This window comes from Stegodyphus dumicola, chromosome 6 (assembly GCF_044657685.1).
Source record: "Stegodyphus dumicola isolate Sdum_Otavi_A_Nest chromosome 6, ASM4465768v1".
NCBI classification, from domain to species: domain Eukaryota; kingdom Metazoa; phylum Arthropoda; class Arachnida; order Araneae; family Eresidae; genus Stegodyphus; species Stegodyphus dumicola.
Genome location: NC_140773.1, coordinates 55,824,699 through 56,978,131, shown reverse-complemented (window position 1 = coordinate 56,978,131; position 1,153,433 = coordinate 55,824,699). Strand labels below are relative to the sequence as shown.

At 32.6% G+C, this 1,153,433-nt stretch overlaps 1 protein-coding gene across 9 annotated transcripts; it reads right to left on the bottom strand.

Moving 5' to 3' along the window:
- Nucleotides 1-179,905: 179,905 nt before the first annotated feature.
- Nucleotides 179,906-1,085,693, bottom strand: LOC118188395 (semaphorin-1A-like). 9 transcript variants are annotated; one of them, XM_035358817.2, is made up of 24 exons: nt 1,085,334-1,085,693; nt 945,830-945,870; nt 897,523-897,563; nt 807,987-808,317; nt 498,551-498,647; nt 467,651-467,696; nt 392,202-392,264; nt 348,475-348,582; nt 347,075-347,162; nt 318,434-318,454; nt 314,362-314,466; nt 300,068-300,156; nt 284,530-284,671; nt 268,229-268,307; nt 259,017-259,164; nt 257,406-257,527; nt 255,883-255,965; nt 254,827-255,052; nt 236,585-236,659; nt 227,345-227,409; nt 213,866-213,895; nt 207,567-207,686; nt 193,100-193,219; nt 179,906-190,745 (listed from the first exon to the last, which is right to left on the bottom strand). In XM_035358817.2, exons 4-24 carry the CDS (start codon nt 808,150-808,152, stop codon nt 190,387-190,389), a joined length of 2,352 nt encoding a protein of 783 aa, XP_035214708.1. In that variant the 5' UTR covers nt 808,153-808,317; nt 897,523-897,563; nt 945,830-945,870; nt 1,085,334-1,085,693; the 3' UTR covers nt 179,906-190,386. The 9 variants fall into 9 exon arrangements, with proteins under 9 accessions (XP_035214708.1, XP_085674454.1, XP_085674453.1 ...); XM_085818328.1 differs by lacking the exon at nt 897,523-897,563; XM_085818327.1 differs by lacking the exon at nt 945,830-945,870.
- Nucleotides 1,085,694-1,153,433: the final 67,740 nt, after the last annotated feature.

Here is a 1,153,433-nt window from a genome sequence, read left to right as displayed (position 1 = left end):
AATGACTATTAAAATCATTAATAATTTAAAAATTAAATAGTTAATTACCATCAAAGTAATCGTTAATTATTTAATGAATATCAATAATAAATATTTATCGGTTATTATTTAATTAATTATTATTAATTAATAATATTTTAAATAAAAATTATTAATTATTATTTATTTAAATAATTAAAGATTTAAGTAATTAAATAATTAAAATTAAATAAAATGTAAAGAGATACTGAAATTGTTGTTCAGTTACATAAAATAAGTGCCGGATCCTTCTTATTTAGGGCTCCGGTACGCTCCGCCTACAATTATGATTTATCCCAAAAATTAAAAAGTACCGGAGTCGGGCTCGATTGGGCTCCGGCGCAATTTAAGCTCTGAGTTGCTTGCAAAGCAGTATTTATACTACGTAGGTGCAAGCTAAGCTGTGATTGGTTAATTTTAGGTTTTAGTTATGTTTTTCAAGCAGCGTTGTATAATTTGGAAAGATCTTGAATTTGTGAGAAAGGATGAACTTTGTGACAAAAACAAATAAACTCAAGCACTTAAAATCTGTTAAATTAATGCATTTCTACTTTAATAATCATGTACTTTAATTTAAATGTAAGCATGAAATTAAAAATGTATTGAAGTGCAATCGTATTAAAGCATCCTTTGAAATTAAAAAACAGTTCCCAAGCAATTATTCTCGACCGAAGTAACGTAACATAAGATGTTAAAAATATCTATTTTATTTACACTAATGCTGCAAACGTGTACTGAAGTTATTAGTTATAGTAATTATAAATTACAAAGCAACCTCTTAACACGACCATCTGTGCTCCAAGCGCTTTCTGTCTTTTGTAGAGGTTATCACGTTAGGGAAGGATTATTTCAGTACCGATGCTTATTTATCTTTCCGGAATATTAATCGCTTTCGAAAGTAGTCGTCTTGGATATTCGCCACAAGAAGGTCCATTCTATATCAGTTAAATAAATCTATTATAAATAGAAACACTGTTAAAAAAAAGTAGACGGTTCAAAATTAAGTGATTAATATATAGTGTTAGAAGAACTAAAATGGTGCTGCTGGCTTTTATGAAAACTAATGTTCAGAAATATTATAAATAAAATGCTTGTAAATTTACATCAGGTTAGATAGGTTGGTAAGCGAGATATTAAATGAAAAAGGATTGAAGTGAGGCGCTTTTACTAACGATCACTCCTGATTAATTGTCACTCGTACGATGCAGTAAAGTCAGATAGATTATGGAAAAGCAGATAACATGAAAATCACTGGTGACCTACATGTCGGCGATCATCGTTTTTAATAAAAAGTTTTGGATAATCTATAAATGCGTTTATTGCTGCCAAATCGCGAAGTTCATTTAAGCAATTAGAAACTAAATTAATCTGATTTTACGAGATTAAATTCACTATTCTTACGTCAAAACTAGTCTAAGCTTCTATTCTGAAAGATGAATTTTTGTCTCGGTTTTCTTTAAATTGGCAAAATATGAATTATGAAATAACAACAACTATAATAAATTTATGGTGCTTTCAACTTGAAGTGCAAAACTAAAACTAACGAACAGTATTAATTAAAAAAATTACTTCTGTTTCTTGCAGGAATAATAGACACGATGCAAACTCAAATAACTAAATAATTCTTGAGTTAAATTCTATCCTACTACCTGGGTTGCTAAGATTTGAGGAACAATTACTGATTATGAACGACACAGGAGAAATTCGCAAACTAGGACAAATATCACTCACGACGAATATAATCAGAGGTTGGTGTTGGCATTTTCCTTCTCTTAGTTTTTGACCCTATTTGAAATTTCTTTCATTTACATATTCTGGTGGAGTAGACGAAAGTGTAAGAGCAGAAAACAGATTTGACTCAAGCAAAAATTAGGTAATTGGAAAACTTACAGAATAAATTACATTTCTTATGTCCATTTTGGGAGTTAAATATTTGAAAAGCGATAAATGCCGTACAATAACATGCCATAATATAATGTAGTGGCCTAAAAATTGTTTCGTACTCTGTTAAGTCTTTTTCAAAGACACAATTATCCCGAGGACACTAATGATCTTCTAAACAGTTAGCCAGCCATGACTAAGGGCATAAATTTACGGCTGTGACATACTATATTATTTATTAGGCGTCATCGCAGAAAATTTATATAAATTATTAAAATAAAAAGTATATTACGTAAAACCTACCGGAAGGGCACTAGTCTTCTTCAAAATAAAAAACTGTAGAAAATTTGATAGATTATCAAAATAAAATTAAAGATCGCCGGTGATTCGCGAGATGACGGTCACTAATATAACACGGTATAGTAAATTATCAAAACTGTGTTTATCGCTTTTAAGTTCCTAAGTTTGTTAAGCAATATTATGGTTTGACTAATTTGAAAAATAAATTATATAGCTTCCACTGTGCCAAACAGCAATACTCTGAGAACTGTTTATTTGAGAAGAAGATTTTATGTTTTGAGAAATAATATAATTTTTCATTGAGTAAACTTTGGTATTCTACCGATTGATGATTGCTAATGGTCAATTTATACGCCATCAATGTGAAAACGACCCACAAAATTTAGGTACATTATTAAAAATAAATTAAACAGAAGTATACCTTCAGTGCCAAGGTTCTCAAGGGCCTATGAAGTACAAATCACTGGTAGGGGTATAAGGTATTTTTTCCGCTTTCTTGGTGCACCTTCGTAGTGTAATGGTCTTCACGCTGGGCGCGTATTCCAGAGGTCCGTGGTTCGATTCCCGGCGAAGGTGTTGCGCATTTTTCAAGTCGCCTGCTTCCAAAAAAATACCTAATGTCTCTACAGGGCAGAGCTCTATCTTGCGAAAGTATATATACCAGACATGGCCAAAAACCTTCTTTTATGGGCTTTTTTACTGGATCAAAACAGTTCGCTCACGAAAATGAATCGATTTTTGTGACTCATTAACAATAACCTTGATAAATAAAATCTAGAAGGAAGGGTGAAACAAGAGCGATTAGAGAAAATGAAGAGGAGAACGAAAAAGAATCGAAGGAGTGGGATCGGAAGAATTGAGCTAATTAAAGGCAACTCCCTGAAATGATTTGTTTCAACTGCAGTTTTGAGATTCCCTAAAGATTCTTTTCTACACAGAACTAACTGCAAAATTCTAGACTATATATTTTTTAAAAAGTTGGGAAATAATAAAAATCAAACTCATTTTTAACATGAGAGGATAAACATCCTTTTCTCCCCTAAAATGAAAATCGAACTTTCCCTGGCGTGATTCCAACAACAGCTCCATGTTTTTCGCCAATTAGGTGTAGGCTCTTTCAATAAAGTGAAACAGTCCGTGAACGAATAGCAGATATCCGTTTCTGGCACTCTTCCAACAAGAGTTCTCTGTGAACTATAAAAGAGCTGCAACTCAGTTTTCTGGAATAGAGTGAATTGAATCGGTTTTTAGAATTAGTTCCTTTAGTATGGACGATGAATTCATCCTAAATTAACTAACTTAACATTTAAAAGTCTTTGGAAAGATTTTAATTAGGACATTTCAAACACCAAAATAAAACAAAGATATAAATTTCTAAGAAATTTACTTATTATATTTAAGTAACTCAATTTTAAAACCACTGTAGTTATAAACTGAAATAAAAATTAAAGATCTTACGTCACACTGAATGGCAACGGTTTTAAAACTGCTTAGTTACCAGACCTTTTAGAGACCCAAGATTAAATTTAAGAAAGTTAATGTGCTGTAAAGGGAAAAATATAGCAGGTGATATATGTTCTGTGCCTATTCTTGTGTGTATTTTTTTTAAACCAATGGTTTCATAGTAATTTTGTAAGGGTTTATTTTATCATCTTATAATTTCTCTTAATTTTTAATAGATATATTATTTTCAGGCATACTTAACATCGGAGCATAATTTAAATCAATCAAAATCAGGTGCACAGGTATTTCAAAATTATTACAGCTTCTTTGAGTTGTAAATTATGTACTAATAATTTACAACTCAAAGAAGCTGTAATAATTATGTAGTCGCTGGAAAACATGCAAGTTCTCATAACACAGTAGAAACTTTTACTGAGAATCATCGATGATACTCATGCCAGGCAATATTCTAAAAGTTAGCTGTTTGCTAGAAAATTCAGACTCAATAATATTCTGAGAGTTCTAAATCTGAAAGAGTCTGCTGCATTTAGAAATACTGTTTAATCTTCCTTTATAAAGACATTACAAACTAAAAGATTTTTCATAATTTTATATAAAGTGAGAAAAGATTTAGCATATCGATAAGATTATTTTGCAGTAGATGCTGGTAACATTTTCGTGCCATTTTCAGAACTGGGAGAAAGAGTATCACTAAATTAGGAATCTATTCGCGAATTAGAATCTCTTTATATTCCCAAACACGTTGGTGGAAATGGAAAAATTGAGATCTCTTAAGTGCTTTTAATGCCTTACAACACATTTTATTTTTCTTATTTACATTATCACTTAGTTTTCTTAGGAAACATCGTGCATAATCTCCTTGAAGCCTTTTTTTCCTGAATTTAAAAACCCTTAGAAAAACTATTTGCGGAATTGGCAGAAAGACGTTTAAAAAATGGTGATGGCTGGTGAGAAGAATTTCATTTTGAGCCAAATTTCTTTCCGCTCTTTTTTTTTTTTTTTTCATTTACCTCAGAAAAAAGAAAAAGGACAACTCAACTTGTTTTTCTCTTCATCAGAACGATCTGAGACACCGGAAAAAAAATTGACTAATTTGCGTAAAATGTCGAGAGCAACTGGCCGTAAGCGACAAGTGCCAAAGAATCTATACATTTTTTTTTATTTCCCCTTCACTTAGTGTGTTTTTTCTTAGCCCTGGCTAATAGTTCTTTTCAACAAACATTAAGGAAAGCTATAAAACGGCGTGAATCATTATTAGCTTAACGACGGAGAGAATAACCTCCTGGAATTACAACAAACTCCGGTAATTTACGCGGGCTTTTCTCCGGAAGAAAGCCGGCTATTAAGCGCATTTAAACGAGTGATAGGAGAAAAACTGACGTATATAACTTTGTTTCGAAGCGTTATTATAAGGCAAAAATTCCATATAAACAAAATTTCCAGATCTCATTCCAAAAATGGATACTGTTACTTCATAGAGTGCATTCTGTTAAATCATAGAGTGCATTTTAATGAAATTTGTTGGATGCAGTCGGGTAAGGGATTGGATTACAATATGCTGGTAGAGTTCTTAATGTACTTATTTTCATGTTGTTTTAAGGAAATTCAACACATATTACGAAAGCAGGTATTTGATGTGCAATATATCTCCGATTATACGAAACACTAATAACCGAGGCTGTGTATTACCCGCGACTAACATGCTCTATTTTTTCCATTTATGAGAGATTTCCTGTATCTATTACATCAAGTTCATAAGATTTTCAAGATTTCTCATATGTACGGTCTAAATCAAGAATTCGCAACTTTTATCTTGAATTGACTTCTTGTAAAGGAATGTTTTTTTTCATCAAGCGCCTTATATTTTTTATAATGTACAATATTCGGCATAATCATAATAAAAATAATAGCACATAAATTGCTTAAAGGTAATAACTAGATTACAAATGAACAGGAAGTTTTTTTAAAAAAATGGTACATTAAATTAATAATTTTCTGTATTATAACTGTTTTTGATTTTCCAAATATAAGCAAGTTTTGAGAAATAAAATCATAGATTCTAATTGCACAAAATTCCGATTTTTAATGAATGTGAAGCCTGCGCTTGATTTCTTTATGTGCAATATTTTAAATATTTTGCGTAAATTGCTAAAATTGAGCCAAATAGTTTTAGTTTTCTAGTTTTGCATTTTTCTAAACAATATATATAGAATAGTCAGCAATGTACATAAGAAAGTTCAGTAAATAAAAATTTAAAATTTTTGGTATTATCCTAATCCGAAATTACATTCGAAACGGATCCTCCACATGGGATCGGCAAGGTGGTTCGGTGGATTGGCCAACAAGATCGCCACACCTCACTTGCGTTGACTACTTCCATGGAGGTAGTAATTAAAATGGAGTAGCCCTAAACAAGTTTCTCCCGTACCCTGCTCTGAAGCACCGGCGATCCCTACATGGTGACCAAAACATTGGGTCATTTACCATTGAGTTCAATGGGATTTGACGCGTTCGGATGTAAATATTTTGTAATTACGTCGTAAATATACATATAAATGTATATATTTTCTTTTTCTACAACACTTCAGAGTTCTAAGTATATGAAAACAACATATTTTTAAACAACATTTTCTTCTGAACGGAATTAAATGCTGTACTTTTTACAGGACAGTTTTCTCAGAATGGTTTACTTTGAATAAAATATTTTTACAAGTTTTCGTTAATTACATTAGGAAAAAAACTTAAGGTAATTCGATTTTATTCGGTTAAGGTACAAAAATTAAGATCAAAGTTTATTGTATTATTAATATTAAAATTATGCATTATTTCTTTTCTATTTATAGAGCTTCTTTTTAAAATACTTTCTTAAATATGACATGATTTTTTGGCTTCTGAGGCATCTTTTAAATCGAAAAATGTAAGTCAATTTATAATTAATGCTCCATTCGGTTCATTTTAAATTAGAGAATTATTAGGAATTAGCGAAATACTTTAAATAGTACTTGACTTTCTCTGAACATTTCTGAAAGGGAATAAAATAATTTTTTTTTAAGTATTATTTAAAACTTGTAACTGAGTTATTATAAAATGTAAGGGGAATAATTCTCTTATTTATACTTATCAGATTTTTTTTTTACCCTTCATTTCAACAATACATATTCCAAAACTCTTTATTACGTTCTTAAGTGCGCGTCTCATAGCATTTGCTTTACAATACCTTTTAACAGATTGCTTTCCAATACCAACAATTCTTGCTTAAATAGTTTTATAACGTATTTGTCAACAGGATTTCAATTCATGTTTACAACCTGCGTACGTTAAGAAGCCAGCATAAAACTCGAATTTCCAAGAAAAAAAGACTTGCGTGGTAAACATTTAACAATCTGGAATCAATAAGAGGACCATTCATGATCGGACCTCCTTTGGCAGGATATACAAATGTTTTCACCTCCGTCGATTACCCCATTTTCAAATTCTTAATAAGCTGTCTTGATGATGTAGCACGTTCACATGGTCACATCATCTTGACCGCACATGGTACTTCCGCCAAATTCGCAAATGTATCCCTCTTCTGTTCCACATATTTGTGTAAAACTGTACATAATTTTACACAAATGTGTGATTCCAAATCAAGGGAAAGCTAACTTGTTGGCATATATGTGTGTATATTTAATAATTTTGACGAGGTTTGCAGCATTTGATGGTAATTTTAATTTTAATTAACGCAAATAAGTAAAACGTGTAAGCCCAAAGTGATTATTTTTCAGATATATAAAATTAAAACGATGGGTTTAAAATGAGCAGCAGTAAAGCCTCTCCTCTAAAAAATTTTAAAAGGTACATGTTACAATAATATATGGATGTGAAAAAAATTTGTTTTATTTAAAACATTTTGGCGTTTGGAAAATAAAATAAAAGTAGCGAATACTCTATCAAGGGTATCGAAAGACGTATACAATTTTAAATGTTCCGTAAGGTAATTTTCATTCTTTAAGCATGACATTTTTCTTAAAACCTATATTTTTGTAGTGCAACAGCTTAGAATTTTATAAAACAAATTCATAATCAAAATCGCTGTTGTTAGTTATCGAAAAATAACCAAGATGTGATTTTTGCGTAAATGTCACTAAACTATACAAATTGCTATTATCCATCACACTATGAATGTTTCTTTCAGGCGAAAGTGTCCCTTTTTCGATTTCTATGGAACTGTCGTGTGTCGAAATACTATCAGAATCCTGTCAAGCGATCTTCTGAATGTAAACAAAGAACACCCAAGCTTCAAAGCAGTGCTTCACTTCTAGCGCCGTTTGGCCCCTCCTCCCTTTCCTACCTCCATGACTACTTCCTTGGGAGGGGGGCGTACGTCAAGACATTGGTGTACAAAATCCCCGAAGTGTTGAAGAACTTGTTGCACTCATCTTGGTAGCTGCTGATGCTCTGCATTTTCAGAACATCAGATCTTCCATGTGCCGGAGGTGACATCTGCATCAGGGTCCGCGTCGTAATTTCGAACACTCCTTTGATGACGATCGTTGCCTGTTTTTGTTCTTATTTCTTGATTTCTGCTGTGCCGAGAAGAGTAAACATGTTCACTTCCCTTCTTCATGTTCTTTCTTTCATGTGTTTTGTGTTGTCACTACCGCGCCAGGAGAGCCTTTTCGACTATGCTTTGCTATGTGATTTTCCAATCTTCTAGGTGTACTGTATCTCTCCTGAAAGATTGTAACCGGTTTGCTGAAACATCTAGATATTTGCTTGCACAGTTTTGATACTACTAACCTAACTGTTGATAATGCACAATTTTATTATGCTACTTTCAGTTTGTTTAAAATATTAATATGTTCAAACAAATTTAAAATTAATATTTTAAATAAATATTTAATTACTATTAATATTTTAAACGAAAAAACAATTCTTTTATAATTAATATTTTGGAAATGATATTAATAGAAATTTAATACTTTTAAAATCATAAGGATATAAATTAGCAGTTACGCAAAATTAATAAAAAAAGGTCATACCTTTAATTTGAATTACCATCATGAATAAGTAACATATTTTTCAGTGAACACTTTAAAGTAAAATTTAACTTTTCAAAGGAAAAATCTTTAATTGTCGTCTGAGGTAGCTTTATTTGATTCCCAATCTTAAGCAAAGCACTACGAATCGAATTCAGTTCTTGAAATGTTTTCTCGCTTGTATTGTTTCGCACACAAAAAATTTCTGAGGGTCTCAATGCAGTAGATACGATTTTGAAAACACATTCCCGCTACTTAAATGTTCATCTGGTAAAATGTTCTGAAAAAGTTCTTCAATTATACATAAGTCCGACGTCATTACACTGGCATCACAGTTTACGTCCCTCCATTTCTAATGTCTAATTCCAGTTGTTTCCAATCTTTTTCATCCAAAATAACAGCTTTATCATCATTTTCATCGTCAAAACTTTCACCTGGGTTCTAAAATCTCCCCATATGGTTTTAATTGAGTCAAGGCAAGTGAAAACATACTCATAGCATCAAGAAAATTATTTTTTCTTTTTATGTCCTATAGTATATTTTGAAGAGCTATTTGAATCTACATTTGCTTGTTATTTTCAAATTCTTAATGACATCCAGATCTGAAGGTACTACACTAGTGCGATTTGTAGGAAGAAAAGACTGGGATTAGGGGATCCATTCGCCAAATCCTGGTGATGAAGAATCATCATCCATCACTTTTTAGTTCGGGTGCCATTTTAGAGTCATTAGGGTTTTTTATGCTAGAGAAGTTAAAAAGAGGCAGTGATCTCGCCGTGACTCGAACATTGGACCTCTCGAATACACGCCGAATGTGCTACTGTTACAGCACTAAGGCATGCAGAGAGGAGGTAGAAAATACCTTATACTCTCCTCCTTTCAAAAGGCGTCTGGTGATTAGGGGACCCAATCGCCAAATCCTGGTGGTGAAGAATCATGATCCACCACCTGTTAGTTCGGTGCCAATGTAGAATGATTAGTATTTTTAAAGCAAGATTACGTGAAAAATATGAAGTGCCCTCACCGGAATTCGAGCCTGGTACTCTCGAATACCCCCGAGTGTGTTACTGTTACACCACGAAAAGAGATGCAGAAAAGAGGGAGAAACTGCCTCATATGTTCAAACCAGTATTCTCATCAAATTCTTTGAATTGAAGATTTGAAATTTATCTTTTGAAGAGGGTGCCTTTCGCTTTCTTGACATTTTATGTTAGTTGTTTCTGATCCACCTAAATTACTAAACACAGCTTCCTGTTCAGAAAACAAAAACCGTATCTATTTTTCCTTTCAAGTATTCCCTCGCCCCTCGCTTCATGAACTAGGTTTCAACTCCTGTACCAGAATGTGAAATCTCATGCCTTTGTTTCCTTTTTCTATCGTCATTTCTGAGAAAAATACTTGATAGGTGGGACTGCAGAATGTAAAACCAATGCAGTGAGTCAAACCAAAGAGACGTATAACCGAAGTTATGAGACACACAAAAGAAATATTTTAGTATTAAAATAAATCTGAATTGGTTCCAAGATGAAACGATGTATAAATGTAGAAGAAGTATAAACGGGCTCCACTGTATCTCATGAATTATTCATCTAAAATTACGGATTTAGTTTAGCTTGTATTTAGGATAATTTTTAGTATCGTCATTTCTGTTGTATGGAAATCTTTCAAAATGTAAAACATATAGAGCCTTTTAACAGTGTTGAATCTAGTTTTTATAAAATCATGTTAAATTTCATATGAACATTCTGAAAATGTTTTATCACTGGCAGTGTATATTAGGATTAACATTTAAGTAGAAAATTATTTAATCATCATATTTTTCGAACACGTTGTACATTATTTCTATAATAAAAATGCATCACAAAAATAAGTGTGAGTATGCAAGCTTTTTTTACTGTTTTGTAAATTTAAATTACCAAAGATGCGCAAAAGAGGCTTTAAGGTTTCAGCATATGAACCTTAATATTGCCAAAAAGAAGTTCAGTTGAGTTAGAACTTCAGACGGGAAAAAACGAAAATTCAATCTCCTTTTCTTTCATTCAAAAATGTAAAATATTTTGATCGGTCGTACTAAAGAAATATTTCATTTAAGTTTTGTAAATATATATATTTAATTATTTATAGTTAAATTTTAACGCTAAATTGGATTAGGACTGATACTAATCCAATTTTACTCATAATTTCGGCTGTATTTAGCTAAAAACTATGTATAAGGAAAATGAAAGTATAAAGAAAGGAGGAAGCAATATATGCAGATTAGAAAATATTCATTTTATGGTTGTGTGCGTGAAACTATTTGATGGAGAAAAGCAGAACCACCTTTACAGCCAGAGAACCATAATAAAAATCGCATAACAGTTTATTGAAGACACTGCATAGTGAGGATTATGTTCAAGAGCTGGCATGAATATTAAATTTATTTTATAAATAACTGTCTTCTAAGTATCCCGTGCAAATACGATTAAAAATTTACAAATTTAAAACCGCCTTAAAAGTGCAAAAATTGGAAATTACGTTTACATTTTATACAATGTGCTAATATAATTTTACTTATTAATTAAAATTAATTTACTTTGTTTAAAACGTAGAAAACTTTGTCAGAGAAACTGGATTCACGTTGCACAAGGGGAAAAATCATAAAAACGCCCACGCATCCATACATTTTGCCTTGACTCGAACCGAGCTCGAACTACGAATACTCAGCGAATTTACTCCTCCGCTGCTGGTGGGTTTCCTGTTTTGCGGGTGAATATCATTGCTTACTGTTTTCAAAATAAAAATTATCGTACAGTAGAACATTACATATTGGGAAAAAATGCAGTCACAGCTTTTCTGGATAAAATTCCGGATAAGTATATTACCTTTTTCTTCAACCAAAATATACAAGTATTTTTGGTTGAAATATATTGTATTTTTTGTTATTTAAACAAAAGTCATACAAAATTGTAATTATTCCAGAAAAACAAATAGCGAAGTATCTCTCTTTTTTGATATAAACTAAACAATGAAATTATTTTTATTTCCTTAAATGCACAAACCATTTCTAAATATTAAAAATTCAATAAAATTTAGTTATACTTTACATAGCATTATTAGAGATATTGATTATTTGTTAGTATTAAGTTGTAAGGATCTTAAGTTTTACTAACGTTTATTTTATTTTAAATCTTTACTATCACTTCTTATTTTCTACTTCCGGCCAGAATTAAAAGCGTGAACTTACTTATGCAAAATTTGTCTGGCGAACGCCAAGTACTTAAGTTGTGGTTTTTGCCAAGCGAGAATGAGGAAGGAGTTAGTCGAAGCAGGCCGCTTGCCTTAGAAGTTTTATTCAGTTGCTGTTTGCCTTCCAGGCCAGAGGTTTAATCCTCGTGATAATTTTTAAACGTATTGTAGTGTTAACAGTTCTCTATACTACATACGGCTTCCTGTTAATATAAGGCCAATCTTCCACGTTTATTATTCCAAATTCAAGTTAGAGTTTAGTTATATTTTTATATTCTTACGTTCAGACCACAAGTAGTTGGTCTCTGTATTCCGAAGTATGGAAATTATTGTAAAGAGTGAAAAATAAAGGGTTTCGTATACCCTTCCTGTGTATCTTGTCTACTTCCCACAGTTATTGAACATAGCTTTAGTAAGCTCCCTGTTCCGAGTCAGGTCTGTGCATGTTCCCAAAGAAAGTAAGGCGGAACATTGAACCTGATAAAGTAATAAAACTAAAAACATGCAACAAAATTAATGAGGCAATACTAATTTCAATATATTTAACTTATTTCAAAACCGATTGGTAGCTTACATGTTTCACTGTTGTATGTAATATATTCATTATCCTCAATATGAAGTAAGGTGTTTGGGAAGAGAATGCGTGATTGTCTAGATGACATTCCAGTCTATTTCCTTAAACTTTTGCCTAATTCTTCTGAAAAGAAACCATTTACTTTTTGACTTCCATTCTGATACATGAAAAATCCAATGAAATTCCAAAACATTTCAAGTTGGGTGGTCGAGATGAATATTTGTTGCGTTTTGCTGTTTGCTACAAAAACGATGTCGCGGTTTTTCAACAGCAGTGTTCTTTTCTGCATAGTCATTTGGACCTAAATCTGACCAAAAGATTTATACGGTTATCCTTTTACCTTTCTTAAGGTGCTTTTTTTATCTTATACTTCCTTTGTTCATATATTTTCTTTTTTCTTTCCAGATCAATTTAGAATATTACCGATAAAAACATTGGCACTCTCTGCTTCTCACCATCGCCTTCCCAATAAAAATCTGTGAAATGCCACCTTATGAGAAGCCACATCACATAAAGCATTTTGATTTAAATTCTTTTTTTGGCGAGTAAGGAGGAATATGCGAATTTTCACACTGCCTTGTACTTTTGAGATTTTTTGACTCCTCAAGTATAAAATTCATCATTTCTGCCTGCGCTTGTTGTCTGCCTATTTATCTAGTTGATTATGGCAAAGTATTCGGTTGATATTTGCTTAAAGGGATGAATACTTTCGTGAAGGAATTTCAGATTTCGCCGGTCACCACACATAGGGAAACATACCTGTGGGGTGAAGAATAGTCCCAACGCAATCCATGCGTATTGTAAGAGGTGAGTAAAATGGATACCCAGTATTCGCGAGTATAGTTGGGCACCTTGGCTTCATGGGGGTTTATAATTAAGGAGACCTGGCCCTCCAATTTGGACCTTGGGTGTAGGGTTAACACCCGCAACTTGTATAAAATCTTCTTGTTACGAAATCCAATGAAAAAAATCTAGGATAGCTTTACGGAAGCGATTTTGTAAACAAAATAAGGATATGAGAATTGGTATAAGGAGGCATTTACAGTTATTTTTTTCCACCCTTAGAAACATATAGAGGAAACAGGTTTATTGGAAGTAAAAAAATACGATATTAAGTTTTGAATTTCGAAGTAGTCTCCTCAAGACAGGGTAAAATTAAAATTCAGAGAAAGTTCTTTAAATTTATCGTTGTATGTGGTTACGACCCTATCAAAGATGGTGATGAGACTAATGAAGAACGCAATAATTTGGACAAAATATTCTACAGATCTGATGTAAAGGTCGTTATGGAGAATCTGAATGCTAAAGTGGGCAGAGAAAAGGAATTTAAATTTATAACAGGAGGATTTAGTCTACATGGTACGACCAATGTCAGTAGATTTTATTTAATAGATTTTGTTACTTTACATAGTATAATTATAGGAAGCACGTCTTCCCCACATGAAAATATTTATAAGGCGACTTGGCATGCCCCATGTGGCACTTAAGCTAATTAAATTTATCATTTTTAATTGATGCAAGGCATTATTCAGACTTAGTACGTATGACAGCTTATCATGGGATTAATGTGGAGTCCGATCATTTCTTGATAATAGTAATTTCTTGATGAGTCTGATCATTTCTTGATAAAGTCAGATTAAGAATATCTAATGCAAAGAAGTTTAGAGGAGTGACCTGCAGAGAGTTTGACAGTGATAAGTTTAAAAATGATAAGATTAGACTTGAATATATAAACAAACTAGAAAAACAGCTGAATCTGATGAGTTATGACTGGCACTGTGGAAAATAAATGTAAACTTGTTAAGGATAGTGTCTGTACTGCTGCCAGTACTGTGATCTGTAAGTTGATGTAGAGAGAAACATGTTAAAGACTGGTTTGATAATGATTGAGCCATACACTCAGATTAAAGGAAACGAAACTATCTAGAAGGAAGGAAAGATTTTTTGAAGAGGATTTATTTAGGGATGCAGAGCATCTGAAACCCACTAATGGTTTCACATCAGTTTATCGTAAAATAGATCGGAGTCAAATAGATTTTAAACAGCATCTGTAAAAACAAATTTGGTGAAATTCTTGATCATAAGCAGGATATTTTTAAAACCATGGCATGAACATTTTAATCAACTTCTTGACAATTATGAAGACGATGTGACAACAACATGACAATTATGAAGATGATGCTCCTGTTGCTTTTGAACATAGCAATAATGTAGACTTCCGGGCGTTAACTATGGAAGAAATTAAGGATTTAAAATTTTAGGAAGCTCCTGGACATGAACTTATTTCAGCGACACTATTGAAGGATTGTGGATATATCTTGTTGAAGAACATATTTGAATAAATTACTGATTTTTGGATCTTCAAGATTGTACAAACTGATTGGAATATTGGTATTTTGTGTCCAATACACAAGACGGAAGATCCAAAGATTTGCATTAATTATCGTGTTATCATTATTTTGTTCTATATCACTTATAAAATTTTATCCAGAATTTTGTTCTTAAAACTACTGCCGTATGTTGATTCACTGATTGGAGATTATCAGTGAGGATTTCGTCCTGAAAGGCCAACTAAGGACCAAAATGTTGTCTGCTCCAGATTATTGAAAAAGCAATAGAATTTAATATTGAGCCTCCTAATCACTTTATTGATTTTAAGGCTGCTTTTGATAATATCAATAAAAATGTTGAGTCTATGAATGACTTTTTTATTCCTTCTAAACATGTTAAATTTACCAGACTTATGCTGAAAAGTACTAAGAACAAGATAAAACTTTTGGGCTCTCTGTCAGAAAAGTCTTGACACATTTAAAAAGAAGAGACAAAGAGATTCTCTGTCTTGTCCACATTTTAATATAGCGCTTGAGAGAGTTATTTGTGATTCAGATATCAATAGGTCTGGACATATTTTTTCTAGATCGGTACTAGCAATATGTGGGCATTCCTCTTTCTGCCTCATGGCACTAAGAGTCCCCTCACCCCGCAGAACCAGGCACAGGGGTTCAACTCCTGCCATCGCACTTTGGAGAGAGGGACGCATCGCTTATGCGACACTGATCGTTGTCCATAATTTGCTACCTGTCAGTCGTTCAGGCTGCCCGTTGCAGACGGACATTACCCAGAAATGCTGGAGCGCTACCCCCGGGCTACTAGAGCCATCTGCTCTAGGACGTGCCAGACTAGCACCCCCTGGATGAGTTATATCTAGGTGGTGTTGGCCAGACTCACGGGACGGCCAATAAGTGACCTTTTCGGGGCCTCCAGAACCACTAGGTTCGTAATTTGTATACCTCCATGGCAAAGACTGCCTCGGTACTGCTCCTAGCCAGTAGCTTCGTAGAATTCTGTACGTCGACCCCCTGGGAGGTCTAGATCAGTACAATTACTTGCATATGCTGATGATTCTAATGTGATTGCCTGACTCTTTCGCTTTGAGAGAGACTTTACTTGTCTTGAAGTTGGCAGCAAGTGGAATGGGCTTAGACATAAATGAGGACAATTTGAGGAGTCTTTTTCAAAAAATAGAGTCTCAGCTCCCTATCTTAAAACAAACTGCTGTAAATTTGAATCTGTAATGTTTTTTGTCTATTTGGGATCTATTATTTATACTGATAACATATTATCTCCTAAAATCCAGAATCAGCTATATCTGCCATAAGACTTTCAGTGTGTTAAAGAGATTTTTCGGATCTAAATTTCTTTTAAGAATTTTGATTTACAAAATGTTTGTCAGACCTAGTTTGACATATGCTTCTGAGACTTTGGTTGTGACAAACCTAGAAAAGAATCGTATAGCAACTTTTAAAAGCAAAACTCTGTGGAGTATTTTTAGTAGTATAAATGAAAGTAATATTCGGAGGAGGCAATACAGTTTTGAGCTTTAGGAGATATTTAGACAAACTTTCCACTGTTGAGAAATAGGGTAGTTAATCAATTATTCAATTGAAAATTTTTGCGAAAAGGTTTTCCTTAAAAAAAATTCAACAGAATTTTGGAGCTTTTCCAACTACCGTTTATCAGTGTGTTTTGGCATTATCTAATGTTTTCAAAATTGCATTGCATTTTTTCTCCGTATTATAGGAATTGCCACGCGTAAAACAACAGATTTCTTGGATAATTTTTGCTTTGTTCGACAATTTTTATCTTTACCATTTCCGGATTTCCTTTAGAATGTTCTCAACAAAGACCTTTTTATGAATGGATAAGACGACCGAGTTTAACTCTGCCTTCAGAAGAGCCCTGAAATATAACGAAATAATATGTTGAGTTTTACTAAGTACAAAAAATATTCAGGAGTCAAATTGCTTTATGTATAAAGAAAACTGCAATTAATTTTTAATAAATGAAACACGTGATAATTTTTATTAACTTACGTATTTCCCTATAGAGTTTGGTAAAACATATCACAGGCTTTCTATTAATTGTTACAGTTTATGAGTTAGCTTATAAGGTAATCAGTGTCTTCGAATTTAATTTAATAATGCATTTAAATAATATATTGCTTCATTTATCTTTTTATGTAATTTAAACCAACAAAGGAATTAAAAGCATAAATTAATTATATGATTAATTTTATTTGCGTTACGAAAAACAACTATTCTGGATAAACAGAGTCCAGATAACTGGAGTCGCGTATAACCCGAATCCGAATAATTGCAGCTTTCGAAAATAATTCGAAATTAAAACATTTAGTTGGAAACGGAGTAAAAAGAAACAAATAATAAATGTAACAAAAGAGCAAACAAAAGAAACATTTAAGAACGCAATAAATTGAATATGCAGGAACATAACATAATTTATCCTAAGCTTGTTTATTATTTATTACTCTTACTGGGTGAAGAAGACACGTAAATGCTTCAGGGCTGAGAATAAAATGCATTACATATATATTCAAAACATAGCATTAACAAAATATACATTTAAAATATCTTTCTCATACTAAACGCATAAAGGGTCAATGACTGTGAGATACATTTCTTAATTATTCGAGGAAAATGGAATAAAAGTTTTATACCGAGAGCAATTTATTATGGAAAAACACTTTGAATTCAAAATAAATTAGCACGCATATCGCATAATTTTTTTAGTCGCCCAAGGACCGTTTCTAGAGAAAGAAAATGAAAAAGTATTTCTTTCGTTAACAAAATGAGTTTTATAATTAAGTTCCAGTTCTGGAGTTCCAAATCAGCATAATCTTCTTTTCCCCCATTTCGAGTTTTTCTTTTTAAATTCAAGACGAATCTCTCCGTCCCCTTCTCATATTATTCCTGCTTTTGAAGGAATAGACACTTCCTAGATACTCTATTCAATATCGAATTTTAAGAAGGAATTCTTTTCTTGCGAATGAATGAATAGTAAAGCGGCTATTTTATCTAGTACTTCGGGTTTAAACTCTTTTTTTAATGTATTAAAATTGCCCTAGAGTGTTTTGTAAGTTATCTGCTGCAATATACTTGAATTGGAGCTATTCTCAGAAGCAATATGATTGTTGGAGTTATGAAATCGGTCGTTTCCTTATTTCTAAGGAAAGATTCTGTAACGGAGATAAAAAAATTATGATAACTGTTTAATTTGAGTTCTCATTTATGTCGTTTTAATATTCTTTTCTTTGTTTCCATATTTATTTATTTCGAAATATTTAAAAAGTTTCCATAAAATGTCATGGGTCTTTTTAATACATTGGTAATATAATTAATTCACGTCTTTTTAGGCTTTTAAATTTCCCTGTAACTGATTGTTTTTTTTTTTTTTTTTTTTTTTTTTTTTTTACAAATTTATTCCTATGAAGAATTTTGAAATATTTTGTTTCGGGCTCTTCAAATGTCGCGTTATATATTATGTGTGTTTAATTTAATTATGGCAATGCACACTAATAGTGCTATCTGCCTAAGGGGAGGGATGCCTTCGTTGAGAACTTTCTAAAGGAAACTAGCTCGTATAGACGTTACACATGGAGAAAACCACGAAAACACCCATGCAGCCACCCCGTTCGCAGGATTCGAACCTCGGACCGAACTACCAGTGTTCAGCGACTTTACCGCCTGGCTGCTGGTGGGCCCGCGTTATATATTGAAACTGGAAAAGGGGTGAGAAAGGAATTACGAGCATTTGAAAACTATCGCGCAGTTTATAATATTTTCAGTTAACATATTTATTAGATTATCACTAAATAATTACTATACTGATTTCTCACATCCAAACTACAAAGTCGTTCAGAGTCGAAAATATACCTGAATAAAACTTCTACAGATTCATAAATGCTAGAACAGGTATTGTACAGCAGATATTTTACACTTGGGTTAAAGATTGCTTAATTAGTAGCAAATTATAAATATGCTATTTCCAATTAAAAACTGAAAAACAGGTGCATTTAAATAAATTTTAAAAGGAAACAAGCCATCGAGTGAGATCACATTGCGACTACTATCTATTTACATTCAGAATATTCATCATGAAGGCAGCCTGTTCTCTGTAATAGGCCAACCAATGGCAGAGCGGTAAAGTCGCTGAAGATTGATATTTAGACCTGAGTTCGATTCCAGGTGAACGGGATGTTTGCATGGACGTTTTCGTGGTTTTCCGTGGATACATGCTAGTTTTCCGTAGAAAATCCTTCCCGAAAGCATCTTTCCGCTTAGGCAGATAGCTCCAATATACTTTGCCAAAATCAAATAAAGGAAACCAAATCTCTGCTAATACATCTCATGAAGGCCTCCTTTGCAGCCAGTTATTCTGTAAGGTATTTCTCTCGCCTTCTTAGCATGCCTGCGGAGTATAGTCGTTAGCACTCTCGACGCCTGTTCGAGAGGTCCGTGGTTCGGGTCCCAGCGAGGGCACTGCTCAATTTTCCTGATTCCTGCTTCGAAATACCTAATGGCTCTACAGTGGCGCCCGAACTAGAAAAGGTGGTGGATGATGATTCTCCACCACCAAGGTCTGGCGATTGGGTCCCCTAATCGTCAGTCGTCCTTTAAAAGGGGGAGTATATAAGGTATTTCGACAGCCTTTTTAGCATGCCTTCGTAGCGTAGCGGTCAGCGCTCGGCGCGTATTCGAAGGGTCCGTTGTTCGATTCCCGGCGAGGGCATTGCTTATTTTTCACGTCACTTGCTTCAAAAAATACCTAATGCCTTTACAATTCTCTTTCAGAAAATCAGCATGAATATGGCAAAGTACTCACGTTCTTTACCTAAAATTAATAACTAGTGAATCCAAAACGCAATAAGAGCAGAAATAGCAAAATAACTTTTTGATGAAAGTATTATTAATTATAAGATCTTTTCCAACGTTTTCTCAAACTAAATTTTGTTTATCCATCGGTAACGTAAATAAGCTCCAATTTGTTTGCCTTTTGAGAAATCTTCCACGAATTCTTGCCTCAGGTAGATAAGTGTTCAGTTTTTTGTAGTAATTAGTTAACCAACCAGCTGCTTAGTTGCTTATTTAGGTTTTAAGCGAACAGGAAAGGAACAATTTATATGATACGATACCCTGTGATTAACAGAATTTACAGAGAAATGTAGATTTCACTTAATTTAAAAATCAAAAGTTCACAAAATAAGTAAGGTAATGATTTATTGCATTCAAATTATTGACATAAAAAATTCGTTTCTTATTTATTATAGGTGAAGCGTTAAAATAAAATTTCACAATAAATAGCATTTTAAAAAAATTTCAATTTAACGATTTACTTTAATGAGCACAAAATACCTATAAGCCGTTTCAGTTTCAAAATGATATATATAGAGATCTTCTAAAACTAACAGCATTAAATATTACAGATTGTTAGAATAAAAATCCTTGTAAGATGAATTTAGAGGAATGTTTTTTGCCTGAGTTCAAATGTATTCTAGGGGTCAAATATTCTGTTTGCAAATACAGTTAATTGCCTACATTTAAATTATTCATAAGCATTTTGAACAATTGAAATAATCTGTCTTTCCAAAGGATCGTCTTCGATATTTTTTTAAACTTGTAAGAGTCCACTAAAAATTCAAATATGAATTAGACATAAGAGATGCCTGCTTTCATGCATAGATAGTAAATTCCTGATTTTGATTGTTTACTGAAACAAGTCTTTACAAACTCAGAGAACTTAACCTTTAATTATAATTTTCAAATTCAGTCTAGAGATTTTCTGAGATTCTGCTGAGAGTGGATGAAGGTGTTCAAATTTCTTTCTTTTTCTCCACATGAGTCTGAGCTGTAACTAACCAACAGTTATGTATTATGTACACTGCAAAAAAAAAAAAAAAAAAAAGGGGGGGCACAGTTTTATAGCTTCCGTTCTACTGGGCCGATTAACAAAATTCAGCTTGTCTCGAAAGCGTGACTTAGAAAATGCATTAGATTTATATATACTAGCATTGTTCTAATATTGGTATTTTAAACCAAAATCGGACTTTTTCTGAAATAACATACCAACTTTTTTCCATATTTCAATTCTACGACTAAATTACGCCAAACTACCGAGTTCTGTGAAACTCGCACGTGTAGTTTTTAAAAAATTAGCTCTTAAAATTTTAGCTTCTCAATGTTAATTGAGATTGGTATATATTTATTAATCTCTCTCTTTTTTATTAAACGTATTTGATTCTTCCTTTCACATTTCAAAATTTAGGTTCATTCCAAATAAAATTCCTACATTTTTTATGATTTATTTTTAAAATCTGTATTTTTATAAATTTTTCAAAAAATCTTTCAATTATAATCTATACAAATTTTATCATCATCTTAAAGTAGACGTACTTCTAAGCATACCAGCAAAAAAAAAAAAAAAAAAAAAAAAAAAAAAAAAAAAATACAAATTCAAAATTTCAGAAGATATACGTGAATTTATACATTGGCGCGTTTTGAAATTTGGCATATTTGTTGAAAGCGATAAAACATCAAATGTGATTTAGACACTTTGCAAAAATTATTTGGAAGTAGAAAAAGTGACTTTTTTTCCGCTCATGCACAATGAAAAAAGGTAGGAACGAGGTACCTTTTTTTTCCGCTCCGCCATAATGGAAGGATGGAAGGAAAGGCAAATGGCTTGCTACATATTAAGAAATTCGTTAAGTGAATTATTCTTGACGCAAACTGAAAAAATTCCGCCAAGATAAATTTTTGAATTTCTCTGTAAATTTAACACCATATTTTACAAAATGTAATAGCTAAGCATAATTTGAATCGTAAAATCGAAATATGGAAAAAAATTGGTATGTTATTTCAAAAAAAGTTTGATTTTGTGTCAAAATACCTATGTTAAAATAATGCTATATATAAAATCTAATATATATAAGTCGCGCTTTCCAGACATGAAAACGTAATTTGAATTTTGTCAATCGGCCCAGTAGAACGGGAGATATAAAAATGTCCCCCTTTTTTTTCGCAGTGTACGTGCAAAGTTTATAACTGTCAGTTTGCAAAGTTATTAAATATTTTCACACAGGATACAGAAATTGCAATATTAAAACTTTAAAGTTTTCTGTAGGTAGGCTTATATCATTGACCACTAACAACACCACCACCACTGTAGGGTGAATAATATTAGCATCGATGACTAGCTGTGACATGCAAGGAGAACAGAATGGATGACCATAATTATCTCAAGCTAATGGTCTGTCTACTCATTTAATTTTAAAATTACACGTATTAGTTTATTTACATTCCTTAAATTACTCCTCTTCCTCCCGCCATCTAATGTGAAAACAGAGAAGACAGTAGGTTTTAACAAAATAACTGTATCAAAAGGCTAAATGCTAGATACCATGTTCTTGTTACATTTAACTAAAAAAAAAATAACAGCAATGCAATGCAGTAAATTAAATATATTTCTATCTAATTACTTTCTTCTTTCACTCCCTGCTCGTGTTTTTATATAAAGTAATTATATGTATCTTGAATCTTCAAAAATAATTAAATCTGGAGTTTGCGTCACGGCATTTAAGTTGAACCATGTCACTATTTCTTGCATTTAAGTAAGTGACTACATTTTCCTAAGCCGCTGTTTGTGCTGGGGAAAGATAAAGCAAACAATGAGGCCGAAGCAAAAAGAAGACTCGGAAAACCCCTAGTCGAACACTCTCCTAAAAGCAATTAAGCTTGATGAAGCGACACGAGCAGCGCCTTCTCCCAATCACATCTCTCTCTTCATCGTGCCTGCAGTGTAATGATAATAAATGATGCGATGACTGCAACAGCTTCATCATAATCTGCCGAAATGCCTTGCAGCAGACTCTGAAAGAGAGCGATCATTAGGAACAAGCAATTTTTATGCAAACAGTGCATAATAAAATGCCATGATTCTTGGAAGATCCTAATACTTATCCTTAATGCTTTCGCCTGAACTTTTATGCGCGCTGCTGCTTCTGCACCCAAACAATAGGTTATGTCACCATCACAACTCGGATCATATTTTTAAAATCCTTAATTACCCCCCTTTGTTTCGTGGTCCACATTCTTAAGTTTCGCTTTCACGCCAAGTTCCGCCTTTTTCGAGTTTTGAATCTTTATTGAATGGCTCAATCACGAGCCGATCTGCACCCCCGTCCGTAGCATTCGGACCGACAGTGATATGAGGACATATTTCGTCGAACCCGTTATTTGCAAATCATAATTTTGCATAAAACTAAGGCTTTTAACACCACTAGTGGAGAAAATTTTATTCTACGTGCTAGTAGAGATTAAAAATGTACATAACTTTACATTTTATTATTCATATTTTTAAGATTAAAGTTGGGTCTAAAAGGTCTTTTGATACTTTTTGATCTAATTCCTATGGCACAATAAATTAAATGATGAAACAAGAAGAAAAATTTATTTAAGTTACGGCTGTTTCAAAATGGTATCAAAATATCAAGCAGAGCGAAAATATTTCACGAGATATCTTTCAATTAGAAAGTATTTATTTTTAACCAAAAATTATTATCGATTTAAATCATCCTACATATTATTGCAATCCCATAAAACTTTATCCTTTGCATATAAAATAAAATCACATAATGTCGTTACCTTTTCAGATTTTAGGAAGATTTTTTTATCTGAAGGTAAAAGGTTTTTGCATTAAAAGCCTGTGTTATAATTTCTTTATATCTTAATTTCAGTTTGAATATTTTCAACACAAAATTTAAAGCGAAGGTTTTTGGAAAACAAGTTTTTTATTTCTTTGCTTTGAAAATAATGAAAAGCCAAATAGCTAATGCTTAATTTTTTATTCTGATTTAATCTATAAATTTAATCTTTTAATTTAATTCTGATTTAATTTCATCACGAAAAATATTATTTTAAATGATTTTAAAGTAATAAATACCATATTTCTTTCGTTCTAGGACGCCAATCATTATAAAACACATTTCCTAATTCCAATATTATCAACAGAAAATGAACAACAGAAGTCTAATAAAATAACATTATAAATGATATCTTAGAACATAGCTAGCAAATTCTTTTAGGAATCGACTTCAATTTTTATCATTTTATTTGAATTATTAATTTGTAAATAACTATTATTTACCAGAATGGTGAGTACTTTGCTAAGGTCTTAACGATGCTTGTATGAGAAAAAAAGTGTGTCTTAGAACTAAAATACGATATTTAAAAATGAACTCTTACAACAACGTAGGCTGAATGTTAATAATTGTTTGAAATCGCACTCTGTTTGGCATTGATTTTAATTGGAAAAGCCCAGTGTTTCAGGATATAATCTAATGGTCTTTTCCTATCTGAGTCAAATGATACCGCAACAATGTTTTATTCCCTGTTTTGCAATTACATAATATACCGGATATACAATTTATCACGGAATTAAAATTTACATCAAAATCATTACTCCCACTATCTGTAAAGCCAAAATTATGAAAGTAACTATTGTAAGTTATTTCTACTACTGATGAAGGCTTTCTGAATGAAGTCAGCTGACAAGATGGAGGCCAAGCGACTAAGATACTTTTCGAGTATCCTAAAGTCATCTAAAATTTCCTCTAATCTTTTCATTGTTCGTGAGAAAGGACGCTGTGGGCCACTGCCATTTACAGAGGAAGAATTTAAATATCATGTACATTTTTTAAGAAACGTAAATCGTCGGCAAGGTTATTTTCATAGTTCGAATCAGAATTAAAATTTTCATAAGTATTAAAGACTCCAAAGAATCTTTTGTATGTATTTACTAAACTCGTGTTCGGGTTCGGTCTCTATACATCCCTATTATTTGCTGGCAGGAAGTTGTCAGAGCTTCTGTGATTTGCGCCCCTGACATGATGGTGGAATTATGGTCGAAGATTGGAAACACTAGTCACATTATTTCCAAGCTCCTTTCTCAGAACTTTTCCCCACAAACCAAAGAACAATATTTCTTCATTAAATAACAGAGGAATCTTAATTAAATTTTAATGTGAGTTTTAAGAAATAGCTGCGGTCTGGTTCTTTGAAATAACACAAGACTTATAGCCCTGATAATTATTTGCGCTTTAATGAACATATAAGCCTTCGATTGAAAATTTTAATGTATTTCATATTGTCTTCGTAGATAGTTATTACATATTATTTCTTTAAAATACCAGAAATTTAATAGTTAAAAATTAGCAAGGCATTCATAAGCGAAAGTTTTAAGGCTCACAAAAATGTGACTCATGACTGCATTTTTGCAACTGTTTTCCAGCTCTCAAGCTTGTATTCTATATTCAGGCATTCAGCTGTCGCATGAAATGATAATACAACAACCAAGTAGTATAGAAAATATATATTTTCAGCGGTTTATTAGGTAAAGATTTAAAAGCATACTTGAAAAGTTTTATTTTCTGATTCAATATAAAATTTGTAAAGTTCCATTTGAGAGTGCACATTATTACATTATGGTTTATTAAATCTGAGAGTTTTCAGCTACTGACAAATTTAACGTATTCACATTCATTGTAATTCACTAAAGTCCATAACTTATAGGCAATTACCGTAAACCTTGCTTTACGTGCTTAATTGTCACAAATATATTCTCACTTCGAATGCAATTTATCTTAGTAAACGTGTTCCGTCGTTACATTACTACGTGAAATGCAATTCATTGTAGTTAATTTTACGCTAGACTGATAGCCATTAAATCCGTTTATGGATATTTGGCAACAAATGATGATTATTAATGCAGTCTAAATAATGTAGAATTTTAAGATTTTGCGTATTATGCGTTAGGATCTAATGGTACCAAATCATTAATCAACTCACTGGAAATCCAAGAGTTCCGTTTAGAAATATTTTTAATATTTAGTTTAAATGTTTGAGTATTCTTGATGCTAATTAATTAATTTATTTATTGGTATGCTAATTTATTTTTGCTTTTAGATTAAATGTAAAATTTAAATTTACAATATCTTTATGTTATAGAATCACTATGAAAGAAAATTGCCAAGCTCAAATGCTGGAAAAAGAACCAAGCAGAAAACGCATGGAAGTAATAAAAAAGTTTCCAAAAAAGTAATGAATTTGTTTCTTATATACGGAACTGCATTTATTGTGGTAGCTGTATATGTACTGTACTGTTGGCTTCAAACGTTTTTCCCTTATGTACAGGCGTCATATATTTCTGCTAAATATAACTCAAGCTGATAATACAGCCATATATCGCTGCTTTTTGCTCTATCTAAATACAGTTGCCGTAGTGTGTAAAACTCAATAGAGAATCCACTGAAATAATTACAGACTCTCCTAATATTGAATGAATCACATTTATTCACTCTTCTTTTAAAAACGCCACCCAGATTGTATAACGGCTACCTCTCCAAGCACACCAACCTTTACAAAAGCGTAAGGGCAGTTAAAAACTTCAGCCGCTTAAAATTGATTAAGTTCCACGTGCTCGTACTTTTGCACTTGTGGCGCTCTTCATCCTGTTGACTATAAAGTAAATCTTTATAGCTAAACACTTTCTAACACTTTACAACACTTTTATTCCATCATTTTGCGGAACACTATCATTTTTCTGCATTTAAAATTTTTTTAAGGTTTTCGAATTAACAATTATGATTCACAATTAAGTGCAGACGATTAGTAATATGTATTTCTAATTTACCTGTTACACATAAAATGATTTCTTTGAATGAACAAGCTGTACAACAAATTCTTTACGTTGTTAGTAGCAAGCGACGATTTTCTTTCACGGAGGGCATTTGAGCATAAAAGCACCAAATTTCTTTAAATTTAGTAATCTGGGAATTAGTTTAATGAAGATGGTAAGATAAGCTATGAATTCTTGTGTAAGCTTTAAGTACTAACTCGAGATTCCATAAGGCTTGTAGATTCGTTGGGAAGTCAAAAATCTTCGACATTTTTGAATTTGCTTACACATTTAAATGAAGTTGATTAGACTCCGTTAATACTGTAAAACAACTTTCAATGAATTTTTTACTAAACTTCAATTTATCTGAACAAAATATTGCTTTTTCGTTTTAACATTACTATATTATATCGAAAGGATAAATTTGTCACCTCAATTTCAAATTATAAAGAATAAAAAATGTTGTTGTTGCTAATGCTCACTTGTCTGCCCAATAGTCGGTCCAAGCCCACGAAACTCCTCATGGAAAGAAGCGCACTTTACGCCTGTCGTTGGCAACAGCCTTGAGCACCTTGCAGGTGACAGTGCGATTTAGCTCAGTTTCGCCCCCGATTTTGATAGAGAGCACCTCGGGGGGGGAGATGATACCGAGGGTCTCCCACCTCCAATCTTCCCCTACCAATAACCTCTCGAAAGGACTTGCGGCTGGCCGCTTACTTAGAGTGCCCCCATGCCGCATAGACACTTACATTTACAAACATCTATGCGTTCTCTGGGATTCGGCATTGCAGTCAGCCACGCTATCCACTATACCGGTTGGGCGACATTATCAAGAATGTTCGGTTGATATAAAAACAGTAAAAGAAATATTTCAGAACAAATACAGAAATATTATATTTTTATTATCACTTCTTTTTAAAAATTGCAAGGATTAAAATACCTTTTACTTTGTTACCGTAGACACGATAAAATTATTACATTTTTATATTTCTTAACTTCACAGTGATTATTAAGAAGTTGCACTCCTATTATATTTAACATCGAGTGAACTGAAAAGATTCCTGTCAACGTTTCTTTCCAAGAAATTGTTCCATGATTTATGACATTTCCATTTCCTTATTAATATACAAATAAGTAATCCTTTATGTGAAGGACACTGTGCTATGTGCTTATATGATGCAGCTGAACAGGCATAAGCTTTTAACAGCAGCTTATAATAAATCGATTAAAATAAGAAAACCTGTATGTGTGACAATAAACGTTGCAAAATTAGCTGAATTCCAGAATTTTACGAATTTACAAACACAGTTTGGTCAAAATGTTTAGCAATCTCCTATAAAGATGCATTTAGAGAATTCCAGAACTTTACGAATTTATAAAGACAGTTTGGTCGAAAGTTCTCCTATAAAGATACATTTAGAGAATTCGAACTTACATTTAAAAGAAACTCTATTAGAATAGTATTAGAATAAACAGTATACTTAATTTTAAAAGTATGTTTTGGAAAACAAATCATTTCGCATATATAAAACATCGACGCTAAGTTTAAATTTATAGAAAAAACGAATAACTGCTGAGAAACAAGCGGATGTAAGTATTTTTGGACTCCTCTGCCTAGCTGAATAATTTTAAAAACAGAAATCTAATCAAACAATCTTCTAGCAATACATTACAGTATATCCTAATTGCGTTGTCTTTGTAAAACTATTTCTTACTTTGAAGTAAGCATGGAAATATGAAACAGAATGGTCTTTATCCAAAGGATATTTGGCTAATGTTTCTCACACCACTGTTTCTCTGAATAATGGTTAGCGCAAAGAGAAATATATTAGAAGAAAGGGAAGAATCCAGCTGTGACACATAAACTGTACCTTTTGATATCTTTTATGCGTCACACAAGGCTTCGCTTTTCCCGCGCGAAGACATGACAGACGTATCTGCAAGACCCTGTATCGCGTGTCTAGATGGAAAATAGCAAGGAAAAAAATTCTAGCTCTTGTCTCCTCCCTCGTCATCCATCTTTTTGAAGTCCAGAAAGAAAAGGCGATTGAGAAAAGGCAGCTACGAATATGCATCCATTTAGATGGTGGCCAGTGAGCTTCATGCACGAACATGCCGTTTTGTCCTGTCTGGGTGGTGGCTGCCCGATAGCCGTTTTCTTCTTTTTTCCTGTCAAGAGATTTCAGAGCGAGGGAATAGTTATGAGAGACATTTCGAGACCTTTAACAAGATTCATGGTCGTTTATTATTCCATATCTCTTTCACTGAGCTGCTTTGTGATTTAGACACTCTACCCAGGATTAAAAAGCAGATAGAAATTTAACGATAAAGAAGAAGAAATGCTTTTCATGTTTTAGCCGTCAAACCTGTCTACATGTACTGCGTGGCTTACTCTACAATTTTTCAAACTTTGTTCTTGCTAGTTTCCTTCATGACAACTTCATTAGGGAGATGATTTCTCTATCCAGATGTCTCAAGAGAATCTCTGTATGCTTGAAATCTAAAACTTTTATGTAAGATGTGAAATGTGATATTTTAAATGAAGAAGAAGGCCAATAGGAATTTAATGTTCCTGCTGTTTCGGCCTGAATAAAAACTGAAAGAAGATATTAAAAATATAGTTATTTTACCTTTCAAAAACTGAATTTGGCTTTATAATAGTAAAATTGGACCTCTAAAATTCAAAGAACTTTAAGCAAGTTTGTTTTCTGAAGATTCAAGCTTTAAAGAACCGATAACTTATTTTTTGTTTTAGGCTTTAAGATTAATTTAAATCTAATAATTTTTGTAATTAAAATTTTTTTAATACTTTAAATGTTTTATAAACCGAATTTTACTTTGCTAAATCGTTTAACATATAACATAAAATTCTAGAATTCTACACTTGACTAAGACAATGAATCTAAATACAGTAATAGGTGATTTATTTAATTTCTAATTCGTCAAACTGAGATATCTAATTACGGCAAGGTACACGACAGCTAAGCCTCATTCCAGTTTTCTAGAGGACTCAACAGTACACCAATGGAAAGTTGACTCTCCTGCAGTTGAAGCTTTTGAACAGTGTTCACTACTTTGAAAGTGGAAAAGCTCTGGTACTTTTCAAGAACAGCCGATCTACTGTGATCTACTGTGACACTTTTATAGCATGATGTGATGATGCATTTATCAATAACTACAATAAAGGGTGGCAACTTACAGAAGTATCCATCATGTAAAACCGTTTAATGAGATATATGAAATTCAGTAACAGTATTAGCAGCACAAATGATGAACTGATGGTTGTAATAGATGATGTCATAATAGTTTTAAGTTACTGATTCATTCCCCAAAACAATGGAGTATTTATGCAGTTAAAATAATATATTGCACGAATCATCTCAGTAAATGTATTTCATGATGAAAAAAAAAATCATTGAGAAAATGTCTAACATCCTTATTCTTCTACCGGAAACTTCTCGAAAGAATTTTCGAACTGACTGATTTTAATTGCCCTAACAGAATTACTATTATCATTTTATAAGTCGCAGTATTGCACAGTAATGTATAATCCCAAAAGAGTATTCGAAACAAAGTCCGTTGTTGTCACTGTAATTCACTTCTACTTACCATAACAGCACCTGGAACTTCTTTATTTCACACAGTTTTTAAGATATTTCCAGTGAATATTCACATTCTAGAAAAGCAATTTATATTGCTAAATGAATGTGTCATGTGCTGAGATGTGCAGATAAGAACACACTAGAGACGATTTGCTTATGAGACATTTTTAAAATGAAATATAAATTATAAATAATGTTCATACACGAGGCTAAAAGAATAATCTTATTTTAAATGTATTCCTTCTTCGTGAATCTAGATTTTTCCTTTGTTTATTTAGAAGACACTGTATAATTAAATTTTACTTTAACGTTGCTCAATTTGTTAACCCTCTGCATATAATCACAATTTAATTAAGCTTCTTTTCTGCTTTAATTTATATTTAATAAGTTTCCCTTCCTTATAGCATTTTAAACGAAGCGTCGTAGCTATAAAATCGTGGGAATCTCAATAAATAAATTTCGTATGCGGTTTTTAAGTAAATTATAAGTTCTGTTGGGAATGAAAATGGGTTAAACCTTTAAGCAAATTAATTCTAACATACCGATGTCTGCTGGAAGTCTGCTGTTACTTGATGTGGATAATATTTATTTTTAAAGTTAAAAAGTTAAATATTTTTTTACCTTGGCTGTAGTTTAGAATTCTAGTAAAAGCTTAAGATTCTTTCTCCTAAATATCATATGTCAAACGTAGATCTAATGAATAAATACACATTTGAATTATTGAAAAAAAATTAAAGCAATTGCTTTTGTTCTCTGATATGTTTTCTTTTCCATCATTTTACATGATTTATAAGCCACAGCGGGATATGGAAAACAAGCTTTTATAAAGTCAAAATATCTGCATATTTTATAAATCTTTGTGTTATTTGATTAATAATTGCTGAAATTTCGTGACAGAGCAGTATAACAAGTTAAGTAAGCTTATCTTGGTAAAATTAAGCTTATCTTGCTTTAAAACTTGGCTTAGTAAACTAAGTTTATCTTTGAGTTCCAATGTATTGAACATGTATTGAATCCGCTATATTAAGTATTACTATACTTGGAAGTTTTTCACGAAACCTGATCAATTTACGGAATCCTTGGATTGCTTCATTGGTGGCTTGTTACCTAACGGAAATATCTTTAAGCAGTTCCATTGCAGTGCTTAAAATATTTTCATTATGTATGGCTAATTTTGGAAATTTCTCGAATTTTTAATTTGAGTATAAGAAAACTCATTATCTGTTTCTTTGGAAATTGGGTGTTGCTCATTTCTTTGTTTTTCCAGAAAAGCCTCTTACAAGATAATAATCTTTCCAATTTTCTTTTTCCGTCAAAATGTTTCTTTAAACATTTTGAGATTCTTAACAAGGATTTTAAATTTTGCCAGTTCATTAAATGTTCCTTTTCTGACTTGAGTGTTAAATCATTGATCAGTTTGTAAGTTTGATTCCGTTCTTTCCTTTCTGTACTTAAGTACGTAGACATTCACTTCGCAAGATTACGAATAATACATTAGAGAGAAAAAAAGCTTTGATTCCAAGAAGCGTTTTAAAATTTCAGGTCTAAAAACTATAATTTCATTTTGTAGCGTGAAATTTGGTAGGGATATAGATGTTATTCCTATCTTCCAATGGTTATTTCCTACAACTATCAGATAGAGCTAAGGCTATTCTTTCCCCAGGATTCGAACTCCGGATCTTCTGATTGCTAGCCGACTATTCTATTAGTCACTCCACGAAAACACACAGGATGAGGTGATAATTTCTCTAGAAATTAAACACTACAAATAAAATATAGTAAAATAAAGCTCTATGTATTTCAGATATATCTCGAAGTTTCGTTATACTTTGATATTGGCCTATTAGGAGAAATGCTACATTTATTTTGGTTTTAAACTGTAGGTCGGAATTTAATCTTTCCACGCGGCTGCTTGGATACCTTTAAGATGCCTAAAATGAAAACCTTTCGCTTATATGTTTACTCTTCAGAAAATCATTCCTTATACGCAATAATAATCTAAATTCATATATAAAAGTGCATTCATATAACTAAATGCAGAGATTAATGATCTGAACTGACACTGTGAACGATTAAACCTACAGAAGCATTAAGATGAGAAGGAAAGACAATGGCCACTATTATGGACATAATCGTCTTTCCAAATTACGAACACTATGGTGATTATATTAGACATCTTTATCCCCAGAAGTTACTAAAATACCTGATTTTATCTATTTCTGTAATGTTTTGTTTTACAATTAATTGGTAAGAAACTTACTTGTGATAATTCATTAATAGCAGTGCTCTAGGTATTTACGAATTAGTTCTTCAGCTATTAGAAATTGTCACACTGAAACAGGTTAGAAGTTACAACATAATATTATTTAAAAATAGGTTTCTATTATGATGTCTAATCTAATCTGTTCTATCCTATTTAAAAACAGGGTATATTTTAACAAACAGGTTTTTCGTAATTTTGAGGTTAAGAATACATTTTGACAGACAAGGTTTTGTTTGGTTTATTTGATTATAGCAAAGCACCACGAGGGCTATGCGCTTAAGGGGAGGGATGCCTTCGCGAAGGACTTTCTAAAAGAAACTGGCTCACACCTACGTATAAATGGGTTTAATTACGGAAACGCCCATACAGCTAACCTATTCACTGAGATCTGAACTTAAATCGAATTACCAGTATTCAGCAACTTTACCGCTTGGTTGCTGATGAACTACTATTTAACAGAGTCTCTGAAATGTTACTGATGAGAGATAGTGGGAGGGAGGGAGGTCTTCGATGCAGCATATCTCAAGATACATGAAACTATGCAGTATGACCTGGAAGAAAACATTAAACTAAATTTGGGAATAAAAGTTTCGAGAAAACAGAAATTTAATTACGTATCTTAGATTTAACGAAAATTTTAAAACTATATTGTTCATTTTAAATTGTTTAAATATCCATTTCTTTTTAAAATTAATTCTCATTAATTTAGGTATCTCTTTTTAAATTAATTTGTACATATCCATTCTTAAGAGATTCCTAACGTTTAGACTGTTAGCGCTTTTGTACTAATGTTTTAGAGTTGGCAGTTAATTTTTTTAAATTTATTTTTTTCCTTAATTGTGAACATTGTAATCTCTCAAATAAGCTACTTTCTAAAATATTTCGAAAATGTGATCTCTCGAGCAAAATAATAATGAAACGTAGGCGTCAGCCTAGGCACCCAGATTTATCAAACACCGTTCCACAAGAAGGAAAGCCCAGATGTAAACAAGATCGCCAGATGCCAACTTCTATTTAAGCCTAAATAAACTGTTTTTTTAATATAAATTATTTTTAATTGATACATTATTTTAACAAAAAAAAAACATTTTACGGTATATTAACAAATCTTTGAAGTCACAAAAAGTAGCATAAGCAAATGAAGGATGTCGCAAAAACTTCGCAAAATCGCAAATACTAAAATTTAAGTAGCACAAATTTGTCAAAAGTCGCAAATTTGCAAAAAATCGCACGATCTGGCAACATTGCTTCGTAATTCGATTAGTACAGTTGCATCAGTTTTCGAAGCAAATCGTTTCATTTGCGTTTATATAACTCTTTGACTAATTATTTTACAGAATGGTTCCAAAGAGAAATTTCACAGTGTTTAGAAATCAGCAAACTATGAAAGAAAGAAAGGCGATTAATTTAGATATGGAAACGAAAATGATTTAACATTACGGTGGTGTTAAATAAGTTAATGTGACTGTACATGATTTGAAATTAATTCATTCTATAAGGTCAACAATTTTGAAAGAAAAGAAAGAATTCGATGTGCTTCTGTGCAGTCGACAGTTATTACAAGCACATGGATCAGTTTATGAAACGGAAAAATGATTAATTACATCTATGAATGATCTGCAAAAATGAGTGTTACTATCACTGATTTATATACAAATAAAAAGCACGATACGTATTCAAAATTTTAAAAGATCTTATTGGTGACGACTTCGGCCAAATTTTATAATTAAATGGCTCTAATGTTTCAAGCAAGATTTTCAGTTGACATAATCGTGTGACAGGTGAGACAGCTAGTTCAGATACCCAAGAAACGTGTTGCTTTGTAGAACTAAATAAAGTAGTTGTTGATTGTGGCTGTGAATCCGAATGAATTTTCAATGGTCGTGAATCTGGTTTGTTTTGGAAACGCATGTCCATTCAAACCTACATTCATAAAGAAGCAAAACGTATGGCTAAGTTTTAAAGCTTATATGAATGGGTTAACTCTTGGTTGTTGATCGGTGTTGGTGGTAATATCACACGTTTTGAGCTAGAGCCATTCACAACTTATCATTTGAGAAAGATAAAAGTATTTAAGAATTTAGATGCTAATAAGATAGTTTATTTTCGCTTTAGAGCCAAACTGTGAATGACGCAACCTCTGTTTGAAGATTGTTTTTTTAATGAATTCATTCCACAAACATGAGAATATTGCTTAGAGGAGCTCCTTTAAAAATTTTATTACTGTTGAATTATGCGCCTGACCATCCTTCGCATTTAGCAGATTAAAGTCCCGATGTGAATATTGTTCCAAATACAACATGTTTATCCAGTTGACGAATCAAGCTTTTAAAAGCAAACCACCCATATATTATGTTTGTTCATTTGCAACAACATATACGGACACTCAGCTTTCGTTGCGTGATTTTTGGAAGCAATATGATGTTTTGAAGTGCACTAAAAACCTTGCCATTTCTTCTTAAAGTGTTACTATTAAGTGCATAAATGGAATTGAAATAAAGTTTGTTATAGTTTTATAGATAAATTCAAATGCTTTGACCAATAAAAAGATCTCGAAGTAATTCATCAAAATATTGTTGCATTCTCTAAACGTCTTTCCTCAGAATGTGAAGGTGAAGACGTTGAATTGTTGTTAGAGCAATATTCCAGTGAACTAACAAATAAGGAATTGATTGAATTAGAACAGAAAAAAGCTAAACAAAAAGAAAAGAAAGAGGAAAAAAGGAGAGAGCTGAACAATGAAAAATATTTACTGCAAATTGGCTATCTGTAAGCTTTACAGTGCTACACCAACTTCTTAGTCGAAAGTAATGGATTCAAACTTTTAGAGATTTAAAAAAATCGAAAAATTCAAAAGGAGTTTATATCTCTATCGTGAACAATTAAAATAAAACATGAAAATAAAAACAATAATTCAGACAAAACTACGGTATTAATGAAAAAGGCAGTGTAACAAACTAAAAATGCAACTGGCAACAAATATAGTACCGTATTTGACGGCATATAAGACGCACTTTTTTTCCTAAATTTGGTCTCAGGAAAGTTACCTGCGTCTCATACGTGAAGGACACAGTCTTATACGTGAAGGTAATTGCGTTCAATAATTGTTTATTTGGCTTTTACGAAACGTGAGAACTAAAAGAAACCACGCTATTGAAACGTTTTTTTCCTTGTGTGCGGCCGTCTAAATAAGGGTGCGTCTTATATGCCAGTGCGTCTTATATGCCGTCAAATACGGTAATTCATGACAGTCAGCTTCTAAGGAGCGATAGTGCAAGCAATTAAGAAGACAATTTTACGCTTTAAATAAACTTTGTATCTATGCAGCAATTCATTTATTTCAGTTCATTCTATTAATTATTTATTGACATTGAGATACGGCCGACTGGACTTCCGACCTGTCTATTGGAGAGGTCTCAAATCGACAAGCGACCGTTTTAGTGTACCAGTTTCATCTACCATTTTAGTTTTGACGTTACTAAATCATGAGGAAAAGATCAATTTGTTTCCAGATAAATAATAACCTTTGCATTTCTTTTATATTGCAAATGATATGAAAATCATAATAATGAGAAGGAATGAGCAGCGAAGGCCTTCAATCCCGTTCCGAATGAATTTGAAGATCGTCGAAAATGTCTTCAAACTGTTTCTCTGTCCAGACTTTCATTCCTAATCCTCCATCCATCGCGTGCCAGACAAGCGGATAACATTTAGATTTCGAATAATTTTCTATTTCGTTTTCCGGACGAACGATTGGCTTAATTGCATTCGCAGCCTTCGAACCGGAAAGAACTCTTATCTCAATCTGTTCCTTCCCAAAGGGATTTGGGATTTTAATTCCATTGCCCCCACCAAGTTAAAGTGGGCGACGAAACTCTCAATGGAAAGAACCTCAAATTCGCTTTTTATGCATTCGTTTAGGGTATTTGAAGAGAGTGAAAAGCCTGAAAACCTTCTAAAATTAAATAAAAACACTAAAGTGTTTCAGCATAGCAGTTTAGCAGTTTTCTGCACACACTTTAGAAATGTACTAATGCGTAATACAGTTTTATTCAATAGCTATCTGTGCGAACTGTACCATCATTATTTGTAATGCATTTGAAATTCGTCATACTTTCAGATACAAATTATATCAATAACTATGTCTTAAATAATATAATTTAAGTACGCGATAAATATTTTAATATAAAACAAGTTTTAAATTTACACTATTACAGAACTATATCTGGGCTGCGTCAATTATTTTCATTTGACCTACCTGTAATGTATAGTGGACTCACTTTTTCACACTCCTTTAATTTCCGAATTGCCCGTTTTTATGAACTTTCACGAAGATTCGAAAATGCATCTCATACACGGCTAATTTCTGCTCAGATCTACTAGTTAAAGTAAATTCCTTACTTTTTAAGAAATCAATTTCCTCATTTATTTTACTATTTCTCTTCGGACGCCAAGCAAGACGAAATTTCTTGGAATTTGTTTGAATGATGAAATTTTTATTTCTTCTGTTGGAAAATGAAAGACTGATAAAGAAATGGAATAGAAATTTGCAATTTATCTGTTGAACAAGTGGTCTTATGAGCATCAAAGCAGATGAAATAAATAAAAATTGTATCTTCGAAAATACTTAAATTAATCGATTGTTCTGTAGACTTAGAACGTTTTTGTAACTCTTCAGGAAAACATTTTCGAAATTTTTTATTGTATGGCAAAAAGTCTTCCAAAGTGTGTTTTGTTCATTTTTTCGCTTGGTAAATTTAATTTCGTAACCATAGAAACTAAAAAGAAGAGAGTGTATTTGGCTGTGAATGATAGGAGGAAAAATTAAAACACGATGAAAGTTGACTAAGCTAAAAGTTACGGGAGTAACTCCGTGGGATTTCTGTCGGATTTTACGGAAGTGTAGTCATGAAACACATAAACATTAGTGACTTTTTAAAATCTCCAGCAAATTAAAATATAAGTGAAAACTGTATTTTTAATTTGGTTATAATTTACGAAGTCCCGACTTTATGAACATTTTAATACTCTGTAGGAGTTCGTGAAAACGTAATGTCTGTTGTATAAAACTTTGAGTGAATACTAAGATTAAGATATGAAGCAATTCAGACAAAATATTGGTACGAATTTTGTAGATTATGCGGATAATTTCAGTTATATGTGAAAATATTTAACGCAACATGAAAATGTAGATGGAGGATGCTCTGCCGGAAAATTAGAATACAAGGACAAGTATATTTAACATTGAGTAAATGCCTATATCGCTAAATTGGTACCATATTGCCAAGCTGGCAAAAATTTGAGTGACTGAATTTTATCGCCAAAAACACCGAGAAATGGACAAAAGCCGCCAAACTTGGCGACCATCTGGCGACATTTTGGTCTGATTCGTGTATTTTCGTAATAGGTATCATAACTGAATAAATGTAATTCGTCACTATATTTACCGTAACCCTCATATACCATCATATACCTCATAACGTATCTGACCCTCATATACCATCAATAGTTTCGAGAAACAGAAAGTACTAGAAATATCTCGGCGGCCGGATGAAAACTATATAAAGCCGGAGAGAGCATCTGCCCTCAGTAGCTGTTGTTAGCTGTTAGCTCATCGTGAGCTCAGGGTACTGTGGTATCTCCAAAATAGTTTTATTCTTGCATTGCGTTGTGTTTAACGTTCTTAGTAGTTTGAAATATAACCACTGATTGTAACCTGTGATACTGTTAACACCTGTACGAGTGTTTCTGTGGAATATTCCAGAATTCTGAAGTGTTTCTTCTGCTAAAATATCTGATACGGACGCAACATGATTTCCTTGTATGGAATATTAAATTATACGCATTTTTGCTCCATTTCATTTAAACTTATTTCCTCGAAACACATTAGAGATAGATTTCTCCTTCAATAGAGATAGATTTCTCCTTAAATCATTCTCACTTTGCGGTAAGCAAAAAATGCATGAAATCTCAAAATATCTTCATTAAAAGTTGAAAGATATAGAAAAACATAAAACACCAAATACAGTTAAAACAATTTAAAAAAAAATTTACAATTAAAATTATAGTTTCTACGCATTTACAAGCAATTCGGCCAGAGGCAGATTTTTCGGTGCATAAAACTAAAAGTTTCCTTTGGGACCCATTCGACAAAAAGACACTGAAGGCACAGAAATTGGCTCCTCAATTTTGCTAAGTTTAAAATGTAAACAAATATGGTTGGTATGGTAAAGAAACTACTCTTAGCCGCACTTTAACAACTTTTAAATTGTTGATAATTCTATAGCTATTGTATACAGAGTACCTAAGGACTAAAATCTTAACCGATCGATAAGAACAACATAATTCAATAATTTTTAAAGCAAAAATGCACATTTTACGAACATATAAGAATAAAGGAAGCTGAGAACTAAGCTCATCGATCCAAATAACAGAGTGGGTATATATATACTTTTGGTGCGGCCAATTGCAACCAAAAAGGGAAGTGCAAAACTACATATTATATCAGTCCCCAAAACTTCAACGTTCTGAGGCTATTCGTTTTCCAGTTAGGTGAGATACTTACGTACATACGTACGTACAGATGCCACGAAAAAATCTCTTTTGAATCCATTTTAAATCATTTTTATAAATCATTTGGAGAAAAAGAGTCTTTTATTCTGTCCTTACTTACAGATGTCATGCAAAAGCATCATTAATTACATTCGATAGCGGTCAAAATAGATATTTTCGTTGGAATATGATAACCGGAATTTTTCGTGATTACAGTACTTCGTTTATTTTGTACAGTGAAGTAATAAATTTTATCAACCTATCATCGGAGCTTTGTGCGTTCAATTTATTACGAACCCGTAGACACGCAACAATATTAATATACGATTGCTGCATTATCAAACATAATATTTCAGTAACGCAAATAATGACATCGGAAACCAGCATTGAATTGCGTATTAGAAGAAACGCAGTGGATCAGTTACGGTCGATAGCTAAGTGCACAGCTCATTGCCTTTAGGTACACATCAACAATTTGAATAGGCTGACGAAGGATAGAAAATCAGGTTTCGCATAGAAAATCTTCGCAGAAGGAACTTTTCTTCTTAAACATGTACCTGTAGCTTACTTCGTAGAGTTCAGTTAAACGTGCAAACAAACAGGTAGACGTATTTCACTTTAGAAACATCGCAGAAAATCAGTTAGGGCCGATCATTGAGAAAATTCTTAAGTGAAAAAAGTCTGCTCATTGGAGATTTTGCACTGTCTTAGGCGGACCTGATTGATATAGGGATTAGCGCTGCTGCATCATTGGGACCTAGTTCAAATTCCGGAAAAGGTTTGTATATTTGTAAATGCATAGTATTTTTGAAACCTGGGGGGGCTATTAAAATACTGGCCAACCGAAAATCTTTTCAAGAGATTCGATGGTAGGGGAAAGAGATGGAAAACCTTCCGATTTGTCTCCATCAAAATTTGGTTTCTGCATCCCCTCCCTGGGGTTGTCATTCGGGCACACTCGACAACGTTCTAGGTGATGGCAATTTTCGAAAAATGCTTTAAATTGCAAATGTCCAGCCTTGGAGCCACAATAACACCACTTTCTAAATAAAAAATCATTCACCAGTTCACATTAAGGCTGGTAAATCTACTCCGTGGAAATCGATTTTTATGCTTTCTTCGGGAAACTTTTCATTGTGCAGAAATTAATTCTTTCTACAGAAATTGTTTGGAACCGTTTATGCGTACTTTATATATTACTTTATACACCATTATTACAAATTTTGACGACATTTCGCTTAGTTCAGAGACAAAAATTTATTCATTGAATAACTTTTATTTAAATTATAATGTCTCGCAGGCTTTTGTAGTGTAAAATAACTGCACGTTAAGAGACTGTGTAGGGAATTATCCCTAAGTGCAACAAAACCTAGTTAAGGTGTAAGAAACCCTTTATCAATCCAATTATGATTCACATATGGTACTGACTCGTGCTTACAAAACCCAACACTTTTGGCTTAAAAGATAAAGAGTAATTTAAAATTAATTAGAGTTAAGTTAGCCCAACGGCTTTTCACAGGTTACTTAACGCGCAGGCAGGCTTTGACTCGTAAAAGTGGGCAGAAACTAGCCTAATGGCAAGAAACTCTCAACGCCATAGAAATCTAATGACTAATAAATCAAGGATAGCAACGTGGCCTTCAGGTCTTTATTAGCTAAAGGCTATGCAGAGAATTTTAAACGCGAAAGTTGGATAAAATCTCTGCGCGTTTAAAACTAGGTGACGCGGATTCTTGCCAATATTGCTGCGAAGATTTTAAAAGCAGATTCTTGCCAATATTGCTGTTATGCTTACAACGTAACAGCAGTATCGACAAGAATGAAGTAAAGCCTTAGATAGGAACGCTTAACTTAGAATAACAGCTAGTAACTTGGACTTCAGCAGACAGAACACGTTCTAACCAAACAATCTTAAACCCTCAGTTAAATACGCTCGAGCTAATTTGAATTCTGGTGGAAAAACGGAAAGAGAGAAGTGATAGTACAGATTCGGTACATAAAATAGCTGATTAATTAACATAAATAAAAAATAAACCGTAAAATAAATAGTATTATAGTTATTATTATAATAGTTACAAATTAAAACTTTAAATAAATGGTAAGTTGTTAGGAAGAAGGTACAGAAACGTTTCTATCCATTAAAAGAAAAATCTATAGAATATTAAAAAAATACCAGTTGCTTAGCATTGATTGAATTTTATCGTTATGCAGAGCAACAAGTTAGAAGGTTGAGTATTTTAATAGAGGAAATCAGATTTACTTTTTTACTAACACATAAAGAGGCAGGCTGAAGGGAAATCCGTTTCCGTTTCCTTAGAAAAAAAATTAGGACAAATATATGTTTCAGTGCATTAAATTCTTTTTATTTGATCATCCATCTTTATTACAAGTGCTATATATCCATTAACTATGACTGCAATAAAATCAAATCATTGATGTTCATGGAAAGGAAAGGAACCGTATAGTAAAGGAAACTATCTTCTTTAACTTCACGGGAATCTCTTGAGGTTTTCTCCGGGAAATGCATAAACCAATCCGAAGAATTCCGATCTTTTCTCGCTAGCTGTCTTCGGTCGAAATTAGAAGCGCATAAGTATCCTCAGGGACAGAAAAGAACGACTCGGATAAAACTGGAAAAAGTACTTCATTTCATTAATTATGCATGAACCAAAACCGAAATTGAAAAATTCGCTGTACCATGTCGTATTAAAATATAAAAGTTGACACTGCTTAGTTTAATCTATGTGATCGTATTCTTTTGTTTAAGCGATCTTTCAATCAATTCTTACGTTTACTCAGTATGTTAATGAAGCTTTAAAAGGAAGAAAAAAGTGTTTATAAAGGACAGTTAGAAATACTAAATAACATGGTTGTTCAAGGAAAAAAAAACTTTTCCTTTGGAATGTTCCAACGTGTGCAAGTCAGAGTCATTTTACGCAAGACAAGCAGGGAATTTCGCTGTGTGATCGAAAATAAAAAAAGGCCGGATCTGTAAACTGACAAGCTACTGACTCTGACCTCAAGTGAAAGCTTTCTTCTTCAATAAACTTTAATGTTTACTAAAGTACTAACAAAGAAATAAGTTTAATTCAAGGCATACACTGTTGCAATCAGAATATTTTCTCTTTTTTAATGCTTAATGTGCGACATTATTCCTGGCTTTGATTTTAATTAATTTGTTTATAATTACTAAGTTATTAAAGGCATTATTAGATCATGATATAACTATATGGTCATGATAACTATGCGATCATGATATTGTCGAATCGTTATACTTACAATATGATTAATTCCAAACCTTTTATGAAGACTTGAATCTGAATAAAAAACGTATAAAAATATTACATATTACAGCTTACGAAAGAATTGTTTTTCTATATCAGTCTCTTACGCAAGCAGATTGTCTTTAACAATTAAACTCCTAATTATTATTCAATCATAAAACAAGAGCCATAATTTTAATGGTTATAATTAGTTAAGACAGTATCTTCAGCGTGGTTTAAAGTTTGGAAAAAAAAAAAAAAAAAAAAACTCTACCAATTTCAAGGGATATCAAACACAGATCTTTCTTCTTAAGGAGGAAAAAAATTGCAAAATGGGAGAAGAGAATAACAGTCTTCATGTAGATTGGTCTATTTGATTACGGCGAAGCACTCGAGGACCATCAGCATAAGGGAAGGGGTGCCTTCGTAGAGGATATTCTGAGGGAAACTGGCTCGTGAACATGTTACACATGGGAAAGCCACGAAAGTGCCCATGCAGCTATTCCGTCGCCGGGATTCGTACTCCGGACCGAAGTACTAGTGTTTAGCTACTTTACCGTTTGGTCGCTGGTAAGCCGTATTCATATCGCAAGCAATGCGGGAAACAAAGAGAACACATCTATCGAGAAATACAGTAATGAAGCGTGAAAAACTAAGGTATTAGAGTTCTAAAAGCGCAAGAGTTAGAAAGTACCGAAATTAATGTTATTAAATAAAGAAGACAGATTTCTGTAAATATGATAAGATTTAAAGAAATCCAGTTGTTCGAAGCTCAATTTTAGAATTCTAATAATTTAATGTTTCCCGTTTCATACTTTTTCCTAGTACGTAGATGACGTCATTCACGTTGCTCCGTCTATTGTTTTCGATGTAAATACGATCTCCGCTCAAACATGGACTGGGCAACAATCAAATGATGTACATGTTCATAAAACAATGTGTTACAATGTGTTTTTATGTGATTACAGGAAAGCCTCGAAGCCTCTCTGCCTAAAGGGAGAGATACCTTCGTGGACGACTTTCTAAAGGCAACTGGCTAGTATACACGTTACATATAGAGAACTGAGGCATGGAAATGCTGCATTAAGATTTCATTCTTTAACGCTAACGGCGTTAAAAAGCAACTTTTTGAAATTGAGAACTATGTTAAAAAACATAGGATTGATGTGCTAATAATAAATTAGACTCATCTTCGACTGCGTAGTAAGATTAAATAACATAGGTTCAACATACTTCGCATGGAGGAGAACCATAACCAAGATGGTAGCACTGCTATTCTGTTATTGTATTCCGCTATTTCCTCCTATTTTATCTTATACGCAGCCGTTACTTATTACCGACAGCCGTTACTTATAGCCGATTACACAGCCGTTACTTATTACCTACTTCCTTACGCTTTGAAGACACTGCAGTTCTTATTTATGGTGTCTCCAAAGAAGCATTTTCATTTATCTCTGCTTATAATCCCCCCCAGCCACGTGAAATCGAATCAGGACCTTCACAATCTCACTAGTACCTAAACGTCGATAGTAACTGCAGGAAACTCTAATTCAAGAGTCCATCCTGGTACTCCAGGTACACCAGTACGAGTGGTTGAATCTTGCGGAGGTTTGCTGACCAAACCGATATAAAGGCAGTAGGGCCTAGTACACCTAACCGCATACACCACAATGCTTCAACCGAAATCCTAGATATTCTTCTCTTAAAAAGAATTCAACATACGCCTGAGTAGGAAGTGTTAGAAGAATTTAGATCTGATCCCTTCCTAATTAACTTTATTTTATATAAACTCTATCCAAGAGCTCCAAAATTTAGAAAAATCACGAATTGGGAAAAATTACTAAGTAAGCTGAACTCGGTACAATGCAGACCGCAATTCAGTACTATCTCAGATATATAGTCAGCCGTTACAGAACTCAATTATAGACTTTAAAAATGCCTTAGAAACCTCAAACCAAGTAATCCTACTAGATAACCATAATAAATTACCAGACAGCATCATAAATGAAATTAAACTAGAAATCCATATAAGGAAACAGTGCAAGCTTTCACGTGATCCAGATTTGAAAAGAAGAATCAATAATTTCGTAAGATAAGTCTCCAAAAAAATTGCAGACTATAGTTTCGAAAAATGGAACTCACTGTTAAATAACATGATTGTTGAACGGGAAATAATATTAATAAATGCACAAAATTCTCAATTACTTGTCATCAGAAGGTAATGTGTCAACTCATCAATCAGTTTATAATTAAAATTATTGAATGAACATATACCGCAACTACAAAGAAAAAATTACTTAGGACAAAAAATCACCACGAACTTTGAATGTATAGATCATATAAGTACCACAAGAAATAAGACAGGAAATGTCATTAAGAACGTTTTTGTGACAAATCAAAAGTACTCACAACTTGATTTCAGGAAAAAAAAACATTTAATCTATACTGCTATAATTTGTTTGATTCTAACATATGCATCACTTGCTTGGTGTACTGCGATAAAAATGACATAAAGACACTACATAAAATTTAAAATAAATACTTACGGAATAATTATGTGGAGCCGTAATCAACGGCTGTAATCTGTAATCTTCGTGCGGGCGTTGATTATGGCTCTACGAAGATATACATTGTGGAAGATTTTCTAATTTCTAAATTTATCAAATTTCTATAGAAAAGTACTTTAAATTCCAGACTTTGTTTTAAATTTTACGATATTTAACCAGGACAAACACTTCCGGCTTTTGACGTCTTTTCAACAAAAATTTCCGACATGAGTTTATTTTTGCGCACATTTTTGTACCTTGTATTGTATATATTTTCATTGTTTTGTATTGTATATATTTCATTTTTAATGCAATAATGTGTGATATTTTGTGCACATAGGTTTCTCATCTCGTATTCTTTTGCTTGCATTTTCTTGTATTCATATATCATCTTTATGCAGTTTTTGCTTTCATTCACAGGCGATGGCATTTGCATTCTATTCAACTGACTTATTTCGCAAACACATTCCAACTCATTTAATGTTATTTTCCTTTCCTAAATTGCCTTAAAATGTTTGAGGCTTGTGGAGTTATGGCATTCCCACTTTCATCTCTCAGTTTTTGATTTCCCATTGGAAACTTATGCATAAATACTTATATAAAGTGCCCCAATGGCATTATATTAATGAACCGAACATCTAGAGCTATATGCTCTATAATCATGACGATACCTGAATAGATAGATAGAGATATCTAAATCTGTTACATCTTGACTGTTCGACGATGAAAGATTCATCTCTTATAGCCAGACCGTGCTCTACAAGCTAACATTTGCTATAAAACTTTTCTGACTACAATAGTTGCTATCGAGATATTCATCCTGCTTTATTTGTCGTTGTAGCCTTGAACATGTTTACGAAAATGCTATCGTTCCACAATTCCAACATGCTATAAATACTCGTAAATGTTTTTCAGAACATAGACAGGGACAGGGAACTTATGGCCCCAGGGACAGAGGAGTACAGTCCAGAATTGAAGGACGGATATAAATAAGGTCTTCACTCATCCGTGTTATATGGACCATGATCATGGCATATACAGAAACTAGGAACTATAATTAGTTTGCAAATTTTTTTCTGCTCCTGAAGAAGAGGGATCTGCACCTGATCGCCCTCGAAATAGATTCAAAATCTGCGACAAACTAAAACTGTTTTTTTGCCTAATTAAAAATTTTGTATTGACGTTTTCTCTTTCAATTTGATAGCTGATGCTAAAAGTAAAACCTTCCAAATACTATGTTTCATAGAATAAAATAGTGCATCTAAACTACTTTATTCAGTTAAAAATCAATCTCAAATAAAATTATTGTAATGAGAAAAGGAATTCTTAGTTTCAAAAATACAAAGAGTATGAAGTAGGATTTTTGTGGTCCTTGGAAAAAAAATTACATTTCAACTACGAATAGTTCTTCGTTCTTCGTACAATTCAACATAATTAAAAACAATTTTGTTAAGAAGGGAGAATTGTTTTAAATATCAACATTGAGTTAAAAGTGATCAGAAAAATGATACGAAAATCGTATTTATCCACCAAGATGTACAGAATTTTGGTAATAAACAGCATAATTAAAACCCCTAGCTTTAGTAACAAATACAATATTTTGACGTTATGTTTTTCATTTATTACTGAATTCCTAGTTCTCCTTTTTCTTAAAACAGAATATAATCTAATAACGGGTTTTGACTTCCTGAATCAAGCTTGTTGTGGTATAAATAGCTTCAGATTCAACAGAAGAAGTGATTTATTCAGTTTGTAAGGAGAAATTTTCTTATTTTCAATAAAGTTGGCCTGGAGTTACTTCCCAAAGGAGCGGATCATAAATGCCTGAAATTTTTCTTCAAAAAGTCTTCGGCAGCTGAAATATTTCAAAATAAATTTTCCTCGTTTGACGTTCGCTGTCAACTAAAAATCTTTCCCAGAATTTTCCATTTCTTCGATGGCCAAAAACTCATCGCGTGATCCAATATAGTACAAGATATGGAAACAAATTCTTTTCGAATCATGCGCATGCATGTTGCTGCTAAAAAGTGCACAACTGGGGGTACAGCCAAGTGCTAGATTCGATACGCGGAACAAAAGAGTCCGAATATTTCCAATATTTTACAAGTGGTTGTTATATTTTGTTCTAGGAAATTGAATTTCTTTCTCTTTCCTGTCCCTGATGACATCGTTCCATGAAAAGTGCGTGTGTCACGTGATTGTATCGTTAGTCTTTAAACTCCATCCTGTGGTGATCGCTTGTTGAAGAACACAGAAACAATGTTCAAATAAATTTATTTATCTGCTTATTCTATGTTCAGCTGAGCATTTGCTAAAGATGAAGATTTGAAAATGGAACGTAAAGATCGAAATTATTTTTACTTATGATTGAATGGATAATCTAATTCACCTATTCTCTGTACAAATGTGGTATCTTATTTGTTGAACGCTTCGTTGAGATTTTGAAATTAGGCAAAAATAAATCTTAGAATGGCATTAATTTCAGAAAAATGCTGTGTGAATTTCTAGAGAATTTGAAAGAGGTCTGTTTTTAAAGCAAAATTATAAAAAGCAAAATTATTCTCTTCACTGAAGAACACCTATATTAGATTCTTTCAAGAGTTATCAAATTACTGTAATATCACCTTGAGCAATTTAAGATTTATATAATATACGGGTGAAATAATCTTATTTGAAAATTTTCATACATTTTTTATATTTACTGACAAATTCTAATTACTTTGTAACCAATGCATTTCATATTATGGTAATCTTATAACTGAAGAGAAAGATTTAAGTATGAATAATAAGAATATTTCAGCAAGATTCTGTACATTGAAACGTTTGTCTTATTTTGACTATTTTTTGCAATAAATATCGGTCTGTTTAATCATCCTCTTCTGCAGCAAGTAGAAAGAAAAAAAAAAGAGTTTTGAAATTTAATATTCAGAGATGCAGCCGCCCTGATCGGTATAAATGATAGCGATTCTGGCTGCTGTATCATTGTCCAAGTTCCAGAGAAGGATTCGACACTTGTAAATGCAAAGCTTACGTCCGGAATAAGGGCTCTTAAAATGCTGAAAAGGCGAAAGACCTCTTGAGAAGGTTGGCCGTAAGGAGTGAGATTTGGCAGACTCTCAGATTCAATCCTCAAGGTACCTTCGCTCTGTACTGGGACCGAACTCGACAGTTAATACCGTCTGAATTATTATCTATAAACCTACTGGTAAACTTATGGTGTCCCGCCCACTACTTCTTGTTCTGTACTACAATACACAGAAAATCTAAGCGATCCTAGCTCCTACAATAAAAAGCATCCAGATTAGTGTCTGTATGTTTAAATTACCCTTAGTATTAGTTAGTTTAAATTACCCTTAGTAACCCTTAGTTACTAATAGATGTAGATTTCAGTCATTAAACTAAAAAAAAAATTCTTTTCTTTCTAAAATATCTATAATAAAAGAAAGCAATATCTAAATATCTATAACAAAAGATGTGCACACATCGCATAGCGCAGAGACGGAAAGGCCAAGAGCTCTAGAATTTGGTACAACGGACCAAAGGGAGTCTGCTTACAACACGAAACGACGTTTTTTTACTATGTTTAGTTTATTTTTAATTTAACGTTGAAAAGAGTTTAACGACTTTTTGCAAATACCTTAGCATAACGATCAAATTAATAATCGCAGTATTTTCATTGTTACGTCATGAGAAATAGGAAACTAGTCTTCCGGAGGATATTTATTTTGAATATCTGATTTATCTTCCGCAGTTCTTTTGTTCAAAATCTACAGCTGTTTCCAAAGAATCAAATCTTTAAAAACTTTAAATTTCCGTTTCGGAAACTCTAGCTGTCATATCATTTCTGAACTTTCACAGTTTATAAAACCGATACTTAAACATTTTTTCCAGTATAATGATGAAACACTTATCTTCACAGATCACATTATGTTCCTTTAGCATTTTAGCTTCTGCCTGAAGCTTATTTCGGAATGTGACTTCCGGTATCTGACATATTCAGATGCAAAGTAAAGCATTCAGTGTTGTACGGATAAACCATAATTACTAAAGTGATCACGAGCTTTAGGTCATATTTTTAGAGCAAAAAAAAAAAAAAATAAATAAATAAATAAATAAAAATAAAAGCTTACGTCGAGCAAAATCGTGTAGTATCAATGAGAATATGGGAAGCACCAGACTTATTTATTAATCGAAAGCCGCATTTCCCAAAAAGTTTCTACTGTAGAATTTTCACACAGAACATTGAAAACATATTTAGTTTGTGCCAAACTGCTCAGTGCAATTCCATTTCTTTTCTAATATTTAGTACTTTGTAATTAATGAAATTACGTTATACTTTATCCCTAGGCGTTATTAATAAAGTATCCGGTATTTTTATTGTTTGTTTAGTCGACCATGACAAAAATAATATAAATGTAGTCAACAGATTACTAACAAGGAAGAAAATGAATTTTCGGTGATTTTCATGCAAAAATGCATTTCATACTGCAGTCTAATAGATTTTGTAACCCTTAATCTCTATTATTAAATAATGAAGAATTTGTATGTGTGTAGTATGAATGTATGTACGTATGTATGCAATGTATGCATGCGTATTCCTATTACTGTAGAAAATACGTTTATACGCCTTATAATACGCCTCTGTTTACGGCGGCAAATTGAGCGACCATATTTTGAACACATGTAGTCTTTCACTCGAACATGTGCACATCGAAACCCGAATTCTGAATTTCGATTTTTTTTTTATTTAAATATTTTTTTATCTTTCACGAGACAATGCGTTGTCGTTCAGTAAAACGTAAGACATTTAATTTATCTTTTAAATTTATTTTACTATTGTTTGACAAACTAAGCGATTTAAAAATCCATATCCACACATTCATTTCAGTTATTTTTAACTACTAATTACATCTGTGGAATCGCATCAGCTGAATTCACTAAAATTATTATATACATTTTTTATGATAACACTTTTAAACGACTAGCGACGCAAGCAGCTAGAGTTTCATACCATGCTAGTATTTTTATTGTTTGTTTAGTCGACCATGACTAAGCACAGCGAGAACTATCCAACGGAAAGAATGCCTCCATACAGAGATTTCCAACGAAATTGGAAAACATTCACTTACACTGAAAACGGATACATTGAAAACGATGAAATACCCCTGCATTTAGCCTATCCACCAGAACTGGATTTGCTGTTAAATTCAAATTTTGTCCACTCATCTACTACACCAAAGCTATGTATTTCTCGATAAATAAGTAAAGCAAATAAATAAATTGATTAATTCATTAAAACTGATATGTATTTAAAATAATTTTTCTTTTCATTACCAAAAAGGATGAATACATCTTAGACATATTTTATCTTATAATTACTAGAGCTGAGTAAACTGCAGCATTTTAGATATTTCTTTATAATCGTAATGAATATATTTACATTAAATTTTATATTTACGTGATGCACTTTATTAAAATGTATTTGATGTACAAAAATATATTCAGCATAGCATGTCCCTGTGCTCATTATTTGAATTAAATGGTAAAGACAAAAAGAAGTTTCAAAAGCATTTTCGTTCTAAAATTAATTTACTTCGAAAAATATTTACTTCACAGAATAATAAATTAGTTTAATCATTTTTACTTTAATTACACGTCAACAGATGCGTTTTTGAATTACTAGAACTAGAACGAAACATGTACAAATAACGAGAAAATCTGAACTTTGCAACCAAATAAAAAGTTAATTACGTATCTTCTGTTTCATTTTCTTGGCGTAATAGAATTCAACTATTACGCAGCTTACGTTTCGTTCAAAATTTATCGTATGTTGTTTCAATACAGTTCGAATTAATAGTAAATTATTTGGAATGCAAATCTTCTAAATTAATGAAACATTACTTCTCTTCCTTTCCTTGATTGAAAAGGGTAATGTAAGAAAATAAAAAGCAAATGAAATTTTAAAAAGATACTAAAAAAGAAAATAAAATCTCTCTTTTGCGTTGATTATATTTCAAAATATAAATAAAGTTTTCAGCCATTTTGCAAAACGACGTATTCCCAACAGTCAAATTAAGCTATGACATTATTCTAAGGTTTTGGAAAATGGGGAACTTTTAAATTCAAGTAAAAATTTGATTTTTTAGATGATCGAAAAACTGACTCAGCCCCCTTTACGTTATTCCATGGGCTTCGAAGCTCTTTTTTCTTCTATCTCATTAGCGGACCAGCCGTTTGTAAATTCAAATGCGATAAGTATTTTTTCCGCCCCCGCCTTCCCCTCACACTCTCCGTTGTTATTATTTAACATATTTTCTTTCCTCAACCCCCCTCCTATTTGAGTTTTAAACAGCTCTTTGTCCGCGTTTACACGTTTTTTGGGCACTTGCCAGGATGTTTACATCGATAGGGGCGCTGCAGTAACCATGTTTCAGTATTAAGACCAGAATTTATATCTTTGGGCTGGCAATGCATCCGAAAAGGCAGGAAAGCCCACGTAATATTTGTTTTCCTTCGCAGTCTAATCCCAGGGTATTTTTATTTTAATTTTATTTTACTTTTTTAATCTTTCGAAGCTTCTTCCTTTCCTTCCGGCTGTGCAGTGAGCGTTATAAATATGAACAGATGAACTGCATTTTGCAATGGTATTTGCATATCGTTTCCTTCCTTCTCTCTATCGTTTTCTTTGCTTTTTGAAAAAGGCTTTGCATACTTATCTTTCGAAGTAATATGGAGATTTGGAAATCATTTTGAGTTTACCGTTCCTTGTGATATGCTTTTTTTATATGTCTTTCAGCAGATAGCCCATATGTATTAAAATATCGAATTGCCTCTGGGAAGATACATTCTAAAGCGATCGTATGAACTATTTCACAGATACTATTGAGCACATAACTTAGAATGATATACCAGACATAATTAATAATCTTGTTGTCATTAAATTGCCCTAAAATGTTATTATTATTCATTGTGTCTTACTGCATTGCATTGTTAAATTATACAAAATTGCAGTTTAAAAGGTATGATGTCGTTGACAATAATTCTTTGATTTATGGTATGGTTTTGTTTTTCTTTCTTTAATGAGGCAAAACATATCTTAATGACTTGACATGTTGACTCTGTTAAGAGTCAACATGAGTTTTATGCAGAAAAGGTGTATATAATACAGTGAAAATAATTTCTCTTATAGCTTAACATTTTATATTTACAAGTAATGTTATAAGATGCGAATGAATATTATTAACTGTTAAGGAGTAGCTGATACTCTTAAATAATTACAACACATTTCGTCAGTCTGGACTCTCCCAATAGCTTAACAGTTACCTGTACAAGCTTTTCACTAATAAAGCTTGTTTTCATGCCCATCTGTGCACAAAAGTGTTGACTAATTCCATACAATGCATTTTGTATAATTTTGGAAAATCGATTATTGTTGCTCACCTGATAGTGTACTGGAAAATTTTAAATGTACTGTACAGGAATACCCGGAAAGCACATATATTTTAGGCGGAAGGAGTTTTCATGTAGATTTCATAATAACTATTGCAAATTAGTTAAAACTAGATACACTGGTTTGCAGAACTTACGCAGTTTTCCTGATTTTGTCCATAATTCCACCAAAAATCAACATGAAATTCATACTACAGAGGCACAAGGAACTACTTAAAGGATGAAGAAAGTATAGTAGCAAAAACATGAACAGGACGTGTATAGTACGGAACAAACAGAAAATGGTTTTATTGACAGAATGGTGTTGTATGTACAAAAACCTGTCTGGTTAACAGACAGTTTTAAAAAAAATTGCCTGTTTTATTTGTCGGACAACAAACAAAGAGCCTTAATAGCGGATACTACCTCCGCTAACTGCAATGGGTGCGTTCTAACAGTTCTCTGGGTAAGACTTCTTATTCTCATTCTACTCGTATTTGAGTTGTCTGGTGTTCCGGAGGGTAAGATCGTGCCCCCAGGCGTCTCCCTAATATATTTCACATTTGTTCAATTAAAAATAAATCAGCCGAGCATGTTGGCCAATTCATTTTGTGGGTATCTTCACGTTCCACAGCGTGAATCCTGTATGGCTGTACAGTGCCATCCATGAATGTAAAATCGGGACCAATAGCACCCCAGAAAAGACGTACGTGGGGGAGGATAACATCATAGCACTAACGATCTCCGGTAAGTGAACCTTTTGCGAAAATGTGGAGCTCCGTCCGTCCTTTCATCACAATGTCTCCCCATACAAGTATGCCAGATCCACTCCAAAGGTCTTTTTCCTGATCTCAGTGGGAGGAAAGAATGTCACTACCTTTCTGTATATCAAATGGCGTATAGAATCGCTTATCAGACTAAAATGACTCTCATCGCTAAAAAGGGCGTGATTCCATTCGTGAGGTGTCCTATCTCTGTGTTCTCTACACCATTGTAAACGGTGCCGCTGGTGGGCTGCTGTCAATGGTATGCAGCATTCAGGATGACTGGTGCAGAAACCACCCTTTTGAAGTTGTATGGCAACAGTAAACAGAGTCAACTTTCCTCCGGTTGCTGTGCGCACCTGCAGAGCAGTGTTGCTCGCTGTCTGCTTTTGATCTCTGTTCTTCTGCAGGGCGATATATTGGTCATCAGTCGCCATTGATTTTATTGGCCAATTGTCACCAATTTAGGTTTGGCACAGTACTTTAATAAATTCCAATTTCTTTGGCCGATAGGTGTTAAACTCTGCCTTTCGTTAAGCTTGACAATCCTTCTACTCCTTGTGAAGGCGTCTTGTGGCTTTCTCGCAGCCATACTGTACTTGCAAACTCACTTGCAGATAAAATGCTCTGAAAATGCGATTTCCTTTCTTCTTTTTAGTTGCTTTGCACTACACCCATTAATTCCTCTCGTTTTTGTGCTCCCTGACTTACCCCATGACGTCGTGGTGCTGATATTTGCATGTGCATTACCTTTCAACTGAGATGGGTTTTCACTCTACAGAACTGTCACAAAAAGCCCTTTTTCATAATTTCATGGTTGTATGTTGAAAAATTAATTTGTTGTTTCAGTTTTGCACACTGTATAAAAAAGGAATTCTTAAATTTGTTGGCAGCGACGCTGACCTTCATGATATTTTTCGGAATTAGTTCAGCTGCGGATTCTGTAGTCTGTTTCTTTAAAATAAGCACTTTAACTGCATGGGCGTTTTCGCCGTTTCCCCTATCTGTAATATGATTACAAGCCTTACTAAAACCTCCACGAAGGCATCCCTCCATTTAGGCAAATATCCCTATCCTACTTAGCCATAATAAAAAAACTAAACTAATGAGCAGGTTGCGTAGCATCCTCAAATTACTGTGAATCGACACATTCTAACGCTAACTGTCTGCTAATTAAGCCTTGCCGTGTCTAAATCAACTGCAGAATATATTACTCTGGCACATAGTTATAAATGAATTTGTTTCACGGTTGATTACATTTTATCGTATATAACGAATAAAAAAATTCCTTACAAGTGTTATTCCATACGTTTTGAGCGCTTAGAATAGTAAAAACGTTTTAAAAATTAGAGTTTCTGAAACCAGTTGAATAACTCAATGCCTAGGCCTAGTAAAGCAGAAAGTGTTATTAGCCAGCCATCAAACGGATTACTTCAAATTGCACTAAACGGTATTTATCGATTAGAATATGGGACATTTATCAATTGCAGTATATGAAGTATAAAATATTTCAAAGTTTCTGATGGCGTGCTACACTTTGAAACATGTCTTTTTCATCTGAAAGCTAAGCATGGAAGGGATTAAGGAGAGGTTCAGATTAGCATCTCAGAATGCGTCGCAAATTTTAAACAAAGAACAATTTCAAAGTAATAGACGTCAAGTTTTAAATGTGTAAAAGATGCTGAAAATTTCATCAAATGTAACATAATTGGTGTATAATAATTTCTTGTACTAATGTAACGCTTACGTAGATACGTTTCTTCTAGTCGTTTCAGGAAGAAGCTACATCTGTAGATGGGCATGAAGTTTTCTTGATTTATTTGCCAAATGGGTACAAGTACCAAATATCGGTTCGAAAGGCCTAAGCACCTGTCGTTAACAAAATGAGAAGATTTACTAGAAACCCCACTTTCAAATTCTTCGGCTGTAAATTATATTTATACCATATCTTAAGAACCCTATATTGACAAGGTTAGATAGCAGACGTTCTTGGATACAACTGAAGGATCTCAAGCATCGCGTCAGTAGTCTAATTAATACCATGCGCAGCACCATCTCACTCATATGCGGTTTCCAATCCATACTATTAAACATCTGGTATAAAATTGTGCTATATGACGCATTTATGTGTATGGAAGCAATGCTCAAGGCATGATTAAAGCGTCACATCTCTCACTACAAAGGCGACAGTTGCTAATGATTTTAGAGTCTGTAGAGCCACCCTCTTTCACGATACCTTTAGAGCTAAGGCTGGCTTTTTTTGTTAGCTATGGTGCTGGAAAGAGAAGCAACTGGTACCAAATTACACGTTTATATAATTCAGTCGAACTATAGAATATCTTGTACCTACTCTGAGATTACAAAATGTATAGACTAATCAGTACTTCCCACCCTACACTATTCACTTTAGAGTATACTAACAGGTATTCTAGACTTTAATACAGATTAACTCCAATGCATTTATAGGTCTTGTGCACAGAAATAAACAGGCAAGGATTTCTGAATGACAGTAGGATCACATAACTTATATATGAAAGGCACTACTGGATTAATACAATTAAATAATTCAAGCGGAATACTTAGCTCCGAAAACAGCAATGTGTTTCGTTAATTCACCCCACTGCTAGATCGACAAAAATGTGTGTCAGTTTCGAAACTTGAACCAATGCGGATGTGCGGAGTTGAAGTCTGTGCTGTTGCAGAATCAGTCTGTGCTGTTGCAGTAATTCACCCCACTGCTAGATCGACAAAAATGTGTGTCAGTTTCGAAACTTGAACTAATGCGGATGTACGGAGTTGAAGTCTGTGCTGTTGCAGAATCAGAATATATACAGACCTACCTTTTGCTGGATTCTGGCCCACACAGGAATATTAGATAATAAGAATGCAGATATCATACCTAAAGAGTCTACTAATATTACCCATCAAACATTCTACTCTTATGCCTATTAAGATTTCATTGCCTGGGATGCGCATTATGCGTTGCTGAAGATATTTGGACTAAGTGAGCGCGAAAAGAGGGCAGTTCTTATCATTATGTATTTGAGAACCCAAATATTAGAAATCATCATCTCAAGATGCTAGCTTTAGTTAACACTGCGCAACATAGCGCATAAATATGCTAAAAATTAAGATAATACGTTCGAATTTGCAGTAAATACGTCTTACAGTATAAGTTTTATTAATAGTATAATAAGAATTGTACATTATATGGAAATTGGTTTGAAAATGAATCACCAGTGGCAGAGTAGCAAGGTCGTTGAATTCTTGTAGTTCGAACCCAGAAAAACAGTGGGCTGCATGTTTCTATTTCATGGTTTTCCCTTTGTGTAATGTGAATGCAAGCCGATCAGAAAGTCATTCACAAAGGCCCTTTAGGCCGATAGCCTTCGCGGAATTTGCCATAATCAAACAACAATCTGGTTTGAAAACATTATCGTATTATATGCAGAGTTTCTGTAAAAATATTTTATTAATATTGCCACATGGTCTGTCTATCCAGTCGTGGTTTCGTTGGATCACAGTTAAGATGGCAAGCCACTTTTGTATGGTTTTGTGCTATGTCAGAAATCATCTTCGTGACCCAAAATATTAGAATGTTACTACTGCAATTTTACCTCTTCTAACACAAAATCATTATTAAGAAGCACGTTTTGTTGATAAAAATCGATACTGAGACGGACACAATTTGCATCATAAGTATGTAGTCATGTTAAATTTAAATAAATTTCTTAAAGATTTATTCCAAAATTTTTAAGTTAACATGTTGCCAATATGCTTATACTTATTTATCTTTGAACCCCAAATTCTACAGCTGACATAACCTTGCAAACTTTGCAAAACGCTAGAATATTCCATTATGTTATTTTATTAAACTGAATTATGACAATATGAGACCTTTATATCCTTCCAGATTAATACATTAAAATCTCTTTAAAATAACCAAGCATGACTCAAGTTCAATTTGCTCTTTTTTTTTTGGATATGCTTCATTAGAAAGCATTACTCTCGCTGATGTTTTTAAACATACTACTCACTGATAGTCATTTTAGGAATATTGGTCGTTTTTAGAGATGATGGCTGGAAGAGATTTCTTTGTATATTATAATAATGTCCAAATGAAGGCTGGATGGGATGAGTCATAGTTGAATGTTTCAGTTAGAAATGCCTGGTATTTGCATTTGGTAAATAGTAAGGTATGTTGTATTTCATCATTCATCAAATATGAATACCAGCCATACGATAATACCTTCGTAGTGTGTAATATGTGTCTAAATATAAAGCATGTAATGCTGTAATACAAAATATCAAACAAATTTGAAAATCTTTAAGATAATATAATTTTTCTTATTCCAGACAGGTAATTAGTGACAGAAGACTGGGATACCTTATATCTAAAAGAGGTAAGCAGGTATTGTTTTAGCATTTTTCACTATCTAAAGACACTAATACTTCTCTTGAGGTCCCTAAGGAATCAGTATCGGAAGTACAACGGATTGAATTTACATAAGCATATACGTGGACAGAGATTCTGCTTAGGCAATAATTATTTTGTATTTGCAGAGTAATTTTCAATAATATATATAGACAGTAAGATGTATATGCAGTTATATATTCAGTGCATAACATATATGTGTTATGCAGTTATATATGTGTATATAAACACAACCCACTCAAAACATAATTAAATAAAACACTTAAAATACTACTAAAGTAAACACTTAAAGTACACATATCATAAATCACACTACACATATCATAAATCACACTACACATATCATAAATTTACAATCACTTAAATTAAAAAAATAACGTTGCTAAAAAAAAGTGCTTAACTAAATAGAAATTCATTAAAGTTTCAATGCGAACGGGTTATATAGGTCACTTATGCATTTGTATGTAAATTATTTCTAAATATTGCATATTATGTTTTATAATTATTAGAAGTCCAAGTTTTATAATTATTAGAACATAAGGCGAATTTTTAATTACTAAAATTTTAATTAATATAAGTATTAATGTTTGTTTTACTCCAGACAGACAGCATGCTTTTAACTTCACTCAAAATTTTAAATTCGGGTACATCGAAAATTAAAATACTCCATCTGCAGTGCAGAAAGTCTTGCCGCGTTACTGCAATGAAATAAACTCCAACGCATTCTATTCTTCCGTCGTTACATACAATAAAGCAATAAAAGCTTCCAGCTGTCACATGGATTGGGAAAGAGGCTATTAATTTCTTGGAAGCAAAGAAGATAAGGATACTGGGCTTTGCAGGGAAGTTGCAATCAGTTCTTCATAATTAACTCTCACGAAGACCGAAGCTTTGTTTTACAGAGTCTTAACTAACTTGACTTTTCGGATCACGCGCGCCTATTTCCTTCCATTACAACATGGCCGAGAACAAAATAAGTCAACTTTAGTCTCTAATACGGTCATAAATTGGAATCACACTTTCTGTTTTAGCGGCGGGAAGAGAAAATCTTCAAGCACAAAAGAATCTGTTTCCTCGCCTTTCAAATGAATCTACCTACAGTCTGTATTGCTTCTTATAACAAATTTATTATCAATTTTCAGGCTACTAATTTGTCTTCCATGCTTTTAAGCGTATTAGGTTTGATTCTATACTGCTTAGGTTTTACCTCACAATAAATTTCTTCAAAAATGTGTAGATCATGTATCTAATTTGAAATTCAAAGGTAAATTACAATTTCAGACAATCGACAGCTTACAGCGCTAGGTTCATTAAAAACAGATTAGTGGGATTTTTAAGTTCTTATTTCTTAGATATCGAATTACTACATATTTTCAAATTTTACTATCTGCTCTTTTGTTATTTAAACCGTTTGTTTTAAAAGCATGTAAATGAGGTATCTGCTTACGTTTGAAAATTTTTTTAAAAAAACCCAATATAGGTATATTATAGACACTATTTTTCATTTATTATTTACAAAGGTCAACCATGCAATATCAAAATTCAATATATAATAATAACCACTGAATTTAATACTGTGCTATAACTACTATTTCGGCCCACCAGCGGCCGAGTGGTAACGTCGCTGAACACTGGTAGTTCGGTTCGAGGTTCGAATCCCGCGAACGGGCTGGCTGCATGGGTGTTTTCGTGGTTTTCCCCATGTGTAACGTGTATACGAGCCAGTTTCCCTTAAAAAGTCCTCCACGAAGGCATCCCTCCCTTAAGGCAGATAGCCCTTGAGTGCTTTGCCGTAATCTAATAAACCAAACCAAACCTAACTACTATTTCTGTAACTTTAGGTAGATTAAAAATCAATAACCAGGATGAGTAAGAAGGAAACGAAAGTACAGTACTAAATTTCGTGCAAAGAAAGGATTTTCCAAGACCAAGTACGTCGTCTGCCCCTTCGAATACAGATGAAGGTGAATATAGTCCACAATCTGCCAAAAAAAGAAAAAGCTTTGTATGGCACTATATTGCAGACTATTTAAAATATGGTTTTGTCCTTTGGCCACAATCAGAAGAAAATTGTTCAAAACCTGAATGTGTTGTTTGCAGAGATGGTCTTTCCAACGAAAGTACGAAACTTTCCAAGCTTTTGCGGCATTTACAAACGAAGCACCCACAATTGGAAAACAAACCACTGGACGTTTTCTGAGAAAATGTTTGGAGATGAAAATTCAAAAGGATGCTTTTATAAAATGTTTTTTGGTTGATAAATCGCTTTTAAAAGCATCGTATTTAGTTGCTCTGCGTATTGTCAAATCTAAGAAACCATACTCACTTGTTGAAGAACTTATCAAACCTTGTTTGATAGAGGTGTGTTGTGAAGATAAAGTGAAAACTCTGCCTCTGTCCAACGATAGTATTGGACAAGAATATGTGAGTTATCATATGACATAGAAAGTCAACTACTGCAAGATATTCGTAAATCGAAATGGTTTGCTGTCCAAACGGATGAGTCAATTGACGTCTCAAATAGTGCCATATTACTATGTTATGTTCGTTATATTGACTATGCAATCAATGACATTAGAGAAGAATTTGATGTGCTACATCGAACTACCATCCTAGACAACCAGTGGTGAAATATTTAAGGCAGTTAATAATTACATTGTAAGTAACTCCATTGACTGGAAAAAATGCATCGGTTTGTGTACTGATGGCGCTGCTGCTGTGACTGGAAGACATACAGGTGTTTCAAAGAGAATAACAGACGTAGCATCAGAAGAATTAGTAGTCACTCACTGCATTATTCATCGCGAACATTTAGCAGCAAACAAATTGTTCCCACAACTGAATGACATTCTTCTGGAATCGGTAAAAATTGTAAATTTTATCACACCTTAATTAACACCTTAATTAATTATTTAACATCTTTAATTCAAGACTGTTTACAACTGTATGTCAAGAAATGGGATCGGATAATGCACAATTATTGTTGTACGTCGAAATACGCTGGCTATATGGAGGAAAAGTCCTTAACCGGTTGTATGAGTTGAGAAATGAGGTACAATTGTTTTTAAATCAGAAGGGATCATTATTGAGCAGACATTTTCAGAACAAAAAATGGGTAGCCTTGCTTTTATACGTATCAGACATATTTTCACAGATAAACGAATTAAATTTAAGTCTTCATGGTAAAAATAATACCGTTTTCAACTCCTACAATAAGACTGATGCTTTCAAGAAAAAATTGAAACTCTAGTACAAACGTGCGGAAGAAAACACTTTTGATATGTTTGCTTCTTTCTTTGATTACATATTACATTAATGCTAATAACGTGGATCAGAAGAGCATTACCAGCGTCATTTTGGAGCATTTAAATGAACTCTCTATGGCTTTTGATAAGTATTATTCCCCAGAAGAAGATGTGCATTCAGGTAATCTGTGGATAATCAATCCATTTATTGATGATTACAATAACAATCTTACTACAGTAGAGGAAACAGAACTTGTTAAACTATCTTCAGATCTAGGACTTAAATCACACTTCAGTTCATTAAATATATTATCAGTTCTCGATAAAGACTGCAACAGAATACCCCAATCTTTATGCAAAAACGTTGAAGATTTTATTGCCTTTTTCCTCAACATATTTGTGTGAAACTACATTTTCGGCTATGAATGCTATTAAGACGAAACATCGAAATCGACTTGCTTTTGCGCCTGCTTTACGTATTGCTGTAACTGGTTTAACGCGTAGGATTGACACTTTAGTCAGCAACAGAGACCAGCAGCAATCTCTTTGATTTTAGGTTTTATTTCCTTTAATTTGATAAATTATTTTTTGCTTATTTTGTATCTACCTACGCTGTTTACATTTCGATTCATTGTTGGTTTTGCTAATATATTAATTAAAAATATATCATTCATATTGAAATTTTAGTCAAGTTTTGATAGTTGTATTCTCTAAGCAATATTTTAAGTAAGTTGAATGTATAAATATGTAAATTATAACAAATAAAATGCTTTAAAAATTACTTTTGTCTTCGTGATTTATTTATGGGAAAAACTTGTGCCAATATTTCGAATTATTAAGCTTACCAGTCCGCGAGAACGTATCGAAATATTTTACGGCGGTCCTTGGAAAAATTCCAGTTGAGAAACATTGGTTTAAACTATCTATGGAGTTGTCAAACTCCAAGCTGCAGTTATTTTGTTTGTTAAGTGTGTGGGCCCCCCAAGTTACATAATACTCATTCACAGTTATTATTTGAAAACGTTTTTGGTTATTTATTAGCCAACTGAATGTGTCATCAGTAATAACAGCCCACACAAATCTCTCTAAATAGTTGCGGACAAGCCATTGTAATATACGATACTACTGCTCAAATTTTCAATTCCATTACTCTGAATCTCCAACTTAAACCTTCGAGAATTTAATACTTGATTATTCTAACTTACAGTTGCAGCATTGGCATTCATGCGATAAGTTTTAAAACAAAGGGGTCAAAAGAAGTTAACGAGATCAGTTTCATGTAAGGAAATTTATGACAAACATTCCAAAAACAAACATTCCTCTTGAAATCACACAAAAAACTGAAACATATAATCTTCTCCTTAGAGCAAAAAACTCAAAATGATTAAAACCTAAATTTTAACTTAATTAACAACACATAATAAACACTTAAAAACGTATCAGAGACAAGGGTTAACATTTTCTATTTTAATTTTCTTTGAGAGAGAGTATTTAATAATGAAATCACTGAGATTCCCCTAATTAAAAGGGATGGGACACAGTTAAATTTCAGTCTTTAAATGTAATATGCTAATCGAAAGGCAGCTATTGATCGTAGGGAAATAAGTAGGTGTTAAGCATAAAGTAGCGTATTCCCTTTTCTCCTCCAATTCTGTGACTACCATTAATTGATTTTCAGGTGGTAATTTGATTAAAATTAAACGTAATAAAATTTAGTTTAATCAAGATCATTGCAATTTAAAGAAAGGACAACTCAAATGAAATAGCTGTTGCTTTGCTTTAAATAAAGGTATCTTACTACTATATAGAATAATTTTCTCTTGTAAATTTTTATTCGAAAGGGAACTGTCAGAATGATTTTCAGACATTGAGATAAAAAAAAGTATCTATGTCGATCACAAGATTCTCGCTTCCGCTTTTTAAGACTTTAACAAACCTCTTTTAAGTATCAGCATTCAAGAAGTCATGGTAAGAGAAAATCTTCAAATATCCGATAGTACAAATTAAGAAAAAGCGTTCATATTACAGTAATGTCAATATATTTTAATAAGCAACGTATTAATTTAAAGATAACATTTCAAAACCCTTTAAGAGCCGTTTTTAAAGAAGAAAAAGTAATTTTAAATTGAAAATATTTTACTACTCTAAAAATAAATTTGTTTGCTCCAATAACTGAATTTTTGTAAAACCATTTTAATTTCTTTTCATGTTTTGAGTTTGCGCAAGATACGAAGTATTACTAAGTTTCTTTAAACTGAAAATGCGAAGCACATTATGCTGAAGAATTGCATTTTGTACTATAAATTTAATAGCGAGATAAAATTATCTGAAGATTCTAATGAATGCGTTATAAAATATTCATATGTAATACGCATGTTTCCGCAACAGCTACTGGTAACAGTTTACCATCTTTAGTTAAATTACGCATTTCTTGGTATCAAGTTAAATACCTTTCCTAGCTCTATCAAATAATGGTTTCTGCGAGCATGTGAATTAATTCTTTGATTGCTTACTATTCAGATCTACAGCACAAACTAAAAAAATTACGAATGTAAACTAATGGATTTAGATATATGGCTGGAATGCAATGAATGAAATATTAAACGATGATTCGGTTTAATGATAATAAGTGATACCTCTAAAATCGAAGATACTGGAATTTTTTTTTATTTCAGCTTATTTATTAAAATGAAAATTTATTTCGATGAAAACAATCAAATTCATCAATTTATTAACCTTAAAATTAATTTTTGATATACTTAGATGTATATGAGTTCAGAAATAAGTTATCTTAATTAGGTTACTGGTGTAGACGTTGGCCTCCACGGTAAGCAGTATGATACTAAGATTTTCAGAATATCGAGTCAACATAATTCTTTATTCCTAAGTTCACTAACTGAGAAATGAGATTTACTATAAAATAGTTGTCTTTGAGAATAAAAAATATAGAAAACAGTTACTTTCCAATTAACTAGGTATGGATTAAACGGGCTACGGCTTAACTGCACCTAGTTTAGAAAAAGTTAACTTTGTTTTTTTGTAGAGCTATAGAAAAATTGTTTCAACAAAGCATCAAAATAAAGCAAAACTCCTACGAAAATAAAATAAGCAGAAAAAATGCGAAGGATATCAACAATAATAGCAGATGATGTCACAATATTTAGGAATGTTTTTATTTGCTAAGGTACGAAATTTAATTCTACATAGAGTACTTAGCAATTGCTAAATTATTCATTAAAAATCGATCCGATTTTCTGATTTATCAAATTTTCTATATCATAAAGGTAAATTAACTGAACAAGCATTAATTTTCTCTTTTCCACTGACTCCTATTGAAATGCAAGAGCATTATAACCCAAAATCCCTGTTCTTTCTGTTTTATGGTTTTATTTTATTTTTCTAACAGTTATTTTGCCCACCAGCGGCCGAGCGGTAAAGTCGCGAACGGGCTGGCTGCATGGGCGTTTTCGTGGTTTTCCCCATGTGTAACGTGTATACGAGCCAGTTTCCCTTAGAAAGTCCTCCACGAAGGCATCCCTCCTTTTAGGCAGATAGCCCTCGAGGCTTTGCCACATACACACACACACATCTAACAGTTATTTTTATTTTGGAGCAAGTCTTTCCTTTCCACCTACGTTTCCCTGCCAGAATAAGTTTCCAGGATTACGATTTATGCAAATAAAATAGAAACGAGTATTTAAGCTGAGATCTGAGTTACATAGTAGGAAAGCGTGTTCTGCCTTTCGTCCATGTTGTTGCTATAAGCTTAAGCTAGCTTTTCTACGGCCGTACCTAATACGTGCCTGCTAGTATACAACTGTTATCCTTAAGGAAGGGCCAAGTAGGCGAGTTGAAGCTGTGCAGCTTCGACTGATTAAATTTATTGTAGCATCAGTTTAGTTTTATATTTTCTATTTTGAGTTAAAGCCCGAGTGGAAGCTTCTTGTAAGTCCAAGAGCCGCGATATGTGCAATCACTTTCAGTTAGAGTAAAATTGTAATTTAACCTTTCTTTGGATTCGTTACTTACGCTACAAGAGCCATGCGAATAGTCGTTACATAGTTCTTCAGCATTCTAACTTACAAGGAACTCTATTTTAGCTAGGATATTACAATCTTTTGAAGTCTTTTGTTAATCCTATTTTGAATGCTGATTTAATTTAACTAAGTTACTCAAGTTAAAAATGCTTCATAATGTTTTTGTTATAATTTGAGATATTTCTCTTTTACTATGTTTTTAAAACTGGTGTCCGATTAACCGTGATTTTGGTTAATAGTAGATCTCCTCTCCAGTATTGATGATCCCAGTAGATGCCCTACCCTGTATATTTGAAATCTGAACACTATATAATGATATTTCATAAAAATATTTAATGCTTTTAATTGGATATACCATGCATCAAATGCATTTTAATTTAAATCAGTTAAATTATAAAGTATAAAAGTAATAATTTTAAAAACTGTGTATATTGGATTTAAACAGTTTATTTGGTTAATAATAGACAGATTAAATTTGAAAGGTAAATATCTTAAATTTTGCCGAATGGCAACAGACTCTAATGAAAAGTGAAACAACGCAAAATCGTGTTTCGATACTAAAGTATTTTATGGGCTATAAAAAAATCTGATGTGGACACCACATGACTTCCTTGTAATGCCTATTAAATTATACACATCTTTTGCTGCATTTCATTTAAACTTATTTCTTCGAATTCCATTAGAGATTTATTTCTCATTCAATCGAGTTCTCACTTAGCGACAAGGCAAAAATGCAAAAAAAACTCAAAACATCTAATTAAAAACAGTTAAAGAAAACAATTTTTACAATTAATAGAGTTTCTAAGCAAAAAACAAGAAACTCTGGCAGACGGCAGGAAGAAAGATTTTTCGGTGCCGAAAAGCTAAATGTTTAATTTTAGTCCCATTCTGTGGAAAGACACTGAAGTTGGTGCAGAAACTGAATTAATTCACTATTCTTCGAAGAGTTTCCAACGTAAACAAATGGCGGTCTCGTTAGGCTTAACACCACTTAAACTTTTAAACTGTTGATAATTTTACAACTATTACATGCAGATTAACAAAAGACATAAATACCTTAACAGGAACATAAGAACAGCGTAATTCAATTTCTTTCAAAGCAAAAAAATGCACAATTTTCCAACATATAACTAAACTCACGGAGCCGGGTAATAGAGTATATAAGTACATTTGGTGCGGCCGATTTCAACCAAAAGAGGTTCACAGCTATAGGTTATATCAGTCCTATGTACTAAACGTTCTGAAGCTACTAATTTTTGATTTATGCTAAATACATATATATGTATTTACGTATATACGTCTGAATCCATTTTACAATCCTTTTTGGGAGTCATTTATTCTGTTCATACGTATATATGTCACGCAAAAACATCGTTCAAATGAATTAAGAGTGGAGAAAATAGATATATTCCTTGAAATATGATACCCGAAATTTTCCGTAATTGAAATACTTTCTTTACTTCGTATAAAAAAGCCTAAAAAGCGTTTCATAGAATTTTTAACTACTTTTTTTATTTATGTATCCAGATATACAAACATTCAAATTACTGTTGTACTTTATAAGGTATTTACATTTTACTGTGGTACTTTATTATTAAACACATCTACGAAACTTATTTATAGATATTAATTTCGTTGCTTTATGCGTAACATTCATCGCAGCAGAGAGACAGAGATCTTTATAATGTCTCCATAACATACTATTAGCAATTATCAGCAAAGGATAATTCTTTTGCAAAATAAATTAAAAATATTCATAATATGTAAAATTTTATTTACAGAGAATGAAAAATATTACTTACTTCTATCAGGAATCAAGAAATAATCTATATCCAAATCAAGAAAAATAATTCTGCCATTTTTGTGTATCTACAAAGTGCAAAACTTTTATGAAAGGTGAATTCATCAGTACACGACATTTCTGTGCGCATTAACATTGGCTAAATCTTTCTGAATTTTTTCAGACTGTGAAGAGGGCTTTCATGAAATATAAGAACTGGTAGAATACTTTTCAGAGTTTCTATTGTTTACCAGTTCCGGATTTAGTTCAAATCTTCAAACTGGCGAATTGCGGCTGAAGCCATCTAATCGATTCGCTTTTTCTTAGAGCAGGCCCTGAAAATAAAAGGAAACTTATTGTTAAAGAGACGTTTAAAAGCATTTATTTCACTGATATAAATTTAGCAATCAGTTTACGGTAGCTATGCATAATTTGTGAATTAATTACATTATTTATACTTCATTAGTAATGTATTAAAAATAAGTGAAATATTTAATGGAAATAAATTTAATTTTTAAGGGAAGAGATTAAAAAAACGCACTCGCTTTTAATTATTTTACAGCAACAAACATACTATATAATCAAAATTAAAATAAACTGGCTTAGATAGGAATTTCGAAGTTTTTCCTTTTAAGCATTGCTATTTGTTTCTCAGGCAACTAGACAGTAGCGACATTGAAAATTGTATTTATCCCGTAACAAAGACGCTGGTGGTGCTAGAACTTAAATAAGCAGTGTTGTCATCTATACGCAGTTTTTTGAGCTACAACCTGCCAGACCGATGGATAGGACTTGCTGGACATAATGGTCAGCATTTTTGAAAGGGACTCTCACTATCTCTGGACTTAACAATGTGTGACTTTTAACTTTGAAAGTTTATTAAGGACAACGTCCGTGTACCTCTATTACCCACAACCCCGATAACAATATGTGTAACTTTTATCTTTGAAGGTTTCTTAAGGACAACATCCGTGTAACTCTACTCCCCACAACCCCGAATGACCTTCTGGACCGCATCCGTGCAGCTGTCAACTGCGTCACACGGATACTCTTCAGAATCTATAGTATGAGGTAGAGTATCGTCTCGATGCTTGCCGCATAATAGATAGCGCGCCCATCGATTATATCTTGATTTTAATAAGGATGACTAGGAAATTTTTTGAGTTTATGTAACTACTGTGTTTATGTAGGATAGTTCTTTCATTATGTTAGTTATGTCCTTTCGAAATCAGTAACTGTTTTTTGTTCATCCTGTATTGATTGGTATATTTACAGTTGAAACTGAAACCAGATCACAAGTCTTTACTTACGTATTTAATACCTGCTTCCATAACAAAAACCTAATTGCATAATCGAACAGTTTTTGTATTGTTTTTTTCAAATTTTTCTTATTGTGGTACTTTATATTATGTAGTTCTATCTTCTATTATTATATAGTTCTGTCTTCGTGTTTTTTCACTTAAAAAAAACTTATTCCTTTGAAAGTTTTATTTTATTTTATTTTACTTAAGTTCCATCCCACCTGTAAGCACATTTTTGACTTTTTATATGGATGGTCTTTTACCCTATTTTCATTCAAAACGTAGTCCTCTTTCAAAGCATAACGTCACAACCTTTCGATATTTACAGTCGATATTCCAATGTGCGTATGAATGTTCTTAATGAAATATAAAAACATTTATCCAAAATACCTTCTTCAAATCATAAAGTACCTTACTGTACAGTTTATCACTTAAAAATATAGTACATAACAAGATAATATAGTTCTTAGTTTAATATTATGAGAGAATATTTTATTTTATCTAAAAGTATAGTATTAAAGCTATTCACACTCTCTTTTTTGCATAACACGATTAAAGTATAAAGCTCATATCTATAAAGATATATTACGGCAATCTCCATTTTTCTTGAAAATCACTTTGAAAGCTATAAGGTGGTCTTAATTTCGGCCGGAGAGCTTATGCATACATGCAGGGAACGTTCAGTAAATTTTAAGCATAACACAGTTGCAAAAAATAAATACCTAAAATTACATTCTGGGTTTTCTAGTATTCTTTCAAATATATATATTTTCAGTGAACTTACTACAAAGATACATTAAACATCGGATTTGAACTGGGAAAAGAGAAAGGGTGAAAGATTTTTCCTCACTCTTCAAATCATTTATTGAACGTCGGTATAGCGTGAACTATGCAAAATGTACTTCAAATACTTTGAAAGAAACAACAATTACTTTTAGCCAGGTCTGGTGAATATCATCGCTACAGAGGAAGCTGAAAGACGCATTATTGAAGAGCATTGGTGGAAAACAGAGCCTTGCGCGTTGAAATATTGTTGCGCAAAAGACACACTTTTCTGCTGCGATATTTGAATATCTTTATAGCTTATCTTATTTGAGTCAAGAAATCATAATTTTATCTTCATTATCAGCCAGGTTAACATAATGTTATATAGCATATAAGTAGTGGTTCCCATTTATCCCACCCTAAAATAACGCTTAACGCCTTCACGGAAATCCTTTTTTTTTTTTTTTTTTTTTTTTTAAACTTACGAAATCAGGTATATCTATACCATATTATTTTGTTTCATTTATAAGCCCATCAGTTCCATGATAAATTCAAAAATTCGTATTGAATTTATCATGGAAAGCTGTTCTCTAGAGCATTCGACCTGATGTTCCATTTCTAGATTCAATATTCTAGGTATCCATCAGACGCAGATCTTCGACATCTCCAAATTTTCACACTTTTTTACGTTGTTTCAAAGATAATGCTCATTTCTGCAGCAAGCTGAAAATCCGTCGCTCGTCCATTTCATATTCCATATTTAAGGACATTGCCATACATTTCTTCAGTGGTATCATCCACATTTTAGCTTTCTAGGATCATCTTCGTTTGACGCTGTCTATGGTATAAACACGGCACCCTTTTGACTTTTAAAGATGGAATAGAATGGGTCTATCTCATTGTAAACTTCAAAATTAATTGCTTTTCTGAGTATTTATATGTGTTATGCTTTCTTTTCTGAACTCAGTCGCCACATGAAGTTTGATATTCCCAGTATTGACAGAATCTCTGACTGGCAACATTTAACAGCTCCCCCAAATAAAAAGCTGTGTGTGCTTTCCTTTTTATAAGTTTTTAGAACAATGCAGTCATTTCCCTATTTTCCGTTATTCCGCGCACATTGGAAATATATTTAGGCTTAAACGCTCCTCTCGTGCACATACAGTCTCTTTCTGTTCCAAACACATGGGCATATACAAGGTACTAGGAAAATATGTGGTAAAATTTTAAAGGGTTGGAAAGAGGTCTGAAAGAGAATTTATGTCCGGAAAGAACATGTTTAAGCGCTACTTACGAAAACACACGTGAAAGACGAAAGAAACATCGTCAAAGGAAGTTTAACAAACTTTTCAATGAGCTCGGTATTACAGCAGTGCTCATATGAGGGACCATCAACACGAACATAAGCTTTCCACCTTCAGAGCTTGGATTCACTTATTTTCAAAATTACCAAAGATTTCTCTAACGTTGCAATGGAGGTGTCGTGAACGGTATTTTCAAGTTCCCTCACAAAGCGAAATCCCGTCATGACAAATCTGGTGACAGTGGCCAACGAACAGATCCAACCAGATCTGTTCAGCGGGTTGCATACATAATTTCCAGGTCTTTCCTAGCATTCTTAACAATTCGGGAATCCCGTCATGCTGGAATCAGATTCTACTTATTGCCATAACCTAAGCCATCTCCTGATACTTGAACACGTAATATCTGGAAACATGTTTTACTACAAAAATGCTCATTTTGGTCCACTCTGCCACCCCTTAAAACTTTCTCAGATTTTTTTAGCATCCTGTTTACACTGCCTGGTATACTTCTCGCTAAAGTTATAAAAAAGTACATAATAAAGAAAACTGCTTTTATCTTTAATCAGCAAAGCAACTAACAGGAAATGACAGATATTTAATATAAATATATGTCATGCAGAAGTATAAAAATAAATACTCTAAACGTTCAATACTTACAAGTTTGCTACAATTTATTTTCTATCGATGCCAGCAAATTCTTTTTACAGTTTAAATTTCTCGTTACTTTCTAGAGAGTTTAATTTTAAAAATTCTAAAACGTGAAACATTTCTTAAACAGATATTGATTACATTTAGAACTCTTTAATTTGCTTAGGTGGATAACCTAATTTACAGTCTAAATTTTGCTAGATATATTGAATTAAGCGCAATAAATTTCTTTCGATTCAAACTCTCGATAACTGAACTAGAAAAATATGCCGTAAAATACTTTTTACTTATACAGCAAACTTTGTTTCAAATTATAACACAGCATGATTATATTTAAACATCAAACAATTAACAAGTAAATAGACGATAAAGGAAGTTTTAATTTTCTCCAATTATAGGAAACTGTCGCCAAATCTTGTTAAGTAAATTTGCTTTAGAAAGAAGTATAAATTGCAGTGCTTAAATATAAGTGCTTTTCTTCAGGTGAATATTTTTCAAAATTAATATTGCATAGAAATTTCATTACATGTTGATTATTTAGTTTCTTATTGATAAAAGACTGACTATACTTTAAAAATGCGCTCCGAAAATGTTGCGCAGAAGAAAAATTGTAAAATTCAACCCTAGTAAGATTTCAATAAAGGTAGGCAAAAGTTTCATACGTCAGGTTTAAATTAAGTAATGGCAGCACTGGTGTAATACGGATGAAATTGGGATGTGAAATTTTGTTTGATGACCAAGCCCAACTTCTTGAGATAATTCTCAGAGAATTTATCGGTGAACAATAGAAAGGCGATCTCGCATTAACTCTACTTGTCACCTAGAGTAGACGTGTTATTGTGCGAACTAAATTTGCAGGCCTTTTCGACCCGAATAAAACATATTGACTCATTTTGCAACCATTCGATACGGTAACGAATCTTTGTCCAAGCTTCAGGTGAACCTTAATAATATTTTCGTACCTTTTTGCGGCGGACCACCTGGAATTTATTCATGATTGCTGTTTAAGCTTTGCAAACGCGCTTTAGAGCAGTACACATCATGCACTTCACTTTATTCACTCACAACAGCAACTCCTCTTCCTATATTAGTTATTTAACGACATTTCAGAAATCGACATTGGCTCCATGCTAACGTACATATAAGTAGGATCTTCTTCCGACAAAGGTGTCATTACTTTACTCCCACTCTATATAAATCTTTAATACTATAAGAAATTTTAATTTTCTTCAAATAAATTGATGTGTTTCGAAGAGAAGTACATGTTGATGAAATAATCAAAAATTTCAAACGCAAGTCTTATGATTTAATTAAAACTATGTGAAACGGCTACATTCTGAAAACCTGACCACTCAACAAGACCGAAGAAGAAAGTGAGTGGCAATTTTTCATTATGATGCTTATGGACCTTAAGAGATAGAAATATGAAAGGGAAACATCTCACGATGACCATCTTACTGAGACGTCCATCACTAGAAGTGACTATTATTACTGAGAATGTAATTAAACAATACTGAATATCAACGACTGCAATGTTGTCAAAGATTACAATCTCTTCAGAGCACTGTCTTGGGAGGTTTGATTGTATTAAAACATGAAGGAACTGTAAATTTCAAGCATTTTATTGTGTTAATTTAAAATCCATGAAGTCTGGTAATAGTTGAATTAATTTAGTCACGTGGTATATCTTGTCTAAACGTAAACCTTTCGAGTGTGTTTTGAAACTTTTGTTGCTGCAAATCACATGCTTCGGCTCATTAGAAAAAGATATCTAATTTCAGTGCATTTATTTTGATATATTAAAAACAAATAATTTCGGTTGGCTCAAATCCAAATTAAAACTATTTTCAACCGTTTATTTGTGATTAACTTTAGATACATACAGGTACAAGAACAATGGTTTTATGATAGTTAAGGGGTCTAATAAATGATAAAAATTGTTTAATAAATTTCTTCCTTGATCACGTTATTATTTCCAACCTTTTTAGTCATTTGTCTAACCTGCTCCCTCACCAGGCATGCTGAATAAAAATAGTTACTAAATACACTGCAGTACGAAAAGGCTGTACGGAGGCTGTTTACACATTTTCGAATGATTTCGGGTCCATTTAATTAATATTTAAAGTATAAAGAGTATTTTTTAAATGTTCGACCTGATAACCTTTCTCCTGAAACTTCTGCATGGCAGAAGGACTGTTCGTAAAATTTTCAGGGGTATTGATTTCTATTCCTCTTCCATTACTTTCCTGAGTCCATCAATAGTAGTGGGTTTGCGGTTAACAGTCACAATGCTCAATACTCCATAGGTGAAACATCAAGATACTTCTCAGAAATGCATTAAAAATGTATATATGCAACACCTGATCAATGTTAATTTTTTTCAAGGAATGCAACGGTACTTTCAATGTATGACTTGTTACTTTGTCTTGATCAAGTTTCACTCTTTGAAAGCCACTGGAATATAGAAATGAAATTTCTTCTGTAAACATTAGACGTAAAATTTTCTCTTTATAGTACGCTGAGTTGATTTTGATATCTTCCTCCGCCCCCATTCTTCTTATTTTTAATTTCCGTTTGTAAGTGAATACTTCGATAGTCATAAAATTCTCACTGAAACTTTCTTTGCATTGACGGAACCAGGTATGTATATTTTTTCTCTTTGTTTTCAATAATAAATAGACCTTTGTATAAACCTATGCTTAACGAAGGTTCATAAGGTATTTTTATTTATCTCTTGCTAAATAACTTTCATACAGAGTACTACAAATTGTTCTGAGTTGAGTCACATGATTCGACCAAAGCTTATGAACATTATTTTTTTCAGCTTTTATAAGTTGTAAACCTTGGTTTATAATTTTGCCTATTGTCGCCAGAGATGCATTTAGAGATTCCTCAATTGATTTCTGCATCGAAGGATTTTTCTCTTGTTACCAGCGTTTTAACTGTAGAAACATTGCAGGGGTATTGGTTTGGTCTTCTTTCCATGTAAAAACAATATTTCATGGTTTTCCTTTCCGATTCATAATGTTGCCTATTAAGTTGTAATAATATTGCAATTATAAATTTTAATATCATGCTTTTCGCAACATTAATATATAGGAATATTTTTCTTCGGAAAGCGCAAATCCACAGCTTGTTTACGTGCTACATTTTGAAAAAAGAATAAATTTCAGTGTAACAAACGATATTTTTCATTTCAAATATTAAGCTGTTGTCAGAACTTTTTATTCTAAAACATTTGCTTTTTTAATACTTTATGCAAATCGCTCTGAAACTGTGTAAACACCCTCTTGTATTTACGTTTGGCGCCTCTATAACACCTATACTTAAACTCTCTGGATATGTACTTGGAACGTCAATAACTTTAGAACAATAGAAACAATCAAGCAGTAATAAGCACTCCAAAGAAGAAATCCAGTGATAAAATGACAAGTATAGTAATATGAAGTTGTTTTCTTTATATCATAAGCATGGATTAAATTAAATGATGGAAAATTAAGGCTAGGGTTACAAAAATTTTAGAAAAAAAGTCATGAAACAAATAAAGAATAAATTCGAATTTATTGCAGAATTGAATGTATCCGATTTACATGGAACTACAAAAGTTCTCTGTAGTTTTACAAAATTACATTTTATGTGCAAGGAACTGGAGGAGATCAAGGATTTCTTTTATTATATCAGATGGTTTGTTAAGAGATATAGTCGTTGTATTAGGGTTCTACCTCTATATTAAAACGCAATTTTGTGCTTTTTATTTTCATTTAGCTCTAGAGCATTCGTTCTGGTGTAATAAATAAATAATATTAATTAAAAAAACCATATTAGGTTAGCGAATATTTACTTTTATTATAACAAGGCACAAAAATACTATTTAAACTCTGTTAAAACTGAAAGGTCGATAAGTTAATACGTACAAAAGAAAATTTCCGAATCTGATGCAATTAATTCTTCAGACCTTATGTAGATTACAAGTCTTGAAAAGATCGTAATAGATTTTTCTTGCACCTTTCTGAATTTTGATTAGTCTCATTATTTACATAATGTAATAAGGTTTCAAAGGAATAATTATAACTCTTTTTCTTGTTATTTCATTAAGAAAATGTTAAGAAATTATATTATGGACTAAATGTATTGCAGACGTGTAATGAAGATCATGATTCTGGACTGCTACTGAATGCTAAAATTATTCTGATTTATTACAGCCTTCAACGAGTAGTGTCTAATTTAATCGAAAACTCGATTTATCCGTAAAAGAAAACATCTGCATGCATGCACACACACATCTAAATCTATAGTAGCGACTCCTAAAACTGACTTTCCACTTGAAAGTATTAATTCAGTTTTTCAACCTTGAAATTACTTAAATTAATGACAGTATTAAAAGTGAGCAGAGTGTTAACTGCGAACTATACTTCCCATTTTTCAAGCTTACGTGACTGCCATTTTTAAATATTCGGAGTAGTAGGGTAGGATAAAATTAAAACTTTAAAAATATTCCTGTTCTCGATCAATTTTGCTAGACTATTTGATATGATATTTCAAAGAGCTTTAGAATAAAATATTCTCTGTTTATTATCAAGGGAAGTCATGAAAGCTTCATAAATACATTCGTGATCTATATCCAAATAAAAAATTATCTATTAAGCACGTATTCTAAAGACAGCGACAAATGTTCGATAAAATTCTCTATCTTAAAAATATAATTATATTCTTATTATAATAATGTTATATAAATGCTATCAGATTATTGTTTATACTGACAAAATATAAGGCAAAATAAAATCTGAAAAGATTCAAATTTTAAAGGTCGTCCAAAAGGCCTGTTTTAAAGTTTAATGTGGTTTATCAGTATAGATTATCAATATTATCAGTAGAGGAAGTTTAGGTGAAATAGTGAACCATTTTATGGGATACTAGATAAATACACATTTAAACTAACATGTGAATGTTATTTATGTTTTGTACATTTAAAAAGAGAAAAAAATATGCATATGTAATACCGTTCTATAAAAATATTTAATGCTTTTAATTAGCTGTATCGTGAATGAATCGTATTTTTATTAAAATCAATCTGATTAAAGTGGAAATAAATATTTTTAAGAACTGAATCTTTTATTTTAGCTTAGGATTTTAATCAATAACAGATAGATTCAAACTGAAAGGTAAACTATCTTACATCTTGCCGAATGGCAACAGACTTGAATGATCACATATTTCTCTCTTGAACGAGAAATGAAGCAACACATTGACAGTGGACGACATTTAAAGTGAATCAACACAAACTCATGTTTCCAGACTAATAGCACTTCTGGGGGAAAAAATCTGGTATAATTATTTTTTAGATTTCACGATTAATACGAATAATGAGAAAATTATTGATTCCAAGACCACGTATCTCAGAGGATATCATCATTTTCAATCAAGAAATGATCTGCAATAATAGTTTTATCTATACGCGCAACTCGTTAATTTTTGATTCATTTGTTATTCGACCTCATTATGCTAAATGAAAATTAATTTTTAGTTTAATTTTTTTTCTGAAAATTAATATTTAGTTTAAATGTCTTTCTTTTCTTTTATATCTGAATAATAAATTACGATTTCATTATCAAATAAATAGATTTCGTTTATTTAATCACTTTTTAAATCTGCATTTTCTTCGTTAAATGCAGCTGGCGAATATCGATTTATACCTCGCAAGAATAACTGTGCCTTAAACAATCGTAACTGAGATATTGTTGGTTTAATACATAGATTCATATAATTAGCTTTGTTCCTTATCCAAGTAAAGTATAATTATAAATCAATATCCATGAACTTATGCTTTTCAAAAGCTTCCCCATTCATTGAAAAATCATCCCACGATATCTTCATAATTCAAATATATGAGCTTTACATTTAGAAACAGGAAGATGATGAGGGAGGAAAGAATTTCTCTATTTTGCAATTAATTTCTTCATTATTAAAGCACTAAATATTTTATTTACAAAAAAGTATTTGAGTACGAAAGAAATGTCTCGTAATAAAAATTGGAATATCTTGTTCTTTTTGTAACAGCTTTACCCTGTATTTAGCTAATTATCTTCTTTTTAACATAAATTAATTTAACAAACGTGCTTAAAATAGTACAAATACAGAGAGAACTAAGTGCTAATTAGGAAATTTTTATCTGTTACTTGTGGACTACTGAGAAGGAATTTTAAGTCAGAATCAGCTGTGCTTGATTGTGATCGACATTCATGTAATCCACTCGGAATAACCAACAAGGCATATCAGCTTGGATGTCTCCTGAAAAGATGTACGAATCCTAACCTTGGTTCTGCACCTTAATGTTAAGCATGACACTGCTGGCTGGTCCAATCGCCATGTACCCCAAAAATTCCATGTGCCATCGACTGGTAGTTATTCTCCCTTCCTCTGACATTTCTTCGACCAAATCACTATGAACATTCCCTCAACGGAGTCATTCCTCGAACTGTGCGTTTTCTGCATCGGATTAAGAATTCAATGGAATGTGTTTTAAACAAAATTTGTTTGGGATAATAAACAAACAAAGCTAATTTATTGAAGAAATTACGTCAGAATGACAAGACCTTTTTTTTAATGATGCATAAAATTCCTAAAACTACAAATAATGAAAACAAAAACATCTATTTTTAAGTCGAACCTGCCGCTTTTAATAAATTGCCTCTCATGCTAAAACAAAATTTCTGAAAATAAGTATCCATTGTTAGTTTTTGAGATAGGATTGAATGTGTTGCCAGATTTCAAAGCTTACTATTTGATTTTGGTATATGGTTTACTCAGAGATCAAGTATCTCTATTGTCTCTACAATATAAAATACAATTGAATCTGCTATAGCGAATTTTAAAGAAATGAAATTTCGGTTTGCTATAATCAATCCGATAAGTAAAATATATTATCTCACAAAAAAGTAGAAACTTGACTGAAGGCACGAAAAAAAACATTATCGCATCTATCAAAAAAGTGAATAATAAATATAATTAAAAAATCAGATTAAAATTTAATTACAATTGCTATTACAAGCAATATTTAAATTTCGTTTTCGTTCTTTTTTAGCTTCCCTGTAATTTTTATAATTTTATACGATAAACTACTTAGGATAAATATCATGATTCTAAATCTTTTTTCGAATTACATATCCCTCTTTGTAATTTGTAGATTTATTACTTATAATAATTATGTCAGTCATAAAAATATAAAAACATAAAGATAAATGGCAAATATTATCGATAGCTCTGCATAAACTGTAATGTTTCTCCTGACGTGATGTGAATTACAGAAAAATGTTATCTATATTTTAGCCCCAAATTGAAGATTCCCTCATTTCAGTCCTACAGTTTGTGTGATAAAAATTTACTGAGATACTCATCGTAGCTTTTGCACCTATTATGTTAAGGAATTCACTTTCTGTGAGTCGCATTTCATCAACATTAGAAGGAAAGTCTTCGGCGTCAGAATTTATATCATAGCATTTTTATCATTCGAATCTTTGCATGTGACACACAACAGAAAAGGTCCATATTACTTTCTTAAAATATTCAAAATCTGTTTATTTTCTAGCCATATAGAGATAAATAAGTTCGTCGTTTTATCATATTCGACTTCAACACTTTTTGTTTCACAGCATAACTATAACAATTTTCTGTGGTTAAAGACTAATGCTGTCTTTGTATCAAGAAGTAAAACGTTACAATGTACTTGATTGCTATGCATCTCCAAAATGCTGAAAATGAGCTGAATGTACAAAATAATTATTAATCAGAAGAAACAGAAAAAAATTCAGGAGCTAGGTATTTGGTATAGGTATTACATTTCTGATAAAATATGAAGAAAAAGGACCACTTTATTATCTTATTGTTATCAACAGTAGTAATTTATAAGCTAATGTTGCCTGGTATATCATTTCTTCTGTCTGAAAGATTTGACCAGGATATGAGCAAATTACTGCTTCTTTAAACGGTGAGCGATTTACAGAATGTTTCTTCAACTTTGCTCAGTCTTTCTCAACTTTTCACTTGTATCCAAGTAGTACTCGTATTTCCATGAACATCGCACTCGTATTTCCATGAGCAGAAATTATCCAGTCTAGTTTTTACATGCTTTACCAATTGTGGATTTGAATAAACGTTATTTCCGGCAGATATCGATATCTGGCTACAGTCTTTCTGTATTTTTCAAATTTTATTCACCTTATTTTCAATGCAGAGGGTTTACGTTTACAGTTTGCTATGCCGATGAATTTTTTATACAAAAAATTCACTAATATAGAGTGCAAAAAAAAGGTAAAATTATAAAGTAAAATTATATGTAATTAGTAAAATTATATGTGAAATTTCGCCCTTCTAGGAAAGAAGAAAACTGAAGATAATTTCGTCACTAATATGTCTTATATAATGCCTAGTGAGAATGGACTCATTTCCGCCAAGGCAGGTATGATCGCAAAGCAAAGAGCAGAGAATAAATATCCCCTTATAAAGAATATCTTCCAAACTCCCCTTCCAAAGAACGCTAACTCTTTCTCCCATTCAGAAGATAGAACTTTGAAGACATTTATATCCAACAACACTAACTAATAAGGATGAAAGCTATCCATTTCTTGCAAGAGGAATCACCTGTATAGCCTTAAGTTCATAATAATCGTTCCAATACCTCATCTTTCCACTTAAATTTCCGTCATAGCATCAGACGTGAACGGAACATTGCCTGAAAACTCAAACAGCTTGAACGGAGCTAGAGAATCGCGTGTCCTCGTGTACCAAGAGCTGGGTGGGAATAATTTCATAATAATAGTCAGATCTCAATGAAATGAAAAAGTTATTTGTTCATTATATGTGTCAGATAAAAAAACCCAGTTTTCTGACAGGAAATCGGTTTTAGGAAAATGTTCTTTTTTATTATCCATTCTTTGTAAAACCGTTGATAAATATGTAGTTAATTAGATTGAACAAAGCTGCCCAATCCATTTACATTAAGAGGAACCTCAAGAGTTTCGACTTCTGTTGCCTTTCAGTGTTTGAAAATACACCTGATAATTTTTTATGTCATCATTTTCGAAAATTTCATCAGTATAAAACGAGCATAGCAGATATAAAAGTTTTTTATGTAACCTATTTAGAAAATGAACTCTTGTGGCATAACTGTGCGATGTGCCTTTTATTAAAACTGTCGAAAGCACTGTGGTATAGACGTTTTGAATCAAAGGGCTTTGTATTATCCATGTTAAATATCGCAACAAGTATATTCACAGAGATAATACGAAGCGCATGCGCTGGACCACGTTTGTTGCAGCAAGCCTAATCATTCAGTTCGCGTAACTCAACAGAAGCTAGAACATCAATAAATAATATAGTGGCTTCTATACGTATAAAATGGTCATATTAAAAGATTAAAAAACCCTCTGAATTTTGAAATTTTAAATTTAGAGACTCTTATCATACGCATGAATTTCAGTAACTATCTGCGTGCAAGTTTTCAGTAACTATTAACATGATTCTGGTCTGATTGCATAAAACACTGTTAAGCTTATGCTTCGATAATGGGCAGTAAATTTTATTTAATCTTTACGATTAATTTAAATAACTTATTCCTCACAAATTTTATATTCTTAAAAATCTATGAGAATTTCAAATTCATTATCTTAAATTTTATACATATTTCTTTCCTGAATATCTTATAAATTTTGAAGCTACAATTTTCATTTATCTTCTCTACATTTTTAATGATTGGTTCGAAAATTTACCTAGACTTTTCGGTCACTGAATTTCATCAATGGTAAGAATTGCGTAAAAATAAATTTTCATAATTAGTTTTATTTTGCCTTCAGTTTGGAAGACAGGGAATGTATTTTTAGCAAAAGATTAAAGAAGTGTTCATTTGACGTTATGGAGTTAAACAAAAGTCTCAAAAGACGAAGTTTGTACAGTATTTATGAAAATCTCTACGCACTATACATATATAAAATTTAATATAATACACATACAAAATTTAATTACCATACGATTAATTTAGGTGTATTAATTTAATTACCAAACGATAGCGCTCAGCTAGAATTCAAAGATTATAAAAATGTCCGTGTGGCAGCACCAGCTGGTTCGTCTGGTTTTGATTTAGAAGAGAACCTTTTCGAAGGAAAAATACCTTCGATTTGAACTATCTGAATTGCTAACTCATATTTCTGTAAACGTGTTTAGCTATTAAATTAGCAGTTACTATCTGTAAATAATAATATAATGTAAATTTTATGTGTGAAGTGTTTCTTTCATCATGGATTAATACTTCTAGCATATACCTGAAACAGAATGATCTCTAGAAATCGCATCATTTGATATTTTTTCTTCTGGTTCTGAATTATTACAATATATTTTGTACTACATCCTTATGTGCACAAATATGTAAAACTTGGCGTCTTCCTTTGTTTATTTTTATGTCCCTCACTTCTTCTTCCATGCTTCTTGTAAACCTAAACTAGAAACAAACCCTAAAAACTATGCTAACAGACTTAACTAAACTAAAGCTAACAGAAATAAAAAATAATAACAAAAATTAAAAAAAAAAAAAAAAAAAAAAAAGCTTATTGCAGTTTACAATGGAACAACATTTGGAATTTAGTCTTATAACTCGGATGAAGATCAGAGAACCACAAGCGAAGTGTTTCTGCATTACTGTGTAGCCACATTTATAGCACACCCAAAAGATAGTGCCAATAATTAACCGCCATTCGCTTCATTTTTTTTAAAGAATTTATAAGGAAAATGTAATAATAAAAATAAGAATACAAACAAACGGACCAAACATTGTTGAATGTCTGTATGAATATAATAGAATATTTATATAATTCCCAAGAGTGTTATAAGGTATTTCTCCCCGACTTCTTAGCATGCCTTCCTGGTGTAATGGTCAGTACACTCGGCGCGTATTCGAGAGGTCCGAGGTCTGAGTCCCGGCGAGGGCACTGGTCATTTTTTGTTTCTCAGCATCAAAAATCCTAATGTCTCCACAGTGTTAAGTGTTACTATATATATATTTTTTTTACATTTGCAGAAGAGATTATTCATGGTATGTTATTTCTTTATAAACAATACATGATGATAACATTTAATAGCAACATCATTTTATTTTGCTACATATATTTTTTATATTCACTATACTATTTTTTAAAAAATAGTGCATAGGGTAACGTATGGTGGCAACATTTGAAATGTTACGTGGAGAAAGAAGTGAAATTCGAGACTAATAGTATCCCTCGTGGAAAAAAAAATAAATATTAATAAGTAGCGTTTTCCTATATCATAGTCTATTGAGATTTCTTTAAGTCAGTTTAGCTTTTATGTTACAGAACATTGAACTAAAACACACGCACAATATGCACTACTTTGCAAATGCGTAGTTTGGCGCCACATTTCCTTATTTTTTTAAAATAAAAGTTAAGAGTTTTGCATTCATTATGAATGACTTCATCGACGCTTCAAAAGTCATAAAAATGGTCCATACTTCTTTCACATTTAATGAATAGCTGGAATAATTTCTTCGGCTTTTCATTAGAGTTACTACGACTGCACCAACTCAACGATACCTCTTTACGCTTTCGTAACGCGCGCACAAATCATCATCACTACCAACATCACCATCGCGAAAACTAATTTTTCCCTTCTCTTCTTAATTTTCCCCTAATTACCATCGACTTTAATTACCTTTCGCAGGGAAACAGATTCAAAAACTATACCTTTCTTTTTTTTTCTTCTTCCTCTTCTCTTTTCTGCCGCTATTTTTCTTAATCTTTTCCTCTGCCTGCCCAAGCCCCCTTTTGGTTTCCAGAAGCTAAGAGATAGCGTTTCGTCCGAATAGGAATTTGATTGCCCCAGTCATAACAATTAATTCCTTCCGAAATAGAAAATTTTCTCTCGAAGAATGGAATTAATGACTGTGAAAATGGAGATGCTAATTACTATCAATTTCTTCTCTTTTTAGGAGTTCTCATTAATTATGAATTAAACAATTTTATTATTTTTGGAAAGGGAGTTGTGGTGCCTTTTTTTCAGCAATGAGATAAAGGGGTAGAAACTCGGAAGGAGAGAACCGAGGCTATTATTTTTGTTCGAATTTCTGGAAGAAATAGCGAATTAAATTCTTAAAACAGAATTTAAGCCTGGAATAATCAAAAATTAAATTGTGGCGATGTAATGGACATTAATACAAGGAGCTTACATAAATTACATAATATGTTTTGTTTGAAAATTTCTTTAGAAGTGATATAAATTTCTCTTTTGAAAGGAAAGCGTAAACAAATAGAACAAGCAGAAAATTTAGTTTTGTATTTTAGAAACATCAGTTTTAACTACTGTAGAGTTGCATAATCTTTTGCAATACAGACGAGAAATCTAAGACCTAAGTAAATTATTACGATACCTTGCACAGTATCACTAAGATAGGGCGTAAAAGACCCTTTAACTCAAACAAAAGTTTAACAGAGAGCATTGCTCGTGCTTATAGCGCAGCCAGCATTTATGGCTTAAATCAAAAATAATGAAATTGACTTAGCTAAGTAAACGTAAGTGAGCCATGAGCTACACAGACAGAAAACTCGCAAGTTGGCTCTGACCAGAAGTCGTAGTGACAAGCCTAATGGCAAGAATAACACAACGCCGCAGAATGCTAATCTTTAGAGAATTAATTAGCAAACTTGGCCTTCACCATGCGCTCTGATTGGAACACGCTCTGATTCCTAGTCTCTAAATCTTTCCTTTAACTAATACCATCTACTTTCTACCTCATTTGAATACATTTCAGCTAGAAATTTGCATTTTGGAAAGAAAATGGGAACGAGAAAGATAGTGAAGCACATTAACATAAAACAACTGGTTCGTAAACCTAAACGAATCCTTATACTACAAACTCGTGTCTTTAGAAATATTAATCAAAAGTATATAGATAATATAAAGCTTCATTGCAGTATAAATGAGATTAGAAGTCCTATTTTCTGGTTCACGGCAAATACAAGATCGACTTCTAAATACGTATGGTGCTATTAGTCGGCTGCTTTGAGTTTATGAAAGCCTGGTCAAATATCAGGCCCATTTCTACTTACTGAATATATTTGCCCGGAACGTTCCAAATTTGCTATGGCAAATTAATTTTACTATACCGAAAGGATTATGAAATTAAATCCAAAAAAATATTTGTTTATACTTTTAGTAGTTTACAATGTACCTTAAAGAATTGCATTAAGGACTGAAATTATATCATTTGCAATATGACCATTTACAAAGAGAAACCCTAGTTACTGCTCAGGATTTATATCATAGTAGATAGCTATCGATTAAAGCTTAAATTATTGGGTAACTACTACTCTTGACGAAGACATGAAGATTATCCAAAAATTAAAATCCATCAATGAATATCATATGGGGATTTTCCATTGTATGTAGGCATCTATGGAAATGAAATAGTTGACTATGGAAAGCAGCTTTAAGGATACGTGAGAACTTAATGCTATTTTTTTTCGCTAATATTATTGCTATTTCTTTTGATCAAATTGCTTCGAAGCTCAAGATCGAGATCAGTTGGCCTTCGAGATCTGACCCTGAGCATGACAGATATGCTTACAAATGGCCTGGTGCCACTCTACTTGAGGTGAAAGAGATGTTCAAACAGTCTTTTGCTAGGTTTCATGGTGGTTAACAGGAGAAATATGTTTCTGGACGCGAGAGGTATCATCAACGCCCCGAGGGCTACTCTTCACAGGTCACACCTTGACATATCCTCTAGTGCACTGGTGGCCTCTTTAGACCTCATTTACACCAATAAAACTTTAATTCTGGAAGGTCTCAAATATCAGGAACTTGTGGACTTGACCTGAGTGTAAGACAAGTGAGATAGGTCACAATAACAATAACAATGTGACCATAAAAGGATGATCCACATGAGGAAAACCAACAAATGCTCAGAAACCAGTCTGTTCAAAGCAATTTACACTTGGATCGGAATACTAAGATTCAACGGCCTTATCCACTTATCCCCATATATGATAAAACGAATTTTTGTATTTGTAATACGCTAATAAAGATAGAAAATAATTAATATTGTTTTAAATTTTGGGGCTTTCTGCGTTATCAGAGGAAAACAAATAGTTAGTAATGCGCAAGTGTCTTCTTTTATGTGCAGTGCCATTCATTAAACAATAAATTCACTCATTGACGCATTAGCGTTGCATTTTCTCAAACATATTATTTCACCAACAATATTAATTAGTGAATGCATATAGTATTAATATGGTACCAAAGCCGTCTAGACAGTATAGCGGTTAGGGTAGCCGACTTCTATCCTGAAGGGCCCGGGCTCGAATCCCGGAGAAGGTATGAATGTAAATTATCTGTCCCCTCATAGGAGGTAACGGTGGATGTCTATTGGGCACCTATATAACAAAGTGACTACCACTGCTGGCGTTAGTAGTTGCAAATGCCTAAAAAATGGCTAGTTCTCGCCATAAAAATTTATTGATAAAACATTTTATGACAAGAATTCAAACTTAATTAACACATAAATAAAAAATTGCTACGTAATTTTTGCTCATACTTACTTCAATAATTGAAAACTTTCTAATTTACGCTATCTTAAATATCAAAGAAGCTAGATTAAAAGTGTTTTATTCTTTCTAATGTAACCAATAAATTCTATCTCTCAGTTAATTTCGACGTGTGCTATTTGTCTGAATCAATGCATTAATCAAATCTGTATCAGAGAATATTTCAGAAAGTTCGTTTACCCGTACATGATTGATGTATCACCTGAAACCTATCAATTCAGATTCCATTGTTCAAGCTCTCCAAGTAACTTTTTTCCCCTTGATTCCGTGAATGATAGTCTGCGAATGGAATTCAATAGAAACGTGTTTATTTACTTTGACAGCAGTGGCGGTTTTGGCTTTTTTATCGATAATTTTGAAGGAGACAAAAGACAAAAATGGCATTTTCAGACGATGTTTTGATATGAGCAATCATTTAACTTCGTGACAGCCCGTTTTGCGCCTTCAAATTTCCTTTCTTTTTTTATAATTCACTTAACTATCGAACTATTATTATTTATATATATATATATATATATATATATATATATATATAAATTTTATTACACTTACCATACATGTATATTTTTCTAAAATAAGAAAGCCTTAGAGGAACTGGAAAGGTAAAAATTACGTAATGTACTCAGTCTTTTTAAGGGAATGTAAATATCTACCTTACATATTTTAAAAATATAAATACATATGCAAAATATCTTAGTACATCTATTTCATCTGTATGTCTGTTTTATTAAAAGATCAGCGCACAGTTCTGTAAACTGTAAAATTAAAATGACTTTCGCAGGCGATAAAAGAAAATAAAGACCGTGAACAGCAAATAAAGGAAGCTGAGTTAGGCCGAAATGTCAATATCAGAAGAATATTCTAAGGATTTTATGCAAAAATTATTCCTGTAGTTTTGTTTATAATGGAATAATTATATACTTCAAATATCTAAATAATATTTTTTTAATGTTGTCAAATCTAGATTTTTATTAAGAAACTATTTTTTTAAATTTTATTTCAACAATGTGCGTGTAAATGCATTCCATTTTAAAATAGAATGGGAAGGTTGCTATAAGTATACGTTGATGAATTAAGAATCTCAATGTATACCTCTTCGAAATGTTTACTCTTTTCATTTCGCAGAAATTTTGCCCTGACAAAACTTGCCTTGGTAAAATAGGAAGTACTATCACTTGAAAAGAATATTTGTTACAAGCTTTGTGTGCAAGTGATCGCGTGATGTAAATGTACAGTCTTTTACTCATGCTAAAATAATATCATAGCAAAATTTTCCCTACCGTTTGGATTTGTTAATTTGAACCGATCGTATAAAGTATGAGTTTTTATATTCTATATCCTTATTTTCTTAGGAAATAATTACTAAACTAAAAAGTCTGCAATAACTGCTTGGCTTAAAATTGTTTCAGTTGTAAATTTAAATCTGTGCCCCAAGAACAAATTACATTTTGTTTTTAATCTTTATCTTATTTATTTTGTTATTGTTGTTGAAATTTTGAACTAGAAAACCACGGTACCAATTTGTTACGTAGAAACTTTTAGTTGCCGTTTTAAATTTTAAAAAGAAATTAATTTTAATTCTTCACATTTAAATTAAATAATGATTATTAACTGTTTCCTCTAGGGGTTATTACGTCCATATCAATATAAAATATAAGTGAATTTAGTCTAAAAATATCCGAACAACCCATCAGGGGAACTTCATTTTTTTTCCAATGGCAGATTGTGAACAATTACAATTGTAACCCAGTCCATTAATCTATACAAGGCCAGATGTGGTGATTTCTTTATTAGGGAGGCACCTAATAGGTGGGCCGCCATCGCCATCTCCTATGAAGGGACGGACAGTTTCAACCATGCCTTCTCCGGGATTCGAACCCAGGCCCTTCGGCATCGCAGTCAGCTTCCCTGACCATCATACCAACTTGGTGGCCGGAACTTCATATTAAATACCATATTCAATTAATTTAACATTCATTTATTTCTTTAAGCAATACAAGAAGGGGAATATGTTTAAGATATCCGAAATGACTTATCAGTGAAATACAATCATTTTAAAGGAAAGAGTAAGCATAAAAATATCACATATAAAGTGATATACCTGTAGGTAATGTTAAGCTCATAACTCCGTGAAGTTCCTTAAGAAAGTGACAGTCCCGAATGTTCCTTATCAAAAGATAAGGGTACGGAAAATGACCCTGATCACAAGGTATGCTAGTCCTATTCTCAGGCTGTGGATGTCCGAGAACGTTTCATCCTGTATTCTTTTTCCTTGGGCATTTTCTGTGCTTCTTCCAAGGAGGAGTGGGTTGAGTTCAACGGTATTGCTAGCCCGAGTCGCATGATGAAGCAAATTGCACTTAATAATCCTATGCCCTCTTTGATGTCCGATGCCGAAACGGGAGTGTATGTGGTCCCCGTCCACTCAGCTTCCCGCATTCCTTGGCTAGAATCGTTCGCATCATTTTCTCCGCCAAGAGCGTAGCTAGAGTTTCCAGCGCCCGAGGACAACTGAAGAATTTGCGCCCCTTTCTGTGCGCCAAGAATGGGAAACATTTCATCAAAAAGTTTCGTAGCAACAATTTAGCGCGCCTTGGATGCAGCGCCCGGGGACAGATGTCCCTCCTTGCCCCACCCTAGCTACGCCACTGTTCTCCGCTCAGCTAATCAGAGGTTTCGAAAGGGTTCTCCCACCCAGCTTGGTCCTCTCATTCCACTGCCTTTTCTCTATTCACTTCAATGACCCCCAGCTTTCTCGCAGAAAAATGTATTTGGGGTTTCATTACCCCACAAACGATTTTGTGTCCTTCACTACGTTCTCCCATGATCGTCCACATCTATTTTCAGTTGCGTCTCGGCAACGAATTAGACCCCCAACGGGTTACAGAAATTTATTCATCGTCGGGTTTTGCCGTTATGTCCAAATGTTTCGTCCATGGCCATTCTCCCATGGCAAAGGACCAGTGTGCGTTTCTTAAGGTAATCAAATCCCTGTTCTAGAAGATTCTGCATTCATTAGATGGGGATAACGAATTCCTCCATTCCTCAAAACGGAAAACCTTTAAAATCATTCTTTCTTACTCTTCCCCCTTCTAGAATGTTCTATTATGTTCTTTTCTTAAATTTCCAAGGAGTATTATGATTATTATTTGCTCTTACAAATACAGTACAACCTCCTGTAAAGGACACCTCTATTTATGAGACAAATCTGTTGGCCCTGGTCCGTTTGAATAGGGACATTAATGTATAATCTCTCATTAAAGAGACACTTTATTTATTGGACACTGAAAAAAAGTTTCAAAAATAAGACAGAGGTAGAGAAATAAATAAAAATAAAAATACTCTTTGTTAGCAGTCTTTCGAGGTTTCAAATACAAGTTTGTGCTTAGTGAAGAATACTTTTGTAGCAAGGGAACAATGTAGTTAATAGCTAATTCCTTTCTTTTGAAAACTGCTTTTCAGTAAGGAAAAGGGGAACAATACGCTGAGAAAAAGCGAGTTGCGGTAAAAGGATATTTCATATTCACAGAACTCAAAGTCCAGTTATTCTTGCTACACTACGGGGAAGAAAATAAAGTTGTATAGCAATCAGAGACAGGAATCAATCGGAACGAAATAATGCTGAAACAACTGGATAACATGGCAAGGACAAGGATTTCACAATGTGGATAGAGTGAAAATTTCTATCATGCTTAGTTCTTGCTAGAAATGGGCAGTAAATGTAGTTTTGTACTTGCGTGTTATTTTTACATACGCTGTCTAGCATGGCTTCAAAGAAGAAAAGATTAAATTTAAAATAAAAAGTTGATGTAATTCATGTAGCAGAAATTGAAAAGCTTAGTTTGAGGTATTTAGGAGAAAAATTTAGAATTATTAAAAACCAAGTAAGTCACGTTCTAAAGAATAAAGAAAAATAAAAATATTATGGATTACTAATTCAAATGAACATTCTAAGACTGTAAAATTTAGAAGAAGTGAAGCATGTAAAATTGATACAGTAGTGTTAGATCAGTTTTTTTTCTGTAAGAGTAAACAATATTTTTGTGAATGGAATATTATTGCATAAAAAAGTGAAACACGTTTCGGAAAGTCTCTGACTACAATATTTCAAAGCATCAAATGGTTAGTTAGACAAATTTAAGCAAAGACGTAACGTTACTTTTAAGACTATTTATGATGAAGAATAATCAGTGGATATGCAACATGTAACAGGCTGGATAAAAAGCTAACTAAAATTTGTGAAGGAGGAGGCTAAAAAGTTTCGTGTACAGTGTAAATGAAACTTGATTATTATACTGACTTTTGCCTAACTGCAATGCTTCAAAGCAGAAAAGTGCTCTGGTGGTAAAAGCTCCAAGGAAAGTCTCACTGTGCTACTTTGTTTTCACGTTTGACCATTGCATTAAAAAAAAAAAAAAAAAAAAAAAAAAATGCTTCTTCAAACACATCAATCCAAAAACTACTATCTGATAGAGCTTTACGAGTACTTTTGTGGAAAGTTCCATAGCTGCAATATGTTTCTTTTGGGAAAATGAAATGAAATTTTATCAAGCTATCATCCGTTCTATGTGCATTTAATCCATTACGAAGTCTTACGCACGCAACACGCCATTAGCACCTGAAATCAAGTAATAATAATCCTGAAGAAACCGTAGAATTTTCAAAAACGTTTTAGTCAATAAGTGCTAAATCTAACTTGAAATTATTGGGTGCGAAACTATATGTATTAACCACTAAAATTTTCTTAAATTTCAAGTAGAAGCAATGGCTTAGTGGATAGATTTGTAGATTTGATTTGTTTAGGTATTTTTGGAAGCAGGCAAGATGAAAAAAATGCAACGCGTTCGCCGGGAATCGAACCGTGGACCTCTCAATTACGCGCTGAGGGTGCAGACCACCACACCACGAAAGCTCGCTACGAAGGTGGGAGAAATACCTTATATACTCCTCCTTTTAAAGGGCGACTGGGGTTTTTAGGAGACCCAGTCGCCAAATCCTGGGTGAGGAGAATCATCTTCCAACATCCCTTTTAGTTCGAGCACCACTGTAGAGACATTACGTATCACAGACCTCTCAATTACGCGCTGAGCGTGCAGACCACCACACCACAAAGGCTCGCTAAGAAGGTGGGAGAAATACCTTATATACTCCCCATTTTAAAGGGCGACTGGGGTTTTTAGGAGACCCAGTCGCCAAATCCTGGGTGAGGAGAATCATCTTCCAACACCCCTTTTAGTTCGGGCACCACTGTAGAGACATTACGTATCGCGGACCTCTCAATTACGCGCTGAGCGTGCAGACCACCACACCACGGAGACTCGCTAAGAAGGCGAGAGAAATACCTTATAAGTTATGAAAAACGCTTAATTCTATCACTCGACTTCAAATGCAGGCTTCAAGTTAGCTAAATATTTCCTTTTTCTTGTGTTACATGAACAAAAACCAATTTTTCTTAGAAAGTCCTTCATAAATACTTTACCTAAAGAAATGGATAACTTTCGAGTTGCTTGTCGTAATAAATGAAGCTACCTAATTTAAATTTAAACCGAATGCGCTTTAAAAATACGCTTTGAAATATAAATATAGCTATACGAGAAATGCGAATGAAGAAACATAGAGCTTTATATACTAAATATTTCTCTTATTTAAAAATCTAATACATTATACGAATCATTTGGTAAAAAACAGAAATGAATCACGTTTCTTGACTCCAGCTGGTTGAAATGTAAAATGACTATAACTTATCCTCACTCTTTCACATTTAAAAAAGGAATAAGCTTTTATTCACTACTTGGATGTATGAAAAATAATTATCATACCGTCTGGCTTGAGATCACCTGTCTTTACGATCAACGTCATGAGATTTAAGATTCATTAAGGATGTTTTACTCATTAATATTTTTTATTAATTTACTCATCTTGTATGCATGACAAAGAAAAGCTTTTTCAGCAGAACAGGACTGAAATTTGTTGTTGCTGTGTAGTCTTCTAAATGATGGAAATCATTAGATTTAAATATAATCTTTACAACGTAACTCTTAGCAACTCGTCTTTTTTAATGGATAGGTTTTCTACTCCCAGCTTTCTAACTGGGTGGCCTAATCTTATGCTATCTGCTTGTTAAGTAAAATGTGTTCGAACTTCTGTAGCTTCGAAATTATCATGAAAATTGTGTTTTACATAAGCCTTTTGCTGTATAGTTATTTAATTTAATTAATTACGGAAACAAATTTGTTTTCATAATAGAATAAATAAGGTGTGTTCGCTATATATTCGTGCATGATGATTTCAGATAATCGTTGCTATTTTTGATGCCATGTTCAGATTTTGAATGACATCTTTTTACGATACTTAAAGAATGGATTTGTAAGAAAGTGTAGCTATACTGAATTTCAAATAATATGTGTAGGTTGTTGGGAAATTTAATTTATAATGAAAGATTTTATTCATATTTGTGAAAGCTTTATTTCTGGTTTCTGTACTGAGCTTCTGTGATTTGTTTACGTTTGTAATTCCGCTTAACTATAATTAAAAACATAAACACATTAGCTCTCTCTATGATTTTAGAGGAATCTGTGAAACTTTCAAAATCCTGCAAGTATGACAATAAATTCATTATTTGTTGTTGATTTAAACATTGTAATTATTCTTAATTTTCACCTGTCTTATATAGAAACTATTGCTTCTTTTGCGAATGAGACAGGAGAAACAGAAAAAAATCATTACATCGGAAATAACATCAATGAACAGAAACATTACTAATTTTAGAGAAGCTAATACCACTAAGAGAGCACTTGTGGATCTTCAAATCCACACTTTCCTACATTACAAAATACACTTTCCTACATTACCATTTAGTTAGTTTATATGCTTAAGGCAATGCATAAAAATAGGCTAAAATTCACATACCTGAGAAATAAACTTTTTAACCTATAGTAATAGGGGGACCGGAAAGTAATGTCATTTCTGCGCATGTCGACAACAACATGCTAAGGGCAGAAGTGGAAGCAATTCCATGTCAAACACTCTTAATCAACCTTGGTCGACCATCCAAAAACATTTAAAGCAGAATGGAAAAATAAGCAAAGCAGGTGTTTGAGTCCCCCATAATCTGTCCGAAGAGAACAAAGCCAACCAATCCATCACATGCAACGTATTGCTTCAACGGCACCATACAGAACCATTTTTTTATCATTTGATTACCGGAGACGAAAAATGGGTGCTATATGATAATCCAAAACGCAAAAAGCAGTTATAATAGGGGTTACAAAGGGTTTACATCCCAAAAAGGCGCTTCTGTGTGTTTGGTGGAGCATTCGCGGAATTGTTCATTTTGAATTGCTGAAACCTGGACAAACTGTTAATGCAGCTCTTTATTGTGAACAACTGGATCGAGTGAACCAATCTTTAATTGATAAATATCTGGCTATTGTCAATAGAAAAGGCATCATTCTGCAACAGGACAGTGCAAGACCGACACGGGAAAAAATGAATGAATTGGGATGGGAGGGGCTGCATCACCCACCATACTCGCTCGATATCGTACACTGGGATTTCCATTTATTCCGATCACTACAACATTTTCTTAGTGCCAAAAAATTTGAAAATTTGAATGATGTCCAAAATGACATCTTGAGATGTTTTATTCAAACACCAATTGATTTATATCGACCCGGGGATTAAAAATCTGCACACTAGATGGCAAAGGTTGTTGATAATGAGGGTGATTACATTATTGATTAAAAATAAAAACGTGTTAAAAATTTATTCCGGTCCTCCTATTAAAATCAGAGAAAATAATTTTATGATGCCATAAGCTGGAAAATGTCTTCTTGGGAAAACGTTCAAACAGCGTTTCGATACAGTTGAAACAGAAGGATGAGAGTCTTCCAAGAATATTTGCAAAAATGGTTTCAGGAAATGCAAGCTCTTCTCTGTTAAAGTTTTGTGTTTTTTTATGTTTTGAAGTCATGAGTACGAACCTATGTGAAGCAGCATAATTTCTTAAATGCCATATCTTAAATATACGCGAAACTTTCTTCCTTGCCAATCTCGAAGTTGTGAGACATGTACATGAAGAGAGATTTTTAACAGCTTAAAGATACATTTACTAACTTGAAATTTTAGCTAGAAAACGTACTTCCATAATCAGTTCCTTTCGACCACGGTAAAATGTTTCTCAGCGTAAGAAATTTCTCTTTTAGGTTAATGATCTTAATAAATAGAGAACTAAATAGAATGTCATACTTTAAAGAAGTATTTTTATTCACAATACTTACTTTGAAAACAAGAATATAGTCGTAAGAGATAAGAATGACATGATTAATTTAACCGAATGTGATAGACAACATCTCATTTCTTTGGCGTCTCATCGCTCAAAAAATTACAGTAGTATTTAAAATTCTTTATATCAGACATTCCTTACAATGGTATTTACAAATAATCTAGTGTTAATCTATTGCTATCATATAGGCATCGCATTTAAGTAAATAAGGGCTTTAGCTACGAATATATTGGAAAATAGACTGCCAGCATTAGTCTCATTCCGAAATCTAATCGAACTAGCAGAAAGCAGAATTGGTGAGATTGATAAATAGGTAAAGTGGATTGATACACCTGCTCTCTAATAATTAAATACGACTTCTTTTCACTAACTTTGTCAGTATTTATTCAGTAGCGTTTAGTATGCCATATTAATGTAATAATCAATCAAATGAAGTTGAGGTGAGATTGCTAAACTATTCAGAGAGAATAGTTTTGGTGATATGAATTGCGAAAATATCCAAAATATTACTGACATCAACAGAAACAGATCAATGATTTCATTGAAATAGTCTGTAAGAGCCAAAGTAAATTAGAGATTGGTATGCCCATAAAAATCTTAAAGTTGAACATTTTCATAAGAAAGCATTATAATTCAAGACAGTAGAATCATCCTAAAATGCAAAGATTCAATCAGGATGTACAAATTTTAGATTAGATTGCTAACAGGAATTTGGAAAATATAAAGTAAGCCTTCAGCCGGAATTCGAATCGCGGGCTTTCGAACTAACCAGCCACATACCAGTTGCCAAATTCTTATTAATAACCTTCATTCTAAGTAAGATATCCAATATAATTCTTCAGTAAATAAATACTTGAAAAGTACTATAAAGTGATATTCCTGCTGCGCCAAAATGAGAAAAAATTAAAAAAATTGAAACGATTATTTTTGAGAAATACAATACTCATTAATGCATATGCATAATACGTTAGTAAGTAGAAATTGACAAAATTCTATTTCTTCCTGCAGAACGTTTTTGTTATCAGGTTTTCCTTTAATTTAAATGTTAGTATAAAATAGGTCACAGTAACAAAGACATTTTGTGGCCAAAATATAGAATAGTTTGTATTCGAAATGTTTTTGATCAGTTAATTTTGCTAGTTGCATAAATGGAATAAAACTTGATGACACTGAAAAATGTGAAAACATAATCAAATATGACATTTATAATTATGCATAAAACAACTTTAGTTTGGCTTATATTCCGAATAAAATTCTGTTGATTTCAAAGACAATCAGACGCATGTGCCTGATGTTCAGAAGAAAAGATGCGTGGAGCGCAATGATTTTGTACCAAAAGGCAGTGGGTGGAGTAAAGCAAAAACGAAAGTAGCGCCATCTGTCAAAGAAAATACGAATAAAATGTGAAAAAAAATTAGAATTCTGAAAGCAATAGGAAGAATTTTGTCTCAAAACATGTTCTTCTTTTAAAAGAATTTTGGAAAGAGATTTAATAAATAATAAATTCAGTAAATCTTTCCACTTCTTAATATGATTCTTGTAGATGGTGCAACGTTCATTTTCACTTTGCTCCACTCATTTTTTTGGTAGGGACCTATGCCTGATCGCCCCACAAAATTAAATTCATTTACGGCATATCATATATAATTTAAGAGCGTTGTATAAATTAGCCAAGTATTTCGTTTCTATATTTTTAGCATTATTTTCTAATAATATTTATGCTATAAACTATTGTTTGAAGTCATCCACAAATTTAAAGATATTTCTTGCAAGTTGAGGTTTCTTTCGAAGTTATATCATTGTTTGCTAACGATCCAATTGAGGAAGCATTAATGCATGTTGAAGCCAGACATGGAGAATTCCATTTCCCATATACTGAAATTGAGTAATTTATTTCTTTAACTAAAGTTTGAGTCAAACTCACTAGGTTTTCCAAAATAATTATGATCCCCAAATTAAAGGACTATTACATGCACTATTTTGAGGTCAAATTATTTCTTTGCCTCTAGATTCGCTTCGTAGATGAAACATCGTGCTTTTTGGTGACAATAAAGAAGATTTATCCTAGATTTTATCTGTTATGAATTCGACTGATACAGCCATTCTATTCGTCTTTAAAATTTAATCTAATCTTCCTTCTATTTTGACGTGTGCTAAAAGGTAAGCAAATTGGAGGTGCATCAAACGGTTGTTTTACCCAGACAGTTTCTCCCGTCAGCATCGAAGGAATGATGTGTTTGTTGCATATCACATCTTTAGATGCTCCCGAATCTTGCAACGCTGGAAGACGAAGCCGTTCACTTTAGCCATCGTTGTGTACGGGGTTAAATACGCTTCTTCATTCTCCTGCACCCGATTTACTATATCTGGTAATTTGAAATCTCTTTGAACTTTTGAGCCGAACACTAATTTGGGCATTGAGGCCGAACACTTAAGTGTTCGGTGGAGCCACAGGTATAACATTTAAGTGGTTTACGTACATCAAAAACGTTCATTCTGATTTCGGAAAGTTTCCTTTTTTTCCGAGGCATATTTCGCTTTCCCTCCAGACTGGTGATACTTTTGAGAATCTCTTGAATTTTGCGTTATTTTTATTGCTCTTTTTTGACTCCGAACTATGAATAGGAGAGATTTTCTTTCGGAGTTCGCGTATGTTTTCATACTCTACTAACCTTTCTGCTAATTTATCTGGAGTCGTTATCTTCGACCATTTGTCAATAAAATGCTGCCGCACTTCGAAATTTACACGACGCTTCATTTGGTCCGTAATCATGAGATTTTTTAAGTTCAAAGTCTGTAACTTCCAAACCTGCAATCCATTCTTCAAAGTAATTCCTTAATTAAAAAGCAAAATCTCTCAAAATGGTTTGAGTGTCTTTCTGGGATTCCACGAATTTGATGCGAAAGTTTCCTGGACTGAGCTTAAACCATTTAAGCAGTATCCCTTTTACGTAAACGTAGTGATAAGCCTGCAGCTCTGGCTCTCACATAATCAGCTGTACTATGTCAGTTGGCCAAATTGTCAATAAAACAGAAACCCATTCTGATTGGTGAAGATTCGCAAGCTTTGCTTGGCGCTCAAACATGACTAGATACAAGATAATATCGTTCTCTTCAGGATCAAATTTTGGAATCTTTTTATGCAGATCATAACGACTTTTCTAAGCACATTTTCTTCATTCTCACCAGTTGAAAAGTCATTTCCGTTAGTATTAATTTCGTTAATTCAAACTCTATTTCTTCTCTTCTAAGTCTATCCTGACTCTCTTCTTTTCGACCAAGTCTATGCTGCTCCTTTTTTTCTCTCTCAAGCTTCGTTAAAGTGATATTTTCTAACAGGTTTTTCACTAGTTCCTCCTCGTAGGATTTATTTCCCATAATCAGCTGTCTTAGATCCAATATCCTAAGCTCAGTGCCGAAGTTTTCTTCTAACTCTTCAGCCAAAGTTTTAAGGTCCTCTTTCATAACTTTAGCTAAGAATGCCATAATATAAGCCCAAAGTATGATAACAAACTAACAATTTTAGCTCCCTCTCTCTCTACATATATACGAGTATAATATTGTTTTAAACAAATATCAATTTTTTTAAAAAAAAGAGAAGTACAATTGAACCCTTAATTTTTCTCACAACATATTCTATAGATCTAAATACAGATGCAAAACAATTTACACTATAATATGCACAATTTGAGTTCAAATATAATTTGTTTACTTGAGAGCTTATGACTACAAATACTATTAACGTTTCCTTGATACCCATTTATTGTTCCATTCGCTGTAAGAAATTAGCAGTAGATTTTGATGGGTCGCTGCCTGCTTTGTCTTGATGCAATTCTAATGATTGATCACACTGTGTGTAGAGAGAAGTTATTTCATATTTGAAAACTGGGTAAAAAATATGTTCCTGATAATATGTGGAGTTGCCTTTAACAGTTTTCTGCACCCTCTTTAATTTTTATTCGTCGATATATCAAAAACGAACAAGAGTCATAAATGCCTTTGAAAAATCTCCTTTTAGATTCTTTGAACCATGTTCTAGTTCAGATGACTTTACGGAATTCGAAAACACTACATATAAATGATGTGAAAAAGTCTCTCGTGCCAAAGACAGAGGAACTTGAATAAAATGTTGAAAACGTGAAACATTTCTTTGCCAAAAGCACATCACTATATTTTGTTGAAACTGTACCTAACTAACATAAGCATTCTGATTCAATAAAACTCCGAGTTCCATACTCAAGGCCCCCATTCCGGATATGAATTCCTGGGGTATTTATAGGATTCTTTGCCAAAGTGGTTTAATTTACATTGGCCAAACTAAGAGAGCTTTAAAATTTCGCGTTAAGGAACATGAGGCATATGTTAGAAAAAAGGAAACACAGAAGTTTTCTGTTGCCCAGCATTGTTGGTCCGAAAATATCACTTTCAATTTTTCTGCAGCCAAAATTATTCAAAAAACATCTTCCATTGGTGAACTGGGTTTTTTAGAGGTATTTCACATTTAAAAAAATCTTTCTGTTCTAGTTAATGACCTTAATTCCAATCTTCTTTAAAGAAATTATGTTTATGGCTTTAAAGAAATTATGTTTTATTTTTGGCTTCTTCAACAGATGGCGCCAGCAGCTGGACTCTTATCCGTTCTTTCTTACTTTTTCTCATCTAATCACTATATCTTATCTAGTGCATTTGTGCTTTTGCAGCTGAGGATGATAGTTCGGTTAAACCCTCGAAACTAGTCCTTTGAACATTTGAAAATATAACGCTGATTTTTGTTGTTTGACTTCTAAATTAGTACTTGCACATCATGTAATTGTATCATTATTGTTCAGTTGACACTGAACATTTTAATGATTATGCAACAGTCATTTGACTTCGAAGCTTTTATTTTAATAATAAAGTTTTTACTTTCGCAACATTCGAAACCCTTGGATATGTACTTTGAACAATTTTTCTCCTTAAAGCCAAAAAGCCAAACTTTGACTTTTTCTCTTTCTTATTAACAATATTTTATCTATCGTTGTTTTAGATATCGAAAAATCATGGCTTTCACAGCAAATTTTACTAACTGAATGCCGATAATTTTCTTCGAAAGAGTACAAACATAGCCTTCCGTTTATTGCTTCTTTAAAAGCGTATGAAATCAAAATTTTGAAATAGCAGACGATAATTTACACTTTCAAAAATATAGCTGCAGTTAAACAATTTTTTCAAGGAGGCTAACAAAGCTAAACAAAGTACTCTAAAAAAATGTGAGAACAAAGTACTCTAAAAAAATGTGAGAACAAGTCTGAATAATTTGAAATAAATGCAACAAACCATTAGAATTTCATTTTTAGATAATAAATGCTACTTCGAGATATATGCGGACGTGCGAAATAATATGCACTTATTGTCAAAGCAGGACTGTGAAATAATGAATGAGAAATCGTCACTCTTTTTAATGATGAGAACGAATACTATAAAAGCAAAATATTGTTGATGTAAACAACCTGCATCATAAACCGAAATATAAAATATGATTTCATTGCTTTACGCTTGATATAAAGAGCATACATTCCAAAAATTCTTTTCAACCATGACTGTTTTAAAATACATAAGTAATAATCAATCTAATATCATCCGTTGCCTATAAATTTCATGTTCGGTATAGCGCGTTAAATTGAAAGGAATAAAATTCATTGAAAACCGATAATTTCTAAAGCTTTATTCCCCTCTCGAAAAATCCTTCGTTTACCACCTCTGTTTATTCTGACAAAAAACCCCAAAATGCCAATGGATAGCGAGAAATTTTTAATCATCCTTATCTTCACATTTGCAACAAACAAGAAACCATCGAACCGCAGATGAGAGAAGATGAAAAAGAAAAAGAAAAAAAAATTAAAATATTCTATCAAGCTCATCACGACTCAACCATAAATTTTGAGATTAAATAAGACATCCCTTCGGAAATCCAGGGGAAAATAAACTCCCTTCCTTCAGCCAGACCAAAACCTTCTTTTCTGGCAGAGTTCCCGGAATGTTGGCAGGGGCTTGGGATTTCAAGACCAATGGTTCGGGTTTTCGAAGCGAACTCGTGGAAAGAAAGGCCAGATCGCCGTCTTTAATGACGCGTGTGCTCGAGAGATCGCCTTATGGTCACAGGACGCGTTATCGGTTTGAAAGTGATAGATGGGGGGATATAGTTTCCGAGCACGGGCTTACGGACTTTCTTCTCAGGCTGCTTCTATTCTTCGTTCTTCCATTTCGAAAGGCATCAACGCGCTTGCTGTTTCCTCCAGAAAGAAAACGCGTCCACCCGCAGCTGAATCTTTTGTAGCAGGGATTCAACGATGGGAAAGAAAGGGGCAAAAGTCTGAGAAAGATGTTTATAAAAAGGGCAAGGCCCATATGAAAGGTCTTATTCTTCCAACTTACGTAATGAAAGAATCTATCTAAATGGATTATTTGGCTGCCAAAGTGATGTAATTCAAAACCGTGAATGACAATGATCGATACTCTTGCTATAAATACTGTAGTTTTTTTCACTATTTACATGCATACTCAAAGTTTTGCGATGTTATAATTTATGCGATAAACAGGAGTATTTGGTTTACATGAAGGGCAAACAAACAAGAAGGAAGTGTTTTCAGAAATTTCAGTTTTTTTTTTAATCCTAAATTAATGACAGTCTATTCATCTTGTATCATTGTTCTTTCTCTTTTTATATACATATATATGATGAAATAATTTTGTCCGTTGCAGTTATTTTGATTTTAGATGAGTGCTTGTCTAGTCTTATTCTGCAGTCGCGAGTGTTTTGAAGTTAGAAGATCACTGAAATTTCGATTACGTAGTAGAAGATGCCGGAAAGATTTGAATAATTACAAAATCATTTAATCCAAACATATCTTTATTCCTTGTTGATTACTGGTCTGGTACATCACAATGGGGACAATTTGCACCCCAAAATTGTGATTATGACTCATTACATTTTTAATAGAAGCAGCCAAGCAAGAGAAGTCTCTTTCTCTGCCTATGCTCGCTTTAGTTAGCGAGTATAGGCAGAGAAAGAAAGTGCGCAGTTGGACAGCCACGTATTTACAGTGCTGTTTCGTTAATTTGATTGGCTTAAAACTATACGCAGTGTTGAAGATTAAGGATAAGGAACGGTGGAAGTGGGCACTATGCCTCAACCATACGGTTAATTAGTATAGCACCACGTCCACCATGATCTAGAGAACCCTTAAGACGACTCTAATTAAAATACGCGAGTACATTATTGAAAATGAATGAATGATTACAAACAATTGTGGTGTTGAAGGTTAAAATAGCCTAACGCGGAATTACTTTTCAGATACGACGAAGTTTCGAAAAACGTTATTACCACTTTTAGAATAGAGAGGAGGAAGGGCCCAAACCAAAATGAGGAATTAAGAGGCTATTGCTAATTTAAAGTATAATTCAGAGTTACATATTTATTTATTTTACATATGAATATGCGAGATAAAGTCCTCATTAAGGGTTATCGCTAACATAAATCAAAAGTTTAATTTATATTAGAAATAACCCCATTATTTCCTGCCTTTATTCTAAAAATAGCAATGTCTTTTTCTGGACTGTGTCATTTCTAGATTAATCCATCTCTTAAAACTTGCGTAACGCTGATAATAAGCCAATACGGACCCTGAACACAAAATTTCAAGAACTGAAACTTTCTTTTAACAAGCAACTTAAACCTTCTCTTAATAGGCTGTCATTTTAGAAAATTGCGAACATTTGAGTCAACTAACTCTGTTGCTTTTAAGATGCTAGTTCGCTCGCTGACGTGCCGCTTAGCCTCTGCTAGCTATTGTGCATCTGTAGAAACATTAGGTTATTTGGAAGCAAGAGACGTGAAAAATGAGCAATGCCCTGGCCGGAACTCGAACCACGGACCTCTCGAATATGCTCCCAGTGTGCTTGCTGACCACTACAGAACAAAGGTATGCTAAGAAGGCGCGAGAAATACCTTATATATTGTTCCAAAAATATAAACTGCATAAAATTGTGGGGTGCATAGCGCATCCACAATGAAGAGGTCCAATGCAAAAGCATTTGTGTCTTAAGAACTAAGTATCAAGGAATAAAATTATGTGCAGAATTTAGGGCTACCTCTGTCCTCAAATATCATCATTCCAGCTAAGCGATAAAGCCTCTCCAAGTTATTACAACACAAAGAACGCATATATATATGTCATATTTTGGCAGTCGGGCACTCACATGAAACTTGTCATGAAATGAGGACACTGAAGAAGTTAATTGTTTTGATTCCCCATCTTGATTCAGTTTAAATGGCAAATCATTATTCTTTTAGATTCTCCAAGATTACATACGCGATAGTAATTTAGACTAAATAGGATTGACTTTAAATTTACTGCGTCATACTATTCAAACAAAGAAAGACAGAAAGGAAGAGCGGCAGCAAAGTTCTTAAAGGGCAGGAGGAGAAAAGCAATCTCATGAAAAATGGCGCTAACTCTTATTTATAGTAGAGGTTAAATAACATGCCAGAATGTTCTGGAAAGTACCTGGGGGAAGATCCTGACATTGCGGAAAGTTAATTAGAGGTGCCTGTTAGCGTAGAGCAAAGCCATCGTATTTTTTATATTTTACATATACCTATACATGTATATAAAAGAAAGGGGAAATTTGAAACCTAGTAAAAGTCATTAAAACATTTGTAGTTTCCTAGATATATCTTATATATATGCGGCTTAAGTGCTTGTCGCCGATAGTTTAATGGTTGCTTGCTTAACTGTAAATTGTTTTATTCCCTGTGCAGTGCAGCGCGTGACGAATAATATGAGAAAGCTAAGCCGGAAATATTAAAAATACAAGAGCACGTGCATTTAATAAATAAATTTAACATCTATATATAATAGAATTCGGAAATATGCAACTGGTAAAACCCGGCAACGATGAAAAAACAAATAAAATAAAATAAATAAATATCTTTATTATATGTGGCTTAAGTGTCTGTTTGTCGCCGATAGTTTATTGGTTGCTTGCGTAACTGTACTAGCCAATGGGGTGAAGTTTCACTGAGACCAATAAGTCTCAGGGCCAAACGCTTAAGCGTGTTGGCATTTTTTTACCTGAGCCTGCATTTGAACGCGGTCAATTTTATGTTGCGTGTTCAAGAGTTCGTGAAAGAACGGACGTAAAATTAAAAATAATGGATGGTCCTGTGCAAGCTTAAAAATGATGGAAAGATCTACACAATAAATGTTGTGTACAAAGAGATCTTTGACATGTGAATTAACATTTTATTATTTAAGTCACCTTTATTTATTGAGCTAGCGTTGGCTCTCAAGAAATGTACCGCCAATGGTTTCCTTCATTGCTCTCTACTCGAAGCAATTAAGCAAGCAGAAGGGAGAAAACCCGTGGGGCAGTAAGCAAAAGGGGCGTCCTCGCCGCCTGCCCTGGGTAATTCAGTTTGAATTAGCAGACACCTTTGCACAAATTATTTTAATTGCAATTTATAATATCTAGAACAGCGGTCATTTCGTATGACCACCGGGCTTTTTAGTATATATATATAAATACATATATGCATGATAGTGTGTATGTGTGTGTGTAATATTTTTGATATTATTGAAGATAGATGTTGAAGCATAAATACGTAATTGCAGACGTTGTCAAATAACTAATATTTTTTATTTTCGCTGGACATACATTAGCTAACGTAAAACAACGACAACGTTAGCTAACACAAAATAAAGCTGCAATAAGCACATCTGATGTAAGATTTATTACATTTGTAAGAAGCTTTGTTCTATCCAGAAATATGATGAATGTGAACTTACTTCCTAGGTGGCTGTCTAGGGGCTTAAAATGATGAATTGGACTTATGAATAATTCGAATGTTTAATGGAAACACGAATAGCTGCTACAAACTACAAGGTGATTACATATGAATAGTGAAATAGATGAGAATATTTACAGGTTGAAGAGAATTAACCGTCTTTTACATACACACGTCTTTGGATATCGTCATCGTCGTCCCGCTCTTACCAACGTCCTTCTCCGAATGATTGCGCAGTTCACTCTCTCTTAGCACTCGGGAGTCCAAAGGTCCTTTCTTTACGGCTTGGCTCTACATCTACTCGATGACGTATTCCCATACATTTTTGGACATAGCGGAATCAGCAAATTGGCAGGAGCGAAGTGAAATGTGACATACTCCAAAATGAAGGATTTAGTTGAAAATGAGAAAGGTTTTTGTAGTCTCGAATGTTTAAACTTCATCGTAAGCCATGCACAATTACATAGACACATAGGTAGGCAGATAATTAGCTGCACATTTACATAAAAAGACTGAAGAATAAAACAAATTATATAAAGAGGTACATAGACTAAGAGATAAATAGGTAGATAATGTTTCTGATGCTGCTTTATAAAAAGACAATATATGATACTAATTAATTTATTATTTACACCATCTTTCTCATACTAATAGAAGTTTCTCATGCATTTGTTTTTAGCCATTTCCTCTCATACATTTGCTTTACAAACCCGATTTTAGAGGTTCTTTTTTCCAGTTGCTAAATTAAATATGAAATACCATGTTGCCAACGAAACCATTCTCCTTAAAAATTTATTAAATTGGTAAATAACTTGCATTTATCCCGTGAAGATAAATAACATTTAAATGAGAAGAATGATTTGACAACAAATTTTATAAAATATATAAGGTATTTCTCCCGCTTTCCTAGCGTGCCTTCGTGGTGTAGTGGTTCTGCACGCTGGCCCGGTATTCCAGACGTCCGTGGTTCGATTCCCGGCGAAGGCGTTTGCTTACTTTTTCATCTCTTCGGATTTTCCAATTAACCTAATGACTCTACAAATGTAAGTAGACTTATCCTCCAGTTTTTTTTTTTAGTCGCTGCATGACTTCTTTCCACAAGTCTTTTGTCTCTCATGTAGTGAAAGTTTTAGAAAGGTTTTGAGTTAGAAAGAACTTTACAGTTTCATAATGCAGTTTTCTCTTTGACTATTAAATACTTTATATTCGTTATTTGAACTTCAGTTAAATTATAAAATAAATGCAAGTACCTAAATGAGAAAGTAGAAAAAACAAGGTAAAAAACAGCTAGCTAGTAAGGTTAAATGTTAAAACGGAACGTTTTACCTTGTGTCCTTTCCTTTTCAATACGACTGAAAAAAATTTCCGTTCCAATAAAATGAATCCAATACAATGTTTCTGAAACTAATAGATGCCTAGAAAATCAGACAAACCATTATTCCCCTCCGACGTTGTATGGGCATTAAAAGAGCCTTAACCAAGCAAATGACAATAAGAATAATTTTATAAGGGAAATTAAAAAATAATATAATTTGTTTTAAATTTCTTTTCAAAAGTATGAATAAGAATTATATCATATCCATTTTAGTAGCTTAGTAAGAGGAATTGAAAAATTTTCAAGGCTATTTGAATATGATATAATAATCTAGATTCACGTTTTGAGAACATTCTGCACATTATTTTAACTTTAACATTATTTTAAGATTTATAACTTTTCGAAAGTCAGGATTTATTATGTATTAACTGAAGCAATATACGATTCTTATATGCAAAGGCAAAGAATTTAAAACAATTATCGTTTGTATTATAACAGTAATTTCAAGCAGATAATAGTGTACCTTCGTTCATTAAAAGCAAAACATGAAATCATAAAAGTTATTCTATGATGTAAAATCTGGTGGATAATAAGATCAAGGCATTTTTCAACTTGTATATCACCTATTTGTGCAAAAAATTAAAAACAACTTGTACTGCTGCTCGGGAGTTACACAAGAAAGTCATTAATTTCTATAAAAAATATACATGTTTGTGGTAATGTCCCCATGACTTCTCTTTTTTTTTAGAACCAGAAGTGCTATTTGTCTCTAACCTCACTTTTTAAATCTGCTTCACTTTTAAATATTGACAATGTTATCGTCTGTCATGTATTATTTTTACAGATATAATGCGGAGAAAATTTTAAAAATAATAATTTATAGCAATACACAATTATCTTTGCACAAATAAAAGGATTTTGCCTCGATATGTCATCGTCATTTTCAAAGAAAATCATAGCGAATGTAACAAAAAGTATGGCAACAATTAACACTCTAATAAGAATTCTAAACGTAAAAGTTTTTTAATATTGTGTGATTTTGCTGTTGAATTTTATATGAAACATGTAAGAGGAAAGTAATCTACAATAAACCTTTAAATAAAATGCTTTATCAACCATCACGATTTGGATACCAAAATCAAATATTTCTGCAAACAACCAAAGTATGCTCCTTTTATACGATTTGGATACCAAAATCAAATATTTCTGCAAACAACCAAAGTATGCTCCTTTTATACGATTTGGATACCAAAATCAAATATTTCTGCAAACAACCAAAGTATGCTCCTTTTATACGATTTGGATACCAAAATCAAATATTTCTGCAAACAACCAAAGTATGCTCCTTTTATACGATTTGGATACCAAAATCAAATATTTCTGCAAACAACCAAAGTATGCTCCTTTTATACGATTTGGATACCAAAATCAAATATTTCTGCAAACAACCAAAGTATGCTCCTTTTATACGATTTGGATACCAAAATCAAATATTTCTGCAAACAACCAAAGTATGCTCCTTTTATACGATTTGGATACCAAAATCAAATATTTCTGCAAACAACCAAAGTATGCTCCTTTTATACGATTTGGATACCAAAATCAAATATTTCTGCAAACAACCAAAGTATGCTCCTTTTATAGATAATACTATGGACATATTGTTATATGAGATATCATTGAAGACCTTAATTTAAGGTAACTTGTGAATTTAAGTACCATTTAGGCCAGTATATAAAGTTAATCTGAGTAAATGTCTTAATAGGATTGAAAATTACTTGAATGAACTTATTGTTTCTGCTAGCTATAAAATTAATCTACCTACTACCACCTTTTTAGAATGGAAAACTTTTGTTTTCAATAGTATCAAAAATATTTTTTTCGTTATAAGTTACAATTTCTCTTTAACAGGAATATAATTAAAAATAAAATTTTAGAGCTTAAGCAGAACTTCACAATCACTTAAGTAAGTAACAATTTTAGCATTATTTGAAAGAAATTTTATAGTTCCCTTATAGAAACAGAATCTCTGCAGACAATTACTTACCAAAAATTAAATTCCAATATTACCTCTATTATCAACAAAATAACAAAATTAAAGCTTTTTAGAAGCAATTCAAAATGTCTTAAGTCTGTCTTAAATGTCAACTTAAGCCTTGTGTAATACTATGTGGTGCCCAAGGAAATTAAATTTTTCAATTAAAAAAAAAAAAAATCTTAAAATGTCAGTGAAATCCGACTACAACAAATTTTGAAACTTTTATGCCTTTCCAAAATTTCATAAAAATCCAATCAAATTACATTTTATAACAAATGTTACACAAAAATGCAAAAAAGCAATGGTCAATACTTTTGTACTAACTTATCTATGCTGCAATTTTTGAATCACTCAGTAAAGAACATCGTTATAATTGGATTATAAGTAACAACATTTCTGTTTTTCCCACCTTAAAAATCTGGAAATAAAAGAAATCTAAACTAAAATCAAAATCAAAATAAAAATAAAAACAAAAATAAATAGCGGTCTGCTATTTATTTTTATAAAATTATAAATCTTTAAGCTTGCAGGCCCAGCCCGTATGTTTTTGTATATTTAGGACTAATAGCAGACCGCTATTTATTTTTGTTTTTATTTTTATTTTTATTTTTATTTTTATTTTAGTCTAGATTTTAGATGTATCGGAATAGTTTTTACATATTTTAACACCTTAATGTGTCATTTTGTGCGGACGCGTCGGGAAATTGGAACAGAGAATTGAGACTATTAAATTTTTCAAGACACTTTGTCTAAATTAAAAAATTTTGTAACAAAAAAGTTTCAATTGTCTGTTTCGGCGAAACGCATAATGGGGTTAGCTGGATTCGACGTTCAAACCAAAAAATTTCCCTTGAAAAGCCAGTTTGGAAGTCGAGTTCGGCTAATTTACCATTTTCCGCTTACTATTTATCTGATTTTTTTTAATGTTTTACATGTTAAATGGTTTGATTTTCATATGTATTAATTTTTTTAAAACGTGTTGAACTTTTTGGAGCAACAGCTCCTGGTAACTTTTAGGCGAGCTTACTACAATTTATAATACATATATATATATTATATATATATATATATATATTTATAAAGAAAAGTGTTTGTTTGTTTATGTGTAAGTCATAAAAATTTGAAGTTTTATTCATACGCGCGTGTGGGTGTGTGTGATTCTGGCAAAGCCTCGAGGGCTATCTGCCTAAGGGGAGGGATGCCTTCGTGGAGGACTTTCTAAGGGAAACTGGCTCGTATACACGTTACACATGGGGAAAACCACGAAAACACCCATGCAGTCAGCCCGTTCGCGGGATTCGAACCTCGGACCGAACTACCAGTGTTCAGCGACTTTACCGCTCGGCCGCTGGTGGGCCCGAAGTTTTATTCAAATCTTAATGAAATTCACCAATAAGTGTGGAAAATTAACGATACTACTACGAATTATACATATAATATATGTTCTCCTTTTTCTTGTCTTCTGACCAATGCACACTCTATTACTTCCTTGTGACTTTACTTGACTTATTTTAAATGCTTCATACAAAGTGCCCAATAAAGTCCGGTACCACCAGTTTAACTGCCGAAAACGAATGTAGCTGTAGTTAAAAAAGTGATATCTAAGTATAGTAAAGTGGCTACGCACTCCTAAATGAGATCGTTTGTAGCGCCACCTTTTGGAAAACGGCGGAGTTAGCGTTCCTATCTAGAAAATGGTATAAGACAGAAAGAAAAAATGAGTTACGGAGTTGTAATAACATTATTGATTTAGTACAAAAAGAAGTCTCGTGGACATGAAGGTTGAGAAGAACAGAATGTTTCAAACGCGCATTTGTTTGTTCGTGATTTCCTACGCTGTGACGTGAAGGAACAATTTTAGAAAGAAAAACGTCAATTAGTTATCCTGAGATACCTTTATTTTCGGTGTTCAGACTTCTCTCCGTCAGCTGAAATGCACATCGGATCCTTGTTAGAACTTCACGTTGCAAATGTTATAGCGTATCGGGTGACACGTTTGCACAAGCATTTGTAATAATTTATGTAGGTCTTGCAATGTTTGCAGAGGGGTCATATACACCTGCTGTTTGAGTTATTCCTACAGAAAAAAGTCCATTGAAGTCAGGTCAGGTGAGCGTGGTGGACACTTTTCGAAACTATCAAACCAGATTATTCCTTCTCCGAATTCATCCATCAGGTCCTGCTTCGCTGGTGATGTCTTGCGCGCAGGAGAACCGTTATGTTGGAACCATTTATTCCGGAGTTGAAGCAACGGCAGGTTCTCAACAAAATCGGGTATTATGTCTTATGAAGTTCTAAATAGTGTGCAGCCTTTAACATATCCTGTAATGTATTGAACCGAATAGCGTATTATTGTAAATTTCCCGCCTAAAATTAATCGAAAACCGTATTTCGTATCAAATGTCAGTATAACAGGATGGATTCCCCCCCCCCCCAGTGTCCAGAAATAAGTGTTTTGCCTATTCCACGGAATGCATTCCTCTTCCGTCTGCACTGTATCTACCAAGAATGTTGGCTGGACATCTACCTAGTTCACGACAAATTTGCACACCAAGCGTCTTTCGTCATCCCCGTCCAGTAACGCCTCATGGGTGTTGCCCGGTATGGATGTGCACCTAATTCATTTAGGATTTTCCAGACGCGACTGTTTTAGTGGCCACAGTTTACACTTATGCTTCTTGTGCTTCTGTTCTGATATGTGAGGGCATAAGATAGCCGTACCTAATCTGCCGGATCGAAGTCACTTAGTCACGCAGCCTGTCTCTCATAAACATTTCAAACCTGTAGGATGGTTATGAGTGAAGGATGCGGACCTTCAGCGAAAGGTTGCCTATACAACGGGCTGGAGATCGTATTTTGCTTCCATATTCTCCGCAAAGTAGAACCACGCACAATAATTATTTTTTGAAAGTTGCTCTATGACCTTAAACATACAATACTGAGGAGATATCTCTTTTATATCTGTCTCGGGTGAACAGATATGTTGTTTCATACTCTATTTGCATACCTTTGTACAAATTTCGCATACCAAGGTCAAGTTGCACTGAACTGTTGCGTTTTGCGTCATGATAGTCTGCATATTGTCTACTCTATCTATTGTAAAGACAATCAGTACAAGGATTCACTCCGAGAGCTTTGAACCACAGTCCTCATGTTTGTGAAATACTGTGCAAATGGCTGAAATGGAATTTTTGGAAATTTCAAGAAATAAGCTATCTATAGAATATAAGGGATACGTGATACCTCATTTGAGTTCTTGATTCAAACTTTCTGAACTCCTTTTTTTTTTAAAAATGTAAGAAAAATAGTGCAATAAAAACAAAAGGGGGTTTATTCAGTAAACATCGGGGATACATCAAACAAAACCGGAGATGTTATGAATGTGTCGTGACGTCATGCTCATCCATAAATGGAGCTTAATCTCGTTGCTAGGTGAGAGTTTCATACTCAACAGGATAATAAGTAAATATCAAGTTTCTTATTAACGAAGGTCATCTAATGCGAGGATCAATGGATAAGTTGATACGATAACAAACAGAAATTAAAAAGCTGTAAAGTAATCGTTCTGTGCATTTATATAAGGGAAAGAGAAACGAAGACTGAATTGGACTTCACGGTAAAGAGATACTTCCGTTTCGGGCTTAGTCAAAAGTAAAATTGTCAGTGCTGTGTTCAGAAAAAGCTTAGTTGAAACGTTATCGAAAACCCTTGCTTTATTCTTTTGATGTTTCTCAATTCATTATTTCACTTAAACCTATATTTGAAAATTATGTCTAACGCAACATAACCTTTAAGATATTATTTACTCTAAACTGAAAGCTCTGATGTTTATACTCACTTATATTTTTATAAATTCTTACATGTTACTTAAAATTCGAACATTTTCTCAATACAATTCTCGAAAAATATATTTGCTGTGAAAGAAAGATGTCATAATATCCATGAAATGTAAGTACAGTGTTGAAATCTTAATTAAAAGAGTTCACGAGCTCTGCTATGGAAGCATAAATTCCTATAATTCTTTTCATAGACGATAAATGGGAAGGAGGAAAGAGGCTGCCACATTTTCACAGGAAACAAACATAACAACATGACAGATGATCATCGCAGCAAAGCGATCTTCGGCGCGTGATTTTCCAATTCCCAGATAGCCGCTGGCTTTTCTGCGCTGACCACCAGCATGAATTCATGTTCGAAGTTGTGGGGTGGGGAAAATCTCCGACCCATGAGAACAAAACACCTGCCCCACAAAGAATGCAGGAATGGTGGAGGGTGCAGCTTGTTTTGGATGGGCCTCGTTTCAATGGGCGAATGAAATGTTCCTATAACTCAAATCCAATCTCCCTTCTGTCCGGCTGTCGGATTTGACGCATGGCGAGAGAAAAGTCTGTTTGGAGGATCTTTTCGAAACTGTGCTCTGTAATGTCTAAATTTGTTCGTTCCCGATTTCTAAAACGAAATCGATATAGAATGCCACATGGGTAATATTTGCTGTTTTATGGCTCTTATTTGATAGAAATAATTTTCCCCAAAATGCCGCTTCTCGTGATGTTTGCTGCTGTTTAGAGAAGCTGGCTTCGGAGAGCAACACTTTACGCTTAAGACTGATTTATGTTTCTTATGATTATGTTATTTTTGTTAAGACTGATTTATGTTTTTTCTGCTTACTTTTATGACATTTTTTCCTCATTAAAATCTTTAAAAATTATTCTGCTTCACAACTAGCCTGGATAGAAATTCAGTTCATAAAAATCCACCCATTTATATTCATTAACTATCTGATATTTTGAAGGAAATTCCAAATGTTTTGCAGTTTAAAAAATGGCAAGCCTTTCTCTTTCTTAATGGCTCAGAGAGCTATTTGTTTGAATTACACTTTTCTGCAGATTTGTGGATAGGTAATATATAGCTTGAGTAATACTAACGAGAATAAGTTTTGAAGTTGTGTGGTTTTTTAATTGTGGTGAACCACTGAGCAATAATTTGCTAAAATCACGTATTATGAAGCTTATCTACACAGGCATGAAATCAGACATTTCAGACTCTGTTACTTGAAAAAGTTTATTTGCAAAAAAGTATATTCCTCGTATATCAGAAATAAGTTAAAATAATTTATTACTTATTTCTTTAAAATGTATAATACAGTACAACTCCATTTACCCGAACTCTGACTATCCGAATCGCTGATTATCCGAATCACTTTGAGAATTTAAGAAAACATTAAGAAAGGAAACGTTTCACTGTTCACCACAGCTTCTAAAAGAAAACAGGCTGTGTTATCTTTAGCGGATAAACTAAAAATTATAAAGCAATCCGATAAAGGAGTTACGGAGAAACAGTTGGCTAAGATGTACGGTGCTGGACAATCACCGATTTCAGACATTAAAAGAAGCAAATGGTGTATGATTGGTTAGATTCTGGGTTTCAAATTCGAAATGCTGATGAACTTATTGAAAGTGTCGAGGAATAAGATGATCTTAATGTCAAGCGGATGAGCAACTTGGCTGCCCGAAAACGGATGAAGACAATCAAACAGCTTGCTTTGACCCAGATGTTCAGCAAGCAATGACTTTGTAAATACTGTTCAGTACGCTATATAACATATATGTAAAAGTGTAGCTTTTCATTTTAATTAAATAAACCTCTTCTTCTTAAAAAATAGTTTTTTCTTCCATTTTCAACATACCATCGATGCATACCTGAAATACTTTTGATGTGCTGTTATACTTCCTTCTACGCAATAGTCTTTGAAACTCTTTAATATGATATCTAATCATCTATCTGAGAAAATTTATGATCTGCCGAATACACTTTGTTGCAGTTTTACTTTGTCTATTGCAAGTTATTTTGACTTAATCGAACAGAATAATATGAATTTAGTACATACATCAATTACCATGAATGTGTATTTGTAATTCTTGTTAGGGAATAGGAATGAATTAATCAATATGATACGTGCTTAATGATATGATACGTGCTTAATCAATATGATCGTGTTTCAATATTAGATTTAACATGCATTAAACTTTCCACAGCTACCTATTACATAAAATGCACTTTAGAAAATTCGGTATAACATTTGCTTTTTGCTTTCTAGGCTTATTAATACAGAAATCTCCTTTCAAGATGTCTACAGTCTTTGTTGCTGTAAAGTACCCAATGATACTTCTTGAAAATTTTACATCATGAGTTTATTTCAGTTTTATCTTTGAATAAAGCACCGTTCCTCACTAAATGAGCATTTTCTTCTCCGTTCTCAATCAAGCTCTGCAGAGTTTCGTTTTTTTTTGGGAGCGTAAAATGTAGACCCTACTGAAGACGAAATAGATAATTCCCGCTGTGTCTTGAAAAAAAAAACACAGTTGACTGCCGAACGAAGGTTATAACAACCTTTTTATTTTAACTAAACTGAACAGAAAATGTACTCACTCGGTGCTCACAATTTAACCACCACTTGTGGCTAAGTAATGTAAACACAAATAGTATGTGTACAATCAGAATGAATTACGTTTTAACCTCATGGCTGGCTCCTACTTCAATCTAAATCCGCTTTATACACAGCAAAGTTGAGTCTAGAATATTAATATCAATTAAAGTAAGTGGCTAGCACAATATATTCAGCTACAGAGCTGAATACAAAACACGTGGCATAAGATTCGAAGCTCAATGTAAGCTTCGCATCTCTGTACTCGAAACCTTCACTAAATTACTTTATAACGGGACATAGACCCTTCCCCACATATTTCTACGCAAGAAATTTGGCAAATTCTGATACCTGTATATGTGGGGAACAGGGTACTTCTGATCATTACACTTTCTCATGCCCCTTAACTGAGGATATTCACATAAAATCCCCAAGAACTGATCTCCTGGCATTCCAAAGGTTTTTAATTAAAGATAAACATCAGTATCCAAAGTTTCAGAAAATTTTGCAACGACTCTCTTCCTACGGCCTAGATTTCTGTCAAGTGTAAGTCCATATACTGCTTAGTGAACTTTTACATGCTGTGATTATGGATAAAATGGCTTCCCTCGTGAACTTTATAAACTGCAGCAAACCAATATATCTGAAATAACTCATGGACACCTATCTCGTTAGCATTATTATTACAATTCATTTTAACATTGTGTTGCCAGTACTAATTTTAATTATCTCATTATGTTTATCTGTTTATTAATTATGTTTATCTCCTATTTTTGTTGCACTAAATCAGATGTTCAATTTATCTTGTGAATCTCACATTGTATTCCGACTATTTTGTAATCTACTTATGTCCTACATCATTATTTTAATTAAATACTGGATGCAGGGCGTACTGTGGGATTGCACGATGTACCATAATAGGCAAACTCTAAAGCTTTTGGAAAGCTTCAGTGTATGTAAATTCCTATAAAACTTGCAATTCCCCCCTTTTTTTTAAGAGTTAGTATGGGAAGGCATTACCAGTTGACCTATGGTACATCGCTGGTGTCCCCCCTACTTTACCTTTACCTTCTTCAAATACTTCTATACGGATCTAAAACTGCTTCTGCATGGGACTATAACTTTGATATATTATATGTAAATTTTTAAATTTTTCTAATTAGGAAAATGATATGCTTAATTCATGCCGACAATTCTGATATATAGATTCTGTATTCTTTAAGAATTCCAAACAGTGTTAAAAGTGTACGCATATTTTTGTACTCTAACTTACTACAATTAGCATGAAAATATGAATATTAATGTTGACTGACATAATAATTGGATAATCAATGATTGATAACAACTACATACGTACCTTACCCATGAAAACGAACATGAATATCTCTACAAAAATCATACTAGGACCTTAGCAAATCTTATAATCTTGCAATATTTGCGTAACGAAGAAAGGCGTAGTATTAATAAAATTTATTAAAAGGAATTGTAAACAGAAACGCACTTACAAGCATTACAAAAATTATATGGTATGATGCTGAAGAGTATGCTGTAAGCATCATTATACCACTATTAATGGCAACAATTTGTCATAAACTGTGAGTCATAAACTTTAACTGCTAGCCGTAACTAAATCTATGTTGCAATTTAACATTGTGATTTATGCTGAGATCTGAAGTTTTAGTGAACTTTTGTGTAAATAATATATCCATTTGTTAAGATCATTGCAAATATTAGATAGTTTATAATTATGCAATCCATGTGCAATTGCGCATTCAGTGTGAAAGTGTTTAACACTGTTGTAAAGAATCTGTGTGAAATATCTTGTTGAGCCCATTTCTAATGCGTTTCGACTATATGTCCATTAAGTACAATAGTGCGGCGGAATACATTTAAAATCCCCACGAAGTTCTGGTACTCCATCCACTTTTCCCTGTTCTTTACTTAAATGCTTGAAACAAGTGCCAACTTTGTGAAAGTGCCACCATTGTGTTATGATAAGTGCCAACACTCACTCTGAAGCAAGTGCAGCCATTTTCAAGTCATTTTTTTTTTTTGCAGTTTATCCATGTTACATTTCCTTAAAGTTTTCGGGATGGCATAAAAATTCATTTTACGCTCAGATTCACAAACTCGGGTGGAGGGTTAAATACTCCTTAGAAGCATTCAAGAATTTAATTTTGATTCATTGGCAAATTAAATATTATCATCATTTTGAATCCTGGGGAGGAAAGCAGGGGAAAAAAAAAGAGAAGAAAAGGAAAATCTGAAAGAATTCAGATGTTAACATCTTACTATAGAGTTTGTTGAGGTTTCTTATTGACTTCTTCCGACTGAGTTCGCAGGTTACCAATCTGTTCTTGGACTCGCTCCTATTAACGCAAGATTTTTTATGCTTTTAAATTTATCTTTAAACATCGCTTTCTTCATACTTACATCACATAAAATTTAACAAAGAAATAACAAAATTTTAAAAGCAGCATATTTTAAGAATTCTCAATACAGTATTAAGGATTGCTATTATTTTTTTTTCATTCTTTTCTCAACTCGTGATGTCAGTGTTCAGTTTTCTTATTAATATGACTTACAAAACTTTCTTTCTCTTTTTATCATTACTTTTTTCTTTTTACTTTATTTATTGATCATTGCTTTTTTTGGGATTACGCCGTATAAAATTCAAGCCATAAAATATTTAAAAACAACATGTCTTCAAAATTCCCGATACAGTGTTAAGTGTTGCCACAATTTTTTTTATATTCGCCAGATTATTTATTTAAAAATAATAAATGGGCAATAACATTTGGTTGCAATATCTTTTAATTTGAAAAATGATTGAACAAGAAAGTGAATATAGACACTAATAGCACCTCTGGTGCTAAAAGAATTTTCTACGAGGGCGGAGATTTCACAGTTTTTATTACTTAGTGTTGGGTTTTCTATATCATATGGCGATAAAAGTCGCTAACTTAGTAGTTAGTTGGAAGCCGATAAAATCGACAAGAACAAAATTATGCATTGCCCTGAAATCAATGGCAATTATTTCTTTATTAAATTTCCGTAATTTTTTTCTTTTTGGGAGGAAGGGGAATTATTAAATCTTTTTATTTAATACATAATGTTGTTAAGGTACACCTAAATATTTTCATTAATTATTTTTCTATCTAATATATTAAATACATTGTATGAAATTGTAATTAATGAATTTACTATTTCTTAATTAAATTAATGACATTAAATATAATGAAATTTAGGATATGTGAAAATTTTTATTCATATATTCTACACATTCATTTTGACAGATTTATGTAATAATAATTGTACACTTATGAAGTATAAAAATAATTACTTTATCTTTTTTTTCCCTTGATTCGTTAAAGGTACTTAATACTAAATTTATTCTTAGAAAAATTTTTCATAAATTTCACTAATTATTTAGAAACTAACAAATTAATCAAACATGATAAATTATTTGCAGGGCAGTGCGCATTAAAATTTTAAAACCAGTTGTGGAAACTTTCTGTTTTATGCTAACATTTAATACAATTTACAATAAGCTTTTATTTATAAGCAAGAAATAAAGACGCATTTAAAATTCAATCTATTCAGTATATAGCTAATACTATGATATGCTTTGTTATTCATTTACGCATATTTAAAAATGCATTTCAAAATTACAGATGAATTTCTTTGTTCGCGCAGTTAGCCGTTAAAAAGAAGCTTTCAAAGTAATTTAATATTAAATTTCATCTAAACAGGTTTCATTCATTTAATTTTTGAAAGTATTTATATCCTTCCGTACCAAAGTACTGCTTTCTCTGAAAACTATTTTATAAATTAATTATTCTAAACTTACTGCGAAAACTGTGCAATAAGAAATAATTTATATTAATAACTTATTATTCAGAGCATTAGCTGAAACCCCCTTTTTAATTAATGTAAATTATACCAGAGAGCTTAAATATTAATTTAAAGCAACTACCGTCTCTCTGTGTGTTTCATTTCACCAAGTGGATTGCAGTATACACAATAGGATTATGGCGATAGAGACTTGTTTTAAAACGCTTTTAAATAAAATTAATTTCTAAAGTAATAGTGGTAAATAAGAGCGAACAATATTTATAAGAAATGACGTCTTTTATAAAAAGTAAATAGCAGTAAAGACTAAAAACATTTTATACAGAGAATTATCATTCCCATATTTTGCTTTTCGGAACAAACATTGAACATGAAACTTACAAATGCTCTAATTATTAATTAAAATAAAATAAAATAAAATTTATAAAATTTAATTAATTTAAAATGTAGAACAGTTAAACATGTACTCTAACTAATTTAGAAACTAAGAAAACAGATGCATTGATGTAATACTAACTGGAAGTTTAAGAACAAAAATACGAGAGCTTTACATTTACTAAAATAAAGTAAAGATTTGCAGCTATCCATATAATTAATTACCTAGTAACTTAACTATCCTCGTACTGATTAAGTTTTCTTTCTAGTAAAAATTAATTACGGAAGAAGAAAGTTTAATGTGGGGAGCTGCGTGTTTGTTTATGTGATATATTCGTTGAGAATTTTCTTCGGAAAATTGGCTCATATTTACGTTACACATGCGGAAAATCACGAAAATGCCCATACACTCAGTCCGTTGGGATTTAAACGTAGATCGAAATTATATCATTGTTTAGCGATCTTATTCACAGGACAGTTGGTGAGTTCATAAATTATAAGAAGATATAAATGCGCGAAAGTTGGGCTTGTACACCATTAAAAGCATCTATGGCATGACATCATTCTCATAATAATGAATTAAAAAAATAATTAAAGAAAGATAAAAAGGCCATCTTTCAGCCATTAATTTGAACGAACTGACGACTCTTCTCCTACGCAGCTCCAGAACGGAAAATGTTCTACTTATATATTTATTCGAATTCTTCTGTGTCAACTTATTATTATTTAACTTTACAGTTTAAGCTTAATTAACAATGGATACAGTTTTTAATATTTGCTACATTTTATCTTTTTGTTCAAATTGTTGTACATTTTAATGAAATATTTGTTACAGTAAATCAGACGAAAAGATACACATGTAATATTTATAATAAGGCCAAAAATCAGTTTTAGTTTGCTTTAGATTTTGAAAAAAAATCTATTGAAGAAATTTGAGTAAAATGTTTTCCGATTATTTTTCCTACTGAAGAAGAGAGACTTGCGTCTGATATCCATGGAAATCAATAGTTTTTTTTTAGATTTATACAAAACTATGTTTTTTTTTCTAATTTTAAACCTGGTACACGTTTATTTCCTCAGAAAGCTATCACGTTTTGGCATCCTGTATTCCATATTCCTGCGATTCTCAACTGATGGTATGCGTATCACTGGTGATAAATATGTGCAAAAGAAAAATATGTGGCACGCAAAAAATGTATTTTTAACTATTAAATTCAAAAATCTTGCGAAGAAAAAGAACAATTGATAGAAATTTCCTATGATCGAAATCTAACTAAAGATTTCAAAAATAACACACTTGTTGACTTTTGCCTGAAAAAAAAAAACAAAAAACAAACAAACAAACAAAAAAGAATTTAAAGTCATTTCAAATAAAGCTATTATATTTTTATTGCCATTTTGCATAGCCTACTTATGTGAGCAAGTATTTTCTTCCATGTTATATTTGAAAAATAAAGACAGAATAAAATTAAAAGTGGATTCTAATTTACGGTTAAAACTAAGTGAAACAAGAACAGACATAAACAAATTGATCTCTCTTAAACAGGCTCAGATTTCACAGCAAATTTTAGAATTAAAATATTATAACTTAGATTTTGATAATTAAAATTGTAACCAATTTTTAATCTAACATTTTGTAAATGTGCATGTAGTGATGGTACTTAAGTTTTTTCAGTTTTTGTTTAGGTGGTACGCGCTAGTCAAAAGGTTGAGAACCTCTGCGTCTATTCCATTAATTAAACTTAAAGGTTTGCTTACTATGCTTAGTTGCTTAATAAGCGTAGCGTTAATGTGAGTTTGTAAAATAATAATTATAAGTTTTAACATATAAAGTAGTAATGTCAGATTTTGTCAAATTGCCTGAGGATACTGAACGTCTTTTTGAAGAAATATATTTGAAATAATAAAAAGGTGCAAATGAACATTAGTCCCTCTGCTGAAATTAATTATTATTAAGTGTAAATCCATTTCTAAATCAGCGCCAAGGAAAGAATAAGTTTTACCTTCTTTGAAGAAATAAATACTCAAAAAGCTCATCTGAAAGAAGCATATAATTATTTCAATACCCCAAAACTTGATGAAATTCACCTGATGAAACCCATATTCAGGTCCAGAGACGGATGAAGAATATGGTTACATGTCAGATAGCTGTATTTCCAAAATTATTAAGAATTTAGCCTCGAAACAAGATTCAAAATGTGCGTTCATCGCCTTTAACTAATATGCACGTTTAGGTTTTGACTGATGAAAACGTATCATTATTGACAAACAATTATAGAATGCTCAAGTTTACTTCACACAAATATACGATCAAAGCAAATTATACAATCTTAGGGTGAAAAATTACCAATATTAACAGATAGATATAGAATTCTGTAGAGATGCTTTCATAGATACACCTCATTCCGTTTCATAGATATACCAAATATGTGTTACGTATGTTACAAAATTACGTTCCTGAAAAAACACGTTTTCGGAACGAATTCGGTTATTAATCTTCGTATTCCTGTTTTGATTAGGTCGTTATATAATTCTCTGTAAATGGCTATGAACAACTTCAGTACACGTTGAAACTTCTCCAAGTGGGTTGCAACTCTCATTAGGGTCTTGCTTGACAAACTGATCACCTAATTTTCTGGAAATTTTCAAATCCTCTTTCGTTAAAGGTGAATTCAGAACTGGATTATTTTTTTTATTGTCAGTACGTTCTAAGAAATTAGGAGTCTCAAGGGCAACCTATAATATTTCGTCTTCGCGCAATGTTTGTTCATTAATAATTCATCAATATATTTCACCAAGAGAAAGATTGACAAATCATCGAATCCTTCTCCACCAGTTGTTTATACTATTGCAAAGATTCAGGAAACCTCGTTCGGATTACAGATAGCGGGATCTTTGCTTTTGACACATTGTACAAAGTGTAATAAATTTATATGGGCGCACACTTCCACTTCAGGTCCCTTTGAAATAGAGCTACATATAAAATGCAGTGCGAAAATACTAAACGTGAGTTTCAATTCCTAATTCTAAATACACAAAGCTTGGAAAACTCTACATGGGGAGTTTCATTCTTTTATGCCACAAATAAAAGTTGTGGTTACTACTATACCCCCCCAAAAAAAATATTTTTTCTTAGAGTTTAGGGGGTAAATATTATCAAATTCGGGCAAAAACGTTTCGTGTAAAAACAGAATAAGTTGTACATACAATAGAAGGAAGATATATGCAACTTAATTGGTCTAGTGGTCTAGTAGCTACCGGTACCATCTGCCATATCGATAGGTAAAGCCTAGAATCTTGGAGAAGGTAGGAATGTTTGTAAATGTGTAGTGCCTCTGCGGCATACGAGTTCTTAAAATACAAACGAGCAGAACGTACCATTCAGAGGTTAGTGGTTATTGAAAAAATACTTTGGATCCTTTCTCTGGAGTTTTCTTCCTCAAAAGGGAACGGAACTGAAAAAAAGTCGCATTGTTACCCATGAAGTGTACGTGCTACCACTTACTTGTTGGACACTTTACTTGATCCTAAATCAGTTCAGTTAATATTCGTTAAACTGAACTGATTTAGGATCAGAATGGTACAATTTGTAACAAAAATTTAATATTAAAAAGTGTAGGAAAAAGTTAGTACCTTTTAATTCGTGAGGTTTTGATGACCTAGTGCTTCTTTCTTTCTGTCAGGGGTTTTTACCTGTCGTAAGAAAATAAAATAAACTGGCAACATTTTCATACGCTCTCTCACAACTAGAGAATCTTAATCCATTTTACCAGGAAAATGCGTAGGATAACCGTGTTACCGATTTTCCTGGCATTCCTGCATGCTTTCATTGGTGTTTCGTTTCCAAGACTTAATATACTGTTGTTACATTTCCAGGAACAATAAATCATTAATGTGGGATAATTCCTAGTGCAAGAAAGGAGGGAAGAGTAAGGTTTAAAGAAAAATAAGTTTTAATTGATGAAGATGCAGACGCCTTGCAAAACATTATCTCAAATTACGTAAGAAAAAATGTCAAATATATTGTACAGGCTTAAGACGAATCCTCTTACAGCTGAAATAATTGGTTTCCTTACTAAATTATACAAGGAATTAAAATACTTAAGGGAAATGAAAGAGTTTTTTACGTAAAGGATTAATGAAAAAAATTTTCCATCGCATTTCATATTTTATACATTGACGAAAAACACTCCGAATTTGATTTAAATTCTAAAATCTAATCATTACAAAAAAGAAAAATAATTATTTGAATTTTTATAACGATTATTTTATGACTACCTTTGCTACTGCTTTTTCAGCGGGGTATGAGTACGTAAAACTTTCCATCTTACCCCATTTTGTGTACATTTCGTACATCAGACAGAAAAGCTAATTTTTATTTCTTTTTCCGTTCCTTTTCTGAATGCACTTTTCCCGCTTTTTCCCACAATCACCTTCTGTTGCTGCTTCTGAAACTGCAATTCTTTCTTGGTGAGCTCACTTTTATGACCTTCTTCTCTACATCTTCGTGTTAACTCTCTAACCCACGGTTTTATATAGAGACAGAATATGACAAATAACAAAAAAATCCTTAAGTGTCAGAACACTGAAAATCTCTGCCTGCGAACCAATCTGGCCATAACCTTCTTGGCCGAAATCAATGGGCACGTAAGTCCCTTGTTCTAGGCTTTGTTAATAAGAGTTAGGCAATGGAAAGTACTAAGTTACATTAAAGGGCGTGTAAGTACCTTAAGTTACTCCTGCAAATCATGTGCTTCCGACTTGTGTGTTCGTAAGTCAAGATACTGTCGGTCATCCAAGGCGTGTTTTGTTCAGGTAATTCTCTCGTGAACCGAATTGTTCATCAGATGTGTCGTTCGTGATTCGAGTCACTGTATTTACAACTTACTTTGAGTTTATTACGTCGTAATCTTATTGTGAATAGAGGAGCATAACTATGCAACACTATGCTGTAGTATTCTGATTGTTTTGACTATTTCTTTCGAGATACTGCGCGTGAATCATCTGACTTTATAATATCTGAAAGTTTTGTCTTTGATACGCATATTATTAATTTCACATTTCAAGAAAGATAATATTCAGTTTTTCAATCATTTTTTAAAATAATTTACTAAAATATTTATTTTACTTTTCACTCAAACGAGAATTATTAAAAATGAGTAACTGGTGATATTAACAGAAATAATAAACTGCAATAAAATTTCATATAATATATGTGTTTAAAATACCATATATTATATTAATTTTTGCTTAACCATAAAAGTTAAATTTTTGTTACACATTAAAGGTAGATGAGAATTCAGGAAACTAAAAACAATGCATAAAAACAGTTTGGATATATGTGCATAGGAAATTAAAATAAATGGTTTTGAAGACTTACATACACACTTTTTCGAGTAATACTTATTAAAATGCAAAACTTCAGTTTTCAGATTCATTCAGACAAAAAGGATACAAGAAAATTTTAAAATGAAATCACTTCCATTTTTCATATTAAGCAAAAGAAAATAAGGGAACAGAACCAAAAGCGAAGTTTAAAAAGATTCTGTTTTTAATTTTTAAGCTTTTGTCTGAAGAACCATTGGTATTAATGTTAAACAATTAAAAATGAAAACTATTTTGTCTAACCAAGCAAAGTTTTCAGTTCCAAATGTAGTTTAGCATATTAAACGATGCGTGAAAGCATTCATTTATGATAAAAGGAAATTAAAATGAAAAAAGTATCCTACGAACATTAAACACTTTATTTTTACGCTTAGTTAAAATGGAATTCTTTCAGAAATACAAGTTAAAGATTGAAAAGAATAAAAACTTCCGGTCGCTGATGCTTTTCGCAGATGCAGAGAAACAAACAACTTAAACAAGAATGTGTCACTTTATTGCGTTTTAGGAATTTAAAAGCCTCAGCAAGTTATGTGAAGCGAAAACTATTATTGAAGAGTCAGCTAATCATTTTGGACATTTTGATAGAATTCTCTCGGTGACGAAATCGTGTTTTCGTAACTTTTTACGCTTTTTAAACTCCCTCAAACTAAAAAAAAAATATAATTTTTTCCCTTTTTAAGTACACACACACATCTATATATATTTCGTTCTACATCCATACATGCATTTATATTATTATATATCTGCACCATCTTTCCTTTTGTCTCTCTCCGTATATATATATATACGCACACACACAGACGCGTATATACATATATATATGTACTATATAGATGATAGTGGAAAATGTTGCCAGAGTAAAATAAAATAACGTCCAACAATGGTAGAGGAAAAGAAAGAAAAAGTAGTTTGACGTGAAAGGAATAAAAGTGCTATCCAACATATCCCCCCCCCATGCATCTGGCTGAAGCTGGTCAAAAGTAAAGTGGAAACAGAAAATAAAACTAAGATGTTTGGAACCTGGTCAGATTGAAAGCGCATGATTGGTGCGAATGTGTGGGTGTAGGTAGACCTCTACAACTACTTTTCTTTTGTTGGCTTACTTCTTCTGCAACAGAGGTTGCTACTTCTTTTCCTCCAAAAAAAGCTATAAAGGTAGGACAGACTTTGAGCCAACTTTTTATCCTGGAATCTCTTTCTCGGATAGGTAATAAAATTAACGTTTTCTTTGAGAAAGTTCTCCAAAATCTGATTTTCTCAATCGCGCGGACGATAGGAAAACGTAAAAGGTTAGACCCTATTTTTTTTACAAGTCGAACTTATAGTTTGTGTTTGACGTGGTCACCAGTACATTCCGCCTAGGGCGGTTTCTATTGTACAAAGCAATTTATTATTTTTGTAGTGTTAGTTCTGACGACGATGATGAACAAGCATCCAAAGTTTAATGCAGCGTTTTCTGGCTATTTTCGTAGGTAATTTAAAGACGATCCTTCTAGCAGCCCTTCTTTCTCAGAAATAGTTCAATCTGATCTTCTAAAGTCCAGCCTTCACACAGATGAGCGATGAGCATGTTATTTCAGTTGAAAATGTAACACTTAAACGTCTCCACAAGTACACTATTCAGCACAGCATAAGTATTTAAAAAATCATTTTCCTAGGCTTTTAAATAATGTCTTGCAACAAGTGTGTATCATGTCACAACGAATTTGTAGGTGAACCATGAACGTCAAAAACAAAGCCGGTTTGCAACGTTCTGCATTTAGTCGATATTTTGAATTGCATTTTTTTAACGTGTTATCGTTTGCATCCAAAGTTTAATTGTTAATTTATATTGACATACATATTTCAATTCCTTATAATCTGCTTTTAATTTTGTCACAATTGAAGTTTTTAGTATTTTAATAATTTTCACATAATGTTTATACCGTTTTTCGTTCAAATAATAAAAGGAACGGAATTTTTAAAATTAAGTTTTAACTTTATTCAGAAGTAAAGATTATGTTTCATGAGCTGGCAATTATTACTTTAATTTAAGAAAAGATTATATATTAAAGTACAGCCGAAAGATGAAAATCTCTTAAAAGAGTTCGAATGCGTTGCTCAAATCACTCACTGTGTCATCATTAATGGACGTCAATTATGTCCATACAAACTTCATCATTAAGATAGAAAGATAATCCAAAAACATTACTGATAACTCAGGCATGAGTGATATATTTTCGATAATATGATGATTTCCAGTCAGTGTCGGTTAATTCAGGACCATCGGCAGGACCACGCAGTTATTTAGTTCAGGACCATCGGCAGGACCACGCAGTTATTTAGTTCAGGACCATCGGCAGGACCACGCAGTTATTTAATTCAGGACCATCGGCAGGACCACGCAGTTATTTAGTTCAGGACTATCGGCATTCGACCAAGCAGCCTCAATATTTGCAGCTTTTTACAGAGTTTAATTACTGGCAAAACAGTGGCTTTATGGCTATTGACACGATTTTCTTCATATGTGCACTAAACAAGAAACATTTTCCCTTTGTTACACATGGAAAAACAACCATCTGGGTTCGAACCCAAACCATGTCGAATTAACAGTATTCAGCAGTCTTTAATTAGTCGGCAAGCAATGACTGCAGACTGCAGAAATGTACTTAGGGACGCAATTTCAGTTTTTTGTTACCACGGGATGCTTCAAGCACTAGTCGGAATCAACAACAACAACAAGTCTATTGCTAATCCATCTAACATAAGAATTTCTAGTATATCTTTAATCCCTTATAGTATGTGTGAGAGTGAACTGTTCATTTTGACGTCCATGTAACGTAATCTCTTATTGTTGTCAAAAATAATTGCTCGGAGATTTTGTGTTCTCGATCATTACCTTTTCAGCATTGTTGATTTACAAATGCACCCCTTTCAGAATATATAAACTGTGTACATTGACTTTTGTTGCAAAAAGTGCAAACAAAAGTTTTTATCGGAAAAGGAGTAGCAGTTGATGCGAAAAAACTCGTCATTTAACTTATCATAAAAATCTAAGAAACCTGAATCAATTAGAGCAGAGAGCATTTGGAATAAAAATAGTAATTTTAAAACGCAAAAATTTCAAGCGTTTCTAATGAAAATTAATGACTTTTTTACAGATTGAAATAAATAAAAAATTCAATTTTGCAAACCCTGTATCCAAGTAGCCATATTTCAGACATTCATTAGCTACATGCTATTATTGCATTTATTGCATTGCACTGGAAAGGAGATTAAGTACTTCGATACTATTCTATCGTAACTACATTACTTATAAAATATTTTTAGCTAGAATTCAGCTTTGATTTTCGCCCAAACGGGAAAGTGATTAGTGAATCTGACAGCTGTACCGAAGGACCGGATTGGAATCTTGGAATCACGGAAAAGGCCACAGATGCAAATTGCCCAATTGTTCCCTCACTGGAGGCACGGTGGCTCACCTATTAGGTGGCCTTATAATAACATGGCCACCGCTTCAGGCATTAGTAATGGCCAGTGCATGTCCAGTACCTGACATTAGAAAACTCAGTTTTAGAGTTATCGTTTCATAGTATTTCAAACGACAAATGTAAATGCTCGTATTAAATGAAGGCATTTCAATACATCAGTTCAAGTTCAATGCAAAAATATTTTTTAATTATTTCTAGAATGCTTAAAGAACATTTGAAAAATGGAAAAGCATTTTATTCTTTCTATATGTGTTTCATCTAGTTTAAATCGAAGTTCACATAGAGAAATTTCATGTAATAATTAGATGATAAAATTATCAAATGAATCACTGGCAAACATTCAATGATTAGAATGTTAATCTCAATCTTAAAATTAATTAAAACAAAAGGAATCGGTTCCGATTTCTTACAAAAAAACATATAAAGTTCAGATTTCATGTTTAAGAAATCTTCATGTCTTACAAAAAAATGGAACAGCATTCCGAAATCTAAAAGTGTGTTCAGATTTCAGCCATAAGGAAAATATATTATCTGTTACTGCTTTCTAACTGCAAAAGATTAAAGGTAAAATATTAAGAAAAAAATATTTTTAAAGTAGTAGACTGCATACGTTTATGTTTTAAGCTACTGAATTAAAGTAAAATGTTTTCATTCTGTTTTATTCGTGTCCATTTTCAAATATGTGCCGTTGAACTTATATGAGATGTTTCTTAAAACTCATGATAGTCTTAAATAGACTGCGATAAAAATCTGACGTAACAATTTCTCATTGGAAATCTTTTATTGCAAAATTCTGTTTAACATAACGTAAAGCTTAAATTCCGTTTAGCGTAATTCGTTGCGTAAAATGGAATATTAATGAAAATTAATGGAAATACACTTTAATTTTGCAAATTAAGAGTTTAGTTTGAACGAAGGCTTTAAACAATATTTATGCATTCTGAATTATATGCAATTAAATTATGCACTAATGTGGATTAAAGCGATCATTTATTGCGACATCTTTTGCTATTATGTGTGTTATACTTATGATATTTCTCCCTTTTTGTATTCTTAGCTTACAGTTTGACAGTAATTATCCAAGTTTTAACCTTCTGTTAGAAAAAAACAAGTTTAATTTGCAACGCGGTCAACCTACCTTATACTTACTCGATTGATCTAAATACGTTTAGTTATGTTTTTTGAGTATGACAAAGAGAGTGCTATCAGACTAAGTGGGATTCCTTCGTGGAGAAATTTCTAAGGAAAAATGGATAGTACTCACGCTAATACTAACATACGGAGACCAATAAAGTCTAACCAAGTAGCCATCTCGTTCACCTGAATTCGAACCCGAGTCGAACTATGGATAAAATTTGATAAGATTTAATATTGTCATTCAAAAAAGATTTGATAATGTCATTCATATACTTAATACCAGTCTAAGGTCCAAAACAAACGAACTTGACTGTTCAAGTTGGCTTTTGCATCTTGTATCTGAACATCAAATGTATCAAGCTTTAAAATCATAAAGTCTCTAAAATTGTGATAAAAACTACTTCATGAAGAATTAATAGAATTTACACATAGCATTCTTCTCACGTAACTTTGAAAATTTTGCAGTGACGGGAAAACTACTTACGATAAACGCACGCTAAAACATAAATCTTCCTGTTTTAGTGAATGCGCACGAATCTGCATTAAATAAACACGTTTTAATTAAATTTATGCCCGGCTCCTTTTTCCTGTAATTGTATGCTCTAAACGTCATCAATTCCATCAAATATATTTCTTTCGTTAAAATAAACCTCCAACTACATACTAATTCTTTGTTTAAATTCGCTTGCATGTTCCTGTTTTGTTTTTAGTTGCTATGTAGTAGGAAAAAGTAGGTTTTAATATTTTTATAAATGTTCTTATGCTTATAAATTTAAAATTCTCATCCCTATAAATTTAAAATTAGGAAAACAAATTACTGTTTTTTGACATATTCACTTATTAAAAGCTTTATTAATTACATTTAATCTGTAGCTATGCACCGAATCATCGATTTTCGAATCAGAACTTCGAAACAAAATTACGTTGTGCGCTGTGATGTCCTGTTTCACTCTCCCCATTCTTTACTATAAGGAGACACTGCATGCTTTGGAATATATTGCCTGGGTTAACTTTCATCAGAGCTGTGGTCTAAATATAACGGAAGTTTTCAAAAAAGAAAACAAGTACCTGATTCATCCACTGGAGTTTCCTGCTTATACAGCCACACCTGTGAATAGGAAAATTTCCACTGAACTGTCCACCGAGAAATAAAATATTAGAAGATAGATGATAAAGCCTTATGAAAATTGCCAAGCCATCAGAAAGAAAAAGTCAATACATAGTTCTGCATCTTGATAACAGTTTTTGATACTGACATAGACACGCCAGTACATAGTCAATGCTATGTTGATCAGCCCGGAAGGCCAGATACAGAGAAACTCCTGCCGATCCTGTGTCCGTGAAATTTCTACTGGATTTACTCCGTCGAATAAAACTGATGATTTATTTTTATTGGATCCAAAGGTGCTCCAATCTGAATAGTGATATATGGCCTCCCTATTGAGAAACTAGAAAGGGTCATTAAAGAAGCATTTCTGAGTTTAAAACTAGCTGTTTTTAAGGTAAAGCAGTCCTCGAGAAAATAGACGGTACAATGAAAAATCCTCCGATCTTCTTCATTAAAGTTGCAACGAATGAGCATCAACAGCAAATCTATGACGTCAGAATGCTTTTTTCTTTGTATCTACGAGTTCAGAAATTCTGGTCGGGTAAGCATCTAAGAATTTTTATTAGTGTCAAAGCCTCGGTTGCAATCAGTTTGTTGTTTCAACGGGCCACGTTGTCTGAAGTGTGGGCAAGCTTACCTTACACTTGTAAGCTTCCAAAAAAAGCAACATATTTAGAATGCCAATGAGATTCCCATGTAACTTCAAACATGCTCTAAATTTTCATAAAATTAAAGAACCAAGAACGAAGAAATTGACCAAGAAAAATGGAAGATTTCTTCCTAGGATCTTCCAGTTAGTATTGAACAAGGGTAGTGCCGACAATGAAGTCGTTCAAGAAAGTAGGAAAACTATTGCCTCCGAAAGGTTTCTGTAAAAATTTACGAACCTTGCTAATACATGTGAAAAGGAAATTACCTGCTGGAAGAAGATAGAGCTAGGCATGTCAAAGTATCGAAATATTAAAAGAGCTGCATTCTGGTAGTTCTACTTGCTAGGTTGAGGGAATTTTAATCTTCACTTTCTCTTGCCTGTCTGATATTCATTTAAGGAAATTTCGGTTCATAGTATAGCACGTGATGCGCTTATGAAGTGAAAATTCCTCAAGGCGAAACATTTTTGGCATGGACTACAACAATATACCGTATTCAATCGACGAAAACACGGGGCAAAGAGGTATTCTTCCTTCCTCTCCTTACCTCCTACGACCCGAGAGAGTCAGCACATTGCGTAATGGCATTGGACATTACAGCTACAAGAGAGAATATGCATTGTTTACCGACGAATTAAACGTAATTTATCATTATTTCTTAGTACGCTAGAGAGGATATTTCTACAGAGTCAAAATTACTTGTTGAGGGTTATTTGTGCTACATATTTAATTTAAGTGTAGCTAATCCTTGTTTCTGGATATCTTTCAGTTTTACATGACAGACTATTTCATCTGTAATACTAAATATTCTTACTTTTTTCTTCTTCTTTTATTACGTTCGTTATGGGTTCGTGCGGATTTGAAGTGAATAATGACGACAGCACTTGATAGAATATCGAAACACAGTTTATTTAGCCAATATTAATCAGAACAGCTCTAATAGCACCTTTACAGTCGAAGATCTACTATAAACACTCTGTTCAATCAGCAGCACAATCAGCAGCACAGTTTTCAGGTTATCTGGCTATACGGTGGAGACAGCTTCACTGCGAAGCACCAGAGTAAAGCTCCCGACTCTGCTCGGTCGTTCTCGGAACTCCACGTACTCTCGAGGCTCTTCACGCTAAAAATCGCTATGCATTCGACGATACACTAGAGTACAGCTCCCGACTCCTCGTTTCAGTCGTTTCCGGTGCTCAACACACTCTTGAGGATGCACTAACCGCAATACACTAAGAGACTCTTTCGGTGCACTCAACGACCAGCTCGGCACTCGGCACTCACTATTAACTCGATGGACCCTGCACGGACTAACTAACTAACTCGATGGACTCTTAATAACTCCGAACTTACTGACTATCCGCGTACCAGCAGGGTTTATATAGGTTTTGCCTTGTGTTCGAGAACACTCTGGGTTAAACCAGTAAGAATTCGTTCCAGAAGGTTCTCCATCCGTCCAGGACATATCGCCAATTTTGTTGCCAAATGTGCGATTTCTCGCCAAATATTGCAATCCTGCCTTCCTTTGCCATTTTATGGCAACCATAAACCTGCTTTACGGGGAAGCTAATCCACCGCGCCTGGACATTTCTTTGCAATATCTTTTCGAGAAATGTGGAGCACATCTGAAAATGAAACTGGGGTTCTTTTAAAGGACATAATTAAACAGATATTTAGCTTCTGAACTTCCTGTGGGGGGAAAATAATATTAAAAATTAATAGATCTTGTCTTTTTTTAATCCGCCCGTATAATAGGTATAAAAATAGAGGCAGAAGATATTCTGAAACTACATAATGAAAATAATAGCTTTTTTAGTAATTTATTATGTTATGGAAAGGTGTTTTTGGAGCAGAGCAAAGGGTGGGGCAGCAGTCTTTTCCGTTATTTGATAGTGAGAGCACAATAATAAATACTTATACTAAAGGTGGAAAAAAAAGAAAAAAGATCGAAGTTTACAGGAAAAAGTTATTTTTAGTTACTGAAATAAAACAAAGGAAACCCACATATCCATCACTTTATGAAGCCGATCTGTTATTACTGCGTAATATTTCGCTTCAACAATTAAACTTATAATTAAGTTAAATCTGAAGCATTAAACTTAATATTTACAACTCCGCTGTAAGCCTACAAATTCCGTACTTGAAAGAGAAGACAAAAGGGTAGAACAGCAAGCTAATTAGCCTTCACGTGCGACTATTGAATAAGCATCCAGAATGGCACAGAATGTTTACAGAGCAGCCGAGTTAAATTTATAATTTTTAATTAAATGTTTGACATGCTTCTGTTCATTATATGCCAGTTATTTTTATATGCTTTATACTGCCCATAATTAGTTATTTTAACATTTATCTTTGTTCATATCTGAACATGCAAACATGGCATTACCAAAAAAATAAGTTAAGAACGTAAATATGAATTCCCAGTTATGTTCTTTACTGAAAGGGCCAACTGAGACATTTTAAAATTATTGGAAATAATGTAAAATATTTCTTAAAATTGTAGATCTGCCTAATACTATATTGTTAATTTATGCAATAGATATGCTGTGCTTTAATTGCCAGTGCAATAAGTATTCCAGATCTGAAGCTATATTTGGTTATTTAATTTAAATTCTTAATATAGTCTCATTGCTGAGAAATTGATCTAAAATGAAGTGTTTATATCTGATATAAGAAAAACCAGATTATAAGAAATTCAAGAAATGTGACAAATATACATTAGGAACAAATTTAACAACCTGTACATGAACTAAAGCAATGCATAAACACCAGAAATATTCAAAACATTACGAGTGAAATGTTTACTTCACTAATTTTGCCGAAATCAGTATCAAAAATGGAACGGCTTATTTTACCACTAATATAAATCAAAATCGAATTATTTTATTGGCTAATTTGATTTAATCTGGAAGTGTAATATAATATGTCTTTTATAAACCAAGCAAAACTGATGTGTCTACGACATGAGCTGTTTAATAATCTGGGCTAATTTTCAAACTGTATGAAGATTTCCATTTCAGGCCTTAAAAATGGTGAATTTTAAAATTAGGTCATGGTTATTTCATAGTTTTATATGCTAAGTAATATTCAACAAAATTAATACATAGTGTCTACAAAATTCCCTATCCGGACTTTCGCAACCGTTAGTCGCAGTTCCAGCTACAAAAATGTTTGACACAAATATTATTGTTACTAATTTTTTATACATACCTCCAGTCTCTATATTTATGTTTAGGAAAATGTTATACTCATTATGAAAAGTTAAACACAAGAATTTGACACACTACGACAAATCAGACCAGTACAAAATGTAACTTCTTATACATTCTACCGGTCCCTATATAAATATATAGGAAAATATTATATTCATTATGAAAACTAAAAAAAAAAAAAAAAAAAAACTTGACACCAATACAACAAAAATTAATGGAAATACTTAATTTCAAAATTTACAGATTCTTACTTATATTCAATTTGTATTGAATTTGTATTGAATGACCGATTAATAAATAAATTAGAATAATTTGAAATTGATTTTCCCCTTTAAATGTCATTCAATGATATCCTTTTGTGATTCACTACTTGTTACATTTGTAATGCCGAAATAATTTTCTCACGAGTAATTTATAAGTTTTCAAAGAATTTTCTCACAAGCAATTTATTAGTTTTTAAAAGTCTAAAAATATGTTCTTAATATATTCGTGAAATCTTTAGAATCATAATCTTGTAATAATATTTATTTTTAATTAGTGCAAATAATATTACGAGCTGGATACATCCCACTTCTAAAGCCTGCTAATTTTTCTTAGAACATGAATTCTATAAGGTTTTATGAATAAAATACGAATTTTGAAAAATATCATTTTCATCAAACTTTTCATAATAATTCACACAGAAATGCTTGTTACTTAAAGTTTTAACATTAAGAAACGTTTTCTAAACCGATATTTTATTTTCAGTTATGTACAAATGCAAAACGTTTCTATTTTAAATTTGTGTGCGGCTTCTGAATATCATATATGATCTTAAAAGAGTATCACCCTCAATATGTCATATGGGAGTCACAAGTTTGTTATACAACGAGTATAAAATTGTCCTGTATATAAGGACCAGAAAAGCATATAAAAACTTAGATTTCGTAAATGTTTACAAATTTACTCATGTATGTAATAGTTCTTCTTTTGAAAGTATAAATCATCATTATTTTTCTTCTGAAAAAAAAAAATCCTTAGAACCTAAGTCACGATATGCCAGTACGTCCGACTGACATAGGAACTTGCGAGGAAGAATCACTGACTTTGATAAATAACGTCATAAGGTAAGTTCACTTTAATCTGGAACTTGGTGAAAGTAAAATATAGTTCTTTTCTTTAGTTTAAAACTAGCTTAAGTTATTAAAATTATTGTTGGCTCAATCAATATTTATTAAACTTTATCTGTAGTTATATGGACAGCTTATTAATTGATTACGACAGGGCCACGAAGTTATTTAAAAGAGAGGATGTCTTCTTAAAGCACTTGCTAACAGAATGTTCAAGTATGATTATGTTACGCGTAATGTTATACGTATTTTACGTTATGTTTACACGTAGACAAACTACGAAAATCCCTATATAACCAGCCTGTTCCCAAGATTCGATCCTGGGCGAACTACCAAGTTCCAATATACAGTTTTCTAGCGTTATCTTCTCAGCAACTGTTGGGCTCTGATGGTAAATGGCCTTTATTTTAAATTGTAATTCTGAATGGCACTATACCATATATGAGTTTTAGTTAATAACTCTTTTTATGTTACATTACTGATAATTCTTTCAACTAAGCATAAGATTATACAGATTAATAAGGTAGCAGTTAGTGCTAAAGTTAGAGTTTTATAAAAAAGATTTGTCATTAATATTTCTGAATAATTAAAATTCTTACTTTATGATTTACTGTTATAGCACATCTATGTAATAAATGGAAACATTTTCCATGATTAAATTATATACTGTGTTACGATTAAATACAGATTAATTAGGCTAGAAGTCTGAGTTAAAGCTAAACATCTCTAAATTAGTTTCTGCCATAAATCTTTATGAATAACTAACACTCTGCACTCGGGACCTTTTTCGTGTGGCGTACCAGCAACTCGAGACGTTTCGCAGTCCTTTTGATGCATTTCTTACCAGTACCCGGCTTGTCGGGGCAAGTATTACAGTAATATGTCTTTCATCCCTTTTTCCAGGTTCATCTCTCTGTTCATTTCTTGATCTCATCTGACTTCGTGATAAATAAGAAAAGATAAGATTTCAGATAAGAAAATCTTATCTCCATTTAAAGGGGCATCATTTTACACTTCATAAGATTATACAGAAAGGGTGTAGAAACCCACTTCAAAGAAAATAACATAAACAATTATTGTCGCGCATTAAACCAAGTGGTGAGTGAGAGTCACCTTTCGAGTGCGGCATCAAATAACATGGTGAGTGAGAGTCACTTCTCGAGTTGCGTCATTAAATCACATGGTGAGTGAGAGTCACCTTTCGAGTGCAAAAGGTTAAATATTTACTTTAAGTTCAATTTTAGCTATTATAACACATCAAAAAATATTGAAACATATTCCATGATTAAATTACTGTATTTAAACTCACTATTTTAAAGAGAAAACAGTGTTTGTTTCAGCCCAAAGGAGCATTAGCTCAGAAAGGCCATTAATTTCGTTTTGGCATTTTGTGTTGGTTCACTATAAAAGTCTGAATAATTTTTCAAATTGTTGCCACTAAACATTAGAACCCTGTATTATATTTAAAGAAATTAAACAATGAAGAATTTGCATGTATGTATGCTTCTCGCATTGTGAAGAAACAACGGTAGCTTGGGACGTCAAATTTTAAATAACATAGTCCTCTACTCGAATATGGGCATCTGGAAGCCCGAATTTGGAATTTGTTTTTATTATTTATTTTATATTTTGTAAACCTTTAACGAACTTTAACGAAACTCAATGATTTCAAAGCGTTCCGTTAACATTAATATTGCATGCATCTTCAATATTGCATAATAATTCAGTTGCATGCATAAATCATGTTTTATGCGCAAGGTTTCTTTTTTACGATACTGATGTTGAATTGAATTTGATGGTTTAAGTGCGAATAACATGGTATTTATTAAATATAGCTAACACACCGAACGTTAACGCCCCTTTGGGGCTTGTATAAAATCTGAAAGCTTTCAGATTTTTTTTTCTTTTTGTAAAACCCGTTAATAAATGAAAACAAATATCAAATTGCTTGCTTCAAAGCAAGTCTTTTCATTACAGTGTAACATACATGTTTGTAACTTTATCTTAATATGAATTTTCATACATTAAAAGCTAGTTAAGCATTGATTTTATTTATTCAAAGGAAAAAAGTGTAAATTAATTTAAAAGTAAACGGAAATTAATTATCTTCTGATAATTATATTTCTTTTTTCACTGAATTAGCTGTCTTTCCTTTCAGAGAGCGGAAGAATATTTGGAACTTTCATTTTATGGTTATTAAGTTACACTGATGTAATTTGACGCTTTGAAAAATGTGACCATTAATATACATTTACATTAAAAGCACTGTAAAAACTAAAAATTATTAGAGAAAGTAATTTGACAGTTACCTTATTAGAACTTATAATGTCAATTAACTTTTTATTTTCCGCGAAAGAATTTTATATGTTTGTTAACATCTTGACTTTTCAAAGCAAGATTTTTTTAAAAACAGCATGAATAGCGTGCCTCTTTAACCAAATTTTCCAAACTTTAAGAAGCATCAAATTTTTCTGTTATTGGTAGTAGTCATATTTAGCTTTATTTATTCCTCTTAAAAAAAATATTCAACCTTCTAAACATCGAAAATGAATCTTTTCAAATTTAATTAATTTTCTGCTTTAAATTCTTTTCATGACTGAACATATACATTTTAGGTACACTTTTGGGACTGGCCGAGCATATCTGTTATTTAGACATCTGATGGTCTAGACAAAATGTGGGCAAAAATACTTTTACTTGTGAGCCAAAAAGGTCATTTTTAGTGTATTATGCCATCGCAAGTATGATATCATGGTGCCTGTGTGACGATCCTTTGCCTTGTCTCTATTTTTTGCCAGGACGCGGTGAAGAAGGAAAATTTTAGAATTTTTTTTAAAGTTACAATTTATTTTCATTTATCATGCATAAATAATTTTTAAGATACTTCCATTCAAAGTAGCATTTTATGAGTTTACTTTCATATTTTTGACGTTAAATAAGCCCCACATGATGAACATGGATTCACGACGGTCCTGAATGCCGGCCAATCAATGAAATTATACTTTCATTACTTGATTTTATGGAGTATGAAGTGGATAAGGATACCTTATTAATCAAACATTTTTATAAATTCATAGTTTTGTATGCATTTTTATTTTTATTCCCTAAGCTCCCTTTTTAGAAGTCTTTTTATCTCAATAATATTAATGGTTAATTGCTTAATTTCTAAATTAAAGCTGCTTTGAACAATAGAACTATATTCTTCAATGGATGCATATGCTAATAGTAGTTATGCAGTATTCTCTGGCTAGGTTAAGTGTTGGTGTAGTAGTGTGTGTTTATGCGCAAATACACTGTAATAATAGATGCGCGCTCGTGTTGCTGAATTCATTAGTTTACATACAAAATCGGGTAGGAAAGATACGAAAATGATGCTGCACAGGATATAATAACAGGCTAATTAAGCAATTAAAATGACCATATTCGCCTCGTTGATTGGCTTTTGTCCACTTATGACCTAAAGTGTTGTCTGACATGCACCACAGAGGGGGCCGATATTAACCCTCGAAGAGGAAGGAAGGACAACACGCATATCCAAGCCTTACGCGAGAATCGAACCCACATCCTTGGTTTCAGGTTAGCTGTTGGCTTTTGCTGAATACTTTACCTTTCAGAGTGATAGTCTCTTTTTTAATATTAGTTAGTTTAAAATTATTTTAACTTTACATAAATGACAATTTATAAAATACTATATCTCAGAAATTCTAAATACTACAGAAAAATCTGTCTCAACTTTTAATAGTCTAGAGCAGGGGTTGCAAATTCATATTGTGTGCGGGATGAATGCACGATCTGAAACCAGCTGATGGGCGAAAAGGTTTGATAAATAAAAAAAATTATAATTAAAACGTATTTTTAACAAAATAAACATGTTTGACAAAATTTTAAATTTTATTTAGTAAATATTTATCAAAATACACATAAACAGTAAAAATAATTAAACAAAAGAAAAATTGCAATTTATATTTATTTTCTCTTTGAAATCTCTGCTCGCTTGGTCTTATCCAAACTACCACCTGGAGGTTCTGAACTCGCAATAGTTGCATCTATATCATAAGCAGTCCATACAGCTATTGCGGCATATAACCCACAGATGATTACATTCGCTCATTGACATCTGCAGATGAATGTGGTGGACTCTCTTTTTCCGGCTTCCGCGTTATTCACCGATGAGGCATATTTCGCCGTGAGTGTATGCTACAATGCGCATAATTTCCATGTATAGGTTGTGGAAGACCCTCATACATAACCATGTACAGTACAATACTAGTCTGCAATAAATGTTTGGTCTGGCATCGTGGGAGACCACCTAATAAGCCCCTATCTCTTGCTTGTTTATTTGGACAGACGGTGTTGTAAGATTAAGACTTGTTCAAACTGTTCAATGAGCAACTAATCCAGCTGTCGCTGCTTCATTATATATATTTCAATCATTATGGAGCCCTAGTCTATTTCAACCTTAATGTTTCGGGGCACTTAAATGTGGTATTTAGACAACAGTGGATTGGGAATGGTAGTCCAGTTCCTTGGCCTGCATGATCGTTGGATCCACTATCTCTAGACTTTTTTTCTGCGGCCAGTGAAAGGTTTGGTATACGATACGTCTGTAGACAGTTAAAATCTTGTCACACGCATTTAAATAGCCAGTGCGACTTTTCAAAAGCCGCCCGGGATATTTTAAAGCTTATTTGATTCCATGAGGCCTAATGTGGTATACTTCCTATGACTTATCTTAATGTCGTAGTTATGATGTTTTGATGAACAAAATGATGTTTTTCACTTATGTGTTGCTCTTTCACTTCTCGTGTTCTCTGTACACTCGGTAATGACGATGGCGTTTCGGAACTGATATTGATATCTGTTCCCCATTCCTCTTTGAGTAATCATGATTGCATAATGCTAAAATTTGCCGATTTGTTAGTGAACGAAAACGGATTTTTATGTGAAAGGCCGATCAAAACAACTGACAAATTGAGTGCTCCTGCCATACTGGATTGCATAATTTGATCATTGGCAAATTATATTAGAATGAGTCTTTGAAGCTTGACTTTGCTCTTTGAAGCGATTCCGTTTGAAACGTTCTGCTGTGCGAGTGTTTCGTACGCATGGTATCAGATTTAGCAAGCTTTCATAAAACCTTTCTTCATAATCTGCGTTGCAGCTATGATGAACCAAACTAGGGTAAATACCTGTCTAAAAGGTCATCAGGAAGCATCAGAATAGACTTGAACTATTAAGTAAAATTTAAGATACTACGGAATATTTGTAAGCCATAGGTAGCTTCAGGGAGACGAATGAAAATAAGTAGCAAGTTGGCTTTTATCTTCCGTGCTTATCTTAGCAGTTAAAGCTTTTAGAAGAACAACTAAACTTTGCTCCGTAATCCAACTATGGCAAAAACTAGGAGACATTTTGTCCTTCCTATGAGACATTAATCTCTGCAATAGTTTGAGGTGGACCAAAACTGGGCGTATACCAGAGGAAAAACGACAAGGTTTTCTGAAAAGGTACTTTTTGTAAGGAGAGAAGCCATTTTGTGCATTGCCATCATAGAGAATTAACGTAATAGGACACAGATAAAAGAAACATTTTCGTTTAGACTAAAGATGCTTTGATTCAAGGGTATCCTATATATTCTTATACAGCGTTAATTGAGAATTAGTTTTCACAATCGGGTATTGCGACAAATTATTGAATTTTTTACTTCAAACATCTTCCTTCATAAAGATCTAATTGAATGAAAATATAAAGTTACTCAAAAACGAAATAAACAATATTTGTTAGAAATAATATTTGAAAAATTACACAGTATAAGAATATAATAAAGGAAAAAAATCTTAGAATATTCATCAAAACTGAACTATTCCTTTTTCTTTTCCTCTTTTAAAATTTTATTTTTAAGGAACAATTCTGTGTAGTGTTTAAAAATAATGACTTTGGGCCATCTAAATGAATGGTATTATATCTGAAGACTATTATAAAACAAAAAACAAAAAACTTAATAAAACGAGTTTTAAAAAAAGCAAGGAGGTTAAAATTTTCTTAACAAAATCTGATTCCATTTGTCCTCCCTACCGAAAATCCTCTGCGCCAGTTTCCGTTTTGATGAATGCGGGTTGAATACGTGAAGGGATTCAACGGCGCGGGCAACACGGACCAGGCTGTCAGGAGAAAAGGATTAAAAACGAAAGCGCGTTTTCCCTTTTCCTCACCTTTTCCTCGATCTGTTTCCAGCTGACCCGGATTCCTCGAGTCTCTCTCTCAACTTATTTGCACAGTTGGGGCGAAAGGATTGCGGCTTAGCGTACAAAGCGAAACTGGAAATCTCAAGAGCGAGTTTTCGAATCCCCGGCACTCCATCATTTACGGATAAAGTGCTTTATGCGCTGCGAAGGGAAGATTAGGTGGTTCCACGCCAAACGGAGACCGAAGGCGATAACCGGGAAAGGTGTTGGGGGAAGGGGGGAGAGCAGAAGAAGGCCTCCGAATGTCCACATCCCTCCCCCTTTTAATCTCTGCTTTTTCCCCCCACTGACAATACAGAACAGCTTAAGACGGGTCATTAACGTGAACTTTCGGAAGTTATTGAGTGTAGAAACTTCATGATTTAGATAGAACTAAGAACGTGCTTGAAATGATTTCACTCGAATAGTCTGGGATGGCTTATAATTATTTTAGTTTAAAGCAAAATGCGGATTAGACTCTGATCGAGTTAAGTTGAAGTAGAAATGCTGCTTCCGTAATTTAAAATTAGTGACGCCTTAAAGCTGTACTCATTCATCTATCGAATCCCCCTTTACGAAATTGCAGAAGACTTCTTTAACCAAAGAGCTACTTAATATTTTTCAAATGTTTTTAATTTCACCTTATTCTAAAAGGCAACGTGACCATTCAAGTACAGTAATTAATTTCTGAAGTTTTTAAAAGGTAGAGAAAAAAATCTTAAGACAATAATGGAGAAGAGATAAAGTTAATGACAAATGCAGAGCTGTGATAAATTATACACGGATACTTGAATAATTTACTTGAAGGCAACATAAATGCGTGAAAATTTATTTAGAGGAATTATTTCGAAAAAAATTTCGAGGACACTTATTTATATTTCAGAGCTATTTTAGGGCAGCATTTCAGAGCTATTTACTTGGAAAATGGATAAAATGGAGTTATATTCTTAATTATGACGGCTACAGTCAGATTTCAAAATCTTTAACGATTTCATCTTATAGATTGACAAACTCTAGAAGGATTTTCTATTTCTCTATGATAATTTCCAGTCGGAAGATTGGAAATTATTTTATTATTAATTATTTCAGTTATTTTATTATTCAATTAATTTAAATTATTTTATTTTATTAATAATTTCAATTATTTCATTGTTTCTCATTTTCTTTCATTTCTCAAGATTTTCTTTTCCGTTACGGGATCATAATAACCACAAATACGATTAAAGAATACTTTTCGAAAACTTAGATAAATATTGTTAAAAATATCTACTCGTACGAAATCTTTGAATCCCAAATTTTTAAAACACAATTTTTTTTCATTCTGACAATATTAATATAAAACCATTGCTTGAAAATGATCCTTTATAGAAAGGATAAAATCCAGAATTATTTGATTAATGAAATTAAGTTTCACATGACCCTTAAATTGGTATTTTTTTTCCGGCGAAAAGTAATTTAAATCAAATAATTTAACAGCTTTCCCCCTCATCTATATAGTATGAAAAGATTTTTTTTAATTGTTTGTAAGATAACGAACAATTTACTAACTGCAACTTCCTAAAGGACGAGTCTAGAATTCAAACTTCTAATATTCATAACTTTCCTAGGTACTCTTCTGTTATCGGGATCGGATTCGAGAATGTAACTATATATATGGTGTTCGCCGATAACATTGCGGCAAAAACATCGCGGACGAAAACGTCGCGGAGAAAACAACGCAAGGCGAAAAGGTCGTGCTACAAAACATCGTGGGAGAATATATCGCAAAGAGAAAACGTCGCATTTCTAAAACATCGTGGTACAAAACATCGTCGTCGAAAATAAAGCGGTTCAAAAACTTCGCAGTTTAAAAACACCGTCGTCGAAAATATCGTGGTAAAAAATAAAGTATCCACAAATCATCGCATGACGATAACATCGCAGACATGCTTTTTCCAGGCTTTATTAACTGTAAATGGATATTCCCATAATGATTTGTGAGCGCAAGATAATTTTTACTTTCATATTTTTTATTAACTAATAAATTTTTGCTGAGAAAATAAGGAAACTTAAGCATAGAAAATTAATGCAACTTAGAGCACTTAACAGAATTTTAAAAAGGTACTTAACTAACAAAGACCATTAATAAATCATTTTTATAAAGTTTTTACTGGTAATTTTTCATAAAAAGTATAATCTATTAAGTTGCATTTAATTTTTTATGCTTAAGTTTCTTTCTTATTTTTTCAGCAAAAATTTATTAGTTAATAAAAAAATGTGAAAGTAAAAATTATCCTTCGTTACATCTTGCGCTCACAAATCATTATGGAAATATTCATTTACAGTTATTAAAGGGTGAAAAAAGTATGTCTGCGAAGTTATCATCGTGCGATGATTTGTAGATACTTTATTTTTTACCACGATATTTTCGACAACGAAGTTTTCAAACTGCGAAGTTTTTGAACCGCTTTATTTTCGACGACGATGTTTTGTACCACGATGTTTTAGAACTGCGATGTTTTCTCTTTGCGATGTTTTGTAGCGCGACGTTTTCGCATTGCGTTGTTACCTCTGCGACGTTTTCGTCCGCGATGTTTTCTGCTGTAACCAGTATATATGCACGTGTGTATGTGTCTATGCGCATATATATGTGTGTGTGTGTACATACATACGTACGTAGATATATTTTACACGTATACATGAACACATACATCCATGTATACATACATAGATACATCTCTGAACCCCGGTCCTGATAACAGAAAAGTACCCTTTTCCTAAAACTAACAGGCGAGTTTTCATCTTCTCTTTAACTTAGAATAAAATAGCTCGAAATGATTGCTACATTGTGCTTTGGTTTGAAGTTTAAAAACTAAACTGGCTCATAGAAATTTAATTTCCGTTCCCTGCCGTCTGTGAATGCGACAGTAGTTCAGTTATTTGAAACCGAACATTAAATTGAAGATTAAGGACTTGGCTTCTGAAATTAGCGATACTTCTAACACAACAAGAAATGAAAACTAAGCACCAATCAGTTCAGCTCGTTTCATCCGGATAGAAGCACCAGTGGCCGAGCGGTAAAGCCGTTGAACTCTGGTAGTTCGGTCCGGTGTTCGAATCCCGTCGAATGGGTTTGCTGCTTGGGCGTTTCCATGTTTTACATGTTACACGTTATCGTGTAACATGTATATGAGTCCCTTCCCCTTACAATGTTCTCCACGGAGGCATCCCTTTCCTTAGGCAGATAACCCTGAGTGCTTTGCTGTAATTAAGTAAACCAAACTTTTCATTTAGATGGTTATGTAAATTTTTAGACGAGCGATAGGAACATAATTAAGTTAATGAAAACCCTAAAAGTTTGAAGTTGTCTGCTTTCTGAAGAACGTCAGTTCGAGCCTAGGTGTGGCGGGGCTGCGAGCAGATAGCTACTGGTGAATATTATTTCTATTTAATCTTGTCCCGTGATTCCAGAGATACCTTATGTTTAGGTATGCGAAGAAACAACCGTATGTTTGGCGTAGATTTTAGTCAGGACTCTATCGATTTCTAAGGCAAACAGCTACACGTCCTTCTTCATCAGGAGCAAAGAAATTTATGCAAGCTTTTAGCAGATACTATTTTTATGTTTTACTTTAGCGATTTTCTCTTCTGCCTTGACATCTAATATTGTAAAATCCACAGAACTAGCGATAAAATTATTGCATTTCTGCTGGAGTTTACAGAAAGTAGAAGTGTAGGAAAGACTTATATTAATTAAAATAAACCTTCTTATGCTAGTACAATGTGATAAAACGTTTACCTTATTTGATTCATCATATAATCGAAATTACGAACCTACCACTAACGACTGGCTAAGATATTTAGTCCTACAATCCTTTCGACGCAGCCTGTATTTTCATCGTATAAACAAGAATAGTATCAATAAAATATTCTTTACATATCAAACAGTTAGAAACTAAACTTTTATATCTTAAAATACAGAATTTGCAGAGATATGCTTAATACACAATATTTTAAATTTTCTAAGCAAATCTTTGATAATACTATTTTATCCGAGAAGAAACCATTATTCTTCTAAACAAGTCTATATGTTGTTCAACAACAGGCATTTAAAGTTAAACTTTAAAAGGTCTCTAGCCTTACTAGACTTCATCCTTATTTAAAATATCATTCTTTTTTTAATCGATACACTTTCTAGCGGCTCAAAACGAGACACTCATCGATAATGACTTTGAATTCGATTTGTATTCAAAGCAAAGAGCTACGTAACTCGCTTCTTTTCCTAAATTTCCTGCAGTCGATTGAAAGTAGCTGCAAAGCCACCTGAGAATAGGCTACATTCAGCCACGTATTTTTAGCTAGTTTGAAATGCTTTAGGTAAGTAATCGCGAACACTGGAGGAAAAACTAGTTGCTGCTTGAATAGGCGCGATAGTTAATTCCCCAGAGTGCTATCTTAGCTTCGAAAAATAGCCATTGTGTAACGCGTGGAATTAAAATGAAGAACACCATTTGTTATAAATTATATATTTACGTGAATTACAAACCATTTTTACTTTAACGTATTTTCTAGTTTGGTTTCGTTTTAGTTTATTCGCCTTCTCTCTTTCGCAGATATGTACTCTACATAAACTCTCATTTCACAAGTACTTTTGTTTTGTTGACACTTTCCATAATAAGTCATATGGGAAGTTAATATTTAATATATTTGAAAATGTATAATTCAGTGCATTAGCATTTGTTCATAATAAATTTCAGTGTTGATTGCAATAGATTACCAACAAAGTAAACTAGTCTCATAGATTTCTTATTAATTTTTCCTACATTTCTCTGAATTGTAGGAAAAATTAATTGAAAAAACAAGAAAAAAGCAATTGGAAATACAAGGTCTCTGAATTAGTATTTCACCACACGGAAATTTTTATGAAAAATCTGCAAATATTCATATCTATTTTGCACAATTTAATTACAATTACTTAAACAACAGCAACGTACCACTCGTTGCCCTCGTTTAAAGTATGGGATTTATTGTTTAGTAACTGAAATAGTATTGTTTATTAATTGCCTGTTTAATAACTGCCGCAAATTAAACTAATTAATCGGCGGGAAGGTGGGTTTTGAGAAGTTGCTCAAGAGGTAGTGTGAGTAACCTAACGCAATTCTTAAAAACTCTGATGTGACCACATGACTTCCTTGTACGGTCTATTAAATTATACATATTTTTTGATGCATTTCATTTAAACTTATTTCTTCAAATTTCTTTAGAGATTCAATTAATTCAATTCTCATTTAGCGGCAAGCCAAAAATACATGAAATCTCAAAACATATTTACTAAAAATTGTAAAATACAGAAAAGACTGGAGACCATCAGTTAAGCCAGCTGTACCGCCGTTACGACTTTTCAGCTTTATTGCTTAACTGATGGAACCATCTACCATCCATCTACATTTATTAATGAATTTTGAAAAATATACATGAATGATAAGTACAGAAAGTTGAAACATAGTAATTGTCACAAACATAAAATTTGTAAATTTGTAAAAGTAAAAATTAAATAAGAAATTAAAAATAACATAAACATCAAATACAGTTATAAAGTTAAAAAGACGAATTTAAAATAGCAATTAAAATTAGAGTTTCTACACACACACAAAACGGCATTTGGCCAGCAGGTAAGAAGGCAGATTTTTCGATGCACAAAATTGAAAGTTTACTTTTGGTTGCAGTCCACAAATGGGGAAAAAAAAGTGAAGGTGCAGAAACTGACTTAATTCACTATTCTTCTAAAGACTTTCAAATGTAAAAAAATGGCGGTTCGTTAGGCTTAATTCGCCACTTTTAAGTTATTGATAATTTTGAAACTATTGTATGCAGATTAACTAAAGGCATAAAAACCTTAACCTGAACATAAAACCCGCATAATTCAATCACTTTTAAAGCAAAAAATTGGTAGTTTACCAACATATAAAAATCAAAATCTAAGTTCACCGAGCCCGGTAAAAAGGTGCAATCAATTGCGACGAAAAACGCGAGATGCACAACTACATGTTATAGCAGTTCAATATACAAAATTTCAAAATTCTTCGGCTACTATGTTTTGAGTAATGTGAGATACATACATACGTATGCGCTGGTTATGAAAAAGATCTCTTCGGATTTAATTTTAAATCTATTTTACAATGCGGTTTGAGGAAAAGGTCGTCCTTTACTTCGTACAAGGAAGTAAAAATACAAATAGTTTTATTTAAAACTTTTTTTACTTAAAAAAAGTGAATAAAACTTCGGTAATAAAATAATAATTTAAAAAATAATTTCACAGTGAATTAAAAATAAATTATTATAAATGAAAATGGTAATAAAATAATTATCCTATTTTGAAATCTTATTTCATCTTTAAAACAGAATGTTTATGTTAGTTAGGTACAGTTTCAACAAAATACAGTGATGTGCTTTTGACACAGAAATGTTTCTCATTTTCAACATTTTATTCAAGTTTTTCTGTCTTTGACTCGAGAGACTTCTTTACATCATTTATATGTAGTGTTTTCGAATTCCTTAGAGTCATCTGGACTATCTGCTCTTCTTTTGCGTGTAAACTGTTCAAATCTTAAGCTCCGATCGCTGTTCAGTACAATGTCATATTATCTGTAATGCTAAGTCCTTCAAAAATAGACATATATTTCTATACTTGGTTGGTGAACTAATAATTGAAAGCAATAAAATTCTATCATTTATTGCTGTAATATTCAGCATTTTTTACATTCCAGTTATTCTGGCAGATTTTATGGCATTTCATTCACAGTATCCCCTGCTTCCTTAAGTATGTTATAAAATGTACAGTTTCAGGCCTTTTTCTTTTCTGCAGTAGTATAATCTATTACGTCATCACTAGGAACATTGAACATGAGAATTTTTTTTACTGTTTCTAGGAACATAAGAAATGAATGCTTCATGTTTTTTGGAAAGCAAACAGTATGGAAAAATATACATCTTCCTTTAAAACAACAAAAGCGGGAGGAGTTTCGTTTTTGCTTTTATGTATTATTCATACTATTTTCAGCTTTACTTTCAGAAGATCCTTACTAGTAGATAACTCGTATACCAGTTATCCATAGCAAGGTTTCTGTCAGAGTTATAAAACGACTGAATTAATCTCACTACGTCAGATGGACCACTGCTTGCTTTGTAAGGATCATTTGGCCATATACTGCAGTATATTTCCATATTAGAAGTATAAAATTTTTAAATTCGTTAGTGAAAAAACCTTGATTCCGTACTTCGCTGGTTTGCTCGGCATACTGACGAAACACACATCGGCCATGAATTTTGAATTTCTCATCGATAATGACATATTCGCCTAAGTTATAGGAATCTTTACAATTTGAAATAAATCTGTAAAAAGAATTCTAAACTGCGGCTGCTTTCTCTGTGGCCTGTCTACCAAATTATCAAAACGCATGCAACGTAAAAAAAATAAATAAAAATAGCATATACGACATGGTCGTGTAAAAATTTTCAAAACCTGCACCAGCAGTGGCCCAAAGATTACTCATGAAGGCAGCATAAATATAAATGTCTTATAACAGCTTTCATCTAGACAACATCCCTTAATTTTTCTATCTCATTCGCGTTTATAACGTTGAAATATATAAATTCGTGTATTGTACAATCATTGATAATATTGTATTATCAAAGAGAATCTTACAGCCACTAAATGGGTTACTAACATTTCTCGCTTCAACTCCTGGAAGATGTGTCGTAATATTATATGATAGGAGTTTTCATTTTGTTTAATCCCCCCAAGCCGCGTTTCCACTTTTTCCTGCAAAATCATTCAGTTCAGAAACGTTATTTTCGAATATTTTATTTTCTTCTGTGTCTATGCTATGTTGGCTAAATAATTTACAATCAATCTTATCTCCACTTTCTGAAATGCAATCTTCATCACTTTCCATTATTTCTAATTATTTTTATTATTATTTAAATCCCGCAGTCTTTACATGTCCATTTCATACGGACTCATTTTCTTTGCCATGATACAACGTTGCCAAAGTTTGATTAGCAACTTTTGGGCTTATCATGTTGCTTTATAGAAAAACGTGTATTTTAACATGTTCTTAAATGTAATTAAATGTAGGCTAGAAAATTCCAGGTCTTTTTAGTTGGCGGCGCTGCAACGGAAAGAGGATATAACCAAATTAAAACGAATAGTTAAGGGAATATCGTAAATTAAAATGAGTACTTTGATATATATATTTTTTACCTGATATACTTAAGGAAGATACTCTATTATAAAATATATAATAGAGTTACGTAATTATCAACCAAGTGTTGCAGATTTGTTTTAACAAAAAGGTACAAATTAGAAGTAACTGAATAAAAATATGGAAATAAAAACTGAAATGAAAATAATGAAATAATAATTGATAATTCTTTGGTCTTTGTCAAAGAGTAGCCGAAAGAATTATCAAGAGAGCCACGTTACTGAATTCTATCGGGATGAACTTGAAAAACAATCGAAGTAATTTTTTTAATTTAACGTAATTAACTGAAGAATATATTACTACAAAACTTAAACTGTTTAAATTTTTTAAGAAATTTAGAATTTTTAAAAAATACTTAATAATAAATTCTGCTACTGTGTAAAATCATTCATCGAGATACAATTCAATTCCCGTCGGATTATTGTGAGATCTTGGTATATGAATTTTTTGATAAATACTTCTGCATTTAAACTACATGATTAAGTTTTATCGCGCAGTTTTTCACCTTCATGGATGGAATTTTGATTTAATTCCTTAAAAGTAATAATTTTGGCAAAAATATAAACGATATGTTTATTTATTTTTATTAACAGATGCATGTTATTGTTTAACATGATTTAGTTGTAACCTTAAAAATGAATGTTTGCAGAATATTTTATGCAAAATGCATTTACAGACAGTGGCATTGTCGAAAATAATGTGTAGCGAAACGATTCACTTCCATGGAAGCAAGTTTAAACATTGGTTATACGAAAGAGCTTCTAATTTACTTAGTTCAGATAAACGCTGTGGTATTATACTTTGTATCTGTTTTCGTTGTATTTTGAACATAAATAAGGTCTAATTTTAATGAATGAACCGCATACAAAAGGGACTCGAGATAATCTTTTTTGGAATAAATGATTTACTCATTCCCTTCCTTTTAAAGAATCGTATTACTAAGTATTTTAATCAGAAGGTTGATTACCATGTACTTATGCACCACTTATACACATGCATTACTTCGCGAGAGGTTTGATTCGTATTTCCTTTAGCTTCTACATGAATACCGCATTAAAACACGTCGTACCTTACCAAAGACATCTCACCAAAGCGAAATGTCGTGTCTCCCTCATTTCGGTACTTAAACAGGCCCTACAATGTACCCTCTATCTCCCCCCTGCAGCATTACTGACGTCCGGACGGCCTGAATAATACTAATTGAGATTGCGGTTGGCTGTTTAATTAGTCGATTTATATCTCGGCGCCTACATTAAACTAATTGCATTATTCGCGTCCGAGAAAAGACTTCAAAATCTCGACTGCGAAGAATTCAGGCTGGTGGAATTACAAGATTAGTGTTACCTGGCCGGATCAGGAAGAATCCGAGAAGAGTGGGTGTTATCTCTCGCTCTTGTTACGTTTCGCAGATCCGTTGCTTCTTCAGTCATTTGTATCTCGAAAGTTCGGGGCAGGTTTCATCATACTCTGGCAGGGTGTTCATCTCCAGAGCCAAATGACTGTAAGCATGGAAATGTCTAATAAATAAAAGCTCGTTTAAATAGGTAAATAAGGCGGGGATGACTAATTTCCGCATTCAGAGTTTTCTTGTGATTATTTCCACCCATTCTTGGGTAATTGAAGGATTGTGATTATTAGCGAGCCTTAAATGTTAAAAAATAGGAGTGCTAAAGGCGTCAATTTCTTCATAATTCAGCTGCCGAATGGTAAAATCGCTGAAAACTGGTAGTCCCGACCTGGGTTTGATTCCAGGCGAATAGGCTGACTGCATGAGCTGTTTTTTCGTGTTTTTCCGTATATATTAAGTAATAGGTTACTGGTCACTACATAATAGAAACAGAACTTTCGAATCGACTGTGAAACCTCAAATCCAAAACTCGATATTTCGATCTTTAATCGTCATCAGAATGTTTCGAATCCTAATCTATAACACTGTGACAGATTTTACTCTTAAGGAAAATTAGTTTTTATGGATGTCTAACTAAAGCATTCACTAAAAAATGCAATAGTCTCAGAAAAATTATTTAGAGCAATAAGCATCATAAGAAATTAAAAAAATAGGCTAAATTCAGAGCGTGTTCGAACGTTTGTTCTGCTAAATATAAATTTCCAATTACTGGCTTCTGCTTTTTGAATTGTCCTAAAAGTGTTCTTGGTTAAACGATTTTGCAAATGCTTAAAATAAAAGAGTTTTTTTTTTCATTTGCGTAGTCTGAAATATTAATGTATTTTTAAAAGCTGTGTTCTTAATTTATTTTTTATTAAATGAAGATTTCGGATTTTTCTTTAATTAAAAACTTTCAAGTAAAATTTTTCGCTTTTCTTATTATTTTTGGCTTTCAGCTGTATTTTACCAGGCGTTACTACCAATGCTCTTTCACATTAACCTTTCTTATTTTCTTATACCTGTGTTTCCCAAGTTTTAATTTATGTTTGCCAACATAAGTGTATTACTGTTATTATGACGGTGAAAAGAATAGAAGGTACTTAACGTATTATCCCATCAACCGGCGAAAATTTCGGCAACGATCGCCAGTCCTTAATCGCTACTGCAGAATTCTAAAGGAAGTGGTCATCCAGTGTTGGCGCTAAATCGCGCTACTTGGCCGGTCGATGGCATAATACGTAAGAAGCGAATTCAATAATATATGAAGAATCCAAATAAGCATAATCTTATGACGAAAAAAAAACGAAATTTAGAACTGCTTAAAAATGCTTATATTATGTGATAAGAACAAGAAAGTTTTATGAAGATCTCCCTTATTCCAAAATTTAAAAACATTGATTTATGCTCTGTTCTTTGAAACGTTTTCTACAAGGGCGTGCCTCAAATTAGACGCTTATATTAGGCTGAAATATTACCTAGTTACGGGGATATTGGCAATCTAGCTTGTAATGTTAAATAAGACTGTAAAATGATAATTTCATTTTCTGACGCGTACTTTTTAATATGAATAGCGTTAGAAAATTTTCCTGCGCTTTATATATAACATTTAAACCTTTTTTAAAGGAAAAGCCATATAATGAACAATAATTTATTTTAAATTATAAAATCGGAAAGTATTCAGTCACCTTTTTAATTTCTGCAACGTACTTTTCAATGTTATACTTGAAATTTTGATGCTCTTGTAAATGATCAGAACAATCTGAGCCCACCAGCGGCCGAGCGGTAAAGCCGCTGAACATTGGTAGTTCGGTCCGAGGTTTGAATCCCGCGAACGGGCTGGCTGCGTGGGCATTTTCGTGGTTTTCCCTATGTGTAACGTGTATACGAGCCAGTTTCCTTTAAAAAGACCTCCACGATGGCATCCCTCCCCTTAGACAGATAGCCCTAGTGTGCTTTGCCATAATTAAATAAACCAAACCAAACCAGAACAATCTGAAAAGTGTCTGAAATTATTTGTTGAAGACTTTCTATTAGCATAATGAATTTGATTTTGCGTACGTCATTGCTGCTGATCATTTCAATTATTGTCTTGATTTTTTCCTTGCAATTCTGAATTTAATTAAATAATTTTATTGTAAAATCTGTACGAAAGGCTGAATCACTGAACCAGCTTTTATTATTTAAATTTGCATATTCTTGATTTTATCCTTTAAGAAAGATTTTTTTTTAGTAATCACAAAACCGTTGCCACCTTACATCCTCTTCATCAAATTTACTTCTACTTAGCTACTTTGCATTGCTATACAATAATAATTCTGCCTGTCCATCGGTTGTGCAATCGGAAAAGATGGCCTTTGAGGGATAGTCTCCGACTGGAATTAACAGTTCTGAAAGCTATGTCCACTATTTCTCTCGTATTTAAGCTTTTACTGGCTAATAGTATTTGTTGTTAGATTACGCAATGGTAGCTAAAAAACCTTGGAAATTCGTCATCAGTTTGGCATTTTTTTTTTTTTTTAGAGTAATAAATCCATTTATTCGGCCTATCGCTGTTCCTGCTGTATATGTTGTTACCGAAACTAGCTTTAAAAATGGTGATTTTAAATTACTGAAGAATATATAAAAAAGAGGATAAATGTATCTACACTTATTCTTTCTTTCAAAGGAATCTTGTCCAGCAATTCTCCTTTAGACGCATAACCTTTAAAAATAATACGAATAAAAATAAGAATTTGTGCTGCGACAGGTACTTTTGCCGATTTATCAATCTAAACGGGAAAAAAAACAAGAATATTTATTAATGTCGTTATATAACTGTCCTCTGATATTTTAGCTCTTTTTCTTAATCTGCCGCATCACGGTCTTCCGAGACAATTTTAGATCTTGAATTGTGATAACAATTTCACTCATCATTGGAAAGTAACTAATTTCCCATTTTTCATGAAAATGCTAAGTTATCGATATTTTTGTTTATTACTTTTTTAATGAGTATTAAAAATGGAAAATAAATATACCTGAAGGTTAATACGTTCTTAAATAGCAGTAGTGTCAAGAAAAAAGTGACACTTTTAATAAAAACGTTAAAACATTGTTACCAAGTATGAAAGAAGCCACCATCGTTTGTTTTTATGACTCACGATTAAGTTGCGTTTGTGCGTTGAAATCGTCTTCTATCGGCTGTGATCGATGAAAAATTAGCTTTGAAGTCGATTGTGATCGTCTTGTTGGCCATTTCTAATTTGTACCATTAGTATAATTGACAGAAAACATGTCTAAGGCTATATATCAGGTATATAATTTATTCATAAAGATAATTTAATTCAGTTTGCAACATCAATTCTCTTCTCTGTTTAATTTACTTAAAAATTGATCTAAAGAACCAAATCAGTCAAAAAAATTTCAAAAGACGGAATTAAAATCAGAGGTAATTGCCACCTTTTAGCAAAATATATTCAAAGTAAATAATAAATTAATTTTAAGCATTCAAATTTATCCTACTAATAACAGCTGCGAATAAATAAATAAAACACCTGTAGAAAAAGTGAGTACTTGAACTCTTAATGTAATATTAATCTAAATGCAAACTTTTTAAAAACAAATTCCTTTAAATAAAAATGCTACAAATGATTATAGTGATATCCACGTGGTAGTGAGTCAACATTATCTTATCAATCAACACCTTTTTCAAACTTTATTGAAAGGAAGTTCAAAATATTCGATCTTTTTAATTCAGTTCCAGCTCGTACGTTTGCTCTTTTATAATCAAACATTTCAAAGAAATCCTTCGTGAAATGGCTGCGGGTAAACAACTTGTTGCCTGCAGCATCAGAAAAGTAAAATGTTTAAAAAAGGTCTTTATTTCAATAAAGCGTCGACGTGTAGAAGAAAAGCTTTAGAAATGGATTCCAAAAGTGTATCAATAAGGAAATGCGATCCATTCCTTCTGAACGTTGTAGGAAATGAAGTTCGCTCAGTGAATGGAATTTTTATACAAAACTCGACTATGGCGGCAGTATCTGCCAAGTTGGCGCCGTTTGGATATTTTACGGAACTCTTGGACGATGAGCTTCCTGTTCAGAACCAGAATGATCGAAGTCAAGAAACGATTTTCTTGGAAAACACAATTTGATATTTTTGATTTGTGTTTCATTTAAAATTTTTTTTGAGAAAATATAGTGATTTAATACATTTGAAGAAGTTATACAAGCTGAAACTTTTATTTCCTCTTTTATGGATAATCCTTAGATAGAAATAAATTCAGGTATCGCAAGCAACATTCACCAATGCCCCATTACATTAAAAAAAATAAATAAGATTTTCTTTCTTCAGATGTGGCGTTACAGTTATAGTCTGTGCTTCAAGGAGTCGGACAAATAATGAAGAGCATTTAATAAGAAGCTTTATAAGACTGTAACTGATATAAATAAATATAAGACTGTAATTCAAATCATAAATAAAACAAATAAAACGCAATAAAGACATTGCTAATGTTTAAAAGGAAATTTATAATCTTTGATTTGACACTTTCCTAATTGGAATCATGCGAAAAATCTAGCTTACAGTTAAAAAAACACTGATTCTTGGCACTGTAAATCTTCTATCAATGAAGAATCGAGTGTATTAAACTTTGTAAACTATTTCTAGTTTTAGAATAATAAAAAGTGTAAATAACCTGGAAGAATAGCTGGGGAAAGGAAAAGGCAAAAAGTGCAGATTATTTGGCGAAACATAGAGCCAGAGATTCGTCTCTCCTTTACTATCACAACTTTGTACGAATTAGTGAAAAGGACCTTTTCGAACAGTTCAAGCAATAAAAATAAATAAAATTAAAAAAAAAAAAAAAAAAAAAAAAAACTCTCTTTGATGTGACGAATCGCGCTTCGCAGATTGTGACGAAGAAAGGTCATTAGTGGTTATACTTTCTTTTTTCTCACACCTATAAATAAATATTGTGGTGTAGTAGCCGAAACCGCTACTCAAACCCTGGGTTGTGACACATGGTTGAAATGAACTTCGAACTCAAGTTTTAACAATAACATGAATTTTAATAAGATGAAAACTTTAACAGTTGCATATCTTGACAGTATGGGACTTGGATATGTTTAGTCCCGTAATTTCAGAATTTTGTTACAGGAAAAATGCCCTAACGCATTATACACGAGGAATGATCGTTCTTAGCAGGCCAATATGTCCATAGCTGTAAACAGGAACATTTTCTCTTCTCAGGGAACCACTTTATATATCTCCCTGTGTTTTCTTGCGCTGAACTCCCGGGGGGGGGGGAGATTCTTTCACTCATGCCTAACAAAGTGTCCATCTCCTGACCCTGATGAAAAGACTTACCTCTTTGTCCACTGGAGCGACCTACGAGACTGCAACCGGAATCGTTAACAAAGGCACAGGATTTCACCACAGATATGAAACTATTGCACTCTAAAATCACTGACCTTCGACAAAAACTCTTTATGCCACCTTATCAAAATATGCTTTTTATTACGGCAAAGGGGATCAGCCAAAGTTAAGAATTCCCCTTTGGAGTACTTATAAAAGTACAGAAAATGGCTCTTAACAGAAAATGGCTCTTATCCGCGTTACACATGGCAAAGAACACCAAAGCGCCCCTTCAGCCAGCCCATTCCCTAGGATTCGGGTCCCGAACCGAACGACCAATGTTGAGCGACTTTACCGTTCAGCCGCTTGTTAGCCATTTCAGAATAGAACTAGTATCAGAGGACGACGTCAGCATGTCTCCAAAATCATGATGCAATTTAAATGATTTACGTGATCCGTTGCCAATTTTGAAAAACTAAATTCACTGAAGCAGCCGAAACCTGCTTCGGCTGCTTCAGTGCCCACTCAACTTAACCGGCACACCCAACGTAACTTAAACTTTTCACAACACACTCAACTTAATCGGCAACCTGAAACAACTCACCCTCACTGAACACACCTGAAACACTCATACACGTCATTGGCGGCTACGCTCTCTGTTGTTATATTATTTATGACGTTGCACATTGCTCCTGGGACACGACTAGCCACGTCTTCTGTGTGACGTTATTGGCCACACCCTGAGCTCCTCAGCTCCTCTGTTGCAAAACTCAGCAAAAAACTTGATGTTATTTTACATTAACTTTTGGCGCTTTCCCGCCTGGTGAATTTTTTAAAATCCATTTGTGGGAAACATTCTCAGGCATCTACAAGATATTTTCGCCCAGTAGCAGTCTTACTATTACGCGTAAAATATAATTCTTGCATTCTTTTATGTAATCAAAAATGACTGGAAAAAAACCCTTCATTTTCTAGTACTATTAAACTAAGTTACCACTTTTACTGAGCAATGTTATGGAGCGAACTGAAGATGATGTTGTCTACGATGACAGTAACGTCAGCCGTGAAGTTAAGAACAATGATATTCACAAGGATACGCCTGTAACAAAGAGACTTCCGCTAACTGCTGAAATATTACAAGTCGGATATCGATATAAAACTATCTGATGGTAAAATAAAATAAGAATAATATTTCGGTTATTTAATGCAATATTCTTTATGATCAATTTATTTGTAAAACCGCATATATAAGCCGTTACCTAAACTTCAATTGTAAAACAATCGCAAACTGTAGTCGGCGGCTGATATAAGGAAATATATGGTAACTAAATTCACATTCCTCTTTCCAGACGCAGCTTCTGTCTTCCCAGATCTCATAATTTCATTAAAACAATTAAATGATAGTCCAGATTTAATAGAATATATCTGAGGCAACCTCATATTGGCATATATATTTGAGACAACATTAGTATATTTGAGGCTGTAAATGATATTAAATAAATTTTACATAAACTACATTTTACCATTAAAATAAAAATTGGCAAAGAAATATAAATAAAAATAATTGAATTGAATAATAAATTGAAATAAAAATTTTTGAAGAATAGAGTACAAAACGCTTATTTATTTATTTACTTATTTTTTGAGGAGGGAACATATTAAAAGATTCTATTTTAAGTTTTGTTACAACGAATTTTTAATGCTCGTATTTATATAAAGAAACAACGTAAGCTAAATTCGGAAATATTTATTTTCACATTACTAAAAGCAGTTTCTGAAAACTTTTAAATTTTCTAGTTGCAAGAAATAAAGTTTATCTTTTCCACCCTCGAAACGAAATTTTATTTAAAAGTTTGCCACATTTTTATAAGTCTATTATCGTGTTTTATTATGCATAGCTTCTTTTCCGTTTTATAACTTTTCTTATAATCATCAATAAGTCCTTGCATGTTTTTTTTTAAATCTGTCAAAATTTTTATGGCCTCTAGAGGATTTTTATGGGTTGTTAATTTTAAATGCATACTATTAGGTTGCGTTTCTGGTTTAACTTCGAACATTGTGCAAAACTTCATTTCTTTGTTGCAACTATAATGTTACAATATTTAATAATTGCCTTTGTAAAATCTTTGTGACAGATAATGTCGTAATTTTTCAAGTTGTGTAATAAAGTTTTATTTGACTCAAGTACATAGAAAACGCAGGTTTTCTTATTCACTGCAAAACCTTCAAAACTTAGAGGCAATTTTGAAGGCTTTACAGAAGAAACTGAGAAGGTTTCGAGGAGAAAAGAAAATTTTTAAATTTCAAACTGTAGACTGCTTCGTAGGCAACAAAAATGATGGTCAAAAAATTATTCTAAAATGATTCAGATTGTAGGGTTTAGAAATATAAAACTAGGAAAGATTTTTTAATACTAGAATATTCTCTACAATAACGCTGTTCGGTTTAATATAGCGCCCTCTTGTGAGAGGAGCCAAATTTAGTTTAGTTAGTTGTTGAAGAATGTACGCAGCCGACCTTTCGTTCGTTCGTCCCACCATCTATGCTAAGAGGCACCTAACTTGTAACTTTGTACATTATGTGAATAATTAAATACTTGTGTGGTCTAACTTTGATTTATTTCGAACCAGTGCCATTACCTTTTGTATTTCATCGCTCGTATTTATAAGAAACAAATGCTTAATACTATAACGTCCACTGGTCTGACAAAAAATCCAGATTTCGCTCTTAACTATTTTGTTGCTCTCATTCTCTGTGCTGAACTAATTTAATCTCACTGTGAAGCGACTCAGCCTTATATTCCCCCGACAAATGCTCGAGATCTCCCATGAATTTTCGAGAAATTTTTATTCTTGAAAATTCCCGAAAACTCAAGAAAACTAGAATGCGTCATAATATTAAATACTTATATTAAGCCTAATTTATACCGGACCTTTCAGAACTAAATTTACAACCATCGACGACATTGTTCTGTGTTCTACAAGATTCGATGATATTCTATAGGGATGTTTTGTGGAGTTAAATAGGTAACTTGGTTATTCTAAGTCCTAGAGGGATGACATTTTGCTTCAGGAAGTTCTCCTTGGCACCCTCAAATGAAGTCAAATTGTGTAACATTTCCTTAAATCTGGGGGGAGGGGATATTAAACTTGTTTAGTTTGTGACAGGATTTTGCCACGTTTACCCATCGACTTTCTGCATATAGAGCTGTCTCTACGGCCCAGGAGGCCGCATGAGGGCGGACACCTTGCTACAGGTGTACAAAATTGCTCATGTCTTATAAAATTGCAGTATTAGCGCTTCTAAAATAAGCACGCCATATTTATATGTAATCATCCTCCCAGAATACAGACTCCCCTTTTTGATATTTCTATATACAGGTATATATACTTAAAAGCTTAAGGTTCTGTGGAGCTTTCTTCTTATATAAGGATTGGGGCGCTCTTTCTATGTCCCTCCTCGGTATGCCACAGATAATATATGAATCAAGAAATCAATATGTTCTTGCCCAGACGATATAGTAGTTAGGAGAGCCTACTCTGGTAACGAAAGGCTCAGATTCGAATCCCGGAGAAGGCAAGGATGTTTGTAAATGTATAATGTCTTTGCGGCATGGTGTCACTCTAAATAGATGGCTAGCCGAAAGTCCTCTCGTGTGGTTTTGTGGTAGGTGAGAAGTGTTGGAAACCCTCGGGCCCCCTCCCCGGGATGCTCTTCCTCAAAACTAGGAAGGACAGTAAAAGTTCAACTTCCTTGAGACTCTGGCAAACATTCTTCCATAAAATACATGGACAACAATAACAACGATTATAGTTCTTTTTACAAATTCTCAAGAGGAACCAAATGACACATTAAGCAGAGCTCAGTTTGCAAAATTTATCTGGCGTTGTTTGGCTACATTTCTACTACAGATATTAGCGAAGTTCATCCTATGACGGTTGTTCATATAATACACAGAGTGAAATGTTTTGAAAGAACTGAAAAATATCAGTTAATTGCCTCTTTGCTAAACATAGCTATATGGAGCTTGCAATCCTAAAATTTTTTTTCGCAGAGTTAAGTCCGTCTGTCTCATATGCTAATGTGATATGATAACTGGATCGGCTGCCCGGCGTTGGTGAAAAGTAAGAAAGTACACAGAGTTTGCAGAAACATTTTACATAACATCAATAGAACAGTGCATCTGCAATAACATATCAACTATACGTACAACAAAAGATGTATACAAAAACTGATAATCTCATACAAAATTGTAAAACGTTATTTCAAACATTGCGCCTAACCGCAGAAAATGGAAACAGAACACGAGCTGTCCTCTGTAAGGATCAAGGATCAAGGAAGTGCAATTTACGGAGTTCATAGGCAATTACGCCTTTACCTCCACATCTTCAAAGGAAATTTAATCATCCGAAAGAGGGTATTGTCAAATAGGGTAAAAATTTTGATAAGCCGAATGACTTGGAGTAAGTGCCTTCACACTGAGTCAAAAAAAGGCAAAAAAAACTCAGAAGGTCTTAATTTTGCGCCGAAAAAGGGCCAGAATAATTTAGATAGGGGCAGCCATAAAAATTTTGACTAGAAATATAAAAGGTGAAGTTTCCTTGAACCTTGATAATCATTTTCTTGGCATACGTCAGATGAAGGGCACGCAGGGGAATTCCGATGCGCGCTCTTCGAGGTGGGGGGGAGGGGGGAACCTGTTTACAGGTCGAAAAAGTGGTTCTGTCAGTGATCAGCTGGGAGGGAGAAGTTTCATTTTATTTTTGACCGCTAGTCATTGCGGTTTTTAAAAGCCAAAAAGGACGCTGTTAAGCGCCTAAGAAAGTTCCTTCTTAAAAGAAGAGAGAAGTTAAAATTTAAAGAATATTTTTCAGTTTTAGAGGGAACTTTTTCAGTTTTATTTTAGTTGAAAGATGATAGTAAGTTAAAGCAGTCCTATTTGACTGTGATGTTTCTTGTTAAAGAAACGTTAAAGAGGTTCCTCGAGTTAATGCCGTGTGCATTAAAGAACTTTAGAGGCGGGGGGGGGGGTTAAGGAACGAGAGGTAATTATTCACGTGGTTATCGGTGTGCTCATATCTAGCCCGTTTAAAAGGCAGAGCCGAATATTCCCTATTGAGTACCGCTCTGGGCCTCTTTCGGGAAGAAGCAACTGCAGGATCGTATACGGGTAGCATATGAAGCACAGGATTAGCGACACGTTGAATATTTTTGAAAAATTTTTCCGAAAGTCGCTGTATATAGCGATTAATGGGCATAATTTTGAGGTCGTTATGAATCTCTTCGTTCCGTACATACCACGGAGCTTTTAGAATTTGCCGAAGCATTTTAGATTGAAAAATTTGGACATGTTTTCTGTTAGTCAGTGCGCATGGGCCCCATACGGGACACGCATACGTAAGAACCGGCCTAATCATTGATTTGGCCTCTGTAGCATGTGCTTGCGAGAAACACCAATTGAAAGCATCGGTGTAAAGGCATGTATTTGTTTCTTTTCAGATCCGACAAACACCTGGCCAAGCAGAAGAAAGACCTAATACTTACCAGAAGAAGCAGAGCTCGGGGTGTGGTACGTACCAAATACAACTCATTGCAGGCAACGCCTGAGGGGCCCCCTTGTGGTCCTGGGGAGTGTAGTCATCTAGATAATTAGTGCGGCTGATCAATACACATACTACCAATTGTTAAACAAAGGGTGTCCGACATATTTCACCATACCCATATCCATAACTATACATACAGAACGGCAATATATCGCGCGCAATTTCAATTTGTGTACATTTTCGGTGCAAATTATATGATTACAGATGCTATCTAAAATATTAATAATACGATCGCAAGCGCAGAAGATAGTAAGACATGCACATATAAACTACAATCGTATATGAAGCCAATAAGGATGGAGAAATTCATTATTCGGAGCATAGTTATATTTCAGTATTAAATAACGAAGAATGTACATGTTTATTTATGTATGTTGCTCACTTTATAGAAAAACGGCGGCACGAAATTTGAACACACATAGTCCTTCATTCAAATATGTGCACTCCGAAGCCCGAATTTCAATTTCAAATTTCTTTAAAAATTTATTTCGTATTTTGTGCGAATTTAATGACATTCCGACTAACAAACCTTACGATTTAAATGCTATGCGTTACCACTATGGAAATATATTTGTTTCAAATTTAATCAGAAAACTCAGTTATATAAAAGAAGTGTGTTGCCACTTGGCAAAATACAATGTATTTGGCTTTCGATTTTAATTGACAATCTCCGCTCTTTAAAAAAAAAAAAAAAAAATTGTTGCTACCGTTTCGAATTCAAATATTTTTATCCACACGTTAGCGTGCATCCATCAGAAGAGCGTAAAACAATTATTAACTTTTTCGAGTTTATTCTATTATTAATTAATAATCTAAGCGATTTTAAAGCAATAAAGCCAGATTCATTTTAATTATTATTAATTACTAGCTAGCTTTATTAAAATCATTATATATTTATTTTTATCTTTTTTATATTTATTTTAAGCGGCTAGTACTTCATATATACAAATTTAACATTATTTATACTAATATTTAATAAAAAATCATTTAAAAAAACTAATTATAGAAATAAAACACAAAACAAAAACTAATCAATACTTGGTAAAAAAATTAAAAGTGAAAATTGCTCGAAACAAAAACTGATATTCAGATAATAGGACTGTTTTCATTATTAGGATGAAGGGAGCTATTGGTCAGGAGCATTTCAATGTTATGTTATTGCCCTTAAGTTCAGAGTAATTTTTTTGCAAATTTTGTAATGCTGTGTTGGGCTGCTTTTTTTTTTTTTTTAATATTTTGCATCCAAATTGGCAAGTTTGCCTTTGGCGATCTTTTCAATTGTTTCAGATGTCAATCTTTAGTGAATAGACATTCGTACTAATAACGGGCTGTGTTACCTACCTTTCTACGCGGGCAATCATTTGTTATATTTCTTTGGATTTTTTTTTTTTTTTTTTGAGGTATTTGGGCATTAAACATTATTCAGTAAATAGTCGGTTTGGATACGTATTGCTGAGTTTCAGAATTCGACACTTTGAGGAATTAAAAGAAAATTGCTATGCATCTCGATTCTTCACCCAATTTTCTTGTTTTTACGTGATATAGTATATTTTCTCGTTTTTAAATTAAGACAACATGTACGCTTAGGAATGTCCTGCGAAGATACATACCGGCTATGTGATAACTTTTCTTGACAAGTGGTTAGCTAATTCATTTGTTAGTATTGCCAGCAGTCCAACTTAGGCTTCCTACTCCTTTTGTGTCTTCGTTTGACAGCTTGTACATATGTGACGTCAGCACTGGAAAAAGCCTAGCCTTGTTTGTATTCCTTTTTTACCATTAATCTTTTACAGTGTTTCCACATGCAGTTTTAATCTTCGGTTTGTTGTCTCTGTGTTATATGGATTATTCTGTTTTATGCTTGGACTTGCAGATTTGATTGCACATAATTTTGCTTGGTAAGTGTTGTTGGCTTGAACAACATTCCATAACTTGCGACTGAATGTAGACAAGAACGCTACATTCTGTTTCCTTGAACTTCTTAGAATGGTCTTTATATATGCTGTAATCAGGATTCAAATGTTATGACTTTGAAATATAATTTTCTTCATCGAATAGAAGTAGGATGGTATATAATAAAGATTTCTTCTTTCTATTAATTCGGGGTTATAAAATTTTTCTCTCTCAGATGTGCATTATATTGAAGCGTTCGAACTGTTAAAGCAGTAGAACATTTTAAAGCTGATAAAGTGATTGGCAGGATACCTTCTAAGTTCCTTTACAGTTACTGCTCAGTGAATTTCATGAATTGTTCTACTATCAAGATTTCATATTAATTCAAAGAACGCTGTTGGTACTAACGTACTATCCCGTCCAGCAAGAAATGTGGCTACCATATTGAATTATAAATGCTGGCAAAGATTTGGCCAAAGTTGTGCCAATTGTTCATGAGGATTTCTGAAATAACTGACGCTTTTTTGTTTAATAAAGAATCAATAGTCGACCTGCTTCATTTTCGCTCTTCATAAAGAGACTTGTCGATTTCTACCATTCTGTTAGGCCTTCCAATTCTACTGGAAGCTCTGTTTTGAATATTATGAGTGCAAACTTTCTGCAGTTAATTGTTCCAATCTATTCAAGTTTCGTTGGCTGTATGTAGCTGATCATATCGTGTTCATTCACAAACTCTTTATAGATTGTAGGATCCCATAATTTAGAAATAATCCACTGCTTGCTGTTCTGTAAAAGGCAGGTTCTAACTTTATTTATTTTTTAAATACAAGCGGGAAATACAGCAATAAGAGTTAATTTATATACTTGCTTATAAAAACAAAACATGGCTTGGTACTTACGTATTATCCCGTCAAACGGCCAAGTAGCGCGATTTAGCGGCAATTTTAGATGACCACTTTCTTTAGAATTCTACTAGTAACGACTGGCGACTGTTGCCGAAATTTTTGCCAACGGTCGACGGGATAATACGTAATTACCCATGGCTTGCCAAGAATCAACCTGGTTTACATCAGGCGAAAGCGCATGTGTTACAAATATGTTGCTACATTACTCTTATACCCAAAACTGGCTTAGAAAGTCCTCCACGAAGGCATCCCTCCCCTTAAACAGATAGCCCTAGTGTGCTTTGCCGTAATTAAATAAACCAAACCAAACCATACCCAAAACTGGCGCTACACCGCGCCGTTTGGAGATAGCTTCACGATCAATTTGTACTATATTTAAGTACACAATTGTTTCGGTGAGTAGCAGCCGTTTGGATATAGATTTTCAAAAATAATCTACCACATATATGAATATAGAGGCAGGTGAACAATTGGTCCCGCTTTATAATTTAACTTGTCTTGAAAGACATTGATCAAAATCTATCGCATTTTTGAAGAATATTAATTCATAAATATTTCAATACGGAGTTTTCATATTTAATCTAACTCAAAAAAACTTTAAATTGGTGGAGGAGATTGTCGCCAACCAGAAGCTTTTTACTTCCTTGTACGAAATAAAGGACGTATTGTAACCGCGAAAATTTTCGGGTGTTATATTTCAACGAAAATATTCATTTTGACCGCTTTCGAATGCAATTAAACGATGTTTTTGCGTTACATCTGCACGTAAGGGCAGAATAAAGGACTCTTTTTCCCAAAACGGGTTGCAAAAAGGATTTAAAATGGATTTAGAAGAGTTTTTTCCATGACGTCTGTACGGTACGTATATACATACGTACGTATGTATACATACGTACAGTTGTGCACCTCCTGTTTTGGTTGCAATCGGCCGAACCAAACATATATATATGTCAATAGCTTTTTAGCTATTTTATTTTAATTATACATTTGCCTAACTAGGCCTTTCTTGTAAAACGTTTTCTTGTTAATTAGTAAGTTTTACATTTACAATTTAAATTAGTGCGCGTCGGGATAAGGAGCGATATAATTGAGACTTACTAAACTTTTTTAGATTATTGAGTTGGAATATTCTATCAGTGACGTTACGTTTATAGTCTCAATTATTATCGTTTGACGAAACGCACTGTAGGTATTAACTTGATTCGAGTTTTGAGCTGCTTTTTCCTTAATAAATCCGGTTGAAAACTCGAGTTGAGCTATTTACCGTTTATTGCAATTTTTTGTACATATTTACTGTGTATTTAAAATGTATTTAATTTTTACAAGAGTTATTTTTTAAATTGTTTCTGCTTTAAAATTTCTTAATTTTTTCTCTCCCTTTCTGATTTTGAAGTCATCTCGATTTGTAATTTTTACATTTAGTTTTTACGAGATAGCTTTTACTATAACATTGTTTCTATCTGTTACATGATTTTACAATTTTGCTAAAGAACTGTAGTGTCAAATGTAATTTTTAGCATTAGCGTTTTAACATTCCTCTTACTTATAAAATTAAAAAAAATTGCAGCTGAATGCGCAAAATTCTTGACCACTAAGGTCTCTTTAATTTATGTTGTCTAGCTACTTTTATATATATATCTACCCACTTTGCTACTAGGCTCCGTGAGCTCAGTTTTTTTTTTTTACTCTTATATGCTGGCATACTCTGCATCTTTTGCTTTAAAAATGATTGAATTATGTTGTTCTTATCTTCCGATTAAGAATTTTATGCCTTTAGTTAATCTGCATGCAATAGTTGTAGAATTATCAACAATTTAAAAATTGTTTAAGTGCGGCTAAGCCTAATTTTTTTACCATGTCAATCATATTTGTTTACATTTGAAACTTAGCAGAATAGTGATGCACTTTCAATGTCTTTTTTGCCGAGTGGAGACCTAACGCAAACTTTTAGTTCTGTGTGGAACTAAAGCAAACTTTTAGTTCTGTGCACCGAAAAATATGCCTTTTTTGCCAACCGGCCGAATTGCTTGTTTTTGCATTAGCCCAAAGGGGCAATTTGGCCAAAAGGGCTATTAATTTCGTTTTGGCATTTTGCGTCGATTCACTTGTGAAATTATTGAAAAAAAATGATCATGTGATCTCTGGCGATCGTGCGTTTGCAGTCGTTTGATTTTTCCCTGCAAGCCTTGCGATAAATGTGTATGTAAACAAATATTTAGAATTATTTTTTGCTTGCTAGGTTAGTTTATTCTTTATTCTTTTTCTCGGATTACCTGATTAATTATACTTGGATTATATTTCAGTCTAATATGTTTATGTATGAGATGTGTTACGAATAAAAATAAGAAAAACTTGGACAACATGGTCTTCATGCGAGAATCACGTTTATTGTTTAATGTAATATATATATTGTGATATTGCTGTTGAATTGAATTTTAGGTTTCAGTGCGAAGAACATGATATTTAATAAATAAAGGTAACACACAAAACGTTAAAAAAAACTTGATATAAAATAAAAAAGTTTTCAGGTTTTTCCTTTTTATATTTTTCAACTTTTGATAAAGATATTTTGAGGTTTTTATGTATTTTTGCCTTGTCGCGATTCGAGGAACAAATTAATTGCATGAGAATTTATCTCTAATGAAATTCGAGAAATAAAGTTTAAATGAAATGCAGCAAAAAATGCGTATAATTTAATATTCCGCACAAGGAAGTCGTGTCGTGTACACATCAGATTTTTTAACTATGAGGTATGCCAATTAGCAAGAAAATAAAACCCACTTACAAATTGTTTACGCCAATGAAATTTCATGCAGTTCAGTCTAATGTTTCTTTAATCCAAAACTACGATTCTGAATTCAAACATTATTTAATTAAGGAATTTTCCTTAATTTACTAGACAACCATCCCAAACTGTAAAATCTCGATTCTGGAAAATAACGCAGACAGTGATTATAAACAATTCTAGAAGTAATTATTTGGTTTAAAGAGCTAACTTCACCATGCCTGCAGCATGGTTTCAAATAGTGGTGCATCATTTCTCATATTCAGTTTAAGAACTCGCAGCACTGCTGAATTGAAGGTGAGCAAAATTCCTTTCGACAGTCTGCCAACAAATATATTTTTTTCTTTTGGCAAATAGCTGGGAAAGTTTTAAGCTAGTTAATAAAATAATTGGAGCGCTAAGGTAATATCCTCATATTATTTTTGGTACTTATCTGTTAAGACCACCGAATAGTGAGAGTTGGACCTGGGTTCGATTCCCATAGAACGGACTGGCTGCAGGGTTGGCTTTCGTGGATTTCGCCATGTATAACAAGATACAAGTCAATCTTATTGATAAAGTCCTCCCCGAAGTCATCCCTTCCCTTAGGCAGATAGCTCTTGTATACTTTAAACTTGTCACAAACAATATATAAAATTTCGTGTTAATTAGCAATAATGTGTATGCTACTAAATGGTCATCTAAAATGTGCAGTCTCAATTTTCTCATGCAAAACAAAAAATTAAATATTTTTGCTGTTTTAGAAGTTTGAGAAAGGAGGAATAAACAAAGACAAAGCCTTTTACATCAAACACTCCAACCAGCAACTGAGCAGTAAAGTGACTGAACATTGAACTTCGACCCGAGTGCAACTCCAGGCGAACTAGCTGACAGCATGGGCTTTTCATGCTTTCGTAATGTGAATGCGTACCAGTTTTCTTTAGAAAGTCCTCCTTCCTCTTAGGCAGACAGCCCTGCTATGCTTTGCAATAATCAAAAGAACCCAACTTTTATATCAAGCAATGAGATTAAATGTGAAAAGAAGTATAACTAGAAGGAGATAAGAACTAGAAGTTTGTCTGAAGAAATCCATTGTGACAAGGAGTGCTTGATTTCGCCAGCTGTTGGTAACAGCCTTGAGCACCATTCAGGCGACAGTGCGATTTAGTTCAGTTCCGCCCCCAAGTTTGATGATGAGCACCCCGGAGGGGGCGGGTTCGGGTCTCCCACTTCTCTCCCCTTCTACCAAGCCACATGAGAGGGCTTTCGGCTCGCCACATATTTAGAGTCTCGCCATGCCACACCGACACTATACATTTACAAACATCCTTACCTCCTCCGGGATTCGAACCCGGGCCCTTCGGTACGGCAGTCAGCGACGCTAACCACTATACTGGTTGGGTGGCTACTAGAAGTATAACTGCAGTGAACTCACGAGTAACGGCTTTTAAATCCGAGAAAATATTCATTATTCGATTGGTCTCTACCAAAGGAATGTTCCTTAGATCTTTTCAAGCAAGAGACAAAGTAAACTTTACATATTTCAATCTGAATTATTTCTGAAAATCATGGACACTTCAAAGATGACACATAGAGGAATACAAATGAATCGGTAGTTTAGATTCTACAGAGGCTGTTCACACATTTTTTAGACGATCTATATTGTATTCACAAAATTAAATTACATAAAATTCTTGTGTTTTAAATGCTCTATTTGACATCCTTTATTCTGAACTATCTTTCGACACCGCAATTTCCAGGATAATAATGCCTTTTGAAGTGGCAGAAGAGATATTCTATCCCATTCCTCCCGAACAGCTTTTCAGAGTCCTGTTAGGGTTTTAGGACAACGTTTGGATAATGCAGTTTTTAAAAGTCCGAAAGCACAAAAATCCATAGGTGACACATCGGGAGATTTAGTAGGGATATCAGTGAAGGGTATGGCCTTGATACCAGTTTTTTGTTCCATTTCTTTTAGGAAATTTACAGTGGATTTTGATGTGTGACTGCTAGTTTTGTCCTGATGGAGTCTCACAGATTAATGGCACTGTGGGTAAAGCGATGGTATTTCATTCAGAAACATTGGCGATAAAATATGTTCCTGATAGTATTTGAAGTTAATCTTGACATTTTTTGCACTCTCTTTTTTAACTTGTCATTATAAGAAAAACCAGCAACAATCATGAATCCCTTAGACAAACTTTCTTTCGATTCTTTGAACCATGTACTTAAATCTCCCCTTTTATGATAATAAATGGCTCTTTTTTTGTTACAATCATTTAAATACACCCATGGTTCATCGATTGTGACTCTGCAGCGTGTCCTGCGTTGAGCGACACGCTTTGGAAGAAGACGATGCACATTGCGTTTTTTCGCTTTCAAGATTTAAATCAAAGTTTATCATTTTGTTTACAATGGCCACCGAGCATTTTAATGATTTTGCAACTGTTCTTTGACTAGGGGGATTTTCTTTTAACATTAAACAACGTACCTTTACAATAGTCGAAGATGTCCGTTTTTTCCTTGGATACTTGTTTGGAATTTTTGTCCCACTTGCGGTTCCAATTTGACGTTTTTTTTCCCTTTCCTGTTGATGATATTACCTATCGACGCTTTAGATATTACAAAACCATGACTCTCGCATCGTTTTTGGATAACGGAGTATGCATATTTCTCTTTGGAAAGAGCGTAAATGTAGCCTTCGAACCACTGCTTTGTTAAATTCGCCATTTTGAATAAAAACAAAACTTTCAAGCCACAGACGATAATTTTGACTTTTGAAAACATAGTGCAATTGCAATTACTTCTTTTGCAGCAAGCGATTTTTTATTATCGCTTACCAAAAAAGTCTAAAAAATGTGCGAACAGCCTCTGTAAATAATTCATTCACCCATTGCCTGGATAAGCTTATTGCATTGTCGGCAGAAATATAACATAAATGTTTCTCAAATTTACTTTTTCCGATTGTTAGACCGTTCTAATATTTTTTTTTTTATCTTACAGACCTAAATTTCGGATTTAAACTTAGGCTTTGAAAAGTTCTGTTTTTTTTATATTACCGGTTAATTGGGTACAGGTTGAAAGAGATTTTATTGTATTGAAAAAGTATATTTGTTTTATTGCGATACTCACTATATTGTATCAGCCTGGAACTGAATTTAATATTTTACGTAATATTTGTATACCAAAATACAACTTTAAATCCATACCGAGCGAGTTTCACAGATGCAAATATCTATGCATTCAATGGTTGGTAAGCAAAACCAGATTGACTTACACCATAAGCGACTGAACCATCTTTGTCCTTTCTCACTCGCGAAGTCCAATGAAGTTCCGCGGAAGAAGGAGTTTTATGTCTCTCTTCCTCAATTACATGTTTCCATTTCCACAGCTATCTCTTTTAAAAGGCCTCGAAACGGAAATTATTTCGAGTAAATAAAGTCCTAACAATGCGCGCTGTCAAGAGAAAAGATCGTCGAGGCTGTAGAGATTCTTTATTTCGCTGACTCAGCATTCTGTTTCGACTTAAGAGTTTTTTTCATCCTCGAAATTGGTAAAAATAAATTCTAGAATAAAACATTTTTCATGTGTTATAGCTTCTTAAATACTACGTATATGTATTTTCTCTGCAAACAACGAGTGTACTTTCAAGTAATAATATAACTCTTCATATACAATATGAGTTTATGCATTTGGTAGTGCGTTTACGAAGTTTAGGATTGAGTACTTTTCAGCCATTTCCGGCGAAACTAGCAAATGAAACTTCAGTGAAAGCCCTCCTCCCAATCCCCAAAACAAAACTGTAAGGGACCAAAAATTTGGTTTGGCTGACTACATCTGATTTGATAAGAAAAAATAAATGAATCACCTCACAAAATACTGTAAAAACTGATAGATGAATTACACAGAAAGTGTAATTGGCTTTGCCACTAATAATAGTTTTAACTTTTGAAAACATATTAAAAATTAATTACAATTAACATTACGGGCAATTACTAAATGAATTTTTGTTGTTTTCAAAGTCTCGAATAGATAGCATATAATTCAGAATGAATTTAACTTGAAGAGCTGAGCATAAACTGCATGTACTAATGAGTCATTTTTCTCGAAAGAGAGGGCTAAGAAAAAATAAATGCGTTAGGGATATATATAATAGATAGCATATAATTCAGAATGAATTTAACTTGAAGAGCTGAGCATGAACTGCATGTACTAATGAGTCATTTTTCTCGAAAGAGAGGGCTAAGAAAAAATAAATGCGTTAGGGCCAGAAGAATCTTGGTGCAATAACTGATTCTTGTGCATAATAATGACCACCTTTGCATATTTCTCGGAAGAGGGGGCTAAGAAAAAATAAATGCGTTAGGGCCAGAAGAATCTTGATGATAAGTAAAAAATATAAATAAAAAGTAAAACCCCCCAAAATAATAAATAAATAAAAGAATAAAATAGTAAAAGTAAAGGAAAAGAAGCATCCAGAAGAAATTATCCACCCGCAGTGTAAACTGTTGCATTTTACCAATTTCTATCATGATTTTAAAAAAACATCATAACGATCTCAAGTCAGTGGTGAGTTGTAACATTTGTTCTGATGAAACAGTGGCAAAAATAAAGGACATCAGTGCATTCCACTTGTCTTTGGATATAAAACAGTTATACAGCGTTATAATAAACTCGAAACATACATATACAGTATCTGAAGACAGAAAGTCACAATTATGTTCTAAATGGTTGTTCAGCTGGTTAATGTTCCGCATAATCACAAGGAACATTATTACTTGATATAAACATGTTTAAACAAAGAACGATTATGCAATAGAAATGGTTTAGGAAAGTGTTTACATTATACAGCTAGCCTTGCGACAGTCATGCTGTAAGTAGCAAGGTATTATCTTGATGAAACATAACCTCGGATGCTAAGATAAGAATGGCAATACACATCGAAAAATGTCATTGACTATCTCTCTGCTACAATAAGTGTAAAATAGATGCCTATCAGAGGTATCTAGCTATCATAGAGCATAATTCTGCAGATATTCACTCATGATGTAAATAAAAGCCACGTGCCGTTCTGAAATTCAAAGAAAATCACCGTTCTGAGTTAAATCACAGAAAAACCCACCATAGCCGCTGATGTAAGATACCACTCAAACGACACTCGTCTCTTTGGTACATGTAATGTACATTTATGTCTATGGTCTCTTTCTAGAGTAGAATAAAGATGTTGTAACTTTGTTACATATATATTGTATACGTTATGTGCGTATCGTAGTGGTTCAAATTAACCATCTATTCATTTTGTGTTGCTAGAAATGAACTTGATCGATCGCCATGTTTATATGATCGCGTCTCGTAATAATGACTTGAGACACATTTGTTTTAAAGAATTTAGATTAACTGATGTTTATAAATGTAGTGATAAAGAATGACAGCCATATATATATATATCATATATATATATATCAAATGAACACTTGCATGTGATATAATATTATCAGGCAGAATTTTCTGGTAGACATTTTGATGGTTAACATTTTGATGTATACTGTGTTGTTAACGGTCTAAATATATCTATTTATATTGATATACATATAAAACGTGTACACTGTTTGATCATCATTTCCATATAATTAGCCATACCATTTTGAAATCTCCACAACTCTTGCATGTATTAAATTTTAACGTCAGCCAGCTTCGTATTTTAGAGTACGTTTGATGCAGTGCGTGTATTTAAATATTCGAAATGTATATACTCAGAATTTATTAAATCAATAATTGTGATACTTATGTAATATCAAAATAGTAAATCTATCATTTTAATGCGATTATTTTTAGCCAAATTGTCCTCTTTCGATATCAAAGACACTAAATCATACTTTTATCAATTACATTGAAATAAAATTAGGTGTTAATAACAAGTTAAAATAGCATTTGGTAACTTTTTGTTTCCGCCTCAAAGCCACATTTAATGACATTTTGTATTTAGAACAAATGGACAAATTATTGTATTAATTACTTCTTCCATTTCTGACCATGACAATGTTTTTAAAAATTTTTATTATAGTCAGATTTCTACAAAATTCTACTGTATCTCTGTTGGTTTTTATGACAATATTTTTTCAGAACAGAATGTTATGCAAATTTAATGGCATGCGGCATAGTTTAAAAATAATATATTAAGATTAACCGTAAACCTTATTGAAGCTTGCGAAATGTAGTCGTTTTATTTGACAAAATATGCTTTCTTTTTGTGTTTAACAGCGGCTAAAGTTAGTCAGTCTTTGTGCCGTGGTAAGTGTTCATGAATTTAGATCTTACATGTAGCGTATCCTACGAGTCATTACGGTTTTGTAGTGAGTTGTTGTTGTAATTTTGTTGAGTCTTGGGATCTAGGTCAAGATTCAACTAACCATGATCTAGTTGAATCTTAGGAACTAGAACTTCTACTTTGTAACCGGTAGTTTTAGTTTATAATATAATTTTATTTTATACAACAACAAGCGTTGAATAACCAATGCGTTTTGCCAGGAAAAGAAATCCACCCACAGTGAAAACGAAATGGAGCCTAACGGCACTTGACATGCAAATACCCCCCAAATCAGCTATGAATGGCTTTAAACATTCATATCCATTAAATGCTTAAAGCACTTTGTAACAGAGCAAACTAGCAGATACAGCACTCGCTCGTTGTAAACGTCTTTGACCATATTACATGGTAGAGAAAGAAGGCCAAAGAGAAGGACTCGAGCAGGACAAATCTATGATGAGCGTTGCCGCCACTATGAGGACAAATCTATCATGAGCGTTGCCGCCACTATACGTTAGTTTAGGTGAAGTATAAGTGCAGGGTCTACCTATTATTTACTCTGAGTAAGTAGGTATAGGACAGCTGAGATTGACTATCCAGAGTAGCAACGCTTTCCTGAGGCCTACAGTACCATTATGGTGCCGCGGTGCTACTATTGTTTGGTGCAACCGATATCGCAAGCTCTGGAACCGCTGGCGGTGTCACTGGTTGTTCATTCATAAGCCCAGATTTACTTTGGCTGGCGAAGTATTTAACTGCATGTTCATCATACCTAGCCATTCATCGCTTATATGTTCAATCCATGTAAAGAGTGTCCCAAAATTAACGCAAGATTTGAATTAAATAACAAGTTATTAAATAGTAAAGCACGTAGGATAAGGTTAGGTATGGAATAACACGTTGGGAAAACAGCTTCTACGGCTTTGCTGTCATGTATACACTCTTTTGTCGACATTTTCCATGACCATTTTGCATAAATGTGGCTAATTTCGTTGATGCAGCTTTGAACTTCCTCCTTTAATGCAAGCGTGCTTGTCAGCTTATTGGCATAGGATTTTGACTTCAGATAATAACATAAAAAGAAATCCGATGGTGTTAAGTCACATGATTTAGAAGGCCGATTCTCATCACCGAAACGAGTGAGTACACGGCCAAGAAATGTCTCATGCAGGAATTGAATTGTTTCACAGGTTGTATGGCATGTGGCATCGTCTTATTGAAACCATAAGTCGTCCATATCAATATCATTCAATTTAGGCAGAAAGAAGTGTCGAGCACCAGTAATATTCACTGCCTGACCAGCTTTATGGTTTAATGATACCTCCAGCCCGAAATCTGCAGCAAACGGTGATATATTGAGGATGCATTTGTTTTTTGACAATCACATGTGGGTCCTCTGAACGGCAAATACAGCTATTTTGACGATTAAAAAAGCTATTAAGGTGAAAATGGGCTTCAACGAAATTTTCTAACTGTGGGCGCCAGACTTTCATTATTTTTGAAATATTTTTCAACAATGATAACACATTGTTCTATCATGTAATGCTTCTTTTCTACTAACCCTAAACTATCAGCTGCAAATGTTTTTTAATAGGGTTGCCAACACTTTACTGCACGAATGGTGGCAAATTCAAATATTGCATTCATTTTGAGACTCCATTTACTTAGTTCCACTTTGTTTATTGTTCAGCAATTTGATTTATAGCACTTGTGATTTACTTATATTGAGTCGTTGACATGATGGTGTGCTTAGGTGCTTCATACCATTTATATGGAGACTAGGCGTGATTTGAAACGCTTTCGTTATTTGCTGTGGCCACTTTCAGCTAGAAATTCAAACAATAATCATTGGGGGCTTTTGTTTGCATTATGATTTGGGTGGGATCACTCTGTGTTGCACAGTTCTAGAACTCTTGATGACAGAATATCCATTATTTGGGTTATGCGCTTCCGCATGTGGCTATTACTGATTGCGCATTTTACGTAAGGATTCACATCTTGGTCTAGTCTTGGTCTTCTTAGGTGCAGCCTTGTTGTTATGATGCATGTGGACAGGTAATGCTCACTAAAATCCATAGAAACCCAACCATTTAAAGCATATAAAATAACCAGGAAACAAATTACAGGTAAAACAGTGCAGAAACCAGCAGGAAAAGCACCATATAAAAAGATATAAAAAACATCGAAACAGAAAATAGAAATCCAAAGAAAAAATTGCAAAATCTTTAGACGGTATAGAGTGAAAATATGGGCTCCTTTGCTAGTTTTAGCTTGGAAAATGAAGATTCTGAATTGGAAGTGGCATCCACTTCCACGTAAATCCCAAAACGAACACCAGAATTATAAACATCATTCATAATGACCACTCTTATATATAGCAGCTGTCGTCACCAAACCCTTGTTAACATCAAAAACGTCATTAACACTCCTCTTGTGTGCTTGGTGGTACAAGAAACTCAGTTGAAACCAGAACAGAACCACAACATCATAAAATTCAAATTTTTTTGTTAACTATAGAGACATTTTTGTTCTTGTAAATCCAAAAGACACTCGAACTAATATAAAACATTGGCCTCAGTATAAGGACGTATTTGCAGAGCAATTAAAAGTAGAAATTAGATACAGTATTTTTTTATTCTCTACAAATTAAAAATCTTTGTATCATAGCTTTAAAAATGGTAAATTTGAAAGAATGGTGTGGCACTAGGTGTGGCTTTTCTTCTGTCAAGAATGATTTCACTCAGTAAGATGCACGCATGCCAAATATTGGAATCCTCAAAGATTAACTTATGAATATTGAAACAAGATGTACTCTACCATTTTCTGCATACTTACAAAGCTGATTTATTTCCCTTGTTCCCTTTAAAATTATATAACATTTGATTTACATAAACACTTAATCTTTAAATTTAGAGAAAAGTAGTTTGTTTGCTGACGAAGATGGAGAAAAGATTGGGGTATTATTAAGAAGTAAATGGTACTGATAAAGGGTAATTAATTCTTCTACTGTTACTAAAACGCCACTCAACAAACGAAAATATTAACATATATCACGAAAATACGGCATAAAATTATCATATTGGTATGTAATTACTCTCACTCGAAGAAATTTTTTAAAATTATTTTCATCTTGGAAATTCGTCATGCATAAAAAATATGGTCATTTCTGTAAATTTTACTATATGTTCTTTTCAGATACTACACTCATGTCCATAAATTAAGGATAATGCAAAATCAGGCAAAGGAAGAGATAGAAGCAAAACAAATTTGACTTCTTTGTAAAGCTTATTTATTAAACAAAAGGTAAAGAGCAAAAAAAGATACTATATGTTTGATATTATTTAAAAAATTAGCGATTTTTTCTCCCTGGAGCAAATTAAAAAAAAAAAAAAAAAAAAAAACTATTTACAAAAAAAACAATATTACATGGTTGGTATGATTGTTAATACATTGTATGTCTCCCAGACGATGCAATACAGTCCGTACAACGCCTAGGCATGTTGAGTATCAAATTATCGATCCGATCTTGGAGGATATTACACCACTCAAAAAGCAATGCTCTCCGAAGTTCCGGTAGACATGTAGGAGGAGGTTGACGGGCTGCAACTCTTCGGCCAAGCATGTCCCACACGTGCTCTACTGGATTCAAGTCCGGTGAGAATGCTGGCTAGTCTATACGGGTGATATCCTCCGATTGAAGGCATTCGCTTACTACGTTTGCACGGTGAGGACGGACGTTGTCATCCATAAACACAAATTGTGCGCCCATGGCGCCCCGAAACAAACGTACATGTTGTTCCAGAATGACGTCCCGATAGATTTGGCTTGTCATGGTTCCAATTTGAACATGCAGGTCAGTTCTGGAACCCAGAATAATTCCACCCCAAACGAGCACTCCTGCACCACCGTAACGGTGTCGTTCAATGATGTTTTCTTGGTGGTAACGGGTACCTGGAGCTTTCCATATGAAAGTCCTGCGAGAATCAGACTGCAAGCTAAACCTAGACTTGTCGGAAAACATCACACAGGCCCACTGTTGCGCTGTCCACAATGCATACTCTCTACTGCAGGCTAACCGCAGGCGACAGTGAGTTGCAGTAAATGGAACGCATCTGACAGATCTACGAGCATATAAACCAATCTGCCCTAAGCGAACGAATGAGGACCGGTCTGCCTTGAAATTGTCGTACCAGTGGCTGAAGAGAGCTGACGAGACAGGTCCGAGGCTGTGCTCCGCCTGTTTCTTTTGGCAGTAACTGCCAAATACCGGTCCTCATTCGTCGTTGTAACTCCGGGGCGATCTGTACTGTAACGTCTACTCAAATTACCATCATCTTTTTGAAATCGTTTCCAAAGCCTGGATATGACACTCTGGGCAATTCCAAGTTCGTCTGATACTTTCAGTTGGGTACGCCCACATTCCAGACGGCCGATAATTCTACCACGTAAAAAATCATCCAAATGCATCCTTTGTGTCATAACTATTCGGTTATTGCACTGAAATGCTTATAAAGCGCCTGCGAACAATTTTACTTCTTTGCCTGTATTCCTTATATATCACTTTCTTACACTCTCGTCATTGTGACGTACCATCGGTGTCATCTGGTTACTTCCTGAAATTTGCATATGATTCTTGTAGATGTGTGTAGTGATTTTACATGTGATATATTTATTTCAGAGTTCGATTTCCGCGTGAGTCCGAATTATCCTTAATTTATGGACATGAGTGTATAAAAGGAAAGTAATCAAATCTTGAAGTTGTAATTGCGATAAATTTGTGCCAACTGGCTACTGATCAGTTGCAGCATTGACAGACAGAACGATTTTCCAGTAAACTATTTCTCGAAAGCTATATGAAGGGCATCTCTATTAAAATGATTAGCTTTTTGTGCAGGATGAATAATAATTGAAAGTCTTACACTGAATGAATCGGCATAATTGGCTAGCGGATAACTTTTGCTTGACGATGTTTGATTCACGACTCGCCAGATTTGGTGACAAAATTTAGTCTCCCAAACCATTGCCAACTTGGCGCTAATTTGCCAGTTTGGCAAGATATCATTTGATCTCAATGTTAAAAATAAATTTTCGAAAATGCAATTTTTAGAAGAAAACTCTTTTGCTTTGTAAATAAATGTAAATAATGAAGAAGATTGCTTCAAAATTGCGATGGTGACACAGCTTTTGATCATCAGCATCTTCAAGAGGAAAAGCTAATATTCTAAGGGGTACCGATACAGTCTGAAAAGGTTTTCACAAGTTACATCCTTTACAACATATTATAAGGTTTTCTTTAACTAACGTTTTTACTTAAATAATTTCTCTGCTCGCAACTGAATATGACAAAGCATACGAAGGTTAATAGGTTGGGAGATAGCTTCGTGGAGAACGTTTTGAGAGAAATCGACCCATATTGACAATATGCAAGGAAAAAAGGCAAGAAAATGTTATGCAACTAGCCCAATTGCCGGAATTCATCCTGTCCAGACTACCAATATTCAGCGTTATTATTGGATAGCGTCAGGTTATTGCCGGAGGGAAGTAATAAATTTGTTGTCAACTTGTAGTGTACAGTCTTCTTTTTAGGAGGCAAGAACTTTAGAATTTTAGTAAATATTGCTTACAACTGGGTTAAAAAAGTGAATAAATATTATTCTTTTTTATGTTTAACAAAAAATATTATTCTTTTTTTATGTTTAACAAATAAATATTATTCTTTTTTATGTTTTGAATGCTTAGGTAAAATCTTTCTATTTCATTCTATCCCCTTAAGTGTACTTTCTGTATTAAGTGTCGTAATAATATAATGCTGAAGTTTGTATCTGGTATTTGTTAGTATGTGAGTAATCATGGCCGAGCGTCGCACTAGATACTCAAAAAGCTCAGTGGTAGTTTAAGAATTCAAGTCGTAATTGATACTCAAGGTTTAATTAAATAAAATCTGTAAAGAAACAGAAAAGTTCGAAAATTTTATATGTTGTTTTCCGAATGTTGAAAGCATTTATTATTTTTTTTTTCAGTATTAATTAGACCTTAGGAAATCATGTAGTATTTATTATTATGAAAATAATAATTTATAGTTAGAATCTGTAATACTGTTAAAACATTTTAAAAATTCTAAAATTACCTTGCACTTTGGTAGAAATAGACCGATGCCCAATTTCTTTCACGAAGAACTGCATTAGTTTCAAAAAGTACATATGAAATTAAAAAAATATAATTTTTCGTTAATTCTCTGTTACATTTGCAACAAAATGTCTTTACTTCTTGTTACATAAATCACTAATAAAATACAATAACTCTTTTTAATTCTTTGTCCGAAGTAATTGTTACTGTAGTATTGTAAAGTGTTTTTCTGATTTTGCTTCCGTAAACTTCTGTTTGAAACGTTTATCTCACAGTTGAAAGTACATGAAAAATAAAATGTTGTTTGAGAACTCCCTTTTTACTTCCTTATACGAAGTACTGGAAGTATTACAATGGCAAAAAATTTCGGGTATAATATTTCAATGAAAATATCCATTTTGAACGCTCCCGAATCCATTTGGCCGATTTTTGTTTTACGTGACGTCTCTACGCATGGACAATATAATGGACTCTTTTTTCCAAAATGAATTGTAAAATAGATTTAAAATGGATTCAAGAGGTATGTTTCCAGGATGTCTGTACATATGTGCGTGTATACACATGTATGTATGTATGCATGTATCTCGCATAACTCAAAACTGATTAGCCGTAGAACGTTGAAATTTTGTGTATCTGACTGCTATAACATGTAGTTGTGAAATTCCTTATTGCAATGGGCTGGAACAAACGTATATACCATCCCTCTTAACCGGTTCGATGAGCTCTGTTTTTTATTCTTTTATGTTGCTAAATTTTGTACTTTTTGTTCTAAAAGTGATTGAATTATGTTGTTCTTGTTTCGGTTAAGTGTTTTATGCTGTTAGTTAATCTGGCGGCAATATTTGTAGAATCATCGATAATTTCAAACTCTCCTAGTGTGTTGGCTATTTGTTTACAACTGAAATTATTAGTAGTATAGTGAATCAAGTCAGTTGGTGCACCCAATTCAGTATCTTTTTGCACATGGGACCAAACGGTCACTTAATATTTTTTTCATCGAAAATTTTGTCTTTCTGCCTATTGAATGAATTGCTTGTTTTTGCGTAGAATTTTAATTGCAAAAACTGTTTTTTAACATTTTTTTGTGTCTTAGATTTTTCTGTATTTTACAATTACAAGTTTATTTTGAGTTTTTATGTATTTTTGCCTTGCCGGGAAGTGAGAACTGAATTGATTGAATGAGAAATATAACGAAATTTGAGAAAATACGTTTAAATGAGGTGCAGCAAAAAATGTGTATAATTCAAGGAAGGCATATGGTGTCATCATCAGATGGTTTTATTTTAATGCGCTTCAGACACTAGTCTCTCGAATATGGGATTAACGTCAAATGTGAATGTGCAAAGATGTACTTGTTTTATTCTGTGCTGATTCTCACGAATTGGATGTGAACAGACGCAAAATCTCAGTCCTCGTTATGGACATCTGCCCATTAATTGACAGAATTATTAACCTTCCTTTCGTTAAATATAAAAACCATTCACCTCTTTCAATTGGATATTAGAGATTGCTCTAATTGAATAATTTTAAAATTGCCACAAGATTCAGTTGAATCTTGTGGCAATTCTAAAATTATTCAAATATCATATAAATTGCATTACAGACATATATATTCCGATCTTGTCGCCAACACTGACATAAGATGAAAAATTCGGAATTCTATGTAAATTTCTGTAGGTCGTTTTTATTAGCAATACTAAACGTAAAACTTCTTTAATGTGTGTAACGGGTTGTTAAATCTTTCCATTATCATTGGTGCAACATAAAATTTTTTCCATCTATGTAATTCTTCATTGAATATTTTTCTCGTCATTAATGTAATAATACAAATCCTGAAAGCTGTGTAATTGTTTACAGAAGTTCAGTGAAAGGTAAGAAACACACAAATCTAGGTCTTTTGACTTTATTGTAAGAAAACATTTACAACAGGCAGGAGAACACATACGATAAAGTAATATTTCTTCAGCAGCTGACATGTTGAAATAATGAAAGAACAAGCTATCATACAATCGTTCCATGTCAAAAATTTCTATTGATATACAACCCAGCGTACGGAGACGATATTAATTTGAAAACGACACTAAATTTTACAGAATTCTACCATTAATGACACCAACTATGCCTGACAAAACTTCAAAATGGATGGATGCACAAAGGCAACTGCGATTGAGATTCACAACTTTTTATTAACTACTCTCTAAACCCACATCTTATTTTATCCAAGATCTACTCACAATCGAGATTAAAGAAAAAATATGTTTTCATTCTTGACGAGGCCGCTGTATTAAAGATGCTTCTCAGCGGGATCTAAACTACAATTGAAAATCAATAAAACTGTTATTTATTTGATTTTAATTAATTATATGGAACTTTCATAGCAAATTTTTGAGGAGATTTTTTTTCGAATTAGCTTTACTAGACATTTTAAAAAATAATTACAGGCTGAGTAGATCTTGTAGTACATGTGTAGGTCTAGTTGTTCTAAACATTAAGATAATACGATTGTCAGTTTTGAAAAGCTTCCTACACTCATTATTTTTTAAAATATTTGTAATGGTTTAACATTCGTAGTTACGTTAAAACTTTAATGCAGAAAAAGTATTAAAGATTAAACTATGCTCAAAAGGAGAGAAATAACATAAAATGAAGAAATACATTTAGGTATGACATTAAATATCTTTAATTGTTTCCACTGCGCATACATGTTCGTTTCCGAACATTGCAATCATGTTCAGATATAGTTCATTAATATCACAAATTCTATTAAAAACGATTTTAAGTTATGACAATGACAAGAAACGTGTTATCACAGTTTAACAAACAAAAAAGTTCTTAAATGCAAAAGATGCATAATTGACAAACTGTTTTGGCATTGAGGCCAACTGGATAGGTTCAGTTGTTTCGAGAAACAAAATACAGTTTACCACCTTCAGGAAGAAACTTATTTTGCGCATGTGCGTTCAGTCGCTACGTAAAAGGTTTACTTCTTTTATCTCTCTCTTTTATGATGCCAAAACCTTTTTAGCAGGGTGCTTTTGAAATGTTTGGACAATTACATTACCTTATGCTACCGTCGCTATAAAATCCACTCATCTTAGAAAGTATCATTCTATGCATAATATTAGGCCACGCAGTTTTGCACTTAACCAGGTCTCAGAATATTGCCATTTGACGAAACGTAAAATGTTTAATTTATTTTTCTAATTTAATAAATATACAGTTGCCCAACAAATTGAGTGATTTCAAAGCAAAAACTTATTACTAAATAATTTTAGTACTTTTTGATTTTTATAACAATGCATCTAATTGCTAATCATTAAAATGTACCCAACGTTATGGAATCGTTTCATTTTCTTTTTGTTTCTTTTATTTCGATCATTAGAGGTAGTTACATTTTTTTATTCTAAAGCGAATGAACGAATGTGCGTAAATAAAATAATTTTGTTGACGATGGTAGATCGCATTTTGTTTCTCGAAATATATTACGCAATTTTTTAATTAATTCTTGACAAAAGCTGTGTCGCATCAGTAACCGAAAAATTTATTTTTTAAACCTGTTATGATTTAAAACGTAGTCTAAAAAACTTTCAAGTTTGTAAAAAAAATTTAGATAATGAAATTCAATTGATTTCAAATGTTTTAAATCAGTTGTTTAAGAAAATTTATTAAGTGTTAAAGTACATTAAGCACTTTAAGTGACTAATACTCACACACAGCACGAACTGTTAGCTTTAAAGAAATGAACCTTAAAGAATGAACCTTAGGATGGCCTGCAGTTTAAATAAACTAGCAACATCAATTTCAAGCAATTATCTTATGTTAATTTTAGTGATGCAAATATTATACGGAAAATGGCTAATAATCTAACAGAAATCATTTAGGAACATCTCAATTGCAGTTGCTATAAGTCTATACTTTGATTTTTGCTTTACAGCGTATAACCAGATTTACTTACATGTTGAAAGATTTTATATTCATGTTTAGACATACAAGTCGCTTGACTGCAACACAGACAAATACATCAATCAATTATTCAAGCTGATTCTCGCTGACATCAAATGTTTCATAAAATCAAGTTAATATGAATTTTTATTTACAATAATTTGTAATACAAAGGAATTTAATGGAAAAACAATCTAAATCTTTCCAGAATGCGTCTCATTTTACAATCTCAGAATTAAGTATTAACGTGTAATACAAAAATACTTTGTATAATTTTTAATTAATTACATTTGTTAAAGTTTATCCCAATGCATTGAGTATTGCTGTATTCTGCATTACATTTTAAATGTCATTTATCTTCATTTTATAATACAAATTTTTATGTCTCATTTTTAAAAAAATATATTTTATCTTAAATTATATTCTTTAACTTAAGATAAAATCAATAATCTTTCATTTTTATGAAGAAAGATTTCTCTTATTAAATTTTTTCTATTTGTATAGCTATACCAAATTACTTTTTTATCATTTAAATAAACGTTTTGAAGTTTCAAAATAATAATGTTTGAGTGAAATCTCCATTTTACTCAATATTTTAAAAACAATTTACAACCTTGTTTTCTTAAATTCACACAGGTAAAAATACTAGTTTAAGACAGTAGAAAATGCGTTTCTGTTTAATGGAAACAATGCTCTATAATCACATCATTACTCAGAATATCAAAATTATTTACCAAAACATGTTTGCGCTATTTACCTCGCAATATCCTTTCTATTAATAATTTTGATTTGTTGCCCATGGTAAGCAATTGTTATGAAGATTAATTACCTTCAGTTTTTTTTCCAAAACAGCTAAGGATTAGCTTTAAAATGTTTTTAACATTCATGTTAAACGTATAAGAAATATTTGTTTGCATTTTTTTTTTTTTTTTTTTGCATACAAAAGTGCAAGCTTGCTGATACAAAAAATGCGCAATTGAAACATTTTTGCATATAAAGGTGCTACTTTTTTATTATTTAAAACTATAATTTATCTACACAAATGATATTTAATATTGCCAAAACCTTAATTCTAAAAATTAAATCGATGTAGCGCAAAATAATACCAAATCACCTCTTCCGTTTTAATGATTAACTCTTCAAAATCTGATTGTTTTTAATATTTGAAAAGAACATAACATTTACTCCTAGCGCTTTAGTATATCCTAGCAGATAGTTAAAATTATAAACCTTATAAATTTGTAAAAATAAATGTGAACGCAGAATACCGCAAAAGTTTATATTTGTATCATCTCGGTACAATGTGATATACGAAAAATGATGTACAACTTGTTGACGAAAAATTTGTATACATATTGCTGGTAGTGTTATATAATATAAATTAAGGAAAGCAAATGTTAAGGATTATTAAAGGAATTCGAAGAACTGTTTTCAACATCATACTGCTTATCTCAGAGTTCATTTTCAGGTAAAAATTACAAATCAAAGAATAGCAGTTCAATTTTTAAAAAAAAAATGTTATCGAATTTAAAATTTAAACTTTGGCTTAATATTTATCATCTCGCAACACTGCAGAAAATTTAAGTAGTTTCTTTTCCGAAATGCAGCTGACATCCCCTTCAGTCACTTCATGGTCAAATCAAGCTTTCGAACTCTTCCAAATCGTTGCGTACGGCAAACGAAATAATTCTTCTCATTTTCTATTCTAATTTCAAAAGCCAATTTTTTGAACTAGTCTGAATTACTACTTTAGAACTTCCTTTGATTCCGAAGCTATGTACAGCAACAAATCATGATCTATTTAGTAATAGAAGACGAAAGGATACAAAGTCATCTTATAGATCAACACGTTTCCAGAAACAAAATATTTCTTCCAAAAACAGAAACATGATTCCAAAATTGAACAATTAACTAATACGATACACACGCATAAGATCTAAATACTTTGATTGAACGAATCGCTTTCAAACAGTGTCATTTTGTCGCCATTTGTATAGCGCAAAGTTTAGAACAACTATTACCACTCTTTTTGCTTTAAATTGGCATAAAATCGCACGCTTAAGTCATAAATTACATTTTCCTCCAATTTTTATCACAGAATTTCAAATTAGAAAGAAATTTTATAAATAACAAATGATTTTCAAAGTGTAGGAGTTGTCATTACCAATAATATCCTATGCAAAGACACTTTTATCTAAAAATGACCCTTTATATTTAAATTTTAAAAAGAAAATTACTTTTAAAAATCATACTTTCTATTTGTATATCAAGTAAAATTCTAAATGCCATACAAATATATTGAACTTCAAAGAAAAAATAGCTGCATGTGTTCTAGCGTCAAAACATGATGTCCAATTTGACTAGATAATCTTGTTTTATTCTAGATAATTCTACAAAATCCCAATCAGTCGATAAGCAGTCATAATTTTAAACATTCTAAAATTACCTAGATTAAAAAATGTAAACATAAAAAATTAAAGAAATGAAGGAAAGAAATACTGACCTTAAACATAAATCTCATAGCAAAGGAGGGGACCACAAAAGCGTATTTACAAACGGTAAACTAAATATTTCGCCCGAAAATGAAAATCCTTAAAACTATATGCATGCATACATTTGCATGTGTTTCTCCCAAACTCACATTAAAATAGACGAAAGTCTCATATAATATTGCCAGATATGTAGAGCGAAATTCGCCCAGTCAGAACAATCATGAACTGAAAAAAATCAATCACAGTTTGAAAGAGTTAGGTTATTCATTTTAACATGATGATATACCTCAGTTAAATACATCAGAGTTACATAAATTTGTTACATTTGTAAGATACATAACCTAAACCTGTCCAACAGACAGACAGAAATATTTATATTTGTACAATAACAAAAGAAACAAGATAAAATGCACAGATAAGTTAAAATTACCAATGTAAAAAAAATTGATGAAGGAATATCTCTGAGACTTCGGAACAGCAGTAATATAGTGTCGCGTTAACTGAATATTTAATGTCTTTTAAGTGACATTACTTCTGCGCTGAGATAATTCTTACACATTAAAATACAAAGTTACAAAACATTTACATGCACACACACGCAAAAATTTCTTCTGAATGGCAGAGGGGAAAAACAGGAAATTATTTTGGGCGCAGAAGCATTTCTTCTTAATTTCCTCACGAAAATGATAAACAAACATAATATAATTGGTCTGGAGTCCTTAATTATTAGATATATTAGATGATCGGAAAACAGGTTTTAATTAGCTTAACTTTTAATTAAAACCTGTTGCACGAAAATATTACTAAATATGCAGAAATAAATAAATGCTATTAAATTTTAATCTTTTAAATTTTCATTATATTATTACTTTCGATAACTACATTAAAAAAATTTTAGAAACCGCTGAAATATTCCAAGAAAACTTAAAAAGCATTCCTTTAGATAAATTACTTTTCCAATCTCGTAATATCGTTCGAATTTACTGTGACAGTTCATCAATCCATTTCATAAAAAATAAGAATAAACTATACAAAATATACAAGAAACTTAAAAACTCGAAAACAGGTTTTTTTTTTTTCGTTTCTATTTTCAAAGCTATTACTGAAAATAAATACTGTATAAAACTTAGAAGGAATTTACATCTATGTATTTCATCTGCTTTTAGAGTCACAAACATTTTTACAATACCAACTAAATTGAAAATTCTTTGGATTAGGATAGTACAAAATAATAATTATGTACAAAAATATAAACTTTTATTCAATTTTCTAAACGGAATAATACTCAAGGCTTACTGAATATTCAAGACATAAAATTAATAAGTAATATCCACTCTTCGTTTCAAAAAACGTGTTTCGTGGAGCACTTTTGATTATATACTAAATCATTACTCTAAACCCCACTTTAAATAATTCGAAAGTTAAATGAAATGTAAATAATTTTATTTAATGTCTCGAACAAGGAACACTATTTCATTTGTTGCTTCATTCATTGCTTTAAATTTATGTTCCTTATTTACAATACAAATCTGTATATGACTTTTGTCAAGAGAATCAGTGATTTAAATTTTATTAAATGAAGTAGACGCATCACTTACGTAAACTTAATTTGGGCATGAATGATAAGATGGAGCCAAGATGGTAGATAATAGAAAATGCGATACGTTTTCACAAATTTTGTAATAAAAAAACTGAAAATATTTTTCTGTTGAAAGAGAATATCTTTTCAAATTAACATAGTTTCAGATGTTAAGAAACCTATTAGTTGCTTTAGAACATTTAGTTAAGTTTATGCACATTTATTTTTCAAAGATGTAAAATATATTATACTTATAGCTGAACAGAAGACATAAAATTATAACAAGGTTAAACTTTGGATATTTTAGATAACTTGCAGTAGCATAGAAATATCTCTTTAATGCTGAATGTATTTATAAACCATTAAAATTCGGATTGAAACTAAACAAATTTATCCCAAAAATTGTTTAATCGGACTATAACATAATATTACTCTTTGAAAACTGAGGAAAGTTTAATAGCGCTAATGCACATTTGAAAGTGTTCTCTATCTTTAAACTCTTAAGTAAATAACGATTCATCGAGAAATACGTCCTGAATTTAATACAGACCGTATTCCGACCTGAATGTAAGCAGCATAATGCCAGATTAAACGAAGACTTGCACTTCATTCGGCTAGGTAAATAACACAGCACGATGTATACATGTGAAATTAATTATTAGATGGAGAATATTTTCGATTTGAAATATTTATCTTGAAGCTATAAGAAAGGAACACTGCGTTATTGATCAACAGCTCTTAAGACTTCCAGGAGTATTACTGTGCACCTTTGCATTTGTAAAATGATATTGAGTCTAAGAAATACAAATATTTTAACGACACGGAGTAAAGAGTCTGCTGCTTCCTCTTCATTCACTTTTTAGCTATATATTTTTTTTTAGTTCAAAGGGGCTTTGTCCCGGAAGGACTATTGTTTTCCTTTTGCTATTTTGCGTTGGTTCACTATAAATGTCCGTTTCACTTTTCAAACTGTTGCCACCAAATGTTAGAGTCCTGCATTATATTTGAAGCAAATTAAATAATGAAAAATCTGCATAAATATATGTATATTTCTCGCATTGTAATCAAACAACGGTACATAGAGCCAGCGAATTTTGAATGACGTAATCCTCCTCCGAATATGGGCATGTGGAAGCCCAAATTTGAAATTTGGAATTTGTTTTATTATCGATTTCATATTTTGTAAAACTTTAACGAATTTTTAACAAACTCAAGGATTTCAAAGCGAGCAATGGCAACGTTGTACAGAAAAAAAAAATTTGATCTCTAGCGCGCGAGCCTCTGTATCGGAAATTCTAAAGATATGGTCATTTTAAAACTATTTGCGATATTGCTGTTGAACTGAATTTTATAGTTTAAGTGCGAAGAACGTGATATTTAATAAATAAATGTAACACACAAAATGTTTAGAAAACGCCCCTTTGGACGTAATTTAAAGTCTGAAACCTTTCAGATTTCTTTTTGTATTTCAACTGCTGCGAAAGAGATGCATATGCTGTATAATGAATATATAAGAATTATTGTACAGCTGTCAAAACTGGGCATTTTTTCCCCGAAACCACGTTTTTTGCTAATATTTTGTTTAAAAAAATGATTTCATAGACTCGCGGTTTTGGAGTACTTCTAGTGGTATAAAAAATTAGTTTCTCATATTCCAATAATTAAGGGACATACAGAAAATCATCTTAATAAAAACATAATACATATGTTTATTTTTTCTTATATTCTATCAATTTAATAGATTTGTGAGTTAATTTAAGAAAAGAATTCTCATTTCATTAACCAAATTCAATTTTAATCATAAATAATTGATTTACTTCATTCCTCATGAAGATATGATAAGGAGTCAAAAAATAAACACTTTTCAGAATATGATCGTAAATGTCTATGAGGAAAAAAGACTTATTACTCATTTTGGCTCCATTTTAAGCAAAGATAATAAATTAATAAACTTGGGTTAAAAGAAACCCATTAGCAATTGCTTTCAATTAACTAGACTTAGAAAGCGAAGATTCACTTTCCATAACTACAGATAGGTATATTTATATAATATATACGTCACATATATAGATAGCATTCAATTTATCTCAGTATAAAAGCAGATATCAATTTATTGCAAGCGCTGAACGAGTGAGAGAAGTTTCTAAAGCAGACGGGAATGACTCAGAACGGTCACATTCGAGTCATTCTCGCAACCTTTCAGAGTTAGGGAAGTAGAGATGCTCCCTTTTGGTACACATCAACAAATGAACAACGTGAAACAATATCACAAGAAAAGAAATTGAATTTCTTGGGCCACTTTTAAAAATGTTCAAAATATGCTGGACATTTTTCAATTTGTAAAATGATATCGATAGACTTTTCCTGTGCGTATTCTGGCACTGAACGAATTCCGACTTTCTGACACGTATAATATCTATTAGAAAGAAAAAATGGCATCAAATCTGAATTTAATTTAATTTTTCTTAACATTTTACGTACGTTTCACTATTATGTGCATCTTTCATTGTAAATTATTATTTCACTTTACAGTTCTATTAAAATGTTTCAGCATACTTATTAAAAAGAAACACTCTGAAATATTTTCTAATTCAACGATCACAAATGAAAATATAAACTTAATGAATTTTCTGTCTTAAAACAGCTTTTGAAATTCTTATACTGGTGATTTCAGAAATATTTAGAGAAGGATATTCTGTAAAAAAATTAAAACTACCTTTTTATAGAATTTGTAAGTTTTATTAAAATATATTCTTAATTAAACGGTTAAAAATCAAACGTATTACTCAATACAGCACGTTTTACTTATTTATATAGTATCAATTACACAACTTTCAATGAACTACTTAACTATGAAAATCTCACAGTTTGCATGAATAATTTCTTTTCTAAAAAAATTGTTAATTTAATAAAATGGTTAATTATATTTTTATCTATAAGCCTCAATTTAGTTAGTAAAACATGTAGTTTTCCTTTCCAGAACACGAATATTACGTTTTTTTTAATGTCACCATAGACAAAAAATACGATCATATTTCACTATTTTAGTATCTGAAGAAATGATGTTATTTGTCAGACCCTATACAATGGCATTTACACAAAAGGTGACGTTTTAGAACATTCTTTGGCTTCCTAAACTTTGACATCTAATTCATAAAATACGAAGTGAGTACCATTATAAATCATTCGTAAAATAAATATTTACGTGGCGAAAAGAAAATTATCGTATATAAAAAAAATAAATTTGTTAAACATTGCATTTAGTTTGTATGACATAAAACATTAGCAGTAAGGGAATATTTCAAGCAATATTATTTCACGTTGTTTCCGATTAAACCTTCAAATCTCGTGTTTAATGAGAACAAGTGACAAAAAAGCACATACACTTTTCACATATTTGTACAAAAGAACGACGTACTGCATAGTTGACGGCAAATTGCTTGCCAGTGATGGATGTAACGTGACATCAGATACGAAGGATCAGAAAAGATATCAGTTACATAGAAAGAATATTAAATGACTCATAGTTTAGCGGCCAGCATACCAAATAGTCTTCCCAGCAGTGGCGATCCAACTTGAGTTGAAGGGTGTGGGAATCACAATGCTTAGACCATTTCCCAAGAACATATCTAATTGCTGACTTTGAAATACGAATGTCTCCTTATGGGCATACAGCCTGGAGCATTACCAGGGACAAAGTTCGGTGATTATATTCAAAAGTTATCACTTCCTTCAGAATTTTTTTAAAGTTTGAAAGTTCACCAAGAAGCTATTCATTACAAACTTCTTTCTTCCTTTTGTCGCGGCTGTTTTTATGCTGAGTATGAAACTTAAATATTTCACACACGAGGACACTACTTTTTGTCCTCCAAAAGATCTTTGGAATATATTGGTACGGAAGAAAGTTCATAAAATATTTAAAAAAAATGCCTGAAATGTTTTTTGAAAAAATGACCGATGTACTGATCGTTTAGTAATATGCTACAATCAATTTCAGTTTCTCGTGCGCTTGAAAACCGCCATCTTGGGCGGTGATAGAAAATCGAACTGTCCTCAAGAAAATAGCAGCAAACACTTAATATTATTTTTTCATTCGCGCATTTTGCGGTTTCACAAAAACATCAATGCTACAACCACAGGAGACAGAAGAAACTGTGCGCGGAAAAAAAAAAGGAAAAGAAAAGCATGTTGTCGCCCTTTCCTGGCATGAGAAAAAGACTTTCTGATCGGAACTGTTGACAACCAAGAAATGATGATACATACGCACATGAAACATTACTACACACGACGTATTTTGCCGCGAGTCCACATTATTATCATTTCTTATCCATCGGGCCAACGGTATTCCTTTTCAACTATAAGTAGATTTTCTTGACTTTATCTACAGGCTTATTGTCTGCTGAGCTGTTGGCTGTCTTGCTATTCTTGCTGTTCGTGTTGGGGACGTTGAGGACCAGATTAATGGGTTTGTTATTTCTCGAAAGGTAGGGATCCAGGTGAGGGTCCATCCGAACATTATGTTGAGGTTCCAGATACGGTCCTTCATCATAAGGAGATTCCATTTCCTCGTTCCTACACCTGCGACTGAAAATATAACCACTGATAAAGCCTACAACTAGGGAAGAGACGATACTGGAGGTGACTGCAATCGCTAAAGTTTCGGCAGTGTAAATGAGATGGTAATCCCTGGATGCGTCTGGGGTATCAGGGCTCACTGAAAGAAAAATAATAAAAAAAATTGTTATAAGTGTAGTTTAAATATAATAGACTGGGAAGAAAAGGATATACTAACTGCTTTCAGAAAATAAAATTTGCTTTCTAAGCATTTACCAGAATTTCACAGAATCTATTCCAAACGACCTTCTAATATATTGTACTCCAATAGCTCATGTTTATTAAGACCCTTGATTCAAGGACAACATAAAGCTAATTACTTTGAAAAAGTACATAAAATTTCTTTAGGTCAGCGACTAATAAACTTTAGTTTATTTGACATCATTGGCAAAGAATTTTTAAACATAATTTTAAAATATGAAAGTATAAGACATAAAATTTACTCAATGATACTTCCTTGAAGTTTACACTTTTAATTGATTAACAAGTTCTTCAAACTAGTTGTTCTAAGTTTAGAGTTTAACCAACTACATATAACCAATATTTGAATCAAACCAATGATTATAATTGCCTAATTCATATGTTTCTTATCAGGATGTTTAAAAATATAAGCAGTATTTTGACATATATGTATGAAAACACAACATCGAAAAAATCCAGAGGATATTTTGTTTTTACAATACAACAAATAGCTTTTTCTTAAACATTTATTTTTTTCTCGGTAATAAAGAATAAATAATTTATTTGATTTTTTGTGAATTTTAATACATTTTTCATAATTACCATCTTTATATTTTAAACAAAAAACCTGGATCAATAGAACAAAAAATACATCTGAAATTAATGGGGATCATAAAAATTATGAAACATATAAATGTAAAAAGGAATATGATTCACTTAATAGCTTTAATTTCTAAAATATTAAAAAGTATCTTTTACATAAATTTAAACAAAGATATTTATTTAAAAAATTAATATTCATATACTTTTTCTAATATAATTCTTTACCACAGAGAGTTTTTATAAAGTCCCTTTCTTTTTTCGCTTTAAAATTATTTATACATAAACGTATATGTTTGCCATTGCTCTAGTAAAAATTCTTATAATCATTATAATTTAAATTTGACTTTCAACGTAAAATACATGAATAATATTTAATGATAACATATAAAATTATTTTCCCCTTTTTAGGATCTCATAAATTAATTCCTTGGCTAAAGTTTCGTTAAAGAAAGAAAAAAAGGTCTCACTTATAAAAAAGAAATATAAAAAATTTTCATTTGCAGAAATAATATGAAAAAAATGTTTTTAATGAAATGGATTTTGTCATGTTCCTAAGATATGCCAAAATACAGGGTGTCTCTGATTAAAGAACCTTATTTCAAAGCTACCCACAAGCCAAACCAGTGATCGGAAAATTGTGAAATTTTGTGGCGGACTTAATGAAGGGATGAGAATGTCTTTCAGAGAAAATAAAAATTAGTCACAAATAGCGGTCACTAGAGGGCGTTTTGCTTTAAAACGTCTGTAACAAAAATGTAAATGTCTTTGTCGACATCATGCAACAACTTTTATAAAACCTAGAAATATTCGCGGGGACTTTGTTTACAATGCGCTTATTGTTCACGACGATAAGTTTACGATGGTTGCCGAGCAGTCGTGAGCAGTTTCAAGCCTAAAATCGGCCACAGCTATTTCTCCTGGTTTGTCTGGTAATTTCCTTACTAAGATACCCCTAGAGCTCTTGGCTGAGACACGCGTCAAATGTTCATCCCTCCATTTTTGTGTAAAACATTAGCTAATGTATGGTATAGTTATTTGTATAGAAACAATGAATCATGTTTGAAACCCGTATGCTTTACATGGCATTTTTAAATGTCTCCTCCTTTTCTCCCTTTACAGAAAAACTTCATTACGATCTTTTGTTAAGCTTCCAAATCGTTAACAGAAAATGCTAATTGGATGAAAGCAAAGGATTAACTTCATAGATAATTCTACAGACAAACAGACGATATTCTAATAAAAGCAAGTTTATACAACCCAGTAATAAATGCTCCCAGTTGTCATTTTGCAGGTTAGCTGAAATTTGTTAAAATTCAGTTTCGAAACTTTGTAGACGTAATGTGTGTACAACAAAGATAAAAGTGAATAGTAAAATAAATTTTTATTTCCACTTCTAATTCTTATACAATGCTCTATTGGCTAATAACAGACGAATTTAGAGAATGAGACTTTTCTGCACCATGTTTCGTGTAACTGATCCCATTTTAATTGCAATTCATTCACTTCGAAGTATTCCATGAATGCCCAAAACATTTGAGCTAGCTCTTCTATTTCGTGAATAGTTTGAGAAATTTCAGCTTTGATTGATTCTGACACTACATACCGTGAGTCTACCTAAGCTGATATTTATTCTGTTGCAAGTAAAATCTTATAAGAAGAAAACAGACTTACTGTTCGGCTTAATGTCTGGATCTTCCTGGGGAACTGGCCTTCCCCCGAGATGGTTGTCATGGCGACTAGCCGACTGATGAGGTGATCTCTGGGGGCTTGTTTCTTTATTCAGCGGACGACCTGTAGAAAACAGATTATTATTTATATAAGCAAAAACAGCAAATACATATTTCATATATATAACAACTTTCGCAACTGAAACACCATCTAGTATTCAAGGATATTTATTTCATGTTTAAGGATTTGTCATCCATTAATATTTCTTAAATCTTTGGCTGCGAAATCTAAACAAACGATCTTTTTTCTAAAAGCAAAATAAATATGCATAATTCTTTGATTGTTTTGTAAAACAGTAACCGGTACAAAAATGTACCTCATTTCTCTTTCTTCACTTTTGTTGTTGCAACTGAATGAACATAAAATAAGGATTGATAATTTTTACAAAAGCTTCAGCTTTAAATCCTAATTCTCATCTGTCGGTTCTTTTAAGATGAAAGCTTTAAAATTTAAGATGAAAAAAAAAAAAAAAAAAACAATAAGAAATGTATTCATGAGTAAGCGTTACCAGCATAACTGTCGCGTGGCTTGTCTATTTACTCATCTTTTCTTAGTCTAAGAAAAATCTACAAATTACTACAAAAAATATTAACTACTGCATATATCATCTTATTAGGAAAACCAAATACAAAGTAGCGAAACACAATATAATAAGCTTTTACTTAAAATCACCGCTTAATATTGCGAAGTTATTCCTCTCACTTAATATGTGAAACTGAGTCAAAATTTGCTGCTGTTTGCAAGAAGGGAAATTCAACAAGAGAATAGACATAAATGTCTGTTTAAGACTGTTGCAATCCATTAAAGGAAAATAGGAATTCTAATATGTTTTTCAAGTAAAACTGTACAATTTTGGAAACGATGTTGAGCTGCACTATTGCAGTCTCTTTTTCTAAAGTATTTTAATCGATTTCTTCTCTGTTAAAATATCTTTAAATTCAGATTTTAAGTATAGAAGAAACCACATCGACAAATAGTCTAGGAATTCTTATTTGCTTTCTAACAGAAGCCTCCCATACCACGGAAAAAGGGCCGATGAGTCATTCAGTTGCTTAAGAAGCATTAAAAAAAAGTTATTGTCCCCTCTTTCAATGGCAATTATTGTTTTAAGTTTATCACCCGAAGACCATTAATAAAAATAATTTTATGGCACATCGAGTAACGCACTTTACAAAAGCCCATTTTACTTCATTTTGCGAAGCGAATCCATTTTTGGTAATTAATGGTACATTTTAAAGAGCGCAGGACGCTCTCGGGACCTGGGCCGGAATAAATTGATTCGAAAGTCCTCCCCCCGAAATCCAGTTATAACCGGCTTTTTTCATCGCCTTTTCTCTTCGAAGATGCTAGGGGCCTTTTAAGAATAATGCGATCACAAATAATTTTGTTAATTTCTCCGTTTTGCTTAATTTTAAAATGGAAACAGTGATGAATGGTCGGACGGCTTGAATTCTTAATCTTCCTTTATGGAATTTCCTTTAACAAGTCCGCAGGATTAAAGAGATTATTTTAAAAGTTTAAGAGCAAGAAAAGTAGTTAAAAACCAATAATATAATCCTTTAAATGAATTACCCTTTAAAAATAAGTAGGAAAAAAAACAGCCTATGAAGGTTTCTGAGGATCGAATTGGAAAAGAAATTAAATTAATGAGATTTCCCAAACTGGTAAATGTAGAAAAATATGTTGGGGGTAATTCAGTAATGGGAAACATTTCCCAGTGTTTGTTGGCATTTTAACGTAGCTTTTCATTAGTTTGATTTAGGTTAAATGAAAATGGAACTGACGCTCAGAGGAAATTAAAATAAACGGTGGTTACTTTCACGAGTTTAAAATTATAACTCAAATTTTAGATGATGAAGTGTCTGCACGAGTAAAATGTTTTAAAAGGAAACATCTGAACGGACACAGTAAAATTAATGTATATGCTTGAGAGCTAAATATTAGACTTGAATATGTTTCTTAAATATAATTTTAGTTCACTTTATGATAATACCCAATCTGTGCATGTAAGAAAAATATGTCAATTTTATTTTCTTTCTTTTGAAATTCACATTATTTGCTGACACGCACTGACATTTGTATTACAGAACATATGTTACCAGAAATGTATGAAAGCCGGCATTCTATAGAATACCTAGACACTTTTTGGAATGCCTGGCGTTTTAAAACGAAGTTTAAAATGACAGAATTATTTTATACTTTCTTTCCCTGGGCATTGTATATAATACCTAGGCATTATGTAGAAGGACAAATGCTAGTTCGGCAAAGTATGAAAAATGTCGTGATAAGGCTGTTATTTAAAAGATGTGCATACCTCAAAAATACAAATATTATATTAAAGAAATAATTAGAGAGTGGCATTAAAAAACTTTTATTCAAAAAATGAATATTGTACAAAACAAAATTTATCTCTTTCTTAATAAACAAATCAATGTATGAAATGTATGGAAATATGGAATAAAATATGCATTAAATGTAGGGAATTATATATGGCTTATCATAAATATATTAAAAATATGGATATTCGAAACGAATTATGCTTTGCCAGTTTGTCATTTGTCATTCTGCAGAATGCCTAGGAAATGTATGAAATCGTTTCAGACACTGCATGCCCATTATCGACATCTTATAAAATGACCAGGTATTCTACTATAGAATGCCGGTAACTGTATCATACATTACCGGCAACACAATATGTATGAGATGGATAGCACCAATTCTGTGATGTAGAATTCCAACATCCTGTCCCAAGAATAATGATGGTTACTTTATCAAGACATGCTGGAGCTTTCTTTCTTCCTTAGATCGAGAATACGGTGTTGGAGTCCCGTCATATTTGACCAGGACGAGGCCTCAATTGCAACCGTTTTGCTCTATATTCCTTTTTCACGAAGTGAATAAGGAGAAATAATTCAAAATTTTAACTTCCATGAAACTGTGCTATTAACGTCCTGTATTTGGTATATTATAAAACTTCTGATGTACAGTAAATAATTTCATTAACTTAGCCATCTAAAGAAAATGAATCACTGCAATAGATCTGAGCATAAACCCCTTTTAATATTCATATTTTGATATCTGTTGTGCTATAAATATCACGCGCATAGGCACGTTTGAATGCCAATGAAACATTATGCTAGTTATAAATTTCAGCAAAAATATTTCCCAGCCTATTTTTTAATAATTGCCTCATAAGTTATTCCATAATCCCACAATTCTCTTCAAACATCCATTATGACCGTATATTAATCACCCATGGAGTAAAAAGCGCGAAAGATAACCATTGCTTTTTTTTTCGATGAAAAGCGAAAGAAATTCACAATACTCTATCATGAAAAACTGCTGCTTCCTGACATTGCCGCCATAATCTCTATAGTGGTTAACGACGTTGACTGCCAGACCGATGGTTCGAATCCGGAAGAAGTAAGAGATGTTTGTAAGATGTATCTGTACTGCATGAGACACTTACAATGTAAGTTCTTTCGAGCAATTTCCTGGTACGACAAGCGGGGGTAGGAGACCTTCGAACCGTCTTCCGGCGTGCTCTCTATCAGAGTTGGGGTGAAATTGCCCAGTTAATGTAGTAGGACAACACCTGTACTACTAGCGGTGAAATTCCGGCGTCTCACCCACTTATACCTGTACCTGCCTCTTGATTTTCAAAAGCAACGAAGAAAGCTCCGATACAATCAAGGTGTATCAGAAGCAACAGTTAAAGCAGTATAAAAATAAAGTGGAAAGGTTTTTGACACTTCTTTCTCAGATTTCATACTTGTGATGCTTTCGCCTTGTGAACGCTTTATTTGATCGAATACTGCTGATAATTAGATAAATACTCCGAATTCCATAGTTTCGAGATCTTACCGCAGATTTCATTCCTGAAGCAATAACTTAACTTATATGGAGTACTTAGTCTCTTCAAAGGAATTCTAATAGCTATGGAACTTTAATTGCATTTAAAACAAAAATTTTAATATTGCTTTTAAATTATACAGCCTGTATAATATTTTAATTGTTGTTCAAATTAACGTAATTGTTATATTTATTAATTTATTTTGATACTGTAAACGTGTTTAGTTTTCAGTTTTGGGGGCGGTTACATTACATTATGTTACGTTATGCTACCAAAACATTTCTCAATCTTTTACGCTAACAAAGGACTCCATTCGATGTACCATGGGATCATTAATTTGTCTTTTATTTATAACTACATGTGCTTAACAAACTGAGAAAGTCAAGAGCAATAACAGAATTTTTTTTTAAAATAGGTTTATTTTCTTTTAAAAAATGTATCCCATTGTTAATTTTATTGTCTTTTATTTATAACTACCCATTGTCTTTTACTTATAACTACATGTGCTTAACAAACTGAGAAAGTCAAGAGCAATAACAGAATTTTTTTTTTTTAAATAGGTTTATTTTCTTTTAAAAAATGTATCCCAATGTTAATTTTTGTGATTATTTTTACCGTTACTGCAACTAAGGCGTCTTAACCTGTTGAAGAAAAGACATGCTTTTTCAATACCGAAGTGCACTTTTGCCTTGATTGTTGATGACCAAAAAGGTACTAAGTTTGAACATCGGCATTAGTGTACCAGCAATAGATATGAGTATTCATGGTGCCATCTATCGACAAACATCGCCATTAGCAAATCTAAAAGCTTTCTTAAAAAAATTTAAGAACTCTCCCAAAATGAACGGTTCTTATTACCAAATACAGATGGCGCCAGGAAACCAAAAGGCTCTAGACACGAGGTCACACGAAATTAACTTTTTTACCGCCATCGTATAATTAATAAAAAATGTTTCTAATATCGCATATTAATTTCAAGGTGGAATAATAATTGGTTTTTCTTTAAACCGTTTCAATTAATAATAATCTTTGAATGATGGTGTGGTGTGTATTTATTTATGGCAAAGCACACTAGGGCTATCTGCCTAAGAGGAGGGATGCCTTTCGTGGAGGACTTTCTAAGGGAAACTGGCTCGTATACACGTTACACATGGGGAAAACCACGAAAAACATCCATGCAGCCAGCCCGTTCGCGGGATTCGAACCTCGGACCGAACTACCAGTGTTCAGCGACTTTACCGCTCGGCCGCTGGTGGGCCTCTTTGAATGATGGAATGACTTGTATGTGTAAAAATGGTTTTTCATGATAATGAGTACCTTGACAATTGCTAATAATATTTAAGGCCTTTTTTTAGACTCTTAAGATATTTCTCTAAATTCTTCAAATAGTTTGTTATAGTTATTATGACACTGAGATGTAGAAAATTGTATGTAAAATCTGCTACGATTACAATAAAACTTCTGAGCTATGAAAACAAATAGCGGTTATGAATTTGAAATATCTAATGGTTTAAATAACCATTTCTGCTAAATTAAAAACAGAATAGGTATTAATATTATTTTTTTAACTCTTTTTTATTATTTATTGAAGAAAATTTTAATTTTCTCAGTAAAGTATGTTAGTTTTAAGTTTGCAAGGAAACTATTTTATCCGAATTCAGAAACTGGATGATTGCACACTGGTTCAAATATATACTCTGCTTAAATAAATTTAACTGAATGTTCGCGTTCAAATAAGTGATGTATCATCTACATCCATTACATGCTGTGTGTCAGTAATCACAAATGATATTCCACAACATGAGAGAACTAATAATTAATTCTCATTTCTACCTGAGGCAAAAGTTTCCTGTTAATAATTTAACTCCAGTTTACTCTTCCTAGAATTATCGCAATGCGAGATGTAAATATGAGAAGGAACTGTACTTAATGGAATAATGTTCCGCTTGGATTCTTCATGAAAATAGTGAAACTTTTCATAAAAATATCGATATTTGCTAAATAAATTATTTATTTAAATAGTTTATATTTATTTATAAAACCGAAGGAAATAGCATTCTTCTAATATTTATTTGCAAAATAAGAAGCATTAAGTGGTGCAACTATGAAGTATCTTCTTTATGAGACTGCACTAAAAGAGTTTTTAAAATCAAAGGATTCCATATGTAAATTTATTGAGATAAAAACTAATTTTATTAACTAGAATAATGTTGCAAATATTTTTAAAATTTATCGTGTATATTATCAAAATTTTATCGGATAATAATTTAAGGGTATTCTAAGTTACAAAAGTTCGATATATTATCAATAATTAGAAAGATAATTAAGGATATTGTACTACATCGAATTTGGAAAAAGATTAGGTCCACCAATGGCCGAGTTGCTTAACGCTTGTACTTCGACATTCATTCGACTCCTGTCAAACGGGCTAATTGTATGATTTTTTTCATGGTTCTCCATATGTGTAACGTGCATATGGGGCCAGTTTCATTTAGAAAGTCCTCCATAAAGACATCCTTTCCCTTAGACAGGCAGCCCTCGAATGCTTTACTGTAATCAAGCAAGCGAAACCAAGCCAGACTAACCGGGATATATGTTATTTGCTGCAGCATGTGGAAGATAAAGATCTTACGTCTCCTTGCAGCGGCAATTCTTCTCAGTTTTCTCAGGTTGGGTAGTGGTAATTATCTTCCATAAACAAGGTAAATGACTTACATAATGGAACGTAACGTGAGGTAATATTATAAAAATTCAGAAAGATTTCAGTACAAACATTTCTAATGCTTTTGACAATGCCAAAAACTACGGAGACCTATATCTCATTACTTATTTGATTCAAAATGAACGAATGAGCGATAAAACGGGTTTTTGATAAAAAGAAAGGCATGCATAAAAATAAATTTAAAAAAAAGAAAAAGAAAAAAAACTTAAGTTAATAACTAAAGTAGATGAGTTTCGTAATTTCTTCCTCTCATCCCCTTATTTTTTTCTGCACACACCAGTGGCTGAATGGTTAAGAACGTTGAATGCTAGGAGTTCGATCCCAGACAATAAACGTTGGATCCGTTGAACTTATGTGTAAAGTAAATATGAGACAGTTTCTCTTAGAAATTCTTCCACAAAGGCATCTCTTCCCTTAGGCAAATAGCCGTCGCGTGTTTTATCAAAGTCAGATAACCTAATTTAATCTGCATTTTTTGTCCGATATGCTTCTGAAATGAAATCACAGAACAAATTGCGCTTTTAAGAGAGGATTATGTTAAAATTAATCAATATTTTATAACTCATAAGTTAGCCTATGTAATGACTATTGAGCATTTACATGTCTAATAAAATTTAATTTGCGTCCTTCAAGATCTCCCAAAGCCGTTTCGATTAACTATCATACGTTATAGGTCACTTATTACATTCAGGAGAATACTGACATGTATTAAGCAAACACCATATTACATATTGTAAAGGTAATTCAGTTCAACGTCGAAACCAGTACGCAGATACCATCTACTGAAGTGTGTATACACTTTTCTGACGTACCCTATATTGACAGAATTCGAAAAGTTTCCCGGGATTTGCATTGAAGATATTCGTTACATTGAAATCCAGCACGTTTGGTATACATATGTTATGTAAACATAGAGTTGAAGACAAATTAATCTAAATATTAATTTATTAAAAATATCCAAGGTACTTATTTGCCTCAAGTACCAAATATTGTCTATTCCATTATTAAAAAAGGTTTACAAAAATATTACACGCTGAAAATAGTTTTCTTTTATTCTTTTAAGGTGACGGCAAGATTTATTAAGAAACGAAAGGGCCAGCTTCAAACTTTTGACAACTGCCAGAGATTTATTAGAGAAATAATGTTCTACTTTTGCCTAATAGTCCCATCTACTACTCATTCGCTAAGGTGACTTTCTAAGCACCAAAAACGACATCGAAAGTTGAAATGTAATTTATGACCTACCAAAACACGAAACTGGACTTTTGGAAATTAATTTTTTTAACTTTTTCCTTCAACTTTTGAGACCAGAAGAGAGAACTTTCATTCTAGCTTTTAACGCTTTTCTTTAATAAGGAAACGACTTTCCTCATCCATACCATTTTGATAGTTTACCTCTACAAATCAATCCTCATTCCACAAATATTTAACTATTTTCAAAAGTGATCAAAATAATTCATATAAGATTAAAGATGAAAAGAAAATATAACGAGGATACTGATATATCTAATACATTCCTTTAGGCATTCTAATCATTATGAAAGTTTCTAAGACCCAAATTATTAATGCATTTCTAAACTCTCTAATTACTGCTACCAACAATTAAGCGGCCAGAGCCAAAAATGTTGCAAATTTGGTTAAAAGTGTTGTTATTTGGATGTGGTTTTCCTCATCTGTAGCGTAAATAAGGGAAGAATTATATTAAAAAGTCCTTCATAAAATTGTATCTATTTATAAGCTTCTGCGTTAGCAAATTTTGCTGTAATTGAATAATGTGATCGTTCGTTCATTTATAGAAACTTACAAATTAAAATTTTATATTTTTATTAATGAAACTTAAAAACACTTGAAAAAGTTTCACTATTTATATTTTAAAGAAAAAATTCCATCTAACCAAAATAAAAATTTATTGCCGAAGCAGACAGCATAAGCACTTTCAAATTACACCAGTATATTATTGTTTTGCAGTGTCATTTAAAATAATATGTGCTTTAAAATATTTAGTAGTTTTCAGTATTAACAAGTTTTATTAACACTCATATAAACAGATAATTAGTAAAACGATATGTTTTGTGCCATATTTTCCAGAACTTCTTTTGACTCTTTTATCAATATACTATCGTCTGAATTCAAAACATCATTTAATTATAGCAATAAACACAGTAGCAACAATGTAGATAGGTACACCTTCATACGTTTCATTTTAAAATTTTATTTAAACTTCAGGCTATAGGCTTTATTAAATGGCAGTAATGAAAGCTATTTCTGTTTAAAATGAGAATACTTTTATAACGTTGTGTGATTTTATTTGCAATACGTTTTTTCATTAAATTTCGATTCATAGAATTCGAAATCTGTACTTTTTCTGTTTAATTATTCATCTAAATGGGATAATAATGTTGCCAGGAACAGACTAAGTATATCAATCTAAACGGAGAATTAACATATATGTGAAAGTACCACGTTATAAAAGATCTGTTTGAAATTTGTAGTGGCCCTAATGTTTCCACTTTATAACAGTATTTTTTGTTTAAACCACTTTTCAAGAATTTCGCTAGAGCTTGATAAATCAGACTAGCATTTGGTTTTCATTTATAATATTTTACTTCATTTGGGCTACTCGTTTACTGAGTGAAAAAAATTCAATAGAATTAATTTTTTAGAAATAATCTTGGAAAATAATGCTGAGTGAACACAACGTAATGAATAATTATATAAGTCTGGCTAAGGTAAAAAAACAGCTGTAGTTAAAATTATACAGCTAGTGATCCTAATGTCCTCATTCAAATACGATTCAACTCATTCAAATGTAAAGACGTCAGAACTAGACATGCTCCTTACTTTTCTTATTGGTGCCATCCTTGCAATAGTCGGTAGCATAAGTAGAAGGAATTCAAAGATTTTTTAAAGTGAATCCATAAGATATTATTATAGATTTGCTCTATAGAATCCATCTTTTCACCAACAGTTTTCGCTTTTCTTTTTGACATAGTTTCGAATACTTCTTCGAACGACAGCGCAACCGTTCGCAAAAGATCTATTGAAACAGACTATCGAAATTTCGCAGTTCGGCCCATTTTTCTCGCTTATACTTCCGGATAAATGTTCACAGATTAGTTTTTGATGTAGAGCTGAAGGGTGAAAGGGAAAAAAATTAATCGATATTCCAGCAGAGCGAATAATCGATGAACGTCAGAAAAACGTTCTACGGCACCTGCAGCCCTAACGCGACTATCTCTTGAACACGTGGATAACTTTTTCCCTTTTTTTCCTTTTTCTTTTCCGTTTCACTCAACTTTTTCCTTCGCATGCCAAATTTTTTAGGGGAAAAAAAACAATGGTAGCTATTGGGTACTTCAGCTATTCTGTCCATCAATGAAGGATGAAACAAAATTAGTTCGTTCCAATTCCGAAAATAAGAAATTATTACAGGAATGGAAAGTTATTTCTCCTGGGTTTAGCAATGTTTGCTTCGAACGAATATTGCTCGAAGTTATTTTTTCGCATTAGTGATATTTGAAAACTAGTTAGATCAAAAGATACACAATGAGCTTTACTTTGCTCTCAGTCAAACATAACTCGTATGAGGCTGAGATACGGAAATCGCATCTACCTTTTTTTTATTTCAATTGCATTTCTCTCATCACTGAGTTTAGTTTCATCCATTTTATGTAAGAATTTCTATATGCTGAATGTTCCTCATAAAAGATTTCGTGTATAAAATTTCTATATAGCTTGTAATAAAATAAATCAAATATACAGTTTCCAGTCTTAAAGGAAATTCCTACATTTAAGTCTGCCTTGCGTGATTTGATAGCTGTCAACTCTCATCAGGTGATAACTAAAATTTTGATTTCTGTGAAAAGTAAAAGAACTAAAGCAAGAAAATATTCGTGTCTCCTCCCAGAAAGTAGAATTTTTTTCGCATCTAATAAAATAAATGCATTTTAGTAGATGCTTTAGCATTTTATTCAGTTATTTGCTTAATTTACAACTGAATGTAAATTTTACGGCTCAGATAATTATAGTAAAAGTTAGAAACTTGACTAGTTTAACGACATAAAATGTTTTATGCGTACTTGAAAGCAGTTTTTATTAATGAAAGAATATGTTGTGAGAAAGTGTTGTGCTCTTAATGAAGCTACGGTTTAGTCTGACATCAGTCACACAACACCTGTTGTCGTCAGCAGATAAATTTTTCATTCCAAACTTTTATTCAAAATTATAACAAAGGTTTTTTTTAAAGTTATTTTCTAAATCAAACTCATTTAATCATTGATCTTTTTGTTCTTTATTCATATAAAGACGGTCACTTCAAAAGACAATTTTTTTAAATATATTTTAGCAGCAATTTACCTTGTAGAAAACCTTTGAGAATATATTACTCACTGAGTTCGAGGCTAACAGTTGCATGAACATAGAGTTCTGGGCAAACGAAGCCGGAAGGCACAAGACACTGACAAAGGATATGGAAACGTCAAATTAGTCATGTACTGATCCAAATTAATGTATTATGTGTAATGAATATTAATTACGTTTTTAATTAGGCATAATAATCATTGTACAGTAAATACATTCTTTTGCATGTCAGTTTAATGAAATACGCAAGATGAATGTTATTCTTAAAGGTTCGGTAACGTACGACTTTTACGGACAGCTGTGATGGGTTCCCGCCTCCTCAAAAAAGTCCCTTTGTAAAACTGAATTGGAATGGCGTTCTCATTCTTTAGTGTTATTGGTAGAGATGAAATAAATAAGTCAAATTTCCTTCTTGAATTTTACTTCAATTTTACATTTTTTCTTTCTTTATCTATTGAGGAAAAAGCCCTGTGAGAAATGACGCCACAGGATTTAGTTATCCGTGCTAATCAGCTCGATTTAAGCGGAAAGAAAGTCAGCTACGACGCTCAGCTCGTTTTATCATATTCTAATACTAATAAAAATTAGTTGATTCATAATGATAGTTAACGGTAGAATATTGCAAAAGAATTTTTTAATTATATCAGAGCTGACCTAAGTTTATCAAAAAGCGCTTTGTTTGGTCAATATTTAAGAATGTCCTATAACAAAAAAAGAGGGTAATTTAAAGACAGCGGTAATATATGTTTCAGATTATCGCTTTCGTACTGTTACAGGTTAAATAACGTTGAGATTAAACGTAAGATTACACATGTAAGAAGTTTGAAATGCCATTTTAAACATATACTTCTTCAGAACATTTGGATACTTGAATTATAAAGGGCAATAAAAGCTGAGGAGAACTCTGAGACTAACCATTTAAAGTAACATGTTCAGAATGTAAATTAACAACTTTCAACCAGTTTTTACTAATATTTTTTGGAATTTTAAATAAATCCTGTATATATCCGTAAGCTGCTCAGAAGTATATATATGAATCTGAAAATCCATTATTAGTAATAAAATTAGTTTATCTTGCAGCTGGTGACAATAAAGGATTTCAAAGGCTGCAGTGTGGCCTCTTTAATCAATTTCTGAATTACGTCATTCAAGAACGAAATGCTTCAAAAATTAAATTTCCTACAGAAAGGTCCGCTGTATTATATTTTGCCTAAAAATGCATTATTTTGTTTCAGACAAAATCTGCAGACAATGGCACATTCATAAAGGACGATAAGAATCTTATTCACAATGTTACGTGTTCCGTACAATGATCAAATATATTACATCATTTCGTTATGCTTCAACCATAATGAGTAACTGTGTCGTATAATCGTCAACAAGTTCTCTGCCATATAACCATATAACAGTTGGAAAAAACAGAATATCTTTTAGCAATATGGGTATAAAAAAAATCTTTTCCTTTCTTATCACGAAACGTTTGTGATACCTATATCATTAAATGATAATTTTATGCATAAATGGCGTGTTTATATGTACCTATGGCGATCCACTACTGCAAAATAACGTGTATACTTGTCATTATTTAGACTACATTTCTCAAAATAGCACAATAAGTGTCAACCCATTACACTTAATGCTCGCTAGTTCTAGCAACTTACCGTAGGATATGTGAAACTCAAATCGCATGTGATCAGTTTTCTATGCCCCTCCGTCCTTTTTGGAGGGAGAAACGCTTTGATTTTAAAGTAACAGTCGAGCGCATTCGTATTTTTTCTTAAATACAGAGGTTGTTGGCACATTCATTTTTGGTGATATTAAGAGTACTTAAAGAAATTTTTTACTTAAAATTTTTATGTTTTAAATGCTCTCTTTGATAACTCTTATTCTTCAAGATCTTTCTACACCGTAATTTCCAAGACAATAAAGTCTCTTATAGTAACGGAAGATATATTTTATCCCATTCCTCTTGAACAGCTTTCCAAAGTCCAAGGAGGGTTGCAGGTCGACGTCTGGACAGTTCAAAGCGCAAAAATTAATGGGTATAGATTTAGTATAGATATAAGTGAATGGTATGGTCTTGATACCAGTTTCTTGTTAATTTCTCTCCAGGGAATTAACAGTTGATTTTTGACGTGTGGTTGCTTCCATTGTCTTGATGCAGTTCTACTGATTGACGTCACTGTGGATGAAGAGAAGGCATTTCCTATTAATAAATTGGGCATAAATTATGTTCGTGATAATATGTGTAGTTATTCTTAAAATTTTTTACCGTTGTCTTTACTTTTAATTTGTCGTAATATGAAAAACCTGCAACAATCAAAAAATCCTTTAAAAGTTTTCTTTATATAGTACTTTGAACCATGTTTTAATATATTTTTCTCCTCTTTGAAGATAATAAATGCATCTCTTTTTATTGAAGTTAAACCCAAGATTCATCTATTATGACAGCACTTTTCCATTTTTCTCCAGATATATATTTCTCATAAAGAATTCTGCAGCGCGTTCTGCGTTTAGAGATATATCATGGAGAAATCCGATGCACATTATGCTTTTCGCCTTTTTAAGATTCAAATCAGCATTAATCACTTTGTTTACAGTTGACACTGAGCACTTTAAAGATTTTGCATCTGTCCTCTGAATAGGCTGAATTCTTTAACAATGAAGATCTTCTTTGCAACGTTCGAAACATTCCGTTTTTTCCTTGGATATGTTTTTGGAACAATTTTCCCACTTGAAGCGACGTTTTTTCTTTTTTTGTTCACAGTTTTACCAATCCTAAATTTAAATATCGAAACCCCATGGCTTTCACAGCGCTTTTTACTTCCTTGTAAGAAGGAAGGAAAAGCGAATTTCAGCTTCTTCTTCCCTTCTTCCCAGTTTTTTGTCTTTTGGCAGTAATCGACGGAACTGAATTTGTTTAATTTTATTCCCATTTCACAGATAATTTCTCATTTTAAAATTAAATACTAACAAATTTTCTTCAAACAAAATTTTCATTGCACTATAAAACTTCATATACAGAATAAAAATCTTTAAATGCATTGCGTTCAAAGAAACAACGTATTTTAAAAAACGATTATTGGAGGTTTTCAGACATTAAAACACACACACACACACAAGCAAAAAAAAAAAAAAAAAAAAAAAAAAAAAAAAAAAATCATAAAACTCAAATGAGAACTTATATTTTAAATTTTCTTCAAGTAAAAAATCGTATCTAAAAATGCAATTAAATGTTTTTATAGAATAAATAACAAACACGCAGATTAGCTTCAGATACATTTGCTTACGATGCACTTACTCAAATGATATATGATATATTTTTAATAAACATCGGCACCTATTTGAATAGCACCACGTACAGTACGTTTAACTTAAAAATTAAATAACCAGTAACACATAATAACAGTTTTTACCTATGGGCAGCAACACGTAAACAAATAATCGCAGTTAAAAATGTAAATGCCAAAACTAACCGATTTCATCCACTTCATTATCCATGTATCCGGGGACACCTGGACATACGCACTTGACTGGACACGGAGGACACGTGATTGGTTCCTGAGTTGTTGTTTCGATAGGCGTTGTGCTAGGAACTGTCAGGCAATAATAATGGTCAAAATAAAACAAATGTAAAAATCATAAGGTAATTAGTGTTAGTGTTTCTAAAATTGATTACAAACAATAATATTGGACAAAATAAAACAAAAGCAAAATTAATAAGATAACTAGTGTTAGGATTTGATGGTGAAAATAGTTAAAGGCACGGACAAGTTTAAAAAAATCAAATGAGCAAATATGCATGAAAAATTATAATCAAAATAATAACGTAATGAAAATTAAATAGAAGATGTACTGTTCTGTGTAGCAATATTATGGTACTTAAAAATGTGTTCAACAATAAATAAATGAAAAAAAATGTGTTCAACAATAAATAAATGAAAAAAAAATGTGTTCAACAATAAATAAAGTTTAATTACCATTTTAAATTCTCATGGACTTCGCATGTAAGTTACAAAACATACCTGAATCACAAATACAAAATTTAAGACTTTAAACCAATAAAAAAAAAAGAAATTAGTTTTGATTTTTTACGTTAGAGCTTACACTAAATTTTGTTTTACAAGGGTTTAGTGTATTTTAGACATTTTTTAATGTCTGAACTGACTCTTGTGAACTTTTTCTTGTAAAAACACGCTTTCATAAGCTTAAAAGTTTTTATGTGTTTATTCTTAAAAAATGCTGTTATTTAAATTTAAGCTTGATACCCTTTCGGGCTCTCTCTCTCTCCTTGTATATTTACTAAATTTGAATGACAATATCTTTTACACGGAATTTAAAACAGCTTACTTAAGTACACACAGAAAAAAGAGAGGAGTTTTATTTATATGCCTTTAACAAAAAAACTTAGACTGAGTTTAAAAGCAAAAATAATATAATCCCAACATCAGTACAGATCCACTTGCTTACGAATAAGATTCATATGTCTTTGCATGTTTTATAATGCCTTGGTATTCATGGCACAAAACAAATTTGAGAAATAGACTTTTGAATGTTTAGATAATGCTTTAAATTATTTTAAAAATTAACGCATTTGCTGATCAGTCATTCATTTTAGACCACATGTCAAATAGACTACATGAGAATTAAAGGTAGTCTATAGCTAATCTTCATGGATATAGATATAAATTTGTAGATCATTATGGACATATCTTGAATATAAAAAGTAATAATCTTTTATATCTTACTTAGTTATATGGATTGATATACACTATCATTACCGATTCTTTTTATTCATAATCTTTAAAATATGAAATCAAACGGTAATATCACTATTCGTACATTATATTTCTTTGTTTTCTCTGAGAACTAAAATACCTCTCCAGTGCAGCATTTCTTCATGGCTGTTGAAATACAGACATTTATATCAATGCCACTGCAGAACAATTTAAAACATTCGGTGATGTGTCAGAAGAAGCGTATCTGAAAATAAAAATTTATGATACTGGTGCAGCACAGGGTTTACGCAGTTTAGCTATGGATGCTTTACTTTTTGTATATCTTGATTTCTTTTAGTTAATAATAAATTAACCGAACCTACAACTCCAGTTTCTTAACCTACGTAAATATTGAAAAAAAAAAAAGTAATCTAAAAGCACCTCTAATATATTTCACGTGTTCCTTTCATTTTATATATTCACACGCTTCTGGATGCAATCTAAATTATTCATTACGCATTATCCCATAATCCATAAAAATTATATTTCTATAACTATCTGTATGAAATATACTGTTGCTCTATATCTGTAATACTTATTAGTTAAAGGCAGATTTAAAGTTTAAAACTTACTCCCCATTAAATTTATATTATTTTGCAATATGGTTATTGAAATTACATGCAATCTGAGCGCCATGAAATACAAAATATAAAGCTCAATGCACATTTTTAAATCATTTGATAATGAAACTACCGATGATTAACTTTTTCGTGCTTAAATGTTTAATGAACTTCTTGGAGAATATTAGTAAACGACATTAGTGGGGAACGCACAACAGAATTTTGGAACTATTTCCGTCCATCTAATGACAACTAAGTTTCTCGCTCATCACAGGAATTCGATTGTTAACATCGCTACCCTTAGAGTACAGCACTTCTAAAAGCACAGGAACAAGGTAATTATTAGCATTAAACCCTGAATAAACTTCATTGAACATTTGTGATTGATCGCACTTAACGAGAGACTTGACTCCAGCTGAGACACTTGTGATTGATGACTTCTTGACATGACTAGACCCTCGCCTTAGATGTTTACTTCTCGTAAATGTACGTCCACCTCTCTATCAACATGTGTAAATTTTTAACTAAAATTCGTCAGTTATACTACATATACAAATTAGTTTACACATGTAAATGAAACAAAATTGATAGCATTTATTTTTATTTTTTAATTCAAATACTTTGATGCCAAGAAATGACACTTCCGGAGAGGGAAAAAAGAAAATGATTGATATAGAGTGAAGTAAATCTGCTTAAAATGTAAGCATTTGATGAAAGGCGTAAGTAAAAACGTGTAATTATGGATGTGTTAGATCAATGTCGCAATGAATCATTTTTATTCTACAGCTTGATTCAGTCCTCCAAGTTCAAAATATCTTTAACATTAGCGGCCAACTGCATTTCTCAATAGTTATTCCATTCATTAAACCTTCTAAAATCAAATGATGTTACTTTAAATTAGGAAAAAAATTATACTCTTTAAAAACCTCAAACTATTTATTATGCTTGCTATTAGTATGATTTTTCATAACATGGTAAATGTTCAAAACATTAATATTTTTGCACAGTTTCGGAACCAGTTATGAGCTAAAGACACATAATTAAAAAATGTTAAAGATAAACTGAACTAAGTCCACAGTGTACATTTGTAATAATCATAGCAAAATGGCAAACGCAATAGCGGAGCTTAAGCTGTTCCATAATTTTTTAGAGCTATGATGCTATTGTTAATTTTAAAAGGAATCTGAAATACACAACTATGGTCAGTAATGCGATACGATGAATCTTACACGATGACGCACAGGCAGAAGTCCACGTACGAGAGCTTACACCGAATCCTAACTGTTAGTCTTCGTGTACGATTCATCGTCATGCGTAAATCTAGATAATTTCTAAACCCATAATAAAATGTATAAGATACGAAACAAGAGAAGCAATAATAAGCATCTAACTAGATGTTAAAAGTCAGCAAATTTCCCCCTTTTGAGAAATTATATAACATTAGCAATTATATATTTGATATTAAATATCATATTTTTGTGTTGTCTTTTGATATTAAATAGCTTGGTTATGCTCATATCAACTATATTTATTCATTTATGCACTTCAAATAGGTAATAGTTAAAAAATATATATATAAGAAATATACTTGTATATAAAAATATGTTTATGAATTAGAATTAATAGCTATTAATAAATTTTAAATAAAAGTTTCCCGTTTCTCAAATAAACTGTACAGTAGAACAAAATCTAAATTTAATTCTTGTCCATTTAATTAAAGTCATCAGCATTTTAATTATGACATACAGCAGTCTTAGCCCAGATTTACTACAATAGGAAATTAAAGTATCGGTATAACTGTAAGTAAAAGCTACTTAACACAAAAGTTCTAATGCTGAAAATTTAAACCCATTTTAAAGGGATAGCTACATGGACTTGTAACAAACAATAAAACTATTTGAAAACAGTAATTTAAATAATTCAAAATGTTTTGGAGATTGGAATTTAAAATATCAGTTACTTTGTGTCAGGTTTATAGAAAACTTATGAAATGAATTACAAATAAGAAAAATATTTTTCTCCTATATATACATGAGATGCATTTTTAATCATTTCTCTCGAACTTGAAAACATAGCTTCTAAATAATTTTCGATATAACATATTTTTTTGGATTTTTTAGTTATCATTAGCCAATGATAGCCTCATTTCAACAAGTTAATCGCAAAATCTAGTACAGTACAAAATTATATCAAAATACCTAAATGCCTGCTTTTCCGAACATATATAAAAAACATAATTAATTAAGAAACATCTATGCTAATCTATGCTAAATGAATTATTAATGATGATGATGAATATGTTCACCACATAATATTATACTGTTTCAATGCAGAATATACTTTAAATGATTAAGATAATATACAGAACGAAAACTGAAGTGATGATTACTGAGCGAAAAACTGAACCGTTCAGAAATTAATAGAATACCCCATAAAAAGCTAAAAAACCAATCACTACATAATTACACTAAACTACTAAATTTACAAAAGATATATGTATAGATATTATTACTAAATTTACAAAAGATTAAAAATCATGCTTTTAAGAAGCATGATGAAATGTTATATGCAGTTATCAGAAAAATTAAACGGAGAGAGTATAAATCACTCTTTTTAGTCTTCATAAAATGTTTTACAAAATTTACATGAAATATTCTTTACATATTAATAAATACATTTCTTGTCGTCCTTTTTAATAAAAAATTAATATTTTTGCCTTTTACAGTTATTTTTATTTGAAAGAATTATTTATCATTTTACTTTTGCTCAAAATTTATATGATGATAGTTTTTATTCAAAGAAGAAAATTTATTTATTCGAATTTAGGAAGAATAAAAAATTATTGTATTTAATTTAATTTTTAGAGGGGTTACAAACCCTTATTAGCTTACTCATGCTAATAAGGGTTTCCATGAGCATATTCTCGCAGTATCGTCTTTTAAAGTGACGACTCCCTTAGCTCCAAAAACAATATGCCATTTATCATCAATACACATTTTCAAGCCATACATTTTTCTGACTCTTTAAGGCCTTTTGCGCGATACATAACAAATTATAAAATTAAGTAAATGTGTAAACTGTCTTGTTCTAATAGTAGTCTCCTTTATGTGAAATAATATCAAGGCTTAAACATTTTGAAACACAATTCCTGCAGATAATATTCATACAAGCTTTCATTCGTTTCGTTACCGAAAATAGTTTGATAGTTTTTATTCCCTTGCAAATAATTATATAAAGCCTAAATAATACACTCTGCAAGACTTATGCTCTTTCTATGGTTATTCACATGCAGGAAATTCTAATATGCAAAATTTTTTGTTTTATTGTACCGTAACACAATTATACACGATTACGTAAAAAATATGTTTTCCCGGGGGGAGAAGTTTACTTTACCATGTTCTCAGAATTTTATGATTTTAAAAAACATATTTTTAAATAATTGAACATAACTGTGTTATGATGCAGCATAAAAAGATTTTGCATATTAGAATTTCCTGCATGTGAATAACCCTAAGAAGAGTAGACGTACTGCAAGCTGTATTCTTTAGGGATTTGGTAAAATATCGCCAAAGGGGAATTCTTCAAAATGCATCTTAATGGATAATATCTTGTAAATATAGACTAGGAACGTAGATCTGTAATTTTCTGAAGTTACTTTCTTACATTGCCTTATATGTTGAATTTTCAAGGTAAGTATTTATTGCGAACTTTTACAGTCTATTAAAAGTTCAACGAGTTACTTTTCAGAGACTGCAGTGATTTATCTTCAGACATTAAAAGTTTGAGTGATTTTACTCTCCGCTTTCTTGATTTTCATACAGTATGATTCATGACGGTATATTAGCAATATCTTCGATGATAGTAGAACTGTCTAAGTTTATAGCATACTGAAGAAGTTTAGAATTTGTACTTGGTGTTCTCTTAAGATATATGCTATTTTTGGACTTAATTGTTCATTTACAAAATCGTGCGCTTACCACGAACATCCTAATTTAAAAATTGTTCACATACATTGAGACACATTAAAGTACAATCTCTTCAATATCATAGTCTTGTATACTAGTTCATGATTTCAGATTCAAATATTTTATCACCAATTTGCTAAAAGTGTATATAAAAACAACATAAAATTATTTCAACAGGATGAACACACACAATTAAACAATCACAACGATTTGCAGTGATTTCACAGTAAAGCAACTTAGTGTTATTAGTGATGTTAGTAATAGCGGACATACACATAACACATAAAAAGATAAAGCAGCGTGAAAATTAGGGGAAAGGAAAGAAAGCTTTTGATGTGTGAAATGAAATTAAAAGGTCGGTGATGTCAAAAGTTCAACTAGTTAGTGAAGTGGTCTTTTTTCAGTCCAGTTAATGGAACAAAAGGACAGGAAATAGCTGGAAATCAGTGCGCAAGTTTAATTTAAAACTCACCGGTAATAGGTGAAGACGAAGGCTTTGCATCTGTAAAAAGAGAGAATAAAAAATAGCGAAAAATTAATAAATTGAGAGGTGAAAAGTATTCTTTGATTTGAAATGTTACTGAGTGCTGAGAGAATATGACATCGAAGTGCCATGCATTTAAGTAAAGTTTAAAAAAATTACTAAAACTCATTGCATACAATAAGCATGCTATATTTATTTAGCATTTTATGCGCATTAAAATTGCTTTAAACTGGTTTTGTCCATAACACTAAAAATTTAATTACAGAAAATAAAACTGCAGGCGAAAGAAACATAAATCTCTGCCTTACAAAAGCAAGCAACAAAATGTACTACAAAGAAAACAACAAAGCAAAACAGACAATAAAATGCAAACATTTAAAAACGAAATATGGCAACATTAAGGCACTGCAATTGTAAGCATAAAATATTGTTAAAACTAACTACAGAAGCATAAATGTTCCAGCAGTTGCAAAATATCGTTAATTATTTGTGACATTTGCATGCACCTTTATTTCAGAAATGAGGCACATAGAGTTAGGGTTGAAACATTCGCATTCTGGAAACCCACGTTTCGAAATTCGAAAGCGCAATCTTTGAGCAATTTGTTCTATCATTCGAATATTTCTAATAATAATGTAAATAACTATTAAATGCTTCAACTCATCGTGGAAAAAACTATTTTATTAACGTTTAGTAAAAGCGTTCACTAGAAAAAGAAAGGTGGATTTTTCAGTTTTGGTGAATGTAGATCATGAAAATCGCTTCCTAAGGTTTCATTTCCATATTTTTGTGATGAAAATTTAGCGTTTTGCGATTGATATCTATTTATGTTAACTCCTGAAATAATCTTCTTCCTTCCATACTTGCTTTGGCTTGAAATGATTAAAAAATACGAATTTCTACTCAAATATTATTTTTCAAATTATACTGAGAACGTGAACGTTAAGTTGTAAAAACTTTATTACGTTATTAGGTACTTCTCCCTCTTACCTAGCGTGCCTTCGTCGTGTAGTGGTTCTGCACGCTGGGCCGGTATTCCAGAGGTCCGTGGTTCGATTCCCGGGGAAGGCGGTTGCTAATTTTTCCTCTTGCCTGCTACCAAAAAATACCCAATGTCTCTACAGTGCCGCCCGAATTAAAAGGGTTGTGGATGATGACTCTCCACACCGATTTGGCGACTGGGTTCCCTAAAAATCTCAGTCGCCTTTTAAAAAAGGGGAGTATATAAGGGATTTTTCCCTCTTTCCTAGCGTGCTTTCGTGGTGTAGTGGTTATGCACGCTGGGCCGCTATTCCAGAGGTACCTGCTTCGACTCCCGGCGAAGACGTTGCTAATTTTTTATCTCACCGGCCTCCAAAAATATTCTAATGTCACTACAACGTACGTCATTTTCCTATGTTTTGTTATGAAGAAATGTTTCGACACCAAGGTTAAATAGTTTTACTTCTAGGTACCATGTTATATCTGAAATTCCTATATTGTTAAATGTTAATTATGAAACTACTTGCCGTTAAAGGTAGTAATCGTATAGTGAAACGTGTACAGCATTTTTGCGTTGTGAAAAAAATGCATTCCGGGACCGCGCCGTGAGAGGATCGAAAACATAAAACATATACAAGATATAAAGGAAAAGTTCATATTAAATATATAAAGAAAACATACTGTAAGAGGTTCCAGATTAAATATCAGTTTATTCAATTACAACACAATAAGAAAAATCTTAACCTCATCTGAGAGTCTGTTCATTTAAATTCATAAAAAAAACTTAAGGTTTGTCTGGTGATTTAAAAGAAAGGAAAGGGAAACAATTTAAGGCCTGAGAGTTAAATTTTAGATTTGACGTTGTTTTTTTTTTCTGCTAAGGACGTTTTTGAAAAGCTTGCCTAAAGTTCAAACACACCAAAAAAAATAAAACTTATCTTGAAGGGACATCTTGAAGCGGAGGACTCTCATCTTATCCCGCGTTGATGTCGGCCGGGCTCATCTTGACACTGGTTCTAAAAATGTAGACTCCACTTCACTACTGTAGAACAGAAACAGGAGCACTGCTGCCCAGGACGGCTATCCGCTTGGTCCTGAAAGTCCTATGTCAACACGCAGGTAACTCGTTCAAATTTCGCCGGTCAGAAACGTTGTTGCTAGGAAATTACTGCTCGCCTGTTCTTACTCATCCCAAGAGCAAGCTTCACGGGTAACGTCCCAAGTAAGTTCCACCCACCAGTCAGTAAGGGAGAGAATCCAACTCCAAGTTTCTTCAAGCCAGTTTTCAAGAGCAACGTCCACAAGTCCAGCAAACCCGAAAGTCAGCGAGTCCAAGCGTAAGTGAGTCCAGAGAAAGTGTGTATCCAACTCGAATTTTCCTTCGTCTCCTTCACAAAACGGGCTCCCACTATGGCTTCACTTATCGCCCCCTTAATTATGGCAAAATCTTCGTTTTCAACTCCAGAATGCGGAAAAAAGGGTGATCGTGCATGCGCGCCCTTCTTCACTTAGGCAACAACCGGACCCTCAATCGCCAAAAACCTGAATGACTTACATTGAAAGACAAGTAGCAACCTTTGACCTTTCCGTCACGTACTTTCCTCTCTTTAAGGTCAACTAACAATGAAAATTCTTTCTCGAACATTCTAAAGCGCGCGAAATCATGACTTAGCGAAAATTGCCTCCCTTTCCCTGCTTCTTTCACAATGAATAAAAGTTTGTACAAGATTTGCAAATAAAAGAAAATAAATAATATTCATTTATACTAAATAATATTTCCCGAAGCATCTGTTTCTCCCCAAAATTAAAGCCTTAAATTAAATAATTCAGAATCAAAATAAAATTTAAATTTCCATAAATCATAAAATCATTCACCTAATTTTTTTATAACGCTATCAGATAATTTCTCTACATAACAGTTTCTTGTGTGTCTTTTTAATAAACAGAAATGCATTTCTAAAAAATGTATTCTCATATATAACTATTGATTTTCTTTAAAGCATATTCCAAATTTTGCGTTAATAAATTTTTTAATATTACGTCTAACCTTTTTTTATTTTCCATAATTATCCTTTTTTTATATGAACGATTTCAGATATTCGTAAGATTCGAGGGACATTTTAAGGACTCCCACTCTAAAACTTTAGGCTCATATCGACTTAAAATAGTTTATTAACCAGTATTATTTATTCTTAACCATAGCTTATAAGAAAAGCATCCTATCTAATAAAGTATTTATTACCACCATCATTTTTATTTGACCGTATAAAAATTTTTTAGACTGTATCAATATTTCAGAGTTAAAAAATAATTCTCCCATCATATATTTTCAAAAATGTTTTTGTCGCATTGATTTTGTTCAACCGAAATATCGAAGTGATTTTACAAACCAATGAATCAAACCTGTTAACTGCTTGATTTCCACTATTGAATGCACAGAGTAAAGGAAACTATTTATTATTCAATCTCTGATTTGAATTAAAATTTACTAAAATTATTTTGAGAATATACTAAAATAAAAGTATTTATATGCAGAAGACAGATATAAGAATTCCATATAAAAAGTAAATGAAACCCTTTAGGGATGAAATTCCATTCTACAAAGACATGTGAACCGTTAGAAAGAAAGAAATGAATATTTTTCTATAGTTTTGCTCAAAATTACTATACTACAAAGCTTGTTCTTTTGTAACGTCACTCAGTTATAATTTGCTCAAAGGACCTACTCCCTTTGTGGCTTCTGGACTCCCACTTCTGCAAGTAAGTGATGTCAGCATAGGAAAGAGCCTAACCTTGTTTGTCTACTGACTTTGGTCCTGCCTTCCTTAACGTATTGTTGAGGATAAAAAGAAAAAGAGGGATGCTTTGAATTGATCCGAAACTTTATCTGCATGGGTTTTTCTAAATAGTTTTCTTTTTTTTTTCTTTCTATTTTTAATCTGAATCTCAATGGTTTGGCAAATGTTTAAGTCAAATCTATGTTGATAATATTTTTATATCTCTGCTTATTTGAAAAAACTCCTAGCTTACTTTCATAAGCATTAATTTCAGAGTGTCCTGTATTTATTTCTTTGAACTTCCTTCCCATTCTGTATATTTCGAAATAGCTCAAAATTGCAATTTAATTACTTTTATTTTTCATATTTTCATATATGACCAATATACCACTCATCGTCCAGGCAGTTTACTTCTCCATTTAATATTACCAGTAGCTTTATTTTAAAATTATACTTCACATTGTTCATATGAGCCGATTAGACGGGATAGTAGTTAGTGAAGCTGACTGCCATAACCGAAGACCCCGGTTTCAAATCCTCGAGAAGGCATGAATGTTTCTAAGCGTATACTGTCTGTGCAGCATAGGGTACTATAAATACAAGCCGAAAATCCTCTCGACTGGTTTGATGGTACGGGAAAAAGAGTGAGTGACCATCGGATCCATCCCCAGGAGTGCTTTCTTTCAAAATTGAAGCGGAGCTAGGCAAAGTCTTACTGTCAGCTATATTGTGCTCAGAGTCCATGCAACCATGAACTCTTTTCCATGATAAAATTCGTGGACTTGTTCTGAATAGGTGTGATAAATCGTAACAGCATGTTATATCAAAATAACAATTTTTTAAAACTTTTTATCTCTTAAACTAATGCATTAAAAAAATTAGAACACAGCTTTTCGTTTTACTAAGCAAGATACTCTGCATTACCAAACCCATACACTTTTAGAGGCTTAGAGTATTAATGAACTTATTTCGTTTCGTGTACTAACATATAACCGAAAGATTAAAGTCTACCAAAAAAATCTGCGATTTATAACTTAGGCCATATAAATATTTACCTTAATTCTGTTATAAAATACGCAGATTTCTCTATATTACTTAGTTAAGGAGTGTAATTCCTTCCCCAGATATAAAATCTTAAGAAGTAAAATTCTACGAAATAGTCGAAAATGATGCGCTCGTGGCTGTAACTAAGCATCCTTTTAGTGAATAGCTCCCTACTGTTCCAAATAATGTTACATATTTCAAGTACCAAAACGTAACTGGCATTTTCTTGACTTTATAAAATCTGAAAACAAAAATTCTCACATCTTACCTTTAAAATGAAATCCCATAAATGTTAGGTCGTAAATTTATTATGCCGCACGCCAATGTTATACGAATTTAAGCAGCTAGAAAATTTTACAGCTGGTTTTTCTTTTGTTTTAAGTTTATAGTTTTTCTTCTCGAGTTGCGTTTACAGAAAACAAAAGGACGAAATGTCTGAACTGAAACTGAAGCTGGTAATAAAAATAATACGTATCGTATAAAATTTATTAGATTTGCGTTTAATGCATCGTGCGATCATTTCAATACTTCTTTTTAATACTAATACGAGCAATCTGAATCTTATCACAGCAGATTCAGGAAAAATACTGAAAAGCAATTGTACGATAAAAGAACAATAATGGTGCATTATCCAAAGATATATTTCAGAAGAATCAACTTATTTCCAGATTTCTTTTCCCACGAAATAAATGTAAGATCTTAAATAATGTGGTATGTATACAAATCCATGCCCTTGTTTTTATCATATGCTGAATGCAACGGCGAGCTAACTAAGCGTAATTCGAGTCTGCACTTAAAAGATCCCATCACGCTTCAGAGCACCAAAATAACGACCACGGTTACCCAAACTCTGTTCCCTTCTCTACCTGTCGTTAAGAAGACATTGCCAGATCTATATTTCCTTCTCCAGAATCCGGCAAAAAAAGAAAAAATATATAGAGATACCTTAATGCAATTCAATTTTTTTATCATTTCTTTTTTTTTTATTTATATATATATATATTTCTCTTTTCAAAAATTCCTAAACTGGCGCATAAACATGCCGGAAAAATCTCATTTTCCCATCCATAGCGGAGAGCGACCGTTACCGTTGGAGGAAAAGGAAGGAAAATAAAAAACCGGATAAGAATCCAGGAGAGATGGTACAATAAAGAAGACCGGAATCTTAAGGAACGCGGGGGTTTACGAGTCCGAGCCACTTGCCCATCTACTGGCTTTAGTGCCTCTTGCTGCATATCAACGAGCTGCAGAAGAAAGGATGGATCTTTCAACCTGTTGGATCTCTTGCACTTTTAAAATACCGCTCACTTTTTTCATTCATTTAGTTTTTTTCTCTTCCGGAATGGAGAAAACGTGATTTTTCTGAGTTGAAATTTTGCGATGTTTATCAGTTCCTGGATCGTAGAATTCGATTTTATCGATTTGTCATTTCCGAAACAGGCATCATATCTTAAGCAAGCTGATCTTGTTAACGAGAAGGAGATATTTCTGGACATGTACACGCATACATACAATGATTCTCATCCTTTGAGCTCATTTAATTATTTTTTTTTCAAACAATGGGGAAAACATAGAAACCTCATCATGTAAAAAAGATTAAAAGCTGAAATTCTAATTATATTGAACATTTATTTTATGAAATCACCAATATAAGAAGTTCAGAGGTTTGAATTTTAAAATCACTAATACACGAAGTTCAGTGATTTAAAATTTGTATAGATAATTTATAACAGAAATAAGACCAATACAGGTGAAAAACAAATTAAAATATTTGTTCATAGGTGACAACTTATTATATATTCCAAATAAAAGCTGTTGGAAACTGCAGGAACTGAACACAGAAATCTACCAATAATAAATATTTCAATAAGTTAAACTACCATAGTCATAACCGACATGCAGATCATTCACCAAGTAGATTCTTATCTAAACTAAAACTCTTTCAGCGAACATAGTTCACGAAGTTTAAAAAAACTAGCCGCTTTATATCACACTGCTTATCTGATTCTGCAGAGGCATTAGGCATTTTTTGAAAGCAGGCAAGATGAAAAATGAGCAATCGTCTTCGCCGGGAATCGAACCACGTAACCTCTGGCATACCGGCCCAGCGTGCAGAACCACTACACCACGAAGGCACGCTAGGAAGGCGGGAGAAATACCTGATAACTCCTAAATTCATCCGTAAACAGTACATAACGGGGACTTATCATAGGATGGTAGAGTTATCTTCACAGTTTCTTTCATCTGTTTGAACACGTTTATACTTCTTTAAATATACATACGTCCGCATTTCTAAATATGAATACTTCTTAAAAGGTTTATAGATTTACATAATTTAAAAAAAAGTCGCAAATAAGAAGAAAACATAATGTCATTATTTAAACAAAATGTTTACAAATGGCAAAAGTGAAGCCATTGTATAATTCAAGATACAAAGATCCCATCAGGTATATCTGAAGACACATAATTTTCCCGATACTTTTGCTTGTTTGTTCGGTTTCCATTTAAAATTGAACTTTTTAATTCACCTTAACACTGACTTAAAACAGCGCATAGTTTATATGCACTCTTACCATGAATACTTATCACAGGGCGTGGAACAGATCTGTGTGAGAACGGCCATGGAAAACCATCTGTGTGAGACAACAGTCCAATATCAAAAGAAGTGCCTAACAATACCTGTTAGTAAAAGTTTCCCGCTCATATGACTTCCTTAACCCCCTAAGTACAGAATGTGAAGTTTCGGTCGATAGCCAAAGCCTGGTTCAGAGCGGACGCCATATTGGCAAAGCCAGTTTGTGTGAAAATGAGTACGCTTCTTGCCATAAATTAACTGGATTATAAGCAGAAACTATAAATAACGATTTGTTTGATTTCCGACATGGTTTAGTCTTTTACTTATAACCAGAACAACACGAATTAAATGCTGTAAAAAGTCAACTTATACACAGAATTTGATAATATAGAAAAGATAAGAATTCAAAGTCTTGATTTGCTAAAATTTTACAATCCAAATTTAAATAAATTATTATTCATTAATATAGCAAATCATAAAAGCGTAGCTGTTAAATCTTTAAAAATAAAGAACTGAATAAATAAAAATGCAAGATAAAAAATCATAAAAGAAATAATGTTTTCGGAGGGGAAAAAATTAAATGAATATGGAATATAGATAAAACATTAAATGTAGCAACAAGAATTTACGGACTAGTGCAGAATTTTACATAGATAAATTACTTAGAAATAAATGTTCAGTAATGGTTACGTCTAGGGGCGAAGAGAATAACTGGAAAAATTATAAATGATATTATAAACATGAAATGTTTAAACTTCTGAATAAGGAGAATGTGTGCGTGGAACATAAGTACGTAGGTGCTTTTAGCAACATTTTACAAATTTTCAAAATTACAAATTACAATTCGAATTTTAGCAAAGATCTCTAACATACTTTAGTTAAAATCGATACGTTTCTGCAGACATTTACAGAATTTTGATAAATATATTCTCCAAAAATAACATCTTCTTGCAAAACCGAAAAAATAAGGAAGGCAAGAAGTATATTTAAAACGAATCTAAGGAAAATCTTGAATAAATGTGCATAACAACGCTTGGCTTCTTCTACTGCAAGTGAAAAAGTTAAAGAGGCAGATAAAAATATCACTCGGAAAATAGAATATTTTCAAAAATGAATGCACAAATAAAAAAACTAATCAGTTTTAATTAATTCCAGTAAATATGCCGAAGGGCATAATTAATTTCAGAAAATATGCGTAAGTGCACTCAGTCCTTTATGAATAGTTAGAAGTCAAAAGGGAACTTGAGATAAAACTTCGTATCTCAGCTAATGAGTGTGCCGAACACCAGAAAGTCGAGAGGATCTATTTCTGAAATTTCTTCAGGAGTTCAGAATCTTCATATATGTTTTGCATATGCAGAAGTTTGGATAAAGTATAATTAATACCATTCATCAAAAGATAAGTATTATTTCGTTACAATGATTCGCTTGATGAAATATTTAGATTCTTTCTTACATTTATTTTGTTCTGTTTTTAGTACCAATAACGTTTCACCGACGTTTGCTTACAACGCCTACTTACTAAATCGAATTTTGATCATTGTAATACTTTAAATCTCATTCAAAATATATGCGAAATTTTTAACGCTGTTAAAAATGATACCATGAGTAACATGAATGGCTATAATATACTTGAATACCAAAATATGAAAGGAGTACTTACAAGCAATCTTTCGGGCTCATTTTATTTATTGTTATGGCAAGAGTACTTTAAGAACAGAAAAAGAAATAAAGATGCAGTACAACGCCTGCTAGTCGAATCAACCCAGATAAATAGCTATCCGCAATATAAAATTTATAATAGAGCAGCGCAGTGAAATCATAATACCTATTCCAAGCATTCGCATTGCCATGTCTATAAAATATATAAAATGCTTTATATAGCCCAGTTCAGTTAGCAATATTTCTTAATTATTAGCGAAAACACTTAACGCTTTTTTCAGATTATAGTCCTTCATGTGACCCCATACAACGAATTCTTAGGCACTGTAATTGTACTGGATTAGTGCTTTTGGCCAGTTTATAAATGTTTCTAAAGATTAAAATTTTCCTGTAAAACTCATATCTATTTTTAAAGCTAGCGCTATTTTTAAAGCTAGTTTTTTTAAAGCTAGCGCTTCAAAAATACATTTTTATTGCAGCAACAATTCTGCATATTCGTGATTCTGGCATGATGGCATAACTTACCCTTTTTAAAATGCATCACTTCTGGAAAGAACAGAAAATTATTTATAATTTAACTCGAGATTAATACTGCAATTACTTAAAAACCCTAGAATTTATTAACTAAACGAAGCCATAAACTAGCATAAACCTTTTTGGGTAACACTTGCCTGAGTGTCTGCATGCAGAAAACGAAAATCAGGAACACTATATTATGAAATGTTATGAAATGTAAATTGCCAGAATCATAACATTGTAGAAGTTTTCATAATCTACAATTACATACATTATCATTTTTGCTTGAAAATCTAAAATAATGGAAGTTAATTTTCAGAATTTCACAATCTACTGTGCTTTACCTAGCAATAAAAACACTTTTTTAAAATCTTAACGGTAACTTTTTCATCTTACTAGGATATATGAATAACAAAACTTACTCAACAATACATCTTTTTATAACTTATTTTCCGAAACTTTTATATGCTTTTATCACAAATTATAATAAAATTTAAGCAAAGATTAAATATATCTACAATTTTTTAAAAAGAGCTTCTGGCGAAAACAACAGACTTTATTTAGCTTTATAAAAAGATAAAAATCTTAACATTATGATAAAGCATTTCTGTATAAATTATAGAATTACAAAAAAGATAAAGGAATGAAATTTAAAGCCTCTTTTATGTTTCATTATTGTAATTTTATTGATTCATTTTTTTTCTGTTATAAGATAAGAAATATTCTTTATGTGAAAGATTAATGATTACAAGCCAGAAACATAACGGAATGTAATTACTGTGTTAAGCGGCAATTTAAAAATAATCTTTAATTGTAACTTGCAATAACATAAGTAACGAACATAAATCTTGCATCTAATTATAACATAAAAAGCCTTTGCGCTTTTGAAATTAAAATTAATTAACTAATTTTTTTACTTTAATTTTAACAACTATTCTTAGCTTATTATAAAACTATAAAAACTATAAAAATTAATAAACAATTTTTGTTAGAAAAATCTCATTCCCATCTAAAAATAAATACTAAACTAAACACAGGGAGACACATTTTATCTTATATAGATTGCTGTGTTGCATCAACTATGTTTCTTAAATGTAATAGGATTATGCTTGGAAGTATTGTACGATAATTTACAACTTCTGTACGTTAAGCAGTACTTTACACTGATTCTTTGCAATAAAAAGAAATAATTACAATTTAATAAAAACTTAATTACATCTTACACAATAAATACAAATGAAATAATTTATTTTTCATGACATTCGATGCGAAAAAATAAAACTAATCGTCTGAACGATATTTCGAAGAATGTGTTCCAAGACTGTTTTTAGCATCTTCAAAAACGTTGGCAAAAGTTCATCAAACGTTCCATCAAAGTGAATGTTTTGATAGAAATATAGGGTTAATAATTAACTGGAAATTTTTGTAAGGTATATTTTAATTTGATAACAGTTATTTTAATTTCAAAACCCTTTTCTATTAATTTTGTTTCCACTTACAACTCCCTACCAGAAGGAGGTTTTAGACTTGCGTTGAATGCAAATCAGTTAGAAGAAGTATTTAAGGAAGGTTCAACTAACTTCAGTACAGAGTGCTAGGAATCCTTAGTAGCGCGTGTTTGTCTTTGGGCTAAGTCGATCTTGACGCTGTTACGCTCGACCGTATTTTACGTGCTTTTTGATATTTGCCGGCTAGTTTAAATTAAGGGCCAACTACGTTAGATAATTGTGTTTAACTTCAGCTAAGTCTCGTTTAATTAATCATAGTTTAGGTTTTTATTTCTTATTCTGAGTTAAAGTCCGAGCAGAGGTATCCTGTAAGCCCGAGAATGGGCCGACTGTTATTCTTATGTGAGTGAATAAAAGGGTATCTAAAGATGTAGACCCTTCTCGAGTCTACATCTTTAGATGTTTGAATTAAGCGATAAGTCGCTTCATATTTCACTAGATTCCTTGACGTTCATCTTGGACAGAAAGGAATGAGGAACCCTACAAAGCTACCTTGTCCAAACAGGATGAAGAGAAAGTTGATTTTTTTTAAAAAACATTAATCGCACATATATGCATCTCACTGCATTGTTTCTCGTTTTCAACATTTGTCAGTATACGATAGACAATTTTATGAAAACGATTTATTTACTCTGGATGGAAAGGATCTGCAAAATAAAATAAATGCATTTTATTATATTCGTTACGCAACAAATAATTCCGATTGATTAGTAAAATGTTAATAAGTTTTAATAGGCTAAAAGCAAATTTTAGCAAAATTCGCAGAGTTACTTAAAAACGAATTCACTGACTTACGTCACTTTCAAGTCATGCTGAAAAGATGAATTTTAACTTACTGTTCGAATTCAGAAAAAAAATTTAAAAATAAACTTTTTTTAAAAAAAATTAATGATACCATATTTACTGGACCTTTCGCACTAGAACAGCGTTCGCCAACCGGTGGTCCACGGACCACTCTGAATTTAGCGACTCTTAGCTACTTTTTCAGGTGTATCTAGCGACATTTGAAAGTGAGAGTTGGCACCCACTCATATGATGCTGTTATCAATAATAGCGCGAAATGAAATTCTCTTTTCTTTTGAATTACAAATATATGCTATTATAGTCGTTAATAACACAGTTTGTCTCCCTGTTAATAGGCAATTTTTATGAATTTTTATGAGGACCATCTGCATTCTTGCTTATAATTGCATCACTGGAAGTTTCCATTTTTGCTTTGTTTAACTGTTGATCGATGGCGCCATTGCTGACTAAACGATGATTATTATGTTTACAATAATTAAAAATTGGCAGCATAACACTTTCAGTTTATTGATGCTGCTTTTCGCTTGCCGGTTTGTTCTTGATTTTCGTGAAGTTCCTTTTCAGTGATATGGAAATATGAAGCTTTCTGTACAAGAAGGTAATATTTTTGTACTTTTCATATAATTTTTAATGTGAACGAAATATGTGTATCAGTGAGATGTTAATAGTGTTTTAATTGTTACTCCTACTCAGGGGCGTATTCTGAATTTTCATAAAGGCATGCTGCTGAACACCAAATGGTTCGAAAATTATATTAACAAATGAAAATTAGAATTACAGGTATTGGAAAGTTGAATATTGTTTTTGGTATTAATATGTTGTTTTTAAGGTTTGATTTAAGGGTGTTTTTGAATTCATATTAGTGGTCCGCCGAATATAAAACTATATATGTAGTGGCCCGTGAAGTTCTAAGGATTGACGACCGCTTCACTAGAGGAACATAGGCTTATAAAGAAACTGACTTTTCTGTAAGTATAGATCTTATTTTATAGAATTACATTGTTCGAAGTATGTGTCTGAGATTCTAACTTATGAAAATAAAGCCTGTAACTGTTTTATCTAAAACATTCTGTACACGTTCCATTTTAATGATCTGCCGAAGAAGACAAACTTTATATTTGCTATATGTATCAATGCAATTTATTCCCTTACCGACGGTATCTCGTAAAATTATCTTATCATCTTTAACCAACCAAATTCACTTACATACTTTTCTCTATACATTTAAACTAATTTAAAAATACATATGACCTTAGATTCAATACATTCAGTTACATAAATATAATTGAATACAAAGAAAAATAATCTGAAGCTTTACATGATATCAATTTGTTGCTATTCAGTACAATTTTCATAAATATTTCATTTCTTAAATACGAAAAATAAATAAGGATACCATATTTATAACAGGTATTAAATACATTATACTATAATTGTAAAAAATAAATCTGTATTCTATTTGAACAAACATTAGAAAATCTCAAGAAGAATTATAAAAAAAGGGTTAAGATTTTTATCATTGAGGAGAAAACTAAGGGGGAGAAAAAAAGAAAAGAAGGAAATAGGCAGAGCTTTGTTACCATGGTAACAATAGACTAACCTTCAGGGCAACGGGTGTCCCATCCATTAGCGACGTTCTGCACGAACTTATCTTTCTTGCCAATCCTGAAAAAGATAAGACACTCCATTATAAGGTAATTTCACCGCGATCGTTTCATTTCGATTCAAAAATACGTTTCACACACACACACACAAAAAAAAAGAGTAACATTTTCTGAATGCAATAAACTGGACACCAGAGAGTATCTCATTCATGTTGCTTTCATTTTTTTTTTTTTTTTTCGATGGGGGTATAAGACCATTTTAGCATTTTAAATTAATAAAAGTATGTTTTTGTTGCTATGTTTACCATGTTTCATTAACTAAACAAAGGAAAGTTGATATGTTACTCGAAAATTTTGTCAATCCTGAAATCGAAAATTTTGTTTTCAAAGAAATGAGATAGCTGATTTCCTTTATTTGGTTATGAAACATCTGGTAGGCTTTAGTAGTGGTCAACGCCTACAAACGGCTAGAGCCTGCCACTGGAAAAAAACATTTTGTAAAAGTCATGATGCAGTTTTATAAGGTTTATTATAATCATCACATTTTTTAATCATAATTTTTCCCGGTAACTTCTATTTCTTTTGTCAGCTTTCACCATTATGCAAACTAGTTGGAGTTTAAATAACAAACGAATATGTAATTTAAGAAGAGCTTTAGCACCGTCAGAAAGCACTATTTTTCCTGAGCCGTTTACGTGACTGCCGATCTAGTTTCGGTGAATGAATTCTTGAATTTACCGGACCGTAGGCCTAGAAATCCAAGCAGCAGAAGCCGAATCGTCACACATTGAAGCTGTTTGCTGTCTTGTACATATTTAAGCATTGGTATTTTTAAAATGCGGGAAGTAAGTATTATTTGCCTGTAAAGATATAGTTACAATAACATTTATATTTAAGACTTAGCTTTTATCTGCGCTTTTATTTAGGTAAGCGGAAAGATGAAAATTCTTCCGAAATACAGAAAGATTAAACAAGCTGTAGTTACAAGTTTAAACTTAACTTTCTTTACAACGTATATTAGCGCCCACAGGCTTTAAACACGTTCTGAATTTTAAAGATATTTATTTTCACGCTGGATATATTTTTTTTATTTAAAAATTATTCCCAGATAATGAAGGCTTTATTATCGAAATAAATTAGCTTGTTTGAAATGGGAAATTTTGTATGGTTTTACATGATGACATGAAAAGCCAGACCGGTATTTAAAAAAAACTAAAAAGAAATTGAGAGTATGCATCTGATTCTGAATTAAAGCTAACTGAGTAAAGCTAAGATTTCTATTTAGAGACTTTCTAAACTCGTGAGACATTTTCCTTGAATATTTCATTTTAGAAACTTTAATACTGTCCTTTATTTTTACTTTTTGCTTTAGATGCAAGAAAAAAAAGAATTAACTTGTAGAGTCGTTAGTTTTTTTTTTTATTTTATTTTTTTATTAGGAGACGTAAAATAATGGTCATTGCCCTCCCTGGGACTCGAACCCTGGACTTCCCGAATGCAAGTCCAGTATGGTTCCAGTTACACCACAAAGGCATACGGAAAGGAGGGAGGAAATACCATACAAAGTACTAATAGAAAAGCACGAGTGGCAACTTCATCAAAAATTGATAAGCAGTTCACAAATACATAAATGCCTCGAAATTCGAGAGAGTTTTGTGAATTTTAAACTTAAGACACTAAATACTATTTAAAATGGACAGAACAGAAACCGTATTTGCCCAAATACCTTAAATAACTTCAAAAATTGAAGAACAATATTTAACAATCAATTTACATTAGCAAAGATTAACAGCAAATATATCAAAATGGGCCCTGAGGATCACATATATTTCAATATGAAAAAAAATGCAGTGTTATGGACCTTACGAAACGAAGATGAAAGAAACAAATGTCAAAATCGTGATTTAAAAGGACTGTAGCACCTCCCCCCGAAACAAACAAACAAAAAAAAACAAAAAAAAAAAAAAACGACTTCAAATAATTCTTATTGAAAAAAGAGAAAATTATGTGTAAGGAATATTTTTTTTTCCAATGACTTGCCTATAACGGCTTTGGCCACTACTAAGGCCAGAAGTGGTGGTCTTTTTACTGTGGAGGAACCTACCTCTTATGATGGAACAGACAATTTTACACCTATGCCTTCTCCGGGATTTAAATCCGTGCCCTTCGGTATCGCAGTAAGGCTACTGTACCGTCTGGGCGGCTGTGTAAGGAATATAAACCTTAAAATGTACAAGACTGAAAAAAATTCTTCTTACTGATAAATCAGCAGTTACACCTGTTTGGCAGTAACAGGAAAATTAAACAGCTTGTCTTACGACTAACTGGTGAACGGTTGGAACATCGGTATACATCAATTGCCAAGCATAGAGATGACTAATGTTTTGCCAATGTAGTTTGTAATAAATTATATTTCCGACAAATACGCCTAACATACGGTTTAAAGAATATGTAGCAGTTGCAAATATAGTTTTCCAACACTACCCACCTGTTGTTCTCACACATCCTATATACAGTTTCTGCTTGATTGATCGTGAATTTATTTTCTTCGTAGTTTTTCTTGACCCCCAAACATTTTTTAAAATCATGTTGGAAGTTTTTTGTGAAGAATAAAAGACGTAGAATATATCTAAATTAGGTTAGCGCAGAAACCATTCGAAGCTGTGAATTCATATATTGCTGAAAAATCCGAAATTTATCTTTCAAATATAAAAAAACTTTGTAAACGCTAATGAAAGTGTATGAAAAAATTTACATATTTGAAATATGTTAATTTCTCGAATTGCAAACTTGTGATAAATGATCTGGGAGATACTTTTAAGACTCAAAGATACAGACATAAAGTAATATTTTAATATCCTTTGGTGCGAAACAAAATTAAATTACCTTTAATTGCCTTAACGACATCATTTCCGTAAAATATAATAATAATTATAGATTGTTTCCGAGCTTTAGAAAAAATGGCGGACTATTTTCAAACTCGCTTTCGGTAACGTATACACGAATTAATTTTTATTAGAAAATCCGTCATTAAAGGCATTACTAAAAATTGATTTCTTTGTTAATCGTTCCAAAACAGGAATGCTTTCAAACTCTGTAGGAAATATTAATATTGGAAAATTTTAATTGGAAAACTACAGAACTGGCATGTCATCACCAAAACTTAAAATTTAGTAAATCTTTCATGAAATTTACTTGAAGCTTCGTGGGTGGGGTAGCTTAAAAGTAATAACCTGACATTGGTTATTGACATTATAACAATCATTATTAATCAGTTCTACTAACAAAACCCTTTCCCAGTCTATCGTAAAACAATAAATAAATCGGCAATTTTTAAATTCGGTAAATTTTAAAAGATAGATAATAGTATCGCATTCGACATATTGTTATTTAATTTTAAAATAAAAATACTTAGGTTAGAGAAACCAATATTTTCCCCACCCATTTTATTAAACTGCCATTGCTAATCCTTCATTTGTTTTTATATTGAATTTTTTCCATAAAAACATTCTGTGTCGTCTTCGAAATTATCCAAATTACCTTATAGTCTTACCGATAAATTCAAAATCCAAATAGAAGTGATATTAAAAACCTCAAAAACTTAACTTTAAGCTCGTTGTTGCCAAACCTACAGTCCTTCTTAATTAAAAAACAAGTAAAACCTCAAAACTAAATGAACCTTTCCTTGGCGAAAATTTATGTTTACGTTTTTCATGATAAAAGACGAAAAGCTTTTCCAATATTGTAAAAAAAATGACATCACTATGAACGACAACGTTATAACAAGGCAAGCAATCTTCCAATGAATCAAAAATCCATAGTTACATTTAAATGAAGTCCAGCTCTTCCTTTTTTACTAAAAAATGGTGCTAAAAACAGTCTTGGGATGCTTTTTATCATACATTATTTCCTCCCATAAAAAGAGTATCTAACATAACATATCAGTTTTCGATTTCGATTTCCCGCTGTATTTTGGAGATAATCTTGCTGTGCCACTTAAGAAACACGATAAGAAGCAATTATTTAACAACTGTGCACGGACATATTTTTTTCTCTTTTTCTTGCACTCTTTTGCGACTGTACAGAGCAGGTAATCTTTACGAGTTGAGTTCTATCGATAATGGTGAAGAAATCGATGCATTAATACTCTTTTTCAGACTAATTTCCAAAAGATCAATATTTTTTTCACGAAATGGGCACTTAACGGAGAAAGGATTATGAAGACAACATATTTCCCAAACTGCACATGTTGAGGAAGAAAATAATAAAAAAATATCGTAATGAGTTAGCTGTTCGTCAGCAGATTTACCGACCCATCCCCTAACTCAGGCAATGATTTACTGTTATGTAAAACCTTAACAATCTATATAAATGCATTTTTGAAAATTGCAATAAGAAAGCTGAAAATCGAAGAACTTCACATATCTAAGGCAATATAAGACAGGTGAAATTAATAAAATTTCAAAAATAAAAAAGAATAATTTAAAGAGAAATTACAATCTCAGCTTTACATGCAGAATTTGGGGTAACATTTGAAATGCTAAACAGTTATGGAATTTAAGATATAGTCCTCCACATATTAAAGGCACAAAACATAAAAATTTATATTTAAAAACAAGTAATTAAAATGACAAAACCAGATAGTAACAAAAGACAAGTATCCATAATTAACTCTATATGGAGACTTGTGCACTCAATTAATATAGGAATAAAAAAAGACTTAATTATTCCAGATACAGATCACTAGATCGCTTGCGTACGGGGCTTGTAACAGTCATTTCCCTAAATTATTTCAGTGGCAGTATTTTATATTTTGCTAGGACACCAAATCAGCGTATTGAAAAGATTAAATGCCTCGATGATGATTCGTTCGAAGAGATTATAATGCATAGAAGACTGGAGTGGACGAATATCTTTAGGTAAACAACAAACAAACATATCTATTTCAAATTATGTAATAAATTAACGATACTGATGTTCTATTTCAGGTTCATTTTTCAATCGAAAGAACCATTTGTTGAGTATGACTGTTTCGATGTTGTTGTATAGTTGTCTTCAACAGATTTGTTGAGGATGATTATGCAAATGATTCTCAACAGATACTATACAGATATCAACAGAGTGATTGATTTTAGCTCACAGAACTATAAATGTGTACTTATATCAATATTTTAAGAAACAGAATGCTGAATATGAACTAATCTCGTCTTCTGAATAACAGCTTTATTGGATCAAATCTTCAATAGGACTGATTTCTTCTAAGTAGAATTAGCACTTACGATATGCACTTTTTAGCTATTATCGATCATCTGTTTTTTAACAAATTTGAGAGATACGCAATAACATGAAATAGATAAAATTATCATTTGTTAGCGTATTTCAGGGATTTATTGAATGCGAATCGATCCATAAAAAGCTAATAATGTTTTATAATAACGAATTTAACATTAGAATTTTTTTATCTTAAATATAGATTAATACTCGCCAGATTTTTTTACTCTATTCAATATAAAATATTAAAAATTACATATTAACTGAAAGTCTAGTACTTAAAATAATGGTGTCACCAAAACTTCATTAATATCTTGATAACTCTGCTACATAACGTTTAAAAGATGGATAAAGTCTACACTATTCGATAAAGCAAATATGCTTTTTATTACATATTAGTCATTAGGTTATTTTTGAAGCGGGAAATGTGAGAAATGTTCAATGCGCTCGTCGGGACTCGAACCTGGACCTCTCGAATACATGCCAAATGTGCTATGATTACACCACGAAGGTATGCTGGAAGAAGGGAGCAAATGCCTTATATACACCCCCTTTTAAAGGGCGATGGGGGATTAGGTAAACCAGTCGCCAAATCCTGGTCGAGATGAATTATTGCCCACCACCGTTTTTAGTTCGAGCGCTGCTACTGTAGAGTCATTAGGTTATTTTTGAAGCAGGAGATATGAAAATCTGCCTAATGGTAGGGATGCCTTCGTGGAGGACGTTCTAAGGGAAACTGGCTCGTATACACGTTACACATGGGGAAAAGCACGAAAACGCCCTAGCAGCCAGCCCGTTCGCAGGATTCGACTGGAAGGAGGGAGAAAATACCTTATACATAGAATTTAGAGGATCTTTTATTGTCAAATTGAAAACAAACTAGTCAAATGTGCTATCTTTAAAAAAATTCATAATCCAAAAATTTAACCTAAAGTAAATTCATAATCAGGATTGTAACCAAAGTGTTTGCCAAATATTTTTTAAAGAAAGAATTCCAGTGCCTAAAAATACGGCATATTTATTAAAAACAATCTCAGAAACTCTTTTTTCAGCATAATTTACAGATGTATTTACCTTGCAATTAGCTTCACACGTTACATCAATATATAACTGCATATTTTATCAAAGTTTAAAAGAAAACATATTTTTATTTCATACATGAAGCAGAAACTAAAAACTATTTATTTGGTTACGACAAGCCACAAAAAGCAGGGAATTTCCCAAGCTAGTTAGGAAAGCGAATTTAAAAACCAAATTTTATTTTACCAATCAATCCAGTCATTATCTTAAAACCAGTATTTCGTCATTGTGTCCTTGTGATAGGGATGATTTAAAAACAGCAAAATAAAACAAATGTTATTCCAGCATTTTGCATAATCTCTTGACGTCTGCCATTAAGGTTTTTTTTTTTTTTTTTTTTTTTTTGCTCGGTTAGCTGAAAAAAAATCCATAGCAAGACCACAGGTCTGAAGATTACAGATTATTTATTTTGAGAGAAAATGTTAGAGTGGTCCAGACGTGTCCTTGACATTTTAGGAAACCCGTCTCTCTTAAGCAGTTTATGCAGAACGACAGTCAGAAATCAAGGATTTTAGGAAGAACATCTTAAAGGAATAAATATAACCTTATAAAGAGAAGTGCAAATTCATCATTAAAAATGAAACGCTTTTAACTTACACATACGTTCATATTACTGTCTGTGCTTTGAAACAGAAGTTTATTATCCCTTTAAGATAATATACAAGTCATCAAAAGTTTTCTTTTTCCTTCTGAAATTTCTTTTCGAACTTTTTGCAGGAAAATATGTGTGAAGTGTTTATTGTTTCAGTAAGAGCTTTAGCATCCTGACAAAATAAAAAATGCAGTCACTCGAGGAAAACGTTTGTTGCAACCGTCTTGGGTAAGCACTCTAGACAAATAAACATACAGTTACGTCTTAGCTAAGTCTTCGCTTCATTAAATAAATACGCGTGACATTAATTTAAAATTAAATAACATGACAATTTTTTTCCGTCATTTTCTTTTGCCATTTCGAACAGCGTATTTCATATATCACATTCTATGATTTATATCTTAAATGTACAGGAGATTCATTCTTAAACTAGTGCGTTAATAGTTAATATTTAGCTCAAAATTGTTCCGGAAATAATGCATGGAGTTTGAAATTTTCAAAAAAATTATAACTTTTAAATTTTTGAAATTAAAAAAAATGCTTTTATTTTGCTGCAAATTTAATGGCGAATATATAGAGGCATTTACAAAATTTTGAGAATTCCCTTTTCCAGGTGTACGTTGTAAATTTCAGATTAATTTGTAATTACGTTGTAATTACGTTGCAATTTAATTTGTTTTCTTCTCTTTCTTTATTTTGCGCTGATTTTTATGCATAATGAGAGAAAACGTTATCCCTAAGAATTCACGGTGCATTATTATTGAACACAACTATGGACGAATTTTAGGAATACAAAGGAAGGCAAAAAATAAGAAAATTATTGCATGAAAATTTAGTAGCAAAAGAATCGTCATTGTAAAAATGAAGCGAAGTTTGATGGATTGGCTACAGAAAAGCTTTGAAAGATTTAGAAATAAATTGAGGATTGTTTTGTCGAGAATTTGACGCTTATGGAGATCATGTTTAAGGCAAAAAATTCTAGCCTGACAAAAATAACGAAGCGAAAGAATTCTGATACTTCATGAATAATTCTAAAATAGCTCAAGTGGAGATATTTTGAAGCACAGTAAGAATAAGTTTGTTAAAATCCAATACTACTCAATTTCGAAATTTTTATAAAGGTTTTGTACCATTGTTTTTAGTTCCTTTGCGAAACAGCATTGTGGAAAGATGTAAAAATAAGTCTTCAGAGAAACATTGAAAGAGGTTTTTCTACAAAAATTTTGCAATTACTCATGAACCAGACATTTTAATAAGTTCCTCATAATTAAATTCTTTAAAAATTTTCTATTCATATTTTTTTATTCGTTGCATGTCGTTCAAAAACACTTCATCTTCTTAAGAGAAACATTATCTTTTTACCTATCTTTCATATCTCAGTTGAATCAGAACGTTAAAAATAAACACTTATTAGTAGTTAAAAGAAATAGCGGCTAAAAATATCCGAGCTTCATTCATAACACAAAAACCCTCTTCCAAAAAACACAAAAACCTCTAAATTAAAACGAAAATATTCATTAAAAATCTTTCGAAAGTGATGCGGATAAAGATAATTTTTCCAGGCAGTTACAACATTATATACTGTATTGTTGACGATGATTGAAATCACATTTCGTGGTTGCTAAAGAAGACCTCTCTTCTATAATAAATCATATATATAAGTGTATGGCTGAAAGTTATAAAACTACGTGCTATGTGTATTCCTCTATGCGCACATTGGATTCCGTCCAGAGAGAATGATTTTGCCCATCGGATTAAAAGCCAGTCAATCTAACACATATGTACGGGATTCAGAACTTCTTAAGAATCTGGAATTATCCATATATTATTGCAGTCAGAGCATGCAACTCTTGAATTTAAATATGATAGAAACTATATAACAACTTCTTTACCACTGATTGCCAATACCGCTTAAATAATTTGAGAAAAACCTGACAATATAAAGTAAAAGGGAAGAAATTAAATGCTTATATTTATAATAATAGAGTTAAATTTTGAACTGCATTTTATTTCCTATTTTTACCGAGTCTAAATAGAGGGTTTCATTCAATGGAGGAAAAAACGAAGTCTAAACAAAATTAAAATTAAGAATCTAGGGAAATTTATACTCAAATGTATAAATTTTAATCAAATTTAAAATTATTATTAAAAGAAAAGCTACTACATCAAACCTTACAAAACTGATTCAACACTGGATTTCAATTAAAGTGTTATTTGATTAATTCTTAATATTTTCCATATAAAAGAATTCAGAAATAACTAAGCAAATTATGACACAAATATGAGCATTTACCTTTTCTTGGAGCTGGTGCAGGTTCTTTCATTGATATCCCAGGCGCAGTACGGATCTCGGAGAGCGACGCATGCACTGAAAAGAAATTAAAGGATAATTGTAAGTCTTTTTGCAGAGAAAAAACTAGAAATGCATCAATTCAAACATAAAATAACTTTTTACATTACTTTGGATTTTCGTGGTATATAATTTCAGATATAATACATCTGTACGAAGAATGATACTTTAATTTATTTTAAAACTAAAGACAGAAGCAAAAATAACTCCTGAAATGTCTGAATGACACGTAAAATAGTCAGTACAATATGTCTATTTATTAGCAATATGCTTATATTATCAATATGTCTATTTATTAGCAGTATGCTTATGTTATCAATATGTCTATTTATTAACAATGTACAATAATAATATGTTAATGTTGTTATTAACAATAACAATATTAACATATGCAATGAGTTTTGAATAACATTTTTGTTTACTCCAAGCAAACTAATAACACAAGTTCAAGATGTCTACACTGGTCACTTTCCAGGACATGATACTTTAATGTTTCAATATCTAACTACATTGAGTGACTGTTTACTAATTTCAAGAAGGGCGAGCAGAAAATCTTCTGATATATCAGAATGGGTTGAATGCTATAAATGCTTAAAAATAAAAATTGCATGAAATTTATTACCTTTAGAAGGTAAAAATGAAAATCAGAAATTTCATAAATTCTCAAATTCTTTCTCTCTCAATACTAGAACATTTATATATTTTAATAAAATTTAGGCTCTTATGTATTTCGTACAAGTAAAAAAAAAATCGAATATAGAGAAAAACTGTGAAGAATGTAACATGAATATTTATTTTATGCTCCATATTAATCAACATTCCAAAAAAACTTTAGTTATTAATGAAATAGCAGTTTTCGTATCAGCAAGGCGCTTAAAAATTTGATGAATTTTCATGTTTAAGCTTCGCCTACCGTAACTCGTCCCCCTCCCCCTTTCATAACCCGACGACAATTTAACTGTTGAACACAGCAGATACAACTCAAATAGCGCTTGAAAGGTTCCTGCTTTAAGTTTTTCGAGCATAATTTCCGCATTGGGATTTCGATATAACTAGCATAAAAACAGATATTGACTAGACGAGGCAGGCTTTAGGAACTATATATCAGTATGAATAGTATGAATATTATTAGATAGACGCTTTTCATTTTCATTTTTGCTATTACATATGCAAAGGCATCAATTACATATATTATATTACATATAACATACATCATAATTCTGATTGTAATATGAATGTAATATGCATTATGTAAGAATCATAATATAAATAAATTCTTTCAATTTAAGGTCTCTTGCTCATAAGAAGTATACATCCCCAAATAAGACTTAGTTTTTAACTTAAAAGGAACGTTAGTCCCAAATGGGATATTAGTTTCGAAACGGCATTTTGCGTTGAAACTCTATACGGAGTATCACTTCTCAAATTGTTGCCACCAAATATTATCGCCTTGCATTATATTTCAAGAAATTAAATAATGAAGACTTTGCATGAATGTAGGCATTTTCCTTGCATAGTGAAAAAACAACGGTATCTAGAGCCATCAATTTTTAAATAACGTAGTCCTCCACTCGAACATGGGCACCTGCAAGCCCGATTTTGAATTTCGAAGTTGTTTTATTATCTAATTTATATTTTGTAAAACTTTAACGAGTCTTTGATTAACAAACTCGGCAATTTCAAAACGAACAGTGGCAACACTCTACGGAAAGAAAACATTTTATCTCCAGCGCGCGAGACTGTCACGAAAATTCTAAAGATATACTGTTTTTAAATATTTTGTGATTTTTTTGCTAATTGAATTTTATGTGGCGTAAGCGCTAAGAACGTGATTTCGATATGATGAACTGAGAAAAGACTGAAAAAAGAGAAAAAGGTATGCCAACATTTAACTCTGCATTGAGAATTCTAAACGTATACTGATATGCTACTTTTAAAATTTTGTTATTTTTCTGTTCAAATGTATAAGGCGTAAGTGCGAAGAAATTTATGCTTAATATAGCTAAGAAACAAACGGCAACAATAAAAAAGGTTAGTAGGAGTGAGTGTAATAGCAGACTGGTAGACTTCAAGCTCAGCGAGAGGGTAAAAATGTTAACAAACCAAGTCGAACGAACGTCAAATTTTAAAACCTTTTGTTTATATTTATATTTTATTTCTTATGATATTATCAATATATGTAAGATTTATGATTTTTATAGTATTTCATCAGTTTTAATAGACTCATATATTATTAAATTCCCTGCTTCTGTGTGACAATAATCGTTGCTCATGGTGAATAATTCCTAGAATAATTCAAAAATATTATCAAAGAAATGAAACCTAAACCAAGCTAATTAGAGCTGAGAACGTGAGCTCAGGAATACATTTAATGCGTTATGTCGTTAAGAGTCATTACGGTAAGATTTTCACCCTAATTAAATAATAAAAAGTACTTAACGCACGTAAACAATAGAAAGCAATTACGAGTTTTTAAGACTCATTTATTCCTTAACCTTTTAAATATGAGCACTTTGAAAGACTTTTAATCTACATTTCCTTTGATAACAGTCTTCGCCATTTTTCAGGAAAAGTTCTTATTTTTTACTTAACATCGAAAAAAGAAATGTCCTAAAAAAGTTTTACAAAATTGCAAAACGTTTAAAATTTTCTTATCTAAAATATGCTTATTAATTTAAAATCCCGAGAACTGCATTACGGTAATTGCTTGAAAACAAAGAAAGTGAATTATTTTTATTACTAAAGCATAATAAACATCGTAATCTATTCGTATAACATACAAATATTAAATGCTGACAAAACGAGTAATTAGTTCTTTGCATTTAAACAAACGAGTTATAATAGTTATTATTTGTATTCTTATTATAAATATAATTTTAAATGGGATGCATTTAAATATCACTGAAGTAACTGATAGAAACCTTTTATTTATAATAAATTTGGAGAGAAACATATTTATTTATAAATATGGAGAGAAACGCACTGAAATTGTAAATTTGGAAAGGGGGTATTCAGAAAAACAAACTGATGTTTAACGAAGACCTATTTCAATGGCCACATATGGAGCATAATGTATATTAACCATACATTTGTTTTTTATTTTACTTTTTGTGTTCCGTACATGCGGTAACAAACGCACCTATTTTCACAAAGAAATATTTATGAATAGAAAATGCTCATGTAGTATTGGAAATTTTCCAAATAAGTATCATTTTATAAAGAACCATTTATATAAATTTTCTTTACACTGCGTCTGAGTGCAACTCTACATATTGTATTTGTAATTTCGCAGATAAGTTTGTTATCAGGTAAAAATGCAGTATCAAAGTGAATGAAACGCAGCTGGTGTTTTCTGATGTCTTTTGTTCTATTCTATTCTTGAAGTCCTTTGATGAAATGGCAGTCTAATAAAACTGAGATATTCGAAGTAAGACTGAGGCAATTTAAGTTTAATTTGAAACGTTTTCACTGTTTAAAGCATAATTTATTAGTTGCTTTTGGCTTTACAAATCCATATTCAAGTAATTTTGCAAATGGCATTAGCTTCTAAAATCTTTCATCCAGCTGTCATTCGCAAATTCAGTTCCGCAGGTGCTTACACTTCATGTTTCAATTATATGACGCAAACCATATCAATGGGCACTAAGGGCAATATTCATACTTAAAAACCTAACTTAGACAGCTGCGAAAACAGCAAAAAATGCAGATTCGTTTCTGTGAAAGTATCAGCTAAATATTTGGTTTCCAGAAAACGTAATTTTCCAGAGATAATACGCGCAGTACCTACATGATGTCTGGCGTTAAAACTCTTTTAACTACTCCTTTCGAGGTTACAGGCAAGCCATTAGCACTTCAAAATGATGTATTTAAAGGTACTAACTTCTAAAACATCCAAAAAGGGTAAAATTGTACATATCTGTGAACAATTTTTTTAATGGTTAGAACGCTTGTTACACTTAAAAGCCTGTTAATTTCACTTTTGAACACAATTCTCAAATAATAACGGTAAGCGAAAGAGCAACAGCGGGTTTTTTCCCCTCGTTTTGAACATTGGATTCTCATGCAGATTTTAACACACATTTTCCCTCAGATCAACTCTTTTGCTCATTAGCGAGTGAAAGCAAATATTTTCCACGTTCAAATTTGATTTTCCCTAACCCAGTAATTAAGTTAATTGGATTAATGGAACAACGATAAGCGAAGATTAGTAAGATTGCTCGCACGCGACTGATGAACGCTCCAAAATAGTAACAGATAGCGAGGGAACATTTGTTCCGAAACGATCATGTTGGTAATTATTGCAACATAAAATGCATAATGAAGGAAAGCGCGAATCAATGGGATAAGTACAAAATTATCTGCAATGTCCAGGTTAATTACTGGGCATTTAAATTTCTGCAGTTACATATATAGTGGCAAATAAGACTATCTATGCATTTTGTAATATATGAACATATTAGTGATTTGATAATTTTTTCCTGTAAGTACTTTTTTATTGTAATTTTGCTGGTAACTTTTACTCATTATACTTAATTGCCTACTTATCTTTCTGTATGCACATATATGTATTACATACACATGTTCTCATTATAAATCAAATTTCCTTATGAGGTTCAGTTAATATCATATTATTATGATGAACTTTTATAAAAAATTAGTTAAATTTATTGTTTTATTAAGACCACGGATATAATTTTAATTTCCTAACCAACTAAAATTACTTTTGCATAATATTTAGTAAAACTTATAATGAATTTTTATCCTGGTTACAAACTTGAAAGCTACTTTTATATCCACATTACATTCTCACTCTATAGAAACACTAAGAAAATATCCGTTAGGAGAAACAAACAAATTGCAAATTTTTGTAATATTGTTTTCTTCATAAAAATGAGAATAAACTGCAACAACATCTTATAGATTTTAAGCTTTGACTTGCATGTAAATAAACATATTTGAACAAACAAATGAGTTTCAGAAAAAATTGTACTATTAATAATTTATTGTTAGGTATCGCGCAAACGATTATTCTGTACCATTTTATTTCTAAGTTTTAACTGTTTTCTTTTGCAAAAATGTCTGGAATCACTTCTTAAATAATGGAGCCAGAACTAATAATAACGCTGATAAGTAGCATCCCAAGTTAAATAAAAACTTAAACCACGGTCATCCCAGCTGAAATATAGAGAATTAAATGAAACGTGAAAACATATTTATTAAGTAAAAATTATTAAGCAACAAAATATTATCGATATTGAGAGCTACTATGTTTATTTAGAAGCCTAGTTATTGAAATGTTAAATAAAGTTAATTTTTTTTTTAGTTTCATGCCATAGCTTAGAAAATGCATTTTCAAACATTGCTTGATTTTTAAAGCTGAAACATGCTTTTTTCAGCATAAATATTTTAATACTTTGAATGTAACAACTTTAATCTTAATTTAAACATTTATTTATTTATATAGTACACAAATTTTTAGATTATGAGTAAAAACACAACTGGTTAGCTCTTATGTTAGTTGTTAAATAAGTGTAATAACATAAGGTTTACACATTAAACTTCCACATGCATAAAACAATGCATAATTCCATGTAATAAGAAGACATTATATTTAGCTCGCATCATTTCTTTTTTTAATGCCGAATCGGATACGTGCAGAGTAACATTTCGGGAATGGATATTTTAAATAATTATTCAAAGGGAAAATGAACTATTTGATTAGTAAAATGTAACTTTTTTTGAATATCGAAAATTAGTCACTTATTGAGAAAAAAATCTTTTTTTTACTAGACGAATACTCTAATATAATTTAAAACTCTTAAAAATAAATTAGGAAGCTAAAAATTTCAGTTCGTCTGCCTGGGCTTACAGCAGTAATATCTTTAAAATCCTTACTTTAGAAGAATTTATATGCACATTCAAAGCAATTTCTTAATGAAAACACTCATTACTCAAAGTCTTCCATATATATGACGTCAATTTTCATTAAACAAATTCCATGAAAATATCTCTTCTACTGTGCTGATAGTTCTCTTGTCTCAGCAATTAATCAAAACTTGCTCTTCTTCAGAGGTTATCAGCCTAATCAGAAATATGATGCTTTAATTAAAATTCCGTTTTAAATTAAATATCGAATCAAATTCGAATCCATCTTCTCAATTATTATCGTATTACTTCTTTATCCCTGAAATATGTTGAGTAAAAGTTTGTCTGTTCAGGCTATACTAAGTAATATCTAGAACAAGAGCCACCAAACTTTCGATAGTAAAGTAACTTTGGTCACTCAAGGATTTCTGGTAGCTCAGAAAAAAAAAATGATTTACTTTTAACCTAATGTTAAAAACCAATATAACAAATGCATGGTTTTACAATGAATTCAAATCATGGTTCGTGAGTTACACGATGGATAGCGTTGCAGCAATAAATTACCTTAACACTGAAACTATTCAGCTGCATCCGGAATTATTTAGAACTGAATGGAAAACTATTCATTTATCTATATCACGAAAAATTCATTAACATCAGAAGTGATTTTCTTGTCTGCAAATACCATTTAAACTGCGGAATAAGTAGATAATTATCGATTAAATTAAAATTTTAGACAGTCGTACATGCTTATTGAATTTAATAGTAGAAAAATGCATAATAACGATATAAAATACTGTTATTTATGCTGTATTGTTATGAAGAATATTTAATGCAAATAAATTTATAGGAAGAATTTAAGCCGAGGGCGTCTCAACCAGCAGAAAATTGCACAACAATCTTGGCGAGGGCGAAATGCGTGTTGATGGAAGGACAATTCCTCCGTTGGTTTGGGAAGGGGGGATAGAAGTGATTTAGGTGAAAGAGTATTGTTACCCGTTGATGGGGAAAGGAACTTTTGAGCGGAATGTCATTACACGCACAGTGTAATATTCATTAAAACTATTAAAAAGGAAAATATGTAACACTTAAAATTAACGACTTTGAACAATTCGAAGATGATATTATTCATGCCATATACTAAAACATGAAAAATAAATTTATGTATGTAATCAATGTGCATCAAAATTTGAAGAAAAACTGTTATTTATTTTATATGAAACAAACTAAAATGCGATTGTGTTTACTGGATTTGTTCTTTTACTTTGACCTGTCAAACTGTCAAGGTTCCCTAGGAAATATATTTCTGTGTACAGTGAATCAGATATAACTTTGTTGATAAAGTGGAAAATATTACTAATTGTCACACGTAAAAATTTAAAATCAGCAGATTTAAACCTTCGCTAATGCTCCATATACTATCTAGGTATATTTATTAACTTTCATTAATTAGATTTGACTAAATCTTTAACTGTAAAACAGGGTTATGATTTGCGGATAATTTAATGACATACACCACATTGCCGCAAAAAGTATCATCAATGTCAGCCAAGCTCATTTATGGATAAAAACAAAAACAGAAACCAGATTTCTATGTTGAGATTATACAGACCTCTGTTCTTTATCTGCAGTTCCAACAGGGGCGATTTTTTTTATTTACTTTGGAAGGTCTGCATGTGAATTCTTTTTTTTTCTTGCTACTTTTCCAACTTTTCGTACATCAAAGGTAATTAGTACAACTTTCCAATGACATTCCTTTGGGCAAGTAATTAGAATAAAATAATGAATGTCAGCGAAATTTAGAAAAAGTTCGGAAAAAAATGCACTGCCAAAGGTTACAGAAACGACAGAATTTGTGCATGGCTTAAAAAAATGTCCACAAAGAAAAAACAAAATTTTTTTCCTCAATTTTCCTCGTGTCTGTAACAGGGTAGAGCATTCGTAGCATTTAATCGATCGAAAAAATCTTTATAATTGGGTTCATTTAAGGGCAATTAACGAAGCTTAACTCATTTAAATTTAAATTTTTTGTCAGGGTTTTATTCACCTTATTTTTAGTTAATCAAGTTATTGGATAAATTTCCTCAATTTTGCAGAAATTCTTGTAGACCTTAAATTGTTCTATATAAGGAATTTCTTAAAATACAGTAAAATTTACATTATACATGCATGCAGATGCAACATCCGAATAATACGAGCAGTTTTTAGACTGTGAACTCTTTCAGTATGTTAAAAATTGCATGCATTTTACAAGCTACAAATGTAGCATGTGTCCTAATGAATTTAGATTTTTTATTCCTTCATCCAGATATATTTTCAGAATTTATAACAGCATGTAACCTAATGAGACCCAAACATTTTTATTTAATTTTTTAGACAGTTCGTTTCAGTTGGCAACACTGGAACTTCCACAATGTCTTTTATTCTCTGTTGCTTTTTGTTAACAACATTTCTATTTAGATTTTTGAATCATTGGTATTTATTCTAGGAGGATTTATTTTCTGATGTGTAAGTATTTTCTCAGAATTGTCCGGCTTTACATTATGAGAGGTAAAAATATTATTATAAGAGATTATATATATATATCATTACTAGAAGCGTGTTATTATGCATATTTATTTCAATTATTAATTTATGATATAAAACGAAGTTTGACACCTTAAAAATTACGAGGAAAAGAATTATAATTACTTTAATGATATGCATGAATTTTAAAAATTCAGTTCTTTCACAGATACTAGGAGCAACAATTAATACGAATAATTTTTTTACCACTTTGCGTTTCGTTTTAAATGAGTTGAACAGTTTTAAGTTGAAAGCCGACCTAAAGAATTTACTATTTCGTATTATTTTGAATTTCATTTAATTTACAAAGCAGTATTTTCTGTTTTTTGTTCCACAGAATTATAACTCAAAGAACACAGCCGAAATTAGTTTTAAAACTTTTACTCTAATTGTTTGTTATACAGCTCAGTATATGTTTAATTTCTTCTTTAACATAGATGACATATGTGATTTAATATATAAAAATAAAGAACATTGATAAATGCATAACATTACCTGTATGAAATACAGGTTATAGAAATAATTTGTATCCTAGAAGCTATAGATTCAATTATTTTATGTGCTTAGGAAGCTTCAGAAGACCATGAAAAGAGCTATTGTATTCAGCGAATCGGTATTTGTAGTAGAATGGGGCGTTCATTTTTGGAATGAGAGAAATCTTTGGTTAAGTTTAATAACATAGTTACTGTTTTGATGATGTTTCTTCACTGGCCTTTCCTTTTTAAGAGGAAGGTTATAAATCTTCGAGTTATTCGAGATGGGACAAATTCAGAGGTCTTTTATCATTGGAATATTTGAGTAGATAATGTGGACCGTCTTTTCATTAGTCTTCAAATTTAATTCTTTCAGTTCTAAACTTTTTATCAGTTCTAAACTTTTTATTTAGCAAGTTGTTCAATTTATGTTACAGATAGGGCTACACACACACACACTACATATATATACGGTAAATATTTATGATAGTGAGTTATTAATTTAATTTTCGAAAGCAAAAAGGCAGCATGATCCATTTTCTTATATCCTACCTATCCTCATTTATTGAATTACCTCTTTGCGAGGACTGCTTTGAAAATTTAGTTAAAATCAGTTCGCCGATAAAAAATTTATTGCGATTTGATAATATTTTATGGAATACTAGGAATTATAATACAGTAGTAGCATATATAAGAATTATTATGTTTAATTGATCTAAACTTCTATTTGATTATTTTAATTTAAAATCTATTGTTGTTTAGCCGACCTGGAATTTTTAATCACACAAGTAAAACACTTTTTGTTTAATTTACCATAGACTCAGTGGCGTAGCTAGCGTGGGCCAAGGGCGGACATCTGTCTCCGCGTGCAGCATCCAAGGGGCGCCAAATTGATGCTACGGAATATTTTCCATTTCTGACACACAGAAAGGGGTGCGAATTCTTCAGTTGTACCCGGGCGCTAGAAACTCTAGCTACGCCCCTGCATAGACTGCTAATAAAATCACGTAACGCAAAGTATTTTTATATATTTTATTAGTTTAAAGTACGGCAAAAAATATAGGATTTGAAGCTGTGTTAGAAATTATCGAATACCTCCGTACGCGTTCTCGCAGTGTAAATAGTTAATACAATCAGCTAGCATTGCACGATCCATGGTACGAATCTCATCGACGGAACTGTGTTTCTGCTCCAGAAAGCCTGTATTCCTTGATGCCTAGACGTGGTGGTTGATGACTCTTCACCAGTTGAAGTTAGTGGGCTTCAAGCCACCATTCAAGAGAAGAACATGGTAAGAAATGTTTCTTTCCTGTGTGTACGATTGTGGTGTAAATAGTGAGTACGTCCAGCTAGAACTAGAAATTTGTGCTTTGAGGCATAGCATGGTGTGCATAGCTGCACTTGACTACTTTCGTTTCTTATTCCAAAACGTCTAATGGCTTCCTGCTTTTCCAAATATGAGAAATACGATTGAACAATAGAAAAAAGACCGAGTTTGATAGAATACAGTCATTCCAGAGCATGTATTGCTAAGAAATGACAGGAGATGAACATTTTAATCCTTTGTCAAACGAGTGTCGAAAACACTTATTGTATAGAGGTTATACAACAAAGGAAAAGAAGATTCAAATATAATTCATCTTTCAACCATCGAAATGAAAATAGAAACTAATCCCATTATTAAATCGATATTGATTTTATACGTGATACCTCTTTACCATATGTGATTACACATTTCTAAACATTTTGAGATTTTCGTAAATGAAATCTTTGTAATAAAAGAGTAAAGAACGATTCATTAAATTTCTTTGGAATACCAGTAAACGCTAAAAGCAATTAAACGATGATGAAATGAATTTTGAAAGTAGGTCTCATTGTATTTTCTCTCAGAGGTTAAAATTAATGTGAGATTAGTGTCATTTCTCGTGACGGAGGGTAAGAGTAATGAGTGAAGTGATATGTTTCTGTTTAAGCCATTTTCGCTGGCAGAATATTAGTCTGTTGCAAGCTGTCAGGACCGGCAGGGATGGCAAAATTTCGTCATATAAATTATGTAACTCGTAACGTTCCTCCCAAAATACGTATTACAAATTCATAGAATTAAGCACGTTGAGGAAGGATTACATGCTTTCAATAAATTAATAATTCAGATTAACGCAATTCTCTCTCCTAGATGTGTGATCCCGATAAAGTATCATTTGTAAAATTTATCATAACTCAGAAATATAATGAAATATTTTGTTTCAATTAGAATCATCTGTTTTGCATTAGGGGGTTGAAATTAAATCTCTGACTTCCAAGATTATCACGACTTAATCTTATCCAGTCATATATATAGCAATTAAATACTACGATTATATTAATCAGCAAGTTATTAAGAAGAACATGGCCACTCCATCCGCAGTTTGGTGCAATTACAACAAAGTCGCCGGTCCTATCTTTCTGAGATCAATAACTTAACGATCGCACGGACTTCTCGCAATTAATCACCGGGAAAACCAAAAAGTTATCGGAAAATTTCCCTCTCGCCAAGCTGAATTCCCTCTCTGTCGGCAGCAATAAACCCTAAACTTCTGCTTCGATTCCCCGTTGGGGAAAACTGGAAATTCCCTCCAATACTCTTTTCGGCGTGCGTTTCATCGATTAATCGGGTCATTAATCGATTCCCGTACCGTTGGAACCGATTCGAACAATCGCTTTTCTGTAGCCGGTGTCGGAAAAGCTGTTGTTATGTCGGTGCGCTGATTCGAAGAGGTTTGGAATTTGACTTTTAATTTGTTTAGGAAATCGAGACGGGTCGATCTCCAGAGCTTCTTTCTTCTTATTGGTTATTGCCGCCTTCAGAGGACAAACATATGTCGGACTCAATCTCGACAGGGATCATTGCTCTTGATCCTAGTCCAATCGTTACCTCATCTTGGCTTATCGGTTTCCTTCTCTATTGAAAAGGAATTAAGAATTGCTGTTCAATTAAGGATCGCGATCTCCGAAGTTTGAATACTCGATAATGAAATTCAATAGAATTTTTTTCCTCCATCGTTTGTACACTAGAATCAAGATTAATAAAATATTTTTGTTTATGAGGGTTTGCAAATTCATTATCTATTTGGCGTCATCCAGCCGGTGGCCGATTTGAAGGGCTAAGCGAGAGTTCTGCTTTCCATCGTCTGGATGCAATCATGGAGAGCGTTCCAAATCAAAAAGTGCCCAAAAATCAGACAATGGAGTCCAGCATACGATAAACTCAGATTTTATTGCAGAGCATCATTACCGTTTCAAACAGATTGCTTAGTTGCGCTAGAAATAAAACTGCAATTACTGCTTTAAAATACTGAGAAAAAGGCACAAAACGAAGATTGAGAGAAAAAGCACGAAAGCAATTGCGATGTTTCGAGCTTGCAAAGCTCAAATGAAAGATCACTTTACCACGTTGAGTACGGCGTCGATACTGCCGACCTATGCGTTCAGCCGATAGTCAGCAAGCATTGTGTAGAATAAATAGAGGACTACTTCTTCTTTTTCTTTAGGACTGGGACAATGGTGCAGCCCATGCACATGTATACGAAAGGTAAGAAGGCAATCTCATTGAGACAATTAGTTAGAAAAAAGACACAGAAGTATAGAGATGATTTCAGAATATAAAACTTTGGTTTGCTTTTCAAAGTATTTACTGCCCATAAGACCGAAAGTGTTCGGAAGAAAAGGAGATAGTGATACGTAGAATGAATTATTTTTTAATCATCGAAACATCGACATCACCGAGTATTTCGCTTGTCATCGTTGGAAGATGATAATTCACTAAACCAGGCAACGGAACTTCACAGTGACACTTGTGGCATAAGTACTGTTGCGTTTCTCATTGAGACAATTAGTTAGAAAAAAGACACAGAAGTATAGAGATGATTTCAGAATATAAAACTTTGGTTTGCTTTTCAAAGTATTTACTGCCCATAAGACCGAAAGTGTTCGGAAGAAAAGGAGATAGTGATACGTAGAATGAATTATTTTTTAATCATCGAAACATCGACATCACCGAGTATTTCGCTTGTCATCGTTGGAAGATGATAATTCACTAAACCAGGCAACGGAACTTCACAGTGACACTTGTGGCATAAGTACTGTTGCGTTTTTTTTTCTGACACCAGTTGTTACGTTATTTTCTTCCTTCACGTTCGTACGGGGTACGTGTGGATTTGGAGTGAATAACAACGACAGCACTTGATGGAATATCGAAACACACTTTATTTACCAATATTAATCAGGACAGCTCTAAAACACTTTTACAGTCGTCGAAGAACTACTATAAACACGCTGACACAAGCAGCAACACAGCCTTCACACTATCAAGCTATAACGGTCGAAACAGCTTCGCTGCAAAGCACCAGAATACAGCTTTCGACTCTGCTTTGTCGTTCTCGGAACTCCAAGTATTCTTGAGACTCTCCACGCTAGAAATCGCGACGCAATCGACGACACACAGAGCACAGCTCCCGACTTTTCGGTTCAGTCGTTTCCAGAGCTAAACACACTCTCTCGACGATGCACTAATAGCGATACACTAAGAGACTCTTCGATACACTCGACTACCCACTCGGCACTCGCTGCCCGGCTGTTAACTCTATCGACTCCGCACGGACTGACTAATTCGAGACTAACTATGTCGCAGTCTTGGCGAGGCACTAACTCGCACTCTCTCTCCGCGTGCCAGCAAGGGTTTATGTAGCTTTTGGCTTGTGTTCGAGAAAATTCTGGGCTAAACTGGTAAGAATTCGTTCCAGAAGGTTCTCCATCCATTCATGACACATCGCCAATTTTGTCGCCAAACGTCGCCCAAAGTGCAATTTCTCGCCAAATGTGGCAATCCTACTTTCCTTTGTCATTTTATTGCAACCCTAAAACTGCTTTGCGGGGAAGCTATCTCACCGCGCCTGGACATTTCGTAAGAGTGCTAATGAAACCAGTGATCAAACTGAATGATACGAGCCAAAGGCAGATCAGCCAAATATTATGCTTTTTACGAGTGCCTACGGTACCAAAAAAATAATAAAAAATAAATAGTTTTTAATAAATTAAACTAAATAATTTTTAAATAAGCTTTAATAAATTTTATTTAATAAATTTCATTGAAATTACTACATTTAATTTTTAACATTGAAGATGTCTCAACAAAGGGTGGATAGAAGCATGTTAAAACAGATTTAATAAGTTTTATAAAGACCGGGTATTTCTGCTTTCCGTTTTCTCTTAGCCCAAAACTTTACGATATTACGATATCAGATTTTCCATTTTATGCTTAAGTATCTATGAGTGCCAAATATTCTAATATTTAGTATTTGCGTAATCTAAGTTTTGTTTAATCTCCGAATGATATATTTTACCTAAAATAAAATTAGAAAAAAAAAATAAGTGAACATTTCACAAATCCGAAAATTCCAGATTAAAAAAAAAATATAAAATCCGTATCTCCGGCTATATTTGGACTACAATTATCATTGTAAATGTATAATAGTTTTGCATTCACAGTGACTATAAAATATCGAAATTTCAAAATGTAACTAATGTTTGCTTTAAAACTTTTACCGGTTTCTCATGATTAGAGCCATTGTCCATCTGACATTTAATGCAATTAATAAATGTGTAATAAATACAAAACTATGGAATTTTAGTGTAGGCCATTAAAGAACGCTAATTTTCTGCCTATCTGTGCTTCAGGAACCTTATTAATTATAATAAAATGAATCTCCTTCGTTGCTTTTTATTTCTCTTTCCATTTTATACCAACTTTCATTACACTGATTAAAAGTAAGAGATAAAAATAATTTTGTTAATTATTTCTATTTTTAGATTTGTTTGTTATATTACACTCATGTCCATAAATTAAGGATAATGCAAAATCAGGCAAAGGAAGAGTTAGAAGCAAAACAAATTTGTCTTATTTGTAAAGTATATTTACTAAACAAAAGGTAAAGAGCAAAAAAAGATGCTATATGTTTGATATTATTAAAAAAATTAGCGATTTTTTCTCCCTGGAGCAAATTACAAAAAAAAAAAAAAAAAAAAAAAAACTGTTTACAAAAAAAAACCAATATTACATGGTTGGTATGATTGTTAATACATTGTATGTCTCCCAGACGATGCAATACAGTCCGTACAACGCCTAGGCATGCTGAGTATCAAATTATAGATCTGATCTTGGGGGATATTACACCACTCAAAAGGCAATGCTCTCCGAACTTCCGGTAGACATGTAGGAGGAGGTTGACGGGCTGCAACTCGTCGGTCAAGCATATCCCACACGTGCTCTACTGGATTCAAGTCCGGTGAGAATGCTGGCCAGTCCATACGGGTGATATCCTCCGATTGCAGGCATTCGCTTACGATGTTTGCACGGTGAGGACGGGCGTTGTTATCCATAAACACAAATTGTACGCCCATGGCGCGCCAAAACAAACGTACATGTTGTTCCAGAATGACGTCCCAATAGATTTGGCTTGTCATGTTTCCAATTTGAACAGGCAGGTCAGTTCTGGAACCCAGAATAATACCACCTGAAACGAGCACTCCTGCACCACCGTAACGGTGTCGTTCAATGATGTTTTCTTGGTGGTAACGGGTACCTGGAGCTCTCTATATGAAAGTCCGGAGAGAATCAGACTGCGAGCTAAACCTGGACTCGTCGGAAAACATCACACAACCCCACTGTTGCGGTGTCCACAATGCATGCTCTCTACTCCAGGCTAACCGCAGGCGACAGTGAGTTGCAGTAACGCATCTGACAGGTCTACCAGCATATAGACCAATCTGCCCTAAGCGTCCGTACACGGTCTGCCTTGAAATTTTCGTACCAGTGGCTGAAGAGAGCTGACGAGACAGGTCTGAGGCTGTGCTCCGCCTGTTTCTTTTGGCAGTAACTGCCAAATACTGGTCCTCATTCGGCGTTGCAACTCTGGAGCGACCTGTGCTGTAACGTCTACTCACATTACCATCATCTTGGAATCGTTGCCAAAGCCTGGAGATGACACTCTGGGCAATTCCAAGTTCATCTGATACTTCCAGTCGGGTACGCTCACATTCCAGACAGCCGATAATTCTACCACGTAAAAAATCATCCAAATGCGCCCTTTGTGTCATAACTATTCGGTTATTGCACTGAAATGCTTATAAAGCGCCTGCGAACAATTTTACTTCTTTGCCTGTGTTCCTTATATATCACTCTCTTACACTCTCGTCATTGTGACGTACCATCGGTGTCATCTGGTTACTTCCTGAAATTTGCATATGATTCTTGAAGATGTGTGTAGTAATTTTACAGGTGATATTTTTATTTTAGAGTTCGATTTCCACGTGACTCCGAATTATCCTTAATTTATGGACATGAGTGTAATTATGAGCAAGATTTTTTTAAATTATAAGCAAAGTGATTACTTCATGAGTAGAGTATTTATGTTTGCTGTCTGTATTTATGCAAGAAATGAAGTAATTATGAAATTATCTAAATTTTATATTTCAATTAAAATTCACATTTAATTTAATTTAAAAACTAGTTTCACAATTCTTCCATGTAAACTTACGGTTGACGTTTTTGCATGATGTACACATATTCAGTAACCTCAAAATAAGGTATTTAAAATCCGTAAAGTGCAACGAAGAGTTATATCTTTTAAGATAAGAATTAATTTTTCATTCAAATTAATTTGCACAACCAAGAAAATGTAGCTTAAAATTTAAAATTTTGTAATGAACAGTCTATTACATATTCCTTAGATGAAAAATTTCATGAATTAAAAAGCAATTGTCAGTTTTCTGAAATTTTGCATAACATGATAAAACAATTATTTCATTCGCATAATGATTATCAGAATTCTATATAATAGTTTGAACATTAAATCTTAAAACCTTTGCATGCAGTCATGACAAATGAATGTTTTTCCTTTGCATTAAAAAATACTATATTTATTTCTAAATCGTACTTATTGTGTCCATGAGGCTTGAATAAATTCAATGCATTTCTCACTGCGTTTTAATTCTTAAATGAAATCTTATGACGAAAAGTATTTTTAGGCATTAAAAGTGTTTTGAAGATAGTCTGTTTCATAGGAATTTTCGTATTATCTTATTTATGGTTCTAATTAAGCTCATCGAGAAAATGAGGGCTCTTTTTAATACAAAACTAAGATTTTTATTTTACTTATGAGTAACATAAACTGCACATTAATTACGTCAATAAGAAAAGAAACTTAATTACTACAGAAAATTACATAAGCTTAGTAATTACAAACATACCTTAATTCTTCTTTTGTTAATTATTTTGGGTTATTTTAGATAATATCATCTTTTCTAAGGCTTTTATCCTCCTATTTGATTTTCTGTATTAAATTATAAAGTTTCTGCGACGGATTTCACCCACCAAAATGTATTGAAGATAGAAAATTGTAAAAGCTGTTAAAAATATTATTTTGCATGCATCTGAAATTTAAGAAAATTTTGGAGAAAACTCTTTTAAGAAGTTTGTTTTATTATTTATTAGCGCAACAATAATGAACATGAAATTATTTTATTACTGAAATAAAATTTTTTAACGGAACTGAAGTCACTGTTTACATTAGAATCAGTTACTTTAGATTACGTTACCATGCTGCCGTCGACTAACGTATGCATACTCATCCATGCCAGTGGCCGGGCAAATTGATAGTACTTGTAAAATGGTACCGCTACACAGGACGTAAAATTTGAATTTATTTTGCTATCAAAATAGTATATTATTGATTATAATGTAAGCGATTTTAAAATAATGTTTCTTAATAACATTATTAATGTTTGTAACAAAAGGCTCACAGTATGCGCTACCCATTCGCACAGACCTGAGCTCGGGTTGAATTGCTAGTATTAACTTGCGCTCTCATCTGCTAGGCTCTCATCGGTAGACTAGGAATTTCAATATTTGATAAAGAAAATTTAGGATAATACTTTTTGAAAATGCCTTTGAAGTCTAAATGTGGTACAGTTTTTAAAAGGTTGCTTAAATGTTAAGGCTCAATTATACTTTGTGCGAAGATATTATAGAAAACCTTAAAAACAAAAAATGGCTAGTTTTATGAATGATATTTTATAATACTGAGTATAGAGTTGAAACATCTCATTGCTAATTGATTATTTCAAAACATTTTAATAAAAGCAATCGGCGGAGTTTTAGTTCTCACTCTCCAAATGAAATTTTATGTAAAAAAGTATAGTTATCCTTTTACAAAAATACTACGGCTAAAAAAGGGTGTTTTATCTCACCTGCAAGTACGAGCATGTTTGTCGCAGTTGTGGAGGGGTATGGTAAGGATTTCGTCTTGAGAGACCACGACTAACTTTGCTTCTGACATGGTATGATATACTAGAAGATTGGTGATTGGGACCCGCTGTGGGAACACTAGCATTTCCTCTACGATAACAGGTGTGATTTTAGATGCTTCCTTCTCATCACTGCCAGCATTCAGGGCTTTTATCACTTTGCCATTATCTGTTGGTTGAAAAACGAAGTATTATTCCATTAAGTCTACATTCCTTATAAACAAGACGTTACAAAAAAGAACCATTAATGATTATTAAATAACGAATTATATGGAATAGGATATATAATTTCCATATAAAATAATTTTAACTTCTTATTGCATCATCAAATAAGATTAGAACATATATATAATAAATTTGTAATCACAGAATACCCGCGACGGTAATTACAGATATTACTCATATATTTTTACTAGCTAGAACATGGCAGGTCTATAATGCCTAGCTGAGTTGGCTTAGTAATTTATTGAAATGTTGAAAAATTTTATTGCGTTGAATAATCGATGCGCATAATTTCAAACGCTCAATTAAAATATTCGCTATGCTTCTATTCATTCCAGCTGTAAAGTTTCGAAGATCATGGAGCCAACTTGCCCTGCCCCGTTGTGGAACAACTGAATATGGAATTTTTTGTTAACATATAACGGCTATTTTATTATCTAAGATCAGTTTTGAAAAATATTCAAAGCGTAAATCTCTACATATAATAAAAGAAAGAGTCTTTTATTATATGTGTTAGACACACATTAAATATACACTCTTAGGAAAAAAAAAAAAAAAAAAAAAAAAAAACGAAGCACCGAGAAGATATAAAGCAAATTGGACACATAGCATAAAAAGCATAAAAAGTAAAGCCATCTAAAAAAATAACATCCGTTTCTTTTTAAAACATTAACAAAAAATATATTTTCGAATTTAGGTCTCTAAATTAAAGTTTCAAAAACAAATGGTCGCAAAATTTAATTTATGAACTGAAACTAAATACAAAATTCTACAAACCTGTTCCTATAAACAGAACATCATACTTTTTCCCATTTGCTGTTTCCACCTGAGGATCAACTGCGATGTATGTGTAACGATATCTAGGATGAAAAATTATAATTTCTATAATACTTTTATAGAAATAAAAATACACATATTTTAAATTGAAAATCATTAAATAATTGCAGATTTAATAAAATAGCTGCTTTTAGATGATTTTTTTTTTCTTTGTCCAATCTAACAGTAGAATTAAAAGCATCCATTAAAGGTCTCCAGTTATACAAATATCATGCTTAAATATTTCGAATAAATCCCTTACTCCCTCTCCTTTTACAAAATTCATTAATTTACCGAATCTTGTCGATATTTGCTTCTGTAACTCGTTTTATAAAGAAATATGTCTAACGATTGCTATTTAGGTTGGATAATGTATATATTAAAAAATGTTTTTGTTCGAAGAGCTTTTAAGTAATTACCCTTATGGAGAAATTATTTAATACCGAATATATCTTTAATCTTCATTTTTGCCTCGTAGAGTTATTGTTATTAATTTTCACTAAGCACTTATTTATGGTTTGGATATTTACTATCACTTTTCGTTTCAGTTCCTTACCAGAACGTAAATTGAGGTAGAAAGAGATAATATTTTTAGGAAGATTTCGAGACTTTAATTCAGAGCGTGTTCTACCACTAGAGCTGACGTTACTAGGTTAGCTAGCTCAGATAAGATTGTATTATTCGGCTTTGCACAACAGTTGCCGATATTTCAACTGCTGCATCGGTAAGAAATTTTGAGCTAACTTCGCATTAATTTGAACTGTGCTGCCTCTGACTACTAGCTTATTTAATTTAAATTTTAATTTGACTAATTAATATTTAATTTAAATTTTAATTTGACCTTGAATTTTGTTATTTTAAGTTATCTCGTCGAAAGTGGCTGGCGAAGTTTGCAAGCACAGGCCGTGCAATTAAGTTCAAAGTTCTGATTTAATAAAAAGATTTGCTTTAAAAACCTTCATTAGACTTCGTAGTTCTGTCCAAACATAGCGATAATTCGCTTAAAATCTGTTAGGATTTTAAAAGTAGTTTATGCTACCAAAGCAAGTCACACTTTGTAACCTTAGGTTTAACAGTCTACATATACATATATTTTAAAAGAGCAAACAGTTTCGACTTTGAGAAATAAGTAAAATGAATAAAATAAAACGAAATTAAAAATAATGGAAGTTTATTATGTTTATGTTTTGAGAACTTATAAGAAATTATAAAATATTCATATAATTAAATGTTTTAATACTGAAACTTTTAAAAATACACCTTTGATATGTTTACATATTTTGCCCACATAATATTTATTTTATTTGGATTTGACAGTATTTACAAGGAAAATATTTATACAAATCGTAGTGTAACCAATTTCCTATTAACTATAGTCTTCTTCTAATCTACAGACACATATATAAAAATTAGAATTAACCATCGATTTTGTAAGAATTTCATCTCTCACAGATGACTGCAAGAAGTTAGAGCAATATGCTTACTTGAAACCTGTGTAGATTACAAGAGGCTTTCCCCAGAAAGCTGGTACAGACTGATCCATTAGATTATGATTTTTGATGAAGTTCACCGTCATCTCCGGCAATGTTCTGGAGTCATTGACACACTGGAAATAGAAAATATATTCAAGGATATGTTACATAATTTCAAACGAAAAACTCAAGTTATTTTTGTTCTCGCTTTTATTACAGGACCCGCACTAATTGATTTGGTAAAAAAAAATACACGATTTCTTCCCACGTTAGTAGAAATACTCAAGAGTCTTTTTAGTCAGTTTGAAATTTAGTTTTATAAGTGTTATCCCAACTCAGTACGAAACAGCAACTATCGACCATACTTCAATATTTAATGCAGATTACTATGGTTAAAATCTTAAGAGTAGCTATTGTTTTCTGCAACGGAACGAAATAAAGCATTTCGGGCTAAAATCATGTTCATACGCAAGAAGCGTGCTGTGAATAAACAGCGTTCTCGTAAACAAGGAACTGCATATACTTATTAATTCATAAAATATGTACTTAAATTATTAATTCAGAACACACTTAACGTATTTATTATATTTTTAAATTCCATAGCGGATTTAAAAGGGATTTAAATTTTCTCATTTTTATAAATTTTTTAACTCATTTAAGATATTTCTCCTTTAAGCTATGTACAGATGCCGGAGCTAGGCTTTTTGTCACTCGATGTAGTCTCTGTAATCCTAAATTCTATCATCTGGTGCGACCGTATCAGTTGCACCGAGTCTCATGCTGATGCTAGCTATACCCTTAATGTTGTAATGGAATATTCTGCAATGTAAGCATAGTTAAAATATATTCAAATATATATCGCATTTAACGATAAATTACGGCATTTCTACGATGTGTGTTTGAGTTGTAACATATCTAGATACTGACTGAAAGACTCGAGTTTGAGGCGAATTTTAGTTTTAAACCATGCATTCATTTTTCATTTAAATCATTCATTCCTGAATTTTAAATCATTAATTCATTTTTCAGAATTTCTTCGTTGAACATATTAATGTCTCTGAAATTTTACTTTAAGAGAAATAATTCATCTTACTTAAAACATCTTAATTCCTTTTTCAAACTACAGTTTGCATTTAGTATTAAGTCTCAGGCTAAAAGGCAAAACACTTAATTTTAGTAACTGGATTGTATTTAGTGTTAGGTCTCAGGCTAAAAGATAAAACATTTAATTTTAGCAACTGGCTTTCGTTTATGTTGTTGTTGCTTTCCTCCGGTTTCTGATGAAGTCAGATAATCTATGCTTAACTACTCTTAAGATTTTAACCGTAGTAATCTGCATTAAATAATGAAATATGGTTGACAACTGACATTTCGTTTATATTTTAATTCATTAAAGTTTAAAAGAGAGAGCCTTTAACTAGTTATACTACTAACATTAACTACCATTTGCAATTTTAAAAATAATTGATTGAGATATTTATAATTTGAGATCTACATACAATTGTCTACAGTCATATTACAGATCAGAATTTTGAAATTAATTATTTATGAGATTAATTCCGACTTTGATATGAAGATCAAGGTGAGCTACACAAGAATCTGCAATTTGAGAAGAATTTATACCTGGCCAGGTCTAGGTTCTGGAACTTTAGAATTCTGGACAGGAAGCCAATTAAAATTAACATCTTCATGTCCCTTAAATGGTCCATCGAAAGTCTTCAGAATATCTTCAAGGCGAAATGCACACACTGCTGAACCACTTATGCTATTTCTGAAAATGAAAGGTAGATTAAGATTATTGGAACATTTCTTTAAATTTTATATATTGTATCGTATGATGGCTTATATCAATCAATATGGATATGATAATATCAATATGGATATGATAAACTAAAATTTTATACATGAACTAATTCGGAATACGAATATTTATAGTTATAGTCGTATTACAATCTGCGAGTTGAACAAGAGGTAAACTCTCTGTGAGAGTAACAGAAATAAAATTCTACATAAGTCTGATACAATATTGTAACTGTAAATTTATATTTATTCTAAGAAAATGTAATGCATTTTTTAAGAAAGCGTTTTCCCCTTCTTTCCTATCCATTTTTTGTCATTTCGTTTGCTATGCTTAGGAATAAATTCGTCAAAGGAAATGCAAATACTGGAAAGATTAATAAAGTATATACCAGTAAATTTATTAGTCGAAGCTAATTAGTTATTTCAAACTTACTATGGTAAATAAATTTAGATTCAGTTAGCTGTGTATTAGATAATTAGGATGAAATCAATCTCATCTATGTTACCATAGTAAAGACAACAAAAATGGGAGAGCTAGATTAGAAAACCATCCAAATCTAGATAAGTTGTGACAGTTACTGTAAATAATAATGGAAAGGTTTCTATTATATTGTCGTGCACATAATAGAAATGCGTGCGCATAATGTCGTGCGCATAATTGCAATCAAGTTATTGTTAAAATTCAAGTTGAGTTGATAATAAAACTAAGTTCTTATTTTTAACATTTGAGTGTTATAATAATATGAATTAGCTGAGTTAACTATTCGTATAAGCAGTCACAGCTTGCTTTTAAAACAATTCAGGATTTAAAAGTAATGAATCTTACGTAATCTTGCGTATGCCTGTCAAATTGAATCTAAATAGTTACAAGTATTCCTAAAAATGAATGATAAATATATGTTAATAATAATAACAGTACTATATGCAACATACCTTCATTTATATATGCAAGGCATCTTATTTTAGTTGAGTTGTTCAAATTAAAAAACGCTGAACGTTTTGTTGCTGCCACGCGAAATAGTTTCATTCTTAAATTTTATCAATGACTTAAAAGTGAAACTGCTTTCCAATAATAAAAATTATTCAGAATTCAAATTAATTAAAGACACTTAATTAGACAGCTCTCCTTACGCATGAAACTATACCAATCTACTATTTTTTATCTTGCCTTTCTTCAAATATGGTTTGAAGCACGGGAAATATAGAGAAATATAGACGGAATAATTATTGAAGATGGCAAATGCGATAAAACAAAATTCTAAAAATACTAAGCTGTACTAAAAATATTAAAAAACGAAAATATATAATGCAAAAGAGGCAGCGAACTACTTTAAGATGAATAGTGCAATAGGGTGCCATCAATAACTTCAACTTCCATTAACAGCGTCCTCTCCGAAGTGCTGACAGCATCAGTTAATTATTGGCTACGGGAAACTATTAATGTGTGACACTCAGCCCCCTTCCACCAACCGGTTTCTGCATAATGGAAAAACAACAGCCAATAGGTACAAAAAATGAGGAAAATTTCATGTTATTAATGAATTACGACCGTGGGGGCAGTTAATGGAAAAAAAAGGAGGGGAAAAAGTAACAGACATTTGTTAAAAAAGGCTCCCGGCTACAGAGATGTATCTGAAGATAAAGAAAGGAAAATGAATTAGAATAACACCAAGAACTGAAAAAATTAATGGAACGAAATGATAATAGAAGATAATAAAGTTTTTATCCGCAAAAATAGAATGATAGTGAAAAAATAATAATTTCCTCTCGCTTAAATAAGAAAAGAAAGAAAAAGCACAGATTTAAAAAGCAAATTCCTGGAAAGAATATCATGTATTCGCAATGCAATAAAAATTGAAGAGATATCAAAGTGAGCAAACGTCCTTTATTCAAATTAAAGTAAAATGTTCAATTAGAAAAGAAATTTATTAATTATTTCAATGTACTCTTTTTCGAGATCACACTTACAATAAAACTTGGAAGCTTATTACATAAAAATACCAGCAAAGTGATATGAGAAACGTATCTTTAAAATACTGTATCTCCAGAAATAAATTTAAAAAAAAATTAATATTGTGTAAAGAAATTAATGAAATAAAATTATTCTTCGATAGCGTCTTGGAGATACTTCGCATGCCTTCTAAATGCCAATGCTAAAATCAATAACAGTAATAATACAATACCGTAATTCAGAATGTGTCCAGTCTCCTTATGTAACTTGAGAAGGAAACAGAATTTTAGACAAACATTTTATTTAGCGAGATTTTAGGCAATCCGATTCTGTAAGAACTATCTGTCTGGCATTTATTTTTTCAAATATATTTCCGAAGCTGTGCAAAAAACATAAGGAAAATAAATCATTATATGGAAATAACGTAATGCAAGATGTTGTGTAAAAGGCAATTCAAGATCTTCCCTATTTATAATTGCTGACACAGTGTGAAAGATTTCAATTTGAAGATTGCGCAAATAGAAACAACATACATTTTGGATTTGAAAACACACATGTTTTAAGGTCATTGAACTAATACAGCAAATTTTTTAAATTTCGTTGAAATAATACTGCAATTTCTTTAAATAATAAAAAATATTCCCACCAATATATATTCCCACTGCAATTATATAAATTATTTCCTTTATGTTTTAAATTAATAAAATTTCTCTACTTTTAGAGGAAAGTAAAGAAATAAATTCAATTATATACAATTTTATTTTCTTAGTTTTACAGTTATGTAAATATTTCTGAGTTTACTGCTACCAGAGTATTTAAAAAAATATTTTAATTTTCCGAGTAATTCCTAAAATAAAATCTGTTTTTTTTTTTTTTTTTTTCCAATTAGCTTTGCACGCTAGATTTAGGCTCAAATTTCATGCCAACTACTAGCTTTATTTTATAATTTATACTGTTAACAATAGCAAGCCTAAGCTTCTTTCCGCTTCACAGCATTTTTATCCAACTCTTTCAAAATAATGATACTAGAAGATAGTTCCTTTTTATTTTGATTAATTTTAGATCAGTTTTGGTTAAAATTATTACCAATTATTGCATTTTTTAATTTTTTCATGTTATATTTGTTTTTATAATCTAATTTTAGCATTTTTTAACTATCTATCTATAATACGTGGATTTATCTTATTAATTTTTATCTTTTTTTTAACCTGTGTTGAAAGCCAAAAACGTGGAGGATGAGTTTGTGAGTGTTTTCAAGGAAACTTTAAGTTTTAAATTCACTTAATTTTTTTTGTAACCACTCACCAGTTAGGGAAACGTTTTTGCTTTGATAATGTAACGAAGATGAATTGTTGCTGATTTCGAACGTTCCTCTGAAGACCTCCGGTCTCAGAGTAATTAATTTACGTTATATCGTTCATTAAATCAAAATCCATGTCTAGATTTATCCACAGGACAGTTTTTTTTTCAACCTCTGCTTTGTGAAATCCCAGTCCTACTGTCTGACATTAATTGTTTATCTGTAACCTGATCTCATCTATATAAATATATATTCAAATTTGTAAGAGTCCGTGTAATTTTGTTAATTCCTGTTCTTGACCTAAAATAATTATATTGATACGAAATGTACAGGCGCGGTAAAATAGCTTCCCCGCAAAACAGTTTTAGGGTTGCCAGAAAAATTGCAAAGGAAGGCAGGGTTGCCATATTTGGCGAGAAATCTCCCATTTGTCGACAAAATTAGCGATATACCATGGACGGATGGAGAACCTTCTGGAACGAATTCTTACCGGTTTAGCCCAGAATGTTCTCGAACACAAGCCTAAAGCTATATAAACCCTGCTGGTCCGCAGTAACGTGAAGGAAGAAAATAACGTAACAACTGGTGTCAGAAGAATAAAAAAACGCAACAATATGTTTACGAACAATCCTTCTAAGGTAGTTCATTCTTTATTTAATTATATAATATTTATATAAACGGTAACGACATACGTAATCGCAAAAAAAAAGGGAAATGCCTGGCCCTTTGCCCGATTATACATCTTTGCTTACTTTTAAAACTAATTGCTATTAACGCTATTAGAGACTCCTTTGCTAACGAAATATTTCTAACCGATCGCAATTTGAATGTTTTCTTTCGTTCTCTTTCTACCTTCTTGAAACTATTTACTTAGTACTACAGTTCTCCTCCTCCCATAAAAAAGATTATAAAGCAATAATTTTTTTTCTTTTGTATTCAGAAATCTGGCCAAACTGTAAAGCTAAAGAATAAGTGAAAACTAATTCCTTTAACTAAGCTCACTTCTAGTGAAAATTTGAGATGAAAGCTTTAAACATTTAAAAGATATCCGCGTCTAAATTTTGTTGCTCCAGTTCAATGTGATTATATTTCTGTATCCTGCTTAGTAGTCTTTGGAAGAAAAAGAATTGAAAAGTCCACAACTATGTCTCAGCATTAGACAAAATCTTCATCTCCATATTATCTCTTAATGCGAAATATTATGTAGAAACTGCGAAAAACATCTACAGACAGTTCATTTAATACTCAGGACAACTTAAGTACCAACTCAAGCTGGATAAGTACCAGCTTTAATCCATCTAATTCCTTCGTTCACACATAGAATTTTTAGAAATAAATGTTTGACTTTATAAATAAGTGATTTCGTGATAAATGCATTTCAGATAAATTTTAAAGTATAGTTAAATATAAGCGTCTCATTGTAAATATTCCGAATTTTCATGCAAAATTAATAACAATTTTAATTACCTACATTTTAGTTATCGACTGAGAGTGTTCTACGTTTGTTTCATTAATTTTTAATTTTTCATTCCTAAACAACCGAAAAGAGAAACAAAAACCGAATGTCTCTAAATTAAAATGTGTTGTTATGGGAAAATTCGGTGAAACTGAAAGAACACCAGCAAGGAAAAAACATAACAAGGACCAAAACATTATTTTTCAATTAATCATACGCTATACATTTGTGTTCGGAGTGAAATTTTTAAGACGTATTTAGCCAGGCGAACAATTACTTTTGTTTAGAACTATTTTTAAATTCGTTTTTTTTTAATTCTAGAAAGACATTTAACCCACCATCAACCACAAAAATAAAATGAAAGAAACAGCAAAAAGCAAGCGAGGGGAAAAAACAGACCAAGCAGTTTACAATGACCCAAGCATGAATAACATAACCAAGCAAAAAAATAAATACATAAAAACATAAAAAAGCTCCCTTGACACTAAATTAATTAGCAAGAAGGTAATGCTCTCATTTGCATGGCTTTAATTAGTGCGATGCAGCATAAATTAACTTCTGTGCTTATCTTGGTTGAACATTATGACGCAGTTCCTGTTATGTGTTGGAGAAAAAATACCTCTTTCGAAACGTTATAAGTATATCACCATTTTCATTTTGTCTCTCGTTTTATGCACCAAGAAAAAAAAATTCATAATTTTAATCACATTAAATTTAACAACTAATAAATTGAGCTGGCAACAATTCATGCTGTTTCACTGAATAAAAAATTACATATTTTGAAAGTAAGATACTTTTGTTTTGCAAACTGTGATTCTGAATGTTGCGTTTGTTGTCTATATGCAGCCAGAAGTTGCTCAAGAAAAATATTTTTGTGATAGATTTCAATAAGTAATTTGAGAAAATTAATATTCTTGCCCTACTGCTGAATCTTCATTTTAATACAGAAGCAGTATATCAAATAATATAGTGTTACAAAAAGAAAGAACCTTGGGTAAAACATTGGATTATAATGACAAAAAAAAAAAAAAAAAAAAAAAATTAAAGCGATTTGAAAACGAACAGCTCTACTGTTTTAAAGAATGAAGTTATTATAAGACTCATTTTGACAAAATGTGATATCTTAGAGCTGCATATATACCATATAATGAAAGTTTAGTTGTAGGTGAAAGTTGGAAGGTTACAAAGAAGATAAAGTTTATGCCGGTTTTTTCACTTTTTTATTTCCGGCGTAACATTTTTGATATGTACGTAGAAAATGCGCACTCATTATTTTATAATTGTAAGACCTACGCTGTTCCAAAGCTACAACAGATGCTGTAACAGAGGCAAGCGGGAAAAGCGAAGAATGTGCTAATACCGAACAAGAGGCTTATAACTTGTTAAAGTTTGACCCACGAGATACGCTACGGTTTTGGCGTTAATATACCTGTAATGGTAAACCACGCTGTAAAATGTCAGCAGAAAGCCAAAAGCAAAGCTGCCTAGTTGGCCTACGGAGTATGTAGGTGTGTTCTCGCATTAATATTACTGCAGCATAAAAATTTGAAATGTCCCTAAAATTCTACGTCTGGTTAAGTATCTCAGTAAAAGCACAGTTTAAGATCCCAAGATCACTTAAAAGATTATACTATTGAAGTTAAAATAAGAATAGTCAAATTACTGTGTTTCTCACTGGAGGGACATAGCATCGCTTTATTGCTATTGTTATAGCTAGAGTTTTTTTAATTGCTATAATTGGATAAAACACTTCTGCCGTCATGTAAGTGTATGAGTAGTGAGTGTTACATAAGAATCATATATTAGAGGTTAATTTTAAAATGATGCATGCCATAAAGACTTTAATAAGCATACTATACAGGGTGTATCAGAACAGCGGTGACAAACTTCCAGGAGAGATAGAGTACACTTAGAGGATGGCAAGTTACTTAGCAATACATGGTCGCAAATGCTTTCCTGGCGTGGTAGTAACGACATAAAAGTCAAGAAAGAAAGGACACGAACGGGATGAGAAAACATGTTTATTATTCGGAGTACAGCAAAAACAAAGGGAAACACATACAGAGACATCGATCGTCATCAAAAGTGCTTGAAATTACGACCCGGACCCTGATGTAGGAACTGCGCGTCATGCATCTTCCATTGTGATGCTGATCTTCCATGCGCCGGAGAAGTCAGGTCTGCATCACGGTCCAGGGTCGTAATTTCGAGCCCCTTCTTTAATGACGATCGGTGTTTGTTTTTGCTCTTATTTGTTCGTTTCTGCTGTATTAAATATAATAAAACATGTTTTGTCTCAGTGTTTGTGTCCTTGTTTGTGTGAAATTTTGTCACCGCTGTACTGATACACTCTGTATATAGCACAGAAAGAGAAAGTAACCAAATTACTTACATTGACTTAAAGGACTGTTTCACACTAAAAGGGAAATTTTCTCTAGCATATAAACACAGAGAGAGATAAAAGTTAATTTTATTTCCCAGAAATAAATTACACATTCTGCTATATTTTCTTCAAAGTCTTAGTTATTCAAAGGTTTTCAGGATTAATTCAATTTCTGGATTTCAGTTCCGTTTTCGGGATAATTACCGCCAGCGTTAATGTCATGCTTCAGATTATCAAATTGTTATTCGTAACATTCCCAATAATGATTATTTTGTCTACTGGAGTCTTACAGTCAATGCGTTTCGAACCCTCCAAGTTTTGTCCTAATGTGCTACCTAATAATTAAAAATTTTTTGCAAGTTCTAGATTCTTTTGAATGAAGAAAACAAAAGTGATTGATATGGCATTATCATGACAGACCAGCAGAAATTAAATAACGAACAAAAGACCACTTTCGTGAATATTACGAACAGCGATTCAAAAAACGTATCGAGACTAACAACAATTATGCTGGAAGTGTTTAACAATTACATTTTAAAAAGGAATAACTTAAAAAAAATTAATTATCAAAATTATTTTTAGGGAATTAAATATAATTTTAGACCTCCTCGTAAAATCACATTAAACATAAGTATATCAATGATTAACAATACAATCATTTAAATTAAATAATAAATGGCAACAGTTTAAAGAAGTGAAAAGAACATATCTTATCCTAGCAGCTGAAAAAAAATATGGCATAGTTAAAAACAATTCTATTTAAATGGAGAAAATAATGTTTTGTAAACTGTTCGCAGCAAAGTTCAATTACAGTTGATTACTAGAAAAACAACAACAAAAAATGTGAGTTCATTTATGACTAATATTTTGCTCCTGTTCATTAAAACGCAGAATGGCTGACAATTTTAATTCTGAAGATTTATAATGCCAACATCACTTTGCTTTAACAACAAATGTACACTAAACAAATGGTTACATTAGTTCGTTCACCAATTCCATTCTGAAAGAAAATGAAAAATAAATGCGCAAATTAAAAGGAAAACTATAATTCGTAAATTACTTGATGGAGCAAAGCCATTATTTAAAGTTCTTAGCAAAATTAAATAAAATTTTAATTCCAAATTGTAATGAGAAGTATTCAGGGAAAACTATAAAGTATTAAAGCGCTCCCAATAAGTTATAATTCATTTCAAATGAGCACATTTGTTACAATAAGCAACAGAAATGAACTAAGACAAAAGGCATCCTAAATGAGAAACATTACTTGCTTTCGGAAGCCACTATTTACTTCTCTAGAATAAAGCCGTCGCTCCACTGTTGGCACTATTATTAGCGACTATTTTTGTGAAAGTGAGAAAAATTGGTCATTTTAAAAGAAAGTTCAATACGGCTATCGTTAGTTACGGAATTTATTAAAAATGAGATACTTCTCTTCTGAGACTTAAATAATAGCATGGATACGTTTTTATGCGGATTAATAAATTGAGCGGGAACGGATAAGAACTGCTGGCAAAAATAACTTGCCCATTACAGAAAGAAAAAAAAATTCCACATCTTAAAATAACATTTAATTTCATCGAAAATTGGTATTTCGCTAAGCCACTAAAGTTCTAAAAAAAGGGGACGGAAATGTGTATAAAAATAATCTTTCGTACCACAGCGAGAACTAAAAAAGATTGATGTTGCAATTTAGACTTAAACCTAAAAATAAAAAAAAGAAAGGAAAATTCTCCTCAACTGAATGGCAAAAAATAATCTCTACTTAAGTATAATGCATCACCTAAAATTTCTCCTCTGTGTAGGAAAACTGAGGAAATAAAAAACATCAAAACTTCTCAGAGAAAAATAATGGCCACTGGAAGTAAAATAATAACCGTCTAGATGCGAAAGAAGAAAGAAATAAAAGAAAATGGCGAAAAAAAATCGAGAACCGAAAATCACTTACGTTGGTGTGGTAAAGACAGCATAGATCAACTGTGCTGGTTTTCCTCCATACAGTCCGTCTACAATGTGGCTAGTAGATTCTACAAACAGAGCAGAAAAAGAGAAATTAATGATGGGTTTGCGAGATATTTCATTATTTTTATTTATTTTACTCTTCCCACCCCCTCCTTAAGCATAAGAATGTAATAATACATTCCCCTCTCCCCACCAAGCCATTAGAATACGTTTTGGATCCACTGCTGAGTTTGAGGTGCTTCCCTGTTGGCAGCTTGTGGTGATTGTTGTGCACTTTTTGCACATCCATCAGAGAATATTCGGGTTCCTGAAAGCATTAATAAGCTGCAAGCACGCTCAAATGCAGTTTTCGGCGGAGAAGTTTGTGCTACCTTTTGGCGACACTAAAACTGCTTTTCTCTGAATCCTCAAGTTACAAAACATTTTAGACCTTGCTCAAAATTCTTAAGACATAAAATAAACGATAGCATAATTAGTTTAATATAATGTAGAATAATTGCTTCAAACAACTAGGTATTAAAGTAATTCTAAATTTTTATCTTAAGAGAAAACAGTTATACACTCATCTTCAACAGAAAAATTACAAATTGAAGATAGTTATTACTTTCGAGTTTTTCAAATTGCATGAGAGTTACTAGAAAATTAAGGGTAAATATTATAACATAATACATCAAATTTGTCTTTAAACATTTTCGTGCTTTAAATAAAAAAGTTATTAAAATAATATACTGGTAAAAACTACGGCACAATTTTTAATGCAATGAGTATTTGGTGATTTTTGCGGTTAGTCATGAATATCCTTGTACAATAAGTTTCAGCTCTTACTGACATTAATAAGGACACACTACCTACAAAAGAAAATTTAGCTACAATATCATACTGAGAATTAAACTTTGAAGCACAGTATATTTTTTGAATTATTCATCCATATTTGTTCAGAAAATAAAAAGATAGTAGTATATTTATTAATTTTACTATACGTCAACTATTTTTAGAATAAAACCAATTTTTAGAATAAAATGCAACTATTTTTAGAATAAAACCAATTTGCCGAAATGAAATAAAAATCTAAAATTTGAATATACATACGGTATATAAGTTTTCATAAGACTTCAATGTCAAATTAACGATCTCATATTAGCCTATACATGCATACATACATAAGACAATATTTTGGTACAATTTAATTTAAACATTAAAATAAATAATTGAAAATTTACACTCAAAAGTCGTTTGGTTTGGTTTGGTTTATTTGATTACGGCAAAGCACACGACGTCTATTTACCAAAGGGTAGGGATGCCTTCGTTGAGCACTTTCTATGGGAAACTGGCTCATATAAACTTTACACATGGGGAAAACCATGAAAACAGACCGTTCGCTGATATTCAAACCGGGTTCGCCAGTAATCAAAACTTGAAAGAACGGGTAAAAAACCAATAATTATTAATGAAGAATGATTTATTAATTTGTAATTAATTATTTATTAATTGGCAAAAAATTACTCCCTAAAGGAAGATTTTACACTCTCTTAGTCTAACAGATAAAAGCCGAAAAATGTTACTTTTTTTTAACTTAATGCATTAAATTTCCTTTAACTCTTAAAAAAAACCGAAGCCTTCGATAACCTGTATGGTTAAAATACCAAAACGCCGAAATTCCTTTCAAGAGTCTAGGCAATTCCTCTCCTCGTCGTCCATTAACGCACAAAGAGGTGTGAAAATTTCAAATGACATCCTTTCTACTTCCTAACAAAGAAGCTTCCATTTGACTTTTAGGACAAGCTCTCTGATACAATGCATTTGGGGAAGCTGCACCTGCTACTGCATACCTTAGGGAGAGGGAAGAAAACAACATCGCTTTCTCGGACTGTTGTGGTCGTTTGAATGAGAGGCTGTCTCCTGCATTTCGGCCTTGAAAGGAATAAATCTTCTTTAGTTAATAATTTAATTCCTTTACTGATTTCATTAACTTATCGTCTAAAACAGTTTAAAATCATTACTTTATATCTCTTGTTTTTTAGATTTTTTCAAAATTATGGCGACAGAAGTATCATGCTTCTTAAGAAATTATTATATATTTCATCTATTCAAGTGCAGAAATTTGACAGAAAGGTTTAAAATATTTTTCTTTCTTAAAGAACAGCGATTTTGTGTTTGATTCTTATGCAATGCAGAAAACTTTTGTGTAAATGAAAGTCCTTTTAAGAGTGGTTTTTATCTAGATTATTTCAAAGGCACTCTGAAAATTAAAAAGACGTCCTAACCATCAAATGATAAATAATTCGTAAAAATCTAATGAAAAATTATTTTGTAGTAATACTTAAAGAGGTACTCCTAACAACTCTAAAAACATAATTAAAGGTTAAAATTTACTTAATTATTAGCTAGACTTTTACAGTCACGTTTAATTGAAAAAGAAATGTATTCTTCTGAAACTGAAAGCCAGATACGAGTAATATGCTAATTTTTATAATATTATAACTATTTTGGCTGTAAAGAATACATGCTTCTCTTACACAGCCAATACAATGAAAGAAAATTTCCAACATTTTTTTGTGAGTATAAGTATCAATACTTTCGATAAGCTCTTGATCAAACACAACTAAAAGATTGCACAGCCCTTACGTATTTTCCTATATCCAAATAACCTAAACCAACCTTCAAGATGTAACTGTTCAGTCATAGACTGGTTGCGATGAATAATAAAAATTAATTAAATGAGAATTATTTTTCAATTAATTGCAACATAATTAAAAGCTGCATGCACCGAAAGTAAATCATTTTTTCATTCCACAGAAGCATAGCTGCTTTTAAGAACCAGTTTCAGCCGGCTGAAAGAAAACGTGATTCACTTTACTTTTTACCATAGAAATGGTAATTGTGCACATACTGCGGCTTTAAAATTACACTATATTGTTAATTACCCACATATAATTTGTTTGTTAGTTTGAATATACAAAGTAAAAAAAGTCTATCCTCTTAGCCCTTATTTGCTTTAAAAAGAAAATGCTTTTGTAGAAGACTTCTAAAGGAAAATGGCTCCCATTTAAGTTACATACGGGAAACCACAAACTCACCCATGCAGCCAGCCCATTCGCTGGCATAGGAACCAGAATCGAACTACCAGTGTTCAGGGTTTTAGTCACACGGCCACTAGTAGACCCTAAAGTTTTAAAGATGCGCCTGTTTTTTGTATTGATCGATGTAGAACTTATCACAATTTAAAGACATTTATCAATTCAAACCTCTGGGATAGAACATAATTAAATAGTCTGATTTTAAATCAAGTCAATTAGGTGACTCAGTTTAGTCGAATTACTTTTAAAAACGGTTAAATCGAAATCTTTCATAAGAGAACATTATGACAGAACATTATATTCACTTTGTTATTTTTGGTCTCACTAAAATACATTCAGAAATTCTTATTTGCATCGATACCATTAAGGTCTCTTTTAGGTTTAAACTAGAACCAAAATAAACATCATATCTGTTCTCCTTTAAAATGAGAAAGAAATACCAAACCGTAAATTCTGAGCACTTTAGTGAAAGAAATTGTCTTTGGAGCAACAGGACAATAAAAACAAGGCTCCATTTACGAAAAGCACTTGAAATGGATTTTCATATCTTCTTTCAATGTACAAAAGAACGCCGAGAAGGCCGATTAGAAAACTCATAGTTCATCGCCCCAGCCTAGCAATCTTTAACGTTTCAGATCTCGGTGCCGCCCCATTCTGCTCATTATTCAGCGGGCAATATCTCACTAACTGCCATATTGATTAACTGCCAGGGCTATTCCAGATATAAATGGGGCATCCCTCCGAAATGTTCATTTATTGTCACCGAAGTAAGAGAGTATGTCCCCCTTCTTTCTTCGCCCCTCCCCGAGATATTGCATTCACGTGTTGATGATACATACAAAGATCTTCAACCAATTTATAACCAAACTGCGAAATGGGTATTAGTGTGCATTATTTAAAGATTGTACGCAGCCGGCTGTAGAACTGACTGCTTCCACGATATTTATTCCTGGCTTTGGATTTAGCCGGGCTGGAGAAGAGTCGCTCGTCGTAGCGTTCGAATAGTCAGCGAAAGGAAAATGGCAGGAAAGAGTGAAAGATAGCTTGCTGTTCGATGAATAATTGCCGACGAGAGATTTATTTATGGGATCCTTGTTGCTTTAAGGCGTTCTTACATGCCCGTTTCAATGGTAGACTAATACTCATGATGCGGCTGATAAATTGAAAACTGGAGAACTCTGTTGTATATATTATTCTAATATGAAGACTATGAATGCTAGCTTTGTTCAATTTTATACGTATTTAGGTAAATAATTTAATATTTAATTTAATAGACACTCTTTCCTTGCAAATTCTCAAAAGATGCATTTGCGGTACCTCTCTTTACATGTTTTGGATGTGATCAACGTATATTTATTAACATTGCAGAACTAAAACGTTTATGCAAATCAATAGTTATGAATTTATTACTAATTCAAATAAATTAGGAGAAAACGTGAATAATTTGCTCCATGCTTTGTAACGAATGGAGTTGAATGGCTCATGAAGATTATTTCTGTGGCCGACTCAAGTAGGTATCAAGACCTACTATTGATGGTTCGTGAAGACTGGTTCTGTTTCTGAATCGAGTCGCTAAGACCGTTGTTAATTCATGAAGAGTGGTCCGAAGTTGAGTCGCTATCAAAGCCCCAATCTTTTGTTGGTTCGTGAAGACTGATTCTGTTTCTGTTCCTGAGTCGCTAAGACCATTATTGTTTCATGAAGATTGGTTCTGTTTCTGAATTGAGTCAATACCTTTGATCTAACCTTTTGTTTGTTAACGAAAACTGGGCTGTGTACCTAAAATCCTACACACAGCGCAGAAAAGCTAAACATGGAAAACCCTTAACACAAAACAGAAATTCAGACGATAGTAGTGTCATTATATCTACAGTTCGCAGATCACATTAATATTCTATTGAAAGATATATTATATTCTTGTAAAGAATTCTTAAATCCTTCTATATATTAAGAGATTAATATTCTATTTTTGTATAGAGTATTTTTACACTTTGTAGAGTCATTAGATCTTCTTTGAAGATCTAATGATAAAGATGTGAGAAAGGAGGAAAAAATACTCTATGTACTCTCCCTATTAAAGGGCGCCTGGGGATTAGGAGACCCAATCGCCAAATCCTGGTGTTGACAAATTATTGTCCACTACCTTTTAGTTCGGGCGCCACTGAAGAGTCATCAGGTAATTTTTATCTGAAGCAGGAAACGTTAAAAATTAGCAGTGCCCTCGCCGGGACTCGAACATGGATCTCTCGAATACGCGATAAATGTGCTACCGTTACACCACACAGGCATACTGGAAGGAGGGAGAAAATACTTTATAACAGTATTTTTACACTATCGTTATGAAATATATTTCAAAGTTCCTCCAGCTAAAATGTTTGAGAAACGTTAGTCTAACTAAAAAGAGTGGCTTAAGAAGTATTAAAATGCATAGAAGCATTTGATACCCCTTACATAAAAATATAGAACAGTTCACAAAACAGAGGTCGATAACCTTTCGCAAGAAAACTTTCCGTCAGTTTTCGAAATTTTTCAGAAAGGATTTTACCAATTATTCTTAAAAGAGGATTCAAAGCATAAAATAAGTTTCTAGCGCCATTTCGTGGTGATTTTTTTAATATAAAACTTAGAAGAAGAAAGTACAGTTTTAACCAATTTAAGGAAAAGCATCCTCGAATATTTCGAAGCCCAAATTATAGATCGAACATAGTTTCTTTTAATGCTTCTTCGTATCGCTCTTGGGGATTGGTAAGGAATTGGTTCTGCCTATCCAGAGGAAAGTGATCTTGTTCCAGAGATTGGCGCTAATCTGGATCATCTTCACACAGCGTGATAAAATCCGCTCCCTCTTCCACAGATCCTCTTTTCCTAAGGGTCGATCGAAAATGCCGAGAAGCTTTTTAAAACCGCTTTTTAAAATTTTTATGAATCCCATTTTTCATATTCTTTTTCCCACTTTTCGCGAGCTCTGACACCCGATCTGGCAAGAAAAATTCCATACGAAGCATTTTTTGAGCTACGCGTCTCGCCACCCGAAGGACGAGAAGAGAGCAGGGAAAAAACATCCTGCTGATGAAGCATTATTTCATCTCGTCTCTTCTAACGATGGTTTTTTGTAGATAAGGAGGGAGAACCTTATTCCCCGTTTTTATTTGTAAGCTCTCGACCGTATGTGCTGATCCCATTTCTTTCAGTAGCATTCAATATTCTACAATACAACATTTTGTCATTTTAAAGATAATCAGAATAGTCATGTACGTCATATTAGTGTACGCGTTTAATTAAAGTTACAGATCTTGAAAGATTTATAGTAACGATTAGTCTTCTTGCACTTTTTTTCAAACTAAGTACAGAAAACGCAAATGGACCATAGCAAACACATTGTAAGGTTTGTTTTAATTATCACATATTTTTCCTATGTTAAAATCTATCCTATATTCTTATTATTTCGTCTTCTTTATGAGAATATGTAAACGACAGAAGATTTGTATACAATAAGAATTAACAAGACGGAGGAATGGTATCGCCAGCAGGCCTTAATGTCACTTCTCTGTGTTGCATCCTGTATGAAAAGTAATTTCTCTAAATTGGCGAGTTTCCCTTTGCAATTTATTAGTTTGTGAAATTTACGAAGCGAAATGCTAGGATAGAAATTAACTTTGAATAGTGCATAATTTTAATATATAGTAGCAACCAAAATGAAGTATATATAAGTTTACATATCAGTGCTTAAGTTTTAACTAATAACTACTTTATAAATGATACGGCTGCATTTACAATTAGCTTTTTTAATTATTATTGAATTTTTATTACGAAAGGGGTAGCAAAAATGTAACTAAAGGTACTAGATGCTACTGTATTTGATTCGTATACTTTGCAGATAACACACCCGCTAAAAAAGTATAATTACCTTTAATTTTTGTAAAATATATGTCTGTATTTACTTTAGACCTTAGTTGCTGTAGTTTTTTGTCGTTGTACTTTGTCAATAGATATTCGAAAAACAAAATTTAACTTAAATCGAATAAAAAAAACATTTATTAGATGAATTACCTTTATCTTTCTTGTCAGTATTTTATACACAAAATGAAATATTTGTATATTGTTCTTGATAAAATTATAAGCAAATTTATGATTAAAATTGCGGCAAAGTTTTTACATCAAAAAATACATTAAAGATTGGTAGGAAGTTTTTCATAATCCTCCCTTTCCAAAGATTATGATTTTTTTTATTCGTGTTTTTAGAAAACGCAGTTCATGATTGTTTAGGTTTTTAAGAATTATTTCTAAGATGCCTATGTTCAATTAAAAATATTCCTACTTATAATTATGTGGTTTAAAATACTTCAAGAATGTTTAATTAATTTAATTAATGAAATTTTGATTTTCATTTCAATTTCTAGAAACTCTTTGATGAATTCTTTTTCCTAGAGTTACACTGAGAGGGTCTAAAGAATAATTGAGCTCTGCATTTCAGCTAAATCTCTCACCATTATAACTAGGATAGTCAATAGAGTCCAGATCTTATAGAAACAAAATTAAAGGCTATAATCGTACTTAATATGGTATTTATATGTGTTAATAATATATTATATATTTTGTAACGTTATCATATTAATGCGAATATTAGAAGTTAGTGATCTTCTATGAAAAATTAAAAAAGTACTCGCATAAAATGAATAGTTATGGCAAAGAATATGAAAGCTAAGGAAAGAAAATGTTCTAAAGGAAACTAGACCGTAGTTACGTTGCAGAAGAGATAAATTAGCAAAAGGGTAACAGAACCCTCAGAGGTTACGCATGTTTCAAGACTACTTCACCACTCAACAACTAGTGGGACAGAAAAAAGGAAGTAAATAAAAACTGAGACCAGCTTGAAAGATCTGCTTCGATGGTCAACGCAGATAAACTAAAATATCTCGCGTTACACACAACTCATCCCCTCTGTCCCTTTGTAATCTCACCCACCCCTTCCCCATTTTGCAGAGGGAGTCGTTCATCTGGAAGCACCCTTGGAAAGAGTATAGTTCATTAAGACGGAGTTGGCAGTTAATAATCAAACGGTCCCAGGTAGTGCACAATTTGAGTTATACGAGTCTAAACAAGCACTGCACAGGAAATATGTCTCCCAGAACAAAAGATGGCGGGAAAAAGTTCAGACAAAAGACGAAAGAGGAAGTCAAAGACAAAGAGCAATAGAAGAGAATTCTTAAGTATGTAAGAGAAGAAGAGGAAAGACAAATTCTTCCACGAGACTGTTTACGCCTGAGCGGGTATTTTCCATGAGGATAGATTAGGGAGTACTAGAGGCAGTCAGGCAAGAACTAGAGATGGCCTTTTTTGTATTTTTATTTACTTACTTTTTTTTTGGCTCGATTCTGCCTGCCGCCCGCCCGGTTAAGATTCGTCTTTTACTCTTTTTTAGCGGTACTTTCACTTATTTCTTTTTATTTCTAATTCGCCTTTGATGTTAAATGTGAGCTGTGAGTCATTTTTAGTGAACGAAAAAAAATCGATATAAATCGAAAGTAAAAAATGAATTTCTTTTTTTTCCCTCTATCTGAAGAAAAACACCATCGAATTGTTTTAATCTTTTCTTATGCTTTTTTTAATCGTTTTTCTTTTATCATGAAAGATTCATTTCAATGTATTCTTATTTCAGAGAAAGAAATCGAGGTCTTTTTAATGGAAATATTTTCATATATATATATATATATATATATACGTAACAGAATGTGGAAACGGGCATGTAAAAAGAACATTTATGAATTACCATAATACTTCTGTATAATGATTAATGCCAAGAATGAGAAGAAAATTGCACCATGTCTTTATTTTTTATGCAATCAGCTACGACCTATGGTTTCACTTCACTTCACTTTGTTTACTGATCTGGTTATTGCACTGAACTTGATTTTGAAAGAATATTTAAAGTTTTATATAAAGATAGATCCATTTTAAATTTCATATTAAAATTCCCAGAAGCGATTTTTCAAAATTCATCAAACGAAAAGGTTTAAAACTATTCACTGGCGACGTATGTACTAACGCTCAAAGACATTCTATCATATTACGAAAACACGTGTGATACCGAACTCTATACCTAACACTGTTTTCGCGTAAAATATACGAAAAAGGTATTAGTTAATGGATTACAATTTAATTAATGTTTTATTTACAGTAAACCATTATCAGTATTAAATATAATGATAATATACGTTGTTCAGTGCATTGTACATTTGCAGCCTACTTTATGGATTCCTCTTCCTCTGCTAGGAATAAAATTAATAGACTCTGGCATTTCACCTAGCCTTAAAGACACATTACAACAATGAAAAAATATAATGTGCCTGCACTGTATATTTATAAGGTATTCTTTCCTTCAATTCCGGATGCCTTCGTGGTGTAACTGGAAGCATACTCGACGCGTATTTGGGAAGACCGGAGTTCGAATATCGGCGAGGGCTTTGCGAATTTTTCACGTTCCTTCATCGATATAATATGATGTCCCTATATAGTATTTATATTATAAAGTTTCTAGGAATGATAAAAAAATTGTTTTTAAATAAATGCAGAAAAGAAAAAAAAACCGCTTCAATCTCTTCATTTGTGTTCGTGCCGCCACTCTGGATATCACTGTAAGATATTACGGTGTGCGTTTGACTTATATACTTCAAGTTACAGACTGTTTGTGCTTAACGCATGTATAGGAATTGTTCATTTCTTCCTATTTTCGATCAAATTCTTCTGGCTAATTTATCTGTTAACTTTATGTTCACAATGTATCTCAGCGTAGCTAAAATTAGGTAAAATTATAGGCGCTGAATCAACGGATGTAAAATCGCGACTAATTTCTTCACAACGTCACGCCTATGGCATCGTTCTTTGGCACTCAAATCAACATGCATATTTATCTACAGCTACCTAATTAGCTTACTTCACATTTGGGAGAATTAAATATCGATTATTTAGTTTAATTATATTTTGGAAGATTATTTTTTTTTAATTTTTAGCGAAATAAAACCGTTTTAAAGTTTATTTCTTCGACACTAAGTTATGCTGTGGACAATCCTTTAAATTTAGATCTTAAACGACAAAAACTGGAATAAAATAATTTACGACATTCAAGATTTTAGCTCGTTCCGAGTTGCACACTTTCTTTCTTAAATCGCAATTTGCTACCTGCTCAATAGCCCAATTTCGTTATTAAATCGTAACTTGCTACTTTTAACAAACTTATGGAAACCCTTTCCTTCACTGATTCGCTATAGCATTGCTTGAAAAAAATAATTTCATTTCTTGTACATTAATTAAAATCCTAACTTTCGGAACTTTTCATCCATAACTTCTTTTGTTAATAATTGTCCATCTAATTTCATTTCTTTGTCTTTTTGGGATTGAACGAAAGTGCATTTATAGCTATGAATTAGGATGATAATGTGGGTTGCATACGTTTGGCTTCCAGAGACATATATATGGAATTATGTTCCAAATATAGGCATGGGAGCAAATTAATATTGGATGCTTATATGAATTCATAGATATAATTAAATAATTGCGAATAAAATGAGAGTTTCATGGACATATTTAGTGATTGTCAGATCTCAGCTGAATATGTGTCGATGATGTAGATGCATGATGACGAAGTCTGAGCACAAAGATGCAGCAGCAGCAGTCAATGACCAGTTGAATATGTCCTTCTTCACATAGAATTTTTGATGCAGAAATACACAGCTAAGTCAGCGAAAGACATAAAGACAAGTAACCGTTACCTAGAAGTTTTTCTTCATCTCATATTCCTAAAGTAATCAAGAAATATGACGGCAGGCTGACACCAGATAAAGAAGCAAAGAGGGATTGCACGGATTCCAATGTAAATGTTAGTGAAGTAATAACACTGCATTATTTTGATAAGTTGGCGTTATGTACATGAATGCGTCGTTAACGTGGTATGTAAATGGATTGTTAAAGAATGCTCACTTATATGATAGAGATTAATTTTAAAATGAAGCAATTCAGAAAGCTTTGTTACATGCTTGTTACTATTTTTGAACAGAAAGAGGAATGAACAAATTAAATAGGAGACTTAAAGAAGTATTACAATCAATGTTGGGATTTCATTTTTATACATACTCTTATCTTGTGTGTGTGTATATATATATATATACACACACAAGATAAAAAGTATGTATATATATATATATAACATATATATATATACAAAGATAAAAAGTATGTATATTCATATATATAACATATATATATATTTGTAGCATTTAAATTAAAAATTAAAAAAATATTAAGTCTTCATATTATTAAATAATTTATATAAAGAAATCTGCAGGATATTTGTATCGCGCTCACCAGTTTAAGACATCGTGGTTTCGGAGAGTGGTTTTTATACTTACACATTTTATAAAATTTAACACTGATATACAAATATGTTTCTGAAGAAAGAAAGCAATGTTGGAATCACATTGTTACAATTTAAGTCATTTTGTCAAAGCAGGAAACATGAAATATAAGCAATGTCCTCCCAGGGATTCGAATTCACTTATCCCGACTGTTGATCGGACGTGCTTGCAATTACACCACGAAAGCACGCGGTAAAGAGGAAGAATATAATTTTCATACGATATTTGTAATAAGGAAATGATTTAGGATTACACTTTTCTGCTTGGAAAAAAAACTTGTTTTCCTCACATATGTGAACTATTTTTACACATAAAATATTTAGACTTGCATTATTTACAATAAATAACAGAGGCATACGAGCGTCCGGAGTACATTCGTAGAGCTTGAACACAAAAGTACTCCAAAAATATTGGCAAATTTCGCAACGCTGATTAAAGCTATAACATGGAATTAGAGAATTACATGGTGTGTGTAAATTCACCTGGCACTGACTATCTGTAATGTCTGATACTGAGAATGGCGGGATAAATATTGTTGTTAAATGAGATAAACATTGTTAACTCAAATCTTCATCGGCAGACATGATGGGGTTCGGTCATCGCATTCTTCAAGAAATAATCTTTGAGCTTCTTTAAGACTCCTGGTCCAGAGTTACTCAGGGGGATTAAGATGGAGAACGAGAGAGAGAGAGATAGCTTCGTATGGCGGTTACCCACGAACACCGAACCTTGGAACAAATAGCTACCAGTCTTAAACGTAATCCCCCTTTAAGGAAAATGGATGAACTGCAAGTCTCTACGATGGAAGAAGTTGGATATTTACTTAGCCCATTAAACCGATAAAATAGTTGGGTGATTAAAAGAATGATTTTGCAGAATCGTGCACATTCGCGGAACTGGAAAAGAGTTACCGAGCGGAAGGATAGATGGAACCGGATATTTGGAACTACCCCGAAGCATAACGTAAAACAAATTTATGTGGCGTAAAACTTTCTAATTATTCAGAAAATGATGTTGTACATTTATCTGCTTCGGTTCAATCGAAATGTATTTTATAGCTATCGAAATGGTTGAGCTTAATGTTGACTAGATACATTTCACAGTGTAAGCAGAAAAGGATGCATCTTGTCAGATCATGGTCAAATCGCGCCAGTCTCCTAATTAAATATAAATTATTCACAGCTGATTATCAACTCCGGATAACTTAAACGAAACTCTCTTCACTTAGAAAATCTTAGGTGACTTCAAATCTTAGGTGAGCTTAGATCATTACAAGGTTTTTTTAAAATCTGCACACTATTAAGGCTCATTTTCCTCGAGTACGCAAGAAATTTCTCAGGATTAAGTCAGAAATACGTCTACAAGTTTCATCACATCGCATGACAAAAGTCTAAAGGCTACTGGAAGTCAGATTGCTAGTTTAGATTAGTTTATTTGAATATGACAACAAGAATTGTCTATCTAAGGAAGGGCATGCTTTCGGGGAGAACTTTCTTAAGGAAACTATCTCGTATTCACGGTACACGCGAATGTGGGTAAAACACGAGAACTAACCATGCATGTCAGCCCGCTCACCTGCGGTCGGGTCGAACTACTTACAGAATCCCACGTGAGGTTTCATAATTCATAAGCTTCAGATTTACATTTTAAATAAGCCCCAGATCACGCAATTGTTCAAGTTGGCGCTGAACCAAACGTTCTTTGGTGCTCAGCCATTTAAAAAAAAAGGACAAATATATTCTTTAGTAGCATATACTAGAAATTAAACTCCTAACATACCTTAAGCGATTTATCGCTATGTCTGGACAGCAGAGTCTTAGGAAGGTTTTAAAACAAACCTTTTTATTAAATCAGAACTGAATCATAAATGCACGCTTAGCGCTTGACAAATCAACCAACTACGTGTAGCGATACTTGTAAGTAACATTTAAATTCAATCATCACATTATCAAATAATCTGTCAAAGCGTGTTTCACCGATCATTCGCATGTTACCGCTTTGAAATACATCACTGAGATACAGATGTATTATTAAATGTTTCCCAGCAAGATATACTTAAAGTGTTTTCCTTTTCTATATATTACCAAAATTAATGTCCAATTCAGTCACATCTTTTGTCATACAGTCATACAGTTCTTCCAAATTTCATTACGTATTGTTACGATTTTTCTTTTCTGACACCAGTTGTTACGTTATTTTCTTCCTTCACGTTCGTACGGGGTTTGTGTGGATTTGGAGTGAATAACGACGACCCTCGATGAAGTATCGAAATACACTTTATTGGCCGGTATTAATTAGGACAACTCCAAAATCTCGTTCACAGTCGTCGAACTGTTATAAACACGCTGACACAATCAGCTACAAAGCTTTCAGGTTATCAAGCTATTACGGTGGAGACAGCTTCACTGCAAAGCACCAGTGTACAGCTCCCGACTCTGCATGGTCGTTCTCGGAATTCCACGTATTTTCGAGATTCTTCACGCTACAACTCGCGATGCACTCGAAGACACGCACAGCACAGCTCCTGACTCTTCGGTCCTGTCGTTCCCGGAGCTTAACACACTCTCTCGATAAGAATTCGTTCCAGAAGGTTCTCCATTCGTCAATGGTAAAACCAATTTTGTGGCTAAATGTCGCCAAATGGACGATTTCTCGCCAAATGTGGCAACCTTGCATTCTTTGCCATTTTATGGCAACCCTAAAACTGCTTTGCGGGGAAGCCATCTTACCGCGCCTGCACAATTCGTAACAGTATCATGAGTATTGTCAAACAGTTTTCGGAACAAGTCTAATATATTTGAAAGTAATAATTTTTGTGAAAGAAGACTGTAAATTAGTGTATGTACCGTTTCTAATCAATAATTGAATGAAAATGTTTTGGATAGATAGAACGGAGCCTCTGTAGAATGCTTCACTGGATGACTAGCATCACGGGACAATACCTGTATCATCATATGGGCAAAGTCCTGATGCCCTGTGTGCTTATTTCTGTCCTGTTTCACGATAAGCCCTCCTATTTATTTAAACGTAGTTGTTTACTGGACCAGCTATTTTCACTAAATAGGAAGACTGGCTATGGAAAATGCTATCAGTAGTTTGTGATAAATCATTTTTAAAAATAGATTTATATGTTCATTTGAAAGTTTCGCATCTAAAGTTTTAACTCGCTACGCGCACACATAAAAGTTACTAAAAATTTAATACCATGATTGGCCGCTTGTAATTTAAGATAAATTAAGATATGTTATCACATCAACAACATAAATCATTTTAAAGATGCGTTTTATACACTAAACTGCAGCGAAAAATCCATAAAAATGTTGCGAGAAAATCATTTTCCTTGAAACTCCAAATACATGATATATTTTCATGGTATGGTAAAAAAACTTCTGGAACTTTTTCTTTGAATATAAAATATACTGAAAAAGATTTTAAATCTTTCTACCAAGCCAAATTCTGCTTTCTTGAAGTTCTTAAGCTCCTTTTTTTCCTTTAATATTCATTTCTGGAAGCTGCTGATGCTTTGCAATGGCAAATCTCTTTTCTTGGAATTTCGAATTTATGATAGATTTCAGAAATATTTTCAAGAAATTTCAGGAATTATTTTGTAACATGAAACACACTACATTTTAAAACTTTAATATTTTTCCCCAAACTAAACCTTAAGTAAGATAATATTATTTAACTTTAGTCTTATATATTTTCATTAAACTTTTATCGATTTCGGGGACAACCAGAAACATGTCTCTTTTTTTTTCAGGAGCCAGAAAATTCGCTTTTATTACATCCAAAGCAAAAGTGTATTTTAACTTACTTCTAAGCGAAGTAATATCAGTTTAAATTAATTTTCTTCATCACACATTCTGATTTTTCAGTTTTGATTTATAAATTGTTTTTGAGGGAAGTTAAATATCTCGGTAAGAGAGGACGTATTGATACAGACATCGGCAAATAATCTCGCCTCTTCCCTGGATTTCACTCTGATAAAATAAAAAACTAGAAAAGTTAAATAACAGCTGAAAATTTTTAAATGTAATATTTCACACTAGGAGCGATTTGTTACAGCAGAACAAAAATTCTTAATACTTTCACTATTAACGCCATCTTTTGGGGCATATGTGCATAATGATTTTTACACCACTACTAAATTAAATTTACCAGGGCACAGATTTCTTGTGAAGTTCTGTCATATACTGGCCAGATATAAATTAAGCTCCGTACAGAAAGAAATACAAAATATTAGAAAGAAGTAGAGTTAAATGTAAAATGAGTTTGAACAACAAAAGCTATGGAGAAGGTCAGGCTGGAATAACATTACAAAATCTAGCCTGAAATTCATAGTTGTATACGCTCTTTACAAGTACCCATGTATACGCTCTTTACAAGAGCAGTAACAAAACAATAATAAATAAATAAATAAAAACCATATTTTCTACGTCACATCTTCTCGTAGATATTTTCAGAGAAACCAAAGTTAAAAGACCATAAAAAACGCAGTGGTTATCTGTGAGAAATGCATTTATGTTTCCTTTTCTGACAAGAGATTTTTAATATGATATCTGAATTTTCTGTTAGTTTGATCACTGCATGGCAGTCGATACTAATAATACATTACAAGTTTCTCAAGAATTAGAATCTGAAGGTTTTTAAAGACATAACCTATGACCACTTATACATAGATGTTTTCAAAAGCTGTACTTTTAGAAATTTCTTACAAAGCATTTTTCTTATTAAAAACGTTTTTTGAATTATATATTTAAACTAAATTGTTTGAATTAGGAAAATGCAGTTACACTTACGTATTTCGTTAAAATAGAAGGGAAATTCTCCCGGTAGAGAGCAGTTGAGACGCGCTTTCAAGAAAGAAGTCCATCGGTTCCGAAATTTGTGAGGTCCACCTTTATCTTTAGTACAAACTCGAGCTACCCTGGAGTATACGGTCTGCAAGAGAAAATAATGACACTGTATTACATAACAACGAGGAATTTGTATTAAAAACGCAAGAAATTACTTAGGGAGAAGAAGAATGTTTTTTATATATTTTCATACTCGGTCTTATGTAAAGCTATTGCTTCTATTAAAGTGTAACCCAAAGTACATTATTCCTAAATCAGTAATTAGTTAGCTACATAGTTAAATTTCTGCAAAGAGTGTACATATTTAAAAAAATACTTATTGAAGTTGTAGAAACATTGTAGGTATTCGTTCTGGAAGCAAGAGAAGATGAAAAATTAACAAAGACTTCGCCGGTAATTGAGTCGCGGACCTCTGGAATACCGACCCAGTGTGCAGACCACCACACCACGAAGGCATGCCAAATAGATGGTAGAAATACCTTATATACTCCCCTTTTAAAGGACGACTGGAGTTTTTAGGAGAACCAATCGCCAAACTGTGGGTGGGAAGAATTTATCATCCACCACCCTTTTAGTTCGGGCGCCACTGTATAGACATTACGTATTTTTTTTGGAAGCAAGAGAAGATGAAAAATTAACAGAGCCTTTGCCAGGAAACGAACCGCGGACCTCTGGAATACCGACCCAGTGCGCAGACCACCACACCACGAAGGCACGCCAAAAAGATGGGAGAAATACCTTATAAAGTAATACTTACCGCAATGAATTTATAAAACAATAGACAAATGTCAAAGTAAATTATTAATTGGGTAATAAAACACTAGATTAACGCATATTTTATATAAAACGGTTAATATAACAAATTATATTAAACTAGCTCAATATAGTTTATATAAACCAGATGAAAATTTTGCACACTTGTATGTTTGAATAACTTAAAATATAGTCACACTTTTTACAGTATGGCTTTATTTATATGCTTTTTCTATTTATTTTATGTATACAACTTTTCATTACTTGTTTTGCAATATCATAATTTATTTCATGTAGGTAAAATCATTTTGATGGAGGGAAAATTTAGCAAAACATTGGGAAAATTCTTCTTGTCTTACCCTGTATAAAGAGGCTCAGAAAGCGCTGGCAACAAGCAAGCATTTTTCATCTTAAATTCAATGAAAGATTAAATTAGAATTTTTAGGTGGCTGATTTTGATTAATTTCGCCACGTGGTTTGAGCGCCTTTATCATCAGTGTTTTTGTAGTGCATATCTGCCACTGAAATTAAGTAAATTGTTTCAATTAAAGGATAAATTTCTAGCACAGTATTTTGTAGCATTGCAGCGATCTTCTATTTCTTCTCTCTTATCATATTGGATATTATTATTAAGATCAGTAGACAAACAAAGTTAAGCGCTTCTCAACGCTAAGGTCGAGGTGGGAGAAAGAAACCAAAATGGAAAACTTTCTTTTGAGAAGAATAGGAGTCAATGATGTCCCACAAGAGCAAACCTTCTAGTATAGTAGCCTTACTTACTACCTTAATAAGTTAATAATAATAATCACCTTAATGTGACCTTAATAACGTTTTTCTTGCCATCAAGTTGCTTCTGTTAACGATTAATGAAGCATACTTAAACGCAGCAATATTAATGCGTACTACGCGTGCTATTAATTGTCTACACATTTCCATTTTTTTTTGTCAATCAAATGATGTAATATTTTCTATCAGTTACACTTTTAATGCACAGCAATTATTCAGTGTATAATGATCGGGCCTAACTCGTAGGGTCTAAGATGGCTTTGTATTTACGTAAAGATATTCATATGTGGTACAAGCGTAGTATGAAATTAACCAAATTTTGATTAAATAAAAACCACCTTCTTATCGACTCTTTTAAATCTTTTAGCCAAGTAATAAATTAACCCCAAAGAGAATAACTTAAAATATAATCACAATGGAATGATATTTTTATATCTCAAGCATAACATTCTCGTCCATGATTTATATGTGACTTTAGAGTTAAAACGTCAGTTTAACAACCAAGATATTAGTCAATTTTCTGAAATCGTGGTAGTCGTCAGAAACTGCTTGCACCTTCTAGTACTTTCGTGTTGAATATTCATGTGGCTGATTGGTGGGCGAGTCCAAAAATCATTTATCACAAGCATTATTGCTATCACTCAGAATACAGCCATCCTATTACTTGGGATAGAAATTATGCTGGTAGAAGGTTGAAATGAATACTAGTGCTAGAGACAGATTACTTTGAGGATATATTATTAAGCAATCTCGATGATGAATTAAGGCTTCGGTGTACTACTGCATTGTTGTTTCTCATCTGTTGCATTACTGCTTGATTATAATTTCTTAGAAATACAGCTAAGTAGGCATAACATATATTGTTCGTACGTATATTCAGAAACTGTACAATTTAGAAATAAAATATATAAACTAGATTATATTAAGAAATTCTTTAAGGTTAGCATTAGTTTTACCAACTGATGCACGCAGAATTACAACGAGAATAAGGTATTACATTTGAATGTAGAACTAGTATCAAGTGTAGATACAATACACGTATTACTTTTTAGACACATAAATTGTCTGAAAATACATTTGATATTGCTGCGTGCGTACGGTTTCGTGATAGATTGAAAGCACACGGGTCCAATGATTAGGTTGATAAAATTTATTTTATCAAAAGAAACACTTCAGAATTCTGGAATTTTATGCAAAAATAGTCGTACAATTCTTCACAGTACAATCAGTAGTTACACTTCAAATTACTAAGAACGTTAAACACAACACAATGCAAAGCGTATCTAGAGAGTAAAGTTAACCCGGATATACCTCAGTACTCCGAACTCATGCTGAACTAACAACTGAGAGCAGATGCTCTCTCCGGCCTTATAGTCTTCACGCGGCCGCCGGCAAATGTCTAGTACTTCTCGAAATTATTGGAAGGTTACAGATGCATATGAAAATAATTACAGTTGTTCAACTACAGTACCTATTACGATGATACAGAGACCGGACTGAAATGCTAGGAGGTTTAAGAATAAGGAAAATAATATAAAATTTCCCCCCCAAAAAATGAATATATAGAGTTTCTAGCTAAAGTGAAATATTTATGAATGCTATCGACATGTTGGTAGTCATAAATATAGATATCTGACATGCGGCTTTTACGATTATTTGCTGCTTATTCTTTCACACAAAAAAATTTTTCCTCTTCTGATATATTTAGCTGTCTACTGTATTTTATGTGACAAATATTTCCCCTCCTTCATTAATATACAAGCAACACTAAGTACGAATACGAAGTTTTCCATAAAACAACGTAACACATCAATTACAAACATAATTAAAATAAAATGTGCATCCTATTATTGACATCAACTGCATACTTTTGAAACAGTTTACTGAACCAAAAACATGGCTAAGCAAAAAATCTTTTATTTCGTTCTAAATATCAGTACAATATTCTAAATATATAACGTAATATTCTAAATAGAGTTTAGTTTAGTTTAGTGACGGAGAACGTGGGCACCATCCCTTGAGTAATATTCTAAACATAATTATAAATAATTTAGGTTAAAATAACATGCCGAGTAATAATTATTGGAGAAGTCAAACAACAAGACTCGGCGCTATATTTGTAAATTTTGCAGGACTAGTTTTTTTTTCACTTTGGCAGCTGAGGAAGATGGCTCTATATTTGAATTTATCGCAACTAGTACTGCAAAATTTACAAATATAACACTGATTCTTGTTGTTCAACTTCTCCAATAATAATTCTAAATGTTAACGTAAATTTTAATTTAACTCTTTTATTTCATTCTAAACTGCAGTATATATATTTTAAAAAGTAAGGAAAACTCTTCTTGAAAATATTTTGATACTTTTTCTAAAATTCAACTTGTTAAATTAGATCATTTCAGATTTTAGATTTTCATTTACAAATCAGATTTGAAAATTTTTGCTGATTTTTCATTAACTGAAAAATCATTCACATCATGGAAAACGTTGTAGAATCATTAAGTTTATCGATGGAGGAGGCGTGAAAAATATGCAGTGTCCTTACTGAGATTCGAAATCTGGACCTCACGATTACGTGCGGACGTGCTTCTAATTATACCAAGAAGGCACGTGGAAAGGAGAGAGAAAATACCTTATACACTTCCCTTTTAAAAAGCGACTGGAATGAAGGGACCCAGTCGCCAAATCCTGGTAATGACGAATTATCATCCACCACCTTTTAGTTCGGCCACCACTTGTACAGCCAATACGTTTATCGATGAAGTAGCCGTGAAAGATGTGCATTATCCTCGCCGGGATTGGAATTCTGGACCTCCCGATCAGCTTCGGACGTGCTTACACTTACACTACGAAGACACGCAGAAAGGAGGGAGAAAATAACTCAGTAGACTCAGCTAGTGAATTCAAAACTATCTTCCCGTTTAATTTATTTATTTCTTTTCATGCACTATAAAAATTTACTTTGCACAGCTAATAGTAATACAAGAATAATTTCAGTTCGTCATACAATTCATTCAGCCACGCAAGAATAATTTACAGGGAACTGATTCTTTCTAACAACATTTCCCTACCTATTTATCATTACAGAGCCTTTGAAATTATATTCATGCCCCAGGGATATACATAAACAATATATATAGTTAACCAAACATATAATTAGCTCATGCATACATCATTTAACATAAAATCTCTACAATTTTCTTGGAGTACAAGGGTTGAGGGAAACCCTAATTGAGAAATACTACTCCAGAAGACATCTTAAGTCATGTTTTAAACTGTCTTTTAATTTTCAATTAGTATCAGTGATAGATAATACCCGATTGATACTCTGCAATCTATGGCGTGCAGATCACTAATTCCTTTGCATATTATTACTAAGTGCTTTTGTATATTATTACTAATAATTTGGTTAAGGAAACTGAATGATTAGTTGTCTTATGCAAGTATTCATTACTTTCCTTATGTAGCATCTATTAATTAGTTTTATTCACCAAGCAGCAGTGTGAGGCTCTATATGGATGACACTTTTATCACAGTGTTTTCCTTCAAAGTGACTGGCAAAAAATTGTTGAAATTTGCTTAACGCGGATCATGGTAGAATAGTTTTTAAAGCAGTCCGGAATTTATTAGAATATATTTTGTTAAGAAAGGTTGGAGCAAAATACATCAATTGCCTTGGGTCGTCTAAATATAGTATCATTTTATATCGCCATGATAATGATTTCAATCTAATGTTACATAAAAAATGCTGCAAAGTAAATACGTAAGTTAAAATACTGGTGCAACAGGAAATTAACTAAAAGGAACGTTTTCCCCATTGCGATATTTTCAGCATATATTCATGAAATGATAATCATTTTAAAGGTAATGCAAATTTACATGCACCGTCATGCTACAGAGTGTATCAGCGTACATGGAGGACTGTGTAAAAAGTGAAAGATGGTATCGTGCTTGAAGAAATTATAAGAGTAAAGCATATACGCTTGATGTGACGATTAACACGTTGAAACAAATAGTAGCTTCATCTTATGCTTACAAAATTAATGAAAGAGCTCTCAGTGTCTGGATTTGGCTACTACGATAGGAAGATAAGTTACGTACTCGTTAATCAAAGATAAATCGAAATTTACGCACGAAGAAAAACAACTTCATTTACTCACATATACGATAAAAGCAGAACATTTCTTTTGGAAAATACGTAATTTTGGTTTTATTTAACGTTTACTGGCTTTTCTTCGTTCAGACAACGATCTCCGTATCAGTCTGTCACAATGTTTCCACTTTTCAGCTTACAGAAAACGTTAATGCTTTTCGAGAACAAACATCAACACAAACAAAATTTAAGACGATTTATACAGCTCCATTTAAACTAACAAAAGAAACAAACTTAAAAAAGAAAAGCAAACTAAAGAGCGGTACAGCAAGCAATGAAGTGGGCAGCAAAACTGCTAAACTTAAAGCTTCCGCAGCTGCAGAGAAGCAGCTGTGATACTTCGTGCAGCATGTTATTCCTCGCGCGGCACCAGACATGACTTCTCTTTTAACTCTAGCAATTGTTTTTCCTTTCCTTCTTTGTTTGTGCCGACATCTCCGATATCGATAGAGGCGAACGATTAATCTTCATCAAGACTTGACACCGGTGGACTGGCTGCTGTTGCTGCCTGGGGCCTCAGTGTCTTAGCATGGAAAGCCAGATGCCAGGTTCGTTCAATCACGATTGAAAGCACTGTGTTACCTTTAGATGGCGCCACCGCTTCCGTGCAGAATATTTGATTAAAAATAACGCATATTATGAATTTTGTTTCCATACTTTTAATTCCTCTGCAGAACTATCATTCATAACCACTATGTAAATAAATAGGCATAATTGCAACACAGCAAACAAATCATAGCTGCGCTTATTTAATTTTAATAGAAAACTCAACAATAAAAATATTCTGATTCATTGATTTTCCATAAAATAAAATGTGCTGTCTTTTTTTATCTTATCTTTAGAAATCTATTCTAATTGTTTAAATCCGTAATTGTAGGAAATGACAATTAAACGTAACAGAAACAGTTTATGTTATTCGAATATGGCAAAGCACATTAGGGCTATCTGCCTAATGGGAGGGATAGGTATGTGAAGAAATTTCTAAGGAAAACTGGCTCTTATTCAACACAGAAGAAACAGAAAATAGTGTACATACACAATGAGCTATACGTAATAAATAACACTTAATTTGATTATTAATGCTCTACAACGCAATACAGTTCTGCATAATAATTCGGCTAGTGTTGTGTATGTTCAGTTTTTTCCCTCTTACTTTGAAAAGTGATAGTTCAAAAAGAATAAGAATTAAATAACTACATACATTTTATTTTACAACAAAATTTAACTTTAACAATACAGTTAACAGAGTAATGAATCAGAGTATGATAACCTTATACTTTTGGATATATACGACTAAAATTAATGGTGCAGAAAATGAATTTGAAAAATGAATTTGAAATTTGACTCCTAGAAATTATATAAGAAGAAGATTTATAAAATAGCCAGAAATTTCAAGAGAAACGTTGCGTAGGAATTGACTATAATTTTCAAACTACTATTGAATGGAAAAACGCAAGTAATGTTAATAAATCATTTAAAACATGGTGATGACAGATAAAATGTCTGGGGAAGTAAAGGTCTCGGTCTTTAATCCTTCTCACCCGTCCATCTATATAAATGATACCAGCAATCTAAAAATTATAGAAATTTCCATTCTAAAGAAACTGAAGATGGAGGAGTAGGGAAAATAATTTAATTTAAACGCCATTAAAGATTAATTATGATCAGAATTTTAAATAATCAGCAACATTGAAACCATATACTTTAATCTCTTCTACCGAGACATTTGCAGAAGTAAAAAAAAAATGCCGACTTCATTCCGTTATGCTAGATTATAAATAGAACCAGTGAAATATTTTGAGATTTTAAAGACTTCTTGTGGATAACTGTGCAATAAGATCAGAGCAATCTCCTGAGGAAAATTCGCAAATTCCTTTTTACGAAGAGAAAGACTTAAAGACTGTTTTGAAGAGAAAATACATCTAGAAGTCTCGAAGAAAGTATGATAAGCAATATTTGTAGTTCCCTTAAAGCCATTCCTATCGTCGGGATTCCAACGCATCCCTACACATCGTTACTCAACGCGTTAATAAAAAAAAATTGTCCTAACCAGCGAAGGATATATTTTCCAAGAATATCTTCGTCTTGACGCTTTACAAAGGTCGCCCGATCTCATTACTCAGATCTCGTTGATGAGATCCGAACCCTCCGGCAAATGTTGCGGAAACATTTTCGCCACATAAACTTCAAACACCAAGCCCGCTTCTCTCGATCCCTCTTTCTACCCTCGTCCCCACGTCCCCAGACCTATGCATTCTTCCCCTCGAGTGATCCAAGACAGAAACAGGAAGAAATTTTCCAAGACAATATTAGAATATAAGATTCCAGGCAACCACAACCAATGTTACAGAAACAAATGAAGGAATGCAATGACTTTAAATAACAAAATGAATTTCATGAAACAAACATTTCACTCAAAGTTAATGCAGAGCAGAACATTATTAGCGGATTACATTTTTTTTAAATTTAAAGTACTGTTTGATATCAAGATATATTTTTCATAATTTTAAAGATGAAGCAGTGATAAGGTGGCTTCTTCTTCGTGTTTCCCATGTTCGATACATACGGAAGATTTGACGACTGAAGCCTTACTGAGTTTCTTACCGGACAGTATCAAAACTGCATCTGAAGAAGGATTGGTTTGGTTTCTTTTCGTTTATTATGGGAATGCACATTACGGCTATCTGCCTAAAGGCATAGATGCCTTTGTGGATTATTAAGAGAAACTAGGTCGTATACGCGTTACACATTGGGAAAGCCATGAAAACGCCCATGTAGCCAGACCGTTTGCTTGAATTTGAACCTATATCAGAACTACCAAATTTCATCATATTTACCGCTCAGCCGCTGGTATTTCTGTACGGAAGAAAGCAGCGAGATACCAGTGCTATTTATACGACTGCTTTCCTTCCCATGGCTGTAGTGTACCTTAAAATGACATCAATATTGCTACTGGACTGCTTTGCTTTGCTTTTGTCAGAAGTGAAATAAGGCCAGAACTCCATTAAATGTGCGGTTTTAACTTCTGGTTTGTAGAAGTACATTAACATTGTGACAGTTATTTCCAAAATTTATGAATACTTAAATAATTTGAGTTAATCTTATTCTTCTTAGCTCTTGTACAAATACTCGTTTAGACTAAAATTTTTACTCAAATTTAACGACAAGTAGCATCGTTGAAACGTAGAGTTTAATCGTTACACGTAGAGTCATCGTTGAAACGTAGAGTAAAAACCTATACAATTTTTCACTGCTTCCCTGCTATAATGAAAGAGTACATTTTCTGCTCTAAATGTGAACTGATACCAGTAGTTAGTTGTTATGCCTTAGTAAATAAGAATTCAGCTATATCATATCCGACTCAGGTGTTTTAATTTTAAAGTTAGTATATTACTTTGTCTTACCAGTTGAATCTTATCAACTGTTACCTCTCAATCTTCTCATCTTATATTTTGTATAAGCCAACGGTTTGATTTGCATTATTTATTAGCTTGTAAAATAACCAGTAGTAACCCCAAAAAACAATTATTTGATTTTAAATTGGAAATGTGCTTGTGCTAAAAATAAAAACAGTTGCCAAACCAGTTACATAGATCTGTGTTTAGCGGTTATGTTGTCAGGTCAGTTTAACTAAATTTCCCACAAAATTTATAACTTTAGAATGTCTCAAATATTTAATCACCTTAATTTTGTATATGGTTAATATAATTCCGCGTTAATATAGTCTACAATATACATCGTTTAGTGAGTTCCTATACCTCGATGTTATTTCTACATATGATGTTTAACCCTTTGACTACTATTAAGACACGTATGCCCAATCGAAATTAAAGATGTTTGCTCATAAGAGATTAAAAGTAAACACCGGACATTCGTGTTAGCAAGAGGCATGTTGTTGAGAATTGCTATACAATCAATGTTTAATTGGTGTGAAGGAGGGTTTGGGCTCAGAGAACATGGAGAAACTCCGAAAACAATATAAAGAGTTAAAAATCACTCTGAAAACAAAACAAAAAAAAAAAAAAAAACGCTTGCTGAACACCTTGTACTTCAAGAAAGTACCCGATCACACTACACACATTAAATGCTAAAAAATCATAGGAATTTCATGTGTCACAAAGCCTTCCGTAAATATCAAATGCAAAATTTTCATTACATAGCATTCGTTATAAGCATTGATAAAATGAAATTAATTTTTGACTGATAAAAGTTCGTTAATAAATGGTGCTTTGTAGAATTAGTTAAATAAATTTTTAACGAATGAATATTATAAACAATTTGTTTCTCAAGTAATTAAATTTCGGTTTTGAGACTTAGAATTACCTACAGCTGTTCGAAAAGTAGTGCGAGTCAAGAAGCAATTTGTTGTTGATAACGTTAAAGATAACAGGCTGGCACAGAGGAAATAAATCTGCTTACTTTCCCAAAAATAAACTTAAATCGAAAATTTTAGAAAACGCACTTGCACCAGGAATGCAATCACGAATTTAAAATGTTTCTATAATATTATAGAAATTTTCAGTCAAAATATACGGAACTAGTAAATTTGTAAAAACAATTAATTAATTTCAAGCCTATAAAGCTGGATGATTTTATTTATGCAAAGAGATGATATTAGGCAACTATCGAAATCTGCGCCTTAGTGAATCTCATGCTATACCAAGCAAATTTTAAATTAAAAATATTGCTCTGCATAGTAGGAAATAGAATTATTTGTCTCAATCGATCATAGTTCCATTTATGCTTGCTTAAAAGCGAAATATAAAAATTATTCCGCTTTTGTAGTTACTCCTTTTCCCGCATCAATGAATCGAGCGAAATGCAGCATACGAAATCTAAATAATTGAAGCTTGGGTAAACTTCAAGATATGAATGCCTGCATCAAGATCGTATAAAGCTTAATTGGAGAAAATGGTAGGGGTAAGTCGCGTTTCATGGGTATGCTGTTCATTAAATCCTATCGTTTTGAGTAAACGACAGAAACTTCATTCAGCTCTTTAAGAAGTAACTTAATGAATACGAAACAATTTTAAATACTTTATAAAGCAGAGCCATCAATTTTATGGAAAATGAAACCTTGATTTTATACCAAGAAATGTAATCTGAAGGAACCTGTTTTGTTCATATGTTCATTTAAGGGTTCTGCAGAGAAAGTTCAAAGTCTTTCGCAAACTAAGAAATATCTGTTAATTATGAGTCATGCAGATCAGCTCTAATAAGTTAGTATCCTGTTAACATTCTGAGCAATATCGGTGCAAAAGTTTCTTTAGCTGATGAATGAAATTTCCTTGAAGCCTTCGATATAAATAACCATTTTACAACTTTAGCCAACTATTTTAATTCCAGTCTTATTTTTCAAAAATATTCCAAATCTTTATTTTGTAACTTTTGCTCTTTTGTTCCCTCCTATACTTTGCTCGATAGATGGTGCCACAATTATTTTTTTAATTTAGATTTAAAGGAAAGGAATTTCGACCTAATGATGTTGAAAATTTTACTTCTTATAGTACAAAATTTTTAATTAGCCACCAAAAATTTATTCACTATAGTTAGTTAAAAACTAAGAAAACTAAACTTATTGGCGTAACAGCCCTAGTGGGCCAAGGCCTGCAGTGCCCGAAATCTGCTTTCTTGACCGTGGGCACCAGGGTGCGTGAGCATATGCTTTGAACAAGTGGTCAGCTTGTCGGAGGACCCCCGTGTTTAGTCCCTAAGCGAACTTGGTATTCATTTTATCGACCCAAGAGATGGAAATCAAGAAATGAAAGGCCGAGTGGACCTTGCCCAGGATGGGGATCGAGCCCCGGACCTATGGTGCTGCTGCGCGATGCGCTAGCCACTGCGCCACCGGGCCTCTATAGTTAGTTAAGAAAAACGAATATTAGCATTCATCTTATTTTATTTTTAGAATATTTACTAGGCGAATACTAAAGGGGAAAATATATTAAAGACAGGGTGCAGTTCTATAAAATCCAGTTTAATCATATTTCGCTTACAAAATCAAAACGTTGATAAAAAAAAAGTAACTTTCTTTTTATCGATTAATTTTTACTATTTGTAAATCTAGTCATCTTTCAACTTTTTATTGATAAATACATATTTTATTAGGAAAATAATTATATTTTTCGCACAAATTTTACTTCGGGAAGCATCAGAACGGCTAATTCGAATTTCTGTGGCATTATGAAGGTATAGAACCAACTCTCTGATATTCGTTTCACGATTTTATCAAGGCCCACCAGCGGCCGAGCGGTAAAGTCGCTGAACACTGGTAGTTCGTTTGGAGGTTCGAATCCCGCGAAGGGGCTGGCTGCATGGGCATTTTTGTGGTTTTCCCCATGTGTAACGTGTATACGAGCCAGTTTCCCTTAGAAAGTCCTCCACGAAGGCATCCCTCCCCTTAGGCAGATAGCCCTCGTGTGCTTTGCCATAATTAAATACACCAATACGATTTTATCAAGTCAACACAGAAAACGATCTTCAAGTGCAACTGTTTTTCTTCTTCGCCCTTCATCAGGCAATCTACTAACTGAATCATTGCTTAAAAGCGATTTTAACCTTTTGATGTGACATTAAGGGAAATTTACATCATGGACAACCTCCGTTTGTGTTTTTGCGTTTCTTCGAGACTAGAAATTAATCGCCACTTCGCTCTTAGCTTAAATTATCTGTTCAGTCATAACTAATGAATACTGATCACTCTCGGAAACAATATTAACTTTAAATAATGATAATAATTTAACAAATAATATTAAAAATGCTTTATAGAAAACCAACATGCATCCATTGCACAGCATGTTGTCATTCCCCAAACATGCATTATTTCATGTGCTAACCAATGCGCAGATATCCTACTTCACATGTAGTTCCAGATAATTAATATAAATAATTACACATGGGTTCCAAAATTTTAATTAGTAAGAATATTTTTGGCATTATCATTTAATTTTGATAAGGCGTATTTATGACGAGTTATCACGGAAAATTGTTATATGAAAAGGTTATACCCTAATTAATCCGGATACGATATTCTACTGCATTTTTAACGACTCATTATATGAATTTAATGTCCCAAATTCTTCTCCAAGATTCTGTAATAAAAAGATACGTTTCAACTTAGTAAGCTTCCTATTCTCTAATGAATCGAATTGTACGAATGCCATTGAAATGAGAATGGGAGAGTTTAAAAGTATCGAATAAATTCAACTTTTGTATACAAATGTTGAGAATTGAAGTTAAGATTAAACAAGCATTAAACAAAATTAAAAAATAATATGAAAAAAAATCCCAAAAGGTTCAAATTTTAACCATTGCCCAAAAGGGCTCTTTTAAAGTTTATTATGATTTCTCAGTAGAGATTATCGACAGCCATGTAATATGGAAACGTTATATATCTTATCTATATTTGAAAAGTGAAAAAATATGTAGTAGTATCTGTAAAATATTTACTGCTTTTAACTAAGTCCAGCATGAATTAAATGCATTTTTATTTAAATCAGTCAGATTAAAAAGTTAAACAAATAATTTTTTTAAGAACGTATCTGTTGCTTGCAAACAATTTAGTTTGGTAATTAATAACAGAAATATTAACTATTACATAATATCTTACGTTTTGCCGAATGGCAAAAGTCTCGAATGAAAGCCGGAACAACGCAAAATCGTGTTTCGAGACTAATAGCCCGTTTGGGCTAATAAATAAAGACTAAATGAAGATGAACCAATTATTTTATTGTTTTATTACGCAAAATAACTCACACTTTATGCAAAGAGTAACAGCAAAATAAGTTACCTCGTGATATTAGTCGAAACATATACTGTGCACAATGTTTCTAGTAAAAGCACTGTTAAACATTTTTAAGTATTGATACACATTGCTTAGATGACAGCGTCGACCCCACAGTTCTTTCTCTTCGTCTTGCGTAATTTTTTCTATTTATATTGTAACTGAAACTTGATTTATATAAAATTACCATTACCTAAACCTCAGCCGATATTAAAAAAAGGATTCAGGAATATGTCCATACTGTCAAATACATACGAATACGGAAATGCGTAAGAAAATAACAGCTTTACTCTTTTCCAAAACACTTACTTACTGCGTTGATTTGTATAATGATCTGGATAAACATAATGTAGCCATTACCCAGTTCTAACAGGACAATAAAATAGGGCAATTTTTCTGCTCACTGTTGTTATTGCTCTGGCAGGCCAATCCATTTTTCTCATTAGTTATTTTATGAAATACAAGAACAAAAGTTTGTTCTCCTGGAAAGTATGATAAATTGCGCTCACAGAGGTTCACAGTTATTGCTCGCTCCATCATCCGGAACCCCCAAAGATAGCTATTTCAAATTATCCGCCCGATTTATCAAAGACAAAGCAATATTCACAATGGCAGTGATTAATGGCGATACCTAACAGAACGTAACTGTGCGTGCACTATCTACCTAAATCCTGATACAGATACGTTACGCAGGCAAACAGGTAGCAAATGCTCTTAGGATATGTTTTGCGACTACTGCTTAAGAGATACAAAATGATTTAATAGTGTAGATAATTTTTGGGATCACGCAGAACTGACCACGCAAAAGAAAAATTACCACTTCATTACATTCCAACAAACTTATGACTTTTCAAACTATATCGAAAGTTTTGTTCTTAATAAAGAATCGAAGGTTCCGATATTTATAAAGAATACTTTCGAGGACGACTTCATGAAGGAAGCCAGTTTATATTCCCTTATATGAATAAAGGAACGATCAGAATCATGCGATCAAAGAACGGTCCATGTAGATTTTGACTTCTCTCCTGGAATCGGACTTTTGCAAAGCGCAGTGCTCAACGATACATGTTAAATGGTAGATTATGCAGACAGCAAAACTGCAATTAAATTTCTCTCGAAGATTATTTATAATCCCATTGTTTCAGTTTAAGAAATAAATCAAAGAGGAATTTCAAAAGATGTCAGTTTTGGCAACTTAAGATCAGTCACTAAAATATATACAAAATTTCAATTTTTACTAAAACGTTTATTATACTAAAATCATCTTTTAAAACCTCCAGTTTTATATACCGTAGAAAAATATAAACAGTCACAATTAACTGACTCAAATCACTGTTAACCTACGTAAAAATGCCGTAAACATTTTAAAAGTTTAACTCTTCTACAAATTGAGAATTTTAAAAGTTTTTATTTACACATTTATGCTTTCCTGAAGTAAAACCTAGGAGCGTTTCATATGTTCTCGGAGTCTGTGTTTTAAAACCTAAATAAGTAGCTGATTTTAGCAGTATTTTTGTATAGCTTTTTAAAAACTCTAATATCTCACGTAATTTTTGTCATACGAGAGTTGATTCTTTATCCCACCTTCAATAATTCGGCTATATGATACCATTTGCTCATTGATACTCTTTTTTACGGGGTTCATATAATGTTTCTTAAATATATGCTATTGTTACAAAACCGTGTCACGTAATTAAAGCAGTCACAGACCTGTTCTGTTAGGTGATGCTTCTTAGTACATACTTCAAGAAATTAATAAACCAACTTCATTCATTTCTCACCTAAAACTAATATTCTAAATCTAATACATCAACTATATGTATACTATTCCTGAGTAGGGATACGTCGAAAGGACGCTTTTGTATAAAACTTAAATTTAGAACATTTGTGAGTGCTTAAATTTATGTATTATACTGAAGAGCAGCTCATAAACGTACGCAAATATCAAAATCATACGACAGTTGCAAAAAAGAAGTATGGAAAACTAAACGTATTTTCAAACATACCTTCCCGCAATTGATGTACTCCACCGCCGTTTCTCGAAAAAAGAAATATACGTAATCTTCATGATGGATAGAACTCACAAAACTCGGAGCTGAGAAGAAGCAAAAAAATACAATGTTATAATTACTAGAAAATAGAACTATAAATATGGATAAATTAAAAAATATTTGAGTTTGAAAACATATCATTAAACAAGATTAAAACAATGTTTAAAATATGGAAACATTAATATTAAAAAAGAAAATTTATTACAGGCATTATTCACATTATTTATTACATTAACTACCCGTTAGGTAGCGAAATGACTACACTAATGGTTTTTCTCCTTGCTGAAGAAGGACTCATATTAGCTGCTTTTCAGTTCATAGAACTGCGCAATAAAATCAGCGTGAATATACTGTTGAATGTTTCCTAAAATTCACAAATCATTTATCTAACAGCTATTTTCTTATGTGATTGCCTCTAAAGTGATCTACTTGGATAAAAGAATTAGAAATAAATAAAAATAAACAGAAAATAATCTTGATTATTTAGATTCGAATGATATTTTTATTTTTATAATTCAGAAATTTCTTCTTTTTTCTGATTCCTACAATATAAAAGATACTTTATAATTTTTCACATCCCCTTAATTACGTAAATAACTTATTATTTTTAAAGTTACGTAATTTTTGATATCTTCAATTTCAAAATTTCATAAATGATGTAAAATGTCATTAAATATTCGTAGGGACATGCAAACAAATGCCCATCTCTGTTTCAATGAAATAAATTTTATTTTCTGTAAATTCTTTAAAAGTTATGTATGCACTTTCTGTAATAAAAACTACTATTACTTAATTCTTGTGCATGTGTGACGGAAATAAAAACTCTAAAACCCTGCATGTTTGTTATATTTCTTTGCCGAAGTACTTTTTATTCGACATTTTCTACTATATTTACTCTTTTATTTTTTGGCATAAATAAATTTCTCTCGGGATCCTTCCCATGAACGTTGTTCTTCCAAGTCCAAAAGTAATTATACGATTATATTTAGATATTTAGATATTTATCGTATATTTAGATAACAATTAAAAAGTTTTTGGAAAATATTATAGCAAAGGCATATTCATAATTAACTAAAATTTAACCACGGACTTACATTATTTTAGTATGGTTGTATTCATTTCGAGAAAGTCTGAAAAAATATCTCAGCGTAATTTAAATATTCATTTTTATCTTCCTCTAAAGTTTAAACTTGCATGCTTTTACTTAACGCTTTAATCACAGGAAAAAATATTCATATTTTAAAACATAGTATCTTTTCAGTTACGAATTCCAACTTTATAAATAGTTTCAAAATTTCTTAGGTTACAAATTGTATATTAGTTACAGAATTTTTAAAGGAATAATCTCGTAATCACTATAATACTCGCTACATCTATTCCAGGTTTCAGTAATTTTTTGCTTTGAATTAAACTGCACATCTGGCACATCCAACATTTAAGATGACAATAAATGTCATCTTAATGTTGGATAAATAAGTGAGAATTTTCTCGTTGACAAAAAAAAGACGAATAAATAATTAACTAAGCCTATAAAGAGATGAACGACTTAACCCGCAACACGTGTAAGTTATTTTCACAGCGCTGAAGCCTCCTAACAACCTTCTTTAAATTCTATCTCTTCGACAGACCACTTAAAGCAATTAAAACACAGCTTCTTGCAAAACATACCCCAGAAGAAGAAAGGTTGGGAAGAAAAAAAAATCTTGGAGAAATTCCAAACTCATCTTTATTAACGACCTGTTTATTATGCAAGAGAAAGATAGAAGAGCCTTGCTTCTGGATTCATTGGACAAGGAAAACCTCGAGTGTGGCCGTAACCTGAACCATTATCCAGACAGCATCGCCGGTTTGCAACAGCTGCGAGCTATTTAAAAGTTTTCCAATAACTTTATGACGCGTGCAGGTAACATTTGGGCTTGTCTTGCGCGTGATGGGCCCCGGGTATAGGTGGTGGTGGTGGAGGTGGAAGCTGTTTTGTTGCACCTCGAAAGGGAAAGAGTATGAAAATTTTATCGGGTGGTAGGCACTATGAATTTAATTTATACGTCGTTATCGCTGGTTTGCTGATGCAACCAGCAGGGGAAGTAGAGAAAGAAGGGGAGATATATCCAGCGTCCTGAACAAATTGAATATTCGAAACCTTCAATTTTAAATTCCTTCATAAACTGAAACTGATAAGCAGTTTTATTATTCTGGACACCCATAACGTATCGATAGCCGTCAGCAGCAGATTTTTTGTCAAGTACCACGAATAATTTAAAATTGTACCATGACCATGAGAGGTTCATATTTTATCCTCGCTTATAATGCAAAAAATCTAATACGCTAAATTAATTAAAAATCAACATTAGGTATTTTTTCAGAGGTTGTATGAAATAAAGAATTTTATAATGTTGAATTAGGATCTTAAATTGTAAAACTACTATTCAAACTTGAAAATACTATCCTCTCAATGAAATAGCTGCACTAGAAGAACCATGCAATTAAATAAAAAAACGTTTCAACAATAGTATTTTGTCAACAATATTAAATTAAAAAAAGTAAATAACAAATAAAGAAGTGGAAAAAAAGTTAAACTAAAAGAAGCAAAAGTAAATATTAAAAACGTGTAGGAGGAAATATGAAAACAAGCCTTTAAACACTGTTGAAATATAAACACTGGTGAACATCAGTATGCTACATTCTCCACTGTATGTACATGTGTACGTTATGTATTAGTATATATGAATAACATTAGTACGTCTTGCTTTAAATTAGAAGCAATCTTTGTATTATTTTCTCGTTGCTTTAGATTTTTGCATAATTCCTATGTATTTTGTCACAAATTTGTGTGCATTATTTAGCATTTCAGTACATAAATATTATATTTAGTTCATGGAATTATATGTACATGACCGCTTACAGCATGATAGCAATAGATTTATTCAATCAGAAACTTTCATGATTGCCTTTAAATAACCTTAGATTTGAGGCTTTATTGAAAGGAAGCGATAGGAAAACCAGAAAGATAGGCAACATATGAAGACTGTTTGTCTACAGAGTATGACTTCGTATAGCAATTTTTAAGGGAAAAAATGATTCATATATATGCTGTTCAATGTGCCCAAAACACGATTCTCACTTAAACAGTTCGAATTAGAAATTTTTGCTTTTTTACCTTGGGTGCGCTTGATCTCAAAACAAGCACTCTGGAAAATCAACTCTTTTGCCTTAAAAAATTTATAGAATACACATTTCCTTTAAAAATACTAAACCGTGTGTTCCATATTAAATATACACGAAATTAATATATTGGACAAGCACTTACACAATAGACAGGATCTAAACTGTACTCATATATAATAATAATTTAATAGGCAGCTGCAGATGATTCAGAAAAATAACTGAATATATAAGAATTAATTTGAAATATCTAGTTTATAATTTATGATTTAGTCCAAAATGTCTTTTAGAATCTTTCACCTCATATATTATGTTACATATCAGGTATGATATTTATGTTAAACCAAGGTAAACCTGTACTAAGTACTTGGGTTCTGTGCTCATTTTCTTCCAAGAATGCATGATCACAGCCATATATTATTTGGATGTTAGAAGACTAGGCACACTTATCTCATCAACAACACAAAGGAAATGTTTCCTCCTCCTGGTTTAAATATGACATAGATGTTTTCAATATACGAGCTTTTACATCAGTTCATAAAGCATTTGTAGAAAAGGTGTTTGGGAGTTTCATGTTCAGAATATAGAGAGTATGGCGTTGTAAATACGATCTTGAACATGATTTAACGCAACTAACCATTCAAAAAAGTAAATAAAATCATTTCTGTCATTCAGTGCAACGTACGGATCCATATAATTTCATCATCAAGCATATCCGAGTTTAATGTATCTAATTCAATATTTGTAGAGACATTAGGTATTTTGGAAGCAGAAGAGATGAAAAATATGCAACGCCCTTGCCGGAAATCGAACCGCGAACCTCTAAATTACGCGCTGAGCGTGCAAACCACTACATCACGAAGATGGGAGAAATACCTTATATATTCCCTTTTTTAGAGGGCGACTGGCGTTTTTAGTGGACCCAATCGCTAAATCCTGGGTGAGGAGAATCATCATCCACCACCCTTTTAGTTCAGGCGCTACGTTTTGAGACATAAGGTATTTTTTGGGAAGCAGGAGAGATGATAAATATGCAGTGCCTTCGCCGAGAATCGAACCGCGGACCTCTCAATTCCGCGCTCAGCGTGCAGGCCACTACACCACGAAGGCACGCTAGGAAGGCGATAGAAATACCTTATACACTGTGTATTGATTGTAAAAAAGAAAACATGCATAATTTTCTTATTATTTTATCATTATTTGTATGATAGTAACGTAAGTGTAAATGAAGGCGCAGTTTGATCTTCTGCAGTGACTAACATTGAGGTACAAAAGAAATAAGATACAGATTAAACATATATTAGTGGCGGTCAACTGCTAACTTACGGGCAAGTGACGCGCTGCATTAAATTCTATGGTCTGTGGTGAGATTTATAAAATTTATTGACCCTGTCAATGCGTCCATACTCACCACCCTCTGAGGAATTTAGAAGTGAGTTGTTGCATCAATGCATTCCATATTACTTGAAGTGAAATACGTGACATGAGATTGGTTATTATTGTGATATGGTATGTATACTTACAGGAGATGCATATATGAAATGGCTGATAAGCAAATTTCCATCTTATCCCATGTTATACATTTTTGTATCAGTAACATTTTTTCAAACAGCTCATTTTAGAAACATTTAGTATTACCGCGCTTCTTTCGCCATTTTTATGCGCAAATAAAAATAACTACGGCACTGATAATTGCAAATAACTATTAAACTACTTTTCAAACAGTAGACATTTTATTAATAATCTCGTTACTATTGAAAAATATTGATAATAAGCACGGTAACTTTGCATTATTAATTACTGCACTGCATTATTAATCTGCATAATTAAATACTGCATTATTAATTTTTGAAGATTTAAAGATGGTAATCAGTTGTAAAATGGTAAGTGGTAATGGTAAGATTTAAAGATGGTAAGTGTTTGGCATTGAAACAAAGATTACTTTTTGTGTTCCCTAAATAAAAATCCATTGTGATTGTTTTAAGTGAAGTATTTTATATATACGGTTAGAAATATGCATGCAGACACGTAATATGTTTAGAATAAATACTGTATCAGCATGATCTTCCTAAATGGCCATCGAAAACATATTGTGTGGTCCACGAAACCAATAGACACGTGGAGTTCTAACCTTTTATCTAACAGCTAAGTATGTAGGAACCTCGTGAACAGGTAAGCAAATATTCGTTTAAATTCAGAAACAAATACGTAGAACTTAAGAAGGGTTAATTACCATTTATTTCTCAAAATACGAAGTCCACAAATGGTCCCTTTCTCAGGACGTACAGCAAAGCCTCCTTGGGCTTGAACTCGAACTAATAAAAAATGAAACTTATTTAAAGTTTAACTAAAAGATACAGCCGAAGCTATCGAGAATTCCTAAGTAGATAGTCTCTAAATGTCAATTAAGCTGGCGAAGCTATCAAGAGCCTGAGATGCGGCCGAGCGTAGTAATAGCTTAAAGATAATGTAGCCAAAAGGCAAACATGCGCTAGTCAGAATATCTAGCTCTCTAACGAATTCAATGGAACTTCGACTTAAATACCGCTATTACCCATTTGTATTAACCGCGATTCTAAAACCACATTCTGGTAGGAAATTGTAAGCTGAAATTAGGAGGGACAGGAAAGTAGCTTTAATTACAGATAACTGTTGAAACCTTACGATAAACTTAGCAGACATCTTAAAATGGCTATGTTCAAAAATTGGCTCTCAGTGACATATAGTACGTGCTTATCATTTTCACTATGGAAAAGTAATTATGAGATGTTAGACAGTTTACAGAAAATTTGCGTAAAGAGCTAGAAGTCATTATTGGTACTTTTTTATTAGCTTATCTAACATATGGAACTCATCAGACATTAAAAAAATATAATTCACATCCAGAGGAGAAATAGACAGAGATAAAAATTTATAACAAAAGCAAGTCGAAAATTATGCAGAGAGACGCAACGCAATACTTCATAAATTAATTTTTGTGACATTGGTAACCCGTTACAAAGTTTATGCAGTTCGATAAAACTTTTTAATAAATACCCCAAAATAAACTTCAATCGACATTTTAACACCAAACAAGAGAGCCAGGATAACGGCAAAGAAAGACATAAAATGAGACGCCCGCTACAACGGATTGTAAAGTTTGATGAATGACAATCCCGAAGGCGAGTTTTTACATCATTTCATTAGTGTTAGACAGCAAAGATATCACTGCTCAATTATCGGACGGTGCGAAAGCCGTTGTCTTTGACGATATATCGAACATTTTTGGAGCAAAATAATACGTTGTACGTCGTCGCCAAGAGCGCCAAGCTAAACATTGATGGATGATCGCCCAGGCGCTGGAAACAACAGCGATCGCCAATAAAATGACGCCGTTAATCATATTCAGGTGGTCATGTGATTAATAACTTCGCTGCGGGTTATTCTTGGTGCCTCGAAAACTCTTTCTCTCCGCCCCCTTTCTCTCTCTAATAATTAACAGCTGTTGATTAGAAGGCATTTTAATTAATGTTCGAGGCAGAAGGGAGGACGTTCAAAAATATTACCCATTTACCTTCTGAGCGACCTATTTTCATCTTCTGTAACTAACTGTAGGAAGCAAAATCTTTAGCCTTAAATTACTTATTGCGATTAATAGAAAGTATGAATAGATGCGTCTCGTTTTAAGTTTTACTAGAAATCGGAACTATTTGAGAATCTTGCAGCTAGTCAGTAAATTCGTCAACCGCATTTCTCGCTTCATCGCTTTGTGCTAGACTCCAATAAGCGCTTCAAATGAGTCTTAAAGTACATAATATGTTTGACAGAACGCAATACCTACATTTTATTGCTTTTCAGTTTAGTTATTTACCACCTGGAGGTTTGTGCAAATCTTGAAACTAATCTTCAACCATATTTCGCGCTTCAGATCTAAGTACCAGATTCGAATACTTCTCAAAATATTGCAAACTTGTACATCCTTACTATTATTACTTTCAAAGTAAGACGAATAATAATCGGTTCAATGTGGACCATAGTCTTAAAATATCTCATTGTATGATATGAACTTCAGCTATTTCATCGATGGAAATACAAACTAAACAGACTTTTATTTATATTAAATTTTGCGCGAATTTAATAAAATTTTACTTTTTAATGAACCTTTTTGGCAATTTAAAAGCAATGTACTGCTACTCGGTTAAGAGTAAGACATTTAAGTTTCGACTTTAATCACAAAACTCAGCGGTTTACAAGAGATGTTTTGTAACTTAGGAAACTTAGCTATTTGTCTTTCAAATTTAGTAATAGTAAAAACTCAGCGATCGAAAAGTCTGCAAGTGCCCGATGTAAAATATTCTTACCTTTCATGCACTAGTTTGTTGCTTTTAGACAAAGGGATGATATTCAATTTTTCTTTCAAATTTAATCTATCAATCATGATTCAGAAGCTAAGCGATTAAAAAGCAATAAACGCAGTTCTTTAACGCTATTATTATAACCTACTAGCTGCACCTGTGAAATGACATTAGTTGCATTCATGTGTATATATAATTTTAAGAGGCTATTCGCCCGAGCTTCTAATCACTGAAGAAAATTAGCAGCTTTGATAAATGCTATATATTATTTATTTATTTTGAATGCATAATCTGTGACCAAAAACATTTGTATAAATCAACCAACTTTCAAAACGTTTCAACTCAACTCTAATGGGTTCCATGCAGACATTTAACTTTTAAGGTACGATGAATAATAATGCTTAAAAATAACCCTCAGCAACAAAGGTTACTTCAACTGAAAAACGAGCAGATACTTTCTCTGAATCAATTTATAAACATTTGCTTGAGAAATAAAATTCTCATAGTTGTTATGTGCAGAATTGATGTGCACATAATGTCTCTGTAATTATATAATAGCTATAATAAGATGTCATTAATGTGCTTGTTGATTATTTCAGTGGTGCCCTATCGATATATTCTGCATTATCAGTCGGGCATATTTTGAGACAATCAATTGTGCACATAATATGTTTTAATTTAAATTCGCACACATGATGCTTATAAAAATGGTAAAACGAGTGCACATGGTTTAATTCATCTAAATCGTAAACAAAGAATTTATAAAAAAATGAAGTTAGATGAAATTTTCCATTCTCTTCCTGTGATATTCAAATCTTAATTTAAGCTATTTTAAATTTACATAAATTTTGTACCTTCATTATCCTCTCAGAAACTAAATATGATATCGTAACATCGAAAAATAAGATTGATGTATTTGACTTTTTAACTAAGAGATAAGTTTAATTGAAGAAACATATATTTTTAACAAGTTCGTGTATTCTGCCTGTAAAATGTATTTTTCTGACATGAAACATATGAGCTTATATACAGAGAATGAACGTAAATAAACAATTTAAGCGCTTAAAGTAAAATGGAACTCCTCTTTTAGTTAAAAAGTCAAAACTAACAATGTAATAGAAAGAAATGTTTGAAGTTCTGTTAAAAAAAAAGAGTTGAGAAACTCTAAGAAAATCACGTTCTTTGTAATTCAAATAAGAAATATGACTTTTTTTACTTCGACTGTGGAAATAATTAGCTTGGTTAACAAAGAGCACGTTCCTTACATTTAGCAGCTCGCAGTCCTATTATTTTCTAAAATTTCACTGTTGCTATTTTTAAAGTTGAAAGTTTTAGAAGAAACGATTCCGTGAAATATATGAATAACTATGAAAACAGTCTAGATATTTACATACAGTTATCTGATTTCATTTCTAGAAAAATGTTAGAGATTAGGGTACATTTTTGCTAATATACGTAGCTTGCTTGATGTTTCATTCTAGTAAAATAGAGGTTCTTTCTTAAAAATATGGTCTACTTATTGCAGAAGGAAAGTAACAGTTCGGTATACATCCAAAACACGGTAACAGGAAAAAATATAATTAAAGAATCCTAAACTTCTTATTAACTAAATGATAAGATTTACGTATTGTGGGGCACTGAATCATGCTTTATGTATTGCCTGACGACGGGCGGGATAGTCTTAGTTAGTATTCAGAGAACAGCTTATATTCGTCAAAGAAAAGGGCGCGTCAGAGGGGTTACATGGTAAAATACATATTTTATTAGCATACTTAAAATACATATTTATTATTTTTATTATTTATACATATTATTACTTCAACTTCCCCAAATCACATGTATTCCATTTATATTATTTCATATTGGTCTGACTTGAGCATGGATATATACATTTATTATTATAGATTGTTCTTATAAATACCCAGGCATATAATACTATATTCATGCATTTCTGTCTTTGAAAAAGCAATCTTGTTGAAATTCCCATAAGAAATCATCTTTGTATTCTTCAAATTAATGACGTAAGTTAGAATACGGTGTTAAAAACATCCGCACAAACTCTATAATCTGTTGAAATCTCGTTTTTAAGTTTGGAAATAAGTTGCTGCGGTTGTCTAAACAGGCAGCATCTTCTTCTAGATGATTTAAGTTAGCAAACTTAAACTAGTGAACAAGGTGGATTGGACCTGATTGCTTGAAAATCTAGAAAAGCATAAGACGGTTATCTGCTGAGAAGAAGGAATGCCATCGTGAAAGTCCTTTAATTGAATTTCGCTCCTATTTGCACTATATTTTGGGAAAATCACGAAAACTCTCATGCAGCCAAACAGTTTCCGGAGATATGAGCATAGATATTTGTTATAAAAGACTATGTTTAGTTTTTCGAGTGAACGGTATCACTGAAAGAGTTAAGTTGATTTTATAAATAAATAAGTAATTTTTTGGGTGGTACATTCCGAAAGAGAACGAAAAATGGCATTCCAAAGTATTTGTATTTCAGTTTTTAAATTAATTTCGAAATGCTATAATAGCTGAGTGTGAGCTCTAAATATTTAAAGAAACTAAATTATGGTACATGATGTTTTCGGGAGAAAAAAAAAGCTTTACTATAAAAAGTGAGCAGTATCAGAAATTTCCATTTAAATTAAACGTGATAACGTGACTCATATTCTCTCTGCAATTAACAGTTTTAATATTAATTTAACAAAACCATATTTTATTTTTCTTCATGCAAAAGGAATATCTCAGCAAGAAGAAGATGGGAAATATCACAAGGGGAAAGAATTTTAAAAAATGATAAATTTCAAATCCCGTTAAACATTCATTTTGTTACGATGTTCAAATTTTGCTTCGGTACAGAAAAAAAAGCATTCTTACGTGAATAACTAATAAAGAACATGAAAATTTAATTATCTTCAGTTGCGCTGAATGTTTCACATACTATTTTGTAAATGTTGATGTAAATGTTTCAGCCATTTTTTTATTTATTCGTAAAAGCTTTCGCAACTTTTTGCGTGTAAACATTTCGAACTGCTTTACCACAACATGAATGATTCATTCCGGTATTATTTTAAACAGAAGTAAATATGTGTTTGTTTATTTGTATATTTGTGGATATATTTTATCACTAATATTTCTTTCAGAGTAAATTTGGATGAATTTCTTTCACCTTTATTAATTTAATTTTTAATTTAATTATTATTTATTTTATTAATTTGTATCTATTTATGCACATACATTCATGCGTTTAATTAATTCCTTAGAAATAATGTGTCTTTAATTTTAATTAATTTATTTAGTTTACTTTAGAAACTTGTTAGTTTAAGGGGCGACCAAAGCACCAAGAAGGAAGAATATTGACAAATGAAAGCGAAATACCCCCCAAAAAACCTTTTTTTTTTTTTTTTCATTTTTTGGGGGGTTAATAATGAAATTCTAACCCAAAATTAAAAAAGAACTTGTTTAATTCCAAAAATACAAATTCTTGCTAAAATAAGTTATTACTTATTGTTCAGGTGGCCGTAAATGGGTAATGTCAGCTTCGATACCTGTCTACCTATCTACACATTATTTTATGAGTAATTCGTGTAAGGCGTCTAAATTAGTAAAAGTGTCTTAGTACGAAATAAAATATTTAGTTTCCTTCTGTTAATATTAATTTATAATTATTTATAAAGTATTAGTTTTCTTCTCTCTTTCTTCTCTTGAGGAGTTACAACAAATTATCAAATTATATAGATCTATCTATTTACCCATCTGGATAGACAGATAGATACTAAAGCTGCTATCACTGATTTACGGCCACCTAAAAAATAAGTAATAACTATTTATTTAAGAAAAATTTGTATTTCTGGAAATGAAAGGAGTCTTTTTTAAATTTTTGTAAAATTATATAAAGATCGTAACTCAAGTAGTCAATGATTATAGAGATACAACAGAGTCGAAGTAATGAAATAAGTTTTATTGAAGTTACGTTGCAAAGTTTGAAATATTGATATTCCGTATTCCGTGCGTATACTGGTTTCCGGCATACTGTCTTGTATTCTTCGGCAGAAAGATCTACTTAAATAGATATTTTTTGGAAGAGAAAGATACATTTGCATGCTAGTTTTATGGCAGAAATCACTGTGTGTAGGTATTTTTGACGTGGAGAAAGAGCATGCATGTTTTTGTTTCTAAAAAGGATTACTTATATGGCTGGTTTTCTATTGTTTTCCAAAGTCAAGCATAAATACGAACACATTTCTTACACGAATTACGTCTTAAACTCATTTTTTCTAGAAAAATAGCCTTCTATTACTTTGCTATTATTAATTAACATATTATGCAACATATGAATAAAGTTAAGAAGTTTATTAATCATCTGAACGAAAAATTTAATTCTAAGTGCTATTGCGATTTGTAGCTTTGTAAAAAAAAAAAAGCTTTTATAATTATAAACCATTATATATATACAGCAGCCATATAAATACATACTATACCGTAAGTTATTTTTTACTAAACTTATGTGATCAATACATTAATTATTAGGCATGCTCATCTCTAATGGCAAAGGTTAAATCACGATTACTTGCTGAATTTCTAGCATAGTATAAAAAATATAGGATAACATAGTTGAAATTTAAATTAAAATTTAATTAACTCCTTAATTATTTTACTCTAAATTCAAAGTTATTTCCATATTCAGGTCATTAAATTGGAAAGAATCTCGAGAAAAGATATATTTCCGTTAAGATTCTAACTTTAATATGAAAAAGAACGGTTTTAAGCAGTTTCTTATTTAAAAATAAATCGACTTAGTTGATTGTTTAATTGCTAAGTTATAACAAGAGTTAAAATACAATTCTTAATTATTTTCAAACAGAATGATATTTTATTGCTCTGCGATTTGTAACAAGCAATTTTGCCTTGCTAATTTCAGTGTTTTGGTCTTATTCTCAGCTTATTCTTTAAAGTAAACCTAAGAATAATAAAACGAATAATAAAAGAAAATAATAAATAAGCTTAGTGATTAATTACTACTCCAGATATTTATGAGAGAACTTATTAAAAGTAATTACGTTTAAAGAAATCAACACTTTTAATGAATATCTGAAAAGAAGTATTCTTTAGGAAGTACATCGCTCATTTCACTGTCAACGCCAGCTAGTTGTTTTTCACCCAAGCAATCTATGTTTGCAAAAACGCACACTTTACAGGCAAACTAATGCCAAATTGATTTCTTACGTCTCATTAATTACGACTTGCTCTTAGACGAATATTATGTTAATATTAATTGTGTGGCTGAACATTTTCTACAAAGATAAACATTGAAAGCGAAATTCAAAAGATTCTTATCATTCCTCATCATTCAAAGTCATTTAAATTCGCATTTGAGCTATTGTTTGATTTGCAATTTGCAAAGCACTTGTGATTAAATGTTAAAACTGATGTAGCCAACTGTTAATAAACTTAAGTGTCTTACAATATTCGTTAAGATATGTCAGTTATTCTGTTTATTAACAAAATGAGCTGTTCTTTAGTAATTATTAATTTGAATAATATGCATAAAATAATTTTAATGAGGTTTTAAAATGCTGCTCATGACAGTTGTTTATCTTTGGAGTTATATTACTTTACAGAAAATTATAATTATTCTGAGCAGAAATGTGTGAACTAGCTTTATATTTCAATTATGTACCATCGACGTCATGCCAAATAAACGAATCTTCAAAATCATTGTTTCAGAAAAAATCTGTACAATTTTTTGAGGTATAAATTTATTTTTTCCTAGTGATATGAATATCGCTGTACTTTTGTGACGCGCATACGGTAAAATTTCGATAAATAACTTAAGATAAAAATAAAGATTAAACAAAGAAGCACAAAATTAAAACTTACGTTATTTTGGCATGATAAGGATGATATTATAGCCGTCAGACGGTATAGTGGTTAGGGGAGCTGACTGCGAAACTGAAGGGCCCGGGTTTGAATCCCGGAGAAGGCATGGATGTAAATTGTTTGTCCCTTCATAAGAGGCAAAGGTGTCCCATCTATTAGGTGCCTCCATAGTAAAGAGATCACCACATCTGGTTTTAGGAAGTGGCCAATGCTGGCGTAGGCCTAAGGGAGTGGCCACTTAGGAGTGGCCAATGCCGGAATAGAAAAGCTCCCGCCATTGAAAAAAAAACTGATATTACAAATTTGTATGAAATTATCCAACGCGATGAAATAAAAGACAACTAGCAAGTTTCTATAAATAAAATTAAATTTATTTTCAAATATAGACGCCTGATTAGGAATAAAGTCTGCAATAATACAATTGTATAATGCCTTTTATTTTCGCAGCAGCTAGTTGTCATAAATTATTGTTTTCATGGGTAATACAGAAAAACCCTTAATTCAAATGCCAAATATTACTTTACTATTTAAAGTTATCCATATATCAGAATATCAGAATAAAATGGCATTAATAAGTTTGAAAAAGTCAGATTTTTCAGTGACACAGATGTAACATAATATTTCCCTTGACAGAAAAAAGCTCAAAATGATAGTTTTTCCAAAGAATTTTAAAATCTTTTTAGGAAAAGTTACAGAAAGTTTTGTTACAGAATATAAAATGTATTTGTACGAGGCATAAATCTGAAATGAAATGTTTCTTAAATTTAAATATTTCTATTTAATCTTAGAAATAGTTTACTTCATCTTGGACTTTTAATAGTCTGTTAATACAAAAAAATTAACGAATAACTAAAAATAATACAATTTACATACCGTTTAGATGCTCAAAATTGAATTGCTCTGTTCTTAACGGTTCTCTGTAGATGAGAGGATCGGCTCCAGAAAACTGCGCCACGGTTGCTACGTACAGATCTCCGTCTATACAAATTAGATAAATTTACAACCTTACATTCATATTCATAACAAAAGCATCGTATAGCATGATTTTTAAAAGTAAGCAGTAAAGCACATTCGAAGATTAAGATTCTGTTAAACAACAATTCAATATAAACAATTCATTTAATTAATAAAACTGAAAATTAGATAAAGTTTAATTTTATTTAATTTCTTCAAAATAAGGAAACCAGTAAGTTCACTTTTACAGAATTTATATCTTTAATGCTTTACAGTTCTGAAACTGACATGGAATATTACCTAATAATTCAGTATGATAATGAAAAAAGTTACAAATCTGAAAAAGCTAACCATTAAATTTTAAAAATGTCTTTTCCAAAAGTATAACATTAAAAATAACAATACTATTATAAACTATAATTTTCGGATATACGTGCATAACAAAAAGAACATAAATAATATATATTTTTTCTTAAGTTACATTAAGTCTGATAATTAGAAGCCATAAAAGCCGATACTTTTATGGCTGTACTTAAGACATTTTATATTTTTAATTTCACATTAAGCCTGATAATTAGAACATTAAGAAACTTCAAAATTATTTCATTAGAAGCTCAGGATATTAATTATACATCGATTTTAAATTTATTATTTCGAAAATTTTTGTTTGTGTTTCATACTCAAATTCTATGTGTGATGTAAGTATGACCCTGTTTCCCTTAGAAAGTCCTCCAAGATCACATCCTTCTCTTAGGCAGATAGCTTTACCATAATTCCATAATTCTCAAATTTAAATCATATTTCAGAGTTTGACAGCTCAAAGTGTGTTTCAAAATTTAACAACAGAAGTGGAATTTTTAAAAGTGAAAAACAAATGAAAAAAAGAAAATAAAAGAAGGGCTATCGAATATTTAAACATGCATGTCTCATCATTACATCTGAAGAAACAAAAGCTACTGCTAGAATTTTTTCTTCAACATTTACACATTATTTTTGCATTTCAGAATGTCTTCCTTTTCCCCAGCGCGCCGTGTGTTCCAATAACAAGAGTCGTTCCGAGTGGCAGAACGCGCCTTTTAAGTAACACTTTCGTAAAATTTATCGCCGAGTTAAGAGCGCTTCGTCCCCTTCCTTTTCTACCTTCGTAGAGCTATTTTAAGCAAAATCGGGAGGGTAAGATAAAAAAAAATTCTGTCGCAGAATACAAGACGTTTCTAAAAAGAAGGGATCAAGACAAAACTGAAGTGGAGAAATCCTTGCTTAGTTTTATTTTGCACCGATCTCCATTGTTAAGAAACTGAAAGGCTCATCCATCAATTGGGTCTTTAGTTCCGAAATTTTAATTAAGGAAATGCGCTCAAGCTACCTTTAGCTTAAGAACGTTTTAATCAATTAAATGTAGCAATCAATTTAAAACATGAAATTCGTATCGATATAATGGCTGCATTACAATAAAATGCAAATTGATAAGTTATTTAGCCATATCAAAATCTAAAATATGCCACACCGGTAAATCTTGAAACATACTAGGTCTATTCCAAAGTGATAAGCATGATTTTTCTTTCTCAATGGAAAGCAAAAGGGACAAAAGAAAGTGGGAATCGAGATAGGTAGAGCAGAAAACCCTTCACATTCCTGGCCCACAGTCCGACCTTCTTAAGCTCTGCATCAATCTGTTTATTAGTAATATTGCGTCTGCGTATTAGTTTTTGTGTCTAGTCTCACACAATGTTAGAAGATAACGTTTTGTATGAAACTTGGAAAGTCAGTATCCGAAACATTGTACTTACTACGGGCAGCTTATTGGAAATGCTGAATTAAAGTTCAACAGTTAGAAGAGAAAGGCTGGCTGTGAACTTCGCAGGAAGTTTCGAGGATTTGTCTTTGTTAGTAATATAAAAAAAAATCACTACGTGGACGAATCCATTTTAAAATTTAGGAAGCTTATTCTTTGAATGAAATGATAAAGAGAAAATCATGCAAATACTTTTAAAATTTTCAGAATCTGGAGCTAAAATACTAGAGATAAAATACAGTACTTATTTGTCAGATATTCACTACATAATTTAAATCATTTATCTTAAAAGAATGCTGAGCGTCACTAGTTGTATCTACTTCAAAAATCCTTTGTTTTAAAGACAACTACTTAATAGAGCTGAGGTCGAATTCATATCATACATTTAAAACGTATAACGCATTTAAAATTTTTATTTAATAAATTTATTTACTGTCAGTATGGATTTTCTTACTCTTGTTTTACAGTCGTATAAATTTGTGTATTTATTTTACATTTATTATGTCCGCTATTATATTTTATATGTTAAATAAATATATTTATTTCTATTATTAATTTAAGTGCATATAATAGGCACCGTAAATCCTTACTCTGCTAGGATTTTAATTTTGCTCAAGAATACGTCCTTTAAAAATTATTCTGACATTTAAAATTAACATTTTGAAATTTTAAAGTCTATAAAGAGCAACACTGAAAAATTCAAGTTGAGGACAGTGTTAAAGCTAATGAACAGTTTAATTATTGGTGTCAGATAAAAGTAAGCTTCTAATGTGTAATAACACAAAAAAAAAAAAAAACCTAATCAGTGATCGGAAACTTGCATTTTTTGGTTCACAAACGGTCCTTCGTTTCCCAGTGCATTCTATGCGCGGCCATGATTTGCTGCCGGCTGTTTCGTTTTGCCACAAAGAAAAGTAAACAAATAAAAGCAATCCCAGCTCTTACGGTGCGTACAGAAAGAGAAGGGTTCTGAATTTTTCTTTTATTTTATCCTTCCTCTGGAGGTGAAGAAAAAAAATCGGAGCTGGGTACGATCTAGGCAATTTCCGTTGCCTTACGGCTCCCCAGCCGACAATGCTGAACCCAGAAAAACCATTCAAGAAATAAAAACACAGCGGGAAAAACAACCTTGAAAGAAAGAATAAGGTCAGTAATAGAGAAAATGATCCGAATATAATGGCCGGTGAAGAAAAAACAAGAAAGGTTTAAAGAAAGGGACTGGCGAGATTGCTCTGTTTCTCAGTTCTGTTTGTTCGGCATCACTGCTGGTGGTTCCTGTTAAGGGCTAGTGCGTGTGATCTCTGGAATCGTCAAAATAGGAAGAAAAGGGATGTTTGGGGAGGTTGTCCTAGAATGGGTTCCGATAGCAGCCGTAGATCACAAGCTGAGTGGTGCGTTCACAACAAATGCGCTGAGAGGCTAGGAGAGAAAAATAAAAACAACAAGAGTGAGCTCGCTTAGTTTTAAATGTGATCTGCTGGGACGTTTAAGTTTGAAATTCCAAAACTAAATGTGTTTTGCGGCGATAAAAAAGATTCTGCCCATGTCTCAGTATCGGTGTTGCTGCAATTCTAACGTCTCTGGGAACATTTAACGCCCCTTCCAGGAGCAAGAAAGTTTAGGACATTTTTTTTTCTCAAAAACACATTTGCGAGCGGCATTCTGAAAAGATTTATGGGAGTTCAATTTTAAAAAGGATCGTAAAGAAATTTTGGAGATACGCTAAAAGTATTTTTAGGAGACTCTGTGATCCTATGCAGTGATAGTCGAATACTTTTGCAATTGTAAGATTTTAACTGCAAAAGAACTATAAACTATTAAAAGAAATCTTCAAATCAAAATATCAGTATCTTTTCAATAACTGCGTAAAGATTATATTCTCGAATATGTATATTGCAAAGCTGTACATTAAGCATTGTTAAGTCATAAGAAATAGAGATTTGCGATATTTTCGTAAAATATTCAAAAATAGTTCAATTTATTGCATTAATCTGAGCAGGTACGATACATATGCACACACGCCATGCACAAAAGACACACAGGCAATAAAGGTTACACAGAAATTTTAAAAATACGATATTTTTTGAGAGATCACTTCTAAAAATGAAAATAAAATTTAGACTTCTTTAAAAATATTTCTTATCTTGATTATAAAATATATCATAATATACATTATATTATACAATTTAACTGTACCTGTTCTCTGTCCAAGAGGTCCTGAGTTGTTAGGAAAGCATAGAAAATTCAATTTGTATTAAAACAAACACAACACTTTCACACTTTATGAAAAGCCAACAATGAATTAAAATGTAGATTGATAAGATATGATTATGAAAAACTGTAAAGCACTTTTTATGGTATCTGTCTAAAGACATGATTATCAAAAACTGTAAAGCACTTTTTATGGTATCTGTCTAGTAGGAATACATTTAAGATTAATCATCTAAGATTAATAATAATCTACACATTGATAATCAGAATTTAATTTTATAAAAATATTATCAGCTTAAAGTGATAAGGTTTTAAGTTCCCTGCAATGCAAGATATTAACGTTTACCCTAAAAACAGAACTAGAGTATAACATGAAAATTGAGTTGTTTCCCAATAGGATGATTTAGTACTTGATAAAATGCATTGCATTGTTTTCTGCTACAGATAAATTATGTAGTTATATCATCTGGTCTTCTTCGGAAACATATAGTTAAGACTAAAAGTCTAAAAGAGAGCTATTGACGTTTTACCAAGTCTTATAAATACCACAGAGATAGGGAAGGGGTCTGAAGAACCATTTATTAATTCAAAAAACGTCCCGACTCATGCTTACATAAGCCAACAATTTTGGCTTAAATCAAAGAAAATGAAGAAGGTTAAGTATAGGCTAACGGCTTCGCAGTTTTTAATAGCGCGCAAGCTGACTCTGATCGAATTCGTCATGAACAAGCCTAATTGGCAAGAATAACTCAACGCCGCAGAATTCTAATCGCTAGAAGATCAAAGTTAGCAACAAGGCCTTCAGACAACCAGAACACGGTCTCACTTTACCCTCCAAACCTTCCTTTAAGTAATTCTTTCTTTCTACCTAATTTGAATATTGCGCGCGCTGGAAATGGACATTTTAGCAGTGGAATGAAACGAGGCTTGATAGAGGAGTAATTTATAAAAAACGAATTAGGAAATTAAAACGAACCCATTCACAGTAATTTTGTATATTTAGCGCCAGGATAACCTTGTTATATTTTTGTATCACATATTAGAAAACTTATAAGAAACAGTACCTCTTGAAAATTATTTGGGTATAATCAAAAATTAAAAATATTACTACTCTGGAAAAATATGACATTCACGGTATATTTTATTCACCCATCTTTCAATACATAAATTAATACAATACTGATTTCAGTCACGTAATATAGTTACGGCGAATGAAAATGCAGCAAAAGGGACCGAAAAATAAAAATGTTTTCACAATGCCAAATTTTTAAAATAAAAACAATTTAGAATTGAATATTTAAATTGCAGCCTTTATCAGTTGACTATAAGCTTAATCAGATGTAACTGATTGCATACTTATAGTTAGCACTCACATGCCGTTTAACATTAAAAATACTATTTTTCAAAATTCCTTGCGAGTGATTTTAAAGTCGTTTTACTTTCTTGTACGAAGTAAAGGAAGTAATGTAATCACGAAAAATTCCGGGTGTCCTATTTTAGAAGAAAATATCCATTTTGACCGCTATCGAAAGCAATTTAACGATGTTTTCGTGCGACATCTCTACGTAAGGACAAAATAAAGGACTCTTTTTCCCCAAACGGTTTATAAAATTGATTTAAAATGAATTCAGAAGAGATTTTTATCGTGGAGTCTGTACATATGTATGTATGTATGAATCAAGCATAACTCAGAGTAGCCTCAGAACGCTCAAATTTTGTGTATGGGACTGCTATAAGATGTAGTTGTGCACCTCCTTTTCTGGTTACCAAAAGTATATAAATATATATATTTATATACCCTGAGTGAGCTCATTTTTTATGCTTTTATACATATTGGTAAATTGTGCACGTTTTGCTTTAAAAATGATTGAATTATGTTATTTTCCGATTAAGGCATTTGTGCCTTTAGTTAATGTGCATGAAATAGTTGTAGAATTAACAACAATTTAAAAGTTGCTTAAGTGCGGCTAAGTATAATTTTTGTTTACCATAGCAGCTATATTTGTTTAGATTTGAAAGTTAGCAGAACACAGAATTAAATTAGTTTTTACACCAACTTCAGTATATTTTTGCCGATTTAGACCAAACGTAGCTTTCAGTTTTGTGCAAATCTGCCTTGTTGTCTGCTGGCCGAATTGCTTGTTTTTTTGTAGAAATTTTAATTTTAATTGTAAAAATTGTTTTTAAAATTATTTTAACTAAATTGGGTGTATTGTTTTTTTCCATATTTTTAAGTTTTTAATGAAGATATTTTGAGGATTTATGCATTTTTGCATTACCGCGAAAAAAATTACTGAATTAAATGAATAAGAAAGCTATCTCTGATAAAAGTCTAGGAAATAAATTTAAATTAAATGCAACAAAAAATACGCATAATTTAATATTCCGTACAAGGAAGTCATGTGGTGTCATTAGATTTTTTTCATAATGTCTGTACGTACGTTTGTATATATGTATTTAGTATAACTCAAAAGTGATTAAGCATAGAGCGTTGAAATTTGGTATATGAGACTGCTGTAACATTTAGTTATGCACCTCCCATTTTTACTTAAAATTAGAAATTGCCATCGTTATTTCAAAAGTAATTTCTACAGATTAATGATTTACTTGTTTTTATGCTCCGTTGAATGACTGATCGTACTTAATTCCACACAAGCTATCTATTTTGACCAGTTGCAAGAATTTTCGCTGTTTCCTCATGTAATGGGTGTTTGAATAGCACCCGAAGTCTGGTGAAGATGATGAAAGATTTAAATTTGGTTAAGATGCTATAGTAAACAATAGTTCTTCTGCATTCGATTAAAACCATATTTGTAATGACTAACGTGTGTAATCTGAAAGGCCAAAAATAGCCTAATATCGTAAATCGTTCTACATGAAAGTTTTCAAAATAAAAACTATAATCTTAAAATCAGATTTACACACCTAAAAATAATTTTCGTGAAGATTTTTCAGATGCTGTCTCTCGATACCTTTCAAGAAGAAAACGTTGCAAAAGTCAATTGAATACACATCTCGAAAATTAATAATGCTTTATATGGAAGAAACAATATTTTGCTTGATTTTTTTTGTTAAATCTTTCGAAATCTGTTCCACTGACAAGAGACCTTAGCACGCTGAAGCAAGTCATGAAAATGCAAAGATATTACACCAATTATTGGCTGCATGATATTAGTTTGATGATAAAAGTAATTAATTTTTGCTTTTGATCCAAATTTAAGTTTGCGACTTTTCTAAACTTATAGTTAATTTTTCCGAGTTTGTAGTTACAGCAAATTTTGCTGCAGCTTTAAACATATTTTCAAAATTTTTCTCCGATTTTCGGAGACAAAACAATTTTTGAAAGCTTTATGTCCACGTGGTTTCCAGAAAAATGTTTAGCTATCGTCAGTTTGATACATAAATCGATAATTCATTTAGTGTAACGATATATTTATATTTTTACTAGAAGTGAGACAGAGGCGAAAATAATAATTTATTCAATATCAAGAGCTTGATGCATTGTTTTGGATATCGTTAAATGATAGGCTTAGAACACATTTTCCGTGTATCTCTGCGTTGCAAAAATTTCTATCAAGAAATCATGTGATGAAAGTTTTCATGCTGTTCAAAATAAGTACTTTCCGCAGATGAGATAATTTCATTATAAGATTCCTTTATAAATAGTTGGTCTTTTTTTTTTGCTGGAAGTGCGATGTACTCCAAATACTTTGATTTGCTCCTTCGTATTGTAATATTTCAAAATGTACGTAAATATCCATATAGAGACGTACATTTAACACACTCCTCAAACATTTATTGATTTCTGCAGGTATGATTGTTCTGACGTTTTGCCAACTAATATTACATGACTGTGGGACATGCACTTCGTCGAGTGGTAATAAAGGTTTAGTGTTTAAATTATAATGTTAAAAATGAAAAATTCTAAATACAATAAAAATACGTTATTTGTATAAACACAACTGAAATTACTAGCACGTTTTACTCAAAACAAAGAAAGAAAAAAGTATATGGTTTAGTTACCTTATTAAAAAGGGTTATCAAACTTATGCATAATATTAAAAATTATTACTCGAAACTTACTTTATAATAACCATAATACCTTTTCGACTGGGTAATCATATCCTACTTTAATAAATAATTCTTGTAATAGCCTAACTGTAACAATACTTTTTGAAGCCATGTAGCATACCTAAGATGTGTTACACTTTAAGGTACATTAAGTTCAGAACAGTACTTTAAGCAACTAGTTTTAGCGAACGTACAAGGAAAGAAAAACACGCTGTATGCATTTTGTAGGAACAAGAACAAGAATGTTTAAGGACTAAACAAAGCTTCTCCTTTGAAATTTACAGCTCTAACTCCGAAACGATATTCTTGGCACATAAATCGCCCGCAATTAAACTCCAACAACCTTTACGCAAGCACTTTTACCAGAGTTGCGGCTATCTGACTAAACAATCGCCGGAGGCGTAACTGGGCGAGGATCCTTTGTATTGGAAGTATCTTTTACGACTGGACAAGAGGATACTTCAATTCATATTTACGACTGGGTATAAACGGCTGTAGCCTGTGTTACGAGAAACTCTCCCAAGCCATTTACATCAATCTTGGAGCGGTGTTTACTGCATGGCTATACTCTTGTTTATCGAAAGAGATTCGGGACTTTTTTCTTCGTTTACATCTACTATCTGCATTGTAAAATCACTCCAGAATTTGCATTTAACACGAACTGAATACGATATTTGGAAAACAGTTTTGTACATATTTGTTCTAGACCATAAATTAACTGGCTACCACTGAATTATTTTAATAAAAGGCGAATAATAATTTCGAAATTGTGAAGTTTCAACAATTCTTCATACGAAACTGAAGTAACAGGATACTTACATAAGTATATAAGGACATTAGAATAAATATAATTTTAGCGTAGGGCATGGGGCAGGATAACAAGTTTGATGCATCTTATAGCATCCTTCAAAAAATATCTAAGACTGCCTAGATGATGATTATGAACATTTATCTAATTAGCGCATAGCACATTGATTGTCATTACATAAATATTGCATAGATGACGATAGATAAATTATGAGTAGATGATGACTTAATATTGATTGGTAAGATATGATCTTCATAAATGATAATTTAACATTGACTTCACTATAAAAACTGCATATTAATGATAATTTAATATTGACTTAATCTATAAAAATTGAACATAGATCAAGCATATAATATTGACTACCACAATATATGTAATGGGTATCATAATACGACTTTAAATTGGATCACTTGGATATTGGGTATTACAATACCACTATCATATCACACTTTGATACTAGATATCACAATGGAATTTCCTCGAAACTTACTATTATAAACCGAAAGATTATAAAATATGCCTGCACGTGAAAAAATTGAAACATTCTGTGCTTTATAATGCAATATCTTTGATGATTCTGTATATCCTGATACCTTATTTCTGTCTTTATTGAAGATGACTAAGGTAAAACCCATCACAGTTAAAGAGATAATAAAGAACACCAATTTAAAAGTTCCTTTTCTGCTTCATAAATGACGCATTATTAAAACATTTAGTTTAAAGTTTCGTTTCAATTTTTAAAAAAATCATCAAATGGAATAAAAGAGTACACTAATTGAAATTAGGCAAAATGAATATATGATACGATAGTCAAATTGTCATATTAAGTAAGAATACGCTTAATAAATCTTAGGGTATAAAAAATAGCTGAAAGCCCGAAAAATGTTACAATCTGAAACTTTCAGGTAATAGCTTAACACCTCAAAGACATCACCTAACACCTCGAAGTTTAAAAAAAGTACAAAATCAAGGAAACAAATAATGATAATAATAATAAAAACAAAATTGCAGTCTTATCTGGGTATGAAGATTCTAGTAATACCTCACACAAGTTTTAAGTTATTCAATCACGCCAGATTTACTATTTTAATAATTAAAATTACTTAAAATCGCATGCAAAATTACTTAAAATTGTATTACTTAAAATCGCATGTTCGAAACAAGCTTTTCCAAACACCAAAGCCAAATAACAGAAAACAAAATTGTGGTGGCACGTTGTTGTGAGCAACGAGTTTGTACAGATCTCCTCAATAATTATGCCAAATGAACAGAAAAAAATGGACCCATTGTTCAAATTTATAACACCACACAGAAACAAAAAAGCTTTAAATAGCTCAAGGAGAACACACAGATAAGGTAACAGTTCTTATCGCACAAAAAATATCCCAGATCAGCATTATCACTAACACAGTAAGCTTTAAAACGCCAAACTGAATTCATTTTAAAATGCTTTCTGAAAGCTTCGAGAAAAACAGTTTATAGGGTTTTCAAAATGCGTTTTCTAAGAACTTACAAAAAGTCACCAAGTTGGAAATTAAATTTCCAAATGATGCCTACTTTGGCGGCAAAAATCTTTGCTAAGATCTGTCAGAAGACTTTCTGTCTATGTATTGACTTCTAATTAGCTACCTTCAATTTTTAAGCGTTGACTGATTCCACACAAGATCTACAACTCTGTTGTCGAAATAAATATCTATGAACTCTTATACCACGAAGTAAATACAATAAATAGCAACAAATACATGAAACAAAAATTAAATGACATGACTACATGAAATGCAACGAATAAGCAAATAGATAAATAAAAACAATATCAAACGTTAAAACAATACACAAAAAACAAAAATACAATAAAATAGACTAAAATATTTTAAAGAAAATTACAACAATATTATTTCATTGTAAATTAATGCTGCGCGGGTACTCAGCGCAGTTATCTAACGAAAAAAATCAATTTAATTTTAAAAAATGTGGTTCTGATTTTATTTCACTTGACTTCTTGCGTACGAGATTTCGAATAAATATTTCCTTCAAATAACAATATTTCAATATTTTACATTTTGACTGGACACGAAATCTGTGAGCTGAATGCGATAAACACCTCGAAGAAAGCGTCTTAAAAACTTTACCCATTCAAAATAAAGTATTTTATGCCTCGTTTGTGAAAAAGAAACCGTCCAGTTTAAATGTACACGTTTATCCACGTAAGTATTACGCTTCCGAGTAATTTTAGGAAATTGAAATTCTCTTCACGAAAGTGAGCACCAGATGGCGTCCAATCAATTACTACACTCATCCGTATACTCCGCACAGAAGATTCTTCGTTTTGATGAATGACAACATTTACTGGAAAACGAAGATTTTTTTCCTTCTTTCATATTTTTTAAAAGTGTATGAGACTTTCTCTTCCCTTTTTATACAATCTTCTTGTGGACCAATTTGCTAGGGAATGTTCCCCCTCCTTACTTTTTAAATCCAGTCTACACCCTTCCTTCTTTCTTTGAGCAGCGCGCGGACAACGTAGTCTTGCGGTTTACAATCGTTCATTTTTTGTAGGCCTTTTCTCCCACCGCTTCTCATCCATCTCGTTGTTAGTCATTAGTGAAAGAGAAGTGAGCGCCGTTATTGATCAAAATACGTCGTTTCGGTTTTATTTCTTTTAATCAAATTACATTCTTTTTCTTCTCAGCAGCGAATGCATTAAGGCTGAATTTGTTTTTCTTGAGTTGAGAAAGAGAGAGAGAGCGATGACGATTTGTTCCCACTGAACGCATATAATAACTCGAAAACACCGAACATGGATAGGAGGAAGGAAAAATGGAAATTTTTTAAAGAAAAGCCCAAAACCGAAAGACGATTTCGAGGAGTTCAATTTAATGAATAATATTTTTCAAAAAAGTATTGTTTTGCTAATATGAGAAAGCGAATTCAGTCATTTACTATTCAGCTCTCATAATAAATAACAACATATATTTTGGCTAGAGACCTTATATTCATCAAACCTATACTTATTATATTTGTTGCTCTGTATTATATTTAAAGAAATTAAATAATAAAGAACCTGCATAAATGTATGTATGTTTCTCGCACTGTGAACAAACAACGGTACCTAAAGCCATCAAATTTTAATAACGTAGTCTTCCACTCAAATATGGGCAGATGGAAGCTGGATTTTTTGGAATTTGTTTCATTGACTATTTCAAATTTTGTAAACGAATTTTTGTTTGAGAAACTCAACGATTTCAAAGCGATCAGTGGCAACACACAGTACGGAGTAAAGTATTTTTGTCTCCAGCGCACGAGACTTTCGATCGGAAATTCTTAAGATATGCTGTTTTCAAATACTTTTATCCCAAAGGTGCATTAGCCCAAATGTTCACGAAGCGTATATGTCTGTGTAAATGAAGAAAACGCCCAAGGCGAATTATAGGGTCGTAATATAAAGTCTGACAGCTTTCAGATTTTTTATATTTATTTTTTATTTGTAACACAAGAATATTTATTATTAAAGGTTCTTAATAGTAAGAGGCCCACCAGTGGTTTAATGATTAGACAGTTGGACACTGGTTATTCGACTTTGGTTCATATTGGAGTTTTTGTAGTTTCCCTCGTTTTCCGTTAGAAATGCGAATATGAACCAGTTTCCCTTAGAACATTTTTTACGAAGGAAAACCTTCTCTTCAGCATATTTGTCTTTATGTCCTTTGCCATAATCCAGATCAATTCGCTTATAGTAAGTGAAATAGAGTTCAAGATTCGCTTTAAAGGACTATTATAAAACATTTCACCATTAAAATAAGACAAAATTCAGCCAAAGATTTTTATTAGGGTACGTGCAAAATCTCAAAAAGGTTCGAGCTATTCGATACACATCTCACTTCTTCTAGTCTAAAATTATTCTGAGCTATGCTACTGAAATTTTATTGCACAAATAAATAAAAATAAGTATACTTAAAAATATAACAAATGTGGCTCCATCTAATGGAAAAATAAAAAAGGAAATTCTGAATAACGTAGTATTTCACTCGAACACAGGCACCTGGAAGTCCGAATTTTGAATTTCGAATTTGTTTTATTGTCTGTTTCATATTTTGTAAAATTTAAAGATTTATATCCAGCCACCATGGCTGCCTATCGGAAATTCTAAAGATGTCTGTTTTTTAATATTTCGTGATTTTTCAATTGAATCGAATTTTTTGTGATTGTGCCAAGAACGTGATATTTAATGGATAAAGTAAACACATAAAACATTAATAATAAAAATATAAAATAATTGTAAAGCCATCTTAATAAGAAAACTGAACATTGTTATGATAAATTGAAAAAGACTGAAAAAGCAGAAAAATGTATGCCAACACTAAAAAGAGAAAGAAATGGTTCAGTGGGAGTGAGTATAACAGCAGACTGGTAAACTGGGAGTTCAGCAAGAGCGTAAAGAACATTAACAAACCCTTTGCACGACTGTTAAAATCTGAAACCCTTCAGTTTGTTTTATTTTGTAAACCTTTGAAGAATTTTTTATTAACAAATTCAACGATTTGAAACCAAGCAGTGGCAGAACGGTTCGAAATAAAACCTGTTTAACCAGAAAAATCAATTAAAGTTCCATTCCAGTACCAACCGAAAGCCTCCTGACAGATAATACACAAGATTTTTGCCTTCTTTTCTCTGTTTCTTACCGCAAAAGCACTGTAGTCACAAATGTCCAAGCCTCAGTGGTGATTCGAATCTGAGCCCATCAGTGGGGATTCAGTGCTAATTACAGTAACAACTGGATAATATAAGAAAACTGAGCCTCATTCTGATTGTTTGAATTTCCAAAGTAGTTACTTCATTGGTCACAAGAAAATAAGTAATTTCTTCATCCCTTTGCTTAAAATCAAAATTAAATGTTATTAATTATTAATAACTAAACTCGTATACAATGTTCGCAAATATTAAGTTTTTTCCATCAAGCGCAGAATAATTGTTTTCTTCTGTTAAGGAAACTGCTCTTTTTGACCCATTTTTCAACCAGACACAACGCTAAACAAATGTTAGCAAGCTGGATATTACAATTTTCAAGCTGATGAACAAAATAAGCACCTACTTTGATTTCGGTTTAGTCTTAAATGTAGTTTCCTGAAACGTGTAGTGAAATGCAGAAGTTCAATTGCTGTTAAAATGTGTTTCTATAAAATGAGTAAATGTTAAAAATGTAAACAATTTCTATCATTTAATCACTTTGGCTTATTGTTACAAATGTCAATGCGTGATACTTTGAAATAAAGAATTTTAGCAAATTCTAAAAGGCATACATCGCCCTCATTATCTAGGACATAAAAGTTTAAAATAATACTCAAATGTAAAAGCAATCATTTTTGAATAGGGAAAGAAAATTAGAAATGGCGGAAATAATAATACACGTCACAATACATATATCCTTATTGTACCCATTTGTCAGCTTAGATATATTAGGGAATGAAATACTCTGACGACATTGAGCATATAAAAAAAATGATGGAATCTTGATATGTTAGAGCTCAGTTTCTAACAGTAATACTAACAGAAATCCGTAATGGACGAATCTTGCATTGAAGGATTTTAAAAAGCTTTACTTTAAAAATAGAAAAATTGCTTTCTCTCTCGCAGCTGCCAAATACTGAAGAGGAAGACGAATAATGATTAAAATCCTAATCCTAAAGCCCATCTGAACACGCGGAATGCCTGACTGCTTTTCTAATAAAAGGCGTCGAATGCGATCTGTCAAACACTTTCAAAGACATGTTCTCCTAAAACTTCTTAGGGCTCTTATGGAATAAAGCATTCCCCTAATTTGCCTCATTTTGCACATTTTCAAATGTGCCGCAAGCAACATTTGATCTAAACCATAACTACAAATCGCGAAATTTGAAAGTTGGCTTTTTCTTTTCATCCATCTAGAAAATCTGTCTGCATTTCTTCTGAAAGATTGTCGAGTAATTTCTATTTTCTATTATTATTTTCTCTCGTTCCCTTCACAGTTCCATCTTTTCCATCAAGCCTGGTATTAAACTGGAACTTTTCGGTCTTAAATCACAAGGAGATATATTACACGGAAAAGCGGAGAACTGCGCAGTTTCACATGCGCAGATAACGGAATGTGCAACCAATTTCCAGCACGTATCAGTCATTACTATTCTACCCTATTCGATATGGATAACGATGTAATATTTCTCTCTGCTGGAAAGGAAAAAAATGTTAAATGGCATTGAGAAAACGGGAGAAAAACATGCCATCTTCTTTCCCTTACATATGAAAGTGATCCGAAGCCATACCTAAGTGATTATGAAGATGAAAGAAAGAAAAACACATCAGCTTTTTAAACTAAACAAATTTCAGCATTAGACGTTAAGCGATGACATCGAACTAATCGAACCACTTCATATACTTAATGACAATAATTAGAAAAATTCTGTTCTTCAAGGAGAAATATGATTCTACACCATTTTGCTGAAAATAGTAAATTAAATGTACAAAATGAAATGGCGTTAATGCAAAAGAAAACGTACTTTTATTAACGTCTACTTAAATTAAGCAGAAAAGAAGGTTGCTTCATAAAACTAATACAAATCTATGGCTGAATACTGCCAAAAGCACAAGATATCAAAGCAATATCATCATTTCAAACGCTTTTTGTCCTATGATCCCTTATATTTCAATTTATTACTCTTACGTTTATAAGGTATTTTCTCCCTTCTTCCAGCACGCCTTCGTGTTGTAAAGAAAGCACATGCAGCTCGTATTTGACAGGTTCTTCACATCACCTGCTTCAAAACAATATAATGACTTTAAAAGTGGTGTCTGAACTAAATGGTTGTGGACAATTTTTCATCACTACCAGGCTTTGGGAACTAGGTCCCCTAATCCCCAGTCGCCCTTTGAAACGGAGAGTACGTAAGATATTTTCTCCCTCCTTGCTGCGAGTTTTGTATATAGTCAACGATTTTATGGAAATTACACATGAAATTGTAGTAGCTTTTGTGTGATCTTACATAAACTGCTTGAGATGAAGCTCAGCCGGAAAAATACGATTAAAGGCCAAGTTCGCTTTATATTGAGATAAATGGCTATCTCGCTAAACTGGAGAGATACCGGCAAGCTGACGACTAATTTTTGTCGTCAAATTTGCAAGATATCGACAAAAGTCGACAAATTTGATGAGAGTTTGGCGACATTTTGGTCCGATCCCTTTATAACTGTAACTGGTATTGTAATTGAATAACTGTAATTGATCCCTATATGTAAGGCACGTATTCGAGAGTTCCAGGTTAGACTGCCGGCGAAGACACTGCATATTTTTCGAATATCTTGCTTCAAAATAATCTAATGACTATATAATATTTCGTTGCCTTGTCGGTTCCGTTTTAATAACTCGTGTTTCGTTAACTCTACTCTAATGCTTCATTAATGAACTGTTTATGGATATTTTGAAGAGATCTTAAATTAACAATTTCTAAGTATTTTCTTTGCTTATATGGGATAACATATCAATTAAATAAACAGCAACTAGATCGAGAAAATATCAAGGTACCTAAACCACTGTAATATGTAAAGGAGGCAACTAAAATTAAACTCGTATCTACAAAGATTAAATCGAACATTTTTTCAAGATTTATTTCTACAAAAATATTTGTTTACCTATTAATTACGAAATAATGTTGTTTCGCCTAATCCTTCTTATCCAAATTATGGCAGAAATATATTAATCAGGATTTTATAGATGTAAAGAATACACATGCATACATACATATTGTTGCTTTCTATGGATTCGTCGATTTGGAGTGATTAATAACAACACTTAATGAAGAATCAAAAAATCAATTCGACACGTTTACGGTCACCGAAAAGCTATGATAAACACGCTGAAAAAATTCGCAACACAGCCTTCAGGCTTATAACGGCGAAGACAGCTTCACGGCAAAGCACTAAAGTACATCTCCCAACTCGCTCTCAGTCCAATCTCTGAACTCAAGACACTACTACATTACTGAATTCATGATACTTTACTACACTACACTACTACACAAGACATTCTTTCTCCGCGTACAGGGAGGGTATATAGAGCTTTAACCTAATTTCCGGAGCATTCTCGGGAAAACCGCTAAGAATGCTTCCTAGAATGTATTCGCTCCATCTATGGTGTATCGCCAATTTTATCGCCAAATGGTCGATTTTGAGCCAAACATGGCAACTTTGCCTTTCACTGCCACTTTCTGGCAACAGTAACCATGCTTTGCGGGGAAGCTATTTTACCGCCGTCGGGATTTTCGCAACTATACACAGAGTGTATCAGTACAGCTGTGGCAAACGTTCAGAAGAGATAGACTACACCTAGACGACGGGAAATCACATAGCAATGCAGGGTCGGAAACACTTTCTTGCCACAGTAGTGACGACACAAAACGCAAAAAAGGAAGGACACAAACAGTGAGACAAAACATGTTTTATTATGTTTAGTACACCAGAAACCTACAAACAAGAACAAAAACAAACAAAGATCGTTATTAAAGAACGTGTTACGTATTACGACCTCGGACGTGATGCAGGCCTCACTTTTCTGGTGAATGGATGATCTGCATCAGGAATGGAAGATGCACGACGCAAGGTTCCTGCATCACGGTCCGGGTCAAAATTTCGAAGGCCTTCTTTGATAACGATCGTTGTCTCTTTATGTTGTTTTTTCTTTGTTTTTGTTGTACTCCGACTAATACACATGTTTTCACACCTCATTCCCCCCATATCCCTTATTTCTTGACTTCTCCCTTATATTAACACAAATATATATTTCGGAAACAACTCCCGTCAGATAATAGCTTGTGTCTTTGAACAAGGATGTAAATATTGTAGTATAGAACTTTATATTATACTTATTATTTTTTTTTCGTTTCTGTTCAAAAGTGAAACGAAACGTAAATTCAGAGCTCTTTAATTGTTTGGATTTTGATGTTTCAAATTATTACTTCTTGATAAGTCGATCTGAGGCATTTAAAATAAATAAATAATTAAACTGCATCCAGCTTTAAATATTTTAAAATTTTTATTTTAGATTTTTATTTTTCTAAATACATTTACGATTTTTTTTTAAATTTTTGGCTTTTGTCTTACTTTGTTCTAAAAAAAGTAATAATTCCATATGATTTTCAAATTAAATCATTTTAAAATTCTTTTAAAATTTTTTAAAATAAATTTCCAGGGTAGTATAATCTGTTTCCTCTAAGTTTTAGTTTTTAATACAGATGTATATATATATATATATATATATATTAAAAATGATTTCCCCTGAAGAGCCAAACTGAGTTTCGAATTGGGCTAATCTACCATTTACCGCTTCTTGGTTTATGTATTTTAGCTTAAGTCATTTGTCACACTTTAATTCTAATGTTTAAAATATGCCTTACTTTGGTTAGCATATTGTTTACAATTAGTACTGAATATTATTTGTAAATATTCAAGTGTTTATACTGTTTATTTAATCTTTATTACACATTTCATAGCACTTTATTTTACTTATGTTAATATTTTCACGGCACCACAGTATCTAGGCAACTTTTTGGCGTACGAACTAGGAATTTTCTTTTAACTTTTTTCTAAATTTTGCAGTTCAATGCGCAAAGTTTTTGACCACACATGTCTTTTATCGTTTATTCTTTTTACTTTAATTATTATATATATATATATAATTAAATAAAAAGAAATAAAATGCAGTTTAAAGGTATAAAAATATTTTAAATTTCAAGGATATTTTTGCGCTCTCACCTACCTTATATCCGATCAGAAATATAGCCTGATTAAAAAAAAATTATGAAATAAAGAAATATTGCAGTTTCATTTCAAGTAAGAAATATATCCTATAAGTACACATTTTTATTCTCCTTAACAAAGGCATTTCAATGCAGTTTCACGAAAGACGAATTTAGGAGTAATTTTACGTACAATTAATTTACTTCACAAATTTCATTCTTTACTTAATACACTAATTAAAATGGCGCAACTACTTGACCAACACAAATGCATTTCCTTCTGTATAAAAGTTTCTTATTATCCTTCCCCGCAATTCCACGTATTGTCCCTAATAAAAGCGCTCGCTCCGAAATCGATCTAAGAACAATGTCGGAAGAAACCGCATTACAGGAATGACCAACAAAGCTTATTCCACATTTACTGAGGTTAGCAGAAACCACGGCTCATTCGTGACAAACGACCTTGTGATGCCTAAAAGATGTTCCTCGTCATAGGAAAAATGGCTTCAGTCACAGAAAGCAGTCCCTCGTTTTGTAAAGGCACCTTTTAATATTTCTGCGTTCCTGTTGTCCTTTGGATACGCAAATATCATTTGCTTCAGTGCATTCTGTATTCTTCGGTACTTCAGTATCGAAGAACATGGAATATCCTGAAGAAACGGATACGTTCTTCAGTGTAGAAAAATTGTTCTACGCTTTCAAAAATTATTTGTTTATACAGTGTTGTTTTATCTAGATTCATATTTAATATTAGATATGTTTGTTCATAAAATGAAGTGTCGTAAGGTTTCCAAAGATTCGAGTGCTGCTCTCGTGCGCTAGGATGTGTTTTGTGACGACCATTATGATTTTCAAGCATATCTATAACATACATAAAAACAGAAATTTGTTTCTTCTAATACCCTTCATATTTTTGTCCATATTTTGTTTGTACGAAAGCTCTGTATTCATATATTTTGTCAAGGACACCATTCTTATGTTGAACATCATTTTCCTCTAATACTTATTTCTTATATCCATATATTATTGCCATTAAAATATACCATTAAGCGATGCGTTCTGAAGAATATTTTGGATATAATATGTATCGCTGCAAACAGAAAACAACGAATATTTCTAGAGCATAAACTAATAAAAATTAATAACAAAGGTTTCCTATAATAGACATTTTTGTGGCCTATTCTACAACAACTGAAAGAAAAACATAAATATATATCAGACATCTTTCATAAGTATTTTTATAATAAATCGCTGCCCTTTTCCAATATTAAATAAATGCTAAACCTCTTGCGTTATATATTCAGAATTAGTGAAATTTTATCGAATTGTAATCTTGTTAGTAACATAAAACATCATGACAAACAAATTACAGAATTGTGGAAGTTTAAAATGCAAATGTATTTTCGGAATAAACGTCAATTTAAAATCAAAAATTCAATTAAAGTTCTTCGTTCGGCCAAACGATGTTTAATTACATTCCGGTAATAAAACATGAGTACGTAAAACAATTCGACGGATGTTTCAAATTCAGAAGAAAATTGTATAGAATGTATGAAAGTATTTCCGTAAACCAACGCAACTTTCCCGCGGAAAATCTACGCAGTGTAATAAATCAATGCCACTTTTAATTCTGCAAACTGTTCTAGAAATATTTGAAACAAAGAAAGAATGCAGACTGATATTCCTTTGATCTTCAGACTCTTAAATGAAAAGAGAATTTTGCTTAAACTCCAAACCAGTTCCGTATCAAGAAAGTTTTTCGATATAATCTATTTGAATTATCTGAACGATATAATACTTGTATGACCATGCCTTTTGATTCAATGCTATATTTTAACATCACTTTTAAATCATACGCAGTTTTTATTTCTTCACTAATGACACGTACACAATAACAAATTTCTACGTGAATGGGAAAAGTGTGTTGAAAAATATTGGATGGAACAGGGAAGGCATTTAACTGGGTTTTTGTTTTCGGTATAAAATTTTCTTGCATTTTCAGATGACAAATAAATATAACCGACCATACATGTATGCACTCAACCAACTCATCAGTACTCGAGACATAAATAACAAAACGCTGTAAGTTTCATCTGAATACTTTCGAAACAATTGATAAATGAAGAGTTGCTCTTTGTTTTTTCTCAAGCAATATTCATACATAAAACGTTTCTCCTAAATGTTCTCTGTACGTTTCAATATGTTCAAACATATGTCAATATGTTTCTTACTCGAAGCCACGAGGTTAAGATCGATGATGTAAGCTCGTTGTATATCTTCGCGATCGAATATTTCGAACTCAAAAGATTTTCGGTTTTTATCTTAAGTTTCTAACCACTTATTTTATATTAGTTTTCTATCCTATCGCTCTAAATTTTATTTTCCTGCCAGAATGTTAGTTTCAGATTCGCGCGATATTCAAATTAGATAGAAAGAAGAGACTATTTAAAGGAAAGTGTTAAAGGGTAGAATCAGAGCTTGTTCTGCCTGCTTGAAGGCCACGTTGCTAAATTTGATTCTCTTGCGATTAATATTCTGTGGCGTTGAGTTATTCTTGCCTTTACGCTTATTTATGTCGACTTCGATCAGAGCCATCGTGCGCGCTAGTTAAACTGTGAAGACGTTAGGCTATACTTAAACTTCTTCATTACCTTTGATTTAAGCCAAAAGTGTTCGCTTCTGTAAGCACCAGTTGGCGTCATCTGTTAAACTTTATCTGAATTAATAAAAGGGCCCTTTACACCCTTTCCATGTCTTGATGGTACTTATAAGACATAATTATAAATACCAGATTGTCATTACGTTCGATAAGAAGACCGAAACTCTATACTCTCATAAAGTTAACTTTCGAAAGACTTTCATTAAGATGTCCATCCCTCAGATAACTTTAGGTGTTAACTAACTTAAATAAATTCTGATATATAGTAAATAATTGCCTACCTCCTTATACATATGCGTATAGATTGCGTTTAACAACTACTGTAAACATTAAATATCAGAAAAAATATTAAGTCATTTAATACTTCTAAAGATGAAGTTTAAGAAATGCATTTTTCTTGAAGCAGATAATGAACCCATAATAATTTAGTCTGATAGAAGGAATATACGTACACATAATAGGCAAGAGAAGAATACGTTGCATAGAAGGGAAAGTTCCATTCAGGTTGAACATAGTTAATTCACTTCTCCCAGTAGCATCCGGTATCGCGAGCTCGGCACAATACCTTGGGCTGTTAGAGTAAGTGGAGGCACTCAAAAGGGAGGACGACAACAGGTGGTAGCGACAGACGTAAAAACGTAGATGTCGTTTCCTAGATTGTGATTTCTATCCACCTACAGCAATCAGTCACGGAGCAGATTTTTCTGAAACGTTTTCAACTTGCCTGAACATGAAAGGGGGGGGACATTTTCGACACTCTTCTTTGGCATAGTAAAATATGCATAGAGAAGTTTTGGAAAGAGAGAGATTTGGGGAAAGAAATTGGATCGTTTGCAGTACGGTGGTTATGCCAATTTTACGTGAATGGCGTGGAAAATATGGACTAGAAAGTACAGTTTGCAACTATAGCTTTATAGTTTTACTTGAAATATAAATGTATCTTGAAATGTAATCTATGTCGCCGGTATGAGCACTTAGTTCAAAGACATATTTTAAAGGTTAATTTTGAAAGGTGCTCTAAGTATTTAATTACTTTTTCTTACTGTTAAACAGTTTATTAATATGAAATGAACAGCAAATTTTGAGAATTGGTCGCTAGTTAACTAAAAGGAGTAACCATAGTTAATTGTTACTGGAGACGTAAAACAAAAAGAATCAGCGTTATGTTTGTAAATTTTGCAGGACTAGTTTCAATGGTTTAACTATAGAACCATTGAAACTAGTCTTGCAAAATTTACAAATATAACGCTGATTCTTGTTGTTTCACTTCTCCAATAATCATTATCCGGCATGTTATTTTAACCAAAATCATAGTTAACTATATTTTTACATTTAGACAAATCTCTTTAAAATAATCACATTTAAAATAGTCAACTGCCAGCATTCAGCCTACATGAAAAGTTCAAAAATTAATTTATTCCTAAACTATAAGAATTTATATTAATATATCCATAATTTGAAGCTAAATTTTATCTGGATTTAATTCAAAGGAAAAAGTAACACAATTTCGAGGACCTGTTTTGTTCTAAAAATAGTTCATTTTAATAATTTGTAAAATATTTTATATCTGCTGTTCGTATTTCATCCAAAGTATTTTTATAACTAGCATAATTTAAAACTTTTTCATTTTAACTTAAATCGATGTGAAGAAAGCTTAAAAAACTTAGATGATAACTACTGCATCAAAGTTGTTCTGAGTTCCTTACTATTTATTTAAATAAATAATATTTTAAAAATCATTTATATTTTATATTTATCTTAAAGAAACGATATGAAATAAAAACAACAAGTTCACATTAAATGCACCCATGCATTAATGCATTAAATTATTCATTTCTACTTCATGATGTCAGAAACCGCGAGGTCAGTATTTCCTGTCTCATTTTTAATTATGTCACACACAGAATCTGAAGATCTCACTTACTCATACTTCAGCTTTACCACCACACTTCTAAATCGCCTCGGTGATAAAATTAATTAGTTACTGCTAAAATTAATTAGGATATAGTAATTAATATCGTTTCATATCCCATCTATTTCATTTGGGCTGTTCAATCACTCAGTATACATTTTACTTCTATTTAGTAGTTAATTCTTAGATTATTTTCATACCAATATTGCATTTAATTGTTTTATTCTATGGAGTAAATATTTTATATCACCTCATAATACAGTTTTTAATTTTTAATAATACATGTTGACAGCTGCATAACGTACGACACTGAATGGATCACGATTACTGTAAATGGGTTTTCTTTGCAGCAATATCTGTCAGGCACACAAGTTTCAATCAAGTAAATAATGTGACACCGATAATGCAGGTGGCTTACGATTGAGTATTAAATATTATCTAATAATGAATTAAGACAGTTTTATCTAGTTGTCACCAAAATACTACTATTACAAATATCACATGTTATTAATTTAATTTAAGTTCAGAATAACAAATTTAAATAGTTAATAAGTTTGCCCTACAGAACAACCATAACTCCTTAGCTTACTTCAAACTAGGTTTCGATTCCATATATCAATATTTCAAGGCAAGCAACATTTTTGGAAACGTTGGTACCATAAACATTACCAAATACAGATTCAAAAGTAAACGCTGAAGCATGAATTTCAATTCAGCAATTCAGTGATTTGAAAAAACGCTCTAGTATGATTTCAGAAAAGCATAACATTTTAGGTAACGATGTAGTATGGAATTTGCCGCTTTAGTTAGTTATTAATTTCTTAGACGGAGCCACTTGTTTTAATCCTTGATTTTTTCCGCACATTTCACTGCACGTTAGAATGAAAATACTACTAATTTTGTTCTTATTAATGAAGCTATCATTATTGAGTTATGAACCTAATGAAATTTCGAGAATCACACTGCTAATGCTTCCACGTGTACAGACATTAGGCATTTTTTTAAAGCAGGAAAGATGAAAAATGAGCAGTGCCCTTGCCGGGACACGAACGCGGTCCTCTCGAATACACACCGAGTGTGCTGACCATTACACCACGAAGGAATGCTAAGAAGGCGGGAGAAATACCTTACATATTCCCCCTTTTAAAGGACGACTGGGGATTAAGGGACCCAATCGCCAGATCCTGATGGTAAAGAATCATCATCCACCACATTTCTTTAGTTCGGGCGCCACTTCTTAGAGGGTTTTTTTTTTTTTTTTTTTTTTTTTTTTTGAAACAAGAAAAGTGAAAAATGAGCAATGCCTTCGCCAGGACTCGAACCTCGGACCTCTCGAATACGCGCTGAGCGTGCTAACCACTTCACCACGAAGGCACGCTAAGGAGGCGGGAGAAATATCTTATAAGGTTATCATGCAGAAGCATGCGGGATAAAAATGATGATTATTTTGTGCTCATCCTGTACTGCATTTATAATATGGCTGAGCGCCTCATAAATGCGGCTCTTTTAAGGGTCATTCCTCGTTTTGTTCTGTAAAATAGGAGGTAATTGGAAGTAATTAATTTAATAATCATAATAGAATAATTTTCATTTATATATTCTTAAATAATTTTATTTACTTTTGCATTTAAATATAACGTTGTAGTGGTGCCATCTAAGAAATAAATTACTAACTAAAAGCGTCAAATCGCTTATTACATAATTAACCTCATTTAAATTTTTAGAGAAGTACGTAGACAGTTTTGATTTTGCTACCAAAGTATTTAATTCCCAGGGGATATATATAATACTATACTGTTTAATCTCAGCAGGGAATACCCTTCGGATATGTAAAATGCCAAAGAGAACAATACTCGAAAATAACAGATAAATGTAGTAGTAACAACTTAAATGTTAGGTTTTCCTGTCGGGCAACAATGCAGTTCGGTATTGAATAATCCGTTAGATAGGATACAGCCGCCTTGAGCATCGAAAAATTACATGTTGGAACCAACACACCCTGAATGCAAATCTCGGGTAATTTCGAGGATCCCGTCAATTGTATCTCGGGTAGCGATGCCCGATAATGTATGCAAAGCACACGCAGAAAACTCTCTTAACCCCGGGCAAAGGCGTAATAAAATTAAGTATTCAGAAAAATCCGGCCTTCTTGTTTACACACACATTACAACCTCCTAGTAAAAGATCTAGAAGAGAAAAAAACACAAAGAAAAAAAAAGGCAAAATTTTTCCCATCAATGATAGGGGGCCTGCGTTATGTATATACGTGGCATGGAAAATAATGAAAGTTGATTGTTGCCTGCAGCGGATTTTCCCAAGCTTTTGTTTGCAATCAATTTGTTTAATGGGATACGACTTATTTATTTGGTAGATTTTAGTTTTTCATTATTTAGCACTTGCGGTGAAATCACCGCAAGTGCTTCGGAATTTTTGCCCGGGATAAACGTGTGTTACGTAGCTGATAAGAGATTTAAATAAATTATTCATTTTTGCTCAGCAGATCTCTTAGGGTGTTTGCCTTAGCGAAAGTAGTGTCCAGTGCGCTTGTATCGGAAACACTTTTTCGTAGTTTTTTGTTAATTTATTTATTCTTCTCTCCTGCTTATAAAAAAGCGAACTTCTGAGTAATGGATTACTCATTAATTATGATTCCAGCAACAGCGAAGCTTTTTGTTTTGCATATTGGAATTATCTCGGATTTGAAGCAGAAGAACTAAGATGATAATTTGGTATTTTATAAAGTGCCTTTTATCGTCTAATGGGAAATATCAAAAGTTTCTTCGAAACACTTGGAAACTTTTAATAGAAGAATACAAATTTATAACCGATAAAAATAGTCTGATAATAGTATAACTAATATTAAATGCAATCAGGGGTTATTAAATGCAAACTTGAAAAGCACTATTTAACAAGAACAATATGGTATATTCTCATTTATTTTCAAATGCAAACATAAAGCATATAATTAAATAGTTAATTATGTTTTAAATTTACGTATAATGTGCAAAATTTAAAATTATGTACAAAATTATTCGGCTAGCGTAGGAGAAACTGTCAAAAGTTATGGTGCTCTTTTTAATTTCTGTTACAATTAGCTATCTGGTTACTCTTTGGAAGTTGCTATTTTAACTTAATTTAAACATTAAATATTTTCATAAAAATCCTTTTAAAATAAATAAAGAGGAGATAGATTTATCATATTTTGATAAAAGGTCATTAAATCTAAAATTAAAGTACAAAAGCACTGCTTCTTGAGCTTGAAACTATTTTGCGTGGGCATCTTTTGCATTTACTGAATGAAAATTGGCATAATATTTGTCTTTTACATAGTTTTCAGCAGTAAATATTTCAGCGGAAGTTAGTAATGAATATTAAAATTCTGAATAAAAATTATTCCCGCAAACGGCGAAGGATTAATTCTTAAAAACAGAAGCAAAGTAATAAATGGAAATCAAGCTCAAAATCTTACCCAGAATTATGTCTACAAATTACTTGCTTGGTAGTGAATGAAATTCAATGCACTCAGACTAACATAATGAGCACTTAACATGTTAAATTATGGTAAAACCAGTCAAGAGTTTTTTTAACAATTCCAGAGGGAAGTAATTTGAAATGTAGAGTGAATAACTAACTATTACGTAATGGAATAGTACCGTAATCAATACAATAATTAAGTCCTTCTCTAATCTTGGTTGAAGATAAAATACCCTTTCAACACTTCCTGAAATGAATGTCCTCAAATGTAATTTGTGGAGGAAACTTGATATTCAGTATAATGCAATAGACGCCACTTAATTGGCTCGCAAATGGATGCCTGTTATTCAGCATGTCTTCGTTAAGTAGGTCGCAATAGAGGAAAGCACTTTCCAACTAATGGAAAAGAGTACAGTGAAATTACAATAGCGGTTACAATTAACAAGAAAACATGTTTATATTAGCAGGGTCCAATGAGACAGAATGGTTTCCAGCTTTCTACGCGAACAGAAATGATTTGCTGAGCAAATAATGCTCAAATTAAGGTCTGAAATGCATAACTTCTAATATCAAAGATGTAATAAATTGTAACACATTATTAAAGCCTGTATATAAATCTTACTAATATCGATAATAAATATTTGATGTTATTATTTTGACTATTTGACATATATATTCATTATAATTCAGTATATACACATATTTATTCATAATATATATTCATACGCTATGAAAATTTCTCAGGATTAGGGTTTACCTTTCGAAATACGGCGCACAGACACTCCTTTCAAATCTTTTAATCGCACAAATGTTGAGAAAAAGTTGATTTGAAACTTGGATGCTGGTGCTTTGTTCGTCGTTCTAATTCTAACCAAAACTTCTGGTAATTATTTTAATTGAATACGTTGAAAAATTAATTTTATAATTTATTTTTATGTTTGGACTTTTAAGTTATACGATTACGTTATTAGTTGATACGGACTCAAATCTTAACAACCGTAAGATACTATAGAAAGACTTTTTGTCCAGTCTTACTTCTAATAAGAAGTAATATAATCAATATAAATGTTTAAATAAGAGTATTTATTAAGACGTGGATTTGACGTTTACACAAAATGAAAATTAAGCGAAACGCAATCCCGCTAGCTTACGGGTAGAAACAACAACTTTAAAGACAAAGTCGAGTTAACTGGAATGGAGAGTGAGTGAGTGCGCCGTTAACATGGCTTCCAACCACGAAGGTGAACCAAACGGAATTATATACCATCACAGCGGAGAAATCTACTAAATTAAAATAATGAATGACTAATAGAAGTTTCTATATTTTACAAAGTAATTCTTCTCCAAAATTCGTACACTTTTTGAGTACCTGAAACAAACCCTCAGATTTATATTTCTTGATGAATGAAAATCTTAGCCTAAATCTTGGCTTCCGTGACTTATCGCTGGCGAAGAAATACCGGAAAGCGAAACATTTGCCTCTGAGCTAATTTGCAACAACAGAAAACCTAAAGTGGAGTAAATGTTTACCTTCCTCTGTCAAAAGCCGTTAAGCAATAAAGTCTAGTTATCAAGCTCCAAGATCTATAATCTCAATACATCAAAATATTGAACGGAAGCTGTAAGATCTATGAACTATTCATCCGAACTAAACTACTGGAAAAAAAGCTACGGAATTCAGCTCAGTGCAGACGACTAAATTATCGGTATAACCCAAATACTGTACAACTAGTTAAAGTATGTTTTACCCATTATAACCCATTATATACTCTACGCCAAATTTATGAAATAAATTTCAAAAATTGCTCCTAGGAGTTCCCGAAGGATAGCTAGATATTCGCGAACTGGATGACGTTTTAGGACAGACAGATATAAGTCGAATGAGACTGATTATATATATCCTAGAGCGTAATCACACACTGTTAATGTACACCCCCACCAACCAATAAAAACCAAATTTCGCCACTAGAAAAAATACATACTCATAACCCTATAGAAAAGGTTCAAAGCTCTAGTTGGATAATGTACTAGGACAATATTTTTTCGATTCTACTCGTATAATGGAAACCCTGGTGTCCCAGTCACTTTCACCTGTACCTCTCAAACGCTACCTTTTCAATATTTAAATATTTAATTTTTTTTATAAATATACAGAATGTCATTCTTATCTCTACAGTATTAGCACAGTTGGCTGTAGTATCGCTGGGCCCGGGGTTGAATTGTGAAGAAGGCTTGGATATATGTGAGTGTATACTGTCAAGCATGAGGGTACTTAAAATACTTACAAATCGAAAGCCCTCCTGACAGATTTGTTGGTAATTCAAGACGAGTAGCAGGCCCTCGAATACATCAAAATTTAGACTGAAGTTCCCCATTCTCTGGGATGTAAAATCTGTCAGTGCAACGTTCTTGGGTATTAGACAGCTAAATGAACGATGAATATTTGCTATTCCAGACAAAAGCATTAAGTTTCAAGCAACAGCAGCAACAAATATACAAAAGAAATACCAGAATTCTTCGTAGAGAGACAATCGGGTTTGCGAAAATGCATGTTAAATACTTATGATAATCCAAAATCTAAGGTTTTAATTAAAGAAATCCTGAAAGTTGCATTTGCGTTTTTATTTTATAATATTACAATAAAGTTCACAAGTAAAAAAATGTACATTCGTTTGCATAATGATACATATATTCTCACTAAACTCTCCGTACTCCAGACAGAAATTGTGACAAGGAGAATAACTGAAGTTCGATAATTTAAATGGGAAAAATGACAAACAGCATATTTATCCTGCTTTATTATTAAAACGTTGTTATTGCAGAATATCAGGCACTCATTTAAAGACTACTTCGATAACGATTCAGCATTTCTCAACATCGATTATTCCTTAGAAATAAAATAAAAATCGATTTCAAAAATGCGGATCATTTTTTCCTCTTTTTCTTTTCCTGTGGAGAGGGGATAGTAGTTCTACGCTGGCATAAAAGAGCTTACGCAAATGCTGTATTTTCTCTCCGATGACGGGGAATAAAAGAGGGGGGATGCATGGAAAAACATCATTTTCGCGTTAAGACGAAAGAGAGATTCTTTGCTATAAATCCGTAACACATTAAAAAAAAGGGCGTTTAACGTTCTTCTGGAGTTTCCGAGGATCAAAGTTTTATTTCGTCAGATTCTTTAAAATCGAGTCCATCAACATAAACTCCTCAGCTCCATCGCGTGGAAAACAACTGAGCTCTTTCCAAGTCCTTCAATCCAGATGCGATTTCGGAATTCAAATCATCATTTGCATTAAAAAGAATTATAGATATCCGATATGAATATCCGAAATAATTCTTTCTTAATTTCTCTTGTTGATACTTAATGATTATTAACAGTTCAAACGGATTAATAGTATAAACTGTTATAATAATTGGTATGTGCTTATCAGCTACCAATTCTATATAATTCTTAAAAACTATGTCTGTTTAAAACATCTTATATTAATGCAAATATTTAATTATATTTTTTCTATTTTATGTTTTTATAAATGAACATTCTATTTTGAACTTGACAGTCTCACTTGCTTGCTGTAGCCCAGGAAATGAGACAAGCAATGGCTAAAACGACAGTGGAGTATGCTGCGAATTCAATGAAAGAAATCGGTAGTGATTTAACGCAAATTCTGTAATCATCTATGCTCGTGCAATATCGACAGGAATTGCTATATGTTTGGTACTCCTGTGGTTTAGAGATGACTATACATAATTTATTGCCCTCTATTAGAGAATTTTGATGTACTTTCAGCAATACAGCAGTTATACTCACACTTTTGCTTTGATTTACTGGATGTGGCTACTTTAGATTTATAGTAAAAGATATTACTCTTTTCAGAGGGTATTTCCACGTTTTTAGGATGATTTCGGGCCGTTTAATTACTGTTTAAAATATAAAAAGTACTTTTTTTAAATGATCGATTCAGTAGTCTTTTTTTCTAGACTAAAAGTCTGCATCTTGATTTCCATCAGAGGAGGAATTTTCGTAAAACTTCAGTGGTAATAATTTCCATTACTCTACAACTATTCTCCAGAGTCGATCAATCAAGATGGGTTTGTGCTTAGAAAAATTTCTTTTCAAGAGATCAAAGGTATAGTAGTCCATAGGTCAAACGTCAGGGAACTTTATAAAAATGCATTGAAAAGGTATATATGCAATACCTGTATTAGTCTTTATTTTTTTCCAGGATGGCAGTAATATTGTTCGAAGTATGACCTGTTGCTTTATCTAGATAAAGTTTCACTCTTTGGGATTTCTTCTGTAAATGTCAAACGTAAAACTTTCACCTGATAGCACGATGAGATGATTTAAGCATTTTTAGCAAACTTCTTATTTTTAATTTCCTATTGTAAGAGAATTCTGTGATGATCACAAACCCCTTACTAAAATTTTCTTTGAATTGACAAAACCAGGTTAGTATATTTTTTTCCTCTTCGGTTTCGTTAATAAGTAGACCGTTCTTCATTGCCATTAATCCCATGCTTCATCAAAGATCACAGTTTATTTCCAGTTACCTCCTGCTAAATAGTTTTCATACAGAGTTATACAAATTCTTTTGCGTTGAGCCATATGTCTCGGCAAACGCAGGTGAACATTATGTTCTTTAGCTTTTTCAAGTTGTAAGTCTTGATATCTATACTATTAATATTATTTTATTTGATGTTACTACAGATGCATTTAAAGACTTTGAAATTGATTTTTTCGTGGGATTTTCTATTGCAACCAACGCTTTAACTTTAGAAATATTAGAAACAATACGTATCATTTCGTTTGAAGTTTTCTTTCCTTCTACATTTAATGACTGATGGCTTTAAACCTTGCGATTAATAATATTTTCCTGAAGCACTTAGGAATTTCAGTACCATGAATTTTATAACGTTTCTGAGCTATGTAATAGGTACATTTCTTTTCGAAAAGTGCAAAAACGTATCCTTCAATCCATAATTTGTTTACATGCGACATTTTGGAAGAAGAAAAGTAGCAGAGGATATTTCTCATTTCAAACAATAAACTGCTGCCAAAAATGTTTATTCCAGAACATTTGCCTTTTAAATTATTTATAAAAATTGTTTTAAAAGTTTTTAAACATACTCTGTTTATTCGAATATGAAGAGCCAGCAAGCAACAATATTGCACGAAGGAACAGACTTTTCTTAAAATGTAATAAAAAATAAGAGTGCAGCAGGTAAACCTAAAAAATTAATTTTCTAAAAATCAACCTCTGTGCAGTTTTTCAAAGAAGAGAGAAAAAGAAAATTAATTTCAAAACCAAGTGTATAAATTTTTATTTCAAATTATTTTATACTCATGCATCAAGAAAAGCAAAACTAGTGACTTTCCGCAACCGAGCAGATATTAAACTCAGGAAAGACGACTAGTTACCAAAAAAAGTTTCATATTATTTTCATAGAAGAAATATATTATTATTATATATTATTATAAAATATTATTATATTAAAATATATTATTATAAAATCTCGTGCGGGAATTTGTACGCAAATTATGAAAGCATTTCTTTTCATTAAATTAAATAATATTGCTAATATTAACTTTGAATAAATTCTTTTTATCAATATTATTCATCTGCCATGTAAATTGCAAGATAAATGATTGCAAGATACATGATTTAAAAAAAGTGCTTTACAGTTTAACATAGCTTTATGCCCATAAAAATATCATCATTCAAGAAATATATAGAATATAATGAGAAATTACAAAACAGTCCATTAGTGTTTGAAAATGTAAATATTTTAATTTCAATAAATAAATTTCTCTTATTAATTCTAGTTTCTTGACATATTTTAAATTTCCAAAAACCATATCCACGTATTTTATAAAATGAAAAAGTTGAATTATTTTATTTTTATTAGAATTTCTATCAAGAAATGGATATTTTCTTACCTGCAAATATAGCGGTGCTGTTGTGATTAGGATCATAAGGACACAAACCTTCACCGGACATTTCCTTCTCTACAATGTAGTCAGTAGGCTATAAAAATACATCAGGAAGACTAATTAATTATTAAAAAGTGTAGAAAATAAAAAAGTACAGAATTATTATTGCATTAATATTTTCATATGGTTACGTTTCATCGCCTAGAACATATTAACACTAAAAATAAAGTCTGAAAGTTTTCAGATTTTATATTACGCCCAAATGGGTGTTTTTTTATTTACAGACACATACATGTTTCTAGAGCATTTGGGATAACTCCAATTGGGGCTAAAAAAGTGTTTAAAAAGAATATATTTTTAGAATTTTCCACAGAGAGTCTCGCGCGCTGGAGATAAAAAAGTTTTATTCCCAACAGTGTTGCCACTGCTCACTTTGAAACTATTAAATTTTTGAATAAAAAATTCGTTAAAGTTTTATAACATATGAAAAAGACAAAACAAATTCCGGCTTCCAGGTGCCCATGTTCGGGTGGAGAACTACATTATTCAAAATTTGATGGCTCTAGGTATCGTTGTTTTTTTACAATGCTGAAATTTTTTCATACATACATTCATGCAGAATCTTCATTATTTAATTTCTTTAAATATAATGCAGGTCAATAATATTTATTGTCAACAATATGAAAAGTGATACAACCAATTATAGAGATGCGACGGAAAATGCCATTTCGAGACTAATAGCTCTTCTGGGCTGGCGTCCCTTTGGACTAATAATTCTAAGCATTTAAGCAATTAAGCAGTGGTATTCATTTTCAAAATTTCAGACGCATACAAAATTAACAAATGCTTAAAGCACACAGGATGTCAGATAACCTTAAATATTTACTTAATAATAATGGCATAAAACTTGTATTCTCGTTTACTTTCACCTTTAGCTCTTGAAGCTAAATTCTGCTGCTTCTGAATATAGTAACCTTTAAGAAAATAAATGGAAGAATTTCGAATGAGTTAAAAGACTTAAATATCTAACTTCAAACGAACGTAAGATGACATTTAGTATAGATTAATAAAGAGAATTTAAGTAATCGTTTCTCATGGGTTTAGTTATTGTAAATATACATGTGCATTTTTCCGATAGAATGTCACACTGTAAATGCCAACAGTTATTTCTTATTTTACGATTGTAAAGACTATGCTTAGGTTAAAATATATTAAGGTTCTTTATTTCAGTATCTATATGTAGTTAGATTTTTAGTAGAATCAACTATTTCTTCCGCAGTAATTACTTGCTAAAAGGCTGGGGACGACTTAAACGATAAATAAAAATTAATCAAACTATTAAGTAATGAGGTCCAGCATCTTCGCTTTCTGAAAAATAAGTACAGACTAAAAATATGAGCACTTACCGTTTGTCTGTAATTTCGGCACATTGGCTTGAAAGCATTTGTCCCGCAGACTAGAATGACGTCCTCAGATTTTCTTGCCAGGACACGAATGTAATTCTGACATTCCGTCTGAAATGGGAAAAAAAGAGATGAATATTACAATCATATCACCACCAGAATGTATAAGGTTTTCACAATCTAATTCAGCATTCAGAAGATTTTTCTCTTTAAATGCAACGAGCAGGCTAAATAAACAGAGTATGCTTAATTTATTCCTCTCAACATTAAGCTTTTAGAAAATGCCTTAGTACTTTTCCTTATAACTTCATAAATAGAAAGATATATTCCTTTACAGAACAGAACTTTATCTGAGGTAAAATTCCGTGACTGTTATTGATTGTTGTTGTCAAAACCGCTAGTCGAGCGTTACGTGTATATTATTTGTTGTTTAACTGAATACGTCAACGACGCTCGGTGGCTAAGCTGCTTTTCAGTTTTGATAATATCTGAGCATACAAAGATGGCGGAAATAATTTAGAATGTCCTTAGTTTGGTAATTTTCAATAAATTCTTTTATGGGATTATTTTTATATTTTATCATCAATATATCTGCGAAACCTACCAGTTCTTAAGCCTAAACGAATACAGTATAAAATCTGTGATACTGAACACTGATGAAAACATAATGGCGTAGTATTTTCCACTGCTGAATCACTGTTAATTTGTAATTTGGCTCATTTCTAGTTTTACAAAAAGTTTATTGCTTAACCAAATTAAATTGTCAGCGGATTGGAAAACGTACATTAAAAATTTAGGATAATAGCCTTTACAGAAAAAGTAATGATCTTAAACGATGGCTTCTTAGAAACTCCAAACTTAATAAAAATTTATTAAAAAGATGCTTGAATGAAACAGTATTTTCTGGAAATGAGAAAGTGAAGTTATCTCTTATATTTAGATTCTATTTTATTATAGTCTAGGAAAGGCTTCATAGATTTTATACTCATTAGACTATGGCTTCCTTTCTTTAGAATGTTTCTTTCAGAATATAAGCAACCGCAACTAATGACATTATAATCGCGAAATGGAAATTACGCGTATTATCATTTTTCCTAATTCAATTCACACAGTGAAAAACATCTAAAACTTATAATACTGTATATACGTAAAACTCATAAAGCTAATAATATTTTATTAATGGAACAACAAAAATAATAATCTTCGTTATGCACAATTCAACTAACTAGTTCGCAAAGACACAATGATAAGCATATAATAATAATAATAATAATAATAATAATAATAATAATAGATCATTCAGCTGTGGGAAGAGGAAGAACTGTTAATCCATCGGTTGACCGTAGAGCTTGCTTTTTAAGATATTTAAATCCGTCTCGCCATTTTTTTTACGTCCCATTCTAGTAAGCTAACAAATCGCCATTTTTTCGTTACATAAAATATACATATTACAGAACTGACAAACTCCAGATTCAAAGAACTGCTGCTGTTCACATGATGGAAGAAATTTAACTTACTTTTCAAATACTTTTTATTTAATATATTATTCCATTATTTTCTTCCTTCACGTTCTTACGGGGTTTGTAGATTTGGAGTAAATAACGACGACACTTGATGAAGTACCGAAACACACTTTATTTACCAATATTCTCAGGACAGTTCCAAAATCAATTTTACAGTCGTCGAACTGTTATAAACACGCTGACACGTTCAGCGACACAGCCTTCACACTGTCAGGCAATAACGGTGGAGACAAGTTTTACTGCAAAGCACCAAAGTACAGCGTCCGTCTCTGTTTGGTCATATTCGGAACTCCACGTACTCTAGAGACTTTCCACGCGATGCACTCGACTATGCGCAAGAGTATAGCTCTCGACTGAGCGCAATCTAAGACAAAACTCGACGATGCACTAAATCGCGATGCACTAAAAGACTCTCTCGATGCACTCGACGACCAACTCGGCGCTAGACTTCGAGACACTCGCTCAATGTCTGACTATCAGCTCGCTAGACGAAGCACACATACACTGAATGCGGACCAGCAGGGTTTATATAGTTTTTGGCTTGTGTTCGAGAACATTCTGGGCAAAACCGGTAAGAATTCGTTCCAGAAGGTCCTCCATCCGTCCAAGGCATATCGCCAATTTTGTCGCCAAGTGGGCGATTTCTCGCCAAATATGGCAACTCTGCATTCCCTTGCCATTTATGGCAACCCTAAAACTGCTTTGTGGTGAAGCCATCTTACCGCGCCTGTACATTTCGTAACAATATATATATATATATATGATAAAACCAAACTCAGAAGCAATGAACAGCAGGAATTTTGATGGCGTAGAAGTGTTGATCCATAATGAATAGGAAATTCGAGGTGAAGGCAGATTAAATCTTCCTTTCTTATTTCAGCAAACATGTTACGGCCACAAACAAGTTGGCGTATTAATTGTGCCTATTTCAAAAATTATACATTTTAGATAAATTTGCAGTAAGAAAAAAGGAGAACACAGACTGTAGTCAAGCTAGGCGAAAGCATCACAGATCACAGATCACCATTCGTGTAAAAGGCATGCGACCTGCTTAGGTCTTTACCAGTCTATATTTCTTAAGTTCTTAATGGTATAAAGATGAGAAACAAAAATCCGAACAGGCGGAAAGTCTTAAAGCACTGAGTGTGGGTCTGATAAATATATATATATATATATATATATATATAATGATTTTAATGACCCCACTAGTCCAATTTTACATGTCCATCTAATAGTTAAGAATATCAGAGGTGAAGAATTGAATTTATTGCTTTTTAATCGTTTAATTTTTTAATCATTAACATATTAAAATTTGACATGAAAATTAAATATCTAAGGCATTTTTGAATGGCATTAAATTGTCTCGTGGACGATGTAAATATCTTATTTCAGGCAGAAGCAAGATATTTCTTTTAAATCGCTAAATTTGTTGATTAAATTCGAAGAAAAATATATTACACTCGGCCGAATGGCAACATATTTGTTTAAAATCTCTAAATTTTATGATTAAATTTCAAACATAAATATTTTTCGATTTGCCGAGTGGCAATACGTTGCTTTTACGTCGTTGAGTTTGTTAATCATAATGTTCCTACAGATTCTTCAGTATTTAATTGTAGATATAATAACAATGCATTATGACTAAATATTTTAAATATTTTGTAGACTATATAACAGAAAAGAATATAATTTTATTACATAACTTCTGTGCTAAGTAAATTAATAATGTTTCAACTGAGCCAAATCAGGTAGTGGCTTATTCCACCAGTATACTTTTAAACTCTACAAAAGAAGTTAAACCTTTACAAAATTTCCTACGATTTTAACATGAGGAAAAAAAGTGTGAATGAATGAAAATATTTTCTTTTTGGTTAACTCTATTTTTGGTACCAGGTACAACATTCGTTTCTTGAGCACCAGTGCACGCATTTTAATGCAAAATATAGGAGGAAAAAATGAAACGAAGGAATCTTCCACTTCAGCCGAAGTTGAATTTTAAGAATATGAATACCTAGAGATTAATTAGCGATTTTCCTCTTAATGACAGTTAATTAGTGAGAAGGTCCTGGGCATCATTAGAGACTCGAATATCTCAAAAGAACAGTCTTTTGAATCTTAATTATTGCGAGCGGAGCTCATATTTTTTAGTGGTGACATATTCAAGGACTGACTGCTGTGCCCTCATTAATGCCCAGAAAATCTATGGTTAATAAAAATGAAAAATAAATTGCTGATATTTATTAAACCGATATTATATGTGACACTTTTTAATATCAGATTGTATGACTACTTGGAGAAAGACTTATTGCAACTAAATTGAAAAAAAACTGCTATAAAATATTACTAACGAATTTATTCAAAGAATCTGACAATAATTTATAACATTATGAACTTATGCATTCTATATATGTAATTTCGAATAATTTAATAACTTTTCATAATTTCGAAGCACACGATGGCTGAGTGGTAGGGTGAGAGGAAGAAATTGATAACAAACTAAGTTCAGCCAATTATCATCTTTATTTCTAGATTTCCAAGCACATTAGAAGAATTCCTCGTAGGCAATACACTCTTTAATCATAACAATTACGATAATTCCTTATATACAATTTAAGCAGGTTAAAGGAGGCGACATAATTTTAAACGGGCAAGCAGAACATAGAAGACACGTTAACAATGGCGGAGGCTAAGAAAGGAATGCAGCAAAATAATAATGACGTAATTAGCTCGCCAGAGGTACCAAAGTAGGTGCGATTCTAGAAGCAATCTATGATTGGTTAATATTAGTTTTATTTGCCTTTTTCACGTACAGTTACAGAATATAGAAAGATCTCGAATTCGGGAGAACAGATGAACTTAGGGAAGAGCACCAAATCTAGAATCGTTAATTTTGAGGACGCCAATTATTTTAAAAGCAGTTATCGTATTTTCTTATATCTTACATACATACAAGTGAATCTTTATGAAATCATAATAGGAACTGATGTTATATCTGTTAACTGAAAATTCGGATAAAACAGAATACTCCTACTTTATATAGGTTTCTAAATACATAAAAATGTGTCTCCAGTTTGTAAGATGCAATGTTACTTTTAACATCCTAGTTATTTCTTATAAACAGAGAGCCCCATAAAAAAGAATCATATAAAATAAATAAATTTTTGTGCCAGAGCAAAAATTGCACCTAAAGATCAGTCAGAGGAGCTTTTTCTTGGGGGAGGGGAGAGATAGAAGGCATACGGGGTATATTTATTTCTAATTGTCACCGACAGATGGCGGTTTACTGCAATGTTATAGATATATGCGAATTTAACTTCTGTAAAAGGATATATGTAATTGAGAGTTCATGATCAAACGTTTCATTCATAATAATGCTTGAATATATTCGCAGATGCACACAAATGAATGCTATATAATTTTTTCTTTTTGCTGTTATTTCTATAGGTAAGAGATGAGCAAATACTTTTAATCACCTACCAAAAAAGGATTTCAGTGCATCACATGGGCACTGCCTTCGCACGCTGCGATGGTTTTTTGTTTGAAGATCTTTTGAAGAGGCCCTATTGTTTGCCAGGACGCGATGGGGAAATACCCTTCGCCGGTAGAATTTTTTTAAAAAAACAAACTACACTTTAAATTAGCATTTTATGCACTTTTATCTCACCAACATTCATATTTCATTGTTTAGTATCTGTATATTTCATTGTTTAGTATCATACGTATATATACTGTTACAATAAATTCGCACTCATGCTGCTGATTTCGGTGTTTGCGTAAAAAATCGGGTAGGAAAAAGATGAAAATGTCACTTCAGAGGATTTCATAATAAGCAGGATTAAGCAATTAAAATAGCGCGTTCCACAGCCGGCCAGTAAGCCAAAGTACTGCCTGTTAATCTATCCTGCTATAGATGCGTCTAAAAGTGCCGTCTGTCGACAAAATTATTAACTAAAATGTATGCTATGTTAAACCAAATTCACCTCTATGATTATTTTTTATGTTATGAACCATAATTTTAGACTTCAGTTGGTCGATTTTACTTCATTTTTAAAAACCGTGTTCCAGTTTATGAGACACATACATACAAAAGCACATGTTCGCATATTTCTTTCTTACTCATGATCAGTTATACACCTAAGAAGTAAAAGTCAAGAATATAAGAACTAAGCACGGAAGTTAAAGAATGCAAGAAGTAAAAGAAGTATAAAATCACGTTTTGCGCTAGTTACATTTGAAAACGAATGATTTGTTCTACAGCGAAATTAAATAATAGAATAAAAGATTACAAAAGTAAAACATTTTGTTACACCCTTTAGTAATTTTAAAATTGTTAATGCTAAACCTTTAATGTACTGAACCCTTACTATAACTTCTTATTTTCGTAGACCTCATCAGAATGCAAATTGTTTTTGTATTTAAAACGAGGGTAGAATGCTTTAGAGTTACTGTTTCTGGCAATCTCGTTTTGCTGTTACTTACTTTCTCCAGTTCTGCCAAATGTATTCCGTCTTTAGCATCTTGCTAGCCGACGTTTAAAAGCGTGTCGTTAACTATCTTGAGCCAGCTTAAGGAGGGTAATGTGTGTATTATCTACCTTGACATTTTACTTTAACTTATGCTAGTTTAAATACACGCCAATAGTACAGGTTCATCTGTAAGCGATAGCTCACTTACAGATCTAGAAGGGTCTGAAGGACATTAATACAACCTTAGAGACATAGCAGAACTTTAAGATGTTTCTATTTATTTTCAAGTAGCCCAGATTCACTAGCATATTCTATATATGACGCCTACATAGCGATAGAAACAGCTAGCTTTATTTTACACAGTCCGAATGAACTCTCTAATTAACTCTTATGAGTTATTCATACTCCTCTCACACAAAAGCAGCAGCTTTTCTCCAGACAAAAGAAAAGCCACTATCATTCCCCAAAATGCAGGTTATGGAATAGGTTAATCGATTGCAGAGGACAAAGAATAGCGTACAAGACCAACTCTCGCCTTCACAGAACAAGAGGAATGATTCTATTACGTTCCATGAAAATCTTGTTCCACACAGACAAGCAACAGTCAGAGGAAACAAATGTCACTCCCTCCCTTTACTTCCCCATACATACTACAGGACGTCTTGGCGGTTATTAATTAATCGGTCGGAAAGATTTGGCAACCTGTCTGTGAGCGTGGCTGCTTGAGTTGTGTTCTTGCTCTTTGAACGAGAAAGATCATTAATCGCAGTTTTTTATCTTGTTTCTAACAATTGACGTGAAGGCTAGACTAAGAGACTAGACAACCATGACTATTCTAAACTTCATCCAGATATAATGGACACCAAAACTGGTTCGTCAATGTCAATTCGAAAGATAAATATTAAATAATAAATAATATCAATCTTAAAGGTAACGAGACAATCAGCAGAAATCCAATTAACTGAATAAATAGGGATCGTAGTTCATACGAATATACCAAAAAAAAATGGAAATGCCTTTTGTCTGCAGACAAATACATAAATATATTATATGCTCTTTTCACCAATATTATTTATATATTTTTGAAGCCAAGCTACCTATGTACTGCAATGCAGGTGAAGAAAATTTATTTTGTCGTTTATCTCGCTTTACATGGAGAAATATTACACAAAAAAAGGTCAAAAATTTTATTTTTGCGAGAAGTACGAAACATGTTTTTCGATAATAATAAAACTGCTTTTTTACGTGTCTAATTAATTAGTAAATTCTTTATTTGAACTAAAAATAAAACTAGATAGACATTTACTGATATATAGAATATTTACAGATATATAGTACATTTACAGATATACAGAACAACGGTCAAATTTCAATATACGAAATAATTTTGGTCTTCAAAAATCGAAAGCTATGATTTTTAATCCCAAAAGCGGAATAATGTGATGAACGGTTTCACAGCCTTCCGTTTGGCATATCGATAATGGTTATTTATGTTTATTTCACGGATTTTCCAGCTTGCCAAACTCATGCAAAATCGTAATCAACGAAAATATTGTAAATGCCTCATGGATAAAATTCAGGCATACCATTCTTTTATGCCTGTAGAGCTTACATTATTATTTATAGAAATCCAAATGACTGAAGTTTTGTATATATATTTTATTACAAGTTTCCGAACTTCATAATATATTGCAAAAACTCTTATTAAATTAGTTTTAAATTCTTTTTACATGTTTATGAAAGCTGAAACGATTTATAACGTTTTAAATGGTTAGAAATTCAATAATACTATTTCTTCCGTTAAAAACACAAATCTTCAAAAGAAATTCTAATTCCATAACTACCTTGCTACATTTTTCCCCAAGCGAATAAAAGTTACTTAAAAAAAAGAAACATATAAAACCTTCCCTTTTTAATATATCTTGAGTAGACTTACTTTTTGCATGCAATAAAATAATTTCGTTGGTCAAAACTTCAAAATATTTACAAATATTCAATAATACAGACTTTTGAAATTTTCAGTAGGACATTGTAAGGTTTATCCAAAGTTTTTAACAGTTATCTTTAGTTAAAGCCACTTTTCTGTTCCTCCTAATTTCGGATTAATTACCTACCAGAATGTGTTTTTATAATCGCGGTTAATGCAAATGAGTAAGAGCTGTATTTACGTCGAAGTTCCACTGGCTTCGTTAGAGAGCCAGAGAATCTGACTAGCGCGAGTTCACCTTTTGGCTGCACTCTCGCTAAGCTATTACTACGCTCAGCCGTATTTCAGGCGCCTTGATAGCTTCGCCAGCTTAGTTGATATTTAGGGGCCAACTACTTAAAAATATTGATAGCTTCGGCTATATCTTTTCAGTTAAGCTTTAGTTAAGTTTTACTTCTTATTACTTTAAGTTCAAGCCCAGGTGGAGGCGTTGCTGTAGGCTCTGAAGGCATCATTTGTTAATTTCGTATTTCGAGAAATAAAGGGTAATTAACCCTTCTCGAGTTTTACGCATCTGTTTCTGAACTAAAGCTAAGTTTGTAGGAACTTCAGGAACACTTAAGACGTTATTCGCTTAAGTGTTCACGAGATTCCTACACACTTAGCTGTTAGATAAAAAGGTTGGAACCCCACAACATAATGAAAAGTATTAAATTTAATGACAATAAAAATAATGATGTTAGCTTTTCTCTTCCTTCTTTCTTTTTGCCCAAGTCTGCTCAATCTGATTTCGAAATTTTTATAAACTAGACGTTTCAGCACTACTTTTGATCATTTTCTGACATAATAAAGACCTTATACTCAATATAAATTTTCTGAGCTCATCTGCGAAGCTAAGTTATTTATGTCCCAGCCAACAGTTTTAATTCTCTGTTTTCTTAACGGTATCTAGCATTGGAATTTTTAATTTGTAAAAAAGGGGGAGGGAAATCGTTGTTTGACCTTTTACCATAGGAGCAAAACATTTATTCAAACGTTTTTAGTATTTTACATGTTTTTTCTCCTAAATTTTCTTCTTTTTTCCTACTTTTTTAATCCAGTCTCATTAAAAGTCGAAACTCTCCTTTGTCCCGTTGTCCAGGCGTGAAGAAAAATGTCGTAATTAGGCTTCAAATGTTCCCCTTCCCATCCTCTTTAGCCATGGTTCGTAATTAAAACCCATCTGCGCTTTTGTTAATTACTCGCTCAGACCAGAACTGTTTGCTGAAATCCCGCGCTATTTGCCCAAAAGGCAAATGAAATAAATCGCGCGCCGAGAGAAAAGAAAAAAGTAGAATAAGAAGAGATGAGTTGTTTTCCACCCGCTGCAGAACGGCGTAATTACAGTGGCGTTGCTATTACAGAACGCGTCGTTTGCATTATCACAAACGATTTGCTTAACCCGAAATGAAATCAAAAGCTCTCGTCGAGTTAAAATGCGCAAGTTGCACAAACAGCAATGCGAATGACGCGCAAATAAAATTAAACGTTTCTATTACGGAAGAATAATTGAGCCGTGGATGAGTTACAGGCATCAATTATTTTCTTTAGTAAAGGGTCAGAGAAAACGAAAAAGCCGATGATTTTGAACGTTCTATCCCTTCCAAAAACGGATAATATACTTTTACGATAGATAGCTATCTTGATTCTTAATTAGAAACGCTACTCTGCGTTGTTTTTAATGATATTGCTGAACCTCACACTGGTTAATGGAAGTGCTTAAACATAGCTTTAGGCCCGAGCGCTGACAATTTTCTGATTATAGCACGAAAATGGGATATTAATCGAGTTTCAGGAGCTTCGAAAGTGAAATCACTAAGTCCTAGAGATGAAAAATTAATTTTGAGCCGAAGCTTAATTTATGCCGACGCCAAAATTGTAATCTCTGGTATCGTTATTATTAGTTTATAAAATCAGCTTCGAGTACCAACCAAGACCGGGAGGAGAGGTAGGTGGTTGATTTAGAAAATCAAATTATATCACTAATTATCTAGAAATTAATACGGAGTTGTGATTATTATTTTCTATCGAAAATGAAGCTAGATAATGAATATTTTTTTCAGCTTCAGTTCTGCAATTGCTATTTAAAACATAATAAAACGAATTTCACAAAAATATTCCTCAGAAAACCTGAGAAATATACTTTAAAATTTGCTGATTAAATATTTTTTGCGCATCTTGCCATGGCTTGAATACAAAATTTATTCCTAAGCTTTTATTTCAAATTTAAGAAATTATTCAGATTTTGTTACTTAGAGATGGCCATTAGTATCTAGCGTACACGTAAAGCGAAGAAGCTAGGTAACAATTAAAATCATTAATAAAATATTTCAGTTACATTATATGATTCTGAAACAGGTGATTTATTAGAAATATATATTTCTCATAAAATAATAAAAGCGTAGCAGTTTATATGTGATAAGATATTTTATATTTAATCCTGCACTAAAATAACAAACATGACTTTCCATACGTTTTATTCTACATAGGATACACGTTAACTTAACCCACATAAAATGATATCTATAACATTTAACATTCTTTTTGTACTCAGATATGTTACTTTCTATCTCAAATTATATGCTTCATTAAACCAATGTGTAACAGAACTATTTTGATGCAACCGAACTATTTTACCAAATGCCATTTAGTGGTAACTATAACAACTTAAGCATGTCGACCTCCAGCTGCGATGAAGATAGGTTCTACAATATTATGTCCCCGTAACTCGAATGTTAATTTAAAATATTAGGTGTTCAGTTTTAGTGTATGTTCTGTTTTAATGAACGGTTCCTGTTAACAGATACTTTTAGTTGTTGCCGTGCAATGTTAACAGATACTTTTAAAGCTAGCTTTATGTTTATAGAAGGACATTCACAAATGTATGCTTTATGTAAAAACAAACATTATAAATAAACTATTTAATATGTGTCGAAATGACTCCATCTAATGTTCATTCTTTAACTTTCGCTTTCTAGACTTCATTTAAATTTGTTTTTTGAGCTGCGGGATTATGTTTTTTTGCACTATCGAAGTATCATTGCATCTCTTATCCTACCGAAGTTTGAAACGCTACAGAAATGATTTCTTTTGTTCTGTCCTCAGTATTTAATTTAGCCAAACATAGGCATTATTTAAAAGAGTTTTATTGAACAAAACCTTCAAAAACTAGTATTTCAACTAGGGTTTGAGTCACTGGAATGAGCTATTAGGTGATATAGTCTAAGAAGTTATCCGAGTAAGACTGAAATAGACATATGTGATGTACATGTATAGAAAAAGAAACGCTAACAGTATCATAGGAATTAAATATTCTACTCAGGAAATACAGCTAGAAGATCGGAAAAAAATCAATAATCCGTTGGCCCACCTCTGGCCCTGTTGCAAACTTTTATCTAGCCGAGCGGATGTCCTTGTGGGAGATTGCTAGCCGTACACGATCCAAATGGTGAATTATATCCGCGCGACTTAGATCAGAGGATGGTCGAAGATACCTACTCAATACAGCCCAATCATATCGTTTTGGGGAGGGAAGGAGTGATCTGGAGATCGCCCCTGCCAGTGAAACACTGGAGTAGCAGGAAGATAAGCAGTACAAATGTGTGTCGAGTGCGTCCAAGACACGGACGGCATTCTGTTGCATTCCAGGGGTCCATAATAGGAAGGACAACACTGCAGAGCGTAAAATCTCCTCGACGTACTGCCATGCAAGGATATGAAGGATAACAAATAAAAGAGTCCGGGTATCAAATGAAATGGCATCCTATGAACAGCAATCAAATGAGTATCCCAATGCTGGTCTGGACATCTCGGAATACGTCTTCGCTGGTCATCGGGGCTCATTTCGAAGCGGGACTCAGCGTTGAAAATAATGTACTCCAGCTCATGAGATCCCAGGCGGAATGCGCAAGGCATCATTGCAATCAAGCCTGGCGGTGCGCAACGATGGAGAGCAATCGGCGCCTCCCTAACCTTAGCCCTTATTCGCTGACTCGCCTGTCAATGGTCATAGCAGTCACTGGTCGCTCAGTTACACGTCGGATAGTTGATAAAGACCGCTAACTTCTTGATGCTCTACATCAAGGAATGGTTCACCCATTCCTGCCAACAAAGTTGAGTGGTAGCATCATTTTAACACAAATGATTTAACCACATTGCTTCCTTTAGTCTAATTGCACGTCCTCTCTGAAACCATGGCTTCTGCTCATATTGTTCGAGAACCCATTTCCGAGGCATTAACACAGTTAAAGTGGAACTACGGAACCTCGTTATGCCTTAGCATTAGAATATTCTCTGTTTTGTTTATTATCCGGATGCTCCGTTGCAATGTGCTTGAGCTCCAGCTAGTCAGCTGACGATTTATTTATGGCGATTCCGAAATGTTCCGCCATTTTCCCTTTGGGCGTCGCGTTTTAAGTTATAGATTGTATTTTCATTTTTTTCTACATGCATAAAGCAAATACATGACAGTTTATTTTAGAATACCCATCATGAACACAAATTTTTATGGGCGGATAACTCTTGAAAATATGCCATACCTAAGTTTTTACACCTTTTAAAAAGGCCATATTTAATCTGTAACTGTCCACTGGTAGTGGAGAGTCAATAAATAATCACGTAATGATGATATGCCAAAACAAACACAGGTACTTTGCGTGTAAAGCATTACGTACATAAAATGATAATATCAGCTAATAGTACCACTTATAAAAAGAACTCATTCAATCTCATTATAAAAAATGCTTTTTATTAGCATAATGCTTAAGAATAAAGAATAATAAAAGAATCTTTATTGTTAACTGTTGCATTGTTCCTTTAAAATTACGCGTGCTTTGGAAGAAAAAAAATATCTACTACTTAACAAAAGAGTGTTAAAGAAATTGAAAATTACTTTAAAAAAATGAATCCCTACCAGAGTGTCTAAAAAATTTCAGTGCAGGAAATAATTTAATTCTCTGATGTGATCCGAGCTGATTAGAGTTGAGTGTGCTAAAAAGCACCCTTACGAAGCTAAAAAAGTCGATAAAATAACTATAAAAGCAAGCAGAAAGAATTAATTAAAACGAAGTGCTTTTAAGAGCTGTGATTTTCTATAACTTATAACATCCATTATTTCCACTGAGAAAATACTTTTTTTTCCAAATAATTGTGCCTCTTCGTCTCAAGATATTGAATTTGCTACCGCGCCAAAAATATAATGATAAGTACTAAGAAAACAACAAAAGCGATTTCAAAAGTGCTTTTTTATGATAACTCATCTGCACTTCATAAAGCATCTGTGTTTACTTACTTATAGCGATCATTAAAATTCTCGGCGTCTTAAAGTATGCAACTACCCTTATTTATCGCAAATTATAGCCAAAGGCGAAGTTATAGCGATACCTAAGAAGAAAAATGGTATAAATTCATCAAAGCTGTTTGTTTAGAAAACAAATTTTCTTAAGGGAAAAATGCATCTGTAATTTTCTTCAATACTATTGCTTATTTTGAGAAGAAAAATCTGCATAACATGATCAAGGTGAAGTTCTCGAAATATGCAGAGTAGACAACTGCAAAATTTTGAGAGTTTTTTAACTCTGATATAATTAGGCAGCTTCTTCATTAAAAATATTTTTTGCTTAAAATGTAATGAGCGTTTTCCTTTGAGTTCGCTTAACTCATTATTTTTAATAACAAAATAATAACAAGAAATATTTAACTCTGATTGTAAAATGTTAAAGCATTATGTTATATGCTTTTTATTTCATACATAATTAAGTGTCAAACAATGAAAAATTAAAAATTTTTGAGTATAAATAAATGAATATTTTTATATCACTAAAGATTTAGAAACTCTACTCTTGATTATCTAATTATTCCTCAACTGCCGATTGGATTCAGGCACAGAATATTTCGAATATAGCATTTCGAAGAATTGAAAATGTTAGTTAATTTATTTTAATTAAGGCACAGTTACAAGATTAAAATCAATTTGCCTTAATCTAAATATTAACACATACTTCTAGAAAAACACACAGAATTTCGTTCCGGCTTAAACTAATAATACTAGAACATTAAATGAATACACTAGAACTAAAATCAACTAAAAATACTTTATACCTTCAATTTGAATGGCAGATCTAAATGAATGAATGAAAAGTGACTTCCACATCTTTAATTAATAAAGAATCAAAAAATGACAAAAATATCGCTCACGTCACATGCATACTCTTTAGTTGGCTTATTTGGAATAATAGCAAAGCACAAGAGCCTACGGAAAGAGATGTCTTCATGGCACACTTTCTAAAGTAAGCTGGCTTGTATTTACACTACGCCTGGAAAGAGCACAAATGCAGGCAGTCCGTTCACTGGGTTCTCAATCCAGATCAAATTACCAGTGTTCAGAAACAGAGGATTTTCTTTACAACAGCTTGAGTTGCTAACGCTCTAGGATGGGTTGGATTATTCAATTATGGTAAAGCATACGAGGGCTATCTGCCTAAAGGAAGGGATGCCTTCGTGGAGGACTTTCTAAGGGAAACTTTGCTAGCTGCAATAACGGCAGAAAATGAAAGAAATCGAAAAAGAGTTGTTGCTGGCAGCATACAAATTATATCTTACTAATTGATTTGCCGAAGTCACGATAATTAAAATTTCTATACTATGTAGAAATCAAAAGTTTAATTTACTGTCATTCATTTCAGACCATATTAAGTGTAACTGCAATTTACTTGCGACCAAATACTTGCTGATTTTTCCCAAGCAGATTATATCGATAGGAAAACTCACTAGCACCACGTTCCAGAGTCATAACTGTGTTATCTGTAATTTACTCGAGCTACGGTTTTTCATTATGACTAATCTGCATACTCTCTACAGCGAGTGATGTAAATCAAGGTAATTAGAACTAACAGGACAGAGCAATTTAAATGAATAAATTAATGAAATTAAGAAATCAGAACACACGAAGTATTCATCAGTTATCTTAAGGAGCCTTAGATTCTAAGAAAAAAATAGTTCCCCTTTCCTTGAAAAAAAGTTGCGTACAAAAAAAAGTCCATGTATCTCGTGTGCATGTTGCTATTAAATTTCTTCCCTACGAAAATTGTTTGGTCGTGATGAAATGTAATGGCAACGAGAAAGTAATGATTAAAAAAACTGGATAATAATGCCGAAAGATTTATTACAATGGATTTATGTTTTTTTTAACCTGTACTGATCTTATTCGCATAGATATCAAAATGAAAACTAATTAAACGCTTTTTACATTTTTCGAAAATTACGTTTTTTCTAATACTAAAAACCCTAGTCTCTAATTTCATCATCAATTTGTTAACAACAGGTAATACAACTACTTATGCAAGGTATCTGCATCAATTTGAAATTTAATAATCAAAAAATTCACTCTTGGTGCTGATGTCTTAAGAAAAAGCATCATGTATTATTTCAAAAGGAGAAACTGGGCAGAACACGTCTTACGTTTTTAACAGATAACTATTACCAAGTGAGAGCGTTCTGATTTGATCCTTCTAAATATACAATTTCATTGAGTTTTAACATCATATAATAAGCCAAATAATAGACAGAAGCCAGTTTTTCGTTTAATTATTGCATATATTTAAAGATTAAATAAAAATATTTGTATTTAATGTGTTTATGATCGAAAGCTTTTAGAAGTTACAAGGAGTCGTTTTGGAAATGTTATTTATGATTATCGTCTAGCGAGTTTTTGGCATATGTGTAAAGAATGAAACATTCTTACTTTCTATAGATAAATACTCCTTTGAAAATCTTCTCAACCTCGTAAAAAGACTGTTTTTGATCCTAAATCTTTATCTTTCTTTATTTTTTTATATTCTCAGTTCTTTTCAAAAGACAAACGATGATCAAAAGACTCAAGTGATGAGAATTTGATGTTCCGCGTATTCAACGGAAATAATGTTGAAAATATTTCTCTTGAACAATATATTTCACGAAATGCGAGTCAGTGTAAGCAAAGCTGTTTCCAGCAGAAAAAGACTAATTTTATCTCCAAAAAAGGATTTAACTTTTTAAGTGCTGATCGTATACAAAACAACTCGAAGCATCTAGTGTTTTCAAGTGTTGAACAGGGACAACGCAGCTGAAATGATTTAAATAATTCGTGAGCCCATTTGCTGCAAAGCAGCTGCAACGGACTTGGGCCACTGAGACACAAATCTATGGAATGGACCTCGTAAATATGAAACATCCGCAGTTTATACGGAAGGCAATAACACCACAGTTCCTAATAAAGACTAATAGCTCCCCGATGACTCCTGAAAGCGCTAAAACAAAAAACATCATCATCATAAGAGAAACTCAACCCCCCCCCTTATTGAAATGCGAAAACGCTACGACAGAAGAAGAAACAAAAACATAAACTGCTGCTTTTATTATGAGCATATAAAACGAATAAACACGAAACAAACACAAATATTTTTTTAGGAATCCGTGGACAACTTTATAATTTGATAAATGGATCGTCGGTTACGAAAAGATCCACAGAAAGTGAGTTTTCGGTGACGCTATTGTGATACTTTTCCATCCACCTCACCCCTTCTTTTTAAGAGATTGGGGGGGGGATCAGTTTAGAAACATCGCTTGAGTACCATTTTGTGTAGAAAGGAATATGGCAAGCCGAGGAGAGCACTTAACTTTTGCAATCGTTCCTTCTTCGAGCTGAATAACTCTTTGAGTGGAAATAGGTGGCACTGACACCATTCTTAAAAGATGGTTCTCAAACTATTCCAGTTTAGGTCTCAGAAATAAATCGCCGTTTTACTCTTTTCAGTTTTTATTTATTTTCGTATCATGTGATTTTGACATAAATCGCAATGATATATGAATCTAAATAAAGACAGGCTTTAGCAAGTTTTTCTTTCTTAGAGAAGGAAACGTATATAGAATTTATTATTTTCCACCCCAGAATAAAATTCCTGCATAAATTTATAAAAGCGATCTGCAAAATATATGCACATATACATAGTATATTTATTTATCTGGCATTTGAATGCGACAGATAAAAGAGTCTGGTCCTCCAAAAACAATAACGGCGAGTAGAAGATGAGTATACTAATAATGATATCAAGCGAAAACTAATTTCCAGTTAGTAAAGTCTGATTTAGTACAAACCTTTACATCAATCTTGTAATACATGACGAATCGCAATGTAAATGACAACTTTAAAAAAACCTGGGAAATCTAAAAATTAAAATCTAATGTCACCATTGTAATGAATACTAGAAATTGATGCAACACAAATAAATAATATGTCACCTGAATCTCCAAGCTATCAATCTACTTACCTTAATTCAAATATGTAATTAACAGTCAATTGATAACGTTCGATAAGAAACAGACAGAACAAGAAGTAATTTTACAATAATCGCATTTAGCCAGATTTACGCCAACTTTTTATCATATCCCTCAAATATTCTAATTTTAGCAATTTTTATTCTCTTTCTCCTTCTAAATGATGTGTTTAAAATCTGAACAAGCTAAGTAATTTACAATATATTTCGCTCTGAATTAATATTCATGACAGAAGGATTAAATCTTACAAAGGTCGAGTGATTAATTTTATGCATATATTTTGACATTAGGTTGGTTACATAATTATGGCAATATAAGCAAGTGTTAGCAGAGAGAAGCAACCACCAAAAGTAAGCTTAATTTGTTTAGAAAAGGGTTTATTATGAATTTGGGAACATTTGGCTAATGTCCTGTCTCTTTTAGTGACTGAACCTCTGAAATAAGGTCTGGTCCAAACATTTGCGATAGGCATAAGCTACGAGATTTGGCAAGCGTAAAGCTGCAGGAGGTAAAAGCTAAAATATAACACAGAGATAATTTTCAAATTTTACCTGAAATTTAAAATGCACATATAAAACGATTTCTTGTGCTTAAAAAAATGAAACCTTTTGGAATTATTTACAGAAACGTTTCTCTGATTAAAGTTAGGGATACAATGCTCTGCCGTCTTTAATAACTATAACTAATTCTTTATTGGAAAAGAGATTAACAGTGGGGAAAACGGTGAGTAAGTGCGCGGATAAACTATTCTGAGCTAATTCAGACTGAACATACTGAATGTAAGTAAATTAACCTCATAAATATACCACCTACTTAACTGTGGGATAACAATTACATTGAAAAAATACATTTAATTTTTTTTAATATATCGATAAATCAATGTGATCAGAACATTGTTTGCTTTTGTGTGAACATATGTTTATTTATTGTAACTAATATCTAATATTTTGCTGCTCTCTTACATAGCCTAAAGATTAATATGATTTTCTGTTACAATACGCACATTGAAATAAATGTTGAAAGTAAAAAGAAAACAAAGTATCTAAAACTAATACAGGTAGAGAATGTAATAAGCTCTAGTATCATCTAATTAGATTGATATTGTTTATAATGGAAGGAAATGGAATCATTAATGAATGATCTCCTAAATTTTTTTTCCGAAGACACATTATAACCGTAATCAGGCCAGAAATCAGACTTCCAGAACCTAAAATAATATAAATCGGTAAAGATGGCATTGAAGTAATATCTCAGAACTGTAATTATACCGTATGCGATATAAGAATACCTTCCACACATTTTTGAAATTACATCCTTTACAGCAATCCACAATTTCTTCAAACATAACATGGAAATTCATGGTAAAGACAATGTTGAAAATTTTTGCAGAGAAAGAAAAGGTTCTGAAATGGCTTTAAAATTGCTTTTTAAAATAGACAGACGTCGCGTGCGTTGTCAATCACAATAGAGGGGAAACGAATCAAGTGGTAGCATATATTCTAAATGTCGTCTAATGATTACAAGCAAAAATTACATTACTAGAAAAGAAATCTCTCTATAATCGTTAGCCAATAAATCAAACTGTACTTTCTTTTTTCCCGTAAAACTTCCTTGCACCCCCAAAAAAGGGGGGGACAAGTAGACCACGGAAGATAAAAAGAGACACGTTTTTTACCTCTTTTGAAATTCTTATGTATCGCATGCGCAACAAAAGAGTCCAGAGAAATGCGTCACCTTCCTATCACAACAATGCTATTCATTGTTGAAAGCTAAGACTAACAATATATCATTGATATGTGGGGCCTGTCCGAAACTTTTGTAAGCAGTTTTCATTTTCTTATTTAAGCCTGATCGCTCATTTTTCTGTTCTGAACGCCCGAATTCCGTATTTCGTGTTGCTTAAGTCAGATTACAGAAGTATTTGTGGCAGTTCTGAGCTTTTTTGAAATAAGTCAGATGAATTCGACAGCGATTTAGAGAGAGAATATCATTAACTAATAAGTATTATGATGTTCAAAGTATATTTAGGAGAACGTATAAAACCATTTTATGGCTGCTAAAAGTCCATAATTTTGTGAATTTATTGGTGGTGGAAGTAAAATTCGTTTATTGAGAAATGGATTGATAAATTTTACAAAGCCTTTATTTTAAAACAGCACTAAATAAATAATAAAAAAATTCGTTTTATTCAGCTGTCCTGCACTTAATCAGTTTCGTTATCTAAAACGGAATATTTTAATCAGCAGTTTAACGGATTCAGTATATGTCGCCAGATCGTGCGATGTTTCGCAAATTTGCTACTTCGACTAATTTATATGACTGAAATTTATGAGTATGCGATTTTGCGAAATTATTGCTATTCCATCATTCCGTTGTGATATGTCGTGCATTTAACACAATTAACGCGCTTAAGTACACTATCCTCTATTTAGCACAGTTTTATCAACGAATAATAAGTTAAAATAACTGTGAAATCTTTACTTAACAAGTCAGAAAGTTTGTTCAACTCAAACAGAACACAAATCAAAGTTAACAGTCTTCATCAACATTTAAATTGAAGTGAAAATAACTTGCAAGAGATTTATTTATAAGTTTTAAATATCTTCAGGCTTACCTGTTAGGCAATAAAGTCAGGAGTATATTCCAAAAACGAACGTAACATGACTGAGAAAGAATGAAGCACAAGTACTGTGCAAGTACAAAATATTTTAAAGATACCGTTTGGCACTTGCTCGTTTTTGACGTTGCAGACATTCATTATGCAATAGTGACACTAATTTATTCGAAAACCTTATGCTGCTTCTTACGACTCTAATATTTTTAATACATCGTAAAATGTTTATATATTAAAATAACGTATCTACTGAAATAATTTTTTAATAAATAAAACAATTATTTAATCTTAAATAGAAGCTGGCATCCGGCAGTCTTGAAATAATAGAGCAGGTTCAAACAGTTTTCAGCACAGTCGCTGATGTTCTCACGGGGTTGACTGATTGCTTTGATTAATTTTATAAACTCTGCCAATAAACAATGCAACTTCAGAAAGGGTATTTTTCAAGAATAACTTCTACCAAAACCCAAACATCGAATGGATGTGTTTGGAACTCCTAGATACAGTACGTCAATGAAGATGGCATAGGAAGAAAAAGAAATCTGTTATGTTTATTTTGTACCCTCACCACCCATGTATACACTCATATATTTTTTAAAAGAAAGAAATGAGAATAACAGATCAAGAAAATGAACAGGATGATGAAGAACTGTTATGTTCAATTTTCTTTTAAATAAATGTAAAATAAAAATGCGCAATTTTACAAGATTTTTACTTTTTGAGCATTTTCAGTTAATCAAGTATGTTATGATAATAAGTTTTGTAATATATTTTATTTAAGTAATAGTTCATTTATTTTAAAATGAAGAAAAATTTTTAGAATTAATTATTCGGCTCAAAATGGAATAATTATATGTAAAAAAAATATTTTTCAGTGATACTAGATAAGATATCTTCAGAGTATAATAGATTTTTTCGAGGCAACCATTTCTGAAAATGGTCGGTATTTATTCGAATATAATTTACAATAGCTCTATATAACGGTTATCTACACAGAAAATCAAACTTATCTGGAATCATGGGAGTTAGAGAGTATTCACTCGGTTTAGTCTATAATATTTTATTTTAAATGTTAGATTAAATTTAAAATTAAATATTCTTAGAGCTGATATACACCGTCTAAGCCAATTAGAGTTAAAACTTTAGAATCTGACATGAATGTCTGTTCATAATTGGAATAACTATTTCACTGCATTTATAAAATACCAAGACAACATTCTTTACACTTTTTTCTTATTTAAATTCCGTACATTCTTTCAATATTAAGTGAAAAGGACTAGTTTTACTTATTCATTTACCATTATACGTTAGTAATTTTTCTCTTTTCCATGATAAGAAGTTCTGCTTAAAAAGGAGTGAATATATATATATATATATATATATATATATATATATATATATAATTTATTTACTAAAGAAATATTGATTATATTATCTCCTAAGATTAATTTTAGTAGAATTATCTTAAAAGAGTGAATCCATAGTTAGTAAGTTCAATTTCGAAAATTGTTTTAAAGTAACTTGAATGTAAATTGTTAAAAATGTTTAACGGGGACTTGAATTAAATCATGAATAACAAAATTTCAATTGTAAAGAGAAATAAATTAAAAGCAAGTAATTATTGGCATTGATAAGAAATTAGTTGAATTTAAGATCATTACAACACACACACACACACACACACATATATATATATATATGTGTGTGTGTGTGTGTGAGATATATATATATATATAATATGTAAAGTAAGCTTCTAATTTTACTCCTCATTTTACTTTCATTACTTCCTTTTTCTGTAATAAAAAATAGCTATTTATAATATATCAATATAAAGGACCTCCTTTCAAAATAAATGCGCATCATGCTTTCGTACGTGACCCTGCAATACAGACACCTCTTATCAAATCACAGATAAAAACTTTCATTAAAAACCGAAACCTTTTGACTTTCTTACGCTTCTTCTTAAATGCGTACTCACTTTCCTCAGTTGTTTGGCTACTGCTAATACGCTGCGGCTAATTTCTTCTCTCATTCTTTGTCTTAAGATGTAAGCTTCCAAAAATTGTGGGGTACGTATTGGGTCCATTATGATATGTGAATCAAATTACGTGTCTAAAGGATTGTAGTATTCAATAAAATAAATAAGTGAACCAAAAACTACACCTGTCTCCAAGTTCCAGTCTATTCATTCTGTCTGTATGTCAGCAACATCTAAAACCATTTGGCCGTGAATACACAAAGTGAATAACTAGTAGCTTCCCTTCTACGCATCCTAAAATATTACAGTTTATTGAAAGACTTTCAAGCGGATAACTCTGAAACTCAAATTATGATATTCAAGCAAAGATTTTTCAAGAAATGTGAACTTTCACAATTACTCCTCAATTATGAAATTAATGCCTTAATTAATAATTTCGTATTAACTATAATACGTTTTCTTAACAATTACTCCTTAATTATGAAAGAGTTCATGAACAAAATAATGGGGCATAATGAAACCTTAAGACTATATCCTTGATGAAAATCATTTTCTTTTTCATTATAATCAGTGAATTGTACATATTGTAATGTTTATTTTCATTTACTAATACTCTAATACGTTTTCTTAACAAGCTTTATTATCCCCAAGTCTTTATTTTTGAAGAGGGTAAAATGTGTCTTATTAAACTGCAATATTTTAGGATGCGTGGGAGAAGACAGCAATTACTTTTTAATCATGACCGAAGTGGTTATAGATATTGCTGGCATACAGACAGAGTACGTAGTAGAAGGATGAAACTTGTAGACAGATGTAGCCATATGTTCACATAATTCTATTACTAGATAAATAAGTTTTTTAGACACATAATCTGATTCACGAATCATTATGAGTGATATATCCACTCCACAAATTTTGGAAGTTTACATCTGAAGACAATTGATGATAGGCGGGGCGAGCAAGAAAAGTTTTTACTGATTCAGAAGAAATGAGGAAGAGTCAAAAGGTTTCGGTTCCTAACAGAAATCTTGATCTGTGACTGGAAAGAGGTATCTGCATTGTAGGGTTACGTAAGAAAGCATAAGGCGGATTAATTTTGAAATGCCCCTTTTTAGATTGATACATAATAAATAGTTACTAATTTTAGGGCAAAAAGAGGACGTACCCAAATGAAACTGAGGAATTAAAGGATTGCCAATTAAACTTAAAAAACTTACTTTACATATTTATGTATAAAAGTTACATATGTAATTTAAAAAACTTAATCTAAAAATATTATAAAAAAAGGTTATACTCTAAGTTTTTACCTTTTATGTTAAAAGGCAATTTAAAACCTTTTCTTTCAACTTAAAGCAAAGATTATAATGTATTATTAATAGATAGGACAATTATATAAAAGCAATAGTAATAAAAGGAAACAAAAATGCGAGTTATGAACCTTAATACTAATACTGATGATTTTATTCCATTACAAATTATGTGTTTAAGCTAGTCCCCCCCCGCCAATTCTATGATGATAACGAAGCCTGGGCGCCATTCATTATGTACTCAAACAGAGAAAGGAATGGAATTCATTCTCATGATTATAATACTGCTAAGAACTAAACAATCGAGATGATTTAAAAATCAAAGTAAAATCAATTTTCTAAATAACAACACAAAAATTTAACAATGAAAGAACGGAGGTTTTATTAATAATCAGATTCTTATATAATTAATTAAATCAACCTAGCGGAACAGAAAATTTAACTGAAAAGTATTAATAATTAAAATAAAGCAAAAAAATAATGAATACGAAAAATAAAGTGCCAACTGAAAAAAATTAGAACTAAAGCACTAACAATCCAACGCTGACGAAGCACTTGATAAAGGATATGAATAAGTTAATTTCAAAATAAAAACCTAAATTAAATGAGAATTGATTAAAAGAAAAATTAATGTTTAAACAATGAATAATTAGCAATATAGTTTTAAAAGTTTGATCAAAACCAATATACGTAATTAAAGTGACTAAAAGTCGACTTAATAGTCTATAACTTACGGATCCAATGGAAACTGAATTTGTGATTGCTGGGAAATTTACATTCTCCCATGTAGCTGCGCACAGCTGAAGAGATGAAAAGTTTAGTGCTATATAATCGGTGGTAGAAGCCACGAAATGAAGACCGTGTATCGTTCCGATGTGGATATCTGGAGTGTGTGTCGTCCTGGTTATCGACGTGGCCAATAGCTGTGATTCTCGCCAGCGTAGTGCGGCGAAGTATAAGTTAGCATATGTGTAGAACCTTGGTATAGATCGAAGACTAGAATGGGAACACAAGTATAGAAGAGTGTTTTGGAGAGCATCAACTATAAAGCAACGCACCGAATTTCAGCCGAGTACCTGTCGAACAAATGTAACGACAAAGTAGACCTTGGAACGCAGCAGTTATCATTGTCAAATTAATACCAATTAAATTATTGACTCTGTTATCCATCTCATATTTTTTCTATATATCACAGTTTGACATTCCAAGTTATTTTGTTAAGCTCGAGGAAAACAACATTAAAATCCTTTTATTTCACTTATATCGAGTACGCTCCTTCGCTAGGTAAGTACGTTTTCTATTAAGTAAAGTACTTTCAACAATAGCAAAAACGAAACAACAATGATTATGTCAGAAGTCATGTGAACATACGTAACTATGAAGTCACCAAAATCACGTAATTTTTGATGTCATACGCTTTTTTGAGACTCCACAATTATTCTCCTGGCACTTTAGTAGAAAAACATTTAGGTAATACTTCATTCCGCCACTCGTTGAGCATTTAATTGGATATAAAATAGATATTCATTACCTTTTTACTATTTGACCCATTCTCTATTTCATCTGGACCTTACACTGACCATGTGAGTCGGATGCAATAGTCATTATACTTGGAGAAGTAAAATATCCATTTAATTCCATAAAAATCAATTAAATAGCCAATTTTGTTTTCCTTTGGAAACTTAATCATCGACAACGTTTCAAACATTTGCTGGCACCAATGTCCATGCAGTTCTTCAGAAGAAACTTCTGTTGTTTTTAACATTCGTAACAGAGATAATCCTGTCCATTTGATCTTTGAAATCAATTCAAATTCAGCTTCAGTTCATTCTCCTGACTTAATACCATTTGACTCCTGATTTGGTTTGAGAACGAAGGATCTTAAGTAGTTGTTAAAATGTTTAAAACATGTGCTAATTTTTTGTCATCTCCTTGCTCAAATAACGGTGTGTCACTAAAACTTCTTAAGCAGCCGATTGAAATACGTTAAATTATTTTTTAGGAAGCGCATAAGCTGACACGTGTTATATATGTGTTACTTGTTCTCCAAGATTACATTTTTACAATGCAAAATTATACGGTTATAATTAAATAATCATAAACATTATTAATCATGTATGCATATATCATAAAATTTACAATTTAATCCTTAAAACTTCTTAACTCGGTTTTTAATTAAGAAATCCTTTCTTCATTATTACATCTCTTTTAACCATTGTCATATCTAATTATATTTTGCATTCTTTGTTAATGCATCGACTCTAATTAACGGTAACTGAACGGCCGCCTTGAGGGATTAAATTCTCTTAGTAACAAATTTTGTTGTAACTGTTTGATCTTATAAATCAGGTGAGCTGAATGACATTAAAATGCAAGCAAAGAAGAGACAAATTCTCATGTAATCCCGTATAATTTATTAAATCGTTAATGACCAAAACCGTTAAAACGACAGCATGTTCTTTTGGTTAAAAGTTTCAAAATTACTTAAAACATAAACTCATCCACGTAATCTCTTAAGATCTAGATATTTTGGTAATGTGCGTCAATTCCATTAACAAAATACTCCTTTGGGTGACAATGATTATTATTTCTTTCACATACCTTTCCTGTCTTATGTTAAATATTAAATATGATAAATGAAATCCATTTATTTACAACAGCGTTTCACAGTCCGTGGTCCGCAGAAGTTGTCCTCAAAAGCTGATCCAGTAGTAAAAGGCAAAAGATAAAACGTCTAACAGCATATAATAGCTTACATAATATGCTATAGATGAAAATCTCAGATTTTGGAAATTAGACATGTCGGTCGTTTATTACTTTCTCTTTTCAAAGTAATACTTTGTGAAATTTGTTACTGGTTACCCTGCCTACGGATTATCTAGTCTTAAAAATAAAAGAGTGTTTTGAAGCATTTATGACTAGGGCGCTTCTTACCAGCATACATCCAAACATAGAAAAGTTATGCAAGAATTGGTAACCTCATAAATCTCACTAATGGGAGTACCACATATATTTAATTTTTAGTTAATAAGATCATCTAAATTATATAAGCACTGAATAATTAAAAACAAATATAATTTTGTTCTGATAATTTAACTGCTTATTATCAATATAAATTTAAACGAATTTTAAATAGTTTTATTGTATAAATATAAGTGTACTGGTAATAACGTATGCAAAAAATTTACTTTCAAACTTCTCTTGTCAAGCTGAGGCTCACTAGACATAAGTAAGATAGTCTGCAGAACGTTCTAATTTATAAAAGTGATAATTAAAAAATGTTTGAGAAATGCTGATTTAGAATAATTTCTTAAATACATAAGAGAATGGACTGTCAGAACTATCTTTATTTTTCGAATTCTTCAGTAGCAAAAATTTCCAGTACATCATTGTTTTTCTCCTACAGTTTAAGCCTTTACAGATTACATCCATGATTAAAAGTATTTTCATGAATTTTTCCAGGATTTATTACATACACAATAATACATATTATATATACGTATCGGATGTTTCGGATAATTATTAGCATTATAACAGCATAAAAACATTACGTGAGCAAGTCGGATTTCGGAGCATTCGATTCAAGCAAGCTTAAATTCTTTCCAGCTCAGCAGTTCCAACAGCGTAGACATATCTCGTTTTTGCTCGATCCAGGAGCAGGGAGGTACAGGAATGTATTTTTCTCCTCTGAAGTATGAAGGCCAGATCGCTGACGTTGCGTGATTTCATTCAATGCATTAGGCTCCAATAAAATAGAAAGTCGTCTCCTACGAAAGAGAGAGAGAAAAAGCGTGCCGAACGTCCAGGAAATTTTTGTTGGCCGCTTCTTTCTGCCTCAGTGATATGAAAACTAACTTTTCATCGAAGGCATTAATTCAGATGCCAACGATCCGAAGGCGAACTGGTGCCAGCAAACAGCGCCGCATAAATATTTCTCTTGAAAATGCAGTCCAGGTTTTTTTTTGTCATATAAATGACCTAGCCTCTTATAAATCGCATCGCCACAATCAGGATATTCAGGACAAATGGATTTCAAATAGTTAATAGCAGTAAGTCTCTAGCTCATCGAATTCAATGCAGAATTATAACTTAAACATCCGTAAATAAATTCTTAATAAAAGATTCAAAACAGAGAAGTCTATCCGTATTAAAAGAATGATGCTGGACTGCTTTTTAAGGATACGATCTCCATCTTGGATAACGTTTTCTGTTTGTCGCATAGGTTGCTCTTAAACCCTAACCTATCCGTCTATGTTAGCTGGTTTCCCGCTAGCGGACGAAATTTGCGAACAGCAATTGCAACAACAGCACACAGGGTTGGAGTGTATCCTGCCATTTAGCCATAAGCTATTCAGTTTTAGTGAAGTACAATTATAAATTTCCGGGATTGGCTACAGCATCCGAATCTAGAATCTTACTGATTCGCAAAAGGCTTTTGTTGAATATGATTTTTAATTTCTGTCATCTAAAATGCAGTTCTTCCTAATGTTTGGACATGGCCTACTGACATCTTCTGCTCTGTTGAACTAGTTTTATGATTGCAACTGTTCTGTTCTTTGAAACAAATTCAGGACGGCACCTCTGCACCACAATCAGTTGCCGATTACCATTAACAGTCTAATTTTTATAAAACTGTAAGAAAGTGGAATATTTTACACCTACAATTAATTTCATTAATGGAGCTCAAATAAAAGCATCTTATTTGCGTATGCACAGGCAAATGATGAAACTTTTATATGCACTATGCAGAGTAATTGATTCAGTTCATGCAAGTTCTCTCCGCTTTAATTGCGATAATGTTTTACTTTGCAATTCAGAATATGCTTATGAAATAAAGTTACGAATTTTAACGAAATATGCCTAACTTTTGGGTTCCAGAAATATGTATGTGCTTAAGTGTACATAAGTACATTATGACGATTACAAATATATATGTGTAAATTGCCTTGTAACTCCCGTGTACATATATGCATGACCTATGTTAGAAAGAGTACATGTATATTTCTTCTTTCTACTCAGTCTTCTGGAGAAGAACGTTTCTCGGTTTTAAGCAATCGGCCGTTGATCGGACTCTTTCGTCTCTTTATCACAGAAATATAGTGGTATATTAAGACTGAACTAGTCGTAATCTCCCGACATATAGATTTACCATACTAACAATTATTCATAATCTAGCAGAATAAAAATTTCTAAATAAATTCAAATATTTATTATTCTTTTGATTTTCAATTCTTAAGATACTAAAAAAATTCAGTGCACATAAGCAATTATAATTATCTCTTGTTCAACTCTTATGAATATCTCTTGATCAACTCATTTGGAATGAAGCCATAAAAAAGTCTGAAATTTTTCAGATTTAAATTACGTCCAAAGGGACCTTTTTTTTAAACATTTTGTGTGTTATTATTATTTATTAAATACCTTGTTCTTTCCATTTAAACCATAAAATTCAATTCAAGAGCAATATCACAAAATAATTTTAAAATGAGCATATCTTTAGAATTTCCGATACACATCTCTCGAATTATCTCTCGCGCTGGAGATAATTTTTTTTCTGTACAGACCTGCCATTGCTCACTTTGAAATCGATGAGTTTGTTAATCAAAAATTAGTTAAAGTATAAAAAATATGAAATCGATAATAAAGCATATTCCAAATTAGGGCATCCAGATACCCATATTCGGTGGAAGATTACGTTATTCAAAATTTGATGGCTGTAGGTACCGCTGCCTTATAACAATGCCAGAAACATACATACATTTATGCAGATTCTTAAATTTTTAATTTTTTAAATATAACAAAGGGATTTAATATTTGGTGGCAACTATTTGAAAAGTGATTCGCCGTTTATATTGAATCAATGCAAAATGCCAAAACTAAATTAATGGCCCTGCGGGACTAACGCCCTCTGGGCTAACAATTGTTTAAAATACATTCTTTTATAACATTAATAATCAGAATAAGGAATATGAATATGTATCATAATTTTCATCCAAAATGTTTCACAAATACTGCTTTTTGCATACTCAAACACCAAATTAATTAGATTCAGACCATCTACATAAAAGTAAAATAGAGTCTGTGAGCCTTTTAAAATTTTACAACAAATGTGAGAAAACATAAAAGGAAATTATGAAAACATTTTTTTATAATTTGTTAATATCCCTATATAAAAATTTCATCTTAAAAAATTTTTATCATCTATTCATATGTTTAATTAATAATTCATTTTTCTTCACTTTTGACAATTGCATAAGTTTGAAGAAAAATACTATTTTTGAAATACTATAATATTATTTTTGCTCTTGCATCTAAAAACATCTTTCCTTAGATTTCATTATTTTCTACTTTTGTTGAAACCTGTTAGACATCCGTTTATAAATGAGATCGAGAGTATTAAATTTATCATACCTCTGTTCTGCATATTTAAATTTTATGAATGCATTAAAAGTGTCATTTGGGATATTGTAACTGTAAAATAATGTTCGTAGTGTAAAAATATACTATGCAAATGCACTTTTAAGGATTAAATTATTTCTTAAAGTTCTCTTACAATTAAATACTCCTACCACTTGGTAAAACATGGAACCATAAAAATAAGAAATTTATTAATATTTGCGAAGATCTTTTTATTATGTAACTAGAATTATTTAAAAAAATATATTTAAATACTACAAATGAAGTACACTAAAACTAGATGGTCTTTTTTTAATCTTATTTCTATGATGTTAAAAAGGGAAAGCTACCTGTTTAAGAGCGCATATCTGCATACGAATTCGCGAAATTAAGATAAAATTTTAACTTTTAATATCCATTAAAATTTACTTTTTCCGTTGAGTGACTTCCTATTTTCTGTTTTAAAACGTGGAAGTCTTTATCAAAGAGTATTCTACTCATAATTTTGAATAACAAGGAGCATAATGATATAAAAGCATCGGATAAAAATCATAAAACACTTCAGTAAGCTTCACTTATTTAACTTCCAATTTGCAGCTGTTGGTATGTTAAAATTACACTAAAAAACTTATACGAGCTGTAGCGTTTTTGCCTCAGTTCAAATATATAATTTCAAAATCTCAGTTATAGTTTCAAAATGTCTTGCTAACTATGCTATGCTTCAAGTCATAAATTGATTGAGATGCTGATTTTGTCCATAACTTCGTTTTGATTCGAAATTTCTCAACCACATACGTTTTTTGATTATCCTAAAGGCACACATTCTTTTTCTGTAGGGTCATATTTTCATGACGTTTATACAGAAAATGTTTTATTGGAGACGCTTTACGAAAGATTAATTGAGATAAAAAATATAGTATCCAAATTGATCTCTCTAAGATGACTATGGAGGCAGCCTATGGATGACTATGGAGACTATGGAGAGATGACTATGGAGACAGATGATATTCAGTACCTATATTTATGTATGTTCTCAGAAGTATTAGTCATTTTCAAAGATAGTCGTCTTAGGATGGTAATCACCACGAAAGAACTTACTGTAACATATAAATTAATTAGCTCGTGACAGTCTAACGAGAATATCATGATAATCCAGTCAGAACAGTTGTTTATTTTATAATTATTATTTAAATATTAGAACCTTTATTTATTTATTGTTACTGATTTTTCACAGTTTTTTGTTTGTTAGTTATCAAAAGTTCTCACTTTTTTGTTTATTTGTTAATCAATAGTTCTCCCTTTTCTGTTCAATGAATTTGCCAGAAAACGTTATATAATTTCTTTATAGTTTCATTTCCATGAAGAAGAAGATAAAAAATTAATACATCGTTCCCATAAAAACATTGGACACAACTTCTTTTTTTTTTTTTACTATTTATAGCCTTCCTATCGTGATAATGCTTTTTTATCTTGTTTTCAGTGCCCTTTGCAAATATAAGCCCTTTTGTGCATTTCTTTTCATGTGACAGTTACTATTCTGGATGTATTGTCATACTGAGATTAATACGAACACCTAAAAAAGTGTCATTTTCAGTATTATAAAAGCACTTTGCTCATCAGCATAACAAAATTAGCCATTTCAATGTAATTTATCTAGTCTCTTAATAATAGTTTGCTGTAGCTATAAGGATAATGCAGGTCTGTAGCAATCTTTATTATTAAATAATGAAGAATCTGTATGTATATATGTTCTTCGCATTATAGAAAAACGGCGGCACCTAAAGCCACCACAAGTTTGCATATATGTAGTCCTCTAACCATAATATGCACCTCGAAGTTTGAACTTTGAAATCGCTTTTAATCTATTTCGTATTCTGTGCGAATTTCATAAACGTTTGACTCAATACTCAGCGATTAAGAGCTTTGTGTTGCCACTCTACAAAGATATATACATTCATATTTCAGATTTAATTAAAAATATAAAAGAAGTGAAAAGGCATTTGGAAAAGCGCTATATAATTTTGGAATTCCCTCCTCAAACTCAGCGATTTACAAGAAATGCGTTCCCACCATCCGAAATAAAACATTTGACGTTGTAATGTCTTTCAGCGAAGCAAAAATATTTAATATTTCTTTCAAATTTATTATGTTATTAATTAAAAACTAAACGATTTAAAAGCAATAAATCCCGGTCCTTTAAGTGGTTGGCCGCGCGCAAGCCTCTAGTACATGTGGATTGTAACTGTACTTGCAGACAGGAGCATCTGCACTAAAATATTTCTTTTGAGTTGCGATATTATCAAAGTCGTGAAGATTTCAATAGACGTGTTATATAAAGAGTCTGGATTTAATTTTTTGTCTAACCTCTTTCTGCGATTTGATTTAACTTTCATTTATTTTTAACTTTATTAGAACTAAGCATTTAATTTATTATAAATATTAGCCAACGTTTCATATTATAAATAATATGATATAAATATATAGTGTTAACATGAAAAAATTCTGAATGTTCCGAGAGAGTATAGTTTGGAGGAATCCTGAGGCAGTGGCATCTGTGCCACATCTTTATGTGCGGCTGACGGGAAAGGCCGTATATAATGGATGTCCATTTAACCCTGGGGCCCGTCTTCGCGATTGGAAATCAAAAAAAGAAATAAATATATCGGCAAAAAGTTGTAAATTCCGGTGGAGAAAAGCAAGGAACATTATTTTTCACGGCTCCCAGAAGCTCGCATTTCCGGGCAAAAATATCAAAAAGGAGAAGGCTGGGGTTTCTTCCTCCCTTACCTCCTCTATCTTTTGCCTCTTTTTTTTCTGTTCATTTCGGGCTTCGTATACAGCGGATGATACATAGCTTGGGTAACGTCAATTGCACACGTTGACAAATTCTTCCTCGGACGAAAGCAAAGATATTTTTATTTTCATTTTTAGTATTATTTTGATACTCAGCAGTCTTCGATTTTTATAAAAAGCATTCCTTTTTTTTATTATTATTATTTCGTCACCCTTTTTTCCTCCGACTTCTTTCTTTTCATACCTCACTTATTTCTACTTTTCCATCGCTAACTTTCCAAGTTTCTCTAAGTTTTACCCTGTCAAAAGGGGAAGTTTCCAGAAGTTATATATTCTATAACATTCACCACTAAGGGATGGTTTGAGAAGACTTTTGAGGATTCTGCACAATACTCCAATTTCATTCCTTTCCTTTTAATACACTATAACTTTGTATGTCTTTATGCTGTAACTGCTAAATGTACTTAAATTTGTTAAAGTACACATAAATGTATTGAATATTTTTCCATTCAGTAAAAACTAAAGACATTGTGGAGATTGACGTGTCAGGTAAGAGATTTCAAAAGAACGAAGCATTAAATTAAAAAAACGATGCTCGATAATAATATGAAAACTTAGAAATCACTTCTTTTAGTCCTTAATTATCATCGAAGATTATAACTTGAATATGAAATTTAAACTTAACTTTATTTCTTACTCCTGGTGCGTTTTTTACGAAACTTAAAATGGAAACCTAAATTAAATGGTGTAAGAAAATAACGCAAGAGAGAAAAGAAAGCAAGGAAACGTTATGCAATTCTAAATTCATCGTGAGAATAATTTTCACTGAAAAAGCAAAAAAGAAACTTAAGCATTCAAACTCTGGAAATTAGTAAATATTAATGCTATGTAAAGCAGTTAATAAAAATTTAAACTTACGTTTCAAACTATTAAAAGTCACCTCTTTTATAAAGACTTATTGGTAGATTTTCATGAAAATACATATGCTATAAATTATTAGAAAGAGGAATACATATAACTTTAAAATTCCTTTATGTAGAATTTCTTTATGTAGAATTATTTTTTTACTATTTTTAAGATTTTTGAATACTTAAGTTTCCTTCTTGTTTTTTTCAGTAAAAACTGATTGGATAATACAAAACTACAAAATATAGAGATAAAAGTATTACTTACTTTTTCTTGTGCTCCCAAATTATTACGCGAAAATTCACGTGACATTTTTCTTGGTTTATTTTTTACCCCGATATTTTATCGGACGATGATTTAAAACTGCGAAATTTTTACACTTCTTTATTTTCTATCACGATGTTTTGGAATTGTATAGCTTTTACCCTGTTTTCTTTTCTCTCGCGATGTTTTGTACGAAGACGTTTTCCCCTTTGTTTTCTAGGTGAAGTTTTCGTCAGCGATATTCTAACTGTAACGCGATATTCTCACGCATTAAATGAGCTCTTCTAGTACAAAAACGTACAAAGCAAGCAACTTGCGTAGCTGCTAATAATCCGAAATATTTACGATAGCCTCCGCTCGAGCCTATAAACACCTAGGATGGGATGAATGCAGCTAATTGTTAACTGGCTACAACCAACACTTCTCCGGTAACTCCTTCGCAACGTACGGCAGGTGACTTTCGCAGGCTAGGCAGCAGCATTGCAATACATTTTGCACTAGGTTCGTGATTAAGATTAAACTCTTACTTTTAAACTAAGCCACATGTCTTTCAGTTTGCATAACCATCGTGACGTTCTAACAAGACATTTTTAGAATTTAACTTAATTACCGTAATATAATTTGTTTTACCTAAAATTCATCCACTTACGTGCTTGAGAAGACACTGTAAACTACCGTTTAACTTTATGTAATAGTACTGGCAGTACCGATCCTGAAATTAGTACTGTAATGTGTCTCAATATATGCGAACGGCACTATTCATATAACTTTCGAACCGTGTGTGCCATACTTTGGAACTCTGTGCATTCAATTACATATTGAGAGAACACTTGTAAATGAGCGCATATTAATGTGTAATATTTTTCAGTATTATTATTGGTTTTACTGGTGGTGCTATTCTTATTATGTGAGTACGACATTACTAGCTTATAGTTTATTGTACTGAGTAGCACTGTGTGCGTAATATCAGGAGTACTATGTGCCCTATCAGGAGCACTATGGAGGATCTAAGCACAAATGTGTGCACAGCATAATTAGAATTGTAATATATAGGAATTGCATAATTAGTAATGTAATGTATTGTATAATTGAGTATCGTAATACTTATTGTAATATTTTGTTAACAGCATTATTGCTGACAAAGAAAATAGAATGCAATGTCTACAGTGATGCGTATAAATGCAAATATAAGCGAAATTTGAGCTTTTCCCTTTTATTAGTATTACTACTGTTTGCATCTTATAATATTATTAAAGCAATTAGGACTACTGCTATTGGCACTGTTACTGGCCTTACATTTATTGTACTCAGCTGTACTGCGTGCGCACTTTCAGGAGTACTAAGCGCACTGTCAGGAGTACTACGGAGGAGTGTTGCACATGTGCACACTGCAAAATTAGTTTTGTAATATGTTGTAACTATATAATTAGTAATGAAATGTTTTGTCTAAATAATTATCGTAAAATTTAGTGAAATGTATTGTATGCAGCATTATTGCTGACAGTTAAATAGTGTACATGATAGTACGTATTAATGGAAAAATAAAGGGAACTGTGTTTTACCTCTTATTAGCATTACTATTGTTTGCATCTTAAAGTATAATTAGAGCCTTTTTACTAGCATTATTATTGGTCATAAAATTGTAGTGAGCTGCACTGCGTGCGCACTTTCAGAAGTACTACGTGCACTAACAGGGATACAATCGGGCAGTGTTGCATAATGGATGCACTGCATAATTAGTATTGTAATGTATAATAATTGTATAATTGGTAATGTCTCTATTATTCAGTTTCGTAACATACACTGTAAAGCCTATGTGTGTACTGCATAATTAGTATTGTAATGTATTGAAATTGTATAATTGGTAATGTATGAGTTGTATAAATCAGTATCGTAATATATAGTGCACTGCTGTAAAATTAGTTTTTTAATGTATTATAATTGAATCATTAGTAACGTAACGTATTTTAAAAGTAACATGTTACAAAAGCCCCTGTATGGCCATGCACTTATATTTTTCTCAGATATCAACAAACTGGGGCCCGGGTAGTTGGACCACAGCGAACCCCATCGGCGGCTCTGGATAATGGCGGACGTGGTGCTGTACTGATTAACCATTAAGGTAAAGGGACGGTGCCCACGTCCTCCGTCACTTATCACTTATCACTTTACCTAAAATTCGATTTACGGTTTTTGTTATTATTATACCTGTTTTGTAAAAATTAAATAAATTTCTTACTTTTTAGCACAGACGTGAACAATAATAAAATAATGATGATGATGATGCTAACAGTAAGAATAATTATTATAATAATAACAACAGTAATGCAATGTTTTGAGAATTTTAAATTACATTCTATATTCTCAGAATTTACTGTTAAAGTGATAAAATGTTTAAAAAGTTTGAGTTTCTGATATAATTTTAAGCTAAACAATTAAAAAAGGGTTATTAATCCCTCTGAAATTAGAAAAAAAAATATGACATGTTATTTAAAAAGAGTTATACAAAATAGCACTATCAAAAAATGTAAAAACAGCTTCGTGGCGTTTTTTTAACTTATTTAAAAAGTAATAGCGTAATTATTCAGGAACAGCCGTGCACTTTTTTCATTGGATCGTTTGCTCATGAGGTTTGCAATAAATATTTTTTCCAAATAAAGTAGCAATAGTTTCTGTTTCACATGGATGAAATACCTATGAACTTAAAAAAACTATCGAAAAAGATTCTTTCGAGTTACTTTATAACAATAAAAATAATAATTATTCATGCTTGAAAAGGGATTTTAAGAACTTCAGAACTAAACACCTGCTATTTATTAACTGTAAGTGTTGTGTTGAATTATCTATCGTATGCATGCATTAACTGTAAGTATTGATTACGTTGAATTATCTATCGTAAACATGCATCCAAAACACTGAAGGAATACATTAAATGTAAACAACACAGAGAATGCACATGTAAAGAATAAAACAAAGAGCTGACTAAAAAAAGATGCCATTTAAAATGTATGACTAATCGAATACGGTTTATCACAATAAAATGAAGAAATTTACATTTGTTATAGCTACAGTAAATAAAAAGACAGCTTTAATGCAGTAAACCATTGCCGAACGCGGGCTTTATAAGGTATTTCTCCCGCCTTCTTAACATGGCTTCGTGGTGTAGTGGTCAGCACACTTGGTGCGTATTCGAGAGGTGCGTGGTTCGAGTCCCGGCGAGGACATTGTTCATTTTTCATTTGGCGTATGCTTGTTATCTTAATTGTCTCCATTTAATTTGTAAAACACCAAAACTTGAATACTTGAATTACAAGCGGCATGCCGCATGGTGTAGGCCGCGCTGCGATACTCTTTAATCACTGGTGTAAAACCTCATTAATTAAAGACGTCAAACTCATTAATTAAAGACATCCAAATGTAGAGGTTCTTATTTCTTCCACCAAAAATCAATTACTTAATTCAAGGAATGGATCAAGGAATCATAAAAACATTCAAAATCTATTATGTTTACATTTCTGAAAATAAATCATTAGCGTAAGAAAAAAATGACACACTAATATCATTTTGGAAGCAATTCAGCATAAGAAAATGCATATAAATGATTCAGTTTACATGAGAGCAAGTTAATTTATCAACAATGAATATTTCCTGACATTATTGATGAATTAAGGCCAGAAGCTGTCAACAGTTTTAAAATATTTCGACTGAAAATGAAGCCAAGGAAATCACCTAACTTGCAGAAGCAAGATGCAGCGGATTTTCAGATATGGAAGAAGGAAAAATCGAAGAATTATTTCAAGATGACGATCGCGAAATCACAAATGAAGAATTAGAGTATTTTAGAATATCAGCCGACATTGAAAGCAACAATAATGAAAAAGATAAAGAGCCTCTAACGTATCAGAAGCTAAATGAATTGTTAGAAAAGGCAAATGAACTGTCTGATTTTATTATAGAGATTGACCCAAATAAAAAAAAAGAAGAGCACACTTTAGGAGAGATACTGAAAATCTTTGCACTTCTTACTGCGAAACATTTAATCCGTTATATCAGATATTGCTCCAAGTAAAAATCACCAGCTACTTAAAAAAATAATTATATCATATACCTACTTATTAAGGAGTAATAGAAATCCTTTCAATTAACATTTGTTTTAATTCTACTTTTCCTTTTCCTTATAAATTATATACTTTCGTAATCTGAACTATACTTAACCCATTTTTTTCTATAGAAAGTTAATTTTAAGGAAAACGATTTTAACTCACGCGCACTGTGTTAATGACGTAACGGCAATGGTTTACTGCATTTCATTATTATTTTTTAAATATAATTTAAATTCAAAAACTTTTGCAACCTTTTACTTTGCCAGGTTGCTGCAAATATCAGTACGAAAACTTTGTAAAGCAGACGAAAAGCTCAAAGACATATTATCTACCAGCAATGCAGTAAACAAAGGCTTGTAAACATTCTTTCTAACTATGATTTAATTTGACAAAATTTTCCGTTATCGGTTTCCATTACAGAGTTAACTGAGATCATTCCTTTAAAAGACGGATCCTAAAATACTGAAGGCCATCTTAGAGGCACTAACTTAAACAAAGTATATCAGCTCTTAAAAGCTTATAAGAATAAATTTTACTTCCCGATACCACGCTTCTTCTTCTTCTTCTTCTTTCCTACTTTTATTTATTTATTTAATCTGGTACGTGATGCTCGGGAATCCGTAAATAGAAATATAGAGGGTCGCCATTTTTCTAAATCTCGCCACTAATCTGTACCGTCGAGGGTAAACACGCTGTTTCATAGGCCTTCTCCGAGGTTAGAGATTTCGACCGAATCACGTGACTTGGGTAAGGAATCGGATGAGGTAGGGGAAAGATAAATAACTAACAAAGCAAGGAAGATAACAGAAAGTGGAGGGAAGATGGATAAATAACAAGCAAGAAAGTCTTGGTAGTAGAAATTTTACGGGATGCAGCAGATTTGGCTTTTGGATGTGGCCGAAACAAATGCAAATTCCATGTTAACCACTTTCACAATCGCGATACATCTTTTAGCTGTACTGGCATGTTTCAGTGTTCTAACTTTCCAGGAAATTCACGTTAATAAAAGTTAATAAAATTTAAAGGATTGTTCCGAAAAGGAATCTAAAACGTAACCATTCGGTCAATAGGTAACTGATAGCTGTTTTAAATCTCTTGCCTCGAAATTTTTGACTATTGCTCTCTTATTCTCCTTAAATTTTGTTAAATGCATATATTCGCACTTAGTTTTATTATATAACGTATTTCTACAAAATGGTATTTAGCACTTACAATCTACAAGCGCTTAAATCCATGCATATCACTGTAGTGAGTTTACCAGCCCTTGCTTCATATAGAGCCTTTTGACCTCTTTACGAATTTCTTCTGCAGGTGGTATTTGCTTTCTGAATCTCTGTATTCTTCAAACTGCTTTAATTCGCTTCAAGTTTTCAAGTGTACTTTCCCTTTACCTAAGTTACTTCCTTTGCTTTATTCGATCATGTTTCTACAAACTCACCTTTCAGCTGGATGTTCATTGTTTGGCGTTCGGTTTTTTTTTCGCTTTTCACTATTTTCCCATACTGGAGTGTTTTATAAATTCCCTCTTCCAACAATCATCTGTCCTTTCACTTTTCTTAATCTTGAATAAGAGCAGCTTTACGCGCTTATGTTCAAGGACTCTTATACATTTGATAAATGTTAGGTGCTTACAATTTTTATACCTCTAGTCGCCAAAGAATGATGTAAAACCCATCATTCCCCAACTTAGTTCAGAATAATATGTTGATGTGTAGTAATGAGACAGCATCTCTACATGTATGGGATTTTGAGCTGTCTGAGCAAGAAATTGAAATGCTTTCATATTTTTTAATGAAGTTCCAGCTTGATATAGCTGTTCCAGCTTGCAACTTAAACAACAATGTCTCTGTAAGACTTTCATCGTGGGGTGGGTTCTTGCGTAATTAAAGTGTACATGATGTGGGCAATTCATAAATACGTACGTAGTACAACACAGCACTTTATTTAGAAACGAACAAATAAACAGTCATAATTCACATAAAGTTAATGGTAGAGCTAAAGCACATAAAGCTAAAAGTATAATGTTTCTTCTTGTTTGCAGCGTAATATACATCAGCCTTCTTCATGGCATCCTCTTCTTGTCTGTTCTGGTATTACGTGGCAGAGATGCGAATGCGCGCTCCGATTAGCTAAAATGCGCATGCGCGATGTTCGTCAGATCATAACAGTATCTGTATTATGTCGTCTAACAATTATTTTCTCCATTTCGTTTTCTTCTCATTTAAGTAATTTCTTCTCTTCCTAAACTACTAACATAGCATAAACTACATACTCTCTGATCAACTTATAAATTTTGTGACTCAACCTCTCGGTAATTTTTATTTTAAACCTGGAAAATGCATGTATTTTTACATTATTATTATTTACTCTTATTTAACAGATCCATAAAGACCTCTTATTTTGCTAGTAGTTATCTTTTCTTTTTGTTACACTTTTCTATTCTTGTTTTATTCACTTGCACAAGAAATATCAAAATTAAATGTTACATGTAACAGCACAAAAGATGATGTGCAAGTAGGATTGATTTGCACAGAGCAACGGTGACCTTAGTGTTCGCTAGGAAGCTCTGGTAGTTTGCTCGCCGACAACATTTGAATTACAGTCCCTTCTGGATGCTAACGTGTCCAGCAAAAAATTTAAATTTTATGGCATTTAACTTTGAATATTAATTTGCTGTAATTGCAGTTTAAAACCTAAATAAACATGTCTACCAAGAATTAGTCAAATTCAATAAGCTGTAAATCCCAGTTACATTTTAGGGAACCAACGATGGTAATAATTTCAGGTACAGTAATTTAAAATTTAACTATTTATTTGATTTGATTTAAAATCTGAGCGTCATTAACTTAATCTCAAAGTTTCTGCGCAGATATGAATACTTTAGTTAAAACACAGAGCAACTGCCTAATGCGTCAAAAATCAACATATGGATAATAACTAAGTTAAGTGGTATACTTTGACAACATATTTGACAGCTATCTACTTCCTTTAGGAGAACATTCTTCAACATTCGCAGAGAACATACTAACGAAAATAAGCATGTTCCAGTTAGAATGAAATTTTTGAAAGATACTAGGTCACATTCTTCAACATTCGCAGAGAACGTACTAACGAAAATAAGCATGTTGCAGTTAGAATGAAATTTTGTTAAATCGCATGCTGTAACTAATCCGCTCAATCATCAAGAAAAGAACCTAGAAAGAAAGCTAATGTTTGTGATGGAATTTCAGGATAGGATTATTTACTCAATTACTTCCATCCCACTTGTGATCAAAATGTGAAATCCGAAAGTTTCGTACTCTTCTTTTCCTAATTCCAACTTCTAGACAGGACATTTATATCAACGTATATTTTTAAATGTAGCCCATTTTGAAAGATACTAGGTTTATGAACATCCATGTCATTCTCGGAATTCTAACCTGGGTCGGTCAGTTTGATGGTTCACCTTTGCTAATCCGTGACAACCGCACTAACAGATGGGATTTCAGGACTGTGAGACTTGATGGTCAATAAAGTTAACTGAGATTATAATTAGAGTAAATCATTTAATTTTTTATTGAAAATATATAATACTGCACTAGCAATCTATTTTTGAAAGCTACATAATAATAATAATGAAAAAAGAAAACTTTTGAAGAATGTTTAGAAGAGAGAGAAACTGGAAGTTTCAAAGTTTGTTGTTCACAAGAGAAAAGCACTAGTTGCAAAACTTTAAGAAACGCTGATTTGGAAAGCAATACATCATCGATGCATGCAACCGAAAGCGATTGAATTCTGCCCAGATACACATTAAACAAAGCGCCTACGCTTCCTCCTTTAAAAAAAAATAAAGAGAGAAAGAAAGAAAGGAAACACGACAGAGGAAGCACTAAGACCAGGATATCACCATGGGGTTGATTTGGCATCGTAAAAAGAGGTAAATGTTATCCGGATTCGCTACTAGATGTCATTTTAATGTATCGATGACGAATAAAATGAATGCGTCTGGATTTCATATTTGCATACGAATGGGAAACAATAAATATAAAACTCGTAGAAAGAGACAGAATGCATAAAATAATAACAAACAACAACAAAAAAAGTAACCGCTTTCTTTTTCAAAACTTCGCTAAGCGAAGGAAAAATACGCAGTATAAGAAAGCTGAAGTTGAGAGGAAAAAAAATACTTCCTCGTTTATACAAACGAAAAGCAACGAGAAAAATAAAAACGGCGCCGTTCAAAAATACATTTTAACGCTAGGAGCCACGTTCTATTTACCGATCAAATCTCTATTTCCATAGGATGCTCTAAGTATACAGCGATACATAATACATCAGAGTAATACAGAAGATACGATTCTGAAGCGGGGAGTGAAGCTCCTCTCCCCCTTTTGTGCACACATGGTTTTCTTCCAAAAAGCATTCGCTTCATGTTTTCTCCCTTTTTCAAACCTGTAACCTTTTTCGTCTAGGGTAGCAGCTTTTGCAAGGTATGGACAGTCGCATGCTACCCATCCCAACGAAAGAGATATGGAAACAATAAGAAAGAATGCACTTACGATGAGAAAGCATTGTTTATGTTTAAAAGACACAAAGCAACGGCGGCGCATTTCAAATATAAATTTCTGTAATATGACATAAGGCTGGATCATCATGTATCCTATACCTTTTTCTAATCCGTTGCTAGATGATTGATATCAATTACGTATATATTAAAACTAAACTGAATTTTTGAGAAATTAAGAAAAGGGTTGAAGAACCAAAAATCAAAAATAAAATATTGGAATTGACGGCTAGATTGAAAGTATTCCATTATATAAATTCAATTCGTGTGCTTATTATTACGTAATTTGAACGGAAGCTTTACACGAAATTATTACGTCTAATTAAAGTATAAATTGTAAACCTAAAGCAATGAATGAGCAACACTGCATACCTTGGTTTACAAACAGTTCAGCTGCGAATTACCAAAGATTATCTGGATGTCAATCCATAGCATTTTATATCAATGTGCATGCTCTTTATGTGTTAATGTTTGAGATATAATTCTGATCGTTATTTAATATAAACCCAACAAAGACGTTCCAAAAAGTGATATAAGTATGTGCAGCATCCATAAATATGGGTTAGTAACAAGCTGTCATAGAGAAAATAAGCTCTTAGATGAAAGAAGACATATTCGAATGGCAGGAAAATGAGGAAACCGATCACCGACGGCAAAACAGAGGAAAATGCCAAAAGAGTGAGTCTTCTTGACAATATTTAAAATTAAGAATAATCTTCAATGAATTAACTATGTTTGAAGCGTTTTACTATTCATAAAATGAAAATGCATATGTGAGAAGTGTATGTGCTAAGCGGATACCAAACGTGTTCACGATGACACTAAAGCAGAACCGATTGAAAGCCTATCAGCCTATCTGTATCAATTGCATACAGGAAGACAAAATATTTTTCTATAATAAAGCGCAGGTTGTTGCAGCTCCATATTAAATGACAAATTCTGGAACACATAAAACTCACATGAAATACTACGACTAACTATTTGAATGTAATCACACTAAAAGGATATCAAACAGTACGCAAAAGACAGATATTAGCTGCATCGACGGCTATTTATAGCCTCTGAGAGGTTATATGTGATAACACGAGTTTGTAAATGTCTATTTTAATTGCAGTCTTATAATTATAATCTCTTTATATTTCTGTGATACCTCGTATTTTAAGTATTCAAGAATTTTATTTATCTGCATGTTTTTAATTAAGAACTTATACTCGCTGAAAATAACAATACATTATATATTCACATTATTAGTGTGACAAAAGAAGTATGACCTTAATGTTCTGACCTAATATTAAAACACTAAGCTATAGGATTACTGGTGTGAAAATATAATTTACAAAATTGTAAGACAGCTTTGTACAATACTGTACTGCTGCTGTAATTTGATAACACGATATCCAGCAGTTTGTTTGCAATTAATTCTCATAATTCCTATCAATTCGTTAAAGGTATACTTAATTTCACAAAACATATACAAATATCCGTCCTGAATAGGTTTTATATGCTACTTTGTTTCCATTTCCAGTTAAATTTCACATGAAAAATATATAACAACATACCTCTGATTTTCCTTTCAATTTACACATGCTGATATCCGCATATGAAGAAAACCATTCCAGCCTCTGAAAATAAAAGAAAAACATATTACGATTTACATTTACAGGATAAAGCATCAGAAATTACTCTCAAATTGGAAAAAAAGTTATATTTTGTACATTTCTACAAATTATCATCAACTCATTCTCAATAACTAGGCATTTGGTTTATGGCATTTATGAAAACAATCTGTTCATCCTTTTCTGAGGCTACCGCAATCCACTATTTCTATTAGGAAATAGCACACAGCACATAGCAGAAATTCTCTTATTCTATTAACTCAACGTTTGACATTCAGTTCTTACTAGGTATGTTGATATTTTTGTTTAAATATAAAATTTATATTTAGATATTAATTATTATATAATATATATAGATATTAATTATTATATATTAATATATATCATGTATATTAATTCCTTGCGCTGCAGTTATTTTCCTAGTTCACTCTCAGTCAAATTTTATTTTAACTACCGCTAATGACTGGCTGGTTATACTTTTGAATCATGTCGAAAATGGACTTACTTTCGACAAACTATTTGTTTTCTTAATTTTGGCAATGGACACAAATGCTAGCTGTTTAAAGGAAGAATATGTATAAATATGTTCCTGGAAAACGTTTTAAGCGAATACAGACAATATTGTGTGTAAAGTCCATATAAGTAGCCCATCTGCCGAAATTCGAATACGAATCAAACTGCAAGTGTTTAGTGGCCTTAAGAGTACCATCACTGAAATGCATATTTATGGTAAATTATCTTCAGAATTTAAACCAGTATACAAAGACGTGACAAGGACGCATTAAGGTTATTTATATGACGGAAAAGAGCTGAAAAGCTCTCTGCTTAAAGGAAAGGATGGCTTCGTAGAAAACTTCTCAAGGTGTTATGCTTATGGAAAACTATGAAATCTCCTGAGCAATCAGCTTATTTGAAATGTGAATTGAACTATCAATACTCAGGTGTTTTGAAGCTGGTGACATATTTTTCATTAGACGATGAACAATGCCTTCGTAAATCGAGATGAAAGAAGATGAAATTTTAAAACTTAATAGATCATATATTATTATGAAAATGTTAAAAACGTAATACATCAGATATTATGAAAATATATATAGAAATTAATATTATGAGAATATATAGATCAGATATTATTATGATGGTATTTAGAAAGTGTATTATTGAGGCTTGTATCATGTGTTAATTTTGTTTTGGGGGGGGGTGTTTTAGTTTGTCACCACTGTTCTAATCAGCAATACGTCTATGCTTCATACTCTACATCATTTCCATCGTCACGTATTTAATAATAGTAATAATCCTCCATTTGTGCTAGATAATAATCTGAATGTAAAATAAATATATAAAATAAATTTATTTATTGTACATTAAGATTTTTGCAAAGCTCCGTAATGAAAGGATTTTACAGCCGAAAATTCAAATCTTCTTATGGGATTTTAAATTTCTTTCGAAGGTTTTAAAACCGTCACTTAGCACTAATTTCAAATTTGCTCTGAGTTTTTCTCATATTTTCGTTAACCTGCAACTAAATCTTTTAAATCAGATAACATGTTTTCATGCAATTTTAAATTGAATAGTTAAGCTTATTCTAGTTAAGCTCATTTTCTCAACTTTTCATAGCTAACAAACAAATAAAAAATTCTAAATTAGCCAGACAGGTTTATAGCGGCACTTAATCTTCACGTGAAAGAGTAGTCAACATTCGGCCTAATATTAAAAAGTTCTTTTTATCCCTGACAGCTAAATATTTCTCTTTATTATGCTAACATAAGGGTAATAATGGGTTTTCGATATTATATTATTTCACTTTGTTTTATTTTTTTACTTATTTTCTATTAGGGCAGTACCAAACTTTTCACAGTCGTAAGCTTCTTGGATTTGTTCCAGCATCCGTACAATTAAGATTATAAAAATACGAATGTTTATTACACAAAATTTAAAATGTTTTAAAACTAAAATGAAAATTAACTAAAACAATTTAACTTACTACATTAATTTTTTATTTAAGAAACGAAACCTGCTAAAATATTCAGTTTTATTGTGTTAAAAATTAAAAATATAAAAAATCAGCAACAGAAAACATTGAATGGGAGAGCATGTAATTTAGATATGTAGTAAAGCAATCCTTTCATAAACGGTTAAATTTGTAATTATCTCATATATAATGTGCAATGTGCAAGTGAATGTGAGAAGTGCAAAAGCATAGTATCTTCCCAGTACTACATATACAGAGTCATAACCTTATTAGAAAACATTTTTAGTACAAGCTAATCTAACCATTTCATTCGCATATTTTGTGCTACCGATTACATATGTCAGCATGTTATACAGAGGGAGTTTACAAATTTTTAGAACAATTTCAATAAAGTATTTTAAAAAAAGCAAATGTTTTGGAATAAAAATTTCTGGCAACAGCTTACTATTTGAAACGAAAAATATTGTCTGCTATTTTTAAGTTAATACTTCTTTTAAAATGTAACATGTAATCAAGCTGTGGATTGAAGAATATTCCTATTCCATAATTAAAAAATATCGTGAAATGATGATATTAAAATTTCGAAGTGCAAAATAAGCAACATTATAACCGGAAAGGAAACAACCGCTAGCCATCATTTCTAAATGGGAAGAAGACTCCAAACGAATATGAAAACGATCTCCAAACGAAAAAAGGTACGCACTGTTTGTAATGTTTTTTAAGTTAAATTGTTAATGACAAAAGCAAATCCGCGGATGCAGAAATCAATTGCAAAGGCTTTAAATACATTTATAGCAACAATAAAGAAAATAATAAACCAAGATTTACAAATTAAAAAACCTTTAAAACGTAATATTCACCAGCTTTTGCCAAGGCATGTGTCTCAACTCAGAAGAATTTGTAAAGCCCTGTACGAAAACTATTCAGCAGGAAATAAACGGAAATATATTGTCTCTTAATGAAGCATGTAAATCACTGCAACAACAAAAAAAAAAAAAACGGTCTATTTGTTGGCGAAAGCGAAGGGGAAAAATATATTACCTGGTTCCGTATAAGATTTATGATTGTCGAAAGATTCTCTTACGGTCCAAAATTAACAATAAGAAGGGGAAAAATTTAACATTAAAAGCAGTTCAATATGCTATCAAAATTTATGTCTTTGATAGCATATTGAACTGATATTTACAGCATATTGAAAAGATATTTACAGAAGAGTTTTCATTTCTAAATCCCAGTGACTTTCAGTGAGTGAAACTTGATCAAGACAAAGCAACAAGTCATACTTCGAAAATTACCACTGCACTTTTTGACGAAAGGAAGACTGATATAGTTACTGCATATGTACCTTTTTAATATATTTCTGCGAAATTCCGTTTCACTTTTGACCTGTGGATCACGTATGCAATACTGGGCTTTTGATCTTTCGAAAAAAGCTTTTTCTAAGCGCAAACCCGCCACGGTGGACTCTGGAAATTAGTAAAAAAGGAATGGAAATAAAACTCCGAAAAATTTTAGGGAAATCCCTTCTATCGTGGAAATCACGATACAGACTTACAGTTTAAGAAACATGCTATCAGATTGAAGCGTAAATTAAACGGCCTCAAATTCGTTCTAAAAGGTGTACACATCATGTAGTTAATGGCATCATAATGAAATAAATATGCTGAATATTAATAGATACGACTTAAGAACCCCTGATATTTTTCCGGCATTCGTTGGTTAAACAGCATCGCTTAAAACGTATGAATGTATGCATGAAGATGGAGCTGTAGATTAAAAAAATATCTCACGTAACAGCAGTTACGGTAGGACAAGTAAATGAAAAACTAAAATGCAGTAAAAATAGCAAATATCCCTTAGCAATTCTTCATTTAAAATCTCATGGCTTATGAATGAAACTTACAAGGCCTATTCGCGCCACCGCTTCGTTTTCAACATTCTATATCAGAAAATATCAGAAATGAAAATAAGATGACCTCATGCAAATTTAGGTAATGAATTCCATTCACGAAAAAGGACGAATCTCGAAAAGGAATGAGAGAAAAATCGCATGTAGAGGTCGGAGGGGAAGGGGAGGAAGGATTGAGAAAAAAAGTCGAACACTTTACCATTTCAGCAGTTTGAAGAAGGGATGAGGGTGGTAAGAAGGTAAACGGGGGGAGTGTTACTTGCATTTCATCTTTCGCGCTAACGTTGCGTTTTTATTTCCAATTTTTGTGAAGGAAAAAGAGAAGAAAAACTCTCGAAATTTAAACTCGGATTTCTGAGAATGACACGTAACCGAGTATTGCTTTTAAAACTTTGCCATTTGAAGGAAAAAAAAAACCTAATCGGAATGAATGCAGATAGAAAAATAGCGCTGGTACACAAAAAGTGAATTAGAATTTATGATGCCGCAAAATGAGATGTGATGTATGAAACGAAAGCAGTAAAAGCATTTCATGAATTCAGAAAAATAAATAAATACATTTTCTATCCTGTGCAGTTGATGCGAATCGGAGAAAACGAACATTCAAAAAATTTAGTTTTTGAAATCTGAGTATGAGATACATCTTTCAATGCATTATTATGAAAAATATTGCTACTTTAATATCTGCATTCAGATTTTTATTGAGCACCTGCATTATAATATTCGTGCACGGATTTTATTGAAAAGAACAGACATAAAGCTAGCAGCAGAAACGTAAAATCTCACACTTTTAACTCATCCAGCTTGTTTAGAGAATAAATACAGTTACAGAGAGAAAATATATTCTGACAACCGCTATAACACATCAGTCTAGATTGAAATCAGAATCATGAATGATACGAAAATTGTATTTCATGTCGAAGGCACATGTGTCCAAGAATGTACAAATTCATCTCGAATGTAATTCCCATTATTTCCCATATAACATACCCAACTGTCCCCACCCCACCCACCCCAAAAAAAAGGAAAGAGCGAGAGGAAGAAAGGTTCAGAGAGAAAGAGAAATATTACAAAATAGGTAGCACTAGATAAAGATCTGCGTCTAAGCAGTTTGACGGTCCTAACATTTTAACGGTTTCCATAAACGCTTGGCACAAATTTACAAGAGAAATAGCTTGAAAAAAGAACTGCTACTTATGAGCATGTCCTGGAAATTTAAATACTTACTTGCCTAAACATAATACAGAGTTTCATTTTCCCTTAAAATGTCTCTTGCAAACTATACATCTCTTATATGAGCAGACTTAAACATTGAAAAAATTATTTAATTGAATAATTTATTATTTACTATTTAAAACTTGCGTAAGAAGGAAACGTGCTCTTTTACTGTTACCTTTTACTGTTATATTTATTAGGCTAGTGGTTTACGAGCGCCTTCTGTTCGTGAGCCCTTGGTATATCGCAACTTTCTCGCAATACCCAAAGTTAGAACACATGTCTACCGAACAGCTGCAGCGCGCAGCTAATTCGAGTAAGTCCGTTAAATTCAAAAATAACTTATATTTCAAACTCAGAAACAATTAGTATAAGTTGTATTAAATAAGAAAATATTTTCAACAATCATATTTTTGACTAAATAAATCGCAATAAGTTTGGAAGATTGAGTCTATTTTCATTGCACAGCACTGCACATTGATTATTCTATTTTCATGGCAAAGCAAGTCTTAGAATCAAACTGGATGCAAATGCATTACTTTTTCTTCCACAGTGGCTCTCAAGGCACATGCTTTTTTATCAGAGCAATCGCCGAAAATTTTGCTTTATGCAATCGTGCCATCGAAGTACTATTTATATTTTAAGGATGATCAAAAGTCGAATTTCGCTTTTATGACTACTTTGCTTTATTGTTTCGAGATAGCTAAAAAAGTTACCTTGCATAAAATAAAACTCAGCTTGAACTTAGGCTCAAGGCTCTTCCTTTAATCCGCGCAAGCTTTTCAATATTATCGCCTTGAAAGTAATTTCGAAATCAGTTGATAAGCTGATTTTTAAAAACAGTTATATGTCTGTTACATGTTTCTTCTATCATAGCACTTCTACATCGATGGTCTAGCTCTAAAACCAAGTAGAAAAAATATTATTTCAAATTTCGCTGCGGCCTTTAAGCCACCGCCGGCGTTTTCAAAAGTTGCGGCAAAGAGTGTAGAAAACACCGACGTGGGTCGTTAATTGCGGCATAATACTCCTTCAACATGCCACATTTACGTATATGAAATCGTTTTACGTGCAAAATCTTTCTAACTCGTAAAAAAAAAAATTATAGATTTTCCTTGTAAATGAAGCTATCCTGTATTCGACTCATTGATATTTTCTATTACTTTATTAAATTTTTTGTAAAGGAAATGCAGTTTCTGAGAAATAAAACCATAAGTTTTATTTTGACTGCATTTCCAAATAGATTAACATTTTAGAATTTAAAATCTATTTAAGAAATCGCTTTTTTAGATCTGAGAATCACTGAAAGTTCTAATTCTTTATTTATCATTACAAAAATGAGCTCAATGCCATAAAATAACAGATTACATAAAAAGTATGAAAATATAATTTAAATTAACAATCATATGGAAATAAAGCATTTTCAAAGAAATAAAATGAACACTATTATTATACTGGAAACACATTTGCATCATCTTTACTTTAAAAAATGGTCAGAGAGCTTAATGATCTTTGTTGGAGAAGGAAAATTTATTATGTTAGAAGTAAACAAAACTAGAAAATAAATTTCGGCCATTTAATTATAATAAAAAGCAAAATTCAAATCCCAGCTTTGGCGATCCCCGAGACAAGAAAAATTCCCACTATCAAATAGTTGTAAATATTGTCTGCGAGGTATTTTTTATTTTTTTAACGCAGATAAATTTTGTAAGACAGCTATATAAATTTTCTTCATTTAAATTATTCGTTCTAGAGGTAAAAATAAGTTTGCTGTTTTTTAAGAAGTTGTATCGTTAACATTAAATATTATCATTACTACTAATTAAAAAAATTACGCATTGTTAGGAAATATATGGTAAATCTAGGCCAGGAAAACGGGGTATGGTACACGTAGAATGAATACAACCTTATCTGGTCATACTCGTTATCTGACTTTAAAAACGTTTCATTTATCAACTAGATAGCGTTGCTCCTTTTCTTTCTGCTCATATGTGTATAAAAGCAAAAAAAAGTTTAAAATTAGTGAATTCCAATACATATAGTATATACACCTGGTTTCTAGTAAGAAAGAAAAACTAAATAATACGTACGTAAATAAATTTTGCCGGAAACAGCTTTTTTAAAATTATTATTGGAATGTTGAATTTTTATCAGATAAAGCAACCCAACCCAGGAATATAAACCTCAGATTAAAAATTCAAGGTAAAGGTAAGTCAGGATGACATTGGTCAGAAAGAAAATTATCTTTAAAGATGTGTCTTCGGGCATTAAATGAGAATAAATGCGCCGCAGAGGCGCAACGCTGTCTGGCTGATAACGAAACGTGCTGAAAATCATAAAATGTGGATGACCCAAATAAGCTAGTTTACAGCCTTGAATAAGTTTTTCTCTTCTAAAATGCAGGTATTTATGCTAATGAAAATTAAATGGAAAATATCAAGGCTGACAAATAGGACGATAGCTTTATGAAGGTTATATTGCTGCGTAAATTATAATGATTCAAGGCGACATAGGTGTTGAAATTGACAGAAAAGCTGTTTTTTGGGGCAGGCATCAAACAAGTCACTCATCTTTTCGAAGCGCTGAACGAATATAAATGTTAAAAAAAGAAAAAAAGGAATGCGGATAGGAAAATATTCTTCGTTAGAAATGCACCACACGAAAGCTTCCCATAATTCGTTTTAAGTACTAAAAGATAGCATAAATTAAAAAATATATATATCGGATTATAATGATTGTCGTAATTTATCAACAGAAACACTATAAACCGAATAGAATATTTGATTCTTCATACGCAATATAAATACTGGATGTCTTAAATTTCCATTTGTTGCGAAGTTTTGTTGTGTTCTGAAATTGGATATTACAGTTGTAGAGACATTAGGTATTTTTTGGAAGCACGCATGATGAAAAATGAGCAATCGCGCTCGCCGGGAATCGAACTATGGAGCTCTGGAATGCCGGCCAGCGGTACCTTATACAGTTAATCAACAACTATTCGTATTTATAATTCGACTTCAGTTATCTCAAAACTGCGCGTGCTTGAGAGCTTCTATTTCGCAATATTTTAGAAACTCGCTTTTTGCAATAACTGAAAACAAGCAGCTTTTGTAGCTTTCACAACGCTACGTATATGATCAAAATTTATCAAACGTTTGATCAAATGTATCGTTTATACCTTCGCTTGAAAAACATTATAGAGATGATTACAGAGTTAAATGCTAGTGCATCAGATTCCAAGACTGCTTAAAACATTTCGATAAATATGCCTTTTACATAAAAGCATTTTTTAGTGTTGGTTGATTCAAGTGTTGATACTTTATTTGTATACAGAACATATATTAAATTAGTGTATAATGCATATGTGAGGTGTTATTGGTGGCATAAATTTAAATTATACTAAAACCTTTCGAGATAAAGATTTTTATTAATTCCATTATTTGACTACAAGCCAAATTGCATAGATGCGAAATACTGATACTTCTCTCCTGGTTTATGGCAATGGAACCAATTTCATGCTTTTGTTTTTCGAGTATAACATAAACACTAACATGCTTCTTAAGGAAATCATTCACATGATATGTTAGTTAAATCGTCCAGACTGCTTAATCCATTTTCAAAATAAAGTGAGAGTAAATTAAACATTAACCATTATCTTGTATGGAGTTTGCTTTAAAATAAATACTATAGTAAGAAACATGTTTGATATTCCGTCTTGATTCTTTTCCAGCTACTTATTACAAGCTGAGGCAGCAATTAGTAATTATGAATTTTTAAAAGTTTAAACTTCTGAATATTCAATTCGCAAGCGTTTTCAGGTTTATTATTACAATATTCCACATTCTGTTGCTCTTTTCTTAGCAGCGTATGTGGCATGTAGCAATGATAAAAACAATTCATTTTATTTATTGCAATGTTAACATGGTTAATACTTTCAAAAGCAAACGAAATGTACGAACCCATACTGTATAATAAAAAAGAATTTTTGACTTTTAATTAAAAAGGAAGTTATCATAAGCAGAATAATTGATTTTCTCAAAATTTGCAAATATCGAAATAAATAAATGTTGAAATTTGTTGGTTAAATTATCCCTTTCGTTATCTCTTAAAGGAAATATGTAGTTCTGTTTCTTAGCAAACGTATTTCTTGAACAAAAATTGTCAAGTGGCTCGAAGGTGAAAAATTTAAAGCGCAGACGACTCCACTACCTAATGATAGTGACATTATGCCGATGTCCCAGAAATTGGCAATCAGCGTCGAGTCGTTACAAAAGTGTATTTACGACGTCAGAAAACGTTTTCAAGAAAAGAACCTAAACAAATGACAAGCATTAACACTTAAGCTGTAGTGGAGTAGAGAGTGAAACGAATAGCATAATTAGGAATCGAACGAGAAAGAGATATTTTTTCTATCTTACTTCATTCGCCAGTTTTGCTTGTTTAGCTTTGAATGGGATACAACTGGTTCGTAAAATACAGGCTTAAATTTGCCACCCCCTCTTTTTTGTAATCGCCAAATTTATAATGGGGATACTGCATTTATATATTCTTTCTCATGGGAACGAAAATACTCTTTTTTTTACGACCTTGATGTTACATGGCTAATACTTTTATCGACTAATGACTGACTTGCGACAGAAAAGATATGTCTGCAATGATATGTCGTAAAAATCATAATGGGAATTTTTATAGTTTAAACGTTAAGAGAATTAGGTCAATAACATAAATTTAAAAACAAATGAAATTGTGTGAAGTAAGTGCCTATGGAAGAATACATTAATATCAAGAAATATTAAACACCAACTTTCATGTTATCAACAGTATTAAATCAGTTTTAAAAAAATTGCTATAATTACGAAGCAAACCATCACACATCAAGCTTTTCCACAAAATTAAATTCAAATGTAATAGTTGAGTCTGTCTACCACGCAAAGGCTATGGGTGGTGCTTATATTTACTCAACTTATTACTATTATTAACAACTACTATTATTTTGAGGTATCTAGTTCTGAGATTGCTTAAGTATCTCGTCTCCATTTTAAAAGATCTAAACATGACATGAAAAGCTAATAACAGATCTAACTGAAATATGAAAACTCAAAGTAATTCAAAGAATGTTTTTGTAACAAAATATCGCTTTCTGTAGCCACAGCAACGCTGTTGCGATATCACTGCAAAATTCACCTAAATGTCAAAATGCTACGCTTTTTGCAGTTGCATGTTAATCCTCAGTAAGCCATAATGAAATAGCAACATGACTACAACGTCGCAGTAATCTTTTATATTATGTGTCGAACCGAGAGGAAAGGGGGAATCGTAGGCACAGTTGCATAACTGACTTGATCCTTGGACCTAAACATTTTAATAAGGTAAGCGTTGCGAAAAATTTGACCTTCAAATGGAAACTTTGGTGCGTGGAAAAGTCTGCAAAGTTTCAGATTTTAACATCTCCCAAAAGGGCTTTTTTTCTCAGTTTTATATGCTTTTACAAAACGTCATACTTGATAACACTTTTCTTTTACTCACTCCTGTTGACTATTCTTTCTTTTACTTTTCTGTTCTCCCATATAATAGAAAGTAAAAAATTTTCATTGCCTGCCTTAAAAGATATGAAACGTGATCACGGGATTTTTTGAAAAGCGCTTTAAGTAAACTCTTGTATCTCCTATCAGTATGACTGATTTGGAGCATCGTTTTTTCCTCTAGAGTTAACCGACATCATGGTATCTGTTTATTTGAAAAGTGATACGGTCATCAAAAGTGATTCGACTACATAGTCAGATATCAGACTATATCTCTTTCGGGATTAATAAAAGTGCGACCCATAAGAATTTAGACATGGCACAGCTTTAGAGCTCTCTATATTGGACCTATTGTGAATTATTCTAATATTAGGCAGAATTTATACTTAGATAAATTGTTAAAAAAACTGCATTCAAAAGGTAATGGAAAGGAAAAAGAATACATCTTTTAATAGTATATTTGCAAGAATAAAATGATATCGTTAATATAAATGATATATCATAGCTAAAACGCTGAAACAAAATATTTTAATGCACAAAATCTTGAGCACTCAATTTAGGTATAAAGTGAATAAAACTTGGATACTTATGTACCTTTTTTAGGTCTAATCAACAACAAAATACAGTGACAACTTATACTATGATTCTTAAACTTCAAAATATTAGGTAACATAAAACTATGAAAAAGGAAGAAAGAAAATGAAACATAGCTACGGTGATGGCCATATTATTCTGTCCTTCAAATTCATTATTCTTGAAATGCACCTTTTTATTGTTTGGTAAAAGCTAATTTCATACCTTGGAAGAAAACTTATCAGACTCATACACAGTATATCAGCCAATATACCATTACGTTTAAATTTGTAGAATAAATCGCTTACCACTGAGAGTCCATTTCGAAAGAAACCGCCGTTTCGGAAGATCGAAATATCGCCCGAGAAAACCATAAATCCTCCTCAGAACTCCAGTTAAGCAGAGAATGGTAATCTCAGAACACAAGCGGGAGAAATTCGAAAACATCAACAACCATCATTTACTGGCATCTCTAATCCCCCAATCTTTTTGCGATTAAGACTAGAGAATAGGTGAACAAGAGAAAAGGCAGAGAAAACGGTTGTTGTTCTTATTTTTTTTTCCGTAGTGTTCCTGAACCATTGGACAGCCTGAGGGGTGCCCAATCACTGGTTCATCAACACGTAATCCCGACGGTCGAAGGCTGACTCCCACCCTCAAACCTCTCGATTGTTCCCAAACCCACCCCTTTCGTTTTTATTATCCTTCTCCTTTCTTGTCTTTCCATCTTTATCTCTTCCGACGGAAGCTTCCATTCTTTTATCTTATCCTGTCACATTCAGCGCAGCCATCGATATTTTCTGAAAAGATGCTACTGTATATCCACGCAAAGAATAACTCATAGTCTCAAGGCTCTCGTAATTAAGAAGAGAAAAAAGCCACGAATGCCTTCCGTTCAAATCTCTACAAAATTCCACGTCTAAAATAAGATTCACATTTTGAAAAGGCTAGTGATCGGTTATTGTACTATAAAAAGAAAAATTCGAAAGAATCCCATTCGCCAGTGTCAAACATTAGGATAATGTTCTCATTTCATTCGTTTCAGAACGGATTGTAGATATGTTGAAAGAGTTATTTAAGGTAAGAGATGATGCATATCCTCAAATAATATCTTAAAATACGTTATAGAGAATTGTATTTAATGTATAACTTTCATTTTAAAGTCTTTGAGGGTAACCTCTTCTATGTGTTTATTAATTTCAGTTCTCAGATACTGCGCTCTGTAAAATTGTCGTTTCAAAGAAATATTTACTGGAATCTTCTACACAAGCGATATAGTAAAATAAATATGCCGCTACGTCTCGAATAATTAAATATTTTCTAACGTAAATGAGTGCACAAGTCACTAAGTCGCGCTAATTTATGTTGAAATAATGTTTTAGGAATATTTTGATCAGCGAGTTTCTTTGTATAAAGAAATTAGTTTTTCTGCACCGTATTGCAGTACATTAATTTTTTCATTCGAGTACATAATCGTCTATAAAATAAATTTTACTTTAATTATTTTGGATGAAATTGGAAAGTAGATGACATAGGAAAGTTAAAATACTCTTTCATAATGAACTAGAAAGTGCAAAAGTAAAAAATACAGCATTAATTTTTAATTAGCACAACAGTTGCAAATAGGTTTAACACTGGACCTAACCGCTATTATCGTGCTTATTAAAAGCAACATTCTCTTAAGCAGAAATCAAATTCAAAACGCTTTTATAATTCGCGCATTAACATTTTGAGAAACTGCGAAAACTATAACTGCAGGCAATCTATACTTGCTTCTTAAATTTTTACTGGCATCGGTAGTATCCACATATATGTCATAAAATCTTATTTAAAAAGATGTATATTAAAATACAAGTGAATAAAAAGGGAGGATTTCTTGTTTCCATCCGCAGCAAAGAAACAAATAAAGGCGAAAGATAACGTTCTTATACCACTAATAAGCCTCCCTCTGAAACTTTTCGAAACGAATTTTGCTTCATTTTTACTACAATTAAGCAAGTACAATTTGTATCAATGAATTTTAGTTTTTACAATTTAATTACAATATATCTCATAACTTAACATTTACACGATTTTATTTACCATAAAGTTAATACCTGCTTAAATTTAATGACACAAAACAATAGCTTTTTAAAAAGATTAATATTTAATTTCATACGGAAAAATTATAAACTACATTAGTCTGTATATCTAGCGAGATAAATGTTACTGATAAAACATTATATAGATAGAGCTAATCACTAATTTTTCAAATTTATTATTTTACTAACGTTAAAATTTTACAGATAATTAGTTATAAAACAGTTAAAAACATTAAAATAGATACATTTTGCTTATATATATTCTTTGCGTCATAAAAGTTGTTGCTTCTATAGAATACTTCATACAGAAACATAAATTATATGTATAAAATTCGCGTTAAAATTGAGGAGCATATTATTCACTGAGAAATAATAAACCTAATTACACTAATAAAATTATATTCATCACTTGATCCCTCGAGTGGATAACCTAATGTAATTAGCCGGTCTTATTTTTTTTTATTATTGATGCCAGATGTCGGTGTTAATGTTGAAATAAAATACAGAACAATCACAATTACAATAACCCTTTGTAATGATAAATATTAATAAAACTTTATTAAAAGCGATTTATAGTTTAAGACCTTAGCATAAGGACAAAATTTCGAGAAATGTTGCAATAACTTCTGTAAAAGTTATTGCCTTCTGTAAAAAGCACTTATTGTGGATCCAATTTAACGAGTTCATTAGGTTGCCTAGAATTTAATTAGCTGTTCTTAAATGTTGCTCTCAACGCTTACTTGCTCGAAAGAATGAAGGTAAATGATCACAGGAAACATTTACGTATAATAAAGAATTTAGTTAGGTGTCCGTGTTGTCTTACAAATTACATCTTACATTTTACAGAGCTCTTGGAAGCTATACTCAGACTTCTGAATTTTAAATTATTGGCATTCAAATTCACCGTGAATTTCTTCAAACGCATAGTTAATAGCTTTGATGTCATTATTATTATATTTAAATACAAGTAAAACTCTTTTCCCTCTTAAAATAGATCACTGTAGAAATATGTCGCATTTATTATGAAAAAAAGGCGAAACGTGCAGTTATACTTCCCATCAAATAGTGAAGTATTCGGTATTAATGATATTCGAGTATGAATCAAAAAAATTTATAGTTGCTGCTTATCCTTTTACGCCTAAAAGGTCTATTAATCTCGAAACATGATATTGCGTTGATTCATTTTAAATGCGTTTTTTCACTTTTCATCCGACTCTGTTGTCATTCGGCAGAATGTAAGATATTTATCTTTCGAAGTGAATCCGTCTGTTATTGACTAACAAACTAAGCTACTTAAAAAATGCAGTTGTTAAGAACATTACATTTTTAACTGCTTGATTTAAATGAAAACTCATTTAATACACGATATATCCAATTAAAAGCATTAAATATTTTTAGTAGGATTGTCATATATTTTTTCACGAATTTAGAAGATATATAACGTGTCCATGTTAGTCTAAATATATATTTATATAGTCTCATGTAAAATTATTCGCTATTCCACCTGGGCCTCTTCTGAAATCATATTAAAAATTCAAACAGCCTTTGGGGCTAAATCTTTTTTGGTTTTATTTTACTTTATTACATTTTTTCCCTATCTTACACTAAAAATATTTAAAATGGGTTCTTTTATATTTGTAGTATTAAAGATGCCATATTAAAGCTTAACTGGGAAACACTACCAGAGATGCAGTTGCTAAAAAAAGTAAAAGAAATTACTTTTTACTTTTATTCTTTTAAAAGACGTTAAAAGAATTACCTTTTACTTTTATTTTAAATTAGTATGAAATAGGAATACATTCCGTGATCCGTAAAAAATAGAATACTCAACTTGAAAATAATTCTTCACTCAAAAATATTACATAAATTGCGGTTTACATATAATTTCAAATAACTTTATAAATTATTTGCATTTATTAGCATAGAAAATAAAGACATTTTTTGACATAAAGGGAAATGCAAAGTAAATAGGAAAAGACGATAATAGATAAATTTAGTTAAACTATATGCTAAATAAGAAGTTACTGCTTATAAAGATCATCGCTGTTTCAAATTCTCAAACTTCTTCGCAGAACTCATCACTGCCATGAAAGGATTTTAGTTTTGGAGAACTGACCAAAGAAAGTCTCATTCTTAATCCAACACGGGCATTCTGAGGAATGCAAAGAAACGAATTCTACTTCCGCAAATATCCGATAGAGGTCTCTGGGATTGCGGATGGGGAACTCTGCGAAATGGCGGGAGGCTTTCAGGAGAATTAGTCTAAATCTTTTAGCTCGCGAGCAAAAACGTTCCCTGGTCACCCGCAATGTCCGAGAAAACCGGACCTTCGAAATCCTAGAATAAGTCTTTACGACCGTTGGGTCTTACGAAGCTATCCCTATGTAACACTTGGGTTCCATCTGGTCCGAGGATATTCCCGAAGACCGGATTACGAGGACAGAGAGAGAGAAGAGGGAGGAAGACGAGAAACGGAAGAAGCAAGGAAAAGAAGATAAAGAAAAAAAATGCCAGGAAGAAAGAAGGGAAGAAATGTAATGAATCGATCATTGCATTGATTGCTTGTCCTTTCCAGTTCTTTCTGAAGAACTTTCTGGCTGGTTCACGCCGGTTGGCCCTCAATAAGTTGAGACGTGAAATCCAATAGAGTTAAAAAAAAGAATAGAAAAAAGAATTTCGAAGAAAGATTTCTTTTTTCCCCTTCCCTCTACTTAATTCGGTAGGTACACCCTAGATAGGAACAAGAACTGCGGAACGTGGCCAAAATTTTGAGATGCGGAGTTCTTATTAAAGGGTAAAACAAATGCAATTTTGTGTTTCCAAAAATATCTTAATTGCAATTTAAAAGAAGAAAACTCGTTATTGTAAAAACTTGCCAAAATCTGTTGTTTTCGCTCTTTTTGTCTCCTTTACAGTCATATTAAAAAAGTTGCGTATATCATGAGAAAAATATTTATGAGAATTATTACAAAGATATAAAAAAGTTTTCTCAAAATCAAGCAAGTACCAAATAGATGCATTCTTTTCTTTTTTTCTTTTTTCATTTTTCTTTTATTATGCTCCTTTTTTCAGATTCGTGGTTTTAGAATAGTGCTGGCGACATCGCAATTTACTTTGGAAAGTTCAGGAATGTTGGCGCGGTTTAATTAGAATAAATAGGCTGAGCAATTATTCTCCAAACTAGGCACTTCTAATCGACAGTTAAAAAGAGAATTTTTATATAAAGAAGTTTATTATTATTATTAAATTTCTTATACTTGCACAGGCTCTAAATAAAAGACACAGACTTTCGAAATTAACGGAAACAATATTATAACGTCCTGAACTTCCATGAGACTCAGATCTTCTCTCAGCAGCTAAAGATAATATTTACTTAAAGATGAGATTCGAGTGATTTGACTTTAGTGATTGAACAAGGTGTGCCGTGTGCAAAATTGCCCTTCACACGATCCATTTACTCTAAATTAGTAATATGCTTTGAGGTCGTAATCCTTACTGAATAAATTTTTCAATACTACAGCTTTAAATGGATGCAAATTTAATTACTTTCTTTACATCCGTTACATCAAGTTTTTACATATTTTAACATACATGTCTTATTTCTTGTAGTTTACCTCTGTGCTTCTGTTTTTTTTCCTTCGTTTATCCCGAACTGAATAGGAGGTGAAGTTTAAGCGTATTTTTTATTTTATTTTTCATTATTTTGTAGTATTATTAAACTACATACATTGATTCAAATAATAAACTAACCTTTCTTCCCTCACAACATTTGGGAGCAGCTCAATCGTGTAACCATTTGAAGAGCCATATATCTGACAGATAGCTTCTGGATACAAATTATATAGATAACTTTCCTCCCGTAGTGTATAATGAACTTACTCATTTTCATTACGTATGGAAAATAGCTATAGAACGGATAGGCACTGGCCAACGGAAGTTAGGCATCGGCCAAAGAAAGTATGATAAGTGGACATTCACAGCATCATTTATTAAAAACAGCGATTTTAAGCATCTGATTCGAATAATTTGAATAACTCATTCTTTTCTTTTACGTCTTTTTATGAATAAGCTATACTAATTTCAGTCTACGGTGAGAAAAATAATCGTGTTCCTATTTCCTTTAGAAAACTTGTATTGGATATATAAAACTTCTTTCATTCCAAAGTTAAATAAAAAAATGTTACTCTTTTAACAATTCTTAACTATCTCAGTATCCTTATTCAGAAAGAAAGTCGATGCTTCGCGCGTCATAATCGAAAGGATAGAACCTAATAAATATTTATGGCCTTATTTATTTTTCGATTAAAGGGCGAGCGAATTCATTGTGTACACTCGACTGGGCAGGTGGTCCAATAATCGAGGCTCCCAATCTTTTCGGTGGCTAATTCAATAGATTCCCTTTCGCTCGGTCCAGAGTCTCTGGCCCGGAACGTGGAGATAATTCCTGTAGTCCGGTAATAAATTAACGCCTCCGCTCAGCTAAAAATCGCATCCACATGCAAGGCTCCCCGTGAATTACGTCTTTGCAGGTAGAACTCAATCAAGGAACCGCTCTGCCGAGACGAGGATGGAAGAGATTGACACGCTGAGTAATTGCTACGTCAGTTCTAGTTGTGATTCTTCCTCCCATGTGACACGTTCATTATCTGGCGAGAAAGTTTTCACTTTTTAGATATTTTCTACTTTTGATTCTTAAGGTGATAGATGACGTTTTGAATCCTTGCTCCTCTTCAGAAACTCAAAATAATGCCTATGTTTTCTAAGCTACATCTTAAAGAGAGTTGTTAGGGTCTCTAAAAACTAAATATAGGTTTTCAATGCTGTAATTAGCATGCGAGTTTTAAATATCATGGTAATTCTTCTCCTCTTATCCTTCGATTTGTCGTTTTGGAATAAACATAATGAAAACGGATTTGCATGTTCAGATAGATCAATATTTTATATCGTCGCATTAATCTTGTCGAATATGTTATTTTCGAGTCGGCGCTCTTCCCCAGATAATTATCCCAGATTGAATTTAAGCTATTGAGATTTTCGAAGCAAGTTTTTCTTTTCCACTGAAAGCATTCACGGGTTCAGAAACTCAAGCATCGGGAGTAAAGTTTAATTTTGATATTCCCCTACCTAAATTATAAATAGATAATACCGAGAAAGTTGATGAGGGCAATTCTCTCCACGGCTATTTACTTCTAAAGGACGATAACTTCTTTCAGGGCATCACGAGGGAAATTACACTGTATTCAGATTACGCATAATAAAAACCATGATAGCTTTATGCAGCTAGCCATTCAGACATGAAAAGAACTATCAACTTTCGAACCTTTCTGCCGAGGTGGGTAGAAATGAGAAATTTTTCATCACACTATAGACATAATTATATTCTAGAAGACGGAAAACATGAAAAATTAAACTCACCCTAATGGGTATTCGACGGGCGAATCTTTTATTTACTAACTGGATGTTCTAACCGCTTACACCACGATATCATCATACACGGGGATCCACCATTAAAAAGGCAATTCGAGAGAGCTAAGAGACCCAATCCATCAAAGTTCAGTGGTTACAAATTGTCGCTTTCACCCCCCCCCACCGGGCTTTTTTACTACATTTTAGTTTGGCCCTACTGTACAGCCAACTGAAATTTTTGGAGGTAGAAATCGTAAAACTTTAGATCTGAAAACCATTCGTGATTTCGCGTCGAAAAAAAACGTTTGTGGGAATCTTTGCTTTCAGAATATCTGTTAAGTTGGTTTATCCAGAAAAACCTACGCAGAACAGAGCTACAAGGGAAACATTTGCGCCTCAGTCACAAAATGTCCCGCTTACATGGCCGAGACATCGGTTCAGCCAACATTATTTTCGCTAGAATCTCTTCAGTGGCAGAAAGGGGAAAAACTCGTTTCTGGGAAAAGTTTCTTCTAGCGGCACGCGTCGCTAGATGAGATAACGCCGTAAGGAATTAAATGTACTTTCGCCAGGATTCGAATACAGATCCTTCACCTGCTAGCTGGACTTAGCCACAACAGTACGCACGATGTAATATAGTAATCTCTTATATTACGCGATCAGAACACTAATATTAATCAGATGTCACAGTCTAGAATTTATAAGAAGGTAGCTGAGTGGATGTTAAGAGTTTATGTACTCAGAAGAGGTAGTCATGGGTTTAATCCCAATTAGAGACCAAATCATCATCACACATTTATGAAAACAATCGTTTGACGATAGCCTATCAGTAATCAAAAGGTAAAGTCATGGCAGTTCTTTGACTTCAGACGAACGGGCTTGCTGCTCGGGCACTTTTACCATGTGTAACGTAGATACAAATAAGTTTCCATTAGAACGTCCTCCACGTAGGCATCCCTCCCTTTCGGCATACCATAATCAAATAAACCAATCGTTCTACAATAATCACACTAATTTATCTTAATGTATTAGAACTACAGCATGCATTTATTTGCAATATGAAAATTGTTATTGCCTTATTATATATATTAGTTACTATTATAACGAAATTAATAGTCTTTTTATTTTTAAAAGATAAAAATTCACTTAAATGTGAGATAAATTTTTTTTTTGAAGTGTCCTATTTCAAATTCAGTGTAAAATAGTTATTTGCATAGATATATATCAGTCTACAAAATAGTTACTTTCAAACATGGATACATGCAGTCTCTATTTCGCCATATTTTCACTTATAATACAAATTCTTACTACTGTTTCCGCAGACGATTACAGACCAAGAAATTCTATTTATTCTATACGCCCTAAGGCTTATCGCAAGAACAGTTTTATTTGAAAATAAAACTACTTTATACATCAACAGGAAATACAATTTAAAATTCACGTGAAAAACTTATTCAGGAGTAATATTTTACAGTCCGAACTCTACAGCGTTAAAGCTTGAAGTATTCTCACAGAATAAATAGTGATAGTTACGGTTATCATTTTAAAAATATTTTTCCTAACCGGGCATATTTTTCGAAAGTAAATAAATAAAAATACTATTCCCATCGTTTTTCAGAAGCTTCATATGCCTAAAATCTCTTAGCAGGTAGATTTCTTTTACTAAGCAAAATATGCCGTTCAAATTTACAGAACAGACTGGAAGCAATCTTATTCAGAAACTTCAAGTGCATTATTTAACAATAAAAATTCATCCTGATGAGTTAAATTTCTGCAAATTTAAGAAACTCAAATTTTCTTAATATGTGTGTGCGTGTGTGTGTGTGTGTAATTAGGGCAAAGCCTCGAGGGCTATCTGCCTAAGAGGAGGGATGCCTTCGTGGATGACTTTCTAAGGGAAACTGGCTCGTATACACGTTACACATGGGGAAAACCACGAAAACGCCCATGCAGCCAGCCCGTTCGCGGGATTCGAACCTCGAACCGAACTACCAGTGTTCAGCGACTTTACCGCTCGGCCGCTGGTGGGGCTTTCTTAATAAAAACTAGTACTTTTTGAATGTCTGAGTATTTTGTTATAGTTATGTTAAGATATAATACCAAACACAAAATCGAAGCCCGAACTTTGTATTTAGAATTAATTTTTGATTTATTTCATATTTTGTAACAATTAAACGTAATACTGAATGATTTAAAGCCAGCAATGGCAACATTGTTCGAAATAATGCATTTTACCTCCGGCGCGACAGACTGTTGCCATTCTGCTACATAAAAATATGTTCAAATTTTATTGACAAACTCAGCCGATTTAAATGAAAAGTGTTGCCGTTTTCCGAAAAAAAAAAAAATGCTTTTATCTTCAACGCGACATCAGCTAAGTGACAGATATTTAAAAATCTTAAAATAAATAAATAAATAAATAAAAAATGAAAGCTTTCAGATTTTATATTACGCCGAAAGAGGCGTTTTTTATTCACGTTTTGTGTGTTATCTTTATTAATTAAATATCATGTTCTTCGCACTTAAACCATAACATTCAATTCAACAGCAGTATGGCGAAATAATTTTAAAATGAGCATATCTTTAGAATTTCCGATACACAGTCTCGCGTGTTAAAGATAATTTTTTTTTCATACAGTGTTGCCATTGATCGCTTTGAAATCGTTGAGTTTCTTAATCGAAAACTCATAAATGCTTTACAAAATATGAAATAGATAATAACACAAATCTCAAATTCCAAATTTGGGCTTCCAGATGCCCATATCCTGGTGGAGACAAACCTTATTCAAAATATGATGACTCTAGGTACCGTTGTTTTATCACAATGCGAGAAACATACATACAGTTATGCAGATTCTTCATTATTTAATTTCATTAATGTAATATATGGCTTTTATTTGGTGGCAACAATTTAAAAAGTGATTCGCCGTTTATAGTGAGTCAATGCAAAATGCCAGAACGGAATTATAGCCCTTCTGGCCAAATTACCCCTTTGGAATAAAAAAAGTCTGAAGGCTTTCAGATTTTATATTACGCCCAAAGGGGCGATTAACGTTTTGTGAGTTACCTTTGATTATTAGATATATGTTCTTCGCACTTAAACCACAAAATTTAATACAACAGCAATATCACCCCTTTAAAGCTACACTCTTAAATACAACTTTTTTATTAATTACTAAGTTTATTGTTGATTAGCTTATTTTTAATTAAAATAGCTATTTCTCTTCATTAAATTTAAACATGACTGTTTAAATAAAGCATAATCAATTTCACATTATTTTATTCAAAATTGTTAATTTTGACAAATTTTCTTTTTACTTTATTTCTTGCCTCTAAGAATGCAATCTCAAAACTTCAAATCACAATCTCATATCTCAAAGAAATATATACAGTTCAAAATTCTAAAATATAATAAAAATTTATTTTAAATATTTTTGCATCACTTGCGAACATACAGTTTTAGAGACATATTCCTTTTTTAATTACAGCAAAGTTTCAAAAATTACTATTTTTGAAACTTTGCTAAAAACTTGAAAATATATAAATTCTCTGCGTGAATATTTTTAATAATGTATAATTTAGATACATCATTAAAAAATAAAATAAAAATGTTAATTACTAAAAAATGCATTTAGTGCTTTCAATCACTCAGTTTTTAACTGGTTAGAGATTGCTTAAATTTGAGAGATAAATTAAGTTATATACTACTTTGTTTAATGGCAGCATTCTGAGAACCGGCTACCTATGGTTCATGGAAGAGGTTCATGAGAACCGGCTACCAAAGTTCATGGGAGGTAAACTGAAGATGTTTCCCACACGTGTTGAAAAACACGTTGCTTTTAAATCGCTTAACATGTTAATTAATAATAGATTGATTAAATTTAAAAGATTAATTCAAAATCTTACACTTTGTCAAATATCAGCATCCTCTGAATTATCTACGCATAAGTGCTCGTGAAAGATAAATTATTTCGTATTTCGCGCGATGGCAATATTTGGTAAATCTGTTTGTAGATTCTTTCCGTTGTTGCCGTCCATCAGTTTCCATGCCATAATCGTGTCTACAGATTGCAATTTTTCCAAGACAAGATATTTTTTATGTTAAGTGGAAACAATACACATCTTTCGAGTTGTAAAAAACTTAGAACTCTCATCAATAATTAAAAGTGTGTATTAAAAGACATATTTGAACTTCTTTTTATTATTGTACAACGCTGAGCATTTAATATGCGGCATTAAGCTTGAAAAAAATTAGTTTATTGTTGAGATTTCGCAAATTATTTAAATTTTACATTTATAAAGCCATTTATATAGCGAGATATTACACCTACTTTGGATATAAGCGGACTGGACCCCACTTCAGCACATTGCCTTCATTTATAACAAAACATAATATTACCTCCAGGTCACATCAAATAAGCTGTATTATTATAATAAATATTCAAGTACTCATAAGCTCCAATATATCTCCATTTCATGCATAAATTATATAACGCCAGTTAAAAAAATTATAATTAAAAAAAGGAACATTAAAATAGCTTGTTAACAATTTTATTTTGAAATTGTAGTACAAAAGAAAAAATAGACAGAAAATTATTAAAGAAAAATATTCAAATTTGTTCCTTCCCATTAATTATCATGTTTTATTCTTTTGTTCCTTTTATTCCATCTTTCTGCTGGTTTTATTTTTAAAAATGTCGAGCAATTTATTTTAATTTACCAGCTGCCAGCAGCCTCAAACAGAAATTACAAAAAACAAAAACAAAAAACAAAAACAAAAAAAAACTTTATATATACATAATGATTTTAATGAGTCCAGCTAATGCAAATTCATGAAAATATTTCATATTTCTAATTATATATCTGATATCTTAAATACATCTTTATTAAAATGTAGCCAAGACATTTAGAGCTGCGTTTATTGCTTTTAAATTGCTTTGTTTGTTAACTAATAACATACAAATTAAATTTGAATGTTAAACCTAACGTTTTGCCGATTGGTAAAACGGTGGTGTTTTTAAATAGCCGAGTTTGTTGATAGAAGTGAAAAGATAAATGCCTTACATTTTAACGAATGGCAATAGTCAAGATAAATTTATTTAAATAATAATTAAAAATGTTTTGTTTCCAGCAGAGTAAAAAATGTTTTATTTTTTAGCAGTGTTCCTATTGCTCGCTTTTAAATCTTTGAATTTGTTAATCGAAAATTCATTAAATTCTTACAAATTATAAAATAAATAAAAACCAAATTCAAATTCAAAATAACGGACTTCGAGGTGCACATGTTCGGGTGAAGGTCTACCAATGTTATACGTGTTCTATGTGTACTGTACCTATGCTGTAGGTGCCGTCGTTTTTGTACAATGCAAGAAACATACATTCATATTTACATACGCATTTTACATTATTTGGCAACTAGAGATTACTATTTACACATTATTTCGAATCTTTGTACCATCTACCTTTTAGTAAGATTGCTGAAGTTTTTAATTTAGGAACTTGATATTATTTCACAGCTAATAGAAAAAGACCATTTTACCAATTATGAGAAATGCTTATCGGTGAGATTCTCCTGAAAAGCTTTTTTTGTTATTCCGAAAAACGATCTTTACAAATGTACGCTTGAAACTTTTCCATCAGAGATACACTCTTGACAAACTACTTACTACTACAGCGTTAATATAACGCTGTTATTCTTTTCATTACAAAGAATATAAAGCCGCTAACTGGGAGGGAGCTAGTACTCTAGGGAGGAACCGAAATCCTGCTCTCTTGTTGCTCGAGTACAAACCCCTCGCAGCTCCATTTACGGCCATGAAAGAAATCAACAGACACCCATGATTAAGATTTCATTAGCAACCCATTATATCAGACCAGGTGCTGAAAGAAGCGAGACAAGAAAGGGGAGGGGAAGACGACGGGGGATACTTTGCTAGGATATCACTAGGGTGGCCGTATCAAGGGCGGACTCAGTGCGTTACTACGGGAGAAAGGGAGGATGCAGCTGGTATTCGGAGAATGCGACATTTTTTTACCAATTTCCAGGGTTAAAAATCTAGGTTTCATCCTTCGCAACGCACTGAGAGTGGTAATTGTTATCGTTATTGTTCAAAGCATGAAATTTACAAGTCCAGAATGGGATTATAAAGCAGTCCTTAAAAATGAACAGCTTCAAGTATCCAATGAGAAAATTGGTCTGCTCTTATTTAAAAAATCCTGTTGTTATTATAATAATAACAATAGGATTTTACTGTTAACACTGTTTAATACTATAATACAAATGCATTGGGTAAAATACATACTCTACATGAATGAAACACTGTACATAAATATTTTTCTGCTACCTGGTTCAAAACCAACTTTTCAACCAATTTTCTTTAATCTTTGTTTAGTAACCGATTTTACCCCCCCATCCCAATATTAGACGATTTAATAGCGTCTTTGCTTTTCACAATCGTAGATATTATTGTGTTTGGCATTCAGTACCCAATATCGAAGTCCGGCTACGCATACCATCTTCATATTTTTCAACAATATCTTTTTCATCTCTGGTGGGGGGGGGTGATCCTAATAATTTTCATGATTGCTTGATTCTTATTACTAAATTTCCTAAAACTCATCGTTAGTAAATTTACAAAACATTTACGTGAAAAAACATAAAATTAATTGAAAATTCAGAGTTACAGAGGTAGTGCTTTCTAAATAGTAGCAACAGGCATACTGATGCTCATGGGCAGACGTAGCATTTTCTCAAAAGAGGTCAACAAGAGTAATGCGCGCAGTCCTGATTCATCGGAGTCCAGTGATATTCGAAACAAATATCGTATAGCAAACAAAAATCTTCCAGTCCAAATAGAACGCATTTCAAAGTGGACGTATACTGAGGTACCACCGCACTTAAATTCTATTTATAAGGACAAAAATTAATTTTAAAAATATTTGAAAACCAGCAGTATAGGGAAAACACGCTCGCTACACCAATGGAAATTCACACCATGGCATTATCTGTTGGGTACATATCTCGCCGAATAGCGAACATAAAACAAATGCAATTATATTGAATAAAAAGGACTCGTGTGGATATATACACTCGTATGCAAAATTAAGAAAATTTGCAAATTTATGCATATTTTTACGAAAAGCATTGAATTGATGTTACTAATTATGCCGCCGAAGAATTATGCAAATATTCAGAGTCGAATACGTAAGCATATACGTGCCTGTCTGCGGAGCTGTGATTATGGAGGGGATATAAGTGCACGAGCTTTTGACCATTTGTATACTCGTACTCTTCACAATATTCGCTTTGTTTCTCGCAAGAATTGGGTAAATTTTATTAGGTTGTAGAGGCATTAGGTTATTTTGAAGCAGGAGACATGAAAAATGAGCAGTGCAGTTGCCGGGACTCGAACCACGGACCTCTCCCATACGCGTCCAACGTGTTGATCACTACACCACGAAGGCATGCTAAGAAGGTGGGAGAAATACCTTATAACTTACTCTTTTAAAGGGCGACTGGGGTTTAGGGGAAACATTCGCCAAATCCTGGTGGTGAAGAATCATCATACACCACCTTTTAATTCGGACGCCAATATAGATACATTAGGTTATTTCCAAGCAGGGGACATGAAACATGAGCAATGCCCTCGCCGAGACTCAAACCACGGACCTCTCGAATACGCGACGAGCGTGCTGACCACTGCACCACGAAGGCATGCTAAGAAGGCGGGAGGGACCATTCGCAGTATACCTGAACAGATTCAGACTTAGGGATACTCCTTTCTGCGAATGCGGAGAGGAAGGCGACACGGACCATTATTACTTCCATTGTGTACATACAAGAACCTGGCACTTGAAGAAACCAGCGGAATGTGCCTGGGCAATGTGGACGTCTAACACACTCAAAAACAGAATAACCCTTGATAAAATAGAGAAAAACTCAAGACACTGCCTAAGCAGAAACAACCGTGGATAATATTATAATGTTTCAACTGTTCAGAACTTAAAGCAGATAACCAGAATAACGCTTAGTGCCTTGCAGTTATCAATATGTAAAAACTGTTATTAGTATGTAATTTTCAACATTGTTACTCTGGAGTCTTCTCCGCCGTGATGGTATATAATTCCGTTTGGTTCATGTCCGTGGTCGGAAGCCATCATAGCGGTGTACTCACTCACTCACCTTATAAGGAATTAAGTAAAATAAGTGACCACGAACGTGGGGATGACGGATTCAGATGCAGAACTGTCGGTATTTTGGAACTAGGTCATCCTCTATAAGATCGACCAAGATCCAAGTATTTGGCACTTTCAACACGACGACACATGACTGTCGCAGCTCTCACGTGAGCTGTATGTTGCCATCGGAAAATGAATTTTATGGTCTACAGTTGCCCGAAGGCTTCATGAGATACGGCTGTGTGCCAGAAGGTTCTCTGTTTGCGTCCCGCTCACTGCAAAACACAAGACACTGTGTTTAGCATGCTACAGACAACACGTACCTTAGAACAGACTACAGTGGAGGATTGTCCTTTTTACAGATGAGTCGAGATACAGCTTTGTAGTTTTACATGGAACTTTGCAGATTCATTAGGCTATTTTGAAGTAGAAGTACATAAAAAATGAGCAATGCCCTCCCCGGAACTGGACTTCTCGAATACGCGCCGAAAAGCATACGGTTACACCAGGAAGACATGCTAGAAGGAGGGTGAAGATGCCTTATAACTTAATGGCGAAATGATGAACTAGCTTAAACAATTAAAATTTTAGGCTATGATCGAGATGGCTATGGTTTTCAGAAAGGAACTTAAAAAGTATCCTTTTAGTTAGGCCAGTGTATTCATAAAATTAATTTTATGATTTGATAAGGCGACAGCTTTCCCATTTCGATGGTTAATGTGCGTTTAGTAAAATAAATATTGTTGTCATACATAAAAATGGATTAAAATTTAAGCCAATTATAGGCTCCTTTTTGTGTTGATAGTGGTACGCTCTTCACTCTGTTTTATGTCAGAATTGCCCTTCGAATCTCCAATCTCCTGCACCTTTCCTCTCACATCTCCAATCTTCTTTCTATCCATAACAGGTAATGGTCTATTCTGAGAAGGGACCGAGTACTTTTCCTTTTTTGTTTCCGTTTTTGCTCCTCCTCCGCGCTGAAATCAGTGTTTTCTCTATAGGTTTGCTGCAATAAATTGCGCCTTCAATAGGGCAGCAACTGACATTGATTCATCGCCCTCACATATCAACTGGCGTTTCATCCCCGTCTAGACAAACAGCGGTTTCGAAGATATCAGTGCCAATTAGAATTAAATCGTCTGCAACAAAATCACAGCAGTCAGTTAAGAAGTAAGAAATGAAGGAATATTCGGTAAAATTTATTTTCAATGCCTAAATTTATCCCAAGGCTTAATTTCTAAATTTAGAAGTGCCGGAGCCGTATCGAAGGCTGCGAGGAAGGAAAGAAAAATAAATAAACAAAATAACTAAAAATTAAAATAATTAAAAAATAAATTTAAATTAAGATTCATATTAATTTATTTAATAAACAATTAATTAAATAATAAATTTAAATTAAGATTAATGTTAATTTATTTAATAAATAATTAAATAATAAATTTAAATTAAGATTCATTTATTTAATAAATAGTTAATTAAATAATAAATTTAAATTAAGAAAAATGTAAAGAGATATAGAGAAATCTAATAAATTATTAAATTAATTTTAAATAGTTAAACAGAAAAAAATGTCTCGGACCTTGTCTTATTTGGCGCATCGGCGAGAAACGCAATACAACAATTCCACTTAGATTACAATTCCACTTAGATGCTAAAAGCAGCTCAGCTGATTTCCGTCTGAGTTTAAGCCCTGATTATACGTATAATGTACTATTTCAAAGGATAACGGGTACCACTCTTTTTTAGCAGGACACCAAGGACAAAAAATAAAACGATTAAAGCTCCACTAAGGAGAATAGTGAGAATTCTAGAAACAGTATGAGGATACTGAAAGAAATTTAACGGAAAAGTGCAGCTTTGAAAACAAAAAGGAAAGAGCTCAAGACTTTCTTCTGATCGCGATGCCTGTCGCTATAATTCTAACCGTCAAGCAGAAATTTTCCCTGAATACTTTTCGCGAATACATTTTCCTGAAGACAACATGAGAATAAACATAAGACTTCTCTGTTCAAATGACAGCAGTGGTTTTCCCATTACTAGCTTTACTAGCGTCGAACGTGCACGTCCAGGGTATCCGCCACGACCAGGAGGAGTTCTTTAAGGAATACACTTACCCGCTGTCATAAATTCATTGCATATCCTGGAGAATAAGCCTTTGACATATGATTTGGAGCGGGGGCTTACTTTTCTTAAAACTCTCAACCTCTGTGCACGGCATGAGTGCTAGGGAAAGACAGTCTTGCATTCAGAAGTTAGAATTGACTTTTTAAGGCACGTTTACGATTAAAACAAAATTTATGTGCTAAAATTGTGGTTCACTTGCATAAAAGAAGCTCTTCTATTAAGAGCTTTGGTGCGCTCCGGCTGAAATTATAATTTATGACGGAAACTGAGAAGTACCGGAGCAGCGCTCAGGTGGGCTGCGCGCAATTTAAGCTCTTATTTATTTAAACCGGAAACTTGGTTAAATACTGAGTAGCCGAATTGGAGAAATATCATTACATGCTCGAAAATTAACAATCATCTTCTGAAATATATTCTGTTCATGCACATTCAGTCACAGTTTCTTTCTTTCGAAGTTTTTTATCCTCTAGCAGATACTAGTGTTTTGCTTGACTACGGAAATAACATTTTCTTTTGTTCTTTGGACCTTCAATATAAGAATTCGGTTTCAGTTAAATGTAAAAATAGCATAGCTTCCCGAGACTGCATAGAATACTAGAGAACGATTACGATAAAAATTGCTATCAATAGGATCTGCGTTTAGATGAAAGGGCAGCACAATAATGACAGTCACTGTAATAATAAAATACAGTACGTTTCAAAGAGCATTTTGTGCAGAATAACAAACAAAATATTTACAAACCGAATATTTACAGAATAACAAAATCGTTCAGTAAGCCGGAATATTCTTCATTATGCATTTCTCGTAGTAAAATCTGATGTCATGCATTTTAGACACACAAATTATTGATGTATGTGTCTCAAATTTTTAAAAGGAAACAGAGTCATTATTTTCAGCTTTAAACATATTCATGTTATAAACATTATGCAAATTGCGTTTTCCATCTTTTTCGCTGCATCATTTTGCCGCAACTTTGTAAAGGTCATGTTGTTATGATGTACTTTAGAAAACTTTGAGCTGGGAAAATTAACAGCTACTTATTTTCCAGCAGAACGAAAAACGTGTTTTCGTAATTGACTTAATACCCCATGGTTCCGGTGCATACAAATCATATGTGTTTTCCAGAACATTTCTATGCAGTTTGGGCGACGCCCACGGGTGTTGTGTATTAACTTTAATGAAGGGAGAGAATTATAGCATCTGTCTTGTTGCCACTCAACAGCAAGCAAACTCCCTTACAGCTCTAAAATACTTTTGAAATAAGGCAAGAAAAGATAAAATGTCAATGGCCCTTCTTCTGGTCTACTTTTAATTTAAGCACAGTTTATTTTACGAAAATGCTAAAACATTGTTTAAGAATTACCACATAGAATATGCACAAAGAGATGTTGGTCCTTCATTCCATTTCCAGATAACAGAGAAATTCTTATGTTGTGGAACTGATTTCATTTCAATATAAAATCGTGGCTTCACCATTTATAATCCTTCAATGTAAAAGCATAGTTTCAATATCTATTCCATTTCATTATATGAGAATTTCAATTTTATTAGAAGAAATAAATTCGGGTCCATCATAATAATGTGTTTTTATCAGAAATACGAAGTTCAGGGATGCCAGAGATGTTTGGTTGCTTTTATATAAATATTCCTTTGCATAAAGTTAAAATAACAATAATTATAATAATCAAATTTGCTAATTAAATAAAGAATATTTTTAAAATTGAGAAGCCTAATTGATTCTTATGAGAGAGAGATTAAAGTACCTAGTATGCATGAAACAATATAAAATGGATATTAAATGTTCGTCCTCCTGTCCGGTTTTGTAACAACAGGAAAATGATCAGCATGTAGTTGAATAGAAATTTAATTTTCTCTCGAATTAGCCATTTTTGATTCGATATCGTATGAGCAAAGCACAAAGAAAACAACCTTACGGGATGCTTAGAGAAATACATAATGAAAAGAAGAAAGAATTGAAGTAATCAAAATCCGATATAACTAAGGCTGATGCGTAGTATACTTCAGCTTTCATTTCATGAACAAAAATGTATACATCACCGTTTTACTTTTAGTGTAATTATTCGATATTTTTCTTTTATTTTGGCTCAGTCGAAACAATTAACTCACAAAGAAAGCTAACCATCTTAAAATCTGAATACTAATAAATATTGAATCTGAACAAGAGTCGATCTCAAGGTATTCAGGAAGATAATGAAATTGATGAATTTATTACCTGCAACATACATGACAAGCAGAAATTAACGAAGTTTAACTATTCAAGACTTATTTAATAATATGTAAATTATGAAACAAATTTTACAATTATTTAAAATGCAACAGTGTGTGATGCTGAAATATATATCAAATCCTGTACTAAAAGTAAATTAATAAAGAACATATGCCAGCTTTTAAATTCGGAAAACCATTTAATGGTATTTGCAGAAAATTTTATCATTAAAAGGTAACAGCTGCAAAGTAAAACATGTGATTAGTACAATATTGTCATTAACTTTTGTTTTGCAATTTTGAAATGCAATATGCATTATAAGCAGCTTTTTTGATAATTAAATCATTATATCCGTAAGTTTAAATACACATCGTACGTGACTTCCTGACGGATGGTAATTACCAAGAAGTTACGTTTTCATGAATCTATTCTAAACTGGATTGGTTTGAAAAATGTATCTAACTGTTCTTGTACGTAGTAAACATCACAGCCTAGCTTGCCTGAGGCGTTATCAAAAAGCTCAGTAAATTTTAAATTACGTTATATTCTTTCTGAATTATTTAATGTAAACCGCATCTCATAGTAAAATGTTCCATATGCCTTTTAATATACAAATTGTGAATAGTCGGGTTGCTTCTCGAACAACATCATTAATTTCTTTCTTTTTTAGTAATATCTGACACTAGATGAAAAAGGTACTATGTCATATATAGATATTTATTAAGAGTTTATCAAGCACAGTAGTTTTAAAGAAGATATCAAATTTTGGCTTCAAAATTTATAAGCAAGGGCTTGAATCTCAGCATTCGTAGACGGTCCGTAATTATCGTCGCTCTTTTTAGCATATCGGGGGACCAGAAGAATCACTGTAAATCTAGGATTATCTATAATTTACTTGGATACATCTTTCGGCATGCTTTGTTAACGAAAGAATATTGCAGTAGTGGGAAGATATAAAACAATTTGCCTTTTATAACTATATTAAGACTTTTTTTATTCTAAAAAGCACATAATTGCACGCATATTTTATCATTCTGCATAGTTAAAGAACAACTAAAGGTTGATACCTATTACGCTTTAACTCAGATTTCATATGCAAAAAATGCGTATATCATCGTTTAACTTTTAAAACAACTGGTTACCTATTTTTTTTTTTCTTTTTTTAATCTTGGCTCACTCAAAACTCTTAACTCACGAAGAAATAGGAAATGAGAACGAATTGCATTTCACTGTTAGTTCTCATAAAAGAGGAAAAGATCAGGGGGTGGAAAGCCACAAATCACCATCTCCATCAATTTGTCAAGTTGAGATGAGATCTCATTCGCTGAAAAATGATTAATGCATGAAATCACAAGTCGATGAAGATAACATCAATAAGAGATGAGAGCTTTTTTATATTCCCGCTTCGCTGTGTAACTGCGGAACTTGTTTAATGACATTAGCTCCTTCCCAGCATTCCATGATTCGTAAAATGTTTTCTTGATGAAGCAAAAAGTACATTTCCAGATTTAATACAGTAGCTCCTACTCCCACGATGGGGATCTGTCCTGATAAATCGATCACCGATTGAAAATATCGTAAGTAGAGAAATGCATCCAACGCATGTAAATTATTAAACTTCTTGGCTTAAACCTATATAATTTTAAATGTGCTCAAACTCATATCTGCGTATATTTTTGCAACGTTATTTAACATGTAGCTTATTTTGCAATAAAGTGTTGAATGCACCTGTAATGTGTTGAACACTGTGCTGAAAATAAATATTATAGGACTATGAATGCTCACAGTTAATATACATAGCTGAAATCACAGTAGGTGTTAAATTTGCAGGAAGCATTCAACTTTTAAATTAAATGTTGGAGGACAGGAATGCTGCAGTAAACACTAGTTTCACACAAACACTAGTTAGTTTCTGTTTGATGATACTTAAGACAAGAGAAAGAATGCACTTGAACATTGACATAAGCTAATAATTTAGCAATCTCTTCAGGAAGATTTCAGTTTTAGATACATGACTTGTTGCTGTGTCTAGTTACATATTTCTATGTTCTGCTAGTAAACGACTAGTTCTTGTTTTATGCACATATATATCTATTGCGCATATTGTTACTCCTGCGAGTTTGAAATATTATATATTTTTCTTAAGATGTTTCACGTTACCAAAATTGCTGTAGACTGAAAACTAGTCTTATTTGATTCCTTTCTTAAAATTAGAATTATGGATTCATGATCATTTATCTTCCAACGGTATTTAATCTTACAGCCTTTTAAAAGAGCTGTTGTCATCAAATTTGAATTTAATCTAAAAATAACTTAAAAAGAACACTTATAAGTAAGTCTGGCCGCCTAGACGTTATAGTGATTAAGGGAGCCTAGTGCCTAGATAATAGTGTGGTAGCGAAGGCCCCGGGCTCGAATCCCGAAGAAGGGCTATAACAGTTCCTTCCTTCACAGGTGGCTTCACAGGTGGCCCCCTATTAGGTGCCTCCACAATAAAACAGCCACCACTTAGGCCTTAGGAGTGGCTAATGCTGAATAGACAAGTACCCGAGAGTAAAAACTTGCAATCATATTATTCAAAATGTCTTATATACAGTTTATAACACTACTAAGAAAAGCACAAAAATATTGTACCGTTTCTTCAATTCGATATATCTGACATTTCTTTAACTTCAGGCATTTAAAGAAATGCAAGAAGGATATTCTTAAATTTTATCTATCGAAGAAATTTCTTTGCTATCTTCATTACCAAAATCGTTTATTGCACGAGATTATGGTTAACCAATAGTAGGAAAAACAAGATAAAGGCCAGAAACTTTAGAACTGTAGTAAGTAAATAATAATAAAAAAGTAAAAAGGCTATAGAAAGCGAGCGGAAAATAAATACAGTAAATGTCAGTTCATCTAATTTTCAATTTTTTTCATAAAACAACTACAAATTTTTAAATGCAATGTTTCTAAACAGTTATTAATAACAGCTTGTAAGGTTCTATGGCAATTAAGCCATTACCTTAGTATTTATATCTTTACTACTTATTTTCTTTCGTTGACTCGCTCTAGGATGCAAATTAACGTGTATAACGTAACGTAATTGTGTTCTTGAAATTAGGAAACAGCTTTTGGAAGCGGCCTTAACCCTTGTGCTATTTCTCGCCCGGCTTAGCATTTAAAATTAATTAGTTTTTGAGCGAGCCTGTGGCGTTAAATCAGCTCAAAACGGCCTTCGCATACATTAATAATCCCGAATTTTGTTATACAGAATGACGGAAAGCATATGCTATCACAACGAACAAGATTAATAAAATTTGTAGATCAAAATTCCACTCATGATCATTGATTTATTTTAGAATCATTTACTTTAAATGTCCATTTAACTGGTATAATATCTTTATTGTTTCCATACTACTTCAGAGGATGCGTTCAACATAATTATTTGGCAGTGCATTACTTAATTCATTTGCTGAAATCCTTAAGGTCCAGATCCCAATAACAGCTCGATAACACTGAATGTCTCATACCTTATACTGAAACAAATCTGCATTGTCACGCTAATTGGAAAAGAAGAAAGTAATAAAATGGAATTCAAAACATGCGAGGAATCCAGTTGCAAGGTAAATAACATCGAACCTAATTAGCGCTTTGCGGTTCCTCTTCGCGTCAAGAGAAACCAAACCTTCGCCCAAACTATGATAAATGACTCATTAGCTCAATTTTTACGACTCGCATGCAAAACTTTCGGGTATGCATTTCCAAATCTTTTACAAACCAATTCTTGAAAAATTCACCAAATCTTCACTCACAATCTTTTCGGGTATTATTCTCCATCGCTATAAATCATCCGAATGTCCTCCTTAAACTGCCAATAAGCGAATCCATCCCGAGATAAAAAGGAAGTCCTGGCACCACCACGACAAGAATTCTCCGCGTACCATTTTTACTCTAAGAAGCTAAACCTCCTCCCTTTCACCTTCCCAGCAAACGTTCTAACAGTAGGACAAGAGAAAAAGGGTTTCGAAATCTAACTGGAAAAGGACGACTTTATGATCTGTCGTGGTCATGATAAAAGGGTCCTTGTAGAGAAGGTGACAGTGACAAGGCAGCGCTAGAGGATGATCCATGGAGTATTTGTGGAGGGGCCTGCCGCTTACTAATGATCTTCAGAAAACTGAGCATCCGAGTGGAAAACTGGCTCCTCATCCCCTGTTCTCTGGCGTCTTCATCGACGGCTTAAGGAAAAGACCAAGCGCTTAATAATTCATCTTTCCAGATCAATATGGGCGAAGAGGGACCACACCATTTCTTTATTTTTTTCTTGCTGTCCCAGTAAAGAGGTTAAGAGTTTCTGCTGAATTCATCAAGAAAAAGGCCGAGATTTGGTGATGAGAAATGGATTGGCTTTGAGGACCAATGGATTTAATCTGAATCCTATGCGATTTATTTTAAAATTTTCTTGTGGGATTCATACATCTTGTGGCTTATTTCTCTCATAAAAGTATATGGTAATTATATTATAAGAACGAAGTTATTTAGAACCGCAGTTGATTAACTTCTTATATTTGAGAAAGATATTAAAACAAAACAGCAAGAGAAAATTACTCAAAATCTTTAAACTGCCATGTTATATTTAACATACGTTTGCGGCAAACGCTGTAGTGCTTTTACACAATAGCCTAAGCTTGCACAATACACAGTTCTACAATGTCTATATTTCGTGACTTAACATAATTTTGCAGTACTGAATTTTGTTACAAGAATTTTAAAATATTCAATGCACGGATACATGCATTCTTCAGTGTATTTCACGCTTTTTTTAATTTTTACTGCTCTTTGATCGGGAAGCCTAATTCATTCAAAAGTAGTATGCTTTCTTTTGAAGACTTCAGGAATAGAATTTACCCCAAAGATTTTCATGATTAAACATTTGCAATAGATAAGTTATTTTTTAATAGCAAAACATTCTGAAGCTTATTCTTAAGGAGAAATACGCCTTCGTAAAAGATTTTTTAAGACAAACAAGTTTGATAAAACATACAGCTTGCATGTACTTTACACGTAGACAAAACTATAATTCTATATGTGATTTGCAATGCAACTGACCAGGAACCGAATTTCAGACAAATTATGAACATTTCGTTGTAATAGCTGTTATATTTATTTCTGCAGTTCTGTAACTCAGTGGCTAATTACGAAATATTACATTATAAATCCAATTTTAGGAAACAACATTTTTGATCACATCAGGCTATAACTTTTGAAAAAGATTTAGTAAATAATACAATAAGTTCTAAATCTTTAATAAAAAGAAATCGACTTTGTAGAGACATTGGGTTAATTGGAAGCAGGAGAGATGAAAAACGAGCAACGCTTTCGCCCGGAATCGAACCACGGACCTCTGGAATACGCGCCCAGCGCGCAGACCACCACACTATGAAGACATGTTAAGAAGGGGGGAAATATCTTATAAACTCAGCATTTTAAAGGGCGACTGTGGTTTTAGGAGACTTAATCGCCAAATCCTGGGAGTGGAGAATCATCATCCACCACCGTTTTAGTTCGGGCGCCATTGTAGAGACATTAGGTTTTTTTTTTTTTTTTGGAAGCAGGCAAGATGAAAAATGAGCAACGCCTTCGCCGGGAATCGAACCGCGGATCTCTGGAATACGCGCCCAGCGTGCAGACCACCACACTACGAAGGCATGGTAAGAAGTCGGGAGAAATACCTTATAACTTTCTTTTTTATTATTCAGCTTTTGTAATAGCATAGTTAATGAATAATATGATTCTGAAGAACGGAACTCGATATCACGAGCGATCATCGTTTAATAGGTTAGGTCAGTCTTCTGTTGGGCATCTGACAGAAATTTCAAAGGAGACCAAAACTCATTTCACTTCTGGTTGATAGATTAACGATTTTTCATTCGGAAAGCAGCTAGCTGTAATTTTTAGAAACAATGCATTACATTTAATGGACAAATAAACGCAACAAAAAAGACCATTTACTGGCGAAGATAAAAATTGATAATATGACATTATCTTTTAAAAATATTACCGCGATAAACCTTTCGAAACTGTAAGCTCGTGTGGATGATTTACAACTGATCGACTTGGCCCTCTATTTTTGCGTCACGTGTCGAATAATTCATTCTCAAGGGATGGGGGTGTTCCGGAAATTAGATGAATTTCTCCGCAGGGAAATTCAAAATCTTCGATTCTTCAGTTTGGTGATGGATCACGTGGGGCGGCGCAAGAGACTATCAGACGGACAATGGCATCCGATCTACATCGTCAATTGATCCCTCGCCACAATGCAAGGTGTGCTGCAAGACCGCTCTCAACAAAAGCGTCGTACAAGAAAGAGATTTGTCTCTGCCCCTCATTGTCGAGAAATCAATGGGTTAACATGGGAAAGGGGCGCCCGCCTTTAGGGACGACGCCCTCGCCCGGAAAGAGGGGGCAACGCCAATGCCAGATTTGAATGTGCAAAGAAAGCTTCATTTGGGAGGGGCGCAGGTCCATAGGTCAGAGTGATTAGCAAACTAGGAAAGAGTCGTTGGGTAAACAGAGGAAATCTCTTCGATCAATGAATGCTTTGACGATGATGAAGTGATTTAGGCACGAATAAGAAAGAAAGCATGCGCCATAAATACACAGACATGTATTATAGATAACAGTTCCTAGCAAATATATCATTCCGTTTTCTTTTTGGTGCTTAATCTTAAGCATATGTATCTTAAATTATTACTAATACGGATCGCAGGGTTATTTATAAAGACACTAAATCCATTCTTTCCTTTCATAAATATTTTACCTCGAAGGTATAATTGCGGGAGGAGTGGGTTTTTTTTAATTATTTTTTATTTTTATTTATTTATTTATTTCTTTTCATTTCATTATGCTGTTAATGTTTAGTTAAAAATAAAATTTGTTAAATAATTTACTTTTACTTCCTTGCACTTGTAACTACCGAAGTGACGAGTAAAACTGCAGTGCAGGTAACTGCAACCCAAACTTGATTCCCAGATTGTTACTCACACTCAGATACCGTTTACCTTGAAAGTGAAAATAGATTTTCACATCCCCAGCTTGGGATGCAATACCTTATCTGTTCTAAAACTAAACGCGTCTTCTACGCAGAAGATATGAAAGTTATATAAACTTGCAGTTTTCTACTCATAAATTAAATAATTAATGAAATGTCACTCAGCTACTAATAGTTTTGACACTAAAAATAGGTTTTACACGGTTTGCTTATTGTAACTTTGTCGAGAAATTAAAAATGCATTTTTGTGCATCTAAATAAACTAGGCACTAAATGAACCCCTCTTAATTACTATATGGAAAGACAATTAAGGTTATATACATATAATAATAACTAGTTATTATATATAGAAAAAAGTACTAAATAAGACATCTTTAATTAATATGTAAAGACTATTTCACATAATAACACTAAAAAGCAAAATACGTAAACTCAGAGTGTTAAAGAATTCATTATCTATTACAAGCAAATATAAAAAGTAACCAATCTCATTATTTTTTTAATGTTATATATCAGATTTATTATATCATAGTAAATTTATGAAAGCTCGCACTGATCGACAACTTTTTAGATTCATTAGGTTATATCGACGCAGAAACGTGAAAATTTTGCAGTGCCCTCGCCGGAATTCGAAATCCAGACCTCTCGAAATACGCATCGAGCGCGCTTCCAGTTGCATCGAGCACGAAGGCAGCGGAAAGCAGAGAGAAAATACCTTCGTTTTCTTTAAACAATACAAATAGTATTGCAATAAGAATCAACTACTTATATATATCACAAAATCGGTGAGATAGTATTACACAATTACTAAAAATCATCCTCATTATCAATGTACTTTATTATCGCTATATTTTCACTATGGATTTCCAGTAAGAAAATGAGCGAAAAAAGGATGGATGCATGTTACTAAAATAATTTATTTTCCTGTATAACCGAAGCAAACAGATATGTTAACATATATTAAATAAGGATGGCATAGTTGTGACTTTATGGACGCTTCTAATTTTTGATAGTAGTTATCAATATTCGCTAATGCTTTAAAAATAACACCAGTTTGGGACAAAATAATGAGTTGCAAACAGATCAAATACAAATTATTCAATCCTTCTGATTTTTAAGCGAATATTATTGATTATTATAAATAAATATACTGCGAAATCTTTGGTAGAGACTAGCTTCCTAAAATGAAAATGTCTAAAAATGGCCAGCGTTTTGAAAACAATGAAATAACAATAGTTGTGTTCTCTAAGGAGACCACCTTACAGACCGAGTGTTTTGAAAGCAATGAAAAAAAAAAAAAAAACGGTAGTTATGCTCTCTAAGGAGACCACCTTACATACCGAAATCCTCTGGAACTGGGGACGGTCGTCTCAAGGAAGTTTCACTGTATGCATTAGAATCCCGACCATAAGAATCGCGACCATGTGCCTTTCGGACAGATTTATTTACGAAATCAGGTAGATCGTGCAATTCGAGGGGAAAAGAAAAGGCCCTTTGTGTTACCTCGTTATTCTTTTCTCAGCTCAAATGAAATAAACTTTCGTTCTCGTTCCACAGATGTAAAATTGCCTCTTTTTTACCTTTAATTACTCTCCGAGAGCACAATTTGTGTATTTATTTCATACCGTCATGCTCAAAAAAGGACCATCTAAAGCTACTGACAAGAGCTACTTAGTGTAGCTGAAAGCCAGTATAAACAGCTAGTTCAAAATTCAAAAGTTCGTTACTTTTGAATTTTGAACTAGCTGTTTATACTGTTTAAGAAGAAAGCTTTATCTAATTAAGTTGTATCTTGAAATGCCATAATTGTTCTCTTATCAACGGCAGTAAAATGGATGTCTACTAAAATTCAGTTCTAAATAGCTTCACGTTTTTTTGTCACCGAATTTCGGGCTCCTCTATTAATTTGGGAACCCAGTACTCTTACAGCTGATCAAAGTACTGATTAGTCTTTTATTTATACGCTACCCAACACTCGCCGTTAATGAAGTTGATGAAAATTTCATCTGTAAATGTAGAGCTACGAGTGTGGTCTTGTAATAGGTATTCCTCAGAAGAGTTACATTTACACGAGGACTGATTCATCATCCACCTCCGGGGCAAATAGCATCATTTCGAAGGCTGCCTCCTTATTATTCACTGCAACGGTGTAGCGCAAATTTTAGAAGGAAGCAGGACACGGAAATTTGAATCTTAATTTCCCAGGATCCTGCGCACACGATGTCGTCAACTGCACGCACCGAGGGTCGTTCTGGTGACGGACGCCCGGGGGTCTGCTGAGGCAGACAGAAAGAGAGTGGGGTGAGGTAAAAGAAGAGAGAAAATAGGAAATATTTTTAGATTTACTTACCGATTCCGGCACGCGTGGCAACTTGTAATTATTCCTCGTCTCTAAATAAATAAATAATCATTGACAACTGCCGCACCGTAATTAGTCTGCCATTAGGGAAGGAGGCGGAGAGTGGGTGGAGGGGGTGCGTGATGCATGAATTAATAACAGGGCGGGGAGGCACGAAAGAATTGAGCTCGCGCTGCGAGTGAATACTTTCCTCACGTCCCCATTCTTAAGGTGTCTTTATTTATGAATGACGGCCATGATGGGTGTTAATGTCTTGAACGCTGGATGCCTCTTGACAGAGAGGGCGGCTTATTTATCCCTCCGAGCGTTACGGGTTTAAGCCTCAAATTTTAAAGTTCCTCAAATTGTCATGAATAAATGCTATTTTCCTGATTATGATTAAAAAATGACTTTCTCACTTTGTACCTTGCTTCTTTTTCTTTCAGTATACATCCAACCCGAAATCAGACACATTAAAAGCCGGCAGGAATTTTCATGTGTAACAAATAAGAAAGCCCCTAAACGCTTTGAACAAATTTCTGCAACAGGGCTTACTTGAATTAAATTACAAAGTGGGTTTTATAACATTGCAACTTATAAAATAACCTGTGCAGAAAACCGATCGTCAGAAGATTGTTTACTTAGCGATTTTTACTATGTTATTTTCATTTACTTAAGTAAATGAAAGACAAACACGAAAATGTGTAAAAAATAACAGAGCGAAAACTTAGATTGAAGTGAAGTCTAGAGAAAAACTTCAGAATTTCGAAGGAAAAATACCAAGAATTTGTTTTCTTCAGAATGTAAAGCAGAACTTGTCAGGTTCCCTTATATTGCATATTTTTACGGGACCAAGATCAATCTAAATATAAATGTTGCTGAATTTTAAACTAATTTCTGCTTTGAATTACTTTAGAAGAAAATCAGTATATTTAGTCAGCACATTTTCTCGGAAACAGGTTGACCTTCTGGAAAATTACTACAAACTAATGTCCATAAGTGACATAAATTACATCGATTTCTCAAACTTTTTTTAATCTTATTTTTATCAAATAGAAACAGATGCTGCTAATAACTCAACTAATATCTAGTACCAGCCCGTACATCTCTCATCAATCCGTATATTATTTCATCGTACTCCCAGAAGCCCGAACAATTATTTCTTTTGCAACCCACACACGGCACGTTCAGTGTATTCAGTATACAGATTTCTTTATCATAATAAAGAAATCTCTATATAATGAAATACCAGTCACAAAAAATTAAAAAACCACCCAAATTTCAGTAGCGGTTGTATATTTTATTATTGACTGCATATTATCGACAAAAGGGAAAAAAACGTTTTGGAGAAATGTAATGAATTAAACAATCCACTAGTTAAAATTTAGCTATAATTAATATGCTGCTAGTATTAACTCAAAAGAAAGTGAAACAGTTTTACGTTACATACAGAGATGTGTAAAAAATTCCTTTGCAACTATCCATTCCCTTGAGAATCAAACTTGAAATGAAACTGCTACCTTTTTCTAATCTTACTCGCTTGCTTTTGGGTAATAACGAAAGAAAAGGACACAGAATTAATATATATAAATATATATATCCTGTTATTTATTGTCAACCTTTATGATTTCTCTAAGGGAAAATTTTATTAATTTTGCGCAATGGTCATGTGCAAGTACCAAACAAATTAATTTTGTTGCTATTCTGTAATCTCGTTTTGGAATTAGTTGCTTGTTTAATTTATTAAAGTCTTATGAGAACGATGAAAGTTTAGAAGATAATTTAGCAGAAATGACAATAATTACTATGTGTAAAATTAAAGTTTATTATTTTATTCAAAATTTGGAATATTCTTGACAAGCTCTTTAAACACAGATACAGAAACTGACCAGAACACCTTTAGAAATTTATTATTAAAATAAATCCTTTTAACATATATTTTTATTCACCTTTCAAATTCCTTCTTTTTGTCAATCTATTGATGTAAAATATTCAAACTTCAGATTAGACCCATAACGAGAATGATTCTTTGTAGTTTTTTTAAAGAAGACTATATCATTTTTCAATTTTTTTACTATAATAAATTAAGGGACTCAGCTCTTTACTTCCAACTTCTCCAAGCTCTTCTTGTAGTTTTCTTTCAAATGAATATCTTTTAGCTTTAAATAATTTTGCAACAAACACCTAAGTAATTTGCTTGATAACGACATCGACCCAATTTCGTGTTCTGAAATTAAAATGATGATCCTTAAACGAAGCACACGCAGAATAAATGATTCTGACGTCATCACTTAAGTCTTCCACCAACAGAAGGAAATTATCTAGAAAGTGGTTGAAAGAGAAAGCCTCTGATAACGCGAAATTCCTGCAAAGAATTGACCACCAGCTGAGACCTTTAAATACAAATCACAGATGACACCCGAAATCAGCAAAGCATTGTGAAACATTTTACGACCTTCCTAGTTCATTATTTCAGTGACAAAGACCACGATGCAGGGGCACACAAATAAATTTCCGTCCCCTCTTGTTGTTCTCCAACACTTACACAACTCTCTTAAAGTTTGCTTACGACTTTTATATCAGACCGAGTTTTCTCTTGTCTAAAGAACAAAAAAAGGGTAAAAAAAATTCAAACTATAAAGGATATCGAAAAGAAAAAAAAACTCTTTAGAGGAAAGTTTAGTCCGTGCGGTGGGCTAGTCCAAGAGATTTATACCGAAGCTGAAGGAAAAAATTGACCATAAAACCGGGACTATGTCGCTCGTAAAGAGGTGACCGGTTCAGCAATAACCGACGGAACCGGACTAGCGGCAGCTGCGGACATCTAATTGCTAGAGGTTGGAAGCATATCAGGTTTCAGGCTCTATTTTGTGCTCGGAGCGACATCTATAGGCGAATTTTCGTCGTAAAATTCGCGCATAAATGTATAGTGTGTAAAAGCTTGATGGATCATACTATTAACTTTAACCTAAAGAGCTCTAAAATAATAATAGACAAAATATAAAATAAAAAAGAATAGACTGAAAGAAATAGAAAATGTTTCTCAGTTAAATGATATCATCATTAGCAAATTTAATTTGTGAAATGAGACTAATAAGTATCAATACGTAAGGATCAGAAATTCTTGGAAGTATCAGTGAATTTTTAATAAGGAGGCTATATGCTTGGACTCAAACACTCCAGCCGGAAAGTTTACCTTTATGCCATGAGAATAAATGTCTATAAGAGCGAAGTATTAATCCGTAAAAAGAGACTTTTAATATTTTTAAAAGTTTAAATCATCTGACTGTTATTTTAATGTTTTATTAAATTTTGTTTGTTATATAGAAAATAATATATCTTACTTGAAATAACACGCACTGTCGTATAAACCGAAAGATGATGGTTGATTGTTATTGAACTGAAAGATTGTGATACAATGGTAAAAATTCCAGAAAAACTCTTTTTTGAAATCACAGCTTTTAACTTAAAACTTTAGTCTGAAGATAATTCTCGCGAATATCAGCAAATTATTAATTAAAGTATTAGCTTGAATTTTTTTCACACTACCTGCTATAAATATCAGCAATGACATTTAATAAAAAAGTTATCGTAGTGCCATATGAAATGAATCATATAGACGTGAATATAATATATTTTCGAATTAACCTTATAATTGTGGTTTGTAAATACAAACTTCAAATTATATGTAATATTTATTAAAACTACATCGGAAATTGCTAGTTATCTAATTTTTATTTGATTTGATTTGATTTGATTTAAATAGTTCCACAGGTAATGTGGTTGCAAGATTAAGATCACGTTACAAAAAAAAAAAAAAAAAAAAAAAAAAAAAAAAAAAAAAAAAAAAAACACAATAAAAGAGAGTTTTTCGAAGACATAAACAGCTGCGTATCGGGGGGGGGGAACGTTTTGAATTTGATTTCCACTTTTTCTTTTCATCAGTAATGATGCTCGTAACTTAGTTATTTGAATATTGCAATATTGCTACATTTTTTAATATTGCAATATTGCTACATTTTTTAATATTGCAATATTGCTACATTTTTGAATATTGCAATATTGCAATATTGCTACATTTTTGAATACTGCAATATTGCTACATGCCTTAAGAGGAGAGATGTTTCATGAGGGACCTTTTAAGGGAAAGCAGAATCCTATACATTTTAAACATCGGAAAAACCGCAAAGACTCCCATCATGCAGCCAACCCATTCGCCGGATTAGAACCTAGATGGAATAGCCCATTCATCGGGATTTGAACCCGGATCAACTAACTTGGCTGCAATTTCATCGCTCGACCGCTAATGTGTATTTCCTAGATACAAGAGGACGAACAATAATTTAAAAGTTTTATTACATACAAATTTTGGCTTACAATGTATACACATTGCATTATTTTAAAATATGATACAGTATTCATGTATCATATGTCTATTTTAAAGTAATATCAGGAGCACTAGTTAGTATCAGGAGCGTGAAATTACAAACGCTTTTGTCACTTGCACTGAACAAAATTTATGCAGTTACTCTGACGTCAGTTTACAGTAGATACGTCTGAACACTACAGAATGAAGGCAAATCATAAGTTATGCCGTAACGAATTAAGCTATTAATTCAAACTGTGGTTAATAAAATGCAAAAACAAAACATTTTCGTACCCTGAACTCGTTCTGTGCTCGTACTAACATTCTTTCCACTCGATGTTAAGATGCACTTTTAAAAAAGTCTATGAAATGTTATGTCCGTTAAAGGTAACGAAGGTGGTAAGATTCCCTGCGCGAATCGAGCTCAGGGCAGTCATATGGCAATGAAGTCATTACAGTGCAGTGCCTACGCGGATCTTTGTAATGTGTCTCCAAGCAAAGCACGGACTCTCCCGGGAAATTAATGACGTCATTTAGCTGGCGAAAATCGTAAATCAGAAGAGAGAGAGAGAGCTTTATGATGATAGACCCCTATGAATCATTATTCATACTTTATCTTTTAATTTTGCTGTTCAATTATAATTTAAACTCTTTCGGCTTCGTCTCTCTCTCTCCCTTTTCAGCGACGGCGATAAGGACCGATCCTAATTACAGCCTCGTGTGAGCACCCTCTCCACCCACTGCTTACTCCTCAAGCACCCTTTCTCAGATTCTTCGCGAAACCTGACGGCGATGAGCAGGTGCAAAGTTCAACTCTCTACCAGGTTAGCACTAGTTCCTCGGCCCACGCGCGCGTTCTAGGTGCATTTCGGGAAATTTTGTTTGTGGTCCTCGATTATTCTTTCCAAGTTGGAGGAGCGAAGTTGGAAAGGAGTGTGGAAGAGAGGGAAGGGATGCATGTATACCTGCGCGACAATTTATTCTCAGAAATATTACGATAGAAACTTCGTAAGGGTGCGGGCGGAGTGGACATGAATAATCGCATGGGGTATGAATTACGCTTCTCGTTTCCGAGGGTGCACGCACATTCATCGTCTGCTAAGAGGAAGGGAGAGGATAACCACTTCATTATGCCGGGGTCCTCGCAAATGAGCGCGCGATACCATCGAACTTTCAACGCTCGCTGGACGATCATCCTTCTAACAGATGGGTGATGGACGAGAGGCCATTAAAAATCCTGCGTAAAAGAGAAACTAATCGTAACTGATCATTTGGGTAAATCACATGCTTTCTGCATGGTCATGTTCGAGCAATTAGGGAGTGCAATCGAATCATCTTGTTCAGTACCAATCATACCAATCCATTAGTAAACAAATTAGTCACTTTTAAGCCACGGAAAGGATAAATGAAAGAGCAACTTTATCGCCGTAGTTAGGTTAGAACTGAAATCTATGAAAAGTGCTTAAAGAGGCATTGTAAAATATAAAACATACCTGATACTTCTCATCGTGGATAAAATAGAAATGTCGATAGAATCTGTGGAACAGTATACAGTTCCTCCTTAATACGGCAATAATTACATACCGCCTTAGCGAGCGTACTCCTCGTTAGTGGCAAATATGATTCTGCACTTTACTTAACAGATTGAGTTTATTATCAAGAAAGAAGAATCGGCTCTTAATTTCGCTCTAATTAGAACTGGTTTGCTAAAAATGCAAATGAGAATCTGGAAAAAAGAAAAGTGTAGGTATAAAAAGTTGTAAAATATTTCAGCTTGAACTTCAGTTCCTTTCAGTTTTCTTAAAAACTCCATAACTAAAATTTGGTATCGAATTAATTTATTGCGATGCAGTCGTTATTACCTTATTATACGTATAGCGTTTTACTATTTACTGCTATATTACTTTTATAACTTATCAATTATGTAATACCTATTATTACATTAAATGTATTAATTACATTTGTAAATGATAATTTATTACATTTGCAACAGGCTATTACTATTCTATGATAATTTCTGACTCGGCAGAAAAAAATAGTCTGGAACAGTAACTACAGAAATTCAATCAAAATTTACACAGAAAGAATCTTAATACTAATTTGTTTTATAAGATTACAGTTCAAAACATAAGATTAGTGGCGTGAAGGAAGTAATGTTTTCATGCAGGACTTCCTAACAAAAACTAGGTTAAATTCATATTACAGGTAAAAGCCTCCCATTAAGAAATGCTCCCAAGCTCAAACAGGTCTATCATGCAACCAACCCGTTGGTCAAGAGTTGAATTTAAGATGCTATAAAAATTAAGCTATGCTAAAAATACAAATCAATTTATTTCTACAAATCAGTTTTCATATCAGACCTCCTTTCTTTCACACCTCCTTTCAAGACCAAAGCCTCCCTCCTTTCCTCCTCCACCAAGACTTCCTTTCTCTATCACAGACAAAGACAAACATACTACACTTGAATTTCTCCGATAAAAGTTAGTCTACGCTGATTTAAATGAAAACTCCTTTAATACATGACTTCAATATCAAGATTAGCTTGTTTTAAATAACCATACTAAATAAACCATAAATTAAGAATACTGATAGTCGATTCGATGTGAAAATGCAAGATGAGTTTTGATTGATTTCTTCTGTTTCTTGAAAAATAAATTCTCGTTAATAATGTATAAGAAATACTTAGAAATAATTTTGGAAAAAATAACTAAATGCAAATCAGAAAAATTCATCCAATTTAAATCATTTCGATTTCAGTTAGAACATATGATATTATCTCTCTCTCTTCTGCTCAATTTTGGTATCGCTTTTAACTCCTTTTTAAAATCCTGCAGATTGGAATTTTTTTTTCCTAGCTGGCAATTCGTTTTATCGCTACATTAGAATAAGGTATTAAATAGTTTCTTTTTTCTCCTTTCTTTAAGTTGTTTATTTATACTCTCTTATTATCTTGCGTACATTACTTTTACGCATTTATTTGTATTTATTTACCTCCTTTTTCTTCCTGTATATATTGCAGTTCTGGTCTTTTTTTGAACAGTGGTATTAACTTCTTTCCATCTTTCTTCGTCTACGCACACGTAATTTTTATTCATGCTCTAATTTCAAATTATTATCTTTGGTTCGCAAAGAAATTAGAATAAGCTTGTTATATTTCTTTAATTTGCTTATTTTAATTTCCATTAACTTTCATTCTGCAGGGCATTCATTATTTACCAAACCGAATCACATGCTTCATATTGATAATCTCGTTTCTTGTTAAAAAATGCTATGTAATTATCACTTCTCCAATTTATCTAGAATACGCGTTTACAAGATAAATAGCTTATTTTTCTACGCTTTTTAGCACCAGTGCCATATAATAAGAGCCGATCTAATATCTATACATATTACTGACACTGGACAACAAATATTAAAATTTATGTAATAGATTAGTGAATATTTTACGTCTATAAATCCCAAAATCGACAAGTATCTGCCTATAGTTTATGCAAGCATGACACATCTAACTTTACCTTAATTTTTCAATATGCCTATGCTATCGCGAGTTTTTTGAACTGCCGCATATTTTCAAAACATTTACGAATGAATTTTATTTAAAAAATACCATCATATAAATGTAATCGCATAGTTCATATTGATACTTTTTAAACACCACTTGCATCGACTGCTTTTATATTGTAGATGCGTCAAGAAAGATCGGATATCTACCACTAGATGGTAACCTGATTGACACGTCTTTCCTCCCGATACCTGCACAAATATGATCAACTACCGAAATTCTGGAGCATCTTTCAGCCCATGGATAATAGTCTCATTTAACACGCCTTGCTTTGATGCCGGAGTGTGCCGTAAATAGGGGATTTTTATTTCCCCACGCGGGGACTTAAGTCTCCTTTTTTTATGACCCTGGTTTCTGCGGACTGCGGCATGAGGGTAGGGGATAATTAGTTGAGTCCGAAATTGCCCCATAAAATAACCAGCGTATCCCCTCCTCGCGCTCACTCTCCTCTCCAGAAAGAGATAAGAAGAAGATGAGAAGAAGATGCAGGCCCTTTTCTGGGAAGGATGCCGAGCTTTAACCTGAACCTTCCTTTCCCCAAGCCCCCATGATTCCATTGGAGGATAAACATCAGTTCTCCGCAAAGAAAATAATGCGATGTTCTTGTAATATATTTACTCTGCAACACAACAGCATTGCTTAAGTTAAAAACAGGGATGATAAAACCCTTATAGCACAGTTCGCCTTGAAAAATATTATTCAGGCCATATAAAGGTCTTTGAAATCGGAGAGTTACGAAAAGAAATAAGGAAACTTAAAAATGAAAAATACAGAACACCGGACCAAAGCAGCTACAAGCTCCTTTTTCTCTACTCTGTTTTGGAAAAAAAAACTAGCTTGTGTAACTATTTTAGCTTTTGTTTAACAACAAATTTATAATTTATAAAATTTTAAATGAAAGTTTAATAAAATTGCAAGATATTTCTCCCTCCTTCGTGGTGAATACACTCGGTGTGTATTCGAGCGGTCCGAGATTCGAGTCCCGGCGAAGGCATTGCTCACTTTTCGTCTCTCCTGCTTCTAAATAATGTAATAACTCTATAAAATGAAAGAACTTATGCGTGTAATTATTCTAAACATAAAATAATGAAAGCGATACAACCCATGCATCAGTTCTAGTAAAGATGAGCCCTGAAATTACGCCGAAGAGAAAGAACGAATGTGTAAAATTGATTCAAAATGAGCGTAAGAGTGAGTAATGCAAAATGGTTGTATAAAATCAAAACAAAATATCTAATATTGATAAAAAAGAATGATTCGCAAAGTTAGGAAATCAAAGCAAGAAAGCCGTGCAATCCTGAATTAAAACAATAAGCGAAGAAAGAGTTAAAGAAATAAATACTAGGCCTTTTTCCGCCTTGTACACTCGAACCATTTTCTATGACTTAATATTGTGAAAACCTAATTAGTTGCTTTCAGTTTCAGTTAATGCTAAGTCTTGAATCTGGTTACAAAGCTGATAATTTCTTAATCTTGTTAGATACGTCTGCATTTGGCCATAAAAAGCAGAGTTAGCTAATTTTGCAATTTGTAATCCAGATTTCATCTTCCAGATCCAGACTTCAATCAACTTCGGTAACACACTACATGCAATGAAAGGCCATACTAAACGTATGCCTCAAGAAATACGCAAAACATGTCAAATATTGAAAACTAATAACAATTTTAGGAAATTAATTAATGCCATACTACCCAGTTACTTCTACTGCAATTCACAACATACAGAAGCTGCCATTAAATTACATTTTCTATTCCTTTAAAATTTTATATGATGTTTTAAGCTTACCTTGGTGATCACTTTAATCTAAAACCAGCGGCAGAAAAAAAATTGACCTTAATTCTCTAAAAACTATTGTTTTCCCATCAAAAGAGAAGCGCCATCAGGTTACTTTTACAAAAAAAAAAAGAACATTACTGTGTTTTCTTTTCGAGGTTGCCTGGCCCTTTTCATTTATCCAGCTTGCTCCAGGCGATAATGTGGACAAATAAAAAGGTCCTTCAGTTATCAGCAACCGAACAGAGATCGGAAAAAAATCGCCTTTAAATTAATTACGAAGTAATTAATAATTTATGGATTTTTGAATGAAATGTATCCATAACTCGTCGTTAATTGGGTTATCGCGTTAAGTAAAAGGGATTTATTTTTCCGAAACTTATTTTTTGCCCATTCCTAGCCTCTTATCATGCCGATTATAAATGTCCTCGATGTTCGGTTGATTGATGCTCAGAAGCCTAGGATTTAAGTGTTGGATTCGCCAGAAAGAGGGGATGGGTTCTCCTCTCGAAGAAAGATTTGCGAAAGCGAAAAGGTCAGAACGCTTTCCCAAGGAATTTTTAAAAAGTAATCTGTTATCGTTTTTAATCACTAATTACCATGAAATAATTACTTATAGTTACTCGGCGTAAAGAGGAGCAAGATTTCGTTGCCTGTTTTTTTTTCAACCTTTCGCTGACTTGGCTTCTTTTCCTATGCTTCATTGCGTGGTTTCTTAATTAAGGTCGAGAGGCACAAGGCACATATTTAGCTTTCACTTCAGAGGCATTGAAAATTATTCATTTCTTCCTCATAATGAAAAAAAATTACGAAAAGAACTTTTTTTCGGACGTCATAATCGCAGGGTTTTTTTTAATCGCGGAAGATTTCATTTTTCTTAACAGCAGAAAGCTATCGCTTTTTTGCCGGTCTGAAATTCGATCATGTTTACCTAGCAGAACGGAAGGTAAGCTCTTTAAATCGTTTAAGAGAGAATTAGCGCCGTCATTAAGGATATGAGATTAAGAAATGTACGGCAGAATGGTTCTCGTCAAGTTCATGCGAGCAAAATATTTCTTTGCGGTGCGAGACTACTGCAGGTTTGAGATATAGAGAAAAAAATAGTTCTAAATTTAAAACTACATATCGAAAGTACGTTGAAAATTTCTAAAATATTTTAATAGTCCAAAGCTCAAAACGCGACTAAAGTTTTATTTTTGAAATGCATATTGATAAGCACATGCCAGACTATAGTTTAATGTACAGTATTTCATTTCTAATTTAGTATAAAGTTAATTTTACACCAAAAGAACCATCGGATTTAATAGGTCTATGTAATGCGTTATTTGAAGTAAATTATAAGAGCCTTTACTTAATATACCGGGTGACCCAAAAGTCCGTTAACATTTGAAAATTCGATAATTTACGGAATAATGTAAGTAGAAAGGTAAAAAATGGCACACATGCTTGAAATGATATGTAGAAGCAAAGCAAAGAAAAAAAAGGGGGAGGTCAACACATAGTGCTGGACAACAAAATGTCAGTGACGCCGCATGAGAATCCTGTATGAAATGAGTTGTGGTGAGAGAGGAATCAATCCCTTCATGACTTGATCACTTTTCTATCCTCGCCTCCGGGTTTGGTCACTGTGTGATGTGGATTTCTCACATCAATTGTGATCGGACCCTTTTCCTTCGAAGAAATGCGTGGTTCTGCTATTCAAACTGTAAGTGTGACGAGTGCGAGATATTCTGATTTGTTACAGAATCGCATCATTCCCAGTCTGGCTGATAAACACCTGTTAGAAGGTAGGACTTTTATGCAGGATGGCGCTCCACCCCATATTGATACTTGTGTGAAAGATGCCTTTGCACACATTGTTTGGTGACGATCGTGTGCTGAACCGCCACTTCCGTCATGGTTGACCTCTCAGGTCCCCAGATCTCAATCCGTGTGATTATTGGTTGAAGGGTTATCTGTAATCGCAAGTCTACTGCCATCGTCCGACATTAGTAGGAATGCTAAAGGCAATATCCGACGGCAGTTTCTCACCATACCTCTACAGATATGCTGTACAGTGCTGTTTACAATAATATCCCTCGACGACAGGTAATGTTGATGAATGACGGTCGTCATGTTGAAATTTTGTAAAGAATATAGCATTCATGTGTTTATCAATATACATAGTCATAACCTGGCATGTGCTTATCATTATGAAAATTTGTAAAGAAGCTTTGCTAAAAATCAATTATTACTCTAATTACTGCTTTTGTTATCAAATCAAGTGCCATCTATCGACCGTTTTAAGCACGTTTTTTACATTCAATAAAACCCCATGACATTTCAAGCATGTGTGTCAGCTTTTACCACTCTACCTACATTATTCAGTGAATTATTGAATTTCCAAATGTTAACGGACTTTTTCGTCACCCGTTACATACAAGGCATCACTGTGTATAAATTCACGGTAAACAAGGTTGTATTAAACAGCTACAAATGTATTTTCATGGTCCACAAAAGGTACTGGCCTTATGGCCTTATTCCACTAAACGTTTTCCTTTGAGACTTTGCCAAAAATGACAGTACAAGTAAAAGAACTGACAATCTCAACCACTTCTAGAAGGGAAACCCACAAGCAGTTATAAGAGTTACACCAGACGTTCTTTTCATAATATGTAGCGATACTGAATATCGCTACGACGACTGTCGTGATCAGAGTAGTGCACGTATTGAAGCTTATTAATTTCTTGATTTTTTGAATGCTTTAAGTAAATAAGAGACTTTTAAATCCATTTCACATAATACAGACTTCACAGAGACCTCAAGGAATCCTACCATTCATTCTAGAAAATTCGATACCGTCAAAATGTATTATTAAAGACATTTTAAAGCAATATTTTAATAATAATTATACGAAGCAAAAGTTTGTATCAGTATACCAGGCATGTTGCTTCAGACGTTAATTCATAATTTTGTTCAGTCTTAAAAATAGTAATATAATAATATTCTGAAAATATATCTAAATATAAATAGTATTCTAATATATATAATATAGTATTCTTTTAAAAAATTTAAATTAAAATTTTAATTAAATTCAATTTATTCTTATGAAATAATATAGTATTCTAATATATCTAAATATAAATAGTATTCTAATATATATAATATAGTATTCTAATATATCTAAATATAAATAGTATTCTAATGTATATAAATATAAATAATATTCTAATATATATAAATAGTATTCTGAAAAAGAATAGAATTTTAGCAGTTTTTAGCTAATTAAATAAAATAAATAGTGGTTTGGATTAGTTCAATATGCCAAAGTACACTAGGGCTATTTGCCTAAAGGGAGAGATGCTTTTCGTTGAAGAGTTCCTAAAGAAAACTGTCTCGTATATCCGTTACACATAGGGGAACCCGTGAAACCACCTATGAAGCCAGCCCGTTCGCCTGGAATCGAAACCAGGTCAAAACTACCAAGAGTTCAGCGATTTTACTGCTCAGCCACTGGTGGGCCCGAAAGGTAAAGTTGAATAGACATTACGGCAAAATATAAAAATTTAACTCAAGATTTTTTACATGAATTTTTATTTGAAGTTGTACGAGTATACTGAATCTTACTTTATTATATGAGGGATATGTGTAACACATCGATTGTAAATGATTTAATGCAACTTCAACTCAACGTATAACAATAAAAAATTCTATAATACGCAGTTAATATTATAAAGAAGGGGGACAATTTATATTTCCCTAATAGTACACATTAATCTAAGATAAAATATAACAACTTAAGTTTTCTAAGAAACATTTCCTGCCACATTTATACTTTAAATTATACCAAATTTATACTTCATAAAATACATACTTCCAAACTCGAAATTATACGGGCAAAATTAGCATATATTAAATTATTGTAAAATTAACTCCTTACTATAGTGTATTAATTTAAAAGAGGCACTTATAGATCTTCCTTAATGACGATCGGAACGTGGTCATTATCATCGCACAGCACTTATGCTTTTCATCTCATTTGAGACTGTAGTTCGTATTAGACTTCATTTGTGTGCTCTCCACCAAGCAAAACATGGTAAAATGAAGAGAAATATAGAAAAAAACAATAAGGGACTCGGTCATCTGCTACAGCTGTCGTTACCATGATTAAGAGTCAAGCCCGACAGAGAAGAAATAACCTTGAAGCGGATCTAAAGTAACAGACTATATATCCAGCGCACTAAATTGATAACGTAGCAAACAAACGACATATTTTATTATAAGAATAATTTGCATTTGTGGCAGAAGTTCTGAAAAATATTAGATAAAAGTTAGATTTTATTTAGTATTTAGATTGCTTATCATGACAACTCCTATTTATCGATTATTTTTGCTTGTATTTGCAATCTGTTAAAGAGGAATAGTTTCTCAGGTTCGAAATCTAGAAGATATTCTAAATGTGTATACTCGAACAAATATTAAATACTGAGGAAGATCAGACAGAGATATTCCAAAAGAATCAGCCACGTTCAATATTTCTCTAAGCACTAACAAAGGAAATAAAAATTCCATATTTATATATCTGTCTTTGCTCGTGAAGCAAAACATCTTCCCTGAATGCATTATGCAGTCACAGAGCATAAGCTCTTGGGGCTACTACATCTTCTCTCTTTTTCCTCCTTGCACAATGAGATTTTAGCGGCTTCTTGGAATTACGTGCCAATCAGCAGAAGTATCGGACCGCTCTTCAGGTTCTAGCATTTCTGAGTACAAAGGCTTTTGTGGCAAGAAAAGAAGTGGTATTTGTCGATGACTATGTTTCTCGATGACTGAGATGGAATTCTCTTGTAAAGTATCTGAAACTTTCTTTTCCTTTTCAATTCGTTCAGAACACGAAACACATCATGTGATAATGTGATAGCAGTGTCTTTCAGAAATACTTGAAAATGAAAAATGTTAAGAACTTTTGTGCTATAAAACATTTATGGCAAAACTTTTGTATAATTTAAATAAAGATTTAGAAATTTTAGTGGTGTTAAAAATAAATTTATATTGCTTACATTAAGCTTATTCAGCATTTCTAATTATTTAACAGAATAATTTTTTACCTAAATTATGGTGCAGTTTTTCTTTCTTGGAAAGGTCTGTTTAAAAATATATACTTGCTAAAGCACTTTTTTAAACACTTGACATATTAACATACATTGCCCATTGTTTCGACTTTTCGCCTATTGCTGCACTATCGTGCATTTATCCTTTACATGGCGTGGCATCCCTTTGGGACAATATTTTATTATTTAAGAGGGCTGGCAAACTGGTAGTTACCACTCAGATCTGGCAATACGTTGAATTAGTATTTAGTGGTGCTGCCACTAAGAACATTCAGCTACCATTATTATCAGATGGCCTGCAGAGATAATGATTACAAATGCTTACAAAAGGTCTTCACTGTTTAGTTTTAACCAAAGACAGATTCCTGCGGCAACAAATTGTGTCATTATGAAACCTATGGCACGAAACTTGCTGTGCCAATGTTTATAAATACTTTAAAATACTTAGAAATAGAAGCATTAATATAATTATGAAGTTTGGAAAGAATGCGTTCCCCCGAAAAAAGAACTAGAAGCGACAAATGAATTTATGTATTTTTTGTCCTTATTATAGAACAAATATGTTAAAAGATTTAAAGGATTTTTTCAAACAACTAATATGTCAGATTTATGATAAACACGCTTAATTTGAACTTTAAAGTTAGAAAAAGTTCAACTTTAAATTGGTATTAAATTTTACGGAAATATTGTTTGCATTTACAAAACTCCTGACTCAGACCTATTTTCTCAATGGAACAAAACTATCCGGCAGAATTCTGGCCAAATTAAAATACATTCTAATAACCTCCTCAAAAATATATTGATTCCTTAAATAAGTACCTAATTCTCTAAGCGTATGCAGCTTTTCTCTAAAGAAACGTAATTTAAGGATGAATTTCACAGTTAATTCTCTAGTAAATACAGAACACTCTTTTGAGCATAATAATAATGTGTTAATAATAATGATTTATCTCCCTAATTCAATATGTTAATGCCTTTTTAAATCCCTATGGGTAAATGGAAACAAGCTAAGGAAAAACATTAAAAAAAATAGGATGAAATTTGTTCACAGGTAAAAAATTCCATTTAAGTGAACTCCTACACCGAGTTGTGGAAAATGAGACTGCTACTATTAGGAGGAAAACACGTGGGAAAGGAAATACGCCAGGATCAGGGGCAGGGACTTGGCACAGTCCCCAAGGCACACAGACGGAATCCCATATTTACGAGCCTATTATCTTCACCGTGGTGTTAGACGCTGAGATAACTTCCAATGTCCCCTGGGGATTCCTTGGGCTGCATAGCATAAGAGGGTATACGTCAATGTTAGCATTAGATTGAAGGGGTTTTCTTCGGGCTAGTACTTTACGATCAGGTTGATAGATCTCACCTAAAACAGCTGCTACCAAATTTTCTTCTCCTGGTCCAGGATCTTCTTTCAGCTTATCCGTTAATTTTGTCATCTTCTATTTTCTCGAAAGATAAAGTTGCACACAACTTTAAATTTTTTTTTTTCACAAAAGCTGTTTTTAGTTCATTTTCGAAGTTTTTCCTATACCTTTAGTATGATTTAATCCTTTTACTACCGTGATCTATATACTGCTTAACGTTGCTGCCTGCCTTATCATTAGGATTGGGTTCGAATCTCGGAAAAGAATTTCGGAAGTGCAAGACCGGCATGGTGAGCACTATACACAACGATCTGAATGTTTTCTTATTTGTTGGGAAACCCTTATATTCGTCCTCCGGCACATTCTTCTTCAATAGTAGAAAGGCATAATTCTATTGTCGCCTATATATAAGGTGCTCAAGGCCCATGCTAATGACAGGCGGAGTCCCGTGTCTTTCAGTAGGATAAAATTTCTGGTCTTGTTATAATATTAAGGTCATACAAGTGAGATTACAAGACAGATAAAAATGTAATGTAATAAAATTAATTTTTTCCATTGATTGCTTTTACTGTATCGTTAAGCAAGCATATTTTCTAACGGCTTACTTAATCGTTATAAGTAAGATAAACAAATAGCACAGTGAATCATATTTTGTCCATAGACTTTTTGTTCACTGATTTTGCATTAAGTAAGCACACTTTTTTATTTTTAATTTAGCATTACGAAATTGAAACGATATTTATACTTTTTTATTTTGAATTTAGCGTTACATTCGAAATACTTTAAGGATTAAAATTATTTGATACTCGTTTAAAGTAATTTGTTAAAAAGTAACAAATAAAAAATTTAAAAACAAATGCAAAATGAAGTACTACCACATAACTACATGAATGAATGGAATGAAGTAATACACAATGAAGTACTACCACTAACTAAAAACTGCAGTTATTGTTATCATCCAATAATTGCAATAATAGTAATCTTATTCAGAAACATATGGATAACATAAACTTACAAAACAATATGTTAAAAAACATTGGGGTAAAAAAATAAACAAAAAGAAACAAATTGAGAACATAAACTTACAAAACAGTAATAAAAATAAAAATCTGAAAGCTTTCAGATTTAAAATTACGCCCAAAAGGGCGTTTTTTTTATTTACATACACATACACGTTTTGAAAGCATTTGGGCTAAAAATATTTAAAAACAGCCTATCTTTAGAATTTCCGATAGACAGGCTCGCGCGCTGGAGATAACAATGTTTTTCCTTCGCCTAATGTTGCCACATTTCGCTTTAAAATCGTTGAGTTCGTTAATCAAAAATTCGTTAAAGTTTTAAAAAATACGAAATACACCATAAAACAAATTGACTTCCAGGTGTCTATATTCGGGTGAAGGACTACGTTATTCAAAATCTGATGGTTGTTGTACCATTATTTTTTCACAATGCAAAAAACATGCATACATTCATTCATACAAATTCTTCATTATTTAATTTCTTTAAATTTAATAGAGGTCGATAGCGTTTGGTGGCAACAATTTGAAAAGTGATTTTATAGTTTATTCATAGTATTGAAATTTTATAGTTTATTCAAAGCAAAATCTCATTTTGGAACTAATAGCCCTTCTGGGTTAACGCTGTTTTGAGCTAAAAAGAAGAATAACATATCGCAGATGTATGCATTTCTCTACACTGTAGAAATAAAAAAAAACATAAAGCGCAGTTTCTTGTAGTGTAATCAAGAGAGTTTTATTTTTACTGGAAAAGAAGAAATTAAATTCTTTTCCATGAAATATATGTAGCTATATTCCATTTTAACTTCGCGAACATTCAGACAAAAATGTAATTTGCTGAAATTACAGAGTAGGTATATGAAAAAAAATGAATGCACGAATTATAAAACGAATATATATGACCATTTACTTTAAAAGCATAAGAATATGAAAGAATTCTTTACGCTTTTTCACTCGCTAAGGAATTACTGCAGTCTTTATTGTATTATTATACTCATTATACACAATGTTCGAAAAAAGAAGACTTCAGTCTTTATTGCTTAAATACTGGTCCTAGGCACGTATTTCTAATTACAAATTTTCTACAAATAAGGCAGTTGTCTGATTTTAAATTTTTCATTGGCGTGTTTTCCTTATATTTCATTCCATTTTGTAGAAGAATTTTCAGCATTTATAGTAGCAGAATTTTTTAAGTATAAAATTTAACTTTATATATGGTCCCTATAGAGCAAAATGTCTCACTACTATAATATAAATATAAATGACGTTTACGTTATAGAATGTGGAACTTCTAAGAGTAAGATGACCGAAATATTTCGCATTAAGCATTTATTATACACTTGGGTTTGAATTCTAAGCATAAAATACTTGAAATATATCGCATTAAGCATTTATTATTCGCTCGAGTTTATTATTCGCCTGGGTTTACGAAACATAACTTTATATCTGTTTAAACTAAATATTTTTATAGACCCAAAAAAAATTGCGATGTTTCTGAGTATCTTTCTTGTTTGAATAAGTTCACGCGTTAAAAAAATAAGCATTTCACAAACAATTTTGTTACATGTGTAAACAAAATTTTAAAATACAAAGTAAATTTGTTTTCCTTTATTTTCAATTTTAGAACTAAAAATAGGCAAAATTTATAACTCATTTTTCTTCCGTGAAGCTTTAATCTGTGAGTAAATTTCCCAAATATATAAATTTAAATTAAAGAACTATTATATAATAATAATAATTTTAGAAAAATCGAGAATATTTTTTAAAGCGCTTAATATTCTTTAGATTTAAAGTGTATGTTTCTTCCAAAAAACTCTAAATTGCATTTCGTTTTTGCAGGTAGATAATTTTAAATATGGCTTCACAGTTGATTTTTGATATATGCTAAGAAGCTAGCTTTACTGGCTTAGTTGCGCGACACTTGATCCGAGATCGGTTTTTTGGATTTCGATGCCTTAATTCATAGCATTATTATTATTAAAATTATATTCCCAATCATAATTAGGAGTTTAAGTGTTTCCTACTGTAACTTACAGTCCGTTCAAAATAATTTCATAGCAGTTTAAAAACTTCTTCAAAATATACTTCAACAAAGCTTTTAAAAATGACTAGGTAATGCACGAGCCTTTCTTTGAAAGACAAAGAGTCAAGCACCGCTATTAAAATTAGCATATATTCGTTAAAAACCTCTAAGTTCTATTCTTATTCAAAGAGTTTCAAGTTACAAGGATAAAAAGACCAAAAGTACAAATGCGAAATGATTTCACAAAAGGCACATACGGTATTTACATTACCAATAAAACGTCTTCTTTCCAGAAAAGTCATTATTTAAAAATCACTCGAAATCCGATCACTTCAGACAAATGCATTCATGGCAATTTCAATATCAAGCGAAAAAATAAAAAGAAGGGGGAAAAGTGTGTGGGGCGGGAGAAAGAAACTCAAATGGATTTGATTTTTCGCCAGAGCTTTTTCCATCCCTTCTCCTTCTTAAACTTTATACTTTCTCCACTTCAGGGATTCTTATGAAGGCGGAGGACTTCTCCGGGAGAAATCCGGAGACTTCATTACGTGGATAATAGGAGCCAAACAACGAACTGAATGAGCTATTTCTGTCCGCCTCACTCCTCTCGAATGCGTAGAGTCACGATAAGAACACGTCAGTGAGTGTGCCACATTTGGCGATTGAGCTTTTTACCAGATTCGGAAGAAAAGAGTAAGACATACCAACTTTCATGAAAACTCTGCAATATAACTATGATTTTTAAAGAAATCTCCTAAACTACTTTATTGTTATAAGTAACAGCTTATTTCAAAAACGGGTTATAGCAATGTAATTAATTCAGATGACACGGGAATGCTCAATCAGGGCCATAACGCTGTGGAAATACCAGTTAGCAAACGCAGATAACTACCTTGCTTCAACTACAAATCTCAGTTTTAGATGGTTTAGAACATTTCCTCAGCAATTTCAGAGTATATACTACAAATAAGACGATAATGATCATGATGAACGTTTGCATCTCCAGAAAGACGGAGCAAGTCACAGCAGAAATGCCGTCATATTTAAACACTATCTAACCAGGTAGATGGATTGGTAAAGCAACACTTTTAATAATGCTACTGTGGTTTTCAGTCTTTAGATAACTTTCTTGCGACTTTTTTCGGAAAGACGCATGTGTGTATGTATCACTGTGACCAATTTGTATATAACGTTGTGCTACATAATTATACTACCTTAGCTGAAAACAACGAGTCGAGTATGGTAAACAGCTGAATATCTGCAGAGTTGTACAATACGTTCAGAACCACGTCTTACACATAGAAAACTATATTATTTGATCTTAATCTTGAATTCAGTATGTAAAATATTATCAGCAGTTACTGTTTTTTAAATCACGAAGATACCCTAGCGTCTACTTTACAGCTGCTATATGTTGGCTACTTTCATTGCAAATTTTCTGTTGAAATTTCTGCTTGAGTTCTTCGATGATATATTTAAATGCAATAATAACAGAACGCAATACAGCAAAAGAAACGTAACATTTTCACGTTGCCATTACCGAGCATGATTTGTATACTAAGTGGCACGAAAGGATTCGTTTGAATTACTTCTGAAAAGATTTTAGACCAAATAATTAATATAAATGTCCATTTTTAACTTGAGGCTATATGTAGAATGCAAAGCTTTTAAAAATTGCTAAATGATATTTCAGTTACATTTACTTTTATTAGTCTATCTGAACTTGGTTCTTGTAAAGTAGCATAAGATTTATTAGCACTATTAAACATTTTACAAACAATGTTTTGCAACAATATGCCTCAGCCTTTTGCTGATAGGTCATTGCTGTTGGTATGAATTACATATTTTCTTACATTTAAATAAATTTCGATTGCTGTTAAATATTTTAGATTTCAGAATATTTAACAATACATCACAGGAGCCTAATCTAGCCTCAAATCCAACAGTTATACTAATCTTTGTCTATGCCATCATATCCGTTTATTTCCTTTCTCATTGAATCAAAATTACCTTTCACTGAAAACTAGAGTTTATCAAGGACATCACCAACTTTGCAGAAATTACCAGCTCACTTGTTACACTTAACAGCACAATTTAGAATTTAATGCATCGGCGAGAAAAGGTAGTTGAAAAAGTATCCAGAAATTTGCACGAGCTGCCGCCCTTAATTAGAATTAAGTAATTTATGCATTGAACAGCGATGGCGGACAAGATCTTGAGTGAGAAAAGGGGTCAACTCCAAACTAAAGCTGTAATCAGTAAAGACGATCGCCAAGTTTATAGTAACCCCATTCTGAAAGCAACCGTCTTCATTCAGCTTCTCCGAATGGCAACGCTGGATTTAAAATGTTTGAAGGAAATCTGATTTCAGAGAGAAAAAGTCCCGTTTGGAATCGCAGAACGATCTTCTTCCTCATCATTAAGGAGGACTCCGTTCATTGCCCCATTTATACGAGAATTTTCAACTATTTCACCTACTACAACGATCAGGCGAAAACAGATAAAACGATTTAGAGAAATCTTGAGCAATGGACTGGTTGAGAGTATTTTGGAAGCGCGAAATGACCGTAGAAAAAAATTCTTTTTGGAGTGACTGAGAGTTTTGTGTTTATTTTACGTAGAATGAAAATAGAGCGTTTTGCATCAGTGTAAGTCTTTAGTGAAATTTCAGAACTCGTTTCGATAACGTTTTCAAGTATAGTGTGGAGTTTTGGCTGGAATTCGAACTCCGAATTTTTCCGACGACAACTATTCAGAGCTACTGAAGTTGGCATTTAGCTTTGTATTATTTCTGCTTGATGATCAGAGCTCCAGCAGATTTTCCCACCATGATGTGGTAGAACCCGCCTTTCGAACTTAGCCTTCTATTTGTAGCGGGGGGGGGCTATTCCGGGCAAATATAATTTCCACAGAGTTCTTTTCAAACCTAGGATACAAACTCCTCTGCGGACTGGATACACTATTGTTACATTATAGCCAACTTCTGCTGATGTTTAAGATATGTGCGAAGGCTTCATCTGTATTTTACAGCAGCCTTCTGGCAGTCGAACACAGATGAATGCATTTGAAAGTGAATGCAAGAATAAACACTTGACAATTCGTTCTCAAAATAAAAGGGGATTCATCGAAGCACAGTATATATTTAGGTTTTCTTTCTGATGCTAAATAACACGACTCTTTATAAAAATAGATGCCATTTAATTACTCGAAATTTGTATTAATTAAAAATTATACAGATTAAATAAAACAACTAATTAGTTTTAAGATTTTAATTAGCCTTAAGACTAACACACGTATTAATCTAATCAAACATAGGTACCCGAAACAAAAACAGGAATTTATGTTGTTAAGAACAGTAAAGTTATAATAATATTAACAAAAATGGTAACTGAGTTTCTTTACATCGTCCGTTCTGTAACAAGAAAACAAGGTTGCATACAATTTGCGAGTAGCAGTTTTCTAGTCGATAAAATATTTTTGTTGGAACCGTTATCTACCGTATTTTTTGTCATAAAATAGGTATCTTTTTTTAATATAGCAAAAGTCATTGTATTATATTATCGTAATAAAGTATGAATGCATAAACAGATAAGATCATTTTCGCTGTTTATTGTTATTACACTTTCAAAGAATAAAATATTGGAAAAACACCCGAATTTGTCCACGTGAAGTTTGCTTTTATCACCCAAACTATATTCTAAAAGTTAAAACGTAGCACTGCGTTAAGATCTGCCTTTCATCTAATAAGATGATTTGGCAACCAAATAACGAAAATAAAGTTTCAAATGCTGTTTAAGCCGATGTTTTAGAAAACGACTGACGTGGAATGTTTTTGCTCGACGTCTGTACGATACTGCCGATAATAGATGTTTTATTGGTGATCAAAAGTACGCAATGTATTTTCTTTTGTAACTTTCCACCCATTTCACATACGTATAATATCTTTCCAAGCTTCTTCTTGTTTTTTCCAAGACAAAACTGCATGAATAAAAAAGGGTTCCAGAAACAAAATCTCGCTGTCACTGGTCATGGCTACTTTACATGACAAAGGAGCGTCCGAAATAGAGAATCGCAGATGAAGGAATATTTCCCAAAATGGTCCTTTTGCAAGGATGAGGAGGATACAAAACGATTGTACCATCAAACGAAACAGATGCAACTAGGAAGTGGTCCAACAATAACAAAGAACCGCTATTCCATGAAAAAGAACCATAAATCCATGTGACAAGTGTTTTGATCGCCCGAGACAATCTTTTTTATTTCGTGTTTTGTGCTTGGGAGGGATGGTTTTTTTAAAGGGAAAAACGCCATCAAGTGCTGGCGGAAGAGGGGAAGTGTGAGAACAAAATCCCAAGACAAGGATAAATGGTCTACTGAACTCGAAATGGGGGGCCGCCACTGATGTGTTATGGGTTGTGCCGGTCGTTTGTTCTATTGTCTTCTAAGCGATTGAAAGATAGAAAAGAACAAGAAGAAAACGCAGTGATTTCCGAAGATTGGATGACCACAAGGTGACTGGCATATAAACCGCCCCCCAAGGTATTACACATATTTCTATTATTATTTAGGGAAAAAATATCTAACGGGCAAATGTTTTCTTAATTATTTTTGTTATTAGTCCAAAGCGGCTTTGTTCCTGAAGGACAATTATATTCGTATGCATAAATGAATGCACATTTCTCGCATTGTGATAAAACAACGGTACATAGAGCCATCGAATTTTGGATGAGGTAATCCTCCTACGAATATGGGCATGTGGAAGACCAAATTTGAAATTTGGAATTTGTTTTATTATCGATTTCATATTTTGTAAAACTTTAACGAATTTTTGAATAACAAACTCAACGATTTAAAAGCGAGCAATGGCAACACTGTACGGCGGGGAGGGGGACTTTTTTTTATCTCCAGCGGGCGCGGAACTGTGTATGGGAAATTCTAAATATATGCTCATTTTTAAATTATTTTTCGACATTGCTACTGTAAACAAAGGCCTCTTTGGACGTAATTTAAAATCTGAAACCTTTCAGATGTTTTTTTTCTTTTTGGGGGGGAAGGCTTTTTTTATTTTCTATTGCATTTTTTTTCGAATTTACATGCTAATGACTGTACCTCACTGTGTTTTTTCGCATATTTACTTTCATCAAAACTATTGTAGAGGAAGCATTCCAACTTCCAGAATTAAAAATTAGGTAAACGTCAGGAAAAAGGGGATTTCTTCTTTAAAAATATTAAAATTTAAGAATAACTCAATGCTTCATAATAAGACTATATAAAAGTTAGTAATAACAAATTTTGCTTTATACATATTTTGGAAAATATTAGAGTCTCCTAATTCATGAAAAAAATTTATTCCTAAATGACCAGTTTACAAACCCCAAATAATAGTAATAATAATAATAATTTGTTTGCCAAAGTTCATTTTAAAATGTGTTTATTTTTTCTAATTTCTTTTCATCGTGTTCTATACGATTAGAGACATCATCAAAGAACATTTTTGAAATGAAGAAAAGTTCAAATAAAAGCATTCTGGGAGAAAATTATTTTCGATTAAAGTAGAAAGACATAGATCAAAATCGATCAAAGTACCTATATATTAAAATACTAAAGCCAATTTAAGACTAGTGCGGTAAGACCACTTAACACTGGTAGTTTGACTCGTATTTAAATCACGGAGATTAGGATGAGTTTGGAAATGGGAGATCACGGAGAAATTTTGAAGTTTCCCCCATCTGGAGCACCACACTTTGCCCTATCTGGAGCGTGAATACGAGCCGCCATTTTGTCTTGAAAAGCCCTTCCTTTCTTAGAGAGTGTTGTCGTATTTAAAAAGAAAACTAAATCAATTTATTTAGAATATTATGAAATTTTACTCTAATTATTTTCATTGAGCATGCCCCGTGAAATTTCTGAGCAAGATACGCAAATCGCTACCTCGATGAAATCTAAGCTTCGAAGTAGTAAACGTGAACCGTTTTGAATTTAGCTTTGGCAGGACAAAACATGGAATTAGAAAATCGGAACAATAATCCATCCTAGTTAGCCATATCATAAACAGCTATCTACGCGTTAGTTCAATACACACTTTTTACTTGTTTTGAATTAAAGCCGGGGTATTTATTAACACAGAAGTTATCTCGATCGACACAATACTCCTAAAGCGGTTCTAATAATGTTGAAATAAAAATTCATTCTTAGCGCCTTTCCTGAATATGCAAGAACCTGGAACAGATTAAACGAAATAAATACCATAAGTTAAATTAGAAAGAAGGCAATGTTAGTTTGCCAGCATTAATCTTGTTAGTAACACATCAAACCAGATTCTTATCAGAATACGTTAGGGTCGTTCAACCACTAAAAAGGCTGAAAGGATAAATGCGGTCATAAGTATCGTAGAAATGCTTCCATTTTCCCAGCAAAGAAACGATTTTTATTTAAACCACCCTCGGTCTTTCCCTATGGCATCTTCACCTTTCCTGAATTCCGAGCTGTGCTCCCCTTTAACTTCCCCTCCTTTACGGATCGCTCTAAGAAAATGAAAGTTTTTCCTAAAAGCAGTGGAAAAAATCTCGCTGTGATGTGTCTTGCATAAAACATAGGGTTGATAACATCTACGGAGCCAGTTTTCATTTCTCAGGCCTCTCCTCTTTTTTAACGACGCACCAGGGGGGCATCAGGTGTCTCTCACGGAACCCCCCTCGCTGACCAATCGCATGCGGGACACGATTTCGAGGGTCACTTCAAACGTAAGCGCCTCCGTGCCCCCTATATTTGATCAGAGGGATCAGCAGTAGAGTAGCGACACCCTGAGAAAAGGGACCAAGATGGGATGGTTTTTCATAAACGAGGAAATGTCAGAAGAAGATGAAACTCAGATTCTAAGGGACGAGAATTTTTGCTTCTTACCCATCTATACTCACCTGTCAAGAGAATAAAATTTTGCCAATATCTCACCGTTAGGATCGTCGTTTTATTTCTTCTGGCAGAAATGGAAATATATTTTGCGTTTCACGAAAGTTTGGTAGGAAGACGTTGAAAATTGTAGTAACAGAAGTTGAAAAGGTAAAGAAAATTCTGAACAATAAAGCATAGCGCAAATAAATTTATTAAACTCTAATAATGGTACTCAGGTCAATGAAACCGTATCTTGTCAATTAAATTAGATTATATAGCATTATTACTTATTTATAGCTCAAATAATATAAGTTATAAGAGTTCCCTAGAATTTTATACTATACTGCATGTTTCCGATTTTTTCAATAAGTCTGATGATCATTATTTTTCCTTCACAGTTGCAATGAGGAAAACTTAACATATAGAGGTAAAACTTCTTAAAACATAATCATACATGAACATAAAGTATGCGCTTATACATATCATAATAAAGAGTAATATTTAATACTCATATCAGTAAAATTTAATAAATTATCGTATATCATGTGCATTAATGAAATATTAAATCATTTATAGTAATCAAATTATTTCCGATTAGCGTGAATCCGGCCCCTATTAGTTAAGGCAATATCCTATAGGATACCATTCACCTCCCGTCTGAGTTTACATATGGATAAAACAAAAACCATTTTGCATTTTCTTAAAAATTTAATCTATAATCTTCATCAAAATTGTAAAATACAGAAAGACATAAAACACCAATAACAGTTAAAAAACAATTTGTACAATTAAAATTAGAATTTGTAAGCAAAAAAAAAAAATAATAAGAATAATAATAATAACTCAGCCAACGCACAAAACTGAAAGTTTACATTTGGTTCCACTTGGCAAAAGGACACTGAAGTGGTGGACAGATTGACTTAATTCACTAAGAGTTCACTAAGAGATTCTACTAAGAGTTTCGAATGTGAACAAATGGGGGCTTCGTTTGCCTTAGTACCACTTAAACAATTTTTAAATTGTTGGTAATAATACAACAATTGCATGCAGATTAACAAAAGGCATAAAAACATTAACCGGAACACGTGAATATCATAATTCATTCACTTTTAAAGCAGAAAATGCACAATTTACCAACATATAAAAATAAAAAAAGAGTTCATCGAGCCGTATAACAGAGAGGCATACATATAGTGTATTATGTTTGATGCGGCCTACTGCAATCAAACAAAGAGATGTACAACTACATGTTATAGCAGTTCAAGGGTACTGTACGTACGTACACACATTTTGGAAAAACAAAATCTTTTCTGAATTCATTCTAAATATATTTCACAATTCATTTTTGAAAAAAAGAGTCCTTTATTCTTTTTTTACGTAAAGATATTACGCAAAAACTTCGTTCAAATGGATTCGAGAGCAATCAAAATGAAAGTTTTTCGCATTTACTTCATACAAGGAAGTAAAAAGTATTTAATTTTAATTTTGTCATTAAATAAACATTATTAAAAATAGACAGGTCTTTAATTATTGGAATTGCAGAGTTTATTTGTAAAATTACTGAATAATTAAGAATTATTGAAATATGGAGTCCTTGACCCTAATCTTGTGGACGTAGCAACGACAACAATAAATAACTTGACAATCCAATGAATTAACAAAAGCTGGTAAAAATCTGTCTTTTGTTACTACTAATCAGAAATGATCATCACTGCTGAAAGATTTCTTTTAATCAGTTTACATGTGATTCAAATTATCCTGGTAGACTATTTCGGCATAATGCTGAACGTTTTCGTGTATTCTTATGTTACGTTAAAGACTAAAAATCTGTCTAGAGAGAAGACAGTCTAAGAATTATAGATTACGAAATATCGCTCTCTATCGATGGTTTAATGTAATGAATTAAAATACACTAAATTACATGATGGTGATTACAAAGAAGACGCACCAAGAATACGATAAATACATTCTTTTCTTCTGTCTACGAATAATTTAAAGCGATGCCACATCCACGAGCCCTAATAATCTTTCCATGACTCAGCAAGCTCTCCTGTGCACTATTGGAGAGAGGCATTCCCCTGAAAAACGAATATGAAGCTTGCATATAGTGTTTGTTCTCTTCCGAACTTCATTCACTCCCTCAGCCAACCCCGGAAGCCTAATCTCATTAACGGATGCAGTCTCATAATAAAATAAAAAAATTACCGGAAGAGCAAAAGGGAACTTATGAATTTTAAAACTGAAGTTCGACTAGCCCACCCAGAGATGCCAGATCTGTGACCTTGCCTGCCCCGTTATTGTGAACATGCAAATTAGACTCTTGGGTGACAAAATACGGTAGAGGAGGGGTTGATAAGATGGAAGCCGGAAAAGGGTGTTAGTTTTGCCAACGTGAATATTACAGCCATGCTGTTTTTTAATAGGATTTTAGAAAGCAAGGGATAAAGTTTTATTCCTTTTTTTAGAGGTCTGGGCAACACAAAAGGCAAGGGATAAGAGGGAATGTAAGTACACAGAACTTCTCAGTAGGGATAGGAAAACAAGGTAGATACTTGTATATTCTAGAAAGTAATTCCAACTAGGTATATTCATCTTAGAAATTTCGTTTTAAACAACTGATTTATCAAATACTAGTAAGCTAATACGTAGAGTTTGCAATAATTAAGTAAAATAATTTTATGAAAACAATTTTATTAAATGAATTTCTAGCAAAAATGACCAAAATGTTTTCAAACTTTCTTTTCAGTTACACAATATCACATATTTAAAAAAAGCTTTTATGGTACTTTTGGAAAGACCCGGGAAGTATTTATTCCTCACCTTTTATGTTTGAAATGTAAAAGAATTCTTCTTCCGCAGTTTGGCACTTTTACAGCTGCAACTATTTTGTCTCACAAATATTAATTTATTTGCACGTATAAAAATATTAAAAAGAATATGAAAGGCTGGAGATACAGTGGTTCGCATTTGTTATCGGACACTTGCGTGTTTCAATTTTATTTGTAAAAATCATCTTCTAAATATTAACAAAACGACAATTTTTTTTTCACGTATACTATTGATGCTATTGATAATCTACTTTAAAACCTGCTTGTTTCCAAAGAAGTTATACAAAATGGTAAAAAATAATAATATTTATTCAAAACGTTCCCGAAAACGAACTCACGTAAGTATTCGGACATATTAAACAGTTTATTTGATAAAAACATGAAAATATTGAGACATTCATTATTTCGTTGGATATTCGTTAGCTAAAATTACACTTTTCACGCGCTTTGGTATGGATTTAATTAATTTGGCTCCTGTTGAATTTTCGTAGAATAAATCTGCGATTCCTTGGTGTTAGCTTGGAATGTAGTCCAGACTTCAGTGCATTTTCAACAGTTCAAATCATCAACAGTTCCCATCGTTTTATAACCTCAAAGATAGTTAAACGCTATATTTCAAGAATTTGGAGGGTATTCTGAATATTTTTGCCAACTTTAAAAAGATGAACTGTTAAATTTCTAATAGAATTGGTCGTGAATTTGTAGCCTCTTCCCACGTTCACTTCAGATAAAGAAATATTAACATATTTTTCGAAATAAGTAATGATTATAATTCTTGATATAAATTTTCATTAAAAAAAGAAAATTACAACAACAGGTATTATCTACCAAATCATTTCAACAAAACTTTGGAGTGTACGAATTATTATAAGTTATTGGTTAACACTTTTCCAACAAATTATTTTACTGCATTGAATATTTTGATGATATTTCTTTTACAACAAGTAAGGCTTTAAATAGAGAAAAACATATATTAGAAAAACATCCCAAGTCTTCCTAATTTAATTTAAGTCTTTCCCTATTTAGTGCAAGTTCTCTCAAAATGAATTTTAAATAGGACTACGAAAATATGAATAAAAAATAAATGAATAAAATAATGAAATGAATAAAACATACGAGTATCCGAAAACAAATCTGAGCCGCTATAAATATTATGAAAGGAATTTTCCTCAATTACAAAGCGAATACGATATACTAATATAATTTTATGCATGCATATATAAATATAAAGGAGAGGTAAACGTAGAGAGCAAGTAAAAAAGAAAAAGAAAAATATCCTTCCCTTTGATTACTACTTTATTACTAAATCCGATTTGTTTTAAATTAAATATAATAGTATTATTTCACCTTAATAATTCTGCAAAAACCAGATAAAATTAATGCTTTTGAAATTAAATTTTTCTCGTAAGAGATTTGCATTTCCTATGCTCTTCTTAAGTGATTATCTCTTTATATTAAGCATATGTACTTCCATTTTATTAAATCTTTTATCCATTTTATTTTGTTGGATTTTCAACTTTTGTTTTCGCATTTTCCTTAACCGATTTGAATTTAAGTTTTCATGACAAATAACATTTGCTACCACAAAAATATTAATTCCTTATGAAAGAATTTTAGCACATCTGGGTAATGATTATTTTCTCTAATTATCATCTGTATTTATTTGTCACAGTAAAAAAAACGCATAAATTATTAAATGCAATAATGAAAGCAAATCTCCAAGATTATAAATCCTTCCAAGATAGTTAACAACACTCCATTATTTTCAACTGAAAGTGAAGTTCCTAAGGATTTTCTCAGAGCATCCACTACAATTATTAATCTCCTCTGCTCCTTTACGAAAGTAATCTTCATTTATTTACTAACCAATTTTTCACAACGAATGCTTCGCTGGAAGATTACTCAGGCATCACATTCTCTATGTGCATGTGACTATAATCATAATATAGTGAAGAAGTATTTAATAGCGAAAAATCCTTGCAAGATAGCAAACGCTTAATGTGATCCAAAATTTATGTCCTTTGGCTGATGACGCAGAGATCCGGTTTTCAAACTTCTAACTGTGTATTTGGAATATATAATGAACTCCATAAAACAGGTGTGAGTTAGCAGATACATTACTCGTTTTTTTAAAAAGAATTTTAAAACATTACTCGTTTTTCCATAAAAATAGGTCATTGATAGAAAAGTCACGTAAACGAAGCTTGTGTTGTTGTGACTTATCTCACTTGTCTGACAATAACATCAGAACAAGCCACGAAATTCATCGTGGCAAGGAAAGCAAGATTGCGCCTGTCGCTGGCTGGAGCCTTGAGCACCATACAGGTGACAGAGCGACTTCGCTCATTTCCGCCACAATTTTGATGGACAGCACTCCGAGAGGAGGACGGGTCCGAGAGTCTCCCACTCTCTCTTCTCCTACCATCAATTACTCTAGGAAACTTTCAGCTCGCCAAGTATTTAGAGTGCCTCCATGCCGCAAAGACACTATACATTTAAAAACATCCATGCCTTCTATGGCATGATGAAAATAAAATATTTTGGGGTATATTTTCCCCAAGATATTTTATTTTAGGTTTTTTTTTTTTTTTACAACCTTATAAAAAATTATTGCTATTACATTTAGTTGTGGACCTCTCTATTTGATTGCAATAGACCGCATCAAAAGTATATAAACACACACACGCGTATATATATATATATATATTAGCTTTGTTACTCGACACGGTGAGCTCAGTTTTTTTAATTCTTATAGGTTGGTAAATTGTGAATTGTGCATTATTTGCTGCAAAAGTGATTGAATTTTGTTCTTATGTTTTCGCTTAAGGGTTTTACGTCTTTAGGTAGTTTGCATGCAGTAGTTTTAGAATTTTCAACAATTTAAAAGTTGTTTAAATGGGATTAAGTTTAACGGAAAAGACATTTGCTTACATTTGAAACGTAGTAGAATAATGAATTAAGTCAGTTTCTGCACCTTTAATGTCTTTTTGCCGAGTGGCACCAAAAGTAAACTTTCAGTTTTGTGTAAATGTCTGCCTTCTTGCCCGCTGGCCGAGTTGCCTTTTTTTTGAGTAGAAACTGTAATTTTAATCGTAAAAATTGTTTTAACTATCTTAACTGTATTTGGTGTTTTATGGTTTTCTATACTTTTCAATTTTTTTACGAAGATGTTTTAAAATGTTATATATTTTTGCCTTGCCGCGAAGTGAGAACTGAATTAATTGAATTAGAAATATTTCTGAATATTTTTGAAATGCAGCAAAAATTATGTATAATTTAACAGGCCGTACAAGAAAGTCATGCTGTGTCCACATCAGATTTTTTCTTCCTTAAGCCTCTTTAAGAAAATTAAAATCAAATTTAGGAAATGCATTATCAGATTTTAAAACTCGTTATCCTCAAGATAAAAATGCCTTGGTCATTTTAATTACTATTATTATAGAAGTAAATTCATGAAACAGATGTCCGTAAACTTGTTTCCGCTTGGTATAAATTGGTAAGATACATAATAACAATTAGTAGCGCAAACTGCGCCTGATGCTCAAGGTCATTTAGCAAACTGTGCTATTTTTAAATCAATCTATTTCCTCAAGATATTTTATTTTAAGTTTTCTTACAATCTTATACAAAAATTATTTTGGTTTTCAAAGTATACTAGCGTAGTCCTAACCTCAGTTTCGCAGTTTTGAAACACTTTTTAAAACTACGATAACATTGAAATATCAATTCCGTTTGCTGAGACTTGAAACCCCATCGAACTACCAGCATTTGACGGTCTTATCCGCTCATCCTTGGTGGGTATATATAGAAATCTGGAAGGTGTAACGGAAATTAAAACAATTATTTGAAGGTAAGGGCCTTATTTGTCTTAAGGATCTTATCAAAAGCTGTTCACCAAAGAAGGAAAAAAATAATAAAAGAGAAATTAAATAAAAGATGCCGAAAAGCACGGCAATACTAAGTTTAACTGCGCAAACCAATAGCCTAGCGAACTTTTAATCACGCATAATACAATCTACATATTATTGAATGATGTTCATTGAATTCAGCTAAGGAAATCAAATGTCAGTTTGAGGAAAGGAATAAAGAATTTTTTTTTTTTTTTTTTTTTTTTTTTTTTTTTTTTTTGTGTGTGTGTGCCTGTGTGTATAGAATAATAACTCTACTTTATACAATTTTCGAACTCATTCCGAGAAATTGTTATCCTAAATTCACACAATAAAAGCAGTATGAAAATTTTTCGTTCTTATTCAGTGCATATACTTGAATTGGTAGAGATTAAACAAGCAGTAACTTTATTCATGAATCGGATAGTTTAGTCACAAGTTCTCTTAGCAGCAAAGCACATCTTACAGAGAAATAAGTTGAAATTCTTGTTATAGTAACTGGAAGAGTTGCTAGAAGACAAGACCGTGAAACTGGCATAAACGAGGGAATGCCTGTCCTTTTGGGGAGAAAAAAGCAAAAATAAGAGCGTTTAATTTAAACATCTGCCTTAAGGGGGAAGTTAATTCGAATATGTGTCAATGCTCACGGTCCACCACAAGGCACCCATTTGGAATAAACGGATTCTTTTAAAAGAGGGCAAGGAAAGATCAGACGCTTTATTGTTGTTTGCTTTTGAGAAACAGTTCCGAAAGATAAGGACAATTTTAGGACTTCTAGGATCATTTTCTTTAGTTCGCATTTCTACAACCGCACCGAGAGTTTGTTGCGGGTGTAAAGTTTTGTTTTGATCTTTACTAGCCAGATGAGGTTAATTTTTTTTAATCCAATATCCCTTTTCTTGTATTAAAACCGCTCATTAAAAAATGCAAATGTTATATAAAATATTCAGTATTTTAATTAAAATTGCACTCAATATTCCTTAAGTAACAATCCTAGACATATATTTACAATTATAATAATTTCGTAAAATAAATAATTAATTTTTTAAACAAGGTGGAAAATTTTATGGAAATACTTTCTACATAGTGGTTGAAGGTTCTGTAAAATCAAAATCTAATATTGTTGTACTTGAAACAAATTCAAGTTGTTAAAATATTAATTGCGTATTATCTCTATTATTACATAATGAAGAATATGTATGTATTGTATATGTATATGTATGTACTTATGTACCTATCTTTCTTGTCCGTTAAAGAAGTGCCAAATTAAAAACCACCAAATTGGAAACATGAATGGTCCTTCTCCCAGCATGTGCCACTGGAAGTTCGAGTTTTGAATTTCCAATTTGCCCATTGGACTTTTATGCATTTGAGCTTTAGAAATGATACTGGTTTAACGTTCCGCTTTATTTTTGGGATCTGGTTTGAGCTTATTTCTGTTAATTGCTGAAAATGTGCCAAAAGTTGCCAATTCTGTCATCATTAAATCTGTCAAAGAATGACTAGGAACTTGATGAAGCTATTTAACGTCTATAAATCAGAAGCCCATTTCTTCCAAAAACAAATGCAAGTATTTAAACTACTATGAAATTAATGCAATTTCTGATATCCGAAAGCATATGCAAATTTCTAAAAAATACAATCTCAAAACCAGATTATTTTATTTATTTATTTTTGAAAAAGAATGTATTTTAATTTTTTTGTATATTATCTACGCAAGGTGTGGATGTGACAGAAATGGCATTCACAGAAAGATATTTTCTTGAAGATTTTAAGTAATAAAATGTATAACTACAGATCTGTATAATTTACGCAGATCATTTCTGTCTGATGTAGAAATTCTAACTTTTCTCTCGAGAAAATAGCGATAGAAAATTGTGAGAAGTTTAAAACAAAATTTTCATTTATGAACTAATATAAAAACCTATAATCGAACACATAGTTGCTGATGTTTCTGAACACATAGTTGAAAAAGGTATGCAAAAAGTATTATCACTCACCTTCTTTTCCATAAGCGTGGACAAACTGATGTTATAGACGATGTTTCTGCAAAAGTAATGAGAAACAAAAATTAATTAAAAATGTTAAAAGAAGAGCATATGTAAACAATGTCTGCATTATTAAATACTAGGCAAAATTCAGAAGTTTGGTATATATTTTAAATATATATATAAAAATCATACTAATGTCAATACATTGTTAAATTTAAATAAATGTCAAATGAAATGAAAAAGTTAACTTCCCCCCCCCGGGAAGACAGAAGAGCACTTCTAGCAGACACAAATTAAATAAAACCTTGCACATTTCGCACGACATTTTAGCTTATGAACTCCACGAAACCATTTCTGTGACTTCATTTCGCATCTGAATATTTAATGGTGCGTAAACTTTTATTACTCTTCTGTTTATTTAATAATTTATTGATTTTTTAACTATCCAAGTGTTCGTTATTGTTCAGATCGCTATTACTCAGATATTTGTGTCTATGTATTTCTGTATTTCTGAAGAAAAGCAATTTTCTTTTCTCAAGCATTCTTCACAATATTCTGTAGTGATATAAACCTGCACAATATCTGTAGTGATATATGCTGCTTCGCTGCCTTCTATGCTGCGGTCTTACTATGTGAGCAGTTCACCGCTGCTTATTCCACACACTACTTATTCATGTATACTACACATATTTCTTTTTATTCATGTGCTAACATACACTCCTTAAGATTTTGTTGCCTTCAGGCATTTAATTTCACGCGCATATAATGTAGCAATATGAAATCTCTAGGGAAATGTTAATATAATTATACTGTACACCTGCATTGAATATGTTAAACACATTTTTAAAAATGAAAGGTAAAGCAAATTCTGCACTTTGATTGGAAATCGAATTTACTACTCCAGTTTATCATGAGACTCACTCTTCATTAAAACAGGCACTTCAAGGCCGTTGTCATCGCCTCCATTTGCATATCATATCGCGTGTCATCATCACTACACAGCACTTATTTTCTCCACTTGTTTCGAAACTTTACTTAAAGATAGCCTTCATTTATGCACTTCTCATGAAGTTAGCCACACTAAAACGAAACGAAGTGGAGGGGAAAAAATTAGGTGATTTGAACCGCAGCTGTTGTTCCAATTCTTACGAAGTAAATCAGGCGGCAGAAAATGATCTTAAAGATTTTTCCGTTGTTGATCGTGTGCCGGTAGCAGTTTTACGCTGTATCGACCTTACGTAGTAATTTATACGCACTATCGACGCTTTTACTGCTCTATCAATCGTAAACTATCGCAAACGATTGCAGCACTATCGATGCTGCAATACTTGCTCTTGGGACTATTACATGTGCATGTTCATCAATTTCTATATGTTCTCACTTCTTCTGTGGTAAAGTAGTAATTTCTACGTACCATCGACGCTTTTACTGCTCTATCAATCGTAAACTATCGCAAACGATTGCAGCACTATCGATGCTGCAATACTTGCTCTTGGGACTATTACACGTGCATGTTCATCAATTTCTATATGTTCTCACTTCTTCTGTGGTAAAGTAGTAATTTCTACGTACCATCGACGCTTTTACTGCTCTATCAATCGTAAACTATCGCAAACGATTGCAGCACTATCGATGCTGCAATACTTGCTCTTGGGACTATTACACGTGCATGTTCATCAATTTCTATATGTTCTCACTTCTTCTGTGGTAAAGAAAAACTACTGCCTTCCCAAAACGCTTTGCATGGTATATTTCGTTTTTTTTATTTACAGATTCATGATTTAATTGATTTACACTAGCATCATAAAAAGTTTCGATACTAAATTAATACTAAAGGACGAACTTAAAAGCTATGGTACTTTCCAGATTTGCAAGCTATAGCTTTTATTTTATTTTTACATGATAAATAATTAAATCTTTTTAATATTTTTAATGCTATTAAAATAAGAAAGGAAATTATAGGGCAGAGGAGGTGCATAAACTGAGATCCCGTTAGATGTTGCTGAAGTTCCAAAAACGTCAGGTTTAAAAAAAATAATGATTTAACTCTGCAGAGAAAAATGAAGTTTTATTTCGGCTTAAGCTATGTACTTTATAAAAAGCATATTTGCCTTATTAGTGAGTAAAAATAGCGAAAAGTAAAAAATAATTTCAAGAAAAAGATAAGCTTGCCTTTCATCTTTTCCTTTCATTACCTTCCTAATTTTTTTCCAAAGTATAGTTATAAATCTTACTTAATGAATGATCACATATTCTGTATCTAATTAGAATATCTTACGCTATATAACTATGGTAAGACTCGTAAGCTTTTTAAATAAGCTAAATAAATAATTAAACTTCATAAAGAAAACTATAAAGTTAAAACATTAAAGATAATTTTCCGTACTTAACTGCTTGTTTGCTAGCCAGGTGATACAGGAGTAACACACAAAAAAAAAAAAAAAAAAAAAAAAAAAAAAATTCTTAGTAATTACATTAAAAAAACTAAACTAAAAAAAGGTATATTATATTTTTAATCTACTAGTTTTAACTTTAATAACTTAGTTTCATAACTTTTACCGAAAGCTCTTTTTATTATTATTTTTATATTCACTATTAATTAATGTACGTGTACCAAGAGATAGTGCAAAGATTTTGTATGTTACAACTCCACCCCACTCTAAAAAATCACTGCGTACTTTATTTTGCAAAATATCTATATGAAATACTTTATAATATACAACACATAATATACAGTAATTACAGTGTTAATCATAATATACAGGATGTTTCGAAAAGTTACAAAACTACATAATATCTGAATCTGGTCAAAATGCTACGACTTGAGCTCAGAAACAGAATCAAATGATTTCGGTTTGGTCTCCTAGTATATTTTTAATAAGACTTAACATAAATCAAAAATGTTATTCAGCGCCCCATAGGACATAAATATTTTTCATTTCAAAATTAATCCAACTAAGAATGTCTTTACACAATCAAAATTACATGGAATATCTTTCATTAAAATCTCGTCGTAACCTGAATAAATACTGCTAAAGAAGCATTTACCAATTAATTTACAAATTCAGAATTCTGAAAATTACTTTGTGCAGACTATTGGATTTTTTAGACTCTATCCGAAATCTGAACTGCGTATGTTAACTGGGCGTTCTAACCGCTAACAAGGCACGCATGTGGGAAAGCGGTAATTCCTTACAATCTCCCCCATTTCCAAGATGACGAGACAGATGCACGAGGTCCAACCAACCAAACCAAAAGACTGATTTGTTATTAGCCAATATATTTTCAGTTCAAGCACCATTTCAATGATTATTAGTCTCCTCTTTTTTTTAAGGCAGGGAACATGAAGCTAATGAGCCCTTGCCAGGATTCGAACTAAGATATCCCATTTGCTAAATGAATTGCTAATCACTTTACACTACGTTAGTGTCGACGAGAGAATGAGATTATCCCTTACAAATTTTATGCCAGACAAATATAGAAATTATTTAATAAGGATTTCAAATCTTTATTCACAGAAATATTAAAATTCAAATCAATTTATTTAATATATTTCCACATTATACGTCTAAAATCAATAACATTTTGTCACTGTTTGCTTTCATTAACTGAAATCAGTCACTGAAATTTGGCACATTTTCTAGGTCAATATTTGTATACTATTGAACGTTTTTTACAAGATTTTTTAGCAGGATATTAAAAAAGCTTATTAGTAAGAATTACCTCTGTGGGACGCATAGATGTTCAAAATTTTCAGCTTTAACCAAACGTGAACCTTTTTTCACGTGAAAAAAAATTTTCATATTATACAAACTTAAATTACTTAATTTTTACTAGTAGTAGTGTTAGTATTACTATATTTGAAAACATGGGTTGACAATGAACGCTCAAGATACAATCCCTTTAGTTGTATATTAAAAAATAACTAATGGATCGAGCGACGCATTTTCAACAAATCAGCATTTTCTCTTTATTTTTCCGAAGTAGTGTAGTCGTTAAGCTACGCCATATTACGGAAATTCAAAATTTATTTTCAGATCCTATTTGTAAGAGTAGCTTTAATATTTTCCTTCCCGAAGCAAATTTTGTTTTTTCTTGCTTTCGAATATCCCAACCACTTGCAAAGGATCTTAGTAACCCGTAATGAAGATTTTAAATGATTTCCGAATTTTTCCTCTTTTCCTTTCACTCGTTTGCCTAAGGTCGTTACAAGTGCATCCGAATTCAACGAAACCCAATTTGAGGGCCATCGAAACTAGCGAAGTTTATACACTGCCCTTTCTAATGACCAGCATTCGTCATATCCAAATGCATTTCCGAGAGCAGTCATTTTCAACTGATAAAGAGGGACTGGCAAATTATTCTCTACCAACCCCCGGATCCCATCCCGACTCTCCACTGATCGAACTTCAACTTTCATACAGGCTTCGCGTTTCAACCGCTAGATGTCGCCGCGCAGGCGCTAAACCACGAGGTAGACGTAAAACGCACGCTCTTGATATCTGCAGGCAGATAGACAGAGCTTTGAATTAGGTGGCATCGTCTCGACCCGTGTAATCGAGTGAGTTTATGCCGATCACCCCCAATTCTCACCCCCGTTGGAAAGTACGCTTATCAGCGCAACGCAACAATGCGCGGGGAACATTAAGTTGTTTGAGCAGTGCGCGCAATCAATAACGATGTCGTTAATACCGGGGTTGCCGTTGGAAAAGCCGAACAGATTACATACGAACTCACTTAGCATGCAATCTTTGCTGTTCAATCATGTGGCCCAAACAGCCTAATACACCTCTCGCGAACAAACCATTACCTGCAAATATTTGTCAACGCATCACCAAATGCTCACCTTAAAATGGAGATTAAAATCGTCTGATACCGTAACAAATTACTCGCAGCTGTATGGAGAGAGAGAGAGGGGGGGATGTCTGAAGAGATATATAAACAGGTTTTAAAAGGGTTATCGAATTCCATGATGCAATATCTCGATTAACATAAACTTTTCCAGTCTCATCTGTAAAATGAGGATTTAAAAAAGAACCTTAGAAAAGTGTCCTTGAAAATCTCTCGAACCCGAAGCATTTAGAACAGAATTATTGCTAAAGTATACAACCCCACGCAGATAAGTTACATAATTCCATCTTCCGATAATAAACACAAATGAAACCAAAGACAAGCAACTAAAGTAAAGAAAGTTAAACTTCTCTAGCCAAAACACTGGGCAGATTTGTATTTCAAGCTGGGGCAGATTTTACCATAACCTTTCCATATGAGGAAGACATCAGCAGCTATTTACATTTTCATATAAAATCAAGGCGTATTAGAGGTAAGATTTTAAAGCTACTTCTGAAGTAAAGATGCCTCCTTTCGTCTCTAATTCAAAAAACACAAAACTCCTTTTCTCCAAAAAAAGGTAAATAAAATCAACCGAAACACGAAATGACCGGAATGACCCCGTGTTTTGGTCCCCGAGTTGTTTTGTGTTACGCTCTGTATTTTGCACATCATGTGGCTAATTAAGCAGAGAGAATCTGGAAGTTATGCCGAAGTTCTTCCTAAAAGAAAATGACTTATTCAAGCAATACTTGAAAGCAAGTAAGTACCCGCGTAGTCCACCATTTCAGCAATTGGGAACCTAGCCCACGGCACATAATTTTCAAGTGCACATCGGTATCACAACCAAGGGAGGGACTTTGAGTACGAGCCAATGAACTTCTGCTCTTGTGATGCTGAACCTTTGAAAACTGTTGTTTACATTTCATTTCGCAATTATTCATAGCATCCAGCATGTACTTGTGTTTCTTTCCAATTCCTTCAGTCCGGCAGCGAAATCTACGCAATTAATTATATTTTATCTAATTTCGCATCAGAAAATTTCAAGAGGTAATCCATGATATTCCAACTATTTTGCAGAGAACATTGAGCGGAAAAGGTCACATGATACAACAGAAACCACTACTCGGAGCTCATTAGTCAGTTTTAAAACCCCGTTCTTTAGTTGCGATGCCGATGTACATTTCAGAACCATTCAGCCAGGACAAACTACAACTGTTTCGAGATTAACTACTTGTTCTCCGGTTGTCCGCTTGCATATAATCATTAAGAAACTTTGACTACGAATTCTAAAAAAAAATTAAACCGTGTTTTATCCCAGTGAATAAAATATCATAAATAAGTTGAACTTAGCATTTGGGGGTCTTTCTGACAAACGGTTTTCAAGCCAAAAGCTGGAATACATATGTCCCAACCGTAGTTAATGGTGAGATAAATATGTCCCACAAGTAGCGATCGACTTAATATAAGCACACCTAAAACTATTCTATGAAATAGATTTTATATCATATGGTACACGATAAAACATTTTTTGCATAACTCAACAGTACATATTGGGCAACTCATATTTGTTCTTTTCTCTGTATTCATTTGTGTACAACGAGCACAGTGGCGTCTTGAGTTTCTAACTATTGGAAGATGATCCTCAGTATTCCGGAGATTCTAAGTACTTAACCCAGTAGTAATTTTTAAACTTTTAGTGAGACATATATGTTCCGTTAGTAGTTAAAAGACAAATTAAATATGCACAATTGCTAAACAAATAATTTATTTGAATTTACTATATCTATTCCAAATTTTTACTAAATTTAATCACAAGTTTTTTTTTTTTTTTTTTTTTTTTTTTTTTTTAATGAAACTTAGAATGTTGAAGAATATAGTTTTTTTCTAAAGTAGTGATTCAAGCATTTCACTGGAGAAATTTATACTAATTGCATTACTACTGATTTGAAATAGATTTATTAGATGTTTTAGATGCTAAGGTCATCAATATATCCCGTTTAAGTTTTATTTCCGGAAAGTGAAAAAATATACCCCTCTTTCCCAAAACATTTGCTTTTCTAGCACTTCTGACAACTATTTTATACGTAGGATCAATCAACGTGATGTAGATCTAACTGTTAGATATTTGTCACACGCACTTCAGGAGATAGAATGATGACACAGGAATAACAGTCGTATGGGTTTTTCTGTTTAATAGAGTTCAGTTATCAGAAATTATAAATACAGATTAGCTATTCTTATTTTTCACATAACTTGTTAAGCAATGAACATTATTAACTATTTTTTCCTTATTTCTATTTGAAAGAATATTCGCTTCGCCTCTTGTTGCATTCGTGGTGTATGTGGCAGCACGTTCGGCTGAAAATCAGAAGATATGAAGTTCGAATCGAAGTGCGAAGCAAATTTCCAAGCTTCTCGCTCCAAAAGTTCTAAGTAGCTGCACGGTGGTGCCCGCCTAAAATATAGTGAACTATCATTTATCACTCGTAGGACTGGGCAACTGGGTTTCTCCCTACTCAGACTCCATTTAAACAGAGTAGAACACAAAGAATTTTTGGTTTCCCCACGACGTGTTCTCATTGGGTAACTGGTAGTACTTTCGGCTGGTAATCGAAGATCGAAGATCAATTCTCTGCGAGGGAATAGTTGACCTTCCGTAATGCCTTTTTCTCCCTTTAAACAAACAAACAAACAAACAAAAAAAAAAAAAAAAAAAAAAAAAAAAAACCTAGTAAGCTCTACAAATGGTTAATGTTTTAAGTGAAATTATGCAAACAAAATAGTGAGTTTTTCCCCCTCACATTCCTCAGCCACATAATTCTTCCCTCCCCCCCAAATTTAAAATTCCCTTAGAATAAAAAATACTCAGCGAGCTATTATTAGTAATATTAAGTAGCAGAGAATAAATAAGTAACAGATAATATAAATAGTATATAAGTAAGTAAATAGTAGGCAAAAGATAATAGTAGTATTAATAGTAATAGTAGCAGTAATAGTAATAGTAGTAGTAATAGTAATAGTAGTAGTAATAGTAAGAAGAATATAAGTAGCAGAGAATAACTAAATGAATACTGCTCCTATCATTTGCGTATCTGTTAGTGAGAAAGGTTTTAGTACCACTCGAAGTTATGCTTAATATTGCAGAGTTTGTAGAGATATTAGGTTATTTTAAAGCAGGAGTAGATGAAAAATATGCAATGCCGTCGCCGGGACTCGAACCTCGGACCTCTCGAATACGCGCCCAGCGTTCTGACCATATTAAGAAGGCGCGGAAGAAATACCTTATAAGTCAAACTAGTTCAGCGCAAATCTAGACGCTTTGTTAATTTTTATACAGCTGGCTGGAGAATATTAAATTGTTAAATAGGTTACATGATATAATTCACTTGAAAGTTGCAGAAGTATAATTTGGAAATACATTATAACTTGTATAACCGAAACGATGCCGTCGCAAATAAAATTTTAATTACTTCTTTATTTTTCGACGCGTTTATTTAGAAAATTAAGTGAAAATCTCTTGCAGTGATACTTGGCCAGTAAAGAAAAGATAAAGATTAGCCAGTAAAGCAGACTAGTACGAATAAAATGAAATCCAGGACTTTCTAAACTTAAGTGGACGGTAATTTTTCTACGTATTGTTCCTCTGTGTGACATGACCGCAAGTATGTAAGAGACATTTGTAAATACTACAAGGTTTATATATATATATATATATCCACACTGCACTTTTACTAATGGGCTTTTCTCCGCAAATAGAAATAAATACCCATGAGCACCAAATTTTATATAAATTTAGGAAATAAAGCAATAGTGTGTGAAAGGTGGTTAACCGAATCCCTTTATTCATGCACAAAAACCGAATTCACCGCTGATGGCGTGAAACGGGTTGAGGCGTTCGGGGCATTCTTGCGCACCGCCGATAACACCCTTGCGCTTTAAAGCCGCATCGTAATTATCTAAAGCGAAGGCAAGACGCGGATCACGAGCTCTCGGGGGACCAGAGACCCAATCAATGAGGGGGCCGCGCGCTATTGATTAATTATCGGTGCGTAAAGTACTCGTTAGGCGTAGGCGAGAAGTCCCGGACGTAATAACGGGGCAATGGACAGATCCAGTTTCGGTAGGAAGTGACACGCGATGCCCGAAAATCACAGCCTTGGAATGGAGATTTTAAAGGGAATCTGCCTTCTCGACATCGTTATTAAAATGGAAATTCAGCTTTCGGTAGCCAGTATGACATCTCGATGATCGATAAACTTTGGAAAGAATGAGACTCCGAATGAGAAGTCAAACAACTGGTATCATTGATTCGATGGTAGTTATACTCTTAATTTATGGTCCGGGTAGAAGTCAGCATTTAATAGGACAGACAAGATAGACACAGAGTAATGTCTCTTCGAAAAGGGTGCGGAAATGCTTTTTACTTTTATACGCACTTATCGGAAATCCATCAACCAGCACATTCCACATATATGTAGCTTCAAAATGAATACTGCACAAAAAGCTTCCTCAATGATAAGCGCGTATATACATATATATATATATATATATATAAAGGAAAAATACGCAGTAAAATGCATTTCAAAACTCAATCCAGTTGCGCTTTGAAAGCAGCAACAAAGTGGTGGTAATACTGCAAAATAAATGTTAAAAATAATTAATTCGTTTAAAATTCATCCCCAATTCACTTCGGAATAAACAAATGCAAAAACTAAAAACCAGGAGTACAGTGGCAAACTGCAAGAAAAATAGGGGGAGGAGGAGCAAAACATGTCGAAACCAAAAATGAAAAAAGAAATTTACGTAAATAGTATTTTGGTGAAAACAGAAAGTTCAGAAAACTGCCAAAATGCATTCAATTTTTTTTCAGCATTTGCTGGAATATTTTCTTGTTTCTGGTTAATTAGAATTTATATTGCGCATTTTAGTAGGACAAAGGATCTAGAAACCCAAAGCTCGTTTGTTCTGTAAATGTTTTCTTTTATCTTCCGAAAATGTGTAAAATATTTGTGCAGCACAAAACATTCACAAGAATATAAACTGACTGGCATCCTAAAATGCACTTCTTTAAAAGTTTCAAGCAACATCAATAAAACAGCAGAGTAAGAAAAGAAAAGTTTAGAAATAAAAATCAAATCAAATAACGAATTATGTCAGCCTACGCATTTAAAAATAAAAACAAGTACTTTATTCCAAATTGGAAAGGAAAAAAATCTTTTAAGCTTATCTAAAGCCTGATCAAAAACTTTTGCTTATTCTCCAGCGATGAAACACATGCCCACTGTCTCAAAGCTCCAGAAACACCCCCTGTGGAGCAAATGCGTTATTAATGAAAAGATTTACTTCGGAATTCTCGGCGCAAAATTCGATATTTCTTTTACCATTCATATAAAAGAATTCCATCAACTCGCATTCACTTTGAAACAAAATTAAATGAATATTGCCCACGGAGAATATTAACTTAATTGTAACGCCTCACAAAAATTCTCTAAAAGGAGGAAAAAGGAGAAGAAAAAAAAGCTGCCTCGGAGACCATCTATACATATATTAGTTATCAAAAGAATTTCCGATGGCGACAGAATCTTTGCAAAATGTATTGAGCGCTATAAATTGACGCTTTTCCTAAATAATAAAACAGAGCAACTGTGCGTTCTTTTCATAATTACGAACTTTTTTTTTTATTCCTTTCACTCTGCGCATGCCTTCGAGGATGGAACGGAGGGGACGTAAGGAAGAATTTGGAAAGGGGGCAGGAAGAACTCATAATCAATTACCAACCATGTCCAACGTAAAATTGGGAAAATATTCATTGTAGGAAGAGAAAAATAACAATGAAAAAAAAAAAAAGCTGGCGTGTTGTAAAAATGTCCTTGTTAGCGACGTGCGCTTTTAATTTACGACTCGAAGGGGTGATGTGATTTATTAAGAAGGAAGCAAGAAAAGATTCAAGTTCCCTTTGTCAGAGGCTACGTATCGATTCTCCCTTTCACCAATATTGGAGACGCGCGCCGAAATGAAATGACACAGATTGAATTTAAAGTGAAAATGTATTTTGGGACACTGCCTAGGAAGGATAAAATTGAATAGATTAATTTTCAGCTTAAACGGAGAATTAATTTCGTCCAACCGATTACGAATTTATAATATAATTTTGCAAAATATTTGAAGTTCAAATACCTAAACCTTCTCACAACAATACCTCATCTAAATTACAATATACTGCATATTTTCATTTTAATCATATTTCTTTATTATGCTGTAAGATATTTTCTCTCTCCTTACAATCCTTGGTGTAATTGAAAGCAAGTGCGGCTAGCAATCATGAGTTCGAATCCCTTAGAAGATGTGCCCTGCTCCCATAAAAATTTAAATGTCTGTACAATACATCAGTCTTCTTCTAGTAAAATACATTTTCCTTCACGGTATTTCATTTCATTTTCCATCATTATCTAAGAATTGCGCTATAACACTGTTAGAAGGCTTCCTACATTCTTATTTTTTTCCATAAAATTCACAGGTTTACAAAACCTTTCCAATCATGCAATGGATCTGTAATAACTGGGGTACTTTTACACCGTGCAAACTTCCTAAGCAAACACCTTGCAACTGTCATTTTCTATGCTACACAGTAATAAAAGTTTCTGATGCTGAGCTAACACGAACCTTTATTCTCTAAATAAATAAGTATCCGTATCAGAATTCCTTCTTCAACCGCAGGTCAAGCTAAACAACTCGTCAAAGTAAAATAATAGCCAGCCAAACTTAAAATATTTTTATTCGCGCATAAAATAATAATGTATCGAATTACACAAAATGACATAGCTGGAAGAATTAGATCTCTCATTCTTCAATTACAATCAGGCGCTAATTTCTCCATTTTAACCTTGTTCCCTGCTTTTCTGAGCAAGAAATTAAGTTCATACTTTAATTTTTTAACAATAATAATAGCAAAGCTCAAAATCAGGATTTTATTTTTCGTTTAATACTTGGATTCAGAATGCGACAAATTGGCCATAAATCGAATTGTTAGCCATATTTCTCTTTGTATGTTCTAATAACTACCATTTGTCTGAGATACATATATAAATCAAGAAGATGTTGATGTTCCGTTTATCTTTGATTCAGACGTAACCAAGCAATAAAGCGTATTAGAATCTTTGATGGTCTTCTTAAGTATGGACTTCTAGGAGACTTCTAGGTGATGACAGCATGAAAAATATACTTTTCATATTTACTGCTACGAAAAAGAATCTAATAGTCTTCATGCATTATTCACACATCGTATTTATGTTACATTACAATTAGAAACTTATGTGATGTTTCTCGAAGTATCAGTTATTTAGTCGAGTTCATTGACTTTTAAAACCAACCAATTAGCACGTAATCTGAATGCACTGTATGCAATTTATAACAATCTTTCCGAAATCTTTATCTGTCGTGTGTCAAATGGCGCAGTACATATTCTCAAAGTTGTGATTTCTAATGTCAAAATACACTTTTGGAATGCATCCCAAGAGATTGCAACAGCTTAAACTCAGAGAGCCACTACAAAAGAATGAACACTGTTCCTCACGACAAAAGTGCCCGAGGTTATATGAAAAGTCCTGAAAGAGGCAGCATCAAGCTTTCCTTGCAAATTTCACGATTGAAATCCCAATTTCATCCATTAGAAGTATATATCGAATTGCAGAGGTGCAGGAATTTGTTGAAGGCCTCAAGGATGAGAATGAGAATACAGAATCAAGGTAATCTCATAAAGATTTATTTAAAAAATTTGGCTACTGCAGAAACTTCATGAAAATTTTAACTAGTATTAGAAGCCGACAGACTTCTTAAGTTATTTGGAAGTGTTATTTGGAATCTCAGAGTCAAGAATTATAAAATGGGATTTTAGTTTCGTTCATGAGGTATTACGACTCAAGAGAGTTGTGAGTACTTTAAACAATTTTAAAGATTTTAAAATAGAATAAGCCGCACTTTCTGAATTTTCAATTAATGCAATGAAAAGAATAGAAACGTGGTAAGGTTATTTTAGTTTATATATTCTGTTTCTGAATTTCCAATTAATGCAATGAAAAGAATAGAAACCTGGTAAGATTATTATAGTTTATACGTTTTCTGTTACATTTGTTCCAGACTTTTATTTTACTTATGGTTACGCATCACAAATTGAAAAAGTACGCTTGAATATTAAACTCAGTGCAGAATTTATCTTTTCTGAAAAGTTTTAAATTTTTAATTTGAAGCTCTGGCTTATATAAGTCTTAAGCATATAAAATTAAATTTTAGTTTAATCATATTTGTACTATATAATCTTAACATGCAGTATACATTCCGAAGCATACCTTAACATTACATTTTTATGTTTAGAGTACTTACGCCCAACAAAAATGGGCTTTTTATATATAGTTTACTGAGAATTTTTTCAAATTATTCAGAACATGCGTGCATAATTTTAAAATATCAAATTTGCCTTATAAAATGACGACTTTTTTACCTCGTAAGAACTAATATCAGTATTGCCTTAGAATATACATATATTTTCCGCAAGTCGATTTTCGACTAGAAAAAATACATACAGAAATACAATATTAAATCGAAGTGCATCAGTTCTAATTTATCTCTTGCAATGTATATATGCATAGAAAGACTTCCTGAATACCGATAACTGGCAAAATTCCAATTTTGGCAAAGATCGTTTTAGCTTTTTCAAACAAAATCACTGGCAATCAAAGATTTCTATTTAACAATTACCAGTTTTTTCCGCTTTGTTATTTGGAAAGCATCGTTTGTTAGCGAAAATTGTGCGAACGATTTATTCAGTGACGTCTGGATATGATTCAAAAGGCATCGCTAAAGATACCAAGTATTTACTTCTATAAATCCTCACGATGGCACTTCAAGTCATTCACAGACTGAAACTCTTCCAATGACACTTCAATATTTAAACAAGGAAGTCCGAGAGCTCTCCACTGACGCCGATAACGAGAGGATACAAAAACTTCAGAATGGGAAATATCAGTATAGATGACGAGGACATGTGGGACATCAATCGTCGTCCTCTTGCCCCTCGGCTGGAGGATATCAGACTTTGCCTGCTGGTGACTCAAGAGGATATTAATGGGAAATATATATCCGCGACATTTTTTCCCTCTCCATCTTCTTCTTCTTCGTAGTCAAGACGGATCTTTTGCGAAGGCAATCGATACAGAGGGTCGAAATTCAAGATAGCAAAGAAAGGGCATAATTTAAACCGGGCATTACGGTGCCTGATGATAAGGACCCTTAGAATCTACAGAGTGTTTGAGGAATCTTTGTTCCCAAGACAGCCAGCTCATCCTCTTGTGCGTGCTATCTATACCCAGGGATTGATTTGTGAAAGAAGAGACTGACGGTCTTACAGACGCAACGGCCAAGGATTGCACTCCGTAAAAACTCTGGGAAACAATATTGAGGAATCAAGGACACAAAATAATGCATGAGAAGTGAATTACCATTTCCTTGCATACAGTGCAAAATTTACGAGTCTTAATACTATAAGAGAACCTTATTTAGCTAAACGTCGCTTAAGTGAATCCCGTTTCATTGAAGTGGAAACGAGTGGTTATAATCATTAAAAAGGATAAACTTGAAGCTGCCAGACAAACAGAAAGAAATGCTTAATAAAGCCTTCTGAGGTAATATTTTATTTATATATTGTATTGTTTAAGCATAAAGTACTTTACTGCAGTACACCATTGCCCTATTTTTTTCTTAAGAAAACGGTTAATCTCCATCAGCAGATATGCAACTCATTGAATATTACTATAATATTTATCACTTTTACGAATTGCATGTTTAAGTTAATTAATTAAGGCAGAGCTCAGAGGACTATCTGCCTAAGGTCAGGGTTGCTTTTGTGGAGGACTTTCTAAGAGAAAATGGTCTATTTACTTTACGCATCGAGAAAACTATGAAAACGCCCTTTCGCAGAGAATATATCCTGATCGATCGATCGGTATTTAGGGAGCTTATTCGCTCGGCCAATGAAACGCCAAATATTTCAAGAAAAAAAGGAAAGCGATTATCACTCATTATTTTAAACAGCACTGGCATTTGAAGTGTAAGCCATGCTCTCAGTTCACAAGCATTACAAGTGAAAACATAATGTTAAAAAGCACGATGTATGCAATTTAATTATCGAACAATGAATATTTAAGTTTTCCATTCCAAAGATTTATTCATAATGTCAGATAATGATGCTATTTGCTAATCTATATACTTTTTACAGGATTGTTTTGAAAACTAAACTTTCAGTTGCTGCAAAAAACATACATAGTCTTTTAACATATTTTAATGACCGAAATTACTAGAAATCTATTTAATACATTGAAACAAATAAACGTGACAATTCTTATGTTATTTTTTGTTATAGACTTACTCAACGAAGTCCACTTAAACATTTCGACATCAATAGATAAGCGCTTATTTTTCCGCTATAAACTTTGAGCAATCATACTAACTTTGTATTCCCCTTTTATATGTTTCTCCAGGACTTTAGACACTTACATTTTATACTTTTTGTACTTTTACAGGCCGTTCCCTGCACCTAAATTTCACTTGCGACTCATTTGACTTCTTTAATTATTTCGGAAGGAATAATGATACGTTTTGCATCTTAAAAATAAGTTTTTATATTTCCTGCGCTTATTTATAGAATCTTATGACCTTATCCCGTCTTATATAAGCACATACATTCTTAAGTAAATTTACTTTTATGAACACCACTGCGAATTAAATATTCAGGATACTTTATCATCTCTGCTATCTTATAATTACTTAAAAATAGTTCTAAAATTATTAAACGTTTTAATACAAGAAATAGTTTACAAATCGAGCAAAATTTACTTGATTCATAACTGTACGCTTAAGTACAGGCAGGAAGAAAAATGCAAGACATCGAAACAAAATTATTTTCTCATTAATTTTAATTGAGACTTCCCTTCGGTATAAAAGAGAAATGTTCCTAATCACTTCCGTAACGACTTAGATGCCAAAAAAGATGACGACCATTTTGAAGCCTCATTTCATTTTTGAAGCCATCTAATCAATGGGAAGAGGGGAGAAGTATCGTATTGGGCTTATTCCCCAAATTGTGTTTTAAATATATGTAGATATATAAGGAAATATAATGAATACGAATACGAACACTTAACTATGATTATTTCAGTAATCATTTTAAACGAAAATTGATATCTACATCTGCACAGCTATTGTACCAGAATTATCCACGATGCTTTTAAGAAATATTAAAAACATAAAATGAAATTAGCATTACTAGAAAAGAAATTTGCTAAGAATTTGCTGAAATTGCTTTATGAATGTGCGTTTATTTTTACCTGCATATTTCAAAACTACTTTTTTTATTTTTTGAATTTAAAAATTTAATTTATCTTATGTTTTTTCCTTTTGCTTTACTTATGGTTTTGAAATTTTGCATTATATTTGCTTTACTTTTTTTTTCATCCTCAGTTCTTGCAAGTTGCTGTTGGCTGGTGGATGCGCAATTTGTTTTCAATTTATTTTCTTTTTAATTGCGCATCTGTTAGTACAAAAAAAAAAAAAAAAAAAAAAAAAAAACATGCTTTTCCTTTTGCATTTTTCAACTACCCTGCATTTGATTATTTTTACAATCTTTATATATAAAGAAAATTCCTTTTATGAAGAAATTAATCTTAAACGTACCACTAAATTCTTTCATCAAACATTTATTGCGATTTGTTATAAATTCTTTCATTTACTGATTATTTACAGTCATCAATAGTTATTATAATGTGCAACAGTAGTTATTTTCCAGTATTCTTATAAGAAATGTAAACATATGTTATCGCCTTACAAAAAGATAAAGGAGAAAACTAATTACATCGTGTAAAGAAATAAGCACAGTTCTAAACAGATAGATCCATAAAAGTATTTAGAATATGATAGCACGATTCGCATCATTTCTTTTAATGTAACTCATGATTGTTTTGATAGGATTGTCGGTATCTTCTTTAGAATGCTTTATTTTTATGATGATTTAAAGTGAGTGTGCACTTTATCCTCCAGTTATTTCTGAGTAGTTATTAGGCTATAAATATTTTGCAAGCATACGTAACCATCGAACTCTAAAATGAGCACTATGATATCAAATCAACAACAAAGTGACTGCTTCCTTAAGTAGGGAATCTCGAATTATTGATGCTTCACTTTTGATTACCTGACTAGAAATACTAACTAGCAAACAAAATTCTAAATGTCTACTATAAACTTATCTTAGCAGATTTATTTTATTCAGAAATTCCGTGCACTAGTATTTACATTATTCTAAATAAATTGAAATTAAGTGCATGTTACGAGATTATCTTACGGAGATAAAAACATATTTAGAATTATTTATTTATATGTATTAATCATATTTCAAAACTTTGAGTCAACAAACATTCAGTTATCTTCTGACGTGAAATAAAAATGCATAATATTTCGATTTTGGTTTTAAAAAACTTGTTGCCACACTTGGAAATAAAGTAGCTCTGAATGAATATGAACTACTTTTGAACTGGTTACGAGATTTCATCATTTTCAGAGTTCAATTTTTGCACTTCAAACAACATGAGATCCACACAACTAAGCGAAGAAACTATAAATAGATGCAAAATATTGCTGCAATATCTCGACGATCCCTCTTTTCAGCCAGGGCGGAGAAAAAGAGAAAGTTCGAAAAAGTGGCAAAGAGTCCACGGACCAGTGAAGCGACGCCCTTTAAAGCCAGGGCGACAGCGCGTAACAGCGGTAGCCTACCCGTAAAAGAGCCCCACCGGGAATGACTTTCCCCCTCATATCTCGGGCTCAGCCCCTGCACTTTGGAAACGCCAGGTGGCCCAGAATGCTTTCGAGATCTTTTTTTCTTTCCATAATCCAGTTTATATATATATATATATATTGTACGCTATATTTCACTTTCAGGTTAAAAGTTGGGTCTTGTATGGCCCAAAAGAGTTTGGAATTACGGTTGAAATATTCCGCATGGAGAAATATTTTGGGCTGTTTATTGGTTGGAGTTCGAGTTCATTTCTTTTCCTTCTGAAAGTCGGTGGGACATCGTTTGAGTTTCTTAGCACCATTTAGAAAATACAAGGACAGCACAACGCGCCAAAAATCTCTGTGTAAAGGACTGAAATTATAAAAATCAGAAATGCATCGATAACCATAAGACGCATCTACACACATAGCCTTTATTTATTTTATTACTATTATTAAGAAACATTTCCTTAGTTAGTATTTACTTAGAAGAAACAGGCTTATTTACTATCTTCACTCATTTGTGTTTTCAATACACTGAAAGAGGTTTTCATGGTAACTCGAAGTTTTAACATCATTTCTATTATTCCTTCAATTTTCTAATAAACTCTGTACCCACTTAAATTTCCTTAATATCTTCCTTCTAATTGATGCTTGCTTTATTTTATTATCGGATTTTACCTACTGCTTGGCTGTAAGTTAAGCGATATGATTAGCAAGATAAAAACATCTTGATGAGAATTTGGGGAAATTCTACTGTTCAGTTCATCCAGCAGGAAGTTTTCATTACGTTTAGAGCATACATTACAGTACAATAAAAAAACTGTTTAATAGTTTTTAGTACTTGGAAATAGTATCATATATATAGACGAAATACTATGTCGCCATAATCAAATCTTATTAAGAAGCATTAGAATTACATTATTAAAACTGGATTAATTAATCATATAGGAGTTCACGAGGGACGTATCAACTCAAAGAGCTGAAATACAAGGACTTTGTAAAAGCCACTGGCTCATGTATAAATTACATATGAAAATAAGCATGAATACCTGAAACATTTCTAATTTTTCGTCACCCTACAGTCGTCGTCTGCTTAGACTTAATTACAAAGAGAAACTTAGCATCATAAAAATCAGCGCATGTCGAAAGTAGTTTAATTTTTGAATGTGCAGAAACAGATATGAAGGAACATTTCATTGATACGTTTTGTGCCTTATAGTTGCCTATATGCATATTTGTTAGCTGAAAATAAAAATACAAGCAGATAAATTAATTTTGGAAATTGGATCCAAAGTGATTAAATTATTGTATAATAATAATAATAAAATTATTATACTGTTTACAATTTTTTGATGAAATTCTCGGCAAGTTATATATATTTCTGAGACTTTTACCGGTATGACAACATCTGAACAAAATTAGACAAAATCTTGGGTAAAAATGTAACTAGCAATATTAAGATGGAGTCGTGTATTTCTGTGCTTGTAAAAAGTTTTTAAAAAGTTATTAAATTTTACTTCAAAGAACCTGCAGTTTTTTACGTTAAGAACCGTTATTAACTGTAGTTTAAGAAAGTGTTGGAAGAATTACATCTCAGTATGGAATATGGAATGATGATGGATCGTTTATTCAGTCTTTTCCAAATAATTCTTAATCTTACCTTCGAGTAGGATATAAATATAGCTTGAGTGTCAGTGTTCAAATATTTTGTGCATTTACTAATTTTACAAAATGTTTGGAGGTTTGGATTCCTTTAAAAATAGGAATTCAGGCTTTCTATGCCCAGTTTTGAAATTAAATATTCTTCATGCTTTCAATAATCAAATGATTAAGCTCAAGATTCGCTTTAGAAGCAGAATGACATCAAAACTCTTACTAGAATTAACAGTCTCTCATTTCATTCCAAAAATCTTTCGATGAGAATAGGCAGGAAAAAATTGCTATTCTAGTCCAAAATAAGGCTTTGATAACATTGTTCGGAAACTCTTTTATTGTTAAAAAAAACTGTAAGCTTCCAGAGTTTATATTACGCTCAAATAGGCGTTTCTTTCATTTATACATACATGAACGTTTCAAAAGCATTTGGGCTAAAACTATTTAGAAATAGCATATCTTTAGAATTTCCGATAGACAGTGTAACATGCTGGAGATAAAAATAATTTATTCCGCACAGTGTGCTGCCACTCCTCCCTTTGAAATCGTTGAGTTTTTTTAATTAAAAATTCGTTAAAGTTTTAAAAATATGAAATGGATAATAAAACAAATTCAAAATTTAAGATTCGGGCTTCCAGATGCCCATATACGGGTGGGCGACTACGTTATTCAAAATTTGATTGCGCTAGATGTTGTCGTTTTTTTACAATGCGAGAAACGTACATACATTTATGCAGATTCTTCATTATTTAAATTCTTTAAATATAATAGAGGGCGATGACATTTGGTGGCAAAAATTTGAAAAGAGATACAGCCGTTCATATTGATTCGAAGCAAAATGCTGTTTCGAGACTAATAATAGCCCTTCTGGGCTAACGCCCGTTTGGGCTAAAAAAGAAAAACTTCAAGATACGAGAACAATGTCTGAAATATTCAAAGAGGCTCATTCGGGGTGGGGGGGGGCAAATGAATGAAATTATATAAGAAATATTATGCTCCTGATACATCTAATTCTTGCATTAATTAGAGTTAAAAATTTACTATTAAAATCAAAATTATTTAGCCTGAAATTAATTTTTCCTATATTTTAGGCATATTCTACCTAATTTACACACCTTATGAGCTGCAAATCAAGTTCAACGTGTGAGGTGGGGTACATGTACTATGCGTCGGTACAATTAGGTACAATGCATAAGGTATAATCCTGCAGAATTATGTCTTAAATTTATGAGATATCCTTATTATTTGTGATAAATAAAATACGGTCATCTATAAAAATTTGCTATTCATGTTACTCTTCTCCCCTTAAAGCCTCAATTTTTTTCACATATAAAATAGTTTCAATTCACATATAAAATATCTCACTGACCAATTAAGCTAAAAAACTCATAAGCGCGTAAAAGATGAAAAACGAAATATGTTAATCAAGGTTAAATTGAAAAGTATGGAGGAAATCACTCGAGTTTTCTCGGACGAATTATCTGAAGCTAAGCACTAGTTTAGATAGCTCAATCAGAAACGAAAATCTTAGATCTTAAATTCAAATTTTTGCCAAAGTTTGCTTCTTTATCAATAATGAGCCTTTTGGCAGATTGAATTCTTAGAGGAATAAAAGACTCTATCCATTTGTTGCATTTGGTAGAACTCATACAGAAAGGATAGTGTTAAAACGGTCACCTGCCGGATTAGTTAGTTATGAGTGCTAAGAGTACAGAGTGATCCTCATCCCGTTGTAAAAATCTCAGATTCGAGATAAAAATTTGAACAGAAATTATATGATGGCGTTAGGGGATAGTAAGTTCCTCAGCAAATAGGTCCTAGGTAGAAATCTTAGTCGGTGCTTGAATGTTTTTACAAGTAGTAGAACAAAAGAGACAAATATTTTTAGAATAAATTTTTCTCTCCTAGAATACACAATATTGTATGCATTCTCTATGTTAAATAATTATCTAACTATAAAAATATAGATTAATACAACGCATTTCGATAAGAAATGAAGAATTTAATTTAAGAAACAATCAAAACCAACACATGAACCCAAATGAAATCAAATACAAAGGAAATTTTTGTAATAAGCCCGAGAACTTAATGAAATCATATATTAAAAACTTTTATCCTTTATTTTTCAGTGTGATATTAAAAATCACAATCGTTTTAAAAAAAAGTAATGTTTCGCACTCAAATCAAAAATAAAACAAGTTCACGTAACTCCGTAAATGATTTCATAAAATTTAATTTCGTTGAAGAGTGAAGCATGAAGAAATAAAATGTGCCTTTGTCCTCAATGCTAACGGTAAAAGGAAATTACCGTTACTGAATCGATGAAAGGGAGTTGCTGAAATGGACCTCGTTCAATTTCTATTGCACGTGAAATTCTGAAGACATGGGTTTCCGTTGAAGGGTAATACTCAAAGAGCAGATAAGAGCGCTAGAAGGAAAAACCTGAGTGAAAGGACTTAAGGAAAACATAACGGGAGAAAGGAGCCTTTCAGGTTCCATTCCCTTCGCTTCAATGACGCATGAAAGTTCTACTCAGATGGAGATTTTTGTCCTGAATGTTCTCTCCGTCAAAGCATTTGAAGCACGTCTGTCTCGGATGGTTGATATTTGTAGCTTTGTTACTAAAACATTCCTAAGCAAAACCGTTATTGTGATTCCAACAGAAATATGGGAAAAGAACACAAAATTCTACCAATTCACTCGATAGCGAAATGATGACATATCAACAGTAGTTTAAAAACAATAATATGCCAAAAATGGTTAAAATAGTAAAACTATTATACTTAAGAAGTGATTAAAACAGTAAATGGATATGTTATGTTATGTAGAACTGAAGGGGCCACCTTTTATTTAGCCTAAGTAAGTAGGTATTAGCTCCATATACTAACTAGAAAACCAACAATTTTTTTCCGGCGTCCTCGAGTCGCGATGAAATTGTGACTCCAGCCAACACTGCAAGTTCTGCTACCGCCAGCGTCTTTAAGGGCACTCCTACCTTTCAGTGTTAAATTAGCTTAAGTAAAATGTATTACATTACATGATATACATAGCGGTACATAGTTGTACAGGTGAATTTCATGGCATTCATGTTTGAAGACATTATATATTGCAGTAGATACAGGCGTGATGTTCCCATGTTACAAATCAATTATTCAAACAAGATCTGTGTACATCAATGTTTAAGGAGACATGAAAAATTAGCTATGCCCTCGCCGAGATTCGAACCTGGACTTCTCGAAATACACGCCAAGTGTGCTACCGTTACACCAGGAAATTATGCTGGGAGGAGGTAGAAAATATCTTACATTCTCTCCTTTTTAAAGGGCAACTAGGGATTAGGGGACCCAATGGCCAAATCCTAGCGGTGACGAATTACTGTCAACCATCTTTTAGTTCAGGCGTCACTGTTTAACATTAGGTCAAAATAACCTAATGTCATCTTTCAGTTCAGACATTAGGTTATTTTGAAGCAGGGGACATGAAACTTTAGCAATGCCCTCCTCAGGACTCGAACCTAGACCTGTCGAACTATGCGTCGAGTGTACTACCGTTACACCACGAAGGAACGCTGGAAGGAAGGAGAAAATACCTTATAGCGTAAATTACTATATTCTCACTTTTCACGTAATATATAATTTTAAATCTGAATTTATAAGACTGTAAACATGGTCGAATCTTTTTTAGTCGCCATGCGGATAATTTATCATTCCGCTTATTACATAGCTTTTTAGAAATATGAAAGTGTCTGAGTAATTCCTCTATATTAACTCATTCAGGGAGAAAACTTCCCTTATTATATCATTTTGAGCCCATCATATTATTCTGCAAACATTTCCTTTTCTCACAAACCACAAAATTTTCAAAAACTAATTGCGCTTTGGCAAATACTTTCGAAAAATTTTATGTTTAAGTAGCTCTCATACATAAATGGGTTTAGTCATTATGATGCTTGAAGAAACTAAATATTATTAGGCTCAGAGGAGGTCTTGGTGCGGCGTTACCGGTGAGAGAGGCACAGTAAAGAGGTATTGAGAAGCAAATGGGCAATAAAAATGCGCTTGTAAAATTCAGTTGCTTTAACATTTTGACATAAACATATAAACATTCAAATATTACATTAATATATATTGACAATAATAAAAAAACATTACGTCAGTAATTGATCTTCAACGTGTGTAGGTCCACGTCGCATGCCGATTTACTTTATATTACAAGAGAAATGGAAGGTACAAATTACTAAGCTAATGTTCTGAAAAGAATAGCAGCAAATCTGCACTTTCAGTGATATACAATACGCGCCCAAATACAGCATGCTTTTTCGATATCTATGTCTAAGCATGCCCAGGCAGAAAATGCTCGTATTATACGTTACCTGAAAGCGTTTTAAAAAGACTAATCGTTATCATTCGGTTTATTTAATGTCTACAAGACACATTCATGAGTCGGTGTCTACAAATCACAATCATCAGTCAATGTCTAAACATCACATTCAGATTCTTGCATTAATCACATTCAAAAGGTACAGATAAATAAATGTTTACAACTCACAATCGTCAGTCAGTTACTCTCCAATACATTAATATTACAATATTAATATTAGTAATGATACTTACACATTATTGTTGCAAGAGTAAGAAGGCGTTGACATAATCGAAGGGGACACTCATCAAAAGAAAAAAACGTCCTTTAAAAAGGCGGTGTCTAATCAAGAAAAGTCGGGAAACCACGATATACAATAATTAATTGCTAGAAACAAGCAAATTTCGAACTAAACAGATGAAGATGCGTCAGAAATGAACAAGCAAACCAAAAGCTATCATAATGTGCTCTTTGAAGTCGAAATTAGTTTCGATGTAACGAAAAGAGACTGAAAACAATAAAGTTATTTATACAAAATGTCGATAAGAATATATTTATTTCTTCAAAGAATGAAATGCTAGACATTATAACTCAAGTTTTAGACGAAAAGCAGTCTTCTCTTTTTAAATTTGAAAGAGATAATTAGAAAGTAGGTTCAGGAAAACCATCAGCTATGAAAACTTATAATACATAGATGCATGAAGAATCTATACTCTTTCGATGAATGATATAATAAATGCAAAAGAATATATTGTGATATATTTTATGCTCAATAAAGAAAAAGGAATATATAACTAATTCTACATATAACTACAGTAACACAGAACAGAAAAGAAAGCAAGTAAATTATTTTTTTTAATTTTATTTATATTTTTATTTAATTATTAATTTCGCTCTATTATCTTCACTTTTTTAATTATTACCGCTAAATGTCATCATCTTGTAATATTTTAAAAGAAATAATATATATATTTCAAAAAAAGAAAAGGAGAAGAAAATCTGAAAGGATTCATATTTTAACGTTGCACGAGAGCCTTTCATAGGGTTTTTTAATGTTTTTCTTGAACTTGTAGTGTGACTGTTTGCGTTTTGAGTGTGACTGCCTGCATTTTGTGCTTTTTCTGTTGAATTTTATTTAGCATAAGGACTTTAAGCTTCCAACACATAATTTTATTCCTTGATGACTAATTTTTAGGGCACATCTTCTATTACACATCATCGTTATCGGTGCAATATGCACCCCCTCAATTTCATATAACTGGTCATATCACACAATGTAGCAAGTGGAAAAACAAGCAGCACGTAAGAGCACAGCGAGAGGAAGGTAAGAAGGTAAGTGCACATTTAACAAAGCGGCATTTATAGAGTTGGTTCTTAGCTGAAATTTTGATATGTGATTAGATAAAAGCTGTTGCACTGCAAAATTAATAAGATGGAATAATGCGAATTAATTCTGAAATGACGCACATTAGATTCATATATTAGTAGCTTTAGGACAGAGAGGGAAGAATCCAAATTAAAATGACTGTTGCTATACATATTTGCCAGATTAAATTTTGAATTCAACATGAAAATTTCAAAAAAAAAATATTTTTAAAATTCCGATTTTAAAATCACCTATATGTGCCATTTTGCAATCAAACAGAAGGACGAAACATTACCAGGAATTGATTAGGAAGCTATAAAATTTGAAAAGAAAGACTGCTAATGAAATATTATTTACACTATTCAGTACGTGGTAGTCACTTGAAAAGAAATACTGATTTTGGATAAAGACAGAATGAAAGGCTAGTTTGAAATCCTCCGCCCACTCTGTTAGGTAACGCAAAATTGTAAGGCAGCAAATGCGATGATCTCAGAAACCCCCACCCTATCACTAAAAAAGTGCAACACGCCCTGCTCTTCATATGACAGAGGGGAAAGCTTAGGCATTCAGGAGCAACAATGGCACAAGTACTTAGCAGTTCAGATTCATAACTATAAGTTCTCTTGCATAGAGTCAGATACCATATTTCTTTAATGAATACAAATTTCCTATGACCGAATATTTCTTATTATATTTATTCATAAAACACTTTTCTAACAAAATTTTTCCTCAGAATTTAATTAAATTAGCATTTATAATATATTTCACACTAGTATTTGAATACGTGCTTTATTTTATACGTGTTTTCGTAAATAGATTTTTTTTATTTACATGCCTTCCATGAAGTGGATTCATACCTTTAAACATTTTCATTTCCTGCTCATTTAATTTCCTTGCTCATTAACATTTTTATCTTTCTGCATTTGTTATATTTTCCTGTTGCATCATACTACGCATTAAATAAGTTTTGCTGAAGTTTTTAGTTTTAATATCTCTATTATCAAATAATGAAAATAGTATTGCAAGAGATTTGAGTGCAGGGAGGAATCAAGCAATAAAATTGTTCTTGAACAATAATCTGTTAATATATATTATTATGGATTTCTGTTGTATAACTAATTTAATATACACATTTTAACTTGGTATATGGTCAAGATTTTACAGGCCTTTTTTGTGAAATTATCTTACGTATGATTTAATGGTTTTGGAAATGATTATACTACAGTTCCAACATCATCATCAAATAAAATCAAAAGCCTTTTAAATTAAATCGCTAAGTTAGAAAGTGTTTAATTATTAGCATAAAGACTTTGAGCTTTTTAATTTACCTTTACTGAAGCTATATCTTGAACCTCACATCTGTACCAATTTTAGTTCTATGTAAGTCTCTATCAAACTGTTCTCAATTCTACGTATGGTCTTTTTACAGTTGCAATTTTTCAATGGATTTTTATTTTTTATTTCTTGGCAAAAAGAAAAACATTAACATTGTCAATTATTTTAGTTCAAAGTTTTTACATTTACGCACCCGCAGTATCCAAAAGCATAAAAAATATATTAAATCTGAATTTATCTACAGGTTTGTGGTCATTTGTCATCATGCTTACATTGAAAAGGTACTGCCCTGTGAGGAATTTCAATTGCAGACTTAAATTCTGATTCTTCATCTATTATCTGCATTATCATTATTTTTTCTCTCAGTTTCAAGCGCATTCAATAGTATATGTATGTTCTCTGTTCCAATAAAATACTTCTACCTTTCAATAAATTATAAAATAAGTTTACTATTCATATTTTATCTTAGAAGTGTTTGCCGGTGACATTTTGTTTTTGGTAAGAATATGGTGTTAAATTAACAGGCAAAATATACACTTAAAATATCCCGTTTTAAAGCAAAAACGTTTTTCTTCATGCTATATTTTTAATTAAAATTGTTATAATTCATAATTTCACTAGAGAAGGGAAGAACATCGAATTATTCTTCGGAATATTCTCCATCAAGATTGGCAAGGGACTTCCCCGTTCTCAATGTAAAATCCGCTGCCGCGTGCTGCACACTGAGTAACGCTCTCGGTGAACTAAAAACTGATAATTATTCATGGCTTTATCCCCGGATGATGTTTTGTGAGCATTAAGAACTACATTCCTGTCCATAAATTAAGGATAATTCAGAACCATATATAAATCTAACGGAAATGTAAAGTAAAAATTTCACCTGCAAACTTATCGCTGGCATTATCCTTAATTTAATGGACATGAGTGTATTTGGCCAATTTATATGAAACTAAAACAGAAACGGTAGATCGGTAGTCTGAAATTTCTTTGATCAAAAACCACAGAATGAAAATAAATAAATATAAAATGCTTGCACTTCACATATGCTTGAAAAAACACTAGGTCGAAGATGATGGAAAGTTTAGCAGAGAAAAGATAATTTGAAGTACTACAGGTTAAGATTTAAATTCAAATATTGGTTTGACTAACTTGTACGACCAAGTAATAGTCATAGGAGTGATAAAATCTAAAGTAAATTAAGTTCTAAATTTCTGAAGTTCATTTAGCGTATTACGAATATCGACAGTATATAATGAGGTTTGTTAATCACATGAAATTTTAGCAACTGTGTCTAGATAAATGGTGATCATATGTATATAATAACGATACATATAGTTATTGCGCGTTCGAATACCCGCTGACATTTGATCCCTTTGCAGCAAAATCATATGAAATCATGACAAAACTCCCTAGAATGGCTCTTGAATACTTGTACCAAGCATAATATACAGCAAATTATTCATATTACTTGGGTACCAAAATTCATCGCGAAGATATGTGGAATAAAATTAATAAATTAATGAAAGTTAATGTTAAATGTTAGCAACAGTTCGACCAAATAATGCAGTGCGTAATCAGTGCCTGTAGATATGTTACCATAGTGAGAAACCGGAACAGTTTGTAGAGTTCCTCACTTTGGAATTCTAAGTTAATGTTGGAACTTCGAATAATTCAAAGTTCAGATTTTGAGCGTGAAGGTGCAGTTGCCCCTCGCTCCCTATTTTTAACTTCGCTATTTTTTCTTATCCTTTGTGTTACATGTTTGATCAGATAGCCTGTCTCAGTAAAAGTAGGCGGCCAGTGTAACTCTAATTAAAAATCCGGTTATAACCACTTGCAGTGCTGATATGGACCACGTGTATCTGAGACTCCTTCCCCCCTTTATTTTTCTTCTTTCTAGCTGCCCTCGAAATCGATTGAGTGTTTCAATATACTTACGCTAAATACAAGGTTGTTTTTACGATTTAAATATATATGACTCCATATTTTAGTAAATAGATTCAAACTTCTAACATTGATGATTCATTAGAGCTACAAATTTCACAGGATGAAAAATATATAGTCAAATTACAAAATTTTGTTTGAGGTACTTCATACACTCAGACCACTTTGAATGTGAAAACATTGCATAACCACACCCTTTATATAACAAAGACCATAACGCACCGTGTACTCACTAATTTGAATTACCCGCGAGAGAAAGCGAGGAAAACGAAAATAGGTGGGAGGGAATGATCAGTTAGGCAATCACGTGATACACCGTGATTGATGCCTTGGAGCGTCGTGCTGAAATGCGGGCGATTTCATTTAGAAAATAGCTGCCCCGGTGTATGAGGTACAGTGAGACTTAATTAAAAAATCGTTCTCTTAGGAACCTGCGCTTCGGGCGGATTCTCTTTTATTCTCTTTCTCCATTTTGTTTGTTTGTTTTTCTTTTCTCTTCCTTCTCATTTTCGTTTTTGTTCGGGCCAGCACGGGGGTTTCAATTAAGGCGGTTGGGAAAATACTCGGAAAGGATTTTCAGCTTTGCTTTTGCATCTAATCTTCGGCTACGAATGAAAGTTTTTGGAGGATAAAAGTTTTTTGAAAGAAAAGCGTATTTTGATGTGGAAGTTAAAAACCCGGAGCGAGTGCGTTGAATTTCGACTCGGGAGATTAAGATCGATGCATCGATTTTTCACTTTCGTGCGTTGAATTTCGACGACGCTTTCCACTGTCCATGGGGACACACAGTACAGCCTACAAGTTAAAGACATGGCTGGAAAAGGATAAGAACACACGATGGGAAAAAGTAACAATCAAGTTTAAATTAAAACGAAATAACTGAATCCAAAAAATACAGATTGTGAGGTGCACCTAATATATGTTCTATAATTGGCCATATTTACTAGAATATTTCAAGAATTACACGTTTCCATACATGTCTTCAGTGAATATCTGTCAAGCCTACTGCAATAATATGTACTCCCCATCAGATAACATATTCTTTTTTTATTTTCCAATGGCGGGCACTTGCCTATAACACACTGGCCACTCCTAAGGCCAGAAGTGGTGGCTATTTTATTGTGGAGGTGCCTAATAGGCGACCACCATTACCTCCTACAAAGGGGCAGACAATTTTACACCCATGCCTTCTCCGGGATTCAAACCCGGGCCCTTCGGTATTGCAGTCAGGCTCTCGTAATCACTCTACCGTCTGGGTGGCATAACATGTTCTAAATTACTCTTATTCTTTGGCAGCAGCCTAGTTACAATTCATCAGAAAATCGCTGATACAATTGATACACATATTCGCCATTCAATGTTCTCAGAAATGTTATTTTTATGGCATTTTTTCTGTGTCAAGTATATTCCTATTTATTCTCATATATTCCATATAGTGATGTCATAGTTTGACAAACGACACAGTTGTAATTACAAAGGTGTGTCAAAAATTAACGCAGAATCCATTGTAAATAGTAAGCACTAGATAAAATGAAATTTTATAGAAAGAAGCATCGGTCTTTTACTACCTCAAGTATACTTAATTTTTATTTTTTTTCTACTGCAAATAAGCGACGATGAATGATTAATGTGAGACCCTTCTACGTTAACATACATTTACAGAATTCGATTAACAGTAAGCTGTTGTCAGAGCACGAATTCAATGAAATAAGTCAAAATAATGTACATCGATGGCATCAAAAGTTTCGGGGTGCTGACTGCAACATCTAGGACCAGTTACGGTTAGACAGACCGTCAGTCATCACACTCGAAGAAACCGCATCAGTCATTGTGGAACTCATCATAAATGACAGATACACCACCACAAGATAGATCATGGAGCATACAAATATGGCAAAAGGAACCGTAGTGACGTTAATCCAACGACACGGATACCCAAAAATTTGGGCTCGCTGGATTCTACGGGTTTTATTTGAGTAGAAGTTTAAACTAGTGTCCTTCACACCTTACTACACTGACAAACGAATTATCGATTCGTCTAATAGTAGAATGTATAAGTCGTAAATAACCTTTTCATTAAACTCTTGAAATTAAACAGAAGAACCCCCTGTGTTAGCAAATAACCTATGCTACGTGTGGGTATTTAAAATAACATAAGTTGAAATTCGGATTGAAAGTAACGTAGTCGGAGACTACACAAAATGGTCTGCTTAAGCTGGCTCAGATATTTTAATGTAGGCTAACGAAAGTAGCTAAAACCGGAATATTCGCTGGGAGAAGAAGAAATTTGCAGGCGACGCTGCCAAAAAGCTCCAACTCTAAAGCATACATAGCTCTCGACTTGAATACTCAACCAACTAATTCGCATTCCTTATTTATTTATTACTTCCATCTACTTATTTATTGTTTCCAATTACATATTTTAAACAATAAACTGTAGATTTTTTTATATTCTCTTTATTGAATTTTTGACATTTTATATTACTTAAGTTTATTTTCCCGAAGACAGTGTTAAATGTTTATAATTAGAATCTTAGGTAATTATGTAGTAGTAATTAAGTATCAGGTAAGAGTAAATAAGATAACAGCTAACTTACCTTGCCCCAACCAGCAAGGATTCCCCATCTTGTTCTAAAAGCTTGAAGTAATCAGTGTGGGATTCGTTCCCAAGGAATCGCTGCAAATCGGATTCATCTGGAAGGAAAGCAAAATATTAAAAACGGGAATAACAAGCAGTTTAAAACAATAACATTAAATTATATCGTCATATAAATAAGAAATACGATTGATATTACTAAACTAAAAACTGTTTTCCCTGAATTTAGCAATAATCAGTTTACTAGATTGCTAATAGCATTTAAACTTGTTTAAAATACGTGAGTACAAAACTTAGTAAATTTTTATTGGACAGATGCCACTGATATGTAACTATTTAAGCTTTCAAATTTATCTGTTCTCCAAAAAAAATTCATCATCAATTTAATATTTTTGTAATATAAATATATTACAAAAATATTTTATGTGACATCCCGTGTTCTTAGCAAGCATAAACTAACTAGACGTTAATCGACTGTGTAAAGACGACAAGTCTTAAGTACGGCATAGTCGAGAGAAAGGGTGAAAAGGGCCTTTTATTGACTCACTACATTCACAGATGGCACCGATTCGTGTTTATAAAGCCAACACTTTTGGCTTACCTCAAAAGGTAGCAAGAAACTTAATAGTGTTAAGTTAGCCTAACGGCCTTACGCAGGTTAATTAATGCGCAGACAGGCTCTGACTCCTAAATGTCGGCCTAAACAAGCCTAATTGGCCGGAATTATAATTCATGATTTTCCCATTAACATGATCCTTTAAGAAAATTTTAGAATGTATTGTGTTGCTGAAATGTTTCATGATATATCTTAAGATATATCATGAAATCTTAAGATATATCCTAGTTTCATGATGTATCCTAGTTTATAAAATTTAATTTCTAAATTCTTCATGCTTCAATGAAGTTAAATGCCGTCGAATTTTTATAGCATTCCTAAGACATAAATTGAGAAGGCAGAGTCTTAATAACTTGTCAGGATGTTCTGTAATTGGAAAGGCAGGCAGAACACGCTCGCTTTTTCTCTCTCTTCAAAACCTTCCCTTAACTACTGATTTCTTTCTGCCTCTTTTGAATACACGCGCGCTAACATTACATTCTGACAAGAAAGCATGGGTTGAAAGCGAGAGTAATAGGAAAGGTTGCTTCAAAATAAAATTAACTGTTAAATAGCTTAAATAAATTCCACAAGGAGAAGGAAATAATAATCAGGCAGACCGATCTCAAGTTTGTGTTTGTTCAAGTTCGAAACTCAGTTTGCGTTTGTTAAAGTCAGGTTTTCAGTTAAATGTTTGTTCGCACGGGTTTATTATCTCCAGTTCATAATTATTAATTCTATTTTCACATAGAATTTTTTAAAATTTCTACTATTTAGTTTATTTTGTTCAGCTGTGAATAAAATGAGCTTACAATGTCCTCGTAAAAATTTAAACACAAACTGAATGCAAAAGATGTAGTTATACAGTTTTTATATTAAGCTTAGAAATAAAACGTAGTATTCCTCTTTCAACATAAGTACTAAAAACTGCATTTCTTAAAAGGAAAAAAAATAATAAAGAGCTTCAGATTTAGTTTTCATAGTTTAAAGTTTTATTTTAGGCTTCAAAAATCTGTACTAGTCATAATAAATATACTTTTGTGACAGGATTAATTAAAATTTTTTTAAAGGAGCATACATGATAAAAGCCATTAAACGATGAGGTAAAAATCTTTCCAAAATGTTTCTAGTAAATTTTAAAGGATTTACTGAATTTTAATATTTGAAAGCTAATGACAATCTTATTCTAACCTAAACGTCGTCAAGGTTAGATTACATCAATAAAAAGTTGATTATTCAAGTTAAGTTCGATGTCAAGGTCGATTCTCCAAATCCCATTTTCAAGAAAGGTGTACCAGAAGCCGTAATAAAAACAGAGTGACTGCGTGGACCACGAAGTACTGATTCACGTCCCACATGGATCCTAAGTTTTACAATATTTAGACTAAAGAAGAATCTTTATTAGACGAAAAGCCTTCTAGACTCTTACTGTATTTAGATGGAATTCGTTCTGTCCCCAAGTATCAGATTATGAAAAGTGCGCATATTGAAGCCAGGTCCAAGTAATAAACTGATTACGGATCAAAGAAAGAAATCATGTGATTGAAAATAGTTCCATGTGTGGTGAAGTCATGTTTTTTCTGGTTCGCCATACCGCTACCTTTTTATATTAAAAAAAACATTTCTAAGAATTCGCTTTCGTTGCATTCAACCTACAATAAAATATTCCAACTTTTGGGGAGTTCATGTGGTTTCAGCTATACCGTAATCTTGTTTTCCGTAAGACTGGCAACCAAAATATTCACTTTGCTCGAATAATGTATTAAATTCCCATCTCTAGTCTATTTTTAGACAAAAATTATCCGAAGTCGGCAAGTTAAGATAGGACAGCCTAAAGTATCGGAAAGTTTTAATTTCAAATCCCATATCGAGGGTTGCGCACACTCAACTGTATATATCTTTTGTTGTACAGATACAAGAAGAATATGGGAGCGAAGCTATGAAAAAAATCCCCGGGTACTTGACGATGTTGAATTCAGGATCTTCAAGTCCCGAATTGATTTAGTGACCGCTGCATCCCAACAATACACGAGCTTAACGCTGGGAAGATTGGCTTTTATTACCTTACGACTTAAAACTTTAATTCCTTATAATTCAAACAGTTTGTTTTTTGATGATTCATAAAAATGAAATTATCTTCCACGACACGACCTGCCTCACTATAAAACTAAAATAAAATTCGCAAATATAGCCCATCAAATGCTTTACATGATACTTAGTAAAAAAATGAAAATATCCCATGAATATATCAACAAAGAATTGAATATCAAACATTCGGTAACAGAAGAAAAAATATAAACCCAGCATAAGCCGTCAATGAGTCGATAAGAAAATTGCAAGTTGTCAGAGATTAATAAGAAATATCCATAGCAAACCGTCAAAGGAAATGCGTTTATTTAATTTTCCTAACCACACCTACTTTTTAATACCGTTATTATCAAAACATTACACAACAAAAGAAATGGAAATATTCTCCTATCAATTTTTCATGCGCTACATCATATCCCAGTTACCATTAAATAAAAATAAAAAAAGAATAAAACGCAAACTGTACGTCGCTAACAGGAATGGAATATTCAGCAGACCATTACAAATGATAAAATGTATATCTAAAATGTATATCAATAAGAATAATACAATGGAATGAAAGGTAAGATAAATATGACGTAGGAAAAAAATATTTTAAAAAATGGCGGGTAACATCGATATCTTCTCCGAGAACTGTCATTCTCTCTTCTCTTAGCTGTCATAACACTCTGACCACAACAGCGCTTTTTTTTTAAAGAACTCTTCTTTACTTTTTTTTATACCTACCAGTACGTGACCTCCTTGATGACGGGTCCTAGGGAGGGTGACAAAACGAGAAATGAGCGAATGAATCAAAACTTTTTCTTCTTCTATGAAGATGGGAAGAGAGGTAGGTCGAGAACAGAGAGTCTCATCAAACAAAGTAGCTGAACCGCCATATTCTTTTGCTACTTGATGGCCAAGGTGCCTTTTAGCAGCGATGCGCTTTCATGCGCGGTACTGTCAGCGCCGCTCCTTGCTGCAGGTGCGCAAGCATTTGAGAACTTTTGGATTTTTGTTTGTCATTCTCTCTCTTTTTTTTTTTTTTTTGGCTCATTTTTGTTTTCTTATTTATTTGTTTGTTTTTCTTTTTTTCTTTTTTTTCCCCCTTTTTGAGAGATTCTGCCATGACCCTGACGAAGATGACGGGAAAGAACTCTTATTGCGATCTCGAGTTGTACGATATATTATTGGCAGCTGGTGGCAGAATTTTATTTAAGCAGATAGAAGTTGGTATAGGTGGAATGCTTTTACCAACATTACCACAACTACAAGTATTCACTGTCAGGGAGGGGGATATATATGTATAACTTCAAATACAGTGTTTAATTAAAAAGTATCTGGCTTATGAATATAATGAGCTTTTTCTCTATCATCTGTTCTATATTTTTATCCTTTTCCTGTGAAGAAATGTTGCAGTACAATTAAATAATATACGGTTTTGAAACACTTCTTACTTTTCCTTTTCCATTTTTAACTATGGATATTTAATATTTTTTTGAGTCATAACTAGTAGTATAAACTTCAAGATAATTTCTTGCAAATAATTCTTAAAAAAGTGACACTTTCCTAAACAGCCAGATTTAATACAATTATAAGCAGTGTAAAAACTGGAAATTAGAACGCCTTAATGTAGCGTAAATTTGCAAGGAATTTTTTTAGCTCATCGACAGAAATTTCTTAGAGGTTTTAACTGTTTTCAGCTTACAGATCTCACAACTTGGCAAAATATAAAGTACCTCAGCTTGAGAGAATTTTGCAAGCCTCATACATAAGCGATCCAATGAAATAAATACGCAGATATGTCTTTAATAATTAAATCTTTTCTTTATTCAATAAATCTCCGCGTGGCGATAATGTATAATGAAATAGTATCATTGCAGGTTTTATTTTTTCTCTTCTTAGCACTGCATTCTTTTTTTTTTTCCCAAGTTCTATTCAAATACAGGATTTGTATCCTATATCTTGAATTATTGATGGACTAATCCTGAAATTGGTAGGCTAATCGTAACTGCTTACCTTATAACTATTTTAAGCAGTAAACTAAACCCCGCATATGAAGATCAAACTGCAATTTTTTAAAATATTGTAATTTTTATATATATTATCCTAATCTTTTTCAATTTACGTAATAATTTTGTGTAGACAATAAGACATTTCAGACCAAGAAACAAGAAAACTCTTTTGTTCCCTTGCGGAGATTTGAAACACAGATCTTCCATTTACTATACGAATACTTTAAAACAGGCACTCCAAAGTCATAGCGATCCTTTCTTCATTTACAAACGTCATATATGTCATCATTACCACACAAAGGGAATTAGACGATTTGAACAAACTACTTAATAAAAAATGCCATGATTATGAGCCATGGTTTTGGAAGGAAAGGAAGAAATGGCCATGAAGTGCCTAACTTAAAGTAAGTCTATAGTTGGCATCTGACCACTTGAACCAGAACAGAATACACGGAGAATGCGATAATTCTTCGAAGTGTTATATTGTAATTTGAAATTTTCAGACTGCAATTATTTTTAACTCTATTTAATTTTAAAATTTTCTTTAATATTTAACATAAAAGTTTGAATAAATTTATAAGAGAAAATGTATTTTTAAAAGTATTTTCAAAAACGGTAAAATGTTACAAACTAAATTTATTTTCGATAACATACAACAAAAAGGAATTTCTTTTGCAGACCAAAAAGTGTAAAAGTAAATGAACTAACAAAGTTAGGAAAGAAGGATTTTACTTCCATATAACGTCAAAACAGTCTAGACAGGAAATGTTCTCTGCCGAGGTATGATAAGATTAAGCCTTCAGTTAGTCATAAGCTATTGAATGTAAGGCACCTTCGACGTGATCGAAACTGCGTCTGACCAATACAGATTTCTGGTGTGATGCCAGATGCTTCCATTTTTGACCACCAAAAGCATTATTAATGTCGATCTTCTTGCATTTAAGTTGACAAACTTCGAAACTATGGATTGAAAATCAGCTAAAAATCCTTACGGATATTTTTAATAAATTAATTTGATTTTAGAATTTTATTATGAAATTCTTCTCTTTAAGTATTAAAACAATATAAAAATCTAAACAATAAATTACTAAAATCTATTTCAATAATAAAAAAAAGCTGACCAAAAAGGAAAAAAAAAGGTGTAAGAGAAACCTTCGAAACACTTTTTAACCTATGGCTGCTTAATTTCTCAGCATTTTAAAAGAGTTACCTGATGTTTTTATGGAAGGAAATTTCGCATCCAAATAATAAAATCTTCCTCGTCGTTTTACATTTATGCCATTTTCTACATACATTCTCCTTTGTACAGCTAGAGTAAAATTAAGTTTTCGTCTATTTTATATGTTTATCTTTTTTACATTTAATGATTTCCAACGGTTATGGATTTTGAACTTGTGCACGAAGTACTTTTGTAAAGTTTAAATAAGGAATCACTTGTGATCCAGGAACAAATTATCAGTTTTACATTAATTCTTATGCGGAAAACGTTTTCGATTTACAAACATTTCGGTTACGAGCGGCTTTCGAAGTTTCACGGCATAAGAAATACATTCAAATTCCGCTATAACCGATTCGATAAGAAAATTGAATTATATATGTATAAGTGAATAACAAAAATACCGAAGAATTTACCTTTAACTTAAGATATGTATGGTTACAAAGAAAATATTTAATAACCTAGATATCCTGGCTTCCTGTCTTTCGAAAGACCTAACGAATTCAAAATCCCCTTTCAGAGGATAAAACTTGGACAGTATTAAAAAAAAAAAAAGAAAGAAAAATTATAAAGATCAAAATATTTCATTTTCTGAAAACGAATCAACTGCATAATTTGTAAGATTCACGATTTCTTTCTTTCCTGAATAGCAAAAATTTCAAAATATGCTCCATAGTATCATTCTTGAATAGAGCTCTGTCCGCCAATTCAGTCCGAGAATTTGACTGAAATAAAAAAAAAAACTACTTACGTTCTTTGGTTTAACGGTCTCATACATTACATACAAAGAACGCCATACGGTGTCCTAAGATCTGCTTATTGTGCCTTCGTTCTTCTAGATTGGGTGTCACACTTGCTTTGCGTAGTCTTTATTTCGAACAGAGAGAAAAGTAGGGTCGAACATAAAAGGAAAGCAAATATAAAGGTGTTTTCCTTTAACAGACAGACTACGAAATGGATCCTATTATCTTAAAGGTGGATGATTTCAAGGACTAGTAACGTTTTCGTTAAAACTTACAGAAATTCTGAAAAAAATAAGAAAAATACAAAAATCTTTCAATCGAAGATATCCATATAATTCGTTATATCCGATTTTTATACTTTCGGAAGTTTGCTATAATAGTATAAAATTAAATTAACTGCATAAGACGAGACCAAAAGGTTCTTCGTTATATCAGGAGTCCCTTATAAGCCGAGTTTGTTATAACTGGGTTCGATTGTAATTTTGAAACTAGTAAATATATACTTTATTATGTAAAGATACATACTTTAGAAGAGCTTTTGCGTTCATTTCACATATATTTAGTCATTTTAAATTTAAAAAATATGCCTGTATGAAAGAATTTTTATAGTTTACATTATTTATAGATATATAGAACAATTATTTAATCAAATAGTTACTTATATTGCCAAGAATCATATGGATATTAACGGAGTACGTCAGAAGATATTTTATTCTATTAGAGTAAGCAACGGGATCTGACTCATAATCGAAAGGAAGACACACACACAACAAAAAATAGTCCTCTTAAACAAGGAGCTACCATTCGTTTCTTTTTCAAGAATCATTTCATATTGTTGTATTCCTTTACATTTAAATGAAGAAAGAGTCAACTTTATAAAACTAAATTAATTAATTAAATAAATAAAGTGAAATATTTCATCATTCGAGTTATTAGCTTTATATTCGTTAATAAACTAAATTACTGAAAATTTCCATTGCTTTTTATGAGAATCAATTATAAGCAGACAGAACAGCAATAACTGAATGTTCCCTGTTTTGAACAGTTTTTCTCATTATATGCCAACGCTTCATTCACTACAGCATCCGGACCTTCCAGTAGCCGATAAATTAAATCGGGATGAATTAAAAGCTAGAGGAAGGCTGGAGAAAGAATAAACAACGTTAGACGAGGGGATGAAGACCATATGACCTTGAATTTTTACCTGAGGGAATGGAACACCTGGATCCACTTGGTCCATAAGCTGCTGTCACATTTTATCGTTATAACGCGTGCACTTGAAATCGAGTTTATTTTTTGTTAAAACTTTCTCATCACGCTGCGTTTTCGGCAACTTTATTTTAGGCTTATGCTTATCTGTCGACTGCTTTTCCTTTAGTGGGACATCTACACTCAACGGGAGTCCAAATCGACTTGCGCACGTGGCCGACGTAGATAAACTCTACAGTCAAAATATTTGAAAGCTCGAACACAAATAAATAAATAAATAAAAATGAGTCTATTAGAGTCTTTACCGTTGTTGCCAGAAGACTTGTGGCTTTCATTTTCAATTCTAAAGACATACTTGTATAAATGCTTAGTTGTCTTTCACACGATGAGTTATCGCTTTGAGTAACTCATAGCAATGAAAAATAACGTGTATTCTGAAGATCTAAATTACAATCTAACATTTCAAAAAAGGATTTAAAAATTTCAAAAAAAAAGTAATATTTTTAAAAATTAAATGTAAAACAAAATAAATTTAAAGAAATTCTGAAAAGGCTCAGATTTTAACGATCGCCCAAAAGGGTTCTTTTGGCACATGCGGAATAGAGAAACATTTTAGAAGATAGCAGATGAAATGCATTTAAACTAATATGGGAACTTTATGTATCTATATGTATATATTAAAAAGAAAAAAAATATGTAATGTAATTCAGTTAAAATATTTAATGTTTTTAATTAGATGTATCATGAATAGAATGCATTTTTATTTAAATCGATCAGATTAAAAAGTAGAAAATATAATATTCTTAAGGACTGCATCTATTGCTTTTAGATATTTTAGTTTATTAATTTGTGAAGATTTATTTATTATTCGAACTAATAGTTAATTTTTAATTAAAGGTACTTTTCTTTCACTCTCCTTTTCACCCACGCTTCTTTTTAGATAGTATTCTGCCTACCTGAGACCACGTTGTTACCGTGACTTATTAGCGACTCGATACCGTGGCGTAAAGTGTTCTAGACAATAGGCTTGTCCCGCCAACTTCTACGAGCCAGAGCCTTCCTGCGCGTTTAGTTTATTCTGTGAGTCATTAGGCTAGTCTAATTGCATTTTTATTTTAATTTCAACATTACTTGTTTACGTAAACCCAAGTGGAGTCGACTGCCAATTCTTTGCGATCGAATAAAAGGGCTAATTACACCCTTTATCTGAGTTTATCTGCCTGCTGTGAAAGACCTGAGAATAATTCTTGTATAGTCTTTCTAGAGCTCGTGAGTTCATGTTATGAAAGAATACGAGACTCAATAAATTAATAACACACAGATTAAATATGAGATCTTACGTTTTTCCGAATGGTAACATACTCAAATGAAAACTAAAACAACGCATTAAACTGAAGCAATACAAAATCATGTTTCGAGACTAATATATTTTTTGGGCTAGTGGTTTCGCATCACTCGCGTAACGTATGGCGGTACACTCATTTTTATGAAACACAACAAAGCAGGAACTGTTCACAAAAATTACCGACTATGTGCCAGGGTGGGTAGAAAATAAATTGAGATGTTCCTTTATTTTTTTTTTTAAATCTGACGCATTTAAATCGTTCAATTTGTTAATTAATAACAGACTGGATAAATTTGAAAGAAAAATTAAACGCCTTGTTCCTTGATGGCAATATTGAGAATCTGCTATGCGTTAGCACTCGTGGCAATTTCGCACAGCGGCAACATTTGCTTAACCATATTTCCAGGTACTCTCTACATTTCTCATCCATCATTTTCTTCCAAATAAAACTTGACACATTATGTGAAAACGATACACGTCTTTCAAGATATAGAAAAACCTGATATGCAGCTAAAAGTGACGTTAAAACAATATGCAGTTAAAATGTCCAGTGTTTCAAGTCATATAGCTTTCTCCTTAAAATTTCAAAACAAGCTGAGATGTCCAGTTGAAATTATGCCAAATATGAGTTCAACTTTTCCAATTTTAAATGAAGTTTTACTATTGCCTGTGTTTTACTATTGCCTGTGCTCTGTTTCTTATCAGAAAGACAGTTCAAAATACGTTTACTGATGATGGTGGTGACTTATAGGCACTACATAGCTGACCAAATATCTGAAAACTTCCCTTAGAGTATTATATTTTTAACTGACACGCTTATTAAAATAGGTTTCTAAAACTGCTTCTTCAGTATAACCCGAGATTTTTAACTAATTTTAACCCTTTGATTGATTTCTTACTTTATATACGCCTAATTATGTTTTTACATGAACTTTGTTTTACAAGAACTTGATTAATATGAATTTAGAATAAATATTTCATTTTTTTTACGAGTGAGCGAAACCAAATTTAAAAATTTTTCTACACAAATTCTTATAATGGTTTTCCTTATAAGGATTATGGAATCCTTCTTCACAAGGAGAAGGATTTCATAATCTATAGTTTAAAGAGACTGATGAACTGTTGGTAGACGACCTATAATCGACGATGAAATATTAGAAGTTGTCCTTGACACTCATAAACCCACAAAAAAGTAGTGAAAATAAAGAAAATGATCCAGTTCTAAATGTGGATTTAATGAAAGGGTAATCATTTTGTTAGACTGGACCGTAATGAGATATGCTCTAGAACGTTTTAACGTGAACTGAAGTTATTGAAAGTTTTTAAAGAGAACTTATATAAAATGACTTAGCCAAAACACGAAGACAACGTTTAATAACTGAATTCTTTCGTAAAACTGTTGAAATAACAGCACCAGAAGAGGTGTGTTCTGACTCTGCTCAAGAGATCATAGAAAGAATTTCATTAACAGAGGAAGAAGAGGACGTCCAAATATTTCTAGTGATAATAATGATATTCTAGTCGGCACGCAAACGTGTGCTGTTTATTTCAGAAAATGAAAATGTAAAATCTTTTGTTTTGGAGTATGGAGCAGTTTTTTTAAAATTTTGTTTTTGTTTTTCTATGCAGAATTTATTTTCCATTTTAAATTCAAATTTATTTTAATATATTTTCATTACATATTACGAATTTTGTTGAAATAAAATTATAAGTTTAAAACGAATACTTAAATTATTTTTCCTGACTTTTTAGATGTGGGAACCAATTTCTCTTCTTCCATAGATGCAATGTCTTTTTAGGGTATGCATCAGTCTTGCAATATTCGTGTTGTATTCTTTAGGAATTATTTATCGTGTAAAAACGTAATTATGCGCATATGTTTGTAAAACAAATGGGATACGTTTAAAATTAATTTTTGGTCATAAATCTTTCAAAAGACAGTATCTTCAGTAACAATTCCTTCCACTTAATTCAGAAGCTGCATTCCTCCATGCAGCATACCCCATGCTTTTAATCACAATTTTAGTAGACTAGCTACTAGTCCGACAATTTATAATCACGAACTAAACTGCTAGAGAACCGTTGTAACGAGACACAATAAGGCTCATCTCCAACTGCGGATCTCTCATCAAGGCTCGTCATACACTGCTGTGGCAACGGTCGAAGATGACACCAAAGAGGCCTTGCTCTGCACCATCCTCTCACCAGCCGGACAACCCACTCGAGTCGTTGGCCATTCTAATTAACATGCAGGTAACCATGCAATGGATGGGAATTATAATGACCTCTAGACAGCAGGTGGGGGAGGTTAATAGGCCTGAAATTAGACTGGGGAGGAAGATAATTGGTTCGCTTTTTTAAAATTTTCTAATGAGTCAGAAAAGCATTTTTTAAAAAAAGGGCGTCGGTTCTAGAAATTTGCCATGCGTCACTTATAACAGCATCAGAAAATGAATTAGAATTATTCAATCGCTGGTCTGGGATGAATAACTGATTATCTACATTTATATGTCAGGAATTATTTTCATTTAGAAGAACTGGAACCAAAGACTTAGTAACGCTTTATAGTCTGAAATTTTAAGATCTTATTTTTAAGAATGACATTACCTGTATCAGTTATTAAATACCTTCACCAAAATTCATCATAAACAGGGGTCCAATATAATACGTTAATAAAACTTCCTAAGACAGAAATTACGAAATGTCGAGATGTAAAAAATAAATAAATAAATAAATAAAGGAAAAAGCAGATTTTTATATTACGCCCAAAAGGACATTTTTAACATTTTGCGTGTTACCTTTATTTATTACATATCATGTTCTTTGCACTTAAATAACATAAAATTCAATTTAACAGCAATATCGCAAAACATTTAAAAACAGCATATCTTCAGAATTTCCGGTACACAATCTCGCGCGCTAGAGACAAAAATGTTTTTCTTCGTACAGTGTTGCCATCGCTCGATTTGAAATCGTTGACCATGTTAACAAAACATTCATTGAAGTTTTACAAAATATGAAATAGATTATAAAACAAATTCGAAATTAAAAATTCAGGCGTCCAGGTGCTCATGTTCGGGTGAAGCATTACGTTATTTAAAATTTGATGGCTTTAGGTATCGTTGTTTTTTCACAGGGCTAAAAACATACATAATTTCATGCAGATTCTTTATTGTTTTAATATAATACAGGACAATAATATTTGGTAGCAACAATTTAAAAAGTGATTCGCCGTTTATAATGAAACGCCACAAAATGTCATTTTGAAACTAATAACCCTTTTAAGCTAACTCTTCTTAGAACACACACACACAAAAAAAAAAAAAAAAAAAAAAAAAAAAAAAAAAATCATTCCCTTTTTCTCACATTGCAACTTCTTCCTTCTTCCAAGTTCACGTAAATTTTTCCACAATCGGACAGCTTGTGAATGCCTTCGAAGAAAGAACTTATTGGATTATTTTTTATTCTTTCAAAAAAAAGAAAACGAAATTATTATGCACTTAAATCCTTATCTATGTAAAATCTAATAAACAGCCTTCATGAAGTAAATGCTTGCGTTTTTCAATCTTGAAAGGCTTGGTCATTCATATTAATGTACTATATTCAATAATATTAATGTACTATATCAATTAACCGGGATTGGTTAACCGGACTGCGGATTAACCCAGTTGTGTTGTAGAGACATTAGGCATTTTTTGGAAGCAGGCAAAATGAAAAATTAGCAACGCCTTCCCCGGGAATCACAAAGACATGCTAAGAAGGTGGGAGAAATAACTTACAGTGTTTTAAAAAAATTTAATTTATTTATTGAGTAACGTTGGATACATTATGATCACACATGATCTTAAAACGAACCTGTCTACGTAAAATACGAAAAGAAAGAAAAATGCGTAGGATATTAGTAGAAATAGCAAATGATGCAATATTATTGCGAGTTGTTTTTATCCATACCAGTATGAAATTTAATTGCACGGAATCTGGAATATATAATTATTGTACAATCAGAAAGAAAAAAGGTGTAATCGACATCTTACGCCCACTTCATGACATTATTCAAATCTTCATAAATATTGTTTTAACGCTATTCATTACTTCATTTTGTCATTTGCAATAACGTTAATTTTCCCCTTATTTCAGTGCATTCTTTTGTGTTGTGACTATTCTCGCTTGTCTGAAATCAGAGCAAGCCTACGTAACTCATCGTGGCAAGGGGTCAAGATTGCGCCTGTCCTTGAGCACCAAATAGGTGACAGTACGGCTTTGTTCAGTTCCGTCCTCAATTTTGAAGGAGAGCACCTCGGTGAAGATTTCCTAAACCTTTTCCCCTACCACCAACCTCTCGAAAGGACTTTCGGCTCGCCACATTCACGCCTTTTCCCAGATTCGAACCCGGGCACTTCTGTAGGGTAGTCAGATTCACTAACCACTATCTCGGTTCGGCGGCGTAAATTATTTTCATTGCGAATAATGATTTAATTTATGCAACTTGTTTTGCGTATATTAAATCAATCGCAATTTCTAGTGAACAGTTAATAGCATTTTTTGTTAATTATGATACGTATTATTCATGTTTAATTTTTTTTATCTGCTTTCGAATGAACTGTGAGTTTGGTTTAACGTGAACGTTGTCTCGGTATTACCACGGCAAATCAGAAGTTGATTTCATATAAATTCATATCGATTACCATGCACGAACATTTCTTTCGCTAAATTCGTTAATAGATAGTGGCCGCATGCCTGAAATAGTTATCATAAAAAAGAAAATAAATACATAGTAATATTTATGATTCCAGCTATGATAATTTTGTAGGCTCAGTCTTAATGAAGAACTAGAAAGAAGAACTGAGTTTATTGCTTTTACATCGCTTAATTTGTTAATCAATAACAGAGAAATTAAATTTGTAAGAATAAATAAAAATCTTATTCTGAATGGTCCCAGACTGGCGCATGGAAGATAAAAGTATTTTATGTCGTGCAGTAGCATCACATTTTTTTTAATCGCTTTGCCTTCTGATTTAATTTGAAAAATAATTATTCTACGCTTTCTCGAGTAACAACACATTACTTTTAAATTGCATTCGATCGTCACATTCGCAGCATATAAGAAATAAATAAAAAAACAAATTTGAAACTCAAAATTCTGACTTCGAAGTACACATGTTTGGACGGAGAACGGCGTTTATGCAACATTTTGTGGCTTTAGGTGCTGTCGTTTTCCACAATGCAAGCAAATACATACATACATATATACATACAGATTATTCATTATTTATTAATATAAATGTATTTTTATTAATTTCATTCTTAAATTTGTTTTTATCTTATTTAAAAATATTTAAATAAAAGTTTATTTCTTTGTTTTCTTTATATTCTTATTCGAAGGTTTCGAGAGAGAAGAAAGATTCGAGAGAATATTTTAGAATACGGATTCGAGAAAATACAGGCTTCGTACCACCACCAATAAATATGCCAAAAACTTGAAAGATTTTCATAAGCATAAAGCGAAAATTAAAAATCTTATTTCTTTAACATTTCCAAAGTTGGTTTTTATATCATGAGATAACTATGTGCAACATTAGGCAAATTGCAGCTAATAGTAATGACAAAGAAGTTTAGAAGAGAATGAAACATTAACGATCACAAACAAATCTAAAATGAACAGGTTGCAAGAACTGCTAAATGCAAAAATTATAACTGAAAATTTCCCTATAAGCATTTATATAGCATTTATTTCAAAATAATACTATATTATTTATTGCTTCCAAATACTCCAGACATATATCAAGCTATTCGAACACGTAAATAAAACTGCAAATAAATAAACAAACAAAACTCGGAACAAGTAAAGAGACAGTTAAAGTAATACTCCAATAACGATAGAGAAATAAATTCCAGACTTAAGAGAACACCGGAATAAGTTACAGTAATAACTTTCAAGCTAAAAGGCTGGCTTTATTTTGTAGTAAAACGGGTTCTAGAATGACCCGAATGGAATAAAAACAAGAATACTGACTTTTCGCTCGAACAAATTAGATTACGAATGTAAAAGTGCTAAAGTAAAGAAGGATATGAGTAAAATATTCCTAAACAGTTCGTGAGCCATTTGAAGAGGGATAAAATTGTTATAAATAAATCTTAAAAAGAATTCGTTTATGCATTTTATTTGTCGTTTCTTCGGAAGGCTTGTAAAAAGAAAAAAAAATAGTTCTTTCTTAGAGTGGATTGTGAATATTTGAAATTTATCAATCAGGAAGGAAACATTAACGAATGCCTTATTTAAATCTCACATCTGCCGAAGCGAAATAAACAGCACAAGTGAGGCTGAAAATCAGATTAAATGAATCCTTTTATCACTGTATTTTTACCGACTACAGAGAAAGATTATTAAAAAGGGAAAAAATCAAGTGGATAATTATAATAAGACACAAATACTGAGCTGTTATTTAAATGTTAAAGCACTGATTTATAAAAACTTTTAAAAGAAAGAAAGTGCCTCCATATTAAGTTTTATTAATCATTCAATTTCTTAATTTTTATAGCTTTTTAGTTCTCAGTTTGTAAGGAATTAGCACTTCTAATCATTCATTTAGCAGTTGGAAGATCCATGGTTCGCATCCGAGCAAAGATATTCAAAAGCAAGATAAATTGAAAGGGAGTGAAAAGCAAAATAGCTTCAGCGCCTGGAGTAAAAATATACTGAACGGATAACTCGCCACCAATAGAATTTGGTCAACTGGGTCTCGTGCCTTAATCTCCTAGGATGTACATCATGGCTAGGTTCGTCTATAGTTTATTCCTTTCAAGGTCATTTTTCGCCGCCCGCCTTCCTCGTAACCAGGGGAAGGATAACTACAGCACACGTTTCAGGTCGCCTAATCCCCCTCACTCCATTACCGTTTAGCCCATTTCCGTTTAGTTCCGTTAGCCATTACCCAACAAATGTCATTTTTTAAATGGTTGCGTAAGTATTTTGGCAAGTTGTACTGTGATCATGTTTAGATGGGAGCAAGATTCTCAAAAACTGCATTTCTCAAACTTTTTCAAATGGGAACCACTTTCATAAATTATAATGTTTTACGGACCAGCTTATTCTTGTGTCCTTCAAAAGCAATTTTTAGCATATATTATTGCCAGTATACCTATATTTTTAAGACAAAATTAATTAAAATTCCCATTTAATTTTATATTTATATAATATCAAGAGAAGATAATTTACATTCATTTTTTATAATTCAAAGATACTGGAGTTATAATTATCTCATTAATTAAAAATTAAATGAATGTTGGTACTCATATTAATGAGTTGGATGAGTATACCGATTCTCGCACAGATATTTGGATGTAAGATGGTATAATGCTTAAGCGTGAGATAAGCACATACGTCAAGCCGACTTCAGCCGTTTTTTTTTTTCTTTTTTATATGAGTTAGTGATGAAATCTATTCTCACACAAATGCATTGAAGCAAACTGAATTATAATCTTTAAATCACAGCTGTACAGTTCACTATATTCCATTTTCACTAATAGTCCAGTGGCTCTAGATATGCAGCGATGAAATGATGGCGAGAAGCACCACAATCATAGTTCTTTAAATCCCTCTTGTGTCGCTAACATTAGAGTGGGAAGTCCATAGGTAGTATAACCGGTATTAATTTTCTTTAAAAAGCTAGTCTTGGGTAGGGGGTCACAGAGATTGCTATATATAGTTTCTAACTCTGAGAAAATGTGACATACAATTTTATTTTTTATTTTATTTTATTTTATTTATTTATTTTTGGAAATCTAAAAGGAAACCACAAGGGCAGGCATTGAAGGCCAAAAATTCAAAAATGCTGCTTCTAAAATACTGTTGACATTTTTTGATAAAGGAGTTCAGAATTTACCACTTGTTGAATTAAGCCTTGGAGACATTTAAACTAGCAAGTCATCACTTCAGAACTGTGATTTTGATGAATCGTTTGGAATGTAACATACTGTACTTAAGCAAACTGTTGACATACAAATTGTAAACGTTTTGATTTTTTAAATACTTTAGGGGAGTTACCAGTAAAATGCTTCATTATTGTTTATTTTATAAAGCTCTTATTTAGTGTTTTAAATTTGTTAATTTATATAGTGGTCACACTAAAAAAATCATTGCATTTCGAAAATTCTATATCATGTTTACTAGGAGTAAAAATACATTTTTAATTATATTATTCTAGTCTTATTCTTTCTAAAGCATTTCGAAGTTCTTTTCAAAAAGTTTTCAATCCCTTCTTCTCGAACAGAATTTGTCCGCTCTTTGAAAGAAAGGAATCTTTCGTCCTTGAAAAAAAAAAGTCCATGTTTGAATTTTACCTTACTTTATATTTCGATCTGACATTGGTTTCTCCCATGTACTAATTATTTTATTATTTCAATTTGAAACAGAATGCACTGGAACGTTAAAGAAAGCCCTTAAATTGTAATACAACACAAACTGTAAGACCTGTATTTGAGTTCTAAATAAGTAAAAAACATTTATATAAAAATTCTTTATTTTATTTATTTGTTTGTTTTTGTTATTTTTATTTTATGTTATTTACTTTTTTGCAAGGTGTGAGTGCTTAAAACTCGTCGATACGAAAGTAGTTTTGAGTTCTGGACGCAGCGAAGTAACAATAACCAATAATAAGATTCTCTCTGCGTGATATTCTCGATCAAAATGAGAATGTAATTGGATGTATCAGTACTGTCATCATTGGCATTAAAACTCAAAAGCACAACGAAAGATAAGCAACTGGAGATTAATGATTATTAATGAGACCCATGCTTAATGCCTGAGCATGGGTGGGGACGGAAACAAAATAAAATAAGTTATTGAAACTGAAGTTTGTTAAATACCATGCACAGTTTGATGTGTATATGCGTATTGTACCCTCATAATAATTTTCAAAAAAATAGATGTGACGAGTACACAACATTACAGGCATATGTCGAAAACAATATAGTTTATCGGTGAATTTTTAAAATCCAGCTGAAATAATCGTATTCTGTATAAAAGATTACGAATTTAAGAAATTCTTATGATAATACAAAATGAGGTGAGACTGATCCACATTATTCAATATGATAAGAAATGCATTTTCTTTTCTAACAGTCCTTTTCGATCAAAAGCTTCTTGTTTTTCTTACAGAGAAAACTGCGAATGGCGAATATAGGGGAGAAAGAGAGAGTAATAGTAGCAACAGCAAACTGCTTCCACCGTCTGTGGTTTTTCCAAAGATATTACGTTTTAGGAAACAATTCGCTCCTAGGAATGCACCTTATTATAGAAAGGAAATGCTCGCAAATAAACTGGAGAGAAAAAGAGCTCGTCTTTTTTTAGCGTATTCTTTCAAATATAAAACGCGTCATTTCCAAAATATCAGTTTAGAATAAGTTTGAAATTAAAATATTTGCGCAGATCCTCATTGTTCTGTAAGCGATCTAGTGGCGTCAATGCTTTTTTAGCTACTACTCGTCCTATAACAAAATGTTTTAACATATTTCTTTAAATTTTTTATACACAAATAAGAAACAGACTTTGTTCTAAACCTTAAAAAAAACTTCATACCAAGAAATGTAATATATTACTTCACGCCAAGCGATACCAAACGATACTACTTCGCAGCATTTCGACAAAGTTGGCAGCTCATTTTACAGTAACTGTATTACATTTTGGACCAGAAGATATCAAACGTCAACTATGCTTCTCAATTTTCAGTTTAGAGCTGACTTCGGAATACTGCGAGATCTCCGTACGAGCTCCGTTCTTTCGATGCGCTTTGCTTTTCGTTGTGTTTAACGTTCTTAGTTTGAAGTGCTAACTATTGTTTGTGCTCTGTCACACTGCGAAACGCTGTACTAGTATTTTCGTGAAAAGTAGCATAATAGTATCTATACCATTAAAATTTGTACGCATCTGTCTGTTTGTTTGTTTGTTTGTTTATGCCATCATCTCCTCTGGAACGGCGTGGAGTTGAGTTTCGAGAGAGGTACCCGTGAATTCCAAAAATTCCTGGGAACATTCTGATCTTCGTAATGACACTGAAAACGCTAACTTTCGCCTTCGAGCACTTCAGATAAAAATCTGATTTATTTCGAAAAGTGTTGCCACTGTTTGCGTTTGTTAACAAAAAATTTGCACGTTTTACAAAATATGAAATAAAAATAGCGTTGCCAAACATTAAATACATCATCATTATATAAAGTCATGTTCTGACGTTGAAGAAAGCATGCGATTTTCTGTGACGTCACTGCATGTAGAAAATTTTTCGTTAATGTCAGCATTTTAAATAAATAGCTGCTGTTGGCAACTTTTTTGTTGCAGATTAAGCTAACAGGCAATGTATGTTATTGCCACATTAATTCTTTTATTGATATTGAAAAAAGTTGTTATATTACATTAAATTTAAACCATGACGTCATACGTATACGAATTAACTTAAAGTGTCCAAAGTGCTTGTTTCCTGGTTTGGCAGCAAAAGAATTATTTACGAATTGGTTGTTGCATGGAAGGAATGAACTGATTTCATTCATATAGAAATGTTTTTATGCACTTTCTTTTCAGGTGTGCGTAGAACACTTAAATTTTGCTTTGGTCGCAGCTAGCAACTTTGTATACATTAATAGTTCCTTTTATATTCAGTACATAGAACTCATAAATATTGCTTTGGCCGTAACACGCTAGTTTTAAATAAATTTTGAGAAAAGTATTAATAGTTTCCGAGAAATATTTCGAAATTTATGCAAAACGATTTGAAAAGAGTTTTGCTGGAAACTGCGCTAGGAAGGTAACATTTTGTTATAATTTGAATAAAAATCCTCATCCCTGATTGGCATGTTTCACGAACCTTTATCAAAATGCTAATTATACATACTGCACAGTGGCTTATTCATTAATATTAATAGTAAAAATAATATTCAATTAAATATTCAACAACAGTAGTTTTTTTATATTCTTATCATTCGAATTTTTAAATATCAGGTAATATAAATAAAAATTTTCAACATAATTATATTTGTACTTTTATATCACCAATACACGATGACCGACGGCGCTTGAACGGAACGTTTACCTTCAGTTATTGGCGACTAGTAACGCTTAACTCGTTATAACTTTATTGTTTGCCCAAAAATTTCTAAAATCTTCAAATAATTTTATCACAAAGGCAATCTTATTAATCTGACAATTTAGGAGCTATAAAGGTACTGCTAAACTTGCATAGTCAAATCTAATTAAGTTTACAATTTAGAAACTGAAAGTGGACGGCAAACTCAAACAGTTCAATTCAATTAAACAATTAAGAATTAAGACTATATCTAGTTAATGAAATCATTTGTTAAAACACGGACTGTGTGGGAAGGCTGATTAAACTCCGTTGTGTTGGAAGGCTGATTAAAGAGTAAATAATAATCTTAATTTTGTAGCATTTGATTAAATCTCACGTATCAATCGTTTTATGTCACTTTCTTTCTCTTCACTGTAAATAAACAATTACTGTTTGACTCTTACAGTGACAATAATTACCGTCTATTTATCTCTATCATTTAATAATGAGGAATCAGTATGTATGTATATATGTATATTCGTCGTATTGCCGGGAAACAGCGGCACCTAGAGCCACGGAATTTTTAATGGATATGTCCTTTACCCTAACATAAGCACCTCAAAGCCCTAATTTTGAATTTCGAATTTGTTTTTGATTTATTTCATATTTTGTATAAATTTACTGAATCTTTGTTTGACAAATTCAGCAATTTGAAAGCGAGAAGAGGCCGCAGTGCTTGAAATAAAAGATTTTTATCTCCAGCGCGGCACACCCTTGTCATTTCGCCAAATATATAACATTTATCTTCCAATTTTAATCAACAAAATTGAAGAAATATGAAATATTTTTATTAAATTATATTGGGAGGATGGACTCAAAATCTTTATTTATTTTTTCTACTTTATACGAAATTAATGCTAATTTCCTGTTTAAGTCAGGTATGGTATTTCTAACCTACACTATGTAATTAGCGAATAAGTAAAATACGAAAAAATTACAGCTCCGGATTACAAGTGAAAATGAAGCTGTAGAAAGCGCCCCAAAAACATAACACTAAAAGCTGCCAAACTGTATAAATATGAGTATTCTTTCTAATACGAAAGCATTTCTGGGAATCCTCAAAAAGGGTTAAAAAAAGCGTGGCGCACTAGAATATTACTGTTTAGATACTTAGCATAAGGAAAATCGTACACGCCTTCCTCAAAATCGACAGTTTTCCCATAACAAAAATTATTAAATGTTGATTTTGGTCACATTTTTATTTAAGAGATTGCTTAGTTCTGTTCCATACAGCTTAGATGACAATTTGAGAAACAAATTCCGTCTCAATTACACTACCTCTTAACAGGAAATGAATAACTTTTATAACGAAAAAAAATCAAACTAATAAGTAAGCATTCTATCATATTTGTGTGCCATCATTAACGGTCTACAAATTTCATTAATGGCACACAAAATTCGCACTTACACCATCATTAATAGAACACAAATATACCAATATTTTGCTCAATATACAATTGTCATCTATACGTCATTAATACTAGATGTTATTAGTCACTAATATCAGCAAAATTATTTGATAGAATTAGCTTAATAACAGTTGCCATATGTTCGTATAGAGGGCTGCGATATTCAAAATTTGATGGCTCTAAGTACCGTCGTTTTTTCACAGTGCGAGGAACATACATACGTACATGCAAATGCTTCATTATTTAATTAAATTCTTTATTTATTTAAAAGTTATATAGGGTGATCAATTTGGTGACAACAATTTGAAAAGTGATATGCTGTTTACAGTGAATCAACGCAAAATCCCATTTCGAGACTAATAACCCCTTTTGGGCTAAAGGGAAAAAGGAAAAGACAACGTTGAGTTAGGCAAAAACAGAAAGAATAAAAACTTTATTTAACTCCCCTGTTCTAACAATGTACGAAGTTAAGCAAATATATGTGTATATATTCTGTTATATATAAAATAAGCACTTCAATGAAAGAAGTAATAAAAATTTAATTTTAGTTGCGAAAGCAATTTGTGAAAGGAAAGAGGGAAAATGTATAAACATACAAATTACGCAATGCAAAAAGAGAAGCCACTGCAAATGTAAAAATAACTACAGAAATTACAAATACTGTTGAACATGACCAAACATTTCGCGGATAAAATGAAAAATAAAAATAGAATTTATTTTGAAGATAATTGCAATTGTTATCATCACAAATATACTTATAAAAATATCTCTTTCCTTGAAAAACATTGATTGAATTTATTTGTGAACCAAATTTTATGTTTTAAAGTATTCTGCTTTTTTAACATTAAACAGTAAGAGTTTAAATCCTTGCAGACATTTTATTGCATTAATTAGCACTATTAATTAATTAATGAGCTCATTTCTTTTTAACGGTCTGAGCAATACGTTTGGATGAAGATTTCTTTAGTTTTCTTTCTTTAAAATTCATTATTTATTTTATCTTATTGTTTTAAAACGTTAAATTGTGAATTGTGTTTAAATTATCATTTTTATTGCAAATACTAACAACGAGAATTTCTTAGCGTAAAATTTTAAATTAATTCTTATCTTAAGACAACAATAACACGCCGAATAAATACTAATTCAGAAGTCAAACAACAAAAATCAGCGTTAATTTACAAAACTTTCACAGGACTAGTTTCGATGGTTTTACCGAACCATCATCTTCAGCTGCAAAACCGCAAATGAACAAGACAGGAAATAATGTTTAGATAAGATAAGAAAGCCTGGACAAGAATAAGCAAGTGGCGCCATCTGTTGGCGAAACCAGAACTAAAACATAATTTCTCTAAAAGCCGAAGGCAAATTTGGATTGGAATTAGGATCGTTAACTAGAACAGAAAGATTTTTATGAATGTGAAATGCCTCTAGAAAATCCAGTTCTCCAATGGAAGATGTTTTTTGAATAATTTTGGCAGCAGAAAAATTGAAAGTGTGATTTTCGGACCAACAATGTTGAGCAACAGAAGACTTCTGTGTTTCCTTTTTTCTAACATATGCCTCATGTTCTTTGACGCGAAATTTTAAGGCTCTCTTAGTTTGGCCAATGTAAATTAAACCGCACTGGCAAGGAATCCTATAAATACCCCAGGAATTCATATCCGGAATGGGGTCCTTGAGTATAGAAGTTGGAATTTTATTGATGGGAGAGTAAACAACCCGAAAGTTAAATTTCTGCAAAATATGTGCAACTTTATAGCTAATTGATGGAAAGAAGGGAATGACAACAGAATTTTTATAATCTCCTAAAATAAGAGTGTGGCTTTTAGTGTGTTGAGATGAGAATTTTTTAACTGCTTGATTAATAATGTTGGGTGAAAAGCCCCTGTCAATAGCTATTGCTTTTAAATAATTTAGTTCTTCATCAAGGGCTAGTTTGGAGGAGCAAACTTGAAGAGCACGGAAAACATAGGAATAAAATGAAGCTAACTTTTGTTTAGTCGGATGACATGATTTAAAGTGTGGTGGAAGGCAAACCGATGAAGGTTTACGGTAAACTGTAGTACTGAAGTTGGATGTGTTACGTGTGACCAGAATGTCGAGAAACGGAAGAGAATTGCAAGTCTCAAGTTCAAAAGTGAACTGAATAGCAGGATCAATAGAATTCATTGTTGAAAGAACTCTATTTAAATCATCTTTATTACCTTCAAACAGGGTAAAAGTATCGTCTACGTAGACGATACTTTTACCCTGTTTGAAGGTAATAAAGATGATGTAAAAGTATCGTCTACGTAGACGATACTTTTACCCTGTTTGAAGGTAATAAAGATGATTTAAATAGAGTTCTTTCAACAATGAATTCTATTGATCCTGCTATTCAGTTCACTTTTGAACTTGAGACTTGCAATTCTCTTCCGTTTCTCGACATTCTGGTCACACGTAACACATCCAACTTCAGTACTACAGTTTACCGTAAACCTTCATCGGTTTGCCTTCCACCACACTTTAAATCATGTCATCCGACTAAACAAAAGTTAGCTTCATTTTATTCCTATGTTTTCCGTGCTCTTCAAGTTTGCTCCTCCAAACTAGCCCTTGATGAAGAACTAAATTATTTAAAAGCAATAGCTATTGACAGGGGCTTTTCACCCAACATTATTAATCAAGCAGTTAAAAAATTCTCATCTCAACACACTAAAAGCCACACTCTTATTTTAGGAGATTATAAAAATTCTGTTGTCATTCCCTTCTTTCCATCAATTAGCTATAAAGTTGCACATATTTTGCAGAAATTTAACTTTCGGGTTGTTTACTCTCCCATCAATAAAATTCCAACTTCTATACTCAAGGACCCCATTCCGGATATGAATTCCTGGGGTATTTATAGGATTCCTTGCCAGTGCGGTTTAATTTACATTGGCCAAACTAAGAGAGCCTTAAAATTTCGCGTCAAAGAACATGAGGCATATGTTAGAAAAAAGGAAACACAGAAGTCTTCTGTTGCTCAACATTGTTGGTCCGAAAATCACACTTTCAATTTTTCTGCTGCCAAAATTATTCAAAAAACATCTTCCATTGGAGAACTGGATTTTCTAGAGGCATTTCACATTCATAAAAATCTTTCTGTTCTAGTTAACGATCCTAATTCCAATCCAAATTTGCCTTCGGCTTTTAGAGAAATTATGTTTTAGTTCTGGTTTCGCCAACAGATGGCGCCACTTGCTTATTCTTGTCCAGGCTTTCTTATCTTATCTAAACATTATTTCCTGTCTTGTTCATTTGCGGTTTTGCAGCTGAAGATGATGGTTCGGTAAAACCATCGAAACTAGTCCTGTGAAAGTTTTGTAAATTAACGCTGATTTTTGTTGTTTGACTTCTGAATTAATTCTTATCTCTTATGTATTTCCAATGTACATTTTATACATATGTGCACGTTCTAACATACGCACATACATAAGAGAAATTCCGAAAATGCAATCATTATCAAGGCTTTTGAGCATAATAATAATTCAATAGAAAATAAAGAAACAAATGAAAACACCGCATGGAATAATTAAAAATTACACAACACTTATTTCCGCCGAAATTTTAAGACGGTAATTCTGCTTGTCGATAAAACATGTTGAAATACGCTTTTTAATTTCACATTTAATTACGCTTAATTTTTACTCAGATTTAAATTGAAATTCTGCCGTGATCTCAGAAATGCTGGAATTAATCTCCACCCTTCTTCCGCCTTTAAAAGAAAGTGCACCAGAGAAAGAGAAAATGAGAGATTTTTATGCGTACCTTCTGCGGGAATTATCTCCAGATCACGTAGGAAACAACACGCACAATTTAGTTGTTTTTACACCATAAATTTTATCTAATGAACCATTCGTAAAATTAATGAATGCTTCTGGAAGGGCTTTTAAAAGCGATGATAACCTCCATCACTTGGCTGTTTTATTCGACAGTAGGAAATTAGCGAAAACTTCCCCCAGCATTCATTTAGCAAATAAGAAGAAAATGCAAAAAGAATCAACATTCGGCAAAGGCTCTTAGACCGCTTCGAAGTGGAATCTTGACTTTTTTTTTAATCAACAGAATTTAATAGATCGTAAAGAAAATTAAAATTGCAATGAATGATCATTCTTCGCATCATTATCAACAATAACATAAATTAGACATTTAGTCTGCTTCTGCTTCAGAAAGCTTCATCAGTGTTTCTCGGAGTCTGCACGAACCCTGCTTCTTCTTAAGGAGCAATAAAGATCTTTTGGATGACCTGTTTTCCTTCCAAGAGAAGATTCTCCAGCTAGTGAAATGCATTCTACAATCTCCATATGTAAATTTAAATTTTAAATACTGGAACTTAATAGGGATCCAACAGAAAAATGTGCATGAAAAATTTCTGTCCGGCAATTTTTCATAAATCTGCTTTAAGCTTCTTCTTAACTCAGACCTTTTGCTTAAAGCTTTGAAAACTCCATAATGATCTTATTTGCAAGGGCCCTCATATTATTATATATTTGTTTAGTTAATTGAGGCAAAGCATACAAGAGCTATTTGGCTAAGATGAGAAATGCCTTTGCGGAGGATATTTCAAGGAGCTTTGTATCATACTTAAAATGGTGAAAATAATGAAAACGCTCTTTCAGTCTATAAGGTATTTCTCCCGCCTTCCTAACATGCCTTCGTGGTGTGGTGGTCTGCAAGCCGGGCATGTATTCCAGAGGTCCGTGGTTCGATTCCCGGCGAAGGCGTTGCTCATTTTTCATCTTGCCGGCTTTTACAAATACCTAATGTCTCTACAAATCAACCGTTCGCTAGAATTCGAACTACAAGTGTTCAGATGTTTTATCCAATCGGCCACTGCAGGGCCATAAAAGAAGTAATAAGAAAGGACCCTACTTCATATACCACACTGCTTAGAATTATTTGGCTAATGCCTCAGCTCTCATTACACATGCGTATTTGCATTCATGACCGCAATTACCGAGGAAAGAAAAAGATAATATATCTTATATGCAAAAATTCCGAGAAATGCAAGTCGCATTGCCTCAAAAAGTATGGGCTTACGCTGCAGTTGATCCTAAGCTGAATTCCTATGAATTCCCTTACATGAAACTTTAGTTTTGATGACGAAAATATTACACCTGAATGCAAGGAAAACGACAAACAAAAATACTAATTTAAATGAATAAAAGCAAAAGTTGAAAATAGCAAGCCCTTGGTGGTATTTCTTTCATAAACCTGTCTTTTTAGCGTAAGGCGGTGCCCGTGAAAAATGTCAAACTCTTCCTATAGTCCAGAGTAAACAGACCAGGGGATTTCTCCGTCCCAGTGGGAAGAAATATTGCCCATAGAAAAGCATTAAGCAAAGCAAGGCGACTTACTTTTAGGAAAGAATGGTAAAAAAAAGAGAGGATTCGTGAAGCAGGTAATGCAGAGCCATGTAAAGGTATATGTATCTATCAGTAAACATTTGTCTTCTCTCTGCGAGGACTTCGTACGCCACTGACATGATAAATGACACGACGGGTCTATCCCTCAGCGTAAAAGCAAATGTTTTTAGACACAAAAGAATGCATTATTGGGCTTTGGATAAAGGAGAGGGACTTTTTACTCGGAGCTTTGGGGACATCTATTTCAAATTTTATTTGTTTTTTTTTTCCTACTGAATCGATGCCTATAATGCACCTGTTCAATTTTTCTATTGTAAAGTCTTTATTTTATTTTTTTTCGCTCACCTGAGCAAGAACCTGTGTCTTTGAATAATTAAGTTTTGTAGATTAAATATGCTGGTTTATAAGAGGAATTTGCAGAAATTTGGGAATTTTTGAAAATGGCCACCACTGAAAGCCGAGTTGTTTGAGTCTGCTTCTAATGTGATGAATTTAATTGATGCTTTTTAATAGACTGAATTTTTTCCCTACGCATGAAACTGAGCATCAGCATTTAAAAAAAGAGCCAAAATGAAATATAATTCGTATTTAATGTAACAATAATAGCCAAATAAATTTAAACTGAATTTTGTTTGCACTCTTATAAAAATACAAGCATATTGCCCCTAGCAAATATGAAAGATTTGAACGACAATGAATTCTTACCGTATATAACGCTTTTGCATTTAAGAGCTCCAGAAAAGCAGTGTGCTATAGACTAAAATTCATATTAAAGAATAGAAGCGATACCCATAGCTATCAAAGAGTCTTATATAGCTTCGAGATCTGGGATTTCAAACCCACATTCTAATAACATGCGGAGTACGGTAGCATCGGTAACATATCTATTAATCATTTAATGATATTTCAAACATTAAATTTCAGAACATAACTTTGTGCAAGTACGTGATTGTGATTTATTGATTAAATAACAGAGATAACTTTTCAGAAATTTGAATATTTAAAATCAAATTAGCTTCACATGCAGTGGAAATTATAAGACACAAATGCAAAATATTGAGGGCAGTATTTTTTAAAATATAAACACAAGAATTTCCTTTCAGGTGTGTATTGCTTTATAAAATATTTAGTACCATTTGTGTAATATACTACATTTAAATGGAAAAAATAAAACAGTATCATCTCTTAAACAATGCACATTTATAGTTTAAAAAATTATACATATAAAAGAATCCTCATTACACTACATTGTCCGCACAGTTACTTATAATTTTTTTTTAGATTTTTTTCAATATCTGACTGTTAAATAATATGGTGAATATTTATATCACAAAAGCGTATGATTCAAATTAAGTTAGGATGTACAAAAATGAATCATTATGAAGATTCATTAGATTTGTTGTGGTCAGCCATTAGATGATTCTGTATCAGCAGGTGATTTGAGTTGCCATTTCTACTTTATGATGAAGATTTATGGATTTTAGCCTTAAAAATTGTAAGAATATGCGTATGTTTTATAAAATGTTTACTCTTTATTTATTTAATTTTGGAGGCACAGTTTGACAAACCTGTCTGCTAAACTTTTATTGTAATGAATCTTTATTTCACCGCTTTATCACAGAGTCAAGCTCTAATACCGTGTTCTCAATCATATGCGAGTTTTATATAACAAATTTGAGAAGCTTCACATTATATTATAAAGCATTTGGTTTCACGAAAATCTTTTTAAGTCTTAAAAGTCTTAAATTAAAGTAATTAAAGTCTTCAATTAAAGTAATTAAAGTCTTAAATATTAAAGTTGAAAAGTTTTGGATTATATTTTAGTATAGTTTATCATTAAAAACTGTTAAGTACCATTTGCAGTTGTTCAATTTTACCCAAAAATTAATCATCTGCTTAACACATATTTTTGGAAGCTTGATATAAGAGTTATCGTGGATGAAAAAATCGTTACACACATCCACACACACACGCATATATACACATATATATACAGACACATGATGTAACGATAGTCAGGGACCATAATTCGTGCTTATTCAGTGAAAACTTCGAATGTTTGGCCCCCAAAGCATTACCTGCCTTACCTATAGATATACGTTGGCGGAAGGTCAAAATTAAACAGCTGACTTTTGTTACTGAATTACTTACATCTCGATTTCGAAACTTTCTGCAATAAATCGTCATTTCAAACACCAGATAAAGCTGGTGAAATATGTATAAAGTGAAGAAAATGCTTAACATTACTTCGAAAGAGCCTAAAAAAAGAAGCTGTCAAATATTTTCGGGTATCACTCAACTTCTCTATTTACCCAATTTTATTTTACATCTACCTTTTCAAGCAAATCAATACACATAGTCACTGTACGGCTCACATTTTCTTACAAATAGAAACACGCTGGGTGTTGACAAGGAAAGAAACGGGGAAAAAATGACATGCGTCATATCGTGAAGAAGCGTATTCGCTAGGAGTCAGAAAACAGGAGTCACAGAAAAGCTGAAAAAAACACAAGAAGAAAAGAAAGACGTGGGAAAGAAGAAGGAAACATAAGAGCAAAATTGTTACATTTAGGGAAGCAAATTCAAATTCTCCCTCATGTATAAAGAGAACATTATGAGGCAATCCAGAATGTACGCAGAAGAATAAAATTTGTCGTCGAAATTGCGAAAGAATAGTCTTCGACCATCTAGCCAAACCTTGGCATACAGCCCGGAGGAAAAAAAAAAAGGAGACAGAGAGAAAGAGGCAAAAATGAAAAAGAAAAGCAAAATTTTATGGGCGCGAAAATTCAACGATCCCCAAAATATCTCTGAGACTCTTCTGTTTCTTTCCTACCATTTCTTACATCCGCGTGAGGTTTTGTTTGAAGAGGGAGGACTTCTCCCTACCCCTCCCTTCTTAACACCCGCGTCCAGACAAAAGGGCAGTTTGGTCTGTATAATTTCTTTCTTTCTAAGGAAATCAAAATGGCGACGAGCCTGTAAAGATTCCGATTCTAAAGGAAGAGAAAGAAAGAAGTGGAGAAAGGGGATCTGAGGAGGGGAAACAAAATAGAAACATTCGAAATGTTCGAATACTCGTATTCGGCCAACTCTCAGAAAGCTTACCAGATTAAAAATCGTCTATTTCAGCAGATCGTTCTTTTGTCATCAGCACTTTCTGTGTAGGCTTTGGAATCGTTTCCAATATATTTCTGTTCCCTCATTTAAAAACAGTTAACTGATCTAACAGCAAAACTTGTACTTAAAGGAATACTGGATACGCAGTCGAAATAAAAAAGCGTATAATCAACAAGCATTTGTTTTCAATTGAAAAGACAGCTGCTTAGTTTTTATTAAAACTACGCTGCTGTATTTTCAACTGAAATGACTCTAAGTGATATAAATAACAAAATTATCACCTGTTATAGACTTAGATGAACTTTTGAAGAATGAGAAATACGGATACACATTTGAAATAAATATAGAGTGTTAATGTACACTATAAAGGAACTTACAAATTGTTAAAAATTTAATTTGAAATTTAATTTTTTCAATTCAAATAAGAGTTATGTTTTGTCAAAGATGGCGCTGTCAAAGATGAAAGATGGCGCAGTAGTGGTAAATACTTACATCTACCAAGCATTTAAAAACAAAAACCTAATAATACAAATTAGAATAAAAAATTAAATCGGGCACATTTTTTATGCAAACTTTTATCGATTTCGAAGACCATGGACATAGGTCTCATTCTTTCAGAAGGAGGAAAAAAAAGGAACTAAAAAAATAAAGTCTGAAAGATTTCAGATTTTAATGGTCGTCCAAAAAAGTTTGTTAAGGTTTTTTTCCGTTCTCGTTGGCTACCAATCTGCTCTTATACTCAGTCCTGCTAACTGCCTGTGGTTTTGCATTTTTTACCATTAAGCATCGCTTTCTTCGCACATAGCCACATACAGTTCAACAGCAAAATCATAAAAATTTTAGGAGCACCATATGTTTAGAATTCTCGATGTTGTGTTAAGTGTTGGCATATATTTTTCTATTTTTTTAGCCTTTTCCCAATTTCACATATCAATGTTCAGTTTTCTTAGTAAAATGGATTACAAAATATTTTTTGTCTTTTGTTATTAGCTTTTTGTGTGCTATCTATAATTATTAAATATTATGTGCTTCGTACTAACGCTACATAAAATTCAATTCAGTAGCTAAATCACAATATTTAAAAACAGCATATTTTTTAAATTCCCAATAGAGTGTCAGAGGTTACGAAACATATTTTTGTATTCACTGTATTATTTCTTTAAAAATTAATGCACTGCCTGCCGCTTAAAATACTTACCATAAAAAAAATGTACAGTGATTTCAATATACAGTGATTTCAATGATCCCGGCTAGTGTAATTTCATTAAAATATTCAATATTTTTAATCCGACGTCTCATGATTTTAATGCACGTTTGTTTAAATCAATATCATTGAAAAGTAGAAAAACATTTTTAAGAACTGTGCTTATTGCTTTTAAATCGCTTAGTCTATCATTCAATAACCTTCCAGATTTCATTTGAAAGTTTCTTAGGCTAATAGCAATATACTCCGGCGTTGAAGATAAAAGTATTTCATTTCCGCCGCGGCAGCACATTACTTTCAAACAGCCGAGTTTGCTAATTAAAACTAAAAGATAAACATATTATATTTTTCCGAATGCATTTCTTCATTGTGTTGCAAATAAAAATCTTTTATTTCGAACAATATTGCCACTATTCGCTTTCAAATCCTTGAGTTTGTGAATCAAAAATTCATTAATGTTTTACAAAATTGATGTAAATAATAAAAATAATTCAAAATTTGGACTTTCAGATGCACATGTTTGGGTGGAAGACCACGTTATTCAAAACCTGATGGCTCCTTTTGGGCATTCAAAAGAAATCTCAAAGGGTTCAGATTTTAACGGGGCGCCCAAAAGGACTCTTGAGCTCCATTTATTATGCGGAGAGATTATCAAAAGAGATGACGCAAGTGGAACAGAGAAGTATTTTATGAGCAGCTAGATGAATACGCATTTACACTAACACGGAAACGTGATATATCTTCTGCATATTTGAAAAGCAGAAAAGCTATAGAACACCTTTCTGTAAAAATACTCAATACTTTTAATTAAATATAATGCGAATTAAACGTACTTTTATTTAAATCAATCCGCTTAGAAAGTCAAATAATAATACTAAGAATTGCGTCTTGCTTTTGAATAGTTCAGTTTGTTAATTCCTAACAGACAGATTCAATCGAAAAGGTAAATATTTTGCATTTTGAGGCGGGATACCAAGACTCAATAGAAGCGAAACAACGCACTGAAATGAGTAAACTTCAAATCGTCTTTCGTGAGTAAGAGCACTTTAGGACAAATAAAAAAAAAAAATTATAAATTTATATATTTTAAATATTTAAAATTTATGTGTTCATATAATTTAATTTATATATTTTTAAATTTTATAAAATAAGCTTTTATTTATAAATCATTAAAATAACTAATGAACTAAAAATAGAAAATAACCTACAATACAGTTTAATGGAAGCAAGAGATTAAATGATTTTCTTTACAAAATCATCTACAATTTTTGCCGTAAATAAAAAAAAGCATGGAGCACCATTGATAAATTTTTAAAGTTAATGAGTTATACTTTTGACAACACAATTCGATTATTATATTTCGTTATTTACACGCCCACGTTATAAAAATTGTTATATAAAATTGCAAATGAATTATGTGAAGAGAATTATTTTCTTTTGTTTCCATTAAATTTGTAGAGACATTAGTATTTTTTGGAAGCCAGAGAGATGAAAAATTAGCAACCGCCTTCGCCGGGAATCGAACCACGGACCTCTGGAATACGGCCCAGCGTGCAGAACCACTACACCACAAAGGACGCTAGGAAAGTGGGAGAAATACCTTATAAACTCCCCTTTTTAAAGGGCAACTAGGATTAAAAATTATTCCCCCCTTTTAGTCCATTAATTCTTTTATAAGTTTTGAACAAAAATCTTATTTTATGAAAAGTTTCATTATTTACTTTTTTAAACATTTTTTCCTAAATATATTTTCATCCATTTAGTCTCAATGGCACTTGTTCAACTTAAAAAATCAATTTTTCAATAATGAATACTTCCAACAATTTATTTAAAACTTTTACTTCCAACATTTCTCGTACTTCAAAAATTCAGTGGCCCACAGCGGCGAGCGGTAAGTTGCTGAACATTGGTAGTTCAGACCCGGGTTCAATTCCAGGCGAACGAGCTGGCTGCATGCGCGTTTTCGTGTTTTCCCCAATGTGTAACGTTTATACGAGTCAGTTTCCTTTTTAAAGTCCTCCCGAAGGCATCCCTCCCCTTAGGTAGATAGCTCTAATATGTTTTACCATAATCAGAAAAACCAAACCAAGCCAAAAATCCAGCGATTATGCCTAAAAAACTCAACTTACGTTAAAATTTCATGTAAATTTGAATTAAAAGATTTCTTTACGCTTTTCCAATGCTGAAAAAAGTAAAATTCTGGGAATTTTAGCTTTTTCCTTAATCAAAGAGATAAATCCTTTCAATATTAAATTTAAAAAAATCGAAATCGAATTTTGAAAATATCGCTTCATCTCATGATCGACAAGCAGTGTGTGTGCGAAATTTGAACGCGATACTTACCAGAAAATAGTTTAAAAACCCATAATAAACTTTTAACCACAGACACAAGTACTAAGATTTGTTAAATAAAAGTTTTTAATAATGATCTTGAGGCTGTGAGATCGGTGAGATGGAATTTATTGTGGCATATTCGCTGTCGAGTGGGGAAAGGTAAAGAAAACGATTGCTTATAGCTCGGAACACATTCAGTGGAGAGAAAAATTGGAAATGATCGCAATAACACCCAAGCAGCAACATTAATAATGATTGTGATATGAATTAAATCAACATTTATAATGATTGTGATGTGAGATAATGTGTGAGTGCGCTAATAGCCCACGGAAAAAATATCTTGTTGGGCACTGTTCTTCATTTTGAAGAACTGAATTTTTCACGAGGAATTTCTTCTCATAGTCATGACGATGTCATCGATGCGAAGAAATATGTACCAATAATTCGGACTTATCCCGTATCACACAAAAAAGTCATTTTTCTGGCGTTCAGACACACCAAACACTATTACTGTATCACATTGTTAAGTAACTCGAAGATTTATTTAACTGAAAACATTGAAATCTGAATTAAATATCAGAGATGACACCAAAAATATTTTTAATTCAAATTTAGATTTAAATTTAATTATATAAAAAGCTTTGTGCATTTCGAAAAAATGTAACACCAGTCATTTTGTAACGTGTTTATGTTAATTAACTCAATATCTTATTATTTTTAACTTTATTACTATTCCTACTTTCGTCAATTCCCACTAGGATGCAAATTAGTTAACAAGTAAATAAGAACAGATATCTCGATGCTCGAGTATGAGTTTTTGGCAAAGATGCTGACTCGCCCAGATCTTAAAAATAATACTTAGGATCGTCTTTAGCCTCTTGCTATACACGTTGCTCACGCACTTTGAGCCAAAGCTTGCATTTACAAATTTGAGATTTTATTACTTTAAATTTTATTTTATATTTTGTGTTAGCTTACGTTCCATAAGCAGCAAACATTGATTTTGTAAACACGACCATTTTGTTATGTTAAAAAATAGAACAAGAAATTTTGCTTAAACCTCCTTCTGAGATATAGATGTTTTACTAAAATGGGACAATAAGTCGTCTGAAAAAAGTCTGTACGAAAACATAATTTAGTTTAGTAAGTCTTCGCTTTTCGTACAACTCTTCTTAATGAAGCAAATGTAACATTTCTATAAAGAATGGCAATTAGATTTATCATGAAGCATTTATTGACATATGCTAGTGTCAATCTAAAGCTTAATAATTTGCTAGCAAAACTGAAAATGAAAACGCTTGTTTATGTGTAGTATTTTATTCTAAAAGTATTCTGAAAAACTATATTTAACACTAGTATACGTGCGGAATCAAAATTTCATAACATTCAAAGCACCATTTCCCCATGTAATTAAATATCCCACGTACACCCATCAGAAGACCTACAGTTTAGATTCATTTGTATTCAAATACAGCTATTAAAACATGTATAAACTATAAATGGTATAAATAATCAGGTAAGAAGGAAAAAATTAAATATATTAACATTTTAATGCTTCATTCCCTTTTCCTACATTACTCTTTTCAGCCCCATCTTTTTTTTTAATTCCTCACCCCCATCTGTAAATTACCATCTGTAAATGTGTAATTCAACAAACATCACAAAACATTGTGCACATATAACAGATTTTCCGTCCCTCTGAGCCAATCTGACCCATCCAACAAATCTTAATAAGGCAAGAACTAGACTTAACAAACATAAAACTATTCACAGAACAGGGCATCCGGGGGGGGGGAGAACATCTGAACTTTCGATTGGATTGGCATATCACACTCGACTTCTTTTTCCCACCAGCAACTTTTCCGTTTTCCTCTAAGCCGCAGTCTCTAATCATGCGCACAGATGCAAGTCCCTCTTATTACAAGCCATCCTACCTCCTGCTTCTTCTTCCTCCGCCTCCGCCCCCGCAATAAAGTCGGGGTGCTTGACTGCAACCCCAAATTCGGGAAAGGATTTCTTATCACAACGAGGTGACACTCGGATGTTATTAAAAAGGGATTTCGAGGAAAAGGGAGGGGACACCAGAATCACTCAGAACGTTGACTTTTCGCTGAATCATCTTCCGTATATCTGAGGTGTGTGTGGAGGGAGGTTCAGGATTTCAATGAGGTGCCATTCCTCGCATAAGGGACTCGTTTGTTCAGGGGTTCAAAGTCGACGAATGCAGTTCTTGTAATATGAGGATTCCAAAGGTTGCCAGGTGGTTCTTCGTTTTCCCATTGATAAAAGGAGAGGTTTTGTGGCGAAGGATGCGGAATTTAGCAGAAGCCAGTCCTCTCCGATAGTTGATATCTCTGCTTTTTAAACAAAAAGTAGAACTTGTATATAGACTTGTGCAACGAGGATAAAAAGGCTCGTCAAAAGATAGCAGAGAAACTCAGAAAGCTGAAATTATTATTTTACTTAGCTACACAATTCATATTTACCTTAAGATCTTTGGTAGAATAAAAATAACTTCATGCATATTCTTTGTGAATGAGATTAAATATGAGTTGCACATCAAAGTTAACAAACGTAACTATCCATTATACATAAAAAATATACAGAGGTCAGAAAGAAGCCACTTAGTAAAAAACAATGAGTTCACATACCTTCATGAACGAAAAACCATTACAAACAAACAAACAAACAAAAAATAACTAAATAGCAAATTTAAAGTGCTGTGCTCTCAGGGTTATCTCACTACCCTCGCAAAAATAGAGTTTGGCAGCATTGATTTACACTAAGTGCAACTATCCAATGGCTGAACTTGCGTTATTATTCGGAAGATATCTCTTATCATAAACTTGAAACAATAGAACATAATTTTTATTTCTCATTTGCAACTCAACTTTTCCTAAGAAATGCTTTGTAATAATTTCTAGTGAAGGTCAGTTTGTTTTTCTTGCTTTTAAAAGCATCTAGATGTTTTTAAAAATCGTGGAATGATTAAGCATGATCTGAAAGACATTTAAACCTTTTAACGTAATCCAAATTTTGAATTTAGTCCTCATATAAATTTTTCTGATATCAAAATTTGTAAATTTCTTCTTTAACACTTTTTTTTTTCTTTTTTAAAAAAGTATGAGTTACATTTAGTGTATGGGTTTATGAACTTTAACATCAGCGTCTGAATTGCATTTCACCCAAAATTATATAGGAATTTTACAAATGATTAATCAGGCTTGAAAGCCTGTAATTTTTAAGTTATAGATCGTATACATTCTTGATATTCAAGTATCAAAAGAAAAAAATATGAATAAAATTTTTAAACATGTACGTGCAAAATTTCTTGTGATACATCATGGAACAAAATTAAGTTTTCAACTTGACGAATTTACAATGAAAAGCTTTTTGTTTCTTATAATATGCAAAATGTTATCCATTCTTACAGTTTCCACTGTGTTATTCTTACAGTATCAATAAATCTAAATCTATTTTGATTTGCATGTATATCCGGTCGATACTGAGGTATCAGTAAACAATGCTCGTTCAAATACATTAATATATTATTACAGTTTATACATGCAGGAATAGCTTATGTTGATTGTTGCGAAACTATTATGGGCTTCAAGTAAAATACAGTTTCCGGTTATCCATTAAAAACTATTATAGACTTGAAGTAAAATACCGCTTCCGCTGTGCAATTTAATAAGTTTATTAGTTTTAAAAAAATTAATCAACACTTTATATGAATGCAGAAAGCTTAAAGATGAAACAGAAATATTTCAAAGTTTGACATAAGACAAAAAATTCTCACACACATACACACAGACAGACATCATTGTAAAATAGTTAAAACGTGTTGTGGGGACTTTTACTCGTGCTTAGTCACAGTAAACTCACTGCCGAATTTCTACGCCGAGAGCACTTCCTCCTTTACCTGTCTACATAAGTTGGCAGGAAGTAAAAATAATCGCAATTTCATATTATTAATGTAGTTGTTAATCGCATGAGAAAGAGGCATATAAAAAATTTTCATCATTTTCTGATAATAACATGTACAAAATATGACTGTAAAAATCTAAAGCGGTTGAAAATTTATAACATTCATCTCTTTCCGAAATAAAATGTTTCACAGTAATCCTTACTGTAATGCAAAAAAGGAAGGGTAAAAAAACTAACTTTCTAAGCAGTAAAACTAAAACTAAAAAACGTAAACTTTCTAAGCAGATTGAATGATATCATTATTCTGAGAATCCGCTTCATTCTCGGATTCCCTCGAGAGGTTTATTTAAAACAGCTCAACTGACTAGAGATGTCGAGAGAAGTAAATCCACTCCGGTCGCCTAGACAGACTAGATCTCTGACGTGCAATTTGTTCCGATTTTATTGGGCCGGAAAGTCCATTGCCTTATGTAATTTAACGCAGATTCTTTATTCCCCATCTACGTCAAAAATGGGAAATTTCTATCCCTTTTAGTGGAGTTTTTTTCCCCCTCTGAGCTTATTGCATATGTATCGATAAGCATACCATACCAAATTGGACAGTGAAATATTTTGCATAGAAGATACATACAACCTGTGATAAAATAATAATATATTCTTTGGATTTAATATAAATAAGGTAATAAATATAAAAGAAAAATTTTTCAATGGTTTTGTTAATTCTAATGTCATCAAATACAAATGAATCTCATTAAAAAAAATATGAGAAGTCTGACACACATTCTTGAAATTGCTCAAACGGAAGCAGGCAGAATCCAGTATTTAATAGTATATATGTATAGTACATGTTTTACTAATGATCATTGAATCAAATTATAAAATCAAGCTTTAAAAATATTCCTTTGCATATTACGGGAGAAGAGAAAAAAGGTTTTCAGTTTTCTGTTTTATCATTAAGTCAAAGAAAAGAGAAACTAGGCATCTGAAGTTCTGCCACTTCGTGTAAAATTAAAACAGGAAAACTTTTTGAGCTACGTTTGCCTTTCATGTCTTAACAGAAACACCAAACATCAGAAGATATCTAACCGATTCTAACTCCAGATTTAATGAGCAAATCAACTAAACGTAATCTATAAATTTTACTTATTTTGGATAGTTTTTTCCCCCTTAATTTAATTTTGAGCCTAAAAGGACTATTAATCTCGAAACGCGGTTATTTTTCACTTTCACTCGAGTCTGTTGTCATTCCACAAAATGTTAAGATATTTATCATTTAAACTGAATCCGTCTACTATTGATGAAACAACTAAGCTAAAAAGTAACAGATGCAGTTCTGAAGAATATTATTTTTTTTACTTTTGAGTCTGATTTCGTTAAGTATAAAAGTATTTAATTCATAGCTAATTAAAAGTTATCATGATACAGCTAATTAAAAACATTCATATTTTCATAGAAATATGTTAGATATTTTTTTCAGTTTTAAAATATGTAGAAGATATGTAACGTTCCCCAAATTTGTTTAAATGTATATTCATCTAGTATCCTATAAAATGTGTCACTATTCCATCTGGTCCACCTCTATTGATAATCTCTGCTGATAAACCATATTAAGCTTGAAAAGATCTCATTTGGGCGAACGTTAAAATCTGGATTTCTTTCAGACTTTTTATTTACGTTAATTTTAAACTAGAGCTAAAATTTCGCGATTTTTAACCAAAAGCGCGAGAAAACGAATTTCCTCCTGCTTTGAAATTTAAAATAGTGCTACGCATTATAATTCAGATAAATGAGTATGAAAGTGAGAATTCTATTAAAATTTTCATCAAATGTTTAGATTAAGTAATAGGAAATGTAAAGGAAATATGTTATTAAAGCCATCACTAATGTTTCCTCACTTTAAAATGAGAGAAATATTAAAATTTTTAACATTGAAGATAAAAGTGTTTGATTGTTTTATTTATTTATTTTTTATTAATATATTTATTTATTTATTTTTGCTTTCTGTGCATGAATGTGTGCAAAAATGCTACATAGCAATAAGTTTGTAAAAAAAAATTATTATTATTATTATTGTTTAAAATTACAAAATAAAACGTATAATAATGAAACACAGTTATAAAATACCGAAAAAGAAATTGTAACATTTAAGATACAGTAGGAGTTCTAGTGTCATATAAAGATCTGAGTACTGCCAGGCATTTAAAACGAAAGATTTGTGATTTGCTTACGGAACTGCTCGTGGCAACTTTGAGGAACTCATATTCGATATACTTTAACTATCCAAAGTTGGCAACCGATTAGGACATTTTATATTTAATGACGATTTGACTATCATGGTACGACCTGAAGACATTTACAGCTTCTACCTAAGTAATTTGATTGGATGCATCCTCGTCAAGCGTAACTTATACAGATCTGGGCTTTGACAAGGTGTTGAACTCAGGACCTTATAGCAATGGACAGATTTCTCTTTCTAATCTAACTTCCAAACCATCAAACGATTTCCATAACCAATGACTTATCTTACACAAAGGAGCCTCAGTGACTTAACATACTCTGGTACGAAAAATACACAACTCAACTTTCATAAGCAAACTAATGCCAATATTAGAAAAATGTACAATATTATTTCGGATCTGAAGTTTCTTGTAATTAATCAATAATCATATTCAACAAAATGGCCCATGCTTTGCTCAGATCTAATTCTCAGAACAAAAACCATCTCAAATTTATGAAAGGTCAAGAATTAATTGACTGGCAGACAGCCCTAAAAAACTTCACTACTTCTTCAAATGTTCGATCTTTCTCTAATTGGATTTATTTAAAAAATTAACCATTTCAATATGGTTATTTTTAAAAATTTTTTTAACTTCATTTTGGCCAAAAAGAATTATTAAATTTGGTATAGATATTTTATTTTAAAAATTATAACTTATTCTATTACTGATAAAAATTCCTATAAACCCCATCAGATGTGCGATTTTTAAAAACTGAAAAACCTAAGAATAAAACTACAAATTTATAATATAAAGTTCATTCTAAAACACCAATTTCCCTATTATAAATACCTAAATTTAAGTAATTTCCAAACTAACTTTAATATATAATGCAAACTCCTTGCCAGGTCGAAATATGTATGCATTTGTAATGGATATGTGAATGCATATGGAGGCAAAAGCGTTCAAAAAAAGTTGAAATAAATTTAAAAGTGGAGTTAACTACAAAAAAACAAGGATTGAATTAGTTTTATTTAACTGAAGCACAAAGTATTGCACAAAATATTTAACCAAAATCGGCAGTTTTTTTTAAGCGCACTTCAAAAATAATCAGCTTACAGCGTAAAATTTACTGTCTTAATATTATGCGGGACACGTAAAAATTCAATACACGTTATTGTTGCAAACTTTGTCAGTAGATGGCGCTGTTATAATGTATCGCTTCGTTTCTAATACTTCCATTCCAACGGTAGCGGAAATTAAATAAAAATATTTTGAAATTTCATATTACGTTTTCGTTGCAACAAATAGGTAAGGCGAAAAAAAAAAGAAAATTACAGAACAAAGTGCGCTTGAAAAATAATAAAATGATTCAATCAACATATTTCAATATCTTACCCATTTTGATATATTTTTTACGATCTATAAATACTATATTAATATTTTAATTGAATTAAATTTTAAGACCAATATTGATTATGAATCCATTGATAAAATAATCATATTCTAAAATACCTAGTGAAATATATTATACAGTGCTGTCATGAATAAATAATACTTTAAATTCATTTTTATGATATGTTATTTCATTGGCAGCAGTTATTCACGCAGATTTCTCTTTGTTTAATTCTCAAGTCTAAAGAGAGGTGATATATTTTTATTCTTCTGTTAAGACAGCTTAATACTGATAGTTTGATCATTGCTCAAATTCCGGAGAACAGAACTCAGAGCATAGAAATTTTCATAGTTTTTCCGATGCGTGACGTGAATAAGGGCCAATTTTCCTCAAATGCCCCACAAAGGCATCCATTAACTAACTTTCTCGGATTGCACTGGACATAAGAGTTCCTTCGTATCAGTAACTCTATTAATTGTTTATTGCCTCACTTAATATATTATATAGCTGACTACGCCAAGAATATCAATGCAACTAAGTCATATCTTTGTCAATATTATATTGTAATTATCTGCAGAACTCAATAATTGTTCACGTTATGGAAATACATAATACATTTATATTACTTAAGTTGTATGTATCCATCTATAACTCTGTACACGTGGAAATTGAAATTGTTGTCCTCACCTGCATTGCACCCCATTCCTAAACCACTGACTCGTCCAGTACTCGTCTTTCACTCACCAGCACTCGTTTGTACAAAACACATCCAAATGAGTTTTGTGGATTTTGACTTTTGAAAAGAATTGAAGCACAACAGTTTACTTACTCCTTCCCCAGACATAGCCCCGGAAGCCTGCTATTTAGGAACTTTCATAACAAAGTCAATTCCGTCAACGGGGCCACCTGGTCGATATGCTAACTGGTCCAGTGGATCGCGGCTGCTCTGTCACGGGTGAAAAGAAAGACAGGGTGCTTCTTGTTTACACATATGCTCCTCAAAAATTATTCTTAGATTATCTTCTTTCTATCCCCTTCTGGACAGTAGTCACAATATTTTCTCTAATTAGTTTTATATAGCATTTTAAAAGGCAAAATCATACTGAATATAGCATTCGTTTAGCATCACCGTAGTTAGCGAGCTGACTATGACGCTGGTGAAAAATTATGACACATATCATTGAATTATTACACCTTTCAACGCATGTGATTAAAATACTGAGAAAAAAAAATCTCATACTTTTTAAAGAAACGTACAGCCTTTTCTATTGCTATTAAATAATACATATATTCTTAATGGTACTTATAAACATTTCTAACCACACAAAATTTTAAATTTCCCCTATATTCTTGAAGGAAGACAAGAGAAGTTTTACAGGCATTGCATTTATATTTTCTTGTTGCCTTAGGATACTGTGGAGTAAGACTGTCTTAAAAAATTTGGCTTTCTCTCAATCCTCTTGCCCAGAAAAGACAGGCAATCAGAAATAAAATCTAAGGAGGGAAGAAAGCTGGTGATCTGCAATCAATACGGATCGATCCAAGGCGCGTGTGTCTCGGCGAATGAAGCCTGTCTATAGCTCAGGGCCCTGAATGAAAGAGAGAGAACGAGTGGAATTCGCTGTAGAGAGGAAGACGCCGATGAATGGAGGGTCACTCATTATCGTGGCTCGCATTCTTTTCATCGGAGCGGCTCTATTGACCATTTTCGCACAGGGGGAAGGGTTGGTCAAGCGGTCAAGGATGCCCCCTGCTATGGCATCAAACGCGATGGATTTAATGTATTTAGTATTGAAAGCATGATCACATTTCATTTGTGACAGATTTGACTTATCTCAGATAATTATATTACAATGGTTAATTCTGGAGAAAACTTTAATGCACTCAACATTTCTGGAGCGTTATGTTTTATAACACTAGAAGCTTCAATCTTCGTATTATATTGACATATCGGCAGTCGATGCCATTGAAACAATATCACGATATTTTCTCTTAATATCCCGTATCTGCCAATTTAGGCAGACAGCCTGCTTCTGCCTAAATTGGCACCTTACTAGCAGGCAGACAGGCGGAAACTTAAGAATTCTGTTAAAACGAAATAGGAACTTAAATACAACGTTTCTACAGTAAAATGCTAAAACAATCCTAAAAGGAAGGGATTAAATTGAAGGGATATCAACACTTGAAGCAGATTTTTAATATTCTGTGTAAACACCATTGTAACATACATGCATAAATTTTAAACAGCTGAGTTTCCAGTAAAATAAAACGGTTTTCTAATTTTAAAATTACATAAAGTTCATGCAGTGACGGAAACGGTGTGCAGAGAGTACTTCCAATGTCTGACTGGTTAGACTTTCCTTGATTTTCCTCATAAGTAGTCAAACGAGAACCTGTTGCCCTTAAAAAATCTTGTCTTACATCATCGCTTCCATAATAAATAATTAAGCACTGCACTTTTAAACATCTTTACAAAAAATGTTTGCTGTTGCATAAGTTGAAAATGTATTATAATTAAAAAGATGAACTCTTTAAAATTCAAATTTCTGCAAGATATATTCGTCATAAAATGCTTCATCGTGATATTCGGAATTTTAATTGAATTTTATTTTTTTGCATTTTACATTTGTTTTACTTAATTTATTCTGCGTAAGTGCCAGAAATTAAAAAGAACTAAATTAAGAAACCATTGCACTATTACTTAACACTAGCTCGAATTATATTTAGAAATTTAAACATATATAATGAAAATTTTGAGTTAGTTACAGATTTTCAGGAAGAAAACTGGAACATTAAACGGAGAAGGCAATTGTGAGCAATTTAACATTTCTTTATTTCAGACATCATTTATTGAATAAAATACAACAAAGCAATATAAACACATGTTTCCCATACTGATAACATTGGCGAAAAGAGAGAGGGCGATTGACATGTTCGCAAGACACAAGCAGGCATGAAAAGAGTGGAAAGATTACGATATTAACACTAGATTAAGATTAGAGAAGTTATGGTTCCATTTTATTCCTGTTAGTTAATTAAAGGGATTTGGTTAGCAGTTTTATCGCAGCTGAATAAAATATTTTAATTTCCCGTTTACTTTTATGCAAGCACATGTGTCAGGAGCGTTTGACAAGAAGCAATTGTAGAGTCATTAGGCATTAATTAGTCATATTTTAAAACAGGAGACATAAAAAATGCGCAATGCCCTCGTTGTGACTCGAACCTGGATCCCTCGAATACGCGGCGATTGTGCTACTATTACACCACGAAGGCATTCCGGAAGAAGTTAGAAAACACCTTATAATATGACAAGGATAAATATTCAAATGCTGCTTAGTTTATTATTACGCACTATTTTTAAAAGGGTAAATAACCAAATTAAAAGAAGAATTGCGAGGCTGTTACAAATTTAACTCTGAATTTTATTTTACCCGTTTCTTATGTATTAATAGGTACACGAATGACTGCATTAAATGACTGCATTATAATTTTCTTAAATACCATTTATGTTGCAGAAAATAAGTAGAAATATTAGATGTTTAAAAAAAAAAAAAAAGACATATTAATACCAGAGAAAAATGAAAATAAAGAAAACAAGATGCCTTTTTTTGTCCCCTTTTTTTGCTTCTTCGTGATGCTGACTTGCATGGCTAGTTGTCCGATTAATTACACGTGTACGGGCTCTCATTCAGAAACTACAAAAGTGTGTTTTACCGCATCGTTAAGGGTGCATCCGTTTTGGTAAACAGACTCCACAAATTATATAAGAAATTCATTTTGAAAACTTCCTTTTTCGAAACTATACAAACTTAAATATAAATAACAAAAAACATTTAATGAAATGCCTTATTTTACACATTCATTCGCTCATTCAAATTTCGTAAGTTAGTATAGCTTGCGAAATTGTGTTAGACTTTAAATTTATTATTTTTAAGTAAATTCGAAGTATAAGACGTAAAATGTCTTATTTGCACTTTGTCTCATATGATTAGTATATATAATTATATTTAAAGTTGGTTTATAAGGTATTTCTCCCGCCTTCTTAGCGGGCCTTCGTGATGTAGTTGTCTGCATGCTGGGCGCATATTCCAGAGATCCGTAGATTAATTCCCGGCGAGGGCGTTGCCATTTTTCATCTTGCGTGCTTCCAAAACCTAATAGCTCTACCTAATAATAATAACCTAATAGCTCTACAACCTATAATAACCTAATAGTTTATAACCTCATAGCTCTACAAGTAGCGCCCGGAAAGGTGGTGGATGACGATTCTCCACCACCAGGATTTGACGATTGGGTCCCCTAATTCCCAATCGCCTTTTAAAAGGGGGAGTATATAAGGTATTTCTCCGGCCTTCTTATCGTGTCATCGTGGTGTAGTGGTCCGCACGCTGGACGCGTATTCCAGAGGTTCATGGTTAGATTCCCGGCGAGGGCGTTGCTCATTTTTCATCTTGCCGGCTTCTAAAAATACCTAATGTCTCTGAAAGTTTCAAGAAATGTTTCAAAAATTTTTTCATAACATTTTCTGAAATCAAATAAAAATTCAAAAAAAAAAAAAAAAAAAACTTATTTTAGATTTCTCACTTGCTTTCAGTTCATTTTAATTGTATGTTTCCTTATTTTATCTCTCTATAATTTCAAAATTTTAACTTCTGTATTACAGCCGAGACACAAAAACTGAATTTAATGTTTGATGGCGGGAGCACTCAGTCAGATCATTTACTCAAAGTCAAAAGTTGTATGGTGTGGTTAAAAAGAAATTGCACGGAACTGGTTTACGATTACGAGTAGCTTAGGTGATGGAAAAAGTCGTGTATTTGAACCCTGGCCTTGTGAAACTTTCATGAGAGGCTTTCTTAATAATGAACGATTTCGAAATTCGGATAAAAAAGGTGACCATCAACAAAAAGAGTTCCTGTTATTCACGCGTGGTGTGGTTGAATAACAGTTGACACTTATTACCATGTGCAGTGTGGGTAAATTCCAGTTGCACTAACTCTTTAGACAGCTAAACTTAAAACACCATAAATTTTACGTACTTTGTATAAAAATTGCTTGAGAATAAAATTGCCACAACTTTATAAACGAGTCATCAGCGGCCTTAACATTCTTAATTCGTCCCAGGCTTTGTTCAAGTTTCTTCATTCAAGTTATTTTACGAGATTTATTGGATTTCTGTGTTTTACAACAAGTGCGGTGGGTTACCAGAAATTCACCGTTGGTTTTATAGGTGCAGTACCGCTCCAGCAGCTCTTAAGCTCAGCTCCACAAGGAATTCGGCCCCAACAAGGATGATCACAGACCTGACTTTTCTTGAAAAAGACTTACCACGTTTAGTCATCCTGCTAAATACTATTTGGTATTAGATAGACTCTTCAAAGAGATACACCGAGGACTGCCCAAAGGTCTCCTAGCCCTTATTTCCTTACCATTAAACCACACGAGAAGGTTTCTGTTCGCCATGTATTTTAAGTGTCTACATTCCATATAGACATTACACAATTACAGCCACTCACACCTTCTCCGGGATTCGGACTCGTGTCCAACGCTACAGCTGGCAGAAGCATTAACCCGATACCGATAAGGGTGGCAAGGAAGCCCATCAAGAAAACATACTCCAGTGGTAAGTATATCTTAAAATTTTTGTCATAGTTAATTATAGTGATCAGCAACGGACAAATCAATTAGGTCATAAAACAAAACTGTCTCTGGGAAATAAATAAAAAGTGGTACATGCACGGTCAAATGTTAGAAAATGACATCATAGTACTCGAAGATTATTTTTTTCCACAACAATGGGCATTTTTATTGTACGTAAACCAGAATTTTACAGCATTCTGCAATAAAAACGAAAAGTTCTAGCCAACAGTTTTTTGCGAGTTTGAGTGCAATGATACTGTTTAAATTTCCTCGTGATATTCGTTATTTAATATCATTTGTAACTTCGTTCTTCATTTCTAATGATGTCTTTTTGTTTTGATTACTGATTTAATTTACGTACCCAACTGGAATTTCCTCCAGATTAACTGCAAGATAATCTTTAATATTCAGTGAAACGTATTATGGGTTATTTCTCTTTCCTGCGTCCTTTCACTTACTATTAGGTTAGTCACGGTTTTAAATTAACCAAGGATGTTGTTCGCGGTATTATAGCAGTTAATTAGTAGTTAATTTCATGTAATAAACTTTAATACGAAACAAATCTTCTAAATCTTCCATAATATAATCACAAACAATTTAAAGAAATTTCTTACAAATATTTGCTTCCTTTCGTAGCTTTCTATGTCATTCACCCATAATAATTTGAACATGAGTAAATGAACTACATTGACTTAATCGCAGAACAGTTTAACTTAACCACAGAGCTACGTTGACCGCACTGATTTACTCGCAGACCAGTCTAATTAATCTACATTCATTTCATCTCATATCAGTTTTATTTGCAACAGAAATTCCTAATGAAGAATCTTAATGCTCCCTCAGTAAAATTTTAAAATCGTGACTGTGTAAGTATTACTTAATAAACGTCTTACCCAGATAAAGAAGCAGGCATCAGAAAACGAGTTGAAGATGATACGCAGGTGTGCGAAGATGGTTACGCAGATAAACGATTGGAAAGGTCTCGGCAGGTAATTAAACCCAAAAATAAGTTTACAATAAAAAATTCTTTAATTCTGTGGGCTGCTCTTTTTGCGGTGTAAGTAATTACTCTCGCAATCATTGGAATGCACCGCATAGCGTCCTAATTACCTACTTGAAGAAGCATCCGAAAAAAAAAATAAAATAAATCTTATCTGACTCAAACAAAGCGGGAAAAAATAAAAAGGAGAAGATATCACAGAAATTCATTAAACCTACCGCCTTGGAAGAAGAAGAAGAGGTAAATGTGAAATTGGAAACACTTGCACGAAGTCCGGGATGACACAAATAAAGCCAATGAAAATAAAAGAGTGCAAAAACACGTAGAAGGAAAAGGGGGTTGCATACTACACAGACACTGCTTCCCTCCCAGCACTCTCTTATCCGTTTCGAATGCTCTCTGAGATGCGAGAAACTTCATATCTCTGGCACTAAACGATGATCCTCTCTGCGTCTGAGAATCTTCCTCTTCCGCATCACTTAGCCTTCTGGAAAGAATAAGGGATGGCTGACGGAGAAAACTTATTTTGTAGAAGAACGCTGTTATCACCGATTTTATGGCAATTCCAAAACAGCTCTTATGGTGAAACGGACGGAGAAAACTCGCGTTCCACGGTACGGGAAATCCCGATTTAAAGGCCTTAAATCGGGAGAACCACCGTGGTGATATGTTTTTATCAACATGCATGTTGGTTGGTGACTTCCACTTCGGCATTGTCATTAAAAATAGATACGGCCATTTACCGCGGTTTGGACCTTACTGCCAGATAGATAACGCTACCATCGTCTACTAAACTATGCCTATCGCTTACTTCCAGCAAGATTCGCTTTAATAAATTGCAAGAGAATACTAATTCTTTTTCTATATTCCCCACAATAACAACGGCAAAGACAGGCTCATAACGCCTTTCTGATTTCGGCCTCATAGATATAGGATAGAACTAGAACAGAATGGCTATAGGATTTATTTCTTTAAATTTTGATACAAGGTAAATAAACTTGCAAGTACAAATTTTTTTGAGTGAGATAGAGAAATCTAGCAGAACAATTTCCAAACAAACCCAGAGAGTTTCTTAGCGCAAAACATAATTAACATATGATTACTGCAGAGCAACTATTACGGCAAGTAAAATATATATTATGTTCTAATAAACTGATTGTAAAATAAGGCCATACTTGAAATGCTGCTGGGGTTTAGACTGAATTTTTAAACTGGCCCCATTTTGTAATGCTTCCTTTAAACAATTTTGAGCCTATTTCATCATATGGAGCAGGTCAGGTTAGTTTAGCTTACTTGGACTATGTCAAAACACACCAGGGCTATTTGTTTCAGGAAAGGGTGCTTTCGAGGAAGACCTCTTAAGGGAAGTGTCTCATTTTCACGTTAAACATTGTGAAAGATCACAAAATCTGCAGTGCAGCCAATCCGTTTGGTAGGATGTGAGCCTAGGTCGAATGACCAGTGATCAGCTATCTAACCGTTCAGCCGGTGTATTTAAGAAAAAATACTAAACGAAAGTACCCATTTTAGTGATTAATAATTGCATGAGTCTTCATCATGGGTACTTCTGTACATAACCAAGAATTGATTGTTTTTGTTAATGAGGTTTGGGGATCGGCTCATACTTAAGTTCAACATGATTTATAAATAATTCGATCATAAAAATGAATGAAAAATAAATTAAGCTGAAAAAATATTTTTGTTTTCCTTAATCATCATATACATTAATCAAATTTCTCAATATCAGCTAGTGAGTCGGAATTTAAGTTAGTCTCGGTTACAAAAAAGTGCGGATAAAGCTCTTCCATTTATCACAAAATCATCGATATCTTCTTTGTAGATAATATTATCTTCAGTTCCAGTCTTTAGTATTGCTGATCCAAAATTAATGGAACGATCTGCACAACCGTTTCTAACATTAATTATTCACACTTTTGGCAACATATAGCTAGATTTGTACGTCGGTTTGAAATCTGAACACATATATTTTCATTTTCAGCTCAAGTTTTGAAACAAAATCTTACTTCATGTGCGGATTACCTCCATTCTACGGTTCAGCTTATAATCGAAAATACACGTTATGTTAAATACTGATATTTCTGAGCCTTTTACGTTCAGTTTATTAATGTAATTAAATACTTTATTTATCGGTTTTTGCTCAAGAGCATTCAAAATGTTTGATTTTATATTTAGAGTATTCTCCTATAATTAAAATAAAAATTATTTTGCTAAAATTTTCTGTTTTATTTTTAAATTTTTATAGTTGCTTTTATATAGGATCACTACTAAATGAAATAAAGTACATGTTGTTGTTCTGAGTGCCATGTGCAGTTATATATATGTAAATAATTACCAAACACAATGAGAAAATTTAAAATGTAATTAACTTAGCCTTGACTGCAGCTTATCTTAGGTACAAGAATAAAACGAAATATCATGTGCAAACTTTAAAATAGAATAGTTCTATTAATAGATGAAAGATAAAGGTTTTGGGGGAAGCATATGAAAATGTATGAAAATCAAGATGTATGAATTTTTCCATGGGTGAGGACGAAGCAGATATAAAAGGAAGTACAAGTCCTGTCCTGGCTAAATACGAAGTTACAAATTCAGAAATAAAATCTTTAAGATTAAAAAGTATGCGAAAACAGATATGAAAATTGGATAAAATTGTTTTCATTTCATCAGGAAGAAGTAGTCATTTAGAATCAGTTTTCAGCAGGAAACATGAAAAATTAACGATGACCTCGACGGGATTCGAACTTCAAACCTTCTGATTGCTGGCCGAACGTGCCTTCCAGTTACACCGGGAAGGAACGCGAAGAGAGAAAAGAAACCTCATAAGTCACGTTATGATAAGACTTATGATCTTGGTTTTAATTTTAAATATATCATCTTACTAAATCCGACATCCTAGTGTTGAAAATCGACAGGCTTTTATAAATTTATGAACTATTTTCATTTTAATGTTAAAAATTAATCACTAGTCTACAGAATCTATGATTCTGAGAATCCTTTTCCGTGAAATTTTGGTTACGAATTTGTAACTTTAGTTTTGGTCTAGCTTGACTGAGTTAGCTTAATCCTTTCTTGACTTTGGGTTACACAGAATCCAAATTTCTTGACTATTTTTTTTTCTTGGCTATTAAAAGTTTTCACAATCTTATATTTTAAATATCGCGAGTTTATTCTTGAAAATTCATTTCAGTATGTTCTCTAACGCATTTATTAAAACAACATGATGATAAAAATACCCTCTTGAAATCTTATGTTTTACTTTTATAAAAAAGATTACCATTTAGCTAAAGGAATCATATTGATAACAGAAGATAAAAACGCTAAGACGATAATTCTGTACTTGAGATGAAAACAATTGCCTTCAATTGAACTGACTGAAGTTTTTGATATTTTCTTCTATCATAAGCGACAGTTGAGCAGAAAAAATATTAAACAGATGTATTAAAATGCTTAAAATGAAAGTGATTGAAACAAACACACCGCTTCCACAGAAACATTTTCGAGAAATATACACTTCGAAATACGGCAACAATCCACCATAAACATTCTGCAGAACTCAACTATCTTTACCTAACTTAAACAAAAGCGTCTTCTAAAGAAATGAATAAATTTTCGTTCTGAAAGCACGATTTCAACTGTTCGTGCTCACCAAACTTACTTTATTCCACATCACACAGAAATAAAATCGGACGAATATCTAGAAGAGAACAATCTTTTTCGAACTTTAAATCGCATTCGCTATCGCAACTGAGTGAAAAGAAAGGATCCGACGCATTGAATTGTAGGAGAAAATTTAGAGTTAGTACATCTGATTACTGATGGCAGACAACTCAAGCGGCATCACTGTTAGAAGTCCACATATTTCCAGACAGTGGTTTATCTCAAACCCCTTTGATAAAGTCGCTGCGGATGACAATGATCAAAATCTGTATCAATGAAACAAATATCCAGAATTCCGGAGTATAAAAGAAAAAGAAATTTTTATATAAAAATATTACCTCTCACAATTTGCAATCTGGATTAAATATTTTAAGAAATTAATGAAAATTTAAATAAATTAACAAATCTGAATATAACAGCATATCCTTCGATGAAGCGCCAATATTTGGATAATACCAGTTATAGCGTTAACTGAAACATTATAGATGGCGACGTCCGAAGTTAATTTAATATCATTAGGGGTTTTCCATACTTTTTTTTATTCCATACATTATTTCTTTGAAAACTAACCAGTCGAGCTGCCAGTCGCCACAAACAATCATCATACAAAAGAAAAATGTGCATTAAAATTGGAAGATACATATTTTACATTTTGCCGAATGTCAATAGTCTGCGGCGCTGGTGATGAAAATGCTTTATTTCAAACATGTTGTTTGAAAGTTGTGCTGCCATTTCTCGCTTTCAAATGGCGGAGTTTGTTAACAAAAATTCATTAAACTTGCACAAAATATGAAATAAATCAAAAACAATTTTCGAAATTCAAAATTCGGGCTTCGAGGTGCCCATATTCGGGTGGAGGATTATGTGTATTAAAAGGTCGGCGGCTATAAGTACCGGCGTTGTGAGAAACATTCATACATATATAATCGAGTCTTTCATTATTTAACTTTTTTTTTACTTGTACGAAGTAAAAAGTATTGTAATCGCAAAAAGCTTCAGGCAGCATATTTCAACGAAAATATCCACTTTGACCGCTTTCGAATGCAATTTAACGATGTTTTTGCGTGATATCTGTACGTAAGGACAGAATAAAAGACTCTTTTCCTCCAAAAAAACTAAAAAACTGCTTTAAAATGAATTCTGAAGAGAATTTTTCGTGGCGTCTGTACGAACGTATATACGTACGTGCGTACGTACGTATCTCGCATAACTCAAAAACGAGTAGCCTCAGAACGTTGAAATTTTGTATATAAGACTACTATAACATGTAGGTGCGCACCTCGTATTTTGGTTTCAATCGGCCGCGCCAAACGTATATAAATATATATATATATATATATATATCTACTCTGTTACCCGGCTCTGTGATCTCAGTTTCTTTACTCTTATATAGTTGTAAATTGTACATGTTTTGCTTTAAAAATGATTGAATTATGTTGTTCTTATCTTCCGGTTAAGGTTTCTATGCCTTAACCGGAAGTAAATCTATATGCAATATTTTTAGAATTATCAACAATTTTAAATCGTTTAAGTGCCGCTAAGCCTAATAATGTTTTTGATGGCGGCCATTGCTCTTGTTTACATTTGAAACAGCAGGATAGCGGATTTGTTGCCAATCCAGAGAAACTTAGCTTCGCAACAGCAAAGATAACGCTTTCATTTATTATTTAAATCATGCTTAATCCTTTCTGGAATGTTTTCGAGGAAATAAGTGTCTAAGATTTTCTTCGTAATTTTTAATGCACATATTTTGAATTTTCATGTATTTTTGCCTTCCCTCGAAGTGAGAACTGAATTAATTGAATGAGAAATACTCAATCGTGTGTGAAAAACTGTTTCTTTTTTGTTTTGTTTATTTAATTTCTTTCATACATAGTTCTAGCTTTATTATAGTATTTGAATAGAACATGTGGCAACGATTAGATAATTCTTTAAATGATATAAATTTTGTGCATTCTGAGTTATAATATAAACGAAATATAATACTGTTAAGTGAACCTAGCGCCAGAGTGTCGCTATGGTAAACAAAGTGAATTTTAAAGAATGCATTTATTCTATTGTGGTTCATGCGCTGTCGGCGAAGTAGGTTTAATTCAATCTGATAAGTTTAAATAAAATGCAAGAAAAAATGTGTATAATTTAATATTCCGTACAAGGAAGTCATGTGGTGCACACATCAGATTTTTTAAATAGTATATCGCCATAAAATTTGGTGGCAACCATTTAAAAAGTGATTCGGACAACAAGTGAGTTTCTTTTCGTGGTAATAACACTGCTAATAACGGAAGAATAAACATATCATTACACATGAAAAAATTAATTTATAATGGACATGATGAAATTGCTTTACATTTATAATTAAGAAATGTAGTATTAGCTGTTTATTTAATTGTGTTCCGGATTACATTCGGTGAAATTACGTACTGTTGTACATAAATACAATTCCTAAATATTCCGATATTATCTGTTTTCTCTGCTGGATACCCTGGTAGCCTTCTCCCTTTTGCATTTTTTTTACATGTTTATGATTTGTAATAAGCCATTTATCCGTTGCTCTTTCCCGTAAAAATAAAGTAACTTTTTTCCCACAAAGCCCAGTTAATCTGCACATGCTGCAGCTGACTGTAACATTTATCGGGAAGAGTCAATAAATACAGAAACAAGAACTATTTTAGATAACCATTATTCTCTACAAGTTTACAACAGGCATTTTCCTAATCTACTGAAAGGAAAATCAACAACTAAACATTTTACCAAACATAGACAATTACGCTGTAAAAAGTCCACCAGTGGCCGAATGGTAAAGTAAGTTAAAATGAACGAACACATGAACGTTATTTCTAACATGGGGAAAACCACGAAAATGTCTAAACTTAAAGTCAACTCCGTGTGTTCGTTCATGTGTAATGTGTATATGAGCCATATTCCCTTAGAAAGTCCTCCATGAATACACTCCTCCCCTTAGACAGATAGTCCTTGAGTTCTTTGCAACAATTAGATAAGCTAAATCAAGCACCATAAAATTCTTCGGAAGGAAAAAAAACGACAAGAAAGGGAAGAAAGACAAACAGCTCAAAACTTAAAACAAAACAAAACAAAAAAAGGCATAACCGAAAAGAATCTTAAAGAAGGAAGATTCTGTAATCTGAACTTTTACATCGTAAATCAATACGTGCTACTGCAAAATATACAAAAATTTCGAGGTGTTATGTACTATATCCGTTTTTGAAATCTTTAGTATAGATATATCTTTTTCAAAAAGGATAAATTTTAAGAAAACAAATAAGGAAAAAATTCAGAAAGGAAACTGCGGTCTCGTCTTTAGATTCTCGCTCATAATTATCACTATATGTTTATATATTTTCCACCCTGTTTAGGGTGGAAAATTCGCTTCGATTGCTCCACTACTCCCAATGTCAAAACTTAATTCTAATTAAGGAAGAAGGTTACTTAGGAATTCTACACTATAATGCATTACAGCTGATATGATTCAATTAACTGAATAAATTAACTACACTTTCGAAAGCGGTACATTTGGGGGCGCGTTCGTTAGATTTACTAACGTTACTCTGTTAACGATCATTAAGTTAATAATACCGTGTTAGATTTCCCGCAATAATACTACATGATCTGGAGCGGGTATAAAATATTATAACGATGCAAGAAATATTTGTATATGCTAAATGAAGTTTACTTCGATTATATCTGACAAAAATTAGGGAAATATGCAAATACAAAAGTAAGGAAGTAAAAAAATTACACGTGAAAATATATTTCTTCAGCTCTAAGATGCATGTTTTAATTTTTATATCGCTAGGAGAGGCAAGGAAAAAGAAACTTTGATTCGAAGAAAATTGTAATTAAATGCTCAACTTTATCTACAAATATTTTAGTAATTGACTTTTGATATATGTATAACACTATTATATCTATTTAAAGCAGGACTTTCGAAAAATTAATTACTTCAGAATAGTTAGTGATACAAAAAACGATTCTACGGTTCACCCCGATTTTCGCATCGTTTGCAGAGAAAAAAGCCTTAATCGAAGTTATATGCTAAGAAAAACATATGGAGAAGTGCAGATGTTCATTTAATTTTACGAAAAAATAATACAGGTACATTATTACGTTTATTTCTTTGACAGCTAGTCATTCAATTCATTGTAACATAATCATAACAAATTTGAAAAAATAAGTTATTAGAGAATGAATACATTGCTTGCAATATATTTGCTGAAACAAAGCATCGCGAACCGGCTGTACTCTATTACTTTAAAATAGTGACTTCAAGTTTATTTTCCGCAGCCCCAATTGCCCAATTGCCATGGGAACGACAGCTGCAACAGACAGTTTGAGTCACCTAATTTGTTTCATTTATTTCATTTCCGTTTAGCGTGAAAAAGACGCGAATGAAAGCTGACTACAACCTCAGATGAGGTGGAGAAAATAAGTGCTGTGCGGTGATCACGACATGCGTTCCGATCGCAAATACGAAGGGATGGCAACGGCCTTGAAGTGCCCATTTTAAAGTAACAGACTGTAGACGAAAAGGATCAACAAAAAAAAAAAAAAAAATCTTAAAGAAGCAAGACTTTGTAACTTGCACAGTATGAATTAATAAATATTATGGCAACATGGACAGAAAATTCAAGGTGTTAAAAACTTCACGATCATCTTGAGAAAGTTCCAGTGCAGATATATCCTTTTCACAAAGGATAAATTTTAACCAGATACATAAAGGTAAAAATTAAAAAGAAAACTGCGATCTCGTTATTAGAGTCTCGCATTGTATTATCGCTATATAAACATGGTAGGAAATTCGCTTCTGTTCTTCGGCTACTCACAAACGTCAAGACTAAATTAGGGAAGAAGGTCCCTATTATGAAGCAGCTGATCAGTCTTCTGTGTATGAAACAATTACTTTTTCACACATAGGAATCTCATCAGCTAGAAACAGCTCAAAAGATGCAGATAATGTCATCAAAAGAGAGCATGTAAATGTCAAAATGTAACAATGGCGGCAATTACAATTGTTACTTTTTTTCTTAATTGCTTTTCTGCATTGTTACAGTTTTTTTTTTCCGAACGGGCAACAAAGACGGCAGCGCAATTGCCTCCTTGAATAAACAATTTTTCAACGAAAAGAAATAATAACATCGAGTAAAATTAAATGGATACATTGACTTCATCACGTACAATAAGATAATTAGAGCTAATTATTTTACAAAAATTTCGTAAATATTCTAAAAAACTGAAATGTTACCAATAAAACTATAACGAATTTACAATTAATTAACTGGTAATGAAAAAGCATATGCATGCAATCTCGTCTAAGACACGGATCTACTTGAGATCATATTCGTATTTGCCTTATTTTAAAAATATCTAAAAAAATCTCATACAGTCAGCTCTTTCACCAGAATTTGAATCCGAGACGAATTACCAGTGTTTCTGGAGAATTATTCACTCAGCCGATATAAGAGATATACATTTTATTTTTATCTTAAGTCACATATTTTTTGCTTGAAATTTAACAGATTCTCTGAAGGAATAACAACTTTATAAAATGAATTTACTGCTTCAAAGGAAAAGCCCTCATTTTAATTTTACAATCTAGTACGATAATAATGATCAACAAATTCTAATTTACTTTCGTAACCTTAATGTTAAGTACATTTCTCTACGGTATATGTGGTGCTTAAGAATCAAACGATATTAAATCAAATTAGAAATAGAAAAGCTTATTTTAGTTCTGAATTAAATAAAATTAGTTTGAGGGTTTAATTTTTTAACCAAATTTCACCGTTTCTCAAAATATTAGTTTTTATATATAGAAGTAAAAATACATGCCATTTATGTAGGCCATTATAACTAGGAGGATTTTCGATATACATTACTTACCTCAATGACAAGCATTATGAACTTTGTAAACACTGCATTAAATAGAATTATTTCATTAAGTATTGATCCTCTGATCACGAGCTGCGTAATGCCAATGGCTCTTAAAATTTGAATTAATAAACAATTTTAACTCTCATATTCAAGGTTTCAGAGTAGCAAATTTTAAAAAATTTTTATTTCGGATACCATTTGCTGCTATTTAGTATGACCTTTTGCTTCTGGAAAATATTCAGTATCATCAAAAGCTGCATTAAATTCCCAAATTTTTTATAATTATCAGAAGTTTCAGAAGCGCCCATCAGAAGTTTTGTATTTCTGTTTCCATGAGAAGAAACAAATTTTATGTTTGAAATGAAGAGACATTAAAATCTTCCTCCCTATACGAATTTATTCAGAGTTTATACAAATTTCTATTTTGACAGTTATGGAATGATTGTTAGTTGGAGATTTTCCTAGAGTTTTTTGACGGCATCTTCAACTATCCCACTTCTAAGTGACATAAAGCAGTCTTTACGTTCACTGACATTTCTTCTGCAAATTCCCTGCTTTTCAAAGTACGTGAAAAATCGCCTAAATATACTTCTTTTCTTAAACATGTCACGCACAAATTTTCAAAGCTTTTTTGTTTTCGTTTCAAAAATTTTACGCTTGGACTGCGTTTCATTTTGATTTTCTTCTTCATCGCACTTCTTTTCTAATGACTGCATCTCCTATTTTTTGTTCAGTTTTTACTTCAAGGTAATGCTAATATCGACGCCACTAGTTTTCTGACAAATAATTTCTGGCTAAGCGCCATCAAGCCAAAAAAAGTACCGTTTCATTTTCTCTTTTTTAAATAATGTTCACGCTAAGAGATCAATTTTTAATGTGTAGTTCAAAATCAGCGAATATTTATAAATTTATTTTTGCTCTTAACCTCCCTAAATGATGAATTGGACCCTTAAAGCGCTAAAGGTGAAACAATTATGATATGCAAAATAAGATTAATAAACAAGATGCCAGGAAAATGAAGAGTTGGTTTTATTGATGATAAAGTAACACTCAGTGGATCACTGTCTCAGAAAGAATACCTTCCTGAAATTTAGAATTGATAACTAACGCAGTAGTTACACTCAATTATTGTTCGAGTGATAACGCTGTAAATAACGCTAAAATAACCGTGAGATTCTTCACTACTTTCAGTGGCAGCATGCACCTAAATATAGTGAGTGAGTGAGTGAGCGCCACTAAGGAAGACCACTGACCTGGCCTTAGCCTCACAGTGTGTTATCTTCCTGGCAGAAACCATCTACTCTCTGCTCCATCCTGCTCCGGGAACGCAGCCGAATAGACGGCTAAGAGCCTCATAAAGTCTACATATAAGCTTGGATGTTGTTGTACGGGGAAAGAGTATCCTGTTAGGAACTACTTAAAATTAAGCAAAGAAGCAATCAAAAGACTGTTAAGAATCGCTGTTAGAATAGACAGAAACTTGTGTTAGATAAAGTAAAGATAGGAGGACTCTGCCTGAAAAATTAACTGCCGTGGATTTTCTGGACTTGCTAAATGTCTACATGCGGGTGCTTATCCCGACACAACTGTCATATCTTTATGGGGCTTCTGTGAAATCGTTGGTCCTGCATGGAGGAAAGTTGTAACCTATTAAATTATTGCACATAGTAAACTTTAAAAAAAAAATAATAATAAATAAATAAAAAAAATAAATAAAGAGAGAGATTAAAAGATGATTAAAAAAATCCTAGCGCCCAAACATAATTTAACGCAGTTTACTTTCCATGTGCCTGACTCTTATGTAAGAACATTTAAAAGAATGGGTACCTGTTATCACTAAGATAACAAATTCCTGCATAATTTAGTTCTTAACCTAAAGGTTGTAGAATCATTAGGTTCTTTTTTTTTTTTTTTTTTTTTTTTTTTTTCCACTAAAGCAGAAGACGTGAAAAATGAGCGATGCCGTCGCTGGGCCTCGAACCTGGACCTCTCGAATAGGCGCTAAGGGTATTACCGTTACACAAGGCGTGCTGAAAGGAGGAAGAAAATACCTTATATACTCCTCTTTTTAAAAGGGCGAATGGGGATTAGAGAACCAATCGCCAAATCCTGGTGGTTACGAATTATTGCCCACCAGCTTTTAGTTCGGGTGCCACTGTTGAGTCGCTAGGTTATTTTAAAGCAGGAGTCATGAACACTGAGAACTGCCCTCGCCGGGACTCGAACCTGGACCTCTCGAATATGCGCCGAATATGCTACCGTTACAGCACGAAGGCATGCTGGAAGGAGAGAGAAAACACATTGTAAGATGTCTCACCAGAAGAAAGCACAAAAGAAAATGATTGCCTATGTTTCATTGAGCCCACCAGTCGCCAAACGGTAAAATCTCGGTAAAAAAAAAAAAAAAAAAAAAAAAAAAAAAAATGAATGAGGTGGCTGCATGGACGTTTTCGTGTTTTTTTCCCATGTGCAACGTCTGTCTATACTAGCCAGTTTCCCTTAGAATGTCCTTCTCGAAGGTGCCCTTCCTCTTAGACAGATAGTCCTAGTGAGCTCTGCCATAATAAACTAAACCGAATTCAAACAGCCTGGCTTTCATCTAGATAGAGCACGAGTATATGTTGCAGTGATTGCACAGCGTTAGATAAATATTCATTTACCGATTCATACGTTTCAACTAAATGAACTCATATACTTGATGTTCATGAAGCCCATAGCTTGACTAATATGAATATATTATTTCATATGAAAAGATTCAGAGTTTTGTCCATATGAAAAGAAGAATCACTACAATTATTACTGGATATTTTCTGGAGCGTGAATTGAAGATGAATAGCTTTCAATCTGACCTACGTTGTTGATGATGTGTGTGTACAAGCACGACAATACATTTCAAAACTCGCGGTAGAAATTAACTAAAACAAAATTATCTTAAATCATCTAACTCTGAAATACTAGTTGAAAAGGAAGTAATTCAGAGCTTTCAGCGGCATATCATATCACTTGACATTTACATGTGCTTCGATTCAAATAGAATGGATTTCATTCTCTTCACACCATTCCTATTCATAGCATCAATCAAACATTCATTTACATTGAGGCTGTAACGTGAGCTAATCCTTCTCTTCAACATACTGCTGATGGCAATATGAATCGCCACCCCCTGCAAGACTGCTTCATTCGCTTTGATTTTTTTTTATGCTAACTTTTGTTTAAAAAGTGCAGTATTTTTTAACCTCTTCCTTTACGCTCCTGTCTATGTCGTTGAACTTGTTTGTGAATTAACTTCAGGTGTATAAATGATTATCGAAAAACATAGAGGAAACCGGTTCTAGTTACTCAGCGTTAAAGAAAGATTTTTTATTTTATTTTACTTTATTTCTCTTCTTTCCCTGTGGAATAATTAACGCCGCTGCTGTCTGTTTCGGAACTAAAAATGCAGTAAACCTGTAACTGAGGTTACGCGTGAGATCAGAGTTTTGTTTGGAGAAAGTGTATTTCTTCGTTTCTTTCTTTCTTTGCCCTTAAAGTTTTCCTACAACGAACAGACGTGCCTGGGAAAGAAGCGGCAAAATAAAAGTCTAGCGGGAAGTTGAATACACTCTCGACGATTTCGCATCGCGAAAAACAAATTTCCATTACTTAGCATTCACTTCTGATCTTCAGCCACTCATGAAATTGCGCGAAAATCGTAAAAAGTGGCAATAACACGGGCCAGACGGCTGTACATCGAAATAACTTTTTAGCAATATTTAGTCACAGGTTATTGTCATGATACTGATTAAATGACCTACTTTAGTAACCGCCTGGTGGGTTAAAAATACACCGCCCACACTTTTTTCACTACAAAATATTTTATTAATCACAAATAATCATGATAATATTGATTAAATCACTTGCTTCAGTAAATATAAGCAGACATATTTTGCAACACAACAGGAATAATGTTTGACAGAGGTAGCAGTCAAACTACCGAGACTTATGATCGAATGGTTTACGATTGCCCTAAAGTTCATCGTCATCATGTGCTTGGGGGAAAAGAAAGAGGGTTATAAGGCCCTCGAATACCGTCCAGCAGAACGAGTCTATCAAAGTACAGCTGTAGATATTCGGTTATATGAACAAACTCATAATATAGATCAAATAACCATAATTTGCATTCATTCACTTGACCGCTATTATTATTATTTATTCTGTGAACTATTTAGTATTTTGCTAAAGCTTAGGCTGCTGTATTTTAGTACCTACGTTTTTTGCTTATTTTCAGACATTCACTCACAAAATGTGTAAAGGAGAGATTAGATACAAAATTAACATTGATATTACAGGGATTATATTAATTTTCTAATAGTTATTTATAATTTTGAAACCATTTTCTTTTAATTTTTGTGTCCTATCTACAACTCCCTACCAGAATGAGTTTTTCAGTATCGCGTTTTATGTAAATGAGGTAAAATGAGAAATTAATAGGAAGTTCAGAAGTTCGCAGTACAGCGTGTTCGGCCTGGCCCGAAGCAAATCATACTAATTTCAATGCACGTTTTCCTAACATTTCAGAACACTTTTTCATGTTTTATTACCATTTTTCTTGATAGATGGCGCTAATAATCATGTACCTAATGTGTATGTACACAAAATATCTGTATATATGTAAATGAATTTATGTTCTGTATATATGATAATGTAACTATGCATCTGCACATTTTATCCTGTAACACGGCACCGTATCGCAAAGATCTAACTAGAAACCCACTCTAAAATTAATTGCACCAATTATCTGTTCAGCATTGTATTAAGTACCTATTGTTAATGTATGTTAAAGTAGCACTTACCTAACGCTTGGGTATCCACTAATTACTGTGTACCTAATACACGTTTTTTAATATCTTTGTACATGGTTAATGTACTTAGGAAACAGTACAAATAATTCAGTAGCAAGACAATGTACCACACAGTACTAATTTAGGGTCTAACTTTTAATTCACTGTACTAATTACTTATTCCAGCATAACATTGCGCACCTAATATTTCAGTATGTACATGTCTTCAGTAATCTAATGATAATGCTTCAAAGGATCATAGTGTACTCAACATATGAGTACACACGTTATGTATATATGCTATCGTATCCATGCTTTTGCATACAACTTGTAACATGGCAATGTATTATTTAGTGTCTAACATTAATTAGCTTTAACGCCACTGTGTTAAGTACCAAATTTGTATGTATGTTTATGTATTGGTATATTAGCACAATGAACACGTATGGTTATCTAGATAAAGATGTACGTGGCGCTATACCGATTAAGCGTATTAGTAGAGGGGTGGTGGCCACGTCCTCCGTCGCATGTCGCATGATAAATGGCGCTATGTTAGTGATTCTTATGCTCCGGCCAGTGTTTTCAGTAAGAAAACGGTCTTCGCCCCTCCCAGTTTGCAAACATCTTTCAGCTCAGAAGAATAAGAATTTGTATCTCATCGCCTAAACGTCGACACAGTTTTATTATGAAAATTGTATCCCAGTTGATTTTTTTGCCTAATTTTAAATATGCAAAATCTGCGATCACATTCAAAGCGGCTTCCTTCTGGATATTACTAACTCTTTCAAAATGCTACTGAAAAATTATGTAACACTTTACTGCAGCTCAACCATGTGCCAACCGGAAAATGCTGGTAGAATGAGTTTGAAACAAGCGAAGTCGGCAAGCTTTCTAATAAGTAGGGAAATGGGCTAATATTTTTTTTTCCGTTGAACTAACACAAAAAAAGTTCACGGAAAAAAAAATAATACCAGTTTTCAAATTATGAACTTTGCGTGGAAATTAAGAATTTATTTTCAGTTTATGAAACTGAGATGATTAATTTAATTTTTTGTTAAAATACTTTCTTTTTTATAAATGAAACATACTGCATTTACTAAACTGTAAACTGTCAGCAATCAGAAAGAACAAGACATTATTCCGTCTTAAAGTTTAAAAGTAATCTCTGAAACTGGATTGGCCAATACACCGACCAAAGAAGATTTTATACTGTTATTATAAGGATTAATAAAACATTAAAATGATCATGGAATTTCTTAGCTTTCATATTAGAAATTTTATGAATTTATATTGTTTGCAGACGGATCTGCTACCACAGTTTTGTTGTTTCAAATTGAAAACATTTTCCTTTTCACTTATTAAAAGTTGTGCTAAAACATGCATCGACAGAATTAAGAAAAATTTAGTTTTTACTTCGGAGTCTTAAGTGAAATGGTGGAACAACCTAACGTACAACCGCATGATTAAAAGAAAAGCAATCAATCCCAAAGTTAAACCACTTCCACCACGGAACCTTCCATATTGCAAGACAGCATCGGAGAAGGGGAGACAGCAATTAGTGAGAATATTCTATCCTTAGGCAGAGAGAAGAGCTCTTGAAGAACCATGATTGAAGTAGAAGGGGTCGTAAGATCACGAATGTTCGATTTTTTCCCTTCGTCTTCTTTCTTGCCTTTTTCTTTCCTAAAGGCCCTGAGGGACTGAAACCGTGGAACCCTTCATTAGGGGACACGTCTCATTCGTCAGTACCTGGCCAATGCACTTCCGGATACACGTTTCTGACTAAAAGTCGCATGGTTGCACATTTGCTTGCAAACGTTGGATTCATATCGATCAGATAACTTATTTGTAACTTTCGAAGACACGTCCAGCGATAGAAAACTTAGTGTCATCCAACTACAGACGGCTCTATAAACAGTTGTAGAAATTTTACGAAACAATTAAAATAATTTTAAATTATTTATCAAAAAATATTAATATACGTAATACATTTACAATGTTTTCAAATATCAATTTTAGCAGCAGTCCAGCCAGTAAGAATTAAAATTGCAATCTGAATGAGGATTATACCTTTAAAAGGTCTATAGCGTAGGCTTATTTATAATTCAGAGGTGATCGTCTTAGAATTGAAGCCACAATGAGAGGTCTCACTTTATATATTTCGGTTATTTTAAATCATTTGTTTTGATAATAAGAAAGCACAATATCAAAGATACGCATAAAACAGGACGTATAATAAATTACCTTTTTAACCCGTGAAATGTGAAAATGTGTAATTTGATACGAAAAATCATTTGACATTATGCAATACCATCCGTTATAAATAGTATTTACGTATACCATCTCTAATTGCGTAATTTCAGTCCTATTTTATTCAATGTTTAGAACGGACGGCAGGAAAAGAGGTACTTAGACCAACTTTAATAAGGAGGTATCAGTAACTCTATAATTTTCCTGCTATAACATACTCAAACTTTTTCTCATTTTGCATGTACGACAAGATAAAAAAATGGCACGTATTTTTCTTTCTCTAAGACAGGTTCTGATGACTAGCCTCTGGTGCTCTGATTCACAGCTAATACGTCTGGTTTACTCATTTAGATTACTGCTGAGGTTCACAGAATACATGCTATAAATTAAAATGTTTATTCAGGTGGGAAAATTCATCTTTAATAATTACTAATTATTAAAGTATGCCAATTGCAAAACGTTATTTATCTAAAATTTTCATTGAATTTTTTGAAAATTATATCCAATAAATTAAGGTATTATAAAATCAGATTACTTCAAAGGGTCTGAATTAAAATTTTAAAAAAAGTGATTTGTTTTAGAAGAAAAACAAAAATATACTCATAATATTTTTGTAACTTTGTAAGGATCTTAAGTTTTACTAACGTTTATTTTATTTTAAATCTTTACTATCACTTCTTATTTTCTATTTCCGGCCAGAATTAAAAGCTTTAACTTATTTATGCAAATTTGTCTGGCGAACGCCAAGTACTTAAGTTGTGGCTTTTTGCCAAGCAAGAGAGAGGAAGGAGTTAGTAGAAGCAGGCCGCTTGCCTTAGCAGTTTTTACTCGGTTGCTGGTTGCCTTCCAGGCCAGAGGTTTAATCCTCTTAATAATTTTAAACGTATTGTAGTGTTAACAGTTCTCTGTACTACATACGGCTTCCTGTTAATATACGGCCAATCTTCTACGTAGGCCCTTGTTTATTATTCCAAAGTTAAGTTAGAGTTTAGTTAATATTTTTATATTCTTACGTTCAGACCACAAGTGGATGGTCTCTGTATTCCGAAGTCCGGAAATTATTGTAAAGAGTGAAAAATAAAGGGTTTCGTATACCCTTCCTGTGTATCTTGTCTACTTCCCACATTTATTGAACATAGCTTTAGTAAGCTGAGTCAGGTTTTGAATGTTTCCCAAGCAAGTAAGGAGAAACACAGAACCTGATAACTTGAAGGCAGCATCAACCAGAGATAAAACTGCTGAAGTTTGGTAGTTCGACCCGGGATTAAATCCCAGAGGTGAACGTGTCGGCTGTGTGAGCGCTTTTAGAGTGTTCTCCGCGTATAATGTAAATATGATCCACTTTCTCTTAGAATCTTTCTTTCACAGAAGTATCCAAACAGATAACCCATTTGCTTTATCAAACAACCAGGTATTCAACTAATTTGAAGAGAAGTATTATTTATTAATTGAAATTAGATAAAGTATTCGTGGTCTATCTGCTTTACAAAAACTATAGGCATCGTGGAGGACATTCGAGGAAAAAGAAATAAATAGACCCTGACTCGCAATTACATGACACACGTGAGGAAAGCCACAAAAAAGCCCCCTGCAAACAATACGACCCGGGTTTCAAACACCGGCTAATGCAGATACTGCATTCGCCTGTTTTTGAAACCTGGATAAAGTTGTTCAGTGATTAAACAGCTCGGCTACTAAAGGGCTTGAAGGAAAAGTTTGTAAAACGATATTTAATATTTAACAAATATTTTAATTGCATTTGATTAAATTAAAAAGTAATTAAAGAAGCCGAGAATTTACTTAATCGCAGTGAGTAAACTTTAAAGTGAACTTTCTAGAAACTGGATTACTAAACGATGAAATAGTTTATTTTTCCTTGTATTGTATCGAAAGTCGTTGTACATTATGCTAAAAATGTTTAAATATTTACTGGGAAATGGTATTGCTAAACATTATATGAATTTGCTGTATTTGATTTATCTCTAACTAAGGAACGGATGCTTTCGTGTAGGACTCTAAAAGAAATTGAAATTTCAAATCTAGGTCGAATCCATCAACCTTACCACTCAGCTACTAGTGAGGCCACTAAATAAATCTCATAACATGGTGATAATGAAGCCACAGGAATAACTGAGTTGCGAAATGAGAACTGAGAAAGATAGAGATAGAACATATGGGATGATAACTCAGACCTTAACCAGGAGGCCTTCAGTTGTTTTCAACACCAGATAAACTAATCCTCTTACAAAGACAAAACAGCGAAAGGTTTGAAATAGTTTTAAAACTGTTATTATGCCCAGATTTGTGTGTGGTTATAAAAACCATCTTTTGACCATTTTTAAACACTCATTTCTACACTTTTCTTTAAATTTTTAAATGTATGACGGCTCAACTGAATTATAAACAGCTTATTTTATAATAAATAAGCAAATAACATAGAAAGCGATGATGTCTAGTCAGGAAATGAGACTACTGCGCACCTTCTCTGGATAACCTCAAATCACGTCTGAATCAACCTCCAGAGTGAGACCAAAACAAAACAAAAAGCTATCCGTCAGCAAAGTGTATCGTGTTAACCATCCGCAGCAAATAACCGTCCAATAACAGTTTAGCCGTGATACATAAAACAATAGCAGTCAGCATTTTTTGTGGAAAGAAGACTCCTCAAGAAAAAAGAAAACGGAAACAAAAGAAAACTAAACGGGGAAAAAGAAAACCAACCTCGTTTTATTTTCTACGGTAATCCGGGAGGCCACAAAATAGGCTCTTGTCCCGGGTCAGGGCTTACTTAAAAGATCGGGGCTGTAAGGCGATTCCAAGCTGGAGTCCGGAGGCTTTTTTCTCTTGAATAGACAGTTTTTTTTTCTTTTCACCTCCCCTTTTATTTTATTTATATATCTAGAAAAAGCGCGGGGTATCAGATGGCTCGTCCCTGCCAGAAGGATGATTGCCGGTTTCACTTTCTGTTGGATGGAATGGTAAAAGAGTTGAAAAGAGTTGCCTATTCAGTTGAAAGGAGTTGGCGATCTACTGAAAATTTGCAAGTAGTGGAAACTGCCAGAAAACAAAATACATCCGTGCTGATACAAAATGTTTACAAAAAACGGTCCTAATTTTTTCAGTCTTATACATAATAAATTTATCGCATTTTCCACTGTGATGTGCCTTTATTATGCATATCGGACAAAAAGATAGATTAAAACTACAAAGGTAAATTCATAGAGTTTAAATGCAGTAACTTTAGAAAATAGATGTCCTTAGATTTATGGAAAATCTCCTTATATAACTAATTTTTTTTTCAAAGTGAATCTTTAGAACTATGATGAACCTTAAAAATGAATCATTAAAACTCTATTAAACAAACCAAAAAATTTCAGATATCATCCATGACAGTTTCAGTGGTCAAATCTATTGAAAGTAAATAATTTATTTATTCAGCTATACATAAATTTTTGACAGTTTTAATCGTTCAATTTACGCGAAAAACACATTTCTACATTTTGTTAAACTGGATTTAGTTATTGAAGCCAAAAATATCAGATATGATTTATTCACCTTATACGGATGGATGTATTCACGGAAGATTTTGTAAGGAAACTGACCTGTATTTACTTTAAGAATAAAAATCGTGCTACCTCGATGCAGCATATTTATTATTCATATTATTATTTTCCATCTAATACACTCTATTTCGGAAAAGTTTAGCATAAGTCATCGATGGCAAAATATTTGCAGAATATTTCCGTACAAGGCCAGGCAAATTAGCAAAATTATTAGTACAAGTTGAAGCACCAAATTGTTTCGAAATCTCGTGACCGCGCCATTAATTTCCTCCTTCCCTCAGCAATAAAACCTACCTTTACAACGAGCAAATTTACTGGAGATGAAGCATTGTAAAGACTTGATATTTCTGGCCATCTTTCAGCACTTGCCTAAGTTCCAGGCCCTTGAACATAAAATTCACTTATTATATCAATGGTTAAGCAGATACTATCTACAAGAGTGAAGAAAGGAGAATATTAAAAAATATTCTTTCCAAAGGCAAGCAATATAATCATCGAACTTTGATAGTTCGACTCACGTTCAAATCCTTTCGAACGGACTGGCTGCATAGGAATTTTCGTAGTTTTTCTTAAATACAAGAAAGTTAACCTTAAAAAGACCTCCACGGAGCCATTAACTTTAAAAAGACACCCATTCTTCTCCTTGGGCACTCTCTCCTCGTGTACTTTGCCATAATCTAAAAAATCTAAATCTGAGCCATAGTTATATTTTGAGTATAAATAAAAAACATAACAAATTAATATGAGAATTTTCCCTGGTGGAAATACCCATGGCCAAGTGGCTAAATGGCCATTGCAGGAACCTTTGGCAACATTTAAAATTTGTATGATATAGCTAAGTGATTAAGTTTGCCAGTCTGGTGACTAAGTTTGGAGGCCACTTTCATAAGAAAGTATCTTAAAATAATAATAATTGAAAAATAAAAAAGCTAAAAAGGAAGCCAGAAATAGCAAATAAATCCAGCATGTATATATATAGAGAGAGAGATTTATAAATATGTGAGCTAAAGAAATTGCATTAGTTTAGAAGAACTATAATTTAAAAGAATTTTCAAACCCTACAAAGCAAAAGTTCATTCTAATTAAATTATAATTAGCTTGAAATATCTATTTACGTAATTCTTCGCAACTGCAGATCATGCCTATGATAAGATATAAATAAATTTAATTATCTTGAATTTAAAGGAACTAAATTAATCCTCGTCAGTTTTTTGTCATTAAATTCTCGAATGATATCATTTTCAATTCTGACAGCGTTTACAAATGGTGATTTCATGAATTTTAATCTCATGCGTTACGTTTTAAGGAAGTTTACGTCAGAGGCCTGTTTGAAAATATTCTTAGTGACGCTTCGAATATGGAAATACACGAGTTTATCTGATGACACTTAACTTGAGGAAGAAATGAATATCCTTTCATAAATTCAGATTTTAGTAATGAAAGCGAGTTTTCATACTGAAAACGAATAACCCTGCATCAGAGTTTTCAAAAGATATAAGCAAACTTAGAAGTGATGCAAATGATTGCTTTCTCAGTTATTATAGAGTGAATAAATGTGTGCTATTATAATTGCAGGATTAATCTACCAGGATCAGCATTTTTAATTTAAATAATATTTATGCAGAGAAACTAATTTAAATATAAAAATAAATTTAATTTATCTATAAATGATAAACATAACTTGTAATGAAGAGCACCAGTTTAATTTTATCCTAGTTAATAATAATTTAATCTTGTGATAATTTTCTACTTGGTTAATATTAATCATTAGAAAATTATTAGAAGTTTACATTAATTGCAACTATTCCCTTAACGTAAAAGAATAACCACATGCTAATTCGTCTAATTTTGCTCCTAACACGCTTTTAATTCTTTTATTTTTTTAGAAACCCGAATATAATAAAAAAATCATTTATTAGTCCAAGTAAACTCATAATTGACTTTGTAGAGATATGAAAAATGTGCAATTTCCTTGCTGGGACTCGAACCTCAGACCTCTCGAATACGCGCCGAGCTAGCTGACCATTACACAATGAAAGCATGTTAAGAAGGCGGGAGAGCTACCTTATAATTTTATTACTTGTTAGTAAAGGCAGGAGGAATTATAAATTTTTGCAAATTAGAATTTCAAAGCATTTGATTTCTTTGCTTCAGAATCTCTCTAATACTTTATAATAATAATAAGAAGAAAATATTTTATTTACTGTTAAAAAATAGTTAAATAAAATTTGAAATATGATTTTAATAAAAAAATTAAATACAGTTTTAAAAGTGCATTAATTATGAAAGAAGATATAAATGAAATTTCGGAAATAAGGTACCTAATTAAAACTCTTGATATTTGAGGTTAATTTCCTTAACGCAATTTGATAAAAATATATCTTAAATACAGTTCATTTTACTTCTTCCCGAATCTTTATAAATCATACATATGCAGGAAATGAATAATTATTTCAACAGTTAACACTGATAAGTATTAAAGAAGCAAACTTAAATGTTTCGCAGAAAAAATTTTAAAAAATCATAAATTGTTTATTTTAAGAATTCAAAAATTACTGAACACTTTTAGAATACGAGGTGATATTGGTGATCAAGGTACCACCGAAATTCCAACAATCGGGTTTCACCTTTTAATTAACACTTTTGTTAAACCTCAGTAAGAAAAAAATCTTTATGTTTCGAGTTAACTGTTTACATTTTTTTTTACTAAAATTTGAAAGTTTAAGAAAGAGCGAAAATTCGAATTTTTAAATCTCGAATCTTTTTAAGATTTTGAATATCTCTCCTTACAATTATCCGTAATCTCGATTTGAAAACAACTGACTTTGCCACTTCATAAGACAACATATGCATGGAAGCACACATAAAATTATTAAAAACCGATTTTCGATTCCAAACAAATTATACCTAAAATAAATATGGAGACTTTGTGTCTAACAGAACAGTTGAAAGACAACGTAGAAGTTCACAACTAAAATATCGATTTCAGTTGAATTAGTTAATCTTTGTTGTTGAGTGTCACTTGACCTTCGATACGGAACTAGAAAAAGAACTGAGAATCTTGAACCTTGGAAATGATGCTGAAGTAGTAGTTATTCAGCACTTCCTTGTTACGAATGAGAATAAAAATGGTTGTGCAGATGTATAAATTGGATGAAATTTTCAGGACAGTTTCTGTGACGTCAGTCATCTACGTCAAGAAACCAAGACGGAATAGTGTGAGAAAATGTGAATTAATTCCGCGGATTTTTTATACGCGTAACATATCTGATTCTGTTTCACTGAAGTTCTAAATGGGAAACAATAGAAGTTCACAGCACGCCTGTAAAATAGTTAGTTCTTTTACAATTTAAGGTCCTCATTTGCGTGAATTAATTCTTTTTCCAAGTAGGGAAAGGGAAGAGTTTCCTTTGATGGAATATGGAACTACTATTTTTTTTTAATTACGGCGACGCATGCAATGTTATCTAGAGAAGGGATATCATGAGGGATATCCTGTGGGAGATATTTTAAAGGAAAGTTGCTGGCATTCGCATTACACATGGGGAAAAACACGTTCACTGAGATTCGAACCACAAACCGCACTACTCAGCGACTTTACAGCCCAGCTGCGGAATTATTATTTCACTTGCACTGTAAAACTTGTATTCATGCATATAAAACTACAACAAATCAAATCAACTAAGGAAAACAATGTTGCTAATAAATTTAAATTACTAATTTATTTAATATTACGCTTCAACGGAAGATCATGGTAATCATGATAATCACTAGAATTTAGCTGAAGCAAGAGCTCTCTAGAAAAATTTTCATTTTTCCAGCAATGAAACTGCATAGATAGAAGCCAATGTGGTTAAGTCCAATTTTTGAGAGTTTCTGATTGTTATAAATTTTGATGAAATAAATAATATTCTTCTTAGTCATTAAAGGATTTACCCGTTGCTTCCTTTTTTCTAGATCAGACAGCTATTTTATTATAGCTTCTGAATGTATTGTATAATTATTTCAGATGCCATTGTGAGTAAGTCCACATTTTATCAATATTTTCATATAAATTTAAGAGCATACTGAAAAATTAAATTCTTCTCCTTCCTTTCGATATTTGTTGGCAACACTGAAAAGAAAAAAATCCATAGTAATTGTAACTTCTACTATTTAAAATTGTTCGAGTTTTATGTACGTGCTTTCTTTTGATTTGAAATATCTAAACTTTGGTTAAAACATAAAAATACTATATTGAAGTGTTAATGCTTTATCAAAAATATTAAATAAATTTGCTTTAATAACTATAAAAACTCTGACTGATAAAAATGTCAAAGATTTTCCTGCCAAAAGATATAAGTCCTAAAATGTTTAATATGCTGTCATTGCTCCAATAAATACTTATGTTTTTATTCACACATTCTGTACATATCTTGTTTTTTTCGCAGAGTTTACACTTAACAAAAAACTTTGTATACTTTTCTGATCAAATTAATAAACCAAGAATTTTAAAAATTAATGCATCAAAAAACATTAATTTTCTCAATTTTTGTTTTCTGGACTTAACCTTATTGGCTTCTGAGCGACTCGTATATTTAAAAATTTAAGGTATGAAACATGACTTGCCGCTTATATCATTCCAATAAAATAATTAAATACTAAACTTTTGTACTCTTAAATATTTTGTTCCACAGTTTCCGGCACAAATATAAAATGTACTCTTTCTGAAATGCTTTCATTTCCTCTAATTCAGTATCATATATTATCAGGGATGACCAGTAACAGAGAGGTTAAAACCACTGAAAACTGGAAATGTCCTTCCGGGTTTAATTACGCGACGGATTGAGCAGTTTTGGAATGTTGCCTTAGGAGCTCCAATTAAACTGTGGCCCATAATTTCTATTTTCCGGTAGCAGGGTCGACGTAATGGAAAGGGTTAGCATCTTATCAACATATGAAGTTGTAATTTGCTGCATTGAATACATGGTAACGAAAATAATATAGAAAAACAAGCTGAACCAGTTCAAGAAGTAAATATTTTCATATCTCTATACCGTTACTTCTCTTCTTAGTAATGTCGCCTTCTACAAGCACTTAGATTACTAGACTAGAAGAGAAACACGCTAATGTGACAATCAAAATCGTAAAAACAACCTTGTATTTAGCGTAGGTATAATGAAACACTCAATCGATTTCGAGGGCAGCTAAAGGTCCCTCCTCATCAGGAGAAAGAAATACATAGAAAGAAGAAAATAAAGGAGAAGGAGTCACAGAAACACGTGGTCCTTATCAGCACTGCACGTGGTTATAACTAGATTTTTAATCAGAGTTGCACTGGCCGCCTACTTTTACTGAGCCAGGCTATCTGATCGAGCATGAAAAATTAGCGAAGTTAAAATAGGGAGCGAGGGGCAAATGCACCTTACGCTCAAAATCTTAATTTCAAATAATCATTATTAATAAATAACTTCGCTACCTATTTACCTGTGAATACCTATTATTTACCTGTGAAGAAAAATAACGTGTTTCAAAATGCATAGAATTTTTCCCTAAAACCAACATTAATGAAATGTAGAATGTTGCCTGATTTTACATTTATGAATGTATAAATGAGAAAACGGAGGTTGCATACGATTAGGCATAGCCGAAGTTCTTAGTACCATATGTAATCATAATAATGTTAAAAAACATCAGAAATACATACAGAAGGTCTTACGACACATGCTCTTAGTTTTCATATGTTCGCTTAATTACTTTAAAAATGTTTCTATCGTGCCCGACTAACCATCACTTTCATAACTAAACTGAGCAATGACATGAAACTAGAAGAATCGTATTGTCGATGTGAGTTCAAAATCAGCCCTTCTCGTGGTGAGTACAAATGAAATGTACTCCGGTTTCTTAACATGTAGCATCATTTCTCTTTTAATGCGCTAATGTGTCTCACATGACCCCTGACTGTCATATAAATGACTGACTACTGACATATTATCATTAATGAATATTATGCCATATGATCACTGAACTTTAAGTCAGGGGAACAAATTCAAAAGTTGAATTGTCACCTCAAGTTCAAAGGTGAGAACCTCAATAATTTCCATTAACCTTAAGGAGTAAAAATTCAAGGTGTTTCCAAATTTCCTGTTAGCAGCTCGAGAAAGTGTTAATGATGATTTACGTATGCAAATGACTAACAAATAAGAGGATGTAGAGAGAAGTTAAGCACAGAAAAATAAGAATTAAATAAAAAACTGTCTCCCTGCATAGTGATAGACAATCAAATTTGAATACAATGGGTGTGACGGAGGTAGGAAAGAGACATTTATTTGACTGACTTGGGGGTGGGGCGAACAAATTGGAAAAGCGGAGAGCCACGCGGGAAAGTGTCAAAAATCCAAACAAACTCACTTATGAGTGGCGGGGACGTTCAATCAAGTTGGCGACATGTCACATAAATGTCAGCGCCCGTTAGGCAAAAGCAGGACAAACGAAGTTGTCATCGAAGGGACCAACAAAGTGGAAAGAGCTGCTGTAACAAGATTCGGGGCCAGAAGTCCGGGAAACTGAAGATTGCAGGTCCGGGGAGATTGCACATTCAATGGGCACGTCCCATTCTCGCCCGAGCCCCCTGGGGGAAGGGAGAGAAAGGCTAATGCTCAGATGACGGTTGCCCACCACTTGAGCTCTGGTGGTCTCTCGTCTTTGTCCCAATAGGGAGGATTCACTCAGTGAGAGGAGATTCCTTAAAGCTCCTTTCTTGGCACAATTCTTTTGATTAAACTGCTCTTAATTATGAAGGACTTTTACATCCTTTGTCATAACGTTTTTTCAACATAGTCAAAGGAATGCACTGAAGTTTGAAGTAAAAAAGTAATATTTAAACAGAATAAAGAGTTCCTATGAAAAAGTAAGAGTGTGATAAAATTCTTGAAAATAAGAGCATCAAAACTTTCAGCGAGAGAAGATGCTTATAACAGAAGAGAACAATCATAATCATCATACATTATTGTAATGCATCATACGTTAGCATACATAAATCATGGTTAACGTTTACTCGAGCTGCTCTGACTTTTTAAAGCCTTTCTTTTCCCTTTTAGATATAGGGCAGCTACTAAAGGTTTTAAAACTCTAGCATAATTAATATGCACTTTTAAACTCGTTTGCCTGATCTAAATTTCAGTGATCTCATGGTATATCATAGCCATTTATACCACTACATTTATGTAAGTGATAATAGTGATTGTAAGACACATACTGGTGCACTAAAATAAAATTTCAAAAAAATTGCTGCATATTATGAAATCTGCATGTGTTTCACTTATGCATATCATAGGCCACCGAATCCATACATTAATTCAAATTTGTTTAATGATTTGATTTCATAAGATATACATATACAGAATATTATGAAATACACGCGCGTGAAAACATATAATAATATGTGATTTGTTTTCGTTCTTACAATTAGGTTAAGTTAATATAATATGAGTAAACATTCGACAGTTGTTCAGGTCAGCTTGCTTTACGAAACAACTAATGAGTGATAAATTGCTGCACAATTAACACAATTTTAAAATTTTTCCCTTTAAAACGTAATCTTATTTTTGTTAATATATCAAATGTTGCAATTTTCAATAATTATATCTCATTATTTTGGGCCACAATTCCTTCTAATTAGTTTTATATTTATTGTATCAAATCATTTATCTACTTGTTGCTTACAGTAATATTGAGAAAGCACGGAATTTATTTAAAAAATCGAAAAAAGAGTGAACTGCTGTCATGATAGCATTAAAAATTTAATGCTTAATATAACATAGAGAATTAAATAAATTATGGTGTTGATAACGTTCGAAGATCTTTTTAAATTAATACAATTTTTAAACAAGGGAATGCGTGAGTTAGATTATTTTTGAAAAGTGCCAAAGATGTTACAGTGAAATGAAGTATAATGTTTATGTATTTACAAAATAGCTTTAAAAATAAAAAATAGGTAGTGCTTTGATGCCTTGATTAACACGATAAAAGCAAAATTGAATTCATTTAAAGGATTCTGAACGGGGTTCAGCACACAATACCAGAATGAAAGCTGTGCGTTTTATTCTAGACCAATATAACTAGCAAAAATTCTAAAAAGGTGTAATGACATTCTGGATCTTCCTAAGAAGAATCAGGTGATTTAGAACTTGTAAACGAAAAACCGAGCCAGTATTTTCATAAATTTACAAACGTCTAAAATAACTAAGCGCGTCTCAAGTAAATTTCAAAGAAAAAAAAGAGACTTTATTTATTAGTCTAAAAGAGCGTTAGCACGTATGAACTATTGAGTCTTGAAACAGGATTTGGCGACGTATCCTTTTAAATGTCTAAATCACTTTTTAAATTGTTGCCATCAAATATTATCGTCTTGTATTACTTTTAAATAAATTAAATAATGAAGGATCTGCATGAAATTATTTTTCTTGCACTGTGAAAAAATTAGGCCATTAAATTTTTAACGCAGTCCTTTACCCGAACATATGCACCTGGAAGTCCAAATTTTGAATTTCCAATTTTATATTTAATATTTCATAAACCTTTAATGAATTTTTAACAAACTCCACAATTTGAAAGCAAGCAGTGGCAACACTGTAAGGATTAAAACGTTGTCATCTCCAACGCGCGAGACTATAAATCGGAAATTCTAAAGATATGCTGTTTTTAAATATTTTGTTATTCAACTGAATTTCATATGGCGTAAATGAGAGAAAATTATATTTAATTAATAAATTTGACACACAAAATATTAATAATAAAAACAAAAATTTGTGAACCATCTTACTAAGAAAATTGATATGATAAGCAGAGAAAAAACTGAAGAAAAAAAAATAGAAAAATGTATGCCAGCACAACACCTCATTGGAAATTCTAAACAGATGCTGCTTTTAAAAATTTGTAATTTTGCTGTCAGATTGTATATGGCGTAAAAGGTGGTGCTTAATAATAAAGCCAAAAAGATACAAAAGAAATGGGTTAGCAACAGCAGACTGGTAGACTGCGAGCTCAAAGGGAGCGCAGAAAAAACTTAACAAAACTTTTTGGATGACTCACCAGCGGCCGAGCGGTTAACGCCGCTAAACACTGGTAATTCGGTCCGGGGTTCAAGTCTCGGTGAACGGGATGGCTGCATGGGCGTTTTCGTTGCTTACCCCATGTGTAACGTGGATACGAGCCAATTTCCCTTAAAAAGACCTCCACGAAAAGTACAGACAACGCGCGGCACGCAAAATTTAGAATGACGCCTTCACTACATATTTATTGAGTATGCAAATTTAGTTATCAGATTTTTATATCATTGTAGTAAACATTAAAGATAATTGAAAGAGTCATGAATATGTTGGCCATCCGTAGAATATCATGGCACTTTTGCCAATCAGAAAACACCGAGATCTTCGCTAGGAATTCGACATTATTACTGCACAAAGGCATCCCGCTCTGTTACAAATCAATAAACCCCGATGGAGAAAACGGCCTTCATAACGGAAACATTGGGCTCGGAATCTAAACATGTACCCTTTTCGAGCAGTCTGGTTCTGTCAATAAACAGCTGCAGCATTTTCAAAATGATTGGTTGAATGGTTTAGAAATTAATGCCCGTTTGCAAAGCGTATTAGTGCATTTTCTGCCTCCATCTCACTTGCACGGCATTCGATCCGCTGTAAACGAATTAAGAGGAGAATTAAGATGACCGCCAGAATGAAACGAAACAGACTTCCAGACATAATTTCCTTTCTTCCCCTCCTTAAGATAAGATAAACTGCTCTATTTATAGCCTCCCAATCATCTCCAATCTTAACTTTCCGCTTCAAAGTAATAAATAATTAAAAAAGCGAAAGAAGTGAATTTTAATCTCACCTTTCGTAAAATGCTTTTAAAAATTTTACTTATCACAAAATCTTGAGTAGAAATACTTAATTGATTTTATAGACTATTTCGCAGAAAATCTACCATGGATTTGTAATATTGCTTTAATTGAAGGATGCATCCTCCTAAATAATGGAAGTTAGGTTATTTGAATATGGTAGAGCATACAAACGTTGTTTACCTAAGGGAGATGTCTTCGCGGAGGACATCCTAAGAAAACCTCGCCTGTATGCACGTTACAAAAGGGGATAAATTTCGAATCTAACCCCAGAGTGAGTCCGTTTGCATGGGTAGCGGGTCGGCAATTTGAGACTACTGCGCTATAAAATAAGTAATGTCACTGTAAAATTCGCTTCCACTTGATAACTGCGCATTTGCGGGAAAGCATACGTATAGGATGACTGAAAAGAATGCGGCTAATTTTACGAAGATTAGCATTGTAGACTTTATTGCACTGGTTTAAAGGGATCTTCATTACATTATGATGTATCAATGATGTATTATATTAATTTGACAAATTAAACTTCTAATAAATTATATTTTAATAAACATATGCTCATTATGCATTACATTTATAAATTAAGGAAATTTGGATAATCATAATAATGCATTTAAAAAGCTGTAAATTAATGTTGTAAAACAGATAGTTAGGAAGATATGGAGACAAGCATATACAAAATTCTGGTTAATAATTTAAGCAAGTTAATCGTATATTTAAAGTTATTTTGCGGAAGTAAAGAACTTCTGCATAAAGTAGCTGTAAAGAATGTGGGTTAAATAAATAAAAGCGGATTATATTTTAAACTTTAAAGTTTTCTCCTTTTCCCAATCAGTTGCTTTAATGCCCTGTAGATCTATTTTCTCTGCTTTCTTTTGTATCTGATGATAAAGAAGGTTAAAGTTTAAAACACATTGAAACGTTACCTGGTTAAAAAAAATATATAAGACAGTTTTACACGGAAAACTGAAATTGTTTAAGTCTATACTGCATTACTGCTGCTAAGCAGAAGAAAAATATTTAAAATAAATATAAAAAACCTGACATCTGAAAGGAGCATTTTGAATAGCTTTTAATAACGGACATTTTTTTACATTTCTGTATACTATTTTAGACATTTTGACTTGCAAATACGGCATTACAGATTATAAAATACATGTCTGAATCGTTTTGAAACTTCGATTATATATTTCATAGAGCAAAGCCTGAAGCCGTATCAGTCGAACTGAGGCAGAGAAGATTCATTGTGAAATGATCCATCAACTGCGCGTTGGTAGTTCACCGATATGTCTAAATCTTACTTATCCAGTGAAATGGATTAAGTTTAAACTTGCTCGCTTCTTGATGTTTCGCAATCTGTTGCTTAAAGTGCCCCCTAAAGACATATTTTCTTTGTTTTTCTATGAAGTTTGGATGGACACTGCTCGGGGGTTCCACGAACATACACGCTTATATATTGTTAAATTTACTATTATTCTCGGGAAAACTGGTATACGAAAACTTGACAATATTACAAAAACTTCCTAGACTCTACTATAAAGCCTACCTTACTCTATGACAAGGCTATCTTTGCGCTTTTCATGCAAATAAGCCGCAGTTCTCCAGAAAACATTCTTTTAATGATCTTCGTGCCATAAAAAAGTATGAAAATATATATTTAAACAGTACGTTACTTTTAAATAGCTCATTTCGTAAGACAGGGAATCATTTCACTTTTAAAATATGAAAATAAATAAATTGTGCTACAGCTTTTGGATTTGCAACACATGATTTATTTAATTCAGAGGTGAGTTTTGCTTTTTCATGAAGTTACACAAACTCTCTCAGGTGTTAGAAAATGTAAAAAGCAAGAGTTATTACGAAAACACAGAAGTTAGTCGGATAACAATGCAGTTATTAATTAAACTTTCACGAATCTTCCAGTGCAAATGATTTGTCTTTCAATTTTTGTATAGTCCCTCAGTAAGCCAATCAACAGACTAGAAGACAAGTGCCTTCCTTTGTGGATCTCGAAAGCTCCCTAAAGCTCCGACAAATATCCACAAGACTGCGCAGCGAAAGAAAGAAATTGCGTAGCAGACGTCATTTCCAAGATGAAGCTTCCGAGTTCTCAACTGATCTTCGCATACCATGCGGCTTAGACCAAAGAAAAGAGAAGACAGCGGACCTCTACTACGGATGTAAATAGCTCACTTATGCTCCTGACCTGCCTTGTATATTTGGAAGCAACCTCATAAACTACATTCCTCGACTAGCACCTGAAAAATTTTCGCACTTCTTACAGTAACGTGAGATTATAACTTCCTAAGAGTTACACTATAAATGTATAAAGAATTTGAAATTGTTTTACATTTTCATTAACATAGTCGAGTTTTTATTTACTGAACTGGGCTTAAAAATACAGCGCAATAACATCGTTTTCTTTGTAAGGTATAACTGTTTTCTTAGAAACTATGATACCAGTAATAATAATAAGTAATGGAGAATATGTATTATGTATGTGTATGTATGTTCCCAGAAACTCGACAGTACCTAGTGCCATCAAATTTTGAACACACGTAGTCCTCCATCCGAACATGTGCACCTCGAAGCCAGAAGTTTAAGTTTAGAATTTTTTTTTTTTTGGGGGGGGGGAGGGTTCACATAATTTCCTGCATGAATTTAATGAATTGAATTTTTTAATTTTGTACATTTTTTTTTATCCGCAGTCTCAAGAGATTTCATAGCAAGCAGCAGCAGCAACACTGTTCGAAATATAAGACATTTTTATCTCTGGCGCGCCTGATTGATGCCTTTCTTCAAAATGTAAGAAATTTATTTTTCGGTTTAAGAAACACGCGGCTCTTTAAAAGCAATGTGTATAATACTGCCCAAAATAAAATACTTTTATATTCCACGCGCCAGTGTGTTGTCATTCAGCAAAGCGTAAGATATTTAATTCTGAAATTTAATCTCTTTGTTATTGATTAACAAATTAAGCATTTTAGAAATACTAAACGCAGTTCTTGTGAATACTTTTCTACTTTTTAATCTCATAGATTTATTTTATTTTAATCTCATGGATTAAAATAAAATAAAAATGCATTTTAAATTCTGAGAGCTCTGGTTAGAATCATTAAACACTTTTACGAACTTACCTAGCTGAACTAATTAAAATTATTGCATACTTTTTCTTCTGTATAATGAACTATTTTATATGGCTGGTGCAAGAAATGATTATACAGATGTTGCTGAAGCGCTCAAAATGGTTTCGCTGTATTATTTGACACACCGAGACAATTGCATTCGAAATGAATTTTAGCGTATATCCGAAAGCAATACTGGCAAATTAAATTTTAATTTTAACTTTAATTTGCAATAGCCCCTAAAGTTCCTTTGTTAAGTTTGTTATTTTCCCTTTCTATTCTAAAATATCTGATGTTTACGCAATATGGCTTTGTACGGTATATCAAATTATTGACTTTTTTTTTCTGCTGCACTTTATTTAAACGTATTTCCTCGCATTACTTTACTTAACTAACCGATCCCCGGAGGCAAACTGAATATGACATTAAAAATTGCAAATTTTGAAATTAAATATCCCAGTGAATTTTTGTCGTACGGTAGTCAAACTTCTTATGATTTTATTTTTTCATAACGAGTATAAAACTTTCCCAAATACAGCATAGGAAACGGGAGATCCCATTAAAAGTTAGATTATGTTATTTATTGAAAATAAATTTTTTTAAAATTTGACATTGTCAAAACACAAATATTTTAGTCATTTTAAACATTCCCGTAATCGGAAATATACGGCTACCACCAATGATTGAGAAAAATAAATCCGGATATTAAACCGAGTAAGGGAATGACAATATGTAATATATACACATTCGGTGTTGTCGATTGCATAAAAACAGAGGTGCACAACTAACATTATAGCAGTCTCGTACACAAAACTTCAACACTCTACGGCCAATTGTTTTTGAGGTATGCGAGGTACATATATACATACGCCACGAAAAAAATTTCCTTTTGAATTCATTTTAAATATATTTTACGATTCGTTTTGAAAAAAGAGTCCCTTTTCCTGTCCGTACCGATAGACGCCACGCAAGAAAGTAAATAAACAAACAAATAAATAAAGAAATTTTTAAAAAAAGTGCAAACGGATTCAGGAACGGTCAAAATGTGTATTTCCTTTGAAATATGACACCTGAAATTTTTCGCGATTATAGCACTTCCTTTACTTCGTGCAAGAAAGTAAAAATATATACAAATAAAATGCTTAAATAATTTTAAATATAATTTAAAATTAACCTTTCTATAACCCAAATGACGCATGATATGAAACGAGACTTCTAAACAAAAGTAAAAAAATTGGGTCCCTTGTTTATAATAACTTCTTTAGTCTTAACATAACATCAAGAACAGAAACTTAGCTCTTACGTAACGCTAGTCTTTATAACTTATACATGAAATTTGTCATCTTTTCCTTTTGTTGCCACTTGCATTATTGTAAATATGTAAAAGATACGCTCGTAACTATTGGATAACCGGGCGCCATGCATTTCAGTGATCTGGGCCAAAAATAAACAGTTGCATCAACCTACCGTTACGACACCATCCTTATGTAAACTATTCGATTCCATCATTATCTTATATATCAAATTTAATATTGTCATTTTATTTATTTAGTTTTACATCGATAGTTTCAATTTGACGATTTGTCTTAAATTTAAACATACAGATTATTTTTACGCGTATTTTGTTTTCTATCGGTAAACTCCAACAATATAACATTTATTATAGAAAACGGGGGTAATTTTACAGCATTTGTCTTTGTGTTTTTATTTCTCATTTTAAGAGAGATTCTACTCAATTGCGCTTCATTTCTTCCTTTCACAAATTTATAACCGTTTATCGTTTCCTGTATATCATTCACCTAGCACAAAAATATCAAATCATTTAATATTGTTTCCCGTCATTGTCGATATAGTCCCCAGTGCTCCCCTCAGAAGGAAATGAAGGAAAACTCGTCGAATAAGGTCTTGTTTATTTGGTTATTCAGCTCTTTTTTGTTTCTTTCTTTCATGAACGTCACATACCCAGGAGAATACGCTTCGAAATTGGTGGTCTCTTATTTGAAGAAACTTCTTCATTCAATATCAACGGCTCTAGAATCTATTTGCTCGTGCTGTTTGTTTGAGATGATTAGAACTCAACCGTAAAACGTCAGGAACTGAATTCTTTTTAAGCTGAATTTCGAAATATGGAGACCGTACACCAAACCTGACAGGTAGATTTTTATCCGTGTAGTAAATAATGAAGTCATTTTTATATACGGTTAAAATGATATTAGCGAGGTGTTTGAAAAATCAGAAAAATTAAAATGAAACTTACATTACTTTGAAGTGCTTATAATTCACAAGCAATAATAATTTGACAGGTTAGATTAGGTTATTTATATATTTTTATAAAAGAAACAAGGGCTACCTGTGTAAAGGGACAGGTACCTTCGTGGAGGACTTTCTGGTAAAAGAAAAGGCTTATACTCACGTTACACATGAGAAAAACTGAAAACCTATCCACGAAACCAACCAATTTGCTTGGGTTCGAGCCCGGGTCGAACTACCATTATTCACCGGCCTTAACTGCTTGGTGTGGCATTTAATAATGGCTTTGCACCAGATCAAAATCATTATCTTCAATAATTAATTAGCAGCCAATTAGTTATATACATACACACATATATTTATATATATGTGTGTGTGTGTGTATGCATTCTTATACAATATATATACATGTAATGTACCAGCTTTTGTCAGGAATAAATAGATTGTTGAAAAATCATAAATGTAGTCTTAGCTTAAATTATCAGACGATAAGTTTAAAAAACAGGATCCATTTATTATTGGTCAGGAGAAATAGCAGTTACAAAATCAGATATCCGGAGTAAATAAAAAAGAACTACTAATAACTTTTTGTATGAATTTTACTGCATCGTGACATTTAAGAAAAAGCCCCCGATATTCATTTGCGAGTCCTTTTATAGCCTCTGGAAAGGCGTAGCTTCAAAGAAATGACGTCAGCCAATCCAGTTCGCTTTAAATATTTCCAGAACATTCTATAACTGTACGTATAGAAAAAGCGGGAAAAACAACTTGACTACGGGACTGTGGATTTAATTCCACGTACTTTCAAATAAGAGACCGTCGCCATTAAAAATGAAAAAGAACATACAGTTAGAAAGTTAAGTGTATTCTTGATTATGGAATTTTATTATTGCATATATATATACATATATAAAAAGCTAGGAAGTAAGTACTATATAAAAAAGACCTATTTGGTCTAAAATTTTTTTTGCGCAATATGCTGAAAATTTAAGGAAATGAGAAGAAGATAAATTGTAGTGAGCTCGCCAAAGAGTTATCAGGAGCTGTGGCTCCAAGAAAAAGTTCAACACAGTATTTTTTAAAAACAATGACATTGAAGGGTGAAAATATATACATATATATATATATGTATAGAAGAAATGAAGTGTAAAATCTAGTAAAAGTCATAAAAAACATTTTAGTATCCTATCAAAATTCCTGAAACACTATGCAATATGAGTGATAAATCAAATTTAAAAATATTCAAAAAAACCTATCCAAACTACAGTAAAATTGAAAAACGTGCACAAAAAATATTATTGTTAATCTTCTGTATTCAAAGCTTTAAACAGAACTTGTCGACAGAAAGGTACTCGAAGCCTTCAACCAAGTTGATTAACTAAGATCATGCAAAAACGTTTCGTCTGACAAAACCACTGAGACTCCAAACGGTATTAATCGAAATAAAATTTGTTTTCAAATTAAAACTACTAAAAGTCTCACTAGATTTACCCCTTTTCCCGGCATCTTTGCGTATCTTAAAGTATTCAAAGTTAAAAAATAATAAAAACATTCAAAGTACTGCAATAATAATAATAATAATAATAATAATAATAATAATATATATATATATATATATATATAGCATTCATGAGATAATAATTAATAGGATAATTATATCATTAATAGGATAATAATTTCGTCTTAAGATGCAAGGCAAAATCCGGGTGCGACAACATGATCAATTACTCGTAATTAATGTAATAAAGCCGTTGCAGGCAGCTCAATCAGCACTTTAACTCACTTTATATCGACCAGCCAGATTCTAAACTCGTAAATGTATATACTGGTATTATCAAAGGCATGATTAATTCATTCCTATTGAATTATTCAGTACAAAAGGAATCCGATTTTCTAAACTAATTATAACTTATTATTGTAGATATTGCAAATAAATATCACTCAAGTATCATAATTTAATTTTTTCTCAAACGTTATCAGGAACTGACTCTTTCCCATGTGAATTTTTGCGGTATAAGGGCTTCGTCCATCTAGCTGGTACTCGAATGTCTGAAAAAGCATAACTGATCTTTCACAACTACTGCACAACGAAATGACTAGCAGTCTCCGCAATATGAAAATTGATTTTTAGCGAGTTTTATATTTCACCGTTTACAGTATCGTAACGAATGGCAATGTAAGCACATTTTCAACGGATGTGAATTAAATATATGCAGTTTGCTCTGTAAATAACGAATTTTTATATAATGTTATTACCTTATACATCTTACAACATCTTATAAATTGTTATTATTTTATATTCTTATATAACGTTACTAGTTCTTATACGATGCTATTACCCGTAAATAACGAATTCTTATTCCTTTCCGGACCAGTCATTAGAAAAACCTAAAATATCATGAATATAAAACAATCTTCCGAGAGATTCTTGTAAATGCCAGATCTTTTTCAGAAGTCCACATTATTTTCATGAAAAATACTTAAATAATTTTTCTTATTCAAATTATATAATGTAAGTTTAAAAAAATATTCTAAAGCGAATCAACATTTTCCATGAAAAATACCCATGTATTTGGCACCCCTCATTTCCTAGGTTTACACAGCAGCTTATGGAGCTGGAAGCCACCCCAGCATCTCCAGAGATATTCAGCTTCCTAGCAAAACCGTGAATACCACGTCGATAAGCCATACGGAATAAACCATACCTCAGGAGCAGTTGGAAAATCCGGAGAATATGAAATACATTCATAAACCCCGGATTGAAATCTAAGCGAAAACAGTAGAGAAAAGAGACTGCTACAATAGATACTCCCCGTCTTGTGTGGACAAAGTCTAATCCTCTGACAGCCAGACGGGAGTCACGTGCCATGCGAAAGAAGATCTCGGAAAGTTTTGCATAACTTCACTCTGCCTGCACCAAGAAGTGTTACTCTATATTTGATATTGGACACGGACGGGGGCGTTTTGAGTCACGCTTCAGTTCTAATCCGATGCCGAGGGCACTGGGGAGATACCAGAACGTTGTGGGGGAACTTAAAACCATAGGCAAACAACCGACATAGATGAAAGTAGGGTTTCCGGATGAGCTCCCAAATTCACGCCAAGATTTGCAGACTATAAGTTGAGCTTTGTATTTTTCTTATAGACTTGTTAGCTCCTCAGAAATAGTTAAACGTTTATAAATTAGAAATAGATCGATTTTACTTTTATATTTTTTACTTCCGAAGTTACATATGTTACATCCAATTCTAGTTAGTAATGTTATTAGTCTTAAATAACAACACATTTTAAGTGCAAGAACCTTCTAGCTTTGAGCAGTTATCTTGTTAGTTGAGCAGTTATCTTACATTTTATGTTAATTTATCTTATATCTTATGTTATTAGTCTTAAATAACAACACATTTTAAGTGCAAGAACGTTCTAGCGTTGAGCAGTTATCTTGTCAGTTATCTTGTTAGTTGAGCAGTTATCTTATATCTTATGTCAACAGTACCATATAGTATTCATTACGACAAAATACAGTACGGCTATCTGCCTAAGCTCCTTTCTAATTTCTAAAATTCCTCTAAGAATGTAATTAAAAACCGGCAAAAGTCGTTTGTTTATATCTTAGCACTTTTCTTAGTGAGGTCAAACCATTACGTCTTCATTACCAAATTACTAACAGCCTTTTTACCACGTAAATTACTAACAGCCTTTTTTACGTTTTGCACTGAAACCTGAAGAAATTAATTAGCATTATGTCTATTATTAGTTTTGTTATTACTATTACTTTTATTACAATCACACTTTACGAGTATTTCAAATGCTTGCAATCTTTTCGAGATTCAGTAACCACTTATTCTTCTCCTTATTTTCTTAAACTTCAAAAAATAACTCCCATACGCAGTATATTTGAATTCATAGCATATCTAGTTCGATTGTTCAACAACCTTGCATTGGAAATAACGAAAGAAACAAATCACACGCTCTGAATCCCAGACCGCACCTGCTGTTAAAAAGATTTCTGAAGAATTACTTTGTATTAAAAAATTCCATTTCTCAAGTAAAAGGAATCAATGTATAAACAAAAGTAAGGTGTTGAACACATAAATCTTTGAGAAACTTTTTTTAAATGTATTTGAAGATGTCTTGCTTCATTTTCTTTTAATTAAGTGTATTTTCTTAAGCATGCATCACACGTTTTAATGTCTATTGTTTTCTACTTTCTCTCCAGTTCTCTTCAATAGTCAATTTTACGTTTATTCAACCCGAAATTAGTAACTTATACGCTTATCGGGCAATTCATTTTCCACCGGCTATAAATAAATCGCTCAGAAGCAACAAATCTTCTTAAAAAGAAAGTTTAAGTACCCACAGGGGGCAAACTTCGATACTTTCCACGCCTTCTTTCATTTTCTGTAGCCCGATTCTTTCACAAGAACGAAAAGAAAACTCTTTCAAAAAGTTTCATTTAAAAGATGTAGAATGAAAAAGTAAAAATATTCTTTTTTTCTTTCTTCTTTTCAAATTTTCTTTTCTTAATCCTCCAAAGAATACTTTTTAATATAGCTTTTATTACTGCTCTGCATCGGTGCTTCTTCAACTTCTTCTACCCTCCCCCCATTTTTAGTAATACTCTGTCTCAAGAAAAGTTCGGTTTTCTTCTTTATTTCGTTTCGTTTATTTTGAGGGGGCGAAGAAATCAGCTACCTTCCCGCCCCCTTCCTCAAAATGAATTTTGCGTCTGGAAATGAGTGCCCGCGTGTTTGCCAAAGCTTCTCGTTTATTTGAAGAAACGCGTCTTCTCTTTAACGCGTTAAGAAGAAAGAAAGAAAAGCAGAAAAAGAAAAACTTACTCTCTAGCCCTTGATTTCCTATAGGAATGGCGGATTTAGAGAGACTTAATTTTAAGTCTCGAAGCTCGCCGAAGATCCAGGATGAATTTGCGTCCTAAAGGAGAATTTTCGGAAACCAATAATAGTGGGGGGAGAAGGGGAAGAGACGATTAAAGCGGCGATTTTCCTGCTGTGTGTTTTTATACTTACTGCGATCTCTTAAGTCCGCATTAGCATTTTCAATCAATAGTTTTTAAATATACCGAAAGTTTGAAACTTTTATGCAGCTACTTTTTAACTATCTGTCAAAAAAGATAAGATTACAGTTTTAAATAATCTTCAATCTACCCAATATTTCAATTTCACCCCGAAAAAAAAAAGTAAAAAATTAACTCGGATTATCTTCTCAATAAAGTCGGATTTTTCAGGCTACAGTGTAAATACAATAATCAGAACAACAAATAAAGGTTTAATATGTGGTTTAATGCAACAAATAAAGTTTTAATACGTGAAAATTCACAAGATTCTGCTTTTTTTGCCGGAAAAACAACAAAAAGCAAAACTATATTATAACTTAAGACACGGTTCGCACTATAGAGACAAAAATCTGAATGGTTAATTACTTTTCTTTTCATTCATAAATCCCTTGCTATCCTGTGTCAAGCAAGTCAATCAAACCGATTACTATTAAACTGCCAGTATTTTGATGTTGACGGTAAGGCGAAACAACACGGAAAAAAGGAAGAAACAGCTGCGAAAGAAAATAATACTCGCATTTTAATCGAAAGTTACCACAACTTTGTTGGCAAAATTTATGAACGCCCTTAATAAAAGCTTCATCAAATACAAAATAGAGAATTAAGAATTTAACACAATGACGTTTTATCTGAGAAAAAAACTAAATTAAAATTCGCAGCAACTCCCTAAATTGGACCATAGGTATTTTAAACTTAAATCACCAACACACACAAAAATTGACTAAAGTTAGTACGTTCTTCTCAGATATCTCCAGGATTTGAGTATATATAAGGTAGGGAACAGTAAGGAATTTTAATCCTTTTAGTAAATGTTTATTATTATAATATATAAAGCTATAATTATAGTACAACGTGCAATATATTTAGATTTTTTCTTCCAAGGAATTAGGAATATTTTCCTAAACTTAAGAAACTTCAAGATTGGTAGGATAAGCCAAGCATGATTGTGTAATGGAACGCGGAATGCAACCAGTTCTTTCAAACATTCTACTGTATAATTCCAATATTTTACATGAAATTTACATTAATTACATTAATTTTTTAAAGAAAACGTACATGCAACTCAATTATTATTAAATACACAGAAGAGATGTTTATTGTTCTCAGTAAGTAAATTTTGCATCCTGGCAAAATAAAATTTACTGCCAGAAATATTTGTCTCAAGCCTTGAGCGCAAGCGATGAAATAACAAAGCAATATTTTTAATAAGTAAGTGTATTAAGTCTTCACATGTCGTTGATTTATGATGAAATAATATCATATTAAATATTTTTCATGCCATTTGGCTTCGCTGTTTTGAACAGTAAGATTTTATGTTCTATATCCTTATTTTTTGGGAGACAAATTCTCAGATCAAGAGACGTATCATAACTGTTCAGCTGGAAATTGCTTCAGGTGTTAAAGCGTTTCAGATGCTGTACAAGATCAGTTCGTAGTTCCTTATCTAAACTTGTGATATTTATACTTTCAATTTTTTAAATATATTGCTACTAAAATTTCGAAATTTTAATGGTAAATAAACTTTTCCAGATGTCCGACTGCAATCTAAATTTTTTCAGTTTGTGATATTCCTTTCCCTCTGTTTGTGCAAAACGTTTAGAAAAGGAAATTACATTGTTTACGAAAATGGTAAATTTACTCGCACTTGTCCTTCATAGCTACTCCTTAGAGAAATAACTAACATGAAATTACGTCTTAGAGCGTCAAACAACATAAAGGAATCGAAATTATGAGTAGAGAGGGAAGGGCTGGAATATGAACTACGATGAGCTAAAATGGTTTTCGACTCTTGTCATCCTAATGGCATTTTAATGAGCGCGAAAGAAGCCTCATTCGATTCCCCAGGAAGAAGAGGTCCCGGTCCAAAATGGCGCGACCAATGGGGCGACCTCGCAAATTGTTCGAGCCTGAAACCAATTCCTTCCGTGATAAAGACGAACTTAATATGGTAATGTAAGGAATATTTAAATTATCCCAATTAGAGGTTTGCGTTTCTGTAACGACATACAAACTACATTTGTTGTTAGATAAAGTTCTTCTTTCCCTTAGGGTGCTGGAAGATTATTGGTGGCGCGGATAGAATTCTTTGCAGACGATCTGATTATTCAGATTGGATCTTGAATAATAAAACTAGTAATAAGTTTTCGGTAACATTTTCGATGTGTTACCGCCGAAGCGTTAACTGCAAAGAATTAAATTGAAGAGGAGAAAATTTGTAATTCTATCTTTAAAAATGCTCGAGAATGGATCAATAGTTAAACCTGAATTATTATTCAGATAGTTAGTATTATAGTAAAATGAGTCTATGTCACAGTTTTCTTTCTAAGGAGGTTCTTCACTTTGTAACTACGGAGAGTTTTGAATCGGTCATATGATGCTACATATTTCATCGTTAATAAAAGCAATATTTGAATATAATAAAACTAGACTACATAGAAAGTTTTAAAATAACTGCACGATAAATGAATGCTTATTTGTCGAACCAGAGTTACCGCTTAAGCCCAATAAGATCAGCTTTCTGATTATTATACTTTTTCTTCAATTAATTTTACTTTTGAACGAGATAAACATGCTGTAAGCTTAAATTAATTAATTCTATTTAAAAATATGACTTGCAGTTAATTATTCGTGTTATAGCACTTAAAGAAATCGAAGAAACAACACGTTATCAAATACATGTCTTTCGTATATGGTCTGCCACAGCAGTATGCTATTAGCGAAAACAACACCTTTACTTCTGAATATTAATTAAGAAGGGTGAATTATGTATTATTGCACACGGAGAAGTATCTCAGAGCTTGGAGTATTGTTGCCCTCTGAATACGAGATCGGTCGTGTCTCAGTTGCGTTTTTGATAGTATATTCACAAATAGCTCATCATAATAACCATAATATTTATCATCATAAATTTAAGTACTCTCGCAGAAACAACACAATAAGAATATAAGTAAGAAAATAAGAAATATAAAGAAAAAAGAAGCAAAAAAATAAGAAATCTACAGACACAGCAATTAATTCTGTAACTAGATTTCCTCTGTGTTGATTAATTTATGTTATTATTTAAATAAATTTAACTTTTCCACAAAACATTTTTAGAAATTTCACTGGTATGCAATGGTAGAGTAACTGTCTCATGCCATGATATTTCACAACGGAACTGCGTCCCTGAAACTGGATATTTTCCCTTCTTTGAAGACTTTCCCTTTTTTGGAAAGCTTTTTTCCCTTTTCTTTTGGAAACTTGTTTCCCTTTTTAAAAGTCCTACTTGATGTTGAATTCTAATGATCCTTTTTGATGTCTCCAAGTTATTTATAACGAATATTTCACGTATGAATGTAACGGAGAGAGCAATTCAAAGGCCATTAGGAATCAACACAGAATTGATATTTTTTCAGCAATCATTCGCATAAATTCTTTTTTTAAAAAATAAGAAGTAGACTTATTTCTAACTTCCGGTTGCAGACGGAAGACGAAAGCATATCAACAGATGAGTGGCCAGCAGTCAATAAAAAAGGAACAAAAGCTAGAGACGGGTGGCGACGAAGTGCCCGGATTCTCGAAGAGTCTTCCGGTTATTCAGCCGATTCCCTTTGTCCCGTTCTCTTTTATGGGCTTTCGAATGCATAAATAATTCAGAACAACATATCACAATGGCGACATAAAATGCGTCTAGAAAACGATTTTTTATAAGTCATCACGTTCCACTGCTTCCTAGAACATGCAACCATTCCTTTCTTCCCCTCCATCTTCAAGGATCTGATGAACTTTCGGTAAAGGAGGGAAATTATGATTCAGTCTTCTCGGATAAAAAGCAGCATTTTCTATATGCGGTAGATCCCAGCTCTGAATACTGTCTTATATATTTCATTCTACGACGAAAAAAATGAAATTTTTGTGTCGTGGAATTAGATTAGTGATTTGGGGGAATTTGTGAGTCGGGTGAATTTCAAATTCATTTAATGAATTAATTTAGTTATTTTTATGAATTGTATGATTTAAAGAATTTGGAATTAATTTATAAAAATGCTTCCCGCATAATTCTTCACACATTTTCATTAGGCACCTGAAATGTTGTACCATTCAGTCACCCATAAAATATTTTGTTATTGCACACTTGAATGTTAAAACCTCGCATTCAAATACTTTAGTACATGAAAAATCTGGTGGGTGTCAGGCGAAGTCAGTAACAGACTCAGCTTGCTGCGAAATAGCAGTTGCAAGACGATGGATAACGGCCGATTGATAGCTGGCGAAAATTGATATTTTCTTCCTACTTTCCGCAAGCCTTCGGAGTATAACTGTAAGGACGCTCGACTCATATTCAAGAGGTTCGAAACTCGATTCACGGCGAAGACATTTCTTAAATAATCTAATGACTCTAGCAGTTGTAACATTTTTTGAGGAAATGATGAGTTTGTTGGCGACACAAAGATGTTTTCGTTCAGGATGGGCTCTTTGCAAATAGACCATTCACACATTTTGTCAGCAACTAAAAGCCACTAGCTCTATATCGGAGAGGAATCGAAATAATCCATCAAGTGTCCGCACACTTAAAAACGGCAATAGGTCTTCCATTACACACTCAGTGTAGATCCAAAGCGGACCAAGGACTAAGGCTATGGAGTACCTTTCAAATTAATTGCAGTTACCTCCACATCATATTTAAGAAAACGAATTAAATAAGATTCAGCATTAGCTAAATAAAAAGGAAGGAAAACCATTAAAAGTTCAGATGGAAATGGCACTCACATATTGCAAGTGTTGTTCTTTGTTTCCTGTCTGAGATATTTACAGGATGACACACGATTACGTGTATTCATTAATTGTCATCTTCTGCATTATTACGCCAGTGTTTCATTTCTTTTAATGTATAAGTGTTTATTGTTTGCCTATCTCATTAACCACTTAGACCAATATACATATGTATCCAACGTACCTATACCACCAATGTACCTGTGTATGAAACTTTTTATTAATTGTATTCTGAAGCATATATATGCACACGCCCTTGTTTGGCCACGTCAATACCACATATTCTCCATTAATATATTCCCGATTCAGCCCTCTCAGGAAGTCGCCAAGGTTGTGTTGTTCTAAATAGGTGCGGGTACCGGACGACACCCGATTTGTCATATTAAGCCGTCCGGGTGTCCGGGCCCTGCATTCACCTGTCACCTGCCTGAGATATTTAATGTACAGGTAATGTCACATCATCTCCTGAGCCTTACGAAGTTGAAAGAAAATAATCTCTGCATAGCGAGGCAGTCATGACGAAAGAAAACTCTGAAATAGTTCTCTCTTAAAGAAGAATTATTCTTTATAAATATCACCATGATCATAACTTAATTCATATTCTTAACTTTCATTCAGACGTTTCCGCCGCCCAAAACTGTGCCACCTGGTGTGGTCTGCACCTGCCGCCACCCTCTAGCTACGCCGTCCAAAGCAAATCAATACACAACAGACACATGCAATTACGTATGATAAGAAAGTGCAAGATACTGAAATGTAAATGGCAACGTTTAAATACAAACACAATTTGATTGAAAGAATCTTGGATTCCGTACTTAAAACTTCCTTTTATTCAGGGATTAAGGAGAGAAAATGAGAATTCTAGAGCAACATCTCTTCCACTTAGGTTATTATATAAACACAATTTCATCGAAAACAATTGCTTAAGCAGGATGAGAATGCATCCACTATAATACATGAGAAATATAACACTCAAAGCTATGTTGTTTACAATCTGGAGGTCCTCGAAATCTAGAATTGCTCCAGAGCAGCAGGTTGACGACAATTAAGCCGACGAAAACAAATCGTAATTGGATAAATAATTCGCAAAACTATTTTCATCCACCTCACATATAATTCCATTTAAGACTGGAATAACTTCTTGGGGCTTTTCCTATTTCAATCCTCGCTACTAATTGAAATAAGGCTCCATTAAAGAGAATCCCACGGATTTGACAATCCTATACAAAACTTGGAAATTGTTTGCTATCGGCCACATTAATTTTCCACAGTACCAAACTATTCGTGAGAAGGCTAATGTAACGGATAATTTTGCAGTGCTTCAATTTATCTCTCTTAGAATTACAGAAATGATGGACGTTGTTTTACCGTACCGAAATTTATTAATTGAGAATTTTTAGTTTACTTTACTAAGATTAATATTTTACTTTACTTTCATATACTTACTTTACTTACTTTCATACTTTTACTCCTTATGATTATAACAACTGTGATAGCAATACCTGAGCTAAATGCTTCCTAATTACTTATAGCACAGATCTAAGAGGTTTGGTCGAGAAATTCGGAATATCCGTGATTAGAAAATAAAATCTTTCCCCTTCGAATAGGAATATCGTTCGGTTGTTCAAAATATGTTGCATAGGCAATGTTACGAATAGAATTAAAGATGGTACGATCAACAAAGTGGATGATGAGGATATTCACCCGGACTTGGCAGGTGCAAAGATACAGAGAACTGCTAAAAAATTCCGAGTCGAGTAACACTGAACCGTATGATTAATTTATGTTAGAATTAAACTGAATGAAAACAACATTTTTCAATCAATTTAAATTATTAACGTTTTTAAGCTTTTCCATTTTAAAACCTCAATGGGGGGAACTCAAATTTCTCGGTTTATTTACAAAAAAGTTCGCTATTCTGGCTGTTAAACTGTTAAGCAATGTCTTGTAATAATTCCAAAATATAGGTTGAGTATCTTGCGTTGCATGGCTGATAGTAGGTTTGATAAGACTACTAAAACAGATAGTTTAGCAGACTGTCTAAATAATCAGAAAGAATAGATACACGCGGAACCTAGGCCAGCACTTTAGTACCATCCGTGATGTATCTAGCTAATAAGTTTCGCTCTAGTTTGAAATTCCAGAGGCATAATCGAAGCGATGGCGGCGCAAAGGTCTCTCACCTTTCTTCTCCTACCACCAACTTTTAGAGGTTTGGGCTCATCACGTACTTTTGAGTGCCTCCTTGCCGCAAACACACTACACATTTACCAACACCCATGCCTTCTCCAGGATTCAAACCTTCGCTTTCGGTATGACAGTCAGCCTCACTAATCCACCATCCCTTCTAGGTGGAAATTGGGGAAGACGTACACTTAGGGGCGGACACCAAATACTTAGCAAAAGGTGTTCCAAGTGTTGTTCCTTCCTACTAACTATCCCGAACAATCTGAGCCCTGCGGAGCTCCGACAATCTCGAGGGCTTTTTATAGATGATGCCCGGCTCACACTACTTTGCGGGCCCTACCACTGCCAGCAACACAATTAGCAGCTCATCCGCTCTTTCAAGGTTTTATTTATAGCTTCGAGTAATTAGTCATCATATATGCATGATGGTACTTAAATATTACGTACAACGGTTATTATATAGTTGTTACGTATGATTATGTCCCTTGAATTATAATAGAGATTTCATAATTTAGTGCCATGCAACGTGATATGATGTGATGTAAGAAATTGGAAAATTTAACATATCAAAAATTAATAAATGCCGAAATACATTTTATAGTATACCAGCATAAGATGAGAATAATATTAATGTAGCTAAAAACTCTACCTATATATTTATTAATAAAAGCAAAATGTTAAAACGCATTAGTCATCTCCAGCAATTTTTATCCGAACTTCCAATGTTAATTGTGGCACTTGGTTTAATAATATTGTTTTTATTTAATCATTATTAACCAACCGAAACAAGAATTATGTCATGTGAATGTCAACAAAATTAATTCTTTTAATTAAAAATTTTGAGGGAAAAAATAATCTACAGTTTACATTTAATTTATACTCGACGTTCATTGTCGCATTCATTACAACTGTCTGGATATTTAGATACGGACATTTAATGCAATTCTGACTTAAATAATGCACTTATTACAAAAGTTCACGGACAATAAAACCTCACCATAAAATTCATAAACAGCACACAGCAAAAAAATAACAAAAATCTACATCCGACTTTCATTTAACGAAAAAAAAAAGGCTTAACGTACTCATAAAACATCTCAATGGCCCTATACGCTCACGAAGCCAGGTAATGGAAAACAAAAGAAAAAAAGAATACCTTATTAATACACTCCCATAAATTAAATACTCTCGGCATAACCTAGTGGTAGGGGATGACACAAAGAAGGTTATAAAAAAATGGAGGTGCGTGCGGTCCATATAATCTAGAGCAATTTAATCTCGATCCTTATATTCATTCATTTCAGGAATCTGCGGTTGTTCCCCCTTTCGCCCGTAGTTTATTCCCTAATCCCCATCTAGCTTCATTTAATCATTCATTTGAATGACTTCTTATATTCATCGACTGTACACAGAAATGAGCTTCACGAGGTACTGTGAGTTTCGTGACGTCAGCAGCGCTGCTGAAGGATTAACAGTAAAAAGTGATTGATTGGGTGAACAGCGGTTATAGCATATATTGACTCATGGAATGAGCATGCGTGGGCGTTGAAACTGACGCCTAAAAGGCCGGGTCGGTAATTCACGGAAAGGGGTGAGTGAATATTGCTCGTAATTACCCTTTTATTATTATTACCGGGAATATTATTATTGCATATAATTCGAATAAAAGATAATCCCATTAGCTGATGCGGTACATTAAAAAACAGCAATGCATTTTTTACACACAACATCTAGGGTCTCTTGGTATATGAAAACCCATAACTATCTGTTATAAGCTCTCCGGAAGAAACAAATTACTTTTGGAGCTTGGTTCACGAACAGATTTTCCAAACGAAATATATCTTGGATGACGAACGATACCTCGAGATACGAATAAGCAGGTAACAAATGATACACAAAAATGCAGTTAATGCAGTGAAGGAAATGTTTTCAGAAGAATAAGACAGAAAGAAAAGCGTTTCTAGTTATCTCTCATGCGAAATTGGTGCAAAACGGGGTAAGGTGCAAAGTTACATAGAACATTATCAGCTTGATAAAGCAGTAATAAGCAGCAGCATAAATATTTTCAACGGCTATGCTGTGTCCTGCTTTAGAAACATTTTAAAACATAGACAGAAACAAATCACAGTGGACGAATTTTTAATGGGACAAAGGCTCAGCGATTCTTAAGTAGAAGCGACCAATGTTTAGAGAAAGCGAGGAGAAGGAAGAATCCAGAAAGACAGCAGCTACCTGATATTTTTATGGAATAGAATTTCCTTTTTATACAATAACATTTTACACATTTGGCTTCTTCCCCGTTTTCTACTTATTCTGTCAACATTCTTTCGTAGAGATACGGTAAAATTTTATTCAAGTTTTCCTATTTTTTATATGTTATTGTGTCAAATACAGTACAAAGTCTTTAATCCGGACGTCTATAATCCGGAATGATCTATAATCTAGACCTCAAAGCTATAAACTTTCTGCGCATGCGTAGCGTTTACGCATGCGCATAATACATTTACGCATGCGCGTTTAATGTATAACTGACGGTATAAGCTAGGCTAAAATTATCTAATTATTTATTTCAGTTAATGTTGCAGATTGCGTTGTTCCTTAATCTTCTAATTGGATCCGGCTTATTATTTTTTGCAGACTGTTAGAGCAATTTTATAAAAAGTAAGCTTGAACTTTCGATTATTTCTAAAAGAGTTTCCGATTCTGGAGCTGCCAAAGGATCTATAAAGCGAAAGCATGTTTCGATGTCCATCAATCAAAAAGTGGAATTGCTGCAAAAAATGGATAAAGGCATGAAGAAAGTGACAGAGAGGTTAGTGAAAACGAAAAAATTTCGATTGACAAGTTAGTCGGTATTCTCGGCACAGCAAATACAGGACTTAAACAGCGGAAATTTGTAACTGAACAAGAAATTATTCTGTTTATAGAATTAAAGAGAAAGTATTAGCACATAAAACGAAGCAACTTAAACAACTTACATTGAAAGAAATGTTTAATAAAGTAAACAAATAAATATTAAGCTTTTTTTTTTGTAAATTTTGATACCCTTTACCTTTAATAATAATTGCTCTTTATTTCATAAATTACGGTTTCATATTTTTAATTTTGTAATTTCTGCTTGCCATCTTACCAGATTTAAATTGATGATGAATAATCCGGAAAAACCCCTAATCCGGAATCGCTGAAGTCCCGACGAGTCCGAATTAAAGACTTTATTTGTACTGTACTTAATATTGCATGTGGGTTAGATTTAATAAATTCTATTGGTTTTGCATTACGAACTTACTTAATAAGTATTCTTTTCTAAGGAATTATTTGAGATTCGAGAACGGATTAATTTATTTTACATTAATTCCAATAAGATACATTGTTTCGGTTTACGAATATTTCGGATGAAGACCTAACAGGAAAAATTAAATTCATGAAGCAAGGTCTCGCTGTATTTAAAATCATTTAAATACCTACTTAACCTGACCTCGTATCTCCAAAAGAGTATCGCTGACAAGATATCTTATTCGTAGTAAGATATCCAAAAGATATCTTATTCGTATCGCTGACAAAAAACATATACAATGAAACACTACAGAATATATATGAAACACTACAGAATTTTTTTAGCTATTCCCAGCGAATCTAATAATTGATGGCAATGATGACTAATATAGTCCAACTCGCTTTATTTAAGATAACGTCTGCTTACAGAAAGAAGCTTAAATGAAACTTTTTGTTTGGTTTTATGCTGCCTGTATCTACCATTACGAGTTAAACGATGGAGCAGCAACAAGAAATGTGATTATCATCAGACTATGCTGTTATCGTCAAAGAGTTCATTGAACAGAAAAATGTTCTGAATCACTCTAAGTGAAATCTCACCATAAATAGCATCTGAGAGCTTTTAAAATTACCAGAAGATTTTTACCATTATTGCACTTTACGTAGGAGACTGATTACTCTTGATTATCAGTTTTTTGAAAGCTCGACGTTTTTTTAAGTTCAGTCTTAAGAAGCCGAAATTCAGTATCAATCTCCTACTTAACCTCCTCTTCTAATAAATAAATAATAAAAAAATTAAGCACTATAAACGTGAATTCTATGCAAGGCCAAAGTTATAAAAGTTAGTCGCTAAGTGCTCATCCGATAACGCTGAAAAGTGAAGCTTAATTGTAAAATTCGCAGCCCGTTTACTAACGGATTTCGAAGTTAAAATTAAGTTCAAGTGTTTACATCTTTTTGTAGAAGGTTCTAAGTCCGAGTGGTGTTAAAACAGTACTGAACCTATTCTCCTTAAATATGATTTATTGTCAAGGCCTATTAAATAAACAGCTCTTCTACCGGAACTCATGCTACTTTTCTGCTGCACTTTAACACATCTTTCATCTTGTATAACACACTTTCATCAATTTGTTTTTCGCCTTTTTCCTAGTTCAGCCTCTACTAAAGACTTTCAACATTATGTTGAATAAGAGTAGAATAGATAGTGAACAAGTATAGGAAGAAGTGGTAATGTGGACTGTTAAACTTATTTCATACAACAACATAGGCAAGTACTTGTATGCATATATCGGTTTAGTGATTATGGGAAAGTTTAGTAGAGTTATCTGCCTAAGGGCAGGGATGTCTTCGTGAATGACGTTCTGAGGGAATTGGCTCGTGTACACATTACACGTTGGGAAAATCACGAAAACCCCGTGCAGTCAGCCCGTTCGCCTGAAATCGAACCCAGGTCGGAACTATCAGTGTTCAGAGATTTTACCGCTTGGCCGCTGGTGGGCTTTGTATGTATATATTGCACGAAACATAACGGCTTACATTTATCTTTTTACGCGAGCTCGAGAATAGCCAGTTCTAAAAATATTGCCATTTGCCAAACATAAGATATTATCACGGAGCTTTCATTTGCTAAATGGAAAGTAACATACGCCTCCGAGAGTACGCACAGTGGGGGGGGGGAAGGTGATAGTACTTTATATATCTGATATTTCCCATTTAATCGCTCTGAGAATACTTAACAAATTGGACGATCTACAAACAATAAATTCTCATCTTAATAATTTAAATCTTCCGATATATTTTTCATAATTTAATTAACTGATGCAATTTGAAATACACTTAACATATAATACATTCATCTCATGACTTTCATGAATATTTGCAAAGTTGTGTTAGTTAAGGAAAGATATTTCTAATGGCACGCGTTGCGTGACGGCTTAAGGATCGTTTGATTTCTCCCTCCTCCGCAATTTTCATTATTTTTTTTTTTTTTTTTTGGAAATTATGAAAAAAATCCTTTTAATGCATATTACACTCTCTTTATATTACTGTTTATTATTTAAAACATTTTTAAAATTTACTACTTGCTTAAAAAGGCCACATATATCAATATTACATATTAAGCTAAATTTCTGTCGTCTAAAATTTCCTCGGCATGCATTCATTATTATAGCAATTATTAAATTGATGTCACAGAATTGTCTTTTAATTTGATAGAAAGATCTTTGTATGACACTAGTAGCATATGCAATACCACATCCCATCTGCTGATTACTAATTTCTTACAATGATTTAAAATACCGTTGGGTAAAGTTTTAGCGAAAGTGAGCATGTTCGCGTGGAGCAGTTAGTCAATTTGCGAGATGTGTCTGAAAGTGCGCAAATGTTACCAATGATCGCCTGGCCGGCTTATTCACAGTTCGCTGATGGATTTCACTGCTCCATAGACCCCTTGAGACAATCGAATTCCGAACAATTAATCCCAGTTGGCAACTTGCCATTGACTGGAATACAATACTACCAGTCGGGAATCGTAGCCAGTTGGATTAATAGATATGGTGAGTGAGCGATCCTAACTGTGGAACAGCGATACTATTGTATTAGACCTGCTTTATGGCCTGTTGGTAGAGCTTTCATAGAACCGCTTTACTTTCGACTAGTTGTTGATATCAGCTGGTCAAGAACATAGCTAAGAGTAATATTTGGGCAAAAGTTTAATTACCGTGCTATGAATTATTTACGTCTTATGATAATTAAGCTTTTTACATGTTATGAAATCTGTCAATCTTCTGCACATCAGCCCACCTGTACCATACATATGAATAGTTATAATGAGTAAAAAATCAAGAAATTGTAGAAATCTCTGATATTATTCAAAACAGGATTATACTTGGTAATCCGGAAAGACTGCGTTTTTCAAATCGAAGAGCTGTTTCTTCATCTTCTTCTTCTTCTTCTTCTTCTTCTTATTATTATTATTATTATTTTGTTACTACTGACAACGCGCCACTAATGATCGACGCACATGTTTAAATACGGTCTTTTCTGTTCATGTTTACAAAATTCTACCATGTGTTGTGACATAATTTTGTTTCATTGCAGAGCTAAAAATAGGCAACGCAAAAGTTCATTTTCGTCATATTATGCTCTTTAATTTTAAAAAAGTTAAAAACGCTAGCCATACTGTTCGTAAAATTTGTGCTATGTGCTTGAACTATACATGTAAAATGTGCTGTTTCTGATGACACAGTTCGAAGGCGATTTCAGAAATGTAAGCGCGGAAATTTCTGGCTCGAAGATCATACCTGCTCTGCAAAATCGTCCTCTATCAACAAAGACCTATGTTAAAAAGCTATAGCTGAAAAATTTTTAAGGTATTTCTCCCGCCTTCTTAGCGAGCATTCTTGGTGTAGTAGCGCACCTTCGTGGTGCACGCTCAGCGCGTAATTGAGAGGTCCGCGGTTCGACTCCCGGCGAAGGCGTTGCTAATTTTTCATCTCTCCTGCTTCCAAAAAATCCTAATGTCTCTTCAAGTGGCGCCCGAACTAAAAGGGTGGTGGATGATGATTCTCCTCACCCAGGATTTGGCGATTGGGTCCCCTAAAAAGACCAGTCGTCCTTTAAAAAGGGGGTACATAAGGTATTTCTCCCGCCTTCTTAGCGAGCCTTCGTGGTGTAGTGCTTCTTAGCGAGCCTTCGTGCACGCTCAGCGCGTGATTGAGAGGTCCGCGATTCGATTCCCGTCGAAGGCGTTGCATATTTTTCATTCTCTCTTGCTTCCAAAAAATCCTAATGTATCTACAACCTACGTTGTGCAATTCAGGAACTCTCAAACATACTTGATATTCCACAAAGAACAGAGACTACTCTCACACTTATTAGGCGAATTTCATTGTAATTACAGAAATATTTTACCTAAAATTTTTACGCTTTAAATGTTCTATTCAATAATTCTTATTCTTTACTATCTTTATGCAAGGTAATTTTCAAGACAAATAAAACCTTTTGTAGTATCCGAAGAGTTAACCCATTGCCCTCGAACAGCTTTATGTCTATATATTCTATCAGTTTTCGCCGCAAATATTCAATGAATGATTGAATATTGAATGAGAATATGATTCTATGAATATCACTTGTTTGCCATTAAAGCAATAGCAAATTATCTTAGGTGTTATAATTGACACTAACTTCCATTTCGATAACTTAAAAATGTATTAATAGCTTCAATTGATTAAAAATAACTTACCCCACCAAACTTTCGAAACAACAAAATTTTCACTTACCTGAAAGAAAAAAAAACAATCATTATACTTTTGCATTACAATAACAGCATAAGAATATTATTATACTTTAATAATACAAAAATCTTAATCACAATAAGACTGCATTGGATTATTTGATCATGGCACAAAAACACTATCTGTCTAGAAAAAGGGAAGCCTTTTGTGGAGGACATTTTAAGAAAACTAGCTAGTATCCGCGTTACACATGGGGAAAAAATATGAAAAATCTCAAGCAGTCAATCTATTCTCCATAATTTTAACTTGGGTCGAATTACCAATTTTAGTAACTTTTATCGCATTTGACCGTTGATAGACAAACAATGATAAAAGCACGAAAAATTCTTTCTTGCAGTTCTTACAAATAAATATCTTATAAGGTATTTTGTCCCCCCTTACCTCGTGCTGTAAAGGGGCAGCACGTCCGGCTAGCAGTCGGGAGGTTCGAAGTTCGAATCCCGGCGAAAGCACACATTTCCTGCATCAATATAACCTAATGACTTTACAATCCTTATTAATATTACTTTGTGACAGCTAAGACAAATAAGACTTTCACCAAAGAGCTCTTTGTCAGCATCAATATTACGCTTGAAAAAATACTTCTTATAACATTTGCATGTCAGATACATTATTGATTATATAAATTACCGCTTGTTTTCCTTAACTATAACACAGAACACTTTTTTTTTTTAATTAGAAATCGTTTGCTGTCCCGAAATTCTTAGCAAATTGAGATGTCTTTAAGAAAATTTTGAAATAATAGATAAGGTGTGAGAAGCCCTAGAGAAAACACATCTTCGAGCTTTCTCGACAAGCATGCGTGCCCAAGTGTTTGAGGACCGTAATTAAAGCCTCGCGACAAAGACAAACGGAGATCCATATTTGTCTTTCTCTAGCCGATATGTACGTTATTGAACGAAGACTCGGAATCCCAAATGTAAATACCCTCCTTTAGCGTGTACTGTCATTTATTTATTTATTTTTTTTTTTTTTCGTTCACCACCACCAATGTAATGAGGTTGAATGCTCACAATTAACAGAAATTTTTCGAAGATTGTTTCAGAATGAATTGGTTTAATTTTGTCTCGATTTGATTAGGATGGACTAATTATTTTTTTCAATAAGTGTGGAATTATTTCAATATTTTTATAATGTATTAATACTTTTCAGCTGCTGCAAAGGAAATTTTCACATGTTCCGCCGGCGTTTTAAATCAAACCAAGATCTGGCTTTAAACCTTCCATGATCATACCCTGAGTTAGAGAAATAATTTTCTTGTTAAGAATTTTTTACAGGGCATATAGACTAAAGATAAATAAACGATTAAATAGCATCGTATAGTCCTTTCTTACATACGTTTACGTACATATGCAATCTCTATTGTGTGTTTAAAAATATTGTGTGCCAGAAACGAATACTTAGGAGAGACGTTAACCCAATGATGCTGGAAAGGTTAAAGTTCAAATCTGTAATAAATTTGGGGAAAAAACGATTAATTTGATATCGGAATATATATAATAACAAACAAATTTAGAAGTACGTATAGAAAACACTGAGATGCAGAAACGTAGAAATACTGATTGCGCATCACGTAGAGAGGATAAATTGTAGATCCATAGCGAAGACGAAAAAGTCGAGGCGGATTAAATTCCCTTTTATTTAAAATGACATTTGTGGCCATACTTTACTTGGCACTCTAATCGTGCCTATTCAAGAACATTAAATTTTTTTACATTATAGCGCTAGAAAGAGAGCGTAGCGAAATAGCATCCAAGCACCACAAAGGGTAAAGCTAAAAGTGCGCATTTATACTATATGGCAGTCTGTTAAATGAAAGGTTTTAGTTTAGGTTAGAGAGATTTCAGTTCTCAAAGTTTAGATTCCAAATTAACTACGTCATCAGCGTTACGCAAGCTCTGTGTCACAGATTAATCGGCGTATTCTAGAAATGTTGTTATTTTTAGAATAGAGATACGAAATACCCTAATTAAAAATAAGGAATTAAGAGACTATTACTAAATTAAATTATAAAGCTGATTTATATATATTTTATCTTACATATATATTCATTAGGCAGGAGGTGTTTCCCTTTAAACAGCCTATAGGCTCGTCAGTGGCAATCGGTATAACGGCAAAACACTGGTAGTTCGATTACAGGATCAAAATCGAGCTAACAGATTAACTGCCTGAGTTTTCGTGGTTTTCACCATGAGTAACGAGAATATGAGCTAGTTTCTTTCAAAATGTCCTGCACAAAAGCAGACAGCCCTCGTGTGCTTTGTTATAATCAAAAGAATACAATTAATGAAATTCAACAGCTTTCTTTTGCGGCAGCTTTTTAAAGAAGTTCATTTATATTTATGTTTCACGTGAGAAATCATAAAATTACTACCCAGTTTTTGTTACAAATTTCCATTAAACTTAAGGTCAAAGAACAATTTAGAAAAAAAAAAAAAAGATCAGAAATTTGAAAGAATTCAAATGTTAACGTCGCAAAAGATGATTTGTTAATTTTTATGCTCTTGTAGAGGATTTGAGGTCTGCTCTCGAACTCACTCCTGCTAACACTTTTTTAAAAAATCTTTTTACTTTTATTATCCAGCATCGCTTTTTTATCGAAAGAGGAAAATCACAAAATATTCAAAAACAACATACCTTTAGAATTCCCGATAGAGTCGTCGGAGTTGCCACACTTTTTTTTACATTTGCTATATTACTTATTTGAAAACTAGCCGCTCTTTTAGGTGGAAAACTAACTCTTTTACACAGCGGTCGACTAAAAGAGTTATCATAAAAAAGGAAAAAGTATGTAATTTTTATGAGTCCATTTAGTGTCATTTCATAAAATTAATTAATATTTCTATTTAGAAATCACATGATTTAAATGCATTCTTAGTTAAATCAATCCGTTTAAAGAACAGAAAAAGTATTTTTTACTTAATTCTATTAATCTGATGCTTAGATGCTATTCAGTTCACTTAGACGTCCAGATTCTCCATTATTTAAATATTTTTAAATAACGCATCGTGATAACATTTGGTGGCAACAATTTGAAAAGTTGGACACAAGACTGTTATGGACAAAAAGTGAGTTTAGAGACTAACAGCTCCTCTAATGCTAAAAATAATTTGTAAATTTTTAAGATTCCAGTCTAAAACTTTAAAATTTATTTCTTAGTTGTCAGTAGTATACTGATGAAATTTTTAACACTGTTAAAGAATTTATCTTGGTTATATATACGAAGGAATGTTCCCATTCCTCAAATGATGAAACACGTTTACCGTTTGCTTGCCTATGAGAATTGAATGATAGAACAATATGTACTAGCATGATTTTTATCAAAAATTACAAAGCGGTTTAAAAGATTCATTTTGTTAAAGCGAAAAACCGATATGTACCTTTATAACACTATAGAAAAATGACAGTTATTATTTTGCGTGGATTGGCAATTATTATTATTATTATTATTATTTTGGAATGAATTTGGGTTTGGATGTGATGTTTGTTCTCAGACTTAATGATACAAAATGAAAACGTTTATACCTAACAGTCTCTTTGAAATGCTAATAGAAATTGAAATTATTAACATTCCTGTTCTGATTATAGAATTCTACTCACTTTATGAGCAATGAGTGAAAGAATTACGCAGAATTTCTAATTTTGCATGTAATTCGCTCTGAAAAAACTATATTGATTATTATACCAAGTCAGTATTTTCGATTAAAGTCCTCTGTACTTAAATTTACACGAAAAATCTTGTAAACTAAAAGCAATGATAAGTGATAATACATAAAATACTCCCCCGGAATTTAATAATTTAATAGAATTATTAGCGTTTTTTTTTCCTCAAGTATAGTATATATCGTTTCCGAATCGCACTTAGGATCGTCTGAACGTTGATTATTACCATAGATTATTAGAGATCTGTGGCGCATAAGGTGGAATTAACTTGCATGGAGTTAACATATGAAAAAGTAACGCTTTTGATTTATATCTCAATCTACTTTTAAGAAGTAAATAATTATTTTGCTTGCCTAAACACAGAATATCATTCTGAGTAGTTAAAAGAACATGAAAATTAGAAAAACGATAAACATGTAAAAATAAATAATACCTGCGCTTGCAAATGATAAATTTTAAAACTGAATAAAATAACTCAACTCGGAAGGAATTCCATACTTAAAAATTTCAAGAATTTTCTTCTGCATTAAGTTTTAAAACAAAATGCATAAAGTAAAATAGTACGAAATAAAATAAAAAAGTGTTAAGTGAAAAATACCAAAGCATTCAAAATGAATACTGATTTTACAAAAAATAAAAATTAAAGTACTATGTGCCGAAGATCGCATTTGTAACTTAACTACAAAAATCTCATTGTCATTTGATTTTATCTTAGATGCAAACGATAATGTATTTATTTTCTTTATTCCGTTTATGATATAAAAAAACTTGTTGCAAAATGTTCGTAAGAAACAAACCACAGATAAAATAGCTTTTTAGTGAGTCATTTTTATTGTTTATGTTAACGTTGATAAGAAATGCTTTTGTATACATGCAAGAAAATTAAACGATACTATGAATCGCCACTTGGCAACAAAGTGTTCTATTCTTTCTGATCATTATTTATAAAGAAGAGAAATTTATCGCTAACTGAAAATAGTGACACTTCTTCAAAGGGTTAAAATTAAAATTCATACAGCCACTGAAAATCTGTATCTTTATCTATTTATCTATATATGTATATATATATATTTGTGTGTGTGTGTAAAGAAGAATGTATGTAAAGAAGAGTAAAAGAAGTCTCTCTCTCTCTCTTTATATATATATGCCAAGAAGAGTATATATATAAAGTGTTGTTCGTGGGTAAGAGTGCGTAATTCACATAAATTTACAGTTTTATTCCGAGCTTGACGAATTTTCTATACTTGATCTTCAAAATAAGAGAAAGTTCACATTAAATTTCGGAAAACCATTCCTAGAGGTCCACACTCAGGGCGTTCATAACAAAACGTTTTGCTCACGACACCCATCTTAGATTCATCTCGCTTTAAATTCACGTTACGTTTTCGCTATAAAACATACGTGCTAAGTAAATAATTCATATTTTTTACAAAAATAACTATTAATATTTTTACACAGTTTCAAGTTTGAAATCACGTCACCCATCTTAGATTCACGTCGCCGTTGTTGCGTTCTCGCTATCAGTTTTTACTTAAAACCGTTAGATAATGCCGTGTCCGTTTACTCTTTAGAACAGTACAGAACTTTACAATAGAGCGTAAAACTTTTAAAGCTGAGTTTAAGTGCATCCTGTATCATTATTTTGCGAATATTTCGAAAACGATAAAGAAATCAGCTAAAATGGATGTCGATTTGCCGAGAGGTCATTTCCGAAAAGAGACCTAACTGATAACAAAGCAAGCATCAGTTCTTACCAAAACCATCAAATGGCGATATGTTAATTACCTCTTTAGAACAGAGTAGAATTTTCCTTTAAACCTTTAAATCAGAATTTAAATGCGTTCTCACATTTTTTCGCGAACATTTCGAATAGAATTACTTTCTATCTGAGGTTTCGAAAAAAAAAAAACTTCCTCCATCCCTCTAAATGAAGTCTCTTCACTCTGCGTAAAGCCCGGACAACGTCGAGTACTTCAGCTAGTTTTCTATAAATCTTAACAATTTACCATATTTTTGTTCCTCACAATAAGAATGCCACGAATCAATTAATTATAATAAAACTGACTTATTTATTGTATAGTAGAATTTAGTAGGCTTAAAAAGAATGTTAATTTAATAGTATTTTATAGTTATTAATTAATTGCTGTTAATACAAAAGCAATTTATTATTATTAATTTTTTTATCGTAACAGTAATTAATTACGATTATTACCATTATATTAATTAACTAAGTATGTATAATTTTAAAAGATGTTTTGGCATTAGAACTATACATATACACACTGCAGGATAAAAAAAAATGAGACGCTTTATCATTAAACTTCCCGCTTTTTTGCTCTTTTAAAAACAAGCCAAATCTTCAGCACTTTAATGTCATTAATTCAAGTGTTGAGTACACGAAGGATTGATTCTAAGCTGAGAAGAATCTAACGTCAACAAAAGACAAAAGGATGAGGAACAGAGAAGCAAGGAAAGAAAATAACAGCAGAAAAGAAAGCGGGGCTTCGGCGAGAAGAATAAAAACCAAAACAAGCCTCTGCAACGCGAGAATTCGTGGGAAAGAAAATTTCTTGCCGACGACTTTAACAAACCAATACCCTTATGGGGGGCCCCGGCGAGAGAAAATGCAACAACAAAAATTGTGCAAGCTCTCTATGGAAATGAAAAGAGTTGAAGGAGAGTGGCTGCCAGTCAGACAAAAGGGGAAGAGGGAGGAAGAAAAAGTTTTTGAAGGGGAGGGCCAAAAAAAAAGCTAAAAACCTAGAAATACTTTTAATTCAACCCCCACAACACCGCGCCTCCGCCCCCTCCTTCCAGCCAATCTTTTTAATAGCGTCGGTTGGCGCCTCGAGAAAAGCGATATTCAATATCGCGCCCGCGGAGACCCCTTCGGAATTCGATTAGAAAACGCGACAGCGCGCGTAGCTCGAGGGGACGGGCATAAATTACATCGCCCGAGAACGAATTTATTTCCCGGAAACAGACGAGAACGCGGATCGGAACACGGTAGGAAGATTCCATAGTTCCCGTTCAACGCGAGAAGAATGACACCGTAAGATTAAAAAGCTGAGAAAAGGAGATAAAAATATTCCAGATATCTAAAATATTCAGTCCAAAACGATTTGTGTTTATATGTTTTCGATATAGAACAAGAAAATGAAAGCCAATTCCTCATCCCTTTAATAATATTTTATACTGTATTCATTGTTTCTAATAAAAATAAACAAATTTTTCACGCGAATTGGATTCAGAATCTGAAAAAGACTTAAGAAACGTTTGTATGAAAAAAAAAAAAAAAAAAAAAAGACTAAATGACTAAATTAAAAAGGCTAGACACACATTTTTTAAACTTATATCAGTAAAATATATTTGTAATACGTCTTTTTTTCGTTTCTTTAAACTTCATCATTTTACCAATAAGTTTGAAACTAGTTTGATGAAATCTAGTCTTTTCTATTGGAAATTCTCAGTGCATTTTGAGAGATAATCTGGCTGTACCTCTTCTTCGGGAAGAGATGGAGAAAAACCCTTTTTTTTTTTTTTTTTTTTAATTTTTATTTTTATTTATTTTTTAGTGCTGTTAAACAGTGCACAAACCAACAATCGCTGCCACTTAGCTCTTGAAATCCATTAAATCATTTTAACTGAAATCTATACCGAACAAAAACTTAATTTTGCCAGTTTTTCTTTCAAAGTAACAAGCAAACTTTACGTACGTTGAATCATAGAAACCACTTATATAAACACTATGTTCTATAGCCCTGTGAAAGGTATACAAATCTTTATTATTGCATCGAAATTATTAAAAAATGTAAAGAAAAAAGAATTAAGCAAACTGTTCCATAAAATTAGAATAATAAATAAATAAAAAGTGTGGCAGATACATACAAAGAGTATTTAAAAATTTTAAAAAATTTAATCTGTATTCACACGACTGTTTCTTGAATACGAAAGTTTCTGAAATTCTCTCTAAAATCTCAACCTATGTTTTAAAAGTAGACGTAATTGTAACCTTTGCTTGGCGAAGATTTTTAATAAAATTTTATCGATTTCAAGGGGGGTTATGTAGAAGACGCTCTCTTTCAGAAGTAAGTGGGAGGTCGAATTGAATAGCAATCAAACAAGAAACATTAAGATATTAGAGAGTTAAAGCGTCTTCTGAAAAACTTTTTTTTTTTTTTCATTTTTTAAAGAAGTAATCAATATGTGGTGCACGGGGAGTCTGTATGTTTTCAAATTAATATATATATATATAATATCTAGCCATATTATTTCAAGTATCGTGAAAATTTTATTACTCAAGGGTGAAAACAAGAATCAAAATGAGCATTTCATTCATGAGAAATTATACATAGTAAATCCATGTTATATATTATATATGTGTTGATGAAGCTCTCTAAATTCATTCAAACTAGAATTGAACTAACAGTTAGCTGAAGTATTACGTTGTATTTTACGTAGCTTAAGCTCAGAACTGCCGAAATACTGCAGAAAACTCATGTATGAAATTATAAATTGCCTCAGTATTGTCGCAAAGAACATATCTCGAACTAGATAGACATTGCAACTTATCAGGAAAATCTAAACATAAAACCAGGCAACTCACAGATAAGTAGAATGCGATTTCTACCAATTTTGCTAAAAATAATACTACAGGAAAAACCAGTTGGAATCGTTTATGTTTATTTCACAGTACTCCGGAGCGGTAAAACAAAAACCTGGTTACGCTTGTTACGTATTTGATACTCAGTTATATCATCTGTTCAAGTTGAACAAATCCGAAATTCGCATATAGCCGTACATTATGGATAATTTTGACAAGAAAAAATTTAAAATACATCTTGTTTTATATTACTTTGATATGACCCTGCAATGCCGTTACCTTTTATATACATGTGTACCTTCTAGGGACATTAGGGTACTTTGAAGCAGGAGACATGAAAAATGAGCAATGCCCTCGCCGGGACTCGAACCTGGAACTCTCGAATATGCGCCAAATGTGCTCCCGTTACACCCCGAAGGCATGCAGAAAGGAGGGAGGAAATACCTTATAACCTTACTTGATGTATGTGTGCATGTATGTGCGTGAATCACACTTTATAAAATATGTTTATTAAAGATTATTAAAATTTGTTATTCATTTAACGCCTACTAGCGGAAAAATGGCTAAAGCCACTGAAAACTGGTAATTCGATCTGAGTTCATTATCCAGATGACTCGCTGGATGCATGAGCGGTTTCGCATTTATTATCATGCGTAATGAGAATACAAAAAAATTCGTAGAAACATAGTCTCATAGAAATCCAGTCTTTCAAACATGCCAATCTCATAGAAAGATTTTCCATGAAAGCGCCCTTCCTCTTGGGTAGATTAAAAAGTCCTCCACGAAGGCATCCCTCCCCTTAGGCAGATAGCCTAGTGTGCTTTGCCATAATTAAATAAACCAAACCAAACCAAATTCCTCTTGCGTAGAAAGCCCTGCTGTGATTTACGATCAATTAAACCTGTTCATTTATGTAAAATGCTCTAGTTATATTTGAAAATAAAATCTAGCATTTTTCAACTGTCGAGTGCTAATAACGAACCATAATTCCACTTTTAAGTACGAGAAATAAAAATAATACTGAAGCTCCTTGTTGAGAAATAAAGGAGCTCTTGAGAAGCAAAACTAAGACAAATTCTGCTCTCTTTCCGCTAACTTCGTAATTAAATTTGCAGCACTTCAAGCTTTTAGAAAACTTAACTAGGGCGTCCACAGCTACCTCCACGGAAAGCACCTTTTCGTCAGATGTGTCATGACCAATACTGTAATAACTGAATAAAATATAAAGATGCTAATTATTCTAATAATTAAAGGTATCTAATTCTAGTACTGCGTACCCGAATATACCAATTACTTCAAAAAGGTCATGTCATGTACGTGAAATTTAGAATTATTGAACTTTATTAGAGAATACAGACCTTATTAAAGCACCTTAGCCTCTTCTCTTCAGATGAAATGTATGAATATACAACCTAGTTGGTATTTATTGTAGTGAAAACGAAATTATACAGTATCTTTCGATTACTGAGCACAATTTCTCATTCTGAGTGAAAATTAACTAAACGAGGAAACTTTTTGTCGATCAAAAACAAATCCTATTCACGCCCTAACCACCTGATTTTTCATTTTCTGACGCCGATGTGTCCTCTCAACAAGATAGTTTTAGGGAAGGTATGTGCACAGACAATTCAAGCTATCTAAAACAACGTGACGGTCTAGCTATGACAGATACCAGAACAGACATCTCACTCTCTGAACCTGCTGATAGCTCTGATCAGAATGGGTCTACGAGATCGACAATTTCAGGCAATTTAAGCTATTTAAAACGACGTGACAGTCAGTCCATGACAGATACAGAAACATATATTCTACTAATACTACCAAAATGACAAAAGCTTTGGAGCAAGCGTATGTATTCCAGTGGATTTACTACGTATATATAATAAATATAGATAAATCAATTTTATAAAAACACGAAATCTGACTTTTAATATGTTCCTGTGGTCCCTATACTTAAATAAAAGACAAAAAGTTTAACTCTCATATGATAAAAATTAATCACGATATTTAATTTTATAATTTACGACTTTTTATATCATTTTCAGTTTGACTTAAGAGGTCGATTGATAAGGTAAATTAGAATAATTACAGGCTTTTCCCCACTAAATGCCATTCTTAAATGTCATTCTTAAATTCTATCCTTTCTTAAATGTCATTCAGTGATCTATCTATAAGACTGTCAATAAGGTCACAATTTAGAAAAAAAAGTTATATTGATCTATATTTTTTTTCAATAGTCAACAAAGGAATTCTCAATATTTAATGTCTTTACATTAAAAATCCTTTTCTAAACTAATATTTTATTTTTAGTTACGTACAAATCCGAACATTTTGCTTTTCAATTTGTGTACGGCCCCTAAATATGACCTCCGGTTTGAATATCAAGCATCTCGCTCAATTTTTGTCGTACGGGGTCAAACGTTTTATCCTTCATTTCTTATAACGAGTACAAAAGTTTCCTAAATATAAGTATAGGAACAGGAGGAACGTATATAAAATGTTACATTTTTAAATGTCATTTTTAAAAAAATTATTTATTTAAATTTTAAAATTCCAAAGCATGAATCATTGCATCAATTAAAACATTTTTCTACGTAAATGTCTACGGCTGCGAAAATAAAGACCAGGTAAGGAATTTTGTGAAAATTATGTATATAATATGTACACACACTTATCTATACATGCATGCACGTATGTAGATAATACATCAAAATCAGAAGTGTAATCAGAAGTAATACACATAACCGCTCTTCTAAATCCCAATGATCCCATCAAATCACATTCTAGTATATATGCTTGGTGGGAGGGGAGACTACTTTTGACAGCTGACCACATTTTACGTGCGCGGTAATGAAAGAATTCCGGATCCAATCATAAGAAAGGAGCAGGGAAGAGAGGTAGGGCGATAATGTTCTATATTTCACGCCGCAGTGGACCGAAAAACGAAGTCAATCGGGGACTCCGAGATCTCTGAACCACAGTCTCAATCTCGGTGAAAATGAAAACTGCGAACCTCGCGGTTGGAATAAAGTATTGTTTCCACCTTGCAGTTAAAATTAATGGGCTTTACCGAAAGTGCGCTCTTTTGGTAATTCCTATGCTTTTTTTCCTTCTTCTCATATCGGTAAGGATTTAGACTGCAATATGCATTAGGATGAAAAGGAAACTATTTCGCCTGAGTTAATTTTTATAAAAGTAATCACCTTGATCATCATGCTATCTTGAATTCTCCTAAATGCCACTAAAATACATTTTAAGCGTAAAAAATGCAGATCATGTAGTATATGTGATATTATTGATTAAGATCGTACTCTTTTTACAAAATGAAATGAAACTTTCATTCACAATGGAAATCTAAAAATGTGGCAACAACTGTTGCGAATAATAAGTAAGACGGGCTAAGAATTAGATTTGATAAGGATTTTGTAAGAAAGTAGTTGATAACTATTAAAAACCTACGTAGTTTCGTAGAAATTATATTATACGGTTTACCAATACGTCAGAAAAAATATCATCAGCATTAATGAAGTTATATAATTTACCTATATATCAGCAAAACAAAAATACGAAAAAATGTTAGGGCAGAATTCACAGAAAATGGTGATTGGGGGAAGAAATTTCATGAAAATTTAACCGTCTTGTATGCATTACTTCTAATGATATTCATTTCTTCGTACATCCATACACTTCAAGAGTCCTTCATGTAAGTCACCTGTTAGAATATTCCTTAATTTCCTCCCTGCCTCACCAGCGGCCGAATGGTAAAGCCGCTGAACACTGTTAATCTGACTCGGATTCATCTTGGTGAACTTACTGATTGCATGGAAGGTTTAATGATTTACTTCATGTGTAACGTGGATACGAGCTACGTCCTTCACGAAAGCATTCCTCTTTGCAGACAGAGAGACCTCGCATGCTTTGTCGTAACTAACCTAACCAAAGTAATTTCCTTGTTACACCTTTATGAATTTCTAAAATATTCCAAAGAGGATAATCTATAATATACTTTTTCCTTTAGGTCCTACCCAGGTGTTGTAATGCTTAGAGGATGCTAAGTGCTGGTCTTGGGCTGATAGCGGCTTCCCAAATATCTTGGGTCTTGGGCTGATAGCGGCTTTCCAAACCGGCAAAGCCCAAAATATTTCTTTCGGGTTTATTCTGTTATTAATACGAAACTAATAGTTTCATGTCTATCATCATTAATTACTAGATGGACCGTGAAATTACATAGCTGGTTTCATTAAAATCATTGCATATCTTTCTTATTCTTTATAATAGCTATTTTAGGTGGCTCACGGCGTAAGCGCTTAGTATGCACAAAAGACCATTTCAAGACGAAATAATAGCTATAAACGAAACATACTGTGCATCTTGCTAAACATTCCATCTAAAATTGGCTCTGGTATCTGCAGAAATTGGCCTTCAACGCCTTAACAACATATTAGTATAGATGTTGCAACTACATGCAAGTAGTATTGCATTCTAATGGGTTAATGACTATAGGAATCAATTAAAATCACGCTTTTAATTCAAACACAGAAACAGCGGGTTAAAGTATTAACTGTTAATCCTTGATTTTATAGTAAATAAACATGACATTAAGTTCAGCCGAAAAGCAAAGGATCTGTCATACGGCAGGATATCTCTAATTTCTATTTTCTCTTATCTTTCTGATAGAATAGTAGAACGAAATGCATTGCCAGGACGGAAGATGGAAAATCAATCTGTTCACCCTGGCCCAGCGATTATATTCCATGGCAAATGAATAAAGAACAGGGCCAGCCAACCAAAAATCCACCCAAGTGCAGGAGTAATGCAGGAGTAAAAAACACATCCTCCATAATAAATCTCCAAGGATCTACGATCAACACGAATAAAGTGTTGTTTACCAGTGATGGCCTCTGTGGGTCGTTATTCATCTCTTCTTCGAGCCATTCACGCACTGCACATAAAACGTCAATTGCAGCCATCAGTCCAAGAAGCGGATGCAGAAAGCCTACGACTCCACTGAGTAATGGTGGTAAGAATATTTCACTTTAGTCCTCTTCGCGTTTTATTAGTTTCTCTATGTCTTACAAATGTATTTAAAGTTAAGCCTAAACTACCAAAGCAACTAAAGCATTAGTAAACAATGGTTTGACTCTTTATCTCAGAAAAAAAAAACTCATTACGCCTTTATTTCTTTTTCGCAAAGAACAAAAGTGATTTACACTATTTGGATATAATTACTTTCTTGGATATAAGATCTTACGCAGAATATACATCTGCTTCAAATATTTTCTACTGCAGTGCCATATCTTGCAGAGTATGCTAACATAATTTGTTATCCCTTACAAGCACGTGATTAAAATCTTTATATTCACCTTTCACACACACTTGATATTCAACCACGTCGACGTCGACAAGATATGAACTGACCTTTGCACAGGAGTTCAAAGGACGTTCCGCAACAAGAAGTTACTGGACAGGCATTGAAAGGATAGTCTGCAAAGAGGGAATATTAGGACAGAAGCTTAGACAACTGTCGTCAAAACCTGGGGAGGGGTTAAGAAAGGAAAAAGAAATAAAAAAGTAAAAAAGAAAGAAAGAAAAGAAAAGAGGTAAAAGGAGGAGCTTGGAACTGGGTTCAGGAGTTTTTTCTCAAAAAGGAGAACTCCGATAACTTTAAAAAAAAAAAAAAAAAAAAACTTTGTAGGTACTTTCTTCTTCGTTATTCGTGGTGTGAGCCTTCGTGGTGTAATTGGAAATACGTCCGACTAGCAGTCGAGACGTCTAGAGTTCGAAACCTTGGTTAGGGCACTGCATATTTTTCATGTTTACTGCTTCAATGAGCTCGTGACTTTGGAATTTCGATTTAAATTTAACTTGACTGATTCAACTGTTAATTGATTTTTTACTGTCATTTAACATTCACATGTACTCCTTTCTGTCTGAGGCAGAATGTACATAAAAATTGAAGGGGCAACAGGAAATCTTTCTGCTCCAACTGCATCTTGATCTGCTTGCAGAACTGCATCTTGATCAGGCGCCACTTATAAATAAATCGGTCTACATAAGAAATGAAACCAGGACTTATCTTCTCTGGAGTAAACGGAAACTAAAGCCCTTTAAATGCACGAAACCTATTGCAAACTCTAAGCACTACCTACTAATCTATGACCTGAATGATTAAATTTGACCGATAGACTAACTGGGACATGATTTACCTTGGTGTACCTTTCGCAATATAGCTAACAGAATAATATAGTAGTACAATAAATAAGTAAATAAATAAAAATAACTTCTGTCTGTATATGCATCTATTTTTTAATATCGGTAAACCGCTTTCGACTTAAGATTAGCAATACAAAATTATTCCTACTAGCCTCTTCGAATTTAATAGCTTACATAAACGGTCTTTACTACAATACATGAAAGCAAAAGCTTCAGCGTATTAATATTGTAAATAATGCGATACAGCATCTTAGAATGCCTCAATTTGTTGGATTAACTATGAAACCAGCGCATAAAAACTACATTTTAACCACTAAAAAGGGTAAAATATCCAAATGAGAGTTTAAGTAAATTCGGTCTTTTACTACTTTTAGTCTGAAGATTACTGCCAGATGCATGTATACAGCAATGATCGTAAACAGTCTACGTCTACACCATAAGCATCAGAACTGGAGTTTTAAATTATACTGGAGTTTATTATACTGGAGTTTTAACAATTAATTAATTAAATTAATAATTAGTTTAAATGTTTCTTCATTCATTACTGAGGCTCAGACTTAAGTTGGAGCTTAGCTTTCCTTTGGTAAATCTTGTTACATCTTAAAACCTAGCACACTCGAAAAGCAAATTATACATAAATCTTGGTTTTCCTCCTTTCTTCTCACCATGAAAGGAATCGCTTGTAGAGCAGTTTAGGAACGTATGTAAATAGAAGAATTTGCTTTGCGTGATAATCCATGAAGCTGCGTGTAAGTGCTCTTCAGAAAGATATATTTATCTATGAGATGGCTTAGAATTATTAAATTTATCAAGTCATATTCAAAACGTTCAGGCATGAACACGTAATTTAGAAGAATAGATGCAAAAATTACATTATAATAAACCTCTTAATATACATATCCAGTTACTTCATATTACCACTTAAGATGAGATCATTGCTAAGTCCCGATTTTTTTTCAGGAAAAAGCGATTGCATATACATGGTAAATAAAATAATTCCTTAATTATATTAATAACAAAAATTTAGAAATCTGTAAGCCTTCAGATTTTATATTACGCCCAAAGCGGCGTTTTTTAACGTTTTGTGCGTTACCTTTATTTATTTAATATCGTGCTTTTCGCGCTTAAACCATATAAAATTCCGTTCACAGCAATATCACAAAATATTTAAAAACAGCATATCTTTAGAATTTCGATAGACAATCTCGCGCACTGGAGATAAAAATCTTTTTTTTTTTTTTTTTTTTTTTTTTTTTTTTTTTTTTTTGGGTACAGTTTTGCCATTGCTTACTTTGAAATCATTGAGTTTGTTAACCTAAACTTCTTTAAAGTTTTTCAAAATATGAAATAGATAATAAAACAAATTCCGAATTCAACATTCGCGCTTTCAAGTGTCCATGCTCGGTCAGAGGATTACGTTATTCAAAATTTGATGACTCTAGATACGTCGTTTTTTAACAATACGAGAAACATACATTCATCCACGCAGATTCTTCATTATTTAATTCCTTTAAATATAATACAAGGGGATAATATTTGGTGGCAAGAATTTAAAAATTGATACGCTGTTTGTTGTGAATCGACACTTTCAATTAATCAGAAATCCAAAAGAAGGATCATATTCAAAAATCCAACAATGCCATATAGCATCAAAAAAAGTAAAAACTTCACAACCGGAAAATCATAATAGCAATATGTTTACATTAAGAAAAATCATAACAAGGAAATGCAGACATAAGAGGAAAAACATTACAGTAAATGTTAAAAAAAATCATAAAAAGGAAATGCAGACGTAAGAGGAAAAACATTACAGTAAATGTTAAAAAAAATTTAAATACTGGAAGATTAAAGATTGACTGATTTGCTGTTTTATTTTCAGGAAAACGGAAGATTTAAGGAAATAGTATTGCTGATATTAATAAAAAGACCGGTAGAACTAAACATTGTAATTAAAAATGTGCTGAAATTTCAACTGAATTTTATTACGATGAACAATGTTCTACAAATTTTCTTTATTGCTTTTAATATGGTAAAGAAAGGCAATAACACTTCTTGTCATCGTAGATTTATTTTCACCAATCATAACATATGCTCCTGTATGTTACACAATTCACTTGTTCTTTAATCTTCTACAATTACAACTATATATTCACGAAAGATAAAGTGTCATTATTTAGAAATTGGTAAAATTACTCAAAAATTTGAGTTAACTATAGTTCATTATAAAAAATGGTAAGACTTTCATTATGGAAACGATAATACTATTCATTATAAAAATGGCAAGACTGAAAAAGACCTTTTTCTGCTTTCTTTGGCAACTTTGGTAGGCCTAACATTTTTCAGCGTCGTGAATTGCAAGATTTCCCGGTGTTTACTATAAGTTCCCAGGAAAAATGTTAGATATTTTTTACATAAATTCTTACAACAAGCTTTATCAAAAGAAAAAGTATTCTGTGTCAAAGAATGTATACCTAGCAATTTTTTTTTCCCTTCCTTTAATCTTACTTGTAGTTTGCACATCGTTCCTGATTTAGTAAAGGTGTCATAGCTCGAAGCGGGGATGTAAAGCCTTTGTGATAACTTTGAATTGCATATCATGCGCAAAAAGGATATATTTTAGGGCATGCGTGTCTCCTATTTCGTCTTCTTATCTTCGTCTTTTACAAAGTCACCTTTCCAAAATAGCAATAAGCACATAATTTTATATAGTGGTATATTTGGGAAAGACACAAAGTCTGGTTAATATTCCCTTAAAATAATTAATGCACATATTTATATTTATTTTCGATCCAAAGCTTAGTGAATAAACCCTTTTCAGCGCTAAAAACTTTAACACAACCAATATGCATTCTTTAGATGACAGGGACCTATACAGATACGGGGAAAATCGGTATTTGGTGGTTAACTAGTTCTTCTTGTCGCGTTTATGAAATCATCTTGATTTTACACCTTTTTCTTTAAGCATAGAAGCCAGAATTTAAATATATCGATATTGCCAGATCAGGGGAATAGGGTGCAGCTAGAGCGAAATTGAAGTTCTAAGCTCAGGATCCGAAGAAAGAATCCTCTTAGTTGTGAGTGCTATGAAACAAAAAAAAAGTCTCTTGAAAAAAATGTATGAACATTTGTAGAGACATTAGGTATTTTGGAAGCAGAAGTGAAAAATGAGCAACGCCTTCGCCGGAAATCGAACCACGAACTTCTGGAATACGCGCCTAGCGTGCAGACCACCACACCACAAAGGCATGCTAAAAGAAGGCGGGAGAAATACCTTATTTACTCCTCCTTTTAAAGGGCGACTGGGGATTTTAGGGAACCCAATCGCCAAATCCTGGGTGTGAAGAACATCATCCACCACCTTTTTTGTTCGGGCGCCAATCTAGGGACATTAGGATTTTTTTGGAAGCAGGAGATTTGAAAAATGAGCAACACCTTCGCCGGGAGTCAAACCACTGACCTCTGGAATACGCGCCCAGGGTGCAGACCATTACACCACGAAAGCACGCTAAGAAGGTGGGAGAAATACCTTATGAAACCCCCCTTAAAGGGCGACTGGGGTTTTTAGGGGACCCATTCGTCAAATCCTAAATGTGGAGAATCATCATCCACCATCTTTTTAGTTCGGGCGCCACTGCAGAGACATTAGTTATAGATTTCAACAAAAGTATCGCCTTCTGCTACGAAATTATTTGCTTACAAATATAAAAGATGACCACCTTCATTTCCTCTAAAACAATACCACAGAAAATTTAGCATTTAATTAATTGTGTTTAAAATATGTAATAGATAATCCATAAAATGTTTTTGTGTAAGTATAAAAAATCTTTTCATTCATGAAAGTCTGCCGTCATGAAGAAACTTTTTCCATTAAATAATAAGTATTTAATTTTCCTCTGTCTAATATGTCTTTTTTTTAGTCATACCTTCAGAATTTTGGCATGCATAATCGTCGTTAAAATTGTTTCATTAAAACTTAATAAAATGCGAAAGCTAAAATTAGTTATTTAATTAGTATTCGAAATATTTTTTAAAATTTATTTTCAGAAATAAATTTTCAATATTCATTACAAGAAAAAAAATTCCAAGAAATAATGACTTTTATTTAAGAATTAAAAAAAAATGCCGAATTTAATTTATGATACATAATAATCATCTTCTGTTTTGAAAATATATTTGCCCTGGACAATTTTTTCTCTAGTCTCTATCTGCTTTGTTTAGAGCGTATAATCTAACCGTACTAAGAGTCACAGTGTAAACTTTGGTAAGAGACTTTTTTTTTTTTTCTTGAGCAGGGATTTCTTCATCGTAAAACAACAGGGCCTAACCTATCTTGATCAATAAATCAATGCATTGTAGTCATCACCCGAGAACCGATTCGCTAGCTCTAAATCAACTAAGATGGCGAAATTACACTTACAATTTCTTAGATATAGATTTTGCAGCAACAAGGACTCGGTTGTTTAAAATATTTGTGTTGTCTGTGCCAGAATTAAAGCAATTTTATCTTCCATGAGGCTATGTGCTATCATTCAGCAACGCGTAAGACAATATTTCATTTTTCTTTTAAATTTATTCTGCTTAACTAAGCGATTTTATACCAATAAAAGCAGATTCATAAATAATCTTCCAAGGACGAAATTAACCGTGCACCTAAATCCAATCAATTTATACGAAATCAAATGAATTCTGACCTCATTATTTACGTCCGAACATCTTTTAACCAACATTTAAGTATTATAGAAATTTTCTCCTTTTGAAAAGAAAAATAACGTCTTATTCTTCAAGAAAAATTTCTGTGAATACAGGATCCCTCTATCATCAATGAATATTCTGCTGTAACGTATCCTTTTCGTCGTATCACAGCAGTTCTATGGACTTGGCCGTTATCTTAATGCACTCGATTGGGTGAAATCCATTCGTGCGTTTCCAGCGACGTCGATAGATGTCATTTTGACGAGAAAGATATCCTTTAAAAAGGAAGGAGAGCTTATACTTTATCAATACAGGAAAACCCCAAAAAGATGAATTTATTGGATTAATTTTAGGGTAAGGTTTCTTGGGTGGGTCTTTTCAACCGCCGACTCACCAGACAAAAATGGAGTTAAATTTTAAATTCAATTAAAAGGGTAATTCAGGCGGAATCCTATAATATACACATGATTATTTTATTTCGTATAAGCTTACAGGACAACAAACAGAATTCTATTTCCCAGGTCCATTCATTAGAGTATTTTATTTTAGAAAAGGAAATGTATTTTTACTAAAATAGGCTTTCAAAATAATTTAGAAAAACGGAAGTGATCTATGAAAGAAATAAGAATGCATTCCATTTAGAATTTTACCGTTATAAAAACAATGGCCAAACAGTTTCTTTTTTTTCTTTTTTTTCTTTTTTTTTTTACGCCGAAGTTGCATATTGCTCATCCCCAAATTAAATTTTTAAACCAAAAAGGACGTTAATCCCTAATAGATATTAGTCTCGAAACGGCATTTTGCATCGAAACACTTAAATTCGTCGCAGCACTTTTCAAATGTCGCCACAAAATATTATCACCCTGTATTATATTAAAAAAAATTAAATAATGAAGAATCTGAATGAATGTATATATGCTTCTCACAATGTGAAAAAACAAAGGTACACAGAGCATCATATTTTGAATAACGTAGTTCTTCCCCCCGAACATGGGCCCACGGAAGCCCGGATTTTGAATTTCGAATTTGTTTTACCTATGTCATACTTTGTAAACCTTTAACGAATTTTTGATTAACAGAATGATTCCAAAGTGAGCAACGGCAACACGGAATAAAACACTTTTATTTCCAGCGCTCGAGACTGTCTACCGGAAATTCTAAAGATATTATGTTTTTAAATCGTTTGTGCTTTTGCTCTTGAATCGAATTTTATGCGACGTAAGCAAGATATTTAAATATCATAAAACAGATGCAGAAAAATCATAAATAAATTAAATACAGAAAATGTTAATAACAATGAGACAAAAACTTTTGTAAAGCAATCTTAAAGAAAACTGAACATTGATATGATATACTGAGAAAAGACTGGGGGGGACATAAAAATATATGATAACACTTAATGTTGCATCAGGAATTCTAAACATATGCTGCTTTTATTTTTTTTTCTTTAATTTTGCTGTTGAATTTTATACAGCTTAAGTGCGAAGAAAATGATGCATAATAATAAAGCTAAAACATTAAAAAGGGAGGGTTAGTAGGAGTGAGTTAACAGCAGAGTGATAGTTTGAGAGCTCAGAGAGAGCGTACGAAACCTTAACAAAGTCTTTTGGGCGACCGTTAAAATCTGAGACCTTTCAGTTTTTTTTTTTTTTTTTTTTTTTTTCCAGATTTCTTTTCGGATTTCGAACAGTACCTCTTCACTACCGTTCTTATGGTAATAGCTTACCAGAAATCTTTTCATTTATCAGTTTAGTGTGAAATAGAACTCAATTTTTTTTTCTATACAGAAAATGAACTTTAATCAGTCAAATATCTTCCATTCTGTTTGATGATCTTACGACATGTTTCTGATAACTTCATGATTCTTCGGGTCTTTGTCGGTAAAAAGCTCAAACCATGCCTGATTTGAGGTCATCGTTATTACTGAAATTTTCAGCATTCAAGAAGTTTTGTAAACTTCGAAATAAATGATAAACCGATGGTGCTAGGTCGGGACTACATAGCGGATGTGATATCCCTTCTCAACCAAGCTCCAATAATTTCATACGTGTTGCTTAAGATGTCCGAGGCCTCGCTTTGACGTGATGCTATCTTCCAGTATCATAAGATGTTGCATTAAACTTCTGGGGTGGTCGTTTGGTTGCTGGAAGCAGCTCAAAATACACAATACTTTTGTAATCCCTCCAAACTGACAGCATGATCTTTTCCTGATGCAACTTACTTCCGCTATGATTTGTGCCGATTCGTCATACTTAAATCATGGTCATTTTCGATTATTGTTATTGTATACGATCCAGTTTCCATCACTGTTGATAATTCGTTTAAAAAAGGGTCGGCTGCACTACGTTTGAAAGGCGCATCCCAAATATTGATTGGTTGTCTTAAGTGAATTTCGTTCAATTCATGCGGAAACCAAATATCTAACTTCTTAACGAGTCCAAGACAATTTACGTGATTTTCAATTGTTGTGCGTGATACGTTTAACTTTTTTTGAGCTTGCTGCACAATTACAGGATGATTCTATTCTGAAAATGTTAAATTTACATTCACTTACATTTTAGAATATCCTATCCTTTTTTGTAATATTTTTTATGTTGTACTATAACTTAACAGTTGTATAAGTTTACTTAGCAGTTGTAACTTATCATTTAATCGATTAAACTTCGTTATAAGAAAATATTACATCATTCTTCAGTTTCAGGTTTTCTTCAATCTACGGGCCTCTTTAAAAAGGTAAAGTCCCTTAGAAATAAGTACTGATGGCCATGAATATGGAAATCTGAGTTATTAATTATTATTATTCTTAAGCCACTTATTTGTATCACAAATATTTTAAAAATTGAAAAATGTGAGAAGATCATAATACTTGTCATAGATAAATCTCAAATCCAAACATTAAACATTTTTGTCTTGGAGTGTTGGACAAAGACATAGAGATTAAACCCTATCTTGCAGAAAAGTATTTCATTAGAATGAAGAAGGTTAGGGGGAAATATATCGCAGACGATCAATGATCTGCCAGTCCCTCCCTCTGTTCGGGTCATTGACGGTTTCACTGAGAATCGACTCTGCTATAAGCAGGTGGTGAGTCCCCAAGAATTTCCCCAAGAGAATCCATCCTCTCGCTCTATCGCATGTGTGCGTGCAGCACGCGAACCAAAAAAAACCCCTACTCTCAGGGAAAAACGAAGAGAGCTGGTACAAGGAGCTTTAATTTTTTTACTCCCCCATCGAAAAAGTTGGGATCCAACAATCTCGCTTTTCGAGAAAAAGAAAATAATTGCATGGCAGCACTGCTTTGTCTAAAAAAGATTCGAACCTGAGAAAATATTCTTTCTGAACTTGAATGCATTTAATAGTAAATAACTGTTATTTTATTTTTTAATCTTATCTGTTTTCAGTTGCATTAGCATTAATGGCTTCAGTTGCATTAATGGCTTCATGTACAGTATACCTTAGGTACAAGCAGCTGAATGCATCCATTCTTTATTAAAAAAGTAAATGCATGTCACAAACGTGTTTGAAAGTTTCGAACAGTAATGTTGAATTTAACAATAAAATTCAAATTGTTCATAATAGTTCATCATTAAAATAATCTATGAACTTTTCGAATTAACTAATACATACAAATAATTTATGTTATTAAACAATAAAGAATCTGTACGTATAGGTACGTACGTACGTACGCCATGTCGGCGAGTAGCAGCACATACTGTTTGTTTAGGCGAGTAAGCAGCACATGTGTTTGTGTAGCAGCACATACTGCTCGAAATCCACACGGGGAATGATAATTTATGCCAACTCAACACATGCTGCACCACCTCAACGCGCCGTTTGGCAAACACATTTCATTACAAAATCTGCTTGTTTCGATCTCCTTTATCTATCTGCCTTTACATTTTTACCAGATACTTTCCGAGCATCGTGTATATGCATTTTTAATTTTTGTTGTCTTATTCCTTTTTTTTTTTTTTTTTTTTTTTTTTTGTATTTTATTCTAAAAGTTGCCCACCCTTTTATAAACTGTTTAAATTTGCCAGTAGGCTTTAACTGAGGTTGTGTATAAACAGAAAGAAAAAGAAAGTAAAAAAGAATTCAGAAGTTTAAGAATTTTTACTTCCTTTTACGAAGTAAAGAGGAAGTATTGTAATCGCGAAAAGCTTCAGGCAGCATATTTCAACGAAAATATCCACTTTGACCGCTTTCGAATGCAATTTAACGATGTTTTTGCGTGATATCTGTAGAAGGACAGAATAAAAGACTCTTTTCCTCCAAAAAAAAAAACTAAAAAACTGCTTTAAAATTAATTCTGAAGAAAATTTTTCGTGGCGTCTGTACGAAAGTATGTACGTACGTATCTCGCATAACTCAAAAACGAATACCCTCAGAACGTTGAAATTTTGTATATAAGACTATTCTAACATGGAGATGTGCACCTCGTACTTTGGTTTCAATCGGCCGCGCCAACGTATATAAATATATTTATATATATATATATCCACTCTGTTACCCGCCTCAGTGATCTCAGTTTCTTTATTCTTATATGTTTGTAAATTGTACATTTTTTGCTTTAAAAATGATTGAATTATGTTGTTTTTATCTTCCGGTTAAGGGTTTTATGCCTTTAGGAAATCTGTACGCAATATTTTTAGAATTATCAACAATTTTAAAGTTGTTTAAGTGCCGCTAAGCCTAATTTGATGGCGGCCATTGCTCTTGTTTACATTTGAAACAGCTGAGTAGCGGATTTGTTGCCAGTTTAGAGAAACTTAGCTTCTCAACAACAAAGATAACGCCTTCATTTATTATTTAAATCATGCTTAATCCTTTCTGGAATTTTTTCGAGAAAATAAGCGTTTAAAATTTACTTCGTAATTTTTAATACGGATATTTTGAGTTTTTATGTATTTTTGCCTTGTCGCGAAGTGAAAACTGAATTAATTGAATGAGAAATACTCAATCGTCTGTGAAAAACTGTTTCTTTTTCGTTTTGTTTGCTTAATTTCTTTTATACATCGTTCTAGCTTTATAATAGTATTTGAATAGAACATGTGGCAACGATTAGATAATTCTTTAAATGATATACATTTTGTGCATTCTGAGTTATAATATGAACGAAATATAATACTGTTAAGTAAACCTAGCGCCAGAGTGTCGCTATGGTAAACAAAGTGAATTTTAAAGAATGCATTTATTCTATTGTGGTTTATGCGCTGTCGGCGAAGTAGGTTTAATTGAATCTAATAAGTTTAAATAAAATGCAAGAAAAAAATGCGTATAATTTAATATTCCGTACAAGGAAGTTATTGTGGTGTACACATAAGATTTTTTAATTTTATGATTTGAAATTTATAGTTAATTTTATTATTAATTTATTAAAATTTTATTTTTAAATTTATCAGTAACTTTTTTTTTAAGATAAAGTAAAAAAAATTCAGCTAAAGGAAACATTTTACCTTTTATCTAAGCTTTTAAAAATAAAATTCTTCACATGCCAGGCCAAGTCTTCTTTACTTGGGAATTTAAACCGAATATAATTGTCTGAACATTATTTGAAAAGAATACGTCAGAAAATGAAGAGCGCGAGAAAGAAAAGCGATTATGTTATAATATAAAAAGAATGACATTTTCCAACTAAAAACATTCGAGTTTAGTTTGCTGCCTAGGGTTTCATCCTTGAAATGTATCAACCAGAAAAGGGGATTATACAAGTGACATTCGTCGGAAATTTTATGAGCAAGTAAGAGGGAAAATATAAAGAAGGAAGGATAATTTCAAAAAGGCCACATAATCTTCAAAGGCAAATCCCTTCTTTTCAACCATTTTTCTCTAGTTTAGTCAGATACTGTTTCTGTTAACATCTTTTTTATTTTTCACATAATAAAAGCCTTATTTATATAATTTATCAAAATAAAACACTCCAATCTTCAAATCACATGATGTTGCAAAAGGAATGGAGACTCAAAAACTTGATATACAAACAATTAGCGCTCTTAAATGAAAATTTCGGTGAGATGAGTTTTATTGGCGTCTAATGTTACGCATTTTGTACATAAATAGATGATTTTAGCGCAGTTATATATGAAATTTGTATTTTTCTGTATAACGTCGCATGAAAATATATAGAGGAAGGATGCTATGCCGGAAAAATAAGAATACAGGGGTAAGTATATTTAACATTATCTATCTATTTAACATTATCTAGACTATCTCGCTATCTTGGCGAAATATCGCCAAGCTGTCAACGGTTTTTGTGACTAATTTTTGTCGCCAAACTTCGTGAGAGCCTCGGTGAGCATTTGGCGACATTTTGGACTGGTCAGCGTAATAGGTATTCTAACTGAATAAATGTAATTGATTCGATATGTAGCTGTAACCGTAATTCAGCCCTCATATGCCTTCCAAAAATTTCGAGAAGCAGAACGTGCTAGAAATACCTCAGCACCTGGTCTAAACAATATAAAGCCCGGAAAGAGCACCTTCCCTGAGCCGTATTTACTTCGGCAGCACATATACTAAAATTGGAACTTGAAGCATCCCTGAGTTGTTGTTGTAAGTTGTTACTTCAGAGCGACTTTGTAGTATTGGACGGAGTATTGAAAGCTTCACCTTTTAGATGTGCTTTGTTTGCGGTGTATTTAACGCTCTTAGTAGTTTGAAGAGTAATTACTCATTGTACTCTGTAATACCGTGACGTGTTGTATGACTTTGTAGAAAATTCCAGAACTCTGAATTGCTTCTTTCGATAAAATAAATCTAATCGTAAGGAATAATTACAACCTAGAAATCATTATATGTAAATTTTATAATTTAACTATTCTATTTAATAAGTTTTACGAATTGCAAACGAAGCCTAATCTGCTTATCTGCTTACCAGAAAAGGTACCTTCTTTTAGGGCTTTCTAAACGCAACCGATTCATATATGCTGTGCATTATACATGGGAAGAACCATAAAAAACCTACGCTGCCAGTTTGTTAATCTTTCCCTAAACAGAAATTGGAACCGAAATACCTGTATCTCGAATATTTATATATTCAGCAAGTGGTGAGTGCAAATTATATAAGAATGGACCATTTCCAAATGCTCTCATTTTGTTTTTTAGTGCTGTAAGTTCCTATTTAAGCATTAACCTGCTGGGAACTATGCTAGAGTCGTCACCTTGCATATAAAACTATAAAATCTCAACAGCTGCTGTAATAAGAAGTAAAAGATTTAAAAAGAAGAAGGAAAGGAAACAAAAAAGTACCCCTCAGTTTAACAAAATTAAAATAACCAACTCTTCATACTTGCCTTTTCTATTGAAAAAAAGGCAAAAATGCCAAAATATTAAGATCAATATTAAGAAAGAAACATAAAAAAGTGGGGGCATTTACTTTAAAAATAATGGCACAGCGAATCATTGCATGTTTTTATAAATACCAATTAAAAATTCACGAAAGCAAAATTAAGAAGTGAATCTTCAGATCTCTAGCGATGTTATTCTTTTGTGTATAAAAATCCTTTTCCGGCAGCATATTTTCCCCATCTGACTTCTCCCTAATTTGACTTGGAGGTTATCAAGGTAAGTGGCCCATCGGAGCTAACTTAATTATATCCCTATTAAAGATATTATGCGCCGCGGCAGGGAAAAACAGAAAAGATAAAATGTCTTCGACGCCGATAGCTTTCTCTTATCGATGATATTCAGTAATGAAATATCCCTTTTATGCAAGCAAGTGCTAAGAGAGCCATTTACAGATTGTGAGAAATTTTACAGCCCACGTTTTTATGGTGATTACGACGGTTACGATTATGCGGCTTTTTCCGTGGTTTCGTTTTTAAAAAGTTGGATTTTGGGTGTAAGAAGTACCAACGGTTTCCCTTTATGATGACCGAAAACGTAAGTTAAATGTCCATAAACAGCATATTTAAAGCTTAGGGTGAATTTCATGCTGTAAAATATAAGATGATGTAACGAGGCTTCAGCCTTCTTTTATAGTCAATTAAATTTTAAAGAGATTCTCGCTTAAAGCGTTGTTTCATCCTTACAAGGTACTATTACACGTTTTTATCGATGATAGATTCACGCGTTACACAGTTTCGTCGGCGGGTGGAAATATGATACATATTTCAGGTAGAAAAATTGTTATTTTTCCCAGGCAGGAGACGGAAAAAGAAACCACAGACGGATGATAGTAAACATCTAGTAATACAGTAATCGAGTTGGTGTCCTAAATTGCAATTAAAATGAAACCATGATGTTATGCAATCTTTTCGAAGTAATTGTAGATATAATATTAATTTGATAATAAAAACGGGACTGCAGATTTTTTTTATCATTTACTTTCATCAACTCTTTTAACATTAATATTCTCAATTTGTAATTTAATTTTCACATATGTTTTTCTGTTAAATATTACGAACTTTTATTAGAAAAAATATTTTTGGTGTTACAATGAATTACAGCTGTTTACGAATGGCACAAAATACATTTAATGCTGGAGACTGTTGACTCTCAGCTTTGAATTCGAGACAATTTCTCAGGTCATCATTTTATTGCCCTGCGCTGGCAACAACAGTCTAGTTTAAAAACAATTTTACAATTCTTTATCTGATTGCTCTGCAATAACAGCAACGTTTAGATTTTATAATTCTCAGAATCCATCCAGTGGTTCGCTTTAGCATGTCGCATACACTCTATACTGGCATTTATTATCTACACAAAAAATTCTACGGTTCTTATGCCTGTCACATTTCACAAATATTATTTCAAAAGCTAGATTTTTTTTTAATAGAATTTTCGAAATTTCTATATAAATGAGCATACAAAGCATTCAATTTCATTGAGCGTGAGCACAGAAATAATGCACAAACACACATTTAGTAACATTAAACTTTTGTTTACACTGCAATTTTACAAATATTGAACGAATTTATGCCTGTGAATGGCAGCCATTCGTGTTTTTAAATTGTAAATAATATCTTCTGAAATTCATTCGTTTTCTATAAAAATTAAACCTTATCTCTGTATAATATAAAATAAGAATATTACGATATTTCAGATCCGCTACGCTCTTTAATTTTATTAAAGAAAAAAATTCTGAAGCCTAATCAAACTATTTTTGAATGAAAATGTAGTCTTATATTTCGTGTTAATAGTATACAAAGGGCTCCGTGTAACACTCAAAGCAAAATGTGCACTACTCGAGGCTCGTTTCATGACCTTTAAGGAGGCAGTACTTATGATGTCACATCACATGACCAGATATGCCATGCTATGATATAATAAGCCTCATTTCTTTGATGATAACAAAAGAAGTTTCTCTCCCCCTTCTTTTGATGCCGCATAACGACTATTATGTATTGCTAATATTTAGCTACATTTCGTACTGTATTTCACATAGAGAGCTCTGGTAACTGCAGCAGTTTTATTATTAAGAAACGTTCTTAAAATATGATTTAAAGATCTTTTAAATTTCATATAAAATTTAAATATGCACCAACAAAAATATTTTCCACATTAAAGATATACACTGCCTTTCACCTCTGTTACTAAATAATGAAGAATCTGTATCAATGCATGTAAATTCTTCGCAAAGTGGCAAAACGGCAGCAGCTAGAGACGCCTATTTTGTCCCCATCCATTATGTGCGAGACGTAGTCTTCCACCCAAACATGTGCAACTGGAAGGTGGAATTTTGAATTTGTTTTGATTTATTTCACATTTCGTGTTAATATTAATTAAATTCTTCATTAACAAACTCGCCGATAAAAAGTCATTTGTTGCCACTGTGCAAAACGTTAGGTATTTATGTTTCAAACTGAATCAGAAAACTTCGCAATTTAAAAGAAATGTGTTGCCACTCAGCAAAAAGTAAGATATCTGTCTTTTAAATTTAATACAAGAACTCAGTTATTTAAAAGAAATGAGCTGCCATTGTCCGATGTAAAATATTTTTTATATCCCATGCGGCACTTTGTTGCCATTTGGCCAAGCGTAAAATATTTAATTTTTCTTTCAAATTTAATCTGTTTGTTATTGATTAGCAAACTATACAATTTAAGAGCAAAAAATACAATTTTTCATTTCCATTATTATTAATTACTAGCTGGATCTGTGGAATTAGAATAGTTGGATTCATTAGAGCATTATATATATTTATATGTTATTTTTATAGTAATTATTCTAGGCGGCTGTCCGCGCCTGCGAATTGTTTGTTTATAAAAGAACCAAGTTTCGGAAACTCATTTAATGGCATCTTTGTGGGTAACGCCTCAACATCGCATGGATTTTCCGATCGCACTCTTTTATAATGCAAAACATGAATATCAACTACCAAGATTTAAGTAAAAAAGAAAAAGAAAGAAAATTTCTTAGGTTTAGCCCTCAAAGTTTCCGTTTCTGATAAGCAATTTAAGAGCACGTAGTATTTAACGAAGATAAAAGAAGATCTTTGAAGAAAGGTAAAGCACAAAAAGAAAAAGAAACCGCGTAAACGCACTTAAGTCTTTAAACAAAACGAGCTAAATATCTCAGAGAGAGTTAAGATGAGAAAAAAAATACCCTAAAAAAATCTTCCACTAGGTGTACGTTTCCTCATCTTTCCTATTTTTTTCCATATTTCCTCCATTCTTCATAATGACAATGAATGCTTCGGGTGGATTACCTAACAGTCGTAACCGCAATTTTTTGCAGACTCTGTCTCTTCTTATTACGTATTTTCTTTTCCATTCATTTCCTCGCGCATAATATTCTCCGGCAAGGAAACTGGCTCAAGGGAATTATGAAAAGCGTTCTTTTTATTCTCTTCGAAGCTCCCCCCCCCGCCCCATCTTTGTTTTTCTTAAGGGGGAGGGGAGGAGCTTTTACAGAAGGCCGTACGTTAAGTAAGTACTACACAAGAGGCCTAATGAAGGTTCCTATTATGATCCATTACCTTCAGCGCATACGCATTACTTCTGACGCGGCCTCGGGTACCCTTTTCTTTAGTTAATACGCACATTATGCGCAAGCCATTTGCCTCAGAATGGGGTACAAACCCCAAATGGGTATCCTAGGGGCGGTTAATGGGCTTCGTATTTTATTGTGAATAAAAATTGCTGAAAACTTCCGCCCCTGCAGCATGTTTTAGTTTTGAATTGGATTGTAGTCGGCACAAGTCCATATTAAGCATGTTGAAAACGTACATAAAAAAATGTATACGAGACAAAACTGTCTTCTTTTTAATTTGCTTCGTAGTGAAATTTACAGGAGGCTATTCACCGCATTTTAAATACCTTTTGTTTCTTTACACAATCACGAAGTGCTTAAAAATTTTATTCCTCTAATACAGGGTCCTTTAAAAAAATGAGAAAAAGTTTTGCGTGGAATGAAGAAGGGGCGTTTGGGGCTCGCGTTACCGGATCGACGAACTCGTATAATAGCACCGGCGCCTTTTTGAAAGTTGACCCATCATTCGTTAAGACACAAGGGATGTCTGACTGTTATAAAATTCAGTTTATGCGATGAAGAATGAAACCTTCAACAAAATGCCAGGACATTATATAAAGTCAACAATTGCCGACTGGTATAACGGTGCTCGCGTCGTTATAAAATCGTTTACGTGATGGTGCATGAAAATTCTACACTTTTATGCTATGGAAAAAAGAATTAAATGAATCTCGATGAGCTAATGATGAGGGTTTTAAGATAGTAAGTTCAATACGTTTACCATCAGTTTATCTTGCGAATTTGATTATTACCCCAAAACGTCTACTGGTGTCGAAATGCGATTTTGGTTGGTCCACTGAAAAGATATGAAAGATATAAAAAAGATTTAAAAATTTTCAAAGATATGAAAATTTGTAAACTTACAATTTACTGACTTTCGGCAAACTTAATAAATCTATATGTGCACCAAAGCTTCTTTCACTCTGAAATAGTGTGTGTGTGTGATTATGGCAAAGCCTCGAGGGCTATCTGCCTAAGGGGAGGGATGCCTTCGTGGAGGACTTTCTAAGGGAAACTGGCTCGTATACACGTTACACATGGGGAAAACCACGAAAACGCCCATGCAGCCAACCCGTTCGCGGGATTCGAACCTCGGACCGAACTACCAGTGTTCAGCGACTTTACCGCTCGGCCGCTGGTGAGCTCACTCTGAAATAGAGCTACATATTAAATATTTTCGGAAGATACAAGTCGTCGGTTATAGTTCCAGATTCTAAATACACATGGCTTGGGGGGATGAACTGATACATTTAGTCGTACTGCTAGCCGTGGAGAGGCGCTTCATTCCTCTCTATTAGATACGTATGTAATCTGCTCGTGCATTTGTGTAATACTGTGCCACAATTAATTCTTATTTTTTAGAATTTGGGGAGGGAGTCTTAAAAAATTGCTCGGCACCCATGTATTAAAACAAAATATCACGCTTAAAAGTAGAAGGAAATATTTATTTTCACTTCGTGTTAAATCAAAGTTGTGCAAAAAATGTTCTTCCAAAAAAAAAAAGATTAAGTGTTAGTCATAGGAGCAGATATTGTTCTGTGGTGTTACCTTTTCTTCAAAATGATGTCAGGGAAAAATTGTGAAAATAATAATAAATAATTATAACATTAAACTTGAGTGCACCAAGGCCGCGCGCTTTCTCTTTTCCTTATTTGTGTTCATTTTGAGAAATCAATGACGAAACGATTAAATGTTGGTTAGCCGATCTGAATATTTTCCTTCAACATTTCAAATGTCTTGTATTTTTTTTTCTGCACAAGTTTAATCGAGTTCCTTCTTGGGTATTGTTTGCCGGGAACAACAAATCTCTCGTAGCAATTTGCGCAACAAAATACGCCCGTTCAAAAAAGAATTTGCCAGCCTTCTAAATCGGAAAGTCTTTCATTTGTTGACTGCTCCGGTTTCGATTGCAACCGAATCATGCGGGAAGGTGATGTTTCAGACACTAATCCACCTCGCAAATTATAGTTTTCTGCATGACAGTCACGCAAGTTAAAGAAAGCGATACTTTAAGTCTGATTCAAGGTTGCTGTGGATTTGACGGAAGGTGTTAAATACAGCTTTTGTGAGCCAGGAAACTTAACGCAGAAGCATTTAGTTCTTATTTTCGCTCTGAAAGGCAAGAACGTGATCAAATGCAAATCAAAGCATAAAAACGTAAGTTTAAAGGAAAGAAAACTAAAAAGCTTTTTTTTTTTTATTTTATTTAAAACGTGATATAAAATTAGAGTTAGCGAGAAACCTAATTACGCTCACTAATTTAAACGGAAAGGGGCAAAAGACTTAAAAAATGAAGCAGTTTTTCAATAAACATCAGACAAAATCCATTAATATTTTGTAAACATTAGCGACATTTTTTTCGACTGGAAAATATATGCTCAATAAAGCAAAATGAATAACTTATTAAAATTCTGCTGGGCGAAATAAAAATTTTGACTGGAGTGGTTTTTATAGGATTATTCATAATTAGTTTTATTAACAAAATATTTACATTCCCAGATACCTCAGGCGGCTATTTTATATGTTAACACTAAAAGGCCAATAAGCTACGCTGCATTCAGACTCCCACACCGGTCACAATCAAAACTTCTCTCTGTAGTCAAAATAAAAGGTATCTCTTTATCTCTATTATTAAACAATCTAGGACACATATACTCTTCCACTCGAACATGTGCACCTCGAAGCGGAATTTTAAATTTCGAAGTTGTTTTCTATTTATTTAATAATTTATCGAAATTTAATCAGTTCTTGACTCACAAACTTAACGATTTAAAAGCAATGTTTACCGTCTTACAAAGCGTAAGATAGTTATCTTTTAAGTTTAACCATAAAACACGGCGATTTACAGCAAGTGTATTGCCACCCGGCAAAACGTAAGATATTTATATTCCGAATTTAATCAGAAAACTCGACGATTTAAAAGAAATACGTTGCCACTACCCGATATAAAATATTTTCATCTTCCACGTGCCAATTGTCTTGCCATTTAGCAAAGCGTAAATTTTTAGCCCGAGGGGCAATTTGCCCGGAAGGGCTATTAATTTCGTTTTGGCATTTTGCGTCGAATCACTATAAATGGCAAATCACTTTTGAAATTGTTGCCACCAAAAATTATCGCCATGAATTAAAGAATTTAAATAATGAAGAATGTGCATAAATGTATTTATGTGTATCGCATTGTGATAAAACAACGGTACCTAGAGCCATCAAATTTTGAATAACGTACGTCTCCACCCGAATATGGGCATTTGGAATACCAAATTTGGAATTTGGAATTTTTTTTATTATCTATTTCATATTTTGTAAAGCATTTATGAGTTTTTGATTAAGAAACTCAACGATTTCAAAGCAAGCAACGGCGACACTGTACGGAAAAAAAAAATCCCCAGCGCGCGAGACTGTGTATCGAAACTCACAAAACGTCCCTCTGAGTGTAATATAAAATCTGATATCTCTCAGATTTTTTTCTTTTTTTGAATTTTTTAAAATTTTTTCTTTAAATTTATCTTTTATTGATTCACAAACCAAACGATTTCAAAGCAAGTACTACTTTAAAGCTATTTTTATATCTGTTCAGGAAAAAAATTGCCTTAATGTTTTTCTACCCAGAATATTTCATAATAGGAAAATCCTGGGCCTATATCTAGGTGGAAATTTTAAAAAAATCAACTTCTTAGTAAGGTCTCTATTTTGTGCAAGAAATACTAGACTTTGTTCATTGTGATACAATAGATATCCACCAATGCACCAAACATGGCAAGCAATCCATGACACTCCATTCTCGAGCTCATTGGCATTCCGGGTTTCATTCCTCAGCCAATTATTTCATCAGTCGCAATCATTTTGGGATACTTATCGGATTGAGGTTCGACGAAGGGAGAGGGCGGGACACTTTCGCAATTATCCAGAGTTGGACAGAAATAAACGAACTGTAGGTTTGTGACTGCACAACACGCGCTGCCCCAGGGGTAAACGGGTTAGTTTCATTTCCCCACGGTCTGGTTGTTACATTTCCGAGTTCGCCCCCAAGGTAGGAGTCCTATTATATATAAACCGTAGGCTGCCTTGTTCGCACTGGCGAATGCTACGCGAAACGGGATAATTTACGGATTACAGAAATTAAGTTACGGACAATGGCAGAATGCGACTCCTCCTAACCACATTTCGCTTCTGCTCTTTTGTTCACCATTTCTAAAATAACTCGAAATACGACACTTAATCCAAGACAAGGCGGATATTTTCCATTATCCGCTTACGGTCAGCAGCCGAGCACATGTGCCATACAATGTGATCTCATTTCAAAATATAATAAAACAATCATATGCGGTTCCAAATTATTTTGGTTTTCTGTGGAAATTGGCCACCTTAGAGAGGCCATTCAATATCGATCACCCTTATGTTCTCGTTGCCATATAAAGATTCTCTGTAACACCAAAAGCTGTTTTTTTTAATTATGTACTCTACCTTATTTTTACTAATTTTTTTTTTTTTTTCGATTTCTATCATAACATATCTATTTGAGGAAACTGTAATGCATAAACCTGGTTAAATGACGATGTAATTAGTTGGGTAAGGTCAAATCCCTCCAATTGTATTGTAAAATATAAGATACCGGAAGCTTTTAATATTTGAAATAAAGTACGTAACGGCAGTCTGACCAAGAAGATATCTGGATTGTATAGCTGGACGGATCGCAGATCATTACATTGACATCTAAACAAGAAGACTCCTATGAAGAGCAGGACATCTCCTGGCCATTGTCTGATGATCACTTCACTATATTACGTTAAAAACTTAAACAAATAAATAAATAAAACTAAAACATTTATTTAAAAGTTAATGAATTGTGGCGTGAAGAAGGTACAGGTAACTTTGAAATTTATCACTTTTTAAGAGACTTCATTCAGCATTAGATAACATACTCAAATTTATGAACTAAAAACTTCAGTAAATAATTTTTTTAATGAAAAATACTACTTTTATTTTAAATTTCCATTTGCAGTTAAAAAGAAGTGTCGTAACCGTAACTCTTCTTTTCAAAATCTTTATCAAAAATGATTTTTTATTTAAATTTTTTTATTTATTTATTTGGCATAATGGAAACTTTAGAATGCGAAATTAATACACATTTTTATAACTTTTCCCACGGGGTTGACAGAATAAATAAATATATGAAAATGAAACAGCTTCGAATAAATCTGCTACAGTAGATTCTAAAACACTCAGTAAAAAATATTATAAATCATGCAACGGTTATCTCAGATTTTAAGTGATGCTTTGTTTATGGGCCTGTCGATGAGCTCAGAAGGATCGGCTGTTTACTGCAGGAAAATCTTTCTGGAGGATACCACTTAACAACTACCTTTCTCATTAATGAATGTTGACGATGGCATTGACCATATTTTCACAGGGAAAATAGCACCCCCACTCCCACACACTCGGATCATTATATGGCGTGTGCGTGTCCCATCTTCCACCTTCACGGCAGAATCAAATCATGGTCCCTGTGCTAGAATCTTGCGTCCCAGTAAGTGGTATCTGTGCTAAAGAGCTATCTCTCACTATTTGAGGTGTCTTAAAAAAATGCTGTGTCGTCACGAATAGCCATCATCAGCAGAACACTTCCCAGCGTGGCAGGAAGCGTGTATTAAACAGTTTCAGAAAATATAACCATAAGCGGGGGGAGTACGGAATATAACTACGGAAATTCAGAAATGAAACTGCACCAGATCACGGAACTAGGAGGGATGAGATCTGATATGTTTTATTCTTTAAATTTTCGGTTACGTATTGCGAACGAAACTAAAATTTGTACCTTGCAATCAGAGAAGTATTTTCAATTGCAAAAATTTTTTAGGATTTTGCTGTCCTCAGATTAAGCACGTTTCCCATAACAGCAATGAATTTTAGCTCATGGCATATTGAGGAATATTATTTTATGCAACTGATGATTAAATATCAAAATTTGAAGTTATAATAAAAATAATTTGTTACTATACATATATATACAGTTTACAAAAAATTTAAAAATTCATTTGCAGTTTTGTAAAAAACGGCGCAAAGCTGTACGGAAAAGGAATTATAAAAAATAATTAATGCTATTATTTACACCTATCGGGAGGGAACAATTAATTTTCTTTGCAGGATAATCCTCAGATTGGCAAAATTAAAACATTATGACAGTATAGTACAGTCTGCGTTCTATGTGACAATGTTACAAATTATAAAAGTATCAACAAGTTAGCGTTGAGTTATGGATTTAGTTAACGATTAGTTATTATTTAAAATAGAAGCACGAATTCAATAAAACGTAGTGATTCCACGAAACATTAAAAATTACAATCATTTGCAATTAATATTAAATTGTAGTTAATATTACGTAAGGCTCAAAGCCAAAACACTGATAAAAATATTTGGGAAAAAACATATAATTAATATTAAACTTGTATTTTTTATAACGAGCTTTCAAAGATGGCTCACCAGCGTGAACTTTACTTACAAAATCAGTTTAAAATGCTTACAAAATAATTCTACGATTCATGTACATAATAACATTAATGTACAAAATTAAAATAACATTTAATGTACTAATTTATTTTCTCAAGTTCCTTTCGAAAATTTCCGAAATAAATGGTTTAAACCTCTCCAAAAGATCTAGACCTAGAATTAAAAACGCGGGAGGAAAGCGATAAGCTATACTTGAATAGATTGTTTTTGGTTTGGTTTGATTATGGCAAAGCACTCGAGGGCTATCTGTCTAAGAGAAGGGATGCCTTCGTGAAGAATTTACTTGGGGAAACTAGTTCGTATAAACGTTGCACATGGGGAAAAACTACGAAAACGCCGATGCAGCCAGCCCTTTCGCTGAAATTGGGTCCTCAGACCGAACTACACGTGTTCAGTAACTTTACCTCTCGGCCGCTTATGAGCCCCTGCATTTGAATAGAACAACATAAATTATCATCTACAATTTTCGCTTCTTTTTGCATATTTCAAGATATCACTTTAGAATATAAGTTCTTCTATAATCGCAGAAATTAAAATTTTTGGCTTGAAATAAATTTCTGAATTCTACCTATAGATAGCTTTGCTGATACTAAATCATAAACATCTTTCATTTTGCTCAACAAAATTTTTGTTTGCATGCACTGAATGCTGTTGCTTACTAAACGCATATTTAGAGTTAGCAGAATAGCAAATTTGAGTGTTAAGTGTATATTATTTGTTTATTTATTTAACTGGATATGTCAAAGCACACAAGAACCATTTGCCTACGGGCAGGGATGCATTGTGGAGGATATTTAGGAATAACTGGTTCATATTTACATTACTCATAGGAAAACAAGAAAACATCCATGCTATCAACCCGTGATTGAATTGACGTCTTAGTACCGATTAACATGTTTTTTCTGTTTGAGCCTTAGAGAGGACTCAGTAATTTTATTCCCAAATGTGTCCAAAGCGAAATATCTTCCACTTTTTATTTGTTACACAGTCTGTGTTTTTACAGCCCCTTCTACAAATAAGTTAAATTAAAGTCAGTGCTTTCAACGGTATAAAATTTTTTATCGTAATTCATCTTGTTGGGATATGATTATGTCCGAAAATAATATAAGTTGTGTAGTTTTAGTTTTCTTTTGTGCTAATTTTGTGAAGACTTAACCTTATTTTACACGTTTCTATCGTTTTTATTACATAGATATTTTTGGAATGGCTATTAATCCTTTCCGACGTGCTATCAAACAACTCATTTTACGTTTCTGTTTTTACTTCTTCTGCTCTGCGTACATAACTTTTCTAATTCAGAAGTCAAACAACAAAAATCAGCGTTAATTTACAAAATTTTCACAGGACTAGTTTCAATGGTTTTACCGAACCATCATCTTCAGCTGCAAAACCGCAAATGAATCATTTCATTTGCGGTTTTGCAGCTGAAGATGATGGTTCGGTAAAACCATTGAAACTAGTCCTGTGAAAATTTTGTAAATTAACGCTGATTTTTGTTGTTTGACTTCTGAATTAGTATTTATTCGGCGTGTTATTGTGTCTTAATTATAACTTTTCTAGTCAATAACTTTCTCATCTCGTTTTCTTATTACAGCAATTGTTAATATTAGAGTAATTGTCAATAATTAATTTCACTACAATTGTTAGATAGACGTATCATAAATTCATCCTCTTTTACGTATGTTTACACGATGGGCTAAAAAACTAAGGCTAATATGGGAATGATTGTCAAAAGCTATTTCCGGTTCGGGCTAAATCGGGAATAACACCGTCAAGGCTCTTTGGGATCAGGTTATTTTGGGATATCACTCGAACTGCTAGAGTTTGCCGTCTTACCAATTTGGCAACTTACAGGACTAAAATGTAACAAGTGAAAGAAAGGAGCTTTACTGCAAACTCCATTCAGCCAAAGCCTTTCAAACATTTTCAGCAGACTTACGTCATTTTCTTCCCCGTCCTGTGCCTGAATTTCTCAAAGCTGACGGCCATTCCATTACAAGGGGAATTATTTCCCACATGCTATCGTAGAATTTAGGAGTTGGGTAGGGAAAGAATCGTCAGCAATCTGCCGCTATTCCTTAAATACGGAAATAATAAAGGGGGGGTCAGCGGTTTCTATAATTGATAGCGGCCTCTCTAAGCGAAGAAAGGGCTACATCACGATAGCGGGCGATACTCAGAGGTGTCATCAGAGTTAATATGAGGAGAGACGGTAGGGAATTTTGATAGAGACGGGATGGTGCGAATATTTTTTCCCCCTCTCTCACTAGAAAATTAGAGCCTTCACTGCTCGCCAACCCCTGAATCATAAATATTCATCGAAAGGCACTACACGTCATGGTTATTTCAACTTCCCATAAGATGAGACATCACCTCCATTTGCTTTAACATAATTTCTATAACTGGGTACTCCAAACTTAAGAAAATTCTTTTTATGCAACCATCCATTACGTTATATTTACTTCTGTCTTCTGAAGTAAAAATTGAATGTAAAATCTTAATGTAAACAAAACGAAAACAATGTGAACGGAATATTACGCTGTTAAATATAATTTACTCAAAGACTGTTGAGCGCCATTACTTTGGCACGAAAAGAGACAACTATTTCTAATTAAATAATTTTTTATGAGAATGGTTAAAAATTTTACAGTTAGCATCAAGAAAGTGTCGAATGAAACGTATTTGAAAGTTATGATAAGTAAATGGAGATTTATTTATTGACTTAGACTACAGAATGGGAAGAATAATAATGAAATATACACGATAATTTATAGCAAAATTTTATGTTCTTTTTACAGCTATGTAAACACTTTCACTTTTTTAGATTAAACTAGACGCTAGCGTGACTAGTAATTTCAGAAAAGTATTTCTAATAAAACTTTCTATGATTTAAACACTTTTTTTTATTTAAATCAATCAGATTAAAAAGTAGAAAAACTATTTTTAAGAACAGCTTTTATTGCTTTTCACTCACTTGCTTTGTTACTCAGTAACAGAAAGATTAAATTTGAAAGTTAAGTACCTTACGTATGTCTGAATGGCAACACGCTATTGCGTGGAGATAATAAGCATTCTATTTGAAGCAGTGGCAACTAATTACTTTCAGATAGCCGAATTTGTAAATTAAAACTGAACGATAAATATCTTACATTTTCCCAAATGAAAACAATTTGACGCCCTGGAGATAAAAATATTTTATTCCGAACAGTTTTGTTACTCCTAGCTTTTAAATCGCTGAGTTTGTTACTCAATAATTCGTCAAATTTTTATACGAATAAAGGAATAACATAGAAACGAACAAATAACTCGAAATTCAAAATTCGGGCATCGAGATGCACATGTTCGAATATAAAAATTCAGAGGTTCTAGGTGCCGTTGTTCTCACAGTGCGAGGAACATTTTCTTTCCCCCAATGGCGGGTCCTCAACCGACTTCGGCTTGGCCACAACTAAGGCCAGAAGTGGTGGTCACTGTATCATACAGGCACCTAATAAGTGGGCCACCATTGCCTCCTACGAAGAGATAGACAGTTAGAACCATGCCTTCTCCGGGATTCGAACCCAGGCCCTGGTATCGCAGTCGGCTCGAACCACTATACTTTCTGGGCGGCAGTGCGAGGAGCATATAAACATACATGCAGATTCTTTATTTTCTTATTTTTCCTTTTCTTTTTTAATAATACACAGCAATAACAATTTTGGTAGTGCTAATAAATATTTCACATTTTGCGGAATGGTAACAATCTGGTGTGCATTCGATAAAAATGTTTTTCTCGAGCAGTGTTGCTACTTCTTGGTTTCAAATTGCGGAGTTTGTTAATGAAAAATTTAATAAATTGGCACAAAATATAAAATTTAAAAAAATTCAAAATTCGAGCTTCGAGGTGCACATACTTCATGGAGGATTACATGCGTTCAAAATTTTATGTCTTTAGGTGCCGCCGTTTGTTACATGCGAAGAACATGCACACTTACATACATACACATTTTTCATCATTTGATAACAGATATACTAACGTGCAAATGCCCTTAGAGATTTGTCTCTGCTTTGAATGACAAAGCCACTTCTTTAGCTGAGATATATAGTATTCGAAATATATATCACTGGTTTAATATCTGGTTTTCAAAACCTAATTCTACGAACAAGAAGAAATCTTGAATTTCGCTTTGAAACGAAATATGTATTGGATATTTAATATCATTAATATTTTCTGATTATTTTGACGCTTATTTCATACGGAAGCTTCAAGTTGCAAGCACAGAATACTAATTACTACTTTCGCATTGGGCTCGCCAGCGGCCGCTTGGTGAATTCCCTGAACATTGGCAGTTCTGTTTGGGGTTCGAATCCCGCGAACGGGCTGACTGCATGTGCGTTTTCGAGGTTTTCCCCATGTGCAAAATGTGTATGAGTCAGGTTTCCCTAGAAAGTCCTCCATGAAGGCATTCCTCGAGGATCTGCCGCAATCACAAAAAACAAAACCAAACTACTTTCACATTACGCGTAAATCTTCCGTTGCGTACTCGTACGAGACGTTTCTAACCTGAAAGCAGAGCGTGGAAGTACCACAGCAGCCCTCTATCGTACAGTTTAGAAACTCTCCTTCATTAAAAAGTAAGTAATAAAATATAACAAAAGATACGGAATTATTTGTTATAGTTTACAACTTTTTAGTTAAACTGGAGTAGATTTATATTCGACAAGATTGTTTTAAAGATTAGCCACTATTCTAAAGAATATAATGCAATCCACCGAAGCGTACAAGCACAAAAAAAAATCACTTTGCGCCATTAAGAAAATTAAATTTTAAAAGAAAGTAAATAATCCGAAATTCGATCGATGGCTTGAAACAATTACTAAAAAATGCACAGACAAAGATAAGACTTCGAGTTTTTTCCCTGATGTTGATGTTATTTCTATTGAGTCTGATTTATTGAGTCAATTATGGCAAATGCAGAAACTCCTTCACTATGTTTGAGTTGACCGTCGCGTCTCCTTGATTGGAAACCATCTGATTTACGATCATTTTTTCTGTTACATCTCGGTCCACTAATTTTGAGATTGCTCCTTTTTGAGGTAGATTTCTGATTTGGGAGAATAGAGATACGTTTCTTTTTGCATGGAATGTTGAATAGTGGAAGAAGCAAAACATCAAATACTTAATGGAAATAAAATAGATGTAAATAGATTAATTAGATATCAATTATTCGTTTTAAATTTCATACCTTTCAGTTGTAACTGGTGTAAAAACTTATTTGCATGTTTTTAATATGATGTTTTTGTTATATTTTTTCCAATATGTTTTGAGATAGCTTACACTTTTTCTACATACATATTAACTTTTAAATTCCAATCAAGTTCAGCATTCATCTTTAGCTATTTTTCTTTATTAATATTTCCTACATTTTATGTTTTTACATTTTGTATTACAATTGAATCTTTACTATGTGTTTATACTTTTTTGCAAAGGAACGAAGTATCACTTTAACTCGTAGGCTATAGCTTGAAGAATTGCTTTTTAATTTCATATATATATATATATATAGAATAATTAAAGAAACTTGGTAATTTTGGACTTAAAGCTATAAGGTATTTTCTCCCTCCTTTCGGCATGCCTTCATATTGTAATGGCCAGCGCGCTCGACGCGTATTCGAGAGGTCCGAGGCTCGAATTCCAGAGAGGGCAGTGCGAAATAACCCAATCTCTCGACAGTGGCGCCCAAACTAAAAAAGGTTGCGGATGATGATTCTTCATCACCAGGATTTGGCGATTGTGTCCCCCTAATCCACAGCCGCCATTTAAAAGGGGGAGTATATAAGGTATTTCTCAAGCCTTCTTAACGAGCCTTCGTGGTGGAGTGGTCCGCGGTTCGATTCCCGCCGAAGGCGTTGCATATTTTTCATTCTCTCTTGCTTCCAAAAAAATCCTGATGTCTCTACATAATAATAATTCACTCCTCCTCCCATATTCTAGTGAAATAATCACATCAGGAAAGAAGAACGGATTTTATTTATAATAGCTCAAGTCAATAGAGACATACATTTGAAAAGTGTTTTTTTTTTTAGTCCAAAGGGATTTGAATTCCGAAGGATTATTAGTTTCGTTTTGGCATTTTGCTTCGGACTCATAAATGTCGGTTCACTTTTCAAACTGTTGCCACAAAATGTTAGAGTCCTGCATTATATTTGAAGAAATTAAATAATGAAAAATCTGCGTAAATGTATGTATATTTCTCGTATTTTGATAAAACAACGGTACATTGAGTCATCGAATTTTGAATAACGTAATCCTCCAACGAATATGAGCATGTGGAAGACCAAATTTGAAATTTGAAATTTGTTTTATGATCGATTTCCTATTTTTTAAAACTTTGACGAATTTTTGATTAACAAACTCAAGGATTTCAAAGCGAGCAATGGCAACGTTGTGCAGAAAAAACATTTTTATCTCCAGCGCGTGAGTCTCTGTATCGGAAATTCTAAAGATATGCTCGTTTTAAAACTATTTTGCGATATTGCTGTAGCACTGGATCTTATGGTTTAAGTGCGAGGAACATGATATTTAATAAAGAAAGGTAACACACAAAATGTTAAAAAACGCCCCTTTGGACGTAATTTAAAATCTGAAACATTTCAGATTTTTTTTTTTTTTTTTTTTTTTTTTTAAAGTTTTAATGCAACTGTTTTACTTTAACCATAAGAAAGTAAGTATTGAATCTTAACAACAGAAATCTTTTAATTCGAGCTATTTTATTTTATAGCAATTTTGATAAATTTATACCAGTGTCCCGCCGCTTTTCTATTCTCACATCATTTGACTTCCTTCATTTGCAAGCAGAATCATACGTTCGACATAGAAACCTCTCTCTTTACCTGAGTTGTTAAGTTATTTAGATTTAAAAGTAAGTTTTTGTTCTTTACATTACTTTTGTAAGTATAAAGTGTTGTTATCGAACGCATATATGAATTCGGAAGAGACTACACAGCACAGCGCTTACATTTTTCAAAAATTAGAATTCTTTACAAGCAAAAAAATAATAAAAATAATAATAACTGCAATCTGAAAACTTCAGATTAAAATCTAATACTTTGTAGAGTTTACCGTTAAGTTATAAAAAAAAATTTAAAAAAAAGATGTTTATTTAAAATAAAAGTAAAAAAAAAAGTATAACAATATCGAAAATGCAGTCTGGTTTTCAGTCCGCCTGCAGAAATTTTAAACAGTTTCCATAGGCGTATTAGTTACCCCCCTTGGAAATTAAAAATGTACAGCATAAAATCTCATATTTAAATTGAGCTATTAAAAACAGAAAAGTCAGATGGTAGGAGGGAAAAAAACTTCCATAATATTGTTTCATCGGAAATTAACTCCTGGTGACGATTTTAACACTTATTTAATAAAGAAGCTTAATTGTTCAAGATGCAGTTGTGCATTTATTTCACCACATCGCATATATATATGTTGATGAATATTTGTTGCAAACTATATATATATATATATATATCCAACTCATCAGCAAGAAGACATGAATTTTACCCAGGAAATTAATACATGAACTACATAAAAGTAAAAATCTAAGATACTAAGGCTTAGTATCTTAGATTTTTACTTTTATGTAGTTCATGTATTAATTTCCTGGGTAAATTCATCAGCACTTTGCACTAATTTATTACTTTTAGTACAAACGTACTTTTTTCTTTCCTCGTTGACTGCTTCTTTTCTCTTTATATATAAATATATATATATTGCAACAAAGTATGCAACATATATCACCGATATGAAGTAGCATTATTTTCTATTTTGTCAAAACGCTAAACCCACAAACATTAAACAACAAACACCTCACAGCGAATTCGTTTGAAGACTTTTCGTTTGAAGACTGGTTTTACATATTACCGATTTCCAGTTTCCCAGGCCACAAACATCTTTAACATATTGAATAAGGGTGCATGGCTGCATTATTTATTAATTTGCAGTGATATATTACGTGAATATCTTTAATTTTGGTAATGTACTTTCAGGTAAACATTCTTAGGACCTATTCACAATGAAAATAACATACGTAGCCAAGCACAGTCTTTTCATGTCAAGAAATTGGCGGAAGCCTGAGAAAAAGAAAAAATATCTCAGCATCTCTGCGTAAAGAATGTACGACCGTAATAAAATCATAAGGACTACATTACAACAATTTCCTTCGTTTCTTTTACTTCATATCACACGTCAGACAAAAGAGTTTAATTTTGGGTCCTCTTCGATATCAATAACCACCCAGAGTGAAATTAACGAAAGAGACCTTTATTTCGTTTGTAGGTGGACCCCTCAAGAAGAAAGCTAAGAGATTCAATGACTGGGGGATAAAAAATAGGGGGGACATCAAAAGGGATCGAGCCGTTAGATCGCACCAATTTCTTGCTTCATTGATTCGCCGTCCGTTTGAGATCCCGAACTCACTCTTCTCACCTCCAGGGTACGCTGCTTCTGTGCAATGCGAGGGGATCACTGCACACTCCCTTTCAAGGGAGCGGGAAGAACATAAAAATAAAGGAAGAGCCTGCCTTCTAAAAGTGGATTTCCCCCTAACCCTTTCCTCCGACGCGATGACATAGCGTACGACACCTTATGGCCTGTTCCCACATTCTAATAGGATGAGATCTTGCAACAAGTTCCCTTTGAGGCATTTTTAACAAGCCCGTCAACCTCCGCAGACGAGCACTTGGCTAGAAGAATGACGCTCGGTCGGATCATCTCGCATGACTGAAGCTACGAAGGGGCTAGATCAGAACTGAAAGGAAATTGGGAGCACAGAAGAAGAAATTGCTGCCATAAGGCGTCTGGAAAATAATAACAACAAACGACAACTGAATTGTTATTATTTGATACTCATTTTATAGAATGATACAAAATCTCCTGCCCCCGCCCTTTTTTATCATTTTACTACTGCTTTTGGAATAAACAGTCAAAGCAGCTTCTTTCAACTTTTCGCTAACAATTGACCTTGGCTTACGATTATAGAATTTGTTGGACATTTAAAATTGGCATCAAAATCAAGAGGAATCTGCAACTTTCGTTTTTGTCTTTGAGTATTCTAGAGTTACCTCAGTAGCATTGTTTGCGGCATTGAAAACAAGGTATTCCTGATCTCAAGAAACTCATATATGTGTATTTTAAAAAATATATATATGTTGTGTAATACGCAACACTGTATAGCACACTAACATGTACGACTTCAAAATGAATGGATACTTATCTCTTTCTGGAAGTTTCTTAAGATTTGAACCTGTGATTTATTAAAATATGTTACAAAATATAAGATTGTTTGGACCTCAAGTTTTGCTGAATACTCAGACTTAATATATTGATGAATTTAACTAAGTTACAATCTATTATTAAATTGTACTTAAGATGAATACTACTATTATAAATATTTTTTTTTTTTTTTTCAAATAGGAAGAAACGTTTGATGGAAGAGCTCACTCAAAGGGAATACCAACGCATATATCGATGTTGTAAAAAATTTAATTCTAGTTTAGCTGTAATTTTATCAGAAAATTTTAAAAATATTTCGCGACACAATAACAAGTTTTTCCTCTTTCAAGAGAAACTATGGGCGCTTTGAAAGTTTCTCGTGTTGTGCAACACAAACATGTCATATACTTTAACACGCACACATATAAAAATAATAAAATTCCACACTTATTCTATGCACCTCATACATCCTTATTATTTAAGCAACAGAGACAAAAATCTGATTTGAAACTTATTGAATCTTTTTTGAAATCAATATCGGACTATTAGCTGAATCATAGTTCTAACAGATTAATTCAAACTGGTAATTCAATTTATTCATCGGAAAGGAAAAATGAAAAAAATGGTAAATTGAAAAACATTTTGGTACAGTTGTGTAACTATGAATTTCTATTACTTTCAAAAATATATCTGTATATTTGTAATCTCTGTTTCCATTAATCTATATGAACTTCAGCACAGAAAAAAAAAAAAAAAACATTTAAGATTACATGCACTTTATTCTGGGAAATCAAAATGGGTCACACAGATAGGCCATGCAACCTTTCATCAACTACTTGCAATTTGTGTATTTCATTCTCTGGAATTGCATTATTTGTTTGCTTTTCTAATTAAATGCGGCAAAGCATGGAGGCTATCTGTCTAAGACAAGTACACCCATGCAATATCTTACTTTATGAGCCCGATATAGCACTTTACCATAAGGATGCCTTCGTGAAGAACTTTATAAGCCAGATAAAGTAGTAGTTATGTTACATATAGGAATAGCCATAGAAATGCTTATACCACAAGCTCACTCCCTGGAATTCGAAATAAAATCCAACACCAGTGCATAGAGGTTGAATTCACTCGGGGATTGGTTGCCCGTGTTATATTAAATAGGGGAAAATATTTTAAAAGTATGCGTGTAACTAAATGTCTCTAAATTAACAATAACATTCACATAATCAAGCACCAAAAATGTCTTAATAAATAAATAGCTGAATAAATATTATTACTGTTACTCTCAGAAGAAGAAAACCAAATAAAAACAGCTAGCAGTAATAAAATACAAAACAGTACAAATTAGCTATAATGGATATGTATTCAAAATAAATAAGTTAGTAATTTCATTTTTTAGAAAACAAACATAGTAAAGTATTTTTCTTCTAACCTAAAAACATAAATTTTCCAGGTTTGTAAACATAATCTTAAGCTGCATTAACTAACAAAAAGGCATACCATCTGATATATACCTCTATCTGTACGATACCGGTGGAAGGAACCGAAATCTCTTTTTAAAAAGGAAACAAGAGTTAGAAATAACAGGGTAAATTTATCAAATCAATAATTAAATTAAATAATTAGGGTAAATTTCCTGAGGTTGAGTTTCTTTCAAATCCAAATCAGTATTATAAAATCTATCACATTTCAATGGCAGTTTATGGTAGGTAAAATGATTCGAAACTAAAGGTTGAATTAAGAAAATTTAATTAAGTTTTCTACTCCATAATATTATATTATTATCTCTGCATAAAATATTTTAACTACGATGTACGAGCACGAGGCATACTAAATTCTCGTAAAACTAAAATTTCGCACCTTGAATCCTTATTCATGGTGCAAGAATACAGCTACGAGTTCTCTTTTAAGATGTATCTTATAAGAAGGGAACACATCCTGCAGAGAATACGATGCGACGGTGATATAATAGTGGAGAAAGTAAAGTGGGAGGAAATGCAAAGCTTCCTATTTACTCTCAGGATAATCACACATCCAGTAAAAGATCAATTACCCAAATAAGCGGTTTGATTTTCCAAAACGCGAGAGGGCGCCAAATTGGACTCCGTGAGCGAGCCGCGTCGATTTAGCATTCAGGAGGGGCTGTGCGTGCGAGGGGAATATTAAATTAAGGCGTAAACTCCACGGTAAAAGTAACTCATTTTATCAAAATTAAAGTAAGCAACTCGGAGTAGATATTAGAAAGCGCGGGCGAAATATCCGTCCGACCCACGACAATGGTTGGGCGGTTTGTTCCCTTTCTTAAGTGTTTCTGTTAATTACCATCCAGTTGTTAATGGAAATGGCTCCCCTTTTAATGCGTCTCGTTAAGTTACGAATGAAAAATAAGAAATCCAGTTCCAGTTAGCCACACGTCACGTGTGAGGGCTGCAGATTAAATTTCAGCCGGCGTAAGAGAAGGGGCCAGTGCCACATGTGTCATGTGCGACACAAATGCAGTTTGTTGTAAATAAAATATAACAGCCAATTCTGTCCATCTGCTTAGTTTGTCACGGAGGGAAATTAAAAGACAAGCAGAAACGTACTCTAACTGCGATTCTGTATTTAATGCCTGCTATTCAACTCAAAACGTTTAACAAAAGCAGTCAAAGTGCATTTTAAATTTAACTCTTTTAGGAGTATCAAAATAATATTATTTTGTAACTGTATAGTTATCGCAACTCATTATAAGCACAAAAACATTTATTCAACTTGTAAAAAATTTCTGCATTCTTTTGCACATTTTCCTGTTGTGAAACAGTTCGTTCAGTTAGCAACTAGAAGATCCATGGTACAGATCCCCGCAAACTACAGAGAGCTAGGATATTACCATTAGGCACCTGGTATCCCATATGAAATATTTGAAAAGGACAACTTTATTGCACTGCTGCTTTTTTTTACCATTTTGTCACGTAATGAAAAACAGCCAACCACTGCAGATTCCTAGAGCTACCATGTAAAGGAAAACAAGTCCAGTGATACATCGGTATAAGTCATTAATCTGCTTCAGATCCTCATATTAAATTGGACATTTACTAAGTTTTACAACATGCGATAAAGGAAAAATAATTAATCCGTTCTTGTGTTATATCTTTGTGTAAGACTAAAATACAAATACAATGGGTGAAATATATAATATTGTATATAAACTTTTTCTGTTATCCAGAGCAACAAAAGATTTTCAACACGCTCTAATGTCTCTGATCTTCGTTTGGAAATCGATTTCACCCCATTGCAACGTTAGCTTATTTAATACCATCAGCCTATTTAAAGCGTACAGCAGGAACTACTCCTCAGTAAGAAACAGTGGTAATACGGGGAAAGCTTCAATATCCTAAGATTCAACTACTGTTTTTCAGTGGTTTAGTGGCACTTACACACACGATTCTTGCGCCCAAATTTAAAAGCAGAGACAGTTGCGCACAAGGAACATTCATTGTTGGATTTCATAGAGGTTTGTATTGTTTAGTGGCAATTCTGCACAAAACCACATCTTCTTGATTACCTTTCGCTAGCTAGCTTGGTATTAATTTGCTTTACAAAATTTTGAGCTATGGGACTTCAAAAATATAGATTTTAATCAAACGTTTATATTATATATGTATTATCGTGTAAAGAATAACCAATACCTTAAGAAATCACATACTTTAAAATATCAAACTATCCCCCACAAACAACATGTTCTGAAGCTCAGTATCTTTATAACAGCTTTGTAAGCTTGAAATTTTGTATATTTGTAATATAAATGTAATAATAAATAATAATAATGTATTTGATACTTTTATTTTACATTCTAAGCATTAAAATATTTTAAACAAAATACCTTTTTTGTTATCCATATAATATTTTTCCAGCTTTTTTTGGGGGGGGAGGAACTGAAAAAATAATGTACATTTAAGAAATAGTATTTTATTTTATTATTATTATTTTTTTTTATTATTTTATTTTCGTTATTTCAAAATCGATTATTTTTCATCACAATTAAAGATAATTTCTAAAATTTTTAGGCAACAGACATAGTAGTTGCTCACTTTAAATTCACCTGAGCTTTATACAGTTGGTCAAAGTTTCCTGAAATTCCGACCAATAGTTTCGGAGAATTCTTACTCGCAAGCAAGAAAATTATAGTTATGAGCAATCTACCATCAGCATAGCGATGGATTGTAAATAAATCGCAAGGCTGATTGATTGTTTTTGACAGGCTGTGCGGAAGTGTCACTTGTTGTCCATAACTCATTACACATGTTAGAAAATTTCACGTTATCGCAGAGGTGATATATGTAAATGCCCTTTGTACGGAGCTGCCGTGTACGCTAGTGTCACATCATCCTTTTCAGCTATACCGCATGCCATATTTGCATAGCCTCCTGGTCTGAGTGAGTACTGTGAGGCAAGAAATATAAGATAAGATTTAACTCAAATCTAACTAGTAGTAAAATTTAAGAGTAATCGTCACAAGTTCATCCTAACATGTTATTACCGTCACAAAAAAGGTGTAGAGTAACTCTCCCACAGAATAAAATCCTTGTTTTATGTTGAATAAGAAGTGCGATTTTATTTCATTCAGAATAATTTAAGAAGAAATTATATCATTCCTAATTTTCTCAACCATAAATGAAACAGATGCATGAGATAAACATCAGTAATTGGGAAAATACAGAAGGAAGACTACATATTTTTCCTTCGAAACGTAATGAGACTTTAACTGGAAGTAAATGAAAAAGTTAAAACTGATAAGTCTATTAAATAGGATTTTCTCACATAGTTACGCGAATTTTATATTCTGACGTCAAAAGATTTCGAAATCTTTTCTTCTTATGCAGTATGTACTCAGAGTAAATGGACTAGTGCCGTTTCACTATTTAGTGAATTTAAAAGCAATTTTCCGTTTTATAAGTGCAGGCTGCTGTCCTTTGGATGAAGGCAAACAGCTCTTGACCAATCGCTCTCACCTTTTTAACCTTTCGTTGATTATCGCGAGAAGGCAAACAAAACTTTTTCTCTTCGGCTCACGTCATCGTTTAAATTTTCCATTACACTCCCTGTCGCGAATGCACCCCCTACGCTCTCAATCAACAAATGGATGCAGCCATCTCGCCCCGTCTTCTCCAACTACTTACCAAAGTAGATGTATTCCGGCCTTAATCGAATCCTAAAATGGCAGTAGGGGAGGTTGGTGCTCTCGGACGAGGTGTATTCAGTTGCAGACATACAGCTTTTACTTCTTTTTTCCACGTCGGATTTATTTATCTCTTTTCGCTTTCTCTTTTGCGTTTCCAATTTCGTTCTCGCATCCCCCTTCCACCACACAATACGTAGCTTCTGAAACTGCTTACCTTCCAGTCTGTGCGTTCGTTTTCTTATTTGTGATAGTGACAAGCGTCTAAGATTTCTCGTACCGAGCTTGACTCTGTCTTCGGGTTTTTGCTAGGGTCTGATGCCAAGGATCATTCATGAAAATCATGTTATATTCCAATAGGACTCCATTTACCTGGTACTCCAATTATTCGGATCGTAGGGTTTCCTTTCTTGCCAAGTAAATTTACTTTTACAGTTTGTTTAATTATGCGTAATCAGTTTGCATTTATACAGTTTATATAGAGATATGTTTTTTCATCTGGTGGAATTCATTAAAATCGTTATATATTGTTTTCTTTTTTATAATAACTATTTTACGCGGTTTGCCACTCAAGCGGCTGGGGAATATTAAGAATAACTAAGAGTAAGTTTTGTATTACAATATAAGGTATTTTTCCCCTCCTTCAAGCATGCCTTCGTGGTGTAACGGTAGCCCCTTCGGCGCGTATTCGAGAGATCCAGGTTTGAGTCCCGACAAGGACACTGCACATTTTTCCCGTCACCTGCTTCAAGAAGAACCTAATGACTTTACAGTGGCGCCTCAACAAAAAGGTGGTGGATGATAATTCGGCACCACCAGGGTTTGGCGATTGGGTCCCTAAATCCCCAGACGCCTTTTAAAAGGGGGAGTATATAAGGTATTTCTCCCGCCTTCTTGAGCATGCCTTCGTGGTGTAGTGGTCAGCACACTCAGCGCGTATTCGAGAGGCTCGAGTCCCGGCGAGGGCATTGCTCATTTTTCATCTCTCCTGCTTCAAAAATGCACAATGTACAATATACAAAGCCTAAAACTTGAACAAAAGCTGCTAAGTAAGTAAATATAAATGGATGCATTTATGTCAAATTATTCGGTAATTGGAATAAATAGTTGCAAAAGTTGTTTTTTGAGAGCTGTAAGTATTTCTATGAATATATTGTTCATAGAGTTCTATTGTTAGTAGATAAAAATGTTTTTAAGCTTTTAATTCTTTTAAACACATATTAGTTTAAAACACATGTATCAGTAACTTAAGAATCAATGAAAATTTATATTGCATTAAATACCGAAAATTCAAATCATCAGAAATGTATTAATGCTCTTATTGTTGTTGTAATTAATGTTAGTTAAAACGATAACAATTTAATTAACAGTTATAGAGCTTTGATTAAATTAGCATTAATGTAGTCAAAGAGATATTATTGTTTTCCTTTTACAATGAAAATCGTTTTCGGCAAAAACTGGACCATATTATAAGGCATTTTCTTCTTCTTTCCAGCATGCTTTCGTGGTGTAATGGTAGCAAACTCGGCGCGTATTCGAGAGGTCCAGGTTAGAGTACCGGCGAGGGCAATGCGGATTTCTTCAGCTTCCTGACATAAAAAAATTCTAAATGCCTCTACAGTGGCGCCTGGACTAAAAGGCGGTGGACGATAATTCGTCACCACCAGGATTTGGTGATTGGATCATCTAATCCCCAAGCGTCCTTTAAAAGAGGAAGTATATTTAAAAGGTATATTCTTCCTCCTTCCAACATGCCTTCGTGGTGTAACGGTAGACACTCGGCGCGTATTCGAGAGATCCAGATTCGAATCCCGGCGAGAGCCCTGCACAAAGCCGTAAACAGCCCTGCTTGTTCCCGTCTTCTGCTTCAAAAATCCTAATGTCTCTACAACAGCTGCTGATGTATGATACGTTTATCAGGTAAAAGTAAATAATTCAAGAGAATTTAGATATTTCCCGTGAGGAAATTAAGTTTTCTAGAATATTTAGAATACGACCTCACCCAATTAAGCATTTAAAACTCTTTTTTTAAGCATGCTACTTTAATACTGAGGTATCGGTACGGAGAATCTCCGGCCAATCACGTCGATTTCTTTGTTGTGCGTTGACAGCAGCGAACAAGAGTGTTTTGCATACTATTTCCTGTCTTTACAAACCGTACTTAATCCGTGGCGCAGAGATTTCGATTTTTTTTTCTTTTCTTTCAGATACTTTTTCCCCCTTCCGTTTTTAATGACCAATAATATCCCCCTCCCCCGCCGAGCTTCAGTATCTGGAAAGCGACAACGTCGCGTTATTTCGCTGGCCATTGTCTCCATACAGAACTGCACGCGCGTGCTCATTGGGGCGGACCCGGGCATGACCTGAATATTTTAACTTTTGCTCTCTGCTTACAATACAGGGAGGACGCCCCTTTTGTTGATCTGATCTTGGGGTGCTCCACGAAGAGTGTGCACTTCTAGTAAAATGGGCGATGAATTTAGATCATGCTTTTGACTTTTAAGATTAAAGGAACAAAAGTGCAACTTAGCTGTTGGCTATTTAATGGTTAAATGAATTAATCTTCCTGCACGACAGCTGCTTCCGGCTTTTTATAAAATTATTTCTATATGCATTACAGACACAAAATATTTAATACTATTAGGGTAATATAAAGATTATTTTAAGCAAGCTCGCATCATGAAGGGGCAGACTTGTCTAAAAAAATTTTTTAGCTATATTTCTATGTAAGATAAGGTAAAATTTAGACATGAAAAATATAAGGTATTAAGTTAAATAATTGTAAAAATAAAAATTTAAATAACTGCTAGAAACTGTTTAAAACAATCCTTATTATTATATTATAATTAAATTTTTTTGCTTCTTAAAAATATTTTAAAAAAATTTTCCAAGCTTGAAAAATGCTTTTAATTTTTTGTTCGGTTTTATTATTTCATTTTAAGAAATTTATTTTTAAGAAATCTTTTATGCTTTTTGTAAATTCCTTTTATGTTTGCCTTTTTTTTAACCATACTATTCTCACGAAGTCTTCGTGTCATTACCCCATTTTTGTACTCCTCCATTTGTTGGTACGCTGAAACTCACATATTATAATGTCCTAATCATAAGAGCAGGTATCTTGTAGATGGTGAAGAAGAGATAAGCAGAGAAGTTAAAATTTAAAATAATTTAATTTAGTATTTTAATAAATTAAAATTTAGTATTTTAATAAATTAAAATTTAGTATTTTAATAAATTTCATAATTTCTAATATCACGGGAGAATAAAGGAATAAAAATTCTATCATGATTTTTATTGACATCAATTCATAGTTCAAATTTATGTTTATTATTGACATCAATTCTTCAATTCATAAATTCATAGTTCATATTCATTCATTCATAGTTATGTTCAATTCTAAACACTATATGTTAATTATTGACATTATTTATGTTTAAATGAAATTGATACACGCTCTTTCGGCAGAATTAAGCTATATTGGTGATGCCTATACTTAATCTATTTTTTATTAGGGGACTGTTTGGTGATTAGTTTGACAAACCATGTGAGGAATGTCTAAGAGGTCATGCGGTCTAAGACAAGATATGCCTACATGAAGAACTTCCTAACAGAAACTGGTTTGTATTTATGTTAAATAAATCACTCTTGAAAAGAAATGAAGGGAACCACACTTTCTTACTGTGTGCCTTTGATCAAAACTAAAACGAAATTTGGCAACTAGTTATCTCGTATTTACATTCGTTCCCTTGCTGTTCATGTAAAGAGAAGTCTTAATTCACAAAAAGGATGAATATGATATGTCGGGATCGGGCTTTCTGTCCTGGGATTCAAACTGAAAACTTTTTCTTATAATCGCCACAAATGAGTAATCCATTTCAACTCCTAATTCGACTCCAATAGTTGAACGGCAAGGTCGCATGGGTTTTTGCTGTTCTCTGTTGTGGTAACCTCATTACTAACCTTTTTTCGCGGAAAATTTCATTGAAAGCACCCATTTTAAGGCAGACGGTCTTCAAGTGCTTTGTTGCTGTAAATAACCCTATCTTAACAAACTTTGGTTTCGACGACTTCTGAGTAGCTTACAGAAACACAGGACAGTTACATTTCTCAATAAATATTTTAAGTGCCCAATACACGGGCTGATTCTAGAAAAGTTTTAACCTCTATAGAAAAAAAAGTTGTTAAAAGTTTTCGAAGGTGAAGTAATATTTCAATTTTATTCTCCGAAATAAAACTTGAATGATGCGTACTTTTACCCGGTGTATAAAATGAATGCGACAGCTTTCTTTTTTTTTTAATCGGCGGCCTGCTGCAGCTTTGTCCATCTTCGCCGTCGGCACAGTTCTAATATAGCATGGCCAGAGCAGCGGAAAGTTCCGATTAACAACCAACGCTATCGCCTTATCGCGATACTGCGCGCCACATGTTACATACTATACACCCCAGCTGCTGCAAGATATAAGGAACACAACTCAACCAAAATAATAAAAAAATGCATATATATATAAACAATTCTGGCAGCACAGTCATTGCTTTATTATTCTCCGCTATAAATCGCTCGTAAATACCCTACTCCACGCGTTTTCATTGTGTGTGTATATATAAAAGGATAGCCGAGGCTCTATAAGAGTTAAATAAGAGTATAAAAAAAGAGGGAGGAGGGCCGGGGCTTTTGTTGGGGCGGCCGCCATTTGGATTTATCGCCGCCGCACTTGTCGCCAGGCACGCTTTCCCAACAAAAGCGGTCAAAATGGCTGAGTGGGAAAAAAACAGGGGAAGAACTGGAAGCCATTGTTTCAACGGTTTTGACTCCGGGGGGAGTTGAATGAAAGAGGGGTGCTGGAGATAGCTCGGAAGAAACGGCCCCGCATCGACAATAGCACCCTGGTCTATTTCTCTTCCGCGCCATTGTTTAGGCCTAGATTTCCATGGATTCTTGGAAATATGCCCACTTCTATCGCACCTCCGAGTAGACAGTCAGCGATTGGGAGGGAAAATGGCAAAGGGACTTCTAAAACAGAAACTCTTCGGGTAAACTGAACGTAAAAAGGAATGAGTTCAAAATGGCGCATAAATTTAATTGCATCAGAAAGAATTAAACCTTATACTAAAAATCGATTTGTTGTTATCTATTCAACTAAATAAGCAAGAGATGAGTGCAATTATTATCAAGAAACTTTCTTAATTTACCAAGAATGATTTAGATATCAAATTAATCCATTTGACCTCGGAAAGCTTAGTCATTCAACACTTCGTAGCATAATGCATTATCTCGATGCATTATCTTCATATAATGTACTGCCCCTCTGTCGCTATACCCTCGCAAGCATGATAGGCTACCATTACAAGTTAAGATTCAATCTGGTTCTAACTTTACTCTGTTTCTAACTTTACTCTGTTATTCTGAATTGGTACCACTTGTTGCCTTCATTTTCCCAAAAGGCTCCTTGCTCCCGCCCCCCCCCAAAAAAAGGGTACAAGGAGTAAGATGGCGTCATCGAAGTGACCCAGTAGAAGTCGGATACCCAACAAGGAGGAATTTTGCGAGTGTCATGAGTATACCGCCTGAAAAAATGCACCAGTCTTGTTAAAAAGTGCTGAATAACTAAACATTCAAGAGAAAATAAAAGTCGTCTGCATTACTATTTTAGAGAAAGGTATCATCACACGTTTGTGTTGAGGTTCTAAATCATGTGCTACAATTGACATAAATCTTCAGAAATACGACAGAAATGATAGTTATGATAGAAAATAAACGACATCTCAATGCTCCATACACTACTTTCGAAATGCAATCAGCTAGTTTCTGTAGCTAGCTGCTGACTGACATCTGAAGACTCTGCAATTCTATCTTAATTTGCTTTTCGCATATTTCTTTTGCTCACATTACATATTACGAATGATTCTTATGCTTTTTTCCTAGTGTCTTACTTAATAAATTAAGTATGCATTACTTATTTATTAGTCAAATATTTTTGCTTTGCTACAATTCAACAAGAATTGTATCATTCGTTAGGCAAACCTTTAGAAGAATGTCAATTTACGCAAACTATTATGCATTGTTTTGTTTATTTACGCAAAAGACTGCATTTACAAGTCGAAATTATCGTGTTAGTGGCTTATCTGTGAAGGATATGCAAATTCCTTGAGTTCATTCAGTCCGTTTTGAAACGCAAATATACGGTGTTGTATAATAAGATTTATTTTTATTTACATTTGAGTAGGATGATTAAGTTAGGTGAAGCGTTATGACAGTAATGCTACTTTCAGAAAAGAGAGTGCATTCCGAAATTCTTCCGCATGTAGAGAAATATACCAAGAACATAACAGAACCAGCAGATTTCTTTTACCCTGCCTTGACCAATTTTCTGAGTCGTTCAACTGTAATTTGAAAAATACGCAGATTTTTCATCTTGTTGACATACGGTGTCGAAAAAGAAAAGGTACTTAGAGAATAAACAATTGATTCTGATAAAATACGAGTGACAAGAAAATTATCCCTTTCTTGCCATTAACATGGTTTTCTAACTTTCGTTTTCCTTAATACTTTTTATCGCAAGAGAGAATTTGTTTTTTTTTTCTCTTTACATCTAACAACCATCACCTTTTACGATGAATTTTGGTTCACGCTGAATTTTAAAAGTACTTTTTATATTTTTCATTTCCTTCCTTTCTTTATTTTATAGCAAAGATTGCTCAAAAGTACAAATATGTACACATTATTTTTACTGCAATAAAAATAATAAAGAAAATATAAAATTAAGTTACATCGAGCCTTAGGTTAAAGTTTGTTTGCTTAGAAATACCTATTTCAAAGGAGAGCAGCCCCTTTTTAGAAATGCGAAGCTTTCAATGAAATTAATGCCAATCTAAGCCTCTTTTTTAAGGCTGTTTTTACTTCATTTTAAATTTCACATTGATGTTTTCTATTCTATACATACACTCGCGATAAGCATTAAAAGGTTTTACTCCTTCACTTATTTCTTTTCTTTACTTTTAGCAAATTCTAGTTAAAAAATACAGATATTAGCCCAGTTATGTAAAATTTTAAATGCTTCTAATTTCGTAAAACAATAAAAAAGTAAATATACCGAGTTCAAAGGTATACGGAAAAGAATTATACTTTCCCGGAATGGCAACATATTTACGTATTTTAAACAACATACTTTAAAAAATCTCTTCTTTGCTTCTTTTAAGATGATATAGCTGATATTTTTGTGTTTCTTTAACAGCTTATATAAAACTGTTAACGTTGTCAAGAATGGAATTGTTCATTCTGAGAAACCTTACTTTTACTTCAAGAATCACTATTTATTGAAGTTTAACAAAATGCGGGAAGGAAGAATATCTCAATTTGGGATACAGAATGGGGGGAGGGAACGTTTATTAGTGTTTACATGATATTTTATTGCTGCAGTAAAATACCTAGCCTTTTCAAGAATTTTAGAAAACACGGCTATATTCAAACTAAATATAGGTTTGTTTTTAAGTGAGGTTGACGTGGTTTCTAGGAATTCACAGATTTTAAGGAAATCAGTGCTAGACTTAATTTGCACTGTTGCCTAATTTAAAATTTGAAATTAATATGCTTTCATTCTGAAGTCACTTTTAGGATATAACTGAGAAGTTATAGCAGTAAAATTTAGAAAATGAACTGCATATAATACGAAAATCTTCAAGTATATCTAATTTACGAAATGATAAGCTACATGAAAAATATTAGCAAAAGAAAATTTAAACGAATGTTTAAAGTACCGCAATGAACAGCGATGAAAAATATATTAATTTCTAAGCTTCTGCCAGTAATAGAAAGATCTGTATATTAGCAGGTACAGAGATCTTTTGCCTAATACTAAAGCTAAAAATGAGTCGGAATTCCGTGAGTTAAAAGTTCCCTGCCCATTATTTACGGCAGGATTATTATAGAAATTTATAAAAATATAACTTTCAGACGTGAATTTTTGCTGAGATACATTTAGTTTTCATTTTTCGTTCTCTCATTATAAAGCAGTTACTTTTTTTACAGAAACGATTATAAATTACAAAATTCCCGATTCTCCAATTAAAAAAGAAATGATTTCGCAGTTTTAAGCCTTTTACCAGGCCAAGTTTATCATTCTTATTTTCAAAAATTCCAGAACACGGCTTAACTTAGCAATACTTTGGAAATACAGAGCACGGGATAATAACAATTATCTCGATGAATGAATATTTATTACAGAAAAATAATTCATTTTCTTCGCAAAAACAATGCCTGGGGATTCACATTTTAACGATCAAATGAATACTTTCGGCTCATGAGCTGACAGTACAGTACGTCTGTACTCTGTTCGGCTTAATGCGAATAATTCTTTCCAAAGTATTACGAAATAATGATGAGAATCGTTAATTAGAGAATGCAAACTTTGAACCATTTTCTTTTTCATCTCGGTTATTTTTTCCCTCTTCCTTTCCCTTCAAAGGTTACTCCAGTTAACGAACTTTTACAGTAATTACAAGATGTCATTTTTTGCTTCTGCGGAACTGGCAACCAAGTGTCCTTCATTTGCCGACCGCAAAGCGAGATCTAGAGAGAGATTTTTAAGGAAAATAATTTCGGAGAGGAATTTTTTTGTATACGTTGCTTTCTTCTTCTTGGCTCTATCTGGCATTTTTCTTCGTCGCCCCAGTTTGGTTTTGATAGAATCGATACAACGCCGCCGGTGATGTCAGATTTTTCAAACATAACCGAGATAGGAAGAATAAATAGTTCGCCAAAACATTACTTCTACTTCTTAATAAATATCCGATTTAATTACATTTAACTCAGATAGGCTGCAATAAAAATATATCACTGACAAGTTAAAGAGTACAATGGCATTACGTAACCATCACTAAAATTTTTTAAATACATCAAATGTCCTCATATGCCAATATATCTCTATTATTAAATAATGAAGAATCTGTACGTACGTTTGGCATGCATGTATGTATATATGTATGTTTATCTGTATGTGTATATCACTATGAATGTATAAGTTCTTCGCATTGCATGAAACCGGCGACTTCTAGAGCCGCTAAATTTCGAGCATCACTCCACCACTCCAGCACCTTGAAACTGAATTTTAAATTTCCAATTTATTATTTTTTTCCTAATTCCCCATTCTGTGCGAATTTAAAGAACGATTGATTAAAACTCAGGGATGCAAAAGCTTTGTGCTTTCTATTCGGATAAATGTAAGATACTTATGCTCCAAATTTAATTAGAAAAGTCTTATTAAATTAAAAGATCTGAAAGAAGTGCGTTGCTACTCGGCGAAACATAATATATACCTCTTCTAAATTTAATCAATAAACTCAGAGATTGAAAAGAAATGTATTGTGACTGCTGGAATTAAAATATTTTGATCTTCCACGCTGTTGTTCACCAAAGCGTAAGATAATCGTTAATTTTTCTTTAAATTTATTGTGTATTAATTAGCAATTTAAGCGATTTAAAAGCAATAAACACAGATTCATTTCACATATTATAGATTAGTAACTGGACCCGTTAAAATACATTAACTGGATTCATTAAAATACATTAACTGGATTCATTACATATACCTTTTTCTTTTTTATAATAACTATTTTAAGCGGATAGCCGCGCAAGCTACTATTTCTTAAATGTAAAAAATCAGTTTTTCTTTTTACAACTTTTACGAAGCTAACCACAAACATGGCACGCAGAATCTTAAAATCTTACCTTACATCAACGAAAGAAGGACATAATGAGGATAAAAATCTTACCTAGAAAAGAAAAAAAAAATAAAATTAGTGGTTCAGAATAATAAAAGCACGCAAAAAAGCATTTTTACATAAATAAATTTGCTTATGTACATGTAAGACAAATAATAATTTTAATTCAATTTTAAAGCGTCTTAATTAATTTTTCACTAGTAGGCATAGGCAATCCCTTCTTGTGTACAAAGCCCACCAGCGGCCGAGCGGTAAAAGTCGCTGAACACTGGTAGTTCGGTCCGAGGTTCGAATCCCGCGAACGGGCTGGTTGCATGGGCGTTTTCGTGGTTTTCCCCATGTGTAACGTGTATACGAGCCAGTTTCCCTTAGAAAGTCCTCCACGAAGGCATCCCTCCCCTTAGGCAGATAGCCCTCGAGGCTTTGCCATAATTACACACACACACACTCTTGTGTACCAAATGCAGTCATTTATTTACACTTACAGCATCTGAAGTGAAGCATCGACTTCTTTTAACAATTGAGATCATTTCTTGGTACTTGCGTATTATCGCAATCATCTTAGTAGAAGTCGCCAAATTTTCAAAATGTGTCAAACTCTGGTAACCATGCTCATAAAATCCTTCAGTTGAACAACGCCGCCATTTTTGTATGTGTTTCTCTCGTATTTCAAGTTCTAAAGGGTTTTTTTTTTTTAATCAACAAATAATGATATTGTTTTAAACTTAATTTATATATATGCACTTGTGGAATTATCTAGAATTGAAACAAAATACGGTAATATTTTTTGCAGGAATACACTTTGTTGAAAAATTGCTTACGGATACAGTGATGAGACGCGTTTGGTAGATAATCATTCCGCAATGCCGAGGTTGTGCATAAAGCAGAAATTGTGCAATTCTTTGATTTTTTTTTTTTAAGCGAAAACTGATTTTTGTGTGCATGGAGGGAAGATTAGGTCAAAAAAGTTTTAATGCATCATACAATCCATATTTAAGAGTTAAAATTCGTATTTCAAATTTATAAAGTTTTTTTTATTTTTTATTTTTATATATATATATATATTTTGATAATATTTTCTGAATTACGATAAATATCAACAGCTTAGTAATCTTTTTACAAAATGTTGCAAAAACTGCCAATTTGCTCCAAATAAATAACTATCGATCTGAAAAAAAAAAAATCGCCGAATTGTACCAAGGTTGTTGCACTAATACGTAAGTATTTGCAGAACTCTTCACGGAAAACAGATGTTTCGGAAAACGCTCATTAAAATACGTAGTTGCAGGGATTCAAGATAACGTTTTTAAGTTTCTGTTGGTGGTATTTAAATCTAAATCCTCTAACACTAAATGGTGTTAGTATAAAAACAAGTCCCTTTAAGGAGATATAATATCAGAACTATTCGGTCACTAACAGGTCTTGCCGATAACTTCTCACTGTATTCCTTCAAGTGGACAAGAGTGCTACATGATGTTCCTGTCCCCTTCCATGGTGCATTATTTTATCTAATTATTTAGCTATTATTGCCATTCATGTGTTTACTTGGTGTCTTAATGGGTATGTACATAAAACTGTATCATAATTACATTTTTATTCACTTATTCTTCGATATGATTTTAATAATAGAAAATAAATTAAGTTTTCATTTTTCAAACACTCTCGTGAACGATAAATAATAGCTAATAACTCAGTGTAAGAAATTTTAAGTATACTGTAACATTGCCGTGTTTCGGAATGGAAAAGCATAAGACATCTGGTCTTTTCAGAATTTTTTAATAAACTTAGCAATTTAATTCCACGTTAAAAAGGGTAACAATTAATGTTCAAAGGAGCTATGTCACAGCATAATTTTACGAACGGAAAGAAATCTCCTCAGACGATCGAATAGTGTTTCCTCGAAACAATATTCTTGGCTTTCTTCTACGTTTTAAAGAGTAACGGAAACACCGCAAGGATGAAGTATAATACTCCTCTTTCTGAGTGCTTTCACTTGCAGCAGTAAGACTGCCCACCGGTTAGTGAAAACAGATGGGTTTTCCTCATGGGGAAAAAGAACCGATTGTAAGCACATTTTGTAATGTTACAAAATAGTCCTTACTCGCGTATTTTTCCCACGAGCTTTTAAAGCAATGTTCGGAACACTTTTTTAAATATTCACTTAATTTTCAACTTTTTTAAGCGTTCAGAAAATGAGTTCCCATAAATCTTAAAATGAATTCGTCCACGTAGTGAATGTTTTCGTCTTACAAACTGATTGGTTCGTGAATTTTGGGCGCATTGATGAAGCGCTTCAAGGAACAGGGTTATCTACTGTTCTTGAGGTTCTCAAATCATTGCACGATGGAAGCCAGATTGAATAATAAGGAGGACAACGACAATGGTAATAATGGCGACGATTTACAAGTCCTAGCAGATGACACAGTTCCAAAAGCACTGAATACTTTGATGCCTGTGGAGTAACTGTGGAAATTAATAAGAGCGGACGAGATTCAACATACAGGGAAGCAGAAATAAAGCTAATCTTTTAGATACTATAATGTTAATATCAATATATATTGTTGTTAGAATGTACGTTTCTTTTAAATAAATAATATTGTCATAGTAACCTTATCCATGAATACTTCTCATTTTCCTTTGTTCTCACTGTAACCGCATCCTTCAGAAATTAAATTACTTGGATAATTTTCACCTCTCGATTCTAGTGCGATAAAATTAGTAAAATAAAGGGGGGAAGTACGGTAGTATAACTTCATAACCATTTTCTATTTATCTAAATAGTTCTAAAACAATTGGTGATGTTTCATTTTGTAATTTTTGTGATATCTGCAGTGAATTTGGAGAAATTTTGGTGAAATAATTGCAGTTTGCAACTTTGAGAAGCTACAGAAGATGCGTAATCTCATTTGAAATGTTTAAGAGAAATGATGTTTAGAAACTGTCAATCGTATCTCTCTCTTCTTTTCTAACACTCATAAGGGAAATGGAATTTCATAACTCAACAGTTCCAATTTCATTAATTCAGCAACAACGTATTCAGCAAGTATCTCAAATTCACTATTAACTAATTTTTGACTTATTTCAGAGAATGTTTCTGAGTATGTTGCTGCGATGTTTACAGTCTGCTATCCAAGTAATAACGAAGAACTCGTTTACTTCTTTATTATATATAAATCAAAGACAATTCAAAGACAGGAATGTCGAAAATGTAATTTTCATATTTGAAAGTTCAAGTCTAGCGCATTTTTTTAGCAAGAATAGAACTGTATTAAACCGTGACATAAATAAATCAAATATTTGCAGACGATTTTCGCAAGCCCGACTTTGACACTAAAACTTTTACTCCCAGCGTGTTCAAATTGTGATAGCACTATGACAAATACTTCACATTTGCTTTCTTTTTTTCTCCCTGACTTATATGCAATTTTGAATTATCTCCGAACTATTTGACAAGATCTCGATGTCAGGTCTCCGCCAGCAAAATTAAATTTATAGACAGTTAATTTGAAGTAAAGTTTTCCCCGACGAAAACGACTTTTATCTTGCTGTGCTTTGAAACTTCTTTTCACTTGTAAATTTCTCCTCTTAAAACAATTTACGTATAAAAAGAAGGACGGAAAAAATTAAGATAATAATAAAGAATTTTGAAAAAAAAAATAGTCACTGAGATGCGATTTAAAAGTTTAAGGTCTCACTTTTTTTTTTTTTTTTTTTTTAATGTTAACGGAGTAATCTTATTAACGCTCGCTGGAAAACAGATATTTTTTTCCCACTGTTTTTTTAATCATATCTTGCAAGAGCACCTCTGCTTCTGATGGGGTTAAATTCATTTGCGTGATCGGATAAAAATTAAATTAAGCTTTTATTTTAAAACTGTAACGTGAAGCGGAATATTAGAACGCCATGATCACATGATCCCTGACACATCATATGGATATCACTAAATGAAAATAATTCTCTTCAATCGTACTATACAACTAAAGAGAAGCAGGAAACTTCTGGAGCACTGAAATGCGATTAAACTTAAGACAGTAAATCTATAATATGTAAAGCTTTAAACACTTCTCTAAACAGTTCAAAATTTTTTAAATACACATCTTTCTAATTCGTTTAATGAGCTTACCTTCTACGGTTCTCTACTTTGCGTTGCAATTAATGAAAGAGCAAAATGTTCCCATTTTCCTTCCCTTTTCTATTTTCGTTTCATTTATAAAGAGATTACTAGCATTTAAAATAAAAACGTGAATATTTTTTTAAATATATTTATTTGTTATGTTTTGTATTCTATTCAGCATGAAACAATTGTAGTCATCTTTTATGCGGAATATAAAATTATGTTCAGGTTCAAATTTCATCTCCCTAAAAAGACTTTTTTAAAGAGCATACCAATTAAATCACGCAATATACCTATGACCGATGCGACGGGGACAGATGCCTGTGTAGAGGAATTTCTATGGGAAATTGTCTCGCATTCCCGTTACACAAGGCGATTAACACGACGCCCATGCCCATGCATGCATAAAACGGCGTTTTTTGTGTTACTCGCCATGTGTAACGGGAATAGGAGACAATTTCTCATAGAAATTCCTCTACACAGGTATCTGTCCCCGGTTACATCGGTAATAGGTATAATGCGTGATTTAATTGGTATGCTCCTTGAAAAAGTCTTTAGCTCACTAGTGTGAATCGCAATCCGAATCGGACTACCAGAGTTCGGCGACTTTATACCGCTCGGCTGCTGGACATTCGCAAAAGGAATAGAATCACAGCACTACTGAAAATTGAAAATACGACTTTTTTGACTGAGAACGATTCTAGGTCGTTTGAAAAATGCAAATAATTCAACACGTATAGCCTGAAAATAACAAAGAATAAATAATATACATAATAATGTAACAAATATTACTCAATTTTCAAGACACGACGATATAAGGTATGAAAACAAATAATTGCTAGGGAGACTGGGGCTTGTAGACAGCTTACAAACAAAATCAACCTAATCTTTTCGTAAATTTGGTTATTATATCATTTTTAACTATAAAACAAGATATTATGATGTATGCGACTAACTGTAATTCCGAAATTCAAAAAGCACATCCAGGGAAATTTATATGATAAATGTATAAGTGAAGAAAAAGCATTTATTACTTTAAGATTAAAAACTACTAAACTTTTCTTTTTGAAGAATTGAAAATACAACCTGTAGCACAAAAAAAAAAAAAAAAAAATTTAAAACACAGCTAGCAAATAAAGACATTAAATACGCTTCCGAGCACAAAAGTCAATAAACTACAGTAGCTTAGAATCAAACAGGTGATTAAACTACGTATCCGAAGTTAATTAGCGGCAAATTTTTAATTTTCTCAAACCCATCACCTCGGATGAGAATTTAATGGTGAAGAGAAAGCTCATAAAATAAAGCACAAGTCCAGCCATTCCTATTAGCAGGACCATAAATTATACTCAACTAGAAAAGAAGAGTGGAAATTTCTTCCGGATCGTAATAGTAATACCGTTCGTTGGGAGTAGTGAGGAAAGCCTTTTGCAATGTTATTTGCACTCAGCTCCTAACGATGGGCTAAAGAATTCGGAAACTAAGGAACAAATGAAAGGCCTTTCTCCAGAAGACCTCATTTCTTCTCTCTTCGACAAAGGCTCCATCTGAGGAAAAATTCCTCGCGGTACAACCATTTTTTTCTAGCTCCTCTGTTCTATCCACTTCGAATGTCCATCCAGTAGCCATTAGTGGATGAGACAGTCCTATGGACGGACAGGGGGTGGAGGGGCTGCGGGTAGGCGTAAGTGAAGTCGTTATGCAGGGGACAGGTGATTTGTGTGAGCCCAGGAATGGAAGTGACTGCCCAACTAATGGCATTGCCACGTTCTTGGGACGAAGAGAGTGCGCAACTAAATGAACTCGCAGGATGGATCTGAACCGGAGAATGTCGGTTTATCACAATAAATGTTATTTTGTGTCTCGAAATGTTTTCGCCGTCACGACAGCAAAGCAGGACTTGCGACGGGACAGGCTGTGTTCCCTCGGATGTCACAATAAATATTGAACACGCGATAGAAGAAGACATTCCACCTTAAAAGCACCGTAAAATAAACCTGAATGGTATAGAATAGCTTGCATGTTGTTATCGTTAGTTTCCCAACGATTCGAATAAATTACATGACAAACATTTACGAATAGTACCTGAAACGACAGTGATACTATTTAAAATATTTAACAAGCGGTTTTCACAGCATGTGGGATGCATATTGGTATTCATCATGGCAAAATTACCAAAATATTGTTAAGAAAATTAATCTGAATAAAGCTGAAGCATAAGAAAGTGTCCCTGAATTTTTGAGAAATTTCTAAGATGTTTATTTATGTGACTAACACAATATCTAACCGATTTTATTCAATTTCCTTTATCCTTAATTTTTGTAAAAAAAAAATAATTCTCATATTCATGGCAAAACTTGTATGACTAGTTTCATTACATTCTTGCCTAATATTAAGGTTTTGGAATTATGAAAGTTACAAAAGTAATTTTTTAAACCTTTTGGTTTATAGATTTATCATCATTACATGACGGTTTACAAAATTGAAAGACTGGAGGGAGGAGCTCTATGACGGAGATTCCCAGTTACTTTTCAATGTAGTCAATGTTATTAATGCAAATGTATTTCGCATTAAATGCATTTTATATAAAGCTATTTCGTAAAATAACCTTATAATTGAATATTTTTCATTAAAAGTAATTTAATGAATAAAGCACTGTCTGTTTTTGTGCCTTTTGTTTTCATGATTTCAGTTTAGAATATGTTACATAAAGTATAAACAAGGACGTTTTTAACCAGGAGTTTGTTTTTTCTAAAAGGAACTGAAGAAAAGAAGGCACAGCTTTGACTTTATCGCAAATTACAGTTAAATTATAGGGATATAATAAATAATGTAATAAATTATTTATTGGTTCAAAATGAAGTATATGAATACAATATAGAATTTAAAAATTAATTTTCCTTCAGATGTGGAAGAAATCATTTCTTTTAATGGATTTTCTTTCAAAATTGATATTTTAAAAATCCGGAAGTGAAAAAAAATATGAATGCTTACATACTTTAAATACTATGTATAAATCTGGAGGCCTCTGTGAGTCTCCAGACACACTATTTACCCATACAGAAGCTCATCGTAAAGACTAATAAAGGACCTAGCCTAATATTCTACTTTAGAATAATAAATAAATAAATAACCATAAATAAAAAAGGAAGTTATAGAAAATAACCAGAAAAATATCAAAATTTGTTACATATTACCTATCTTAATTCTTTAAGAATAATTGTAATATTTTATTGAACACAACACACACATATATATAATAAAACACATTAAAATTGAAGAGAATAAATAATTACATTCTTTTCATTACATCCAGGAAATAAATTATTTTATAGTAATAATCCTCACTCCTAATTTCCTCATGTATTTTGCTCACTTTTTCTAAACTAATTTTATTGTTTGAAAATCAATAGGAGGAAATCTATGCGAAGTAAGCAGTTACAGTAAGAATATAACAAATAAAAAGCAGTCATGAGTAAACTACAGGTAACTATCACAAAATTAATTCTTTAAAATAAACCTACATTTCAATAAGAATACATAGTAATACTAATGTTACAAAATATAATAAGATATCTTCATTTCTAATTCCCTTTAACTTGAATTTCCGCCCGTTCTTATTGTTGTCTCCACTACTTTAAACCTCAAATCATCCATAAATAATCAGAGAAGGTGCATGTGCAGCTAACTCGGCGAAATCGTAGACTAAATGTCAGTTAGCGTTTGCTTCGCTATGATGGGTCGATTTGTACATTAAGCTGGTATAAAATTCTACAGTTAGAAGGGAAAGGTTCGGCGTGACCTTCGGAGGTAGTTTCCGTGGGGTTTTTTCGTTAGTAATATGAAAACAATCACTACAGGGGTGAATCCATTTTAACATTTAGGGAAGCCGGTTCTCTGAACGCATCGAGGAGAGGAAAAGTTACGCGAATATTTTTTTAAAGTTTCAGAACCAGGCGCTAAAACCTGGAATGAAAATATACGTGAAAATACAGTATTAGTATTACAGTGCACTTTTGAACATTTGAAAACTATTCAAGTCATTTTTCTAATATTCGTATTTATATAATAAGTATGTAATTTAAATTTGCAAAAATTCAAAAATAGTTTACAGTTTATCATAACCAGCATGTCCATAAAATTAGTAAATTTAAGAATCAGTTTGATAGAAATAATGAAAAGAAAAAAAAAAAGGATGAAATGTTGCTACAATTGAGCAAATATAAAATAACTATGAAATATTTGTAATAATCGCTTACAAAAGAAAAATAATCGCTCAAAAATAAAGCTGAATTTCAAACTTTTTAAGATACTCCAAGCGTGGAAATTCAGAACGTTAAAAAAAAAAAGAAAATACTCCAAAAGTACCATGATGCAAACCTTTTTCAGTATAAGATACGTGTTAATATTAAGCGCAATAAATCGCTAAGGAAATGAATATGAGAATTAACGAAATAATGATGACACTAAAAAGATGCCATTTTCCTGCATTGTATATACGTGTTTCCTATTTATTTGTGTCGTCTACTTAATTCTGGATTGCTTCTGCAAGTGCAACCAAAAAATAGCGAAACCGATTAAGATTTAAATACATAAGAAATTTCTTAATGAAAACAGATTCTTTTAACTATTTTGTTTTCATTTACAAGATTTTATATATTTCCACCTATTTTTTTTTTTCAGCCTTCGGCTGCAACATTTGAAGCAATAATAAGCGGCTGCATAAGCTTTAAATGCATATCTCTCCCTTTTTCTATTTCTTGGATCTTGTTCAAATTGTTACTATACTTTGCATTTCTCCCTTTTTCACAGATTTTCAGGCACAGGTCCAAATATTTTTGTAGTTTTTAACTCATTTTATAACATGATTCTGAATATGCGCTGCGATAAAGTTTAATCAATTAAAATTATATTTATGTATAACACATAAATTGATATCGGTTCTACTCACACAATCATAAATCATAATTTAGTAAAATATTCTTAATTTTCTAAAATAATTTAAGAAAATATCAGAAGTCGTTACTTTCTACTATATCAGTCTCCCTAGTCAATAAATATCACAAAGAGAGTAAAACTTAAAAACTATGCATGCATTTGAAGTCATTTCAGCTGCAATTAAATTCCGTTGCATTTATTTAAATATTAAGTCTCATAAAAAATCTGATGTCTACACTACGTGACTTCCTTGAACGGAATATTAAATTATACGCATTTTTTGCTGCCTTTCATTTAAACTTATTTTTATTATTTATTAAACTTATTCCTCGAATTTCATCAGAGATAGATTTCTCATTCAAATGACTCAGGTTTCACTTCTCGGCAAGGCAAAAATACACAAAACCTCAAAATATATTCATTAAAATTTTAAAGACATAGAAAAGTCTAAAACACCAAACACAGTTTAAAAAAAATTTTAAATAATTCTTACAATCGAAAGTAGAGATTCTACGCAAAAACAGCAATTCGGCCGGTTGGCAAGAAAGTAGATTTTCCAGGCACAAAACACTAAAAGTTTCCTTTTCGTCCCACTCGGCAAAAAGACACTGAAGGTGCAGAAAGACTTAATTCACTATTCTGCTATATATAGAGATATATAGATATATTACATATACTTTTGGTGCGGCCGATTGTAACCAAAATGGGAGGTGCATAACTACATATTATAGCAATCCTACGTACAAAATTTCAACGTTCTGGGCTATTCGTTTTCGAGTTATGCGAGATATGTACATACGTACGTACGTACAGATGCTACAAGAAAATCGCTTTTGAATCCATTTTAAATCAGTTTTATAATTCGTTTTGGTAAAAATAGTTCTTTATTCTGTCTTTGCATGCAGATGTCATGGAAAAACATCGTTAAATTGCATTCGATAGCGGTCACAATGGATATTGATATTTTCTTTGAAATACGATACCCGGAATTTTTCGTGATTACAGTACTTCCTTTACTTCGTATAAGGAAGTAATAAAAACAATTTAAAAAATAAATTAATGTATTTGAGTTTTAACGCAGCTGATATAAATGAAACTTAAAAACATGTGTGGACACTTCCTGATCATACGACTTCTTTGTACGGCTTTATTAAATTATACAAATTTTTTACTGCATTTCATTTATTGATACATCACATTTTTAATGCACTTCAATTTTATATATATATATAAATTAGTAAAGTAGCCAAAGTAACAAATGACAAAAAATACGAAATAACTAACAAGTTCAAAATTAGCGCCCAGTGCTGCTAATTTTTATAAATGAATTTTAAAAGGTTAGGATTAACATATCTAGTAAAAACCGTAAGAAAATTTGAAACCAACCTATTCCTTTTTCCTAAACACATCGCAAAAAGAAAAATTTAAACAAACAATATTTGAACCGAAAATGCTAAATACATAAAAAACAGATACATATGAGTATCAAAAACATTTGTAATCTCTTTTGTTCGAAGCTTCAAACAGAACTTGTCAAGGGAAAAGTGTTTTGAAGGCTTTGAAGGTTTGGCAGTAGTGGCGAAAGCCTAAAACGTCTAGTAATTGCCGTAAAAAAGTCTGAAAGCTTACAGATTTTATATTACGCCCAAGGGCGTCTTTTTTAACGTTTTGTGTATTACCTTTATTTATTAAATATCTCTTCGCGCTTAAACCACATAAAATTCAATTCAACAGCAATATCTCATAATTAAAAACAGCATATCTTTAGAATTTCCATTAGACAGTCTCGCAAGCTGGAGAAAAAAAAGTTTTTTTTTTTTTCGGTAGTGTTGTCATTGCTCACTTTGAAATCGCTAAGTTTGTTAATCAAAAATTCGTTAAAGTTTTACAAAATATGAAATAGATAATAAAACAAAGTCGAAATTAAAAATTCGAGCTTTCAGGTGGCCATGTTCGGATGGAGGATTACATTATTCAAAATTTGATGGCTCTAAGTACCATCTTTTCCTCCCAATGCGAAAAACACACCTATATTCATGCACATTCTGCTTTATTTAATTTCTTTTAAAATACTAAGGCATATAATATTTGGTGGCAATAATTTGAAAAGTGATTTCCAGATGTCTGGTTATTTAATAAAAACTTCCAACCAGATAATATCATATAAAAATTAATAATAGTAAACCCTTTCAGCTTAATGCTTAGGATTAACCGACTGTAACGTGAATTTAAATTAATTAAATAGCTTCTACAAGAAATATTAAAAACAAGACTCGCCTTTCAGAGGTTCTGCACTTTGTAGTATACAGAGAGCCCGTTCTTTTCGTATGGAACACTAAATCCCACATAAAATCTAATTAACTTCCTTATATCTTATAATAAATTCATTTAGCTCTATTCCGTTCAAATAATCCCTTAACTTAATCACTGCTCTTTATGATACCTTGCTGGCTTCACTTAAACATTTAATAAAAGGCGTTACATTTCCTATAATAATACTTACTTTTTCTTTCATTTCCTTTTGAAAATTGCATCCTTTATATATTTGCATTACTGATTAATTGTTTAATTTATTTAAAGCGAAGAATGATGAGTATAATATATCATAGTTAACAACGAAAGCTCTCTGCGAACAGCAAGAAATAAGAAGTCTGTTGCTAAATAAAACGTAGTAAATTACAAACAATTGCACACTAGATTAAATCGACATATAAAGAAGTGCATTTTAATAAAAGTAACTGCAAATATCATACAACGCGTTTACGAAAGTCTTTACCTAGCCTTTATTTTTCGAAACCGTTCACCATAGACATATATTTCAAATTATAAAAGTGTTTTAAATAATGCAAATATTTGACTTCCGTACGACAAATACTGCCCGAGATAATAATTACAAAATCTGCGATATTTGACATCATTTTCAATTTGCATTTAGGGGTCGGTTAATGAATAAATCAGAATAATTCTTTCCTTTAAATGTTTTATTTTGGGACTTACTAGTATCTTTGTTTACAATTTTGTTACATTTCGTATGCCGAAAGCATTTTTACACGCGTAATTTCGAAATCTTCACGTCATTAATATCACTTCAAGTATCTTCAAAATCTTTACGTCATTAATTTTCTAAAGAAGTTTTATGACCAGAATCATAATCTGGTAGTAGTAATAAAGTTCATTAAATTACAAACAATTTTTGTTTTAATTCATGCAAATAATATTACGAGTTCGCTACGTGACAATGCCGAAGCATGCCAGTATTTTCTAGAACACGAATTCTATAAGATTTCTATTTTTAAACAATTGCATTAATTAATATTTTTAACAAAAATCTGAATAGAACTGCTCTTCATTTAATCTCTCAACAACAGAAACTTTTCCTCGACGATACTTGTTTTTAGTTATTTACAAATGCAAACATTTTCCTCTTTGATTTGTGAATGTCCCCCGAATATAATGTCTGATTTGCCAAAACACGAATAGTTGCACCACTGAAAACATTTTTACGATTGGAAGTACATGTCTGCGATCAACGAATGTGAAAATAAAGGCTATATTTTGTGTTAAATATCTTTTGCTCATTTCGGTTTAGTTACAGTATAACAGCTAGTTCAATTCAATTACAGGTCCAAAATATCTAATATTTACTTTTGTGACTTTAAAATAATAATTAAATCGTAATTATTTGCTTTCGAATTTAAAAGTATATAGTTTATTTTCGCATTAGAAAACATATTAATATGCGTAACGTTCACCTATCGAATTGAAAGAAACTGATCGAATACGAATAAAATCTCCAAATAAATGAACTGCACAAGCGTAATTGCATTTCTGAACCCACAAACATGCACTTGAGACTAAGGAAAGCTAGTTTGAAGATCTGTTTCATCAACGTATTCCCAAGCATAATTTGAATACTGCAGCAATATAATAATTAATTACTTATAGCTAATAGAAGCATATAGGTTACACAGCCATGATGAGAAAATTAGTTCTCATATGGATGCCGACTGAAATCCCACAATATCAATTTAAATTAACATTTCTCATTCCCATTGTATGCTAAACAACCACATATCCTTACATGACAAAATGGCTTTTGTAAATTAATTATTCTATCGACGGTTTGGGAATTATAGCGTCTTCCACTATAAGATTTAATTTCGGCATACGAGATCCTAAGGATTCATCGCTATTCATCAGGACTAGAATATAATCTACGAATGAGAACGACATAACTTCATAAACTGCTTGTTTGTTCCTCAGTATTAATCCCAGAAGTTATAGCAAGTTTGCAGAAAAGAAATTAACAAGTAACCGTACTCAAAGTAGCTTAAACAAGACACAGGCGCCCACAAGACCCATACCGAGACACCTATCCCGTCTCCGGTGATATTCCCCTTTATGGTAGAAATTACAGGTCTGGTTCTCAAGTGGATAAAATCTTAATTAGTTTAAGTTGCACTCTTTTTGTTGGGCAAAGACGTGACGGCTGAAAGGGAATTAGATTTTAAGGGAATTTGGCTGTTTTTTGTACTGCATTCAGGGAAAACTTTAAACCCCTATACAGCGAGCTCCTTTTATCAGGAGTAGATCTAAGACCATAACTCTTGTTGTTGTTGCTTTGTCCGTGTATTTCATAGAAGAATGGCTACCAGAGTCTCGAGGAGGTAAGGCTATAACTGTTAGTTATATTAAAGGAAGTGGTTCTAATCCCTTCAGCTATTAGTAATTATTAGGTTTTACTCCATCGAGTTTCAAATGTGATCGGTATTTTATACTGAAATATGATCAGCATTAAGATTTCCTATTTTCTGAGATTTAATTGGGATTAATGCATTGATTGCCATGAGTATTATCAGCGATTCCCAGCAAAAATTTCCTTCCATGCAACAAGAAAATCCTGCGCTTTTCAATGAATATTTATTAGTGATTTTTAAAATGTGTTTTGAATAAAGGTTTACATCGCAGCAAGACCCATTGGAAATCATCACATATCTGATTTTAGCTCATATTAAACTGCTTTATCATATTATTATATATTATCTGCAATTAATTTTGGTAACCAATGATGACAAAATATATGATAGCTAGCTCTCTGGTTAAGATGATGAAGTGCGAAAGAACGTTTCAAGCGAAACTCATAACAAATTATGAAAACTCTTATGCAGCCATAGGAATTTGAACGCGAGCTAAGCTACAACTGTTCAGTAGTTTTATACATTCGGGCACTGGAGAACTAAAATTAGAAGTAGAAGTGGGCGGGACGCTAGAATTTCACCATTGGTCGCATAGGTATAGACCCTTATCGTTACTTCAGTACGAACATTTTCTACATACTTTTAATAGTCTGGGATAGGGCTTCGGCCCCAGGAACACGTCCTTGTGGCCTGCGGCCACCTAAGAATAGGTATAGTCCCAGAGCACTGCGCAGCTTCGCTCCAATTTTAATGAATAATATCCCAAAGAACGGATCAAATGATTTTCCTTTGATCAATGATTTGATCAAGTGATCAAATGATTCTACCACCAAACCACTCGGCTCACCAGCATATTAAGTGGCCTCATGCAGCACAACGCTATATACTTACAAACAAGCATGCCTTATCTAAGATTCGAACCTGGGTCTGGCGAAATAGCAGCCGTCATTGCTAACCACTATACCGATCAGGGCAGCACTAGCACTAGAGAAACACACGCAAATAATTCTGATTCAAAAGCGCATGCTTCCGATTTATGGCTCTAGTACAGAACGAATTATCATTAAAAAAAAGGGTTAAAAGAGCTAAGAACGAAGCAGATGAGATATTGACTTGGTCTGAGCAAATTCTTCTGAGAGATCATGGCATATTCCAGATACCACGTTGATGATTGGCTGTTTTACATCTGAAGTATAAAAAGGGTTCCTTTTTATGCGAGTAAAGATATTTCATCATTTCTCAGTTAATAAAAGCCAGATTACTGAGACTGCTATGCTGTTATCCAAGTGCTCACTTTCATCTTATACGGTGATAGCTAACGTCTTAGGCTAATGAGATATATGCTTAATTTTTTGAATACATTTACTCTTAACTACACACATTACTTGTCATCTATTATAGGATTATCTCACATGAAAACAACATTAAAAAGGATGGCCATCTTGTCCCTATTAATGTAAACTGAGATTTTTTGTCATTCCATAAAACTGGTTATTCGGTTTATTAATATTCTTGTTTGAAAATAAGATACTGATTTTGAAATCACCTTCAATTTGCCAAGTATATAAATTAACATCTTGTATCATTAGCCCTTTGCACCTATACACCAATGCGAGGACATAATATACTATTTCCTCATATCCTCACGGATACTGTTTTGGCAATGCGTTATAATACGACTACTGATGCCGTTAGAATGCATATAAAATTAGCTAAACCCGACAGCAGGCACCGGACACGGAAAGAAACTGCCAGTGTCCAGTGGTTTTATCCTCCTGACTCCTTGATCAGCTTCGTTCATGGAAGATATAATATTCAAGAAAAATAAAGATTTTTTTCTTAAAGAGAGAAATTGCATTTTATATCTCTAATAAAATACCATTAAAAGAAAATATTTCAAATCTAATAGTGCAAAGGTAGCTGGATAGCATAGGACTTAAAATGGAAGTGGTTATTTTAGATACATTCTAGCCTATATTCAGTCTGATTCCATCCAAAGACAAAAATCACCTCTCAGCAAACTACTACAAGCGAGAGTCAGGAATAGATGATGACACCCTTTCTTTCTTGATCTCCAAGCTCTCTCTCAGTCAGGGATGTGTTGTTGTTATCTGCGTTCCATTAAAGGAAAGAGTTCCATCCACCTTGAGAACAAAAGAGAACAACAAAGTTCCACTCCATCTGCGACGGAACGGAACGAGAAAGTCGTTACACGGAGGACAGGTTATTACAAGAGTTCGGAGCAATGGGGTCGACTGTATTGTCACCTACGTGTGATGTCCGCTCATTTGCCACCAGAGAGCGCCTTCTTTTCGATAACTCAGCGTGGGTCCGACTTTCGATGAAGTCACGAGTGCACCTTCGAGTGCTTAGCAATGAACAGTAACAACATAAAACACTGTAACAGCAATACCTAGATAGAAACTGCTTGCTAGTACGTAGACAGTATAAGAAATATTTTTCTCGTTCACGTATATTTTGAGGATAACAACTCCTGCATTTTGTATAAATTTACGCTTAACTTCCTTGTACGACGTAAAGGAAGTATTGTAACGAAAAATGTTGAGTATTTATTTTCAACGGAAATATCAATTTTGACAGTTCTCGAATACATTTAGACGATTTTTTCGCCTGAAGTCTGTATGTACGGACAGAGTAAAGGACTCTTTTATTTTTCAAAACGGATTGTAAAATAGATTTAAAATGGTTTCAAAAGGGATTTGTTCATGATGTTTGTACGTAGGTACGTACGTATGTATAATCTCGTATATCTCAAACGTAGAACGTTGAAATTTATTATATGAGACAGCTAAAACATCTGGCTGTACACTTTCCCTTTTTAATGATATATATATATATATATATATATATATATATATATAAGATAAAAATATATGAATCAGAATATCTATAAACATTAATTCTTCCTCTCTATTCTAAAATCGTAATAACTTCTCTGCATTCCGTCATTTCCTTTTCACTAGGCATTCGAACTTCTCAATTTATCGGGAGATTACTTTCAATCTGTAAACACTACACGAGATTATTTTTTGAAGCACTTGCAAAACACCACAGCAGAAGAATGATCTGTTATTTTTTAAACACTGAAAAAACAAACTTGATGATTCACTTCTTTCACATTATCTTGGATTTATCACAAAACGATGATTTGAAGAGCAGAACTAAATTTTCCATTGAGGTTTGCGGCTGCAGGAAACTATCCTGCCGGCTTAATTGTCATAATAAAAGCAAAAGAAATGACGGAATGCAGAGAAGTTATAACGATTTTAGAATAGAGAGGAAGAACATTTATTATGAACTTTTATTATGACATATATGTATATATATGATGCACTTCTTGCGGAACAGGAAACAGAAAACCAACTCAGTCCCTAGACACGGCCAAGAAAAACAGATGCACAGATCACTAGAGGCAAAATCACAACTGGCTTGATCGTTAAGATATAGTTTTATTTTGAATAGGAAAAATTCTTCAGAAATACTACAACTTTGCTTAAATTGGTACCACACTAGGGATGCTCAAAGTGCCCCACAGTTTGTGTATACGCAATTTACATTTCAGTTAATAAAGAAATAAGGGGAAGCCCAAGACATGGTTTATTCAAGCAGCAGCAGGCGACAAAAAAGCGATGCATACTGATTACGGTCATATTTATGAGCCGGAAAATCTTTATTTCAACCCAGAGCAGCGACTGGGCTACAGATTTCGCAGTGCCAAGAAATTGCAGGGAAAGAGTGATGTAACATGTTGCAGAATGATGCATTTTCGAGGCGGGGATGTGTTTAATTAGCACACACACACACCCCATAATATAGTAAGTCCTTAACCAGTCTTTATTTTTGCAATCGTTGGTCGTAATCATATACTTCCAATTAGTGTTTAAAATAACGAAAATTTGCTATGTGCTTTGGTTATGCCAATACTTAAAAAATTAAATCTCGCTTTTAATGCGATCTCCCGGTTCCTATACTTATATTCGGAAAATTTTATCTTGTTATGAAAATATAAAGTTACAAGAAATTCGGCTCTCGTACACCAAAACTTAACCAGGATATTTAATTTCAACATTTGCAGTTTTTCATGTCCTTTTCAACTTTCCTTGAGAAATCGGTTAATTAAGTTAGAATAATTCGAGGAAATAAGCTTAAATGAAGTGCAGCAAAAATGCGTGTAATTTAATAGGCCGTACAAGGAAGTCATGTAGTGTCCACATCATATTTTAGCGTAGGAATCAATGCCGTCAAAAAACACTTCTTATTCATTTCGCCTCACCCGGCTTGTCTCATAACCATGGTAACGACAGCTGCTTTTCTTCCAAGTAATTTCCGTTTAATGTATTTCTCTTCATGAAAAGAAAGAGGAGAACCTTGAACTACAGCTCAAATGAGATGAAGCAAATGAGCGCTGTGCGGTGAAGACGTGTTACGATCGCAAATGGAGAAGGGGGCAGATAAGCCATGAAGTGCCTACTTTAAAGCAACATACTGTAGGTATTAATAAATGCCTTGAGGGAGACCTTTTTAAGGGCTTTTGGCTTAAAGTATTTGCATACGCAATAACTTGCGAAAGCTACGTGTAGCCAGTCTAGACATTCAGCACATAACGGGCTACAGTCGCTATGAGAAAGAATAAGTGTTTCAGATTTAAAGAAAATATTACTATTCTCTTGACGGAACTACACAGATGGCAACACAGATTCTAAAAATGAGTCGCTGGTGCACTATTTAGTATTAAGAAAAAGTATATTTCGAAGTTTTCCCTCGATAAAAAACAGAATCAGTATATCATCGAATGTTCTTCCAATGTGAATAGCATTTCCATCATTCTCGGCTAACTTACCTAGTCGATTTAAAGCACTGATTACAAGTATCGCAATTACACAGGCAATAGTTAAATAAATTAATAAAATATTATATCTACTGATAATTTTAACTAATTTCAACGTAATAATGATTTCAACACTACAAATACTATTTTTCATGTTGCTGATCTGGAATTAATTGTGATGGGTCGTGCAAAGTCGTTCAGCACCAACATTTAACAAATATGGAGCAAAATAAACGAAAATAAAAATCCTTCTAAATTTTGCTAACTTTCATTCGCTTTAGGAGGAGGGCGAACGAAAGAATTTCAGTTTATTTGCTATAGCGAAAAACTCACAGGGCGCAAATAAAATAAAAACCGTCGTGTGATCCGAGTAATATTTATTTTTAGTAACAATACCATTCTTTTCAGCTGCGAAATCAGAAAAACGGAAAAGGTAACAACTTTCTGTTACTAGCCTCATTAGAACTTCATAAGATACAGAACATTAAACTGCGAGAAAAATCCGACAAAAATTCCCAGGAAGCTTCCCGATAAAAATAATAGAAACAAATTCATACGTTTCTAAATAACAATCATACACCTCTTTTCGGGGTTCAGTCGGTGTCTGTGCTTTCTACCAGTTTTCTTAAAATGTTTTCGAATTATTTATTATTTTTTACTTGAAGACAAATAGCAATAATAATAACTACCATTACTCTAAGCAGAGGAAGAGTAGTATAAGAGTAAGACTTTGCAGCCACCATAAAAGCAAGAATTTTATTTCTTGCGAAGCATTTCAGAAAGAAAAAAGGCACAAAAAATCATTCAAAAGGAAATAAGCCAGGTATAAAATGTGATATTGCGTAGGAGTCAGCAAAGGAATCCAAAAGGCAAAACACAAGCATTTGATTAATGAAAGAAGCGTAATTCTCAGGCGAGAGAAAAAGAATTATTCGCTCAAAAAGTGTTTTAATGTGAGCATTCGAAATATGATCAGCTAATAAAAAACAGAAAGAATTACATCGCGATGTACAGTAAAGAGATATAAAGAGATACTTGCACGCTAATTTGGTCTTTGATGTTAAAAACGTAGATGTCTGTACCTATAATTAGTGGAGGCTTCAGAGAGCTCCAGTCCGGAAAAAAGCTACTGCAATCTTAAAAGAACTTAAATATTATTGCTGTTGTTACTGTTACTTATCCTTTTAATCTGAGATCACCTCAACTACTACAATGAAGTCGTTAATTCAAAAACTGGCTGTCTCAGTTAAACAAAATATTTGCTTAATTGTACAAAAAGGTCATGCGAAATACGCTGCTTAAAGAGTTGTCCTGCAAAATTTAATAGCAGTCTTGAAAAATAAAAACTCACTTTTAAAAAAATAAATGGTTTACTGAGAAACAAAAAATTTTTAGTATAATATGGTACGGTGCAACAGCCTGTCATTCAGTGAAAAAGAATTTGTGTTCTCGAATGACACCAGACTTAAAATAAAATTCCAAGCATAAGTGCGTGATTAATTTCTGAACCTCGTTTCCAAAATCGAAATATACGTAACTACAATGGTGCTTTAAAAATTATAATTCAATTTGTTTCTACGTATCTGTGTGAGAAAGAGTCTGCATCACTAACTGAAAAAAAAAAAAAAAAAAAAGAAAAAAAAAAGAAAAAAAAAAGAAAAAAAAAAAAAAAGAAAAAAAAAAAAAGAAAAGAAAAAAAAATTCCGAACTGGACTGGATGCATGTGCCGATTTACTCAGACTTAATGATTACCAACATACGTTCTAAGATTACTAACATAAGCACATTCACACACAGAACACCTGCACAAGAAATATCAGGCTTATTCATCTCCTTTATGTAAGCACCAATACTTATTTGAATTTTTAAATAATAAAATAAAGATTATACAATCTCTTGAAAACATAAGTATATTGGTAGAAACACATGCTTAAAAACGTACACTCGAAGGAGAAAAGATTAAGGTGGCCGACAAAAATTATAATTTACAAAAGTGTTTCCCCCTTGAAAAACGTACGTACATTCGAAAAAGGCAAGATTAAGAGGACTCATACACCTTAAAACCCATAACATCTTCGAAAATGTGACTGTTGCAAGAATTGGGATAACTTATTTATTTTAAAAGCAATTACTTCCAACTTTTTACAGCTGACTACATAATATAGCTGCTTTCTGAAATAGTAATCAGAAAGTTTGTGTTGCCACAAATATTTTTATAATTTAATCCGCTTTGTGACAAAATGTTTCGGTATGTTTCCACCTTCCGCGCACAGTTTAAAACATTCTGTTGCATAATTTAATACCATATTTAATATATAGCTTTTATAACATTTGGAAACGACTGTGAACCTCAAATTCTAACAATTTCATGTTAAATTTTTATTTTATTTTGAGTTGAATTTATAAAATGTATTTTATTAAAAAAATCTGTAATGTTTTCGTCCATAAAATTTTTCAATATTAAAATATTCATCAGATTTTTGGTTCAGTTAAAAAACAGTGCCCATATAAAGAATTCCATCCAATTTCAAGTATGTACCATTAGCCATTTTTAAAATATCATGCGCGCAAAGTGGAAACATGTCGAAATATTTTGTCACACAGACGATTAAATTACAAAAATATTTGTGGCAACACAAACTCTCTGATTACTATTTCAGAAAGCAGCTATATTATGTAGTCAGCTGTAAAAAGTTGCAAGTAATTGCTTTTAAAATAAATAAAATATCCCAATTCTTGCAACAGTTGCATATTCGAAGATCATAAGGGGTTTAAGGTGTATGAGCCTACTTAAGGTGGCCGACAAAGAGTCTAATTTACAAAAGCGTTTCCCACTTGAAAAACATTTGAGAAATGCTGGCATGGCCGAATCATACCAATGCACTAAATAGGCGAGTCATGAAGCTTTTGAAAACTTCACTACTCATTGCAAATAAAATATCATTAATTCTTGAATTTGTCTTGGGACTTTATTAACAATTAATGTGCATGCAGATATTCTGATATATAAAACTAGGCATTTTGACCAGGTACACATTTTTAAGCTGTTTTTGGTATAAGCAGCATTTCAGTTACCTGCGGTGGCTAACGTACGTCTCGTTTAGCCAAAACGTCACTTACTAGTAGACCGACGCGGACAGTCACGATCGAATAGAATGAAAAACTCGAAAGAAGAAACTAACGAATTTGCTTCCTTAATTCCGATGACAAATACGAAGATCGTTAAGAAGAAGACCACAATTAAACCCAGGAAAGAATCCTGACAAAGAAAAACAAAGTTGATTTTTCTATCTGCGACTTCTACGACTAGTACTAATGACTTCATACAGACCAATGGCAAAGAGAGAGAGAGAGGATTGGCGAGGGGAAGGCTGGATACACCAGATCTTTACGGTAAATACGACGTATTCTCTGCAGCCGAACACACAAAGAAGTCCTTAGAAAAGACTCTTGCCTTCTTGGCATGGCGGTCAATATTTTTCTTCCAACGTAATCCCGAGAAGTTGCGAAAGACAGATTTTTATGAGCGCTGCTCCGTTCGATAGGCTTGGAAAATGTTTCTTCTCGTCGTGTTTGTATATTATAGACCACATTTCGAAGGATTCCGGGACATAAAAAGGGATATTAGAAAAATGCTGTTTGTTCTTGCGTGTGAATCGGGAAACAATAGCGGGGCTTAAGCGGGAAAGAAAAACACACAGGACTTCGTGAAAATGGGAAACTGGTTCGTTCCGTTTACTTTACGGACCTCCTCATCGGCTCACTTCAGTGAACAAGGCTTACAGAAAATAAATTTGGATATTTTGTTTCGCTTGAGTGAAACTGAGTGTGTTATTCTTCAAGCCTGGTGAAATATATTGGTTTTGAAATGAAATGAAGTAAATGAAAATGAAGAATCTTACGCTATAACAAAGTTATTGGTCATCCCGTTAATAATGTGTTTTTTTTTCCCTTTGAACTAAACGTTGGAAGTGGAAGGGATAACACCTGCACCAAATTTGCTAGGAATGCAAGTAATAATTTTAATTTTATTTTTGGTGCAAGTTTTGAAGAGCGTAGTTCGAATTTAACGGTTATTTTTTTAAAGCTAAATGGAAACGACAAATGAGGGTATTCATTCCTTTTCTTTACTTTGAATTAAATAATTATTAATAGGAATTAGTAAAGGGGATCTGACTTCAAGCTTAAGCTAATGTCAATGGTTTTACAAGAAATTCCGAGCCGGAAACTATAGCCTAGAATACGAGTCTCTTTCTGGAAGATCTGTAGAGTTCGACGTTCGAGTTCTATTTTGAATTCACGTCCACTTACTTACGTGAACGATACTGATATTGACTCTATTAATGTTTTAACCCCTTTTCATTTTATTACAGGTGATACTTTAACTTCCTTTCCAGAGACACACCAGACTGTTCGCACAAGGAGTTCTAGGTAGGAACTTGTACAGAATCTACGTCTGGGATTCTGGAAGCGATGGAAAAAGGAATACTTGACTTCTCTTCAGCAGAGATCCAAGTGGCAGTACAACAGATCCAATCTAAAAATTGACACGGTGGTTCTTATCATCGAAGATGGATCTCCACCTCTAGCTTGGCCTATAGGACTGATCATCGATGTCCATCCGGGCAAGGATGGCTTAGTTCGCGTAGCCACTTTCATAACTAAAACTGGTGTTTTCAAAAGAGCAATTAATATACTTTCACCTTTGCCTGTGTATCAGGACTAAACCTGATAGGGTGGGAGTATGTTCACTTCCACGCCTGTCGAATTAATTTCTACCTTTCCGTTGCCCTGCGTTGGCAATACGCTTTTGAGATTTGTCGTTCGTAGAATTCGGTCGCTAAAAGCGTAGCTGACCTGTAACTGTTGTAATTCTTATTTTATGCTTATCTGTACTCCTGAATTATTACTAAATGTTTACGTGTGAATGTTATATCATTAAATGTCTTCAGTTTGATTTAAATACACCAAGAGTCGACTGAATTTATTAAGGATATTTAAAACCGAAACTGCGTCATCCATGTCGGTGCCATTCTAATACGAACAACGTAAACAATTACATTCCATAACATTAAAAATAAAACAAACAACGTATACTCATTTTAAGTATGATCATTTTTTGTATTTAACTTGCTCCATTAAATACCTTTAATTTTTAAAGCTTATGAAATATCTAGATCGAGTCTCAATAGCGACAAATCTTAAAGCAAAAATGATTGAATCAAAAAATTAGTAGTAATTCACGTATTAACAGAAAAAGCAAAACCCTAAATCGGCTGCAAGGTTTAATCAATTTAAATCTATAGTCCTGAAGTACAAAAAGGTGTTTGTCAGATACTAACTTCAGCGTATTACAGTATAACAGCTTGGCATTCAGTTCACTAATCCAGCCATAAGTGTAACTATTAAAAGTCGAAATCGCGCTGATTTTATGATGGGCCAACTGGTCCTGTGATTAATCAAGCAGAATTCGAGCGAGTCTTACGGTTAAGCACAATTATTCAGAAATGGTCAAGGTTCAGAATAGCTCAATTACTCCTTCATCAGTTTGTGAATAAAAAGATTTTTAGGTCAGTACCCAACCTAGCTCTGTACAGTTACGAGACCTAGCTCTGTACAGTTGTGTTTTGGAGGAGTTATAGGCCATTACATCATGGCTGCACTTGGATAAGATATATCCTGTTCCAAACAGAAGGAGATATCTTATGAGCTTATCTAGTCACACCAGTTAATAAAATAAAATTAAGAGAGCTTCAGCAATTTAAGTGGTAATTATTCATAGTTTGCTTGACATTTCCGAACAGCTTCACTTACAAGAACACCTTCCGTGGGCAAGGATAACTTGGATTCGGTTCCTAGAAGAGGCTCAAGTCCTTACAGTGTTACTTATAATATAAATCCCATTCCTAAAATGGCCAGCTTTATTTAGAAGTAAGAAAATGCAAGATTAGACTTAGACAAAACTTAAACAATAGCACGTACCCTTATTTCAAAATCTGTCGTTTCTTCTGTAGCATAAAACAATATTTTTTGCTTACAAAACGTGATCTTTAATAGAAGACCTCAGTCTTTTCTTATTTTTCTTTCTTCGTTATACCTTCATTATTTTGATTGAAAAATGCTTTTGGATTGTTACTTTAAAATATGACATTATTCATATATTACATTAAAATATGACATTATTCATATATTATATAAGAGTATTATTAAAATATGACATTATTCATATATTACCGTAATGGTATATCAGATGAATTTGTAGGACAAGGCAGAAGACAGAAGCCGCAACTGAGGTTTTTTTTTTTTTTAATAACTCCAACGAGCTGTCACTTATAAAGTGCAAGTGCCGTTAACACTGAGAAGAACGATGCAAATATAATTAGGTAGGATCTATTCTATCTCTGGAATGTCTTTCATGCTGCGAAATTCTTTAAGTGGGTTTAAGTGATGACTTCCTCATCAAGACTGTCGGGGGCAATGATGCTTAAAGAACTTTTTTCAAAACCCACATATGAACTTATTTCCTCATCTACGTGTCAATAACACAGACGAGAACTGTATTTAAAACTCTGAGGCTGAGTATTTAAACAGTACGAATGCCAAATTCGTACTACCCAAGATATCCGTGAATATAAAGATTTATGCAGAAATATTTTTACGAGGAACGATTCTACTCTTTACATATCTCAAGGTTTTAATACCTTGAACAGGTGTTTCTATTCAGTAGGCGTACTATCTATTGCAAATAAAGAGCTGAAACATTAGAGAAAGTTGTTATTAATCTAAGAGTCACTAGAATCTTTTATTTACAGTATCTTCGAAGTAACAAAATTGCTTCCCTTATCAGCGTAAGAAAATGAATCCTTTAACAATCTTTTATATATATAACTTAACTTAAGTAGCATTTTGAGACGAGTTCTATTCCATGTTTTAAGTGATATATAAAATACGTTTCTAATACATTTAATGTCTAAATTGCAGAATTTTCAATTATATATATATATATATATATATATATATATATTTTTTTTTTTTTTTTTTTTTTTTTTTTTTTTTTTTTTTTTTTGTACACTATCGCCTGGATCCTAAATAAAAATCGAATGTTGTAGATAAAATTTTTGCAGTTACACACAGAATTCAAGGCTCTTTATATACTATTTATTCTTTTAATTCGATTGAAACGATAAATATAAATTTTTAATATTTTATTATTTTTTTAACACCATTTTACGTTCCAAAACAAAATGCAGATATAAACGCCGGGGCTTTTAAAACTGAAATCCTTTTTCAATTTAATTTTAATTTTATTCAATACTAAAGATCTGTTGCAGAAATTTAAAACATAAATTTTAAAACTTATGTTTCAGAAACTGGGAAAAAAACCCATCTCTTCTTAAAAATGAAATAAATGGAAAATAATTCGGTTTTGAGCGTTTACGACTGACAATACGAAAAGAAAAATATTATCTAAAAATAACATCGTTCTGACTAATACTTCAAGCTAATCTTAATTTTGTTACTTTAATATCATGTCGCTTCATTACGCGTAGCTTTGAAAAAATAACGCCAATATTAGGCACAAGAATTACATTGCGCTTAGGGATGGATCGGAGATATTGTATATTCGGGGAATCTCCCGAGGCGATGCTGGCCATAACCCGGCATCCTTGTCCGATATTGTAGCTTTAATATTTATGAAACATTAATCATAACTGTTTGCATTCATTCAGCAAAAAATATGCTTGTGTTGGAAGAAAAATACACTCATGTCCATAAATTAAAGATAATTCGGAGTCACGCGAAAATCGAACTTTAAAATAAATATATCACTACACTCATCTTCAAGAATCATATGCAAATTTCAGAAAGTAACCAGATGACACCGATGGTACGTCACAATGACAAGAGTGTAAGAGAGTGATATATAAGGAATACAGGCAAAGAAGTAAAATTGTTCGCAGGCGTTTTATAAGCATTTCAGTAAAATAACCGAATAGTTATGACACAAAGGACGCATTTGGATGATTTTTTACATGGTAGAATTATCGGCCGTCTGGAATGTGGGCTTACCCAACTGGAAGTATCAGAAAAACTTGGAATTGCCCGGAGTGTCATCTCGAGGCTTTGTCAACGATTCTAAGATGATGGTAATGTGAGTAGACGTTACAACACAAGTCGCCCCAGAGTTACAACGCTGAATGAGGACCGGTATTTGGAAGTTACTGCCAAAAGAAACAGGCGGAGCACAGCCTCAGACCTGTCTCGTCAGCTCTCTTCAGTCACTGGTACGACAATTTCAAGGCAGACCGTGTACAGACGCTTAGGGCAGATTGGTCTATATGCTCGTAGACCTGTCAGATGCGTTCCACTTACTGCAACTCACTGTCGCCTGCGGTTAGCCTGGAGTAGAGAGCATGCATTGTGGACACCGCAACAGTGGGCTTGTGTGATGTTTTCCGACGAGTCCAGGTTTAGCTTGCAGTCTGATTCTCGCCGGACTTTCATATGGAGAGCTCCAGGTACCCGTTACCACCAAGAAAACATCATTGAACGACACCACTACGGTGGTGCAGGAGTGCTCGTTTGGGGGGGATTATTCTGGGTTCCAGAACTAACCTGCATGTTCAAATTGGAACCATGACAAGCCAAATCTATCGGGATGTCATTCTGGAACAACATGTACGTTTGTTTCGGAGCGCCATAAGCGTACAATTTGTGTTTATGGATGACAACGTCCGTCCTCACTGTGCAAACATCGTAAGCGAATGCCTTCAGTCGAAGGATATCACCCGTATGGACTGGCCAGCATTCTCACCGTACTTGAATCCAGTAGAACACGTGTGGGACATGCTTGGCCGACGAGTTGCAGCTCGTCAACCTCCTCCTACATGTCTACCGGAACTTCGGAGAGCAATGCTTTTTGAGTGGTGTAATATTCCCCAAGATCAGATCGATAATTTGATACTCAGCATGCCTAGTCGTTGTACGGACTGTATTGCATCGTTTGGGAGACATACAATGTATTAACAATCATACCAACCATGTAATATTGGTTTTTTGTAAATAGTTTTTTTTTGTGTAATTTACTCCAGGGAGAAAAAATCGGTAATTTTTTTAATAATATCAAACATATAGCATCTTTTTTTTGTTCTTTACCTTTTGTTTAATAAATAAATTTTACAAATAAGTCAAATTTGTTTTGCTTCTAACTCTTCCTTTGTCTGATTTTGCATTATCCTTAATTTATGGACATGAGTGTATTTAGTAACACTCTTCCATCCCCCAAAAAACTAATAGTAAACCATCATCGTAACCCCATCGTTGTTAACTCATCACAAATGCATAACTGGAACTAATTTTTTACACCATGACATAACAGTAAGAAATTTTCTTGTCCCAACACGCCGACAATTTCTTAACGATGCCTTATCATACAGATGGCGGCACCATGTCATTTACGCATTTCGTTATTATTTCCCAAAACAAAGAACTTGACATGAGCCTCAGGATATCTTGATGAACATTGCATACTTCGTGGTGTAAGGTGAGCTTCATAAGGGTGCCCTGTATTTTGGTGTCTAGATGTCGGAGTACTCTTCTGTCTTGGCAAATAATGGTGAATTTAAAAAAAGATGCCAGCACTTTTGATGGTCGAGCCACTCAGAGTTGCTTGATTGTGCGTAAACAGTATTCTACAACATCAGTCGCTTTTTCCCTCACACGCGGTAACTGAATGGATACAGTAAACACTTCAAAATATACACTTCAATTATTATGCGAGGTTAAATTCCACTCAAAATCAAATTTCATCGCAACAATAACGCACAGCAACCGAGCGTAAATTATTCATTTTTGAATTCTAGTTTATGCATGGAGCTGGGAGTTTGAGCAAGAAATTCTTCTTGTTAATCTTAAGATGACGTGAGAGGAAAAGTGAAGAACAAGCGCCGATCTCAGAGGCATCCTTAATTACTAGCGCAACTGGGAGATCGGGGCGAAAAATGAACGACTTAATAGATTAGTGATCATTGGATAATTAATCATTAATGAGCTGTAATTGACCCACAAACGAGTGATGGATGTCGTCTAGACGTAGCGATGAGCCGAAAAATGATTGGAGTGATAATAATTCTCGAGGTTCGATGGTTATTATCTTCCAAACAAGTGATCCAACAAGATCTTGAAACATCATTAAAACTCTGGGAAGGATATCTCTTCCACCAGTTAGATGACCTTTTTAATGAGGTCAAATTTAAATCTGCAAAAATTGCCATGAAAACTGGATCATATTCAAATTCAGGAAAATTTCCATGTCATTTTTGTTTACTAACGCGTGTGTGGCAAATCTAATTTACTTGAAGTTTTAAGCGGTTTTTAGGCATTTAGATATGTCACTGGAAAGAAGCTAACAACAATACGTTACTTTTGTTTTTTCAATAACTGGTATTTCTATGAAAACACATAAATATGTTTTAATTACAGAATACAGCCAGAGTTTAAAAGTTTTTAAAAGTATGATATTGCACAGTGAATGAAGTAATTGCTTTAGACGAATATCCCACTATAATGAAAAGGCTCAACAAACAACATGTAGCATTCCAGTTTTCCCTCTATTATCTACAATCTAGGAAATCGTTAGCCTCTGGCTTACTATTCAGAAGTCTCATATCTAAATCTTTGTTAAATCAAATGCTGAGATAATTGTAATAAGTTATTAGCAATCTAGTAATAATCTACGCTTAATGTGAGCTTGATAAAACTGCTATTAGTGGATAGGAATCTTTTCATTACTGGTGCATGCCTTCAAAAGTAATGCAACAATTTAAGACAGACTCTTGCTTTATTTCTGATGCAGCATTTGTTATTCATTCCAGAATTAATTAAATTAAAGACTAAATACGAAGGCCCTTAAAAATATGTCAGTAGGCTTTACTGACTACAGCGAGATCCAGAATTTAAAGATTCTAGTATTAAGCTAGCTCCTGTTGATAAAGATTAAAACTATTCTACAGTAAGTCTGGTTTTAAGGTCAAGTTTTTAAAGTAGAATCATAATTCTACTTCTGTTTGAAAAATTAAAGGAAATTTTATATGTATTTACTGAAATCAAAATTTGAATTCTAGAAAACTAACTGATTCTTCTTAATTAGTTTCTTGGATATACAATACCTGAGAACACCAGCATTAAGCAAAAAATAGTTTAGTCAAAAATTTCGTGATAAAGCTAATCATATTTATTTATTATAACTTAAATAAAAACTTACGAGTTTACCATCAATTTAACTGCATTTTCTCTAAATTGAGAAGTTATTAGACGTTAGATATCACACTTTGATTTATGGCTTGATTAAAGCTGTCTCTAGGGTAATTTCATTTCACGCTGCAGGACCGCCTCCAATTGTAGGCGACACAAACAGTACCTAAGACGCTGATTTTTGGAAAGAGCCGAGCAAATTGTTCTCATAAGTGACAACTAAATAAAAGCATATTTGGAATTGAGTTATTAATATGTTTAATCTCTATAGGGCACCAAATCTATACAGCGACTGGGGCGCCAGAACCTAGCTTTTCAAGCTATATGACTGAAAGCATAAGCTAGTTCTCGATTAATACTCACCCTGCCATCTAGTAAGAGTACGAGAAAGTGCGGTGTTTGCTACGAACGGCTAGTGAGGAAAAATTAATGTGCGATGCTAGGTGTTTAGTCTATCCTACTGTAGATTATGCATATAATTAGCATGCTATAATGGCTGACGGTTTCATTGCTTGACTAGAAAGATTAAAGATCTTCCTTCCTCTCCCAAATTAGAATTTTTATTCATACGGCTCTTATTACTTAATTTAAACAGAAATGTATTTTGGTTCTGATAAGTGAAGCAACGCTTCAGATGACAAATCATGACAGCGAAGACCAGAAGTGTATGTATGTATGTAAAATATAAACTTATAATTCGCTCCTTTCAAATCTCAATATGACACATGGAAGACATTTTGACTGCATCTTAGCTGATGGCAGTACTTTCTAATACCTTCCAACAGATCGGGAAATTAAACTATATGAAAAACAAATACTGTTATTCATGAACTAACAAAATATTTTCGCTTATTGGCCCATTTATGCAAAGAATTTCACATTCAAATATACTCCTAAAATTCTAATGAAACTGAATCACAAACTATTTCTAGACACTGACAAACAGACTTGTGGTAAAAATAGCGTTAAATGAAACTATGGCAAAAGTTTGGGCGTTTGTTTCTATATTCCTGTTTTGAGCGGTACAAGAGAAAATGTGTAAATATAAGTATACAATAATTATAAATAGGCATAGCATCACGAAATATTAAAATATTGTCAAAAAGTGGATGCGATCATTTCAACATCAATTTTAACTCTTTATTACGCTGATAAGCAATATACTGTTGAATAAATAAAAAATCATAACGTTTTTATTTTTCGCATCATCTTAGGCGTAATTTGAGAAAAACGATTAAATTATTTGACTACAGCAAAATATACTTAGTCTGCCTACTATTTAGAGGAGAGATGTCTTCGTGGAAAATTTTCTGAGTGAAACTCTCTCGTATTCCCGTTACATATGTGACCGAAGTGGAAACATTTATTGCTAAAACATTCTTCAACTTACAAAATTAAACAACAATAATAATATGAGCAAAAAATAACCAATATCAACGATTACGTTTTCAATAAATTTCATCGAAACTGACAGAATACAAACAGTACTTACAAATGCCAGATTTCTTAATAAGTTTCTGAATATGAAATAGATTATTTTAAACAAACAAAATAACAAGCGGTTAATTGGAAAATGGAAAAAAATAACACACATCGGAATATTTTACCACATACATTACAACTCTTAATTTATTACAATAATGAAAGCTCACAGTCATAAAAATTGGATTATAAATATAGCGTCCTGTTTTAAAAAAAATCCTCAAGAAAGTATCTACATAGTTAATGAGTATATCTTTCTGTCCAAAAGAAACAGAAAGAAGAGTAATGTGAATATAATTGTGGCTGTAGGATCTTTCAGTGAAAAGAGTTGGGAAACATGTTTATGATAGATTAGGCACGGTCCTTCAACGCAGATTATATGACTTATGACGTTAGTGAAAATAGGTGGCATGCAAGTTACATTTCGAGAAGTTTTAATGCTTATAATTATATTTCTGTTAAACCATTTATTTGCCAGATCTTTCACCAGAAATGGATGAGTCCCTTTCGTGAAAAGGACTTTATTTTTGGAATTCGCTTTCCGAGCAGAAACCGTCGATTACCACCGTTTGAAAAATCGACACCAGTGACGTCACGCGCATCGATTTCCCAATCTAACGGGTAATTAACCATGCAGCCTTTTACAACTCATTAGGAGCCTTTATTTTTCGACTCCAGAGCATCTCCTTTCCTATAGGGCAGTATGTACCACGTGGAATGGATAGTGGCGGGGGGACAGAAAAGAAACAGCTTTTCAGCCCCTCGGTGCTCTAGTCTCATTTTCTTCCTTATTTCCATTAATGGGTCGTAACTAAAATTGTTTGTCAATATTTAGCTGGTGCTGTAATAGGGAACAAATAACGATTATTTTATGCAAATGGATCGTCAGTCGTTGAGTTTAGGTTGAGCCAACGAATCCCTTCTGGCTTTACTGACGACTGGGATGAAGAGATCGCCGTTACTCGACGAAGTTCACGAGACTAGTTCTGGCGGCATTTCGAAGATCCGCTCGATACTCAGCAAGGTGTATCTACGTTTTGTCATAGATTAATGAAACTCGTATCATTGTTCCAAGTTTGAAACAAATCATTGGAACATTTTGCATAAGTCCTCAAAAAGTCCCAAATTTATTGGCTCAAAATTTCGGATAATTGAATGGCATTTTGATGTAAGTAAGAAGAACATTTTCCTCCCATAAAGTGCCCAACAACGGCTGAGTGGCAAATTCGCTGTAGACTGGCAATTCCGACTTGGGTTCGATTCCAGGCGAAACGGGCTAGTTCCATGGTCGTAGTTTTCGTAGTTTTTCTCACGTATAAACATGCGTATGAGCTAGTTTTCCTATGAAAGTCCACGATGGCATTCTCCCCCTTAGGCAGATACCCTTCAGGTTCTTTGTCGTAGGTAAATAAACTAAAACTCCCATAAAATTACTTAGTTCTGCAGCCAAATGGCTACACAATAAATTGCTTAATTAAAGTTTCAATGCAGACGAATTTTTATAGTGCGTATTTTTCAAAGAGAATATATTTAATCTTTTGATTGAAATTTAATATAATTGTGATGCAATATGATGGAAATTTTTGCACTGCTTTTTCATGAATAATAAAAATTACAAAGATTACAACAAAATCTAAAAATTTATGAAATTTATATACATTTAATAATTTAAAAAGTTATATTAAAGAAAAAATTAAATTAGTTCTCTGTATCTCGCCCCATACCTGACAAACACAATTAACTGATTTTTCCATATTTGAAGGAGTTTTCGTTTCAGTTCAGTAGCTTTTTAAGTCATTATTTTGTTAAAAATGCATACAATGTTAGTTTATTTCTCATCACATAATATAAATAGTAGAATTTTTTATACTACTTTCAAGAGTTCAAACCCGGTTTTCCAAAAGCGTTTTATAATAGCTGGGATAATGACTAACAGATTATTTAACTTGAGCTACTAGTGTAACAGTTTACATAGCTCACCAATGGCCGAAGGGCAGAATAGCTGAGCATAGAGTTCGTCTTAGCTTGAAATCAAGGGAAACGGACTCGTTTCGTGGGCGCTTTACTGGGTTTCTTCAAGTTTTATAGGGATACAAGTCAGTTTCCCTTAGAAAGCCATTCACGAAGGCATCCCTACCCTTAATGTGCTTTGTCGTATTATGATAAACCAGCCCAACAGCAAATATTTTTAATTCTTAGGATGTGGATTTGACACTTGCTAAGAACCTTCATCTGTTTATACCAGTCGGTGACAGGTGCACTATCATATTAACATTGAATATTCTTCACACACTAAATGTGCATTCATAGTGCGATTATATTTTATGAAACATGCCATTTTTCAAGACTCATCATCAAGACTATTTCTTATAAGAATAACATCTGAAATTACAAAAAATGAAGTGCACAAAAAAATACAAAAACATGGTAACTGTAAAATACCTCAAACTCACTAAGCCTCGAAATAAAAATCAATAATTAATTAGCATCATTAAGCAAAGAAAACCTTGCATGACAGTAACCGTAACCGCCTTTGTGCTTCTGGGTATTACGTGGGTTATATAGCTTAGATCAAAAGCACATGACAACAGCTTTGATCTTTTGAAGTTATGGCGTCAAAATTTCTTCGATTACAAGAGTTAGCGATTTTCTGACCTGAAAATGGTTTCTCGTTAAAGATAATTTTTATCTTTATTGATGCTGACATTATTTTTTACATTTATAAGCGTCATTCTATTTTTAAGTAAGTAGACAGTGTTAGGAACATGATTCTTTAACAAAGTGCCTCACAACAGCGTCACCCCTATAATAATATCATGAAATTTTAAGCGCAACTTTTTAAGCCTGAATGTTTATGTAAATCTTAGGTGACGTTATTATAAGATATAGTAAACACACACACACACATATATATACATAAATATTTTATCACACATGATCATGAGCACAATACTCATACCACAGTTTTATATAGAGTATCACATTTGAAATAACGGCGAAGTTAGCAGCACGAACAAAGTACAATGAAAAGAGAAAACGTACAAGCGGGGCAACATAGCTGCAAGCTTAACTATGTATTTTTATCTAATGTGGCAGTGTGATAAAGGTTTTGGTTTACAAAGTTCTAAGAGTTATGTCATCAACATTGGGCAGGCCAAGCAAGATGGACTGATCTAGAAATGACGCAATCCAGAGATGTCATTACGATTTTTAGGACAGAGAGGGTGAATTAAAGGGTTAATTGTTATTTTAATTATAATTTTGATTTATATATTTTTTATCTTACATATATGTACACATATGTGCGTATGTGTATATATATAAATTTCATCCTATGGTGCGTTATCAAAACACCTTTGTAGAAAATGGGTCCATTTGATCTAAAATTTACAAAATATAAAAAAACAGTTTTAGGTACATTATTTTGTGATTTACATAAATAACTATTTTGGTACAAAACAAAAGTAATTTAAAATATAATAAATAGCTGCTAAAATGCTTTAAATCATATTCACTGATGTCATTACGGTGGTTTACTTTAAAACAGTTTTATTAGTACAAAGAGACTTTACCTGAAGGACTATTGTTTTCGTTTTGCGATTTTATGTTGAATCATTATAAATTTCCGTTTCACTTTTCAAACTGCTGCCACCAAATGTTAAGAGTCCTGCATTATATTTGAAGAAATTAAATAATGAAAAATCTGCGTAAATGTATGTATATTTCTCGCATTGTGATAAAACAACGGTACATAGAGCCATCGAATTTTTAATGACATAATCCTCCTACGAATATGGGCATGGGGAAGACCTATAAGGTATTTTTCCCACTTTCCTAGCGTGCCTTCGTGGTGTAGTGGTTCTGTACGCTGGGCCGGTATTCCAGAGGTCCGCGGTTCAATTCCCAGGGAAGGCGTTTGCTAATTTTTCATCTCTCCGGCTTCCAAAAAATACCTAATGTCTCTACAGTGGCGCCCAAACTAAAAGGGTGTTCGATGAGGATTCTCCACACCCAGGATTTGGCGATTGGGTCCCCTAAAAACCCGGAGTATATAAGGTATTTTTCCCTTCCTTGCGTGCCTTCGTGGTGTAGTGCAAAACCTGAATAATAATAAAAAAAAGTTATAAGGTATTTCTCCCGCCTTCTTACTATGCCTTCGTAGTGTGGTGGTCTGCACGCTGGGCCGGTATTCCATAGGTCCGTGGTTCGATTCCCGGCGAAGGAGTTGCTAAATTTTCATCTTGCCTGCCTTCGAAAAAATACCTAATGTCTCTACAGACCAAATTTAAAGTTTGGAATTTGTTTTATTATCGATTTCATATTTTGTAACACTTTACTGAATTTTTGAGTAACAAACTCAACGATTTAAAAGCGAGCAATGGCAACACTTTACAGGGGGGGAAAAACTTTTTATCTCCAACGCGCGGAACTGTGTATCGAAAATTCTAAAGGTATGCTCATTTTAAAATAATAATTTCGACATTGCTATTGAACTGAATTTTATGATTTAACTGCATAGAATACGGTATTTAATAAATAAAGGTCACACACAAAACGTTAAAGAAAACGCCGTCTTGGACGCAATTTAAAATCTGAAACCTTTCAGATTTTTTTTATTTATTTATTTTAAACTACCTTCAATACTAAACATAATAATTTGTATACAGGCTATTTTGACCAATATCGTGCTTTGTAATATTGAATGATTAAAAAGTATCTGACAAAAATGTAAAGGCAGATGGAGGAAACCAAATTAAGAAAATTTTATAATGGTTTTTGTATGCCTAAAGGGCGCCTTGAGGTGGTACAGTTGCGCTGCTGAGCGATAGTGAAAGAGTTTTGCTGGAGTAAATCATCATTGCCAGCCCGAACTTCGAACAGTATGAATAGCTACACGAAGGTGTAGCTCGCCGATATGCATTTTATCTACAGGGTTGCGTCTAAAGGGCATTTTATCTACAGGGTTGCGTCTAAAGGGCATTTTATCTACAGGGTTGCGTTTATCTACAGGGAGCTATTCAATGAAGATACAGAGAACGATACCTGAGTACCTCCTTTGACCAGGTGCTTCCCGATTTTTCCTTTCAGGAAACAAAAATCGCAGTATTCTTCTTTCTCTATGTTTCAAGTGGCGGCCATCTTGGCTCTAGATTTCTGATTTCACATTTATCATAAAGCCAACCAGTTTGTTCTTACTGATACCTTAAACTGGGGGATGTAACATATCCATAGTAAAATAGTAGTAATAGTTTTATTTATATATATCATTAAAATCACAGAATTTTTTAAAAAGAATTTCATGGTTATATTTCTGGTAAGATCTTTAAGACATTTCATTCAGTCACTGGAAATAAAACATTTTACTGATGGGTACAATGCGTTACCATTATGTACACAGATAATACAGCATTCTGCCGTGCTTTGAATTTGAAGTTAAGAATAGATGAACGCTACCGCCGTGCATAATTATAAAATACTCTCTAATGAATAGAGACTTAACACGAAAAATTTCAAGACGCTACAATAAATCATGTGTGTCTCTTTAATATTAAATGGACGAAACATTTGCTCCCATACGATGTGTACTGTAAAGATATCTGTTACACACAATACAGAAAACGCAACAAAATCTTTACAGTTTGTTTACTGTCATCTAAATACAGCCTATTCAATCTTTTATTCTGACACAGGTGTTATAAAACTCGTAACCCTTTCCCTTCGAATGTGGAAACGAGGGAGGATAGAATTAATCATAGAATAAACCCGAGAATCTTGCCGATCAAAAGACACTTTGAATAGGGGTGTGCCGCGGAAAGCGTTTTATTGTTCCTGGACTGGTAGTCGGGAAAATTCGGGCAAGACAATATCGGTTTCATTGGAGTGTGAGTAAATAGTTGGAGAGTGCACAATTAAGCTCGGCGGAGAGCACCATTTTTCTTCCACCCTATATCCAAATTGAGTTTCTGAAATCCGATTTGGGTCCAAAGATATTCGATAATATTTCCGCTCTCAGCTTTGAGGGGTGATTATGTTCATTTTCCAACTAATCCCGCGTTCTCTTCTTTCCTCTGCTGAAGGAAATTATGGTGCCACTTTAGAATATGAAATTATGATGTCTTATTTTTGTAAATTTGCAAAGATAACGAGTTCTGTAAGCACTTTATTTTCTCGCGACAATGACTTTTAAGTCGCAGTCGATAATTTACCCCAAATTTAGTTACATGTATGGCTGCAGCGGCGTAATACGTTGTATTAATAAGGAATGTCTCAATGAAAAGAGTCCGCAATAACGAAACTGCCTCAAAAACATATTTATCGTATTAACCTGAATATAAAACAGCTTCACACGCCACATAATCTTGCATTTTTAAAGTGTTGTACACGTAACTGTAAAGGATTTGTCCATAAAACGGCCTCGCATGTATAAGTTTACATCTTGAAGATGTCTTACAAGATAGTAAACAAACAACGTTTGTTACGACTTAACTAATACTTTTTCAGTAAACGTTGAGTTAAATGTTTAATTATTGTATTTTTTTTATGTAGCAGTCTAGCTTCAAAGAACGTTTTCTCTATCAGTCCACGGGCCACTCAACAAAGGGACGCTTTTTCCAAAGCTATCGCTTCTTTCTACAATTTCTATATATTTCAGAATTCCCTAATTTTTCTTATCATTATTTCAACAACCACGAGAAAGAAAGCCTTTTTTTTTTTTTTTTTTTTTTTTTTTTTTTTTTTTTTCAAATATCCTTTCCTTCGTATCGAGCCCCCACGGTTCCGAAACTATTTAGCTCATTAACAGGGCAGCTTACTACAAGGGAAAGGATCTTTTATTCACAATTCCTTTTTTAACTATTTTTCTCGGCGTCTGTCACAACACAAATTACTCACCTTTTCGTTCTCGACAAGCAAACAAATGGTTAGCATTATCTCTGAAGCCCGATTGCGACATAATATTTTTAAGTGTAAAACAAATAAGCACTTGCCGTTATAAAGGAAAACTCATTCATTTGTTTCTAGCTATAGTTGTCTCAATAAATTTCAGTATGAATGATATTGTCAGATTCAATAATAATCATTCAGAGGGGGAAAACACCCAGTTTTTTAAAATGCTTTTTCTTCAACAATATCTTTTTTGAAGATACGTAACTGCTAATCAAACTACAAGCATAAGTACTTTTTAAAAGAAACCGCAACCGTTCGACTACAAACAGAAATAATGAGGAAGGATATTTGGTTAAATTTTATAAGTAAATTATGCACAATTACAATGCAGATGACTGTCATTTATTCAAACATCTTTCACACGATTAATTTTAGCCAACCAACCAGGAGTTTCTCTTGTAGCTCAACCAACATGTGGCAATATGATGCTGTATCACCGGAGAAAGAAGCAGCGTCAGTGGAAAACGGTCACCCTAATGTCGATTTACACTTTCTGAGTGATGAAAGTGTTAAACCAAATGAAATTCATCGCAGGATGAAAGCGTAGTACCGTGATTCGTATGTATTCCTACAGCAAGTGTACGAGTGGTGTAGGAAGTTTAAAAATAGCATCACTTCTGTAGGCAGGCTCCTTAAATCAGCACACACACACACACAAAAAAAAAAAAAAAATCACGCTCGCTCACTTCTGGGATGCAACTGTTGTAATTTTGGTTAATGACATATGAAAGAAAGCTACTGTAACATTATTTCTTACACAGATCTGCTTCAAAATCGCCTCCGCCTTCCAATCAAGAATAAACGATAGACTTATACTAGTTCTGACTTATTCTTAGTTACTGCGTAGCAATGCTCGATCGCATATTATCCTTTCAACGATCGCAACAATCAAGGATAGGAAACTTAAATGTCTTTCACATCCTTCTTATTCACTAGACATTGCCCACAGTGAATTTTGTATGTTCTGACAGCTCAAAAAGGCCGATGGGAAGTAAGCATACTTGCAGCGGTGAAAATTGCATGGCATGAGTAGCTATAGTTGCAACCAAACGAGTTCTACTCACTCAAAACTCAAAACTACTCTACGAGTTCAAACGAGTATCCATACAACTTGCGAAGAGCTGGAATACGTGCATTGCACAGCATAGGAACTACCTCGGGAACGATGCACGTATAATTTTTTCTGTATTTCCTCATTTGCTTCATACTAATAAATAATGAAGGTTATCATTTGAATGACCTTCGTAACCGTAACACAATGTTAATGGATCTTCACTTCTAAGTAAAAACATACTAAATTTTTTGCAGCATCGTATAATAAGCATCGTAATATAAGTTTTGCAGCATCGTAATATAAGTTTTGGGGAAAATAATTTAAAATTAAAACGAGATACACGTGATTGTAATGTTACTTACGATTATACTAATGAAAATACATCATACAAAATATGTCACACCATTCGAAATAATTTTGATTTGCTATCTTAATTCAATATAAAGGGATAGAAATAAACAACAGTACTTAATTAATACAAATAAACTAAAATTAATTTAATTTAAATTCTGTTCCTATTTAGTTTTCATTTAAAAAGAAATCGTCAGTAGTTCAGTGTTTTGATACTCCCGTTTCAATAAAAGTATTAGCAATAATAATTATTATTATTATTCAAGGAAACATTTTCGCTTTGAACTTATAATCTAAAAGAAAATTAATTTATTTAAAATATCACTCAAAAAAAAAAAAAAAAAAAAAAAGCTGATGTATTTAGTTGCGTTAAAACGTTAAAAGAAAATAAAATTTGAAAATTTACTTGCTGACTTGAGGTAATCGATTAATTATACCATTGAATATACCTAGCATAGCCCAGCATTTGTTTGAATAATAAATAGTAACTGCAAATCCTTGGTATAAAACGATAATAATGAGTCTTGATCAGTTAACTATAAAAGTAAAATCTCAAAGTAATTGTTGGAATGTTTGAAATTATTGACATGTTTCCAATCTCATCTAAGAATATGGTTGTTTCGTTGGTTAGTTGGTTAAAGCAAAGCATATGAGGGCTATGTACACAAACGAAGGATACCTTCATTAAGGACTCTTTAAAGGAAATTGGATTGCATTCACATTGCACATGAGAAAAACATCTGTCAGTCCTGTAAGGATCTGAATCTCGGTCCAGCAGTTTCAGTTAGTCTGCAACTAGTACAGCCGTCATCCCAAAGGTACTTGAAGAAATCGGGAGAATAAAACAGGTATACTGGTCACGCAAGGATAAAATTTTGCTAGCATACATAACGAAAAATGAGCTTGAGTATCCTTACCGTTAAACCAACATTCATTTCTAGGAGAAGAGCAACTGCCATTTTCACCAAGCTATGATAATGAATTGCAATGCCAGGTCACTTATTTGAACCGAGAAATAGATTTACACACAATGAGAGTTTTTTGAGTGGTCATGGCCTTCACCGTAACTTAAAAAAGCTGTCATTTTGAGAGAATGGAGGGCGTCCTTCGCGAAAAATAATCCAGCTCCAGTAATAACGCGACTATTCCAAAATAAGAGCTGACGAAGCATCCTGTTCTTTTTTGTCCTTGACGGTTTATGTTATGTCCGACTGCAAAAAGACAATGCTTAAGTTGATTTAAAAGAAAGGAGAATTTCAAACTTCCAGTCTTATTCATTTAATGGTAATTTGTGAACTATTTCAGGTCATGGAACATTACCAGTTAGTGGGTCGGAGGATTTACACAGACATTCGACTAAAAAATTCATACTATTATCCTTGCCAACATTTCAAAATGAGACACTTAAAATTATAAAAACGTGCAAATGCTTAAAATATAAAATTTATGAAGAGTGCTGTTGCTTCCAATTTGTGCAGGCTTGTTTTCTTAAACATATAACATGTATTTGACAAATTTTGCTAGAAAATAACGAATAATTAAGCTTCAGGTGTCCGTCCTTGGTCCTTTCATTAACGCCAATAAACATTAGCACATATTATTCATTCAATATACATGCCTTGTTAACCGATTAGTTTTACAACATACTGTTTTCTGTATCATTGTTATTAATGCAGGTATCGTACTGGTAAAAACTAAATATACTATAAATATAAATATTTAGCAATAGAATCATGATTTGTTTGCAAAACTAGCTACGAGAAGAATCTGAAGTGTTTCACTTAGAGCCACTCATTCTTCCTCTTTAAAATGACCACTACTCCCATTCAAACCATAGTCAAAAACAGGGTCACAGTTCCGCCTTTCGATGGAGAAGGAAATACAATTTGAATCTCTCCCAGACACACAAAGCATAAATTTAAGTTCCATATCCATGGAACTTTCAGCATTTCTGTTGCCAATACATAAATTATCAGCTGCTGCCGATAATGAAGAGGCAGACCTCATAATATATCCACAGGGCAAAATGTACCTCCTCGTCTGCGTCTCTAATTGGGCGCAGGTATTATCACATTGTTCATGTATATATCGAAGTGAGTCGTAAAAGCAGCAGGTGAAAGAAAATTGGTGGTTTCGGACGGGTCGATTCTGATTAGAAGAGGAGGTGATGATGGATGGGCAAAGCATCTGGCACCACCGTTACGAATCCAGATGTTCCCACTCCCACCCCAACTACCCTGAAAATTAGAGATCCTCACCCTCACAATCCAGATTTTTCGGAACGCGCGCATGCTTTTTCTCTTCTATCCTTCCTACTCCCCCTTATGCTCTTTTAAATCCTGAATGTATGGTTTTTCAATCCCCCCTCTGTTATAAATGATCCAAGCAGGATCAGGTCAATGGTATCAGTTTCGCGTCGATTAGCGCAGCAGAAAGCGGCTGGAGGATAATGAGTCGGGATTTTTACGCTCATCAGTCATGCTTTCCGATTTCCTGGGGAATTTGTTTTTGTTCCAGGGATATAGGAAATAAATGGTTTTTCGAAAGAAATCTCTCTCTCGAAACCGCTCGTTTTAGAACTATCATTTTGAGGGAAATCGTCCAGCATGAAGTTGCGGTTTTAAGGATGAGTCGATTCGTTGAGCTGTCAGGTGTGAATCAGTGGTGCAGCAATGCATGTGTTAACAAATCAAATGACGTAAAAGAGTATATATTTTTTAGATGCCACATATGTGACCACAAGCTTATCTTGCGGAAAAGATCTTTCAGTACCACAAACACAAGTAACTTAGTTTGCTGCAGAAACTGAGAATGCGCACGCAGGTGTTCAAATACTTATACCCTCTCAACTTGCGATTTCCCAGATTTATGATAAAAAATCTGTTGCAAATCCTCAATAGACATTTCTCAACATATGTTATAAAAAAGCTGAATAGAGGCACAAAATGCACGGATAACCAGGTTTTTCTACATTAGTTATAAAAATAAAAATATTCCTAGTACCTGTTCCGAAGATCTTAGTTCTATCCCATCCGTATATTCACAGTCATTTTTTACCAGAAAATTAGTATTATTACTAAGCTAAAGTATTTAAAGATTGTAAAATATACTACAATTGATGCAATATAAATTCTACATTGATACATAAAAGACTTAATACATATAGTAAGGTTTTGAACTGATGAACATTTCGACCTGAACCCTCTGAGAACCTAATATGTTCGCATTAGCTATACTGATAGATTTATGGACAGAGACAGCAGATACAGAAGTTAAAGTGAATATGAAATCGAAATTTAAAATGATAGTAAACGGCAGGTCGACGTGCAACGAATTTTTTTTCCACTGGTAGATTGTGAACAGTTACAGCGTAACACAGTCCATTAATCTATACAAGACCAGATGTGGGGGTCTCTTTGTTATGAAGGCACCTAGTAGGTGGGCCAACATCGCCTCCTATGAAGGGACGGACAATTACAACCATGCCTTCTCCGGGATTCGAACCTAGGCCCTTCGGTATCGCAGTCAAGCTACCCTAACCACTATACCGTCTGGGCGGCATGTGTAACGAAATTAGAAAGAAAATAAATGAGGAAAGCAAGATATTTCTATGAGAAAGAAAGAGAAACGGAATTCGAAAGTTGATTACGAGAGATGTAGAACAGAACCTAAGAGACAGAATAAATGTGAAAGAACGAAAATAAGAGAAGGAATACGAAATTAAAAGGAAATAGGACGATGTGATCAAACACACACAAAAGATGAGTATATGAGAAAGAACATACATTAGATAAAGTCATATGCAAAGAAAGGGGTCCTAATGATACTATGTAAATAAGAACAGAAAGATAACTAAAACGCATACGAAGAAAAATGTCATAAAGTGAATGTTCAGCTGTACAGCGTAAAATCTTAAGGAACAATTTATAGTATCTCTGAACATTCATTTGAACTATATCATTATATCTATAGCTGTAAAACACTTCAAGTGTATAATTACACCATCTCAGAAAATTATGCCATTTATGCCTTAAAATTTCAAATACATTGAATACATACATAATAATCAGCACGGAATATATTGAAAACAGAAATTTAATATTGCAAATGTATTATCTGTTTAAACTCCTGTAATTAGAATTACAAAGTGTAGTACGGGCTGAAGAAGAAGTTTTCGAAATTCAGAAATTCTTATTCTACACATTACTCAGAAAGCATATAGTTTTCTGATATAATAGTGTATAAATTTAAAAGAGTTTGCGCGGTAAAGAAACATTAAACTCTAAATATTTTTAACAGCAAGAGAACACGGTTAAGTATGAAACATTTATACAGATAAAACCTAGGGCATTATTTTGTATTCTATGACAATTTAAATTAGTGCTAACGTACACCTTAACAATAATTTAATAACAATAACAATAATAACAATAAAAAAAGGGGGGACACTTATACATCTTCCGTTCTACTGGGCCGATCTGAGTTCTACTGGGAGAACAACGAAATTTAACTTGCGTTTTCCAAATCTCGAAAGCGCGACTTGGGATATATATTAGATTTATATATAGCATTGTTCTAACATAGGTATTCTGACATAAAATTAGACTTTTTTTGAAATGACATATCGATGTTTTTCCATGTTTCAATTCTAAGACTCAAATTTTATTAAGCTCTCTTTTTTTTTAAATCGAACTTACTTGATTCCTTCTTTCACAGTTCTAAATTCTTTCACAGTTCAATCCGAATAAACTCGCAACTATTTCATTATCTGTTTTTAAAATTTGTATTTTTCAATAATTTTTATAAATTTTTCTTAAACATTTTTGAATTATAAACTATACATTTTTTGCCATCATCTTAAAACAGATGCATTCCTAAGCATACCTGCAAAAAATGAGAGTGTTTCATTCAAAATTTCCCATGATATTATACGCAAATTTATGTATCGGTGCGTTTTGAAATTTGGCATAGATGTCATAAAGGATAACAACGCCAAATGTGTTATCACTCATTTTGTTAAAATTATTGGTTTGGTTTGGTTTATATAATTACGCAAAAGCCTTAAGGAACATCTAAGGAGTTCTTTGGCTCCTAGAAGTTCTTTGACTAAAGAAAGTATACTCAAAAAGCTGTTAAGCTTTATATAATGTATTTCCCGTGGAAGTCCAGTTGAAAAGCAGATGATCCCGCTGAGTCGTAATTCTACCAATCATGAATTACCATCTGCTAGGCAAGTTCGATTACCATATACTATGAGCAGGCAGGTGTTAAACGAAAATGAAGATTCACTATTGTTACTTTATTCATAAAACCAAACCTACGAATAAAGCTTTCCAAGGGAAAGATGTTTTTAACGCTGTACATAAATTTAATCATTTGTGATTATTTTTCCCATGACAGATATTAAGCGAAAAATAGCATATAATTTGAAGTCGTAGAAAATAAAAACTATATTTAAAATTTCAAAAATGTAATTGTATTAATTAGCACAAATTAATTCTTTGACTTTTTTGTTGTTTTTAGAAAGCAGACTTCCTTTTCTGATAAAACAAAAAGCTTCGTCATTCGAGGGAAATAACTATTGTAAGCTCCGTGCACAAGCAATATAGTAATATAAAGCTGTGTTTTCTTTATTAAATAAGAACACATGTTATTTATATGTTATTTACAACAAAATGATATAACAATTCTTTTTTTTTAAATCACCATTTGATTTTGCTACATTGCACAGCTTACTTTTATACTTTAAATTATTCAAATAATTCAGATTTTTTTAGAAATTTTAGTGGTAAATTCTTCGAGGAATAACATTTATCTGAAGTTTTCAGACTGTAATTTTTTAAACATTTTATATAATGAACAAAAAATAAATGCTTTATATTCTTGCAATTAGCTAGATAGTAAATAGTATTAATATCGTTATTATATCGATTAATAGTTATCGATATTATTAATGTATACTATTAGCGTTAAATTATTTAAAAGTTCCGCAAAATGAAATGGAAACGTTAATAATGATGTAAAATTTATTGTTAAAAGTTTGAAAAGAAAATAATTGCATTTCCATTCTTAAATAATTCCACTACCATAATTAACAAAGCAAAGGAAAAAACTAGTTTTATTTGACAAATATTTTGGTAAAATTAAGAGAAGAATACCAGTATAAATACTGCAAATAATATGCATACATTTTTAAATACTATAAATAAGTTTTATTAGCATAAAATACGTCTTACTGAGTTCCTTCGACATGTCTAACATTTACTGCTGAAAAACATTCATTTCAGAATATAAAAACGATTTATGACTTGATTTTTCACTGGGATTTCTGCCTGCATCGGAAAAAGCAGTTAAAAATATAAATGAAATATGTGATGTTAAATTTCGTTTCATTTAGAAGATTCAAGATAACTAAAAATATCATTTAAGCAATGACTTTGAATGTGTTCATTCATATTCTTGCACGTAGTTTCAGCATTATTCTCTTTACAGTAAGGATTTTCTTTTTACATGAATAGTCTTTTCCTTCATGAACAATCTTATGAAAGATCGCATTTGCATTTGTTGAATCTTTGTTTTTATGGTTTTTTGCTTATAATTTAATATCAGAATTTTAAAGCAACATTCAGCCCCGGATTTCTTTTATTTAAAGCTGTTTCTAACTTCTTTGTAATTCTGAAATGCTCCAATTTATAATTTACACACCATCAACCTAAATTCTAAACACACTGACGTACAAAACTTCTTTCTTCAGCATGTGATTTCCATACTAATCTGCAAAATTTGGACCTCTTTCCATTTTCAAAAACAATTTCCCACAAACTTTGTTCTTGAATAGGAAGTGAATCTTCTCGCCTTTTAATATTCAACGCAACAGGTTGCTCTAAATTGCTGACGAAGCAATATGAAAAGAATTCTTTTATCGTCGAAAAGAATAAAGGAACATCTACGAAACCTCAACAAAACCAAGAGTGGGAGATCCCTGGAAGTGGTCCAAACTCTCTTTGCAATCCACTTGTTTCGAACAACAGGTGTCCCAGTAGCCTTCCTCCTCGAATTTTAACCCACAATGACAATTTGATGGAGCATGCGCAAATTCTGCATCGTGTAGTGTAGAGCTTCTGCCCGTAAAGGGTTGACGCCTTTAGAACAGCAGATGATATGGGTGTGTTCTTTTGCAAACAACACCTACGTCAAATAATACTTAACTTCGCTTTTTACTCGTATAATGGACGCACAATCAGCATGTCTCAGCTGCAACTCTGTTGCCTTTTGTCCTAACGTACGAGAAACTTTTCACTGTTTTTAGAACGTGTATTATTTTTCCCTGTTCTCTGCCCACTGCTGACCTCACTCATTCACTGAAAAAACATAAGGGAACTACTAATGAATTCATGCCAAATGAAATTTAAATACGCATTTTGAAATATGCTGTAGACACTGTAAACGTAACAATGTAACATTTAAACGTTGTAAAAAAATGCTGACAATAGATGATAAATTCACTAGATCTTTGATTTTTGAATTATTAAAATTAATTTGTAAAAATTTGTAAATCGTTAAGATGGCATTATCTCTCATTGCTAATTTTTGTCAAATAAAATTTATGGAATGCATCAAAGAGCTAAACGCCAAGTTTAGAAATAAAATTAGCAAAAATCTAAACTTAGGCTCTAGAAAGTTGGTTTATAGAAAATCTACTGATTTCGAGGAAGTGAGGCAACGAAGATACTTCCTCCAGAAGTAAAAGTATTTTGCCAAAAGAATACTTTTGTTCCTTAAAAAAAGGAGGACCTTGTTGCCTGACTCTTCTGAAATCGATAGAGTTTTAAATAAACCAAAGCCAATCTAACATTGCATTACAGCGTAATTTTAAATTAAATTTATTAATCTGCCCATGCTGATGTCTATTTCTAAGGTTTAGATCAGCTAATTTAATTTAAATTTGCTTATTAATAAAAGCATTTCATTTCACTCATGACAAATGATTGAATTAAAACATTAATACATTGTGAAAATTTAGCGTTGAACATTTAATTTGAATTCTCAGATAAGGTACTATACACCGCGAAGTGCTAGGTCGTGCCGTACGGAATTGAAGTCATTTCTGCGGAAATCTATTACTTTCGCATATAAGGCCTTTTGTTCAATGCAATTTTTTTTTTTTTTTTTTCCCAGATTACATCGAAAATAGATATTTTTTCACTTAAGTGGTTTATCACAATGTAATATTAAAAAAATCAAACTGAAAACTTAACATTCAGGCTTTTAAGTCAGCGTCGAAAACTATTTGTAAATCGAAAGCAAGGACCTGTTTATATCTGTTAAAACCCATAATATGACTTACATGTTGTTTTCTTGCTACTCGTTAGAAAAAGATGATAAATAGCAAACATCAATGTAAAAATCACCATTTCTATTTTATTATATATTTTTTAAAGTGCTTAAACATCCTTACAAATAAAATCGTGCCATTTTGTATAGCGGTTGTTAAATCTACTAGCATCAGCAATACTATCTACAATTATGCAACAAGGTACAGCAACTTAAATCGTAGACTTTATCGTCATATAAAAATGTATTATAAATATTTTTCTTTTAGTACTTTTTACTAACTTGAACTGAAATCGTAGACCTTTATCGTCATATAAAAATGCATTATAAATATTTTTCTTTTAGTACTTTTTAAAGAGGTGAATGATGAGGATTAATATTTCTTCCCCAAATAGTTATTTAATGACATTTTACATATTAACTTATTTATTTTGGTTTTTCTTAAGGTGCAATAAAGGTATCAAAATGCGGTGTTAAGTGGGAACATTTCATGGTGTAATGTAAATAATAGCCCCTCCGGTTAGTAATCGGGAGAACCGGAGTTCAAACCCCGTCATCGCTGATTGTCTCCCGTTTCTTGTTCTAAAAAGCCCATAGCTCTACAATTTCATAACTTTACACATGCTAAAAACTGCGCAGGAACTGCGATTACCACTTGTAGTCAATAATAAGCACTTCACGAACTTCAAAATTCTACTGGCTGACTTATGCTTTCTTAATTACTGTTTCAAATTCTTATAAGCTATACATTAAGAATGGAAGATAGTTCACGTTTTTAGTCTACTTGCAATCCATCAGTAAGTTACAGTACTGTTAATCAACATATTGCTATTTCGAAATGCAGAAATGTGATATGGATTTGCTATCAGCTTTGGATGGGACGTTATCAAACTGAAAGCCTTCTAGCTATGCTGGGACTCCCCTAACAATGTAACTTATAATTTATTTGCAAGAGATCATCAGGGCGTTTCAAATCCTCGAATAATGCACCTTACTAAGATGATTCCTTCTGTCAATACTGTCAAGTACAGCTCCAAACCGGGACGTGCTCCGCGACATTTCTCCAGATGGGCTTTCTGCTCTTCATTGAATTAGCACCGCCAAGATAGGGGGCGTAGGTATACGGCCCATATGAAGTGCGTTATTATGCAGAGAAACGCTCCATCGCGACGTTGGTTAATGTGACACGATTGTTGCATTAGGCGTGTCGAGTCCTCGGAGTGAGATTTGTCGATGGCCAAGACAATCTTCACCTCCCTCCCCCTGAAATCAAACAGAATGGAGGCGTCGTAAACCACAACCCTGGCAAGACCGTTAAGGCCCGATCCGTGTTATTGTCTCTGCAACTATTAGGCTGCTTAGCACTGTTATTAGGCTTTCGCCAGAGAGGCTATTACTGCGTGGGTGACGATCTAATGACGACCGAATGGATGTACCTCGCACCGACTGACAAATTATGATGGCCAGTAACATCGTGTAGCTACCATAAACTTAATCTCGTCTGACGACCGATTTAAAGGTTACCGGCGATCAAAGCGAATGTTCGGAAGACGATGAGATTACATTTTAGATTATTTGGATACAGGTAGTTTTTCCTTCCCGCCATTCATCCGCGAGGCTATAAATTTGATTTTCTGGAATCATTTCTAACGAAATTTAGACGCTTCAACGCCTCGAAATAAAGCAAATGTTTACGTTTATCCTCTAAAATTGCCATTTAGTGTTTATTACGCAATTTATTTTGAAATTGGTAGTAAGAAAAATCTAATGTTTGAATTACAATAAAAATATATTTTAGTAAAAAAATTAAAAATTAATTTAAAATATTAAATTAATTTTGAATTAAACTGATGTTTTTTGAATTTTGTATTTCTGTTACCTTAAAAAGCTGAGCTTTTTATATCTTTTACGGTCTTTTTTGATCTTTTACTGTCGATAAGTAATTTATAATTTTTAAATAAAATTCTTTTGGGGGAAAAATTAGTTAGGTTTTATTTCTGAAAACTGTGATATACACTTTTCTGAGGGCATCTTAGACGGGACATCTAGGAAATTTTCCAGCAATTTTTAATGAAACAATTAAAAAAACCTTTCATTTTCTATATGCGCATTGAATAAACTGATCAGGTTTATTCTCGTTTATTATGCATCCAATTATTCCAGCTTTGAACTGACAGCTGTATCGGTTATTAACGGAGAAATTAAATTTTTGTAATCTACATTACTTAAAATTCGCCGTTCTAGCGTAAAATAATTTTGAAATTGTATTATTAATCGATTGTTTTGCCTAACACAATTAAAAAACTGTATTGTTTACTGGACCTGATGCATAAATTTACGTGTTTTGTTATTTACTGGGCATTTCGTACATATTTTACAGAAAAATCCTCATGGGTTATCATTTCTCGTGCAACTCTATTTCTAACTAGCTGTTACGGAGAGTAACATTATTATTACTTTTCTACACACTTTGTTTTCATTTATTGGTTCAAAATAACATAACTAACATGAGGCATTTCATTATTGAATTAATTATTACAGATGGTAAATCACCTTCCTTTGAATTTAGATTGCTTTAAAAACGATTCCCATTACATTTTGTTTGTTTAAGCGTATTTATACTATTTCAAAATTAAGCAACAATGCAGTTAAGTCATAATCTTTGATTTGATGCTTTTAAATTAGACTTTTTATCGGCTTTTCAAAGATTTTCTCTAGATAGATTGTATGGAATGGAAGAAGATAGAATTGCTATTCTCTTCGGCAGATGGCAACATGTTAATTTTTGCTTTGCTTTGATCTGCCCGTTATTTTGTATATAAAATGACCGTCGGTCTTCTAACTTGCAATTTTTTTTTTTCAACTTGAAGAAGAATGATCTATCTTTAGTCGCTTTCGAAGCGGATAAAGTTTTCAGAATTTATGCCAACTTAAGGTTACTTTTCTGTCTGATTTTGAATGCAAGGCACTTTAATCATGTCATCTAAATTCAAGTACAGTATAAATATCACTATAATTTAATTACGAGAACATTTCATGCACTTCTCAAAAGACACTTACGGTTAAAGAACATTTGGTCTGCACAAGATTATGCATATGTAATCTGTTAAATATTCAAAATATGATTCCCTTAACTAACCCTTAATTTCTTTCTTTAAGCACGTATTCTAGCTAGCTTTTCTTCATAGCATGTGAAGTTTCACTATTATAGTGCTTACACCTCAGATAGTTAAACAAATAATCACACAGCTACGTAATAAAAAAATTTGTATCGGAAACTAGTGACTTCTACATACACAACAGAAAAAAATTCAGCTAAATGTTTTTGCTACGTGCAAGAATACAAAGTACCATGCAGAAACTGGAGAGTATCTAATTTCTTATTTCTGGAAGAATATAATGTAACTTAATGAACTCTCACAAAAAATCTCATTTAGGAAAATTGATTAAATTCGCTTCAACTTTTAGTAAACTAAGTCTGGAGTCTTGCCAGAATTGCTGCATTGTGAGCAACTAGCCAGTGGCAAGGTACTGAGTAGCGGCGTAACAAGCAAAGGTAGTTTATAGGACTGCGTATATAGAAAGATTCGAAGGATCCTACATACGAATCATGTTCCAGATTTATCGTGAAACGTTAAAGAGGACTGATTTTGCAATTCAGAATTCCTGCACTGATGACAAGCCAACAAGATTAATTTAAATTATATCTTAAATTCAATTAATCCTTTAGCAGACGATCCTTATGTTTCACGACATTGGTCTCTTGTGGAAATGGTCGCTTTAGGTGATATTCAGAGCCTCTTTGTTTATGTATGTACTCAGAAACAACTGATGTTTTCTTTTGCGTACCCAGAAATACTCGTCATTTCGCCATAAAAAACGCTGCCATACTATATTTTTAACGAGTTCGTTTATTTTTTTACTTATTTAATTTATATAATTTTAGAATGAGTATTAGATTTCGAAAAATGGAAATGGTAAAGACAGAGGGGAAACATTGTTAATTAAAAGAATAAGTTCTCGGCGAGTGCTGAGATATAAAACTTAATTTCTGGATATAGGATTTTATCATCGAAACAAACGCAGAAACATAAAAAAAATAATGTATCTGGTTTATTCCACATTGGGAATTCACAAAGAGAAGGAAATCTAAAACCGCCGAATATTTTTCTCGAATGTGAAGGAACTAAGCTTAAGTATCTCAGATGAGATTCAAAGGCTTGTCAATAGGACGAGGGATCCCTCAGTTCAATTTCTGATCCAGATCGAAACTTCGCAGTCGCATCCAATAGCTTATCGACCCCAAGACCAAGTTCTTCCCTGACCTTTCCAAGACCGCATCTACTCTTCGCGGACTGGCTTAAAGGGGGGAAGCGAAACAATAAAAGGGGAATGTTGCCCGAGAGAGGGCTAAGGGTATTCTATTTTTTTTTTTTTTTTTTTTTTTTCTCTTTTCTTTCAATGCGTTCTCGATCGATAAGGGGTGAGATGGAATGGAACAAATGTGTTTTACATCGCATCCATTTCGATTTCACACATGGATTAGGAAGAAGTTCGACGCTCTTCCGTCGACTGCACTTTATGGGGGATGTGGCTCAGGAACAAAGTCACGTGATGAGTCCACACGAACGAAAACCCGATCTGTCTAAGCAATCTTCTATCCAGAAGGAGCAATCAGAGAAAGCTCAATTACAGAACACTGCATGGTCACGAAAGGGAATAAATTGAAAGTATAAAAGACAAAATGGTCTTTAGAAAACCGTAAGGAATAAAATACTAAAAAAAAATTAATAATAATTTTGAGAACGAATAAGGATAATTGCCAGTGAATACCGTCTGGCTGACTATAACATTATGCAACTTAATAATGTGTTAGTTGCGCCATTTATGTGCTGGACATCCAAGATTACCCTGGCAGTTTCCTAACCTCATCTACTCACTGCTCTTTTTTTCTACATTTATTTTGCTCATCTCTACTTTTTCCCCCTTATATGCTTATAATAATGACATGTTAGACGTCTTTCGAATGCAATCTGTTGGCACGGACTGTATTTGCGAACATGCAGTCAAATTATTAATTAAAATTGTTTCACTCATTCAATTTATGAGTGATTTGTAATATGGGAACAAACTAGTAATAATTTGTAAAATGGGAATAAACTAGTATGTTAAAGATTTTTCAAGGCATTTACAGTAATAAATCTGCATAACATGGAGAAATTCCTAGCACAGCACGCGTAGCGGAATATACTGAAAGGACACGTTATATGGGCATACTGGCTATTACCGTAATACGTATACAATCGATTTATAGTCATAATTTTAAACTATCAGCATGATAATTTGTAAGTTCGATCCCAAGGAATGCAAAAATGACTTCACATGCAAGTTGAACAAACTTATATAAAGTGTTGGTTGGCATAATTTGGTATGTTCTTACAAAGATGTGTGGCTGTAATGTTTATGTAATCAAGTGAATGCTTGTTTCGAAATTGTTTAAACAACCAAATTTTCTAAAGAGTGTTTTTATTACTCACGTGCTTCTCTATAACCCCCTACTATCCCACGGATCAATAACGCCTCGTTAGACCTCCTCAGTGCGCAAGCTGTTAAGGGATGCAAGCAAAATGTGAGGGACTTCCATAATGTAAATCACAGAAAACAAAGGCAACAAGAATATTATTTTTCATTTGGGTAGGAAAGAACTGTCAGTTTTTACCTGCTATTAGATATCGCGATGGCAAGATGGTCAAACTATAAGCTGACCCTGCATGTTTTAAGCTGTTTTGAAAGTGTGTCTCGCATTAACAGAGCTTATGCTTCACGCATGCGCAGCAGACGTTTCTTCATCATGTTAACTTTCATCGCATGGCAACGAATGCAGACTTCAGCCATAATCAACAGCTGAGGAATGTGGGCGCTGTGTTGACGACGAGAACTTTAATTGAGATTTCATTCCATACGCCAAAAAATAAGTTTAAAACGGTATTCATAGGCCAAAAAAATATTCAGTACAGTTTAAATTAAGAATTATTGATGTATTATTCAGATAAACCGATATATGTGGGAATTTACTTTCTGAGGACTTAAAAAAAAGCATATGCAGATATAGATTTTTTTTTTTTTTTTTTTTTTTCCACTCGTGTTTATGTTTTTCGGTTACTTTAAATTAATGTTGTAAGTTTGTGTAAAAGGTAATAATCAATTAACTTAACAAAATGTGAAATAAATAGTAAAACAAATCCGAAATTCAAAATTCGGGCTTCTAGGTGCCCATGTTCGGGTGGAGGGTTATGTTATTCAAAATTTAATGGCTCCATGTCAGGGGCGTAGCTAGAGTTTCCAGCGCTCGGGGACAACTGAAGAATTTGCGCCTCTTTTTGTATGCCAAAAATGGAAAACATTTCATTAAAAAATTTCGTAGCATCAATTTCCCCCTTGGATGCTGCGCCCGGGAACAGATGTCCCCCCTTGCCCCACCCTAGCTACTCCATTGCTCCAGGTATCGTCGCTTTTGCACAATGCGAGAAACATACCTAAATTCACGCCACATTCTCTTTTATTTAATTTATTTTAAAATAATACAGGGCGATAATATTTGGTGGCAACAATTTGAAAAGCGATTCGGTCTTTTACAGTGAGATTTAACGCAAAATCCGGTTTCGAGTCTCATAGCCTTTCTGAGCTAACGTTTCTTTGGGCTGAAAAACTCATATGGAATTCACACTCTGAATAATTCTTGCTGCTGTTAGTAACACTACAGACTATAAATTGAACTCAACTCACTGAGAGATTATACTGTCGGTCATTGCGTTTCCTAAGTTCAGTATTAAAACACAGACCAGGACAATTAAGATTAACGTTTTGTCTTTTAATTAAGTTATGTTCTAATGAGTGCAAATGTTACAAATATAATTTAATATTTCCAGGCCTCTGAATTAAACTTACTGCAGTTGATGATAAGAATGATTTTAAGTAAAGAATACTATGAACATAATTTTTAGAGATTATTTTGTATAGTTAGGATTAAAGCAAGAATAGAGCTCCAGCAACTTTGAAAGAGGCGAATGGTATCTTGTATACCTTCACAGAAAGTGAATAGCAGAAAGTGAATGGAACGCTTAGCGCCGATACAACAAAGATCAAGAAATTTTTTTCACTTCTACGAAGTACCAAAAGAATGGCTAAATGGCTTTTATTAGATCAACCATTTTCACTTTCTTTCTTGCCCTTTATTGTATCTAGTGAAAATCTTAGACGACATACAATACCGAAGAAAAAAGTAGAAAGGAAACGATTTTATAAAGGGTTTCGTTTATTTATCGGAAACTTCTAAAAATATGTCCAGTGCCCTAAAACTTACAGAAATTAATTACATCCCGAAAATGTGTTGTTAGTTATGTATTTAAAGAAATGCACAGGTTCAAAAATATTATATTTCATTTATTTAAGAAATAAGAAAATACGTTACAATTAATAAAATATATGTTTCGAGGCTAAGACACAGAAATTAAAAGATGTTTTATTTCAAGTGGAAACTAATGAATGATTTCCATCTTTACTCAAGAGACGTCAAAAATAAGGACGACACTTTCAAGAAACTCAGGACTAGCTGACACTTTCGAAAAATCTGCAGAGTATTTGAAGAGACTGATTATTTTATACTACCAGCTGTAATATTAATACGGAAAATTCAGCCGATTTCTTTAAAATGGGGATTTCATGTTCTTTTCCCCCACCCAGCTTGCCGCAGGACGATGATAACAAATTACAACTGCGGCAGATGGTTTGAGTCGCTTATTCCTTTTTTTCACTTTGTTTCCATTTTACGTGTTTCGCTTCGTGAAAAGCGCACGAATGAAGACTGACTCCAACTACGGCCTCGTATGAGGTGCAGAAAACAAGTACCGTGCGGTGATAACGACAAGTGTTAAGATCGCAAATCAGCAGGTGTCGTCAAGGCTGTGAAGTACCTCATGTAAAGTAACGGACACAAATGGAAGCTGTTTCAACGTAACATGAAGTAAGCCAAAACAGAAAAAACGTGTTCTTAATGTTTTAATCTTAATGAGACTATTTAACATTTGCTACAAATTACATCTGGTACGTACTGTGACTTATCTCACATGTCTGACAATAACATCAGAACAAGTTCACGAAATTCATCGTGGGAAGGAATGTAAGATTGAGTTTGTCGTTGGTGACAGTATGACATCAGTTCCGCGCCCCCCCCCCCCAATTTTCAATTTTGATGGAGAGCACCCTGAAAGGATGCAACGAAACTAAGAAATATTTCAGACGTTTAAACATATAATACTTATTAAAAACTATAAAATCCAGGTCAGCTTTCAAGACTTTTGTTTTTCTTCTAAGTTTTATAAAACTATACAAAATCTATTGATTAAACCGGTAATCCTGAGGCTATTCAACCTCTATGTTCTGCATGATAGCAACTTACCAACGGTGACGTTCTACTTGAGCATAAAAAACATAACTAATGCCTAATCAAATATCAGGGCTATCTGAGCTCACTTCTTAATGTTGTTCCGGTGCAACCCCGGGATCCCAACCCCATACAGCCTAGGGCAGAAGCACCAAAATCCTCATGAAAGAGGTGCGAGAAAGGGTTTGGAAATCTAATGACAAGACCCTTTAGGATTAAACGACATCCACACCCTCAGGAAGCGAGAAAACAAGGAAGAGAGGATTAAACAGGGTTGGTGAAAAAATACAAAAAGGAAAAAAGGACAAATCCTGAAAAAACGCCCTTAGGGTGCGATTAAATGCACAGCAAATCCTTCTCTCGCGGTTTTCATTCGTAAACCCCTACCTTGGTTTGGTTAATTCAAGAGGATTTGGAGGGGTAGCCCACCACCCAGGGGAGTTTGGGAATGGAGTCTTTCCTAGTGGACGTATCTGCATTGGTCGATGGAACGATGACGCTGTGTTTCCACCCCAAAATAAGGATGCACGAAACTGTGTTAGATAATAACTATATTCCATTAGGCAAAAGATATAAATTTCTCGTATATTAAATATGCAGGAATAGAAGGTTAAATTTTCAATAATATTGATTATTTGTTTTACAATGATTGCCTTTTAAAATATTTCCATAGGTTATAAAAAAGTCAGCATTTAAATTTAAATATTCACCAGTCAGTTGCTGAGGATAAGATTAAAAGTTACCTCAGATTTTCTTCTGAAATATTGGGTAAAACTTTTAATGCTCGATCATCATTTTGTTCTATTCAATCCCCCCCGGGATCTATAGGACTATTATAAAAATTAGATTACTATTATAATAAATATAAATATAAATTATAAAAAAGATTACTATTATAAAAAATGCTTGCAAATGGGACAACCTTTATTTGAAATACATGAAGATCTATTTTATTTAATATTGTCATTTTCTATGTATAATGCAGAACGTGATTATAGTCTCTAAAAGAGAATGAGTACTATTCGAAATAACCTTTGTTAAAATTCAAATTTGGTATTCATTTACCGTTTCAAAGCGAGAAACTACAAGAACTTAAAAGAAATAAACCTAACGTTATAGAGTTTTCTCCCTCCTTTCCGCATGTCTTCGTGATGTAATTGGAAGAATACGTGTATTACAGAGGTCCAAAGTTCGAGTCCTGGAGAGAACAATGCACATTTTTTATCTGTCTTGCTTCAAAAAACCTAATGACTAGTGGCGCCCGAAGTAAAACGTGGTGGACGATAATTCAACACTACCAAGATTTGGCGACAGAGTACCCTAATCCCCAGTCCCCTTTAAAAGGCCCTTTAGAAGGCATCCCTCCGTTCAGTAATTGGAAGCATACTCGACGCGTATTCGAGAGACAAAGGGTTTGAGTCCCGGCGAGGGCATTGCACATTTTTCATGTCTTTCGGGTACAGTAATTTTTTCGCTTTCATGTCTTTCGGCTACGGTACTTTTCCTCGTTGTCCCCAGAAGGTGATACTGCGTCCTCGACGGACATGGTCTTAGCATCCCAAGCGCTGACTGCAAGTCATTTGTCGGCCAATATGAAACACACGCCACATACATGATATATATTTTATGTATGAGAATATGAGAGTTTCATATCAGAAAGTTTGAAAACACTCTGGTGTAACTTTGAAATCAAAATCCTTTCAGATATTTTTAAATCATTCCGTTGGTTTAAATTTTCTCAATTAAAATTTAACAATTATTTTTAGCTCAGGCAATTTATAAAAAATTTGGCTAGTTTAACGATGCTACTTTGAAACACACATTCTTGTACGTACGCTCGTACAAACACATGTTATCATAAATGATTTTAAACTAAATAAATTAAATCCGCAAATAATGTAAGTGTTTTATATATCAGTTATAATCACAGATATGACTTTTCTTGTTTTGGAATGTTCTTTCGATTGCAGGAAATAGTAAAAATGAAATAAATAAACGAACTTATGTTTATTACACATAGTATTAAGTCGATTCAGGGTGCAGACAAAGCTTCAGCGAAAATACTATAGAGATCCATTCACTCCATTGGCCATGATGACCCATACCATTTATTTAATGACTAATTCCGCCCATTACGAGCATGCAAGCGAGAAGCCCCGTGGGGCTTACCACCTCACAATAGAATGGGGCGTAACCTACACTTTTAGTTATGTGCCACCTAAGGGGCGGCACCCCTCTTTTCCCATAAAGGGAGGCTGGCGCACTAAAGGGGTAACGGTCCCCAGTTGTCGAACAGCTGTAACGCTTGCGACGTCTGAAACGGAAACACGCACCAAGTGACGCAAGTCAATCCTTTGACTTCTGATTAAACTGAATAGGAAACGGTTTGACTTCAAATGGCAGCAATGGGTTGTAAAGTTTTGGGCATGCCGGTCAGTGACGGAAGTGCGTTTTTAAATTAAGAGACAACTATTTCAGTCCATATATTTTTTTTTTCAATTATTTATTCACGGATTTTAATTCTCTAGCAATGATGCTAGAAAAATGAATAGAAACATAATAGTTTTGCCATAAGGGGTCGAAAAGTTTTATTGCATAATATCAGGCTGACAAAAACGTTATCTAAAATTAAATACATATCAATATTAAACGAAAAAAAACTTTCATTTATTCATGCTTCGCAAACTTTTGAAAATTATTTAGAAGTTAACCTCTCCCCCTCCCCAAATGTTGTATTTCTTTCATACTAGTTATTAATTTTCAGAAATAGTAGTTTCCTAAAAGTTTTAAGTCCTTAGTTTCTAGCAGTTCTAAACTTCAAATTCTATGCCATATTTAATGGAAAATCCTGTAAATAGTGCAGAGATCTAAAAAATGCATTATTTTTTTCCCTGCATCTTTATTGGATATATAAATTAGAAGAAATTTATTGCCGAGAAACTAATACGAATTTAAAAATATTCGCTCTATTTAAGCTTAGATGTTTTCCCATTAATCACAATTACTATTTAATGTTTTCGCAATTTCAAACTTGATAGTAATAAAAAAATATTACTCTGCTATAAATACTATACTTACCTTAATACTACACAAGCACATTTGGAAATTTTATAACGAAAAACATTTTAATTTTGGACAGTTTTATGAAAGATATTATGCATTTGGAAAAAGCTAGGAACGCCTTAATTTGACATAAGCATAGTTGTAATAAATGTAAAACTAATACTGTACGAACAAATATTTTATTTGTTTCTCAGTATTAAATGCTAATTCTTATTTTAAGTAAAAAATGAAAATTTCAAAGAAAAGAGAAGTCACAGAAAAAAAGCTGAGTCTTCTGAAGTATGTATTAACGAAAATATTCTTTAATAAACATTGTCTACTGAGTTTCACGTTTGCACTATAATAACCAAATAAAATTTAACTTTTAATGTAAGGTAGCTGCAAACAGTGCATTTGCTTTCTAATGAAACTACCACGTTTTACGCTGGGATAGGTATCAACGCTTTGATCTTAAATTTCTGGAACTTAATCATATGCAGTTATTAAAAAAGGAGTAGCTTTTATTCTTATTCTATGTGTACGAAATTTCTCGAAAGTTTTCCGGTTTTGAAAAAAAATATCATACATAATATAAGGACATTTTGGCAAAAGGTATTCAACAACTACCTACCTGATTCTACTCGATCTGTATGCATTCGGAAAGAACAGAAACTCTGGAAGTCTCTTACTGCCAAATGGCATAAGACAGCACCAGGAAAAATTAAATTCAACTGAATGCAAGAATTGCAATCATTAACTTAAAGAGGTTTAACATATAAATGAAATCAAGTTCTCTTGTTAAGAAGACAATAATTGTCTTCCATCTTAAATTTTAACTACTTATTTGATAAATGTATTATATGAATGATTCCAGTAGCACGTGTGGTACAGCGCATTTTCTTCCGGTTGATTTAAAATATCAGTGCTCTGCTTTGATGCAAGTAATAATAATGATTTGGTAAAGAAATTTCACGTCTCATAAATTGAAGATGATACAACTGTTTCCGTATTCGGTGTAGTATATCCTTTCCGTAATTCTTCTACCAATCTTAAAACTGGGATCTCTCAATATCATATTATGTAACTTTATGACATAGTATATTGCACTCTTTTGGGATGACAGCAAACTTACTTCGCTTTTCCTCCAAATGTGCTTTAGTGGGGAAACTTTGAATAACGACAATTGGCCATACACCTTCGGCATATTCGGTCCCTGTTCGACGTCTTTTGTTCCATACCATTGTAAGCTGTCCCCCATCCTTTGGTTTGGTCGTTGGGCAATCATTAACGGAAGAGCAGAGATCAAAAAGAAGAGTGCAGCATTTTTTGGTGGAAAGGCTGTTGACTATCGAGGGGTCCAGACCATTCTAAACTGGTAATTGCCGTGACAGCCGGCACTCATTTGTAAAGGATGGAAATTAGCCTCGTTTGACTGCAACCCTCGCTTTTCCCAGCATAGGGAAGTTCGCTTTTGTCCCAGTCACAGTTTATAGAATTAACTAAACCTAGAGAACGGGTTTCGAATTGAATTTGCATATTTACTCTATTTATTCCAGGCTGCAAAACTGAGTTTAGGTACATGGGTGTGTTTTCAAGCACAACAGCTGATTTGTAGCAAATTTGATTCTTACTTGGTACTCTTTTTTGCTTAACATTAGGTAAATAACCTTAACATAGAAAGTGGAACTATTGTTCTCAATATAAGCCCATCTGTTCATAACCAGTCCATAAAACATTGGGGATCTCTAGAAAAGCTTTAGAGGTTTCACAGTTTTTTTTATTTAGTTAGCTTTATTATTAAAAAACATTTTTATTAAATCTTACGCTATTTAGAAATTCCAATAATGTGGTTTAAATTAATTAAAAAAATGTAAGAATTGGATAATCTCTTTAAATACCGGTACTGTAAGTGAGTGACCTGATAAGTTTTGATGAATCGAATCATTACAGTATTCGGTTACGAAGACTCATTCGTTTTCAAATCCTGAGCTAACCTGAACCTATGGTGTGCGTCAACTGATTTATTACGGGTTTGATCCGGAATGAGCAACTGAGTGGATTATTCACTTTATTCAAAATAAACAACTCAGGCTAAATATAAGTCTGTACTAAATAGAAGGCTGTGCATGAAAAACGACGCATTATAGAAGGAAGGAAACGTTGAGAAAAACAAGCAGATGCGTAGTGAATCAAACTTTCTTGAAAACAATATTAATCATGATTGTTAACATATCATTAGTTGAAAACAGATTACTTCCAGAAAAGGATGAGATGATTATTTATCAGTTTTACTAACATTTAGATTCGAATTGAACTCAGTCCTCTCCTTCTTACCTTTTACTTTTACCCGCTTTTTTTTTTTTTTTTTTTTTTTTTTTTTTTAAGGAGCTTCCCATTTTAATTTCTCACAAATATTACGTTTAAGGAATTATTTCCTTTTAGTAGATATTTCTTGAATTTTAATAAAGCTTTCCATAAAAATGGACATTTATTAATTTTACTTAACTATTTTATTAATATTCACTACTTTCATTAATTTTCACAATTTCTTTTCCTAGGAAATAAACCAAAAACTACTTCATATTTATTTACTTACTTAGCAGCTTTTGTTCAAGTTTCTTTGTAAAGACATTAGGTATTTTTGAAGCAAGAGAGTTAAAAATTGAGCAGTGCCTTCGTCGGGAATCAAACCTCGGACCTCTCGAATATGCGCCGAGTATGCTGACCGCTGCACCACGAAGTCATGCTAAGAAAACATGAGAAATACCTTATGTACTTCCCCTTTTAAAGGTCGACTGGGGATTAGGGGACCCAATCGCCAAATCCTGGTGGTGGAGAATCATCATCCACCACTTCTTTTAGTTTAGGCGCCACTTTCGAGACATTAAGTTATTTCGAAACAAGAAACATGAAAAATGTCCACTGCCCTCTCTGGAATTCGAGCCTCGGACCTCTCGAATACGCACCAAGCGCGCTGGCCATTACACTATGAAGGCATGCCGAAAGTAGGGAGAAAATACCGTATAGTTTTAAATTCAAAATTACCAAGTTTCTTTACTTATAATATATGTACGTATGTATGTATAATAAAAAGAAAGAAAATGGAATATTGAATAACAGTTTTTATTATTTTAATTTACTAACAAATTTAACTCCTCTGGAATGCATCAATAAAAACTAGCCAAAACATTTGTACGTATTTGTGCATTAAGTTCATAATAACTTTTTTAAAATTCGCAAAATTATTTTAAATTCCACTATTAATTACCTACATTATCCATCATGGGAGAGATTACAAAGAAGTCAAACTGTTATCCCCCCCCCTAAGTAATCAAAATAAATTGAGAATAGAACTAAAAATAAATGTAAATTAGAAGTATAATATGCTTATCCTGCTTGCTATCAGTTCCGAAATGTTTTCAGTTTGTAAAATACAACTGGGACAATACGCGCCATTGAGGTCAATCAGATGCTGAAATAGGCGGTCAGGAGGCCAAAAATGTCACCAATATTATTAACCATTACTTTGTCAAATGTGAATGCAGCGTTCAAGTGCTTGACCCGCTTAAATCACGCTTCTGTCGCACATTCAATAAATGATGTCAAAACATAACTTCAATGAAAAGTTGCGAAAAACGAACGTGCTTTCTTCTTCTAAACAATATAATTTTATGAGGTCAATGGAATAGGCACGATGTTTGGTTTTTCCTACAACGCCAGAAGCACTAAAAATTCTAAAAACTGAGCTTATAAGTAAAAACCGGCTGAGGATTTCTGTTTCAGTTTTTATGTTTTTTTAAAAGAATCGGTTGTGACCTATATTCTCATTCTGGTTTTTATTTCATGAATCGTGCAATACTATCTTTCATATCACTCTCTAAAAAAAATGGGTTATGATGCTTTAGCAATTCGGGATATAGGTACTTTTATTTGATACACACTGCGTTTCTGGAAGCAACGGAATTGGATTATTTTTGTCGTACTGTTAATTCAGAATTTTTTTAATTTTCCCGACGACATTTATCGTGAAATTAATTAGCAAATAACTTTTTGTTTAAATAGAATATTTACGTTCAAGCATCTTTAAGCCCAATTTCAGATGAATAGCAGAAAATTAACGAGTTTGTCTAAATTGTTAGTATTATTTTTTAATGCTTATCTTGTTTAGGAACACGAAAATACATGCAATTAAGACGGCTACAAATCATACAGAAATTACAGATTTAATATTTGCAGTTTAGAGTAACGAATGAAAAAAATAGATAAATTATAAAGCAACTGCAATGATCAGCCGAAAAAGCAGCCTTAGTGCGATGTAGAGTTTGAATAAAATTCCATCAGTTTCAAGACACAGGTTTCAGACAAGACATTTCTACAAAAGGTGAAAAAAGCTGCCAAATTTTAAATTTTATATTGGTGGGTTTCTCTTTCATCTGACAATAAGTATATTTTATAGAAACCTAATCGTTCTACACTTTAGATAAAATGATTCTCAGTCTTTAGTCATAATACTATTACGTATTTTACATACATACGAATGATTTTACTGAGATTATATGTGAAATTGTTGTATTTTCCTGCATAACGTAACATGATAATCTAAAGAAGCGAAACTTGCCGGAAAAGAATAAGAAGCAAATCTATTTAGCATTGAGTGATTGGCTATCTCGCTAATTTGGCGAGATATCACAAAGCTGGCAACAATTTTGGCAATTAATTTTTGTCGTCAAATTTGGCGAGAAAAAGCCAAAAATCGCCATACCTGGCGATATTTTTATACGGTTTCTGTATTACCGCAATAGGTGTAATAATTGAATAACTGTAATTGATGTCCTGTTAACTGTAATCGTATCCGCCCTTCATATGCTTTCTGGTATTTTCAAGAAATACTAGACATTTCTCAGCGGCCTGGTGAAAACTATATAAAACCGGAGAGAGAATCTACTCTCAGTGGTTGTTCTTACCTGTTAATTAAGAGTCCTGAGATATTTCCGGGTTAACTTCGCTCTTTAACTTTCCGGGTTAACTTGCGCTTTGCATTCCGTTGTGTTTGACGTTCTTAGTGGTTTGAAGTGAAACTACAGATTGTACTCTGTGGTACTGTAAACACGTGCACGAGTATTTCTGTGGAACGTTTCAGAAATCTGAAGAGTTTTTTTTTTTTTTTTTTTTTTTTTTTTTGATAAAATTAATTTTATCAACCTATCATCCGGCCCGTGTGCATTCACTCTACTACGAACCCGTGCGTACTACTATCAAGGCAGAATTCATAAAGCAAAAACCTGATCGTTCGGTAGTGGGACGTCGCCAGAAGTAAGACGTTAAATTATTTGATTTGAATTTCAGTTGCAGCCTAATCTTACGTCTGAAAAATAACGCGGCTGGAATTCGGAGTATTAATTTATATTCCTGAACTTAATTTTTTAATTTATCAAAATAGTCCTAAAAATCTCGTATCAAGTTTCTCTTATATTTTAATCTCATTTAAACTTTAAAAAATATTCTTAATTAATTATACTTAATAAAGGGAATCTTAATAAAAATTTCGCCACTTTTTTTTCTAAACGCACAAATGCTTTGAATAATATATAAATAAATGTAGTAAGTTCCTGGCCGCCCAGACGGCATAGTGGTTAGAGGAGCCTACTGTGGTACTGAACGATCCGGGTTCGAATCCCGGAGAAAGCATGCATGGAGGTTTATAAATGTCTTTGCGGCATGGGAAAACTCTAAATATATGGCGAGTCGAAAGTCCTCTTGTGTGGATTGATAAGGGGAGACGGGTGGGAAAGAGAGACCCTCAGACCATCTCCCGGGGTGTCCGAAGGAATTTATGCGGAATATTTAAAGGAAGTATTATGCGGAGAAAAAAGGTAAAATGTCAGCAATAAAGGCTTTAAATACAAAAGTTAAAACAAGAACATATCTATAAAATTAATATGCAATAAAAGTAAAAATTAAAAATTTGAAGAGGGTTCAGATTTTAACGGTCGGTCGAAAAAGTTCTTTTAAGGTTTAAAAGATTATCGATATGGCTCAGGTGGACTAGCGAAACATTTTATAGGATATTAGATGGATACATTAAGGCTAACGTACGATTATTCCATATCTTCCGTACATTTGAAAAGTGGAAAAATATGTAACATCATGCTATAAAAATATTTAAAATTTTAAATTAGATATATCTTGAATTAAATGCATTATTAGGTTAGGTTAGGTTATTTAATTACGGCAAAGCCTCGAGGACTATCTGCCTAAGAGGAGGGATGCCTTCGTGGAGGACTTTCTAAGGGGAACTGGCTCGTATACACGTTACACATGGGGAAAACCACGAAAACACCCATGCAGCCAGCCCGTTCGCGGGTTTCGAACCTCGGACCAAACTACCAGTGTTCAGCGACTTTACCGCTCGGCCTCTGGTGGGCTAAATGCATTATTACTTATATCAGTTCGATGAAGGAAGTAAAAAAATGTAATATTTGCACACAACTGCATCTATTGGTTTTAAACAGCTTAGTTTGTTAAGCAGTAACAGAGGATTCAGTATGAAAAATAAATATCTTACATTTCGCCGAATGGCAACAGAGTCGAATGAAAAGTCAAACAACCCATTTACAATGCACGACATTTAAAGTCAATCAACGCAAAACTGCGTTTCGAGCCCCTTTGGGCTAAAAATGAGATCAAAGCTACATTATTTCACGACAGGAGTCAAAAGTCAGTGAGGAAATTTTGAACTATTTCCATTAAAAATCTATGATTGTAATGTTGAATTTACAACAGAAAAACGAAAGTTTTCAGAATTTATTTCTTATGGAGTAAAAAACTTAATATCATACTATTTACACATGTGTGTCTAAATGTACATATCTACACGAATAAAAAACAGTGGCTCCAGGGCGAGCTGACTAAACTTAGTCAATGTGTCAGGTACTTGTGACTGGGCATTAATCACGACATCATCTCGTGTGTGCCGATGCTCTCCGGGAGAGTGAGATTTCTCTGCAATGATGCAAACGATAATAGCAATGAACGAGAGATCCCGTCCTGCCCCTTCTCTTTCTAATGCCTTAATCAAATTATCCAACCGCTGCTATTTATACAAATCCCAACTGTGCACACAACTGGCACATACGAGAATATCTCTGTCTGTCTCTCTGTCTGCTACTCCCTCCCACACACGATTATCTATCTGAACACGCACACCGAAAAACAAAAAGGAAGAGGAAACCCAGCAAAGAGACGCGAGAGGGTGACACCAGGGACCTGCGAACGGTCCCTATCAATTAAGGGGACCGTCACCTAATTGCATTAGGGGTGTAGGTTCTGGTGATTAATCAAACGAGTGGAGTGCGCGTGTCATAATCGTATTACGCGGCCCATTCCACTCATTTCAATTACATCGGAGCGGGTGGTGACGAAGAGCACGGCGCATGCGCGAACCCCTTCTGCTTCCGTCGTTCTGCTCGATCACGAAGGCGATAAAAAGCTAGTTAGTTATTTTCTTGAAATAGTATATTCCTTTTCAGGAGAGTTAGCAAACTTTAGACATGAATGCTCTAATTAACGAGTCTTTTCTATGTAATCGCGAGGAATTTTTCACGTCTAGTTTGAAATAAAACGAATAAACATTTTAAGCCTTGCCTTTTTTTTTCCCTTTTCCTTCTGTTTATTTGTTTGTGTTAGCCTGAAAGGACTATTAGCATCGAAATAACGATTTTGTATTTCCACTTTTTATTCGAGTCTGTTGCTATTCAGCAAATGTAAGATATTATTATTTCATATTTAATCTGGTATTAATTAATGGACTAAATTGAATTCATGGTATATTTATTTAAAAACATTAAACATTTTTACTGAATGATGTTAGATATTTTTTCAAATTTCAAATATGCAGAGAAGATATGTAACATTCCCATGTTCGTTTGATGTATATTCAACTAGTGTCCTTAAAATATTTCGCTATTCCACCTGGGCCCTCTCTATCCATAATCTCTACTGATAAACCATATTAAACCTTAAAACAGCCTTTTTGGGGCGACAGTTAAAAATCTGAGCCCTTTCAGAATTATTTTCTCCTCAACCTATTAGTATTTAGTAGTTCTTAAGTGACCTTAACAGTCTTTTTTAACCGACTTTAACACACACGCGTACAGAATTTAGTTTTAGAATTTAAATGACTCAAGAGTGTGCTAAATTTGAGCGTTAGGAAGGAGAAGTACGAAGAAAGAAAAGGTTTAAAAATGCTTTTTGAATTCTTGAACTTTCAATTTAACATTTAAATACTGAATTTCTGTTCATAAACTTTTTTTGAAAGAATGTATAATTGTTCATTTGGTCATTTAAAAAATGTAAATTCTCATTTGCTTAAATTGCTATTAATTTCGAGAAAAAGTTTTTAAGAACTGAAAGCTTCCATTTCAGTTAATATAATCATTTTAAAGCTATCGCAATCCTCCCATCTCACTAAAAATTTGATTCACAAAACTGAGGAGAAAATCATTTTTTGATAACCATATGAACACTGACAGACCAAATAAAAAAAAATCCCAGAACATCAGGGAAAGAAAGGCTTATCCATTGCATCATTCCAGATGCTAAAACAAATAAGGGGCTTTATCTGATTACTTGAATGATGATGAATACAAACAATTAAGATTAGAATATTTTTACAAATGTAAAACTGTGTAAATCATTGCAATAAACTATTAAAAACTGCATTACCATATAAAAAAAGTTGAAAGAAACAGCTGAATACACTCAATTACATTTTCAGACATCAGATAAAAATACAAGATCTACTTGAATAGGTGATATATAGGACATCAGCAAATATAATTAATGCTTTTGTTATTCTAATAATTAATTAGAATTAGACGCGTTAAAGAAATTTGAGAGTTCAGGAAGAAAGAACCTTTAATTACTACCTGGCAAAAATATAAAAGAAAATTCGAAAACTATTCCGCTCTCGTAAGAGTTGCCATTTTGTGAAACCTAAGACCTTTCATTTATGTTCTACGCTGCGTACCGCTTAACTAGTTTTACAGTGTGTTGCCTTTCGGCAAAACATAAGATGTTTAATTTATGTTTCGAATTTAATTACATGTAACCGAATTCAATAACTTTTCTAGTTTATTTACTTTTTAACTGAGCGTTTTAAAAGTAAAAAGCGCATTTCCTGTCTATTCATATCTATATTTTAATTAATATATCTTTTTTATATTAAATGAAATGCATTCAGCATTATTTTAACTATTAAAAATTACTCCATATATCCCTCACGGAATCGTTTAGTACTACTTGTGGCATGTTTTAAAAATTTTTTAATGATGTTAGCGCATTTTAGTATTGCTTCCGAGAAACCTACGCCTATTAATTCATACACACTTTTTGTTGCTCCTTATTTAAACTTATTTCCTCGAATTATTTTAAACTAACCGATCCCTCCAGGCAAGTTGAAAATGACATCAAAAGTACAAAATTTTTGAAAATAAATATAAAAGTCAATTTTTCTCGAACAAGAGTCAAATTTGAGAGAGTTGTATTTTTATTTTTTCATAAAACTTTCCAAAATGCAAGTATAAGAACCTGATTACAGCATTAAAAGTTAGATTTCGTTATTTGTTCAAAACTATTTTTTTTTAAATTTGAAATAGCCAAAACATGAATATTTTCGTCATTTAAAACACTTCTATAATTGCAAGTATACATGTCTGCCACCACTGATTATGAAAATAAAGGCCGGGTAAGGGAGGTTGGTGTGTTTCATGTATATTATATATAGAAAGAGATATATATACACATAATATTGTAATAAAAAAAGAAGTGCACAACTAGATGTTATAGTAGTCCCATATACAAAATTTCAAGGTTCTGCGGCTAATTATTTTTGAGTTAATGGAGATACAAACGTACATATGTACGTATAGATCCTAAATAATTCTAATTTGAACTATTTTACAAGTTTTGGAATAAGAGTCCATGATTCTGTCTGTACGTACAGACGTCAAGCAAAATAATAGACCGAAATTTTCGCTATTTCAATACTTCCTGTAATTCGCACAAGGAACTAGGAACGCTAGCGCATAAAATGTCTTTTGGCAAAACAGAAAATTAGAGCATAATATTAACCGACATTTTTCTTTTAGGCACAGAAAAAAAGGAAGTTGACTTCACACATAATTACATTAATGTAAAAATTTAAAAAAAAACTTGGATATTTTTATATGAATCTTTGTAGGTCATATTTATGATACGGGATAATAACAGATGAAACTACTTTAACAGCTTTGGAAATTTTCTCCAAAATTACAGGCATCATGTCCTAATTGAATAACTTAAATAAGTTTCTAATTAATAAGCCCTTGTGGCAATAATAGGAATTCTAATTATATAGTAAAATTACAATTTTCAATTAAACAGTTCTGTCTTTCATTTTATTTATACGTTTGCCACGAAATTTTTTTAGAAATAGTCTCAGCCTAAATAGAGTTAAATTGTCCAGCACTCATTATAATATTTACACAGGCCAAGAAACTGTTGTCACTGAACCTATAGGATGTAAAAACACAAAAGATAATTTGACATAAATTATTAAGAGAATGTAATGCATTCGTGCTATGCTAATGGCCCGCTAATGAAGAAAATGAATTAATGATTCTGCAAATGATAAGAGCAAAGAAACTAAAATTATTTTTTTTTTTCGTATAAAAGAAATAATCAGCGATTCAGATGTTTTTCAAAATAAATTATCAACAACGCATCATTTACGCAATTGTATTTGTAAACGAAGATGAATTTTACTTAATTTTTTTAAGTTTCGAAAAGGCTCATTTTGTACGGTATCTACTTTTTTTTTTTTGTTTTGTTTTCTTGTTGTTGTTGTTACTATTTGAAATAATATTTTAGTATCGAAAAGCCTCTCTTACTTAGAGCATTTCGGCATTTTCTTTTCTTTTGAAATATCATTTATTTTTTTTAATTTGGTTTTTCATTCTAAAATGTGTGTAATGTAATAATGCACTAGTTTCACCATTTAGTGAAATAACAGTGAGGAAAAAATAAAAAAAAAAAGTATTAAAGTTAATGCATTTTAACAGTCTTGGTTATACACTGAAGCCCTAAAATTTTCATAGCTAGTATAACATAATTTTTGTTTTTAGAAAAAATATGTCTTTCATTAAAATTTTTTTTAAAGCTGCGTATTCAAGTTTTCTACTTTTTTTTTTAATCTGAAATAAAACTTTGTGGCTAAGAAAAATCTTTTTCAATATATTTTTTATTTAAATTAATTATTTTGCCTAATTAATTCAAATTATTTATTTTATATTCAATATGTGCATCGTAGTACCTTTTTCAAATAATGTTGTTTGACTAACGATTAAGAAAAGATGATTGAATTCAAATGTTTCCCATAATTCATATAATCTTCATTTTGCTTATTTTAAATAAGCTAAATGCTTATTTAAAATTTAAAAAAAAATTACCCACTAGAAAACGGGTTTACAATTTGAGGGAGATTTCACAGTTTCAGAGGGGAATGAAGTAAGCCTTTCATCTACCAGCTAAATATTTAGTTTTAGTTTATAAACATAAAAGATTACTTTTAATCCAATTTTGTTTTGCGAGGGGGTATTTATAACATTTTTTATACTTTTCCATGTTTAATTTATAAAACACGTTAAAAAAATCTAAATTTAAATAAACATACATATATTTTTTTTAGTTTTGGTAAAGATTGCGTTGAAGGAAATGTGAAAGGAACGCATGGGGAAAATAAGGTTGGGACCACAGCTCTAGAATTTTAATAACGCGTGCTTATAAATACAATTTAAACAGGTATTAAATGATATTATAACGTCCCGTTATTCGGTACCATAAACCAAATAGACGTTAACAGACTGCGTAGGGATTTATCCCTATATCTTAAGTACGACAAAGTCCAGAGAAAGGGTGTCAAGACCCTTTATTAATTAAATTATGATTCAGAGATGGCACAGATTCGTGCTTACAAAAGCCAACACTTTTGGCTTAATTCCAAAAGGTAACCAGTAACTTAAAATGAAATAGAATTAAGTTAGCCTAACTGCTTTTTCGCAGGTTACTGAACGCACAAGCAGGCTCTGACTCGAAAAATTCGGCGTAAACAAGCTTAATGGCAGGAAGACCTCAACGCTTCTGAAATCTAATCACTAGACAATCCAAGATAGCAAAGTGGCCTTCAAGCAGGCAGAACACGCTGTAAATTCACCTTCCAAAATCTTCCCTTAAAAACTAACTTCTTTCTACCTAATTTGAATACGCGAGTGCTAACTCATTTACATTCTGGCGAGAAAGCCGGGTTGAAAGCAAGGGCGATAGGAAAGGTTACTTCACAATAAAATTAGCAGTTAAGTAAATTAAAGAAATTCCCACACTAGATTTTAAAATAACATACGAATGCAAATACGAGAAAGCAAAAACACTAAATTTTCATAAACAAACAAACAAAAAATATGATAAAGTAAATTTCATTTTTAAAAATAATTTTAGGTATTATCGTAAACATAACGTCAAAATATAAATGTACTGAATCAGCGAATTACTATCTCGATAATTATTTACACACATTTGTTGCGGGACGAAGGTTGAAGGTCCAATTCCGATGCCTGATCTTGAAGGTAGGAAAACAAGTTTGTTTTCTTCGTATTTCGTATTCGACACAAAAATATTTTAGTTTCAACTTTTCATTTCACTTCAAAAGAATTAATTACATCTTATTCTTTATCCTTTTTAGATCCATTTTGCACAATGTGTACAGTAATGTCGTTTACATTTTACACGGTGCCAATATTTGAATTATGACCTGACTTTTGCTAATTTGACAAGAACAGAGATTCATCCAGAAATCCTCTCTACGGATTATTTAATTTTCAAGATAATCAGCGTTCTCGATTTGAATTTAAACCATATAAACTCTAACATGATATTGTTCCTGACAGATTCCATTCAAAATTACCTTACTTCATTAACGACATTTCTGCACTCTGGCGGCATACTTTCCAACTACAGGAACTCTGCTAAGTTGCAAATTAAAATCTTCTTAATTACAATCAGTAATTCAAATTCCAGTGTTTTTTTAAGCTGTGACATAATTTTGACAGAAGTGTTAATTTTCATTTTAACTTCAAAGCATTCTTTTTCGTAAATATTATGAAACATTTGAAATAAATTGTAAATTTTACAACAGTTATGAGACATAAAATCTTACCTTACGTCAGTAAGTGATTGATATAATAAGGAGGAAAAAACTTACCTAGAAAAAAAAGAAAAACGAAATTAGCAATTCCAGAATAAAAAGCAATCAATTTACAATTTTCTTAAATTACATATTTAAAGAAGATTTTTTCATGCTCATATAATTTTTACTAACTTTTTCAACCTACTAAATAGCAAAAGAATTTTAACAATATTTAAGCATATATAATTTTTAATAACAAATTGCATTTAAAGTCGGATTCAGTTATAAAATGCATTAGGGGACAGAAACATTTTCCTCGTAACTATTACTGACTGCTTTAAGGAGGATTTCTGCTTCGGAATCCATACATAAAGAACGGTTATTTTTTGCATTGTAGCTATTATTTCGTTATATTCAGCCATTTCATCATTAAGCGTGTTCGACTATACTTTTAAATACGATTCAATGCGGAAAATTTTGCGAAATATTTTGGGAAAGTATAATATTTTTGCTATTCCAGTCCCTTTAGTTTTGTTCAGCTATAGTCCTGGGAGTAAGAAAAAAAGGTAGTTCTATTTCTCCCGCTCTAGTCAAATGATCGAGAAAAGTCAACGTGTGCTTTTTATGCCTGAAAATCTCATAGAAAGCACGACATGCATTAGTTCACTGAAATTGCAAAACACTCAAGGTGCAATCAGCTTATAAGATGGGATATCTTCGGGAATGATCTGCTATGAGAAACTGACTGATATTCACAGTACATAAAAGGAAAATAAAGATAACACCGATGCACTCGGATTATTTAGATAATGGCAAAGTACTCGAGACGATAACATCCAGGAAAACATACATTCGCCTGGGTAAAACTACCAGAGTTCAGCGGTGTTCTACTTTCTGCCGCTGGTGACCACAAAAGTTAGGACAAATATATTTATGTACCAGATTGCCTTAATATGCTTATTTTGACGCGAAATCGGACTTTTATTTTGAAGATATGCTAATTTTTTTCCCATAGCTCGTTTCTACGCCTCAAATTATGCCAAAATACTAAGTTTTATAAATCTTATAAGTTTGGAGAGTAAAAAAGGATAGTGTATCTTTATGGACAGTGTAACTATAGGAGTCTTATGTAAGTATGTACTTCAATCCTTACTTAGGACGTAAACAAAAAATTTCGGTTCCAGCTTGAAACAGTATATAGAACTAAATTAAGATTAAATAATAATAATAACAAACATTGCCTCCAAAATACCTTTCCAAAACCAAGCAATGGTTAATATAACAATACTAACCTACTAACCTTGCATTATAAATTAATGCAAATATTTCCTCTATATTTGTTGCATACCTTTTCATATTTATAATTCGCCCATGTTACTTTCATATTTTAGCCTCCCAGACGGTATAGTGTTTAGGGAAGCCTGACTGCGATACCAAAGTGCCCGGGTTCGAATCCGGGAGAAGGCAGGGATAAAAAAAAATTGTCCGTCCCTTCATAGGTAATGGTGGCCGCCTATTAGGTGCCTCCACAATGAAATGGCTACCACTTCTGGCCTTAGTAGTGGCCAATGCCGTTATAGGCAAATGTCCGCCATTTGTAAAAAAAAAAAAAAAAAAAAAAAAAAAAAAATCATATTTTATATAGTTATTACGCTTAAATTTGTGAATAATTATTACGTATTTATGTGCACAATTACTTTATTATGGTGAATTTTCTGAAATTCTCTGTGTCAAAAGAGTTAACGATAGTCTGGTGATCAGTGAACTTCGCCAGGTTGTGAATATGAAATGAGGATAGTGAAAGAGCTTATAATTTCGCCATGAATTTTGAAGTTCTAACTAGAATTAAGGCTCTAATTAGAATTCATTTGTTTCCGATTAGAATGAAAGACAAGCTACCTAGTTAAAAATATATAGAGAGAGAGAGAGAGAAATACCTTAATATAGAATATTTTATTATGGTATAAAAGGCAAAATTAGGACTTAATGACTCATTATTTTATCCGTTTAATTTAAGCGTGTGGTTTATTTAGCATTTAAATAATAAAATTATTCCTGTAGTATGAGAGCTAAATTGTTTCCTCTCATTCTGTAATTTCATTTATTAAAATATCCAATTACAAAACCCTACGAAATTTTAAAACAAAAATGTGTAGCAAAGAAAGTCGGGGCTTATTTTCAAGTAAATTAGGCATTTCAGCATGAACATTCAAGTATTTTTGTTTTCCATGATCCTTCATTTGGAAGAGTTTATGCAATTTTCTCTTCGTTTATGGAAGAATTTCGGCAGTATCTTCACAACCGGAGACTGGAGATCACTGGGTGAGAAGCTGTACCACCAAGAAGACTTTCAGCTTTATTGCTCACTCAGTGGGACCATGTTTATTTAAAATTTATAACTATGAAATTTGGATATATACATTAAATTATTATACATAAAAATATACATTAAATAAAGTTATAAGAACAATTTTGAATTATATACATAAAATCAATTAATAATAATATGAAAGTTCTGTAACAGTTTCTGAGATAAGATGTCTTGGAATATGAAATATCTTGAATTCATCTTGAGTTTATGTTCTTTTTAAATGTTCACAGTTTTCTATTAAATATTTGAGTAAGTTATGCAGTTTTATTACGAAGGAAATTACATTTAAGAAGTTGTTCAACCAGATTTGTGCGTTGACAGCTGTGAAGGGGCGAAAATGGAGATCTTTGGTTATTGAGCATTCAAACATATAATGATCTATTGTTCCTATTGAGCGAAAGATGCATTTGTCAGTGTGATGAAAGCCAAAACGATGAAGATATGAAATAAAAGGTCCATAAAAAGATATGAAATAAAGGTGAGGTAAGGAAATAGGTTATTGCATTATTTGAAGTTATTAAATTCCTTGATGGTTTTGGTAAGAATAAGTATGTTCGTCTGCCTGTATTGTCTCTTGATCAATTTGCATTCCATTGTGTTATTAAATCTTTTTCCAGTCTTGATCTTTTTCCAGTATCTTCACAACTATAGGAATTATAATTTATTATTTTCGTAGATTGTACCCATTATAATTGCTTTCGACCTGCGATAAAGGTCTAGAGCGGTACCCTCGCCATCCACTTGCGTATTCAAAAGGTCAACATGAACCACCAGTGATCGAAAAAGTAAAAATAATCCATTTTAATAAAATTTTTACACAGTTTATTCTGCATTTCCCTCAAATTTTATTAGAGTTCAAGTAATTTTTTTCATTTTAACACATTGCAATTAAAATTTTTAAAAAACATTAGTATTTATTATGTTTCAAAATTTAATCACAATCGTAAACTCCATTTTTCATCCAATCTTACAATTTTTATTTACAACATAGAAGTGGAAAGGCATAATCTGTTTTTTTCTTTTTTTCTTTTTCTTTTTTTTTTCTTTTTCTTTTTTTTTAATCCGTGTTCTTCTGTAAATATACGCATATCCTATAACACTCTGTCCCAACAGATTTATTCGTAATCAGTCAAAATCTTCAAAGTGACCACCTGCAATCAAGAACAGAAGGACTTCTGATAATAATGAGATTTATGTCCTCAGGATGATCTCCCAATTCCCATCGGTTTTCTCACCAAACCGAAAATCTCGCGCTGGAACAGCGGAAGTTTAATATAGCGGCCTCTCGAGCCAACTAAACACTCCTCGGTCTGCCTTTAAATAACACGCTGAAATACAAATACCCTAAATCAAACCAGAAACCGTTCTAACGGCCTGGACGTTAGGCGCATGGTTAACGGCGCGTGACGACTTTTACGTGATCACGCACCCGTCACGAAACTTTCGCCTTTCCTACCCTCGGTACCCCCCCCCCCCACTTCCGGATGGCGTCAGCGATAAGGTCCCCTGGACGATGCAGTCACTATTATGTAAGCCTTGGCCCCACAAAGAGAAGTGCCATTGGATGAAGTCATAACATTAGATAAAGGGGGACACAATAGATATAAACAAACGATAAAAAAAATATATGTATGGTGGGGTAGGATACTTTTGTCCATAGGGAGTACGTCTATGCTGTGAACTTCCTGTGACCACTCAGCTTTTGTTGGCAAGTCTCATTTGTGCAGTTTTCCTCTTTACTGTATAACTCCGTTCACAAATTCACAAATATTTAACCAAATAAAACAGAAAATAAATGTTTATTTGCTCAGGCTGTTCCTATAGCGCCCAGTTCAATAAAAATAGAAAATTCTTCTTTGTTAAAGGTGGAATTTTCATAAGTTTTTAAAAAATAATTTAGGGATTCCTACTTTTCTTAAGCATAATTTAAGAAAATTCTAATCTTTGTCGTATTTCATTCTATGGCTGTTGCTACAGCCACAAATGGTCCTCTTGTTTAATACATGAATCATTACATGTTAACTTGCTTAATATCTGTATTATATACGAAATTTGGGTATCTCCAAGTTAAGCTTTAAGAAGACCAAACAAGTGAAAATCACTTGGAGCTATGTTGTGATTATACGGAGGCTACAAAAGGAGTGTCTGACAAAGTTTTATAAGCCATTTCTGGTTTGATCGTGCCGCATGAGGCTTGGCTTTGTCTCGAGAGGGTACTAAACCATGCCTCATCAAGCTCCGGCATTTTCAGAACTGATCTACATTACAATATTATATTGCAGTGTGACATAGAAGCTGTCGTGTTTGGAAATGGACTAGTTGCATAAAGACACACACCAAAATCCCGTTGCTCCTATAATATACATTCCTTAGCTCGGTTGACATTTTCACATTGCCCTGGCACGCCCTGAGTGATCGATGGCGTTGCTCACTGAGTACGAATTATGACAGCGTTGCTACTTGGCGACACCTTTTGAAAATATTCATGGCAATTTTTTACCATCACAAACCATTTTGTAAACTATTTATTGAATTTCCGTCGTAATAATTTGTCTTAGTGAGCCTTTTGGGAAATTATTGTAAAATTTATATATCTAATGTTTAAAAAATTTTCAAATTTGGGATGAGGAAGATAACTTGTAATACGCAGATTTTCTAACCGTGGAAGACAATTTATCAGAATCAGACTTACAGCAATTTCAGATTAAAGTTCCTGTTTATATGCTTATTCAAACCAGCATATTAAAATTCCATAAATGCATATTAAATAAAAAAATTATATCAATTCTACGAATACATATAAAATTTTAACAAAGCATATCAAAATTATATCATTCTATTTCATATATATTCTGTTCTGTTCAATCAAATCTATTCTAGCTCTGATAGTTTAAGCGTTCTGTTAAAAGGCATCATGTTTCAATAATAACCATACAGGAAAAGCACTTAAGCAAACAAAAGAGGAATATTTTAGTTACTGTAATGTAGGTAAGAAGAAAACAACAACAGCTGAAACTGAAACAACTGAAAAGCAGTTTCTCAAAAGCCTAATACATGAATGTTACGAAGAGATAGCTTAAATAACGAATTTCTATGGCATAATTCTTATTTAAATATGAAACTGAGAAAAAGCTCACGAAACATCCAACAACCAATCATTTTTTCTGAGAATCGAATCACCAGAAAAGAAATATGGCAAATAGGAAAACTGAGAAAATAAATATCACATTAAGATATGATCAGTTAAACTTATGACTATAAGATTAAGCCAATTTGATGATAAATTGTAGCTTTAGCCACACAAAACAGATACAGAATTTCAGACAAGGCGGGTTTTTCGAAGTTGGAAAGGCCAAGCAACCAATAAAGCGTTGCATTCCAATGGACTGTGCTCCTATGTGGCCCGAGAGGCAGCTTCCATTTCCGTGGCTACGCAAGACGCAGAGCTTTAATAACGGCACATGGGCGTGAAGCCGCAAATCCGAATTCCTAGCAGGCCCGGCAGCCATTTTACTATTCATGAGCCAAAGTGGGAATGCAGTTATGGGAATTCTCTCGGGTGAGAAGAGAACGTGCCGGCCTGTATTTGTAAAATTAACTTGGCGTTAATTGGCTTCAAAGCCACCGAAACCGCCAAATGATTGTCCTGTCCTTCGGTGGAGAAGTGCAAATGGAAGCGACATGTCCTGTCACAGCGGAAAGAGGAGTGAATTCGAATTTCACTCGGACAAGATCGAGCTCGACACTTGGAATAGCGACAAATATAGCTGAGAAAGATTGAATTAGAATAACCGAGTGACTGATTGGTCGAGAAGCGCCAAGCAGCAAGAGGGCGCTTTAATTCATCCCGGCGGTAATACTCGATTCGGATTAAGTCACATAATCCTTTCACTTCCTTGTTAACTCGAAAGATGTACGCTAGCCAGCCGATAAAATTGATCAAGCACTATTATGCTATGTACATAGAATGTATTGCTTTGGATTATTTTAATAATGATAAACCACATTTGGTCAATCTGCTTAAATGATTAGATGGAAGCTTCTCCGAAGGAAACTGGCTCATATTTATGTTACAAATGGCTCAAAATCACGAAAAACCCAGCAACCCTCATTTAATCAAAGGGTAAAGAACACGGTACAAGCTCCTAGTGTTTTGCGGCTATCGCTAACTGGCTACTAGTGTATAGCTACTCAATGTAGCTATTGATATATTGCAGATAAAAAATTAAATATAGAAATAAAAATAAATAAGGTTATTAAAATTTTTAGTTGATTAAAAATATTTGGTAAAGCACACGAATGATACTGGGCATTGGGAATAATCTTAAACTCAATTTATTATCTCTTGCATCTTTGGAAAACAGGACGGACAATGCTTTGAAAGATGTCTTAAACAAGGCAATACCCAAGTGATTTTAAGACTCCTTACCAGTAAAAATTCGTCACGAACAGTAAGATTTTAGTAGCTAAACGCGTTAATTACAAAGCGGTTTTATAGTAATTCGTGCACTATAAATTCAAGACAGATTGCTTTAGGAAATTCTCTAAGATAATATCTGTCCTAAGGCTCAGTTCTCCCTACAGATCAAATATTTAGAGTTTTTTGCATTGCATAGTACCACATTAAATATAATTCTTTGAAGGTGGTCCACTTAATGTATCATCAGAAAATGACCAGGAGAAAGACTTACGAATGATTTCATATAGCCACTGATATACAGCAACATTTAATTTTGTAAGATTGGCATCAAAAAACGTGTTCCAGAAAGATAAATGCATCATTTATATTTACTTGTAACGAAGTCATTCCGGTTTTGTAACTGGTAACAGATCGTCCCTAATGAAAGAATTTTCCAAACGCTAAGTGATCTACAACTTTCATTACAGATATTTATTCGATTCATCGATTTTTCACAACAAAATATTAATTCTATTTAAAATACTGCTGCATGCTGGTATTTTAAATACACTATCATTCAACAGAATCGTCATTTTAAAATGAGAATAGTTGTATTTCAAAGATATCATCATTCAAAACAATCATTTGTTTTTAAATATTGTATATCGAAATATCAACAAACCGTTTATTTAACCATAGTAAGATTTTAACGCAGAGTTCAAGAGTTAACCAAATTTTTGCAAACAGCAGAAATAAGAACACCAAAATAAAAACTGCATTACGAATCTTTCTGATAATATTTCATCGTTTCCTTGCTTATCCTTTTTAAATCTTCACATATTTATTTGAAAATGTAGACACCATGCAACTTAAGATGAAAGCGGATTAAAATCATTCCGTCAAGGTACTATCATTCGATTTTATTACACATAAACTAAAGAGCATGAGGTGAAATCGTAAAGGCTGTTAAAATTAGCATTCCATCAAGATATCGCTATTTAAATTAAGAGTTACTGAACACTATAAGAAGATGTTATTGCTCTTGCCAAAGATATCTGAGTATGTTCGAGATTTTCTCTCTCTCTAGAATGTTTCAGCATATCTTTCACCAAAACGTAGCATCACCATAATTCCACTAATGCTTCAAGAAATAAAAATGACCCTTTCGGAAATTATTTCATTAATTAGGCATAGATACTTAATGAATAAACAACAGCCAAAAGTACTTCAAAAGAACGAGTTACTTTCGATAACATTCTTAACGCTGGTGAGGATTGGATTTATCCTGGACAGTAATTAACAGGAAGCTATTCAAAAATAAGAGCTGTTCTTGGTAATCTTTCGATCGATGGAAGTAATAACTCTTCTTCGGCAATTATCATCTGAAAATTCTTCAAAAGAAGATCTTTGCGCGAATCTTTCCCTGGTCGATGGGGTACTGATAATTCTTCGACAAATACCGAAGGCAAATTATTCAAAAGAAATGGGAATTCTCAGTTTCCGATAATCTTCTCGCTATTGATGGATTTATTCCTCTTGGGAAATTCACAAACGTGCTTTGTGAGTAACAGCAAGCGACTTTTTAGGAAGAAAAAAGAGAATTTCAAGGATTAAAAAGGGGAAAATAAAGTAAAAAAAGGGGGGAGGAAAGAGAGGATCTAATGCAGAAATGAGCTGCAAGATAAACTTGACCAGTCTGCCTATTTATCAGCGGCCGAGCACTTATCGGCACGAGCGCAGACTCGGAAAAGCGTGCATAGCATACACAGGAGGCTAGAATTAATGAGTTCCATTCGCAAGGGAGTGCTTCTCATTTTGGAAGCGGAAAGTTATGATTGACGGTGCTGTTGTGTGGAGCCCAGAGAATGTTTTTTTCCCTTCCAGCTCACCCACCCCTTTCTCCTTTACCACCCGCTTTCAACCCGAATTTCTTCTTAAGAGCTGCGAGTGAGAATTTTATTGTTAACGGTGGTGTATGTATTTTGATTAATTACGAACCATATCCAGTTATTAATGACCGAATGTCACTCCAGACTGGTACTCTCAATCTTTTATCAGAAACCAGAGAAACCAGGAACCACGTAGAGTCGGGTCAATCAACAGGCGGTAAATCTTAGCCACAGCTGGATAAGCTAAGCGAATTCAGATGATGTATAGATTGCAGTGAATTCAAATGATGTATAGATCTCTCCAAATTTAAATTTAAGAGATGGATGAAAAATTATCGCAAACTGACAGACGCTCGGAGAACTCTTCTAGTTTTCAAAGACATGATCAGCTGGTATTACGGGTTATCCAAGAAATCATCAAAACCGAATTCACATTAGAAACTATTAAAGATGATGCTGAAACTTAGCTTGAACTAAGAAAAATAAAATGCTGATCCAGACCGTGCTACCTGGAGTTTTGTAGAATAATTGATTAAACTTTATAGAATACATAGTAAAACTGCCTAAAAGTTTCATTGTACAGTTTTTACACAAACAGTGCTCTATATATTGTTAAGGATTTATCTCTGTCTTCCAACGAACCATTTTAGTGCTATAGGCGTTAATACTATGCATAGTCATTAGATTTATGGATGCAGGACACGTGAAAATATGCAGCCATCGCTGGAATTCGAACACTATACATTTCGATTGCTTAGGATGTGGTATCCAATTACGAAGGAACGCGGAAAGGAGGAAGAAAATGCCTTTTAAATGGCAACAGGCCATGGGGGGACCTAATCACCAAATCCTGGTGGTCGTCCAGCATCTTTTAGTTTGGGCACGTCACATCTCTACGAAACGTAAAAAATGGGCAGTGCCTTCTCCGGGATTCGAACACTGGACCTCTCGATTGCTAGTCGGACGTGCTATCCAATTACACCATGAAAGCACGCGGAAACGAGGGGAGAAATATTTTATAAATAATAAAATAGTGTACTGATTTCAACGTACAGTAAATGCATCTCCCTTTTATTCCATTAAATTTGTAATAAAATGTTATGCAGCCGCTTTATTTCAATAATCACCCTTTAATACTTTCATATTACTTGACATTCACGGTTATTTGAATTCTATTCACTCCCCCTTAAGTCGGATTACTTGACTTGAACTCTAACATAATACGTAAAAAAAAGTCTTGATTGAATTCCTTGTTAAAATGTTGAGGAATGAAGACAATTGCTGCTAATGATGATATTTTATTACCCCGAAGCATCTATAACGAATACCATTTCAAAAGTTTTATTTGAATTTTTCTGTGCTTGGCACGCCGCTCAGTGGCGCGCAGCACAGGGAAGGAAGGCGAACCTCTCTCCTCGAGATGAATACTATTTGTTTCCTTACCTTCCTCTGAATTTACCATAGGTTACAAATGATTTTTGATTTACAGTGGTTCGATTTACGACATTTCGACGAATGACGATCCAAAAGCGATACACTTACGTAACATTCATCAATGTCCGCTTTAATTTTCCTTATAGTAACGCAATGCAGGAATTCTTCTTTGAAAAACTTCTCAGACAAGTTCTAACCTGTGCTATACCGTCAAGCCAATATAAATTTTCCGGTAGTTGACTTTTTTTTACCTTAACTAAAATCACTTCTGCAACTACATGAAAGTCAATCCTAGCCGTGGATGCGTTAACTTGAACACCAGTATGATACTAATCCAGCAAGTTACAAACTGTAACATGATACACGCATCGCATACATTCAAAGTCATTTACCGGCGGAGATAATACGGTCTTATCTGTTTTACGGAGTATACAGGAGATAAAGGAAACTACTAAACCCACAAGTGTTAATACCCAAAACAATGTTCTTACAATTAATTATCTTGATCCTCATTAAAAGAAGGAGAAATTGATGATACCATTCATACCATTCAGAAGTTACAGTCTTCAGGTGTAGTGTGTTTTCAATTGTGTTCGTTAACGGTGATTAAAACACTGACTCGTTCAAATATTCTGCAACCAATCTGTAAGGCACTGACCATCACAAAAATGCTGCAATCACTTTCGGTAAAACAATATTCAATGAATTATAATAGATATTCAGCACTTTATCAGAGGAGCAGTTTATATTAAATTACTTTACGAAACGTTAATGTAAATTTCCTAAAACATTTAAAATAGCTTAAGCTAATTATTATATTTGACAGGTTGAATATTAGATGAGTTTTCGATTTGTGATAGTTTTAACTTGCAATGAATTTAATGAGACGCAGTTCTCTGTAACTCATTGGCAGTTAGGTGTTATTTAAATTGCTTTCTCTGAAAATTAACTAAAGAGCATCTGCACTTACACTAGATGCTCCTAAATTTATAAATAATTTAAACCATTCATTAAATTATTTCAGCACATTAAATAACATTAAGGATCACTAGGCGATGGATAATAGTTAAATTTGTTGACTATTAAGGATGGTAAAATGACGTTAAAAGATATTTGCAATGACATCGCCCTAATTTCTTTTCTTTTCTTTTTTTTTTTTTTTTCTTTACCCTCTTAGCTCAGACGTGTTATTAATCTCGAAACATGGTTTTGCATTGTTTATCTTTTCATTCGAGACTGTTGCCATTCGGCAAAATACGTATAATATATTTATCTTTCAAATTTAATCTCTCTGTTATTGAATAACAAACTAAGATAAAAGCAACAAGTACACTTCTAAAGAATATTATTTTCCTAATTTTTAATCGGATTGATTTAAATAAAAATGCATTCCATTCAAGATATATCTAATTAAAAACATTAAATATTTTATAGAATGATGTTTTTTAAAATTCAAATATACAGCGAAGAAATATATTCCCATGTTAGTCTAAATGCATATTCATATAGTATCCTAAAATACGTCTCGCTATTCCAGCTGAGCCATCTTCTCTATTGATAATCTCTACTGGTAACACATTAAACTTTAAACGAGCCCTTTTAAGTCACCATTAAAATCTGATTCCTTTCAGATATTAATTTTTAATTTTTAATAATATTTTTATGGTTTTCATTACTCATTTTCTTGCAAACCTGGCGTGAAATCAGTATTGAGTTTTAAGAATAATATGAGTAAGAACTTATAAAAACATAAAATAGCGTAGGCGAATTTAGAATAGATTTTTTTTTACAAATGGCATTATAATAAAAGCAAAAGGTAAGAAAGCAATCAGGCTATATTGTACATTTTATTTCTCTAAATTTTATGCGTAATGTATTGAAGAGACGACGAAAGCACCACGAATATTCCTTCCAAAAAATATCATCGCACAACAGCGAACTTGCCGGATGCTAACTTAATTTGCAATCCATGTTCTAAAAGTTCACTGACAACTACTATTCTCGTCAGGCTAAGACACTAACCTTTGCAGAAAAATCAAACTTTTTTTCCCTGCCGTTCCCATCAGCTTTTACTAAAATATTTGCAGACGGAGTTCATGGCTAACAAGTGTCGCAGAACTTCCTGTCTCTACTCAATGAACCCCCAGCAGAGACCTAGGATAAATAAATAAACCGGGGCTGCTTTTACTGTATTTTCTGGAACACTTCATCTCTTTCTTCTCATCAGAAAACGCGCTTCTGTCTCAGAAACAATACCTATATCTATGCATGAAGGGAGGGATTCCGATCCCCCTCAGAAAGAAAAAAAAAAAAAAATACTTCTTATGCTGATCAGAGAACCTATGCTCTTCTTTTTTTTTTTCTTTCAGAAATCCTTAAAAGTAGCTGCAGGGTATGGTAATGAGTTCCCCATGACTCATGATATAGACTGAGTACCAGCACTCCCAGACTTTCATTAAACACGTGAGCACCTGCTTGGTAGACGCACACTCATTGACTAAAATGGCTATTCTTTTTATACAATCTGATCGCGGTCCTGTCTCGTAAATTTTAATGCACAGACGGACGATAAGGCAAAAAGGCCTCGCGATTGGTCTGTTTGTTTTAATAGCTAACGATACTTAAACATTATAAGGAGAAGTTTCGGGTCTAATCTTGTCTTAATCAAGGCCAGACGTAAAACCTGTAATTTTAGTTGTCTTTTCTTTTGAGAAAGTGGAACACATATTTCGGAAAAAAAAAAAAAAAAAAGAAGAAAGAAAGAAAGAAAAATTATCTTGTTAATATTTAAGAAATGAACCAAATTTCTAGACTTTGTTTAATTTTTTCGATGTTTCTGACACAGAGTGGACATCTTCTCAGATATCTTTTAGAATGATTCAATATAAGAAATTCATTTTTACTTTAACTCAGTTCCCTGTAATGAGATACTTTAATATTTCGGATACTTTGTAATTAATAACAGATATCATTTATAATATTTACTTTAGAAATTTACAAACATATCTTTACGAAATTAAATTGAAGATCAGAAACTTAAAAAATTCGAAGAAATTTGAACCAAAAAATAAATTTTAGAAATTCGACTTTAGAAAATTAAAAATAAATCAGGCTATCTTTATTAGTTATATATTTACATGATTATACAAGAATTTATACTATGTATAAGACAATATTTTGATGAAATTACGATATAAAACGACCTTTTTTTGGTACTAACAAAAAATCTTAGATTAGAAGTTCATTCCTACAAAGCATGTGATACGCTTACCAAAAGAAATTGGTTCCTAAAAGAATATAAATTTCCTACTGATTCAGAAATCAAAATGTTCATCTGACGTCGTGTGTATATCTTACATGAACTGATAAGTGTTAAAAAGAAAATCAAATAAAAAAGGTTTTATTTTTTAAATTCAAATATTTTATATTTATTTGTAAAAGAAATATTAAAATTAAAACATTTATTACATACTAGTACATAAAAACGTATTTCATTAGATTAAAACAAGAAGTTGTTAGCAGTAATATATTTTCCCCTTCTAATTTTTAAAAATATATTCCTTACCAGAGTTACAAATATCATTGTCCAATCGTTTTCACCTTACTGCTTTAATCAGCTATGAAGCATGCCAAATTAGCAATTATGCCTCGTGGAATAAGATTTGAAATTATTCTTCAAAAATATCGAATATCTAACTAAGCTCATATCTAACGCATTTCTTAATAATATCATTAAAATTTACATCATTAGCACAATGAATAAAATGCTTTTTTGTTTTCATATGGGATGCATCACCATTACCTTTTTTTCCTACCTTTTTATTAATTTATTAATTTTATGACAAATTTTGTTAACAACTATATAGTTAGTATAATAATTGAAACACTTTCTTATTCGGTGAATACTTCGAGAATCGAATTCCTTTCCAACTCTTTTTATTACACGTGTACGATAGTCTGCATCAAAAATAAAATCTATTTAAAGTTGTTAAATAATGTAACAACATAATAGGTAGCAATTTATATATCGCTTATTTTCTTTTCAGTTTTATTTAATTGGTAAAGACTTATTTTTATGGCGAAAACGATGGATATTATTTATATTTTCTTACATTAACCAGCATTCTAAATTTCATTTTGATTCTCGCAGTCCTAAGCAATCATTTAATCTTTGTGATCTTCAGGAACGCTCGTGCACTCACTCAGAATATAAACCTCCTACACAGGAATACATATACCGAGCTACAAAAAAGTAAATTTTCTCCACTTATCTAAGGCCTCGTATGTACAGATGGAGTAACTGAATTGACGAGAAAGATAAAAGTTTGGCTCCACTTCCGATAGTTACCTTTGGAAAAGAAAGAATGGTATAAGCACGTCAACGGACAAGTACAAACTCGATTTGCTGCACATAAAGTGGAAATTCTGTGTCTGCGGGACATGGTGGAACACTCAATTCTTCGCAATTATGTCGCAGCACGCGACGGCGGACAATTTTTTTAAACGAGACTTATAAAATATTCATCAGCGAAAGAAAGGATGGCTTGCATTCACAATACTCTTTACATAAAAAGAAAATGGAGTTCGTTCACACCACTGGGTAAAAAAAAAAAAAAAAGAATTTTTTCCACGGAAGATTTGAATTTGGATAAAATAACATGAGTTGTGAAATTTGTGTTAATTTTTAGAATGAAAGAAAATCTGAATTTTTCAAAAAAAAAAAAAGAAAAAAAGAAAAAAAAAAAAAAAAGAAAATGTGTTCTTTTAATTCAGTGCATTGCCACCGTAAATCTTAATAAGCAAATTCTATTCTCAAGTCTACATTACGGTCTTCTTCAACTGAAACTGCAGCTCTTTGTTATACCAATTTTAAATGATTGTTGTCTTTTAAACATTACACCCATTTTTTCGCCTTTTAGCATTTAAATTAATATGTATGATAGTCAAAACCTCTACTTAATTCCACAAAAAAAGTTCTAGATAACTAGTAATTTCGTTTTACATTTGAAATCTTATTTATTCAATACTTTTCAAGAAAACAGCTACAAATGTTCCTAAATCTCTTTAAAGTAATGTTTCATTAGGATCATGAATAATAATATAATCCTTTCCATATAAACCTCTAATCTAACCAGTTAATGTAGTTTAAGCTTCAATTTGGTTTCCATATCTGGCACCAGCTGATATCTGGTTTATCTTAAAAATCAAAACTAACCAGTAGAAAAGTCCTGATGACAAACATGGAGTAATAAAGGGTAGTCTAGGATCTTTTGAATGATTGAGGAAAGAATGAATTTTATCAGGGATGGATTCATTCCAAGCGTGGATTTACCAAATGTAGATGCACCAATGTTCCTGAAGCTGCGAATTCCTGTAGTCTGTCTTGGTTTAGTTTCTTGGCGAATCAGTGAAATGATAACATGGAATTTTCGCAATGTTTCTCGTAAGTACGAACCAGTTTCCTTTAGAAAGTCATCTCTCTATTGTCCCAGGTAACTGCTGTTAGATATCGCGAGTTTTGTCACAATTCATGAGACAATTTCCTGAAGAAATTAATGAACACAAGGGCGATTACACTGACATTTAAAAGGAAAGTTATGTTTAAAAAGGAAAATATTTAGTAAACCAATAAAATACTGGCTATTGCAAAAATTTTTCAAAAAGCAAGGCTTGTAAACTACAAAGACGGATATGATGACATCAAATGGTCAGTTAAATAATTCAGGAGAAATATCATTGCGCTTTAAAAGCAGTTGAACCGTCACCTGAAGAAATGCATAGGTATTGCCAGTAATTATAAGTTATGCAACGCATTTAAATTTTAAATGTAAATTTAAACGCGTTGGATAATTTGTTGGATGCTGCGTAGATAATTAGGGCTTTTGAAGCAGGAGACATGAAAAATGCGCCCTGCCCTCCCTGGACCCTGGACCCTCGAATACGCGTCGAGTAAGCTTCCAGTTACACCACGAAGACATTCGGAAAGGAGGGAGAAAATTTCTTACAAACTAAGCTTTCGAAATCTATTTAAAATTGTTAAAAATGCTAAATAAATTGAAAAAAGTGATGAAGCATCTATATTGTACTTCTACAAAATTAAACTTATTTTTGAACCTTATCAATAAAGCTTATGCGCTTGGCCTATAACAGAGCTACGAAATGGGTTGCTGCTATCACACAAGTAAAGATAATACTGAATTTGCAAAATTTTTGGGACACAGACGCAATCCTTATTTTATATCTAATACTTCAGTAAATTTCAAGCTTCTGTGATCAGTATGTACAGGAAATCGGCTTCAGCGAAATCGATTAATTGTTTTTGACATAAGTTACGAATGCGTTAACTACGGGCTGAGGAAGAAATTATGTACTATTCTTGTTTTAATTACAAGGTTGAATTTTAATGGCCATTTTGTAAGTACCTGCTGCATATGCATTATTTATTATTGCACGTGATGTGATTAAATTGGCATTTGAAATGCATTAATCATATTCAAAAGAAGCATTAACTGCGTATGTTTTTTGCAAGCAGTTTCAATTATCTTCATCAGTGCTGTATTATTATGTTTTTTATTATATGTCAGCTCATCGTGAAATGGGGAATTTCATTGCCAGTATATTAAGAAAGCCATAACCGTTTTTTCGGCTATTTTTTTTTTTTTTTTTTTTTTTTTTTTTTTTTTCCAGATTTTCTAGATTTGAACCAAAGGGTAAAACTATGAACTCCAGTCAAGCATATAATACCTAACATTAGAAATCTCTTTTTAGTACATGTTTATAAATTTTCGTTAGATATGTCATATTAGTTTAAAAATTAAATAAAGGCAAATATATATATATATTGTAAGTCTCTCACTCTACCACACTGCATAAAATTTACTTTGTAATTTGTAAGATTAACCACCTAAAATAGTTATTACAAAAAAGAAAAGAATATAATTATTTTAAGGAATCCAACTACTGCCATTTCACAAATCCAGTTAATAATTGATAATAATAGAGAAAAAACTGCGTTCATTGTTTTTAGGACATTTAATTTATTAACTAATACCATGATAAATCTAAAAGAAAATATCTTACATTTTGCCGAACGACCGCGTGGCAGATAAACATATTTTAATTCAGGCCATGGCAACATATTTCTTTTAAACCGTTGTGTTTGTTAATTAAACTCGAAAGACCTATAAATAATTATGTTTCATTTTATCAAGTGGAAACGCTCTTTTTTATATCGTCGAGTTTTCGGATTAAATTTGAAACATAAACATCTGCGCTTTTGCTGAGTGGTAGTAGAATAAAGCTTTTATACTACTGAGTTTGTTCATCAAAAGTTTCTTAAATTTACATGAGACATGAAATAAAGTAGATACAAATTCAAATTCAAAACTGGAGCTTCGAATTTCACATGTTCGGGCGCATCACTCAGTGTTTTCTAAATTTTACAGTTCTAGGTGTTGCCATTTTTCCACAGTACGTGTAACATACATATAAATTCTTCATTATTTAATAAGAGAGATAAATTTAAAAACATCTATCCCAAGTCTAGCAATAGTTTGAGAATTAACAATATGTCACCGAAGATAAATTATTGTGTTAAAAGTATTGTGTAAAAGTAAAGCAATCGGCAATTAAATAATCCGCGTGGTAACTAATCCAACGGCAGCATAATGTAACGCAATAGAAAAGTTGGGATAACTTGAGTATGCATGCTTCTGAAGTAAAAGTTCGATTGCTCATTCTACACCACTATTTTTTTATTACAGGCACATTTAAAAGGTCTTGATTACAAAGATTGAGAAAATGCGTTTAAACATTCTCCTCGTACAATATCTTGAACACTTAAAAAAATTTTAACGAAAATAAAAGAATATTTGTTAGAGTACTTATTGCTTAATATCATTTACAATTTCTAATTCTTTTTAGCATCTATAGTATACTACACTATTTTAAACTATACAAATTTATAGTTATAATAATAAAAACATCTGCGATTCAGAATATAGGCAATTCGTTATTTGATTTATTGGGAGTAATTTCAGACACACAGACGCGTAGTACATAAGGTGAAGTATTTTAAAGGAAAATAGAATTTAACACATCACTGTGAGACATTATAAAAATTATAATAATTAAAAAGCAAGGATAAAAATAGGAAATTACCAACATTGATATATTTTAATAAGGTACTTCGAATCAAATAACAATTTCAGAAATTTAGATATGGTTAAATTCTTCCAACCATACATAAGAAAATGTTAAAAAAATAGAGTAGAACAAATGTTTTGTATTTATTTACGAAATTATTTAATCGATGAAACTCATTGTAGAATTAAATTATAATCATACATTATTAATTTTTAAATTAGTTAATAATTTTTATTTTTAATACTAAACTTATATCAGTAATTCACTATCTTTCAACTAAAATTTACTTAATAAATAACAAATTTAAAATAAAAATTATTTATTATAAATCATATTTTTAATATAATTTAATTTTTAACACTCAATTAGCAATAACCTTATTTATTTTTATTTACAGAAAATGCATTTTTAATAAAGAGGAAATAATAAAAATAGAGAATATTCCTGTTTTAGGTACGGGACCATCAGGTATGTAAAGTTCAGAATGGCTTGCATGTTTCATATCATATCTCTGGCATTAAATTAAAGTATTAAGCAAACAGCACATGCTTTAAGGCATGAGATGATTGTTTTCTTTCGTTGGATTTCATTTGATGAGTAATTATATCTAGTATTTCAAACAACACGAGAATATTCTTTAAAGTCATTGTTTTGAAATTCAATTCTCCAAGCCGATTTACTGAATAAGAATTACCACTGCTCAAATTTAATAAAATTACTTTTCATCACGTGCGTCGTGAGATGGCATTACCTGTCTAGATGGTCGTACGTCGCTTTCTCGTCTAGTAAATGAATTTAATTAGCAGGGTGTTTATGATATGAATAGTTTATGTCAAACAGAAGAGCCTCAAGGGAAGTAGATCCAAGAATGTGAAAACTGAAGTAACAGTTCCACCAACTTAGAGAAATGATACTTTAGTGTTCTCAAGCGTGTACCCTTAAATTAATTGGTCAGACATTCAACAACGAAATAATTAAATACTGACTACAGATTGTTTAGGATTTCCTTGCGTAAATTTAAATGTTACTAACTTTATATTCAAGCGCGATAAACAAATGCTATAAACTTTGCATAAAAGCTTTGTTTATGCCTTTTTGTTCGTGTTCTTAAAATTCAATTTGACTATCACCTCTCCTTCCAATGCGAAATTTTCTTTTGGTGTCATTACGACTTTTAATTCCTTGAAAGGAATCTTTAAAAACTGTTCAGTGACTTGAGCGTTTATGTACAGAAAGTATATTTGATATAATTTTATAGAAACAGTTTAATGAAATTGCATCAAGTCTTACATATACAGTTGCTTGTAAAAACGCCATTAAAATATGTCATATTTCTGAAGAAAAGTGAAGAGAAGCTGTATAAATAGACACTCTTGCTAGAAAATTTTCAGTGCATTTCTATTATATGTGCGTTCAGAGATAAGGAATGACATTGGATACTTATGTATTATCTCGTCTACCTTCAAAATTGGCTACCAAGAAATCAAGAAAATTGATAGAGATCCAGCCAAAGTTATGTCAATCGGTTCAACAGAATTCTGAGCAGCTCTTATGTCTGTAACACTTACAATAAAACATTCGTCAGTCTCTCTGGACAATCCACCAAATAGCCACTGCAGCGAAAGTATTGGATCCGCCTCATATTTGCGTTTCGTCAAAAAGTTTCATCGATTACTAATTTTTTGTTAGACCCTGAGAATTTACCGCGTCCACCAGCGAGCGAGCAGTAAACTTGCTGGTTGTTCGATTCCAGACGAAGCGGTTTGAAGACATGGACGTTTTCCAGGTTTTCCCCATATATCACTTAAATACGAGCCAGTTTCCACCAGATGGAATTCTCCATGGAGTCATCGCTCCCCTTTGGCAGATAGCCCTTGTGTGCTTTGCCATAATTAAACAAACCAAAGCAAATCGAATAAACCGTAAGCTCTATTTTAAAGGCTATGATTTCAAACTTTTCTCAGGTAATTGTTGCAATCTGTTAGCGTTTAGTTGGCCATATCCAGCTGTGGATAATCTCTTGTTGCAATTTTTTACGTTGCATGGCGATTTTTTATCTGGAGTTACATCAAACGAAAGCGGAAATGTTGTGAATGTTGTGCCATCATGCTTATCCACAACTGGACTGGCGCTAAATCATACTGCTAGGGGATAGTTATATGGTCGACGGGATAGCATGTATGTACCTAAGTACATTTAAATTATCGAAAACGATAACTTGCAATAAATTTAGGTCTTGGTTAAGACTTAAAGGCAGCGTCCTTACCTCATATCTAGAAGAAAAAAAATAACCTAAATACATATTATAATTTACTAACAATCTTATTATAATATTATTTTTATACCAAAACATCAGTTACGCTTAGAGTTTAAAATTCATAAAATACACATTATTTTAAATGAAACACTAAATGTTAGATTAAATTAAATGAAATGATAAACTTTAAATGAAGGCTGAATGCTTTTCAATCTGCTGTTTTATATCCGCTGAAGAATTTATGGCAAAACTTTTTTAAATTCGTTTATTGTGCACACATTCTGCGTGTATAATGGCTTGAACTATAGTATTCAAAATATGAAGACTCGGTGACTGCTTAAATTATGGTCAATGAAACCCGTCATAATATTGCTCGACTGCATTCGATGGTTTGCATAATAATTACAGGAAATGGTGAATGGGCAATGAGGGAAATACTAGAGCGTCAGACGATGCATAATGGTGGTTTAAAATTTTATTCAAATGCAAATAAGGTAGATAGTAAATTTGAATTTTCTGCGGATTAGGAAATAGTGGTAATATTGTGAATAACCCGCAGATTTCCATTTATAACTGAGGAACTCTCCGAAGTACTTGAAATACGAAAAATTCTTTTTTAAGATTTCTGTATTTTTTGATAAGCTGTCCGAAGTCGAATAGTTTTAATGTAATACCTAAAGGAAAAAGATTTTTCATAGTAATTAATGTTTTAAAACAGAATATAAAATTTGCTCGACTGATTCCTACTGTGTTCAAATGCTGCCAAAGGGAGCAAAATTAGCCCGTACATAGTTTCTATAAAAATATTAACTATATCTAACTTTCTATAAAACTAATCAACAGAAATATGGTTAATGATATCATGCATCGGCGTCTTCGCTAGGCCCTCGTTAAGCCACTTAAACAACTTTTAAATTTTTGATAATTCTACAACTACTGCATGCAGATTAACTAAATGAATAAAACCTTAATCAGAACATAAGAATAACACAATCACTTTTAAAGCAAGAAATGCGCAATTTACCAACATACAAGAACAACTAGCTAAAAAAGGAATTGGAACTCGGCAATCAAATAATAGTGGGGTACCTTTTACATCCATGAAAATAATAGTAAAGAATATCATGAGAAAAAAACTGTAAGTTAAATTACTTAAATAAATTAAGAAGTGGAAGGATTCAATTTTTAATATCCCAGACTCTTCCAGATCCATCGCAGAGATTTGCCGTTTGTATTGTAACACGGAGAAAATAGGATTAACCTTCAAATATTTAATACGGCATTTTCTTTTTCGTTCCGATTTTCGAGAATTTGATTCATACATTTATATATATATATATACACAGTCCAGTCACATTAATGTGACCATCTGTCAAAAGCCAGAATAACCACCTTTCGCAGAGCGGACTGCTGCGAGACGTGCAGGTAGAGAGTCACATAGGTCCCTGAAGGTGTTCTCTGGGATGTTGAGCCATGCCGACTCTAATGCCGTGGCCAGCTGCGCTAGATTACGCGGTTGAGGATCCATGGCGCGAACAACTCGATCGAGATGGTCCCACAGATGCTCGATTGGGTTTAAGTCAGGTGAGTTTGCTGGCCAGGGGAGGACGGTAAACTCATCCTGGTGCTCTTCGAACCACGCACGTACACTGGCAGCTGTATGGCACCTCGCATTGTCCTGCTGGAAGATGCCATCATCCTGAGGAAAAACAATGCGCATGTAGGGGTGAACATGGTCCGCAAGGACAGATGCGTACTTGTATTGATCCATTGTGCCTTCCACAATGATCAGTGAACCTAGAGAATGCCAGGAAAACATTCCCCAGACCATAATGCTCCCGCCTCCAGCTTGGACCGTTCCGGCAATGGTTGCAGGGTGGTTCCTTTCAGAGGTTTCACGCCTTATACGCCAACGTCCATCTGTCCGATGGAGCATAAAACGCGATTCATCCGAAAACGCAACCTGTCGCCACTCAGTGGACGTCCAGCTGCTGTACTGGCATGCAAATTCTAGCCTTCGCCGTCGATGAACAGCAGTCAGCATAGGTGCACGAACCAGGCGTCTGCTTCGGAGGCCCAGACGCAGCAATGTTCGCTGAATAGTACTTTGGGAGACACTTTTGGTAGCCCCTTGGTTCATTTTGGTGGTGAGTTGCTCAACGGTAGCCTGTCTATCTGCCCGAACGCATCTCCGCAACCGTCGTTCGCCTCTGTCATCTATGGCCCGTGGTGCACCACATTTGCCACGTCGCTGATTTTGGACAGTCCCATTTTGCCATGCACGGTACACTTTTACCACGGCGGCACGCGAACAGTTCACAAACTCAGCCGTTTCGGAAATGCTTCCACCCTTGGCCCGAAAGCCAATGATCATGCCCTTTTGGAAGTCGGATAAATCGCTTCGTTTCTGCATTACGCCAACGATTGAAATGTTTTCCGAAGCCCTCACACACCCTTTATTTACGCTCAACTGCACTGTGCTGCCACCTGCCTTCTGTGATTGGTTATTTAACTCTGACATGGAAAGTACGTGGTGGTCACATTAATGTGACTGGACTGTATATATATATAGAGAGAGATACGTTTGGTGCGGCCGATTGCATTAAAAAATGGAAGTGCAAAACTAAATGTTAGCAACCCCATATACAAAATTTCAATGTTTTCTACGGCTAATCGTTTTTGAGCTATGCAAGATACATAAGTATGTTAACAGACGTCACGAAAAAAAAATCCCTTCTGAATCCGTCGTTTTAAATCCGTTTTGCAATCCGTTCTGGAAAACAAAGCCCTTTATTTTGTCCGTATGCACAGATGTCAGGCAAAAAAAAATCGTCTAATTGATTCGAAAGCGGTCAAAATATATATTATCATTGAAAAATGATATCCAAAATTTTTTGTGATTACAATACTACATTTATTTCGTTACAAGGAAGTAAAAAGTCCCTTCCTCTCCAAGTAAATTCAATACTGAATGCGCTGAGCTTCACTAGTGAATTGTTAACGAATTATAACAGAAGGACGTGCATCTGCCGAATCCTATCATTTCTAGAACCTTTAATTTAGAAATTAAATAATGACATATAAATATTGTTAAGATAAAAAGACAGATCAGAAAAGGGAGCTTAGGGAAAAGAGACCTTTCTTGGCCCGCAGTTCAAAGCATTTGCCCGCACCTTGCCATCCTAGAAGGGGAGTTGGCCTTTCCATGAAGCGCAGAAATCAAGGCATCCATCAACTTGGTCTTGTTTTAGCTATTAAGCCAATTTTGTATTCCTTTAGTCTTTTAATGTCAGTAATTTTATTTTTCAAATGCACAGTGACATGCATGATTTTCACAAATTTGACTTCAGAGAGAAAATCTTGCCTTAAGATAGATGAACTCACGGGAATCTAACAACTCAACAGTCAGTGATTAGTTGTAATTGAAACTCACGATCCACAAAAACATGACTCATAAACATTCAAACGTGACTCACAAAAATTAATTTCTAAATTTTGAAACAGATGTATGCGAAGAGAAAATCCACTGTATTACCAGTTATAAAGGGGATAATTTCCAGAATTCGAATAGAACGATCCACTAAACTAGAGATTTTTATACTGTGGGTCGCGATTTGCAGAAGGGGGTCGACAAAAATTTTAGCAGTTTTGATATTTCTTATTATAATAATTTTACAATTACCAAATATTTTTACACAATGTATCTGAAAATAAATAAAGATAAGACAATACGAACAAAGAAAAAACGAAAACGTTTCGACGCATTCTTTTTATAATATAAACGTTCATTTTACTTGCATTGTACGTGACGCTACCATTTCGTCTGTAACTTATTTAAAATTTTTACATTGTTCTGTGTCTTAAAATTAGAAATTAATGACTTAAAACTGCAACAGTATATTATAGAAGAAGTAAAAATATTGACAGTTTCACGTACGCGTGTGTCGGTTTCGCGCAATGCTTATGGGGGAATTTGCGCAATGCTCCACAAAATTTTCGTAAATAATATGGGGTCCTGGGGTCGAGAAAAAAATCTCAGTGATAAAAAGGGGTGACGACTGAAAAAAGTTTAAGAAGCCCTGCACTACACCAATAACTGGATAATTAATTGACATATAATCAGGGGCACCTTCAATTCATGCAGTAGCAAAACAGGAAGTAATTAATTGGCAGTCTTCCGAGGGATTTGATATCTGTCGAAAGCAACAGCTTCTTCCTGTTTTGACTACTAGTTTATGCTTATCTCTGGCTGTCTCCTGTAGTCGCGCCACTGCGTGATTTCATAAAGAATAGAAAAGAAAAAAAAAAAAAAAGTAAACATAACTCTTCCACCACTGTTACTTATATGTAAACTTGGAGCACGAGCTCAAAATAGAGCGTCAGGCATAATAGAACAAGGGCCCAACATGGAGTTGAATTTTGTCTTTGAAAATTAAGCAGAAGAATCCTCAATGTTTCGCATAGTTTTGTTCTGAAATATACGTGACCTCGCATTCAAACGTGGCAAAATAAGAAACTCGCATCACGTTATTTCTGCCACTCTCACCCAATGGGAGAAACGAAAGAAAATCGTACTGTTAAGGCGATGGGAGGGATTTATTGCGTCAGGAATGAATTTTTTCCAGCAAATTCATTCAATCAGCCATTGAAAAAAGTCGTTACAAAAAGACAAGATAAGGAAAATCTATAATATTGAATGCCCGTTTAAAACATTATTTTGCAGTCGTTCATTTACGGTAGATCTAAGTCATGAGAAAATATTTCCCGTTTGCTGATCGATGCTCAGATGCAGAATGTCAAGGATCATGCTAAAACCACAAGAAACTCATGGACAAGATGTGAAAAATAGTTCTTTGACGTGCTTCCACACAATAAGAGTAAGTCAATTATTTCTTGCGTTTTTGTGGTGGCAGCTCGCGTGATGCTTTAAAACAAGGATTTGCCGTCAAGAAGGCCTTTCAGAAAGCAAGCTTTTATCGTTGGAGAATTTTGAGGCTTTTTTCCACCACTTTCCACTCTCGTGGATGATAATAAAAAAACAAACACGGTACCTTCAATGTGCGTGATCCAAAGTGCTTCACCCTCGAGGGGATTAAATTTTGCTTTATGGTGATTATAATGAATAGCGACACAGCAGCATAAAAATGCACGCCGTAATGTTTTTTGTTCGCCATAGTTGTGCCACAAGAGGCAAGAAGCGCAACTAGAAGTGACTCGTATGCTTCTTCACGAAATAATAATTTTTCGTTTCTTTTAGCCTTGAAATTATGAACTCCGTCATCATTCGGTTCTCAGTTTGCTGCTGATTGAGAGGAAAAAACTCTACATAATTCTTCATTTCTTACGCAGTCACGAACACTAAAATGTGAAAAGTCGTGAAAACACAGCTAATGTCTGCAGACTAATGAGCATACTATGGATACTAATGGTTACATAGAATGTAATACACTAGAGTGAGTATACAGCGAACATAATTATTGATGCATGGATACTAATGAATATATTGCCAGTATACATAGCCCACAATAATGACTATTTCATGCACTTTTCTGCCTTGTTGTCCACAAGGTGCAATTAGACCTAGTCTACTGCTTAAGAAATTCCGATCAGTTATGGACAAACTAGTAAATGAGGACCTAAAAAATAGCAGTGCGTTCCAGTATCCATTCCAAGCAGTAAATTGACCTGCTGAATAGCCTGTTTTGTGTCTGTCCAAGTGCAACGTAAATATTAGTCAATTTCTCTTCGAAAGAGCTACCTGCAGAAATAACCCTTAAGTGATTTTTATAATTGATTAACCTAACCAGTAATTACGAATATTACCCAGCGATTGTTAAAGAAGAGATGACGTTGCTAACTACTCGACCATCAGAAATGAGAAATAGGTTATATTAGATTATATTATTTGATTAAGGCAAAACACACGAGAGCTATCTGCTTAAGGAAAAGAATACAAACTTTCTGAGGAAAATTGGCTTCTATTCATGTTACACATCAGGAAAACTACAAAACCAGCCATGCAACACGCCCGTCTCTCTTTGGGTTCGAACCCAAAGTCAAACTACCCTTTTAGCCGCTTGGCCGTTGGTAGGGCCAAATTAGGAATAGATCAAATTGCCTTAATTTGCAAATGCGAACTAAGAGGTGGTCTTATCCTTTAATGTAAATAAGACAGTATCTTCATTTATAAGGTAATATTAAAATTTATCCAAGTGAATTTATTTAATAAAGAAATTCAATAACTTTTTCTGCTTATAGATGATTTTTCACTTAATAGATGTCTGGAATTCAAAAACGATATTATAATTTCTTTAATTAACTGAATCTGAATTAAAGGGAAAAAAATCGCTGAAGCATTTTTGGTGTGTTGAGAACGCCAAAATTAAGCAGTTTTATTAAACTTCCAAATGGACAGCTCTTTGGCTATATTTGTAATTGGATCTACGAAGACATTTAAGCAGAACTGAGCGGTGCGAAGAGGACAGCTAAGTAGCCGAGTGGGTGAAGGGGCATGGGAGGTTTCTGATGTTTCTCTCTCCGCCCTTGGTAAGGGACAGCTGTTACAAGGAGGGGGAGAACAAATTGCTGCTCGATATCTCACCCTGGCCTCACTTTGACTGAAATAAACCAGTATCGGAATGTCCATGTGTTGTCTTTCGGACCAATATCCTTATGAGTACTATAAGCACTTTTCCTTTTAAGAGACCTCTTCAGATATTTCTCTTTTCAAGTGTCTCCTTTCAGTTCCTTTAATTATTGTATAAGAGTTTGGGACACAAAAATATTATTTAGATTACTTAAATAATAAATAAAATAATTCAATCGCATGAATCAAATTCAGATGCCATGCTTGATTTAAAGCGGAACAGAAAGTAATTCACCGAATTATATCGAAAGATTAAACGAAAAGAGTAACTTTGCTTGGAAAACCCAGCCAAATGTGTCAGATGTAGACATTTTCGTATAAAATGCTTCAGGTTTTCGAAAGCTACAAACAAGAAAAGCGATCATACTTGGCAATATCAAACAACGTTCTTAGACGTATACAGTGAATTATGCGATCGTATTCTGCCGATCAATCGCAGTAAAGTTGTCTTAACTAATGGAAGTAACTACTGAAACATTTACTCATTTTATTTAAATATCGTCTGCTTATGGAGTTTTGCATGTGATTTTCTTTCTTTGATTTCATGCAGTCGATGTCTATTCCTAGAGATTCAAGGACATAACATCTACAAGCAACTGTTTTCTTTGTAAACTTCAGTGGATTCTCTTCAGTGAAATTATCATCAAGCATTTTATCGTAAATAAAACAAAAACAATTCTTAATTATCTCTGACTCTGGTTTCAATTCATTACATTTAGTATACGTAGATTATTCTCTAATCCTTAATGTGAAATCTTATCTTACAGGACACTTTGACAGCATTTCATAAATACGCATAAACGTCGAGAGAGATTTCAAAACATTTATGTTCTAAAAACTTTGTGAAAGGCAAAGATAAACCTAACATTAAAATGAATGTGGCCAGAAGATTATATTCTAAGAAAATGTTATTTTCATCAAATCTTGATTTTATTCACTTATTTACTATTTATGATTTTAGTTGTATAACTCTGTTATCTTACTTAGTATGAGGAATCGGAGCAGTTAATCAAACGTTTATCTTAATTTTCACGTGTAACTTCTTTGTACAAAGTTTCCCTGCATAGAACGAAGAATAGCAGGAAAAAAAAAATTCGCAGTCGAGAAGCTTCTCATTGCCATTCTGTTAGACTTTATCACAATGTTCTAATATTTTGTAAGAAACTGAAAGAAATTTGTAAGAATTTAGAAGAAAGTTGTACGATACCTTGTAATATAAAATTCCAAAAATAATTTCAAAATATTAAAGATAAATATATTTTTCAACATGACATTGTTCTGCGTATCACAGTAAGCTGTAAGGTACTGTCTTCCTCCTTTAGGCGTCGCTGAACACAGGTAGATTGGTCCGGGGTTCGAATCCAGGCGAATCGGCTGGCCGCATAGCCTTTTTCTTAGTTTTCTCCACGTGTAACACGTATACGAGCTAGTTTTCTCTAGAAAGTTCGCCATGAAGGCATCCCTCCTCTTAGGTAGATATTCCTGTGTTCTTTGCTGTAATCAAATAAACCAAACAAAATCCTTCTTTCTGCATGCTTTCGCAGTCCTAATGTAGTGTATTTATCCTCCTAATGTAGTGTATTTATCCAATGTATTGTATGTCTCTAATGTAACCCTGAGTACTTCCAGAATTGTATAAATGTAAATATCCAAGATATTCGTACAATGTACCAAATGCAGAGTATGTACTGTATGAAATTATTCAATGCGAATCTCTAATGAAGTAATGTATGCTCCTAATGTAGAGTATTCGTCTAATGTATCGTATGTCTGTAATGTAACCATGAATCCTTCCAGAATTGTATAACTATAACTGCAGAAGATCGAAATGCATAAATTCGTACAATGTACCATATGTATGCATCGTAACATATGTAAATAATGTAATACAAGTCTCTACTGAAGTAATGCATGTTCCTAATGTATTTTGCCAATGTATTGTATGTCTCTAATGTAACCATGAATCCTTCCAGAATTGTATAACAGTAATTATCCCAGATCGAAATGTATAATATCCGTACAATGCACCAATGTAGTGTATGCACCGAAACATGTAAATCATGCAACAGACGCCTCTAATGAAAGTATGTACATTATGAATTATGGGTACTGAGCATATTTCCGCATAGCGCTTCTGGTTTACGCACACCTTACTATGTCTCATATGTTTTTTATGTGTGCAATATTTGCATTTATGTGTTCTATGTGTTTCCGTATGTATTCTATGTGTCATGTTATGTATTCTCGAGTGTGTTTTTATGTCTTTATGTCACGTAATTATGAGTGTGTTTTTATGCTTTTACGTTTAATTTTTTATATCTATGTGTTTCAGCTTATATGTGTGTTTTAGTGTTTTAATGCTATCCTTTATATTCTTTTTAAGTTACTTTGTTTTATAAACAACGTCCTATGTAAAATCTACTTGATATCTAGCCCCTGTATGGCGGTGTAAACTCCCGGTGCAGCCTCACGGGGCTCCAGGGAGTTGTTTCTTCGAGATAGGGGAGGACATGGGACATATGCCTGTTTACCTATATTATACGCCAGGCGTCCCTGTTCTCCGTCACCTGTCACCTGCCTTCCCAGTGCAACTAAGAAGCACGCTCGGCTAAAAATTCTAAATGATTCAACAAAGCAAATAATTAAACAAGAAAAGATTATCGTTGAAAATTTGGATACGTTGCGCAAAATGAATTAGATTTATTAATTAAATCTGAACTCCTTGTTGAAAGTTAGTTCTATTGAATTTCGAACAAGAAGGTTACATGTGATCGCATTATGTTTTATTGAAGTTCTTAATTGCAATAATATCATCCATGTATCTGTAAATGTTAGAGTAATATGAAAGTTGTACTTGAGCTAACTACAGTTGGAAAAGAAATTCCTTGGTGAAAAGGTATAGATTTCAAATCGCTAAACTCGTGCTAGCTCAAATTGGGTTACCGTTGATTTGTTTAATAAAATCATTATTAAATGCAACTTAGTTAATAAAAAGAATACCTTTTAAATATAGCTGCCATTCTTCTTTGAAAATAACCGTAAGAATTTGTGGAAAAGGATCTGGGAGAGTTGGAAGCCTGTCAAAGGCTTCTTGTAAGAGCCGTGTATAAATTCTCAAAGTCGTTACAGAAAATATTTTTAAAGTGCGAAGCGCGTCTAGCATCGGTTCGCTATTATTTATTATCCAGTTGAAATTGTGATCTTGCATACGTGCAACTTTAATAAAGTAGAGAACATTTTTAAGGTTTTTAGCAAAGCGATAGTCTTATTTCTTTCATGTAATTTCCAGTCCTGTTAGCTATGAATCGAAATTTGACTGGCGTTTTATTAAATTTAGGCAATGAATAAAAGTTGGAAAATCTATTGTAAAATAAATTCGTAGTTATTTTAAGTCTTCGATGAATTGCAGTGAAATGTGTCTGCAGGATATTCGTCGCAGTTTTAATTTTTTGATATATAACGGCGCTATGGAGTTCTTTTTTAATCAGATTATAGTAGAAAGCCTTTCAAATGATACTACGGTTGTTACTTGCTTTGTCTGTTTTCATAATAGTGAAAAGATCCTTCAATATTTTAACTTTCTTGTCTAAATCTTGTTTATTATGGGTGTTTCTTTTTAGCATGTGTTCTATGATACGTCTTTTGAAGTCACTGAACATTTTCTTTCCATTCTAGGTAAGTCGTAGTGGGTAAGTTAGTTTTGTACTTGGAGTATATTATGAACGTTTCTAGATAATTTTTTGAATTGTTGGATGCAGAATTTTTTGCTAACTTTAAAGTGGGTCGAAATTTGGTACGATTCATTAATTGCCTTGAATTTATATCTTCTGTAATTTCTAAATTTCCTGTTTATATATATATATTCCTGATCTTGCAGACATATCAGAAAATGTTTCTTATTCGTAGGCTTAAATACACCGAAAATACATTCAAATCTCAAATATTCGATATGCACAGTCTCCCTATACATTTTTAAATCAAATTCTAACGAGAATTCTCAAAAATTAACATTTAATTCATCTTGCACCATTTAATTCGTTACTTAAGAGTATTAATAATACGAATAAAATCCAGATCGACCGTATATTATTCATTGTTCCTAATAAATTTTCAGAAAGAGACATCCATTGACGGCCCTCCAATGAAATGAGTGATTTAACATGGAGTCCCCTTCCAAGCTGAACGAGTTCTGCTCTTGATTTTCCGCAGAATTTAATTGCTTAGAGTAGTGGGGAGCCTGCTGAAAGGCAGGGCTCAGAAATCTATGGCTCTTCGGGAAAGTATGAATGGGCAGTGACCATCTATGTAGGGAGGGAATACTCTTGTTCAGAATGCGCGTAAATAGAAGAATGGTGCCCGTTCCTAACTTATTTCTGATATTTTCGGAATTGGCAAGCTAATTATATTATATACACTCAGGAATTACAATCTTATTAATCGTAAGTAAATCATCAATTATTCATTATTAGTCTCCGGAAGCTGCATTAAATTTTTATTTCCATTCAGCTGGAATGTATTACTATTTTATTCAGATAAAGGCACACGGGAATTATCTCCCTAAGATCCATCCTTAGTTTTCATCAACGGATCCTCCCCCCCCCCCAGTGAGAAGCTCGAAGATTCAGTGAATCTCTAGCGTGCCCACAAGAGGATTTTCCGATCTACAAATCTCAACTGACCCCCATTTTGAAAAGACACTACAGTCACTGTTATGCATGTTTAATTTAGAACTGGTACCCCAGACCAACAAACTGACAATTAACCTTTCCTAACCATTGCAATACCCGTGTTAGATACATTTCCTTTCAGTATTTTTTAAAGAAATGCAACTTTAATAGCAATGCACGCGTGAATATTATACATGAAAAAATGTTTCTAATTACGACGTATTCGAACGATTTATTATAGGCAATACCGGTTTGAAAACTTAATTAAATTTTTGTTTGCTTGAATATGAGGAAGCTCACGTACGCTGTCTCTCTAAAGGATGCATGAAGGAAGAATTCTCATGAAGGAGATTTTCAAGATAAACTGAATCGTATTTGCGTTACATGTAGAGAAAACTACTAAGATCACTATGCAATCAGTCTACAAGGAATTATCATCTTCCCTAATGCGTCCTCTTGTGGTGTAACTGAGAGCATATTCAGTAAGCAACGGGACGATCCGGAGTTCCTCAAATTTCAGCAGGGGCATAACTGATTTTTCTCGGTTTTTCCTACCATAAATCAAACAAACTCAACGAGCCAGTATTCAGATTTAATTCAAAGTAGCTACATTAAGCGGTCTTACCAGCTTAATCAGAAGATTACTGATATTCAGTTTAAAATAAAATAAAAATAAAAAAGATTTTGCAAAGATTACACAACAGGTGGAATTAACAACAACTTTTATTGATTCCGATAATGCTGTTAACATTCATAAAAATGATCAACTTAATATATTATATTTAATATACTTTAAATTACATAAATTAGAGATATCACAAAAATTAAAAATTAAGTTTCAGGTTTTTAAAATTCATTTATTAAACGGAAATACTAGTTGTCCGCAATAAAAGTATACCAACACCGAACCTGAAATCATGCTTATTTGTGTTAATACAAATTATAGGTATTCCTTTTCTTTTTTAATAATAGCGTTACATGTAGCACAGGGAAGTACATTACATGCATGTTCTTGCTACTTATATACTAGCAAAAGCAGTGTTGTACAGAAATTCTATCTAGGTATAATTTCATTTATAACACCTTGTATCTAATAGAAGAAAATGTCTGCATTTCGTTAAGTTCACAGGGATTAAATGAAAGCTTTTAGCTTTATAAATAATTCTTGCTCGAAGCGAAACAGCATATTTTAAGCTTTAATAAATTCACTGTGCGGCAGAATTTTAAATTATATTATTCGAAATGCGGAAATAAAAGAGATCCCCAGATTTCTGTTTACGAATCTGGGTTACTTCCGCCAAACCGGCAGCTCCACTCGTATGAGTTGCGTTTAAAATTACAAAAGAAAAAAGGAAAAATGTAAGCAAGCAGGTAACTTTTAGCGCTCGAAACGCTGTTCTATTTTCGACATAGCTGACTCCCTTTCAAAACAAACCCAGCTATTCTAACCGGTTAGGTTTATTTTGACTTCGCTTAGATCGGTGTTGAAATTTTATTGGAAACTTCTACTGCTGAAAGTTTATTGCATCGTGAAAGCTTTATTCGACAATATTTACTCATTCGCAACTACATTGAAATCTCTCTTTTCATATGGTAATTAAAATCTTAAATTTTATTTATAGTATTTTAACATAAAGGTTTGATACGTATGATGTTACAAACATTAAATGTACAAGTAATTATACAATCAGTGATGTTTTTCCTTTCATATCAAGTTGTTTTAAAAGGACAAAGTTTGGATGCCAACACAATGAGACAAAACGTTGGAGAACTGAAGAATTTTTAGCAATTTTAGCGCAGCTTCCAAGATGCAAATAGAAGAAACAATTGCTAATATAGCTAAGACTAAAGTACTATTTTAAAACACACGCACAAAGTGCGAATTAAATAGCGAGAATTAAAAAAAAAATGGAATTAAACTGAGGTATATTACTCCATCAACACTAATACAAGCAGTGGCTCGATAAGATAACTAAAGGAAAGACAGTTTTCTACATAGTTCTAAAAAGAGACGTCACAGCATTTTCGAGCATTTTTATGGCAAAATAAATAAATAAATAAAATTTTTAAAAAAACATTTAATTTGAGAAGCGGATTTAGTTTCGAGAAAAGAAAATAGTCGCAAGAAGACAAATCTGAAGAATAAGGAGCCGGATGAGTACAAACACTTGAGTTTTTTGACCTGAAATGGTTGCATTTGTAGGGGCAATGTACATCGAACAGTATAACGCGTTTGGAACAATGATTTTCAGCTAAATGATGTAATACGTAGTAGTATTCAACATAGTTATAGCTCGTCAGTTTCATAGGGTTTTTTTTAATGCAGTTTGACTACTTAATTGTTGTATAATGTGCAAGTATTTCTTTACTGCGTACACATTACTTTACACTACTGCGGCATCTTTGAAAATATACGTCATTACAATGAGATAAATTGCAGAATTATAAGTAAACTTTTGCACGTCACTGTACATAGTATAATAGAAAGAAATAAAAGGAAACATCACATCCACACCCGTAAGCCTCTCGAATGGTATAATGATTAAAAAAAAACCTAATTACATTTAACAAACTTAACATTAGTCCAAACGTCAAATCTTGGTCAGATATGGACGTTTGTGATTGATGTTCGAACAATGATGGCACTTCAAATTTATCTGTCTGAAAGCTTAATGAGTAGCTTATTGTAAGAATGTAACATCTTGTGTGAAATAACTTGATCTTACCACTTTACGTTCATAGAAGTAAATTAAACACTTAACGAGTTATTGCCCTAATACCGTTTACCTTATTAAGATAAAATCAAAAATCAAAAATGTCAAAGCAAACATCCATTCCTGATGAGTTTTACAAAAAAAAAAAAAAAAAAAAAAAACCCGCAAACTAAACTGAGTTATTTTTCTACAAGATTTACTTTACAAATATAGGCCTTTATGCTAAGATTCCGACTTTTTACCAAAATAAACCCCCAAAAAACCTGAATCGGATCTTTTACGTTGTCCAAATGTTAATTCTCTATATGCTTAGCAGGCAGCTTATTCAGGCAAGACAGCAGCAATATGCTGCAAGCTTCAATAAGCTCATAGTTAAGATGAACCATTTGCTTTTAAATTGCGACCCTTGATGTCGGTTTGCACAAACTTTATGGCCTGAGCGAGCATCACAAAGAGTCGGGGACAATATAACAGAATTTAACTTAAAACTGTTAGTAAAACTTAAGAATGATTGTGACAAGGGAAGAGAAGTACCAACTTTGGGACACCATCCATAGGTTAAATTAGATCAAACATGATGAGGTTTAGTCAGAATTCTTATTGAAGCGTGAGATTATTAACTGAAAGCTTATTGAAGCTTGCAGCGCATCGCTGTTGTCTTACCTGAGTAAGTCACCAACTCACCTATTAAGCAGGTATACATAATTAAGATATTGACTGAGAGCTGTAAGTTGTGTAAGAAGTTAGTTATATACGAGATTTGAGATTTAGGTTACTACTGCAAAGAATCGGAATCTTAGCATGAAAGCAAGTCGCCTATGTTTGTAAATCTTGTCAGAAAGGAACACAGTTTAATTTACAACACAACACATAAAAAATTTATAACGCTGCTCTCTGAACGTGGCTTAGAGGCATAACACAACAACTCAATCTGACAACCATGATTTAAAATATAGCTCATAAAAGACAGCACTACAAACTGACAGGTGTATGAAATAGCTAATACTACGCATTTTATTCGACAGCAAAGCAGTAAAAGGAGAAAAAAACTGTTGCTCTGACTTCTTATAGTCGCATGTTCAATGTGTGAATACAAAATCGCATTAAAGAACGTACATAACATGCATTATTTTTTCGCATCATTGAAGCCTCTGAAAATAGCCCCGTGAGCGATGGCTGCCACCAGAGTTAATCGTATTTACTCCAAGGCTTTGTCAGGGCACATTACGTAGGAATATTTATGCCAAGAGCCTTCCAAAGAGGAATTATAATGTACCCCGGCGCGTAACTAAATTATGCCTGAATTAAATAGTAAAGTTCCGCCTTAAATTGAAAAGATGTGGACCGTGAAATGCTCACCCACCGACTTTTGTTCTTCCAGAGTCCATAGGAATGTTCAGCCACGTAGGGCAGTTAATTTCAGGAATGATTAAGTGCTGGAAATTATTGAAAACTTTTACTGCCTCTGCAGGCAAATCTCTTCACAGATGAATGGCTCTAAAACAAATTAGAGCTATAATTTTTCTTCATTCCATACAGTGTGCGAAGTCAAGGGGGCCAAGCGATGGACGACTCATTAAGTTTGCTAGTAATTGAAGTTTTTCCACATTTCTCGAAACTTTCTTCGGGGACATTAACGCCGTCGCGAAAGCGGCTATAAATTATTTTACGCGTTGGTAATTTGTGAAAGAAAAAATATCGGCAGAAATTATTTTTGGGAAAACATTATCGTCCCAATACATCGAAGGTCGAATTTGATCATGATAATTCTAATTTAAATTTACGGAGGTTTCGTGTCAGTTAAATACAAGCAGTTTAAATTATTTGCTTCAATACTGGTGACGATTCTGAAACAAGGTATAAGACTTTTGATAACAACTGAAAGAGAGCTGTTATGTTTTTCTAGGCGCAAAAGAATCAGATTCGACTTAAATATACAGCATCCCGAAAGGAAAAATCTGACATATTAAGTACCCTAAGAAAAGAATTAAACTCTCATTCTCAAATTAAAACCAGAGCCTGCAACAGAGTTAGTTAACCGGAGGGGAAGAATTATAAGTGAAGCACAATTTTAGAATTTAGAAGAGCTCAAGGCAGCAGAATATAGGAGCCTCACGTCTAAAACTTGAATTTTGGACAAGAAATAGAACTGCTATCTTAGGGTATAATTTTACAAGAAAAACACGAAAGCTTAGTAAAGTATGTAGCATCCAAATTTAACCACTAGTTTAGTTGATCGCATTGAAAGCAGACTTATTCCCGGGGAAATGCATAATTAAAACACATATGTTCTAGAAGTAAAACAGAGAAACAAATCTTTATTAATGCTAATGTAAAAATCTGTACGCAGATATCGAACTGGAATTGCGGCATAAGACAACTGTTGATTATTGAATGTCCATGAAAAATACACATCATCACTGCTTGGTCTACTATATTCTATTGTTCTTCACGCCTTCATTCTAACGATGCAGAGTTATTAAATTTACTTCGTGGCAGGAAACATGAAAATTCAGCGATTCAGGGATTCGAATTTCGGACATCCCGATTGCCAACCTGACGTACTTTCAATTACACCGTAAGGGCATGCGATAAGGAAGGAGAAAATACCTTACAAAGTGTCATGGAATAGTTTTGATGCGCTTTAATATTCCTCACTCACAAACGTACGCAAAGGAAGAACAGCATTTTTGTAAAAATCGCTACATGTTATCGCATAGCATATTTTAAACTGGTAGTGTAGATCTATGATCCAACTAATAGTGATTTGAAGCATACCAGTAAAACAAAAACGCGAGATTTTTTTATTTCAAAATCTGAAAGGTCATTCATATTAAAAGTGGTAATTTATTACTCCTTACCAAAAAGTTGAAATTCAGAGAGAAATATCGGGCATAAATATTTTGAAGGTTAGTGTTCACTTAGTTTAAGGCTGGAAATAGAGCCGTAAATTGAAAATTCTTTTACAGTACTGTCTCACAAGAAAACTTTCAATTAAAAATTTTAAGCGAAAATATTCTTATATTTCTATGTTTGCTATATTATTTACTATTTGTTGTGAATTCAGATATGAAGTATTTTTTAACAATTTTATTTACTTGATCTCCGTGTATTTCTCATCAAATACTTTTTTTTTTTCCAGAATACTAAAAATAAGCGTAAATGGTATTAACCCCTTCGAGCCGGGTTTATCGCTGAGGCCGGCAGTGTCTCTTACGCGAGCGTCTCTCCAGGGCCGGGGGCTTTTTTGCTACTAAGCCTAAATCCATGAAATTTCCGAAGTATAAACGCATTGTTTAATAATGCTCTATAGAGTATTTAAACGGCTTATGCTTTATAAATATTTTTATATATATACTTTAATTACCTTATTTCTTGTTTAAATGCATATTTTACACATTTTATTTTAATTACTCACCATTTTATGAATTTTAACATTATACATCTGAAAACTAAATATATTACTTAAAATTCTCTTTTCGTATGAAAAATTTGAAAACAGGGATCTACATACAGTCCTACGTTACATTCCTTGCACTCGTAATAACTCATTTGCCGTTTTGGAGGATTTTTCCGGGAACGTGAACAAACGAAGCATCGTCGTCTCATTTTCTTATCAGTCTATTCTGAACAAAGTTTTGGAAAATGTCTTTCAGTTAATCTTTCAGAATCAATATCAAAATATCAGAATTTCAGAATCAATATCTGAAATATTTTGCATCATTTCTGCTATTTAATGCTCTGTTAAACATTTTCGACGCTTCGACATTGCAACGGTAAAAACAAAGAATTCACGTCTAACAAGATCTAATTATTTTCTAAAAACCGAACTGCAAACCGAAATACCCAACGCTTTAGAGCAAATAAAACTTCTCTACTAACAGTAAACAACTACCACGTGCGAATAAAGTGCGATTAAAAGAGACGTCATAAATCACGCCATTCGGAAACATTTATTTCCCCGTTTGTTTATATAATCAAAAACACGTGTATGTGAGTCATGCTTCTCTCATTTCGAGTAGAAGGTCTAATTTACATGTATCTGAAACCATATGGACATACAGTGCCATCTTGTGGCAGAAATTACAGTTTGAAAAACGTTCCAAAGTACTGGCACAAATACGTGACAGTCGGTAGAGAATGGAACAATCCTCTGGCACGCCTGCGTGTCGGCCGGTAGGTAAGTGCGTTCGTTGCTGGCACGTATACGTGACAGTCGGCGCGAAGGGGTTAATGAAAATATTAATAGCTAAATCTGACGCTTCCATCATCTGAGTATCCAATTCATTTTTTCTGCTCATATATTTATTTCATATTAGTAAACATGAAGAAATAACAGATTTAATGAAATCCGAAATACCTGATATTTCTTTAGAGTAATATATGTATTTTGTACATCTATATTATTAGGAATTTTTTTACATATATGGAAAATTTGGGTGAAATTTTATGTGAAGTTGTATTTTTCTGTGTAATGTAACATGAAAGTGTAGAGGGAGGACGCTCAGCCAGAAAAATAGGAATACAGAAGCACGCTTATTTAACATTGAGTAAATGGCTATATCGCTAAATTGGCGAGATATCGTAAGGCTGGCAACGATTTTGGCAATTAAATTTTGTCCCCAAATTTGGCGAAAAATGGCCAAACTTGCCGAGAAACGGCCAAAAATCGCCAAACTCGGCGACATTATGGTTCGGTCCCTGTATCTCTCTAATAGGTATTGTAATTAAATAAATGTAATTGGTCACTATATTAGCTGTAACTGTATATGGCCCTCGTATGTCTTCTTATAATTTCGAGAAGCAGAGGGTACTAGAAATATTATCTTGGCCGGCCGGATGAAAACTGTCTAAGGCCGGAAAGTGCATCTGCCCCTCAGAAGTTGTATTGAGCAGCTCAGTAACTCTTATCTGAATTAACTTTGGAGTTAATTCTTATCTGAATTAACTTCATATCTGAATTAACTTTAGATGCGATTTGCATTCTGCTGTGTATAACGTTCTTAGTAGTTTCAAGTGTAACAACTGATTGTGCTCTGTGATGCTATGAAGAGCTGTACCAGTATTTTTGTGAAAAGTTCCAGAATTCCGAAGGGTTTCATTTGATAAAATAAATTTTATTAACCTATCATCGGACCTCTGTGCATTCAATCCATTACGAACCATATGCGCGCAACAATATTATTAAATAATTAAAAATAGGTATGAACGTATGTATGTATGTATCATTTCGCATTCTGAAGAGAAAAAAAAAAAAAAAAAAAAACGGCGGTACATAGAGCCACCCCGTTTAGAACACATCCCAAACATGGGCTCCTCGAAAAATAAATTTAATTTCCCTTTTATTAATTTTATGTTTTGGGTGAATTTTATGAAATTTTGTTTAATAAACTCAGAGTTAAAAGTAATATGCAGATTTAAAAGTAACTCGGCAAAACGCAAAATGTTTATGTTTCAAAAAATTTTATTGGAAAAGAAATGTGCTGCTATTCCGCAATAATTTATCTTTCAATCTATTTTATTTCAATCTATTATCTATTTAATTTATCTTTCAAATTTAACTTGTCTGTAACTGATTAACACGTTAAGTTATTTAGAACCAATACACGATTTAAAAGCAATATTATGAATTATTTGCTGAATGTGTGAAATCACAGTAGCTGGATTTATCAAAATTATTATTGATTTTTTATAAAAACGATTTCAGATAGCTAAGTAAATAAATAAATTATGATTCATTCTCTTAATTTTTTATTCATTAACACATACGTAATTAAAATATTTGACGTGGAATTAATTATACGTACTAATGAGGTTACAAATTATGATTATAATAATGCCCGTCTTCTAAATAATGCTTTTCAACCATTATTCTTAGAGTTCGAAAACTTTCGCTTGGATTTGCTATTATTTAAGAACATTCTTTGGAGTAAAATATCATCAGTGCAAAATATATAAAATCGTACCGCTCAGATGGTGCTAAGAATTTTCAGACGTTTAAATCCGTAACAGAAAGATTTACGAAATGCCAGCTTGAATGTAACGACTGTGAACATTTAGCACGTAAATAATTATGAACCACATTTATAACAACTAAAGAATACACACTCGCTGCAATGATTTCAATTTCACACAATTGTTTGAAAAATAAGCTCAACGAAGTTAAATATTTACAATTAATTCTTGCTCTTTAATGAAGCGACGGAAAGAACGTTATTTTCAAATGCTAAACCTCGCAATCAGACATTAGTGGCCTTTGTCGGTAACGATCTGTCTTCTCTGCATACATGCTCCCTTACATAGACTATGTTAAAAGATTAATCTTGAAGATTATTGAAGATTACCAAGGTTCATCTGACATTCACACATAGCATTTTCTGGCTCGTTTTATTTTATTAACACTAGAGAAGCTGTTGTGTTGATCTTCTCTATTTGGACCGTATTCACTTTTCAAGTAAAATGGCGTTACCACGAAATGTTACCGCAATGTATTATTTTTAAAGAAATAATGTAAAGGATATAAAAAAGTAATGGCAACACTCAACATTCTAAAGATATGCTGTTTTTTTATACATTTTGTGATTTTGCTGTTGAATTTTATGTGGAATAAGTGCGAAAAAGTGATGCTTAATAAATAAAAAGACAAAAAATTTCTATAAGTCATCTTACTAAGAAATCTTAACACTGATATGATGAACTCAGAAAAAACTGAAAAAAACATTAGTGGTAATACTGAACACTGTATCGGGAATCCTAAACATGCACCGCTTTTAAAAAGTTTATGATTTTGTTTTTGAATTTCATATAGTGTATGTGAGGAGAAAGCAAAGCTTAATGGTAAAGTTAAAAAAAAAAAAAAAAAAATCTGAAATGTTTCAGATTTTAAATTACGTCCAAAGGGGCGTTTTTTTAACGTTTTGAGTGTTACCTTTATTTATTAAATATCATGTTCTTTGCACTTAAACCATAAAATTCAGTTCAAGAGCAATATCGCAAAATAATGTTAAATTAAGCATATCTTTAAAATTTCCGATATACACAGTCTCGCGAGCTGGAGATAAAAGTATTTTTTTTCTATATAACATTGCCATTTCTCGCTTTTAAAGCATTGAGTTTGTAAATCAAAAATTCGTTAAAGTTTTACAAAATATAAAATCTATAATAAAACAAATTCCAAATTTGGGATTTCAGATGCCCATATTCGCAGTAGGATTTCGTCATTCAAAATTCGATGGCTCTATGTACCATTGTTTTATCACAATGCGAGAAATAGACAATCATTTATGCAGATTTTTCATTATTTAATTTCTTCAAATATAATGCAGGACTCTAACATTTTGTGGCAACAGTTTGAAAAGTGAACCGACGTTTATGAGTCCGACGCAAAATCGCAAAACGAAAACAATAGTCCTTCAGGGACAAAGCCCCTTTGGACTAAAAAAAAAAAAGCGAGTTCAACAACAGACTATTAAACTGCAAGCTCAGCGAGAGCATAAAAACTTTAACAAATCATCAGAAACTAAAAACCTAAACTCAGTGGCGCAAACAGCCCTAATGGGCCAAAGCCTGCAATGCCCCGAAATCTGCTTTCTTGACTGTGGGCCCCGAGGTGCATAAGCATATTGTAACGTCAGTACACCCGTGTCGGGTGAAAGAAAGACAGGTTGTCTTTTAAATTATTTATTTGATAAACTAAAATAGATTTCTTGATTAAAACATAAAAATAACTGATCATTACAGCCCTAAATCATACAATATCCGCTAACGCAGATTAGACGCTAAAAAGCGTCCTTTTTACTGTAGTTACAGCATAAAAAAAACTATTGTTCTACGGAAACCACTGGCGTGGTTTAGAACGTAAAAGATGCGTCCTGTCACCTCAAAATCACATGAAGATCTCTTACACAAAGATTTCACTCGTTTTGTTATCTGCGAAGAGAAACATAATTAGTTCCTTGTGTCCGGAAACTCCCAAGGGCTTTTATCTGCAGTCCTGCTTTTTGCAGGTATGGTCCATTTCGTCCGCGAACAAACAGGAAGTTATACTTCAGCACCTGTGCCCGCGGGGGGGGGTGCTAGTAGCTGTATCGTCACAATATGCTCTGAAGAAGTGGTCAGCTTAATCGCAGGACCCCAGTGTTTAGAACCCAAACGAACTTGGTACTCATTTTATCGATCCAAGGGATGGAAGGAAATCAAGGGATGAAAGGCTGAGTCAACCTTGCCCAGCCGGGGGTTCGAACCCCGGACCTGTGGTGCGGCTGCGCGATGCGCTAGCCACTTTGCCACCGGGCCTTAACAAACCATCAGATATAATGTTAAAAAAACCTTTCACATTTTCTTTCTTTCCATATTTAATTTAACAGTATATCTAGCTTTTATTTTTTTCAGTGTTTTCTGTCAAAGTGCAAGAATAGTGATAACACAGCAGAGAAAGTCGACCTATAAAGAGATCTTATTTAACCTTTGGGGTATCCGATATTTTGTTTTATCAGCATAAAAATACAAAGCGTATTCATACTATATATTAATAATAATAATATTTATTATTATGATAATTATTATTAAGTTAAGCGCTTTCTTCAAAATACATCGTCCGCATTAATTCTATATGAGTCACAGTTTGCAGAACAGCACTCTTGATCATGGCAGTTTTTCTTTTTTCTTTTCTTTTTTTTTTTTTTTTTTTTTTTTTTTTTCAAAGCAACTTGTCGAACAGCTTTATAGAATACATGTTATACGATTAGTAATTCCGCATTATCATACATTTCCATTATTCGACCACCACCGTTTTTATCTAATAGTAAGAATTCTATTACAAAAATGTTTTGCCTATGCATTTTTGCCCTAATTTATCTTTAGCTCCTCATAGAATAGTTTACCATTAAAAGTTTAAAAAATATATAAAAATAAAAAATTCAAACTTCATAAAAAATAACATTCTGTATATATATCAATAGATAAATTATTAAAAAGTAAAATAAAGGCTTAAATTATAAAGCTCTGCGTTTATTACTTTTAAATAACGTAGTCTGTTAATCAAAAATAAATTAATGAAATTTAAAAGATAAATTAAACATCTTATGCTTTGCAGAATGGCAACAATATATTTCTCTACTTCAGGAAGCTTAAATTATAAAGCTCTGCGTTTATTACTTTTAAATAACGTAGTCTGTTAATCAAAAATAAATTAATGAAATTTAAAAGATAAATTAAACATCTTATGCTTTGCAGAATGGCAACAATATATTTCTCTACTTCAGGAATAGAGAAATGAACAGAAATCCTTTGTCAAGAAAAGGCGTCGCTAAAATCTCAAAACAGTTTAAACTATACTACGACAAATTTAAAACTATATGGCGGCCCATACCAAAAGTATTCGTAGCGATAAATATTTGTATAGGAAGTTTTAAAAATCATATCATTAATTCAATTAATAAAAAGATTTCTAATGCCTTTATACCATGTGGCTCAGGTGCAGAATTTTCCAAACTTTCTTATATCATTTACATAGGAATTTCTTCGAAGGACCAGAATTTGAAAAATTATCTTATTACGAAAACAGAGTTAAAAAAAAAAAGGTAGAAAAGTCATTTTTATAAAAGAGAGTTCAACGCTTTCATCAAGAAAAGAAATGGTTTCTTAAGAGGAATTGCAAAAGCGGGAAACTTCCAGGAACCTTACTAATCTCGAGACAGCTCTTCCGTTTCTCAAAACCCGAATCAGAAAAGGTTTAAATCTTAACTCTCATCGTAACTATGGCTGCCACGGTCGGTAGAAATGTCTTGCCTTCACCGCACGCAAAGTAAACAAACTGACGACGCAAGTGGGCTAGTGATGGATCCTGCGAACATCATCAGCTGCTGGTACTTCCTCTCTTTGCTCTTTCCATTCGCCCCCCTTCTCCTCCTTTTATTTATATTTTTTTCGCCTTTAATCAGCAAAACGTCCTGGATTGTTGTTTTTGGAGAATCTCGTGAAAAGACGGCAGGTAGGCAGTGGGGGATTTTCTCGCTGTGTGGAAGTTAAATTGGCCCTACGTTATTAATGCAGTCATTCTTTGTGCGCGTTTTCAGCTGTCCTTTTCCTCTTCTAGATGAAGATCTGGCTTGAATACTCAGAATAAGCGTGCGAGAATAGGAAGAACTCGTTAGAAGCTCTGTAGAGCAATGACAAAAACTGTATTTTATGTTCCTAATCTCTCTCTTTAGAAAATGTAAGAGGTTCAGTTGCCCATTTAGGAAATATCTCTTTCTAATGAAATCTATGGAAAAATTGTCCATTTTTAAATCTTCAGCCACAGAAGTCTGAAAGATTATAAGCAGCGATAATGCCCACTCACTTTTATCCTTACACTTACAACTAGTTAAAGAGCGCCTACTGCTGACTTAAATTATATATGCCGACCTTGCGCTATGAAAAAAAAGACATCTTGATTTGGAGGGCAAAACCAGAAATTCTTTGGACAAGTTGGTTGCTCCTGGCGCCACCATGATCAGTATAGTAATCAGTAGACGGTACTGCGGTACTGATGGGTCTGGGTTCGCAGCCTGCAGAAGGCATGGATGTTTGTAAGTGTATAGTGTCTCAACAACATGCAGCGCTTAAAATACTGGCGAGCCGAAACTTCTCCGGACTGCTTAGTGGTAGAGGAAGCTGGAGAAAAGTCCATTGACAATCCCCTGAGGTGTATGTTCTCCATAAAGATTGAAGCGGAACTGCACATTTAGTGCGATGAAACTTGTACAGCGAATGGTGAAAATCTGTTGTCCCGCAACTTGTACCTGTATTTGCTTGCTCGTGTCTAATGGAATCGATGCAAAAAATACTCATCAAATGCATGGGTTCTAGCTTTTTTTGCTTATGATTTTATTGTGTTAATAACTCCAAAAATATCACCACATACAATATCGCATTCAGCATTTTTAATACACTAAATTTATAAAACAATTCAGCAACTCTCCTTAAAAGCTTTTAGAGACCTCTGCTCTAAAATATACAGAAACTCAATAAATCTTCACTATTTAAGTGGTATTAATAAATTATGCAGTTGGAAAAACAAATATTGGCATTAATTTTTAACAAAAAGATTCAATAAATTTCGAAAGACAAACAAGCTCACTCCTTTCTTCAAAATAATTTATTTCTGCAGAGATTTTTGTTTGTTCACTGATTATTACAAACAGCGCTCTAAGGATGTCTGTTAGGAAGGTCTAACAACGCTGGCAATTATAAGTTAGCATGGAATTTATTTATTAAAATTAGAAATAGTGCATCTTTAAAATTAAATAATTTCGCTGGAAATACATATGCACTGTACACTTATAAAACAACATTGTAAAAAATCAGCAACGCTCTCTAGCAAACACTCTTTAAAATTACCTTACTGTATAAAAACACACTGCAAATAAAGACCCGGGGAAGAAAACCATTTCTGCCTCTTTTGGTTTTAGCCCAAAGAAGCGTTAGGTCAGAAGGGCTATTAGTCTCAAAATGAACTTTTGCGTTGAACCACTATAAAAACCTGAATCATTCTATAGACTGTTCCCACTAAATATTATCGCCTTGTATTATATTTAAAGAAATTAAATAATGAAGAATTTCCACAAATATATGCATGTTTTTCGCATATGTAGAAAAACAACGTTATTTAGAGCCATCAAATTCTGAAAATTGTAGTCCTCCACCTAAATATGGACACCTGGAAGACCGAATTTTGAATTTCAAGTTTGTTTTATTGTGTATTTAATTTTTTTGTAAAACTTTAACGAATTTTTGATTAGCAAACTCAACAATTTCAAAGAAAGTAATGGCAACACTGTACGAGGATAAAAATTATATCCAGCGCGCGAGACTGTATATCGAAAATTCTAAAGATATGCTGCTTTTAAATATTTTGTAATATTGCTGTTGAATTGAATTTAATAAATAAAGGTAACACACAAAACGTTAAAAAAAAAGGCCCATTTGGAAGTAATATAAAATTTGAAAGTTTTCAGACTTTTATTTTATTTTATTTTTGTGTGCGAAAAAAATGCGATGGGTGTCCACCGAAAACATCGCGGACGAAAACTTCGCGGAGAAAACAACGCAAGGCAAAAACGTCATCGTACAAAACATTGTGCGAGAAAAGAAAGCAGGCAGAAAACATCGCAGTTCTAAAACATCGTGGTATATAATAACGTCACCGAAAATAAATCAGTTAAAAAATTTCGCAGTTTAAAAGCATTACCTTCGAAAATATTGAGGTTAAAAAATAAAGCTCCTACAAATCATCGCATGACAATAACACTGAAGACATGCGTTTTTCAAGCTGTGAAAGCTTTAAATACATATTCGCATAATGATTTGAAATCTCAAGAAGGAATGAGAAATATTTTTATTTTCATATTTCATATTTCTGAATTAAATAATCAATTTTTGATATTTTAAAAAGCGTAGAAAATTAATTCTATTTATATCAGTTAGTAGAATTAAAATACCTTAGTGAAATATTATGTAGCTTACATGTTTTATCATAACTAACAAATCGACAATCAGACGATTAACTGAACGCTAGACATGAAAATGTTAACACATTAAAAAACGAATAAACTGAAACAAAAGAATATTTAGTTTTTATTAAAAGAATATCACAATAAAAAAAGTGAAAGAAAATAATTTTACAATTTGATAATTTAATTGAAGAATTTTATTAGAGGTATAACCTCATGCAGTTACTCTTCGCATCACTCATACTTTTTTCTAATCTTTCTTCGATTATATATTTACGAAAAATTACCAATATAACATTACAAAATAGATTGAGTAATGAATAATTAATTAATTATGTAAGGTTAACATTTTATTAATTGCAATAAGTAGCATTAATTTTATACTCATTTTCAGTTTTTGAACGCTTAAATTCCCGTCTTAACTTTTCAGCAAAAATTTATTAGTAAATTAAAAAATATGAAAAAAAAATCTGAAAGTTTTCAGATTTTATATTACGTCGAAAGAGGGTTTTTTTTTTTTTTTTTTTTTTTTTTTTACGTTTTATGTGTTACCTTTAGTTATTAAATATCATGTTCTTTGCTCTTAAACCAAAAAATTAAATTCAACAGCAATATCATAATTTAAAAAGAGCATATCTTTAAAATTCCGATAAACAATCTCGCGCCATGGAGATAAATTTCTTTTTTCCGTATCGTATACTCGTTTTGAAATCGTTGAACTTCTTAATCAAAATGTCATAAATGCTTTACAAAATATGAAATAGATAATAAAACAAATTCCAAACTTGGGCTTCCAGATGCCCATATTCGGGTGGAGACGTAGGTTATTCAAAATTGGATGGCTCTAGGTATTGTTGTTTTATCACAGTGCGAGAAATATACACACATTTTATGCAGATTATTCATTATTTAATTTCTTTAAATATATTATAGGGCGATAACATTTGGTGGCAACAATTTGAAAAGTGCCAAAACGAAATTAATAGCCCTTCTGGGCTAACGCCCTTTCGGCTAAAAAGCAAAAATATTCCTCTTTTTTTTCTTTCGCTCCTAAATCTCTCCTAAATTTTAAATGCAAGAATGCATTTAAAATTTTTAAAGCCTAAAAAACGCATGTCTACGATGTTATCTTCATGCGATGATTTGTAGGTATTCTAACAGCGATATTTTTATACTGCGAAGTTTTTTAACCGCTTTATTTCCGACGACGATGTTTTGTACCACGATGTTTTAGAATTGCGAGGTTTTCTCATTGCTATCTAAAGATTTAAAGTTCATAAGGAATTTCTTTTCCATGATTTTACGACAATATTTTTATAACTGAAGTTACACAAACTAAAAACTTATTTTTCTCGAAATTTCTGCCAAAACACATGAACGTCTCACGTCTTTTAATTACCCCGGAACTTTGATATCTATTACGGATTCCATTCCCAGAGACGGATGTGCTAGCTGCATGGAAGTTTCTCGTTTTCCTAAGTATAACATTCATTGCGAGATTGATTTCTTAGAATTCCTAAAAAAGTGTCTTTCCTACGACAGACAGATTTTTTTTTTTTTTTTTTTGAGGTAAGAAATAATTAAACTATTAAAGAAGTCTTACTATTAAAGAAGTCTTATTCCTTAACTATTGCCTCTTCCGGAAATATTCGGAATGATCACCTTTCAGCGAAATAAAATTTACAATTATATCTAAATCCTTCAATATATTTCCTTCTCGCTTTTAAATTCTGCAAGTTTTTAACAGAACTTGGCATAACTTTCTCTCGACTTCTTTCTTCTCGAGAAAATAAAAAAAAAAAAATAAATAAATAAATAAATAAATAAATTAATAAAAAAATAAAGCTATATCATAAACAAAGAATTAATCGAAAAGTTTTATATTTGGCCAAGAATTTGATTTTTAAGGATCATATTAAAAATATGTAAATTGTGGGGGCGCCTTGTGCGTCTGAAGATCCAATTGAAAGAAATTGGGCAGGAATGCGTACAAGTATTCTAAAATATTCCGCTGGAAGTTTTTTTAGGGCTGTCCATCTCTGAGCTAAAAGAAAGGATATGCCTTCGCAAACTTAAAAAAAAAAAAAATCCCCATCGACTTGAAGGAGATAATATAAATGCAAATGCAATAAAATTGCATTATAAGCGTTCGACCGTAAAAATGCATTAAAAGGAGGAGGGATGGAAAAAAAAGGAAAAGAAGAAAAAGGAAAAGAACGAAAAAGATAGAATTCTAGAAGCCTTTTAGAGTCTCATACCAAAATGAAAATAAGGCTGGAAGACAATGAGGGAAATTTAATTCATTCAATAATTTTCATGAACAATTAACTTTCTCTGTTAGGCTTCGGACATAGGTGGGGGAAAAAAGCAGAAGCTAACGAATACGAAATGACAACAGAAAAAAGTGCATTTAAAAGTGTGATTTCCCAAATGTAGGCGTTTTATTAAAACAATTCAACCGATTCGACCAAACTGTATTCGTTGCATTGTCACCCTCGCCGGATGCTAACACCGAAAAGGAGAAAAAAATCCAAACAAACTAACAGTAGAAATCCGCTGAGAAGAAAGGGAAAAAGGTACTTTTTTTTCCCCTTTTCCGAGTGAAACATCTTAAGATAATGAAATCTTATTTAAGGGGTGAGTGAGAAATTTCCAGTTTTCTTGGAACTGATGCATTTGTTTTCCATTACAGTCTATAAAAATTTACAACAGAAGGTCAGAATGCTGAAAGTTTATTATGATGTTTCTAAAGTTTATTATGATGTTTCTTTTTATAATGGTGTTGTTCATAAGATGGAAATGATAGTCTGTAATTCTTATAGAATAGAAGTAAACCTAATAATTCGACTGATCCTACGATCTTTAAGTTGCATTTCAAATTATAATTATGGTTGCTTTACGGAAGAGGAAATTTAAAAGCATAAACATGCTTTTAAATAACTTGATTTTTTTTAAAACTACGCTAACGGATAAATCCATTGAGCGCAAGTAATTCCACATATGTTCAAGCTGTGCTTAGTTCATTGGCTGGATGGGCATTTTTCCGAGCCAACGTGAATATAAATCACTTTTCTTTAGAAAGAAGTTTCTTGTGTGATTTGCCGTAATAAACTAAACAAACACATTTCATCTTACTTTTTAATATTGTTGCGAAACGCCCCGCTGCGCTACGACAGCTTTCCCGCAAAGCGGGTATAGGGTTGCCCGAAAGTGGCAAAGAAAGGCAGGGTTTCCAGATGTGGCGCGAAATAGCACATTTGGCGACAAAATTGTTATGGACGGAGTGAGAACTTTCTAGAGCGAATTCTAACCGGTTTTCCCCAGAATGTTCTCAAAGACAGGTCAAAAGCTATAAATACCCTGCCTGTACACGGAGTAGCAGTTAATCCTGAAGAGTATCTTGAGAGTATCGAAAAAAAATACGTTGAGTTCAGTAGTAGTGTTTTGAGTTCCAAGAGCGATCGACCGAATCGGGAGCTGTACTTTAATGTTTTGTCGTGAAGCTGTCCTCACCGTTGTAGCTTGATAGCCAGAAGGCTGTGTTGCTGATTGTTTCAGCGTGTTTGTCGTAGCTTCTCGACGACTGTAAACGTGTTTTTGGAAATGTCCTGAGTAATATTGACTAATAAATTGTGTTTTGATTCTTCACCAAATGTTGTTGTCAATCGCTCAAAATCCACGAACCCGTAGAAGGCAACAATATTATTACAGCTAATTGATGAAATTAAAAATATTTTTAATTATAATTCATCTGGCTTAATTTTTTAATAACTTGTCAAGCTATTATAATTTATAATACATTAAAATGATTAAGACACAATAACACGCCGAACAAATACTAATTCAGAAGTCAAACAACAAAAATAATGTAATTACAATTACAATGTAATTAATACTGAGTCTTATTTTTTAATGCCCATTTGCACTGCTATTATAATTAATTAATAAGAGATATTTTCGAATGTCTTTTAAAATAATTTTATAAAGCGTAATACAATTAAATAAATTTAATGCATGTACAAATGATATGACGCGCATGACGCGAAAGTGATTTTCGCATGCGCAAGCGATTAACTTATAATTACTTTTGGCGTATTATATATAGCCGTATTATATTTTGGCGTATTATATATTATATATTATTATTCGAATTTAAATTATAATACAACAAACTCCTGAGTTTTATTATGAATGAACGACACTTTTCAGAAATAAACAAATGCAAAATCAAGTGAGTTTACATGTTAGATAAAATTAACCGTATCCGCAAAAAGTATTCTTTACTTTAAACACTTATGACATCCCATTTCAGGCTTTATTTATTTGAGGGTGACAATAAATATTGTGTCATTTCAGGCTTTTCTTCTCCTTCCGCAGGTGTTCGGGATGAGAAAATCAAAAATCGTACCATTTCAGTCTTTCTATTTTAACCTTTCATTATAGTTGGTGGGGAGATTAAGGTGCATAAAGAACACTTATTTCAACCAGAAAGGAAGACATATTCTTTGTGTGAATGTCATACAGTAACTTTATTAAGCAGATAATCATAAAAAATCAATTACGCTGTACAAGGTTTAATATTCTTTTCTACAATGAAAATCACATTTTTAAAAGTCTATAAAATATTAATTCTATTTGATGTGATTTTTTACTTTCGATATTTCAATTTTCGAGATTTAGAATTCTGTTTCAAGGAAGTTTCAAGGAATATTATGTCATACTCAAATTTTAAAAATTTGTTGTATTAGCTATAATCACGAATGCCTTAATGTTTAATGTAAGCAGTGTCTAAAGTCTAAAAGGAGATTTACTGTGATATCAGTTTACACAAACATCACAGTCACGTGACCTCCTATTACCAATAGCTGTAGGCAAAGTATTCTGTTCAAGGGTTCCAGGACTATTCAGAAAAATGTTTTGTATGTACAGCAAATTTAAGACGTCTAACAACAAATGCTTCATATGAGGGTACTGGAGGTATCATGTCATACCACACAGAAAAGTATATTATTTGACTAAATATTTTTAGCATTAAAAATTGGCTTTCCCCTCAAAAAAGCATAATTTACAAAGATAAAGAACAAAATTCTTTAAATTCTATCTATAAGCCAAAGAGAAAATAAAATAAACAATTTTTACGTGATCCCTCCGCAAAATCTCTGGCTCAAGTATACGGTAAAAAAACTATTGACGCAATAAAAAAAATAATTAAATTCTAACCTCCCAAAAAAGTCTGCCCGAGACCGAGAAAACAAGATTTGCAATAGGTTAAATAAAAAAGTAAATAAAATAAAATAATGCAGTGGCTTAAAGACTAAGAAGTTTCCGTAAAACTTTGCAAAATGGGAAGGAAATGCAGGGGGAAAAGTCATTATTCCTAATGTAACTGTTTATACAGGGAAGAAGTGCAAATTAATAGAGAACTTTGGAAATCCCTCGGAAAGATGAAAATGGATTAAAGTAGGTCTTAGAAAAAGACGAAATTTGGAAGAGTAATTAATTGGTTGGCTTGTCATTGTCACGAAGGCAAGTCCCGTGATTTGATTGCATAGGCACTCCATTCTAATAGAGATGGTGACTTCAGATTTTTACTGACAAAATACAGCCGGCAGGAGATAATTCCATATTTTTGTATGGCAACGGGAGTTAGAAAAGATTAAATATAAAACAAAATAAAATTAAATTAAATCTGATAATTCAGATTTTAGACTGCTGACAAGTATTTTGTTTCAGGATTAGCCCTAGTTTCTTAGGAAAATTTTGGCGTATTCTTTTTTACCTTGCAAACAATATTAATCAAATTGGAAGGAGAGAAATGCTTGCTATTTATTAAATCAGCGGCTGTAGGTCTTTAATTCATTAATCGAATTAAATTTATGGGTTCGAGGACACCTCTTTTATATTATGCGTACGTTTTTGGATTCCTAATCATTACAACTATTATTATGTTGTTAAGTTTTCAAACTGAAATCATACAATAAGTAAAATTAAACTCTGCGAAATCTCTCGCGAACCTTAGTCTCCGATCCCCAAGGGTCCGCAGACCATAGTTTAAAAATCATTGCATTCATAATCAGGCTGATGATTAAAGGAAGATCAAAGGATAAAACTGTGTTAAGTTGCTTTTATGCTCTTATTATTAATATTTCATAATTTTATAAAAAAGAGCGAAAATTATATTTTGTACATTTTATATGTCGCAAACGATAGGAATATCAATTGAAAATAATAGGAAAAATTCATCAAAATTATGCCAAAATTTTGCGCAAGGGTATTTTAATTACTTTTCGGAATTCTGCACACCACAATGGAACATACGTTAAAAGCAATTATTTACAAAAATTCATTTTTCTTTTCAGTATGATGTTGAGTTTTCTTTAATTTACCATTTGTGTCAAGAACACTAAATTATGCGTACTGTGCAATGGAAACAATGCAGCAAAATAAAGAAGAAGGTACATTTAAATAATAAATTCGAAAAACCTCCAGACGCTGTAGATTTTATTTTGTTTCGAGTCGTGCCAATCAAGATAAAGTCGGGCAAGTGATACGGGGGGGGGGGAGGCCGGTAAGTAACGCTCGATGCAGGACTGACAGGCGAGCATTTTACAGCGGCATAGCCACGTGACTGCGATAAAACACACGTCCACTTTTCGTCAAAGTTACTACGTCCGCGCGTTGTGCTCCATCAGCCGCACCACGCACGCGCGCGCACACAACGAAAATAAACCAAAACACAAAAAATAATCGGAAGATGTTTCCAATCCAGTACGTCTTTTAAAAGGCCAGCAGCACTGACTAAAATGCACGCATTTATGCCCCTTCTCTCGTAATGTCTGATAAGGGACAGCTTTTCTAGCAACTATTTTATGTTTCTGGGTCTGGTCGAGCGTGATGCAGCATAGGGTCGGATTATTCAGGTAAGACGTGGATTTTTACTCAGGCCGCAGCGTTTGGTTTACTGCTTTTTCAGGACGACGAGTTCTGTCAGATAAATCGGATGCGTGTGGAGGAAGGGGAGAGAAAAGGAGAGATAAATTCTTCCGTCTGGAAAACCGCCTTTCGATAAATGAAGCGTTGAAACTTGGTTTCAGTATCTGGAAGGTGAGGGAATATTTAAGGAAAAAGATCACAAGAGCAGAAGAAAGAATCTGGCGAATAACCACTGAGCCCGCCAAAGCGAAGGTATATATTTTAAAGCTGAAATGATAACAAGAGTTCGATACCTTGAGGAATCAGTATTAATCCATTTTATTAATGCGCCTATGATTATTCTAGCTTGCAGAATATTCCACGAAACCAAACCACATTAAAATTATACAAATATCCTTGTACTATATACAAAAAGTTCTTAATTCACTATTATCACGAAACTTTTTTTTTTAATAAACTTATTTAATTTCCTACTGGCAAAAGGGTGTTAAAATTTGAAAGCTAAATTACCTTATGTTTTAGAACAGCAGGAGCTTGCAGACAAAGCTACGTGATTAATTACGAGATTGATGGCGATCTGCACTGCAATGCAGTATAAAGGAAAGTGATGGCAAAAATAAAAATGTTAAGTGATACAAACAATTTTTATGAACTACGGAATGTTATTTCCCCAAAGAGTTTAAATAACGTTTTTAGCCCAAAATGCCATTAGCTTAGAAGGACTATTGGTCTGGAAACGGCATTTTGCGTCGGTTCGGTATAAATGTTTGTTTCACGTTTTAGATTGCTGCCACCAAATACTATCACCATGTATTACATTTAAAGAAATTAAGTAATGAAGAATTTGCATGATTGTTTGTTTCACGCATTGTGAAAAAAACAACGGCACACAGAGCCATCAAATTCTGAATAACGTAGTCCTGCACCCGAATATAGGAACCTGGAAACATGGATTTGGAATTCGTTTTGTTTTCTGTTTCATTTTTAATATATACCCGTTGTGTTTATTTTGTTAGTTTTACATTTTTTATATACCTTCCCAAATAAAATACAAACAATCTTCAAAAACAAGTGTGACCTACGTTGCCGGCAAACTTTCATTTAACTTATTTCTCGTGAGGATTTACAAACTAAAAGTATCATTAAGCTTTTTAGCTTTTTTTGAATCAAACTTTCTAGAAACAAGAAAGCAGCTAGTGACTTACTAAGAGAGAATTTAATAATCTTAATGAAACAGACTTCTAACATTCAGTTTTCAGTGACCATCGTTTTCTAAATTACGATCCTTAACAAAGTGTATCTTACAACTATAAAGCATTCATAATGAGTTACACCTTATTTGAATCTACATTTCAATCCATTCATCATTCCTAATTCCTACACAATATTAGTGAATAGAAACTTCAAGGTTATTTTCCGCGGAATGACTTGCCATTTATAACCATGGTAACGAGAGTTGCAGCAGACATTTTGAGTTGTCGAATCTTTTCCTCCACATCTTTTATGTTTATCGTGTTTTGCTTAACGAAAAGAGCGCGAATTAAGGCTGACTTGAACTACAGCCTAATATAAAGTGGAGAAAATAAGTGCTGTATGGTAATGACAGTACGTGCAACAGATGCACGTACTGTACTTGCCTCATTTGCAACAGATGATTGCAAATGAGAGGAGCTAGCAAAGTGCTTGAAGTACCTATTTCAAAGTAACAGATAGTAGAAAGGGTTAGGCTTACCTGTATGTAAGGCTCTAATACAGTTCAAACGATATTCAGTGAGAGTGATATTCAGAAGTACAAAGTTATCTGTCATACGACAAAAATTTTCGTTTCCAGCAATTTATGGATGAGATAAACTTGATAAATAAAAATAGACTGCAATCAATTTTATATTGCCACTGCTGCTTTATAAAGATTGATGGATCTTCTTCTGCAAAACCAACATCAATTTAAGGCGGTTTTTGATTCGTTATATACCTGATAATGGTATACTTTTCTTCCATATACAATCAAACTTTCCATTAATAGGCCTTCATGAGACCAAGGCTTTTGTCCAATGAATGTCCAGTATTAAAATTTTTGTCCGGTATCTGGGAATGTCCGCTAAATGGAGGTACTGATGTACCATTTAAAAGGTTTGGAGATCCAAGATCTTTTCATTAATGAGATCGTCTTCTAACGGGCATGTCCGTTAATGACGTTTCGATTATAGTTTGTAAATCACAAAAGAGAACTATGGGCCGCCAGCAAGTTCAGGAGTTATATAAGATAATATCTCATAATGACTGCAATAGTTCATTATGAGATATATCAGCTACATATAAAATATACATTTTATGAAAAACAAACAACTCCTGATTATATTTACGAATAAGAAACTTGAAATATATAGCACCTAACTGCGCTTGAGATTCGAAATTATTTTATAAATCTAACGAATGAGAAGAAATATTATTCCAAAAGCATTTTATACACATCCTTCGATTTATTTAATTCTTATATTCCTTCCCAGAAGAGTAGCTGAGCTTATAAACTGTTATATGAACCTCCAGCTTAACTGATGCCCTTTCTAAGCAAACAGATACTGTTGATTCAAAGCAGGATCTTAATAGAACATCTCAGCCGAGAGCAGTTCGGTTAACGGCACAGCTTTTATCTCAAGAGGGCAGTAGTCATAACAGGTGAAATATTAATAACTCCAGAATATATGCACTAGTATTCAAATGCAAAGGCCACATTTCGAGTTTGCAGCCATTTATACCATCATGTTTCCATAAATATTTATATACAGAAAGACAGTTTTGATTCAGAAAATAAAATGCATGATGTGGTTTATGAAATGAGTGAAAAGAATTTAAGATATACAGCAAGAAAAAAGATTATAACATATTTCTAAAAGTAAATGCTTTAAAAAATCTAAGGTTTATCTCTCTATTCTTTGTTGTTAAATGAAGAAGCATGAGATATCTAATTAGAAATATTAAATATTTTTATGAAATTACACCATTTGGATTCAGATTATTACATCCGATTCATCATATGATTTGAGATTTGTTTCGGAGTAAAGTTGTTTCTTCCTGTCGCCAAGATAAATTTTTAATACATTGTCAACTGATCGAGTGTCTTTATTCTTGATAAACAGGTGAACGACGGTAACCAAAAAATTTATTTTTTTATGTAAATTAGCCTTATAATTATGGCTATGGTAATCGTGATTTTATTCTGTAATGAATTTATTGACGTTGCACTCTAATTCGACATCTTTTCTTGTCTGCTTGCTTATTACAAAGAAGCAAAGCATACTAGGACACTATATGAAGAAGTGAGAGAAGTCCTCGTGACGTACTTTTTAAGTGAAAATAGCTTATTTACGTTACACATCGAGAAAAACTCCGAAAGCACACATACACGCAGCCCATTCGCTGGGATTCGAACCCATTGAGAACAAGTAATGTTCAGAGGTTTTAAATACTTGACGGCTGTGTTCAGAGGTTTTAAATACTTGACGGCTATCTCAGAGGTTTTACAGCCTATTCTCCTTCTTTACTTCCAGGGCTTATCTTCGGCCACATTTCAGTAGGACATTGCGCGGCCACACATTGCACGCAGTGCTCAAACTTCCTTCTTAGTCCAACATATTGCACTGTTACCCTGGCCTGCCCGTTATTCAGATTCCATCGAGCATATCTGGTCAATGACTTTAGAACGCCTAGCCTGGCATGCTTACCAGGCGTTCCGAGTTCATATGGTGTACTCACGGGTACACCATTTAGATTTTGGCTTCATGTGGGGTAGCATGGGGTGGCATCCCCTAGCAACACATCCAAAACCTCTTTCACTCAATGCCGCGGTGCACAGCAGCAGTTATTCACAAACATGGAGCAACAGTCATTACTGGTTTTATACTAGCAACAGTCATTACTAGTATGATTAGTAGGCATGTGGTTTCCTTTTTTATGGAAAACCTAAGTAAAATATATTTTGTCATTTTTTTAAAACCTATTGCGTACCTATGCAGTAATTTCTATATCACTACAATATAACAAGAATTTATAACAGAAGGCCTGTCAAAATTACTTTCTTCTAAACATTAATCATTTCTTCCAAGATTTTATTACCTTTCTGCATTTCACACAGTGAACTAAAGAAAAAGTAAAGTGTGCTTAGGTTAACTTTTGAAACGTAAGCAGGCTAAAAAAGGTTTAACAGCTCATCTCCTCTTCTAGAACCTACACACTCTTCGATTTGAAATACACAATTGCTTCTTTTCTCTCGAAACGTATCTTCTCATTTGCAGCATTTTATATTCATTTATATTAAACAGTTTTCAAGAAAGCAAAAGAAAAAAAAATATAGTTCTGTGGAGAGCGTCTCAAGTGGACTACAATGTCCTTGCCTCTTTGACACATAAACCTTTTCATACTCTCCTCGGAGGGGTTAGAATTCTCCTTATCAACTTTCTCCACAGTAGCTTGTTTTGCATTACTTTTTCCTTCCACTTTCATGGCCACTTTCTCCTTTGTCCCCATCAAGAGAGCGGCGCTTTCATTAAAACAAAGAACCTCTCCCGCGAGTACTCACATATTGCGTCAGCTCACAAGCACCGCGATCTAAGAGAAAGACAAAAGTGTGTTTTATGAGGAAAAATTGAGCTCTGGCAGAGGGAACGGGTAACAAAGACTCCTACTTCTCTACCTAAAACAAGAAACGAGCTGTCTTGAGACCAAGGGAATAACAACTGCCCGCCTCCTTTAATCGCAGTTGACATATAGAGAATTACGCGAAAGGAAATTTGATTTTAAACCTATTCTATTTGCCCAATTCGTTTAAATTCCGCAGCAGCTGTATATGTTGATATGCATACACAAACAGATATAGTTCTGAAACCAGTTAAAATCGTTTCCTTAAATAAAACAAATTCTGAAAATAAACTGCTGGCCTTCCAATGCGCAACACCACAGAGAAAGAATCCAAATAGCATGGAATTTCCATCATGCGTATACCCCCATGGAATATGCAAATAATTACGATTTCAGCGCACGCGCACATCACAACCGACTCCAGCATTCCTTACAATTTTTGTAAAGGGAGGAAAAATTGCCTTTCTGAATGAATTGTTCTCCCGTGAGATTTTTTGTGAGTGCAACTTCAGTATACCTCAAAGAAAAATATGAGCATCACCTGAGTACGTTTCTGAGTTCGACCGAGGCATAATCGTTGCATATATAGACTGCGGATTATCCTTCCGGGAAATTGGCCATCATGTCGGACGTAGCCCAGCAAAGGTCATGCAAATATGGAATCGGTGGACGTAGAAGTCAACGACTTATGGACAGTAGCCATTGCGACAGTCTCGTCGCACCACTTCACGGGAAGATGAGCACATTATGCATATGGCACTGATGGACCGCACTGCCATATCTGCAACCATATCACAACTATAACACAACAATCAGTGTCTACACGAACAATTCGACGTCGCTTACAGTACAGTGAACTGCCAACTCGGCGTACATTGTGTTATGCATCGTCATATTGGTACTGTACCCGATCTTATGGATTCGGTTCGTATTGCATTTCATTTCCGCATTCCCCTAACAGGCATTATTGGTACACTTATCAGCCAATGCTTATATCTCAGAGGTTTTACAGCCTATTCTCCTTCTTTACTTCCAGGGCTTGTCTTCGGCCACATTTCAGTAGGACATTGCGCGGCCACACATTGCACGCAGTGCTCAAACTTCCTTCTTAGTCCAACATATTGCACTGTTACCCTGGCCTGCCCGTTATTCAGATTCCATCGAGCATATCTGGTCAATGACTTTAGAACGCCTAGCCTGGCATGCTTACCAGGCGTTCCGAGTTCATATGGTGTACTCACGGGTACACCATTTAGATTTTGGCTTCATGTGGGGTAGCATGGGGTGGCATCCCCTAGCAACACATCCAAAACCTCTTTCACTCAATGCCGCGGTGCACAGCAGCAGTTATTCACAAACATGGAGCAACAGTCATTACTGGTTTTATCATCATCCTCATCTCAAAGAATTAGCAATGATGCTATGTGTAATCTCTAAGGTTAATTTGGCTCCATCTCTTGTCCTTCTTCGTACTGAATTTTGGATGGCCGGCAGTGTATTTGAAATTCATTATAATTTATTAACTAGCTGAATGCTTACAATTACTTTTTTCTTTCATTTATAAATTTCTAAATCCTCTTTAAGTAACTGAATAGAAAGGAAACAGGCGCGTAGTATTAACGTACACTGGAAACACCTCATCTAACCTCTTTCTTTGAACATTTGCTATCCCCCAAACCTCTAGGTATCAAAGAAGGGGGAAAATAGAAAGAACTGTAGAAATGGAACGAAAGTTTTACGTTCTCACTTCGAACACTTGCAAAAGGAAAGAAAAAAAAAATATAAACTGCCATAATAAGTTTACTACCTTCGACTGCCTGAAGTGAAAATGGCTGAAATAGAACATCAGGCATCATTATGGCTAGTTGCTTGTCAGGTTGAAGCTTTACAATAAAATTGCCTTTTATGAATTTTTAAATTCAGAGAATATCCGTAAAATAAACCTAACAAAAATAGCTGTCTTAATCTTTTTTGAAACCCCTCCCAGACGATATAGTGGCTAGGGAAGCCTGACTGTGTTACGGAAGGGCCCGGGTTCAAATCCTGGAGAAGCATGGATCTAATCGTCTGTCTCTTCATAGGAGGCAAAGTTGGCCCACCTATCAGGTACCCGCACAATAAAGAGATCACCATATCTGGCTTTGGGAGTAGCCAATGCCGGCATAGGCAAGTGCCCACCATTGGAAAAAAAAATCTTTTTACAAAGAAACAGCTTTTTAATTCTCAGAATAAACATAAAAATTAACTGTAACACATTGTATGTCTAACTATAATTCATAATATTCAGATTCAATAGTCAAATTAAAAGCTTAGAAGTAAAAATAAATAAATAAATAAAAATTTTAAAAATAAATCTGAAAGTTTTCAGATTTTATATTACGCCCAAAGGGGCTTTTTTTAACGTTTTGTGTGTTACCTTTATTTATTAAATATCATGTTCTTTGCACTTAAACCATAAAATTCAATTCAACAGCAATATCACAAAATACTTAAAAGAGCATATCTTTAAAATTTCCGATACACAGTCTCGCACGCTGGAGATAATTTTTTTTTCTCGCACAGTGTTGCCATTGCTCTCTTTGAAATCGCTGAATTTGTAAATCAAAAACTCATAAATGCTTTACAAAATATGAAATAGATAACAAAACAAATTCCAAATTTGGGCTTTCAGATGCCCATAGTCGGGTGGAGACGTACGTTATTCAAAATTCGATGGCTCTCGGTACCGTTGTTTTATTACAATGAGAGAAACATGCATAGATTTATACATATTCTTCATTATTTAATTTCTTTAAATGTAATACAGGGCTCTAAATATTTGGCGGCAATAATTTAAAAAGTGGTTTGCCCTCTCTAGCGAATCAAGGCAAAATGCCAAAAAGAAATTTATAGCCCCTCTGGGCAAGTTGCACGTTTAGGCTAATAATGCTCTTTTGAAGACAAAATACTTTTGGGGGAGAGGTAAAGAGCCTATTCCCTCCCACCTTTCTTTAAAAGAGTTTATTCTATTTAGTTTAAAGCTGTAACGAAACTCCACCTAAATCCGCATTTGATTGCAAATTTTAAAAAATTGCTAAGAAACATTCACTAAAACTGACACATAAGTATACATAAACATTCGTCAATCAGTACGAAAACACTCTCATTTTTCATGCTTGTTTGCTCATAACATTTTATTACACGCAGAAAGGTCAATTATCAATAGCATATTTCTTTCGCTTTGTGGTAAAAGGGAAGGCAACTGGCTTGCACTAAAATTTATGAATGCTTGACATTTTTTACTTTACCTACACAGGTTTAATTGATCACAAGTTTCTGCTACCCTGGATATTCACAAAATCCACCACAGTCCATCCCAATATACGCATGAATAGGTTCCTTTCCCCACTTAAAAAATAACTCTTTAGTTAACATTATTTGCAGAAGAAAACTAATTAAGATTAGCTTCATTTTCTTTTAAACAAACTTCGTTTTTATATATTTTCAAAACTTATTAGGCAAATCTAATAAGTTAGCTTTGCTTAAGCCAAATTAAGGTTTACGTTTTCTGTGAGCAAACCTCAGCGGATTTACTTTTTCAATCCCATTATTTCTTGCGGAACTCTTACAGACTCTAACTGAGAAAATGTTCAAGAGGCTGTCAAATTTAAAACTTTTTTCCCTGCTTAGATTGTTACCCAGGAAAGGCAAAATAGGAGTTATTTCAAACATTAAGAATCTAGAATATAACATTGCCATAATGCTTGACAAAGTTGGAGTTGGTGTGTATTCAGAGTTTTTTGCATTCTATTCTTCTCTCCTGGTCCACTTCAGACAAGACCAAAAGGTGGAGAATTGGAGGGGGGGAGTTCGAATTGCAATTGAACATTTTATTAGAATAATTCAACTCAGAAATACTGTTATTTTTTAGACTCCCTTTCAGCCATTCAAGAGATTTCTGCACATAATATCGCGGAATCAAAAATAATTGAATCTTGAAGAAAAAGTCTTCTTCTTCTAGCCTCAAAAGGAATGACTGTTGTCTTACAGTGGATCCCGGCTCATGTTGGAATAAATGGCAAAGAATGGATTGATAAACTAGCTAAAAAGGGAACTGAAATTTTGAAATCAAATAATAGAGGGATTTCATTTACATCAATGAAAAAAATCCATCAAGTAAAAAAAATCCCACGAGGAAACATTTTGATGCTACATTACTTGAAGAAATTAAGAGTAGGAAGTGGTGGATTTGATTTGTAATATTCGGACTCTCCAGATCTATCGCAGTTGCGTTCCATTTTGAGACTGGGTATGATTATTTCGCTAAATATCTACACCGCATTGATATGTATGACAGTCCCTTGTGTATTTGTGGAACCAGAATTTTGAGATGGACAGAGATCATTTGATGATGATAGTGAGTTGATACAGATGATATCCAGCGACTTTTTTTTTCTCCTTAATGTAGTCATGTGTTTTTCTATTTCCCAGTTTCAATGTAGTTATTCTTATGGTAATAAGATTAATTATTGTTTTTTTCTTTTTGTATTTTTTTCCTTATTCCAATTTTATGCATCTTTAATGCATGAGGGTTAGTGATGTATATTCAAGTGATTTTCCAATAAATAAAAACATTGCCATAGTACTGCAGACAATATTTTTCAAGTAGCAATATTTTTCAAAATGGAAGATCCGAAAATTGTAATATTCAATTATTCACAATTTCAATACCGATTTCTGAAGCTAATGTAAGCAAATAACTAAATGCATGATACATATGCAATGTTTCAACATTAAGTGTTTTTCTGGTTATCAACGAAAGCGAACGGCTATGAACAATATTATTGGTATTTAGAGCTATTATATTTTGAATACACCTAGACCTCCTCCCCAATATGTTCACCTCGAACTTTCAGTATCGCATTTGGTTTTATTTATTTCCTATTTTATGCAAATTCAGTGAATTTCCAATCATCATCGAATAAAATAATTACGCTTGAAATTTAATCAGAAAGCTCAGCGATTTAAAAGAAACGTGTTGCCATTGCCCGAAATAAAACATATTTATTTTCCGTGTGTTAGTGTGTTGCCACTACGCAAAGCGTAAGATATTAAATTTATCGTTCAAATTTAATTTGTCTACTACCGGTTAACAAACAAAGCGATAAAAGTAATAATTCTTGATCTCTATTATTATTTATTACTAGCTGGATCCCATAAAATAATACTAGCAGTTATTATTAAAATCACTGCATATTTTTCTTTTTTATGATAACTATTTTAGGCAGATGACTACACAAGCTACTTTTATAAATTTATAAAATGTGGCATCGAAACTGACTTCATTATGACTAAAGTTCGAAAATTTTACTTCCACGCAGAGATCCAAGACCTGAATATATTTGTCAAGAAACGTATAATATTTGAAGAGCACATATAAAAGGCTAAACCTTAGTAAAGCTACTTTCTTCAAATACAGATTTCTACGAAACTGATCCTAAAACTTTTCTGATGCACAATAGACTGCTGAAATTCGATGCACACGAAATACGTTACTTAAATTCCTTTCGAAGTCTCACCTCTGAAGGTAATTCCTTTCAGTTCACCGTAATTCCGTGTCTTTATTCTAGCTCATACTTAACTTCCGAAAACAAAGGCTTGTTTCATTTCCACGAACTCCGTCAAGAGACGAAGGCATGAAAAAAATAAACAAGAAAACATTTCGCTCTCTTGCACAAATTACTGGCGACACTTTCAATCTACTAAACAAAAGACTTTTCTAAAAGCTGCTTTAGGAAAGTTCAGCTCGCGAGAAAAAAAAAAGTCGACGGAAAAGAAGACGGAAGGGCGGGAAAAAAGAAGATAAATGCAAGTGGATATATATTACACTTTTAAAACGACAGAAAGACCGCGCATCTGCAAACATTATCGCAAATTAGTTTATCCGTATGATACATTTCCTGCTAGCTGCTAGTCGTGAATCTTCCAAAGTTTTCATTTGATTTTTCCGCGCTTTTTTTATTTTTATTTTTCCAGCTTTAGTGGGCAAGTTAATGGGATATGGTTGGTGGGTGGGATCATTCCGCGCGTGTTCTTGAAGACAGATGAGGCGCTGGATGCCCCCTGGGCTTACATATGTGGACATTTCGAAAATGCAAGGAGTGCAGCAATTGAATTAAGTTTTCATGGGTATACGTCATCCAGGAGCATCACGTTAAAGAGAATATTCTGAATAATTCGGAATGAGGAATTGTATTAATTGATCTCTGGGAAAACGAATGCTAGGAGTTAATTTGATTACGGTCGCAGAGGAAAGTAAGCGCAGAAACTGACAATTTATTTCTCGGCTGTTGTGGTTTATGTACCAGGTAGTGCGCCAATAAGCGGAGGAATTCTCAGGGGACTCTAACTTCTTAACATTGAATGTTACTGGGGATATGTTATTTAAATGTAGCTTGAGAATGCCATTGGAATCTGTAATGAGAAACGACACTGTCAGACGTCAAATTAATACAGAATAATAACTTATGGTATAATGCATCATAAAAGAAAATGATAAAAGTGGTGATGCAAAAATTAGCGATAAATGTTGATCGTAACATTTTTTTAAAGTTTCCTGAGTAAAATACGTAAAAAATTTAACACATATTATGTATGATGTTTATATCTAATGACGAAATGAAGTATTAGACGCAGAAGGTGAACAGAGAAAATAATCTTCATGGCTTTATAGATCAATAATATTTTACAGTTTAAAAAAACTCCATTGCTGATACGGCCTAGCGTATTCGCTATATAAAATAAATAGCAAGTACACACATAAGCATACTTTACTTCGTAAAAGCAATAAAAAGTGTTAAACCGCACAAAATAGTATTTTATCATATATATCTTCTACAGAAGTCACGAAAACGGCAAGAATAATACACATATTAAATAATTTGAATGTTGATAGCGTAGTTGCTAACGACGACAGTTCATTCATGAAGAACCTGAAGCAGTTGTGGCAGCTTTAACACTTTTTACTATTTTTGTTGAACACACAGTTAAATTGGTGCTAAACTCCTCGTTTTTTATTTAAATGAATTTTTATTTCTTTTGAGTATGTGAAGAGGAAAATGCAGCAGCGGAGAAAAAGTCTGGAAGGCAAGCAAAGAAGTGGTGATGTGTCTTAAGATTAGAATGATTTAGTTTTGCTTCAGTTTAATTCTGATTGTTTAAGTTTCTATTTACAAATTTGTAAATTATTTTTGGCTGAAGCGTTATGAAAATATTTGCCTTACGAGCGTTAGGCAAAAATCATACGACATGGATGAATTCTGAAACAATGCATTTTAGAGCTATTTATTATGAGCAGTTACTATTTCTAGAGCAGAAAGGGGAAACAACTAAATTAAAATAGAGATAGATCCAAAGGGCTACTTCAAATTAAAATTAGATTTTTGATTTAAGCATTTTTTTATCTTACATGCATATACATATATGTATATTGAAAATCATGCTCCTACGCATTTAGTATGCATGTTTTATCACAATAATTTACTTCAGAAGCGTAATTCGTGAGATTATAAATTTTTATGGAGGTCTTGTGCAGCTCTAAAAGTCTTTGAACGCCAACGACATAAATGTCATGACCTATGGTCCAAAGAACAGAGAATTATCAAAAGTTAAAACTGAAGTCGACGGAGAATGTAAATGATTTTACACTCCTGCAAAACATTTTAAGGAAATCGAAAATGCAGAGAACAACTATTCATCGCTATTCTGAACACATTTATTTTTTTGATACTAGTAAGCAAGAACAGATTCAGGCTTCTCCAACATAACATTTTATCCCACATAGTTCATCGAAACAGCACAACGATGATAATACAAATTCATAGAGATATATAATCGGAGGAAAATATCGCGCCTCGTCGTGGTTCATCACAGCATATAGCAAGTGATGAGTCATGCATACATTTCATTCAAAACCATAGGACATAATGACATCTAACTCAAATTGTTTAAGTTGAAGAGAGTGGTGATATATTTTTAAAGATGGCTCGAACTCATTTTCTGTATAGCCGACATAATTTTTCACGGAAGGATTCAGCATCACATCTTGTTAGTGGCTAAAAAATGTGATCACTAGATAACTACCGAATGAATTCCCTCCTAACTATTATTGACTAATTGCGAACCGTCCGCCGAGTACTTCATAATTAATTACAAAAGCGAAACTCCTTTTTTGTCCGCAAAGGATAAAATAACTAAAAGGAAAATTCAGCAGGATTTGAAGGAAGCATACGGAAGAGCACGTCTCGCAGGAAACGACGCAAAAATTACAGAATATTTTAAATCGAAATGAAAAAAACAATTTTTTCCTTTCGAGAAGAAATGGATATAAGCAGACAAAGTCCTGTTTCTAAACCCAAACCTATCACTGCTGTTGACAGAACGAAATAAGCTGCGTAGATTGCGATTACTTTAAATTAGGTCGCAAAATGGTGGCAGTAAAGCCAAACTTCTGTTTTATAATAAAGCAAGTTAAATAATTCCTTGCTCTAAATTAGTCACTTTGTTGCTTAGTTATTTTAAACAGAAAGCGTGCGACACACGACGTAAGATTATTAATGTCTTGGGAAATACATTACGGTTGAGAAATATAAATTACGAAAATAAAAATAACAAAATTTGCAGTGATACGATTGCAGTGATACGATTAATTTAATGTGAAACATTTTCATTAAACTAGCTTAATATTCAAAATGCGTAAAAGCGATAAATTGGTTTGGTTTTTAATCAGTTATTTAATTATATTTTTTTATTACTTTTTTCTAATGGTTTTCCCAACAGAAGCCCACAAAAATTAAAGAATCGGACGTAAGTATTTTACAAAGAATATGTTAAATATTTTCATTCCTTTGTTAGGAGCTCAAATAAAATTAATGATGAAAAACATTATGTGAGGATTCGTCTTAGGAAATTCCTCCTATTACATACTATACAAGCTTTGCATTAAATAAAAATAACGAAGTTTTTAGAACTGGTAGTTAATTAGTTATAGTATATAATTAATTTAAAGTGTACTTTTTATTAAATTCATTTATCATCTTTTAGGATGTTAGATTATATGTTATTTTATTAATTAATTAATTTTAATTAAATTAATTTTCCACAAAAGAAGTGAAATATATTTTAAACATTAACATCACACATAGGCTGAAATCAGTAATCTCTGTCTTCTGTTAAATAGTGGAAAAGAAATATAACGGCACTAGAGAAACTCATTCTTGACTTATAATGTTTTAGGCTAGCTAATAAACTCCATGTTTAACTGTTTTACTGTAATACCTTAAATCAATGTGACTTCTAATTTCTTTATATTTTCACCACTTATTCTTCTTACGTTATCTCAACTTCACTGCGATGAAACTTCTGTGATGGAAGCCCACTGACCTCCAGTTTCCAGACGTTCAGTTGTCACGACGTAAGAAAAAGCTTGCACAGCATATCAACGAATGTCTGCAATCGCAGACTTCACCTGAGGGTTACCTACAGTCTGCGATACTGGCTTAAATCTACTGGAGGCCTGAGAAACAAGGCAGACCTGTGTTTCATCGTTCTACCACTTCTGGAGGACAATGCCCGTGACAAGCAAATTGCGTCAGAGGTCGGGAAAGGAATGGGAACAACAAAATTAATAGTGCGTCCATTTATTATGACATCGATCGTTATCTTCTTCTCCGAACACTAAACCATTTTGTTTAGTTTATTTAATCAGTAATATGCTTGCGACACTGTAGTTTATACTACGTAAAGAAAAAATAATCATGGAAAAAAAAATTCAATCTATCTTTCTCTTATATTGCTACGAATTTTGTACACATGTGAGTAATTTTCGGAAATTATACTTAAATTATATTACCTCTTGTACAAGTTGTTATGGAAAGAGTCAGAAAGTGAAGCGTCGCAGGAAAAATAGGGGTACAGGGTTAATTTAACATCGCATATTACACCGTAAAATACTTGAACCAGTTACATAAAACATAGTCTTCTGATTAACAAACTTTAGACTTCATCAGCTGATTTGTCAAAAGCAGGAAAACATGACACAAATAATTAAAAGTCAAGTTTCGAAATTCTTAATATTGTTCTCCATCTTCCTGGAGACTATCTGTGATTTTTATACAAAGCTAACGATTAAAATTTGCAACTGTAAATTCTTGGTACTTCTCGAGCGGCCTTGGCAAGAATGTTGATTTGACGAGTTTCTGCATTAGCTAGAAACAAACGATTACAGGTCTGCGCATGTGCGAGAAATAAACAGTTATCGACTTGGCGCATTTGTAAGAAATAAACGGTTAAACAACTAAACTAGTATTTCGCATTTGCATTGTATCAATATAGCACTTTTTCACTGTAAAATATTTATTATGCTTACTATTTTCAATATCCTATGAACGGAAAAAGACGCTGTATTGATGTTTGAGGTATTATTAGCAACAACTGGCTAAACTGTGACAAGAACAAAGAGTCTAAAAGAAATTAGGTTTTCGGTACGTATGTATATTTATATTAAATTTTACTAAAAATAAATAAAAGAATAAGTAGAATCTTCCGGTCTATTTCATAAGACGTAGAATTTTCCGGCAAGTTTTCGTATATTGTTATTTTAAATCATGCTTATACAATAATACGATAATTAATGTCTATATTAAATATGTTCTGTTAAATTATGTTGTTATTTTAAAAAAATTGTTCACAAAATTATATAAAATTCTATAATAAATAACAAATTTATATAAAATTTATTTTGTACGTATTATATATTAAACAATTTGTATTGTGTAGATATTGAATGAATTATCGTTTATCGCGGTTAATTTCATTTTGTGCGTGCTTACAACATTTAGCAACAACATCCTACTTTATTAAGCCGGAACTGCGCCAACGCCGCTTTCTGTCGCCAAGGCCGCTACAAAAGGAAAAGTATCGAATTTCTTATGATGATATCGCAATAATCATATTATTTTTGGCTTTAACTAGACATTATATATAACACCATTTTGTACAGTATTTTTTCACGTGTCTTTGAAAAAAAATATCATACTTGCATGTAAAAAACTAATACTATATTCACGATATGCTTTTTTAAATTGTTGTTGCCAAATATGTAATCTTATTTCTCCTCGAAAAGAAATTAACATTTTCTAAAAGTCAGTGGTTGAAATACCCATATTGTCTCGCAAAATAGTAACAGAGTCGTGCTATGAATTATATTTTTGAGCCAATTCCTTTTTATACTTCATGGCAGTAAATTGTAACCGCAACTTACAGGGGAAAAAGTCAGACTGCGTACGTTATTATTTTGTCTTAAGGGTGTCTTAAAGTTATTATTGTCTAAAGGGTCTGATTTGCTTTTTTGATCAATTTTATGTGAATACCATGCAAAGAGATATACGTGCACAATTTTTTTAAACTGTTGTGAATTTGTGTTTTCATTGAATTTAAATGCACGAAATAGAAATTTTATTTTAATTATTATTTTTTAGGTTTTGGTATGCATATCCTCATATCTCTCGTCGTAAAACTATTAAGTTTTGTATAGATTTTATGTATAGATACATACCATATTTTGTATAATACATACCAGGTGATATTTTTACTACTAGTTTTTCTAATCCAACTTTCTGAATTTCAAATGAGAACCCAAAGCTCAAAACAAAATATAACAGAACACTGGAAAATACTTATTGGCCATTTTTAGCTTTTCATAAGACAAAAAAATGCAAAATGCAGACATTTATGACTGATTACTAGACAATTTTGCTACCATTCCAGCATAAAACGCAAATCGAAGTACTGATGATACAATATGTTCCGACAAATTTCCAATTTTCTGAATTTAATTTTCCTTATAATAAATTGCTTCAAGGATTCAGTGAAGAACAATAATTAAAAAACAAAAAATTTAATCTCAGAAAGATCATTCTAATGCTGTTAGATCCTTAAATATAAATGTGAAAAAATATTAAATCGTTTTCAGAGCTTAATGCATATTTTTGCACAACGGGGTTGATTGCTAGCATTTTCAATTCAGTGGAACCTCTATGAACACCTCCTTTCACGAACAAATTATCTAAATCAAAAACGCCTCGGATCATGAAAAGTTTCTCAGGATACGAAAATTCAGATCGGCAACTTGATTTTCAAAGTCATTTTGAGCTAACCTCTGCCACATAATCAACAAGCAGAACCGTCTGGAAAAGTCATTTTAATAGCTTTCAGTGTTTGACTCTCATTAACAAAGCCTGGCTGTAAGTGACTTACAGAACGATAATTTAGGGCTGGAAGAAATTATGGCCAGAATAGATTGCAGGCAGAGACATTCAACGCTTTGAAATTTAGAGCCTTTTACGTTTTCTTTTTATATTTATGATATTGCGTGTCTCAAAACAAAACCATGAGCTAGGAAATTGACAACGAAGGCGTGAAGAAGTTACTAGAAGACCAGAGAAATGAGTTCAACAAGAAAGAATTACAACAGCTTCTAAAGTAGCAAAAAAAAAGTGATTGTGGAAAATCTGTGGATATCTTCAGAAAAAGAAGAAAGAAAGAAAAATATCCTAGTTGTCTGACTGATCCTCGAAATTTGCGCAAAATGGGTGAAAATGCAAAATTTTTACGTAGCAATATCACTCTAATAAAGGAATAGCAAGCAACAACATAAGCAATTTCATTGAGAATGCCATGTTTCATTTCAGAAACATTCTGAAACGTAGACAAAAACAAATCACAATGAACAAAGTTCGGTTAAAGAGGAGACCTAGTTATTAGAGACGAAGAAACGATGAAAGAAAATGCTCCGCCTTAAATAGAGTTATCTGATGTTCTTATAAAAGGAAATTTTCCATCCGAACAATAACATCTTCCTCATCATTTTCCACTTATGCCATCTTATTCGTGCACTCTCCTTTTTAAACACTTTCACTAAAGATTCATCTGTTTCACTTGTTTTATATGTTATGTATACATTTTCATCTGTTCATCTGTTTTAGCTGTTTAACATGGTGTTTATCTTTTTTTTATATATATTTAATTATTTCTATTGTTTTTTTATATATTTAATGATTTCTATTGGTAGGTACGCTGGTTTCTATTTAGGGTTATGAACTTGTGGAGAATACCGCTGTAAAATTTAAATCATCTGTGATCTAGGAACGAATTAACAGATTTGAAGTTAATTTTAATACAGAAAATTGTTTCAGTTTACGAATAGTTTAGTTGACGAACGTATATAGTAATACATGCTTCTGCTCTTTGCGTGCAGACTTGTTCTAATACGATTTGAAAGTTTTAGACATCGAATGAAGCATAATTGTAAAATAATGGGCCAAAAATCAGTAAAAAGAGCTCTCCGCTTCAAGAAAATGGATTCTCTAATTAAACGCAACTACATAATACGGTAATAATACAGGCTTGTCTTTTATTTATATAAAGTAAAAAGTATTTTCGTAGTTAATAGCTTCCTTTTACTTCTTATAATCGTAGCATAACCGACAAAGTGCAAATGAGTACCACATTTGCAACGGTTTTCAAATATGCGCTCATAAATCTGTGATCTAATTAAAAAAAAAAAAAAAAACATTGTAGCAAACATTTTTGACTTAATAAATTCGCTAATTAAATTTAAAATAATGGTGTGGTGTATTTAATTATGGCAAAGCGCACTAGGGCTATCTGCCTAAGGGGAGGGATGCCTTTCGTGGAGGACTTTCTAAGAGAAACTGGCTCGTATACACGTTACACATGGGGAAAACCACGAAAACGCCCATGCAGCCAGCCCGTTCGCGGGATTCGAACCTCGCACCGAACTACCAGTGTTCAGCGTCTTTACCGCTCGGCCACTGGTGGGCGATAAATTTAAAATAAAAGAGAGAATGCTTATCTTAAAATGCTAATATTATACATATTTTAGTTAATTTCTTGCAACTGGTTCAACAGACAGAAATGTCATCTATTTACTAAAACCTTTTCCTGCCTATACGTTATTTAGTAATGTGAGTAAAATAGAAAGAGAGCATTACTTGGTATAAATCTCTTGGAATGCACAGGAAAACTTCCTGAAATTCAGCCAACATTTATAAATTTTCTAGGTATGGGAAAGATTCGATTTTCCTGCGACGGTGCTACTAGTAGCGTGGGAAAATAGAATGGAAGAAAACCTTAAACAGACCTCGAAAAGAAGCATCTAAATGGATTTCGAAAATGGAATTTTGTATTGTTTTTGTTTCCTTCCCGAGAGAAAAGGACAGTGACAGATATTATCCTTCGCAAACCTCGGGGGGAATGGATCTTGTTGTTTATTGAACAAAGTCCAAGGAACCCACAGAACTTCAAATTGAAATCGTGACTTACCAAGTTGCGATACCCTGATGTGAGGCTGGATTCCGTTCTGCCAAGGCCCATCATCTCCGCCAATCAGTGATGTCATGGACAGAGAGAGCAGGAGGAAGAGGAAACCTGGATGTACCAGCCACCGTGATCCGATGAGGATTCGGCTCGACCTCTGGGTTGGAAGCATCGTCGGAAGGTTAGGGGTGATCTCGTGGGTGCTTTTCGCTTTTTATTTTCTTTTCCTTTTACTTTTTTGTAGGAAAGTTCGACAAAGGTTAGTGATCTCTCAGCGTTGAGGAGGATAACAGAGACCCCATCGTGGATGGGGAATGACTGGAATGCCTTTAGAGATCTGGGGGAAAAAACGAGAAAATCAGCAACAGGTATAGAACTAATTTGGAAAAAAATGTCAACTTTTAACTTTAAATTATATGTTTACATTAAACAACAGCACATAACATCATGCATTTATAATATAATACATAATTTATAACACTGTACAAAATCAGAAAAATTAAATTTTTTGGAAATGTATTTATAATTCTGTTCTAGATAAAGACAAGACACATTAATGCAAAGTGTATTGAACTGAAACTAGATTGTTGTTAAGCAAAGGATACGAGGGCTGCCTGCAAGATATGGATGCCTTGATGGAGGACTTTTAAATGAAACCAGCTCGTATTCACATTATACATGGCGAAAACCCCGAAATTACCATTAAGAAAATACTTTCACTGGGAATTCAGTCGAATTAGCAGTATTCAGTAGTCTCAGTTATTCAGCCATTGATGTGCTTATTGTATTGGAAATATAGACAGATATTGTAAGTAATGAATGAAAGAAAAAAAAATCTTCCGTTTTATTTTTGAGGTGTTTTCAAATTTTGCATCAGAAAATTTCGGATTATATCTCAGCGATCGAAATTCTTATTTACCCTATTTTCTTTATTTCAAGCTGTTTCAGGCTTTTGAATTTTTCCTGTGAATTTGGAAAGATGCATATAATCAAATATTTTCATGTACTTAATATTTTATAACATATATATACAATGAATTATCAGGACCATTATGCAAATAATCAAAAAAGACTATTATCAGAATAAATGTAACAAATATGAATATCACGAATTTAAAAATATGTATTTCTCAAACATTTCATCCATTTAATAGTTTGTAAAATTTTTCATTGCATTTATAAATAGCATATTGTTATATTAGAAAAACCGATTAGCAGATTAAAAAATATAAATCACATCAGTAGCGTTGGAATTATTTTGAATGGAAATAACAGCAGTGTACTACAGATTTAGCGTAAGTATCAGCTAGAAGCTACAATAATAAACAACTCCCTATTAAAGAATATCAAGAATTTTCGGTTGCAGTTCAGTACGATTGCAAACGGCGGCGTTTAACCACATTTATTCGGGCCCAGCTGTAATATTTGTTTTCTGTTATCAATAATATTACATATTATTATCAGTAACATACATGTTTTTGGATAATAGTATATATAATATTATAATATATAATATTATAATATATAATATTATAATATATAATATTATAATATATAATACTATATCAATAATATTATATATTAAATAGAAACGACGTTAGATGTTAGACTTTTACCTACTATATTGCGAATGTTACAGGTGTTAGAGTTTTTACCTGCTATATTGCGAATATACCAAGATTCAAATTAAGAGCGATAAAAATATGTGGGAAAACTTGGCAACGGATGTGTATCCACAACTGAATTTGACATTAGTTACTAAAAGAAACAAAAGTAGTTTGTTAACAGTATTTCCTGAAATATATCATAATTCTTTCTTCTTTCAAATCGCATAGCTTTCTTTTAAGCTATGGTAAACGAAACCTCCTACGTGAGTCACGCGAGATAATCCGATATTTTTTTTTAAAAAGAGATCCTCTAATCTTACAGAAAATAAGGCAAATAAATAACGTTTCAGAATTACGCAAACCATTTTGACACCTAATCCATTTATCTGAAACATCAATTGGCAACCACAGCATAATCTGCTCTTTAAATCCGACAAAATATTTCCTTGTTAAATATTACTCCCTAATGTATTATTACCCAACATTTAGTAAGAACACGAAAGCCATGTTTCGAAGAACAATTTCTTGCACTACACGAGAAGGTAAAGGGAAATTCTTCTTCTAATCCTTGTTTCTGGAAGCGATCAGACATCCCAATCGACGTCCAGGTTACGAGAAAACGCTGTGTCCTCAACTCATCTCTGTAGCAGACCATTCGATGGCACGCGAAAGACGTGTCAGCTATTTATTCCACGGAAGAACATGAAACATGGCATTAATAGGAAAAAGATAAATAAAGAGACAATGAAAGAAAGAAGAAAAGGCAGCTCATCTAGAAAGGTGCACGATGACACGTGTCTTGGTAGAGGGACACTGGATATCGCGTGTGGCTGGTCACTTAAACGGAATGGATAGCTGCTCTCCCTCCCTGACAACTGCCGGGCACTCCATTTCCGGACAATGGGAAGTGGGGAAGGGGTGATACATTGGGGAAGCAAGACATCGGAATGATGGAAAAGTTATGGTAACAGATTGTTCTATTAGTGAAAGGTGTCTTAATGAAATAGGCTTTCAAGTAAAGTTGGAAATTAAGTATAACGCGAAAGTTAATTCTGGAGTAGGTGATTTTTTGTTTCTCTCTCTAAGTAGAGAAAATCAAATTTCTAATTTAATTAAAGAAAGAGAAATATTCATTTACACTAAGCAGAAATGTCCTTTTTATTTCAAATGAACTAAACTGAACACTTTCGGGGATAGGGCAAAAAAGTATTCTGATGTTTTCTATATGTAATGAAGAAATTAAATAATTTAATTGAAAATATCACGTTATGAAATTATTTCTTGTACACAAAACGATAGAATATAAAACTATCACATTTTTAGTGGTTCTGAAATTGAAAGTGAAATAATAATTTTAATGATGATAAGCAATAAATCCCATTCTTGACAGGTGGCATGATATTTCAAAAATCAAGAAAAATTTCAAACAAATAAAATACAAAATAAGACCTTTCTTCTTCTTCTTCCTCCCCCCCCTTCAAGTTTAAGTTTGCTCATTTTAACAATTTGCATCATCTCTTAACCTGCTTCGCGCTTGCTTCAAATTTACTAGAGTAAACAACAAAATCTTCAATAATATAATCATGTTAAATCTGTTTCTTCCCATAAACCCTTGGAAGAGGTAAATGAATTCTTCTAACTTCCATCTTTAATTTTACTTGATAAGTTGTGTAGTGGACACTGAAACCTGGGAAGTATTATTTTTATAAGATTACATTAGAAAAAGAAAATACAGTTTGTAAAAGAATACTTTGTTCTAAACCATTAGTAAAACTGTTTTAACTCACGACAGACATTATGCTTTCAAAAATAATTCAGACTTGTTATGATTATTCATCGGCTTTAAATTAATTACTTGTCGATTGTGTATTAAGAATGATGATTATGCTGTCAAAAGTGGGATAAACCTTCCAGATTTAGAGGAAATGTTATAAAGGAAGCAATTTTCGAATCAAAAGAGAGGACATTTCTTAATATAAACGCAGTTTATTACAGATGAATACGAGTGGTAAACATGAGATTCATTTCAAAACTTTGAAACTACTTGTATAAAAATTTTTGACGATTATCCAAAAATCAATGAACACACGTACTAAAATGTAGTAAATGTACTAAAAGTAGACGTATTTTTAAGCATACCTGCAAAAAGTTACAGTTTCTTATTCGAAATTTCCGAAAATATACGTGAACTTATATAGTGACGCGTTTTGAAATTTGGCATATTTGTTTAAAGCGATAATATTATAAAATGTGGTTTAGGCCCTTTGTAAAAATTATTTGAAAGGAGCATTGTGACTTTTTTCCCGGTCATGCAAAATGTAAAAAGGTAGGGAAAGATGTGACATTTTTTCCTTCCTGCATAATAGAAAGGAAAGGAAAATAGGTTGATATTAAGAAGTTCGCCAAGTGAATTATTCTCGGTGCAAACTGAAAAAATTGCGCAAGATACATTTTTGAATTTCTCTGTAAATTTCGAAATAAATTTAAAAAAAATTTAATATTTAGGCATAATGAGTCGTAGAATCAAAACATGGAAAAAATGTATTAGACTTTCAGAAAAAGTCCCATTTTGTGTCACAATACATATGTTAGAACAATGTTATATATGAATCTAATACATATCCTAAGTCGCGCTTTCGAGACATGAAAAACGCAATTTGAATTTCATCAACCGTCCCAGAAGGGGAGATATAGAAATTTCCTTTTATTTCCCTGCGCAGTATACCTAGTATAACTCAAAAGCGATTAGCCGTAGAACGTTGAAATTTTGTGTATGGAGGATTGCTACAACATCTATAACATCTAGTTGTGCACCTCCGTCTTTATTGCAATTGGCAGTACCAAATGCATTTACTTCCAATTCCAGAAGTGCTTTAAATGACGAAAACATTCATGTTTTGGCACTATAAAATTTAAAAATAATTAATTTTCGAAAAATAACGAAATCTAACTTTTAATGCGATCTCCTGGTTTCTAGACTTATATTTGGGAAAGTTTTATATCCGTTATGAAAACCTTGAAATTATAAGAAGATTGATTCCCGTATGACAAGAGCTGAGCGGAAAATTTAATTTCAAACTTTACAATTTTCATGTCATTTTTCAACTTGCCTCGAGGAATCTGTTAATTAAATTGAGGAAGTAAGAGGAAATGCGTTTAAATTGAGGAAATAAGTTTAAATGAAATGCAGTAAAAGAATTTTATAACTTAATAGGCCAGGCAAGGAAGTCATATGGTATCCACATCAGGTTGTTTTTTCCCCTTGAAATATATGCGCTCTCTAGGATTTTTTTTCTACTTATTACGTGCTCCGCCCTTATGCACTACACGGAAAGGAAGGGATGCCACGTAGAGATCTTTTTAAGGGAAACTGGCTCGTATACACATTATACATCGGAAAAACCACGAAAATGGCCATTCAACTAGCCTGTTCGCTGGAACTCGAACCTCGGACCGAACTACCAGTGTTCAGCGGCTTTTACCGCTCAGCCACTGGTGGGCCTCTCTAGTATATTGACTTACGATTTTTACACATTTCTTTCCTTTTTCTTATACAGGCTCAATATGTAGTTCACCTAGTCGCTTCGAGTCAAATACTAGGATGATTATATACCGGCTCACAATTCAACTCGATAAGAGAATCATTAATAATTTATTACAATTGCTTCAATAGTGAGATTTATAAAAATGTGTCGAATCACACCCCTCCACAGCTCAGTAAAAGTATTTGAAACTAAGTTACGAGATATGAAGATTTATTTTAGTAATTAGATATATGATTACCGAACTTTTTAAATAATAAAATGTTCAATCAAAGTCTTATCAAAATCTATTAAAAAAATCAAAATTTAAAACTGAAAACATTTCACGGAAAGACAGCTCGCAATTCCCTAGAACAGACATAATTTCGGTGTTGGTTTCAATATAATATTTTTAACTTAGAATTATGAGTTTTTGGACGGAGGAAAAGTAATAAAATTGATCTTATAGATGCATTTAAGGATAAAATCTTTTGAATTATTTTTACTCCTGACACGTTTTTTTAATGATATGATTCGAAACTTGAAATTTATTGTATATTTTGTACTTTAAAATAAGCAGTTTAAGGCCCTTAAAACCCTCCGTCACACACGATCGTAATACGTGTCTTCATTACACCACAGCACTTATTTTCTCCACCTCATTTGAGCTCAAATCAGCTTTCATTTGTGCACTTTCCAAGAAGCGAAACACTCTAAACGGAAATGAAGAGGGGAACAAATAATGTAAAAAAAGGAACTCTATCATTGGCGCATATGTCGTTATCGTGGTTACGAGGCAAGCCGGGAGGAGACTGGGTTTTGACAATGGCAAAGTACATTAAGGCTACATGCTTTAGTACAGGAATGTCGCGGAGTACCTTCTAAGGCAATTTGGCTCGTATTCACATACACATGGAGAAACTATGAAAACTTTAATACAGCCAACTTATTTGCCAAAATCTGAACCCAGGTCGAACCCCCGTTATTCAGTTGTCTTATCTGCTCGGCAACTTACGAGCTTGTAGGTGAAAAGGAGAATATTGAAAATAATAAATAAACTGCTGTTTGAAATGATACATTATTGACGCGCACTTTGTGATGTTCTTTAAATATTTCTTTCAATATACCATGTTTACCTCTCTTTTTTTCAATGTAATGTTTACCTCTCTTTTTTCAAGAGAAAGTTTGTGAAAAAACGGGGGGGGGGAAATGTAGGAGTAAACAGGAACTATAGATTACTTTTAAGGAACCAAGTGAAGATTTGGTAAAAGATATTTTCACAGAACAGCCAAAATAAAGAGATGATCAAAACAATAAAAACAAAAATGTGACTTTTTAGGTGGATGGAGAAAAGAAATTTCGCTGATCCCACTTACTAAAATATTACAATATAAGCTGAAATTCAACCTCTCTGTTCACGACGAGTAAATGCTAAATAATTACAATGACCCACATACCTGCCTCGCCAGCAGAACAGATTCCGGAGAATCTGAAGATCCACGGATCCAGTTCAAGGCGGCGTAAAACAGATGAAAGGAAACATCTTCGGCACAAAGGTACAGAGACACGCAAGGCACAGAAGATGAAAGTGCCAGGTATTAGAAAGTGGCGGGTGGGAAAGCGGGGGAAGAAATGAGACCTACGGCTCATGAGGATCCTCCGAATGAAAGGGGGTAAGATTTCCCCCTCCCCTTCCTCCTCTCGTTTTGCGGGTGAAACGGAATCAGGCGACTGAATTGTAAAGGACATTCTCAGGAAGTAAAGTTCGGTGTGGGTGAAAAGGATTTAAAATGTGAATGGAAGCCTTCTGGGAAGAGGCACACGTTATAAGTGTTTTGTTAGAAGTACTACGGGGAAAAATTCTAAACTATTTAAACTTAGAAATAAGCAAGCTTCTTATTTCAATATTAATTTTAATTACAGATCTATTATATACATTGGAAACTAATTCAAGATTGAACATTTAATAAATATATTCGATATAATAGTAACATCACTATTATCTTGTGAAGCAGTGTCAGGTCATGGCAACAGAAACTGCCCAAAGAACAAAATGGCGAGAATGACTTAAAACGTAAATACATTAAATAATGTTGTAATATTAGTTGTATATTGCAACATAAGTCTTATATATGTATATACATACATAAAATATGCGTGTATATAAGTATGCTTTAACATGATTTAAAATTTAAAATAAGACACCCGATTTAAAACTTATCTAACTTTTATACAAGAGGTACATTTACCACCTGGACGACAACGGGATTCAACGCAACCTGATACCAACACTAGCCTGTGATTTTAGAACAGGCACTTCAAGGTCATTTTTTTGTCCTTTTGGCTTGTCTTATAACCATGGTAACGACTGCTGAGAAAAAAAGTTCGAACCTTCTGATTTGCTAAAATTCCCTAATTATCTTTGTATACAATGATGGCATGCGCTGCGATTCCTATTTAGGGAAGGATCGCTATGAACTTGAAGAGCCTGTTTTAAAATAATAGATTATACTGTTTTCCCAAACCCCAATAGCTGGATTTTCGCGAATAAACCCCATCAGCAAGTGCAGTTAATGTTCGCTAATCTCGAATTTCCTGGTGTATTGTTCATATTTGTAGACCTTTTTGGTTTGAGCGAATACATATGACACGAATCAATGTGAAAAAATGGCAAAATTGAAGTTATTTTTTAGTAAACCTTAAAATGATTGTCACCAAAGAATTAAATTTGTTGATTATAAATTGTTAGTAATAAAACTGTTAATAATGAACCTAAATGAACTTAGCGTCCAAAAGGACTCAATTTTTAAACCTGAAAATGGAAAGACTCAGTCGACTTTTATGCTGTAAAAATAATGAAAAAACAACAGTTAATAAAGTATGTGGTTTTTATGTTTTGGACATCACCGATTTTACTAAATTATTTGTTAACAAAAATGATTTCATTCAAACGACGGGGGGGGGGTGAAATCGAAATTGTTGGTTATTTATAAACGCCCATGATTGTAAAAAATATTAAAAAATATATTCTAACAGACGAACAAAGTTAGGGGGGAGGAAATCCGAGAACTTCCCAAGTTAGCAAGTTTTGTAGAACTTGTAAAATTGACAGCTTTAGATGCCAAAATCTATAGATTCAAGAAATATTAACTTTCGAATTTGTAAACAGATTTATTTTTATTGGACGGGGTATGGCAAATTCTCCGTTGTATTTTATAACAAAGTAAGTATTATTTTTATTTTATTTGCATCAACAGTTTTTTTTAATATACTATATACATTTTTACAATACATTTCCACCATGTGAGCATTCAAAGTTAGAAAGGTGTAAAATAACACCAAAACTTCATAAATACCATAAAAATGCACTGTATTGCATATAACGCTGCTGCGGAAGAGTTTTAGGTGCAAGATTTATAATCATAAGCAAACCTTTAAAGATAGATTCTAATTATTCTTGATTTCGAATCCTTAAATGTTTCGTCGTCTTCCATGTTTCAATTCTCAAATCCTAAATTTAAGACTAATAATAAGAAAAATGGGCGTTGTTATTATTATTATATGTTTTTAATTAAAGCAAAATTTCAGATTTACATTTGATGAAATTTTAAGAATGTAGTTTCTTAAAAATATACATATATTTATTAAAAATATAACAACAACAGTACTTCATTTAATAAGTACATAATTAAACTCTGAGCGGCTGATTTTTTGGTATTTTTACAGAATCATTCTAAAATAAAGCAAACGTAAATAGGTAGCATTATTTCAAGGGTTAATGCAAGTAACATTAAACAGAGAACGCTAAGTTCTCTCCAGAAAATGAAGAACATGGTCCTCAGAACTGATAGGTGCTATCAAGGATCGAAATTTGATAAACTTTCAATAATTTCGATCTGATTTTTAATGAATGCGACGACAAGATGTCAATAAAACTAATCTTTCCAAAGTTTTGAGCTAGGATTCGAAAGATTTTAGTCATGAAAAATTAGCAAAGATCCTAGTTTTTGAACCTTTGTGGATTTTGAGGATTCGAATGTACCATCCCTGATAATTACAATTTCTCAACCACCTGAAGGCAAGTTCATATCCCTACGGTGTGGGAAGATTCAAAGGACCGTGAAACCTGCTTGTTAAGTTCCCTAATTTTGTGTTCCCTTACGCATTAAAGCATGACGTAACATCAGTCAGGGCGTACCCCCTGTCTTTTTGGGTTTTGTCTGCCCATTCATAATTCTGTGCACAGAAAGAGTCGTAGGAAGAACTACTCCAAAAAGAATAACAACCTCTGCAAACAAACGTGCTTTTATTCGGAGGACCCTCGTAATCACAGCTTTGAGAAAAGCTCTCAAATGAACACTGCAAACAGACAGCAGCAGAGCCGTTCGTGCGGCAAATCCAACGAGGTGCAAACAACGCTCAGAGAAAGAGCTCAGAAAAAAGCTAACACTGCAGAAAAAAGGAGCAATAAGCACCCTACGTGACGATGAAAGGGAGAGTTAACTTTCCAGCTAGATATTTATGTTGCTGCTAAAATCTTCCAAAAAGTTGTTCTTGGGATTCTCGTTCCATTCCTCCAGAGACCTCCAAATTTTTAAAATCATCAAGTTACAAGAAAAAGAAGAAAGATTTAACGTCAATTGGCGAATTATGTGGATTTAATTTAACTTCTTAGTAATGAGCAAGGAGAGTTTGTACGAAGCAAGACTCACGCATTTTACACTCTAAGACTGGATTCTAAATAATTAGCGGAGCTCACGAATCCTCTTGGCAGCAAGTAAGGCAGGAATTACAAAATATAACACAGTTTCGTATAATTTGTAAGACTTTGCTTATTTGAGCTGAAATGATGAGATTATCGACTGACGCAAGAACATGATGGCAATTTTTTAATCCCATCTGTTAGCAATCGTCAGCAAGACACATTCGAAATAGCAATAGGTATTCAAGAAACGATAAAATAATTAGATATTACATTAAGTTGCAAAGTGGTTTTACAGAGATTCAGCCCTTTGGCAGTAAATGTAAGCTATATATGTAGGTCACAATGTTTAGGCAGCCCTAAATGTAGCATATTTTTTCAAAGGCCTGAGAAAAGATGTTCGCAATAATCCAAACAGTCTAATGTTATCAAGAAACGAAAGTAAAGATACAACTAATCATTCACCTGGTGTATAAAAGAAAACACATCAGTAAAGATATCGTATAAAAATTATTAGTTCAAAAAAATTCCGCCAGACATTACAGAGTCAAAACTTTGTACAATATGTAAGTGTGATTGTTTGCAGCTTTTATTAAAAAATATTACTTTTAAAAATTCACCTTAATGGCATCGGCATTTTTTGTGCTTCCTTTATTTAATTTATCCTTTTATAAAAACTGCTTTTACATATAAGAACTAGCAGGCAAAAGGATAATCTTGATAATAATTTATCCTTGGCTTGCATAAAGTGTTAATAATGTTAATTAAATAAAATGTTATGTTAGTTAAATAAAGTGCTAACAGCTGTTCTTTGTTTAAAATGAAACCAATAGTCATAAATCAAGTTTACGTTTATATATAAAAGCATTTATCTTACCGGAATAAGAAATTCCCCTTTATTAATATTACTAATTAAAAAAAAGGTATTAACTTAATTAGTTCATTGTAAATTACGAACCCTAATTTAATATGTATAATATGCTACACTAAGAAAAGAAAATTGTATTATTACTATTATTACATAATAGTAGAAATTATTAAGATTAATTACTAGTATTACGTAATAGAAGAAGCGTTAGAAATATCTATTCATTTGCAGTTGTTACATTTATTTTAAGATAAACAGAGTTAAAAAACCGCAAATGATACTTAAGTAGGTGTAACTGATAATAAAATTAAACTATGAAAAATAATAATTCTTAATGAAGCTATTGTCGTAAGCATGATATCTAACCACGATTTTTAAGTTTTAGAAAATAAGTTAATTTTCGTTTATTAGCTTTAATGAAATAGTAAACGTAATAAATGTTTCATGGTTTTCATTGTTTTCAGTTGCATAGATTATTATATTATTTCATTTTCATTGTGCATACGTGCAGGTATATACCGGGTGATCAAAAAGTCAGTATAAATTTGAAAACTGAATAAATCACGGAATAATGTAGATAGAGAGGTAAAAATTGACACACATACTTAGAATGACATGGGGTTTTATTAGAACCAAAAAAAGTTCAAAAAATGTCCGACAGATGGCGCTGGACAGCAAAACGTCAGTGACAGCGCATGAAAATCGTACGCCGATATGTTACAGAATCGCATCATCCCCAGCCTGGCTGATAAACACCTGCTGGAAAGTAGGATTTTTATGCAGGATGGCGCTCCACCCCATATTGCTAGACGCGTGAAAGATCTCTTGCGCGCGTCGTTTGGTGATGATCGTGTGCTCAGCCGCCACTTTCGTCATGCTTGGCCTCCCAGGTCCCCAGACCTCAGTCCGTGCGATTATTGGCTTTGGGGTTACCTGAAGTCGCAAGTGTACCGTGATCGACCGACATCTCTATGGATGCTGAAAGACAACATCCGACGCCAATGCCTCACCATAACTCCGGACATGCTTTACAGTGCTGTTCACAACATTATTCCTCGACTACAGCTATTGTTGAGGAATGATGGTGAACATATTGAGCATTTCCTGTAAAGAACATCATCCTTGCTTTGTCTTAATTTGTTATTCTAATTATTGCTTTTCTGATCAGATTATGGCTTTTATAATTATTGCTTTTCTAATAAAACCCCATGTCATTCTAAGTATGTGTGTCAATTTTTACCTCTCTATCTACATTATTCCGGGATTTATTAAGTTTTCAAATTTATACTGACTTTTTGATCACCCGATACATACATATATATTGATTTTACATATTACTCAATTTTTGTATTTAAATTTTAAATATTAATTTAATACTCAACGCGTTCATTTTCATTCGAGAAGAAGAGCAAATTTTGCACATTCAAAATTTCTATCATTTTTATATATTAATGTGGTTGTCCATTTCTTTTAAAAATCAGTTTAGAAGAAAATTATTTAGAAATAGCGAAATTTAAATTGAAAATCAGTTTAGAAGAAACAGCGAAAATTAAATTATTTAGAAACAGCGAAATTTAAACTGAAAATCAGTTTAGGAAATTTTATTCAGAAATAGAGAAATTTGGACTTGCTTCGAAATGTCTACTATCGAAGGGTGAATATCCAATTGTGATTTCACTATTTTGTTAAATGCAACTTCGTATGTTGATTTAACATACGAGTATGATGTATTTTGATTGAAAAATGAAATATGTGTACTTTTGCTTACAATTAGATAACAATTATTTAAATCATAGACAATAAAAATTTTCGGGAAGAATTCATATTTTTAACGATATTCTGAGAATCTTTTTAACTCTTGAAATAGAAAGAAAGAAGAAGAAACCTCGTTTAGAAACCTCGTCTTGTCTTAGAAAACCTCATCTTAATCTTAGAAATTCCGAAATATACCAAAGATTTTCTAAGACGTAATCCACGAATACAGAATGACACATCTGGGAATGTTCTAAGGACATCTTTATAAAGTAAAATGTATATTCTATTAGAAATCCTGTTTGCATCACTCCAGAGATATACTAAAGATCAGCCCCCATTTATAGAAATTAATGATGTAAATTAAGGTATTTTACTGTTTTCATCATTTATGCTTCTAGCGATAAAGTTATTGAGCTCTGGTAGACGTACCAGGGATAAATAGATCTCTTTTAAGTCCTGGCTTTACGTACGGAGTTTGAATCTTGGCAAACGTACTGGCTGTATGAGAGTTTTCGTGGTTTTGTCCATGTGTAACGTGTATAGGAGTTCCTTAGTCCTTCACGAAGGTACCTTTTCCCTTAGGCAGATAGCTCTCGAGTGCTTTGCCACAATAAAATAAACCAAACCAAACCATTTATGCGTCTTAAGAAATAATTAAATTTTCATTAGTTTTGTTGAACACTGTAAATCTTGTGAACCACAAGTTCATTGCTTTAGTAATCTGTCTAAAATGTGATCTTCTATTCCAAATTGTTCTTCTTTACGAAAAGTAGTTTTTAATTTTTTTATTTTCTTCCCTCCTTCCCTCATATACACCAGATTTTCATGTCTACGAGGGTAATGATAATTATTTTCTCACAACAAACAAGAAGCACATCGAAAAACAGAAAGGGAAACATTAACCAACCGAAAAACTTTGGAGCCGAGAAAGAAATCAATAGAATAAATGCTTTAGACAAGATTACTAACTGCAGAAGACAATGGAAATGTGGTTGTGGCTCTTTCATTAAATGTTTCTCACACATACCCTTTTTCAACCCCCTTTCCCTGCACCGGTTCGTTATTTTGACACTCGCTTCCCACTTCTCCGTCCCTTTTCCGAGTATAATCCATGTTTGCAATCGGATGCACAGACAATTGGAATTAACGATAAACTGCTGACTAAAAACTCAAACCCCGTGAAAACTTTTCTAGATTGTTTCCGATCACGTGGAAAGCCATGTGACTCACGATTCGGGGGAGGATAAAAGACGTGAAAGTGGATGATGACGCAATTTACAACCCCTTCGTCAATTTATACCAGCCTTAGAAAAATAGCAAAATTAGCAAATTCTAAATAAAAAGATTGGATGATCTCATAATATGCCGAAAACGGTATGAAGAAGGAAAATGAAAGATTCTATTCCGAAAACGTCGTTTCTCTTAATTAAATATCGTGCTTGAAAAGGAATTCTGACATTCGGTTAAAATCTACATGATCAGAATAATAAAAATGCAGGAACACGGTATATTTACATTCTGACGCACATGCTTTTCAACCTATCTTCTTTCTTTTTGTGTAAATTTGCTTGTACCTTAGTTTATTTATTCACAGTAATAATGGCTTAATGGACCAAAAATTTAATTTTACAATTACAGCTTCTGTAATGGAAAAAAAATCATACCTCTTTAAGTAGAAATATCAGTACCCATTAGCAAAGAAATAGAATAAAAACACAGATTTTACGTTTCCGCATAATTGCAACTTTGTAAAGACCAGGATTTGAACCTGTAAGGAATTTTTCCTTTCCCCATTCGCACTCTCGTAGTGTAATTGATTACCAAGTCTAGCAACTGAAAGGTTCTTGATTCGAATTTTGATGACTCCACAATCGAATTTTTACGTTTCCTGCTCCGAAAAACCTCCTGTCCTAAAAATAGCACTTGAAACTAAAAATGGACGATAATTTGTCAGCACCTGAAGCTGGTCGACTGAATGCTGTGCTTATCCCCTATAACTCTTTAAGTGTGGAAAGAACTTCAGAACACTTTCCTGTGAGTACAGAACTGAACCATCAATCAAGCAAGCGGCGTGCTTAGGCATCAAGGATAGTCAGCACCACGAAACGGTTCTTGGAACTCGTGAAAAGTGTGAACCACAAAAAATTATTACTAATGGTTTTACCGTGGACTGTATGGACAGATGAACTAACTCCCAGAGACAAGAAATTTGAAAAAAAAAAAAAGTATTATACTGTAAATATATTACGGGAAGGCACCGAAATCTTATAAGTGTTTAGGGCCTCTAAAAGTCTTAATTTAGCCCTTAGTGAGTGTTCTCATAGTGTAAGTAGATGTCCAGCAAGCAACTGGAAAATCCACGGTTCGAGTTCCGAAGAGAACATAATTGACTTTTCCCGTCTACTGCTCCGAAAAACTCACGTATCTCCAAACATACTTCGCAAGTTTCAATAACTTTAAGCTACTTTACATACTTGCCATTAACATCTAATCTACTTGATATTTCAATATTTTCTTCATGTAAGCCTGTGTCACTACTATTATTAAATAATTAAGAATCTGTATGTATGGAGGAATATATTTATTCATACATGTAAGTATATTGTTCCCCATATGGTGGGAAAAAGCGGCACCACCGTATTTTAAATATACGTAGTCTCCATCCAATCAAAATCAACTCAAAGCCCGAATTTTGAATTCCGAGTTTGGTTTTTATTTGTTGCATATTTTGTGCGAATTTAATGACTTTTCAATTAACAAAACCGACAGTTTAAAGGCAATGTGTTGCCACTTGATAAAACGTAAGAAATTTATATTTAAAATTTAATCAGACATTTAAAAGAAATTCGCTGCCACTCGGAAAAACTTAAAGCATTTAGCTTTCAAATTTAATCAACAAACGCAGCGTTTTAATGAACTGTGTTGCTACTGCCCGAAATAAAATATTTTTACCTTCCACGTGCCAGTATATTGCTATTTGGCGAAAGCATAACGTATTTAATTTTTCTTTCAAATTTAATTTGTCTGTTACTGATCAACAAACTAGCGATTTAAAAGCAATTAACACAGTTTTTCATTTAGGCTGTTATTAAATTCTATGTGGACCTGAGAAATTACAATAAATGAATTCATTAAAATCAATCTATATTTTTTTCTTTCTTTTTTTTTATATAATAAATATTTATACATATACAGTTGGCTGAAAACCTCTCACTGGCGTAAAAATTAAATGTCGGAAGCAATAACGCAATGCCCAAGAATTAGTCTTATCAGAGCTAGCGAAACTTAGTAACGGGGCCTCGAGAGGTAGAAACGCGCTCTTATCTTACAATTCAAAACCCTCTACTTTAAGTACTCTAAAACTGATTTGCATTGTGGCGAGGAAACGGAAAGGGGAAGTGATAGTAAAGCTGAAATTATAAATAACTGGTTAATTAAAATAATAATAACCCAAGTGTATTCGGGAGGGGGAAGGTTCAATTAAATATTTCAACATTTGGGGCATTTTTACTTCATATCAAATGAATTAAAACTTTATTCTTTACTCAGAATTAACAATTCTTCATTTCGCAACATGAAAGACACTATAAAATGAAACAGCTATCTCAAAAATGTCTCCTGAAAACATTTCTGGAAAAGTACTATTATGTTTCTTAAATGGAATTCAGCATGGCAGCACAAAAGCATGCCCTTTTACTGCTGATATTCCATAATATTATCTCCTAAATTACGACTTCAGAGGATATATTTTAAATGATAACGGTTTTAGTTACACAATACAGGAAGCTGGCAACTAAAAGCGTACGTTACATTAAGTGCAGAAAAAAAATGTTATGCTACAGGCAAGCTTTTAGTCTAGGCAAAGAGGAGAGAGAGTAACCTGACAAAGACTAATCCTTCGCCATTCATTTCTTCTATTCCGTAATCGCCGAGCGCCGTTTCGAATCGCAGGGACCACCATTAAGACCCCGACACGTGGCTTCCGAGGCATTGCCACCCTGCCAACGGGAATTTAAGCTCCCGCTGCCATTTCTGCTCTTCGGATCTCTTCCTTCGTCCTTATTCAGTCGGGCTTTTAATCGCAGATAACCGCTATGTCCGCCACAAGCCATAGATGACGTCACTGCTTATATACATACATATATATATGTATATAATTTTAATATTTTATCATTACGTCTATTCGTCGACCGAAACTACAGCTGTTCTTCATAACAAGATAGTGTAATTTCGACATTTACATCTGTTACTTAGAAAAACGTATATAAGAGGCCATTGGTTCAATCATCCTATAGTAGAAAGAATAAAATTCTACGCCCCTTTTTTTTCCTTTCTAAAGAAGAATGCTAATAATAGCTTCGAAAATAAATTCGAATTATTCGTTGTATAAAAATATTTCATTATCGACACAATTTGAATTTTGAATATTTTTTAATTACTAATATTACGTCGGCACTAAAATTCAAAACAAATATTCACTTTTAGGCGATGTGGAAAAGACTTTTCTGTATTTAAAAACAATATGTAAAATATGATGATAAAAACGTTTTTTTGTTAATTATAGTAATAGTATAGAATTCAATTAAAAATATGCTTAAATATATCTAATCAATTAAAATTATCAGTTAGTTCTATTATAAATCCCTCGAGTCAGATGTGTTATAGCCTGCATATATACAGACAATGTTAAAAAAAAATAAAGATAAAAATTATTGAGGAGTATATGTATTATTTAATCATTAAGTACATTATACGTATTCGGAATTATTAAGAAGTATTATTTAAAAATAAAATAAAAATGTAAACTATTAAAAAAATTTGAAAGGAATAGACTTCCAAAGTGCTGATATATCTGAGCAGTATTCTTTTAATTTGAAAGATACATTAAATGCTTTATTGAAAGATAGAATGGCATCACCTCTGGAAATTAACTATTCCGCATAGATCATAAATGACAGATCTTAAGCTTCGTGGAATGGCAATATTCACTAGACCGCTTGGATGATACATATCCTCTCAGTGCATATGACAAACATTTTTTGTTGCTGTTGTAATGAATTTAAAAGTGCCAAGTAATATAAGACTGAAGCTCTTATTATTAAGGTACAGATAGAGGCACAGCCCCCATCCACCTAATCGATTTGATTTTATGACTTTTCCAGGGGGGCGCCAAGTTAACTTATTATTAAGGTATAAGTTAGAAGAATTTAAATTTAAAAGTTATTATTAGCATATTACAAATCAAAAAACATACCTACTTATTAAAATCATGACGATTTACAGTATCTGGTAAAAATGGAAGAATTGTAAGGAAGTGCGCTTACTGCTTAAAAATCTCGTAGTCTGTTAAGCAAGTGCAATTACAATTCGAAAGGTAAATTAAAGATAAATACCACGTCGAATGGCATTACTCTGAATATCTGCTACTTATCCGCGCAGAAGTTAGATCAGATACGCTGTATTTCTTGGATTGGAACAACTGATAATCCCTTGTTTGATAAATTTCCTGATAGCCTAATGTAAGGCTGAAAGGGCTATGCTATAGACGTTTCTAACGTAAAAATTAGAATTTTAAAATGTAACAAGAAGTTTCGTAATGACACCGATACGAGATGCCTGAAATGTACGGATGAAGCTTCTTTAACTATGGCCGACAAAGGCATATCTAAATGATGAAGCTGTCTCCCCACTGTAAATCAAGGAATGGAAAAATCAGTCTGCATATCTTTTATCGGGATACAACATTGCCATATTTTGCAATGGTTGCAGAGAATAATATTCATTTTCCGGGCGGTAGGTTGATGTAACGGATACGTTCCTTCAGCTATCGAAGTACTACTGTCCTAATAGCATTGGATTTGATAATCTGGAGTCACGGTATAAGGTATTTCTCCCGTCTTCTTAGCATGCCTTCGTAGTGTAAATGTCAGCACGCTCGACACGAATTCGAGAGATCCATGGTTCGAGTCCCGGCGAGACCATTGCTCATTTTTTATGTCTTCTGCTTCCAAATAACCTAATAATTCTACAACTTTAAAGCAGTAATTTCAACAAATAACTTCAGAATGCTGTACATCTGAATGAAAGGTTCATTGCAACAAACTTCTACATCGGACACTCGAATGCAAATTACTGTTTTGTGTTTCTCGAATGTAAATCCGAGATGGATATTGCTTCTTGTATATATACAACACTGAGAACCTTGATATAGAAACGCTGCATTAGTTTTTAGGATCTATAATAACAACTTGCTGTAGAGCTAAATATTAAATATTTTCAAATTTAACTCTACATTTTATATTTATTTAAAATATTTTTAAAGTGTTTTGTGTAAAATATACCTTTATGTTATATAAACGCAAAGTAATTGAAAAATAGAAAATTTATCATCATACCATAATGTTACATTTTAAGAGCCTCAGGTTTAATAATGCAGTGCTTTCAACGCATCGAAGCGACATTCAGACTCTCTACTGACACTGTACTAAAATGTACATTTTCTTTCTCTGGAACTCTATGCCTTTCAAAAGTCTTAAATAAATGCATTAATTAGACAAAGGAACGATTCCATGTAATAAAACGTTTTCACCAATCGAATGCAACAGGTTTTTCGAATCAATGGAGTCTTCACTAAGGGTCCCCTGTAACAATGTCGCCACCAAAGGGTTGAAAGAAAACTCCCTACGTGACATGGAACCACCACGGAGGTCCCCTAATCCATAATGCATTGCTCACTTCCTTTCCTGATTGGTTGCAAGGCCTCCGTATCGCGCAGCACTACAATTTTCCGACGCTCGCGACAACTAATTTCGAGCCGAGATAAGCTGTAACACTCCTGCTTTTGCAGCCTGGAGATAAGAGGAAACGGAATGTGACTCTTGGCTGTGTCTTGAGGGTCCGAGATAAGGGTATTAAGACCCTCGTAAATTACGAGGTTACCTCGCGACAAAAGCGTAAAAATGCACATTACGAGCGCATCAATGAGAGAGCTGTAACAAAGAGGTACTGGTCGGTGATACCGAAAATAAACTGCCAGGACACAGGTTCCTTGATAAAGGGTCTCCTTTAATCCCTGTTATATTCTGCTAATAACGTTGCTTCTTAAAGGGGATTGCACGTTCCCTGCTCTCATTGGTAGTAAGCTGGCGACTGGAGAAGAAAACCAGCATATTGCCACTTAAGAGTTCTTTATTTAGCGGCACAAAATAGCGATTCGTGTAAAATGAAACTGAGGAGACCCAAGTTTTTATGAACGTGATTATGAATACACTAAAGCATAAAAATGCACATTACTGACATTACTGATACTAAAGTCGATTACAGGAAAGGATAGATTCTTTTAGCATTAAATTTTCATTTCAAATTTTTAAAATAGAATTTTTAATTGCTGTCAGATAATCAGAAGAAAAAAACGACATTTTCAATATAAGCAATTAAGCATAATTGCAACTGAGAATTTTTATTTCCTAGTCCTTTCCAATTTTGCAATTTTCTTCTCATATAATGTGCATTCTGGAAATTTTTATTACTCGTAGTTTACGAGATGAAAAGTTATACAGAATAATTACTCCTGCCTATTTTTACACATTGCTAATTAGTTTCTTATACATAATATGCTTTGGGCTTCAAAGAGCCAAAATATAGCGCTCTTTCATATATGTATACATACATAAGAGTTTCATATATGTATACATACTATTTCATATATGTATACATACTATTTCATATATGTATACATACTATTTCATATATGTATACATACATAAGAGTCCCTACCATAAGGCACAGGCATAATGAATAATGCTAAGATAACACAGAACTATAGAAAAATGAAAAATTAAAGCAGAAAAGCGTGAAAAAAGTGATATTATATTATAAACCTGACTGAATACCAGATAGACACAATAACGGCTCTTTAAATTAAACAATTATTTATTTTTTCCTTCAACAGTAAAAGTGTTTGAGTAAAAGACAGATCCGTTACGATAAACTTAACACTGCATAAAAGCCACATAACAGAAAATAAATATTTGTGTGGATATTAAAGAAAATACTAAGAGATATTCTGTGAAATATAATGAGATTATTTTGTGAAAAAAATGCTTAGCGGCATGGTCAACAGTTCCGAGATTTCCAGTTTTGGGAAGAGTGGTGCACTCGGGAGGCACACTAGCTGCACATATTGAATGAAACACAAAGTACAGTAACAGTATCACCTTTGCCAACATTCTGTAAAAATTTATTTTATCACACTAAAAAGTTAAAAATAAAAAAAGAAATAATTTATTAAAAACACTAGATTAATTTTTAGTATGAATTAAGCTTTCATAGCATGTCACATAATCAAAAATCAGATAATCGAAAAAGTCTCGAATTTGATATTCTAATTTAAGTAAGCTCCAAGAATCTAGAAACATAGCTGAAAAAGAGTGGAAGGAAATATGTACTTGTAAGACGAAGTGAAAGAAAAAGATTCATCTTTATACGCACAGAGAAACAAAGAAAATTAATTAGATACCTAAGAAACACAGAAAAATACACATTGCATGCACACATTAACATCCAGTGAATATATATATAAAACATCAAATAGTAGTCAAGGGATTTAGTCAGACATGAACTCGCATGTCAGATGCTTGGGATTAACAAGAAAAAAAAAGTGAATTATTTTGGAGGTAAAGTGACGCAGAAATTGACAAGGTATTTTTCAACTGTTAAACGAGCTATTAGGACAATGGACCAGAAAAAAAGATAATGAACTAAGTGAGATATTAGTCAAAGAATCACAGATCTTATATCTTCTCATGCATTAAGCTCTTTTTATCAAGCGCGAAAAGACAAGTAAAGGGCAAAATTCGGAATATTCTGTTACGGAAAAGTGACAAAAGTAATGCCCACGTTTTAGTATAAAAGCGTAAAACACGAGAAACCGAAAACGAGAGAGAGAAACCCATCCAAAGGGAAAAATTGGAAGAAAATGAAATAATAAAACAACGAGAATCCGAGATTTACATGGGAAGGACCAAACATGTAAAACCCCAACGAAAACAGTTTGAACAAGGGCAAGATCAACACCAAGTAGACACATCCTATGGAAGTATTGCGCAATCCCATAAATAATGCAGTTCTTGTAAGTTTCTAAAAGGTTCTAAAGTTGGAAGGGGTCACGATAAACTAACCACACCAAACTGCAATAAAAATAGGTAGCAATTTTACCTTGTTCTTATTCTTAGTGCAAGTTTTAAAGAGTGCAGTTCGATTTTAACAGCTGCTTTTTTCAAATCTAAATGGATGTGACAAAGATGCATGCCCACCTATTTTACTTTATGAGTTCAATTAAATAGTTACTGATAGAAATATTCATGTAGTATGTGGGAATCGGACAGAAAGCGTAAATCAATGTCAACGGTGGTTTCAGTTATTCTAAGCCGGAAACTACAGCCTAGAAGACAAGCCTCTTCCTGGAAAATCTTATGTTGAAAACGAAACGCTAGACTAATTTCTTGGGTTCTCATCTACCCGATGCAGGATGTTGCAAATTCCAAAAAGACAGGACTCATTTTGCAAACATGAAGCACTTTATTGAAGCACATAAGACACTCAAGAACAAACACAGCATCCAAAAAGTTCCTTACGTTTCTATCCTTCTACCCAGCTGAAGACTAGCTTTTGATTCCTATATATTCTAGAAGATGACGCTACACTATCCCAACTTCCATTCAATTCAGTTCGTAACATTTGTAGCGTTCGACGAGGACGGCCTGCAAACCTTGGTGGAACAAAATAGAATTGTAACTATTGGGAAATGGCAGAGGACGAACGAGAGTATATTTTATATTAAAAATTAACTTTGTTTATTTAAATTTTGAGAAATAAAAGAAGAATCAAAATGCCACACAATTTATGGCATGATGCAACGAATCCCAGAAAACCTCAATGAGAAAATCGAAAACCTAAACAAAACTTCGGTAAGCATCTGAAAATGGCAAGAGAACAAGCATTTAACGTAAAAGATCTAACACTGGTAATAGAATAAAAATGAAATGGATGAAAACTGATGATTGAAAAAGTGAAACAAAACAGGAATTATTATAGATGTCATATGCATTCACTCTTAATTATTTTGATCTGCAGATTCGAAGACACGATGATGAAATGTTGCTGAGTCTTTTTCTCTCCATACTGAAATGCTCCGACCACAGACTTCGGTGGAAGCCTCCAAGACATCTCAGCGAGTTGAAGACCGAGAAATGAGCAGTCGTAACGGTGTCTCCATAACAATGCAGCGAGCGTCATGCGGAGTTCAGAGTTGCGTCAGCCTCTTAATCAATGTTAAGTCGCGGGCAGCTGTCAAGGACAGCATTCATTAGGAGGCAACTATTGTATTAGGGCGAACGAGTTAAGCCTTCCGGATCAGTTTGAGTCAAAAACTCTTATTTATTTCAGGCTCTTTTCATATTTTCTTTTCCTTTTTGGACTTCTATTTACTGACGCGATGAATGAGAGTTCAGAAATTTCTTGGACCGAATTGGAAAACAATGGCTGGGAGGAAAATGAAAGAGGGATGAAAATTGATGAATGATGACAGAATGACTGATGAGTGTAGGAAAATTAAACTTGGCCCTTTTGGCGAAAAGAAGTTGAAAGAAGAGAAAAATAAGAAGACAGTTTGAGAGAAGTATAACCGAAAAGCTCGTGGAGAGTCTATATTAGTTTTATTTACTCTCTTTTCTCTTCAACGCAACAGAGGGAAAAGGTGCTGAAAAGTAATTTATCGAGATGTGTGTGCGGCGTATTTCTCCAGCCAGAACGAAAATGAAAAGTTCTGCAAGAGAGAAATAAATGTAAGCAGTTTATAAGTAGTCAGATTCAACCTTGCATGAAAATGCGTTTTACGGCAACGAAGTTATATCACGTTTTCACAAAATATGGAAAAGGGTAAAAGAAACAAAAGAATTCTTTATTTTTTAAGATGCGGTTAAGGGTATTTTTTACGTAGGCCATTCTTTAACTCGGCAGTTATACAAAAAGCGTATAATATTAAATTAAACAATGTGTCCGAGAAATACTGCTAGAGTTTGGTGTTAATTTGTGTAGTATCCTCTAATATATTTTGATAAGTTGAATAATCAACATAAGTTTCAAAGCGAATTAAAGTGCTCATGTGCTTGCACTGTTAACAGTATGTATGTTTCTGGCATTGAGGAAAAACGGCGGCGACATGTGCATCTCGAAGCGCAAATTTTAAATTTCGAAGTTTTTTTAATAGTTATTTAATATTATGTGCAAACTTCAGAAATATTTGATTAAAAACTCAGCGATATAAGAGCTTCGTATTGCCAATAGGACAAACGAAAAATATTTGCTTTCGAATTTAATCAACAAACCCAATGATTTAAAAGAAAGGTGTTGTAACCGATTTTTGCCGTTCAGAAAAACGTAATATAATATTTAACTTTTCTTTCAAAGTTATTCTATGACAAATTAACAACCTGGGCGATTTAAAAGCGATAAACACACATTGATTTCAATTATTAATAGTAATTACAAGCTGGACCCGTGAAATTACATTAAATGGAATCATTAAAATTATTATATATATATTTTTCCATTTTCATAATAATTAGTTTAAGTGGCTAACTGCGCAAGTGGCTAGTCGTCTTAAAAAGAGATCAAAGAAGAAGTTTCTAGTCTGCATGAAATAGCTTTATGAAACCAGCAAATGGCAAAAATAAATTGATAGTTTTTCTTTTATAAAATTATTTATAAAACTTATATTTATATTACTTATAATATAATATATATAATATATTATAATTATATTATTTATAAAACCTTTCAGCAACCGTCCGTTGAAATAAATTAGCAAACTGCGTAGTATCATCTTATGTTCTCCTTTTAGCAAAATATAATAGCAAAAATCAATAAAAAAATGGTAAAGAACACACAGAAAGAGTTGATATGAGTTGAATAGCATGTTATTTCACTGCCATTTATTGAAACGCAGACGAAAGTCTAGTTCCGCCTACTTCGGTATTCATTCAATTTCTTTTCCCCTCCCAAGTTAATATGTGTCAAGACTAGAATTAAGTTGTTTGCCCCAAAATTTTCTTCCTATTCCATTGCGGTAGATTTGCTCAAAAATCCAGAAATTCGCTCAGGTAGGCCGGTTAGTCTTAGTCAGACGAGGAAGAATCTGCCGAACCAAAAAGTGAAAGGCAGAGTATCAAAAGGAAGAAAAAGTTGGATATGCAAGGTCAGGATACCAATCTCATGACCACCCAGAAGAAGTGTTTTCACCTTACTAAACACGGTTTCTCAGAATTTAAGAATTTATTTGTAAATTCGCTTCGTAAAGAATAGTTTAAAAATTTTCCAAAAATTATACGACAGTGTAGTAAAGAAATAAAATAGAAAGGAATATATTCGTTTTCAAAAATATATGACGTTCAAGTATCTGCAACTTGCATTTTCAAATAAAAAACAACATACATTTTCAAATAATAAAAAAAAAGACATCCGTTATTTATTATTAAGATCTACGTAAAAATCTTATGCAAATGAAGGCAAGCGAAAAGCTCGGCGATAAAAGAGTATTAAATGTATCCGCTTTTTAAAAGTACATAAGTTTCTAAAAGTTAAACAGGTATTGCATGTTAGTCGAATCTGAGTGTCTGAAAATCGCTGCGGATGTAGATGGCAGTATGCATATATTTATGCAATTGCCAATCACCATTGACTGCCCGAATATATGATAATTAGTTACTTCGGATGCATTGAAGTAAGATAGTCAATTAAAAATAGCATTCTTTTCTTTGACGTGGACACTGCGGGAATTTTTCGAAGGTTAAAACAATTCAAACAATCAAACATTTGTTCGTACGTATATACGTTTGGCATGGGCGATTGCAATAAAAAAGGGAGATGCACAACTAGATGTTATAGCAGTCCCATATACAAAATTTCTACGACTAATCGCTTTTGAGTTATGGGAGATACATACATACATACGTACAGACATCACGAAAAAAAATCCCCTTTGAATCCACTTTAAATCCATCTTACAATCCATTTTGGAAGAAAAGGTCTTTTATTTTGTCCGTACGTACAAACATCAAGCCAGAAAAATCATCCAAGTGAATTCGGAACAATCAAAATGGGTGATACCCGATACTTCCTTGACTTCGCACAAGGAAGTAATATGTTTCTTAAACGGAGTTAGTGGGGAAAGAAAGAAAGAAAACTTAGATATTAATTCATATGAAAAAACTTCGATAAATTTGCTCTCGGTAGACAATAAGAATATTTTGATATGTTAGAAATGTCTGGAAAGTGTTTTTTCTTTCTTAAATCAGCACAGTCATTGATATTTTTTTCTTTTTCTTCTCACTTTAAAAAAAAAAAAAATGTTAAATTAAGAAATTTCAGAATTTTGCTAATATCTCATTTATTAAATAAACACACGAAAAAAATATAAGTGGATCACATAAAAGAAATGCCATTTTCAGCGAAAGAAATTATTTTCCTTTCTATTTCTTTTCAATAAGCTAAACATAAATGATTTCATAAAAAGTATAATTTTAAGTAACCTAATTCATTCAAAAAGATTCTAGAAGTTGTAAAAAAAAATAAACCTGCATCATTACAGAGAAGAATGCATTAAGTTTTGCTAATGAAGCTTTAGTTACAATATACTTCAAGAAAGAAACATGAAACGGAAAAAAAATTAATATTTCTTTTCTTTCCGGAGAAACTATGTCAGTGTGTCATATGTACTTCAATTTAATTGAAAAATACGGAGATCAAATAAATCTTAGCCTCTTAAAACATGCATTGAACGCACATTTCTGACATGTCTTTGACCTTAATTGCACATTGTTCGGAGATGGATTAAGTTAAAGATCAAATAATTTAAAATAACCGTCACAGTGATCGCGTTTGACCCGAGTAAATGGAAAACCTATAAATGATAGCTTTGAAATACACTTTGTCATTTATGAGTCATCAAATTTATTAAGAGTAATTTATTGGCAGAGCATTGGATGAAATCTTTGAAAAGGAAGTTCAAATAGTGTTCCGACTAAAAATAAGGAAGCTTGTTGATTTCTACGGTTATAAATAAGTTGTGTAATATCAAACAAAATTTTCTAATTGCAGAACACTAAAATTCCAACTAATTATAATCTGCAGGATTAAAAATACAACATTTAGGAGAATCGTTGAAGGATTTCAAGATCTCCAAAAATTGTCAATAAAATTTACTATTTTTTAATTATTTTTTAATATATTCATTAACTTTTTGACATTAGAAGTCCTTCCAAAAATTTTCGACCGTTAAGTTACGAAATGCTATATCGTATATATCACGCCTTCGTCTGAATAAGTGTTGAAAATTGCGAAATTACAAGACCGTTTATTTACTTTGCTCGTGATCCCTCACACAACCAATTTTCAGAGTGTTGCCACTGTTATAACTAATAAAAGATATTTCTAATGCTACATGCTATGGACTTGGGCAGAATCGCTTGTTTTTTACTTTTATTTTCATTAAAATATTCCGTAATAAGAAGAAGTTAAAACACCCACACTTATAGATGGAGATGCACACGCATAGATGGAGAATTTCGTGCTTTTTCATGGTTCGAATTTTTCGAGTTGAATTTTCGCGCATACATTATGTTAAATAATGTATGCGCGAAAACTGATTCTTTTTTCAAGTTAAATGTCCAAGCCGAATTCTAACAAATGTTATATATAAATCTCTTAACAACTAATTTGACTTTAAATTAACGGTTTACAACAGTTTTTTGCGAAGTATATAAGGGTGGCAAAATAGCAAGGGTTCACGGTTCCTCTGCCTAAAAAGACGATGCCTTTATGGTTGTCTTTCTAAGAACCATGTTCTTGGGTTGGTTATTTGATTATCAAAAAGAAATCACTAGAGTTATCAGTGAAAAGGGAAAAAGGCCTTCGTGGAGGACTTTCTAGGGAAAACTGGCTCATATCCGCGTTACACTTAAGGTAAACCATGAAAACGCTCATGCAGTCGGCTAGCTTGGAGATATATGAATACGGGTCGAACTACCATTGTCTGGCGGTCTTAACCACTCGGTGACTTTTCGCCAGAAACTGTATCTAATGTTATATATGAGAAAAACTGAAAAAATTATGTAAATAATCTTTTTATTCTTCAATAAATGCGAACGGGTCGAATTACCAGTATTTCGGCACTTTAACCTAATCGTTAGGTACTAATGTGTTTCTTTGCAAAAAGGAGGATGCGCCAAAAGTGTAGTTAACGTGTTATAGCAATAACAAAAACATTTACTCTAAAAACCATTTACAGATTGCTACTGAATTATTATATCTATAATTTCCTGTGAACAAACGTACCTTTAGATATAACTAATAACATGATGAAAAAGTTCCTTGTAATCCCTCCAGAAAAAACATTTTACGGTTTCACAAGAAAATATCTAAGAAAATTGTACAAATCAAATCTTAATTCAATTGAACGACGATGTTCTCTTAAAAGTATAATAGAAATAGTTTTAGTCTTCTTTTGCAAACTAGTTTATTTGGAATTCAAAGAGCTTTTACACTGTAAAAAAAAAATCTGTAAGGTTACTAAGAAAACTCATGGAAACTGGGATGCCATGGGTTATTTGAGTAACAGAAACAGGTGTTTTCTTTGTAACGTTACAAGAGTTTTGCCTGTAATGGTTACAGATCTTTTTCTTGTAATATCACAGCATATAGTTATGCAAGTAGAACATATTTTTCTCATGTAAATTCCCAAATGATATATCTGTAATGGTTACAGATTATTTGCGTGTAATATTACAGCAAATAATTATGTAAAAAGAACATGTTTTTCTCATGTAAAATCTCAACAGATATATCTGTAACCGTTACAGGTTATTTGCTTGTATTATTATAGCAAGTTATTATGTGAGTAGAAGATACTTTTCTTACGTAAAATTCCACTGGTTGTATCTGTAAAGGTTTCAGATTATTTCCTTCTAATATCCCATTAAGTAATTATGTGTGTAGAATATATTTTTCATAGATAATACTAAAGGATATGTCTATAAAAGTAATAGATTTTTTTGTCTAAAATGATGCTTATTATAATAAAATATACTGAAATCAAGATGTTTTGAGTAAACCAATATCTGCATGTGTATATCATTATACAGATATATGCAAGTGAAGCATAATAGTTTGGCTTTTTAAATTAGTCAATTTGACCTCATAGCATTAATTTAAAAGATGCACTTTCAACAGCAATGTTCTTTTTTCAAAAAGTAACATTAGTCTGTTGCAGAGTATTTTTGTTTTATGAAGAGAAACTTATGTCTGATATTATTGAAAGGCCTTTCATATTATCATTTTGATTAATTTAAAAGTTCAAATTGATATGCTACTCCTTATATTTGCCCTGTAAAATAGCTCAAAAAAATAGTATGTTTTATTTGCATGTTTTAGTGTCAGTTAATAAGATATGTTCTAGAACTTTCTTTTTAGTAATTTTAGCTAAAATAGACACATGTTGCTTTAGATTTAACTTTAGAGTAAAACGTGTTGCATGTTGATATGATCATATTATTACAGTAAAAGACATTTTGTGAAATATTTCTATGAAGAACTCAGAACAGCTGTTCTTCATATTTCAAAAATATATTCTCTCCTTCTAGAAAATGACATTTTCAGTAAATTAAAGAATTCAACATAGCAATGAACTTCATTTTGTTACTACAAGGAATTCAAATTTTGTTCATACGCTTGAATTACAACGTCTAACTAATTTTTTTATTCTTATCTGCACTCAGTGTTTGTCAACAGTCTGCTATTGTTTGAAATAATGCATAACTTTTTTACTTACCTTCAAATAATTTCCTTTGAATTAACAGATAGAAGTCTTTCATTAAAAACCTAATGTCATGCTTTTTCAATAAGCAAAAAACTGCCAACTGACCTTAATTTTTAAAGCCTTGTTTCCCTTAAAATTCTTAATAAAACTATGCCTTTAAGAAATTTATTTCTAAAATTAATACTTCAGTTTAGCTTAAAATTTAATGCATTTTAATTTTACCTATAATTTTTTACAAACATAATATGTAATAAATCTAAGCTTAATATTTACCATTTCGAAAGTGACACTAAAAAGTATTCCTAGTTATTATAAATTTCGAGATTCGCATACAAAATTGTGAAATAAACATGTGACAACAGAAAACAAACTTTATGCTCTCTCTATATTACAGCATGTTAATTAAGAAGTTTATTGAATTTATAATTTTATTGTGAAACACTATGAAGCAAATGATATGCTAATTAAAATGCAGAAGTAAAAATAATTTATTAATTCATAAACTTTACATAAAACCTGAAAAAAAGAATTAATTAAAAAATAACATAATATAATTTAATAAACATTTCATAAAAATTCGTTTCGACTGCTTGGAAAAAATGAATGGTTTTTCTCCTCTTTGTAAACCATGTCTCCTAAATAAAGAAAAAAAATTTCTTTTAAAATCATAATCATGCTCTTAAAAAGCTTATAAAAATTATTTTAATAGATGTTTTAAACATGTGCTTATATAACACTTTTAATCATATTTCTTTATAATATCTTAATTAATTAAGAACAGCTTAAATTCTTTAAAAAATTGGATTACAGTGAGCCGTCTCATTACGACAAGCTACCTCAGTCAATCACTTTTTAAATTTAACCAGCATTCTTCATAAAATAACTAATTAGTAAACATAACTTCTCTAGGATGCCCACTATCATTTAAAGATCAAAATTTTCAGGAATCACGTATAGCTAGCTTAGAGAAGGTTCATTGTACAAAAACAGCCAATATTCAAATATTTTCATAAATGAAGCCACCATAGTTATTAAATATAATATACAGTATTCTTATATTCAGAATTCAGAACTTGAATAAATTTCTCGAACTGTTTTAGCATTCGAAAAATATTATATTTATTACCTTAAATTTCTAAAACAATATTACATATTCGTCCAAAGGAATCACTGGGACTCGGACAACATTTTCCCCCTAGCTTTCTTTTAGCACAGGATTCTGAATATGTTTTAATGATTTAGGTAATGTTTGTCTTCCTTAAGGCGCTCACAAAACAAGTTACCCTAAATGTTTTGTGTGCATAGTGGTCATTTTCATCTTACTAACTGATTTGCTAGTGGATTTTGGGTGCATGGCCTATCATTTATGAAACAATAATAGTGAACAGCTTCAAGAAAATGGGGATATTTAATGCTCTTGATGCCATATTCCCACTTATTTTTACTAATTTTATCTTCTGAAAATTAAGAGGGAAAAATTAAACGAATAATTTAATTTCCAAAGGACAGAGTCACAGTAGGAATATAACAAATGAAAAGTAATTATGGATAAACTACTACTATCACAATATTATTTATTTAAAAGAAACCTCTATTTCAATAAGAATACACATAATTGCAACATCTAATAAGTTATCTTATTTCTTCTTTATAATTTGAACTTCTGTCATTCTCATTGTTGTTCTTGCAAATCCTTAGGCCTCAGATCATACATAAATAATTAGAGAAGGTTGTGGTCCGATGCTTGCTAGGGTGAACATTCAGCTGATATGGCAAAATTGCACAGTGAATGGCAGTTGGTATTTGCTTTCACTATCATAGATCATTGTTTGTATTAGGCTGACATAATATTCAACAGTTAGAAGAGAAAGATTCAACGGGGCCGTAAGTGTGCAAAAGTTTGCCTTTGTTAGTATGACGAAAACAATCATTATGCTGATAAATCCATTTTAAAATCTTGGGATATTCATTTTCTTAATGCATTAAAAGGGGGAAAATTATGTAAATATTTTTTTAATTTTCAGAATCTGGTTCTAAAGCTCGGTGGGGTGGAATATGCAACGCAATACGGTAATTCTGAAGATCATTGCTCGGGGCAGTACAAACTAAACGGTGATAACTTGCATGCTGTAGAAGAAGACACAAATTGCTGTTCCAGATGCATTAAATGCTTTGAGGTCTAGGGAGTAGCAGTGGGCAATACTAAGAGTGAAATTCAAGGTATAGGGAAGTAGGAATGAAAATTACTTTTATCAGATAACTTAAATGGTTATGTTACTAAGCGTTCTTATTGGAATGTAGGTTTCTTTTAAATAATAATACTATGATAGTTACCAGTAGTTAATTCATGAATATTTTTGATTGGTTATGATCTTATTGTAATCACATCCTTCAAAATTAAATTGATTGCTTAATTTTCCCCTTGATTTTCATACTATAATATAAAAGGAAGAAAAAAGTCTGCAAGTAAACATAACTCCTCTTTCTCTCTCTATATATAGACATGTATCTTCGTGTGCAACTAAGCAAAACAAATGTGACTTTTTCTTCTTTAAAAAAAATTGTATAAATAAATAGGATGAGAATTAAGTTCATTTCAAAGACTTATGACACATGAAATATACATGATCAAAATAAATAAGAAAATTAAGTTCAAATAAATTTTAAGCTAAATTATGTGTTGCAATGTAAGTTGCAATAATTCAATAATGTATGTAATAATTAATACTAACAAAACCAAACATCATATTCCCATTCTGCAAAGTATAAAAATTCTTCTGCAAAACTGAAAAAATGACCAACACTTTGGCTTATTTGATAACTTTCAAATTCACTCCTTTGTTTGCATTTAGAATTTATAACTTTAATTTTCCACAGAAATTTGTTTTTGATTTAAAAAAATTTCACTGGCATAATTTCATTCACTTCAGCATATATTAATAGATGCAGAAGGTTTTTGTACCTTACATAATTTTAAATCTTATGTAAACTAACGTAATTAATAACAAAATCAAAACATAGATCAGAAACTGCATAAAATTTAATTAATAATTACTACTAGTGTCACACGAAATGCTATGAAATTAATAAAATAAGAATGAGATAAAATATATAGAATTAATATTCCACATGTGTGAAGTTTGGAAGTTTTACGTTAAATAATTTTTTTTAATTAAGTATTTTTAAAAATGACCCCTTAAAGCATGGGACCTTTCGTAATTAGAACTTGCAAATCCACTTCGCTAGTCTTTCATAACATTGCTTTTCTTTTATTAACAAGAAATATTGCATTCAGTTATTTAATTTAAGATATCAAAAATAATGCTACTGAAAGGCATGAATACTTACTTAAATTTGAAATTAATTTGGTTGACTAATTGAATAATATTTAAAAAAATAAATCTTCATATATACGTCTAAAAATCAGACCTTATTAATTTTCTTTTATTTGAACGATATCTGAATTCTGCCTTAGTTTGGACTAGTAAATCATTGAGCAATTAAATGCCAAGCTATAAGAAAACTAATGTAGTTTACAAATGGACTGAATTTTATTTCCGGTATTAACTTTCAAAGAAGGTAAAATTTTCTGCATATTTGCATCATTTGGATTGATAGAATATGGCAAAGCATGCAAAGGCTATCAGCCTAAAGGGAAGTATGGAAGCACTTGAAGTATATATTCATGGGCGGTTTTGTAAGGAAAAGTAGCTTGCATTTCCATTTATTCATGTGTATATATATATATATATACATTGTTAATGCTAAAATCAATGCTTCATTAAAAATTCATTATTATTTAATTTTAATACAACATACAGATACAGAATTGTTTTAAATTCCAATAAACAATAATAATTTATTTTTAAGAAAACTTATTTTATGATTTATATATTATATTACATGAATAAGAGAAATATTTGTCAAGAAATGTATTAAACTTGTATTAGCAGATTCATGCTATCCTAGTAACAAGATTATCATACTTCAAAACTGTATTAAAACCGGGCAAAATAAAATCAACATAAATTCTACATTAAATGTTTAAAAACTTATAAGTATGCAATGGTAGTTATATATACAATATAATATATGTTGTCATTTATAAAATATTAATGAAATGATATTTTTGGAAATAATGCACAAAATTTTAGTTTTGTTTTATAATTAGTTTAACGAATTGTTAGAAAAATATTTTAGGTCATTTCCATTTTTCCCCTGTTGATATTGGTATATTAAAATATATGGAATAATTAAGTTGCATCTAGTTAGTACAACAAAACATTACGAAAAGTATGATATGGCATATTTTTAATCAATATAATTACTTCATTTTGGAGTTATAATATTTTCGTAAGAAATTAATACCACTGAAAAAAATATTATTACACTAAAGGAATAAACGAGATTCTCGACCGCGTTGTTCAAGTTTTTGTAATTTTACTTCATAACACACTCGTACATAAACATATTAGACTGAATTATAAACCAAGTATAACTAATCAGATAATCCTAGAAAAAGAATAAATTAAACCTTGTAAGCAAAAAAATATATACATTACATTCAGAATTCTAAATGTTTATATAAACGTTTCTCGCAAGGCCTGCCGGGAAAAAGATGTCAAATGTTCTTTGGTCAGACGATTGGAAAAGAACGCTAAAATGATTAGTTTTGTTTTCAACAACCACATTACCATTTCAATTATATACCACAAGCAGTGATTAAATTTTGGAATAATTAGTTTTAAATAATAATACGGGCAATTTAAGGCGTAATTTATCGGATGCACAATGACAAAATACTACTATTAGATCTGCATTTGGAATAAATATTTTGCACTCTTTCAACTCATTAGACATTACGAACACTGATATTAATTAATCGCAAAGCTTAAACGCTTAAATACTTACTCACTACATATAACAGTGCAAAGTGCATGAGAATAATCTGCATAAAATGAACAATAAATATTTCAAGTAGTAATTGTTAACATTTTCTTACTTACCTGCGCTATACAACCAAATTGCATTCAGCCATGTTTTTTTCTGCAACTAGCTTTCAAACACTTTTCTCCTGATTGGCTAATTTCCAGTCAGTCACGTGATTCTTCCGCGCGGCTACTGAAACATTATCTGTAATGTTACAAGCAAATCAGATGTTACCGCTACAGTTTGCTTTCAACCTGTTACCATTACAGGAAATTCTTCTGTAACTTTTTGATTTCTGTAACTTTACAAAACTTTTGCCTGTAAAGAGCGAACTTTTTTTTTACAGTGATAGTTGAAGTTACAAAAAGGTACGTAGGCCTTCTGAAATGTTTTATCTGTGCAATATTACACTAGCAAAACATTCAATAATATATATTATATGCACTTTTGAAAATCAAAACTTTTTATGCACTATGATGGATAATGGGTATTACATTTATCAAAAGCAAATCCTCAACAATTTATCATCAATGATGCCCTCGTTTACCATTCACACGCTAGCTGTCAGGAAATCCATCGCAGAGAATCCGTTCGAAGAGAATGAAATACTACAGAAAATCAATAACATAAAAAAGCAATTCTGTATCTGGCACGTCAACGGACTATTTCCTGAGGCTTATAATGGAATTCAAATGATTTCTGAAAAGACAGCAAAACCCATTAATGTAAAAAATGCAAGATATTCCAGTATTAAGGATTTAAGAGTCATAAAATGTCACTCTTTAGTAATACCATCATTTACATTTCCATCTAATACTTTAATATTTTTCCCGTTACATAATATACTATGTAACGGAAACATTTAATAGACTAGCTGCTTGACTACAACAGGTGATTCTCGGTGAAAGTTAATCATAGTGCCACGAAAATCATGTGATCCGTAAAGAATAATAACCGCATTGCCGCAAATGGTAACAGTTTTAAATTATATAGCACATTCGAAATCCCTATAGATTTAGTTATGATTTGATTTCAATTATGTTGGCAAGTTACACTGAATGTTCAAATAGGTAGATTTATTATTCCCTTATATATTGAACGCATATGGACTATCGGTGGCTCAGTTTCTCAAAATATAATACAGAACGAAATTAGAAAAATTTCAACACTACAAGTAGGAGAGTTTTATAAATATAAAAATTTAAACCCAAAACATTTTATATAGCTCTCACAGAGGAGAAAACACCCAGTAAGTAAAATGTCTGCATACGTTTAAAATATTCCATAACTTCCTGTGATAAATTCGCGGAGATTTCCGAAAATAAAATATATTGACTTAGATCACTTTTCAGTGTATGTTACTGACGGTAATTTAATATTATTCTATATTGAATTAGAGAGAAACGAAGCGAAAGACGCTCCTTTTAGCAATAAATGATGCTAAGTAAAACAGCATTTGTTGCTAACACTATAGCTCACTCGTTTAAACTATTATTGATTAATATTTCCGTAAATTATGAAAGTAAAATTACTTTTTATTCCCTTGTACGAAGTAAAGGAAGTAGAGTAATTGCAAAAAAAAAAAATCGGTATCTTATTTAAACGGAAATATACATTCTGAACGTTCCCGAATCCATTTGAACAATTTTTTTGGATAACGTCTTAACGTACGGATAGAATAAAGGATGTTTTTCCAAAACGGATTGAAAAGTGGATTTAAAACGGATTAAAAAGGGAGTTTTTCTGGACGTTTGTACTTACATATGTATGTATGTATGTATGTATCTCGAATAACTCAAAAACGGTTAGCCGTAAAAAGTTAAAATTCTTTGTATGGGACTGCTATAACATCTAGTTGCGCAGCTCCTTTTTTATTGCACTCGGTATTACCAAACACACATACACACACGCGCATACACGTTTAGTATATACCTACCCACTTACTTAATTTAAAAGTTTTTATCCGGCCTTTATTTTCGAAATCGCTGATCGGAGTCATATACATTCATAAAAGTGTTTTAACTGACGCAAATATTAATGTGTTGGAAATGTCAAATTAAAAAAAAAAAATTCAAAAAATAAAGAAATCTAACTACATACATAATAAGAGTTTATATATGCAGTTAAGTCTAATAATAAATATCTAACTTGTAAATATCTAAAAACATTTAATATCAGTTTATTGTCGTTTTAAAAAGAATATTCAACAGGCCATACAAGGAAATCATATAGTATCCACATATAAGATTTGTTTTTTATATTTAACTTATTATTTCATCCGAATTATAAGAAAAACATAAAATACTATTTTTAATTGATTTCTCAGAATCTCTTGCGAAAACATAGTAATATTCTTAGCAGTATAAACAAATATTTTTAGAGACAGCTTGTAAAATATTGTCAATATCTCATTTTGAAATATAAAATGTTTCTTTATAAAAAAACTCAAAAGATAACATCTTTAAAGTATTTATTGTTTCCTCTTTAAGATAAATTCTTTTCCTTGATAAACAGACGCTGTTACCAATCGACGATGCATAAGATTTTTCACATTTGTTGAATAATAAGATTTCGTACTGCGTCAGTTAATCGTTCCAAAAGTTATCACTACTAAACTTCTAAACAATATTTCAGAGCAAATGTTGTTTCGCATCACGAATTTCATAAATATAGTACATTTCTGGATGTTTTTAACTGGTGAATTAAAAATTTTCTAAATGTATTTCTTGGGTACGCTACTGTCTGCATTGTTTTTCAAAGTTAAATTATTAAGACGAAATTTTATAGTAATTTAATAGAATGTAAGCTCTATTCCTGTTAATTTGTTTTTTAAAATGGAAAATATTTTTTTTAATATTTTGATATTTCACGCTCATATTATTTACGTTCGAAGAACAACGTTGAAAAATAAAAATTAAATTCATAAGCTGAAAGCAGTAGATATAATTTTTATTTATTATTAACGTTGAAAAATAAAAATTAAATTCATAAGCTGAAAGCAGTAGATATAATTTATCAGACGAAAGATGAAATATTCGTGTAATTGTTTTATATTTACACATTTTTGCAAGTTTGTTAGCCGGAAAGGGCTATTAGTCTTAATACACAATTTTACATTGTTTTACTTTTCATTCAAGTCTGTTGCCATTCGGAAAAATATATGATGTTATTTTTTCATATTTAATCTATTATTAACTTACAAATTAACTATAGATGCAGCTCTTAAGCAGTAGATGAAGTTCTTAAGAATATTATTTTTTCTACTTTTTAATCTGATTGATTTAAATAAAAATGCGTTTAATTTATGGTATATCTAATTTAAAACATTAATTATTTTTATAGAATTACATTACATATATTTTCTTTTTCCTCAAATATATAAAAGGTGAAAAACATTCCCATGTTAGCCTAAATGCATATTCATCTAATATCCTGTAAAATGTTTCGTTATTTTACAGACGCCATCTGTATCGATAATTTCTATTGATAAACCATATAAACTTTAAACCAGCTCTTTCGTGCAACCATTAAAAACTGAATCCTTTCAGTCTTTTTATTTTATTTTATCTTATTTATTCATTTACAACTACTTTTTTAAATTTGCAATAACTCTCTTCTCTAAGGCATTATGCAATAATCTGAAATTTGCAGAAATGCAATCTGTTGTCTTAATACAATATATTACCCAGTTGTCTTAATACGATATATTATCATTTTCTACTTAACGAAATTTTCCATCAAATTTTCACAGTAACAATTAGAAAAACCCTTTTATTTTACACTGTGGCAACCAATGTGTTAATAATTAAAATAAGATAATGGATGCTTACAACACAAATAAAAGGAAATAAGACCATTTATTTTTGGCTCCAATCCAGTATTTGGGGGCATTATCGCAAAGCAAATAGCAATTCAAATTGCAATTAAACCTTTAACTAACCACAAGATAAGAGAACTTTTCTTTAAAAATTTTATAAATCGATTTTAATTAAGTATCGGATCGATGATTCTTCCTCCTCCAGAGAAGAAAGAAGAGTCATTCATAGACATCTAGAAAAACCCATAGCCCTCTTATGACTACTGAATACCTTCGTTTTTTCTGAAGCAATCCTCCCATTACTTTTATACCCATTATCTCAACTACAATAAAAGTCATTCTACGGCCAATTAACTTCAAGGCTTAATGGAATTAATAAAGAAAGGATGAAGAGTAAAAAAAAAAAAAAAAAAAAGATTAAAAAAGAACGACGGGAGAAGCTCACGAGGAATATTACTCTCTTCAAAAACTAAAACAAAATATAATTGAAAAAATAATAAAATAAAACGAGCTCGTTTTCGCATAAATAGAAAGAAAATTCTCATTTGTAATCCCCATCTTCCTAAGCCCGGTATAAAGATGTCAAAATAGCAAATATTACTCTTCTTCGTCTTCGACGATTTGCATGAGGGAAATAAGTTGCCGGGTGTTGGACAATTGTTTCTCTCTGAAGATTACGAAAATGGGCAATTTCGGTTTTTAAATGAGAACAATTGCTAAGGGGGATAAGGATTTACCCCTGCTTCTTTAGTCAAGTAAGAACAGTGGCGGCTATTTGGATGCCATAATTTATGCAAGTACAAGCAAATATCTTTTCTGCGTGTCTACGCAAAATAAACGACAGGAAATATACGAAAATAAAGAAAGAAAAGTCAGAAATAATACAGAATAAGTAAAATAAGGAATGAAGTCAGAAAGTATCGCCATTTACATATTTAATTTCATCTTCAAAGCAAATTGAGGCCTTTTAAAGTTAATCGCTTACACTTTTGATCACATTCCACATGCTTTATGTGCTAATCAAGGCTGATGCAAGCGGCGCAGCCGCACAGGGCGACAGAAATTAGAGACGGTAAAATTTTTAAAATTTAGGGAAGCTCCAAGCAGAAACATTTACAGATGGCTAAATTTTTAGAATTTAAGGAAGTCACTGGGCGCTGAAATTAGGGGCCAGAAAATTTTTCGAAACTACGCAGGCACCCTGAAGCAGAATTTAGGACCCGCAGAGATTGCACCGAGTAATAAAATGCCTTGCGCTACATCTGGCACTAATTTAATAGTGACGGTTTTACAAATTTTGTAGATAAGTTTACAAGTAATGTTTGCATTACTCTCCTCCGATTTAAATTACATTAATAATGTAATTCAAACAACAAAATAATAAAACTAATTTCCCCTATAATTACGAACGGAGAATACTAGCTTTAATAAGGCAGATTTTCTGCAACTTCAACTTGCACATCATTAGTCAATATAATCTCAGTCAATTATACAATTATAAAATACAATTAGTCAATTGCCTCCCATAAAGGATAGTAGTTAGTGACTCTGACTGCCGTTCCGAAGGGCCCGGGCTCGAATCCCTCCAGAAGGCATGGATGTTTGTATATGTACAGTATCTTTGCGGCATAGGGAGATTCTAAATATATGGCGAACAGAAAGTCGTCTCTTGTGATTTGGTGGTAGAGGAGAGGGCTCGGACCAACCCATGGCGTTCTCCCTCAAAATTGGAGGGAAGGCAGAAGTACAACCTTCTTTAGGCTCTGGCAACCATTCTCCATGAAAAATGGAATCGACAACAAACAAACAATTGTTATTCTCAAAATTAGTTATCAAACAAATTTGATTTTGTGCGACAACAAACAAACAATTGTTATTCTCAAAATAAGTTATCAAACAAATTTGATTTTGTGTGTCACAGATGAAATTGAAGTTGATGAATCATATTAAAAATTAAATTTTTTAAGGCAGAGTATTTTCAGCAACTTCGTTAATAAATGTCCAATCATCACTATAAATATATATAAAAAAATTCAGTTTTAAGTTCAACGCTTTCATTATCATCCAAATATTGAATAATATCAAGCTCTCTTGTTTTAAAGATAATTTACAACCTTTACTCAAGTAAATGGACATTAGTAAACAATAAACAAGACGCATACAGAGCAAGGACAGTTCTTCCATGAGGTTTTTTTTTTTTTTTTTTTTTTTTTACTCCCAAACGTATTTGCTCAGACGTATGCTAATTATTACCAACCTTAACATGCAAACAGATAAAAGCTTTGTCGGTTACAAAGGCATTTCATTGTATTTTTTTTACATGTTTCTCGAGTTTTACTATCCAACTTAGAATTTCAAAATATAAAAGTTTAAAGATAAACCTTGGCCATACAGCCAATGGAGTTGGTTGCATAACCACTATTTGTCAAGATTAAATCCTCCGTTACTTTCATAAATGTTATTAAGACTTAAAGGACTGGCGAAATTGTGATAGCTCACTAATTGAAGAATAGTAGAAAAAGGACAAATGACCTTTTTTCCTTAGGCAAGATAAGACAAAAATAATAGCTCATTTAAATATGCCTAGGTTATAACATTTCCAGAAAATGAAACAAAATTTAATTATTTTACTCACTTCGAAAGTTAGCAGCGTGACCTACAAGCAAGCAGAACATGCTCTGATTTCACTCTCTAGAGCCTTTCATTATATACTTCCTTATTCTTACCTAATTTGAATATCGCGCATGCTAGAAATTTGCATTCTGGAAGAAAAACGAAATGAGGCTTGACAGGAATGTCATTTAACTTAAAATAACGGATTAGAAAATTAAAATGAACCCTATACGTTATTTAAAAGTTCAAAAAAATTGTGTAAACAGGCGTTGTCCCCTTTCCTCCGCCGAAAGAATAGAATGGGCAATCTGTGCATTAATGAATACTGGACTAATGTAAATCGTGTTTGCAGTCTTCGGCTGTCCAAGAGTTTTCTTTCTCTACAGCAGCATTTTCTAAACTACGAGTAATTTCTTCGGAACACTGGCGTTCTATAAATAGTCACTAAATGTTCGGCGAAGCAGCCACAAATGCTATAAAAGGTCACTGTGCTCTGCTTAAATATTAATTAGTTAAAAAAGAAAACGCTTCATTTTTAAGAAGTATTTTGAATACAGTTGCAAAAATGATCCACTATTAAAATCTCGATCATTCCAATCCACATTAGAAATTTTTGCTATGAAATACGTAATCAGCACACTGCACTTTTATTGCACATTGAAGTAAAAATGGCTATCTAGAGGAAAAAGAGTTGAAGAGATTGTTTGAACTGCGTAGCGAACAATCGATTTCTTTTTCATCAAAGGACTAGGGCCAGATTAAGTGGAATTTTAAAGAAATCTTACGTGGTTAGTGAGTGTTGCTTATTTAACAAATATACTTACTAATAGTAATGAAATAAATGTTTCATTACGAAGAAGAAACATTTTCATATTTAATGTAACGGATAAAACTGTATCGTCTTTCAAACGAAAATTGATATTCTGGATTTCTTTACTAGCAGTGAATTAAATTTTCTTTTTTTCCTATCTCAGGTGACTTTTTAAATGAATAAACTTTAAGAATAGATAGCAAAGTCTAAAACGAAATTGTACAAAATTTGCAAGACTTGCCGCCTAACTTTGGTTAATATTTCCAACCGTGCAAGGTAGAGAATTCTTGGATTCGAAATCCTTTTCGACAGCATCTAATCGCAGTTGCTTCCACGATATTTATTGAATCGACAACTGATTACGACATAAAACAAAAATTCAAAGAACTACCGTTAAACGAATTTTGGATAAGTTTATCAGAAGAATATCCGAGCTTATCAAAACGAGCTACTCATATTTTACTTGCATATGTACGCGGCAGTTCTTTCAGATTACGCTGCAACAAGATCCAAATATACAAACCGACTTGATGTTGCATGTGGAGAAAAAATATACAGTTTCAAGCACTGCGTCTGACTTTAAGAGAATTTGTCATTCGAAGACTCAAAACACATCAGGCATCGAAACCAAAAAACATTTTAATTTCTTTTCATATTATTTGTTTCATTTAATTAGTTTCATGTGCCATTTTTTGTAGTGTAAAAAATTGAAATACGTTTCTTTTGTAGGCATGATATAAAAATTGGAATAAATTTTTGTTTTATTTATCCAATATATCTTTATCATAACTAAAAATTCAAATTTATTTTAGCCTTCCTTAGAAACTACCGAAATTAAAAAGAGCTCCGAGATGGAAAAAATTTGGAAAACACTGCTCTACAGTAATAGCTTCCAAAAATGGGATCAAGCCATTGAATTCTAGTAGCTACTCATAGTTGAAAGACGTCTCGTACAGTAAAACTCGCTCCGAGACCATAATCAAGACCTCCGCCCCCTCTCAGTAAATTCACATGTATAGGACAGCAGACTCGCACAAAATGCCCCTGGTGAGGAACATACGATCCCCTGTAGAGATAAGAGCACGACTGGGAATGGACTTAGTGACGCACCAAACTCCATAAAACGCAGCAAGCAGAGATATAAAATGAAATGACTCGTTCGCCAATGAGTCTTCAGCAGATGAGCTCACTTTCAGTCCAGCTGACAGAAACAACGATCCGGTGGCGTTGGTTTCCACATCTAATAGACTGGCCACAAGGGGAAAAAATGTCGTTGGCGGAGAGTGTCACTGCCTACTATAAAAATATTTTTCTTGGTTACATAAAATTAACGCATACTTTTTGATTTATATTAGTCAAATATATTTTGACGGAACTTTACCAGAAATATTAGGTTCATCGGTTTCAAAATCCTACTAAATAAAAACGAAATAATATGAAATGTTATGAAAGAAAAAGTTATAATTAAAATAAAATTTGCAAAATGAGAAATCACTAGACATACAGTTTAGGCAAACCTCCGCTTTTAAAAACAGAAATTAAATTAATTTATAGCTTTAATTATTTATAAGAAATTATACATTTTATACCGCAAAGTCAACGTCCAAATTTCTAATTTATATTAGAAAAATTTATACTTAACAGTATATGAAGGTTAAAATTATACTAACATAAAATAAAAGCGCGAAGTATAAAATTAACGCACAGTTTTTAGGCGGAAATACTATTTAAAGGGAATAATTTCATTCTTAAAAAGCAGGAAGACTGCATACAACTGTACCGATTTTGGGAAGTAATGGCAATAATGACGGTATGTTAGTGAGTCATCGTAGTATGAGGCAGAAGAAGGTACAGTATACTGATGCAAGAGAAAAAGTAAGAAGATAAATTACGAAGTTAATAGAACAAGTGGTCAGTAAATGTATTATTTTTCTTATGATTGGTTGCTTCGATGGTCTACGTTCAAATTTTAAAGGAATGAAATCAGAACAGCATGCTCGAATGTTTAGATTCAAACGTTGTTTTACAGCATTCTTTTTTGATTCTGATAAATATAACCAACGTTTTTACTTCGTTGTACGCAGTAAAGGAAGTACTGTAATCGCAAAAAATTTCGGGAAACATCCACTTCCAACGGAAATATTCATTTTGGCCATTTGTTTCCGTGATGTCTGTGCACTCTACATACGGGCAGAATAAAGGACTCTTATTCCAGAACGGATTTTAAAATGGATTCAAAAGTATTCTTTCGGGATGTCTTTAAGCACATGCGTACGGTATCTTGCATAAATAAAAAAAAAACGATTAGCCGTACAGAGTTGAAATTTTTTATATGGCGATGCTATAACATCTAGTTGCGCCCCTCCTTTTTTATTGCAATCGTCAGCATCAAAAGTATATAGTAAATTATTATATCATCAAAATTATATAATAAATTATTCATTTGGGAAACAAATTATATATATATAATTTATTTACTAAAAAAATATTGATTATATTATCTCCTAAGTTAAATTTAGTAGAAGTATCAAAAAAAGAGAGAACACATATGTAGGAAGTTCAATTCTGAAAATTGTGTATATATACAAATAGTTACGGATTTTGTACTTAATTTGCTATTTTTAGTAGAATTATAATTAAAATTATTTTATTCCCCCGTGCAGTACAGCGCGTGACGAGTTTTAAGAGAAAGCTACGCCGAAAAAGTAAAAATACAGGAGCACGCGCATTTAATAAATATATATATCGAAATTGTACTCTTTTGCTTTCTAGAAATCTCGAGAAAGTACCAGAATGTTCTCGTGGATGATTAAAACGGTTTATAAAAGCCGGAGCAAAACATCTCAGTTCAGTTATTTAGATAACTGCTGTTGTTTACTAAGTTCTTGTTGATTGTAGCGAATTTGCGGTGAGATCGGATTAGCTTTCTCTGCTTTTTTGAATTGTGTTCTATTTAACGTTGTAGTAGTTCAAAATATAACTACTGTGTGATATTCTGATATTGTACGAGTATCTGTGAGGAAAAGTTTCAGCCTTTTGTTTTACTTTTTGTGATAAGAATAAATTTTATTAACTTTTCATCAGATTTTTGCATTCAGTCTATTATAAATCCGTACGTACGCAACAATATATACACCCCGCTTTAACCGGCTGAAAAGTCTTTTCTCTGCCTTTTATTTTCGCAATCGTTGGTAGTAGTCATATACTTCCAATTACAGAAGCGATTTAAATGACGAAAATATTCATGGTTTCGCAATTTCAAATTTTTTAGAGGGAAAAAATTTTAATTTTAGACAAATAACGAAATTTAACTTTAATGCCATATCAAGTTTCCTAAACTTATATTTGGGGAAGTTTAATGAAAAAAATAAAATTATAAGACGTTTCACTCTACGAAAAAAAAGTTGACTGGGATATCTAATTTCAAAATTTGAAATTTTTTATGTCATTTTTAGCTTGCATCGAGAGATCGGTTAAGTTAGAATAATTCGAGGAAAAAAGTTTAAATTTCGAAAGCTGAAAGAAATTTATATAATTTTTTTCAAGGAAATCATGTGGTGTCCACATTAGATTTTTTTAAAGTCATTATTTTCTGTATGTAATGCAGAAAATAAATTCTCAGCGATATTTTAGTTTTCCTAATTTTTTCCCAGGGAAAGGGAGGAGCGAATATTCTGATCTTATTTCGTTTTGGTTAATGAAAACAGATATTAGTGAACTTCCCTTTAGTAAATTCAACATTCAGATCTGAAAAAGGACAAATAATATCATTAATTTACTAAGAAATAATTAGGAATTAATTAATGTATGTGCACACTAAATATTATTCATTTCGCAGACGCAGTAATCGTTAAATATTCCTGTGGTTACCGAAAATGCATTAAAAGCAGTGGAATTATTTTAAATGGTAGTCTGAAACTGCAAGTTAGTTTTTGCAACGAAGTTTCAACTTATGGTCGCAAATACACAATTATCACATTTGAACAAAAATAATTGAAACAGCTTACCCATCCACCAAATAAGCTACTAGCGTAAAAACCCGCTGCAAACAAATGAAAGAACAAAAATCTTTCCCATCGTTGTAGCTTTGTTCGCCTCTTGATTCCCATAGGAGTGGAATTGTAAATTCTCTGGAGGAAAGAAAGAGACAAAAAAGCAAAAAAAAAAGGCTAAAGAAGAGAGAAAAGGCGGGTAACCAGCCTTGTTTAAAAATAAGAACTCCACATAATATGTTGCCAAAGAAAGAAAGAAAACAAAATAAAAACAACGACTACAACCACCGCAACCAAATATTTGAAATGCGCTGAGTTCGATTTAGGAAGGAAGAAAAAAGACGCACGAAATGTGATGGAAATAAGGGGAAATGAAAAAATAGATAAATAAATAAATAAAAGAAAAACAGAAAGAGAGAGCGAGAGAAGAGGGGATAGCATTTTTCAAGACCTCTGTCATGAATGATAGTTGATCGTTGGCAATGGATGGCATGGCTTTCAACTGACAGAGATTTCTGTATTTCAGGCATTAAATGAAAGGAAAATAAATGTAGACAAACTCTTAAGTCTTAAGTATTAAGAACGATAGTAGAAGACATGCCTGCCCTTATGGGAATTTCGAAACAAATTATTTCAAAAAGCCACTAATTACTAAATTACACAATAAACATATCTTAATCAGGCGGGATTGTGGCTTCTCACAAAATTACTCTCTAAAAGGACTTATTATACGATATATTTAACATAACTAATCAGTTACAGATTTAACTGAAATTTACATTGTAAAAAATCGAATATGCAGAAGATTCAATCAGATAGATTTTAGATCAACTGGATTCAATAAATGTGGCAAAGCAAGCAAAGACTATGGCTAAGTAAAAGCGGTGCCCTCATGGACATCTTTCTATGGAAAACTTCTCATGTTTATCTTACTTCTCAATGTGAACAAGCATGAAAACATGTGCAGCCATTATATTCAGTCCGCGAGATTGAAACAGGAGCGAACTTTTTCGCAGTTTTAAATAACTTGCCTTGTTTCAAAAGATTTAAGTGATTTATAATTCACGAAAAAAATATTCTGTAGTTCGCAGAACGTTTGGCTGATATTCAGTTTTAGGTTTCACTTCATAAAGCTTTGAACAAGTGAGAAAAAAAATCCTATTTAAATCTTTCATACGAAAATCCGGAAATCTAAAGGATTTTATTATTCATTAAATTCGCAGAAATCGCCCTACAGAACACCAACAGAAACTCGCCCTACAGAAAATGCTTAACAAAAAACCACTACGAATGAGGATCAAAGAGGGAATGTGATTTCGGATTGATAATTGATAATCTGTCCTAGAATCTATGCCTGGTTGTGTATATAATAATTTACGATTGACTGCAGCTTAGGATACACTCCATGCTTTTAATTTCAATTGATATACATCAGAAAAATCTCAAAACAGAAATCTGTGAACAAATAATTTAGAAATAGCCCAGCACGTAGTCAGTACCAAAGAAAGGACATCTTACACTATTAAATCCTTTTAAGTTATAACTAAAACTATTAACTGTTAAAGCATTTCTACAGAATGCTAAAATATACTTTTCTGAATTTGATCTGAACATATTACATATTTTAAGTTATTAAAATGCGACTTCTGAATTTTTAATACTCATGTGACGCTTAGCAAATACAACATAAAATTTCTATAAAAAACGCCATCATTGTGTTACAGTAGGTGATACATTGTGTTTATACTTCCACAAAGATTTCATATTTCAATTCCAAGATTTTCTAGATTGGCTGATGATCTTTATCCCTGAAGAAAAGAAGATGGATCAATCATTTTTATTTTTAACAAATTATTATGTTTTTGTTGTTTCTGTTAAGTATTAAAGATTCCATGCATACCATAGCATACTGAATCGCTTTTATGCTTTTATAATCACTTCATCTTTTCCATGTCCTACAAATTTTCTGTAATAATCGCTATGCCAGTATAGGTTTACAAAAAGTGCAACAAGTGCAGTTTAGAAGAAATGAATAATTTCGGCAACAAAAATATTTCAGTTAAACATATAAGAAAAAGGAAGTAGCGATTCTCCTCTTTAAATATATCCTTGGAGCAGGGATTTTTCTTTTTTCATTGCTTATAGGGCAATCCTGAATACATGAGTCATGCCTTATCATACTTGGGTGTGGCAACAATTTCGGAGATGCTTTCGAGAGATAATAACCCCTCATCTGATAAAACCGCTCATCATTTTGTTTGCCAGCTTTAATTCAAAAGAACCGCTTTAATCTAGTAAATCCGATGTTTTTCATCAGCTGCACGACTAATGAGGAGGAATCGTTTTTGCTTCTAGGTGTTTGCTTTTAAAATTAAGAATTAAAATGACTACGCTTGTTGAGTGGAGCATTACCAAAACAAATGTAGAATGTGCACATTAAGTAAGCGGCACAAGAGTCACTTATAGAATGCGCCTTTTCTGCAAAGTGAGGGTGCAATATAATTAACAGACACATTTTAAGAAAGCAGAAAAAAGAACAAGAGATAAATTTATAATGGTAGCTGAATTTATTAGATTATGGCAAAGCACGCCAGACCTATCTACGTAAAGGGAGGGATATTTTGTAGAGGACTTTCGATTGGAAACTGACTTGCATTCGGGTTACGCATTGTGGAAGCAACAAAACCTCTTTTGCAGCCATCCACTTAGCCTGAATCTTAAACCGTTTGAAATGTCAGGGCTCCATATGCGTCTGGCCACTGGTGGGCTGAGTTTATGATGATAAATTCGAAAGCTGATATGTATTTAATAATCAAATAGTAATGCTACAATAAGTTGCTTCTTCAGATTAAAAGCATAAAAAATCCATAAATCGCATAAATATATAAGTCAAAATACGTATAAAAATTACAGAAGACATAATTTTAAGAACAAGAGCAATAGTTTTTAGAGTAAAAGTAATTATATCAATAGTTAATAACAGCTTAACAAATCACAATCATAATAACAGCCAATAACAATCTTTTTTCTGATGCAAATCGAAAACAAAACGAAAATCCTATCTTACGCGAACAGGTTATATTGTAGACCCATTAGTTTATTCTGAAGCAGGAAGATGAGAAAAATGTGCAACGCCTTCGTCAGGACTTGAACTTGAACATCTTGAATACGTGATGAGTGTGCTACCGTTAAACTACGAAGGCATGCAGGAAGGAGGAAGAATATACCTTATAAATATACTCTCTCTTTTAAAGGGCGACTGCGGATTAGAGGACCCAATCACCAAATCCTGGTGGTGGCGAGTTATCGTCCACCACCTTTTAGTCCAGGAGCCACTGTAGAGTCATTTAGAATTTTTTGATGTCAGGAAGCTGAAGAAATCCGCATTGCCCTCGCCGGAACTCTAACCTGGACCTCTCGAATACGCGCCGAGTTTGCTACCGTTACACCACGAAAGCATGCTGGAAGGAAGAATAAGGTCCAATTTTTTCCCGGAAATGATTTTCATCGTAAAAAGAAAATAATAATATCTCTTTGACTAAACTAATGCTAATTTAGTCAAAGCTCTATAACTGTTAATTAAATTGATATCGTTTTAACTAACATTAATTACAACGACAATAAGAGCATTAATACATTTCTGATGATTAGAATTTTTGGTATTTAATGGATATAAATTTTCATTGTTTCTCAAGTTATTCATACATGTATTTTAAACTAATGTGTATCGAAAAGAAATAACAGCTTAAAACACTTTTATCTACTAAAAATAGAACTCTATGAACATTATATTCATAGAAATACTTACAGCTCTCAAAAAACAACTTTTGCAACTATTTATTCCAATTACCGAATAAATTTGACATAAATGCATCCATTCACGGTGCTCAATCAGCTTCGTAAAGTATCTCAATTATATCATTCAAAGAAAACGGCGTATTTAAACAGTCCATCAACCAGAGAATGAAAACAAGGAAAGAATAAGAAAAGAATCACTGGAACGAACAAAGTAATATTCCTCACCTTCACTAATACCCAAATTCCAAGTAGGGAAAAAATTCTTTTCTAAAAGTCGGATGCTATTATTTTCTAAGCCTCCATTTTTATTTCCTTAAAGGGTTTCTTAACCGAACAAAGGTAATGAAATCAGAAGCGCAAGAATAAAAAGTTTCTCCAGAACAGATTCTAACGAAGTCAAAAATTTCCATTCCTCGAATTCCCACGGACTTCGCAACACGTAATAAAACGGGAGGGAGAAGCGTAACCTCCCCTCCTCTCAGCTTCCTCATCTCTCTTTTCCTTTCACAAAGCGCTCGAATTAAAAGGCTCAAAAATTCAACTCAAAGGCTAAATTCAACTCAAAGCCATCAAAGGCTCAAAAATTCAACTCGGAGAATGCGACAAAGAGGAAGTTCCTGGCTGTATATGTGAAATCAACCGCAAATAAGATATTCCGCGCATAATTTCTCGAAGTACTAAGGACGGTAATTAAACTCATCTTTCTCAGCGAAGCTCAAGTTAGATTCTCAACATCACTATCACATTTTGGCGACTAGCAGACAAACGTGTCGATATGACAATCCGCGAAAAGATATAGTCAAACCTAGCATAATTTTGTATTGCGTAAGACACTGTGCAAGAATCCTGTAAGCAAAGAAGTCTTTATCAGTCAGAATATTCACCAGGAGATACATAAATCTTTGCAAGAAGAAGCAAAAATTTCTATGAGTGCAGAATACCCTCCAACAGAAATTTCCACCAGAAGACATAGAAATTTCTGTTGCTAGAAAATGTCCTCAAATAGGAATCAAATTGTCCATGGTCGAAATATATTCAACAGTAGATATATAAATTTCCATTCACATAAAATTATCATTAAACAGATAAAGAAATTTCCAGAAGCATACATAAAAATTTTTATGACAACAGAATACTACCAGTAGCTATCGAAATTTCTAACAGCAAAGAATGCCCATTAGGATAATCGCAGAAACTTCTACGAGTATAGAATATCCTCCACTGGGACATATAAATTTACTTATCTACAGAATACCTGCTAATTTCAAAGTAAATTTCCACAAGCAGACAAAAGTTACAATGGACATAAAAATCACTGTTCACAGAATATTTGGTAGTTCCAGAATAAATTTCCTCAAGCATACAAAAGTTTCAGAGACTGTAGAACTATATGACACAGGAGCATTTTTAAGGAAACTGGCTCATATTTACATTATACATAAGAAAAATGGGAAACGCCATCTGGAGAGCCTGCTCAACAGCTGGGAAAACAAGCAGCGTCATGGGTTTAACTATTTGAATACTGGAAATCTTTGCTAGAATACGTAAGGACCTTATTTCGATACTTCGTGACTAATTTCAACCGAACAGCCACACATCCCGGATCCAACAGTATTTCGTTCTTAAGAAACATCCTAGTTTCGCATGACATTTAACAGAATCTCTAGCTTCCAATACTTCTTCAATACATATATATTTCACATGTGTTGTTTATCTTATCGACAAAATACAAGACAGTTATCTGTTTAAGAGGAGATATGCTTTCGTGAAATACTTTTTAAGGAAAACGGGCCTTGCATTCAAGCTACGTTAGGAGATAATTATAAAAACCCCATGCATGGAGGCCATTTGCTGAAAATAAAACTCGAGACGATTTACCAATGCTCATTTATCGCATTTATTTGGCTAGAAGTAAGACATTTCAAAATTCAGTTATTTTATACAGATCAATTTACACGTTAGATAAGATTCTCACAGATGTGATAAGATAATAGTGAAGACTGATTTAAAAGAAAAGCAATAGCTTTCCTAACATCAAGAAATCAGTAATTGCATATTAAAGTAAAAATATCAGTAATTCAGTTATTTTATACAGATCAATTTACACGTTAGATAAGATTCTCACAGATGTGATAAGATAATAGTGAAGACTGATTTAAAAGAAAAGCAATAGCTTTCCTAACATCAAGAAATCAGTAATTGCATATTAAAGTAAAAATATCAGTAATTCAGTTATTTTATACAGATCAATTTACACGTTAGATAAGATTCTCACAGATGTGATAAGATAATAGTGAAGACTGATTTAAAAGAAAAGCAATAGCTTTCCTAACATCAAGAAATCAGTAATTGCATATTAAAGTAAAAATATCAGTAATTCAGTTATTTTATACAGATCAATTTACACGTTAGATAAGATTCTCACAGATGTGATAAGATAATAGTGAAGACTGATTTAAAAGAAAAGCAATAGCTTTCCTAACATCAAGAAATCAGTAATTGCATATTAAAGTAAAAATATCAGTAATTTAACACTTGCAAAACGGATAAATAAATGATATGAAAGAGTTTAGAAAAATTTCCAAATCAAATATATTACTCCAGTTATACATGAAAAAATATCTAATTTTATGTTCTGTACTAAAACTGGCGTTCAGTTTCATTTATAAATATTAGAAAATAACACATTTTTCTTAAAGCATTCAAAAAACATTGCACACTTAGTCTTAAAGGCAATTAAATTTTACTTAAATACCTTGCCATTCATTTTTTATTAAATCATTATTTCTTTTTTCTTTTAATTCCAAAATTTTAAATTCATTTTAATTCTTTCTCGTATTGTATTCCATTTTGAAATTATTAACGAATGCTATTAAAGATCCTGCACTTTTTATATCAAAACGTAGGCTCTAACTTAGCATAATTTAACTCTTGAAGTTCACCGGAAGTTCTTGCAAAAGCTTTATTCATAGCAGAAATACAGGTACCTCATTAAAAACATTTCTATCTTTCAGGATAATTTTCACTTCAAAAATAAAAAGAGAAATATTCTAACTAGATTCAATATTTTTTTCTGCGAAGAGGAAATATAAATACATGTTATTGGATTTTTACGTTGCAATTAAAGAATCGCTGCAATTAAGTACATCAGAGTTAGATGCAATAACTTATTATTTTAGCGAAGAAATATAAATAAATAAATCAAAATAAAAATACAGAAAGAATGGTGATGAAAGACTAGTGATGGGCACCGAGCTCATGCACGGGGACTTTGAACGCAGATTTGAACTTCAAATATATAATTAAAGCTTCTTCATCTACTAAACCGTTTAATCTGTAATAAAAATAATAAGTAGACACTTAGGATTTTATTATTGATTTTTTCCTAGTAAAACTACGACTTTAGTATTTTCTAACGTTGTAATCTGAATCGGCATATTTCCCGCTCAGTTTCAAACATTGACTAATCATAGCCTGGTCACTGACTGGTCAAACCAAGATTGGTCATAGACCCAGGGCTGAATAAAATAAATCAGGCTTTTGAGATTACAAATGTGTGGGCGTGAACTTTCAGTAAAACTAGGCGAAATATTAAGTAGGCCGTGTGTACCTCCTTGTTGATCGTGACGCCATCTCGCAGTGAAGACGCCAGCTTCCGCGCTGCTGCCTTCGTGACTTAAAGGGCCGAACTATCATTTGTTGACCGTAGATTGAATATTATACCTCAAAGCCAAAATTACAGTCATGGCTCCAAAGCCAATATGCTAATATTTTTCTTATTGCAAGTGCTGGTTGGCCATCGGATAGTCACAAAGGTTTTTTTAATTAGTATGATCATCCTTAACTCCCTTTTTTATAAACTTGTTTTATAGTAAGAAAAATTCGCCCTAATAAACCTACTTTAAATCGCTTTCACCTATTAAAAAGGAACGGCGTAAAAGAGAGTTCCAGAACTCGCATAAAATTTCAGGTTTGTTCGATTAAAATAAAAGCTCTGAAATTTAAGATCTCTATCTCTCTTAAATTTGATTGGTTTGCTATATTATAACAAAGCACACTAGGGCTACCTGCTTCAGGGAAGGGATGCCTTCGTGGAGTACTTTTTAACCCGCGAGCACACGCAGCGGGTATGTCATACCCATGTGCATTTTTCTTTTTGTATATTTCTCGCCCATTATTTCATAAAAGGTCGAAACTTGGTGTAGCTGAGTTCAAGGTCACATACTTAAATGGGGGAAATTCCTGAGGTGGCAAGTGCAACGGTTTTTTAGGAACAGCATTGTTCGGGCATGTTATACCCGTGCGTGTACTCGAGTTTCTCAGTAAGTCACTTCGCACTTCTCGTTTTCTAGCTTTTAGTATAGGTTTTTCTTGAGTCGTAAGCATGGCGCCGTATATTCCTTACGATAAAGAGATGAAAAGATTGAGAAATCTCCTTGAAACAGTTTCTTCTGATGAGGATTCATTTAGTGAAGAAGAGGAAGATGTTGATGACGAAGAATATAATAGTAATCATGATTCACCCATAGAGAGTAGTGATTCAGATACAGAAACAGAAAACGAAACTCTAGAATGTAGCAATGAGTTTTTATGTTGGAAAAAATGGAAAAAAATAAATTCCGGACTAATGTTAGAATTGGAGCCAAAAATATTATAACTAAACTCCCTGGAAATACAAAGTATTCTAAAGACTTCTCAATACCTTTAGATTCCTTGTCATTGCTTATCGATGAAGATATGTTAAAACATTAGTTGAAAATACAAATATTTATATTGATTCAATACGAGAAAATTTTACTCGTAAACGGGGTGAGTACTTTTCTCAAAGCCTTAGGGATGCAGCTAATAGAAAATGTTCAAAATGAACGACGGCGAGCATCTGTGGTTCCTGATTCTCGACAAACACTGACCACCGATGAACATGTTAACAATGAACGGTCCCACAAAAAACCTAAAATGACTTACAAGAGGTGTACAGAGTGCTCCAAGAAAAAAGATAGAAAGACTAGATTCATTTGTGAAAATTGTAGCAAAAGTATATGTATAGAACATATGACCTCATTTTGTAAACAATGTTCAAGAAGTAAGTAAATAATTTTTCCTCTCCTTATTGTTTCCTATTTTGTCTAAAATGAAGTATTAACTTGGTTTTACATTTAATTTCTTTTAAAAAACGATTCATATTTTTTGACAAATTTTTAATTACAATTTTTTTATTCGGGTATGACATACCCGGCGCGTGTTCTCGTGTTCGTCGGATCGGTGCGTGTGCTCGCGGGTTAAGAGAACCAGCCCGTATACACGTTACACATGGAGAAAACCACGAAAACGGCCATGCAGCCAGCCCGTTCGCTTAGAATCGAACCCAAGTCGGAACTACAAGTGTTCAGAGATTTTACCACTCGGTCGCCTGGTGAGCATTTAAATTTGAAACCTACACTTTCACATTCTCTTGACATAAAAAATGCCTTTTAGAAATTTTAATTAGGAAATTTAATTTTTGAATAGTTACGTTTTTCAAAGTTTGCTTGCGATCCCCAGTCAACTAGTGAAAAATTTACTCGCAATAATATTATGTTTTTTTATTTTATTTATTTATTTTTTTTTTATCGTTAAGTCTAAAATTACATCTCGAAGTAAGGCTCTTCGAAATCTTTATTGTTTTCAGTGCATACTTATCCTCACAATTATCGGTGCGCATATTTATCTTCTTAAAGTAGAAAATATTGCCAATGAGAGAAATATTTATTGCACATCTGTTACTCAAGCGATTTAGTGAAATAAGTACAAAGGTACTTCTTGAATAATTATATCTTTCTTTTTTATTATTTATGTACACAAGTTTATATACCGCCTTAATTTAGGATTAAAGTGATATTAGAATTTTTTTTTTCCTACCACTTCGCTTTATCATTTTGAGAAGATTATTTTAAGTATCATATTTTATAACCTATGTTTTAATTCTCAGGCGAATCATTCTCAAAATAGTAGGCTTTTCCTGATTACTTAAAACAACTTTAGATGTTAAATTAAAATCTGCGCACCCACAGCAGAATGCACTTTCTTTTTCTTTTAATATCATAATTTTGATATTTTTTGGAACATTCGTTTTTTAACATTTTGAACTTTAGCAGTAAACTTTTGGAGGTAATCTAATGTTTGGCTGAAAGTTTGTTTTTAATTTTAATTAACATAGCTATGAAAAACTTTTACCCATTTAAAGTTTTCTTTCATGTTGCTAGTATACAGAAACCTAAGTTTTGTCTTTACGCGAACCTCGTTTGAACGCATTAATAATAATTGATATTAAAGTATTACCATGGTATTATGCAAAGAAGCATCGCATAATAAATTATCAATACTTCATTAGCATTTTCACTTTATAAGCGTCACTTAACTTGATTTTCTGAAGTATCAGTTTTCTACGCTGTTAAAAGCTAACATGAAAGCAAATGTATAACTATTTAAAGTTTTCTTTCATGTTGCTAGTATACAGAAACCTAAGTTTTGTCTTTACGCGAACCTCGTTTGAACGCATTAATAAAAATTGATATTAAAGTATTACCATGGTATTATGCAAAGAAGCATCGCATAATAAATTATCAATACTTCATTAGCATTTTCACTTTATAAGCGTCACTTAACTTGATTTTCTGAAGTATCAGTTTTCTACGCTGTTAAAAGCTAACATGAAAGCAAATGTATAACTACTCCAGCAGGTTTATGCTATTCAGCAGTTTCAACGTAAAGCAACCCAAAATTCTGTATTTTTTAAAACTCATATCTTTTATTCTCATTACACCCCATATACCCGCAAAGCAAAACCCAGAAGCATAAAAACCTCGAAAGATAGAGACCAGTCCGGAAAAGAAAGAAAAAGTATGTAAGACAGAAGATGGAATAAAACTGATGCAGTAACCGATTTGACCCTCGGGCTTGAAACGCTAAATTGAAGCGGAGTAAAGAATTTTTTTTTCCAGCTCCTTTAGGACTTTGCAAGGCTCAGACATGGCTTCAGGCTTATCATTGCTCCCGTCCAATCAGAAGCGGCAAGAAGAAAAGGTTACATTTTATATATATGAATAGAGATATAAATATCCTTGGTTTAGTATTATGTTCTTATAAAACAGTCATATTGATGTTTTCCTCCTGTGCCTACTTTAGAATGGGTTTCTATCTTGTTTTATGCGATTTTCGCATGTGTTTTATTCAGAATTTCCTTCTATGGTTAAGGCACGATTGTCTGCGGAGAAATTTTACATGGCTTTCATACTTGATCGGCAAGAGTTTTTATTACAGTATCCATTCATGCGTACAGCTCGGTCAGATGGAAATGATATGCACACATTAGCTATACACGTTTCATTTTTATTCATATACATTTCCTTACGATATCGATAATTCTTTACTATATCTATAACACAAAAAATTTAAAGGGAATAAAAGTTTGGGAGTATATTCCACTCAAGATGCAAAATTATACTATGAAAACTACGATATTCCTATTGCACTGACAATTGATAGCAATCTCAGGCTGGATATATATGAAAGAAATTGGTTGCATCTTTCTGAAACACATATTCAGTTCAGATCTAAATGTTGATAAACTGATCATTTAAGGATAGTAAACTACTATCGTCTGATAAGGAATCGGATCCTCTGATAAGGAAACAGAAGATAGTAAGTGATGGAGATGGAACTTCTAAAATCTCAAAACTAAACTACATATTTCAGTAGCATAAATTTAATACTGTTTGTAGCTGTATTACAACTATGAACGTTTGTAACTAAAATTCTAAAAAAATACATTTGTTTAAATAAACACCCTATGTTAACTACCTATAGATAAAAAAAGGATATGCAATTTAAAATAAATCACAATTGTAATAATTATAACTTCAAATTTGATAAAAAAATATCAATATTTACTGTTTAACAGCAAAAACATTAGGATACAAAATGGCAGGGTTAAAAAAAAACCACAAGTTCCACAGAATCCACAGAATAAACTTTTAAAAACAAAAAAAATAATATATAATTGAGCATTTATAAGAAACGTTTCTTAAAAAAACATATCAATCCATCTTTAATTTTCTTTTTATGTAGGCCCTACTGTACTTACATAAAGACTACAAAATTTCAGGTAAACAGCTAAATTGCATCAACTTTATGCTTTTATTACTGATAAATTTTCAATGTCATGTTTTCATTAAAAGTAAAACACGAGAAATTAATCCAGAATCTTTTAACTTTAATCTGAGCTGTTTGGGTAATAGCTCAGATATATTTAAAACTTTACTCAAGTTATGAATGCCAAAATGGTTTTAAAAAACTCGAAAACTTTCTCTAAATTTTAAAAACAAAATGGCGAGAGAATTTACTTTAATAACCATTTCAATGCAGAGGAAATACGCATATTTTCCAGATGAAAGGAATTACCTTTCAAAGTAATATATTGCTTCCGGAAAACTTATTCCAGCACAAAACTCTTTGATAGTCTCTCTTGTCAGCGTAGACTCCAACTGAGCGGTACTAAATTTGGTTAGTCAAAGATTGTGACCAAAACGTGTCAGAGATTGTATGAGGTCTCATGTTCAATAACCCAGTTATCTTATTTGTTTGCCTTCACTTTAACTTTTTCTTTCATCAGATCCCACGAGAATTCACACTAATTAAAACATATATAAGAGTAGATCTGAGTTTGTGAGACAGCCATTGGTAGCTTTTACTGACAGTTTCTCTGTTAGTTTCAGCTTCCATGCTGCTCTCGGTTTTAGCTGAAAAAGCCGCAGCTGTTTAGCAAATATTCAAGGCAGAGCCAAGACTTAGTTAAATGCCTGTATTTCACCATTCATTTATGTTTGAACATACATTCTTAACTACGCACAAACAGGCGAGACTTGTTAGCAAAAAAGATTTTATTTCAGGTCTTCTTTTTGAGTTTGTGATTGTTGTAGTTAGAAGGTAAACTGGGTCAAGCTAGAATGTTAAATCATCTGACAATCTTTACGATTTCAATAGCCATTTCAAAGTAGTGCAGAACAGTATAATTGAAAGAACCTGATTTTCTTTGAATCGGCTTTTAAATTAATACGTAAGTAAATAAATTTCCAGGAAACATTCTTTTTTCCCCGAATATAATATTACCCTATATATAGAACGATCTAATATTTTTGAAGATGTTTTGTAAATTATGTTGTATAAATTATGGTGACGTTATTTTATAAGAAATGTCATGAAAAGATTTAATACGCATAAAATCACGGAATTTTAACGTAATCACATACGCATGAAATTACGGAATTCCCGTAAATTATATTTATGTAAACAATAAATGATAAATTATCTTAATGTATTTTAACCCTTCCAATGTGTATAGTTTTTAGAAAGCCATTTTAAAGACCACAAATATGCTTTATATTCTGTTATTAGTTATATATATATAAATAATTTGTGGCCTAAAAATCAATTAACTCTTCCGTAATCCCCAGAGGGACTTTAAGTCGTGAAACATGAAACGTTGACGATACCGGCACATAGTGTTATAAAAAAAAAACTTATATCTCCATTGTTATCGGATAATAAGTAGCCTGAAGCATCTTTAGGGGATAAATTAAGGCTATTAACAAGAAATATTTTCTTCTGTAGCTATTACTACCTGCTATTTTCTCCCACTGCATCTTTTTACAGTGCTCGTCTCCAAAAAAAAATCACTTTGTGTACTAAAAAAATTTTAAAAATGCATTTTTACAAAGACTGGTAACGAAATAATTGTTTAAATAATGCAAAAATACATTTAAAGCGTTCCCACTAAATTCTTCCTATATTCCTTTGGTGCTTTTAATATTCGTTCAGAATACAAAATATTCAAAGTGAATAACATATGATGAAAATTCATGATGCTGTGAATTTTCGTCAGATTTAGGTAAATTTTCAAGAGGCATCAAAGAATCCTGCATTCCTTCGTGCGGTTCTTTTAAAGAAAGGCTTTAAATGCAAATTTCATGCATGAAACGCATTCGTAACGCGTCATAAAGCATTTCCCAATCTTGAAGCGCAAATATTCTGCTCAATTAATCATCAGCAGTTTCCATTTACATTGAAAATATTGATTGAGAAAGAGATGGGAAAATTCAATTATAACTCGTCATTTATTAGACTTGGTTCAAGCGATTAATTATTCCGAGCATTTTAACACTTTTAAATGGGTCATAGAAAATTCAAGAAAGCATAGCTGAATAATAAGACACGAAAAAAAAAAAAAAAAAAAAAAAAAAAAGACAAAATTCCTGGTGCTACTTGAAATTATAAAGTCTTTTTATATTTATTAGAATTTTTTTCCAAAAAAGGAAACGATAATTCTTCGAAACTCATAAACTTTGCATCTAAATGTATATACATTCACTTTTCACTTTATTTATATATTTATTATTTACACCTAAAATAGATTACCGTTTATTGGTAAAGAATCACTCCGACCTAAAGCTATTTACTATGTGTGATGATTGATAACAAATAAAAACATCTAATGAAGGCAATCATATGACTTCCTTGTAAGGCCTACTAAATTTACACATTTTTTTTGGCAGCAACAATAAATTGATATTAAATATTGTTAAGACATTTATTGTTAGATTAACTACCTACATAAACTGTTATTATATATGCAGCTTTTCGTTATTAGTCGAAAACAGATATATATTGAATTATTATGTATTTTTGCTTTTTTTAATTACTATTTAAGGCGGCTAGCCACCCAAGCTAATCAAACCTGAAAGACAGTTTGAAGTTTTCAAACTCACCACTAAAGCATTAATACAGTTTCATTTGCTGTAAATTTCATGGATATAATGTATAAAAATTAATTAAATCATTCAAGAGTAAAACTTCAAGTGCAAGAGTAAACAAACTCAAATGTAAATGTCGGCCAATAAATCTTTAATCAGCAAATACAATATTAACACAAGACGAAAATGGGGAAATGCAATTATTATATATTTCCTCTCCGAAAAGCGCACTTAAAAGAGAAACGCCACAAAAATACTCTAAATCGGTCACAAGGACTTACTGATTAATTTTTATATTACCATTTATAAATCATTAATTAGCGGACAAGGTAATTTGGAAGATAAATAATTAAAAACATGCCCAAGTTCCCTGAGGGGCCTTGACGTTATCTCAACGCAAATTATTCATCATTCAACCCAGTGACTGAACTCAGAACGATAGAGAGACTGCAAAATAAAGCAGAAAAAAGAGAGCTACCATATTCAAGAAACAAACGGATAAAGGCATCTTAGAAAGAAGGTACCAGACAAAAAGAAAGAAGAAAAAAGGGCTCGGAATACAGACAGAGATCCCAAACCTTCGAATTGCACTCAGCAAGATTGCGCGTAAAGGCGTAACAGTTACTTTTTTTTAACTCTTTTTCCTCCTAATACAACATGAAACAGTTTTTACACATGAGCACAATAAACAAACGCATCACGTGACACAGGTAGAGGAAGACTATTTAGAGATTAACAGTATCCAGGTCAACCACCGCACGCCCATGACCTGATCGCTGGACTTAATGTTATTTATTTATTTATTTATTTATTTATTTTTTTTTTGTTTTGTTTTTTTACTCTGCACTACAAGTGGCTTTCGTAACGCAATATCATATTGCGTCGTTACGCTGAATGCTTCACAACGTTGTTAGCTGCAATATGTTTTACGTTTACCTTCTCCAAGTAACAAGGCTTCAAAAAACTTAAAACATGTCTTACGTTTGTGGGAACTAAGTAAATTTTACCGTTACACAAACTAAAGCTAAGCAAAGCTTTGACGAAATTTGAAAGTGTAATAAACAAATTATAACCATTATTAATCTCAATAGGTTTACAATATATATGATACTAGCCGTTTGAGCGGTCAGCCGCCTAAAATAATCATTGTAAAAAAGAACAATTATATAACAGAGTAGACGTCATTTAAGGTTATCACGGTTAATGTTATCATTCGGATACTATTATTGTATTGCCAAATTTCTGTCCTTTTCTATACGAAAACATGTAAAATACATCGCTTATTGTGATTAGTTCGGTTAATATGATCAAAATGTTACAGAATAAATATTTTAAATTGAAGTAAAGTCGCCAAAACGCCTTGGTTTTGATTTTAGTCAACCACTTAAAATTTGGCATAGTTTGACTTACATTTTTAATAACTCTGTCGATTTTGAGAGGATTAGACACACACACTTCTTCAAAAGCACGAAAGGTTTGCAGAATATTGTTTACCTGAAAACATCCACGCCAAACTAAGGTTCCTTTTTTGCCTAATTCTAAGTTTTACGCTAGTAAATATGTTCCAAAGATAGATGCTCTCCGATTATTAAGACTAGTGATATCCCAGAAACGTTACGAACAGTTTATAAACAAACATTTGGATTTTGCTAATTAAGATGCTGTGAAAGTGCCGATTTATATGTTTCTCGTTATATTTATATTAAATTAGTTAAATTTCATTGCTATTTTGAAGGATACTTTTTCTCCTCGTTTAATGTTATCAAAATAGCCGTGGACAAACGTAATCAAATCAGATTAAGCGCCCCTACTAAATGTCTAGCTAGCGCCCTTTCACAGGTTGACCTAGTAATTAATTAATAATAATAGTGATGAAGAATTGTATTTATTGCTTTTAAATCTCTTAGGTTGTTACTTAATAACAGATAGATTAAATTTGAAAGAAAAAATAAATATTTTACACTTTGTAGAATGGCAACACACTGGCGCATGGAAGGTAAAAATATTTTATTTCGAGCAGTGGCAACACATTTATGTTAAACCGCTCAAATTTTCTCATTAAATTTGAGCTATTGAATTGTTACACTTTGTTGAGTGGCAACAGATTACTTTTTAAATCGTCGAATTAGTTATGACATTAAATTCGTTCCAAACACAAAACAAACACCCCCTCTCCCCAAAAAAAGTCGAAATTCAAAATTAGAGCTTTGAGATGCACATGAGGACTGACGTGTTTAAATTTTGATGGCTTTAGGTTCCATCGTATTTCTTGAACATAAGGAACATATATATACATACATAAACGAATACAGATTCTTCATTATTTAGTAATAGAGACTCAGTTCACAGATTTCAATGCAGCATTTCTCAGACAGATACAATACAAGCAGGACTTGGCATAAAACGAAGGAAGACACTAGACCTGCCAATATTTTGAAGTCACAGCGACTAAACAACATTTAAGAAAGAGGCGAATAACTACATTTTAAAATAACTCATTAAAAATACTGTGTTTGCTCGAGTAATAGTCTCACTTTTTTTGGCCGGTTTTTCATTGTGGAAGTTCTACGTGCGACTATTATACGGAGAAATCTACTACACAATACTATACACTTTTGACGATTTTTTTCTGCTTCAAAATGAGGTGGGGCTATTGCGCGAGTAAACATGGTGACAATCAAAATAAACTAGTCTATAGAATATTTTAAGAAAATCTAGTGATAAACGTGTGTCAACATAATACAAAATAACTAGATTAAAATGCAAATTATATTTTGTATAAAATATAGCCGCTCAACTCGTATATTGGCATAGTGAATATAAATCATTAATGTAATTCCCTACGTGGGCTGGAAGACAACTAGCATCCAAGGGGTTGATATTTGATACAACATAAGATAATTAATAATTTTTATGAATGTCTACAACATTACTATATTTAATAAAGGAATTTTGTGATGTATATATCATATGCACGGGACAATATCATATGGAATGACATTTTTGTTAGTTTTATTAACCGTATATCGTCTGTCATATATGCGTGTATTTCAGAGTAAATACCCTTGATTCCTTGATTTAACTGAAATAGAGACATTTGGGCTTGTTAGTTAATAATTAAACGACTGAATAAATGTGTGTGTGTGATTACGGCAAAGCCTCGAGGGCTATCTGCCTAAGAGGAGGGATGCCTTCGTGGAGGACTTTCTAAGGGAAACTGACTCGTATACACGTTACACATGGGAAAACCACGAAAACGCCCATGCAGCCAGCCCGTTCGCGAGATTCGAATTTCGGACCGAACTACCAGTGTTCAGCGACTTTACCGCTCGGCCGCTGGTGGACCTCAAACGATTGAATAATCAAATCAAATAGTAAGAATTGCTTTAAGCATGATTTATGAAGTTTTTAACCGAAATCACGGAAGAGAAAAGAGCGAAAGCAAATTTTTATGCAAAATACAATAAATTCACGAAAATCTTTCTCTATTTTAATTTAAAGATGTTTTCTGTAATGCACAATTACGGAATATAATATACAGTTAGAGAATGACATATCATTTTTCCTAAAATAAGTAACTGCTAAATAGAAATTTTCATATGAAGTATACAATTTTAATACAGCTATGAATGATTTTTATATCCATTTTTTAAATTGGATTATGGCGATGCACAAGAAAATATTCGTCAAGGGTATGCTTTCTTAGTGAACTTCTCATGAGAAATGACGCGTTGGGAAATCCACGCTGTTGATATTATTGTTCCAATTAGCTGGCAACTTGCAGCTTAATGTATTCGTCGGGAATGTCGATCCATCGGTCATTTAGCTGTCCCATCACCGACCGAGTCGTATCCACGATGCATATGGGAAAAACAGAAAAATACTATTCAACAAAACCATTCGCCGGAATTTGAACCCTAGTCGAACTGCCAGTATTTAGCTGGTACTCACTTTGGTAACCCTTAATCACAAGCATTACCAAAGTACTCACTTTAATAATCATAAGGGCTACTAATCTACCACTTTGTAAAGTGAAATGTAACCCTTATAATTTTATTAAACACTCCTTTTTTGTTCGTGTCATTTTTCAAATGTTTTGCCATTCAGGAAAGCGTAAGATATTCTCTTTCAAATTTCATAAAAGAACTCAAATATTTCAAACACATATGTTGCCATTACCGTAAATAAAATATTTTTATTTTCTAAGCACCATTTGTTGCTATTTAGTGAATCCTGAAATACTTAATATTCTTTTTATTCAATCTCTCTGTTACTGGTTAACAAATTAAGATATTTGAAAGCAATAAATGCAGTTCTTATCCTTTGTTACTAATTACTAGCTAAACCTGTAAAATTATACTAGCTGAATTTATTAAAAGCACCATATATTGCTCGGCCGCTAGTAGGCTTTAGAACAGTTCCATGATAAAATATATAAAATGAATAAAAGTTAATAAAATTTCTGAAAACGTTGCAAATGCGATTTTTTATTTATATAATCACTAAACAACAAAAGAAAATGCAGATGTGAAACAGAGGGAAACACTTGAATAGCAATTTTAATAATATTTGAGTCAAAGTTGCATTAAAAGTTGGTGCAAAAAGGATTGAAAAATATTAAAACTCATTTACCTTTTTTTAAAAAGTTTTTAATATTCTCATCGAATGAATGTTAAAGTTAACAGATTTTTCTGTTTTAAAATTCATTTTGCTACAGTAAAAAAAAAAAAAAAAAAAAAAAAAAAAAGATGGAAAAATGTTTTTAATCGCTATTTTTTACCATTAGATTTTTACCCTAGTTTAATTTGAACGAGTGTAGTTACGAAAAACATAAAATGAATTGATATCATTTAAATCTTTCGCCTGAATTAATTAGTGTCTGTTTCACTTCAAACAAATATCTGAACACAGTTTTTTAATCAGCTTTTAATTGAAATTATCTTAGATTGTTGAAAATAAGATATCGGAGGGAGGGGAAACGATAATTTAAGACATATCAAGCAAATTTTACAAAAGTTAAGGATTATTTTTAATGCAATGAATATTTAATTGATGACTTAGCTGGAAAAATAATAACGTACAAACGAAAGTAATGACAAATGCTTCATTAATGAGCATCTTTTGTAAAAGATACTTTTGCGTTCTTTTCTATCATTAAAAATGATCTACATAAAATTAAATCATGAAAGCAATATAGTTATCATTTTTATTAATTTCTAAGAAAGAAACGAACAACAGACCTTAGTTAAAATAATAATTACAGGCCGTTTTTTTTTTTTTTTCCACGTGTGCGTTAAAATGTTTGCCTGTGTGCATTAAAACTTTAAGTGATATTTTTTATGGTGTGTGAGTGTGTGAATGTTTTAAAGTTTTAAAATGGGAAAAAATACAAGCACAAAATTTAAATTTATAGATTAATCCAACAGAGCATTTAACTTTGTAAGGAGTTATCATACTTCCCCGAGCGTAATCTCGTGTTGTAAGTGGTAGCAAACCCAGCTCGCAGTTGGAAGATCCATAGTTCGAATCCCGGCGAAAGCAAATTTGATATCTCGCATTTTCATGCTCCTAAAAATATGACAGTCTCTGCATTTTGAAACAATTTTGTAAAGCGAGGTTTCAGTTAAAAAGTTCTGGCTAGCTCATTTTGAACATTATGCAACCATGCTTCTAAGAATTTTCTGTAAAGAATTATTCACGGCTGTGTGTTATTAATAAGTTTGCATCATTGTACTGAAAACATTTTATTATTTTAAAGAAGCAATTATATCACTGACATCAAATTTCATCAAAAAAAAAAAATAGATCCGTTAAATTTTTAAAAACTACGAAATGGGAGTGGGCAAAAAAGACAATTTTCATCTCTAAATAAATGATAAACATTTTCCAATGCATCCATTTTCATAATCTTAATAACTGCAAAATTAAAAAAATATTTTATTATTTTTATATCTTAATAAAATGAAACATGATTTAAGTGCAATGTAATTACGCACTTAGGGAAACAAGAAAAATATGCGTATAATTCTTAAGATAATTTGAAACACAACTTTAAGAAATATATATAATACATATCCCAATAGTATTTTGTTTTCAGAAATCATATATCATAATTAAACTGTTTTTTATTTCCATGCAGCTGACATTTGTCTTTTATAAATTATGAAATTTGATTTTTTCAGGGCGAATATTTTTCTCAGCCAGCCAAAATTAACATACAAACATTGCGCGAAATCGTAAGCCTTTATATATGTTTCAAGCGATAACATTACTTGAGATAATTAAATTAAAATGAAAACCTAATTAGTTTCGTTCAGATGTCTAATTATTCAGTTAACTTGAGTTAATTGAATTATCTTTAAGTTAATTATGAAAATATTCTACCTTAAAATTTCCTATGATTTTTATTATATTTAATTTCCCGCAATGAAATGGTTGCCTTTACTTATAAATTAGAACAGTAAATAAGGATTGGTACATTTAGGTTAGGAGATTTATTTATTTATTTTTAACTTTCTTCTCTTTCTCCAAGCTGGAAATCATGGAATTAAGCTCCTGCAATTGAAAGATTACAAAAGAAAAACAACAACAATGCTGCGGATTAAAAGAAAGTTAGAGGACTCAGAAAGCGAAAAAATAATAATAGTAAATTCAATCACAATTGTTAAGTTTGATGGAGCGTAGAGAGGTACCTAACATTACTTAGTTCTGCCAAGTTCCACTTTCAAAATGGAGTGTTCGCCCTAAATAAAATTTCCGAACACATATAAAACTGATGTCGAACGCATTCGAAACGCATTTTCACGGAAAGGTTAAGTGCCTCATCTCGAGCGTCATGGAGCGAGAAATATTGTCTATCAGACACGTCATTTTTCCACTGCAATTCGGGTCACAGTAAAGACGCGCACAGGGCGTGCAGCTAAATGATGATGATGATCATGCCGCTCCGTTACTTTTTCTTCTCGCTCCAGGGACATGATAATGTGCAAAGAACTCTTTCCTAAGCCGGGAAGACATTAGCCTACAACAAATGTTTTAAATGGACCGCCGGGTGTGTACAGGAAGGTAGATTCAAGACGTAGCCTAGACGGGTCGAATCGGCTCCAAAGAAGGAAGTGCGGAGGGTCTGTTAAATAAAAGAAATGCCTTCTCACTACACAAGAGGAATAATTACCCACTTTTAATTTTATTAAATGCTTAGTTTTCTATTAACCGTCATAATTATGTTTACCTCATATTTGCAACACTATTTTTTCCCATTGAAAGAGAGAGGGAGGGGAAAGAAAGTCAGGAAAAGATATATACGATAATTATTTTAACAAGCTTTTTCAAATAACATGCAAAAGAAAATGGTAGACTTTTCTGAGCATTTTTAACCGAAATGAAGTTCTTCAAGTTCATAACAAAAATGGCAGCGGGTTTACTTCTTTTTAAAAGGCACAGTTATTTGAGATTTTTGTCCTAACTTGCTCAATTTACTTTTTATTTCAACATGTTTCGTTTATTTTCCTGTTACACATGTTGTAATTAATTTATTACTATAACTGTTGCATAGTGGGCATCATAATAATCATTGGTCTTCTAATGAAGACCTAAAGCTTCTAGAGAAGCAATAAATGCATCGTAACGTCATAGCAATACAAGTGCAGGTATAAGTAAGGGGGGGACACCAGTTACTCATCAGTGGTAGTGCGGGTGTAGTCCCATCACACAAGGTATAAATATTTTGGTCCCATCAGACTAACTGTGATGGAGGCCCAGACAAACACTATAAAATTACAACCGTTCATGCCTTTTCCGGGATTCCAAACCGAGCCCAACAATACAGCAGCCTGGAGCACCAATCACTGTATCGATCAAAGCGGCATCGTAGCAATATAACAGCATACATGGAAACAAATGCTTATAAAATGTTTACGGGTTTTTATGATTCTGCGTGCTTTCACCCTTTAAGATATTGCGATTTTAAGCCTCTAGAGGCCGCCTATATTCAGCCTTTTTTCATTCACACATCGTTTAATACACTTGATTGGTCGATCGATCAGTTAACATATTATAGCAATGAATTTGAGGGCTATTTGCTTATGCGGCGATGTCTTTATGGATTATATTCTAAGGTAATTTAACTGACATTCACGTTACTCATGAGAAAACTCATAAAAATCCTATGCAGTTCAGGCCATAATGGATATTATCCGGAAACTGAATCCATTTCGAATGACCACTGTTCTACTATCTTATCCACATGAGGCCAATGATGGAAATACCTCAACGGTAACACATTTCTTCATCTCCATCAAAATCTTAAAAAACGAAACGCGCGAATATATGATCCATAACAAAACCATAGAGAATGAACTTATACGACGTTAAAGTCCGTGATCCAGACGGACAAACAGTATGTAGCAGGTCACTGGGAGCTGCATTACTGATCGTTTGGATAATTTTTCCCTAAGGTAACTTTTTGTAAGCGAAGTGGAACACTTCTAAATGAAATCAGATTGAAAAATATTTAAGCAACGCAGGGGGATTGTGAGAAATTTATTGTGGGTCAAATTAGATATTTATCATGGCAAAAAGTACAGGGGTATCGGGAATAATAGAAAATGACATTTCTCTTTTTATTATCATTAGCATCCTTTTTCATTTCAATATAACGGTGGCCTAAAATTTCAAACAGAGTTACTACTCATCCTGCATTAATAATTACACCAAAGGTGCTCTTCAAAAACACTTTAATCAACAATAATATACATGAAAAGCTAATGCACTCGGAACAAAGTACTTCCCATATTCAAGGAGTCCAACAGTGGCGAAGCGGTTAAAAGGCTGCTAAATAACACCATAGTTCGTTCCGGATTCGAACACAAGTAAACGGATTGCTTGATTTTCATGTTTTTCTCCACGTATAACGCGAATATGAGCCAATATTTGACAGAACGTCCTCGACGAAGGCATCCGTACCTTTAGGCAGTTAGCCCAGTATGTTTTATCGTACTCATGTAGTTAAATAAAAACTTCAAAATAAAAAACACGATATATTTCTAATTTTGAGATTCGGTATTTAACTTCGTATTGTTAATACCGACAGTCATAACCGTCAACAAAACATTCATACATATTCAGACAGACTAAAAAATATTTTTTAAATTTAATTTTGACCATAAAACGGTGAATTTTATAAAACGTTTAACTCACATTAAAACTGCATTAGTAAATATTAGTTCACAACCAAACGAAGTGCTTTAGTTAATTCTTGCAAAGTAATGCATGAATTAATATATCGCAATTTAATTTATTAATTAAAATGTTCAAATTTGCAACACAACAACAAGTCATTTATTCTCAATGGAACGCCCGACTAAATTTATCCTTACAACATCGCGGAAGATTTCGCGAATTAAGATATATATCTCGTAATCAAAGACACAGCCATTGACGAAGCTATTAATTACTTCTCATTTTATGGCGAAAGAGTTAGCAGTTATATCCATCCTTTTTCTCCTTGGTCTGCCGTTAAAGAACACTAAACGTAATGAAAGACATGGTGGAACATATACCTCGCCCTCCATCCGGAGATCTAAAACGAAACCTTCTATTTGTTCTTTCGCTGAATCGCCGGACATGCATCACCGTCAAGAGAGGGGAGCCATCGCAGCAACGACGACTGAGTTTTCTTTCGATGTATTTTAATTACGAGTTTTGAAAATGGGATAGGAACCCCTTTTGCAAAAGTCAGATTTCCTGAATAGAAGATGATGGATCGGGCGGGATTCGAACGCTGCAAAAGGAACTTGGAATTGAAGCGAGAGGGAGGACCATTTATATCCAGGTTTGTGTAACAAGATTAGAAACCCGATAGCATCCCGTCTCATTCAAAGAGTTTTGTTCTGAATACGGCAGCGAACGCTTTTCGTCCAAACCAGACAATAAATTCGAGGTATTTTCGCCGCATTCCTGGCGGCCAAAGCCGTCCATTGAGCATCATGGGGTAATGAGAATATGAACTGCATTCGTCGAGTCGAGTGATTGCATTATGACAGCTTTAACATCCTAACTTAATATCGAAAGCCTGTTCTAAATTATTGCTGAAAATTTAGAAATTTTGATAAATAGAAAAGAACTGCTCATATTAGTGACTGAAATCCTGAACTGAATTCATAAACTATTACGATATGTACCGCTATTAAATGTAAAAACTTATTACCTAAAATAAGTTTTAAAAATTCGTAAAGGCCAATAGTGTGTTATTGAAACTATTACACTTTATTAAGCTTAAAACGTATATATAGTATATGTGTATGTGTGTCTGTATGTGTAAACAAGGTGATTAAAAAATATCTGCCAAATATGTAACAGCACGCAGAAAGAGACGAAATAAGAAGATTTGTAATAGAAAGTGTGCGTCGGAAGAGAGTTCTACTGACGTAAATCGTCATTCCCTGTCAGGATTCGCGCTTTCGTTTTTGGTGTATTTAAGAAATAAATTCACCAAAATGAAGTGTTACTACAGTAAGAGGTTTTCTTTTTAACTGCTTCCGAGATTAGTAATTAAACTTTCTATATTACAATTTGAAAATTAAAGTTCTTACTTATCGTTCTAAAGACATATTTTACTGCGTGTTACTTTTAAATATTTTGCATATTATTAGTTAAAAACCTTAAAATATATTACTTAAAATAAGCTCCATTTTTATGTTTACGATAAAGTGTTAAAAGGTTTGCCAAGGTAACAGTTAAATAAGAAAGGTAAATAAAACAAATTCATAGCTCATGACTATAATAACATGGAAAATTAAAGCCATTTACAACTAACAGCTCTTGTAATTTTACAAGATTAATTAAATTTTGCCCCTTTTATTTACGACTGGTATTGTTCCCATTAGTCTTATACGGTCTTTATATATATATATATATATATATATTATATATATATAATAAGACTTATTTGTTTAGTATCGAAGTTAGAAGAAATCTTTAGTCCATAATAATCATGCAGAGAAATTTTTTCTCTAGTTAAATTTCTTCAAACGCCGCACTGGCTCGCCAAGTCGCGCTATTTATACCCATGAAAATATATATATATACATTAATCGAAATCATATACTTATATACTTTGTACACAAACATTTCTTTACTTAACGCACAATTCACACGCACATTTATGCATACTTTTATTTACTTATTTATTTTTGAAGTTTTTAATCTGTCGTTTCGCCTTATTATTCTAGTGTTAAACTAAACATACTATTTACACCCCGTACTATTAACACGGAAATCGCCTGACGGATACCTGTTGTGTTATGAGGTATCATTTCAAAAGCAGCGTTGCTTAACCGCGGTTTCAGATAATACTCACATATTCCGCTTTCAAATATTTGGGCCGTTACAATATGATAACGTTACATTACCAGAGCACTTATCATCCAAGGTAGGCAGTTTATTACTGCGCAAGACATAATAAGATCCTAAATTTATTTTCCACGCAGCCTGGCAACAGAATGTGGCTATTCAACGCGATATAAAATTTTAATTTGCCTTAAAAAAAACGACTTCAAAACAATAAATACAGATCTTAATAATTTAAATCATTATTTTAATTTTAGTAATGTATTTAGTCCTTAAAATTTGTAATAAATTTAATTATAATATATCCAATTAATTCTTATGAACATATACAGCATTATTTAAAAAATAAATAACATTTCCAAAGTCATAGATTACATATCTCGGCATAGGAGCTATAGTCTTTAGTTTACTATATTTTTTTAAATTTCACTCTTTTTTAAGAACGTTTCCTAAATCCAAATATATATATATATATATATATATATATATATATATATATATATATATATATATATATATATATATATATGTGAAAAAATGTATATTTCTTCTTCATTAGTTAATTACCATTCATCAACCTGTAAATTACCAAATGTGCAATAAGCCAATATACGTAGAAAATCGTATTAAAAGACTAACTTACCACCTTTAACACCACTGCATTTCCCTTCTGTGAACTTCTTAAATATCCTTTGAATAACACATATTCTTATAACGCACCAAAAGTTTTTGAGACTTCTTCAACTTCTTCTAACAGATGATACTAAAGCTCGAAAGAAATCAGAATGGAAAAGAACAGAGATACACTTCTTAAGGAAGAGAACGATCTGTTTGAAACAATGCAGAATACTGCGTCACCTGACATAGTAGCACGTGCCATGGCTGGTAACGGTGAGGTGAGCATTGTTTTCAAAGTCTTTACTCTATCAGATTCGAATTTCTTTGTTATATACGTTGTTTTCTTTCCTGGATGGAACAAATGATTAAGGATGAGACGGCCTTTTAAGTGTAGATTAGATGACGGTTGAAAAGTAACTTCAATGGCATGAAAAACCGTAGCATGACGAAAGGTACAGAAGAAACAACTGCATCGAAAGGCGCATTGTCTCTGCTTCTTGATGGACAGAAATGAACTTCTGTTATAATCGCTCTTCGTGACTGAAATTCGTCCGAAAAGTGATTCTTCCCCCTTTCTTTTCGAAATAAAGATCAATCATGGATAAAATGAGGATACTGTACAAGTAAAACCACGTCATTTTACAAAAAATTCTTGGCTTATGACAGGCTATAAAAGGGAACTTTTTTTTTTTTTTTTGCGGAAAGCATTATTACCTTTTTATATCTGAAAAGACAGACAAGGAAACAATCATATGCGCTAGAGTTTTCAAAATTGTATAAAGCGTCAGTCCTCCGCTAAGACTTCCTTCTCCTTCTTCTTCTTTTTTAAGCATTAGATAAATGTGTATTAATAAAGAAAAGTGTCCTGTGTCTGTCTTTCATAAAAATGTACCGTTTTATTCCGATCATGACAAAATTTCGCACACCTGATCTCAAAACAAGAGGAAAGTAGCTATCTACATAAGATATCTCAAAAAATACTCATGGGGTATTCACTCTTTTTATGCGTACACTTTGCGGTAATTTAACGAGCTTTTGATTAAAAATTCAGCAGCTGAATGCAAAACGCTAGAAAACTCGGCGACATAAAAGAAGTGTGTTGTCACTTGAGAAAATGCAATATAGTTTACTTCAATAAATAAACTCAGAGATTTAAGAGAAATGTCTGTCTATATAAGATTTCGAAAACCCACCCACGGGGCCCTAAATGCTCAAGGCACCCATCTGAGGTTCACGTCACCATTGCTGTGTTCCCGCTATCTAAAACCGCTACGTAGCGTCGCGTTCGTTTACTCTTTATAACACTGTAGAACCTTTAAAGCAGAATTTAAGTGCGCTGTCTGAAACGTTTTCGCGAATATTTCGAAAACAGTGAAGAAATCGGCCGAAGTAGTTGGTGGTTAGCTTTCAAAAGCTCATTTTCTAAAAAATATATAACCGATGACAAAGCAAGTATCAGTTCTTACTAAGATAGATATATAGCACCGCCGTGTTACTTGTACACTGTTCTACAGTTTTATTCGAGCTTGGTAAAATTTTGCACTATTCACATCGAACCGAAGTAAAAGGAAAATCACTGTCTACCTCAAATATCTAAAAAACTACCCCAGTCCCCCCTAAACGAAGCCTCTTCAATCTGCGTAAAGCACGGGCAGTGTCGGGCATTTCAGCTACTATCGAAATAAATATAAAAATATTAGGTAACTATTGCTACGAGGACAGGAAAAAAAGTAAAGCACATCAATGCAAAAGACCTGAAAGATAAACAGACGCAGATGACATAATTATCGATGTGCGTAAATATGCCGCAATATTCATTAAGGATAAATAATGAATTACAGAGCACATTACAGGTTCTGTGATGTTTTCAGAAATTACACTGCTATAATAACACTGATAAATAATTCATAAATGCAGGCAGCTCTAATGTTGTCTTGAACGTGACAAGAAATTAATGTTCCAACGAAAAGAATGCTAATTCGAACGAAAACATTTACAGCTGATAAAAAAAGAAATATAATGCAATTAATAACATTTATGATAAAAATGACTAGACATATGGGATTGTAGAGACAGTTACACATTTCAATGTAGTGTCCTCGAAAAGTCCTCCATTCTGTAAATATTTTCTGTGCTTGTAAATACAGTTAAAATGAACTTTATTAGAGCTGCTCTGTGTATAATAACATATGCTTTATACATATTATACAGTAAGGAAGATTTTTTGGGGGGCTCAGAAACATATTCAACAATCAAATAATCCTTCTTCTAGACTTAAAGAACTCTCGAAATCCACAAAAAATATGGAAGAATTTCGAGAGTATATCATTTCGGATGCATGTATTTCAGCTGCTCACAGCGCATATTTCGATAGTAATTATTAAAAGCTTCTGATGGTGACAGTCTCTAAACGTGAACAGAATTTCTGAGAACATCGACAAATAAACATGCATATTGAACATTACCGATAGTCATATCCTCAAAGGCGAACACTTTTCAGACGACAGAATTCATGCAATTTACTTTTTATGATTTTACATCAGCATATAAGTAACTGAAAAAATTATAACTAAGAAATTTGTTGTTTATAACTAAGAAACATGTTTTAAATAATTAATACAATCATACTTCACATAAACTCTCTTCGAATGTGTTTCGCCCCTAATTGGATTAAAAACAATTAAATAACTTTAATTTATGATAATAAATAACTATAAATACAAATAAATGAACTAACATTAATATTAATGCACAATCATAAAATGCGATTGATTCAAAATCGAATTAAAAACAGAAGAAAAATTAGTTTACATTTTTTAATGTAAAGAAACTTTTTATTTCATTTTAAGCTGATAATTTTGTTATTTAAAACCTGAATTGTTTAAAATAGGAAATGGATATGGCAATAAATTAAATCAAAACTGAACAAAGCTAATTTTTACTATAAATCAATGGTAATGCAGGAACCAAAACGCATACATGAAACGAAATAGGGGGAAAATTCATTTTAACAAACAACGAACAAAAACGTTAGAAATTCGACAAAAGAAACTGCTCAAAACATAAAAAAATAGAAAAAAATAAAAATTAAATGCATTTTTTGAGGTATGGTAATCAAATAAAATTTAACTATTTCCAGAAGAGGAGAAAAAGCAGTGAGGTTTCAATAAAGAAAGTCAGAAATGTAAGAATATTTGAAGAGCTTTAGAAGTTATTACAATAGTTCTACAGTCGAATATCTAAAATTTATTGGATAGATAAGATTTAGGAAAAAAATAAAATTTATTTATCTAAATTTTACCTATTATCATTTTAAAACAATTGCAGACAAGTTTCAACCATTACATAAAAATATGTTACACAGATTTTTAAAAACCACGAAGACAGAAAATTATAGTTTGAAGCTGGAAGCAAGCACTGATATTCTTATCTGTTTCCATTTTAAGATATTTTGCGGACTTTTTCATATGAAAGCTAAAGAAAGTACATTCGAAAAATCTTTGGATTTACAGTTATAACGCCAGAGAAATAATACTTATTTTTAAGTAATATTTTGCAAATGTTACAGAAAGCAGAAGATTTTGTCAATGGTCAATCTCCTTAGATATTTAAAAAACTTTATTACTGCGATTTAAGAACTTTAAAAAATCAAATTTTTGAATGAAAAATAAGCTTAATTTGACTATTCAAAAATCCCCTTAGATATTTAAACGTTATGACACTCAAAACTGATAATAATGTTTGAGGATCATTCAGAAGACTATGAAACATCTAATTCAAGAAATATCCAGATTTATTATACTCACAAAAGAGTAAACTTTTGCTTAGAAAGATGAAAAATCAGCGATGCTCTTGTCAGGATTCAAACTTCGGATCTTATGATTGCTAGCTGAATGTGCTACCAGTTACAGCATAAAGTAGGGAAGGCGAAAATTCCGTATATTCTCCCCAACATAAAACGTGACTGGGAAAAGGGCAAGAATATCCAGTCAGCTATACTCAGACCATGACTAATATTCGTTCACAGTCAGGTATACTCACACCACGACTAATATTCGTTCACTATATTTTTCGCAGGGCACCACTTTGTATAGTCTGCTTGTAGACCCATTAGGCATTTTTGAGAAGGCGTTAGAAATACCTTATATACTCCCCTTTTTAAAGGGCGACTGGGGATTAGGGTCCCAATCGCCAAATCCTGGTGGTGAAGTATCATTCACCACCCTTTATTAATTCGGGCTTCCCTGTAGAGACATCAGGTTTTTTTTAAAGCAGGATAGATGAAAAATGAGCAGTGTCCTCGCCGGGATTCGAACTACGGACCTCTCGAATATGCGCCCAGTGTGCTGACCACTACACCACGAAGGCATGCTAAGAAGACGGGCGAAATGCTTTACATGCTCCGCTTTACGGAGCAGGGAAATTAGCTATACCATCGTTGGGTTCCAATTCTGGATCTTCTGCTAATAATGACACCACAGAAGCACTAAGTGTGAAAAATGAAAAATTCCTTATACATACGCAGATGAGATTCAATGATGATTTATTAAAATTAATTAAATTAAAAAATTCTTAAAGTTTTATAAAAATTCTCTATTTTTTTCAAATCTTTACTACTTTAACAGATAGTAACCTGATATGCCAGCTTTCGAACTTTCATTAGAATGTTGAACAAGAATTGCAAAGCAGCTAGATAGCACGTAACTGATACACGGACATTTTCAAGCAAAACGGTGCAAAATACTTCATACAGTCGATGATGATCGATGTCCATCGCAGTGAGATCCACATGCATTCAATATGCACCCAGAAGAATGCATATATATAATCCATATCCAGCATATATTATTAATGTCTACCATAGAGGGTTTTTAACGACCAACATAATTTCCGAGAACTACGGTCATGATAGTCGTCCCATCGCGACCAGTCGACACTCCTATGACGCTCTTTCACAGAATGAATTTTCTTAATAAGCCACGGCCGAAAGCTTAGGAAAAAACACTATCGACTTTATCAAAAATATTAATGAGATAACACTATGCTCACCTATCAACATAGCGCCATGTTAGAGTGAACCTAGTAGTAGCGGTGAGCAAAATTTTCCAGCTGAAAGTGTGATCTATACAGGTATGAAAACTGAGAAAGGCTAACTTCCAGAAGCTATGAACAACAATTTATATCCATTCCCACCTGACACTCACACGCACCTTATACACATACACAAACACACATACACCCCAGTTAAAAGGGGACCTCTACTTTATATGAATCATTTTATATTTATACACTACAGGTCCACTGTAGCATTACGGCGACACGAGAGGCCAACCAATTAAACCATGAAAGAAACAGCAATTGCTAAAGTGGTTTTAAACCCTTTGCCACTATCAGACCTGATGATGTCTAGCACTATGTAAGAGAAAATAAGCGTATTTCAAGAAAGATTGCAATTTATTTCGCCCTTTCGGAGGTGGAAAAAAACTGAAAAGATTCAGATTTTAACCTTGCACTAGAAGGTTTGTTAAGGTTTTTATATTCCAGCTAAGCTCGCAGTTTACGAATCTGCTTTTGGACTCAGTCCTGATAACATAACACCTGTTCTGCCTTATTAGTTTTGTTATTAAACATCGCTTTCTTAGACCTTATGCCACATGCAATTCAACAGTAAAATCAAACAAAATTTTTAAAAGCAGCCTATTTTTAGAATTCCGGAAAAAGTGTCGTGCTGCCATACATTATCTTACATTAGCTATACTATATCCTTAAAAATAATACATTGCGATAACATTTGGTGGCAACATCCATTTATTTGAAAAATGATAGGGACAAAGGATTGAAGATGAGATTAATAGCACTTCTGTTGCTAAGAAAAAGAAAGTCGTTTTAGGATAAATATCAATATAAAGCATCTATAAAAGTCTCAAAGGGCAAAGGGCTAATGTTCCACAAAATCCTTCCTATGACACATTAAGCTACATGATACAAATAATCAGTATAAATTATTTCAATAATTAAACAATTATTAGAAAGCTTTTTAGAAATCAGTGCAATTTAGACACCCTGTAACGATGCCCTGTTTCTAGAAAAACAATAGTTTCCTTTCTTTCCCTAACTCGAGAAAAACATTTTTTTAGAAGCCTGGAAATCGATCTAGACGTGATCGAATAAATGGAAAGAAACTTGCTCGAATGTTCTTTGCATCGACCCCATATTTTGCATAAGTGAATTTCCATGTCCTATAAATGATATTCTCGCAAGTTTCTACGGCGATAAAATAAAGTGAATTGCTTTAAACTGAAGTTCTGAATCTAAAATAACATCTAAACATCAAGAAACCTTCGCATCACAGAAAAGTACTTTGTTATGCTAAATGACATAAAGCTCACAAAAATAATAATATTCGACACGGGTAATTTCTAACAAGTGTTACCTCTAATTAGCGAATGCTCTAAGACTTTTCCCAAAATTTAATTAATGAAGAGATGCTGGATTTTAAAACTTCTCGTTTGTCTTAAAACTAATTATCACAATCGCATTTAACTCATTTGCCGTAAAGAGTGCTAAAGTGTTCAAGGGAGAAATACAGTCTTCTAAGTCGCATATAATAATTATTCTAATAGGATTTTTAATTAAAGTGATGCATTTTTAGCATTGTTATTTTTTATTATTTGATAGTTATCTCATTCCGTTAAGCATACGAGTTAATAAATACTAAATTAGCAGTTAATAAAATTAAATATTAAACTACTGCCAAACAATTATATAAAGAAACTTCTAAGCATTAGTGAGCAAAAAATATTTTATCTACATAAAGAAGAAGACAGTTAGATATATAGATAATAATTTCTATTAAAATGCCTTAAACTTTTCCATAATTTTCATTAATCAGATGTACATAATGGTAATTGTATACGAGAATGGAAAATATGCAAAAGGAGAAGAATACTAACATTTTTTTAATTTTAAAGAGGAATAATCTAAAAGGCAGGTACAGAAACTATAAATAAGTTAAAATTTGATTAAACATAGCTCCATGATTACGAGCATGACTATGAAGAATATCCCCAAGATTACGAACAGATTCAAATTAATAATGTCACCGAACTTCCGACAGGGAAATAACTTTTAGATTTATTTAAAAAATTAACGTAGTCTTTCTTGATCAATTAAAAAATTAACATTACAGCATTATTACAGAATGGGAAGACAACAGCATCCCCAACGCTCGAGCGCGCCATACTTTCTCGGCATTTCCCAGACAAAAGCAACGTTTTCTTTACTCTTCCCAGATGAATAACGGATACACCGCCAAAGAAGAATGTCCTTAACGAGTATTTTCTTGACCACTTTCACTGGCTTCACCGTGGATATTAAGGTTCGTTCACAACAGAACAGGAAGTTCGCTAATGACACACGCACATGGACATGTTTTTATATTAGGATACGTAACTTTAGTAAAAATTACGAAATTTAACTTTTTACACGTTTCTTCGGTCCCAATACTTGCATTTAAGAACATTTTATACTTATTATAAAAGTAAAATACGAAAGTTTGACTCCTTTACAACAAAAACTGACTGAGATATTTCATTTTAAAGTTAAAGATCATATTCAGGGGCCATACACAAAGTGAAGAGCGAAATATGTATATATTTTAAACGTAACTGAAAAGGGGGTTTAAAGGTCCCACGACCCCCACTTTAAGAAAATCTGATCTAGACATTAATCATAGGTAGCCAAGCTATGTGAAATGGAATATTTATAGGTAAACCATTCCCAGGTTTGTTTTTTTTTTTCTTTTAATTTTATGTGCTGTTTGTCGTTTTGTGCTTGTGAATATCAAAACGGCCGCCCAATCGGCATAGTGGTTAGCGTTGCTAACTGCCACGCCAAAGGGCCCGGGTCCTAATCCCCGGGAGGGCCCGGGTAGGGCCCGGGTCAGAGTGTCAATACCGACATTATACCATACCGACATTATAGATTCAGAGTGCCGAAAGCCCTCTCATGCGGTTGGGGGCGGAACTAAGATAAATCGCACTGTCACCTGTATGGTGCTTAAGGCTATTGCGAACGACAGACAACAAGGAATTTCATGGGCTTGTGCTGATGTTACTGTCAGACAGGTGAGCATAAGTAACAACAATATCAAAACTAAATCCACTTGAAACCATACGAGCAGTTCCCAAAGTAAGATAAAACTATTACTTGGAATACTGCCTCCCTTACGTTTTCCATGCGGTACATTATCAAACAATCGTTTTGCGTTGGGGCGGTGATTTGTACATTTTTCGGTTTACGTTTCAGGATAATTCATCTTTTTAAGCGATCAGCTCGCGATGTTTCCATAAAGCTAGAGCTCGTAAAGGCATAACAGTATACAACTTCTAGCTCAGATCCTCTAATACTCCGTAGTTGTTTGGGGTTTTCAGACATCAATCGTTTTTAGGTAACATTCAAAACGACTTTGATACTTTAAATCTATAAAATGTCTTGAATTACTAAAGGTTTATCAAAATAATGTACTATTAGCTGTCTATGGAATTAGAAGCTACTTTGTTACAGGTTCAAATGTTCCAAATATAAACATTCTCAGCGTCTGAAGTCCTTTTGAAAAGTAATACGAACTTAAAACATAAGATATCTTATTTCATATCAAAGACAATTTCGTAAATTAGTTACTTACATGCATACATTTGTATGAACAACAGTAAGTGTCCAATTCTTACTAAACCGTGAAAATCATTCTGCTTTTTTAAAGCTTTAATGAATTAGTATTTTAATCATACGCCTCTAGTATAGCAATTCGAATATTTGCTGCCTAATCATATGCAAAACACACTGAAATAACAAATATTTAATTTTCCTAGGAATTGTTTAAATAACTCTTAATTGCTTCTCCAAGATGTAATAGGCATATAATAAGTACAGTTAAAGTGTGCAACAATTATTAGCGGAATACCGCATTAAAACAGGGGTGTGCTGCTGATGGAAAAAGTAGTTACTCCTTGAAAATGAAATTTAACGAATAAAGAATGAACCTAAAATTTTTCATTGATGATTTTCTATACAAGTAATAGAAAACTACTTACCGCAAGTCATTTACTAAAGATGTCTGTCACCATCTCACAAAGATCAAACAATGCAAGCCGGTACGGAGAGAATTATTAAAATACATAATAAAGCGTCGAATCTATCTTCCAGGGGTAAAAAGTAATCTTCTTTGAGCCCAAGAATGGTGGTAATCACTAGCAAGCCTAACGTGACTGTGAAGAAGCTTTCGCTCTCTTGTAGAAAAAGGCTGGCCTCATCGTTCAATCTCAGAAAGACTACGTCATCTGTTAACTAACAAATAATTCCCTCTGAGACCATTGGGTCATCATCGCCAACGGGGTTTTACCTGAAGAAACTTTCGCCCAAGGCAACGCCCAAATATTGAACTGAACTGGGGTGGCAAAACAATCAAAAAACGCTCTTACCTTTTTTAGGGAAGACCTTTATATGCCTGCGCATAATTACAAGAGCAGTTTTGCATATTTTTCCAGAAAACAGGAAGCGCTGCTGTTATACATGTCACCGTTAGTCCTAAAAATTCTAGCGATAAAAGTGGCGGCACGCGACAGACTGTTTAACTGTAGCCACATTATTTGCTGAAGGGCAGTAATCTTTCAGAGGAATCCAGATAAGAAACGGCTATTGCCTAAAATGTCTGTATTTATATCTAGAAAATGCTGGCTTTTCTTCAAATCTAGTAATTGTATAAGAGGACGAAAGACTTATTCATCTTTGTCATTCTTCTCTAATGTTCTGCAGAAATAGCATGCAATTATTATGATTATTTAATGAAGGTATGAGGTTATAGAGGATAGATAGATCAATCATAGTGAAAATATAATACAAAATTTATAGCTGTTTACGTATAAAAATTATCTTCGAACCTTGTTGTGCACCATGAAACCCAGATGGCAGCTAGCGTTGCACTCATATAGGCTTCTTAGGAAACCGGATAATTACTTTTCTTTCATGACAAATTTTTAAATTTTTATCAACTAATATTTGTCACTAGACTGTTTAATACCATTTCATATAAAAAATTTCAAGTTTTCTGTTCTTATATTGCTCTGAATTTTAATTTATTTCCTTTTCAAATAAATGCGGCAATATCAAGTTTGTTTTTATTGGATCATTTCCGCACAACTAATTAGTTAATAATAAGTGTAGTAATAATAACAATTTTATTTTCTGCATCTAAACAACAAAGAATTATTTTAATAAAAATATATATATTCACATCACTGATAACGTTTCAATTTTTATTTCTTTAATAATAATTTAATAATAATTTTAATAATAATTTTGCATCAATAATCTGATTATCTATTATTTATAAAGAACTAAATAAAAATATGTCTGATAAGGAAACATTTTTAATTATGCTGATATGATGAGCGCAAACATGATAGTTAAAGTAGTTTATTAATTTACGGTTTGAAGAACTACGGGAATATATTTAATTAAATATCAACGCTGGGACTCTGAAATGTGAAAGACTTTCTTTGTCTTACCAATGATAGTTTTATTGTGATTGCTCTAGTGAATACTAAGAATTTGTCATTATCTTATTTCTTTTCATTTATTGTCTGATTTTATGATAAAGAGGTTTTGCAGAATGTTAAGCTAGGAATATTGGTCAAACTAATTGGATGGCGATTTGGCGACATATGGAAATTTTGCAACCAAATTCAGAAGTAAAATAATTTAATTAAATATAATTTTAGGGCATTCATTTTCAATTAACTTGAGAACTGTTACTAATTTTTCAATTAAGTTGTCATTTTCATCATAACTTAATATGAAGAATACAAAAAATGAATTAAAATGTTTTGTTGTTCAGTACTATCAATGCATTTTCATTACATTAACATTTTTCTTTTTCCGTTTTATCATTATTATTGTCGTCATTTGTTTGTTTGTTTACTTTAATTAATATCGAAATTTTAGGTCACATTTGAACATGATTTAATTTACATTTTAATTTCTTTTCACGTAGTAAATTTTGCTCGCAAGTTGTGTATATAAGTGTTGTAATATATTAATCATAGAGAGGAAACACTATAAAACATTTTAATTAAGGTATTTTTTAAAAACATAATATATATACTGAAGTCAATAATAAAGCTAAGCCTTATCCCTAAGCATTTTCGAGAAATTTCCTAAATATTTTGAACGTCAGAGACTTATGTTTCAGGTTTTCTTCATCGGAAATCTATGAAGAATGCATGTCAAACACTGCAATGGCATCTGACGAACGATCCGCTAGATTAAGTGGAATTCCAACATACAGATATGCGGGCGATCATATGTCTCTGAAGAATGATAGAATTCTATCTGTCCACTCAACCTATCAAACTAGTTATCTAATCACAAGAAACCTTGCCTCCTCAAACGTGAAGAGTAACTCCTGCTTGTATCTCATAATCCACGATAGGAATGTTATAAAAAAGAGAGTTTGGCTACACACAGATAAAACTTGTGTCCATCTCTGTGGCATCCTAAAGGAATGAATGAAACGTATGTCAGTCCCAGCAGGCCGTGTCCGTATCGAGCGATCCAAGCCGAAGCTTCATATTTTTTATCTTTTACTTTCTTCTCTCTTTCTGTCTTCTGGTAAGAAGATGGCCAGAGGGCCGTGTGACAAGGGGAAGATGAAAGGCCCATCTTAAAACTGTGGTTGGCGTGATAGCGAAAGAGCTCCTAACACGGGATACATAAAATTGTCTACACAGCGATCAAGATTACTATAAAAAGTTAAAGATAATACTTAAAATTGTATTATCCTATAAAGGTGTAAGCTGTTCATATGCATAATCAAATTATGACGAATACATAATTGGATGGTAACGCACTTTCCTCCCATATATTACAATAGAAAATTACTTTAATCCGAGAGTATATGAATCAGTGTTATCTGGCAAGTAGAAATTCTTATAAAACCGCAGCATTTGTTTTGGAAAATCCGGTTGAAATCATTTAGGATTAAGAATCATGCATTTAAAAAAATTAGCCAATTTACATGCAACCAAATTATTGGTCTTTAATGTCGACTTTAATCCTCTTTATAACTTTAATGGAATTTGAATGAATGTATCGTTCCAGCATCAAAATGTTGGCAGGCATAATGCATGTCAAACAAGTTTTCCTACAAACTCATTGCATAGAAGATTTTTCGTTTCTGTAACATTTAGATCATGAATATAAAACATTTTGAGAAGATTTATTTGTGTGTTTCCGTATTCTGTCGAATTTAGATTTTTATGAAGTTTAAACAAAGCAGTGTATTACTTTTGTATGTTCACTTTCAAACAAATAACTGCGGAAGCTCATTGGTTGGGGTTCGAGTATATTTCCATGATTTGCTTCTGAAGTATTTTAACTGCTCCAATTGGTAACATTCAGTCTATTTCAACGTAATAAGGGGCAAAACAATTAAAAAGATCTGAACAACATATAAGGAATTTCCCCCTTCACTGCGTGCTCTCTTGTTGTAACTGGTGTCGTCCGGTTGGCATCAGAAGATCTGGGGTTCAAATCCCGGTGAAAGCATCGCTGATTTTTTTCTATTTAGAATTTTTAATAGCATTTGCTTAAAGTCTTGTTTAATTCCTTATCATCTTAAGGAGAAAATTTATATTACTTATTTATATGGATTGCTTAATTGTTTCTACCCCGCTCAGGGCCAATAAATCAAGCAAGTCCCGAGCAAAAATTTAAGCCTTTCCAAATCATGGTCTTAGTTTAGTTTATGACAACAAATTTCTCCTCAAAATAAACTATAAAAGTATATACACTTTAATACTCCCACCGTATCGAAGTGATTGTCCGAGTTACAAAACTGGCATCGGAGTAAGAAGATAGATACGTTGCAGAGATATTAGGTTATTTCGAAGCAGGAGACGTGAAAAATGAGCTATGCCCTCGCCAGGATTCGAACCACGGACCTCTCTAATTCGCGTCTTTTCTACCATACGTTACCGCTTTCATAAAACAGAATTTCCATACTATATACCGATTTATTGTCATTCTTTTTTATAGAGATATAATGAAGAAACGCAATTTAAGGTTTGAAGAGAGAAATACAATTCTACAGGAGCTACTTCAGAAACTTTAAAAATGAAATTAAGAATGGTATTACAGGTGCTACTGGTAAAATTCATGGTTTGTTAGACCAAACTGTTTCTAGGATATAGCAACGAGCCAAACGCTACTGTGACAGAGGAGAACCGAAAATGTTGAGGCAAAAATAAAAGGGCCGTCGAGGCAAAGGACATGAAAAGATTTGGGGAAAAATCAAGAAAGTCCTGCTTCGCAAACGTACTTCATTAGGTTACCTTGCTTTTACAATGGGAACAGACACTAGCAGTGGTGCAGAGACTAAAAAAAGGACGTATATTTGAAATGTGTTTCAAGGATCGTAAAATCTGAATAACAAGCGAAAACACACGATAAAGTCAGGGCTTTGATCGCGGCTGAGCGCTGAACTAAAGTCGCTGAACATTTAGTAATCTGGTCCGAGGTTCGAATCCCATGTGTAACGTGTATACGAGTCAGTTTTCCTTAGAACGACTTCCGCGAAGGCATTCGTTCCAGTATGCAGATAGCACTCGAGTGCTTTGCCATAATCAAATACGCCAAAGTTTCGATCTCAGAACACATCCTCATTCATTGCTTGTGCTAGAAAATGTTCTAATGTGGCCGTGTAACACGCAATATATATAAAATAAAAGTTAAATAAATTCTTATTATACTCACATATCGTATTTAATAAATTATACTTACTATTATTATTAAAATTATTATTAAAATAAGTGATACATTAGGAAAAAACATTGTTTATTGTGAAACATTGGAATAATCGTTCCTATACAAATAAATTATGCAAACAGGATAATGGTTTCAATACGGAGGGAGTGATATTTTGCAGTAAGTGTCAGTAGGACTCTATGTATTTCCAGAGTGCCTGGTTAAGAATCTCTCTTTTTCACGAAGCAAAATAATCAAGCAGAATATTCTTGTTCTTCGAAAAAAAAAACCGGCCTATCTCGAAATGCACAGAGAATTTTTTTTTTTAAATAAACTCCAGAATGAAACTGAACTAGCTTAGTTTTGAATCCATACTGATGTGTTTCTGTTCCAAATATTAAGCGTTATTAGCTTCTAACCATTATTAACTTTATTGTAATTACGAAAACACACGTTTAACACATATTTGCATGACTGGAATACAAGCAATTATATGCAATTACAGTCGCTGTAAAATTTGACTTAACAATATATTTTTTCTTATTTATGCCATTTTAATTTCAGAAAAGAAGTATAAGAACGGATACTGAGGCTTTTAAAATTAAGTATTTTTACGTTAAATTCTTTGTCCGTGAACATAACAATACGCTTTTTATTATCTTGCTTTCTGTTTTAAAAGCACAAATATCAAGTTTATAATCCTCTTACGTTCTAATAAAATTATGCCTTTATTTCTTGCACTTAACATTACAGAAATATGTTAGCAATAAAACTCAAACATTCCCAGTATAAAACATCGTCAGTTATTTGTGACGTGAAAGAAATCATTTCAATAAAACTTTTATTTATATGCAATTGTAAGTTTGCAAAATTAAATGAAATTTCATTCTATAAAACATTGGAATACATTTAAAAATCATTTGAGCAGAAAAGAAAATTATCAAACGAATTCTAATTCAATTAAATTCCTATTCATCGCACGCAGTATAAAAACGAGTTTTGTTGAAGAATCTAAAACCAAGATAAATTTTCACATCGCAGAAATGTAGTTTTTTTCTCCGGCAACATTTAAATACTTCTGCATCCACTGGAAAAATAATCATTTTCTTATTATTCTTGATCATGTTAAGGATAAAATTTCTCTTTCAGGTGCGTGAATTAAGGCTATTAAAGCGCTTTGAAATGAAAGAATAATTTATGGGAAATTGTTCTGAATGATTTTTATGCGGATAAAAGGAAAGTATTTGCACTCGAGAACAATTCGAAAAGGAATAAAAAATTTAAATTTGAATTCTAAAATTATATTATTCTGTATTAAATCAAATATTCAAAATATTCTCACATGATCATATTGTTGAATGGAATATTGTTAGAATTTTGTATTTTAATTTATCAATCACGCCAATAACAGAAATATTAACATTTTGATCTTATATGACAGGACCTATTAGGATTAACTGCAAATATTTAACACTTGATCCGCACTACTTATTTATTAACTCCTTAAACGCCTTTTCATGTTTATTTTTTAAAGTCTTGCAAATGAACTGACAACAATGAAGTATTCGTGTTTTTCCAATGCGTAACGTAAATGCAAGACAGTTTCCCTGAGAAAGTTCACCAGGGAGACATTTTTTTTTCTTGAGAAAATGGCCCTTATATGTATTGTCAAAATCAATTAACCTAATCTTATTGCTTTCATTTTAACTGTCATTAACCACAGTCAACCTAGTAAACGGGCCAAGAAGCTAATTGTTACGAACCTAAGTGATCTAAAATCCTTCCGCATTTCTTAACAATATTTTGCAAGTGAATTTTATGTTTATGTTTTTTGATTTGGTTTATTTAATTATGGCAAACACTCGAGGGCTATCTGTCTAATGGCAGGGATGCCTTCATAGGGGGCTTCCTGAGGGAAACTGGCTCGTATACATGTTACACACGCGAAAAACCACGAAAATACCCATGCAGTCAGCCCGTTCGCCGAGAATCGAACCCCAGACCGAATTACCATTTTCAGAGACTTTACCGCTCGGCCGCTGGTGGGCCAATTTATGTTAAATTAACAAAGCAAGTTTGTAGCAAAATACATTTTCGTTAACTATAGGACCTACTTTTAATTAAACCTACATTTACTTCTATGTTTATAAAAACATTGTTTGCAGGGTTTTTATTTTTGCTATTTATTTTTATACTTAGCCACAATTTTCAAAATGATTCTAACAGAGCGTGGAAGGAAACATATATAAGTTGATGGTGCTATTAAATATCATTAGCATCATAGCAGTTTGTTTATCTTTTAATTCGAAATATTTACTATTATGCAATCAGTATAATTTTATAAATTAGAAGTTTCATTGTTTAACGTTACTTTCTTTGCAGGTAGATGATAGGGATGTCCACTCAACAGACATCGAGGACGATGCCTCTTCAGGCTGGCCGAAGCTCTCGGAGATCATCGACGACCGATGCTGACTTAGCGAATTACCAGCTGACGTCATACCAGCATAGCTCAGTGCGAATCATTCCAGACAGCGTCAGATAGCGTCCAGACGTGGACGAGAGTGGAGTGAAGCTCAGGCGAGAGGAAGACTTGCTGGTCTTCAAGAGTTAACGAAGACAGACGGTCTTCTTTGGTCTTCTTGGGGTTTTAAGTACCTTTAGCTGATAATACTATTTAAAGCTAGCCATGGATGTTTGTGTGAAAGGACTGAAATGTTCATCATTATATGAATCCTGTGGACCGATAATTCATTCCTGCAACATTAATTTTTACTTAACCTTTATTACTTTTATCTATTTCTTATTATTAAAATAAAAGCATTTAAAAATGCAATAGTCGTGCTCTTCTGTTTTGAAAGAAAAATCTACATAAATGACAAACGGCTTAATGACAGAATTGTCTACTATTTGAAATTCCGTCATCGCCTAATGATGCGCCTTGAGATTATTTCCCATGGAAGATCTTATAAAATAGCCTGATACCTAAAGTAAAAAGTGTCAAATTTATTTAAAACACATTGAAGGTGGACAGTTAGAATGTACCTGAATAATAACTTGTCCATACCAGTAACGGGTAACAACCAAATAACTGGTTGAAATGTTTGCAAAATGATGATAATAGTAACTATATCTGAAACTACATGTAAAAATATGTATTTAATTAAATTTAGTTACTTGCATTATGAATTAACCTGTATTCGGCGTCTTTCTATCATCCTTTGGTGAGTCTATCGTTGCCGTAATGGTAAAGTGAAACATTCTGCATACAATGATGAATGGGGGTAAGGCTGGATAAAAGGATTGCCATGTTTTTCGGAATAACGATTAGATTAGCCGTGTATACGTGTGTGAAATTTACATGCTAGTGCTATGTTTGTTCTAATTACTTGTGTTCGTAATAAAGATTATGAATAATAATTAACACTTTGTGTTAGTGTACTGAATATCATGAGCTGTAAGGAACATAACTGTGACCGCATGTCTAGCAGGCACCTAATCCATCACAAGTATTTTACAAATATGGTGGATAGGACTACAACAGTAAAAGGCTGGTATACAAGACCTCAGCATGACTCAAATAAATATTTATTTAGTACTAACAGTTTAGAGAAACACTTATTGGATATAATAAGTTAGTAGTAATGATTTTGGGAAGAACTTGGGAAGCAATTTTTTAGAAAAGGAAAAGGTTTAACATACCACATAATACTTTTCTTTGGAAGGAAGCAAAACTTTCTTACCTGCAATAAAAATGATTCATTTATGTTAATTTTCGCTCGAATTTAAGAACTATCATTCAATCATAAAGAACATAGCATCAACATATTATCAACAAGAACAAGTATGTTATATAATCGACATCAATATTACAGAAGTATTATTTGATTTTATGTATCCTAATAATGTAAAAAATAATTATATGGTACACAAATTAATTACATAGCATGGCAGATATTTCAAGTGATAAAATATTCATTGCGCCGTAATGAGTTAAAAATAAAATGTTCCTTACCTTTATGCATATAATTCGCACAAACGCTAGTGCTCCTTCCTTTTATCCTATTAAATTAAGTGTTGAGGAACCTAATGAACTTCTAAGCGAATAATCGTTTAAGTCCAAGAACAGAAACGTAAACTCAAGAAGGGCATATTACCCTTTACTTGTACAATACAAATAAAGATACAGTTGGTCACTTTCCCAGGGCGTACAACAAAGCCTCCACTTGCGCTAAAATTCAAAATGTAAGAAATAAGAACTAATGACTAACTAAAGAGATTTAGCCGAAGCTAACACAATTCTAAACTAGTTTACCCGTAATATATAACTTTAGCCAGCGAAGCTATCAAAAGGCATTTAATACAGCCGAGCGTAGTTAGAGAGACGTAGCCAAAAGGGAAACGAATTCTATTGAGGAATCCTAACTCTCTCTGGCGAAGTCAGTGGAACATTGACTTAAATACTTTCTACTTCTCATTTACATTTAACGCGATTCTAAGAACTCCTTCTGGTTCTTGCTAGAAGCTGAAGCTAGAAGAAATTGTCATAAAATAACTGTTAAAAATTAAAATGTACCTTACAAGATATTCAAGAAAAAAATTGCTAAGTTAGCTGTTTCTGCCTTGCAGTGACTTAAATTTATTCTGAAAAATTTGATCTTGTGAAGCATTTACGAATGAAAAGTTGGTCTATTGGTGCTTAATAATTCCATATTAGGTAAAAAAAAAAAGCTCGTTTTTAAATTTGTAACTGGTTTCTTGAATATTCTTGTGACTTTACGCACAGATTGAGCAAATTTTATTTAACTCATTTAAAGCCTGATGAATATTTTATTAACTGGAGAGTTTTTTCTATGAGAACCACATAAAAAACTAATTTTTATACTTACAGGAAATTATTACACACACTGTAGATATTTTTTTAAACAAAATTCTCTACTTCACTTTGTGAAACTGAGTTTACTTGTAACTGAAAGAAGCAATTTCTTCTAAATAGCCTGCGTGAAGCTGATTTATAATTCAGTTCGGTTCATAGGGTTCTATATATCCATGTAATTTATATAGCTAACACATGATACTTCTACTAAATTTATATTAGGAGATAATATAATCAATATTTCTTTAGTAAATATATATATATATATATGAGCACGGATGCCAGTTTAATAGAGTCTACATAATTATTTAATTATTTTTAGTTTTTAGGAGAGTAATTAAAAACTAATAATAATGTTACTATTTTCTTTCGCACATCTCTGACCTTATTGTACATTCATGAATATTTCTAAAATTCCGCTGTGTACCACCTTTGTTTGTTCTCAGGTTTAATTGATGCGCTCGTATTCTTTATTTTACATTAAGAGTATATTTAAAATTAATTACATGCAGGCATATAAAAATAACAACTTTGAAAACAGTTGCAAGCACCACTTTTTTCCGATATTAACACACATGAAAAGAAGTGGGGGGAAGACAAAGAGAACAATGGAATAGCACTAAACGCAGATGACAGAAATTTAATGACTCGAATGCCATTAATTATTTGTTATTCCCACTTTAACCAAGTTTTACATATACAGTTCTTTCAGTGTTTAAATGCACATACATCTAACAGAATTTATATGCTATCATTAGCACACATATATATTATCATTTATTCAGTTTGCGAGAAATCTATAGAACTACAAATGCTTATTCGTCGAAAGGAAGTATAAAAGCAACTTTTGATGGTCTTATACTCAGTTTCAGTAAAAACCATTTGAATTATTTCTCTTGGGCACAGTTACAAAGACGGACAGTTAATCAAAACATTTATGTTTTCTTTAACTGCAAAGAGAAATCATTAAAGGCATTACACTGTAATACTTCGTTCGCACAGGTTTAAAATACGATATATCAGTCAGTTCTAGTAACAACTTTCAATTGACTAGTTCTGCTGCTTAATCACTTGAACTGCTATTTTAGAATGCAAGCGCCACAAGTGAGCCAGCATCTGCAGGAAACTCGTGTCCAGATGCGATTATTGACAATCTCCCTGATCTGGGAAATCTTGGCTCTGCCGAAGTTATGCGCTTCAGAAAACCCCACACCGACCGTGATTAAGTATACAGGCAATCATGCTTCGATCCTTCCTGATACGGCAATAGAGCTGATTTGGATTAATGCAATCACCACCCGCACGGCCGGAACATGCCGCACGCGTATTACATCAACACACGAACAGCTTCCGCTCGTGCCGCAAATCGAAACCGATAAGGGTGGACGCTCGTTTAAATGGCCAACAGCCAAACAGTGGTCAAAGTCAAATGCGATAAATCGCAAATGAATATTTGCAGCCATATAAGCTAATTTAAAATTAGCATTTCCTAAGTCATTTTACAAAGTAATTCAGGAAGAATAATTTGATTTCAAATTTTTATAGTTTTAAAAATTAGCAAACTAGAATGATAGTAACATGAAAGTAAAGGAAAACGTTTTAATATGTAAGTAATAGAAAAAGCTAGTTTGTCGGTTAAAAACCTCATGTTGAGAAAAAGTGGAAATCGCGTTTAAGCTGCGGATTTTGAGTACTATCGTCTGTGCCATGTCACTCAGACGGATTTTATTCTAACAGATCTTTAAATATTAACTCCTGCAGTTTTTTTTTTTTCTTTTAGGTACACGTGAAAGAGTACATGGTTGTTCCATCTGAGCTTATAATCGTATACAAACTTAAAAAAAAACTCAGTTATGCTTCTTTTAAAACTGTTATCATTAACACAGTGGAATGTGTTTGAGAAAAATTTCCATATCGCTTTGACGTTACATGTCAAATTATGAAGTCTTAAGAAGCATTTGTAAATAAACCATACACATTTCCCTTTATATCTGTGCGTCATTTGTCACCCTATGTTATTAATTTTTAAAATTATATAAACTTTAAATCGAATATTTTTCCAAGTAACCTGTATTTATATTTACTTAAAAATGTTTTACGACAACGGAAGTAAAAAATGCACACCAAATCGAAATTAAAAAACTGAAAAATGTGTCATCCTTCGGCACAGATCTCAAAAAATGCATTTTAAACATTCTTCTCCATTCCCACTATTTCTTTGCTGTTAGTATATGTGTGTGTGAGAGGTAAACATATTAATACTAATCACAATAGTATGATGAGTTAGATTTAAGCCACCTCGTACATTCAAAAGAAAAAATTCTATTTGGTGTTATATATTTCTCCCGCTTTCCTAGCGTGCCTTCGTGGTGTAGTGGTTCTGCACATTGGGCCGGTATCCAGAGGTCCGTGGTTCGATTCCCGGCGAAGGCGATAGCTAATTTTTCATCTCTCTGACTTTTCCAATTAACCTAATGTCTCTAGAGTGGAGCCAGAACTAAAAGGGTTGTGGATGATAACTCTCCACACCCAGGATTTGGCGATAGATTCCCCTAAAAACCACAGTCACCCTTTAAAAGCGGGAGTATATAAGGTATTTCTCCCACTTTCTTAGCGTGTCTTCGTGGTATAGTGGTTCTGCATGTTGTGCCGGTATCCAGAGGTCCGTGGTTCGATTCCTGGCGAAGGCGGTTGCTAATTTTTAATCTCTTCTGTTTCCAAAAATTACCTAATGTCTCTACAGGGTAAAGGAAAGGTCTCCAGTTGCATGACGTAGCTCTGCTATTGTGATAAAACAAACGAGCATTGTAGTCTTCCGCTTATTTTGTACCACGATTAGCAACCTGCTCAAGCAGATTTTTAAATAAGCTGTGAGGTAATTTTTCTGATTTAGTTGTGCTTGCTTCTTCACTACTGGAAGTTTTTCCTTTTCCCTTAAACGTTGTTTTAATTTTTAAGTTTTATATTTGCATTCAAAATTGAGCTCATTTGTGGCCTAGTGGTTAAGGCTGCAAATACGATGAATCGTCGGTTCAAGATGGACGAAGAGGAAGAGGTTTTCATTGTTTTTCTAGCAGTGTGATTTTTTTTTCATATAAAACTATTTACGTAGGCATACTTCCTAATGCATACAGTTCACGTATTCTTAATGTTTACTAATTTGATTAAATTCATTCAAGCTTAACTCTTATTTATTATACCACTATGCTTTAAAGAATGATAGTTTGGTTTAATGACTGATGTAAAACACACGAGTTATCTGTGCCTTGCATCAGCCATGGTAAATGCTAAAAGGTATGAATTTTAGAGAATATTTTGACAGAAAATAGCTCATATACGCTAAGAAAACTAGATCATATAAAAATTCGATTGGACGGAAAAATAGATCATATAAAAATAGCTCACAGTATAAATTTGATGGGAAATAACTCATAAACATGGATAAAATATAAAAACTATAGCGTCATTATATTTTCATAGAAGACAGGAAAACGCAGAAATAAGCGATGTACTCGCTGGGTTTCGACTTCGGACGCTCTGATTGTTAGTCGGAAATGTTTCCAATTAAACTACAAAGGCACAAAGTAATGTAGGAGAAAATACCTTACAAACCCACACAAAATGTGATCCGCAACATAGACACGTTAAAACTGATTTTTGTACGTAAACATATGTATAAAAAAGAAGATAAAAAGATAAAGATGTACAAGTAAGTAAATAATAAAACGTTAATAATACAAATTAAATAAAACGGAGAAATACAAAAGAGACGCTTCATTTTAATCAGAAATTCATAAGTATCGAAGGGAAAAAAAATAAGGTTCTTCAAAGGCCAGGAAATGCATAGCATAGTAAGTGCAGAATGGAAAAAATAAATAAAAACTCCTCTGAACGAAGGTTGTACTCTTTTACTCTACAACTCATGTTCCGTAACAGTTTTTTCCCTCTTTTTTTTTTCAAATAAAATCCTCGCCCAAAACATGGAAATCTATTTATACCCTATCCAATTTTCAGGCAAAAGCATTTTTCATCACACTGGGTGCCACTCATCAAAGTGCATAAAAAAAGAACCACTCAGCAATCTAAATAGTTTAATTAGGCGCAACATAAGAGAGAGAAGAGAAGACACTAAAAAATGAGTGGAGGAGATTAAAATCTCCCCAAAAAGATCAAACTAATAAGAATACGCCTAGTCATTAAAAGGAAGGTAAAATAAAAATGGGAGACAAGATGGCCTCGTCGCGAGATTAATATTCATTGGTAGAATAAAAGATGGCGAAGAAAAGTGGAAATCTTTCGAGATAAGGCAGCTTAACGTATTAAGAGTTCCCATACACTCGTCTCTGGCTAGCGATTAAAACTTCGTGCAGGCGTTGGAGGAGAACTTCCCATCGTTTCATCTTCAGATGCCTTTTGCCAGCAAATGCATTTCTATTCTACACCTCTGCGTTTCGGGAGAATATAGCCTAACTCACAGTCGTGGGGTAGCGCAATAAGAGCATCGTGACCCTCAAAGATTCCCGGTACTTTGATGTGAGCCGGATCTCTGGGAACGGATTCCAGGAAAATTAGGAGAACAGGTTCTCGCGTTTCTGTCCAGTCTACCGGAGTTGAGATCTGAGAGAACTTGGAGAGAGTATTTGGTTGCCCAACCGGACAATTCACTGGTCAAAGATGGCAAACCTGACCTTTATCATATATGTAGAAATTGCCACATTGTTCAGGAAAGGAATTCTCTAATCAATCTTAGTTCCTTGCCATTCGATTAATTTCAGTTCTATTCAAAGAAATTACCCAAAATCTATTTAGATTTAACTGAATCGTTCGATATCCATCAAATTCCAATTTTGCTATTTTCAATTGTTTAAAAACTCCTTTTTTTATAAGCATTTGCGTTCTAATCTATTCAGCATATTGTGTTACATACAATTAATGCTTTTTCCACAAAATGGGTCAAAATATTTTTGCTTTTGAGGAAATGAATTCATGACAAATTCCTTGAAATGGAAGTAATTTTGCTATAAGATTAGCACTACACAAAAAGATGAATTTTTCAAAAAATGATTTTTTAAAATTTAAAATTAATATGTTTCACTTTCACCTGATAGTTTTAACTTGGTCAGGATTGTTAAGAATTTCAACGGATCATAAAAACTTTCTAAATTCCCAAAAATTTAAATTTAAGCAAGAATTTTATCATATTTATTTAAAGTTCAAAGATAATGGCTACATAAACTTCAAAATAGGAGCAAAGAATTTAGTTAAATACTTACAATCCTGAAAAGGAAAAGCGAACTCATAATTTAAAATTTATCATCAGTAAAATATATTTTGCTCTGCTCGAAATATTTTCTTGCGTAAGTAATTGCGCTGACAGAATTTGATCTAATGAATTTTCTAGGCAGAAAAATGATTTACTTAATTATTTGAAATAAAATAGCTTTTAATCTCAGTGCTGTTGCTATTATCAGTCATGACAGTGGCTACGGTACACATGATTATAAACTGACCAGCTTTGGAATCGTGTTTGCTCTAAATATGCCATTTCGGAACATACAACAATGCGCTAAAATATGTAGTTTAAATACCTTACATTCCTAAAATATTTTAATAACCATTAACAGAACAATCAAACGTTCTTTAATTTATCTAGCATGGTGCATCACCTGCTGGTTGCGCTCATACATACGTCAGAATATAGAAGCCAATACCATCTATATACCACCAAAGAGAAAACAGAGAATCCTCTACAAGTTACTTCTAAAAAAACTTTTGTAACAATATTCAAGAAAAGAAATAAATCATCAAGATCACGATTGACTATGTTCTGTGGACTGTAATATATATAAATTAAACAGGAAAAGTAAGAAACTTTTTTATTTATTTTTTGCCAATAAAATTCTTTCTCTTCTTTCCGTTCTAAGCGTTAGAGCGGCCACACCCATCCAAGAAAGAATCACGAAGAAATCATAAAGCGTATCGTATCAAAGAGTGGATGCATCAAAAAAGTTGTCGTCGATTTGAATTAAATCACAAGCTAAGGAAATAACTTCCGATCACATCTTTTTTATGACAGCGTAATGAATATATCACTGTTAAAAGTGATGGAACTCGGTCTTTACTCGCAAGATACTCCCAAAATCAACAAAAAGCATAGAATGTGGATTCGTTCCGGAAGAACTTTGATGCATACAGCTTTCGCAGAGATAAATTCAGTTCAGGAAGTGGAACATTTAGAATTAGATATATTTTAATCATACGAAGAACTGGATATTGGAATATTTGATTAATCTGTTTAGAATAAGAATTAATCTATTTAGAATAATAGCGCCTAATTAATCTATTTAGAATAAGAACTGGATATATCTTTAGATCCAATTCTTATTCTAAATAGATTAGATTAGAATAGAAGATTTAAAAAAATGAATCCGGTCTAACCTTATTTCATGGTCCCGAATAAAAGACGACTTCCAAAAGCAGATTAAATTTCAATTGAATGTTTTGAAACAATTATGTACTAATTTATTTAGCACGACGAAAGAATCATCACGAATTTTAGTGCTTGAGGATATGGCTTTGAAAAATGTAGCCTTTACTAAGCAACTAATATGAATATTACAAGCATTGCAGCGTGCATTATGGAGGCAGTATATTGTTGGTAATGCTTCTGAGCCAGAGTGAGAAAATTCAACCCATTTACAGAAAAGGGTTATTAATTTCGACCAGATGCTTCGGTTTATTTCATGGTTTCGTGAGATCTTGCAGCAGTCTCTTGCGTTTTACTACATGACACGCGGGCAAGCAAATAAACAATACAAAAAAAGGCATAATTGCTTACCGTAAATAATAAAGAAAGCATATGGGTACTTAGATTGGAGGGGAAATCTTATAAACATTCCTCCATTCCCTAAAATGAGAACTGAACTTTCCTGGATACTTCCAATAAGAGTTCAACTATCGGTGGGTGAACTATTCCTCTTTCTACACAACATCTTCGTGTGCCAGCCTATTTTGCACCACGAATTTGATTACCCCATGAAAAGAAGGAACTTCTGTTCTGACCTAGCTGCAATGGTATAAAATTGAAAGAAAAAAAAAGAGGGCAATTAATTTAAAATAAATTTGCGATTCTGTCAGGTTAGATTATTTACTATGGCAAGGTGCAAAGCTATGTGATTTAAAAAAAAACATATTTTGTAAGAAACCTTTTAAAGAAATTCACAATACACGTAGAGAAAACGATATAAATCTCACGATTTTTTTCCTAGTCTACAGGAATAGAACCCGGGACGACATATTACTGTTCAGTGGTTTTATTCAGAGGCGTCTAATGTTCCAAAATATTTTTTTGGATTTTAAGCAAAATTTCTATTTTACTCATAAAAGAATTTAAAGGATATCAAAACTTTGGTTTCACAAGTTTAAAATTTATGGAACTAAACATTTCTTCTAAATGAAAGAAAAAATAAAAGGAAATCTCGTAGCGAATTTAAGGCATACTAAACAGTATCCATTTACGGCTGTTAGCGTGATATTAATTTACCGCGCTCAATGTTTATTTTCCTTACACCGTATATATATATACACGTCAGTACCCAGCTCATTTGCATAATTCGGCGCGTGAATTTGTTTACACTGGCAGCCAGTGAGCCGCGAGCTTAAACTTCAAACAAGCTGCGGCAGAGACTGTTTCATCCGACGTTTTCGCTGCTTTGTCGCATTTTTTATGAGCTAAAAACAGCTTTTGCAATGACCGGATGTCTGAAGATAAATATTTTGAGTATTATTTTAGAGTGAAGCAAGGCAGGATGCAATTTCAAAAGCCACAAAGATATTTTATCTTGCATGGAATCGAAAATAGACTTGAATATTACAGTGTCACAATTTATTGAAATTAAAATTTTCTTAGTTTTGCCTATGTGTATGTGTAATATTATAAAATATGTATTACTTAATTTTAAAATTAATAGACCCTTTAACAAAAAGAATTCTGATTGTAAAATAGTTTCTTTGAAATGCATGTGAATAACAAAACATATTAATTAATTTTAATGATATTTTTTTTATTAATACAGAAAATAATATGAAAATAATATGAAAACCTCGGCTTATGAACGTTGCTTTTGAATTTCCTTTTCAAAGTTAAGGAAACAACGGGGCATTAAAGAATGAGTCGTTTATCTTTTGCTCAAATGGTGCAGCATAAAGAATTCTTTCAGATTTTATTGTTTTAATTTTCTAAAGTAAATACAATCTTGTCTCAGTATGAAATTGTTATCAGTTCAAGTGACATTAAGGTTACATTACGTATATTATTTTTAACTGTCATAAGATGCATTTTTAATTAAAAGGACTTTACAAAAATATTTTTTAATTTCAATTTGTCAAGGCTAAGATTTCAATTAACACAAATTTTCCGTATAACGTACCCAAAGTATAAAATGTTTCTATAATAACTTTCTACTCCCATATAGATCAGCAATAAAAATAAAAAATAGCGATAATAAAATTATTCAGGAAGATATTAACTATAGCAGATATCGGCAACCTGTTTCGGCTGCGGGTCAAAATCAACCAAAATGCATATATTAAGAAGACGCTTCAAATCAGTGGTATTTTCACTTTAGAACAACAATCGTTCTTGGTGAATAGTAAAATTAATTTGATTGAGGAAATAATCACAATGCGCTTTGAAATTTAAATTATAATATTTATACTTATAATTACAATTACTAGTTAAGCTGGTCCTGTTCTTAAAATAAATTCCATGCGTGAAAACATTTGCTGGCATTCCATACGTTAAACCGAATGTGAACAAAATGGCAAAGGGACATTTATTTTTAGGAATCGTGGGTTATGGATCGGCGTTGCCAAACGTTTTCGATTTCTTCTGGAAATTATGTTACGGTTTTATTTTATAAAAATAATTATATATTATCATAATAAAAATATTTAAAAATAAAAATATATGTTCGTTATTGCAACTTTGTAATCAAGCAAAAGTGTTATTGTTTCTTATTTAATTTCGGCTTATTTTTTATGTATTCTTAAAGTGCTTGTTTCATGTTTTACGATTTATTTTTTATAATCAATACTTTAATTTCGGAACTCAAGTGCGTCACTTGAAATTTTGAAATGGTTTACTCGATGATCCGTAGGGCATGGTGAGCCGAGGTCTTAAAGGTACTTTATTCTTAAATATATAGAAAATGTTGATAAATACCAAAACTTGAATAAAAGTATCTTTTTATATTCATAACCTAAAATTAAATACTTGATAGATAAATAAAAGATTGACTGCAATCCTCCTCCCCCCGAAACTATGAATTCACCTCTTGGCTTAGAACCATTGTTCTATAAGATATCAAAGAAAATTAAAAGACAATCTATGTTAGTCTGTAACGAAATACTGAATTTCGGGTTTCGAGTATTAGTCTTAAATGATTAAAAAACTATCAATAACATAACAAAATAGAAATACTTATCCCTTGAACTTTTTCAGGAAAACAGATCTTTAACTACTCCATTTTGCGAATGAACATGTCTTTGATAGCCATTAAACGGAGGCATGCTACCGAATAATGAAAGGTACCTGATAATTCGAAGCATAATTATATTCCCCGATGTAAAATAGAAAAAAAAAAGGCGTAGTCTGCAGCAAAATTCAGTCAAAACAGTTATTTCTTATTAATAAAAAACTAACATTTTCAGTTTAGACTAAGACGCAGGCGTATTATACTCCGCGATAACGCACAAAGAAATGAGAAAATTATTTCTTTAAAAAAATATTCCAAAGTTTGACAAAATGGAAAAGGAAAAACCGGAGAAAGAAACTAGCGATTATAATATCTGAAACGAGACTGATAAAGAAGAGAAAGGGGAAGGAAGACAAAGACGTCTCTGTAACTAGAGATAACGTCAAAGACAGACCGGCATCGAGAGAGAAAGTGGTGTAGGACATTTCTAGCAACACTGATGGGCGGTATTCGTGTAAAATGTGTGTCAATCCCTTCCCGACACGATGTCAAATCAAGTTACAAGATCAGTTTAGAACCCGATTTTATCTTTTTCCCTTGCTCGAGGTTATTTGTAGGTCTTAAGTCAAAGAAAACGACCAGGACTATCATTTTTAAAATCGCATATTATACTTTTATTTCAGACAAACAGACACGTATATTTTCTAAAAAAATTATAAATATGAAGAATATTTTAAAAGTCTAGTAAATGCATACGTTGGCTTTATTCGAGATTCATATAGCCATTGCTATTGCAACAGGTAGGGCATACAAAATGTCTATACCTATTTTGGGTGGCCCAAGATAAACCAAACCCAAAGCATGTGAATTCTTCAGTGTCCGGTATAGTTCACCTTGGACCATCTGATACTGAGCTAAGGCATCATAAAGTACAAAGTTATAACATCTAACCTCGTACAAAATGTCATATAAAATATATAAGTCAAAAAAGTGTCTATGAACATGCGGACATTCTACGCATAGGTATCCCCTATATTTATTGTTACTGTAATTGCATCGTTACTGCGACGTTGTAGCATCGTTGTTGCTGTTACCATGAAAGACCGAAACTGAAGAATATCGACATTCTCCGATGAATGTCAACACATACCAAATACGTCGGTGAAAAACCGAAAGTTTGGTTATATTCTTTCGGACCACAACCAGTGTATGTCGACAAACATAGATATGTTGTGATGGGGGTCAAAACGAGATACCGAGAAGAGAGACATAGAGGATTTGTAAAAGTAAGGGACTTTTATGCAATTCAAATAAGACTGTATTACGTAACTCACATAACTAACTAAGTTTATTATTGGTATTAAATTTCTTTTCTTATTTAGAATGTACTATTCGTTTTAAGTTCAACAGTTTATTTACGTGTGTTGTTACTTAAGTTTTCTCCTATTTTGACGCATATCGTAACATGTTTTAATAATAAAGTATGATTAAGAAAAGTAACAAAAATATTTTATTCACTATTCACCATCAGTGCACGGCGAATGTCGACATTTGGCAACATAAGTAAAAAATGAGGATATTTAGCAAACATTTCGGATATGCATCAAGAGAATATGTAAATGTTGACATTCTCCAGATTTGGTCTTTCACGGTAACACACACGTTATATATATATTAGACAAAATGTAAGAAATTTAGATCCAATTCCACAAACATACCTTATTAAGAAACAAACATAATAGAGCACAATTTGAATATTTGATCAAGTAAAATGAATTGAATACTGAATCAGTATATTATTTATATGTAATTAGGATATAGTAAGAAAAAATTCTCAAGTCTAAAAAGCGAAAATGCTAATTTAACGGTGTATTTATTTCGAGTGTCGTGATAGCTCGTGCGAAACTTTCCTTTGCTTTCCAAATGCTGCATTTTTTTTTTTTTTTTTTTTTTTTTATTTGTGACATATTGCATGGTAGAAATGCGAGCAAATTTGAATTTCATATTCACGCAAAATTCAGATGCAGACTGATATTGGTTTTATAAATTCTATGTATTTTAGGGGCAGCTGACAAGCACCTCCTTTTTCGACGAGAAAAGTGACGTATTTCCGGCAAGAAACTTTCAGTATTAATGAAAAATGAAATTTATTAGAATTGATCTAATAAGCATTTAGAACTAAATAACTATTTCGCTCAATAAGATAAGGTAATGGCGAAATCAAATAAAATTAAAACTCTGAAGCGACGGTATTCGACTAAAGTACAATATAACTTGCAGTGGCTTTAACCTTTCAAATTATTATAATTAAAAATAACTTAAATTAAGCACCAATACAAACACACAATGTGTTGTGCAGCTGAGCCTCTTAAAACTTCTTTCGTTATCCATTGTACTCCTTCCGCATTACATACATGATAAATTGTCCGAATTATGAATGCCACTCATTAAGCAGCGTTATTGAGCAATATCTTAGCAGTAAAATATCGGATGGCCCAAGATAAACTTAATCCAAAGCAAGTGAAGTCTCCAGTGTTCGGTTCGGTTTTTCTTGAGCCACTCGATATACACTGACTACCAATAAGTATTTGGACACCTATGCAAATGACGATATCTGCGGTCCTAAGATACGTCACGGACTCTGCCGGTATATATCGTGTAGGAAACAGCATCAGCTTTAGTCGCATACAAGATGCCTCCCAGTTCGGAGCTCTCTGATTTCGAGTAAGGTATAATTATCGGGTATCACAAATGTGGCCGATCCTTAAGGGACATATCTAGCGATCTGAAGTACCCAAAATCGACAGTGGCCTATGTGATTAAGAAGTGGAAGGTGAGCGGTGATTGTCGGAATGTGCCCCGAGACGGCAGACCAACGAAACTGGGAGATAGAGACCGACGAGTGCTGTCCAGAGAAATTCGGAAGAACTGCACCCAACCGATGGCCCTCATCCGCAAGGAGTTTCAACAAGCATCCGGGTGTATTGTTTCAATGAATACCATCCGTAAGGAAGCCCACCTGCTTGGTTTTCATGGTCGTGCTGCTGCCCATAAGCCTTGGATCACAAAGTCCAAACGCGCTGCTCGGTTAATGTGGTGCAAAGCATATCGAAATTGGACCATAGATCAGTGGAGACGGGTTCTTTGGAATGACGAATCAAGGTTCACCCTTTACCGTTCGGATGGCAGGGTCTGGGTCTGGCGTCTACCTGGAGAACGTCTCCTGCCAGAATGCATTGTGCCAACAGTCAAGTTCAGCGGAGGTGGAATTATGGTCTGGGGGTGTTTCTCCTGGTATGAGCTGGGACCCTTGGTCCCCATTAATGGTAAGCTCAACTCCGATGCCTACTGCACTATTCTGGACGACAATGTGCTTCCTACGTTGTGGCAGTTTTACGGGTTGGACCCCTGTTACTTTCAGGACGACAATGCCAGTTTTCATGTTTCGACGTTAACCAAGACTTGGTATGGGGCCAATGAAGTTCATCGAATGAACTAGCCTGCCCAGAGTCCAGACCTGAACCCTATCCAGAACCTCTGGGACGAGTTGCATTGCCGAATTCAGGGGTGCACTACCCGTGCAAAATCGATGAAGGAACTTCTATGTCTTCTCCAAGCCGAGTGGAAGAAAATACCACTAGCTGTCATACAAAGATTTGTGGAAAGTATGCCCCGGAGGGTCCACGCTGTAATTACCTCTCGTGGAGGCTCTACCAACTATTGATTTTGAAAAAAGTTAGTTTTTCTTTTCTATCACAGGTGTCCAAATACTTATAGGTAGTCAGTGTAATGTGTACATACTATAAAAACCTACGTTGTCTATAGTTATTTTTTCCCACTGGCGGGTACTTAGCCGACTTGGCTCGGTCTAAAGCGGGAAGCGGTGGACATTTTATTGTGGAAGTACCTAATAGGTAGGCCGCGTCAGGTTCTACGAAGGGATGGACAATTAAAGCAATGCCTTCTCCGTAATTTGAGCCCAGGCCCTTCGGTGTGGCAATAGGCTTGCCTACCCACTATACCGTCTGGGCGACACGCTTTCTGTAGTTGTTATTTGCTTATTTCGTCGTTAGAAATTCAGTATCTAAGAGCAGCAAGTCAAAAAAGTTGTCATCTCCACCCAGAAAAACAACTTAAGTATTATCAAAAAATGGGTTCTTGTACCACTGATTATCCAGCAGGTTTATGAAATTTGCTGAAAGAACTTAGATAATAAAAGTAACTACTTCGAAGGTAAAAATAATTGTAATCTAGTTTGATTCTCTAAAACAAGTAACGCCTAAGAACTTCTCAGGAACCCTGTACATTTCAAGAGAATCCGTCATAGGGTCTTTGTTCATCAAGAAGTAAATATTCTGAATGTATCCATATTTCTTCTGTTTCTAAATGAGTATTTTTTCAGCCTTTTAACTGTCAAGTTATTTTGATGATATGGGTGCATAAATTGTCAATTTTTTTTTTTATTCCAAAAATGAAAGTTTGTCTAGCAGCCGAAAAAAAAAAAAAGCCGCGCACTTTGAACTTTAACCTCTATCCTTTGCAACCTTCAGTAAAGTAATATATATTCGGGTATAACAATACGATGCACTCAAAAAAAAAAAAAAATTACCCCGAGTAATGTTCGGATTTGACATTTTTGAATACCAGTGCTGTGCCCGAGGTTATTTCGGGCATGACAGTTAAAAGGCATCACTTTCAACAGCTGCGCTCTTTTATATATGCAGGCATATTTTTACTCGGTGAAAAAAGCAAAGTCCTGTAATCTCAATTGGGAAATGTATAATTTTCTTACGTTTCCCACTATTATTATGCTACTGTTCGACCACCGACAATCTGACTCTTTTTGGCACCCTGCCAAAATGGGTAGCGAAAAAAAAGGAGCATGAAGGAATTTAAAAATAACGGGAAAAAAGGCATGAACAGTTTTTACATTTTAATTGATTTTGGGAAGTATATAATGGTGGTATTCTGACGACATTTTATCTAACTCTTAGCGAATAATTTCTGTTTCTATTATTACACTATAACGAGTTCAGCAGGTAAAATAAACAACAAAAATGACGTATGTCACAAAATTATATCCTACCCACCCAATTTCGTAATTAAATCCATTCAAATCGCACATGCGTGTTTGTGCTGGTGCTCACGTTTTCTGTTGACAGACAATATGGTTGCATTTTGCAGCAATTCAAGTATTAAATAGGCGTTTTCCTTTTCGAAAAGTTAATGACCATTTTCTTTTTCTTGTGGATACGAAAAATTGAATAGAATAAATTTAGATTTATATATAGACGAAAATTTTTAATTGAACAAAAATAATATCTGTTAAAGTAAAATAGTTAAAATAAGTTTATTTCTACATGTGAATTGTTAAATGCATAGGAAAAAAAGAAGAAAACCGATATATATGGATGATATTGCAGTTTTGGTGGAAGATGATAAACAAGTTTTATAGCAGGTAGAATTAAAATTTAAGGTGTTGCTTAGATTGAACGATGGAGCTGCAGACAAATGTGCCGAGTTCAATACATAATTTATTAATTTCTTAGGATGTATCCTTGATTGATTCAAAAGTGGGGGTGCTATAAGCGCCCCACTTTTTTATATACATTGCTAGCATACAAAACAATAGAAAAATACAGCTAAGAGAGAGACGTAGCTTTCATAGGCATAATCGAGTAGCAAAAGAGGAGGCATAGTTGGTTGCAGTGGTATTTATAGCTCAAAAATTCTTTGTTTGAATCCCGAACAGCGACTGGGCAAGAGTTCACAGCAATGAGGATTACTGCAGATAAGTGACGCGGAACAAAGCCCTTGAAAGGGTTGTATTTAAACTAAAATTAAAAGGTCTTTTGTTAATTAAGTTAGTAACTGTTTTTATAATTTTCCTTCTTATTTCCATAGCTTACACACACACACATATATATATATATATAAATAGAGAGAGAGAGGGGGGGAGATATGGTGATAAATTACATAATTCTTATAAACAACTTTCAATGCAATTTGGCAGAGCTATTCACTGTTTTAATGGAGCAGTTTGAAAATCTAAAGCTTGTCAACAGTTTCAGAAAAATTAACATAACCATTAATCTGACTCTCAAGTTACACAGAAAAAAAAAAGAATACTTACTTAAAGTCAAAAGAAGATTAAAACATACTGCTTTAAGCATAAATTAAGGATAGTGCCTACATTTTCTGCTTCTGGGAAATCGCAGTTCCACGAAGCAAACCTCGTAGGCGCATTGATCTGTCAAGCTCGAGGTCATGGGATCAGCAGGTAAGCAGCCCGTAGATACCTGCCTACTCTCTTTTGGTAGACCCCCGCTTTTTTCTTTCGCCATGTATGACGTTTCTCTAAAACTTGAAGCCCCAGGCATTAAGTCAAACGAGGTCAGCCCGGAGATGTTTCTTGTTTAATAAGAAAGAAACCAACCGGACGTGGGGGGCCAGTTCAAGGGACTGCCACTGAGGTACGTCATCCCAGAAACACCAAGATACAAAATGAGTAAATTGGTCTGATTGGCGAAAATGTTCAGATATCCGTAACGGTTAAAACTGAGTACATGCCTCGCGAAATGACATGCGCCGCAATATCTATTAAAGTTACAGTCAGGGATATTTTAAAATTATTATTTCAATAATCAGTCTTAGGAGATTTTCAAATCTTAATAAATCATGAAATTATTTTCCTCTTACTCAAATAGTTTATTAAGACATGAAACCGTTTTAGAACTTAGTAGGACAACTCAATAAATCTGCGAGGCTGCTGTTTTTATTCACGAAATTGAATACAGCATTGAATGTATGTTTAACTTAATCTAATAAAGAGGCAGTTAAGGACAAACAAAGAACATTCTGCGTACAACATACTACAAGTAGTAAAGCATCATTTCCCTTTGAAACATAGGCAAATGTTCAGAAAAAAAGACAGGGGATAAAGCTAAATAATGCAAAATATTAAGTCTTGCATTAAATCTATGCTAAAAACTTAGTTAAACGATTCGAGCAAAAATTAAAGACCTATCTCGCTTGCGCGTAGCCTCGCTCGTGAGGAACTTTTGAAATGAAAAATAATTTTAAGACCGTTACATTTACGAGAAACGTACAGTGATGTTCTGCATCTCCAGAGAGTCACTAAAACTGCTTTCTGTCCTCAAAATCCGTCCATATAGTATTGCCAGTTATGAAGGCAGATGACTTTAGAAAAAACTAATTCACAAATCTTGCTTTTATAATAGCATATAACAAGTACAAACTCCAAACAGACTTAATGGGAATCATCACTGTGTCTAAAAAGAACTGCGAAGTCTCAAGAAGGTTTCAAAACAAACCTTTTATTAAATAAGAAATTTAACATAAACGCACGACACGTGCTTAATAAAACAACGACTACTTGCGGCTATGTACCTTAAAATAACAGTCAAATTAAAACTAAGTCTATTATTAAAGACTATATAATTTATTTAACGCGAAGTTGGCTCACAAACTTTTTTTCACCGAAATAACAGTTTAAATGTCAGCAGCAAAACTGCGAAACCGAAGACATAACATCAGCAGATCTAGTGGAACCTAGAAATGTGGCTTCCAGAGACAGAAACACGTTCTTATCTTACAATCCGAAAACCTCAGCTTAAATACTCTTACCCTGATTTGCCTTCTGGTGAGGAAACGGAGAGGAGAAGTGATAGTAAAGGCTGAAATTAAAAATAACTAATTAGATTAAATAATAATAATTCTACAAATTAAGTCATAAAAATATTCACAAACTGATTTTTCTACCCCACCTTAAATTTTAATTCTTATGTAAAGCACTGAGTTGCGTTAGCTTATGGTGGCAAAATTCTGAAAACTGCTGTTTTGGCCAAAGATACATTGTGAGCGTTTTAAACGATCATATTGGTATTGATTATCATGACATAGTGCCGACACGCAAAATTAAGCACTTTTAAGCCTGTTTCAAACATTTCTAGCAAATAATTCTTAACCCCTCTGCCACCAATAACTTTTTAACTAACATCTCAGACATAAACTTTTAACTAACATCAACTTTTTAACTAACATCCTCAGACAAAAGTTCGAAACCTATATAGTGGGATTCAAGCTCAGTTTCAGCTGCAGAATAGCAGTCTATATAAAATACTAAACCATCAGACTAAGTTATGCTTCATATGAGAAAAGAAACAGGATAAATTTCCTATAACTATCACTTTTTTCCAGGAATCTATCACATATTGGATCGACCAGTACCTTTATCAGAGGCTTACTGATAGTTCGGCAATTTTATTTGCTGAGCTGCTTATAGAAAGTTGTACACTACAAAACTGTATGCTTCTCTTTCCCTTGAAACATTAATGTTTACTTTTCCATCCTACCTTTAGATGAGGTTTTGAAAACTTTTATTATCAGGTTTATTCATATTTCAATTAAATTATTGGATTTTTATTCCTTTATATCCATTTCAATACACCATGCGTACTTACAATTTATTCATTTCCCTCAAGCCTGACACTCGTGCATGTATGGGTATCAAGAGTATAATTTAAAGATATCTGCAAAATATTACATTTTATTTAACCATTTGATACAGACTGAAAAGAAATAATATGAAATTTCATCTTTTCTCATACTTTAGTTTGGAAAATATGCGTAAACATAGCATTTTTCGCGCAGATCAGTGAGCGATTACTGGTGAACTACTTTACTGCGCCTCTAGATATGTAGTACCCTTTTCCAATCTAGTTCGGATGAGTAAAGAGGCCCGACTCAGAGGAGGAAAAATGGCCCATTAAAATGCATGGAATTTTCAGCCGAATAGGGATAAAAAAATATAGCAAATTTCATTGTTTCGCTTCTTTGTTTCCAGCAAAAACAACTGGGTTATATACCCGAGTTACGAGAGAAATTTATGAGCATTAAATTCAGTTTGTTATGTAGAAAAGACAGCGAGATCAAATTTTGATCTTCCATATGAAAAATAGTATGCCTGTTTTATTGGAAACGGAGAAGATAAAAATCGAAATATTAATGGAGATATCGGAAGCTGCCATAGACTTATCTTAAATTTTTTATCACCTAGTCCAAAGTGGCAACTTGCCCAGAAGGACTATTAATTTCTTTTTGACATTTTGCGTTGGTTCACTATAAATGTCGCTTCACTTTTCAAACTGTTGCCACCAAATATTAGAGCCCTGTACTATATTTAAAGAAATTAAACAATGAAGAATCTGCATAAATGTTTCTCGTATTGTGATAAAACAACAGTACCTAGAGCCATCAAATAATAACATACATTTCCATCCGAATGTGGAAGCCTAAATTTGGAATTTGGAATTTGTTTTATTATCTATTTCATAAAACTTTAACAAATTTTTGATTAACAAACTCAACGATTTCAAAGCAAGCAATGGCAACACTGCACGGAAAAAAATTCATTTCCAGCGCGCGAGACAGTGTATTGGAATTCTAAACATATGCTCTTTTTAAAATTATTTTGTGATATTGCTGTTGAACTGAATTTTATGGTTTAAGTACGAAGAACATGGCATTTAATAAACAAAGGTAACACACAAAATGTTAAAAAAAACGCCCCTTTTGGGCGTAATGTAAAATCTGAAAGCTTTCACATTTTATTTATTTTTTCCTTCTTTTTTTCATTCATTAAAATTTTTATTTACTTATTTAATTTTACTTTATTTATTTACATATTAGCACTTTAAAATTTTTTATCACCTTAAAATCAATGCATTTTTAAATTTATCATTTAATTTTCTTTATTTAATTTTATTTTTGTTCGTGAATTATCTAAAATGAGTACTGAATAAACTTTTATATTATTTACTGTACGCGCTTCCTTAGAAATAGTAATCGTTTATTTGGAAAAAAAATCTACACTTCTCGCCTCTATCTAAAATGTATATTCTATAGAATATTATTTTTAACTCCGTATAAACAAGTGAATAAAACCGTTGAATACTAGCAGTTCGGCTCCTGGTGATAGAATGAGATATTTAACTGTATTTTGTATACGTAACATAAATATCAGATGGCTTTCATTACAACGATCTCCAAGAAACCATCCCTTTGGAGGCTCATAATCTCAAGTACTTAAAAATAATAATAATAATAATAATAATAATAATAATAATAATCTAACCTATGACGTGTATTAAATCAATTTATCTTAACAAAATCAACTATTTCTGTATAAAATATTATAAGTATATCTTTTGTTCTCCATATTAAATGTTGTATGATCTTAAATTCCAATTCTCGGCTATATTGTTCATGTATTATAGTCCACATAAAAAAGATGAATACGGAAGTAAAATTTTCAGAGTTCAATAGGTAACGATAATTTTCCGTACAAAACTGCGCAGCAAAGGTGAAGAAACTAATGAACCTGTTTACATTTAGAACCTTCAGCGCATACAAGACAAACGGTGTGCCCATTGAAAAGTCTTCTAGAAACAAGGAATAAGAAAGTGAATTTCTAAACGTAAAGACTTCAGTTGGCTAACTTCTTAACGATCGGTACACTTTCTGCTTCCTCTTTTCTCGATTCCACGCTCTTAGCTGTCTTGAAGAATAACAAAACCGCTACAGTAAAAACAGAGGGAATAAGTCCTCGATGTCAATTTACCACAAGATAATCATAATTTAATCCATGAGCAGTTTTTAAAAAATGCAGCTAAACGTCATACTGCAATCTAGTTATGGAGGTGAACTTAAAAAAAAAAAAAGAAAAAATCCAAGGGAACAGATGAATTTTTTTGCAACTACTTTCTCGAATATTTTCAAGGCAACAGAACGAACACGACCTTGAAACAGATTGCAAGGTTTTCTTCGTCAAAAGACGTAATCTTTACAATAAAAAAATTTGTAATCTCTTTTTCAGATTTTCCGTCAGTATCACTTGAAAGGTATCATGAATTCACATCGTTATAACATGAAACCTGAGAGTACATCAAGAAATTCAAATCTATTTTTGCTGCCAAAAATATCTACACAACTGTACATATATAAAAACACACAATCTTCATTCAGAAATATATAGTTTACAGCTGAAAACTTCTTTCCATTTTTACCTTACGTTAGGTTACAAGCTCATTTATTTACGCGCTTATCAAACTGCGAAATTTCAACGATGCTGCCATTCCATGTTTCATAAGATAATGCATCTATTTTTAAAAATTAAAATAAAAATATATCTTACAGAGAATGATTTAAATTTATTTGTGCTGAAAAATGTTATAGCGATATTGCGATGAAAAGGACGTAGTAATGTTGATGCGGTAGAACAAAGATTCATACTGAAGAGGAAACTTGGCAGCCGAGTAAGTTTAAATATTCATTTTACTTTCAATTGATATTGTGGCCACAATATACTTAACACTTTAATCGTGCCTATTCAACAACATTTACATTTTAGATATGTTGTAACAGGAAGATAGCACACCGAAAAAGCGTCTTTATAGGAAGAGAGGCAGAAGCTAAAGTGCGCAATTATCCAATATGGAAGTTCACCAAGAGAAGATTTTGTTTAGGTTAGAAAGGTTTCGGTTGTCATACTTTTGAGTTCATGTTCCGAATTAGCTACGTCATGAACGTTACACAAGCTATGTGACATAGATTAATCTAGAAATGACGCAGTCCAGGTAAGTTATTGGTAATTTTAGAATACAGAGAGGAAATACCCAAATTAAAAATGAGGAATTAAATTATAAAGCTGATTTACATACTTTTATTATATATATATATTTAATAATTACATTATTTATGACGTAAATCATCATATAATTTATCATATAGTTGATAGATAATTTTATGAAGATTTGAATAGTTATTGGAATTAATAACATGCGTTTCAAATGCTGTGCAATTAGTAATTATTAATAATTAAAACAAAGAAATAATTTTAAAAAAAAAATTCAGCAATTTTTTTTAATTGAGAAATATTTGCTTGTACATACATATATGCAGTATGTAGAATTGCTAAATAGGAAATATAAATATCCCAAACTTTTCGAACTGCATTTCTAGAAACGCAAAGCAGCAGGAAATCATAGAAATATTTCGTTTCTCTTTTTAAACAGAAATGATGCTTTTAATACTAATACAGAAGAAGAAATACATTTTAGGGTCTCCAAAGGATGAATAGACTCCGTTTCATCCTAAGAGATCCTAAAATGTATTCCTCCTTCTAATAACATAATCATCGAGATTCAAAGACAACTTAAAAGCTGAAATATAAAGACATTTCCGTTGCTTTTACATTTTTTCTTGGATACACGAATGTTGTTGGGAATGAACGGGCCGATTTTCTTGCAAAGACTGCCACCAAGCGCGAAACTGACATTCTTGTCAATATCTCTAAATTCTTTTATGATATCTTGAATGATAGTATTGTGGAGAAGTGAAATAAAAAATACATTAGTTCAAATAAAGAGAACTTAACTAAGAGATTTTTCAGCAGCTATTCAGGGGTATTTATAAATTAGGCTCCTTTGTTCCAGTTTTAATGGTGATTGGATAAGATCTCTCTAGCAATGCAAATGATTGCAGATGAAATGATGACATAAATGACGCAGTTCAGATTCTTTGAAGGGAACATAGCCAAATTAAAATTCGAATTAAGAGGGCTATTGCCAAATTAAGCCAGTAATTTTCTTATATTTCAGATTTTACACATATATATCTCTATCTATCTATCTGTCTATCTCTAAGTACATATTGCGTAGGTTATCAATCACTTCCTATATGGGCTAGATACTAGCATTTTATAACTATTTCATGTGTTTAAAATCATTTGTTCAAAATTAAAGACTAAGCCCACAAATTTTATATTTTCAACTGAGCTAAAAGAAGGTTTTTCATTTAAGATTCGCTAAATTTAACGCAAATTATGCTGAAACTTATCTTCTTTAAAAAAAAAAAAAAAAAAAATCTGTTTTGTACCTTCATATATATTTTAATGTAACTGTAATGTACAAAATTATGTCACACTGGTTAATATTTCTGAAAGAAATTGCATTTCGAGTCAATTTTTAAAGTTTCCAGTTAGCCAGCCTGCTACGCAAGGGAATGGAAATATAAGAAAATAGGTTTCAAATGATATAAAAAATGTTTAAAGCTAGAAATCCCCTATGTATTAAAAAAAGAATCTGGATTTCGAAATCAGATTTCCATTTATATTTAATCTCACTTCAAAAGCAAATAAACAAACATTATTCATTGAAATGGAATTAGAAACAGACACTGGAAACCACGAAATTGTAAATTAAGCGTTCTAGTTCTAGATCACGCTATTCCAGAAACGATTTTATCGTTAATTTTCTCTTTAACAGAAGATTCCATCATCAGTTCTCCGTTTCTCCTTTTTGGTCGAATTCGACTTGATTTTTATTCCGGGATTCTATCGGGAACACTAAGTAATTTATTAGCTTATGCACGCTCTATGTAGTTGATGATATCAAAATAAATTTTCTCTTTTCTTTTCTTTTTTTCTTTTTCTCTTTTCTTTTTTTAAAATCTAATTATTCTTCTTTCATTTGAATGAAACTCTCACAGTTTTTATTTCCAGCGCAGTCATTAATTTTTACTGAGGAGATCATTCCATTCATTTATCTTTTACCTGTGGATTGTACCTTCTAATTTAATTTACCTGATAGATAGCACACAATATTTAATATGGGGCCACAATTCTTCAAACATTTTCTTTCACGTTTAATACCTAAAACGTTATATAAATAACCAAATAAATCTGGCGTCATAAAATAAGTGAACAGCAATAAATTTATAATTTTTTTATTGACTCAGCCTTATGCAAAAGTAAACAGCCAACAAATAAGCGAAATACACTTATTCCGAGTATCGCTGAAAATTAATTGGAAAGAAGACATTATAAAAGTATTTTAATCATATCTCTGACCCAGACACATCGTAAATGCTCCAGAAATAATCTATTCAGTTATATAACATTAAATGATCCGCCAGTATTTGCTCTTCATATTTTGCGTCCAGCGGTTGCAAGAAAAACGCTAATTTTGAAAGAAGACCAGTATTAAAAGCTTTTAAGTCATTTTAGCTACTGAGAAGGTTTCGTTTATTCGATTATGACAAAGCATTCGAGGACTATCTGCCTAAAAGGAGGGACGCCTTCGTGGAGGATTTTCTTAAGGAAACTGGTCCGTATTCAAGTTACACAAGGACAAAAACACGAAAACGCCCATGTAGTCACACCGTTCGAGGGATTTGAATCTCGGACCGAACTATCTGTGTTCATGGACTTTACCGCTCGGACACTAATGGGTCCTACTGAGGAAGGTAAAACTACAGGTGCACTAAACGTAAATGTGCTTATTTAGTTAATCAAACCAGCACACGAGAAAACTGTTACGAACGAAGAAGAAACTTAAATTTATAAAAGTGTTTTCGCCAAAATTTGGAAGGTAAAAGAAACAAGGAAGTTTTCCCAAAACATCGGATAATAGGTTTGGGATGTAACGGCAAACTTAGAAGCATGAATTAAATACACACATTACATACATAAACACACCAAAAAATGTTCATTATCAATACTATTGTCTTCCAACCAAAGCTCCGTCGTGCTATTCCTGCAATTATTGTTAAACAAATATCTAGCTTCAAGATAAAGCCTTTAGCTGCATGTCACGATGACTGTGCTAATGTCACGATTACTGAACCAATGTTTAGAAATTTAACAATGGAAAGCAAACTTCTTTATATTTCATGCAGTCTGACTGCTATTAAAACTTTGTCATTCCCTAAGCAGTACTGCGATTTTTGCGTGTTGAAAAGAGAACGGAAAATATGGGACAAGCATTAGAAGTTTTGCGAGAAAACTCTTTCTGGAAAATTGTTAAACTAATTATGAAACAGTAATTTATTTTTGAAAGTCAGGCGCAAGATACTATTAATTAATGCTCTTAAACAGGTCATATTGAACACAATAAAAATGGTCTAAACTTTAAAAACATTTTAGTATAAAGGTTCTCAAAAGGAGGAAATGTTATAATTTTAAGGGGGAATGCAATCAACATGACACCACATGCTTCCTGCTGTGCCGTTAAAAACTAATCTAAATCTAAATAAATATACATGTATTTTCGCTTATGTTCTATTTCAGGCTTTCCCAGATGAGTCGCTTTTACAAATCATGCCGTTTCGGTTTGTCTAGATGTGTTGGGTAAAAACGATTCCCATTTCAGACATTTCATTCAGGGTCAACGTGAAATCCGAAAGCAATAGAAGTCACTTGGCCATGATATATAAATATATACATAAAGGGATGTCCCATTGACTCGCTAGACTTCGCTTAAATAAAACATTAATGATATTCGTAGTTATGCCTAACACAGAAAATAACATGTTTTTAAATCTTGAGTACGATATAATATTACTGTTTTCTTAAAACAGAACGCTAAATCTTGAAAACTAAAATATCGAAAGTAAAAAATCACATCGCAATAGAAAAATGAAAACTTTTGAGGATTTGGCCAGCATTAAACCTGTATTAAAATGTAATATTCTAAAGAATCATGAAAATCGTGAGAAGTACAACTATCACAGTTTTTAATTAAATAGATTTATTACGTTATTGAATTTTAAAATGTAACTTTTATTGTAGAAAAGAATAATAAACTATTCTAAGGTATTTTCTGGTATTCTCTCTTTTCGCATGCCTTCGTCGTGTAACTGGAAAGCATACTCGACGGTTATTCAGGAAGTCCGGAATTCGAATCCTCGCGAGGGCAATACGGATTTCTTCACTGTCCTGCATCGCACGTTTCCTGGGATTTTTTGCAACTATCTGCCTTTCAGAGTTACATAGTGATAGTCAAACAAAGTCTGCATACGTCTTTCTTTCCGGCTGAAATAAGTGATCTTTATGCACCTTAATCTTCCTACAAACTATAATGAAAGCTTAAAAATAGAAAGGCTGAAATGCTACGATTTTTGATGTTCTCATCCAGAATACTTGCAGAAGGGGGAAATAAAAGCTTGAAATGACACAATTGTTGTTGCCACCTGAAGAAAGCGGGAAGTGAAAAACCTGAAAGAAGCGGGATATTGCGGTATTTTTTGAGTTTTGGAAAGGGAAGAAAAGGCGATCTTCTAACAATGATGAAACGGATGCAAGAGAAAAATAGGTGAGAACCCACTGTTTCAGTATCAAAACCATAATATTAAAGATGATTGTTGATTATATGTTATTATTTTGATATACATTTGATCAAAATCATAATATATAATCAATTAAAATTCAATAATATTTTATACCTATATAACAGCGTGAGGAATATGTGCTGATTATAAAGACATATATTGATCCATTAACGAATTGCTTTAAGTTTTTGTGAGAAGCAATAACAACATGCACTGTTTATTATTTCCTAAACATTAGCCTCAAATGAAATAATGTGCTCTTATTTATTTTCACATCCATAATTTCTTCCGCTGAATGAAAAATACACTCATTTGACGCTGGCTTTTGACATATCATAGCGTTTCTAAAAAAAATCAGCCAATAATGAGGTAACAAAAATGGAAATAATCAACTCAAATCCATTGCAACAGCTGTGGGGGAATTGGAGTTTCAAATCTGAAATCGAACTTATTTTTCTTCGAATAGTCGCAGACAAAGCGAAAATTGTAAGCCCATTGCATAGCGAGTGACAGAAGGCGAAAGAAAAAAAAAAAAAAATATTTAGGCGAACAAAACATGAAATCTTATTGGAAGACAAGCTTCGAGATGAAGGAAAAGGCGCGAAATCCATTTACTTCTGTCCTTGAGACGGTTGATTGATTCGAACGCTTTAAAAGGTATGTCTTCGTTTCGATGGAAAAATGACATTTCGGTGTCTTCTTTTGCAAAATACCAGGTAATCTGAAATCCAGATATTTGCAGGAAGAATTTCACATTTCTGATAGACGAAAATTGTCCAGTGATTTCATTTGCTACAATCAGACGAAAAAAATGTTACGGCGGCTGAAAATGTTTTCATGGATTTACACTCTCCGAAAAGATGTTTTCAATAAAATGTAATTTTCCACCTTATTTTGGAGAAGAATTTGTGCAATAAAACAGTGCAGTTGAAAAATTTGATTTAACATTTTTTTGGGGGGAATAGTACACATTATGTTATTTTAATGTTCTCAAGAGGTATGAAAGTATCTGAAAATTCATTCGCTAGGCGAAAGAAAGATAATTTACTTTGAAATATTTTACAAACCTCTTGAAATTCTCTTAGCTATTAATAGTTTTGAAAAAATTCAGATTTTAAACTTTGAACGAGGACGGAAAGTTATTCAAGGAAACTTTTGTATTTTGGAAGAGGAAAAAGGCATTTCTCCTAAATCTGATTGCAATGATTATTTCAAATCACATTAAATTTGCTATTGGGAAATAATAGATTTATTTCAAAAGTTTTTATAGATATCCTATGATAAGCGAAAATACATTTTAATTATTAGACCAAAGAGGGAATTTGCCCAGAAGAACTATAAATTTCGTTTTGGCCTTTTGCGTTGTAAATGTTGGTTCACTTTTCAAATTGTTGCCACCAAATATTAGAGCCCCGTATTATATTTAAAGAAATTAAATACTGAAGAACCTGCATAAATGTATGTACGTTTCTCGCACTGTGATAAATTAACGGTACCTAGAGCCATCCAATTTTGAGTAACGTACGCTTCCACTCGAATATGGGCATCTGGAAGCCCAAATTTGGAGTTTGGAATTTGATTTATTATCTATTTCATATTTTGTAAAACTTTAACGAATTTTTGATTAACAAACTCAACGATTTTAAAGCGAGCAATGATAACACTACGGGAAAAAAAAAAAACATTTTTATCTCCAGCGCATGAGACTGTGTAACCGGAATTCTAAAGATATGCTCATTTTAAAATTATTTTGCGACATTGCTGTTGAACTGAATTTTATCATTTAAGTGCGAAGAAAATTATATTTAATAAATAACGGTAACACACAAAACGTTAAAAAACGCCCGTTTAGGCATAATGTAAAATCTGAAAACTTTCAGATTTTTAGATTTTTGTTTTTAATTTAATAAAATTAAAATTCAATTCAATATATTATGAATAAACTATTTCAAAAATTAGTTACATTAATTCAAATTAAATACATAAAATCCACATTTTGGAAAAAAAAAAAAAAAAAACATTCAGTTTATTAAATTATCAAAAATTAATTAATTTGTAAATTTAAACAATACTTATTTATTTTATCCGTAAATTTATTATATTGCAAATCAGAATTTTTTTCTCCTTTTTGTTGGTGAATTTTACAAGAATCCAGAAGAAAAGTATTGGGAAGTTTTCCATAATAGCAAATAATTAGACAACATGGTTGCCCAATTAGACGAAACAAAAATTTCTTTATTTACCCAATTAAAAGGAAAAGTAAGTACACACATACCTAACTAAGTACTTTGTTAAATCTCAAAATATTTAATTAAATATCGTTAAATTTTATCTCATTCTTGTGCTTTTCCTTTTTTCCTCCCAAATATTCTGTCCAAAATTTTTAATGAAGTACACGATTTTGATATTTTATTATGGTAATGGTACAAAATAGTTATGTAAAAGAATTTTTACCTTATTTCGATTTAGGAGAAAAAATCTTATTTTACTCTCATTAACATAATTAAAGGATAGAAAGATAACAATTTCGTTTACAGAAACTTCTTCAGTGTGCATACAGGATACTAAAATAAAAAAGAATTCTTATTACTTTTAGAATTATAACATTTTTAGAACTATATACATAAAGCGCTTCTTATGTAGATATTTAAATTTTTATTGATGGCACTAATGCACTCTATAAAGAAATTTTTTTTTACCTTTTTGTGTTGTAATAATTGCACATACATAATCTACTTCTAGTGTGAAATTCAGTCAATGATTTATAATATTTTATTTAACAAATCTATATCATTTGAAAAAAAATATATACGGATTCAAATTAGATTCGACTGTCATTAAGAAGTGAATTATTAATCAAACCTTGCAAATTTTTATTTATAATTTATTATCACAAATATAAAAAATTAACATGAATATTTAAACTCATACAATAATTTTAATGCCTGAATATATGCTTATGTCTAAAAGTCATACATGCTTATATGATATACTATATGCTTATGTAACTTCTGCTTCCTTCTATTTTTTCTCTTGTCTTGTAATAAAAATAATTTTATATGCTAAAACAAAACAAATAAAGAAACAAAATATTAAAAAATATAAAATTTATAATTTTTTTTATTTAAATATAAAAATTAATATTAAATTTTAAAAAATTTTGATGTGGACACATGACTTAAATTATACACGGCTACTAAATTATATACATTTTTGCTGCACTATATTTAATCTTATTTCCTCGAACTGTTCTAACTTAATCAATCAATTCCTAAAGACAAATTTAAAATGTCATCAAAAAATTGCAAATTTTAAAATTAAATATACTGGTAAATTTTTGTCGCAGTGGAGTCAAACTTGTGATAATTTTTATTATGCAACATTGACGACGTAGCTAATTCGGAACACGAACTCAAAATTTTGAGAACTGAAGCCTTCCTAACATAAACCAAAACCTTCTCTTGGTGGGCTTCCATACTGGATAACTGCGAACTTTAGCTTCTGCCTCTCTTAATGTAATGACGCTATATCTCTGTGCTTTCTTCCTATCCAACAGTATTTAAAGTGTAAAGTGTTTTTGAATGGGCACGACTAGAGTGCCAAGTAAATTGCGGCCAAAAATGTTAGTTTAAATAAAAATGCAATTTAATCCGCCTCGATTGCGAAGTTTCCTCTTCAATATGGATCTACTTTTTATGCTCTCAAGTGCTTTGCCATCAGTATCTCTGCGTTTTTACGTCTCGGTGTTCCTACAGCAGTACTTCTAAAATTTGTTTTCATTACATACATATGCTTGGTACTGTTCATTGCAATAAAATTGAAGTGGACAACTAGATGTTATTGCAGTTCCATATATAAGATTTCAACGTTCTATGGCTAATCGTTTTTGAGTTATGCGAGATACATACATATGTACATAAGATACGGATATCACTAAAAATTCCTCTTGAATCCATTTTAAATGCATTTTCCAATGCGTTTTGGAAAAAGAGTTTTTTTTTTTTTTTTGGGTGGGGGGAGTCGTACTTGTAGAAGTGATGTAAAATAATCGTCTAAATGGATTCGGAAATGCTTAAAATGGATATTTCCTTTGAAATACGATACCCAAAATTTTCGCGATTGCAGTACTTATTTTACTTCGTACAAGGAAGTTAAAACGAAATTTTGCATTCTTTAGGTATTTAAGATGTTTAAATTTTATTAAATTTCTTTTAAGAAACATCTTTTCTTCAAAAACATAATTCATGTATTTACAATAAAGCTCCTTTTTATTTCACATAATTAAAATTTCGATGCTATTTTCTCTAAAAATTCTCTTGTTGTTTTCTTTAAATTCCTACGGCCGTTTCGACTATTAAAATTTTCACATTATTTTGAAAAACAGAATCTAAAACAACCTTACGACGTACGAAGAAGAAATTCTCCGATAGCTGATAACATACATGCCTTTGAATCTCCCTCCTTTCTCGTCGAGTACTTTTTTAAAAGAAACATGGCCGTCAAAAGCCAACTGAATTCGTGGTACACTACTACACTTTGGCAGACATACAGTCAGCTGCAACTGAGTGAACAGCTGCTTCAATCTTTGGATTAAAGAGAATGAGTCATTCATATATTCCGATGAGATTAAAAAGTAGAAGGAAGGCAAAAGAACGTCTAATTTATGTGAGGAACAGACGGAGCGCCTGTTGCACTTCTTCCCACAACGAACCATTTGTTTGTTCACAGAGAATTATAAAATGTTTATTGTTCAAATGGCACACGTAATCAGAATTAATACATAGTGCTTATTATTGTTTATACTGACTCAACGTTTCTTTACCAGTCAGCTATTTTTCTGCCGTCTTAACAGTGCATTTAGCCTGTCTACCATCAAAGAGTGCGGTTTTGATTTTCTATTGATAAAAATTGAACTAATAATATCTCGCACCACAGATAAATATCGAAGAAATAATATTATTTATGGAGCAAAGTACACTAGTAAATCTAAGCCATCTGTACAAAAAATGTAACCGGACAAAGAAGTAATTATGTTTCTATCTTGTCGATTCTAAACATTGCTCGAACTGTAATAATGAAAATTTGAAGAATTTAAAAACATGCATGAAAATGTACCTAAATCTAGCATCTAAATTTCCTTAATGCAGCTTAGAATATGAAGTGTAAATTTCAAACAGTTGGCTTTCAACAAAACATTATTACATAGCCAAGCGAATAATAAATAACCAAGCATGTAAAAGCCTTTATATTAATCTTAAGTTACTCCTAATACACTTGATAAGTGTTTATTATGATAAAACTGCTTGTGAGTTGGGACATGAGCATTTGTGATTGTTTTCACTCCTGTATGATATCATATTCTTTATTAGCATGATCATGGGTAGATCTGCTGAGTAGAGCTTCGCTCAGCTGCTTTTTAAGCGATTATGCAACGTTTTGTTGATTGTTTCTGACTGCTCTTTCTATGCTCTCTACGTGCATTGGTTTTATTCGGTGTATGGTTATGTCTGGAAAAGGTATTTCTCCAATTCAAATATAACATAAAAACAACAACAATAAAGTTTACATGTCCTTGGCTACTAGAACCCTGCAGAATTTACATTTATAAATATAAGTCCAAGGAAGGCTTAAAATACTCTTTTATTTACTCAAAGAAATATTTGACAGACGGCCCATCTCGGGCTTACAGGAAAGCCACTTGGGCTTTAACTTAAGATAGAAAATGAGGAGCTAAACTAATGCTAACCAACTCAATTTAACCAAAGCTGTACAGATGTGACTAACCGTCTTGGTCCGCAATTAAACTTCACCGGCGAATACTAATACGCACATAACACTACAATCGAACGTAGTACGATAGGCTTAAAGCAACGACGTGGCCCGAAGACAAAACACGCTGTACTGAGAACTTCTGAGCTCTTCTATGGAAGTGACTGAACCCCTCATTAAATACTGGTTCTACTTCATTTACATAAAACGAGATACTGAAAACTCATTCTGGTAGGGAGTTGTAGGTGGAAAACAAGAATTTAAAAGAAAGGATTTCAAAATTAAAAATAGCTGTTAGAAACTTAAAGTAATCCCTAAATGTAATAAAAAAAAAAAAAATCTGAAATGTTTCAGATTTTAAATTACGTCCAAAGGGGCGTTTTTTAACATTTTGTGTGTTACCTTTCTTTATTAAATATCATGTTCCTCGCACTTAAACCATAAGATCCAGTGCAACAGCAATATCGCGAAATAGCTTTAAAACGAGCATATCTTTAGAATTTCCGATACAGAGACTCACGCGCTGGAGATAAAAATGTTTTTTCTGCATATCGTTGCCATTGCTCGCTTTGAAATCCTTGAGTTTGTTAATCAAAAATTCGTCAAAGTTTTAAAAAATAGGAAATCGATCATAAAACAAATTTCAAATTTGGTCTTCCACATGCTCATATTCGTTGGAGGATTACGTTATTCAAAATTCGATGACTCTATGTACCGTTGTTTTATCACAATACGAGAAATATACATACACTTATGCAGATTTTTCATTATTTAATTTCTTCAAATATAATGCAGGACTCTAACATTTTGTGGCAACAGTTTGAAAAGTGAACCGACATTTATGAGTCCGACGCAAAATGCCAAAACGAAACTAATAGTCCTTCGGGATTCAAATCCCTTTGGACTAATAAATGTCTCATCGGGGGGGGGATGGACCTCAAAACAAAGTTATTCTTACAATAAATAATAAGAATTCTTACAATAAATAACAATAAGAATAAATTTATTCTAATATGTTATAAGCACAGGTTTATTCTGGTATTTTATAAGCACAAGTAGTATTTATCAGTGTAAGGGAAATATTTAAAATTATTAATTTCTGTGTGTGTTAATTGTATGCTTAAGTATTAATTGCTTGTTAATATAAAATAGTTACTTTTCTATTTAATTAATAATTGGTTTACTGATTAAAAACATAATGATTGTTCAAAATGCTAATAAATACATATGCATTATTAAAACATCTCATAGGTACAATGCGAGCTATTATGTTTTGCTATGATTTCGACTGATAAAGGTTAAAAAGAATATTAGAGACGAATTCCTTTGTATCTTCTAATATACTATCAAAGCAAGATTTTGCCATGATTTGTTTTGAGCAGACCGAAACAGTGCTGATAAGAAAATATTACTGAAGATTGAAATAAATCATCATGTGGGCTATGTTCAAAATTGCTGCAATAAGCAGGATAATCAAATAGTATTTTTTGTCATGAAGATTTATACGGTTACCTCAAATAATTGTTAAGACTAACAAAAAGCAATAATTATGCAGCAGATTTCTTTACTATTTGTCTAATATTCTTCATATCTTCTCATAAGCGCAGTGGCAGAAATTCGAGCGGGATGTTTTACATATATTTCGAAAAGCGATTAAAATCCAAGCTTGCATTATTTCGTCAAATCTCAGTCACATGACGCAACTTCAAAGCCATAATTAAAACAGTCCGGAAAACAAACTTTGTTCTAAAAATGGGATCAGTGAAAGAAAGAGAATCTCGTGACTTCGGAATCTCTTCGTTTCATCTCACACGTTGCTCAAGCTCCATCGATCGCAGTAATGACTAGGACAGATGAGTTTCTTTTTCAATTCCTTTCCACGGCGATAAGAACCACCTCCGCTGGTTAAGAGATAACAATGGTAACCTTCGGCAATGTGTCTGTCGGCCGAACCATGCGCCACTCGTTAGCCAAGCGTGGCGGCCGCGATTGAAACTCTCGGCCATTGTAGTTGCATGATGTCTGGTCGTAACGGAAAACCGGTCGTCAGGTGAAAGAGTGTGTGTGAGTCAGACAGGTGGCGTTGAACTCTCCAACAGGTGCGAGGCCATCTCGGGGATCCGATGACCGCTCATCAAACAAGAGGAGGGAAGTCCACGCCCACGTTTTATTTACCGCTCGCCCTAACTGATTCAGTACCGAACATTGCTTCTTTTCCTTTCGCTTTCTCCGGCCATTTTAGGTGAAAAAGGCAGACGGGCAATTTAATCAAACCTATTCTTGGACTTTTCGATTCACTATTGTTGCCTGACAATTGACACGAAAGACTATACTATCGAATCAACTCTAGTTATTTTGTCAAAAAGGTCTTAATACTTTCCAAGTTCTGGCAGGTACCTCTGTGCTAGATTTGTACAATTAGTGATCACTGAAATTCTGGACGTTACAATATTCTGTTACCGGAAATGATTTTGTCACCTCTTTCACTTTTTAAATCTCTTGTCTAGTAATAACAGTTGAATGTTCCTTCAAGTTATGCATTGACGGAAAACAGATGATGACATGAAACTCAAAATTTTTAGGATATCTTTATTTATGTTTTTGTAACTTTTGAAAAATAATGTAATTCCGCTTCTCAGTGAATTATCTTAACATCTGAATTTGTCAACCTAATAAAGTAGTTTTAGTATATATCTTGAACATAGTTTCAAACAAGCAAAATGGAAGAAAAAAAAAAAAAAAAAAAAAAAAGGAGAATAGCTTTCGCAAGTAGATCAAACATTTATTTACCAGCGACATTTACTAAAATGCTTCTTTATTTATATTATTTGCGATTAATTTACCTCGGAAGTTTTTGTTTGTTCGTCAATGTTTTACACAGGTAATCCTGGACTTGTCACTGTTTGATTTACGATTTTTTATTTCACAGCAATGCTAAAGTGCTTCAGCAAAAGCCTTCTTTCCAAGTAAAATTCTGAATTTCTCGGGGTAGCGTTATGTAATATAATAAGCTACACCGCATAGGTAAGGATTTTATGAGCCAGATATAAAATTCGCTTTCTCTGCAAACTGTAAGATTAAAATATATATTTATGAAAAATTCTGACCAAATATCGATGTCAGAGAGTGCCATCTGCCAGAACTAAGACAAATTAATGACCCCGTTACTGAAACATGCTCTTCATCCAATGATTAATTTTCGTTTAGCACGCCAACCATCAAAGCATCAACCTTCGAGAGTTAAAATCTCCTTAAGCAGAAATTACAGTTACGATTAAAAATTTGCAATCTATCTAGAAGTAAAGAAATTTAGTTAGTTTACGTTATTTTACTATTATTAAATTCTCACGGAGTAATGCCTTCGCGGATAACTTTTTACAAGAAATTAACTCATTTGAGAAAGCCACTAAAATTCCACACAGCTAATTCATTCAGGTATCTGGAATCGAGCTCGGGACAAATTACCAATGATCAATGGCCTTATCTACTCAACCACTGGTGAGGCTGGAAGTTATGACGAGAAGCATCGCAAAAGAAGAATGAGAGAGAGGGAAAAGCTGATTTGGAACATAATGAGGAATAATGTAATTCGAGCTCCCAACTTAAAAGTTATAGTCGCGAAGGGCTTAGAGCAAACATAACTCGTCATCACTTGAATTAAATGAATGTCACTTGTGAGATTCCAAAATGTAAATAGCGTCTAGTTAACCAGTTTTAAAAGCATTTCCTCGAAGATAAATGAAAGTTTGTTAAAAAGCATGATCATTTTAATGACTGCGTCCATCCTTGCATCAACTCCACTCAATTGCATTCGAGCTTCTCTTTTTCTTTTCGAGATTCGATGTCAGATATCCCGTAAAGACGACATGCCACTTCTCTGTTTTATTGCAAAAGCTCGCTCACCCGTGGTACTCAACTCGGCGGAAAGCCATTAAAAAAACGAGAGAATCTTCCAAAGTAAAAGAAGAAGTTAAGAAAAAAATTAAGACAATAAAAAATAGTCGCGCTTTAGCCCTCCAGCAAGAACGATGACCTAGAACACCTAACATCATTTATCAGAGGGCTGCGCAGAAGAAAAAATAAACAAGTAAATAAGCAAAGGAAGCCGTCTTAAAAAGAAGCCCAAAAACGGCGCTGTTAAAAAATCGATGAGATGTGGGACTCTCAACATCTGCTCCGTAAACCCAAAGCGCGAATTCAACGAGTTTCGTTAATTTTCGGAGATGCTGGTTGTTTTCTTTTCACTTATTTGGTGCTTCGTTCTCTCAAGTGTGGATAAAAAATTCCCCCCGATTAGAAGAAAAGGATTAAAGCGCGCCGTAAAACTATCCCTGCCAACTAACGACGTCTGTCTTGTAATGAATGCATTTAAGTCGGTGGCCCATGCCTTCGAAAGCCTGTACCAATTGGATAAATAATTTTAAACAAGTGATAATACCACTTGAGCCTATTGGGAAAGCAGTTTAATTGGAAAATGAAAGCAGATAAAGAATGTGTACTTGGGCTATAACTTCGCCGAATATTTTGGTCAGATCATGTCATTTATTCAGCATCTGCAATTTCAGTTATCAAAAATAAATTTGCAAGAAATAAACGTTTATATGCTGCAAAACTCAATCTAAACGAAAGCAGGAAGAAACATAACAAAATACATGGACTATTACAATTAATACTTAAAATTAATCCGTATTACTTTTTTTGTATTACAAAACACATGGATTATTTTAGTTTAAACTCATTTAGAATTCCACCCAATGCAGTGCTTTAATTAAAATTATGATTTTCATTATTCTGTCTTGCTTAAAATCTGACCACGACGACAGGCAACTGGTGGCATGTGTACCGAATGCAGCTCTCGGGTTCCTTTTCTGCGGCCCAGGTTAATATAACCGAATTTCTGAATATGTAAATTTTGTCATGCTTTTAACTATTTTAAGATTATCTTCTTACAAACATTATTTGAAATTAATACCAAAACAATCTTCAAATAACCAATATTTATTCTTCTAAAATATAAATATAATATATTGTACAGATAGCAACTACAAGCCATAACTGAAATTGGCCTTCAAACGTATAGCAGCTGGCGACTACTAATGCATATAGTATTGTAGTATTACGTATAACAGTGTATTACAAGAATGTAGGTGAATTATTTTGTTTCTATTGCCCGATCTCAGAAACACTTTGTAGAAGAAAATTTTAGAAAGAATCGATTAACAGTTATGATAATTTAATGTTTATAAACCTCAAAGAAGTATCCACTAAACACTTTCAAAATTTGAAAAGTTAAGCAAATGCAGTGAAGTGAAATCAAGCAGTTCCAAAGTAATTGAAAACAATAGTTCTTTTCAATAACCTATTATTTTCCTTCTTAAAATAGAGTATAACTATAAGAAGACACACGTTCTTCTAACACAATTATCCACAGTACTTAATAGATAAATAAATAACATACTTCTGACAGAGAGCAAAAACAATTCAAATGATGAAAGTGCTCAATAGAATTTCCTCCTACAAGTCATTCATCATTATCCATTTAAACACAATTATCAGACACGGAATGATAACAACACCATTATTATCATCCTGCTTGACTAACCTATGAATAACTAAATGAAAAGAACTCTGCCATCCGTGAAGACTTTATTACCATTTCGTGATTTGGAATTTCTTTCCAATACAGAGGAGGAAATAAAAAATCTTTCGAAATTGCAATCTTTCACCCTGCGTTTGGGAAGTAAACCCCAGCACTAACCGTACGTACGCCAAAATATATATATTATATTTTTGAGAATAGGCCTTAATGAAGTTTTAAAAATTAAAAAGGCAAAGAGACTGTAGCAAAAAAATCTGCGCGTGTGCTGCTAGATTGAAAGTTATAAAAATCAAAAATAAAAGTGTTTGAGTATGAATGTTTACAGGGCAAAGACCTGAACATTTGGAGTACTCTTAGAACTTGGTTTTAAAATGAGAGTTTGATACTTAAAAGCGGTTTTGAGTCTCGAATGATTCAGAGGAATGAAACAAGTATTCGGAACTCATTAATCAACTTGTTTTAAGTCTTGTTTTCAAAACACTTTTCCCTTGACAAGTTCTGTTTCAAGCGTTAAACAGATTGGAAGCGATTAATAAAAAACTTTTTTGTTTTGTTACATATAATAATCTGTAATTTTTTTTTATTTTCACATTTTCATTTTATTTTATTTAATTTTATTTTCGTTGAGAGTTTCATTAATATGCGTTTATTCAGTTTGGTAAAAAAAACTTAACGTCTCTACAACTGCACCACCCCGAACTAAAAGGTGTTGACGATAATGCTCACCACCAGGATCTGGTGACTAGTTCACCTAATTCCCAGTCTCCCTGTAAAGGGGGGAGCATATAAGGTATTTTTTTCCTCCTTTCCGAATGCCTTCGTGATATAATTGGAAGCATACTCGACGTGGTATTCGAGAGTTTAGAGATTCGAGTCTCGGCGAGTGCATTGCGGATTTCTGCAGCTTCCTGACTTCTTTAAGAAAAAAAAAAAAAAAAAGAAGAAGAAAAAAAGAAACCTAATGACTCCATAGCATAAAGATGCTAATCCTGCCAGTTGTTTTCTTATATATATATATATAGTTATCGTGTCATACAAAGTCAGCCGTTTCGATAAAGTCAGACCATACAATCATGTCATGCAGAAGAGATATCGCTCAGGCAAGCTATATTCCGCTTGTGTACTTTAGCGGCATGGTGAAAGGTGATAAAACCTCATAAATAAATTTCACAGAATTGTTCAAACTTTAAATTTTCTAATATTCTCCGATGTTCTTTTATTATGACGTTTCTAAATGTTAGTAAGAATGCTAGAAAATGGCTAATTTGCTGATAAAATATAGTTACACTACAATAGTTATGTACAAAGTCTCACAGTTTTCAGTTTAATTAAGTATGAATTTCTCAGTCTTCCATACGAGAGAGAAGACACACCTGACCTTGACCTTTCTGCTTCACCAAGGTTTGGATGTTTGGACGAGTCTATGCTTCAGAAAGCTGGTTCAAGTGGGTTTGTTTTTCTCTGAAATTAAAGATGGTCGTAAATTAGTGCACGGCACTGATAATGAACACTATCAATCAAATGTTTATCTCAGCTTAACTGCGGTGCCAATGCTGGGCTACAGTCAGTTTTTTCACCCGCTTCAGAAAATTTTTGATGATCGTAGTAAGCATGAACCCATTATATTATCTTTTTCACAAGATGAAACTATCTTCTGAGTATCACCAGGTCTCAGTTCATGGCAAGTTTGCAATTCTTCATTGATTACCTGACCTCATTTTGCTAGTTGTCTTTCATTATTTATATGTGTCAACAAAGCAAAAATTAAAATACATTTAGCTGCGCATTTTAATGATGGACGAATTTAATGTGCGTTTCTTATCTTGGAACCGATTTTGTTACACGAGACATTTAATCTGAGGTACGCGATTATTATGAGGAACGTTTATTATGCAAGATACCATTATGATTTCATATTCAGTTATGCGTAAGCTTTTTACAAGTTTGCAAGCTTTTAGTGTGAGACATTATGCTGATTATTTGACCTCATGTTTTTAAGTAAAGTGCATCTGAAGTATTTCCAATTTAATTTGATGTACTGAACTTAAACGATGGAGCGATTACTTTTCTAGGATAATAATGGTATCCTTTTTGGTTTACAAAAGGCTGAGAAACTCAATATTTTGATTGGGAAACTATTAGTACTACAGTTGCGTAAAATATTTCCTGTTTTGAATTACTGTGTTTACAATGCACTTTCGCCTTCACTTGCATCACTTTGATTACTTCCATTCTGAAATACGGAACTATTTTTAGTTCTCAGAAGCAAGGGTTATTGGACGATGATATAATTTGAGGATCTATGAGCGAACTTTTCTCATTCACATTTCCTGGCACAATGAATCCTTCAAAGTGACAGCTTTTCCCATCATCACCCGTTAGCTTTTCGTCACAATATTCAAACACCTGCGGCTGTTAAAAATTAAACTTCTAGGATATTAATACCGTTTCCTTTTTAGTAGAGCAACTAAAGTTTATTGAAACGATCTTTCATTTTTCAAAACAAGCACACTATATAAAGAAATTATTTTAAAATGTACCGGATGTGAATAAGGCGGAAACTGCGTTTTAACACATTCCTCAATTCTTCAAAATATAACATTGTAATATTGAGAATTTGCAATCTTCTTTTTTTTTTTTTTTTTTTTTTTTTTTTTTTTGAAAAGCTTAGCTGGATATGGAACATAAAATTTTAATTGTTAAAAAAGCATTATCCGTTTCCAGTTAGAAGTTTTTTTTTTATTATTGCATATTTTACCATGCACTATAAGCAGTTATATTTTTCTATATATTTATGCGCCTGTTCTAAATGACGATTTCTTTTGATAGGCTCATGGAAGATTAAACTCAGCAATAAACTGAACTTTCTCAAACTAGATACGCTGGACAGCATCATGGTAACTAGAAATAAGAAACAAAATATTCATGAAAATGTCATGAAATTTTACATAAATACATAAACAATAGAAATATTGCGATAATAACGTTCCCATATGGTCAGTCTTACCGGTGCTTCTAGAGCCAAACTGACAATTTGAAAAGTTTCTCATTATAAAGTAGGAGATTTGAAGGAAACAGTTTTGCCACGATTCCTTAAGTATAAAATATTACTTTTTATATTGTCCTCGTAAGTTAAAAAGCTATAATTAGGGATTATAAATCTTTAATGAATCAAATACAAAATATATAAATATATACCTTTACTAAGAGGGGAAAGTTTATTGAATTAAATTACTTTGCAATGCAGAATTTCGATCAAAATCAAATATTCCATAAAACTTAAGGAATTACTAACCCCCCCCCCGGCTAAAATGTTCCTTTTTGGGGATTAAAGGCTCCATACAGTGTAAAAAAAACCTGCATTACTGGCCCCAAGAAAATATTAATTCTGAAAATTCTTGCAAATTTGCACGAAAAAGTACAAAATTCTTTGCCTTTAGCTCATTAAAAAGCCATGGCATTCTATTAATTGGGCATTTTAACTACAGTGATTAGATATAAAAAGTAAAATTTTCGAATTTGTGAAAATCACATAAAATTTTCAATTTTATTTTGAGGAGCTTCGTAATCGGAAGTGTATGTTCCAGAATCAGTATTTAAGAATATACAGCGTTTAGCGAACTTTTTTAATAATCCCATCAGTATTTAACATTTAAAATTAATTTGTATTATTAGATAATAATTACAGTTTAATTTCCATTGCACTCAGCTCTGTATCCTTCTAAAATACCAATCAGTCAGAAAAATAAAACGATCTCAAGCAAAGGAGCAAGAAAGTAAGAACCAAACAGTGATAAATAAAATACGTATTGATCATGACATTCATTCCTTAAAAAAGAATTCCTGAAACATTCATCTGCCCTGTAAAATGCTAGATAATTTTATAGCCCTTTATCTTTTTGTTAATTTTCGCCCAAGAAAAATTTTTGAGCTTATCCATGCGTATAATCGATAAGACAATGGTGTAAATTTGAATTTAGGAGTTAGAGAATACTTCAGCAGTCGCTGCGTCAAAAAGAGTCTATTTCCCAAAAGTGCCTCTTTGTATTTATTTTTACAAGTAAATCGCCACTTAAAGGTAATTAGGCGTGACAAGGAGCGCCGAATAAAAAGCTAAAAGCGTTTGTCCCGGTTTACCGAACCTCATGGAGCGAACAGGCACCTTTAGCACAACAGTCTAAATTAAATCTCGTTTTGTGCGCCTTCAGGCGGAATTGAACTTCAGTTAAAAAAGCTTTCGCTTGTTGCAAAATTTATTTGGTCACCTAAAACTCCTTTTCTGGGAATACTGAACATGAATATCTAACTCAAATGCATAATAATACTTTTTAAAAAATCTGAATGTAGAATGCATTTGCATACTGCGATGTGGATGGCTTATAAAATAATAAATTTCTGGATTAAGAAAATGTAATTATTGTAAAGTATCTAATGTTAATTAACTGATTATTATGATTAAAATATTTACTATAACTTCTCTTTTCTGTTTCCCTCGCCAGAATGCAAATTAGGTTTGTGTGTATTTAGCTGAGGGTCTTGCGTCCACTGTTAGTTATTTTCACCTACTTTGTTTAGAAATTATGTTCCGGCTTTAGCATCTCGCTAGCCGATGTTTTAAAATACGCGTTGGTAATTATTGATATAGCTTATCTTAGACTTCGTTATCAATGTTTGAATTTAACTGTCTGCTACATTAGCAGACGTTTTCGTCTGTAAAGTTCCGCCTGTTCCGTTATATTTAGAAGCAAACGAAAACGTGATTTATTTTAACCTATTTATTTAAAAATTTAAAAACTTGATTTATTTTTTGAGTTGTTTAAGGTAACTCACAAGTAGTCTAGTATGATCTGCATGACTTTAACTTCCAGTTACAACAGCAACGCTACATTATTTCTTTCAAGACTTTTGAAATGTTGGGAAAATTTCATTTTCAGACTTCGCAAATACGCAGCTAAATACAGAAACAGAAAACGAGAGCTCATACTTCTAAACGCTTCAGGGATTACACTGTTAAAGCGTAACACTGAGGGTGAACAAAGCTAAGTGTTTTTGTCACGCTAAATTTAGACTAGAGATCATATGTTTTTTATCAATATTTGAAAGTAACAAGTACTGAGCTCTAATGCACTAAAAATGTGTACGCTATTTGTACTCATAACTCAAGTAGAAGGACTGGATTTAGGGAGACCCACCCACCCACCCACCCCCAAAAAAAAGAAAGAAAGAAAGAAAAAGAAGAAAAAAAAAAAAGAAAGGAAAATTTGCTTAAGAATGACATATAAAACTGTTCGTTCAAAAGTTTAGATCTCTGAAAAATAGTAAAAATTAAAAATTGTGAAGGAAAACAAAAAATATTCTCTATATACATAAATAATAATACCACGGTTTGAAAATTACGCTGCCAGATCTATCGTCTGAAGAATTGATCAAATGATCATGTTTAAGTCTTTAATTCCTTTCGAAAATTAATAATGATGTATATGTGTCCATAATAATAATATATTAATAATGCATTCTTTACATTTAATAGACTGTACTTTAATTAGCGATATTTAGTGTTTCATATACAACAAAAACTCAAAATTTCACAGTTCGCACACATCACAAAGAACAACGTAAATATACACTTTTTTTTAATTAAACGAATCCTTGATACTCTGATTCGAGAGTATTAGATACACTGCCAAGGTATTTCAAATAGCATGTGCTGGCTGTTGTCATATATTTTCTTAAAATTAATATATATATATATATATATGTGTGTGTGTGTGTTGAATACTCGCAACTGCGTATATAATGCCTGCAAAATGCTCTTGAAATATATGAATGGACATTAAATTTCCTGAGATTTAGCTCAAATATTTAACTTAATCAAGATTTCTAATCTTAAAAGAAAAATTAATTTATTTTGAGAATTTTCAAGCAGCAAGTATCTGGTTAATAAGAAAATAAACATACGAACATATTTATCCATCAATCAAAATGTTCGGTTTTCTCTTTCGGATTTCAAAATCAATTATACTCGTAAATTAAGTACCGATGCACTACGTTTGATTTATAAAATAAAGGAGCAAAACACAACTGAATTATTTTTAATTTATCCCACATTTTCTTTATTATCCATTTATTTGATTTTTTAAAATTAAACACCAAGTACTCTGATGCAGGGTAAATCATTCTAATTATTTACGATTGCTTTTAAATGGCCTTACATAACTTTAAAAAAATATTTTCTATGTGTATCTGCTCCGAAATAGCAAGTATTTTCTATTTAAAAAATTAATTTTAAAAATCAGCTTACAATACCTCTTCATGACACTTACAAAAATCTATGCTACAGGAATTAAAAGCTCATTAGGTTCCCGTTACCGATACAAGCTTATAATATTTTTTAATACTTATTTAATTTTCTGCAGGGAAGAAGAAAATGGAATTATTAAGCATTATTAGGAGATAAGATTATCTTAATTGATATGCCTTCTCAGTTAAAATTTAATTGAAGAGGAAATAAGATAATTGAATGAAAAATACCTTAGCAAATACGACGATACACATTCACAAATAAAAATATAATATTAGGCAAAATAAATTATGTAAAATAAAATTCATACTTTTTTATCATGTAAAATTCGTTCCTCGTTACTTAATTTTTAATATTAGATTTAATTTTAACTAAATTACTTATTAACACAATTTTGTACAATTTAGTCAAATAATAAAAAAAGGCTTGAAAGTTAACTGGATTAGAAAAATACTTTTGTAGCATTGTTTTCACTAATAAAGATACGAAGAAAATTTAGTTAAGATAGTTGAAGGCAAGACAAATTCACACATGAAAATTAAAGGAGAAAAATCCTTATTTCCCGTCCCGCCCTGATTTGTCAATTTTTTTTACTGCAACTTCATAAAAAAATTTAATGCACGAATCAGTGCCATGCTACGCATTTAGAAATTTAAAAAAAAAGACCAAGATAAGGAATAATTGCACCAGTACTATGCTACGTATTTAGTATCAGTTCCGTGCTACGCATTTAGGAATTAAAAAAAAAAAAAAAAACTAAGATAAGGAATAACTGCAACCGTGGCCCAACCGACCCGGTTGCTGACTCTATCATATCGAAGAGCCTGGGTTCGAATTCCGGTGAAGGCACGTATGTTTGTAAATGTATAGTGCCTGTGTAGCATGGGGAAACTAAATATACGGCAAGCCGAAAGTCCTCTCGAGAGGTTGCGATAGGGGAAGAAGGCGAGGTGTTTGTACAATTAAATAAATTGTACAAACACCTCGGACTCGTCTCCCAAGGGTGCTCTCCATAAATATTGTTGGACGGGAGTGAAAAAAGTCATACTGTCACCTGGATAAACTCAAGACTGTTGCCAAAGACAGTCTCGCACTTCTTGCCAAGACGAATTTCGCAGGCTTGTTCTGATTCACACAAGTGAGATAAGTCACAAAAATAAATTTTAAAATATCTGAAAGCTTTCAGATCTTACATTACGCCCAAAGGGGCGTTTTTTAACATTTTGTGTGTTACCTTTATTTATTAAATATCATGTTCTTCGCACTGCACTGAAACCATAAAATTCAGTTCAACAGCAATATCGCAAAATAATTTTAAAACGAGCTTATCCAATACACAGTCTCGCTCGGTGGAGACAATTTTTTTTTCGTACAGTGTTGCCATTCCTCGCTTTGAAATCGTTGAGTTTGTTAATCAAAAATTTTTAATCTCTGACAAAAAAAGGAATAGATAATAAAACAAATTCCAAATTCCAAATTAGGGCTTGTAGATACATTTACGTAGGTTCTTCATTATTTAATTTCTTGAACTATAATACAGGGTAGTTGGAGGTAACAGTTTAAAAAGTGAATCAACACAGAAAGTGAATAGACGCAAATGTCAAAGCGAAATTAATAGCCCTTCTGGTCTAACGCCCTTTTGGACTAACAATAATTGCACCAACTGAAACTTTTCAAAATGTTCATATGCGAAGTCAAAAAAATAATTAATTTTTGTAAAAATAATTTAGATACCAGGATTAATATTTTCAGTTTTATGTTAAGCAGTGCAGAACTTCAATCTAATTATTGTTGATATATCTTCTTCAAAGCTGAATCTGTGTCTTATAGCCCTCATAATTAAGGATAATTTTCCTCTCATAGAAACTCCACCTGATTCTTTTCATTTAAAGAACTTTCAGCGACAGACAAGTACAGCCGCTGAATATTCATAGTTTGACTCGGGTTCTCGTCCCGGAGAACGGGTTGGCCACATGAAAGTTTGTGGTTTTTCTCATATGTATGTGAATATGAGCCAGTTTCCCTTAAAATGTCCCTTAACATAAGCATCCATCTCATAGCAGATAATTTTCATGTCCTCTGCCATAATCCAAATAAATCAAAAGAAAACCTTTTGATCTAACACGAGTTATTTTGTGATTTCTTCGAAAAATCGAGGCAATTAAATTGGAAACACTTGGAACACCAAGAACATGTTATCAGGCAGTCTATAAACAGCTGAGTAATTGAAAGAAGACAACTTTCGCGCGTGTATCCTTGTCACGGGATCCGTTTTATGAAGAAACATGTTAAATTATTTTAATGCCGCAAAGCACACGTGGGCCATCTGCCTAGTTGGAGAGATGCCTTCATAGAAAACGTTTAATGAAAACTAGGTTCATTATAAATGAAACTTTAATGAACTTTTCATGAAAACTGGGTTCAGATAAAAATGGAGAAAAACCGCTAATATCAACCGTTCGAATCCAGGAAAATGTTTACAGCATCCAGTAGTCTTAACCACTTAGCTACTGGTGAAGATTAATGAAGAAAAGCATAGAGATGAGAGGTGATTTTATTGAAGAAAAATGAGTAATAAAGTTTTCAATGTAAAATAGAATCCAAAGGGAAATTCTGAGAGAAAATAAATCCCTTAAACTCAAGATTAGTTAATCAACATATTTCAATATAACTTCCGCCATCACTCAGAAGTCTCGAAGCATTTCTTCCGCAGATACGTCTATGGGGTATCAAAACTCATAACCGAGATGATTGCAGCCTCAGGCACCTTACGGCTTTATTGAAGTGAACGTTTCTGTGTACCTAATTAATTTTTTCAAACGGAAAATATTTAATTAGATACCTAAATTACTTCTCTGAAACAATTTTCATTTAATATTTAACTGGTTTAGGACAAACGGATTTTCCGATATATAAGTAAAGAAAATACCAAGAAAATATAATTTTCAAAAAATGAATAAATAATGAATAAAATAAAAGCAACAAAAATTAATATGAATATAAAAAAATAAGAAAATTAAATACTTTGAAGAATAAATCAAATAAATAATACTGTGAATAAAACCCATATGTGTGTTTAAAATAAAAGTGAAAAACAGTAAAATGAAGTAGGAAATGGAGTGGAATTTTTTTTCCCTTTTTGAGTGGAAATTCCCTCTAAGTAGTCCTTGCTTAAAGTATAATATAAATACACACAAATTCCCTCTGGGGCATTTACAGAAGATGATCTTGAATGGAAGTGTTTCCTTTCACGACTAGACTTCCACGAAAAAGATCAGAAAATATCCGGTGGTCGCCCATTTCCGCTTCCGTGCTAAACTAGGAATCAAAAACTTATTTTGAGATCGAATGACAATCAGACATTTCAACTTCAAAAGGAATTGAAAGCTAAAAAGCCGAATTTGACTCTTCTCAGCAAGGGAGTGGAAAACAAACACAGCTTGAGAAAACTGCTTTAGGCAAGAGAAAGGTGTATTAGGTAGATACCATTCACTGCAACTGTTTCCCTTTGTGATGGATATTTGTTGACAGGATGGCATTATCCGAAACATTTCTTGCTTTTACTTTCACTTCTGTAAACAGAGTATTATTTTATATCCGAAATAAACGAAGCCTTTATTTTAAAAGGACGTAAAAACTCTTAATAAAAACAAAATTCCACCTTTCTTCAAACACGGTGTCACTTATAGAGTGGCTTATATATATATATATATATATAAAGAATGCCATAACGTTAAAAACTGTCATAAAATTTAACAAATGGGGCATGAAATTATTAAGAAAAGTAGTAAAGAACATACCAGATTACATTCTTCGGCATAATAAAATAACATTTGCCTACCTGAAAGATAAAAAAAAAATATCAGCATAAACAAGAACAACAACAACAAAATATCAATATGTTTATTAGACATAATAGGTATTTAAATAGTATAATCAATGCTTAAAAACAGCCCATAATAAGGTTTTTATGTGCTGATTTTTAAAGACAGAATAATTAATAGTCTTTAAATTAAGTAAAATTCAATCTTAAACTAGAGTTAATTGTACATTATGTGTGCTTTTGCCCGGGACACACCATTTAAGTTGTGATGTTGAGAGGCCCCAACTTGTCTGACTGCTATGAACTGGAAATTACACAGACTCTTAAGAAGGGTTTAACTCCCTTTTTATTTAACTTTAGAAGTCACAGTTGCGTTCACTCGACGCTCACAAACTACGCGGACCCGGCGGTTACACAAAAATAGAAAAGTACAACTAAAATGAATGACGAAGTCACTATCTACGAGGCTCTATAATTGTAACTATCTTAACCGCGTTCTAAGATACAGCTGAGATTCAGCAAACTTTCTGATTAAGAAGCTGAAAGATTCAACTAACTGCCGAAGTAGGCACACAGGCCGAAACGCGCGGTTCTTAAATTTCTTACTAGCAACCTTCATGCTCGTGATTCAAAAAGCACACTTACAAATCTCGTTTCCCTTCTATTTAACTCAAATTACTTCTTCTAAAATTTGAATACTCTGCGCGTTCTACTACAATTTATATACTCTAGCACTGGCAATTCTAGGGGAAAGTAAAGGCTTGACAGGAAAGATAGCTTAAAATAAATGTTAGTTAAAATAAATATAAACCCTACAAAGTAAATGAAATGTATACAACTACTGATTGGGTTATCCGATAAATAATGCGATTTTTTACACTATTTTAATTTTTCAAAATTAAGATAAACAAAGGTCTTTTTTAATCTAAAATATACGCTCCTTTATCCTTTGCTAGTTCTTAATACTAATTACCAATTGTATATTGTTCGAAGCTTTACAGGTCTTCCAGGAAGAGGCTTATCTTCTGGGCTATAGTTTCCGGATCGAAATTTCTGGAATTACCGTTGTCAATAGCTTACGCTTATACTCGGATACTCATATACGGCATTAACGTTTTTGATAATAATTGTTTAATTGAAGTCAGAAAGCAAAAATACTAAAATTGCTCTTTTATTATTTCTATTTACCTTGAAGAAACACTTGTTAAAATCGAACTGCACTTTTAAAAACTTGCACTAAGAATAAGAACAAAGTAAAATTATTAACATCCTTTCATAGCAAGTTGGTACATGTAGTTTATCTTGTCCCACCTCGGACTTTAATTTCAGCTAAAAAAATGTCATTTTTTATGGCTAACCCAATAATTGAATTTAGCAAAGATTAAAAATCTTAACACCATTTATTGAATAAAAAGAGGAGGTAAAAATTCTATAACAGTCATTCAAGAAATTATGGTATAGTTTTCCTACCATAATTCACTTGCAATAATTAAATTACAGAAATGGTGTTGGTGTATTTAATTATGGCAAAGCACACGAGGGCTATCTGCCTAAGGGGAGGGATGCTTTTCGTGGAGGACTTTCTAAGGGAAACTAGCTCGTATACACGTTACACATGGGGAAAACCACGAAAACGCCCATGCAGCCAGCCCTTTCGCGGGATTCGAACCTCAGACCGAACTACCAGTGTTCAGCGACTTTACCGCTCGGCCGCTGGTGGGCTTAAATTACAGAAATGAAATAAAAGCTTATGAGTTCTTCAGTTTCTAAATCAGCATCATTCTGTCCAATAAATACTGAATACTTTGAATTTAAAATAATTCACCAATGTTTTGGTTATAGAAGCATCTCTGTTTACTAAAAGTTCATGTTCTCAAATTTAACAGCACAGCATTCAGCAAATTAATATCATTTTATTAGTAATTTATTCCCCAAATAATAATTTGTGAAGTTAGTTAGAAAGGAATGCTATGACCACTGCGTTTCAGATAAAATCATTATCCTTCTAAGAATCTTATAAGACATGTTACATTCTCTTCTATTTGTTTCGAAGTAATCTTCTGATTTTCTGGAAAACACTCTTCGTCGACATCTATTCATCCGATTTGTAATTTTTTTTTAAAAATCTTTCCCTCTAGTTTTAATCACGAATTAATTGTCTTCGAAACAAATTTTCAGAATTCCAGAGCAATGGAGAGTTATTTTTGACAGTTGCAAAACTCAGAAACAAAATTTTTACCTTGCATATTCAGTTGTCATTTGAGCAAGAACTACTTACGATGATCGTGTTTAAAAATAGTTTGGATTTTTCGTCCACACGAATTTATTTTATTTTTCTGTTACTAAACACGCACAAGGGCTAAGAAAAATCTTTTGAATCTGTTTCGAAGAAAGGATAACAAAGATAAATGTAAGAGAAAGTTAAACACATGCAAAATAATCTTGGTGTTTCATAATTTCGCTGAAAATTTCTACTGTTATCATTTTTCGTATCAAAATGTATCCATCACTTACGATTTCGGCACGAAGCCAAATAACTAATTCAATAATGGTAAAGAAAACTTCAACAACATTCTTCAGCCTGGAAAAATATGCAAGCAGCGAAATCTGACCGAAAAATAAAACGTAACAAAAGCAATTCGATGAAACAACGTAGAAGCAACTTGAAAAACTTCGTCTTGGACAAGTGTGATTTTTAATGTCTTCTGGCTCCTGAAATTGTGTTTTTTATGTTTGTAAGATTTTATTATTTCGATAATTGCAAATCTTCCCTTCCGTCTGTCTTATCATCATTGGCTCTCTTTGCCAACGCATTCCAAAAGTATATAAATGAAAGATTTGAGATTAGTTTCTTAGTTAAAAAATATTTGTCTTAGGAAAGAAACATTTCCAGAGGTTGCCTCCCTAGTAGAACAGGCTTATATTTGTATTCATGTGAGAAAAATCACGGAAACTATATGAAGCAGTCAATTCAGTCTCCAAGAGTATAAACTGGGACTAAGCATTAGCTGCCACGGCTTTAGCTGGTCACTCGTTGGTTCCCCCACAACGGAATGAGGTACAGGCTTGACAATGTGTTAAAACCAAGAGACTTTCTGTCAGTGTAGGCATTCAAGAACTGTTTCGACCCTACGCCAGTGCCAGCCTTGTGCTGGTATTCCTATGAGAGTACGCTAAAAATGATAATTTAGACCAAAGACTTTCGCGTTGGATTTATGCGCTGTCACTAATTATAATCCTTGGCTAATATTATGCAATATTTTTGGCATACCAGTGCCTTTGTAAGCTGTGTCCTGTCACGCTAGTGTCATCGTTTCCTTTTTCTTCGTCACACTGGTGTCGGTTTATTGTAAACCAGTCTGGATCCTATTCTTGCGAGAACTGAGTGGTGCAAGGGACAAACGTGCCTTACTCATCTTATTCATTGTGACATCAAAATTTCTATTTTATCGAGTCAATAATACCAGTAATTAGGATCGGTCAGACCTAGGTATCGGTTCTGTACCAGCGTCGGTTCTACACCATATCGGTCATATGAATTTAATTCGACCACAAGAGCTTACTCAAGAATACATTATAAGCATGATTGATTTGGAGGAGGTGATCTAAATACCTGTGAGCCTAGAATGATCTTACTTGATTAAGGCAAAGCACGGTGTGGCTCCCTGCCAAAGAAGGGCATGACGCTTTGGTGGAAATCTTTCTACAGGAAAATGGCTCACATTTACCTTAGATTTAAAAAACCAAGAAGACGCTATGCAGCCAGTTAGACAAGCTGAAAATAAAATTTGGAATTCTAGAATATGTTTCGTGATTTCAACCACGTTGTAACGGGTCAGCTTTAATACATGTGAGAAATTTCTGTTCTTTTAGCAGCAGACATTATTTAATCAGGCAAAGTATGTAGCTGATCAAAGGCATCTGATTTCTCAGATTTTATTCTTGTTATTAATGTTACTCAATTCCAATTAAACTCAAAGTACTTTATTGGGGAGAAAAATGTTAATTTAAAGTGTGACTACCAGTGTATTTTGAAATAAATTTTGCAAAACCTGCTGTATCCAAGCGCAAATGAACCTGTTGGAATGGAATTATATATTTTTACTTAGATTAAATTGCTGTCCTTACTAGACATTTTCGATACTTCAATATCATCCAGATCATTATCTAAAGAGCAGTATCGATAAAATCTTTCAAATAATTATTTAGATTTTAAATTAGAAATAAGGAATGAACTCTAGATTACTAAGACCCCTTCGTACGAAGTAATTTTAGTAGACAGATGAGGAGGTAAAAACGATCTGAACGCTTTCCTACGATTTAGATAAATAAGAAAAAAACTAAGAAAGAGATAAATTTTGGAAATGCAAAGCTCGACCTCTCTCACTTGTCCGATAAAAAAAGAATGGCCGATCGAAAAGGAAGGCAACCTTAAACTTTCTTCGTTGGGAAAAACAAATATTACTTGGAAAGTTTCCTTCCGTTAATGCTCTTCGACTTGACACGAATGATAGCGAGGACGGACGGACGTTCCAGAATTTCGAAAACATCATTTTCGATCCATCGAAATGTTCTAAATGGTTCCCTAGAGAGTCCTTCGAACGGGGAACGATATTACGGTATAGGTCGCCTTTGCAAAGAGGAACGATTGCTACCAATTTCGATATTTTAGCTTTTTTTTTTACCCTTCTAGGTTTTTATCCTTCTCTTTTTAACTCCCATTGCTTGGAACACTCCTTTTCGATTGTTTTTTACACATTTCTTCTATTTATTTCCTGAGTTTACACTTCGTCTTGTTCAGTTCTCAACAAGAAAGGACTGATTTCTTTACTCCAAATCGATGTCTATTCAGATTTCTGAAACTCAGAAAGAATTATACTTTTTTAAAAACGAATAATAATGACTGAAATGATAAAGTAAACAAAATGCTTGACGGAAATGCAACAAAATATTTGCCGTTTATTTTATGTTATTTTAATTATTTTTTACAGCTGTCCTTCAGCTGTCAATTGAATTTTACAATTCTGTCAATATTAAGCTTAATCATTAATTATACACTGCTTAACGTTTGCTAAAAGATAACAGTTGTGACAGTTATCCATTAAATTTTACTAAAATTAAGTTAATTTTTATCCTACCTTCCTTACCACGCTAATCCCTCAGAGCAAACGCAAACTTACGCAAACTGCATAGCAAGCAGCATAGTGCAAACTGCATAGCAAGCGGCGTAGTGTTTGTTAGGAGTTTATTCCGTGATTCTGCAGCCTTGCTGAAAGAAGTCGTTTGCAGAGCTGTGAAAGAGCTATCGAACAGTCTGGTGGAATTCTGTTAAGTGTTTGAAAAGGCTGCATATCCATTCCGACCTCAGGTAGTTTACAATTAGGATATTATTGTACCCATTCACAGTGCCGAAGTGAAAGGCAAATAGCTTGTTGATGTATAACGAGAAGCATTCGATTTTAGTTTGCTATCGATCTATAAGCATTCGATTTTTAATACCCTCAATTGTTTATGTTACGCTTTAAATGTGAAATTTATTTTATGTTTGATAGTTAAACACAACCAGAAGCGATAACTCTGCTGCCATTAATTTTTGTGGATAGCCGTTAGGTGTAGAGGACAAGCAGTTATGCGTTTTTTCACTACGTTGATGCAGGTATTTTATGAAGTTATGAAAGTATCATGCCTAATTACTACTCGGGAGATTGGAGATTTGGTTGTGTGTAAAACTTCCTCGTTGAACTCGTTAAACATATTTATTATGAATATCGACGCAAACATTACGTACTTAAAAGAAGTATCTAGTTTCCAAAAGTAAGTTAAGTTTATTGCTTTTAATATGTGCAGATCTTGCTAGCAGCAAGTCTCTCTAGTTGAGAGCTTCAGATTGTTTTGTTGTACTTAATACTGTTTGGTTCATTTAGTAGACTGAATTTATCACACGTCTGTATTTTGTCTTCCTCTGTATTTTGCGTCACATGATTCGTTATGGGTGAAAAAGATATCACAGTAACTTGGTCTGTTGGTCACTGTTGGTCACTCAGACCAACAATGTTGGTCAATGAGCATCCTAAAATCAACAGGCTTTGATGATAGGTACATACAGGTCCTGCAAATCATTGGTCGAAATTCGACATTGGTCATGAATTTACGACTTCAAGTAATGCCAAGTAAAGATATTATAGAACAGGATATTGCTTCTATAACATCACAGCATGTCATCTACCACCTCCGAACAACTCGACTGACGGGCATCGACTTTAGATTACGACTTGCGAGGAAAGAGCACAAAAATTTATTTTCTTTGTGTGGTCATCCATACTACTTTACATACATGACTTCATTATCGACTTGTGTTGGAAGCAATATTAATATATTAATAATGATAACATTTTGGAACCGCTAATCTAAGCCTTGATGTTAAAGTTACTTTTCCAAAAGTAATACCATTTAGTGGTATTTTCGAATGTTTTCATTTTTTTTATTCTTCGAGCGAAAGGTTTCTGAAACAAACAAGAGCCGGTTTCAGGAAAAAAATAGGAGAATCTATTATGGGTACATTCTACAGGTTTGGTAATTAATGAACAACTATCCAAATGACTGAAATAAATATTATATATAACAGCTTAATTTTCCCCATTAATTACCCCCAAAAATTGTTTTTCTGTCAATCGCTAATAAAACTCTTAATTTTCTTACAGATCGTCAACTTCGGGTTAGGGCTGACTAAATGTTCTTGCGCAGCATACTATATAGAATCATGAATTCTGTATGATGTTCCGGTATCATAAAACCAAGCCATTAGAACATAATTGTATTTTGTGTTACCAGTTGCTGTCTCTGAAGCGTTAATTCCCAATACCCACACACACAAAAAAAAGTATTTTGATCTATGGCCGTGGAAAGAAGCCTCCAAACAAAGCAGAAACGCAACAACATAAACAAATGCTCGTCGGCAGAAGGTAAATGCCGTCATTAGCAGCTGCGAAAAGCACGATAACAGAGGAAAACTCCAACAAAACGCTTGGTGGAAAATTACACGCGAAAAAGAATTATAATAATATAAAAAAAAAAGCTGAGAGAAAAATTATGAAAAAAGGAGGTGGCGCATGAAATTCGATGCATGGAAAGAAGGAAATATTTTGCTCGCTTTTAAACGCAACAAAAGGAAAAGGTCTCTTTCACAGTTTGGAAATGATGGCTCGCCCTTTTTTTTAACTCCAATCTCAGTCAGAGCAAAAATTAACGGAAAAATAATTTGCAAGCTTGGCTACTAGTTGAAATAGAAATTTCGCTAGTATGAAAGGAATCATGGGTAATGGCTCAAAAGAGCAAGAACGGTTTATCCAGTGCGATTAAAACAATTAATTGAGCCATTTAAAAATTTAACATTCGCCGTCGACTGGTTCATTAGCGTTCGAACCAGAACGGCTTCTGCTCTTTGATGTTTCGCTGACGTAGTACAGAAATGAGAGATATTTACAGAACTAATACGCTACATTTTAGCGCGCTCTAAGACGACTTTAATATTCCGAACTTTAAAGCAAGTATAAAAAAGTAAGCTTCTAATGATACTTTGGTACGACATTTTGAAAATTTTTTAATAGTTTATGGCTAGCTTACAGCACCTCATTTTCATATGGATTTTGAATAGCAGAAGAAGGTATTCGAGAAGGAAGTCATGAATAATTAAAATACTTAAGGTAAAAAAATAGATTAATGGAGGTTTATTTTTAGTTTTTGGTAACAGTCAGGCAATTTTAGCAGGAAAAACATTACTTTATCAATAAATAAATATGTAAAATCCTCTTTTTCTTGGTTTCAACATATTCATCGAATCCTTAGAAAATTCAGGTAACTGGTGTACAAAAAGATGGAAACATGTTATTTCGAATTTAAATGCATATGTTCATTCTTGCGTTTGCTAATAATCATTAGCTACACGAAACATATACTTTTTACCCGAACCTATAAAAAGTTGCAAATACCACCACAATAAATTTTTGGTGATTGCCCACTCACAGTAAATCTGCTATCATTGATGTGTAACTGTGAATTGAATGAGGTAGCATAAAACTGGACAACAAATTTGAGCTTTACATAAAAAGGGGTCCAAAACAGAAAAAATCATATCACTTTTAATTAGAGAAAAAGTAATTTCCTTCTTCCCGATCTCTTGTTAAAAAATTGATATTAAATTTAAAATATTCTAATGAACTTTCGTAACTAAAAAAAAAGCTTAAAAACTAAAAGAGAAAGTAAAGGGTCAATCAGCTTCTTTAGTTTTCTGTTTTGTCGCAATCTCTTTTGGCTTTGCTCGCTAGTCTAAAAATGGCACATACATAGCTTAACCAAAGACAAATTAAGAGAAATTTAGGATGACAGTACCAGTATAATTTAATTTGATCAAATTTAATGACAGATCTTACAATGCTGCTTGAGTGTTGTATGAATTATTCTGAGAGTTTTCTAAACTTTGCTGTTGTGAAAAGTTAATAATACTCCGAAAGATAATGAAATTAGTTGGGTAAGGAAATTTTATTTTAAGATCACTAGTAAATGCAAACTACGGTATGCGTCAAGTAAGAAAAGGTTAATGGTTATTATTTACAAGAGACCTAGCTAGAATTCTTACAATGCTATTTACTTTCAACGTATAAATTACTTCAACATAAAAACTTAAGCCAAAATAAGCAGAAAGTACATCAGTTACTAAACCGTGGTACTGATTAGCTTCTTTTTAATCTTCAAACCAAAGTAAAGTGAAATGAATTGAAATAGCTGGTACTTATGTGGTCGTTTAAAGCAGTGCTCCGCAACCGGTGTGCCATGATTAGGATATAGGTGTGCCGCAATCAAATACATGTATTTGACATTTTGCAATTTTTTATCATGTATTTAATACACAATGACATTTTTTTCCTTAATAATGTCTATTTTAAATGTTTTTATATATTTCACTGTTGTGTGGTTGTGTGTGTGATTGTAAGTTTGTCAGCATTTGAATTTTTTCGGCACTTCCTTGATAACTCGGAACTCAAAAATATATATTTTTTTTTAAGCGCAGGTATCACATTGAAAATTATTATGATTGCATATAAATAAATATGTTACGGTTTTATAATTGTATATTTTTCAAATTAAAAACAAAAATTTATTGTAAATTTTGTGTATAAATCAATACACATATACATTAGCTTTTGATGTGCCCCGAAATTCCAGAAAGATTTTTTGTGCGTCGCAGGTGAGAAAAGGTTGCGGAGCACTGGTTTAAAGTATTTGTTATCTAAAGTGATAATCCTTCAAGACTGAAGTAAAATAAGGAATTATAAGTAAAAATATACATGATCTTTCTTATCTAATTAAAATTTATGCTTATTCGAAAGTTTAGATATAACTCTGCTCGTTGTATGTGAAACCCATTTATTTTTTCTACAAATATTTAAACAGTTCTAATCAAATTCATTCAATTATTACAACTCAAATCAAAGTTTAGATATAACTCTGCTCGTTGTATGTGAAACCCATTTATTTTTTCTACAAATATTTCAACAGTTCTAATCAAATATATTCAATTATTACAACTCAAAAATCAAAGCAAAAGTGATTTAGGATATTACCTCATTTCCTTTCATTCTCAGCTTCATCTTTCCAACCATACGAACGTTTCTAAGAATTTCTTAGAATCTTCTTAAGATGTTTCTTAGAACCAATGGTGTCTTACAATCGTATGTTTTTTTTTTTAATTACTGATTATTCCAAAGTAGTAAATGTTCCCGAGTTACTAATTTTCACATATCTGCTCTTATTATTATTAAATCGGACTTGGTTATTATAATAATGACTAGATGTATTTTAGAGTTTTATGTCATGTACTTCATTTGCCTAGAATAAATATTTTTCTGTTAATGAGAACGAAAAAAAATTAAGTGCCTATTATATTCTGTGGCATCTCAGAATCGCAGAAATAAGTTCTGTTGCTATGAGACATCTAAAGCAGTTCCTTTAATGAAAATAATTTTCTAGCTATAAAATCCGAGATAAGAATGCAAACCTTTTTCGGGAAATATCCAGTTATAGCAAAAAACTAAACTACATAATAACTTCGTAATGTAAGGAATAGAGTTGCATAACAACATAATGGCAATAAAATTATACAAAGTACAGTACATAGTTACAAAAACGTCCTACTAAACGTATTTCGTTCTTCGTGGTTAAGCTCTTAATCTTCAGTCGCTCGTATTTTTAACAGCAACATTCGAAAGAATGGCAGACAGAAGAGAGGACCTGTTACGTTAGGGAAGAAACGGTTCACCAAACCTTTACTGTTTTACGTTCAAAGGAAACTTTTATACCTGAAGAAAGAACAAACATTTTTCAGATAGAACAGTGAATCGAAGAATTCCAAGCAGCCTGAAGGCGAAGTTTCTTTAATACTTTTGAAACTCGATCTCTTGAACGAAACTTTTGTTGGCCGCCTGGGGATATGCAAATCCCGCATGTATGCAGTTACAAACGACGATAATACTTTTCACAAATGCGTTACAGGTTTGCAAAAAAATTCCGTACCAGTAGAAAGAAAGTATTTAAAAAAGAGGAACCACCTCAAATAACTGCGGAGGAGAAGATTTACCAAAAACCATTCTCGGTACTACATGCATAGAAAGAGTTCAGAAATTACAATCCGTTTTAACACCGGTTGTATCCAAAACAATGTGGGTAATAAAAGAGTTCAATGACTGTAAAACTTCCCAAAGAAATATAGTTAAGAATTTATTAAATGTGAAACTTTGTTGTTTCATTTCGAATAAGACTCGCATACTGAAGCTTGTATAATAACCCAAGACGGTATTCAACATACAGCAGCAAGCTGGAGTTACAACATGGATGTTCGCTCTTGCAGTTACCCTTATATCATTCCCCATAATGGCTGTCAGGATTTGAGACTGGACAAACATAATTTCAACGAAGCATTATAGTTTGTTGATGATGGGAAAGTGGAGGAACGGGTTGCTTATAACAGAGAATATCCAGAAAAAAAAATCTGAGGTAAAACTTTGTAGCAATGATGCAAGAAAATCAGTAAAAATTCGAAGCATCCCAAACGGCGAGCAACCTGACGCAAAAGATTGAGTCTAGCTGGTATTGATGTGCAATTGTCTTCTGTTTAAAGATTTGATTTTCTAATGCCACCATTTTATTCCGTCTAACTATAATAAAATCAGTACACAATGAGATCTAACGTACAACCATATTTCTAAATCATCCTATTCATAGATTTGGAAAGAACTGATATCAGTCTCTTCTATATTTTTTTCTTGTATTCAAATGCAGTATGAGAAGATTTTATAGAACAAGAATATACAATTAAATTAATTTTTTTAAATAATATATAACAAAAGAATCAATGCAAATTTATTTAACAAAGGGTTTATATTCCTCTTTACTTTATATTGCATAATTTAATGATTTAGAAAAATGTATTTAATAATGAAAGCTAAGCTCAAGAACTGAAAAAAGAAGAATGGCTTTTATCCCACATCTATGGTTAATATCCATTCCATTTATACGTAATAACTAATACTCCGCAAAGTTACATGCTTTTGTTTCGTAAAAATTAAAAGGCCGAATATCTTTTAATTGGCAACAATTATATACATAGAAAACGCTTATAAATCAAATAACTTATTATCTCCCCATGCACGGAAAAGTGTTCTGTTTTTTCAATTTTTTTAAATTTAATCATAACCAATCTTAAAGCACAGATTTAAATTTTAACATCAATACACCGAGAAAAATCTTAACGTTAGTTATACTTCCTCGAACACTTTATTTTTCTTTATTCTATAAAATTTGCTAGATTCATAGGCCCATGGATGGAAGCTGAAAGTAACACTATAAAGCACATTTTATCTAACATTTCTCTTAATTAAAGACATGAAACGTTCACAGCTACATTTGATGTTACAGATTTAAAAGTTAAAAAAATTAGAAATTTGGAAATAAGAATGCAAAATAAAAATTAAATGAGCATAACGTTTATGAAATTAAATGAACAGTAATGTGTTGTACTCCTCACGTCTCCAAATTCTTAAACTTTTTTTTTTTACTTGAATATTTTCCCAGAAGTTTAGTTTATTTTCAAAATCAGTGCGACAGAAGCTGGGATTTTTTACATACAAGGTGAAACAGAAGTGACGATCTCAGTTTTAAGGAACAATAAAATATGACTAAAGTAATTAATTTCGTTATAGAATCTGAGTAGAATGTGAAATATACACACAGAAACAAAGTAAGTGCGAAGAACATGGAGAAGTAGGAAAGTCAATTCGACGAATGCCGGTCGTCGTTGTGATGTTATGTGCTTCGGTTGCTGGTAGTTCAGTTGAACATTTTTTTTTTAAATATCACGCATTGGTTCTTGCAAACACCCACGAAGAAAGCAATTTTTCGTTTTTCCTAACTCTTCGGGCTTACTATATTCCCGTATTCAAATTTCACATTCCACACTCACTGAATTATGAAAATTGGTATTTAAGTCTTTTTCTATTCCCCGTGAAAGCTGTGATCATCAATTTAAGCACCTCCTGTATAACAGCAAACCTACAGCAAATTTAAATGTCAATCGATCATTTTCACTTACTAAAATAGTATATGATATATGAAACGTGATTAGAAATTAATGAAATTTTCAGCTATAATTTAAAAATGGGATTGAAAAACTGAAATTAGATTTAAATTGTTTTACTAGTTGTAAAGCATGGTAATTAACATTTTTATATTTTACAGTTACTGCATTTAACATTTAAATTTAGTTTGACTCATTAAAACGAACTAGAACTAGTCAAATTAAATTCAGCAAACAATAAAGCTATTATAAAACAATTATTCTGCGTTTCGAAGTAGCTTAGTAAAAACATCTAAAGCATCATTCTACTTTGCAGCTGTTATTTATCACATAAAAATCATATACAGATTTAAGTCCCGAATTTATATTCCGAAAATGTTACCTAAATATTCAAGGAAACCTCGAAAGGACCAGATTTTGGAGCCTGGTATCTCGAGTGGTTGCCATGACAACGATGAAAAGCGGATTACAGAAAATTATCCGCATGTGTGAAACCATGGTCATTAAAGAACCATGTATGAAAAAAGACATGCAGCAGATTTTGACAGTTCTGAAACACGGTAGTTGAAGCAGTTTATAACGCGCTTTGTGTGTTAGCTAAGGTCAGGAGCTAACGGGCCCGCAAGGAACTGTCTGTCGTTTGGAAAGACTTGTTTCTGGCAAACCAGTTCACCTAGATTTCTAACTCTGTGGAAAACAACAACAGCAGCAATAACAAAATATTCCCGAATCTGGATTATTAAGTTTGATCAATGCTCTTGATTTTATTTCAGAAGTTGAAGAAAAAATGAAAGTCGGAAAGTTAATAAATAAGCACTCATTCTAACCTTGATCTATTTTGTAAAAGAGACTGAAAGAATAGAAAAAAAAACATTTACCCTCTAATAATTGTTATAATTTATTATAACTTTCTTTATAGCGTTAATGGCTAAGTTCAGATTCTTCAGATAAGAATTTCGCATCTTCGTGAAATGCCACAGAATATAAGAAGATATAAAATAGATAAGATGACAAGTACCCGTAAAACAAAAATATTCATAAAAAGCAGGATATCTAAAACGAAAATCAATGCCTATTTTTTTTTTTTCATTGCCACAATAATTATTATATGTGCTAGATAATTACAGGTTTGAGTATAAAAGTGCGAAACTTCTTAATCACTTGAGACCCAGCTACGTTTCGTAAAAAATCATTCTTTTTGTCAAATCTTTTAAAAGAATGTTATTTTTTACGTCTGTGCAAAGCTTTAAATCCAATAAAAAAAACTGTTTTTAAAATGAAGTACAATTCGCTGCATTTGGAACTGGCATTGCTTTTTAAACTGAATTGCTCAGTTAAGTAATTTTGGCAGAGCTCACGATGACCATGTGCATAGGATATTTTTGCTTTTGTGCAAAAGTTTCTAATTTAAAATAACTTGCATTGGGGAACACTATGAAATGGCTCGGCAACCAGCCTCGTCAAGAATCAAACCAAGGACGAATTTTCAGGGTTCAACATCTTTTAAAATCTCGGCCACTGGAGTTACAGTTTAAGAATATTAATAAGAATATTAACCAATTTTCTTATAATTTAGATTTATGCTATCACTTTTTCCTTTTTTTAGCAAAATGCAAATGAATTAAGGATATATAAGTCAGAAGTTTTTAAAGTTTTACATGTAGAGTTTGGGCAGCGACACTCGCAATTGTACTTTTCTCTCGCCCAGCTGTACAACGCTAGTTAGCCATTTCACTAACCAAAGTTAAACTGTGCAATTAGAATCTGAGCCAATGCTTAGTTATGCCATTTATATTGGCGTCTACTGCAATAAATGATTTCTGTCATTTATTGCAGTAGACGTAAATTCTGTAAAGTCGAATCTGTCAATTCGACTGTTTGTTTTCTTATCTACAAGTGGCGGAGTTTTAGTTTGCATGCACAAGTTGGGGAAATTTGTTAAGTTAGGGATTTTAATATAAAAGTTATTTAAAACCCCCTTAGGACTCGGCTGTACTTTCACAGTCGCAGTGATGACTCACTTATCAGCCAAAGTAGGGTTTAAAGAATTTTTAAAGCTAATTTACACAGAGTAGAAATCTACACGAGAATTTTTAGAATGAATTTAAATACTCAAACTAAATGTCTGTTGCGGGATTTCTGTACCACTTTGAACTGAAATATTATCTATTTTGACTCTGAGATCTTGCTTCATACTTCACAATAATTTATTTAAAGTTGAGTTTTACTAAGTCAACAATTAAACATAGGTATTTTTCTAACATCCATTTTACCAAACAAGTTCAAAGCTTTCTTTTTAATACATGTCATTCTTTATTTTTATGAACGAAAAAAAGTTATAAAATTTCAATTCTGAAGATAGGTGAATTATTAACATAGCTTTAAAGTTTCATAAAATTTTGGACCATTATATAAACATGCTGTCTAATGGTTTCTCAATACTGACTTTTAATATTATTTTAAATATAAGATTTTTCATATCGGAGCAATTCTTAATTGCTTTTATACTAAAGGTATATTAAGTACAGAAAGTACATAAGTGTCCAATATAAATTCTTACAATGAGCCATTGTGTAGTTTGCCATAAATACAAGCATTATTTGTACAGGTGGTTTAATACAAAAGATTTATGCTACATGATAATATGCCTATATGGGCATCTAACTTGAAAAATGGTCCACAAAACGAGGAATAATAGTACAAGCGACTCTTATCTCTTAGCATTAAATCAGCGATTCAGGGCAGTGCTAATAACTGTTAATGAGAATGAAAAGGATTATAAAATAAAATGTAGCGACGTCTGAAACTGGTAAGCAATTATACGAATATTAAACTTCTAAAATAGTTTCTCCAAGAAAGTAGTCAGACACAGAGCAAGCAGAGTAAAATTCTCTTCTAATATCTAAGTGCAACATTTTAAAGTCGAAAAAAATTTATCAAAATTATTTCTTAATGGAGAAAATTACGACCAGATATCTGATTGCTAAGCTGTTATTGAAATTAGATCATTAAATTTATCATGCACGCATTTTATTTCCTTACTAGCAGTCGGAAGGATTCGCCAAAAGTCCAAATAGATTTTTCCCACGGGTAAATTAAGGAAAAATAATCCAACAAAATCTTCTCCGCCTCCGGTATCAACCTATTAGAACGTCATAAATAACGTGCCGTTATTTTATAACCAAGTAATCATCGCACAAAATAAACCACCCCATAAAAACGTCCAGTTTTTAAAGTTGATATTCCCCACTGCAATAACATCAATAGTCGTAATAATAGGCTTTCCTGATGCGGAGCATCTTTTAGCATTCCTTACGTAGGTTCTAATAAAAATGTCAGCTCGTGTCGTGACAAACCCGCGTTTGTCACTATAATTCCCCTCCCCGAGGCCTAATGAGTCACTTATATTCCGCTTGCAGAAAAGAGCGAAGGCCGTGAAATAGAGCCCATGCCCATAAAGCGACCATTTGGGGAACGAGCTCGCTCTAAAAACATGTCGAATTTAGAGCTGTCATCGCAGATTGAAATTTATGAATATCTGCGGCGTCCGTCTCTCTGTGACCGAATCTGAAAAGTAGAACGGGAGGGGTGCAAGTTTAGATTTCAAATACAAGAGAATGAGGACGGTGTTGCATCAGGTTCTTCTATTTACAATAAAATTAATGTAAAATTCCTTACCTGCTGCATCTTCAGTGTTCTCGACGCCAGGCTTCTAATAATCACGTTTTCCAGTAAGAGTTTCTATTACAATTAGCAGGCCATCTTGTCTTTTAATTATTTATTCAAAGAAAACGCTAATATACACTATTTACAAGGTAAGTGATAATTATTTTAAGACAGTACATTTTTAGTTCTGAGTCTTTACGCTCCTCCGAGCGGTTCCAATCTCGACTGCTTCTCGGAACTTAATTACAGCAAAAGTAAAGGAAGAGATGCCCGCCACCTAGTGGCAAGAATGTGACATCCTCCCACCTTTTGATTTTACCTCGATAAGATGGGAAAATCAAAACAAAATTTATCAATAATCAAACAAAAATTCAAGTACAACTTTCACAAATATGAAAAGTAACTAATGTTCTAAAATTAATACTTACAAAGAAGGATTACACATCTAAACATTTTCTGCATTACATTCATACCATATCCAGATAACATGTTCCAATTGACAACTGTTAGGACAATTAAATTTCTAAAATACTGAAAAGAAACAAAAATTAGTATAGCAATTTAAAAATATGTAAGAGGTTTTACAGTTTTACGTCCATATCTAGTTTGATAGTTCATATCACTGTCACACTTATCCGCAGAGTTTTTTATGTTCATGGTGAAGTCACTAAACAAGTTAGGTCTATCAAGTTCGAGAGGATAAATACGTTTCACAGGTCTTAGGAGTTCACCCGTTGCAGTTTTCACTTTGACAACACGTACTTCGTTGTCTTTCCCAGGATATAGTTCTACAACACGACCTATTGGCCAATCTATTCTCTTCTTGTTGTCGCTGCCGACAAACACCAAGTCATTTTTGTTGATAGTCCGAGTAGATCGTTTAGATGGTTTTTGCACTAGGATAGCTAAATATTCATCACGAAATCTTTTGCGGAAATGTTCTCTTAAGTTCTGCAAGAACTTGTATCTTTTTGTCAGATTAATGGTATCCAGGTAGTCTAAGTCAGGCACTCCGACGTCGTGCACATCTTGTAGAAACATTGAAGGAGTTAGTACCGTCGTAAGATCATTTGGATCTTCTGAAAGGTACGTAAGGGGTCTTGAGTTGATTACTGATTCGATATCACAAAGTATAGTCAACATTTCCTCATAAGAGACACAGGACTTGCCGAGAACATTTCTCAACATCTTCTTCACTGTTTGTACCAACCTCTCCCACCAACCGCCCCACCATGAAGCAGTTGGGGGATTAAACTTCCACTGTATTCTCATACTAGTTGAATTACATTCTATTTCTTTCCAATCTATCGATCTTAAAAGATTTTCAGTTCCAACGAAATTAGTGCCATTATCGCTGTAAATAATACTTGGACGACCTCTTCTGGCAATAAATCTCCTTAATCCCAAGATGAACGCATTTGTTGATAAACTTTCTATCAGTTCAAGATGTATCGCGCGATAGACCGCGCAAGTAAAGAGCAAGATCCATGCCTTTTTTCCTTTTCTTAAATAAAGAGGACCGGCTACATCGACTCCGGTCACTTCAAACACCAGAGCATCTCGAACTCGATCTTCAGGAAGAGGTGCTGGAACAGTCTCTATATTCTTTGCGCTATATCTTCTACAGCGAACACACTTCATAAGAACTTTACGTACTGTTTTTCTTCCTCTCAGGACCCAGAATTTCTGTCGAATATTGGCTAGTACGAACTGCACACCAGCGTGGGATAGTCGCAAATGGTAATCTAAAATTAACCTATGAACTAAGTCATGATTTGAGGGCAATACAATTGGACAGAGAAAATTTTCTTCTTCCTCTCTTCTAGTAATCTTGGTCTTTAACCGAATAAGGCCATCTGAGTCAAAAAAGGTACAAAGGTTGCTAACTTTAAGTTCTTTGCCAAATGCTTCTATTTGTATTATCTTGCATATTTTCTTTTCTACAGTTTCTATTTCCGGGACCGTGAGTTCTGATTGTTTAGAATCTGGTCTTCTGCAGTTTTTGATAAATCTGCATATCCAAGCAGTTATTCTTAACATTTTATGGTAAGATGAATATTTCTCAAAAAAATGTTCTACCCTTTGCGTATTTAGTGCAGAATTGACTGATTTCCTTTTTTCTGAATTCACTATTTCCATGTCCGGTATTTCCCTTTGTCTTGGCCATTCTTCCTGATTTTTCTTCAGCCAGTCGGGGCCCTCCCACCATCTAACTACTAAAAGTTGTTTGGCGGTGCAACCTCTTGATGGGAGGTCAGCTGGATTTTTTGTTCCAGCAATATGTTTCCACGTTTTTGGATCCGTCAGTTTCCTAATCTCCCTGACTCTGTTTTCCACAAAGACAGCCCAGACAATCTCTTCCCTTTGAATCCATGTCAAAACTGTTGTAGAATCCGTCCAAAAATGCGTTTCCATATTTTGCCATTGCAAACCATTTAAAACAGAAGAGCATAGTCTGGCACCTATCGTGGCAGCTATCAATTCCAGACGAGGGATCGTAATAGATTTTACGGGAGCTACTCTAGACTTCGATGCCAACAGATGAACTTCAACTCCAGAATTCGTCACAGTTCTCAAGAAAACTGCAGCAGCATACGCATTAATTACTACTGGCATCACAGAATGTGTGAATGCTGCAGAACTTCCTATTGTCCTTGCTGGAATGTATCCAACGTAGGAGGGATATTTCTTTTAAGAGAAAAAGGCTTTTATACCAATTCACAAAATTTTGTTTTGTACTCTCGTCAACTTCAGTATCCCAAGAAATTCCTGTTTTCCATGGGTTCTGCAACAATATTTTAGGATACAAGAGAACAGGACTCACAATACCAATAGGATCAAATATTTTGTGTGTTACAGCGAGAATTGTTCTCTTCGTTATTATACCCATTTCAAAATCTTCTAGCCAATTCAGATTCAAAGTTAAATTATCTTTCTGACAGTTCCATAACAGACCCAATACGGGTGAAATAGTTTCCTGTTTCAGGTTATCTCCATTATGTAACCAACCTCGAAGATTAAACTTTCCTTCATTCATTATTTCTCGAGATTTTTCGATGAACTGAATCATCTCGGATTCTTTGTCAAAACTGGCAACAACGTTATCTACGTAGAAGCTACGCAAGAGTTTAGCTATTATCTCCGTATCATATGAAGAATTTTTCATGTACTTTTGTAGATGGAATTCTATAACAGCTGCCAAAAGGAAAGGACTACTCTTAACCCCAAATACTACCCTAGTATGACGAAATATTTTCGTTTTCCTTTCTTCCACATCATTCCACCAGAAAAACCGAAGCCAGTCTCTATCTTGAGGCCTTACACTGATCTGTAAGAAAGCCTTTTCAATGTCTGCTATAGCAGCAAACTTGCCTTCCCGAAATCTCAACAAAAGAGATGGAATTAGTTCTATCAAATTTGGTCCACACTCCAAACACTGATTTAGAGAAGGAGACGATTGTTTCCTCGCAGACGCATCAAACACCGGTCGAATTGCTGTTGAGCTATTTTCTTTGATCACGGGTCTATGTGGCAAATAATGTCCATAGTCAACCGCAATATTTTCTTTAACTTCTTCGATCACTCCTAAGTTACACCAGTCATTAAAAACTGCATTGTATGAAGAAAATAAATTTTGAGATAAAAGTTTCTGGGTGGTAGATTGTAGACGTTTCAACGCTAAATCCTTGTGGGTGGAGAGTGGTACATGATTCTCCGCCCACGGAAGTGCGACTTCATAACGCCCTTCTTCGTTTAAAGATACAGAATTTTCGAATTGCAATTTTGCTTGCAAATCCCTTTCCTCTCTAGCCTTTTTTGTAACTGGATCTGTTATTCCGATAACATCAAGCCTCCACAGTTCTGACAACGTGGCATCAGAAATATGTAAACATAACGAAAGCGTGGAAAAGGAATTTTCTATTTCATAATTGTCAGTGTTCGCTTTCCCCATGACTGTCCACCCAAGTCTTGTACTTACAGCAACTAATCTTCCCCAAGGAAGAACTTCGATTTTACCTGTAAATAAATTTGCAGCAACATCTGCCCCTAACAACAAATGAATCTCTTGGGGGTTCTCCTGGAATAATCTGCAATTTCCATTTTCAAAAACATCACTGACGTAAATTCCTCTTCTTCTAAGTTCCCCAATCCAGTGTATATTTTTGATTTTAGGGACCGAAGAACATATTTTTCTTTCATCCAATACATTGATTTCGCAATTATACCGTTTATCTACGCTACCCAATTTTATTCTATAACGTTTATGTTTTTCCGAAACTTCTATGCCACCGAAAAGTCCGTGGGTTACACTTTGTTCACCTAAGCTTCTTAATTGTAACCTTTCTGCTGCATACCTGCTTATGTATGAGTTTTGACTTCCGGTGTCAATTATCGCTCGAACAAATTAGTTATTCCCTCTTCCATATATGCGAACAATTAAAGTTTGCAAATATACTTCTGAACATCCTGCTTGATTTGAAAGTACTTTATTTTCTATCTGTTCGTCTTTTTTAATTTCCGAAACCTCGACAGAAGGATTTTGTTTATTACACATAATAGTTGCATGTTGTTTTTTACAAATAGAACAAGTTATTTTTGTTCTGCAGTTTTGAGCCAAATGGTGTAATTTTAGGCATTTATAGCAAGCACATTTTCTTTTTAAAATGTCCCTTTTTTCTTGTAATGATAAGCCGGAAACGAAACTACAGTCATAAGTCTTGTGAAATTGATTACAGAAGACGCAGTTCATATTTTCCTCTCTGCATTCGGATTTTGTAAACAAATCTGTAGCGGTCGGAATCTTTGGTTTATTATGTCTATTTGAGAGACCATATGCGCTTTTCGTTGCAGGGGGGGGGGAAGAAGACTGTCGCCGATCTGATACTTTTTGCTGTTGCGAAACCGTTGACCTTGTGCGTTCGCGGGATGAAAGTTCTGCGTGTAAAAATGACATTAAATCTTTTATATTACAATCGGTGCAAACATTTTGTGTTCTGTGAAATTCAAGCGTTAATTCTGAAGGCAATAACTTCAAAATCATCGGACACAGCAAAGCGCTGTAAGATTCCGATACAACATCTAACGCTTCGAGACATCTAATCTGCGTTTGTACTTTATCATACAAGTTACGAAATGTTTTTATGTCATTCGCATTTTTTAATGATTCAACATTCAGCAAATTATTCATGTGCGCATTAATAAGAATGTCTCTCCTTCCAAAACGGTCGTGTAAGATTTGAATTGCTGAATCATAATGCTTTGGCGATAACGGAAGTCCTTGAACGCAGCTAGCAGCTGTTCCTCCTAAATATGCTTTCAGGTAATTAAATTTGTCTACTTTGTTCAATGATTCGTTATTATGTATTGAGGACTCAAAACTATTCCAAAAAGTAAGCCATTGACTACTGTTCCCATAAAATACGGGAATCGAAAGTTTTGGTAATTTAACATTAGGTGTGTCTTTTATATTTTGCTGAGTGTTAGGTGCATTTAAGTCATGATTAAGTTCCTTAATCCGTTTCTTAAGCCTGAATTTCCATAACGTTATCTTCTCGCGATATTGTTCTGTAATTTCGAATTCATTTTCGAATTCATCTACACTCAGAATTGGTTCAACTTCCACATCGGCATTAGATAGCGTTTCGGTTTTAGCATTAAGCTGTTCTAACAATTCTTCGAGCTCATTAATACTACCTTCAGATTTATTTAATTCACTTTCGATTTTCTTAAATAGTTTTGTAACGGCAGTTCTTAAGATACTTCTTTTCTTTTTTAATTTTTCTACTTCAGCCATTATCTTTCTTAGATTCAAACACTTACACAAAAAATATACGTCTCATGAAAAACAAATATTTAACTCTTACTTAGAAAACAAAATTATTCTTCTGCTGAATACTTCAAGAACAAGTATTAAAATCTTCAATTTTAATATTCAGCTTTTGAATTCACTTTATTAGAACTTTTCAAAAAACCTGGCGTCCCTGTTCGGGCGCCATAAAAATGTTGCATCAGGTTCTTCTATTTACAATAAAATTAATGTAAAATTCCTTACCTGCTGCATCTTCAGTGTTCTCGACGCCAGGCTTCTAATAATCACGTTTTCCAGTAAGAGTTTCTATTACAATTAGCAGGCCATCTTGTCTTTTAATTATTTATTCAAAGAAAACGCTAATATACACTATTTACAAGGTAAGTGATAATTATTTTAAGACAGTACATTCTTAGTTCTGAGTCTTTACGCTCCTCCGAGCGGTTCCAATCTCGACTGCTTCTCGGAACTTAATTACAGCAAAAGTAAAGGAAGAGATGCCCGCCACCTAGTGGCAAGAATGTGACAGACGGATATTCGAGATCAAGGCAGATGTGGTATCCGATCTATATATTTGACCACATGCCAGTTTTATGACTCGGTTTTGCTCACAGTTTTTTTTAAAGGAGGAGAGATCCGAAGGAATGATAATAGAAAATAATGAAAAATATTTCATCCTGTTCTGAAAGCGAAATTATTTATTTAATCTATTTAGATATAGACAATGAATTTATATCTTTATTTTCAAACTTAAAATTTTAGTTATAAAAGAAAACCGATATTTAAATTTTTGCAGCTTCGCTAACAGATGACTGATTATACATGACCCGCAGAACAAACAGCCCTACCTAGATCAACTTCTTATACTTATGGAAATGGTCAAGATTTCAGATTTTGCAAAATGATGCAAATAAAATACAAATAACTTCTTCCTTCACTTCATTAAAAACTACATGATATCGGCATATAATTAAAAATAAACATAAACTTTTTATAAATATTTCCGTTGTTTCTAACTTTCTCAGATTGTTATGCTGATATATATCAAATAAATCATTACGATATAAATTAAAGGTCTCTTACATCTGCCAACAATAATTTGCCATTTCGAGTGTCTAAGAAATGCCGCCGTAGGATAACGTAACGTGAGGCGAAAATAGAAAAACTTCATTTATACACACATTTAACTTCAACACAGACTTTGATTACGATTATATTATATTATTACAAAATGTAAAAACATTATTTTTCAACTGAAATGAGAAAAAAGGAACACATTACCTTGTTGTCCGAACTAATCTTTGCTTGATATTTCGCAAGCTACGGTAACTGCCAGATTTAAAATTTGCTGATAACAGCAAAATGCTAAAATGAAAGCTGAAATCCAGGTATAGTTATCAGCCTGCATCTGCCGGGCACTTAAGAGGGAGCGGAGGTAAAAATTAAGATGCAATCCAATAAAAAGAAACTAATTGTATTATGTAGCATTTTCAGATGCGATCTGTACAAAGAAAGCACTCTGAAGGGCATATTCGTTGCACGTGTAAATATTGAGCTGCGACTTACGATATCGCAAACAAGATAAGCTAGTTTATAAGAACACGCAGAAAAAACAATCTTTTAGATAATGTACGGTGAATCGTCAAACAGAAACTGCAAAGACAGATAAAAGACTGCATCTGGAGGCCATAAGTCTGTGTACCTTTATTTCAGATAGTATATTTTTTGATGGAAGTCAGATATGAGTTCTGTACTGGATTGAAGAATATACTAAGTATTTTTTGGCAAAGACAGATAAAAGACTGCATCTGGAGGCCATAAGTCTGTGTACCTTTATTTCAGATAGTATATTTTTTAATGGAAGTCAGATACGAGTTCTGTACTGGATTGAAGAATATACTAAGTATTTTTTGGTACATTTATGACAGGTTTTTATCCTTACAATCGAAGAATTGCTTTAAGTATGCGATTAAATAATACTTTTATTGTAAAAACCCGAAAGCAACTGTAAAATTTACTTTTTCGAAAATAAGAAGTGTTTTTAATAAATAAATTTCAAATTTATGTAAAAAATGTCCAGCTTTGAGGAAGCTATGATGTATTTTACTATCAAACTGTTTTAGAATAATTTTAATTTTTCAGCGTTAAATGATAATAAAGAAAGGTTATAAAATTCCATCACATCCCATAAAGATATTAAACATAAGAATAAAAAAGTTTGAAAAGGCAAATGATAGTGTAACAATTATCATTCAAAAATTACTAGGCTCATGAAAGTTGCGGAAAAAAAGTTCGCACTTTGCGAAAGAAGCTTTTTTGGGGCGCCGCAATCTGAGGAGAAGGAAGATAAGTGAATAATGACATGGTTACACATGTTACTTCACTAATTTATTAAAGGTCATTTCACCTCCAATGATTTGACACAAAAATACGCAAGATAAAACAACAGCCTGGGATTTCCCTGTTTAACTCATGAATAGTACAATGTCTGAAAAGAAACACTGAATTTATTTTCATTTTTCAACTTCCTCTTTACTTATATCTGTAATTTCACTTTTACTTTCAGTGGAAATGTTTAACCATTTTCACTTTCATCCGAAATATCTTGCCAGTCATTTGAAATGGCTAAATACTTCCCTTTCTTCAAGTATGGATATACATGTATATAAAGAAGGTATTATTATCGTTGGCAAAAATATGATGAGCACTCTTCGGGCTTTTAGTAGTTTCTTTCCAACATAGTAACTTCTGTCTGAGAATTTTAACTTACAGATAGAATGTAATTTTATTTCCATTTAAGAGTATTAGAAGAATTTCGGAACGTATCACAATATAAAATTTTAGGTAAAGAGAGCTATTTATTGAAAATAAAGTAAAAATTAATTTATTCTAAACTTTTACTTAATTTAAATAACCTTAAAGTAAATAACCTCTTTACTCTTACTTAATTTAAATAACATTGAAGTGCCACAAAGTAAGCTTAATAAATGCACGAGACAAAGAAGGAAAAAGCATCCCGTAATCTCGTTTTGATACCAAATGTCATTAAGCTGTCATCACAGTTTGCTGGATCAACATATATTAGTTATATATCGCTTTACAGAGCTACCAGCTAGTTAAAATCTTAAGGGTTATCAAAATAAAAATTAAAGCCCAGAGAAAAACATAGGACTTTAATTACTTAAAAATGAAAACACAGAGTAAGATATCAGAATAAATAATTCACTTGAGGAATATGCATATTTGCCAGAAGTAGTGGAAAGGTAGCAGATTTTTGTTGAATTACTGAGTTACTATACTCTGAAGAGCGCCTACCAGTGGCCGAGCGAGAAAGTTGCTTAACGCTGGTAATTCTGAGGTGGGCTCTAATCCAAGTGAACGGGCTGGCCGCATGGACGCTTTCGCGGTTTTCCCCATGTGTAACGAGAGCACGATACAGTGTTCTTAACTCCACGAAGACATCCTTGCCGTCAGGCAGATAGCCTTGAGTGCTCTGCCATATTGAAATAAGCCAAACCAAATTAATTACTTTGAACGATCTTATCATGTAAGTTAAACAGTGAAACGCTACTTGAAGGAATATGTAATTTAAAAGGAAAAAGTTGAAATGTTCACATTGAAATATAAAACTGATATTAAATTTCGCTTCAAAGAATAATTCGAAGTTTATAATTTTCACTAATATTATTTAATTACTTCGAACAAAATCAGATTATGCCCAAGTTATTTGAAATGCGCCGCTTTTTATGTTCGTAAGTAGGATTATGCGATTCGGCCTGTTGGTATAGTAACAGGAACCCAGCCACAATAGTCTGTTCGGTCTGAGTTCGAATGCCAGAGAAAGCACGGATGTTTTTGTAAGTGCGTAGTGTCTTTGTCGCATGGGGGTACTTCCGAATCGAAAACCCTCTGAAGAGGCTGGAAGAAGAAGAGGTGTGACAATCTCAGAATCATTTGCCAAGGGGGAGATTCTCCTTCAAAACTGGGATGAAGCAGGGCAAACTGATACTGTTAACCCATAAAGTTCTCAAGGCAGAATGAATGGCAGAAATGGGTGATATAACTCTTGCCTCTTGGCCACGATAAAAATTCGGGGACTCGATCTGATATTACTGTTAGATAACTATGTTAAGTCACAAAACACAATGTTAATGAGAAAACTGAAAAATAAAAAGTAGTCTCTCGCGTAAAGATTCTCGGCTAGGTTATTTGATACAAAAAAAGAATTCTGTATGAATTACAAAAGATGATTTCATAGTACTCCTTTTAATGAAAATCAGTGCAAAAATGTATTCACCCAACAAAACTGGAGGAAAAAAAAAAACAGCCCTTGGAGTCGTCTAGAACAGTAAGTTACGCCAGCTAACAGTGTTCAGTGAACTTTTCGCTCGGTCTAAAACCGAGTTCATTAATATGGACCTCAAAAGCACAAAAACTATGAGGTACTGATAAATGGAGATTGAACATTTTTGAAAGCATACGTATAAAAAATGAAATATATTTTCGCAACGTTTATTTTTTCTAACCTCTGACACAAATTAACATTTACATGAACTAAAAAGTTGGATCATTTCGTTCTCATTGTTTGTTTCAAGCACTCATCATAAAGCGAAGAAACGCAGGGAGCAGAGTCTACGTCCTCTCCAGATTGAATAGCAAAAAACTAATCACGCTGATAACAGCATCTTCTGTGTGTTTCTTTACTTTGCGAGAGATATTGTTTAACCTTTTCAGAACCACTATGTGTTAGAAGAAAGATGTTTGCTACGTGACAAGGAAATGTGACGGGTCCAGCAAAAGGGTAATATCACCACTCGACGAAGACATGAAAAATACCGACTTTCGCCTTTCATTTCTTGTTATTGGTAAAACGTCTACTTCAAAGCCGAAATGAACAAAAAAAATCTGCTCCTTATATTGCGCTATTTCATAGTATTATAGATAGGGAAAACGAAATGAGAACTTGCCATGAAGATCGATACTTGAGACTTCAAAAGAAATCTTTCTTTGAATTTTAACAGACAGTGTAAAAGCGTTCGTTGCGAGTCAAGATATAATGTAAAAGAAAAGAAAAGAGCAGGAGATTCTCTCACATACCGCATTTAATATACGAAAGTTTTCATTTAGGTTTTCAAGGATTATGATTGTCGACAGATAAAGAAAAACAGTCCAGTAAAAACTATTCAGTGATTACTTGCATTCTTTACTAAAGATTAGACAAGATTTACAGAATCAAACACTGGAGAAATTTAAATTAAATTATTAAAAATTTATTAGTATTATAATAAAATTAATTAGTACTGAATAATAATTAAAAATATCGGAATTTCCATAAAAACAAGTTACGTCAGTGAGAATCAATATGAAAAATTGTAGATTTAGTAGATTCTATAGGTAGATTCTATAGGTACCCTCTGAAAATTGCAGTGATTTCATTACATATCTACATCATTTAATGGGCACATAAACAGACAGTGTTTGGCCTAAGAATAAAAACAGCGTCAAATGTAACAGTCACATCAAAACGCTGGCGACTCACCAACCAATGGCAGTTCAGACTAGAAGATAGCAACATTTATGTCTACTTATTGCCTAATGAATATTAAACTGGTTCAGACTAAATGGGAGTTGCCTACGGAGACATGTATGAATGAGAATGTACTTTAAACATCTCTTCGAGTCATTATTTAGTAGGAGATTCCTTCTACACCAACAGTATAAATCTAATCAGAAGGCAGACATCCGTGATATTCGACTTTTAAGTGTTTTCCTACACAGCTCTAACCCGAGGGAAAAGAAAGTCAAGAGCGGCAACAATTTCTCTTCCGAGTAGAATAGAGAAGGAAATGTAATTAAGGTGGCCGGACCAAGACGTGGAAGCTTCTTTTGCTACCAAGTTTGCACGCAAAACTCCATTGTATTGCAGTGCGTCGAGAATTCCCGTTTAAGCATCTCTTTTAGTTCACTGAGTTGCAGAAAACTTGGCTTCCCATCTTCGCGTCCTACTTCAATTTCTAAAGCATCTTCTTCTTCGGTGGAGTGGTTTACTCAGATAATGATTTGGAAGAGAAGAATTGCGAGGTGATTCAGAATAAGGATACAAAAGTGCTAATTTTGAATGCGACAAAGAAACAGCTTTCTAGGAAATCTATTTTTGGCACACAGAGTATTTACATTTTCAGTTACTTTCGATTCACGTTAAGAACGCTTAGTTTGATTAATTCTTGAGATTTCATGAAGTGCCATCTTGATAAAAAATTTAAATATTATGTACTCAGTCTGTCTAAAATTTGACACAGACGAAGAGGTAAAAAATTATCTTAAAAGAAATACAGAGAAATGGTTCACTTATAAAATTCACGAAATTAACCGAATGTAAATATGCGTTTGAATTATGTTTTCTTTACTTTTATAACGAATTTCAAACATATATTTAAATGACGCAGATATTGAAATATAAATTAATATTGCATTAAAATGGAAGTATTTATAAGCTACGTCACAGATGTCAAACAGTACACGTATCAATTTGGAAACAACTGAACTGACTTTGATACACCTGCAACATCACAGGAGATCATATTCGTTAGCTTGTGCAATATTTCAAGTTAGAAAATTTAATAGCATAAATATTATACTAAAAAAGTACATTCTAAACAATATTAAAATTTTGAACTACAGGAGTTATTTTATATTTTGGTACCTGCGCTGTTCCATTTGAAAAATCTTTTACAATAAAATCTAAAGAAATAAAAATGCTGTCCTAAAATAAAGTTTTATTATTACAGAAATACATATTTACATATTGGTACCTACAAGACTGCAAAAGAGTTTGAAGTGAATAAAAGTGATATCCCAAAATAGTTCCTTTTATTAGTACAGGAAATATTTATTTTTGAACATCTTAAATTTATGTATTTGTTTTTGTTGTCCAATGCACAAAAGATAACTAGTACGAAAACTCACAGTAATAACGGTTATTTCTTTATCTAAAACAGTTTAAAAATTCAAAAGAAAACAATGGAAAAGGAAACGAAACAATGGAAAAGGATTATTGTATTTATAAAATTACATTTCTAAATTGCGTAAAAAGAATACATTTACAGTGTCAACTCGAAAGGTATTTTCAGTAATTAAGCTACTCAAATAAATTGATACAGAAGTTAAAAGGAAGCTGGTCGAAAGGCATTTCAAGGAAGATAATTTTAAAATGAATAATTTTAACAAAACAATCTTACTTAGTGATTATCGTAGACTGTTTCAAGTTTGATTTGATGTTGTTAATAAGTATCCATGTTACTTTCTGCAGTCCTATTTTTGGATAAAATTTTTGTAAAGCCCAATGTTTAGCTAAGTTGTATTATATTATAATCTAAACAAACAGGATATAAGAAATGAAATAAAATAAATATTATACTATGAAATGAGAAAAATTATTTTTGAATGAATCGGGAAGGGGGAGGAATGAAATGAAGCTTCTTCTTCATATGTTAAATAGATTGTAATTATTTGTAAGCTTATGTTAATTTGTTTTTATATCTATAGCAGTTTTAGTAATCTAATTGTCAAAAGATGTCTTTATTATACCACCTTGGCAGTATCAATAAATGTCATTGCGCAACTCCATCTGCATCATAGTTTGATCAAAATTTAAGCTTTTGATAAATTCTAGATAGACACAATCATTAAAGGTGCTTCAGGCGCTAAACAGACACTCCAACTATCCTATTCATGATGTTTTGATACTTCCACACCAAATTCGAGGATGGCGGTTACCAAAAAGAAATATAAAGCCTATGTAATTAACGCTCGCTGCAATAGTGGAAGAACCAACAAGCGACCCACATCCACCACCCATCTCGTTCGTGGTTATGGAGGCATTCTGGACCTTTTGAATGATTCTCTTCCCATCAGTTCATTTGTTGCGATGGCGCAAGTCCTGTTAATCGCAGTACAGACAGAGCACCACGAATAATTAACATTTTGGCCGGAGGTGCCAGTCTCCTAACGCTATTAATTTCACGAGCGAACACCAGTCTGTTTAGAATCCGATTCTAATTGAAGAGTCAGGACGCAGCTTGCCTGAGCAGGCTTCTCTCCTCCTTGTCTTGGCCTCGGGACTGCTTTGCTTTGCTCAAAGGATTACGCAAGGTACAAATGAAGCGTGCTCTGAATTATTATGGATGGTATATGAGTAAGTATCTACGTGATCGTTAAACTGCACGGATGGCATATGGGAAGTTGTGACAATATACCTTCCGGGCTAGTGCTGTCTTTAGACCTTTGTTGCTTGACCTGCATTAGCCGGATTGGCCGCTAATAACAATGAACTCTGCCATCACACAGATACAGGGAATCCTGCATCGTAGATGTTAAACAGGTTAAAATTTTGAGCGAGTTTCTTCGCAAGTTCTATATCGCTTTTATGTTAGCTTTCACCTCCGTCATACTCCCCTTTGAGTGCACTTGACAAATATTTATGCAATTTCGCAAATATTTAATTAAATTTAAACCACAGAACGTACTATATTTAACAAATAAAACACCGCAAAACGTTGCTGCACATAATTACAAGAAAACTTCCTTCTTTATAATGCAAAGTTATGGTTACAGTATGAATATTCTCGATATTCAAGAAATACACATGCAGTTTACAAATTATAATATTGCTTCCCATATGATTTAATTTATATTTGCATGCACAGACTTAAGTTTTGGAAATCTAAGTATTCGGCAAAAATGTAAGAAATTTTACATGGATACATACTAGCAAAAATAGCAGATATTTTGAACAATTTGAGAATTGACAAGCGGCACGCATTCCTCTAAATGCGAAAGCTTAGAAGTTTTTTACATTAAAAAAAAAACTTTACCGATAGCACAAGAGAAGCCCACCCTGTGTTCTACCTCAGCCCATATGTTAAACATCTGCGAGGTTATTCTGTTGGCTGCAACAAAAATTTAGTAAGTTTCCCACACTATGCACTGGTGCAGGCTATAACGTGGTCTTTAAAATAACTTCACAAGAAAACATCAAGTGACGTGAAGTCATGTAATCTAGGAAATTACATAGTGACCACTTATTATCTTCCAATCACTCCCACTACGGAAAGGTTCATTGGAGATGTGGGCATCATTGGCAAAGTAAGGATACGTCGCATTTTGTTGTCTGTAACAAAACCAGATATTTTAGTTTAGTTATCATGTACTTGCGGAATGTAAAAGGAATAATGCTAAAATGCTCTAGCTTATGAGCTTCCACTTTATGTTCCTTAAGCGCACACAACTAAGAGCTTCAAATTTTTCTTTTGCTCTAAGCTTAAATGGATTACTCTCTAATTTGAAACAAAAACATTTGTTTTCCCTAAATTACTTATAACAAAAACATTTGTTAAGTAATGAAGACATATTTGCTATACTTCATTTACATAAAATATCGTCGCAAGTTTTTCAAATTATCTTTCACATAATTATTTTAAGCATCTCGAATACATAGAAAGGCTCACCAGCGGCTGAGCGGTAAAGTCGCTGAACACTGGTAGTTCGGTTCGAGGTTCGAATCCCGCAAACGGGCTGGCTGCATGGGTTGTTTTCGTGGTTTTCCCCATGTGTAACGTGTATATTGGCTAGTTTCCCTTACAAAGTCCTCCACGAAGGCATCCCTCCCCTTAGGCAGATAGCCCTCGAGGCTTTGCCGTAATTAAATAACCTAACCTAACCTCGATACATAGATTGTTCCAAAAAATGCATACAAGCTTTAACGACTGGAATTCACCTAATTTTGACTTCTTTAAGTTTCAACCAATAAAGTTAAACTAAGCTTTGGCGGAAACAAATGCTTCCTTAAAGTGCTATTGAAAGTTCGAAAATGCGTTAAAAATGTAAAGGTGATTTAGGAGAGAGCTTCAGACAGACTTACCATTACTTACGTTACAGCTAAGTTTGAAGCGTAGGGTACCATTAAGTATGTTCACGGTAATATTCTGGAAGTCGAAAAGACTAGCGACATTTCCTAGGTAAGAAAAGATGACGGAAATGTATCGTTATAATTAAAGAAAATCTGCGATAAAGGCGATCGTGAAATAGAAATTTCAACCAACATGTTAGGAAGTGAGGTTATACGTAAAGTAACATTCCAAGAATAATATATTCTCACAGTGAAAATAACACGAAAATTGAAATTTTGCAGGTGGTATACCACTTACTTGACAACGTGTCGAGAAGGTACACAGTTTCCAAGAGAGAATGTTTGAAGTGATGTGGCTACATTTAAAAACATGCATTGACCCCCAAAAATTATTTATTTTATTTCTGTAGATTAGATTTTTGAATATAAACTATGTGTTTATAAACTGTATGATCTTTCAAAACGTGTATAATCTTTTTTAGGTTATTCTATATATACTAACAATTAAATGTTAGATATTATAATTTACGTGCTATTAGAGATGTTAAATGATACACTGATTATACTCACCATTTGCTGTCTTGATTAATGTTCGGTATAATTTTAACTCTATCAACACGAGGAATCTTGGATCTTAATTAAATAAACTTTTTTTTACAAGAATCAAAAGTAGTTGGCAAGAATTCTTAGTATAATTCCATGCCATCTGCACAATTTCAATTGAGCTAATGAATGTTTTCTCTTTGAATGAATCCTTTAAAAAATGGACAAAGTAAAAATGGAATACCTATGAATGCAGTTTATTATTTTATAATTACCTTTAAAGAATTAAACTGAATTTTGACTTAGTGTCTTAACGTTATGCATGAAAAAGTCAATAAAATAAATATTAAAACCTTGACTATGTTAGTATTTCATATGACACGTTATATATGTTGAAAAAAGTTTGTTTTAGCTAGTTGTATTTATTTTATAGGCCTACATTTTCTTTATGTATTTACAAAGCTTTTATATTTAATTATTTATTCATTCAAGTCATTTTATGTTGGAATTTCTGCTTAGGTTTCCGTGATTTTACATTAAAATGAATACCACTCCAAGTAATTAAATTGGAAAGAACTGTATTAATTAACAAGCTTCATAGAATAGAGGTTCTCAAGAGTTTTTGATGTGAACTTAAATGTAAATAAATACTAGTATAATACTTTAATATCTTTTTTACCTGTGCCATTGTTTACTATGCATACACGAAAATGCATGACTTACTTGTTTATATAAAATCTTACAAAAATTGAAATTCTTTTATTCACCTTCCTCTCAGAAGAATAGAATGTTTTACAGAAAGTATAGGAGGAGGAAGAAGATTCATAGACTTGTGGATTCCTCAAGCTTAAATATGATTTTTATATTCTCTTCTAAAACAGCAATAAAAATTAATATTTTATAAAACTATTGGAGGAGGAGCACTAAAACTCAAGGAAAATAAATGCCAGAAGAACGCATGTATTCCGCAGAAATTTGTGATTTTATTTACCAAAAAGAGAAGATGAATGAAAGTTTATTGAAAAAAGTAGAAAGATGCGTAATAAAATGCACAGGATTTTCAATTCCTTGCACATGTACACACTTTTCTTTCTAGTAAAGTACAAACGGGGGCATAAATTTATATTTACTAAAATTAAGTTGTAGAATAACTATAACGTACTTAATATTTTGATCAAAGATTTGTTGAACATTAAACAATATCGTGATTCCTAGAATATAATCCTGTTAGTCAGCGGACACGGATTTAGTTTCCCATGAGGGAGGAAAATAATGAAATATAAGAAGTCCGTTTTATCATATTTCATTATTTTAATTTTTATAGACAATAAGACTTTCAAATAATTATTTTTCAAAAGTGATCAAATATACGCATCTAATCAGTTAGCTATGATATATGTTAAGAAATGTTTTAATGTATAAAATATTCATTGAGTTTCTTTCGACAAATAAAGCAAAATGCTTCAGTAATGACGTCGAAGTTAAAGCTTTTTGGGGATAATGACTTGTAAGTTAAATGGACGTCATTGGGTTCATAGACGATATGCAATAACGTTTAAGATAAAATCATTAAGTTAACATTCTAATTTTTCATCCCTCACTCGAGAAAGTACGCTAACTTAACTAGATTAAAATGAGTGCAATTTAGAGAGCAGTTACCAAGTATCATTGCTTTCTGGCACGTTACGAAACAGCAGAGAGCTTGTCGAATAATGCAGACTGGTTGAAGAAATATAGCCGACTTGAGCAGCATGTGAACTTCTGCTACTTATTTTTTTCCTACTCCATAAGGGCCTATACTCATTAAACATTCTCTTAGTATATAAATATGTATGAGTGCCCTCCCCTACAAAAAAAAAAATGTACTGCTGTATCCAGTCGTTCACTAGTCATAGCATATAAACAGAACGGAATGCAGAGGACTTTTACTTGAGTTCTTATCGCAAGCAGGTACTAATAACCTTTTGTTACCGTTTGTTCTGTGCGATACGTTTAATAAAGATAACATATTTTAGCATGCAGCAATTTCTGTGTTGTGATAACTGGAAAATTTAGCTTGAATAAGATCTGTGGTAACGTCAATTCGCTCAGCAGAGTGGTTGAAGTTAGAGTACAGAGTCTGCAGGCTGTATCTTTGCAAATTGAATGCAAAGCTGACTGAATTGTTTTGGTAGAATTAGCTTCGAAATAGCTTACGTCTCCTAAAACACTGTAGCAACTCCAAATTTCAATAAATTCAGAAAATGATTAAAACTTCGCTTTAAAAAAGTAAAAATCCACTTCTTTACTAAGAATTACAATAATCCCATTTAGTTTCCACACTTGATTGATTCTTCTTATCGAAGTACTTTCAACAAGAGTTTTAATTACCTTTATGGGTGGTATGAAGAGGCTATGAAAAAGATTTACTTACAAAGGCCCCTGATTGCTAATTACAAAAACACATTATTTCGGTTCGTTAATAATCAAAAAAGAACTAAAGATGAGCGGGTTTTAAAAAATGCTACTTACTGAAAAATAAACAAACGTTTAACAACAGGCCCATTAAAGTGAGCTGAGCGCAATAATTTACCAATTATTTATTCAGAAAAACTAATACATGCATCTCAGCGCTCTTTTTTTAATTCATTCCTTTTTTTACAAAATTGGAAGAGTTTTTGTTTGAATTCTTAAAAGTACAGAAAGGCTTAACTAGAATAAAAATTCAAGTGGCTTCCGAATACAGAAAAAAAAAAAAAAAAATTGGGAAGAATAACGAAATGGTAGCAGTTGTAGCATAAAAATGTACACATCAAGTCAATTGCATTCGCGTTTTTGTTTATCGGCCTTGCTTATTCTTTGCATTGAAACTATTTGAAACAAAATATGATTTTCTTCTTTTTTATGTTAATTACTTCACCAAATTGAACTAAATCATATCAGATAAAAGTAAACTAATATTCAAAGCGATGCTAAAATAATAAAATATGATTTCTTTTGGTATGCATTAACAAAGAATCAAACGTTTCGTCGGGAAGTAAGATGCCTTTTTTAAAACTCATCACTTCGACTAACTTAGATCGATTGGTATTTATTAAGTCTGGAGGTTGATCCAGGTTAATTGCTATATTAAAGCACTCAAGAGTATCTTTTTCCGAAGAATATCTTCGAGGAAATCTTTCCAAAGGATACTGACACAAAGTCAGGTAACACGTAGATAAAAACACTAAAATCACATGTTGTCAATCTAATCAGTTGCCGAGAACCGAAATAAAATAATTAATTGGCATTCAGTATATTAAAATGCATTATTAAAATTACCAAATACAAAATAGCGAAAAAAGATTTTATGGCAATAGTACAGCGAAATAAATCGTTGCGATAATCGCAGATTTAAGCTGCGTATTAATTTGGATTTTATACTCTTCAGTCTATTATTTACACTATAATTTGAAGTTATTGTATTCCAACTCATTAGAAACACCAATATGTGATAATAAAAAAATATCATGATAATTGCCAGTAAGTGATAGTAAATAAAGTGTTTATTCTTTCTCAAATTATTTTTTTTTTTTTTCATTTTTCTTTCAAATGGATTTTTAATATTAAATCTCCATTTCCTGCTTAAGTTCTTGTTTCACTTATTGATTAAAACTATTCAATTTATTAAGATTTGTTATTTTCACATAAAATTCTTGTAATATCTAGTTTGCGCAATCATAGCAAGAAAATAAAAGAAAATGATTCCATGAAAGTACAAGACTATGTCCTCAATTATTTACCTATAAGGAAAACGATTACGTTTTTATATTTTTCTTCGTGATTGAATGAATTTTATAGAACTGCTGTTTAGTCGTTGTTATGTTACATTGTTCGAATAAAGAATGACTAAATGCGATTGTTAAATCATAAATTCAAATTTGTAATGAACTACCCGAAGGTAAAAGTTTCGTAAAATACAGTGAGAAATCCCATGTCGAGTTACAAGGAAAAAATAACAAGTTATAATATAAAAAGAAAAAAATTAGAATAAACATGTTTACTGAAATTTGCATATAAGCTGCACAAAATAAACTTATCCAAAAGGTTAAAGCAATACACATAATAGCCAAAAAGAAAACAAGTTATTAAGGAAACAAGAATAGTTAAAGCCACTCCTTGTTGAGAAAGTAAATATGGATAGCCATTGAATACTAAAATAATAACAATAATTTTCAATCGAAAAGAAAAGGTTGCCAGGAACAAACGATCTGCATATTGGGAGGCTTAAACTGTCAAACGAAACAGCTGCTTATGATGCTGTCCTCTTCCTTGTTCTTACTTCAAACTAGGAACACTCCCACAGTCTTCGCATTAATGTCTCCATTGGCTTTTATTCAAGGTTAATTGAATTCAATTTGAGGACATAATTGATTAAAAAAATATTTTTATCTTGTCGTAAGCATGCGTTATAGAGATATGCAAAAGATATACTTTAGACATGTCTTGAAAGATTTCATTTAAAAATACTTAAGGAAAACGGACTAGAACATTTACCTAGAAATTCAAGGCGAAAATCGAAAATAGTTTGAAGAGGATTAGTAATACGTTTAAGATAGGAAATCTAAATGTAACGAACGTACTGGGCATATCATTAAAAACTGCCAATAATTTCCTTTTAAGTCTTAAAAATATTCGCTACGTCTGAATTAGTTATTATAGTACTATTCAATATGTCTCAATTAATTATTTTATAAACTAACGTATTCGATATATGACATTATATTTGAAACAAAGCGACATAATATTTTAGCTGATTACTGCTGCATGATTTGCAACCTTATTAATGACGTTAGGTCCATTACTAGTGAAGAGTATAAAACTCATCGATCATATATAGTTTCGCTTTGATTCTAGCTGAAATGAGAAGAAGAAAGCCGCAGTAGACTTACCGGCGGCTTTACCTAAGTATGAGTTAAATGCAGACCAGCCAGCAAGCCCTAGAATGCCCATGAACAGTTTTACATATTTCGTCATAAGAATGCATGAAATCCTCTTTAATTTTAATGCAGTTAACGAACGACTATCTAATGTTTCTCTTGGGAAGAAAGTTAACAGCATTAATGTTATCTCTCAAAAGTATCTTTTCATAGTAAATAGCTTAAGTCTTCATTCTTCTATTAAAATTTGAATTGTCCTAAGTCCTGTTCGAAATGAAACATAGAAATTCTGGGAAAGAAATATATTATCAATTTACGAAATTTCAAGTTCCTTTTTTTCCGTTACATCTTGTTGAACCAGCATGCAGAGTGATAAGGTTTTGCGCAGTACCCTCACTGGAATTCGAACACCGGACTTTTTGATTGCTAGTCGGATATGATATCGAATTACAATACGGGCGCAGGCGGTAAGGAACGAGAAAATACCACACAAGTAAAGCAAAAGAATGAAATACTACTTTTTTATTCTATTTCATTTTATTATTTTTTTATTTATATCCAACTACTACAGATTAACTGGGCTGCGGATTAATGATTAATTGAGCTTCATTATGTTTTTGAAGTAAATTTTGTTTACTGATGGAATTTACGAGGAATTAGTTTACTGATGGTAAAATTATTACCATCAATCAAATGAAGAAAATTTGCACGGGAAATACAAAATTGAGGAGAAAATGCATAGCATAAAAGAAGTGACAAGTCACGCCATAAGACTTTGGTACTATTTATTTTTATTCATAACAATATGTTATTTAACTGTACATAACCTGGAATATAGAAATATTGTTAAATCATTCATTAAAAATAAATTACTAAATCATAAAAATAATTTAAAAATACAGACATTAATCCTCCGTTTCTCATTGACCCCTATAAGAATATAAGAGAAATATAAAAAAGACACTGCCCTTTCTGCTTTTGAAGTGCGTCTTTCTTTTCTTTTTTTTGGAGGAGTGTGGGTGAAGGAATGCTGATTTAATTTATATAACCAATGAACTTATTCTCCAAATTAATCTGCTTGAAAATACAGGTAAATTGTTAGCAGCATTTTTTTGTTTTGTTTTGTTATTTATAACATGAGTGATTCATTTTTCCTGCGTTTTTTTAACCACTGCCAGATTAACTGTAATTTTATGTTAACCGAGAACGTCGTCCCTGGTATTATCACGGTTAATTAGGAGTTCATTGAATTTTAATAAAGCAAAAGAGTAAATTACCACATTTTTATTTTTAAATTAATTTTTATTTCATTTCATTTACTTTTATTTATCGTAGGATAATACTTAGAAAGTACAAAAACTCTCACTAGATTTTCTTTTTATACACAGCCTAAACTAATTTCGAAAGGTCATAATTACTTGGCAAATTAATGAGTAACTATTATAATTTTACAAAAACAATACTTAACTACACACATTACAACTTTTATCAGGTAGTCTTTATATAAATTCTTTAATGAAAGTAAAACAATCAAAGCATCCGCAATCAAAGTAATTAATTTTACATCGCTAACAGCGATGTCTAAAATCATTTTTCAATCTTTCAGAAGATTTGAATTATTAATACAGGTACCCAAACAATTTCGGGCTATCATTTTGATTTTAATATCTCTTTGAAGTCTTATCATTCCTCGTGTAGAAGAGATTTTGATCTACGATGGTTCGCAGAAAAGACTCGCCAGGTAATGATCTCTCAGCTGGAGAAAAGGATTCCATAGAAGAGATCTTACAAATCGTTTGTCTTGCTAATGGATTGCAAAATTAAAAGATGCGATATAGGCGGAGCCTCTCCAAAATCCAATGATAAAGGGGATGAAAATAATCGTTATCGTTCCAGCTCTGCCGAACCGATCTGTGGTTTTTACTACTACAAAACTTTAATTAATGGCGCGAAAGCAAGCCAACTTTCCATCATTTTTCGTTTTCATAAGTTATCTCTCGTTTTCTCTTTTCTTCCAAAAATTATTTTTCTTTTATTTTCAGCCTTTTATCTTAATTTAGAATTTTGCTTTTGACATTTTCATCGATTAGTTTTCCTTTCGCCCGCCAAGCAGAAGATCAGTAATAGTCATCTACTTAGTTTAATTACATCCGAAAGTTAAGAATAGAATTAAAATACTCCCGAATAAAAAAGCACCTCTCAGTTGATACTTATTTAGAAATTTTTAAACTGACACAATGTGGAAAGGGCTTTATAAGAGAATGGAATTTAATTTGAAGAGGAGATGCTTACTTTCTTAACGAAAGAAAAATAAAGTTAAGCGAATCCTTTCTTCCCAGTGTTCTAATTTCGAAAATTTTCTTATTTTTCAAATATAATAAGACAATAAAAAAGCGAATCAATTAGGTTAATAGTATTAGTCACAGTTTATTTATTTTTATTCTTTCTACAAAATACAACATTGCTGAATAGAAACCGCAATAAATGCTTTGGAAAAATATATCTTTTTGAATTGAAGTTTTTAGAAGCATACAGTTTGTTCACTTTGAAAGCAACGTGAATACGTTTTTGCAGTACGGTTCTTTACGTGTATGCATGAATGTTTGGATATGTCGCTTCAGGTGCGCTTGAATGCATTCATTTAGGTGTACCTGCAATGATTATAAAACTTCCTTCATTTTACTTGAATCGAACCGATGATGTTTCGATGATATTCATTATTTTACATAGCTTTTGGTAGCTAATAGATTACTGGCAATAATTCTTATTTTTCCAATTTCATAAGTTTTAAAAAATCGAATTTTAAAACATTTTACATTCTCTTTGTTTTTACCACAATGCTCAATATTTGTAACTTAATGCATTTGTCGGGAACGGTCGAACCCATTAGTCATTTAATTGTCTTATCATCGAAAGCGTTGCCCAAGCTGCACCATAAGAGACGACTTATTTTAAAACCGCGAAAAGAAGGAGGAAAGGACACATACAGCAACACCACGCCTCACGTGAGTTTCAAGCCCTGGGAGTTTGGTTAATCAGTCTACATTAACCACTACGCCGTACAGGGCAACTCTTAAAAATGTTCAAATACTGGACACTGATTGGGCTAATCTCCATCCGGGATGTCAGTCACATAGAGCTTAGTTTCCAATCTGCTGAAAGTTTCTAAGTCTATGGTGAACTAGGTTAGTATATTATGTGGATGTTCTGTGCTAGGACAGTGATATCCAGTTTGAATTCATCCGTGCAGATATTTTCTGCAATAATAATGGATTGCGGAGAATCCATTCTTACGTTCTGCTTCAGATCTTGATGTGTAAGTTAGCAGGATACTAGGTTTTCAAAGTATGAATGTAATATAACTGGTCCCAGAAGTCACACGCTCTGTAAAGTCAGGGGATATTTGCAATGCTAGCCTCCTTCCCCTTACAATCACATTTAAAGGCAAAAATCTAGAAACTATCAATCTAGCAGTCTAGTAACAATTTAGCTTTTCACGAGCTTTCGTATGCTGCAAAGACTTTAAAACTCATCGAACAACTTGCTTCACAAGATGAGCACATGGAGACGCTGAGAGAAAGTGAGGAACTGCTTCTTTTGATAAAACAAATTAATACATCAGACTGTAACGACTGTAACCCTGTAAAGAACAATGCATTCCTGCCAAATACCATAAACTGAAGGAATCTATTCTACATTTTACAGTAGGTGTACGAAATACTGAATTAGTAAATTGGAGCACATTTTGCATTATTTAGCTAATATGGGGAAACTATGCAAGCTAGCGTTGAAGCATTGTTTCGAAGTATTTCATTTGGAAACTAATTTCATGATTTTATCCAGTAGTTTATATTTGGAATTCTATCTTAAAATGCCTTTGCATCCTATAACAAGAGCTTGAGTTTTAACTGCTGAAGGATAGACTGTGAATTTATGCTCTTTTTCTCAGTGAAGATATTTGGGCTTTCTTGAACTCTGTTTTGAAGACTGCGACAGCAAACAGCTATGAAACGAAAGAAACCAGCGAAAGCAATTAATTGCCTTTGTGTGCTTTGATTCGTCTCAGAGTAGAAGAACTGTATTACCTAATAGATTCCATAATGCCCGAGCTAAGCGAGCCCTATAAGAATCCTCGGGAACTGTCCTTCGTCACTATAATGCCCTCTAGCGTTACTTTGAATGCTTCTAAATGGTTACGAATGAACTGAGCATTTGATCGACGATAGGCCACTGGATGACACTTTCTCAGACCTGTCGTCGCATGTGCCTTGTACCTGAGAGCTCTGACATGTCTGCGGTGAGAGCCGCGTACCAGCATGTAATGCCTTCGGCTGGAATTAACTTGGTATTATTTAGATATTTAGAAATACTGTGAGAACAAAACGTCCTATCCAAATCATGTATTTACCTGGATTAGACCATTTTATGTTTAAATCTGAAGATTATGATTCTAAAATTACAGACGGTTTTATAATGTGTTTAATAAAAACAATATATGACCCATTATGAAAATTTAAAAGATAAAGAACACAAAAATGTGTTTTTAAATTACTAAACATAATTTTTCCCCCTTAGTTGAATTTTAAACATTTCTTTTTCCTCCCTTTTCAGTGAAATGTCTTAATGAATTTCAACATACCAATGAATTAATCCAATGTCGCATTAATCTCGACAACATTATTTATTTATTATTATTATTATTATTTTGCTTTCCTCATACACAAATCTGAAACAAATTTTACAAGGAGTTTCTGTCAAGTTTTTCTTGATGTATTTTAAATCTGAAAATTGTAATCTTATCCCAAACACAAAACAAGTCTATTAGTTTTAAACTCTGAAATAGACTTTAGTGAGAGAAAGTATCCTGCATTCTTAAACTAGCCCAATTTTCCAATCTCTTCCAGTCACAAATTAAATACCTCAAACGTAAATAATAAATCACTGCGTTAGATTTAATTAAATTTTAGCCGTATTATTTTTAAATAAAAATGCTTCATTAAATACCAGTTTGTTTAAAATTCAATTACTATAAATTCCAGCATTTAATCTAGTTTAAATACAGCTTTCTCTATGATGTAAATGCGTGTTATAAATTAGGAAATGGGCATCAACGATGAATTTAACCGATTAAATATGCTTCTTTGCAGTGGAAAACAATCTAGTAGCAATGTAGGATATTTAGTATTATTACTTAAAGTAAGTTTTAAATAAATAAAGTAATAAAAACGAAAATCTATGCTTTAAAAAGCAATTTGATATAAATGTTTTCGCGATCGAAGATGATTTCGATTAGTTTAATAGAATTTTCTCTCAGTTTTCGACGCATTACCATCTCCTTCATTTTGCATTCTCACTAAGATTTTAGCAAGTTCCTCAAACCTTTAACCGACATAGATGAAAAACTATATGAACAACATTCCAGCATACAAAACTTAAAAAAACGCATTTCAGAAAAGAGGATTCACCCTAGACAGCTAATATCATGCATGAGAGATGCATAGGTAAATCAGAATCAGAAATATGATGTAAAAAAGATCATCGAAGCAGCTAAGCCATTAAATATCTTTATTGGAATAGAACGCTACTTTTATTGCTCTACCCAGAAGAACTGCTGTTTTTGCTTATCTTCTTCACTTAATTATCATGACCAAGAGGAAAGTGGAATGCCTGGCGTTGGCCAAGGCTTTGAGCAAATTATAGGTGACGTTACGACTTTTTGCCCAGCTCTCCTTCAACTTTGATCGTGAACAATATGGCATATGGAATACAAGAGAAATACTTACACCTCTTTCTCTACCACTAAGCTCTCGAAGGGGCATTAAAGTAGACGAATTTTAAGTGCCCCTTTCGGCAAAAGTATTATAAATACAAGCAGTGCGCTAACAACAGTGACCATGACAACGACATTCATAAAAAAAACGAAGAGGGGCAAGGAGATGCATCGCTAAAAATGGAATACCAAAAAACACTTTCTTCTCGAAATTGTCTGAAATTAAACATAGGATTAAATTCAAATGCGAAAGATATATTTCAAATAATTGAATTTACAACAGATTACTAACTTTTTTATTTTACTTAAATTGCACGTGTTCTTTAAGTCAGACCTTTCACTATCACAAATGGTCTTTTGTTTTGCGTGAATATACAAAGACTCTTTTCCACAGTAACAAAATTTTCCAAGTGCTTGCATTTTAAACGCTAAAACACTTCACTATTCGCAGTGACACCATTATCCAAGCTGTTTTATCGATTGCCTAAAGAAAGAAAAAAGAAACTCACACTCGCATTTACTTATTATATACAAATCTTAAGAGGCCAGCGAAATTATTCGAGACTTCGTTTTGCACTTTTAGAAAGTACATGTGCTCATAGATATGCATATAGATATATCTATGTACACATAGAGAATTATCTATATCCATAAAAATAATCTACATCCATTCATATTTTCATGTAATTTTCCTTTTAAGCTCTCCATTTTCATCTCCAAAATTACAAAATTTCTTCAGATAGTCTGTTATCCGACACATTTCCACCAGGGTATAAAATGTGCTAAATAGACGGATACACGAATGGAAATGATTTATTCGTTTCTAAAAGAATTTCAATAAAATGACAATGCATTTTTTAATTTACAGTTCGCTTCTTCAATAGTTTGCAAATTAAAAAAAGTTCGACGGAATGTTAAAATAGTTAGCAAATAAATATCCTCCATTGAAAGAAATATCTTTCAAAATTTCTTATTTTATGAGACTTAAAAGACTGCTATTTTGAATGAGCATATAACGAAAATGATGAAATTATAATTTTAGGAAAGAAAAATACCGAAATTACGCTACTTACAAGAATTTAATAAAATTATACTACTTATATTTTTTTACTGAATAATTTTTACTGCCTGTTCGAAGAAAACTGCTCATTTCTTATGAACCTTACGATCATAACTAGAATACCCTCAGCTAAAAAATGAAATTACAATTGTTTCTTAAAAAAGAACCATGCAAAAACAGACACAAAAATTTTTAATTAATGAATTTTTACGATTAAACTATTAGAACTACTTTTATTTCTTATAAGTGAAGAAAAATAGGGTTTTGTATCCAGATGAAGTTGTCTGCACTTTAGGATGTTATAAAAGGCAGGGAACGCTGGAAAATATAGAAATTGAGTGAAAACATTCTTGTTCAAGCCATTTAATCTCGTCCAGGAATTTATAAGCCTGACACTGCATAATTTAAAACAGATAAACATAATGATAGCTGCTCAAAATAAAAAGCTACTTACATCCTATTTGAAACAAAGAAATTAGTTACAATATCTATAAAGTAGGTGTTTTGTAGACACTGAAATTATAGTAACGGACATAAACAAGTCAATTAATATTCAAAGAATTTCAAATTCAAAAGACATCTGAAACAAAAGAGTTCATAAAAATGTCCAAAAACCTTTAGAACCAAAAAAGTAATACATTAATTTATCAATGATAATTCTCTAATAAAACCCGAATGCTATTCAAAATCTATCCTGTCAAATGAGTAACCTGAACATTTTGTATAACTTTGAAAATCACTTCCTTGTAATAGCGGCTACCATGTAATCCTTTCGCAAAATTTGAAATTTGAAAGACTAAGCTTGCCAATTTTGACAAATGAAAGCAGTGGTTGCTTTAACAAGGGAGTATATTTTAAGTTTTTGATTTTCATTTGATTTTGGTGTACTTGATTATGGCAAAGCATCCGAGGACTATCTGCTTAAGAAAAGGGATACCTTTGTGAAGGAGTTTCTAATGGAAACTGGCTCGCATACACGTTACACATGAAGAAAGCTACGTAAACGTCCATGCAACCAGCCTATTCGCGGGATTCGAACCTCGGACCAAACTACCAGTGTTCAGCGATTTTACTTCTCGGCGGCTCGTGGGCTAATTCTAGTTAAAATGGAGTTTTACACACTTATCTTTTAATTTTAAATGTCACCTTTCTGTATCCATGTGTAATTCACCAAAAGCCTAGCTACTCTAATAACTTTTATTTGTTGGGCCCAATTGTAAATTCTCTTTCGACTAAGATAGTTTGAATGCCTAGCAAACAAGCTAAACTACCTTCGAAAAGGCAGTGAAAACGCAGTTAACTTTTTTTTAATTCCTTCTCTTAAAAATCATATTCAGACGGTTGGAACGTTTTGTTTACGTATACATCTTTCAAAAACCTATTGGATATTCAAATGAAGGATTGTTTAACATGAAAATTTAAGTACATGTAAGGTGTTCATTCCCCTTTACATGAATTGTTTATTCATTCTATTAAAGGTCTTTATTTTTATAGTTGAAAGTTATCGTATATTTCGCAAAGTGAAAGTACCTCCATTCAAAGCTCCAGTCTCTAGCCTTTACGGAAAGCTCCAGTATCCAATCTTTGTGGAGAACGTCCGCCTTTATGGAAAGCAGCTCCAGTTTTAAAGAAACTCATAATGTAAATTTTCCTTCAGAGACTCTGAAATAAATTTGAAACATCGCACGTAGAAATGAATTTCTTTGTTTTTTGAGCAGAAAATGAATTTTGTAAGTCTGTTGAGTTCTACCACCGCAAATTCATCTTCGAGTGCATCTGAATTCCGTTCGGTGCTTGTCCTAATCTGCCACCAAATTATTATTCTTATGGCCGCCGCCAGCCATTTCAGACTGAAACGGTCGCTTTATTTAATTAAAATTCTTAATGAGCGCAAACATAAGCTGCTTAGCCGAAAAAGATTATTCCGAGCTATCTTTTATTGAGAGTGTTTACTTTTTCCCCCCTTTTCCATCTTGGGTAAAAATTCTTAATTATTTTGAGTTTGATTGAGACCAGGGGAAAATGTGGGCGACTCCTGTACAGTCTAAGAAGAGACTCTAATTGAATTGCCGCGCAATTATCGCTCTTGCAGTATGGATAATTGAAAGGATATTCCGGCGGAGGGGCACGAGAAATGAATATTTTAATCTTACTTTTCTTGGGTTCGTTTCCCTCTAGAAGCTGACCGATTTCGGGATTATATTTTTGGGAAACGAGTACGAATTGGATGATACCTTTCTTTCACTGACTTTTCACTGGGTGTTTTCTTTCTTTAAACATATTTATAGGCAAAGGAATTAGACGAACTTTCATTATTCGTAATTTTTAATTGCTTTGGGTACGGTAATATGGCAACTTTTAGCAGTGAAAACTAATTTTATTTCACATTTCCTCAAAAATATTTATTATGACTATAAATTTATTTATAAGGCTTTTAGAAAAAGCTAGTAAAGTATAATCAAACAGAAAATTTTCATAACAAGAAACAGTGCTAGAATGATTTTCGAATATTTTAAATATTTTTCTGAATCTCGAATATTATTATATCTTATTATATCTTATCGCAAATTATATTATATCTTATTACAGTTTGTTGCGTAAAAATTGTTTAGAAACAACGTGAAAAAAAAGTCTGAATAAGAAGAAAGATCTAAGAAAAAAATGTTTTTTAAATATAAGCCTTTTTTTGAGTGAATGGTTTTAATTCTATTTAATAATTCCATTTGCTTTTTTTTAGCTACGAAATTACATATTTACAATTTTTCAATCCGATTTAAGTACACAAAATGTAAAAGTTTAATTCGATTAGCACAGATATTAGTAAAGGATAGAATGTATAATTATTATGTGCAGCTAAACTATTCAAGATCTTTTTTTTCAGCGGAAAAAGTTATCTTTTTGTTTTTGCATGTTACCTTTATTCATGTAATAATAACTGATTAGTTAATATTTACATTATTAATTATAAAACAATTTTTCTTTGTCGTATCCGTGTTTCCTTGTTGCGAACAGAATGTGATTCGGAACGCAAATTTCTTGATGTCCGTGTGAATGTGATCCGTGTTTCCTTGGTGTGAACAGAATCGTTATAAATGTTTGTTATGTATGTGATTCTTTATAGAAACTATATAATCTGCATGAGTATTAAAATTTTTGAAATAGACAACTAAATCTTAATTCAGATACAACTTCGGATGCATTAGAAAATTTTAAAATTAATATTCTTGTAAAACGTATCAAATCATTATTATAAACTTGCTTACACAAAATTTAATATTGTGTATATAAAATTCGGTTGGTTATGGTTGATTATTGGAATGTGGCAAAGCACACGATGTCTATCTGCCTAAAGGGAAGGTTGCAACGGGCGAATACTACGAGAAAACTGGCTCATATTCATTTACACCTTGGGAAATCCAACCACTCAACCAGCTCGCTCGCCAGGGTTCAAACCCGGAATAGCTTTTAGCAGTCTTTAACCGGTCACGCTCTAGTAAGGATTTAAATAAAATCAGAAAATCCTGAAATCGTATTATTTTTACTGGGTTGTTAAAACTTTTATATAATATAGTCTGAACACATTTCTACAATTGAACTTTTATTATGAGTTGCTGGTGCCTAAAGAGCAATTGCAAATAAGAATACAAATATTTTCATGGTCCAATCATTGTATCTGTTTTCAGTGCTTCAAAGGATGCAAATAAATACGATAAAAAGCTAACAAAAGTAAAAAGGAGAAATAAATCCATACTAAGCAGTAATATAAACAAAAAAAAATTTTTTTTTTCCGAACAGTTTAAGTTCGACCTGTGTTCGATTCCAGGTGAACGGGCTAACTGCACGGGAGTTTTCTTCATGTGTAACATGGATACGAGCCAGCTTCCCTTAGAAAGTCTCCCACGACAGCATCCCTCATTTCCGGCAGATAGCGCTAGCATTCTTTGTTATAATTCAATAAACGAAACCAGACAATTTTATATTTGTTAAATGGTGACTATACCAAAAGGATATTTATATAATGCGGCATTTTTACGACGCATTTCCACCCATTTAATTTATAATTTTATGCACCTTGGTTTAATTTCTTTTAATTTTAAATAATTCCAACACAAACCCGAACCCACTCCTGAACAGTCAGATTTTGGAAAATAACAAAACTTATCCTTAAAGGTTATAACATTAAAAGTCAATATTTTACTCCAGTTCTGGCTATTTTGTTTAAATTCCATCGGTGATTTACACATTAAGTATTACTGTGGTATCTCACATATCTTATTTACGTTCCGAAAAGAGCATTCCAATAGTATTAAATTAATAATTTTCACGTAACCGAATAAAGTAACGGCCATATTTTCTTTTCATACTTGCCACAGAATCCCTAAAAATAGATGAGGAAATGTTAAAAGGCTTTTGGAATTTTTATTTGTTGCTCATCAGAAAGAATACGAAAACCGAACAACCAAATTCCTCATGTTTCCAAATGTAGAAACTATTTTATACAGTTCAGAAACACCTCAATTTCACATACATAGGTTAGCGTTCTTGAACTAAAGCCTTACGAGTGAATTGTATATTTATAAATAATAGAAGGTTCTAAAGTGCCATCTTGTGTGAAATAGGATTATTACGTTCACAGGATGAATAGATTTCCAAAAAAGTTATTCTGAGCTAAATAATAAATGAAATATCTGACAGTTTTGCCTTTCCCATGGAAAGCGAGGCAAAGAGAGTCCAGTGTGTGTAACGTTTTGTAATATCTTGGGCTTTCTCCCGATAGTGCTATGGGTGTTTTCTTTCTTTTTATGTCTTCATTTTCTCTAGCCATTTTTTATTATTTTTTATTTTTTTCCCTTCTTTCCATGTTACGTTTCTTTTACGTTCGATCTCTCAACGAAATTCCGCCTGCCTTATTTATTCGTTTGATTTATTTCAAAGGCTTTTTCTCAGCCTTCGCATTTCAGTCGCTTTTGCTTATTTGTTTGCTTGCTTGTGATCGTGCGTTTCGTTTGTCTTCCGCTCTGATGCACCACAAGCGACGCGAGACACGTTTTGCATTTTAAATGCACTGCGATGCCGAAAACCAATTTTATTGGCTTTTTAAATAATTGAAAATTTTCACCGTTGTTCTTAAGAGCGAGGGTTGGAAGTGGTGGGGACGTACTGAACAAGAGAACGAACAGAAATAGAAACTAAAAAGGGAGAAGGACAAGAAATAACAAAGCAAAAGAAAAGAAATGAGATTGTAAAACATTTCAATGACCTGATTTTTCAATTTGCATTGATTACTTTTGCGAAATTGAAAGGAATCAATTTATTTGCTCTCCGAGAAGATGTACAATACCGATCTCATTTTCTCTGCCTTTGTTGCGACGCTATGAAAAGCAAGACCCGTAAACCTACTCTTGTTAAGCGAAGTACAGCGAACATTAAAAAAGGAACTTTAATATGAAATATTGAAAACTGCATTGGTTAAGAACAAGAAAGGACTGCGTTCTTTATACCGCGTCCTTCTTTGCACAAGCTTTCGGAATTTAAAAAGAACTGTTTCATAAAACTGTTCTTTTAAGTCCACGAAGAACTTATAAATTCGCCTAAACATGTAAAACACGATTTAACTGCCACATTACGCTGAAAAAGCTTGAATGATTCTAAAATTACTTGATAACATTACATCAGATCAAACTGAATTCCTCTTCTTTCTTTTTTTATGGTATTGGTATAATTTTTTAGATCTTTATTATTTTAAAATTCCTATTTCTTTATTTCTCATTTTGTATTTATTGGATATTTTGAAAATATATTAGTAATGAATTCCACTCTTTGTGTAGAATGGGTTCTAAATTTCTTATTTTTGTCTCTCTCTATACATATATATAAGACCAAATTATATATATATCAAATGTTGTATGATCAATTTGATCAAAGAAATTATATACATATATATATATACATAGTTATATTATTCATGTATAGAATTCATTATTAGAAAAGTTTTTTATACATCATCTCCAAGGAACATAAATTTATATATATATATATATACAGATTGGCACTTTATTTTGATTTTCAAAAGACCAACGCTACTAACACCAGAGGTATTCACGCCAATGTTGTTGCATTCCCTCAGAAAAAGAAATGGATGAATTTATTCATATTGCCACTTTTCATGATCATTTCTTTCTTGATATTCCAAATGACCGCACATTATGACATCTTTGACACAGAAAAAATCTGAATGTATTTATACTGAATCTCTTATGCATATCTCTTATGCATGAGGGCCATTAAATGGCCTCTCATGCATAAGAGAATGCCATCTGTTATTCAATTCAAAATTCCGATTTCACGACAGCATTCAGCTTTCACGTTTCTGACATTTGGTCAACAACTAACAAGTTGGTAAATGAAATCGAATAATCATTCCCTTTCCAGAGGTTGCGCAAATTATCTCAAGACAAGTAACCCCCAATTCACGAGGCTGCATTAGAGAAGCGCGATAACAGTGGCGCCAATGGCTTGGCACATTCCAATGATTTATTTGGGGCAATATAGTTTGTTTGTTTTGCATCGATTACTTGAGCGATGGCCATCTCATCCTCTCCATACTACCTCTGATGCAAACATTCAGGGGCTTTGCGAGAAGAGGCACATTCGAATTCTGCATCATTTGCATAGATTTCCGCTCATGGGTGCGATTTCAAGCGATCCCAAATCAAACGCCGCTCAACAAATTCCAGGCATTGAATGAAACCAGCATTAAACTCTAACCTCCGACGCAATTACCGCGCCGAAGAACAAAATGAGCAAAACAAGAGAGAAAAAAGGGAAAGAAAACTTCGCAAAGAAAAACAGAATTAAAGTAGATAGGAAAACGCGCTGCAACATTTTTTCGTTCTGAAGAGAGGGTAGAGGGGTTGCGGTTAAATGAAAATGAGAAGCATAAATATTAATCAAAACTCTTTTCGCAAACACGCATTAATAAGAAGAGTAGGAAGTAATGGTAAATAAATGAAATAAAAGCGGATGCAAAAACAGAGGGTGAGAAACAACGCATACATTAAAGATGATGGGACAAAACTTGGTCTGATAGTCGGGTAAGAGGGTAAGAAGGATGAGTAATAAAAGAGGAGAAATCTCTCTTCTATTTAAATGCCGGCCAATGCGAAACTATTTCGGTCTTCTAGTTGTTACATATGGAAAAGAAAGATTATAAGGGATGGAGAGGCATATGAGAAGATGTCCAGTCAGTGCTATTGCAGCAGACTGAAATGAATTCGGAAATATATATCTAAACATTTAATTGGTTCTAGAATTGTACAAAAAATGATAGAGGATCTGGAAATTAAAAATAATGTAACGAATATCTAATGAAGAATAAAACACCTTTTTTTACTTGTATTATAATATTGTATATGCATTTGTTCTTCAAAAATATAGATTGTACATGATAGATGGGTCAAGCAGTGCTTTAATTTCACTAAAATAATTTAGATGTTCGTTTAATTTGCTTCCGTTGTAATGTTTTTCAATGAAATTTTCATCAATGTAAATGCATTATTTCAAATACTAAGATTACCGTTCTTAAATCTCCCAATCAGAATAATCCTATCTAAACAGAGCCTCTGAAATCAATCTGGTTCAAACTCTCTCTCCTATTCTCTTGATATAGCACCAACTAATTTATAGTTTTTGTGACTGAAAACTGATTCCTGTGCGTAGATTCAGCTACGATGATCGTGATAATATCATCAAGACATTCCAGGTACAGCTGAGGCGTTAAAAGACCGTTTTTGGAAAGAATACCAATACTGGATACGTTGTCGGAAGAAACGCATCGAGATTTATGATAATTAAGTTGAAAATCTGAACAATTAATATTTAAAACGAAAAATTATAATAGCTAACTCTCCAAACTATTATTGTCAAATGAAAGGACATCCGAAAGTTTTGTGTATGTATATAATAGACCTCACAAACGAGAAACGTATATTATAAGAACGCATTCCTGTGATGGTCTTGAATTTCCAGTCAACAGTATTTACAAGATTAAATGCATCCTAATGTGTAAGTTAAAAATCTATTTAGCCGTCTCATGTTTAATATTCTTTATGTTTAATATTTTACATAACGTATATATGTACATAAATATATAAAACCATATATTTACATAATATACATAAATGTATTAAAATTAAAATGCATTGGTACTGGACAATACAGAGTATTAAAGTATTTCAAAGTATTTTTCCGAAGTAACGGATTTGTAACTTCTGTCAATAAGAAAATTCAGCTATTAAAACTTTGTAACTTCATTTCGCTTTTCTGATGTTAAATAGGCGGATCTTTAAGTAAAGTAAATTCGATTTAAACATGTATTCCTATTAAATAAGCATATTTAGTACACTTAATATATTATCAAACAAGCTTCATTACATCACTGCGCAACAACGAAGAAATTACTATCAGCAAATCCTTTTCCATTCAAATTAACAATCGTCTTTTCCAAGACCCTGACAATAATTCGATGATCTATGATGTTCGTAATAAAGCCACATTTATATGTATTTGAAGTTAAATTGCACGCATTTTCCCCATCGATTCCTTGAGCGTACGTAATAGATATTCTTAATTCTTTTGCCAATGTTGCAGATGACTGGCAAAGTCTTGCAGAAATCCTTAAAGCCCATTGTAAGCGATCTTACCTTGAAGATATGTAATAAAGATTATAAATGACCTTACATACTTTCCTTAAGTACTTGAAATAAGACCTGAGTGCTTATCTTAATACATTTATTTTTTTATTCAAATTACAGTATCTAAGAGGCCTTTTTGTATTTTTTTTCCGCCATGTTAGGTATTTTATCTTTCACAACTGGTTTAAATTATGCTCATTATATTATTGCCTAGCACACACATAAAATGAAAAATCCCGTAGTATTTTGTATAGAAATTTAAGATCCTAACAAACTGAATAGTTTTGTTACATCTCTAAGTTTTATTCCGGTTTCATTTTTTCAGTTTTTTTATTTATTTAAAGTTACCCCTTCTTTAAGTTATGCTAAAAACACACTATTGAAAGTACGTATAAAAAATCCCCTCTACAAGATTTCTTGCTAAATTATTATTTAAAATGCTTACTTCAATATTTTCTTCTAATAATACAAACTTGTGATAAAATTATATCTTAAAAATCATATGTTATAATATACAATACATTTATATCGTCATTGATCGCAAATTAGTTAACTTTCCAAGGAGAACAAACTAACTTTTAATCCATTAACAATAATTAATAAATGCGAACATGTTTCGTCTTTTTCTTAAGTAAGAATTATGACAAAAAGATTTTAGTAAGATGAGTTTAAGTTGTTCAAATTTCTAATTAACAATTAGGAATTGATTATACAGTCAGGTTTTAAAATCTATCTTAAAATCGGAAACTAATTCTTATGAGAGTACTCGCAAAGTGATGCTGATATGCTTAACGGCTAAAGCTAATGTGAGAATTATGCTTCCTGAATGTTTGTTATCTCATTACTTACACTAATATTTAATTTATCATATTTTAAAATTTTTCCCTCAGTACGCTTTTTACCTAACGTAAATGGCCCTGTCACTTTACCTTCGACGCAGTTCCTTGTGCTTGTTTTTCTAAAAATTAAAAATGAAATAATAAAAAAATACAAGCTTTCAGTCTGACTGAAATCAACTTCAAATCATGCCGGACTTGTCTTGAGTTTGAGAACCAGAAGTTAAATGTTTTACTATCACGAAATATCAGCTATGCTAATATGAAACAGAATGTAACAACTATAAATAAACAGATTTATAAATGTTTTTTGATAAATTTAGTTTCTAACTGCAAAATCTTTGTGTACTTCTAAATACAGAAAAGAGATAAGCAATAGAGTTTAATTGATGCATTCTTTTCTGACGCACATGCTTTTCGATAAACTATCTTTACTTTAACAAGATATGAGTCAAGAATAAACTCTCTTCCTGAAGACATTCCGTTTTAAAGCCAAACAAAATATTTCTTCGCAAATCCTTATTTACATTACATTTCTGAATTGCTGAAACTACTGGGATTTGTAATACTGCAGTCTAATATTTAATAATAAATTATAACTGAATAAGTAACTGATTAACGGAAACAATGTGGTTTATAGGTACATCGGATAATTAAAAACTCAGATAAATCAGAAGTTTCGGATAAAATTTGACTTTTGAACAATAAAGGCTGCACGTTCTTTACATTTATTGATGAAGGGAAGTAGTCTGATATATGAGCACACAAATAATAAAAATATTAACGGTTAATAATATTTGTAATATTTGTATGGATAATAATTAAATACAATGCATTTAAAATTATTCTGTGATTTAATTGATGTAAGATTTTCAAAGAAATCTGGCAACAGCTAAAAGTCGGAAAGAATACTTAAAAAGATGTTGATCGATGAATGCCAGTCGCATTACAAAATTCTATGTATACATATCTGCCACTTTGCCTTCATTGGTGCTGCAGAAACTAAACAAATTTAATTAGAAACGTAACTACGGGATAATAAAAACATGGACTCTTTACAAATATTCTTTACATATTTCTCTAGTTATTTCTAGCTTCAACAATCTTAAACAAAATGTCTGTTAGTATAAGCCTTCCTCTTGATCCTTACATAAAAATGTCGTCTTCATGCCATACACGCAATCTGAATGAAAAATTCCAAGCGGATGCTTTTGCGTTACCGATATACTAATCATTGAAAAGCTTTCAAGGTTTTAAGGTTTTTCTGTACTACATACATAAATTAGATCTGGTAATGCCCAGTTTCGATAAAACGAAGTTCATTTGTAGCTGATTAGGTTAAATTATTTATTATAACAAAACACTCGAGGGTATTCAGCTTTGGAAGACATGGCTCTGTCGAGGACATTCTAAAGAAAACTGACTGGAAATGAATTTCTTAAAGAGTCTACCTTTCGGGTAAGAAAGACTACCTAAAAGGTTGTATTTTATTTATTGTCACATTGTGAGAATAGTATATATATTTTACTGTCATAGAAAAACCGTTTGTCTTCTCCACAATAATGCAATCTGAAGAGTAAAGAGAGTCACTGAAAATCGACAGCGATCGAAATAAATAGTGGCAAAACGCCTTTTCTTGCTATACAGTTCAGCAACCCAAAAAATAAAATGATAACTTCACTGTCTAGTGATATTACCACACCCATCTTCAAATACCGTTCTTCGCACAGATATTCTTCCACTCCCATCTCTTTCTTTTGTCACAGTGATAGAGTGTATGACTCTTCTAATCCATAACATTATCGAAAATACTTTGGGTTTACTGCAAAGACTTTTCTTAGCCCCCCCCCCTCGTCCCGGAGTACTACTGTAAAGCTCGCTACTGCAAGTTGAGATTGGATTTTTTTACCTAACGTATTTGTTAGTGGAACTGTGAATTTTTACTTACATAAAATTTAAAAGAAAACAATATATATAAAATTTTTTATACATGAAGACTAATTCACATATGTTTATTAACATATACAGCAAAGTATTAATCATGTAAAGCATACATATTAATCAATAGTAAAGCATGCAAAAACTGAAAGCCTGACAAGAAGATCTATAATATTTTCGCTAATGCATGTTAGCAGCAAATAATCTTTATTTTTTACTTTTTATTTTATTTTAATTGTTTACTTTTATTCAAAAGTATGATATCTGTATAGGAAAGTTACGCATGAGTCTCTCACCTTTCTGTCTTTGTATATGAAAAAACAAGAAACCATGCATTTCACGCCTAATCTATTCTTTCACCTATTTCGTAATAAATATAAGTCAGATTTCTTTAGAAAGTCCTTCGTAAAACTATTCATCTTTTTACGCCTCATACGTTACTAACAGCTGTCTCAAGTCGTGTGACAGAAATCTTTAATCACGCAAACTAAATTAGCATTTTTTAGAATTACGATTCTTAAATTTATCTTTCAAGTTACAGTGATACATTGCATTGCCAATGTAACAAACTGAGAAATTTATATAAAACAAAGATAAGTAACACATAAAAATTGTAATAGCATTTTGAACAATGTATCTGATGTATTTTGTAATATATCTGACAGGTAGGTTAAGGAACATTTAATCCATTAGTGTAATGAATAAAAGGTGTTTCTAGCTCCACATACGCTTTTGGTAACAAAATATCCCTTTTTCTTTTACCGCACTTCTGAATATATAGTAAGAAAGTTACTTAGCTTTATCTCGTATTCTCAATTGATTCATGTAGAGTTAGTTATACTCGTTCGATGCCAAAATATATTTTCAAGCTAAAGAAAAAACAAACAGGTTCACATTTCGATGATTTCCATTTGAAATCCGCCCACCAGCGGCCGAGCAGTAAAGTCGCTGAACACTGGTAGTTCGGTCCGAGGTTCGAATCCCGCGAACGGGCTGGCTGCATGGGCGTTTTCGTGGTTTTCCCCATGTGTAACGTGTATACGAGCCAGTTTCCCTTAGAAAGTCCTCCACGAAGGCATCACTCCTCTTAGGCAGATAGCCCTCGAGGCTTTACCATAATCACACACACACACCATTTGAAATCCATAGCCATTTATCCAGGTTAAATACTAAGAAGGATGCTCATACTTAGATCAAAATCCTGGTTAATCCGAGGGCAGGTAAAAAACATAGCAAAGAGGAGTAATCTGCATAATAATTAATAGAAAAATACAGTTAACAATTTACCTGTATTTTCATGATTAGTTTAATGCGGATAATAATTGCATTTAGTTACGTAAACTGAATCAGAATTCAAAATAAATAATAAAAAAAAAACTGCAATATAAATCATTAGAAATGGAGAAACCAAATTATAAATGAAATTAAAGAATAATATTGTTACGAATTTTATACATATTTAAATAATTTCAATAAAATTATATGTGACATTGTAGAGTATTTTTTAAATAAAATCTAAAGAAGCGAAAGTTTGCCAAAAAGTCAGAATACAGGAGAAAGTCTATTTAACATTGATTAAATGGCTATCTTGCTAAATTGGCGAGATATCGCCAAGCTTACGATGGTTTTGGCGACTAATTTCTATCACCAAATTTGGTGACAAATCGTCAAAAGTCGCCAAACTTGGCAATATTTTATTTCGGTCTCTATGTAACTGCAATGAGAGTTTCGTCGTTTAGATGCACTTTGCATTATGTTTAAGGTCATTAGTAAATTGAAGTGTAATTAATGATTGTACTCTGTGATATTGTGAAGAGCTGTACCAGTATTTTTCTGAAATTTTTCTGAAATCTGAAGTGTTTCTTTCACTAAATTTTTTGTTTCCTTTTTTTTAATATCTTCCCCTCGCTATCAGTTCGTAATAATAAATTTTCGATCCTTACCTAATAACAGCAGTGAATTTAAACGGAAAAGCTAAAGTTTGCACAGAAAAAGATTAATTAACCAACATAAAATCATTATAACCGATAAAAACAATAATGGATAAGAATCGATAATATAACCAATAAGAACATCATTAATTATAACCAATAAGAAGTCAGAAGTCATTATAACCAATAAGAAATCATTATATATATATATATCGCAATATACTATAAATAAAATCATAATACTAATATTCTTAATCTAACATTCGTACTGTAATCTGAGTATTTCTTGTTAGTTTTTCCTCTTTTGGTAGTAGAAGAGCATTGTATCTTTCTTCAAATATATTACAAAAACGTAAAAAGTACAAATGTAATAATTAAACTTCGGGCACATGTCTTTAGGATTGTACGTCAACTTCAAAAATATTTTTGTGAAGAAATAAAATGTGTTGAATTATCTACGACTACAAGGATAGTCTTAATGCACAACTTTTATCACGTTCTTACTCCAACACCATAAAAGAACTTTTTTACGTGTAAAATATTCACATAAAAAAGATACAAATGGAGATGGATGAAATATTTCATAACGGCAGAAGAGTTCAAAATATAATTCAGTATTCATATGAAACTGATCGCTTTTTATGACATACTGCAACATCCAGTTAAATTTTAACAATTATTCCTTCAGCTCAAAGCAACAAACGCATTGAAAATTGTATGGGTATATGTAACAAGAAAACTTGGATTCTCCACTTATCCAGAACGTGTTTTCTCCTCAAACAGAATTCGAAGAGAGGCTAAGAATTGCTGCCAGGGGTAAAAATCAATCCAACGTGTCCCACGCAAATCCGAAATTAGCGTTATTTGGTAGCGGTCCCATCGAACAAGACGAAATCCATACATATACATTCGTAGAATAAATAAATAATAAAAACCCCGTTCTTTCCAATCTCAAGCACCCAGCGTGAGCTGCTGCTGCTGCTTCATATGGATGAACCCACCAGCCTGGCAAGGGGGAAGTAAGTGAAGACGGAAAAAATGTAATAAAAAGGAACCCACTCGTGTAAGCACCGCTGTGGCACATTCAAGTAAAAATATTCGTATTTGCATCAATGTCTGGAACATAAAGTGCGCAATTGTCGATTTGTTGCGGAAGGCAATTCATACATTTGTACGCATATGCGTACAGGTTTACATTCGAAACATCTCTCACGTTCGAATTAATTTATTCTAATATCACCGATTTGAAAGAGAGAATTTTTCTCTCCCATTTCCTTTTTGACTGTCTTCTTGGACTTCCTTTATTTTTATTTTTCGAAATTCGATCGTCAGCGTATTCATGCCTTGTACGATAAGGAAGTGAGTGGGAACAAAAATAAAAATTACGATTACTTGTTTCCTAATCGAATTTTACTTTATGTACAACTACGTAAAAATTCAATTTTTACTGCCACTTTACTCATGTCCCGTTTAATATATTGTAGGAATTGTAGGCATTCACATTTTTAAATTACTGCACAGAATATTAAACAGTTTTACAAATTTTATTGAATATAAAATAAAAAGAAGAATAATTTATTATAATTTTCGTAGCGCATTATTTTCAAACATGAATTCGTACTGTACAAAGCCCACGAATATGATTATTCAAGAAAATACTAAATATCATGAAAGCAAAATCGTCGTATGATATTTGGTGAGCCTTTTCTCTTTACTAAAGAGCCGTTTTTTATAAATATGTATATTTATAAATATTAATTATAAAGCGTGGATTTTTTGCAAGAAAATAAAACGTAAAAGAAAGCAAATTAAGAGAGATATTCATCCATAATTTAAATAATACTTAAGGATAATACTGTATTTGCTTTGTTCTAGATGGAATTATCTGTAAGGTTTCTTTCTCCTTTTTTTATCGCGTGCCTTCGTGTTGTAATTGGAAAGCGCATCTAGCTAATCGGAAGATCCGGAGTTCGAACCCGGTAAAGACATTGCTTATTTTTCATGTTAGCGCTTCAACAAACTTAACGACTCTACAATCTAGCACTCAACGCTTTACGAAAAGCAAATCACGGCTACACAAATGCAGTGTTAGACACGATTAAAATAACCAGTCGATGAATGTGTCAGCTAACCGAAACGGGACACTCTTTCTCCCCAAACATCAACTCACGAATGGCACAGGATAAGAAACACAGACAAATTTAAGACAATTCGAATACGGATTTATGACTTAATATGCTATACAGTTCACTTATCTACCATATTCTCATTAATATGCAAAGAAACATTTGGTTTTAAACTAACCTGCTTTTGTTCACTTGCTTAGCTTTTCTATCTTCTCTCATTTCCATGTCCTGCCAGTGAGAATTCAGTTTCGCGTATTAAGCAAAATAGGGTATACTATTTAAGCTGTTGTCTGAGTTACTTCAGATAGCGCGTGTTCTGCCACGTTGTTTCGCTGATTTAAGATTGCTATTTTACGATAGTGCATATTAATTGGCGGTTTTTCTTCGTCGGTGGTAGGGCTAAGAACCAACTCGCGTTAATTATCTCTGAGCAACTTCGGCTGATTATTTAGACTTAGTTTAAATGTTATATTTATATTCTGAGTAGCAGCCAAAAATATTGGCTAAGTTTGTAGGCACTAGGGGTGCCATATGTAAATTCCTTCTTGAATAAAAGGGGCGGCTTTTCATCATTCTCACGGCTTATAGTTGGTACAGTATGAACTCAGCGAATATTCGCTTCAGAGTTCTAGCCAGCATAGTTAAGTTAAATAAGCTAAAATATTACAAATATATTCTTTTCGAACACGTCGAAATTACCTTAAAAAGGTCTTTGAATTCGAAAAATTGTCGATTTGTTGCGGAAGGCAATTTATACATTTATACGCATATGCGGACAGGTTTACATTCGAAACATCTGTCACGTTCAAATTAATTTATTCTACTATCACCGATTTGAAAGAGAGAACTTTTCTCTCTCATTTCCTTATAATGTAAGATTTTAAGGTCAAACTCAATTTGACTTAAAATTAGGTAATTTAAATACAGCTCTTTGCCTAAGGGAAAAAGCGCCTTCACGGAGGAATTTCTAAGAGAAACTGAATTTATGTTGTACACATGGAAACTACAAAAATGCTCCTGCAGCCAGCCCGATCGTCGCCATTTAAGCCCTCGGTGAACTACCAGTGTTCAAAGGTCTTACCAAAGGTCAATCGGCCACTATTGGGCCATCAGTTTATATTAAAATGAACATTTGTCTAACCTTCTGCATTTTCGAATGAATTTGGTGTCTCTTATTATCTTTCATTACCAAACTATTACTTAAATACAACAATGTAAAGCAAGGACGGATAAAACCAAATCATTTAAATGTTTACAAGTCAAAATTTGAATTTAAAGCCTACGAACTTCTCTCTCTTTGAACTCATGATTACAAATAAACTTAATTTTCAACGAAAGTCAAACTTGCCAGTTGGTAGCATAGCTCTCAAGACCGGCAATAACAGAGGAATATCTTTAAGGCAGGCTAATGCTGCCAAACATCTCTCCTAAACTTTGATTCTCACTCCCACGTAAAGCCCATTTCGTTTATATATTTTGGCGAAGAGATGAAACAGTTGAAATACAGGACATATTTTAACACGAAAAAAACAACGCGTTAATTAAAATAAACCTTCTTAATTCATTCTTTGAACAAAAATAATTTTAATCCGTTGTTGATTGAAAATTAACATAAGGGAAAGCTGTAAATAACAGTGGTAACTACATCTAGCAGTAAAACTGAATTTTTTCGACATTATTTTAAAACTTATTTTAAAAAACTGCATTACTTATGAGGTGACCAAAATATATTCTTTAACATGCATCCAAACGTCTCATCTCGAAATTTCTGCAAACGAATTCCTCAAAGCACTTGCAAAAAATTTACTCCGTATAAACGAAACTATAGAACTTCCAATACATTCTTGAAATATACAACAGCAAAATCGAAATTCAGTAGTGAATTTGAATAAAAACGAGTATTTTTCACATTACGTGTGACAAAAGATTCACGAGCAGAATAGTTATTATATCGTATATAATGCAAGTTAAACACGATGTTTTGCAATAAAAACTTTGAAGATCCATTTATTACACTCGCTTTTGTGTTTTTATTTCGCTTATGGAACTTTTATTGCATAGAAAAACTTAGAAATAGAATAAGCTCAAGTTTTATTTATACGGTTACCAAAGTTTTGCTTTTATTCGCAAAAAAATTCATGAAAAACGTCATATCGTATTCGAGTTTTCAATTTATCGCACGGTTGAAATATTCTTCAGTAAAAATATCTTGTGCCCAAGTCTTCCGGTTAGGAGCTGCGCAAATAAAATATCCTTATTTAATGCGTAACTTCAAGATATAAAATTTCTCTGAAGAAATCTGTTTAAGCGACTCGCCATCTACAAAAAAAAAAACTATTCGGATTCGATTTACCATATGCCTATTAAGAAAAGACTTAAAACGCTAAAATTACATTTCTGGACATGATATTCACCAGTGACTGAGCGAATATTAGGACTGAACACCATTAATACGCGGGGAGCTTACCAAGCGGACTGGAGGAGACTAACGTTCTGGTTTATCTTCATGTGTTTCTATGCAACAGTTTTCTTCAAGCAATGCTCCAAGACAGCACTCCTTCTAAGGAAGTTTGCTACTTTATTTATTATAAAAAATATTCAAAGGCAATCTTCTTAAGAAGATGCGTGCGTATTTAATTATGGCAAAGCTCGCTAGGGCTATCTGCCTAAAGGAAGGGATGCCTTCGTGGAGGACTTTCTAAGGGAAACTGGCTCGTATACACGTTACGCATAGGGAAAACCACGAAAACACCCATGCAGCCAGCCCGTTCGCGGGATTCGAACCTCGGACCGAACTACCAGTGTTCAGCGACTTTACCGCTTGGCCGCTGGTGGGCCCTTCTTAAGAAGAAGGAAGCTTTCATGGAGAATTTTGTACAAGAAACTAGCTCGATTCACATTACAAATAGAAAACATCTGATGTGTACACCACATAACTTCTTTGCACGGAATATTAAATTATACGCATTTTTTTTCTTGCATTTCATTTAAACTTATTGGATTGAATTAAATCTGCATCGTCGATAGCGCACAAACCCCAATAGAATAAATGCACTTTTTAAAATTCATTATATTTGTTTACCATAGCGACACTCTGGCACTAGGTTCACTTTACAGCGTTACATTTCGTCCATATTATAACTCAAATGCATATAAATTTATATCATTTGAAGAATTATCTAATCGTTGCCAAATGTTCTATTCAAATACTATAATAAATCTGAAACGGTGTATAAAAGAAATTAAGCAAGCAAAGCAAAAAAGAAACAGTTTTTCACAGACGATTCAGTATTCCCGACGAGACAAAAATATGTAAAATCTCAAAATATCTATAATTAAATTACGAAGTAAATCTGAAACGCTTATTTCCTCGAATAAATTCCAGAATGGATTAAGCATGATTTAATTCGCAGTAATAAAAGACTTTATCTTTGTTGTTGCGAAGCTTAGTTTCTCTAGATTGGCAACAAATCCGCTATTTTGCCAAGTTTGAAATGTAAACAAACATATCCGCCATCGCAAAATTCATTAGGATTAGCTGCACTTAAGCAACTTTTAAATTGTTGATAACTCCACAAATATTACATGCAGATTTACTAAAGGCTTAAAAACCTTAAAAGGAAGATAAGAACAACATAATTCAGTCATTTTTAAAGCAAAAAATGCACAATTTACAAACATATAAGAATAAAGAAACTGAGCTCACTGAGCCGAGTAACAGAGTGGATAAGCAAGCTATCAACTGAATTTTCCCATAGATACCTTCTTAAAATGGAAAGCTAAAATTCTTCAACGCATATCCACAGAAATCAGTCACCTCAAATTTAAAAGTACACTGAACTGGTCGCAACTTACATCTGATATTAGTAAATTAAAACAGCTTTTTACTATTACAAAAATAGATAAAGCAACTAATAACTTTAGCATTATATGAAAACAATTCTACACTGAGATTATTCATAAAGAACTTCTCAACGCAACTACTTATCAATCAGCCAACCTTACAGAAACATCTATAATAAACAGGATTAAAACTTTTCATAAGAAACTCAATATTACTTTCAATGCAAACTACAACAGATTTACTAATCTTTATGCGATTCCCAAATTCCATAAAACACCATTAAAATTTAGATTTATAGCTAATGGAACTAATAATTACAAGAAAAATATAGACTATTATTTTTCAATTCAACTTAATAAAATCTGTAAATTTATTTTCAATGATTGTAACACTAATCATAACTATTGCTGGATCATTCATAATAACACTCCTGTCATTAATACCATTCATACCATTAACATCCAAAACATTAACTGCTATGATTTTGAAAACTTATATACCTCACTTCCTCTAGAAGAAATCTATACCAGTCTACTTGATCTACCAAAACTTTTCCCTAATATACTCAATATCATGACTCTTGACAAATGGAAAACCTACCTAAAATGCACACTTTTTCATAACTACATCAAGTTTCAAAATCAACTTTTTAAACAAGTCAGAGGATTGCCAATGGGCTTACATTCCAGCACCTCGATCTGTAATATCTTTTTATTTGTCAAAGAATTTAACTTCCAAAAAAATCTACAACCACAAGAGTTAAATTACTACAAACACACCTACAGATTTATTGATGACCTTATTACAATTAATAATTTTGGTAAAATTGAAAACTCCGACATTTATCCGAATTGTCTTAAACTTAATAAAACTAATAATTCACAAAATAGCATAGACTTTCTAGATCTTCAAATCATTAACTACAAAAAAATTTTACTTTTTGACAAAACAAGAAACTTCAATTTCAATACTAACAAATTAATAAATTGGAACTCCAACATATCCAAAAAAGTAATTAACAATACTATAATTAATCAAATACAACGAATTAAAACTATATGCACAGATACAATAGATTTACAACGCGAAATTTTGATCCTTATCAAAATTCTCAAAAATAATCTAATTCCCTTTCAATTTATCAACCATTGCCTTAAAAGAGCAGGCGTTAAATACTCACTCTAAATCATTTAACTGATAGGGATATGATAATTTATTCCTAAACCTGAGAAGGCGGTATAAGTTGGATGACTGTCAGTTGAAAGATTTGTATATAGTGTAATTACTCAATTGTATATATTGTAAAAAGCTAATTGTCTTCAGACATATACTGTTACTAAAAAAATGGGCCTATTTCCTGCCTTTAGACTGTCTACTAGCTCTTGGATAGCGAAAATGCCTTTTTCCTTTCTTAAATTCTTAATCATTGCGACACGACAATTAGCCAGAAATTAATTAATTTCCATTCACTAGTATTTTTAAAAAAATCTTAACAGACGGTCTCTCTCAGATAAGAACTCCACAAAATACATCCCTCAAGAATTCCAAGTCCCACCCACTACCATAAATTTCTTCACCCAAGTCTCGCCGACTGATATAATTCAAAGCCCCTACTGCCGCTAAGAATTTTCGGACACCCTACACTTCTGAGTCAGACACGAAGAGAACACACTGCCAACTCCCCCACTAGAAAGAATGTAAGTTACTTAATACCTTTCTGGCCTTTATATCTTCATGTACATTCACTGATCTTATTTATATTATTTTCTATTTTATTTTTATATTATTTTTATATTATTTTTATGTTCTCTTTGATTTGTTTTTGCAAAGTTTGCATTATTTATCTTTTTTATAATCTTCTATGTTTATTTCAACTTTACTTTGCTTTCGATTTCATAATGACAATTTCCAATGTTTAATTTCTACAAATAATATAGTACTCAAATACATAAAGATGATAGTGTCGGGGACGATTACTCGAGTTTTACAAGATTTCTCTACAGTAATTGATCTTTACTCCAAATTGAATTGACTAAAATGCTTCATGAGATTCAATTCTTTGAGTAACAACTATTCGCGGAAATATTTGGCCTGACTAGAATTGCCGGTTTGGCTTTAATTTATAACTCGAGTAAAGACGAAACACTTTCATATTTACGTATTTCTATCAATTATTGATCATTGAACGGGAGTTGGTTTGTTCCCCTTGAAAAGTCAACTAATTTCCGATCAATGACAATAATTACATGTTTTAATTTTTACTTTTGCAATTGTAATATTATTCTTCGTGATGATTTAACTCCAGTCCCCGTTAAAACATTATTAACATTTTGCTTTCAAATTACTTCAAAACATCTTTCAAAATATAACTTACCAGTATGGATGCACACTTTTAAAATATTTCTACTTTAATTAAACTTAGGAGATAATATAATCAATTAATCAATACGGTTTAGGAAATAAATTACATATACATATATTTATATACTTTTGGTGTGGCCGATTGCAACAAAATACGAGGTGCATATCTACATTTTATAGCAGTCCTACATACGTACACGTACGTACGTAAAAATGCCTTCAGAATTCATTTTAAATCAGTTTTATAAATTTTTTGGGGGAAAAGAGTCCTTTATTCTGTCCATACTTGCGAATGTTACGAAAAACATCATTAAATTACATTGGATAGCGGTCAAAATCGATATTTTCATTGAAATATGGTACTGGAAATTTTTCGCGATTACAATACATCCTTTTTACTTCGTACAAGGAAGTAAAAAACTGTGCATCCAACCCGTTATCGGGGATTTTTAACTCAAATTACAAATATTTAGGTCTCTTATCCGTTCTGTTATAAAAAATTTCTGTTGCCAACTGCAAATACACAGAATTAGGGTTCTCATATACGTCATATTTATACAGGATGCTAGGAAAATATCTCGCAAAAGGCAGATAAAGGAGGCCAAAATAAGCAGGTTTTTTTTTTTATGGAATGAGTGTGCGAAAGTGGCGCGTTGAAATGGTAAAGGTTATTGCAACCGAACAACTACTGAAAGTAGATTCAGTGAAAGATTGCCAAATAACTTCAATGAGCAGTTAACTTAATTTTCATCTGCAGCCTTATAGATACTTTTATGATACGCTAATTAGTGCCCTGTACTCTGTACCACTACTAAGCTCCATTTGGGGGCACATATATTCCATTATACAATCTTTTTATTTCGTTCTCTTCTACCTGCCATTGCATTTTTTTCAGATATTCTCCGAACACCTTGCATATTAAAAAGGGAATTAGGAAAGTATTTATATTTCTATTAAAATAGTCAAAAGCTGAAATATGTAAAAAATGGTGTGTGACGTAAGAATCAATATAAATATTCCATATTCTCAATTAAAAACGGGGACGAATCCTAAATATTCTGAAATCAGAGTCCTAAAAGTTTCTCGAATCTCTTAATTTGTTTGGATTTAGAGACGCTGAAATAGTTTACATAAGAAAAACAATAAAAAAGCGGAAAGAAAGAAACTTTCTTCCTCTTCATTTTTCTTCTTTTTTTTATTATTTTCGTATTTCATAAAGGAAAATAAGAAAAAAACCGAAACAAAAAAACTTTTACTTGACATAAAAAAAGTTTTTAATTAAAACAAAAACTGAAGTTTACGTTTAATAAAAAACAAATATATTTAATTTTATAATACTCTTTTTTAAAAAAATACATCAGTATTTATTAAAACAATACAAGTGTCATTGAGTAAATGAAATACATAATTAAAACTCCTGAGGCTAATTTTTTTCAGTGTAACGCCACAAAGATGTATTTGAGCGACAGTTCAATTCTGAAAAAACAATTGTCAAATGTATGCATATAAAAGTGAACATAGATGATAAATGATTATTTTAAAAGCTGAAAAACATAAATACTAATTGTGAAACGTTAATTTCTCCCCCGAAATTCAACGGTGTGACATTCAGGGACGTTATCAGTTGACTCTAATGATCCAACTAAAAATGCAACATTCCATTTCCAGTTTTCTTTCTTTCCCCTTCTCCTCCCTTTTAAAACTTTTTTTTTTTTTTTTTTTTTTTTTTTTTAATGAACCATTCCGTTGGATGTCACTTTCTAAAGATTTAAGTCTAAATCTTGAAGTAAAAGAAGAACGTAAAAGCTGTTAAAGATTTAAGTCTAAATCTTTAACAGCTTTTACATTCTAATTTGAAAGATTCGAATGGTGAAAAAAAAAAGAACCTTTTTTTAAAATTTCGTGAAATTTAAGGATTTAATGGCGTCTTATTTTTATACTTAACGCTGACGAATTTTGATAATGCCAGAAACAAAAGAAGCTAAAAAAATTCAAGTAATCAGACATTTCAATTCACGAAACTTAAAAGCATGTTACGCTTGAAAACACTTAGACTACTAAAATATATTTGTACACAAATATATTTAGCAAAACGAGATAAAAATACTATTACATATACATATTGCAGCAGTTACGTTTATATAAAAGGTGTTAGAGCTCTGCTAAGATTAGGAAACTCAATTTTTTCATCGTAGATTTGCGTTAGAAAAGGCTGCTTACGAGAACACGAAATCGTAGTTTTCTAACGGAGAAAATAATGATGAAATAAGTTTAAAAATATTTTTCTTCGCTTATGGTTATACCCTTCCTTTCAAGAACAGACATATTGCCTGAAGCATAGCAAAATAAGAATACTTTTTAATTTATTTAAGAAGAATGAATGTTCTAAAATATATAATAAACACTTCCGAACAGCTGAGTTTTGCATTCTTTCGAATAAAACTCAGATTACATTCCAAAATTAAAATAAATTCTTTGATGAAAAATTTAAAATTCTCACAACAGCAACAATAAAATTAATTGGCAAAACGATTAAATGATTTAGCAAATCATGAAAATTATTTTGAGTCTGATTATGGCAAAGCATACGAAGGTCAAGTCAAGAGGAGAGGATGCCTTCGTGGAGCACTTCTGCAGAATATTACTTTGCATTAAAGACTTCTACAAAGTTTCAAGTCATGATGTCCATATTTTGGGAATGATACTCGATCTCCATTTTTCGAGAAAGAAATGAAAAGGATTTCGATTTAATGAACATTTCTACTTACTGAATTAAAAAATCGAATGATGGAAAAAAGATAATATTAATTTGTAATACAATTGGTATGAAGAAGCATTTAGTTCTATTTACAGAAAGCTCTAAATTATCAAATTCCGAGCAATTAGTAAATCAAATTTAGTGTATATTATGTAATAATCTCACCAAATAACTGATAAATGGATTACAGCTAATAAGTATTCCAGATTTGTTTTGTGTTTAGTAAGGAAGATTATTCGAATAGACACTCCTTTTTAAAAAGTACTGAATAATGAAATCGGAAACATCAAGTTCTGTTCATCTTTTAAGGAATTTTCTTTACATTAGTTGGGGAATGAATGACAAAATATAAGCTTTATTTAACAGCATATAACTATCAAGCGAAATATATTATTGTAAGTTACTCTAACACATGATCCCTATTCATTATATCAACAAAAGCGAGCCGTTTGATTTGCACGGAAGAATCATTAATTAACACAAAATTCCCGCTGGAAAATCATTAGCAAAACGTTTAGATAGCTGCTGAATAATCATTTGCATAGCTAATACTTTACCTGGTTCATCATTATCAGGTTTGATTTTTGGACGAAGATTTCGTGTTCGGCACAAGGTTATTAAGTACTACATACTATTCAAACAATTATATAACTATTAACTGCACTCTACAAACAACGTGATAATTTAATTGCGTGAGCTTTACGCCCGCGTGGTTAAAGTTTATTTCAGAAATGCGGTAAACACGAAGGTTAAATCTATAATTATTCTTCAGTAAATACAGCAAAGTATAATGCTTTTTAAATATTTTTAAGAAAAATTATTTTTCGCAAGCCGAAACTCCAAGTTGAAAGAATTCGTTTTTGAAGTTTGTTTTCGTTTGTCTTAATTAATTACTTAGTAGAATACTTCATTAACAATCATAAAAGTTGTCGAATACATATGTTTAAGCTGCTTTTCCAAAGACTTTGGCCCGCTGATTTAACTGATGTATGCTAGATGATTGTTGTTTAAAGTAAAAATATTGCAATTTCAGGAAATACTAATTCTTAAACTATTTTTTCCGTTACATTTTTCAAAATGTTGGCTTAAACAATAGTTTTTCTTTGAGTGTTCTTTATCAAAATTTGATATTGTTAATTAAATATGAGAATCTTAGTATTAAAAATATAAGACACGCCGGCAAAAAATAATGGAATTCCAGTCGCATCGCTAATATGAAATAAACAACATTTTGTAAAATTTCATTTCTGTATAAAATACGAGTATATTTTAATTTTATAAAAATGAATTTTTCAATGTTTGTATTATTGAGAAAGATTGGTGAAGATGCCCAAAACTTGATTCTTGAAGTATACTGATCACAAATAATAACATAAACAGTTTTTCAAACGAATGTTTAAAACAATTTTATTAATGATGATTTTGAAAAATAATTAAATCTGAAATTTTGACAGGAATTTTATGAAAAAATTGTTTAAATATGTACAATAGTTACATAATTATCGAAGGAAGAGACATGAGAAATCAGTTATGCCTTCGCTTGGGATTCGATCTCTAGATCTTATGATGCAAACCAGATGCGCTACCAGTTACGCCATGAATGGATGTAGTGAATGAAAAATTTCGTTGTGAATTTTGCGCACCGAATGCTTTCAGATTTCTAGAATTTCTGCAGTATTAGAAGGTAAAGATATATTTTGAAGGAAAATTATTATATGAATGGTTCATACACATGTACACATATAAACAGTGTCCAAAAACGTTAATACCCGTTCATCATTTTTGCAACTGGTGGCCATTTTCTATGCTTTTATTTCATATTTTATTTTTTAAATGAAGCAAATATTCAACTTTTGCCGTTTTTAAATATTTTTTTTTTTTTTTTTTTTTTTTTTTTGTAAAAATTACCAAATGTTACATTTTATACGTTCCTCCGCTCCCTATACTTATATTTAGGATAACACCTAACTGCCATTCAGTGATACTGTTTTGTGATTTACTAGCATCTTTAATTTTGTTATATTTGGTATACTGAAAGAATTTTCCCACCAGCAAATATTAAATCTCAAAAATTAAAAATAGGTTTTGAATATACTCATGAAGTTTTATTATTTTAGTATAATAATCTGGTAATCATGTAGTGACATTAGAATTTTTTTGGAAGCAGAAGAGATGAAAAATGAGCAACATCCTCGCCGAGAATCGAACCCCGGACCTCTGGAATACACGCCCAACTGATACCCGGACTCTGGTCCGGGTATTCCAGCTGATATCTCTGGAATACCCGGACATCTCGAATATACGCCCAGACCACTACACTACGAAGGCAAGCTAAGAAGGCGGGAGAAATACCTTATATGTTTCCCCTTTTAAAGGGAGACTGGGGTTTTTAGGGGACCCAATAGCCAAATCGTGTGTGTGGAGAATCATCATCCACCACCATTTTAATTCGGGCGCCACTGTAGAGATATTAGGTATTTTGGAAGCAGGAGTGATGAAAAATGAGCAACGCTCTCGCCGGGAGTCGAACCACGAACCTCTGGAATACGTGCCCAGCGTGCTGATCACTACACTACGAAGGCATGCTAAGAATACCTAAAATACCTTATAATCATATAAAAAATTAATTAAATTACAGATATTTTTCATTTTTAATTAATACAAATAACATCACGAGTTGGTTACAAACCCGAAACGAAGCTTGCCAGCGTTTTCTAGAACACGAATTCTATAAGATTTTGTGAATAAGTTCTCCATTTTGAAGAAAATTATATTGAGTAATCCTTTCACAATAACCTGCATAGAAATACTTGTCATGTAATCTCTTAACATCATAAATCATTTTCTAAACTGATATTTTATCTTTCGTTACTTGCAAATGTAAACATTTCCTTCTTCAATTTGTATGCTGCCCCTGAATATGGTCCCCGACTCTAGTGCTAAACATCTGGGTCTATTTTTGCCCTACGAGGGGTAAACATTATGTTTTATTTTTTATAACCAGTACAAAATTTTATTAAGTATAGCAAAAATTTTTTTTAGTATATATAGTTTCTTAAGTATAGTAGGAGCACGGGGAATGTTTACAAAGTTAGATTTCGTATTTTATGCAATTTTTCTTTTAATTTAAAAATACGAAAACATGAATCTTTACGCCATTTAAAATATTTTTGTAATCTATCCAGATATCTAAATCGGAATCTAAAATCCAGGTAAGGACTTTTGCGTATACAGGCTATATTCAATTTAAAAGTGGATCGCACATTTAAGAGTACAAATTTTGTGTATATTTTGTTTGCAGTGATTTTCCAATTCTAATATTATATGTAAGAATTTGATAAACCGTTTTTCTGAGGAAAAAAAAGAAATTCTTTCAAAACAGAATCTGGTTTGACGAGTTAGTTACAGAATTTGAAAATAATCGCATTTGTGTCTCGTCTTTAAGTGTCGTTTAGATGCTGCAAAATAACGATATGGATCAGCAGTATTGTCAGTACATTTATTAATCTGATTGTAATTTGGTTTTCATGCATTTTTATATATTTATGCACTGTTTTTTACTTATTTATTTGTTTATTTTGTGAATTTCTTTGTATTCTTTCGTTTAAAAGAATCTGTGTCTATTTATTATTTTTCTGAATATCTATTTCATATATTGTGTTGTAAATCTTGTAATTTTGTATCGATATATACGTTTGCATTATAAAGCTATCTCAAGTAGGAGCAAAGCCTGAACTCTCCTGATGACCCTTGTCCAACAGTGGCCAAGAGATAAAGTCGTTGAGTTCTAATCCAGGCAGACGGACTGGCTGCATAGGCGTTTTCTTATTTTTTCTCATGTACACATGGGAAACATGTTTTTTCCTATGTGCACATTTAATGTGGATATGTAAAAGTTTCCCTCAAAACGTCCCTCACGAAGCCCTCTCTTCTCTTACGCAGATAGAATTCGCGTGTTTTACCATGACCAAATAAACCTAACTTGACATACCTTGTGAAAACTTTTTTTCGTCATATGGGCGACAACTGACAATTTTTGCCAAATTGGCAATATTTTGAGAGTTTTTGAAAAATTAATTTTCAAAACTCTAGCAGTGATTTTTCTGAAGCTTCCAGAAATTTAAGGTAACTCTATAAGCACGGTTGCCTTTGGAGCTGTCAATCAGTCAGTTCAGTGAGTTGGTTCAGAACAGTGCCATTATAACTGACCTCTCTTGTGTTGTTGTTATGACTAATCTCTCTTGTCTGATATCAGATTAAACCCACGAAATGCATCTTTGCAAGGAGGCAATACTGCGCCTGCCGTTGGCAACACCCTTGAGCACTATACAGGTGACAATACGACTTTACTCATTTCCGTCCCCAATTTTAAAGGAGAGCTCCTCGGGGGGACAGGTCTTGCACCCCTCTTCTCCTACTACTAACATTTCGAGAGCACTTTCGGCTCGCCGCATATTTTAAGTACCCCCATGCCCCATAGACACTACACATTTACAAACACCGGCGTCTTCTCCGGGATTCGAACCAGAAAACTTCATTAACTGACATAGTTTCGCAGAGTATAAAAAAGGCCTGTCTTTCCAGTTATTATCCACTGCATGAAACATAAAACCTTTATTTGAACCAATTCTACTAGTTTTTCTAAGTGCTGTAGACCAAAATGTATCCTTACAGTGCTAATATTCGGCAAAGATCTTCAATTTATCTTTCAAATTTAATGAGTCTGTTACTAATTAACAAATTGAACGATTTAAAAGCAGAAAATGCGCCCATTAATAATTTATATCTTTATTTTACTTTTTTAATAAGGGATTTAACTAATACAATACAACATAAATTTTAAGTATAATACTATATACAACTGATTATTTTAATGACAATAGCCAACTTTGTTTATGTAAAAAAGATTTTTCTAATGTCATATATTATTTAACTGATACAGAATCCCTTTTTATTTATTCACTTATGTATAATATTTAAAACAGGTATTGATTATTTATAATATTTCTCTTTTTCGATTTTTTTTAAAAATTTTAACGATAATGTCTTGAGGTGTAAACTTTAATGTGAAACTTTCTCACTGCAAGTTCATTATTGTTAAATTGTTATTAGATTTACTTCCGCCATTTAAAATCACTTGCGTGTCTTCTTCCACACAATGATTTCATTACCTTGCTGTGAAACTAACTTGACACAGAACAACGAATCTCAATTTCGAAGCGTATCAGGTGAAGCCAAGCAGGCCTCGTTGCGGCAAGCATAATCCACAGTATTCCATAACATAATAATTTAGCTTAACGACACATCCATCGTGGCGTTGACTGCTCGCCAGTGTCTAATTGCGCGGAGGAAATGAGTTCGCTCTCCATTCGAGTCACACACGCACCGGCGGAGCAACACAAATTTCCATTTTGTTTGCACAGAATTCGCGGGAAACCCAATTTACTTGCATAGAAGCTCTCTCGTGATTTCACGTTATGTTCGTTGCCATTTAAAAGCTCAATTTCGCGAAGTTACGCAAACAGGCGCCAACGTTTCCCTGAAATACAAGCACACAAGAATTTCCGGAAGCTTCAAATCTTCAAATATCAATTTTGAGTGGAATTCGTGTGTTAATTAAACATAAGCAGTGAAGTAATTTTCGGAACTAAGAGACTGTATTTAATGCAATTAAATTTTTCTAATACATAACTCGCAGTGCTAAAGCTATTGGCAAAGTAAAGAACTTGCGAACAGAAACCCATGACCTTTGCAATGATCTTCATTCAGTGGAAGACTTTGAATTGAAAGAACTACATTGCAGAAGAAATCGCCTTGTAGAAAAAAGTGCTGAGTTGGTTATAACACGAATCGATTGAGATCTTTAATTGTTTCATTAATACTTCCGTATGTTCTTTATGTGTCATTCCTGGGCACAAAAGTCAGTATCAGTTCATGTATAACTTTTCGCAACATGCAGTTGTTTTCAAATTGTAGTTCAAAGCATTCAGAGCCTCGATATATTAATTTAAAGATTCAAGACTGATTGATTCGAAGGCTAAGGATTCTTGTATAAAAATTACTAAGCGGCCAGATCCTCTTTTGTTAATTAAGTTTTCAAAATATTTAGCTTTACTTACATATAATAGTATTGAGTGAGCAGTAAGTATTACTAAAAATTGCATTAAGGTACTTTATGCTTAAACTGCATTAAGGTTACATAATTTTTATTTATATAAGTACCTGAAACGAAAAATGAGCTTTTTAGTTCCAATATTAGGTTTCCATAACACTTATGAGTGGCTGAAGGCTCTAGCAAGTATAAGTTTTGTCTTCAGACATGTTGGCTTTATTTTTGATGTGCCGCTTTGTGACAGATTTATTATTTATTATTTTACAGTTTAAAAAAGGGCACAAATGTGCTTGATCAAGAACGAGTGCATAGATTGCCCTGATTTAGCTGCGTTTGTGCTAAAAATATTATGCAACAATAAAAAAACTTGTCAACCTACTTTAAAAGTAATTGAATTTAAATTTAAAAGTAATTTTTAATTTCCAGCCTCACACAAATCTTTCGACACTCTGTGGAAAAATATAGGAACTGAAGTATACTTATATGAACAGATGTTTCATAATTTCGAGCAGCTGATTTCTGATACCATATCTCTTATTAGGGGAAACACGCTTCGCTAATTCGAAGAGGGATGGCATAGATGCAGAGAATTATGTGCCAAATTTTTGCTAGCAAGAAAGTTTTTGTAAAAAATATATTCTGAATTTGAAAATTATAAAAGGTAATGCTGAAAAAAAATTAAAGAACAATAGCAGACACAGTGTTTCTGAAAAATATAAAATACACAGAAAAAATAAACTTTTATCACTTCAGAAGGTTTTATCTAGAAATTGTGATGAAATAATGAAACTGAAGATAAAAACAATTATGAAACATAAAAGTACAATGTGGCTGTAATAAAGCTAACACAGCTGATTTTCCCCTCTTGCATGATTAAAACAGAGTATCCAATTTAAGTTAAATTGCAAAATTAAGTTCGAGGCAGTAGTGAATGCATAAAGTAAATTTCTATAGAAAGCGTAGTAAACAAATAAAGTATCTTTTCATAGAAAGATTAAAAATCGAAGTTAGATATCTTATTTAGGAAAAAAAATGAAAAACTGAAAAAAAGGGAAAAGGGAGGAGACATTTTTGGATAAATGAAACTTAATGGCAATTTAAATGTTGTAAATTAATAGCATTCTTGAAGATAATGCGGTTGCTACAAGGAGTACAGCAGTAACCTTTCCCGATAATATCTTATTTTCTTTCGCTGAAGTGAGCTAATTTTATTAAGGTGCTAATTCTATTAAGATACTATTCTATACTAATTGTATTATAAAACATTTAACCTATATATATATAAAATAACCCCAGAGAGCATAAAAAATAACTGAAAATTCTACATTGATAGAAGAAATATCATTATAGCTACAGCAATCAAGTTACAAAGTTATATGTACAGCAAAATAAAATACTTTTGGTCAACGCTTTGGTCACTTTTGGTCAGTACCATAATTACGTTTTTAATCAGTGATGCCATAATTACGTTCTAATAGTATTTTGTTAATAAAATGCTCGTGGAATGTCAACCTAAGAGAATAACTCCTTTTACAGAAGACATCCTAAGAGAAACACCTAAGTTACGTGAAGACGAAGCCAAGTAAACTTCATCCGGTCATCTTGTGCAAACGTTGAGAATCAAATTCGAAACAAAACTGTAGTAGTTTGAGCTAGCTTTAGCCTCTCGGCTCTTGGTATGCCAATACTCTGAGAAGAAAATCAACTGCCACACCATGTTGAACGAACCGGCTCTAGTACGATCACCGAAGTCAGGCAGTATCTAGTGTAATCAGTACTAGGGGATATTTTGAGAGGAAATTCACTTGTGTACTGACATTTCAAAGACGAAAACATTAAGCATTTTCACGAGTGCTACAATTTTCTACTAAGTTGCAAACACAAGTATCCTCTAGGATTCGATGACAAAATAATAAGGAAAACCGCTCGCAAAGAAGAAAATAGTGCATTAAAGTGCAATAACAGAACAAAACTGAGAGAATTTTTATGCCTCCAAGAATAAATAAATAAATTAATAAAAACCTAACATTGTTCAATTATTAAAAAAATATATATTTAAAATGCTTAAGAAGATGTTTCCTAGATTATTAATGCTTTAGAAAATTAAAATTTGCAGAATATTGATCGTTCGAATTTATTAAATGGGCTCTAGGATGTCAAATGTTGTTATGACGATATTAAGAATATTTTCAGGTGCTTCTAAGTATCAGCTTACATATCCAACCCTTTTTTCAGCAGTCCTATGTTCCTTTTATTTGTAAATCAAAGTGTATTTAACATAGTAGTATTATAAATGATGATTACTTTAAGCGGGGAAAGAAATATCAAACTGCTAGTGATTATAGTTCTAGACGTCTATCGACCGAGTTAGTAAGCTGAGTTAACAGTTCAAGATCAATGACAGTCTTAGATTCAGCTGCGATTCCGTGGTTCTTTTCCACAAGCCAGGTTCTTGTGGGACGCTCACGCAGTCTCCAAGGCAACAGCTCATTCGTATTTCGGGTAGGGTCACTAATTCGAAACGTGACGAGGCAACCTGGTTGCGTGATGCGTCAAAGCACCTAACTGTGTCAACTGCACCGATGGTTGACGGGATAAATTAAACACTCGGAAATTAAGGGAATATTTTTAGTCGCGCAACCAGGAGCAAAATTTCCGGAAACTTTTATTTTTTTGAATATTTTTTTCAGCACCATTATTCTTCGCTTAAAGTGTTGTGCGTTGTTGTGCTTTTAAGCAACCAGGTAACGGTTTAAAGGAGCTCACGGATTGGCCTGGGACGTAGAAGAACAAGTAGACTGCGATTATGGGCGGTTACCAGCTGACAGCAGTCGAGATGAATTATGGGCTGCGGCGAAAATATGCAAATCTTAGGATCGCTCAAAGGTGATGAAATGAGGGGGAATTGAATGGTTTGTTGCTTACAAACAATTCTCGGCTCGAAGACACAACAGCAGTCTTGTAAAAAAAAAAAAATGAAAAAATAAATGTATCAAAATAGGTAGAAATAAATTACATTTTGGGATAAGAATATTATTTCCAAATGATCAGATTTGAAATAGCACACTGAACGCTTTCGAGATATTTTATCGTTTTATCCTTTAGTAATAGAGTCAGGTATTTTTTTTTAGCCCACAAGGGCTATTAGTCACGAAACGGCATTTTGCTTCGGTTCACGATAAATATCCGTTTCACTTTTCAAATTGTTGCCACAAATATTATCGCTCTTTATTACATTTAAATAAATTAAATATGCATGTTTCTCGCATTATGAAAAAAGAACGCTACCTTCAAATTTTGAATAACGTAGTCTTCAACCCGAATATGGGCACTTGAACGCCTGAATTTGGAATTATCTTATATTTGGAATTATTCATATTTTATGAAACTTTAGCGTATTTTTGATTAACAAACTCAACGATTTCAAAGCGAGCAATGGCAACACTATACGGAAAATATATATATCCCCAGCGCGCGAGACTGTCTGTCGGAAATTCTAGATATGCTGTTTTTAATATTTTTAGCCCAAAGGACATTAGCCTAAATTCTCTTGAAACGTGTATGTGTGTGCAAATGAAAAAATGATCCTTTGGGCGTAATATAAAATCTGATAGCTTTGAGATTATTTTCATAGTAGTATTTTAAACATTCCGAGATTATAGCAAGTATTCAATATGCTGTAGACCAGGTTGAGTTTTAATTGCTGCTAAAACTGTTCACAATATAAGCTGCAAAACATGATATTTTCGATCATAATTACTCTTTTGTAAAATCTAATATAATCACCAAATTAAAATTAAAAAATAAAAAAAAATAAAAAAATAAAAAAACTAAAATAAAAATAAAAATATTTCGCGTCTAAATATGAAGCTGCACTTCTACTACACATAAATGTTACAGCAAGAATCTCACGTTTTATCTCAGCCATCGAAGAATTCTCGCAACTAAAGTTTTAATTATCATTTCTCTCGTTTTCCCCAGCATTTTTATTAAAGATTATAATGACTATTTATTTCATATATATATATTCTCTTATTTAACATTTATTCTTAATTTAAGCTACGTACTGCTATATCTTTAAATCATTTGCGGCATAGCGTTTGACTTTACCACACACAGCTTACAATAGTCACCAGTCATTTGCGGGCGTTACTAAAACCTTTTTTCCAATTCTCATGAATTTGAAATCAGTTATAGTGAAAAAGGACTGTGATACTTTTATATTATGACACATTCAAACACGACGAACTGACGGTTATTTTATGCAAAATTATTGTCAGGTCTAACACATTTCTTAGTTTTTCATAATAAAAACATTTAACATTAGGATAATAACAAGCGACTACTTTTCATCAAAACAAGCTTTTCAACCCGGGATTAAATAGCTGGTGTGTTTTAAATATATTTAGATTAAAATTATAATTTGAGTTTCTCCACAAAATTATGTTTATATTGCCCATATACTTATTTATTACTAGAAACGCAGGCAATGGGTTCGTAAAATACAGGGTGTTTATAAAGTCCCGGACCCATTTTGATGTTTAATAACTCATAAAATAATGAAAATATAAACAAACTATTTTATTGATGGAGTAACTTATATATTTTCCTTTTCAGGTTTGAATATCTTTACTTTTGTAAATATCGTCTGCGCGTGTGGTTAATTTCAGATAATTTCATTTTCCAGTCTAAATATATGTACTTCTCTAAATATCGTTTGCTTATTAATTCGATTTTTCTCTCTTTTGTTTTTGGCAACTATTGCAATGTTATGGACTTTTTCCTTTGGGGATTTGTTAAGAACAACGTTTATAGGAGGAGAGTGTCGAACACTGATGACCTAAAAGCCAGAATTACAACCGCAATAGCCTCTGTGGATGGCGACATGCTTGCCGGTACCTGGCGTGAAATTGAATATCGACTTGATATTCTCCGTGCGACGAAGGGGGCACACGTGGAAGTTCATTGACAAGGGTCATGAAACTTTTTGAGTCTATCTAACCATTTATGTTATTAATTTTAATCTATCTTTATTATTTTATGAGTTATTAAACATCAAAATGGGTCCGGCACTTTATAAACACCCTGTATTATCCAGTTTTCTCTAAGTTAAGAGATTCTCTCGTAACAAAATGCATCAGAGAAAGCTCATGTCTTCATACAATGTTTTTATTTCAGAATCAATCGATTGGAAGAGAAAAAATATATGTATTCCACTGTTTTGCATCGATGCATTTCAACGAGAAGCAACCTTCATCCAGGATCCTCAAGCTTGGGCCGAAACTACTTCTTCTCTTCCCGTTCCATCCAACCACAGAAGTCAGCCGCAGGTCATTCCGCGCCGCCGAGGGCTTTCAATAAATACATAGATCACACACGGACTAAAAGAAACTTGGCAGAATCCAGTGTATCTCTCCTTCTTCGGAGAGGGGCACAACGTTGACAGCATCCTGTTTTTGTCAGATCTCCCTTTTGTTGGCATCCCTACACTTCCTTAATGCTCTCCGCCTCCTTTCTCTCCTTCTTCCACTCCTACTGCACACGGAAAAGAGGTTTCGCAGAGCTCGAAGAAAACGAAACCCGGTGTCACGTTTTATTTCTCCACAGATCTTCAACAAAAAGAAGAAGGGAACTTCACAAAGAAGTAACTGCTCCTGCAAAACTTAAGTTGTATGACAAAAAGTTCTTAAAAAATTGCTTCAGAAATAACAGACATGAAGAGAAAGTCAAGTGTCAAGATGCTCCACCGATGAAGCAACTTTCGAAAATCTGAATCTGACACTAAAAGGCAGAAAATTTATAGCTTCTAAAAGAAAGTGAATTTCTTGAATGCACGATTTAAAAATGTAATGTTACTTGACTCGAATACATATCCCCCTATACATATATACATGCATATTCCTAGAGCAAAAATTATCGGCGACCTCCAATAATTGCTTTTTAAATTTTCGATTACCATTTTGCCAAGATATCAAAATTCTTTTCTGGAATCCCACATAAATAGACTGAAAATTGCTCTAATCTTCCTACTAACATATTAAACCTGTTTTGCTCTTTATTTTTATATTAACATGCATAATGTTTCCAAAAGTTGTTAGTGTATTCCTGTTCGCTTACTTGATATTTTAGGATTCATGGTAAATTACCCTTCTTACCTTCTATGAGATATCATTCGAGGGAAACTGATTATTATTTATATCACGTATAGATTTTATTCTTATCAGAGCAAATCATAAAAAAATTTTGCGCAGCTAGTTCGTTAGAATACCAGAAATCAAATACACTATGAATTACAACTGTTCACTGTCATCTGTAAATTCAAAAACTCCAAGAATCATGACCTACATATATTATACAGTTACAAAACGGGAATATTAAAATATATACTTTCATTCTTATTATTTCTAATAACTTATGATTGATTTTTCAGAATTATTACATAATTTATTATTTTATAATAAAGATATAAGGTATTTCTTCCGCCTTCTTGGCATGCCTTCATGATGTGGCGGTCTACACGCTCGGCTCATATTCCATATGTCCGTGGTTCGATTCTCGGAGAAGACGTTGCATATTTTTCAACTTGCCGGCTTCCAAAAAATACCTAATGTATCTACAGTGGCGCCCGAACTAAAAGGGTGTTGGATGATGATTCTGCTCACCCAGGACTTGACAAATGGGTACCCTAAAAATCTCATTCGCCCTTTAAAAGGGGGAGTATATAAGGTATTTCTCCCACCTTCTTGGCATGCCTTCGTGGTGTGGTGGTCTGCACGCTGGACGCGTATTCCAGAGGTCCGTGGTTCGATTCTAGGCGAAGGCGTTGCATATTTTTCGACTTGCCGGCTTCTAAAAAATACCTAATGTCTATACAAAGAGATGCGGATTCGATCCTGGAAACGTAGCTAATTATGATCTATCTAGCTTGAATAAAAAACTATCCTGAAATTTATTGAGTTTAAATCCTGACTGATATTATTGCGATTTTTTACATAGCTAAACGAGATATCTTAAATAATACACCTATAAAGTATATAAAATATTTTTATTATTACTGAACATTATTGAAAGAAAAAGCTTGATCTCTCGGTCATTGTGAGTATCTGCAGGTTAGCTTAAGCGCCTTAAGTTCGGTACATCGCTTTAATTCAATAACCTGAACGACACACTCAGTCAGATTACGGAGTTAGAGCACTTATGCGTTTTCAAAGTCTCAGTTACGAATTTTATTCTTAAGGAGAAATTCGACAAATAGAAGATTTCAGTAATTAAAAAAATTAAGATTGCACAGCAAGAAGAGCATAGTTTCAAATCCTTCCTGAAACCATGGGATTTATAATTACATACTCGGCATAAAGCAGATCTCACTTCACGTATAGAAAACACCGATGTGATTTGAAATTAGCAGAAACAGAGAAGATGTAACAGACATAGAGAGATATTGCAAGAAGTATCATGACCAATCTTTGAATGGTCACTTTCCGCAAAGCCATACATATCTTCAAGAAGAAAGTCCTCGACTGCTTATGGTAATGTATGATTTAATTATCTCAATAGCAAACAGTAGTTGTTTTATGAGTGGCAAATGTATACTCCCAGATTCGTTCATTTATAAGATGTAATAAATTAAACAGGTATTTTCTCTAAACACAATCAATTTTTAAAAACAACGCATAAAGAGGAGAAAGAAGCAAAGCACAAAAATGAAAAGCAAGCTTTACAAAAATCTCATTTCAATAGTGCAAAATCCAAGCGACAGAAACACCCTGTGTACATCCACATAATTTATGGAGAAAAACGAAAAGAGCATGGTAAATATTTAGCTTCTAAAATCCAAGCAAACTTCGAGAGAAAAGTGGGCGGGGAGAAGCAAGAGGAAGGGTACTGTCTCGTAAGAGGCCCATAAAGCATATGGCCATCCAGATAGACCTGGAAGCTGGAGAGCACAAAAACCCTTCTCTACTAAAATCCCCTTTTTATCCCCTTTTAGAGGCAAGAGTCTGAGGGGGGCTATAAATTGGAGACTATTAAGCATTTTATTGCTTGTTCCTGCCTCAACTTGGCTGGCGAGGTCTATAAAACGTGACCACTAGCGTCAGTGGTAAACCCCTATACCAACTTCGGGTTTACAGCATGCTTAGGGGTTTAACGAATGGTTTTCCGAGAAACCTTTTAGAAGACCCTTTAACCCTGTCGCTTGTAATGTACGGACCGCATCGTGGATGTCTTGTCACGTGCGCGTTATTATTAGCGAAGGAGCTTCATTCCTTTTCCGTGGACATATTTTTTGAGGATAGAGGCTTTAGGGTTTCAGATTTAGTTAGTGTGACAAAGTATTTTTTTACCATCTGTGGGTATTATGAATGGGCTGTAAATGAAAACAGAAAATATTACTAATCTGAAGGTGTACGGAAAAGGATACCTTTAAAATATCAATATCTTTAACTTGTTGTAGATACTTGCAGCGAATTTCCAGATTCTGATATAAAATGTCTGTGAATGTCTTCATTTTCAATTTCAGTAACAAATTAAAGAATGAAAGAACGAAAAAAAGTTATATATTTAATCCTTTAAACTAAAACGAAGTGCATTAGAACTTTAATGTACGTAATTACCTGTATATTAACAAATACAGTTATACAAATTTTGCTCGTAGCTATTTAACATTTTGTACATTACAAAACATTAAAATTTATGAATTTAAAGAACGACACAGACTTAAAAGAAAAAAGGAGGATGTATAATATTTTCTAAAACAAAGAAATTGGCTGAGAGAATCATTTCCTAAAGATGGCGATTCTACCGCTTTGAATAAAATTTGTTAAAAGCTTATTATCATTCCTTCGAACTGGAATAATGCTAAAAATCATAGTAAAGGATGGGAAGCACAACAAGAAACGTTTCCTAGAAATATATTCCCTTAAAACTATTTCAAAAGGCAGGCTTCTAACCAGAATATTTTACTATGGCGTATAAAGGCAGCATTAGGTTTCGTGCAAGTCAGTTAATCAGAAGGAAGGAAAGATCACGAGACCTAACTACGTAGCCTAATTACATAAAATTCTGAGCAGCAAGGATTCCACAAAATATTTCCTTAGACGAGGTGGTGAAGGAAACTTTTGTCCAGCTGATAGCAACTTTAAATGCTGCTAAGCCGAAACAAAGGCGAAAATATAAGATTGTTAGAATCAACTTTCCTCTTCTTGTTATTGGTTATAGGCAAATGCAATTATACTTATAAATGACACAGGAAAATGTTGCGGATATAATCGCCCACTTAGTATTTTCTATGCTAATGGTATTATTTCATGTTTTAAAATTATATGTAAAGCACGTATAGCTATCTTCAAGTCCATGAAATGAATCGATAATGATTTGTTTTGTGAATGTCTAGTTACAGTGCAATAAACTAAACTAAATAGCCTATTGCAAATAAGCTTAGTAGTTGAAAATTGTTGTCGGCGGTTTTATTGCGCCAAACCTTTTATACTGAATTGTATCTTTTCCTATGATATCTAAATAAACCTTTATTCTTGATCCAACAGAAACTCTGAGCTATTTATCTCACAACAGAGAACGCCGAACACGGAAGTTACGTCAGTAACACATTGGAAAAATCGATTTTATTGAGTGCAAAATAATCGAACAAAATTAACTTTATGTATGCAAAACGAGTTAGGTAAGTTCAGCTTAAGATGTATGTACAATTTAGAGATACCTAAATATTATTGAAATTAAAAGGGAAAATTAAAGAATTTCCCTTTATTACTTAATAAGCAAGTACATGATACAATTATATATTTTTAAATAGCTGGAGACTTTTTGCTTGGGACAATGTCCGACGTAACTCATAGAATGTGGCAAGCACTGCAAAGTGTTTCAGTATCTCTCATAAAGTGTCTCCATTAGAAAACTAGACAGCTCTGTGCCTGTTTTAAGAATTCATTTTTTATATTCTTGTACGTTAAAGACTCTTTTATCTGCTTCACTATGGTTGCTTTCACCGGCTGACGCTTTAAACGTACCGCGTATAACTGAAATTCTCACGTTGGGCAAATTAAATGGAGAAAATTAAGAAAATATGCAACGCCTTCGCCGGGAATCGAACTGTGGACCTCTCAATTACACGCTGAGTGTGCAGACCACTACATCACGAAGGCTCGCTAAGAAGAAGGGAGGAATACCTTATAAAGTAATTTTTTTAATTAACAAACAATTTACAAAACTGTAAGAAAATCGAGAATATTTTTTGCTGAACTGAATAAAAATGATTGATACCGAAAGGTAGAAAATGTTATTCTTGGGATATCAAATTTGCAGAAGGAAGAAATAATTTACTTTAAACCCCTCCTACACCAAATAATTGGCAGTTTATATACGTAATAATAAACAAGCAGGTGTTGAGTTGTTATAGTTTTCTCAAATCACATTTCGTGACAAAGGCGAAACTATTTACTAAAAAAGATTCTACAACTTATCAGAAATCTCTGCCCCATTTTGCACAGCCAACCGTTTAAATAATGCACCATAAACTAAAATATGGAAGACAGCAATCACTCGTTGTTCAGTTTTAGGAAAACGTTAACTACTTCACTTTCTTTCCCATTGGATCTCTCTGTAAACACGATCTAAGTCAAAGAGAATGGAAATAATGGAATATTAATGTCAAAACAGTTGTCTCACGCGAACCGCCATTGATTAGAGAAGTTGCAAGACGAGCTGTCACTGGCGCACCAGCGTACTTTTCATTTGTCACATTCTGCTGGCGATTTTGGCGTCCGAAGAAGGCAGCTATTGAACCACCAACACACGTTTAAACAGCAGCTCTGTAAACACAGCCGCTGCTGCTGCTTCCCATCAAATGCCTCGCAGAATCGTGTAATTGAGTGGCGTGTGTTTAAAGACAATATCCATGGACCATTTTTCAACAACAACTACTGAAATATTTACATCTTCCTCGTTCGTGTACCGAACAGTTGAATAAAGAAATGAGTGATCATAACCCTCGTAGGAACGTAAGCAACCATTCTTCTAATCACTATAATTTCTTTGTTTCTCTTTGTTTAGTAGCGAGGCAATATAAACATTTGTTTTCCGCTACAACTGAGAAATCTTTCTGCCTTGTGCTTGATGATGGAAAGGATAACTTATCCAGATGAAAGGAAATAATTCGAAATAACAGATAAATAATGCAATACGATTTGACAGTTTCTAAAATGACCACGACATGCGCCTGAATATTCAGTTTTACTTATTACTGTGAAATATTTGACAGCAATTAAGTGGATGGGTTTTGACTACAGTCAAACACTCGATGACTGTTTATCTAAGGGTAGCCATTAATTTCTTAAATGATGTTTGTAAGAGGAACCGGATCGTATTGAGCAATTCATATGGGGAAAATTACGAAACATCCCATACAATAAGTTCTTCAGCTAAGACTTAAATATATCTCAAACTTTAGTAAAATCTCTCTTAACCTCACCCAGTTAACCGTCAATATCAAAATAACGGCAGAAGAGATCGAAATTTAGACCTACGAGATGAGAAAATATGTAATGAGCTAAAAATGTCAAGATTTAAACGTATAAAACATTTATATTATGTTTCTGAAGCTAAACGTAACAAGTTCCAAACGGTAGTTAGCTAGAGTTAGCACAACGCGTATTCGACAGGTCCAGGTTCGAGTTCCAGCGAAGGCACTGCTCAATTTTCGCATCTCCTGCTTTTATAGATTAAAAAAAAAAAAGAATGACTCTACAATATAACATTTAACGAGGTTTCTCTATGTATCATAAATATAAGACAGATCATTTCAGAAATTTACGCATAAAAAAATCTCTCTACCTCAGGAGCAAGACGTAAAAATTCATTGCTTGTGTAAGGTAAAAGTATTTCATAATTTAGAAAACAGCAATTAACCACAAATTAAGCTTCTCTGTTTAAACGATTACCAGTTTTAAAAGTTCTGTTGTTCATCCTTGTCAGTTAAAAGTTTATGTAACTTCATTAATGAAAATGGGAAAAATTGAAAGCAAATGTGACCTTTTATTTATAATTAAACAATAAATAAGAGCTGAACTAGCTTATTTAATTACAGTTAAATATACTACCGCTATTTTTCTGCAAAGTAATGTTGGAATTTACGTGTTAACACAGGTGCAATTCTTCAAATCGGCGCCAATTGGTGATTTCGCGAATTTTTCAAAAAAAAAAAAAAAAAAAAATTCAGAATGATCGATATTTATTGTAAGTCGGTAAATGTTATTAAACATAGGAAAACATCCTTTAGCAAGTGAAAACACAATTTTTTTATTAAATAAGGATTATGTAAGTAATCCATTGATTGGATAATCCATTGGATTATGTAACATTGAAAAAACAAAACAATTATATTCTTCTCAAATTTTCTGTAATTCTTTTGCGCTATTCTTCCTTCCAAGTACACAACGATCTGTTTTCGCTTAAAAAAATCAGAGAATTGTTGAGACTCGACACTGCGCAAACCTCGGCAATACCGACAGTCTGTGAATCGCATCTTCTCGTTGCTTTGTCTAGTTATATTGCGGTAAAATTCTGTATTCCTGCTAAAACTTTACTATTGTCTAGTGTATTTCCTGCTAAAACTTTACTATATTTTTCCACTGCTGGCAAATTCCACAACAAGCGTATATTTAAAAATTAAATTCAACGCAAAAGATATTGTTTACGAAAACCTTTGGCACTTGGTACATCAAAAGGAATGAAATGAAAATGACGTTGCTTGACTGAAGGATTGCTGTGAGCAAAGTTAACGAAGTTTGGCCCTTTCTGAAAATTTGTCAACTTTTGCTACGACGTTTGCTATAACAGGTAAGTACCGTAATGTCTTTAGGGGACTTTGAAAACGAAACTGGTCTGTATTAATGTTACACAGGAAGCAACTCAGGAAAAGCTTACGCAGTGTCTCAAAGATTTAACAACTTAACAGCTAGAGATAAGGATTAAACAAAATCAAACATAATATAAGCTTCGCACAAAGTGGGCTAATAACTGCTACAAAATTCATGTAAGATAAACAAAGACAACGAATTTGATTAAAAATTTCGTCATAGTCTAAAAATAAAAGACAAGGATTGAAGTAAATTAAATATATATGAGTATGGTAAAATGTAAGTGACGTACTTTCAAATGGAAGTGATACATAAATTTTGATAGAATATCTGTCTTTTGATCCGGTGGCAACGAGTACAGTATTCTTTGCACTTTTGGCCAGAATTTTCAGAATTACAATCAGACGAAAGCAGATATAATTTTGTTTGTGGAAAAGCATGATAAGAGAAACAGCTCAATATCACAAGGACACGCACTAGTTTATCTACGCGAAATACCCTCTGACTTTATGAAGGGCACATCCGGTCAGATCATGGTCAAACCCAAGATTAAGGCGAAAACAAAAAGGTCAAGGTAAAGAAACATGGAATGGAAACGATTGAAAAATCAGCCAGATAACAGTTAATTGTACAATTAATTATGACAAAATATTGAAGGCCAACCTAACTAGACAGGCGGATGCTGTAGTAGGGGATATTTTACGGGAAACTAGCTTATAATTATATTCCATCTGAGGGAAAAAAAAAAAAAACACAAAAAACCAATGCAGGCTGATCGCTTAGTTGTAAGGATCTGGAAAGAATTACCACTGTTTCACGTCTTTAGTCATTCGGCCTTTCATGGGTTTCCTGTCCGAAAACTTGGAGTCAAATACGAGCTGAATACGAAGAATTTTTAAGAGCACCCTAAAGTAGAATTCTTGGAGGGTAAGAGCTATCTTCATCGGTAATTCTCATGGACGGAACGCGATATAAAGAGTACAAAGTAACCAAATAAAAAATAAAAAGAGTGCGATATAAACATGATACATCACGGTCAGATAAAATGCCACAGAAATTAGCGGAATCTCGACAGGAAGCACAGAACATCCGAAGCTTGCGGTAGGCTTTCGGTAGCTCAACTTGTAGAGACATTAGATATTTTTTGGAAGCAGGAAAGATGAAAACTAAGCTACGCCCTCGCTGGGAATCTAAGCACGGACCTCTGGAATACGCGCCCAGCGTACAGACCACTACACCATGAAGGTATGCTAATAAGGCGGGAGAAATACTTTATATACTCCCCCTTTTAAAGGGCGAATGGGGTTTTTAGTGGCCCCCAATCGCCAAATCCTGGGTATGGAGAACCATCACCCACCACCCTTTTAGTTCGGGCGCCACTCTAGAGACATTAGGTATTTTTTTGGAAGCAGGATACTTGAAAAATGAGCGACGCCATCGCCAGGAATAGAGCTACGGACATCTGGAATACACGCCCAGCATACAGACAACCACAGCACGAAAGCATGCCAAGAAGTTGGGAGAAATACCTTATAAACTTTCATATGTAGCCGTCTAACAGGAAACATTGTTAAATCAAACCGCAGGAGGAAATTTTCGTGTGCATATTTATAAATTACTTTAATTAGCCTGAAACAGAATTTTCAAGTACAGAAACGATTCCTTAAAAATCAACTCAGATTATTCAGTTTATTATTTAATATATTAAACTACGCTATAAATAAATTTTTGAGCTCTCTTTAAAAATACGAAAAAAAAAAAAACATTTAAAAATAGCAGGTAATACTAAGAAATATCTATAAGAACATAGAACTTTTCAGTTTTTCAGGAGTGCTGTATGAAAATTATACTTTTCTTAATCTTAAAATAAAGGTTTAAGGATTCCTTGAAAGTTTAGTTTGGGTATAATTACTAGCTACATTTAAATGCAGCACATAGAGTTAAAACTTTCTTCAAGATATAGTAATGCAATGCTGAATTTTAATGAAATCCATTTTCTGAAAACGCTGTCGACAATTTATCGTTCTCGGTAAGTAAATAATTTATAAAATGCATAACAAAAAATGCAACGAAGATTGAATGAATGCGTTTCTGCGCTCCTTTATTGTCCTCCATCAGGGATGAAACACATTTACAAACCACAATGAGGCTCGAGACAATTTTTGGAGAAGAACGATATGTTGGTTTTCCACGAAGAATAGCCTATTAAAGATCTCCTTTATACATTATCTTTTTTACCTCCCAAAAAATGACTTCTGTAGAGAAAGAACGCATAAAATTGTTCTTCAGTTTCGGTCGCCCAATGTACTAAAAGACGATACTATTAACATTTTTCCTCATGTCTCTTTGTTTGAAAAAAACTGCAGTTCGATTTATCAAATGTGACTTAATATCATCCCACTTTCACCATATTCATTTGTAATAATAACCACTTTCACCATATCTTTATAATTATTCATATTCACTCCTAATAATTACCCATATTCACTCCTAATGTTTAATCATGATGATTAAAATGGTTTTACGCCTAATACGAAACAGTTTAAATAGCCAAATACGATTAAATTATAAAATTCATATTTTATAATATACACATCTAATATTAGACGTCTGAGTAATATGTTATATACAGTTTTCTAACTCTCATATCAGGTTCATCAGCAAACCGAGTAAATAAGTTCCCTGAACTTTGCTAGTTTTGAAACATGTTCAATTCCTGGCTAATTGTTTAATGACTGAGTGGACATTTTACTGTTTTCGTCAAGGTTACCATACTACAAAGTTCGCTCTTCTAGGCCAAGATCAGCCAGCGTGATGACGTCAATGTTCTGCTACAAATCAAGGTTTCCCCAACTTTCTATAAGCAAAGTGTCATATCTCTAAACAAATGAGTGAGATACGTCATTGTCTTAAGTGCAGGAAAAGTTTCACCATGAAAGCTTGTTTGACCTTTGTTTGTCTGTCTAACTGACCTTGGTTTTGTCTGTTGACCTTTCACCGAAACTGTCTCATATTTATCTTACACTTGGCGAAGTGTAACATAAATACGAGACACTTTCGGTTAAAACCAGCTCCACAAAGGCATCTTTTTCCTTATGCTGATAGTTCTAGTGCACTTTGCCATAATTTAATGCCTCCACTAGCTCTAAATAACACACTGTTTAAACTATTACGTGTAATAAGCATCTAACTGTTATTTTTATTAACGTAAAATGCGTCAAAAACACTTTCACAAGACATCATAAAAATATATACATAAGAAAGCTCAATTTCTTTTATATTTATTAAGTAATTTCACTGCAACTTAATAGTTCTTTTCCCCAATTTTAAGAAAAAAAGTAGAAATTTAAAAACAGTTTAAAAACAGTGACCTTTCCAAAAGGGTTTCTCTCATATTCCTTGTTTTGGGGGGTCATGTGATTGGATAGTGTAATTAAAATGTACAATTAAATACAACTTCAAATGTTTGTAGACCAATAAATGAAAAAGATGAGCATTTACCTTTGGATTAAATATATTACTTTATCCACAAATTTACAATTTTGAGTGCACTAATAAATAAATGTGAAAATTTTCCTTCACATTATGATCTTCATCATACAATAAGTATAAAAAGGCTTTTAAAATGAATCTGTATTCATCTGGATATAATTTAAATGAGTCAAGACTCGACTGGTTCACTGTCATGGCTCCCATCGTAAACTGGTCCAGAAATAGCGGCAACCAGAACAGCAAAGCCGCTCGTCTTCGTTCATCACGCGAAACTCACACTCGACTGGAAAACTAGGCTAAAAGAGATGAGAGAGGAAAAAAAAAAATTCTGCAAGCGCCCTTGATGGCCGAGACGTACAAAGGGCCCTTTTGTTCGAAATTCTCGAGCTCCGCATTTGCTTGGCCGGTGCGCGAGGGCACGAACGTGCTGAAGAGGCCAGGTTTCGTTTTCGAGAAGTGTGTTGTGCCGATGAATGATGACGAGGATGAAACCAGGCCATTCTCCAGGAGGAGAGAGAGGCGCATCTACACCCTCTCCAGGAATGGGCCGCGCTTCGAATTAAATGGGCAGTTCATCTCCGGCGACGCTCCAGACAGTCGATGAAAAGGGTTTTTGTGAAAGTGGATAGCTGTCGCAATTTTCCAGAAGTTACAAGTTTATCCACGATATCCACATTCGAGTGATTGTAACATGGCAGCAAAATCCGTAACATGACAGCCACATATCAATATTAAAAATAGATTGGGAAAAGAACAGTGAGCTTAATGATGGACTACACATCTAATTCGAGTAAATTTTGTGGCCACATCCATACGGTACCAAATCAAGTAGTGCCATCGTTTTTAAATTTATATACTTCACTAATTAATAACTCTAACCAAAGAAACAACCTCAATAAGGGAGAAAATGGAGTAATAACAACCAGTAAAGGTTGGCACGAAATTAAACCAGTAAAAAAAGTTTAAAAGCTCTCAAAACTTACTTAAAAAGAAGAATAAAGGGAAAAGGTTTATTAATATTAAAAACATTTAATTAAAGAAAAATTTGATGGTTAATGAAATGCAAATAAATTTTTAAAAATTAATCTTTTTCTTAAGAAACGAAATTTAGTCAAATTAAGAACATAATTGAAACTCTTGAATTTCATAGTTAATTTTTATATAAACATATATTTTAGAAATAGTTCCTATTTTTTATATTTTTCTTGAATCTTTTTAAATAAAAGTTAGTGTACAAGCGAGAGGCATATTTCCAATTTTAATTTAATTAAGAATTTAGCACCGGAGGCTAAATTTTCTCCAAGAGATGAAAATTATGGCATTCGAGATTCAAAGGATAGAGAGAATGATATTGAAATCTAAGTTCATTAGAAGAACAATTATTTTTTAGCCCAAAGGGACGTTAGCTCAGATGAGATATTAGTCTAGGAACAGCATTTCGCTTCGGTTCACTATAAATGTCCGTTTCACTTTTCAAATTGTTGCTACCAGATATTATCGCCCTATATTATACTTAAAGAAATTAAGTAATGAAGAATCTGCCTGAATGCATGCATGCTTTTCACACTGTGAAAAATTAATGGTACCTACAGCCTTCAGATTTTGAATAACGAAGTCCTCCACTCGAATATGGGTACATGGAAGCCCGAATCTGGAATTTTTTATCGTCTGTTTCATATTTTGTACAACTTTAACGAGTTTTTGATTAACAAACTGAACGATTTCAAAGCGAGCAATGGTAATTGGTTGTACAGGAAAAAAATTATCTTGAGTGCGCGAGAAAGTCTATCCTAAACTCTAAAACTATGTTTTTTTAAATAGTTTTAGCCCAAAGGGAAATTAGCCTAAATTCTCTCGAAACGTGTATATATGTGTATGTCTTGTTAGGTTGTCTATGTAAATGTCATATGTATGTAAGTGTCTATGTAAATGTCTTGTAAATGTCTATGTAAGTGTCTATGTAAATGTCTTGTTAGGCTGGCATCCGATACCGGCCAACTGAAGCCCAACGGGTACAGTAGTGCGGCGGAGCAATACTTGTAAAAGTCACTGACGAAGTTCTGGTGCTCCGTCCACTTTCCCCTGTCCTTGTCCCTTTATATATGTGTAAATGAAAAAAAAACATAATACACAATCTGAAAGCTCTCAGAATTTTTTTAAATAATGATTGCTTATACAGAACGTCAATAACACTAATTTTCCAGAATTTTCAGTTAAAACAGTTAATGAATTTTAGGTTGGAAGTGGAAAGTTTCGAATGTAAAAAAATGCACAAAGATTCGAGGATTCAAAAGTTCTGTTTTTAACACTGTGCATAATATTAAGATATTCGTTTAATGATTCGCATAATATTCGTTTGATTGGAGATGAACACATATATGGCTGTTTAATATTCATAGTTTTGTACTTTAAAGATGAACACATATATGGCTTCTTAATATTCATAGCTTTGTACGTTATTCATCGTTACGTATAATGTACGGCATACGAATACACCTGTGTTTTAATAATATATCGAATTACAAAGTATATTCAGATATACTGATTCTTTTTCTTCCGGTACATTGATTTTTTTCTGATTCTTTTTTATAAGTTATGATTTCTGTTACCTAACGTGTTCTACAGATATTTAAGATGGCTCAAAAGAATTGCAATTTCAAATCACATATTTGACAACACATAAGCAAATACAATACAGAAACGCAAGATGCAAATCTCCCCATTAAATAATGCCAAAGGAACAATCTTTACTATACATTTTGCAAAATGTTACATATCTTTCGGTGTAATGATACGAGGAAAGTCAACCCCTTGAATCAGAACAGAAATAAAAGTGGTAAAGATTAGTGCGTCTAAAAAGACACAGTGATTAACTTTTGATAGGAGCTACGCATTTTGCGCAAACACTGCAGTAATAAATCAACTATATCTATGATATCGACGATATAAGAAAGAAATAAATTCAACTTACATCATAAATACAGATAAAGAAAAAATTCTAGATTACGTGCAAAAACGAACGTTTTTGCGTAAGGATTTCAAAGACAAATAAATGTTACAGAACTGTTTACAAAAACGCAGAAAAAATTCATATCGCACGAACACAAGTATTACTCGCATGGGAAAGTTCTGAGTATGGATTAAATGTATTCCAACTGTTTATTTACGCACATATCGAAAAGTCATAAATAATTGTGACTAGATCTTGAAACTGCTTTTTAGTTTTAGAAATCTTACGCTATCAATTACCTTTACTTCATCTCCATTATCAGGCTCGATTTGCTTTGTACACATAATAACGCAAAACGTTTAATTTTGACTTAATTTAATTTTACCTGTATATTTACGTTTTTTAATAATTTCAAAAATTTAAGAGTTTATCTACTTTTAATTGCTCTTCAAACTTTATTTCCCGCTTCAAATGCTGCTAGATATTAGTCTGAGTTTTCCAAAACACCTAAGAAAATGTTTATCTTGAATAATCATCTGCAGATGGGAATCTTCATCGAATAACTATTCATCCTCCTTCTTTTCTAAACCAAGTAAAATAATGCATGGGAAATCGAATTAATTACACAAAAACTAAACTGGAACCAACTTCACAGCATCTTCTTCTAACTGACCTCACCATAATGGATACAATAAAATGTTTAATAGTAAGTCTTTCGCTATTATACAAATATTCTTACTATTGTCTATAGATAGCATATGAAAAAAAGTTGCCTTACCTTTCAATATTGTTAGAAGTTAAACAAATTACTAGGAGATAAGAAAGGAAAATGTGCTAGGAACAAATACATAGCGAAAAAAATATTGTTCATAAGTTATCTAACGAGAAGCGACACAGAAATCCAAAATAAAATAATAAACATATATTCCCCCCCCTCCCCTCCCAAAAAATTTTAAATCAGTGCAAGAGGGAAAAAAAAGGTAGAAATAAAGAATATTATTAAAGAACTAAAAAAAAATCTGAAATCAGCGCAAAAGAAAAAAAAAAGGTAGAAATAAAGAATTTTAAAGAATTTTTAATTTTAATTAAATACAAAAAATCTGAAAGGGTTCAGATTTCACAGATGGCCCAAAAGATATTGAAGTATAATATAGTTTATCATTAGAGATTACCGATAGAGATGGCTGAGATGGAATAACAAAATAATAAGATATTAGATGATTGAAAAGTGAAAAGATATGCAATGTAATTCAATAAAAATATTTAATACGTTTAATTAGATATATGATGAATTCAATACATTTTTAATTAACTAAATCAAATTCAAAAGTAAGAAAATAATATTCTTAAGCACTCCATCCATTGCTTCCATTTCAAATACTTCAGTGTTTTAATTAATAACAAAGAAATTAAATGTGAAAAAATAATACTGGTATTTTTCCGAATGGCAACAAGTTAACAAGCTCGAATGAAAAGTTAAACAACACAATGTATAGCGAAACAATGTAAAATCGTGCTTCGAGAATTTTTCGAGTTGTAAGAACCTTTTTGGACTAAATATTTTAGATAAAAGTCGACAGGATTTGAAATGACTACGACTGTAGCGGTGTGCTACATTTCAAACAGCTCGTAAATATGCATTTGTATATGATACATATAGGCATACGATTTTTATGACGACAAAAATCAATAGTGATGGCCTAGGACTTCAATTCTTATTATTCACTGATAGTGTTTTCGGCAGGTAAACCACTTACCAAATTTATAATGCAAAATACAAAAGTATTGGAATACTCTTAAAGGAAAATTAACTTTTAATTCACGCTTTCAAGCTCAGTTTGTGCTTAGATTAGCATACCCTTTGCTTAATTCAAATCAGATTTTGCTGCATGATAATTAGCAAGTAAATAAGGCAAATTATTATTTATTTTTAAACAAATTATACTTAAAGAATACTTGCTAAATTCAGTTACTGTCTAAATTTTATTTGTGATTTTATTTATTTATTTATTTTATATTCAATAATCATCTAGTTAACGGGCAAATTCAGCTTTTATTACAGTGCAAATTTCTACAGAATTTTTTAGCGTGTTCAAATTTGAGAACATCCACATCTAACTGAAACTTCTGATGCCTCTAAAACATTATTAAGAACTCCTAAGTAATTATTCTGAGCATAATACAAATATCAAGGAATAGCAGTTTTATGGCTTTAATGATTAAAAATCAGGCTAGAGGCACTCCCTCAATTTAAATCTTACTAAGAAACATAAACATTATCCATAAAGCTCGCTAAATTTTTACAGAATACAAAGTGGTTTTAACATACCAGACTGCCCTTTTCTTTAGAAGGAAAAACAGTTTCTTACCTAGAAATAAAAAAAAGACCATATGTGTTAGCTTTCTCGACGTATTTGGAGGGGGGACTAAATCATAATTCATATAATGCAAAATAAGATTAAAAGTCTTTAGGTAATCAATACTGTAAAAATGTTAACGCTGTTAGAATTGACACAGTATGGGAAGAAAAAATTAATTGCGTAACTGATATGATAAATAAAATTATAACGATAACTTTTTCTCAGTTTGAATCAAATTACGTGATTTTGACATTTTTCTAATATTTGCTTATAACTTTTTACCGGTAAAGCATATATAAAAGAACTGGAACTTTTGATATCCTTAAATAAATGATTTTACATTTTTAAGAAAGGACTCTTTTCTGCGAAAAATTAATAACGCAAAGACCTACACATATTGGAGTATTAATTACATTACAGCTAATGCTAATGCTAGTATTTGTATAGCAGGATAAAAGGAACGTGAAAGAAAAAAATAAAGGAAGAGAATTTCTTGTAGGCTTTGTTGTTTAACTGTTGTCTTCAAATTCGGTTGCAACGAAACTTAAACTACTTCTTTTTTTATTCCTATTCTATTGCAATTGAGACAAAATGTATTATTGTGATAATAAAAAAAACCTTTACACAGTTTATTTACTGTAATATAATTTGGAAATGCCCACATCTAGTTCTCATATACACATTTACTAGAAATCATTTCTGTTGCACATTCATTAATCTCTTCTCTAGAATCTCATAATTATTTAAAATTTTGATTTTAACTCTGTTTAATATCTAAAGTGCCATACAAAGAAATTTAAAACGAATCGCAAGTGTTCAAAATGGTCATCAGTTATGAAGAAGACTGCATCATTTATTTTAGTAAACTAGTCCAATGTTATAATTGAAATATTTAGGCAGCTTGCGTAGCCAGCCGCCTAAAATAGTTATCATAAAAAACAAAAATATATAAATAATGATTTTAATGATTCCAGCTAGAGTAATTTCATAAAATATTTAATATTTATAAATTGTTGCTTTGTTTGCTTTCAAATCACTGACAGCGTTAATAAAAAAAATCATTAAATTTCTATAAAATGTAAAATAAATTTTAAGAAAAATTAGACAAAAATTTCAAAATTCGGGTGCATATGTTCGAGTAGAGCTATTCAAAATTTTGGTGGCTCTAGGTGCCTTTGTTCTTCCACAACGCGAGGAACATAAACACAAAAAGATTATTCATTAATTAATCACAGAGGTAAATGAATCATTACGTAAAATTTCAGAAACCAATTGATTAAAATAATGTTTTTAAATGTTCTCATACTGAATAAAGAGTTACTTATTTTTACATGATTCAATAAAATAAATAAAATAATATAGAAAGATAAATGCTTAACGGGATAACTAATCCTGATATTGTATAAATCAATTTACTATGTAATTACAGTTTCTTATTAAATCAATCCCAATTTCTGACAGCGTAATTTCACACAATAGGGCAAATAAACATCATTTAACAGCGAGATTGAGGCAAAAATTTAATCAATAGTGTGTTTGTTCTCTAACCATTCACATAATAGTGAAATATTTCGACTAGCTTTGTGTCCACTGTTCAACTTCTAATTCACGTAAATGTCGCGTGATAAACATCAAAGGTTGTACAAACCCTTTATTCATTAACCAAATTCAAACTGCAGCTTGTAATGAAAGCATTCCCTCCCACTTAGCGGGAAGGAACACGATAGCTTATCACTGAACAACTACGCGATATCTGGATATCTATTTACTGAAAAAGTCACGTGTTCTTTAGATAACTCTATTTAAACGCCGTAAACTTTGGCTAAACGAAGAAGGATGTGTTTAAGAGTACATGTTTCTTCACTTACTTATCACAAGAGGAATTACGTCATATTTTAAAATTTGGATTACGTACCATCTAGTTTCTGTACGATCTAATACAACGTCAACCCAACTGTAACTCTGCGCAGGGGGCACAAATAAAAGCGACTAATTATTTCATTAGTTATTTTATAAAGTACAGTTTTTTACAGTTTACGAAATGTTTTAGTAATCTCGTTCTATTAGCCTTCGGTTATCATATACATGAGTGATCGAAGAAGTCTGAAAGAAATATTTTTAGCGTATCAACAGCTACGCTTAATTTCGTAGTAAGCAAATATCTGTGTCAAGAATTACAGCATTTTCTCGTGTATTTTTTTTCTCCTTTTTTTAACTAATTTTACCGTCCGAAAATCGAGAGGGGAAAATTATGCCAGTAATTCAATTCCGAATACTGCAGTTACAGTACGAACATAACAAATGAAGACTAGTCACGGATACTGCTAACTATCACAATATTATTTCTTTAAAAGAAACATATATTCCAATAAGAATAATATATAGCAAGAGTTTGACATCTTTTCCCAAGAGGAACGAAAGACATGGATTTGGAAAGATCCAATTCATCACCAGTAGCTAAGGCTACAATAAGCTGGAACGTAAATAATAGAAGTAGGATGAAAATCACATGTTCGGAAAGTTTTTTTAAGTGTGAGAATACCTGCCATGTCCGTGTAGCTTAACGAAGAATCTGCACAAAATACGTTTCATATAATAAATGCAAGTGAAAATAAAATGGATGAAATGCTAATACAAAAATGCAAATACAAATTGCGAATGCATTGAAAAATAATCAGAAACATACAATTTAGCAACAAACTAACTGTCAAAAGAAAAAAAACTGTCTACAACAGAGGAAGAGGAAAATCATGCAAATAATTTTTAAAACTTTCAGAACCTAGCGATAAAAAGCTGGGGAGGGGGGGACTACGCGAGGAAATACGGAATTCATTTTCTTAATGAACGGAATTTATTTTCATAAGCCGTTATTTAACATAAACGAGTATGGAATGATTTACCGTTACACATTTTTTAATTTATTTTTACATCTAACTATGTGTTTTTTCAAAGTAGAATTTATTTTAACGCAATGGCTACGAATGATACTCAGTAAAATTTCATTTATGTCCCGTGATAATTCGTTATGTTCCTCAACGGTTATATGTCCTCTGAGGGCAGATATTTCCAATAAACATAGTTTATGATTAAAATTATGTAGTATGGTGCCCTTTAAATCCACATGTCTCTAATTTGATTAAATATTTTCATTAATCTATGTTGCTATGTTACACATGCCTGCAAGTAATATGATTCAAAACAAAGTATTAGTGAAGAAGTTAAACAACAAGAATCAGCGTAATATCTGTAAATTTTACAGGACTAGTTTCGATGGTTTAACGATAGAACCGCTGAAACTAGTCCTGCAATCATTATTCGGCGTGTTATTTTAACCTAAAAGTATAATAAAGCACATTTACACCTAGCCCAATGGCAACACAATGGATCGCGGAAGATAAAACTACTTTATTCCAGGCAACGCATTGCTTTTTAATAGTCAATGTTGTTAATTAAGGTGCGCATGATAGGGTGGAAGGCAATGAGTATTCAAAATTTGATGTACCGTCGTTTTATCAAAATGCGAGGAACATACCTGCATAAAACATACGAAAGCGAACTTCCAGTTTTAATTGGCGAGATTCCCTTTTATTCTTCATTTTAATTTTGGTATTTTTCCTTCCTTTCCTAAAAAATAGTGACTGTTTATAATATGTCAATCGAAAATGTGTTATTTCAAAAATAATCTGCATCACAAGATCTTAACGCTGCAATGTAAGATACGTTTTAGCCAATCACTGAATAATATTTCAATTGAAATCAATACCCTTTGAATAACATAGCCACGCTTCCTCTTGAATACGTCCATACTTTCTCGTTTCCTCCCATAGCGCTAATTTTTAACCGCTCGCTTCTGTCTATCATCCATCGTGTTAAAATGTGCTAAGCTTCCAAAAATGTGGGATGCATAATGCACCCATAATGACGCATGAATCAGAATACACATTTCAAGAATTGCTTTAGTCAGTAATAAAATTATGTTGCATCTACGGCTACGTTTGTCCGCAAGTCCCAGTCTTCTACCACGCAAATACTTATTCCGTTACAGCCATAGGCCATGATTAAAAAATAATTTGATAATTTGTAGCCTCTTACCAGCATTTTATGCTATTAGATACATAAATATATATAGAGAGAGAGAGAATCTTCATTATTTAATAACAGAAATATGTTTTACCTTGAAAACGAAAAGGTACCGAAAGCCTTTTTCCTGAATTATGGTATCCGGATAATCGTATTTGATTTATATTATAGTTTCCAGTGCGTTAAGAAAGGACCTTAAGAAAGTTAAGAAAGTTTTTTAACGAAAAGCCCAGTAACAGAGAAATAATTCCTCGAAAGAGCCATACTAAGCATTTCGTTGCCAAAATGTTTTTAAAAACTCCAGTTTGAAAACTAAGCCATAAGCGAACCGCGTATGGAAAAATCGATCTAAATAGAGTTCTCTGCATCTGAAAGATAAAGATTTCTTCACTGCCCTCTTTTTTTATTTTTATTTTTTTATTTTATCAAAGCGAGGGTTATTTCTATCTAAGAGTGTCTTCACCTGGCAGTAGTAGCAGCAAAAGCCATTTTTTCTCCACTTTCCACGTTGAGAGTGAAAGATATACACAATCTCAGCCGATCGTAAGGAAAGAAACGCGAACTTCCTGTTCCAGAGAGTAACAAAATAAGCACGGAGTAGTAAATCACTTCATGCAAATCGCAAAGACGGAGAAAATCCCCCTCAATTGCTTTTGATTTCTGTATTTGATTTACCCGCCCTGACTGCATCCATTACTCTCTCTCTTTTTTTCCTTATCCTCTCTCTCTTCGCAGAATTTTTCTGACCGAGAGAAACTTGTTCAGTGTGCCTACGTGAAGGGACATTGGGATACGTAAAGCGAAACATCTCAACATCTCTTTTCCGAACGCAGTCAAGTTCGGATCTCGAAGGGGTTGGAAAGGAAAGATGTCGCAAAATGTCTCTTTTTCAGAGACAACAACATGCGAGATACCAACTCAGAATTTTGATTTCAAACTGTGATTAGAAAATGCAGAATGGAATGCTTAAAAGAATATACACGGAGCAACGCAATCGTATTGCTTTCCATTGGTTTTTGACTGTAAATATTTACCGCAGCTTAGATTCAAGATTAAAATACATCATGATTAAACAATTAGCCTCAGCTGCTGCTGTTGTTATGCATTTGCAAACAAATGATTATTTTCAATCCTACTCACTCCTAGTATTCTAAGTTGTTCTACTCCAAGTACTCCTGTATTGCTGTGTTGTGACTTGTCTCACTTTTCTAATAGTAATATCAGCACAAGCGCCCGAAATTCATCGCGACAAGGAGTGCAAGATTGCACCTGTCGTTGGCTAGAGCCTTGAGCACCATACAGGCGTCAGTACGACTTTTCTCAATTCCATAGCCAGTTTTGATGAAGAGCACCCAGAGGAGACGGATGCGAGGGTCTCCTACCCCTCATCTCCTACCACAACCACTCGAGAGGACTTTCAGCTAGCTGCATATTTAGAGTGCCTCATGCCGCATAAACACTATACATTTATAAACATCCATGCCTTCTCCGGGATTCAAACCCAGGTCCTTCGGTACGGCAGTCCGCGTTGCTAACCACTATTCTGGTTGGGAGGCCCAAGTACTTTTTTTAAGCGTTCTTCCAAGAGCTTTTTTTTTTTTTTCAAAATGGCTTTAAAGAGAATATCTTATGCCTCGACGTATATAACGTATCATATTTAAGTTACAGAATTACCTCTATCATTTCAGGATTCGGAATTACACTTACTTAAGAAGATCGCTTTTTAGATCTTTAGCAAAAAATATGATTGCTATGACATTATTAGCTTTGTCAGCTTAATACAAAAATGTACTGAATTGCGAATATAGCACTGAATACAAATATTGATACCATTAATTTTGATATCATTTATACAAATATTAACATAATTTTAATCAGTACGAAAGCTTTAATCTGTAAACAATTAATGAATTCAAATTTACTTCAATAGTTCTGCATATTTTAATTACAAGATTCAAAAAAATGATATGCTTTGTTCTCTATGAAAGTGAAGACCTTTGAAAAAATACGATGCCATTTATATAATTTGGATCTTTGCCCAATCCTAAATTAAGTGAATTTATTCTACATGTAAGAGCATGTAATAAAATTCAACAAAAATAGTGTCCATGGGGAAAAATAACATTTTTTTACGTTCCTCCTCCTTATTATCCATTTCATAAATAACTCAAACTGTTTCTCAAAATAAGATACATTAGAAAGGACAGAAAAAATTATCGTTGAACATATTTAAACATACTACTTTGATTAATTAGTTAGCTAATTAAATAGATTATAACAAAGAACGAAAAGGCTTTCACCTTAAAATAGAGGTGAGTTTTGGGTCTACTTTCTAAGCAAACGTACATTTCAATTAATTGCATATGGAAAAAAATGAAGAAAACACAATGAAGTCAGCCTGTTTGTTGGACATATTACTAACCTTACGAAAATGTCTTACAAAATTCCATTAAAAAAAAAGTCATGTTTAACTTCTTAAGAATTCTTCAAAATTATAACCTAATTTTCTATAAACTAAAACAGTGATCTTCGACAGAAATCAATAAAATTTTAGATATAGCTTCTATACACTCATATGTCTAGATTAATAGAGATATATGGAGCTATTCTATAAAGAATTGGATAAAAGTTATATAAAACTTTGTACAGAAGTGCATAAAATCTTAGAATAGGAAACATATTAAATAATTCTAATATTTTTATTAATTACTAAATAACTTATTGTAAATAATAATAACTTACTGTAAAAATAAAAATAAACAAATTATGAAAACTTTCTACGTTTTCAGAAAAAATTAACCGAGTGGAACAAAACTTTAGAATAAATAATAACAATTTAGTCTTTCTTATTTGTTAATTTTTTTCCGACGTATAAATAAAAATACATATGTTTGTAGGTAAATAATTACAAAATTCTTTATTTTTTGACAATCAATGACGTTATTTGGATTCTGTTAAAGTTTGTAGCTTGGAGAGAAATTAGTAGAAATTAGCTTCATTGTGGACTGTAGATGCTCATTGGTCAATCTGGTTCGTTTCTTATTAATTTTCAACAATGAAAAAATTTGTTCACATATAAATGTTTTTCTAAACAAAGCGTTTAATCTTAGAGCGAAAATTCGTAACTGAGTTTACTTATTTTTTGACAATTGCGAATAAAATTTGTATCTTCAAATCTTTGAATAAGATTTATGAAATGAAATGATTTATTTATGAAATGAAGGTAATATAAACTCTAACTTCAAAGAAATAAAATATTGAAATATTTACAGCACCGAGTTTGCAGTAAATACATAATTGAAATGTACTAATGGGTTGCATAAAATTGCTTCAGAACCGCATGCGCGCCGCCAGTTTGAGACCATTAATACATAGTATACCAAAACGGAAAATTTACTTTGGTTACTATTTCAAAACTATGCAGATTTCAGCAGAATACCACTCTATAAATAAAGGCTTAACAAAATTTCTATACGATTTTGCTAAGTGACATTTCTATAGAATTCTATTACGTAATAATACAAAATTTTGCAGAAATTTAGAGAGGAGCATTTCTATAAAGCTTTCCAGGAATTTCTAAAGAGCCGTTACAGTCTCTATAAAAATTTTTCGTACGGTAAAATGATTTTATCCACTTAATGACATATGGGATATTAGCTGCTTTGAAGTAAAAAAAATAACTTCGAAAGCGAAAATAAATTTCATTTCAAAATTTAGGTGTACAAAGAAAAGAATACAAAAGAGTTTTAGAAAGTTGAAATGTCTTTCAAATTATCTTCTGCGCTCATACGTTTGCATACAGAGACTTAAAATAATTTTAATGCTACAAATACAAAAAGTGCTTGGCCGATAAAGTTCTCCTAATGGTTTTTGAGCCATAACCCTCCTATTTTTCCGCTTGATGAATCAAAATTTGTTCTTAAAACGTCGATGAATTCTTCGTTTTGAAAAAAGGTAACCAGCCGGCCAAAAAACCTAGAAACGCGCCGAAAGATAACTACAGGTCTTTGCTACCTGTAACTACAAGTCCTTTTCCTGCCAGTTCGAAGCGGTCTGGAAGAAAAATAAATATTTGCTGGAAATAAATATAAATTGAGGCTATAGATAAATGTAAATTGGTTGCTTTCTTTTTTTTTTCATAGATGAGCGCACATTCGATGAAGCATTTTGCTGACTTTCTTCTGCAAACCATATCGTTAAATTTTCAGCTAGCCATCTCATGTTTTAAAACTAGCTGCATATTACCATAAGTAAATTGTTTTTCTGCACAACTCTCATATGATGTTCTGTCCAATAAGAATAGATCATAAAAGGTTACTAGCGTGTTGAAGACTTGCAGCACTTAATTTTTTCCCCTGGAGTGTTTTCAATAATGAAGAATCCACCTTATTTACATTTTTCTTTTAATATTTAAATTAACATTTGATGTTAAAAAGTAGCAACAAGCCCAGATGTGAAAATAAAGATATAACAAATATTTAACATTCTTGAAGCTTAAATTATAAAAGCCTAAATTTTCTAAAGCACTAAACCAGTCAGAAGGATATTGTGATGAAAATAATTTCCTTTTCGTACTACAAACAATACAGTGTGGCAAGAAAGTCCCTTTAAACAACTAAATGCGTGTAACAGTGTAAGACTGTAAGATATGTAAGATTTCAACTTGCTGTCCTGATCACTGATATGAGAGCAGTCTGATTGAATTGGTCTGCGTGTTGACCAATTCAATGTCTCGACTTTCTGTGTTTGGTGAAGAAGGGTGGCAGATACCAGCGAATTCAGTTTAGAGGAAAGCTTAGTAAAATGTGTGTGAGTTCTTGAACGGAAACACAACAATGAAAATATAATACAGGTGATGGATAGGTTTCGTGAACGGTTCGGTAAGGAGCCACCAATTAGTCAAATTTTTATCACATTGGAGAAGAAAGCTTTTCGTCTGGTCTTTCTTTGGGTTTACTAGCTCTTATCCTTGGCCGCCTCAAAGTCCGGACTTTAAAGTCACCACACCCTGTGGGGAACATCAAATTATACGGGTGACGGAGGACGGGGACGAATCAAATTATACGTCAGGACGAAGTGGTACAAGGACAACGATATTCTGCGGGCAAGTGCGCTTGAAGCCTTCCAGCCTGTGATACGCAACTGCTAAAGCGAATGAGTAGGAGGAGATTCAGGCGTTTCAAGCTCTGTCAGGATAATGGTGGTGCACATACGGACGTTTTGGACAAATAACCGTAAGTGTTACTGCAGTTACAGTGATATAATTGTACGTGGTAAAGGACTTTCTGGTCACCCTGTATATTTGAAAAAATAATGTAATGTTCATTAGTAGTCAAGTGCAAATTTAAAATATAACCAGCTTAAAATCCCAAAATACACTTCCATGTGTTACTATTGCAATACAGTTAGTTTAATTGCACAGTACTGGACAATATTGCTTTTTATTCTTTTCTGCCTATCATGAATGGATTGTTTTGCTATAAACTGTATTTAGTTTTTTTAAATGTAACTTTCTTTAATACCAATGCTTGAGACTTTTCTTTTAGTTTTGAGTATAAGAAAAGCTAATCCTGAGATTGTTTATTTTATAGCTGTTCTCAGATGACAACACGCCAGTCAAAATGATTTCCCACATTAATCTTGGACATTGATTCCTTTATTTTATTTTTCTTTACAATTACGAATCTTTGCTATATAATGGTTCTTTTACTTAGATCTTTTAACTACCAGAATAATTTTTTTCTTTAGTATTATTTAGTAATCTTTAATAGTTTAATGAATTTTTAGTTCACTTCGATAAATTATTACAGATTATTATAATATTGTCTATTAATTAGCAGAATTTTTTTTAATTACGCATATTTTTAAGTTTAAATATAATGATTTTTGTGCTTTGAAGTAAACAGTAATTTTTTTCCTTTAATTTTCTGCGTTGAAGAACAAATACGACATCAATGAAACATCTAATTTAATATGATACAACCTATCAGGTTAATCATTTGGCTTTTACTGAAGTTAGCAGCAGAGTTTATATTAAACGATTGGTTATATAACTGGTTTTCTGTAATTTCATTTTTTAATATAGATGAAATTCATTGCGAAATGCTTGTTATGGTTACTATTTTCAAACTTCCATCAGCGGGAAAAGAAGCTGTAATTAATGTCTGAGGCAACAATTGCTGAACTGCGGCCATCAGAAAGATTCTATAAAAAAATTAATTTTGCGTATGTTTATATATTTTTTAATAAATTGCCGCAAGAGTGTAGTAAGTAAAACAATCAATAGAATTTTTCAGGTGTATTTAATAATACACAGAAATTTCTTGCATGCTCTGGTACGTTATTATTTTAAATAAATTGCTTACATAGTTCTATTAAATACGATAATTCATGTATTTTTGAAATAAGTTCTATGGAATCATTTTATTATTTTAAATTAACATATATATATATATATATATATAATTATTGAAATTTATAAATTAAAAATAATAGATTACACTATCCTGGGAAAACACTATAAATTGAATTAAATGTACAGTAGAATTTATAACAAAATAAGACGCAGAATGCTAAGCAGACTTTAAAAATATTTGAAAACGTTTTTATAAATTATAAGTTAAAATTTTTTATACAATTTTTTCTATTTACAAGTCAAAATTCAAATATTATTAATATTATACTATCATAATTTCATTATTCACATTTTAATGTTCCAAATATACTTCTCAAAAGGTAATAACATAAAACATTAAAACCTGAACAATTAACGAGTACTGAATTCACATTTCATTCCACTTGACCTTTTCAGAGAAAATTTATATATATCTTTATATATAGGTAGATAGATATTAAATAACTTGTGATGTATAGGTATTGAATGAATCGCCGATTTGTCGTTTATTGTATTTGGCTTTGTTCGCGTACCCGAATAATTGTGCCGTACGTTCTTACAGCCGAATTGCACTAACGCCATTTTCTGCCATCAAGGCTACCACAGAAGACAAGTACCCAAAATATTTCTTGAAGAGTCTAGGAAAAGGAAAAATCCACATGATACTTTTTTGTGGAATTTATTTTTAATGATATTTGCGCATGTTTAAGTATGAAATGAATGATTAATTCCGAAATAACATTAGTAGAAGAACAGCCGCAGAAAGTGTAAGAATGATCAAAATGTAACGTGAATACAAATGTAAGAAAGTGTTTTGTAATTTCACTAAAATGCATTTTTGAATTAAAAACATTTACTTATTAGGAAAAATATTTAAATACATTGAAGTTCAATAACTCATATAAACAATTTAAAAAACATGTACACAGTATCCAGTTTCTTTTATCTCTTTCAAGCAAAATCAGCAGTTTATTACCAATATCGTGACGAATAAATGTTCAGATTAGTTTTGATCCAATGCGCTCACTTTTTTAACTCATACGCACGTAAATCTTTCTCTCTTAATTTGCATGTATACACGCAGTTTCGTTTAGAAAGGGAAAATTGCGTTAAAAAATTCTGCACGGTCATTCCACATCCGACTTATAAAGCATCATACATATTTATTGCAAGAGAAAAATGCAGAGGAAAACCTCAATTTTGAAATGTCACAATTTTGAATGTTTCTTGCTTGACACGCCAAGTAATGCGTGGAAGTTCCGAGACGTTGGATACGGTTGAACAATTCGTAAATAAGGTTAAATGACTGCCTTCAAAGGACGAGCCGTAATTCCTCTCAAGATAACGATTCACTTTATGTTCAACCATTCGAAGAATGTGGAATTCGAGCACTTTCAATTTTTCAAATACAATTCATAAATATGTCGCAGTGAGCAGAAAAGAATAATAACTTTACAGATTTATCAGAATACTCCAAAAATTTGTGCTTCATGCCTCAGTGTGCAATTTTTCGAGATGTTTAGCTTGTTTAAATTTTCAAGCGACATTTCAAGATCACATTTGATATCAGTCAATGTCCACAGACTCCTCTGATACTTCTGCTCGCTGAAGCGGACCACCGGGTTTTCTTCGATTGAAGAATCCAACGAACCTAAGTAGAGGAAACCGATCCCTGGACATTATTTCCACAGATCATACGCCATTACTCATGGTTCACACGTGCTCCGCTGGTGCGAGACTCATTTGAAACCGGTCACGTGCTTTTGAGTTAAGCCCTCGCCCACATAAGAGAATTGTCCAAGACAGGAGTCCCGCAATAGCCTAAACGTCAATTGTTTACGCCAGACGCCATTGCACCGATGTCTTCTTCGAAGATAAGAAGTCGCTTCACGAAGCGCGTCCGTACGTCCTTCAGAGATTTCTAGAACCCTGAACCCAACATGATTTCGTTTGAAGGCGGGGCATTGTTTCCTTCTAACTCCAAAGAATTCCATTCAAGAAACAATAACTCGGAAATTGAAATAAATTCGTGATGGACGAAATAGCAGTACATTATTTGGCTTCCTACAACAGAGGAAGCAGAAGAAATTACTGTATGATTTAAGAGATTTCGCATCTCTTCCTGGTGTTTGCCTTGAGTAATTTTCAGAAGGAATGCTGAAATGCTACAATCTTACGACAATAAAATATAAGAATAATATAAGAAGATTATTTTGTTACGTACAGTTTATTATTTTTTTATTATGTCCAACTTATTAACAGGATTTGGGGTTGATATACTATAACAACATATACCACGGAAATAAAACAAAATTTGAATGCTGCAATATTACATACATATTCTTATTGAAAACCACTGACCTAATTCTGTTTTCACTTATGTTTAGTTGTGGAACCAAAGCGGCACGTTTATAATACATGAAGTTTTCTTTCACGATATAACTAGCCTCGAATATGACATCACAGTACCCTGCTTCCTGTAGGGACATCGGCATACCCTGCTTAATTCGTGTCCCAGTGTGTGCTTATATTTCATGATGTTCAATAACGCTGACACAATTGCAATACATATTTAATGATTCCCATCGCATCAATAATTTATGCGCATTATTTGCTTCAATAATTACAACAGCTTCAAGTACCGAATATTCTCAGTAATAGACGAAAGCGTGCGTGGGCTCATTGATTGAATAAGGCGAATAGAACTCTTACTGGAATACTGTAAAAATATTTAACCTCGAAAAAATCGCTCAGCCCAAAGCCATTTTCGCAAAAACGCTTCTGCATAATATCAAAGTATCCACCCGAAAAGACCAAAAAAAGAATCGATAAATCCCAAAAAGGAATCGTGCTTCCTACTTCCCTCTCCTACCACCCCCGTCTTTTTAATGTTACTAAACATCAATCATTGTGTTCAATCCAGGTATAAAAAAAGGGCAAAAAAATATATAAATTTGCCTTCCAGGGTAAAAGAGGGTGATGTCGGAGGAGAGCGCTGGGTAAAATGGGAAATCTTTTTATAATGTGTGTGTGTGTGTGTGTGTGTGTGCGCGCGCGAATGTCGTTGGACGCAAGTAAGCACAAGTAGAGAGAAACATACGGGTCCTCTTTGCTAGGCATCTACTACCCTCGGTTTTTAAAAGCTTTCTTCAGTCTATACACAAAGTATTGGAAAATCAAAGTAGTATGAATGGAGGTATGAGTGAAAGAACAGAGAAGGGGAGGGAAAGAAAGCTGTAATGAAAGTAATGGCGGTAGGGTATTTCTCTCTCAGAAAATGGAACTTTTCTTTTCTTTTTTAAAATTTATTTCCGAACGATTTTCACTTTGATTACGCCGAGCGTGTTAACGTCAAAGAATAAAAATTGATCAGCCCGATCTAAAAGTATTCCGTATAAATTTATAATGAATAATAAAATGTTAATAAGGAATAAAATTCGGAAATCGATATACGTAATTTTCTTAAAAAGAAAAATTCATGAAATTTGAAAAATACCTTCAATGGAAGTAGCCTCAGCTATAAAAACTTTCTTAAAACTTTTTGAAAGGTTATTCAAAACAGTTAAAAGGTAACTAGAAAGTAAAAAATATCAATATCCTTAATCAATTAATGTTCTTGAGAGAAAATATTGCAAAATATATTAAAATTTATAAATAATAACTGGAAGCCGAAACCTGAAAGAAGATTCCAGTGAATTGAACAGACTTCATTGGTTCCCGTATCTAGCGGGACAAGCTCTTCAAACAACGGCATCATTCCCTTCAGGCAGAAAATCCTAACATGTTTTGCCAAATGAATTAACTAGTTAATCAACGAAACACCGAAATTATTCAAGTGATTACATGTAAATTAAATATAAGATTATATATAAGATTCTTTACCTAAAACATTCACACCTTTTCCTTGTTTCAAATATTTATAGCTTTCTATTCAAGTATATAGTTTCTAATAAAATACCTTGCTTAGGAAAGGAAACGAAAAATACGGGTAAATTTCGAAACTACTTTTTTTAACATGTCAAGAACAGAAGATTACTTATCCTGGTATTACGAGTTTCATTGTTTTGTTTCGTACATCATCGAAGATACATGCCTTCTCATTATTAATATATACATTAAAATATATGCATTAAACTTAAATACGTAATGAGTTATATACGCTAAAATTACCGATCATGGAAGGGAAAATATTCCAAGTAAAATGATAACCGATTTTAGTTTATTTAATTTAGGAATAAAAATGTGTTAATTTTATATCCACATGAATCAATTACTATTAAATATTTTGTGTAGTTTCACATTTTGGGACAAATTTGATAATTCACAGTACTTGTCTGACTTTTTTTCCTTGTTCTTGGCAATAAAAATTGTAGTCAAATCCCACTGTCCTCGGTATTCCTATAGTCATGACCGTTTATTCAGTATCCTCGGTTTCGATCTTCTCGGGGCAATGCAGTAATTTCGAAAATTAAAGAAATACAGAATTAATTATGTTATGAAACGTGTCCAGTATGATGAAATAGTGCAGTCTAGATCCATCAAGTACTTTTTTTCTCTTGGCAATGTCAAACTCTTATTTAAATACGCGTGTAATTTGGTTTGAGGTTTTATTTGGAGAAAATTATTTTTTTATTATTATGTCATAGCTTGAAAAATGCATGATACTCTATAACAAAGCTCTTGAGGATTGGGCTAAAACTTTGAATTTCTTAAATTGTATGCATGAGAAAGTACACTATAAATACACAAGCAGCATATTTTATTTCGATTTTAATTTTAATGTTGAGGATGTCATCATAATTTCTCTGCAAAAAGTTTATCGCATTTGCTTACATTACATGACTAAAGCAATAAAAGGAACGTTCGATATTACCGTCATAGTTCTGCTAATTATGATATATGGACATTATAGTTATTTTTAACAAAAATAAGAGATTCTTATGAAGAGAGAGAGACTTAGAGTTTCTTATGAAGTCGTTTAATTAGTTAAAATTATTAAGTTTGGAATAATGATACGGCATTGCATTTTTAATTAAGAATGTACCTGTTCTGATTTCAAAAATGTTTTTCTTTTCTCAGAGCCTGAAATGATAAACTGAAACTAGTATACCATATCTTGTCTGTGTATGGAACACTTTTATTTTCGAAAAAAGGACAATTTTGAAACTAATAAAACTTTTCTTGAGGATTTTCGGTTCCTTAAGGAATATGTTCATAGATTACCTTCTAAAATTGGGTTAAGTTTTACATGGAGAAAACGGTGTTTTCCAAATAATTACACCACAAATGCAAACACACACATACACCAAAAGGTTTGCGTTCAGAAACTGCCATTGCTGTATTTTTGATAGAGAAGATCTTTAATTTTTATTTGCATGTCAGTACCTATTACTATATATATTTTAGGGGAAGAATTAATATTTATGTACTATTCTATTTCTTTCTCTTTTTTGAAAATGTGCAAATTTGATGTGTACCATAAAAAATCTTAAATTTCTTTTACTTTTATTACAAGTGCATTTAATAGTTTTAACACAACCCTCCCATTAATGCACATTTCTTGTCTTTTAAATGGTAATGCTGCATTTTTTTAGTTTCAGTTTGCAATAATTTTACATTTCCTTTCCTAAGAAATAATCATAAACAGAAAATTAATAGTTAAATTTAAGAGAGAGAGAAACAGACAAAAAGTAAGAAATTTATAACCTATTTTGCAAAAAAAAAAAACCCAAAAAAGAGAAATTCAATACCAAAATTGAATGCATCGACAGTCATAAAAAGATTTACTTCTTAAAAGCACACACAGACACGATCATAAAAGTATTTACCACTTTATTCCCTAAATAAAAGCATCTTTTTCATCAACACTGCATTATGCTCTTCTGTTTGATATACGTTGTGTTTTTAATTCCAAAGGAATAATTTAGGTGGTTGGTAAACACTTTTTCTTTGAAACATAAATTGTTATTACTTTTGAACGGAACTGTCGCTAGTGTCAAGGATTTTTAGAGGATGGATAAATTCTTCGTAACAGTTTCTCGATCATAATAGTCTTCTATCCATTAAATCCTACGGAATTGTGTGTTTGCAGATTCCCTGTCGCAATTCTCCTCAAATGCACTAGTTGATTTCTGTCTTTACACGAAAGTTAACGTTCCTATACACATGGCAATTCTACATGGACATCCAGCTACAGAAAGACAGTCGTAGAGAATGTTAATGTAATGTAATGTAATGTAAAAGCAGAGCATCCATGGCTTAATGAAATGTATTGAAATTGGTAATGAATACGCTGAAAATGGTTAAATAACTTAGCGTTGAAATGAAAACGATGAACCGTTCATCTAAACAGTTTTTGTTAAATCAGCGGACTTTTACATGGTGTGAAGTGAAATTGTTCTTTGGAAGAAATATATATAGTAAGACGTATATGTGGAGGCTATTTCTAGTTACTTTGTTCTTATTTCCCAAGAAAAAGAAACAGCATTAACAGAAGTCTCTTCCATTATCACAAAAACTATAAAAAGTTTCTGTATTCGCTGGAAATCTCCGACACACAAACAGCTTTGAAATTTAGAGGATAAAGAAAAACCGTTTGAGCAAAATGAAGGCAAGGCATGCAAATAGCAAATATCCAGGATTATCAAAACAAAAGAAGGGAGGAAAAAAACCAAAACCAAAAGACAGTTAAGGGTAAAGAACGAAACTCATTCCATTCAGAAAATCGCAGCGCGTACATTCCAAGACAGTTCAGCCCGAAGTTCCTGACAATAAACATATTGACAAGCATCGATTTTGTAATAAAGAAGCGTGTCTCGACATGTTCTGAGCATTTTCGGTTACCTGCTTCCCTCGATTTTCTTTTTTTGGATTACATTTGTTACACCGGACAGCGATTGTTGTGGCCCCCGTTTTTAACGATACTTGTTTGTACTTACTCCTTTTATTTAAATGGCAAGAATTATTCGTTCTATTAACGGATATACTTTCCGATATTTTCATAAATGCGAGGGAAACGTCGAATAAGTAAATGTCCCATCTGGTTCCTTCCCACCCCTCTGGTTTTGTTCCTCTGCATCAAAACTACACATTATTGTTTTCTTTTACCAAAGCCGATTGATTCTACATTAATCAAATTTTTTCTGGTGCGCGAATTCGACAGTGAAAAAGGCGACATCTTAGAATAAATTTGGAATAAAATAGCTAATGCAAGAAACAAAAAAAAAAATTAACTTCAAGCAACTGCAAAGTCCTAAACATCACACAATCGAGCTATCCAATAAAAACTATCAGTTTTAATTTAATTTACAATATATAGTGGAAATTCAATTATCCGAATAAACTAGAATTATAGCACATCCGAATAATTGGAACCGGAACTCATCTGGGTTGCTTCTTCTCCGTAGGCCAAATATGTATTTCCTATTAAGCAATTAAAGAAATTTCTTTTTTGGTTTATCGTACTTTATTTCAACAAAAGATTATACAATTTAAATAATTTTATGTAAAAACAAATAAAAATTATTCCTTTCCGATTAAAAATAAAACAATTAAATAAATTTTTATTAGTTTAAATACACATGCAATTTCTTATTTCAACTGAAACAAAACATTTTTACTAAATTTTCGTTTTTTGAAGATTAATTTAAAATAAATGTTTTCTTTAAAATTATATAATCTTTTAATAGCCCACCAGCGACCGAGCGGTAAAGTCGCTGAACACTGGTAGTTCGGTTCGAGGTTCGAATCCCGCGAACGGGCTGGCTGCATGGGTGTTTTCGTGGTTTTCCCCATGTGTAACGTGTATACGAGCCAGTTTACCTTAGAAAGTCCTCCACGAAGGCATCCCTCCTCTTAGGCAGATAGCCCTCGAGGCTTTGCCATAATCACACACACCATAATCTTTTAATATTTCTGTTGTAGTAAAATTAAGCAAAAAATTAGATTTTACATTTGATTTAAAAAAGTACAACGCATAACCTATTTCTATTCAATTAAAATGAGTGTAACTTATTTTTGGAGTCGTGACAAATTCATTAAATTAACAATACCGCATCCATTTGAAAATGTTTTTATTATTTGTAACAAATTATTTATGATTTTAACGTCACCGTATTTATTCACCATATATTTTTAAACAAGTATCCAATTTTTGAGAAATGAAATAGTCATTTTGAACATTATTTCTAACTGAAGTATATGGAATGATTTCATCTTCTTTACTTCAAAATGCAGTATTTAGGCAGTTAATTGATGCAGAAGTAACAAAGAAGCTTAAATGAGGTCTCAATTAAGGCTTGAAGAGTGTACGAATAATTTACATTCCTCGTTATCAAAGCTTCCCGTATAATTATTGATTACGAATGACCTGCTATTGACCGACATTCTTATAATAATCAATCATCAATAACATAAACTGTCAATAATACAAATTTTATGCATTGCATATAACAAATAGTATATTCTTAGAGTAAAGCTACAGAAAACAAGATGTTTCTAAAATGTTCTGAAGAAGAAACATTATTTGCATTAAAGTGCATTTATGAATATACAGATTTAATTTTTTTGCTTGCAAAATGAATCGGTGTCCGCCGATAACATCGCGGCCAAAACATCGCGGACGAAAACGTCGCGGAGAAAACAACGCAAGGCGAAAACGTCCTGCTGCAAAACATCGTGGGAGAAAACATCGCAAAGAGAAAACATCGCAGTTTTAAAACATCGTGGTATAAAACATCGTTGTCGAAAATAAAGCGGTTCAAAATCTTCGCAGTTTAAAAACATCGTCGCCGAAAATATCGTGGTAAAAAATAAAGTATCTATAAATCATCGCATGACGATAACATCGCAGACATGCTTTTTTTCAGGTTTTAATAATTATAAATGGATTCCCATAATGATTTGTGAGCACAAGGTGTAAAGAAGGATAATTTTTACTTTCACATTTTTTTATTAACTAATAAATTTTTGCTGAAAAAGTAAGAAGGAAACTTAAGCATAGAAAATTAAATGCAACTTATAGATTATACTTTTCATGAAAAATTACCAGTAAAAACTTTATAAAAATGATTTATTAATGGCCTTTGTTAGTTAACTATATCGGTTTAAAATTATATTAAGTGCTATAAGTTGCATTAATTTTCTATGCTTAAGTTTCCTTTTTATTTTCTTAGCAAAAATGTATTAATTAATAAAGAATATGAAAGTAAAAATTATCCTTCTTTCCATCTTGCGCTCACGAATCATTATGGGAATATCCATTTATAGTTATTAAAGCATGTCTGAAAAAAGCATGTCTGCGATGTTATCGTCATGCGATGATTTGTAGATACTTTATTTTTTACCACGATATTTTCGACGACGATGTTTTTAAATTGCGAAGTTTTTTAACCGCTTTATTTTCGACGACGATGCTTTGTACCAAACGATGTTTTAGAACTGCGATATTTTCTCTTTACGATGTTTTGTAGCACGATGTTCTCGCCTTGCGTTGTTTTCTCCGCGACGTTTTCGTCTGCGATGTTTTCGGCTGTAACCAATGAAACGATTTTCAACATCAGTATGGCATAATATAGGTAATATTCTATATTTACAAGTATCTTATATTAATTCCAATACTGCCAAAGAATTTTTTAAAATTATACATGAGGTATATGATAAATCACATGAATTCATTGTATTACATATATAAAAAAGTTAGAAATATTATTAGCATGATTTAGTAACCATTTTCATTGCAAACAATTTCACTGAAGCCTGGAACTAAACTGGAAAGTAATATTGAAGATTAATCTGTACCAATATTTTAGAAGCATCTTTTGTGAAGCTATGATGCAAAAGTTTATAAAAATTATCATTTATAAATGTATATTTTTTATTATTATTTATAAAAGTTATTATTAAATGTATGTCAAAGGATATCGGTTAGAGTAATTGGAAAACGAAAAATACACATTTAAACGTTTCTAATATTAAAATATGGAATTTATGAGAACTTTAAAATAACTTCAGTGATTATAAATGCAAAGTTTAATAGAAAGCTTACAATAACATTGGTGTGAATTTGGAACCATTTAAAAAAACCAAATTTTTAGATTTAATATAAAGAGTTTTTTTAATTAAATTAAATATTTATATAAAATAGTAAATTTGAAAGTTAAAACCATTCTACGATTTAAGAACATTTGTTAATATTTACTTAGGCAATAAACCTAATTTAAGCTGCGCTAACAAAGTAGTTATATTAGTAATAATATTAGTAGTTTCTTTCAAATTCGATATTTGATAAGATAATTATATATATATATATATTTATTGCATGTCATCTACCAGTTTAATGTATGTCAAAATTGATATAGATATATATGTATGTATATCAGCAGCTAAGAGCTACAACTATTATATTTTTAAATTCCTGTGGAGCATAATCAAGTTCTAGCTCATTATTCTTTTAAGCACAATAAAACTATAATATGAGTTGAAAGAAACTCATTTTTACTTTAGCCCATATTAAACTTTCATTTAATAGTTGTTCTGTAGGCATAATTTTCACAATATCTGAAAAACGAATACATAGGCTTATAGTCTTAATCAAATGTCCTATTTATAAAGGACTCCCTAAAGGACTTTTTGTAGCATAAAAATGTTCTTCTTGCGAATTCAAGTTCTTAGAAAGAGGGAAAAGGAAGAGAAAATTTAACAGTTCGTGGTTATTTTTGTTCTCTTTACCCTTCCTAAATTAAGGTAGAGATGGAAACGTTAGCTATTATTCGTTGGTATCGGAAAGTTAATAAAGGCCCCCTCAATTAAATTTCGTGTACTTGATAGACTACTGTTTGTTTATTTTCTTTCCAATAACTGATAATACAGACATATATGCATACGATTAAATTCGTGCTAAAATTACGAAACTGCATATTGCAGGAACTATGCTATAAGTAAGAATCTGCATATACTAATTTCACTTAAAAATCGTTTTTCCTAAGTTTAGTATTATACCTAGGAAAGCAAACACATATTATACGAAATGAATAACATAATATGTAGTTTTTAAAAGAATTACGCAAAGGTTATAATTCTATTCGAATTAAATTTCTAACAGCATTTTTCTTGAAAATTGATTTCGCAGATTCATGGATTTTGCATAAAGCCGATGATACATTCCAATCATAGACACATTTTTTTAATACTTCTTGCTTGATATTTCGTCTGAAAATATGTTAAATGAACAGAATACTAAAAATTTTCCTATGCATTTAATTGGAGTAAAAAAAAGGAGACGTTTACATGTGAAGCAACATTAGTGTAAACGGTGTTATTTTGAAGATGCAGTATTAATTGTGAGTCACAATCTGAATTACTTCTTTCCAGGATAACCAGTCAATGCCTTCACAGAAGCCATTTTCAACAAACATTGAGTCGACAGCAGCATTCACTTTTACAGTCGAGCAGAAAATTGAAGAAGACGTTTTACTTGTTTTCGATACCAAAAAATAAATAAAAATTGCATCAGTTCTTATGATCGGTTACAAAAGTGTGAAGATGGAAGAATAGAAACTTTCGCTCGAATTTTATTCCAGGGAATATTTTCGAAATAGACCTCTCATACGTCAACTCGACGGGGATAGAACGAAAATATTAAATGGCATTAACAACAACAACAAGAAGAGGAGAATAAAAATCCGTCGACTCGAAAGCTCGAACCCCTTTATTCTCGCCCATCACAAACAAATGCATGAAACTAAACAAGCCATCGAACGACGATTACATTCCTTTCCAATTCCGTTACTCGACTCAAGATTGCGGCAGTAAATTTAATTTCAGTCAAACGAGATTACTATGACGATATTTTTCGATTCCGGTTCCTCTCAAAGTTGTAGCACTTTCTCAAGCTTTTTTTATTCTCTCTCTCTCTTTCTCTTGAAGCGCCTTTCTCAAATCCGCCAGCCGATATATATTTACTATAAATATCTATATTTTAATTCCCTTTTATGGATTGGAAGACCGTTTTGATGTAGCGGAGTGTTATTTAAATCTTCTCGTTCCCAATAAAATAATCGAATTTTTTAATATTTAATTTAGGAAATGAATATTGATGGGTAATATTTTGAGAGATACCGCTACCTTTTTTATTTTTATTATTTTTTTTGGTATCTTTCAATAGCACATTACTATAGATAAAAGCAGATGCATACTATGGCAGGTATAAGTGGGAAGGGACATCGGGGAAATTCTCGATTGATCATGCACGTGTATTCCCGCCGCACTAGTTGTAAAGTGCTTCAAATTTTGATGAAAAATACCCTGAGGTTCTTTCACCATTCTTCTTCTACTACCAAACCGCTCGAGATGAATGCCCGCTCGTCGTGTATCTTGAGTGCCCCCACTATACGCTGACAAATAACCATGCCTTCTTCAGGATTCAAAACCGGACTCATCAATACGACAGCCAATGTCGCTGCCAAATATACCGATCAGGCGGCAATGGCAATGGAACGCTGATACTTTTGGCGAAATTTGATTCTAGCCATATGACGGGATTTCTACGTTAGATTTTAGGTGTACGGAGTTCTTCCCATGCGCAACATAAATACGAACTAGTTTCTTAAGAAACCTTATTATGATAGCATGTCTTCCACAGCAGATGCACCTAGAACGTTTTGTGGTAACATATAACCTAACGAACAGACACCAAATTAATTAATATAATGGCTCCGGATAGAGGGACAATACGGTGGTTCTTCCTCAAGCCGGAATAGAGATTTTCAACTCTGAACGATGACTTTCACAGCGAACTTGAAATTTTGATGGAAAGTATATCGTCCCTCTGATCAATGTGAGTGAGTGGTCAGTGCTCCTGGCTAGTGCAGTTTGGATTTTAGTTGGAATCTCGCAGAAGACATGGATGTTTGCGAGGATATAGTGTCCAAGCGGAATGAAGACAGTCAAAATATATAGCGAATCGAAGGTCCTCTCGAGTGTTTAGTGGTAGGGGAAAAGAAGAACTCGAACCGTCCCCCCCCCGGGGTGTTCTCTATCGAATTTGGGGTGGAGCTTAACAGTTAATGCGACAGCTTTCTGTAATCTGATGATTTCTTAGTTTTGGAGTAATTTCTTGTCGATTAATGCAACAAAAATGAATTGCCTTTTCTCCTCACTTCATAAATTGTCTTTAATTGAGTGCTTATTTTAAAGACGTGGATATTAGCCGGTATTGGAACATTTTTGATTCAGCTGTTCTTACCATTTAGCGGCTGAAATCAACAAGAGCTTTCGGGTACTTTCCACTCAGAAAGAAAATTCAGAACTTGAAAAATCAATTTAATAATGGATTATGCATAAAAGTTATCAGTTAATCAATTAATAAGTTTCGTGAATAACTGCATTTTAAATTAACGCCGCTGAAGTTTAATATTAATTAAGTTAAAATGCGATTTAAAAAACGGACATTTTGGTAATTCGACAATTTTTCAAGGCTGTTGTAGAATATTTTTCGTTATACCAGTAATAATAATAATAAATACTTTTATCTAGTAATTTTCTACGCTCATTATTTTAAATAAAAGTGGTTTTTCTACAACAGAAACCAAAAAGATTTTTAAAAAAATACATACGTACTAAGCGCATCGCTTGAAATAAAAATACATTACTTATTTAGGCCTAATAATAATTTCCTCGTGCTTTAAGTTTAGAGAGTGATGTTTAATGATCTCGCTAATTGATAGGCTTGCTTCGCATTTTAACATAGTGATTATAAGTAAGTACTTCAAATTATCTTTAAGAATTTTAACTCCAATTACTTTAATTTATCACCAAACAAAGCCAAATAAAACATAAGCACACACAAAAGAGAAAATGTAAAGAGCATCTTTGGTGTAGGAAGTATTAAAAATTCTCTGTTAAAAGTACAAGAAAGAAAATTTGTCGTTAAGTGTTTTCAGAGGAAGAGTTTAAATAGCTTCAAGAAGAAAGAGTAACTACACGGCTAATATAAAAGTCTCGGTTTCGATTTTTAATTCTTTGTAATGAAATGGCTCTCTGTACACATTTGTGAAATGTAAAGACTGATAAGTGTTCGGAGCTCTTGCGATCTTTTAATCCTATTCCGAAATGTAACATGTTAAATTTTATATTTCACTAGAAAGATCGGGGTATTAAACGTTAATTAAAATGAATGCAATCAGTTCTTGTAAACTTGGAGATATAAGTTTTTTTTAAAAATTGGTAATAATTTGTAAAATATAAACTCAATAACAATTTGCAGAATTTAATAATTTGTTTCATCAAACGTAACTATAATTAATTAAAATTAATTACGCTTAATTTTTAGCTGTTTTTTTTCTTTGTAATTAGCAACTATTAACATCAAACTTCTTGAATTTTAACAAAGGTTTCATTGACCATTTGATTCGAAAAGGAATAATATCTTAGAAGAAGACTTTCTAAGAACACCCTAGGGGAAGATATTAAGCTCTCCTATTGAGACTAAGTAGTTTTATCAACTAAATAGTACAAAGTTTTAGTTTTTTTTCCTTCTTCAATTTTTTTTTCTTTCTTTTTTTAAATTTTATCTTCTCATATTTTATCTACCACCAACCTAATTAATATATATAGGTAAGGAAGGTAATGCTTTCGGGATAAAGATTTCATAGTGAATTTTCAGTGAATAAGCAAGAATTAGAGTCCCCACAACACATTTTGACTATTTTTACAATGATGCCTGCCTGCGACATTTTCTTTCTCCATGATAACTCCGATATCAAACTTAAAAAAAAAAATTCTGTTTTCCATATTTAAGCTTTCTGCATTCATATAAGTAGCTGATTAGATTTGCAGTAAAGCTGGAACACCGGAAGTGATATTTTAATTGAATCTCATAACAACAACAATGGACAACCGCAGGTGGTAATTCACTTGAAGTACATAAGTTTAATAACAATCAACATAATGTACTGGTGCATACATAAACCATAACATATTGTGCATTTGAAAGAGAATTTTTTACTGAAACCTAAATTCTGCGGGAATATACGTGCAGATCAGTCGTATTTCCCAGTCGTCCTTTAAAAGGGGAAGTATATAAGGTATTTCTCCCTCATTCTTAGCATGCTATCGTGGTATAGTGGTTAGCACACAAGGCGCGTATTCGAGAGTTCCGTGGTGCGAGTCCCGGGAAGGGTCATTTTTCATGTCTCCTGCTTCGAAATTACCTAATGTCTCAACAACCTAAAGCGCGCTGCTATTTCAAATATGGAACTGGCGGAAGATCACGTGGTGGCCACATCAGATAATTTTGCAATCATTCGGAATGTCCATAAGGCAAGAGAACTCGAATACCCTCTTTTTTATCCCTTTTTCCCTTTAATGAGAAATAGTTTAGTGCCCTTTATTGATTAGTAAGATTTAGTATAATTTTAGTCAAATAACAACTTATAATTAATTAATTCATTAATCTACCTCTCCAGATAAATACTTCTTCGTTGCTATTGAAAATATGTATTACCTATCCCTCTGCTTATAAATCTCTTACGGGTTACCTGATAAATAATAATAGTCCTAATGCATGAGTTTGTATAAACCTTTTAATTACTGTTTTATCTACCTGTATATTTATTTGATGACCTTCGATGCTTTCTGTGAGAATACTAAGCCGTTGAAAATGTTAACCACTAAGGTGCCCACGAATATTAAGCTAATATTTATCCGTTTGTTGCGTGAAAACATAAAGGGTATTTCTGCTAATCAAATGTGTAATTAAATCATATATTGTTGACAATAGACTACCAATATGTATTTACCTTCACAGATCATAAAGTTTTCAGTTCATAAATCTCACAAAGCGATAGAAGAATAACCTTTAATCTAAAAGCTAGAGTATTTTCATTTCGCTTCATTTTTTTTCAGCTTTTCCACGGATTAAGAAGAGTATTAATGAACAAAATGAAAGAAATTTAAAGAATGAAATTTATATTTCTACCACCCTCCCCATAGAACAATGACCATGTAGGTGGCAGCCTATGACGTCACCCATTGTTCCTTGGCAAGCGGCCAACTTTCCCGACAAAGAAATGAAAAAGAAAGGATGGAGAAGGGGGAAAGTGTAAGAGAGAGAGAGATGAAAAAAAAATCCCTGCAGATTTTGGAGCGCTAGAGAATCTAAAGTTCGCAAAAAAGAACGTCAAGGAATATTGTGTTTGATTGAATGCCCTTGACTGTTTCAAATCACTAATCTCCGGTTTGGGCTCGCAACTGATAAGAAAGAGAGCTCTAAATCATGCTGTTCCTTGGTTCCTTCGCTCGTTCCACAGCGAGGGCGCGCGTGAAAAGAAAAGTTCCAAAGGGCGAAATAGAACGAACGGAGGGGTTAAAAAATGACCGGGTGCAATAAAAGGTGAAGAAATCAAACGCCGCTCGAAATGGTGGTCGTACATCAAGAACCTTTTTTCTCCCAAAACCGTAACGGGCGCTTAGACTTTATTGCAGTCTATCAGAAACGGCTATGGGTTGCAGAAACATGTAACATGCTCTATAGCTGTGTGTTGGGGAGAACTAAAAATCTTGCCAGGAGATCGATACACCTCTACAGAAAAGGTTTTCTTCCAGCCCGTATCATTTATTCGGTATTTAGTACGGATATCGAGTCGTATCGATAATGGCAGTGAGAGTCGTACTGGTAAAGCCTAGTGCTCTCATCGACAAACCAGATTCACACCGGAGTTCGTTTGAAGGAAAATCCAGTACTTCGAATTTGTTGACAAAAGGCTGAAGACAGAAATGTTCGAGATAAGAAATAATGGTAGAGATATGTAAACAACACATTCAGCAAAGGCAATACAAAACTGGAAAAATAAATATATAATAAATAGCAAGTATTTACTCTTTTCTTACCGATGCAAACAAATCGCTACTTTCTGTCAACTTTTTTTTCCTAATGTACTTATATTCGGAAATACACGAAATAACTTAATGAGTAATTAAAACATATCTAGAATTACAGTTATTGTAAGGTTCTGATCTCAGCCAAGAGTACAGTTACATTATCCTGTCTGCAGCAATCCATCCAGACATTAAAACTAAGAATTCAGGACTGGACACCATAGCTACCAGTTATGATTATTTTTATTTGACAATTTTAAATGATGGAATTTTGACAAAAGGACACATAATAATTGGGTAAAAAGATATGTTTATATCAGATTTTTCTCAAAGTGCTCACAGCTTCTCCTTAAAAGCAACGCCAATCTAGAGATGAATTTCGGCTAATTTTAAATTCCTGTTTGCGTGCTTCTATTTCATCTATAATTCATGCATTAAAATACCTGTGCATATTAATGTCTAAAAAATAGATAAAATTACTCAGAAATATCCGTCTATTCTCTTACATTCAGTTGATCCATCCAGATTTGGATCAGCATCAACAAGAATTGAAAAACAAATCGTTCCAAAAATCCGATATAAGCATACATATATAAATCCGATATAAGCATACATATGTTAAATTTTTCTTCTTCTATTCTAAAATATTTTTAAAAAAATTCTCAAAACTAAACACTTTGTTTTTCTACTGCTTTTTTGAATTAGGGTATAATAACACGCCAACGTGGAATTAACGTGGAATGTTTATATAGCGAATATATGAAATTAAAAAAAATATATAACTTTTTAAAAATAATTAATATATATTTTACTAGTTTAAATGATATCTGATATTTAGTTTTATATCTTCTTCCGAAACTTTTTAACACATAAAAAGGGCATTCCTTCTTACAGCTATATTGAATCATACCGATATATAAAGGAAAATTTGGCGGATTTACAAACCAATGACTTTTTGGTTATTAGTTAAGAGTTTATTATTAATATAATTATGATTAATATCGGATATATATAATTCTAATTTGAGAAGAATTATAAGATGTGCTTCGGCTTAAAATTTTGGATAGAAACATTTTCATCATTCGCTGGTTGTCTTACACTGCCACTATGCAAAATGGAATGGGTTACCCTGTGAACTGGATTGTAATATTAGCTTAATAAAGGATTCCGTGAATAAATTATCATTTGCTAATTCACCAACAGGATGCAAATGAATGATCAGACTTAATCTAATAAGACAGCAAGGTCACAAGCTTAAAGAGTCTAAAGGACACCTAATGAGTTTTCTTGAATAAAGTCTTTAGTTTATTTTTAGATAAACTGAAACGTCTATGAATAATTATTAAAGTTGTGGAATATTGCTATTAGAATATACGGATGTCTCTTGTAAGCCTAGCATAAAAAGAAATATTTTTGAAGTTAGAGTAACTGAACTTATCTTTGAGTATACCAACAAAGAGGAAATTTCAGAATCTATGTAAGATGACTGCCTAGTTTAAAAAGAACCGATCCAGTCAATACTGCCCCTCCAATAGTATACGTTTAAAGGCATTAGGAACAATGTAATGACAAGTATGACGGATAAGGTATGTAATCTTTACAACGTAATTTCAGATTTTCAAGTGACTCCACAAGTACAAACCCGAGGCAAAGCTCAGTTAAAACAAACTAGGGTCGTAGATATAGGCTTCTTTAAAAATTGCCCAAAAAGAATTCTCCTGAGCAGCATGACAATGAAACAGGGTTAAGAAATATAAATTCTGTGGTGCTAAAATCGGCTTGGTTGGTTACTCAGGGTTACTCAGGGTTAAATCGAACAATGTACTCAGTGCCAGTGAACCTGAATTTCACGACAGCTATTTAATATTTCATCAAGGACCGATCTAGCATCTTAAGAAATTGGAGGCAAACCTTTAGATTTATGGAACACTTTACACAAGTGTAATTGATTGGTTTTTAGGTGTTGAATGCGCTAGCTGCAAAGAATTTCCAAAGTTATCCTTGTGCCTAATGAAGATCAAAATAAATCAAGGTACCTTAAGAAGTCATCCCCAAAAGTATCACTGCCGTAATGGAGATAGCCTTCAAGTGCATTCCAATAATCAACCAATCAGCGCAAGTTCAAAATCATGTCGTACAGAATTTTATTTATAATGAAAAAGTAAAAAAATGAAAAAAAAAAAAAAATATTGGCGGTTTGCTGCTCAGTAACTTTAGTCTACCCGAATTTCTGCTGCGAAGCATAAATGATTACCTTAAGCGTGTGTTCAAATATTCAGATGGATCGTTACATATCCTTTACTCCGTTTCACGTATATAAATAATAAATACATGTAGGCTACAAAACTCATGTGTCACTTTTGACAAAGAAGCCGTTTTAAATTCTCATAAAGAATGCAGAACCGAAAAATGTTATTTTATCCAACTCAGTGTTTCTGCACGGATGCGAACACAAATTTTCACTTTCCCTTTATCAATATCAACGAGATTTAACAAAATATCTCCGATAAAAACAGCAATATTTCAATACACCATGTTAAACAATTCATGTTTGATAAGTCATCTTTTCAAATCATCTACCGTTAGCAGGAACAGCCAAATAAATATACCACATTTACTTTCTTGGAGATAACAGAAGTTTTGATTAAGAATATTTCTGATAGGTATGCGTATTCCAATGCATTAATATTAATGAAAAATCTCGAAATATTACACTTAAGAAATTTATGCCAATATTAGAAAATTATTAAACTTTATAATAATGAAGTTAAATCAAATTAACATAAGATTAACATAACATAAAGTTTCAAGGCAGCTTGACAGAAATAACTCAAGAAGGAAAAATATTCTGTGCCATTTTGCCAGAAATGGTTTGCTGAAATACGGGAAAACATGACTACAATCTCTTATTTTAAAACAGGTTCTTCAAGATTGTAATGATCCTTCACTTTAGGCATCATTCTAAAACTGCTTCACAGTAATTGGCACGCAAATCAGATTTCTAAGCGAAACACCCTGTCTCAGCGATCACTTTTGGACGACTTTTCGAAGACCAAACCAGAAAGATTCCGTCAATACGGCTTACTGATGAAGGAGTAGGGAATAACAGTGGATGAATCAGCACGACTTTAACAACAAGACGCAAAAGGAATGACGAATTGGGAAGTCACCGTCATTATGTATAAAGGGGATTATGGCATTTTAGCAATTTAGTAGACTCGATTATCTTCCACAGCAGTTGTACCATGTTTACGACGGAAGCCAGAATACCTGAATTTACGAGTGAAGCCAGATCCTGAAGATCTGAAGAGCCTATTCTAAACTAACAAGCTATAGCTTAGTATAGAACGGTTTAAGTGCATATATGAAACTAAGCTTACACATATGCCAGCAACACAGAAGGCATCTGCAAATTTATTTAGAAGCATAATATGTAATATAAGTAACTTGTTTTACTTTTATAATGTCTCGCTAGCTAATATGTATAGGTAAGGGAAGAAATGCGTTTGATCTAAGATTTCGATAGTGGGTTTTCAATGAAAAAGCACAAATTAGGGTAGCTACAGTACAGTTTTACTATTTTTACGATGGCGTCTGTGTGTCTGTACATATGCGATAATATTTTCAGCCACAATAACTTTGTAGGGTTTATATTTTAACTAACATTTATTTTAAGCTATCTTTCCTGTCAAGCCTTTACTTTCCCCTAGAATTGCCAATGCCAGAGTATGTAAATCGTAGTAGAACGCGCAGAGTATTCAAATTTTAGCAGAAATAAATTGAGTTTAAATAGAAGGGAAACGAGATTGTAAGTGTGCTTCTTAAATCGCGAGCGTTGTTAGGTAGACATTTTAAGAACCGCGCGTTTCGGCCTGTGTGCCTATTTCGGCAGTTCGTTGAATCTTTCAACTTCTTAAACAGTAAGTTTGCTGAATCTCAGCTGTATCTTAGAACGCGGTTAAGTTAGTTACGATTATAGAGCCTCGTAGATAGTGATTTCATTATTTATTCATCCTGTCATTTATTTTTAGTTGTACTTTTCTATTTTGTTAAACCGCCAGGTTGGCGTAGTTTGTGAGCGTCAAGTGAACGCAACTGTGATTTCCAAAGTGAAATAAAAAGGGATTTAAACCCTTCTTACGAGTTTGTGTAATTTACAGTTCATAGCAGTCACTACTACTGTTGCTGACAAGTTGGAGCCACGCAACATTATAACTCATTTATCAAAGCTTCAAAAAATTCCATTTTTTGTATTCAAGTTCTCTACATTCATATAAAGAGTAACTAGATCTGGGTAAAATAGGATAACTGGAAATGCTACTTTACACTGAAGCCCATAAATGTCTATTTACAGTAGCGGAACTTTATTCGCTAAAGAAAAAAAAAAAGGCACTCACTATTTTTTATTATCTTTTCCCAACCTGTATACACAAGTAAGGGAGGCAATGTTTTTAGTGCAAAAATTCGATAGTGAGTTTACAGTGAATAAGCACGAACTAGGGTCCACGAAGTTTTTACTATTTTTGCAATGATATCTATCTGTCTGCTACAATTGTTTCGTCCATGATCATTCTTATTTGAAACTTTCAAACGTTTCTGCACGGGAATGAAACTTTTTATGTCTTTAAAACGAGTACAAAATTCTCTTAAACATAAGCACAGGGATCAGAGGATCGTATAAAAAGTTTAATTTCATACATTTTGGTTGCTTAAAATTTAAAAATGTCGAAATCGGAATCTTTGCGTCATTTAAACATTTTTGTAAATGGAAGTCTATGTCTACGACCAACGGTTGACAAAATAAAGGCAGGGTAAGGACTTGAGTAAGCGCAGTGCATATAGTTACTAGATTAGTAAACAGATAATGTTATAATTCAAAACTTTATCAGCACTATATAAAACGAAAGGTTATGCATTTAAGTACTTTAAACTAGAAATCACAAGGAAATTAAGCAAATTAAAAGTATTTTTCTAAAGGAAATAAGAACTACAACTGCTTGAATAAAATCATAATGAGTCAGAGAAAAAGAAGATCCTTTCGGGTAAGAAAATAAGATGTTTTTATTTCGAGAATATTTCGAATGAGAGTCAGAAGTCATCCATCTCAACACATCTCATTTCTCCTTAGAATAAAAGCTCTAATTCACGAACTTGATAAAAATATTGCAAGGAGAAGGATGGTACGGGAAATGGGAGTTGATAAATAGACGACATAAAGTATCATTTTATAGCTACTGGCGCTTCATAGCCGCTCACTGACAGCACGTTTAGAAAAAGTAAAGATTTACGTCTACATTGGTCACAAATCTGAAATGCGACTTGTAGAGCGATTACTTCGTAGCTGAGTGAAAAGAAAAATGGCTCAAATGAAAGCATGTAGCACTTTCTCATATCTAAGATCCAATGAGAGGACGAATATAAAAAATTCGCATCATTTACTTCACGTTGACGTCTTTCTCGAATGGTTCTGCAGTTCAGACGGAAAATTTCGTTGAGGGAAAAGCAGAGAAGAGAAACTTCGAGATGTTTTCCCAGTGAACTGTCACGCAATCTAATAATTCTCTCACAATCGATCTTTTAGACATGTTTCTGAAATAGTTATGTCAACGATAACATTAAAAACAATGGCAAACCTCTTCGGCAACACTCGTTGTTTACAAAGAATTAATTTTAATCATGATATTTTTGTTTACTGTTCGTAACTAGGCTGACTTTGTTTTATAATTAAGAATACAGTATGAACCAAACACTGAAACACGAAATTTTGAAAAGCACAGAGCATGCACAATGTATAACACATGAGGTCCTATCTCTTTCCAATTTCTAGACCCCCGGTTTCAACTTCGGTTACAATCTGCGCTCTAAAATGTGCCCTAAATTAAAATTTTTAGGATAGATTTTTTTTCTTATCTTGCGTTTGCCTACAGTAAGCTTGTGCGCAACTTGTCGATTTTTATCTGCTATGGCCATCCCTTTCGCCGGAATTCAAACACTGTTAGTTCGACCTGGATTCAAGCCTGGGAAATGGGCTATCGGGATGTCTTTTGTCTAGCCTGTACCATTTGGCATTGTAATACCATGCCATTAGAAGGAATTCCATTACATTATAAATGCCAATTTGTTTTAAAATTTCTAGAGATTATTGCTAATATACGTAGTTTTACCGTTTTTATCAAGCATAATATAATACAGTTGGTCGCATGGTCGATTTCGAAGTTTTTCAAATTATGTAACGTAAATGCGGGCTAATTTCAGTCAATCCATGAAATCACCCATAAAGGCATCTCACTCCTTAGGCAAACAAGTTCAAGGCAAGAAAGTACTGCTGTAATATTATATTAAATAAACGAAATAATTACAGCAAAGAGAAGTAGAGTCATTAGGTTTATATCGATGCAGGAAGGAGAAAATGTGCAATGTCCTCGACGGGATTTGAACTCCGGACATCCCGAAAACGCGTCGAGCGTGCTGCCATTTACACTATGAAGGCATGACGGAAGGATGAGAAAAATCTTTCCTCATGCCCTTTTCTGAAGGAAAACTTTCAGAAACATAAAGGTATTTGGCTAAGAGAAAAGATGTTTTTTCATAGAAACTTTCTAAAGTAAAAACATTTGCGTTATAAATCAAAACAATCTGCAACCAGCCTGCTTAACAGTCACAAACTGAAATCGGAATGCACTAGCAATTTTTCGCAGTTTTAGTAACTAGTGTAAAACATCAAGTTTTTAACACAAAAAATAACATCAAGTTTTATGCTATTGCAGTTTCATAATAATTTTATTGTTACCTTGGGATAAAACGGCATTCTTTTTTGAAAATCTCAATTTATTTTTGAACTGCTTATAAACGCATCACATTTACACCGTAATATAAATGGTAACAAAAGAAATGAACTTCTTTAAGACAGAAAAGTAACGGTTAAAATTTTAATGTTAACTACTACATGGATACATTAGTAAAATATTTGTAAACTAATTTTTCTGTTGCGTTGCAATTTTAAAATACTCCCTTTTGCATAGACTTATTTTTAAAACAATTTCTACGAATCTGAGTGCAATGTTTCAAATTCAATAAAAGCCTAATAGAATAAATAACATTTCCAATGCACAATAAAATTCATCACCTTCCTGAAAAAGCTCTTAGTTCAATTGTAAATAAACTTTCGGACTTGTTATTCCCCCCGCCCGGTATATTATATTGTCCCTTATCTACTAACTTCACTAAGAAGGATTAAACTGTATTACAATCTCTAACATTAAGAAATCAAATGTGCCACAACTCGCACGCATTCACTCATGCATTACTGACAAGTAAAATGAGAAGTATAGAATTACTCGTATCATTAATTCTGACGTTCCTTACTTGACGGATTCTAAGCAAGAAATTTTCTCTAGGAATGTTTAGAAGAGCGAATTTATTCTTACTGTGCATTTCCCGATTTGATAAAGTATTTCAGCACAGCGGGCATCGAGTGAATCACAAATGATCCTCTCGAAAGGTTAAGACGTTGTTGTTAGAAATCGGTATATTTCTCAGCGACTGTACTAACTGTAAAGTCATTGCGTTAACGCATTAACGCAATGACTTTATCTTAATATATAATTCCCAATATTGTTCAAGTGTCTCAACAAGATAACTACCATATTTATTACAGATGATCATGATTGTGTGACGAGAAATTAGCGTGTTTATAAACGATTGTATTAAATATTTTTCGCAAACGCAGTGAATGGTAAATAAAGTTTTGCAGCGCAATTTCGAACAACTACATTTGATTTTATAATAATTTTGTTAATATGATATTAAAAGCAGACTGAAACCCAAGCAGGTATAATAAACTAAACATTAAAAAAGGGCAATAACACGAAACAAATGGTTACAGAAAAAATTTAAGAGTGATTTTCAAGTTTTAAATGTAAAGATAAAAAGTAAATTCTTAAAATTTAAATTTGTTCTGTTGCCTTTTTCCAATAACGAAATTTTCCTTTGAAAATTCTTGTCTTCCTTGAGGTTTATTTAATATTGCTCAGTTTTCAGTACTTCCGTTAGATTCCAATATCATACGAAAATTTCGCAATCTTAACATTCATTCGGCATGATAAATTATTAATCATTTCTATGATTAGATGATAGTATATTTATGAAGAGCTCATATGAAGAATTGTATTCATTGGTCCCGGAGGCTAAGACTAAGCTTGGTGGCGCAGAAATATCCAGTCACGTTTGTTAAAGCTTAAAACCACCAGCCGAAAAGGACCAATCATTTCTATCAAAAGTACGTTAATTAAAACAAAAACTTTTGTTGCTACATTGTTTAAATGGATTTGATTGCATAAAGTTTGGTCAAATACGCTAATATTATCTGCCTAAAGTAATGCTTTTGGACGGACATTCAAAGCAGGTTTGTTCATCTTATGAATGTATAAGGAAAAAAATTAACTCCATATTAGCTAAATAATTCACCTCTATTGAATCTATGAGAAAATTATGGATTATTCCTAGTACCGATATGATTTAGTATACTGCCTAAGCCCATGAAGCCTGGACCTAAAGCCCAAGATCTAACGTTCCCCAAATCATTTTAGAGCTGTATAATTAAAATTTATGATTTCAAGATTTAGAAATTTTTAATACATGTCTGCTTATAACATATATTTCGTTATGAAGAAAAACTAAATTCTATTTAAAAAAGTATTTATTTTACAAGCGTAAAATTACTCATATAATACTATTTCAATAGCAATACTTATATAAATTTATTTAGATAATTAAAAGTACTATACGTTTGTTTCTCCATTAATACAAACAAGGAAAACTGGCATCAATTTTCGCCAAAAATTACTTCCTTTAATATTTCCTGCTATCTTAATCTGGCCTTGTACCTAATCTAAAATCATCGATAGTGTACTAGAATTTTAAAAGAATTTTTTTAGTGAAGAAATTTTTTAATGCGTGTCAACAAAAGAAAAACTGAAATCTGAAAAGAATACCGTAACGATCGGTTATGGCTTGACGGCGTGAATGCAAACACACACACACAAAAAGACGGCAACTTTTGAAAGGATTAAATTTAAATACCAAGAATTCAATAAACTATCACATGTGTAAAAAAGAAACACTTAATGTTGTAAATCTATTTCCATACTAAATATATACTTCAGAACTTAGAGGAAGGAAAGAAAAGAAACCATTAATTTTCTGGGAGGCTATTACTGAAAATAAAGTTCCAGATATTCCCTTTTCAGGGCCAGATACATTTAAAACAAAATGGTGTGGTATTTATAATTCACTTAGACTTCTAATTGCAAAATTTTCCTCCGCGCGCGTCCGCCATCTTCGAAATCAATGAGAAACGAAAATATTTTCTGTTACTCTATGCAACCTGAAGCTCATTAAAGTCTTAATTATTTATTAAAGAACCCGAAACACGAGACTGTTTATTCTTTTGTAGTTTTCAAATTCTAAATCTTTGAGAATTCGAAACTTTCTCTCCATTTGAAGATTAAAACAGATGGAATAAAATCCTTTGTTCTTTCGTGAGTGACGAGTTTCCTTACTATTTCAGGAAAAAGTCAAAATGACTGGAAAAATGATAATAGCTTTTCCTATATTAATGCAACATTAGTTTGGAAAAATGCGAAAGCTAATGTTAACCTACACGTGCATTTCAATAATAATTTTAAAATTAAGGAATATTTTTTGACTTAAGTCAATGGTATTGGTGCACAAATATTTAAAGAAAATGATATATTGATAATTTGAAATAAAAAAATTCTGCAGAAGAATTTTTGCAAAATCCCAAATTTAAAATTGCATTAACTTAAAAACCGAATCTTTAAAAGACGAAATTCAACTTTTAATTTAAATTTCCATCATCACATTTTAAGTAAAAAGTAAATATCCTCAAATGTTTTTAATTCTGCCTTAAAAAAGAGATACAAAGATAAAAAAAAAGTGACAAAATTCCAAAATAGCTGATTATTATGTTTTTCTGTTTACATTCATAAATATCATATATATATATTTAAATATATGAGTTAATTTTGCGAAGCATTACAATACTCACATTAAAATATTACCTGTTTTAAAAGAACTCAAAATTCTTTGAAAACAACATCAAGCCTTTAGCTATATATTAGACAGATTCGAAAAACAAAAAGCAAGATAAAAATGTCTAGATTAACAGATATCGAAATGTTTATAGTTAAACATCAGCAGCACAAGCAAAGAATATATTTAAAGTATATCAGAAAAACATTTGCATGTGATATATTTTTTCCAAAACTAAGAAAAACATCAAATAACTGCGTATCATTCCCACCAATCGCTTTCGTATCTATTATAATTTATAAATATTACATGAATATGAGCAAAAGACTGCATAAAATAAATTTATTCCGTAATATTAATGAAAACCACAGAAAAACTTTCTACGAAAAACATAATTTTTAACTTTATACAAACAGATATTTATGAAGAGTTAAGTCTAAAATTTTCATAGTTCACCTCGCCCGGATTCGAGGTTGGGAACTCTCTGTAACCGGCTCAGTAACCGTTACATATGGTGCAATGCAATTCTTTTAATTATTTTTTTACATCCATGGTTAAAAATAGACTGGAAAGAATCATCACTCCTCAGTTAATTTAACTTTGTAACGAACTATACTATTATAAGCAATTTTTAATTCGAGTACCAGATATTACCAGAGATTTCGGAATGTAAAATCGTGAAATATTGTTAATATTTCATAATACAAAATCATAATCATTCAGAAAGTATTATATTCTAAATGAGTTCCCCCAAAATCTTATCTGTCTCCCAAATCCTTTCGTATTTCTTTATTGTCGGAATAAATTCTTTGCACGATATATGCCTGATCACAAATGATATTGTCATTTTATGATTATTGCAGCTTTCAGAAGGCTATTATTTAATTGAATTTGTCATGTATCCACGTATTAATAGTTATCATGTGAAAAAAATGCGATTTATTTTAATATTAATTTTTCAAATTTGGAAAAAGCTTGATTATTCTGAAAATGAGGAAAATCTCATTTCCATTTCGTGTCAGTTTTAGATTTATATTCAGACGAATGTTGAAGTTTCAAGAAATCACTAATATAAATATAATATTCCTTCGAACAGTTCCTTATCAAAATAACTTTCCTGTATCAAAATACTTTTTGACAAAAATTAAACCTTGTTATGTGCCATTTATTTTTATATTTATCAACAAAATGTATTGTGTTGCTCCGAGTTACTAATGTAGCTAGAATAAAAACTCAAAAATGTTTGAAGAAGTTTAAATAACTAATACAGGCACTCTCTTGATTATTGCACATACTTTTTTCCGATCTCATAAAATTAGTTCCATCCTTATATGGATAGCGATAACAAAATTCACATTAAATTCAAAATCCCAGACTTTTTACATAAGCTAGGGCACAAAAAATGAAGCATCAAAATTCGGGATTTTCCCACAATAGCGAAGACATCTAATCAACCCGCTTTTAGATTATTTTTTACATTTTATCGTTAGACTTTTGTTCTTACATTTCATATTTCTCCTCAAAAAAGGGTAAATTCGATTTCGTGCACTTCTTTTAGTTTTATGCGAAACTGTGGCAACAGATAATTCATGCGATACAATATCATCATCGAATGGATAAAACCGTTTTTTTAAACAAAAGAAAGCCATCAACATTTACATTGGTCGCGTTTCGAAAACTTGATAGCCTATTTCTACGTAGAAATTCTTTTTAGGAATGTTATTTTCTTACATTTTACAAGTAATCACATCCTACCGTGATTTTTTCAAAAATAACACAAAACTGCACATAAATTTAGAGTACAAAATCTTAAATAAAATATTTTACTAAAAATATACACATTTCATTGATTATCAATAAATTTGTAGACATAAGAATTATCAATGAATTCGCAGCATATTTAAGTTTAATATCTATCTCCATATTCTATAAACTTCGTAATTTTTCTTCTAAAGCAAATCTAATGCATTGCTTCTTCGTTATAACGCGAAACATCTCTAAACGAGTTAACCAAATTAAATGAATCGAGTAAAGATTTAAACCTGTGCTATTACACCGAAAGTAAAACGTTCCTCGATAATAATATAAAAAAGTCTAGCAGTTACATAATATAAAAAATAAGTGCATATGCATTTAATAATGAGCTTCGGAAACTATTTTTATATATTCCATTCAACATATTACGCACGTAAAAGCAACAAACAAAACAAAATTATGCAGAATATACGACACAACTACATAAAATGTAATATGTTCAAAAGTATGCATATTCTTGCGTGTGCATTTAAATCACATAAAGCACCTCTGTACATGAATTTAGTTATTCGATGCTCATATAACGCATATAATGTAACGTTATACAGTTATTTATTCGATACGCATATAACTTTATACAGTTAGTTATTCAATACGCATATGTTTGTAAATGCGGAATTTCAGAAAATCATCTTCCATAATTTTTGTCGAAAATCTCAGTTGTCATTCATACATTATGCTATTTTCCACTAAAATTAAAATTTTTATCCTTTTAAAATTTTTTAACAGAATTCACAGTTTTTAATTTTTAGCGCGCATTTATTTTGAAACCGAGTTATTCGATAGAAAAGTTTACTACTGGAAGGAATTACTGCTTTGTTGCTCATTATTCTGAAACCGCATTTTTCAAATGTGGTTTTTGGCAACACTTGGCTTAAAATTCGAATAAGAGATTTATCTTGCAATGCTATAAGAAAAATCACTATAGTAATAAACTGCAGCTAACGACTAAATGTAATTTTTTGACAATTAGTCATAATTCGGAAATGAAATAAAAAATAAAATATTAACATTTTTATTTAGTTAAACAAAAAATCAAAATCTGCTGCTTAAAACTCAGTTATTTCCGAAGTAACTATAGTTTTATGTAGAAGATTTTTTATAACTGATGTTAATAATACATAATTAATAATGCAGTCATTATATTGCCTGATTTTTTAAACTACCATATAAATTTAAAACAACAGTCACATGAAAAATCTACATAAATACATAAGATGTGTCCCAATTTTGCAATTATCGTAGTCAATTTGATGTTAAAATTTGAAGAAACTGAGGAATTATGTATTCATTTTCACGCTGAACTCAGACTATGATATTTTCATTTACTTTAAAAGGAAATATTAATCACAAAAAAGTTTTACAACTTTAGATTTGAAGGGGTTCAAAACATTTGAGTAATAAAGATAATCAAGCATTATATACGAAAATAATATTGTACTGTCATCCAACTGCATTATAGTGTCATCTAACTAACATATGTACGTATAAATACAGTATGTAATTACTTTGTTGCACAGTGACAGGATCCTGGACTACTTAATATCAAAAATACGCAAAATAATTAGCAATTAATTTGAATAGATTGAACAAAGTTTACAATCAGTTTTAAATATTATAAAACATTCTTCATTTTCATCTCATGCAACATTTTTAAGTCATAATGTCCAAATTGATCGCAGTTACGGATGATTCGGAAAACTGTATGAATATTAGAAGGGGAAAAACAAAAATTAATTAATTAAATCTGAGGAATTCAGAAACTGTTAAACTCATAAACGGTCTGATATGCATAATTTGATTAATTATTCCACACACGCTTCAAAATGCCAAAGATCGAAGTGCACATAATTAGTGTAAATGCAACGATTTTTACTGTTCAGCATAGCCGCTAATAATAACAACATACCTACAGATATGTGTTTTGGTTATACAGATATAAAAAAACAAAAAAGTGAAATCATGCAACCTTATTATAATATCACGGCAAATATAGCCTATTCATTAGCGACAAGAGGATGAATGAAAGTTTTCCATACGCATAATAAGAAAATGCTATTATGAATAATTACAAACTAATTTTTGGTGAATGCAGTTTTGGCGTCCCTCTATTGGTCAGAGAAAACAGAAATGAGCAGAAAAATACAAAATATGAAATAATATGAACGTCTGTCAGAAGATACCTAAAATCGGGAAAAATTAAATTCACATGCGAAAACAAAGAAATTGAGTTTGACTTTAAAAATCAAACTCATATTTTAAAATATGCACCCTATTTCTAAACTTTCAGGTTCGAAATTATTAAAAATCTTGATCTGAAAAAACTACTTTCATCACTATAAATTGAATATCTTCTAAACCTAAACCTAGTTGACTCATGCATATCGCAAACTGATGCCATCAAAGCCGTGAAAATACGCAAAACATTTCGTTTCCTTCGCTAAGTATTCTTGAATTCTCAAATGCTCTGAAAACAGTGCATTTTAAGATGAAATTTTATGTTCCGAAAAAAGATATAAATAGCAAAACGTGAAATTTAAAAGACCGATAAAAGATCAGGAGATAATAAAAAACACTCGCTACACTTTTCTTCGCAAAAGTACTTCATGATAGTTGCATTTCTACGAAAAGGAATTCCATTGCTCATCGTTATTAAATTTGGTTCCATAACAACAGATATTTTCTAAAAAAGAATCGAACAAAGTTACATATACATCTCTCCGTATTTTAAAAAAAGCAACTTTAAATGTGTTATTAATCATTGCCACCAGTTATCGTTTGGCAGCTCCTTTGAGACTGACTTGAAAAACTGAATCCCAAACCTTTAGACGCGCACTCTGCATGTTAATTTATTTCATCCCTACTTTTGCTTCCAATACAATACCAAATTCTCAAAAAAGGAAAATCTGGATGCTAAGCAGAAAAAGAGAAAAATTATTTATGTTCTAAACAATTCCATCTCCTTATAAAATATGTAATAGCAATTCACAGAAATAAATGAATTTATTACTATTATTATTTTAATAAAATTAGTAATGATTTCCTCACGCAGTAAATATTACCAAATTTTGGATTTGTGTTTTCAGAGGTCTGAGAAAAGCACCTTAAAAATGTATATTTGCTCGCAATATCTGAAAGAATCTAGGTCATTTAATCATTCTTGATTATATTTTAATTTTATTTGATTAGTACGAGTGCTCAAGGCTTGAACACGTTAGATTACATGCGGTTTAATCTGTGATATTTCATTTGCTTGCGCAGATGCATCTCTTTACCTTTCAGGGAAAATAACGAGATTTTTTGTTGTAGAATATTTTTTCCCGATAACACAAAATTTGTTTTTAAGAATGGTTCAGAAAATGTATATCTTTATTTGGAGGTCTGTAGCATTCCATCTGAAGCCGATTACGCGTAAATGTGTTATCGTAACAGTCTAAGATTAAAAAAATCTCTTAACTTCTGTAAACAGTGCAATTAATATCTGGTTAAGACTATTCGTCAGTTGAAATATAAATTAATTTAATTTTTGTTTCATAAAGTAATCTGAAAAATTCTCATCTTCTTTATCATTCTCGTATGATTTCCTTCTTTGTATAAAATTTTACTCCCAGTAACTATCTATTCTATAATAACATACAGATGCCTGGAGAGAGATATATGTGCCTAAATATAAATTAAACACATCAAATGAGAAATGTGGATTCACTGACCTTTTACGAAGACAGATCGCGGCGGTCAGACTCTCTGCACCGATTCTGACAAGCACCGGCAAAACTGTGGTGTTGGAGCCGCAAGGACTCGACCCCGAACTCCGTGATTCGTTTACCACCTGCACAAATAGACGCTAAGTCGAAAACATGTGTACGAAATCGACGGCTGTTCCGCCGACACTATGTTCCAATAGAAAAAGAGAGCATAGTTTCAGAAAGCAGTAAAAATCCAGCCTCTTTTCTCATACCACGAGGCAGTGTTTTGAGGAATTGTTGTTATTCTCCACAAAACTCGCAGCCGAGCTGACGTACGTCTCGACCGAATGAGCGACACGCACCTAGTGCCTCGGATTACCCGGACTCGCGCTCAGTCAATGAGCCACAATCGCGAACTCGGGTTGCCGATGGGAACGGCAGACTGCTTGGCGCCAAGCTTGATGACGATGCTCCAGGCGAATCGCCAAAGCAGTTCGCCAAAGATGATAAGATTTCTTCTGGGTACCGAAGTAACAATTTTCAATGCTTCGCATAGCATCGCTTTCCCTAACCATCTACATTCAAATAAGAAAAATCGTACAACTTAAGAGAAAGAAAAATTAATGAAACTGAACTATTTTCTCATTCGTTAGATTTATGTTAATATATTTTTCATTTATATTTTTTTAAAATAGAAAGGAGTTTACAATGCACAGAAAATGGACTCGGGGAAAATAAACTACGATGGAGCCTTGCATAAATAATATAATCTATTCGAGGACGGCATTCATTCCGTAAATCGTTTGCAATGTGTGCCGCTATTTCCCACAGATTACTGTAGAAATGATTTAATTCTTTCCTATTCCTGTCCCAAATCGCAAAACATTGGAATCTCCAAAGAAAGTTAAAAATCTCATCAGTGTTAGAAGTGCTGGAATTCACTTATTTTTAGTTGCAAAAATTGTTTATTTACGGCATGTATGTGCACAGTCTTCAGATTTTCAGCTAAGTTTATAGTGAAATATTCTCAGCCTTTTTTACAGAAGATAGAAGGCTAAATCTGTGTTTGAAAGTCTTGTATGTCTGTCGTTTATGTTTTGGCAGGCCCCGATGTCAAGAAAGGTCTTAAGATGATTGCATTAGCCCCTTTATCAGGATATTTTTTAATTAGTGCATACCATCTTCACTGAAAAGATCTGCCACTCTATTTATATCAGCTTGATGGGAATTGCTTCATGAAAAGGTATTGCTGCAACACGTATGCGCCTTCTGTGTGCCACTGTTCTGTTGTTGCTTATGCTAACTTGTCTGACGCAGTTAGCACAAGCCCACGAAATTTCTCGTTGCAAGGAGCGCTAGATTACGCCTGCCGTTGGTAACAGCCTTGAGCAGCATTCAGGTGAGAGTGCGATTTAGCTCAGTTCCGCCCACTTTTGATGGAGAGCACCCCGGGGAGAACGGGTCTGAGGGTCTTCCACCCCTATCCGCTTCCATCACTCTCCCCTCCCACCAAACCACACGAGAGGACTTTCGGCTCGCCGCATATTTAGAGCGTCGCAATGCCGCACCGATAATATACATTTACAAACATCCATGCCTTCTCCGGGATTTGAACCCAGGCCCTTCGGCACGGCAGTCAGAGATACTAACCACTATACCAGTTGGGCAGTGCTCCTGTTCTTCATCAGAAGAAACATCCCTTCGAGTTTCCTTTTGTTCAAGCAAGACTTTAGCGGTAATATGCTACTAAGAAATATGTGTTACTTGCATGCTTCTTTTCGTATTGTCTTTGTTTATCCGCAGACGTGTCTTCTGTATTTATGTGTTGCTCAAACATAAAGTGAAATAATTTAAGTATCGCATTAACGGTTAATGACGTGTGACAATACTCGCAGTAATGCAAGACGAAATTCGTTATGCGAGACATTTCAGTCCTAACGCGTATGCGTCCACTTAGGTGTTCGCACAACTGTATGGAAATTATCTGCTTTCAACTCTAAATATTCTTCCAAAACTCGATTCGTAAAAATGTTTCTCTGTCTTTAAATAACCATTAAAGTATACCAAGAAGTTTTCTGTTTTACTGCCACAAATTGTTTAAATCCAATGTTGAAAGCCCGAACTGGGGGTCCAGCGTCTAAAGCCGTAAAAACTCCAATGCATTTCGGAGCTAAAGAATGATATTCTTTAGCTAAAGATATTCTAAAGCTAAAGAATGATATTCGGGTGACAGATAATTATTCCGTCCTTTATACGCGTGAAACGCAGATATTAGCTAATTTTCTGAAATTTTTTTTTACGATTACAACCTTCAGAAATGCTCTGCACGTATAAAATCAAGCCAAAACAGTTTCCGGTTGGCGTAAATTTTATATAAAATTCTCTCAATTTCAAGGATGACTGATGTATATCACTCTTCTTCCTGCTCTTTGAAGAGAAGGACTTGATCTAGTTCCTTTCGAAGTTCTATTTAAAAATTGAGACAGTTAGTTTTTCTTCTAATTTTAAGTTTTACTTCAGAACAGAAAGCAAACCTCTGGAATCCAACTTGGCGAAAAAGAAAAGGGGGGCCTTCTTGCAGAATGTTTTAAGGGAAAACGGCATATTACAGTTGAAAAACCACGAAAATCTCATGCAGCCGGTTCGTTTACAGAATTTGAACTCGGGTCGAACTACCAGAATTCAGCAGTTATGCCACTTAACCACTGTTATTCTCTTAGTCTCTTAATATAACTATTTAGACTATGAAAAAGCACAAAGGGGAAATGTGCCTTCATGGAGGATTTTTCAAAGGAAACTTGTTCTCATTCACGTTGCACTTCTGAGCCTAGACATTATGGTAAGTAAACATATTTTATGTTCATAGACACAGTGTTTAAACTAAGTAATTTGAATATTGGGAGTTAAGTATAAAACTATAGTGTTTAAAATTTTGATATCTGCGATATGTCATTTAACAGCCATTAACGGTTACGGCATCTAGGGAAAACACTCATTATTTGAGCTTCATTAATCATGAGTTTATTTCGAATATTTGGAAACATGATCATGCTGTACAGTCTGGTTGCTCCAAAACATATTTCGTCTCTCTACCTATGAGGAAAAAATCATCGTGGAGAATTTTCGAAGGGAAATTGATTCCTATTTACAGTACAAGTCTGGGAATCATGAAAGCTTCATAAAGTTAGCTATCCAATCACTTCTGAATTTGAAAGGCGTCATGTAAGTAGAAAATTTTATTTTATTTATTTATTTAATAAGTTATTTACTTTCCTGAGTTTTAGATTGGATTATTTAATAAAAGCCAAGTAGACGGCTGTTTGGAAGACCTTTTAAGGAAAACTAACATGATTCCCGTTACGCATGGGTGAAACCACGAAAGTACCCATGCAAGTACCCCGTTTGCTTGTATTTGAATTCAGGTCCAACTATGAGTTTCAGCAGTCATCCATTTGGCCACTGGGTGAGCTTCCGTGTTTTAATTCACATACATTTTTATATAATATTAGGTCATTATAATGTACAAAAGATGAGAATGAGTTAGCAACCATTAACTTAATTTCAGTTCCATTTTATGTGTACTGTGCTTAAACGAATATTATTAAACCTTCTGTAAATGTTATTTTAGAGAAAATAATTAAGTTGTTGAGAATGACAATAATTACAGTTCGTATTTCATTTTGTGTTATTTAACATGCAGAACATAAAATATTCCTAGAGAGAAAATTCCTAATAAACTAAATCATTCAAACATTTTTTGGCTCTTTCATGAATTAATAATTTACTATTCAAAGACCCTAACAAAAATCATGATCACAGTATCCTTCTCTTATCTGCGACTGATAAGCCACTCGGCTTCTGTACTATATTGCTTCCAAATATTGATTTTTTACATTCAAGTCTAGAAAAAGAAGTTAATTAATTTCATTTCGTAGTAAGTAGAAAAATATAATAAAGAAATATTGGATAAACTAGTCGAAAATCATAAATAATATTATATTATTCTGAAAAATGATCATAACAGCTTCAAAAGAAAAACAAAATTCTCATAGAAATAAGAATGCAGAACTGGAAATTCCCTTGCAATTTATTAAAAGGTAAATAGTTAATAAAAATTAATTAATACCCATGAACACAAAAACGAACAAATAATTCATAAACAAAGCCCTTTCATCAGCAAATATTCACATGATATTTTAAAATAAGACAGAATATTAAAAAAATCTCATTTATTAATTATACTTTTACAAAAACAAATTAATAAGTCGCATTATTAAATTTAGAAATACCTAAAACTTCAGAAATATTCTTTTATACCTTACACTGGATACAGAAAATTATTCCTTAGTGAGGTTTTGTAATCATGAAATATAAGCCTTAGATTTTATCAGAAAAAAATATTTTAGGGTTTATTATTATTTATAATAATAATATAAATAATGTTATAAATAACAAAAATAATAATTAGACCCCCTAAATATTATTATAAGTTATTATTAGTTATAAGTTATTTATAAATTTTTGTTATTTATAGTAATAAAAAACTTATAGTATTTGTGCATTGGACATATTGTTAAAATTTTCTCAAAATTGTTTAGAACTACTGTAACATTATGTAGCACATGTGTATTGAACTTATGAGAATCCAAGTTGAAAGTTAATTAAAGATAATTGAATCAGTGTAAATGTATCTAAAATGATGGAGAACATTTCAAGTAATACAAAATACTAAATTATTTACCGTTCTTATACATATATGCAGAACTTACTTTATGATGTGCGCGTACTGATAAGGCACGATAAAACTAATTTCAGGAATTATTTTTCTTTCTAATAATAAATTTGAAACCGTTAATAACGTGTTTAGATAGGTCTCAGAAATATTTTGCTTTCGATTACATATTGTGTACGAGTGTTTCTGGTAAAAGCAGGATATAGCTTCTTCTCTCATTTGAATGAAACAGTAAAATTTCCAACGTTCTAGAGCGAAGTATATTTATTTCATAACTTATTTACATACTAAGAACTTATGTTCAAATGACGATTCTGTATATGTAAAATAGGAAAATCCAAATGAGTCGAATGGTTTTTAGATATAATCTTTTCCTTTTCAAAAGGGTAGTATAGACTTATATCTCCAATAACCTAAAAATAAAACAGACTACTTATGCGTGATGTTGCACTGAAAAAAGCGTTATTCGTTGGTTAATGTTTATAATTAAAGGATAATTAATTGTTATGATAAGATTTTAAGAAGATTACATCTTGAAATTTTATTTGAAATTTTTTATGTTAATATTCAAGATGGATGAAATTTCAGATATTCAAAATGTCGCAATTAAAGTGACATATTGCTAACTAATCTTTTTTTTTTTTTTTTTTTAGTTGGTTCGTCGCTTGCGCATTTTACTAGCTTTCGTTCTTAAGGAAACGTTTTACAAAGTATCAAAATGTTTCATCGCAAAAAGACAAAATTGCAAAATATTTTATACATTTATATTGGAAAATACATAAAGTTTTCATTGTTAAAGAGATCTGTGAAATTATAAAAACTCTTTGGAACTTCGTCGAAGTTTGAATCAATAGTAAATGCATATATTTTCTAATTTCAGTAATTTTGATTAAACTGCCAAAACTTCATTCAAATTATTGCCATTTAAATCGGATTAGAATTATACATTTTAAACCGAATATTCGGTTTACGTAATCCGCTGGTGACACGTAGAATTTGTTTAATATACTGCTTTTTCCATGAATCCCGAGTCCGTTTGACATTTTCTTCAGCAGAATAAAGAACGATGAGTGGCACTTGTCAGGAAAATTCTTTTCTTCTCTGCAGCATTGTTTTGGTAGGATGCACTTATCTATTTCGTTTTGCATTACATAAGTTATTTTAGATTACCTTTCTTTATAAATGAATATTTAATTCAAGATAACGCCAGATTAAAATTAAATTTCTCTTTTTTGTGCAAATAACGTCCAAAGATAAAACATTCTAAACGTCAATATTTCTGCCACTAGCAATAATTTACATTTGGAAATACAAACTAGTACCATCAGTTCTGGAGATTAATTCACTCACAGTTTCATTACAGAACTGTTTGGAGAAAGGAAGATAGACATGAGCGCTAATAGACGCCATGGCTTGATAAAAGTTCTTGCCCATCGAAAAAGCCACAACTTTTTAGACATTAATTGCTAGTGAATTTTAAGTAGTTAAGCGTATAGATACTGAATAAAAAGTTTTAAGAGTGGCACAATTTCTATTTCCTGATATTTGACGTGCCAACTCAAGAGATGGGTTTTGTGAAGATCATACATAGGTGCGTATGAATCAGCAGTTCCATTGCCACTGCCTTTATCATTTGATGGAAGCAAAGGAACGCATGCTACGGGTGAGAAACAAGAAACCTTTGTAAAATTGCGACAGAAATGTGATTATATTTTGGGTAAAACTCCAGAAGAGCAGCAATGAAAGGTTTGAAGTTTTATGGCCTAGTGGAACACTTAATCATGCTTAATATTCAACTGTAGAGGCACTTCAAAGATGATAACACATATGTGATCAATAACGCACATTCTAGTAAGCCATCCAAGGCAATTACGAATACGAGCTTTGCCAACCCAGAGACTTGGAGTAATATATCAGTATTCTAAAAACTAAATGTATGTATACCATAAAGAAAAAAGAGGGAATGTGCACAAGAAACAGTCGTGTTTTGCTTCAGGACCATGAGCAACCGCATATGGCTGCTTGACATTAACAGCACTGTCTGAAATGCATAGGGCAATACTAACAATACCCTGAACTTGGTGACACGTGATTTCTGGGCATTTCCATCTTTTCCACCAAGACACTTATGCGGGAAAAGGTATTTTTCTTGCGTATGTAATAATACAAGGTCTGAGTGAAGATTGTCTTTATTTCTTCTTTTCCGCTATTAGACGTGACAGTTCTGAACAGCCGCTCAGCCGGTATAGTGATTAATGACATTGACCTCCATACCGATGGACCTAGTTAGATTCCTGGATCATCAGGCATAGATGTTTATAAACGTATAAGTACCTGTGCAACGAAGGAGCGTTAAAAATACACCATAAAGACCTGAGAGTCCTCTCGAGAGGCTGTTGGTAGGGAAAGACGGGTTGGAGACCCACGGACCTCTTCCTCTAGCAAATCAATAACTAGACACAGGTTTAGTTTCATAATTTATTCTAGTTCATTTTATAAATTTTTAAGAATTCTGGCTTTTATATCACATAGCGTCTGTACCGTACTGAAAATATTCTAAACTTTGAACAAATAAGTTGATTTGCACTGTGTCATCCAAATACAATAACACGAGTCATTGATAATATATTCTTGAATTATATTGATTGCTCCATATTGTTAGTGAAGTACATAACTGTGTTAAACATAGTAAGAAGAAGGCTAATATACATATGTATCAGTAATTAAAAGTATGTAGCATCATCATATGTTCTTTTTAGATTCTATTGCCTTTCGCATTTCCTATCGAATTTCTAAGGGCCACTTTAATGTAACGTAAAACGCGTATGGGTAATGTGTATCAGTAACTATATATAGCATTGTGAACAGGTAATGCATTGTATTTTTGTACCGATATCCAGTATTATAATTTCGTACCAATATTCAGTATTCGGTTTTTGTATATTCAGTGTTGTATCATATTCAGCCTTTAAACGGCAAGTGTACCACATGGAGCAGCACTATCATACACTATTTTATTTTCCAGATTTTTCACTTTAGAGTATTATAGCACTGTTTTCGAAATGCTGCAAAATTCTAAATAATATTGTACTGCTTTTATATCCTTCTATTCCGTTCTGCTGTGTTTATTTTTTATTTATTTTATGTTTCTGATATACAGAACTCAGCATTTTGTAACTATACACACATCGAAAACTCCTTTCCGGAAGCCGTTAGAAAGAAAAGACATGAAATTAAGAAACAGGGCTTGTTTCTTCAAGACTTGAACATGAATTGAACAGTGTCCTGAATATTTTATAAGCTCTGTAAAAATATAATTGTTGATATACAACAACGTTGTATATCGCACGTTTTCTTGAGAGTCCACTCCAGTTTTTCTGTTTTGAATTGCATAGTGACCTATAGCTAGTAATGTATAAATTTATTCACTATTTAAATGTCAAGTGCTTCAATTTTATTACAGCTTTAGAAACGAATGGGCGTTGTATTTCGTATCTATGGGGAGAATTGGACCAGCATTGATATCGTATTTTTGTACTTATATTTAGTGTTGTATATTTGTTTTATTATTCAGTATTCAATATTTTGCATTTATTTAGTGTTATAACAATATTTCGTATATTAAATGGCACGTGTCCTCATACAGATAATTTCCTATTATGCTTTAATTTGTAACTAGCAGCTACGCGGCCAGCCTTCGTCTGGCTTTTAAATGTACCGGAAAAATGCCTGAAGGGAACATCAAACGTTAAATTTAAAAACCGCGCAAAATTTTACTCTGCAGAACAACTTCATAAAAAATATATTACGTATAACAAGAAAGCAATATTCCTTAATACAAATATTAATTATCCTAATAAATAAATGAATCAACTTCCCCTTACCTTCTCTCAACAAACGTCCAGTATCCAAGAGAAACATTAAATTTAAAAACTGCACAGAATTATCGCCCTCGTTTTTCCAAGAGACAACAGTGATGATTTTCAACAGTCAGCAGTCCAGTATACAATTGAATGAAAAACTATTGCCAAAACCACATTTCTAAAAGAATGAAACTATTAAAAATAATGCGATAAAAATCGAAAAGATAAAATTAAAAACAAATCTGATTCGAATTTTGAAAAAATCGTCTCGAAGTGCACTGGCTCTTGTCTAGATGCACCTATATACCAAATTCCGTAGCTCTGGGTCTTTTATTTTGCGCGCAGCGCGAACGAAAGACACACAAACTCTATTTTTTATTATAGGTAGGGATTATGTAACAATACCAACGACGGACTTATACCGACCGCATTACCACGTATTCATTAGTAGATTTCTAATGACTTTGTAACAGAATATTTTAGCAGTGAATTTCTAAGTACAATTTTATGTAGTTCTAGAGGTTTATAGGTAATATGTTTTTGTGCCTGTAATCAGAATTGTGTACCAGTTTTGCAATGTATTACCTTCATGCCAATATTAAGTGATGTACGTTTTGCATTCAAATTCGGTATTCAGTATATTGTATCTATATTCAGCATTGTTTAAATATTTAAAAAATTAATGGCAGGTGTTTCATATAATTTATAACCTATCATGTACTTCTTCGTACCTATGTAGCATCATCATATGTTCTTTTTAGATTCTATTGCCTTTCGCATTTCCTATCGAATTTCTAAGGGCCACTTTAATGTAACGTAAAACGCGTATGGGTAATGTGTATCAGTAACTATATATAGCATTGTGAACAGGTAATGCATTGTATTTTTGTACCGATATCCAGTATTATAATTTCGTACCAATATTCAGTATTCGGTTTTTGTATATTCAGTGTTGTATCATATTCAGCCTTTAAACGGCAAGTGTACCACATGGAGCAGCACTATCATACACTATTTTATTTTCCAGATTTTTCACTTTAGAGTATTATAGCACTGTTTTTGAAATGCTGCAAAATTCTAAATAATATTGTACTGCTTTTATATCCTTCTATTCCGTTCTGCTGTGTTTATTTTTTATTTATTTTATGTTTCTGATATACAGAACTCAGCATTTTGTAACTATACACACATCGAAAACTCCTTTCCGGAAGCCGTTAGAAAGAAAAGACATGAAATTAAGAAACAGGGCTTGTTTCTTCAAGACTTGAACATGAATTGAACAGTGTCCTGAATATTTTATAAGCTCTGTAAAAATATAATTTAATATGAAAAGCTTTAGGGGGGAAAATATAAGGATGTAGACCTATATGAATCTCACCAAAAGAAAATATCTTAAAAATTTATAGTCAGTTTAGGTAAATAATAAGGGCTTGAGTAAAAATAAAAAGAAATATCATTTACAAGATGAGTATTAACATTAAAAAAAGTCAAAGAACATAAAAACACTGAAACAGGCAAAAACCCATACAAAAAACAACAAATTTAGGAAATTAAAAAAAAATTGGCTGTAGTTATTTTTGTATCATCAGAGATGATGAAGTAATAACAAGTAAATACAAGCCAATGAAAATAGAAAACCACCTTTCAAATGTCGAAGCTAATTAGTAAAGGATAAAATAAAAGTAATTAAGTATAAAATTCTGCTCTCGATTTAATCATTGCGAATGTAAACAAGAAAGTACAAACAAACTACCACAAATCATTCTACTCAAAGATGAATGTTTTATTCAAAGGCAGAGATCAACTTCTGTTATGTTAGGATTTAATTTTTATTTATTCATCCTTAATTCTGTTTAATTTTATTTCATATTTATCTTAATTTTTTTCTATTTTTTTAACTTAATAACATTTTATTCTTTGCATTTAATTCATTTTTTCAGTACTGATTTTTGGATTTTGGAGATAATAACATTAAAAATATTTTGAGAGATATTTCTGTTTTCAAATTTTTTTCTTATGTTTTTATGGATGTTTAAATAGTGGATTTTTATTGCTTTAAGTTAATTTGTTATTATTTGCATTTCTTTAATAAAAAGAAAGTAACTATTTATTTTTCTACTTCCCATTTCCTTAAGTAACCCCCCTTTTTGCCTTTAGCTTTCTAAGTTGGAGTTAATTTAGATATTTCATTCATTTTATGTATCGACTGTAAAAATCTGACGTTTATGTTATGTTAATCTTATAAATTTTTTACAGTTTAATAACAAATTTAGAGGTGCCTGAAAAGAGAAACAAAGAAGTCATAGCACAAAAAAACAACATTTATTTCGTCAAATAAACGAAATATTTTCGAAGATTGTCTTCCTTACTCCTAATCATAATTTATTTACTAATAGACACTGTTTATTACTTATAAATTGAGTTCTATAAACAGTGCTAATCTATCCTTCATAATTTTTTATAAACAGGGCCGTATAAAAATCATTATAGCATATGAATTCTGCAACCAGAACTCAATTTCTTAACTCTCTAACAAGACTTAGTTTAAATGAAACAAAACGCAATATATAGTAATAATATAAAAAAAAATTCTCCATTCACTTTTTTTTCTCTGTGCGCAAAGGAATTCAAAAATATAGTTTGAATGTAAAATAAAAATTTACAAAATTATCAGTAAAAGCATGTTCTATTTAAAAATAGTCTGAAAAACGCAAACTAGACGTCATGAATGTATTAACTGTATACGGAAAACTGGATATAGTGACTCTTAGTAATGAAGACCTCATCGACATAATACTACCAGTGAAGACTGTCAAATATCTCATATTATTTACTTTGATCTAAATTTTAAAACTACATCCTAAAGGTGATCAAGAGGCGTAGAAATGTTGAGCATTATATTTTGGGAACGGAATATGTATTAACTGCGACGCATTTCTGTATTTTGACATTTATGTATGTACATCAAATCCTACAACTCACCGAAATCTCCATGCCATTTGAGAAATATTGGTATAGCCATGCCAAAGCCATGAATGTTCAATTTCGTTGTTTCCTAAAATGACACAAAAATATCCACATAGACTAATTATTTAGGCGGTTTTACGATCGATGGATAGTTCCTGTGGTACTTATCTAGTACCTTAAAATCATGTAAAAGCATCCAATACAGAGCTAAAGTTTCTAAAATTAGAAATGTAGAGCACTACACAAGGCACTTGGAGATGGCCAAGTGAAATAAATAAATAAAAATAGTAATAATAATTACAAAAACAATTAAATAATAACTAACGTTACATAAAATATAAAAATATGTAAAAATTAATGATAACTCGCGGAAATTTAAATTAAATTATACTAATGAATGAAATGAAAAAAGAAAACGGTGATTAAATTAATCATAAAAGGAATATTCCTCCAAGGACAACAGAAGGGCTTTGAACAGCGGATAAAACTGCTTCCTAGTTTTGGCTTCTAATTAACCATTTCTTCTAAAACTGAGAAGTTTTGGAGCCAGGCTCTGATAGCATTCTGCTGATAGTATCTCATCATACATTGGCTGAGAACTGAGAAGTTCCGGAGCCAGGCTCTGATGGCATTCGGCTGATACATCATCTTAGCTTCGGCACACATCGGCTACATCATGCATCGGCTGATACATCATACATCATGATACATTCATCATACTGTATTAAAAAGGAAATAATATAATTTCAAGGTTTATCAAGCTTCCTGTTTAGTTTGCATAATTTCTCACCAAGCAAATGAGCATTACTTTAGCTGACTCATTAAAGACAGTAGTCAGAAGGCGGCGAATGAAAATACATTCATATTTAAGTTTCTTCTTTTAATTTACAGATTTCTAATACATCTAAAATAATAAGAAAAATATAGAAATGCTAATTTTGAAATAAAATATTTTTAAAGAGGAATTAATATAAAATACATATTACAGGAATATTTTAAAAGCTTTAGTGAACTGAAACGAAGTAAGGAACATATTAGTATCTCACTTAAAAGGGATAAAATGCGAAGTAAAATACAAAACATTACGTGCGTACATTTTTTAAATCATCTGCGTGTTTTGACTTCCTTGTACTCGTATTCAAAAATTATATAAAAGTGTAACCTTCGCAAGGTAAGAGAAAATTACTCGGAAGATGAACAAAAAGTGAAAGCATAGCATTTCATAATGAAATGTATTAAGTTTTGGACATTTCATTTATTATAAAAGTACAACTTGATAGCTTTATATTTTAAAATTTTAAATGCCAATCCAATTATTAAAATGCGACTTTGGAGTAGCCACTATTGATGAAAGTACTGTTGCAGCAGACATCTGTTTTGTAAATGTGTCTGAACACGTTGCAAGGGTACATATTGCCATCATAAAAGTATTACTTTTCGCAGGCGGTCGGAGCGGCAAAGGGACAACTGTAGCTTGATCACAGCTTACACACAACTTTAATTCTGCAACATCATTCCCCTTAAGACTTTTAACAGATCGTGTTCATATGCTTCTATTATCAACCACTTCAGGATTTTAGAATTATTTCTGTATGATTTACTGCTTGAGGCTGGATTTTAAATTCAGAGAGTAAGATAGCATAATAGTTACAAGAAATCCTATTGAAATTTAACTATCTATCTTTAAGCTTCAAATATTGATCTAGATTTGCAAAGTGTTAGAACTTGTTCATCCATTACTGTTTATTTTTATCGTCATAATAGGTGGTTATTCTTCTTTTGATGCACGCTATATTTACAGTTGTAGCTGAATCACAAGTTTATTTCTCACATAGTATATAATTAAGAGTAAAATTATGTTAATCTAGCACGCGTATTCCCAACATGAATGCCATTTGAGAACATTGCGATTGTGTTATTGGACAGGATTTGCATTTAAATTATATACATCCTATAGTTTTCTTTTTTTAATAATTTTAACTTATTAAATATGAATATAGATTTACTGTGCGTAATTTGTTCTTAATTTAGTTTTTAATCTTACAGTTACTAACTTTTTCCTCCAGTATGCAAATAAAGTCCGATTATCCAGTATATTGGATAACCTTACATTGTCAAATTCTAATTAAGTTGACTTTTATTGTATTTCTGCAACAGTGCCAGCGGAAATAGGAGTAAATTTCACCTTACGAAAGCGTGTAGTATGTGTATTTAAAATTATTCATAATTTCATTTTGTAATTGATATATTCTTAACTCTTTCAAAGAAAACATTTTCAGCAGAGATGCAACAATGTGTTGGAAATGATTGATTAGTTAGAAGCTTTAATAGAACTTGCATTTACTTTTAAAGGCGATCGGGATTCATTAAAGAATACTGTGGCGCTTACAAACACGTTCGAATTATGGAAATCGCTCCTGTCGTATCATTTCTTATTCACCGACGAGAAATTTTAATAAATGGTTTGAATAGCTTTTTTTAAGGCGCTGCAACTGAATAATTCATTATGCTAACCCGAGTAATAGATGTTCAAGAGTGAAAGTTTATTGATCGAATTCCTTAAACCTCAAAAATAAAATCTGCGGCTGCGATTTATTCCAACAAATATCGCAGTGGCAATCTTGATTTTATAATAAATATCGTACTAGGAAGTAGTCTGGTAACCAGAATCTCTCTGACAATTTGGTTAGATAACTATTACTGCAATGAAAATTTTATCTCATTTCATTTTGTAACAGGGTTGTTATGCACAAAAGAACTAATCTGAACCCAAATGTACTCTTACTACTCAAGTTTATGGTCACCGCTCGCTACAATGAGCACTTGTTGCAACGATCATTTCATTATGATGACCAGTACAAAATGTCACTGGTGCTCGGAAAAATTATTTTGGCAAAAATGCCTCCCAAAAGATTATTCCGAAAAGTATATGACCCTAAAATATATTGCTATTTATATATTTTTACATTGGTTTATGACAAATTATTTAAAGTTAGCAGAAATTCCATCGAGAATTAATAAATTTTACTCGTATTATGCATTATAATACACTATTTATTTGACTTTTGAATACGAAAGATACGTTTACATCTAATGAATTCTGGTATACAAGATGTGTTGAGTCTATATAACGAATCAAAATGGGCTTACAATTAATAGAAGGAATAATAAAATTATGTATGAGCAGAATTGCATTACGTAGATTATCAGATATAAGTCAAAACTACCCTTTTAACTTAAATTCCCTTTACTGTAACCACCTTTCTGATCTCTGTGCAATTTCAGGTAAATGTGAAATAGATTTCTACTATGTAATCAAAAGAGTTTTCCACTAAACAACCAAAATTGAGGAATAGGCTAATCACATGAAATAACATCAGTTGCTGAAAGAGGGATTTTAATCATAGTAGTTTAAAATTAATTAATTAATACAGTTGTCAGATATTGCGTTAATGGATATTTATCTTAAATGTCCTTTGCAGAAATTTGCAGAATTTGATATAGTACATTTATTATTAATTTTCGAAAATAAGCGCGTAAAATCGCAGTTTAAATCATTATTAACAGATAACCATTTGCAAATAACTTTAATGGTAGGAAATAATACTGATTTCGAACTCCCGTGTGATGAAATATGATCTCAGGAAAAAACAATTACATTCTTCGCATGCATTAGAAATTTTAACCTATTTAATAATAGCGTTTTTTAATATGTAAATTTTTCCTTCCTTTTTTCGGGGGGAGGGAGGGGCTAAGTATCAGTAAAAATGTATTTAAATATTATGTAAAAGTATCACTTTATAATAAAAAAAAATTAAGGGATTTTTTTTGGATGTATGAGATAATTACCCATTCATATATTCATGTTTGCTATTTGGCCTACCAAGCCTAAAATTTTTACAATCTGTCCCTTTCTAAAAAAGGGTCCGCTGACTCCTGGTTTAGTTTCTGTGTTCTTGCCAAAGAGGTGTACGGATTGGACCGATAAAAGCGGTCAAATGACTTGTTGTCTCATCTTAAATTTCTGAGTTAAATAACTCAAAAGAAAGTTTAAAATAAATACTTTCTTCTTTTATTGTCAGTTTAGCGGTTCGACAAACTCTGTCCAGAAAATAAATCTGAAATGGAGTTTGAAACAGAATCTGTAGGCATATAAGGATTCTTCAGAAAATACAAGATCAAACTTAAAAAATTAACTATTACAGGGCTAAACTCCAGCAACATTTCCCATTATTGAATGAAATGTGTAATGATCAGGAAGTACTAGTACTAGTAGTACCAGTAGTAGTTCGTAGTACAACTTTCCGTTGTACTGCGAACAGGAACGACAGAATCATAGTACTACTTTCGTGAAGTACGTGTTAGACATACATGTTACGAGCAAAAATTAGGAAGACAAAAATTATCAATAGGTTAAAGTGTAGTGATGGTACTAGAGCCAAGGCAATTGGTACTGCTGTACAGAGCGGCAGTTTTAAGGGGTGAAAAAATTCTAAAATACCGGGCAGCAAAAAACCTAACGCCAGCTCCAACCTAGTGCGTAATTTGTATCAGAACTACAAAGATAGAACTTCATAACAAAACTCAAGCCCCTTCAGGTACTGAAATAAATTAGCATTAGCCTCTTTCCCGTTAAAAGTAAGCCAGAGTCATTAAAATACTTCAGTGGAAGTTTATTAAAATATAGGCATTCAATTAAAAAATGGCGCACTGTCAAAACACTATAACAGTGAGAACAAACAAGTTCTTTTCAAAAGATAACTGTGTGTGACTCGAGAGTGAAGAATACGATGACGGGTTAATATTCCTTCCTCCTTTCGGTTATTACTAGATTCCCAGTGTATTTCGCTATGGGTTTCCGAAACTTTTGTCAAGAAAGATGCTTGTGCTCAGTTGATCCCTCATTGATGGATGCAATAGTATTCACATGAAGGTTTGATGATGAAGGTGAATTATTTCTATCTCGAATAACAAAAAGTGATAAAACGTAAATTAAAAATTTTGACTAAAATTGAAATCGTTGCCGAGCCAGGGATTCTGCCGGCAACCCCAAATGTTTCAGCACGCACAACCATTATGAAATAAATTATGATCTCTTCCTAGGAATACAAAGGAATTATTAAGAAAAATAGAGTTTCATGTGAGAAATGTGTTTTATTGTACCATATTACTGTGAGTGATTGCGAAAACTGTGAAGCAATTGTATAAAAATATCTGACTTACTTAGGAATGGAGAATTTATTTTAAAAGACACCTGCAGAACCAGACGAGTCTAAACTAAGTGCAAGCGAGTACCAAGCAATCAAGTACAAATTCAGACAAGTCTTCTAACCAAAGTACGAGAGGGAAGATTCACATTACCAAAAAATAATTCCTCGGATAAAATTCTTCTCCATACTGAAAGAGCCCTGCGAGGACTACAGAACAAAAGAGGTTTCTTCAGCAGTTACCCAAGCTAATGAAGGATTGAAAAGCCCTCAACCGGGGTAGTGGTTAGAGTCGCTGACTGCTGTGCCAAAGGACCCGGGTTCTAATTCCGGAGAAGGCATGGATGTTTGTAAATGTATAGTGCCGGGGAGACATACCAGCACTCTAAATATGCGGCAAGCCGAAAGTCCTCTCGTGTAGTTTGGTGGAAACGGAGAGGGCTGAGAGACCCTGTGACCCGTCCCCCCGCGGTGCTCTCCATCAAAACTAGGAGGGCGGAACTGAGCTAAATCTCACTGTCACCTGTAAGACGCTCAAGGCTGTTGCCAACCACAGGCGTATCTTGAGCTCCTTACCACGAGGTATCTTCTGAGCTTGTTCTGATGTTACTGTCAGACGACTGAGATATGTCACAACACAAGAACAACGATTGAATAAAAGTAGTAACCTACAACGAACAGCAGATCTTCCAAGTGGATCACAATTCTTGTGAACAATGCCCACATAGCACAAAAACATCCTTGGGATATCCCAAGGATGTTGCTCGCGGGATATGCGCACATCCTCAGGACATCCCGCAATATCCCGCGAACCTCCTAAACACCTCCTCCCGAGTGCTTAATGTCACATCCCGGGATATCCTCAGGACATCCTAACCAAGTCCCATCGACAGCGTGCGGGATGTTATTAGGATATGAACTACTTACTACATCCTCAGGACATCCCACAAATCTCCTAAGCACATCCCATTATATCCTAAAAACACCCTATCTATGTCCCATCGACAGCATATGGGATGTTATTAGGATTTAAAGTCCTACTTACTACATCCTCAGGACATCCCGTAATATCCCAATTTCCTCCTAAACTCATCCTCCTGAGCGCTTAATGTCATATCCCAGTATATCCTTAGGACATCCTATCTACGTCCCACCGACAGCGTATGGGATGTTATCAGGATTTGAAACACTAGTTACAATATCCCTTTAACCTCTTAAATACATACTCTCAACTGCTTAGTGTCACATCCCAGTATATATACAGAGGAAAATTCCAGTGAAAGTATGTGAAGGTGTGATGATCTAAAACCTACTTTTTTTATACAGATAGTCTCAAATCCTTCTCCTATGGTTACTATGGAAAAATCAGAAATGTTGAAAATATTTATACAACTTATTTTGTTTTTAAATCTGAATTTGTGAATATATTAAAACTGAGCAAGGAAATTAAAATGAATTATTAATACAAAATATTAAAACTGAAAATTTTGCTTTTATTTTTAAGATATTAAAAATCTTTTGATCATTTTTAAACATCCAATAGCCCCAAATTGAATTATTCATAATTAAATTGTTTTACAAAATCAGTTTCTAATTTCAATTAATTTGTATTAAAAATTGAATAATAAAATTAGCCATTTAATAATCTTTACATTAATGAATCATCTTTCTTTAAAACATGTAAGGAATTTATAGTGTTTTGATGACACTGTTGGGAAATTGTTAAAAGGAATAAATTGTATTTTTAAAACTAAATCAATTCCTAGCCTCAGAATAAATAAATATGTTTTTGTAACATGAGAATGCTGCAGGCTTTTTTATATATTTAATATTTAGTTGTAAAAATTTGACATTATGTTAACAATTCTTTATATCATTCAAAAGGTAACTCAAGAAGCTCTTCTAAAATTCTATCTTTCTGCTCACACAATTAAAAAAAAAATCTGAAAGGCCTCAGATTTTAGCAGTCACTCAAAGAGGCTAAAAGTTTATGAATGCATAGATTATCAATACAGATGGGGCAGTGGAAATAGCAAAACATTTTATAAGATACTGACACCAGAAAGTTATATATCTTCTATATATTTGAAAACTGAAGAAATATATGTAATTATGTAGAAATATTAAAATGTTTTCAATTAGATATATCATGAATTAAATGCATTTTAAATCAATCAGATTAAAAATTAAAAAAAGCATTGTTAAGAACTGTGTGTAATGCTTTTAAATAGCTTAGTTAGTCAATAATATATTAGATTTTAAAGATAAATATGTTAAATTTTGCCAAATGGCAAGACTTGAATGAAAAGCGAAACAAGTTTACGACTGACGATATGAAGTCACATTTCAAAACTAATAGCCCTTTTAGATTAAAAAAAAAAGTTCTGAAAATAATTTGCAATGGTTCATTCGTATTATTTTACGCAAAATTCAGTAAAATGGAATTTACCCGTTGAAATCAGCACCAAATTAAACTTTGTAAATTCTAGCGCATGTTAAAGGTTGTCTCATCCAGAATTTTATTACTAACCATTCATTTCAGAGCAAAATAAAACAGTAATTGTCATTTATATGACAATCAATATCAAAAATTTAAATCTGCATTTTACGCAACATAGAAAAACTTCAAAAGATCTACTGTTTACCATGCAATTAAGGCATTTTATTCTGCAATCAACTCTACCAATTATTAATTCCATTAAGTATATTAAGTTTACTCTTGCTATGTAAAATTTTCCATAAATTTATTAATTTATTTTATTTTGAGGTGAGCTTTTATTCAACTCTCAATGTCAACGAGAATGTTTAGTTCATTTTTTATTCGGTCTCAAAAGAGAAATCAAAATACGTGGATTTATGAATCAAAATACATGAGAAATCACAGTGAGAAAAGCACTGCTACCTTAAATTGTGATTATATACAACAAATGCAGTGAATTATAGTTAAAAAATAGTGAAAATATTTATATTTCTGAACTATTTCATATATAACATTTTCAGTTTCGCATATGTGGCAATTTAAGAACTTTTTTACGTATACCAATTTTTTGAAATATCTGCAAATTTTTGTATCTTCAAGGAAAGCTTATTCTTTCACCTTTAGTATATAAGTAATGGTAATTTACCAGATAAAATTACTTAATGGGGAATACAGAAAAATATCTAACCACTTACCTTTGTGACTTCATCTGCAGAGAGACTAAAAAGGTAGTTCAGCTAAATCTGCTATAATTAATATTTATAATAATGCTAAATTATGCAATATCTATTAATATGACAAATTTTTGTAAAGCTCTTTATTTGGATGAAAAATAAACACATTCAGAAATTTATGGCACTATATTATGATTAACAGAGGAAAAACACTTTTCAAAATTCAAAATAGTTTTTATTAATCCAATTTATCACATTTTATTTGAATTCATGAAAAACAATCTTATATCCATGTATTCTTATGTATATAAGAACTCTTGATAAATTGGATCTCTGTCATTGCCTTTCACAGCACCTAAAATAAAAAAACACTCACAATTACTATATGTGAATATAATTCATAATTAAATTTAAAAAAATGACTATTACAATGCAAATTAAAGGAAGCATTTAAAATATTTTAACATTTAATACCTATAAACAGAGTAGCAATTATTTGATTTTTCGATTATAGTAAAATAAACATGGGGGATGCCTTTTAAAATTTTTTTATGTCAGAAAATAAACTCAAACCACCAGCTGAACATATGAGCAGTTTTATCAATCAGCCACTGGTAGGTAACCTGGATACTGAATCAACATATAAAGTTGCCAAGATAAAGAGAGAAACAAAATTATGATAATCACATCTTACCTATTCATAAAACTATTTTAAATTTAATGTGTAGGCAAGCCCAAAAAGAGTGAGAATGAATTTATTTTGCAACACAAAGTAAAGTCTTGCAGGAGCAAAAAAAACTTGTCTCATGAGATTGGCAAGTAAAAAATAATTAACTGCATCTGGTAACATTTATCTGACAACACATAAGTAATTGTTAGCTACGTGCAGAAAATAAAATCTGATCAGGGGCGTAGCTAGAGGGGGAAGGAGGGGCATCTGTCCCCAGGTGCAGAATCCAAGGGGCGCCAAACTGATGTTAGAACATTTTAGAATTAAATGTTTTCCATCCTTGGCAAGCAGTAGGGGGCGCGAAATCTTCAGTTGTTCCTGAGCGCTGAAAACCCTAGCTATGACTCTGAATCTGATCATGTTAATGCAATTTTAAACTTTTGAATTTAACTGCAGAAATTTACCAAAGAAGTACTTGTAACAGTAGTAAATGAAGATGTGGCTAATCTTTACTGTATGGTACACCTTGGTTTCTGTCTGAAAAAAAATCGCAAAGTGGTTGTTTGTGAAATGTGGAAGCCCATTGCGTCAAATAAGTTTTTCGGTAACCCTAATGTTGATAATGTTGGCGAAAGTAGCCTTTAGGGAAAAAAAAAAAAAAACTTTTTTTTTTGTCAATAAAAAGGAGTTATTTCAAATATTGCCAACATAAGTTGTGATAAATTTAGTTTTGAGCTACTTTTTTAAATAGTAAACCTTTTGTACGGTCCCAGGTTTTTGGTTCTTACCATTCTTTTCAATTGCTGTGTTTGGTTGCACGGAAGTGGTATGGTCTTGTATTTTGAACATGCTATTTATTATTTTGGTGTGGGTACCATCGTTTGAGTATGTCTGAGGTGACTAAGAGACGAAAAATTGAATTGAATTGCTTACCTGGAGGATGGTGGTGGGAAGCCTAAACATATGCATGTGAAAAAAAAGGTACGTGAAAAAAATGACGTTTCATTTATTTTTTTGTCTCTGTGTGTTAATTTTTGTTAGAAGATTTGTTGTTTAATGTTTTTATGTTAGAAAATATGTATTTTTGGTAACTTATTCCTCTCTGTTTGTGTATTTTTGGTTGTCTGTATGTTAAGACAGTGGTGAATTTTTTCTGGTAACTATGATATTTTTAACTTTCTGATTTTCTTAAAGTGAAAATAGATCAATGTGTACATGGAGTTAAGGCAGTGCACAATGCCCAGTTTGTGCAGTTCGTTTTAATAGGTCGATGTGTACATGGACACAGAGTTTGTGTATGTCTTTGACTTCTTATTTTGGTTTTGTGTAGCGGCCACCTTGAAATTGGTGCCGATCCTCTCAGGTGACGATCTTGATATAAAAAAAAGAAACGATTCGCCAAGGGTTACAGTAGAGTAAATTTTTACCAAAGATGTTCTACCATAATCACCATTTCAGTAGTTTAAATACTAGTGGAGCAGTATGCAGAGATGAAGATTTGAGTTTTGTTTACACAGCATGATGGTTTAGGCACTCCAGCCATTACAGTAAACAAAATTATAATAAACATAGATTTTAATTTTTTCTTTTCTTGTTTTACATTTGGATTACCTATCAAAAAGTAAGGAATTTTGATATTATTACAATATCGGAGTTAAAATAACAATTATTGGACATGTTAAAGTAATGAAAATTTTAAATTAGGTTAAAAAGTAACCCTTAATGTGGCATATTTTTGAATTAAACTCTATCGACATTAAAAACAACAAAACGTCCCTCTTTATTAAGGACTTTAATTAACTAATTTTAAATACGGAGCTATGAATGAATTTTTTCCCTTGCATGTTATAATAACTGAAACAAAATTACTCTGATACAGTCAAAATTCTTAAATGCAAGTACATAAAATTTACTTTAGCAATTTAAAGAGATGAGACACACTGAACACATGAATAAATTTCTATCAAAGAATAATTTATTAAATTTGGCCAGTTCCATAGTAAACTTTAACCATTAGATTACATTATTACACCACGTTATCAGTTTGAAAAGCAAGTCATATGCCAGATCTTGGATGTAAAAGAAATGCACAAAATAATATACAGATTATTGAAAAATGATGTATACCAATGTTTATAGATATGATTAAATGTAACAGAAAATTTACTGTCACAACCACATTTTTAAGTGAAATGTATTATTTTAACATTTTACAATATTTAAGGTATGGCATTAAATGCAACATTATGTGCCTGGACATAAGTTAGTAAATTTAAAAAAAAAAAAAAAAAAAAAAAAAAATAGTAATCAAAGAATGAATGTCATGAAAAATTTCAAAAACAAGCAGAATTTAATTTAGAAGACCTTTAGACACTTATGATAAATAAATTTGAGAATTCTTCACCCAAAATTAAATTATAATTAACTAATAATTAACTAAAACCAGTTTGACTGACCTTCTACAAAATCCTTCAGCTGCAATTTTTTCTAGCTTGAAAACCAAATTCTTCTCCACATGGTAATAACATCTTAACCAGTTGAAATTCCTGCAGAAAGTTTGATAACACAGTAATAGAATTAATAGAATAGAAAAATTAACACAAAAGTATAGAACATCATTTAAACTTAACATTATTACAAATTTTGGTGCTTTCTGACTATCTGCAAAGCTGTGAAAATTGGCAAAATGGTTAGTTTACGGTTCATATCTACTGCTCTGTTCACAAGTAGTAATTCAAATAAGCACTTTATAAGAAACAAGAAATTTTAGGATGCACACACACAAAAATATATATATTGGGTCAATATTCACATATTTTTCATCCAATGGAATACTATTCAGAAATAAAGATTAAATATAAAGCATGTAAATACATGTGTGTGGTATGCATATTCATAGTTTGCTATTATTGTGTGCATACTCTTGCTGTTTTAGCATAAGTTGAAGCTGTGAGGGCAGATGATAAGAAAGTAGTATCAGAATTTTTCATGTATAAGAAAAGATTGCCCCGAAAATAGTATCTCAATTGTTTAGCACTGACATTTACATAGCGCATTAGAAATATATAGTAATATATGTATAATAAAAAGATAATTGCATATTATTAATTCATTTTTTTTAAATGCCAAACTTTAACAATTCTTTCACATATAATTAAAGAGAATTATTTCACATGAACATCTAAAATCCATTCTTAACTAAAGAATAAATAATAAAACCATGCAAATTTCTTATCAAGCCCATCATTTCCAAAATGTCTACTTCTGAAAGTTCCCAGCATTTCTCAATATATTATTAAATTTCTAACCTAAGCATCAATGATCGTCATGTTCGCTAATGTGGCAATATCTTTCACACTTCTTTGTTACCACAAGTAACAAGTAGGCTTCAATAAATCTTTAACTGTTACATGCTACTTTTGTCTAAAATTTGTACAAATAATAAAATTAAATGGGCTCTTTATAATATGCTCAAAGAAATAATTTTGTATGAAAATTTATATGTTATATATTGGCCTGATTAATGATTCAGGAAATAATTCGGGTTTTCAAAGTGCTTCCTAATAATTCAAATTTCAGCTTGTGTCAAAATAAAATCTATAACACAAAGATTTCCTTATGAACAATGCATTTTAACATTATTCAATCACTGGCAATCACACAGTACTGATTGCTTCAATAAACATTACTGTAACTGTGTTATTATTTAAAAAACTGTAATGTTTTAATTATTTCCTTAATTAAAACATTACAGTCTTTTCCTCCTTCTAACACCAAAAGAAAACCCAGATAAGAAATATAAAAATATCAGTAAAAATAAATTATATTATTGAATGACACTTTACATTAATTACACTTATGCATGTATTATTTTATTATAAATTATTTCAAAATCAAAGAAGAGAAGGAGGAGAAACTTTAATATTGACATTTCTAAAATGATATAAACATTAATCATTTAGCACAATTTGTTATTTCAGGCAAAAAGAATTCACTTTTCTAGATAGCATTTATATTTCCATCTCACTTTCAATGAAACATTAAGAGAAAAGCATATAATTTAAACACCAGTTTATTTTATTTATCAGACAGATTATGTCAACTCGAAAAAACCTATCCGTAAAATTCGGTAGTAATAATTCTGAATGTTAGGCAACTTGCAAGATTCAACAAAAATTATCAATACTTTTACTATAATGACAATACTACAGTAACATGAACATAAAATTAAACTGCATATAACTATAAAATAAGCCAGCATATAATAATGGTGCATTGGTTTCTAAAACAATGGGCTCGATGAAAAAATACATGTATTATGGTAGCTATTCATATTCTTCAGCTTTCCTAATATTCTCATGTTCACTTTACATAACTAAAGTATCTAAAATACAATAAAAATGCAAACAATATTTATGAGAAAATGATAAAAGCATTCATAAGCATTTGATTGAATGACCATATTTTGTCTTCCTGCAAGTCGAATCTTAAAATGATATGCAGTTTGAAAAATGCTTAATCCTTTTATAAAATATTCAAAAAAGATTAAAAAAAGGTACTGTTCTGTTATCAGGACCGGGTTCAGAAATGTATTTATGTATGCTTGTATATTTGTATGTTTGTGTGTCTACATATACACATCTATGCACATACTTACGAACACAGGTTCATACATTTCCGATTCTGGTCCCAATAACAGAACAGTACCCCCAAAAAAACTTGAATTACAAACTAGATTAAGATAATGTTTCAACCATACATATTTTGGACAAAACAATGCAAACTCTTATTTTTATACAATTGTTCAAACTATTTAACATAAATTTATTGCTGCAATAAAATAATAAGCAATCTGATCACACATATTATTTTGAAACTGAATGCATAAACTAGACTAAAAAAAATTCAGTCATAAACATTTGGATAGCAGGGCAAATTAGATATTTGAAAAGACAGCCAGCCATTGAGATACACGTAATTCATGACAGAATGGTAACAATTCATAAAGCTGTGAAACATTTAACTGTCAAAATGACATAAATAACATAAATTCGAAAAGCAAAAAAAGTAAACATACAAGTATTGCAATTGAACTTACCTTTCATGCAACAAAAAATATCCATACAAGTTAACCTCATGGCGCAGCCATTTTGGATTTCGTTTCAAATCAGACAGATGTTTACGGATTTGCGGAAGAATACGAAGAACTAGTAAGAACTTCCTACATTATTCCGTAAGAAACAGTACTATTTCCTAATTTTTTCTTTATCTAATGAATTAATTAATAGGGAAATAGTTAAATAACGCCGAATTCATTTTTAATGAAATGTAAAATTTTGCATGTATGGGACGACCACCTTCCATCCAATGTTTCTGAGAATATAAACAAATTTTGGAATCTGAGAGTATCAGTAAATAAATATATAGAATATCGCCTCTCAAACGACCACTTCTGAAAGTGACCAATAGTTCTGAGATCATAAATAAATATTGATATTAAGCATTATTTCTATAAGACGACCATCTCTATATAAGACCAAAGTTTCTAGAATCTTGGATAGTCATCAGAGATGTATCTTTACTGCGAAATTATCGCACGACTGTAATTCAATATCAATAACAGATCGCGCGATTGAAAAACATTTTCTGTCCTGTAATTAGAAAGAAAAAATTTTCCTTATGAGGTATTTCTCCCGCTTTCCTAGCGTGCCTTCGTGGTGTAATAGTTCTGCACGCTGGGCCGGTATTTCAGAGGTCCGTGGTTCGATTCACGGCGAAGGCGGTTGCTAATTTTTCATCTCTACGGCTTCCCAAAAAAATCCTAATGTCTCTACAGTGGCGCCCGAACTAAAAAGGTGTTGGATGAGGTATATCCACACCCAGGATTTAGTGATTGGATCCCCTTAAAAAGTCGGCCTTTAAAAAGAGAAGTAATATAAGGTATTTCTCCCGCTTTCCTAGCGTGTCTTCGGCCCACCAGCGGCCGAGCGGTAAAGTCGCTGAACCCTGGTAGTGCGATCCGAGGTTCGAAACCCGCGAACGGGCTGGCTGCATGGGTGTTTTCGTGGTTTTCCCCACGTGTAACGTGTATACGAGCCACTTTCCCTTAGAAAGTCTTCCCCGAAGACATCCCTCCCTTAGGCAGATAGCCCTAGTGTGCTTTGCCATAATTAAATACACCACCACCACACCTAGCGTGTCTTCGTGGTGTAGTGGTTCTGCACACTGGGCGGTATTCCAGAGGTCCGTCCTTCGATTCTCGGCGAAGGCAGTTGCTAATTTTTCATGTTTCCTGCTTCCAAAAAAATACCTAATGTCTCTATACCCAAATTTAAAAAAAAAAAATCGTTTCCGTAATTAAATATATATATATATCTAATTTTACCTATATTTGTAGTAGGGTTTGTATTCTGTAAGTAATTATACATGTAATTTATACATTTTTTATTAAAAAAATATGTTATTTAGAATTTTGCAAATATTCTAGAAAATGCTAATCCATTGAAAAAAATCTTTTCCATAACTAAATAAATTTTTAAAAACGTCAGAAAAAATAGCAGTTAAAATTAATAACAAAATAACAAGAATAAATCATCAATCATATCAATATTTTTAATGTACAGCATTTAGAAACAACTTAGTAAAATACATATGGAAAATAAAATAATGTGCAAGTTTCAGATGTGCAATGTCAAAAAATTAAAACTGGTAAATTTGAGAACAAATATCCTCAAAATGTTTGACAACGAAAGTCCTCCGGACAATGCAGAATGAATGTCCTCAGGATGTGAAATTGGTAAACTCCTCAGGACATCTGAGAATCAACATCTTCAGGACATCCTGTCATATCCCGGGACATAGCGACTTAAATAAGACATCCTCAGGATGTTAAATTACGATCTCCTCAGGACATCTGAGAATCAACCTCCTTAGGACATCCTAAGTATGTCCCGTGATATTGCGACTTAAATAGGACATCCTGAGGATGTTTTGTGCTATGGGGGTGGGATCCCACAGAAGGCATGTTAGCAAAATTTGCCAGATAAGACTAACTTGAGTGAAAAAAATATTACACAGCATTACCCTTTAGATAAACTTCATATTTGTATCATTTGTGCTATTCTGATGACCCTTACATATTCAGAAGTTAACAAGGCCTAAACTGTAATTGTCAGAAATGGAATTATTTGCAATTTTATTTGTTGCTTTTGACGATACGATAAGCCTGCTGCGGACACTTTGCAATCGATTTAATTATTCCATACATAATACAAGAAGTTAAATTGGCGATTAATAAAGAAACGTATCATTGCATGAATTCTATTTCAAATTCCCTTTTATTTTAAATTAAACTACTGATTATTGAAAATACGAGTAAGTTTCCTTTCAGAGTCCAAAGAGCCACAATTAACTCGAGAAGTCGCAGTAAAGGTGCCGGAGAGCCGCATGCAACTTTTATTTTATTAAAAACACTTTTATTTTATTAAAAACGTTAATAAAAATATTTCACGGCTTAAATATTAGATGGATTAGCCGTTTATATATTTATTTTTGTCACATATTTTATTTTTTTTACCGATTTCTTGAGGAGATTGTAAAGTTTTAAAAGATACATTTTCATTATACGCACAGATATATATATACTAATACCATATATATATATTAAATACTAAGTTAAAATACAAGTTAATATACTGACTATTTTTTTTTCTTATTATAATAATTAATGGTTTTAATTCCTGTTCCTTGGAGATGGTATATATGAAAAAGTTATCGAATAATAAATTTTTGGTTTATAATTCTGCAGCTTTAGCGCATGTTATAGACTTATTAATTTACTCATAACTACTTTTATTTAGAATATATATTATATATATGCATACTTTAACCTCACATATATATATATATACATTGCTAAAAGTTAAAGTTTATTAATCAAGACTACTCAACTTTCGTTTCTACTCAACTTATGCTAGTATCTTAAAGTAATACGAATCAAACCGATCGTGATCGGGATTAGCTGACTGCCTTACCGAAGGGCCCGTGTTCGAATCACTGAGAAGGCTTGGATGTTTGTAAATATAGAGTGTCTGTGTGGCATGGGGATACTCTAAATATTCGGCGAGCCGAAAGTGCTCTCGAGAGGTTGGTTGTAGGGGAAGATGTGAAGGAGACCCTCAGACTCGTATCTTCGGGATGCTCTTTATCAAAATTGGAGGCGGAATTGGAGGCTCTTTATCAAAATTGGAAACAACTTTGCTCAAAGTTGTACTATCACCTACATGGTGTTCAAGGCTCTTGCCCACGATTGGCGCGGTGCGGTCTTGCACTCCTTGCCATGCTGCATTTCGTGGTCTTGTGCTGATGTTACTGTCAGAAAAGTGAGATAAGTCATACACGCATATACGACCCTACCAGTTGTCGAATGGTTACGACGGCTGTATATTGGTAGTTTGACTGACCTGTTTGGGTTCGATTTTTAGGCGAATGATTTGAGTGCTTGGTTGGTTTTTGTGGTTTTCTTCGTGAAAATGCGAATAGTCTTTTTCCGTGAGAATGTTCTCCATGAAAACATCTTTCCTTTTCACGAGAGGCCCTCGTGGCTCTGCCTTATTTAAATACATTAACATACAATAGTGCGCAAATTTAGAAAGCATTAAGAAATCATTTGTATCCTACGTTTCTACCAAAATCTTTCCATTTACTTGCATTATTCAATGACATGAAATATTGCTAGAAATATACGCCTGAAGAAAATAGCAATCTTCTTTCGCAAACCGCTTTTAATTATTCAGAAAGTTAAAGACTCATAACTGCATATCAGGAAAGACTATTAATTAAATAACAATTCATTTATTATTAAACAGCATTTCTAAATATCAGAGGCGCAGCATGACCTTTATGCATAAAGGTTTATGTATCATGATTCTTCATACAATTAATTTAATCAATTTATTCATTCTGAGCATTTAGTTCGAAACAATATTTTTCTTGTACTTTATTACACTCGAATGTAAGATTTCATATTAGCGTATAAAAAGAATATAACTTTCATAATCAATCAATGACATGACACGTCATTATGCTGCCACTGAGATGACTTCTTTAAGGAATTCCGCTTTCTATGAAATAATGCGAAATACGAAATGACGTTAATTGAAGGATAATGAAATTTGTCATTCTGCATTTTATCCTCATTTATCCTTTATTAACTGTATTTTCTTAAAGGTGAACTTCTGAGATGTATGTTATGGAAAATAGCTTTCTCGATTACGTAACTCTGCAGAGTACAGAATAGGGTGTTGAATTTACATAAATATTTATATTCGTTTTGAGTATTAATTACCAGTTATTTTATGCAACGTTGTATTTGTTTTGTATATTGCTTCATTTTAAACTAGCGAATATTTCATATAAATTTTGCCTAATTTTTTAAAATTCTTTATTATTGTATTTTACGTGTTTCATAAGTTAGAAGGGTGAATGCTTTGTAGACAGCGGTTAGAATTGTACAAATAGTTCAAGTAAAACTTGGCATATGCATGGCTTGTTGTTCTGAAAAGTTGTGCCAGAAAATCCCATGTATTTTAGAAACTTATTGTACACAGACCACAGGCACTCTCCGTTTACTACAGTATTCCATCTGACTCTCATTTTATCACAGTACCTTACTAACGTTTTATGAGAGATCTCTGCGCAGCTAGAATCGCAGTTAGCTAATTTCTCGCTTAGGTTTTATCTCGGCATTCATTTTGCCTTTAATATATGCGTTAAACTGCATTTTCTAGAACTAAAATGAGAAATAATTTTTTCCTTTAAAAAAAAGCTAAAGTTAAATTGGAATCTCCTACGTCTACAGCAATTTTTAAATAAAATATCCGGCAGCTAAAATGAGACTTTGCTGCAATAAAGGGTTATAAATTCCTTTCCTACACCTAGCTACAACTTCTAACATTATATTTAATCGTAATGTTTTCGTTGCTATACATGTCTTAAAAATTTATTATTGCAAATTTCCCAATATTCCATTGTTTTTTCACATATTATATTTAAACAGCAACAAATAAGTTAAAAAGTAAACAGTATTTGCTGCGTGTTTTTTCTTTAGGAAATATTGAAATTCTACTTTTGGAGCTAATTTTAAGTAAAAATATTAGAGATATTTTGAACGTCATATTCTCCCTTGATAAGAATCAAATTATTCTGTGCGCTCTATATCCTTTGTCTCTCTATGCATTTCTCTTCATTATTCCAAGTTGAAATCAAACACATAGTGAATTTTACTTGTTATAAAATTTTATATCGGTGACGTTTCTTGCATTTATTTCTTATTTACTTTGCCCAGTTCAGTATAGAAATCTTTTTGTTTAGATTATGACAAAACATCCTAAGAGGAGAGATGATATATACATTTACATACAGAACGAAATCTAAAATACTAGATTTTATTTGTAAAAATTTCTCCCATGTACACGGTAAAAAAAAAGTTCGCTCTTTACAGGCAAAAGTTTTGTAAAGTTACAGAAATCAAAAAGTTAGTTACAGAAGAATTTTCTTGTAATGGTAACAGGTTGAAAGTAAACTGTAGCGGTAACAGCTGATTTGCTTGTAGCATTACAGATAATGTTTCAGTAGCCGCGCGGAAGAATCACGTGACTGACTAGAAATTAGCCAATCAGGAGAAAAGTGTTTGAAAGCTAGTTGCAGAAAAACATAGCTGAATGCATGTTGGTTGTATAGCGCAGGTAAGTAAGAAAATGTTTACAATTACTACTTAAAATATTTTTTGTTCATTTTATGCAGATTATTCTCATGCACTTTGCACTGTTATATGTAGTGAGTAAGTATTTAAACGTTTAAGCTTTGCGATTAATTAATATCAGTGTTCGTAATGTCTAATGAGTTGAAAGAGTGCAAAATATTTATTCCAAATGCAGATCTAATAGTAGTATTTTGTCATTGTGCATCCGATAAATTACGCCTTAAATTGCCCGTATTATTATTTAAAACTAATTATTCCAAAATTTAATCACTGTTTGTGGTATTTAATTGAAATGGTAATGTGGTTGTTGAAAACAAAACTAATCATGTTAGCGTTCTTTTCCAATCGTCTGACCAAAGAACGTTTGACATCTTTTTCCCGGCAGGCCTTGCGAGAAACCTTTATATAAACATTTAGAATTCTGAATGTAATGTATATATTTTTTTTGCTCACTAGGTTTAGTTTATTCTTTTTTTAGGATTATCTAATTAGTTATACCTGGTTTATAATTCAGTCTAATATGTTTATGTACGAGTGTGTTATGAAGTAAAATTACAAAAACTTGAACAACGCGGTCGAGAATCTCGTTTATTCCTTTAGTGTAATAATATTTTTTTCAGTGGTATTAATTTCTTACGAAAATATTATAATTTCAAAATGAAGTAATTATATTGATTAAAAATATGCCGTATCATACTTTTCGTAATGTTTTGTTTTACTAACTGATACCTGGTTTATAATTCAGTCTAATATGTTTATGTACGAGTGTGTTATGAAGTAAAATTACAAAAACGTGAACAACGCGGTCGAGAATCTCGTTTATTCCTTTAGTGTAATAATATTTTTTTCAGTGGTATTAATTTCTTACGAAAATATTATAATTTAAAAATGAAGTAATTATATTGATTAAAAATATGCCGTATCATACTTTTCGTAATGTTTTGTTTTACTAACTAGATGCAACTTAAATATTCCATATATTTTAATATACCAATATCAACAGTGGAAAAATGGAAATGACCTAAAATATTTTTCTAACAATTCGTTAAACTAATTATAAAACAAAACTAAAATTTTGTGCATTATTTCCAAAAATATCATTTCATTAATATTTTATAAATGACAACATATATTATATTGTATATATAACTACCACTGCATACTTATAAGTTTTTAAACATTTAATGTAGAATTTATGTTGATTTTATTTTGCCCAGTTTTAATACAGTTTTGAAGTATGATAGTCTTGTTACTAGGATAACATGAATCTGCTAATACAACTTTAATACATTTCTTCACAAATGTTTCTCTTATTCATGTAATATAATATATAAATCATAAAATAAGTTTTCTTAAAAATAAATTATTATTGTTTATTGGAATTTAAAACAATTCTGTATCTGTATGTTGTATTAAAAATAAAATAGTAATGAATTTTTAATGAAGCATTGATTTTAGCATTAACAATGTAAATAAATATATATATATATATGTCATAATAAGAGCAAAGGAAAAAAGACGGAGCAGTGTCGATGCGTGATTAGACCCATATTGAAGAAGAATTTTGATTGCGTAGTATTTAAAGAACTTGGCAGTCGAGGCAGTTTTAATTCCATTTTATTTTCAATTGATATTTGTGGCCACAATCACTTGGCACTCTAGTCGTGCCTTTCCACAGAAGATTTACATTTTTGTTATTGTTGGGATAGAAAGCAAGCCAGCGAAATTACATCTTAGCACAGTAGAGAGCAAAAGCTGAAGTGCGTAGTTATGAAGGATGGAGGCACGCGAAGAGAAAAGTTTTGGTTTACAATTCGGTGATTGGTCGTCAAGAGGCGTCTGGTATTAACGGTTATGTAAGATCGCATGATTAACTTGAATGACGCAATGCAGATAAGTTATTACGATTTTAGAATAGAGAGGAAGAATTAATGTTTATAGTTATATTATAATTCTGATTCATACATTGTTATCTTACATATTTCCCCCCTTCAAAAAGAAAAAGGCGTAGCGACAGAGAAGCCTTTTTAAAGAGAAAGAGTAAAACACTAGCAAATGTAAAAAAAATAAATAAATAAATAAATAAAAATAAATAAATCATAAAATTTTTGTCCTGTAAAATATAATTTATAAATATCAATTTTTTTAAATAAATTTTTAATTTTTAAAGTCCTATTGAATTTTTCAGCATTTCAGTCCAAAAGTCTTTTTGTTTGAGAATTCACATAATCATAACTCTTCAGGGAAGGTTCTTATTATTACAGAATATCACAAAAACTTTTACATAATCATTACTTATAATTAAATGTAATGCACATAAATATTTATGATACTTATTTCTATACTGATAAATTATAATTTAACATCATAAATAATAGGATTATGATTTTCAGAATTTATGGTTTCACCCTTATCATCTTTCATTTACAATTCCTGATTTTACCAAACTGGAAGCCTCGCAATACTTCTAAACAAACATATCCATCAATAGGACTGTCCTCTTGAGCTAACCAGTGTGTTCTCTGCACTAGTGGCCCAGGGTGCCTAGACAGTTACTTGAAAAGGCCTCCGTTCCTTGCATTAAGGTAACTGGCCTTTGCTAACTGCACTAATACATTCCATAATAAATAATAATAATAATAATATAAAAAAATTACACACACTCATAAAATGAGAGCCTCCAACATTATCTTGCATGAAGAGGGTAAAAGGAACAACTGTACAGAGGTAATTACAGGCCTCTGTTGAAGGAACCAGTACTCCCTCGACATACACTATACTTAACATGCAATCACCCATAAATTTAATATGCATTTACCATAATTTCATATTACTTATCTGTAATAATTTCACTTATTTTTTACACCTACTTCATTTTTAGAATAATTATAAAATTAGTATTCAAAATTCTCAACAAAATTTCAAAAACATAAAAACTTATCTTAATATCCTTCCCAGTGAATAATTTAAATAGCTTAAAATTTGTTACTTAATTTGCTCACACATAATTATGAAAAATTAGAAAAATTAATGAACAAGAATTTCAGATTTTCTCAAAACAAATTGCAGAAATTTTAACCAAAGTTTAAATGAAAACTATAGAATACGAAGAACATTAAATAATTTAGTTCCTGAGCTAGATTCACACGAATGTAATAATTTTTGAGCTGTTGAAAAAGCGGAAGTGCAAATAATTTTCTGTCGCACATACTTGCAAACACTAACTCAGATCGATCTTGAACCCGCTATAATGCTTAATTCCTAAACGGTAATTCACTGATGATTTCCTTTTCACTAGGCATTCGAACTTCTCAATTTATCGAGAGATTACTTTCAATCTGTAAACACTACGCGTGATTATTTTTTTGAAGCACTTGCAAAACACCACAGCAGAAGAATGATCTGTTATTTTTTAAACACTGAAAAAAACAAACTTTATGATTCACTTCTTTCACATTATCTTGGATTTATCACAAAACGATGATTTAAAGAGCTGAATTAAATTTTCCATTGAGGTTTCAGGCTGCAGGAAACTATCCTGCCGGCTTAATTGACATAATAAAAGCACAAAGAAAAAAGACGGAGCAGTGTCGATGCGTGATTAGACCCATATTGAAGAAGAATTTTGATTGCGTAGTATTTAAAGAACTTGGCAGTCGAGGCAGTTTTAATTCCGTTTTATTTTCAATTGATATTTGTGGCCACAATCACTTGGCACTCTAGTCGTGCCTTTCCACAGAAGATTTACATTTTTGATATTGTTGGGATAGAAAGCAAGCCAGCGAAATTACATCTTAGCACAGTAGAGAGCAAAAGCTGAAGTGCGTAGTTATGAAGGATGGAGGCACGCGAAGAGAAAAGTTTTGGTTTACAATTCGGTGATTGGTCGTCAATAGGCGTCTGGTATTAACGGTTACGTAAGATCGCATGATTAATTTGAATGACGCAATGTAGATAAGTTATTACGATTTTAGAATAAAGAGGAAGAATTAATGTTTATAGTTATATTATAATTCTGATTCATACACTGTTATCTTACATATATATATATATATATATACACACATGAATAAATGGAAATGCAAGCTACTTTTCCTTACAAAACCGCCCATGAATATATACTTCCCTTTAGGCTGATAGCCTTTGCATGCTTTGCCATATTCTATGAATCCAAATGATGCAAATATGCAGAAAATTTTACTTTCTTTGAAAGTTAATACCGGAAATAAAATTCAGTGCATTTGTAAACTATATTAGTTCTCTTATAGCTTGGCATTTAATTGCCCAATGATTTACTAGTCCAAACTAAGGCAGAATTCACATATCGTTCAAATAAAAGAAAATTAACAAGGTTTGATTTTTAGACGTATATATGAAGATTTATTTTTTTAAATATTATTTTAAGTCAACCAAATTAATTTCAAATTTAAGCAAGTATTCATGCCTTTCAGTAGCATTATTTTTAATATCTTAAATTAAGTAACTGAATGCAATATTTCTTGTTAATAAAAGAAAAGCAATGTTATGAAAGACTAGCGAAGTGGATTTGCAAGTTCGAATTACGAAAGGTCCCATGCTTTAAGGGGTCGTTTTTAAAAATACTTAATTAAAAAAAAAATATTTAACGTAAAACTTCCAAACTTCACACATGTGGAATATTAATTCTATATATTTTATCTCATTCTTATTTTATTAATTAATTTCATAGCATTTGACACTAGTAGTAATTTGTGACACTAGTTATATTATTAATTAAATTTTATGCAGTTTCTGATCTATGTTTTGATTTAATTACGTTAGTTTACATAAGATTTAAAATTATGTAAAGTACAAAAACCTTCTGCACCTAATAATATATGCTGAAGTGAATGAAATTATGCCAGTGAAATTTTTTAAAATCAAAAACAAATTTCTGTGGAAAATTAAAGTTATAAATTCTAAATGCAAACAAAGGAGTGAATTTGAAAGTTATCAAATAAGCCAAAGTGTTGGTCATTTTCTCAGTATTGCAGAAGAATTTTTATACTTTTCAGAATTGGAATATGATGTTTGGTTTTGTTAGTATTAATTATTACAACTGAATTATTGCAATTTACATTGCAACACGTAATTTAGCTTAAAATTTATTTGAACTTAATTTTCTAATTTAATTTGATCATGTATATTTCATGTTTCATAAGTCTTTGAAATGAAATTAATTCTCATCCCATTTATTTATGCAATTTTTTTAAAGAAGAAAAAGTCACATTTGTTTTGCTTAGTTGCACACGAAGATACATGTCTATATATAGAGAGAGAAAGAGGAGTTATGTTTACTTGCAGACTTTTTTCCTCCTTTTATATTATAGTATGCAAATCAAGGGGAAAATTAAGCAGTCAATTTAATTTTGAAGGATGTGATTACAATAAGATCATAACCAATCAAAAATATTCATGAATGAACTACTGGTAACTATCATAGTATTATTATTTAAAAGAAACCCACATTCCAATAAGAACACTTAGTAACATAACCATTTAAGTTATCTGATAAAAGTAGTTTTCATTCCTACTTCCCTATACCTTGAATTTCACTCTTAGTATTGCCCACTGCTACTCCCTAGACCTCAAAGCATTTAATGCATCTGGAACTGCAATTTATGTCTTCTTCTACAGCATGCAAGTTATCACCGTTTAGTTTGTACTGCCACGAGCAATTATCTTCAGAATTACCGTATTGCGTTGCATATTCCACCCCACCCAGCTTTAGAACCAGATTCTGAAAATTAAAAAAATATTTACATAATTTTCCCCCTTTTAATGCATTCAGAAAATGAATATCCCAAGATTTTAAAATGGATTTATCAACATAATAATTGTTTTCGTCATACTAACAAAGGCAAACTTTTGCACACTTAAGGCCCCGTTGAATCTTTCTCTTCTAACTGTTGAATATTATGTCAGCCTAATACAAACAATGATCTGTGATAGTGAAAGCAAATACCAACTGCCATTCACTGTGCAATTTTGCCATATCAGCTGAATGTTCACCCTAGCAAGCATCGGGCCACAACCTTCTCTAATTATTTATGTATGAAGGATTTGCAAGAACAACAATGAGAATGACAGAAGTTCAAATTATAAAGAAGAACTGAGATAACTTATTAGATGTTGCAATTATGTGTATTCTTATTGAAATAGAGGTTTCTTTTAAATAAATAATATTGTTATAGTAGTAGTTTATCCATGATTACTTTTCATTTGTTATATTCCTACTGTGACTGTGTCCTTTGGAAATTAAATTATTCGTTTAATTTTTCCCTCTTAATTTTCGGCAGATAAAATTAGTAAAAATAAGTGGGAATATGGCATCAAGAGCATTAGATATCCCCATTTTCTTGAAGCTGTTCACTACTATTGTTTCTTCAATGATAGGCCATGCACCCAAAATCCACTAGCAAATCAGTTAGTAAGATGAAAATGACCACTATGCGGTCATAACATTTAGGGTAACTTGTTTTGTGAGCGCCTTAAGGAAGACAAACATTACCTAAATCATTAAAACATATTCAGAATCCTGTGCTAAAAGAAAGCTAGGGGGAAAATGTTGTCCGAGTCCCAGTGATTCCTTTGGACGAATATGTAATATTGTTTTAGAAATTTAAGGTAATAAATATATTTTTCGAATGCTAAAACAGTTCGAGAAATTTATTCAAGTTCTGAATTCTGAATATAAGTATACTGTATATTATATTTAATAACTAGGGTGGCTTCATTTATGAAAATATTTGAATATTGGCTGTTTTTGTACAATGAACCTTCTCTAAGCTAGCTATACGTGATTCCTGAAAATTTTGATCTTTAAATGATAGTGGGCATCCTAGAGAAGTTATGTTTACTAATTAGTTATTTTATGAGGAATGCTGGTTAAATTTAAAAAATGATTGACTGAAGTAGCTTGTCGTAATGAGACGGTTCACTGTAATCCAATTTTTTAAAGAATTTAAGCTGTTCTTAATTAATTAAGATATTATAAAGAAACATGATTAAAAGTGTTATATAAGCACATGTTTAAAACATCTATTAAATAATTTTTATAAGCTTTTTAAGAGCATGATTATGATTTTAAAAGAAATGTTTTTTTCTTTATTTAGGAAACATGGTTTACAAAGAGGGGAAAAACCCTTCATTTTTTCCAAGCAGTCGAAACGAATTTTTATGAAATGTTTATTAAATTATATTATGTTATTTTTTAATTAATTCTTCTTTTCAGGTTTTATGTAAAGTTTATGAATTAAGTAATAAATTATTTTTACTTCTGTATTTTAATTAGCATATTATTTGCTTCATAGTGTTTCACAATAAAATTATAAATTCAATAAACTTCTTAATTAACATGCTGTAATATAGAGAGAGCATAAAGTTTGTTTTCTGTTGTCACATGTTTATTTCACAATTTTGTATGCGAATCTCGAAATTTATAATAACTAGAAATACTTTTTTAGTATCACTTTCGAAATGGTAAATATTAAGCTTAGATTTATTACATATTATGTTTGTAAAAAATTATAGGTAAAATTAAAATGCATTAAATTTTAAGCTAAACTGAAGTATTAATTTTAGAAATAAATTTCTTAAAGGCATAATTGTATTAAGAACTTTAAGGGAAACAAGGCTTTAAAAATTAAGGTCAGTTGGCAAAGTTTTATGCTTATTCAAAAAGCATGACGTTAGGTTTTTAATGAAAGACTTCTGTCTGTTAATTCAAAGGAAATTATTTGAAGGTAAGTAAAAAAGTTATGCATTATTTCAAACAATAGCAGACCGTTGACAAACACTGAGTGCAGATAAGAATAAAAAGATTAGTTAGACGTTGTAATTCAAGCGTATGAACAAAATTTGAATTCCTTGTAGTAACAAAATGAAGTTCATTGCTATGTTGAATTCTTTAATTTACTGAAAATGTCATTTTTTAGAAGGAGAGAATATATTTTTGAAATATGAAGAACAGCTGTTCTGAGTTCTTCATAGAAATATTTCACAAAATGTCTTTTACTGTAATAATATGATCATATCAACATGCAACACGTTTACTCATATAAGTTAAATCTAAAGCAACATGTGTCTATTTTAGCTAAAATTACTAAAAAGAAAGTTCTAGAACATATCTTATTAACTAACATTAAAACATGGAAATAAAACATACTATTTTTTTCAGCTATTTTACAGGGCAAATATAAGGAGTAACATATCAATTTGAACTTTTAAATTAATCAAAATGATAATATGAAAAGTCTTTCAATAATATCGGACATAAGTTTCTCTTCATAAAACAAAAATACTCTGCAACATACTAATGTTACTTTTTGAAAAAGAACATTGCTCTTGAAAGCACATCTTTTAAATTAATGCTATTCTGAGGTCAAATTGCCTAATTTAAAAAGCCAAACTATTATGCTTCACTTGCATATATCTGTATAATGATATACACATGCAGATATTGTTTTACTCAAAACATCTTGATTTCAATATATTTTATTATAATAAGCATCATTTTATACAAAAAATCTATTACTTTTATAGACATATCCTTTAGTATTATCTATGAAAAATATATTCTACACACATAATTACTTAATGGGATATTAGAAGGAAATAATCTGAAACCTTTACAGATACAACCATTGGAATTTTACGTAAGAAAAGTATCTTCTACTCACATAATAACTTGCTATAATAATACAAGCAAATAACCTGTAACGGTTACAGATATATCTGTTGAGATTTTACATGAGAAAAACATGTTCTTTTTACATAATTATTTGATGTAATATTACACGCAAATAATCTGTAACCATTACAGATACATCGTTTGGGATTTTACATGATAAAAACATGTTCTTTTTACATAATTATTTGCTGTAATATTACACGCAAATAATCTGTAACTATTACAGATATATCGTTTGGGAATTTACATGATAAAAATATTTCTACTTACATAACCATATGCTGTGATATTACAAGAAAAAGATCTGTAACTATTACAGGCAAAATTCTTGAAATGTTACAAAGAAAACACCTGTTTCTGTTACTCAAATAACCCATGGCATCCCAGTTTCCATGAGTTTTCTTAGTAACCTTACAGATTTGTTTTTACAGTGTATAGTGTTGAAGCTACTTTCATAAATTTCCCTACCTTTTTTAAAGAAACTTTCGTTTTTTGAAGTACATGTATAGTTTAAATAAAATAAGTCTACCTTTCTCAAATACACTGTGTATTGACTCCGCATACGTAAAATTCGATTCACGTAGTTCCAGAAATCTAATCTACGATAGGTACGGTTATATTTGGCACGGATAATATTCTAAGATGCTTTCTCAGATTAACAGTACCATTTCTAATGAACGAAATCCTTCGAACAGTTGAGCCAATTTTAGCAACAGTGTTCATGAAATGTCACAGAGATCAGCCATTCTCTTCTACTCTAGTATCTTTAAGCTTACAAAACACTGTACATTTCTGCTTTGAAGGAGAGGTATAATAAACCTGAGGGCAAAGAGACTGCCAAAGTGAGATAGGAGGAATTATTCATTGAGTTTCATAGAGTATCTCCATAACTCACATATAAAATTTGCAAGCACAAGTAAATTTTACGCTAAATGTAATTGAAATACCCCATCATAATATTTGGTTAGTTTGCTATATTAATAGTACTATTAAATGCCATTTTTTAAAATAAAAGCATTATTCAGATTTGTTTAAATTAATCAGTACATTTCGAAAGGTAATTTGACGTGGTTCTCTTTTACAAACATGTTGTAGTGTAAGTAAATTGTACGACTCGCGTAACCAATGAATATGTATTGTTCGTATTATATTGTCATAGACGTTCTTTGGCGTAATATACTGACCAATATAAATAATATGAAGAGGGAAAATTTAAAAAAGTAATTAAAATTAAATTAACTACAATCCAGAACTTTAGATAATTTAATAAATCCAAAGATTTTACCTTTAAAATTTTTAAAAAATTAAAAAATCTGAAAATTCTAAAATTTAAAACAAATTGCAATTTAATTTTGATATGCAGATTTCAGTTTAACACCAAAAATTGCTTCAGGCTAAACAGCTACGATAGATCTACTTCCTGGAAGAATTTTTGTCATAGAAATTCAAGATATATGATATAAAATAATGTATTTAAACAGAGTTGTAAAAAATAACAAAATCAAATCATAGGGATAGACCATGTTACGATATTATTTCGCCATAAATTGTTAAGATTTGCCGTCTTAAGATTTATGCTTTTATTTAATAGAAAGAAGGCTTATTTATTCAAGACGTAATTCTACATCTTTTTTTAATGGATGGCTTCTACGCAAAATTAGATAGAAATATTTTTTATTTTGCCAAGATGCCAGGAATTAACTCCTAGAAAGAGGTTTCCTTGGAAGCGTTTAAAACACTCCATAACTTTCTTTCGTTAAAATGAAACACGCTGATTTTGCTATCATTCGATATTAACTAATTATAAAATTGATTGGCTTATTACATTCACTATTTTGTTAATTATTAACATTTTTATTTAATCATTTTAGTATTCCAAACCAACTTGAGTTCGGGAGGAATTCATAATAGCTTCAAAAGTATGGTTAATACGGGAAGGCCAATCTGAAGTAACACAATTATGACTCTTAACAAATGGAAAACCTACCTAAAATGCACACTTTTTCATAACTACAACAGATTTCAAAATCAAATTTTTAAACAAGTCAGAAGCCTGCCTGTGGGCTTACATTCCAGCACCTCGATCTATAATATCTTTTTATTTATCAAATAATTTAACTTCCGAAAAAATCTACAACCACAAGAGTTAAATTACTACAAGCACACTTACAGATATATTGATGACCTTATTACAATTAATAATTTTAGTAAAATTGAACACTCCAAATTGTCTTACACTTAATAAAACTAATAATTCACAAAATAGCATAGACTATCTAGATCTTCAAATCATTAACTACAAAAAGATTTTACTTTTTGACAAAACAAGAAACTTCAATTTCAATACTACCAAATTAATAAATTGGAGTTCCAACATATCCAAAAAAGTAATTAACAATACAATAATAAATCAAATGCAACGAATTAAAATTATCTACACAGATACAATAGATTTACAACGCGAAATTTTGCTCCTTATTAAAATTCTCAAAAATAATCTAATACCCATTCAATTTATTAACCATTGCTTTAAAAGAGCAGGCGTTAAATACTCACTCTAAATCATGTAACTAATAGGGATATGATAATTTGTTCCTAAACCTGAGAAGGCTGTATAAGTTGGATGACTATCAGTTGAAGGATTTGTATATAATGTAATTACTCAGTTGTATATATTGTAAAAAGCTAATTGTCTTCAGACTTATGCTGTTACTAAAAAAATGGGCCTATTTCATAATCTTTAGTCTGTCAAATAGCTCTTTGACAGTGAAAATTCCTTTTTTCCTTTCTTAAATTCTTAATCGTTTCGACACGACAATTAGCCAGAAATTAATTAATTTCCATTCACTAGTATTTAAAAAAAAAAAATTAACAGACGGTTTCACTCAAATAAGAACTACACAGAATACATCCCTCAAGAATTCCGAGTCCCACCCACTACTATAAATTACTTCACCCAAGTCTTACCGACTGATATTATTCAAAGCCTCCGCTGCCGCTAAGAATTTTTCGGAAACACTACACTTCTGAGTCAGAAGCGAAGAGAACACTTTGCCGACTCCCCACTAGAAAGAACGTAAGTTAATTAATACTTTTTCTGGCCTTTATATCTTCATGTACATTCACTTTTCTAATTATATTTTTTATTTTTATATTATTTTTTATTTGTTTTTACAAAGTTTGCATTATTTATCTTATATTTTGTAATCTTCTAATGTTTATTTCAACTTTATACTTTGAATTCTATTTCATAATGACAATTTCCAATGTTTAATTTTTACAAATAATATTGAACTCAAATGCATAAACACGAGGGTGTCGGGGGACGGTTACTCGAGGTTTTTCGAAATTCACTGCAGAAATTGTTTTTCACTCAAAATTGAATTGTCTAAAATGCTTCATAGGAATAAGTTCTTTGAATATCAGCATTGGTTCATAATCCCTTCTATTCACGGAAATATTTGGCCTGACTTGAATTGCCGGTTTGGCTTAGCCTTATTGCTCGAGTAAAGACGAAACACCTTCGTATTTATTTATTAATTATTGTTCATTGAGCGGGAGTTGGTTTGTTCCCCTTGAAAAGTCAACTAATTTCCGATCAATGACAATGATTACATAGATTTAATTTAATTCTTGCCTTTAATTTATTCCTTTTACAATTGAAATTTTGTTCTTCATGATGATTTAATTCCAGTACCCATTAAAACATTATTGAGATTTTACTTTCAAGTTACTTCAAAACATCTTTCAAAATATAACTTATTAGTATGGATTCACTCTTTTAAGATCATTCTACTTTAATTAAACTTAGGAGATAATATAATCAATTAATCAATATTATTTAGTAAATAAATTATATATATATATAAACCTGCTATTGCTAATCACCTTTCTCAGAGATCCTTTAATTTTTGACCTGCTAAAAGTTATGTAACTTTTTCTTTTTCTTCTCCCCCCCCCTTTTTTTTATTTTTTTTTTATTATTTTAAGCTGGTGATTTCCAATTTCTTGAAGGCAGTTTCAACAAAATCCGTCAAGTTATCTGTTAAATAATTATTTTAGTTCCAGCTCTAAATTGATTTTTAATTGCTAATGAATGATTGAAACTATAAACCTCCCTTTGCAATCTATACATACAACTTACCTCAGAAACTTGAACTAATCCTAGCGCCCATATTATTAATGGAAATTCCTCTTTTTGTCCTCAATCAAGCAACTAAATGCCCCTCTCAACAAATTTCAGTACTTCTGCCAATAGAAAATTCCGTTTATCTATTTTTGCAGAGCAATTTGTCATATCTAATTGATCTCTAATGAGAAAAGATGACTGGGAAGTGCTTAAAAAAATATCCAAGACTTGGGTTTATGGATGTACTGAGATCTATTGCACCCTTGATCAAAACTCAGTATGCAAAACCCTATCAAAATTTTTAGATAGCAACAGCTATGGTTGAAAATCAGCCGTATCTGCAAGAACAGATAATTAAACTAGACTCCCCAAAAAATAATTCTACGGTAATACAAATAATTATACAGTTTACTGTAAATATGATGCACACATACCAGCACGCAGCCTTTGTGTAGTGCACCTTGAAACACAACTGTATTTTGAAGGCAGTTAGATAGTAACCTTTTACATTTAAAATACAGAGCATTTTTACACAACGTTATAACGCCTTTGAATCCTTTAATTAATGTTTAAAATGTAAAAAGTACTTTTTTAAATGTTCGATCTGATAGCCATTTTACTGGACTATTAGTCTGCATTGTGATTTCTATGATAGAAGGATTTTTCGTAAAATTTACAGGGGTATTGATTTACATTCCTCTTTCACTACTTTCCAGAGTCCATCTATCGTGACTGGTTTGGGCATACAAAGAGCTCGTTTCAAGGCACAGCTAAGGGACAACAGTCCGTATGTGAAACATCAGGGGACTTCACAGGAATACGTTTAAATGATGTGTATACAATACATGTATCAGTCATCATTATTCAAGGAATACAGTGAAATCTTTCGAAGTATGACTTGTTGCCTTTTTCTTGAATTTTCACTCTTTGAAAGTCACTGGATGGATGGATGGTATGATTCATAGTGCATAAACTAAAAGGTTATGATGCGACAAACACGTGGTCATACCACGCTAATTTAAAAAGTGCTACAAATTGACATGATAGATTTAAATTTAAAACCAGATAAAAACCCAATATATATATATAATACATAAATACATAAAACACATAAAAACAAATTAAGCAATTAAAAAACAATCAAATTAAATAATAGAAGCCAATTTCTCTCAAATATTGAAATAAATTTGACCTCTTTTACAATTAAACGGTCAAGAGGCAGTCAGGGCTATTAAAATATTTTAAAGGAAGAATCTTAAAATATACACATTCTTCTACTACAACGTGACGCACCGTTAGACGGGCATTACATTTTGAGCAATTGGATTCACTCTCGGCTTTCTGAAAAGAATTATCTCTCTCTGAAAAGAATTATAACACTCGGCTTTCTGAAAAGAATTTACAGGGGTATTGATTTACATTCCTCTTTCACTACTAGCACGAGAGTGACCAGTTCTAAGACGAATTAAAACAACCTCCTCTCTCTTTTTGTTTACTTTGGATCAATTTTTTAATTTACTTTGGACTCTCTTTATTAATTACCTCAAACGTTTACTCTGGATTTTACGCTTCTAAATTTATCATTTATTTGGAAGTCCCAAAGTCGGTGCCCAAAGCCAGAATTTTCTGCTCGATGAAATTGATGATACCTCTCAAATGACAAGTCGACTAGATAGTTCAGCAGCTGACTTTCCAGTGATGTCTGCCAGCTCATTTCGTTTCCTGCCTACATGTCCTAAAACCCAGCAGCAAGGTATATGATAGCCACGGTTCTTTAAATTTAAAATTAGCCTTAGGATTTCAACAAGAACTGTTGTATCAGAAAATTATCTAAGGCTTTCAGTTCACTAAACGAGTCATTATAAATAATAAACGTTTTCCGGCATTGCTTAGATATGAATTAAAGTGCATCATACATGGCAGTTAGTTCAGAGATTATGGCAGTTAGTTCAGAAATTACGATAATAGTGTAAACTTCTGCCCTGCATGTGGCCACTAGTTACAAAGGCTGTTCCAGCATGAACAGTTGCTTTTAAGGGGCGTTGGAACCCCCAAATCTTCAAAAAATTGTGAATTCGGATTTTTTCATTTTCAAATTCTCTATACCTTTATCTTTCTGAAAATACCATTCTTTAATTTCTATGAAAATTAGAACTGTAAAAAATCTAGTTTTAATTTGTCATCGACTGCTTTGATCAATGAGAATTTTTACATAAAAAAGCGTTTTTCATCAAACGCGATTTTTTTTTATACTCGATGTACCTTTTCTCAGGAACTACTGCTCACAGGTATGTAAAATTTTTATGGCTTATTTATTAGGTTTTCTAATATTTACTGAAATGAGCTTTTTATGATAAACTTAGGAAAAAGAATTAATTTTTTTGTGTGAGAAAAGTGCAAAATTTTACTATGCCTAAAAAAATCTTCTGTAAATTCAAAATGTTTTAAAAGCTCATTTCAGTATAATCAGATGGGTATACTTTAATTACAAAAAAAAAAAAAAAAAAATTCAAGTGTGTATCTACAGCAGATTTTGAGAAAGGTACATTGAAAATGGCCAATTTAACATTGTCGGTATAGGAGTTTGCTGATACCCCTTAAACCATCTGTGTATAAAGGAATGTAACTGCGATATCCATGACTGTGCTAAAAAAGTTGTTTGTATATGATGTCAGATTAGTGTTTCTTTTCTCGTGATGATGTAAAACATCATGAAGTGGGATTTGTGGATTCGCTGAAGGTGAAATTTCACAATTCTGCTTGGGTGGATACTTCGAATATATGAAATTCTTGGAACATAGAATGAACCCTTAGAGAGAAAGAAGGCACAAGCAGGTATAGCTCCAAACAAAAGATCCCACATGTCATCAGGCAAAGACATTTTGCAAGGATGGTGCAGCTGGGACCGTGTATTGAAATAAAAATGAAGAGACAACTGATTATGTCTCAAATGAAGTGGTGGTTCGTACAAATCAACATAAACGCTCTGGACAAGAGATACTCTGAAGGCTCCAAAACTAAATCTGCAAAGCCTGATGATGGACAATCTCTAGTTCCATCAAATTTGAAGAATGTGCTGATCGATAAACGAGTGAACTATAATCTAGTCTTAATCGGACATGAGATATATATATTCGAACAAAGAATAGACCTCAATGCCTCAGGAATGATAATATTTAATATTTTGAAATATTTTTCCTCAAATATAAGATATGAGGGAGAACGAAATGACTAAGATGTAATTGAGATTCAGTATCTCTAAGTCTTCTCTTTCTGCAAAAGTGCACGCAAATAGTCTTCTGTTTCGAAAACACAAATCCTTCTTTCTTTGACCATTTGTCGATCCTGTTAAGGGCAATTTGCTACGACTAATCCTGAAACGGTAGAAGAAAGTTCCATTAAAAGAGAATTTATTTTTAAACTAAACAAAATAACGCTTAAAGTGCAGCCATAAGGCACACCTCAATGTTATGTGTCAAAATACAACCAACCCTTACTTGAAAATTTCCAGAATTAAAAAAAATTTGAATGAAAATTGGTAGGTGGCCGCACAAACCACTATCATTAAAATCGCGCAAAATAGCGATCTCCATGTCTTGTCAAAAGCCCTATGTGTAAGTATTGTAAGTACTGCATCGGTGTATTGCACGAAATTCTTTCTTTTCTTTTCTTTATTTTTTTTTAAATATTCTATATATTAGCATTTTATTTACGTTTGTTAGTAAATCGCGTATATATATATATACGCGACTATTATTATATATATATATATACGCGACTATTATCTGCACTATTATTTGCCTCTGTAACGTATATTGTTCACATATTTAGATATCAAGGGCATGTCTCTCAAATCAGAATGTACTGTTTTTGTGCGTTATCGCGTTAATGCTGAGTATCAATGCATGCGTAACTGCTTTTATTGTATGTCCCACATGCTCTTTCTTCACGTCTCTTTTCTATTCTTCCTCACTTTCATTACTGTCATCTTTTCTCCTCCCTTCTCTTTCTGTTACTCTCCTATGTTTATTTATATTTATAAGCATTTATGTATAATCACAGCATTATGTTATTCTATCACCTGTGTAAAGCTAAAACCGCTCCAGTATGACGCTGTAACCTCTATGTTTTAAATCATAATGAACTCCCGGTGGAGCCTTCTGTGGCTCTAGGGGGTTGTTGCTTTTAAATAGAGGAGGACGCGGGACACATGCCTGCTTACCTGTGTTAGACACTAAACATCCCCGTTCTCCGTCACCTGTCACCTGTCATAAGCCTTGTCAATGTCAAAGAAAAGGGACACTAGGTGGTATTTGTTCATAAAGGATGTACGGATAGATGTTTCTAAAGCAGCATATTACCAGTCGTTGTTCTACCTTCACTGAAACCGCTCTGGTGAGAGGAAATAAGAGTTCTTTTTCCCCGGGTTAATGGACTAAACGGCAGTTTACCATTATTTTCTAGTAACTTGCAGATGCAACTCGTAAGTGCGATGATCCGATAATTAGAAGGATTCTTGAGATCTTTCCCTGTCGTGGCAATGAGATGACTGAATGACTTCAGTTTCCTTCCATGCGCTGAGAAAGGTATGCTGCTTTCACACTCGATTGTAAAGAGTGAGAAGGGCCACAGACGACTTACAGGAAGGATGCTTCTGCATTTCATGACATCATCTGCACCCAAACTAGTCCTATTGTTTCCAACATCGCCGTCTTCAGTTCAAGTATAGCAAAGCTTTCATTATAAGGTTCCTAGTTGGACGAAATTAATACAATGGGAATTTTCTCCAAGTAATGCTTTGCAGAAAGAAATGCAGGTGGTTAATTGCTACCATTTGAAACGGCAGCAAAGGCGTCATCTATGGTATTCGCCGTTTCTTTTGCTGCACTGATTACATGACCATCTTTTTCCAGAAAGGAAAGCGAGTCTTTACACATTCCTCATACTTTTCAACTCTTTCCCATAGCCGTTTACTAGACGTAGAGAAAGAAATTCTAGACACATAGGGCACCCATGAATCCTTTCGGTTCTTTTGCTTTGTTGAAAGCTATGTGGTTTGACAATGTGAGGTAAAGTGGGGTTTGACAAAGTGAGTAAGTTTGGGGTAGAAAGACAAACAGAGCTTTACTTACTATCCTGAAAGTTATTGGCAGTCACTATTCCACCATAATTTTGAAAATTTTGGTAACCTTATTTGTTTCACAGGTAGAGAGATAGTAGATGTGTGAATAATAATATTCGTAACGGCTTCCACTGTATCATCGATAGGCACAGCTTTTACTACTTCTTCAGGGATCTCTGCAGGACATGAGAAGAGTTTCCAGTCTGCCCCGAGACGGATCTTGACAAGAGATTTACACCCTCTTGAGTTAGAGATATAAAGATGGGGGACTTATCGCTGTTATAAAGATCATTCCCTACACTAAATGTGCAAAAGGGCAAAAGTAATGGTGAAAAAATAGCATGTGTATGAAGATCTAGTACATGAAATGGTTTTGTAGGTTCATGGAAGCCCATTATTGATTTTATCCGGTCCATTATTGGATCATTCCTTTTGTCAATCTGTCTTTCACGAGGATTTGTGTCTTTACTTCTTAAAGCGTTAAAGTTCAAGCGTTAAAGAAATTAAAATGGTGTAGAGACATTAAATTATTTCGAAGCAGAAGAGATGAAAAATGAGCAATGCCCCCGCCGGAAATCGAACCGCGGACCTCTCAAATACGCGTCAAGCGTGCTGAGCACTACACCACGAAGGTATACTAAGAAGGCGGGAGAAATACCTTATAATGGTATAAAGTTCAGGCAGCTGTTCTATTAAATTATCCAAATTTTGTTAATCGAAGCGTTCTTTTGGAGGCAAAAAACAAATATGTTTGTTATTAAAGGAAATGAACTAAAGGGGTAGTAAAGTACCTTTGTAGAGACATTAGGAATTTTTTGGAAGCAGACGAGCTGAAAAATTAGCAACCGCCTTCGCCGGGAATCAAACCACGGACCTCTGGAATACGGCCCAGCGTGCAGAACCACTACACCACGAAGGCACGCTAGGAAAGCGGGAGAAATACCCTATATATTCCCCTTTTTAAAAGGCGAATGGGTTTTTTAGGGGACCCACTCGCCAAATCCTGGGTGTGGAGAAACCTCATTTAACACCCTTTTTTAGTTCAGACCCCACTGTAGAGACATTAGGTTAATTTGGAAGCAGGCAAGATGAAAAATTAGCAATCGCCTTCACCGGGAATCGAACCACGGACCTCTGAAATACCGACTCAGTGACCACGGACCCTAAGGTGAAGTGACCAGGTGACTGACTCTAGCAATAGCGGGGACGGCTAATTGCCTCCCGTTTCAATCTGAGGCAGATGCTAAATCAGTGTGTTGGGGACAATAACTCGCCGCTCAAATACTAGGACTCTCCTTTCCAGTCTTGCACGTCACAACGCAAATGCGTAGACTGTTTTCTGTCCATGAGAAACTAGAAACTAAAAGAAGTAACAAAAATCTCACTTTGAGCCCCAACCTCCGAAAAGGAAACCCACAAGGATGGAAGAAATAGAAATAGCACAGATAAGGAGAGAAGAAAAAAATAGGAGGAAAGATCACTACAGTTCCAGCATCGTGAACCCCGTCTCACCAAGAAGATGATTCATTGAAACGCTATATGTACATTGGAATTGCCACGCTCACACTCACAAAGAGTGAGCCTCTGAGGGGCTAAAAGTCACTGAGATAAAGAAAAGGAATTTCTTCTGTAAATCGGATGTAAAACTTTCTCTTGATAGTATTTTGAGGTGATTTTAACATTTTTCTTCTACTCTTCTTATTTTTAATTTACCATTGTAATAGAATCCTTCAACCATCATAAGACATTGACAGAACCAAGTTTGTACGTTTTTTCTTGTTTGTTTCCGATAATAAATATAGTATTTCTGTTGCAGTTATTTAGGTAATCCCATGCTTTATCAAAGGTTACAATGTATTTTCATTTATCTTCTACTAAATTATTTCTATACAGGGTTTTACAAATTGCTCTGTGTTGAGACCCACCTAGTGAACATTAAGTTTTTTAGCTTTTTTAAGCTGCGAATTTTATTTATTGTTGCTGCAGATGTACTTAAGGATTCTGCAACTGATTTCTGCGTCGGTGAAATTTTCTCTTATTATCAACAATTTAACTTAAGAAGCAGTACATATCTTTTTCGGGTATTCGTTTAGAATTTTGTTTCAAATAGAAGTAATGATTGAGTATTTTTCCCTTTGCGACTAATATTGCTTATTTTGCAATTGAAAATTTTAATACCAAGCATTTTACAACGTTTTTGAATTATGGAATAGGAATATTTCTCTTCGCAAAGCGCAGTAACATATCTTTCAATCCACAGCTTGTTTACATGCGCCATTTTGAAAGAAGAACAAGTTTGAAAGTTGCACACGAGATTTCTCATTTCAAATAATGAGCTGTAGCTAGAATGTTTTAGTCTAAAACTCTTGCTTTTTTTTGAATTCGTAATCGAAAGCGTTCTAAAAACATGCATTACACAGTGGGATCAATAAAGTAGAGAGTGGAAGCATTGTATTCGTTACAATAGGAGTTGATTGTTACATTTTTAAGTACGATTAACTTGAGCACTGGTTATTATGACAGCAGCATACGAAATAAGTGTATACCATCATCTAAATACTGGAGCCTTTTTGTTGTAAAACCGTCCTCCAGACAGTTAGGTGGGCAAGGCTGTGCAAAATTTGACTACCACCATCTAAAGGAATGCCATCAACCGTAACTAGCTTGATGAATCTATGAAGAATATAATTAGTCCAGCATTTTTGTTTTTTTATATAACTGTTCTGCGGTGCAAAAGTAATCAGTAGATATGTTGTAGTATCATATTTGGTTTAGCATAGTCTTGCAAGAACTGCCTCTTTTCTCTGCACTTGGAGCTGATTCTTTCTGCTGGAAAGAAAGCTATACACATTTGATTGTCAAGTTTGGACTCATCCGTAATAGCTTGCCCTTGAGAGAGAACTCGAGTTGTACAATATTAGCCATCATCTTGGGTGTAAACTTCTTGGGATGTTATAGAGTCAGTCTTTACATTGTTGAGAAAGATATTCGTTGGCAACAGCCAATAATGGACCGCTTGCTGATGATCTAGTGGACCTTTCGCTCATCACATACCAGTAAGACATCCTGAAACTGTTCCTTTTTTGGGGTAAATGATGAAAGGTCAACAGATAAAGAGTTTCTGAACTTGTATTTACCCATTTGCTTAAACTCCGAGATAATTACAAAATTTCAGCTTGTGATAATGCATTCAGAATATGTGGAAGGATCACGACCCCAAGACTGTGCATTTAAAATGTCGGGAAAACGCCAATTTTCGTCTCAGGAGACCATCTGCTAAAACTAGTCATACATTGGCCAATAAAACTTGTAACTATCAGTGCGTAAACAGGCATTATCCATCAGTACTGTATCAATGATCTCTAGCATACTGAAAGCTTAGGCACTGCATCGCTCTCAATACTAGCATTGGTTTATTTCTCTCCATTTATTTTTATATATAACATTCATAATGTATATAAACTCTTCATATTATTTACTGTTCATGTTTCTAGTATCCTGTAGAGCGTCTTATATTAAAAGTAATCAACTATATATCATCTTAATTCAAGTACGTAAACGCATTATCCTTCCACCCTGTTTCAGTCTAATAGCTGCCATTCCCCCAAGGGAATGCTAAGCTTCATGGTCCAAAACAAACCTTTCAACCCAAGATAGTCTTACGAAGACATAACTTCGATCGTGAAACTGAAATTCGAGCCTCTGGCAGGGCATAAAAACAGCTGATAAGAACTGCTCCGTTAATGGAGTATAGTAAAAATTCTTTCAATCTCCAGTAATCAGATAGAATAATTCTAACAATTTCATACATGTAAGATATGAATCTTCTTCTACAACTACGTTAAATAAGGTCTGCATTCTTCAATGGTTGCCAGCGCACGTTAATATCACAGGTAATGAGAACGCAGAAAAATTGGCAGAAGAGGCTCCAAATCTCAACAACAATAATAATGTAAATGCCACCCTTTCAAAACCAAATGCCATGACCAAATACAGACTGAAGGAACTTTCAATTCCACTAAAGTACCAGCTCCATAACATCAATAGACGATCGACTTATAACTAAAACCAATGTCAGACTTATAATTGGCAATTACGGAGGACTGCAAATTGACAAAGAAGGTAGGAAAACCTACACGAACTATGGTAACTGCTCGGGCAGAGAACTGATATCTAAGCGCATTTTTGATCGTCCGGCCATCTTTGCTGAATTGCTAAAAGGCGGATCTTGTTTAAAGGACCGAACCTCTATAATAATAACATTTTGCAGAATGCCAGGGCTGTCATCTTAACCCATGGCGCTAATTGAATATGCTTTATCATAGACACGATAAAAACATCAATAGTAGTCTTCCGGACCACAACATGTCTCTCACTGGAAAAGAATTTTTGGAGCTAAATTTATATAAAAAACTTTATTACTGTATTGTTTGAAAATGAAAGTTTTTTCTGCCACAAGTTGCAAATTTTATTGTCAGATTTGCACTCGGACCACAAATACTCTTGAATAAGGATCCGCTTCCTACACGTTTTAAAGTGTTCTTCTAGGCTACGAGAGCTAAACTGAGCTCGGAATTTCCCAACGGCTAATGGCTTTACCAATGAACTATCTGCTGTATATGCAATCTATGCATAATTATATTGCATGCATAATTATATTGCCTTCTGCATCGAATAGCACTGAGTAGCAACAGCACCTCTTTGGTTGTGTTTACCTCTTTGGTTATCTGATAACCAAAAATACTTTGGAGTGCAATGGTTTATGATCGAAAATTTTGCTATATCATAACCTTTTATATACTTCTTAAATTTAAAAGAACTTTTCGACCCTTCCTGTACAAGAGCATAACCATCTCTTTTCTATATTTACAATATACATGCGTATAACCATTTATTGCGGCAATATATTTGCAAGTTTCTTCTTCCTCCTTACCGCATTCCTGGTACAGCTGGAAACCACATCTGGCAAGCAATCGAAAGGAACAGACTTGAATTCCCGGCGAGGATTTTTCAGGTTTTCTGTTTGGATAAAAGTTCAAATAACTTTATTTATTTAGCATTAAGAATGCATGTTCAGTAAAATAAAACTTCTCACCTGAAAAGCGCTGAAATTAAAAATATATATATATATTGTTTGGATATTATGCATTGCATTATGTTTCCACCCGAAGAGCTTTATGATAGTTTTATTAACCCAGAGTTCACTATAAATGGTAAAATCCAAAAGGATTAACTTTCAAACACACATTCCCCCCCCCCCCCCCCCCACACAAAAGTAGCAAGAAGGAAAGAAGAAAGAAAGATTCTTTTAAAAAGTTTAATTTTTTCTTCTTTGGTCCCAGTATAATAATTATTTATTAATAACAGAACAGTATTTTTTATCTTTTTATGTAATAAAGTCATCATTTCCTGGTATAAGAACCTGTAATATTTATCGGTTTTATATTTAAGCAGCAACGTTTGAGCATTTTTATTGAAAATAACAAAAGGCTTACGGTGCTACCGTTCTATAAAAATAAATTTTCTTTCGTTAATTAAGACTAAATTTCATGAATCAGATCAGATAATACTGTTACAATTAATCAACAGATTATTGTACAAAAAAGTAAATGCTAATTATCTTGTAGATTCTTCAAATCCGCTTTCCCTTTTCCCACTTTTTTTCCTTTTTTTAAATATACTTATAATTACAAATAACAGCTTCAAATGTCTTAAATTTCATGAAATATTTTTTAAATAATGATTAATTCATGCGACAAAAAATGTAAAAGTCTTATCGGCGGTGCTATTTTCCAAAGTATTACAATACCTCTCACAGAAATAACAATCATAAAAGAGAGAGAGAAGAAGGGGGATTGAGAAAGAACCACGTTAACAAATTGCGTTATGGAGTATTAAAACTCATACCTTCAAAATCGCATTCAGTTGCATAATGTTTTAAAGATTTTTTGCAGCCTGAAATATATTTTTTGAAGAATATTTTCACCATATGCCTCTCAATAAAATAATAATTATAATTTTCACCTCGAAAATCGAAAGATAAATTTAGGATGTTAACCCAGTCGAATGGCAATATTCCAACTATATGCTAGGCCGCGTAGAAAGTAATTAAATATTATGCAATAGCAACACATGCCAAATAGCATGAATGGCGATACAGTACCATACAGAAATGTCCCAGAAGTTCCTGAAATTTTTCGTCCGCCAAAAATATTAATAATGTAAACCACCTCTAATCTAACCATTATAAAACTTTGGAAATTGTATAATGCTAGATGGGGATTTCATAATGAAACTTTCTACTGATTCAGACGAAGTTAATGAAGTAGTTAAATGACGCAATTACGAAAGGATTTAAGAACTTTTTACTTCTCCTTGTTTAATAGATTTACAAAAGCGATTAATTTCGCTAAAATGAATTCACTAAATTCGCAGAATAAGAACGTTAAATTACTTAATATCGTGCTTAGGTTAAATTCTATTTTTAAATGATTTAATTTTAATTTGGAAATTTTTAAATGAATTAATTCAAAATGAAAATTATTTTAAATGAGAATTATTATTAAATGAGAATTAAAGGAATTATTTTTAAATGAGTTAATTTTGAAAATTACACGAGAAGTGAGACCGTGATATACTACTTTTCTGAATTTTTAAACAAAGCTTAAATTTAAAGAACGTCTTTTTTCTGCTGTCGAAACTAAATTGTTATACAAAAGAGGTTTTTTTCCTATCTCTCGTTTTATTATAACAAAAGCAGCCAACTTTACATATTTCTAGTTATATCTGTCTAATCTGAAGGTCTATAGCTCAGGAACTTCCATAATCCGGCACGTTTTGATGGTACCGCTACCAGTTAGTGTACCTGCGATAGGGGCGTAATGAAAATTCGGGGACGAGAAATGCGGTAATTTCCCTAGGCGCCGATTTCTATAACGCTGCTTTGTCACTTCTTACGTAAATGATTTAAAAAGATGAAACATTAATCATAATTATAGAATTCATCCAGAAAATAAAAAGATAAACTCATAGAAAGAAAAAGATGTAGTGCTAGAAACACTCTATAACAATCTAAAGCTACAGACGGTCTAAAACAATCTAAAGATAAACTAATCGTAACCGGATTAAACTCAATGTCTTAAACCTTTTGCCGTTAGCTTGTCGCTAATTCATAATTGTTAGATTTAATTGTTTACTCCATTGCATAAAAGCAAGTAATTTTCATGTCTCACCATCCAAATTGTTTCATAAAAAGCTTATAAATCTGCCGGCATCTTTATGCAAGAAGGCAACTGTTCCTCAAGATTAAGACATCCGCATGCGGCAGCATTCACGCAGGTTGTTTTCTTCATGACATCGAGCGTTATTAAGTGTACCGACACATTCCTGCCTTTGTTAGAGTACCATTGCATCTTGACAAGCCATTGTTAGCTTTTAAAGATGTTGGCAAATTTTCGAAAATAAAATATTAGACCTTCATAGGGGCATCTTAGCAGTCTTCATAATGGTTGCTTTTGTATGACACTGAACTTCATAACGGACCTGGCACGCATGTGCATTTATGTCGCGGCATTCCGGCGCCTTGGGGAACAATGTGTAACGCGTAAAAAGGTGCCAACATCTTTTCCCACATTGCCTACATTGATTATATCAACTCCCATCCTCTCCTAACCTGCAATTACGCTAGCATTCTTAAAATTACTCATTCAGAAAGTATTTCTCTGCAACCTGATGTTTGATTTCACAAGTGTTGATTATTTCTAATACTCCGCTTATATTCCGCAGTTAAGAAACTAAAAGGTGGGGACTAACAGTAATAAATGCAAGCTCAATTTTAGCGACGACGTTTCCTCTACAGCCTAAAGTTTCGATTTTAAAAATCTTGTAATTTCTTGTATTGAGATACCATAGTTCTTAAAGCTATCAACTAAAGGGCCAAGAGGTGGAAGAGATGATGATGAAGACTAATAAATGCAAACATCAATTGTTACTTATTCTTGAAAGAGTTAGAAGAATGTTTCTTAAGACAGTGAGTGAGTATCATCAACGACTAGAATCGGATCATCAACGGATTTTGACTTAAAAAGAATATTGTTTTTAAGCTTTTTTTGCAAAAATAAAACTCATAAAAATATTTACTTTGCAGGACCCTGTTTAGATGCATTAACGAAGCATTTTTACTTCCTTGCACGAAGTAAAAAGAAAGTATTGTAATCGTGAAAAGTTTTAGGCAGCATATTTCAACGAAAATATCCATTTTGACCGCTATCGAAAACAATTTAACGTGATATCTGTACGTAAAGACAATAAAATACTCTTTTCCTCCAAAAAAATTATAAAACTGTTTAAAATGATTTTTGAAGAGAATTTTTCGTGGCTTCTGTACAAACGTATGTACGTACGTACGTATCTCGCATAATTCAAAAACGAGTAGCCTCAGAACGTTGAAATTTTGTACATAGGTCTGAAATAACATGTAGATGTGCACCTCGTATTTTGGTTGCAATCGGCCGCACCAAACGTATATAAATGCATTTATATACATATCCACTCTGTTACCCCGCTCAGTGATCTCAGTTTCTTTACTCTTATATGTTTGTAAATTGCACATTTTTCACTTTAAAAATGATTGAATTATGTTTTTATTGTCTTCCGGTTAAGGTTTTTATGCCTTTAGTAAATCTGTATGCAATATTTTTAGAATTATGAAGAATTTTAAAATTGTTTAAGTGCCGCTAAGCCTAATAATTTTTTTGATGGCGGCCATAGCTTGTTTACATTTGAAACAGCAGGATAGTGGATTTTTTGCCAATCTAGAGAAACTTAACTTCGCAACAACAAAGATAACGCATTCATTTATTATTGGGAATTAAATCATGCTTAATCCTTTCTTGAATTTCTTCGAGGAAATAAAAATCAAATAAAAGGAGATTTACTTCGTAATTTTTAATACAGATATTTTGAGTTTTTATGTATTTTTGCCTTGTCGCGAAGTGAGAACTGAATTAATTGAATGGGAAATACTCAATAGTCTGTGAAAAACTGTTTCCTTTTGTTTTGTTTGCTTAATTTCTTTCATACATCGTTCTAGCTTTATTATAGTATTTGAATAGAACATGTGGCAACGATTAGATAATTCTTTAAATGATATAAATTTTGTGCAATCTGAGTTATAATATGAACGAAATATAATACTGTTAAGTGAACCTAGCGCCAGAGTGTCGCTGTGGTAAACAAATAGAGTGAATTTTAAATAATGCGTTTATTCTATCGTGTTTTATGCGCTGTCGGCGAAGTAGATTGAATTCAATCCAATAAGCTTAAATGAAATGCAAGAAAAATTGCATATAATTCAATATTCCGTACAAGGAAGTCATGTGGTGTACACATCAGATTTTTTTGTTTTGTTTTAAGCTCTGATCTTTCTTCGATATCACATAGGTATGCGTATGGAGAGACTTCGGAATATGTTTATAGACATATGTCACGAAGTTGAACCAATCATGTACTCAAGGGATAATAAGAGACAAAATATTCGAGAAAGTTCCACTCATAGAAGAAGAAGTGAAATGAAAGAAAGAAAAAGAAGAAAGAAACTGTTTAATAAAAATGAAAGAAAGGAAGAAGATATTATTTATTATTTTCACGTTTTGTTAATGAATGGTCGCAGAGATTTCATTTCCTCTTCTTAGATAAAGCTTCCTCAATTTTTTTCTGTTGTTTAACACATAAGCTTATGTTTCTCCTTTGTCATTTTCACTTTTGCAGCTGGAAGAAGAAGTTTCCATTTAATCCTCGAAACTACAATCCTGCTGATTTACTCAACTCACATGGATCCTGATTACTATAGTATCTTCAACAATTATTTCAAGTTTATTAGCAGTTGCATTGTTTGAATTAAATTTCTATCCTATTCTTCTTGACTCCTATCCCAATTTTCCCTCACAGCAGAATGTTATAAAAATTGGAAAGCATGTGGTATAGTTTGAAAGGTGTAGAAATTTTATGTTAACTTCTGGCTTACTGGAGCCTTCGCCGCTGTGTGCGGTATTAATTCCTAAAGAGTCCGTTAAAAGTTAAATTTAAATAGTAGTTGTGATCTTGGTAGGTTCAAAAGTTGTAGCGTCGACCGAGCAAGTATTTAATTTTGAGTGGGATCTTTGTTTTGTAAACATACGAAATTTAGCTACAGCGCAAAATAACTTCATGTGTGTGTATAATTTTAGTATACGGTAAGCCATTGTTTTAGTTTGTGTTGTAAATTAATTTTTTAAATCACCCAGGAAAGAGAAAACACTTTTATTTGATTTTTCACTGTTTTGTTTTTGTGGTTGCAGTTAAACAGGTAAGTGTTATGACTAGCTACCAGATGAAGACTACTCTGCGTATTATTCATCAGGTTGAGTATTCACTTTAAGCTATTTCGATAACATCGAGTTATAAAATAATTGCCCTCCTTCTTTAAATGCTGTTAGACTCATATAACTTTCTGCGTTAAATATCGTTTTATATAGAATTTTTAAGTAAATCCATTCATAATGAAGTATTTCAAACAAAATATTGTTCACATGCATGAATTATGCAAGGTCACTTAAATTTAACTTAATTTGTATCACAAAAAGAACATAATACCGTCAAATATTATGAAGGAAGGGCAAAATATTCAAATTATCGGTGATATATACGTGTTTCAGGAATCCATTTTTAAGGGTTAAAAAAAATGCAAGCGCTTCCAAAAAGTATCTGGGAAACGTGGATGGAGGTGAACAGTATTCCTATTGACAAGGCTGAGATTTCCGTTCATGGCGGAATTTCTTCCTTTACGTTAAGTATCAATGTTTATTTTATTTTTAAATAAATTTAAAAAAAAGTCTTTTTGTTCGATCTAAATGTTTCGAAATTAAAAAAAAAAAAAAAAAGAAAGGTTTCAGATTTTAACGGTCGCCGAAAAGATTTTGTTTAGGAGTGTTATGCTCTCACTGAGCTCACAGTCTACCAGTCTAATTTTGCACTCAATCCGCTTAACCTTCATTTTTATTTCCTTGTACGAAGCAAAAAAGAAGCATTGTAATCGCGAAAAGTTTCAGGCATCATATTTCAACGCAAATATCCATTTTCACCGCTATCGAAAGCAATTTAAAGATGATTTCGCGTGACATCTGTACGTAAGAACAGGATAAAAGACTCTTTTCCCCAACAATAATTGTAAAACTAATTTAAAATGAATTCTAAAGAGAATTTTTCGTGGCGTCTGTCGTACGTATGTACTTATGTATCTCGCAGAACTCAAAAACGAGTAGCCTCAGAACATTAAAATTTTGTATATAGGACTGCTATAACACGTAGATGTACACCTCGTATTTTGGTTGCAATCGGCCGCATCAAAAGTAGATAAATATATGTAATATATGTAAATATACATCTACTCTGTTACTCGGCTCCGTGAGCTCAGTTTCTTTATTCTTATATGTTTGTAAATTGTGCATTTTTTGCTTTAAAAATGATTGAATTATGTTGTTCTTATCTTTCGGTTAAAGTTTTTATGCCTTTAGTAAATCTGTCTGCAATATTTTTGAATTATCAACAATTTAAAAGTTGTTTAAGTGCCGCTAAGCCTAATAATTTTTTCCATGGAGGCCATTGCTTGTTTACATTTGAAACAGCGGAATAATAGATTTGTTGCCAATCTAGAGAAAGTAAGCTTCGCAACAACAAAGATAACGCCTTCTTTTATTATTGCGAATTAAATCATGCTTAATCCATTCTGGAATTTATTCGAGGAAATAAGTGTTTAAGATTTACTTCATAACTTTCAGTACAGACATCTTGAGTTTTAATGTATTTTTGCCTTGTCGCGAAGTGAGAACTGAATGAATTGAATGAGAAATACTGAATCGTCTGTGAAAAACTGTTTCTTTTTGTTGTTGTTGTTCTTCTTTGCTTAATTTCTTTTATACATAGTTTTAGATTTATTATGGTATTGGAATAGAACATGTGGCAACAATTAGATAAATCTTAAGATGATATAAATTTTGTGCATTCTGAGTTAAAAAAAGGAACGAAATGTAACGCTGTTAAGTGAACCTAGGGCCAGAGTGTCGCTATGGTAAACAAATGTTGTGAATTTTAAAGAGTGCATTTATTCTATTGGGGTTTATGCGCTATCGACGAAGTAGATTTAATTCAATCCAATAAGCATAAATGAAATGCAAGAAAAAATTGGTATAATTTAATATTCCGTACAAGGAAGTCATGTGGTGCACACATCAGATTTTTTTCCCTCGTTTTAGCTTTGATATTAAACATCGCTTTCTTCGCAATTACTCCCACATACAGTTCAACAGCAATATCACAAAATTTGTAAAATCCCAATCGCAGCATTTGTTTTGAATTCCCAATATAGTGTTAAGTGTTGCCATTACATTTTTATATTTTTCTCAACCTTTGCTCAATTTATCATATCAATATTCAGTTTTCTTAGAAGATGGCTAATAAAAAGAAATTTTTCTGTTTTTATTCTTAACTCTTTATGTGTAAATTTTATTTATTAACGTGATATATTAAATTTTACTACACTTACGCCACATGAAATTCAATTCAACAGCAAAAACGCAAAATATTTAAATCAACGTATCTTTAGAATAACCGGCAGAGTGTTAGAGGTCGCTATACATATTTTTATATTCGCTGTATTATTTCTTTAAAAACTATCTTCTCGCGCGGCCAGCCGCCTAAAACATTTATCTCAAAAAATAAAAAGTATATAATGAATATAATGACTTCAGCTAGAGTAATTTCATAAAAATACTGAATATTTCTAATTAGCGTATCATGATTTTGACACATATTTATTTAAATCAGTCACATTAAAAAGCACAAAAACGTATTCTTAATTGTGTTTACTGCTTTTAAAGCGCTTACTTTATTACTCGATAATCCTCCAGATTAAATTTGGAAGTTTCTTTGGCTTTATTGAAAGGCAACATGGTAGCGCGTGGAATAATAATATTTAGAACAATAATATTTAATGGCATCATCCTTTTATTTGAAACCTACATGCAGATGAAAAAGTAAGCATTTGAGACACCTAAAAATATAAAATAAAATAAAAATTCCGTACGCTGTTTAATGATTTTAATAAAACGAATTTCGAAAATCTAAAGTTAATTTAGGTTAGTAATCCAGACATGTGCTAATGTCAAATGACGAAATATGATATGGAAAAAAAGCAGCCATACCACGTCTTTCTAATTGATAAGATATTGCACATTTTTCTTGCAATATTCGAAATTACTCGAATTTTAAAAAGTTATTTTACAGTAATGTAAATTTAATCAAAAATCACAAAGATTCTTAAGCAGATAAATATTTTCATTAATCATGAAAACAAAATGTTTCGCCGAAGTTAATCAGAAAATTAAAATTGTTTTATCATTATAACATTCTGTATCGGCTACAGACCGTTTTACCCATCATTAATTTACATCATTTAAAAGGCATAGAAATATTTCTAGAATGACTTTAGTTAAAAAAAAAATCATAAAGCATTAAGAAAAAGTACATTTGAAGAATATGATCTTTTTAAAATTAAACTATTGTCTATCATAATTCAGTGTAATATGCTTTAATAATAGCTCACATTTAAATTCGAAAGCTATGCTTTTGCCCTACCCGAAGGGAAATATCTTTATAAGTACAGATTTTTCAAGTGCAATAAAAAATGGGAATAGATATCCAAGCTCTGCTTTTACATTGAAGATGAGGATAGAACTAATGCCCAAAGAATGCGTTACAAAATACTTTGGACAGCGATACTCAAAGAAGTTACAGTTATTATAAAAATTAAATAGCCAACCTAAAAACATAATAAATAAAAATCTGTCTCAGAAAGAATCCACTTCAGCAATAATAAATAAGCAAAGATTTATATCTTTAACAAAAATAAGGTAAAAAGTAATGCTTGTCGCCAATTTTGCTTAGGTATATAACTATATCCAAGAATACGTTACCTGAATATTTTATGAAAAATAATCTGTCAGGAAATAAATAAAAATACTTTGTGACAATTGGTGAAATATGGAAATAATCTAAAGAACTGTATTAAAAAAAAATCAATTTTCACTCGTAAATGAGGCGAGAAAAGATCTATAAGCTTGGTTCCAAGAACTGCAAAAAAATTTCAGAATGAATCTGCAGCTAAATTTGCCATATAACAGAAAACTTAAGCTAAGAAAAATTACAAAAAATGTTAAAATCGATTCTTCGTAACATCAAAGCAAGTTTTATTGCCTAATTAAAGAGAGATTTTATCCCTTTTTCCCAAGATTTAGATTTCCATAATGATAAAGCTATAAATTCTATTCCTTCTTTAAATTCGGCCTTCTGTAACTACTCTATAATTTTGCTTATATCTTAAGTTTCCAGAGCAACTGAATAATTGCGCTGTGGAACTGTTGAAACAAACGTTTATAAAGACTTAAAATCCGCGAAAGGCTGTGGAAAGCAGAACAAGCATGGTCATGGGGGGCGAAGGAATTCCTAAGTTTGAGAAATACTCAATATGTGGATTAAGAGACAAGCTATTATAATAATTTATAAAATTTCCTTTAAATTTGTACTTTTGTATAAAGCAATATAAAAGAAATTATAATTTTCGCCAGCGAAGCTGTGAGCATGAATGAAGTACATACGCATCAACAATTTTCAAAAAGGTTGAAATCAAAACGAGTGGGATAAAGTCAGTTGTCTGGTAACCTGTCCATCTCATTCTTTCCTAAAGTTTGTGAGTGCGCCGCAGCGTCTTCTGCGGGTTTCGGGATTGGCTGCGGGCCTCCGATCACATGGCCTTTCGTTGCCGATAACCACCGGCGGTGGCGCTGTTGCCGCAGGCGTTCACTCGATGCTGCTGGAAAGCCCCAAATGCTGTATTTTAGAAAAGAGAGAACAGCAACTCCTGACACTGAAAACTCCATTTCGACCACCGAATCATTTTTCACTAGCTTGTTCGGGACTGGGTGAATTTTAAACTTTTTTGTTGTTGTTTTAGTTTTGGGGGGGGGGTTATAGTGTTTATTTTTTGTTTTATTTTTATTTTATTTTGTTACAAAGTCTCAGATTCTTTCAGAAATTTTCAATGAGAATTTCTGTGCATATGGATTAATTTTAGCTCAGTTATAGAGTAAAACATTCACTTTTTTTTTGTATGAAGCTTTATTTAAAAAATAAAAGTTTAATATTGAAATTTCAGAACCACTTACAAACAAATAAGTATGATTTTTCGTTGAAAAACATTATGCCGTAGATGTTCAAAAGTAGTTCTGTTATTTTCTTTCCTTTAGGAAGCTAACATCTTTCACTATCTTGTATCCATTCTTGATCAGTTGCTTCTAGGTACGGATATACTGCTCTCCAACAAACTTTCGAAAACCAACGTTTTTTAGTGCTGCTGATATGGATTTAGCAGATATCCGGTTTTGCCCGAAAATGCGTTACGAGGATCGCCATTAGGGCAAGCTACATACATGTAACCGAGGAAAGACGCTAATCTAAACGTGTTGCAAACAGGGCCACCATTATTCTATGAAAGGCATTAAAACTGGAGGTAATTAAGTTGAAAAACTCTGAATAACGAAGCTTTCCAAACGAAAACTATCACTCCGTATTCGCCATTCATGAGCTCCAAAATTGTGCCTAAAACCCAATGCTAAGTGCTAAAATGTGACATGACTAACACATAAATACGGCAATGTTTAATTGATAAATAATTAATGGTAAGGCGATACCAGCATTAAATAACCATATATATTGTTTCCTTCACAATGGCGCTTTCTGCTTTTTCTCTCGTATATATAAATCAGAAAGTAAATTAAACTTAAAGCAATCAAAATTAAACTTGAACTGATGATGAATTGGGGGATATTCGTTTTCTTAATTTAGCTTCAAGTAAAACGTTTGGCCCTACTAGCAGCGGAGCGGTAAAAGCCGCTGAACACTGGTAATTCGGTCCCGGCTCGGAGTCCCGAGGAATGGGCTGGCTGCATGGGCATTTTCGTGGTTTTCTCGATGTGTAACGCGGATACGAGCCAGTTTCCCTAAAAAAGACATCTACTGGGCTTCTCTCTCTTTCCGTGTAGTACCTAAGGGAAGAGAACGTAATAAGTAAAACTAAAGTAAAATACTCCTTAAGTAGCATTTTTATTACATCCAATTTCCGAAATTGAATGTTCAAAGCGATTTCTTCATTTTCTGGATGACGTTCAGTTATTTATCTTTGTTTAATAATTTTCTTATTGTTTATTGCTTGTTTTCAAAATGACTATAAAGTTTATCATTGATAACCTGTAACTGAAACTAAAACACAGATAATAAAATGGAATGAAAAAGGGTTTTTATACAATAAAGTTTCATTTAAAATGGATATGACAAGTAATGCACAAAAGGGAGTAAAATAATTTATCATATAGTTTAACAGGAATAATAAAGTAAATATTTCTATTTATAGAATTCACCTACTAATTCAAATCGCGAATAATAAGAGCGTGGGGCACCTAAATAACGAAACCTTTTAATTTAATTGCATTGTTAAATGTATAAGCCATTATCTTTCTTAATTCATCATGGGCGTGTCATGATTTTATTATTCACGATATAGAAGTGCAGATGAATTCTGTAAATAGAATTAGTTGATCTATTATTCCCATTAAACTATATGATTTATAATTTTTTTCGTCTTTTAGTGCATTAATTATCCTATCCAATTGAAATTAAAAGGTTTTGTATAAAAACCCTTTTTAATTGTATTTTATCTTTAATTTATATTTAATTTTAAGTAATTGTAATCTGTGCTTCCAAAATCCAACATCAAGCTGTTCTCTTAATAAATTTCCACTCTCGTAAGATGTGTATTCCTTTATGAGTAAAAGATTAAGTGAAATTCAAGTGGGTGAATAGCAGAGAAATTCCTCATGCGACGCATTTTAATGCGCTCTCCCTCTTTCTGTGCGAATTCTCTGGGCAGGGGTCTTAATTACGAGCCTTCTAGGGGTCAGAGGGGCAGAAACTTAAATGAATGCGGAGAAAAGAGCTCGCGACTGCGGTCTCCTCAGATTTGTTGACTGTCCACCTGGAGGGCTGATCCCGAATTGATGAATTCGGTCGCGTGAGTCATACCCCACTTGAACTGCTTCTCTGAACTGCCGCGAGTGGTTTGCTGTTTCATTTACTGTCCGGTTCGAGGAGTCGTCGTAATGAAGGATGCGTGACTCACCAACAAGGGGTAAACTGTTTTAATTGCTCTCTTCCGAGGAGAAAATCGACGAAGTTTATCTTCCGAAAAGAGAAATTTTCAGTAGCTTTGGAGCTACCGAGAAGTAAAATCAAGAACTGGAAATCAGAAATGCAGGGCTAGGGATGGAGCGCATGCAGTTGGTCTGACCGGTGCGGTCAGTTTGCAAAGTGGTGTCGGCATCTTTTGCAAGTTGCCCGTTGATCGCCAAGACACAAAGTGAATCCCGACATAAAGACACAAAGGTACATGTCACCCTTATAAAGTCCCAGTCGCGAAGAACACAGTTTTCATCAAGGTGCCAGAATGCCCACGCAGGGAAGATCTTGAAACGGCTTCAAAACAATACAGCCCGCTTATGCTAGTTGGTCGAATAGATAAAAATCTTCATAATGATCTCTCGGCATAAGTGAGTGTGCACAAAACTGAAAATAAATTTTTCAATTAAAAGAGACTGTCGGCACCCTTATGCCAATCCTGCCTTTTTCATAAAAGTACGGATAGCTTTATAACAATTCAGTATTTTATATAAGAATGTGGTAAACCTTATGCAAAGTTCCTATTTTTTTATAAAGGTGTCGAAAACTTGTTTCATCTCCTGATTTATTAATTAATCAGCAATGGAAACGAAAATCAGTTTACACAAGACTGTGCGCACCTTTATGAAAACCACCAAAAATCCACTGCTTATCCCCTATATATTTGCTGGAACAATGTGTGCAAAATTAAAGAATAATCTGAAAACACATACGTATTGATTAAAGTTCCCAATCGGTGTACAATACTGCAATTATTTGTGCAAATTATCTGAAATTGAACGCAAAATTTGACGTCTGTGGATAACCTAGCTCATAAAGTATACAGTCAGGCTACATACAGCATGTTGCGCATTTTTGACTTTTTGACTGACGTTTGTTGTGCTGTTTAAATTATTGGGTTTCCTAAGATTGCTCAATATTAATTAGTTATGAGTAAAAGGGATCATTTAAATAAAGGCAGTTTATTAGCAGATTAAAGGGGGACCAAAAAATCGAGATAGATCAAGGTCTGAATATCCATCAAAGTATTAAATCAAGAACTTTAAACGTCTTTTTAAACAGTAAATCGGTTTGGCTGACAGCTTCGTAAAAGACGACTAAGAGCAACAACTACATTCGAAGACAATATTCTATGTCCGTTGGCTCGAAAAAAACTATGAAGCGACTAAATTTAGACTTTCAGGTTCCTATAGAAACTCGAATTAGGCATTCTCTTGTTACACGAAGGCTTCATAAAGTTAAAATTTTCCTATTTAGGCGAAGTCATCATAATGTTCATTGAAGGCAAGAGGCCAAGAGGAATGGAGGCATGTACAATTATCGAGTCCAGGTATAGCCTCAACTGATAATTTAAATTATTTCAGGAACATCCAGCTTGAATTCCTTTATTTGTGAAAGGAACTTTTTTTTTTTTTTTTTCATGGAAGCGATGTCACGGTTTAGTGTGGAATCATCAAAAAATGGCATAATATACAGAAACTATATTT

Excerpts from the sequence above, each read along its gene's own strand:
- LOC118188395 (XM_035358817.2), bottom strand. The coding sequence starts at position 808,152 with ATGCTTCCAACCCAGAGGTCGAGCCGAATCCTCATCGGATCACGGTGG. Across the intron at positions 300,157-314,361 it reads CAATTTTGAGCATCTAAACG|CTCCGAGTTTTGTGAGTTCT; the intron begins GTATGTAAATTG and ends GCTTCTTCTCAG. Across the intron at positions 257,528-259,016 it reads CAGAACCTAGACCTGGCCAG|TGTGTCAATGACTCCAGAAC; the intron begins GTATAAATTCTT and ends TTCTATTTCCAG.